Source organism: Eubalaena glacialis, chromosome 4 (assembly GCF_028564815.1).
Source record: "Eubalaena glacialis isolate mEubGla1 chromosome 4, mEubGla1.1.hap2.+ XY, whole genome shotgun sequence".
Taxonomy (NCBI): domain Eukaryota; kingdom Metazoa; phylum Chordata; class Mammalia; order Artiodactyla; family Balaenidae; genus Eubalaena; species Eubalaena glacialis.
The window spans coordinates 49221163-50072481 of NC_083719.1; the positions used below are offsets into that span (position 1 = coordinate 49221163).

General features: G+C 37.3%; 4 protein-coding genes, 3 non-coding genes and 3 pseudogenes across 11 annotated transcripts; 7 read left to right on the top strand and 3 right to left on the bottom strand.

Annotated features, from left to right (window-relative positions):
• Positions 1-13466: 13466 nt before the first annotated feature.
• On the top strand, positions 13467-78942 carry KIF2A (kinesin family member 2A). Of its 2 annotated transcripts, none has more exons than XM_061187830.1 (20): positions 13467-13776; positions 45428-45522; positions 45915-46034; positions 53405-53459; positions 54458-54580; positions 55146-55246; positions 57020-57115; positions 58781-58835; positions 59229-59391; positions 61483-61573; positions 61673-61736; positions 62319-62410; positions 62773-62915; positions 63232-63436; positions 64180-64290; positions 65329-65396; positions 69637-69787; positions 73077-73178; positions 75644-75779; positions 78076-78942. In XM_061187830.1, exons 1-20 carry the CDS (start codon positions 13713-13715, stop codon positions 78159-78161), a joined length of 2121 nt encoding a protein of 706 aa, XP_061043813.1. In that variant the 5' UTR covers positions 13467-13712; the 3' UTR covers positions 78162-78942. The 2 variants fall into 2 exon arrangements, with proteins under 2 accessions (XP_061043813.1, XP_061043814.1); XM_061187831.1 differs by having other exon boundaries at positions 54458-54523.
• LOC133089714 (poly(A) polymerase alpha-like) lies at positions 48658-51426 on the top strand (annotated as a pseudogene).
• Positions 78943-80893: 1951 nt separating the features above from the next.
• On the bottom strand, positions 80894-92021 carry DIMT1 (DIM1 rRNA methyltransferase and ribosome maturation factor). The gene is made up of 12 exons (XM_061187832.1): positions 91793-92021; positions 91361-91434; positions 90140-90226; positions 88330-88391; positions 88152-88245; positions 88011-88060; positions 86180-86303; positions 85951-86043; positions 85048-85112; positions 84350-84413; positions 83022-83128; positions 80894-81487 (listed from the first exon to the last, which is right to left on the bottom strand). Exons 1-12 carry the CDS (start codon positions 91869-91871, stop codon positions 81445-81447), a joined length of 942 nt encoding a protein of 313 aa, XP_061043815.1. The 5' UTR covers positions 91872-92021; the 3' UTR covers positions 80894-81444.
• Positions 92022-101706: 9685 nt separating this feature from the next.
• IPO11 (importin 11) lies at positions 101707-591686 on the top strand. Of its 4 annotated transcripts, XM_061189289.1 has the most exons (31): positions 101707-101858; positions 120380-120523; positions 123526-123626; positions 131304-131376; positions 132766-132969; positions 140993-141125; positions 145587-145645; positions 150711-150759; positions 152228-152298; positions 154905-155097; positions 155954-156106; positions 157423-157466; positions 158898-158988; positions 161103-161150; positions 161936-162041; positions 165289-165415; positions 173204-173237; positions 173449-173489; positions 174783-174899; positions 180304-180417; positions 188231-188346; positions 193686-193762; positions 199902-199981; positions 200419-200499; positions 211380-211475; positions 211798-211911; positions 239740-239861; positions 277941-278036; positions 284792-284876; positions 521257-521353; positions 591614-591686. In XM_061189289.1, the coding sequence occupies exons 2-30, from the start codon at positions 120386-120388 to the stop codon at positions 521326-521328; spliced, it is 2835 nt and encodes a 944-aa protein (XP_061045272.1). In that variant the 5' UTR covers positions 101707-101858; positions 120380-120385; the 3' UTR covers positions 521329-521353; positions 591614-591686. The 4 variants fall into 4 exon arrangements, with proteins under 4 accessions (XP_061045272.1, XP_061045271.1, XP_061045273.1 ...); XM_061189288.1 differs by lacking the exons at positions 521257-521353; positions 591614-591686 and adding an exon at positions 310974-312370; XM_061189290.1 differs by lacking the exons at positions 284792-284876; positions 521257-521353; positions 591614-591686 and adding an exon at positions 310974-311058.
• On the top strand, positions 123731-123834 carry LOC133091585 (U6 spliceosomal RNA). The gene has a single exon (XR_009700924.1). It is a non-coding gene; the product is annotated as a U6 spliceosomal RNA (small nuclear RNA).
• On the bottom strand, positions 245375-246774 carry LOC133089717 (mitochondrial nicotinamide adenine dinucleotide transporter SLC25A51-like; annotated as a pseudogene).
• Positions 259297-262041, top strand: LRRC70 (leucine rich repeat containing 70). The gene is made up of 2 exons (XM_061189292.1): positions 259297-259538; positions 260038-262041. The coding sequence occupies exon 2, from the start codon at positions 260049-260051 to the stop codon at positions 261942-261944; it is 1896 nt and encodes a 631-aa protein (XP_061045275.1). The 5' UTR covers positions 259297-259538; positions 260038-260048; the 3' UTR covers positions 261945-262041.
• LOC133091551 (U6 spliceosomal RNA) lies at positions 419211-419317 on the bottom strand. The gene has a single exon (XR_009700896.1). It is a non-coding gene; the product is annotated as a U6 spliceosomal RNA (small nuclear RNA).
• On the top strand, positions 587689-749831 carry LOC133090518 (small ribosomal subunit protein eS12-like; annotated as a pseudogene).
• Positions 702106-702212, top strand: LOC133091656 (U6 spliceosomal RNA). Its single transcript, XR_009700981.1, has one exon. It is a non-coding gene; the product is annotated as a U6 spliceosomal RNA (small nuclear RNA).
• Positions 749832-851319: the final 101488 nt, after the last annotated feature.

The following is an 851319-nucleotide window of genomic DNA, read 5'->3' on the forward strand; positions in this document are numbered from 1 at the left end:
TAAGGTCACAGACACCCCAAAACACACCACCTGACGTGGTCCCACCCACCAGAAAGACAAGATCCAGCCTCATCCACCAGAACACAGTCACCAGTCCCCTCCACCAGGAAGCCTACACAACCCACTGAACCAACCTTACCCACTGGGGGCAGACACCAAAAACAACGGAAACTATGAACCTGCAGCCTGCGAAAAGGAGACCCCAAACACAGTAAGTTAAGCAAAATGACAAGACAGAGAAACACAGAGCAGATGAAGGAGCAAGGTAAAAACCCACCAGACCAAAGAAATGAAGAGGAAATAGGCAGTCTACCTGAGAAAGAATTCAGGGTAATGATAGTAAAAATGATCCAAAATCTTGGAAGTAGAATGGAGAAAATACAAGAAACGTTTCACAAGGAGCTAGAAGAACTAAAGAGCAAATAAACAATGATGAACAACAAAATAAATGAAATTTAAAATTCTCTAGAAGGAATCAATAGCAGAATAACTGAGGCAGAAGAATGGATAAGTGACCTAGAAGATAAAATAGTGGAAATAACTACTGCAGAGCAGAATAAAGAGAAAAGAATGAAAAGAATAGAGGACAGTCTCAGAGACCTCTAGGACAACACTAAATGCACCAACATTCGAATTGTAGGGGTCCCAGAAGAACAAGAGAAAAAGAAAGGGACTGAGAAAATATTTGAAGAAAATATAGTTGCAAACTTCCCTAATATGGGATAGGAAATAGTCAAACAAGTCCAGGAAGCACAGAGTCCCATACAGCATAAATCCAAGGAGAAACATGCCAAGACACATATTAATCAAACTATCAAAAATTAAATACAAAGAAAAAATATTAAAAGCAGCAAGGGAAAAACAACAAATAATATACAAGGGAATCCCCATAAGGTTAACAGCTGATCTTTCAGCAGAAACTCTGCAAGCCAGAGGGAGTGGCAAGACATACTTAAAGTGATGAAAGGGAAAAACCTACAACCAAGATTACTCTACCCAGCAAGGATCTCATTCAGATTCAACGGGGAAATTAAAACCTTTACAGACAAGCAAAAGCTAAGAGAATTCAGCACCACCAAACCAGCTTTACAACAAATGCTAAAGGAACTTCTCTAGGCAGGAAACACAGAGAAGGAAAACACCTACAACAACAAACCCAAAACAATTAAGAAAATGGTAATAGGAACATACACATCGATAACTACCCTAAATGTAAATGGATTAAATGCTCCAACCAAAAGACATAGACTGGCTGAAGGGATACAAAAACAAGACCCATATATATGCTGTCTACATGAGACCCACTTCAGACCTAGGGACACATACAGACTGAAAGTGAGGGGATGGAAAAAGATATTCCATGCAAATGGAAATCAAAAGAAAGCTGGAGTAACAATTCTCATATCAGACAAAATAGACTTTAAAATAAAGACTATTACAAGAGACAAAGAAGGACACTACATAACGATCAGGGGATCAATCCAAGAAGAAGATATAACAATTGTAAATATTTATGCACCCAACATAGGAGCACCTCAATACATAAGGCAAATGCTAACAGCCATAAAAGGGGAAATTGACAGTAACACAATAAGAGTAGGGGACTTTAACACGCCACTTTCACCAATGGACAGATCATCCAAAATGAAAATAAATAAGGAAACACAAGTTTTAAATGATACATTAAACAAGATGGACTTAATTGATATTTATAGGACATTCCATCCAAAAACAACAGAATACACTTACTTCTCAAGTGCTCATGGAACATTCTCCAGGATAGATCATATTTTGGGTCACAAATCAAACCTTGGTAAATTTAAGAAAATTGAAATCATATCAAGTATCTTTTCCAACCACAATGCTATGAGACTAGATATCAATTACAGGAAAAAATCTGTAAAAATTACAAATACAAACATGGAGGCTAAATAATACACTACTAAATAACCAAGAAATCACTAAAGAAATCAAAGAGGAAATCAAAGAATACCTAGAAACAAATGACAATGAAAACAAGATGACCTAAAACCTAGGGGATTCAGCAAAAGCCGTTCTAAGAGGGAAGTTTATAGCAGTACAATCCTACCTCAAGAAACAAGAAATATCTCAAATAAACAACCTAGCCTTACACCAAAAACAATTAGAGAAAGAACAAAAAACCCCCAAAGTTAGCAGAAGGAAAGAAATCATAAATATCAGATCAGAAATAAATGAAAACGAAATGAAGGAAACAATAGCAAGGATCAATAAAACTAAAACCTGTTTCTTTGAGAAGATAAACAAAATTGCTAAACCATTAGCCAGACTCATCAAGAAAAAAAGGGAGAGGACTCAAATCAATAGAATTAGAAATGAAAAAGGAGAAGTAAGAATTGACACTGCAGAAATACAAAGGATCATGAGAGATTACTACAAGCAACTCTATGCCATAAAATGGACAACCTGGAAGAAAAGGACAAATTCTTAGAAATGCACAACCTTCCGAGACTGAACCAGGAAGAAAGAGAAAATATGAACAGACCAATCACAAGCACTGAAATTGAGACTGTTATTAAAAATCTTCCAACAAACAAAAGCCCAGGACCAGATGGCTTCACAGGCAAATTCTATCAAACATTTAGAGAAGAGCTAACATCTATCCTTCTCAAACTCTTCCAAAATATAGCAGAGGGAGGAACACCCCCAAAATCATTCTACAAGGCCACCATCACCCTGACACCAAAACCAGACAAAGATGTCACAAAGAAAGAAAACTACAGACCAATATCACTGATGAACATAGATGCAAAAATCCTCAACAAAATACTAGCAAAAAGAATCCAACAGCACATTAAAAGGATCATACACCATAATCAAGTAGGATTTATCCCAGGGATGCAAGGATTCTTCAGTATACACAAATCAATCAATGTGATAAACCATATTAACAAATAGAAGGAGAAAAACAATATGATCATCTCAATACATGCAGAAAAAGTTTTCAACAAAATTCAACACCCATTTATGATAAAAAACCCTCCAGAAAGTAGGCATAGAGGGAACTTACCTCAACATAATAGAGGCCATATATGACAAACCCACAGCCAACATCATTCTCAATGGTGAAAAACTGAAACCATTTCCTCCAAGATCAGAAACAAGACAAGGTTGTCCACTCTCACCACTATTATTCAACAGAGTTTTGGATGTTTTAGCCTCAGCAATCAGAGAAGAAAAAAAAATGAAAGGATTCCAAATTGGAAAAGAAGAAGTAAAGCTATCACTGTTTGCAGATGACATACTATACATAGAAAATGTTAAAGATGCTACCAGAAAACTACTAGAGCTAATCAATGAATTTGGTAAAGTAGCAGGATACAAAATTAATGCACAGAAATCTCTTGCATTCCTATACAGTAATGATGAAAAATCTGAAAGAGAAATTAAGGAAACACTCCCATTTACCATTGCAACAAAAAGAAAAAAATACCTAGGAATAAACCTACCTAAGGAGACAAAAGACCTGTATGCAGAAAACTATAAGACACTGATGAAAGAAATGAAAGATGATACAAACAGATGGAGAGATATACCATGTTCTTAGATTGGAAGCATCAACATTGTGAAAATGACTATACTACCCAAAGCAATCTGCAGATTCAATGCAATCCCTATCAAACTACCAATGGCATTTTTCACAGAGCTAGAACAAAAATTTTCACAATTTCTATGGACACACAAAAGACCCCGAATAGCCAAAGCAATCTTGAGAAAGAAAAACGGAGCTGGAGGAATCAGGCTCCTGGACATCAGACTATACTACAAAGCTACAGTAATCAAGACAGTATGGTACTGGCACATAAACAGAAATATAGATCAATGGAACAGGATAGAAAGCCCAGAGATAAACCACGCACCTATGGTCAAGTAATCTATGACAAAGGAGGCAAAGATATACAATGGAGAAAAGACAGTCTCTTCAACAAGTGGTGCTGGGAAAACTGGAGAGCTACATGTAAAAGAATGAAATTATAATACTCCCTAACACCATACACAAAAATAAACTCAAAATGGATTCAAGACCTAAATGTAAGACCGGACACTATAAAACTCTTAGAGGAAAACATAGGAAGAACACTCTTTGACATAAATCACAGCAAGATCTTTTTTGATCCACCTCCTAGAGTAATGGAAATAAAAACAAAAATAAACAAATGGGACCTAATGAAACTTCAAAACTTTTGCACAGCAAAGGAAACCATAAATAAGATGAAAAGACAACCCTCAGAATGGGAGAAAATATTTGCGAACGAATCAACGGACAAAGGATTAATCTCCAAAATATATAAACAGCTCATTCAGCTCAATATTAAAGAAACAAACAACCCAATCCAAAAATGGGCAGAAGACCTAAATAGACATTTCTCCAAAGAAGACATACAGATGGCCAAGAAGCACATGAAAAGATGCTCAACATCACTAATTATTAGAGAAATGCAAATCAAAACTACAATGAGATACCACATCACACCAGTTAGAATGGGAATCATCAGAAAATCTACAAACAACAAATGCTGGAGAGGGTGTGGAGAAAAGGGAACCCTCTTGCACTGTTGGTGGGAATGTAAATTGATACAGCCACTATGGAGAACAATATGGAGGTTCCTTAAAAAACTAAAAATAGAATTACCATATGATCCAGCAATCCCACTACTGGGCATATACCCAGAAAAAACCATAATTCAAAAAGACACATGCACCCCAATGTTCATTGCAGCACTATTTACAATAGCCAGGTCATGGAAGCAACCTAAATGCCCATCGACAGATGAATGGATAAAGAAGATGTGGTACATATATACAATGGAATATTACTCAGCCATAAAAAGGAATGAAATTGAGTCATTTGTTGAGACGTGGATGGATCTAGAGACTGTCATACAGAGTGAAGTAAGTCAGAAAGAGAAAAACAAATATCGTATATTAACGCATGTATGTGGAACCTAGAAAAATGGTAGAGATGAACCGGTTTGCAGGGCAGAAGTTGAGACACAGATGTAGAGAACAAACGTATGGACACCAAGGGGGGAAAACCGTGGTGGGGTGGGGATGGTGGTGTGCTGAAGTGGGCAATTGGGATTGACATGCATACACTGATGTGTATAAAATTGATGACTGATAAGAACCTGCAGTACAAACAAACAAACAAAAAACAACTAATACTAAAGAAAAAAAAAGGAATGAAATACTGACACACACTATAGCATGGCTGAACCTTGAAAGCATGGTCTCACTGAAAGAAGCCAGACATGACAGGCCACATATTGAATGATTCCATTTCTATGAAATGACCCAAAGAGGTAAATCCATGGAGACAGAAAGCAGAGCAGTGGTGACCAGGGACTGGGGTGACAGGAATGAGGAAAGACTGCTTATGGGGGGGTGGGATTATCTCTTGTGTTGATGAAAATGTTCTAAAATTGGTTCTGGTGCTGGTTGCACAAGTCTGTGAATATACTAAAAACCATTGAGTTGTGTACTTTAAATGGGAGAATTGTGTGATATATTATATCAATAAAGTGGTTTATAAAAATATATATATATATATATGGAGTTCTTACTATGTGTCAGGCACTGTACTAAGAACTTGAAATTAATTATCTCAATCCTCACAACAATTCTATGATATCAGTGGTATTTTTATTCCCATTTTACAGATGAGGAAACTGAGGCCAAACAATTAAGAAATGTACAAAGCGAGTAGTGGAGCCAGGAATTGAACCAAGACAGCCTGATTCTCAGTTTCCTATAAATCAAAGGGTTAAATCTGGTGATTTCTGGGGTCACTTTGGGCATTATAATTTTACAACCTTTTGTAACTGACTGACAAAATCATAAAGAAATCTTTCTCTTTGGAAGAGATTATGATGTAAAAGGAAAGAAACCCAACCTAAGCTTTTAAAACAAGGTATGCTCTCCAGTGTCATATGTCTTATTTTAAACCTATTTCCCATCTTCCTTAGGCAATGTTCTACTAAGTAGGAAAGTTTAGCAGAAATAAGGAGGGGAAAGAGAAGTGGTCTTTTACCTAGTAAACTATAAGTATGAGACACTAAACATCCATTATAATGTACTAACTAGGATAGCTAAATATTTGCATAAAAATAGCACTTCTTAATTTATTCAACCAATACTTAGTAAACCTATTATATGTATAACACCTGACTAATGGTGTTATATATGAAATAAAATTCCAGTTACCACATGGTTGATTGAATATATGTATCTATCTCTGTTCTATCAGGTAACTCCAGAAAACTTATGGTAAAGGTAGAGGAAAGCTACAGAGCCACAAAACAAAACAAATGGGAGAAGAGACAACAAGTCATGGTGATAAGAGAGGTCAACAAATTTTCGGAATGTGAGAAGTGAATCAAGTGGCAACTGAATTGGGAAAGATGAGAAAGCCGAAACCTAAAAACACCTAAAAGGGAGGCCACCAACAAGCAAGAAGCCTGTGCTGTAAATTTCATAACGGTCATTTGAGACACCAGATGGGTACAATCCACCCTCATTATCCATGGATTCGTACCTGCAAATTCGCCTACTCTCTAAGATTTACTTTGTGTCCCCAGAATCAACACCTGAGCTGTATCATGGTCATTCACAGACATGAGCAGTGGTGAAAACCTTGAGTCGCTGGAAGCACACATTCCCAGCTGAGGCTGAACAAGGCAACACTGCTCTTGTACTGTACACACGTCCTTTTCATGGTCGACTCAGTGCCACAGTTTTCACATTTTTGTGCTTTTTGATGGTGATTCTGTTTAAAATGGCCCCCAAGCATAGCGCTGAAGTGCTGTCTAGTGGTCCTAAGCAGAAGGCTGTGATGTGCCTGACAGAACATATATGTTAGATAAGCTTTGTCAGGCATGAGACACTGACAAAGCTTACACTGCTTACTGTGTGTAAAACTTACACGACACATACACTGCTGTTGGCTGTGACTTCAAGGTTGATGCACCAACAATATATATTACGTTAGGTGTCTTTAAATGGAAACACGTATGAAACAAGGTTATGTACTGAATTGCTGGCAAACATGTTGTGACCAGAGGCTCACAGGAACTCAACCCTGTGTTTCCCCTAGGGAGAAGTGTTCAGTATTCACTAATTCAGTGTTCACAGTGACTTCATAGAATACAATTACTGCAAATAACATGTACAATAGGGAAGATAAATGTGAACTGAAGGAGGAGGGCAACTTGGACCTGCAGGGGCCACTGAAGCTATGTCAGCAGGAATTTGTTGATAAGGGCTAAAGTAGATCTGAGCGTGTAACAGAGAGCATGGGACAGAGCACATATCAGACAGTGCTGGCTAGAATGGGTAATTAATATACTTGAAGAAAGTAACACTGAGGTTGGAGAGGGAGAAAAGAAATCCATGCCTTGCAGCCTTTCAACTCGATTCCACAAACATAATTCAATGTTAGGTCCTGTGCTTGACTCTGTGGAAACAAAGTTGAGAAAAGCAGAGGCCCCAACCAGGAAAAGTTCACAACTTAGGTAGGAAAACAGAACTTGTAAACAAGGTGCTATAAAGCAAAGTAGCAAGTGCTGTTAAAGGTGTGTATAAAGTGCTACAGGAAATGAGAAAGAGGAGCCATTAATTCTGCTCTAAGGGAAATGTATACCAGAAAGTAATTAAGAGAAAGGGACATTTTAGTGGTACATTGAAAGTAAATGTACAAAATTATAAAATAACAAATATTCCTGGTAGAGATGTATAAGAGCCTGACATTTACGGCACCTGGGATGGGGCCTAGAAGACATTCTGGTAGCCCTTGACTATACCTCCTTCAGTGAGTCAAATAGTGGACCCTCGGAAGTTAAGTCCACCCAGAACTCACAATATGACCTTATCTGGAATAAGGGTCTTTGCAGATGTAATTAAGGTAAGGATCTCTAAAAGTGACCATCCTGGATTAGGTGGGCCCTAAAGCCAGTGACCAGTATCTTTATAAGAGACAGAAAAGGAGAGTCAAACACAGAGAGACACAAGAGGAAAGCTATGTGACTACAGAAGCAGAGATTGGAGTGCTGCATCTACAAGTCAAAGGACACCAAGGATTGCGAAGCCACCAGAAGCTAAGGAAGAGGTATGGAACAGATTCTCCCTCAGAGCCTGCAGAGGGAACCAATCCTGCTGAAAGCTCGATTTTGGACTTTTGGCCTCCAGACTGTGAGAGAATAAATATCTATTGTTGTTACCCACCAAGTTTGTGCCAGTTTGTTACAATAGCTCAAAGAAATGAATATACCTTCCTATCTCAGGTTACATGTGATTCATAGGCCAGGCTGACCCATCAGATTCTCCCCCCTGGGAATGTGGAACTGAGTGAGCTAGATGGTGGTGGACAATGCGACTGTCAGGTCATGGGTGCTGGCAGCCATGTTTTAGATGTGTAAGAAAGAAAGGTTAAGAAGGGAGTGAAGAAAAGCAAAGAGAGAAGCAAAGGTGAGAGTCCATGTGATAACAGACAGATCGATAACTGACTTCCAGCTGCTTGTGTGGAACACATGAGACCTGGTGTATTCCCTGCCTGAGGATGTCCCTGACATTTCCTGTTATATAACTGAAATAATCTGCTGCTGACTGAAGTTAGATTGAACCAGTTTTTGTTCCTTGCAACCAAATGAGCCCCAATTTAAGCCACTGTTGTAAAATGTATTTACTATGGCCTAGCTAGGCTCCACTCACAGTATATAACATATACTTTCGATTTAAAGAAGGAATTCAAACAGCCATAAAAGTAAGTATGCATATTAACAAAGATTAGGGAAATAAGGTATGTTTGGGACCTTAATATTTACTGGAAAATTTGCTTTCTGTAAAGTTGATTACATCAAAACAGCAACCAAAAAATCAAGTGCTATCCTTTAACAACAAGAAATATTTCAAGGAAACCTGTTCTCTCTAGTTATACTTGACTTAGACTGAATACATTGAAAAAACTAACACCGGCCATAGTTTTTAAAAATAATGAGGACGTGTAGCACACCATCAATCATCTTGTTTTACATCACTGATGCTCCATGACAACTCTATAAAAGAGTTCACTAAGCTCCCGAATTAATAAGAACTATGTAAGGATATATAAATGATTTTCAATTTGGATATATTACTACAAATGGTGAAAAGACCACCTCCTGTTACTTATGAGTTCATACTCATCAAATTACTGAAAATCTGGTGTAAGGGGAAACCTCTACACTTCCTATACTTGAGAGGAATTAGTTATGTAAATGACAATTAAGGCAAACATGTCATTAATAAGTATAAAGATTAGGAATACCTCAATGTAGACAATGATGGAATATGACACCACACTATTTGATATTTCTAAGTTCTAAGATCTAAGTTCAATATGGACCCTAAAAGGCTTTGTAAATTAGCTTTGTACCAAAAGCTTACTGTTAATACAATCCAATACACTATCAAAAGGTATAAATGAAAGTATACTATCAAAATAAGTTTGATAAGTAGACTATCAAAAAGTATACATGGGGGCTTCCCCGGTGGCGCAGTGGTTGAGAATCTGCCTGCCAATGCAGGGAACACGGGTTCGAGCCCTGGTCTGGGAAGATCCCACATGCCGCGGAGCAACTAGGCCCGTGAGCCACAACTACTGAGCCTGCGCGTCTGGAGCCTGTGCTCCGCAACAAGAGAGGCCGCGATAGTGAGAGGCCCGCGCACCGCGATGAAGAGTGGCCCCTGCTTGCCGCAACTAGAGAAAGCCCTCGCAGAGAAACGAAGACCCAACACAGCCAAAAATAAAATAAAAAATAAAAAAATAAAAGTATACATGAAAGAATTATAATGAAGAAGGTGGACTAGGTAAATAACCAATCAGTGTCTATTCAGTACCCAGTCCCTACGTGGGCAATGTATAGAAAATATCAAATTATGGAAATTCAAGGGTAATCAACTGGTTCTCAACCAGTTATATATACACTTCAGAATCTCCTGATGAGTTTTTAAAAAACAGATCACATTAAGTTCCCCCCTGGAAATTTTAAACTGTTAGGCCTGGAGTAGAGTTTGTGCTTACGTATTTTTATTAAAATATTTCTTAAGTGCTTCTGATGATCATGGCTGGGGGGAGAATCACCCAAATAGGACAGTCATTATAGATTAGATTGGGTGGAGAAAGCACCATAAAGAAGGGAGACTACAGCTGTGCCTTGCCACATAGAAAGGCTTTAAATAGAGCAGAGTAAGGGACTTCCCTGGTGGTCTAGTGGTTAGGACTCTGTGCTTCCACTGCAGGGGGCATGGATTCAATCCCTGGTCAGGGAACTAATCCCCCAAGCCATGTGGCACAGCCAAAAATAAAAATAGAGGAGAGTAAATCACTTACTTACTATATGAGCAGAAACTGAGGCAGGAACAGTATTGTTTGGGAGAGAGCAGGTAGGCCATTCTTCAATGAATTCAAGGCAAATAAAGATGGTAGTGTAGCGGGAAAAGCGGGGCGGGGGGTGACGGTGGTAGTGGTGGGATGAATTGGGAGATTGGGATTGGCATATATACACTAATGTGTATAAAATAGATAACTAATAAGAACCTGCTGTATAAAAAATAAATAAATAAAATTCAAAAAAAAGATGGTAGTGTATACTGAATGAGGTAATTACAAGTAACTGTTGACTTTAAAAAACTATAATTCAGTAGAGGATTGAATCCAGATTTAGGGGTTAGGAAATGAATGAGTGATGGGGAATCAAGGTAGTGGGTATTTCAAGCAGGCATTTGAGAATCTGGCAGGGGAAGGAAAGTAAAAAATAGAATGGAATTTAAATAGGAAGAGAAGGATCAAAAGAAGATTATTTTTCCAAGACAAAGGAGCCTGAAAATGTTTGCAGGCAGGAAGAGAAATCCAACAGAGAAGAAAAGAGCAAATATTCAGAGTGGGTAAAATTGGGACTTATATCTCCCAGGTGTTTTTAATGTATTTGCTTAAGGACTAAAATATATTACAATAAAATTACACCAGTTTAATTAGAATTAAAATTTGAGTAAATTTAATGGGAATGGGAAACACTGAAAACCGAAAAGTCTCCAAAACAGCACAGGACAGAAAGGAGACAACAAAGTCAAAGAGTTTCTGTCAACTGTATCCATTTTCTTCATTTGATCCTAGATCCACAAACTTTGTGTAACTGAGAATAGATGCAAACACTGAATGGAAAACTTCAAGTAAGGAGATGTAGACACGTCCGTATAATTTGAGCTAGAACTGGAGCCAAGTCATGCCTCTGCTCTTCCCCAGGGGAGCAGGTAACTGGTTAAGGTGAGTGTTGGCTTCTGCTTCAAATCCTGCTCACTGGCTTAACAGCCTCTTCCTTGGAATAATCTCTTAACGTTTATGTACTAATGACCCCAAAGCAGAGAAAAAAATTTTTTAATCTAGGCCTTACAAAGAGATTGGCTTGGCTCGATGACAGTAACTATGATTTTTTTGAAATGGTTTATCAACTCAGGATAGGGTAGGACAACAGCAGCCACTATTAATAGGATATGACTTGATGGAAATTATCCTTGAGCAAGATTATTCTGTCAGTTAAGTTAGGATGGACTCGAGTGGGTAAAAGAATACAGACAGGTCTGTAAAGCTCTTGCTATCCTCTCAAATGTGAGGTGTTGAGGGCCAGAGGCAAATTGCAAAGTGTGTTTAATTTTACATCACTGGATATAAAATTTGAATTAATGATTTGAAGATTACAGTAGAGTACTAGGTTATTTTTTGTAGGGTGGTTTACTTTGTTTTTTAACTTGATTATAAATACAAAGTACTATCACATTTTATTTCACTTGACCCTCATGAAAACTTCCCACAGGTTGCAAAGTATGTGTCAGCAACCATGATAAAACATAATATTTTATGAAGCAATTTTAAATTTAATAGGTGTATAGCTTGATTTCTTTGTATTCTTTAAAGAATTTGCAAGCAAATAAATAGATGCTGTATACCTCAGTCATAGAGACATCAGGGAATGAGTTCTACTAGACAGAAGCTCAAAGAGTTCAGATAAAACTCTCAAATTATTAAAAAAAAAACTGAATCTTGATTTGGTCAAATCTTATTTTGAAACAGAGGTCCTGAATTGAGATTTACAGTAATGTCATTTCTGGAATGTAAAAGTCGGTTATTTTCTAACTTGTCTACCCAGTGTTTTTTTCATAGACATTATTTTTACTTTAGATTGGATCTAAGAAACTTTCTTCTTTTGACAACTATGCCTTTAATATATTCAAGTTACAAACGTAGTCTGAATCTTTCAACAATTCTTTTAGGATCTATTTGACTTGATTACTTATATTAGGTTGAAAACTCTAGCCATTTGCATATATCCACACACGCACTTAACACACATATATCATTTCCAATTTTTAAATTTTAAAACTGTTAAGTTTTTAGTTAATATTACAGGGAGATTAACAATGACTAGAGAAAGTAGGGCACGATAAGTGTGTTTCCTCCATATCAAGTCCTAATACTAGAAGCAAAAGTCACACGTTTGGAGGTTTGTTTTACACAGTCCTGTAAACATAGTTTCCATGGTCCCTGTCCACATGGCCTTCCTGCTCTGCCAGGATGAAGAATCCCGTTCTCCACATGCTGATGTGGTCAGACTAATCAAGTGACTGCAGGAAAGGCACCTTCCTTAGTCAACCTTGTGTCTGCCCTCTGTCCTTGAATCATAGTTACTGGTTTTATGGTCCAGTGCAAATAGTCTTGAACCCTACAGCAGAGACAAGACACCAGCATTGGATGCATCATAAACCGAGCAGTCAAGCCCCGCCCCCCCCGCCCCCATACCACAGGGTTTCTTTTTGAGTGGCGATGAGCTATAAGTCAAAGCCATGAAAAAAGGACCTTCATTCTGACCTAGGATGGGTGACACCTCAAAGGTGTTTCTTCTTTTCTTCCACAACTGGATGGGAAACCTTGGGACGGTTACTTGGACAGGCCACCTCTAAGTAGCAACAGAGGTGACACTCTCAGATGAAACACTGCACCCATGCTGTCAGTGGCCGACCCCTAAATTCATCCCTCAGCCACGCGCTCCAGCCGGAACGCCCAGAAACCACAGGGTCCTTAATCCATTCCAGCAACAGCGCCAATTTTTGGAAGCCAGAGAGGCCGGATGGCACCGGGGCGCGGGTTCCTGCCTCTTCCAGGCCGCACGCCGAAATCAAACCAGGCGCAGACTCGCTGCGGGCCGTAGAGCGCGCGTTCCGCTCCCTCTGCCGACCTCACTGCGGGCGGGGCCGCCTCGAGGCAGCGGGGAAAGGCTGGCGGAGGAGGAAGAGACGCGGGAGGAGCGCTCTGCGCAGGCGCCCGGCGCCCCGCCTCCCCAGCGTCGGCTCCAGGGCGGGCGGCGCGGGCCCGCCCACTTTCGCCCGCGCCGCCTCACGGCCCCGGCCCTCGCTTCACCCCGACGCCCCGGCGTGCGCGTCCTCCCGCCGGCCTGCAGGCCCGGGGCCTCCGCCTGCCAGCCCGCCGCTGCTCTTCGCGGCCCCGGCTCGCGTTCACGCTGTCGCCCGGGCCGGCGCGGCCGCGGGCAACCGCTCCCCCTCCCACACCTACCCCGTCCCCTCCCCGCCTTTTCCGCCCTCGCGTCCCCCTCCCTCGGCCAGCCGCCGCTGCTCCAGATGAGGTGATGGCAACGGCCAACTTCGGCAAGATCCAGATCGGGATTTACGTGGAGATCAAGCGGAGCGATGGTGAGCCTCGCCGCCGCCCCTGCCGCCCGGGCCCCGCATTCGGGCGTGCACGGAGAGGACGCGGGCGCCGGCTGCCTCATTGATTACTCCGCCGCGCAGTGGGGGCGGGAAGGCGGTGGCGGCGGCGGCCACGGCGGCGCTTTTGTGTGTGGCGTGTGTGCGAGTGAGGCCAGCTTGGGGTCCGCCCCGGGTGCCGCTGCAGTGCCGGGGCGGGGAGGGGCCCTTCGGGGGGCTGGGCCGGGGGAGGCCGGCGGGGAAGGGCCCGGGTGTAGCGGGCTGCGTCTCTGGGGGCTTCGGGCGGGCGCGCTGGCGGGTCCCGAGCCGGGAACCCTCGCTCCTCCCGCGATCTCCATCCTCCCCGGGGACGCCAGCCCGGGGGGTGGGGGCAGCGGGCTCCGTTAAGGTTGACCCAGCCTTGCGTCTCACCCCGGCCTTTTCATTTTCCGGCCTCATCTCTGCGGGGGTGGGGAGAGCGTGAAGACCAGAGATTTCAGTATTTAGGGAACCGAGTGCTGGTTCCAGGCTGAGGTGGGGGAGAAAGGCCAACCCCGCTGGTTTAAAGTGTCTGGCTGTCACGTTTCTTCGTCTGTCGTTTCTCGAGCATGCCTCTTTCTTTTTTGCTAGTCCCTTCCTTGGAAGAAGGATGCGGAGCTTGTCGTGCTCGGCCATGAATAAGGGTGCGGGTATAAATGGGGAGAAGTATTCGATAAGCTTCTCAAAGGTGATGAGGCTGAAAGGGAAGGAGCGGGATGAGCCTAGTCAGTGCGAGGCACTACTGACTGAGAGGGTGGGGCTGGGGGACCGTCTGTTGATATTTTCACACCCTCCGGAGAGGTAACCTAGAGGAAAGTGTAAGAAGAGGTGGAGTCACGGGCTTAAATAAAATTAGGAAGAGAGAGAAAGCCCTAGGCTTCTGTATCTTTCTGTAGGTTTCTCTTGGGGAAAATGTTTTATGTCACTAGCCAGCCAGGCTTGGAAATAATTTATATTGTAAAAGAGAAAACGCATGGAGGGGGATAAATTATTTTCTTTCAATCCAAACATTGAAGAAAGTAGAGGTGTGTAATATCGAGAGGTGTGCGGTGTTCCTTATACCGTACCTTTAATTTGTGGCTTATTATCATTTAGCCTAGTCGGTGGTAACTGTTGCTGGTACATCCACACCCTCTTGGTTTCTACCAGGTTTGACCAAGTTATGTGAAGCTGAGATTGACTTTCATGTTATCTATGTGATGTATTGGAAGACCTTGTATTGCTGATGATTTTTTCCCCTTCGTTATATTTGACATAATTTGTGTTAACAACTGGAAGCATTATTATCCTGTATGTGAGAAGATGAATTATACCACTTAGAGCTTTAGAAGTTACCAGCAACACTAGTGGGAAAGAGATGTCTCTTTTACTTGGGTTGGGGTTTCTTTATATTTTCTCTTCAAATAACTTTTCTTAAGCAGTGCTGTTAACTGCAGTTTCATTTTTAGGTAAATGCAGGTTCACCGTATATTAGCAAAAGTAGGGTTTATATATTATTTTAAATTTGGGGGAGGGGCATAAAAATGTGTAAGTTCTTTACATTCTAAGCCTTTAACTATGATTATAGGTGTTACTGTAGAATCTATCAGAAGTATCATGATATTTGAAAGGTTTGGATAATTTTATATTTTCGGGGGTAACATCTTTTTATTTAAACGTATCGGACTGGAAACAATTTTGGTTTGTGGGGGGGTGGTTCTAGGATAGAGGCTTTTAATACTCTTTCTGCCTTAACCTTCTGCCTGTACTAGAAACCCAGACATGTAAGAGCTTTGTGTTCTTACATAAGTGCAAATAACCTAAAATCACATTTCAAAGCAGTTTGCCCTTGAGAAATAATGGAAATCATTATAATGTATATCATCTTAACTTATAGTTATGTACATATTTATGCTCCTCAGATGCATGGTAGAGTTGAAGGTAGCAGATAAGGAGAGAGCTTGAAAAGAAGGGAATGATCATTTGCATTGGGTGGTGGTGTTTCACAGTAGAAATTGATGTCTGGGAGGCTCCCCTCAAGCTTATGTGTTTTAGATAAAACAGTAGTGGTCATTGTAACAGAAATAAACTTTGTAGTTGGTTGAGCACGAATGTAATGCCTGAGACGGTGGAAACCACACGATGAAGAAGGGCTGCTAGACTGCTGTTAACTGGTGACTTGATGTTTTTCTGCATGCTTGCTAATGGTGATCCTTGTCCTTGTTTCCGAGCATGCTCCTCCCATCCGTTATGTTATATTAAAAGTATATATATTCCCAGGTAACTAAAGTAGACTTGTTACTCTCTTTCAACACCCTGCTCAAAACTAATCCCTGCTAAGTCTTCATTGATTACTAAAGCTGAATGGCCAGTCAGCCACTGAATTCCTAAGTCATTAGGAGACTCATGAGACAGCATATTTCCTTAAGTACTAACATTTGGGTACATTTTTCTTAATATTATGTTTTCAAACTGACCAGACAAGGGGTAGTGTGGAGATCGCAATTAAGGGATGACAGCCTCCCCATGCCCACTTCAACCAGAGCCAGAGCATCAAGGAATTTAAAATTTCCTGAATTCATCTGCGTATCCCATTGTGTTCCTAGCTGAGTTCCTTGTATTTAGTTTTTGAGCAAATCATTCATTATTGGATTTTGGTTTTCGAACATTATTTTAATTAACCATTAAGATGAAGTCTTACCTGGAAGGGAGACCCTTGCCTCTGTGCTCATCCTGTGAGCCACTTCCCTCTCTACCCCCCCATGCCCACCACACCTCATACAGGCCTCTTATTCAAGATTCCCAGAGTTGATTGAAACTGAGTGATCTGTGAAGGCTTGCTGACTTTTTTGGTATTCTAAGATTAGAAGTGACAGAGGTTAGGCTTGGACTCCTCAGATTATCCCTAGCCACGGGAGGTAACCTGGTGTGAAATTGGACTGGTTTCTGGAAATGAACACTCATGTTTATTTTCTTGCATGTGTCTTCCTATTATCTTCCTGATTGAGTTTCTTTTTGGAATCTAATGACCCTGAGAACTGCAGTCTTAACTGTTGTGTAACTAGGTAGTTTTCATTGGGAGACGCCACCCCCCCCCCCAAAAAAAACACCGTGCACTGTTAAAACATTCCTTATTTGTTCTACAGTAGCTGTGACTATCGTTTGTGGGCTGGGGGAGTGATGAGATATGTTTTGAATATTTCGAAGCTGCAGCTATGATGGGATTGTTCTTTGGGGTCTCTTAGTCACAGGATTGATAAATGTGATCTGAAGAGAATCATACACTATTTCAACCAGACAGATCCTTGGAGATGATCCAGTTCTCATTCTTATAGATGTGGAAACTGAGTCCCAAGTCACTATAAGTGAGTTGTCTAGATTCATACACCTTCATACAGTGGCAGCCAGGAACCTGGCTTACATAGCATAGAAACCATACTATCAAGAACTGTGACAGTAGAGGAAGAATTCTCTATTATTTGGGAACCATATACAGCTTTCTACAGCCCAGTAAAGATGTAGGAAATTGCTTCTCACTCATGGGAAAGCCACTAGAGAGCAGTATTATAGAGCCCAATTGGAATGATCCAGTAAAAACTGTTATGGTATGTTTACTAGAAGGTCACAAAACTCAGAGTTGTGGGAGAAAGAATATTCCTGTGTCTTAATTAAATGGTGAAAAGAGTGCTTTAATTAAGCATCTGAAATCCAGAGGAAAGTGAAGATTTCAAAGGACCCATCAGGAATCTTTGAGTTTGGGGCAGACAATCTTTAGAAAAGATTTTAATGACTTAATTCTCTACCTACTTTGCCACATATATTCTTCTGCTAGTTCATCTTTACATGTCGTTATATAGCCTTTTGGAGAGCAGACTGAATTTAGGTAATAAAAATGAACCACATAGCAATATAGTTCCTTTTGGTACAGTTATGTGATTTTGATTATGAAGTGGGTAGAATGGAGAAAATTGTGGACTAATGATTTCTTTTTACATGGTGATTAGCATGATGATGGTTCCATATATATATATATATATATATATATTTTAGGTCTTCATAGTTTTCCAAATAGGTTATCTAATTGGATCCTCACAGAAACCCTATGAGGTAAGTAGGGTAGGGAGTGGCAGATTCATTGTTTTATAGGTGAAGAACCTGAGGCTGGATTACTTGCAAAATCACATGGTTAATTAGAGTCATAGCCTGGACCAAAACCTAAGTCCTTTTACTCCTAGCTGTCTTCAAATGCTGGCAAATGTTTGCTGATGATGGTATGAAGTTGATCACTTTGTGTACTTTGATTTTTTTTTTTTCTTTTTTGAGATATGAAAGCCCCTTTTGCTCAGATAACCTACAATTAGTAATGTTGCTTAAATTTGCCCTATTGGTGAGATCAAATTGATGTCTGATATTTTATTAACTATAAGCATTAAGATTCAGCAATCTAAGGCTTTAAAGCCCTTTTCAATAGTCAATCACTTGTTGCTTCCAGAACTACCACAGAAAGAAATCTATATTCATTGCCTAGTCACTTGATTCTTATGACAGAAATTTTGGAACTGTGAGGAAAGGCACGTTAACAAGGTTAACTTGTTTGTGTGTCAAAAATCTAGAGAAAATAGCAAAGAGCCAGTTAAGCTTGTGTCCCTTCAATAGGGAAGGAGGCACAAGTGTGGAAAATCCAGAAAAAGATTCCTTGAGAGATCATCCAGACCCATTCTTTCTAGTCACAAGTATACTTGTCATTAATATTACATTAATTTTTTGCAAAGCTTAATTTTTGGAATTAACCACCAACTTTGCTTTTAACACCTCTATCCTGTAACCTAAAATAATCTTTTAAGGTGTTTATTTGTTTTGATATTGTAGTTTTGAGCTTGAGAATAGATAAAATTTTAAGCCCTGAGTAAAACTAATTTTCACTCTTCTGGTCCAATTGTGGAGCAAGTGTGGGAAGGTTGCTCTTCTATCACACACTAGCTCTTTTAATTAAAGTAGTACTAATGGTATTGTAGTGCCTAAGTGAAAATAGACATTAGAACCTCACCATATTAAATATTTAAGTGCTTGATTACACATAGTGGATATTTTGCCATGTACGAGAACTAAATACAAGTTCATGGTGATTGGGATTTGTCTAGTGAAAACTTATGCAAAATGAAATGGAGTATCATTTCATTGTTGGTTAACCTTAAGTTTAACTTTTTGCTTCTATCTCCCAAGAGTAAAATGAGGGGAGAGGTGTCCCTTTTAAAAGTTGTGCTTCTAAATCTAGTCCTGGGCTTTCCCATTTTGGGTACTGCTTGTTTTTCTCACTACCTACCTACTGCAATCAAGCTTGCAGTTCAAATGGGCATTTATTAGGGTGTGAGAGTATTTTGGTGTATAGACCTTAAGTCATATCATGTCATATCACAAAATAATGTGACATTATGTCATATCACAAAATAATGTGATCTCATAATTCTCTGTTTTCTTATTATAGAGTTAATTAAGTATACTTTTGTTAACAGTCTGTTAAATATAGGTCATTCTGATGTGTGTTGGAGATACAAAAAAAGAATAAGATACACACACTTCCTGCCCTCAGAAACAAATGATTGATAACAAAGTATGATTAGTACTGATAGAACAATGCCATTCTATGTGTACATCATTACCGCTTACCTTTTTAGATTTAGACTCTTTAGACTCTTGAAGTTATGAGTCTTCTGGATGGAAAATACATGTCATACATGCTGTCCTTTTCACCTCCTCTTCCCATGACCAATATCCATTATCTCTCGTGGCATGCTTTCCTGATAAACCCATATATTCAGTCTCAGAATTCTTCTTAAAATACAGCACCACCAGTCCTGGTAGCCCTTGTCAGTCAATTGAAATTGGCATTATTTGTCATTACTGGCCTATTTTCTATTCTCTAATACTCATTTGAATTTTGACTTTATAACTTTTAACCTTTGTTTTGATACTTAAAGGAATAAGGTTTATTCCATTTTAACTTTCTGGCAGACCAGTCCCTGGCAGCAGATTCCTCTCTAGATATCCTGTGCTGGGGTGCTTGTAAACGCAGGGACCAAGGAAGCAGATAGAGCCAGCTGATGGCGCTTCTGTGTGATCTGGGAACAGCCTCTTCACACAGTGTGGCCAAGGGATTATGAGAGTCAGGCACCTCCCTGGGCTGTATTTTACTTACTTTCAAAGACTTTTTCTCCAGGTTTTTATTGGTTTTGGCATTAATTTTAACTAGATTTCACCTATATAGAATTTTTTAAAGGAAGGGTTAGATCAGGATGGGACATACTTCTGGTGAAATTTGTTGAGTGTCTGTATTATGCAAAGAATGACCCCTTTGATTAGAACCCTTGGCCAGGAGCTATCTACTCAGCCTCATCCAGATAGCTTGTATCTTCCATACTGCCACTTGAGTTTTGTTTCTTTCTTAAAAAGTGAATCCAGGTGTTAATCTTGATACCTGAAGGGATTTAACATTTGTGCCCTTTATAAGTCAGTTGCTTTGCTAAATCCAGTATCTTGTTTGACTTTCATGGCAACCCTATAATGTAGACAGTATCTTCCCATTTTACAAAAGAGAAACCCTGTGCTCAAGTGTATAAGCTACTGTAAAGTGTTTAAGCCTCATGAAGGAACATTTTGGATATTTACATTATATATATTGGTCAAGGCTATGTGGTAAGTGTATTTTTGGGATATGGGATATGGATATATTTAGAGAACATATTGGATAAATGTTATGGGAGTTCTGTTTCTAGCCTGGGTAGGATTAGTGTAGTGGTTCACAGCCCTGACTGCTTCTTAGAATCACCTGTGGGGCTTTGGAGACAAACAGGCAAACATAAACAACTCCCCACCTATCACTACCGGTATCTGGGTCCTTTGCCTAGAGATTCTATTTTAATTGGTCTGATATGGAGCCAGGGCCTCAGTATTTTATTTTAAGACATTTCATACGCTGGTGAAACTTAACTTCACACACTGGTGATTTCAGTGTGCACCCAGGGTTGTGATCCATTATTTTAGAAAAAGTAGCATCTCCTAACAGTAATCTGACAAAACCTCATGGCAAGTGAAGTTTTAATGATGGGAGGAAGATGACCAGTAGATTGCCTTGGGGGGAAGGAGGCATTCTAGGCCTGTGGCACAACATGTGAGCTGGAAATGGAGGGCTGTCAGGTTAAGGGCATTTAAAACAGGCATACCAGAGGGTGATAGATGAGGAAAGGAAGGAAGGAGGAGTAATCTGGGACACCTTATTAAAGACTTGGCAACGAAGGTAAGGTAAGGCATCTTGGAATTAATTTCTAGGACACTTGGAAACTACTGTAGGACTTAATCTCCTAAGAGCAGTAATAGGAGTTAGCTAGTGATTAGTGATAGATTAGAGGGAGAGTATTACTGAAAATGAGAGCTATCAAGGATAAGATTGCATTAGTCAAGGAGGGTAAGCAGTGGTTAAGGAACAGATGAAATACAGAACACTGTAAAAAGAATTGATGCTATAGGCAATATATCACTTGTGCTGAATAAAGGGCAGATGTGTTGAAAGGAATGGACTTAACATTTGGGAAGGCTGAGTGTCGGTTATAAAATTTCTTCAATCTGTTTAATCAAGCTAATCCTATTCACGAATACAGCCTAGAGGACTGCAGAGCCAGTGTACAATGTGCTATCAAAGAGCATCCAACTCAAGACTGTTCATAGTTTTTGCCACTAGTATCTTAAAAATAAGTGAGTCTAAGGTATGAGTCACTTCCAATAAATGTTTATATGTAGATCAGGAATTTACTTAAGCTGTAACGCTTTGCCTACTTAAGAAGACTCAGTTATAGTATATTAGCCAAGACCCTCTCAGAACTCCTAGAAGAGAATGGGAAGGAAAAACAGTACTTAAAGGATCTGGCTTCGGCTCTTTAAGGGATGGAGTGTTTTGATTCTTAAAATGCAGCTGCTCTCCTTTACTTCTCCTTTGCTCTTATTTTTGGCCTATTTTTTTCTGCCCTGGCTTTTGCCTTCCCTTTTCATCCTCAAGATTCTGAATGTCATTTCAGCATTTAGAATCTCTTAACTACTATTTGCAATTTAGGGCTTAAAAATGGGTAAGCAAAGGATGAGTAGACAGAGCCCAGTGGATTTTTAGGGCAGTGAAATTATTCCTTATGATACTGTAATGGTGAATACATGTTGTAAATTTGTCAAAACTCAAAGAAGATACACCACCAAGAATGCACTCTAATGTAAAATATGTACTTTGAGTATTAATGACGTGTCAGTATAGGTTCGTTGATTGTAATAAGTGTACCCCGTGTGGGATGTTGATAGTATGGGAGGCTGTGGGTATGTGGGGACAAGGGATATATGGGAAATTTCTGTACCTTCTGTCTAATTTTGCCACGAACCTAAAACTGCTCTTAAAAAAAATCTACTTTTAAAAGGGAGGGAGGTATGCAAACTTTGGACGTTAAAAGTCAGAGCTACTCTCGAAATAATGGACCAACTAGTGACAAGAATTTATAATATTTTAAGAATCAGGATCAACCCAGTAGGGTTGCAGTTAAGGTAAATTTTTGCTCTTCATTTTTGTTATGCTTAGTCTGTTGGCCAATATGAGATACTTAGGGTTTGCTGACGAAATTTTTAAATGAGCTGTAGTGCAACGAGAGGATTCAGGTAAGCTTAGCAACTTTACCTCCATCTCTTTACTTTGGCCCATGGACATTTTGAGTTTATAGCTCAAATAGCATGACAAATGTCCAAGCATTGTATTAGAAGCTTCATCCTTGAAATTGGCCAGGGTTTAATTTAAGCAAGAGTTTACCTGTTCTAGTTAAACTATAGGTAATTCTTGATGTAAGATATGCATATGAAATCTAATTATGTCATCCTATGAAAAGTGAGTTGGGAATGCAAACAGCATTAAATTTTGCGGGGTGGGGAAGGTAGTATTTTTAAGCCTGTAGTTTACTATGGACTGCTAAAGAGAAATGGATATGTGATTTACCTATATGGTTTTTAGGAAATTAGAACCAATTTGAGGCCCTAATTAATGAGGTAAGTCTTAGAATTTAGCCACAGACAGCTCTCTGATGAAATACTGCTATTGGTCAAAACTTGCTTATATTTCTACAGTGAGGAAATTGACTTGTCCAAGGTCATACATAAAGTAGCAAATATGAGATCAGAACGTAGATTATCTGCCTCTAAAGTCCTGTACATTCTAATTCCTTTAGAGTTCTTTGTGTACTATGAATGTTCCAGGCATTGGAAGTCAGGTCATTAAATAATACTTTCTTTTTTTTTTTCTATAGTATAGATTGCCTTCAGGTGTTTTTATTAATCCAGCTAGCGTTTGCAGCATGACCATTATTATGAGTCCCTTCATCTGATGCCTTTGAGGGAATAGATACAGGACTTTACCCTAGAAAAGGCTACTTTGTCAGTTACAACAGAATATTAAATAGCTATTGTACTCAATGCAGGTACTCTGGCTATATAATTTCTTTTGAAAAAAAAGTTCTAGGGACTTTCTTAGTGGTCCAGTGGTTAAGATGCTGAGCTTCCAGTGCAGGGGGCATGGGTTCGATCCCTGGTCGGGGGACTAAGATCCTACATGCCGCGCGGCCAAAAAAAAAAAAAAAAGTTCTAGACTATTCGAGTCTGTCTGCATTGCCTAAGTTTAGGCCCTCGCTCCCAGATTTTCCAAAGTTTGGACAAGTACATACGCTAGCATGTGAAAGAATGCTTCTTATTAGATGAGCAACTTTATTGTCAGGAAAATACAATATTAGATCTACTTGCTAGGAGTCCACTGGTATTATTGATGAATTGGGGGGCCTGTCTAGATTCAATGATCTTTATTTTTATGAAACTGTTCTTTGAAATTGTTTTCGGATAATATGTGTGTTGCATTTTTACAAATTGTTTTCCAGTTATAGGTGATATTGAGAGTTGATTACAATATGGCCCTAGACATTGGGATGTAGTTTTATTGAGTGATACACATCAGAAAGTCTACAAACAATAAATGCTGGAGAGGGTACGGAGAAAAGGGAACCCTCCTACACTATTGGTGGGAATGTAAATTCGTGCAGCCACTATGGAAAACAGTATGGAGTTTCCTTAAAAAACTAAAAATTAACACAACATTGTAAATCAACTATACTTCATTTAAAAAAAACAAAACGAAACTGAAAGTAGAGTTACCATATGACCCAGCAATCCCACTCCTGTGCGTATATCCAGAAAAGGCAAAAACTCTAATTTGATGCATCCCAGTGTTCATAGCAGCACTATTTACAATAGCCAAGACATGGAAGCAATCTAAGTGTCCATAAACAGATGAATGGTTAAAGAAGGGGGTGTGTGTGTGTATACACACAGAATGGAATATTAATCAGCCATAAAAGAGAATGAAATATTGCCATTTGCAGCAACTTGGATGGACCTAGAAATTAACATACTGGGGAATTCCCTGGCGGTCCAGTGGTTGGGACTCAGTGCTTTCACTGCGGTGTCCTGGGTCAATCCCTGGTTGGGGAACTAAGATCCCACAAGCCATGTGGCACAGCCAAAAAAAGAAATTATCATACTAAATGAAATAAGTCAGACAGAGAAAGACAAATATTATATTATATCACTTATATGTGGAATCTAAAAACCAATACAAATGAACTTATTTACAGACTCACAGACATAGAAACACTTATGGTTACCACAGGGGAAGGTAGGGGGAGGATAAATTAGGCGTATGGGATTAACAGAAACACACCACTATATATAAAATAGATAAACAACAAGGATTTACTGTATAGCACAGCAAACTATATTCAATGTCTTGTAATAAGCTATGATGGAAAAGAATCTGAAAAAGAATATATTTGTATGTATAGCGGAATCACTTTGCTGTATACCTGAAACTAGCACAATGTTGTAAATCACCTATAGTTCAGTTAACAAGAAAAGCAAAATTCTTGGTGTAAAACTAAAATGTCACTACGGTTTAAAAAAAAAAAAAAGAGTGATACATTTCTTTTAACCTTACATGCTCTTTAGGGTTTAATTAAGAGCCATTTCTTAACTAAATTAAAATTACATAAAACTTATTTTCCTCCTACCCCTCATACCTTTCCTTCTTAATCTATGCAGTTGCATCCTTATCTCTCCATTTTCTAGATGTTGGTGTTCTTCAGGGCTTGGTCCTAACTCTGCAGTACTTCTTGCACAGTATTCTCTCTGGGAGAACTAAATGCTTCTCTTCACCTCAGGCTAGTTGAAGACACATACTGTTTGTATGTCTAATGAATTACTAATTATCTCCACTTGGATAGCTCATAAATACCTCAAATTCAGCATGTCCAAAATTGAACCCATTCCCCATTCCCCAAATCTATTTCTTCAGTATCTCTCATTACTTTCATTCACCCTGTTGCCCCAGTCAGAAACCTAGATGTCTTCCTTGACTCCTTGTTCTGTCTTGACCTCGTTTCCTATCATCAGGTTCTCTTCACTGCTCAAGTACCTCTTCAGTCCTTACATTTTTTCCATCCCTCTACTATACTTTGGTCAGGCTAGCATTATGTCTCATCTGTACTGCTGCAACAAATTCCTAATAAATTCTTAAGGTCTCTCTACCTTTGGTTGGTTACTCTTTCAGAATAACCTTTCAAACATGATCACCTGCTTAAAACTTTCTGATAACTTCCTTTACCTCTCTTACCCTTTGAATAAAAAAACCCAGCTCTGTAACATAGGTTACTGCAGACCCTGAACAATCTGACTTTCCTCTCCAGTCTCATTTCTTGCCACTTACCTGAGGCACTCCAGACACTGAGCTCTTAGAACTTGTACCTAACCTATCTAACTGGTGTTGCTCTTTTTTGTGTCTGCTAAATACTTCATCCTTCTTTGATTCCTAGACCAGGATGGGTCCCCTGCTTTATGTTCTCCGAATCCCCTCTATTTACTCTGTCAGAACACTCATGGGACAGTATTATGTGTTTAATTGTCTCTGGTCAGACTCAAGTTTCAGCATATCCCCAATGCCTAGCAGAGAACCTCCACACCCTTAATAAATTATCTGTTTGCTGAACCAGTGATTAAATGAATATCTAGCTGTGCTGTTCTTTCACTACTCTGTCTATTCAAATTTTGACATTCTGGTAAAAATTGATTTGTGTTCATCCTCCAGGCATCAAGAGTATGACATAACAAAGTATGTGTCATTGTTTTTAACGTATACTTTCTTTTTTAAATTTAATTACCTGTTTTGAATAGCAACGTGTGTAAATGTGTACCTTTTCCCTACAGACGGCATATTGTACACACTGGTGCTTCTTAATTTTATTTTCACTTAATAATAACAACAATATCGTGGAGAACCTTTGAGTACATAAATAACAGTCTCATTCTTTTTCTTTTTTTTAATTTTTATTTTATATTGGGAGTATAGTTGATTAACAATGTTGTGTTAGTTTCAGGTGTACAGCAGAGTGTTTCAGTTATACATGTACATGTATTATTCTTTTTCAAGTTCTTTCCCCATTTAGGTTATTACAGAATATTAAACAGAGTTCCTTGTACTATACAGTAGGTCCTTGTTGGTTATCTATTTTAAATATAGCAATGTGTACATGTCAATCCCAAACTCCCAATCTGTCCCTCTCCCCCTTCCTCTCTGGTAACCGTAAATTCGCTCTCTAAGTCTGTGAGTCTGTTTCTGTTTTGTAAATAAGTTCATTTCTATCATTTTTTTAGATTCTGCATATAAGCGATATCATATATTTGTCTTTATCTGACTTACTTCACTTACTCATTCTTTTTCATAGCTGCATTTTATTAGTGATTATATATACCACAATTAAGATTATGCCCATTCTGTAGCTACTGTACAGCTAGTACTGTACTGAATAATCTTGAGCTTATGTCATTTTTTACATACATGACTACATCTGTAGGATAAAGTCCTAGAAGGAGAATTGCTGGGTCAGAGAATTGTACATTTTAAATTTTGATAGATCTTGCCAGTTTGCTTCCATAGAGAGTGTGTGAATTTACCTTCCTATCTGCAGAAGTGCCTGTTTCCTCATACCCTTGTCCATACAGTGTACAAACATGTTTTTGAGGTTTGTTAGCTTGGATTATGAAGTTCATACTGTGCCTATAGAATGTTTTTTTTTTCTTTCTGAAGTTAAATGGCCCTTAAAAGATAACAGGTTTGGGCTTCCCTGGTGGCGCAGTGGTTAAGAATCTGCCTGCCAATGCAGGGAACACGGGTTCGAGCCCTGGTCTGGGAAGATCCCATGTGCCGCGGGGCAACTAAGCCCGTGCGCCACAACTACTGAGCCTGCGCTCTAGAGCCCACGTGCTGCAACTACTGAAAGCCCTCGCGCCTAGAGCCCGTGCTCTGCAACAAAGAGAAGCCACCACAGTGAGAAGCCCGCGCACCGCAGCGACGAGGAGCCCCAGCTCGCCGCAACTAGAGAAAGCCTGCATGCAGCAACGAAGACCCAACGCAGCCAAAAATAAATAAGTAAATTTATTAAAAAAAAAAAAAGGTAACAGGTTTAATTTTTAAAGTGTTTATGAGGTCTGGACATATAATGAAAATCAAGTTCTAGTGTGTGATTATGAGAAGAAAGTAATTTTTTTAATTAAAAAATTTGAAAAATGGACATTATAGTTTTTAACCTAATAAACTTGAGCAGCCTTACTAAATAATAGTTTAGATTGGGAGCTTTGAGACTCTGAATACAGTTAAATAGTTTATGCTAATGAAGTACTTGCCTGTATTTCTATCAGTTTGTACTTAGTTAACTCCCTTAAGTAAATTGTCTCGCTATTGAGGGCAGAATCAATAAACTTAATCTCTATAGAGACAGAAAGTAGATTAGTGATTGCTTATGATTGTTAGTGATTATTGGAGGAAGGGGAGGGTAATAGCTCAAGGATAACAGGGTGTCTTTTTGAGGTGATTAAAATGTTACAAAATTGACTATGGTAATGGTTATAAATATCTGAATATGCTAAAAACATTAAATTGTATGCTTTAAGTGATGAATTGTATGTTATGTGAATTATACCTCAATATTTTTTTTAAACCTTTTCTTAGGCCAAAATGGTGAATTGTTAGTTAGTTACCTACTTTTTCAAAAAATTGAGGTGTAATTCACATATCGTAAAATTCACCCTTTTTAGGCAACAAAACGAAAGTAAACAAGTGGGACTACATCAAACTAGAAACCTTCTGCACAGCAAAAGAAACCATCAACAAAATGAAAAGACAATCTATGGAATGGGAGAAAATATTTACAAACCATATATCTGATAAGGATTTAATATCCAAAATATTTAAAGAATTTAATAGCAAAAAAGAAATCTGTTTAAAAAATGAGCCAAGGATTTGAACAGACGTTTTTCTGAAGAGGACATCTGTATAGATGGCCAGCAGGTACATGAAAAGATGTTCAGTATCACTAATTATTAGGGAAATGCAAATCAAAACTACAATGAGATATCACCTCACCTGTTAGCATGACTATTATCAAAAAGTCAAGAAATAAGTGTTGGTGAGGATGTAGAGAAAAGGAAACCCTCGTGTACTCTTGGTGGGAATGTAAATTGGTGTGGCCACTATGGAAAACAGTATGGGGGTTCCTTAAAAAATTAAAAATAAAACTACCATATGATCTAGCAATTCTACTTCTGTGTATTTGTACGAAGGAAACAAGATTCTATCTCGAAAAAAATATCTGTATCCCTATGTTCATTGCAACATTTTACAATAGCCAAGACATGGAATCAACTAAAGTGTCCATCATGGTTGGATGGATAAAGAAGATACAAGGTGTGTGCGTGTATATACATATACACAATGGAATATTACTCCACCGTAAAAAAAGAATGAAGTCTTGCCTTTTGCAACAACATGGATGGACCTTGAGGGCGCTATGCGAAGTGAAATAAGACAGTGAAAGACAAGTACCATATGATCTCACTTATATGTGAAATCTAAAAACAAAACAAAGCAAAAAACCAAACTCGGGTGCCTAAAACAGATTGGTAGTTGCTAGAAGTGGGAGGTGGTGGGGTATGAGGGGGTAGGTGAAATGGGAGAAGGGGATCAAAAGGTACAAACTTACAGTTATTCAATAAATGTCATAGGATATAATGTACAGCATGGTGACTATAGTTAATAATACTGTATTGTATATTTGAAAGTTGCTAAGACTGTAGATTTAAAAGTTCTCATCACAAGAAAAAAAATTTGTAGCTGTGTGTGGTGATGGATGTCAACTTATTGTGGTGATCATATCACAATATATACAGATCATTATGTTGTACACCTGAAACTAATATAATGTTATATATCAATTATATCTCCGTAAAGAAAAGGAAAAAAATAAAATTCCAGATGAGGGGAAAAAATTCGCCCTTTTAAAGGGTACAATTCAGTGATTTTAAGTATATTCCCAAAGTTGTGTGACTATTATCACTGATTTCAGAACATTTGCATCGCTCCAAAAAGAAACGCATACACATTAGCAGTCATTCTGCATTGCTCCTTCACTCCAGCCCCTAACATCTACTAATCAACTTTCTGTCTTTATGGATTTGCCTGTTCTGGACATTACATATAGGTGGAACCATACGATATGTGACCTTTAATGTCTAACTTCTTTCACTTAGCATAGTCTATGCTCAGAGTTTATCCATGTTGTAGCATGTTTCAGTATTTCTTTTCTGTGCCTGAATAACAATCCATTTTACTTATTCATTCATCAGTTGATATTTGAGTTGTTTACAGTTTTTTTGCTATTGTGAGTAGCATTCACCTACAAGTTTTTGTGTGGACATATGTTTTTTAGTTTCCTTGGGTGTATATATATATATATATATCTAGGAGTGGAATTGCTGGGTCATGTGGTAACTCTATGTTTAACATTTTGAGGAACTGTCATACTGTTTTCCATGGCTACGCCATTTTATGCTCTAACCAATAATATTTGAGGGTTCCAGTTTCTCCACATCCTTGCCAAAACTTGTTACTGTCTTTTATTATAGCTATCCTCATGGGTGTGAATGTGCTTACTAGCCATTTGTATATCTTCTTTAGAGAAACGTCTCGTCAAATTCTTTGCCCATTTAAAAAATTAGGTTATTTATCTTTTTATTGTTGAGCTGTAAAAATTCTTTAAATATTCTGGAAACTGTTTTATATGCATTGCAGATATTTTCACCCATTGTATGGGTTGTCTTTTCCCTTTCTTGATTAGTATCCTTTGAAGCAAAATAGTTTTTAATTTTGTTGAAGTCCAATTTATCTTTCTTTTCTTTTGTTACTCTGCTTTTGTTATATCTAAGAAACCATTGCCTAATTCAAAATGTGATCTACTTTTATGTTCTTTTACTTCTGTAGTCCTTTCCATGACCTATATCACCTAAAATATTTACATATGTTCTTCCTTGATCCTAACACCCATTCTTGACCTTTGAACATAGAGAGCAGATTATTTTAGCATTGTTAGCAAGTATACTGCAGTTTTTTGATACAGGATTAATAAGGCTTTGGGATGTATTGGAATCCTAGTTGTGAAGTCATCTGTCTTTGTTACAAGAGTTGAAGGGTTCCTATTATATGTGTAGGTGTGCATATGTAGTATAATATGTCTGGGATTTAGAGGAACCATAGTAAGACAGCACAAAATCAAGCATAGAGAGCTATGTGGGAAGTAGAGTTTAAACTTGAATTATGGTAAAGATGATTTATTTTGGTTTGGTTTCTTTCGTGATCCCATCCTCAATATTATTTTAAAACAGATCAATGGCATGTAGTTCAGTTTATTAAAAACCCTTCCAGCTGTACTAAATCATCTGGGAAAAGAGGAAAATAAATTCATAAGAAGGTATTTCTTTTTAAAAAGAGAGTGTAAAAACCCCATAAAATTACATCTGCATACATACTGAAGTTAAATATGGATGAATTGATATGATATCTGGGATTTGCTTCAAAGTAATACAGTCGTGGTGGGAGGAATGGCAATAGGATTGGCCATGTGTTAAAATTAATGAAACTAAATGAAGAGTATTTGGTATTTATAGTATGTTTGTAATTTTCATAATAGATTTAAAATTTTTAAATAAAAACTTTTAAAAATGCCCCCTCAAACCTAATCTTTCTCTTTAGTTTCAGATCCACCTTCTAGATATTACCACATGGATTTCCTGCTGGTATTTCTAATTAAACTCATCAAAAATGGAATCCATTGCCTTTATCTCCAGATTTCTGTATTTTCTGTGTTCCTTATTTTGGTTAATGGAAGCACCACATACCTGGTCTCCCAAGATAGAAACTTCAGACATTGCCAACTTCTGTAATTCCTTGAAGATTTTTGCTCCTGACTCACTGTTATTCTCTCCTACCCTATTCCTATCATATTTTTTGGTAATTGCATCATTCATATATAGATGATCTTTCTAGTACCCTCTCCTCTCAGTTCTTTGAACTGCTTTCCTCCCTCCCTCCTTCACTCCCTCTCTCCTTCCCTCCCTTCCCCATTCCTCCCTCCCTCCCCCATTCCTCCCTCCCTCCCCCATTCCTCCCTCCCTCCCCCATTCCCCCCTCCCTCCCTTCCTTCCTTCCAGTGATCTTACCCTTGACCTTAATTAGCTAACTATAGTCCTAACATCTTCATAATCTCAGTTTCAAGCATCCCAGTTTTCAGTCACCATTCTGTCTTTCCAGCATATTCCCTCTAGTATCCTGACTCCACTAATCTTTTGACTCCACCAGGATTTATAATCCTACTACTTTTTATTGCTCCTATCTTTCTCTCATGAACTCACTTTCTAATAAACCCTCCCTTATATGTGTAACTTAAACTCCCTTGCCCCCTCTCTTGATCAGCAAAACCTCAGATCACTCCCTTCTACATGGTTTAAACCTCCTTGCCCTTTCTAGGTTGTCTGAAAATGACTGGAGGGAAAAAATCATAATTATGCTTACTGGTCACAATTTAAATTCATGGCTACTTTCCTTGAATGAGCAATCATATCTCTAGCCCATTCATTCTTTCCTAGCTGACTTTTGTCATAAAATCCTTAGTGTTTATTTACTCACCCACACTCTGAGCAGATGACCTTGCTTCCCTTTTCCCCACTGAGAAATATAAGCAATCAGAAAAGAACATTTACAAATCTGCTGTATCTAACCAGGTACCAGTATCTGCACCTGTAAATCTGCCTTCCTTACTTTGCCATGGATAAACTCTTTCTGTTCCCATTTTAGGCCAATTTCCTTTACTTGTTCACTAGGTCCTATCCCCTTTCACCTGCCCAAAATTACTACTTCATGAGTTCTCTCTTTGTGCTGTATCAATATGTTCTTTTTTACTGAATTATTTCCATCAGCATATTGGAATGTTATTTCTCTCATCTGAAAAAGTGGTAACTCTTAATCGCACTTTCACTTTTAGACATTGCTTTTATTTTACTTGATCTGTTAACAGCATTTGACACAGTTGATTCATTCTCTCTTCCTTGAAATACCTTCTTCACTTGACTTTTAGGACTTTACTCTTTGGATTTTCTTCTTTTTCTCTGGCAACTTCTTGATCTTCTTTGCTGGTATCTCATTAACTTCCTGACTCTATACATTGAAGACCAGGATGTCTACCCTCATTCTCTTGGTGATCACGTCCACTTTCCTTGCCTTAAGTACTGTCTATATCAGTGTTTTTCAAACCTTTTTTCATTATTGCCCTTCTCCAAAGAGCCGTTTTAGATTTTTTCCCCTAATCACACTGTCCCATGAAACTTTGATACTACATATACTCTGTATTTGTGTATGTGTTATGTGCTTCTATGACTCTACTTTTCTTTGTATACCTTTTGCTCTAGCCACACTGACTTTGCTATTCCACATTTTACCTTAGTGGTAAAAGGGTTTAAAGGAGTGATTATCTGTTCTTTTAATCCACATTGGCCAGGCATTAAAAGTAGAAATTTCCCTGGGTTAGAGCCACTACCATCATAGGTTTCCATAGTAGAGTGGAGCAGAGATTGATTGTGATGACAGATTCCTGGGAGAAGTAGTGACATTGCAATCAGGGATTGAGATTTTGGCACAAGGCGGGGAATGTGCCCTATTTATCTTTGTATTCCTACTTCCTGATTATGTCCTCTACCATTTGAAAGAGGACATATTAGTCTGCATAGGCTGCTGTAACAAATAATGTTATAATGCTTTATAATGTTAAATAATGTTATAATGTTACAATGTTTTATAATGTTTTTGGCAGCTTTCTGAGTTATGTTTAAATTTTGTGAATAAATATATGCACAGATCTACATTGCCTGGGTTACTGCTGTTGGAAATGGTTGAAAAACATTCCAAAATATCCCTAGCTCTTGTTAGGATGCATTTAAGCATAACAGAAGATGATATGTACATGTAGATATAAAAAGTTCACAGAATAATGCAGCTCTATTGGTATGGAATTCCCTTTTGAGTAAATATGAATTTAAGCCAGAGAGCAGTTAGGTAGCATTGCTCAATATATGCAGCAGGTATCTGTGAAAAGTAGTTCTTCAAAACTTTGGATTAGTGCTTGCTTCGGGAGCATGTATTCTAAAAAACTTTGGACTGTCAGCAACATGTTATTTTAACACCACCACTATAAAACTTCGCAAATCTTTTATTGTTAAACAAATGAATAAAGGTGTATTTTGCATATTCTGTCACCTAGGAGAATGATCTTTTAATTAAAATGTATTGAGATTTATTTAGTTATTAAACTTTAGTTAATAAACTTAATGAAGTTTTTTTTAGTGCTGTTTTCTAAGGTTGGTTGGTTTGTTTACATTTTCACTAGTTCAGCTAGAACCCTAAACAGATAACTTATGATTTTAGAAATTCAGTTTTTATGTTTTCTTTACTAGTGGTTTTGGACACTTTCTAAATCCTCTCTTCCCCCAACCCCAAATATGCATAATAATATCAGGAAACTACAGTAATTTAATACTTTTTAATGGGATCGTGGCCCCTTTGTGACTTTTTTTTATTATCCGTGTGGGTAAATAAGGATGGAAATTTTCTTAAAAGCTGCATGATGGGCCCTTCTAAATGATAATTTTACCCAAATTGTTAGCGTGCAGTGTGGTTCAATCATTGCTGTAAAAACCCAACAAGATCTGAAATTCCCTGTCGGTCCAGAGAAACTGGGCAGTATTGAATTTTCACATCCTTTTTCAAAACAATGGACATATGAGTTAAGACTTTGAAAATTTGTAGTTTGTTTACAATATTAATGACATTTGTCCCATTTTTAAGTTGTATTTTCTTCATGAAAATTCTTAGCCATACCATTCCCATTTTTCAGAATTCCAGCTTTGTATTTAAAGTGTAAGAAAGGAAATGCCAAAACTTTTAAATTTAGTTATAAACAGTAACATCTTAAATGTGATAAACCAAAACAAAAAGGTCTCTATGTTTGGCAAAGTCACATTCCCCAGGGATTTACTAAACAGCAACAGCACTGTTAACCACTGTCAGCTGAGGCATTATTTGTGCCCTTCTCTAATGGCTCCTTGTTCCACCAGAGCTGTTGAAGAAGGTGTGACGCTTACATAGTCCTCGTTAAGGATTCTTTTCATCACTGCTTAGATTAGCTAACAAAACCTGGATATCAGAGTTTGGGAGCTTGACTTCTACTGGATCTGCTATAATGATCTCTGAAAAAATCACCAGATTATTGTCTGTCCTCATTTATTGGTCAGTGGCATCTAGGAACAGATTGACATTTACTGTTGTAGAGAATATAAATAATAAATTATAAACAGCTTTGAGGTAGCTGGCAAGACAAAAAATAATGTATTAATATTACTGTGTATTTAACATTTTTCATTTTCCAAAGAATGCTCTTAGTAACATCCTTTGATTGTCATATTCTACTTTAAAGCAGCATTGTGGAAATCTCCATTTTTCCCAATTTTTTCCCATTGGAATATCTTCATGTTCCTGAAGGAGCATCCTTTTAATAAGTTGAAGAAAGGAATTGTTATGTTTTAGAAGACAGCTTTAAAACAAACCTCCTTAGACAACAAAAGTTAATTAACGTAACACATTTTGCTATGACTCTACTTGGAAAGATGCACTCAAATTTGCATTCTACACTGGCACTGGTTCTTATAACTATACAGTTGATTTATTTTACTGGAATCAATATTTTATACAAAATTTAAGAAATAATAAGAAGCCTATTTAAGACGGATTTTAATCACATGATATGAAGTTTCAAGAGTTTTGAGGTTAGTGTGTTTTAAGAAAATTTATCAGGATTCTCTTCTGGTAGGAACTGACTTGGAAGAAAGTGCTTCTTTCAGATATTTATTTACCAACTACTTTGAATTGAGTAAGCATATGTATTTTACTCACCCTCTGGAAGCAACATCATGCCAAGCACTTGTTCTGAATGTGTGCTTTTATAATTCAGAGTAATATTTAATTTTTTGTTCTTCCTAGTATGGATGTTTATACTTTTCCTCTTAGTCCCTGTTTGCAGAGAGGAGAAAACTAGTTTTTATTACCATTTTTTTAAAAGTCAGAAAAAAAAAAAAAAGAGCCTTTCAAATTATGCGGTGGTATTCTGATTGAAAACTGAGGTTACTAAAGGTTTTATCAAGAATAGATATACTAGAGAACTATTTATTTTAATTTATTAGCATGTAATCTAGATTTGTTTTCCTTGCATGGCTATATGCACATGAATGACCAGTGACTACTGGTTTATCCAGAGTTTGTGTAAAAAATTTTTAATATTTTTAGCTAATGATATTTATAAAGCATTGATTTTTGTCAGTGTCTTTAAATTTATCAAACTTTAAACAAAAATAGATATTAACTTCTAAGGGTTTGTAAATTGCCATTATAAACAATCACAATTCAAGTTTTATTTTCACTAATCATTTTAGTTGTGTTATTCTTTCATGTTTCAGTTTTGAAAACTTTATTTGCATCTTACTATTTTAGAAATATGAAAAGAAAATTTTATGGAAACAGCTCAAGAGGGACTGATAAAAATAATGTTTACTTTTTAGGAAGACTTGTTGCATGTATGCTTATGTATACCTCAACTCTATGATTAGGGTAATTAGAAATAGAAAGAAAACATGGAGTTTGTAATCCTAGGTATGTCACAAACAGCTGCAACCTTTTTAAAAACAGCGTGGGTCTGAAAAGAATTGATTGTCACTTTTTCATATTTTTCCTTACCTTCTACCACTATATCCTTTTAATAATGTACATATATTTGTTAGCATTTTAAATATTCTGACTTTTAAATACTTGTAATGATATTTTATTAGTATTCTTGACTGCTTTATTTTAGCTCTTGCCTTCTGCATTTGCAGCCAAATTATACTTTATATGCTAGACAAGGTTTATGCCAGCCTAATTGGTTGCTGGCATTTCTTAGCCTCACAGCTGCTGTGAATTCAGCTGTGAACTAGGAAACATATAATAGGATCCTGTTTTCAAAGACCAAAGGCAATTGTCAACATGTAAAAGTTGTTTTTGACAGCTAAATAAATAGATGAGATTTTATGGCAAGTTAAATAGCACCAATAGCAATCTTAAGTAGCCATCTTAATTTTAAAGATTAGAAAGTCCTGAAATATAGAATGCATATATTTGTTATTTTGGTTCACTGGGGCAAAGGTGGCTTGAATTCAGGTGTTTGTTCTTCTGTTCAGTCATTTGTGGGGTTTTTTCTTTTTAAAAAATCACTTGTCTTAATATTTACTAACAGATTTTTAAAATTTGAGGTATGAACTTTCTCCCTTTGATTTCACCATAACGAAAAGTTGAGGCTTAAATGATGTAAAGATATTTCTTTAAGTGAACTAAACATAAATGGCTTTGAAATAAAGATTATGATTTCAAAATATTTTATATATTTACATTACTTGATTTAGTAGATATTATTTTTATAAATTATCCTGACATCTAAATTTGGGGTGAAATTTACATTTCTCTTAGGTTTAACCATATGAAATTATCATTTTTTTAGGTTAAAAATGGTCAAATATAGACCATTTTTTTCTTATAGTTACGGTGGTTCTCATATGATTTAATTATATGTAAAAGTCTGTTCTCAATAGTAGAAACCAAGAGGATCCTGTTTTTAAACAATACATTCATCTCCCACTGAGGTCAGGAATCTGTTCCTAAAAATCAGATGTTTTATGTGGAAAATGCTGCCTGGGAATCTGTTTGCCTTTATTTTAAATAGGAAAAAATTGAAACAGTAGTCATCAACCCAAACTTCCTAACCAATTTCAAAAATGTAACAGACACTATAAATTCACCTACATATAAGTAAAATACTGTAATGTTTAACAAACAAAAAATAAGGGTAACAAATCTATTTCATATACAGTAAAATCTTTTCTTCCATTATAATTGCTTTTTCCCCATCCTCAATATTTTCCTTCAACATTTTCTTAAATATTTTGGGACTCATTCAACACTGGGGAAAACAGGATGAAATAAATATAAAAGGCTGTGGAAATACATTTAGGACAAGTACACGGTCTCAGGAAGTGGCTAACACTGAGTATTATGCCTATGTTTTGTATCAGTTTGATACTTGGCATGCTTTTTTAATTGTGATTCTGACCATCTATCGGTTATATTTGGAATGTAACTCAGAACTTTTCTTTGCACACTCTTGTTTAAAATGCAAATTGAGTTTTGGCATGGACAAATATAAATCTTTTCCTATTTAAACATTGGCCAAAATATCTTACATTGAGAAATAGTTTTTATGAAGTTTGTGTATTAAAAACCAAGAGGTGTTCTACTGGGAAAATGATTGGGGAGATGTTCTGCAGGATTTCTCTGTATTTCTCAAAACTCTTTGCAACTGTTTTTTTATTTCACTCTCAACAGATGACATTTTCTACACTGTAATTTATCTTTACAAGTAGGTTGAAGTAAAGCTGAAAACTTTTAAATCTGTCTCTAGATTTTTAAGTTTTAAAAAATAGAGTTTTGAAACTGTAACAGTTATCATTAATTTATATAATAGTGTTGATTTTATATTATAGTGTGAACTTAACAGTTTTCAAATCTCACTTTCATTTTCTGTGAACATGAAATAGGACTTAAAGATGAATTGGCACTTCTGGTCAAAATAGTACAATAAAGTTCATGTATTGGCATCCATCTGCCCCAGACATATAAGAAAAAACCTTTAAAAAGGCATAGTGAGCTCAAGAACAAGATATCACCATGGAGCAGAAATGGATCAGAAATACTGAGGGATGAGTGAGGCTGAGCAGGCAAGGTTTGACTCCTGAAGGATGACTCCTGAAAAATTTGACTCCTGAAGGATGATGGGGGACTAAAAAAAAGAACCAGAGTCAGGTTCACTGTTTGAAGACAAAGACTTGTGGCTCCTCTTTAAGGATGCTGATCAAAAATTCCTGCTGATTTGCTTCCCAGAGCTAAGTTTATAGGAAATTTTCCTCCAAGGGAGGCAGTCCAGTGTCATTAAGGTAGAAATACAGGGGTGATACTCAGCCACTGTGCACTGGGTAAGTCATACCAATCATCTGTGGCTTTATCTGTTCTGATTGGTGATGTATCTCACCTTTAGAAACCAGTAACAGGATACCGAGAGTCAAAGAATCATAAAGAAAATTAGAAAATAATTTGAACTGCACAATAACAAAAATACTACCTATGAAAATGTTTAAGATGCTACTAAAGCTGTTCTTGGAGAGAAATGTGTAGCTTTAATTGCTTATAAGGAAAAAGATAAAGATGAATGAGCTAAAGCATTCACCTTAAGAATTTAAGAACCAACAAAATATGCCCAAAGTAAGTTGAAAGAAAGAAATAAGAAGGACTAAATGCAGTAATTAAGTATTTAATAACGTATAATAAAGGGGCTCAACAAACCTGTGTTGTTCTTGGAAAAGACAAAATTGACAAATCTCAGGTGAGATTTTATTAAGGAAAAAAAGTTGAAAAATTAGGAATAAGAAGTGATTATCATTACAGATGCCACAGGCATTCAACATAATTATGAACAACTTTATGCCCCAAATGTGAAAACAATATAAATCTCCTAGAAAAATATAATTATCAAAACAGTAAAGAATAGAAAACTCCAATAATCCTATATTAAGGAAATTGAATCATCTCACGAATAAAACCCTAAGCCAAGATGGTTTTAACCAGTGTCTACCAAACACTCAAGTTTCAAATAATTCTTATTTTATACCAACTATTCCAGAATAAGGTTGGTATGAGAAAGAAAAACCGCTGGCTAGTATTACTCTTGATAATGATGTAAAAATCTAAAACAAAATATTCAATGCAATTCTAATCAGAATCCTAACAGGTGGGTTTTTTTTATTGTTATTTTATTTTTGGAACTTGACAAGCTGATTCTAAAATTTATACAGATCTGCAAAAGACTAAGAAGATCAAAGAAACTCTTGAAGAACAATAAGGTGGGGCAGATAAGCAGAAGGAAGGGCTTTTCAGGAAGTGGTGCTGGAAAAAGTTGTTTTCCATGGGGGAAAAATGGAAATTGTGTTACCATACACAAAGATCAAAATGGCAGTAGGTTACAGTCCTGAATATAAAAAGCTTTGCAAAACTTTATTTTTAAAAAAAAATTTTATTAGACTATAGTTGATTTACAATGTTGTGTTAGTTTCTGCTGTATAGCAAAGTGTATCTGTTATACGTATACATATAACCACTCTTTTTTAGATTCTTTTCTCATATAGGTCATTACACAGAGTATTGAGAACAGTTCCCTGTGCTATACGTAAGTCCTGTAAAACTTCAGAAGAAAATATAAGAAACTGTCTTAATGACCTGAGTCTCAGGAAGAATGTTATGACATAAAAAGCCATAATTGAGAAATATATATATGTATTTGACTACATTAAAATTAAAAACTCATCAAATTCGTCAAAAGACACCATAAAGAAACTTAAAAGATAAGCCACAACTTTGGAGAAAGTATTTGGTACAACATATAACAGAAGATTATTAGCAAGAATATATAGAGAATTTCTGTAGAGAAGTAGTAAAAAAAAATAAAATAAAAAAACATATGAAAGGCCCAGATGGCCAAAGGAACTCAAAATAGGCATAACCTCATTTAGTCAGAGAAAGTAGAACCACAATATGATATATTAAATCTGACAGATACTAAGTATTATTGTGAATGTGAAGTAATTGCTAGTTGGATTGCAAATCTTTGCAGTTACAGTTACTATAGGAAACATCATAACGCTAACTAGAAAAGTTATAGATGTTCCTACTCTGTATTTCTTCTCATTGTATATTCCAGAAATACTTGTGTATTTGTATCAGTACACATATATAGGAATGCCTACAGCACCATTGTTCCTAACAGCAAAAACATAAAAACAGATGTCCATCAACAGTAGAATAGATAAATTTTGGCATATTCATATGTAGTGAAAATGAGTGAACATAAATGAGTAAACATAAATGAGTGAACAGCAACATAAGTGAATCTCGGAAAAATAGTGTTGTCTGAAAGAGGTCTTACAAGTAGTGTCTATTTATGTACAGTTTAAAAATAGGCAAACTTTAAATTTTTGTGTGTGTTACATTTATAAATGAAAAAACTATAGAGAAAAGCCACAGTATGATTATCTAAACTATCAGGGTATTATTACTTCTGGTGGAGGGGAAAAGGAGAGGGAGAGGGAGGTTCACTTAGGGAGGGGGACATATGGGGTTTCAAAGGTATTGTTTCTTAACCTGGCTCATGGTGGATACACAGGTGTTTGTTGTTTTTTAAAGTGTAGATGTGTGTATGATATAACTTACAATAAAGTCGATGGGGAATCAGAGTCAAAGGACAACAAATTAGGATGGAGTATAAGAATTTTCTCAAATCAGAGAAATAGGATGGTATTTGGAGGGCCACATGGGAAGATTGTCACAGGTTCTAGGGAAAGATATTTCTAACACTGATTAGAAATATTTCTAACACTGAGCTTGTAATTCTGTATCTGTAGTTGTCTTAATAACACCAGTGCATGATTGTAATTAACAACATAGACTCAGGAGAAAGTATATCATTGTTCCACCACTAGTAGCATCATTTTCCCAGTCATCCAGACTCAAATTTTTCCTATAATACCTATATGTTATTTATCACTAAATCATGATTTTTTTTCCTTTGAAAAATCTCGTATCTGTCCCTCTTTTTATTTTATTATTTAACACCTTTGTTAACAGGTGATTACCATTTGACTTTTGAAAAAATCAAATTGTAAATTTTTACTACAATTAAAAATGAGATATTTGAGTATCTCAACTGAGCCGTATATAAAACAAACAAAAACCTTTAAAGACATATTGGGAAAATTCAGTCTTAGAAATTTTTTTTCAGAGACATCATTTGGTAAAAATAATAAAGCCCCCCATGCTGCATAGGTACTCCAGATATTTCTAGTTACCTGACCCACCGGCAAAAAGCAAACACTTAACACTTCATTTGTTCATTCAGATCCAGTCTTTTTATTCATTTCTTATTGCTGGAATTTCACACTCATTTCTTGTTGGATGAGTAAACCGGACTATGGTAGAGATAAGCCAACATTTTCTCAGTCCTGCCCTACTACACGTCTAGAGCTTCATCTTAACTGGTGGATCAGCTACTTTTGACTCTCCTAACTTGTGGCTTAAGGCTTTCTGGGTGTTTGCATTAGTAATGGAAGTTGTGGAGGTACCAGTGTTGAGAAGACTCCTGATACTGGGTGTTATCTCCGTGATTTTCTTTATCCTTTTCCTTGCTGATCTCTCTAAGGCTGTCTTTCGAGATTAAAGTCCCTGTGAAATCGTAACCAGTGATCCTAATACAGACATTGTCCCACTGGTCTGCCTCTCCTCACACACTTAGTTATCAGTACACTAAGTCACTTCTCCCTCCTTAGGAATATTGGAATATTGTAATATTGTGTTAGATGCTTAACAGTAAGAATGGTGGTGTTGGTCTTGCCTTTTGAAACATGCATGTGCTTTTCTCTATTCTCATTATTGTGGTAGTTCTGTTGGGAATTGCATGGAGACCTCTATCTGTACTCTTCTTCAACAACCTCAACCACAGCCTCTCCATTTCCTACTGGAAGTTATTCTTTATGGTAGTCCAGTGTTCAAATGCATCTTCCTTGGGGTCATTTCCTATTGATGAAATCGTGTCAATGTGTTATATTAAACCACTTCACTTTTCCCAAAACCTTTGTAGCAATAATCTTCTTGTCCCCACTAGTGGGTGTTACTGTTGTGAGGCTGCCAAGGGTGGTGGGGTGGGGGAGGAGTGGCTGCTGGGTCTCAGCCTCACTACTCGTGTTATGGAGATGGTGATAAATTAGGGGGTTGATGCAAGCAGTGGTCGCTCCTCTTAGATTGTGATGCTGGGTAGCAGGGCAGCTCATGGCTCTCTGGGGTCTACTCTCCACTTCCATTACCAGTTAAACTCAATCTTTCTCTTGTTCACATCCTGTGGCAATCATATAGATACACTGCTTGGATCTTCCTTTGAAAAAAGAACTTCTTCAGCTTCAGGGAGTACATTTAACTGACAGCCTCAGCTGTTAATATCTTCAAGTCTCCATAGTTTTTGAGCTGAGGCCTTGTGTTTCCTGGGAAACCTCCAGCTAGTGACTGAGCATGGTGTGAGTACTAGGCCCAGTGTGGCACTCCTCTAATGGTCAGTCTTTGCTCTGGAGCTCCCTGATGGGTTGGCCAAGACCGTCAGATCCGCATCAGGGTCTGAGGCTTTCTTTGCTCAATCCTGCTTTATGTCCCCTTTCTTTCAGAGGTTTCAGATAGGCATCATGGTCTGAAAGTTTTCCATGACCAGTCCTGTTTCCTTCTCCTTTTATCTTTCACAATAAACCTCTTGTCCTCATAGCTGTCTCAACATCTGCTTCCCAGAGGACCCAACTGACATATACTATTTGTACTGGTTATTTACCTGATTTCTGTCCAAATCAAATTTCAGTGAGCATTATCTGATTTCCCTTTTTTTAATCCTCTCCCTTGAATCCTCTCAGTCTTTTCCAGCTCATCATTTCCCCACCCCCGACACTTGCTTCTCCTCTAATGTACACTTAATCTGAGTAAATGGCACCACTAGTTACTCAGTTGCTTTTACATTTGTCTTTCACATTTTAGTCCTTGACCCACTTAGAACTTTTTTGGAGGGAGGGAGAATACTGTGTGAGATAGGAATCAGTCAGTAAAACTGGAGAATTACCATAGTCAGGGATGAACGAGGTCACAGAGGTAATGGGGTCAGATCATGTAGGTCTTTGTTATATGACATTAAAAGGCCTTTGGAAGGACTTTGGCTTTTACTCTGTGTGAGATGGGGAGCCACTGGAAAGTTTTGAGCAAAGGAATAATCTGACTTAGTTTTTACCGGGAATGTTTAAGCTGTTCTATGGAGAATAGGCAGTAGGGCAGAGCTGGTAGAAGAGAGAGAGTAGGCGGGAGAGAATTGCAATAATCCAAGATCAAGGCCTTGGTGACTTACAGGTGATTTCCGTGGAACTGGTAAGAAATGACAGTATCTGGGGGTAAAACTCGGGCATCATCATTTTATTTTGTAAAAAATCTCCCTAGGAGTTTCTGGTGCACAGTGAGGGTTGAGAGTCTATGCTACAGTTTATGAATTTTAATAGGGGTATTTGGAATTTAAGCCACAGAGGCTTCTTCCTCATCAGCTTGATTTAGGAGAGAGGAGAAGCATAGTGATAGTAGCAAGTGCTTTTGCATCTGACTGAGGTTCAAATCCGTGCTAGTTATTAGCTTTGTAACCATGAGCTTCAGTTTCTTCATTTTAAAAAGGGAGATAGCTACTTCATAGGTATGTTTGTTATGTTGAATGAACCAATGTAGATTAAATGAGCCAGTCTCTGACATACATGTGCTCACAAAGTAGTAGCTTAAAGAAAGATCTAGCCTATCATATTGGTAAAAGTATTTTAAATTGATAATGCTCAGTGTTGATGAGGGTATAGAGGAATAGGTCCCATTGTTGGTGGGAATATAAATGGAGAGCAATTTTCAAATATCTATCAAAATTTCAATCTCCTTAACCCAGTCTGCTTCTAGAAATTTTATTTATGAAAACAGTCACACCTATGTACATATACTCAGTGCAGCATCTTGTAATGGCAAACAGTTGGAAACAATTTAAATTACTTCTAGTAAAGGAATAAATTATGATGCATTCCTTTTATGGAATGCTATGAAGTTGTTAAAATTAATGTTGATCTGTCATGGAAAGATTGCCAGTATATATTTTAGCTTTTAAAAAAGCACAAATATTATCGCTGAGAGTATGTACTTAAATCTTCAATGTTTGAATTTTTAACAAGATTATATTTATTTATTTCTTCTTCAAATTTTTATATGAGCCCATATAGAAAAAATATTGATTGACAGTAACTTCATACATAAACAATAATACTTATAAAATTATTAGTATTCATATTTTCTTTAAAGATATTGTATGCCTTGTTATTACAATAACATTGTTTTATATACTATATATCTGGATTTTAAAAAGATATTTAAAGAGCTGTAAATTATTCTAAGATAAATTATAGATGCCTCAAAGATTTCATTTAGGAAATATGTACGAAAATTCCATATGTTCAGCATTTTATTAGATAATATTGAAGATGCAGATATATAACAAATAGTTCCTATCCTTACTTGACTAATAATCAAATGGGTGGGTAAGATGAAAACAGATGAAATAAGTGAAAAAAATACACACACACACGCAGTACTCATACTCCTGTGTGTGTGTATGTGTGTGTATATATATATATATATATATATATCTGTTGATCTGTGCGATGACAAGTGCATGACAGCATGTGCAATAGTATTTTTTGCAATGTTTATAATAGTAAAAAAAGTTACACAAACCTAACTGACCATCAATAGGTATTAAATAAGTTGTGATAAACATAATGGAATATTATATAAAAATGTAAAATATTTAGATCTATAGTTATTAACAGGTAAGATCCACAGTCTATTAAGAGAGGGAAAACAAGTTTAATACATAATACATATATAACGTCTTCTCTGTATAGATGGTAAATACTGGAGTCGTCAAAGAAAGTAAGGAGTGGAATGGATTTAGAGAACATTTTTGATTAGTATTTCCCAAACTTTTTGGACTCAGATTCCTTTTCTTAATAATTTTAAAACAATTTGATCAATTGTACAGTACATGATAGTGAAATTTAAGTTAAAAGTATTTATATCTATATAGTATTTAAAAATTGCTTCATTAATTTTTGTTCTGTGTTCTTCAGAATCACTGTTGGCTCATAGTGAGTTCCTGGTCTTGACAGTTGGCAAATTGATTTATGGTCCCATAGATAAAGTTCATTCCCTAATCCTGAGAATCTGTGGAAATCCCTTGTAAGGAAAGTAGTATCATAGTTCTGTAAGTTTGTAAATTATAAAATTGTTTTTGACAGTGTTTAGGAATACCATAATTTGTGGCATTTTTAAAGTGTATATTTTATTCTCACTTAGGCCGAATACATCAAGCAATGGTAACATCTTTAAATGAAGATAATGAAAGTGTAACTGTTGAATGGATAGAAAATGGAGATACAAAAGGCAAAGAGGTATGATCACTGGGTTGAATTTTATTTCTAGTCTTATAATCAAGATTCTGAATATGAAACAAAACAGAAAACTGTATAGTTTAATATAGTGCATGTATCCTTTATCATTCTTGAAAAACTTTCAAGTGATTAAAAAATTTCACTGAAAAAAAGGTAGATTCCTCCTGCATATCTTATGTGATTGGACATATAATCAAGACCACAAAGTACTACCTTAAGAGAGATTCTTTTAAATATATGTGGGTTATAATTCTAGATAATTTAATTTTCAAGGTAATAATGTTCCTTAAGCTGAAATTGTTTAACATTTATTCTCTGTGTATAAATTTATTTGAAAATGAAAGGTTAATTGTCCAAATTCACTCTCAAAATATATGCATTTTATAAAACAGATTGACCTGGAGAGCATCTTTTCACTTAACCCTGACCTTGTACCAGATGAAGAAATTGAGCCCAGTCCAGAGACACCCCCACCTCCAGCATCCTCAGCCAAAGTAAACAAAATTGTAAAGGTTAGTGATGCAAATTCAGAGCAGGGTGTGTGTGTATTCTGGTTTGAAATGGGACTGTGAAGAGTATGTTTAAGTATTTGTTTGCTTTTTTAGAAAAACCTTAATTCTTTCTGCCATCTACATGCGTGTATATACACACATACTTTCAAGGATCGAACAGTTGTCTAATTCACAAGTATGACAATCATTAGGTAAGATCCTAGAAATTCCATGCCTGATTAGGATTTTTCCTAAGACTAATCATTTCTTAGGAGACATGGGCCAAAACCATTTGCTTGCTAGTATTTGTTGAGTGAATACATATGACTTTGATTAAAAAAAAATGAGTTTCTTATTCATAATAAATTTCCATTTTAGTAGTCTTTTGAAATTCTGCTATTTACATTTATTAAAAAAATGGGAAATGACAGATTGTAGTGTAACTATTTCTGTATTATCTGTGAAGAATAATTTATTTATAAATTTTAAAACCATGCTATGCCCCCCTAACAGTTTTATCTTCACAAAAATAAAAGGCACGTGATTTTTATTATTTTAAAAGATAATTCCTCTTCCTCTCTGTTGAAATGTCTCTGTGTTAAAACTTTGTATCAGAATACAACTCTTTAAATCAGATAGTCCCTCGCAGTTGTTAAATCTGCAATTCTTTGTGTTCAAAATTCTTACTACATGGACTTCCCTGGTGGCGCAGTGGTTAAGAATTCGCCTGCCAGTGCAGGGGACATGGGTTCGAGCCCTGGTCTGCAAAGATCCCACATGCTGCGGGACAACTAAGCCCTTGTGCCACAACTACTGAGCTTGCGCTCTAGAGCCCGAGAGCCACAACTACTGAGCCCACATGCCACTACTGAAGCCCGCACGCCTAGAGCCCGTGCTCTGAAACAAGAGAAGCCACCGCAGTGAGAAGCCCACGCACCACAACGAAGAGTAACCCCCGCTCACCGCAACTAGAGAAAGCCCAGGTGCAGCAACGAAGACCCAATGCAGCCAAAAATAAATAAAATAAATTAATCAAAAATTCTTACTACATTGTTGATTTTATCTTCTACAAAGAGTAATATGACATGACTTTAGCCCTATAGGAACTCACTATCTTGCAGGGAAGACATACATAAGCATCCACATATAATATGATAGAAACTCAACAATATCAACAAAACATTGTGCTTTTTAAACCATGCATATGACCATAAGACAGATTTTCAATTTATATGAATTCAACATATTGAGAGTCACTGCTTACAGGTCATTAGTTAGTTACCCCTTGTTAGTGGACTGTTTTTCACACTTGGCTTCACAACCTTGAAGGATCTTCATAGTTTATCCTTCTTGGAATGTCATTAGCAACCTTTGGTGTGCATTAGAATCACCTGGAAATTTTTTAGAATGTATTGATTCCTAGACCCACTCGCAGAGATTCAGTTTTATTTTATCTAAAAGGTGGCCCTGGGATTTCCCTGGTGGCGCAGTGGTTAAGAATCCACCTGCCAATGCAGGGGACACAGGTTCGAGCCCTGGTCTGGGAAGATCCCACGTGCCACGGAGCAACTAAGCCCGTGTGCCACAACTACTGAGCCTACGCTCTAGAGCCCATGAGCCACAACTACTGAGCCCATGTGCCACAACTACTGAAGCCCGCGTGCCTAGAGCCCGTGCTGTACAACAAGAGAAGCCACCACAATGAGAAGCCCATGCACTGCAGCGAAGAGTAGCCTCCGCTCTCCGCAACTAGAGAAAGCCCGCCCGTGCACAGCAATGAAGACCCAATGCAGCCATAAAATAAATAAATAGATAGGTAGATTAAAAAGAAAAAAAGGGTGGCCCTAGCATCAACATCCTTTTAACAGTACCCATCTGATTTGAACGTGCAGTTAGCATTGAGACCCACTGCATTATTTGATATCTTTTTTTTAGGTGAATAAAATAAAGTCTTGGTAAATAAATAATAGGACCAAAAACTTGCTGCCCTATCTATGCAGTGTTGAAGTCTTTGAAAGTCTAATGAAACCTTTTAGTAAAAACCGACAGTATGCATTTCATAGTATTTTGATGTTTCAGTTTAACAATGGGCTGTAAGTTGTCTAAAACTAGTATTTTGTTATTTATCCGTGACATCCAGAGATGAAATGTATTACATGATTTTGGCAGGATAGCATGATGATTAAAAAACACACACTTTAATGAAATTACTTAATCCTTCTTTGCTTCACTTTCCTCATCTGTGAAACCAGAATAGCAATAATAATGATGTCATAGGGTTGTTGTGAAGATTAAATGGATTAATACATATAAGGTCCTTAGAACAGTGCCTGGCTCGTTTTCATTCCTGAATATTTTAGGGCAGTGGCGGGATACTCATATAAAAAAAACTTGAATATTGATGGCATTAGTGGTAGTTTATCAGAAGATAATTTTAGTTTTTCGTCATTTATTTTTTCCCTTTTTTTCATTTAGTTTTATATTATTGTATGTCTACCTACTTATGTTTAATTAAAGGAAGCTGAGGCCATGTTAGGACGAAGGGGAAGGAGGAGAAGCGCTTAAACATCCCCCCACCCCCCCACCCCGCCTCAGTGGATCTTGCCCAGGATGGCAGCGGTTTCGGGGGTGTGTGGGGGGGAGTGACTGGGCGGTGCCAGTGCAGGAGACGATGCCATTTCCAGTTACAACGCAGGGATCACCACAGACACAGCCGCCACAGAAGCACTGTGGCATTACCTCTCCCATCAGCTTAGCAGCCCCCAAGGAGACTGACTCCCTACTTACACAGAAACTGTTTGAGACTCTGAAGCCCTCTGGCGTTTTTGAAGAGGAAGAGGAACTTTCTTTTTGAAGAGGAAGAGGACTTTAATTTTGGGAAAATTAAATAACCTGGTAAAAGAGTGGCTATGAGAAATCAGTGAAAGCAAGACTCTTCCACAATCTGTAATTGAAAAGGTTGGTGGAAAAATTTTTACATTTGGATCTTATAGATTAGGAGTATATACAGAAGGTGCCGATATTGATGTGTTGTGTGTTGCACCAAGACATGTTGATTGAAGTGACTTTTTCACCTCATTCTATGATAAGTTGAAATTACAGGAAGAAGTAAAAGATTTAAGAGCTGTTGAAGAGGCATTTGTACCAGTTATCAAACTGTGTTTTGATGGGATAGAGATTGATATTTTGTTTGCAAGATTAGCACTGCAGACTATTCCAGAAGACTTGGACTTAAGAGATGACAGTCTGCTTAAAAATTTAGATATAAGATGCATAGGAAGTCTTAACGGTTGCAGGGTAACTGATGAAATTTTACATCTAGTACCAAACATTGACAACTTCAGGTTAACCCTGAGAGCTATCAAACTGTGGGCCAAACGCCACAACATCTATTCCAATATATTAGGTTTCCTCGGTGGTGTTTCCTGGGCTATGCTAGTAGCAAGAACTTGCCAGCTTTATCCAAATGCAGTAGCATCAACTCTTGTACATAAATTTTTCTTGGTATTTTCTAAATGGGAATGGCCAAATCCAGTCCTATTGAAACAGCCTGAAGAATGCAATCTTAATTTGCCGGTATGGGATCCAAGGGTAAACCCCAGTGATAGGTACCATCTTATGCCTATAATTACACTACCATATCCACAACAGAACTCCACGTACAATGTGTCCGTTTCAACACGGATGGTCATGGTTGAGGAATTTAAACAAGGTCTTGCTATCACAGATGAAATTTTGCTGAGTAAGGCAGAGTGGTCCAAACTTTTTGAAGCTCCAACTTCTTTCAAAAGAACAAGCATTATATTGTACTTTAGGAAGTGCACCAACTGAAAAACAATGCCTAAAATGGGTGGGCTTGGTGGAATCAAAAATCCGAATCCAAAAAAAAAAAAAATCCGAATCCTGGTTGGAAGTTCGGAGAAGAATGAATTTATTACACTGGCTCATGTGAATCCCCAGACATTTCCAGCACCCAAAGAAAATCCTGACAAGAATTTTGCATGATGTGGGTGATTGGGTTAGTGTTTAAAAAAACAGAAAACTCTGAAAATCTCAGTGTTGGTCTCACCTATGATATTCAGTCTTTATAGGCAAACAATAAACAGCAAGATGTTTGAGGTGGACATGAAAATTGCTGCAATGCATGTAAGAAGAAAGCAACTCCATCAACTACTGCCTAATCATGTGCTTCAGAAAAAGAAAAAGTGTTCAACAAAAGGTGTCAGGTTGACACCTCTGAATGGCAGCAGCCTCGACTTGTCTATGGACAGTGATAACAGCACGTCTCTGCCTTCACCTACCAGTGCTGTGAAGGCCAGTCCATTGAACAGTTCTGGCAGTTCTCAGGGCAGCGACAGTCCTGCTCCAGCTGTAACAGCAGCATCTGTGACCAGCATACAGGCTACTGAAGTTTCTGTGCCACAGGTAAATTCCAGTGAAAGCTCAGGGGGTACATCGAGTGAAAGCATTCCTCAGACTGCCACACAACCAGCCATTTCATCACCACCAAAGTCTGCGGTCTCCAGAGTTGTTTCTTCAACAGGTCTGGTAAACCCACCACCAAGATCTTCAGGAAATGCAGCAACAAAGACACCTAATCCTATAGTAGGAGTCAAGAGGACATTCTCACCTCATAAAGAAGAGAGTCCCAAGAAAACCAAAACAGAAGAGGATGAGACAAGTGAAGATGCTGTCTTGCTTTGAGTGGACATGATAAAACAGAAACAAAGGAACAACTTGATACAGAGACAAGTACAACTCAATCAGAAACCATTCAGATTGGGCTTCCCTGGTGGCGCAGTGGTTAAGAATCTGCCTGCCAATGCAGGGGTCACCGGTTCGAGCCCTGGTCCGGGAAGATCCCACATGCGCAGAGCAACTAAGCCCGTGTGCCACAACTACTGAGCCTGTGCTCTAGAGCCCGCGAGCCACAACTACTGAAGCCTGTGCGCCTAGAGCCCATGTTCCGCAACAAGAGAAGCCACCGCAATGAGAAGCCCACGCACCGCAATGAAGAGTAGCCCCCGCTCACTGCAACTAGAGAAAGCCTGTGCGCAGCAACAAAGACCCAACGCAGCCAAAAATAAAAAATAAATAAATCTATTAAAAAAAAAAAAGAAACCATTCAGACAGCGGCTTCTCTGTTGGCCTCTCAGAAAACATCCAGTACAGACCTTTCTGATATCCCTGCTCTCCCTGCAAATCCTATTCCTGTTATCAGGAATTCAGTAAAACTGAGATTGAATTGGTAAAAACAACCTCAGGGGTCCATAAACAATATCTGCCAACTCAACCTGTTGTCTTCAAATGCTAAAAAAGGAGAATGGAGGGTACAAGACTAGACATGACTGAAAATGGATTTAGGTTTTTTTTGTGACCTCCCTTACTGGGCTAATCAGCACTTGATCGGAAGTCCAGTTTAGTATGTGAAGCCAGGAGTACTGTGATTATTGTGTTAGCAACAGTTGCATTAACTATTTCAAAAAATTACTGCCTTTAAAAAAAAAAAGCAAAAAACCTCAAGCTGTATTTGTATTCATAATTGACATCTGGACTGGGTTTATGTTTGCTGCATTGTTTGGAAAATTTGCAGTACAAGCTGGCATAAGAATTCCTTATTCTGATTATGCACTTTTATGTATTTTCTTTTTATTAGAAAGTAGAACTAATTTTAGATTTTCAGCTTGATAGATTTTCATTTTTTCCTGAAGAATTTCCTTTACCATTAGTTTTCAAATTGGATGCCATTGTGCAGTGGTGTACTGTTGTACTTCAGAGAGAGGATAAGAGTACATCTAGTTCAGTCCCTATGAGGTAGCTGTAACCTTTAAAAATGAAATGTCAACTCTAGGGTATATATTTGACATTGAAAGAATAATTAGGAGATACTTCATTTTGATGGGGTCATGATTAAGAAATGCTATATTGGTTTTATTTATAGAATTGTTTAGAGTGCATACAAATCAGTGATCAGCCAGCGAATATTTTTCTTTGAGCTTGTTAAAGCTCCACATTCTTTTGCCTTCAGTATCTTGTCTTTGAAACAAAGGTTTTGCTCCCTCCCCATTCTTTTTCTTTTCCCCTTTTTGCTTGTATGCATAAGGTAGGACTTCTTTCATAAAAAACAAAATGCCAGTATTTTCTTAAGCCATGATGTGAAACCAGTGACCACATGGCACAGAACACTAAATTTTGGTCCCATGGCTGAAATTTTAGGGTGACTAAAAATAATGCCTGTGAAACATGATATCTATCTTGGATGGCCATTTGATCTCTAAATATGAGGAATTTTGTACACTCCACAGAACTCCTATCTATAGTAAAGTTGATTTTCAATTTGAAACATGTGGGCAAAAAGGCATTTTCTCCAAGAATTTTAAACAAATTTTTATTTTTAAATGGTTGACTAAAATTTGTTAGTAAATTTTACATGTAGAAACATTTAAAAATCATTTCTAGCAAGCACTTGACATCTAGTCAGCTCACTACTCCTTTTTTCTTTTTGTTTTATCCTATCAATAAATAATTCCACATAAGTAAGCAGCAGAGCATTCATCTTTACCGAATATAAGGGATTCCAGATGTTAAGCTTAGTTATTCTTTCTTAATCTGGACAAAGCAAACCTAACAGATTTTTCTGGTGAGCGTGTTTATGAATCCTCCACTGTGCTCCGTTCTATCACACGTGCATTTTTCATGTTAAACTGCAATTACTTAAACTCTTCCCCATCCTTCTAAATTAATTTTCCAAAGTTGGAGTGTAGTCTTTTCCCCCTTAGACTATACATTAATTGCGGCTTTCTTTTCACCATACTTTGTAATGTCTAGTATACAGTACTTCTATGTCCCACATCTTTGCTCTGCACAGTCACCTTTCCCTTCCTCCTACCACCTAAGAAGAAAAGATGGTCAGACTAACAGGTGAAGTCTACAAGGTGTCTGTGTGTTCTGTGTAGCTTCAGAGTTAGATTGAAATTGCCAGGTACAGATTTAGTCTTGTCATTTTGTTTACACATTGGGGAAAAAGAATTCAGTTTATTAAACATTTCATGTAACTGCACCCAAGTTTTGCCAAGCTGGGAACTTGGACCTTTTCTGTGTAGTGACTTTTTAATTCTAGTTTTCATAACTTGGAGATCAGACTGTTGCTTTCGCATAATGTACGTAGTGTCTCGTGACTGGAGTTTGCTTTGTTTTATACTATCTGTACTCCTTGTATTTTTCAAGAGCTATTTTGTGAGCAGATGATGTACTTCTCCATTGAAACCACAATTTAAAAAAAACACAGCAAAAAAATAGATAAATAAATAAAAATAAAGGAAGCTGATTATGATAGACATATATATGAGGAGTAAAGAGAGAAAGTAAAATGAACATTTTCTCTTTTATAGAATCGACGGACTGTGGCTTCTATTAAGAATGATCCTCCTCCAAGAGATAATAGAGGTAAAAATTTACCTATTAATTTTGCCTATTGCCCTGACAAGGTAAATCAAAAGTAAATATTACCCTTGACATTATTATTCATTTAAACTTTACATGGCTAATTTTAAGATTGATATCATCTTGATTTCCCAACACAATAATGTCAGTGGTATAAAGAAAATGATTTATAAAGGTATGTGATGAATGTGAAACTCCATGATATATGCCATTTTGAGGTGTCTTATTTACCCAATAATTTTTCAGATTTGAGGAGAGTATTATGAGAAAGAAAGGAATGGGGAAGTAGTCGGTTAATTGATTTCACAAGGGTAAATTTAATCATTGTGACATTTTTACATTATTTTCTGGCTAACAAACTTTCAAAAAGTGTCATGGGTAACTTTGAAGACAAGTCGAACAGGTATCAATTGCAGTTAATTTCAGGTCTCTCATATGTTTTCAGCTAGGTGATATAAAGCACAGTTAATTTCTTTTCTACTGTTCAGAATGGTCAGCAGTTCAGAATGGTCCTTTCTCATAGGGATGTTTCCTCTGTATGTATGGATGGTGAGGCAGGACAGGTGTAGGTATTAGAGGAAAGATTGGAGGTAGAGGGAAAGCCCTGCACTTTCAGCACTATTCTTTGAGTCTTGTGAAAATTTATATTTCTTTGTAAAATGTGATATTTATATTTAACTTAATATTGCTTTTTCCACTTTTGTAACATCCACAGTGGGAAATTCTCTGTTGAGGATTTGCATATTTGACAAGCAAAGAGTGGGATTTAGAACAAAAGGAGGGTTGAAGGACTTTTACGTTTTTACTTGCTGTATTTCTGAATTGTGTAAGTTTTTCAAAATGAGAATGTGTATAAAATCTGTATTTTGCACACTTACTTTTTAAAAATTATTATTTAAAATCAAGCTTGGCTTTGGTTTTTATAAATTATTCAGATTGAGTTTTGTTTATTGAACAGAATTGATTATTACGTATATTTTAAAATTTTGTTTCACTTTCAGTGGTTGGTTCTGCACGTGCGCGGCCTAGTCAACTTCCTGAACAGTCTTCCTCTGCACAACAGAATGGTAGTGTTTCAGATATATCTCCAGTTCAAGCTGCAAAAAAGGAATTTGGACCCCCTTGTATGTAAATCATGTATCAAGGATTCAGTCATTTTAGGCATACATGTATTTTCTCTTGGTCAACTTTATAAGTCCCCAAATTGCAAACTTAATTGCAGATTTTATTTTTACCATTGTGGAAAATTTTTTTTGTTGTTAGTTTAGTCTGTGAATTGGGTTTTTAAATGTATGTTTTGGAGGAAACAATTTATAAATATAAAACTATAACAATGTTTCAGTTGCTTTGAATTTAAAATTATGGCCAGATAATTTTGACAGATGTTATAAAAGAAATTCTTATGCTTCTTGATCCTTTCCAATTCAAAGATCTTTGATTCTAAACCAAGAGATGACATGTATCAATATGTCAGAGTCATTTTTCATGACTCTTATTTGTATATTGTCCTGTTCCTAGCTTTGTTAAAGCAACTCATAAGTAAAGTTCACATATTTGTCATAGGCATGTTTTGTCACTGTGTACCTTTTTTTGGTGTGTGTGGTAAAATTTCATACATAAAATTTTTGTGTATAAGTATGGTACTCTAAAAAGAAAACTAGGCTTCTACAGCTCATCTGTTTCTTCCAGCACGTAGAAAATCTAATTGTGTGAAAGAAGTAGAGAAATTGCAAGAAAAACGGGAAAAAAGGAGACTACAACAGCAAGAACTTAGAGAAAAAAGAGCCCAGGTTTGTAACAGAAACATATTTTGTTTATGCACCAACCAAAGATTAGACTGTGTCAGTGAAAGTGATTGGCTTATGAAAAAATAATTGAGGCATTCATTTAAAGATTTCAATATAGTTCCTTAAATTGATATTGAGGAATAATATAAACTCTTGGGGAAATAAGTTATCATAACAGATTTTTTACTACATAAACCTTTCAAGTTTTAGTGGGTACGTGTTAGTCCTAAAGCTTGTTCCTTTTTGAATAGTAAGCCATTGTGTTACAGAATTCTAATGGATGTATAACATCGAGAATAATAGGATTTTGGCTTTTTAAAAAGGACTAAAAATACATTCAGAAAAACATCAAGTTAAGGTATATGGTTATACTATCCATTTTATTGTTTTTCCATGGTTAATCAGTTCAGCATATCACAATGAAAGGGTGGAAATTCGTTGTGTGTTGATTTATACTAGATGCTGAGAGTATCTCTGATGTGCCCCTCTTCTCACATTTCCTTTAGATAGTAGCAAAACTTTACTAGCAATGGAAAAGTTGCATAGAAGACTGGTCTTTTATCTCTCTACAGGTCTGCACATATTAGAAATTCTGCTATTGTACAAATAATTCCTGCATTGTGCTTGTATTGTATCTATTATATTCTCAGAACTTGTTTCCTGTAATAAAATATCAGGATTGTTTCCTTATTTAGGAGTATGTTCAAATGCCCTTAATCATAAAGATGTTGTGTTGTGGAATTGTGGAATCAGTATAATATTCAACCTGAATAAATCAACTTATATCTGAAAGTGACCTGAGAATGACCAGTTGGGTTTTGAAATGAATAATGCTTGTATCTACTGATACTTAGTACAGATGCCACCTGGTGTTTCCTGTGGGTACTTCATAATATTTTTACATCTCTTTGTGACCTCTTCTTTACATTCTGCTTCTCAGTTGACATAGTTGGTGTTATTTCCCAAAAGGTTAATTGAAAGTATGTTACATTAACAGTTTTGAAATTTCGTTGTACTCAAAGCAAGTCTGCATATAGTATATGGGGAAAAGAACCTGACCTAAAATGTTTAATAATTTATACTCATAGCTAGGAGAGGCTGTTAACTGTTGCTATTTGTATCTTAATCTGAATTTTCTCAGTTTTGAAGCAAAAAAGTAAATTGTAGTTAGCATGCAGTAATTTGAATTTTAAAGATTTAAAAAATTATCTTGGCTTTGGATTCCTTTAAATTCTATGTTTTATTGATTTGGGACTGTATTATACCATGCCTTAGTTTTTTTTAGAGAGTCAGTAATAATAGGAAGTGAACATAAATGAATCCATAGTTCTACTTTGCTGAAACACTGAATTAGGAATTGGGAAGAAGAATCTGATTAAATGCATTTTTCTAAGAATTTCAGTTTTTCTAGAGTTCTTTATTGATGTTTAGGATGAGCACTGTTTTTGTTTTGCTCAATTTTCTAGGATAATTAAGGTATACGTATAACATATTTGAAATAGGTCAAAGGTGGCTTTAATAAGGAGTATTTGGTTTGGAGTTAACAGAATGCATGTTGACTATCAGAATTGTGTTTTTAATATGAAAGTGATTCCTAGGCATACTATTAATCTTGAACTCTGAAACTATATCACATCTCAGGTTTGAGTTTGGGCTTGGCTGTTACAAATGACAAAACCTATTTAATTTTAATTTTCAAACCATATATAACATAAATGCAACAAATACTACAGTATTGTAATTATAATAAATGATGAATTCTCTGTCTTCTTACAGGATGTTGATGCTACAAACCCAAATTATGAAATTATGTGTATGATCAGAGACTTTAGAGGAAGTTTGGATTATAGACCATTAACAACAGCAGATCCTGTAAGATTCTTTGTAAACAGTTGCTCTGGAACTTTTTATGCTGTAAATAAAAACATGTTTGATACCCCCTAAGTTAATACTGGATTTAGCTCTGTAATTTTTTCTCTCTTTATGGGTACTCCTTCTCCATATTTTAAGAAGATCAAGAAACCATTGGGAATTCCCTGGCGGTCCAGTGGTTAGGACTCTGAGCTCTTACTGCCAAAGGCTCGGGTTCAGTCGCTGGTCTGGGAACTAAGATCCCACAAGCCACGTGATGCATCCAAAGAAAGAAAGAAAGAAAGAAACCACCCACACTTACCATTATTTTCTCATTATTTCCCATAATTTGATATGTTAGACATGCTTCTCACAAAGATAATCCACTTCAAAGCAAAGCCTCTGTGTCCTTGGTAGGACGGAGCAACGGTCAAGGATGATGTCAGAAGACCCAGTTTCCTTTCTGACCATCACTTATACTTTTATCTCAATTCCAAGTTTGTTTCCTCTTGGCTTGGGCTGTAGATCCCACCATCATTCCAACTTACTACTAATTAATTTGTTATTTTTAAATAATTGTTACTCTGGCTTTTAACAATAAGTGATGGTTGTTGAGGACTGCTGTAAACCAGAAATCTAGTGCTTGAAGAATGTTCTGCTGTCTTATGCAACTCCTTTCCGATTGAAGAATGGGAATTTATTGGACAGGGAATACTTTTGTGAGTAATTTGTATTTATGAAAAATAATCCATCTGATTATTAATAGTAATTAATAATCCTAGTGTATACAGAATACATTATAGAATGTAATGCCTGTGTTAAGGCAGGTGTACTACATACGATTTAATAGAGTAGTTCATAACATTTGCATCTCATATATTTTACTCCTTGCTACCCTTTCATTTGTTTACATCTGAGCTCATACTTTATGACAGTAACTGGAAAACTTTTTCTGAAAAGGGCCTGATATTTTTGGCTTTGAACCATATGGTCTTTGTTACAACTACTCATTTCTGCCTTTGTAGTATGAAAAGCAGCCATAGACAATACATAAATGAATAGGTATGGCTGTTTCAGTAAAACTTTACAAAAGTGGGTAATGGCTTGGATTAGGCTTTCAGGCTGTACTTTGCCAATTCCTGCTTTATATTAAATATCATTAGAAGGCAAGTATTGGGAACATTAATTTTATGAAAAAATATTAATGTCTAAGAATTGGCATATTATAAAATTATTCAAATTATTTTGGCCAGTAATCTTCTGAGAACTGTGTTTCTTGTCTACAGCTAGTTATCTTTGCCAACAATTTTCCCTATAATCTATCTGAAAATATGCCACTTGGTAGGAAATTTTACTTTTGTTGTATACAGCACATCTTGAAGTGAATAAGGTAGCTTATTAACGTGAACCTATTGCTACTAAGAGTGGTAGTGTCCTCTACAAAGCTATTTCCTAGTGGTTTACCAAATGACAAAATAAGCGAGTTTCCATTATACTTAGAATTTTTGAAATAATTGTGTCTGATGACTATTAAAATTTCTGCAAGCTAATTTGTTTTTTAAGCTTACTTATCCTATTTATGCTATGCATAAATTTCTAAAACCTTGGGAGGAAATATTGCATAATTAACTTTTCAGTGTTTTATATACCACTGATAATCACTGGAAAAAAATATTTTATTTCTAGATTGATGAACATAGGATATGTGTTTGTGTAAGAAAACGACCACTCAATAAAAAAGGTATGCTTATTGAGCTCTAATCAAGGGTTGATTTTTGACCTGTTTGCAATTTATTTTGTTACTAGCAGAAATCAAATTGGTTTGGAAGAGTTAAATGTAAATCATTTCATTTGAACATAACCATTATGCAGATTTCTATGGTTAGGTCTGTTGATGTGTTACTGCTCTAAGAATCTTTGCCATTCCTGGCTTTACAGAAATCTTGATTTTTCTTTTTTTTTTTTTTACTTTGTTGTTGAAATATTCTGTTTACTTGAATGGCGTATTTATGGGATATTTATATTTACAAGACTTACTGCTTTTATCGAAATTCTTACTACTTAAAATAATTTTTGTGCATTAATTCAAATACTGTGAAAACTACTGGGCACTGATTTTCATTTATTCTTTCAGAAACTCAAATGAAAGATCTTGATGTAATCACAATCCCTAGTAAAGATGTTGTGATGGTACATGAACCAAAACAAAAAGTAGATTTAACAAGGTACCTAGAAAACCAAACATTTCGTTTTGATTATGCCTTTGATGACTCTGCTCCTAATGAAATGGTTTACAGGTAGGTAAATTTGTTTTAAATCAGAATTTTGTTCTTATACTGTGTGTTCACCATCACCACTGAAACTTACGTTGATCTTGACATATCTCTCCAGAGGTGTAATATCCTTTTCTTTCCCCCTGAGTTTAAACAAATAAGAATATTTAATAAACACGATAATGAATTTTAACACTTGTTTTCTTTAATGCTCCCCAACTCAGTTTTCATTAATGATTAACTTATACACTATATAACACACCATATGTATGGATAAAAAATTTCTAGAAAACATTTTCTGTACCTCTAGAGATGGGATGTGGCTATTTTTTTGCTTTTTGATCTCTGCAGTAGTGAAGAAATTTGAAATAACTGTTACGCATCAGTCACTTATTTGTCTAAATCTTTATTTAGCACGTATGGCCACTTAAGGAAAAAAAAGTTCTGTAAATCTACTTGCATTTCCCTAGTTTTATCATCTCTAAGCTTTGGAATAGTTTTAGTACATGAAATTCTTGTATGTTCACATGTTCAACTTACAAACAACTCAAACTTACATGTATTGTGCATTGATATCCCACATTTTTATCCAAATTTAGATTTTTATACATAGTTTGTAAACATTTACTTCTCATTATTTAACAGGTCAGTTTTAGCAGCATTGTTGTTTCAGTCTATATTAAGTTGTCTTGGCAGTTACTTGAATGCTATGTTTCATTGCCCTTTTATTTTATAAATTTGACTGGAAAACAGAAAGTTAAAGGGTTAATAAGAATCCTAAGAATTGAAGATGTTATAAATGAGATAAGACCAACTCCACTGGTCTTAAGCCAGTAAACTGGGAGTTCAGCTGTAAAGAAAGAGGGCAAAACTAAAGAACATGTGAATGCTAGATAGAGGTATTGTGAAAAATTTGTTTTAAAAGGGAATTATAATTATAAATTGTGTATTTTTTACCTTTTTGAGAACTGAGTCCTGTCCTCCCCCCTCACTCCCTTCTCTGCTTCCACTCCTGACTCATAAAATATGTCTGTCTGACTTTTATAATCATTTTCAAGAAATCACTATAAATAAAAGTATGTTTCTGTGTATGTGCTAGATTTAGTAAACATTTTGTGTTTCACCCTGTATTTATGCTTCTTAATTTTACCAATATTGATTCTCTCCCCTTTCTCTTATCCTTAACTTTTATGGATTGAGAAGTTAGGCTTTTTTTTTTGTCTGATCACTCTTCAGACTCATTTCCAGTTCTTTCTGATTAGAACTTTTTTCTGCTCCTTTTGTTCTGTACTTTCTACAGTTGTGCCTTTAAAAAAAAAAAATCAATAGAGCTGTATAAAGTGTTCTACATATATTCTTTTGAAGCCTGTGTAAAAAGTAGATTTGTTTTCTATCATGCTTTTAAGGCTTTGCTCAATGAAGTATTTTTTTGTCCCTCCCTACCTTTTTATTTTAACTCCAGCAATGATTATACCAATACATAATATTTGGGCATCCTTTTCCTGAATCAAGACTATCAACTCAGAATTCATTGTCTTATAAGCATAATTTATATTTACTTACTCACATTCAAGGAAATTTTACCACTTTTATGCTTGTTTAGATAATGTTTTTGTACTTTTTTTTCCCCTCTAGCTTTTCTGTATTGAGATTACCACTCTTGATTCTGTTTCTGTTGAAACCTTTGATACTTTTTTTGGGTTGGGTTGGGGTTTTTAGTTTTGGTTTTAGTTTTCATATCTGTCCTACTTGTCTGGCTGCTATTACCATATTTTGTTGTTATTTTTTAAAACTTTCCTACTGTCTTCTATATATTATGTCTTTAGCTCAGTTACTATCAGGTTTTTTTTCCCTGTCCATTATTATTGTGGCCATTGTCTATTTCGGAATTATTGCTTGAAAATATGCTTTAAAGAGCTTTAAGCAATTCTAGGACATGGATATTTAAAATTTTAAATCAGTGGGGTCAATTGTGGCCTCGCAGTTGATCCCACTGATTTGTTAAAAATCTTGGTGTAAGATTTGCTTATAATAACACTTGATATTAGTTTTATTGCTTATTTGTTTAATTTAAATATTAACTGTATGTTCTGACTGGTGCATTTTATTTTTAAGGTTTACAGCTAGACCACTAGTGGAAACTATATTTGAAAGGGGAATGGCTACATGCTTTGCTTATGGGCAGACTGGAAGTGGAAAGACTCATGTAAGTAATTCATTACAGTTACATCCTGGTATGAAGCCAGTTTATTTTCCTTATAGCTTAATTCTAAGACCTAAATTCTATTTTCTTTTTAACATATAGACAATGGGAGGTGACTTTTCAGGAAAGAACCAAGACTGTTCTAAAGGAATTTATGCATTAGCAGGTAACTCCCCTTTTTGCATATCATATATAATATTCTTCTTGAATATTATTCAGGTGGCTTGGAAATAAGATTTGGGAGTATTGTCCAGAATTTTAAGGGTAACTAATGCTATACTTACTATATATTGTGTCAGTTTTAGATTAGTGGACTGTTTTGAAAAGAACTGTGCTTTGGGGGCAAAAATCTTGATTATGTTTGTGTTGTAATCTGGCACATTGTTGGAGCTTAGTGTTTGTTGTTGAATAACTGCTTTGTGAAAAGTTTCCATTTGGTATGATTATGAAAGTAACCAAATTATGACCGCCTATAATTTTATGCTATTTATAAAGATAAGTAGTAGCATTCTCTTCTTGAATATGAAGGAGAGTGACTTCTAAACTTTAAATGTAGAAAAACTATTACTACTATTTTTTTTGGAAAATGAATATCCACTTTAATCTTCATTTTTATTATTGATACTATCATTCTAGGTAAACATTAGTTGATTTGAATTGCTTTTTAAAAACAGAAAATTTGAATTGCTTTTTAAAAACAATATTTGTTGCATCTTAATAAATTTTCTCCATATGAAATTATTGACAGCTCGAGATGTTTTTTTAATGCTAAAGAAGCCAAACTATAAGAAGTTAGAACTTCAAGTGTATGCAACCTTTTTTGAAATTTATAGTGGTAAGGTAAGTGGAAACTTAAAAAAAAATTTTTTTTTTAGTTCTTTAAATTATGGTTAAAAAATGCATAACATAAAATTTACCATTCTAACCATTTTTAAGTGTAGAAGTTCAGCAACATTCACACTGTTGGGCAGTCATTGCCACCACATAATTGTTATATGTATTTGGAATATTTTGTTAAAGTTCTGTGTATGAGATTTTTAAAAATTCCCTTTGAAACTCTTTAACTTCAGTATCGATCATTATTATTCTAATAACATTATTACTAGAATTCTCTGAAATAATTTTCAGACTCTGAATGACTCATTTTTATAGAACTATTCTTTTTTTATTTTTAAAGCTAGCTTTATTTCTTTTTTTTTTAGGTTTTTGACTTGCTAAACAGGAAAACAAAATTAAGAGTGCTCGAAGATGGAAAACAGCAGGTTCAAGTGGTGGGATTACAGGAACGGGAGGTCAAATGTGTTGAAGATGTACTGAAACTCATTGACATAGGCAACAGTTGCAGGTAGCTCTCATTTTAATTAAGAAAGCGAAACAGTTTCATGATCAGTTTTATATACTTTGCATATAACAAAAGCAAAGCAAGGATGTTATTCAACGCATTTTGGACATAAAAATCATTATTCATAAAAACTTTTGAAGTATGCCAGATTAAATTGTAGTAATCTGGTTATGTTTGTGTTGTTAATTCAGAATGTCTCTTTTGTATTTAAATAATAAAAACTGAATAGTTTTTTCTTTCTTTTTTTAATGAAAATATTGTGGTTTGCACGTATAAATTGAACTTTTTACATATCAGAATGTTCTTAATTACATTGTAGAACATCCGGTCAAACATCTGCAAATGCACATTCATCTCGGAGCCATGCAGTGTTTCAGATTATTCTTAGAAGGAAAGGAAAACTACATGGCAAATTTTCTCTCATTGATTTGGCTGGAAATGAAAGAGGAGCTGATACTTCCAGTGCAGACAGGCAAACTAGGCTTGAAGGTGCTGAAATTAATAAAAGCCTTTTAGCACTCAAGGTAAATAAAGTGCATTTAATTGTGAAAAGTCTTTTACTTTTGACTTCATTTTTGTTTACTCAGTCACAAAATTATAGTATTTGTTTTTTCTAATAAGTAAGAGAGGTTATCAAAATTTAGTTGTTTATGTTTGCAGTTATAGATTTATATTGTACCCAGAAATTTTCTTTGCACACATTATTTATTCTTTTTAAGGTAAATAAAGATCTGTTAGTTAGCAGGCCAATTCCTACGCTGCTTAGGGAGATTCCAGAGGGCCTTAATCATTAATCAGTCTTTTTTCTTGAAGGAGGGCAAGAAACCACAAAACTGAGCTAAGAAAGTTTCTCAGAAAAATGTGAAATGGCTTTCAAAAAGTTAGGCCACTATTATATATCTTCCTTGACTAGCAAAGCAAAGAAAGTATTCTGTTTTTTTCTTTTGTAGTACCACTTTAAAAGTTTAACTTTTTACAGTTATCCTACTGCCTGTTACTTCTAAACACTAATCATAGTCTCCAGAAGAATCTTTTGGAATTAATAAAGTAGTCTTTTGGATTGGGTTTTTTTTGTTTTCCAAATTTCATTTTCTTGAATTAGGATTTATGGGAACATTTCTACTATGCTGTAAACCTCTTAATAGAATTTTCAGAGCTGATTAGATCTTAAATGTTAGGGTTATGGTAAGAGATATTTTAAATATGTTCATTAAGATTACTCTTTATAAGAAGTAAAATCTGTGAAATTTGCTTTCTTAATTTTCAGGAGTGCATCAGAGCCTTAGGTAGAAATAAACCTCATACTCCTTTCCGAGCAAGTAAACTCACTCAGGTGTTGAGAGATTCATTCATAGGTGAAAACTCTCGTACCTGCATGGTAAGTTTGTTTGTTTGTTTGTTTTGTTTTAATCTTAAATGAATAATTATGTAGTATATATGGAAAAATTATAAAATACATTAATGACAGTCATTTAAAGTCTATTGTGAGAGATACAGTGATACTTGAAAATGTGGTCCCTGCCAGTCTGATAGGATTATATTGTAGTTATAATGCATTCTACTAATTCCAACATCTGAGTCTTCTTGAGATTGGTTTTCATTGATTTCTGTTTTCCTTGCATATTGGTCACACTTTTCTATTTCTTCATATATCTAGAATTTTGGATTATATAATTTTCATTATGAATGAATATTTTATGGACACTCTGGATTCTGTTATGTTCTTCTAAAGATTATTGATTTTGTTATTGTTGTTGTTATTTTAGCTGGAAGTTAACTTAGCTGAACTCCAAACTCTTGTCTCCCCAGCTGTGGGCATCAACTAACCTTGAAATCTCTGTTTAGCTCTTTTAGACTTAGCTGTGTTTCTTGCAGTCAACCTTGTGTGTACTCTTAGTTCAGGGGTCAGCCAGAGATTTGGGTAGTATAAATATATATGTAGAATATGAGTTTCTTCCTCTGTGGTTATTTCTCTTCTGGGACAAACTTCACTTCCCAGCTGCTATGGTGCCTACCTCCAAACTCCATCCTTTAGTTTAACCAGTGAAACTCCAGATTTCTATTGAAGTTTTAGTTGTCCTGTGTGACAGCAGCAGAGTTTGCCCTTAGGCAAAAAAAGTTATCAAAAGTAGGGGCGGACTGTCACTCAATGTTACTCCCTTCTTCTAGGTGTTGACCTCCATTTTCTGCCTGATATTTGATCATTTTGTGGTGCCTTCAGAGTTGTTTATATTTTAACTGGAGTTTATAATTGTTCTTTGATTATGGGTATGAGATAGTGAATTATCTTGGAGCTAAGGTATCATTAATAACTCTTTTTTTAGATGACCATATTAAAATTAGACCTGACTGAGCCATATGTCAGTATTGTCATCATTTATAACATTTTCTTTACCTTTGCATTTTTCCCCCATAGATTGCCACAATCTCTCCAGGCATGGCATCCTGTGAAAATACTCTCAATACATTAAGATATGCAAATAGGTATGAAAAATGGTTACTTATTTTGAAATTTGAAGGGAATAGAACAATATATGGTTTGATTTAATATCTGATAGGGTAAATCTTACTGCACTGTTCTTTACATTTTCAAAAAAAATTTGCATGTTATTCATTGAAATGATGTCTAGAATCATTTTGTCATATTCTAAAAATAATTGGAAATGTGTTGTGTAATTTGGGAAGACATATTTTTAGTAGAATAGGTCTTATAATCATAGAACATGATAATATTTTTCCATTAACCAAGTTATATTTCATAATATTTTACTATATTTAAATCATGAAAATTCTTATTATTATATTAAGACTCAAAAGTAAGTGAGTATCAGGAGCCAGTCCGTATTTCTTAAATTGTTTTGCATATGCTGAAAATTATTTCTGATAATCTTAAATATTATACATGGGGAAGCTAGGGTTTAAGTATTGATAGCACAGTTCTTTCTGGTGTTCTGTATGGGTTACATTTTATTATTTACGGCAATAGTGTTACAAACTTTAATAGACCACTGCATTATTACAAATGAGAGGACAAAAAGCGTTACACACTATTAAAGCAGTTTATTCCTTATAGTCACAAAATGCCCTTGGAATTTTGGATTGTAATAGGCATGTTTATATTTGTTCCAGAGATTTGTTCCCATTGCTCTTGTTTTGAATGACTATATATATAGTTTTAAATTTGTATTATCACATACTGCATTTGTGATTTTAACCTAGAGATAAAATTCCTCTTTGTATTCCATTTCTAGTGTGGAGAATCTCTTAATTTTGCTAAACATGAGTATTTGTATTATTTTTTTGTTTTAATCACTATGGAAATTTTATTTTTAATCTTTCATTAAAGTATGAAATACATATGCATACAGAAAAGTACCCAAAACACAAGTGAATAATTTAATGAATATTTACGAAGTGAAAATTCCTGTCATCAGACCAGGAAATAAAACATTTCCAGTCCCCCAGAAAATTCCCCATGTGTCCCTTTCTGATCACGAATCCTGAATAGCATGCCTAAATCCATTAATTTCTACCCCAAGGTAGCCATTGTCCTGACTTCTGTGGAATAAATTTCTCAATTTTCTTTCTCTGTTTTTAAAAATAGTTTTACTACCTATGAATGTATCCCTGAACAATATAGGTAGCTATATTTGAACTTCACATAAATGAGATCATACGCTTTGTTCTTTTGTATTTTGCTTTTGCTTCAACTAAAGAGATTTTTAAAAATCATCAATAAAAACTGTTGGAAAGTATAAACTTATTGACCTTTTGTAAAGATATTAAAAATAATATCTTTTAAAAATAATTGAACTTTATTTTTAAATTTAATACCCTTTAAACTTTGAATTACAAGATTCTAGCTATGAACCTTTATAGTACTTTTAATCATTCTTTGTAGTGAACATTTTTGGTATTGTGGGGTTTTTTTCATTAATTTAAAATGCTTCTTGTTTCAGAATTGTTCATGGGAGAGATGAGGAACAGCTTAGTGTAGTAAAATGATTGCCGTGTTGTAGAATTAAAACCCTCCATGTCTTCAGGCTTCTGGCTGCAAAGGAATCCCCCTAATGTGAAAATGCTGTATCTGGTTATTCCTCTAGTTCATTTAGGTCCAAGTAAAATATTTTAATTTATTATCATGTAATGTGATTCATTTGCAACCATTACTAACCATCTAGGACAAATAATTCTGTCTTTTATTTCCATATCTCTAGGAATAAAGATTTTCAACCTCATTTGATAGCTCATTTGAGGAATATAATTCCTGCACATATAGAATAGTTTAGGTTGGGCAAGAGAGCTTTGAATAGAGGAAAAATGTGTGCTTAGGGGCTAATAGGTATCTAAATTAGGAGGTTCTGAAAGAATAAGTAATGGGGTTGGGAGTAAAAAGAGTTATTAAGTCAGTATTAGAAATTCAGGTTTGTCAGCACGTGTGTAAATAAGCTTTCCAAAAGGATAAAGGCAAAGGAATCTGGTATTGAACCTTTGAGAGTAGATGTTACCAATAGGTCAAAGAAAGATTCTAAGTAAAAGAAATTATTAGTTTGATCTATATGACTATTTTTGATGTATAACAATAGTAATTTCATTTAGTTTAACCTAAGAGAAGTAATGAGAAAAACAGAATATGGTTAGTATACCGAAGTGTTTAAACATAAGGTTTGTACTCACAGCTAGGTTTGAACCTCAGTTATGCCACATTCTCATTGAATGAACTTGGGTAAGATACTTTATTGCTCTGAACCTATTTCTCATCTGTAAAGTGGTGATAATAATATCACAGTATTGTCGTAATGATTAAATAATATAATGTCTAAAAAATATTAATCATAATATCTGATATATAGGAAGTAATTAATAAATATTGCCTACTGTTATGAAATGGGATTGGCCTAAAGAGGACATAGGGAGTCACAAAAATTGGGTCATAAAAGCCATGATTTAGTTAAATATAACTGTTAGAGACATTAGCAAAAGCAATTTAAATTCCATTGCTAAAGGATTTTTTTCACCATGGTTCGTCACCTGAATCACCAAACACAGAAAATTATCTGAGTGACTGTTTTCTCAGTTTGTTCAAGGATTGCTTTATAGCTAATACCATTCTAGGTGCATAGGAAAGAAGTTAATTCATTATAAACGGTGTATGCCATTAGGACTTAATTCTCTTGTGTCCTGTTTGAAAAGACTGCAAGCGTGTTGAGGACTCATTAATGCTAATAAAATATTCATGGTATTGACTACACAAGGAAATTAGACATGAGTGGTCATGTAGCTAAATACAGGGCATTTCAAATTTAGGTGATGGACTCGTTAAACTTCTAGAAAGATCATGAGAAAAGGAAGGACTATGGAGTAGGGAGTCAATAGAACAGAGGGGTTCAAAAGCCTCTTCACATTGATTATTTTTAAGATAGCGTAAATACATTGTCATAGCAACGTTGATCCTTTTCTAAACAAATTAAACTGAGTACTAAATGCAAACTTGAAATGTGCATTGCTGTCTTTACAAGAGCATTTTCTTTTAATTTGTGCTGTTTTGGTGCTGCAGAGTAAAGGAGTTTGGAATTAGTCCATCAGACATTCCCTTCTCACAGGGTAGTGGCAGTCGCCCTGATCTCTCTCCTTCTTATGAGTATGACGACTTTTCTCCTTCAATTACCAGGTCTACTTCATTCTATACATAAGATGTTTATTTTAATAGTTTCTTTTGGATTGTGCTATGTATAAATGTTTTATAGCATTTACTTTCATAGCATATACTTCTTTTGTCCTGAGCCATTTTATTTTTCATTTTCATTTTGTTTGGCAGGTGGTGGTTATACTGCATGATCTTCATTTTTATGTACTTTATTAATTTGCTTTAAAATGTTGATTTAGAATTCAGACTTCCTTTTCCCCTCTCATATTTTTAAGGATGATGTCATCTTTGCATATTTACCATTGATGGATAAACTGTCTTATTTAAAATGAAAAGTTTACATTCTTTCTGTCTGCAAGGAAATCACAAGGCTCCTCTTGACTTAAAAAGTGTACCCTCTCCCAAATATGTAAATTGAAGTTTAAGGGGTAAACTTTTTTTAATGATAGAACTTTACAGCTTATAATCTTTATAGATAAGAAATATTTCACATGTAGCTATTTTAATTGAGCCTTCTAACTACCAAATCTGCAAAGTGTATTAAATTCTTTGATTTTGGGGGACTTCCCTGGCGGTCCAGTGGTTAAGACTCCACGCTTCCACTGCAGCACTGCAGGGTGCACAGGTTCGATCCCTGGTCAGGGAACTGAGATCCCGTGTGACGCACGGTGCGGCCAAAAACAAAAACAAAAACAAAAAAAACTGATTTTTGACTGTGATTCATTTATTGATCTAAGTGCCATTGCTAGCATTTTTCTGTTCAGCAATTTAGTTGCAACAAGTGTCTCTTATTTATTTTGAAATACTGAATCTGCATACTTTGTTGATTCTCAATTTGTTATGCACAGTAGTTATGTTTGAAGTAATTGTAAAGTTATATACCTAAGTAAATTCCTAAAGCTTCACAGCTAAACATACCTTTAGTATTTCCACAGATTTCAGTTAGATTTGATCTGGAAAGCTGACATCATCAATATTAATATGTTTATTGAATTGCTTTTATATTAAATAGGTTGATATTTCTTGTTCCTCTGCATGAGTCTTTGTTAATTATAGATACCTCTTATGTGTTTATAGGGTGAAAGAATTGACTGTGGATCCAACTGCCGCTGGTGATGTCCGTCCAATAATGCACCATCCACCAAATCAGATTGATGATTTAGAGGCACAGTGGGGTGTGGGGAGTTCCCCTCAGAGGGATGATCTAAAACTTCTTTGTGAACAAAATGTAAGTGACATAATATAGTTGTAATTATCTAATCTTAATCATTTCATCCATAGCAGAATAAGTGAAAACTATCATCTAAATCAGGGATCAGCAAACTACAGCCTATGGGCCTGCCATCTGTTTTTACAAATAAAGTTTTGTTGAAACATGGCCCTGCTCATTAAGACCAGAGGTGACAAAGATTGTACGGCTCACAACCCCAAAATATGTACTAAAGTTCACTGACCCCTGATCCAACTATTCTTTTTTCCAGATTTTATACTGATGTTAAAATTTGGGGATTTTTAAAGTAATACAGGGAAAAAACAAGTTTAAGAATTGTACATACAATATATCACATATATAAAGCTTAGAAACAAGATTATGGACACATGCACATGTATTAAAAGGATTCATGAACTGTATCAAAAATGGAAAAAATCTGACATTTGTTAAATCTGGTTGCTTTCTGTATTTTTGAATGTTTGGTGAAATTTTATAGATTTAAAATTTTGATTCCCCTGTTGCTTAAAAATAATAATATGTGCCCACTGCATAAGGACAATGAGGTATAAAGAAAGAACAAAAAAGCACAAACACATTTTCACATAGTTATTTAACTTCATTTTTTAAATGTATAATCTATATAGTTTTGTATCATTCTTTTCCCACTAAGAATCCTGTAGTGGCATTTTCTTATAATGATAAAAGGTAGCATTTATTAGTTGCTTACTTCATGACATATATTTGCTAGGCATCTTATGATCTGGTATAGTCCTTACAATTCAGTGTGGTAGGTACTATAATTATCCCTGTTCTTAACTTGACTAAGATCATACAAGTAGTAAGTGCTGAAGCCCAGCAGGATTGAAATCTGGGTCTTTCTTATACCAGAGTGAAATCTTAGGTCAGCTAAATTGATTACTTGCTGCAATAAGATATTCTTTGGAAACAGTATAACTTAATGTTTTTATACTTTCCAGCAGGTATTTTAAAGTCCAAAATATTCTAGAGTAAACAAACGGATATCCTACTTTCTGTTATCATGTTTCAAAATACTCTACAAAGTAGGACTCAGTGCAGCAGTTCTCAACCAGGAGTGACTTGACCCCTCTCCAGGGAAGAATGTATGGAGACATTTTTGGTCATCACAGCTGGGATGGTGTTGCTAACATCCAGTGGGTTGAGGCCAGGGATGATGCTAAACATCATACAATGCACAGGGACAGCCTTCCTCCTCCCCCCAAAAATGTCTGTAGTGCCTAAGTTAAGAAACCTGGTTTAAAATAGGAGTTCTGAACTTTGAACCATAGAGGATAAAGAACTAAAGATGAAATCCTGGCGTTAGTCTATCCCCTGTCCCCAAAACGTTTGAAAGAGACTGCAGTTGCTTTTTAAATCCTTACAGCAAAAAAAAAAAAAAAATCCTTAAAGCAAACCCTGCATTGCTCCTAGATACGGTGCCTCCAAAGATATGGAAAACCAGAACAAGATAGGCACTCCCTATAGCAGCAGATCTCTCACATTTTATTCTTGCATCTATTGGGTCTTTGCAGGACCTTAATTTGGAGAGGTTGGCTAGGTGACCAGAACTAATCCAGAGGCTTTAAGCATGACATCATGGGTTCTTGCAACCTCCCTTATATATGAGAGAGTGTGGATTTCTTTCAACTTTGCCTTCCCCAAGGAACTGTCTTGAGATGGTTCAGCATTAGCCTTTAGTTAAGTATTGGTGCATGTGTACATATTCTTATTGCTATATTAAATTTTAACAAGGTAGATTAAAATGGGATAGTGTCCAGGACATGCCCTGGAGATAAAAGTAATACAGGTAGACAAACTAGAGGATAATCAAGTGCATTAGAATTCCATAAGTAGTTGTATAGACAAAAAGTATTCTGAGTGGGCTGCATGGAAGTGATAGGAGTTTGCATAATATCTTGAAGCAGAGAAAAGACAGGACATTCTCGGCTTGGCAGGGAAGTGGGCAGATAAAATGAGTAAAGGTGGTTGACTGTGTGTTTACCAGAAGGACAGAGAATATGAGAGAATCATGCCTGCATGTCCTGATTAAAAGCAGATAGCTCGGGCTTCCCTGGTGGTGCGGTGGTTGAGAATCTGCCTGACGATGCAGGGGACACGGGTTCGAGCCCATGTGGGAAGATCCCACATGCCACGGAGCAACTGGGCCCGTGAGCCACAACTACTGAGCCTGCGCATCTGGAGCCTATGCTCCGCAACAAGAGAGGCCGCGATAATGAGAGGCCCGCGCACCGCGATGAAGAGTGGCCCCCACTTGCCGCAACTAGAGAAAGCCCTTGCACAGAAACGAAGACCCAACACAGCCAAAAATAAATAAATAAATTAAAAAAAAAAAAAAGCAGATGGCTCTTTTCCCAAAGAGAAAATAAAAAATTCTTTAGCCGACTTGATTATATAAACTTTTAGGGATGGCAGCTTATTGATGAAAGAGTCAAATAAGTCAAAGGCTATTTATAATATTTAATTTAACGAAAACACACACATATATTTAGAATTGTGTATTTCATTTGAAAAATGTGGCTTTTCCTACTGACATTTTATAAAACAATTTTAAGGGTACTTCTCAATCACTACAGCCACATTTTGAGGAAATAAATCATTAGATGTTAGAGTTGGGAAGGAAGCTCAAAAAAGAAAGCAAGGCCAGAGAAGTTTGACTTGATGTAGGACCAAAATATATGTTGCATATACATATGTGAGTTTTTGTTGATAAAGTTGTGAATTGTCCATTAAAATTTCTGTAAAAACCAGTAATTGTAGAATGCAATTCAGAAATTAAAATTTAGTAAGAGTTGAATCCTTCAGAATACCAATTTGATAGTCACAGTCATGAAAGATACTATGTTTACGTCTCTCTTCTAGTGAAAAGAAATTTAAGACATATATATGAATTAAATTGTTAGGGAAAGTAAACAACACTGAGGAAATATTTCAGTATATTTCTAGCCTGTGATAAATGTATTTTTGAAAAGTTGCACTCCAAAAGAGATTTTTTTTTACAGTAATTCTGCAGTAAAGCTTGGGATAAGTGAAAACTGTCTCTTACTGATGTGTTTAAGTTTGTCTTACTGAGTGTTATGTTAAATATTTTTGACCCATAAAAAGAAATTGTGGCTTTGCCTTTCATGTTTTGTTTTCGTAGTCTTTAACATTCAAGCGTCCTCAGTTTCTAAGTTGCATTTTTATAGATGACATAGAAAAACTACTTTTTTATTATAACATTTAAAATATAAACTTATGTCATAATTTTTAAACTTTTTATTTTAAGGAAGAAGAGGTTTCTCCACAGTTGTTTACTTTCCACGAAGCTGTCTCGCAAATGGTAGAAATGGAAGAACAAGTTGTAGAAGATCACAGGGCAGTCTTCCAGGTAAAGTAAGACAGAATCTTTAATCAAATGTTTCTCTAGAAAAATTAACTACCAACTTCTGTAATTCTTTGAGTATCACACTAATCTAAAAATAATACTTGTTTATGTGTAAGTATATGTGTATTTGTAGGGCATATGACACAGTAAATTTTGAATGGAATGAATGATCGCTACAAACTTTCTTTGCAGCTGTGATGGAAAGATCTAGTTTATTTCTACTGTTCTCCCACTTCATTTGCTTTTGTCAGTTGTCCGTTTATAGAGGAGTTGAACTTCTGCCCTCCACTACCCCTTTCTTCATGGTAGGCCAGTTTGTTTGACAGCAGTAGGAAAAACTCTTCTAAAGGGTATCAGAACAATTGAGGAAGAGTCAGTCTTTGCAGAAAAGGAGGAGTATTTCAGGAGAGTTACTGTACTGACTGAGCTGTCAGTGGCAGATGACTGAGGGGTGTTATATCCCTTCCTATAGCAGTAACTCCTTAGGTATTTATCCCATTGTGTGTTAAACCTATTTAAAAAAACCTTTTACCATACGATCCTCCCCTCTCCCTTTTTATAAACAAGAAAATATTCTGGGGACTTGCCTGGTGGCACAGTGGTTAAGAAAACGCCTGCCAATGCAGGGGACACGGGTTTGAGCCCTGGTCTGGGAAGATCCCACATGCCGTGGAGCAACTAAGCCCATGCGCCACAACTACTGAGCCTGCGCTCTAGAGCCCGTGAGCCACAACTACCGAGCCCACATGCCACAACTACTGAGCCTGCGCAAATAGAGCCCGTGCTCCCCAACAAGAGAAGCCACTGCAATGAGAAGCCCACGCACTGCAACGAAGAGTGGCCCCTGCTCACCCACGCATGCAGCAACGAACACCCAACACAGCCAAAAATTAAAATAAAATAAATTTATTTTTTTTTAAAAAAAGGAAATATTCTGGAGGGTGATATCTATGAGGAAGTGAAGATAATTTTGAATATCTTTATGGAGACTGTACAGTCAGGTTGCCCCCCGCCCCCGTCCCCTCCCCACAGTGTATAAATCCTTCGTCCTGTTAACCTGTATTCCTTCTCTGATGTTGAAGAAATCTTCATTTATCTGTAAACAAACATTAACATTCCTCAGCTCTTGCCATTCAAGCACTTGGATGAAGGTCTCAAAAACATAAGAGAACTGTTTATAACTTCAGAATAGGGTATACATTGAAACTGTTACAGTTTTAGTCAAGTCCATATTATGGGAATCTCTTCAGAGGCCTAGATATTTAGATTAAATCAAAAAAGGACACTTGTAATTTAAGAAAAGTGTTAGAACAATGTGGACACCCATAAAACTCAGTCAGGTGAGGCTTTCAAATTCAAATTTATACTTGATGTGTCAGAACTAAATTGGTACATTTATAGAACGGTTGTGTGTGCAGCACAATTGAATTGTTTTGGAATCCAGCAGACTTGTGAATTCCTTGTTAGAATGAGATATGCGCCACAACTACTGAGCCTGCGCTCTAGAACCCGCGAGCCACAACTACTGAGCCTGTTTGCTGCAATTACTGAAGCCCGTGCACCTAGAGCCCATGCTCTGTAACAAGAGAAGCCACCACAATGAGAAGCCCGGGCACTGCAACGAAGAGTAGCCCCCGCTCGCCGCAACTAGAGAAAGCCCGCACACAGCAACGAAGACCCAACGTAGCCAAACATAACTAATTAATTAATTATTTTTTTTAAAAAGGAATGGTTTCCTTGAAGCATTTATGAATAGTAGTAAGTAGCTACTGTTTAGTGGTTCATTTGACTCTTCTAAAATGGGCTATCCTGGGAATTCCCTGGCAGTCCAGTGGTTAGGACTCTGCGCTTTCACTGTGGAGGGCGCGGGTTCAGTACCTGGTCAGTGAGCTGAGATTCTGCAAGCCACACGGTGCGGCCAAAAAAAAAGGGCTATCCAGTGTTCCCTTACAGTCAATAATTTTGAAGAGCTAGTGTGTAGAATTTAGGATTACCTCTTGGCCCAACCACTGTGAGGCCCCAAATGGATATGTTAATTCCAGATGATTTACAAGTTCTGGGCTCCCATAGGCCTCATCAGATTGATCAGTAACTTTATTATTACACCCGTTGTCTCTCTGTTTTAGGGACAGCTGGTGTGTGTGTGTGTGTGTGTGTGTGTGTGTGTGTGGTGTGTGTGTGTGTGTGTGAGTCTGATTCATTCCCTCCCCCAAACCCCACTCAAAGTAGAGTAAAAATGGGAAAATGAAGTCATCTTGCTTGGCCTGTCACAGTGGTGTTTGTGTTCAAATTTAAGGAAATATTCCTTAATTTTACTCTATAAATAAAGATGTTTTATGGTTATTAATATTTTAGAGAATACCATCTTGAGTATGTTTGATTATATTAACATGAAATTTATAAATTGGTTTCTGTCTTATAAATAGGCTCATTGGATTATTGATTTTTTTTTTTCTTGGTCATTTTAGGAATCTATTCGATGGTTAGAAGATGAAAAGGCTCTCCTAGAGATGACTGAAGAAGTAGACTATGATGTAGATTCATATGCTACGCAACTTGAAGCTATTCTTGAGCAAAAAATAGACATTTTAACTGAGCTGCGGGGTAATTCTTTTTTCATTTTAGTGTTTGAAATCTGCCTAATATTTGTATGTAATTAGTGGGAGGATTTCATATTGTAAGAAGGTATCTGAAGTGAAAATTATGGGTACATTTAACATCTTTCTAGAGGTATTGAAGACCAACGAACCATTCTGATTTTTCTAAAAATGAAACATGAAAAATCATTTCAAGTGCTCTCTAGTCATCTTTTTTTTAGTCTTTGGAGAAGGTAAAGACATCTTATGATTAAAGAGGGAAAATATATTTTAACAAGTTTGTAAATTTTGTATACCCATTCAGAGTTTTAGTTTGGTGGGCCGATGCTTTTCAGAATTATTTTCCTTGGTTTAGGTCTATTACGGGTCATCTTTCTATAGCCTTCTATGTGCATCTCCTTTCTGTGCATATTGTCATGTTTTTCCTTTGAACACTTGTTTTAAAAAATGAAGGGGAAGGTCTCAAAACAACTCTACTTTGCTTATGAAGGGAGGCATGTGGTTTACCTACATGCCATGGCTTCTTTCTTGGCTTTTTAATTAGCTTCTCTCTGCCGCTTCAGATAAGCATGTATTGTATGTGCTGATTTCTTAGGCTTTGGCAAATTAGCTATCTTCATTTATATGCAAGTAGGCTTCTTTGTGTGTGCTTGCAATGCAACATGAAACCAGACTGAAGTTGCTAGTTTTTAGCATCAAACAAGCTGCTTCAAATTTTTTAAACTAGGTTCTTTGTAAAGTTGGTTATTTGAAATCATATCCTAGAGTCAGCAGTGACCGTTTTGCCAATTTAGAATTGTTTGTGCAGATGTAGGGTTTCTAAAATTTGCTGTTTTTCATGTTCTTCATATTCAAGCCTTGATTTAAAGTGTTTTGATCATTTTTCTAATCTGTCATAATGCACAAGCAGCTTTTTTCGGTATGCATTTTATTCAGAAGACAGATCACAATGCATCCTAATTTTTTTTCTTTGTAAGATGTAGCTTTCAACTTAGTTCCTTTCCTTAATTTTCTCAGGATTCATGTATAAGCAAGTATATCCAAACTTTGAAGAAATTACTACCTAGATATTATATTATTCAGTCCTTCCTTAGAAAAAAAATTTTTTTTACCATCCAGAGATAATTTTGTTATTAACTTAAGAAGTTTGAGAGCTATTATCTTATATTACCAGGCATCAAATCCAGCAGTCCTTAAATTCCTTTCTTTTTTCTTTTTTATTATTTTGGCTGTGCTGGGTCTCCACTGCGGCACGCGGGCTTCTCTCTAGTTGCGGTGCAGGCTTAGTTGCCCTATGGCATGTGGGATCTTAGTTCCCCAACCAGAGATCTAACCCGTGTCCCCTGCATTGGAAGGCAGATTCTTAGCCACTGGACCACCAGGGAAGTCCCCTTAAGTTCCTTTCTAAATTTCAGAAAAGTCAACTTTTTCAACATCGTTTTACTTAGGAAGAGGGGAAAGAAATTGAGATTCCAACTTTATATCTCTCCTTTTTTCTGAAAGCCACAATCTTTGCACATTTTAAGTTGGGAAACTGTTGGAAGGTGCTATCTCTTGTGCATTGTGCAATGCTTACAAATATCCCTGGTCTCTATTGACTAGATGACAGTAGTACCACCCCAATGTGACAATCAAAAATGTCTGTAGATGTTACCAAATGTCCCCGGGAGGGGAGCAAAAATCACTCCCAAATTGAGAACCACTGTTATAGAAAGATTTTTCATCTTCACACAGCTATTATTTGCCTCCTCCAATTTTTACTTACGTATTTCTTACTCTTAAGTGACTGAATCAGTACACGATAGACAGTAGGACAGAATTGTAAGGCCAAGAAATGTATGTCCTGTAATTTCCCTTCCCCATCATGCCCTTTTGCAATCCCTGATAAGGAAAAAGTGACATGTCTTCTTAAAAACTCAAATAATCTTAAAATTTCATAGCTTAAAAAGGTAAAATAGGAATTGGGAGTAGACATTTTCTAATTTTGAGAGAAGAAATGTCTACTTTACACACATATATAGCCTCTTTACACTGCAAAAAGGAATTCAAATAAATTAAAATTGAATGCTGTAAAATGTGCCAAATAGAACAGAAATCTGTTGAAGATAACAAAAAAAAACCACAAGTATTTCCAGGAATCTAATGAGTCTGTTGCTATAGTTGAGCACTGTTCTGAGTTTCTGGACAACAAAGAAGGAAAAATCCTGAGTTAATAAGGGAGCTGATTTGATAGGACCCATAAAGTTGTGTGCTGCATTGCATGTAATGCAAAACTTATTCCCTTGTTCTTTTCTTTTTCCAAGATAAAGTGAAATCTTTTCGTGCAGCTCTACAAGAGGAAGAACAGGCCAGCAAGCAAATCAACCCGAAGAGACCCCGTGCCCTTTAAATCAGCATTTGCTGCTAAAGGATTCCCACCCTCGCTACTGTAACATACAATGGTTCAGCTGTAAGGGCCATTCGAAAGTTTGAAATTTTAAGTGTCTGTGGGAAATGTCTTGTCCCTTCAAGCTGAATGACATTTCAGTTTTGTGAAACACTTTGTCTACAGGATGCTTCTAGTCCAGGAGGCACAGCCGAGGCTTGGGAATAGTGAAGCATTTTGTTTCATTTACCCACATAGTGATTTACTTTTGAAGATCCTTGCCAATTTCATTTTCTGTATGATGAAGTAAGATTGTGGACTTGATCCAGAGGTGAATAGTAGGGGGAAGCCACAGCATTTCCTTTTAACTCAGTTCAATTTTCATAGCAAGACTGAGCAGTTTTAAATCCTTTGCGTGCATGCATACCTCATCAGTGATTGTACATACCTTGCCCACTTCTAGAAACAGCTGTGCTCACCTCTTCCTGCTTTGTGCCTTGACTAAGGCTACTGACCCTAAATTTCTGAAGCACAGCCAAGATAAATTACATTCCTTATTTGTCATTGTAAATTACCTTTATTGTGTGTACATTTTTACTGTAATTGAGACATTTTGTGTGTGTGACTAGATTTGCAGGATGTGCCATATCATTGAATGGAACTAAAGTCTGTGACAGTGGACATAGCTGCTGGACCATTCCATCTTATATGTAAAAAAATCTGGAATTATGAATTTAAAACCATATAACATGTGGTTATAATTTTCTTAGCATTTTCTTTGTAAAGAACTAAAATATAAACTAGTTGGTGTATAATAAAAAGTAATGAAATTCTGAAAAGAGTTTTATCTTAGGATAATACATATATATGCAGTGTGTGTTCCAGTGTGGTATTAACAAGACTAATAGTGCAATTTGATCTTTACCAATACCATTACTTAAGTTGAAGTGTCCATTAGCGCCCCAAAATGTACCTTTTAAATGGTACTGTTAAAGGAAATTGGCTTCTGATGCATGAATATGTACATGTACATTGAAAGTAGTCCATAATAGAACTGTTAGTTTAAGCCAAGTATAGACAGTACATAACTCTCTTGAAAAAGAATTTAAGCTAAGAAAGAGATGACTTTGCCTTAAAAGGCAGATCTGACCCAAGCTCCACCCATTACCTAATGTATGATGTTTCACCATTATTTGATGAGAATCACTAAATTCTCACCAATCAGTTCATCTAGGGCATGCTGCTTTTTAAATTGTGGCACTTATTTTTACAGATTGCTATTCCACGGAAGAAAACTGGCCACTTTTCATGTAAATATTTTGTTAGAAGATTTATATATCTCTCTAGGAGTTTTCCTTCAGTTCCCAGGATAGTGCCTAGGAGTACATTAACAACAACAAAAAGTCTCCCAAGGGTGTCTTGTTTTGATTTACTCTAGGGAACTACCAGCTCATTCATATGGGCTAATGGGAAGCTATGAATAGAGTCACATGAGCCAGATTCCCTACTTCACTGTCCACAGAACTCAGAAGGTCGCTGTGGGAAATCCTAACGCCACGGTGAAAAGCTCCTCTGTAAACTTGAAATCTAGAGCAAGTGTAGATTTTCACAGTGTGCTTATTATTAAATCTATGGAATGAGTTTTCGAGACAGTTTACTTCAATACAATCAATCAATCACCTTTGTTTTGGAAGGGACTCAGGTTTTCTTGCAGCTGTAAGATATGTTCTATTTGTGTTTATTTCAAGGAGAAGAGGAAGAATGGAGAGCTGTTACTATTGACCTTACAGAGGCTGTTTAAAAAGGTAGTTTCTGAGCCTAACCGATCTTCAAAGGACATAAAGAGATATGTGAATTTACTCATTTTAAAGCACAACAGATTAGTCTTAATTTATTATTTAAATTAGAAGGGTACTATCTCTGGAAGGTCTCTTCAATTTGAAATGTACTGCCTTATACTATAATGGCTTCATTCTGATTAGTATTCAAGGTATATTAAAAATCAGTACCAGAAAAGATCTTGGTAGTATAATCCATTCCTTCAGTTTTATAGATAGGGAAATCTGAAGGTTATAAAAGGGACTAAAACTCAGCAGTCCATAGGAGGACAGGGAAATAAGAGGGAAAGCTGAATTAAATCTTAAATTTAAATTTTCCTTTAAGAATAGAGATGGTACAAGTGAACTTTGCTAATTAAGTAGTTTTGTGAGATTAAAAAAACCTACTCTTAAGTTTATGTGGTATTTATGTAACAAAAGTGGCTTTGTGCAGTTATTATTTAAAGAATAACTTAAATTTTTGGATCTGGATTAAACATTCTTTACTTTCTCAGACTTGAAAGCTGATATCCCTATTAATAATTAACTAAAAATATACATTATTTTAGTTATATAGGAATGTTTTAATGTATCACTTTGAAGCCAGATTTCTAAAAAAATCTGTTTATGCAAACAACCTATCTTTCCTTCTAGGTTCACTCAGTGTACCTCTGTTAAAATAATTTGGATTTTAACTTTAAAGCCAGTGTTGATTTATAAAATCCTTTGAAATTTTAAATCTATGACTATCTCCCAAGAAAAAACATACAATCTTATAGTTCATTTCATTCTAGTTGAGCATCCTCATTTACAAGTAAGGAATGCCCAGAAGTAATATGCCTGGCACCATGTGGTGGCAGCAGCAGACTCAGGCTTACCTAGAACCTTAGCCTATTATGCTGCAGGATTGCTAAAGGGGTAGGCAGTGGTAGAAATTATATACGATAAACAGAGAAAGAATGAGAGAAGCAAAATAACATTTTAGGAAACAAGGAAACAATTGCTTTACTGTACACATGAATAACAAGAAGAAATGGTATGGGGAATATGTGACTAAATTAAGCATATTTTAACTTTCTTATGACTTGAAGAACAAAGGCCTAAAGAGCTAAAATCCTAAAAAAAGGTTCTCACAGTAATATATAACATAGGAAATATTAGTGTAATATCTTTATATAATACACTGTTAGAAATAACTTTTAAGTGTAAAGTTGTGCGTGTCTGCGGCTCTTAAACTTGAAGAGTATCATGTATAAATTGGACCCTGCCCTATGTTACATATTAAAATCAAACCAAAACCAAAAAAAAAAAAAAACCTGTATAGTTAGAATTGACTTCCTTCCTTAAAAATTCAGAGTAATAAACGGTGACAACAGTAGTAAATCAAAAATAGTCAAGCACATAGTGTCCAAGCATAGTTCATCTTCTCAAATTATTAAGAATATATAATTCCACTTTGTTGAGTTTGGAAACTTCTCTTCTGCAGATATCTAAGAAAAATGGATACCTTCTGCATTGAATCCATGTAGCAATCTGAAAAAAGAAACCAAAATGGGATGGTATTGAAATGCTAGTTTGTAGCAAGTAACAGTGCATACATAGTCCCTATACCATGAATTCTAAAACACAAATACATCAGCAAACCTGTGAAGCCCACCCACTCCTAACACTAGTCATTAAAGAAACTTTATTCTTCAACTAAATTTATGAGATGTATATTGGTTAAAACCACATCATTTTGGTGCCTCTTCTGTCATAGCCTGTATGTCTTAAGGCATGATGAATTTAACTAAAATGATCTTAGACCTACACTATCCCTGGCCTAAGAGGACACTGGCCCTTTGTTCCATTTCAACCTGGTAAGTGAATGTGAAGCTGTCTGGAATTAGAGGCAGGAGAGAGATGAATGGCTAATCTCATGTGTCCATTCTTCCTCTCTGAGCTCACTGTTACTGAGGTTCAAATTAAATACTCACTGCTTCTCTCTGGATACCTGTGTACTTATTAGATCCTAGTTAGCAAACTGCATGTTTAGTAACCTTGAAGAAGATTAATAAGAATGAAGGAAAATAAGATGAAATATTTCTACTTAGACCTGCCTGAGATTATTTTCAGAATGGCCCATAAGAACCATCGAGATGGGTTAAGATATCTGAAAAAGCAAGATGGGTACTTATGAATAATGTTCAACTCCTAGGATTAACATCTAATAAAGACTCAGTAGTACTGCTAGCCTGCCAATAAAATATAAGCGCCATTTGTCTCAGTTACATACAACTGTGTTTCTAGCATAGAAAAGTCAAACCAATGACTTTTATAACAATCTACCCTCTTTTTTATCAGCCTCTAGACCATGGAAGCTTTAAAAATGAATTGGATAAACAGGAAAAAAATTATGGTTTATTAGTTAGGAAATCAGAGTGTTAGTGATTAAAAACAATGAATACAGGTTAATAATTACCTGGGTAATTTGACGTCTTACTCTGCTTTCCTAAGACTTAACTTGCTTAATCCAAGGAGAACAAATTTCGGTCTATATTGCCCAGTTAATTATGACACCCTTCTTTTGCTTCAGGTGTGTGGAACTTGCCTCAGTCCACAAAATAAGTTACTGAACCAGTTAGAAATGATAACCAGATATGATTGTAACTAATATTATTTCATACGTAAAAGCTATTCTCAATAAAGAAAAAAGACCCAACTGTATATATTATGATTCTTTTACCTTACAGGCTACTTTGAAGAGACAAACTGTTAAGACTAACTATGAATGGGAGTTGGGGGAGGGGGCTGGAGGGGAGGAGCATGCACACCACCACACACATGGCCACAGAGGTTACTCCAGGCTCGGACTGTTCTTCACCACTGTTCTTACAGAAAGTGTTCATTCTGCTGCAGCTAACTAGCCTCCGTCTTCTACACCAAATACTATTCCATACCATGGAAGTGCTATGCAATAACTCCCAGGTAGCAGCACCTTATACCACTTAAAAGCCTTTAAATTTCTACATCTGAAGGTGTCACAGTAAAGATATGTAAAAATGTAGGAAAAGGAAAATGTAGTTACCTAATGAAATCATCTATGTCCATGGAACGGGCCCGCTTGTCACTAAAACCTGTGCTGGTTAGGATTTGCTGTATTTTATCTGCTATGCTGAAATCTTCTGGTATTACCTATCAATATAAGATTCAGAATAAATGAAAAACATATCTTTAATGAAGTCACCTTGACTCTTTTTTTTTTTTTTAGTTCAGTAAGTCATAAGTAGTCACCTTATCTGTTCATGATAGTTTTGGAAAGCCTGTTTGTGCAGATTAAGACTTGGATCTCTCATTAGTTAAGTGGTTGATTTTTTAGCATATACCAAATACACAGAAGACCTTGAATGAATTAAATCATGTATATTGCCCTTTTTCTTCTTAGAAATTCTGAAATAGTTGTTTCAGGCGTCACAAAGTACTTCATAACACATAAAATAACTAAAGCTACAAAATAAATTTTACAGCAACTGCTACTTCTTTAAAAGTAACATATTCTTGGCACAAATTTCATTTTACCAGCTAGTTAAGTTTTTCTCATAGATGGCCTCTCCAACCCTTGAGAATATGTCATACTTTACATCTTTCATCTAAAAACTTCTCTTAATCCAGCGTAACATTTCCTATGTAGGTAGATGTTCAATGACTTTATTCATAAAATGGAGGTAGCAATGTGGTACATTAAACCATGTAAGATCTGAATTAAAAAATACAAAGGAAATTTGCTTTTATCTGTCCGCTCTGTTTAATTAGCTTGAAAGAACTAAAAAGTTATCAAACATCACAGTCATTATATATGGATATGTCTATGTGTGCTCACACAACTAGTTAATGTTGCACAGATAATAAAGAGACATGAGGTTCACAACCAGAAATCTGCTATTTATCTCATACTTTGTTCTAATTATTTCAATTTCTGGGTATTAAAAAAAAGTGATTGAGAAAATAGTAACTTTAAATTTGTAATTGCTACGTAAGCAACAAGCAAGAAGGGACGGCCACAATTCAAAGGCTAGCAAATGGTACACAATTATTTTAAGCTGAGTAAGTTACACAAGCTTAAAACTTTGAGAAAATTATGATTCAACTGAATCTTTTTATGGCAAAAAAAAAAAAACTCAGTAAAAGAGGATGGAGTATTCAAGGGTGTTCAGATATGTTCTGCAAAATACATAGCAGCACTGACCTGTTAGAATTCAAGTTCTAGTGCTAGTTAGACATGACATACTGTCTTTTAAGGATCCTATGGAATGTTCAAAATTAAGAATCTTGTAATGATATATGAAACAATAGGAAATAGAGGGACATTTTAAAACACAACAAATTATTGAAACAACAGAAACATTTTCTGCTTACAATATTATGGACCGAACAGTGAATTCTGTAGTTTTTTTCCAGTAGCTGTTGCACTGCACTTGACCTGTATTACATAAAGACATGATATCACTATTATTCCCAAATCAGATTATAAATAATTTCCTTTAAGTTTATTATGATTAAATCTATGTTCCATATGGCAAAATTAAGGAACTAAAAAAGCTGTTGAATATTTAAACTTCTGAAATAATCGCAACTACTAATATTTAAAAAGTAAGTCCTGATAAACATCTCTCACATTCTTAAAGAAGTTCTAGACTCCACAAAACATCATCTACAAACATTTTTTTTCATTGTGGCTTTTACCTTTCTTTTGACCTTGGGCCCCAAATTGCTGTTATATTTTTCTAAGTTAAAATGCCATGAATCTCAAAAATGTAGAAGGGGTCCATCATCACCTCATCTTTCCAAGGAAAAACTAGGCAGATGTGTGGTCAGTTTTTGGTTTTTTCCCATTTTGCAAAAAAACCCTGATCTAATTCCCAAGTCCAGGAACTTTTCTTCATTAACTTCTCCTGCCTCCCAAAGTACAAAATTAAAAAGATAAAAATGTGTCTGGACATGGATCATGTTTATGCTTTAGGGTATCTGTTCAGGAAAAAGGACCAAATTCTAGCACTTAGCACAGTATCTGAAGCACTGATCCCTCATATATCATAAATTAGTAAAATACTTACTTAAATGCAGCAGACAGTGTCTTGTTTTTCCTAACAAAGGTGATCCTTACTAGGCCATCCCATTCCTGAAACAGTAGATGGATATTTTCTTACAGAATATTAAACCCTGCCTATACCTACTACGTATTATTTTGTGTTAATATATAAAAATGAAAGGAGTGATGGAGTGAAGAAAATGTTCTATATCTTGATCTGGCTGGCACACATATGCAAAAGTAAGATGCATACTTGATTTTCACACTTCTGTACACCCCACTGAATATTTTACCCTCAATTTTAAAAATAGAAAAAAAATACATATTCCACATCTGAACAAAGAACATGGCATTTATTTAAATCTAAGTATCATTTTCAAAAAACTCAAAACAGACATGATTTAGAATATAGCCTGTGCAATATACCTAAGTAAACCTTGCAGGAATAACTGACAACCACTCCACTGCCACCAGTTACTGACCACATAAGCAATCACGTTTTTATCCCATGTGATTGCAGTAAGGTTTTACATCAAATCATCTGGCTTTCTTCTCTTTTTAAATGGCAGAAATTAGAATTTTGATTAAAAAGTGTTACTCATACTATTTAACACAACTATTTTCATTTTATCTTGTTTCCCATGTCTTATTCAAATAGATACACGTTTTCCATAGCTATAATCTTCAGCAAATTGCAATGGCATTCTAATCTTTTTACCTTTTGCAAACATTTTCCTTGCTCTTGAGGGCCTCAACAACTATCTTCTGTCAAATAATTCCATCTACTCCATCACAGGGATGTATAATTAACATTCTCCTGTTTAGACATTTAGGCTGACTCATTACCTTTCTGCTGCGTACAGACACACATCTTCCAGGTTGGACTTTTTTTTCCCTTTACTGAATGACCTAGTTATTTTAACCTCACCTGAAAATTGATAGGTGGTGGTGGATTCTTAGGTTCTATCCTTACGACACTGGATTCCACCTTGGGTGGTGGTCTGAAGTTATTCTTTCCAACCTATTAATCAGAAAATGTTTAAGGAGTCCTCTCAAAAACAACTTTAAATAGTAATCAAATATGCTTTCCTCCCAGAAGGCACAGCTAGATGCTCAAGGATGAGATAAGCCACATTATTTCAACAGCAGTCACGTACTTTCATTAGATGGTCCACACGTGCTAATAGCTGTGTATTAATTGACAGTCTGCAGTATAACTTATCTCCAGGTTTTGCAACCAGTCGGAGAGCAAATTCTCTTTGAAACATAAGTACAGCACATCTGAAAAGACAGCAGAAAGGAATAAGGAACAAGGTCATTTTCAACTATAAATGTATTTTAACTGCAATGACTTTTCTTAAGTGGGAAATAGAGCAAAGCAATATCTGGGGTGAATAATTAGTCCAGCTGGCCAGAAGGGAGGAGAACACTTTCAGCCTGAGCTTTATTACCACAAAATGATCCAGCTGCCTTTGTTTTTCATTGTGTAATGGCCGTAGCTCCAACCCCTTACAAATGTAAGCCCTCAATGATCAGATGAGAAAGTATTTCAGATCAGCACTAGTCCATAAGCCCCTCTAGGAAAACAAAACCCAGGGACTTCCCTAGTGGTCCAGTGGTTAAGAATCTGCCTTCCAATACAGGGGACGCAGGTTCGATCCCTGGCTGGGGAACTAAGATCCCACTGTGGCACGGGGCAACTAAGCCTGCACGCTCTGGCACCCAGGTGCCACAACGAAAGATCCCATGTGCCTCAACTAGGACCCGACACAGCCAAATAAATAAATAAATATTTTAAAAAACAAAACAAAACCCAAACAAACAAAACTGGTTCAGTAGCCGAACTGTATTCATGGGGTGGTAAACATCCCTCTGGAAGAGCTGAGGCAGGTGGTGACAACAGTGTCCTCCTGATTTAACAGGTTAAGGAAAGTGGACTTTTTATTCAGCAAGCAAGGGGGAGGCTCCTGAACAGGAGAAGAGCATCTTCAAAGCTGGGATTTGACTTTCAAACTTTTTTGACAATAAGTCACACTAAGAAATACATTTGACGTTGCAACACCTGCCACAAATATCTCTATGTATATATGTTTAGGGAACTCAAACAAAAAGTTTCATGAAACTATAATCACCTCGATGACATGCGCTGAATGCCCTCTGATATATTCTATTCCATGTCATTTTTTTCTAAATGACAGTCATGGGGCTTCCCCGGTGGCGCAGTGGTTAAGAGTCCGCGTGCCAATGCAGGGGACATGGGTTTGAGCCCTGGTCCGGGAAGATCCCACATGCCATGGAGCAATTGGGTCCGTGTGCCACAGCTGCTGAGCCTGTGCTCTAGAGCCTGAGAGCCACAACTACTGAGCCCATGTGCCACAACTGCTGAAGACCATGCGCCTAGAGCCTGTGCTCCTCAACAAGAGAAACCACCACAATGAGAGGTGCGCGCACCACAACGAAGAGTGGACCCCGCTCGCCACAATCAGAGAAAGTCCACGTGCAGCAACGAAGACCCAATGCAGCCAAAAATAAAATAAATAAAATAAATAAATTTTTAAAAAATGACAGTCATGGCTCACTATATTTATTTTATAACTACTAAGGAGTTTTTGACCTGCGATTTGAAAACTACTGGTACAGATTGTACTAGAAACCAGTTAGAAGGCCACTGTAAGAATCTAGACATAAGGTAATAAAAAGTTTGACCTGGGCTAATGGCAAGAGCATGAGAAAATAGGGAAAGGCCACCTGGTCTCAGGAGCAGGACTTAGACCACACCTCCCCCAAATAACTCTGGCAATTGAAAAAGAAAGAGAGAGAGAGAGGAAGAGAGAGAGAAAGCGGCACACAAATTGGTATTTTCTACAAAACAAATGCTCCAGTAGTTTTTCAACTGAATTAACCTTAATCTTTGGCTGTCTGTGTTCATGGCCTAAACTGTCAGTTTTCCTAAGATTTGGCAGTAACTTTGTTCTTCTTGTCACAAACCTGAAAAAAGGTCGGTGCAGCAACAGCTTGAAGACAAAAGGAGAAGAGATCTGTAAGAGAATTAACTAGTTAGTTCTGGGAAAGACACACCAGAAAACAATTTAGTATATATATAATGTTCCCTACATTTTGAAAACATACCTGATAAGGCAAATTTGCCACACAAGCATCAAAAAATGGCAAATCTGTTTTCAACACATCACCCACCATTACTTGAAGTTTGCTGGCCAGAGGCCTGATAATAAGAAAAGAAAAGCAATTAAAAAGAATATTGTTTCATGAGACTGAAATGCACTTTAATTCTATTATGTATACTCACGTGCCCTGAACTCTTTTGTGAAGTTCAGCTACTAGCCTTAGGTCAAGTTCACAGGCGATTACCTAAATTCAAAAAAAAAAATTTTTTTTAGGTTAATTATGGAGTATAAATCTTTTCCTGTTATCTCAATGGAAACTCTTACATGATTTAAATGAATTAAACTCCTTTTCCCAATTCTACCATCAGTTTTCCTTCAATTGTACTCTACCAGCATATTTTAAAGAACTTATTTAAGAGAATTTAATGAAGAGAGTATTTACAAAATGTGGGAATGGGGTTAAGGGAACAACAACAAAAACACCACCCAGAAAAGTAGACAACCAGACTATGTGAGCGTTCTACCCAAATAATTGACAGAATTATTGTGCTCATATGGCTCCACGCGTTGTAACGCAACTGATGACGAAAAAAATACACAGTATGTCTTTGTAGTAAATGTTCTTAGAAGCACACAAAGCAACTGCTCCTGGAATGAATATATCACTTCTCTCACCTACTAAGATCCAGAACATACAGCACAGATAACTTCTCAAGTAAATGAAAAGGGATACCAGATAGGCTAAAATTTTAATTTTATTTCAATATAAGCTGAGGTTTTACTGACTTCCAGGAAGACCACATCTACAGAGTAGATATATGTGCCGTTTAGTCTGTTTAGCTCCCAGGTCCATTCTCCAGCTTTCTCTGTGCCTGTAGGGTGATACAGTTCAGCTCCATTGCCCTTTGACTTCTGGTTGGGATTGACTACTGAAAGGCAATGGCCTGATGAAAGGCATTACCGGTGCAAAGGGCAATGTTGAGTATTTCCCAATGTCTGCCCGTGCCTTGCACAAGTTTTGGCAGCGGCTGTGTTCTGCTTTGAGCGGCCCCTGTTCGATGGCTCCTGCTCTTACTGGGCTCCGGTAACACACTTCCCTCCTCTTGCCCCTCGAGGTCTTTGGATAGTAACTACTTCCTGCTGTTGCTAGTCCCTAGGTTTTTCACTAATGTTTACTGGTTCCCTTAACATTCCCACATTTTGTCAATGGTCTCTTCATTGAGCTCTCTTCAGATAGGTTCTTTAAAATGTGTTGCCTACTTCCACCAGAAGACACAACAGTGGTCCAATGTAACTGGAACTAGGTAAGCCAAGAGATAAAGAAGGTACCAGCAGTGGCCAGGTGACACCCTAATCTCAGAGGCCTGTGCTAGATCGCCTCCAAAGTCCTAAGTTCCAATAACTCCAATTGCTGTGCTTTGTTCCCCTGAGCCTAGAGGTGGTAGCTGCTCTTTGTAATTACTACTATTGGGTTACCTCAGTGTTCCCATTTTTTCTTAGTCCTCTAATAACCATGTAACCAATTCCCTATATTAAATTCCCTGTATTGAAATATCCAATGTGGTTTGTTTTCCTGATTGATATACCCCATATTTTCTTTTTCTTTTAATCCATTTTTAAAAACTGAGATATAATTGACATACAACATTACATTAGTTTCAGGTGTACAACATAATGATTAGATATATGTAACATTCATGACCACATAATTACAATCTTATTTTCTTGTGATGAGAATTTTTACTCTCTTTAGCAACTTTCAAATATACTACACAGTACTGTTAACTATAGTCACCATGATGTCCACTACATCCCACGACTTACATATTTTATAACTGGAAGTTGGTACCTTTTGACCCCCTTCACCCAGTTCGCTCATATTTTCTAAGATAAAGTTTCTAGCAAAGGAGCAATTAATTAAATAGATCTGTAAGCCACCTGAGCTTGCTCACATAGTAATTTCTGATACCAAACACTAAATCCTCTTTTTACCTTTTTTGCCTTTTCTAGCAACTTTACAGTCATATTGCCAGTTCCAGGTCCAACTTCCAGCACCACATCAGTTGGTCTTAAGGCAGCCTACAAGCAAGCACAACCACTTTAGCTTTACAGGCACATCTGTAATAATTTACATCTGAATATCTTTACTCAAAAGTGCTCAGTTAGATCTTATCCTGACTCCTTTAGGAGATTCCTTCATGATCTATATGCTTAACAAAATTATGTCATTAACATTAGGTGCAAGTGGAAATCTAACACCTCTCCTAACTTGGGGCAATAGTTAGGAGTCAGAAAAGCAGGAATAGCAGTTCTTTCTGAGAGTGGCATTCTGCTTTCTACCTTTGAAATGATTCCAACAGCACCTTGTTACCAACTCTGTTATCACCAAGTTCAAACTGGAAAGGTCAAAATGATGACCTTGCCTGAGAACCATAACACGTTGTACCAGTATTTCTCAATTCTACATCCATGTATGGTTTCAGGGATGCAGGAGTATCCAGAAATTGTACACAAAACTTGGTGTCTGTATGCACACAGCTGCAGTTCATAGCTTTCATCAGATGCTCAAAGGAATCCATGAGCCAAAAAGGTTAAAAAGCTAGGCCAACTCTCATTTTGTAAACGACACTAAGTCGAGATTCTCTATGTAATGTTCTTTCTACAGCTCCAGGATGCTTCCTTTGCAACCATGAAAGTAATCTGCACCACCTGTGTTTCTTGTCCTAGCACCCAATCATCCAAAACAATAAGAGAACATCAATAACCCATACAGGAAGAATACTCCAAAGAGTTTATATGTGGCATTGGCTTATACCATATAGGTTTCTCTGGGGAACAAACTTTCAAAGGTGTCTGTTTAGACATACTTTTAGGGTCTGGAGTAAATAAAAACTAACAGTGATAGATGGTGCCTAGAAAAAGTGATTGGGAATAAAAGAATAATAATCTGGAATCGAACAAGTAGAAATGTCAAGCTAAGAAGTAAATAATCTACAGAAAGATAAAAGAATTTGGAGCCAGGAGAAGCCGAGACCCACGGAAGGAAGCAAATCATATTGAAGACAGCTTGTGAATCCTACACAGTTCCTCAATTCATTCAACAAGTATTTATACAGCATCTATTTTGTGCCAGGCATCCTTTCTGTGCTCAGATATTCCTAAGAATAAAATCAGTAACCCAATAACTCTCTCCCTCTCCTCTTCTACACCCACCTTATCGATAATGCTGTTAACAATGAGAGGATTTTTCAAAACGTGCTGCCCAATCCCCGTGTTGAACGTGAGTCCTGGAAGAAAACATGAAATAGCCTTAATTTCCCAACTAAAATCAAATATTGGACCATCCCAGAGAAGAAAGTAGGATAGTTGGGGGAAAGTATGTGCGCCAACAAGAGCCACCAAACGTCACGCTTGGAGCTGGGATGACAGACTGTTTCAGTTCACCCCTTCTGCTGGAAAGGAAGCCAGAGGCTGCGCGCCGGGCCTGCGGCCGGCGCTCCGGGAAACCCGGGACTTGCGCGGCTCCCAGAGCGCGGGCCACGCCTGGTCTCACTGTCCCGGCCCAGAACTCCGTCCGCGCCCCGGGTTCGGTCCTGCCGGAAGACCCAACCCGACGGACCCCAGCTCCCTCCCGGCTGTCCCCACCTCCTCCGCTCTTCAGCTCCCGGCGTTGTTGTTGCCGTTCGCGGCACCGGCCGCTCGCCCCTGACTTGATCTTCGGCATCTCTGCAGGCAGCGGGCACACAGGCCGGAGAAGTTAGAGAGGACCGGAGCCTGCAACCGCGAGTCACCGCACCACGTGGGAATCGCCGGCCCGCACCAATAGCACAGGTTCTGGCCACTTCGGGGAGGACCCGCCCACTGGTTTGCTCCGTGGTGCGCCCCCAGAAAGAGGGCCGACCTTGGGTCCCTGTGGCCGCCGGGAATTGAAGTCATAAGCTGGGAGAAAGCCTGGCCTCGGAAGCCTACAGATCCCAGAAGACACCGCGCTACCGATTCTGGCAGTTTGGATTGGCTAATTTGGAATCGGGGGCGACGCCTCGCCCCTACCCACACCGAATGAGTTAAATAGGTTTTGGTGTGGTACCTCAAGGTTGTGGAGGAAGTTTAAGTTATATAACGCAGTTAGGCCTGTGGGTGCTTCATCAGGCCAGGTTCTGGAATCGCTGAAATCCAAAGGTTTCTTTTTGTCACGTGCCTCGCTCCTGTTTCCCAGCTGATCGTGGGGTGAGAATCCCAGGAACTTGGGAAGAGGAGCTTGCTCCTCTAGGGGAGTGAGTTCTCCGGTGCTTGAGTTGTGGAAAGTAACTCTGAGAATGTAATTGTCTAGTTCCACTAGAGCTACTAGTTGCTTCGCTTCCTTCTGTGCCACGTCATTAATTTCCTAAACTTTTCCATATTGAGCTCTAGCTGTGTATTAAACACTATTGGGTGCTAGAGATTCAGAGTTAAATGGGAAACTGCTCTTCTCAAAGTTTATTCTACTGAGAGAGTTAGACAAAAAGTCCGAAACTCTGTAAATGTGGTAGTTGTTATGCATTAGGTATTGTGATAGGACAATGTATCCGACTGTAAGTTCCATGAATACAATGTCCATGTCTATTTTGCCTGCCAGTGTAATGGTTCTCAGTTTTTAATGTTTCTGTGTGTAACTTATTTCCTTGAAGAAACAATCTTTTTCTGTTTTTATCAAAGCTGACTTTCTTTCCTGCACAATTGATTGTGAGCATTCCCAAGCCTTGCTCTTTCTTTGCTGTAATTCTAATTTAGAAAAAAAATTTGTATACCCTAGTAGCATCTTCAACTACCTCTGTAATTCCATTGATCATTAATTTATTCCACAATTCTGGAGAACCTACAGTGTGCCAGGCACTTTGTCAAATGTTAGGAATTTAAAAATGAACATGACCTGATTCCTGCTTTTAGAGAAATTTCTATCAAGAGAGGAAGACATAGCACCATTTGCTGATATCTTATTTCACCATTTCGAACAGTTCTCTAAAATAGGGGCTTATCATTGTGTTCATTTTACAGATGAGGAAACTGAAGGACAAAAAAAAATGTTAAATATCTTGCTCAAGATCACACAGTAAATGACAGCTGCATCTTGAACCTGTATTCAAGATGGTCTGTATTCCAAAGACAGTGTGCTTTAAAAGAGGCATGACCTTAGCACTATGGCTAATACTTGAGGAAACTGGGGAACATTTTCAAAATATAATATTTGAGCTGAATCATTAAAAGAGAACCAAAAATTAGCCAGGGAAAGTTTGAGAATTCAAAGGGAACGGTACTAACAAGGTCAAGATATAGGGTATTTATGGAAGAAAAAGAAACTTGGTGTAGCTGAGAAGTAAACAGGTAATGTAAATAGAAACTTATGGTGAAGGGCCTCAAATGTTATCCCAAGGAGCAATGGTGGTCACTGAGGAATCAAAATAACCATTTGCCCTCTCTGCTCCTCTCCAGCTGTGAGAACTGCCGGAGCTCACACAACAGTACCTATAGGAGACATTCACGGGCTCCACATTTAGCTGTATTCTGAACCGTGCCTAGCCAGCTCTTCTTGAACTCCCTCTAATCTTCCTCTCCCATTCTCCGTAAAGGATCTTCAAATCTTAATTCTTCTCAGGCCTCCTGCCCTACCACCTCCCCAGCTCCTTCTCAGCAGAAAACCTTGCTTTTTCTTTTTTTTTTTTTAATATTTGTTATTTATTACAGTGAAATTGCCTAGTTTCCTTAGTCCTGTCACCTTTCTCCCTTTCTTTCTTTCCTCCTTCCTTCCTTCCTTCCTTTCTTTCTGCTGTGTTGGGTCTTCGTTGCAGTGCACAGGCTTCTCATTGCGGTGGCTTCTCTTATTGCAGAGCATGGGCTCTAGGCGCGTGGGCTTCAGTAGTTGTGGCGCGTGGGCTCAGTAGTTGCGGCACATGGGCTTTGTTACTACACGGCATGTGGGATCTTTCCGGACTAAGGATCAAACCCTTGTCCCCTGCATTGGCAGGCGGAGTCTTAACCACTGCGCCACCAGGGAAGTCCCAACCTTGCTTTTTCTTGACAGAAGGAATGCAAGATCACCTCCAGGACACTCTCATCTGCCTGGGTCACTGTTCTACACACGGGGGTTGTACAGTGGGTGGTGAGCAAAACAAAGTGGAGCTTACATTCTAGTGAGGAAAAACAGACATGTCAGGTGATGATAAGTATGAAGAAAAAAGTAAAGTAGAGGAGAAAGAGATCAACAGGGTGGGTGGGAGAGACTATTTTATGTAGCATGATAGACAATAAGGATGGAAACCAAATGATAACTTTCTTTAGGAGTGAAATAGCAAGACCCTCCTGGAAGTTGTCACAAAATAAGCCACATAAAACTAAATGACTGAGGTGAGTGTGCACATTTAGCTTACCTACAGACTGAATTGGTGTTTGTTTAGGTATGAACCTTGAGTCACCTATATCCGAAACACTAGGGCACATGTTACATAGTGGACTGTGTTCCCCAAAAATTCATATGTTGAAGCCCTAACCTCTGGTACTCAGAATGTGACTGTATTTGGACATAGGGCCTTAAAAGAGGTGACTAAGTTAAAATGAGGCCTTTAGATTGTGACCTAATCAAATCTGACTGGTATCCTTATGAAAGGAGGAAATTTGGACACACATAGACACACCAGGGATGTGTATACACAGAGGAAAGACCATATGAGGACACAGCCAGAAGGCAGCCATCTGCAAGCTAAGAAGAGAGGCCTCAGGAAAAACAAACCCTGCTGACACCTTGATCTTGAGTTTCTAGCCTCCAGAACAGTGAGAAAATAAATTTCTGTTATTTAGGCCATCCAGTCTGGGGTATTTTATTATGGCAGCCCTCACAAACGAATACCACATGTAATGAAAATTCACATTCCCAAGGCCCACCCTAAACATTCTGGATCAGAATAGGATTTGGCCCTGGCAAATGCATTTTTAACAGACCCTCTAGGAGATTCTGATGCACACTGCAGGTAGGGATTCACTACTTTGTGCACTAAAATAACATATTTGGTTGAGGAATTTCTACAGAACTGAAAAAGGATGGGAAGGGCACCCTCATCAGTACAGGAAAATTGTTCTAATAATTGGATTGCTTATTATTCTGGCCAAATTCCATGCAATTGTTGGGATTTTTTTTTCTGTTAGTACCAAGGTAACATTCAGAAGTGAGACAGTATTGGGTGCAGCATGGATCCATGAGCCCTAGGGAATGTGTGATGCTGGGATATGAGCTGCATTAAAGAAATGTGTATGCAATTTATGCTCGAATGTATTTGAGTTATCTTTGCAGCTATGAATGGCTTTGTAATTATAAAAAATAATTTTATGCTTCTCTGCTTCATATTTATATCCTTTGTTAAGAAAAAATAATTATTTTTGGGCTTCCCTGGTGGCGCAGTGGTTAAGAATCTGCCTGCCAATGCAGGGGACACGGGTTCGAGCCCTGGTCCGGGAAGATCCCACATGCCGCGGAGCAACTAAGCCCGTGCGCCACAAGTACTGAGCCTGCGCTCTAGAGCCTGTGAGCCACAACTACTGAGCCTGTGTGCCACAACTACTGAAGCCCACGCGCCTAGAGCCCGTGCTCCGCAACAAGAGAAGCCACCACAATGAGAAGCCCTTGCACCGCAACGAAGAGTAGCCCCTGCTCACCACCACTAGAGAAAGCCTGCGTGCAGCAACGAAGACCCATCGCAGCCAAAAATAAATAAATAAATAAAATAAATAAAAATTTTAAAAAAATATATATTTTTTCAGTTTGGGTGTGCACAATTGATTACTGCCATTCTTATAGTGTTTTTTTTGTTAAAGTGTATCATAACTTGAAAAATAATTACAGTAACATTTGCTTTGGTAGAAGAGGATTATTTAAATTCACAGCATGCTTGAAATGATAACATTCTTAATGTGCCAGGGAATATAATAAAGAATAAAAATAAAACATTGTGAGCATTTTCTTGTATAAATTATAGTTCCTTGCAGCCTTTTAATGTATTTAGAAGTCATAAAAACATTAAGAATGTTTGAATTTCACACTTTTAACATGGATTTATTAACTGAAATACTATATTTCTATGAAAAAATAATTCACCTGGACAAGATAAAACAAAATCAAATTGAAATGTACTTAATATCAAGCTGTTTAATTTGATTAGAACAAAAAAAATATTGTGCCAATATCCAATACTAAAATGAAGTGCTGCCTTACAAAGTAGAACAATTTCAAAGAGTACCTAGAGACAATTTCTACTATGCTGTCTAAATCTTAACAGAAAAATGTGATGAAATTTGGCTGAAAGAAGTAATATACCTTGAATACTATGAGCAAGTCTTCTATAAAAAATGTTCTACTTTTTTTCAGATTATTAAAATGCTATTTTAAATTAATACAATTAATTAAGAAAGAAGACCTTGGTATCTGTTTAATACCAGCATGATGAGTCTAAGCATTGTTGGTGAATATCTAATAATTGTTAGTGAAAATCTAATATCGAATCATTGATACCTACCAAAAGCATCTGTCAGATAAATGTTTTCATATCATTACCATAAAATAATATATATTCAGTTGCAAAATGAAGCACTTTGAAGCTTTCCAAATACAACAGGAAAATTATTGTACTAAGAATTCTATTTGTGGATTATAATAGAGCCTATTTCATATTATATTTTTTATATTTGTATTTATATATTGCATTTTATGGGTTTCAAAGTACTTTCCACACAATTAGATTTTCAGTGAAACCCTGGGAAGTTGTTAGGGCAAGCATGCTTATGCTGTTTTACATATGAAGAAACTGAGTCTCACAGAAATTAAAGGTACTTGCTCAAGGTCTTTCAGGTAGTTGGCAGCAGAAGTAGGGGTGGAAGCCTGTGCTCTTGCCACAGCAGGACACCAGCCTGCCTTTTGTGGGCTCCTTTGGTCTCTACTTACATCTGAATGTTGCCATCATAGTCAATTCGCAGGTTACGCATCCGCGGATACAGAGGACCCAGTGTACTAGGCCATCTTATGCAAGGGACTTGGGGGTTCGTGGATTTTCGTATCCAGGAAGGGTCCTGAAATCATTCCCCGTGGATACCAAGGGATGACTGTACTCTCATCACTGGTGGAATGGCAGGAAAGCAAAAGATACTAGCTGAGTCATTCTAGATACAACTTAAATTAATTTCACTCTCTAATAACAAGCTAATGTAAGAGTCAAGTGAATTCTAAAGTATGGAGTTAAAAAATTAAATCTTTGGTTACCACGAATTTAAGAATAAATTGTGTACAAAGTAACAATTAATGACAGAGATGTAGTAAGTAAAACTGGTTTTATTTTCCCCTTTTATGCATTTCCTGGGCCCCAAAGATAGGACAACTACATTGTAAACGAAATAACAAAACCAAAAACTTAACTTGCAAAAATCCTGGAAAATACAGAAGGTAGAAAGAAGATGAAAAATTTACATCTAATCTCACTATTCTGGGATAACATCTGTGAAGGTTTTGACACACACTGTTTTCTCCTATTGTTTTAGCAATACATATTTTTACATAGTTGAGATCATATAATTTACTGTTTTTTTTCCATAAAATACAGTAACATAAAAAGCACTTTTCCCAGTTTTTATACAATCTTGATAGTCAGTATTGAAAGCTGCTGCAGAAGATTTCATCTTGTGACTGTGTAAGAGTTCACTAAATCATTCCTATACCACTGTTGTAAAAAATAGAGCCATACACATTTTACTGCATTTATGAAAAATATTTTCTATACTTTGGATTATTTCCCTAGTAGAGATTTACAAGAATGGAGTTATTTAGTCAAAATATATGAACATTTTAGTCTCTGAATATATACTAATAGATTATTTTCTAAAACAGTTGAATCAATTTTCATTCTTACCAGGAGAATATGAAAAAATGCTGTTTCACCTTAAGAGATACAAAGCTACATGGTATTCTTATATTTATTTTTCCAAAGTAGAAATATTTATTATATTTCTTTGATTATTAAAGTAATACTTAAACATTGCAAAAAATTTTAGATAGTACAAAAAGATTTTAGAAAGTGAAACCTATCACTCAGAGTTCACCTCCATTAAGGAACTGATATTTTCCAAGACTTTTTGGATATAAAAAATTCTTTTAACCTACTGTTCTTACCTAACTAAATATGATGGACATCTTTTAATGTTAATGAATATAAATCTATATCAGCATTTTTAACAGGTAGAGAGTATTTCATTGTATGAACATACCATAATTTATGTAATCAATCCTTAGTGAAAGACACTTATATTGTTTCAAATTTTAAAAAAGTTATACACAGGGACTTCCCTGGTGGCGGAGTGGTTAAGAATCTGCCTGCCAATGCAGGGGACACGGGTTCGAGCTCTGGTCCGGGAAGATCCCACATGCCACGGAGCAGCTAAGCCTGTGCGCCACAATGACTGAGCCTGCGCTCTAGAGCCCATGAGCCACAACTACTGAAGCCCGCGCTCCTAGAGCCCGTGCTCCACAACAAGAGAAGCCACCGCAGTGAGAAGCCCGCACACCACAACGAAGAGTATCCCCCGCTCGCCGCAACTAGAGAAAGCCCGCGCGCAGCAACGAAGACCCAATGCAGCCAAAAATCAATAAATTAAAAAATATATAAACAAAACTGAAGCTGCTACAAAATTACATTACCAAGGGCAGATCAGTTAGTTTCTCAAAGACTTATTTTCCTAAGCTGGTAAGCTTCTAATGAGTTAATTTATAAGCAGCTAATGAACTATATTATAGAGTTGCCCAAGACCCAATTTTACCCAAGTTACAATATTAAATGAAGTGTAGCAAATTCGAAACCTTATGATTTCGGAGCACATATTGGTTTTCTATTGCTGCTATAAAAAATTGCCACAAACAGTAGCTTAAAGCAACACAAATTTATTGTCTGAGAGTTCTGAAGGTCAGAAGTCTAAAGTCATCTGCAGGACTGAGTTTCTTACAGAGACTGTAGGGGAGAATCCATTTCCTTGACTTTCCCAGCTTCTCTATGCTGCCTGTATTCATTAACTCATGGCCCCATGTCGCTGTGACCTCTGCTTCCATGGTCACATCTCTCTCTCGGATACTCCTGTCTCCCTCTTATAAAGACCCTTGTGAATACATTGGGTCCACAAGATAATATTTCCAGCTCAAGATTTTTAATTTAATCATATTAGCAAAGTCCCTTTTGCCATGAAAAGTAATATATTCACAGGTTTCAGGGACTAGGATTTGGCTATCTTTTATTCTATCTACCACAAAGCATATATCTAAATTTGAGTCTGTGCTTCTCCAGTTAAGAATTTGAAACTACTTAATTCATATGAGCATCATCTTCTAATCTGTAAAATGAGGGAAAGAATAATCTCCATATAGGGTGGTGATGAGGATAATAAATTACATGAAATGTCTACAGTTCAATGTCAGGCACTTAAAAAACACTTAGAACAGTTACTGGCACATAGGGAATATTTAGAAGTTAGCAATCATAATATTACTGAGGCAAATAATTTGCATTGTTATTATGTTTATCTGTTTTTAGGAACCTACTTGAGACTGAGGGGTGAGGGAAGCTAACGTTTCTTTAACTTATCATTTGCTCCATCAATTTTCTGCTTTCTCTTTTCAGTTTTCAACCATTTTGGGGGGAAAGCACTGAATATATATTTATATTTTAAATATGTTCTGAACAGCCCAATGATCATTTAATTTAAATTAATTTAATATTTGTCTTTTTCTTCAAAGAACGTGAGAATATGAGAATATAGCAGCAAAATGCAGTCATATGAGATTTATCCAGCTGTACATATTTGTTTTGTACATACTATATTACTAGATTTTACATTCATAGTAGCTGAAGCTAGGACCTCCAAGTGCATCTTAATTTGGTGCCCTGAAATTGTAGGCAAAATCTATGTATGTGCATTTTTCTAAGTTACAGCTTTCCTTCAATATCTGAAGAACCCATTATTCCAAACAGAAAAGATCCTTCTAAACAAATTTTTTCATTTTAATTAAAATTAGGTAATTTTTTCCTGCTTTATTGCATATTCCTTACAGCCTTGTTACAAAACGTGTGATCTATGGAGAGCAGCATTAACTGGAAACTCATTAGAAATGAAGACTCTCAGGCCCCACCTCAGACCAACTGAATCAGGATCTGTATTTTAACAAGACCCCCATGTGATTCTATGCACATTTAAAATTTGAGAAGTATTACCTTTCAGTAAAATCAGAAGATACAATCAAGCAAAATAAATTAAAAAATAAAACATGCCCATAATACCATCCAACTAGTGACAAACCCTGTTAACATTTTCGCATATACTTATTTCCAAAAATGGAACCATACTGAGCATATTGTTTTGTAACCCACTCTTTCCCTAATGCATTGTGAACATGTTAACATATCAACATAATTTTAAAATTTTTTTAAGTTTAATTTTTATTTTATATTGGAGTATAGTTGATTTACAATGTTTTGTTAGTTTCAGGTGTACAGCAAAGTGATTCAATTATACATACACACATATCCATTCTTTTTCAGATTCTTTTTCAACATTATTTTTAATGGCCAATTTGTATTGTATTATATATGCATGTGTCATGATTTAATCATTCCTTTGGTGGTCATTTAGGTAATTTTTGTATTTTTACTTTCAAAAATAGCCCTTGTGTGATGAGCATCTTGTAATGCAAGGCTTATGATTGCCTGGTTCAAACCTAACACTGCTAGTTACTACTTACTAGCTGTGTGAACTTAGGCAGGTTACTTGATCTTTCTAATGCTTCAGCTTCTTCACCCTCATAGGGTTGTTTTAAGGATTTAAATACATGATTCATCTGAAGATCTTAGAACTGTATCTGGCACATTCTAAATGATTAATGAATGTTATCTATTATTTTTATTAATCTTTATGAACACTAAACTATTTCCGTACAACTATTTTTTTCTAAATGTAAAACTTAGGTCACTAAGCTAGTTAGCAGCAGAGGCAGAGAGAACTGGATTTACTCCCTTTTAATCTTTCCACTCTTGCTATCGTTCTGGACTAGAGCGCCGAGCAAGTTTAGGACCTTAAAAAAATAAATATTCGTGGGAGGGCTGACTGCTGAGAGTAGGATTATTTTAAATAATTCTTTACCGAGACAGATCCGTAAAACAATGCAGTTTGGCAGCTGATATCTGGAATAAGAAAGGGAAAATGATTGTGATTTAAGCTTCAATCAACCCAGGAGACAGTTGATTTTCCCAGGAGTGGGGCAGAGCCGACCTATGGTTTCCATGGTTACAGGTCGCTCAGCGTCCGGTTGGGGGGGGGGGTGGGTCCCAGCTCTCTATACTACGCAAGCACACAGAGCTGCCTTAGACGCCCGGCGCCTTCGGTTTCGAAGGGAAAGCTCCTCCCTCTCCTTTCGCCGTTCTCCTATCGTCTTCTGTCTTTGCCTAGTCCACGCGCTCCGGGTGTCCGTGACGCAGTATTCGAGCGCCTGCGTCGTTTGGAGCCGCGACGCTGAACATGGCGCGTTCCTAGAAGCGGCTTTCGGCATCAGTAGGCGGCGGCGTGTGGACTGGAAGCGTGGGGAGCAGGACGAGCTGACGCCGCTTCGTGTTGGAGCGTGGAAGCGGGAGAGCCGGGCCATTCCGGACCGAACCAAACGGTGAGGCCCCGGCCTGAGAGCCACAGAGCGCGCGCGAGCGGGAGGAGTGGGCTGGGCAGCGGAGACCCGAGGGGTGAGGGAAGAACGTGTGGCTAGTGGGAGGCCAGACATAGCAGTAGCGAGAGGAGGGCGGCCTGCAGGCTTGGCTCTCCGTTACCCCAAGGACCCCTGGGAGCTCGAGGCTGCCCCAGTCAGCCCGGGAGCGGGAAGCATGGTCGCGGAGGAATCAGGACGCAGGGAGGCAGGGGCTGGGTGCCAAAATGGGGACGTAGGGTGCTCATTGTGGCTGCGTTGCGGGTTAGGGTGGTTCATTTGCCCTTGGGGGATAGGTGGTGCCACTTTTCAGAGAACGTGGTCATCTTTAGTATAAAACCACTGTATGTTGTTATTGCACCCACAATACTGCTACTAATAGTAATACTGTGAAAGCTTTAATTGACCATTAGACCCTTGCTTGCCTTTAACGAACAAGTGAAGGAAGTTATACATGTTCATAGAGGACTTACTTGCTGAGGTATGGCCGACAGTGCTCGAGCCCAGCGACTTCTGCAGCTCTATAACTTGAGGGTATTTGTGATTCAGCAAAACTATTTTGAGGCCCATTGCATTTGTCATTTTTTTTTTTTTTAATCCTTTTGTGACATGGTGGTGAATGAGGGAAGTCTTATTTTTTCAGAGTGACTTGGCTAGATAGATAGGACTGCTAAATTGCCTCCTGGTACCAGGGTTGCAGTTGATCTCCCCTCCCCACCCCATTTGAATGGGCTCGGTTGTAGTGCGCTAGTGCCCTTGCGATTTGGTTATTCTTCAGAAGGGAATAAGGAAGAGTAGTTTACAGCCATAATATTTTTTATTTTTTCTTGGATAGGGAGTTCATTACTTCGTTTTCACGTTATTTCAAACTTCTCTATTCAGTACAGAGGTTTCAGGTTAAAGGCAGAGTGACTCTACCATATGAGACATCCATTTCATGACATTTTTTCTTAGGTCTTTTGTCACTGAAGAAGATTTCTGTGAAATTAGATTGAAAATCTCTCCCTGTTGGTTGTGATAGGATTGTGGAATTTACCTCCTGTAACCCCTAGCACAGGGAATAGTAAAAAAACAGTTTAATTATAGCAATGATTTGTGGCGATATATTATAGCCCTGGGGCAGCTGGGCTGTCTCTGCCCTAGTTACACTTCCTAAAGCAGAAAAGAATTCTCAACACAAACAAATTTAGTTGTGATAATACAATTGGAGGTTCTAAACAAATAGGTGAAGATTATTTGGGAATTAACATAAAAATCTTTAGGTTTAAAAAAAAAAAACAATTTTAGGTTTTGTGACACTGTGGAATGTGTTTGCATTCAGGATCAAACCAGAATGCAAAAGAATCTTTGTAGACATGTGGCAGCTAAAGTATACTGAAGATTTTTCTAGAGATAAATACATGTGTTTTTCCAGAAATGTTCATATTTTGAGAAAGAAAATGTATTTGATTAGATAGGTTTTAACCTTTGTGTTGTATATATGTGTACGTGTGTGTGTTTGTATTTAATCTTGGGCTTCTCCTAATTTAGTGTTATTGATGGCAATTCCTTTCTTTTCCTATGATTCCTTTCTTTTCCTGTCTGCACCAAATGGGGACTATCAGTTAATTTCAGAGTGTTTCACGGAATGGCAAGACATTTCGTGCAGGTGTGAGTCTAGAGTGTTTTTCCTTGGTTTTCTAAAATCAGGCTGATTACAGATAAGCCGATAATTATAAGCTTTGTAGAACTTGAGCTGGATCAGTGTTCTACACCCTTGCAGCTCAAAATATGGTGTAGGCATCACCTGAAAGTTTGTTAGAAATGCACAATCTCAGGCTTAACCCCAGATCTACTGAATCAGAATCTGCATTTTAACAAGCTCTCCAGATGATATGAATGTACATTACAGCTTGAGACACACTACTTTGGTTGGTAAAAGTTGAAGACCAAGGTCATGCACAAACCTGCATAAACATTGTAGCACTTCTTACTTTTAATCTGAGGTGATCTTATGCTGATTATCAAGTCTGGTTTGTCTGGTTGAAGAAACTTAAGGCCCAGAATGGTAAGTGACTTGCACAAGGTCACATGTTATCTAGATTTTTAAACCAGGTTCTGATTCATTGCAATGCATTTCTTTTGTTAGTTACTGCTAGAGTTCACCGTATTGAAACTGAACTAAAGCATTCATGAATGACACTAGGTGTTCATTCAGTAACAAACATTTACTGACTAATGGAAAGGCAGCCTAATAATCCTCTGTGTCTTTAGTAACTACTCTTATTTCCCATGGTGGTTATTAGCCCACCACCTCCTTCCTTCCTTACTCTTTCCTGGATAATGTTGCCTTCTGCTTCACAGAGGAAATGCAGTACATTGGTGGGAACTTCATTGCTTTTTTCCCTCTTTCACCTGCATACTTGTCTACCTCTATCTGTTCGTCTCTAATTGTGTTCCGAGTTTTTTCTCCTCAGGGACAATGTTTCCTGGGTGTATTAGTTTGCTGGGGCTGACATAACAAAAAGCAGAGACTGGGTGGCTTAAACAAGAGAAATTTATTTTCTCACAGTTTTGAAGGCTGGAAGTCCACAATTAAGGTTAGGGCAGAAATAGTTTCTTCTGAGGCCTCTCTCCTTGAGTTACAGATGCCCTCTTTCTGCCTCTTTACATGGTTGTACCTTTGTGCACTAGAACCTCTAGTGTCTCTTTCTCATTAAAACACCAGTCATATTGGATGAGAGTCCACTCTGATGGCCTCATTTTAACTTAATCACATCTTCAAAATTCTTATCTTCAGTACTGGGGATACTGAGGGTTAGGGCTTCCAACATATGAATTTTGGGGAATACAGTTTAGTCCATAACACTTGGTTATTCCTTTTACTCTCAACTGGTACTAATTTATCAGGATTTAAATGCACTTGTCTTAAATACACTCTTTTCACTCTAGATTCCTCTGCAATTTTATCTGTAATTATTTCCCTTAAGGTTCTTGAAAAAGTTGTCTATGTTCATTTTCTCCACCTTTTTCTTATTTATTTATTTATTTTTCAGTGTGTTGAAGTCTGCCAATCGACTGCAGTTACTGATTTTGATGGGGTGATGGTCACTATTGATCTCCTTATTCTGAAATCTAATGGAATCTTTTTAATCATTTGACATTTTGACTAGTCCTCCTTGAAATTCTCTTCTGTTTCTGTGACACTGTAGTCTCCTTATGTTCCTTCCATGTCTTGGTCAGTCTTCCCTTGGTATATTTTTCTCTCTTCTCTGGCCACTTTAAATATTCATTTCACTCTGGCATACTATCTTCTCCTCTCTTCTGCCTCTGCCTACTCTCCTTGAAGGGTTTCATCCTTTATGAGTTCAACTTCTATATCTATTTTGATGACTCCCAGATCTGTTTAGCACAGATAACTCTGACACATTGTGGTTGTATTAAGATACCTTAAACTCATGTCAAAAAAATTACGTATCTCACCCTTTCTGAAGTTGCTTCTCTTCTTCCTGTGATTCTTGCATGCAGCTCATCACTCACTCAGAGACACCAGAATCTTAACTCTTCCCTGTTATTACCCTTATGTGCTAACCTTCCCGCACTTAACTATATTACTATTTACCAAATCTTGTTTTACCTCTTTCATCTACTTTTTCTCTGTGGCTACTACCTTGGTTCAGATTATCATTATTATCTGGACTTCTATGTAAACCTTCTAAATAATTTCCATGCTTCTGAGAATGCATGCCATCCCTCTGTACCTTTCCTTTTTCTGTAGGCAGATGGTGCTGTTATTCTGCAGTCTTTCTCTGCAGACTTTCAGATAAAAATCCAAACTACCAAGCCTTGGAAATAGGGATGTTAATGATTTGAGCCTTGCTTGTTTTTGCTTTCACCTTCTCTTATTTCCTGCCTCACATTGTTTTGTCATGCTGAATTGTTTACAGTTCTTCAGAAGCGTTAGGATGTTTTTTAAAATTGAGACACTTTTATGTTGTGTGTCTTCTGCCTAGAATGTACCCATCACCTGTTTGACAAATACCCATAATGTGCTCATCAGGATAACTTCTGCTCAGCACAAATGCTGCCTTCCTCCCCTCTGGGAAGCCTTCCCCAGCCTTCCTAGGGTGAGTTAGGTCATCTTCTGACCTTCTTCCATAAGTGCTTATCATAGCGCTTGTACTATATTGTAATTGTCTTTTTTCCTCTCTAGACTTGAATGCAAAGACTCTCTTATTTATTTCTCAGAGTAGTGCCTGGCCATGAGAAGCTGCTTCATTGCTGAATACTGTGAATGCAAATTGAATTGCCAGGGAGTTGAAAAAAATGTGGAATGTTACATACTCTGGAGGTTATATAACCACTCAGGTTATATACTGTGAGTGGGCTTGAAAAGTCAGAGACTTGGGTTCATTTTTGTGACTTTACACAGCTATAAGTGGAGATTGGGATGTAGTCATTGAATTCATTTATTTAACAAATATTTATTCATGTACCAGGTACTAATTCTAGATTCTGGTGATATTCCTTTGAACAAATCTCCTGGTGTCTGGATTTTACATTCTAATTGGGATTCTGAACAATAAACACATGTGTATTAGAATGTCAGACAGTTAAAAGTGTTATGCAGAAAAATGGAAGATTAGGAAATAGAAGGAAGGATATCCGGACTAGAGAGATTCTGGATTGAAAGGTAAGCTATTTTAGATTGGGCAGTCAGGGAAGACTTATTTGATTAGTTGACAATTTGAGCAGAAACTGGATTGAAGCTAAAGAGCCAGACATGCAGATATCTAGAGGCAAGAGATTTGCAGCCAGAGGGAACACATTCTGCAAGGGGAGGATAAGATATATTTTATGTATCTGTTCCACTAACTATGGACAGCATATTGTCTCTAGCTCTCTCTTATTGTAGACAACTCCAAGACAAACACCCTTATCCTTGTCTCTTCCTTGTATGCCTGTGCAGGAGTTTCTATAGTACCAAGTGTGGAACTGCTGGGTCATAGGATATTATCTGATCATAGGATGTACGCACGCACACAAACACATTTCATTCATGATGACAAGATTGCTCTCCAAAGTGGTTTTACTAATGTATACTCCTAGCAGCAGTGCATAAAGGTTTCTATTTACATACATTCTTGCCAGCACTGAATATTTTCAGAATTTGTAATTTTTGCCAATCTGATGATTATAAAGTAATACCTCTTTAAAAAAAAAATTCCTGATAAAGCTTGTTAACTTTGTGTATGGTATTTTCATTGACTTTTAATTTTGGTTTTCAATTTTGCTATAGTAAAATTTATCAGGAATATAAGCTCTAGTCTTTTGATACTATATTGTGGTTGTCAGGTCTAAAGATTTTTTAAATTTTGGTTTTCAGTTTTGCTGTAACAAAATTTATCAGGAAGATAAGCTCTAGTCTTGATATTGTATTTTGGTTCTCAGGTGTAAAGATTTTTTAAAAACAGTTAATTTCATTGGTATTTGACAACACTGTGATCAAAAGGAAAAATGTGGTAGTCAATAGAGAGTGTTGGGTTGGGATAGGAGACTTGAATTCTAGGTTTCCAGAAATGTCACCAATTTGCCTGTGACTGTACAGGAGTCACAGTTTTTCTCTTTAACTTCTTTAGGACACAGTTTCTTGGTCAGTAAAACAAAATGCTTAAATTAGATATACTTACTGTTTAGAGAACTGATATGGATGGCTCTAAGGTGATAGAAAATTATTTTAATGACTCAGAACATAATTTTAATGATAAAATGTAGAACAGTTTCTAATTTTGAGGGTGTTACTGGGCATACAGCCTATAACATGTTTTAATGAGTGAATTTTTATAAATTCAAGTGAGTCCTTAGGCTGAACTCTCACAGCAAGAATGAGATTCTTCTAAGACGAGTTGTATGATATCCTGGATCAGTAATTGGAAACTACCAATCAAAGATATATATATTTGGAGAGGACTGATGATCCCTTAACAGCAAAAAGTTTTGACTAAAATTTGGTCAGTTATGGTCTACTAAATTTAGGCTGTGCTATTACTGCCATTCAAAGAACAGTATCTTCCCAAAATCAAGCTTACAGCTTTTCCTTCCTATTTCTTTGACATCAGAGAAGGAACTTTAAAACCAATAAGCATAATTGCTGTTCTTTAATAGTTTTCATACAGTTGTATATTTTTTTCTTTTACCTAAAGAGATGTCAAAGAAGGTGGTGGTGACACTAGTTGGGGCCTCACTGCTGGCGCTACCTTGGTGGGTGTCACTGTTGTTTAGGATTAGCTCCTTAACTATGAGAAGGTGTTCAGTCATGGGGGACTCTCATGTATACCAAACAGGCAAGAGACTTATGGAAGTTTATCAATGCCATTTTACTAAAAACTCCCAGTACGACATGAATACTTGGGTTTATTGGACAGGACTTCTTTCACAGCTGTCTTCTGGCACTGTATACTGTCTTCTTACATACTGTATAATTTACTTCTCTGTCTCCATCCACTAGCATATACTCTCCATGAGAGCAGGGATTTTTTGTCTTTTTAGTTCATTGATGTATCTTAAGTGCCTAGAATAATGTCTGGCATTGTAGGTGTTCAATAAATATTTGAATGAATGAATGAATGTGGAAAAGTCTAATGACAGGCCAATAAGTATCAGAAACCTGATTGAGAGAACAGGATTAGAACAGAGGATGTTAGATATTCCCAGTGAAAAGCATTGTTAAATTTTATTGGCTCAATGTGCCTCATTTCAGTAGGCGAAGATACTGAGCGAATTGTTCATTCATTTATTCCTTCCTTCATTTTTTTTTTAGCTCTTCAGCATACTGTTTACTTTCGTAGTGTCTTTTATAGATATTTCTCTCTTAACTGTGATATAATTTCTGTACTTCCAGAAATATTGTTGTTTCTTTGACCTCTTTTTCATCATTTCTAAAAGCCTGCCTTCTGCTCTTAGAAATTACAATCACATTATTGCTTTGTTCAGTTCATCAAACATTTACTGAGCATTTGCTATAGCCCTGACACTGTATTAGGTGCTCGCATATATAGATGAATAAGACACAATATTTGCCTTTAAGCAGCTCATGATTTTGTTGATGGGACTCAAAAGGAAATAGATGTAATAACAGAAGTATGTTCTATGTAGAAGAGTGGTGTGGAGGAAGGAGCGCTTTACTATCTAGTGCATTTAAAGATTTCCAGAGCAGCTGATGTCAGCAGCTTTAGTATTCTCTGTATCATGGTCCATTAGCTGTCACTTTAAAAAACATACTGAACCACTTCAGTATGTTAAAAAACATACACAAAAATAGACGGAATTGTATCATGAACCCTTATCTACTCACCACCCAGGTTTAACAGCTATCAGCTCATGGTCAATTTTATTTCATCTTACCTTCACCTACTTCCGCTCTAACTACATTGGTCGTGCTGTCTAGAAGCTTGGTCATTTTCAGGTTTAACTTCTTTTTTTGGCAAACTGCTTTAAGATTTCTGTTTCTCAAAGTTTGAACTCTTCCCCTGGTCTTCACAGAAATTCATTTCTTTCTTGTCTTTGACACATTGTCTTTCTCTAGTTTGCTTTTGACTCCAGGCAGTTGAACAGTTTTGTAATATTTCATATCCATAATTCCTCAAGAATGTTTTCTGCCTCTTATTATTCTTTTAGTAGATTTGGGCTATAGATCATGATTTGACTTGCAGGAATTTAACTGTCTTTGAAAAAATGACATCTTCCTCACATCTCTATGTAGGATATGTTCCAGTGATTCATGGTAAATACTATATTGCTTATACATTTCACCAAAAGGGCTACTCGCCATTCAGGTTTTTATTTGCCCAGTACCTGTTCTTCCAGGAGGAAATTTGGAGCTTTCAAGTTCTTATGCCACTGTCTCAATGGCTTGTATCTGGCTTTTCTTCTTCTTTCTGAATATTTGTCCTTCTGTCAAATGTGGACTACTGCATGTTTTTCTCCTTAGGTGATTTCATCCTTCTCCTCATATCACTCTGCCTGTTCCTGTTCTACAGTTTCTCAGTCTCCTTTATGCTACAATATTGCTTATGAATATTACATTTTCTTAAGTTCTGTCATATTTATTTTGTGTAAAGCTCAAACACATTTATGTCTTCATCTCACATTTTCTTTTGCTAGAGAAGAGAGAATTTTTTTTTTTTTTTAATGAATTTATTTATTTGTTTTTGGCTGCATTGGGTCTTCGTTGCTGCGCACGGCCTTTCTCTAGTTGTGGCGAGTGGTGGCTACTCTTCGTTGTGGTGCACGGGCTTCTCATTGCAGTGGCTTCTCTTGTTGCGGAGCACGGGCTCTAGGCGTGCGGGATTCAGTAGTTGTGGCACGCGGGCTCAGTAGTTGTGGCTTGCGGGCCCTAGAGCACAGACTCAGTAGTTGTGGTGCATGGGCTTAGTTGCTTTGCGGCATGTGGGATCTTCCTGGACCAGGGCTCGAACCTGTGTCCCCTGCATTGACAGGCAGATTCTTAACCACTGCACCACCAGGGAAGTCCTGAAGAGAGTATTTTTAATCTTCCTTTTGTTTTGTTTTGTTTTGTTTTGGCTGCACTGCACAGCTTGTGGGATCTTAGTTCCCCAACCAGGAATTGAACCTGGGCCCTTGGCAGTGAAAGCACAGAGTCCTAACCACTGGACTGCCAGGGAATTCCCGAGAAGAGAGTATTTTTAATGATGCAGTATTTAAGTACAGAAGTAGAGACAGTGCTGTAAGGTTGTTGTCATGTTTTGCCTCAGTGTGAAGTTTTCATTTTCATGTTTTCAGTACCATCTTGTATTTACATTATTCTTTAGGGTCCCATTCATTTCTTTCCCTCAGGAGTGCTTTTCTCAGCATTCTTTGCCCTAACTTCCTGAACCCTGAAAACACTTGCTGTAAGGTTGTCCTGCCACTTTGCAGATGGTTGTCCTGACCAAGTGGTCACTGAGAATTCCAGTGTCCTTCTCTTCCCCTGTCGTTGATGGGAAGAGGATGCTTAGAACATACTCTTTGGGATGTGCTACTTACTTCTTACCATCAGGTGGCACTGCAGATTAATCAGTTTATTTCTACGTCTTTAGAAATAGTAGATCTAGTAGGATGTTATCTTGTAAAGGAGCAAGTTGATGTGGAAACTTTCATGGAAAATACTTCGAAGTGAAATTAAAGATAAACACGATATTGCTAACAAATACAAATTTATTTTCCTTTTATATGATGGAAGTGTACAGTATATATGTATGTGAAGCTTAAAGAAAAGTAAATAATAAATCAGAATTTTTTTTCTTAGTTTCATTTTTCTCAGACTGTTAAATGTTTTAAACTTTTGTTTTTATGAACGTCACATAGTAAGAATTTTTAGAGATGAATATTTGTAGGTAAAACTGCTGTTAGAATATAAGACTCAGAGTCCCCTGCATGAGGAAGATGTCTTTTGGTAAACATTGCCATCACAAATCCAGGTAATATGGCAGAACTGTTGCTTATCAACTCTTGCTACTGAAAACCAAGTCCTGAATGTTTATGATGAGAGTGCAGTTATTGACTACATTATCTACTTAAATGTATATATATAATATATTGCCATGATTTCTTGGTATGTGCTTGACAAGAGAAATACATGATGATTTGAAACTCTTGAGGAGTTTGAATAAGTTTTAGGATTACAGAAGAGAAATCAAGCAAATATTCCCATGGAAATTTAGAGTAGGTGTAAAGTGAAAATTCTTGGCCTTTTAAAAAAAATGTTTTTTCATCGTAAAGGTAAAATGTGTAGACTATTAGAATCCCCATAACTCCTAGGACTACCTTAGCACAACACTTTATAATCTTATGTTTCCTGCTTGTCTTTTATTCTTAGGCATTTTTATATTTGTATAGCTTTATTACGTATATTTTATGTGGTATTTTTTATTTGACATTATAGATATTCCTCTAATTACAAAATAGACTAAGAGTATTTTTAAAATCCTGATTGGTTTAGGAGTTAAGCTTGAGTTTCTACCACCAAGCAGGAGTTTGTAGGTCCTTTGAAACTCTTGAGTAGGTAGAATATTTTAGGAGTAGAGAAGAGAAAGCAAGGGAATATCTCCTCTCCTCCTTGTTCTATATGTTTTAGTGTGTATCTTTTATTATCTTTTATTCCAGAATATATCAGTCTTTGACAGTCTGCATGATGTCTCATAGGGAATGCTTCCATAGCCCTGGTGGTTCTTTAACTTGAAGGTATTTGGAGATATATGGAAGCATCTTGAGTCAAAACAATCCCTAGGAAGTGTTATTTACATATACTATGCAGGGATGCTAAACAACCTATAATGCATGCACAGAGAAGAATTTTCCTGCCAAGCAGTCTCTGTTGAGAAACTGAAATGAATCCAAATGGTACAGTGTGAATTTGAATAGGACTAGCATCTTTGGAGCCTTCTGGCTTATGTCAGAAGTCTTATGTCCTTTCATCTTGCTTTAGTTTCTTAAACAAGTGCTCTTCCTTGCTCTGAATTAACATCACTTGTTGTTGTTACTCTAGCCACATTTTTCATTTCTTCAGCTTTTCCTGGTCTCTTGCTAACTTTGGCATTTACATAGAGCACTTAAAAGAAAATAACAGCTTTATTAAGATATAATTCACAGACCATACAATTCACCCACTGCAAACGTACAATTCAGTGAGTTTTAGTATATTCACAGAGTTGTGTGATCATCACTACAATCGATTTTAGAACATTTCATCACCTCAAACTGAAGTCATTCCACATTTTACCAAGATTTAGTAGTATTTCTTGCATAAATGTTTCTCCATTTGCTGTATGTCCTTAAATATGCTTTCCAGAGACTGTAAATGGTTGCTTTTTATAACTTTTATCAGTTACAGTTGTTTAACTGAGCAGAGGATCTGTGGAGCTCTTCATGCCACCATCCCAGAAGTATTCTCTCTCCTTTCTTTTAAACTCGAAATTGGATCTAGAGTCTTGATTAGATTGTGGCTGATCAGTTTTGGTAGTTCAGAGATGAGGTTGTATACTTCTTTTTGCATCATCACATCAGGAGGCACTTTAGCTCAAGTTGTGCAGCTGTTGGTGATACTGAAGTTGCTTTCTTGGTTGAGCCAGAGACTGACAGATCCCTTCATTTTAAAGGTTTGTTTATCTCTTCATTGCATTTAGCAAGTAATCTGTGGGGCGATACACTGGGATATTCTGTTCCCCAACAGCTCTTCTCTCACTTAATGGTTTTAGCATCCATATTGATCTATGCCTGAATAAATTATTTCACTGAGGGGACTTTTTTGATTTCGAAATTCTTTTTTCTTCAATTTTTCTTGTAATCTTACACCTTCTTTTCTTCAGATTACTTACTGCTTTAACTTTTAAAAGTGGGGTGTGGTTATTGTTTGTGTGGAATGTCCTAAAACTAAGGACAAACACAGATAATGTAGTAGTCTAAAGAAAATTGTCATGACTGAAGTTAAAGTCGATGCAGGCCTGAGAAGTCTGTTTGTTGGTGGCAGGCAGGGTTACTGAGTTTTCCCTATTTGTTTCTTTTAATGAAAATTGGTAAGTTTCCAACTACAGGTGCATCTGTATTATCTTTGGACTTCGGATTTTTCCACAGTTGGCAAAGTATCTTATAGAATCAAGCCTAGAAAGTCCAGTACAAGGTATGAGTATTTTTAGGCTCTTGGTCATATATTGCTAGATTATTTAGACTTTAATAGAATCAAAGACTACAATAAAGTTCAGTAATGAATAAATTGAACTGATTGACTTGTGAAATAGTGAGAAGGGTGAAATGCCTGCCCTTTTAATTTTCACCTTCTCATTTCGTATTATTGTTCTTAGAGGAAAAAAAGTATGCATTTAGATTTTGAATAATGCTCTTCTGTAGTGTAGTTGAGAGCTAATAAAATGCTCACAAGCAGTGTTTCCTCTTGCTTATGATTTTGAAACTATACAAATTAATGAAAATCAAAGCAATCTCAGTGTATACACTATTAATTAGAAGACCTAGGCAAATTTAATCTTGCTGTTTGCTTGGTTGTCTCTTGATAATTTATAGGAGCACAGAAAGGGAAAGGATACATTGTTTTAACATAGGTATGGGATTTCTCTCACTACACATAGACCTCAACAGAGGAGATGTAACAGCACTTCCACTGTGAGAGACAAGCTTCCATGGCCTTCAGGCCTACATGGTGATGATCGCCATGAAGATCCTGTCAAGTTCTTTGAGAAATACCTCTGGCCATTCCCACCAGTTAGTCTGTGTCTGTCTCTCCCTCTCCTCCTACCTTCTACCCTGTCCCTTCTTTTCTCATTCCTTACCCCCTTCTCCTTTTCTTCTTACCTCTCTTTCTCTGTCAGTCTCAGGTCTCTGGCTTTTTTTGGAGACTAGTTGTATGTCTGCTTCACTACTATGTGCAAATAACAGTAGCAGCCCTGTTATATTTCTGCATGCTAATTCCAAGAGAAAGATATTGAAGGTTAATTTCCAGGTGTACTACCCTCCAAACTGACTACTGCTAGTCAGTAATCATCTATCTTTTATCCCAAATGAAGTTTATTTCCACACTGTTAAATTTGAATGACTCAGTACATTTCTCCCCCTGTTCTTTGTTGCCATTGTTGTCCTCTCAAGAAAACTCCACAATTGAGTACTGTATGAATATTTAATACATAGAAAATGTAGTCCTTTCAGATTTCTGATGGATTCAGGAATCTTTTTCTCCAGGAACCTATTATGGGAGAGCATGGTGTGTTTCTAAGTATTAGGGAGTAGGGTGGTGTGGTGAGACCATTTCATGTTTTAGTAGGAAGAGCTGGGATTCTAAACACCTTGTTATTAGGGCTCACTCTGCCATGTACTAGTTTTCTACAATGATCCTGGACAATTCTCTTGATAGCTGTAAGTTCTTCCTCTATAAAACAGTGATATTAGTACACGTGCCAGATTTGCTTTTTATAGGTTTGTTATGGGATCTTTAAAAAATTTAATAGGCTTTAGTAATGTGGTATGTTTAATAATCCATTATGGGTTTGGATTGTTATTTTTGATGATGCACTTAATCTGCAATTTAGGAACTGATTGCTGCCTGAAGCTTCCCTTCAGGAAGTTGATTAGTACTTGGAAATATTTCCAATATAAGTTATGAATGATGATTTGTTTCTCAGACCAAAAAGCCTTTTTACCCATTAGATAAACCACTCATAATATTGTTTCTGTGGGGGAAATATACTCTGATTCCAACTGGTATTCTAGAAACTTATTTTTCATAGTTTTTTTTTTTTTAAAATACTTAGCAGCATCGGTATTTATTTATTTGGCCATGCCGTGTGGCATGCAGGATCTTAGTTCCCCGATCAGGCATCGAACCCGTGCCCCCTGCATTGGGAGCTCGGAGTCTTAACCACTGGACCGCCAGGGAGGTCCTGTAGTTTGTTTTAATAAGGATAATTCTCTGCCTCCCACCTCATTATTCCGCATATTTTGGGGAGAGGAAATGACCCTTTCTAATTCTTATCTCAACAACTACTGCAGTGCTTGGCATAGAATTGGTTCTCCAAAAATATATAAGCTGAGCTTTCCTTCCCAGACTGGATGAGCTTTTTGGGAGCAAGGATCAAAGCAAGAGGAGGAGAGGACAGGGCATATACTGCTGGGGAAGACCTGGATGGAGCAGGGTGCTGGAGGGAGGTAGGGATGAGGAACTCTAGCATTTCCATTGGAACGGGTGAATGGCGAGAGTAAGTGGGGCATAAAGTTAAGAGTACATAGACTTAACATTTTTTAAAATATTAATTTATTTAGGCTGCACTGGGTCTTAGTTGTGGCATGCAGGATCTTCCTTGTGGCATGTTTAGTTGCAGCATGTATGCTTCTTAGTTGCGGCATGCATGTGGGATCTAGTTCCCCAACCAGGGATCGAACTTGGGCCCCCTGCATTGGGAGCACGGAGTCTTACCCAGTGGACCACCAGGGAAGCCCCAGAGATAAGAGTACATAGACTTAAGGATTGCTTTGTTGCGAAGGTCCAGAGAATTGTGAAGGTATGTGTGTATGTGAGTGCTCTGCACAATCTTTGTTCTAGGTAAAAATTGCTCTGGGGGTTGGCAGTAGTCAGTGATTTTATTTTTCAAGTAGTAGCCCAAAACAGAGACATGGCTTTTTCTTTCTTTTTGCAGGTTGAGTTTGGGGTAGCGATGAGTTCTGGTATAGTCTTTCTCTATTATTATATTCGTATATTCTTCCTATCTTCCAGTGGCTTTTTTTGTGCATGTTTCAAAGTCCAGACACTTTATTTTCCCCTACATGGTCGTCCGTCACATGATCTGTTCCTGCCTACATCTCCAACCTCATCTTGTACTACTTTCCCCTTTTCTCATTAAGTGCCAATTATACTGGCTTTCTTAAGTTTGTTTATAATATTAAGGCCTTGTTTTCAGTTGTTTTCCCAATCCAGAACTCTGCTTTCAGATCTTTGCTTGTGGGTCTCTCTTGTCACTCTCATGTCTCTTGTAAGTGTCACTAGAGAAACCTCTGAACACCTAATCTGAAGTAACACATTCAGTTAGAGTCAATTTTTAACATTATTTTCTTCATACCACTACCTCTTTTCTTTCTTTTTTTTAAAAACAGATCTGTTTTCTTCCACTAGAATGTAAACTGCATGAAGTTAGGACACCATTTTATTCACTGCTATGTTCTCAGCACCTAGAACAGTGCCTGGTATGCAGCAGGCTTTCAGCAGTTTTATTGAATAAATCAGTTAATTAGCTCCTGTGTGGTTCAGTGTGAAGTCCTTTATTCGAAATTGATCACTTTTGTTAATTCAGCAAATATTTATTAAGCATATGTCATGTATCTTGTTGGGCCCTGGGACTACAGAGATGCCTTAAATGTCTGTTCTGTCACTCAAGGAAGGCAGTATTAGGTATTGATTAAGAATAGTGGCTTTGGGGATTTCCCTGGTGGTCCAGCAGTTAAGACTCTACGCTCCCAGTGCAGGGGGCCTGGGTTTGATCCCTGGTCAGGGAACTAGATCCTGCATGCCACAATTAAGAGCCTGCACGCTGCAACTAAAAGATCCCGCATGCCGCAATGAAGATCCCACATGCTGCAACTAAGACCTGGCGCAGCCAAATAAACAAACAAACAATTGAGTCCCCATCCTGGCCTTTCGTCTAAGGCCAGCATTTAAAAAAAAAAAAAAGAATAGTGTCTTTAGTGTTCAAGTCCAGGGACTGCTACTTAGTAGATTGTGACCTTGGCAAGGTAAGGTCTCTGATCCTTTAGTTTTTAACCTAAAAAATGGAGATAAGAGTATCTACCACATAGAATAATAATTAGGAGTAAATAAATGAATAAAGCGCTTAGTACAATGCTTGGCATGTAATATATGCTCAGATATTGACTTTAAAAAAATTTTTTTTTTTTTTAAAGCTGGTTGCTCTTACATTGCTTGGGAGAGAATCAGTGAATTCCTGCTCTTTATACCTTAGACAGTTCCCTTGTGAGAACTGCAAATCAGTGCTGGGTCAACCTTTTTTTTTAATGTATGTATATATACTTTTTAAAAATAAATTTATTTATTTAATTGATTTACTTTTGGCTGTGTTGGTTCTTTGTTGCTATGCACAGGCTTTCTCTAGTTGCGGTGAGTGGGGGCCACTCTTCGTTGCGGTGCGCGGGCTTATCATTGCGGTGGCTTCTCTTGTTGCGGAGCACAGGCTCTAGGTGCACGGGCTCCAGTAGTTGTGGCACACAGGCTCAGTAGTTGTGGCTCACGGGCTCTAGAGCGCAGTCTCAGTAGTTGGGGCGCACAGGCTTAGTTGCTCCGCAGCATGTGGAATCTTCCCGGACCAGGGCTTGAACCCATGTCCCCTGCGTTGGCAGGCAGATTCTTAACCACTGTGCCACCAGGGAAGCCCTAGCTTTTTCTTTTTTAAAAATTAATTAATTAATTAATATTTATTTTTGGCTGTGTTGGGTCTTCGTTGCTGTGCTCGGGCTTTCTCTAGTTGTGGCGACTGGGGGCTACTCTTCATTGCAGTGCGTGGGCTTCTCATTGCAGTGGCTTCTCTTGTTGCAGAGCACGGGTTCTAGGTGCACAGGCTTCAGTAGGTGTGGCTCGCGGGCTCAGTAGTTGTGGTGCACGGGCTTAGTTGCTCCGAGGCATGTGGGATCTTCCCGGACCAGGGATCGAACCCATGTCCCCTGCATTGGCAGGCGGATTCTTAACCAGTGTGCTACCAGGGAAGTCTTGGGTCTACCTTTTTTAGTAAGAATGTATAATTGAAACTGCTGTACATCTTGTCATCCACTGCATTAGCAATGGAGCTGGACTTTCAGATGTACCTTAGTTTTAGATGTTCTAAAGTTGTGCTTCTCAAACTCTGGCAATTATTAAGGTTTACCTAGAGAACTTACTAAAGCACAGCTTTTTGCCCCACTGCCTGCTGCCTTCAGCCCCTGTTTTCATTTGCTAGGTTTGGAGAGAGGATTGAGAATTTGCATTTCTGTGAGGTGATGCTGGTGTTGCCAGTCCTTGGGCCACACTTTCAGTGGGGTTGTGCGAATATGGTAGCCACTAGCCACATGTGGCTGTTGAGTACTTGAAATGTGGTTAGTTTGAAATAAGATGTGCCTTAAGTATAAAATATACACAGGAGTTTGAAGATTTAGTATAAAAAATGTAAAATATCTCATTGTTAATCAGTATTTTCAAAATATTGCATGTTGAAAGGATAACATTTTGGAAATATTGAGTTAAATATAATATAATAAATCTAATTTCACATGTTTCTATTTCTTAATGTGGCTACTTGAAAAGGTAAAAATTACATACATGGCTTGCTTTTGCGGCTTGCATTATATTTCAACTAGGCAGAAAGACATACTGCCTATCTCTGTAAAGCATCTTCTTAGGGCCTCCATGAAGTGAATCTCTCTTATATAGCCTGTTTTTGAAATCACACATTACCAACAAACCCTCTAAATTGAGTAAAAATCCATTCACTTATTACCAAGTGGTAATGAAACATGGAAACTTACATTGTTCAAGAAACTCCTATAATGGAAAAGAATCTGAAAAAGTATCTATGTATCTATCTAATAACTGAATCACTTTGCTGGGTACTTAAAACTAACACAACATTGTAAATTAACTATACTTCAATAAAAAAAAATTTACCAAGAAAGTAAACAAAACAAAACACCCCCAAAACTCCTAATTAGTGAGGGAGACAATATATATTTACAAGGTACCACCCTAGTCAGTTCTAAAATACAGACAACAGACTACTAATTTAAAATCTTAGTTCAGCTCCATTGCTAATTGGTAGTATTTTGTCTGATTCCAGTTATTATGGCCTAGCGCTGCTTTACTCACATAGACTTCAAAATGATTAATTTCCTTAAAAGTTGTAATATTTGGGTAAAATTTCTTGTTGAATCAACATTTGGAATCTTCCCTTTTCATGAGTCATTGCAATTTAATTACAACTCTTAACAAAGGAGGTAATTTGCTTTGGCTATATTCCTTATGGGTTAATGACTTTTAGACTTTCACTGTCTGAAACATTCTTCAGTTTTAGGTAACTACTGTCATAAAGCTAATTCCCAGTCACCTCTGTACTGGGAACTATTTTTTTATCAACTCTTAGTTTTCAGTTTTAATCTTGCATACTTTGTATATGTGTATTGTGAACTATACATACTTTTCTGAGTAAACAATTGTGCACAATTTTGGGGATGATTAGAAACAGAATCCTGGAGAATTCAATAAATTGCTTATGTATTTTTAGAATGGCTTCAGGTTCTTGGTATAGGATTAGATGATCTAACCCTTAAGATCCTTTCTAACTTAGGGTTTTATTTTGTTTGTTGGTTCAGTTCTTTTTTTCCCCTCCACAATATTTCTTGGGTATGCATTTGTCTTTTATATTAAAAAAAAGAATTTTCAGACACGTTTTATTGGTGGCACCTAAGATGATAATGTGAGGTACTTAGCACTCTGTCAAAGCATTCCTTTTTCAGTTCTCTTCCTCCTGGTCTTGTTAGGAATAAAGTGGTTAATACTTTTATAATGCTTATCTTTAAAAAAAGCAAACAAACAAAGAAGGCATTATGATTAGAGTCTTGGGCAGGCAGTGGTATTTAACCAGAATTTAGTAACTTTGGTTTTTGTTTGTCATTTTTTTCCCCCCAATTTACTGCCTTCTATATATGGGACAATAAAAGGCAGTTTCCTTTAGAAATAAATTGATTTAAGCAAAGGCGATTTGAATTATGGGAGTTTTAAGTTAGGGTATGGGTGGTACACTAAGTTAGAGTATGGGTGGTACATAAAAGAGATAGAAATCCAGCAGATACATGAAAGAGTAGATATGAAGTACAGGAGTAATTCAGAACATTGAAGCCCCTTTTCTCCCTTTTATTAGTGTTAATTTTTAAAGTATTATGTACATTCAAGTATGTTAACTTATCATTGCCAGGTTTCCATGGATCTCAATAGCGCCAGTACTGTCGTTCTTCAGGTCTTAACACAGGCCACCAGTCAGGATACTGCTGTGTTAAAACCAGCTGAGGAGCAGTTGAAACAGTGGGAGACGCAGCCAGGTTTCTATTCAGTGTTGCTGGTAAGTTGTTCTAAAAGAGTTTACTATAAATTTTAATAAAATGAAACACTATTATTTTTAATTGTTCTAAAAACTTGCTTGTATTGGTGGTTTACTTTAGTGAAACTGATCCAAATGTTTGCCTGCCATTGCTCCTGCCACATATTAATTCAGAGCATGGCTCTTTGAGAATGTTTAAAAAATGTTTATTGATGATTGAATAAATAACCCAGCAGGGTACTGGTAGAATCTGCTCAGTAGACAACACTGTGCTGATATCTATTTTAGTGTGTTAATGCTGACCTGAAGACTTTAGGTAGTACACTTTGATGTTTTGTCTTCATCCTTATCCTTGCCCCAGTTAATTTACGTTGTCAGAGTTCTTCAGGTCTCCCCAGCGCTGCATCCGTCAGGGCTACCTTGCTCAGTGTGTTTCACTTTAAAACGCCATTTTCTTTTCCCCCGTGTAAAAATTTTATTTTCTTAACATACCTTATCTTTTCCTGGGTGTTATGGGAAATAGTATGATAATTAACAATATGTGCTTTAACTAAATCTTTCTGGGAGTTAAAAGCTTTTGGTTAATTAATGAAAATCGTTTTCTCAATGCCAGAATGAAAAGACGTCTTTTTGTAATGAAGGCCTTTCTTATTCTTTTCTTATTCGGAAAATTTGAGAACTCTGATTAGTGTGTGAGATTTAGTTTCTGGCCATGGCAGGGAGGTTACAAATTGGATCAAAAACCAATTCAGTATGTGTGACTGGGTCAAAAATTCAGAGCAGAACTGTTTACTATATCTTGTAAAATAGAAAATTATGACATTACATACATATTTTGACTTCATGACTAAAAAGTTTTGAGTTGTTACATTTAAGAAGTTACTAGTCATGCCTGGAAGGGAAATTAAATATCTGGAGTCATACTTGACATTCTGAATATATAACATGAAAGTTGGCTCTTTGACACAATAACACAAAGATAAAAAACATTAATTTCTAAAGATACTAAAGAAAGTATCTTATTCTTGTAGATAATCCCAGCATTATGTTTGTAAATTTGGGGCATAGTATAAATCTTTAGAAAATCTCTGAGTATATGCTTATTTAAATGAATGTACTCTGTATTTAGCCTTGTGTTTTTTCAGGCCAAAATATAAAACACTTTTTCTTATTTTGGTTACTGCTTGACCTTGGAAAAACCAATAGGCTTGCTTGATGACCTTTTGTGTAATGTATGAATTATTAATATTAAGTGCCTAGACCTTTTTGTTTTTATTTTTACTAGGTATACTTTTCTTCTTAGTGGGATAGTAAAATTTCTTTTAGATAGATGATAATAGATTTAAAAACTGCTGAGTTTATTTCTTCTTTTTTCCCTGTACTCACTGTCTTGCCACATTTGCTCTATTTGAGCCTTAGCCGTCCAGTTTAGTCCGGAGATTCCTACATTTGTATAACTGATCTCAGGCGTGTGTTCCAATCCTGTTATTCAATATGTTTATTCAGCATATAATATATATTTACTTGGATTGACACCTGCAGCTTGACTTTTCTTGGTTCCTAAGTGTAGCTGAGTTCGGCTGAGATCCGCCAACTTCCGCAGTATTCCCACGTTACTTTCATTCATTCACTCATTTGCTCAATTGATATTTATGAAGTTTCTGCTTTGCTGGGCTGTGTGCTAGACTCCACTCATAAGACACAACTCAATCTAGTGTGGAAGGTAGGCATGTAAAGTGTTAAAGTCGAATGCAATTAATTAATTAGTTATGCAATTAATGTGGTGAGAGAATCTATTCTTTCTTTTGCAGAGGAGACCCAAAAGAGGGACTCTGACTCAGTTGTCAGGGGTCCTAAGGAATAAGTGGGCATTACACAACTATCTTCGTAACTTTTTTTTTCGTTACACATGATTTTTTAAAAATAGGTTTATAGTATACATACCTATTTTTAATACTTAACATCAATTTTTTTTATAGTAAAGGACATACTTCCACATCATTGTTTTTGGCTTTGAGGTTTTCCCACACAAGGTTGTGTTTAAGAGGTCAGCTCCAGGGATTTGAGTTGTTTTTGGTGTGAGGTGTAGTACAGTTTTAGTTAGTTAACATATTCCTACAATCCTGTTTGTCCTATGTACCCGCTATTCTAGAAACATTTTTTAGAAAGCAGTAAAACATTTTAATTCTCACTGTTTGTAATGTTTTAAATTACATTGTTAGTATTAGATTTACTATTCTTTTTATTTCATATACATTTATAACTGTCACTTATAAGCTTTTGATAACAATTTTAATAAATTTTACAATCAATATTAAAGGTTATAGAACAGTTGTAATTTTGATTTCAAGGTCATGTTGCGTGGTTTAGCTTGCACAGTCATTTTTACACTGTCCCACTATGGTGCAAGGCAAGGACTACCTGTATTTGGATTAACACAGTGAATAAATTTTTTGAGTAATGGTTAACTTTGAGTTGAAATTATTCATATCACTTCTGCCTTTATATTACTTGAAATTTTTTTGCTATTGAACTTATTCGTAAGCATAATTGCTTTGATAAGGAGGATGCTTTGAAATTGTTTATTTCATAGCATGAATTAATAACCCAGGGGCTTTGGCTCTTTGAATCTGTGCTGTGGTGGGTCTGCTTTTTCTTTTTTAATTTAGAAGTGTTTATTTTAGTTTTGTGTGTGTGCGTGTAGATTATCTGTATAATTAGATTTGTTTCCGAATTTAATTTTTTATTAGGAAAAATTTAAAACCTACCTAAAAGTGGAATAGTATAATGAATCTCCACATATCCATTACTCAGCTTACATAATTAACATGCTCCCGAGCAGATATGCTTTCTTACATGAATTGTAGAGCTATAGATATTTAGAAAATAACAATATGATATGTGTAGTGATAAAATTTAAGTGAAGCATTTAATTAAAAATCTATCCATACTTTATTGTGTTATATTAATTATACTTTTAACTTATTACATGTTCATTCTGATGCTTTGTTTTTTATTTATAGAATATTTTCACAAACCACACCTTGGATATAAATGTAAGGTGGCTTGCTGTGCTGTATTTTAAAAATGGAATTGATCGCTACTGGAGACGTGTAGCACCTCAGTAAGTTCCACCTCTTCCCCCCCTCAGTGTCATCCTTTTCAAATTCAAGGAGGTATAAGACTGTTATCTGTTAATCTTCATTCTTTATGTAAAAGAATTCATTTGTGCTTACTTCAGCAGCACATATACTATAATTGGAACAGTACAGAGATTAACATGCTCCCTGCTCTAGGATGATATGCAGATTTGTGATGTGTTTGATATTTAAAAGAAAAAAAGGTGTGTTAACTACTGAAGAAGAAAAGTGTTCTACGTAGTTAATTACAAATCAACATCTATATTACTGCCTTTTTCTGTGAGTTTTTTTTTTTCCCCATGGGCATAGGGTATGTGGATTTCTCGTTGGCCTTCTGTCTTAGAGGATCTCTAATTTTATGGGCACAAAACAAATGCTGAATTAATGAATCATGTTCAGAAATGTCCTTTTTTTTTTTAAAGGAAGTACAAGGCTTGAATTCTGGAAAATGTCATTGAGAAGGAACGCCCAGGTCATTTCTGAGCCAACTGATGTTAATTCCCTAGTCTTCTGCATAATTGCCTCTGTGGTGGAAATTGGGTAGTATATATTTGTAATCTCATCAGATTCAGTTGTAACTTCTCTGTAGGTGGTTAAGTGAACAAATTTTTCTTAATAGTTAATTACATGTTATATAATTGATGGAAAGACAGTGTAGACTGGACCCAGGAATTTGTTGGATAGAAAATAGTGAACTTTGCCAAAGGAGTAACATAGTCTTTATCCTCCAGTAGATGGCACTACAACTCTGTAGTTTTTATATTTATAAGCCCCTTTTTTAAAAAAAATTGAGTACCTCATAGTGCCTGTAAAATATGCTCTTGAATAATATTGGAAGTAACTAGAATATTTTAAGGCTACACTTAGGATACTATAGTATAAATCAAACCCTTCTCTTCTTATTTTAGAATTAATTCATAATTTTGAGAGAAATGGAGTGTTTAGTGATGAGAAATTGTATATTGTTGAGTTGTAGGAAACAACGCAACAAGATATGTTTCTACTGCTATGTCCAGTTAAATTTTATATGTCCCCTAAAATTCATTTTGTTTTACTAGTTATATGAAGAATATGGTTATAAGTGACTGTCTTGGATGAGAGAGTAAATTATGATTAAATATTTCAGATTGTACTTTCATGTAAAGAATTAGAAACTGGAATTTAGTTTAAATTTTAAAAGTTAAGGGAGATATCTTATAATAAGTAGTTAAACCCCAAGCTGTCTCTTTTAGTGATATATTGAGATACAAGCTAGAAAGGAGATGAACGTACTTAGGCAGCAAGGATGCTAAGAATGTAAAGCAGGGAGCAAAGATTCGTTATCGAACTCATATTTAAATTTAAGACACTTAAAAAAACTGTGTTCCTATCTAAGTTCCATCTTATAGTTTCTGTTCTTACCACTGTTGTCACAGAATGATTAATTTAAGCTTATATATCATTACTATGTAAAATGCAATTTTTACTGGGTCCTAATTAATTAGATACTATCCAATTTCTGCTTGGGATATAGTCTGAATTCATCTAATGATAACAAGTGCATAAAGTTGAAGGTGGAATGCTAACTCTTATTGTAGAATTGCTAAAAACATGAGATTTCTCAGGTTAATGGCTTGCTTTCTTTAATAGTTATATAGTTTAATATAGTTTCATATAGTTACATGAAAACTGTTGAACCTGGCTTCTTGGCATAGAAGAAAACTTAAATTTCAAGCTTGAATCAAAATATTGTAGAAAACATTGTTTCAGGGATTTGATTGATAGAAGGAAGCTACTAAAATTGAAAAGTGCAGCATAGTTATAAAAAGATTAGAGAGATCATTTTTATTTTTATTTTATTTTATTTTTTTGTAGTACACAGGACTTGTATTACTTGACATTATAAACATATCAGAAATAAACAATAAATCATAACAATGTAGCACTTTTCAAAAGTAAACAGATCAACAAAACTGAAGAAAAAGTCCAGAAGATGCATGTACATGTAAGTATTTTGTACATAATAAAGAACACGTTTCAAATTAGGATGGAAAGATGCGCTCTTCAATACTGCTATTTAGAGCCTTATCTCTACTTCACAACAGTGAAGTAAAAGTTTAATTGTAAAAAACTCAAAACATAAAGGTATCTGAAGAAAATATAGGTTAATATGTATATAATTTGGTGTCGCAGAAGTTAAGCTTGAAGTCAAAGAAAGAAACCATAAAGGAGACCTATATTCCCATAAATAGAATAAAGGGACAGTAGATTAGAAAAAGTAGATAAATCTCAAAGATGGAATTCATTTGGCTAATAAATATATTTTAAAGTGTTTAAATCATTAGTAGTCAAAGTTTTTCCAATTTAGGCAATGAGAAAGAAGATCACACCTATTGAAATGGTACATATTAAAAAGAATATAGAGACTTCCCTGGTGGCACAGTGGTCAAGAATCCGCCTGCCAATGCAGGGGACACAGGTTCGATCCCTGGTCCAGGAAGATCCCACATGTCGCGGAGCAATGAAGCCCGTGCTCCACAGCCACCGAGCCCCCGCGCCTAGAGCCCGTGCTCTGCAACAAGAGAAGCCACCGCAACAAGAGAAGCCCGCGCACCACAAGGAAGAGTAGCCCCCGCTCGCCCCAACCAGAGAAAGCCTGCGCGCAGCAACGAAGACCCAAAGCAGCCAAAAATAAATAAATAAATAAATTTTTTAAAAAAAGGAATGTAATGTACAGTACTGAAGAGCGCACACTGAACCTTTGCCAGAGGGATTATATATGGCCACCACCGTTAGGGAGAGCACATTGGGAATATACATTAAAAAGACTGGAAATGTACATATTCCTCACCAAAAAAATTCCCCATCAAAAATTTACCCTACGGAAATAAACAACTGTATAATGTGTATGCAATGTTTGTTGTTGATAACAGGAAAAACAAACCACAAATCTAGAAACAATTTAAAAAATCAAGTAACTAAGTGTTAAATTATGTCATTAAAACATGAGCTAATAATTATGTCATCTAAAATTTCACATATAAATATGAGAAATAAATTTATGACAGAGCTTAAGAGGTCATTTTTGTATTAAAATGTGTGTGTGACATACTTCTCAGAAGGAGAGAATTAAAGAGTAAAAGAAAGGCAGAGAAAAAAATTGAATGGATAAAAGGAGTTATCTCAGGATGATAGGATTCTAGGGTTTTTCTTTCTATCTGCACTATTTCTTTTCTAATGATTATAAAGTGAGCATGTGTTTCTTACTTAATAAAAATAATAAAAGCAATAGAAAGTTGTGAGGAAAACAATCTGAGAATAAGGAGGCAGAAAATATACAAAATTTTTAGTTAAGAAACAAAACATCTAAAGAATGTAGTTAATTTTTCATATTGTACATTCTCTTCATATTTTGTATGACATTATCTGCTATGCAATTTAGAATATCTGCTATTAAGTTACAGAAGAATTTTATAACTGATAGGGATCCAACATCGTATTTATAATAGTGCAAGTCATTGTTGCAAGAAATGCTATAAATTTGTACGTTTCTGTGTCATGTATGACATAAAACCAAGCAACCCAAAAGATTTAACAATGGTATTTGAATCATATTTTCCAAGAGATAATTTAAATCCACATGACGATAAAATATGAATTACTAATTTTATGAAGAGAGTGATTGTTTCCATGAAATTAGAAATGCGTATATTTGATTCAAATAATTAAGCAAAATATGAAAACATTCTTTTTAAATGTAAATAGATTATTTGAAGAATTGACTTGAAGCATCATATCAAGAACTATTTTTTTTTTAATGTATCAATATTGGTTTATTTTTTTCTCATAATTTTTTTTTTTATTCAAACAGAAAGTCACAAAAATTATAATCATCCTCATCAGTTCACTCAGTCCCATGTAATTAATGTTTTTTTCATCTTGATCTTTTGGTAGCACTTTTATGAATTCATCAGTTTTCCATTAGAGTTCTGAAAATGCTTATTCATTCAGTTCAGCAGTATAGTAAGTTACCAGAAACCTGTGCTTGTCAGAGTCTTTTCCATGAATTCCTTGAAGATGGAAACCCTTTTATAGGAACATTTTTGCAAAAGCATCAGAGTATACCCAGAACTGTCTGTAAATGACAGAAGACTTAAAAATGACCATGGTTAAAGATTTGATGAAAGTTCATAATAATGCAATTGATAAGGAAATTTAGTTATTTCTGAGATATACATTTTAAAATAATAACTAGAATTATGACTTATAACATTATACCAGAACATATAAGATTTTTAGGAATTTCATGTAATGTCTGAAACGTTTATATTAACATATTTCCATACAAATAACCCAAAGAAAGTTTAGTATTAGTTGTTTTTTTGTTTTTTTTTAATTTTTTAATTTTATTTTATTTATTTTTTTATATAGCAGGTGAGAGATCATTTTTAATGGGAAAGCATAGACTTGTATTGGGCTTTGACTCCTTTTGCGTAAATGTTTATTTTTTAAATTGAAGTTTAATTGACATATAACATTATGAGTTTCAGATATATAATACAATGATTCAAAATTTGTATGAAACGATCACCACCGTAAGTCTAGTTAACATCTGTCACCATACATAGTTAGAGAATTTTTTTTCTTGTGATGAGTTATAAGATTTACTCTTTTAGCAACTTTCAAATACACAGTACAATATTACTAAGTGTAGTTGCCATGCTGTACATTACATTCCCATGACTTCTTTACTTTATAACTGGAAGTCTGTACTTTTATACTCCCTTCACCTGTTCCATGTGCTCCCCCCCATGTTTATCTTAATCTTGTCTTCTCATTTGTTTACTAATCTTGAGCAAGTCACTGTTAAGATTAAAAAAAACTTTTATTGAAGTATAATATATAACATACTTAAAAAGTGCACAAATGAAGGGTACAGTTTGAATGTTTGTAATGTGACCACATCCATGTAACTACTACTCAGAACTAATCTAGAACTAGCACCCCAGAAGCTTCCTTTCTGCCGTCTCACAGTCACCTATATGTCCTCCTCAGAGATCTGACATTGCTCACCATAGATTAGTTTTACCTGTTTCTGAACTTCATACAAATGGAAACCTTATAGTATGTTCTCTTTTGTGTCTGACTTTTATTCAGTGTTATATTTGTGAGATTTATCCATGTATTTGCGTGGGACAGTAGTTTGCTCTTTTATGTTTGAGTGTAACATCCCATTTTAGGAACATACCACCATTATCTGTCCATTCTGCTGTTGATGGGTATGAAGGTTGTTTCTAGTTTTTGACTGTTAAAAATAAGGCTTCTTTGAAAAATCTTTTGCATGTCTTGTTGCATATAAGTTTGCATTTTATTGTCATTTATGGTCAGGTGTATGTTCAGCTTTAGTAGATACTGTCAATTAGTTTTCCAAACTATTTGTACCAATTTGCCCTTCCACTAGTAGCATGGGTGTTGGCATTTGCTACGCATTCTCACCATACTTGGTCTGATCTATTTCATTTTAGTCATGCTGGTGTGCTTGGTAATTTTTGCATTTTCCTGATAAACAATGAGTACCTTTTTTGTATACTTATTAGTCATTTGGAGATCCTCTTTTGTGAAGGGCTTGCCATTTGCACATCTAAAAAAATTGGATTATCTTATTGATTTATGGGACTTTATATATATATTTGGATATAAGTCCTTTGTTGAATATACATACTGAAAATATCTTCTATTTTGTGACTTGCCTTTTCACTTTCTTACTGGTATCTTTTTTAATGAAGTTCAATTTAGCTACCTTTCTTTTTATAATTCTTTTGCGATCTGTTTACAAAATTTTTGCTCAACACAAAGCCATGAAAATATTCTTTTTTCTGCTAGAAGCTTTGTTTTTTACTTTTCACATTTTGGTGTATGTCTGGAAGTGATTTCTGTGTAAGTTATAGATGTGAAGTAGGGGCAGCACCATATATTTTTCCCCTGTAGCATTTCAGTGGTTCCTTTATTATAAATCAGGCAGTTTATACATATGGATCTGTTTTTGGATTCTCTATTTTGTCCTATTGGCCTATTTTTCTATCTTTGCTTTAGGTATTGTACTTCATAAGGCTTGATGTACTTTTGATTACTGTTTTGAATTTAATTTGCTCTTCTTTTTTTAGTTTTTTGAAATGGAAGCTTAGATAATTGATATTCAGTTTTTCTTTATATGCATTTAAAACATTAAGGCTTTTTTGTAATCATGGCTTTAGTTCAGATTCACAAGCCTTGATATGTAGTATTTTCATTACCATTCATTTAAAAATATTTTAATAATTCCCCTGTGATTTCTTTTTAGACCCATAGGCTAATTAGAAGTATATCACCTTATTTCTAAACATGTGGGATGTTTTGTTGTTGTTGTTACTGATTTCATTCTTTGAAATGTGCTGTCTTGTTTTATGATCCCATCATATGGTGTTTTGGTAAATGTTTTATATGCACTTGAAAGGAACGTATGTTTTACTGTTGTGGATTATAATGTTTTATATATCAGGTCAAATTTGTTAATTATGCTATTGAAGTCTTCTGTGTTGTTACTGATTTTGAGCTACCTTTTCCATCAGTTACTGAGAGAGGTATGTTAATATCCAAATATCACTCCAATCTCTGCCTTCATTGTTACATAGTGTTATTTTCAAGTATCTTCTCTGTGTCTCTGTCCAAATTCTTCTATTCCTATAAATGGCATCAGTCATTGGATTAGGGCCCACCCTAATCCAGTATGACCTCGTTTTAACTTGATTGCACCTGCAAAGCCCTTAATTCCAAATAAGGTCACATTCACAGGTATATTGGGTTAGGACTTGAACATACCTTTTGGAGGGTTTGGGGAGGGGGACACAATTCAACTCAACAGATGCTTTAAAACATTTTTTTTTTAAATTGTATGCAACTTTTATAGCAGATTTTTTTGGGGATGATTCATCCAGTGCCAGCTACTCTATCATAGCCAGAATGGAAAACCTTAAAATGAGGTCTTTAAAATAAATAAAACCATTCATATAGTTCAAAATTCAAAATGTATACAATCTTATACAGATGGATAGTCTCTGGTTCTTTCCTTTTCCTATCTAGTTTCCTTCCTCATTTGCAGTCAGACTTACTAGTATCGTGTTTATCCTTTTCAGACATGTAAAATGAAAGATTTTAAACTAGTTGATTTCTAATAAGTCTTCCATCCCAAATATTCTCTGATTCCTGATCCCTTTCCACATAGAATTTTGTAAAAGAAGTCAGTGTAAGACTAATATTTACTCATACAGATTTTGTAAAAGAAGTCAGTGTAAGACTAATATTTACTCATAGATTTTTTAAAGACCGTCATTAATTTTTTGGTAGGCAACTGTTTTTATATCAATAGAAGGAAACATCAAAATATCACGTTCTTTACTCTGGATTTGTCTTATTTCCTATTGCTTACTATTTTGTGCTTCCTGTTTATTCAGTTGTGAAGGAATTTTGTGCTTTTGAATTACCTGATGTGTCAATATACAAGTAATGGAAATAATTCTGTTTAATTACCAAAACAATCAAGGACACATTGTTTGAAAGACTTTATTGCTAAAATTCTCAGTCATGCTTACCTGCATTCATTATTAGGCAGCATTCTCTTGCATAACAAATATATCTTTTTACAGTGCTCTCTCAGAGGAGGAGAAATCTACATTGCGTGCAGGGCTAATCACCAACTTCAATGAACCAATAAACCAGGTTAGTGAGAAAATGAGTGCCAACTATTCTTTCTTTTCCCTTAGTTTTTGCTTCTTTTCCAAACTAACTTTGTTTCTTGGCATTAAAAATAAAATCTTATAATGTTCATTTGTGATGTTTATACACATTTCTCTGATGGTTTTTTAAGTTTGAGATCCAAGCCTACCTGTTAAGAATTTTTATTAGATTTGGCTGTTAATGATTTAAAACTCAGAAGTCATTTGAAGATAGATATACTTGTATATTTTTTAACTTCTTCAGTGTTTGAGCCAATATTGAAAGCACATCTCTATATATTAATTATAGAAGTTAATTTAGCACTCCCATTCCCCCCCGCCCCCAAACTACAGGATGGCTTCTGGTTTTTGTCTGTTTCCTTCATCACATTTGCAGTTCTCACTACTCTGTGGGAACTGAATTTTTCTTTCCCTTGTAGTGAGATTTTTCTTTTAAGAATAAAATAAGTTTGCTTATGATACAAAAATTATTTTTCCAAGTTACTACTATTTCTTACATTTGATTCTTTAATTTGAATATTAAAGCACACTGTATTAGGTGGTGTATCCAATGCAGTTTTATCTAAACCTATTTAAATGATCTGAGTTTTTTGCTGTACATTTCTTCAACTGAGGGAGATGAGGGGAGATGGAGAGGAACAGAGTTACTTTCCGTGGGGCAGGAGGTGGTTGGGGGGTCAGGGTCTTGGGTGATTGAGGGGTAAACCATTGCTTAGGTGTTCTGTCAACCAGAATTTGTGAAACTGATCTGAACAAATATTATGTAAATACCTAATATTGATGTTCATTTCTACTCTGAGGTCAGTGGTTCTCAAAGTTTGCATTCTTAGAACTTCCTTATACTGCTAAAATAAAACACGAAATGGTTATATATGTTGATATTTATTGTATTAGAAATTAAAACTGAGAAATCTAAAAAAATATTATTTGTTAACATAAGTAGAATTTTAAAAAGTGAACAATAGCTTTTCCCAAACAATAAATATTTAATGAGAAGAGTAACATTGTTCGGCATTTTTGCCTATCTCTTTAGTGTCTGGCTATTTAAAAGAAGACATCTAGATTTTCAAATATATCTGCTATTTACAATGTTGTGATATTATTTTGGCAGAAGGTATGTAATGAAAATCTAGCTTCACACCGGTACTTTATTGGGAAAGGGAGGACCTCACAGAAAGGATCCTAGGCGCCCTAGGGATCCATAGACCACACTTTGAGAACTACTATCTTAAGCATTTGCTCAGTGAAATCTTACTCATTTTTGTTAAATGTATAATTAACCAAAAAGGTAATTTTCAACTATGAATGCATTCCTTATCTATTGCTTTAATTTCGTATGTTTATTTCTGAAGATTAATTTTTTTTCCTTTAGATTGCAACTCAGATTGCCGTGCTGATTGCAAAAGTTGCTCGATTGGACTGTCCTAGACAGTGGCCTGAACTGATTCCCACTCTTATAGAATCTGTGAAAGTACAAGATGATCTTCGCCAGCACAGAGCGTTGCTTACCTTTTATCATGTTACCAAGACCCTGGCGTCTAAACGACTGGCTGCTGATAGAAAACTGTTTTATGATGTAAGTGATTTAACATAGAATTTGATAATGAACACTGTGCTACTTGTATTAAAATGTGTGTAATTTTACCTCTAAATATCTTACTGAAGGATTATTAATTCTTTCTAATTGACCTCAAAAGGTTCATAGTAATAGATAACACCCGAAAGGTTTTAAGCTGGTTAGTGATATGACTGGTAAGGTCACTTAGTTGCCAATGAGCGGGAAAAATTGGTGGAGAACAGTCTGAAGGCAAAGGCAATTGAGGCTATTTGAAGTAGTTCAGATTCGATGACAAAGCTCTTAAATGAAGCAGTGGTAAAGAGAACATTTAGGAGCATGTAGAGGAAGTTACAATTGATGTGCCTGGGTAATTGGTGGATGTAGGAAGGAGTCTGACACGACTGAGGGTGTCTATAGGTGTTTTAGCACCATTTGTTGAAAAAACTTTACTTTCTCCATTCAGTTGCTTTGGTGCTTTTGTTTGTATTTCACTGTTTTGAACTATCAGAACAGTGATTTTCATATTGTTCAACCTAACATTTTGAACTGTACCAGGTAACAATGGGAGTCTCCAAGTGTTTTTAAGTGTTCTTGCTTACCTTTGGAATCCTCACTTTGAGGATATGGCTTGGGAATTTGCACTTTTGATAGGTTCCCCAGGTGATTCTTAATACACCAAAGTTTAAACCAGAACCACATTATGTTTTCTTTATTTTTAACCCAGTAGGTTTAAATAGCCAATTTTCTATTTATCTGAGGATACTGAGTGTAAGAAATTCTTTTTGTTAAAGGTTGCTTTTAAAATCCTTGTCCCTTTTGCTTGATATCTAACAAGGACTAAAGAAATGGACATTTTATCTACTCAAGTCTCTCTATGAATTTCTTGTTGATTTTTCTCACCTTTATCCCCATCTTAGGCCCCTTCAATTTCTTTTATATAGATGTTTTCCAAAATCAAATGTGTAGAAGATTCTGGGTTACGGTTACTCTATAGTGAAGAGTCCCCTTCTATAGAAGTCTTACTTCTTAGTTTGGCTTTCTGAAGTTGTACTCTCTTAATGTGTTGCCTTGGTTTTCAGATGTAATTTATATTTAGCCTAGTCAGGCTCTACCAATTGTATCTAAACTAGCCTTATTCTGTATAGCTTGTTTGGGTTAGCTTCCTGTCCACTTCAGCTTTCTTGCTTGGTTTTCCTGTAGTGTGAGGCTGTTTCCTCTCCATATAAAGTGAAATATAGGTCTCCTTAGCATCTTGTACTTACTTCCAACAGAGCATTTATTACACTGTACATTGCATTGTAATTACATTATAATTGTTGACTTACCTTTTTGAGGTCCACCACACTGAATTTTATGAGGGAGGACTGTAGCTCTTATTGTTATAGTCGTACTATCCAGCCCAGAAGAATGCACATCAGTGGATGGTGCTCAGTAACTGTTAAATGAATAAATGGTAAAAGAAGAGATTTGTTCTTAGATACCTTCTAGATTTCAAACTGGTATAGTGCAAAACTTCAAAAAGCAGGAGTTTGAGGAGCATATACAAAACTCAAGATACGGGGAAAAAATAATTCAGCTTAGCACCTTTCATTCTGGAATGGAGTATCTGAACCTCGACACATGGAGCACAGTAGGGACTAGGAGGGGAATCTTGTCTCATGGGGTTGGGGAACAAGATGTGTACTTTAACTGAAGGTAGCATGTGTGGGATGATACTATTATAAAGAGCAAGTTTGCTAGTTAATAAAGCAACTCCTATTATTTTGGTAATCTGAAGTGTGGGAAAATCTTCCTTTTAATAATGTGTTTATCGCTAAGATGGTCTTCATGTACTAAATTAGTTTCCCACCTAAAATTAAGTGTAAGGTCATAGTTGAGCTAGTTGGTGTGGCAAAGTAGTGCAGTGTGCACTTAAAACCCCTCCCTACTGCTCTGCGTGCCCCAACAATTTTTATATCTTGTTTTCCCTCCATGTTAAAATAAGTTTTTTTCAGGGGTGACAAACTACAAAATCAGCAGTGGAGAGAAAATTGCTTTGCAGTTACAAAATTGAGCTTGATTTGACACAAAGAGGATTCATTTTCTAGAAAATCATAAGCTTTTCATACAAACCTGAATATAAAAAAGTTGACATTAAGTACAGTTAAAATCTAAAGTCTACGAAAGCAAGGGATTTAAGGTACAGATAGTAATTCTAATGTACTTGTAAATGTATTAACCAAATAATACCTTGTAGACATGATGTGTAACCCACAAAGGTTTATGCTATGGTAAATGAAGTAATCTAAAACTCAAAAAAGAAGAAAAGATTTTTTGAAAGCAAGTATATTTCACTTGTGTTTAGAAATATGGGTTAACAAGTATGAGAAGACCTGGTTTCCAGTGAAGAATGTTTCTTTGTACTGAGCAGCTTTGGAATTTTGAGTAAGACATTTAAACTTTATGATTCTTTAAAATTTTCTTTCAATTCTAAAGTTGTGTGATTCTGTGAATTTATAATCTTTATTATTCCAAGTTAATCTATACAAACACGATTAAAGGTTTGAGATGGAAATCTTAGTTACGGTGTAATTTAAATATCAATTTTGCATTTTTAATCACTGTTTTTTCTAGAAGCCAAGACCTTTGTACATTTAGTTTTCTTTTTTCTTTTTTTTGTATTTTCTTGGCATACAGTTAAGTTTTTGACCTACTGACTTTATTGGATACTTTGCTGTGGAATTTTGGCATACAACCAGTTATATAGTTTTCTTAATTAAGAAAATTTCAAATATACTCTAGTTGAGAGAACAATACAACAACCCCCATATATTCTTCACTCATATTTAACAGTTCTTAAGGTGTAGCCACGTTTACTTTTCCTCTTTGCTGGAGCAAATCTTAATGTGTCATTTCATCCAATAATATTTAGAGTATGAATCTCTAAAAAGGACACTTTCCATAACCAGTTTTTATTATGAATTTTTTAAGGTTGGATGTTAGGAATTAATCTTTAATTCTTCTCCCTGAGAGTAGGTCAGCAGATATTGATTGCCTGTTGTGTACGAGAGATATCTATGGTACTGAAGGAGATGAAAGAGACAAATAGTCGTCTCTTGACATTCATGGGGAAAGGTGTAAGACACAAACAAACCCTCAAAGTTCATTTAGTAACTTATTAAAATCTGCCACATAAGAAAACTAAATACTGTATTACATTGTTATTATAGTCAAAGCTAACATTTAGCAAAATTTTAAAAACTGAAGGGTTTATGATGAATAATGTTCCCACTAACAGCATATGTATTATTTGCATGGTGAAGATAAGAGAAAACTGTGTGGCAAGGTGAAGTCAGGTTACAGTACTACCAAAGAGTCTTCCTGATGAGTTACTGTTTTCTGAATAAACTAACAAAACAGAGCCACATAGCTACTTTGAGATGGGTTGGTTAGTATAAGCTCACTCAGCCTCGTAAAAGAGATTTTCATACTTCTTATAAATTTATAATTTCATAATGTGGTCCTTAGGGAAAATTCCCAAATAGTTGAAGTTATGAATGTTAAATTTGAGACTGCCAAGGTGTCACTTATATGGTTTAGCTTGAACCTTTAGGAAATTTACAAAATAGTGAAATTTATTTAAAAGATAAATGTATTTATAAGCAAATCATCAAGTAGATTAAATTCATTTTGTTTTCAGTTTCGTTTGGGTGATTTTAAATGTCAAGTACTGATTAAATGCTGATTCTAGATCTTGCCTCTTGCTCTGCCAAATTCAAATTGGCTTTTAAACACGTTGTTTAAAGAGTGACTCCTATAATACACAAAGGGTCATTTCTGCTATGAGCCTGTGTGGGGACTTAAGAGTGTGTGTGTGTGCGTGCGTGCATGCATGTGTGTGTGTGAGTCTAGGCTTATATAAATATGAGGAAACTTTTGGTGGGAAGTTTTAATGGAGGAGAGAGTCAAGCTGACTAGCTTGATCAAAAAAAAAAAAAAAGCTATGCACTAAGCAGGAGGGGAGATTTTGAGTATAGCATGGTGCTTATCCTTTCTGGGTGGTTCACAAGGACTCTTGTCTGGGTCCTAGGAAAAGGGGCTCTTGAAGCATTGCCGATTTATGCTTTGTTTTTTGTCCATCTCTATCTGTCTGACAAATATTTGAGTTCCTACTCTGCCAGTCACTGTATTGGATGCCTGAAATGCAGCTGTGAACAAAGGTAGGATCCCAAATGGAGAGGAGGGTAGTTTCACTTCCTCCTTCCTCATATTGAGAGCATACTCTGTATACCTGAGAGCACTGTCTAGACATCAGTAGCTAAGGACAGCCTTATGGCTGTTGCTAGGATTAGAGGACTTGAGGGATCTGGAAGATGGGCCACGGTGACCTTCCTGGGCCTGAGGTGTACCAGTGGCAAGTTTGAGAACAAAATAAAAATTAGATTTTACTTAAAAAATATGTAGGTAACACGTGTTACAGGTCTTTAGGAATGTCCTTAATTGGAAGTTAATAAATATCAATTGAGAGACATACATTGGCACTTTGGAAATTGTTTTTGAGACCTTATAATCCACCAAAGCTTCTGGCCTGGCACATTTGGGTAGTTTGATATATATGTATGTCATGGTTAAGTGGAAACAAATTTATTTTTAAATATTAAGGAAAAAGCTGACTGCTACTAAAGAAACTACCTTTTTTTGTTACAAATGTGTGGATGTTTTAAGAGTTACTTGTGAATTTTTTAAACATATAGAAAAATAAAGAAAAAATATTAACTACCATATACCCATCACCTAGATTTAGCAGTTAACATTTTGCTGTTTTTGCTTTATTGCTTTTTCTAAGATATTTTAAAGTAATTTAAAGATTTCACGATATTTTATTACTAAATACTTTAGTATTCATTTGTAAAAAGATAGATTTATTTTTTTAAAGGTTAAAAGAAAATTTTCCACAGACAGTTTACTGATTTAGTAGACTTTTATTCAACTATTCATGGGTCAGGCAGCATCCAGTCTAGCAGATAGGAGCTCCAAAGAGCTGTACAAGCTGAAAGAGTTTTTTGTACGAAAGTGAGCAGGAACAAGGAAGCTAGACTGGGGATTAGCTGAATAGCTAAATCAGGGTTATTTTCCTTATATGGAGCAAAGAGAAGTCTTAGAGCTGGGTCAGATAACTTGTGTTGAGCAGGCAGGCACTGATTGGTTGACCTAGACCTGCCTTTTCTGGGAGAGCCCAGCACAGAACCTTAGTTCTAAGTTTTGGTTTGCTGCTGTGGGGCTTAGCATGAGCGCTTCCATCTTGAGCCTAATCTGGTTACTTAGCATATGTAATCATTTAACTTTTATCATATTTAACACACATAAAAGTAGTGATTTAATATGATGTAATACTTCTAGCCAATTTTCTACGTTGTTCTTAAATATGTTTACAAGTGGTGTGTTTGAGCCAGAAAAATGAATATGGCAGGTACATAGCATTTGATCATGTTTCTTAAGTGTCTTTTTTTTTGGCCACACCATGCGGCTTGTGGGATTTTAGTTCCCCGACCAGGGGTTGAACCTGCACCCTCGGCAGTGAAAGTGCGGAGTCCTAACCACTGGACCGCCAGGGAATTAATTCCCTCTTAAGAGTCTTTTTAAGTTAGAATAGTATTCTCTCTCTTTTTTTTATTGGTGCACCATTGACACGTTGAAACATTTTTTGGTTATCTTTTTTTTTTTTAATATTTATATATTTGGCTGTGTACGGTCCTAGTTGTGGCACCCAGGCTCTTTGTTGCGGCGCACGGGCTTCTCTCTAGTTGTGGCATGTGGGCTCCAGAGCGCCCAGGCTCAGTAGTTGTGGTGCACAGGCTTAGTTGCCCTGCGGCATGTGGGATCTTAGTACCCTGACCAGGGATTGAACTGGTGTCCCCTGCGTTGCAAGACGGATTCTTAACCACTAGACCACCAGGGAATTCCCTATCTTGTTGATTAGAGTTAGGTTAAGCAGGTTTTGAAAGCTCCAGTTTGTGGATAATATTCATTGCCCCACTATTAGTGATGAATTACAAGACTTTGATTTAAACATTTTTGGTGCTCACTTTTCTTAGGGGAAAACTGTGAGGACAGTGGTCCTGAGGCTAAAAAGGGTTAAGAATATTTAAAATGCTAAAAGAAATAAAACTTCCTGTAATGTTCTGCTTTTGATATTCAAGGAGTCAAGTCTGTGTGCTTCTACAAAGTTGCTAAGCAGTCAGTGGGTGGCACTGTTTCTTCTGGTTTAGAAAAAGAAAAATGCAAGTATTTGGGATTTTCATGAACTACTACCTAAAATGTTTCATTAAATAATTTATTTTTATATTGTCTAACTGAATATTCCCTACCCCCTCTACATTTTTGAGAATAAAATGTAGAATAAATATTTTTATCCCTCCTATTTGTGTTTTATTATTACTTTCTCTATTCCAGATGAGCCTTTTGTGAGCATGTATCAGTTGGTATTTTCTGGAGCAGATAGAAGCTTGTGGAGGGCTTGTGTTTACAGGATAGTTAGCAGTATTCCATCCCAAATTCTTGTGGTTTCTTCCTTCTTTGTCTGTCTCCTTCCTTTTACCCTTGGGCTGAAAGTGTAGTGCTATTGCTGCTTCATTCCAACCATCCCTGTTTGTGCAGAGCCCTTTTGTAGGCTAGCTAAAAAGAATTATGAATTGTGGCATAATAGATGCCTAATGCCTAAGCTAGGTGCTTAGCTCCAGAACTGGAGTGTGAAACAAAGAAGAATATTAATTAAAGTTTTTTCATACTACTGTTTCTTTCTTGATTTCTGTCACAAATGCTTTATGTCTACACACTAAAAACAGTGACCAAAGCAATAGGGGCTGGATGACTCAGTCCAAGTTGTGGAATGCCCCATTGCTGGGAAGCCAATTCTAGACTGTAACTAAGTGGTATTATATTCTGCAGCTCTCTTCTTGGGGAGAGAGTTAGGGGTGGGATAGGATACTTTATACCTTATCAGATCCTAGGAGGCCATGAGAAGCCATCTAACAGAGGAGATAGGGAGGTGAGCAGGAGATTGGTGTTCTAGCAGTTGCTTATAAGCCTTTCATCCTCTTGTGTTCCAGGAGGATCACAAGATGTTCTGCCAATACTCGGATTAGTGGAGGTTTAAGCCTTTGCCTGTGTACATGTGTGCAGAGTTTCCAAGGGGTATGGTGAAGCTGTTTCTCTATACCTGGAAGCACAGACCATTAAGATTACTGAATTAAAATAACAGAAGTGGAACTTGATTTTTTCATAGAAATATTATATTTACAGGATTGCATTTCTGACTGGTTTCTGATGCCTGACCATATTAGTAAATATAGTGTTTAATTAGTTGATATGACATATCTCAAATAAGAAAAAATCATTCTGAAGTATGCTAATGATAACTAGTCATATGCACTTTTGTATAATTTTATTTAAAGAAAATTGCCATGTAGGCTCAGGTGGATTGCTCTTAGACCTTCTGGAAAAAAACGAAGATACCACTGGAAGGTGGTTCTCAGTGTGAGTCAGGTTTTTAAATACTGGTACATATTAGGCAAGCAGCCTGACAAGTGATGTGGTTTGTATGTTCTTGCTTTAAATACCCAAAACCATATGGGTAGAATTGGCAGAGCCCAGAAATTTAACTCCTTTGTATTCTTAGTATATTGATTTATCTGATAAACTCAGTGACAGTCCTGTTTTTAAAGCTTAGTGTTACAACTATTAGTGGAAGAAAAAAAAGTAAAAATAGGAAATATCAGACTGCAATGCAGGCATTAGGCTAAGAAATGTTTTAAGAAACTAATATTTTGGGGGGGGGGCATGTGTGTATGTGTAAGTAGCAGTAGCCAATGTAAACTATACTTACTGCTGTGCATTGTGACTAAAAAAAGTTTAAAATGTTGCTGTAAGTGATTCTTGACTATTTTAAATCTCATTGAAAATGTGTGCTCAGTTTTAAAACCAAAATGTATTACTACGTAGGTCTAATTGATTACTGAAATCTGTAATAATATTGTGAACAAATTTGTTGATATCTTTGCAGTTAGCTTCTGGAATTTATAGTTTTGCCTGCTCTCTGTGGAATCACCACACAGACACATTCCTTCAACAAGTTTCTTCTGGCAATGAAGCTGCAGTTCTAAGTTCACTAGAACGAACTCTACTGTCATTGAAAGGTACTATTAAACTTGACATGCTTATTTTTGAAACAACATACCTCAGAACAGTGGCCAAATAGTTTCTCTGTATGGACTTTCTGTTTCCAGTTGTACTGGTGGAAGAATAAGGGGTTAATAGTTCCCTCAGAGACAAGGGCTCTTGTAGTTTGCTTTTCTTTTGTAAGAATAGCTCTTCCTCTACCCTAATTGATGAGAGCACACGTAGTTCAGATGGATAGCTTTAAGTTATATTCACATTACTGGAGTTTCATGGCTCTGAATGCATACCTTTCAAATACTTGCACTTCTTTTTTGCTTCATTTCTCATTCTGGGCTACTACCATCATTATTGTCATGCCGACTTTCCTAAACTTCTGTCCCCAAGGCTTATTAGTTGAGCTCTATCTCCCAGCTCTCTTTTCCCTGAGAACTCATCTTTCTTGTTTGTACCTTAGGCTCACTTGGATTTTAGAAGGTGCTTGTTGGGGTGCTATCTTGGCCTGTGTTTTCCTATGCTTGTTTATAGGCATTCCCTTAGCATAATTCTCTTTCACCTTCCCTGAGCTGAGCTTATCTTGATGCATGTATTCCGAGGTTCCTTTCCTTTCTAAAACATTCACCATCATTTTATTCTCTTTGTCTTCCTTCTGTTCTGGTTGCTGAGGCTCTTTTATCTTGTGTTTCTTAGTTTGAGCTCAAGCAACCTTTATTTCTTTCTTACTACAGCTCATTTCGCATTCTCTGTTCTATTTGTAAACCCTTTTATCATACTCACCTTAGTACCTTACAATGGCTCTACTCCAGTGCATCACTTACATTAATAAGACAGTGGATGCACAAACCCCAAACTGTCAACACATTTTGGTGAACCTTGTGGACAAATTATTTTAAAGGACTGTTGACATGTAAAATCCAATCCATTGTACAGGTGGTTTTACAAGTGAATGGAGATGGTTTTGCCAACATTCTTGAGGAAGACATTAAAAGGCCTTAGAAATGTTTACACAGAAAGAATTAGAGAAACTGATACAAGATTAGATACATAAAGCGGTGTGTAAGTACTGTATTTAATGATTAAGGAATTTTCATGAATCCTTTTGATTGTAGAGTTTTTTTGTCTCACTGACTTCAAAGCCTAACTCCTGACACAAATGATGCCGTTCTACTCTACATTAGCCTGCTTTAGGCTTTTCAACACCGCAGCATCTCAAGGTCTTAGATACACATTAGCATTTCTAAGGCATCCTGATCTGGAAAAATCTCATAGCATTTTTCTTTAAAATACTTGTTCTGTCAGGCTATAAATTTCTTTCCTTTTATGACTTAAATACTTAGGACTAGAGCTTTTGTCACATGTAATCTTTGCATTTATACCTGTGTGCATTTAGTATCTTTTAGACAGGCATATGTTCATTACTTCATTCAACATATTTATAGGTAGGTGCTTGGTTCTGGGGAGACAGATATAATACAATGATCATACAAGTACATGTAAAATGACATCTGTGACAGGGGGGCCTTACAATGTTATGATGATTGATAATAAGGTCAGAAAAGACTTCCCTGAGAAAATGATGTTTGAACCAAAATCATAAAGGATAAATGGAAGTTAACTAGGTGATAAAGGGAGAAAGAAAGCACTGTCCCAGATAGTGTAGACCAAGGTCCTGTGGTGGGAAAGATCTTGTCCAGGGTAAGGGATTCAGCTTGAGCCCTATTTTCTCCTATTAGGGTACAGTAACTTGAGTTGTATATAATTGATGGTATGAAACTGAAGTTCTTTAGACATTTGCATTCTAAGCCTAATTTTAATACACTGACTTGATTATTTTTTTATTGAAGTTTAATTGATTTACAATGTTGTATTAATTTCTGGTGATTCAGAAAAGTGATTCACTTACACACACACACACACACACACATACACACATTTTTTTTCATATTCTTTGCCATTATGGTTTATTACAGGATGTTGAATATAGTTCCCTGTGCTATACAGTAGGACTTTGTTATTCATCTATTTTGTATATAGTACTGATAGTACGTTTCTGCTAATCTCAATTCCTAATTCATCCCTCCCCGACCCCCTTCCCTTTTGGTAAGTATAAGTTTGTTTTCTATGTCTGTAGGTCTGTTTCTGTTTTGTATATAAGTTCATTTGTGTCATATTTTAGATTCCACATGTAAGTGATATCATATGGTATTTGTCTTTCTCTTTCTGACTTCACTTAGTATGATAATCTCTAGGTCCATCCGTGTTGCTGCAAATGACGTTATTTCATTCTTTTTTATGCTTGAGTAGTATTCTGTTGTGTGTATATACCACATCTTGTTTATCCATTCATCTGTCGATGGACATTTAGGTTGTTTCCATGTCTTGGCTATTGTAAATAGTGCTGCTATGAACGTTGGGGTGTATGTATCTTTTCGAATTATGGTTTTCTCCAGATAGATGCCCAGGAAGGGGATTGCTGGATCATATGGCAACTCTAGTTTTTTAAGGAACCTCCATACGATTCTCCTTAGTGGCTGTACTAATTTATGTTGTCACCAAAAGTGTAGGAGGGTTCCCTCTTCTCCACACCCACTCCAGCATTTATTATTTGTAGGCTTTAAAAAAAAAAAAAAAATTTATTTATTTATGGCTGTGTTGGGTCTTTGTTGCTACACACGGGCTTTCTCTAGTTGCAGCGAGTGAGGGCTACTCTTCGTTGCTGTGCGCGGGCTTCTCATTGCAGCGGCTTTTCGTTGTGGTGCATGGGCTTCAGTAGTTGTGGCACCCAGGCTCAGTAGTTGTGGCTCACAGGCTCTAGAGTGCAGTCTCAGTAGTTGTGGCACATGGGCTTAGTTACTACGTGGCATGTGGGATCTTTCCGGACCAGGGATCGAACCTGTGTCCCCTGCATTGACAGGCAGATTCTTAACCACCGTGCCACCAAGGAGTCCCTGTAGACTTTTTAATGATGGCCATTTTGACCGGTGTGAGGTGGTGTACCTCATTGTAGTTTTGATTTGCATTTCTCTAATAATTAGCGATGTCGAGCATCTTCTCGTGTGCCTATTGGCCATCTGTATGTCTTCTTTGGATAACTGTCTATTTAGGTCTTCTGCCCATGTTTTGATTGGGTTGTTTTTTTGTTATTGAGTTGTATGAGCTGTTATTTTGGAAATTAAGCCCTGGTTGGTTGCATCGTTTGCAAACATTTTCTCCCAGTCTGTAGGTTGTCTTTTCATTTTGTTTATGGTTTCCTTTGCTGTGCAAAAACTATAAGTTTGATTAGGTCCCATTTGTTTATTTTTGCTTTTATTTCTTTTGCCTTGGGAGACTGACCTAAGAAAACATTGGTACGATTTATGTCAGAGAATGTTTTGCCTATGTTCTCTTCTAGGAGTTTTATGGTGTCATGTCTTATATTTAACTCCTTAAGCCATTTTGAGTTTATTTCTCTGTATGGTGTGAGGAAGTATTCTAACTTCATTGATCTACATGCGGCTGTCCAGCTTTTCCCGACACCACTTGCTAAAGAGACTTATCTTTTCTCCATTGTATATTCTTGCCTCCTTTATTGAAGGTTAATTGACTGTAGGTGTGTGGGTTACACTGCCCTTAGACTTCACCTCATGAACACTAAGTCTTTAGTTATATAGAAAGCAATGCTGTCTATAAAGTTGTTTTCCTACAGTGAAGTGACTTTAAATTTGATAATATAAGGTGGTAGTCTTATGCTGCTATCATGCTTGTTGTTACTGAATTCTGCTAAGTGTTTTACATATATTGTACTATTGAATTCTTTAATAACCCTATGCAGTAGGACTTATAACCATATTTTATAGATGAGGAATGTGAGATCAGAAAAGTTGTCCAAAATAATACAGTTTTAGACATTGGAGCTACGATTTAAGTCTAGATCTGACTTCAAATCTGTTAATCCTGCTTGTCTCCCTGTGTACATCGGTTTACTCGTAAAATGTGATGCTTGTAATTGAGCACTGTAGTTTATTCCAGATTTGGAAATTGAGTTTAATCTTTTTATCCCTTTTTGGAGGTACTATATGTTCATGAATGTAGCCTAAAACTGAATAAAGCTTTTCAGTCACTGTTGAGTCATAGTTTAAAGTTTATGGAATAGAGGTAACCTTCTCAACTTAGCCTGTAGGTGTTATTGCAAGTGAGAAGTACTAACAGTTATGTACATTGAACTAAATTTTGCAGTATGGTTTTAAAAAACATGAGTAGTTAGGATAAGTGAGAAGAACATTGCTTCTTAGTCACACTAACTGGGGTTTAGTTCCATCTTTCCCACTTTGTAACCAACCAGTGACCAGGAGTTACCTTTCTTTATCTATTAAATGAAAGGATTAAGCTAGATTAACCTCCAGGCTTGATGAGGCTTTGTGATTCTGAGTCTATTATGATTATGATTTTAATAGGAAAAAATATGAAAAAAAATGTAAGTAAAGCTTGATTTTACTTTTCAGTGCTGCGTAAGTTAACTGTTAATGGATTCGTGGAACCTCATAAGAATATGGAGGTGATGGTAAGTGAAAGAAGTCGTTTAATTTTTGTAACTTCGGAAAAGTGCTTGGTATTTTCCTGAATGTTATAAAGTTTATTCTTTTTACTTGGCATTCATTTAAAAGTTTTTTATTAAATGACCACCTAGTTTTTTACTATTTTGTATATATTATACTACACTTTTAGACTTGTGGTCTGTTTTCAGACATACAGAAAATATGTTAAAGCAGCAATATTATGTGAAGGAGAGGAAGTAGAACTAGGATAGTTCTCAAGATGCCGTGGTGCATTGAGAGTGTTACTTTGAATTTGAATTCAAGTGAACTCTTGTGAATTTGAATGCTATGATAACATTACCAGGGTCAGTGTAGATTGATTTATATCCTTGGTATTTTCCTTTGTCTGTTTTTATGTACTTAAAATGTGTTTTTTTTCCCCTTGAATCATAACATTTATGCTCTTTTGCAATCAATTAAAAGTTATGTATATAAGAGGGGAAAACTCCATTGATAAGCCCAACAAGTTGTGAAATATATTCATTTTTGGTATCACATCATCTACTTTTTCTATATGCAAAAATATATAGCTGCATAAATTTTATTCCTAAACAAAATGGAATTGTATTATACTTGCTCAGATCTATATTAGTTTTCACAGTGAGTTTAGGTCAGCTAAGATGTTACTCTCTGTGGATTGTCTTGGGGGCTGCATAGGAATTGTGGAAAGAGTATATTTAATTGGGTCTTTGGGTCTGTCCTACTAGATTTGACCAGAGTCACACTTTTTTTTTTAATCTTTAGTATATTTTGTATTTCCGTAAGATTATGATTGAAATAATGGTTCTATTGTTAAAAGAATTCAAAAACTTTTAATATACATCATTATAATATAAAGACAATTTTTTTCTATAAAAGCATTATATGCTTATTTTTTTAAAGGTTAAAAAACTCAGATAAGGAAACAGGAAATAAGAAATCATTTAAAAACTTACTATCAGAGATATTGCTAACATTTGTTAATTATCCTTTAAGACATCTTATGCATATTCTTTCAGATATACTTTCTTTCTTCCTCAATTTTATGTGAATGATACCTACAAGCTGTTTCCTTACTTGGGTCCGTCTTCCTTCCTTCCTTCCTTCCTCCTTCCCTCCCTCCCTCCCTCCCTCCCTCCCTCCCTCCCTTGTTTCATCTATTTATTTATTTTTGGCTGTGTTGGGTCTTCGTTGCTGCGTGCGGTCTCTCTCTAGTTGTGGTGAGTGGGGGCTACTCTTAGTTGCGGTATGTGGGCTTCTCACTGTGGTGGCTTCTCTTGTTGCAGAGCGCGGGCTCTAGGCACGTGGGCTTCAGTAGTTGTGGCACACGGGCTCAGTAGTTGTGGCTCGCGGGCTCTAGAGCACAGGCTCAGTAGTTGTGGCACACAGGCTTAGTTACTCCGTGGCATGTGGGATCTTCCCGGACCAGGGCTCGAGCCCGTGTCCCCTGCATAGGCAGGTGGATTCTTAACCACTGTGCCACCAGGGAAGTCCACTTGGCTTTTTCTTAAACTCAGTGTATTGGGGATATTTTTCTCATGTCAGTAATATTGTTATATGTCATGTTTTTAATGATTGTATAGTAAATCCATATGATTACTGTCGGTGTACAGATTTTTAAAAAAATGATAAAATTAATCATAGGTTTTCTACAATTTACTTGCCCAATTATCTGTTGATGACATGTAGGTTGTTTCCAGTTTTTAATTGTTGATAAATGGTATTGGAATGAACATTTGGGTGCATATGTCATTGTGTACTTTTCTAAGTGATCTTCTAGGATAAATTCTTAGAAATGGAAATGTTGGGCTAAAGTGTATGCACACTGATGATATTGATATATATTACCAAATTGCCCGAAGATATATCAAAACCAATCCCGGTTTTAAATACTGACACATTTAAATATCTATATTTATTGCCATGCTGTCAAAAAACATTTTCCAGAAACCAGTTTGACAACTCCCCCTCATTGCCCTCACTAGAGTGTAAGTTTCATGACTGCAGAGACTTTGTTTCATTCACTGTTCACTCCAGAGCTTGGAACAATCTCTGCAATATAAAAATGTTCAGTAGTTATTTGTTAAATGAATGACTATATGATATGGTAGAAACATGTCAGAAGGCTCAGTGATTATCTTTATTTGTAATATTCTGAGTATCATAAAATTAACTAAAATACTGAATATGTCAGTTTTTTTTTAGTGAAAACGAATTGATTTGAATCATATTTCTGTAAACTAGAATAATAGTTTTCAGTGGATACTATCCATGTTTTGTGAGCCTTTGGCTTTTCCTTGAGAGTCTTTCTTCTGTCTCAGAAATCGTACGTCAACCTTTACTCAGTTATAAATGCTGTGTTGTGGCATTTAATGTATATTGACTAGTTGTAAAGAGAATAGAATTTTAACAAATTATGGACTTTTCAAATAACATAAAGATCTTTAAAATAACATGGAATTTAAAAGATGCTTAAGAAACACTATATGATAGTCGTGAGATTTGGGTTTCTGGAGGCAGATAAATTTGGATTTGAATCTTGGCTTGGCCTTTTCCTGATAACATGGCCTCAGACTATTTACTTATCTTCCTTGATACTGAATTTCCTTTTTTGTAATACGAGATGAAATAATAGTACATATCCCATTGGATGTTGTGAGGGTTAAGGGAGATAATGATTTTTTTTTAAATTAATTTATTTATTTTTGGCTGCGTTGGGTCTTCGTTTCTGTGCAAGGGCTTTCTCCAGTTGCGGCAAGCGGGGCCCACTCTTCTTCGCGGTGCGCGGGCCTCTCACTATCGCGGCCTCTCTTGTTGCGGAGCACAGGCTCCAGACGCACAGGCTCAGTAGTTGTGGCTCACGGGCCTAGTTGCTCCGCGGCATGTGGGATCTTCCCAGACCAGGGCTCGAACCTGTGTCCCCTGCATCGGCAGGCAGATTCTCAACCACTGTGCCACCAGGGAAGCCCGGAGATAATGATTTTTGTAATGAGTTCAGCAACTAATTAAAATGCTCTGTAAATTACCATTTAATGATAATTTTAAGGGGTTCTTACTTTATTATTACATAACAATAGTCAAGTTAATTAGTTGATTTGGATTGCAGATTAGTTGGTGGTCTAGTTGTATAAATTCCCGATCCTCTTGGTGCGCTTACTAAAATTGATGGCCTTTATAATTTTCTACTCTCATTAGAGAACCCTGACTGATACACAGATTTTATTTAAAAGAAAATAGAATAAAATTCCTTCTATCTTGTAGCTACTATATGGGACCATTGAACCCCTGTATAAATTTAACATACATATAGGATCTCGGTGATTTTATTTTTCCTATATTGAAACATTCTGCTGTTTCATCATCCTAGGAATTATTTTATTGTTAATTATTATTACTTATCATTCTCAACTATGCTTAAAAAGATTGAAATAGTATGAAAATGAAAGAATGATGAGATTGCCAGAGGATAAGGCAATAGTGAAATTAGTTGTTGTCCTGCAGTTTTCTTACTGTGTTGTCTACTGTATTGTATCATCTTTTAGGAAGGTATAAACGAAGACCACAAACACTATCTCTTTACTATTAGCTTTCATTTAACACAGTCGAGAATTCAGAATTTTTCATTTCCTGCTCGAAATGGCTGAGAAAAGAAAATTAACAGGAAAATGTTTTATAATTTTTACATGAATCTGAAGATGGATGCTCTCAAAGAGACTGGTAGCAGCATTCTAGACCCTAACGATGATAGTGAAATTGTCTAAGTGAAATCCCAGCCTTTGTGTCTTCAGGTGATGATATACTAGTTGAATTGTCTCAGACTCAGGAATTGATGAGTGAACAATATATTTCTATATTTCAAAGAAGAAATAGAGCATTCTGTTCTAGTTAGTCATTCGTCAGGAAGGCCTTCATTGTGTAGTATTTTGTGACAAAAACCTGGACCATCTCTTTTGCTAACAGGACATGTGACATCTTTTATGATGTTTATACACCAAAATTTATTGATACAAAGAAGTCTGTGGTAATTAAATTCTTAAAAATTTTTAATAAAGTTGTTTTTCACTATCCCTTTATATTTATTTCTGTGAAGTTTTTTTAAAATTAATTTACTTTATTTTATTTATTTTATTTTTGGCTGTGTTGGGTCTTTGTTGCTGTGCGCGGGCTTTTCTCTAGTCGTGGCAGCAAGGACTACTTCTTCCTTGCGGCGTTCAGCCTTCTCATTGTTGTGGCTTCTCTTGTAGCGGAGCACGGCTCTAGGTGCGTGGGCTTCAGTAGTTGTGGCTCGCGGGCTCTAGAGCGCAGGCTCAGTAGTTGTGGCACACGGCCTTAGTTGCTCCGCAGCATGTGGGATCCTCCCAGACCAGGGCTCGAACCCATGTCTCCCCTGCATTGGCAGGCGGATTCTCAACCACTGTGCCACCAGGAAAGCCCTATTTCTGTGAAGTTTTTATAACATTTTAAAATATATATTAAAAGGTAAAGGTGTATTGGTCCCATATGATATATGGTGAGTCTTGCCTTCCCTGGTATCTGAAGGCTAATATATTTAATACTTGAGATTGAGAACTCTGCTATAAATAATTGCTACCATTTATTCATATTACGAGTACTTATTATTGCTAAATACCATTCCTGGATTCTGGGATAGAGCAAAATAACAAGGAAAAGTTCTTGGCTCTTCAGGATCTTACATTTTAGTGAGAGGAGACAGATGATAAACAGTATGTCAGGGGGTTATAAGGCTATGAAAAAAAATAAAACAGTAAGGAGAATAGAGAATATTTAGTGAAATAGAATGCTTAATAAATAATTTTTTATTTATTGCAAAGTGATTTAGGTTATTGAAATGAGACACTGAGGAGATGAAATACTATAGTTATTTTGTTGTGGAAGACTGAAGACATTATTATAATAATGGAATGATTTTTACTTTATCTAATTTTAACTTTTTAATATGATGTGATAAGTATGTTTTAGTTTCCCTGAAAAAGTGTAAGGTAAAATTATAACAATAAATTGAGACTCTTCAAAAATTTTTTTCTTTTCTAGGGTTTTTTACATGGAATATTTGAACGTCTAAAACAATTTCTGGAGTGCAGTAAGTACTTCCATGATAGTAGTTTTTACTGTAGAATCCTTATTCATTAATAGCTTCCGCTTGGCACTTGCAAATCTGGAGTGGCTAAAATCTTGTATCTCGGTAATTAATTATCTGAAATTAAATTGGAAGCTCAGCTTTGTCTTCATATACCTGTCTTGTCCTAAGTATTGAGGAAACCTTTTTTAAAAAATAAAATTATTTTGTATCCATTCCTTCCTCTGTATTTCTACTGCTACTACTCTGTTCTGTGCAGACATCCACAACGGTAGTATGTTTAGCAGATAATAAGTGTAGACCCTATGTCAAATGCTGTTTAGACTTTTTATTGATTGTTTCTTTTAGTACATTTTATGTATCTGTTTGATATAAATGTTCTTAAATGGTTACATTCATTTTGTAAATCCCTTGTTTATTAACCTTTACTGACTTACCTATAGGACCCTTTCTGATCCACTCTCCCACACGAAAGAATTTAGCATTTGCATTTGTGTTGTATTATACTGGTGGTCTGTTTGTTATCCTCTTCTCTTCCCTATGATTATAAGCACCTTTGCTCAGGATGCACACACACATAACATACACAGGATACACACGAATGCGTGCACACACACGTATGTATAACCTGTATACGTGTATGTTTTTTATGTGTGAGTGTATTGGGAGACTTACTCTCCTGAGAAGATACCTTAGTGTACTCACTTTTAGGGAGTTGCTGATTGTTTTATGTCAGTCATTTTCAGTTTAGTAGAATCATTATTGAGTGTGTTGCCAGGTATTGTTCTGGGTACTGTGCATGTAAAGATGAATAAGACAGCTCATATAATACAGTTTCTTTTTCCTAAAAATGATCATTTTCCTCTGGTCATCCCCCTGGGGGAAACAGAAGGAAGAATAGAAGTCTTTCCAGGAGAAGAGAATGACATAACTGATGAGACAGAATATGATTAGTATGATTAGGGAGCAAGATAGTTAATGAGCTGATGGACATTATTCTGAATGTACAAAAATTAATTATACCAGGGAAATTATCAGAAGAAAATTGTTAGAAGATATAGGAAAAATAATGATTATGTTAATCTTTGAATTCTTTGTTTTTACTTATGTTGCTTGATAGGTATTTCAAATATGACTAGTTTAGATTTTGAAACTGTGATTCATGATTTTATGGATAAAATTGCTATACTTTTACTGTGAAATGGGCTCAGTTTGTATTTTAGGATTAATTTTATGAAATATGGCACTGAGGATTACTGTGTCAAGTACAAGTCTTGGTATTGCTTTTTAAAAACTTAATTTTTATTGTTTATTTGTTTAGAGTTGGGAATACACACTAATGAATTCGTAATGCAAAATGTGCAAAAATAAATCTGACAGTATTTTTGTAAAATGTTTTTTCATTGTCTTGGTTGTGGACTTATAGAATATTATAAATTTTTTACTAATATTTGAAATGTATTTCTAACAGGTAGAAGTATAGGTACAGATAATGTATGTAGAGATAGACTGGAAAAGACCATCATTCTTTTTACTAAAGTGGTAAGTTTTTTTTTTTTGATCTTAAGTATGTTTTCTCAAATGAAATGTACATACTCAAATTTAGTAAGGAAAATGATTTTTTAATAAGCATACACTTTCACTTTAGTGTTAAGGTAACTTATTTTCTTACTGTGTATAAGAAAGCTAAAAAAAAAAATCCCTTGTATCTTGAAGTCTTTAGAATGCATATAAAAATTAAATTTATATACCATATACCATAGTGTATAAGTCACCTGGATGTAAAAAAAAATCAATCCTAATAAATATTAGAGAAGTTGATTCCTGTAAGGCTCATTATTCTCAAACCCACTGGAAAAAGCAGAGATAAAGAAGACAGCAGTGCAGCTCAGCAGAAAGCAGCTAAGATGTCGTAGTAGATAATACTAGGAAGTCATTATATTCATAATGACAGATTATCATTAATATCAGATATCATTTGAATATAATTATATGGGTGCATTGTACTAGGCAGTGTGTATATATTTCTGATAAAATTAAGTTTTATAAAAAAGAGTAATTTTTACGAAGTTTTGGTCTTGGAGGTTGGGAAAAGTACAAAGAATTGGGTATAGCAGTGAGGAAGACCTGGTTGGAGGACTGCATAGCCCTAAAACAAGTGTTTGAAGATAGGTGGCAATATCTAAATCTGTAGCATATTTCCCTCTTTTCATTGAAGGATCATTAATAGGGTTGAGGTTGTCTGTTCCCTGGTGGGGCCGGTGGAGCAAAGGAGTAGAAATGAGCTGTTCTTATTTTTTGTGGTTGGGTAGCAGTTACTTTCAGTTTCAGTTGTCTTCATTTCCAACTCTCATGTTCCAAAGAGCCTCAACAGCAAAGCCCACCTCATCCAAGATCCAGATAAAATTGACTTAGATCCTTTAAGTTAAAAACAAAAAACACATAGCAAAGTAAAACAAAATGATGTGGTTAGGCAGTGGGGCTACACAGTGTGAGTATACAGTATAATTTATGAAATTCATATTTATGGTCTTATGACTTTATTAAAGCTTTTAAAATTGGAACATTTAAAATATGCCTCCAAATAGAACTGAGTAACTTTGAATCCACATGAGGTTATCACTCAGCTTCAGCAATTATCAAAGTAAGGTCATGGTCAATTCTCTTTTTACCTGTATGCTGCTTCTCTCTCCTTTCTGTTTGTTTTAAAGCAAAGCCCAGATACCATATAGGATTATCTATAAATATTTGAATATGTGTCTTTAAGTGAAGGATTTTAAAAAAAACATATAATCTAACAATATTATCACATTTAAAAAGTAGGAATGACTTCTTAATATCATCTAAATATTTAGTCAGTTTTCAGATTTCTCTCATAATTTTTTTTTTTTTAATTTATTAATTTATTAATTTATTTATTTTTTGGCTGTTTGGGTCTTCGTTTCTGTGCGAGGGCTTTCTCCAGTTGTGGCAAGCGGGGGCCGCTCCTCTTCGCGGTGGGCGGGCCTCTCACTATCGCGGCCTCTCTTGTTGCGGAGCACAGGCTCCAGACGCGCAGGCTCAGTAGTTGTGGCACACGGCCTTAGTTGCTCCGCAGCATGTGGGATCCTCCCAGACCAGGGCTCGAACCCGTGTTCCCTGCATTGGCAGGCAGATTCTCAACCACTGTGCCACCAGGGAAGCCCCTCTCATAAATTTTTTATAGTTTTTTTTTGAATAAGGATTCAATAGTGTTGGTTCTCTTTCTGTCTTTTTTTTTTTTTTTTTTTTCTTGTTACTTATTTGTTGAGGTAAAAGATCATTTCCTGTAGAGTTTCCTGTGTTGTGGATTTGGCTGCCTACATCCTGATGTGTTATTTAACATATTTCTTTGTCTCTATACCCCTCCTACTCCCATATTTGTTATAAATTTCTAGTTAGATACAGAGGCTTGATCACATTCAGACCTTTTTGTTTTTTTTTTTGGGAGGAGGGTGGCAATGACAAGAATACTTTACAGGTGATGCTGTGTATTTCCTATTGCATCACATCAGGAAATGCACAGTGTCTGGTTGTCTAAAATTGATGAGTGAGCTATCATAAAGTTCTTCAGTAACCTTTCCCTTATTTAGCAGCGATTGATGATCATAGCTTAGATCTGTTGTTTGATTAGGGGTTACAAAATGATGGCAATATAATTCTATTATTCCTTTTGCATTTATTAGCTGGAATTCTTCTATAAGGAAGAAATCTCTCTCATCAAATGTTTGATACATTGAAATACAGTTGATGCAGGATACTTTTTTGATTCTTTGCCTTTATCTATTACTTTTTAAAAGCCTATCTTTTGTATACTTGTACTTTTTGTATCACATTTGCCCATTGATATCAAATTAAGTATGAAGTAAGTTTATTTCGAACCTTGTACTAGAAATAATAGAGAGTTCAGGTAATGAGATATAATCTGATTTAATCCACTATTGTATGATGTATCCCAGGAAGTATATTACATGTCTATTACATGTGAAACTGCATATACATATATACATGGACTTCCCACCAAAGTTCAAAACTTGCTAAGTGTTTATAACCAAAGTTATGAGATGTACCTATGAATGATTATATTTCCTATGTGAATTTGATACATTTTAATTTTTTTTTCTTTATAGCTTTTGGACTTCTTGGATCAGCATCCCTTTTCATTTACTCCTCTAATTCAGAGATCACTGGAATTTTCTGTAAGCTATGTGTTTACAGAAGTTGGTGAAGGCGTTACATTTGAACGATTCATTGTCCAGTGCATGAATCTTATTAAGATGATTGTCAAAAATTATGCTTATAAGCCATCCAAAAACTTTGAAGGTAATGCTTTACTGGTAGTTTTATTTTGTTCACTTCCTTATTTTAATCTAAGCGTGAAGCAATTGCTATTTTTATGTAAGTGTTTTGAAATTCATTTATTTAAGTCTGAAAAATAAAATATTGCTGGGACATGAAATAGAGATAAGGATTTGAGCCTTTAATATGTGAATGCCAGCTTTTAAAAACCATACACTGCATTTAGTAAACTGTCTTTTGCAACACAGTAGAAGATCAGTTGAAGCCCTCCAGTAACCACTGCAGCTCATTTGTAGGCTGTATTTATTTCTACAATTAAAACTTTTCTCTGACCTTGTATAAAGTGATGTTGCTTCTAGACAGGTTAAATTGTTTGTTATATTACAGTTGACCCTCCAACAATGTGGAGGTTAATCTGAGTATAACTTATAGTTGGCCATCTGTATTTGCGGTTCCTATGCATCTGAGGATTCAACCAACCACGGACCGGACCGTGTAGTACTGTAGTATTTACTGTTGAAATATCTGAGTGTAAATGGCCCCGCAAAGTTCAAGGGTAAACTGTATTTGGAATTCATTCATGTACATGTATATCGAGATGAATGAGAAAGTCTTGTAGGACAGAGAGAGAGATACATAAGTAAGTCACTTCAATATGGTGTGATAATATAGCATGGAAATGTACAAGCTATAGTGGTAAGACAGAAGCAAGACTGATGTGTGTGTGGTATGAATAAAGGCAAGAGCATCTTTGAGATTTGTCCATAATAGAAATGAAAATTTATACACCACTATATAGGAGGTATTTTTAAATTTAAGTTACATAATCCAACTTGGGTAGAATGTCTGTACAATTAACTTGGAAATTTTATTTTTCTAGATAGCAGCCCTGAAACTCTTGAAGCTCATAAGATTAAGATGACATTCTTCACATATCCCACTTTGACAGAGATATGTAGAAGATTAGTCTCTCATTATTTTCTGTTAACTGAAGAAGAACTGACAATGTGGGAAGAAGACCCAGAAGGCTTTAGTAAGTATCCGTTTTTCAGTTTTCGCATGATTCTTTTCCCCCTTCCATCAATAGATATCATTTATTTGAAAGATAAGTATAATAACACTATTTGAATGTAGTACTTTTGTTCTGAGAATCTTGGTTTTTAAAAGTTAGCTTATCATTCTCTCTTTATTGGCCATTAGTACAAATTGAGAAGGAGAAAATGAATGCTTGTTCAAGTATATAGAATTTTTTCCAGAAAGATAAAATTTTTTAGATGTTATGAATATATCCTGTAGTTTAAAATAAAAATATAAAATTAACTGTCTTTCTCTATTATCTTTGTGGTTCATTCTGTATTATTTTTTATTTGTAGAAATTTTTACTTCAGAAAGAAGTTTGGAGATGAAAATTTCTGAATTGCCGAATGGATTACCTATTTAAGTTTTAATTTAAAATTAATTTTTTGATGATTAAAATGTTTTTATAGGAGTTCTTTTTATCTATATGAATTTTAGTACTAGATAGAATATCAGGTCCTTTGCTACAGAAAATCAAGGAATTGTGTGCCTGATAAAGTACCTGTGTGTGAATAAAGTGTTCGTGTGTGAATTGCTTCAGCCATGGTCAGACATATGCTAGATTTTAACCTCTACTTATCCCTTTGGCTGGGTGCCTTTGTGTAGTTATACACGTTTCCAATATTTTTAGAACACCTTAAACATTTTTGTAAGACTTATCTTTGTTCTCTTTTTCATTTAAAAATGTTTTAATCCATTTAGAAGATACAGCACTGCACTGTATAATGCATATTTTGTTTTTGCTTTTTCTCTTAAAGTCTTATGCTTCTTATTGCTTTTTTTATGCACTAATAGAATATTATAACATGAAACACTAAATCCCTAGAGTTTTAAAAGTCCCTGAAGTATTTTACTTTAAATATAGGAAATTATGGAAAATGTGACTAATCATTTGAACTTGTAAAACATCATTATTGTATAAAATGATTCTCAGGATTGTAATGATAGTGTATCAGGTGATGTCGCATACTCTGGGAGTGACAAGTACTTTGAGCTTTCCTCCATACAGAGTTTTTAATGAAAGTGAGAATGCTTATGGATATGAGCACTTGATATGTGACTGTGATGTACACAGATAAGATCTGTAGGTTATAGTAAAGAAATCTTTGTAAGGCCTTGTGTTCCCAAGCATGCGCTCTCAGTGTTATTTTAAAGCAGTTCACAGCTATATTATATTGATATTATTTAAAGTCTTTGTTTTCCAAACTGAGATTTTGGAAACATCATTATTGCATTTGTGGAGAGCATCATTTGTTATATTTTTAATTGCAGCAGTGGAAGAAACAGGAGGAGATTCTTGGAAATACAGTTTGAGGGTGAGTATTGATTGAAAGAAAAATTGATAGGGAAAAGTTTAATGCTTCTGTAACTCTTAGTAGAGAATGATACTCTATTGAAGATTTCAAGCATTAAGTCAGACAGATAGGGAACATATATCCATAATTGCAAGAGTCCATATTTGAGAGGAAAGTACTTAATTAAATTATGAACTTAGATCTGAAAATTTTTTTTAAGTTGGAGCTTTGCAAACTGAATTTTTCTTCATTTTACGGATTGATTGGGAAATAACTGTCGTTGCAGAAGTAGGAAATGTTTTTGCAGTGAAAGCTACCTTTTTTTGGCTAGAATGATTTTTTTCCTCCTAAGTATTTCAGTAATTATAAAGCTTCTTTTGATACATTATTTCTCTTACTACCTAGTATGATTCTCAGAGACCAGCCCATTGCTTTTAGTTATAGAATGCTTTTTAAATATACATTTATTGATAAGGCCAACATTTGAGGAAGATTTATCAAATGTGGTCTTTGAACTATTCTTTTTGTTGTTTTTACATAATTTACGTAATTTGCCATTATTTTCCTAAACATGTGTTACTGTTTTTAGTTTCATAAGCTTCCATAGAAAATATTAGTACTTAAAAGTTTTTAAAAAAAATTTTACTGCTTTAAGTTTTTAAAACTTTCTCTTATGGAAAATGTTAAACATATTAAAAAATAGAATAATATCATGAACTCTTCTGTATTCAAAACCTAGTTTATCAGTTATCAACTCATGGCTAGTCTTGTTTCATAGAAGCATTCTTTTACAAACCACTTAGATTATTTTGAAGTAAATATCTGAGATGACATGTCATTTCATCTGTACATATTTCAGTCTGTATATCTGTAAGATTCCTTTTTAAACATAAAGCACAATACCTTCAAAATTTAATTGTACTTTATATTATGAAACATCTAGTGATTCAGTACTTTTAAGAATGAAAATGAATCATTCTTTTTATTTGTGATTTCTTTTTGTGTCTGTTAAAGGAAGAACAACTCTGGTGAATTGAATTCATGAATTGCTGTTGTTACTTAGGTCATTGCCAAGAAAATATACAGTTTTTAACATATTAATTCGTGGACAGTCATTTATAATTCTGTAAATGAATGTGGCTCCAGATTGCGTTTTAGATTTAAAGAATTATTAATTAAAAATGTAAATTTCTCCTCTCCACAGTTTGGTGTTTTGGAATGCATAATGCCAAATGATTGAAATAGTGAAATAAACGTTCATGTTAAGAATTAAATTATTAAATTTGATTTTATTTCCGACTGTGTTTACAAAAAACAGCAATAAACTTTTCTTCAAAAAACATCAAGAATTGGAAACAGAGTTTTAAGAATGAGTATTCTTTGCTTTAATGTAGAATTAATCAATGCAATATACCATTGTTTTCATTAGAAATTTATTTTTTTCCCCAACAGCCATGCACTGAAGTATTATTTATAGATATATTCCATGAATATAATCAGACTCTTACTCCTGTACTTTTAGAAATGATGCAAACACTTCAAGGTGAGGTATATTTTGTGATACTTTGATTTATCTTTTAATTAGTGTTCAGTAAAATATTTTGAGTGCCTACTATGTGCAGTGCACTATTTCCTAGATCATATACTAGACATGAATTTGAGAAAGACAGAATGTGTGCTTTTCTGAAAGAGTGGCCTTCAAGATAGAAAACAAGGATGGGCAATTCACAAATGAGATAGGCCTTGAATGTGGTAATTAGATTTTGCTGTGGTACGCATACTAGCAGCATAAACAAAATAGCAGTCAAGTATATTGGTTGGAGAAATAGTCTATTTGGAGCATGCTGTAGGAAGTAGTGGGAGAAAAAGTTAAAATAATAAATGTTAGCCTTAGAATGGTGGCAGTGGGAATGGAAAGAAGGTAATGGATTTAAGAGAAAATGATGAAGTGAAATTTTTAGCACTTGATCATTGTACTTTGTACACAAGTAATTAAATTTTTTAACTATCACAAGTGATTTATCATTTTTTTAGTTATTTTTATTAGAGTGTAGATGATTTACAATGTTATGTTAGTTTCTGCTGTACAGCAAAGTGAATCAGTTATACATATACATATGTCCACTCTTTTTTAGATTCTATTCCCATATAGGTCATTAGAGTATTGAGTAGAGTTCCCTGTGCTACACAGTAGGTTCTTATTAGTTATGTATTTTATGTATAGTAGTGTGTGTATGTCAGTCCCAATCTCCCAATTTATCCCTACCCCACCCCCCTTTCCCCCTTGGTAACCATAAGTTTGTTTTCTACATCTGTGACTCTATTTCTGTTTTGTAAATAGGTTCATTTGTAAAAAGTGATTTATCACTGACTAGTCTGCTGTACTGTAAATTTCAGAGAGGAGGCCGTGAACACATCTGTGTTGTTCACACCTTGTTCCCAGTGCCTAGCACACCCAGTAACTGTTGATTGACTTTTGGCAATTAACTGACTGTGCTGGGCAAGGGAAAGCTATCAAAGACTATCCTGAACTTTATAGTGTCTTAAACAGATTATTTGATTGGTTTGGGCAGGAGTCACATTATAAGGGTTCAAGTATTGAGTAGGTGGTAATGTAAGGAAATAACAGCAAGAGAACCTCCTGTAGAGAAGGAGATTCCTGATCTTGTTTGTAGTATTATAAAGGGTAGCTCACTTTTTAGGCTTTTGTTTTCTCAAAAATTTAATAGAGTATTCCTGCTTAAGTTATAAACCAAGGGAAGAAATGAGCTATCCGTCAAGTTTTTTGTGTTCGTTTTTAAAGATAATTTGAATATTAATTGTATTTTCAATTTTTCTTGAACCACTGTAGGAAAGTGGGTAAGCTAATTAGGTTACACTGCAGTAAGTTGCTCTATGGTGGTAAGGTTTTCAGTGATTTCAGAGTTATTTTCTTTCTAGTTCTGGAGCGATTTGCTTATTTAGGGCTGTACTTAACTCTAGTAATTGGACTAGTGAGGTTAAGAAATCATATTTAACAGCAGAAAGGTGCTTTGATAAACTTGCTAGAAAACTTTCTATTCTAAAGAAATATACTTACTAAGTAAACTGTATTTTTTCCTGTCTTAACCATGGTAGTCTCCTTTCTGGAGAGTAGTGCAGAGACTGCCAGCTTTTTATTCTGAAGTTTTCACATTATGTAATGGCTCTCATTTTTCTGTTTGTACTTTACATTTTGTTGTTAACCCTTTAATGTATTGTCATAACCTGGTTTATTTTTTATGTTTAGAACTTCTTGTGTGAATTGCCTATACTTGTTCTTTTTTTTTTTTTCCTATTGTGGGATTCATCTTTTTATTCTTTCTAAGAATTTTCTCTTATAATCAGGGTATAATACAATAGTTAGCAATTTGGTATATATTTTTCTAGAATGCTGCTTGACATAACATTTTCTATATATGTTATAATGATTTTTTAAAATTGTTATATGGCTTTACATGTTGTATCAGTGTTCTCTAACGGTGATGGTAACAAAACTTAAACTTTCTCTTTACACCTACATGTATGTTTAATATCACAAAATATATTGTACTTAATGAATTGAGAAACTAACAAATTGAGTTTAAATATCTTTTAAAAACTAGTTTTATTTACCTTTACTGATACTTATTTTTTCAGGGCCCACTAATGTGGAAGATATGAATGCACTGTTAATCAAAGATGCTGGTATGTTAAACGAAAACGATTTAGAAACATTTCTTCAGAAGACGGTGTGTCTCTTTTGTAACAGGTGTTAATGCTGGGAGAGTTGGGATACAAAGATACCTAAAATTTAGGAGCTATCTGGTGGTGGAGATAGTCAAGTAAACAGACAGTTGATTATAACATAGTATCAGTTGATTAATGCTACAATAGGTGGTAATTATGTAGTACTGTGGAAAACTACAAGGTAGTTTTGGTGTACCCCGGGAAAGGCTCCTAAAGAAGTCTTCTGTGAGGGCACAGGATAAGTGAGAGTTAATAAGGGGGAGGAGGCGGTTCCAGACAGAAGGAGCAGTAGGGACAGAAGCTTGAAGGGAAGAGGAACAAGCCCAGTTAAGTTTTGAATTGGGTGTATTTTGGTTTAATTGGAACATGGAGTTTAATGGATTGTGGTGAGAGAAGAGGCTGGAAAGAGGGTAATTAGGGACCCCATAGCATAAAATATTGCATCTATTTGGAAGCAGATGTTGTTTTTATAATTTTTATAATTTGACTTGAATATTTTTAAGTGAATGTAATTTTCTGTTTGAAAGCACTAAAGAGTATTTAAGAAAAACATAAAATAACTTAAATAATGTTTCTAAAATGTCTGTTTAAATAATTTCCCAGATTAACATATTGTAGATTTTCCTCTATTAACATATTACATATTTCAAAGTAGTTCTTAAGGCTTATTTTCTTGCATAAGGACAATTAGCATTTTGCCCAGTATCTGAAATTAAATTTTTTTTTTTAAATCTTCTTCTTAGTGTATAATGCTGTTGGATTAGCGGCTTATGAGCTGTTTGACAGTGTTGATTTTGATCAGTGGTTTAAAAACCAGCTTCTTCCAGAATTACAAGTCATTCACAATAGGCAAGTATAAAACTCTGTGTTTGTTATATACTTATTTTATCTTATTGATTTTCTAATGAAGACAAGAAGGCATTAAGATTGCTTAAAATTTTAAAAAAGTCATAGTATGACTTAGCTGATAGTGTCTAGTGTAGAAAGGAATAAGACTTGTGAATCTTATAACTGAAAAATAAGCAAAATCGTTTCTTGTTATTTTACTTCAAATGTGAATTGTGACATGTAAGAAGTATTTGATGTTAGATAAGCTAGTTTTCAGGAGGAAATTTTTGTTTGTTTTCTTTTGTTTTTTTTGAATTTTATTTTTTATACAGCAGGTTCTTATTAGTTATCTATTTTATACATGTTAGTGTATACATGTCAGTCCCAATCTCCCAATTCATCCCACCACCACCCGCTCGCCCCCCACCCCGGCTTCCCCCCCTTGGTGTCCATATGTTTGTTCTCTACATCTGTGTCTCTATTTCTGCCTTGGAAACCAGTTCATCTGTACCATTTTTATAGATTCCACACATATGCGTTAATATCCGATATTTGTTTTTCTCTTTCTGACTGACTTCACTCTGTATGACAGTCTCTGGGTCCATCCACGTCTCTACAAATGACCCAATTTCGTTGCTTTTTATGGCTGAGTAATATTCCATTGTATATATGTACCACGTCTTCTTTATCCATTTGTCCGTTGATGGGCATTTAGGTTGCTTCCATGACCTGGCTATTGTAAATAGTGCTGCAGTGAACACTGGGGTGCATGTGTCTTTTTGAATTATGGTTTTCTCTGGCTATATGCCCAGTAGTGGGATTTGCAGGAGGAAATTTTATGCAAAGGTAACAGAAGATGGAGATCTCTGAATTCTAGAAAGAAATTGTGTACAAAAGGAAGCCAGTTGGAGACTTAGCAGAGGCTAGGCCTGATGCCAGAAGTAGCCTAACCAAAGTAACATCCATCAAAGGTGACTGCCTTGGGATCACACGGAGAGAGCATACTGCAAGTCTTTGGGGAGGAGGAGTTGCAGAGACACCATGGCAAAAAGTATTTGGACACACTTTAGGCTTGTATTGAGGTGCCTAATTCAATAGTACAGATCTATCTGACATTTAGTAGGATTTTTGCCCAATTCTTCTGTTGAATATACATTTAAATACTTGCCTAATTATTTTAATTTTAGGTACTGAATGAGTAAAATGGAAGGGAAAGGGTTTTTCATAATTTTTACAAATTTTTCTTCATTTAAAATTAGACACCTAAAAAAAATTCCAAGATACTTTTTTCTTGTTTTGAATCGTGCAGTTCTAGTGATTTATTTCTGTAGATGTGGTACTTGTCAGGATGCCTAGCATATAGTCATAGATCAGTTAACATATCTTGACTACTTTAATAAATGAATAGAAAACTATCCATATATGGATCATTTTATAAATATTTAGAGCCATAGAATTGTAGAGCTGGAGACGCTTTAAAAGTAATTTTGACCATTAAGTAGCTATCCATTCAGTTATTCAATCATTTATTCAATCAAATATTATCAGCCCTGGAATTTGCTGTGTCCTGTAGAGGCAGTGGTGAATAAGATGGGCTTCAATTCTGCCCTCAGAGAGCTAGTGAGCCTTTGATGGAGAGAAAGCCTTTAGTAGGGAGACACGTGTGCACTTTGATTGTCCTTAAACCCTTATAGGCTGTTTAGTCTAGACCAGTCAACCATGTATTAATTACATGTTGAAATGATAGTATTTTGGATATATTGCAATAAATAAAAATATTAAATTTTCACATGTATCTTTTTACTTATTTTAATGTGGGTACTAACAAATTTAAAATTGCATATTTGGCTTGCATTATATTTCTTTTGGACAGAACTGAACTAGACCAGTATTTCTCAAACTTTAATGTGCATATGAATCACCTGGTGATCTTGTTAAAATGCAGGTTCTGGTTTAGGTTATCAGTCTGGGTCAGATTGTGTGATTCTGTCACACTTCCAGATAATGGTACTGCAGTCCAGGAACCACACTTTGAGGAACAAACTGACTCCTATTCTTAACTTTGCCCAGAAGTGACTGTCATCTTGGAATTTGAACCTTTCTGAGCTTCATTCTCTTTGTCGAGAACAGAATGTTGAATGTGGTAATCCCAGAGATCTCAGTCCAAAATTAAAGGCTCTGTGGTTCCTTCATTTACTCTACACAAGTCTTGTTTACTTCCACCTCTGGGACTTTGTTCAAATTGTCCCTGTCCCCTGAAGTGGCATCTTTTCAGTTTTTTGCCCCAAATGCTATTTATCTTAAAGACTGTTCAAATCCCATCTCCCTCTGCCTGCTCTTCTCTCTTTCGTTTCTGCAATCCTAGTATATAGTTTTGTGGTCTTTAATTCTTTTAGGTATGTTAAACATTTTGAAAGCAGGGAATACACTTCTTTTGGAACTTTAATGAGTAATTCTTTTTACGTGTTTAATCATATAAGATTATAATTTTCTTAAAAATGTGGTATATTCATTAGTTTACTACATTTTCACCCAGAAATGAATATCATCTTGCCACTAAAATAAATATAATATCAAGATGAGACTTTGTGGGTGGAATTCTTGGACACAAGTGATTTTTCTCTTTGCCTAAAGAACCTTCCTTTTCTTTAGCAAAGATGGCCATAGAGAAACAAATATATGTACATGTTGCTGTAAATGTTCTATAACTTTAAAAATACAAATCATTATTTTGGTAATCTGAGTCACAATTTGTAATTGGGCACCTTTTACAAAATTAGTAACTTTAGCTGAAATCAATATAAATTTACATGAATATTTTATATAAGTCTAGAAATTTCTCACAGTGTTCTGAAAATAACCTTTATGAGATTAGCAGAATTGGAATTGGAAAATTCCTTTATTATTACTTTTTGGGGCCTCTCCAGCCTTAGGGTTTGGAACATTAGCTAGTTATACCTATTGAGATTAACTTTTTTGGTTACTTTAAGGAATAGAAGTGGACTTGGTTTTTATGTACATAACTATGTTGTAATTCTTTAATACAAAATAATCAGATTTACAATATATCTGCCTAAGAATTTTCAGTTTTTTAAATCAGAACTTTGTTAGTATTTATACTGTGGTACATTTAAAGTGCTTTTAAACTTTTATATAAAAATGCATATTGCTTTCTTACTACATTTTAGATTTAAACGATGAAATATACTAAGTGAAATAGGCTTCTTAAAATATTTAACATTTTAATTTCATGATTTTCCCTATCTAGGTATAAGCCATTGCGACGCAGGGTGATTTGGCTCATTGGTCAGTGGATTTCTGTGAAATTCAAGTCTGACTTAAGACCCATGTTATATGAGGCAATTTGTAACTTGCTTCAGGATCAAGACTTAGTGGTATGTTGCTTAAAGGTTTTAAAAGAGTTATTTTTATAAGTTTAACATATGTTAAAGTTCAAATTCAGAAATGGTTTATATCTTTCTTTAGAATGTTGGTGGCCTTTCAGTGCTGTAGTTATTCCTTGGTGAGTAGTTTGATTTGAGGGAAGAAAGTCCTTTGATTATTTTTTGCCCTTCTCATCACTAGTAAATGAAAAAAAATTTAACCAAACTCTACTAATCTAAAATTATTTATAATTTTTTAATAAGAATAAAAGAAGGCATTTAAAAAAAAATCCTTTTATAGCTTTACGTGTCCTTTTTCTTATTCAGGATAGAATTTGTCATTTTTACATTTAAGATAACACCATAATCTGTTTCACCCTTACTATTGATTTTTTCTTTGTCTCTCAGCTTTGAGGGTTTTTTTGTTTTGTTTTGTTTAACTTTGGAATTGTTTCTTTTAGGACTTTATGTATAGTGTTCACATAATATTCTTGATTTTGTGTTACTGAAAACTTGATAATGACGTCTTCGTTGCTTCTTTTGTTCCCCTTCAAGGCAAGTAGGTTTGCTGCTTTATTATATGTCAGTTACTCAGAGGGCTTTTTTTAAAAAAAAATTTATTTATTTATTTGGTTGCGCCAGGTCTTAGTTGTGGCAGCGAGGCTCCTTAGTTGTGGCATTCGAACTCCTAGTTACGGCATGCATGTGGAATCTAGTTCCCTGACCAGGGATCGAACCCAGGCCCCCTGCATTGGGAGCGCGGAGTCTTATCCACTGCGCCACCAGGGAAGTCCCCAAAGAGGTTTATTAAAAGAAGTTCAACATAGTGTGGAATAGTATCCTCCCCCCACCCCGCCCCCACTGTTGGTGCTTTATTTTATGCCTGAGTAAATATATTCATGACTTACTGTACATTTTCTTTGTCTTGTGCTTAGGTTTGACTCCAGCATAGTCTTTAAAAAGTGAATCTGGTTGATTTTTTTTCTGAGCTTCAAATTAATTTTAGATAAAATTAAGTGATTCCCCCCCCCAAATTATGCTAAGATCTTGTTTAATCATTTCTCAATATACCACCTTTTAAAAAAATTTCGAACCTACCCGATTATCCTGTTTTTCAGCAAAGGCTTGGGTCATACTTCTCTTGTTTTCACATGTGTGCCACGATAATATAAACTACTTTTAATGTTCAACGAAGGAAAACATAATTAGAGAAATTACGAAATTAAGAAAACATTATAATTGCAGAAGCAATGGTACATTCTAAAAGCAAATAGAACTAATTTTTGGATTTTCTACTTAAATGTTACCTACTTTGTGTAAGTAATTGAGAATTTACTCTAAATATCATTCTGTAATTATTAAATAGTTTAAGCATCCTGTGCTTAAACAAGGGAATCCAGTTTTATTTTACCGTGTTTAAATTCTTAGAAGTTTGTTAATATAATAAAACTTAGCTGTTTCTAAGGATACTATTTGCTGGAATTAATTTACTTTTGTAATAGCTTTAGAATAAAGCATTTGTAAGATTTAAGTTTTGTTTTCCTAGTTGGAAATATTATTTGCTGTTCTATCAGTGGTATCAGAGAGAAGACATTAAATGCTTTATGAAAGTGTTACAAAAGATTTAAATTTCAGGTCAGTTTTCTGTGGGAAAGAGAGAAATTTCTTGGATCTTATATTCTTTTTTTAATGAGTCTATTAGGAGAGAAGTGAAGAGAAAAATGAGTCATTTAGGTCAGCACTTTAAAAGCAGAACATTAAATCTATCACATCAATAAGCATTATTGGGGAAAAAGGGTTTCATGGCCAGTTAAGTTTGGAAAACACTGGACTAAATATTCAAATACTCCTCTTTACTGTAAGACTGATAAGAACCTTTAAAATGTACATCTGTGTAGTGACTATCCAAGATGACAAAAACATTAATATCCAAGGAATATACTTTGAGGAAATGCTGCTGTAGATACAGCTTTTGCCCTTTTCCTGTACGTCTTCCGGTGGCTGCATCTCATTTTTACACTTTTACAGTTTTGTCCTGCCACAATTATTTTCTTATAACTTCTTAAGAAGACAGTGTTTTGTAAGGCACTAAGTTCATGATGCATACATTGTCTCTCCCCCCCTTTTTTAAGTACATTTAAGATCAATAGTATATAAGATATACTCTTCTAATTTCAACCTGTGAGAAATGCTGGCTAATGAAATGTGGGAAGATACCTTATACATACAGACATACACAACAATGTACAAACATTCAGACATATATGTACAAACATACATGAGTGCATTTGTATGTATACAAACATACACACACAAAGTATATAGATTCTGATGAATCTAAATCTGCTTTGGCTTTCAGAGTCTGTGTTCTCTTGCTTGATTGCTGCTGTTATGGAGTTGGGATACATTTAACTAGTTGTCTATGTGGCTTCCTAGTCTTATAGCCATGTTATTACAAGGCTTGCTGTGGCAGAATAGAAATAGTGCAGCAACTGGAGAAAGCAACTTCTCCAGTTGGTATAGGACTCCATAATTTTTTTTTTTTTTTTTTTTTTTTTTTGAGCAGAGGAAGGTTTATTGCAGGGCCAAACAAGGAGAACGGGTAACTTGTGCTCAAAAACCCCTAACTCAGGACTCTATAAAATTTTTAATATCAGAAGCTACTGTGTAGAGTAAATATCTCTGATAGTTGCATGATAGTGTTTGATCTGGAGGAATATAATGCAAATTGAGTGAAATTTTTTTGGTTTATTTGAAATAGTGTTATAACTTTTCATCAGTATTTAGCAATTAAAACTTGATCTAGGCATAATGGGCAAGCATTTATAATATTGCAGTATTTGGAAACTTTTTTTGTAATAAATGTTGGGAATTTTGATTAGGTTTAAGATAATGCTACTTTGAAAATTTTAACTTCTAATCTAAGCTTCTTTCTTTTTTTTTTTTTTAATTAATTACTTAATTTATTTTTGGCTGCGTTGGGTCTTCGTTGCTTCCTGCGGGCTTTTTCTAGTTGTGGCGAACGGGGGCTACTCTTCACTGTGGTGCATAGGCTTCTCATTGCGGTGGCTTCTCTTGTTGCAGAGCATGGGCTCTAGGAGCTCGGTCTTCAGTAGTTGTGGCATGCGGGCTCACTAGTTGTGGTGCGCGGGCTCTAGAGTGTAGGCTCAGTAGCTGTGGCGCACAGGCTTAGTTGCTCCGCAGCATGTGGGATCTTCCTGGACCAGGGATTGAACCCATGTCCCCTGCATTGGCAGGCGGATTCTTAACCACTGTGCCACCAGAGAAGTCCCTCTAAGCTTATTTCTGACTCATCTTTAAAAAGGGGATGCTTTAAATTTTTTACTTTTTAAAAGTTAAGAATTATATCAAGGAAAGAGAAAAATTCAGTGGCTAACATAACAGGTACCTGGTTTTCCATATTTCCATTGTAATAATTTTCCATATTTCCATTGTAATAATTTTCCATATATTTCAAATATTTAAGAAATAAAACATTACAAATGCAGTGGAATCTCTATATCTTTCTTTTTTTTTTCCTATATCTTTCTTTGCTCATTCTGTTGTCTTTTTGTTGAGCAGAGGTTTTTAATTTTAGTATAATCGGATTTATTGATTTCCTTCTTTTGATTTTGTTCTCTTTGTTTCTTGTTTAATAAATCCATTTTCTTCACACGTGGTTCTTTATTCCATCTGGGATTTATTTTTCGACACGATATCAAGTAAGATTCCATTTTTATTATTTTTTTATAAGGACAACAGTGCTACAATGCTCTATTGAAAAATCCATTAAAAAATATCTTCTGCATGCTTTCTTCCATCCCTCTTAGAACGTGTTACTTAGTAGATGCAGTGCTTATGGCAAGTTTCAGATTTGAGAATGTTGTTACCACAGTGTAAACAGAATGACTAAATTTTAGGTGAAAGGAACTTTCTTTCCCTAGGACCCCCAGATGATTCTCTAACCAGAATATTTGATTTACATACTTGGTTTCTTTAGTGGTAAGGTTTCTGATCCAATAATAACCTTTTAATTTTGGAAATTATAAGTAATTAAAAAAATTTTTTTTTTTAACTTAGGTTATTTATGCAACCTTCAATAAAACAAGCAGGAAGCTACTTAAAAATTAACATCAGTGTACTCTTTCAGCCTTGTAAGAAGCAGTGTATAATGTAGACTGTGGTACAGCCAGCAGGTTTATAGTTTGGGGGTGGGGTGTGTGGAGGTTACTGTCTGTCAAGCAGAGGAAAGGCCATCTTCATGGGCAGGTTGACTACCAGCATAGAAATGGGGAGTTTTTCAGATGGAAAGCCGGTTGATGGAGTTTAAGAAGGGACTTCGAGTGACATGTACATGACTGTGGCAAACCCTGAATTCACTGTGGGAGGTGCAGCTGGGATCTGGGCAGAGGTATTTTTAACAAGGTGCATTGAAATTCTCCTGTCTTTCCACTCTTCTGCCTTTTATGGGTCTCCCAGTTCTGTCACACTTTCTTACAGTTTTGAGTTTTCCCGCTTGATCATCCTTTGTGTCTCAAAAACACTGTTACAGGTTTTAAACTCTGCGGTAGTCTGTGTTTTCACAAAATGAATTCTGAATTCACTTATATTCAGCAAATATATTGAGTAAGATGTGGGAAAAACCCGAACGAACTTTTGGGCCAACCCAATAATTTCCGAAGGAAATATCAAAAATATGTGTTTGAGACATCAAGATATTAGGCCACTCTAAAACCAGGAAGAAAGGAAACTTTAATCTAGTAAGTTTCTTATAGTCCATTTTGGTTTTGTAATGATGTGTCTGATATCCATATTATATGAAAATGAGCTTTAGAATGTTTTTCTTAAAAGGAGATGAAAAAATGGAAGGTGCTTTTTATGCTTTTAGGAAAGTTATTTACATGTGTATTTCAGAAGAAAATATGTAATTCAGTGATCTTATCTGCATAATAGAGTAAAAATAGTACCATAATAGTACCAAGTAGTAAAAGAGCCAATGAGTAGGATAATATTATTCATGTTAGTATCTCTTATTATGCTTAGCATGGAATCAGAAAATTAGAAAATGTTTATTGAAAGAGTTAAGAGATATGGATAAAATATTATAAAATTATTATTCTGTTTCTTTTCAGCAGAGACATAGAATCTATTTCATAATTATTCTCTCATGTTTGCCTTACTTACATTTTCCTGGTGGTCTTAAGTCCCTGAGACATTGCCATTTATTTCAGGTCCCAGCTCCATGCTCACTGCTCTAGTGTGTGGAATTCCCTTCACTGCTATGGGCAGGCTGTAGTAGTGGTCAAGCATTAGGCTGCTCCAAGTCTAGAACTCAAATCAACCACCCTGACAGTTATGCCAAGGCTGATTCTCATGCTGGACACCGAAGTGTCCGGTTACTCTTGCCTTTATGCAGCAGTCTTTGGAAGTAGTGTTGACCTGTGATTTCTGCTTGTTCATTTCTCTGTTGCTGTATGCTTCTCTGGGATTCTTCCGATGATTCTGATGGCTTGATGGCACTTGTTTGCCCCAGTATGGAATTAGTTTATTATCTTCTTAGAAGTTTTCTGATGTTTCAGCTGAAGGTGTAGGGTAGACTCAGGATGAGTTACAGTCTGGATCTGGTTCTGGATACTTGGGGTTTCTTTCTCCTTCAAAAATCTAGGTTTATTCTATGAAAAGTTATGTTTAGAGTCTGGTTAAGGGAAGATTTTTTTTGTTTTGTTTCGTATTCTTGCATTTATTTATCAAGTATTTATTGAATCATGTCTTAGAAGTTGTGTTAGATGCTCTTCTGCCAGTCTTCTGTCACAGTCCCCACCTCTTCATTCTGTAAATTCAGGTTCTGATTTTTTTTCCCCGTTACTTGTGAATTGCTGCAAAGTTCATTGTCTCTATGCAGTAAGTACTTCCTCTTTCTTTTATAGCTCAGGAATAGCTAATTTTGTTCTTATTTGTGTTTGTCATATTTTAAATGCTCCTCTCTTTTCTTAAACTGTGTGCTTTTTGTTTTCCCTTATGATCTGGCTTCCTAGTCTTGCAGTTAAACTAGAGTGCATCATGATTAATTTCATCTTTTTCTCTGCATGCAGTACTGCACTGACTTCTTCCCTTTGTTAGGAGGGAAAACACAGCTAGTTTTCATTCAGATGTGTCTTTCCTATACTTATTTGTGTACATGTCATCGTTATGGGTTAAATGCATCTCTGGTCCTTTTGTGGAGGAAGATCAAGAGAGATTTAAGGGTGAGTGTGCTGACAGTTTGATTTCCTTTTGGGGGGCGCTTTCAAGTCCTGGTGTTTGTGAATTAACTTATTGCCACAGTGCCAGTTATATGCCTTACACTGTACTAAATGCTGACAATTTGAAGATGACTAGAAATAGTTCATGTCCTCAGGGGGATTATCCTGTTCTTAAGCTCTTCACATTAGCCATTTTTATTGATAATTATTTAATATCTGGGTGTTTTTTTCCCCCTGCTAGATTGTAAGCTTTTTGAGGACAAAGACTAGGTGTGTCTTAATCAGCTTTTTTTCCCACAGCACCCAACACAATGCCTGGGAGTTACAGTTCCTTGTTGAATATTTTTAATTGCATGAGTATGTCATCTTTTCCTTAGGTCATTTCATAGTAGAACACTTGGCATAGTGCTTTGCATGTATTGGATAATCAGCACATTTGTTAAATCATTTAAAAATCTAGAAATGTTCATATTACCTTTAGAGACAGTGAATAAAAAGAAAAGGCAGGTGAGAAAACATCTGCACTCTAGGCTCTTAGAATCTGTGGATTTGGAACTAGAGTACTTAACATTTGATGAATATGCCTAATCAGCACCTCAAGACCTCAGAAGCTCCTATAAAATGATCAAAACTGTTTCTTTGTGAAAAATGGCTGCAAAGGAAAAACCAGTTGCTATTACAGGTGTGGGAAGCATAGCAGCATCTAAGAAAGTAATGGCTCTTAGCCAGGAAATAAAAGTTTTAGATACATTATTTTACAGAGTAGCGTATAGCATTTAATCATGGGTTGAGTTCACGTGACTTGGTGTGGAAACTGAGTGGTAGCCCATGCCCATTTAGCTGGTCAAGTCACAGGTAAAACTCAAAAAGAAATAGGAAGATTATGCTGTCATGATATGATTTTCCCAGGTAACATGCTGATACACAAAGAAAGTGTGATTTGGCAAGGTCAAGAGCTTGTACAAACCTTTCTGTATTTGTGAACTTTGGGATTTAGAAAATATCAGACTTTATCTTTTGGTTATTTCAGGGACTTGCTGTAACTGAGGTTACAAATGGGAATTTGTGTGCTTTTTCCTCCTCCCTCTTCTTCCTTCTCTTCTCCTCCCTCACTCTTCACTTACACATCCACCAGCTTCTCCAAGCCCACCCTGTTTTCCTGCTTCTCTTCTCTGCTTCTCAACCTTCCCTTTCCCTCTGACACCATCTTCACACTCTTTTCTCACAGTGCCACAGTGTTACAGCAAATTAGTTTTCTTCCTGGAAACACTCACTGGATTAAAGACTCCTTTAAGCAAATTATGGGAAACTGAGAAGGGTGGGAATCGACACTATTTTACTTTTTCTTTTTAGTCCTTGCTAAATAAGGAGAATGTCCTTTTATTTTTTTCTTTTTAGTCCTTGCTAAATAAGGAGAATGTCCTTTTATTTCTAGATGTTAATGTACTCTGTGACTTTAAGTAGAGAAAGTGATTTGCAATAAATTTTTTGTCATTCATTATTAATGATGTTTAGTAATTCTAGAATGATTCATAATTCACAGTATACTTTCTTTTAGGTCCGTATTGAAACAGCTACCACTCTGAAGTTAAATATCCTTTAAAAACTTTTAAAACACTTCATTGAAAAGAATTTTAACAACACTTTAAAATTGTTACTTATTTTTAAAATTAATTTATGAGATAGTTTAAAATGTAATTATTGATTGGTTTGTTGTATTTGGTTTTTACATAACTTTTATCCTGATAAATTTCATATATTCTGAATTTCATATATTCTCAGTATTCCTTAACTGCTCTTCACCTGTTGATGATTTTGAGTTTAGAACAGATCAGTTTCTACCGGTAAGAATATTTATTTCTAGGTTTTATAACAATTTCTGGTTATGTCTTTTAGAATGTTGTGTTATTTTATAGCTGAAATTATATATGTAATATCAGTTATTTATTAAAATTGCATTGAAAAGTATATTAGATTTTTTGGAAGTGATTGCTTTTATTGGTAACTTTAATTTGAAATAGTTTACTTTTATTCTGCTTGTTTTTTGTTTAGTTATCTTGTCATCTATTTTGGAGTAGACTGCTGAACTTTTTTTCTTACAGTTATAAAACATAGTAATTTCATTTCATGTTTGTCTGTTACTTTTCATCCTTAGGTTATCCCCCTCTGTTGTCTGTATGTCTATCCTACACTAGATTGCAAATTACTTGAAAAGCAGAATACCAAGTCTTACTCATTTTTTTTTTCCTTCACTCAACTCTCAGCACCTAGTGTGGTGTTTTCACACAATTGGTACTCAGTGAGCACTTGTTAAATATGTCAGTAAGGTTGGGGCATTAGTGTTTGTGTTTCTTGAGAGGACTAAACAAGAAGAAAACTTTATGATAAAATGTCTACCTATATTTCTTATGGGGTCATAGATGGGGAAACTTGTAGAGCAGAAAACTTTCTTTAATAAAAGAATCACTAGGTATTTTTGGATGAAAGAAATATGTTTTACCAATCTATATAAAAATGAACCAGATATGTGAAAGAACAAATGTTTATGTATCTGGCATCCTGTGATTGGTTAACTCCTACTATAATTTTCAAGATGTAGGAGTTAAAAGCCAGACATAGGATTTTTGTTTTCTATTTCCCAATCAGAAATATTCTGTTGTTCTTAGAATTACAAGTATTTATCTACAAAAATTTATATCTCTGCGCAGCATACGTTAAGGCCCACATTAGACAGCTGGTATGTGATTGCAATAATGGCATTCCTTTTGCTTTAATGAGTAGACTTTGCACAACAATAGGCATATGTGGAAAACCAATGACAAAGCACTGTTAAAAGTTGAGTTTAGCAGTATAAAATTTATACACAAAACGTTTAGATACAATTTTCCTCTGAAAACATTACTCAGTGTCTAGATGAATTAAATTCTAAAATGGACACATTTAACAGCAATAAAGAAAAAAATCACTGCCCTAAATATTGGCACCTTGATCATTTTGAAGTTGTATAGGTAATGCTAAGGTTTTGTCTATTTGTCTTGTATTGCTTTGATATTATGATTTAATTTTATTTCTTATTTCTGTATGTAAAAGGTTTTACATTTCTATTCCAAACTTTTATTTTTTCTTTTTACCTACAGTATTTGGAAACCATGTTCACACTACTCTTTCAGTTACTGCAGCAAGTTACAGAATGTGACACAAAGATGCATGTTTTACATGTCCTTTCTTGTGTGATTGAAAGAGTCAACATGCAGGTAATTTTGTTGTAAAGCATGAAAATAGATGTTAGAGGAGTAAGTAGAGTATATGTAGAATTCATTAATATCTTTGCTTTATGTATGTTGTTTAAGTGTTAAAACATCATTAAAATATTTCAGTTATGTATCAAAATTGACATTTATGCTCGAGTTTTTATAAAATGACCTAAGAAAATTAAAATTAAAAAATAAAAACTTGGATCAGCAATGTAGAGGTGTTTATTAGAAAGCAAAATTATATATCTCTTAGAAAATTCAGTTTATATTTAATAATATTTCTTAAAATTTAGTGTGTTTGAGTGCATAGTCACAAGTGTCTGTCAGCAAATGCAAATATTCTCAGAAGTCTATTATTTGTACCTTAAAAATTGAGTGTGTTTTGCAGTCTAGTCCACGTTATATCCATGATTGGTTTAATATAAAAATGATATGTAAAGTTCTTAACAGTAGATTATTATTTAACTGTATTCAGCTTCCCTTATCACTCCTAATCTTTGTGAAAGATTGATAATCCAGGAATCACAGTATAATTATCCTGTAATTTCTTATATCCAAGTTTACCAGTGCATATTTTTATTTGAAAAGCTCTGAGTAAATCTGTGAGGTATTAGGGAAAGATAATACCTCGAGTCCACAGTCCTGAAGTCTGCCCCTGAATCCATTAGTGAATTCTGACACCTTGAACCTGTTTACTAATTCTAAAGCAGTTGATGAAAATTGCTATCAGTTATTGAGTAATGACAAGTTTCCAACTTCTGTGCCAGATGATTTGCATTTATTTCTCACTTAATCCTCACAAAAACCTTTGGGTGGGAATTAGAATGTATTACCTCAAACAATTTGAGGCTTTAAGAAACTTACCAAAGTTCAGACATCTGAGTGGCATTGACAGTATTCAAACTCAACGTTATAGTATGTGTTAACAGCAGTTGCAGTTTTGAGTGACCGTTGATCATTTTGAGCAGATCTGAGTCCTGGTGTCTGAAAGTAGTAATATCTTACAGTTTTCTTAACACTTGGGATTCTTATTACATTAATTACATTATTTCATTTTGATATTGGTTTATAAACAACATTGAGAGAGTTTGATCATTGAGACTGTTTTAAACTTATTTCAAGTCCCTGTCTCTGCTCTTTAGCCTGAGCAAGGTCTTTAACCTTGTGTCCTCATGTATAAAATGGTAAAGTTAAAGATAACTCACAAACACAAAAAAAGATTTCATGAGTACGAAATTATTACAGATGTTCAGTATGCTTTAGATCACCATACAATTGCAATAAGTTGTTTAAAAAATTGATTATATAAGCAAGATTTGGCAAATTTTTATAATTTTATTTAGATATCATCTGGCTAATGGGAATTTCTTAAAGAAGATTTTTTTTTTCTTCTTTTAGAAATGTATTTTCTTACCCCCATCTCCCCAAACCTTTAAACCTTTTTCCCCCATTACTCTTGCTTAGTAAATTTAAAAATGCTTTTGTTTCTATCCATACTCATCTTTCATAACACATATAGCCTAAGCAGCTCAGGTGTCTATATCATTAGTAAATAACAATAAGATATAGTTATCCAGTAGTACTCTTTGTTTTCAGAATGCGGGTAGGAAAGGGTTACGAAAAACGTTTTTAGTAGATTCTTTAACATTTTCCCATGTTAACCTTTGAACAACACCATCATTTATATATCCTTCAGCTATCATTTATATATAAATTTGATTTTTGTTTACTAGGTTGCAAACATTTTGAGCCATCTTACAACAGTGCTTTCTGACACATAATAGTTTTTGAAGTTTTAGGGAACTCACCATTTTTATACCATAGCTTGCAATTATTTGAAGATTATATTTCCTCTACTTTTAAAAAACATAGTTGAAAACCTATAATTAAATTATTCCGGTGCAGGGATCCCATAAATACACAGTCAGGAAAAATGTGTTAATCATCAGGTATGATGTCAGGTAGATAGTCTTTGGACTTAAGCATTTCTAAAGGAAAAGAACAAAATTAAAGGGCCAGCGTGAAATATTAAATGTTCGGTGAAAATGTTACCTAAAATGAGGTGTCATTAGAGACTTACTTTTTTAATTCCCCTGTGAATGGAACCTTTGTTAAAACATTTTTTAGGCTGTCACATATTTGATTTTCACATGTATTTCTTTTTCTTTTTTTTTGAATTGTCTCAAAGTATTTTTCTCCCTTTTTTAAAATTAATTTTTATTGGAGTATGGTTGCTTTACAATGTTGTGTTAGTTTCTTGCTATACAGCAAAGTGAATCAGTCATACGTATACATGTATCCCCTCTTTTTTAGATTTCCTTCCCATTTAGGTCACCCCAGAGCACTGAGTAGAGTTCCCTGTGCTATACAGTAGGTTCTCATTAGTTATTGGTTTTATACACAGTAGTGTATATACCACGTTTTTCTTAACGTGTTATGAATCAAAGTGGGTATCTCCCTATATAGAATGAACTAACTCATAAGAGTATAATTATAATGCTCATAGTAGGCATCCCCCCCAACCCCCCATTCTGTTTTCTTTGGAGAAGTGCCAAAAGATGAGTGCTGTTTTGTCACAATTGTTTAATGCTTGTGGTTCAGTTTCTATTATAGGGTTATTTAGCCCAATGTCTATAAAACATTCTTAATTCCACGTGTTTTTTAAATATTATGTAAATAACTGATAATTGGTCTACCAAAAAACTCATGTTATAATCATTTTCAGAATGTATATGCATAGTATTTTTTATTTCGCATCATTTCATTGAAAAATTTTAAATGTACAGCTAAGTTGCAGTAAATCACTACCCGTATATTCTTTACCTAATTTCATCATGACACTTCACCCAGTATATTAGACCTCTCCTTCTTAATCATAACCATGATTAGATTCAGAGGACTTAACATTGATGTAATACTACTTTCTAATATCAAGTCCATATTCAGATTTCCTCAGTTGCCCTAATAATGTATTTTTTAACCTCCTTCCTCCTGCCCTAAGGGAATGTGTTTGACTTTCATGTCATCACTTTGTTTTCTAATCGCCAGCCTTTCTTTTTTTAACATCTTTATTGGAGTATAATTGCTTTACAATGGTGTGTTAGTTTCTGCTGTATAACAAAGTGAATCAGCTATACATATACATATATCCCCATGTCTCCTCCCTCTTGCATCTCCCTCCCACCCTCCCTATGCCACCCCTCCAGGTGGTTGCAAAGCACTGAGCTGATCTCCCTGTGCTATGTGACTGCTTCTCACTAGCTATCTGTTTTACACTTGGTAGTCTATATATGTCCATGCCACTCTCTCACTTCGTCCCAGCTTACCCTTCCCCCTCCCTGTGTCCTCAAGTCCATTCTCTACGTCTGCATCTTTATTCCTGTCCTGCCCCTAGGTTCTTCAGAACCTTTTTTTTTTTAAGATTCCATATATATGTTTTAGCATACAGTATTTGTTTTTCTCTTTCTGACTTACTTCACTCTGTATGACAGACTCTAGGTCCATCCACCTCACTACAAATAACTCAATGTCGTTTCTTTTTATGGCTGAGTAATATTCCATTGTATATATGTGCCACATCTTCTTTATCCATTCATCTGTCGATGGACACTTAGGTTGCTTCCATGTCCTGGCTATTGTAAATAGAGCTGCAGTGAACATTGTGGTACATGACTCTTTTTGAATTATGGTTTTCTCAGGGTATATGCCCAGTAGTGGGATTGCTGGGTTGTATGGTAGTTCTATTTTTAGTTTTTTAAGGAACCTCCATACTGTTCTCCATAGTGGCTGTATCAGTTTACATTCCCACCAACAGTGCAACAGAGTTCCCTCTTCTCCACACCCTCTCCAGCATTTATTGTTTGCAGATTTTTTGATGATTCGCCAACCCTTTTTTTGTCTTTTGCAACACTGACTCTATGAGTGATTTTTGAAATAGTGTCTTTGAAGCATTAATTTTAATTTAGAACATCATATACTCTAATGAATAACTAGGACTGGGATATAAATATTTCATGACTTTCAAATGTAATTGGGTGCTTTGGTTTTATTACTTACCATATCTATAATTCATAGCATATACTTCCTTTCTTCCATGCCTTAGAAGGTATTCTGTCTAATTTGTTCAAAATTTCCTTTCTTCCATGCCTTAGAAGGTATTCTGTCTAATTTGTTCAAAACAAAAGCTGGTTTGTTTTCTTATCAGTAGAACATGCTGTTTTTAGTTGAATATGAATGCATTAGGCACTCTGAAACCAGTGTTTTTATGTATTAATTGGTTTGCCTTTAGAAATTAATTGGAGGGATCTTTGAGATAGAGCACTTAGTAAAATTAAGTGCTCAGCAAAATTAAGTGCTCAATAAATATCTATTTTAATAGTATGATTGAGAATTTATATGTAAATAGTCTCTTAATATTTATTCAGTTTTGTCTCACTGAAATATTTGGGCAAATATTTAACTTCTTATCGTTCTGTACCTCCTCCCCCAAACCCGGGGGGAAGAAATGCTACAGTTTTTTCTGGCTACCCTTTTAGTGTATGATGTTTTATAAGCAGAATAAAGAAACTCTTACTCTTTTTGGGAGCAATTTTTAAATTTTAGTCCGTGGGATTGATAGATAGTACTCAAGCTGTGAAAGTCTAGTACTTCTGTTTTATCACCAAGGGTACTCTCGTCAGATCAATTCCAAATACTGTGTGACCGTAAGCCTGAATCTGGAGCACTGTGTCCATTTTCTGTGTGGATCCATTTTATTTTCCAAAAAGCCCAATGTCAAGCTGTGCTGTGCTTAAGGGCATATTTTTAAAACTGGTGAGCTTAATCCATAGTGGAGTTAACAGTTTTATCCTTTGAAAAGGAGTTTCTTCTCCTGTGTTTCTACCATACCTTGTGAACACCTTCACCTTGCATTTATTGTTTTTCATTATAAGGATTTGTATGTCTACCTTTGTATCCTCTTCTTTTTGGTGCCTAGTCTTCAGGGCCTGATACTTGGAAGATGCCATTAGGTAATTGTTGAATGAATGAGTAAGTGCTAACTCTTTTTAAGACAGTATAATTTCCAATTAGATAAGCTGTTTTATTAAGAAGAACCAGGATGTAACAGCATTTTCTATTAAATTCTAAAGAAATAACTGGCCTCAGTATATTGTTTTCTATTCCTAAATTTTATTTCATGCAATAAATTTGGTACTTGTTTAAAATTGTTAATATTTACCATGGAGCTTTGTGTCTCTATGTAATGTCTAATTTATCTTTAAAAGGATCTGTGCTTAATATATTACATCTAGTAAATATTAAATATTTGCTGCCTGGGACCTATTAGGTCTGTCAGCGTTTCTTGAAGTAAGTCGCCTTCTTTACTAATATAATTCTTTTGCTTCCTCTACTCCTGTTGTGATAGATACGACCGTACGTAGGGTGTTTGGTACAGTATTTGCCTCTTCTTTGGAAGCAGAGTGAAGAACACAATATGTTGAGATGTGCTATTCTGACAACACTTATTCATCTTGTTCAGGTAAGTTACTTCTCCACAACTTCTTAGTTTAGTATTTTTTCTTCTTTAAAATTTTTTACTGTTTTCATGTGGTTTTTGTCAGTGATAGTAAAAGGTCTTACATTTGTCTCATGTGTGATCTAAACAGTTTAAAAATACCTTTTATATGTTTATTATGGGCATTTTTTGACATTTAAAAATATTCTCTACTTTTAAAAGACGATTTCTTTCATTAGATGTAGTTTTCCCCAGTGATGGTAGACTCGTGATTTGTGCAGTCACTTGTTCTTTGCATGCAGCTTCCTTGGTATTCAGAACTCTTATGCATAAAGTTACTCTCCATTTTCACTCTCTTTCCTTGATTTAATATAAAAATTTTCCCTTTCACATATTGGGAAGGCAGAAAAACAGGTGAATTGCTTTTGAGGGAAGGAATGAATTTGATTTTCAATATCTTGCCTTTGAGGTACGGGGATGTGCAGCAGGAAGAGAGGACCCTAAAATTTCAGAGAGAGAGAGAGAGAGAGAGAGAGAGAGATGGGACTGTAGTCCTCATTTGAACTGTTATAGTGAATTATAGTCTGATGGTGAGAGTATGGCGAGGAAAGCACTTAATGCCAAGACTTAGAATATCTGGCTACAGGGATGCACAAGTGATTTTTACTGCCTTGCCCCAAAGTTTGATAGATTTTTTCCAATGGGGAGATCTCTTTCGAAATTAAGAATTACTACTCTGAAATGTTCTAATAAGTTAAGAAAAAAAACCTGTCTAATATTAGTTTTAAAAAAACCTTTCTCTGTCACCTTGGTACTTTTTTGAAACATAAATTCATTCTTTCACTAAATATTTATGGATGAGTTTTGCAGTTACAAATTCCTGAAGCAGTTTTAGATACTTGATTAGTGATACAAAATTTTTTTTAAAGCACTTTCTTTTTAATACATGTCTGGCCTAGCATCTCTTCTTGTCTACCCTTTAATTCTTGTGATTATCCTGAAAAATTATATCCCTTTTATAGATGGGGATAGAAAGGCTAAGAGAAGGTTAACGAGTAGCCTGAGATTGCTCATGTAAGTGTCAGAACAAAGAGTGATCCCCATATCTTTTGCCTTATATCCCTGCCAAATTTGTTTTTAGACTCAATTTGAGATTTTTATGAGGGAGGTGTGTCTCTTCAGGCAGTGTTACCTCAGGAAATCTTAGGAAGCCATAGTAACTTGCATGGAATGTTTGGAGTATATAGGACCTTTTCCTTTAATCCTGACATTTAAGTACCCTGTGTATTTGTGTAGGCCAGGGATACAAGCCTCCGTCTAAGTAATCATCTGCCCTTCCTGGAGAAAGCATATAACATTTAATATTAAAATTGAGACTAGCTTAAAATAAGTTTTTCAGTCCTTTGAGAAGATTATAGTAGGATTATAGGTAAGTTTCCTTTCATGGAAAACAATGCATCTTTTGACTTATTTATTTATTTATTTATTTATTGAAATATAGTTGGTGTACAAGCCACCCTTTGAATTTTAAAATTTAATAGGCAGATATTAATGTAGGTATTTGTATGTTTTTGTTTTTGTTTTCATTTTTTAAATTCTGGGAACCAGACTGATAGTTTCTGACTGAGGCGTGTAATAATGGATGAAAATAAACTTACTCGTCTGCAGTAGTTGGCCTCAGTGGAAGTAGGCATTCATTCATCTAATAAAGATTTTTTGAACAGTTGCAATATGCAGTACATGGTACTAGGCACTGGGATACAGAAATGAATAGGGCAAGCTCTTTGTGAATGTGGCTGTCTAGGGGAAGACTGAATAGCTAAGTGCTCTGTTAGCAATAAGAACATGGTACTGTGGGGCACTTGGTAGGTTACCCATCTTAGACTTGAGGGTGAGGTGGGACCTCAGGGAAGGCTTCCTTCATAGGTGATACCCAGATAGTGTTGGTGTTAAATAGTGTTGAACAAGAGGTATTAATGAGATACGGTGGTTCAGGGATGAGAGTGGTAAAGATATTTTAAACAAATTGACCAGCATATGTAAAGCCCCCTGGACATGTGAGAATGGGATACTTTTTTTTTTGAGTTTATATATTGATCGGTTTTGTATGTAGATAGGTTAAGGAGTCAGTTCTTGAAGACTTTTTATGAAAAGTAGCAGTATCTCCATTTCCTATTTGGTGGAGGAATCCACTTTCAACACTTATAGCCCTGTCTCTTTGGCTTTTTATCTCTCTAGCTCTAAGTAACATATTTATATTGTTCATTCTTGATTTAAGCATTTTAGGCATTATCTCTTGACCTCCCTGTTTAGAAGATGAAATTTTAATTCTTTCATTTCCCTCTGTATGACTCCTATTCCTTCCATCCTCCCAATATATCCCTCTGTATGACTCCTATTCCTCCCATCCTCCCAATATAGTTAGATTGTAATTTAAATTAGGTCACTATTTAGTGTTTTTATTTGTGTGACTATATAAAGGCTATTGAAGGCATATATCATTATGTTACGGTTAATTTTCTTTCTTGTACAACCAACCTCCTAATCTTCACTCCTATATAATACTTTTGTTTGCTTAGTTTATAAGTTTTCTATTACTGTGTAACAGATTACCACAAAAGTAGTGGCTTAAAACAACATCCAAAATAACTCATAGTTCTGTAGATCAGAGGTCCAGCACACCTTGTCTGTACTCTTTGATCAGGGTCTGACAGGCTGAAATTGAGGTGTCTGCCAGGCTAAGTTCTCCCCTGCAGGCTTTGAGGAAGATTTGTCTTTACACTCAGTCAGCTTGTTGGCAGAATTCAATTCCTTGATCTGTAGGACTGAGGTCCCGGTTTACTTGCTGTCTGTCAGCTGGGGCACCTCTCAGTTCCTAGAGTTCAGCCACATTCCTTGATACACGGCCCCTTCCATCTTCAGTGTCAGCAGTGGGGAAATTCTTGGCTGTCAAATCCCCTCAGGCTTTGAATCTCTAACTTTCTTTTATGCAAGTAGCCAAAGAAAACTCTCTTTTAAAGGGTTCATGTGGTTAGGTCAGGCTTACCTGTATAATTTTCCTATCATAAGGTCATTCAGTTTGGGACCTTAATCACATCTGTAAAGTAATATCTAAATCAACATTTGATTGAATAACTGGCAAATGGTGTGTGTACACTGGGGTTAAGAATCATAGGTGGTCATCTTAGAATTCTGCCTGCTACATTTAGTTTTCTATGTAACTGAATTCATTCTCTCCACCTGTTATCTAAATGTTCCCTCAGTGTGTTTACACATATCAGGTGTTTTATCACTTTCATCATCTTGGAATCTGGAAGATTCTTACATGCTTTAGTCTGGCCTGGCTTTACTCTATGCTTGTTCACAGCTGTTATAACTGGATCTCCTTTCAGTGTCATCTAAAGGATTCTTCTTGCCTATCCTTTCTATAGGATGCCTGTTTTCTGTACCTGTCTTCTTCCTTGTTTTACTTTCTCTTTCTGATGGAGCCCATGAATGTCAGTGGCATTCTGCAAAAGGTACATGGGAGGTAAATTTTCTCCAGATTTTGCATGTGTGAAAATGTCTTACAGCTTTCACATTGACTAATAGTTTGGCTGAGTGTAAAATTCTAGATTATCCCTCAAAATTTTAGAGGCATTTTTCCTTTGTCTTCTAGCTTCTAGAGTTGCTTTTAGGAATCCTGAGCCATTTTAATTCTCGTTTCTTGAATGTTTCATCTCTCCTTTCCCTTTGGCAACGTGTATGATCTTCTCTGTGTTCCTGTTTTCAATTTCATGATGATGTGGGTGTATTTTTATTCCACCGTTCTGGACATGTGGTGGATATCGTAAACTGGAAACTCGTGTTCTTGGGTTCTAGATAAGTCTGTTGTATTTTGTTGATTATTTCTGCACCTTCATGTTTTTCTTCTGTCTCTTTCTGAACTTCTTATTACTTAGATGATAGATGAATGAACCAGCCCTGTATTTTTCTTCATTTCTGCTTTTTCTTCTCTTTGTCCTTTTGCTCTACTTTCTGGGGTATTTCTTCAGCTTTATCATTCACCCTTTCTATTGAGTTTTTCTTTCCTGCTATAATATTTTTAATGTCTATGAGTTCTTTTTTTTTAAGTTAAAAATTTTTGTTTATTTTTATTGAAGTATAGTTGATTTACAATATTATATTAATTTCAGGTGTACAACATAGACAGTTCAATATTTTTATAGATTATACTCCATTTAAAGTTATTACAAAGTAATGGCTGTATTTCTCTGTGTTGTGTAATATATCCTTGTTGATTATTTTATACATGTTTGTGTCTCTTCATTCCATATCCTATGTTTCCCCTCCCCCTTCGATGAGTTCTTTTTTGTATTGTTGAATAATCATTTTACAGCATTTCATTTTTTTTTCATGAATACAATGTTTTCTTTTATTCTGACAAGGATATTAATGATGTATTCTTCTAAGCTTTCATCTCTTTGTGTGGTCTCTGTTTCCTTCAAGTTGCTGTTTTCTATTTATTGTTTTATTCTGTTTTTCATATTAGATATATTAATCATATATGTTGATCCTTGGTTGCCTGCTTTTTTTTTTTTCCCTTGTGAAAATTTGAAGCATGTACAAAAGAAGGAAGAACAGTATAATGAGTCCTTAGGTAACCATCACCCAACTAAAAGAGCTATATCAACATTTTGTCTGTATAAATTTAAGAGTGGGCACTAAAAAGCTAATTGGAAGGGTTAAGTATGTATGCGAAGCTTGCTGATTGTGGATTTTTTCTTTAGGATAATCTAGCTGGAGGTTTTTTTTGTACGGGACAGATGTTTTGGTTCCGTGTTTTTCAGATCTTTCCTTAGTGAAAGATCCGTCAGTCTCCCGTCTGTTACGTTATATCTCCCTGTTTTATATAGTATCCCTAGTCTTGATTACCTGATATCTCCCTGTCTTTAGACGATTTGTTTTACTTAACCAGAAAATAAATGGCCAGTTCTATACTGGGTTCAGGAGAGGGCCAGTTGTTGACTGTTGCACTTGGATGAGATCTTGTCATCAGATGTCTTTTAAAATACCTTCCAGAGGTCCTATTATTTTTAATACCTCCTCTTCAACTTCCCTTTCCCAAAATACCTTGAACTATCAGTTTCTGAGTCTTTTGGAGTGTCTGTGATATAAATCAGGTGGTTTCTTGCCCTATTTCACTGCTGGCTTTGAACTTTCGTTTTCTGAGTCTGCTAAATCAGTCTTTCTTTCCGGCTTCCAAAAATGAGTTGCTTTTATCTCTTCTTATGCTGTCTTTGTACTTATGGTTTTAGGTCTTTAAAACACATCCTCATATATCCTTTTGGTGGATCTTGGGAGAGCACAGTAGTAAATGCATGTGTTAAGTCTGTCAGCTTTCTGCAGAAGTTAACAGTGATTTCTAGTACGGAGTTGTTTGGTATAGCTGCGACATAGAGTACTGAGCTTGGGTGTGGGGGTCTGGTTAGGAAGGCATAAAAAACATCTCTTGAAGTTCAGAGGAAGGAATGTTATCATTTGTATTTTAGAAAGGTAATCAGTGTACCAGTGGGGACACTGGTTTGGAATGGAGTTAAACCAAGGTCAAGGAAACAGTTGGGAGGCTCTTCTGTTAACCATGGAAGAGATGATGACCTGAAGTAAAGCCATGGAAAGAAGGGGAAAAATTTGAAAAATATTAGAGAGATAGAATTAAGGATTGTTTAGATTTGAGGTGAGGAGGAGGAAGAACCAGGAGGTAGTTATGATATAATTTATCTCTAGATAGACAGTGGTTCATGTCACTTGAGTTAGGAAATGCAGGAAGAGGAACCATTTTTTAGGAAGACAATGAGTTGGTTCACTGGTATACTTGAGAGTTTGAGATGCCTTCTGGGTGATGATGTCCTGTGTCATTTGGAGTATCTGGAGTTCAGAGGTTTTGGTTGGAGATAATATATTTGGACGTTATCATCATGTACATGGGACATGAGAAGAGAACCAAAGACAATAACCTGAGAAATAGCAGTTTTTAGAGAGTGTTGTTCTTTTCTCCCCTCTTAAATTATAGATTCACAGGCAGTTGCAAAGATCGTACAGAGAGATTTCCTTATACCTTTCACCTAATTTTAATTTCCTTTTATGTTTTATGTAATTATAGTACAATATGATTTCCTCCCTTCAAGCATTTATGATAGTTTTATTAATAACTGATGACTTTATTTTTGAGCTTTCGTAGTATTGTAGACATCTTGTAGCTCTAACTGTAATTATTTCATAGTATTGTAGACAGTGTCTTTCAGTTACAGTTGTGGGTTGAAAGAATGTTCAAATAAATTTACTTAAAGCTGCATATTTGGGATTGGACACATTCTTCAAGCCACTAGATTACAAAGGTAAATTTCTTCAGGCTTTAACTGAGAGAGTCTTATGTATTTAGCAGTTGCTTACTTTAGTTTTGCTAATGCTAGCATACTGTGCTCATTGGAATGTGCACTAAGTAAGTAGATTCTGACATTCCTAGGAAATATTAAGTCTGCTTGTTATTAAAACTGAACTTGACTAGTTTTTCTTCATGTTTTTTCTTTTTTTTGTTCTGTTAAGAATTGAGCTATGGAGAGTGAAATTTAACTGAATTTTAAGGCCCAATTTACTACTTTATGAAATGTGACATTTTTATAAATCTCTTCCTTTGGAAAAATCTTTAATAAAGTCTTTCAACTGATGCTTAGTTATAGAAAGGGCCAAACTTAACATATTTAAGGATAAGCTTTATGTATTTCCACTGAAGTATCTATACCTCACTGATAAAAATTCATATATATATACACATACATATGTCATCAAAAGGGCAATACATATATATTTTGTTGCATTGTAATTATATGTCAACTATATTGACATCTGAATTATTTTCTAAGTGAGGAGGTGTTTGATAGTTTGGTTTCCTTTCTGTGTTTATCAGATTATAGAGATTGTTATGAATTAAAAATTGACTTTCTATCCTTTTTGTTTCTTTCAAAGTGCTTAGATTTAGTGTGATACACTGAGTCAGCCTCCATAAGACAGTAATTAGTCAAAGTAGAATTTTAAAGTAAAACCCCCTCTTCTTCCGTCTTTGTATTCTTAATTTATTAAAAATATTAGCAGAAATTCTTCATTAAAAAATATGCACACATTAAAAAAAGACTCCTTTTACCTTCTTCCAACATCCTTTTCCAATATCCATGTTTAACTAGTGTTAACAGTTTTTTCTGTTTGCTCCCAAGAAACATTTTTATGCATGTATCTTCATATCAGATACATAGCTATTTAAAAAAATTGTTTGGCATGTGGAATTGTTATACACATTTCTTTTTAATCCCAATTTGTCATTATTTTTGAGATTGTTTTCATTCCATGCCTAATCCTTTTTCATGGCTACTCAGTATTCTAGAATATGAAGGTATTATAATTTAATTATCTTACTGATGAACATTTAGATTGGGTTCATTTTAGCTTAGTTATTTAGGTGAGATAATTTGTAGAATTTAATACATCATTGTTAACACCTCTTCAGTCATCAGAGAAGGGAAAATAAATATTTATATGAGAAATCTCTTAAAATGAACAGATGTGTGTAGCCTTGGTGTATATGGTTTTACTACCATTAGGCAATTGAATAATATTTTTTTCCAATTGTAAACAGAACTAGTTTTGTTTTAGTAGTGCTTATAATTAGAACCATTCTTTTAAAATCTGACTGATTGATTTTTTATAAGTTGGTTTTAGGGCTTTTTAATATGATAGGTGATTTTTTGGTGGGAAGTGGGACCTTAGAGTATCTTATGTTAAGTTTTATTTATACTTCCCATAGGGATTAGGAGCAGACAGCAAGAACCTGTACCCTTTCCTGCTCCCAGTTATTCAACTGAGTACAGATGTTTCCCAGCCTCCACATGTTTATCTTCTGGAAGATGGTTTAGAATTATGGTAAGAGGAAAAACTTGATACCGTGGATCTTATTTATTTATTTTCCTGGCCTTCCCTACTCATGGCAATAAAGCAAAGGTCATGTAATAGGGCTTAAAAACTCAGCATTTAAAAACAAAAACATAAAGTCAGTTTCCCTGAACTGGGTAACATAATACATAGCTCCAACTTTTCTTAGCAGCTGTCACTCAGTGTAGGATTATAATAGTCAAAGTTAGAGAGGAAGTTTCAGTAAGAACTCAGCTGAATTTCGTCTTTTGGAATTTGGAATATAAAATGGGGAATCTTGATCAAAACTAAAAATTGACATAAAACTTCCAGCGTGTTAAATGAGATGTTTTGGGGGATATTGAGTTATTTTCAACCTCTTACTACTTTACCCAGTAAGTACTGAGATAGAATACCTCAGCCCTGAATGTTAATGCTACTTAGTCTTGGCTTATTATTTTACTGAGTAAGTAGTACATAGTGTTAAGAGGTAAAAAAACAAACAAACCAACCCTGTTTCTCTGGCATCTCAGAGCTACAAACTGTGAAATGAATGAATTGGAGTTAAGTAAGTACAGCCTGAATATTGACTGGAAATCTTTTTTCTTCATCTTACTGATGGCAGCAGTTTTCTTCAGGGCCAATCTTTACTTAAGATGTAATTAGTAATACAAGAAAGGTTTTAAAATTCTAATGTAAAAACCTAGTATTGGAATTAAAAAAGCAAATCATAGAAAGTAACCACAGAAAAAATAAACATTTGTGGTATCTCTCTCCCTCACTCCTTCCCTCCCTTCTTCCCTTCCTCCCTCCCTTCCTTCAGTTTTGCTTGGATGTCTAGGAATGAACAGTTTTTTGATTCTAAGAAATTGTCTTTGATGCAAATGGTAAAATTAACGATCTATATCAGAATACTGGATGAACAATTTAAAAACATAACTAGGTAGATACTTATTAATTTGCAACTTGTGTTTCTCATATTCTTTTCTAGGTTATGTTGTTTGAACTTAAGTGACTTAAATGATTGTAAATTAGCATGTGTTGGAGCCTCTTATATTCATATATTTTTATTCGTACAGGATGGATTACTCTAGATCAGAGGTTGGCAAACTTTTTCCCTAAAGGAGCAGATGGTAATTATTTGAGGCTTCACAGGCTATGTACTTTCTGTCCCAGCTCTTCAACTCTGCTGTTTCAGCACCAAAGCAGTCATAGACAATATATAAACAAATGGACATGGCTATGCTCCAATAAAACATCACTTACAGAAAAAGGGTATTGGTTTGGCCCATGAGCTATAGTTTGCCAACTTCTACTCTAGATTACAAATTAAAACATTAATCTCTGGCACATAGATACTTTTCTGTAACCATATGTATATGATATCTATCATAAAAATTAAAAATATTAGTTATAATAAAGAGGCAAACTCATATACTTATCAATATAATTACAGATTTAGTATATTAATGTGTTAATGAGAGGTATATAAATTTTTTAGGGATTATATGAACAGGTAATAATAGAAGTGCATTGCTCTACTAATGGTAATTTCTTTTTTCCTAGCTTTCGTTCTATGTAAACAAAATTAAATCATTAGGATACATTTTAAAAATTTATCAAATTTATTAAAGCTAAGATTATTTAGAGAATCAGGGTACACACTTCTTAATATAATTTTCTTAACGGGTTAGAACTCATATTTGGAAGCAGATATAAGTGGCCAATCCCACGTATACCACTGCATTAGGTTTGTAATCATTTTCTGTGAGCCTTTCCTTCTGTAAAATGAGGAAAAATAATTTCTACCTGATGTGGTTGTTGTGAGCATGAGATACTGTTTGTAAAGTGGTTAGCATGTTGTGTATGATTTACAAAGTCTGAGAATCGGTGAGATTGCCTAGGAAGGAAAGGGCAGATAGAGAGCCTTGTGCTCAGGGCAGAATCCTGAAGACAAAACATTTTGAGGTCACACGAGAAGCCATCAGAGATGATATAGGAGGAAAACCAAGCCAAGAGAGAATATTTCCTAAAATAGGGAATGGTTAACTATGTCAAATGTTGCTGATTGTCCTTGTAAGAGTGTACAGAAAAGTGAATGGAGACGATAGGAGGGGTTTCAGTGTAGTGAGAACAGAAGGAAGAATTGGAGTAGATTGAAGAATGAATTGGAGTTAAGTAAGTACAGACTGTGAGCATTGACAGCTTGTTTGAAAGCTTTTACTATGAAGAGGATGTTGAAATTGCGTAACAGTTGGCTATTGTGGGAATGAAGATCTAGAGGTATGATGAGGCTCAAGAGAGTGAGATAATTGAAGGAGGCAAGAAGGGATGGGATTCAGCATAAGTGGAAGGAGTTGATTTTTTTTTTTTTTCTTTAAATAGCAGCAGGGGTATTTCATCCATTTTAACTCAAGGCAGGAAGATAGGTTTCTGTATTGTAGTAGAATGAGATGGGAAGGTGTTCCATCTAATAGCTTCTGTTTTCTCAACAAAATATGAAGTATAGTCGTCAATTGAGTGTCATGGGCTGGAATGGGAGTATTTATAAGATGAGAGAGGTTTGTGGGGACAAAGGTATAAAATAGTTATCTTGGGGAATGGAAATTTGAACTGATAGGGCTTACCAGTACCAGCTGATGTTTGTGGTCTTGTTTACAATGAAAAATTTTTCAGACTGATTATGTGATTTTTTTTTTTCATGACTTCTTTGACCCAACATTGTTTATTTTTTTGTTGATATTAAAATATATGATTCAGGCCTGGATTTATTGCATTGTAAATATAACATACCACTTGTACAATTTTTTTAAACTTAATGTGAATTTTAGTGACTTCTTATAGTATCTATTTTTGTAATATATTCACATAAATAGTAATGATAGTATCAAAGATGCAGACTTTCATGTATATCTGTTCTTTTTAACTTGTAGATTGTTAGTTCACATTATTTTGCTTTTTCATCTTGACCCTGATGTATTAAAATATCCCATTTAGTTTTCTTCATGTGAGTGCCCCTTTTTATTTCTAGCATTTTTGATCTGTAAGTTAAAAAAAATATTAACTGCACAAAAGTTTGGTACTTTTGTATAGTGTTATAAGATTTAATAAATAAAATATATTTAAAATTTAAAATATTTTATGAAGCATCATGTGATATAATGTATGTATGCAGTGATTAATTTTCCACCTTTTAATTCTTTTGCATTTAAATTTTATATTAATATTGTATGGTTTATTTTGTTTAGATTTGATTTAACTATCTATGTTCATCTTTTACATTTTAGCTTTTTTATTTGAAATTTATTTATGTTCTATACAGAGCAAATTTTTATATTTTATATTTTAACCTAACCAAAGAGGCTTTACTTCAAAAGCATTTTAATGGTCTTATATTTATTTGTTGAACTGATATGTCTGTCTTTTTACTTTATGCTCTCTCTTTTCTACATTTTTTGTGGAAGGATAACATTAAATTTTACATTTCTCTAGTCAAAGATGTAGGTACATATAGCTTTGTTTAATTATTCATCAAAATAGTTAACTTTTCCCTTTCCCTGATGGTAAAGAATTTAGTGCTTTGACTTTGCCTCACTCCCTCTCCTTTCCAAGTCTTTATTTGTTTAATCTGGAATTACAGACCATGTCATTTTATTTTTAAGTAGTTTAAGTTCTTCAAGATTTTTTCCTCTTTTGAATAGCATAGTTTATACTGTGGGAACTAGCATAGGAAGTGAGAGTGACAATGACCTGAGTGGCCTTTTTACTAAGGTAATGACAGTAGAAGGGAAGGAACAAGCTTCAGATAGAATCTTAATCTGGACCTATTGAGTAAGAGAGTTTTTTTAAACATCTTTTGGCATTTAGAATACGACCTCCAATTTTTTTCTCGGTGAAACCCCAGGACTGGAGTGTAGTTTTTCTTTTGGCTTCATGGTTATTTTAAAGGTGAATAGGATAATGTTTTTCTTTACCTTTCCTGAAGTTTTAGTCTTTAAAAATGAAATAAAATCCTGTTGCTGTTTTTTAAATTTATTTTTTATTAAAGTATAGTTGATTTACAATGTTGTGTTAATTTCTTCTGTACACCAAAGTGACTCAGTTATACACACATATACATTCTTTTTTATATTCTTTTCCATTATGGTTTATCCCAGGATATTGAATATAGTTCCCTGTGCTGTATGGCAGCACCGTGTTGTTTATCCATGCAGTATGTAACAGTTTGCATCTACTAACCCCAGACTCCCAGTCCATCCCTCCCCCACGCCCCTCCACCTTGGCAACCACAAGCCTGTTCTCAGTGTCTCTGAGTCTGTTTCTGTTCGCATATAGGTTCATTTGTGCCATATTTTAGATTTCACATATAAGTGATATCATATGGTATTCGTCTTTATCTTTAAAATCCTGATACTGTTGATCAAGTTAAGGTGTCAAAGACATCATTGCTTGTGCATGTTGGAAGTACTTCATTTTGGGGGTAGCTGGTTTTCCCTGTGTAATATCCTGCCCAGATTACCTGATTTTGTCATTTAAAATTTGTGAAGTATTTCATAGACACAAAATAATATGAGGTCATATTGTTTATATTTATAACTTACATAAAATGAAAATCAATTTTCCATACTCTGGGTAAGAAATACAACAATAAGAATGTCTGTGAAGCCCATGGTGTGGCATGTTTGTTGAATCTTCCTGCATCCATGCCAGGGATAACCCACTGTACTGATTTTTTTGTTTTCATTCCTTGGTTTTCTTTCTTGTGTTTTAATGCTTTTAGAATCACATATGCGTGTGTATCTCTAAACAGTATATTTTAACTTTATATAAATTGTATCGTATGTGTTCTAACTTACTTCTTTTGCTTCCTGTTTGGAGATTCATCCATAGTGATGAGCTTAATTGTGTGACTGTAACAATTCATTTACTTGTTTGCCATTTTGTTTGTTGTTCAAATAATGCGACTCTGAACATTCTTGTGCATGACTCCTAGAGCAAATGTATAAGACCTTATGCCCTGTGCACATTTCTGCCTAGAAATAGTGCCAGGTCATAGGTATATACACATATACATATTCAGTATTACCAGATAATAATTATTTCCCAAAGTGATTATATCAACTTGCACTGCTGTTAGCAGTATGCAAGAGTTCCCACTTTTACAGCTTTGACAATACATGGTATGTCACACTTAAAATTCTGCTGAGCTGGTGGGGGTAAAATTGTACCTTGTTTTGGTTATAATTTATATTTTCTTGATTACTAGTCAAGTTGGATATCTTTGGTACATTTTATAATCATAGCTTTAATGGTTATGGAAAGTGATTTAATTGTCTGTTTTTTTCGCCTAGGTTAGTGACTTTGGAAAACAGCCCATGTATTACACCAGAGTTACTTCGTATATTTCAGAATATGTCACCACTTCTAGGTATGTATTAAAGCATAAAATTACCACTGTTTTTGAATGCAACCATAATTTGGGGCATTATAGGTGACTATAAATCATACCTTCCATTTTTACTAAAGCCCTTGATTTTGAGAAATAAGTTGTGTAGTGTTTTAATAATTTCTAGATTTTTTCCTACAGTATACAGTATAACTTTTTAGAGTTATTTCTGTGTATTAAAGAGCAAACACTAAATTTACTTAACTTATACTTAATTGAAAATTGATTTTGTGCTGTCAGTTGTTAATAAATGAGCTCTGTACATATTTCTGATTTAGCTAAGGAACCACCAAAATAAAGATTATTAAATATTAGAAAATCATTTATTGTTTGTTGAGGTATTACTTATGTAGAAGCTTGAAATCAGGAAGCTTAATGTTTTAAAACAACACTTTTGACATGTGACACCAGAGAACTGGCCACTGTGCTAGGAGTAGGCTGTTAGTCTCTGTTAGCCACCATGGATGATACCTGGTTAGATTCTTTTCTGAACATGTATTCTGATGATACTTAGTCATAGAAAGCCAATACTTGTCTGCTACATATCAGCTACCATTCACAAGTATGTCATATCTTAAATTTACAAAAAATATTTTGCTCATAGGGTTATTTTGTGAGCGATTTTACCAGTGCAGATTCACATTTAAACCTCATAGAGTATTTAAGAATTGTATACAGTGCTATTTACTGGCCCTTTGCTTCTTTTTCAGTCTGCAAATTACTGCCATTTAAAAAAATCATTTATTTACAAAATGTAAAAATTATTTACATTTACTCCATTCAGAGTTCCCACTCTCTAAGACTCACCCATGAAGCATCTTTAATTCCTTCATTAGAACTTTGGGTATACTGACTGAATAGTTTAATATTGTCAGGAGAGGGCATTCATGTAGGAAAAAACTAGGAAAAAAGGCATACTTATTACGGCAATATCTCAAAATTATTTTTTCTGAGAACTTACTTGTAGTGAGCAGTTTTATTAGAGGGAAAGTATTACTGAGGTATAATGATGCACCAGAAAGGTAGACACATTCTTTGATAAAATCAACAAGTGTGGACTAAAACATAATTTTAGCTGATTTAAAAACATCTGTTGGGCTTCCCTGGTGGCACAGTGGTTAAGAATCCGCCTGCCAATGTAGGGGACACGGGTTCGAGCCCTGGTCTGGGAAGATACCACATGCCGTAGAGCACCTAAGCCCGTGCGCCGCAAGTACTGAGCCTGCGCTCTAGAGCCCGCGAGCCACAACTACTGAGCCCATGTGTCACAACTCCCGAAGCCTGCACGCCTAGAGCCCGTGCTCTGCAACAAGATGAGCCACCGCAATGAGAAGCCTGAGCAGTGCAACGAAGAGTAGCCCCCGCTCGCCACAACTAGAGAAAGCCTGTGTGCAGCAACGAAGACCCAACACAGCTAAAAATTAAAAATAAATAAATAAATAAATAAATTTATTAAAAAAATAAAAATAAAAAACATCTGTCTTCATTTGCTGGATGATCATGGGGGCTATAGATAATGTGATTAGTCCTTTGTGTTTTCTGATTTTTTGTTGTTGTTGTTTTTCTACCCCATTCTTCAGAATAAATTAGACCTCAGATAATACCAAGATGACATCTGTTTTCTAATAAAAAGCCATTTGATGTTTTATCATCTAGCATCCCCATAAAATTATGGAAGAAATTTTCAAACATGAAGACAGTGGCAATAGACCAGTCACTTATTGCTAGTCTCCTAGGAAAAGTTTTGTAGCTAAGATATCATAGAGAAAGAGAAAAGGAAAAGTCCTTTTACTTTCTTTTACTCTCGGTGAAGGCCATTTAGTTCTAGTCTACCTAACTTGGAGACCATATACAGTACCATTCTGGGTAATCCACAGTGCTTCTTTATATACTTGCCCTGAGAATGGAAACCTCGACCAGGCCCATTATCAACTTAGTCATGAACAGGATTCAGCCATTTTCACATGTGGGTAACTTCACAAGGTGATTTCACTTCACCTTTGTATTCTACCCCGAATTCAGCCTGCCTGGCCTTTACAACGTGGTGGGAGAGAAGATTGGTAGCCAGGAAGAAGAGACTGAAAAAAAAGCACATAACTAGCCCTCCTATAACCATATGACACTATTTTGAGTGTGGTTTTAGGTAGGTACTAAAGTACAGTTTTACCATAGAAAGCTTTGTAGTTGATGCATAGTCCTTATAAATCAATAAGGACTTTTATGTGTTTAGAACAATGTCTGGCACATAGTAAGCACCATTTAAGTGTTTTGTAATTATATTTATTACTACTATTACTGTCAACATTATTGCTGTTTTAAAAGAAAAAGTACTGAACCACTGGCTCTGTAGGATTTGTTAGTTAATAATATGAAGAAATTCTGTATACAAATTATATCTGTGAATGTTTAGTATACCTTGACATCAGTATTACCTTTATTTTTGTTTGAGTATTGCACAACTAATTAATATTGTTTGATATGTAGCTTTTTGCATATACATTCTTTCAGGTGAGCTTTAAAATTTATTTTGAAATATAACCAGAATATTTATTTTAATCTTTTAAGAATATAGATTGAAATGAATATTCACTTTTCTTAAAGGTGAAAACATTTTTTCCTATTAGATCAGTGATTTTTAAACATTTATTAATGAGTATGGTAGCTATTATTTTTTTCCAAGTAGAAATAAAGCTGCTGGCTGGAAGTTTCTCATTTTCATTTAAAACACAAAAAACCAACAATATTGGTGTTTAAGTTAATGATTTTTAGGATATGTTAATTAAGTGTGAATAAATCCAAGGCTAAAATTCATTTCATATCGTTCTCCCCAAATGTAAGTAGAACTGGAGATACTTTAAATAGAACCATAGGCTATAACTAATTCTAATAATTTAGTTCTAAAGGCTTATGTTTAAAATCCTTTAAATCTTTTTTATGGTATTAATTTTCTCAGTATTCTCATTACTTAAAAGATAAACACCTGACTGACTCTTGTCCATGTTGTTGTAAGTGCCAAGCTAATGTTCCTTGACCAATAAAATTTTTCTAATTTGGAAGGAACTTTTTCCCACCTGACATCTTGATGATGTGTAGGCTATTTTACACATTTTAGCCTTCATATTTTATCAGAATTTGAAATAAAAGAAGAAACTACTATAGTTTCATTTCCAAACATTAAATAGTATGATTAAAAAGAATTAGTAAAATGTAACATGAAAGTAGAAATTAAAAATAAGAGCCAAAGAATAGAGAAAAACAGAGAGGAATGGAATATAAATTAGACTAATAAATATAAATCATATGTGCACACAGCATAACTAGATACTTTGATGGGTTACAGATTTGAATCAGAGCTCTCTGTCTGTAAAAGAAAAACTTGATCACTTAAGTTAGGGATTTTCAAAATTGTTGACATGTTGGGCTATGTAATTCTTTCTTGTGAGGGACTGTTTAGAGCACTGTAGGAAGCTTAATAGCATCTTTAGCCTCAACCCACTAGATGCTAGTTTTAGCAACCAGAGTTTCCAGACATTGCCAGATGTCTCCTAGAGGGCAAAATTGCCCATGGTTGAGAACATGTGAATTAAATTATTCACAGGGCTGAAAATAAATACAGATCTGTTGTATGGTCAGCTCTTCCTGATACTAGGACCAGACAGTTTTTTATTGGAGTCTTACTAGGAACTCATGGATATAATGAACAATGTTCAATATACTTTAAAATAGATAAATTTATTAATTTTAGGACTATTTTTTTTACTATCGGTATTTAATATTTGCTGATGATAGCATGCCTTAGGAAATTCAGTAAAAGTTGTCCTTGGCATGATGGAGGCATGGAAAACAGTATGAAGTGACCTAATTGCTTATTTGCTTATATAAATTAATCTAGAAATAGCTTTTAAAATATCTGTAAGAAGAGATGGGTACTATGGTTTTTATTTTTAGGTGTTTTTTTTTTTTTAATAAATTTATTTATTTATTATTGGCTGCATTGGGTCTTCGTTGCTGCACGCAGGCTTTCTCTAGTTGCGGCGAGTGGGAGCTACTCTTCGTTGTGGTGCGTGGGCTTCTCATTGCGGTGGTTTCTCTTGTTGCAGAGCACGGGCTCTAGGCACGTGGGCTTCAGTAGTTTTGGCACCACGGGCTTCAGTAGTTGTGGCTCATAGGCTCTAGAGCGTAGGCTCAGTAGTTGTGGCGCATAGGCTTCGTTGCTCCACGGCATGTGGGATCTTCCCAGACCAGGCCTCGAACCCGTGTCCCCTGCATTAGCAGGCGGATTCTTTTTTTTTTTTTAATAAAGCTCATTTTTTTTTTTTAAATTAATTTATTTATTTTTGGCTGTGTTGGGTCTTCGTTTCTGTGTGAGGGCTTTCTCTAGTTGGGGCAAGCGGGGGCCACTCTTCATCGCGGTGTGCAGGCCTCTCACTATCGTGGCCTCTCTTGTTGCGGAGCACAGGCTCCAGACGCGCAGGCTCAGTAGTTGTGGCTCACGGGCCCAGTTGCTCCGCGGCATGTGGGATCTTCCCGGACCAGGGCTCGAACCCGTGTCCCCTGCATTGGCAGGCAGATTCTCAACCACTGCGCCACCAGGGAAGCCCCGGCAGGCAGATTCTTAACCACTGCGCCACCAGGGAAGTCCTGGTACTATGGTTTTTAAAATCAATCTTTCTTAAATATTGTCTCCTTCATCATAGATCTTGATAAAATTTTAGATAGCAGTGATTTAAAAATTATATTCACTGACATACCTGGAATGTAGCCATTCTAAGTTCTCACTTAAATGTAGACCCTCTGCATTATTTATCACGGTGGTTGCCAAAATGGTGGTTGCCAAACAGTCTGCTATTCATTGTTGGTCTGTTAAACAGTGTAAACAAGTTTAGACTTGATTGGACTTGCTCCTTGAGGAGAAAAGGACATGTGAATTGTTCATAAGAATAACTTTATCCAATGTAATGGCCTACCCCTTTATCCTGAGATTTTGTCTTACTTCTGTTGTGAAAAATATTTAGGTGACAGCCTTTTTTATTTCTTTTTATGTCTTCCGTTAGCATGGTAACAAGTTGGTTAGTTTCTGTCCCCTCTACATTCTCATTTTAAACTAATAGGTTAAATCCCTAAAGTATAGAAAATAATGCCTTTAAAACACATTTTGAGCTTTGAGTGGGATTGTCATTTTCTTGTTAAAGTGTATGGGTAATTCTCACCTGAATAGAATTTCTTCTCACTTTGCTAGGATATGAGTTAGGTAAGAACCCAGGGCCTACGCTTTTGCCAGAAAACATTTTTTAATCTGTCCTATTGCAAGTGAATACGATTTCTAAAATAGGAGCAATACAGAATGAAAGATTTTAGATATAGATGATATTTTGGGGTCATGTTTTGATCTGTATAATTATATACATCTGTAATCTGTGTTCTGTTGTATCATTATTGTATGTGATAAGACATGTAAAATAACACTGCATAAATATTTGATCATTTTCAATTTTAACAAGTTTTCTGCTTTGCACTTGAAAAAGAATAATTGAAAACAATATCCTTTTCCTATACTATTCTGGTAATAATATTTTAAAGAAGATTTTTTATGGGTAGGTTTTTCATAGAGAAGTGGATTTGAAGAACAAAGCCCAAGAATTGAGAATATCTAAACACAATATAATTTTCGGAGTATAACAGGGACTCTTTTCGTAAGTAGGGTAGCATGTTCAGTGCCAGCACGATAGACACTCAGTAAATGCTTATTGAGTGAACCCATTTAAGCAGATGTCAAAATATGATGGTAAAATGATTCAGTTGCATGTCGTTTGCCATGCTGGTACTAGAAATTTAGTTTGAAATGCAAGGTTGGATCATGTAGTTATTTTCTGAAAGGAAAGAAAAGGGAGCTTAGTATTTTCTAAGTTGTTTTAACTAGTGGGAGGTATATGGGAAAGCATTAAGTTGCAGGTTAATGCCAGTTTTTAGATAGATATTTATATACTAGCCATCTGAATAGCATTCAGAAAAGATTTGTAAAGAAGAGCATGTAACTTAGCTTTAAATAAGTCACTTCATTTAAACTGATTTTGAACAATGAATTAATTTGTTCTTTCTAAAAAAATTATTATTTTGGCAGAACTAAGTTCAGAAAGTCTCAGAACCTGCTTTAAGATCATCAATGGTTACATCTTTTTATCATCAACAGAATTTTTACAGGTATGTTGTAGTTTTTGCATTGTAAAAATTTATATAGTTATTATTTTGATTGTTTCTTATTTGAAATCAGGAATCTTATTTTGAAACCTTTTCAAAATTTAATAGATTGATTTATTACTTTAAGGGGGGAAAAACATCATAAGCATTGCCTACTGTGGGGCAGATGTGATGTAGTTTCATGAATTATGCTATTTAACATAGAAAATATGCTCTACATGTAAATATATCCTTATATTTCTACAAAAATTAGAATAGCAATAAACTGTATTTTTATTTCTTAAACTTTTCCTAAAGAGTTCTAATTGAAATTTTATATGCTTAGAGCTTTAGTATCTAATTCTCAAATAGATTATAATGAGTCCCCAATTTAATTTTATACCTTTTTTGATATTGCAGATATATTCATATGTATATTTTGTCTTTTCATTGAATTTCAGACGTATGCAGTAGGTCTATGTCAGTCCTTTTGTGAACTGCTAAACGAAATTACTACAGAAGGTCAAGTTCAAGTGCTAAAGGTACTGTCATCTTTCTAATGAATATTGTTGTAAATTTTCCATCTGTATTTTGTGAAATTGGACCTTCATTTGGGTTTAGATGATGGGCAAGAAGGGGAAGAGTAATTCTAGACAGAATATTTTCTTTTAGCTGTATTAAATTGGTCTAATACCTCTGGACCAGGGGTGTCAAATTTGATTGTGCATATAGATCACCTGTGGATGTTGTTAAAATGCAGATTCCACATTTCTAACTAACTTTCTGCTGATGGGACCCCACTCAAAGTTCCCCCTCATCCTGAGACTTCCCTTTGTGTAGCAAGGCTTTAAAAACTTTTATAAATTATCCAAAGCCTGGTGACATCTGATACTTCTCACCTCTCCAGTTTGTTAGCCTGCTTTTGGGACACAATATTCCCACTATAATTTGGTACTTTTAATTTGGATCGGCTCTCAAAGTTAGAGTACCAAGTTTGTATGGACTGTGTATAACTAAGAACCAATGTTGAATCATTATATTGTATACCTGAAACTAATATAGTGTTATATGTCAATTATACCTCAATTAAAAAAAAACTTACAAACAAAAAAAGAACCCATGGGCTCTGAGTTAATCTTTATGTATTATATCTTCATAGAATCACTATATATTATCTTTATATATTGTATATAATTGTGTATAATTAAGAACCAACAGTCTCTGAGTTGTATGTTTATGTATCTATATATTAAAGATAAAGGAGTATCAAATGTATATATTTAAATATAAATGTATATATAGATATGTCTTCACATGTATGTGTCACACACACATATTTTGTATGGATTTTGTGAGAAGGTGTACTTGTTAAAAGCATCTCTTTTTTGTTTCTAATTTCTTAGCTATGTTTTAAGTCAGATATGAGAGCTGGTTAGGTGAAGTGTTACTATAGCTTAACCAAGTAGCATTTTTTTGTGTGAAAACTATGACATTGCTTTAGATCCTAAAAACAATTTGATTTCCTCCCAGTGAAATGAAAAAGTGTTTGCCCAAAGAGGTTCATTGTAAGAAATGTGTTAACCACAGTAATCATAGCAACAACCCATAGTACATTTTGGGGGGCTAAGTGGGTATAAGTTTGTGCAGGTAGTAAAGTCTTTCATAATAACCAATAAGAGTAATCATCAGTTGGCACTTATTCAAGCATTGCACTATTTTATGTGCTCTTCTTCGGACATTATACACATGTATGCACATATAAAGCTCCAGATATCTGTGTTAATATGCATGTTAATTTGATTTTCAAATTGGTTGCATTTACTATCATTGCTGATTATTCAGTCATTCACCATATAGGTCAGGGGTCAGCAAACTTTTTCTGTAAAGGACCAGCTAGTAAATGTTTTACGTTTTGTGGGCCATACAGTCTTTGTCTCAACTATTTATGTGTTTTGTTGTGGTTTGAAAGCAGGCATAGATGGTATGTAAATTAATGACTGTGGCTGTATCCAAAAATGCTTTATTTACAGAATCATATAGTTGTTCAGATTTGGCCCAAGGGCATTGTTTGCCAACCCCTGTTACTGGTATTCAGTGCGTTCTGGTAGGCATACGTGATAGAAAAACCACAGTTTCTGCTCTTGAGTAATTCATTCTTTTGGGGGAAGGAGGCAGGTAAACAATCAGCCCATATTTAGTGTGTTATGTGGTTTTGGATTAGAGGTATCTCAGATTACCTGGTGAACTTTTTGAAAATTTGGGTAGGACATAAGATGTTAGTATTTCTTTTTAAAAAGTTCCCTAGGTGATTTTCATGAGCACTTTCTAGTGTGAGCCATTGCTGTCCATTGGCTTTATGTTACTCTGGGAGTATAGATGTGGTCATCTAACCCAGCATTTTGCAGAGAACATTTTTCAGGGAGAAAGAGTTGAGATGGGACCTGGGTCTTAAATGTTTGGTAGGGTTAGGGTTACCAGATAAAACATAGTACTTTTATTTGCTAATTCTGGCAATCCTAGTAGGGTGAATTAGATTAATACAGTGTTAAATACTGCAGAGAAGTGAACAAAAATAAGAACAGAGAGAATACAGTGAGAATTGTCTGTTGAGGGTGGGGATAATGGTGTTATTTAAAACCTTTAGTGTCTATAAATTGGAAGGGTTCATATGCCAGATTACTGAAGTGTTAAATTATAAAGTGATGAGAAAATGATTATATTATTAAGAACTATATTTGTTTCCTAGGGCTACCATAACAAAGTATCACAACCTGGGTGGCTTAAAACAACAGGAACTAATTTATAATATTTATAGTGATTATCTCTCTCACAGAGTTCTGGAAACTACAAGTCTGAAATCAAGATGTTGGCAGGGCCATACTCTCTCTGAAGACTCTAGGGGAGAATCTGTTCCATGCCTTTCTCTTAGCTTCTGGTGGTGGCCAGCAATTTCTGGCTTCCTTGGCTTATACATGCGTCACTCCAGTCTCTGCCTCGATTGTCACATGACATTCTCCTTGTATCTTTGTCTTCTCTTCTTATAAGGGCACCAGTCATAATGGATTAAGGGCCTACCATAATAACTTCATCTTAACTTAATTATATCTACAAAGACTCTATTTCCACATAAGGTCACATTCACAGGTACTTGGGATTAGGACTTCAGCATATCTTTTGCAGGGGGCAGGGCACAAGTCAATCCATAACAAGAATTTACTGTTAAAAAATAAAAAGATAGCTTTTGTGTGTGGAGAGGCAGTGAGGAAAATCTGATCTGAGTAGATTTTGTAGGTGAAAGTGACCCAATAGAAAGGAAGATGGTGCCAGAATGTTACAGGAGATTGGGATTTTGAGTCTAGAGCGTATGTAGAAGGAGCAAGAGTTTGCTTTTTAAGAGGGCTGGCAAGACTGTAGTGATTGAAGCTGTAGATACAATGTTAGGTGAAGAGAGTAAGAAACTGGCATATGACCGTGGTGTTTCCAGATAAAAAGACAAGATTGTCAGAGCTGCCTGATGCCTGTCTCTATGAGGCAGAGGAACATTACAGGATGATTAGTACATCTGCACTTAATGAGGAGGGAGAGGGGACTGAGTAGTATTCATCTCAGTATTCATTTTTAAATGAACTCTATCTTACAGATGTTTAGGTTGATATTTAAGAATGATTCAGTTATATTAGAATGCCGTCTTAGACTTTGTAAGAGAAATCTTGTAAAGTAAAGGCTTTTAACAAGAGTTGAAATAAAAAGTTCTTTGGTAAATTCTGATTTTTCCCAGAAAGATTATTTCTCAAACATACTACATTTTTCACACTCTGATTTGCTGTTTTATATTTGAAATCACAATGGAAACTTAAATCCAAAATATTGTTATAAACTAAGAAGTGGGTAAATATAGAGTGAAAATACAGCAGAACTCTCTGGTTTTAATTTCATAGGTTCTTCAGTTTCTTTTTTAGAGTAGGGGGTAAAGGATGGGAATGTATGCCCTTGTTACTGAGAAGCTTGTGGGCTCTGAAGGAGTAATAACAGGAATCTGTGTGTGTGGCTTGTCAAGACCCCAGATACTGGAGGACTAGTCTACCGCCATGTGTCTGTCAATCCTCACCTGTACTGATTTCAAAGTATTCTAGCTCCAAAGCTTACAAGCAAGTAACGTTAGACATGTTGTTTGCTAAACTCTTTTTGTGAATTTTTATTGCATTTATGCCCTTACCAAACTGATATAGTGGCAATATATAATTATGTTGAGGAACTTCCATCTGTCTTACAGAATCTCAGCTTCATCTTTTGCTTTGGTGATAATTTCTTCTCTGAAAGTAGGGATATAAGCAATTGATACTTTGGACTTAATTCTGTTTGAGGAATAACTGATTGGCAATGTGGGAGTGATAGAAACTTGAGAGAAAATTGTCATGTCATTTTGATGTTGCCTTTGTAGATTTTTCAATATGTGTGTGTTTTATGTTTTTCTCCTTTACTAGACTGTAAGCTTTTCCATGATCCTAAGTTTAGTAAATAATAACTGCATTTGGAATGTTATTCTCTCCTTGACCTGTGCCTTGGTTTTGTGCACCCAGCTCTGTTACTTATACATTCTTGAGTACATTTTGGACTTAAATTCTCTTATTTATTATATAAGGTGTTGTACTATATGATTTTTAATAATCTATATATATTATCTGAAATCCCTGTGACAAATTATAATCTGTAAATTCTAAGTGATGAAAAAAGGTTGTTTCTTATGTTTATAAACACCTACCAGAAAAAATTTGAATTGAAAGTTTTTTTCCTCCTGCTTTTCTGCAATATTATTAGTAAAGTAATTATTGAAAGACAACTTTTTCTGAGTCATATGGAATGGGATTGTGAAATTTATTTGAAAAATGAGGCAAGTTTTTAGGATATGTCCTAAGGAGAATATTTATTTTCTTTTACTATTTGTTTTAAATTATATTCTTACAAAATAATTAGACGTAGTGTAACTTAGCAGGTGACTTAAGCAAAACTGCTAGGGTTAGAATATTAGCCCTGCTACTTCACAGCTGTGTGAGGTGAACCAGTTAATCTCTGTTCCTCACTTTCCATCTGTAAAATGGGGATAAAAATGTTACGTACTTCCTCAGGTTGTGGTGAGGATTACATGACCTTATATGTATAAAGCACTTGTAACATTGCCTAACATGTAATCAGCTAATACAAGTGTTGGCTATTTTAATCTAATTATATAGTTATCTAATTATTTAATCTCCCTTTGGGGGAAAACAGACCACCAGGGAACTATTCCGTTGACCATCTCTTGTAAATAAATGTTTATTTAAAATAATACATTAGTTAAATTTTTTATAACTTAAGTAGATGATTTGCACAGCAATAGAGTTTTACTCTTTTTCCAGAACCACGTTATCTCAGCTGGCTTTTTAAAAATAATTGTTTTAAATTCTTTCTTTCTTTTCAAAATAACATGCTCTTTTAAAAATTTTATTATGGAAAATTCCGAAGTTATATAATGTACAACACTACCGTTACAATTTTACTAGAAAGAAATCTATTTGCTTCTCCTTTTTCCTTGAACTGAGAGAAGGTAATGTCATTATTTGTCCCCCAGTTGTGCCTAATATTTTTTGATTGAATGATTCAGCACAAATCAGTTACCATCCAAATATACATTGAAATATTTGTAACGTTTAACATGCGTTACACATTAAACCAGTTTCTCTCTAAGTATGCTAGCCAGGGGGTCATAAATAGGATATAAATACTTGAATTATATAACATGTGTTTAAGACTGTATTTTTATATAACATTGCTGTAGCTAAACCTCTGTATTTGATTTGAAATCCCAGAAACTGAATTTTATTGTTTATTAAATGGATGTTAAATACTAGAAATATACTAATTATCATGAATAAATTATTTGTGTTTTTTTTATATAAAAGAATATTTTAGGATAATGGTACTTTTATGCTTGTACTTGAAAGCTGAGAGAACTCTCAACATTTTTGGCATTTTCCTATTCTCAGAGTTCCAATAAAGTTATAATAGTTTTTAATATTGGCTCATTTTTTTTCCATTTTTTAATACCTCTCAGATACTATTTCTTAATATAGTAGGCAATATAACATTTTTAATATATTTTTGACTAAGTGTCACTGTTATACTAATTTCTGACAGTATCTGGAAGCAACTTCTTTGTTCTTTGAAGCAGAAAATTAACAATGTTATGAAAATTGGATAGAGAGACAAGTATGCCTGCCTTCAGAGCAAAAATAGGCTTTATTGTATTCTGTGACTCGGAACAAGTTATCTAGATGAATACAATTATATTCTAAAAATACTCAAATTTAACATTTTTTTTTAATTTGAAATTTATCCATACGTATACATACCAATTTGAGTTTAGAAATTATCTTTTTTATCATGGTCTTATTAAGCAGTAGTGAGCCATGTTGGTTTTATTCACTGTGATAAGCCTTATTTAAGATGGCACGCATTTTTTTTTTTTTTAATATTATTCAGCTATATTAGCAAGGACTGAGATCTTAAAGGGGCTCCAGATACTAGTAAGAATCATTGTGTTATCCTCTTTCTCATCTGTTGGATGTTTTTTTTTTTTAAATAAACCTTTCTTTTCCCCTTCCGTGTACTCTGTTTTTTATTTATTTATTTATGGCTGTGTTGGGTCTTCGTTTCTGTGCGAGGGCTTTCTCTAGTTGCGGCAAGTGGGGGCCACTCTTCATCGCGGTGCGCGGGCCTCTCACTATCGCGGCCTCTCTTGTTGCGGAGCACAGGCTCCAGACGCGCAGGCTCAGTAATTGTGGCTCACGGGCCTAGTTGCTCCGCGGCATGTGGGATCTTCCCAGACCAGGGCTCGAACCCGTGTCCCCTGCATTGGCAGGCAGATTCTCAACCACTGCGCCACCAGGGAAGCCCCGCATATTTTTAAGGTATAATTTATTCTGTAATAATTATAGCTAATACTAGCATTTACTATATGATACACATTTCTAAGCACATAGCATAGAGTTCATTTAATCCTCACATAAACCTGTGACAGTGGTACTGTTCTTTTCCCCATTTTTACAGATGAGAAATTAAATCACAAAGAGATAAATACCTTGTCCAAGGTCACACAACTAGTAAGTATTGGAGCCATGTTATAAGCATAGGCATTCTGACTTAAGCATCCGTGGTCTTAACCACTTTGTATGCAATGTAAGCCTAAATCAAAAAAATTGTTTGAGTGTAAGGCACAAACTAAAAGCCTACATTTTTCGCAGGGATTATATTATAAAAATATAGTGTGTTTCTAAACTATTTCAAGTATATTCAGAAAGGGGGTGGATTGAAAGTAAAGTTAAGAAGTTCTATTTGTAATAGCAAAATGCTGATAGAAATAATTAGTAATAGGTGATTGGATGATAGGAGGTACTGCAACTTATTTAGCTACACAGAGGAGTACTGTGCAGCCTTAGAAAGGAATGAAGATGACCTCTGTATACAGTTTTAGAGTTAAGCAAGGAACAGTGTCTAGAGTTTTCTTGTATTTAAAGAGTGCAGCATAGATAGCAATGGAAAAATAAACCAAATTAAGAAAAGTAGTTATGTAGGGGAAAGAGGGACAGAGAATGCAAGCTAGATCTTTTCAGGATGTATGTTTTGTACTTTAGGGTTTGAAGCCATAGAGATGTTTCACATGATTTAAAATAATAAAGTAAAAGCAGTTCTAAATATAAAAAAAAGGAAACATTTAAATCTAACTATTATTATGTTGGTGGCATAAGTCATCTGAGAATATTTCAAGTAACATAGTATTTTACATGTACCTCCCTGGTGGGATATAACATTAGAACAAAAAGAAACATAAGGAAATTATAAATTGCTTTCAGTATTGTTATTGTTATCAGTAATATCGGTATTATTATTTTGAAACCCATATGTACATATGTGGACATTTTTGTACATAGCAGTTAGAAGCAAATAAGTTAAGGTTATTAGAATCTGGGATTTTTCAATATAAGGGAAGAAGGATGGAACTATTAAAGAAGTTATATAAAATGCTATAGTCTTAAGTTGAATTTGGTGAATTATTGGTATATACTTCTCAGGAAGAGAAAAATAAATTTCCTAAATCTGTGTAAGCAAAGACCTAGAAACAGTGTCAATCCAGTGGCAATGAGCACCTCAGAACCTAGATTATGGTCTGTAAATACTGTGTCCTGCTGGTTGACTCCAGAGCTCGGGCAAGAGAGACACAACATAAACTGGAGACCTCTCCTTGTGCCGGAAGGAAGAGAAAGTGGGATTTTGTCAAAAGGATGCAAGAGTCAACTTGAAGGAGCTCCCACTGCCTAATAATGGGACAGTTTGAGCATCTAAACAAAACTAAACTAAGTGGATTAAAACATATCAAACATGTTAAAATCCCTGAGAACATAATGATTCCCCCCAAGAAGAGTAAGTTATGATTTAAATTCTCTCAATATCTGTAAATTACCTTTTAATAAACTACCTGTTATTGCTTTAGTTGTCTTTAGTGTTATTTCCTTCTTGGACATGTTTGGCCATCTGGCTATACGTGCATTTCACTTAAAATATACAAAATTGTTTATTACCACTGAAATCATTAGATGCATTTTTCAAAATCTTGTTTAGAAGTGAAAGCAGTGCTGCTGATCAAAATGTTTGGTAGGATTCTGATCATTATGAAAGAACCTTCTTCATTATGGAAATAGTCATAATTTGAACTCTGACTTTTAGGTCCCAACTGCAATACCTTCCCTAGAAAGTGGACTGTATAGAGTGTTATGTGTGTGGAAATAAGACCATTCCATACGGATTTTCCCACAGGTTTCTCAAGTTCACCATGTCTAAAGTGAAGCCTCACTATTATTAATGGCATCACGATTGTACCCATTGACCAAACATGAAAACTAGGAGTAATCCCAGACTTCTTCACCTTTGGTCAGCTGTTCAATTGGTTTTTTATATCTGATCAGCTCTGCTTTCTGATATTCTCTTGATTCTCATCCACAGTCCTTGCCTCCAAGTCTGATAGTGGCATTTTCCTGCATAATTTTTCAGAAAGGATCTCATCGTTTCTATGGTTCCTAACCTTTTTGAATACAAAGACTCCATTTTAGTTCTGAAATAAGTGAATCCTTTACACACTGTACCTTTATATATAAAGAAAATGCATAATGACAGCTGGATTGTATTGAATGGTACGTTTCAGTGAATTTACATTTTAAAAGTCATAATCTTAAGTATGTGATTACTTTTCCTTTTCTGCACAAACTTCTGTAATCTTTGGAGTTAATAATTTTTTTAGTGTAATTTTTTAAGTGCACTGAGTTCTCTGCCACTTGTCTCTGTTCAATATGTTCAGACACATTGACCCATAAGGATTTTATTACTTTAATTTTCTTGAAGAAGTCTCTTTCAGAGCCATGCTGACTCCTCCACCTTGCTCCCCCTCCCCAAGCTTGTGGCTTCTTTTTCTTTTTCCTAGTGTTCTGAAATTTTACAGTGATGTGCCTTGATTTAGGGTTTTTTTAATTAATAGTACCAGGCACTCCTGGGCCCTTTTAGTCTGGAAAGTCTCTCTTTTAGACCCTTTAAAGAAAATACACTGTCTTCTCCTGGGGTGGGGGAAGGTCAGTTGCCCAAATATGCAGATTAGGGAATATCTGGCAATCTGTTTCTTAAGTAGACTTCCAACCTGTCTTATTTTTAGCTTTTCCTTTACCCTCCTTTCCAAAGATGTATGGCTCTGCTAATTCTTGTGGTTTTTGGTGGGGAAAGGTAGGGAGAAGATACATCTGATGTGCATCGAGTTGCTCTCAGCTTTCTCTATTGCAACTTTAGATTTCAGCTTTCTCTCATCTGATAAGTCAGTTACCTCTTGAATTTCTTCTTTGTACCTTCCAATATTCATCTCTCATTCCTTTTGTCCTTTTAAAATTATTCCCCCTCCCTTTAAAATCTTTTTATATAAGTTTAGTGGGGCTTTAGGAGGGAATGAAGTTATAGTGTGTCTAACAATCAGCAGATGGCCTTACTTTCCATTCGTAGATAAAATGTCTGGTGACATCTGCCTCTGGGTAGCTTATCTACACCTTCCCCCTCTTTATTCCAAATCTAATTTTTTGACAAAGTAAACCTTATTGAGGTCAGATTTAATCATGTTCTGAATCTCATCATCTCCTGTTGCTTTTAATCAGGAACTATGATATCTTTTATCCTGTATTTCTTATTAGATAGCATAGTGTTCGGCCCATAGTAAAAGTTTTTGTATTTTTAGACTTTTCTTTGCACATTCCTTTTACTTCTTGCACAAAATTAGAGGATGTTGTCATTCATTGTACTGTTTGCTTACCTTGAGAATGTTTTGAAATGCACGAGGTGTATTTGATTGTTGCTGTGTTGGGAGCATGCCATTGGCACATAATGAACAGAGATCAGAGTTGCTAAAAACCCCTCGATAGGTGGAATAGTCCTGCACAGTAAACACTTGTCCCACTCAGAATGCCAATAGTCAGTCTTGAAAAACATTGCTGGACGTTTTAAGGGAAACCTGGCTCTGCCTTGAGACTGGTACTTGCCCACAACCCTCTCAAATGGTGTCTGCTTTCATTCTTACCCCGCAAGCAGTGGGGCTAGAAGTATGGACATTTCTTCTTGGTCCTCACTGCTGCTTTCTGACCACTGCCTTCCTCACTCCGCCCACCCCCCCAAACCCTGGAACAAACAAACAAACAAATCCCACCCCAGTTTGAATTTCATGCTATCTGTCTTTGTTATAGAGGGAGCCCATCTCACTCAGATAAAAGTAATTTATGTTTCAAATTTTCCTCTGTAACAATGTGCATGGTTAATAATCTGTATGATTGTATTATAAATAAAATAAGATTATTTCTCGTTTAGTAAATATGTAGTATATATGCAACATGCCCTTTTCCATACAATTTATGGATAAATTTAAATGTAGACTTATTTTTGGATAGTGAGTGTAGTTGTTACTGATTTCCCTTTTCACTATTAAAATACTTTTGAAGTGCCTTTTATTGCATCAATAAGACAATAAACATTAAACATTATAAAACATTAAACAGACATTAACATTTTATAAGGGTTGTTTATTTAAAATGCAAAGATAAGAAGTACATTAACAACGTATCTGTTATCAAAATGGGATTAATTATAATTCTATGTAAGATGTATAACTGTGTCTAAATATTACATACTTAAAATCAAATTGTAATTTTTAATGGATTATCTTATAAAAGTGTGTCTAGAATATTGAATACTTCATGTACTTGTATATATGTGATGTTCAATACATTGTTTTCTTTACCTGTGTTTTGCATAAAGCAGTGACTTGCATTATTAAGCATTACCAATGTGTCATTTTGGTTTTTAGGTTGTGGAAAATGCCCTTAAAGTGAACCCAGTATTAAGCCCGCAAATGTTTCAACCAATTCTACCCTGTGTTTTCAGAGGTATTATAGAAGGGGAGGTAAGATTTTTCTTAAGCTTCTAAAGTTAGTATTGGATTCTGGGGTTCTATTTTAATTATTTTCCTTATTCATTGGAAAATTATTTCTTCTTCACATATATAATCCATATAAATATGTACATAATACATATATATTACTTTGTATGACGTATATATTTAGTTAGAACTCAGGCAATATTGGTGTTCATTCTAAAGAAGCAGTGTAAAGAAGAATATTGTTATTTCATATCCCTGTTGATTGTTACTTTGTCAATGATTGTTTATAATTGTTTATATTTGTACCATAACACAATTTTACATATGCTGTATTTTAATTGTACAGAGGTATCCTGTAGTGATGTCAACGTATCTCGGCGTTATCGGTCGAGTCCTGCTACAAAACACTAGTTTCTTTTCCTCACTACTTAATGAGATGGCACATAAATTTAATCAGGAGGTAAGAATCAATTTACTTAAATTGAAGGAGGTCTTTATCCAAATAAAGCTTGGAAATAATTTCGTGAAATAATGAGTCTATAAAAGTCTTGTAGTATTTAAACTTTATTTATTTATTTCCCTGAATTAAATTTTATTATGTTCAAGAATACGAAATGAAATAGTACATAGTTGAGTCATTCATGAAATTACTTTCAACAAACAGATGATTTTGAAATAAATATTTTTGTTATTTTAAATCTTTAATAAGTTGTATTGATACTATAATTTGGAAGGAGAAAGAAACCTGTGAATGGCAGTTGAAACTTAAATTTTGTTCTCTCTCAAAATAGGCAATTTTATTCTGCTTAGCCATAGGATAGAATTTTGATTTGTTATGGTTGCAGTTTTTGTTAACTCATACATAAAATGAAACAAGAATACTTTACATATAATCATGTACTACCTTTGTTTCATTTCCTTAATGAACTTATTCTTAATGCCATGCAATGAGTTTCTGTCATCATTATTGTGGGAAATGACTTTTTCAGCAGAAGCTTATTAAAAATATACTGTAACTGAAACCAACCACCTGAGTAAGTATGGAATAGGTTATTAAGTGAGTTGGTTACTTGAGACTACATACATTATATTAAAATATGGTTTTTATGTCTTAAGTCATTAATCTGTTAAGATTTATAAAATGTAGAAGGTGGAATGTACTTGACTGATCTCTAGAATGGAGGGGCAGTTTGTGAAATCTTTTGGTTTGTGGCTGAAATAGGTATTACCATTTCCACTTTTAACGAAAATCCAGAGTAAGGAAGTGCAAACTGTAGAATGTATATAGTTTTTCCAGAATTAGACTAACCTAATTAGAGAATCTAGACTTTATTTTGATGAATAGGCAGGACAGATTTTTCATTAGCTTCATTAAATTTAACTGTGATGGAATAATATTAAAAGTTTAAAGAGTTTATTCACTTGAGTTCAGCAAAATCTGTTGAGTGGTTTTAATAATAACAATATATTTAACAATATAAATTTTATGTATTATTTTAATTCCTCACAACAACCCAATGGATAATAATATTTTTATTTCCATCTCACATCTGAGAAATCTGAGGCTTGGAGAGATTTAGTGACTTGGTCAACTTTGCAAAGCTAGTAAGTGATGGAATTGATATGCAGACCCCAGCAACCTCACTTCAGAGCTGATATGTCAGCTACCACATTCTGCTGCCTCCTATACATCCTGCAATAGGCACTTCTCTGCTAGACACTGGAGACACCTGGTTTGACAAGCTGATAGTATTCTTTTAAGGGAGAGAGTACTTAAACAGGCAATTTTGTAATATTATTATAAATACTATGTTAGAGTTTTGTCCATCGTGCTGTGGGAAGAGAAAGAAAAGCTGTCTACTCTGTTAAATTTTTTTGTCCAATTTTTTTTCTTGTGATAAAATACACATAGCATAAAATTTACTATCTTATCTATTTTTAAGTGTGCAGGTCAGTGGTATTAAACATATTCACAGTGTACAATCATCACCACCATGCTTCTCCATAACTCTTTCAGACTTGTAAAATTGAACCTCTATGTCCATTAAAGAATAACTCCCCATTACCCTCTCCCTGTAGCCGCTGGAAACACCATTTTACTTTCTATGTCTGTGATTTTACTCTAAGTACCTCATATAAGTGGAATCATACTGTATTTGTCTTTTTGTGACTAACATATCACTTAGCATAATATCCTGAAAGTTCATCATGTTGTAGGATATGTCAGAATTTCCTTCCTTTTTAAGGCTGAATAATATTCCATGGTATATATTTATCACACTCTACTTATCCATTCATCAGTCAGTGTACACTTGAGTTGCTTCCACATTTTAGCTACAGTGAATAAAGCTGCTATGAACATGGGTACTCAGATATCTATTTGTGACCCGCTTTCAATTCTTTTGGGTATATATCCAGAAGTGGAATTGCTGGATCATGTTGTAATTCTATTTTTTTTTTTTTTTTTTTTTAAACATCTTTATTGAAGTATAATTGCTTTACAATGGTGTGCTAGCTTCTGCTTTACAACAAAGTGAATCAGTTACACATATACATATGTTGCCATATCTCTTCCCTCTTGCATCTCCCTCCCTCCCACCCTCCCTATCCCACCCCTCTAGGTGGTCACAAAGCACCGAGCTGATCTCCCTGTGCTATGCGGCTGCTTCCCACTAGTTATCTATTTTACATTTGGTAGTGTATATATGTCCATGACACTCTCTCACCCTGTCACATCTCACCCCTCCCCCTCCCCATATCCTCAAGTCCATTCTCTAGTAGGTCTGTGTCTTTATTCCCATCTTGCCACTAGGTTCTTCATGACCTCTTTTTTTTTTTTTTTTTCCCTTAGATTCCATATATATGTGTTAGCATACTGTATTTGTTTTTCTCTTTCTGACTTACTTCACTCTGTATGACAGACTCTAACTCCATCCACCTCATTACAAACACCTCCATTTCATTTCTTTTTATGGCTGAGTAATATTCCATTGTATATATGTGCCACATCTTCTTTATCCATTCATCCGATGATGGACACCTAGGTTGCTTCCATGTCCTGGCTATTGTAAACAGAGCTGCAATGAATATTTTGGTACATGACTCTTTCTGAATTATGGTTTTCTCAGGGTATATGCCCAGTAGTGGGATTGCTGGGTCATATGGTAGTTCTATTTTTAGTTTTTTAAGGAACCTCCATACTGTTCTCCATAGTGGCTGTATCAATTTACATTCCCACCAACAGTGCAAGAGTGTTCCCTTTTCTCCACACCCTCTCCAGCATTTATTGTTTCTAGATTTTTTGATGATGGCCATTCTGACCGGTGTGAGATGATACCTCATTGTAGTTTTGATTTGCATTTCTCTAATGATTAATGATGTTGAGCATTCTTTCATGTGTCTGTTGGCAATCTGTATCTCTTCTTTGGAGAAATGTCTATTTAGGTCTTCTGCCCATTTTTGGATTGGGTTGTTTGTTTTTTTGTTATTGAGCTGCATGAGCTGCTTGTAAATCTTGGAGATTAATCCTTTGTCCGTTGCTTCATTTGCAAATATTTTCTCCCATTCTGAGGGTTGTCTTTTGGTCTTGTTTATGGTTTCCTTTGCTGTGCAAAAGCTTTTAAGTTTCGTTAGGTCCCATTTGTTTATTTGTGTTTTTATTTCCATTTCTCTAGGACCTGGGTCAAAAAGGATCTTGCTGTGATTTATGTCATACAGTGTTCTGCCTATGTTTTCCTCTAAGAGTTTGATAGTGTCTGGCCTTACACTTAGGTCTTTAATCCATTTTTAGTTTATTTTTGTGTATGGTGTTAGGGAGTGTTCTAATTTCATACTTTTACATGTACCTGTCCAATTTTCCCAGCACCACTTATTGAAGAGGCTGTCTTTTCTCCACTGTATATGCTTGCCTCCTTTATCAAAGATAAGGTGACCATATGTGCGTGGGCTTATCTCTGGGCTTTCTATCCTGTTCCATTGATCTATATTTCTGTTTTTGTGCCAGTACCAAACTGTCTTGATTACTGTAGCTTTGTAATATAGTCTGAAGTCAGGGAGCCTGATTCCTCCAGCTCCATTTTTCGTTCTCAAGATTGCTTTGGCTATTCGGGGTCTTTTGTGTTTCCATACAAATTGTGAAATTTTTTGTTCTAGTTCTGTGAAAAATGCCAGTGGTAGTTTGATAGGGATTGCATTGAATCTGTAGATTGCTTTGGGTAGCAGAGTCATTTTCACAATGTTGATTCTTCCAATCCAAGAACATGGTATATCTCTCCATCTATTTGTATCATCTTTAATTTCTTTCATCAGTGTCCTATAATTTTCTGCATACAGGTCTTTTGTCTCCTTAGGTAGGTTTATTCCTAGGTATTTTATTCTTTTTGTTGCAATGGTAAACGGGAGTGTTTTCTTAATTTCACTTTCAGATTTTTCATCATTAGTATACAGGAATGCAAGAGATTTCTGTGCATTAATTTTGTATCCTGCTACTTTACCAAATTCATTGATTAGCTCTAGTAGTTTTCTGGTAGCATCTTTTGGATTCTCTATGTATAGTATCATGTCATCTGCAAACAGTGACAGCTTTACTTCTTCTTTTCCGATTTGGATTCCTTTTATTTCTTTTTCGTCTCTGATTGCTGTGGCTAACACTTCCAAAACTATGTTGAATAATAGTGGTGAGAGTGGGCAACCTTGTCTTGTTCCTGATCTTAGTGGAAATGGTTTCAGTTTTTCACCATTGAGGACAATGTTGGCTGTGGGTTTGTCATATACGGCCTTTATTATGTTGAGGAAAGTTCCCTCTATGCCTACTTTCTGCAGGACTTTTATCATAAATGGGTGTTGAATTTTGTCGAAAGCTTTCTCTGCATCTATTGAGATGATCATATGGTTTTTCTCCTTCAATTTGTTAATATGATGTATCACGTTGATTGATTTGCGTATATTGAAGAATCCTTGCATTCCTGGAATAAACCCCACTTGATCATGGTGTATGATCCTTTTAATGTGCTGTTGGATTCTGTTTGCTAGTATTTTGTTGAGGATTTTTGCGTCTATGTTCATCAGTGATATTGGCCTGTAGTTTTCTTTCTTTGTGACATCTTTGCCTGGTTTTGGTATCAGGGTGATGGTGGCCTCGTAGAATGAGTTGGGGAGTGTTCCTCCCTCTGCAATATTTTGGAAGAGTTTGAGAAGGATAGGTGTTAGCTCTTCTCTAAATGTTTGATAGAATTCGCCTGTGAAGCCATCTGGTCCTGGGCTTTTGTGTGTTGGAAGATTTTTAATCACAGTTTCAATTTCAGTGCTTGTGATTGGTCTGTTCATATTTTCTATTTCTTCCTGGTTCAGTCTCGGCAGGTTGTGCATTTCTAAGAATCTGTCCATTTCTTCCAGGTTGTCCATTTTATTAGCATAGAGTTGCTTGTAGTAATCTCTTATGATCGTTTGTATTTCTGCAGTGTCAGTGGTTACTTCTCCTTTTTCATTTCTAATTCTATTAATTTGAGTCTTCTCCTTTTTTCTCTTGATGAGTCTGGCTAATGGTTTATCAATTTTGTTTATCTTCTCAAAGAACCAGCTTTTAGTTTCATTGATTTTTGCTATTGTTTCCTTCATTTCTTTTTCATTTATTTCTGATCTGATCTTTATGATTTCTTTCCTTCTGCTAGCTTTGGGGTTTTTTTGTTCTTCTTTCTCTAATTGCTTTAGGTGCAAGGTTAGGTTGTTTATTCGAGATGTTTCCTGTTTCTTGATGTAGGCTTGTATTGCTATAAACTTCCCTCTTAGAACTGCTTTTGCTGCATCCCATAGGTTTTGGATCGTCGTGTCTCCATTGTCATTTGTTTCTAGGTATTTTTTGATTTCCCCTTTGATTTCTTCAGTGATCACTTCGTTATTAAGTAGTGTATTGTGTAGCCTCCATGTGTTTGTATTTTTTACAGATCTTTTCCTGTAATTGATATCTAGTCTCATAGCGTTGTGGTCCGAAAAGATACTTGATACGATTTCAATTTTTTTAAATTTACCAAGGCTTGATTTGTGACCCAAGATATGATCTATCCTGGAGAATGTTCCATGAGCACTTGAGAAAAATGTGTATTCTGTTGTTTTTGGGTGGAATGTCCTATAAATATCAATTAAGTCCATCTTGTTTAATGTATCATTTAAAGCTTGTGTTTCCTTATTTATTTTCATTTTGGATGATCTGTCCATTGGTGAAAGTGGGGTGTTAAAGTCCCCTACTATGATTGTGTTACTGTCGATTTCCCCTTTTATGGCTGTTAGTATTTGCCTTATGTATTGAGGTGCTCCTATGTTGGGTGCATAAATATTTACAATTGTTATACCTTCCTCTTGGATCGATCCCTTGATCATTATATAGTGTCCGTCTTTGTCTCTTGTAATTGTCTTTATTTTAAAGTCTATTTTGTCTGATATGAGAATTGCTACTCCAGCTTTCTTTTGATTTCCATTTGCATGGAATATCTTTTTCCATCCCCTCACTTTCAGTCTGTATGTGTCTCTAGGTCTGAAGTGGGTCTCTTGTAGACAGCATATATATGGGTCTTGTTTTTGTATCCATTCAGCCAGTCTGTGTCTTTTGGTGGGAGCATTTAATCCATTTACATTTAAGGTAATTATCGATATGTATGTTCCTATTCCCATTTTCTTAAATGTTTTGGGTTTGTTATTGTAGGTGTTTTCCTTCTCTTGTGTTTCTTGCCTAGAGAAGTTCCTTTAGCATTTGTTGTAAAGCTGGTTTGGTGGTGCTGAACTCTCTCAGCTTTTGCTTGTCTGTAAAGGTTTTAATTTCTCCATCAAATCTGAATGAGATCCTTGCTGGGTAGAGTAATCTTGGTTGTAGGTTTTTCTCCTTCATCACTTTAAGTATATCCTGCCACTCCCTTCTGGCTTGCAGCGTTTCTGCTGAAAGATCAGCTGTTAACCTTATGGGGATGCCCTTGTGTGTTATCTGTTGTTTTTCCCTTGCTGCTTTTAATATGTTTTCTTTATATTTAATTTTTGATAGTTTGATTAATATGTGTCTTGGTGTGTTTCTCCTTGGATTTATCCTGTATGGGACTCTCTGTGCTTCCAGGACTTGATTAACTATTTCCTTTCCCATATTAGGGAAGTTTTCAACTATAATCTCTTCAAATATTTTCTCAGTCCCTTTCTTTTTCTCTTCTTCTTCTGGGACCCCTATAATTCGAATGTTGGTGCGTTTAATGTTGTCCCAGAGGTCTCTGAGACTGTCCTCAGTTCTTTTCATTCTTTTTTCTTTTTTCTGGTCTGCAGTAGTTATTTCCACCATTTTATCTTCCAGGTCACTTATCCGTTCTTCTGCCTCAGTTATTCTGCTATTGATCCCATCTAGAGTATTTTTAATTTCATTTATTGTGCTTGTCATCGTTTCTTGGTTCCTCTTTAGTTCTTCTACGTCCTTGTTAAATGTTTCTTGCATTTTGTCTATTCTATTTCCAAGACTTTGGATCATCCTTACTATCATTATTCTGAATTCTTTTTCAGGTAGACTACCTATTTCCTCTTCATTTGTTAGGTCTGGTGTGTTTTGACCCTGCTCCTTCATCTGCTGTGTGTTTTTCTGTCTTCTCATTTTGCTTATCTTACTGTGTTTGGGGTCTCCTTTTCACAGGCTGCAGGTTCGTAGTTCCCATTGTTTTTGGTATCTGTCCCCAGTGGCTAAGGTTGGTTCAGTGGGTTGTGTAGGTTTCCTGGTGGAGGGAACTAGTGCCTGTGTTCTGGTGGATGAGGCTGGATGTTGTCTTTCTGGTGGGTTCGTCCACGTCTGGTGGTGTGTTTTGGGGTGTCTGTGGCCTTATTATGATTTTAGGCAGCCTCTCTGTTAATGGATGGGGCTGTGTTCCTCTCTTGCTAGTTGTTTGGCATAGGGTGTCCAGCACTGTAGCTTGCTGGTCGTTGAGTGAAGCTGGGTCTTGATGATGAGATGGAGATCTGTGAGAGATTTTCGCCGTTTGGTATTACGTGGAGCTGGGAGGTCTCTTGTGGACCAGTGTCCTGAAGTTGGCTCTCCCACCTCAGAGGCACAGCCCTGATGCCTGGCTGGAGCACCAAGAGCCTTTCATCCACACGGCTCAGAATAAAAGGGAGAAAAAATGGAAAGAAAGAAAAAAGAGGATAAAATAAAATAAAATAAAGCAATTATAATAAAAAATAAGAAAAAAATTATTAAGAGTAAATTTATTAAGAAAAAAAATTTTTTTTAATTTTTAAAAATAGATTTATTAATTTTTTATACTAAAAATAAGAAAATATTTAGAAAAAATTTATTAAGAAAAAAAATTTTTTAATTTTTTAAAATAAATATGAAAAAACTTATTAAAAATTTTTTTAAAAATAGAAAATAAGGAAAAAATTATTAAGAAAACATTTATTAGGGAAAAAAAATTTTTTTAAGTAAACAAAAAAAAAAACACGGACGGACCTAACCCTAGGACTAACGGTGAGAGCAAAGCTATACAGACAAAATCTCACCCAGAAGCATACACATCTACACTCACAAAAAAAAGGAAAAGGGGAAAAGTTAATATATCCTGCTCCCAAAGTCCATCTCCTAAATTTGGGATGATTCGTTGTCTATTCAGGTATTCAACAGATGCAGGCACATCAAGTTGTTTGTGGAGCTTTAATCCGCTGCTTCTGAGGCTGCTGGGAGAGATTTCCCTTTCTCTTCTTTGTTCGTACAGCTCCCGGGGTTCAGCTTTGGATTTGGACCCGCCTCTGCATGTAGGTCCCCTGAGGGCGTCTGTTCCCCGCCCAGACAGAACGGGGTTAAAGGAGCAGCTGATTCGGGGGCTCTGGCTCAGTCAGGCCGGCGGGGGGGGGGGGAAGCGGTACGGAGGAGGCGGGGCGAGCCTGCGGCGGCAGAAGCCGGCGTGACGTTGCAGCAGCCTGAGGCGCGCCGTGCGCTCTCCCGGGGAAGTTGTCCCCGGATTACGGGAGCCTGGCCGTGGCGGGCTGCACAGGCTCCCGGGAGGGGCGGTGTGGAGAATGACCTGTGCTCGCCCACAGGCTGTTTGGTGGCGGCAGCAGCAGCCTTAGCGTCTCATGCCCGTCTCTGGGGTCCGCGCTGATAGCCGCGGCTCACGCCCGTCTCTGGAGTTCGTTTAAGTGGCGCTCTGAATCCCCTCTCCTTGCACGCCGCGAAACAAAGAGGCAAGAAGAAGTCTCCTGCCTCTTCGGCAGCTGCAGACTTTTTCTCGTGCACCCTCCCGGCTAGTTGTGGTGCGCTAGACCCTTCAGGCTGTGTTCACGCAGCCAACCCCAGTCCTCTCCCTGGGATCCGACCGAAGCCCGCGCCTCAGCTCCCAGCCCCTGCCCGCCCCGGCGGGTGAGCAGACAAGCCTCTTGGGCTGGTGAGTGCTGCTCGGCGCCGAGCCTCTGTGCGGGAATCTCTCCGTTTTTCCCTCTGCGTCCCTGTTGCTGTGGGATCCGCGCTGATAGCCGCGGCTCGCGCCCGTCTCTGGAGCTCGTTTAGGCGGCGCTCTGGATCCCCTCTCCTTGCGCGCCGCGAAACAAAGAGGCAAGAAAAATTCTCTTGCCTCTTTGGCAGCTGCAGTCTTTTTCCCGGACTCCCTCCCGGCTAGCACCGAAGCCCGAGCCCCAGCTCCCAGGCCCCGCCCGCCCCGGCGGCTGAGCAGACAAGCCTCTCGGGCTGGTGAGTGCTGGTCGGCACCGCTCCTCTGTGCGGGAATCTCCGCTTTGCCCTCCGCACCACTGTGGCTGCGCTCTCCTCCGTGGCTCCGAAGCTTCCCCCCTCTGCTACCCGCAGTCTCTGCCCACGAAGGGGCTTCCTAGTGTGTGGAAACCTTTCCTCCTTCACAGCTCCCTCCCACTGGTGCAGGTCCCGTCCCTATTCTTTTGTCTCTGTTATTTCTTTTTTCTTTTGCCCTACCCAAGTACGTGGGGATTTTCTTGCCTTTTGGGAGGTCTGACGTCTTCTGCCAGCGTTCAGTGGGTGTTCTGTAGGAGCAGTTCCACGTGTAGATGTATTTCTCATGTATCTGTGGGGAGGAAGGTGATCTCCGCGTCTTACTCTTCCGCCATCTTGCCCCTCCCTCTGTAATTCTATTTTTAAGTTTTTGAGGAACCACCATACTATTTTCCACATAGCTCCACCATTTTAAATCCCCATCCACAGTGCACAGGGTTCCAGTTTCTCCATATCCTTTCCAACACTTGTTTTTGTTTTTGATAGTGTCCACTTTAATGGGTGTGAGGTCATATTGTAATTTTGATTTGCATTTCCCTAATGATTAGTGGTGTTGAGCGTGTTTTCATGTGTTCGTTAGCCATTTGTGTATCTTATTTGGAGAAATGTCTAAGTCTTTTGCCCATTTTTGAATCTGTTTTTCTGTTGTTGAGTTTTAGGGTTAATTATGTATTCTGTATGTTAATCTCTTATCAGATATATGATTTATAAATATTTTCACCAGTTTTGTGGGTTGCCATTTTACTATGTTGATAGTATCTTTTGATGCACAAAATTTTTTAATTTTCAAGAAGTTCAATATGTCTTAGTTTTTTCCTTTTATTGCTTATGCCTTTGGTGCCATATCCAAGAAATCACTGCCAAATTCAGTGTAGCGAAGCTTTTGTACTATTTTTTTGTTTAAGAGCTTTATAGTTTTAGGTCTTACCTTTAGTTCTTTGACCCCCCCCCCTTTTTTTTTTCCAATTGAAGTATAGTTGGTTTACAATATTATATTAGTTTCAGGTGTACAGCATATTGATTCATTATTTTTTACAGATTATACTCCATTAAGTGTTATTATAAGATAATGGCTATAATGCCCTGTGCTATACAGTATGTCCTTGTTATTTATCTGTTTGACCCATTTTAAGTTGAATTTTGTATGTGGTATGAGATGAGGGTCCAGCTTCATTCTTTTGCATGTGGTTATTCAATTTTTACAGTGCCATTTGTTGAAAAGAGTGTCCTTTCCCCATTGAATGATCTTGGCACTCTTGTCAAAAGTCATTTGACCATATATGCAAGGGTTTATTTCTGGGCTCCATATTCTGTTCCATTGGTCTATATGTCTATCTTTGTATGATTATCACATAATTTTGATTACTAAAGCTTTGTAAGGCATGTTGAAATCCAAAAGTGTGAATGCTCTGGCTTTTTTTCATATTTTTGGAGATGGTTTTGTCTATTCAGGGTCCCTTGAGATTCTGTATGAATTTTAGGATGGGTTTTTCTATTTCTGCAAAAAGTGTCATTGGGATTTTGACAGAGATTGCATTGAAACTGTAGATTGCTTTGAGTAGTATTGACATCTTAATATTAAGTCTTGCAATCCATGAACATGGGATGTATTTCCATTTATTTATGTCTTAATAAGGAGTGTTTTATATTTTTCATTATACAAGTCTTTCACCTCCTTGGTTAAATTAATTCCTAAGCATTTTATTCTTTTTGATGGTAGTAAAATGGAATTGTTTTTGTAATTTCTTTTTTAGATTGTTCATTGCTCATGTACAGAAATGCAACTGATTTTTGTTGACTTTGTATTCTGCTGCTTTGCTGAATTCATATATTCTAACAGTTTTTTTGGAGGAATCTTTGGGACTTTCTACATATAAGAACATATGATCTGCGAACAGATAATTTTGTTTCTTCCTTCCCAGTTTTGATGCATTTTATTTCTTTTGCTTGCCAAATTGTTCTGGCTAGAACTTCCAGTACTGTGTTAAATAGAAGTGGTGAAATTTGGCATCCTTGTTTTGTTCCTGATATTAAAGGATGAGATCTTCTCAGTCTTTTGTCATTCAGTCTGATGTTCATCATGGGTTTTCATATATGGCGTTTATTATGTTGAGATATTTTCTCCTTATTCCTAATTTATTCACTGTTTTTATCATGAAAGGGTATTGAATTTTGTTAAATGTTTTTTCTATATCGAGATGATCATGGGTTTTTTATCCTTTATTCTGTTAATGTGGTGTGTTATCTTGATTGATTTTCATATGTTGAATCATCCTTCCATTCCTGGAATAAATCTCATTTGGTTATGGTGTATAATCTTTTTAATATGTTGCTGAATTCTGTTTACTAGTACTTTGTTGAAGATTTTGGTGTTAGTGTTTGTAAGAGACACTGATCTGTAGCTTTTCTTTGTTGGGCTTTATTACCAGGATAATGCTGACCTCATAGAATGAGTTAGGATGTGTTCCCTCCTCTTTGATTTTTAAAATTGAAATTTTAAAAATATTGTAATAAGTCCCTGCTAACTACAAAATAGTATAATAATAACCTTGATAAATGCTGTAAATAATTAATAGTATAAATTTTACTATGAAGCAGTTTATCATTTTTTTTTTGTTTGATGTGGACCATTTTTAAAGTCTTAATTGAATTTGTTAAAATACTGCTTCTGTTTTATGTTTTGGTTTTTTGGCCACGAGGCATGTGGGATCTTAGCTTCCTGACCAGGGATGAACCCACACCCCCTGCATTGGAAGGCGAAGTCTTAACCACTGGACCACCAGGGAAGTCCCTATCATTTCTGTTTTGTAAATAAATCTTTTGAATGTGCAGGAGTACAATGAAGAAATTATGTTAATAATAAATTGCAGTGTAGAACATCTTCTGATATGTTGAAGAATTTAGAACGATCTGGAACCTCTTGAAACTGTAGGACTAGGTGCAAAGTAAAAGTAATCTTTATTTCTGGAATGAAAAATATTTTTATTATTTCAGCAAAATACAGTGATTTGTTATTGCTTAATGATATAAACTTTGGATGCAAAGGTGTTTAAGAATTGTATCATTAGAAGTTGAAGGTTCTAAATACATTTCATCAGAATGTCAGTCATGTTCTATTAATGTTTCTGGCAAAGTAAAGAATTTTTGCAGCAGTCAGTGAGGAAAAAAATTAAGGGAACATCATGAATTTATGTTAGATAATAAAGTGATCAAAATAATAAAGTTTTTCCACTGTCAAAGTGAACAAAAACATTTGGAAAAGTACCATCAGCATTTAAAAAATTCTATCAACTATGCAGTTTTAATACAGTATCTTAAGACATGAAATATTTAATAGAAATTTCAAAAAATTAATATTTATGGGACTATCATTATATTCTAAATTTGTTTTTCACCTGCTAGCTAACATGTATTTACTGAAATGAGAAAACGGCTTTTTGAAATATTTATATAGATTACTTAAAATGAGAAATTCATGACTTTGAAGATATTTAATGATGTTTATTGAACTCATATAACTAGATGAAAGAATATTTGAAATAATAAACTTGGTGTTTAAGAAAAATATTTCAGTAAGAAATATTTAACTGAAAACCTCATTGCCAGTGTCTCTCTAGGGAGAAGGTGTATATAGTTTCAGTCAAAACTAAAAGAAAATTTTCCACATATTTGGTTCTAAGTCACTAAATTTAATCATACGCAATGAGGGATGTAAATCAAACAAATCAGAAAGCTTTTCTTAATAAATTTCATGTTTACTATCGTATTGAATAAACATCAGAGAAACATAAATAATATACCTGAAAATCAGGAATTGAATGATGAAATTGAAAGAATATTAACCCTGCAGTTTTACTTTTTCTTTTCATTTCTCCCTCATATGTACTAATGCTATTAAGCAAATGTTGATAGTTTTCTTGCAATATATGAAAACTGAGATGTTCAAAACTACTCTTTGATGTAGTCAAATCCTAAAGATGTGTCAGCATTTCCACAAATAGTTTTGGGCATATCACCAGATCATTTCTTCAAAGTAGAACTTGACACAAAAAAATTAACTCGGAATGAATCATTGATCAAAAAAGCTAAAACTATAAAAGCTTCCAGAAGAAAACATAGGAAAAAGATATCAATTTATTTTATACACATGCACATGAAACTAATTTCTAAATCATTTGCTGATATTTAAAAATTGTAAATATGATTCTTTATTTGATGCTGCTGACACTAGCTGAATAATGCTCTAGTTTGAGTCAAGATTTTACATAAAAAGATGACATCAAATATTTTCAACAATTTCCTCCCTAAGTATTAGTCACTAGGCAACCTGTAGTCTCAAAAAGTAGTAATTTGTCTTAATGTTCCTAGTCATGAATCATCTCTCATCTTCTATTAAACTAACTGCAGTTCTATTCAGAGCTTTTCTAGCCCTTCTAAATGCTGTTTGGGATATTTAGAGATATTTAGACTTCATCCAAAAGTCATATTTGTTTATCCAAAAGTCATATTAATTGGTTTAATTTTATTTCATTTTCAATGAGCTGAGCTTTACAACCATCATTAGCCAAGTTTAGGATACAGTAAATGAAAGAACCTAAAGATTCAATATATTTTTCATTTGTCGTCAGAAACGGGGGTGGTCACATAATTGCACAATTTTTCTTTCTTTTTTTTTTTTTTCAGCATCTATTGTTTATTGACTTTTTTTTTTCACACACACTGTATTTTATTTTTACAAGAGATAAATAGACTGACACCAAGCATTGTACATGGATGACCACAACAAAAGCAACAATGATTGCAATTACCAAACATGAAACACACTCATACTATGTCATAATATTGACATTCAGTCCAGTAATCCTCCACTGTAACAGCTCCTTTACTTTGCAGTGAAAATTGATTTGTATATTCTTTGCCTCTGAGTCCTTGTGGGATTTTTTCTTTTTTTAAATTCAAACAGAAAGTCAAAAAATTATACTCATCCTCATCAGTTCACTCAGTCCCATGTAATTAATTTTTTTTTTTTCATCTTGATCCTTTGTTAGCACTTTTATGAGCTCATCAGTTTTTCATTAGAGTTCTGAAAATGCTTATTCATTCAGTTCAGCAGTACAGTCAGGTACCAGAAACCTGTACTTGTCAGTCTTTTCCATGAATTTCCTGAAGATGAAACCCTTTTATAGGAACATATTTACAAAAACATCAGAGTACACCCAGAACTGTCTGTAAATGACAAAAGACTTAAAAATGACCACGGTTAAAGATTTGATGAAAGTTCATAATAATGCAGTTGACAAGAAAATTAGTTATTTCTGAGATATACATTCTAAAGTAATAACTAGGATTATGACTTATAACATTATACCAGAACATATAAGATTTTTAGAAATTTCATGTAATGTCTGAAACATTTATATTAACACATTTCCATACAAATAACCCAATGAAAGTTTAGTATTAGTTGTTTTGTTTGTTTGTTTGTTTATACTGCAGGTTCTTATTAGTCATCAGTTTCATACACATCAGTGTATACATGTCAATCCCAATCGCCCAATTCAGCACACCACCATCCCCACCCCACCGCAGTTTTCCCCCCTTGGTGTCCATATGTCTGTTCTCTACATCTGTGTCTCAACTTCTGCCCTGCAAACCGGCTCATCTGTACCATTTTTCTAGGTTCCACATACATGCGTTAATATACGATATTTGTTTTTCTCTTTCTGACTTACTTCACTCTGTATGACAGTCTCTAGATCCATCCACGTCTCAACAAATGACTCAATTTCGTTCCTTTTTATGGCTGAGTAATATTCCATTGTATATATGTACCACAACTTTATCCATTCATCTGTTGATGGGCATTTAGGTTGCTTCCATGACCTGGCTATTGTAAATAGTGCTGCAATGAACATTCGGGTGCATGTGTCTTTTTGAATTATGGTTTTCTCTGGGTATATGCCCAGTAGTGGGATTGCTGGGTCATATGGTAATTCTATTTTTAGTTTTTTAAGGAACCTCCATACTGTTCTCCATAGTGGCTGTATCAATTTACATTCCCACCAACAGTGCAAGAGTGTTCCCTTTTCTCCACACCCTCTCCAGCATTTGTTGTTTGTAGATTTTCTGATGATGCCTATTCTAACTGGTGTGAGGTGATACCTCATTGTAGTTTTGATTTGCATTTCTCTAATAATTAGTGATGTTGAGCATCTTTTCATGTGCTTCGTGGCCGTCTGTATGTCTTCTTTGGAGAAATGTCTATTTAGGTCTTCTGCCCATTTTTGGATTGGGGTGTTTGTTTCTTTAATATTGAGCTGAATGAGCTGTTTATATATTTGGGAGATTAATCCTTTGTCCGTTGATTCATTTGCAAATATTTTCTCCCATTCTGAGGGTTGTCTTTTCGTCTTATTTATGGTTTCCTTTGCTGTGCAAAAGCTTTGAAGTTTCATTAGGTCCCATTTGTTTATTTTTGTTTTTATTTCCATTACTCTAGGAGGTGGATCAAAAAAGATCTTGCTGTGATTTATGTCAAAGAGTGTTCTTCCTATGTTTTCCTCTAAGAGTTTTATAGTGTCCAGTCTTACATTTAGGTCTCTAATCCATTTTGAGTTTATTTTTGTGTATGGTGTTAGGGAGTATTCTAATTTCATTCTTTTACATGTAGCTGTCCGGTTTTCCCAGCACCACTTGTTGAAGAGACTGTCTTTTCTCCATCGTATATCTTTGCCTCCTTTGTCATAGATTACTTGACCATAGGTGCGTGGTTTATCTCTGGGCTTTCTATCCTGTTCCATTGATCTATGTTTCTGTTTTTGTGCCAGTACCATATTGTCTTGATTACTGTAGCTTTGTAGTATAGTCTGAAGTCAGGGAGCCTGCTTCCTCCAGCTCCGTTTTTTTCCCTCAAGACTGCTTTGGCTATTCGGGGTCTTTTGTGTCTCCATACAAATTTTAAGATGATTTGTTCTAGCTCCGTAAAAAATGCCATTGGTAATTTGATAGAGATTGCATTGAATCTGTAGATTGCTTTGGGTAGTATAGTCATTTTCACAATGTTGATTCTTCCAATCCAAGAACATGGTGTATCTCTCCATCTGTTGGTATCATCTTTAATTTCTTTCATCAGTGTCTTATAGTTTTCTGCATACAGGTCTTTTGTCTCCCTAGGTAGGTTTATTCCTAGGTATTTTATTCTTTTTGTTGCAGTGGTAAATGGGAGTGTTTCCATAATTTCTCTTTCAGATTTTTCATCATTAGTGTATAGGAATGCAAGAGATTTCTGTGCATTAATTTTGTATCCTGCAACTTTACCATATTCATTAATTAGCTCTAGCAGTTTTCTGGTGGCAGTTTTAGGATTCTCTATGTATAGTATCATGTCATCTGCAAACAGTGACAGTTTGACTTCTTCTTTTCCAATTTGGATTCCTTTTATTTCTTTTTCTTCTCTGATTGCCGTGGCTAGGACTTCCAGAACTATGTTGAATAATAGTGGTGAGAGTGGACATCCTTGTCTCGTTCCTGATCTTAGAGGAAATGCTTTCAGTTTTTCACTGTTGAGAATGATGTTTGCTGTGGGTTTGTCATATATGGCCTTTATTATGTTGAGGTACGTTCCCTCTATGCCCACTTTCTGGAGAGTTTTTATCATAAATGGGTGTTGAATTTTGTCAAAAGCTTTTTCTGCATCTATTGAGATGATCATATGGTTTTTCTTCTTCAATTTGTTAATATGGTGTATCACATTGATTGATTTGTGTATATTGAAGAATCCTTGCATCCCTGGGATAAATCCCACTTGATCGTGGTGTATGATCCTTTTAATGTGTTGTTGGATTCTGTTTGCTAGTATTTTGTTGAGGATTTTTGCATCTATATTCATCAGTGATATTGGTCTGTAATTTTCTTTTTTGTAGTGTCTTTGTCTGGTTTTGGTATCAGGGTAATGGTGGCCTCATAGAATGAGTTTGGGAGTGTTCCTTCCTCTGCAATTTTTTGGAAGAGTTTGAGAAGGATAGGTGTTAGCTCTTCTCTAACTGTTTGATGGAATTCACCTGTGAAGCCATCTGGTCCTGGAATTTTGTTTGTTGGAAGATTTTTAATCACAGTTTCAATTTCATTACTTGTGATTGGTCTGTTCATATTTTCTGCTTCTTCCTGGTTCAGTCTTGGAAGGTTATACCTTTCTAAGAATTTGTCCATTTCTTCCAGGTTGTCCATTTTATTGGCATAAAGTTGCTTGTCTCTTAGGATGCTTTGTATTTCTGCGGTGTCTGTTGTAACTTCTCCTTTTTCATTTCTGATTTTATTGATTTGAGTCCTCTCCTTCTTTTTCTTGATGAGTCTGGCTAATGGCTTATCAATTTTGTTTATCTTCTCAAAGAACCAGCTTTTAGTTTTATTGATCTTTGCTATCGTTTTCTTTGTTTCTATTTCATTTATTTCCGCTCTGATCTTTATGATTTCTTTCCTTCTGCTAACTTTGGGTTTTGTTTGTTCTTCTTTCTCTAGTTTCTTTAGGTGTAAGGTTAGATTTTTTACTTGAGATTTTTCTTGTTTCTTGAGGTAGGCTTGTATAGCTATAAACTTCCCTCTTAGAACTGCTTTTGCTGCATCCCATAGGTTTTGGGTCGTCGTGTTTTCATTGTCATTTGTCTCTAGGTATTTTTTGGTTTCCTCTTTGATTTCTTCAGTGATCTCTTGGTTATTTAGTAACGTATTGTTTAGCCTCCATGTGTTTGTGTTTTTTACGTTTTTCCCCCTGTAATTCATTTCTAATCACATAGCGTTGTGGTCAGAAAAGATGCTTGATATGATTTCAATTTTCTTAAAGTTACTGAGGCTTGATTTGTGACCCAAGATGTGATCTATCCTGGAGAATGTTCCGTGTGCACTTGAGAAGAACGTGTAATCTGCTGTTTTTGGATGGAATGTCCTATAAATATCAATTAAATCTATCTGGTCTATTGGGTCATTTAAAGCTTCTGTTTCCTTATTTATTTTCATTTTGGATGATCTGTCCATTGGTGTAAGTGAGGTGTTAAAGTTCCCCACTATTATTGTGTTACTGTCAATTTCCTCTTTTATAGCTGTTAGCAGTTGCCTTATGTATTGAGGTGCTCCTATGTTGGGTGCATATATATTTACAGTTGTTATATCTTCTTCTTGGATTGATCCCTTGATCATTATGTAGTGTCCTTCCTTGTCTCTTGTAACATTCTTTATTTTAAAGTCTATTTTATCTGATATGAGTATAGCTACTCCAGCTTTCTTTTGATTTCCATTTGCATGGAATATCTTTTTCCATCCCCTCACTTTCAGTCTGTATGTGTCCCTAGGTCTAAAGTGGGTCTCTTGTAGACAGCATATATATGGGTCTTGTTTTTGTGTCCATTCAGCAAGCCTGTGTCTTTTGGCTGGAGCATTTAATCCATTCACGTTTAAGGTAATTATCGATATGTATGTTCCTATTACAATATTCTTAATTGTTTTGGGTTTGTTTTTGTAGGTCCTTTTCTTCTCTTGTGTTTCCCACTTAGAGAATTTCCTTTAGCATTTGTTGTAGAGCTGGTTTGGTGGTGCTGAATTCTCTTAGCTTTTGCTTGTCTGTAAAGCTTTTGATTTCTCCATTGAATCTGAAAGAGATCCTTGCTGGGTAACCTTGCTTGTAGGTTCTTCCCTGTCATCACTGTAAGTATATCATGCCACTCCCTTCTGGCTTGTAGAGTTTCTGCTGAGAAATCAGCTGTTAACCTTATGGGAGTTCCCTTGCATGTTATTTGTCGTTTTTGCCTTGCTGCTTTCAATAATTTTTCTTTGTCTTTAATTTTTGCCACTTTGATTACTATGTGTCTCGGCGTGCTTCTCCTTGGGTTTATCCTGTATGGGACTCTGCGCTTCCTGGACTTGGGTGGCTATTTCCTTTCCCATGTTAGGGAAGTTTTTGACTATAATCTCTTCAAATATTTTCTCTGGTCCTTTCTCTCTCTCTTCTCCTTCTGGGACCCCTATAATGCGAATGTTGTTGCGTTTAATGTTGTCCCAGAGGTCTCTTAGGCTGTCTTCATTTCTTTTCATTCTTTTTTCTTTAGTCTGTTCCGCAGCAGTGAATTCCACCATTCTGTCTTCCAGGTCACTTATCCGTTCTTCTGCCTCAGTTATTCTACTATTGATTCCTTCTAGTGTAGTTTTCATTTCAGTTATTGTATTGGTCATCTCTGTCTGTTTGTTCTTTAATTCTTCTAGGTCTTTGTTAAACATTTCTTGCATCTTCTCGATCTTTGCCTCCATTCTTTTTCCGAGGTCCTGGATCATCTTCACTATCATTATTCTGAATTCTTTTTCTGGAAGGCTGCCTATCTCCACTTCATTTAGTTGTTTTTCTTGGGTTTTTTCTTGTTCCTTCATCTGGTATATAGCCCTCTGCCTTTTCATCTTGTCTATCTTTCTGTAAATGTGGTTTCTGTTCCACAGGCTGCAGGACTGTAGTTTTTCTTGCTTCTGCTGTCTGCCCTCTGGTGGTTGAGGCTATCTAAGAGGCTTGATGGGAGGCTCTGGAGGTGGGTAGAGCTGACTGTTGCTGTGGTGGTCAGAGCTCCGTAAAACTTTAATCCACTTGACTGTTGATGGGTGGGGCTGGGTTCCCTCCCTGTTGGTTGTTTTGCCTGAGGCAACCCAACACTGGAGCCTACCCGGGCTCTTTGGTGGGGCTAATGGCAGACTCTGGGAGGGCTCATGCCAAGGAGTACTTCCCAGAACCTCCGCTGCCAGTGTCCTTCTCCCCACGGTGAAACAGAGCCAGACCCCCCCTCTGCAGGAGACCCCCCCAACACCAGCAGGTATGTTTGGTTCAGTCTCCCCCAGGGTCACTGCTCCTTCCCCTGGGTCCCGATGCACACACTATTTTGTGTGCAGAGTGGGGTCTCTGTTTCCCCCAGTCCTGGCGAAGTCCTGCAGTCAGTTCCCACTAGGCTTCAAAGTCTGATTCTCTATGAATTCCTCCTCCCATTGCCGGACCCCCAGGTTGGGAAGCCTGATGTGGGGCTCAGAACGTTCACTCCAGTGGGTGGACTTCTGTGGTATAAGTGCTCGCCAGTCTGTGAGTCACCCACCCAGCAGTTATGGGATTTGATTTTACTCTGATTGCGCCCCTACTACCGTCTCACTGTGGCTTCTCCTCTGTCCTTGGACGTGGGGTATCCTCCTTGGTGAAGTCCAGTGTCTTCCTGTCGATGATTGTCCAGCAGCCAGTTGTGATTCTGGTGCTCTCGCAAGAGGGAGTGAGAGCACGTCCTTCTACTCCGCCATCTTGGTTAATCCTCCCACAGTTTTTCTTATAATTAATACTTTGTTTTGGTTGAATGATAGTTCACATTTCTTAATTTTCATATCTTTCACTTTCATAATTTTTTCTTTTATATGGTCAATTACAAAAAAAGTGATTGAACGTATCTGTCACAAATCTCTCAGCTTTAATATCCAAAATATTTGCAGTAGAATGAGCAGAATTCTAACAGATTTGATATATCAATACTTCCATTCATTATGATACTGGGAGCCCTACCAGTGCAACAAGGCAAAAAAAAGACAAATAAAAGCATACAGATTGGAAAGGAATAAGTAAAACTGACTCACTTTGCAAACAACATGATTGTATATTACAATCTCCAGTAAAACTACTACTAAGTTTACTAAGGTCATGGGTTACTTGGTCAATATATAAAAAACAATTTTATTTCTCTTCACTACCAGTGAACAACTGGAAACTGAAATTCTCAAAACACGATTTATAATAACATTCAAACCTAGAAATATTTAGGATACACTTAACACAATCTGTGTAAGACAGGTACAGTAAAAACTACTAAACATTGCTGAGAACATTAAAAAAATCTCAATAAATGTATATGTATGCTCATGGATTAGATGATTCATTATTGCTAAGATAAAAATTTTCCCTAAAAATTACTATTTTTTTTGGTAGAAATTGGCAGGCTAATTCTAAAATTTATATAGAAATGTAATGGACCTAGAATAGCCAAACCTACTTTAAACAAGAACAAAGTTGAAGAATATATAATACTATCCTATTTCAAGACCTATTATAAACCTATACTAACCAAGAAAGGGGGATAGCATGAAAATAAACATTTAGGTCAATGAAACAGAATTGAGTTGGAAAATAGGTGCACACATTAATGGTTGGTTTATTTTTGACAAATGTACCAAGGAAATTTAATGCAAAAAAGACAAGTCTTTTATTTATTTATTTTATTTTATTTATTTATTTTTCTGGCTGCATCGGGTCTTAGTTGCGGCACGTGGGGTCTTCCTTGAGGCCGCTTGCGGGATCTTTCATTGTGGTGCAGGCTTCTCTCTAGTTGTGGCGTGTGGGTTTTCTTTCTCTAGTTGTGGCACGTGGGCTCTGTAGTTGAGGCACACGGGCTCTCGTTGAGGCGCGCGGGCTCTCGTTGAGGCGCGCAAGCTCAGTAGTTGTGGCGCGCGGGCTTAGTTGCCTCATGGTTTGTGGGATCTTAGTTCCCTGACCAGGGATCGAACCTGAGTCCCCTGCATTGAAAGGCAGATTCTTTACCACTGGACCACCGGGGAAGTCCAGAAAAAGACAAGTCTTTTAGATGAATCAAGCTAGATTAACCTATAACATGCAAACATATATGTGTATACATATGTATTTATTTATGTATATATGTGTGTAACTATATACGTGTTTTATATTTGTATAACATAAACCTCATTGGAGGGCACAGTAACTTCCTCTTGGTTTTAGGTGACACACTCATTCACACATTCCTTGAAATTCTTCCCTTCTTTAGGTTCCAGGACACTGTAAGTTAATTTCCCATTGATTTCCTTCTTGGTCTCATGGGTTCCACTTCCTAGTAAACGATAAGCATTTTCTAAGACTTAATCACTGACTCTGCTTATCTCCAGCCACAGTCACTCCTTTAAGGGAGGCCAACTCTGACCTTTTCCTTACAATCCAGTCCCAGTATCTTTACACCAAGGTCTTCTGTCTTCTTTGAGCACTCAGTGTCCTCTGACATTTCTTCTTTTGTGTGTCCATTATGCTTAATCTATATTTCTCTCTCATTTATTCAAAAGTTTTCTCATCTTTTATTGTAGAACAGCTCTCCCACCTCCATCCTTTTTTCCTGTGGCCTTAGTTTATTTAAGGGCCTGGGCCAGTTATCCCAAAGAACTTTGAGCCCTGTCCTGGTATCATTTAACTTATTCCTTCATCCCCTGTATTTTTGTAAGCCATGTTAAATCCATCTTCTTTTCACCTCCATTGCTGCTGCCACAGCCCAAGTGCTTTTCTCGTGACTGGAATATTACCATAACCTCTAATATTGGGCTTCCTCCAGTACCTCTTCTACAGGTCAGCTGAGTGGTCTTGCAGATTGAATTACAGAATTGCTTACTTGCTTGTCTTCTCCATTTGACTGTGAACTCCAAGGTCACAAAGCTAGGAGATGGTAGAGTTGGGGAGATGTACCATATTTCTCTTTTCATGGCTTCATCTGTATATAGGGGTACGTACCTCAGTTGGTGATGAAAGTTCTGGAGGCTTGGAAGTCCAAGATCAGGGTGCCAGCGTGGTTGAATTCTGCCATTTCCTGCATTGTAGCCTGCTGACCTTTCACTGAGTCCTCATGTGGTGGAAAGGCAGAAATTATTAAAATGGTTTGATAACGATTTGTGCTACATAGCTTGATAGACAGTGTTAAAATACCAATTTGTATAAAAAATAAAGATTATATTAAAATTTTTTAATTTATAGTTACTTTTTGATTTTTAAATATTTTAATTTTCATTTTACCTCAAGTGATTGTTAGTAGCAGCATGATTTGAATCTGGAAATGAGTCACCTAGCATAGTATGTATTTGCATGAACGGAGAAGATCTGAAAATATAGCTTTACTTGTTATTAGACCTTAAAGGAAATTTGCCTCTGTGCTGTCCTGTGCTTAACACCATCTTTCTACCGAAAATAATATGCTTTGCTAATCCAGGGCAGACTAACTAATGGATAGTTCTTTAGGTGCTGTGCATTTAAGAGTCATGATGTGATCGATCAGCTATACTCCAATATAGAATCAAAATTAAATTAAAAAATAAATAAATAAATAAAAGTCATGTGGAAAATTTTCTGAAATGTCCTGTTTCCCTGTTATCGCAAATGTCTTAGGTTTACTTTTAAAAAAATACACGAGAGTAGACCACCACCTCCATTGGGTTAAACATCAAAATATACAGAAATAATGACCTGTGGCTTGTGCTGGTACTATGTCAACCCTTTGACAATATGAAGGATTAAAGAGAGATGTTATAGGTTCAGACTTATTTCTCTCACTGTATTTAGAGCACTGGCTTTTCATGGAACACTTCTTTTTTCACTTTTTGATGTGAAGAAGAAATGTTTTTCACAAAGAATTTGACCAAAAATTGTCAAGCCATCATGTTTGAGTCTAGAGACTACGGGAATGAAGGAGAATGAAATATTATTGTAGTTCAAATGGCTACTTTTGACTGTGAGCACAGTTTTAAAGAACATCAGAATTAAATAGGACTAGGAAAATGAGTTCCAGTAAATCCAGATAGCTTTGAAGCAAGCAAGGATTTTGCAGAAAGGTTTGCCTCTTCTAAACACTTGAAAACAGTTGTCAGATAGTAGAGAAAACCAAGTTAATTAAGAGTGATTTAATATCTTTAGGAAAGAAGTTGGGTTCATTGCAGAAGTCACCATTAGAACAGTTCCACCTCTAAGCATTTGCTAGTCAGAGTCTTTCAGAGTCATTTTTTATATTGAATGAAGAAAACTTTTTAGACTGATAACGTAATTTAGAATTTAGAGCCTTAGGGTATTGAAGAATGGTACTTTTGCTGTAGGGAAATTTGCTAGAAAATGACAGCATTTGTAGGCCCTTTTTCTCTTTAGGCTTCCTCTTTCTTCTGAGGGACAGCATCTCTCTTGGTGTAAACCAGTGCTGTGGAATTCAGGATGGGAAAACAGGCTTTTGGGATGAGGGTGTTTCGCCATTCAGCGTCCTGATTCTCATTTAAGTCATCTGATTTTAATTTGTTTCTCACCTTGCCTGCCCCCTGTTCTTGATGCCTTGAGTTGGAGCTTCTTGGATTTTATTTTTGCAGATACTGTATCTTTGGACTCCTTTAGGAGTGGGGAAAGCAATCTAGAAGGTTCTAATTGTTCTTTATACAGATTCCCAGCTAGTTTTACTGTTTTGAGCTCTGTGCCTCACCTCTGTCTTCTTTGTGGCCTGAAGATTTCAAGGTTCTGAGAACCAAGTCTGTTTGCATTAGATTATTATTTCTCTGGCAGGCAGTTTGGTTCCAGGCTTTTCTGTTCAGCCAAGTCACTTACCACTCTTTCATTCATCTGCCATCTTCCAAAAACTCGTAGCCATCTTTACCCATGTAGTTTCTCCTCTTTTATAGACCCTGGGGGGTTATTTGTTTGCTTTTTATATTTCTTTACTCTCATTTTAGTGGGATTTCAGAGGGAGCCAGCAAATGCATATGTTCACAGCTAAAATTGTTTTCACAATGTCAGTATGCTTCTAGGGTAAATAACTTTTTTATAAAGATGCAATAAGGTATGTGCAGCTGCGTAATTGGAGTAATATTATCTGTTTATCTTTCTACAAAATTAAGACTGAACTATTCCTTAAGTATTTCCTTATTTTCTAGAAACATTGTCGTCTTACTCTTTCTGGCAATATCCCTTAATTTAGACTTTATAAATTTGGGGGGAGGAGTGAAACATTTTGGTAACTTCAGTTCTACAAGGTAAGAAGATGACTTTCCTCAAGACCTGCTACTTTGATTATAAGACTTTTTCCTTAATCAGTCCTAAGTGTTTGACTTGAAATAGCACACATCTTTCTAATACTAGAGAGATTGAAGGTACTTTTTTGTTTCCACACAATGAATGATGTTACATGAAATTTTATGTAAAAATGACATTTTATTGCTTGAATAGCAACTGGTATGAAGGTTAGACTAAGAAGATAACATTTGGAGAGAGAAATAAAAAAAGATTGCATAAACATATTCTGTTCCTACAGGGAATATACTTATATAAAATTACTTAATTCTTGGGCTTCCCTGGTGGCGCAGTGGTTGAGAGTCTGCCTGCCAGTGCAGGGGACACGGGTTCGAGCCCCGGTCTGGGAAGATCCCACATGCCGCGGAGTGACTGGGCCCGTGAGCCACAATTACTGAGCCTGCGCGTCTGGAGCCTGTGCTCCGCAACAAGAGAGGCCGTGATAGTGGGAGGCCCGTGCACCGCGATGAAGAGTGGCCCCCGCCTGCCACGGCTGGAGAGAGCCCTCGCGCAGAGGCGAGGACCCAACACAGCCATAAATAAATAAACAACTAAATAAATAAAATTAAAAAAAAAAATTACTTAATTCTTACAGACAACATTTATAACTCATATTCTTTGAAGTTGTAAAAATGATGGAACCAGTCAGAAATAAAATTCTGTCTTTCTATAGTAGCTATTTATTTAATCGTGGTATCTTCAGCATGATCCGCCAGGGTAGATTTTGGCATACATTATCAAGGTAGAGAAATCTCATCATCTTTTTATCATGCTGCTTAAGAAATACCTTGATTTTAGAAATTAGTTCTCTGAAATACTGCAGAATTCTTTTTTTGCTTTATGATTCGCTATAAATGGTCATCAACATGTGTTACAGTTGTTTCTGTTTTTTGTTATGTGCTGTTGTTAAATATTTTTATAATAGAGGAAATAAATGTAAGTTATAAGTAAATAAAATTAGACCATAGAGATACCTGTCTTTGCTGATTGCATCTTCATTTCAAACACATATATTACTATAGCTTTAGTTGTATATATTACATTTTAATAACGATATTTGCTTTGTATGGTTATGCTTTGTTTTTTAAATCTTGCTTACTAGATATTAATTGCAGTAAATCTATAAAGTATCTGAGCCATTTGTTTCCAAATTAAGTACAAATTGAAGACACATGGTATAAATCAGCAGTTACTGGACTGTATTGCTTCATTGTGCCCTTAATATGTTAGTAATATTTTCACAATGCCTCTAGGCTAAAAGAAATATAAATAGCTAACTGTTCCTTTTATTAAGTAGTTAGATCCAAACAAATTAATTTGTACTCATGTCCTAATAACTTAGTATCTATTGAAAATTATACAGAAAAACCTAAAGAATAATATCTTTATTTCATTCTTAAATAACCACAATTACTGATTAATGGAATGTGTATGCCTATTGGGCAACACCCAAGTTCTTAAACCTTAGAATCATATTGGATACCTCCACTTTCATCTTCTGTTCTACCTTGATGTTTTGGTAGTACTTTGGAAAGATACGAAGTCATCAAAAGGAGTGTAATGTTAAAACTGGGAACTATCTTGAACTAGTAGTTTTTGCAGTATCTGACGGATGTCATTAGGTTTCTCTGAATAATTTTAAATATTTTGTGAGTTTACTGTGGCATCTTGGGACACAGCACACAGTTTGGGGAACTCAAGTATAAATAATTGTCTTATACTAATAAGTGTTTCCTTGACTGTTTATTATTTTTCGAAATGTGTTGGAAAAAAAAATGTGTTGAAGCATTTTTTGGAAAAAATGTAGAAGCACAAAAGTAAGAAAGTATGGGAATTCAAGGTTGATCTTACATTACTAAAATCCATTAAGTACAGATTCTGATATTAAATGCATTCTTTAAAAGGTGCGAGGAGTGTACAGGTGTTTGTAAGCAAACCCTGGGACCCACTTTCAGTCTACAGGATGAGTACACTTGGCCCTGTTTTACTTTATAGATTCTAACTGTATCAGTTAGGGTTTTTCAGAAAAATAGAACCAGTTCTGTGTATGTGGAGAGAGAGAGAGAGATTGAGAGAATATACACATGTAGAGGCGCACATATGCGAGAAGGGGGGTGGATTTTAAGGAATTGGCTCATATGATTGCAGGGACTAGCAATTTCTAATTTTGTAGGGCAGGCTCCAAATGAAAACTCAGGCAGCATTTCTGTGTTACAGTCTTGAGGCAGGGTTTCTTCTTTCTAGGAAACCTTAGTTTTTGCTCTTAAGGCTTTCAACTGATTGAATGAAGCCTAACCCACATTATCTAGGGTAATCTCCTTTATTTAAAGTCAACTCATTGTAATCTTATCTGCAAAATACTTTCATGGCAACATCTAGACTAGTATTTGACCAAACAACTGGACCCTTAGCCTAGATGAGTTGAACAAGTCTATTTGGCTCTCAGAGTTAATTGGCTCTCAAGATTAATTAGAGTCGTTTTCTGGTTTTGCTCAAATTATTTTTTTCCAGCTCAAGGCTTGCCCCAAATTCTTATATTCCAATTCTCTGGTTTGCTGGAATTGAACTTTAGCCATTCCTTATGAGGTTTTAGCCTTTAACAGTACTTATCCACAAGTAAATAGCATTTCACATATTTGAGATGCCTCCTGGTCTTTTTTCAGATGGACCAGCTTTTGGGAAATATGATTGAAATGTGGGTTGATCGCATGGACAATATTACCCAGCCTGAAAGAAGAAAACTTTCAGCTTTGGCTTTGCTTTCTCTTCTGCCATCTGATAATAGGTGAGGAAATGTTTTCTTAAAATTTGTTTTGTTAAAGCATCAAAATGTTAGCACTGTTTTGGCCATTGGTATTTCTGTGTGTTGCTGGGCAGTGCTGTTTTATGCATATGTATGCTAATTTTGTTAGTAGATAATGATGTGGCAAGTGTTGGTCTAGATCTAAAAAGATGTGAGTGGAGTGGTGGGCACTGCCGTTTAACTTGGTTATGTTCATTTTACCAATTTCATTTTTGTCTGAATTCCCATTTTTTAAAATAACCAGATTTTGTTAGACTTATTTTAGGTCCTCTTTTTATATGAATATATTATATATATAATATTTCAGTGTCAGTAGCACTTCATAAAATATATTATTCTCCTGGTAATTCAAAAGTTTGTTACATAATTTTGTTGTTATTTATTTTGGATTATCTCTGAAGAAGCTTACACGTTATTGTTTTCTCCTTACTTAGATGAAGTCATTATAATATACTTTACAGTAAAACTTTGTTAAAATTCTCATTTCCAAAAGCAAATACAAAATGCTTTGATTTTGGACATTTTTCAAAGAGTATCTTGGTTTTTTTTTTTTTTTTTTGCCTTTATCCCTGTCTTTGTTTGGCATTATATGCTTTTTTTGGGCTACTTTTAATTTTAAAGGCATAAAAGCAGGCCTTTTAAGACTTGATACTGTGTGAGAAGAATGATATATTAGATCTTTTTGTCTTAGGGAATTTTTAGAGCACATTTATCCTAGTGATAAATTAGTGAAATAAGTGCAGTTAGCTTTAGAAGTTCTTCTAAAAAATTTATTATTTATTTCTGGTATGGTAATTTGGATTAAGAACACAGGTAATGGTTTAGTCCTAACACCATAACAATAGATAATAATTTTTGAGCACTTACTGTTACCCAAAAACCGGGTTTGCCTCTTGGTGGGTGTCGAGCCAAAAGGTAGAACCAAGTCAAAGACTGGGAGAAGGAAGGATTTATTACTTGCAACAAGTAAGAAGAGCACTGGGGATCTTTCCCAATGGAGTGTTTCCATGAACAGCAGAATTTGGGGAGTTTTAAGCTAAGGGTACATGCATATTCGTGAAGGTGCTTGGGTGTTTGACAGAGTCCAAGCTTTGGTTGATTGAAGTCATGGGGGTCAGTGAAGGTCAACATCATCATCCCTTACGTTCCAGTTGATCTGGAGGTTGAGTGCCTAGGAGGTTTAAATTCTGCAGAACTGCTCAAGAAAGTGCTTCATGCTAGTCTTTACTATTGAAACAGAACTGTGAGTTTTTACAACTAATTTGTTATCTTTGCTCTTGCTACTTCTCTTGCTTGATAACAGTTTGTTCTTTTGTTCCCTTAAGATCATTATTACCAAGTCCTGCTCAAGGTTAAGCATTGTGGCCAGGCTTAGATCACAGAATGACTTAGGCCAAAAATGGCTTCTCTTACCTGATTCTCTTTCTCTGGGGACCCCCTACCTTATATGCTTACATTACCATATGCATTATATTTTGCTAAGTACTTTACATTTATATCTCATTTAATTTTTAAACGGCCCGCAGTTAGAGGCATGATTGTCTTCTTTTTATAGAGCAAAGAAATAACTTAATGTTAAATGACTTGCCTAGGATCTGGCAAGTGGCATGTCACAGGGCAGAGTTTGACCTTGGGCAGCTTGATGCCAGAGCTTGCTCTTTGAACTACCAGGTGTGCTGCTTCCCAGGTGGATGTACAGAAGACCAACATTATTTCCTCACTGTGAAGCTGAGTGGCATCTTATTTATTTTTGGAAACCAAATTGAAGTTACCAACATTTTAACTTACTGCTCTTTCCCTTTCTCTTAGTGGAAATACACTGACTAGAGATTTATTCAGGCCTTTAAAATGGAAATGTTAAAGAACCTGTTCTTTGGCAGTAGTCAACACTGTAAACATTTTCTCAGTAAATTAATGGATGGAAAAAAAGTATTAAGGTTAATAGAGCATGTTAGAGTTTTCTGTAACATAAAGTACTGAGATTATTGAGGGAAAACTTGAAATGACACAGGTTAAAAAGTGAGAAAGATACCTAATTGTATCTAAAGCATATTTGTTTTACACTTTTTATGATAATACTGTTGCCTTCAATATTTAATTTTATGTGTGTGATTCAAAAACATTTTTGATACTTAAGTTGTGGAAATAGTTGGGTTCTGTAAAGAAAATAGAAAAGGCTTCTATAAGTCTAAAAGAATACTTAGACTGGGGCTCATGTCAGTCTGCATAAATTGAGGGACAGAATTTTATTAAGGCTTGAAATTTTCTTAAGCATTAAATTTTCAAATTTAAAAATATCATGATACCACTTATATGTGGAATCTAAAAAAATAATACCAATGAACTTATTTACAAAACAGAAATAGACTCACAGACACAGAAAGCAAACTTATGGTGGGGGTAAATTAGGAGTTGGGGATTAACATACACACTACTGTATATAAAATAAGCAACAGGGATTTACAGTATGGCACAGGGAATTATATTCAATATCATGTAATAATCTATAATGGAAAAGAATCTGAAAAAATATGTATATAATCACTTTGCTATACACTAAAAACTAACACAACATTGTAAATTATACTTCAATAGAAAAATAAATTTAAAAATTTTAAAAAAGAAAGTAAAAATTGTGAAGAGAAAGCTTTGTGAATGGGAAAATCAGATCTTATTTATGTTTTTAAAATGAAGTATTGAAAAATCTATTGGGCGGTAGTGAATTCATGTCATTTTAAGTACCAAGAAAGTCTTGAATAATGTAATACAATTTTAAAGAATAATGATTTAACTTTATAGTCCTTAATGGATTAATGACTAAAGAAGCATCGATAGATACAGAAAATGTGACCATCTGAAAAACAACCAAAAAAACTTAAAAGTTTGCCACATTATCAGTGACCCATGACATAACTTAGGAAAATTTATAGTCACATGCTCTAGTGGAAGGTAACGTTGACGTTTAGGTCAGCAGTTTTATCATTTCCCATTATAACCTTTCTTCTACTTATAGGTACATAGTTGATGGAGTTTGGGGAAATTTTTTCCCCCATCCACATCCCCAGTGATATTTCCTGGTTAACCTCCTACATAATAGTAATTTCCTCTTCCTGTGTTTCTTTTAGACTTTGCAGTGTAACATTTCCTTTGCCTGAAATAAGCAGGTCTAGAGAATAATGTATTGATAATGATATCTTGAATCAGGCCACCTTGGGAAATGTTATTTTCTTCTTCTTTATTATAATGGATTTTCACATGCAGAAATAACGCTTTTCTAAAACAGTTTCTCAACCACAGTACTATCGACAGTTTGGGGCCAGATGATTTTTTCATATTGGGGCTGCTGGTCATAGCAGCATATTTAGCAGCATCTGTGGCCTCTACCCACTAGATACCAGTAGAACCTCCCACCTCCAGTTTAGAATCACTGATCTAAAGAATGACCATTTGGGAAACTATTGTATTAAGCTATCTTTTACCATGATCCACTACTTCTGATTCAGAAATCTGTTAAAGACTGTAGGCTTTAGGACCACACTCAAATTCCAGTGCCACTAGTCACTAATGACCATGGCCAAATAACTTCCCTGTGCCTAAGTTTCCTTGTTTTTGAAATGAGGATTCTAATAGTATCTTCCTAATGAGAGTATTATAAAGATTAAATGAGTTTACATATTGAGGTCAAACTGTCTGGATAGATGAGGTTAGCTGTTTTTATTTTATCCCTTTCTTCCTCTCTCTCTGATCCATCCGTCCTTTTACTGCACTGTAAAGTTCTAAAAGCTTAAGTCTCGTGTACATGCATTAATTTAAATTCAGGACATTTTTAGTATATTGAGTATTTGTTTATCTGTTCATTAATTCATTAAAAATATGTTAACCACATATGTCAAAAGCATGTCACCTTCAGCTTGATGATCTTTTGTAGTATTCTGCATTGTCACTTAAACTTAAGGATACATGATTTTGTCCATGTCTTCTCCAGACGTTCTTAGTATATCTTCTTGGTCACCTTCTGAACATAGTGCAGTCCTTTTTTTTTTTTTGTAGTTGTGCAGTACAACTGTCTTGTGTCCTTTTTGTTTTGTGGCTGGAATAATTTCAAGTTTGAATTTTTTCCCTTTCTTAGGGTCCATATTATTTATACATAAAGGGAGTAATATTTTCTTCTGCTAATTTTTATGTGAAAATAACATTATTTACATATAACTCTTTTAATGTTTTCCTCCAAAGGCATAGATCAAACAAAAACTTTCATAGATGAGAATGAGAATAATCAAACTTTCCTTTGACTCTGTTTTCTGAAATAGCAATTCATCATCTAACTTAAAAGACATTTTTATAATGCAGTTCTAAGAATTTCAGATGTGAATAAGTGTTCTCTGAGATTAAGCATTTTAAGAATTTTGAATTTTTTGATTTTTTTTTTAGATTTAAGAAAGTCACTAATGGGGAATATTTTACTTAAGCTAGTTGAATAATTCAAAAGAGGTTGACAAAGCAGCAGGGTTTTTAGGTATGATGGCTTGCTTTCCAGGTGAAATTACCTTATAATAAAGTCCTCTTGGTATCAGATATACTACACAGGTTTGGGTTGGACACTTAGTACCTCTCCATTAGTTCTCTTCTCTCTCAAAAATAGTATATATTATGATTAGCATTTGGAAATTTATTATTCTGTATAAATTTTCTAAGATAATTTTCTAAGTCATTTTACAGCTTTTAAAACAGGCTAGTAGAATCAAGGTAACAGGTTCCAAAGAGTAGTATTTTGTTATAGTTTAAATATAGTTAAATAAAAGGCAGTTTAAAATTTTTAAATTGTGGATGTGTTGTTTTACCAGAATTATGTTTGGTTTAAACTGACCATTCCTAAGTGAGTATTTAATGTGACAATTTTATTTTCATCCTTTAAAACAGGATGCATCTTTTACTCCTAGGTCATGTATTCTTATTTAGCATTTTATATTATTTTCTTTTATCTGTAAATTCTTAACCTAATATTTTAGTAGCTTTACTACAGTAAAAATTAGTTCTTAATTTTTTACGTCTTTCACAAGAAAAACGTCTTAGAAACATCTTTTGTGTGTATGTGTGTGGTAACAGCTTGATAAGGATGTAATTCATAGACCGTACAATTCACCCATTTAAAGTGTACAATTCAGTACTCTTTAGCATATCCATAGCGTTGTGCATCCATCATCACAATCAGTTTTAGAACATTTCGTCACCTCCAGAAGGAACCATGTACTCTTCAGCAGTCCTTATTCACTCATCCCCGTCCCCAGCCTCTCTCTTGCTCCCCCCCCCCATTCTTTTTTCCTACTGAAAGTGTCTGTTCTGAATTTGTTGGTGCTTAAGGAAAGCAGCTTTGCCCATAATTCATTGTGCCCTGGATTTATGACACCAACTTGTATTTGGCCGATTAGGAACGAGGCCAAACTGCATTTCTCTTGGGTCTCTTCAGTTGATAAGTGGCACTTAACTGATTTCTTTCATATAATCTTTAACAGGAATTCATAAGTTGCATCAGTTATGCCGCAAGAGATGGGCACCTCTGAAAAGATTTGTCAGATTCCTGTCCTGTTTTAACCAGAGTTTTTGGAAAACCCTGGGGAAAGATGGAAATTCACCATCAATCTGAGACTGCATTTAAGTTTTTACAATATTAACTGGAAAAAACAAGATTCCAACTTGGCACCCTATAGACCTCCACAGATAATATCATTGACCAGATGAGCATTGTGAGTCATTGCCATAGGCAGATGTTCTTTGATGGGACCTCGAAGGCCAAAAAAAGGACGTTGCTGAATCTGTTACTGAAAAGAACAGGCACCAGGCCTTGATAACACTCTATAAGTCCATGGCATTTTGGTGCCTTGAAAGCCTGACAAGTGTATATTTGTCATGATACTTGTGGTCTTGAAGCAATGTTTGAACTCGTTCCAGTGGCATGAAAATTGCTTTCTGTTATCCCTGCAAGTACTGCTGCCATGCTACCTACTGGTTGCAAACTCTGGAGTACTGATATGCTTAAGGAGAAGGCAAGATAAATCCTCATACAGACCAAACATAAGTGCTAGTGTTGTTGTCTTCTCCATTAATGGGGGAAGGATTCCATGGTGCAAGTTTCAAAATCCATCCCTTCTCAACTGAAGTACTGCATCCTGGGTTTTGATTTCATACAGCTCTTGCCAAAAGAGGACCTTCCAATGGGAAATGCAATTGCTACACTGTTTTTTTAAAAATTAATTTATTTATTTTTGGCTGCATTGGGTCTTCATTGCTGTGCGCAGGTCCTCTCTAGTTGCGGCAAGTGGGGGCCACTCTTCATTGCGGTGCGCGGGCTTCTCGTTGCGGTGGCCTCCCTTGTTGCAGAGCACAGGCTCTAGGCGTGCGGGCTTCAGCAGTTGTAGCACGCAGGCTCAGCAGTTGTAGCACGCAGGCTCTAGAGCACAGGCTCAGCAGCTGTGGTGCACGGGCTTAGTTGCTCTGCGGCATGTGGGATCCTCCCGGACCAGGGCTCAAACCCGTGTCCCCTGCATTGGCAGGTGGATTCTTAACCACTGCACCACCAGGGAAGCCCAATGATTGCTACATTGTTGAAAGCTGCACAGAATCCACACAAGTAATGCTTCATTTCACTAACATTGGCAATATGAGGTGGTATATCTTGTTTTTAAAACATTAGGATTGGTGGCCTCTTTTCATGAGCTTCTGAGTTCATCATGTTGCTTAAGATCTTTCTTCATGAAGGATTTGTTTTTTTAACCTGTAACACCATCTGGGCCTGGTATTTTGGGGGATGGTAGCTTTTTGATAACTTTCTCAATTTCTTCCATTGTTACTGGTCTGTTAGGTTCTCTCATCTAGAGTCAGTTTTGGTAACTGGGTTTCCTATTGCCACTGGCGCCCGGCTCCACGCCTGGTAGCCCCCACCTGCAGGTTGGTGAGCCTGCTAGCCAGCACTGGCGCAGGCGCAGACCTTAAACGACCTCAGAGCATGGGGTGGAGCGTCGGAGAGATTATTTCATTACCAGGAATGTTCTCTAAATACTTTGACCAATGAGGCATAAAACTACTTTATTTTAATTACATTCCAGCTACCTGTTTGCTTTCTAATATCCTAATGTTAATGAGTAGTAGTGGAACAGTATGAGGATAAATGTGGTTTTTGTATTTGTGAGGTAACAGTCAAGTGAAGAGGACAGAGTTAAAGAATTATGGAACTACAGAATAAAAATGATAACAGTTGACACGGATACTGTGCAGCTGCCAGATTAGGGCATTAATGCAGTACAGAAGGACTTTCCTGAAGAAATGTTTGCTGAGATATGAAGAGGAGAAATTAACTCTAGTTCGTTGAGAGAAATTAACTCCAGTTAATTGAGTTGAGAGAGAATGAGTATTCCAAACAGGCAGAACAACGTGGGCAAAGGCTCTGTAGCTGGAGGGGTGAGGGCGCCTTCAGGAAACTGAAAGAAGGCCAGTGTGGCAGCCATTAGAGCGAAGGGAGTAAGAGCAATAAAGCTGGAGAGCTAGGCTGAGAATAGAGCATAAATCCTAGGAAAGTAAGGCCTTCAAGGGAGAGTCAGTTTTATTCTCTGAGATGAATCAGGCAGTTACTAGTTTTCACCTAGCAATACGGTTACGGATAATTTACTCATTGTAAATTTGCTGCTGCCCAACTTATCACATATTGAAAATGTTAGAATTCAGGTCTTTAATTTTTGATCTAGTGTTTGCTTGCATGTTTGCTGCCAGCATTCATTCTTGGCTTATTCATTCATTTATTTGTTCAATAAACATTACGAAATACAAATGCCTCCATAGTAGACCCTGGGTGCTTTAAAATGTAGGTTTTAGTATTTTTCAGATACGGCAAGGCCAACAGATCAGGGACAATTGCCATTGAAACTGTTTGTTACTCACAGTTCCCAAGAGGAAGGAGCATACCACAGCACACAGAACCACATGGGGAAACACCAGGGTTGGTCAAGAGACAGAGGGAGAGAGGGGGAAATGTGGGCAAGAGCCTTTATTGCACTTTCTGTGGGAAGGGATGGGAAAGCAAGGGTAAGCCGGTTTAGGATTGGCAAGTTCGAGTAATTTTAGGAGGCTACAGGGTGTAGGGACTGTCATGAGTTGTCTGGTACCTGGCCCTAGGTTAGTTAGGAGAAGGGAGATAGTGGCATGGAGTGTAAGAGCTTGATAGTTGGAGTAAGGGCTCTGGATCAGTTAGTTTGTGTATGAAATATGTGCTCAAAGGCAGCCATTTTCTATCTCTCGGAATTGGCTAACCCTAAGAGGGCCAGTCTTTCCAGGTTAAGCAAGGTCCCATCTGTCAAAGCATCAGCATACAGAAAATAAAAAGGCATAATCAGTACACTGAGTATTAATTGTCTCTTGTTCTTAGCACCATGACTAACACATAGTAGGTGCACAGTAAGTTAATTGAATGAATTTAATAAATATTTACACTGTAATCGTGTGTTATTTTTTCTCCCACTTAAATAACATATTTTTCTGAACATCTAAATGTTCAGAAATGTTTATGCCTGAAAAATTAAGCTAATTTGATCTCTCAATTTGTCAGTCCTAGTTGGAAGTAAAGCATACTTTTTGGTCAGTCTTTTATTTATTTATTTATTTATGGCTGCATTGGGTCTTCGTTTCTGTGCGAGGGCTTTCTCTTGTTGCGGCAAGTGGGGGCCACTCTTCATCGCGGTGCGCGGGCCTCTCACTATCGTGGCCTCTCTTGTTGTGGAGCACAGGCTCCAGATGCACAGGCTCAGTAATTGTGGCTCACGGGCCTAGTTGCTCCGTGGCATGTGGGATCCTCCCAGACCAGGGCTCGAACCCGTGTCCCCCGCATTGGCAGGCAGACTCCCAACCACTGCGCCACCAGGGAAGCCCTGGTCAGTCTTTTAAAAAGTGCACTTTTTGAGGTAAGTAGATCATTGTTTAATTTTGTCATATTAACACCCCATAAAAAGATGTTCACATTTAGCAGCCCTTTAAGAGGGGTGTTTTTATGTATACTCTGATTTGTAGTATTGTTGCAAATTAGGAGTTCTTCGAATGGGGCTACTTTAGGCATACTTTTAATCTGTTTATTAAAGTCAACATATAAATATATATATATATCAGGTTGGCCAAAAAGTTCATTTGGGTTTTCTGTAAGATCTACGGAAAACCCGAAGTTTTTGGCCAACCCTACACACGCGCACACACACACACACACACACACACACACACACACACACGTATATTTATACATATATATATATATATTTATTTATTTATTTTATACCTGACTGTTCAATACCCTTTGCAAAAAAAAAAAGGTGTGGAATGAATTTAGATGTATTACTTTGAAAAGTATGTGTCATTTAAATTTAAATTGGTCATTTGAGCATTAAATATAGTTTCATAAATTTAGAGAGGAGGGAGTGTGAGATTGTGGGATTTGGAATTGAAGTTTTGTTCATACACTTGGGAAGTCACTTGGTTTCTTGGATATCAGTTTACTGTAATGAATAATAAACAATTTATAGTGTTCTACAATGCTACAGTTAAAAAAATACATGCACAGGTTATACAAAGTATAGTTAAAGAAATTCCCAAGGCATTTAATAATAAACATTCAGTAAATACTGACAGTCCTTTTGCATCATTTGTTGTTTCCATGATAATGATGGTTAATTTTGGAATGAAAAGTCATTAGTGAACACATTTGTTTACACATATTATGTGCCATAATTTTTTTAAAAGATGAGAGATTTTGAGACATTATTTCTAAAGTGAATTAGTTATGAATTACCTTTTGTTTTCAATAAAGTAGATTAGAGCAATAGGTAATTTCAAACTACAGATTCCTATACATTGTATAGGTATGATTTTATAAATGGGTTTCTGTAAGTAGGTTGAGATGGTATTGGAAGTCAAGTTGCCACTGAAAAGCTATGCTGTGTATGTGTGTCAAACTCTTGTGTCCCCTCTGGAGAAGAGATAGGAGAAGCCAATCTGAGAGGACTGATGGAAAGCATTTTATTCTTTACTTTTTGTGTGTACTTGATAGGCAAGATGATCAAGCCTTGGCTGAGCTATTTCAGTGTGCCATACAGTATTCTAGGTACAGAATCAGAGTGACAGAAGGCACACTTAGTGATTATTCTGCCCTTTAGGTGAATGATCACTCCCTCCTCTTTTCCATCAAATACTTACTGAATGTCTGTGGAATGCTAAATAGTGAGATTACTGTGGGGAAAACGGACATAGTCCTTGCATAGTCTAGGGTTTTTGTTTTATGGTGTTTGCTCTTATTATTGTTGTTTTTTCCCCTGAAGATTTAGCTTGAACTGATTTCTAACCTAGTTAGATCCTAGTATATATCCTAGTATTATCTGATTATATACTGATTTGTGGAAAGGGGCAGTGAGGTGTCAAGGGGGGAAGTTGTTTAGAATATTTATTTTGCCAGAGTTGACCACACAATGAATAATCCTCCTTGGGTGTATTGAATGATGACTATTTCTCTTTCTGTCATTGTTATGTAGGGAAACTAGAAACACATAAAAGAGTACTTTGAGGATTCAGGACCTCAGCTGTTGAGGTTCTGCTCCTCATCTCCTTTTGAATATATGTTTTACTAATGGGATAGACACTTTTAGATTTCCAAAAGAATAATCTTTGGATTATTAACGTTTTCCTTTGCATCTAACCTAATGCAATTTGCAGTAATTATTGGTTCAAATCATTTCAGTCTAACTGGGGAAAAACCCCTCTATAATGCAGCCTTTAATGTTTTCATTTTTTTGATTAGGCTATGCACATGTATCTTTTGGTAACAGAAGCTGGAGGGTGTAGACAAGATGGTTTAGGAAGATGAACAGTTGGTGCCATAATTGCATGTTCACTGAGTAGTTTTGTGAAAGAAAGAGGTAAATTATTAATTCCTGGGCTTGGTGATTTTTTTATTGAAGGGTTATAATCATTTATAAGACTTTCTTTTTAAAGCCGAACGTCAACTTGTTCTTCTGGCAGGTCCTTTGAAAACCCAGTGTCACCCCCCACCCAAAAGTTCGGTAGTTTCAGAAGTATTTTGAAGTGTTTCTGTCCTCTCACCTTAGAATTTGAATGGAAAGAATCCATTTTGGTTTTCATTTCCAATACAAATTCACTTTACCCTTGAAACATACAGCAGAACTAAAGTGCCCCTACCTTCCTTTCTAATATCAAGCCTGGGATACTGATACAACAAACATTCAGCAATATTTTTGAAGTTTCTATCATGGGCCAGGGCACCATGCTGTGCATTCAGTTTACACATCATTATTCAGTGCAACCTGGCTTCTTAGAACAACAACAACTTATGTCTTCCGTCTCCTGTCCTAATTGCTTAGGAGAGTTCCTGAATGCTTGTGACTTTGGGACTACACTCTTAATGCTCTCCTCACATCTAGGACCAGCGCCGTGTCTACAAATTAGATAAGGGCTTCTGACAAACTTTTGATAATGTGGCAGTCATCTTATAGACCATGGGTAATGTTAACTAATCACCAACCATTGTATGGCATTAAGCTTCTTTTAAACAGATAACCCAAGAAAGCAATACTGTGAGTGAATGGGATTGCTTTGAAGTTTCAGGACCTTAAACTGTTTAATGAGAATAAGAGAAGATTCTGATTGAGAATGAGGTATTGATTGGGTCTAGGCCCTGAAGCAATATAGAAACATAATTTTTACAGAGTAGCTAGTTTCAACAAGGGGATAAAAACTAAGGAATAGAAAAAGTCCTTCGACTTTTTCTATCATGAATCCTGTGTACTTTCTGATTTTTCCTGTGTAGGTAAATACTTTCATAGCTTGAGGAGCGTCTTACTTTTTGGGATTCTTTTCCTTGGGCTTCTGCTTTTACTCTAAGAGTCTCAGAGAGAAAAAGACACAGTGTGATGGAGAGGAAAGCTAACTTTAGCTTGAGATGCATGCTCTACCTACTATTTGTGTGACATTGGACCACTTTTTCCTCTCTGGGCCTCAGTTTTCTCATGTTTCAACAGTGAGGCATTTGAAACTAGTACCTGTGGGTCATTATTAGGTTAAATTGGAGAATGTATATTTAATGCCTATTAAAGTGTAATGCATATGATTGCTCAATAAATTGTTACCAAACAGGTCTGGCTGCTCACCACTCAAAAATCAATACTCAAGAGGCAAGTGTTGGTAGAAATGGAAAACATTGCTTTTAACCAGAAAGCTGGCAATCGGGGGGGAAGGCGGCCTTGTGTCCCAAAACCAACTCTGAAGTTTCTGCTTGGCTATGAAAGTTTTTAAAGAGAAAAAGGGGAAGTAATCTCAGTTAATCATTGAGATTCGGGGTCAGAGTCATCACCATCTTTCCCTGCTTGCCAGCTTGTCGGCTTCTTGTGATCTTTCTTTAGATGCTATCTTGTTCACACAGTTTGCTCGTAAGATTACTGAAGGGGAAGCTGGGAAAGAGATCTGGTCATCTGTTAATTATTTATTCTTCATTTCTACTTCTTTGATCTATGGAAAGAACCAACAGGTTAGGCAGGGTATTGTGTGATCAAAAGATTTGAAAGGTGTGCTAGGGCTGGAGATGAGTAAAGCATGGGGGTGCCAGGTTTAAGGTTAGTGACCATATAGCTCTGCTAAAGTGACAAAAGGGGCCTCCTGCAGAGAGCTCTTTCCTGCCAAAAGCTGCTTACAAAATGATTGAGTGTTACTCTGTCAATCATTGCTACTATCTATCAAGTAACGCTGCTACCACTATTAATGTTACTACATCCGTCATTTTGACCAAGTGTGTGAGGGTACCATCTTAGGCTTTCCTGAGGCTTTCCCTCATTTACTCTGAGTCCTTCCCCCATTCAGTCTGTCCAAATGTGACCAATGCCACCATTTGAGGGAAGACTCTTATCTCCCTGCAGCTATTTCATGCACATCCCTTGGGCACACATGCAAGCACTTACTCATTATTCTTTTCATTATTGTTGTTGCCTCCATTTCACTTTTCAGGAATTGGCAGGTATTTCAATCCAGGAAGAAGCTTTTGTTGACTACTCTTTACAAAGTGATTGTATAGAGTTGACCCTCAGTTTGTATTTGCTACTCTTAACATTCCTCAGTGATGGCCCTTAAACCCCCTTATCTATTATAGACCAGAGAAAAATGTTTGGAATTCAGTCTGTATGTTGAAGGGAAACTGGAGAAAGAGGGTAGAGGGTAGAGTTTGAGGTAGTTAAAGGTACAGTTTTATTGGCTCACGATATCATTTGCTATCCTTTGATATTTCTTCATTTATCTCTCAGTTTTTCATTTGTCAAAACTCTTTCCAGTTTCTATGTCTAAAAGTGATTTCTGCCTCCTTGAAATTTTTTGACTGAATCATGCATCTTTTATCTTGGATTACTTGTCTATTTCTACTTTCTGTATTTTACCTCCTGGGCGTTTTAGAAGTTAGGCCCATGTGTTGAGATATAGTGAAGGGCTTAAAGGTCCAGGCTCTGGAGCCACACTGGGTAGATGTGAGTTCTCGCTCTTAAAATTCACTGTGTGACCTTGAGCAAAGTACTTAACCTGTCTCTGTCTCTTTCCTTATCTATAAAATGGAACTAAACTGTTGGATTATTTTGTATGTTGAGTGAGCTAATATGTTTAAAATACTTAGAGCAATGCCTGGGAAGTAGTATATGCTCAGTAAATAAATTCTGCCTGTGATGATGATAATGTTGTACACATTTTTTTCCCTCTGTTTAACACTAAACATAGGATACTTGCTTACAGAATACCTTACATGGTCAGGAAGGATATTGTTAAAATGAGTATCTCAATTGAACATTTATTCTCTCTCAGGGTATCTTGAGCTGCTTGAGATCAGGGACCAGGATTTTGTTTATCTTTAGTATCCTTATAGTCTAGCACAATGCCTGACACATAGTAGGCTCTCAGTAATGTTATTGAATTGGATATATTTGATGGAGGTGAGATAACCAATGCACTATGCTCCTCTCGGTCTTGGATACTTCTGAACACCCAATTACTCTTGTCAGAAACTTCCCACGTTTAATCCATCACCAAAGCTGTTGTCTAGACCTATAAATGTATCTCAGATCCATAGCCTCCATTTCCACTTCCACTATCTTTATATAAGCTATCTTATTCTTCTTCCTGGACTACTGCTTTAGTCTCGTAAACTGATCTCATATCTCCTCCAAGTCGTATTTCACAGAGAAGAAGACAGAACCATTTTTTTAAAAGGAAAAATGATCTTTTCCCTCTCCTACTTGAGAACTCTTCAGTGGCTTCCATGGAGTAACTTGTCCTACAGGGTCTGCCAAAATTTTGGCTTACTCCTTGAGTCTTATCTCAACCTACTCAGTCATTCTGCACCAGTCTTGCTGGCTAGTCTCTCTGTGTTTGGACTATGCTAAGCTTCTTTGACAAGAATTTTGACAAATTCTGTAAATTGGCATGCTTTTCAGTACCTTCAAAGCACTCTCTTTTTTTTATTGAACTATATAGTTAATTTACAATATTGTGTTAGTTTCAGGTGTACAGCTTCAAATTCTTTTCCTTATAGGTTATTACAAGATATTGAATATAGTTCCCTGTGCTATACAGTAAATCCTTGTTATTTATCTATTTTACATATAGTGGTGTATCTATTTAATCCCATACTCCTAATTTATCCCTCAGCCCCCCTCTTTCCCCTTTGGTATTCATAAGTTTGTTTTCTGTGTCTTTGAGACTGTTTGTTTTGTGAATAAGTTCATTTTTATCATTTTTAGATTCCACATATAAGTGATATCTTTATAATACTTGTCTTTCTCTGTCTGACTTACTTCATTTAGTATGATAATCTCTAGGTCCATCCATGTTGCTGCAAATGGTAATAGTTCATTCTTTTTTACGGCTGAGTAATATTCCATTGTATGTGTGTCTCTGTGTGTGTGTACACACACACATACCCCACATCTTCTTTATCCATTCATCTGTTGATGTACACTTAGATTGCTTCCATGTCTTGGCTACTGTGAATAGTGCTGTTATGAACATTGGAGTGCATGTATCTTTTCAAATTAGAGTTTTCATCTTTTCACAGGAGTGGGATTGCTGGATCATATGGTAGCTCTATTTTTAGTTTTTTAAGGAACATCCATACTGTTCTCAACAGTGGCTGCACCAATATACATTCCCACCAACAGTGTAGGCGGGTTTCTTGTTCTCCATTCAAAGTACTCTTTGTTTTTCCTTTGTAAAACTGGTCATGATTGTAAATCAAACAAGTGTTTGTCTAGCAGTTTTTTGTATGTATTTTGTTTTTTACCCACAAATATTTATATTTGTATTTGAAAATAAAAGGACTTAAAAACTGTTATTTTTTAATTGACATAGAGTAAGTTTGACTTTTTTTGGGGGGGTATACACTACTATAAATTTTCACACATGTAGATTTGTGAAAACATCACCACAATTAGAATACAAGGAACAATTTTATCACCTGAGGAAACTCCCTTTTGCTATATGCTTTAGGAAAGTCATCTTCCCTTTGACCCTTAACTCCTGGCAACCACTGATCTGTTCTCTTTCACTATAATTTTGTCTTTTTGAGAATATCATATAAATGGAATCAGGCAGTATATATCCTTTTGAAACATAATGTCTTTTAAATCCATCCAAGCTATTGTGTATGTTATTAGAATGTTCTTATTTTATTGCTGAGTAGTATTCCATTGTATGGATGTACCACTTCAGCCATTGAAGGACATTTGGGTATCTAGCACATTTTTTTTTTTTTTTTTTGGGGCCACACTGTGGGGCATGTAGGATCTTAGTTCCCCGACCAGGAATTGAACCTGCACCCCCTGCATTGGAAGGCGGAGTCTTAACCACTGGACCACCAGGGAAGTCCTTCTAGTACATTTTAATGACTTTCTCAGTAAGTTCCATGAGCATGACAGCCTGGACTTGTTAGCATGTGTCCTCTCTCTGTCTTCCCGTCTCTTATTCTCTCTATCTCTATGTGTGTGTATACAGACATTACACACATGCACCAACACACACACACCAACCATACATGGTGCTTTATTTTTGAACCATTTGCGTAAATTGCATCAGTCATGGCCTTTTGCTCCTAAATAGTTAAGCTTTTAGTCGTCATGTCTTTGTAGTCTCTTTTACACTGTAATGTCATTTCCTGAGTCTTTCTCACTTATGACTAACATTTTTGAAAAATACAATTCTACTCTGTCTCCTTCTCTCCCTTTCTTCCTCCCTTACTCTCTCCCAGAATGTTCCTCATTTGGGGTTTGTCTGATATTTCCTCATGATTAGATCCAGGTTAATCATCCCTGTTTGGAATATTACATAAGCGATGTGTTCTTCTTGAAATATCACATCTAGCAGTATGTGGTGTCTACCTGCTTCTCATTAATCATGTCAATTCTGGTCAAGGTGTTGTCCGATTTCTCTGCTGTGTGATACTTTTTTTTTGTTTTTCCTGGCAACTGTTAAGCAATCTGTATTGAGATACTGCTCCTCATTAAAATTTTCCCCTACATTGAGCAAAATGATAATATTTTTTATTGTTACTGGACTAATTTTTATTGTAAACCCCATTTCAAGTTTTGATTCTTTTGATTTTAGGATCTATAAGTAATTTTTAAGATCCATAATAAGATCAGTAACTGCTATTGTAAACCATTCTTTAGATGTAAACCCATCTTGATTGGTTTATACATAGATGCTATATGTCTAAATAATGCAGATGGCATATATGTAAAAGATGGTAATAGAACAGTTTTCCTCTTATTTTTGTATTTTTGTACTTGTGATGGAATTGCTGAATGGAAAGGAAATAGATATGTGTTGAAACTTAAGGCATGAGATTATTTAAAGATAGAGGTAGTACAAAAGAAGGTTTAGCAATAAGAATGAGAGAGAAATAATTTAGTGAGCCAGTTTCCTGGAAAGAAAAGGCAGGATGCCTACTTAGGAGGCTTAGTGTTCAGAAATAGTTCTAATGAATATTAGTAGGAATGAGAAAAGGGATATGAGGAACCATTTTGATGTATTATTCCAGAGCAAATTCAAAATGTCAAAATTCAGATTGGGGAGAATTATTGTGCATTGGAGATATATGAAGATTTTATTAAACATGTTATAGAACTTAAAGCTCATGAGAGGATTTAAAATTACCTAAATAATACAGATTACTGTGAAATGAAAGTATTTAAAGCACAGGGAAATGTACCCTCCGGTAAGTGCAGTGGGAAGCTGGGAAACTTGAGTTCTTATCTAAACCTTGAGCGGGCAATTTTGCCACTAATTCGTGATGTGCTCATAGCAAGAAAGATGAAGAGGTCTCTGGTTCTTTCCCTGCATCAACCTTCTTCAGGTTTTGATTTCTGCGGTCTTCTTTAGTAGTGATCACTTGTCTCTAAGAGCAACAACTCCTAGATGAACAGATCTTTACTTCAAGATCTAGTAAGAATAAATATTTTTGTCTGCTTTGGATATTTCTAGAACAGAGGACAAAATTAATGAATGTTCTGATCTTGTTACCTTGTAGTTTACCCTCTTTAAATTTTATTTTGATTTTGATGGACCAATTTCTCTGACTTTTTCTAGACTGTAGGAGAGTAAAAAGTTTTCCTTGACTCTCTTAGGGTCCCTGGCTGGGTCTGAAAATTAAACTGAGAAAGACAGGACAACAGGATTAAAGCATACAAATTTAATGTACATTTTACATGTCATGGGAGTCTTCATAAGGAAATGAAGACTCAAAGAAACTGTTAAACCTGTGTGTTTTTACACTGGGTTTGATGTAGAATGGCAAGTCATGGAAAGATATGATAGGGTAAAGGGTATGAGGTAAGTATAATAAACCAGGGGAAATTTTACAAGTCCCATTTGTTTGGATTCTTCTGAGACCTCTTGTCTTTGGAGATAAGGATTCCTCCCATTATAGGGAGGGCACTTCTCACTTGAGGGTTTAATGACTTGTTTCAGGGGACAAGGGCAGGGAGTATGGGGGTATGGCTGGGGGTGGGAGAGGTCAGAGAGAGAACTTCCTGCTCATGCTGTATGCTCAGACTCCTTCAGCTTAAAGTATTCAGTATGCCAAGGTGCTATATTTTGGGGTACCATGTCCTGAACCCCATCATAATTCTTTAAGTTGTATGACACAGTTGAAAAAAATCTGTGAAACATACCTCATTATGCTTTGTATGTTATTGAAAATATGAAACAAAATGAACTTGAAAAACCTAGCTCTTGTTTCATCTTTACCTCTAATTTATGTCATTTCTCTGTCATTTGGTTTTTTGGTTGTTTTCTAATTTCTGTGTTTATAAAATAGCAATAACAATAGCCAGCCACAAAGGATAGCTGTGAGATTTGTAAGTCATTTTGATAAAGATCTGTTATCTAGTATGCACCTCTGATTTTTTATTGTAATTGAAAGAAAGTGCTGGGTGTTATACAAAATATTAATATGGAAATAATTTATATTATTATCTGAAGTAGTTGTCTTGATGTGAAATAAAGCTGCTTTAATATCAAGGGAGTTATAGTCTACAATTATATATATTATTACTGGTATTTTAAGTGCATTGTCAGGGTATTAGTAATATTAATAAATGTCAGAATTAGAAAGTCTAAGCAGTCAGGTTTTTGAAAAATTAATGACTAAACAATGTATAATATATACAGTTTATAGTCAACTCTTTAAATCCTTTAAAATATTACATTATGCACAGATACATTTTTATTGTAAAAAATTCGGGTTAATTCAGATGTATATATGGTCAAAAGTCATTAAAGGGCTTCTTTCACTCTCCTCAACTTTTCTTATCAAAGATAACCTTTGTCAGTAACTTGGTATGCAACTTGATATCACTCTACAACTCAAGGCATATACCTTAATATATTAAGGTACTAATTGGTCGTATTCAATACTTTATATGCACCAATTTTTTTTAATTAAAAAAGAAGAGCACAGAAGAACAGCATCTGTCAAGTTCATTGTTCTAAATTACTTGTTTTTGCTACCTGTTTATTTTTAAGGAATAAAGCAAAATTGAAGTCTCTACTGTATATTCAAAACAATATAAATATAAATATTCTATGCATTTAAAAAATTCACAAAAGTTACATTACTCTATTTACATCTTATTTCAACTTGCTTTTTCCATTCGATAGCTATTTGTTGTTGATGTATATGGAGTTTGTTCGTTCTGAATATTTAAAATTTTCATGTTTAAAAAATACTTACTTTTAAAATGAAATATTTGGGTTTGTGCGTTAGGAAAACTCAAGTTAACTGCATTCTGAAAAAATAAGTTCCTGAGATTTCCTTTTAACAATACTTTTGAAACACAGATAACATTATTTCCTGTCTCTCAGTTTCCTGTATCCATGGCAACCTCTGTTTTACACACTGAGTGTGGAGGAACCAATGTGAAGAGTGGTGTTTCCTGAGCAAATTGTGACTTAAAAAAATAAAGAGGTGGAGGGGTGGAGGTCAACAGTGCCACAAAAGAAATGGAGTTTAGAAATGTCGCTCTTCAGATATAGAAAGAAAACCTTTACTTGAATCAGCTGAGTGTTAATAATATGAATTTCCTGTTCTTGGTAAGATTATTTATTTAAATATGAACTTTTAGCTGAAACAAAAAATAATTTGGTTTGTAAAAACCTGTAGTTTAAAGGGAGCTTAATTGTTCTGTATTGAATGTGTATAATTCCTAAATTATAATGTTGTTTAATTGATATTAGACTTTAAGTTGATAAAGGGGCATATTATATCCAAAGATCTTTATCCCTGCATCATCATTTGTCACTTTAGTTATAGTCAGTTGTAATATTTTAAGTTAGCAAACATTTTATTTTGCAGTTCATTAAATTTGAATTATCATTTTGTCAAACAGTGGGTTAATGGCCTGGAGGTGCTAATAATTCTAGAACGTATTTCAGCCTTACTGTTTTATGCTATCACCATAGTATGATTTATGATATTTAGTATTATGGCTGATCCTAATAAAATAAAATAGAGTATAGAATTTCTAGTATTATAAAACTTTTATTTAAAGAACTTTTTGATGATTTAAAGTTTTACCTTTTCTTTTTATAGCCAATTTTGATATGAACAGAAAAACCAAGAACAGGGCTATGTGTGGAGTACGTTTTTCTCTGCCTTGCCTACGACTGTTTCTACTTGTTACCTGTTATCTTGTGTTATTATTCCATAAAGAGATACTTGGATGTTCGTCTGTTTGCCAGCTCTGCACTGGGAGACAAATTAACTGCCGTAACTTAGGCCTTTCAAGCATTCCTAAGAATTTTCCTGAAAGTACAGTTTTTCTATATCTGACTGGAAATAATATATCTCGTATAAATGAAAGTGAATTAACTGGACTTCATTCTCTTGTAGCGTTGTATTTGGATAATTCTAGCATTGTGTATGTGTATCCAAAAGCTTTTGTTCATTTGAGGCAGCTATATTTTCTATATCTGAATAATAATTTTATAAAACGCTTGGATCCTGGAATATTTGAGGGACTTTCCAATCTTCGTAATTTATATTTACAGTCTAATCAAGTACCTTTTGTTCCAAGAGGAGTATTTCATGATCTAGTTTCAGTTCAGTACTTAAATCTACAAAGAAATCGCCTCACTGTCCTTGGGAGTGGTACATTTGTTGGTATGATTGCTCTTCGGATACTTGATTTATCAAACAATAAAATTTTGAGGATATCAGACTCAGGCTTTCAACACCTTGGAAACCTGGATTGTTTGTATCTAGAAGGTAATAATTTAACAAAAGTACCATCAAATGCTTTTGAAGTTCTTAAGAGTCTTAAAAGACTTTCTTTGTCTCAGAACCATATTGAAGCAATACAGCCCTTTGCATTTAAAGGACTTGTCAACTTGGAGTATCTCCTTCTGAAAAATTCAAGAATTAAAAATGTTACTAGGGATGGGTTTAGTGGAATTAGTAATCTTAAACATTTGATCTTAAGTCATAATGATTTAGAAAATTTAAATTCTGACACATTTAGCTTGTTAAAGAATTTAATTTACCTTAAGTTAGATAGAAACAGAATAATCAGCATTGATAATGATACCTTTGAAAACATGGGAGCATCTTTGAAGATTCTTAACCTGTCATTTAATAATCTTACAGACTTACATCCAAGGGTCCTTAAGCCATTGTCTTCATTGACTCATCTTCAGGCAAATTCTAATCCTTGGGAATGTAACTGCAAACTATTGGGTCTTCGCGACTGGTTAGCATCTTCAGCCATTACTCTAAACATCTATTGTCAGAATCCCCCATCCATGCGTGGCAGAGCATTGCATTATATTAAATGGACTGACTTTACAAATTGCGTTACATCTTCAACAAATGTATCCAGAGCTTGGGCTATAAAATCTCTTCATATTCATCACAAGACCACTGCATTAATGATGGCCTGGCATAAAATAACCACAAATGGGAAACATTTGGAAAACACTGAGAGTGTTACTTTCTGGGAACGAATTCGTACTTCACCTGCCAGTAGATTTTTTCAAGAGAATACCTTTGGTAATCCATTAGAGACTACTGCAGTGTTACCTGTGCAAATACAGCTTACTTCTCCTGTTAACTTGAACTTGGAAAAAAACAGTGTTCTACCGGTTGATGCTGCTTCGGTATCAGGGAAAACATCTCTAATTTGTACACAAGAAGTTGAAAAGTTGAATGAGGCTTTTGACATTTTGCTAGCTTTTTTTATTTTAGCTTGTGTTTTAATCGTTTTTTTGATCTACAAAGTTGTTCAGTTTAAACAAAAACTAAAGGCACCAGAAAACTCAGGGGAAAATAGACTTGAATACTACAGCTTTTATCAGTCAGCAAGGTATAATGTAACAGCTTCAATCTGTAACACTTCCCCAAATTCTCTAGAATGCCCTGGTTTGGAGCCGATTCGACTTCATAAACAAATTGTTCCTGAAAGTGAGGCACAGGTCATTCTCTTTGAACATTCTGCTTTATAATTCAACTGAATATTGACTATAAGAAAACCTCAGTGTCATGGACATGAATAAAACTGAAGCATCCTTATAGAATTATAGACTTTATTTGGATATATAATGAATTATATGAGCTTAGCATTAATAAATATATGTTTTTAATAATTTGTGAATACTGTATTCATTCAGCAAATATTTTCTTTGATAAGCACTGTATTAAGTAATTAATAATAACTAATGTTTCTGTGTACCAAGCACTATGCTAAATACTTCATATATAACATTTAATCCTTAAAAAGCCTTATAAGGTAGTACTATCTACATTTTACAGGTAAGGAAACTTAGGCAGAGTGAGTTTAAGAAACTGTCCCAAATTCTCACAGCTTGTGACACTTTTTAGGTCTGTCTGATTCCAGAGCCCATGCTTTTAATTTTATACTATACTGATGCCTGGGTGCTAGGGTTATAATTGTGAATAGCATGGACATGGTTCCTATTCTCAGTAGAGCTTGAAAATGTAGAGGAGGACACACATGGTTATTGTACAGTATGATAAATACTGCACTTGAAGGTACTATCTTGAGTAACATATGTGGAGGTGAGAGATAGCTTTATGAGAAAAGTGACATTGAAACTGGATTGCAAAGGATAAGTAGAAATTAGCCCAGCGAAAGAGAGCTGAATAGTAGGTAGAGGGTTGAAGAAATAGAATACTGCTTTTCAGGAACTAAAATTCAGTCCAACTGGAGTTGCGAGTGGTATTATGAGATTTGCAGCTAGAGAAAGAAATCAGACGATGAAGGATGTTGTAATTTCATGTTTTTCCCTAGGGCAGCAGGGAGCCATGGAAGGGTTTTAAGCATTGTTAAGGGAACCAAATGCTGCTGTTTGACTACACATTCAAGGATTCATTTTTAAATAAATTTATTTATTTATTTATTTATTTATTTATTTTTGGCTGCACTGGGTCTTCGTTGCTGCATGGGGGCTTTCTCTAGTTGTGGTGAGCAGGGGCTACTCTTCATTGTGGTGCGCAGGCTTCTCATTGCAGTGGCTTCTCTTGTTGCAGAGCACAGGCTCTAGGCACGTGGGCTTCAGCAGTTGTGGCTCGCGGGCTCTAGAGTGCAGGCTCAGTAGTTGTGGCGCACGGGCTTACTTGCTCTGTGGCGTGTGGGATCTTCCCAGACCAGGGCTTGAACCCGTGTCCCCTGCATTGGCAGGCGGATTCTTAACCACTGAGCCACCAGGGAAGTCCCAAGGATTCTTTTAAACATTTAGCATTTGGCAAATACCAACTGAAAGTGCACTCTTTCTGGAAGGAACAAGACTAGAAGCAGGATTAATCTGAATCTCCCATGGAGTGATCACTGATTCATGGGAGAGACGCTGGAGCCCTGGACTGGGGTGGTGGCAGAGAGGATGGATGGATTCTAGAGCTACTTTGGAAGGTGCCTTGGTGATTGGCAGAGGCATGGCAGGTGAGGGAGAAATCAGATGTTAGGTTTTTGGAAAATATTTGCCCTTAGACTACAGGCAACATTTTAGAAAACTCTTGTTTATTTATAAACCACATACAGAAGTAAATACACCTGTTTTAATCACTACTTAGGTCAAGAAATAGAACATTCAAACATAACATATATGTGGACATTTCTTGAACTTAAGAATTATAGAAATAACAAAGTGTTTAAGCTTTAAGGTGGAGGGGGACCCACATGTAATAAGGGCATTTTCACTCCATTATCTTACCCACAGCACAACAAAAACAGTAAAATTTGCCATATTTGTTTTTAAGCGTTGCCAAAATGGGAAAAGAAAGCCTGGAAACCTTTTTTAAGGTTCTGAAAATGAACTTTGATGTTAGGTCTTCCTACCAAGTTGGTCCCTCATTCACTTCCCCACATCCTATTGTACTTCTTGTTCTTCCTTGTTAGAAGGATCTCACTCCTTGCTTGTCTTCTGTTACTGGGCCAGACTGGAAAACATATGCATGGACTTGTAATATGTTGTGCTGCTCTGGACTAAGAGGAAAGAGAACAGAGTACGTGAAACCAAAGAGAAGGTTGTTCTGTTTGCCGGTTAGACTTTGTTTTTATGCATCGCCTACTGAATAGTAACTTAATTTTTTTTCTCCTGAGAAGGCCCATTTCATTTCTCATTAAAACTTTTATTTTTCTTTTCTGTTATTGGGCTTACTGATAAGGCCTTAGGTGAGTGGGGAGGGATATGCATCAGTTGTCTCAAATTATTATCTAGTTAGTTAATGATTTCACAGTTATGGAGCAATATTAACAAGGTGATGAGCCCATGGTTTTCAGTATTATACTGTCTGAAGTATAGTTTTTTAAAAGTGCCCTCTATCTCTAGTCATCACTCTACTGAAGTTGGTAGGCTCTTGTGGCTGCATACTTTAATGTGAGAAGCCCTGTGGGTTAAAAGATAAATATGGTGAAAGCAGCATGAATGAAAGGAGTGGATAGTATGCGTTCTGCTGGTCCAAATGTGCCTTGTTTCATTGTTCCTGACTCTTGAGGCATCATGTGACATAGTAGAGGGCACTATATTTTAATGGGAAGTAGTTTTTTGATTGTCAATAGTGTGTAACTGTAATATACAATACTTTCCTTTTATCTCCGTGTCTTCCCGTATGTCTTGAGTTTCCAGTACCTGAGCGTAAACCCTTGCCTGTTCTTAGTTTGGATATTGGCTTTGGAAAAGCTCACTTTTTGCCAGATATCTTCTCTGATACTCTTCCTAGCCTTAATTCTATTCTTAATACATAAGTTCACATTTTCTTTGTATTTTGTTTGAGGTCCCATGGAGCAAAAATTTTTATGTTCTAGTTCAGTTTCCTCATGTTTTGGCTTTCAGAACCCCTTTTCTTAAATCATCTGCTTCTCATCTATGAAAGCCTCCTAAGGCATTGTCTTCTAGAATGGGGACCTGTGAGATAAAAGAAGAAAATATGTATTGGTCTCTACCCCTGATTCTTGGCACAGAGCTCCTGAAACCCTTGTAATTTCCTAAGTGATAAGAACATTAGGAACGTCTTTTGTTCTGACGAGGCAACTCTGGGGTGGGCTCCTAGATTGAGGTCACCAGAGAGACTGAGCCGTGATTAGAGGCTTGGAATTTTCAGCTCCAAGCCCCATCTTCCACAGAGGGGAGATGAGCTGGAAATGGAGTTAATAATTGAGTATGTATGTAAGGAATTCTCCATAAAATCCCAATAGTAGGGTGTTCAAGGAGCTTCCAGATGGGGGAACACACCCACATCGGAAGGGTAATACGCCCCAACTCCACAGGGACCAAAGCACCTGTGCTCAGGACCCTCCCAGACCTTGCCCTCTGTAGCTCTTCATCTGGCTGTTCATCTGTATTCTTTATCATATATTTTAGTAAACTGGTAAACATGTTTCCCTGAATTCTGTGATTTCCCTGGCAAATCAGTTGAACCTAGGGAGGAGTCATTGGAACCTTTGGCATCTGAGGGACTTGGGGGGGTGGCTCAGTCTTGTGGGTCTGAGACCTTAACCTGTGGGATCTGACACTATCTCCAGGGAGATAGTGCTAGAATTGAGTTAAATTGTAGGTCATCCAGCAGGTGTCACAGAGAATGGCATGTTGGGAAAATCTTCCACACATTTGGTGACCAGAAGTAAAGTGTGCTGTGAGTAAAGAAGACTCACAGAAGAGAAACATAGTAGGGAAGAACAGGGTTTCTCCCTACTCGGGAAGGAAAAATCTGAGTTTTTTTCCATTAAGGACCATACCCTCCTGGAGTTTTATTCCTACTATAATTACAACTAACCAGGTAAATTCAGGCAGTAGCATTCTTAGCAGATGGAATCCCTCCATGAAAGTCCTAAGACTAAGAAAGTGTTTGTCAAAAAGAAGGCTGGTACAGCTGGAGAGTAGTATGAAAAGTTAGGTGAGGTCAGAGAGAGGTAGGCAGCAGCCAGGTCAGATGGGGTTGAGTGAACCATGATTAGGAGTTTGGATTTTTATGTGTAATGGGAAGTTACTGAAAGGTTAAACCCTTACTTACTTTATTTATTTATTAAAAATTTTTTAACATCTTCATTGGAGTATAATTGCTTTACAATGTTGTGTTAGTTTCTGCTGTATAACAAAGTGAATCAGCTATATGTATACATATATCCCTATATCCCCTCCCTCTTGCGTCTCCCTCCCACCCTCCCTATCCCACCCCTCTAAGTGGTCACAAAGCACCGAGCTGATCTCCCTGGGCTATGCAGCTGCTTCCCAGTAGCTATCGATTTTACATTTGGTAGTGTATATATGTCAATGCCACTGTCTCACTTCGTCCCAGCTTACCCTTCCCCGTCCCCGTGTCCTCAAGTCCATTCTCTACGTCTGCGTCTTTATTCCTGTCCTGCCCCTAGGTTCTTCAGAACCATCTTTTTTTTTTTTTTAGATTCCATATATATGTGTTAGCATGCGTAAACCCTTACTTTAAAGCGAGGGAGACATGATCAGATTTTGCAAAAGAGCACTGTGTAGAGAATGAATTAGAGGAAGCAAAGAGTGGAAGGGTCCCCATGTGGGAAGTTATGCAGTAGTTCAAACTAGAGACAGAATTGACTTGTAGCACACTGTTCACAGTAGGAATATAGAGAAGTCGAAAAATTTCATAGATAAATGTGACAGAATTTGATGATAAATCAGGTTTTGGAAGGGTAAATGAGAAGGTCAAAACTGAATCCCAGGTTTCTGGCCTGAGTCACTGGGTGCTTAGAATTGCTCTGTAGTCAGATAAGGACAACTGGAAGAGAGCCTGATTTTGATTTTCTATCTTGTTTTCCTTTGTTTTTGTTGGGAAGGCACTCAAAAGTTTGGTGTTGGCTACCTTAAGTTAGAGATGCTTGTGAGACTGCCAAGAGTGGATGACGAGGATGTAGATGTAATAGGGTTCCAAAGCTCAGAGAGGTCATTGTGAGTGCTAGCAGTATTTAGGAGGAATTTGGCAATGTGCCTGAATGAGGCAGGTCTAAATAGCAGGCAGTTAACTCATTTTCCCTATAAGAAAAATCTACATAAGGTTTTTGGTCAGCTTGAATATGTTGTATTTACAAAGCTGTAACAAAATAGTCAAATGCCTGTTATATTGTTAGTTTAGTTACACATACATATTTTAAAATAATGTAAATAGAGAGATTTTTTCCCCATTATTTCGTGATAGTTTTATTCAAATGCTTCATGTAAATCTTTGACATCAATGTTCTCATCATCACAGACTTCCCTTCTGATCACGTAACACTGTTTTCCAGAGCACATTATCTTCATTTTGGTCTGAGCAGTGTGACATACAGCACTTCTCCAGAAATTTAACTCTAAGCTACAAGTATCTTTTCATATAACTTTAATAACGTTAACTAAGTTGGCTTTTTCTCATTTATCCTGAAGATATATGTTCATGATTGCCTTGTGATAACTTGTATAGCTCTGTTTTCAACAATGTCCACCATTTATAATGTTGAGGTCGTGCCGCCAACCCCATAATTACTAAATCTCTATTAAATTCTTTTGTATCACTTAAAAAAAAAAAGTTTGTCAAGTGACTCCTATAAGCTTTGAAAATAAGCATTGATTGGGTTTTTTCAGCCTAATGTCTTTTCCAAACAGTTCTGTGCCAGTCATTGATCATCTTCTTTTTAATGGAACCTTAGTATATCTTCACTGAGCAGTGTTTCTTAAAGCATAGTCTTCCTCTTGAAAATCAAATAATACGGCAGTTTCTTCTCATCCCACTATACATAGATCACTGTAGTTATTGCTTATTGTCTTAAAGATAATGGTTTGCTTTTTTTCCCCCACCTCTATGCAGTCAAAAAAGAAAAAAAGTTAATTGGGGGAATGGTTTATAATATGTAAGGATAATTGTTGTATAAACTTTAATTTTAAAATAACTTAGTGAACTTCCATTATGAACTTTTTATCCTTTTATTTCCTTGCCCAGTATTTGTCAAGGGAAGTAGATTTATTTAATACATACACTTTTCCATGACCACGAAGAGAATTAACTGTGTAGAAAGGGTGTATGTTTCCATTTAAGTGACAGAAGTATTTCCAGCCTAGGTCCTGGAAAATAGAGAGGGGGAAAACCTGATTTTAGTGTAAATGTCACCACTTTTATAACTTCCAATGTGGAAGGAATTCTGGAATAAGACCGATAAATCAAGGCTTTTTTCGTTTTCCTTTTTCTTTTAGTAAACTGCTGTTCTTTGCTTAATATTGTTAATATAAGCAGAAAAGTATAATTTACAGAATATTTTATTTGATTGTGGCTTTTAGTGCTTAGAAACTTATTTTCTTAAATTACCTTAACTTCATTGACCCTCTGACTTAGGATTTAATGATGTGAGTGAGTTCAGATATTATTAGGTGCAGTGTACAAATAGTATAATTGTTGTCTGGTTAGAGCAGAGAAAATTTTAAAGTGACTGAAGTTCTGATTTCTTTCTTTCTTGGGCTTGCTATTATGAAAAACTTAAATCATCAATTTTCAATTATAAAACTGTTCAGAAAAAGTAACTGAAAATTTGGTGCTTCTGCATTCCTGTTTTCCTCCAAGGCCTAAGGGAATGAAGACGTGATGTAAATGTGTAAATCCATCACTTACAGAGACGTTATTTAAGGCACAGGCTCTATGATGATGGATCAGTTAATCTAAAAACTGGAAGTGTAAAATGCTTACTAGAAAAATACTAATAAGAATTGGATAAGTGGAAAGAAACTAGAGTCCTGTTCACATTTAACCTAATATTTATTGTTTAGGCTAACCAAATGAATATTAGAATATTTCTTTTATTTGTGCCTTTGGGATTAAAAATTTTGCACTGTCTTTCTAGGGGCATTTTGTTTTCTGAACACCTGTGGTTGGGTTCATAGTGATACAAAAAGACAGAAATAATTTTAAGCCAGCGTGATTTTTTAAGTTGGGTGAAAAACACAAGAAAGATGGATTTTTTTTTTTTCTTTAGTACATAGTTTTCAAAAGCAAGGAAAAATCACCCTGAGTGAAGTTTCTGCAATTCACATATTCTACAGATACTGTTACACACCCAGAAAATGTCATACCTTTAGGAAATACTAAGTCAATATTAAGAGCTGTAGTTTTACTCACGTGCATTTAACTGAAAAAGAAAAGTTTACTAAAAACGATATGGAATTGTTTTAAATGACCAGATGGTCTTTACCCACTGAGTAAAATTTTTAATGCTCTCACCTACTTATTTAATGTTTGTGTCTATATATATATAGTACATCACTTACCACATACTTGAAGAACAAAACAAGCAGATGTTTAAAAAGACCGGTCTTCTTTCTGTAGCGTAGTTGTAACTCTGATCTATGCAAATAAATTAATGTATCAACCAAGTATGTAAAATAAGAAAAGGAAAAGTGTGATAGGTAAAAAGGAAGATTACTAATACTTCTTGCCCTTCAGTTTTACTTTTATTCTCTCCTTTCATCCTTGATGTTAAACTTTCCTTGCATTTTCTAAGATGAATGTTTCAGATGTAGATTCCAACACAGCCACCTTCTGTTCTATTTTCTGCCTAATGTCAGGTGTAGACTAATCAATTGTAATATGTAATCTACAACTTAGTTACCTATACTTGTAATTTAAAAAAGAAATAAGTAAAAATAATATTGTTTTAAAAAAAACAAGGGAGGGCAGTTTTCGAGCTTTGGGGATCATAAATTCCTATGATTATTTATTGTGTGTTCACATGATCCATAATGTTACCCTAAGGGACATAAAGAAATAAACGTAACACATGGGCTCTGCTTCATGTTACTTACCGTCTTAGGGAGAGCAGGCATGCAGGCATGAAAAATTAAAGGACATAAGAAGAAAGTAATAAAAAAGGTGCCACGTGAGTGGCATGCCACATGAGTAGTGCAGAGGTTTTATGCTATTGGAAATTCAAAGGACAGAGTGCTTAATTACTCTGTGAGGTAAAGAGTGGTCAGGGAAGACTTCGTGAAGAAAATGTGAATTATACATTGAATAGAAAGAAGGAGGGAGAACATTGTGAGGAGCAGGAAGGGAGTAAGCAGTTATTGGAGTCAGGAACTTCTGTATTAAGGAGGTGATGACTTAATGCCTGATAGCGGTGAAAGGAAGAATAGTTCAATACCACTTTGGAAAGGTGGTTTTAGTAGAGCTTGCTGAGGTTCTCGATAGCCCTTGAAAGTTCTTAAATTAAGGAGAAAGAATAGAAGGCACCCATTTGCCTCCTTGAAGCCCTCAATAATAAGGAAATGAATAGAATCAGTTGGGTCCCATTTACCATTGTGAAATGAAAATAAGTTTATATCAAATTTGGGATTCCTTTAGGAGAAGCGTCTATCCTAATGCAATAAATAAAAGATAAGTTAACTTGAAAATTCTAAGGTCTCAAGTGGTAGGAGAATGATCCAGTCTCTAGAGGCCAGTGCTGAGGATTAGAGAATAGTAATTTGCCAGTGCTTCATGAGCACCATCCAGACGACAGGATGCTCTGACTTCAGCCAGTAAATACTGGGTCGGCCAAAAGGTTCGTTCATTTTTTTCCATAAGATAGCACTTAGTTGTCTTTAACTTCATTTGAAACAATTTTGTTAAATTGTATTCTGACAGTTGTCATATCAGCGTACATTAAAAAAAAAAATCAAAATTGGTGAATTTTTGTAGCCATTTTAATATTGAAGATGGAAGAAAAACAACATTTTCGGCATATTATGCTGTATTATTTCAAGGAAGGTAAAAACTCAGCTGAAACGAAAAAAAAGATTTGTGCAGTGTATAGAGAAGGTGCTGTGACTGACTGAATGTGTCGAAAGTGTTTTGCAAAGTTTCGTGCTGGAGATTTCTCGCTGGACGATGCTCCATGGTCGGGTAGACCAGTTGAAGTTTATAGCGATCAAATCAAGACATTAATTGAGAACAGTCAACATTATACCACACAGGAGATGGCCGACATACTCAAAATATCCAAATCAAGCACTGAAAATCATTTGTACCAGCTTGGTTATATGAATCGCTTTGACGTTTGGGTTCCAAGCAAAAAAAACCTTTTTGACCGTATTTCCACATGCGATTCTCTACTTAAACGTAATGAAAAAGTTCCGTCTTTAAAACAAATTGTGACAGGTGATGAAAAGTGGATACTGTACAATAACGTGGAACGGAAGAGATGGTGGGGCAAGTGAAATGAACCACCACCAACCACACCAAAAGCCAGTCTTCATCCAAAGAAGGTGATGTGTATATGGTGGGATTGGGAGTCCTCTAATTTGGGCTCCTTCCGGAAAATCAAAAACAATTCCAACAAGTACTGCTCCTAATTAGACCAACTGAAAGCAGCAGTCGACGAAAAGCGTCCGGAATTAGTCAATAGAAAACGCATTATCTTCCATCAGGATGACGCAAGACAGCGTGTTTCTTTGATGACCAGGCAAAAACTGTTACAGCTTGGCTGGGAAGTTCTGATTCATCCATCTTATTCACCAGACATTGCACTTTCAGATTTCCATTTATTTCGGTCTTTACAAAATCCTCTTAATGGAAAAAATTTCAATTCCCTGGAAGACTGTAAAAGGCACCTGGAACAGTTCTTTGCTCAAAAAGATAAAAAGTTTTGGGAAGATGGAATTATGAAGTTGCCTGAAAACTGGCAGAAGGTAGTGGAACAAAACAGTGAATATGTTGTTCCATAAAGTTCTTGGTGAAAATGAACAATGCGTCTTTTATTTTTACTTAAAACTTGAAGGAACTTTTTGGCCAACCCAGGAAGTCAGAAACCTGTAAAATTGAGACAGTCAGTTATTCAGGATATCATAACCTGATTTAAAAAAAAAAAGGAACATCTCTTTTGTTGCTTCATTTCTTTGTCCTTTAGTTTCTGAGTTCCCTGAGGTGGCCATCTTTTTTATCCCCAGGGCCTATCAGGATGTCTAACATGTTTTGTGAGCTCATAAAATGTCGACTAAAGTGAATGAACTTGACCATGGTGACCTATACACCGGGAAGAATTGACCTAGGTAATATGACCACTTAACTCTAATCAGTTCTTTCTTCGTGAGTTAATTGGTATCCTGGTATAAATCCACCTCTTATTAATACTCAGTAAGCCAGTCTTCTGAAGTCTGCTCATGGGAGTATACCAAGATAAACTTCTGGCTGGAATAATCAGTAATCAGTGTTTTGTTTTTTCTTTAAGCTCCTGAATGTTGTTTTTTCTACCGTGCTGTAGAAAACTGCGGGTTCCATATCCATGGATACAGAGGGCCTACCGTACTACACCATTTTATAGTATAAGGGACTTGAGCATCCATGGTTATCGAGGGACCATTGTATAGACTAGCATGGAGTTTGGCTGTCTCTTTCAGGGATACTAGATTGCCGTGCCCTAGTTAATGTGAACTGCCACTTCGTGGTAAGCACTGATTTTGGAGAATTAAGAGTTGAGTGAGATCTAAAATTACATGGTTTTCTCTGGCTACCTTTACTTCTCCCACATTATACCAGACACCAGATTTGAATGGATGTACACAAGAAGACTACTATTAGGAGATGATACACTGAGAATTCTAATAAAGTATTACTTGTAACTCCAGTATGTAATACATATAAAAGAAAAAACTGAGCTTTTTTCATAAAAAAACAAAAACAGTATAATACCTAGTTCCTGGCTTGTTGTATTTAAAGAAATAATGTATATAAGATTATCAAAGTACAATGACTTTTCTCCTTCCCTTTGTTCCTCCAAACCTATTGCTATTTCATTCCTGGTTTCCAGCTCTCTTTTGATTGTTTCCATTTTAGATGTCTAATTACATTTTAAAGCATGTAATTCAGAAAGATTGTATATTACAAAAAAGATTTATTCTTAATTTATAAAGTACAGAGTTGAGAGTATTGTATGGATAAAAAGGGAAACAAATGCTTAATATTCAAAAAGAATCATAAAGAATACTGTCTATAAAAATTTTATTTTAAAGGCTTCTTCTTAAATGTAACATTTACACATTTTTTTAATACTTAAAATAGGAGGAAAAGAATTTATGACTTCTTAATGCTTGTTTTCTTTAAACATCTGTTCTGTATGCCAGGAAGGTACAAGCCTCTTTTAGCTTTTTGTTACCTGTATTATTTTGGAGTACTTTTCCCAAACTGCTTAATGAGTGGTAATTGAGTTGCATCCTTCTGAGTGCTTTTTGAAATTGAATACTCTGAAGATAATTTTTGCTTAACTTCTCCTTTTATTGATCCCAAAATGTGGCGTAGAATCTCCTTTTCCACTCTTTTTCTTCAGTCCGTCTCCTTTTCTAGAGTCAACTCTTTTCATTCAAAGCCAGATTACATACCTTTCTACTCTGTGCCATAGTCATTTTCCCCTTTTCTGAACTTGAAGTCCAAGCCTCACCCCCTCTGGCACTTAATAAGTACTCCAGGGTAAGCATGGTTTCCCCCCGTCTACTGGAATTAATCCCCCCTTCCCCCACCCCCCCGCTTTCCCCCAGGCTAGATCTCTGCCTCTTGTGTCCTTTTCTGTGCAGCATGGGTGACATTTCAGTGAAAAATATGACTGACTGAGGTTGCCTCACCTCCCTTCTTCACCCCTACAAGACAGTCATCTGTCTAAGCCTCTCACTTGGTAGAGCTAGAAATTTAGCTGGAGGCAGGGGAGGGAAGAAGGAGTGTGAATCACAGTGATCACATGACTGACTTCTCCTCCAAGCCTGAATAAGCATGGGCCAGGACAATAGTCTTTCTTCCTGACTAGCATGTGCAGGTAGAGCAGAGGTTGGACCTGTATCTTCTGGCCTGTGTCCAGTCTGCTTCTGTGAGTATCCTTATCTCTTCTTTAGTTTGATTTTAACACTTCTTTTTGTCAGTCATTCACTAATACTATCTTTTGGCTTTCTGTAAACCTCAGGTTCCTGAACCTATTAGATTTCTCTCAGAACTTTTCAAGCTTCGTTCTGGTTCTGGCAGTGTCGTCTAAATAATCCGATCATTTATGAGAAAGGGGTGAAGTTACTGCCTTTGGGAAGAATTGTGCAGTCAAAAGTTTACCTTTTCCATGCTGCAGTTTATCACAATCTGTTCTGAGCCTTCAAGGCTCATTCTGTAAATGTTCATCTCTGAATTGAGGCCCAGTGCTGTAGAACTGTATCATTTTCTAATTATGGCAAAGATATAACTTCTTACCATCTTCTCAGAAACATGTGTGACCATGCTGGTAGCCCCAGCATTGATCAATATGATAATTTGAAGTAAAACCTGTAAACAAATGAGCTGGTTGTCAAATTATACCATTTTAAAATCTCTCTCTCCCCTACACTCCCTTATAATTAACATTCACACACATAGTAGAACATGGTCACACGTGGGTTGTCAGATACCTGTTAGGAAAATTCATAATCATTCTTTTGAGAAAATACACAGTACTCAGAAATTCCATTGATTTCTTGGGAAATTTCTAGCCCTAGAAGGTGTGGGGTTGATCTTGGAGGTGATCTGAGCAGAGAAGGCAGCTGCCTGAGTGGATTGTCCCTAAATAATATTGACATAAAGTCCTGGTAAAGAGCCTAGGAAGCTATAGAATACCGGGCTTTTGTCTTTTTCAACTAATTGAGATCAGTTGTTGATAGCTATCCAGAATGCTGCTCTGTTAAAAAGGAATGTCAGGCCCTGCCTGCCTTAGCTTGCTATGATGGATTAGGGGCGAATTACTCTGCAGTGGGAAGGGAAAATGGCTGTATTCCCCACCATGTATCTGCCATCCCCGAGTCCAATCTTCACTTTACAGACAAGAAGACCAACACTTAGAGAAATGAGAGTGGCTGAACTTTTAGTGCACAATCTTGGTTTCCAATGCTTTTTAAAAATCATTTTCTTTAATATGACTTTTAAAAATTTGACATATAGGTAATTTACAGTGTTTCAGGTATACAGCGAAGTGATTCAGTTTTTTATATATATATATATATATACACATACACATATATATATACACACATATATATATTCTTTTTCAGATTATTTTCCGGTATAGGTTATTACAGGATATTGAATATAGTTCCCTGTGCTGTACAGTAGGTCCTTGTTGTTTATCTATTTTATATATAGTCATGTGTATCTGTTAATCCCAAATCCCTAATTTATCCTTACCCCCCTTTCCCCTTTGGTACCCATAAGTTTGTTTTCTATGTCTGTGAGTCTATTTCTGGGTTTTTTTTTTTAATTTTTTTAAAATTTTATTTATTTTTTATTTTTTGCTGCGTTGGGTCTTTGTTGCTGCACGTGGGCTTTCGCTAGTTGTGGCGAGCGGGGGCTACTCCTCGTTGCGGTGCGTGGGCTTCTCATTGTGGTGGCTTCTCTTTGTTGCAGAGCACGGGCCCTAGGCACACAGGCTTCAGTAGTTGTGGCATGCAGGCTCAGTAGTTGTGGCTCACGGGCTCTAGAGCGCAGGCTCAGTAGTTGTGGAGCACAGGCTTGGTTGCTCCGTGGCATGTGGGATCTTCCCAGACCAGGGCTCGAACCCATGTCTCCTGCATTGGCAGGCGGATTCTTAACCACTGCACCATCGGGAATTCCCTCTATTTCTGCTTTGTAAATAAGTTCCTTTGTATCATTTTTTTAGATTCCACATATTAAGTGATACCATGTAATATTTGTCTTTCTCTGTTTACCCTACTTCACATAGTATGACAGTCTCCAGGTCCATCCATGTTGCTGCAAATAGCATTATTTCATTCTTTTTTATGGTTAAGTAATATTCCATTGTATATACATGTACCACATCTTCTTTATCCATTCAACTGCAGATGAAACATTTAGGTTGTTTCTGTGTCTTGGCTATTGTGAATAGTGTTGCTGTGAACATTAGGGTGCAAATATTTTTTTGGATTAGAGTTTTCATCTTTTCTGGATATATGCCCAGGAGTGGGATTGCTGGGTCATATGGTAGCTCTGTTTTTAGTTTTTTAAGGAACCTCCATACTGCTCTCCATAGTGGTTGCACCAACTTACATTCCCACCAACAGTGTAGGAGGGTTCCCTTTTCTCCACACCCTCTCCAGCATTTATTGTTTGTAGCTTTTTTGATGATGGCCATTCTGACTGATGTGAGGTGATACCTCATTGTAGTTTTGATTTGTATTTCTCTAATAATTATGATGTCAAGCAGCTTTTGATGTGCCTGTTGGCTCCAATACCTTTTTCTAAGGTGTTTCTCGCTAAACCAAATAAGGCAGACTGTATGTGTGTTTCTTTCTTGAGAGATTTTTAAAATTCTTATGTGAAGGATATATAGCGATATCAAAAATATATGCTCTTGCAATAGGTTGTTACATACACATTAAAATGTAACAGAATGATAACTATTGGTTATTTTGCCCATCTGGTGATTTAGTTCTCTAAAACCTGATCACACTTGAAAGTACAGACAAAAGGTTTTGACTTTACAAAGGTGGGAACATGACCCAAACTGTGTTGACTTTGGGAACTACTTTACTGAACATTTTAAAATTTAATTATGCATGTTAATGCAGTATGAGAAACACAGTATGTCCCTTGCAGGAATGATACTATTAGTTCCCTGGAGATGAGTTATAATTTATTCAGTTATTTTTAGCATAATTTTGTGTGCCAGTAAATGGTTATATACTTCTACTTTTTAAAAGTTAGGCTTATTAAGGTATAGTTCACATACAGTAAAACCTCTTTTAAGCATACAGTTCTGGCAAATGTACACAGTGTATAACACTTCCACACTCAAGATACAGAACATAACCATCACCCCCAAAAGTTCCCTTGTGTCCCTTTGCCTGGCAACCACTGATTAAATAATTTTGCCTTTCCAGAAAGTCACATAAATGGAGTCATACAATATATAGCCTTTCGAATCTTTTATTTTTCTCAGTGTAATGTTTTTGGGATTTATTCAAGTTGTTGCATGTATCTGTAGTTTGTTCCTTTTTATTGCTGATTATTCCATTGGATAAATGTCCCACAGTTTATCCTTTTGTTAGTTGGTAGACATTAGGATCTTTGCAGTTTTGGATTATGAGTAAAACTACCGTAAATATTTACATACAGATCTGAGAATACTTGTTTTGGTCTTGGGTAAATACCCAGGAGTGGGATTGCTTAGTTGTGTGGAGTGTTAACTTTATAAAAACTGCCAATGTGTTTTCCAAAATGAATGTGTCATTTTTTATTCTTACTGGCAATGTATGAGAGGTCCTGTTGTTTTTCACCCTTGCCAGCACTTGGTATTGTCAGTCTTCTTAATTTTACTTTTTATTAAAATCTCATTACAGGGAATTCCCTGGCAGTCCAGTGGTTAGGACTCGGCACTTTCACTGCAAGGGCCCGGGTTCAATCCCTGGTCGGGGAACCAAGATCCCGAGCAAGCCGAATGGTGCGGCCAAAAAAAAAAAATTTCGTTACAGTTTTAATTTGCATTTCTCTGATGACGAATGATATTGAGCATTTTTTCAAGTGCTCATATGCCATCTGTATTATCATCTTTGGTGAAGTATCTGTTCAAATTTTTGTCCATTTTTAAATTGTGTTGTCATCTGAGTTTTCAGCGCCAAGTTCTTCATCAGATTTATGTTGTACAGATATTTTTTCCCAGTCTATTGCTTGTCTTTTTCCTCAGGAGTAGAGACTTGATATTCAAAATTTTGTACCTTTATTCTTTTAGTTATGACGTTAACACAAGACTATTATAATAAATTAAAGAATATTAAAGCATCTCTTTCCCATCTGATCTACCCACCTAAGTATTTAAGCATACTGGTAATCTAGTGAAAGAAAATTTTAATGTAATATGCAAAGTACAATTTCTGCTTTAAGAAATACATTTTGAAAGTTTCTTTTGTACTTTCAGACTAAAATTTCTCTTCATGTTCAAGAGGATAATTAAGAGGAAAAAAAAGAATTACCTGTTGAAATACTCCATTTTAACCTGTTTTGCTCTCCTTTTATTCTAGTGTTATCCAAGATAAATTCTGTGGGATTATAAACATCTCAGTGGAGGGCCTACATGATGTTATGACAGAAGATCCTGAAACGGGAACTTATAAAGAGTAGGTGGATCATTTAATTAATTGCACTTTGACTTGGGGAGTAATTAATTATATCCTGCATTATTTTTGTTTACTATAACCATATAAGCATGGTATGGCAACTTTTAAATTTTGTCTTTATAAAAGAAAAATATTTTTGTTACTTTGCTTATAATATTGTTTGATCTTGAGATAAGCTTAGTTTTGTTATAGTGAAATTCTCAATTGGACTTCTTTGGTCTAATCATCATTTTATGATTTGACATTAGGTTTTTAAAAAAATTCCAAGTGAATTTTAACATATAAATTTCTCTTTTAAGATATCTTGAATAGTATGTTCTTTTTTTCCACTAACAATGTTCCCCTGCCCTTCAGGCGAGTTATGGAGAAAGGGGAATGGATTAGCATCCTATATTTGTATTTAACTGGTTGAAGCATCGCTGGCACCTTTAAGATATTAGAGGGTCATATGGTACTTGACTAGTTCCAAAAGAGAGTAGTTAAAATTACAGTTGATTATTGAACAACGTGGGGGTTAGGGACGCCAACCCTCTGCACAGTTGAAACTCCACGTATAACTTTACAGTTGACCCTCTCTGTATCTGCAATTCCACATTTATGGATTCAACCAACCACAGATTGTGTAGTACTGTAATATGTGTAGCACTGTAATACGAATTTATTGAAAAAATCTACACATGTTCAAATCCGTGTTGTTCAAGGGTCAACTGTGTATTCTTCGGGAGATTAGTTAAAATTATGTTATCAGGAATGCTGATAATCTCACATTTATATAACTATTAATGTGAAAAAAATTTTTATCATTATATCCTGTTATTTATAATAGTAGAATTATCATATCTTTCTTAATATTGCTATTAATTTAAGGCATGTTTCATATAATGATAAGCAAGGCTTCATGAGATTCCATACTGCTTGACTTCTCCTCAGTAATGTACTTAGCCCATTTTCCTTGCTTTTTATAAAACCATCTATAGCAAATGGGAAAGATTGCCATTCGAATCATACTTTGTTGAAAAATATGGAAAGTAGATATATGTAGTTGAATCTTACTAAACATGTATAAACAAAATGTTTCTGGTGTGTAACTTAGCTTTCAGGAACATAGGAGTTCAGATGACGTTGAAACCTCAAACTTTTGTGATTACAAACCCAAAATAACAAACCATTTTATGTGTGTAGGCAGTTTTTAAAAAGTTAATGGAGGGATTATGGCACATGACTATAAATATTGTGTTTACATACATAATATGCGACAAAGTTTACAACTATTTGTGAAATATTTAGGTTATAGTCAAATGTTCCCTGTCTTCTTTGGAGTATATAATTTGGTTAGGAGGAGGGTGTGTCTAACAATAGCACCATGAAAACACTAGTAATGTGTAAAGACAACGATATATGTTTTGAACAAAGCACACAAAACAGTAGAATTCCGGATTGTGCTTTAATAGAATGTCAGAGAAAGAAAAGGCATAGTGTGTTAACTAGAAGCGATGAGAGTCAGGAAGTTGTTAGAAATAAAGTTTAGAAATTATCTAGTGTAGTTTCATTATTTAAAAGATAAGTTACAGAAGCTCAGAAAAGTGCAGTGACACAGCAAATTAGTGGAAGAGTCAGGACTAGAACCAAGGTCTTTTGACTCAATATGCCACACTCAGCCATGAGGGAAGTTTTGGTTTGTAAAAGGAAAATGTTGGATGTAAGCACAACAGACTGACTGGGAGACCATTATCTGGTCTCCCAGATCTGGGAGGTGCATATATCTGTTTGAATTAGTGTTTTTCTTCAGATAAATACCCAAAAGTGGAATTGCTGATTTATGTAGTAGTCCTGTTTTTGATTTTTGGAGGAGCCTCCATACTATTTTCCACAGTGGCTGCAGCAATTTACATTTCTACCAATAATGCACAAGGGTTCCCTTTTCTCCACAATCCTTGCCAACATTTGTTATTTCTTGTCTTTTTGAGGCTAGCCATTCTAACAGGTGTGAGGTGATATCTCATTGTGTTTTTGATTTTCATCTCCCTAATGATTGGTGATGTTGAGATCTTTCATATGTCTGTTGGCTGTCTGTATGTCTTATTTGGAAAAATGTCTGTGCAGATTCTCTGCCTGTTTTTTAATCAGATTGTTTGATTTTTTGGGTATTGAATTGAATTAGTTTTTGATATATTTTGGATATTAACCCCTTATCAAATACATGATTTACAAATATTTTCTCTCATCCAATAAGTTGCCTTTTCATTTTTTTGATGATTTCCTTTTGGTTTGATGTAGTCCCACTTGTTTGTTTTTGTTGCCTTTGCTCTTGGAGCAGATCCAAAAAATCATCACCAAGATCAATGTCAAGGAGCTAACCACTTATGTTTTCTTCTAGGAGTTTTATTGTTTCAGGTGTTATGTTCAAGTCTTTGATTCATTTTGAGTTAATTTTTGTCTATGGTGTGTGGTCTAGTTTCATCTTTTTGCGTGAGTTTCTTTATATGTTTGTATTTTAGTTAGTAGAGTTCTTATTTTATTAAACCAGGAAAATATATTAATGACACCTGTAATTTGCCTTCTGCTTGTCTTTGGTTAGAGTGGCTTCCCTTTTCTTCCTTAAATTATACATTGTTTTCAGGCACAAAGGGAGATGAGATTGACAACCTATTGCCAAAATTTGGGAAGTAATAAGGAAGAAAGGATTTAGCCAGCATTTCAGGAAGCTTAGAGCCACTAAAATTTATTTGAAAAAGACACATAAATTGTGTTTTTTATAGTTAGAGAGTATAAAACTTACCAGCCATCAAGGATATAGCTTTTTTTTTTTTAAACAAAAATAAAATTTAGGCTTTTATAAGCATTTTTCTCCCTTCACTTGATACATTAACCCACCAGATAGCTCTTCAGAATGGAATAGAGGATATCAGAAGCAGCCTTGGTTCCTTGACTCTAAATTATCCCCTGTATATTATCCTAACTTATGTTGGTCTCAGTGACCTCCTTGGCGTCTCTCTCCCATTTTACCCTTCTGATCCATTCTGCTCCATTTCTTAAAATTAAAAGCCCAGTTTCTTATAAAGTTGATGGGGCGGTATTCTTTGCTGATCCTCAGTTTACATTATTAGCCTTGTCTCTTCCTCCCTAGATTCTTCCTTCTTCCCCAAATGTGCCATTTCCTTTTATACACATGGCTTGACTCAACATTTCTTCTTCTTGGCATGTCACACCCTTAGCTTTGCCCTTCTTTGCAAATACCTACCTCTAAGATTCCTTTCCATATTCTCAGGAAGAATTCATCGCATCCTTCTCTGTTCCTTTGTGGCACTTTGTCTATACTGCTAATATACAACCTTTAGTTAGTTGCTTGTTTTCAGTCTAGTGGTCATAGAAGGATTTGAGGCAGTGAATAAGAAAAGCTCATGCTCATTATGACTGAAAACTATTAACACAGGATTGAAGGAATTTAAACAAGGTTGAATGGCGAAACATGTGGCATCTAGATGTAAAACAGCCCTGATCTTGCTAACTACCAGGGCAAAGAGAAACATTAGGAATTACCTAGTTCCTATTTTCATGTAGAGGGAAGTAGGTGTATCAAGAGAGGGAGACTGTTTCTTGGCCTGAGCCCAGAAATGAATTTTTGATAAGATATTTATATAAAGGACTAAAAGGATTTTCAGCTGCAAGTAAGAGAAACCCTGAGTCAGCTGTCTTTAACAATAAAAAATTTGTTATCCCTTACAACAAAACAACTGCAGGTAAGAGGCTCTAGGATTAGCTACTTGTGACCTCACAATATCTTTAAAGACCAGGTTCTTTCTACTCCATCCCCTCAACACATTAACTTCGTATGCAGGCTACTTTCTCTAATCGTCAGAAAGTACTTCTAGGCATTACAGTTCATGACAATGCCAGTGCCAGCAAGTAATCTTCTTTTTCCTTATGTCTTTTTAACATCATAGGAAACTTTTCTAGAAGTCATTTCATCAGACTTCCCTTCATGTCTAATTGGCTAGAATTTCTTAAACATGCTCCTGTTGAAAGCAGTCATTAACTAAGGGAATAGGATTGCCATGATTGCTTACTGAGCCACTGGCACCTGGGGCTCAGATCAGCTTTTTCTGAAGCATATGGTGACATGGAAGAGGAGGATAACCGACAAGTTCAGGGCTCTGTTAGGAAGGAGGGCGATTATGTAGGCAACCTAAGTGTCCACTGCAGGGACCAATGGAATAATGTCAGTTCTAGTTTTATTAAAACCTTAAGAAGTGGGTTTGTATAGATTAAATGAAAGGTGTACCTTTAAACCAGAAATAATTTAAAAGATTTCATGTTGCATGCTAACACTGTTGGTTCTGTTTGGCTGGTTGGAGTTTCTTGTTGGGAAAGATTCCGAGTTAGCAGACTAGAGCGCCTGGATGTATTCAGTGGATGAGAGTAGGATGTGAGGGTGGCTGCCTATGCTCACATGTTAATTGTCCCTATTTTAAACTGTTGTTATTATTATTTTATTACTATTACTACATTCACAGCGCACACATTTTAGCTTACTAGAATTCTGTTAATTCTCACCATGCTTTTTATGTAAAACATGATTCCCTATCTTTAATCTTTGTCAACAAAATGAGATTTGACATCTATTTATGTATGTATGTATGTATTTATTTATTTATGGCTTTTGTCGGGTCTTAGTTGCGGCACGCGAGCGCTTCATTGCGGCACGTGGGCTCCTCTCTCGTTGTGGTGCCTGGGCTCCAGAGCACGCAGCTCAGTAGTTGTGGTGCACGGGCACTAGGGCTTAGTTGCCCCGTGGCAGGTTGGATCTTAGTTCCCCGACCAGGGATCGAACCCGCGTCCCCTGCCTTGGAAGGCAGGTTCTTAACCGTTGGACCACCAGGGAAGTCCCCAAGATTTGACTTTTAATTGGAGATTCTCTTGCAGGAGAGAATTTCAGCTTTGGGCTTTTCAATTCAATTTTTTTTTGTTTTGTTTTTTTCCACTTTCTACCTTTCAGAGACCCAAATGAATGCAATTTGCAGAATTGCAAAGTAAAAATATCCTGCTCTCTGGGGAAAAAGTGTGTGTATTTATATCCAGAATATACTTTATTATTAGTGTGATAAATCTTTTAACTTAGGGAAGGGAGAACAGAGAGTTTTTTACTATACAAGTAAGTTGACAGATTTTGGAATGTAGTGAAGGGATTTGATGCAGTACAAAGCATACTTCCATGGAGATCCAGATCTATTGCAGTTAAAATTCAAGTCTGCAGCAGACTTAAAATAGCTTAAGTGAAGGAACTCCATCTTATTATTCAGTTCTAAAATACAAACTGGGATCTAGACTTTTTCTAAACATTTTAGTTTATTAAATACCTTTTGGGTTGAGATAATAATGTCATAATTTTCCAACTTTGTGCCAGTGTTCCTTGGCCAACTAGTTGTGCTATATCATTTTATAGTTGACCTTGAACAACTCGGGGATTGGGGCACCCACCCTCTTTGAATTTGAAAACCCAAGTATACCTTATAGTTGGTCATCATACCCACAGTTCCTCTGGTTCCACGTCCTTGGATTCAACCAACGAGGGATCGTGTAGTACTGTAGTATTTACTATTGAAAAAAATCTGCGTATAACTGGACCCCTGCAGTTCAAACCCATGTTGTTGAAGAGTCAACTGTATATCATGGTGGACGAAAGCATTGCAGTTCCAAGAGGTTAAAGCCATGAAGTGAGTTAGAGATTGAGCTCTTGCTGTTTTTCAGGGCTTCTGATTTCCAGTTTAAGGTTCTTACTGTTTGATCCCACCAGGTGTACTGACTCATCAGAGACAGTTGTTCCAGAAATTATTTTTTTAATGGTGGGGGATTTAGGATAAAAAGACATTCATGTCCCCTGCAAGAGTGAGCCTGATCGGGTTTCTGGTGTCAGCGCTTGTCTTAAACCCTGAATCAAAAGTTATTTACACGGGTGAGTCAGGAAGTGTCCTTCTCCTGTACTTGCCACAAAGCATAAGAGAAGCGAAGCTTTCATTGCCACAGTTTATTGGTTAAGAACCTATGACTCTGATAAATTACTGAATTCTATTCTAAATTAGGAACAGTGACATTTGTTCTATCAACTTGATTCACTAGACAGTATTCATATCTTGTCTCCCTGGAACCAATGTTGACTGAATAGGAAGCTATATTTCTATTATCTCTGCTAATGGTGAAGAGCAGTAGTGCAGATAATCAAAATAAAATGATTTATAACTGTCCTGCTGGTACAAGTGCTATCAGGGACAGGTTCCTCATAGCATAGTAATGTAATTTGGAGCACGAAGTAAATTGTTACATAATTAATAGTGTTTTAATGATGTTACTATTTAAATTTCTGTTACTGTTATGAAACATAAATAATTAGACATATGAAGATTAGTGGTAAAAGAAGTATTAATTTTAAGTGTTTGTAAGTATCATTTTTTAGAAAGGTATAAAAGGTATACCTTGCTTTGTCAAGTGATTTATGGTTCAAAAGTTGCCTATAAATAAATTTCTTACAATTTATTACCTAAATACTGAAGCAAAATGCTCTAAATTTTTTTTGGTGTGACCCTTTTAAAAGTGAGATATCTTTTCATAATTAAACTTTTTAATTATACATCTAATTTATCTAGCTATTCCTCACATATTGGTACATAGACGCATTATTGTTCTCAGTATTTTGAGGTTTGTTTTTAGTATATTATAGACTTTTTAATTTATTTAAAACATTTTTTTAAAAACTGCAGCTGTATGTTAATGTCTCATCTTGAAGAACCAAAAGTAACAGAAGATGAAGAGCCACCCACAGAACAGGATAAGAGGAAAAAGATGGTAAGTTACAAAAGTAGCTTCTAAAATCTGGGAAAACCATATATCATCATTATATTCTGGAGGTTTCAAAATATGTGGTGGTCCATTCTTCCTTCCTTCCTTCCATCCATCCATCCATCCATCCATCCATCCATCCATCCATCCATCCATTCTCCTGACCCTGTTGCAGAATTAATGTAAGATAACTGAGTTTTGAAATTTGGGGTATAATACTAAAACAGATAAATTGCATTCATAGTACAGGAAGTTGAGTTTAACTTTTGATCTGAAATAATTGTTTCATGTCTTAGCAGAGGGTTTACGCCTTTACTTACAGGAACCATGTGACCCTCAAACCTTATTTAAATTGTAATGCTAATTCTTCTGTTTTGAGATTTATTGAAATTTCTTTATTCCCTATTTCATGGATCTTATAATGATTTTTTTCTGAAATACATTACAAGCCTTTATAAGAATGCCTTTAAATTAACTGCTAAATTGTTTTGAAAACCATAACTCTCACTACAGGAGTCTGATAGGAAAAAGGAACAAAAAATAGGAAACATCTAAAATATCTTACCTCTAAAATTATTTATAATCATGAATTTTTAAATACCTTGACACGTGAATATAAAATAGTTACATAAATAAACTTTTTCTCCTTTTTCTCTTGGAATCTGCTCTAGTCTCCTGACCTCACCAGTTATTAACTTCATTGTACTTTCTGTCCTCATTCTCAATTGAGAACAACAGCACTCTCTACCTCAAAAATAGAATAAATAAATTAATATATAAAATGGTCATGAGATAGATAATGCTGAACACCTAATAATTACTTTGTAGGTGTTGGCTATCATTAGTCTACTCATGATATTCACTCCTTGAATTATCCCACATTGATCCTCAAGGGCTTCATCCTAGGTGTATAGCTAAGCACGGCTCTGACAGCCTTCTTTTAAACTGTGTTTGAGTTTAATCCATTTTACTTTGTTTTTATGCCAGATGTCATTTCCCTAGCACTAGTGTAGAGGAAAGGACAGTATCCAAGAGTTCATAAAACCTGAATTCTAGTCCTGTTTGTGTTGTTAATGATGACCTTGAGGAAGTCACCTTGTCTCTTGAGAATCATTTCCTCATCTGAGAAATGAGGGGGAAATTGGATTAGCAAATTCCAAGGCCTATGAGCTAAAAAACTATTTGATTTTTTTTTTTAAAGCTCTTAATACCATTCCTTTCTTTCCCCACTATCTAGTGTCCTAGTGAAGTTTTCAATTGTGAATATACCTCTGGAAATATTTCTCCCATGAAATGAGCCTGCTAAGCAGTATCCTAAATACATGGAAAATGTATTTTCTTCACTTAGAATAATGATAACCTTTTGGTAGAACGTAACAATTTGTCTTTCCCCCTCTTTCACCTCTACTTTTTTAAGCCTTGAATATATCATTGGTGTTATAGAAAAATACGATAACATTTTTCTTAATAATGTTCTGAACTTATAAATGAATAATAGGTATTCTGCTTCCTTTCACATCAGCTTTTTGTACACTTTAGTAACACGGTTAGTCTGGTAGATCTGCCCTTTGCAAATTGATCTACCCAGGTCTGTTCTTCATTACGTATAGAATCCTTAGTAACATCATAGAGTAGTAATTTTAATTCTAACTTTATTTTGAAGGTAAGTGCAGTACTATCTCAGAGAGCAGTGTAAGAACATAGTTTTCGAAATAACCCTTAAAGTTCTTTGATTCAGTTTTGTGATCCTAAATTTTGAGAACTCATTATTTTATCATTATTCTATTTTAGGTAGTATTGATTTATAGAACAACTTTTATTTTTTAAAGTGGCTGATTTTATTTGAAATTAGTCGTCACAGTAGCTATTTGATGTAGATTTATATTGTCATCTCTATTAAGATTTCCAGTGCCTTAGCCATAAGGCTTTTAGTCTTATGCTGATAAATACCACAGTGTTTATGGTTAATGCTGAGATTATGTATCTTAGCCTTGAATAAATATAATTATGAATACGGTGCTAATTTTTCAGTAACTTTTCAAAAACAAACAAAATTAGTTTCACTGTATCTTTGGGGTTACAAGAATAAATTATGTACTTTCTTTCTGTAATTATATCATCATTCTTGTACTGTGATGTCTTTAACATTAGAAATTTTTTGAGAATTATCTAAATGTATCTTGGTTGTAGTTTCAAACGGAAGTGTTTGCTGGTAGATGATTATGAATTATTATTCAAAAGAAAAACCAATCTAGCATCAAAGAGTTTTTTCATTTTAAAATGAAATTATTTATTTACTTGGAAGCAAAAGTGTAGCTGCTTGATTCCAAGATTACATAGTTGAAAGTCTAATTTACTGACTGTCATTGTTGTCTTAAAGTAGTCCCAAAACGTGGCGTCTTCATTTCAGTAGCTGCTTGGGTAGAGTGAAACAGCAGTGATTATAATTCAGAAAGGTGGATGATTAGTATTATATCAAATGTGCCAAATGATTTTCCATACATTTATGAGAATTCTCTATATTTCATCTTAAATAAGGATGAAATTTCTGTTCAGGAAAGCTATTAAGCTGTCCAGACTTTTGATTGTGTGCTTTTTTATCCAGCTCTTCTCTGTTCTATCTGTTTGGGGGGAACTAATTCTGAGAAGATTGAATGTGGCTTAAGCGTTTCACTTCATTTCTAAGTTTCCTCTCTGTCCAGTATACTCCAGTAGTAGAATGGTAATTCCATGACCTCTTCTATAAAGAATTTAGCTAATACCTTAGCATTTTAAGTTCCTTATAATTTCTTTTTTTGTGAAATGTGACATACTAGGCATTTATACATTGAAACTTCTCAAATTTAAGTTTTTGAGCATATTAATGCTTGTGGCAATGCTTTGGTACCTGCTAAGAAAGCATTATTAATGAAACATTTGATATAATAAGTAAAGCTGTGTTGATCATGCTTTCCTGTTAAAGTTTAAGCCCTAGAAATATTTTGATAATCTGTTTCTATAAATAATAATCTAGTTTTATACATACTTAATAGATGCTTTAATTGATAATGGGGTATAAATAAGTTGACTATTATTAAAACTACACTAGCTTCTCACTCACTTGTGCTAGTAGAAGCAGTAGCACAAATAAAGGTCTGTCTAAACATCATTCATATGGTCTTCTGCTTTTGCTGTAGCACAGCTAAGCAAATTGATGATATGTTAGGTTGGGTTGCATTTTATTTGATAAATTCATGACCAGATCCTAAATCTTGTGGCAAATATAATAAATCCTGAGCATGCCTTGCATTTTGCCTTCAAGTGAGTATTGTCTCCTATGCTGCTATTGCCAAATACAGCGCTGGGTCAGGGAGGGCCAAGTGCTGCATTGTGGGAGTGGAACTTGTCTGAAAATCATAGCCTACAGGTACTTGATATTTCTCTTTCTGAGAGCAGATAGACGGCCTCTTCCTCCACTTCTGCCTCTGTTTCCCTCCCTCTTCTCCCTCTCCCTTCAGCTTCCTTCCTTCTCATCAACTCTCCCTGGAAACTTATTTGCCTAACTATGAAATACAGTAGTTTTCCTCAGACTTTTACTTACATTTGGAATATAGAATACATTGTTGGAGGGAAAGTTACCTTATTATCAGTTGCAAATATTCCACAATGTTGCTTTGTAAATTTTTAGTTCAAATATAATGTCAGCAGGGTGCACTATAGTGGTGGTTTGGGGTGGGACATTGTAAACTCTCCCTGAACAGGTTTTTTTTTTTTTTTAGGTTGTTACATAATATTTATTTATTTATTTTAAAAATATCTTTATTGGAGTATAATTGCTTTACAATGGTGTGTTAGTTTCTGCTGTATAACAAAGTGAATTAGCTATACGTATACATATATCCCCATATCTCCTCCCTCTTGTGTCTCCCTCCCACCCTCCCCATTCCACCCCTCTAGGTGGTCACAAAGCACCGAGCTGATCTCCCTGTGCTATGCGGCTGCTTCCCAGTAGCTATCTGTTTTACATTTGGTAGTATATATAAGTCCATGCCACTCTCTCACTTTGTCCCAGCTTACCCCTTCCCTCTCCCCGTGTCCTCAAGTCCACTCTCTATGTCTGCATCTTTATTCCTGTCCTGCCCCTAGGCCTGAACAGTTTTGATCACTGAGAACCAGTAAGATTATTCTTTTGCCTGTCCCCATTTACCTCTAAAAAACTCAGCAGAACTAGTAGAAAGACAAAATTGTATTTGATTGTCACTAATAAGGTACTGTCTTCTTCTTAATTCAATATCAGTATTTTGAAATGCATGTTAAAAAGACATTTTTATTTTACAAATAATATGAGATTAATCCATTATCTTATTATTAGTGGTTTCTGAACTGCCTTTTGAGAATCCTTACCCTATAACATTGAGTAATCAAGGTAAATTATACAATTGTTGAAAATACTCTTTAGTATTCAACTTGCATGAAATGTCACGCTGGTTATGAATTTAGAGCTTTCTGCTTTTCCTCAACTTGCCCAGTTCTGTTACATTTTTCAACTCTATTTCTCATGCTAAATCGTGAACTTATCCTAATTTGGAACTGATCTCATCCAAAATCCTGAACTCTGACATTTCTCTCTCATCACAACCTCTTCTTCTTCCTTACTAACTATTCCTTTTCTCCTGGTAAATCTGTTTTGTACCTTTATCTGGAGCCCCATAATTCTTCCTTGTTTTCATAATCACTTTCCCAGCTTTTAACCTAGATTTCCTTGTTTTTCTGCTGTTTTTAACTTTGGACAAACCATATCCTTTGCCTCCCTGCTTTAGACCTACTACATTTCTGGGCCTGGGAATCAAGCATACATATTTCTTTAAAGGGGCACATATTATTTTGATGTACAACCAGGGTTGAGAACCACTGCAGTAAGAATTTAACTCCTTGTTAATCTTAACAGACCTCTGTAGTATGATTCCAGCCAACCTTTTGAGCCTTGTCTTCCTTTTTCCCCACGCTGTCTCCTAAACCAAATAACTTATCTCCATTCATATCTATGTTTTCTTGTCTCTGCTATGGAGTTCATACTAGTCCTTCCATCTGGAGTATCCCCTTTATCCTCCTTCTCTCCACTCAGCTTACTCTTTTGCCATTTTTCTCATGAGGTACTCTCTTCTCACTGATCACCTTTCCTACCCATACCCAGTTACAGAAATAATCTTGCCCTCTGCTAGGCTTATGTAGCAACTTTTCTGTATGTTTTGACTGCCTTTACCACCTGCATTTTAAAAAAAGATATTGGAGATCAGAATACGAAAGATAATGATCCCTGAGAAACAAAAAACAAACACTGTGAGCCCGCTGATTGCCACATCTTACTGCCTTCAGTTTCCAGGGAGTGGCCTAGGGAGCCCAGTGGTCTCTCTGATTTGAGGAGAGGAAGCTGGAAATCTGAGGATACCAGAGTGGCTCAGGCTACCAGAGAAGAGGAAGCTACTGACATAGAATTTTGGGGATCTTCACTGGGTCCCCTCTCAGTCTTCACCTGAGTACTGATTAGCACATACAAGTGCAGAAGTTACCCAAGTCCAGAGAAAGAACCTCCAGAATGGATTGTTATGAGAACAATACTCAGAACTGACACAGAGCAGGGAGTAGTCCCTCATGTCAGAGTGGAAATCTCAGAATTCACAGAGTATTAGGTAGAGGACTCAGAATTGTATTACCTCAGTAGTGGAGCAAAATTAGCCCTAGATTAGGCATTGCTCTGATCCTGCCAAACAAAGCTTAAAAGCAAAATCCGACCTACCTAAGGAGACAAAGGACCTGTACTCCGAAAACTATAAGGCCCTGGTGAAAGAAATAAAAAATGACACAAACAAATGGAAAGATTTACTGTGTTCTTGGATTGGAAGAATCAATATTGTCAAAATGACTATACTACCCAAGACAATCTGCAGATTCAGTGCAATTTCTATGAAATTACCAATTGCATTTTTCACAGAGTAGAACAAAAAATTTTTAAATTTGTATGGAAACACAAAAGACCCTTAATAGCTAAAGCAATTTTGAGAAAGAAAAACACAGCTGAGGGAATCAGGCTCCCTGACTTCAGACTATACTACAAAGCTACAGTAATCAAAACAGTATGTCATTGCCACAAAAACAGAAATATAGATCAATGGAACAGGATAGAAAGCCCGGAGATAAACCCACGCACCTATGGTTAATTAATATATGACAAAGAAGGCAAGAATATACAATGGAGAAAGACAGTCTCTTCAATAAGTGGTGCTGGGAAAACTGGACAGCTACATGTAAAAGAATGAAATTGGGGCTTCCCTCGTGGCACAGTGGTTAAGGTTCGAGCCCTGGTCCGGGAAGATCCCACATGCTGTGGAGCAACTAAGTCCGTGCGCCACAACTACTGAGCCTGTGCTCTAGAGCCTACAAGCCACAACTACTGAGCCCAGTGCCACAACTACTAAAGCCCATGTGCCTAGAGGCCATGCTCCGCAACAAGAGAAGCCACCGCACTGCAACGAAGAGTAGCCCCCACTCACCACAGCTAGAGAAAGCCTATATGCAGCAACGAAGACCCAGTGCAGCCAAAAATTAATAAATAAAATTAATAAATTAAAAAAAAAGAAAGAATGAAATTAGAACATTCTCCAACACCACACACAAAAATAAACTCAAAATGGATCAAAAACCTAAATGTAAGACTGGATACTATAAAACTCCCAGAAGAAAACATAGGCAGAACACTCTTTGACATAAAACACAGCAATATCTTTTTGGATCCACCTCCTAGCGTAATGGAAAAAGACACATTATATAGAGAGGGAAAGAGATAAGGACAGTGGCAAACTTGTCTTTGGAAACAGTGCAGGCAAGCCAGTAGCAGAGCAGCATTTTTAAAGTACTGAAAGAAAAAAATCGTTTCTCTTAATTTCACATTACTAAAATAATCTTCTGATACAACTTTTTACTACTGAAAATAAAAATTGTTTTATTTAATCCCTGCTTAATTTGTAAACTTTTCAAATTTTATTTTGGTAACAATGGAAGATGTCCCGTTTTCTGGTTTTTCTTTATTCAACGAGAATATGAAATATTTACAGGCTGTTTACGTAACCTATAACAGTATCATAGATGGCCCCTGAAAATCTATTATACTAATTGTCAGATTTTTCTCATTTATCATACTACTGGATATTTTTTATGCTACTGCTTGAATGAAACTATAGAAGTATAGGTTTGAATGCTTTTTAATCATTAACATAGAAGTACTCACATTTGTTACTATGGCCTGCCATCTGATTCTTTTTTTTCCCTTCAGAATTGCTGAGATGTTTTCATTTTTTTCTTCAGTCTTTGATACATAGTGATCTATAAAGTCTGTAGATAGATAATAGGAAAAAGCCATTCAGAAGCTGGTTTGTTAACAAGAAAATCAGATCTAAATTGTTCATTATGAATGTTTTTATTGATATCTAATTTTAAAAAACATTATAAATAGGTAAAATTTGTCTTTGTTCCTCTGCCTCCTAGAAAGCTTTAAAACTCAATTCTTAAACTTTAATATTAAAGAACAGTTTGAAAAATAGTGACTATAAATGATTGCTTCTGATTTTGCAAGTAAAGCAGTTGTACTGGTTAAATATTTATATTGCTTGCTTGCTGTCACTTATTTTTGTTTGTCACTTAACATATTTTCACCAATCTGATTCTCTTAAGGCCCAATTTATAAAAATTGTGTGTAAATCCTCCCAGTCCACCATTCTCTTAAAAGTAGTTCTCTGTTGAGTCTTAGTCAGGTACCAAATAATTCTACCTGCTGCAGTTACACAACTGCTTCTCTTGACCTCCACACAGTGGCAATAGAGTAGCATCTTCAAAATGAACTATTTTTCTTTTGTATTCATTCCATATGCATTTTTGAATGCTCACCATGTACAAAGCATTGATCTTTATAATCAGTATTTTCTCTGCTAGCATGTTTATCTACCCACAGAACCTATTTTCTTGTGTATGTTGGTAAATAATACATACATATTCTTTTAAAATATTCAATGCCATTAGCTTATTACAAAGCCAGTTTCTTAAAATGGGAGGATCTACTTGTTTTTATCTATGCTTTGCTTAGATTCGACCTATAAGTTTGACTGACTGCTATACTGCTGTTAATATATCCTTATCTTCATTTCTAGGTGATGCTAAAACGTAAAAAAGGTTATCCTAGGTATATTTTTTATATACCTAAGACCAGCTATATAAAAAATACTAAATATTTCAAGGTTGGATTGAACAAAACTTTCTGTACCAAGTGAGACTTCAAAATCAATGTTAAACTTACCCCATATCTTGAAATATGCTATTGCAGTGGTTAATTCAGCTCTTACAAACTGTGGAATTGCAAGTAACATTAAACCATCCAAGAGGATAGGAAATAATGACTAGAATAATCCAACTGAGATGTAATAAAGACACAAATTGATAACCAGGCATCCTCCTGAGATAGCAGTTTTTCCCTGTGACGGAGCTAAAATGTTAATCAAAAAATAGTCTGAGATCAAGAGGTTAAGATCTTTCACAGTAGGCTACATCATAGTAATCAAAAGACACTAGAAAAGAAAATTCTATTGAAAATGCTCTTGGAAATAAATAAAGTGATGGCTTCTAAGTTTTTGCTTTTAGTTGAGATCTCAGATTAATTCCCTGCTGACATCAGTATTGTTCTTGAGTATTAAAAAAATAGGCAGCCTCATTATTCATTGTTTACTTGAATTGTTACTGAAAACCTTAATCAGGAAGAGTTCAGTAATTTGCCACTGTTTACTTGGAAACTTTGGCAAGGTGGTATTGACTCAACGTAAATAAAGTCTTCATATTTTTAGATGAAGAATATGACCTGGTTTGGGAGAACTTAGGTAACATTCCAGTGAACTTTAGACTGTCTTCTTGATAGGTTTTCCTACTCTATTCCTGCTTTCCTCTTCTGCTTCTTTCTTTTTCTCAATAAATTATCAGTATGCTAATTGTGTTTTTATAAGGAGCCTATCTTTTGAGGAAAGGGAAATTTAAGAAGCCTTTTCAAAGAATTGTTCTACGTAAGGAAGTTCCTATTTTGAAGACATTTTTTAATTATAAAAGTAACCTATACTAATTTAAGAAATCACAAAATCATTGTATGATGTGGAATACCCTTTCCCCAAGGCAACCTTTACTAACATTATATGTATCTTTCCAAACATTTAGTTTACATATATAAACATCTGTATGTAGTTCACAAATTAGAAACACTATACATTCTATTTTGCTGCTTGATTCCTCTTAAATGTAGTAAATGCATGAGCATATTTCCTGTACATAAATTTAGATTTGCATTATTTCTTCTAATAGCTGCACACGATGACATTCCATTGAATGGATCTCCATCCCATGCATCTCTTGTGCAGCAGTTCTCAAAGTGTAGCCCACAGATAACTAGGAGTTCCCCAAACCCTTTCAACAGTATTACTGTTTCATAATAATAATAATAATAATAATTATAATGATTTCATAATAATACTAAGATATTATTTCCCTTTTCATTGTGTGAACATTTGTACTGGTGGTGCTAAAACAATGTTGGGTACCCAGTGGTGGGTATAACTGCTGCACTTCAGCATTAATAAGGTCAGTGACAGCAAACTATACTAGCAGTCATCATATTCTCCACTACCATACACTTAGTTTTTTGTTTTTTAAAGCCAGTTTCATTTAAGAATGTCTTTGATGACATGGTACAAATTATTAATTTTCATATATCTCCACTCTTGAGTGCTCATCTTTTAAATATTTTCTGTGTCAAAATGGGAATATTCACTGACAGTGGTTGGTCTTGAGGAAAAGTACCTTTGTGATTGAGTTGTGAGCTGAATTAAACCTTTTTCATGAACACTACTTGAATGTGGAAGTGGAAGAGCAGCTGAAAGGTAAACATGATCATTCAGACTTGAGCATTAGGCATGCATTTTCTCGAAAGTAAGCACGTCACTTCAAGGTAAACAACTAACAATTTAAATTTATGTGCCCAGTGGTGGTACATGAGTTGTTCTGTACCCTGGACAATATGATAGTTAGAAAGCAGTAATTTGTTGTTTAATGTACTTTCTCTAATTATGAGTGAGGCTGAGCCTTTTTCAGATGCTTGTAGCTCATTTATATCCCTTTGTTTGATGAATGACTTGTTTATATTTTTCTATTAGAAATTTTATTTGTTTGTTTTTTTGCTTTTAAATAAGAGTTTTCTGACAGATTATGTTTCCCAAGAATGGTCATAATAATATCTCCTATTCCGTATGCTATTCTTAAAATGTGACTTTGACATTCTTCCCCATTAAGATGTTAGGCCTGTATTTCCTTTTGTTGAAACTGGTCAGGCTTGCTGGTGCTTTATGACTTCTGAGTCTAGATCATTAGATATAGCTTCCACCTTGTTCTCTAGGGCCACTTATTTTTGGAAGCCAGCTGCCATGCTGTAAGGAAACCCAAGCATCCACAAGAAGAACATAGGTCTTATTTTCCCCAGCAGAAGTCCCAGAGAACAACCAGCATTAACTGCTAGACACATGAGTGAGTGACTCTTCAGGTGGTTCCAACTCCAAGATGGCTTCACTGACTCCATTAACATTAAAAAATAGTTGTTATTTTATGCCACCTAGTTTGGACTAGTTTGTTAGGCGACAGTCAGTAACCTGAACAAGCTGTTTATAGATTAAAGAAATCAGCCCTTAATTCTCATCTTTGTTTCTATCTATCTGTCTATCTACCTATCTATTATCTATCTATATCTATCTAAAACTAGGAACAAAGTTAGGTTTATTAGCTTGCTACTACAGGGGAGAATGTACACATTGGAGAACCATAGGATGTGTCACAGTGAATGAATCAAGGAAGAGTTTTATAGGGTTTAGGGAGCTGGAGTTTAGTTACAGAATGGTCTTGTCAGGGATTGGTCAGAATTTGTAAGCTAGTCAATTTGCTGGGTCAGTCATTGGTCTTACCTTTAACACGAGTTCATGCAGTTACCATTGGATCAGTTGTCAGTTTTCTTGTCTTGGAATACGTGGATCTAAATGAGCTGTGGTAAAATAGTATGGGTTTAGATTGCTTGTCTTGCATGTCATGGTTTAGGATAGTTTTTCTGTTTTGTGAGTCCTGGTACAGTTTTGCAAATTGTCTCTGCTTCAGTTTTCAGATTTCCCGTCACAGCTATCAGTGAGGCTTTTTTTCTTTTCACTTCATTTGACCCTCTTTCTGAAAGATGAAGTGCTGTCTTCTGAGGACATGATCAATCCAGATCTGCACTGCTCTTTGAGAGATCATCACTGTATATTGAGTTTTCCGTGGTAGTTGTTTTCACCTCTTTAATTTGACAGCAGTTTTTTGGTTTTTGACTTTGTTTTCGAACTCTTACTTTGTTGTGTATGGTTTTATGGAGTGATTGGAATGGCTACCCCACTCTTAAGAAATCATTTCTTGTGTTTTTATGGGCTTATTTCATTTAAATCTTTAACTGGAAATTTTTTGATAAAGGAGTGAAGTAGAGCATCAGCTTTTTTTGTATATACATGTATATGTATATAAATGTATAAATACACACACGCACATACATACACATATGGCTTGTGTCACAAAATTAATCAGTAGCCTGTCTTGTCTTTACTGTTTTGAAATGCCACCTTTATCAATCAGATTCTCCGTTGCCAGATTTGCACGGATTTATTTCAGAACTCCAAATTGTAGTCTGTAACCCTGCCTATTTTAATTACTGTAGCCTAACAATGTGTTTTAATACTCATTAATGATGTTTCTGAGGATATTTTACTTGAAAATTCACCATAATATAACTTTTAAGGTAAACTGAACACTTACTAAATAATTGTTAATTACCTTGGTCTGAAGTGGGAAAGAGTTATGCTGGAAAACAGCAAAAATTGTATTGTTTGAAAGTCAGAGGCATAAGACTGGCTATTTTGATGCTAAGAATTGCAGATTTATTTTCCTTTTAGAATATTCCTTAAATCAGTCTAATACATACATACATATATACATACTCCAGCTAGTTCTTTTGAGCAGTGCATTGTAAGCAATTGCTTCTTTGTTGTCTCACCCTAACTGTGTGATGTGAATAAAGACATAGCTTATACCAAAAGCTAGGGTGTGCTACCATGATTCAGAGTCAAATGAAGAAAATATGAGAAAGAACATGTCCATTTATATTAATTTAAAACAATTAAAATGATTTAATTCTCCTGCATAAAGTGATATGTTCACAAATAAAATATCACTTCTGATGAAAGAGGATTTGTTAACTAAAGAATTTACAAATTAAATGATACAGGTTTCACTATATCCTAGCCACTCTAATTCATTTTTACCTAAACCCTAGCAAAGTGAAATAATTTAAAACAGCTTTGCACAATTTTGTACTTATTTATGTGGAGATCATATTAATAAGTCATTGGATTTTTCAGGAACTGTCACCTTGAAATAAATTACTTTAAAATAAAAACAGATATAAAAGAGGAAAGATTTTGTTATAGAAACTATCCAGGTGTTATTTGTAACTTTCTTTTAACTTAAACCAGAATTAATTTCTTCTCCACACTTTCTTACTGAGCTGGAAGAAATGAAGAACTGATGACTTTCTTAACCCTAGTCAAAATGGCTTTATGTCATTGTGTGAATTAAGTAGGTTTACATTTACTTTTACGTACAAACAGTAAATCCTTGTTTAATAGTGGTTCTCAACTGAGTGTAATTTTGCCCCCCCCAGGGGACTTACAGCATTGTCTGAAAGACATTTTTTATTGTCACAAGGCCAGAGAAGTGCTACTGGCATTTAGTGGGTAGGAGCCAAGGATGCTGCTAAACATCCTGCAATACTCAGGACAAGTAATTCTTTGTTTTATTTCACTGAACTGTGGGTAGTGGCAGGAATGTCAGTCAGACATTTATTTAGCTGCCTACTGTGTGTCAAAAAAAAAGGTGGGTTGTAGAGGGCCTGGTATACCATATGCATAAGTGTGGTAGGCAGAATAATCCCTTTCATCTTCAGGCATATCCATATCCTAGTTAGTCCCTGGAGCCTGTGAATATGTTGTATCATCTATGACTATGTTTTGTTACACAGCAAAGTGGAATTAAGGTTGCTAATCAGCTGATCATAAGGGAGATTATCCAGGTGGGCCAAATGTAATCACAAGAGTCCTTAAAAGTGAAGAGGGAGGCAGAAGGGAGAGGGTCAGAATGATGCAGTGTCAGAAAGACTCTACCTGCTATTGCTTTGAAGATGGAGGAAGAAGGCTTCTAGATCTGGAAGAGCCAAGAAAACAGATTCTCCCCTGGAGCCTTCAGAAAGGGAGGCAGCCCTGCTGACACACCTTGATTTTGGCCCAGTGAGACTGTTTTGGCCTTCTAATCTACAGAACCAGAAGGTAATAAATTTGTGGTTGTTACAGCAGCCGTAGAAAGCTAGGAATTTGGATTTTATTTGGTAGGAATAGGGAGCCGTTAAAAAGTTGTCATCAAAGGAGTGACCTGGTCAGATTTGTGTTGTAGAAGATTGTTGTACAACCATATTCTACCATGAATTTGCTTATTCATCTGCTATGACTGCATAAATGACAGTGGACCATGAAACTTCAGATACCATTTGAATTTTGTGAATTAGGGTATAAACCCTAAATTCCAGAAATACTATGTCCACATTTTCATTGTTACATTCACATTTCATGGGTAGAAGGCCTTGCTTATTAATAACTGTTTCTTCTCTTTCCTTTGAACTAAAGTTATCTGTATAGATCTTTTTCTCATAACTCCTTAGCATACTTTACATACGAATTTTATAGATGTTCGTTTTTTTCTTTAAGAAAATGGCCATTATGTAATGTGACTGATTGTCAAACTGTAGGCTCTCTTCTTTGTTTCCTTTGTTCATTTCCACAAACTCCAGAACTATTAACCATGCAGCCTCTCCATTAACCCTTACCTTTCATCATCCCTGACAGGCTTCCACCCGTGGGGCCCACTGCACCAAAAATCCACACAGATTTTCTTTTAACTGAACAGCTATAAGTGCATGTTATAAACGGTTTTGTCTTTTATAAACAAAATTGTGTTCTACTCAAAAAAACTATAATACATCCTGTCAAGAGTTTCTCTAAATAAAAGGGGATCTTTTCACTTTGTCATTTTTTTGTTGTTGTTGTAAAACTCAATTATTTGGGGAAAAAATCACTTATTGGCTATTTTACAGAATACCTATATGTTCTAACTAAGTTGGTTATCAAGCCAGTGTTTCTCATGTAAATCCTATTCTCATTTATTTTCATTGTAGACCAGATGTATTGGGTTGGCCAAGAAGTTTGGAAAAACCCGAACGAACTTTTTGGCCAACCCAATATATGTATTTAAAAAGAAATTTACCATCTGATGGCTTTTTTTTTTTTTTTTTTTTAATGCAGGCAGACTTGTTTTATTGCACTTCATAGATACTGTGGGGTTTTTTTTAATTAATTTATTTTATTTTTATTTATTTATGGCTGTGTTGGGTCTTTGTTTCTGTGCGAGGGCTTTCTCTAGTTGTGGCAAGCAGGGGCCACTCTTCATCGCGATGCGTGGGCCTCTCACTATCGCGGCCTCTCTTGTTGCGGAGCACAGGCTCCAGACGCGCAGGCTCAGTAATTGTGGCTCACGGGCCCAGCTGCTCCGCGGCATGTGGGATCTTCCCAGACCAGGGCTCGAACCCGTGTCCCCTGCATTGGCAGGCAGATTCTCAACCACTGCGCCACCAGGGAAGCCCTATCTGATGGCTTTTTGAAAAATTTCTCAATAAATGAAAAAATAGAGCAGAAAACTTTTGGCGAGAAAAGGTTTGAGATTGTGCTTAACCATACAGTTGGAGAGAGGCTTGCAATGTTATGCTTGCTAAGAGAACTTGACAGTGTTTTCCTACTCCATTCATTTCCTACGCCATTCATTTAACTACAGATTAACTGCTTCCACCCAGTCAATACCGATGCCACTGGATGTACCACATAACCAGCTAGCTTTCTTCTGACCTGGATACCTGAGAGCAATATCTTCTCTTTGTTGTCTGCCAGCACCCTCTTCATCTCCCCTATCTTCTCTCTTTACCTCCTCCCTTCATCACACATACACACAGTGCTGCCTCATTCCAAAGGACATTTGATGCAGCAGCTTTTTACTATTTAATATAAAAATTAATCACACCACTAATTTTCCTGTTACCTTAACTCCACCCCACCCCCCAAACACGTTTTACATACAGGGTGTGGATGTAGAATGGTACAAGATGGATTCTCAGTAACTTTTCATTGAATTAGATGCTAGTGGTAGCAAATTTCTTAAACGTGTAAGTCAGCAGTTAACATGAGCTGGAGATTTGGGTGAACTTTTTTCAGGAAAGATCTGGCCTTTGGTAACTAGGTGTTGATGAATTGCTTCTAAAACTCTACTTGTTCCATTTCACTATGAATTTATTCCTTGAATAAAGAACAAGCGTAATTCTCAGAGACTGGTACAAGATCATTTATGGTCTTAAATCCGATGGGTATTGTAGATATTCTGATTGTGATTACTCTGTTTTTATGTAAACAAATGTTGATAGGCTTGGTTCTCCGAGACTTAAATAAACTCCAACATTAAAAGGTAATAGTGCGACAGACATTTTGAAATGCTTGAATTGTGTTGTTTTCTAAAGACTTGTCATAGTGTTACATCTTTGTTAATCACAGTGTTGCTGTTTTTTGAGTTTTCCACTTGACTTCCACAGATAATTCAGTTCTGGAGGCACTGCTGTGTAGTTATTCCTTTGTTTAGTGCCAAGCATGCCTACTACAATAAACACACAATGTAATTTAAATCATGTATGAGATCATTTCAGGTACTCCAGCAAATGTAGGTTAAACAGCCATAGAACAGTTTTTCCCTTCACAGAAATAGTGAATTAATGCAGGTCTTAAAATACTGCAAATTCTCTAACAATTTTGCTATATCAGCAGATGGTCAGAATGGAAAGTTTTCATTCCCGTCATATTCTGTCATTTTTATAAATTATTGATGGTTTACAATTTGATAAATGATAATCCCAGTTTTTGAAATAGATTGAGGGAGCTGACTGGCTCCTTATTAAACGTTCTTGGCTTTAAAAGTTCTCTTTTGGAATTTCCTGTTTATAGCACTTACACTTCGATCCTTCACCTGATAGCTTGACCTTGTAGAGCATTTTATCAGGAGAGTAGAGATTCTCGTAATATTTGCTCAGTGATCTCACTCCCTGGAACCATAGAGGCAGTTGGAGCAATAAGCAGAGAGAAGGGAGCTGGTGTTGCCTATAGATGGCTCACTCTGATGTTCTCAGTCTCTTTAATAAGGTTATACACAGAAATAAATGATATTCAGAAAACTGAGCATATCCAAAGATAACATTTAGATGGCAAATATAAAATCTCATCTGAGTTTTCTTCACTGTTTCTGTTTATAAATCTTTTCCATTCTCTGTATCACCTGGAAACTACATATAATTGGATCAATGTATTATGGCACATATTTGGTTTTATAGTATATCATGTCACAGATTGGACAAACATGAATATTAATAATATCTTTGAGTAAGAAGTAGAATCAGAGGCATTGCTAAGTGGTAACATATTTAGATATCTAGCAGGCCGTTGTTATCTAAGTTAATAACATTGATGTTATTAAATTCAGTATTCTATTACACTTTGTTATATAGTCATTTTACTCTGATGTTAAGATGACTGGAAGGAGGGCATCTTCCTCTTATTTATTAATTTAGTTATATATTAGAATTGATTTTTTTTTAGTGTAAAGAGATAACTCTGTTGCTGGAAATTGAATGGAGATAGTCCTTAATTTGGTTAAATTGCTTTATAGTAGAAATGCTTTCATAAAACATGAAAACAGTCATTTGAAAAGGCAGCATATTTTTACAGAGTTCTAAAAATACACCTATGATCATAACATTTTTATTGGTGCAAAATTTATCTTTTTCTACACATTTCCATTTTGCGATATCATGTCATCCCCATGGCCTTCTGAGTAAACTGATGCTAAGGATAGCCTATAGTAGTCTTGTGATCCTGTATGTTAAGTTGAACCTAAGAGGATCTCCTAGTGGTTGTGTAGTGACAAATCTGAATAATATAATCAGTAAAGTTAATTTAGTAGCTGTAAATAAAAATTCTACCCTATAAATAGAACATACATTTTAAAAAATGTTCATAAAACATTTAAAAAAGAGCATATTCAAGGCTTACAAAAATACCTCCAATTTTTTAGAGTAGAAATAGTACAGGTCATATTCTCTGACTGCAATGAAGTGAAACCCGAAATTAAGCGATTGTTGAGAAAAATATTGGTCACATAAAGTTTTTAAAATGATATTTTAAAGAGGAAGCTTGCAATTTTTAATTAGGTGGCATACTCCAGTGAGATTATTACACATAAAAACATGTGAGTACAACTAAATTATACATAGCCTTAAGTAATTTTATTATCAAACAAGAAAGAATGAAAATAAATCAACCCAAAACTCATTTCAAGTTGTTAGTAAAAAGCAAAAGTCAACCTTAGGAAACCAAGAACCCAATATGGGGATTCTTCCAGATGCTAAGTATGTGTGTTCCAATTATACATTCTGGAACTGGGAAATAACCACAAGATGGGCAACCCACTGGTCCCACTGTGAGATGGACCTGAGCTTAAAAAAAAGCTCCATTGCCCACCTGACCTCCATGAGCTGCTACTCTGGTGAGCCACAATCAAGGGGTAGGGGAGTGAATATAAATATCAATATTAGAGATAAGGACACATATAACTTCAGGAGTTATACATGCAGCTCTTGGCTAATCAATGGAAAATCTTGTCAGAATGGACAATTTTTAAATAAAAGGTAAATTACAAAAAAAGCACAGAAAACAAAAAACTTAGAACCAGGTAGAAATAGATGTATAATAGCCATGGAAGAAATGTTTTAAATTGCCTCCCCACTCCTCAAAAAAAAGAACAATAAAACACCCTCCCCCAGTACTCAGTAACGTTTATATGCTTATTTTACAAGTGGTTTTATTGGAATGTACTATCAATTAAAATAAGCAGTTTAATGCGTTTAATTTTTCTAATGACATCCTTTTGGCAGCAGCTTTCCTTCTCTCTCTCCCTCTCCCATTTTTTTCTCCTTCTTTCTCCCTTTTTTCCTTCATTCTTTTCTTCCTTCCTTTTGTAGTATCAAAATTTAAGGAACAGGTAATGCTGTGCTAGTTGAACTATTCTAAAACCTAGAAAGCTGTGGGAATTGTCAGGAAAAGAATGAAACAGAAAAAAGAAAAACAGTAAATTTTTAGATTTATAAAAATAGATGCAAAAATATGAATTACCCTTAGCAAATTGAATCTAGCATTAAATTCACCATTTATCCCTGGCAAAGCTTCTATTGAAATAGGAATAGAATAATAGTATGCTTTTAACATGTTAAAAAAATAACTTTTTAAAACTAAACACAAACATACCACTGGATAGTGAATTCTAGAGTCAAAAACCAAACGTCAAAGGGCATTAAACTTTGGGATGGTGGAGGAATCAGACAATGAGAAAAAAAGAAAGACACTGACATTGCCTAGTATGCATATAGTAAAGCAAAAGGAATTTAAAAATGCCTCACTGAAACTAAAGGAGAAAGGAAGCCCTGAAGAGTTTCTAGAAATAGATGGTGGTAAATGGGAATTAAGTTTCATATGTTTTATTTAGTCTATTACCTGTATTCTTTTATTTTACTGAATGTAAAAATATAGAGGTTTTTTTAGGTTCACTTGAGATCTTAGTCCTCAAAGCTGGTTTTTCCAAATTTTTCTGTAACACTTAGATGTGCATCAGAATTACCTGGAGAGCTTTTAAAAATCCTGGTGCCTGAAGCCAGTTAAATCAGAATTTGTAGAAGTAAGACTTAGACGTCAGCATTTTTAAAAGTTTCACAAACAATTCCCAGTGTGCTGCCAAGGGTGAGAACCACTGTTCTTTAAGGATTTTTGGTTAAATTGCTGAAGGCTCCCTTGCCTCCTTAGGATTCCTTATTGTGAGTTTTAAATGAAATACTATAGGTGAAAGACCTAGCCTGTGCCTAGCACATGCCTTGCTTGTGTTTGGAGTTTAGTAAATATAAATATAATATTTGATTTCTATTTCATTGCTTTCATGAAGAACATTCCATACTGAGACAAATGTGAAGAAATAAGCAGATGTTCTGTTCCTCAGAGCTGGACTTGAAATAAATACTTTGGCTCATTGTTTAAATTTTGCATTTCTCTTAAGCTTACTTTACAAAGATTTGATGCACCCTACAATGAAAGGTATAACTAGAAAAAAATTGAAACTAGAGTAAAAATACCCAAGTAGTAATGGTCTAGGACTGGTGGAGAGAATAATAATTGTATCAGAAAACCTAGGTTACAAGCTAATTACTAAGTTGAAATTTAAGTTTTTGTCACTGAGATAGGCGTGTGCTGTCATTTTTATCTCATTAAGTCTGGGTCCCAGTCTTTCTAGACATAGCAGTGTAAATAGTTCCTTTACTTACAAGCTCATCAGATAGAAATTGTAGTTCAGGGAACAGCCACAACAGTGATTAAAATAAAAATATATTTAAAAACAGAATAAAGTAAAAATCTCAGGTGGCTCCCTTGGAATTTGTGTTTCACACTTGGTGTAATTAGTGACTAAATTTGCATTGCCAAGCCCTATTAATGAGGTGGGTTCTGGTTGGTATCTGCAGGCCTCAAACTCTTTGTTAAGCCACCAAATTAAAAGAGTTTATATCCTAAGAGATTCTAGAAATTTAGACGTTTTAGATATATTTTAGAAATTGAGTTACCTATGGTGAAACAATCAGAGGTCAAAAAAGAAGATAATTTTAAACAAAAGATATTTTCATCAAACTACGGAATTTTTGAAGACCACATGGTTACACATTGTTATAAGCAAATTTTTCTTTAAGATTTTTGGCTTGTTGCATAGCAAATGTGTTTATACATAATGTACCAGGTTTCATAGAAAGTATATTATTTTTAAAAAGATCTTCTGTATTTTTCTAAGGTAGGAAACTTTCTCTTCAGCAAAATATCATATGAAAAAATGTTACAGTAAATAATTTCTGAGAATTATCATAGGTTGTATGGAGACTTGAAAAGTGAGCAGTTACACAGTATGCCACATAACCTAAGACAAATAAAAGATTCAGCTTTACCGAATATCTGCTGGGTGAAATTGAAGATTAATGCAGTGAAATATATTTTAGTTTTAAGGAATAAAAATCTCAAAGAACAAGAAATGTACATCTTGGTAAGTAGCACCACAGGAGCTAAAAATCTTGTACCAGCTTTAAAGATTAAACACCTGTGGGTCAATTGTTGTAGGTCAGAAGGCTATATAGTTACCAACAGAAGGACCTCATATACAGTTCAACCATTCTGAACTGTACAGAACCATACGGAACCGTTCTTCGAGTCATAATTTCGAGTAATAATTTCAGAACCAGGGAATACCAGACTTGCTTATTAAAATCCAATGTATGTACTTTTGAAGTAAGTCAGGTTATTTAGCACTTCATTTATTAGGCATAACCCTGGAGTCAGGAATTCTAGCTAGTTATCTTCTGCTAATAACTGAAACCTGTTATAAGCTTCCTAATGTTATCATAACCATTTTAAAGGAAATATTTCTTAAATAATCATGTGCTTTCTTGAAGGGCAAGAATGGGAGTTAGGCATATGGAAGCAACAGAAAGAGAAAAAACCAAGAACTTGGCAGTCTGTATTCTAGTGGCATCTATTGATGCCGTTAACATGAGAAAAATCAGCTTTGGATGTCATTCAAAGCTTAGGGTTGTCAGTTTTTCTCATTTTGAAAGTGAGCTTGCAAGTCTTGCTGCTTAGACATTCTGTATATATAATGAACATTTGTGTCAGCTAATTGAGGTGTCTAGGGCAGCTTGTCCCCCAACCAAATGGCCACAGAGGTATGTACTTTTTTAGTCTGAATCCTTTTTTTAAAATAACTTTTTAAAGTTTTGTTTGACATAGTTTCCCTTGTTTGTTTTTGCTTTTGTTGCATGTGTGTTTCGGTTATGATATCATATCCATGAAATCATTGCCAAGGCCACTGTCATGAATCTTTTCCCCTGTGTTTTCTTCTAGAGTTTTACAGTTTGAGGTCTTATGTTTAAGTCTTTAATTAATTTTGAGTAGATTTTTATGTGTGGTGTAAGATGAGGGTTTCATTCTTTTGCATATGGATATCCAGTTTTCCAACACAGTTTGTTGACGAGAGTATCCTTTTCCCACTGTGCATTCTTGGCACCATTATTGAAGATCTATAGGTAACTCTATATGTGTGGATTTATTTCTGATCTCTCTATTCATTTCCATTGCTCTCTATGTTCAACATAGTACTGGAAATCCTAGCCACAACAGTTAGGCAAGGAAAAGAAATTAAAGGCATACAAATTGAAATGGTAGAAGTAAAATTGTCCGCTCTTGCAGATGACATGATCTTATATATAGAAAACCCTGATGACACCATTAAAAAAACTGCTGGAACTAATAAATGAATCCAGCAAAGTTGCAGGATAAAACATCAATGTACAAAAATCAGGTGTGTTTTCTATATGCAAATAATTAGCTGAAAAGGAAATTAAGAAAGCCCATTTACAATAGCGTCAAAAAGTAAAATATTTAGGCATAAACTTAACTAAGGAAATGAAAGACTTGTAGACTGAAAACTTACAAAACATTCATGAAAGAAATTAAAGACACAAACAAATAGATATCCATGTTCATGGATTGGAAGGCTTAATATTGTTAAGATGTCCATACTACCCAAAGCAATTTACCAATTCAGTGCAATTCCTATCAAAATCCCAATGGCATTTCTTACAGAAATGAAAAACACAATTCTAAAATTCATATGGAACCATAAAAGACCTTGAATAGCCAGCCAAAACAGTCTTGAAAAAGAACAAAGCTGGCGGCATCACACTTCCCGAGTTCAAAATATATTACAAAGCCACAGTAATTAAAACAGTATGGTACTGGCATAAAGATAGATAACCTTGTTATTTTGGAATAGTTTTAGGTTTACAGAAAAGTAGCAAAGGTAGTACAGAGGGTTCTCATGCACCCTTCACCCAGTTTTCCCTAATATCAACATCTTACATTAGTATTGTACATTTATCAAAGTTAAGAAACCAACTTTGGTATATTAGTATTAACTAAACTCCAGACTTTATTTAAATTTCACCAGTTTTCCACTAATGCTCTTAGCTGCAGGATTCAATCCAAAATACCACACATTGCATCTAGTCTGGATCTGTTTTTTAATAGTTTTCTGTTTCTTCCCATTATCCCCAATATTTTCATATTGTCAATTGAGCCTCAGTATTGCTGCCTTTGTTTTCCTTGTAGCAGGTATTTATCGCCTCAGATTTGTGCATCTAAGCAAATCTGCACCTAAACAAAGGTAATCACACCTGTTAGAAATGTGTGGGAAAGAAGAATAAATAATTTGATTTTGTAAGATTCTTCTATGAATACTTTGTTTAAATTTGGGCATATAGGTGTCAAACTATTTTGGTCATTCATCTTCAGAAGTTAATTCCTTGCCTCCCAGTGTATTCTTGGTGGTTGAGGCTGCCAGATTAATGATCTCTCTGGTTTATAAACTGTTGCTGTCCATGTCCTCCAGTGATAACATCTTGCGAAACTGTGGCTTCACAACCAGAATATTGACGTTAATGAGCCAAGATATAGAACATTTCTATCAGCACAAGACCTCTCAGTTGCCCTTTTATAATTAAATCCACTTCCCTCTTGCCTATGCCCTGTCCTTTTGGTTGGTATTGTGAGTGATTTCTGTTGAAACCTGGGCATTTTTGGTATTGTGTTATGAGACTCTGCATCTTATTTAAACCTGTTTTAGCTGGCTTCTTCTGATACTGCTCTGGCAGAAGAAGTGAATGTACCACTTTTGTTACTGCCAGGTAGGGGAAGAGGCCATGTTCCCCACTAAGCTTCCACTGATACCTCCCTGGGTGAGGAAGGGGAGAGTTCAAGATCCCCAAGGACCTCCACAGACATGGGAGGTGGGTTGAATCCTTCTAATAGCTCAGTGGGACTGGGGCCACAGTTTATTCTGTGGTGTTTGGCTGAAGTAGAGCAATTACTGTCTAAAAGTTTTTTGTCTTGCTTTGTGGTCCCTTTCCTGGTCCTTTGGCTAGAGAGTAGGCTATTTGTTTTAGCTTTTTTTTGTCTGTGCTCATTGGTGTTTCCAGGTTGCTGTCTTCTTCAGCCCCAAATCTGGAATTTATGAGGCAAGAAGAAAGGGCACTCAACACCATGTTGTTCCTTGGGTGCTGTGCTGCCTTCTTCTCTCCATCTTTTAGAGTCTTCTTATGTTTGTTTATATATAATGTCCAACATCTTCCTGGTTATAATTTACTTATTATGTTAGAAAACTAATTATTTTCTCAAGAACATACCACCTAGTAAACATGCTAGGCATTCTGTATTTTTTCACATTAAATCAGATAATTAAGTTCATTATGTTAGGTGGACATTATTTGCATAAAAGTAATAGTTTTGAAAATGTTGTTAGTGACTTCAGGGTCTCTTAATTCTAGTGACTATAGGCATTACTGCATTCAAAGAAATGATATCTGGATTTTTAGTGCATGTGCAATGATAATTCTTCTCTAGGGAATCATTTGGTCAGTCTGTTTTATATATTTCTTCAAAAGAAGGTATTAATAACCATGATTAAGGAATGTCTGCCAGAAGTCAAAACAGACGTTTATTTGTGAACGTGTTTTTTTCACTAAAAGTATGTGGTTTTGGTTTTTTTTTAAGATCTTGTAAGGTATGTAATTGGAGATTCTGTATGTTTTTTTAAATTCCTTCTTCGCTCCACAACTCTTCCTACAAAACAGAGAAATACTTTTAATCTTCTAATGACTGATCAATACACTTTAAAAAAAATATACCAATGTCGTGTTATGCCATAGCTGGTGGGATTTAGTATGGGGATACTTTTCCTTTTTATTAGTCTGTTGGAAATTAAAGAGTGGAGATGTGATAAGTTAACTGTTTACAGTTTCTTAGAGCAAATTGAAACAGCATTTAAACCACACTCTTAAGCTTTGTTTCAGTAGTGGGAGTGACTTGTTGAACATCAGCTTCAAGCTCAGCTTCTTTTCACTCATATTGTAGCAGGTGGTTTTAGTGACTGATATTTCAACAAAGTTCACATCCTCTTTAGTAAGAGGTCTGTTGCTTACTAATTAAAATGATATTGAACATTATTGCATGTTGCTTAAGGGAGCAGATATTTTTAAATGTTCATCTTCAATTTCTATGCATTTTGTAGAATGATATCTTCAGGCTTGTGAATTTAGGGCTTTGTGTCTGCAGTTTTTCTTGCTGTTCTTTCTCCTATCCATCTTCCAGGAGAATGAGTATTGAAATTACCCTTGCCTTGGATTTATCCTGTAACTCTGGAATGTTCACATAAGGGGTTTAATTTCACATTCATGCCTCCTATGTCTCTACCTCTCAGTTACATTTTCTATTTGTGGTCATTATTTTAAAATCTAGGGGATATATGTATATGTATAGCTGATTCACTTTGTTATAAAGCAGAAACTAACACACCATTGTAAAGGAATTATACTCCAATAAAGATGTTAAAAAATAAAATAAATAAAATAAAATCTACTTACATTGTTCAAACTGCAGATCTAACTCAGCTACTTCATCTGCGTAGAATAGAATTGAGTCTCAGTAAAGGAAAGAGAAGAATTTCTCACACAGAAACTCATGCACTTTACTTAAAGCCTTACACATTTTCAGCATTGTTGATAATGAGAACAATATATAGCTGAAAGCGAAGTTGTGTTATTTTTCAATTCTTAGATTTTAAGGAATTTAAATACTGATAATACCAGTGGTAACAGTGTCACAAGCTGAAAACTCTTATACCTTTTAAGTTGGTACAAACCGTAGGAAAAACAACCTGATAATGTATATCAGGAGTCATAAAATTGTCTATGCACTTTAATCTAGTAATCCTTCTGAAATAGTGGTAGATATCCTCAAGAAATAATTTGAAATGTAGAGGAAAGGCTGTATAGATTGTAACATGGAACAGTGTTTGTGAAAGATTATTCAGCAAAATTATAGCTAAAATTGTATTTAATCTAGACCATGATTACTTTAACATGCCTATAACAAAAAAATTATGACGTAAGTTGATTTAGAATTCTTAAACTGTGTTAGAGTAGAATTTTTTGTGTGATAGTATAAGTGCAAAGAACAGAACTAATTGTATATTTATGTATGTGTATGTATGCGCATGCCACAGGCACAGAAAAGGCCAGAATGTTCTCTGTTGTGATTGTTATCTTTAGGAAGTGGATGGACGGGTTATTTTTATTTAATTATATTTCTTTTGTTTTTCAAATATCCCAGTGGGAGAGGAGGAGCACGTGTTTGGGTTGTTAAAATCTATTTTTATTTATTATTTTTCTTTCTCTTTTTTAACCAGAAGAATATACATGTATATAAGTAGCATAGCAATCCAGGATAGGGCAGTGTTTCCTCTGTCAGTCCTGAGGGCCTCACTAAGCTGCCACAATAAAGTACCTGATCTGCCTATGAGGAACCCTGGACAATTGTGTTTAAGTGCTCTTTGGCATATTATGTTCCTTTTAGGATACTTTCCACCAGGTTTTGATTCTTTACATGGATGAACTGTTGAGAAATTCGGCTAATCAGATGACTATGCTTAGAGGCCCTAGGGAAGTGAGGTTAGACTAATTGAGTGAAATTTTCTTTGACAAACTTTTCCACAATGAGGTTCCCTTTAGAATCCCTTGCAAGAAGGGAGGCAGAAGCAATTTTGTTGCTGTGAAAGGGATTACAAAGAATTGAGTCACTCCCATGTAAGAGGGACTTGTTTTGCCTCTCTGACACAGTGTGGCTCCTCTCTGTCCTGCAGCTGGCCCTGAAGGACCCCGTGCATACCGTGTCACTGCAGCAGTTCATCTACGAGAAGCTCAAGGCCCAGCAGGAGCTGCTGGGAGAGCAAGGCTTCCAGTCCCTCATGGAAACGGTGGACACCGAGATCGTCACCCAGCTACAGGAGTTTTTGCAGGGCTTCTGAGAGCACGTGACATGTGGCTGAGATGACCAGCCTGCCATCTGTGTGTGAGAGCCTGCTGAGACGATGGAGAAATCCCTTGTGTATTGAAAGAAAGATGGGAAGACCACACGTTTTTTTACTACAAAATTCAGCAAATAAATGTAAATCCTGCATACCTAAAATCACAAAACTATTCCTCAAAAGAATTTAATTTTATATTTATGAGGGCCCTGTGTTTACTAAAGATAGATTTGACAACAATAGCTGCTTAGTTTCCTGTTAAGAGAAGAAACTGTTACCTTTTAATCATGTGCTCTTAACACTTGAGAAGAAGAAGGCTAATGTCTGAGATGTTTTTCTGCAACCAAAATTAGTTAAATTTGGCTGCCTTATCCTTTTTTTAAGTTAATGAGACTACAAGTTTGAAAAATGACAAAGCTGTTCAGATGATGAAATTACAGAAATTTGTGTACCAGGCAAAAGAATATGAATAGTGACAAATATACATTACTGAGATTATCTTGCAAGGGAGTTGCTTTCATCTGACATAGAAAACATGTTTTATCAGACAAATGCTTTTATTTTCATTCTAGTAATTTGATATGGGAATTAGTAATGGGATTTTTTTCTTGTGTTATTTTCAGTGATTACATTTAGTCTTTAAATGCACATTGTAAGGCCCACAGATGTGAACCTGTGGTACTGCAGTGCCAGGTGGGAGACCTCTGGTCGTGATTTGATCCTAGTTCCTTTGTTACCCCTGGAGGCCAGGAGCCCTGTGAACACTGACAGGAACCAGCAGCCACAGACCCCCTGTGCTGCGAAATGGCTGTGACAGGCTGTTCAGCACTTACCCATCTCAGGTTCCTCAGTGCAGGGGTACATCAGGGCCTCGAAGATATGGGTACACATGGAGGACTCAGCAGCGATCACCAGGGTACCGACACTGATGTGACAAGTCTTCCTTCCTTATTCCTCCAACATGCAGTACCAAAAACGGGGAAAAAGGAGAAAATAAAGCCTTACTTTGTTTTACTTGCCATTGACTGTAAGGAACCTTTAAAACATTTTTAAGAAAATACTCAAAAGCAAGGTTGGAAAATGTCTGATCTTTCTATAGAAAGTTGGGTACAGTATGTAACTGCAGGAAACGCACTGCCCTTTGTAAGTTGTGGAACCCAAAATGTATGGAAATATTTGATGTTTTAAGCAAAAGAAAGAAAATATGGTCCAAATTAAATTTTCCAAAGATACCTCACGTTTGCTTGCCTGATTATTTTTCCTGCCTCACAAAAAATGAGTTCATAAAAATTGCCCAGTGAATTTTAAAGGGAAGTTTTCTTTCATGCTCTGGTGTTAACTCTGTCCTAGCAGGTGGCAGTGCTTCAAGTAGCAAATCCTAGTTACCCTTTCAGTTTCTCTTTTCATTTAAAGACCAGAAGCTTCTTTAATATGATATTTCTTTTTTTTTTTAATTTTTATTTTATATTGGAGTAGAGTTGATTAACAATGTTGTGTTAGCTTCAGGTGCATAGCAAAGTGATTCAGTTATACATATACATGTATCTATTCTTTTTCGTATTCTTTTCCCATTTAGGTTATCACAGAGTATTGAGCAGAGTTCCCTGTGCTATATAGTAGGTCCTTGTTGGTTATCTGTTTGAAATATAGCAGTGTGTACATGTCAATCCCAAACTCCCAATCTGTCCCTTCCCCTCCACGCTTACCCCTGGTAACCATAAGTTGGTTCTATAAGTCTGTGAATCTGTTTCTGTTTTGTAAATGAGTTCATTTGTATCATTTTTTTTTAAGATTCCGCATGTAAGTAATACCATATTATATTTGTCTTTGTCTGACTTACTTCATTGGAGACTATCACCTGATAGTCTCCACGTCCATCCATGTTGCTGCAAATGGCATTACTTCATTCTTTTTAATGGCTGAGTAATATTCCATTGTATTTATGTACCACATCTTCTTTATCCATTCATCTGTTGATGGACATTTAGGTTGCTTCCATGTCAATAGTGCTGCAATGAACATTGGGATGCATGTATCCTTTCAAACCATGTTTTTCTCAGGATATTTGCCCAGTGGTGGGATTGCTGGATCATATGATAGCTCTATTTTTAGTTTCTTAAGGCACCTCCATACTGTTCTCCATAGTGGCTGTATCAATTTACATTCTCACCAACAGTGTAGGAGGGTTCCCTTTTCTCCACATCCTCTCCAGTATTTATTGTTTACTGTAGAGTTTTTGATCATGGTCATTCTGACTGGTGTGAGGTGATATACCTCATTGTAGTTTTGATTTGCATTTCTCTAATAATTAGCAAGGTTGAGCATCTTTTCATGTGCCTCTTGGCCATCTGTATGTCTTCTTTGGAGAAATGTCTGTTTAGGTCTTCTGCCCATTTTTTGATTGGGTATTTTTTATTGAATGATTTTTTATTGTGGTAAAAGACACATAATATAAAACGTACTATTTTAACTGTATTTAACTGTACAGTTCAGTGGCACTAAGTACATCCACATTGTTGTGCAACTTTCACCATCATCCATCTCCCGAATTTTTCACCTTCCTAAACTGAAACTCTCTCCCCATTAAAAATGAACTCCCCATTCTCCCTCCCCACCCTGCCCACCCCACCCCCCGGCCCCTGGCATCTACCAGTGTACTTTCTGACTCTGTGAATTTGACTATTCAAGGTACCTCATATAAGTGGAATCGAACAGTATTTGTCTGCACCTAATATATATTGGAATGCATTTTTAAGGTTAACTTAATATATGTCCTGCAAACAGATTACACCTTATTTTTTTCCCTTTGCTATACAGTAGGCTCTCTCCCAGCCATCTACTTCATACATAATAGTGTACATACATCAATCCCAATCTCCCAATCCATCCCACCGCCCTGCCCCACTTGGTGTCCATACATTTGTTCTCTACGTCTGCGTCTCTATTTCTGCTTTGCAAATAGGTTCATCTGTACCATTTTCCTAAATTCCATATATATGTTAATGTATGATATTTGTTTTTCTCTTTCTGACTTACTTCACTCTGTATGACAGTTTCTAGGTCCATCCACGTCTTTGCAAATGGCACAGTTTTGTTCCTTTTTATGGGTGAGTAATATTCCATTGTATATATGTACCACATCTCTATCCATTCCTCTATTGATGGACATTTAGGTTGCTTCCATGTCCTGGCTATTGTAAATAGTGCTGCTATGAACATTGGGGTACATGACTCTTTTTGAATTATGGTTTTCTCAGGGTATATGCCCAGGAGTGGGATTGCTGGTTCATATGGTAGTTCTATTTTTAGTTTTTTAAGGCACCTCCATACTGTTCTCCATAGTGACTGTATCAATTTACATTCCCACCAACAGTGTAAGAGGGTTCCCCTTTCTCCACATCCTCTCCAGCATTCATTGTGTGTGGATTTTTTGATGATGACCATTCTGACCAGTGTGAGGTAGTACCTCATAGTTTTGATTTGCATTTCTTTAATAATTAGTGAAGTTGAGCATCTTTTCATGTGCCTCTTGGCCACCTGTATGTCTTCTTTGGAGAAGAGTCTATTTAGGTCTTGTGCCCACTTTTTGATTGGGTTGTTTGTCTTTTTGATATTGACCTGCATGAGCTGTTTGTATATTTTGGAGATTAATCCCTTGTCAGTTTCTTCATTTGCAAATATTTTCTCCCATTCTGAGGATTGTCTTTTCGTCTTGTTTATGGTTTCCTTTGCTGTGCAAAAGCTTTTAAGTTTAATTAGGTCTCATTTGTTTATTTTTGTTTTTATTTTCATTATTCTAGGAGGTGGCTCAAAAAGGATCTTGCTGTGATTTATGTCAAAGCGTGTTCTGCCTGTGTTTTCCTCTAAGAGTTTTATAGTGTCCGGCCTTACATTTAGGTCTTTAGTCCATTTTGAGTTTATTTTTGTGTATGGTGTTAAAGACTGTTCTAATTTTATTTTTTGCATGTAGCTGTTCAGTTTTCCCAGCACCATTTATTGAAGAGACTGTCTTTTCTCCATTGTATAGTCTTGCCTCCTTTGTTGTAGATTAATTGACCATAGGTGCATGGGTTTATTTCTGGGCTTTCTATCCTGTTCCATTGATCTATATTTCTATTTTTGTACCAGTACCATATTGTTTTGATGACTGTAGCTTTGTAGTATCGTCTGAAGTCAGGGAGCCTGATTCTTCCAGCTCCGTTTTTCTTTCTCAAGATTGCTTTGGCCATTTGGGGTCTTTTGTGTCTCCATACAAATTTTAAGATTGTTTTGTTCTAGTTGTGTGAAAAATGCCATTGGTAATTTGATAGGAATTTCACTGAAGCTGTAGATTGCCTTGGGTAGTATAGTCATTTTGACAATATTGATTCTTCCAATCCAAGAACATGGTATATCTTTCCATCAGTTTTTGTCATTTTTTATTTCTTTCACCAAGGTCTTAAAGTTTTCAGAGTACAGATCTTTTGCTTCCTTAGGTAAGCTTATTCCTAGGTATTTTATTCTTTTTGATGTGATGGTAAATGGGATTGTTTCTTTAATTTCTCGTTCTGACCTTTTTTTGTTACTGTATAGAAATGCAACAGATTTCTGTGTGTTAATTTTGTGTCCTGCAACTTTACTGAATTCATTGATGAGCTCTAGTAGTTTTCTGGTAGCATCTTTAGGATTTTTCTATGTATAGTATCATGTCATCTGCAAACAGTGACAGTTTTACTACTTTTCCAATTTGGATTTCCTTTATTTCTTTTTCTTCTCTGATTGCCATGGCTAGGACTTCCAAAACTATGTTGAAAAATAGTGGTGAGAGTGGACATCCTTCTCTTGTTCTTGATCTTAGAGGAAATGCTTTCAGTTTTTTACCATAAATGGGTGCTGAATTTTGTCAAAAGCTTTTTCTGCATCTATTGAGATGATCATATGGTTTTTATTCTTCCAATTTGTTGATGTGGTGTATTGCACTGATTGATTTGCAGATATTGAAAAATCCTTGCATCCCTGGGATAAATCCCACTTGATCATAGTGTATGATCCTTTTAATGTATTGTTGGATTCATATTCCTAGTATTTTGTTGAGGATTTCTGCATCTATATTCATCAGTGATATTGGCTTGTAATTTTCTTTTTTTATGGTGTCTTTGTCTGGTTTTGTTATCAGCGTGATGGTGGCCTCGTAGAATGAGTTTGAGGGTGTTCCTTCTGCTGCAATTTTCTGGAACAGTTTCTGAAGGATAGGTGTTAACTCTTCTCTAAATATTTGATAGAGGGCGCCTGTGAAGCCATCTGGTCCTTGGCTTTTGTTTGTTTGGAGTTTTTTAATCACAGTTTCAATTTCAGTACTTGTGATTGGTCTGTTCATATTTTCTATTTCTTCCTGGTTCAGTCTTGGGATATTGCAGCTTTCTAAGAATTTGTCCATTTCTTCTAGGTTGTCCATTTTATTGGCATATAGTTGTTTGTAGTAGTCTCTTATTCTGTGGTGTCCAATGTGACTTCACCTTTTTCGTTTCTAATTTTATTGATTTGAGCCATCTCCCTCTTGAGTCTGGCTAAAGGTTTGTCAATTTTGTTTATCTTTTCAAAGAACCAGCTTTTAGTTTTGTTGATCTTTTCTATTGTTTTTTTCGTCTCCATTTCATTTATTTCTGCTCTGATATTTATGATTTCTTTCCTTCTACTAACTTTGGGTTTTGTTTATTCTTCTTTCTCTAGTTGCTTTAGGTGTAAGCTTAGGTTGTTTATTTGAGATTTTTCTTATTTCCTGCTGTAAGATTGTATTGCTATAAACTTCCCTCTTAGAACGGCTTTTGCTGGGTCCCATAGGTTTTGGATCATCATGCTTTCGTTTTCATTTGTCTCTAGGTGTTTTTTTGATTTCATCAGTGATCCATTGGTTATTTAGTAGCATATTGTTTAGCCTCCATGTATTGGCGTTTTTTACAGTTTTTTTTCTTGTAGTTGATTTTTAATCTCACAGTGTTGTGGTTGAAAAAGATGCTTAATATGATTTCAGTTTTCTTAAATTTACTGAGGTTTGCTTTGTGGCCCAGCATGTGATCAGTCCTGGAGAATGTTTCATGTACACTTGAGAAGAATGTGTATTCTGCTGATTTTGGATGGAATGCTCTGTAAGTATCAAGTCCATCTGGTCTAATATGTCATTTAAGGCCTGTGTGTCCTTATTGATTTTCTGTCTGGATGATCTGTGCACTGATGTAAGTAGGGTCTTAAAGTCCCCCACTATTATTGTGTTACTGTTGATTTCTCCTGTTATGGCTGTTAGCATTTGCCTTATATATTGAGGTGCTCCTGTGTTGGGTGCAATTGTTACAATTGTTATATCTTCCTCTTGGATTGATCCCTTGATCATTATGTAGTGTTCTTGTTGGTCTCTTGTAACAGTCTTTATTTTAAAGTCCATTTTATTTCATATGAGTATTGCTACTCCAGCTATCTTTGATTTCCATTTGCATGGAATACCTTTCTTCCATCCTCTCACTTTCAGTCTGTATGTGTCCCTTGGTCTGAAGTGGGTCTCTTGTAGACAGCATATATATGGGTCTTGTTTTTGTATCCATTTAGCCAGTCTGTGTCTTTTGGTTGGAGCATTTAATCTGTTTACATTTAAGGTAATTATCAATATGGATGTTCTTATTGCCATTTTGTTAATTGTTTTGGATTTGTTTTTGTAGGTGTTTTTTCTTCCCTTCCTCTTTTGTTCTCTTCTCTTGTGATTTGATGACTAACTTTAGTGTTGTGTTTGGATTCTTTTTTCTTTTTTGTGTGTGTATCTATTGCAGGTTTTTGGTTTGCGGATTATATGAGGTTTCAGTATAGCAGTCTGTATATAAACAAGATTGGTTTAAGTTGCTGGTCTTTTAATTTCAAATGAGTTTCCAATATCCTACATTTTTGCTCTCCTCTTCTCATAATTGCTGGTTTTGATTTTATATATGTGTGCAGATGATTTCTTACCTTTACTATATGTTTGCCTTTACTGGTGAGCTTTTCCATTCATAATTATCTTGTTTCTAGTTGTGGCCGTTTCCACCTAGAGGACTTCCTTTAGCATTTTTTGCAAAGCTGGTCTGGTGGTGCTGAATTCTCTTAGCTTTTGCTTGTCTGTAAAGCTTTTGATTTCTTGGTCGAATCTGAATGAGAGCCTTGCTGGGTAAAGTATTCTTTTTTTTTTTTTTTAAAGATTTATTTATTTTTTTATTGATTGATTGATTGCTATGTTGGGTCTTCGTTTCTGTGCGAGGGCTTTCTCTAGTTGCGGCGAGTAGGGGCCACTCTTCATCGCGGTGCGCAGGCCTCTCACTATCGCGGCCTCTCTTGTTGCAGAGCACAGGCTCCAGATGCGCAGGCTCAGTAGTTGTGGCTCACGGGCCTAGTTGCTCCGTGGCATGTGGGATCTTCCCAGACCAGGGCTCGAACCCGTGTCCCCTGCATTAGCAGGCAGATTCTCAACCACTGCGCCACCAGGGAAGCCCTGGGTAAAGTATTCGTGACTGTAGTTTCTTCCCTTTCATCACTTTAAATATATTGTGCCACTTGCTTCTGGCCTGCAGACTTTCTGCTGAAAAATCAGCTGATAACCTCATGCGGTTCTCTTGTATGTTATTTGTTGCTCTTCCCTTGTTGCTTTTAATATTTTTTCTTTGTCTTTAATTTTTGTCAATTTGATTACTATGTGTCTTGGCACATTCCTCCTTGCATTCATCCTGTCTGGGACTCCGCACTTCCTGGACTTGGATGACTGTTTCCTTTCCCATGTTAGGAAAGTTTTCAGCTATTATCTCTTAAAATATTTTCTCAGGCCCTTTCTCTCTCTCTCTCTTTCCCTTCTGGGACCCCTATAATGCGAATGTTTGTGCATTTCATGTTGTCCCAGAGGTCTCTTAAACTGTCCTCATTTTCTTATTCTGTTCCATAGCAGTGATATCCACCATTCTGTCTTCCAGGTCACGTATCCGTTTTTCTGCCTCAGTTATTTTGCTATTGATTTCTTCTAGTGTATTTTTCATTTCAGTTATTGTATTGTTCATCTCTGTTTGTTTGTTCTTTAGTTCTTCTAGGTCTTTGTTAAACATTTCTTGTATCTTCTCGATCTGTGCCTCCATTCTTTTCCCAAGATCTTGGACCATCTTTACTATCATTACTCTGAATTCTTTTTCAGGTAGATTGCCTATCTCCACTTCACTTAGTTCTTCTGGGTTTTTGTCTTATTCCTTCATATGGGCCATATTTCTCTGCCGTCTCATTTTTTCTAACTTTCTGTGATTGTGGTTTCCGTTTTGCAGGCTGCAGGGTTGTAGTTTTTCTATCTTCTGCTGTCTGCCCCCTGGTGGATGAGGCTGTCTTAAGAGGCTTGTGCAGGTTTGCTGGTGGGAGGGACTGGTACCCACCCACTGATGGGTGCAGCTGGGTTTTATCCCACTGGTGAGCAGGGCAGTGTCTGTGGGTGTGTTTATTATGGGGCAGCTGTTTTTTCAGGAAGACTTTGAACAGCCTCTCTGCTGATGGGTGGGGCTGTGTTCCTGCCCTGTTGGTTGTTTGGCCTGAGGCGTCCCAGCACTGGTGCCTACAGGCCGTTGGGTGGGGCCAGGTCTTGGCGAGAAGATGGCAGCATCCTAGAGGGCCCACACCAATGAGCAGTTGCCAGAGCCGCCACCGTGAGTGTCCCTGTCCCCACAGTGAGCCACAGCCGCCCCCCTCCCCGGCCTTCGCAGGGGACCCTCCAACACTAACAGGTAAGTCTGACCCAGTCACTTATGAGGTCACCGCTTTTTTCCCTGGTTTCTGGTGCACCCCAGACCCTGTGTGCACCCTCCAAGAGAGGAGTTTCTGTTTCCCCCAGTCCTGCGGAATTCCTGCAGTCAAACCACTGGCCTTCATAGCCAGACTCTCTGGGGTCTCCTCCCTCTATTGCCACACCCCCAGGCTTGGGAGCCCCACATGGGGCTCAGAACCTTCACTCCTGTGGGAGAACTTCTGTGGTATAATTAGTTTCCAATTTGTGGGTTCCCCTCCTGGCGTGTATGGGATTTGATTTGATTGCAGTTCTGCCCCTCCTACTGCCTTGTTGTGGCTTCTTCTTTGTCTTTAGATGTAGGGTATCTTTTTTGGTAGGTTCCAGCGTTTTTTTGTTGGTGGTTGTTCAGCAGTTAGTTGTACTTTTGGTGTTTCTGTAAGAAGGCATGAGCTTATGTCCTTCTATTCTGCCATCTTGCCTCCTTCCCCCAGTGTTATTTCTTTATCATTACTACTCAGTCCTCAAGACTGGCCTAAGAAGAATAATTTCTTTTTGTTAACTTCATTATTTTCATTTGAGGCACTATTTCCATTAGTGTTTTCAGAAATGTACATACATGCTCCCATTTTTCAGTTATGGTAAAATACTCAGCTTTCCAATTCCTGACAGATTTCATTATAGTGTTATAGCAAATGTTACTCAAATAGCCACCTTGCAAAAAAAGTAAAAAAGATCTCAGGGGAATAGTTTGGTTCATTTTTTAAAGCTCAGAATTTAAAATAGGCTTTGTAAATAGCTCAGAGAAAAAGAGAAATTATTGAATTTTTAAGTGCTCAGTTAAGACATAAAATGTAATTATTGATTTATAGAATTCTGTTCATTAATTCAGCCTTATAGCACATGTATTAAGTTTTGGACAAACAACTCAGCCAGGCCTCTGGTTGAACTGTGCTTCCTAATACAAGGTTATGATCATTTCCATTCCCTACACATGCTCCTTTTCTATTTATTTTATACTCCAGAGACTTCTCCTAACCCTCTGACAAAGGCCCATGTGATGAACAGTTAACATTTTAAAGTTGTTATTATATGTGGTCCCTCCTTCCTCTTTCTCCTACCAGTCATGTTAGAGAAGCCACATCATTAGATGTTCAAATATTCATGTTTTTAGTTTCCCTTGAAAAATCTTCACCTTAGATCTTTATTTTACCTATTCCTTTATTCAACTAATGTTTGTCGAGTTCCTGTTTTATGCCATAGTTATATGCTAAATTCTGGGATTAGAACAGGGTACTTACCTTGTGATGTTTTACAGTTCAGTGGGAAAACACTTGCCAGTATGATATACGAAAACAGTGGTTCTAATGGAATTGTGCGTTCAGGAGCAGCAGTCGTGCAGGGGAAGGAGATCTTTCACAAAAGAGAATGATGTTGGCACTGTATAATTTGATATCCCTTTAAAAATTGATCTCAAATGGCATAGTTCGGTAAGGTTATTTAAAAGTAACCAGACTCACAGCTATTTGAAATTACTCTGACATATAAAATCATCAGTGACATTTTGAAAATGTTAGAATTCTGTACCTTTCAACCAGTTCCTAATTCCATGAATTAAAACATAAGGCTCACCTACTGAGAGTAATAGTCTTCTGTTCTATTTCTACGTTCCTTATAAATCCCAAGTGAGTAGCAATTTAAAAGTTGTTGGAGAGCTGATGAAAGGAAGGCAAGAGATGCATGTCACAAAAAATTGTATCTCCTCCCTCCAACTTCAGGAAAAAAAGTTTAAACTATAGGGGCGTTGAAAGAATAGTATATAAGGACGTGCTGTCATTCCCTCTTGCGAGAACACCGGAATCACAACTAACTGCTGAACAGTCATCGACAGGAAGACACTGGAACTCACCAAAAAAGATACCCCACATCCAAAGACAAAGGAGAAGCCACACTGAGATGGTAGGAGGGGCGCAATCACAGTAAAATCAAATCCCATAACTGCTGCGTGGGTTACTCACAAACTGGAGAACATTATACCACAGAAGTCCACCCACTGGAGTGAAGTTTCTGAGCTCCATGTCAGACTTCCCAAACTGGGGGTCCGGCAACAGGAGGAGGAATTCCTAGAGAATCAGACTTTGAAAGCTAGTGGGATTTGATTATAGGACTTTGACAGGACTGAGGGAAACAGAGACTCCTCTCTTGGAGGGCACACACAAGGTAGTGTGTGCATTGGGACCCAGGGGAAGGAGCAGCGACCCAATAGGAGACTGAACCAGACCCACCTGCTAGTGTTGGAGGGTCTCCTGCAGAGGCAGAGGGTGGCTGTGGCTCACCGTGGGGACAAGGACACTGGCAGCAGAAGTTCTGGGAAGTACTCCTTGCCGTGAGCCCTCCCAGAGTCCGCCATTATCCCCACCAAAGAGCTGGGGTAGCCTTCAGTGTTGGGTCGCCTCAGGCCAAGCAACCAACAGGGAGGGAACCCAGCCCCACCCATCAGCAGACAAGCAGATTAAAGTTTTACTGACCTCTGCCCACCAGAGCAACAGCCAGCTCTACCCACCACCAGTCCCTCCCATCAGGAAACTTGCACAAGCCTCTTAGATAGCCTCATCCACCAGAGGGCAGACAGCAGAAGCAAGAAGAACTACAATCCTGCAGCCTGTGGAACAAAAACCACATTCACAGAAAGACAAAATGAAAAGGCAGAGGGCTATGTGCCAGATGAAGGAACAAAATAAAACCCAGAAAACCAACTAAATGAAGTGGAGATAGGCAACCTTCCAGAAAAAGAATTCAGAATAATGATAGTGAAGATGATCCAGGACCTTGGAATAAGAATGGAGGCAAAGATCAAGAGGATGCAAGAAATGTTTAACCAAGATCTAGAAGAATTAAAGAACAAACACAGATGAACAATACAATAACTGAAATGAAAACTACACTAGAAGGAATCAATAGCAGAATAACTGAGGCAGAAAAACAGATAAGTGACCTGGAAGACAGAATGGTGGAATTCACTGTTGCAGAACAGAATAAAGAAAAAAGAATGAAAGGAAATGAGACAGCCTAAGAGAACTCTGGGACAACATTAAACGCAACAACATTCGCATTATAGGGGTCCCAGAAGGAGAAGAGAGAGAGAGAGGACCAGAGAAAATATTTGAAGAGATTATAGTCGAAAACTTCCCTAACGTGGGAAAGGAAATAGCCACCCAAATCCCGGAAGTACATAGAGTCCCATACAGGATAAACCCAAGGAAAAACACGCCGAGACACATAGTAATCAAAGTGGCAAAAATTAAAGAAAAATTATTGAAAGCAGCAAGGGAAAAACAACAAATAACATGCAAGGGAACTCCCATAAGGTTAACAGCTGATTTCTCAGCAGAAACTCTACAAGCCAGAAGGGAGTGGCATGATATACTTACAGTGATGACAGGGAAGAACCTACAAGCAAGGTTACCCAGCAAGGATCTCTTTCAGATTCAATGGAGAAATCAAAAGCTTTACAGACAAGCAAAAGCTAAGAGAATTCAGCACCACCAAACCAGCTCTACAACAAATGCTAAAGGAACTTCTCTAAGTGGGAAACACAAGAGAAGAAAAGGACCTACAAAAACAAACCCAAAACAATTAAGAATATTGTAATAGGAACATACATATCGATAATTACCTTAAACGTGAATGGATTAAATGCTCCATCCAAAAGACACAGGCTTGCTGAATGGATACAAAAACAAGACCTATATATATGCTGTCTACAAGAGACCCACTTCAGACCTAGGGACACATACAGACTGAAAGTGAGGGGATGGAAAAAGATATTCCATGCAAATGGAAATCAAAAGAAAGCTGGAGTAGCAATACTCATATCAGATAAAATAGACTTTAAAATAAAGAATGTTACAGGAGACAAGGAAGGACACTACATAATGATCAAGGGATCAATCCAAGAAGAAGATATAATAATTATAAATATCTATGCACCCAACATAGGAGCACCTCAATAAATAAGGCAAATACTAACAGCTATACAAGAGGAACTCGACAGTAATACAATAATAGTGGGGGGACTTTAACACCTCACTTACATCAACAGACAGATCATACAGACAGAAAATTAATAAGAAAACACGAGATTTAAATGACACAATAGACCAGATAGATTTAATTGATATTTATAGGACATTCCATCCAAAAATGGCAGATTACACTTTCTTTTCAAGTGTGCATGGAACATTCTCCAGGATAGATCACATCTTGGGTCACAAATCAAGCCTCAGTAAATTTAAGAAAATTGAAATCATATCAAGCATCTTTTCTGACCACAATGCTATGAGATTAGAAATCAATTACAGGGAAAAAAAGTATAAAACTCAAACACATGGAGGCTAAACAATACGTTACTAAATAACCAAGAGATCACTGAAGAAATCAAAGAGGAAATCAAAAAATACCTAGAGACAAATGACAATGAAAACACGATGATCCAAAACCTATGGGAGGCAGCAAAAGCAGTTCTAAGCGGGAAGTTTATAGCTATACAAGCCTACCGCAAGAAACAAGAAAAATCTCAAATAAACAATCTAACCTTACACCTAAAGGAACTAGAGAAAGAAGAACAAACAAAACCGAAAGTTAGCAGAAGGAAAGAAATCATAAAGATCAGAGCAGAAATAAATGAAATAGAAACAAAGAAAACAATAGCAAAGATCAATAAAACTAAAAGGTGGTTCTTTGAGAAGATAAACAAAATTGATAAACCATTAGCCAGACTCATCAAGTAAAAGAGGGAGAGGACTAAAATCAATAAAATCAGAAATGAAAAAGGAGAAGTTACAACAGACACCGCAGAAATACAAAGCATCCTAAGAGACTACTACAAGCAACTCTATGCCAATAAAATGGACAAACTGGAAGAAATGTACAAATTCTTAGAAAGGTATAATCTTCCAAGACTGAACCAGGAAGAAATAGAAAATATGAACAGACCAATCACAAGTAATGAAATTGAAACTGTGAGTAAAAAACTCCCAACAAACAAAAGTCCAGGACCAGATGGCTTCACAGGTGATTTCTATCAAACATTTAGAGAAGAGCTAACACCTATCCTTCTCAAACTCTTCCAGAAAATTGCAGAGGAAGGAACACTCCCAAACTCATTCTATGAGGCCACCACCACCCTGATACCAAAACCAGACAAAGATACTACAAAAAAAGAAAATTACAGACCAATATCACTGATGAATATAGATGCAAAATTCCTCAACAAAATACTAGCAAACAGAATCCAACAACACATTAAAAGGATCATACACCACGATCAAGTTGGATTTACCCCAGGGATGCAAAGATTCTTCAATATACGCAAATCAATCATCGTGATACACCATATTAACAAATTGAAGAAGAAAAACCATATCATCTCAATAGATGCAGAAAAAGCTTTTAACAAAATTCAACACCCATTTATGATAAAAACTCTCCAGAAAGTGGGCATAGAGGGAACCTACCTCAACATAATAAAGGCAATATATGACAAACCCACAGCAAACATCATTCTCAATGGTGAAAAACTGAAAGCATTTCCTCTAAGATCAGGAATAAGACAAAGATGTCCACTCTCACCACTATTATTCAACATAGTTTTGGAAGTCCTAGCCACAGCAATCAGAGAAGAAAAAGAAATAAAAGGAATACAAATTGGAAAAGAAGAAGTCAAACTGTCACTGTTTGCAGATGACATGATACTATACATAGAGAATCCTAAAGATGCCACCAGAAAACTACTAGAGCTAATCAATGAATTTGGTAAGGTTGCAGGATACAAAATTAATGCACAGAAATCTCTTGCATTCCTATACGCTAATGATGAAATATCTGAAAGAGAAATTAAGGAAACACTCCCATTTACCACTGCAACAAAAAGAATAAAATACATAGGAATAAACCTACCTAGGGAGACAAAAGACCTGTATGCCGAAAACTATAAGAAACTGATGGAAGAAATTAAAGATGATACCAACAGATGGAGAGATATACCATGTTCTTGGATTGGAAGAATCAATATTGTGAAAATGACTATACTACCCAAAGCAATCTACAGATTCAATGCAATCCCTATCAAATTACCAGTGGCATGTTTTACAGAACTAGAATAAAAAATCTTAAAATTTCTATGGAGACACAGAAGACCCCGAATAGGCAAAGCAATCTTGAGGGAAAAAAATGGAGCTGGAGGAATCAGACTCCCTGACTTCAGACTATACTACAAAGCTACAGTAATCAAAACAATATGGTACTGGCACAGAAACAGAAATATAGATGAATGGAACAGGATTGAAAACCCAGAGATAAACCCACACACCTATGGTCAACTAATCTATGACAAAGGAGGCAAGGATATACAATGGAGAAAAGACAGTCTCTTTAATAAGTGGTGCTGGGAAAGCTGGACAGCTACATGTAAAAGAATGAAATTAGAACACTCCCTAACACCATACACAAAAATAAACTCAGAATGCATTAGAGACCTAAATGTAAGACTGGATACTATAAAACTCTTAGAGGAAAGCATAGGAAGAACACTCTTTGACATAAATCACAGCAAGAACTTTTTTGATCCACCTCCTAGAGTAACGGAAATAAAAACAAAGTAAACAAATGGGACCTAATGAAACTTAAAAGCTTTTGCACAACAAAGGAAACCATGAACAAGACGAAAAGACAACCCTCAGAATGGAGAAAATATGTACAAACAAATCAACGGACAAAGGATTAATCTCCAAAATATATAAAAAGCTCATGCAGCTCAATATTAAAAAAACAAACAACCCAATCCAAAAATGGGCAGAAGACCTACATAGACATTTCTCCAAAGAAGACATACAGATGGCCAAGAAGCACATGAAAAGCTGCTCAACATCACTAATTATTAGAGAAATGCAAAGCAAAACTACAATGAGGTATCACCTCACACCAGTTAGAATGGACATCATCAGAAAATCTACAAACAACAAATGCTGGAGAGGGTGTGGAGAAAAGGGAACCCTCTTGCACTGTTGGTGGGAATGTAAATTGATACAGCCACTATGGAGAACAGTATGGAGGTTCCTTAAAAAACTAAAAATAGAATTACCATATGACCCAGCAATCCCACTACTGGGCATATACTCAGAGAAAACCATAATTCAAAAAGACACATGCACCCCATTGTTCATTGCAGCACTATTTACAATAGCCAGGTCATGGAAACAACCTAAATGCCCATCAACAGACGAATGGATAAAGAAGTTGTGGTACATATATGCAAGGAATATTACTCAGCCATAGAAAGGAACGAAATTGGGTCATTTGTAGAGACGTGGATGCTTCTAAAGACTGTCACACAGAGTGAAGTTAGTCAGAACGAGAAAAACAAATATCGTATATTAACGCATATATGTGGAACCTAGAAAAATGGTACAGATGAACCGGTTTGCAGGGCAGAAATTGAGACACAGGTGTAGAGAACAAACGTATGGACAACAAGGGGGGAGAGCGGTGGGGGGTGGTGTGATGAATTGGGAGATTGGGATTGACGTGTATACACTGATGTGTACAAAATGGTTGACTAATAAGTAGCTGCTGTATAAAAAATATAATTCAAAAAGAAAAGAAAGAATAGTATAACGAACAGCAGTATACCCTTCATCTGGATTCACCAAATTGTTCCATTTTGCCACATTTACTCTTTCCATGCCTCTAAGACAGGCATTTCTCTACATATCCACTAATATACCCTTATATACTGAAGAAAATTAATGCAATGATATCTAATAGTTTGTATTCCAATTTTCCCGAATGCCCTCAAAGATGTATTTTATATCACGCCCGTTTTGTTTTATGGTCTGGAATCCACTGAACATTTATATATTGCATTTGGTGGTTTAGTTTTTAACTCTAGAATAGTCCTTTTCTCATGTCATTGGCGCTTATTTGAAGAATCCACGGTAGCTGTCTTGTAGAATCTCCATTACTCTGCAGTGTTCTAATTGTTTCCTTGTAACTGGATTCAGGTTAACATTTTTGGCAACAAGACTCCATCGGTAATATACTTGCATGGTGTCACATCAGGATGCACAGAATGTCAGGTTGTCTCTCTGTTGATGATGCTACAGTGGATAAGGTGGTGCTCACCAGGCCTCTCCATAATTTTTCAAAGACCTTACAGTACTAGAAATTTCCAGTGGTATTTTTGTTTGTTTTGTTTTGTTTTGGCCTTAGAACTCTTAACCTCTACTAGCTTGCCTTTTCATTTACAGCAAGTTCTGCAATTTTATTTTAACCTAGATAAGTCAATGACCAAGCTATGGAAAGGTAGATTGAACCTGGTGCGCATTTCATCAACCCTCCTGTCTCATAAACTCCATTATTGTTATGGCACACCTCAGCCAAGAGTCGTCTCTTTCTCTTTCCCTCTCTCTATCTCCCCTGCCCCCTTGTGTTTTTAAAAAGTATGTAGATCTTTGTGAACACCTATGTAACCTGAACTCACGTGCCACCTAAAAATGAAGAAATGAAGGCAAACAACTGCCTTTCTCTTTGTTGTTTTTGGATTTGTAAACGGTTGGCAAAGATGCAAATATGCAACAAATAGTTTTTTTTTTAACACTTCACAAATACGTTATCATTTTTGGTCTGAGCTTAAAAGGCAGAAACATGCCACACTTTAGAACATTTTCTTTTAGTGTGGTTTAGGATCAGCTGGCAAAATGGGGAGAGAAAAGAAAATAATCATTCCTTAAATGTGAATCTCTGATCTCGGTACCTCCATAGGACTGTGACATCTGAAATGGCAGTTCAAAGTTACCTTTTTCCTCTTAAGAAGAAACTGCATTCTGTCCCAAACACATCCAGGTTAGTATGCAGAACCTCATGTCCCATGATAGCCCCGTGCAGTTGTCTGAAGTTGAGCTTTTGAGCCCTTGAGGTGAATACCCTATTACCCTGGAAAAGAGCTGTAGCTATTGGTCTGAATTTCTCTGATTTTGCTTCTGGGCAGTTGAACTCCTGGCCTAGGAGACTCCTTATGGTCTGAAGCACTTGGAAAAAATTCAGAACTGAGAGTCATTGACTACATTTTCTCTTGAATCCTTTCTTACTGTAACAAGTAGAGCATCTCCAGTTACCCAAAGATCTTTAACAAGCAAGATTTGTTCCTTGTTCCAGCTAATGCCTGCATCCAACTCATTTGGGCCTGTTGCAAGTTATTTAGCCAAGTGTGCTTTGAAGAACTGTCTAATCCAAGAAGGAATGTATTGTCTGGAGGATACATCTGGAGAATGGTCATCCAGCCCTCTTTTCCTTCAAAGTGAAGCATTGATTTTCATGCCACTTTAATTTCCCGGTAGGGCAAAAATAGAATGCAAGTAACTGCTAGAACAGGTTATGAGTCCAGTGAGGCTTAAAGCATTTATATCTGTCTGCCACTAGGACGATGTTTTAAAGCTGCAAATTAGCCTTATGACTAGAATTCTGCTTGTTGGGGTTTTTTATTGAAAGGGGTTAAAGCAGGTAAGTCTGGAGGTGAGCTGTGAGTAGACCTGCAAGTGAGCTGTTTTTCTCAATAGCTTTAGCCTGAGGCAAGATCAGTATCTCATTTCCGAAGGGGCAGGTCATTTCCACAGTGCTCTCTGGGCTGGCCCTAAAGTGACTTTTTTTTCTTTCTTTTTTAATGAACATTGCAACTTAAGCAATAATCTAGAAGAGCAAAACTTTTTGATTGACAGCGAAGTTGTAGCTCATAAATGTATACTCTGAGCTCAGAAGCGTATTGACAGCCAGCCAGGAAAGGAAAGTCTATTGACAGTTCAGGAGGTAATCACAAACTAATTATGAGTTCTGTTTAGTCAAGGAACGCAGCTCGGTTTCTTTCTTTTTTGGATTGAAAGGCATATGCCTTGTGCTGTCTCTGGCAGTGAAATCAGTACTGTGAAATGGCCTTTCCTTCAACCTTGTGTGTTCTTTACTCACACACAATGCATTGAGAAGTGCTGAACCAGGTGAGCAAATCCAATATTTTATTATGCTTACTAGATAAGCCTGCTAAAGGCAACTCTCAGTATGGAAATATGGAAACCCAAACTTAAACTTACTGCAGTAATAGATTAGGATATTGATTATTTTTATACCTTTCAAAAGGCTCCTCCTTGTAGATATATGTAAAGGAAGAAGATAGGCTTTTTATTTTTTATTTTTTTTGTTTTATTTTAATGTTTTTAGTTAAAGAATTTCAGAGCAGGAAGGGAATCAGAGAGAGAGGATCCATTCTAACCTTACCATTTCACAGGTGAGGAAATGGGCCCTGAAAGGTGAGGTCTACAACCTTGGGTCCCTAGCACCTCTTCCAATGTACTTTCAATTATATCTCTTTTTAAAAAATGTTAATGGTTGCCTAGGTTTACAATTTACATTTTTACTAATCTAAGTCCACCTTCAAATAGCAGTATTCCTGTGTAGTGTAGGTACCTTATAGCAGTGTTCCCACTTCTCCCATCCCACTCCTTACATGTTGCTGTCGCTCATTTCACTCATCTATGTGCTGTAGTCACCCAATACATTGTTACTGTTACTTTAAACAGTTACCTTTCAGATCAATTAAGAATTAAAAAAAGCCACAAAGGTTTGATTTTACCTTCATTTATCTCTTCTCCAATAAGCATCCTTTCTTCATGTAGATCTAAATTTCTGATGTATCTAATTTTCCTAATCCTAACCCTTTTAACGTTTCTTTGCAGGGTAGGTCTTTTGATGATGAATTCTCTCAGTTTTTGCTTGCTTGAGAAGGTCTTTACTTATCCTTCACTTTTGAAGGATACCTTTGCTGAATGTAGGATTCTAGGTTAGTATTTCTTCTTGCTTGCATAGTTTTTGAAGAGAAGCCCACTGTTGTTCTTATGCTTGTTCCTCTGTAGGTAAAATGGTTTTCCCTCCCTCCTCTGACTTCTTTCAAGATTTTTCTCCTTGTCTTTGCTCTTCTGAAGGTTAAATATGATATGCCTAGATGTCAGTTTTTGGTTTATTTCTGTTACAGTGTTTTTGACTTCTAACATTTACTTTTGATTCTTTCTTAGAATTTCTGTCTCTCTGCTTACAATACCCATCTCTTCATGCATGTTGTCTTTTTCATTACAGCCCATGACTACTAATGGTAGCTATTTAAAATTCCCTGTCTGAGAATTCTAACATCTATGTTATATATGAGTCTCATTCTGATGCTTGCCCGAGATCTCTGCTTTCTTGCTTGATCACAGATCTTGATCTGCCTTTTAGCATGCCTTTTAATTTTTGGTTGAAAGCTGGACATACTGTGTTGGGTAATAGGAACTGAGATAAATGATCTTCTAGTGTGAGCATGTATGCTAATCTGGATAGGAGTTAGGCTGTGTTTAATGTTTAATGTTAGCTCTTGGTGCCAGAGGTTTCAAATTGTCCTAGGGTTCTTGTTTTTGTTTCCCGTCTTTGACTTTGGGCTTCCCTAAGTACTTCTCCTCAGAGAGGACCTGTGTCTGGTATCTCTTTAAGCAGCAATCCACCGTTATACTGGAGCCCTGTTGGTGTGGTGGAAAAGTGTGTGGGAGGGGAATGTCCTCTGATCTTATGATTAAATCTCAAGTCTTAGTGGGCTTGAGTGTCTGGTCTGTGACCACCATGTGTTTCTTTTTCTTTTTTTAAAATAATTAATAATTAATTAATTAAATTTTGGCTGTGTTGGGTCTTCGCTGCTGTGTGCAGGCTTTCTTTAGTTGCAGTGAGTGGGCTTCTCATTGTGGTGGCTTCTCTTGTTGTGGAGCACGGGCTCTAGGCATGTGGGCTTCAGTAGTTGTGACTCGTGGGCTCTAGAGCACAGGCTCAGTAGTTGAGGCGCATGGGCTTAGTTGCTCCGCGGCACGTGGGATCTTCCCAGACGAGGGCTCGAACCCGTGTCCCCTGCATTGGCAGGCGGATTCTTAACCACTGCGCCGCCAGGGAAGTCCCACGTGTTTCTTCTTGGATAGGCCTCTCGTCCCTCTGAGGTAAGACACGAAGGTGAGAAGGGGCTGGAGTGAGAGGAATGCCCTTTTCCCATGCTTTAGGACAAGGGTCTGGTAAAGTCTTTTCCCTAGGGATTAGGCCTTTGTTATGGAGAAAGCTCTGGGTATATTTCACAGGCATGATCCTTCCCCTCCACCTGCCAGAGCCATGAGTGAATCTTCCTCTGATTTCACCGGGAGAAATTGGCGGGGCTCCTGGAAGTAATACTCACCAAAGTAAGGGCTTCTCCTAAGACTGTGGTCCCCAGAATTGATACTACCAGTTTATGGCTCTGGCACTTCTGCTCCAAGTAAGTAGCTTTTGGCTGTGACTCTGGATTTGCCTGTCTCTCCACATTTTGGGGAGACAGTTTGCCCTGCAAACTCAGTTCTCTGATGAGTCCAAGAAAAGTCATTGGTTTTCAGTTTGTCCAGGTTTTTCCTGTAAGGACTGGAGTGACAACTTCCAAGCCATATGTTGGAGCTGAAACAGTCCAATGTACTCTCCATATGGCCTTCCATAGGTTATATATATATATATATACATAAATAACCTATAGATGAGCATTGAGAGAAGGAAAACTCAAAAGACTAGCAATTTTGTTTCTAAAATAATTTAGAGATAGCAGTTGAAAAGCTGATAAAATGCAAAAACCTTTCAAGTCAATTACATGGTCAATTGCTTTTTAATAACATTTTTTTCCTCATTATAAAAGCAACATATGTTTGTGGTAAACAGCTATGTGTGACTTTCTCCAGCAGTATTGTTCGGTTCAGCTGTAGCCACAGAGTTGGGTTTTAGCGGATGATGCTGTTAGAAGAGGATGCAGGATTTGGAGCCAGATGATGGACAATGAATTCTAAGATGAATGAAAAGGAAGTAAAGACAGGGGAAGGCAAAAGATAGGGTAAATGGGAGGTTCAAAGGACTGCAGATCCTGATGGGATTAGAACAGTGGTTGCAGGAATGGTTAATAAGTAACTTGGAAGGACTGGCAGGCAGAGGTAATGAGAGACAGAGATACTGAGGTTACTGCTTCAGAAGGAGGAGCAGTTTCAGTGATGACAAGGGTCAGTGTGGGACCGTGGCAGAGATTTCTACTCGATTATATTAGTCATTCCACTGCTTCTACCCTTGCAGGAGGTCAACACCCAAAGGAAAAGGTTTGTTTGTTTTTTGTTTTACAAAAGGGAAGAGTAATAGTCTGGAAAAATATGTCTGAAAAACACCTAGCACAGTGCCTGGCGCATAGTAGATGCTGTACAAGTGAGTGGGTTCTCATTTGACTGTTACTGCCACTGCTGAGCTGTGTCCATGCTCTATATAATGTCATTTTAGAACTTCCTGAAACCAGACTAGGAAATGCCTGTTTTGCTAAGTTCAACTTCATAATGAATGGTGGTTTTGTTTGTTTTTAAGTAATTAATTAATTTATTTATTTTTGGCTGCATTGGGTCTTCATTGTTGTGTGCGGCTTTCTCTAGTTGCAGTGAGCAGGGGCTACTCTTCATTGTGGTGTGCAGGCTTCTCATCGTGGTGGCTTCTCTTGTTGCGGAGCATGGGCTCTAGGTGCGCGGGCTCAGTAGTTGTGGCTCATGGGCTCTAGAGCACAGGCTCAGTCATTGTGGTGCACGGGCTTAGTTGCTCTGCAGCATGTGGGATCTTCCTGGACCAGGGCTTGAACCCGTGTCCCCTGCATTGGCAGGCAGATTCTTAACCACTGCGCCACCAGGGAAGCCCCATGAATGGTGTTTTGGCAAGATTTCTGTGGTATGGTTTAAGTAACATCTTGTAGTCAAAATCATTCTCTGGGACTATATCTCCAGTGTTTAAGTCATGTTCCAATCATTGTTTGATGTATTTTCATTTACCTTTTCAGAAATACATCCATTCTGTAAAGTGAGAAATACAAATTGTAACAACATCCTAAAAGATAAGTGTGTCAGTTTCCTAGGGCTGCTGTAACAAAGTACCACAAACTGGGTGGCTTAAAACAACAAATTTATTCTTTCATGATTCTGGAGGCTAGAAGTCCAAAACTGAGGTGTGGGCAGGGCTGGTTCCTTCTGAAGCCTGTAAGGGAGAATCCCTCCTTGCCTCTTCTGGTGTCTACTGACTCCTTGGCGCTCCTTGGCTTATAGATGCATCACTCCAGTCTCTGCGTCTTGTCACATGGGCACCTTCTCCCCCTGCCTCTTTCCTCTTATGAGGACAGCAGTCATCTCAACTAACTACATCTGCAATGACCCCATTTCCAAATAAGGCCATATTCTGAGGTGCTGGGGGTTAGAACTTCAACAATTCATTTTTGGGGGGGACACAATTCAACCCCTAATAGATGGATTTAAAAGAACCCATACTAAATATTTCTCTGTTCACATTGTCCTGATGATAATGTTTCTGATAACTAGAAACCCCAGTTCCATGGATGAACTTGCTGCTCTTAAAAAGAAAATCTAGCTCTGAATGCGCTCACGAAGAGTGGGAGGAGTTTTGCCTCGGTTTAAGGGCTGAATCTCTGCAGACAGGAGCACCTTGCTGCTATGGTGGCGGGGAGTTTGATGTGGTGAACATAGCCCCTCAGTAGTCACAAGCTCTCTGCAAGGCAGTCGAATACTCAAGGTTCATTTACTAATCTTGCTTCCACATTGTTGCTTGAAAGTATAAATAATTCATTGCCAAATCTGAGAGATGTTCCTTGGTTTCCATCTTAATGTTTTAGTTAGGTTAAATAACAACCAGGAACCACACTTAGATGTTTGTGCGAATCTGCACTTGCACAGCAGGCCTGTTTCGATGAGTCTAAGGAGAATGCAAAATGAATTGCAACAAATAAAATCTACTTCGGCACCATTGAGTTCAATTAAAAATGATAATAGAATTCAGGCTGCCTACAGCTGCACTAAACTTAAGCTCCATTCTTCATTTGGCCTCCAGAAAACACAACAACAACGACATTCAATTTAGCTGCTGTTTTGAGTTGTGTACTGGAAGGAGCATGGACTTTGGAATCAGATCTGAATTTGATTCCAGGCTCCAAATCTTGCTTTACCCCCCATGGTAGGCAGAATAATGGGCCCCAAAGATGTCTGTACCCTAATCCCTGGAAACTGGGATGGCATAAGGGACTCTACAGGTTTGATTAAGGTACAAACCTTGAGGTGGGAGAGTGTCCAGTATCATTCAGAGGGGCTCAGTCTAACTACCTGAGTCCTTAAAAGCAGAGATGCTTTCCCAGCAGTGCTTAGAGATGAAGGAAAAAGGGTCAGAGATGTTGTTGACTTTGAAGATGGGGGAAGGGACCATGAGCCAAGGAATGCAGGTGGCCTCCGGAAGCTGCAAAGGAAAGAAAATAGATTCTGTCCTTGAGCCCCAAGAAGGAATATAGCCCTGCCAATGCCTTGATTTTGGGGCTTCTGAACTCTAGAACCAAAGGTAATAAAGTTGTGTTGTAAGCCACTAAGTGTGTGGTAATTTGTAAAATAGCAATAGAGAACCAATATATGCACTTACTACCTGTATGACTTTCTGAGTCTTGGGTTTCTCATCCAAAACTATATATATAATAATATTGATCTTGTGTAGTTTATGTGCAGATTTACTGAGATGATGTAGGTAAAGTCCATTGTTAATCATTCCACGACTTAGTGTCAGGAGTCCATCCTGAGGAGTCTGATTATTTTCTCTCAGGTACCTAGCCTCCAATTTGGGCCCAGCTGCCATCAGGTGAGTGGCTGCACCTGGTTCCATGGTCCATGCCTTCTAGTCAAAATGTGATGTACGAACCAAGCAGCATCAGACTCAGACTGGGACCTTGTTAGAATCACTGAATCTCAGACCACACCCCAGACCGACTGAGTCAGAATGGATATTTTTTAACAAGGTCCCAGATGATTCATATGCACTTTAAAATTTGAGAGGCACTACACTGGTGGTTCTCAAACATCACATATGCTGACAGAGCAAATGCCTGGGTCCAGAATTTATGAGCATGAGGCTTCAACATCTGTATTTTTAATATGCTTCCTAGTTATTTCTGCTGCATAAAGGGTTATAACCACTAGAATAAATACTTAGAGATGTACTTTAATATATGAGATTCAAATCAGAATTGTAAAATTTTCAATTAATACCTTTTTTTCTCTAAGGAAAGCAGCTATGCTATGTAAGCGTTACTAAGTGCTGCATTTTAAAAAGATACATAAAGGAATAAACATCAAAGAACAGCAGAGACACTTTCTCACTAGTTCTTAACTGTTCTGATTCCTGTCCTGGCTTTATCAAATATACTTGATTAGACTTCATAAGATTCATCCACCTTCGCTTCACTTAGAAGCAGTACTTCCTACACAACTCCGCAAATGTGGAAGCTTGGCATTAAAAACCCTTGGCTGTTTTCTCTTTAGCAAGAAAGATCTAACCGCTTAGTAAATTATCAGAAGACAGACAAGAGTTTTTGGAAAGATTTCTCTGTTCTGGGAGTACCTGCATCTCTTCCTCCATAGACAGAAGCATAGGAGAAATCTCGGCAGTTGTAATTAGGGCAGCCCGGCCACGCTTCCATGACCCAGGGCACAGAGTTGCATTCCAAGAACCGAAACTAGCATGGCTTCTCTTCAGCACGCCCAGGGCAGAAGATCCAGAGTCTGAAGAGAGTGCTCAGATTCAGGCTCTTACCCTACCCAGGAGCTCCAAGTCCAGACAGCTAGATAAGGGCTATAGGCAAGAACCAAAATCAAGAATGAGGGGCTGAGAGCAGACCTGGGCAGGAAGGTAGCAGGTTAGGAGGCAGTGATGAAGCTGCTGGACAGTTGCCACAAATTGCTTTGAGGAGCCTTCTTTACTAGGCAACAGGGACATGAGGCAGATGCTCTGGGCTGCCTTTTAGGGCAGGGGGGACGAGCACTGTACCCTCCAGGCTTCCATAAGAGCAGAGTGAGCTGGGATGCAGGCCCAACCAAGGGGGGTCTAGAGGAAACTCTCCATTGTAGCCAGTGAGGGCTTGGCAGCCTGCACGCTCACTGCAAGGGCTGTTGATGCCCACAGTCTTCCCAGGCTTTCCCAGCTCTAGAAAGTCTCCTGAGGTCCCACCAGACCCAGCGTACTGGCCCAGAGCCTCTCAGTTGTGGGTCTGGTAATGCAGGCCTGGGCAGGCCATTCTGGGGTCTCTACCTCACTGAACAGAAAACACTGCGGCAGCATTTTTTTTTTTTTTTAATTTCTATTGGAGTATAGTTGACTTACAATGTTGTGTTAGTTTCAGGTGTACAGCAAAGTGAATCAGTTATACATGTACATATATCCACTCTTTTTTAGATTCCTTTCCCATATAGGCCATTACAGAGTATTGAATAGAGTTCCCTGTGCTATACGGTAGGTCCTTATTAGTTATCTATTTTATATATAGCAGTGTGTATATGTTAATCACAATCCCCTAATTTATTGCTTCCCCCCATGTTTCCCCTTTGGTAACCATAAGTTTGATTTCTAGATCTATGAGTCAGTTTGTGTTTTGTAAATAAGTTCATTTGTATCATTTGTTTAGATTCCACATATAAGTGATATCATATTGATATTTGTCTTTCTCTGTCTGACTTACTTCACTTAGTATGATAATCTCTAGGTCCATCCATGTTGCTGCAAATGGCATTACTTCATTCATTTTTATGGCTGAGTAATATTCCATTGAATATATGTACCACATCTTCTTTATCCATTCCTCTGTTGATGGACACTTAGGTTGCTTCTGTGTCTTGGCTATTGTAAATAGTGCTGCAGTGAACATTGGAGTGCATGTATCTTTTCAAATTATGGTTTTCTCCAGATATAGGCCCAGGAGTGGGATTGCTGGATCATATGGTAGTTCTATTTTTCATTTTTTAAGGAACCTCCACACTGTTCTCCATAACCGTTCTACCAATTTACATTACCACCAACAGTGTAGGAGGGTTCCCTTTTCTCCACACCTTCTCCAGCATTTATTGTTTGCAGAGTTTTTGATGATGGTCATTCTGACCGGTGTGAGGTGACACCTCATTGTAGTTTTGATTTGCATTTCTCTAATAATTAGTGATGTTGAGCATCTTTTCATGTGGTGGCAGCCTTTTTAGTAACAGAAATTACAAATTTCCATTTTTGTTAGAAAAAGTAGCAAGTCATACTTCCTTCTACACTTCTTTCAGAGTCCTGAAGTATGTATATGATACCTATTCTTTCATTAAGGTTGCCCTCTCCCACAATAAACCATCTAAAAGACATTTAAGCAAACCCCATGTGGTGTAAAATAAAGATATAATATTTTGCCACAGAGGCTCCACGGGCCGACTGGACACTTGAGTGAATTGTATTCTCTGCTGCTGGCTGGCTGTGGCTTAAAGCTTGTGCAGTTACATGCTCCTGGCTACTCAGACTTTGGGTATTTCTCCTACGCCTCTCTTTCCCTTCCCTGGTCCTTCCTTTCTGCTTACCCTTCCCTTGTCTTACTCTCACATGCAGAGTTCCTAACCACTATTGTCTAACACCATTAAATCATATCAAATTACATATCACCCCCCTGTGTAATTTCCAGTGTGATTCTAACATGTCAAACCAAAAGATCAGACTCCTTAGAGGTGGGAGTTGTCAGTGCCATAAAATCCAGGGGAGAGAGAGCCTTGGGGTAACTCAACTGGGCCATTATCCCCCTGGAGCCCGTCTTCAGAAACAGTGTGTGCTGGTGGAACACAAGGGTCTGGTCTCCTCTCAAGTTGTACTTCTCACTGTAGATGAATATATGGGATTCTACTTTCATTGAAAAATCACATAAAAGTCAGAGTGGTTCAAAGTCACACACTAGGTGCTCCTAGTCCTCAAAGAATACCTCCCTTCACTCTGCACCCATGATTATAATCCAGCAAACAACAATGACAAAGATAATTTTGATGGTGGTACTATGTAATATGATTCTCACAATATGAGTATTATTTCCTCCATTTTCCAGTTATGAAAATAGGCTGAGAAAGGCCCTGGGTCCTACGGCTGGTCGCTGATATCAACTGGGCCCCCTGACCTCGGTCCATGTTCTTCACCATGTCATTGCATGGCCCCCGAGCCATCCATCAGCCATCTCCCTCCCCGGCCTCCTCACCCGTACTCACCAGGCGCTATCCCTCCTCCCCTCCCTGTGCCATGCAGCCTCTCACACTCGGCCTGCTCTGGCCTTCACACAGCCTTCCCACGCATACACCGCCTCTCCCGGTGCCCCATCCCCACACACAGGCACAGTCTCTCTCTGTCTCTAGGATTTGTCTTGGCTTGTCTGAAAGAAAAAGACCCGCCAGAACCCACATTGGTGCTTCATGGGTCTGTAAGCCAAAACCTCCAGGCGAAGGGAGAGGTGCTCCCTCCTCCAGCTTCTAAGGCCATCCTTGCCAGTGCACATGCCCACAGGGTGCAGTGTACATGTGGCCGGCCGGGACCCGGACCCTGGAAGGCTGCCTACCTCTGGCTGCCTAGCTTGTCTCTGCTCACCAAGATTCTCTGCATCTCACTGCTGTCCAGGCAAAAGGCAAAAAGAGCACAATATCAGAACTGTGATTACTTCAAAAGGATAAAGAATCCTGTCTAGTAACCCCATCACCCCTTCGTAGTTGCCAGGTCTGCGTGATTTATGCAAATGACCTGCCTGTGTTTGCTGGAAGCAGATGTTGGCATGTGTGAAGTAGCCTTCCTTGTCAAGGCTAAGGACTTCTCTCAGGAGAGGTCTGAGGGTAGGAAGCTCTGTTCTTTGGGCCAGAAAAACCAAGATCGAACAATTAAAAATTGCAAAGCCAAATTTTTGAAAAGCAATTCTGCCAACATCCCAGGACCCAAGTCAGACAATCTCTTCTGAGATCACCGGGCCCCTCTTCCTGCTAAGGGCCACTAATGCCATCCCAGTTGAGCATGCAGGGACAGCCTGCAGAGGAGGTGCCATGAAGATAATGCAAGTTGGCTGAATCATTTGAACACTCTGCAGATACAGCAGCAGCCCCGACCTCCAGAGCCTAGCCTTGTTCATTGAGTAACTATGGCCCAGTACTTACTACATGCCCGGAATGGTCCTAAAGCTTTACACCTACTAACTTGTTTACTTTTCATGATACTGTCCCCTCCACAGAGAAGACATTGTGTCCAAGCGGTTGAGTGATTTGCTCAAGGTCACACAGCAAGCAGGTGGCAGAGCAAAACTTTGAAGCTGGGCTTTCAGCTCCAATGTCTGTGCAGTGGAGGATAAATCAGGATCCGTATGCTTCCTGCCTTGTCATCTCTGCAGAGAACAAACACCCCGGGATAAAATGTTACCAAAACAAGGCAGGAGGAAATCAGGAACGATTGGAACCAGGCACAACACTCCCTCATGGGCGGGTAGAGCTTTGCGTGTTACAGAGCACTTGGGTGTGGGGAGTGGAGCTGTACATAGAAAGTCTTTTTCTTGTGGCCTTACTTGTGATGGAGTGTGAAGCTGTGAAGCTTGCTGTTCTTCATTCATCACCAGCCCCCTCAGATTGCAGAGAACAAAGGTCCCCAGATCATGAGGTGAGGCACAAGGCGAGGCATGGTGCACCCTGGGCAGGAGTGGAGGAAACCGTACAGCAGACTAGCGAAGCTGCCTGGTCCCCTCCCCGCTGCAGCCCCTCCTGGCCCCCAAGCAGGAAAGAGAAGTGGGGGCTTCCTGGAAAGCAGAGGTCGAGTGTCTGGGAGGGGCACTTGGCCTATTTCCGGCCCCCCCCCCCACAAGGTCAGAGCTTGGAGAAGACCCATGAGGCTCCGGTGACTCTGGCAGCAAGGCTGGTATCCGCCTCTCACTGGAGGTGGGGTGAGGCCAGAGCAGCTAGCCCGCTGGTCATGTAAATGACCCTCACCTTCCCCCAGCAGCCACTGCTGCCCCGTGACGGGCCAGGGCGAGGCCTTCTGGTGATTTAGAGTTAAACCAGAGGAGGTGGCAGGTGGAGTTTAACCAGAGGAAGCCCTTTAAACTGGACAGTCAGTCGTAACAAAGTACCTGAATTTGAATATTTACACAAGAAGGACTACATTTTCAATTAGTAGTAACTAAAAAAGTGCCACTGTGGTTTGAATTTACTGGTTTGGGGCAAATTTCATTTTCCCAATGCTGAGTAGGAATGGGCCTCCCTGGTTAAGGAAAGAATATACTGTTACACAAATAAAACAAGTTTCCTGTGAGTCCATGGATGATTTGAGAATGTCAGTTTATACACACCACACATGCTTGAAAACGTTTATCCTCACCGCCCACTGAGGAAGGGCTGTGTGGTGGGGAAAAGGAGTAGCTGGCATAGCTTCCGCCACAAAATTCCAGACAGCTTTCTCCTTGGGACTGCTCTTATGGAACATTTTCACTAGGCAAGACAAAGATATTTTATACACACACACACGCAGTGTTGCTAAGAAGAAAGATTAAGCTGTGTGTGAGGACTGGGAAGACTGAAGCTGGCAGTGCTTAGTGTTTTTTAGAAAGGCTGGTCATGGAAAGCTGCCTCGAGAGGTGACATTCAAACAGAGACCTGAGTGAAGTGAGACATAGCCAAATACTATTTGAGACAGGTAATGGAATTGGGGTGAGGTTTTTTGGTTTGTTTGTTAGGGACTGAATGCTTGTGTTCCCTCCAAATCCATGGGTTGAAGCCATAAACCCCCTCTCTTCCTCCCCCATGATGGTATTTGGAGGTGGGTCCTTTAGGAGATGATTAGGTTTAGATGAGGTTGAAGGTGGGGCCCCCATGATGCGATTAGTGCCATTATAAAAAGAAGAGACACCAGAGCCCTTTCTTTCTCTCTCTGTCTTGTGAGGACCCAGTGAGAAGCCAGCTATCCACAAGCCAGAGGAGGTATCTCACCAGGAACCCAATCTGCCAGCACCTTGATCTGGGACTTCCTAGCCTCCAAGGATATAAGAAATAAATGTCTATTATTTAAGCCACCCAGTCTATGGCATTTTGCTATAGCAGCCCAACCTCACTAACATAGTTTGATTTTATCTTGCTGAGCTAATGTCTGCTCTTAGCCATTTCAGAGCTTCTGAAGGTAAGCTCCAGAAGTTACCACCACAGCGTGGAAATGCCATCTCCCTGGTTTCAGGAAGGTATATAGTAGCGGGAACGTGAATCTGAGAGGTAGTCATAGGAGGAAAGGAAAGGATGTTTATGATGATCTCCCTCTCTTAGTTGGCACATAGGTGGGCCTAGGGTCACCAACTAACTGATGGTTCACACCAAACTTGGGAACTTATTAGTATCTACACCAGGGCAACAGACACGGACCAGGACTGGTCAGGGCAAATCTGGATGTTCGTTAACCTAGTTTAGTCCCTGGTTTGAGTGACGAATGATCCTAATCCAGCCCTAGTTCACGTTTTCTCACGAGTGCCCCTGGGGCACAGTTATCATTGCTTCGGGCTTGGACGATAGGACCTATAGAGGTTTAAGGGAAGAGAGAGTCTTTCTTAGGCCTCATACCTAGGTGTCAAGTAATAAAATATTAATTTGGAAAAAAAGCATCTTGCCATTGTCACTTGTAATTAAACTTCTCTGAGGGGATTTTCAGTTTGGGATGGAAGTGGTCTGGGCAGGACTCTGATGTTTCTGCATCCCACGCTTTTACATTATCTTAATACCATTTAGAGCAGTGAATGTAGCGGTTAAGAATGAAGGCTTTGGCAGCAAACTGCTCTGGTTTGAAATATGGCTCTGTCACCTTCTAGTTGTAAGACGCTGTGCAAATTACTTAACTTCCCTGTGCCTTTGTTGCCTAAACGTGTGTAAAAACAATGCTTTTTCCCACAAAGGTACATAAAGGTTAAATGAGGTAAATAAAGCACTTAGGGCAGTGCCTGACATATATTAAAACGCTCCATAAACGTTGGCTATTACAGTATTACAATTATCATTATTATATTTTAATAGCTAAATATCTAAAAGATTATTGTCCTATTTTATGGATAAGGAAACTGAGTTCAAATGTGTGTTGTTGTGGCCAGAGAAAATTGCAAAGATTTGAGCCAGGTCATGGATTACGGGCAAGGTAGGTGGGTGAAGAGGAGGAGGTGGAGGAGCCGGCATGTAGAGTCAGGAGAACACACGGTGTGGTCAGGGGACAGCAATGAGACAAGTGCCACTGGCGAAGACAGATTGAGTTGAGGACAGTGAGCAAGAGAGGCTGGCTGTGGTGAAGATTATGGGGCAGAAACTGCCTGGAGAGTCTCCCACAGCTGGCTTTCCCTCTTGGCTGCCTGCATGAGGTCTCTCTGCATCCAGGGGAGGATGGTTATTTTCCTTGCAGGTCTGGGCTAAGAGCTGTTGGGTCTTTGGGAGTCCACACCTGCTGTCCCCCCGGTGAGGTGCAGCCTTTGGTTAAGGTTCTTGCATACTGGGCAGGTGCAGGAGGCAGAGTGTGTCTCCGTGTCCAGGGACCATCCCACCTCTCTGGCAGAGATAAGTTTATTTCAGCCTCAGCTTCTGTTTCTTCGTTAGTTGTGACTCCATTAGTTGTGAGGCTGGAACCCAATTCAACCTGGCTTAAGAAACGTGGGAATTTATTGGCTCCCTTAGTTGACATTGTTGGAATATATTGGTTTCAGGTGCAGTTTGATCCAGCATTGTGTGGACCCAGTTTCTGGCTATTTTTTGGCTCTGTTTTCCATAGTGTTGGCTTCCTGGGCAGTTCCAGGTACATGTCATCTTCCTTATGGAAATTCCAGCAGAAAAAGTGCTTTTTCCCCTACTGCCCCAACAAAGGTCTTATTGCATCTGAGTAGTTCTTGTTGGGCCACAGACCCAACTCTGAACCAATCGCTGGGGCCAAAAGAACAAGATGTCCTGATGGCCAGGCAAGCCTACGTCCTGTGCCTGTGTTTGGAACTGGGAATAGAATCTTCAGGATGGGGACGGAGCACAGGGGAGGAAACTCCCAGGAGAAGGGCAAAAACAGCAAAAAACAAATAAAAGAAAAGTAGCTTCTTTGCACTGAGCCAAAGAATGATTGGTAAAAATGAGATTTGTGTGTCTGGAATATAGACCCCCATGGCTTTTAGTCTTCATTATCCTGGAGAACAATGCCTGCAGCTGTTTTCTTCTTATTTGCTCTAGGTTTCCTTGGGCTTCGCCAAGTGGGCCCTGTCCCCACTGCTGTTCGCTTATTTTTAAGCCTGACCACTTGTGGCCATCTACCCTGTAACACAATATTCCAGCTTTGTTTTTCTAATTGGAAGTATACAACATATGCTCTCCTCTCTTCTCCCTGTGATCTTGAACTCACCAATCTCTCTCCTGTTCTGCCGCTGTCAGAACAGAAAGCTGCTCTCCAGTGGGGACCCAGCACTGCATCACACCTCATGCAAACTTGACTAGTATTTCAGGATGCAGCTCATGATGTTCCCTCACTTCGCCCACCTGGACCTGAGTTCGCCAATAAGCTCCGGTGATCCATGACTAAGCTCTGTGATGAAGGGGACCCGTGTCATTTAATTCTTAAATCCTCTTACATTGGCTGTTTGACATTGCTGAGTAAGACTAAGGCTGCCAAGATGTAAATGTAGTGAATCAATTCTGTGGTTAAGGTTATAAAAATGTAAGCAGGGGCCTCGCCAACGACAGGCTTTCAGTGCCAGGTTGGGCACCTGGACTTGTGTCCTGTTGACAGAGGGGAGCCATTGAATGTTTCTGAGTAGAGAGAGACGCCCCCTGCTCATGACCACTATTCACTGAGGACATACTAAGTGTCAAGCCCTGTGCATGTGTCCTTTACATGTGTGATCTTATTTCACAGCCACAATAATTAGGCAGGAGGAGAATTCTCTTCTCAAATGGCACCTACTCACCTGAAATCACACCTCATTCTTGGCAAGAATCCCTAAAAGCACAGAGTATGTACAGAAAACCAACCATCCACCCTCACTCAAGGCTCCAGTGGCGTGCTCCCTTCTCATCCTATAACATGGAAGCCCTGGGGGAAGAGTTCATTGTTCTCACTGTTTGGCAGGGCAGCTGAGGAAGACATCATGTAAGGGTTAAAACAACAGTGAAAAGGAAACGACGCACTTCCCTCTCAATCAGTGCTTCCCTCTTCTTGGCCTCTTGCTTTTTCAGAGTGGACATATCTGTACCCCTGCGTTTCCATTCCTTCCTCTTGGCTGACAGTCCCATCTCTCCGCCATTGATTTCCCTGTTAATTTCACACCCCTTAGATCTGATATTCACATGCTCACCCCCTTCCTCTCCATGACCCTTTCCACCACAGAATGGCCTCTTGGACTTGTTCACTGTGTCCCCTGGCTCTGTCACTTCATGCATGTCTGCATCACTTTACCTGTGTGTCTCTCAGTGCATATATAGTGGCCCTTGCTTGACTTCCTCCCTTGTTTTTTTAAGTCCGTATCCTCTGGTCTGTTTTGCCAGATTTGCTCCCCAGGGGAATCGCACTTCCCCTGCTGCTTATCTAGCATTGTCCAACTCTCATTTCTGTCAAGGACAGCCGCTGTGCCCCTGAGTTGCATTTTGTTCTCCATCTTATTTCTCCTGTGTTACGTCCTGTGTTCAAACTCCAGCTCCACCTCACCCTAGCTCTGTGGTCCTGGCAGAGTTGCTTTACCTCTCTACACCTCTGCGTCCTCCTCTGTTAAACAGGAGTGGTGTTAGTATTTTTCCAGTAGGATTCTTGTGAAGATTAAATGAGCTATTTAATGTGTGGAAAGTGTTCAGAACATTACCTGGCACAAAGTAGGCATCTGATGAGTGTTAGCTCTTACTCTTGTGGTGGTGTGTTACATTGTTCTGACATGTTGATTCACAAGGGTTCCTCAAGAACAGCAAACCCGGAGCTGGCTCTGTGCTGGAGAGACAAACAGCAAGTTTGAGGGTGACCAAGTGGAAGGACAGTGCGTGTGCCCTGTGCCAACTGGGTGTTCCCTGACCTCACTTTTGCAAGCTTGGGAGGAAAGTCGCCTGTCCTTCAAGGAGGAGAAGACACCACTCTTGCTTACCAGTTAAGTAATAAAATGGAAAATAAAGTAGCTTGGGTAAATACTGACTTGGTAGGATTGGCTCTCCATCTGTTTTATTTCCTTCTGATGCTCCATCAAGATTCCTAAATGCAGTTTGGATTTTGAAAACATCTGGAATCAGCCAAGCACATTTTTGAAGCTGTTGAGTGCTGACATTATAATCTGTATTTCTTGCTGCTCAGCTGTGCCTGCCTACTGTGCATCGACCTACGAAGATGAAGCCAGCAGTGTGCTCCTTCAGACAGCATCCTACCTCAGGGAGATTGAGGGTCCTTATGAGTAGTGTGTGTGTGTGTGTGTGTGTGTGTGTGTGTGTGCACTTTATCTTTGCTTCTGATTATAAATGTAATAATGTTCACTATTGAAACATTGGAAAATAAAGAAAAAGGTAAAGAAGCAGCAACTCATAATCCATTCACCCAGAAATAAACACTCTTAATGTTGTGATGTGTATGTGTGAAGGATTTTGTGTACACACACACACCCCTTTTACTCTATGTGGTTTTAAAAAAACAAAACCAGGATCATTTGTATATACATTTAGAATACTGGCATTTTTTGATAGCATTATATCCTATTTTTTCTATCTTTATACATTTTGTATAAATATAATATTTGAAAACTGCCTTAATATTTGGTGGATGGGTATTCTGTCAGTTCAGGTCCTCCAAGAAGCAGATGCCAGGAGAGGATTAACTGTACAAGGAACATGTCAGGAGAAATCTCTGTGAAGGACAAAGGAGAGGGAGCAGGAATAGGCAGGGGGATGGTGCAAGTGTGACACCTGTGAAAGGAGACCAAGAGGAAGGGTTGGCCAGGGAGAGCATCACAGTCCTGAGAAGGGCTTGCCTAGGCTGATGGGGAGTCAGCCCTTGGGCAGAGGTTGCCCACTGCACAGTTCTCACGTTGGACAAGAGCGGCCTGGCTCCTGTGCCCCTCCCATGTTTAGTCAATGGTGTGGGAGGGCAGCAGGGAGGAAGCGTGACCTCAGCATGAACACTGATGTGGATCCAAAGGGATGGCAGCCGGAGGCTTCTAGTCAACTCTCCCCCGTGGAGTAGTCTGTTGAAGGAGATATGAACGGCACCGCTTCCTGGTCACCACAGAGCCCCCTAAGTTCTTTAATTAATCCTTTATTGTTAGCTATTTTGACCGTCCTCATTTTTTGCCATTATACATTAAGAAGCAATAAATATTCTTTGACATAAATCTTTGTGTTCTTCATTGATAATTTCCTTAGGGTGAATTAACATGTGGACTTCTGGTTGAACATGGTACATTGAAAATAATAAGTTTTCTTGGGCTACCCCTTAAAACTCAATTTTGATTTGAAGAAATCAACAAAGTCAACATCTACAAACTTAATCCTAGAGACAGCAGTGGATGAGACTTTCACAAAAAATTTAAAAGATGGAAAAATATTAAGATAAATGTTAACAGATTGATCAAAGGGAAGAGCATTGAAACCCAAGCTGCCTGCATAGGAGGAGGCCAGTAAGTTGTAGAAACCCTGAAAGGCTTAGGAATTGGAGGTACCACGTGTCCTAGAAGAGTGTGGGGACTGAGAGCAGGATTGCTTGGAAGTCTGCATAAAAAGTCAGGCCTCCCGATGGCCTCCACCGCCCCAGGTGGCCACCCTTGCTGAGGAGATGGGAGCTTCAACCTCAAAGAGGCTGCTGACTTTGGGATGTTAGACTGGGTAGAGGACATGAGCACAATGTATAAAACAGAGATTACATGCAAGTCTACAGACTAACCCTGTCCCTTCCTCCATTCCACTTTCTTGGCCTCAGTTTTTCCATCCGTAAAAATGGGGATAAGTTAATAATAGTACTTTACCTTTCAGCGTTGTTTTAAGGATAAAAACATAAAACATGTAGAACAGTAGCTGGCACATAGTAAGTACATGTAAGTATTTGCCATCACTGTCACTGCCATCATCATATATATACACTGAGCTTTCTCTTTTTTCCATTTATCCATTTACTGAATCTTATGCTGTTATCATACTGTTTTAGCTCATAAGGCTTTGTATTCTGTTTCCCCTCCTTTACTTGAAAGTAAATTAATGGATTTATTTTTTAGAGCACTGATCTCTTTACAAGATACAGTCTTTCACTTTCAGAATGTGTACGTCTCCTCATTTATTCAGATATTCTGTGTCCATCAAACATGTTTTTAGTTTTCTTTTGTTAATATCTGCACATTTCATCTCAATTTTGTTCCTAGACCCTTTGCTGTTGCTGATGTGAGTGGAAATTTTGATTCCAGTATATTTTCAAACTAGTCAATACTGATATTTGAGGGCTATACATAATTACTTTGTAGCTTGCTACTTTGCTAATATTATTAAATATTTTTAGTATTTCTAATAGCTTTTCAGTAGATTTTCTTGATGTTTTATTTAACAAAGCATTAATTCAACACATATATTTCACGCTGGTACTGTGAGGTGGAAACCCCGTGATCAATGAAACCAACACAGTTGCTTCCCCGTGGAGCTTACATTCTGACAGGGAAACATGCAGAAACAGGTAGTGATGATCACAGAACTTGTTACCCAAGGCTTCCTGGAGTGCCCTGGCAAAAACCACGTCCTTACAGAAATTGGATCAGAAGTAAAAAATCACCAATCCTCCCAAATCACCTATTTTATAGGTAAATTCTACCAAATATTCATGGAACATAATTCTAATCTTGAAGTGACTCTTCAAGAGAATAGCAAAGAGTAAATGTTCCTCAACTCACCTTGTAAAGTTAGTATAATCTTGGGATCCAGAAGAGTCAGACAGAAATGAAAACCCAACAATGTATAATGTATATACACTTATATATGTAGGTGGAGCTTTAATGATCTAGTTTGGTTTATCTTAAAAACGCAAAGATGGTTGAACCCTAGAACATCCATTAATGTCATTCACCACATTGACAAAATTGGAGAGTAGGTGAGAGAGGAAATCGAGTACGTTAGAGCCATATCTTAACTTCTGCAAATTCAAGTATATGCTTTTCATGCAAACAAAGTCAAATGGTCAGCAGCACATGGTAAATCTCTTGGAGCAGTGTTCTCCTGGGAAATCCACAGAGATGGGGCAGTAGAAGGCGTGTCTGTCCACTCTTGACCATCTAGGTAGAAGATGGGGCAGAACCAGGCACCAGACTCCAGAGAGGAGCCCTTGGGCTGTGGAGCTTTTAAGCTCCGTGACTAGGGAATCACTGGCTCTTTCTCTATGTGGTAGCTAGAGTGGCTGATGTCCAAGCCTTTTGGAATGTTTGGCCCGCTCGTGGCAGGATTAGCCACGTCAGCTCCATCCTGGTGAGATGGGGAACTGAAGTCTAAATCTTGTGCTTGACCAGAATATATTGCTTCAAGTAGTGAGCTTTAGCCAGTTTCCTCGGGACCTTGCAGAAGAGCAACTCCAGTTCTGGGAGGTCAGCCTTCAGAGGATCGGTCTTGAAAAATAAACCCTTAATTGTCAATACTTTAAGCATAAAAAAGAGAAAAATAACAAATATTGAGGAAAGTTAGATGTTACTTTTATAGTCCTTACTATATGTCATACATTATAATATACATTTTTTACATGTACAGGGTTGGATATGCCACATCTTATATTGTTCTTTGTAGGTGATTCAATGAGATTTCTAAGTATTGAAACATACAGATTTTGCTTTCAAGACTCCACTAAAAGGCCCTTTTCTGGAAAGCAGTTCATATAGAGACAACACTTAAAAGTACTTGGAAACTCACTTTGAACAAACAAGCAAGCAAAAATTGTGACTGTATAACAAGGGCTCTGAAGCCAGCAGTGGGCAATCTGGGTCAGACAAGATGGTGCTGGATTAGAACAGTGTGAGATGGAGACAAGAGGTGGAGATGTGCCATGTAGATTAAGGGTGCTGAGAGGTTTCTAATGAAGAGCTGGGCTCAGTTAATAGTGAAAGTCGCTCTTTGTGGTTCAATGTGTGTAGTAAACTAAGTGTATAGTATGCTTGGTACAGAGGGAGGGTGCAGTCATTCTCAACCAATATTTTTTACTTCTCTATAAAGGGATGAGTTGAAAACCATTTTATACACTGTTATGTACAGTTACAGGAATTGGAATGAACTCAAATGATTATCAGAGGCAAAATTCTGGGTTCCGTTTGGCCATAGTTTATCAAATGCCTTAAAATGTTCCAAACTTGAACACGAATTAGTGACAGTCCTAACTAGTATAGATAGGTGTGCAAGCACTGATGTTTCAAGATGTCTGTAGAGTTAGGACAAACTAATAATGCAGTTCCAGATAAGCCAAAAAAAGGTAGAATGGCTTTTTCTCACTCATGAAGCAGTTCAAAGTGGGATTCCTGGCTGGCAAAAGGCTCTCCTCCATGAAGTAATTCAGGGATTCAGCCTCCTTCCATCTGTGGCCTCATCATTCCCTAGAGCCTTGTCATTTTTAGCATCTAGTGGGCAGAAGGAGAAAGGGAAAACATCAAGTCCACCACTATTTAAAAGCCTTGGCCAAGAGATAGCACATCACCTCCATTTACTTTCTGTTGGCTCTAACTCTGTCTTATGGCCACATCTAATTACACAGGAAGCTAGGAGGTATAGTCTAGTTTTGTGCTCAGGAAGAGGAGAAGGACATGGATTTGGTGACTAGCTAGCAGTCTCTGCTATAGTGTTTATCATTTCATTGGTAAGAATGAAAAAACATAAACAATATAAATGAACAATGGTTGGAGACTGAATAAATAAATTATGGGACATCACTATAGCTACATGGCATCTGAGCTTCCCTATCTGTTGAGATTGAAATGAAATTGGCTCAAGCTCTCTATCTGACAGCCTGTGGAAAATTCAATATCCTCTCTAGGACTTTGATGGATTTCCAGGAGCCAAGTTCTTACAGGCATTTGCAGTGCTGACTTCTGGCTCTGTCAACCTCAGTTTTCGTCTCACAGACTGCGAGGCAGCCCAGACACATCGCCTCTCCTCTTTCCTTGGTTTATCCTCAGCCCACTCTGGTGAGGCATCTGGGTGTGCAGCAGCCTGTACTAAAGGTTGGAGTGGGTGCTACTGTTATTTAGCATCATCGTAGCCTCCTGAAAAGTTCCATTACTCCGGGTCCCCATCATATTGCTCTACCTCTTTCACCCTCCATGACTTTAGCTCTCTGCTTGTAGATCCAAACACTCACAAAGGATTTGTCTACTTTGGGTTTAAGCTCTTTAGAAACACAGAAGGATTGGGATGATTAGATTTGACTTTCTAGGTCTCCAACCAGTCTCCAAATGGAATGACACAGTATATAATTTTCTCCACTGATAGAAATTATATAACCTCTCATATTAGAAGGAAAAAGCACCCACTGTCAGTTTTGTTTTTGCATATTTTTAATCCTACTACTCATATATAATTCCATATAGCCATTACAGCTGATGCTATATTGTTAAGTGAAAAAAAGCAGGCTATCGAATTATATCCCAATATTATATCAAAAATACACAAAGATGCATAGAAAAAAGATCAAGAGATATGCACCATAAGGTTAACAGTGGGTGGTTCTATTGTGGGTATTTATTTTCTTCTTTATATATTTTTCTGTATCATTTGAAATATCTGTAATGAACATGTTTTGCTATTATAAACAGAAAAGGAAAGATTATTTTTCAAGACAGTTCTATTGCCTAAATTGAGCAAAACAGATACTTTGCCAAATTCTATCTTCATTGAATCTATTATTCTACGGTTCACATTCTTATTACAAGTATTTGCTGAATTCCTCCCTCTGGGTTCAGAAGAGGGAATGATCACCAAGGAATGGGAATGGTAGGGGAAACTTAGGGACCTGGGTGGAACCAGGGCTAGCTTTTGAATACTCAGTTTCATTATTTTAAGCATGTGTCCTGAGATGGCCCACCCTGGAGTGCACTTGATCTTGTTTATCTGCCCTTTCCTCTTATTCCAAATTCCACGTGGTCTATTCTTAATGCCAGACTTACAGAAGGCGTTGGTAAACCTAGTTAGTCCACAAGGATCCATTAGGTCTTATCTAACACCAAGGTGAAGGATAAAGGTTGGAGTATTCTGAGACATTCTTAGGCAAGATGCTCTTGGCAATTTTATATTTGAGCCTTCCTTTCCTCTTATGAAATTGCGAACTCCTGGCTGGAGAGTTGGGGGTGGTGGGTGTCACATTAACAGAAGACAGCCTCCCAAATCCATCCCTTCATGGTTAAGAGTATGAACTTTGGAACTAGACTGTTTGGACTTGAGACCCAACTCTGCTACTTGCCAGCTGAGTGACCTTGAGAAATTATTAACCTCTCATGCCTCAGTTTCTTCACCTGTAAAACGAGTGTGGAGTATTTTCTACATCCTAGAGTGCTTGGAAAGATTAAATGAGTTAGTACTCATCAATAGCGCCTAAGAAGGCATAAGCACCATGTAAGTGTAATTTGATAAATAAAGAACTATGAGTGGTGATAAGCTCTAACCCAGTGTGGTCAGAACCCCTAAAGGCAGGTTCCCTGCCTAATTCGGGAGTCTCTGGACATTGCTAAATTGAATGAAAAGCTGTATCTGTGTACTACATCAAGTTCCCAGAGATGGGAGATTTCCCAGTTTCACGAGATGTTACAGCCCAGGGGCCCTCAGAGTTGCAGTTTGGCCCCTTTATTTTGTACGTGGAGAAATGGCGACCCAGGGGTTGTTAGCTCCACACAGCTGGTTTATGGTGGGGTCACAGCCAGGACACCCGCTCCAAACACATTTTTGTTATATTAAGTTCAAATTACTTTTGTCCCCTCCATACATATCTAATATAGTCAAGCATGCATGTAATTTGGAAAGGGGAAAGAATTCATGAATAAGTCTCTTTTTGAATAAGTAGATTTCATTCATTAGCATGCTTTCTTACTACAAATTATCTAATCATTATCCTTATTGGAAACACTCAATGCCAAACAGAAATTGCAGCTCTGCGAACGTCAGTATGTTGGTGAATTTTGTGGAGGGCTAAAGTCTTTCTTCCCCCTTTAGTCTTTCACTGACCTTCTCACTTCTCCCCTCTTTCCATTCCTGTGGAACTCTGCCAAGTAGCACCCCTACTTTTAATAGAATTAAGTTAAAAATAATCCACTGCCTTAACACATCTGGTTATCTTTTTCTTTTTCTTTTTTTTTTTTGGCCTCGCCCTGTGGCTTGTGGGATCTTAGTTTCCTGACCAGGATTGAACCCAGGCCCACAGCAGTGAAAGTGCGGAGTCCTAACCACTGGACTGCCAAGGAATTCCCGTGGTTATCTTTTTCATTATTTTTGAGTGTTATCTTTTTGTTCTTTTCCGTATGCACATAGAGTTTTGCACAGTTATGTCTGTAGTACTCAAAAAACTTTGAAGTATGCTCTTCTCATTTAATATTATTTATAAATATTTTATACATCCACAAATTTCCCATAAATACCCACCTTTAATGGACACATAATACATTGTGATTAAACTAACCATAAAGTTATAAAATCATTTCCCTATTATTGACATTTGAATTGTTTCCGTTTTAAGGTATTGAATATGGTGCTATAATATGTACTTTTTTCTTCTGTTGATTTATTGCCAAAAGACATAGTCTCAGGATTGGAATTATGTGGTCAAAAGCATGAATATTTTTATAGCCAAAAAGTTATATTGCGGGATATTTTTTTCTGGTGATAATGCCCCCAGCAGTGTATGAGTATACCATTTTCACCACGCTCCTATCAACACTGAGTATGTAACAGCTTTTACTCCCAAACAGGTGTGCTTGTGCCAGGAAAGAGTTCATTGAAGTGATGACAAATCATTGCTGAGTGTTATGTGGAATGAACTTGATAGTTTCCCTGACTGGGAAATTTCCGTTTCATTTCACACTCAATTAGTAAGATCTATAAGCATCATGACTTTTAGTTCCATAACAGTGCCTTGCATAGTAGGTGTCCAATAACTTATTGGTTTAATTTTGTGTCCTGTAAGATGCTGACCTATGGTAGTCATGCTATATACATCACGGTACCCTACAGTAGAAAAGAGCAAAGTGAAAGGGGACGGGAGGTGCGAAAAAGTGGAAGACATGCTATCAGATTTCCCAGGAGGGAAAATGGGGAGCATCTCCCCCAAATGCAGGGTCACAACCCTGTCCACTAGTGCCTTGGACATCACCGAGTCTGTCCATGTCTACTCCCTGACCCCTAAACATGAATCTCCTCCCTGCCCTTCCCACCCCTACCCCCAACATCTCTTCTACCTCAGCTTCCCCTCCATTCCCTCTCCCCCAGGTTGGGCTTGTGCTCCCTTCCTTCACTTGTTTGGTCAGGTATTCGCCATCCTCAGCCTGTGAGGGATCCAACGATTAAACATGTGTGAGTTTGCAGGGCAGAAATAGAGACACAGATGTAGAGAACAAACGTATGGACACCAAGGGGGGAAAGCGGCGGGGGGGTGGTGATGGTGTGATGAATTGGGAGATTGGGATTGACATGTGTACACTGATGTGTATAAAACTGATGACTAATAAGAACCCGCTGTATAAAAAAATAAGTAAAATAAAATTCAAAAATTAAAAAAAAAACATGTGTGAGCCCTGCCTTCCCAGAGTTTGAAGTCTGAGAGGAGAGAGAAAGGCATTTTTAAAAGGCAGAATGGGATAAGTGTCATAAGAATACTTCAGAGAAGGTCCTCTGGGAGGTTTCTTCTGGGCAAGGTATCTGAGAAGATTTTACTGAAGTGGTATCCAGACTGGGCTGTGAGGACTGGGAAGGATTTGGACAGTGGATCTGACAGCGTCCCCTAGCTTCTCAGGATCCTCAATGCCATCCAGATCCTTATTGCTTCAGTCACCAAAATAGGTACCCCAGAGAGCTGAATATGCCAGGGGCCATGCAGAAGGTTAAAAAATATACCTGGCGTATTTCCTTCTCAATTTAGAAGATGGTTTTGATTTTTTCTCTTTTAGTGGAGTGAAACAAATTTTTTGGAAAGTGAATGTGCTTCAGCTGGGTGAGGCAGTACAAGGGCCATCAGTGTGGTGCCCAGGTATGTGGAGGGTGGCAGCTGATTGACGACTGCCCTGGGGGGTTGAGGCTGTCCTGCCTTCAGACTGGTCCATGCCTGTGCTTTATTGATTTTTGCTTGTGTTTTATTCACTACTGACTGTGCTGGACCAGTTGTTAGATATTTCACTTATTGTCCCTGGGAGAAGGGACACTGGGATATCTTCTAATCTACAGAGAATGCAGGTGCAGTCTGTGAGGTTAGGTGACCAGGGCTCTAGCGCCAATCCTAGTGCCTCGCGTCAGAAAAGAACCCAGGTTGTTGATTTTAAATGTATGAGAATTGGATCATTTACATCATCTCTTCAGTTGTTATTATCTTCTCTGCCTCGTCCTCCTCCATGCCACCCCAAGCCTCCTCAACTCTTTCCTTTTCTTTAAGTGCAGCTCTCTGTTAACCTGCATACATTATAGTTGATCCTTCCCCCATTCTCACCAGATTTACCAGGCTACGGAGATATGACAGATTTAGAGGAGTGTCATCTGAAGTGATATGTCTGAGGAAGATGCTCAAACCCCTGAAAACTTACAAATGCTTCTAAATGCATGTTTTGTTTCAGTGTCTCAGAATACTTGTAATTGCTGTATCATGATGACACAATATGGACAGACACATTTATCTGCTGCTTTTTCCAATTCTAATTATCATGGTAATGAAGTTGACACTCATCCTCCCCACTCACAAAGAGACAAAAAGGCATCCTAGGGGGTAAAGTCCACTTACACTCAAGTGAACTGTCTGCCTTACTGAAGCTCTCCTTAGAACGCTGTGTTTGGAGCTTTTGTGTTTAGGGTTTGACCATGGTCTTTCCCATTTACGATCAGGGAGCTCTGGTTTTGAGAGTAGCATGCCTTCCAGGGGATGGGGTTGGAATGAGGTTAGGCTCCTACTTGGAGGGTCTGTGGTTATCTAGAATTTTTCCTACTCCCAGTCTATTGATTTGAAACCAGGCCCCTTCCGTATTCCTCCCTTTGGGGAAATGGTGGGGTGATCTATAAATTGAGTCAGTATCCAGTGGTCCTGAGCAATGGGATTTATTCAGAGTAAAGTAAAAATGGACACACTGCGCCCCTTCCACCTACCATAGGACCTGAGCCCTCCGACCCCCCACCGAAGCTCTAGAGTTGGAGGTGAATTTGGCACACAGAGAATGGTCTTTCATGTTATCTTTTCCTGGTACTTGGGGCTTATCAAAGAGCTCTCTTTAAAAAAAAAAAAAAAAAACTACTTCTTTTTTGGGAATATAAGTAACCTGACACTATAGTAATTCTGTGTTCCTGGGAATCTATTTTAAGAACTGTACATGCTAATCATTGACTTCTGATTCTTGAGCATGGGATGCACTTCGCAGATCATTTTGGTCTCCCCAGAGTCCTTGTGCATTTTCAGCCTAACATTACCATTTGAATAAATCAGGACAGACTTGCATATGTTAGGGTATAAGATAAATCCTGAAATCTCAGTGGTGTAACACAGCACAGGAATACTCAGTCATGTAAAGTTCATTCTGGGTTGTGTGGCCCTCCCTAATCTTGTAGCTACACCTTTTGGTACATGTGGATTTCAAGGTGGCTGCTAAAAGGGAAAAGAGGGATTGAGGAGGCACATTGGCTTTTACTGTTTCAGCCCGGAAGTGACATAGTTCATTAGCCAGAACTAGGCACATGGCCCCAGTAGAACTGCAGCAGGTGAGGGAATGTGAGGAAAGAGGATGCACAGGGGGCGTTTGGTGAGCACCATCCAACTTTCTCTGCCACGTCAGTCTTACCCCCAGATGTTTGGAACTTGGAAGGTAAAAGCAGGTTGTCTTGCTCTAAAAGCTTCTCAGGTTTTGGGAATAGCAGGAGCTCTCTTTAAGGGTGTCCACTTCACAGTTTTCCTAGAATAGCAGGGGGTCTCCATTCCCCCACGAATCATACTGACAGACACGCTTGACACCCGTTGGCACCCTCTTGGCTGGAGGGTCACTTCCGAGGTATGTTCATTTGCTTCCACTCCCACCCCTCCAGGGTATGTTTACCAGGTGTGGAAACCGTTTATGAAATATGTTCACAGCTCACTCCCTCCTTGTATCCATGCCCCTTTACAATGTGACTTTGCAATTCCTCTAAGAGGGTGGAGTCTCTTCCCCTACCCTTGAACAGTGGCTGGCCTTGGGACTTGCTTTGAACCACAGAATGTGGCAGAAGTGACAAGTACGCTGTGGCCCACTGAACAAGCCCAGGTGGTCTGCTGGCTGATGGCCCGGCTGTCCCCTTCACCTCAGCCAACATTCTGTCAGCCCCCAGAAGCAGAGTGGCCCAGCTGATGGCAGCTGACACACAAGGAGCTCCCAGAGCCCAGTCTCCACTGCTGACTGTGGAAGTGTGAGCCTCAGGATGGTTTGCAACCAAGCAACGGCTAACTGACACACCAGGGGTTGGTGTGCTCGGCAATGTGTGTATACTAGCTGTGTTGTTTTCTAACTAAGAATGTAATTACATATTACTATAAAAGGATGAAATGTGAGGGTGAAAATGAAGAAAATTATTTCTACGAAAACTAAATTGAATGCTTTGTAAAGACTTGATAAAACAAGTACCTTTAAGAATTTCAAGTAAGATGTGGTGAGACATGTATAAAAAAACAGAGGGAAAGTCATAAAAAATGTGATGGATTTACCCTCCAATTGTTTCGCATATATATATATATATATATAATTTAAAAAAATTTTTAGTCTGTATTAATAAGTTCAATCTGGATATCATAGATCATTAGATTGTGAGGGGAGGACCAAGGCTGCTGTACAGATATGCCTCACAACAATTTGTTGGCTTAAAGAAGATGGAATTTTATTTGCTTGGTTTTTTTTTGTGTCCTATGTAGTAATCCAAGTTGATCATTCTAGTTCGGAGGAGAGTTGGTCTGTGCAGTCATTCAGGGATCCAGGATTTTCATCATTTTGTTCTGCCAACCCCCTAGGCCTTGTTGGTACCTAAATGGTAGAAACTGTGTTATGGGTTCTGGAATCAGAAGAGGACAGAGAGCATTGAAGAGGCATAACCCTTATCCCAAGGCAACAGTCACAAGAGGCACCCTCACTTCTGCCAACACTCCACTGACAAAAACTCAGTCACATGACCATGTGACTGTAGTTAGACCATGCCTAACTACAGGAGAGACTGGGAAATGTATGGTTTTGGGGCAAAAACATGCTGAGCTAAAATCCTTTTATCAGAGAGAGGGTGAGAATGGATTTGGGTGAAGAGGCAGCAGTCTCCACCAGAGTGATGCATCTTAGAAATGTTTCTTGCAAGAAGGACAATGGGAAGTTTGAATGAATGGACCCACACCCAGTGGGAAGGCCTTGGTGAACTGATCTGCACTTCTATATTTTAAACTAAAATAACACATTTATGATAAGAATGTATCTGTTTTCATGACTTATAGCCTTGATTTCTTCAAATTAATTGACGACTTATGATGGTCCTGCTTATGATAGAGATGAGGACTTTTTATTCTTTCTGTCTCTTTGCTCTTCAGCGTCTCCCTTTTGTTTGCACTTCTGGGGGCTCAAGAATACGGCAGACTCCTTGAGTGTCTGCATGCCATTTTGAAGTGATGTATATTTCTGAGTAGCCTCCTGTTTTTAAAAGAAAATGTAGAGTTAGCTCAGTGCTTGAGATGTGGCCAATGGACTAAGAGAAGGCAGGAAAAAGAGTAATGTCTAACTGTACCCATTCCTTAGTCAGTACTGAAGAAAAGGTTAGGATGAAAGATGGCAAGAAGTTGCTTCCCGAATCCAGTTTTGCTTGCACACGACGCCTCTCCACAGGTACAAGTGGCTCCATTTATCTTGGGAACTGAGGCCACGAGAGTTTGATTTCTGGCCACACAGTGAACTGTTGGAAGTCCCTGTGGGAGCTGCTGTACATGAATGTTTGGAGCTGGTCCTTCTGCACCAAGAGGAGCCATGCTGAAGATTTGAAGAAATGGATGCTGGGCCTCGATTGAGCACGTGCCACTTAAAACTCCCGCAGTTGGGCGCTGGCTCCCCTCAGCTTGTTCCTGAGCCCAGAGAACCTGGGTCCCAGATGCGCCCCATTTGGGTGCCTGCCTCTGCCCCTTCTCCTTGTGTGTGATGCTCTTCAAGAATCCTTAGCCTCATCATCACCTCACTTCCTGCTCTTCTCCTTCAGTTGACACTGGTGGGCCGACTCTGGAAAAGCGTTTTTAAATAAAAGAACATTGAAATAAAGGAACAAACACATGAAAAGATGTTCAACATCACTAATTATCAGAGAAATGCAAATCAAAACCAGAATGATTTATCACCTCACACCTGTCAGAATGGCGATCATCAAAAAATCTATAAACAATAAATGCTGGCGAGGGTGTGGAGAAAAGGGAACCCTCATACACTGTAGGTGGGAATGTAAATTGATACAGCCACTATGGAGAACAGTATGGAGGTTCCTTAAAAAACTAAAAATAGAACTACCATATGACCCAGCAATCCCACTCCTGGGCATATACCCAGAGAAAACCATAATTCAAAAAGAGTCATGCACCCCAATGTTCATTGCAGCACTATTTACAATATCCAGGACATGGAAGCAACCTAAATGTCCATCAACAGAGGAATGGATAAAGAAGATGTGGTACATATATACAATGGAATATTACTCACCCATAAAAGGAACAAAATTGTGCCATTTGCAGAGACATGGATGGATCTAGAGACTGTCATACAGAGTAAAGTAAGTCAGAAAGAGAACAACAAATATCGTATAATATCGCTTATATGTGGAATCTAGAAAAATGGTACAGATGAACTTATTTGCAAAGCAGAAATAGAGACACAGACATAGGGAACAAATGTATGGACACCAAGGGGGAAAGGGGGGGGATGAATTGGGAGATTGGGATTGACATATATACACTACTCTGTATAAAATAGATAACTAATGAGAACCTGCTGTCTAGCACAGGGAACTCTACTCAGTGCTCTGTGGTGACCTAAATGGGAAGGAACTCCAAAAAGGAGGGGATATATGTATATGTATGGCTGATGTACTTTGCTGTACAGCAGAAACTAACGCAACATTGTACTCCAATAAAAATTTTTTAAAAACCTAAAATATATAAATAAATAAATAAAATAAAGGAACATTTTTTAACTTGAGAGGAAGTCATATTTTTCTCCATTTGTCTACCAGAGTGTTCTGAAAAGTTGACTTAAAAGTGATAATGTGGAAGAGTCTACATAGATATGCAGCAACAGGATATTACAGACATTTTACTCTCTCACAGTGTGTGAGAGCAGGATTCTGATGTGTCATCTTCCAGATATTGTCCCATGTCTGCTCAGTACCCATCACATGGGCCTGATGTGGGAGATACTGTTTATTAAATGCAGGATTTTTCTTTTTTATTTATTAGGCAAGGAGAAACATGTAGGACACTGCTACAGGAAACCAGAAATTCAAAGTTGCTGTATTTTGTCTCCTTCCAAGTGTGGGTTTGGATTGTGGAGACACTGAGAGCTACTCTTTCTGAATACCTACTGTGTGCCAGACACTGAAGTAAGGGCTTTACATGTATCATTTCATTCAGTCTCGGCAATAATCCTCTGATCATTTTCCCCAACTAACAGACCAGGGATGTAAGTATTTGGAGAAATTACTTTCCTAAGATATCCAACTATTAAGTCCTGGAGCAGATGTTCAAGTCCAATTTTCCTCTTCATCACAGCACAGCGTGAAGGGCACACATAGCAGTACTTATTCCAGAAAATTTTAAAAAGTACACTACAAGATTCAGCATTCCCAAAAAAGAAGTCTGGCTGTCTGGCTCATTTTGTGGAGGATGCTTGGTAGTCTATGTCAAAAAAAGAAAAAAAAAGGCAGATTATACTCTCTGATAATGTGGCTGTAAGACAGTTACTCCCTGTGTGCTGAGAACAAGTAACACCCCCTCCCACCCGTATTTTGTAGGTCTGAGAGCGCCTTCGTCTTCTCCAGCTCTGGTTTGTATGTGCTCCTTGGCAGCTCTGCTCTGGTCAGATATTTTTCCATAAAAGGTTCTGCCACGGGCACTGGCTTCCTCCATGCAGAGGATGCCAGGGGCCCATTTCGTCAGCCTTTTCTCTAGCTTGAAACCCACTGAGAATGTGTCACTTCCGAATTTCCATGTAACCTTGGGGTTTAGGAATGTCAGTTGTTTTTTCCTGTTCTTTCTGGAAATGTCTGTTTTGAATCAGAGAGGAAAAGGCTATTCAGGTGCTCACAAGATTTATTAAAAGCACTGTCTGGCTTGGGTAGATGATTGTGAGTGATGAAAATCCCCTTGCGATCGTGAGTCGGGACCTCACGATCGCAAGTGCATCAGGATTGGGGTTCAGGGGTGAGGGCAAGGAGGCCAAGGACTGAGATGGGCAGGAGAAGAAAGACACATGATCTGTGGGTGCCCCGCCGCTGTGCTCTGTAGCATCTGCCTTCCCCTCCGAGGCACTGAAGTTGCTGGCGCTCTTGTCTGTCTTCCCCTGTGATTCCGACTCCTTGAGGGTGTATATGACATTTACCAGGTGATCAACAAATGTTTACTGAATGAATGAACAAGTGAATGAGAGTTCTGATCTCCAATTCAGGCTAAAGAAATAAATGTCTCAAAACTTGACTAATTCCCCCTCTAGAATGGGATGGATTGGGAAGAAAGGCATTTGGTTTGATATTTATATGCCCAGAGCTATACTTTACTGTCATGCTCTAACAAGGTTTTCATTCCTGGCTCCCCCTGAGATTCTAACTTAATTGGCCTAGGGTGGGCCTACAGAAATCAGTATTTTTTAAAAAGCTCCCTAGGAGTTTCTATTGAGCAATCAGGGTTGAAAACCACCATTCTGCATACACTTCGAGGAATTAGTACCTTATGGCTGATGGAGCTTGTGGGTGGATTATGTCCTGGCTGAGCCTTGTGGGAAAAAGCTGTTGGCTCGCAAACACATTTACCCAAAGATAGGAGACGAGGACATTTTCTGGAAGCTCAGCTCAGGTGCTCAACTCTGGTCTGATTCAGTAACTGCTCCTCTGTAGGACGTCTCAGCAGGCATTTAACTGATGCCCTAAGTGGATTCTCCTGAGAGCCTCAGCATCTTTCCTCCATCAGCCTTCCCCTACCAGCGTTCTAGTCTAAGAGCAATGACTTATCTGACAAACCTGAGAATGCGTTAAATGGATAGACACAGCTTCCTGGTGGAAATGCTGAACTGAGGAGAATGGGGTTAGGAATAAATATATGTCTCTCTTGCTCTGAAAATGGAGATTTGAATTGTGTTAAGATGCTAGGATGCATGAAAATTCTGTGTAAGTAGCCAATGGAGTGAGAACTATGATTGTTTTTCTTAGGTTGTTATAATAAAGACTTAAAACGTTTTCTGGCTTCACTGGTTTCTGATTCCATGTGCCCCTGTGATGGAGTTCGTGCATGATACAGCTCAGGTCAGCTTCCTTTTCGCTGTGTGCTGGGGACGTGGGTGGAAAGAGAAAGCAGGAAGTGGAGAGACAAGCTATATTTTTCTTTTGCCTTTAAAGCTCTGTGTTTCTAGTATATCTGTATCTAGCCCACCATTTCCTTTTTCTTTAACGATTTAATGTGTTTTCAGGGTAATTTTCAGAGAAATGTACCTTTACAGACACTCAGAAGCATCCCCTACGTGAGTTTGGCTGATAGTTTTACGGGAGTTTTGATTAATTGGTGTCAGGAAATGTGAACGGTCTAAGATTTTGCCCTCTTGCAATTTAACGAGTTGTCCTGCCACAGTTTCATGGATGCCGGCAGAGACTGGAAACTCCTGAGTGAGAAACAAAGGACTTTATTACTCACAGCATTAGCAGTGACCAGAATATTGGCGATTTCTTGTACCCCCTTCCCCAAGCCCCACTTCTTACCAGGTGATGCGAACAGGACAAGGTGATGTGCACATATAGGAAGGGACCTCGGAGCTTAAGGAACTCGCATCTTTTACAGAGTAAGCATGCTTACCCTGTGCTCCGAAGCATCACACTATCTCTGTCTCCCAAGGCTGTTCACTAAACAAAAATCCTTGAAAAGATACACTGGAACAAAGTCAGTCAATGTCTCTGCTTGCAAGACACACAGAAACATCAGCCACCCATTGAGAGCTACCTCCAAGAGTGAGTCAGGACTAAGAGGAGGCACTCATGGAGGTGTGGATAAAGCTGAATGCTGAGCGAGAAGGTGGACTTTATAAAATTCCCTCGACCCCCATCTCAAATGTAACAAGTGAGGACCTCCATGTATCAGTGAGCATTTGCTATGTAACAAACACCCTACAACTTAATGGTTTAAAACAACCACCACTTTATTTAGCTGGCCCGGGCGTCTTCACATGCTGGCAGTCACAGGGTTTCTGGAGCAGCAAGAGAGTGAGCCTGCTGTGCACGTACTTTCCAAGCCACTGCATCTTGTTTGCTAGCACCGCATTAGCTTTTGTGGCTGCTTTCACAATCTTCCACACTCCAGAGCTCTGCTTGGTTCCTTCCACCTCATCCTTCAGGTCTTAGCTCCTTAGGGAGCCTGCCTGGTGCTCTCTCGCCCCGTCACCACTTCCACCCCATGACCCAACTTCATTTTCATCATAACCCTTACTAGATCCCCAAGTTAATTACTTACTAACCTATTCATATATTAAAGTAAAATAAGGGAATAAAGTAAAAAATATATAAAAGTAAACAAAAAAATTATTTCTCCAACCACAAAGCAAGCTCTCAAGGACAATAACTTATCTTCAGCACCCAGAGAAGAGCCTGGAGAGAGTAGGTGTCAATAAAAACTTGTTGGTGAATGACCTTCCAGGACCATGGATTTCGTCATCTTTGTGGGAGTGGAGAGGAAGAACCAGGAAAACATACACCAGAGTCTTGGCTGACACCTCATGGCAGGAGGGCTTTAGAGATGGAGTTAAAGTGGGAAAGGCATGTGCATGAAGCCAGGGGACTTCGTCATCAGATATTCATCCGCCAGATGGCAGAGACTTCCAGATGGAGACCATGTCTCTTCCTTCAGTTGAGGAATGATTCCACTGGTTAGGATTCAGCTTATTATGGAATTTACTGGCATTTTAATGAAGGCAGGCCTTTTTTTCTGGGGGAAGGGCAATTTACATTTTTAGGTTTTAGAGGCTTAGAAAAAGTAGCTGAAGGATTTGTTTTGCTTTCTCTTTACAATGTCACTTAGCTTTTATATAAATCTCCCCCAACCTTGCTTTAAAGCCCAGGGAACGTTGACAATGAGGCTATTTTCTTCTCCTTAATTATCACTTTTGTTTTTGCTTTGCTTTGCTTCAAGTTTCACAGTCATGGACGTTAGAGAGACCTGGGTATGTTAGTCAGGGTTTAACCATATCTTCATGTGTTCATACTTGATTCCTGGTACCAAATCTCTACTAGAGAAGCAGAACCAGTAGGAGATCTATATCTATATATTTATATATCTGTGTGTTTTTCCATGTATCTATATCTGTATCTACCTATGTCTGTCTGTCTATCTATCTATCACCTACCTATCCATCTATCTACTTATTTAATACAAGGAATTGGCCTCTGCAATTGGAGCTGGCAAAGCAAGTCTGCAACCCATAGGGCAGGATCCAGGATTCCAAGATCACAAGCTGGAATTCACAGAAGGAAGCTCTCTTCTCTTTTAGGGAAAGTCTCAGCTCTGCTTTGAAGGCCTTTCAACTGATTGCTCAGGCCCACCCAGATTCTTCAGGATCATCTCCCTAACCAAAGTCAATTTATTAGAGACTTCAACTGCATTTGCAAAATACCTTCACAGCAACACCTAGATTAATGTTTGATTGAATAACTGGGACTATAGCCCGGCCAAGTCGGCAAATTAAAAAACTCATCACACAGGGCCTAGAATGAGGTGTAGGGTAGAAAAGGAGCCTGAACAAGTGTTCACAAGGTCTGAACACATTCCTTGGTCCTTCCTTATGGACTGTGGAAGAGTAAGCTAACTCAGTAAACCTATAATTTTCTAATCTAATAATCTGCAAATAGAATAACACTCTACCCCAGTTGTGACCCATATGAAAAAGACTAAAGTATGTTGGTGAGACTCTGAGAAACACTGAGCTTAAAGGGCAGGGGGCCAGGAGTCAGTGGGCTGCAAACAGCTTTGGGGGGTGTGGATGGGTGACCCATCTCTCATTTCACAGGGACTTGTTCTCAAGGCTCAAAAATGCCACATTCCCTTCCTTGCCGCTCAGGTTCTTCACCTGTAAGTAATTATTATTCCCAACAACAATTTAGCTTAAGCTTTTTACATTGCAAAATTTTCCATCTCCATGCCCATGTGTACTCACACACATATGCACACACACACATGCAACACTCCACACACATACATGTACATTTACACATCAAGAATTCCTGCAGTTCAGGCAAAGGCAAAATTTGAAAAATGGGACAGTAAAGTCAGTCATCTTAATAACTGGGGTGACTTCATGTTGTTTTTGCTGGGTATCATCCAAAACTGGGCACCATTCAACTCTGGGTCAGAGTCAGAATGTGTGTACTGAGATGCCTTTCTCAGACAAGAAACGCCTCCTGGGGCCTGGGAAGCTTCTTTGTCCCTTCTCCTAACCCCTCCAAATACTCCAACTACTTCCAATGCTTAAAATGTTATTAACAACAGAAAAAAATCTTCCTTTTATTCAATATTAGAAAAAGGTTTATAAAAAACACTCAGGAGAGGTATGAACGTAAGCAACATGTTCACATCAAGAGGCCAACAGCAGATTAATTCAGCTCTTTTTCAGATTTTGATGAAATATGGGAAAGCCTCTGTGGAGGCTCAGTGGGCAGGAAGAGCCTCCACTTCTTGGAGAGTTGAGAGTTGAAAGAGAGCAGAAGACTGAATAGGGGAACCGATGCCTGGAGGTTGGTTTGAGCTGGTCCAACCAAGATACAGCGCAGAAGTTTCAAGAACTTATGCTGACTCATGCTTTTTAAAAATCCTCCTTCAGAAAACAATTACAGTCATGTGTTTGGCCAGTCAAGCCCATGTTATTATCATGAGTTTGTATCAGGTTTATTCAAGTTTCAAAAGGGAAATTGATCATGAACACAGCTCTTCCTTCTCAGCCTGTAGCTCCCAGAAATAAGTATAAATTCATGCTGCTTATGGGACTTTTTGGCAAAGCCATCCCAGGATTTCCTCAGGGGACAGGAAGAGGGTTAAAGTGCTACAAAGGTAACCTTAGAGCAAAATAAGCACCAAGCTGGGCTGCGCTGGGTCACCAACCCTCAGAGAGGCGGGTTCTGCATTGTAACATGGGACAGTGGAGGAGGGTCTACTCTTCTGAGTGTCGTATGAGACAGCCTGTTGGGAAGCACACTTCGAACCATAAAGCACCGTATCAATGTGTGGTCATGTTATTAGGTGAAAGCCCTTTGGAAGATCATGGGGAATATTGTTTCAAAATCAGATGTGGAAACACTTAAAACAAAATTTTTTAAAAATCTATATGCTGAAGCAATTAGAAGGGGCTTCAGTTCTTGACTGAAAACAAAGTTCAGGAGAGCTCTTCAGAATGGGAAAGAATGGTGACGAGCCACGACAGCTCTCTAGAGTTCGAAGTAGGGCAGCTGGCTTGGGCTTTTAGTAGGGTTTATGCACAACAGTTGCTTCCCTTTTTGGAGTCACTCAGGCTGAAGTGCTACATAGAAACGTAATTAAGTCATATTTCAATTTATTTAAACCATTGTTTATCAGGAGCGGAATCTGTGCAATGCCAGATCTACTGCTGACTTCCAGGGCCAGTGTCTGACCCCAAGAGGGGACAAAGGGGATCGTTGCCTCAGAAAGAAATCTTCCCTGGTCTCTCTGGTTCGTGACATCTGTTTCCCTGCCCATACCATCCCCCGCAGAGGGCAAGAGTGTCTCTGCTCACTTACAGAGGAGAGGCTGCACTCCCGCTTCTGAAGCTCAGGCCTTGAGAGTAGAAGTCCACTGGGGGAGTGGTCAGGGGAACTCCCACTTTTTAATTCCTTTTGACTAACAGAAAGTGTATGCAGAGGGGCCGTCTCACCTCCAAGTGGCTCTGGTGACTCACTCCCCCAGTTTTTTATTTTACGTTCAAAAAACTCTTCGTATCTTGGGTCTCTTTGGGTTGTGGTCCCATCGGAAGGTGTAAAGGTTGACCCACTTGTTCACCCTCATCCTTGACAGCATCTAGATGGCTTTGCCCTCCTGCTTTACTGGTTCCAGTGTTGGGAGAGAGGACAACACAGTCCCCAGCCTCCTGAAGGAAGCTGCGTTGATATTTTCTTCCCCTGGTGGCCCTCATACCTAGAAATGCCCAACTACTATGGCTGAATCCCTTGGAGGTGGAAAGGTTTCATGTGGATTCCAGAAGGACATGCTCATGGGGCTTCTCACCTTGCCTAGTAACTAAAACTAGAATCATGGATTCACAGAAAGTTCAAATTGGAAGAACCTTAAAGATCATCTAGTCCAAGTTCTTCCTATACCAATGAGGGAACAAAGAGGTAAAGTGACGCATCCCAGGCTGCCCAGCCAGTGGAGAGCAGAGCAAGGACCAGAGCCTGGGTTTCATTTCCTTAATTCCAGGTTCTCATCATTATCCAGCCAACTCTGCAGTATGTCTGTTCTCTTTCCACTGTTGTCACTGTGTGTATAACACAGCATTTTAAAGACAGATTTGTCCTTATTTCTTATTCTCCCCAATGCCCGTGACACATACATGTTTTAGGCCATTGCAAATACTTGCTTCCCATCCAGGGTGCCAGCTACAGAAGTCCCCATATCTGCTGCTTTGAACCTATGGATTACTGCTGAGCCATGGGATTACTTTTTGGTGAGTCTGTTGACCCTGCTCCTTGGATGCAGGGCTAAATCAGGTGACTGCAACAATAATGATGAGCACCGGAACGATGGTCCAGTGGGGCATGCAGGGGAGTTCCAGGCTCCACTAGCCTCACAGCATGAAAGTAAGAGGCCCTCTCCAGCTTGTTCTTGAGAGGATCACGTTCACCATTACTGTGTTCTCTTAGTCAAAATGCCAGAGGTTTGACCAGATGATGTTAACAGAGCATGTCAAACTCTCCAATTATGGATCTAACCTATATAGTATTATTTTTTTAATTGAAGTATAGTTGATTCACTATACTGTGTTTGTTTAGATTGCTTCCATGTCTTGGCTACTGTGAATAGTGCTGTTATGAACATTGGGGTGCATGTATCTTTTCAAATTAGAGTTTTCATCTAATGAAACTCAGGAGTGGAATCACTGGATCAGATGGTAGTTCTATTTTTAGTTTTTTAAGGAACCTACATACTGTTTTCTGTAGTGGCTGCGCCAAATTACAGTTCCAACAACAGTGTACAGGGGTTCCCTTTTCTCCACATTCTATCCAACATTTGTTATTTGTGTTCTTTCTGATGATAGCCATTCTGACAGGTGTGAGGTGATAAATCACTGTGGCTTTGATTTGCATTTCTTTGACGATTAACGATATTGAGCATCTTTTCATGTGCCTGTTGGCAATCTGCACGTCCCTTCTGGAAAAATGTCTATTCAGGTCTTTTGTCCATTTTTTGATTGGGTTGTTTGTTTTTTTGACTTTGAGTTGTATGAGTATATATATTTTGGAAATTGACCTTTTGTCATTTGTGTCATTTGCATCATTTGCAAATATTTTCTCCCATTCCTTAGGTTGTTTTTTCGTTTTGTTGATGGTTTCCTTTGCTGTACAAAAGCTTTTATGTTTGATTAGGTCCCATTTGTCTATTTTTGCTTTTATTTCTTTTGCCATGGGAGCCTGATCTAAGAAAATATTTCTACAATTTATGTCAGAGAATGTTTTGCCTATGTTTTCTTCTAGGAGTTGTATGGTGTCATGTCTTATATTTAAGTCTTTAAATCATTTTGAGTTTATTTTTGTATATGGTGTAAGGGAGTGTTCTAATTTCACTGATTTACATGTAACTGTCCAGCTTTCCCAATACCACTTGTTGAAGAGATTGTCTTTTATCCATTGTATATTCTTGCCTCCTTTGTCAAAGATTAATTGACCGTAGGTGTGTGGGTTTATTTCTGGGCTCTCTATTCTGTTCCATTAATCTATATGTCTGTTTTTGTGCCAGTACCACACTATTTTGATTCCTATAGCTTTGTCTGAAATTATAGTCTGAAGTCTGGAAAGGTTATGCCTCCAGCTCTGTTCTTTTTCCTCAGGATTGCTTTTGGTATTCTGGGTCATTTGTGGTTCCATATACATTTTAGAATTATTTGTTCTAGTTCTGTGAAAGATGTCATGGGTATTTTGATAGGGATTACATTAAATCTGTAGATTGCTTTGGGTAGTATGATCATTTTAACATTATTAAGTCTTCCAATTCAAGAGCATGGGATATTTTCCCATTTCTTTGTATTATCTTCAATTTCCTTTAACAATGTTCTTTCTTTCTTTTTTAAAAAAATTATTTATTTGTTTGTTTATTATTTATTTATTTTGGCTGCACTAGGTCTTAGTTGCAGCACGTGGGCTTCTTAGTTGCGGCACGCGGGCTTCTTAGTTGTGGCATGTGGACTTCTTAGTTGCGGCATGTGGACTTCTTAGTTGCAGCATGCATGTGGGATCCAGTTCCCTGACCAGGGATTAAACCCAGGCTCCCTGCACTGGGAGCATGGAGTCTTACCCACCGGACCACCAGGGAAGTCCGAACATCGTTCTTTAGTTCTTAGTGATTAGGTCTTTCACCTCCTATTCATAGGTATTTAATTTATTTATTTATTTTGACATGATTTTAAACAGGAATTTTTTTTTTTTTTACTTTATCTTTCTGATATTTCATTGTTAGTGTAAAGAAATGCAACAGCTTTCCAACCCATATAGTATTCTTGTTGGTCAATTTGTCTTAGCCACATATGATAGCAATTTTTTTTTGAGTGCCTCACAGACTGAAATCCAGTCAAAGAAGTCCAATGACCTAAGAGACTTGTTTCTTTATATAGGTAACCCAGACAATAACAGTACAATTGCTTGGGATTTATATAGTGCTTTTCCTTCAAAGAGCCCTAAGTACTTTTAAATTAACCCATTCATCTTCAAGCACCTCTGAGAGGGATTACTGTCAACAGAATGTGTTCCTGCAGGAGGAAGTGAAGCAAAGATATTGTCTGAAATCACAGAAGTCAACCACAGGTCTGGTTCGAGCATCCAGAAGCCTGCATACGAGACCAGTATACACTTCATCAGGTGATGTTGATTTTAAGATGGCTCCATCTTGAACAGGATTGGCAAATTAATAGCCCTGGGTGCTGCCAGGCCCTTGCTAAGTGATCACAGCATTCTTTCCCACTGAGCCAGTTTATAGCCTCAGAATCCTTCCCAGCATGGTTCTAAAGTCATTTCAATCAGTGTTGACAAGCAGATAGGATCCTCTTTGCCATTTATGATCCAGAGGTGGGCTAAAATGCTAAGCAAGGTTTGTTTTCTGCCTGAAGTGTCCGCAGCAAAATCCCAATGTACCTGTTGAAAGGTAACATCATTCTGACCTGCAAAGGCTATAAGGTTGGCTATCATTGACTTTACGCTGGAAACTGACGTGGAAAATAGGGTAACACAGGACAGGTCAGCAACAGGACCAGCGGGCCCAATGAGCAGAATTTTGTAGCTACTATAAAGAGAGTGAGCTTAGGAATGAGGTGAGAGCTGTCACTGGTCCAAGTCAACTCAGACGTTTTCTACTGCTATTGTCAAACACTTTTGGCTGTGTGTGATGGTCAGGTCCCCTGTGTCTGCTTCCAGTGTTGTGTTAAGCTGTACAAAATCAATAAAAGCAAAGATTTCCCTTTTTTGTTAGAGAGTCAGTCTGGAGACCTCAGAGATCAGGGTTGAGTGGAAAATCCAGGAAGAGTAACTACCCCCATCTGCCCCCCAGGAAGGGAAGGAGTGATTTTTCTGATTTCAAGAAGAGAAAAGCAACAAAGATTTGCTCAACTCAAGGATATAATTAGATGACAAGACAAGTTTTTTTGAGAGTAACAAGTTCCCTTTCAACAGATTTTGTATTCCTGAATTTGGAAGAGGATAGAAGAAAGTCAAGATCATTTGAAAAGGACTAATTATAACAGTTTCACCTTTGAATTGACACTAAGTGGGTGGCAGAGGTGGAAACACCCTTATCACTTCAATATTTTCATGTCTATAACATGAAGAAGGGGGAATGGATATATTTTTAGCATTTAGCATGTTGACAGCCATTGATTTTAAAATGAACACAGTTTGCAAAGATCTCATGATGTCTAAGACAAGAGCTTTTCAAGTTATTTAAACAGTCCTTGGCTTTCATTTACCGTCACCCTATGTAAAACTGTCAAGGAAATTAAGCTTCCCACTCTTGTTTTAGAGCACTAATCCCTGCAACATTCTGTGAATTTGTTCCACCTCAGTCCATCCATTTTCTCACCCTGTCTCCTGGTCTCCAGAGAGGTGGCCTCCAGGAGCCAACCCTCACCTCACAGCTCCCTGGTGCCCCCCCTCTTTTCCACTCCAGCCCCTCTCTCGACACGAACTTGCTGACGCCTATGTTCCATTTTCTCGGGCTCTTGGATTCCTGTGTTGCCTCTGATGGGTTGCTGTGTTACACCTCCCTGGAGCGTGGTTCTGTGTTAACACAGGGCTTGTTAACACACAGGTGGAAAGGTTCTGTCCTGTAAAGGTTCAGCGAGTGGGTGCTTTGGTGACTTCTCCAAATGTTGATGACTGTCCTCACCCTTCACCAGCACTGGGCTAGTCCTCTCTGCTGCTTTCAGTCTGGGCTACAAGTCACACATCCAAGGCACAAGGACCCCTAATGAGCACTCCCTTGTCTACATTTATATAACAGGGAAGGCTGGAAACAGCCGCCTGCTGGCCCGTCCCCTCTGCAGTTTTGCAGTAGATGATCGGACGAGGTTCTGCTGGAAACAGGCACCCACTGAATACTTTCTGCACAGTTGGACTCCATGAACTCTGTTTGGTGGTGTTTTATTATGTCTCCAGCTCTTCTCCTCCCAGAAAAGAAATCCCACATTTTACCTTTTTGGCCTGGAGGTCTCTCAACAATACTGGAGTAGAAATGGATGAGAACTCCAGTGAACTGAATCTGAATGAATCTCCTTTCTTTCATGTTTCCCTAGAAGCCTCCAAATGGAGATTTTTTTTTTTTTGAGGAAACTATTATAGGATGCTTGAGGAATACTTGAAAATAGCTATAGCATGCGAAGGATTCCAATGCCATTGGTCAGAGCGTATGATAGGAGGCAAAGCTTTTGACTAGAAGTCAGGTGGCTTAACTTCTTCAAGACCTGACTTACCTGGTATTTAGCTTATGTGACCTTAGGAAAGTTCCTTAACCTCTCTATGCCTCAGGTTATTCATTAGGTGTTAACCCCACCTTAAACACCTTCTTTAATTTCCTTAACACTTCCCTTGACATTCTAATCCCTGGACTCTGCGAATGCTACCCTATATGGTAAAAGGGTGAATTATAACTTAAAGGTGTGATTAAATTAAGGATATTGAGGTAGAGAGATTATCTTGGATAATCAGGGTGAGCCCTAAATCCATCACGTGTATCCTTATAAGAGGGAAACCAAGGGAAGTTTTATTACACGGACAGAAGAGGAGAGGGTGATGTGACCACAGAGACAGAGATTGGAGTGATGCAGCCCCGAGACAAGGAATGCTGGCGGCCACCAGAAGCTGCGAGAAGTGGGACTGACCCTCTCGTAGACTCTCCAGAGGGAGCGTGGCCTTGCCAGCAGACACCTCAATTTCGACCCAGTGAAACTGATTTTGGACTTCGGGCCTCCAGGACTGTGAGAATACATTCCAGTTATTTTCCCCCACCAAGGCGCACTGAAGCCTCGCTCTTGCTTTGGGCTGCTTGTTCACTTTCTCTGACATTGTATTTTGCCCTTGTCCATCTTGCTAACCTCAATTTCTGACCCTCCAGGGTAGCAGCACGAGTGGGAGAAGAGAAGAGGCCAGGAAAGTTGGAGCTTGACTAACACCATCAGGAGCTGGCATTTTGTCCTCGAGTCTGGCAGGTGTTTAAAGTGGACTCGTTTCCTTATTTGCACTTTTGTAGGTTCTTCAGAGACCTGCCATCCCCACCTGCTTCTGCTCATCCCAACGGCCGGTATCTCTCACCTGCACTTTCTCTTAGAGAGGGCAGTGCTCCCAGTGTGGTTTGCTGCTTCCTCTTGCTCAGCCCTAGGCATCTGGTGGTACTTCTGGCATCTTGCTGCCCCTTTCGGCAGCCATCTGAGAGAGCATCTAAGAGGGCCTCCTGTTGGTGCCCTCACAAGGGTGACCTGCGTCTAGTCCTCAACAATGTGCTCAGGCGGCCTTGTAGTGCCTGACACACCCTCATCCTCTGCTCTGCCACCGAAGCAGCCATACCAGATGTCAGACTCTCCAAGTGTTCTTGCTGTGGCCCCTTTCCTTAGGCGTGAAGCCAGAGACCCCTGAAGAAGTATCTGGGCTCAGCATACCAATAGGTCTCTCATAAATGTTTCTCCTAATTCTAACCCTTATCATTTTATGTGAGAGAAGCCTGGGTGTGAGATATGAGAGTGGTTCAAAGGTCAGAGTCCCATGAATGAACTCTGATCACCTTGAATGTAAATCCTACACACGACTGTCTCCCATCCACTTTAGAATGTGGCAATTTTAGTTCTGGTGCCTCAACTACAACTTCTGGTTCACATCTTCGTATATCTCTGTTTACCAGAGGGACCACGTACTGGAGCCATTACTCAACTGCAAAGGTGTTTCTGTTCTATTCCTTCTGAATTTTTGGAAGATAACATTACTTGAAAGCTCGCCTTGGTAATATGACCAGCATTCTGGTCAGGATTTGCCCCCAGTCCTTGCTCCCTGAATGTGCTCAGCACATTGTTAAAATTCAATAAATGGCAAATAATATTAACTCATAAAACAAGAGTCTCTACCAAAGAAGATCAAAGAGCTGTTGTGTGCTCTGGGGAGTCTACAAAGTGTTCCAGGGAAGAACCCCTGGGATTCTGCTCAGAGCTGGAATGGAGCTGTCTGGTTCTTCCCTGAGGGAAGAACTGTGGGCTTATGGCCTCTGCTTAGTAGGGTGAAATCCTTCTCATTACTTGCATATGAGCTGGGCAGAGCTGACTTCTTTGAAAAGCACTGTGAAGGTGTTGATGCAGTCTTTGTGCTTGGCCTGTTGTATTGACTGAAAACTGAGCAGAGCACCAAAGTTAATTCAACTCAGTAGTTAATATGACATGTGGTTATTAACAGGACAGACTTGATGTTCATTGCTTTGTGCTCAACTGGCAGGGTAATAAGGAAAAAAGTATATATATTAACTGGTAAACAGAGCATTTATGCATTCATAATACTAATGTTTCTTGGGAGAAGAAATAAGAAACTGCTAGTTTTTATAGAGATAGATTTTATTCTGATGTGGAACCAGGAAGATGACACTTAGCCTCTGTATGGACAGGCCACTCAAGATGGCCGTTCTCTTGCTCTCTGTACATCCCCTGCCTGACCAGTGCCTGCTTCACCTACACCCCACACACAAGACTGACCTTCCTATGTACTTGCCTCAGGCCCCAGCTAGTGATTATTCTTATCAAAGGGGCGGTGAGGGGTGTGCCCCCTGCTGGTTTCTCTGATAACTAATGAGCCCACCTGACGTCAGTTCCTCTGTAACTGGTAGTTTCCCCTTCCCTCCCTGGAGCGAAGCCTGCCGCCACGTCCTGCACGCCATCTGCTGCACATGGTGACGTGTTGCTCCGGGACCTCGCTTCAGACATGTAAGCTCCCCCATCCATTCAACCATTAATGTCTCTATTGCTGACTCTGGTCTCTTCGGTCTTGAAGCTGGGCAAGAGCAGGCCTTGTAGGTCTGTGGGGTGCAGCCCAACAGCCTCCATTACCAAGTTAAACCATTCTGATCTTAAAGAAACAGCCCCATCACTCACTTGCCTTGCCTCAGTTGGCTATTGCTGCATAACAAACTACCCCCAAATTAGCTTAAAACAATAAGCATCACTAACATTATAGAAATACAGATCAAAACTACAATGAGGTATCACCTCACACAGGTCAGAATAGCCATCATCAAAAAATCTACAAACCATAAATGCTGGAGAGGGTGTGGAGAAAAGGGAACCCTCCTGCACTGCTGGTGGGAATGTAAATTGATACAGCCACTATGGAGAACAGCATGGAGGTTCCTTAAAAAACTAAAAATAGAACTACCATACGACCCAGCAATCCCACCACTGGGCATATACCCTGAGAAAACCATAATTCAAAAAGAGACATGCACCATAATGTTCATTGCAGCACTACTTACAATAGCCAGGGCATGGAAGCAACCTAAGTGTCCATCGACAGATGAATGGATAAAGAAGATGTGGCACATATATACAATGGAATATTCCTCAGCCATAAACAGAAACGAAATTGAGCTATTTGTGGTGAGGTAGATGGACCTAGAGTCTGTTATACAGAGTGAAGTAAGTCAGAAAAAAAAAAAACAAATACCATATGCTAACACATATATATGGAATCTAAAAAAAAAAAAAAAAAGGTTCCGATGAACCTAGGGGCAGGACAGGAACAAAGACACAGACTTAGAGAATGGACTTGAGGACATGGGGAGGGGGAAGGGTAAGCTGGGACGAAGTGAGAGAGTAGCACTGACATATATACACTGCTGAATACAAAATAGATAGCTAGTGGGAAGCAGCTACATAGCACAGGGAGATCAGCTCAGTGCTTTGTGACCACCTAGAAGGGTGGGATAGAGAGGGTGGGAGGGAGATGCTAGAGGGAGGGGATATGGGGATATATGTATACATATAGCTGATTCACTTTGTTATACAGCAGAAACTAACACAACATTTCAAATTAATTATACTCCAGTAAAGATGTTAAAAAAAAAAAAAAAGCATTTCTTATTGCCGATGGTCTGCCCATCAGCTGGATGATCCTTCTGGTCTTAGCCTGGCTGACAAATGTGACTTCAGCCAGCTGTGGGATGGGCATGCAGCTCTGCTAATCTTGGCTGGGCTTTTGTAGGCTTTGTTGGAATAACTGGCTCTCCTCCATGTGGTCTCATCCTCCAGCAGGCTAGCCCAATTTGTTCACATGGTCATAGAAGGTTTCAAAAGAAAAGAGTGGGAATGTGCAAGGCCTCCTGCAGACCAGGCTTGGAACAAGGGCGCCATCACATCTGTTGTGTTCTATTAGTCAAAGCTCAGATGCAGGAAGTGGGGAAGAAACTCCAGATTGTGATGGGAGGAGCCATAAATCACATTGCAGGGAGCATGGAGACCCAGAAAGCCTTAATTGGACCATCAATGCAATCAGCCTACAATACTCCACAGGCAGAAAATGCATGAAGCTGCCACACTATTTTACAGGGTGCTCAGAGGCTTTCAAACCCCAAATGCAGCTCTAACTAGAATCCTACCTGAGCACTCCCATCCCGGCTTGTGTCTGTCCTCACTTCCTACTGCTATTGTGGAGTAGTCACCGTCATGAATTGTAAGCATAATGCCTGGAAATCCAGAGTTGCTAATTTAGATGCACAATATTCTAGTAAGAAACAAGAGGATTAGTTTTGTGATTAAGTCAGGGAAAGCAAAATTGCAGTTGGATAAGTGACTTGAATAAAAACTCTGGATTCTCAGTGAGTTTGAATATCACTATGGGTAAATCATGGGATTTCAACTTTAATGGATTCATTCATTCAACAGGCACTTATTGAGTGTTTACTAGGCACAGGACACTATATTTGACAAGCCAGCCCAAGCTCTCAACTCTATTGCACGTTAGAATCTGATTTAATTGGGCTTAGGTGGAACCTGGGTGTCAGTGTTTTCTGAAAGTTCCCCATGTAGTTCTAATGTGAGTCCAGGGTTCAGAACCACTGGATTAAATTACTGATTCAATTTGTGGAAACCAGTTTATTGAAGTACATCGTGGCTAGATTGTGGTTCTGAGTTTGTTTGTAAGTATTCATTTGTCAATCATCCTTAGGGAGACCTACCATAGGCGTGATGCCATGTAATCTACTCATATCAATGGGTGAGGGTGAAGTCACGGAAATCCTATATATGGAAAGACTGTCTGGAGTCTGGGAGAGGAGCGGGGATGGTGAGATAAATAACATAGGGGGTAATTGGGGAACATGCTATGAAGGTTTAAGAAGGCTAGGTCAGTGCCTCTAAAATGGTAATGCACGTACCAATCACCTAATTTTATTAAAATGTAGACTCTGATCCAATATTGTGGACCCTGAGATTCTGCACTTTTAAAAAGCTCCCAGGTGCTGCTGCTGGTCTGAGGCTCATCCTTTGAGTAACATGTGCTAGGAGTCTGTTATAGTTGCTGTGCTAAAAAGTTTCCACCTTGGTCTTACAGGGGACTTTTTTCCAATAAAAAAATATATTTTTTAAAATTTTATAGTGCAAGTCAAATGGAAGTTTGAATTTGCTTGTGGTCATTTGCTTTAAAACATAATTATGTCAAGCGAATCAGTCCGCACACAGTACTCGGACTTTGGAGAATTAGCTCAAAATGGAAGCCCTCAAATAGCAACCAGTTCACCCCTTTGGAGGTAGCATGGTGAGTGGAAAGGGCATGGGTTCGGAGTTATAAGGAGTGAGCTCAAATCTTTGCTGACACTTCCTGGGTATGTAATTTTGAGTAAGTTGAATAAACCTTGTGAGCTTCAGTTTTCCATATGTGAAATGGGGATCATATCCTTTCCATATGTAAAATGGGAATGTTGAGTAAATTCAGCACCACGGTATCTTCCTGAAGCAGCCGGCCCAGTGCCCAGGATGGAGCAGGCTCTTGTTGAATTGAAGTTATCCTTATGATGGTGCACCACCCACTGTGACAGGCAGTGCCAATGCAGAGGTGAGTTAGACTGAGACCCTGCTTGACATGTGGAGGGGAAGACAGACAAGAAAACCAGAAATGACAGCAGGCCTGATGGGTCTGCTGAGCCCACCTCCAGCACAGGGGCGCCTGATGCTGAGACAAGGGGACACCCTGCTTTCTTGTGTGTATTCTCATTGTTGGACCGGAGATCTTCTCTTGTTTTCCAGCCCAAATGAGTAGAAAACTCAGCAGTCCTTTTTCCAAAAAGACTTGATTCTGACTCACTTTTTTCCTCCCAAAGGCTTAAACTGAAAGACAGGTGGGTCTATTTTGGCTTCACAGGGAGACAGCATTTAAAATAGGAAAGAGTTCAAAACACCTTTGGAGCAATTGGTCTTTCTTGAGGGAGTAAGGAGAAACTGCAGATCAACTTAATCATTCTTCCTGGGGGAAAAAAGAAAGGTAAAAGATAAGGAAGCAATTTCAGAGCTCCAGAAGGGAATAAGGAGCAGAGTTCTAGCTCTTCTGAAATTCATTTCAAGAGAACAGTTTGGTCACTGTATTTCATTGACTCCAATACAGGCTTGAGGCCTGCCCAGAGCTACAAAAATTGAACCCCAACTCTGTTGCCACAGTTTATAGGATCAGAGACAAATGCCCTTGGATATCTTTTCTGGCATTGAAAGGAGTTAACAAATTCTTGTCAGACAATATGAGAGTAGCTGCTAAAGAAATTGTCATTTTAAAACAATCAAGGGAGATATTGGAACTTTGGGGTGCTGAGAAACTGGAGAACTCAACACAGGATATTTGTCAATGGAGCCATCATATTTTGTTTTAGAATGTTTGGTGCACAAGTAACGGCTGGGATGGAAATGGGACAATTACCTCTGCAGTGTCAATTGTCCTAAATCAAGTTCCATGGGGTGGGTGTTGAAATGCAGACTTTACAAGTAGGGTCTGACTCTCCCAGAATGAACCAGAGCTGCTTCCCGGTAACAGTGTGACACCCGTGGGAATGATTTGCACGTCTTCTGGAGGAAGGAGGGGAGAGAGCTGTGTCTGCCCCTTTCCTTCATCATTTTCTTTCCTCCTCAATTCATTCTCTCCAGACCCCAAATCTGGTTACACGACATCTTGTCTTAAACACCCACAGGCTCCCCTTCCTATTGGCTATAGGATGCATTCCAAACCTTAGAAGCCCTCCCCTCTCACCATGCTCCCTGCTCCAGTGGCTCAGAACATCTTCCATTCCCGGAAGAGCGCCCACACTCTTGTGCCTGACATCTGTCGCCTTCTCCCCGCATCTTGCCTCTAAATGCTGACGTATATTCCAGCACCCAGCTCAGGCGTCAACTCCTCCAAGAAGCCTACCTCATCTCGTTCAGGATCCAGGAGTCTCTCTCTTTTGACCTCTCATAGCTCTTGTGCATACCTCTTTAATAGCCCTTTTTTTTTAAAATTAATTTTTTATTGAAGTATAGTTGATTTACAATGTTGTGTTAGTTTCAGGTATACAGCAAAGCGATTCAGTTATACATATATATATATATTCAGATTCTTTTCTCATATAGGTTATCACAGAATATTGAGTAGAGTTCCCTGTGCTATACAGTAGGTCCTTGTTGGTTATCCATTTTATATATAGTAGTGTGTATATGTTACTCCCAAATTCCTAATTTATCCCTCACCCCCTTTCCCCTTTGGTAACCATAAGTTTGTTTTCTATGTCTGTGACTCTCTGTTTTGAAAATAAGTTCATTTGTATCTTTTTTTTTTTTTGATTCCATATATAAGCAATATCATATGATATTTGTCTTTCCCTGTCTGACTTACTTCACTTAGTATGATAATCTCTAGGTCCATCCATGTTGCTGCAAATGGCATTATTTTGTTCTTTTTTGTGGCTGAGTAATATTCCATGGTATATATGTACCACATCTTCTTTATTCATGCCTCGGTTGATGGACATTCAGGTTGCTTCCATGTCTTGACTATTGTAAATAGTGCTGCTATGAACATTGGTGTGTTTAATAGCCCTTGCTATGTTGTTTTAAGATTATTATTATTTTTTGTGTCTCCCACTCTAGACCTTGAGCTGTGTCCCTGGCATTTGGATAGGAGGCTGGCCTTGTTCTGCTTTTCCTGACTTAATTTATAAAGGTTTTGTATAATTTGACTGCTTGTGGTAAACCTGGCATCACATGCCACATATACTTGCATGTGTTATTAAAACATCACAGAGATGTTTTAATAACACATGCAAGTATATGTGATTAATATCCTCTGATTTTGTAATTTTGTGGGTAAATTGTCAATCGGGAAATTGGTGCTCTCTTATTCTAAGGCTCAGGAAAGACTCAGAAGTCATCAGCTTGTATTGTATGACTATTCAGGGCTAGACTTGAGCTTTGGAGAGTCAGAAAGAACTATGAGAAAAATTCAGGTCTTCTCAAAGAATTTAATTTTGTCTGGGAGATAATATGAGCTAAGTGCTGAATTGTGGGTACAGAGAAATATCACATGCACATAACAGGTGTTCAGTAAAGACTAGTTCACTGATGTGTGTGTGAAACAAAAAGAAGACAGCTGATAGGAGAGGGTTATTTATTTCCACTTCTGAAATGACTGCAACCTTTTTGATGGTTAGAGTCTGCTGTTTCATGCAAAGAGAAGGTGAGATTCTGCTGATTTTGAGGCTCATAGAAAAACTTCAGAAAAATTTCAGAGAATTACTTTAGCATCTCTCAGAGTCATCCATCATGTAACGGTCTCTCTCACTTCTTTGAAGGAGACTACTTGTGAAATTTTTATAGAATCCCATCTCTGAAGAGCTCAAAGTACTGAACTACACATACCAAGGCCATGATTTTATTTATATATTTAAAATTTGTATTTCTCTTGAAAACAAGTAAAGGACCAATATTTTGTACAATTTAATGTTTAGGACCAGGAGCAAATTTCCATATAGGGCTTCACTAATATCCGGGGGTCATGCCATGAGGTCAGGATCTGACTGGTGCCCAGTGAGAGGCTGAGACGGTAGGTCCTAGGCTGCCACGTGGCAGGGGCTGGAAGGAGCGAGGTATTCAGAGACCCAAGAAGTGAGCCACATGGTTAACTTGGGAACCTGGGGCACTATAGACAAATACATTCACTTATGTCTGTGTTCCACATTTATTAAGCTTTTTTTTAATGTTCGGGCCTATACACTAGGCAGTAGGGATACAGAAAAAAAGAAAAAAGAAAACTGCTCTACTTCTCAAGGTACTTGCAGCCCCGTGGGGGGGACAGACGTAGAAATAAAAGTTTGGGAGACTTTGGACAACCATAGGCTACCTTGAAAACCCAGTGTTGGAAACTATTGCCTCAAGGTTATTTGCTGTATAAGGTGCTGGGAAAATGACCCCAAACAGGGGCTTCAGAACTGCTCCTCTGAACAACTTAAGGGGGAGGCCTGGGGAAGCCAATCAGCAGCCTTGTTCCCAAGAGCAGATCCTGGGCTCCTCAGGCTTGTGGCCTCTGTGTAGAGACCTCAGGCTCCTGTCTGCTCTGCTCTGCCACTCATGAGGAGTATTGGGAAGCTGGGGGCCAGGGGGTAGGCCCCAGGACATTTATCAGGTCCTGGCTTCATAGGCGGAGCTTTCCTCTAGCTACAAAGAGGCTGAACTGTTCTTGCTTCCCAGGACAGAACCTCTTTTGTTCCTTCTCCCTCAGGATATTCAAGCATAGTTTCTCTCTCCTTTCTGCATGGCTGGGCATGGTGCTAAGATGGGTCTGGCGATGTTCTTGGGCTGGGAAGACTCCAGTGGGTGACTTGATCAGCTCTACCCTAGGCCTTTAGGAGAAATCCTCTCTCTCCTCTTCTTTTCCTAGGAGAGTATTTCCTTGAGTTTATCCTCAGTGTGATAAAATCTAGAAGGCCAAAGTGAGGATGAGGGAAAGAGGCCTAGCGGCTGTCAGGCCTGCTTGTATCTTCTGGCTGTAATGCTCCAACTCTACACCACTCAGCCTAATTTACCAGGAGACTACGTTGAATTTCGGGCCAAAAGCCACAGGAGAAGGCACTTGAGGATTCAGGAATACTGAGTTCCAAGCAAAAACCGAGCCATTATACCTGACAAGTTTGGACCAAAGTGTGAGAAACAGGATGGAAAAACATGTCCTCCACTGACTGTGATTTGAACAATTTGGGGATGGCTGCCATAGCTGCTACTCTAGAAAAACCTTAGCTCAGTAAAACATGGTCAAAAAGGACTCATTTTGGGATAAATAGCTCACAATTGCCTCTTGAGTCAGCCTGTAACAACTCTAAATAAGAGGTTGCAGGGCTACCACGAGCCTCATGCTCTCAGACCCAGGTATGTGTCTTTTCTGCTCGCAGCACACAACTCCCTCCCATGGCTGAGACTCCCACGGGTCATTTCCTCCTTCTGGACACCTCAGAGCTCCTTTTCTCTGTTTTGCAGGCTTGGCTCTCAATAGCTGCCCTGTAATTTAAATCCCACACCTCTACAGCCTCCCTAACCGGTTTAGCGCCCTCTTGAAGCAGTAATGCCGTGGCACCTTCTTATGCGTGAATATCCTGTTCTTGTATTGGTTGCATTTATCTGGATCTGTGGATCTGAAGCCTGGCTTCACATTAGAACCACCTGGTGTCTGTAGTCACGTGCTGACGGCTGAGTCCCATCCCAGACGAATTGAATCAGCATCTCAAGGTGGGGTCCAGTGATTGATTGTGAGACACGGTGAGGGCCAAGAACTGCTGGTCTCAACCCTCCGTCCTACCGCATTTGATTATTAACTTGTGGAGGCGCAGGCGTTGGTGGTGGTATGATGGCGTCTTCTACTTCTTTGACTCTTCCCCATCAATGCCGGTGAGTGCTCGGTACTCATGACTGACTCTGACTTCATTGAAGGCTCCTTGGGCCTGGCTGGCCCTGCTGAGGCCTTCTCAACTGTCAGTCTAACATCTGAGGGACAGTGTGGAGAGAGCTGGGTGCATTTCCCATCTCTGCCGGAATGAGACAGCACTCCCAGGACCTTGCCCAGTTATCTTCGGCAGCAAAGGGCTGTTGCAGGCCAGATGAGAGAGAAAAAAAGGATAAACTTGTGAAAGAGGGACCCAGATGCTGCCGGACCCAGCTGTCAAGAGGTTTGAGTCTGATGGTAAGAGATTTAGGCTGGGCCTGGAGGAGAAAGAAGCCCATGCAGCAAGTCTCTATTGACTGAGAAACAACGAATATTTTCCACTGAGGTAGGAAGCAAGTTCATTAAAGCTCAGTCGGACTAGCTAGGCTGTCCACTGCTCAGAGAACTCAGCCAGACCCTGGAAATCTAGCCAAGGATGCTGGGCCAGCCTTCTACTGTGATTTCAGAGCAGCCATTTAAATGTACTTTTACTGTGATCCTACTGTGAATGAGGTTTGTGCTTTCAGGAAAGAAGCATCATCTTGATCATGTGTGGGGTCCTGGAAAAGACACTGAACTTGGAAGACGTGGATCTGAGCTTGACCTTGTTTGAGGCCGAGTGACTTGCCTCTCAGAGGCTCAGTTTCCCCATCTGTAAGTTGGGTTGTGATACATGCTCTACTAAGGAGTGATGTGGGATAAATAAATGCCTTCTCCAGAAGGTGGCAGCACACACTAGAAGTCACAGCCACCAACTGTTTTCATATAACTAGGGTCCCTCGTGGAAAGTCTGCAAGAAGCCAGGACATTCCCCCAACTGGAGTTCCTCACTTCTTGCCTAGACGGTGGTGGTTCAGCCAGGGCTCTAGTGGTATAAGCTATAGAATACAGCGGTCTGAAAACTCTTCCCCTAATAGGCTCTTGTTCTTTTAGCTGTCCCTGTCCTCACTCCAATCTCCCTTTGCCCCCCTTCTCCCCCGCCTCCTGGCTTGGATCTCTGTGTACGAGTCTAGAGGATAAAACTGGAGATTCTTTACACTTTTTTAATGCAACCTAATTCTCACTTGAGGAGAGAGGCGTGTAAAAGATGCTTTCTTCTTTGCTTGAATGTTTTAGGGTTTAACCAGTTGGTGGTGGTGGACTGAATAACAGAAAAAACCAGAGCAAGGTGCATCCCCTCCTCAGCCTGCCACCCACAGCAGGGAGGCTGTATTTGCTTGACACAAGATCAGAGGTAGTTGAGGCTTTGGGGCTGAATTTAAAATTCTAAATGTGAACAAGTGACTGGAGCAAGGTTCCCTGGAATAATTGCTGGCTGGGGTTATTGCTGGCTCCAAGGAAACAAACATCTTAATGTCATGAATCAAGTCAAAGTTCCCTCTGGGATAACCCGTATGCTTTTCAATCAGAACCCAGTGGCTGTCAGTTCTCTGCATACTTGAATCATGTGTGGAGCCTTTAAAAATACAGAGACCCAGGCCTCACCCTAGGCCAATTCAATCACAATCTCTGAGGGTGGGAAACACTTTGCTGTTTTGCCATAGCTTTCCAGGTGATTCCAATCTGTAGGCACTTTACCAGCCCGTGGTTCAACCTGTGGTTGGGAGAGCTAATCTTTCTAGACTTTTGTCAATATCCTCCCCTTACCAAGAAAGGGGGTGTAGCTGGGGCTCTAAGTCTTGAGGCTGTAAGCCCATGTGTAATAGCTTCTGCTGGATCCGTGAATATAAAGTGGATAGTTCACAGCAGAAGGATTAGAGACAGGATTAGGAAGAGCTATTGCTCTTCTGTATTAACTCACTTGATTTTCTCTCCTTACGTTTTGTAAGAGTATAGCAGGCAAAAGAACCACGTTTATGTGCTAGACCTTCTTCTGGGAACTTACCTCCTTTAATTTTCACAAATGGCTATTTCTGTCTCCCATTTACAGAGGAGAAAAAGCTGAGGTTCAGAGGAGTTAAGTACCTTGCTCAAGGGCTAGATACAGGGTATAGGAAAGTTGGGATTTGAACCTAGGTCTGTCTGACTTGAAAAGCCTCGTCTCGGAACACACGAATCATATTTTGGCAAAGTTCAGCATCAAAAACATCTAAAAGCCTCTGGGAAAACTTTAAGAGGATTTGACAAGCAGGCCTCTGTATCGGCAGCTGGAAAGTGTTATAATCAGCTTCGTGATTAGGGTGTGGCCCTCCCAGGCCCACCCCATCATCCCAGAATTGGGAGTCAGCAACAGGAAAGCAAGCTCAGGGGCTGCATGTGCCTTGGCTTCGATGAAGGCCCTTGTCTGATGAACCTGAGGCGTTGTCAGAAGAGGAAACTAAGAGCAGGGGACAGAATTAAGGGGTGAAGAGTAGAAGGGACCTCTCCATTGATCTCTGCAAACTTTGATCACCTTGGGATTTAAAGAAACAGCCCTGCCTCAAGTCTAGCATTCCTTGTTTTTTATTAATATTCATGAAATGAAAGCGCCACAACTCTCGGAGGACCTCAGTGGATGTGAGTCTTTGGAAAGCCTGAGTTCTGGAATGGGAGCTGGTCTCAGGTGAGTGCACTCTGCGTGCTTTGGTGTCCGTGGCTTGGATACGGGTGGAGGTGAGATCACTAGGAAAATAGTCATAACTTGATTACACGAGAGGGGCTTGTCAGATCTGAGTACAAAACTGACCCTGCTTGGGATCCATGATGTCTTTGAAAATGTGCATCCAGACTTTCTGTGGTCTCCTAAGAAGATACTCCGTGTAGTTATAGCCTGGAAGCAAAAACATGTGAGCCTGAATATAAATACCCCTGTCTTATTCCATAGAACCTCACATGGCTTTCCACGTGTGTTCTGAACTACTAGTGTTCTAGACCCAAATTATTATTCCAGACACCTGAAACGATGAGTGAGATGAAGCAGGAAACCCTGAAGCTCTGGGGTGTTTTGGTCTTAGCTCCTATATCTTTTCTTTTTTTTAAAAAAATTTATTTATTTATTTATTTATGGCTGTGTTGGGTCTTTGTTTCTGTGCGAGGGCTTTCTCTAGTTGTGGCAAGTGGGGGCCACTCTTCATCGCGGTGCGCGGGCCTCTCACTATCGCGGCCTCTCTTGTTGTGAAGCACAGGCTCCAGACGTGCAGGCGCAGTAATTGTGGCTCACGGGCCCAGTTGCTCCGCGGCATGTGGGATCTTCCCAGACCAGGGCTCGAACCCGTGTCCCCTGCATTGGCAGGCAGATTCTCAACCACTGTGCCACCAGGGAAGCCCCATCCTATATCTTTTCTAATGGCAAATTATTTTTGGAAAGTGCTCTCTATACTTGATCTGTATGTAATCATCTGGAAAATATGGGAACGTGTACTGCCAGAATATATATGTGTCTATATGTTACAACTGCAGCACTTTGATGTGTATTACTAGGAAAGACATAAGAGAGAGGGCTGGTAGTTACATCACTACACCACAGAGCCAGGTTGGCTTTTTTCTGACCAGCTGGTTTTGAGTTGTGATTTATTGGGGTGCCAATAAGGAATCTCAGTGACATATTAGACATTTTTAAAGATGAAAATATGCCAGGGAGAGATGAAATTTACTTAAAAAAGAAGTATTCTTGCTTCTGAATCAAAGAATTAGAGCAGAGCACACAAGAAACAAGAATGTGAGAGCAAAGATGGCTGCTGGCCTTCTTGCCGCTTTCAAAACCAAAAGGACAGCGAGGATCAGAGCTCCCTCAGGGGGCTGGAAAGAGCACCTGCTGGGGTTTGGGAGCCTCAGCTTCCAGCACTGATGTGCCCCATGCAAGCTGTTGTGTGGGTGTGGGTGGGTGATTCCATCTCTCCTTGCCTGTTTGCTCTTTGGTTAATAGAGTAATAGTGGTCACCCTACCTCATAGCAGTGTTGTAAGAAGTCAGTGAGAGCTGTAGATGGTTTGAGAAGGTTGAAATCCTCTACAAACCTCAGGTTGTTAAACTCAACTGCCTCCTCCCTATTTGCTATGCATTTGTTAATTTGTTTCAGAGTGTTATGACTGACAAATATCGCCCACAGGATGTGGGTGATCTGGTTGCAACACTAGGTTGAGAAAGTCAAATTGGGTTCGTTTGGTCTGGATAACTAGACAGGAGTCCTGTCCTTTCCTCATGGCCCCTTTTGTTGAAGAGAATGAGCCTTCCAGAAAGAGGCAGAGCACTTCCTCCCAGGCTATGTATTTTTATTTTTAATTAAAATTTTTTTTTATTAAAAAAAAACTATTGGAGTATAGTTGATTTACAATGTTGTGTTAGTTTCAGGTGTACAGCAAAGTGATTCAGTTATACATATACATACATTCATTCTTTTTCAGATTCTTTTCTCATATAGGTTATCACAGAATATTGAGTAGAGTTCCCTGTGCTATACAGTAGGTCCTTGTTGGTTATCTATCTTATATATAGTAGTGTGTGTGTTAATCCCAAGTTCCTGATTTATCCATCCCCTCCCCCATCCCAGGCTATGTAAATGCTACTACAACAACAAATTGATTGAGTCCATCTTCAGGAGAACAAACCCCTTAGGAGATAGGTTTTCTTGATAAAAATCAGTCTATAATATATTTACTGTTGGTAAGGTACTTACTGGACATGAACGAGTAGAAGTTAGGATTCTTATTCAAAAAGATGCTCACACTTTGCTGTAGAGAAGGATATGGTATAGATATATAAAGACATTGTGTTAGGGTGGCTTCTGATATGGGGCATATTCCTACTCCTTAGTTAAGGACTAGGGCCAGCACATAGGCAGGCTCCAGGATATGCCAGTGTTAGTCTTCTAATCTGTATAGGTCCTTCTTTACATACTAAAGAGAGCCATCTGCTGGTAACCTTAGGGAGCAGTTTTCATACTTTTTGGTCTCAGTCCCATATACACTATGAAATATTATTGAGCTTTTATTTTATCTATCAATCTTCACCATATTAGAAAGTCAAACAGACATTTAAAATATTTATTTCTTTGCTTAACAATAACAATGATAAACAATGATAAATATGTATTAATACATATTAATACAAATAACAGATGTTTTCATGAAAAATAACTACATTATCCAAACCAAAAAATTTAGTGAGAAGCGTGGCATTGTTTTGCATTTTTACAACTCTCTCTAGTGTCTGGCTTAAAAGAGGACAGCTGGATTTTCATGTTTGCTTCTGCATTCAGTCTGTTGTAATCTGTTGTGCTGGTTGAAGCGTGTGAAGAAAATCTGAACTCAACTAGATATTTAGTTGGAAAAGGGACAAATATTTCATTAGTCTTTTCAGATAATTGTGAATATTCTTCTTTGATACTAAACCACAATTCAACAAGAGGTAATTTCTTTTTTATAAAATTAAAAAATTTTTTACTTCATGAAGTGTTTTACTTCACCAGATACAGATGCAGACATGAATATACTGACCTTTTATTTATCTGTTATTTAGCACACTTTTGCTATTTTTATGAAGCAAAGCATTGCAAGTTGACTTAAAAATTAAAAAAAAATTTTTAAACTATATTTAAAGGTTACTTTCCATTTACAGTTATTACAAAATATTGGCTATATTCCTTGTGTAGTACAATACATCCTTGAGCCTATCTTACACCCAATAGTTTGTACTTCCCACTCCCACTGCTATATTGCCCCCGCCCTCACTGGTAACCACTAGCTTGTTCTCTATATCTATGAGTCTGCTTCTTTTTTGTTATATTCACTAGTTTGTTGTATTTTTTATGTTCCACATATAAGTGATATCATACAGTATTTGTCTTTCTCTGTCTGACTATTTCACTTAACATAATGCCCTTCAAATCCATCCATGTTGCTGCAAATGGCTAAATTTCATTCTTTTTTATGGCTGAGTAGTATTCCAGTATATATATATATATATATATATATATATATATATATATATATATATATATATATATATATCACATCTTCTTTATCCATTCATCTGTAGATGGACACTTAGGTTATTTCCATATCTTGGCAATTGTAAATAATGCTGCTATGAACGTTAGGGGGCATGTATCTTTTTTTTTTTTTAACATCTTTATTGGAGTATAATTGCTTTACAATGGTGTGTTAGTTTCTGCTGTATAACAAAGTGAATCAGCTATACATATACATATATACCCATTTCCATGTATCTTTTTGAATTAGTGTTTTTGATTTTTTTTGATGTATACACAGGAGTGGAATTGCTGGGTCATATGGTAGTTCTATTTTTAGTTTATTGAGAAACCTCCATACTGTTTTCCACAGTGGTTGCACCAATTTACGTTCCCACCAACAGTATATGAGAGTTCCCTTTTCTCCACGTCGTTGCCGACATTTGTTATTTGTGTTCTTTTTGATGATAGTCATTCTGACCATTGTGAGGTGATATCTCATTGTGGGTTTGATTTGCATTTCCCTGATGATTAGCAACGTTGAGCATCTTTTCACGTGCCTGTTGGCCATCTGCATTTCCTCTTTGGAAAAATGTCTGTTCAATTCTTCTGCCCATTTTTAAATCAGGTTGCTTGTTTTTTTGATGTTGAGTTGTATGAGCTATTTATATATGTTGACTATTAATCCCTTATCAGTCATATCATTTGCAAAATATTTTCTCCTGTTCAGTAGGTTGTCTTTTCATTTTGTTGATGGTTTTCTTTGCTGTGCAAAAGCTTTTAAGTTTAATTAGGTCTCATTTGTTTATTTTTGCTTGTGGTTCCTTTACTTTAGGAGACAGATCCAAAAAAATATTGCTATGACTTATGTAAAAGAGTGTTCTGCCTATGTTTTCCTCCAGGAGTTTTATACTATCCAGTCTTACATTTAGGTCTTTAATCCATTTTGAGTTTATTTTTGTATGTGGTGTTAGGGAATGTTCTAATTTCATTCTTTTACATGTAGCTGTCCAGTTTTTCCAGCACCACTTCTTGAAGAGACTGTCTTTTCTCCATTGTATTTTTTTGACCATAAGTTCATAGGTTTATTTCTGGGCTTTCTATCCTGTTCCATTGATCTATATTTCTGTTTCTGTGCCAGTACCATACTGTTTTGATGACTGTAGCTTTGTAGTATAGTCTGAAGTCAGGGAGCCTGATTCCTCCAGCTATGTTCTTCTTTCTCAAGATTGTTTTGACTATTCAGGGTCTTTGTGTTTCCGTACAATTTTTAAAATTATTTGTTCTAGTTCTGTGAAAAATGCCATTGGTATTTTGATGGGGATTGCATTGTATCAGTAGATTGCCTTGGGCAGTATATTCATTTTAACAACATTGATTCTTCCAATCCAAGAACATGATACAAACATCTGTTTGTGTTGTCTTCAGTTTCTTTCATCAGTATCTTATAGTTTTCAGAGTATAGTCAACAGGACAGTTTCTTAAAGGTCACTTGCAGTGTAGAATATGAAAACATGTCAATGAATTTTTGTCCTCTGTAACTTAAAATCCATTGGTCCATCTTGCACTTTGAATGGCTCTTTTATCCATATAGGATTTTGTAGCATCGTGCATTGATCATTTGGAAAACATTGGGTCACTAAATAATGCAGCTCTTCCAAATGTTGACATGTTTTGTTACACAATATTTAAAAAAATCACAATTATTTATATCACTACCCATCTCCTCAGAAAAAGCTTTACATATCTGAAATTTGTCAGGGTCATACTGGTGGGTGCAAATTTTCCAAAATTCCAATTTTTGCTTGAGAGCTCAAATTTTTATTGTTAGTAACAAATACTGTCAATTTTCCTTGAAGTGACAGGCTCACTTGATTTGTTGTTGAGAAATGTCCACCAACCAGTTTCTCTGTCATTCTTTAAAGTAAAGATGGTGTTCCATGAAGAAAGAAGCTAGTTCAGCTTGAAACTCAATCACACAAGTACTTTTCCTTGAGACAACCTCATGATAGCAGAAGTGCTTTATATGCACTTCTTATTTTGACACAAAGCTTATTAAAAAGGTGTACTCAGGGTTGGGAGTTAATAAAATTGCTATTTTTAACTGATTCATCAAGGAGATTTTTAAGTGGAACTGACATTTTAAAAAAACTGTGAGTGCGTGCTGGTGAAGAATAATATGACCACTGGTACAGTTTCGTGCCCCTGCCTTGGTTTGTGTTAAAATGCCAGCAATTTTACCCCCACCATTGCTTTTGCAAATGTCAAAAACAGTGAAGAAGGCAAATGATGTCTTAGTATTATTATGAAAACAGTTTCAACCTCATGGACCATCTGACAGGTTCTCAGGGACCCAGACCCAGAGAACTCCCAATTTAGAGTGTTTGCCCTCCCTCAGGTGGTATGCAGAAGTCTTGTAATCATGGTTCTCACTTGGGCCTCTTAATGACAAACAAAAGGGAAGGACCCAGGTATCAAAACATCTAGAAAAGTCAGGATCCTTCAGTGCTTAAGGACAACAGACCTCAAGATGCCAAGTGGTCCCAAAGAGATGATAGGAAAGATCTCCCAGAACCTATGTCTCAGATAAAAATGAAGGTTATTAGAGTCAATCAATTTCTCTATCTCTTTGGGTAACTTTCTGTTTCTTCTTTCCTATGGTGTGGATGGTTAAGATGATGTTCTGTGTGTGGGAAAAAGGATTTTTGCCTTTTGTTTCTGTCTTCCTTTCCTTCATATGAGCTTGGTTCAGAATAACCTGTTTTTGAGCTGTGAGTGAGACTGCTTATCTGAGAACCATGACATCAAGAAAATCTCCAAACTTCTCCTTGTCTTCTTTTAAGTTACCTGCAGTCCCCAAAGGACCAGGATATTTCAAGGGGGATCCTGACACTGGCTAAAATAATTAGCAGTGTGCATCAATCTATTCAACTTCTTAGAGACTAGTGTCAGAGTTCAGAGGAAGGAGCATCTCTGGAGAATGGGGTAATACCTGGAGGAGGTGACCCAGTGCTGACCATGGAGGGGATAGTCTGGATGTGAGAATGGCTGGAGGGGAGGTGGCCCTACTCAGATATCTACCGACTCTTCAGCAAGCGTTCAGCTGGCAAGGAATTGTTAACTACCACATTCTCTTCACAGGCCTGGTGTTTAGGACAGCTGGGTCCTGGTGCTGCTGAGGTTATAGAAAAGGAAGAGAATGGGTTCTACCAAGTACTAGGCACTTTGGTCCCATAACTTCCTTCAAAGGTTTCTACACCAGCTCTGACACTTATTAGCTCTGTGACCTGGGTACCTTTCTTAACCATTTTATGCCACAGTTTTGTCTATAAAATGGGGATTATGCTGACTTCCCAGGGTGGTGAGAATTAAATAGGTGAGCACATGGAAGTACATGTTTAGCACAGAGTAAGCGATCAATAAAATATAAACCTATTATTATTATTAATTTCACTTCATTGAATCCTCTCATAACACAAAGAGATGGAAGTGATTACCTCTTTTAAGGCATAATTTCACAAAGATATAACCATGAGTCTTGTGCAAATATGAAATGAACATATATCAAAGATTTTATTTAGCTCATTAATTAATGAAAGAATCATTAAGATGTTAAAACTAGTTCAGAGGGCATTTGAGAAGCTAGGTATTCTGTAGGCAATGTTAGGATAAGATTGCTAGATAAGATACAAAATTGAGTACTGTCCACCAGGGCCAAAACCCATAATCTTTGTGGTTACACCTTACCCTGGATAGAAATTATCTGCGTCCTGTAGGGTAGGAAAAAGTTTTCATTGACCCTCTTCTAAGAGACTCTAGTCCCTGGCTGGGTCTGAAAATTAAACTGACAAAGACAGTAACAGGAGAAAAGCATGCAAATTTAATTTTTATGTGTACATGGGATCCTTCACAAGAGAATGAAGACCCAAAGAAGTGACCAGGCAGTTTTTATACCTTTTAGACAAAGAAACAATAAATTTGTGAAGAATGGCAAGACAGTCGAGTTTGGGCAAGAGGTAGTAAATTGGGAAGAAGTAACAAGGAAGGTAAGAGTGAGTTTAACAAGGTTTGTTTGTACAGATTTCTCAGCCCCTAACTCTCTGTCTCTGGTGATAAGAATGTCTTCCTTCCTCTTGGTTCAGGGAGGTAACTTCAACATGGGAGTTTTATGACCTGCTTAAGGCAGGAAGGGAAAGGTCAGAGTGAACTTCCTGCTTCTGCTGTTTTCTCAAACTCATTCAGCTTGAGATATTCGATATGGTAAGGTGCCATATTTTGGGGTAGTGTATCCTGAACCCCATCAGTTCCTACTGGACAAAAATTTGCCAGTTAAACTCTGCTCCTACAGAGTAGAAAAATACCCTAGACAATGGAAAGGCCAATACAGAACTGCACTGAAAGTATACCCGTTAATCCCTTTTGCCTGTTTTGAAATTTTGGATAAATTTTCTGATAACTCCAAGCTATGAATAGGGAAATCGTGTCTCAAAGAGGCTAAATAACTTATGCAAAGTTATACAGCTAGAAATGGCAGAGCAAGAATTCAAATATACGTAGTCCATGTTCTGTTCACTAAACCTGTTAGCCTCCACTCAGATACAATTCATTCTTGGAGGAGATGGCTAGAGTGCTCTATCCAAGGAATTCCTGGTCTCCTCTGAGGTGGGAGGGAGCAGGGAAGAGTTAAAAAAGGAACAAAACTTCAGAATTCCCAGGACACACAGCGTTGCCAATCTGTCCACCATTAGCAAAAATATAAAATATATACTTCTTCTCTTCTCCTCTGCTTTTTAAAATTTACCACGAGATGAAATACATTTAAGGTCACTGTGTGGTTCCAGGTATGTGCAAAATCGTTTATAGGCTCTGATGTTACTACGGATTGGAAGTAAATAAATTTGTTACTAATTTAATAACTCAATATAAATTCTTCTTACACTCTGTTAATACAATTACTTTCGAATGGGAGTGACAATTTTTTATTTTATGTAGAAATGAAAGATTTTCTAATTTTCATAAGTACCCCTTTCATGGGTTGCTATTAGCAAGAATAAAATGTCACTCCATAAGATAAGTTTGAAGTGGAGGCAGCTGGTTGCTTCGTATTCCCTTTTAACTTTGTCAGAATTTGTCAAAACATGATGTAAGGCAGAAATGCATGGTGTAGGTGAACCAGAGTAGGATTATTTATAAACAGAAACTTGAGCCAAATGCAGCAGTAAACTAAAAATTAGAACCAATTACATTAATCGGCTTTTAAAAATAGGGAAAAATAGGGTTATTTTGTTAAAAAAAACCTAAGCCAGTTTAAACCAGATTTGAATAGTATTGGGGTACAAAACTTGTCATTAGTAATTGGCATCTGAAAATATCTTAGGGAGGGTATTGTCTTAATTTAGGAAAACCTGTGTAAGCCACTTAAGGAAGGAAGGCATGCCTGGAGGTATGGGCTGGGAGAAGTAGGATCTTCACAGCACTCGGAGCCTGTGGAAGAGGTAGACCAAGAGTTCTTCCCGGTGGAGGAGTGGGCAAGTCTTTTTAAGAACAGGGATTTTTAGTATTCACTTTATTTTATTTTTAACATCTTTATTGGAGTATAATTGCTTTACAGTGGTGTGTTAGTTTCTGCTTTATAACAAAGTGAATCAGCTATACATATACATATATCCCCATATCCCCTCCCTCTTGCGTCTCCCTCCCACCCTCCCTATCCCAGCCCTCTAGGTGGTCACAAAGCACGGAGCTGATCTCCCTGTGCTATGCGGCTGCTTCCCACTAGCTATCTATTTTACATTTGGTAGTGTATATAAGTCCATGCCACTCTCTCACTTCGTCCCAGCTTACCCTTCCCCCTCCCCCTCCCCGTGCCCTCAAGTCCATTCTCTACTTCTGTGTCTTTATTCCTGTCCTGCCCCTTTACTATTCACTTTAAAATGATGTGTTTGCTTTGCCACATTGCAAACTCTTCTGAACTCCTGCAACCTTAGGGTGCATGTGCTAAAGATGGGTGAGTGGCGTTTTGGTTTTATTTTGGTATGGTGGTGGCAGTGTCAAAGTCGCTGGGGGATTCAAGAGAAAATGATTAATTTCCAAGAAAACAGCCATGAGGGGGAGCCCCATAAGAGGTGGCAAGTGTCTAGGGAACAGAACTTGAGGGCTGGTAGTGACCTTGGGAATGCAGCTCCTGGAGGGTGGGGTGTGTGGGAGAGGGAACCTGAATTAATGTGTTTTAAATACCAAAGGACAGGATGAGGTCTCTGGCATGTGAATTATACTGTGCATAAAACAAAGCCAGAATATTAAAATATCCTCTGGACCAAACTCCTATGTCCCTGATTTCCCTCACCTGCAGCCCATAAAGGATTGGGTTAAAGAAGCTTTGGTTAAGAAGCCTCAGCCCTGACCTGAGTGGACTGTAATCAAGGGTTGTTCCTTGTATTTGATGCTCTAAAGGATGGTCCTCTGGGCTAATGATTACCATCTGGTGTGGCTCCGTGCTTCTCTTTCAGTTTAGTACCATGAAACATGTGAGGACCGTTCTAGGCGCAAAAGAAGATACCTCCACCCCGTAAGCTTGCAAGCTGAGGGAGGGTGTGGCCATAACCAGTGGCCGGGGGCTGGTATCCACTCGACAACCCACCAGGTTCCACCCACAACTGTTGAAGGAACCCGGGAGAAAACCCAGTGTCACAGTGGAGGTTCCACTGGATCAAGGTCTAGCCCTCCTTCAACGAGCCTCTAATCTGGTTGCGAAGTCAGCTTTCCTTCACTCAGATAAAATTCTTTTCTAATTTTCAACATAAACTGCTCTTTTCCCCCTCTGAGAACTGCGGTTGTAAACCTGTGATTAACCTGCAGAAGCAAGTTCCCTGCAATTTGTAAGATCACTTTCTCAGCGGAGCTGGTGTTTCTTACGTGGATGTGCTGTGACCAGAAGTGAGGTGTTTTGCAAGGAACTTCTCAGTAAAGTCAGACGTGAATGATTTCCTGCAGTCGCCACCGTCCCAGCTTTTCGGTACGTCTTCACCTTTGAGAGATTCCAAGGCCTTCTTAGTTGTGGCCCCAGTGCCCAGAGAGAAGGAAGGAGAGATGCACACCCCACCAGGGCTCTGGCTGCTGATCCGTAATTCCCTGGACACAGGAGCTGCTCGGTGCCCACAGCTGCTTGAGCTAGAGAATCACCCTCATATTCCTGAATAGAAGCAGAGGTTAGTACTTCTGAAACTTGCACCCCAGAGGCTCGTGAACACGCCACTGACCCCCGAACGTCCCTTTTCTTAGCTTCTGATTCATTTCAGCCTTGGGGCCTGGCCCCCTCAGGCAGCAGAAACACCCCCTTCAGCCTGTCCTTCTGCAGCAGGAAAGGTACATTTTCCTTCTGCCATGTCCCCTCTCCTCGCCTCCCTTGGAAACAGGCCCAGCTGAACTTTAACAGTTTAACCAGCTCTGTCCTGTTCTTTCTTTACCCTGCATCAGGCCAGCGCTGTCTGTTAAATCAGGGAGCTCTCCTTCCTTTTCTTTTTTCTTTCCTTCGGGAGTTTGTATTAGTGTGCCAGGGCTACTGTAACACAGCACTACAAACTGAGTGGCTCAAACAACAGGGATTTATTTTCTCACAGTTCTGGTGGCCAGTGTCTGAGGTCCAGGTGTCAGCAGGGCCAAGCTCCCTCTGAACGCGCCAGGGAAAGACTCCTCCAGGCCTCCGTCTTCACTTCTGGTAGTTCCTCAGCCTGTGGCAGCGTAACTCCAATCTACAGTATCTTCACGTGGTGTTCTCTCATGTGTGTCTGTGTCCAAACCTCCCCGTTTTATGAGGACACTTGTCATATTGCATTAGGGGTTCACTCTATTCCAGGAAGATCTTGTCTTCAGTTACATCTGCAATGACCCTTTTTCCAAATAAGGTTATGTTCTGAAGTCCTGGGCATTAGGACTTCAGCATATGAATTTTGGGGGAACACAAGTCAGCCCATAACAGATCTATATAGGGTTTTTTTTCCCTAACACACCTCATCCAATTTGGTCCTGTGGGATCCCCAGTAGTTAGAGATATGCGAGAAGTCAGTTCATTCTGGGAGCACGTAAAGCATCTGTTTGTTGAGCAAATCCAGCTCACTCCCCCTCTGAGCAGGCTGCTTCCTTCCAGAGGCACCATGTGATAGAGCAACACTGAACCCAGGCCTGTGCTGATGCAGGGCTGCCTGATGACTCTTCTTCATTAGGCTGTCCCCTCACCGGGGCTGAAGCCCTAAGGACCAGATCTGAGTGTGTTCCCTCATGGCACAGGCCGAACTTGTCACCTTGAAATGTTCCTGTAACGCTGGAGGTTTTGCATACTGCCCCTGGGTATTAGGTTCTTCTTGCTGCTCTAACAAATTACTTTGTAACGAATGGCTTGAAACAACAGAAATTCATTCTCTTACAGCTCTGCAGTTCAGAAACCCAATCACTCTCACTGGGCTATAAGTCAGGGGATTGGAGGGCTGGGTCCTTCTTCAGGCCCCAGAGAAGAATCCATTTCCTTACCTTTCTGGGCTTCTGGAGGCTACCTGGGCTCACAACCCCTTCCTTTTTTTTTTTTTTAGTTGGAGTATAGTTGCTTTACAATGTTGTGTTAGTTTCTACTGTACAGCCAAGAGAATCAGCCATATGTATACGTATATCCCCTCTTTTTTGGATTTCCTTCCCATTTAGGTCACCACAGAGCACTATGTAGAGTTCCCTGTGCTGTACAGCAGGTCCTCATTAATTATCTATTTTATACATATTGGCGTATATATTGTCAATCCCAATCTCCCCATTCATCCCTCCCCCAGCCACAACCCCTTCCTTACATCATTCTGATCTCTTGTTTCTTTTCGTGACAACTCCTACTTCAGCGTCAAATCTCCCTCTGCCTCCCTCTCATTCAAACACGTGATTATGTTTGGGACACACCAGATAATGCCAGACACTTTCCCTATCTCAATATCCTTAATTTAATCACATCCGCACATTCTCTTTTGTCCTCTGGGGTAATATGCACAGGTTCTGGGGCTCTGGATGTGGACGGCTTTGGGGCTGTTATTCAACCCATTGCGCCATGTTTAAAAAACAGGCACAGTGTTACCTATTTTTTGAGTTTGCCCGGCCTGACTTCTAAGAGCTTCACTTTCTTCTTAAGGAAATTCCTTTCTTAAGGAAATTCCTCCAGCTTCATTTCTTTGTCCTCCTTAATTTGCTTTCGCTCCCCCACTGCTCTTTTCGAACTATAAAATCCCAGTTCCTTGAGTCTGTGGGCAAACGGACGCCCTAGAGATGGGTTAGGCTGGGCAGAGGTTATTTACAATTTTTTATAACATAACTGTGACTACAGTTTGAAGTCAAGCAAAAGGGAAAAAAAAACTCATTAGTTTTCTGACTAGTGTTCAGTTTCCTTCAAATTTCTCCTTAGAGATTTGCTAGTACTTACCTGGCCTTCATAGCCTTCAGTTCTTTTTTTTTTTTTAATTAATTTATTTATTTTTGGCTGTGTTGGGTCTTCGTTTCTGTGCGAGGGCTTCCTCTAGCTGCGGCAAGCGGGGGCCACTCTTCATCGCGGTGCGCGGGCCTCTCACTATCGTGGCCTCTCTTGTTGCGGAGCACAGGCTCCAGACGCGCAGGCTCAGTAGTTGTGGCTCACGGGCCGAGTTGCTCCGCGGCATGTGGGATCTTCCCAGACCAGGGCTCGAACCCGTGTCTCCTGCATTGGCAGGCAGATTCTCAACCACTGCGCCACCAGGGAAGCCCAGCCTTCAGTTCTGATTGGGGAAGAGCCTGTTAGGTGTGGGGATGGTGGAAGGAGCCGAATGAAGACTAGTGAATTGCTCATGTAGTGATGCTGACGTGGAGACTTAGCATTGTGGTGGCACCAATTTTCACTACTCTGGCCTTTTGTCCAGTAGGACTTAGTTTTCTGGGTGTAGATGACCAGAGGCAGACAGCAGCATTGATCTGGGTACAGTTTTGCCTAGTAGGTGGGGCAGAAGGACGAAGGAAAAGGACAGTGGCGTGTGCTGGGGACAGTTCTACCCTGGCTGGGGAGAAAAATTTATTTAATGAATGTATTTGACTACATGATACTAAGTGCTTTATGTTTGATTCTCACAGAACTTACTTGACAGGGTTGTTATCCTCATTTTAGACAGGGGGAAAGTGGGGTGCAGAGAGGTTAAACGATTTGCCCAAGGCCCGAGGCAACCCAACACTGGAGCCTACCTGGGCTCTTTGGTGGGGCTAATGGTGGGCTCTGGGAGGGCTCACGCCAAGCAGTACTTCCCAGAACTTCTGCTGCCAGTGTCCTTGTCCCCACGGTGAGCCACAGCCACCCCCCGCCTCTGCAGGAGACCCGCCATCACTAGCAGGTAGGTGTGGTTCAGTCTCCCCTGGGGTCACTGCTCCTTCCCCTGGGTTCCGATGCACACACTACTTTGTGTGTGCCCTCCAAGAGTGAGGTCTCTGTTTCCCCCAATCCTTTCGAAGTCCTGCAATCAAATTCCACTAGCCTTCAAAGTCTGATTCTCTAGGAATTCCTCCTCCCATTGCTGGACCCCCAGGGTAGGAAGCCTTATGTGGGGCTCAGAACCTTCACTCCTGTGGGTGGACTTCTGTGGTATAAGTGTTCTCCAGTCTGTGAGTCACCCACCCAGCAGTTATGGGATTTGATTTTGCTGTGATTGCGCCCCTCCTACCGTCTCGTTGTGGCTTCTCCTTTGTCTTTGGATGTGGGGTATCCTCTTTGGTGAGTTCCAGTGTCTTCCTGTCGATGATTGTCCAGCAGCTAGTTGTGATTCTGGTGTTCTCGCAAGAGAGAGTGAGAGCATGTCCTTCTACTCCGCCATCTTGGTTCAGGGCCGAAAATCTGAGTAATTTTTGATTAACGAGGATTTAAGTTGGGTAGTTGGCTTCCACTCTGTATATTGATAATACTCTTATTAACTGATTTTCTGGGGAGGATGGATACATTTATTAGGTAATGGAAAATTCCTACAAATGAATTCCTTTTTTTCTTACTTCCCTTGGGCCCCACCCCCAGCACAGCATTGCTCTAGGCTTGTCTGAACTTGAACATGGGTGTTCTCTGTTCATTTGTTTGATCTTTAGTTCATTCATCCATCCATCCATCTATCCAATATATAGATTTATTTAACTCATACTATACTAATGGAATAGAATCCGTCTTAAGAAATACACAGTTTATTTTGGGCCTTCTAAGAGATGATGTCCATCCTTTTGGGGTTTTATCTATTAGTAATTGTGAAAGCAATTCTAAATTTGTTGATTGAAAAGAATACAAATGGCCGGCTGATGGGATACCTCTCAGTCAACACCCAGTGGTCTTTGGACTTGATTGTGGAAAGAGATTTTTCTTTTCCTTTTTTTATTGTTTGATGTATTATGCAAAGAAATGTGAGTTTGTGCCATCAATTAAGCCATCACTTACGTACTTGCCAAAATGGCCTTCCTGGGGACAGCTCAGTCAACTAATTAGAGTCAGCACCTTTATCCTTTACCCATGAGTAAATTACAACCAGAAAGTGAATAAGAAAGAATGACTTATAATGACAGTAAAGCAAGGTTGGATAACAAGAAGCCCCAGCCATTCACAGCCATGGAGTCGTCCATTCTGAATGGACTTTCAGCTCTCTGTTACCTTCAGGTCTAGCTTCCATTCTAGTGATCATGCTGCCAGTCACTCTAGAAGTTTCAGTAGGTGACTCCCAGGTACTGCTTCTGATCAGTACATTTCAAAAGAAGAGTAAGATGATCCCAAGGGTACCACCTTAGTCTCTGGGCCCCATCCTGTGTACCTGCAAATAGAATAACTCCTCTTTTTGGTTAGGTCTAGAAAGTGAAGGAGTATTATCTTCCTTTTTGGAATGTCCTCCTTTTTTTGAAAGTAGCCTTTTTTTTGTTTTTTAATCCTTTGGTAACTTACTTATGGTAGAATCACTGAGAAAAGGAATATGGGAGGTTATATAATTCATTGCTTTCTCATGTCCTCAAGTTGTGATGCAATTAATCCATGTAGGAATTAAAGCCATCGATTGCAAGTGGTTTATTGAACATCTCAACTCAGAGGGGTTCAAATATGAAGTGGTTTATTTTTCTCCTATCACTTTTTTAAAACACCCTCTCTTGAATCACGTTTTCTTTTGTATCCTTAGTAACATCTTGGGCAGATTCGATGTCCTCAGTCATTTTCAGATATTGAAAAGTCCAGTCTTATCTGGTCTATGTTGGGACTTTAGTCTCACATCCAATTTTGTGCTACACAAAATTGCCACACAGCCAGCCAGGCCTCAGCTTGAGGTATTTGTACTGGCAGTGAAGGGGGCACCATCTCTCTCTTCTTCCTTCCTTTTGTGCTTTTAGCTCCTCCTGGGCTGGCCAAGATGAGAGAGATCTTAGAAGAGAACCAAAGTCTTTTGATTTCACTGCTGCTGTCGTGGTCCTTCCCTGGGTGTCCACAACTGCTGCGTGGCTCTTATCCACGTGCTGGTTCTCTTTGGGGTAGGTGAGTGAGTCCTTTGGGGAGCATAGCCAGAGGCGTCTTCAATGCAGAGTTCCCTGACCTGGGCCCAGAAAGGGAGGGAAAAGCCCGAGCATTCACCCCAAGGCAGTATGGTACAACTTCAAAGATTCTAGTCTTCTGTTCTTGTGGATCAATGGTTCTCCAAGCTGGCTGCCTATTAGAATCACCTGGGAAGCCATTAAAAGAATATTAGTGTCTGGGCCCAACCACAGAGATTCTGACTTCACTGGTTGGGCTCAGGCATGGGTATTTTTGAAAAGTTCTCCAGCTTATTTTAATGTGCAGCCATGTTTGAGAACCACCGTGTAGTAGGCATGGAGAGGTGATGTTAGCTGCACTCACTAGTAAGTGCCGTAGGATGTGGCTGGTGCCTCCTTTGGTGGCTCTCTTTAGAATGTGGGATGTATAAAGTACCTATTGCTTTGTGGCTTTGTGACCTTAGCTAAAATTCATGATCAATAGTGAAATTCCATTCATCATTCTGACATTTTCGTAAGTCTCCCTGGCTCTCTTGCTGTCTTGGCAGCTCCTCCTGTAAAGAGAAGTTACATAGAAAGAGCTGCAGGTTGCCTTTTACTAACAAAGGTAGAGAGGCTCTGACAGGTAAATTCTGTGAGATTGTACCTCACTCCAGCAACTTCTGGACCACTCTGGAGGGATCATCAGCTCATAACACAATTCTACTTTTCCAACTAGATTAACAAATGTTTTCCTCATGAAACCACAGGCATATTCAAGTGACATTTTATTTCCTCTCATTACATTTCCCCTTTCTCTAACACATTTTACTAGTAACTTCACTGTGAAAATAGTATCTTTGTTACTGAGATTTTCATCAGTTCCTGCTACTGAGGCTATGCATGAAGCCATTATCCTTTTGTCTTTCGACACAACAATAATTGTTTCCATAGCAACAAATTATAGCATCACAAACTGAGACAGTGGCTTCAGGTGAGGAATAAATAACAGGAGCCAATGAACTTAGGGGGACCAGTATACTGTTCCAAATGCAATGAAAGCCACTCTGAAAAACATGATTCAATGCTGAAGCAGAATCATCCCTAAATAGAAATTTCAATTTTTTCCATGAATCATCAGTGACTTTAAATGTAGTTCCTGTTGGCAATAAATTCACAGTTTTTGGTATGAATGCTGCCAAAAAGGAAACAAACGACTTGCCAAAATTAAATATATGTGGTTCAAGATGGGAACAAAGTGTGAAAAGCAGAGGCCTTGCTGGTGACTGGTGACACTGGGGCTGTGAAGTTATACCCTGATCACAGGTATATAAGGAAGTCAGCAAGGGCTCACTGGCATTATTTGGGTAGAGTGTGAAGTTCTCTTCCTCTCCATCTTTCCTCCCAAGGGACAATTCTGGAGTCTCACAGTTCTAACTAGAAAGAATTGGGTCTATGCTTTTTTGGTCAAAAAACAAAGTCAAAAACTGGAAAAATTGAACCTTAGTGGAAAAAGCACCGACAAAGGCTCAAGGGATCTGAGTTCCTTTTTTTTTTCCTGCCATTAATGAGTTTTGTGGTTTAGGGAAACTAACTTAACCTTACTGGGCTCTAATTTCTTACTTGTAAAATAAGATGATGAGCCAGGCAATCTCTACTTATACTTCTTCACAGCTTGATTGCTCTATGAATTTCTGTCTTGTGCCTTGTCCGTCACTCTCCATTATGCAAGAGAATCATGATCTATTTGAGTTTTTGCTCTTCTTCTTCACCCTCTTCCCAATTATTGGCCCTTTGGAGATTCTCATTACCAGATAAGAAGAGCAACTGAGCAGATAAATTTTAATTCTGGATTATCTATGATTTGATAGTGGAAACGGCTAATTATTAATGAAAATATATGCTTTCCTTTTCATCATATAGAATTTATCAGTGCCCTTGCTCTTAAGTGAGGCTCTGTGACTCAATTCTTCTGCTAGAATGTAAGAAGATTAATGGGTGCCACAGTTGAGCCGAGGTGGATAGGAAGCAGGGTGCCTCCTCTATGTCGTCTTCCCACTTCTGTTTGCTGGATGTCAATGCCCAGAGAAGCCTTGGAGGCAAGTTGAAAACAGCTGAACTTCTGTCAGCCTGGGTTCCTGAATGACTTTGTGGAATAGGATATGATGCACACCAGGAAAATCCATATTTTTTTTTCCTACTGTGTTAAGTCATGAATATTGGGGGTTTTATTTCTCACAGTAACTAGTGTTACCCTGACCAATATAATTTGAAACATTATGATTTTTCTTCTCTTCTCAACAACTCTTGAGAGAAGCCTTTTTATTTCGAAGGTGAATATCACCCTGATGATCTGTCTGGTGATCTGGTGAAACTGTCTAAGAGGGTTTATTGATAAGAAGTTTTATGTTTGAAGGTTGGGGAGCAGTGATTCATTTTCTGGAGATACACAGTTAGATTCCCTGAGATTGGTATAGGAATGGGGTGGTAGTTTAGGAAGTGGAGGAGATCTAATTCCACCAGAAACTACCTCCCATGTCCCCCATCGCCAGAGAAGGCAGAACCTGGATTGTAATGGTACATGGGCAACCATGGACACTAGAAATTGACAGCCTTTGAATGGACCACCGGAACATGGAGTCTCTGTTTTATAGACTCTGTAAGCTCTAGTGTTTTTCTGTTTTAAAATTTTTGATCTCTTCTTATAAGGCATTGCTGACATCTGATTGATCTTGTTCTTCTTGTCAACCGTGGCCAGTTGGAGCTTGAATTGGGTTTAATTTGACTTAGAAAAAGAAAGAAATGTGACATTTCTTGTACTCTGGTGTCATCGGTACCAGTTATAAATGGACTGATAATCCCTGTGGATGCTATATATAGGTGTATGCATAACGCATGGCATTCAATGGTAGAAAGCTGTAGTCTTCAAGGTAGCTTAAGTGTCTCACAGGCTAAGCAAACACTATCACTTTTGTTTTGTGGATTAGCTCAGGACACATTAAAATCCATATATATGATGCTTCTTTCACTTTATCTCCAAATCCCTAGCCCCATTTAGTATATGCTATAGATTGCAAACTCATTTTAACATCAGTTTAAGCAAAATAGAGTTAGTAAAATAAATTGACTGATACTGTATGAGAACAAAGATTGCACAATACTCACAAAATCAGACAGAAATACCTTTCAAGGTTATTCTTATTCCTACTACCATTTCAGCTTGCCTAATTAGGCATCAACCGTACCTAGAAAATATTATGTGCAAAAATTTAGAAAAATGTGCATCTTATGTGTTAAATAGGGGAATAAACCTCCTGAGACTCAACTGTCTTTCTGTTTTAAGTAGATAGTGTTGATGAAAAGAAAAGCTATTATGTTGGAAGAAGGGAGGTATCAGGGATAATCAGTAGAAATAGAAAGTGTAAAGTTAGTGGATTTAGGGATACTGGTATGGATACCATGATCTTATATATGAAAAAATACTCCAGAGAAAACAGGTATAATGATTTGCATTCTTTTAACTGCAATAATGAAGTCATTAAGAGTATACTGTGCTCCCAAAGAGCAGAGGATATAGCTGAATGTGCCTCACATCTGTTGGCCTAGAAATCGTCCTCTTATTTTATACCAATGGATTTATATTGAGGGGTAAAACAACATTAAAAGGCAGTCAAAAGTAATTAGAAGTGGTGCTGCATGTAGTCTATCTAGGTCCATTTTGGAAAAAGATCTGGGCAGAAGGGTTGGATGGGTTTGTAGATAGATGAAGAAGGAGGTCATTCAGGGAAGAGATTTTGAGTTGTGTATCAAAGGGTTAATTTTGCTCAACATGCTTAGGAGAGCTGTTGAGTGCTGCTGTCCTGTCGCTCCTTTCACTGATTCTTGTGTCACTGCGGGTAATAAATCATGTAGCTGCATATCCACGTTAACTCCCTGCTTCGGCATGGAAAGATCAATGACTACAAAGGGGACAGAAGCTTCCTCTTGGTGCTCTGTGGGAGTTGGCTTATGTTTCTAACAATCTAGGCAGCCTGTTGATTCTATTGTTTCACTTATTTTTACCATGGAGGTAGGGCATGTTAAAACAGGCAAAGGACAACTTGTATTGGTTTTCAAAGTGTAAAGATGCCAGCTCCTCACTAAGCAAGTATTTAGCTTAACTTTTGTATTCCAGTGGCATCTAGTACAGTACGAGGCATATAATATGCATTCGATAACTTTGAGTGAATGAATATGTGGCTGAATGGACAAATGAAGTACAGACATACCTTGAAGATATGGCAGGTTTGGGTCCAGACCACTGCAATAAAGTGAATATGGCAATAAAACAAGTCACATGAATTTTTTGGTTTCCCAGTGCCTATAAAAGTTATGTTTACACTATTATATAGTCTATTAAGTGTGCAATAACATTATGCCTAAAAGTGTTAAAAGTACTTTATTGCTAAAAGATGCTAATCATTCTCTGAGCCTTCAGTGAATCATAATATCTCTCCTGGTGGAGGGTCTTGCCTCAGTGTTAACGGCAGTCCTCCTCTTCAATTCTTTATCCGGTCCCTAACTTTTGAAAAAAATTGGGTCAGTTGTCCCTTAGATTTCTGGATTTTTCTTTTTGCTTCCTGTGGTGTCAGTTAACTTGGACCTATATTACTTGACTTCCTTCATTGATTCTATTCAGTTTCAACTTTCGGGGCAAGAATATATCTTAGGTTGTGCTCTGTGATCCATGGTATAAAATGTCAGAAAGTGTATAATATCTGGATGCACCTATCTTTAGTAATTCCAAGATTGTTCACTAGGTTCAGGTGATGATAACTCAATTCCTCCTTTGTAAATGCCCCATCAACCTTTTATCTAATAGTTTCATCCACTGATTACTGTTGACTAATTCATTTGATGAGGGAATGAAAAGTGGTGACTTTCTAATTCTACCATCCTTTCCATGTTTATTGGATGGAATTTTGGGGAAAAAGAACACTTTTCCTTATCAAATTAGGCTATTTGGTAACTATGAAATATAGCTCATAGAGGCAAAAAGGATAAGTGCTTATTTCTTTCCTTCTGACAGTTTTTAGACCAAGGAGTTGATGTCCTCTACACTCCCAACGATGTTCAATAAGTTAGGTTTGGAGACTGTTCTGCTCTACTCTCTCTTGCGTCTGCTCTCTCTTTCTCTCTAACATTATGACCTCAAGGATTTTAAGATAATTACAGACATACATACCTCAGAGATATAGTGGGTTTGGTTCCAGACCACTGCAATAAAGTGAATATCACAATAAAGTGAGTCACACAAAATTTTTGTTTCCCAGTGCATATAAAAGTTATGTTTATACTATGCTGTAGTCTATTAAGTGTGTAATAGCATTATGTCTAGAAAAGAAATGTGTATATGTTAATTTAAAAGTACTTTCTTGCTAAAAAATGCTAAATATCATCTGAACTCTGAGTGAGTCGTAATCTTTCTTGCTGGTGGAGGGTCTTGCCTCAGTGTTGATGGCTGCTGACTGATCAGTGTGGTAGTTGCTGAAGTTTCAGGTGACTGTGTCACTTTCTTAAAATAGACAACAATGAAGTGTGCCGCATCAACGAACTGGTCCTTTCATGAACAATTTCTCTGTAGCATGCAATGTTGGTTGATAGCGTTTTACCCACAGTAGAACTTCTTTCAAAGTTGGAGTCAGTCCTCTCAAACCCTTCCACTGCTTTATCAGCTCAGTTTATGTAATATTCTAAATCTTTTGTTGTTATTTCAACAATCTTCACAGCATCTTCACCAGGAGTAATTTTCATCTCAAGAAACCACTTTTTTTACTCATCCATAAGAAGCAACTCCTCATCTGTTCAAGTTTTAATTGCAGCAATGCAGTTACATCTTCAGGCTCCACTTCTAATTCTAGTTTTCTTACTATTTCCACCACATTGGCAGTGACTTCCTCCACTGAAGTCTTGAGCCCCTCAGTCATCCATGAGAGCTGGAATTAACTTCTTCCAAACTCCTGTTAATGTTGATATTTTGACCTCTTCCCATGAATCACAAATATTCTTGATGGCATCTAGTATGGTGACTCCTTTCCAGAAGGTTTTTCAGTTTACTTTGCCCAGATCTGTCAAAGGAATCACTATCTATGGCAGCTATAGCCTTATGAAATGTATTTCTTAAATAATAAGACTTGAAAGTCGAAATTGCTCCATGATCCATGGGCTGCAGAATGGATGTTGTTGTTAGCAGGCATGAAAACAATATGAAACTTGTACATCTCCATCAAAGCTTTTGGGTGACCAGGTACATTGTCAATGAGCAGTGATATTTTGAAAGGAATCTTTTTTTCCTGAATAGTAGATCTCAACAGTGGGCTTAAAATATTCAGTAAACCATGTTGTCAACAGATGTGCTGTCATCTAGGCTTTGTTGTTCCATTTAGAGACCACAGGCAGAGTAGACTGAGCATAATTCTTAAGGGCCCTAGGATTTTCAGAATGGTAAATGAGCACTGGCTTCAACTTAAGGTCATCAGCTGCATTAGCCCCTAACAAGAGAGTCAGTTTCTCCTTTGAAGCTTTGAAGCCAAGCTTTAGCTTCTCCTCTTTAGCTATGAAAGTCCTACATGGAATCTTCTTCCAGTATAAGGCTATTAGGTTTACACTGAAAATCTGTTTAGTGTAGCCACCTTCTTTAATTATCTTAGCTAGATTTCCTGAATAACTTGCTGCAGCTTCTACATCAGCATTTGCTATTTCACCTGGCACTTTTATGTTATGGATACAGCTTCTTTCCTTAAATCTCACAAGGCAGCCTCTGCTAGCTTTAAACTTTTCTTCTGCACCTTCCTCACCTCTCTCAGCCATCATAGACTTGGAGATATTTAGAGTTTTAATCTGGATTAGGCTTTGGCTTAAGGGAATGTTGTGCCTGATTTGATTTTCTATCCAGACCACAAAAACTTTCTCCATATCAGCAATAGGGCTGTTTTGCTTTCTTATCATTTGTGTATTCACTGAAGTAGCAGTTTTAACTTCCTTCAAGAACTTTTCCTTTGCGTTCACAACTTGGCTAACTGATTGGCACAGGGGTTCTAGCTTTCAGCCTATCTCAGCTTTAGACATGCCTTCTTTGCTGAACTTAATTATTTCTAGCTTTTGATTTAAAGTGAGAGACATGTGATTCTTCCTTCCACCTGAACACTTAGAGGCCATTGTAGGGTTATTAATTGGCCTAATTTCTCTATTGTCGTGTCTCAGGGAATAGGGAGGCCTGAGGACAGGGAGAGAGACAGGGGAACAGCTGGTTGGCGGAGCAGTCAGAACACACACATTTATCGATTAAGTTTGCTGTCTTAAATGGGCATGGTTTGTGCACCCCAAAACAATTACAATAGTAATATCAAAGATCACTGATCACAGATCACTATAACAAATATAATAATAATGAAAAACTTTGAATATTGTGAGAATTACCAAAGTGTGACACAGAGACCTGAAGTGAGGAAATGTTATTGAAAAAATGGCACCAATAGACTTGCTTGATGCAAGTTGCCACACACCTTCAGTTTGAAAAAACAGGCAATATCTGTGAATAAAGCAAAGTGCAACAAATGGAGGTATGCCTGTATCTGGGGGAAAAGTGGAATCTATTTTTTATGTGCTTTAAGAGATACAAAACCTTTCTGTGTCTAGATGTAAACTTGACATTGAAAAAGAATTTCTTAAGGTAAAATCATAAAATCAACTTTGTTGTCTCACAGTAGCCTGTGCATAAGCATCCTGTGGGGCTATTTTACTTTGACCTTTTGAATGAAAGTTTTAGATATATTCCATAGCCTATCTGTTTATTCTTATGAATAGAAAGTCTCTGGCCTCTTGAGCATGACTTGTACGTAAATGTTTGTAACATCTTTGTTTGTAATAGCCCCAAACTGGAAACTACATCCATATCCATTAATAAGTGAAAGGAAAAACAAATTGTAGTATATCTGTACAGTGGAATACTATTCAGCAACCAGAAGCAATAGGCTATTGGTGTATACAACATGGATGGATCGCAATATAAATATGCTGAGTAAAGGAAGCCAGTCAAAAATTAGTATATACCATATGATTCCGTTTATACAAAACTCTATAAAATGCAAACTAATTTTTAGTGACAGAAAGCAGAGCAGCAGTTGGCAGGGAGGAATGAGAAGGAGAGTTTCTATAAAGGGATAGAAAGGAATTTTATGGGGTGATGGACATGTCCACCATCTTGATTGAGGTGACAGTTTCATGGGTATGTACCTAGGTCAACTTTATCCAATTATACACTTTAAATATGTGCAATTTATTGTACAATAATTATATCTTAGTAAATTCATTAACAACAACAAGAGCCCTCGGTTCAGTGTCGTGGCCCACTCCTGGAGTCTGAAGTCCTCAGCAGGCCTGTTATGTGTGTGTGTGGCCCTTGGCCCTTATCTGCACACGTCTGCACTGGGAGAATGCGGAGACAGAAAGCAGGGTGTTGTGGTTTCCAAACAGGCTGCCCCTCAAGTTTTCAAAGTGGAGGGAGTGGCAGCCCTGCTGGGGAAACCTGGACTCCTGGTTTTCCTTAGACAGAGACCGATGAGCAGAATGTGCCAGAAATGCAAGGGGATTTGACACATGGGCAATGGTGGAAGCGACTGGTGTGTTGATCTGGAGAAGAGGGGTGAAGGGAACCACAGTGCACAGTTTTTACTGACTCCATGCTTCCCAGAGGTGAGAACCAGGACCAAAAAAAAAAAAAAAAAAAAATCCTGCAAAGAAGCAAAGATCAAAATTTAATCAAAAATTAATTCTCCAGTCTCTTTGGGTTGGGGTGGAAGTGCTCTTTTGGTTTATGTGAGATTCAGTCAGTTTTCTTCCTTCCTGTATTATTGAGATATAATTGACATTCAGAACTATATAAGTTTAAAGTGTACAGCATGATAATTTGATTTACATACATCATGGAATGATTATCACAATAAGTTTAGTGAACGTTCATCATCTCCTATAGATATAAAATTAAATGAAAAAATACTTTTTTCCTTTTGATGAGAATTCTTAGGATTTACTCTTAGCAACTTTCATATATAACACACAGCAGTGTTAATTATATTTCTCATGTTGTACATTACATCACTAGTACTTATTTATCTTATAACTGGAAGTTTGTACATTTTGACTACCTTCCTCCAATTCCCTCTTCCCCCACTCTCTCTGGTAACCACAAATATGATCTCTTTTTCTATGAGTTTGTTTGTTTTTGAAATATAATTGACCTACAACACTACACTAGTTCCTGGTACACAGCATAGTGATTTGGTATTTAGTCAGTTTCTTTTACTTCCCCTTTGTTCTGCCTTTTTTCTCTTCTGAGTGCATTTTGGTGATACTTGAACTGTTTATTTTTAAAAGGTTATTTCTGGTATCTAAACAAATTTGGGGACCAAATTTCTGACTTGTTCATTTATATGTTAAATACCAAAATTTTTGTGCCAATTACAGTGACCATAGTTTCTTTTCAGAGTCTTTGAGAGATGTTGACATGAAATAATATCTCAGCACTTCTTAGAGCTGAGGACCCACGCTCTGTAGTGTTAACAGAGACTTATGAACGTAAATAAGTAGCTATTCTGTTGTGACATACTAATTTTAGATGGGGGAAAAAGCTTTCAACATTCTTCGGGGAAGGAAACCTTAAAACTTCCCATCTGAAATAAACAAGTGTGTGATTTATGGATTTGGGACAGTTTGATAATATATTCGTATATGAGAGGAATAGCCTTTTTTGTGGATATTTCATTGGATTGATTAGTTTTAAAAGTATTTACTGAGTATCTATTATCTCGCAGGCATCGTGGTGGAGCTGTGGGCACAGCTACGATCAGGCCACTGCCCTTAGGTTATTCCGGTATATTTGTGTGTCCTTGGATATTTAGCTGGAGACAGGAGACTTTTCATTTCATGTTTTAAATTCTTGGGGGTATGTGTTTGAAAGGAATATGGAAGCAAGATACATGTTTTCCCTAAGTGAGAAAGTTGAAACAGAAAGATAGACACTGCTTTAAGAGTTTCATTCTTTCTCCACCCGTGGCTTGCTGGGTCACCTTGCACAGGCTTTATTTTCTCAAAACCCCTTTCCCCCAACAGCCTTGTAATAGGGAGCTCATAATTGTTTGCACAGTGTTCTGAAATCTTCAGAAGCAAGCTGCTGTAATTGTAAAATGATATTCAAGAGACAAGGATTTGAAGCTAGTGTTGGTTTTTCTTTTCCTAATGCAAGTATCTGTTATTTTTCTCAGTGAGGGTAAACAAACAATGGAAGCTGCCAAATGTTTATGATAGAAATCTCTTGCTTTGAGATTTGGATCCTGTGTGGGAGGATTTTTGATTATTTATAATTGTTTACTTTTAGCAGGTGACCTGATTTTTTTTCTTTCTACCTTATAATTACTTACTTTATAGTTACAGTGTTGAAAGCATGAAGCTAATATTCTTAAGAGTTTTCATCTGTCTCATGTCTAGTTTCCTTTCCCCAGCAAAACAATCAGAGCAGTAGCACCATTTTCAGGAGCGCAGCCACTTCAGGTGGGTTCAACCTGCGTCAGTGAGGTGAATAACAACCACCACAAAACATAATGCACACATAGGCTGGCGAGATAATTGTGTGTGTGTGTGCACGTGTGTGTGTGTGTGTGTGAGAGAGAGAGAGAGAGAGAGAGAGAGAGAGAGAGAAACATTTCACCAGTTATCTTACTGAAATCTTATGGGTTGACTTCAGAATGCGTTTTGGAAGTTTATGTATAATATTCCTAGATTAATTATAACTCTGTACCAGTGATCTTGGCAGCCACTTTGTTTGCCATTTTTTTGTTTTTTTTTTAACATCTTTATTGGAGTATAATTGCTTTACAATGGTGTGTTAGTTTCTGCTGTATAACAAAGTGAATGAGCTACACATATACATACATCTCCATATCTCTTCCCTCTTGCGTCTCCCTCCCACTCTCCCTATCCCATCCCTCTAGGTGGTCACAAAGCACCAAGCTGATCTCCCTGTGCTATGCTGCTGCTTCCCACTAGCTATCTGTTTTACATTTGGTAGTGTATATATGTCCATGCCACTCTCTCACTTCGTTCCAGCTTACCCTTCCCTCTCCCCGTGTCCTCAAGTCCATTTTCTATATCTGCATCTTTATTCCTGTCCTGCCCCTAGTTTCTTCAGAACGATTTTTTTTGTTTTTTTTTTAGATTCCATATATATGTGTTAGCACACGGTATTTGTTTTTCTCTTTCTGACTTACTTCACTCTGTATGACAGACTCTAGGTCCATCCACCTCACTACAAATAACTCAATGTCGTTTCTTTTTATGGCTGAGTAATATTCCATTGTATATATGTGCCACATCTTCTTTATCCATTCATCTGTCGATGGACACTTAGGTTGCTTCCATGTCCTGGCTATTGTAAATAGAGCTGCAATGAACATTGTGGTACATGACTCTTTGTGAATTATGGTTTTCTCAGGGTATATGCCCAGTAGTGGGATGGCTGGGTCGTATGGTAGTTCTATTTTTAGTTTTTTAAGGAACTCCATACTGTTCTCCATAGTGGCTGTATCAATTTACATTCCCACCAACAGTGCAAGAGGGTTCCCTTTTCTCCACACCCTCTCCAGCATTTATTGTTTGTAGATTTTTTGATGATGGCCATTCTGACCGGTGTGAGGTGATACCTCATTGTAGTTTTGATTTACATTTCTCTAATGATTAGTGATGTTGAACATCCTTTCATGTGTTTGTTGGCAATCTGTATATCTTCTATGGAGACATGTCTATTTAGGTCTTCTACCCATTTTTGGAATGGGTTGTTTATTTTTGTTTTTTTGATATTGAACTGCATGAGCTGCTTGTAAATTTTGGAGATTAATCCTTTGTCAGTTGCTTCATTTGCAAATATTTTCTCCCATTCTAAGGGTTGTCTTTTTGTCTTGTTTATGGTTTCCTTTGCTGTGCAAAAGCTTTTAAGTTTCATTAGGTCCCATTTGTTTATTTTTGTTTTTATTTCCATTTCTCTAGGAGGTGGGTCAAAAAGGATCTTGCTGTGATTTATGTCATAGAGTGTTCTGCCTATGTTTTCCTCTAAGAGTTTGATAGTGTCTGGCCTTACACTTAGGTCTTTAATCCATTTTGACTTTATTTTTGTGTATGGTGTTAGGGAGTGTTCTAATTTCATTCTCTTACATGTAGTTGTCCAGTTTTCCCAGCACCACTTATTGAAGAGGCTGTCTTTTCTCCATTGTATATTCTTGCCTCCTTTATCAAAGATAAAGTGACCATATGTGCGTGGGTTTATCTCTGGGCTTTCTATCCTGTTCCATCGATCTATATTTCTGTTTTTGTGCCAGTACCATACTGTCTTGATTACTGTAGCTTTGTAGTATAGTCTGAAGTCAGGGAGCCTGATTCCTCCAGCTCCATTTTTCTTTCTCACGATTGCTTTGGCTATTCGGGGTCTTTTGTGTTTCCATACAAATTGTGAAATATTTTGTTCTAGTTCTGTGAAAAATGCCATTGGTAGTTTGATAGGGATTGCACTGACTATGTAGATTGCTTTGGGTAGTACAGTCATTTTTAAAACGTTGATTATTCCAATCCAAGAACATGGTATATCTCTCCATCCGTTTGTATCATCCTTCATTTCTTTCATCAGTGTCTTATAGTTTTCTGCATACAGGTCTTTTGTCTCCGTAGGTAGGTTTATTCCTAGATATTTTATTCTTTTTGTTGCAATGGTAAATGGGAGTGTTTCCTTAATTTCTCCTTCAGATTTTTCATTGTTAGTGCATAGGAATGCAAGAGATTTCTGTGCATTAGTTTTGTATCCTGCTACTTTACCAAATTCATTGATTAGCTCTAGTAGTTTTCTGGTGGCAGTTTTAGGATTCTCTATGTATAGTGTCATGTCATCTGCAAACAGTGACAGTTTTACTTCTTCTTTTCCGATTTGGATTCCTTTTATATCTTTTTCTTCTCTGATTGCTGTGGCTAATCAACCTTGTCTTATTCCTGATCTTAGAGGAAATGGGTTCAGTTTTTCACCATTGAGAATGATATTGGCTGTGGGTTTGTCATATATGACCTTTATTATGTTGAGGTAAGTTCCCTCTATGCCTACTTTCTGGAGGGTTTTTATCATAAATGGGTGTTGAATTTTGTTGAAAGCTTCTTCTGCATCTATTGAGATGATCATATGGTTTTTCTCCTTCAGTTTGTTAATATGGTTTATCACGTTGATTGATTTGCATATATTGAAGAATCTTTGCATTCCTGGAATAAACCCCACTTGATCATGGTATATGATCCTTTTAATGTGCTGTTGGATTCTGTTTGCTAGTATTTTGTTGAGGATTTTTGCGTCTATGTTCATCAGTGATATTGGCCTGTAGTCTTCTTTCTTTGTGACATCTTTGTCTGGTTTTGGTATCAGGGTGATGGCGGCCTCGTAGAATGAGTTTGGGAGTGTTTCTCCCTCTGCTATATTTTGGAAGAGTTTGAGAAGGATGGGTTTTAGCTCTTCTCTAAAGGTTTGATAGAATTCGCCTGTGAAGCCATCTGGTTCTGGGCTTTTGTTTGTTGGAAGTTTTTTAATCACAGTCTCAATTTCAGTGCTTGTGATTGGTCTGTTCATATTTTCTATTTCTTCCTGGTTCAGTCTGGGAAGGTTGTGCTTTTCTAAGAATTTGTCCATTTCTTCCAGGTTGTCCATTTTATTGGCATAGAGTTGCTTGTAGTAATCTCTCATGATCGTTTGTATTTCTGCAGTGTCAGTTGTTACTTCTCCTTTTTCATTTCTAATTCTGTTGATTTGAGTCTTCTCCCTCTTTTTCTTGATATGTCTGGCTAATGGTATCAATTTTGTTTATCTTCTCAATGAACCAGCTTTTAGTTTTATTGATATTTGCTATTGTTTCCTTCACTTCTTTTTCATTTATTTCTGATGTGATCTTTATGATTTCTTTCCTTCTGCTAACTTTGGGGTTTTTTGTTCTTCTTTCTCTAATTGCTTTAGGTGTAAGTTTAGGTTGTTTATTTGAGATGTTTCTTGTTTCTTGTGGTAGGATTGTATTGCTATAAACTTCCCTCTTAGAACTCTTTTGCTGCATCCCATAGGTTTTGGGTCATCGTGTTTTCATTGTCATTTGTTTCTAGGTATTTTTTTTTGTAACATCTTTATTGGAGTATAATTGCTTTACAGTGGTGTTTCTAGGTATTTTTTGATTTACTCTTTGATTTCTTCAGTGATCTCTTGGTTATCTAGTAGTGTATTGTTTAACCTCCATGTGTTTGTATTTTTTACAGATTTTTTCCTCTGATTGATATCTAGTCTCAGAGCGTTGTGGTCGGAAAAGATACCTGATACGATTTGAATTTTCTTAAATTTACCAAGGCTTGATTTGTGACCCAAGATATGATCTATCCTGGAGAATGTTCCATGAGCACTTGAGAAGAAAGTGTAATCTGCCGTTTTTGGATGGAATGCCCTATAAATATCAATTAAGTCCATCTTGTTTAATGTATCATTTAAAGCTTGTGTTTCTTTATTTATTTTCATTTTGGATGATCTGTCCATTGGTGAAAGTGGGGTGTTAAAGTCCCCTACTATGATTGTGTTACTGTCGATTTCCCCATTTATGGCTGTTAGCATTTGCCTTATGTATTGAGGTGCTCCTATGTTGGGTGCATAAATATTTACAATTGTTATATCTTTTTCTGGATTGATCCCTTAATCATTATGTAGTGTCCTTCTTTGTCTCTTGTAATAGTCTTTATTTTAAAGTCTATTTGGTCTGATATAAGAATTGCTACTCCAGCTTTCTTTTGATTTCCACTTGCATGGAATGTCTTTTTCCATCCCCTCACTTTCAGTCTGTATGTGTCCCTAGGTCTGAAGTGGGTCTCTTGTAGACAGCATATATACAGGTCTTGTTTTTGTATCCCTTCAGCCAGTCTATGTCCTTTGGTTGGAGCATTTAATCCATTTACATTTAAGGTAATTATCGATATGTATGTTCCTATTACCATTTTCTTAATTGTTTTGGGTTTGTTATTGTAGGTCTTTTCCTTCTCTTGTGTTTCCTGCCTAGAGAAGTTCCTTTAGCATTTGTTGTAAAGCTGGGTTGGTGGTGCTGAATTCTCTTAGCTTTTGCTTGTTTGTAAAGGTTTTAATTTCTCCATCGAATCTGAATGAGATCCTTGCTGGGTAGAGTAGTCTTGGTTGTAGGTTTTTCCCTTTCATCACTTTAAATATGTCTTGCCACTCCCTCTGGCTTGCAGAGTTTCTGCTGAAAGATCAGCTGTTAACCTTATGGGGATTCTCTTGTATGTTATTTGTTGTTTTTCCCTTGCTGCTTTTAATATTTTTTCTTTGTATTTCATTTTTGATAGTTTGATTAATATGTGTCTTGGCGTGTTTCTCCTTGGATTTATCCTGTATGGGACTCTGCGCTCCCTGGACTTGATTGACTATCCCTTTCCCATATTAGGGAAATTTTCAACTGTAATCTCTTCAAATATATTCTCAGTCCCTTTCTTTTCCTTTTCTTCTTCTGGGACCTCTGTAATTCGAATGTTGGTGCATTTAATGTTGTCCCAGTGGTCTCTAAGACTGTCCTCAATTCTTTTCATTCTTTTTTCTTTATTCTGCCTTGCGGTAGTTATTTCCAGTATTTTATCTTGCAGGTCACTTATCCGTTCTTCTGCCTCAGTTATTCTGCTACTGATTCCTTCTAGAGAATTTTTAATTTCATTTATTGTGTTGTTCATCATTGTTTGTTTGCTCTTTAGTTCTTCTAGGTCCTTTTTCAACGTTTCTTGTTTTTTTTCCATCCTATTTCCAAGATTTTGGATCATCTTTACTATCATTACTCTGAATTCGTTTTCAGGTAGACTGCCTGTTTCCTCTTCATTTGTTTGGTCTGATGGGTTTTTACCTTGCTCCTTCATCTGCTGTGTGTTTCTCTGTCTTCTCATTTTGCTTAACTTACTGTGTTTGGGGTCTCCATTTTGCAGGCTGCAGGTCCATAGTTCCCGTTGTTTTTGGTGTATGCTCCCAGTGGCTAAGGTTGGTTCAGTGGGTTGTGTAGACTTCCTGGTGGAGGGGACTGTTGCCTGTGTTCTGGTGGATGAGGCTGGGTCTTGTCTTTCTGGTGGGCAGGAATGCGTCCGGTGGTGTGTGTTAGGGTGTCTGTGAACTTATTATGATTTTAGGCAGCCTCTCTGCTAATGGGTGGAGTTGTGTTCCTGTCTTGCAAGTTGTTTGGCATAGGGTGTCCAGCACTGTAGCTTGCTGGTTGTTGAGTGGAGCTGGGTCTTAGCGTTGAGATGGTGTTATCTGGGAGAGCTTTCACCATTTGTTATTATGTGGAGCCAGGAGGTCTCTGGTGGACCAGTGTCATGAACTCGGCTTTCCCCCTTCAGCGGCACAGGCTGGACACCATGTGGCTGGAGCTCCAAGACCCTGTCAGCCACATGGCTTAGAAGAAAATGTTGAAAAAAGAAAGAGAGACAGAGAGAGAGAGAGAGGGAGAGGGAGGGAGAGAGAGAGAGAGAGAGAAAAAGAAAGAAAGAAAGAAAGAAGTTATTAAAATAAAAAATTTTTTAAAGTTTTTAAAAAGTAAAAAAATTAAAAAGTAATAAAAAAAAAAAGAAAGAAGGAAAGAAAGAAGAGGGCAACCAAATCAAAAAACAAATCCACCAATGATAACAAGTGCTAAAAGCTATACTAAAAAAAAAAGTACCGGACAGAACCCTAGGAGAAGTGGTAAAAGCAAAGCTATATAGACAAAATCTCAGAAAGAAGTATACACATATACACTCAGAAAAAGAGAAGACGGAAAAATATATATATATTTACCTATAAAAAAAAAGGAAGAGAGCAACCAAATCAATAAACAAATCTACCAATGATAATCAACTCTAAATACTAAAGTAAGAGAAACATAAAACCAGAAACAAGTTAGATGCAGAAAGCAAACCCCAAGTCTACAGTTGCTCCCAAAGTCCACTGCCTCAATTTTGGGACGATTCGTTGTCTATTCAGGTATTCCACAGATGCAGGCACATCAAGTTGATTGTGGAGATTTAATCCGCTGCTGCTGAGGCTGCTGGGAGAGATTTCCCTTTCTCTTCTTTGTTTGCACAGCTCCCGGGGTTCAGCTTTGGATTTGGACCTGCCTCTGCGTGTAGGTCGCCTGAGGGCGTCTGTTCTTTGCTCAGACAGGACGGGGTTAAAGGAGCAGCTGATTTGGGGACTCGGGCTCACTCAGGCCGGGGGAAGGGAGGGGTATGGATGTGGGGCGAGCCTGCGGCGGCAGAGGCCGGCATGACGTTGCAGCAGCCTGAGGCGCCGTGCGTTCTCCCGGGGAAGTTGTCCCTGGATCACGGGCCCCTGGCAGTGGTGGGCTGCATAGGCTCCCTGGAGGGAGGTGTGGAGAGTGACCTGTGCTTGCACACAGGCTTCTTGGTAGCTGCAGCAGCAGCCTTAGTGTTTCCTGCCCGTCTCTGCTGTCCGCGCTGATAGCCGTGGCTCGCACCCGTCTCTGGAGCTCGTTTAGGTGGTGCTCTGAATCCCCTGTCCTCGCGCACCAGGAAACAATGGTCTCTTGCCTCTTAGGCAGGTCCAGACTTTTTCGCGGACTCCCTCCCGGCTAGCTGTGGTGCACTAGCACCCTTCAGGCTGTGTTCACGCAGCCAACCCCAGCCCTCTCCCTGGGATCCGACCTCCGAAGCCGGAGCCTCAGCTCCCAGCCCCCGCCCGCCCCAGCGGGTGAGCAGAGAAGCCTCTCGGGCTGGTGAGTGCCGGTCAGCACCAATCCTCTGTGCAGGCAAAATATGGAACGCTTCACGAATTTGCGCGTCATCTTTGCGCAGGGACCATGCTAATCTTCTCCGTATCGTTCCAATTTTAGTATATGTGCTGCTGAAGCGAACACATATTTATAATTTTAAAACTCATAAAATCTTTGTGAAATCTTTGTTGCCTGAGTCAAACTTGACCTTGTAGTTATGTCTGATTCATATGGTGTGGTAACAAAGTTAATAACATCATCTAACATTCTACCTGCCTAATGACTTCTATATTCTTTTAAGATAGTGTAAGTTTTCAAAAGAGTCATGAATATGGGCAGGGGACCCTGGCTTTTGCAATCCCAAGGTACCATTGTTCCATTTTTCTTCTGCCCTAAGATTGAGACCTTAGCCAAAATGACCCAGAAAAAGCCTCCCAAATATTGAATTTGTTAATGAACTCCCCTTCCCATGATGTTTTTATCATAATGAGAGAATATGAGGTAGTTCCATGATAACTGATAGGGCCATCCAGTTAAATATGGCAGACTAAGTACCTTTGCTACTTGTATTTATTTTTGTGAACACATGTATTCATCTTTGCTACTTTCCACAGTCTCATGTATTTATCTTTGCTACTTTCTATAATCTCATGAGAAGGACAATAAAGAAATGAATGTAAACTCATAAGGACAGTAGGTAAGCCTTGTCAAAATTTTAGAATTTTCAAGGTATGGAAACAACCTAAGCCCATGAATAAATTAATGGATAAATAAAATGTGGTACATATGTATACAATGGAATAAAAATCAGCTATGAAAAGAAGGAAATCCTGCCATTTGTGACAAAACGTATGAACTTTGAGGGCATAGAACCAGAGCGTAGAATGGTGGTTTCCAGGGGTGGGGTGTTGTTAGGGAGATATTGGTCAAAGGGCACAAATTTTTAGTTTTAAGATAAATAAGCTCTGGAGATCTGATGTAGAGCATGGTGACTATAGTTAGTAGTACTGTATTGTATACCTGAAATTTGCTAAGAGAGTAGATCTTCAGTCTTCTTACCACACACATACAGACAAAGGTAGTTGTGTGAGGTGATGGATATATTCATTAACTTGATTGTGGTAAGCATTTAAAAATATATACATATATCAAGTCATTACATTGTAGACCTTAAATATATACAATTTTTATCAATCAATCCTACCTCAATAAAGTTGGAAAAAAATATATAAAAAGCAAATCCTACAAAAAAATTTTAGAACTGTGGCTGTCCATTATAGCAGCCATTAACCACATGGGGCTACTTACATTTCAGTCGCTTAAAATTAAATAAAAATTTAAAAATTTAGTCATTCAATTCTATTAGCTAACGTTTTAAGTGCTCAGTAGCTACATGTGGCTACCATGTTGTACAGCATGGATATGGAACATTTCCATCATGGCAGAAAGTTCTATTGGACAGTGCTGTTTAAAAGATGGAAAGTAAACAGACAAACAGGAACTGAGTTATGTTTCTCTACTAAGTGCCTACATGCGTGTAGTGGGTTGAATGGGGGCTCCCCAAAAGATATGTCCATGTCCTAATTCCAGAACTGGTGAATGTGATCTCACTGGAAAAAGACCCTTTACAGATGTAATTAAGTTAAGGATCATGAGATGAGATCATCCTAGATTACTGGGTGGATCCTCATTCCAATGATAAGTGTCATTATAAGAAAGGAGAGAAGGTGATGTGAAAATGGAGGTAGCAATTGGTCTTTGGCTGCCATGGGCCAAGTATTTCCTGGAGCCACCAGAAGCTGGAAGAGGCAAGGAAGGATCCTCCCTTGGATTTTTCAGAGGGAGCCCTGCTGATTCCTCAGTTTTGGCCTTCTGGCCTCCAGAACTGTGACGAAATAAATTTCTGTTGTTTTAAGCCACCAATTTTATGATGATTTTTTACAGCAGCCCTAGGAGAATAATAGATGGGGGAGGTCAAGAACACTAAGTGTTTATTAAATGAAGAGTGTGAACCAAAAGGCTCCAGAATGAGAGAAACTAGGCATGCATGAGGGCAGGACTAAGGTGCCTTTCTGTGAGAATCTGAGAGTAAGACTTTAATCCAAAATGGGGAATTTATTAACAGAGTATCCCACAGATCATACGGGTATCTCTTAGAGAAGAAGGGTTTTACATGGACCAGACATCCCAAACTGTGGCTAGGCATCCCCCTGCCCCCACTCAGTACCAAGAGCATCAGATCTGTCTTGTCGCAGAGGGCAGAGGGATAGTTGGTGTTATCTTAGCTGTGGACTGAAGTACCAACTGACTTCATCCCCTGAACACTTGGCTCCCTGAATGTTTATTTCTTCCTCTAGAGTTTTAGAGAAATTTTGCACTGTGCCTGATCCCTTCTTTGCTTCCTGCTTTGTTCTCACCTGTTTACCCAGCCTCTTCACTCCTGAGAGGTTTCTTCCCTCATTCTGCATGTGAGGTCCACCTCTGAAATGCATAGAACAGAAAGATTATCAGAGTGATCCCAAGGAGCATTCCTTAGCATATAGGGCTAATTTTGTAAAATCATGATTATAGAGAGGTAGATTTTTAGCTGTACCTGGCATAGGGTGCACAAATAGGAGAATATCTCTTCTCTTTCCAAAAGGCAGAAGATACTGTCTGCTGTGCTGGGCCTCTGTGACCACCTTAGGGAGCAATAAGAAAGCCAAACAGACCCTCACTGTGCTGCAGAAGGTAGTTAAACTCAGGTGCCAAGACAGCCACAAAGAAAAAGCAAGTCTTGAAAGTTTCTGAGAATGAAAGAAACTCGACTGACTGTTTCCTAGGTGTGAGATATAAAATAAGTCACTTAACCACCTGAGGCTCAATATATAATGGGGGTTGTTGTGAGAAATAAGTAAATAAAAGGGAGGGGGGTGAGGTGATACTAGTCCAGTTCATGTATATTCTTTTACGTTCCAATATGGGCCTGAGCAAGATAGGGAAACTGAGTTTGTGGGGTGTTGGATTAAAGTTACACGTATATATGTCCCTGTGTGGGCCCCAAATAGTTAACACAATGTCAAGAAGAAAAACAACACAATTACTGGCCACTTGGAGTCTTTTCTCTATGACCCGAAGAATAGAGAACATTGACAACATCTGGCTGCAAAAGTACCTTTCACTTTCTGGTACCACCAGAAATGCTGCCTTCTTCTTTTTTTTGTTTTTAACAAATATATTTATTTATTTATTTTTGGCTGCGTTGGGTCTTCGTTGCTGCACGCAGGTTTTCTCTAGTTGCGGTAAGCGGGGGCTACTCTTCGTTGCAGTGAGCGGGCTTCTCACTGCAGTGGCTTCTGTTGTTGCAGAGCACGGGCTCTAGGTGCGTGGGCTTCAGTAGTTGTGGCTTGCAGGCTCAGTAGTTGTGGCGCACGGGCTTAGTTGCTCTGTGGCATGTGGGATCTTTCCGGACCACGGATCAAACCCGTGTCCCCTGCACTGGCAGGCAGATTCTTAACCACTGCGCCAGCAGGGAAGTCCACTGGCTTCTTTGGACATAGTGTAGTTTTGGTCCCTGGATGTCTCTAACTGGGTTCTGAAGGTTCTCTTTGCACCTCATGAGTTTGGAGAATCCAGAGGCACTGGCTTCCCAACTCTTAAGGAATATTAGTTCAACTTTGATTCCTTCAAACCAATACAAGCACTGGAGGAATCTGGATCTCTTATGTTATTTTAGTTTTTATCCTGACCTTGAAATTATTTATTCATTTTGTTTTAGTTTTTAAAATTATATTTAAATATCTGCTACCTAAACACATCAGCTACCTGGAATCAGTGAAAAGGTTTCCTTGAGAATTTTGAGATTTGGCATTCACAACTGAGTTCTCATTTAACACATTGCCTTTCATGTCACAGAAAGTCCTTGTCAAATTTTGCTCTTGTAAGTTGAATATAGCAGCCTAACAGCTTTTTTTTCTTTCTTTCTGTGGGGAAAAGGTGCGTTATTATAGAGTTGAAGGACTTCATTTTAATGTTGCAATCACTTCTTTAAAGTACTTTAAATTTGAATATATTTTCCCTATTATAGTCCTCTAATTTCCGGCTTTGATTTGCAAAAAATGATTTGTTTTTTTTGATGGAACACAATTTTCAAAGGTAATTAAAATAGTCTCCAGATAGGGAGACAACTAGCAAGATTAACAAATTATGTCACTTCTTTAAGTTTTATATTTATAGTAAAACCACATGTGTTTTATATGCAGATTTAACAACCTTTTGTATGTACTTGGCCTGGGAAATAGGGATGTTAGTGGATAATGACTTTGACTGTAACACTAGGAGAGATGAGACACTTCTATTATAACAGGCTAAGATCAAACTCTTCTATTAGAGCCTTTTTAGTCTTGTTTCTTAGCGTTCCACATTGCTTTTATAATTAGTTTCAAACTTAATCCTATAAAATTTGGCAGGGAAAAGAAAGAAGGACTTATGTGAAAATTCACATTTGCAACTGGATGAGTTTTAAGCTATTTAGCACAGACCTTTGATGACATATTAAGACAGAGATGCCCAAAGGAAGAAATAAAGGGGTTTATAGTTATGTTACAGCTGTAGAATTACCCTAGATTTCTCCCCAGAGATAGAGTAATAATCTGGGGGCTTGAAGGCTGCCCTTAAGAATAAGGTAAATATTTACAGGTGTGCATTGAACTAGATTTATTCTGTTGTATAAAAATTCTGTTACATAAAAAATAAGATACATAAAGAATTTTTACCGGGAATTCTCTGGTGGTCCAGTGGTTGGGACTCCACACTTCCACTGCAGGGGGCGTGGGTTTGATCCCTGGTTGGGGAACTAAGATCCTGCAAGCTGTGTGGTGCAGCCAATAAAAAATTTAAAAATTAAAAAAAAAAGAATTTTTACCAATCAATAAGACAGAGATGAATGCTTTTATAAAAAAAATAATAGCTTGATGGATATCAATATTTAAAATATAAAAGAAGATACATGGTTAATAAATATAGTGAAAAATATTCAGTTTTATTAATAATCAACAAATGAAAATGAAAACACAGATATCACTTTGCCTATTAGATTTGAAGAGATCAAACAGATTGATAATATCCCACATTAGTGAAAGTAAGGGGAACCAAATATTTATTACATGAGCAGGGTATGAGCAACAAGCTTCTTAGAGGGCAAGGTACACAGAAGAAAATCTTACAAAAAGTTTATAGAAGTCTGACTTGGTGATCCCATTTCTAGAGTAATCTCAAAGAAGTAATAGGACAAATCCAAGAATGTTAATGATGGCTTTAGAAACAACTAAGCTCTAAGATATTAGTTAAATATATCATAGAACACTCATACCATTAAATATGCAGCCACTAAAAAGAGTGATATATATTTTACTAGGAACTGATTCTCTATGTCTCTCAAATTTCTGCAAGTTTTGAGAGCAGAGGCACTGACTCCCTTTGTTCCAGATTACCTTTTCAAGCATGTTTGCATAGTGAATAGCCTTGGAAAACAGAGGTGGCTTCCTCCAGAGCAAAGAACAGGCATGCTTGCTGAAAAGATTCAGATGCTTAAAGCTCAGTTATTTTCCCGAAGTACAACCCAGGGTGTATGCAGGTATCATCTGGCCCTCTTTGCAATGCCTTTGGGAATTGGAGATTGGGAAACTGGTCTAACAAAATACTGACGCTTTGCTTTTGCCATTTTTGTCAGTAATAGTCCTTTATCTCTGACCCAGGAGTCTTGTGTCTTCTGTTAGTATTCATGAAACTGTACCATGTTAACTTGTTAGCTTGTAGTGTAAAATCTCAGGCTGTCACAGTTCTTGACCTATCTTTTTTCCTAATTAAAATTTTCCTGGTTTATTTTTACCAGTGCTTTTTAAAAATTTGAAGTAATATGTATACAATGAGGGATATAAAGATGAAAAAGTAAAAATTCTTACTAAGACCTCTTTGTAGAAATACATACTATTCTGTAACTTGTTTTGTCAAGGGTCCATGAAGAAAAAAAATTCTTTAAAGGTGAAAATCACTCACAGTAACTCTAGCTCTTTCTAAGCTAAACTTATCAAAAGATCAAACTTTTATCAAGTACTGAGAAGATATTAGGATAGCTAGTCTTTTTAATGGCTATCTATGATACCATAGATCCCGTCCCTCCATTGCATGGAGGTTTATAGTTTATTTAACCAGACTCCCATTGATAGTTCGAGTTTTGGACTAACACAAACAGTAATATGGTAAATCCTTGGTGGATTAATAGGCTATAACTATAAACTAAAATAAAAGCATTCTCAGACATGTGCTGAAGTGTTTTTAACCACAGGGATCAGTTGGGAACCATAGGTTCATTTCATAGAACTAGGTCAAAGTGTTTTTGAAAAATAAACCAAAACAAAAAGCTATTAAATAGTATGTGTAGTGTGTCTTGTTTTGAATATATGAACAAGGAAAAGTCTGAAGAGAAGTCACTAAAATGTTATCAGTGGTTAATTCTGGGTTGTGGGATTAATGTTGACCTTTATTTCTCTTTGTAATCTTTCATATTTTCTGATTTTTTTGTACTGAGCATGCATTACTTTTATAATCAGAAGGTTAATAAAATGACTAAAATGAAGAGACAAGAGACAAAAAGGGCTAGGGTGAAAAAATGGGATATAGACACCAGACATCAAAAGATATGAATGAAAACTTTTGTGTCAAAGACATTCAAATAAGACGACGGTTTTTAATTAGAGTTGTTTGATGCACGCTTAGCATTTCTTGAGTTCAGAGGAAAGAAATACTTTTCAATAAAAATAAAGGCCTTTGTAAAAACCAGGCATTCATTTATTCTTTTATTCATTCTCCATGGTTATATTTTTCTATCCTATGTTTATTATTAATCAATTATGTTTCCGGAGTAACTATTCTATGCCTAGTCTTGCTTAGATGCTTTAACAGGTACAATATCGGGAACAGGGATAATATGCTTTACAGTGATTTTACCTAGGAATTTCTCTCAGTTCGTCGTTAATTGAGGGCTTTATTCCTGTTCTGTTTTGTCGTGCTTTTGATCATTTTATGGCTCATTAGTCTGTTTTCTACAAGTGTGTGGATAAGTGCAAGGATGCAGACACAAAATTGAGTCATCAATTTAGTCACATACTGATCAAATGAGGGTCTTGCAGAGAAATTACAGTGAGTCCCCTGACACATTAGCTGCTCATTTTTGGCCAGAATGTGTATGTGTTCATCAGATGATTTATGGATTAACAGCTAGTGGTTTAAATAGCTCTTTCCCCTTAGTTAGCAGTTCACATGGAAACACTAAAGCATATGATGACAGGACTGAATGTGCACTTTTCTGGTTAGCGGTTATCAGATTTAGACCCTCACACTTAGCCTCTGGTAGTAGAGAGCTAGTTCCTATTAACAATCCTTTTTTAATCCCTCTTCCCACCCATAAAAATGACTGTCCTGATTTTCAGGGATGCCATCTTACATCTGCTCTTAATTTGGTCCAGAGTCCTATGTATGAATAGTGTTAATGAGTCTGACTTCTTTCATAACATTTCTGACCTAGTACCTGGAAAGAATATACCTTTCCAGCTCAGAGAAATTCCTGGTAGGTCAAGAAGCACTTTAATTTATTTAAGGGGAGACTTTCAGTTCATGCTGGGAGACAGTAGTTAATTTGTAAGTTTGTGGTGGGGTTTTAAATGCTACCATTAAGCTTGACAAAGTAGTTGATGGCATTTGGTCACGTTTTGTTCTCCCAGAAGCCTCTGGCTGACTTAAAAATAAATCATTACAGACAGACCATTAAATTTTATGAACTGTGAATGTGCTCAGTAGTCCAGTATAATAAAATGCGCTAAGCTTCTCCACAGGCCATTGCTTTTACCTGAGGTCATGTGCACATTTCAAATACTGCTGACCATCTAAAAGGTGATTATTCCAATACGATGACTGCATGGCCAAGGCCTTTTTAAAGCATTTGACTGGGTTTGACCTATTGGTAAGGTGAGATTAAAACTTTGGTAGTATTACTGAGTGTTAAATCTAGTGAAAACTTTTGGTTTTGGTCAGTGTCTAATTAAAACAACTTCTGACTGCATAAATGCTACCTATAGTCTATGAAAATGATGGTAAAAGGTTGTTTTCTTTAATCTACAACACTTTAAAAAAAGCAACTCCAATGCAACTCTAGTTTTCCCTAAAAGAAAACAATGACTGACCTGAATTTTTTTATACTATTATGCACATGGTTATATAAGTTCTCATTTCATAAAGTCTCTGGAAAAAAATGGAAAGGAATTCACCATGACGGTTAATAACTGAGTTTGCTTTCTGGTTCTAGTTCTTAAGCTGCTTGACAGTAATTTAGAGACCTTGCCTCTAAAATAAGAATAATATCAGTGTCATTGATTATCTCAAATAAGGCAATGCCGCAAAAGCAAACTTAGAAGTGACTGTGCATATACGAAAATTTACAGTATTGTTGTTTTCATTGATATTTGCATAGCACCTGCTAATTGCTTATAATATTCTAAGATCTATGGGGTGGGTATAGGCTATCTAGGCAACAAATTGTTTCACAAAACTCAGTATGGTTTCTCTATTCATTGGAAGCAGCATAGAAGAAGAATCACTGGGGCCTAAGAATTTGATATTGTCAAAGAAGCAGCCCCATTTTCTTTCTTTTTTCCTCCATTTCTGTTTTTTTTTTGTCCTTTCTTTCTCATTTGCTTAAAAAAATACACCTTACCCACAAACCCTCTTTATCAAGACAGCATGTGGATGCGTGACGTGTTATGACTTTTACAGACCCACTGACCAAAGACCATCAGAAACATACCTGTAGTCAAAAAATGTTAAGTCTAATAGTAGGGAAGCATGTACACATGGGCAACCCTGGGTAAGACACTTAATAAGGTTTGGGGATTAGAGTCAGCCAGAGGGTGGACTTGGTGGGGATTAGTCAGAATTTGGAAACTAGGTGAGTCTGTGGTCTTATCTTGGACTATATGGTCTGAATGAGCTGCTGATAAAACATTTGGGCTAAGATAGTTCGTCTTACATGTCACAATTTAGTACAATTTATCTATTTCATGACTCATGGTATAATTTTGCAAGCTGTGAGTTCTATTTCAATTCTTGGTTACTCTTTCTTGAGCCTGAGCTGAAGGAGAGGCCATGATCTCCGGGACATGCTCAACCTGGATCTGTGCTATTGTCCTGCGCCTGCGGATCAGAAGGTTATTCAGAGAATGTTGTCTGCAGTTGAATTAGAGTTAGTTCCTCATGTCTGGAACATTGTATGTTCCATAATCTATTTGGATATGGATTGATTAGATTTGCCAGTGTCTGAATAATTAGTCGTCCACCGAATGGTTTGTTAGAGATTACCATGATTAAAAATGGAGTTGTCTGCTAACAATTTATAATCTTGAACCAGCAGAGAGGCAAGAAAATAGCCAAGAGGATACGGCACAAAACCATGCAAAGCACTGCAAGGTAATCAGTGGTTTCTGCCTCTGGAGAGGTTTGGTTTGGAAGGTATTAGATGGAAGCCGTCTACCTCATATAGTCTTCAATTTGGGGACTAAAAAGCCTTGGACATCATCACTCAGTCACAGTTGACTTTTCCTGCTGGTATCAGTGGTACCTGTCAATTATTTCCTGTAGTATCGTGGTCCAGGGTATATGGCACACTCCTTTGCTTAGGTTCTTTTGGTGTTTATCCTAGAAGATTCAGTTCCTAATCTTAAGCTGATGGCAGAGGCTTTTAGGTGAATATAAGGAGAAAACAGATACCCTTTTGGATGATATGATTAAAGGGCTCTGGTTAACTTATTATAATAACTAACAGTATTAGAGTAGAGGAGAGTAGAATTCTATATTAAGCAAAAATACATAATTGTTTTCATAAGGTTTTAGTCATGGATTTTCCTAGATTTAGAACATGATATGGATTGTGAAGATCTTGACAAATCTCCAGGCCTTCAATTTATCCACAGAAGTATACATGAATGTTATTAGTTGACAAGCGTGCTTTAACATAGAGGCAAAAATATTTTGTACACAGTCATTGTATCATCTTTTATATGAACATAAATATGCTTCTTTCGATGTTAAAATGCATGATTATTGAAATATATTTATATTAACTCATTTTACTTGTATATAATTCATCTTGGAAGGCTGAACTACTCTTTTGAGTGACACTCTTAAAATAGGATTTATCTTATGGAAAAACATAAGATAACCTGTCTCCTGTTTGAGTAAACTTTGAAAACTCTGTAAAGAGACTGATCATTTAGTCTTAGAAGAAGAACCTAACTTTTTACCCAAACTACTTCTTTGCATTTTATAAATTGGTAAGGAATTCAGTTAGATCCTCACAAGCTTCATAAACTTCATTCCCACTCAAAATTAAAAATATATTCTCATCAATTTTTAAATGTAAAGAGTGAATATGTTTAGACTACTCTTGATTAATATTTATTTTGATTGAAAAATGCCAAAAATTCATGTGTGGCTGATATTTTGAGCAGAGAACCTGTATCTTGATCTTAATAGTTTTAAAAGCTAACTTTTAGTTTTGTTTCTTCTTTCCTTGGTTGCTACCCAAGTCCCAATGTTTGTTATTTCCTAAAGTGACAGTTTTAGCAGAATTCGAAGTTTTGTTCCTATAATAGTATGAAACCATTAAAGAAATAAGTTCAGCTTCATCTTGGCATTTATTTGCGAAGGGGATACTATTTTTGGACGGCAGGCTGACATCTAAGTTATCTTCTAATTAATCTGACATAAATTTTCTGAGGCGGTATTTTTCTACACCATTGGTCTCTCAACTTTTAAATTATGCCTCCATCAGCAAAATATTTTGAAAATGTCTCTCTGTAAAATGTGTGTGTATAGTTTTTTCAAATTGTGTACACATACTATTGTCATTCTGTGTGTTGAATATTAAGAAAGTCTTCTAATTTTGAGATAAAAATAGAAATTCTATTAATTTAAAACATAATTTCTGGGGTACATAAACCCCATTTTCGAAACTACAATCTTATAGTTCTCATTCTTTTTTCTTTTTTTTAAACGTTCTAACTTACCAGGTACTTGTAATTTATTTTATTTTATTATTTTATTTATTTTTGGCTGCGTTGGGTCTTCGTTGCTGCACGCTGGCTTTCTCCAGTTGTGGCGAGCGGGGGCTACTGTTCGTTGTGGTGCGTGGGCTTCTCATTGTGGTGGCTTCTCTTGTTGCGGAGCACGGGCTCTAAGCACGCGGGCTTCAGTAGTTGTGGCTCGCGGGCTGTAGAGCACAGGCTCAGTAGTTGTGGTGCACGGGCTTAGTTGCTCCGTGGCATGTGGGATCTTCCTGAACCAGGGCTCGAATCGTGTCCCCGGCATTGGCAGGCGGATTCTTAACCACTGCGCCACCAGGGAAGCCTCTCATTCTTAGTGATTTTTCTGCTCTCATGTTTCTTCAGGATGCGTCTCACGTCTATAACAGGGTAGTGATTCTCAGCTGGGGAGAGAATCTGAGAGGAGACGCCTGAGAAAGGTGATTAGAAAAGGCCTGCCCATGACCCCCATGCAAACCCCCTGCCCTGCTATTCTTGCCACCCCAGCCATTCCATCTCATGGAAGTGTGGTGACTGCTAGAAACAGTTTGTTTTGTAAGTAGAATCATTTTAAAAATGTGCTGGGAGAATCTATGACTTAAGGGTTTTACGGGGACTCTCAATTTGTGATGTAAATAGTCATTTGCTTTTGGGGGGTATAAATCCGTATTTCCGTATGCTGTTGGCCTAAGGAGTTCTCTAGCATGAAAATATTAGGTGATGGCAGGGGGACCTGATCATGAGAGGCTCAGAAGCTTTCATTTTAAGTGTCAATTAGAATGGATGATTGAAGACAATAACCCGATAATTCAGACCAAATTCCTTCCTTTTTTCTGTTTTTCATTTTTAAAAAATTTAGGAATAGTTGATGTACAACATTATATGTTACAGGTGTACAATATAGTGATTCACAGTTTTTGAAGGTGATACTCCATTTATAGTTATTACAAAATATCGGCTATATTCCCTGTGTTGTACAATATATCCTTGCAGCTTATTTTATACACAATAGTTTGTTCCTCTTAATCCCCTACCCCTATATTGCCCCTCCCCCTTCCCTCTCCCCACTGGTGACCACTAGTTTGTTCTCTGTATCTGTGAGTCTGTTTCTTTTTTGTTATATTCACTAGTTTGTTGTATTTTTTATATTCCACTTATAAGTGATATTATATAGTATTTGTCTTTCTCTGTCTGACTTATTTCACTTAGCATAATGCCCTACAAGTCCATCCGTGTTGCTGCAAATGGCAAAATTTCATTCTTTTTTATGGCTGAGTAGTATTCCATTGTGTATACATACCACATCTTCTTTATCCATTCATCTGTTTGGGTTTTTTTTTGAATTTTATTTTATTTCTTTATACAGCAGGTTCTTTTTAGTTATCCATTTTATACATATTAGTGTATATATGTCAATCCCAATCTCCCAATTCATCACAGCCCCACCACTTAGGTTGCTTCCATATCTTGGCAATTGTAAATAGTGTTGCTATGAACATTGGGGTGCATGTATATTTTTGAATTAGTGTTTTTGTTTGAAATATACAGGGATGAATTATTTTAAAAAATCCCTAATATGTGCTTTTCTTGACCAGTCTCAGCAACCTGAGCAATATTTCTGAGAGAAAGTTCTAACAATAGTCCCCAGAGGAAGCCCTGAAAAAAGGTTCTGTGATCAAATAAGTTTGGGAAACACTTCCTTCTTGTCCCTTCTTTTGGAGAGTCACCAGGCATTAAAGATTATGAGATGTCCTGCAGTAAAGAACACTTTGAACTCTGTTTAACCCAGTGTTTCCTAAACTTCTTTGACAGGGAACCCTTCATTTATATAAAATTTGTTAGTTTAGTGTAAAACTGGTGATCTTTGAAATATACTTTGGGAAATGCTAGAGTAAAATATAATATATATATGTGTGTGTATATATATATATATGTATATATATATGTTTCTATAACCACAAATACTGGAATCAAAAGTCCCCATCAATAGCCATGTGTCTGGGGAGAAGCCAGCATGGCTGGGATATGAATGGTCCACAATCACATCATAGTTACCTGCTGCTGCTGCTGCTGGTGTGAGGAGTTTGTTAAGGAGACCCTCCAGGCCATCACTGGGCTTGTTAATAATTCAGCTTTATCCCAAAGAGAATAGCCACCTGGTGCCTTGGAGAGAGCTGCTAGACTAGAGGTTGGCCCCGTGCTAAACTAGAGGTTTGCCCAGAGCTTCTTTCTCCTGAGGCCCACCCAGTTTTGCTGTCTTTTATGGGGATGGGGAGGAACAGGGTGGAGTGTCTTCTGCAGAGTGGAGAGAGGCCCAAGGACTGTGTCAGTGAAGACGCTAAAGAAAGTGGGGAAAGATGAGACTGAATAGTGGGAAAGCCTTGAGCTCCCCCTAGAGGTACGTATACAGTCATCACTATTGTGGCAGGAAACTTGAAAATAAAAATTTTTTAGACTGGCATATCATAGATATTATTTGAAGTTCCATTTAATCTTTTATTTAAAAAGTAAACAGAGTGGTTATCCTTTAATATTAGCACTTATTTGAATTTAGATGTTATTTTTCAACGGCAGTATTTATGCAATAGCTACTCCTATATAAGGACTACAAACCAGTCAGCATCTACATCCTTTTTGGGTAAGAAACAGCGACATATGGTCAGTGCAGAAGACCAATCTGTAAATACTACGTTTTACTTGAACACAAGTTTAGCTAATGTGACCTTTATGAAGTCTTCAGATGCAAACTCCTTATCTTCCTTCCCCAAACTGAGCTACAGAGGAGTTTTCCTATTTATTTACCTCTGTTTGGGAGATGGCAGGCCCTTCTCTTAAATGTTATGACATTAAGAGATGCTTTCCCTTAGTACTCCTGCAATACTTATAATTCCTTTAAGACCATTTTAGAACGGTGACTGTTCTAAATTTGTGCCCAAATGCGTTGTTCTCTATTTTATGATGTTTATGAGGAAGGTGGGCTGAACCCGAAGAGCTTGTCCCTGGTTGCATTCAACCCTTCCCACACTGTGATTTGGAGAAGGTCCGGTAGCTTTGCTGAGCCTCAGAGTTTTATATGTTTATAATGAGATGCTGCAATAGCCCAAGTTGGACCCACACTATCATTTGTGCTAATGGAAAGACAACTCCACATGGGGAGCAAATTGAAGCATATTTGTCCTCAGCTGTGTGGGGAAGGTGCCAAGGGGTAGGCAAAGTCACAATATAATCATGGTACATCTCCTGAGAGGTTCAATTTTCTCAGAGATTTAGGAGGAGGCAATATTATTTTTACATTAAAGCAAAAACAGTTTTGCTTGAGAGCAACATAAAAAGACATGAATCTTCAACACAAAACATAAGAATGAATTTTAAAGCTTCCAACAGGCCGCCAGGGCATGCATTCACTTCTCTTTACAGTTAGGGGTTATTTCAAGAAAATGCCTTGAGAAGCATTGATCTGGACCCACAGAGCCTGAGGATAACACCAATGGAAACTGAGAGCTGACTTGTCCCATTATCCCACCCTCGTCTTCCTCAGGCTTCCTCTGGGTCAGGTGCCCATCCTACTCTTCTCCCTGTACTCTAGAGATGGTCACATCTGTTACACAGTTATTGTGTGCCAGGCATTGTGCTAAGCCTTTACATACGTTACTTTAGTTAATCTTCTCAAGAGTTAAATAAATAAATGAAATAAGTAAGTTAATTATAGAGTAATTAACCCATTTTACAGATGAGGAAACCAAGACACAGAGATTTTAAGTTATTTGCTCAGTCAGGGAGGGCCAGAGTCAGAAAAGGAATGCTTGGTCTCTTAGCTATCTAGTGCGCCGTTTCCCCTCTGACGGCGTGGGAACGCTGATGACACTGGCCTCTAGAGGTGAAGAGGTGGGAGTGCAAGAAAAGGAGTGGAGCTGGAGAAACTCACACCTCCCATTCAGAGACTGAATTTTAAGTGCCATAGCAATATAAGCAGTGGTATATCGTGACTGCATTATCAAGATGCCTTTTCAGAATCTAGGAGGTTCCAATGTGTACAGTTTGACCCAAGTCTTATATTTCAAACAGATTTATCATTTCGCCCAATTTTGGGGGTGGGGCATATTACCATAATAAACACCAAGGTCAAAATAGAGAATGTCCCAGATAGATAAAGAGCCTAGAGGTTTTTAGATCTTTTGTGCTGCTAAAATAGAAAACGGGGAATGAAGACAGTTTAGTGCAATTTAAGGAGCACATATTAGGCATATATGGGGGGGCAGCGTCATATGATGTCACAGCTTCCTGCAGGGCTGACCCCGCAGTTCGTGGAGGAGGCACCAAGACTGGTATGTTACTGCATCATTTATTGAAACAATTCCCTTTGTTTAGCACTGTGATTGTTGGCCTGATGAGGGAAAATTGTGAGAAATTTTGCTTGCTTTAGAAGTTTTGGTGCCTAGTCTGGCTGTCCCTTTGCCTCTGTTAATGTTGTCTGTGAATCAGGGTTTGGAATTATTAATTATGAAGGGAACCCCAGATGAGGGGCTTAGGGTCATCTCTTCTCCCAAATCCTGCCTATGGTTCCAGGAGGAAGAGATTTAATGAGCTCTGGTATCTTTAGGAAGCTTTATTTGAAATTCATTTGGGTGCAGCAGTTTTATGGGTGCAGTCAGATCAAAACACTGCTTAATCCAAATACTGCTTAATTCTAGGCAGGAAAAAACTGAATGATCTGTGCCTTATCCGAACCCTCAGTTAAGCTTGTCAGGTTCCCATTAGCCTTTAGAAACCAGAATGACCCAAACTGTAATTAATCCTAAGTATAATGAGATACAAAGGCATATTTTTTCCTTTAATTTTTCTCTCTCTTACCAGCAAAGAATTTTAAACTATAGCTACAGTACTTAAAAGTTTGCATTTTGAACTGGCAAAGAGTAGAGAATAATGTGAAATCATCAGCAGGTTGATACATTAGAATATTTTTGTGAGAACATTAAAAACATCTATAGTACAACTTTTTCATTTATCCTTATGTCAAATATTGCTTAGAGTCATTCAGTATCATAATCTATATTAACGCTATTCTACTTTATAAAGGACTTTAAAATAACACAAATTATGTTCTGTGACATCTACTATGACACTGGTGTTATCATCCCCACTTTGTATTTGAGGATACTGAAATTTAGAAAAGATAAGTAACTTGCCTAACTGCATACAATAGTGGACACAGGGAGGAAAACCATATATTTTAACAATGAGTTCAGGATTTTTCCACTAAGCAATTTGGTTTTCTGCTGTTTTATTTTCAGTTTGGGTTAATAGGCATGTTGGTTGCTACTTACATTTGATTGTCACATCTGGCTTGATGTTCTCGATGGCCTTCCAGTTGGCCCTGGGCAGTCAAATAATTACCAGTGCCAGGCAGCTAATGTAAATAACTGTGGTGGGCTGGATGTCAGAATAGGGAGTGGTGGGAACTGTGGCAGACTGGAGAGAATACACTCCTTAAAAGAGAATGCCTTGTTTATCTCCACTGGGTGTTGGTGGCCTGGCATTGCCAAATCTCTGAAATTTTTAAAAATTATTATTTGACTCACTTAACTTTTACTTTAATTAATTAATTAATTAAAATATATTTGACACAAAACATTGTATAAATTTAAGGTGTACATGTTAATTTGATACATTTCTATCATATTATGTATTTATATGATATGATTGCCATTGTAGCGATAATTAGCACATTTATCATGTTACATGATTATCATTTCTTTTTAGTGGTTGGAATACTTAAATTCTAGTCTCTTAGCAAGTTTGATTATAATACAATATTGTTGTTTATATTCACTATGCTGTGCATTAGATCTCTAGCACTTATTTACTACTCATTGCAAATTTGCACCCTTGAACAACATCTGTCCTATCCTCCCACCCTCCATCCCTTGATAACCACCACTTTACTCTCTGTTTTTATGAATTTGGCTTTTTTAGAGTCCACGTGTAAGTGATATCATATAGTGTTTGTCTGTCTCTGTCTGACTTACCTCACTTAGCATAAAGTCCTCATAGTCCATCCATGTTGTCGCAAATGGCAGGATATCCTTCTTTTTCATGGCTGAATAATATTGTGTGTGTATCTATCTATCTATCTATATATATAGATACACACACACACATATATATATATCTCAACCATTCATCTGTTGATGGGCATTTAGATTGTTTCCATATCTTGCCTGCTGTGAATAATGCTGCAATAAACATTGGAGTGCATAGATCTCTTAGATCCTGTTTTCATTCTTTGGGTATACACCCAGCAATAGAGTTACTGGATCCAAATCTCTGAAAAAAAAATTTTTTTTTTAAGTATTTGTTTATTTATTTATTTATGGCTGTGTTGGGTCTTCGTTTCTGTGCGAGGGCTTTCTCTAGTTGTGGCAAGCGGGGGCCACTCTTCATCGCGGTGCGCGGGCCTCTCACTATCGCGGCCTCTCTTGCTGTGGAGCACAGGCTCTAGACGCGCAGGCTCAGTAATTGTGGCTCACGGGGCCCAGCTGCTCCGCGGCACGTGGGATCTTCCCAGACCAGGGCTCGAACCCGTGTCCCCTACATTGGCAGGCAGACTCTCAACCACTGCGCCACCAGGGAAGCCCTCTCTGAAATTTTTAAGATGAGCCCGAGATCTCAAATTTATGTGAAATCTCTCAATTTTAAGTGTTGGCAAATAAAAAAATTCTTTTTCTTTTAAACTCTGTAAGCCAAACAAAGCACATCTATCCAGTGAATTCAGCCCATGGTTGCCAGTTTGTGACATGCACTTTTTTTTTTTTCTTTTGATGTACATATGCAGGAGGAGGGAGGGAGGGAGGGAGGGAGGGAGGGAAGTTCAGTATCGTTTACTCAGACTGTAGATGCTTACTCTTCTTGAAGCCAGGAAGTCTGAGCAAAGCTGAGGAGATCCACTGCGGGGTTTCCAGGCTGCTTTAGTGTGAGCTATTTGGGGACTGCCCTCTTCTTGCACAACTGTCTGAAATGAGGGAGACTTTCTTATAATTAGGGGTTTGACCAACAAGCACCCACTCTCTCTCTGAGCATTGCCCACACTCCAATACTTGGCTGTGTGCATTGTTTAATATCCTTTCTGCTTTTCCTATACTTCCTTTATTCCTTGCCTCTCCTTGGGGGAATTTTACTTTGAGCTAATGATGAAACTGAAATCAGAACAATTTGCAAACTTCTCAGACAAAAAGCCTTTAGAAGAGGGCAAAGTTATTGTTTTAAAGTAAATTTCTTTTTGTTGTATGATCTATGGGTTTTATTTGTCCAGTTTCCTGTCCCTGAAAAGACAGAAAATTAAAAACTAAATTGATTGAATTTTCCCAGATGCGATCAGATTTGTATTTCATGTTAAAGTTTTTGAATTTTAATCAAATCTGGCACAAAGTGACCATATCACTGTTATATGCCCCCTTGCAAAAGGAACCATGATTCTGAGATTTTTCTTTATTGTAAAATTTAGATCTTCTGTTTATGTCTAATAAAAGTCCATCTAGTTAGTTTAATGTGCTATGACCAAGAGGTTCCTTTACTGTATCAGTGGAATGGTTTGAACATTTTTGATCCATGGAGGTGTGATGAAAAGGCAGAAAAAGGATGCATGAAGAAACGCTACAGTTAAAAAGTATTATTTACTGAGTACTTACTATTTACCAGGCACTGTGCTAAGTAAGCATTTTACAGTCATCTTCATCTCATTTAAGCCATTAAACCATATGTAAAGTCAGTATCACTTTTTCTTTTGGTATCAAAATGTGGATTTATTGATTTTTTTAAAAAAATTGACAATATTATGTCAGTTTCAGGTGTACAGTATAGTGATCTGAAACTCAAATACATTATGAAATGATCACCATGACAAGTTTGGTAACTGTAACCAAACCGAATTATTACAGTATTATTGACTATATTCCTTATGTCGTATATTACATCCCTGAGACTTATTTTATAACTAGAAGCTCATATCTATTAATCCTCTTCATCTATTTTACCCAACATCTCACCCCACTCCCTTCTGGGAACCACCAGTTTGCTTTCCATATCTATGTCTGTTTGTTTTGTTTTGTTTGTTTGTTTTGTTTTTTAGATTCCACATACAAGAGAGATCATATGGTATTTGTCTTTCTCTGTCTGACTTATTTCACCTAGCATAATACCCTCTACATACATTCATCCATGTTTTCGCAAATGGCATAATTTAATTCTTTTTTACGGTTGAGTAGTATTCTGCTGTGTATGTGTGTGTGTGTGTGTGTGTGTGCGTGCGTGTATACACCATATATACCACATATTTTATATTCATTCCTCTATCAATGGGCGTTTAGGCTGCTTCCATATCTTGACTATTGTAAATAATGCTGCAATGAACATTGGGGTGCATGTACCTTTTCTAATTAGTGTTTTTGTTTTCTTTGGGTAAAACCCAGAAGTGGAACTGCTGGATAATATGGTAGTTCTATTTTCAATTTTTTGAGGAACATTCATACTGTTTTTTTAGTGGCTGCACCAATTTACATTCCCACCAACAATGCACGAGGGTTCCCCTTTCTCCACATCCTTGCCATCACTTGTTATTTCTTTTTTTTTTAAAGTATAAATTTTATATAACATAAAGTACCATATATAAGATAAAAAAATAATAATCAACAAAAGAAAAATACAATACATACCTGATAAGAAATTCCTTTACCTAATATAAAATATTTGTTACAAGTCCAAAAATATATAAGCATACAAAAATATAATGGACAAAAGACACAGAGAACCCTCATTGCTCTCGCACACACATATCCACACATATTGTATTAGTCAGGGTTCTTCAGAGAAACAGAACCAACAGGATATGTACATGTATATAATGAGATGTACTTTAAGGAATTGGTTCCCACAGTTGTGGGAGCTGGTAAGTTCGAAATCTACAGTGCAGGCTGTCAGGTTGAAGATTCACAGAAGATTGGATGTTACAGCAGTCAATCTGAAAGCTGTCTGTAGGCAGAATTCCTTCTTTTTTAGAGACCTCATTCTTTTCTTTTAGAGCTGATTGGATGATTGATTGGATGAGGTCACCCACACTATGGAGTGTAATCTGTTTACTCAAAGTCTACTGTTTTAAATGTTAATTGCATGCAACATATACCTTCCCAGCAACATCTTGACTGGTGTTTGACTTACAGTCTGGGTACCATGGCCGAGTCAAGATAACACATAAAGTCAACCATCCCAGTTCACCTCCTTGTCAGCTTGGCACCTGTACACATCTCCTTACACCACATTTATTCTCCAAATCAAGACAATGACAAGGTCGCCATCACTTGTTATTTCTTGTCTTTTTGATGATAACCATTCTGACTGGTGTGAGATCATATCTCATTTGATCTGGTTTTGATATGTATTTCCCTGATGATTAGTGATGTTGAGCATCTTCTCATGTGCCTGTTGGCCATCTGTGTGTGTTCTTTGGAGAAATGTCTACTCAGGGCCTTTGCCCATTTTTAATTGGATTTTTTTTTTTATATTGAGATGTGTGATTTCTTTATATAACTTGGATATTAACCCCATATCAGATATATCATTTGCAAATATCTTCTCCCATTCAATAGGTGGCCTTTTCTTTTCATTGATGGTTTCCTTTGCTGTGCAAAGTCTTTTTTGTTTGATGTAGTCCCATTTGTTTATTTTTGCTTTTGTTGCCCTTGCCTGAGGTGACAGATCCAAAAAATTATTGCTAAGACCAATGTCAAAGAGCTTACTGCCTGTGTTTTCTTCTAGGACTTTTGTGGTGTCAAGCCTTACATTTAAGTCTAATCTATTTTGAATTTATTTTTTGTAGATAGTGTGAGAAAATGGTCTAGTTTCATTCTTTTTGTAACTGTCCAGTTTTCCCAACAACATTTATTAAAGAGTCTGTCTTCCCCGTTGTGTATTCTTGCCTCCTTTGTTGAAGATTAATTGACCATATAAGCATGGGTTTATTTCTGGGCTTTCTATTTTGTTCCATTGATCTTTATATCTGTTTTTATGCCAGTACAGTACCATATTCTTTTGATTACTATAGCTTTGTAGTATAGTTTGAAATCAGGGAGTGTGATACCTCCAGTTTTGTTTTTCTTTCTCAAGATTGTTTTGGCTATTCAGGGTCTTTTGTGTTTCCATACAAATTTTAGGATTATTCTAGTTCTGTGAAAAATGCCATTGGTATTTTGATAGGGATTGCATTGAACCTGTAGATTACTTTGGGCAGTAGTCCCAGTTTAAAGATGAAAAAACTTTGTCTCAGAAATGTTCAATATCTTGCCCAAGGTGTTACGGCCAGTCAGCAGTGGAACTTTGATTCAAACTCAGGTTTTTTTGATCCTCAAGTGCCACCATGTTGTATAGCATCCTCATCAAAGAAAGGATTATATCCACTGCTTCAGAAGCCATGCAAAAAATAAGTCAAGCAAACAGAATTAGTTGAAGTGATACATGAAGGTTACTTTGTGCAATTAAGATGATGGGAGACATTTAGCAGACAAAGCAGCGGCACATTGGCCATAATTAGCAGGGTGTTGAATGCCACATATTTCCTAGGATAAGTGGAGAAATAGGTTCTGGGAATGCTGGCAAGGGCAACAAACTAATCTTGTTTGACTAGTGATATATGGCCGTATAATATGTGAGACTATCATGCCTTCAGCAGTCTATGACGCTGATGTTGAATGACCATTGGTGGAAGCAATGTAAAGTTTCATGTTAAGGTGGAATATTGATTTATGTCACGTTTTGCATGAATTCAATGCCTGCTTTGTGTTTCAGTATATGAATGCTCCTTAATGTCTTTAACCAGTTCACTATTCACAGATACTGAGAATTCAATATCTATATATTTTGGTCTCCAGTATTTTGTTGCCATAAGTAATAATTTTGCATTGAACTTTACCATCTATTGACCTCCATTTAAATTGTAGAGTTTGGTATCCCATCAGTCACAGTACATTGCATTTGTGAAAAACTGAGTCTAAAGACCTCATCTTTGGCAATCAAGGTCTGCCATGACGTTCCATCTCAGTATATGATTGGTTAACAAGATAGAAGCCAAGATCTGTAGTTGAACCTCTTCCAAGTACTGATTGTGCTTCCGCACAAACTTAAGCCTGGACTGATGCTAAAATTGTTTGACTCTAAGCATGTAGACAGCCTGCTGTAATTAACATAACTGGAAAATAGGGAAGAATCAAACTATTATCTTAATATTTTCCTCTTTTGAGTTAGCCATTAAGTTACAGCTTTATCCGTCTTCACTGGTCGAGTGTTTGCTATCTGTTGGCTGTTAAAATGCTCACAGATTTTAAAGCCTATGATGGGACAATTTGTATATATTTTCTTTTTTATTTTTTTTATTTTTTTTATTATTATTTTTTTTAAATTTTATTTATTTAGTTAGTTATTTATGGCTGTGTTGGGTCTTCGTTTCTGTGCGAGGGCTTTCTCTAATTGCGGCAAGTGGAGGCCACTCTTCATCGCGGTGCGCGGGCCTCTCACTATTGCGGCCTCTCTTGTTGCGGAGCACAGGCTCCAAACGCGCAGGCTCAGTAGTTGTGGCTCACGGGCCTAGTTGCTCCACGGCATGTGGGATCTTCCCTGCCCAGGGATCGAACCCGTGTCCCCTGCATTGGCAGGCAGATTCTCAACCACTGCGCCACCAGGGAAGCCCTGTATATATTTTCTTAATTGGATGTATTTAATTTGCAAAATACATTAATAAAGCAAATTTGAAATAAATATTTTATGGATGCTGATTTTAAATTTTTGCTAACAGTTATTAACATGAAGTAGCTAGCAAGATAAAGGAAACAAAGAGTTTAAAACTAATAACCTTGGAAGAAATTTCAGACTGGGTATATTGGGGATTGCCAGTAATGCTCTTTTGTGATAAAGTAATTGGATTATCATCTCAGCCTTTGCCTCCTTATGAGTTATTAGTGTAATTAATGTGATGATTTGTTTAAGTTTGTGTTAAGTATTTCAAATGGTGCAGAAGGGTGTAGTAGATAGTAAACACTCCTTCATTCCCTTTGAGCACTCTTGTTTTCCTAGTTTGTCTTCTGGAGCCACAAAGAACAAACTCGTGCCTTTTTAAAAAACACAGGGGGGAGGGGCAAGATGGCGGAAGAGTAAGACGCGGAGATCACCTTCCTCCCCACAGATACATGAGAAATACATCTACACGTGGAACTGCTCCTACAGAACACCCACTGAACGCTGGCAGAAGACGTCAGACCTCCCAAAAGGCAAGAAAATCCCCACGTACTTGGGTAGGGCAAAAGAAAAAAGAAATAACAGAGACAAAAGAATAGGGACGGGACCTGCACCAGTGGGAGGGAGCTGTGAAGGAGGAAAGGTTTCCACACACTAGGAAGCCCCTTCGTGGGCAGAGACTGCGGGTAGCAGAGGGGGGAAGCTTCGGAGCCACGGAGGAGAGCGCAGCCACATTGGTGCGGAGGGCAAAGCGGAGATTCCCGCACAGAGGAGCGGTGCCGACCAGCACTCACCAGCCCGAGAGGCTTGTCTGCTCAGCCGCCGGGGCGGGCGGGGCCTGGGAGCTGGGGCTCGGGCTTCGGTGCTAGCCGGGAGGGAGTCCGGGAAAAAGACTGCAGCTGCCAAAGAGGCAAGAGAATTTTTCTTGCCTCTTTGTTTCGCGGCGCGCAAGGAGAGGGGATTCAGAGCGCCGCCTAAACGAGCTCCAGAGACGGGCGCGAGCCGCGGCTATCAGCGCAAACCCCAGAGACGGGCATGAGACGCTAAGGCTGCTGCTGCCGCCACCAAAAAGCCTGTGGGCGAGCACAGGTCACTCTCCACACCGCCCCTCCCGGGAGCCTGTGCAGCCTGCCGCGGCCAGGCTCCCGTAATCTGGGGACAACTTCCCCGGGACAGCGCACGGCGCGCCTCAGGCTGCTGCAACGTCACGCCGGCTTCTGCCGCCGCAGGCTCGCCCCGCCTCCTCCGTACCGCTCCCTCCCCCCGGCCTGACTGAGCCAGAGCCCCCGAATCAGCTGCTCCTTTAACCCCGTTCTGTCTGGGCGGGGAACAGACGCCCTCAGGGGACCTACATGCAGAGGCGGGTCCAAATCCAAAGCTGAACCCCGGGAGCTGTACGAACAAAGAAGAGAAAGGGAAATCTCTCCCAGCAGCCTCAGAAGCAGCGGATTAAAGCTCCACAAACAACTTGATGTGCCTGCATCTGTTGAATACCTGAATAGACAACGAATCATCCCAAATTTAGGAGATGGACTTTGGGAGCAGGATATATTAACTTTTCCCCTTTTCCTTTTTTTTGTGAGTGTAGATGTGTATGCTTCTGGGTGAGATTTTGTCTGTATAGCTTTGCTCTCACCGTTAGTCCTAGGGTTAGGTCCGTCCGTTTTTTTTTTGTTGTTGTTTTTTTGTTTTTTTTTTTTGGCTTAAAAATTTTTTTTTTTCCCTAATAAATGTTTTCTTAATAATTTTTTCCTTATTTTCTATTTTTAAAAAAATTTTTAATAAGTTTTTTCATATTTTTTATTTTAAAAAATTAAAAAATTTTTCTTCTTAATAAATTTTTTCTAAATAATTTTTTTCTTATTTTTAGTATAAAAAATTAATAAATCTATTTTTAAAAATTAAAAAAAATTTTTTTTCTTAATAAATTTACTCTTAATAATTTTTTTTCTTATTTTTTATTATAATTGCTTTATTTTATTTTATTTTATCCTCTTTTTTTCTTTCTTTTCATTTTTTCTCCCTTTTATTCTGAGCCGAGTGGATGAAAGGCTCTTGGTGCTCCAGCCAGGCATCAGGGCTGTGCCTCTGAGGTGGGAGAGCCAACTTCAGGACACTGGTCCACAAGAGACCTCCCAGCTCCACGTAATACCAAACGGCGAAAATCTCTCACAGATCTCCATCTCAACATCAAGACCCAGCTTCACTCAACGACCAGCAAGCTACAGTGCTGGACACCCTATGCTAAACAACTAGCAAGAGAGGAACACAGCCCCATCCATTAACAGAGAGGCTGCCTAAAATCATAATAAGGCCACAGACACCCCAAAACACACCACCAGACGTGGACGAACCCACCAGAAAGACAACATCCAGCCTCATCCACCAGAACACAGGCACTAGTTCCCTCCACCAGGAAACCTACACAACCCACTGAACCAACCTTAGCCACTGGGGACAGATACCAAAAACAACGGGAACTACGAACCTGCAGCCTGTGAAAAGGAGACCCCAAACACAGTAAGATAAGCAAAATGAGAAGACAGAAAAACACACAGCAGATGAAGGAGCAGGGTCAAAACACACCAGACCTAACAAATGAAGAGGAAATAGGTAGTCTACCTGAAAAAGAATTCAGAATAATGATAGTAAGGATGATCCAAAGTCTTGGAAATAGAATAGACAAAATGCAAGAAACATTTAACAAGGACGTAGAAGAACTAAAGAGGAACCAAGAAACGATGACAAGCACAATAAATGAAATTAAAAATACTCTAGATGGGATAAATAGCAGAATAACTGAGGCAGAAGAACGGATAAGTGACCTGGAAGATAAGGTGGTGGAAATAACTACTGCAGACCAGAATAAAGAAAAAAGAATGAAAAGAACTGAGGACAGTCTCAGAGACCTCTGGGACAACATTAAACGCACCAACATTCGAATCATAGGGGTCCCAGAAGAAGAAGAGAAAAAGAAAGGGACTGAGAAAATATTTGAAGAGATTATAGTTGAAAACTTCCCTAATATGGGAAAGGAAATAGTTAATCAAGTCCTGGAAGCACAGAGAGTCCCATACAGGATAAATCCAAGGAGAAACACACCAAGACACATATTAATCAAACTATCCAAAATTAAATATAAAGAAAACATATTAAAAGCAGCAAGGGAAAAACAACAGATAACACACAAGGGCATCCCCATAAGGTTAACAGCTGATCTTTCAGCAGAAACGCTGCAAGCCAGAAGGGAGTGGCAGGATATACTTAAAGTGATGAAGGAGAAAAACCTACAACCAAGATTACTCTACCCAGCAAGGATCTCATTCAGATTTGATGGAGAAATTAAAACCTTTACAGACAAGCAAAAGCTGAGAGAGTTCAGCACCACCAAACCAGCTTTACAACAAATGCTAAAGGAACTTCTCTAGGCAAGAAACACAAGAGAAGGAAAACACCTACAATAACAAACCCAAAACATTTAAGAAAATGGGAATAGGAACATACATATCGATAATTACCTTAAATGTAAATGGATTAAATGCTCCCACCAAAAGACACAGACTGGCTGAATGGATACAAAAACAAGACCCATATATATGCTGTCTACAAGAGACCCACTTCAGACCTAGAGACACATACAGACTGAAAGTGAGGGGATGGAAAAAGATATTCCATGCAAATGGAAATCAAAAGAAAGCTGGAGTAGCAATTCTCATATCAGACAAAATAGACTTTAAAATAAAGACAATTACAAGAGACAAAGACGGACACTATATAATGATCAAGGGATCGATCCAAGAGGAAGGTATAACAATTGTAAATATTTATGCACCCAACATAGGAGCACCTCAATACATAAGGCAAATACTAACAGCCATAAAAGGGGAAATCGACAGTAACACAATCATAGTAGGGGACTTTAACACCTCACTTTCACCAATGGACAGATCATCCAAAATGAAAATAAATAAGGAAACACAAGCTTTAAATGATACATTAAACAAGATGGACTTAATTGATATTTATAGGACATTCCACCCCAAAACAACAGAATACACATTTTTCTCAAGTGCTCATGGAACATTCTCCAGGATAGATCATATCTTGGGTCACAAATCAAGCCTTGGTAAATTTAAAAAAATTGAAATCGTATCAAGTATCTTTTCCGACCACAACGCTATGAGACTAGATATCGATTACAGGAAAAGATCTGTAAAAAATACAAACACATGGAGGCTACACAATACACTACTTAATAACGAAGTGATCACTGAAGAAATCAAAGGGGAAATCAAAAAATACCTAGAAACAAATGACAATGGAGACACGACGATCCAAAACCTATGGGATGCAGCAAAAGCAGTTCTAAGAGGGAAGTTTATAGCAATACAAGCCTACATCAAGAAACAGGAAACATCTCGAATAAACAACCTAACCTTGCACCTAAAGCAATTAGAGAAAGAAGAACAAAAAAACCCCAAAGCTAGCAGAAGGAAAGAAATCATAAAGATCAGATCAGAAATAAATGAAAAAGAAATGAAGGAAACAATAGCAAAAATCAATGAAACTAAAAGCTGGTTCTTTGAGAAGATAAACAAAATTGATAAACCAGTAGCCAGACTCATCAAGAGAAAAAAGGAGAAGACTCAAATTAATAGAATTAGAAATGAAAAAGGAGAAGTAACCACTGACACTGCAGAAATACAAACGATCATAAGAGATTACTACAAGCAACTCTACGCTAATAAAATGGACAACCTGGAAGAAATGGACAGATTCTTAGAAATGCACAACCTGCCGAGACTGAACCAGGAAGAAATAGAAAATATGAACAGACCAATCACAAGCACTGAAATTGAAACTGTGATTAAAAATCTTCCAACACACAAAAGCCCAGGACCAGATGGCTTCACAGGCGAATTCTATCAAACATTTAGAGAAGAGCTAACACCTATCCTTCTCAAACTCTTCCAAAATATTGCAGAGGGAGGAACACTCCCCAACTCATTCTACGAGGCCACCATCACCCTGATACCAAAACCAGGCAAAGATGTCACAAAGAAAGAAAACTACAGGCCAATATCACTGATGAACATAGATGCAAAAATCCTCAACAAAATACTAGCAAACAGAATCCAACAGCACATTAAAAGGATCATACACCATGATCAAGTGGGGTTTATTCCAGGAATGCAAGGATTCTTCAATATACGCAAATCAATCAACGTGATACATCATATTAACAAATTGAAGGAGAAAAACCATATGATCATCTCAATAGATGCAGAGAAAGCTTTCGACAAAATTCAACACCCATTTATGATAAAAACCCTCCAGAAAGTAGGCATAGAGGGAACTTACCTCAACATAATAAAGGCCATATATGACAAACCCACAGCCAACATCGTCCTCAATGGTGAAAAACTGAAACCATTTCCACTAAGATCAGGAACAAGACAAGGTTGCCCACTCTCACCACTATTATTCAACATAGTTTTGGAAGTGTTAGCCACAGCAATCAGAGACGAAAAAGAAATAAAAGGAATCCAAATCGGAAAAGAAGAAGTAAAGCTGTCACTGTTTGCAGATGACATGATACTATACATAGAGAATCCAAAAGATGCTACCAGAAAACTACTAGAGCTAATCAATGAATTTGGTAAAGTAGCAGGATACAAAATTAATGCACAGAAATCTCTTGCATTCCTGTATACTAATGATGAAAAATCTGAAAGTGAAATTAAGAAAACACTCCCGTTTACCATTGCAACAAAAAGAATAAAATACCTAGGAATAAACCTACCTAAGGAGACAAAAGACCTGTATGCAGAAAATTATAGGACACTGATGAAAGAAATTAAAGATGATACAAATAGATGGAGAGATATACCATGTTCTTGGATTGGAAGAATCAACATTGTGAAAATGACTCTGCTACCCAAAGCAATCTACAGATTCAATGCAATCCCTATCAAACTACCACTGGCATTTTTCACAGAACTAGAACAAAAAATTTCACAATTTGTATGGAAACACAAAAGACCCCGAATAGCCAAAGCAATCTTGAGAACGAAAAATGGAGCTGGAGGAATCAGGCTCCCTGACTTCAGACTATATTACAAAGCTACAGTAATCAAGACAGTTTGGTACTGGCACAAAAACAGAAATATAGATCAATGGAACAGGATAGAAAGCCCAGAGATAAGCCCACGCACATATGGTCACCTTATCTTTGATAAAGGAGGCAAGCATATACAGTGGAGAAAAGACAGCCTCTTCAATAAGTGGTGCTGGGAAAATTGGACAGGTACATGTAAAAGTATGAAATTAGAACACTCCCTAACACCATACACAAAAATAAACTCAAAATGGATTAAAGACCTAAGTGTAAGGCCAGACACTATCAAACTCTTAGAGGAAAACATAGGCAGAACACTGTATGACATAAGTCACAGCAAGATCCTTTTTGACCCAGGTCCTAGAGAAATGGAAATAAAAACACAAATAAACAAATGGGACCTAATGAAACTTAAAAGCTTTTGCACAGCAAAGGAAACCATAAACAAGACCAAAAGACAACCCTCAGAATGGGAGAAAATATTTGCAAATGAAGCAACAGACAAAGGATTAATCTCCAAGACTTACAAGCAGCTCATGCAGCTCAATAACAAAAAAACAAACAACCCAATCCAAAAATGGGCAGAAGACCTAAATAGACATTTCTCCAAAGAAGAGATACAGATTGCCAACAGACACATGAAAGAATGCTCAACATCATTAATCATTAGAGAAATGCAAATCAAAACTACAATGAGGTATCATCTCACACCGGTCAGAATGGCCATCATCAAAAAATCTAGAAACAATAAATGCTGGAGAGGGTGTGGAGAAAAGGGAACACTCTTGCACTGTTGGTGGGAATGTAAATTGATACAGCCACTATGGAGAACAGTATGGAGGTTCCTTAAAAAACTAAAAATAGAACTACCATATGACCCAGCAATCCCACTACTGGGCATATTCCCTGAGAAAACCATAATTCAGAAAGAGTCATGTACCAAAATATTCATTGCAGCTCTGTTTACAATAGCCAGGACATGGAAGCAACCTAGGTGTCCATCATCGGATGAATGGATAAAGAAGATGTGGCACATATATACAATGGAATATTACTCAGCCATAAAAAGAAATGAAATGGAGGTGTTTGTAATGAGGTGGATGGAGTTAGAGTCTGTCATACAGAGTGAAGTAAGTCAGAAAGAGAAAAACAAATACAGTATGCTAACACATATATATGGAATCTAAGGGAAAAAAAAAAAAAGAGGTCATGAAGAACCTAGTGGCAAGATGGGAATAAAGACACAGACCTACTAGAGAATGGACTTGAGGATATGGGGAGGGGGAGGGGTGAGATGTGACAGGGTGAGAGAGTGTCATGGACATATATACACTACCAAATGTAAAATAGATAACTAGTGGGAAGCAGCCGCATAGCACAGGGAGATCAGCTCGGTGCTTTGTGACCACCTAGAGGGGTGGGATAGGGAGGGTGGGAGGGAGGGAGATGCAAGAGGGAAGAGATATGGCAACATATGTATATGTGTAACTGATTCACTTTGTTGTAAAGCAGAAGCTAGCACACCATTGTAAAGCAATTATACTTCAATAAAGATGTTTAAAAAAAAACAAAAAAACAAAAAAAACACAGCAGTTCAAGTATTTGAAGACAGCTATTGTATAATCCCTCTTAGCATTTTGTCTTCCAGGCTGAATTCCTCAGTTCTCTCAATAGTTTATTTATGAGATGGTTGCCACCTTCCTTATCTCTTTGTTGCCCATTTTATGCACATTTTTGAGTGTCAAAATCTTTTAAAAGTTTCATGCTTAGAACTGAATGTACATTCTGGGTATGCTCTGCTAGTCTCAGGATAAAAGGACTAAAATCCCCCATGATCCGAGTACTATACTTCCTTGATCTGAACACTATACTTTTAAATTTATTTATTTATTTATTTTTAGCTGTGTTGGGTCTTCATTTCTGTGCGAGGGCTTTCTCTAGTTGTGGCAGGTGGGGGCCATTCTTCATCGCGGTGCGCGGGCCTCTCACTATCGCGGCCTCTCTTGTTGCGGAGCACAGGCTCCAGACGCGCAGGCTCAGTAGTTGTGGCTCACGGGCCCAGTTGCTCCACGGCATGTGGGATCTTCCCAGACCAGGGCCCGAACCCGTGTCCCCTGCATTGGCAGGCAGATTCTCAACCACTGCGCCACCAGGGAAGCCCTGAACACTATACTTTTAATCACTGAAGCCAAACATTGCATCATTTTGTTTAGCATCTGTATCCTATTATTAATTCATACATAGCTTGTAAGCTAATAAGGCTCAACAGTGAGACAGATGTAAGTTAACTATACAGAGCTGTGTGTCTTTAGGCAAGTTATATTCAACCTCTCAGAGTCCAAGTTTTCCTAATTATAAAATTATACACACAAACTATTTCTCACTTGGTTGCTGTAATAAGATTATACATGAAATGTGTGAGACTTTTAGGTGGCATTTAGCAATGTTAGCTCCTTTCTACTTATACCATTCTTAATTTTACATGCACTACTTAATCCATTCTTTAGGGCCAAGCTCTCCTGTCAATTAATGTAGGAAAAGAAGAAAGATAAAAGCCATCCCACCCTTTCAGGTTATGTGTGTATTGCCCAGTGACCCCTAGAGAAGGTAGACCTGGTACATAGTAGGCCCTCAATAAATACATAAATAAATACAAATTTGTTGAATGATTTTATGGGATTTGATTTCAAGTAGGAAGGGTGAATCGCTATGGGTTGGCTGGTGAGACTGATGGGTGGATGATCTTTTAGTTTGCCTATTTGTAGAGTTGGCTTTGTCTGCTTTTCTTTCTCATAATTATGAAGGTTTGGCAAGACGATAAAATGAATATCATTAGTAAATTATAAATAAAAAGGTTACTGCTTGCAGGGTTGTTAATTCAGCCTGGCTGCTAGAGAGCCATTTATTGCCTTGGAATGGATAATTTGTTAAATGACACATAAGAAAGTTGAAAGAATTAATGTTCCTCTCCAAAGATCAATTTACTCCTTTTTTTTTTTTTTTTTTAACATTTTTATTGGAGTATAATTGCCTTACAATGGTGTGTTAGTTTCTGCTTTATAACAAAGGGAATCATTTATACATATACATATATCCCCATATCTCTTCCTTCTTGTGTCTCCCTCCCTCCCACCCTCCCCATCCCACCCTTCTAGCTGGTCACAAAGCACCGAGCTGATCTCCCTGTGCTATGCGACTGCTTCCCACTACCTATCTATTTTACATTTGGTAGTGTATATATGTCCATATATACACTACCACTCTCTCACTTTGTCCCAGCTTACCCTTTCCCCTCCCCATGTCCTCAAGTCCATTTTCTAGTAGGTCTGCGTCTTTATTCCCGTCTTTCCCCTAGGTTCTTCGTGACCATTTTTTTTTATGTTCCATATATATGTGTTAGCATACGGTATTTGTTTTTCTCTTTCTGACTTACTTCACTCTGTATGACAGACTCTAGGTCCATCCACCTAACTGCAAATAACTCAGTTTCATTCCTTTTTATGGCTGAGTAATATTCCATTGTGTATATGTGCCACATCTTCTTTATCCATTCATCTGTCGAGGTACACTTAAGTTGCTTCCATGTCCTGGCTATTGTAAATAAGGCTGCAATGAACATTGTGGTACATGACTCTTTGAATTATGGTTTTCTCAGAGTATATGTCCAGTAGTGGGATTGCTGGGTCATATGGTAGTTCTTTTTTTTTTTTTTTTAACATCTTTATTGGACTATAATTGCTTTACAATGGTGTGCTAGTTTCTGCTCTATAACAAAGTGAATCAGTTATACATATACATATATCCCCAAATCTCTTCCCTCTTGCGTCTACCTCCCTCCCACCCTCCCTATCCCACACCCCCAGGTGGTCACAAAGAACCGAGCTGATCTCCCCGCACCACACGGCTGCTTCCCAACAGCCATCCACTCTACACTTGGTAGTGTATATATGTCCATGCCACTCTCTCACTCTGTCCCAGCCCACCCATCCCTGTCCCCGTATCTCCAAGTCCACTCTCCAGTAGGTCCGCCTCTCCATTCCTGACTTGCCCCTAGGTTCTTCACGACCATTTTTTTTGTTTGTTTTTTAGATTCCATATATATGTGTTAGCACATGGTATTTGTTTTTCTCTTTCTGACTTACTTCACTCTGTATGACAGACTCTAGGTCCATCCACCTCACTACAAATAACTCAATTTCATTTCTTTTTATGGCTGAGTAATATTCCATTGTATATATGTGCCACATCTTCTTTATCCATTCATCTGCCGATGGACACTTAGGTTGCTTCCATGTCCTGGCTATTGTAAATAGAGCTGCGATGAACATTGTGGTACATGACTCTTTTTGAAATATGGTTGTCTCAGGGTATATGCCAAGTAGTGGGATTTCTGGGTCGTATGGTAGTTCTATTTGTAGTTTTTTAAAGAACCACCATACTGTTCTCCATAGTGGCTGTATCAATTTACATTCCCACCAACGGTATATGAGGGTTCCCTTTTTTCCACACCTTCTCCAGCATTTATTGTTTGTGGATTTTTTGATGATGGCCATTCTGACCGGTGTGAGATGATATCTCATTGTAGTTTTGATTTGCATTTCTGTAATGATTAATGATGTTGAACATTCTTTCATGTGTTTGTTGGCAATATGTATATCTTCTTTGGAGAAATGTCTATTTAGGTCTTCTGCCCATTTTTGGATTGGGTTGTTTGTTTTTTTGATATTGAGCTGCATGAGCTGCTTGTAAATTGTGGAGATTAATCCTTTGTCAGTTGCTTCATTTGCAAATATTTTCTCCCATTCTGAGGGTTGTCTTTTGGTCTTGTTTATGGTTTCCTTTGCTGTGCAAAAGCTTTTAAGTTTCATTAGGTTCCATTTGTTTATTTTTGTTTTTATTTCCATTTCTCTAGGAGGTGGGTCAAAAAGGATCTTGCTGTGATTTGTGTCATAGACTGTTCTGCCTATGTTTTCCTCTAAGAGTTTTATAGTGTCTGGCCTTACATTTAGGTCTTTAATCCATTTTGAGTTTATTTTTGTGTATGGTGTTAGGGAGTGTTCTAATTTCATTCTTCTACATGTAGCTGTCCAGTTTTCCCAGCACCACTTATTGAAGAGGCTGTCTTTTCTCCACTGTATATTCTTGCCTCCTTTATCAAAGATAAGGTGACCATATGTGCGTGGGTTTATTTCTGGGCCTTCTATCCTGTTCCATTGATCTATATTTCTGTTTTTGTGCCAGTACCATACTGTCTTGATTACTGTAGCTTTGTAGTATAGTCTGAAGTCAGGGAGCCTGATTCCTCCAGCTCCATTTTTCTTTCTCAAGATTGCTTTGGCTCTTTGGGGTCGTTTGTGTTTCCATACAAATTATGAAATTTTTTGTTCTAGTTCTGTGAAAAATGCCAGTGGTAGTTTAATAGGGATTGCATTGAATCTGTAGATTGCTTTAGGTAGTATAGTCATTTTCACAATGTTGATTCTTCCAATCCAAGAACATGGTATATCTCTCCATCTATTTGTATCATCTTTAATTTCTTTCATCAGTGTCTTATAATTTTCTGCATACAGGTCTTTTGTCTCCTTAGGTAGGTTTATTCCTAGGTATTTTATTCTTTTTGTTGCAGTGGTAAATGGAAGTGTTTTCTTAATTTCACTTTCAGATTTTTCATCATTAGTATATAGGAATGCAAGAGATTTCTGTGCATTAAGTTTGTATCCTGCTACTTTACCAAATTCATTGATTAGCTCTAGTAGTTTTCTGGTGGCAGTTTTAGGATTCTCTATGTATAGTATCATGTCATCTGCAAACAGTGACAGCTTTACTTCTTCTTTTCTGATTTGGATTACTTTAATTTCTTTTTCTTCTCTTGTTGCTGTGGCTAACACTTCCAAAACTATGTTGAATAATAGTGGTGAGAGTGGGCAACCTTGTCTTGTTCCTGATCTTAGTGGAAATGGTTTCAGTTTTTCACCATTGAGGACGATGTTGGCTGTGGGTTTGTCATATATGGCCTTTATTATGTTGAGGTAAGTTCCCTCTATGCCTACTTTCTGGAGGGTTTTTATCATAAATGGGTGTTGAATTTTGTCGAAAGCTTTCTCTGCATCTATTGAGATGATCATATGGTTTTTCTCCTTCAATTTGTTAATATGGTGTATCACATTGATTGATTTGCATATATTGAAGAATCCTTGCATTCCTGGGATAAACCCCGCTTGATCTTCATGTATGATCCTTTTAATGTGCCGTTGCATTCTGTTTGCTAGTATTTTGTTGAGGATTTTTGCATCTATGTTCATCAGTGATATTGGCCTGTAGTTTTCATTCTTTGTGACATCTTTGTTTGGTTTTGGTATCAGGGTGATGGTGGCCTCATAGAATGAGTTTGGGAGTGTTCCTCCCTCTGCTATATTTTGGAAGAGTTGGAGAAGGATAGGTGTTAGCTCTTCTCTAAATGTTTGATAGAATTCGCCTGTGAAGCCATCTGGTCCTGGGCTTTTGTTTGTTGGGAGTTTTTAAATCACAGTTTCAATTTCAGTGCTTGTGATTGGTCTGTTCATATTTTCTATTTCTTCCTGGTTCAGTCTCGGAAGGTTGTGCATTTCTAAGAATTTGTCCATTTCTTCCAGGTTATCCATTTTATTGGCATATAGTTGCTTGTAGCAATCTCTCATGATCCTTTGTATTTCTGCAGTGTCAGTTGTTACTTCTCCTTTTTCATTTCTAATTCTATTGATTTGAGTCTTCTCTCTTTTTTTCTTGATGAGTCTGGCTAATGGTTTACCAATTTTGTTTATCTTCTCAAAGAACTGGCTTTTAGTTTTATTGACCTTTACTATCGTTTCCTTCATTTCTTTTTCATTTATTTCTGATGTGATCTTTATGATTTCTTTCCTTCTGCTAACTGTGGGGTTTTTTTGTTCTTCTTTCTCTAATTGCTTTAGGTGTAAGGTTAGGTTATTTGAGATGTTTCTTGTTTCTTAAGGTAGGATTGTATTGCTATAAACTTCCGTCTTAGAACTGGTTTTGCTGCATCCCATAGGTTTTGGGTCATTGTGTTTTCATTGTCATTTGTTTCTAGGTTTTTTTGATTTCCTCTTTGATTTCTTCAGTGATCTCTTGGTTATTAAGCAGTGTATTGTTTAGCCTCCATGTGTTTGTATTTTTTACAGATGTTTCCCTGTAATTGATATCTAGTCTCATAGTGTTGTGGTCAGAAAAGATAATTGATATTCTTTCAATTTTCTTAAATTTACCAAGGCTTGACTTGTGACCCAGCATATGATCTATCCTGGAGAATTTTCCATGAGCACCTGAGAAGAAAGTTTATTCTGTTGTTTTTGGGTGGAATGTCCTATAAATATCAATTAAGTCCATCTTGTTTAATGTATCATTTAAAGCTTGTGTTTCCTTGTTTATTTTCATTTTGGATGATCTGTCCATTGGTGAAAGTGGGGTGTTAAAGACCCCTACTCTGATTGTGTTACTGTCGATTTCCCCTTTTATGGCTGTTAGTATTTGCCTTATGTATTGAGGTGCTCCTATGTTGGGTGCATAAATATTTACAATTGTTATATCTTCTTCTTGGATTGATCCCTTGATCATTATGTAGTGTCCTTCTTTGTCTCTTGTAATAGTCTTTGTTTTAAAGTCTATTTTGTCTGATATGAGAATTGCTACTCCAGCTTTCTTTTGATTTCCATTTGCATGGGATATCTTTTTCCATCCCCTCACTTTCAGTCTGTATGTGTCCCTAGGTCTGAAGTGGGTCTCTTGTAGACAGCATATATACAGGTCTTGTTTTTGTATCCATTCAGCCAGTCTATGTCTTTCGGTTGGAACATTTAATCCACTTGCATTTAAGGTAATTATCAATATGTATGTTCTTATTACCATTTTCTTAATTGTTTTGGGTTTGTTATTGTCGTTCTTTTCCCTCTCTTGTGTTTCCTGCCTAGAGAAGTTCCTTTAGCATTTGTTGTAAAGCTGGTTTGGTGGTGCTGAATTCTCTTAGCTTTTGCTTGTCTGTAAAGGTTTTAATTTCCATCAAATCTGAATGAGATCCTTGCTGGATAGAGTAATCTTGGTTGTAGGTTTTTCCCTTTCATCACTTTAAATATGTCCTGCCACTCCCTTCTGGCTTGCAGAGTTTCTGCAGAAAGATCAGCTGTTAAACTTATGGGGATTCCCTTGTATGTTATTTTTCCCTTGCTGCTTTTAATGTTTTTTCTTTGCATTTAATTTTTGATAGTTTGATTAATATGTGTCTTGGCTTGTTTCTCCTTGGATTTATCCTGTATGGGAGTCTCTGTGCTTCCTGGACTTGATTAACTGTTTCCTTTCCCATATTAGGGAAGTTTTCAACTATAATCTCTTCAAATATTTTATCAGTCCCTTTCTTTTTCTCTTCTTCTTCTGGGACCCCTATAATTCGAATGTTGGTGCGTTTAATATTGTCCCAGAGGTCTCTGAAACTATCCTCAATTCTTTTCATTCTGTTTTCTTTATTCTGCTTTGCAGTAGTTATTTCCACTATTTTATGTCCAGGTCACTTATCAGTTCTTCTACCTCAGTTATTCTGCTATTGATTCCTTCTAGAGAATTTTAAATTTCATTTATTGTGTTGTTCATGATTGTTTGTTTGCTCTTTAGTTCTTCTAGGTCCTTGTTAAACGTTTCTTCTGTTTTCTCCATTCTATTTCCAAGTTTTTGGATCATCTTTACTATCATTATTCTGAATTCTTTTTCAGGTAGACTGCCTATTTCCTCTTTATTTGTTAGGTCTGGTGTGTTTTTACCTTGCTCCTTCATCTGCTGTGTGTTTCTTTGTCTTCTCATTTTGCTTAACTTACTGTGTTTGGGGTCTCCATTTAGCAGGCTGCAGGTTGGTAGTTCCCGTTGTTTTTGGTGTCTGCCCCAGTGGCTAAGGTTGGTTCAGTGGGTTGTGTAGGCTTCCCGGTGGAGGGGAGTAGTACCTCTGTTCTGGTGGATGAGGCTGGATCTTGTCTTTCTGGTGGGCAGGTCCACGTCTGTTGGTGTGTTTTGCGGTGTCTGTGAACTTATTATGATTTTAGGCAGCCTCTCTGCTAATGGGTTGGGTTGTGTTCCTGTCTTGCTAGTTTTTTGGCATAGGGTGTCCAGCACTGTAGCTTGCTGGTCGTTGAGTGGAGCTGGGTGTTGGCATTGAGATGGAGATCTCAGGGAGATTTTCGCCGTTTGTTACAACATGGAGATGGGAGGTCTCTGGTGGACCAGTGTCCTGAAGTTGGCTCTCCCACCTCAGAGGCACAGCCCTGATGCCTGGCTGGAGCACCAAGAGCCTGTCATCCACATAGCTCTGAATAAAAGGGAGAAAAAAAGAAAGAAAGAAAGAAAAAAAAATAAAATTAAAAAGTTATTCAAATAAAAAACAAAAAGTAATTATTAAAACTTTTTTTTAAAGTAATTAGAAAGAAAGAAAGAAGAGAACAACCAAACCAAAAAACAAATCCACCAATGATAACAAGTGCTGAAAACTATACTAAGAAAAAAAAAAATGGACAGACAGAACCCTGGGACAAATGGTAAAAGGAAAGCTATACAGACAAAATCACACACAGAAGCATATACATACACACTCACAAAAAGAGAAAAAGGGGAAAAAAAATATATATCATTGCTCTCAAAGTCCACCTCCTCAATTTGGGATGATTTGTCGTCTATTCAGGTTTTCCACAGATGCAGGTACATCAAGTTGATTGTGGAGATTTAATCCGCTGCTCCTGAGGCTGCAGGGGGAGATTTCCCTTTCTCTTCTTTGTTTGCACAGCTCCCGGGGTTCAGCTTTGGATTTGGACCCGCCTCTGCGTGTAGGTTGCCTGAGGGCGTCTGTTCTTCGCTCAGACAGGACGGGGTTAAAGGAGCAGCTGATTCGGGGGCTCTGGCTCACTCAGGCCGGGAGGAGGGAGGGGTACGGATGCGGGGCGAGCCTGCGGCGGCAGAGGCCAGTGTGACGTTGCAGCAGCCTGAGGCGAGCCGTGCGTTCTCCTGGGGAAGTTGTCCCCGGATCACGGGACCCTGGCAGTGGCGGGCTGCACAGGCTCCTGGGAGGGGCGGTGTGGAGAGTGACCTGTGCTCGCACACAGGCTTCTTGGTGGCAGCAGCAGCAGCCTTAGCGTCTCATGCCCGTCTCTGGGGTCCGCGCTGATAGCCGCGGCTCGCGCCCGTCTCTGGAGCTCGTTTAGGCGGCGCTCTGAATCCCCTCTCCTCGCGCACCAGGAAACAGAGAGGCAAGAAAAAGTCTTTTGCCTCTTCGGCAGCTCAGACCTTTCCCCGGACTTGCTCCCGGCTAGCTGTGGCGCACTAGCCCCTTCAGGCTGTGTTCACGCCGCCAACCCCAGTCCTCTCCCCGTGATCCGAAGCCCGAGCCTCAGCCCCCAGCCCCCGCCCGCCCCAGCGGGTGAGCAGACAAGCCTCTCGGGCTGGTGAGTGCAGGTCGGCACCGCTCCTCTGTGCGGGAATCTCTCCGCTTTGCCCTCCGCACCCCTGTGGCTGCGCTCTCCTCCGTGGCTCCGAAGCTCCCCCGCCACCCGCCACCCCTGTCTCCACCCGCGAAGGGGCTTCCTAGTGTGTGGAAACCTTTCCTCCTTCACAGCTCCCTCCCACTGGTGCAGGTCCCATCCCTATTCTTTTGTCTCTGTTTTTTCTTTTTTCTTTTGCCCTACCCAGGAATGTGGGGAGTTTCTTGCCTTTTGGGAGGTCTGAGGTCTTCTGCCAGCATTCAGTAGGTGTTCTGTAGGAGTTGTTCCACATGTAGATGTATTTCTGATGTATTTGTGGGGAGGAAGGTGATCTCCATGTCTTACTCTTCTGCCATCTTGAAGCTCCTCTCCTTTTTTTAAAAATTCAGGCTAAATATTTGTTCAGAGCCTTGGGTTCCTTATAAGAGAGGAGCTATAAAATAACAATTTAATCATCTCCTCTTTATTTTCTTATTTAGCAGTGTAAGACCTGAGGAAGTAATGTAATATTCAGAATGGATACTGGTACACTTAGAGGAATTCCTGCAGAGAATAGAAGGTTGCCAAACTGAATATAAGAAATCACAGATGACATGTACAGCATTGGGAGAATATCCGAATTTGCATAGAACCTTGACAGATACATGACAGTTAAACCTGATGCAATTTTATAATCAAGAGTGATAAATGTGGCTGCCAGTGTGAATTTTAATCCTGGTTCCTTGGAATACTGAAATTTTTCCAGTTTGGTGGGATGTAGTTTGTAACATAAGGTGGAGAGTTCTTCCTCTCAGAATAAGGGATTCTTATGTCTTTGTGTCTGTTCTCACCTATGCGGGTATAGAATGCCTGTGTTGGACCATCTGAGACTGTTCAGTTCACCAAAAGACCAAAGAGGAAGAGTCTATGGGTATTTGCGGTCTTCTTAGACCTGTCCAGACCATTTAACTACAAGGAGAATTTTTAGTTCAATTTAAAACACTAACTTTACAAAAGTACTCAATCAAAATACTCAGCATCGAGAAGCCCACTGTCGTTAAGAAATCTGGGCACACTAAAAAGGCAGATTTTTACATTAATACAATATAAAGCCTACATAATTCACTGGGAATGTCAGTCTTGTGAGACTCACAGTGAATATACATGAAAGGCAATACCCTGAGATCCAAAGGGAGGCTTGATGCAAATTACAACTGATATGGTATATTTACCAATGTGAATATTTAGTGAATCAAGCATACAGTGCTCACCCATTCAGCTGTTTCAGTGTTTTGCCTGCCTGCACTGAACATCTCATCCATGAGATGATGAAGGAATAATCTGTGAAGCTTCACCATCAAATGGATTTTTCTCCAGGGAAGTTCAGTTTTCACTTTTATTGTCTTTTATTTTCATCAATTCTCAGTCTAGTGATGGCCTTGGGAAATAAGTGGGGCTTACAAGGACAATGCTCCTGGACCCAGAGATCCTTAGGCAACATTCTGGTGACCATTTATTCTAATCCACAAGTAGGACACATGGTCTAATGACTGAGGGTTATATTGTTATTTGGTTTTTGTGGAATAAAACTACCCTGGAAACACTGGCTGAAAATCATCGGCTTGGAGAAGCCCGGAGTGCTGGCTCTCTTCAGTGTCTCAGTGAGTGTGTGTTGCTGATCCCATCGAGATAAACCAGTGGGCACCTAACCAATCTCTCCCACTGGAATGTTCATCATCCTTGTGTTCCCTTTCTTCTTCAGTTTGTGGGCCGGGCCGCATGGATGAGGAAGGAGCAGGACAGAGCTAGTCCCCCTCGCTTTGGTTCACCCACATGCCAAATGCTGGCTCCCCCAGCCATCCCTTTGACTGTTCCAACTCCTTTACTGCCTCAAATTTGGCATCCCCTTAATTAGTAGCTATTTGGACACCAATCAGAAAGTACATACCAGCCTCAAATCAAGGTTTGTCAGCTTAGGTGTAGTAAGGAGAAAGAAACATAATCAAAAGGGGAGTGTTGAAGAATGGGATTGCTAAAGGTAGGTTATAAAAGGCTATGCAGATGGGGAGAGGGAGGTATTAGTGTGCACAGACACAGCTGCCTTTGGGATAGGACTTGTATTGCAGTCAGACGTCATCTCTTTCAGAAGTGGTGGCAGCACTGACTCATTCTAAATTACAGGCATCCCTGATTTTTATGCCAAAAGATGCTTTCTCCAATGTGCTGTGGGAAGGCCAGATGGCCTTGTCATTGCTAATCAGTGGATCACAGGGCTCTGGAGAGCATGCTGAGGCCTCTGGCTTTAGCTAATTAACACAAGCTTCAAGTCAGAGGCAAGAATTAAGCAATCAACTCCTTTCTCTAATTCTTATACATTTTGGAAGTGTGCCCATGATTAGCTTGGTCTGAAAAGCCTCAATATAGGAAAAAAAAAATCACTTGAGCTAAGCAGGAAATGATAGGAAAACTCCCACATGAACTTGGAAAGAGAACTTAAATGGAGTGCCTAATTAGGGTATGATAAATAAAACCAGATGGAGTCAAATTCACAGTACTTTTTTGTAAGGGGAATGTTTATTTCTGTTGATGGAGGTTGTGTAAGGTTTTAAGTGGTAGGTGAAATCTAGTGGCCTCTGATTAAGTTGGAATTTAATATTTGATATAATTTTGAGGAAAATAAAACCACTATTAGTCAAGTGGGTCTTTTAATTGATGTAAAGATGATTTTTTTTTTATTATTGTGAAATAGAGTGCTTCATAAAGACATTTCTCCTTTTTATTCAGTCCTTATTGTGTTTATTATTTCTATACACACAGCATCTAATAGAGTGATTGACACATGGTGAATACATTAAATGTTTGTTGAAAAAAATGAATGAATGGCAGATTTAGAACACCACTATGTGGTATTGTTGCTTTGGGGTTATTGCGTGAGGAGCTATTGAACTGTTTATTAATTTGTTTGCTAAACAAATAATTGCTCATCTCCTATTATGGACCTAGTTTTTAGGTTCTGGAGATAGAGCAGTGGATAAAACAGACAAAAAATTCTTGTCCTTTGGTAGCTGACAGGCTACTATTTTCAGTTACTATGAATCTTTGAATTTGTGAAGATTATTGATACTGATATGTCATTTTTTCTAATAGGATATATTTCTTCCAATTGGGCAGCAATATGATGGTTAAATGCAAAAAAAATTACCCAATAACTTCTTGGACTTACAAACCAAGCATGTGCATATTCCTCATTTTCTCGTCTCCTTGTTTAACCTCCGTTACCTTACTTTATATGGTGGAGTAGTTTGCGAGAGGGGAGCTGCTTCTATTTCCCGGGTCAGTGTTCCTTTCAGTGAGGTCAGAGTGTAGAGAGCTGTGAGACAATGTGACTCTCTAACCACATGATTTATCACCTCTGCTGGCCTGGAAAGAGTCAGTTGGTGAGAAAAAACAGGTTTGCAATATCCAAAGGTCTCTCTGCTGTGCATGCTCAAACTAACTCTTGTTTTATACGTAACTCCAAATCTTTCCTTTATCATGCAGCCTTTGTCTACAGCAAAACTTTCTGACAAAATCCTCCAGGGCTTTTTCTTAAAGTGGTGTAAGCTCTAAGCTTGTGTTGTCTAATGGAGTAGCCACTAATTACGTGTGGCTATTGGACACTTGAAATGTGTTGAGTGTGACTGAGGAACAAAAGTTTGCATTTTATTTGATTTTAATTAATTTAAAACTGATAATTCAGATGTGGAAACATGAATGTTTAGAACCACACGGTATCTATGTGAATGTACTTTTCCAACTGTTAATTTTATGGAATCTAAATACATATCAAGTATTTATTTCCCATGAAAATTTAGTGTCCAAATTCACCTGCACTCTAAGTGTTAAATACAGACCAGATTTCAAACACTTATACAAAAACAGGTAAATTATCTCATGTATAACTTTAAAAATATTGACTTCATATTGAAATGATATTTTAGACATATTGGATTAAATAAAAAAATTAAAAAATGAATTACTCTCTTTTTTTACTTTTTATATGAGTCTACCAGAAAATTTAAAACTGCACAAGTAGCTTGCATTATATTTTTATTAGATAGTGTTGCCCTAGACCAACTGTAGTTCCTCCTCTAATTACCAAGTATCTGTGTTTTCTTCATTATAAAGTAGTTATCGAAAGGTGCAAGTCACTACCCCAGAGCAGCCAGGAGTGGCCTGCATAGTTTCAACCTTCACTGAGATCTTAACTCTATTTTGTTAAACCTCCAGTAAGGCCTTCCTTGTCTTACCAGCCAGAAGAATTCTGTTCGCTGTCTCTCTTTCCTGTCCTTCTCCTCTGCTTCTTTCTTTACTCCTTCTATATCTACCGTCTACAGTTTCTCTTGAGTTAAATAATTTAGCTCATATTATTTCTACTGCCTAACTTTGACATTTTTTCCTCTCCCCCTGTATATCACAGATTTCTCGTTTGAAATTCCCCCTCTGATCAATACACACTATGTAATTCACCTTACATGGGTGCAATATTGAATACCAGCTAATGTTTCCAGGAGGGAAAAGCATAATTAAAATACCAATTAAAATGCATGAATATGTTGCTGTACACATTTATCCTAAAAAATTAATTATTTTCTTAAATGAATTTTTATTCCTTGATCAGGGGTGTGACGGTGTAGTAAGCAAGCTGGCTGTGGGGAAAAGTGGGTGTCAAAAATAGCTTTACCCTCATAGTCTGAGCGAACAAGAGAATGGTGGCACAATTAATAGGAATAAGCAAATGAAGGGGAGGAGCTATTTGGGGGCAGAAGCTGAAGATCTTGAATTGGGTACATTAGTTTTGAAGTGCTGGCAGGCATGGGGTCAAGTACAAATGGAAGCCTAGAGCTGTGCTGTCCGATATGGTAGCCACTAGCCAACATATTTAAATTTAACTTATGTGCTCATTAGTGACATGAGACTAGTAATGACCATGTTGGACAGCATAGATTAGAACACTTGCATCATCACAGAAAGCTCTGTTGGACCGTGCTAGTTTGAGAGTTGGGGCTGGTGGTGGTTGGAGAGGTTTGGGGTCACTGGCATAGAGATGACAATCGGGAACTTGATAAAGCCACTGCGGTTGAGAGGATGTAAGGAGAGAAGAGAGGTAGGACCTAACCTAGGAAAACTCCTATTTTAACAGGATGAGCAGAAGAAGAGGCAGGAAACACAGCCTTACTTTCCTTGTTCTGCACAATATGAAAAGGGGAATTTATTATGTAGATTGCGAAACTCCTTATACATAATGGCTATTGAGTACCATAAGGGACAGCATATTCAAAATATAATTTTGTGAAAGACACGTTGTATTATAAACTGTGATTTCTTGCGTCAAAGTAAAATATTTAGACTATAAGTATTGGATCATTTCTGGAAAGGAATGAGTGAGATGGTTGGGGATTTTTTTTCTAATAACATTAAGTGACTTCAGGTTTAGAGTTTAGATAATTAACATGTTCAATAGAATCTCTGTCAAATACAATTTGCTTTAATACGCTTTTGGCAAGAACAGGGGATGGTCAATTTATGGATTGGATTCTGGAACAAGTTCTTATACTGCAGGTATTCTATTCTTTTGGTTAAAGCAAATGCCTTATTCTTCAGGTGCCAGACGTGAGGCAGATCACTGACTTCTGTGGGAGCCCCAGAGCTGGACTTGAATGCTTGAACAGACCAGGGCTACTCCATTTCTCTAGAGACGGGGTCTTTGGAAAATATGAGGATGGCTGAAAATAGCGGTGATGTTTTCCTTAGATGTTTACACTCTCTTGAATTCATGGATTGGCTCATAATGTTGGACAAATATATGATTAAAAGTGTAATTATACTTCATCTTAATGTGAAGCACATAGTTCAGGAGTAAAAATAATAAAAGTTCAAATATTATAAAATGGCTAGTTTGACCATTAGGATGTCTTTTGAAAGATCCTTGGCTGTGTGGTCCTTGGAAAATATCTAGTTTGAGAGAGGATTATATCATGAAGAGCTAACAGGATAGATTGGATATAAAAGGAGACTTAGGTGGAACTATTCAGTGTGGATACTTAGTATTTTTAATTTAATTGTTAGCAAATGTCTATCCCATTTTTATTTATTTAGTTGATGTTGAACTACTCTTTCTGAGAAGTAAATTAGGGTTTTATCTGCAGTTTAAGACTGCTTGTACTCACACATAATTTTAAAACATCATAAATAAGAAGATTGCTTTTTTCCCCCTGAACCGTGACTTATTGTTGCCTCATGTCTCTTCTTCACTACTGTTCTTCCAGCCCAGTGGAAACACACACTCATCTCCTCAAATGAATTACCTTACATGTACCTCTGTTTGGCACAGAAGCCATTAGTTTTACTCCCTTGCTAGACTTTGAGTGCCTGACGGCTACGATGACTCCACATTCATCTCTGTGTTCTAGTCATCTGCCGAGAGCTGGGCTTGCAGTAGGCTCTCAGTAATTTATTTCCTGATTCTTTGCCTCATTCCACAAAGTATTTGAGGCAGCTAATAGGTAAATATTTATTGAATTGTGTTGATGTGTTTCTATTTTTTGATAAACAAAACGTGCATCCAATTATGTTAGTTTGCTAGGACTGCGTAGCAAAATACCACAGACCAGGTGGCTTAAACAACAGAAGTTTAATTTTTCGTTGTCCTGGAGATTAGAAGTCCAAGATCAAGGCGTCAGCAGAATTTATATGTTCTGAGGCCTCTCTCCTTGGCTTGCAGGAAGCTGTCTTCTTTCCATGTCCTCACATGATTTTTCCTTTGTGCGCATGGGCCCTGATGCTCAAATTTCCTCTTCACTTAAGGACACTAGTCAGATTGGATGAGGACCCACCCTAAGAGCCTCATTTTAACTTAATTACTTCTCTAAAGGCCCTCTCTCCAAATACACTTATATTCTAAGGTATTCAACATGTAAATTTAGGGGGGGGCACAATTTAGCATATAATACAATTTTATCCAAATGTTGTACTAAGTTGTTAAAAACAAAGTGAGAAGTAACAAGCTAGGATGTGGCCCTGAATGATGTCATTTAGCATCAAGGTTTTATCTGATGAGAAATTGTTTCTGCCCACGCTCATTTTATAACTCAGAATCAAATGGTTTGTTTCAGAGACCAAAGAAATAGACAGCATTTTATTAAAATAGTGAAGAGATTGTGCCTAAGAAACAACTAGAATTAGTAGTTTGGCAAATACTGGGACCCACCTCTCAGAACAGGTTCTCAAAAGTTCTGAAACCAAGAAGTTATTTTCTAGGATTCTTTTCAGTTGAGTAATGAGATGGTTTAGAGACACATTTACTGTAAGGGTCCTGTCACCTATAAAGTGCAGAGGGTTTATTTTGGGTCTACATGAAATATATGTTGAAATTGGCTTCCTCCTATGAAATGCAAGGCTTGAATAATTCAATTAATCTATTTTGAGAGTAAAATGTAAACATCAAATCAATTTACTTGTTGGTAATTTTCTTCCCTGCGTTGGTCATTAGCCAGCATTATTCATAATTTATTTGTGTGTGTGTGTGTGTATGTGTGTGTGTGTAGATATCTGTTGCCCTACATCTGTTCAAATGAGAATATAAATGAGGCTGCTAGTTGTATGTACATTCAATGAACAGATTTATTTTTATTTCTTTGAAAAAGGTACCAATTTTGATTAAAGCTCTTCAGCTCTGAGTTGGACATGTGGTTCATTTTGCTGACTTGAACCAAATTGGTAATGGTTTTCTTTGCCAAGAGTCTGTACCAGAGTGTCTAGTAGTTTCTTTCATCAATCATTTAATCTTAATTCCTACATCTACTTCTGAAAAGAGAGTCTGCTCCCTCACATCCTGATGAGTGGGCAGTAAATCCTGTACTTGTCCTCCATTCTCTCCCATCAGAGACCATTGTGTCAGGGATGGACAAAATGGCCCAATCAGATTCTTCTTCCTGGAAATTTGGAATTGGACTCAGAGATACTAGTCTCTGCTGGATGCCTGAATGAAGAAACTGAGAAAGCATAGTGGGGGCAGGGACAGATAGGGAGAGAGGAGAAAGAGGCAGAGTTGAAAGACCATATGGTTCCTGAGAGACAGGAAATTTCTGACTTCCTAGTTCCTCATACTAGTTTTCTGGAAGCTTGCTTTTACTTTCTGTCCTTGGGATTTATTAGATATTCCTTCAGCCTGCCAATAACGTCACTTTTCTGCTTAAGGTCACTTACCCTTTTTGATAGATTCCATTACGGTGATTATAGCAATGAATGGTTTCACCAAGGGGGTGTGTGTGTGTGTGTGTGTGTGTGTGTCTGTCTGTCTGTCTGTCTGTCTATCTGTCTATCTGTCTGTGTGTGTTTCAGAACCGTTGCTACTTACCGTTGAGTTCAGAGGTTTGATTTTTTCATGTGCGCTCCTTTCCAAGATGTTTGAATGGTGAATAAAACCATTAATAGCAATTAAATAAATAAACAAATACATAGCTAGCTATTATTCACTACCAGCTGTATGCTAGATGCTATAATCACATTTCAAATGAATTATGTTCCTCAATCTCAACAAAATCCTATGAGGTAGGTACTGGGATTATCTCCACTTTGGAGATGGGGAAATGGAGGCTTACAGAAGTGAAAGAAAAGCCTCTTTTCTTTCTTTCTTTTTTTTTTTTTTTCCAACATCTTTATTAGATTCTGCTGTATAACAGTGTGAATCAGCCATACATATAAGCATATCCCCATATCCCCTCCCTCTTGCGTCTCCCTCCCACCCTCCCAATCCCACCCATCTAGGTGGTCACAAAGCACCGAGCTGATTTCCCTGTGCTATGCGGCTGCTTCCCACCAGCCATACCTTCTACATTTGGTAGTGTATGTAAGTCCATGCCACTCTTTCACCTCGTCCCAGCCCACACCTCCCCCTTGCTGTGTCCTCAAGTCCACTCTCCACATCTGCGTCTTTATTCCTGTCCTGCACCTAGGTTCTTCAGAACCTTTTCTTTCTTTTTTTTAGATTCCATATATATGTGTTAGCATACAGTATTTGTTTTTCTATTTCTGATTTACTTCACTGTGTATGACAGACTCTAGGTCTATCCACCTCACTACAAATAACTCAATTTCGTTTCATTTTATGGCTAATATTCCATTGTATATATGTGCCACATCTTCTTTACCCATTCATCTGTCGATGGACACTTAGGTTGCTTCCATGTCCTGGCTATTGTAAATAGTGCTGCAGTGAACATTGTGGTACATGACACTTTTTGAATTATGGTTTTCTCAGGGTATATGCCCAGGAGTGGGATTGCTGGGCCATATGGTAGTTCTACATTTAGTTTTTTAAGGAACCTCCATACTGTTCTCCATATTGGCTGTACCAGTTTTCATTCCCACCAACAGTGCAAGAGGGTTCCCTTTCCTTCACACCCTCCTCAGCATTTATTGTTTGTAGAATTTTTATGATGGCCATTCTGACTGGTGTGAGGTGATACCTCACTGAAGTTTTGGTTTGCATTTCTCTAATGCTCAGTGACGTTGAGCATCCTTTCATGTGTTTGTTGGCAACCTGTATGTCTTCTTTGGAGAAATGTCTATTTAGGTCTTCTGCCCATTTTTGGATTGGGTTATTTGTTTTTTTGATATTGAGCTGCATGAGCTGCTTGTATATTTTGAAGATTAATCCTTTGTCAGTTGCTTCGTTTGCAAATATTTTCTCCCAATCTGAGGGTGTCTTATCATATTGTTTATGGTTTCCTTTGCTGTGCAAAAGCTTTTGAGTTTCATTAGGTCCCATTTGTTTATTTTTGTTTTTATTTCCCTTTCTCTAGGAGGTGGGTCAAAAAGGATCTTACTGTGATTTATGTCATAGAGTGTTCTGCCTATGTTTTCCTCTAAGAGTTTGATAGTGTCTGGCCTTACATTTAGGTCTTTAATCCATTTTGAGTTTATTTTTGTGTATGGTGTTAGGGAGTGTTCTAATTTCATTCTCTTACATATAGCTGTCCACTTTTCCCAACACCACTTATTGAAGAGGCTGTCTTTTCTCCATTGTATATTCTTGCCTCCTTTATCAAAAATAAGGTGACCATATGTGCGTGGGTTTATCTCTGGGCTTTCTATCCTGTTCCATTGATCTATATTTCTGTTTTTGTACCAGTACCATACTGCCTTGATTACTGTAGCTTTGTGGTATAGTATGAAATCCAGGAACCTGATTCCTCCAGCTGCGTTTTTCTTTCTCAAGATTGCTCTGGCTATTCGGCATCTTTTGTGTTCCATGCAAACTGTGAAATTTTTTGTTCTAGTTCTGTGAAAAATGCCATTGGTAATTTGATAGGATTGCATTGAATGTGTAGATTGCTTTAGGTACTAGAGTCATTTTCACAATGTTGATTCTTCCAATCCAAGAACATGGTATATCTCTCCATCTGTTTGTATCATCTTTAATTTCTTTCGTCAGTGTCTTATAGTTTTCTGTACAGGTCTTTTGTCTCTTTAGGTAGGTTTATTCCTAGGTATTTTATTCTTTTTGTTGCAGTGGTAAATGGGAGTATTTCCTTAATTTCTCTTTCAGATTTTTCATCATTAGTATATGAGAATGCAAGAGATTTCTGGGTATTAATTTTGTATCCTGCAACTTTACCAAATTCATTGATTAGCTCTACTAGTTTTCTGGTAGTGTCTTTAGGATTCTCTATGTATAGTACTATGTCATCTGCAAACAGTGACAGTTTTACTTCTTTTCTGATTTGGATTCCTTTTATTTCTTTTTCTTCTCTGACTTTTGTGGCTAAAACTTCCAAAACTATGTTGAATGATACTGGTGAGAGTGGACAACCCTGTCTTGTTCCTGATCTTAGTGGAAATGGTTTCAGTTTTTCACCATTGAGAACGATGTTGACTGTGGGTTTGTCATATATGGCCTTTATTATGTTGAGGTAGGTTCCCTCTATGCCTACTTTCTGGAGGGTTTTTATCATAAATGGGTGTTGAATTTTGTTGAAAGCTTTTTCTGCATCTATTGAGATGATCATATGGTTTTTCTCCAGTTTGTTAATATGGTTTATCACATTGATTGATTTGTGTATGTTAAAGAATCCTTGCATTCCTGGGATTAACCCCACTTGATCTTGGTGTATGATCCTTTTAATGTGCTGTTGGTTCTGTTTGCTAGTATTTTGTTGAGGATTTTTGCATCTATGTTCATCAGTGATATTGGCCTGTAATTTTCTTTCTTTGTGACATCTTTGTCTGGTTTTGGTTTCAGGGTGATGGTGAACTCATAGAATGAGTTGGGGAGTGTTCCTCCCTCTGCTATATTTTGGAAGAGTTAGAGAAGGATAGGTGTTAGCTCTTCTCTAAATGTTTGATAGAATTCGCCTGTGAAGCCATCTGGTCCGGGGCTTTTGTGTGTTGGAAGATTTTAAATCACAGTCTCGATTTCAGTGCTTGTGATTGGTCTGTTCATATTTTCTGTTTCTTCCTGGCTCAGTCTCAGAAGATTGTGCTTTTCTAAGAATGTGTCCATTTCTTCCAGGTTGTCCACTTTATTGCATATAGTTGCTTGTAGTAATCTCTCATGGTCCTTTGTATTTCTGCAGTGTCAGTTGTTACTTCTCCTTTTTCATTTCTAATTCTATTGTTTTGAGTCTTCTCCCTTTTTTTCTTGATGAATCTGGCTAATGGTTTATCAATTTTGTTTATCTTCTCAGAGAAGCAGCTTTTAGTTTTATTGATTTTTGCTATCATTTCTTTCATCTCTTTTCCATTTATTTCTGATCTGACCTTTATGATTTCTTTCCTTCTGCTAACTTTGGGGTTTTTGGTTCTTCTTTCTCTAATTGCTTTAGGTGTAAGGTTAGGTTGTTTATTTGAGATGTTTCTTGTTTCTTGAGGTAGGATTGTATTGCTATAAACTTCCCTCTTAGAAGTGCTTTTGCTGCATCCCATAGGTTTTGGGTCATCGTGTTTTCATTGTCATTTGTTTCTAGGTATTTTTTGATTTCCTCTTTGGTTTCTTCAGTGATCTCTTGGTTATTAAGTAGTGTATTGTTTAGCCTCCATGTGTTTGTATTTTTTACAGATTTTTTCCTGTAATTGATATCTAGTCTCATAGCATTGTGGTTGGAAAAGATACTTGAGACGATTTCAATTTTCTTAAATTTACCAAGGCTTGATATGTGACTCAAGATGTGATCTATCCTGGGAATGTTCCATGAGCACTTGAGAAGAAAGTGTACTCTGTTGTGTTTGGAAGGAATGTCCTATAAATATCAGTTAAGTCCATCTTGTTTAATGTATCATTTAAAGCTTGTATTTCCTTATTTATTTTCATTTTGGATGATCTGTCCATTGGTGAAATTGGGTGTTAAAGTTCCCTACTATGATTGTGTTACTGTCAATTTCCCTGTTTATGGCTGTTAACATTTGCCTTATGTATTGAGGTGCTCCTATGTTGGGTGGATAAATATTAACAACTGTTATATCTTCTTCTGGATTGATCCCTTGATCATTATGTAGTGTCCTTCTTTGTCTCTTGTAATAGTCTTTATTTTAAACTGTATTTTGTCTGATATGAGAATTGCTACTCCAGCTTTCTTTTGATTTCCATTTGCATGGAATATCTTTTTCCATCTCCTCACTTTCAGTCTGTATGTGTCTCTAGGTCTGAAGTGGGTCTCTTGTAGACAGCATATATACGGGTCTTGTTTTTGTACCCATTCAGCCAGTCCATGTCTTTTGGTGGGAGCATGTAATCCATTTACATTTAAGGTAATTATCGATATGTATGGTCCTATTACCATTTTCTTAATTGTTTTGGGTTTGTTATTGTAGGTCTTTTCCTTCTCTTGTGTTTCCTGCCTAGAGAAGTTCCTTTAGCATTTGTTGTAATGCTGGTTTGGTGGTGCTGACTTCTCTTAGCTTTTGCTTGTCTCTAAAGGTTTTAATTTCTCTGTCGAATCAGAATGAGATCCTTCCTAGGTAGAGTTGTCTTGGTTGTAAGTGTTTCCCTTTCATCACTTTAAATATGTCCTGCCACTCCCTTCTGACTTGCAGAGTTTCTACTGAGAGATCAGCTGTTAACCTTATGGGGATTCCCTTGTTTGTTAATTGTTGCTTTTCCCTTGCTGCTTTTATTATTTTTTCTTTGTATTTAACTTTTGATAGTTTGATTAATATGTATCTTGGCGTGTTTCTCCTTGGATTTATCCTGTATGGGACTCTCTGCACTTCCTGGACTTGATTGACTATTTCCTTTCCCATATTAAGGAAGTTTTCAACTATAATCTCTTCAAATATATTCTCAGTCCCTTTCGTTTTCTCTTCTTCTTCTGGGACCACTATAATTCTAATGTTGGTACATTTAATGTTGTCCCAGAGGTCTCTAAGACTGTCCTCAATTCTTTTCATTCTTTTTTCTTTGTTCTGCTCTGCAGTAGTTATTTCCACTATTTTATCTTCCACGTCAGTTATCCGTTCTTCTCCCTCAGTTATTTTACTATCGAGTCCTTCTAGAGAATTTTTAATTTCATTTATTGTGTTGTTCATCATTGTTTGTTTGCTCTTTAGTTCTTCTAGGTCCTTGTTAAACGTTTCTTGTATTTTCTCTGTTCTATTTCCAAGATTTTGGGTCATCTTTAATATTATTACCCTGAATTCCCTTTCACGTAGACTGCCTATTTCCTCTTCATTTGTTTGGTCTGGTAGGTTTTTACCTTGGTCACTCATCTGCTGTGTGTTTCTCTGTCTTCTCATTTTGCTTAACTTACTGTGTTTGGGGTCTCCTTTTTGCAGGCTGCAGGTTCATAGTTCCTGTTGTTTTTGGTGTCTGCCCCAGTGACTGAGGTTGGTTCAGTGCATTGTGTAGGCTTCCTGGTTGAGGGGACTAGTGCCTGTTTTCTCATGGATGAGGCGGGAGCTTGTCTTTCTGGTGGGCAGCACTGTGTCCGGTGGTGTGTTTTGGGGTATCTGTGACCTTAGTATGATTTTAGGCAGCCTTTCTGCTAATGCGTGGGGTTGTGTTCCTGACTTGCTAGTTGTTTGGCATAGGGTGTCCAGCACTGTAGCTTGCTGGTTGTTGAGTGGAGTTGGGTCTTAGCGTTGAGATGGAGATCTCTGGGAGAGCTTTTGACGTTTGATATTACATGGAGCAGGGATGTCTCTGGTGGACCAATGTCCTGAACCTGGCTCTCCCACATCAGAGGCACAGGCCTGACACCCAGCTGGAGCACCAAGACCCTGTCAGCCACATGGCTCGGAAGAAAAGGGAGAAAAAAAGAAAGAAAGAAAAAATAAAATAAAAAGAAATAAAGTTATTAAAATAAAAATTAAAAAAATATTAAAAATAAAAAAATTAATAAGTAATAAAAAAAAGAATAAAGAAAGAAGAGAGCAACCAGACCAAAAAACAAATCCACCAATGATAATAAGTGCTAAAAACTGTACTAAAAACAAACAAACAAACAAACCAAAAAAGGACAGACAGAACCCTAGAACAAATGGTAAAAGCAAAGCTATACAGACAAAATCGCACAAAGAAGCATACACATACACACTGATGAAAAGAGAAAAAGGGGAAAAAAAAATATGTATGTATTAAAAAAAAAAAGGAAGAGAGCAACCAAATCAGTAAACAAAGCTACCAATGTTAATAAACTCTAAATACTAAACTTAGATAAACATAAAACCAGAAACCAGTCAGTCACATACAGCAAACCCCAAGTCTACAGTTGCTCCCCAAGTCCACTGCCTCAATTTTGGGATGATTCGTTGTCTATTCAGGTATTCCACAGATGCAGGGTACATCAAGTTGATTGTGGAGATTTAATCCTCTGCTCCTGAGGCTGCTGGGATAAATTTCCCTTTCTCTTCTTTGTTTGTACGGTTCCTGGGGTTCAGCTTTGGATTTGGCCCCGCCTCTGCATGTAGGTCACCTGAGGGCGTCTGTTCCCACCCAGACAGGACAGAGTTAAAGAAGCAGCTGATTAGGGGGCTCTGGCTCACTCAGGCCGGGGGGAGGGAGGGATACGGATGCGGGGCGAGCCTGCGGGGCAGAGGCCGGCGTGATGTTGCACCAGCATGAGGGGCGCCGTGTGTTCTCCCGGGGAAGTTGTCCCTGGATCACAGGACCCTGGCAGTGGCGGGCTGCACAGGCTCCTGGGAGGGGAGGTGTGGATAGTGACCTGTGCTTGCACACAGGCTCCTTGGTGGCTGCAGCAGCAGCCTTAGTGTCTCATGCCGGTCTCTGGGGTCCGCGCTGATAGCCGCGGCTCACGCCCGTCTCTGGAGCTCCTTTAAGTGGCGCTCTGAATCCCCTCTCCTCGCGCACCAGGAAACAGAGAGGCAAGAAAAAGTCTTTTGCCTCTTCGGCAGCTCCAGACCTTTTCCCGGACTCCCTCCCGGCTAGCTGTGGTGCACTAACCCCTTCAGGCTGTGTTCACACCGCCAACCCCAGTCCTCTCCCTGGGATCCGACTGAAGCCCGAGCCTCAGCTCCCAGCCCCCACCCGCCCTGGCGGGTGAGCAGACAAGCCTCTCGGGCTGGTGAGTGCTCGTTGGCACTGATCCTCTGTGTGGGAATCTCTCCGCTTTGCCCTCTGCACCACTGTTGCTGCGCTTTCCTCCATGGTTCCGAAGCTTCCCCCCCACCATCCCCCATCTCCGCCAGTGAAGGGGCTTCCTAGTGTGTGGAAACTTTTCCTCCTTCACAGCTCCCTCCCCAAGGTGCAGATCCCATCCCTATTCTCTTGTCTCTGTTTTTTCTTTTTTCTTTTGCCCTACCCAGGTATGTGGGGAGTTTCTTGCCTTTTGGGAGGTCTAAGGTCTTCTGCCAGTGTTCAGTAGGTGTTCTGTAGGAGTTGTTCCACATGTAGATGTATTTCTGATGTATTTGTGGGGAAGAAGGTGATCTCCACGTCTTACTCCTCTGCCGTCTTGAAGGTCTCCCTTTAATCCATTTTTAGTTTATTTTGTGTATGGTTTTAGGGAGTGTTCTAATTTCATTCTTTTACATGTAGCTGTCCAGTTTTCCCAGCAACACTTAGTGAAGAGGCTGTCTTTTCCCTATTGTATATTCTTGCCTCCTTTATCAAAGATAAGGTGACCATATGTGCATGGGTTTATCTCTGGGCTTTCTATCCTGTTTCATTGATCTATATTTCTGTTTTTGTACCAGTACCCTACTGGCTTGATTACTGTAGCTTTGTAGTATAGTCTGAAGTCAGGGAGCCTGATTCCTCCAGCTCCATTTTTCTTTTTTTTTTTTTTTAAATCTTTATTGGAGTATAATTGCTTTACAATGGTGTGTTAATTTCTGCTTTACAACAAAGTAAATCAGTTATACATATGTTCCCATATCTCTTCCCTCTTGCCTCTCCCTCCCTCCCACCCTCCCCATCCCACCCCTCTAGGTGGTCACAAACCACCGAACTGATCTCCCTGTGCTATGCGGCTGCTTCCCACTAGCTATCTGTTTTACGTTTGGTAGTGTATATATGTCCATACCACTCTTTCACTTTGTCACAGCTTACCCTTCCCCCCCCCATATCCTCAAGTCCATTCTCTGGCAGGTCTGCGTCTTTATTCCCATCTTACCCTTAGGTTCTTCATGACCTTTTTTTTTTCTTAGATTCCATATATATGTGTTAGCATACGGTATTTGTTTTTCTCTTTCTGACTTACTTCACTCTGTATGACAGACTCTAGGTCCATCCACCTCACTACAAATAACTCAATTTCATTTCTTTTTATGGCTGAGTAATATTCCATTGTATATATGTGCCACATCTTCTTTATCCATTCATCTGTCGATGGACACTTAGGTTGCTTCCATGTCCTGGCTATTGTAAATAGAGCTGCAATGAACATTGTGGTACGTGACTCTTTTTGAATTATGGTTTTCTCAGGGTATATGCCCAGGAGTGGGATTGCTGGGTCGTATGGTAGTTCTATTTGTAGTTTTTTAAAGAACCTCCATACTGTTCTCCATAGTGGCTGTATCAATTTACATTCCCACCAACAGTGCAAGAGTGTTCCCTTTTCTCCACACCCTCTCCAGCATTTATTGTTTCTAGATTTTTTGATGATATGGCCATTCTGACCGGTGTGAGATGATATCTCATTGTAGTTTTGATTTGCATTTCTCTAATGATTAATGATGTTTTCTCCAGCTCCATTTTTCTTTCTCAAGATTGCGAAAAGCCTCTTTTCTAACTGTCCAGTTCAGCATGGCTCCTGATGATTTTGTCTCCTGATATTTACTCTTTTATATAGTGTCCTCCCATGTAGAATCAGGACTGGTCTGTGTGACCAATATAACAGAAGTGACAGTGTGACTTCAAGATTCGGTGATTAACGGAATTGCAGGGTTTATCTTGTTCTCTTGGATTGCTCACTATGGGGGAGCATATTGTGAGGATACTCAAGCAGCTCTGTGGAGAGGCCCATGTTTAGAGGAACTGAAGCTTCCCACCAAAAGCCAACACCAATTTGTTACCTATTTCAGTTAGCTTCTTTGGAAGTAGATCCTCCTTTTCCAGAAAAGCTTTCAGATGAAAATAGCCTCAGCCAATACCTGACTGCATTGTCATGAGGGACCCTGAACCAGAAACTCCAGTCACGCTGCTCTTGAATTCTTAACCCATAGGAACTGTGAGATACAATTAATATTTAATGTTGTTTTAAGCCTCTAAGTTTTGGGGTAATTTGCTATACTGCAATAGACAAATCATATAGTTTATCTGTTTGTCTGTACATTTGATTGAAACCTCTTTGTGGGTAAAAAAAAATAGCTATCTTTGTGCTTTCTCTTTTACCTCATTCTTGGTTCATACCTTGTACCTGCTTATAAGTGAATTAATAAGCGTAGCTTCGGAAAATATAGCAGGGAACCCCAAAAGCTGAATGGAGAGTGAGAGATAGTCGAGGTTAGTCACCAGTTAACATGTTCCTACTATGTAGCTGGTGATTTATTATGTGAAAATAGGTGAAGACAAAACACCCTTTCATTTCTGTGGATCCTAGGAAGGTGTTGAATGACAATTATTAAAAAGATCTGTGAAGGTGAAACACTGAGAAGGAATTTCTATGAAATTAGTGTATTACTAAGTGAAAAAAAGGCTATGTTTTGCCTCATTTAGATAAATGATTCTTTATTTGATTATGGCAAGCCTAAGTGCAAGTAAACTTCTGACAAAACAGAGAAAGAGGGTGGGGGGGAGTCAGCTGACACTACACAGACCAGCAGGTTCAGAGGTCATTCTCCTTTTGGTACAGAAGTAAACTGTTCAGAAAACAGTGGAGCTAGATCCTTACTTCTCATCATTTATTAAAATAAATTCTACACATTTATCAAACTATTAGATGAAAATTTGACCTCCGGATATATGGAAGAACTTTTTTTTTTTTTAACATCTTTATTGGAGTATATTTGCTTTACAATGTTGTGTTAATTTTTTTTTTTTTAAACATCTTTATTGAAGTATAATTGCTTTACAATGGTGTGCTAGCTTCTGCTTTACAACAAAGTGAATCAGTTACACATATACATATGTTGCCATATCTCTTCCCTCTTGCATCTCCCTCCCTCCCACCCTCCCTATCCCACCCCTCTAGGTGGTCACAAAGCACCGAGCTGATCTCCCTGTGCTATGCGGCTGCTTCCCACTAGTTATCTATTTTACATTTGGTAGTGTATATATGTCCATGACACTCTCTCACCCTGTCACATCTCACCCCTCCCCCTCCCCATATCCTCAAGTCCATTCTCTAGTAGGTCTGTGTCTTTATTCCCATCTTGCCACTAGGTTCTTCATGACCTCTTTTTTTTTTTTTTTTTCCCTTAGATTCCATATATATGTGTTAGCATACTGTATTTGTTTTTCTCTTTCTGACTTACTTCACTCTGTATGACAGACTCTAACTCCATCCACCTCATTACAAACACCTCCATTTCATTTCTTTTTATGGCTGAGTAATATTCCATTGTATATATGTGCCACATCTTCTTTATCCATTCATCCGATGATGGACACCTAGGTTGCTTCCATGTCCTGGCTATTGTAAACAGAGCTGCAATGAATATTTTGGTACATGACTCTTTCTGAATTATGGTTTTCTCAGGGTATATGCCCAGTAGTGGGATTGCTGGGTCATATGGTAGTTCTATTTTTAGTTTTTTAAGGAACCTCCATACTGTTCTCCATAGTGGCTGTATCAATTTACATTCCCACCAACAGTGCAAGAGTGTTCCCTTTTCTCCACACCCTCTCCAGCATTTATTGTTTCTAGATTTTTTGATGATATGGCCATTCTGACCGGTGTGAGATGATACCTCATTGTAGTTTTGATTTGCATTTCTCTAATGATTAATGATGTTGAGCATTCTTTCATGTGTCTGTTGGCAATCTGTATCTCTTCTTTGGAGAAATGTCTATTTAGGTCTTCTGCCCATTTTTGGATTGGGTTGTTTGTTTTTTTGTTATTGAGCTGCATGAGCTGCTTGTAAATCTTGGAGATTAATCCTTTGTCCGTTGCTTCATTTGCAAATATTTTCTCCCATTCTGAGGGTTGTCTTTTGGTCTTGTTTATGGTTTCCTTTGCTGTGCAAAAGCTTTTAAGTTTCATTAGGTCCCATTTGTTTATTTGTGTTTTTATTTCCATTTCTCTAGGAGGTGGGTCAAAAAGGATCTTGCTGTGACTTATGTCATACAGTGTTCTGCCTATGTTTTCCTCTAAGAGTTTGATAGTGTCTGGCCTTACACTTAGGTCTTTAATCCATTTTGAGTTTATTTTTGTGTATGGTGTTAGGGAGTGTTCTAATTTCATACTTTTACATGTACCTGTCCAATTTTCCCAGCACCACTTATTGAAGAGGCTGTCTTTTCTCCACTGTATATGCTTGCCTCCTTTATCAAAGATAAGGTGACCATATGTGCGTGGGCTTATCTCTGGGCTTTCTATCCTGTTCCATTGATCTATATTTCTGTTTTTGTGCCAGTACCAAACTGTCTTGATTACTGTAGCTTTGTAATATAGTCTGAAGTCAGGGAGCCTGATTCCTCCAGCTCCATTTTTCGTTCTCAAGATTGCTTTGGCTATTCGGGGTCTTTTGTGTTTCCATACAAATTGTGAAATTTTTTGTTCTAGTTCTGTGAAAAATGCCAGTGGTAGTTTGATAGGGATTGCATTGAATCTGTAGATTGCTTTGGGTAGCAGAGTCATTTTCACAATGTTGATTCTTCCAATCCAAGAACATGGTATATCTCTCCATCTATTTGTATCATCTTTAATTTCTTTCATCAGTGTCCTATAATTTTCTGCATACAGGTCTTTTGTCTCCTTAGGTAGGTTTATTCCTAGGTATTTTATTCTTTTTGTTGCAATGGTAAACGGGAGTGTTTTCTTAATTTCACTTTCAGATTTTTCATCATTAGTATACAGGAATGCAAGAGATTTCTGTGCATTAATTTTGTATCCTGCTACTTTACCAAATTCATTGATTAGCTCTAGTAGTTTTCTGGTAGCATCTTTTGGATTCTCTATGTATAGTATCATGTCATCTGCAAACAGTGACAGCTTTACTTCTTCTTTTCTGATTTGGATTCCTTTTATTTCTTTTTCGTCTCTGATTACTGTGGCTAACACTTCCAAAACTATGTTGAATAATAGTGGTGAGAGTGGGCAACCTTGTCTTGTTCCTGATCTTAGTGGAAATGGTTTCAGTTTTTCACCACTGAGGACAATGTTGGCTGTGGGTTTGTCATATACGGCCTTTATTATGTTGAGGAAAGTTCCCTCTATGCCTACTTTCTGCAGGACTTTTATCATAAATGGGTGTTGAATTTTGTCGAAAGCTTTCTCTGCATCTATTGAGATGATCATATGGTTTTTCTCCTTCAATTTGTTAATATGATGTATCACGTTGATTGATTTGCGTATATTGAAGAATCCTTGCATTCCTGGAATAAACCCCACTTGATCATGGTGTATGATCCTTTTAATGTGCTGTTGGATTCTGTTTGCTAGTATTTTGTTGAGGATTTTTGCATCTATGTTCATCAGTGATATTGGCCTGTAGTTTTCTTTCTTTGTGACATCTTTGCCTGGTTTTGGTATCAGGGTGATGGTGGCCTCGTAGAATGAGTTGGGGAGTGTTCCTCCCTCTGCAATATTTTGGAAGAGTTTGAGAAGGATAGGTGTTAGCTCTTCTCTAAATGTTTGATAGAATTCGCCTGTGAAGCCATCTGGTCCTGGGCTTTTGTGTGTTGGAAGATTTTTAATCACAGTTTCAATTTCAGTGCTTGTGATTGGTCTGTTCATATTTTCTATTTCTTCCTGGTTCAGTCTCGGCAGGTTGTGCATTTCTAAGAATCTGTCCATTTCTTCCAGGTTGTCCATTTTATTAGCATAGAGTTGCTTGTAGTAATCTCTTATGATCGTTTGTATTTAAGCAGTGTCAGTGGTTACTTCTCCTTTTTCATTTCTAATTCTATTAATTTGAGTCTTCTCCTTTTTTCTCTTGATGAGTCTGGCTAATGGTTTATCAATTTTGTTTATCTTCTCAAAGAACCAGCTTTTAGTTTCATTGATTTTTGCTATTGTTTCCTTCATTTCTTTTTCATTTATTTCTGATCTGATCTTTATGATTTCTTTCCTTCTGCTAGCTTTGGGGTTTTTTTGTTCTTCTTTCTCTAATTGCTTTAGGTGCAAGGTTAGGTTGTTTATTCGAGATGTTTCCTGTTTCTTGATGTAGGCTTGTATTGCTATAAACTTCCCTCTTAGAACTGCTTTTGCTGCATCCCATAGGTTTTGGATCGTCGTGTCTCCATTGTCATTTGTTTCTAGGTATTTTTTGATTTCCCCTTTGATTTCTTCAGTGATCACTTCGTTATTAAGTAGTGTATTGTGTAGCCTCCATGTGTTTGTATTTTTTACAGGTCTTTTCCTGTAATCGATATCTAGTCTCATAGCGTTGTGGTCGGAAAAGATACTTGATACGATTTCAATTTTTTTAAATTTACCAAGGCTTGATTTGTGACCCAAGATATGATCTATCCTGGAGAATGTTCCATGAGCACTTGAGAAAAATGTGTATTCTGTTGTTTTTGGGTGGAATGTCCTATAAATATCAATTAAGTCCATCTTGTTTAATGTATCATTTAAAGCTTGTGTTTCCTTATTTATTTTCATTTTGGATGATCTGTCCATTGGTGAAAGTGGGGTGTCTAAGTCCCCTACTATGATTGTGTTACTGTCGATTTCCCCTTTTATGGCTGTTAGTATTTGCCTTATGTATTGAGGTGCTCCTATGTTGGGTGCATAAATATTTACAATTGTTATACCTTCCTCTTGGATCGATCCCTTGATCATTATATAGTGTCCGTCTTTGTCTCTTGTAATTGTCTTTATTTTAAAGTCTATTTTGTCTGATATGAGAATTGCTACTCCAGCTTTCTTTTGATTTCCATTTGCATGGAATATCTTTTTCCATCCCCTCACTTTCAGTCTGTATGTGTCTCTAGGTCTGAAGTGGGTCTCTTGTAGACAGCATATATATGGGTCTTGTTTTTGTATCCATTCAGCCAGTCTGTGTCTTTTGGTGGGAGCATTTAATCCATTTACATTTAAGGTAATTATCGATATGTATGTTCCTATTCCCATTTTCTTAAATGTTTTGGGTTTGTTATTGTAGGTGTTTTCCTTCTCTTGTGTTTCTTGCCTAGAGAAGTTCCTTTAGCATTTGTTGTAAAGCTGGTTTGGTGGTGCTGAACTCTCTCAGCTTTTGCTTGTCTGTAAAGGTTTTAATTTCTCCATCAAATCTGAATGAGATCCTTGCTGGGTAGAGTAATCTTGGTTGTAGGTTTTTCTCCTTCATCACTTTAAGTATATCCTGCCACTCCCTTCTGGCTTGCAGCGTTTCTGCTGAAAGATCAGCTGTTAACCTTATGGGGATGCCCTTGTGTGTTATCTGTTGTTTTTCCCTTGCTGCTTTTAATATGTTTTCTTTATATTTAATTTTGGATAGTTTGATTAATATGTGTCTTGGTGTGTTTCTCCTTGGATTTATCCTGTATGGGACTCTCTGTGCTTCCAGGACTTGATTAACTATTTCCTTTCCCATATTAGGGAAGTTTTCAACTATAATCTCTTCAAATATTTTCTCAGTCCCTTTCTTTTTCTCTTCTTCTTCTGGGACCCCTATGATTCGAATGTTGGTGCGTTTAATGTTGTCCCAGAGGTCTCTGAGACTGTCCTCAGTTCTTTTCATTCTTTTTTCTTTATTCTGGTCTGCAGTAGTTATTTCCACCACCTTATCTTCCAGGTCACTTATCCGTTCTTCTGCCTCAGTTATTCTGCTATTTATCCCATCTAGAGTATTTTTAATTTCATTTATTGTGCTTGTCATCGTTTCTTGGTTCCTCTTTAGTTCTTCTACGTCCTTGTTAAATGTTTCTTGCATTTTGTCTATTCTATTTCCAAGACTTTGGATCATCCTTACTATCATTATTCTGAATTCTTTTTCAGGTAGACTACCTATTTCCTCTTCATTTGTTAGGTCTGGTGTGTTTTGACCCTGCTCCTTCATCTGCTGTGTGTTTTTCTGTCTTCTCATTTTGCTTATCTTACTGTGTTTGGGGTCTCCTTTTCACAGGCTGCAGGTTCGTAGTTCCCGTTGTTTTTGGTATCTGTCCCCAGTGGCTAAGGTTGGTTCAGTGGGTTGTGTAGGTTTCCTGGTGGAGGGAACTAGTGCCTGTGTTCTGGTGGATGAGGCTGGATGTTGTCTTTCTGGTGGGTTCGTCCACGTCTGGTGGTGTGTTTTGGGGTGTCTGTGGCCTTATTATGATTTTAGGCAGCCTCTCTGTTAATGGATGGGGCTGTGTTCCTCTCTTGCTAGTTGTTTGGCATAGGGTGTCCAGCACTGTAGCTTGCTGGTCGTTGAGTGAAGCTGGGTCTTGATGTTGAGATGGAGATCTGTGAGAGATTTTCGCCGTTTGGTATTACGTGGAGCTGGGAGGTCTCTTGTGGACCAGTGTCCTGAAGTTGGCTCTCCCACCTCAGAGGCACAGCCCTGATGCCTGGCTGGAGCACCAAGAGCCTTTCATCCACACGGCTCAGAATAAAAGGGAGAAAAAATGGAAAGAAAGAAAAAAAGAGGATAAAATAAAATAAAATAAAGCAATTATAATAAAAAATAAGAAAAAAAATTATTAAGAGTAAATTTATTAAGAAAAAAAATTTTTTTTTAATTTTTAAAAATAGATTTATTAATTTTTTATACTAAAAATAAGAAAAAAAAATTATTTAGAAAAAATTTATTAAGAAAAAAAATTTTTAATTTTTTAAAATAAAAAATATGAAAAAACTTATTAAAAAATTTTTTTAAAAATAGAAAATAAGGAAAAAATTATTAAGAAAACATTTATTAGGGAAAAAAAAATTTTTTTAAGCCAAAAAAAACACAAACAAACAAAAAAAAAACGGACGGACCTAACCCTAGGACTAACGGTGAGAGCAAAGCTATACAGACAAAATCTCACCCAGAAGCATACACATCTACACTCACAAAAAAAAGGAAAAGGGGAAAAGTTAATATATCCTGCTCCCAAAGTCCATCTCCTAAATTTGGGATGATTCGTTGTCTATTCAGGTATTCAACAGATGCAGGCACATCAAGTTGTTTGTGGAGCTTTAATCCGCTGCTTCTGAGGCTGCTGGGAGAGATTTCCCTTTCTCTTCTTTGTTCGTACAGCTCCCGGGGTTCAGCTTTGGATTTGGACCCGCCTCTGCATGTAGGTCCCCTGAGGGCGTCTGTTCCCCGCCCAGACAGAACGGGGTTAAAGGAGCAGCTGATTCGGGGGCTCTGGCTCAGTCAGGCCGGGGGGAGGGAGCGGTACGGAGGAGGCGGGGCGAGCCTGCGGCGGCAGAGGCCGGCGTGACGTTGCAGCAGCCTGAGGCGCGCCGTGCGCTCTCCCGGGGAAGTTGTCCCCGGATTACGGGAGCCTGGCCGTGGCGGGCTGCACAGGCTCCCGGGAGGGGCGGTGTGGAGAATGACCTGTGCTCGCCCACAGGCTTTTTGGTGGCGGCAGCAGCAGCCTTAGCGTCTCATGCCCGTCTCTGGGGTCCGCGCTGATAGCCGCGGCTCGCGCCCGTCTCTGGAGTTCGTTTAAGTGGCGCTCTGAATCCCCTCTCCTTGCACGCCGCGAAACAAAGAGGCAAGAAAAAGTCTCCTGCCTCTTCGGCAGCTGCAGACTTTTTCTCGTGCACCCTCCCGGCTAGTTGTGGTGCGCTAGACCCTTCAGGCTGTGTTCACGCAGCCAACCCCAGTCCTCTCCCTGGGATCCGACCGAAGCCCGCGCCTCAGCTCCCAGCCCCCGCCCGCCCCGGCGGGTGAGCAGACAAGCCTCTCGGGCTGGTGAGTGCTGCTCGGCGCCGAGCCTCTGTGCGGGAATCTCTCCGTTTTTCCCTCTGTGTCCCTGTTGCTGTGGGATCCGCGCTGATAGCCGCGGCTCGCGCCCGTCTCTGGAGCTCGTTTAGGCGGCGCTCTGAATCCCCTCTCCTTGCGCGCCGCGAAACAAAGAGGCAAGATAAATTCTCCTGCCTCTTTGGCAGCTGCAGTCTTTTTCCGGGACTCCCTCCCGGCTAGCACCAAAGCCCGAGCCCCAGCTCCCAGGCCCCGCCCGACCCGGCGGCTGAGCAGACAAGCCTCTCGGGCTGGTGAGTGCTGGTCGGCACCGCTCCTCTGTGCGGGAATCTCCGCTTTGCCCTCCGCACCAATGTGGCTGCGCTCTCCTCCGTGGCTCCGAAGCTTCCCCCCTCTGCTACCCGCAGTCTCTGCCCACGAAGGGGCTTCCTAGTGTGTGGAAACCTTTCCTCCTTCACAGCTCCCTCCCACTGGTGCAGGTCCCGTCCCTATTCTTTTGTCTCTGTTATTTCTTTTTTCTTTTGCCCTACCCAAGTACGTGGGGATTTTCTTGCCTTTTGGGAGGTCTGACGTCTTCTGCCAGCGTTCAGTGGGTGTTCTGTAGGAGCAGTTCCACGTGTAGATGTATTTCTCATGTATCTGTGGGGAGGAAGGTGATCTCCGCGTCTTACTCTTCCGCCATCTTGCCCCTCCCTTGTGTTAATTTTTGCTGTATAATAAAGTGAATCAGTTATATGTATACATATATCCCCATATCCCCTCCCTCTTGCATCTCCCTCCCTCCCACCCTCCCTATCTCACCCCTCTAGGTGGTCACAAAGCACTGAGTTGATCTCCCTGTGCTATGTAGCTGCTTCCCACTAGCTATCTATTTTACATTTGGTAGTGTATATATGTCCATGACACTCTCTCACTTCATCCCAGCTTACCCTTCCCCCTCCCCGTGTCCTCAAGTCCATTCTCTACTTCTGCATCTTTATTCCTGTCCTGCCCCTAGGTTTTTCAGAACCTTTTTTTTTTTTTTTTTTTTTTAGATTCCATATACATGTGTTAGCATACGGTATTTGTTTTTCTCTTTCTGACTTACTTCACTCTGTGTGACAGACTCTGGGTCCATCCGCCTCACTACAGATAACTCAATTTCGTTTCTTTTTATGGCTGAGTAATATTCCATTGTATATATGTGCCACATCTTCTTTATCCATTCATGTGTCGATGGACACTTAGGTTGCTTCCATGTCCTGGCTATTGTAAATAGAGCTGCAGTGAACATTGTGGTACATGACTCTTTTTGAATTATGGTTTTCTCAGGGTATATGCCCAGGAGTGGGATTGCTGGGTCGTATGGTAGTTCTATTTTTAGTTTTTTAAGAAACCTCTGTACTGTTCTCCATAGTGGCTGTATCAATTTACATTCCTACCAACAGTGCAAGAGGGTTCCCTTTTCTCCACACCCTCTCCAGCATTTATTTTCTAAACTGAACCAAATGAAGAACACAAAAGGAAAAGAATACCCATTTGAATCATAAAACCATGATTAGGCAAATTAAAAGACAAACTGGGAGGAATATTTTCAGCTCATATAATAGAGGGTCAATATTCTTATATTAAGAGAACTTGCAAATCAGTAAGAGAGATTCTGAAGAACACTTTAATATCTTAAAAGCCAGGGAAGACCAATAGTACTTTTAAAAAATAAAAATGGGTTATTTCTGTTAAATAGTTATAAAATGTTATTTGAAAATTATTTTAGCAAGTACGATTATGGTTGTAGTAAGATAGTGTAGTAAATTTGACTATGTTATAATGAAATTTTTATATTTAAGTCACTCGTAGGTTTATTTTATTTATATTCACTTTACAAACAATTAAATGTTTATCACTAGTTTGATTTTTATCAAGAAGTTGTCATCTCATTCCATTGATTCTAATTCTCTCAGGAAACCATTTCACTTTTGCTGTGTTTTGTGCCAGCTACAGCTACCCATACTCTAGAAGCTGTAATCACTTGCTGTCATCATAATTAAATAAAAAGTTCAAATCAGGGTTCAAATCAGGGCACAGTGAATATCAGACAAACCTGTTCGGATTTTGTTTAAATCTCTGTGACCCCTCAGGTTGCCCAGAAAAACATAAGTCTATCTATGATGGACCTTGAGAACTTAGAGGGTCATAATTGGTATTTGGAGGCTTTCCATGACTGAGACTGGTACCCCATTTGGAAGTCTAAAGTGATTCCTGTCAGGGTAATTAACTGACAAGTTCTCACTGAGGCTGATTCATCAATAAGCAATGTCACACAATAAGCAAAACATGGGCAAGTGTTGTGTAACCTACTCTAATGCATCTCTATGGTTCCGTTGCCCTGTTTTGTACTGACAATGCACCCACATCAAAATGCCAGTTAAAAAATGCTCTCAAGATTTCCATATGTTTAAAGCAGAAGTTAATTTTCTTCACTGCAGCAGGTTCCTCATTGTAATAGCAGCTTTGTCTTGGAAGGCATCCACGTGAAGGTGGAAGTCAGACAGAGTGGCGAGAGAGAGTGGAAACTTTCAGAAAGACGAGCCTCAGAAGTCTGGATGAATTGGCTGAACTTGGACTTGAGTCGGCTGTGCTGCTGAGCCTGGATTCCTGCACCACCAAGGACCTGCTTGGTCAGATTTCCCTCAGGGCTGACTTGTGTCATCTGGAGCATCTTATGGAAACAGCCAGCTGGAAACAAGTCCTTTTGAAATGTCTGTTTAATTGTTAATCAATAGGAGAAGCAGCTCTGAGAAAGCAGAATAGGAAGTATTAACTCCTGTGCCTTTCCTGTGGGCTTGAAACAGCGCTAGTGTCTCCTGGGGCCTCAGGTCCCAAGAGGTGGTGCTGTTGCAAGAGAAGGAAATGAGAAAGGCCATGGTACTGGGGGCAGAATCCATCTGATACTGAGGGCTTCTGTGCTAACAAAGAATTTATTAACATGGTTTCTGAATCTCAGGATGGAGAGATGGGTGGAGTTGCATATGTATTTGTACGGTGTTCCTTAGCACTCCCCGTCTCCCCTATTTGAACCGTCATTTTCTAGTGAATAGGAAATGGTCAAGGATTGTAGGAAGGGGCAGAGCCAGCTCTGTGATGCTCTTCTAGGGACTTTGAGATTGTAGAAAATTGTCTGGTTGACTCTCTGTCTAGCTTTCTTTCCTCCTGTCCCTGTCTGTTTCCCTCATCTTGTCTTCATTTTCTTTAATATAAAATCTTTGTTTTCTACACTATCTATGAAAACCTTAAAAATTTTAAACCTGTGAATATCATCATAGGTCCTTAATACTTGAGGATATTTACAGAGGATTAAGTGAAGTGTTTCCTCACTTTCATTATCAGTGATATAAGTATTTTTTTGAAATGGGTGTGCTGAGGAATGAAAGGATGGTAAAGGTTAAATGATTCTGGTTTTATGGCCTCAAGAGCCTCCAGGGCAACATGAACAAAAAGAGCTCTAGAAAATGCGTGAGTGCCAGAAGAAGGAACAAATGCAGTTCTGCAGGAGAACAAAGAAAAGATGTGGCTGGGGACCTGGGTAGGCTTCATGGAAGAGGTGGGCAAGAACTTGGGCTTGTAAACTGGAAACTTGGGGGGATGACCTTCTGTGATAGGTCATCCTTTGTTATAAGGTGACTTCTTCTTATGACAATGAGGTAGAATAGAGAATATAAAGCCATAATAAATGCCCTTTCATCCAGGATCCATACCATACAAAAATCAAACAAATAATAATCCCCCTCCCCCCAAGGAACTCCTCAAAACATTTTTTTCTTCCTATACTGTTTAACCATATAACTAATGTTCATAATATGTTACCTTAAGGCCTAATAAGATCCTACAGGGACCTCAGAATCAAAGGAAGTTTAAAACATGTTAAAACAGTTTGCCAATATAATGTAATCCTACTCTGATTCACTGACTGTTAATCATGGTGGAATATGAGGTGGGTATATGGATGGAAACCTTCCCAAACGTTCTTGATAAATGGACTTTTCTAAAATACAGCATGGATGGACTCTAATATGAAAAGTTTTATACTTCAAAATGTTGTGCCTCTTGAAGCCTGATTCTAGGAAAAGCTGTAAAAAAGGTTATCTTCATTGTCTTTCTACTTCATTAAGTCATTCACTTAATATGCATTAGTTCTATGCAAAGTGAGAGGAAGTACAAAAGGCAAATAAGACAAAATCCTTTTTAGAAGGAAGCTGAGGGAAGGCAGATGGGAAAGTAAATATTGATGTACATGTTATATTCAATCTATAAAATTCAGTGAGAATAAAGAGAAATGAGAAAACACAAATAATATTAAAGGGTAGGCTAACTGTGGGTTTTTATAGTTGAAATATAGTTGACTTATTAGTATCAGGTATGTAACATGGTGATTCGATATTTTTGTACATTATTCACCATACAAAATTCTTACAATATTATTGACTATATTCCCTGTGCTGTACATTACATCCCTGTGACTTGTTTATTTTATAACTAGTAGTTTGTACTTCTTAATTCCCTTCATGTATTTTGCCCATTCCCCCACCCTCCCTACCCTCTGGCAGCTACTAGTTTGCTCTCTGCTGTGAGTCTCTTTCTGTTTTATTGTATTTATTTTGTGTTACAGATTTCAAATATAAGTGAAAACATACAGTATTTGTCTTTCTTTGTCTGACTCATTTCACTTATTATAATAATTTCTAGGTCCATCCATGTTGTAGCAAATGGCAACATTTCATTCTTTATTATGGCTGAATAATACTTCACTGTGTGTATATCCCACATCTTCTTTAGCCATTCTTCTGTTGATGGACTCTTAGGTTGCTTCTATATCTTGGCAATTTTAAATAATACTGCAATGAACATTGGGGTGCATATATCTTTTCAAATTAGTGTTTTTATTTTCTTTGGAAGAATAACCAGAAGTGAAATTGCTGGATCATATGGTTGTTCTATTTTTAGTTTTTGAGAAAGCTCCATACTATTTTCCATAGTGGTTGCACCAATTTACATTTCCACTAAAAGTGCGTTTGGGTCCCTTTCTCCACATCCTCACTAGCATTTGTTATTTGCTGTCTTTTTGACGGTAGCCATACTGACAGTTGTGAGGTGATATCTCACTGTGGTTTTGATTTGCATTTCCCTGATGACTGATGATACTGAGTATATTTTCATGCACCTGTTGGCCATCTGTATGTCTTCTTTGGAAAAAATGTCTATTCAGTTTCTCTGTCCATTTTTAATCAAATTATTTTTTCTTTTGTTATTGGGTTGTATGAGTTCTTGATATACTTTGATATTAACTCATTATCAGACATACCATTTGCAGATATCTCCTTTCATTCATTTTCATTTTGTTGATGGTTTCCTTTGCTGTGCAAAAGCTTTTTAGTTTGATATAGTGCCATTTGTTTATTTTTGTTTTTATTGCCCTTGTCTGAGGAGATAGGTCTAAAAAAAATGTTGCTAAGACTGATGTCAAAGAATGTATGCCTACCTTTTCTTCTAGGAGTTTTTATAATTTCAGGTCTTACATTTAAGTCTAATCCATTTTGAGTTTATTTTTGTATATGATGTGAGAGAATGCTCTAGGTTCAGTTTTTTACATGTAGCTGTTCAGTTTTCCCAACACAACTTATTGAAGAGACTATCTTTTCCCCATTGTATATTCTTGTCTCCTTTGTCATAGGTTAATTGATCATATGTGCATAGGTTTATTTCTGGGCTCTCTATTGTATTCCATTGATCTATGTGTCTGTTTTTAAGCCAGTACCAGATTGTTTTGGTTATTATAGCTTTGTAGTATAGTTTGAATTCAGGGAGCATGATACCTTCAGCTTTGTTCTTCATTCTCAAAATTGCTTTGGCTATTTGGGATCTTTTTTGGTTCCATGCAAATTGTAGGAAATATGTTCTAATTCTGTGAAAAATGCCATTGCTATTTTGATAGGGGTTGGGTTGAATCTGTAGATTATTTTGGACAGTGTGAACATTTTAACAATATTAATTCTTCCAAACCATGAGCAGGATATATCTTTTCTTTTATTTGTGTCATCTTTAATTTCTTTCATTGATGTCTTATAGTTTTCAGAGTTCAGGTCTTTTATTACCTCCTTAGTTAAATTTATTTCTAGGTATTTTGTTCTTTTTGATGCAATTGTAGATGGAATTTTTTCTAAATTTCTCTTTTTGATAGTTTGTTATTAGTGTAGAGAAGTGCAATAGATTTATATATATTAATTTTGTATCCTGCACTTTTACTGAATTTATTTTAATAATTTTTTTTTTTTTTTTTTAGTGGAGACGTTAGGGTTTTCTCTAAATAGTACCATGTCAGGTGCAAATAATGACGGTTTTACTTCTTCCCTTCCAATTTGGATTCCTTTTATTTCTTTTTCTTGTCTGGTTGCTGTGGCTAGGACTTCTATGTTAACTAAAAATGGCGAGAGGGGGCATCTTTTTCTTATTCCTGACCTTAGAGGAAAAGCTTTCAGCTTTTCACTGTTGAGTATGTTGTTAGCTGTAGGTTTGTCACATGTAGCCTTTATTATGTTGAGGTATGTTCCCTCTATACTCACTTTGTTGAGAGTTTTTTTTTTAATCATGAATGGATGTTGAATTTTGTTAAATGCTTTTTCTGCATCTATTGAGATGATCATGTGATTTTTATCCTTCATTTTGTTAGTGTTGTGTGTCTTGTGGATTGATTTGTTGATATCGAACCATCCTTGTATCCCTGGGATAAATCCCTCTCGATTATGATGTATGATCTTTTTGATGTATTATTGAAATTGATTTGCTAATATCTTGTTGAAAAATTTTACATTCATATTAATCAGAGGTATTGGCATATAATTTTCTCTTTTTTTGGAGTATCTGTCTCTGGTTTTGGTATCAGGGTGATGCTGGCCTTACAGAAAAATTTTGGAAGCATTCCTTCCTCTTCAAGTTTTTGGAATAGTTTGAAAAGGATAGTTATTAATTCTTCTTTAAATATTTGATAGAATTCTCCTGTGAAGCTGTCTGGTCCTCAACTTTTTTTGTTGTTGCTAGGATTTTTTGATTACTGACTCAATTTCATTACTAGTAATTGTTCTGTTCATATTTTCTATTTCTTCCTGATTTAGTCTTGGACTATTGTACATTTCTAGGAATTTACTCCTTTCTTCTGGGTTGTCCAATTTTTTGGCATATAATTGTTCATTTATGATTTTTTGTATTTCTGGATATTTGTTGTAACTTCTCCCCTTTCATTTCTAATTTTATTTATTTGGATGCTCTCTCTTTTTCTTGATGAGTTTGGTCAAAGGTTTCTCAATTTTGTTCATCTTTTTAAAAAACCAGCTCTTAGTTTCATTGACGTTTTCTATTTTTTAAATCTTGATGTATTTTTTGCTCTTGTATTTATGATTTCCTTCTACTAACTCTGAGCTTTGTTTGTTTTTCCTTTTTAAATTCCTTGAGGTGTAAAATAAATTTGTTTATTTGAGATTTTTCTTGTTTCTTAAGGTGGGCCTGTATCACTATAAACTTCCCTCTTAGAACTGCTTTTACTGTGTCCCATAGATTTTGGAAAGTTGTGTTTCTATTTTCACTTCTCTTTAGTTATTTTTGCATTTCCTCTTTGATTTCTTTGTTGACATTTTTTTTTAGTAACTTGTTTAGTTGCCATGTGTTTGTGTTTTTTAGTAACATGTTGTTTAGTTGCAGTGTGTTTGTGTTTTTTCCAGTTTCCTTTCTGCAATTGACTTTTAGTTTCATACCATTGTGGTCAGAAAAGATGCTTGATGTGATTTCAATATTCTTAAATTTATTGAGACTTGTTTTATGGTCTAGCATGTGATCTATCCTGGAGAATGTTCCATGTCCACTTGAAAAAGAAATGTGTATTGCTACCCCTGCTTTCTTTTTGTTTCCATTTCCACGGAGCAACTCTTTCTATCCCTTCACTTTCAGTTTCCATTTGGCTTTAGTTCTTAAGTGAGTCTCTTGTAGGCAGCATATAGATGGGTTTTGTTTTGTTTTGTTTTTAAATTCTATTCAATGACCCTATGTATTTTGAATGGGTTATTTAGTCTACTTACATTTAAAGTGATTATTGATAGGTATGTACTTATTGCCATTTTGTCACTTTTTGTTTGTTTGTTTTTGTAGTTGTTCTTTGTTCTTCTCCTTTTAGTCTCTTCCCTTGTGGTTTGATGATTTTCTTTTAGTCTTATGTTTGGATTCCTTTATTTTTATTTTTTGTGTATCTACTGTAGGGTTTTGGCTTGTGGTTACCATAAGTTCATATATATTGACCTATATCTATTTGTATGTATCTATTTGTTTTAAGCTGATAGTCATTTAAGTTCAAACACATTCTAAAAGCTCTATCTTTTTTACTTCCTCCACCCCCATGTTTTATGTTTTTTATGTTATATTTAAAGCTTTTACCTTTCGGTATCCCTTAATTACTTATTGTGGTTATAGTTGATTTTATGACTTCTGGGTTTTAACTGTCATACCAGCTTTTAAAATAGTTGATCTACTGCCTTTACTATATATTTGCCTTTACCAGTGAGGTTTTTTCTTTCATATATTTTCTTATTTCTAGTTATGACCTTTTGTTTTTTGCTTAAAGACCCTTTAACATTTTTGGAAAGGCTGGTTTAGTGGTCTGAACTCTTTTAGTTTTTGCTTGTCTGGGAAACTCTTTATCTCTCCTTATTCTGAATGATAATCTTGTCAGGTAGAGTATCCTTAGTTGTAGGTTTTTCCTTTCATCACTTTAAATATATCATGCCACTTTTTTTCTGGCCTGCAAAGTTTCTGCTGAGAAATCAGCTGATCACCTTATGGGGGTTCCCTTGTATGTAATTCACTGTTTTTCTCTTGCTGCCTTTAAAGTCCTTTTTTTATCTTTAACTTTTGCCATTTTAATTATTATACTTTTTGATGTAGATTTCTTTGTGTTCATCTTGTCTGAGACTCTCTGTGCTTCCTGAAACTGATTATCTGTTTCCTTCCCCAGATTAGGGAAGTTTTCAATCATTATTTCATCAGACATGCTTTCTTCCTCTTTCTCTCTCTCTCCTTCTGGGTTGTGAATGTTAGTATGCTTGACATTGTCCCAGAGGTCCCTTAAACTATCCTCATTAAAAAAAATTCTTCCTTCTTTTGCTCTTCTGGTCAGAGGATTTTCACTATTCTGTCTTCCAGGTTGCTTATGTGTTCTGTATCATCTAATCTGCTGTTGAGTCCTTCTAGTGTATTTTTCACTTTAGTTATTGTAGTCTTCAGCTCTGGTTGGTTCTTTTTTATATTTTCTAATTCTTTGTTGAGGTTCTCACTGTGTTCCTCCATTCTTCTCCTGAGTTCAGTGAACATTTTTATGACTGTTGCTTTTAATTCTATCACATAAATTACTTCTCTCTGTTTAATTAAGGTTTTATTCTTGTGTTTTATCTTGTTCTTTTGTTTGGAACAAACTCCTCTGTCTCCTCATGTCTTTCTTTGTTTGTTTTTATGAATTAGGTGAAACAGTTACCTCTCCCAGTCTTGAAGTTGTGTCCTTGTGCAGGAGCATCTCTTTGTAGACTGCATGTCCCTGGTGGCTTGGACAGAAGGGCTGGAGCCAAAACAGGCTTGTCCTGGGATGTGTTGGGAGCTGCCACCTTGGTGGGAGGGCTGGAGCCTGGTGTGGGCCTGGGATTTACCTGGGGTGATTCACAGGCCATTGCCTTGGTTGGGAGGGTTGGAGTGGAAGTGGGCACAGGCTGGGGCTTCTCCTGGGACACACTGGGGGCTGCCTCTTTGGGCTGGAGCCAAAGCCCGGTGTGGGCTGGGCTTTTCCTGGGATGTACTGAGGGCCACCACCTTGGCAGGGGGATGGGGCAGAGCCAGAGCCTGGCATGGGCTGGGGAGCATGCTGGGGCAGTCTTGGCAGGCTGGTTAGAGCAACAGATGCTTTCAGTCTGCTGCCTCTGAGCTGAGACTCTGAGCAAGTGAGTTTGTGCACAAGCCCTTTAAGAGCAGAGTCTTGATTTCTTACAGCCCTCTGGCTCTCCTGGGCATAAACCCTCCTGGTCTTCAAAACCAGTTAAGGGGCTTGTCTTCCTGGTTGCCAGTCCCCAGGGTTGGGGTTCCCGAAGTGCAGCTCAGGCTCCCTGATCCTTAGAGAGTACCTCTGAGTTTGTGATATCCTCTTCCTCCTGTGGGTTGCTTTCTGGAGGTGTGGGTCCTGACTAGATTGTGTCTCTGCCTTTCCTACCCATCTCAATGTGGGTTTTCCTCTGTATACTTAATTGTAGAAGAGTTGTTCTGCTAGTCTTGAGGTTCTTGGAGAGAGTTGTTATATATGTAGTTGTAGTTTTGGTGTGTTCATGGGAAGAGGTGAGCTCAGGCTCTTCTTACTCTACCATCTTGATTCTGCCTCCAGATTAAGCTAACTTTGTTATTGTTTTTGAAGCTTTAAATGCAAAGGAGTCTTGATAATATTTACGATGGTGGTGGGTAAAATTCAGACACATATTTAATGGTGATGTGTCCCCAGCTCACAATGAGGGAGTGTGGATTCAGCCCACCCATGGTGGAGGACAGTTTTGGAGTGTTGATTCTCTGAGGGTGACCCTTGTCCAACCACAGAGCAGCACATGTGAAGTACTTTTATATTGGTTCCTTGCACTTCAAATTGTTTTTCTGCAGTCCCCCATTTGCTGATGCACCAACTTTTTATTGGCTATTGATTTATGCAGAAGTCCTAGTCCTTGGCCTGGAGACTTTTTCCATCAATGTAAACATTAACTTCCACTTCTTTTAGCCCTGAGTTCCCTTATTGTTTCTGGCATTCCTGGAGATGATTGTTTTTTTGCTTCAAAGCCCACTATATACATTTTTTTGAATTTTATTTTATTTATTTTTTATACAGCAGGTTCTTATTAGTCATCAATTTTATACACATCAGTGTATACATGTCAATCCCAATCGCCCAATTCATCACACAACCTGCCCCCCCACCCCCCGCAGCTTGCCCCCGTTGGTGTCCATATGTTTATTCTCTATGTCTGTGTCTCAATTTCTGCCCTGCAAACTGGTTCATCTGTACCATTTTTCTACGTTCCACATATATGCGTTAATATACGATATTTGTTTCTCTCTTTCTGACTTACTTCACTCTGTATGACAGTCTCTAGATCCATCCATGTCTCAACAAATGACCCAGTTTCGTTCCCTTTTATGGCTAATATTACACTGTATATATGTACCACATCTTCTTTATCCATTCATCTGTCGATGGGCATTTAGGTTGCTTCCATGACCTGGCTATTGTAAATAGTGCTGCAATGAACATTGGGGTGCATGTGTCTTTTTGAATTGTGGTTTTCTCTGGGTATATGCCCAGTAGTGGGATTGCTGGATCATATGGTAATTCTATTTTTAGTTTTTTAAGAAACCTCCATACTGTTCTCCGTAGTAGCTGTATCAGTTTACATTCCCACCAACAGTGCAAGAGGGTTCCCTTTTCTCCACACCCTCTCCAGAATTTGTTGTTTGTAGATTTTCTGATGATGCCCATTCTAACTGGTGTGAGGTGATACCGCATTGTAGTTTTGATTTGCATTTCTCTAATAATTAGTGATATTGAGCAGCTTTTCATTTGCTTCTTGGCCATCTATATGTCTTCTTTGGAGAAATGTCTATTTAGGTCCTCTGCCCATTTTTGGATTGGGTTGTTTGTTATTTTAATATTGAGCTGCATGAGCTGTTTATATATTTTGGAGATTAATCCTTTGTCCATTGATTCATTTGCAAGTATTATCTCCCATTCTGAGGGTTGTCTTTTCATCTTGTTTATGGTTTCCTTTGCTGTGCAAATGCTTTTAAGTTTCATTAGGTCCCATTTGTTTATTTTTGTTTTTATTTCCATTACTCTAGGAGATGGATCAAAAAGGATCTTGCTGTGATTTATGTCAAAGAGTGTTCTTCCTATGTTTTCCTCTAAGAGTTTGATAGTGTCCGGTCTTACATTTAGGTCTCTAATCCATTTTGAGTTTTTTTTTGTGTATGGTGTTATGGAGTGTTCTAATTTCGTTCTTTTACATGTAGCTGTCCAGTTTTCCCAGCACCACTTGTTGAAGAGACTGTCTTTTCTCCACTGTATATCCTTGCCTCCTTTGTCATAGATTAATTGATCATAGGTGCGTGACTTTACCTCTGGGCTTTCTGTCTTGTTCCATTGATCTATGTTTCCGTTTTTGTGCCAGTACCATATTGTCTAGATGACTGTAGCTTTGTAGTATAGTCTGAAGTCAGGGAGTCTGATTCCTCCAGCTCTGTTTTTGTCCCTCAAGACTGCTTTGGCTATTCAGGGTCTTATGTGTCTCCATACAAATTTTAAGATTTTTTGTTCTAGTTCCGTAAAAAATGCCATTGGTAATTTGATAGGGATTGCATTGAATCTGTAGATTGCTTTGGGTAGTATAGTCATTTTCACAATGTTGATTCTTCCAATCGAAGAACATGGTATATCTCTCCATCTGTTGGTATCATCTTTAATTTCTTTCATCAGTGTCTTATAGTTTTCTGCATACAGGTCTTTTGTCTCACTAGGAAGGTTTCTTCCTAGGTATTTTATTCTTTTGTTGCAGTGGTAAATGGGAGTGTTTCCTTAATTTCTCTTTCAAAATTTTCATCATTAGTGTATAGGAATGCAAGAGATTTCTGTGCATTAAGTTTGTATCCTGCAACTTTACCAAATTCATTGATTAGCACTAGTAGTTTTCTGGTGGCATCTTTAGAATTCTGTATGTATAGCATCATGTCATCTGCAAACAGTGACAGTTTTACTTCTTCTTTTCCAATTTGTATTCCTTTTATTTCTTTTTCTTCTCTGATTGCCATGGCTAGGACTTCCAAAACTATGTTGAATAATAGTGGTGAGAGTGGACATCCTTGTCTTCTTCCTGATCTTAGAGGAAATGCTTTCAGTTTTTTCACCATTGAGAATGATGTTTGCTGTGGGTTTGTTGTATATGGCCTTTATTATGTTGAGGTAGGTTCCCTCTATGCCTACTTTCTGGAGAGTTTTTTCATAAAGGGTGTTGAATTTTGTCCAAAGCTTTCTCTGCATCTATTGAGATGATCATATGGTTTTTATTCTTCAATTTGTTAATACAGTGTATCACATTGATTGATTTGCGTATATTGAAGAATCATTGCATCCCTGGGATAAATCCCACTTGATTATGGTGTATGATCCTTTTAATATGTTGTTGGATTCTGTTTGCTAGTATTTTGTTGAGGATTTTTGCATCTGTATTCATCAGTGATATTGGTCTGTAATTTTCTTTTTTTGTAGTATCTTTGTCTGGTTTTGGTATCAGGGTGATGGTGGCCTCATAGAATGAGTTTGGGAGTGTTCATTCCTCTTCAATTTTTGGAATAGTTTGAGAAAGACGGGTGTTAGCTCTTCTCTAAATGTTTGATAGAATTCACCTGTGAAGCCATCTGGTCCTGGACTTTTGTTTGTTGGAAGATTTTTAATCACAGTTTCAATTTCATTACTTGTGATTGGTCTGTTCATATTTTCTATTTCTTCCTGGTTCAGTCTTGAAAGGTTATATCTTTCTAAGAATTTGTCCATTTCTTCCAGGTTGTCCATTTTATTGGCATAGAGTTGCTTGTAGTAATCTCTTAGGATGCTTTGTATTTCTGTGGTGTCTGTTGTAACTTCTCCTTTTTCATTTCTAATTTTATTAATTTGAGTCCTCTCCCTCTTTTTCTTGATGAGTCTGGCTAATGGTTTATCAATTTTGTTTATCTTCTCAAAGAACCAGCTTTTAGTTTTTGATCTTTGCTATTGTTTTCTTTGTTTCTATTTCATTTATTTCTGCTCTGATCTTTATGATTTCTTTCCTTCTGCTCATTTGGTTTTGTTTGTTCCTCTTTCTCTAGTGCCTTTAGGTGTAAGGTTAGATTGTTTGAAATTTTTCTTGTTTCTTTTTTTTTTTTTTTTAAGTTTTTATTTATTTATTTACGGCGGTGTTGGGTCTTTGTTTCTGCGTGAGGGCTTTCTCTAGTTGCGGCAAGTGGGGGCCACTCTTCATTGCGGTTCATGGGCCTCTCATTATCGCAGCCTCTCTTGTTGTGGAGCACAGGCTCCAGACATGCAGGCTCAGTAATTGTGGCTCACGGGCCTAGTTGCTCCGCGGCATGTGGGATCTTCCCAGACGAGGGCTCGAACCCGTGTCCCCTGCATTGGCAGGCAGATTCTCAACCACTGTGCCACCAGGGAAGCCCTTTTCTTGTTTCTTGAGGTAGGCTTGTATAGCCATAAATTTCCCTCTTAGAACTGCTTTTGCTGCATCCCATAGGTTTTGGATTGTCGTGTTTTCATTGTCATTTGTCTCTAGGTATTTTTTGATTTCCTCTTTGATTTCTTCAGTGATCTCTTGGTTATTTAGTAATGTAGTGTTTAGCCTCCATGTGTTTGTGTTTTTTACATTTTTTCCCCTGTAATTCATTTCTAATCTCATAGTGTTGTGGTCAGAAAAGATGCTTGATATGATTTCAATTTTCTTAAGTTTACTGAGGCTTGTTTTGCGACCCAAGATGTGATCTATCCTGGAGAATGTTCCGTGCGCACTTGAGAAGAAAGTGTAATCTGCTGTTTTTGGATGGAACGTTCTGTAAGTATCAGTTAACTCTATCTGGTCTATTGTGTCATTTAAAGCTTCTGTTTTCTTATTTATTTTCATTTTAGATGATCTGTCCATTGGTGTAAGTGAGGTGTTAAATTCCCCCACTATTACTGTGTTACTGTTGATTTCCTCTTTTACAACTGTTAGCAGTTGCCTTATGTATTGAGGTGCTCCTATGTTGGGTGCATATATATTTATAATTGTTATATCTTCTTCTTGGATTGATCCCTTGATCATTATGTAGTGTCCTTCCTTGTCTCTTGTAACATTCTTTATTTTAAAGTCTATTTTATCTGATATGAGTATTGCTACTCCAGCTTTCTTTTGATTTCCATTTGCATGGAATATCTTTTTCCATCCCCTCACTTTCAGTCTGTATGTGTCCCTAGGTCTGAAGTAGGTCTCTTGTAGACAGCATATATATGGGTCTTGTTTTTGTGTCCATTCAGCAAGCCTGTGTCTTTTGGTTGGAGCATTTAATCCATTCACGTTTAAGGTAATTATCGATATGTATGTTCCTATGACCATTTTCTGAATTGTTTTGGGTTTGTTTTTGTAGGTCCTTTTCTTCTCTTGTGTTTCCCACTTAGAGAAGTTCCTTTAGCATTTGTTGTAGAGCTGGTTTGGTGGTGCTGAATTCTCTTAGCTTTTGCTTGTCTGTAAAGCTTTTGATTTCTCTGTCGAATCTGAATGAGATTCTTGTCAGGTAGAGTAATCTTGGTTGTAGGTCCTTCCCTTTCATCACTTTAAGTATATCATGCCACTCCCTTCTGGCTTGTAGAGTTTCTGCTGAGAAATCAGCTGTTGACCTTATGGGAGTTCCCTTGTATGTTATTTGTCATTTTTCCCTTGCTGCTTTCAATAATTTTTCTTTGTCTTTAATTTTTGCCAATTTGATTACTATGTGTCTAGGCATGTTTCTTCTTGGGTTTATCCTGTATGGGACTCGCTGCGCTTTCTGGACTTGGGTGGTTATTTCCTTTCCCATATTAGGGAAGTTTTTGACTGTAATCTCTGCAAATATTTTCTTGGGTCCTTTCTCTCTCTCTTCTCCTTCTGGGACCCCTATAATGTGAATGTTGTTGCGTTTAATGTTGTCCCAGAGGTCTCTTAGTCTGTCTTCATTTCTTTTCATTCTTTTTTCTTTATTCTGTTCTGCAGCGGTGAATTCCACCATTGTGTCTTCCCGGTCACTTATCCGTTCTTCTGCCTCAGTTATTCTGCTATTGATTCCTTCTAGTGTAGTTTTCATTTCAGTTATTGTATTGTTCATCTCTGTTTATTTGTTCTTTAATTCTTCTAGGTCTTTGTTAAACATTTCTTGCATCTTCTCGATCTTTCCCTCCATTCTTTTTCCGAGGTCCTGGATCATCTTCACTATCATTATTCTGAATTCTTTTTCTGGAAGGTTGCCTATCTCCACTTCATTTAGTTGTTTTTCTGGGGTTTTATCTTGTTCTTTCATCTGGTACATAGCCCTCTGCCTTTTCATCTTGTCTATCTTTCTGTGAATGTGGTTTTTGTTCCACAGGCTGCAGGATTGTAGTTCTTCTTGCTTCTGCTGTCTGCCCTCTGGTTGCTGAGGCTATCTAAGAGGCTTGTGCAGGTTTCCTGATGGGAGGGAATGGTGATGGGTAACGCTCCCCACTATATATATATATATATTTTGTTGTTGTTGTTGTTGTTGTTAGAGAAGTTTATTTATTTATTTATTATTTATATTTGGCTTTGTTGGGTCTTCGTTTCTGTGCGAGGGCTTTCTCCAGTTGCGGCCAGCAGGGGCCACTCTTCATCGCAGTGCACGGGCCTCTCACTGTCGCGGCCTCTCTTGTTGTGGAGCACAAGCTCCAGACGCACAGGCTCAGTAGTTGTGGCTCACGGGCCCAGCCGCTCCGCAGCATGTGGGATCTTCCCAGACCAGGCCTCGAACCCATGTCCCCTGCATTGGCAGGCAGACTCTCAACCACTGAGCCACCAGGGAAGCCCCCCCCACTCTATATTTTTAAGTGATGTTCTTATAATCAAGCATGTCAATGTGTTTGCTGTTGAAGCACTATGTCTTCCATCTTAAGTGGAAACCCCAGTCTGCTGCTTTCAATAATGAGGCACTCGGTAAAGGAAAGTGGGCTGTCATCATTTGACCTTTTGTTCTGACCATCTGTACAGCATTTCCGATAGACAGTCAAAATCACAAGTTGGGGTTTTATTTTCTGTACTTTTCTTAAAGTGCCAAGGTATCCATATTAGTGTGAGGGCCTAAATAGTGTTCATGCTGGGGTTCAGACATTTTTGGGCATGCCAGATTTAACTCTTAGAGGAAGAATTTGTCAGTGATCTATCTGCAGCAATGTCCATCTCAAGGCAGGAGAGCAGAGGAGTTCAGGTTTGGGTCAAGGACAGCAGGCCAGCATGCGAGGAGCTGGGCAATTCTGAGCATCATTCATATCATCTTCCTGGGTCTAAGTAAAACCAGTCTAGGAGTGAATATGAAAATGCTGCTTGGGATAATTGGCTGTAAGATGTTAGCCTTACAGGGAAACTCAGTTTGGGGAGAGTTGTGACAGAATGTAGTGTATGAGTGGGGAAGGAAGGTCTCTTTCTGCTTTGGTGAAGAGCACAGCAGGGCCTGGTCACACTGCAGGCTTCAGTGCAGCAGCCCCTGCATCTTCCTGGCAGCCTCCACGGGGGACGGCACAGGCATTGGCTTCCCACTGAGGCACTGGAGGAGAGAGGAGATGAGGAAACTGTATAGATGGAGAGACCTGTACTACACACTCCCCTATCATTGAGATGACAGTATAAGGTGTGGAGGGAAGGTGGTTTTGGGTGTATAAAAATGTCCATCAGAAGTGCAACTGGTATTGCAATCTAGACTCCTTTGTCCTGGGCAATGGGGAAAGGATAGGCAGCAGAAGAGTGAAGACCATGAATGCCCTAGAAGTTGTCAGAACGTGATTGTCCTCACAAAGGAGTAAAACTGACCTCTACTTGTTCAATCATCTTTAATTGAGCTTCACAAGTTATTTCCTATTTTCCCCTCTTAAATTTACTTTCTAAATAGTTTGAACTATCTATTATTATCATTCCTTCCCACCCCCAGAATAAAGCATACCCATTATCTTAATATGGCATACCTTCCAATAACACTGTTCCCAAGTTAGCACATCATCATAGAGATACATCTCTCATGATATACTGGTAGGCAGAAACATTTATGAAATGAATAGAAATTTTATTACGGCAAATTCAGTGCTGATGAAAAATGGAAAAGTACTTTTCAGTGGAAGTGATTGATGTTTAATGCAGGGTGTGTTTCTGACAAAATCACACCTTATATAGGAGTTTTTCCAATGCATATTTTATAAATGCTTATAAAACATGGCAAGATGTATTGGAAAATGCACATAATGAGTATTCTTTCTATGTGTAAAGATTCTAGAGAAAAAACTTACTTGGAAGAAAGGGTGAGAACATGTGATGGAGGTAGAATTATGATGATGATAGTGGTCCAGCTGGGGTAGCCATTCATCTCTGCCACAGGCTTTGAGAGTCAGACTAGAGGAGATCGTGACTGTCTGTATTGATGTCTGCTTCAGCAGTCTGAGGGCTTGGTCTCCCAGTGTCCTCACTCCTTTATGACTCACAGTGGATACTTTAATCCATGAATCTAAACATGAGGATGTAAGCAGACCTCATATGGTATCCCAGTTCCATCATGATCTTGAACCAATTATTTCATCTTTCAGAGTGCAACTTTCTATACAGAGTAAATTGGCATGGAGGTACTCAATAATTATTAGTTCTGTTTAGCAAATACCTACAAAATCACAGTGGCATATAAAAATAATTATTCATTTTTCAGTAACGGGCCTGTGCATGCCTCTGCTTCAGGGTATGGGTCAAATTCATAATTGTTCCGTGTAAACTTATTCTGGGATCAGGATGAAGGGCAGAAGCTAATAGGGACATATTCTTCATTTGGTAGTGGTCAGAAACTTGGAGGGATGAGCAGATACATTCAATGGCTCTTCAAGTCTCTGCCCCCATTCCATTGGCCAAAGCAAACCACATGAACAATCTAAAATCAGCAGGACGGAGAAGCATTCTCCCTCCGTGGAAGTGAATATTTACTAAATAATAATTTAATCTACCACAGTTCCCTTCTTCCCTTTTAAAGCTTTAAAAAATATGTTTCCAGCCCGTTCTAAATCTAGTTCGAAGTCTAACACAAATGTAGCAGGCTCTACATAAAGTAGTGCTTCCTCTCTATTGTTGTAAAATGAAACCTTTATTAGGGAGATTATATTTTACTCACTTCATTTATGATGCCATTCTAATAATTTACGTTGACAGTTGCAATTTTTGTTCTATTTAATCTAGGCTAACTGGCCTGGTTACTGACTGAGGATTATACCTGTGCCGCCCCATATGGTAGCCACAAGTTCCATGTAGCTACTTAAATTTGGGTGAAATTAAAAAATTTAGTTCCTCATTCACACTAGCTACATTTCAAGTGCTCAATAACTACATGTGGCTAGTAACTACCATGTAGGGTAGCACAGAAATAGGACATTTTCATCATCACAGAAAGTTCTATTGGACAGCATTGGGTTAGGTAAAACAATAACAACCATAATGACTTTCATTTATCTAGCACTAAACATGTGCCAGGCACCTTGCTACGTGTGTTGCATGCCTCAAGTTCATCCTTGTGAGCATCCTGTGAGATCACTACTCTTATTCTCATTTTTCTAATGAAGAAACTGATGCTTGGTGATGCTAAAAATAGGAGCAAGCTTGCCAATGGGTAGTAACTGGCAGTGTCATGTCTATTTGACTCCAAAGCTCTGTCTCTGAGCCATTAAAATGCTCAGTTTTCTAGTTTCAGGCCATCTCAAGAACAGATGCTATGATGTCTAGCAGAGCGATGGCAGGGGCAGGGTGCTTAGTCCCAGGTGCCATCTGGGATGATTAGAGGGCAGATCAGAAACTGGCTGATTGAGTAGCACAGTAGTGGTTTCCAGAACCCATAGCTGGAATGAGGAGATGACTGTGGTTAAAGCTGGTCCAACGGTTCCCTGAAAGATCTGCTGCCTCTTCAGACAAAGCACTTCATGATTCTGCCTGATTCTGCCTCAGTAACTCCTGTTCAGTTAAGTCATCTGTGCTTTTTTCTGCAGAGGGACCTTAGCAGGGGTACCCTTTTGGAGGAGTTAAGTGCATTTGAGGAAAATCTGAACATTATGTTTTCCCCAGCCATCTCCTCATTATCCTGGTTATGGTGAGATCTCTGAGGCAGCATGGTAATAATGAGTGGCCTGAAGTTGTTGTCTGAAGGACCATTTCTGTGATTTTATCATTTTGAGAAGATTATATAGGGACAATATATTTTGGTATGACAAACATGCAAGTTATGGTACTAAAGAAAAATAGATATTAGCTGTTCTCTTTTACTACTCTTCTAAGAAGAAAATACCTTTGTTACTCAAACATACAGTAGCGGACTGGTAGTTGTTTAATGGAAGTAATGGGCTAAGAGGAAAAAATACTGGAGAAGCCTGGAAATTTAGCTAGATTTACATTGGAAAGAAACAAGTTACTGGCAGAAGACAGTAGAATAGATAATGGAAAATGAAAGGAGAGATTCTCCTGAGGCTAGGGCTTGGGGGATATTTGGGAGTTTGTAAAAATGGAAGAAAGAAATGGGAGAATACCTACTGTGAATGAACAAAATTGAGAGAAGAGATGGGGAAAGGGAATTTTAAGAAAAGTATGTTATAAATGGAATACTACTTTAGTGATTTCAGTAGAGCTATAATTAGTTGTTGGTTTTTTTCCCCCCAGCTCTCAGGACTATTCTTTCCTTGCGTGCGAGACCATTAACAATGGGCCATTGGAGCAGTTGAGCTTTATATAAGAAAACTGGCATTTGACATAAATTATAGTTTCAGTAGGAAGAGGTGGGTTAGGAGCTAGAGACTTATATTAACAGAGTTATATTTCTCATTGGAATTTAAGAAAATGAATGTATAGCTATAAAACCTGAGCATCGCTGAGGTTATCTAGAGTTTAAATCTAGCAACTGCTCAATAGCAGTTAACTTTGTTTTTCTACCCCAGCTGACGCTGTTATTGTATATTCTTTTAAGCATCACCTTTTTTATCCATTGCTTAGTAAGTATGAATTTCAAGCTGAGTTGCAAGCGCTATAGCTCTTCCTTCTATTCTCTGTTATTATTACATTATAACAAATAGTGATTTGTAAAATGCAGGTTAATTGACTATTATACTTGAATTGCATCTGGGAAATCTTTGATGTAGGAGAAAAATCTGTATTGTGAGGGAAAAAAGTGTTCCATGGTCAAACATTTGACATTTCTGTATGCTCTTTTCACTCCGTTTATGGTGTACTTTGATGACTAAAGTTTTTTATCTTGATGAAGTCCAGTTTATCCAGTTTTTCTTTTGTTGCCTGTGCTTTTGGTGCTTTTTCTTCAAGCTATAATTGTGATGGTTTTTAAAATGATTTGGAGATCTTTTCTTTAGATTTATTTATTTATTTTTTAATATTTATTTTTGGCTGCCTTGGGTCTTCGTTACTGCCCGCGGGCTTTCTCTAGTCGCAGCGAGTGGGGGCTACTCTTCATTTCGGTGCGTGGGCTTCTCATTGTGGTGGCTTCTCTTGTTGTGGAGCACAGGCTCTAGGCACGTGGTCTTCAGTAGTTGTGGCTCACGGGCCCTAGAGCACAGGCTGAGTAGTTGTGATGCACGGGCTTAGTTGCGCCACGGCATGTGGGATCTTCCCGGACCAGCGATCGAACCCGTGTCCCCTGCATTGGCAGGCGGATTCTTAACCACTGTGCCACCAGGGAAGTCCTTGGAGATCTTATTTTAATAATTTTTTTTTTTTTTTTGCTGTATTTTGAATTGTCAATTAGGTATTTATATTTTTCTTTAGATGTGGAGCCTGGATACCTTTCCTTCTCAAAGCATTGTTATTTGGTTTGGTGTGTGGAAGAACTCTGATTTTGGAGATTTTTTTACAGTATCTAAGAAAAAATTAGTTCTAAACATTGCTTAAAGGAATAATTGTTTTTGCCAGCATTGAGACTAATTGAATTAAATATGCGTAAGAGTAGAAAGTATGGTTTCCCACCCAGGAGGTATAAAGCTACCTTATGATAAAAATTTAATGTGTGGTTATTATGAATATTTATTGTGTTGTCTATGAAATACATAGGCTAAGTATATTTGACTGGATTCAGGCTTATATCTGATCTTTTAATTGATCCATGTAACTTAGGTAAAAGATTTACTATAGAAGTAATGTTAAATTCCAAGAACATAAACTCTGTGAGCCATTTTCATTGACAGGCAGGTATTTCTTTTGGATGATTTGTCACAATTACTTTGAAAATATTTTCAGAAAACTTACCACAAGGCTTGTGTGAAATTAGGGTCTCCTTTATCACTATTTGTGAAATCCCAAGGAGGAAGACCCTAATTGGTATAAAAATTATTCTGGCAGCATTTTCTGCTCACCTGCTGAGAGGACAAGTGGGATGTCCTGATTAGCACTCTGTGGTCAAGTGTTAATGACTCTGGAAAAGAGCCACTGTGATCCTGGAAAGTGTCCAGTCTCTGAAGCTTATTGATGCCTTCCAGCATGTGAATACCACCTAAGAGAAGGCTCCTGACCAAAATAGCACAGAAAGTTGGGTCAATCAGATAACCACCATCTTTCGGTAAAGGTCAAATTTACATGTGGAGATTTATGGATCCTGCGTCTAAATGAGTACAAGATGTGTAAACCTCCAAAATATTTTTTTCTAGTCTCATCTTTCACACCTATTTCCCTCTCATTTTTCCTTTTGGCTTATTTATCACCTCCTTAATTCCTTTGTGATTCATTGTCTGGTTAGGGGAATTAAGGAGATTCCTAATTCCCACTACACACCTACTAGCAGCTTTGTTTATAATTGCCCAAACGTGGAAGGAACTGAGATGTATTTCGGTAGGTGAATGGATAAATAAACTATATTTATGGATATAGTGGATATCCGGATGATAGAATATTATCCAGCACTAAAAAGAAATGAGCTATCAAGTCATAAAAAGACATGGAGGAACCTGAAATGCATATTACTAAGTGAAAGAAGCCAATCTGAAAAGGGTATATACTGTATGATTCCAATTACATGACATTCTGGAAAAGGCAAAATATGGCGACTGTAAAAAGATCAGTGGTTGCCAGGGGTTGGGGGATAGGGAAGAGTGAATAAGTGGAGCACAGAGGAATTTTAGGACAGTCAAACTATTCTGTATAATACTATAATGGTGGATACATATCATTATACATTTGTCAAAACCCACAGAATAAACAACACCAATAGTGAACCCTGATGTAAACTGTGGACTTTGGGCGATTATCTGTCAATGCAGGTTCATTGATTATAAGAAATGTAACACTCTGGTGTGGGGTGTTAATAGTGGGGGAGGCTGTGAGTGTGTGTGTGGTCAGGGTTTATGGAACCTCTCTGTACTTTCTGATTAATATTGCTGTGAACCTAAAATTGCTATAAAAATTAAAGCCTTTAAAAGATTGATAACAGAAAGGTAGTTAAAGAAATTCCACCCTCTATATTTGGAAGCTACTTATGGACTTAAATTTGATTATGAAAATAAATAAAATATAAAATTACTTTTAAAAGATTAATATTACATTATTTTTGAATTATATAAATAATTAGAGAAAACATCAGAAATATTAAGATTGAGAAACAGGTGTAATACAATGCAAATAAGGGAAAGGGTAAAAGTGTTCTAAAATCCTTATTTTAAGTAGAAAGACTCAAAATGTGCTGTATCATGCTTGATTGAAATGATTTGAAAAATACAGATTAAATGAAGGTTTTGAAAAACTAGAAGAAATTGGCTTTAGATAGGATCAATTAATATTATAAAAATGTAAGTTCTCCCTAAATCAATCTATGAACAGTGCAATTCCAAATTATCAACAGCTTTTTCTGAAATGTGATGAAGTGACTCTAAAGATTTTCTGTAAGAAAGTACATGTCAGAATGAAAAGGAAGTTTTAAAACTGAGTAAATCTCAGGACCTTGCCAAATATTAAAATGTGTTATGATAATGTGATTCTGAGATACTCTGAAGGTAAATTAAAAAAATATGAAAATATATGTGATGAAGATGGCATTTCAAATCAATGAGATAAAGATGGATTATTTAGAAAAAAATAGTGTTGGGAAAATTGTGCAGTTATTTGGAAAATAATGAACCTGGATTCCCTGATATAAATTCTAGATAAACCACAGAATTAGACATATACTTACAAATAAAAAACTAACCAACCAAATAAACTATAAAAGCAATAGTAAGAAACGTGAGTTTCTGTTTATTTTAAAAATATATTTGGGTAGATGTCTTCCTAATTGTGAATTGACATGAAATTCAAAACCCATAAAGGAAATTTGGATAATGATGGCCAGTAATGAGTGATCAATATTTATTGAGCATTTTCAAGTGCTAGGCAATGTTTTTGGCTCTTTACATTTTCTTTTACTTATTTAATACCCTTAGCCCAATGAGGTATATAGATTTTTTTTACTATAACTCTTTTATAGGTTTGAAAACTAAGGCAGAGGGAGGTTAAGTAACAGTAAGAAATGGCGAAGCTGGAATTCTGAACCCAGTCAGGTTGATTTCATACCCTGAGTTCACTCTATGGCACTATACCACACAACACTGCCTTATATAACACAAAAAATGTGCACAGCAAAATTCAGTATAAAATCAAAAAGAAAATGACAAACAGGAAATTGTGAACAACACCTAAAGACAGTCAGAAACCAGTATGCCTTACACACAATGAACACTTAAAAATAAGAAAAAGACACAGCGCTTAATAGAAAAATGAATACATTTCATGATGACATAATTTACACATTGGACTTCCCTGGTGGTGCAGTGGATAAGATTCCATGCTCCCAGTGTGGGGGTCCTGGATTTGATCCCTGGTCAGGGAACTAGATCCCACATGCATGCTGCAACTAAGAGTTCACATGCCACAACTAAGGAGCCCTGGAGCTGAAAATAAGGAGCCCGCCTGCCGCAACTAAGACCCTGTGCAACCAAATAAATGAATAAATAAATATTTTTTAAAAAAGGAGATAATTTACACAATAAGGAATACAAATAAATAATAAACATATAAAAGATCTTCATTCCCACTAATAACTAAATTAATACAAATTAAATAATCAGATAGCTTTTTCAACTATCATATTGTTAATAATTAAAATACCAATAATACCAGTGCATCAAAAGTATGGAGAAACAATTTCTCTTTGACCCATTATTAGTTGGTGGCAACTTATATTGGTACATGATTTAAAGTGGCAGTTTAGCTATATTTATTAAAATAAAACACTTACAGAAGCAATTTTACATCTGGGAATTTTATTTTATTTTATAGAACTATCCCACGTATATGCAAAAGTATATATATACAAGATTATTCACTACAGTATTGTTTATAATAGCAAAAAACTTGAAACCATCTAAACATTTATCAATAAAGAATTAACTAAATTCAAGATAAGCCAAATAATTAATAGTAATAATTTTCAGAGGGAGAATTGAAGGAATTCTCCTTTTTTTCTTTTTAAGTATTTTTATTTTAATGTTTTGCAATATTAAAGTAGTACTTTTGCAATAAGAAAAAATACGATATTTTTAAAAAGTTATTTTTAAGGACGTCCCTGGTGGCGCAGTGGTTAAGAATCTGCCTGCCAATGCAGGGGACACAGGTTTGATCCCTGGTCTGGGAATATCCCACATGCTGCGGAGCAGCTAAGCCCGTGAGCCACAACCACTGAGCCCTCGTGCCACAACTACTGAAGCCCACGTGCCTAGAGCCCATGCTCTGCAACAAGAGAAGACACCACAATGAGAAGCCCATGCACCGCAAGGAAGAGTAGTCCCTGCTCTGCGCAACTAGAGAAACCCGTGCAGAAATGAAGACCCAACACAGCCATAAATGAATGAATGAATGAATGAATGTTATTTTCAGAAAAACCCTACAATTATTAAAACAAATTAGTGATACTAAATAAACACTCACAAGTGGATATAAGCCCTACATTAAAAAGATTAAATTATGGTGATGAAGAATACTTTTAGGAATCCAAGGATGGTTTAATATTAGAAAATTTATTTGTAATTTGTCAGAGTCAAAGGAAAAGTAGATTTGACCATTTTAGTAGACATCCAAAGACTCTAGATAAATATCAATTCTGATTTTAAAATATCTTAGTAGATGGGGTATCTCACTGAAGTGATTAAGATTATCTATCTGAAACCAATCGCTAACGTCATATTTGACAGAACCTCTAGAATCATTTCTTTTGAAAAAACAAGGATATCCCAAGGATAACCAACGTAACCACTACTCTGATTTGACAAGTTTCAAAAATTTGAAAAAAACAAGGATATCCCAAGGATACCCAAGGTAACCACTACTCTGATTTGACAAGGTTCTGGACATTTCAATAAGAAAATACATAAATATTACTAGAGGAAAAGAAAAATATTCTTTTTCTCAAATGATATAACTGCCTACTTGGACAACTCAAGAGAAGTAATAGAAATGAAATTACAATTAGTAAGTGTTCAATGGGTATTCATTTATAAAATAAGTATATAAAGCATCTATAGTTTTCCTACATCCAGTGAAGACCAGTTAGAAGAAGAGGGAGATCCCATTTATCCTCATAAATAGTTTAATAGATAGATAGAAAGTGGTCTACAAATATTTTGGAAGAAAATACTAAACTGTCTTACAAAAAAGATTCCAATAATTGTTATTAAAGTATTAACTGTGGTTATTATTGAGTGAAGAGTGGCTATTATGGTTGGATAGTGTTGAATTAAAAAAATACTATTTTAATTTTCTTCTATTTTTAAAAAATATCTTATTTTACATTCTTTCTATGTTACTTCTATAATACAAAAAATTATAAATTATTTTAAATATTTGTTGTAATCTGTGATTGCCACATTCCCTAAGAATATCACCTATAAATCGATTATTGCAACAGTGAGCCACATTTCAATTTGTACTGTTGAGAAAGATATCAAAATTTGCATAACATTTTTTCCGAGCATATGCCAAATCATTCTGTTGTTTTTTTTAAAAAAAATAATCATGGGAGGTAAATGTGGCTGCTAGTTCAGAATGAGATTCAGCATTTGTTCAGTGTATTGCAAACATTTTAGCACATTGGAAATGTGCTACTCATTTATCCCAGCATCGCACCTACTTCTATGAGCAATTCTTAGTGGAGCAATCTTTTGAATATTTAACCAACAGCAATAAAACAAACTGTTCCAAATTTTATTTACTTAATCTTTTAAAAAAACAAAATGAAGTTCACAAGCCTTGACTCTGTACTTATGAAAGAAAAGTACATCTCCACAGTGGAGATGAATTCTTACTGTCTGAAGCTATGTTATAACTTTTAATAATGTTTTTAAGGCCGATACTAGCCCTGATGATCATATGGAAGGTAATTGTGTTATTTGCTACAGTGCTTCAAAATAAGTTTATTTCCATAAATAATACAACAGGGTGGTTGAAGAAGAAATTTATAGTACTTGACCCATTTCTTTCAAAGTAACCGATTCCCAGCACTTTAACGTAAAGGGTAGCCATGGTAAGGACTATCTCTGCTATTAAGCTAAAACCCAGTTAGTTATTAAGAGTAAGTTCTGAGGTAACTTCAGTTAGACTGTTTTCTCTAAAGCTATTAACAGGTGAGAGAGACCCAGGAAAGAGTGGGGCCAGAAGGGAAGGAGAGAAAAGAATTCAGTGTGAGGGTTAAGAAAACATATGAAATATCTTCCTGAGTCAGGCAGAATGGGAATCAGCTTGGGCCAAGCCACGTAGAGTCAAGGTAGAGCCAGGCTTTAAAACTGGGGACTTGGTGTGCTCTGTTAATTGGGGTTTGTGTGCTGCAGCAAAAGGAAGTTGCATTTGCTTGCCTTCTCTACCAAGTCATAGGGACCCCTTGTGCTGTGCCCTTGGCTATACCTTTGTGTGGAAAGAGAATAAAGGATTTGCTAGATAGTGTCATTGTGCCTGGGGAGCCCAATTATTTGGGCTATGGATTGTCAGCAATGAGACATGGACCACTACTTTCATGTTTTCACTGCTCCCCTTAAGGCAGTACATGGGCTAGAGGTTCTAAAAGGACATTGCACTAAGAGTGAAGGAAGAGTCTAGTTAAAATGTTCATTCCTGGCCATCTTTTCCCTGTTTCTGATTCAGTAGGCCTGCGACAGGACACAAGCATCTGCATTTTTAATCAGATCTCTAGGTGATTCTGAGGTGGCTTAGGTGTCTCTGATAGGCAAGAAGGATGGCTGAGTGGGAACAAGTGGCGAGATGGCATAGGAAATTGTGGGCAATTTTCTCTCCTCTCCTGGTTTTCTGCTGCATCTGATTTGCTATGAATGACCTTGCATGTCAGGGAAGAGTGAGAAGGGCATGGGGAGGGGAGGGGGTGGGGGAGGGGATGAAGGGGTTGGGAGGGTGGGGAGAGTGAGTCCACCAAGGAACTTGCTTGAAATGTGACACAGAATCCTCTCCATATGGGAAGCCCACCCCCTTTATACTAACTGCAGGTAATGGAGGGGAGTCAGTAGAAAGGTAGGGGACAATTTGAGAGGGATAGTCTCTTCCAGAATCATGCCTTTTCCTTCTTATCAGTATCTCAGAATTTGCCAGGCCTTAGGAAGAGAAAGTTGATGCAACTTTTGGGCAGATGGCTCAGTATACAGTATATAATGCTATTACCAAGTCTTGTTATGACTGTGGGTTGATTCAAGTAATCATCTCGCAGAGGGAAACATAAGCTTCTACGGAGCTAATCCTGACCCATTTGGGAATTCACAAGTGAACCAGAAAATTATAACTGTGCAAGCGGGATTCCATAGAGACCATGTTTACATATAAATTTGGCAAAGCCTGAAAAGCACAGAGAGTCTCTAGCTCTAATCAGCCCAGTTAAAAATTGTGCCTACTTAAGCTCTAGTATAATAGACCATTTGATCTTTATTTTTTTATTTATTTATTTTTTAAAAATTATTTTATTTTATTTATTTATTTATGGCTGTGTTGGGTCTTCGTTTCTGTGCGAGGGCTTTCTCTAATTGCGGCAAGTGAGGGCCACTCTTCATCGCGGTGCGCGGGCCTCTTACTATCGCGGCCTCTCTTGTTGTGGTGCACAGGCTCCAGACGCGCAGGCTCAGTAATTGTGGCTCACAGGCCTAGTTCCTCCGTGGCATGTGGGATCTTCCCAGACCAGGGCTCGAACCCGTGTCCCCTGCATTGGCAGGCAGATTCTCAACCACTGTGCCACCAGGGAAGCACCTGATCTTTATTTTAAGATAACTAAAGACTTTTCAGATTCTACATAGGGCTCAGCTCTATGAATAGGTCCCTAGTGTGCAATTAGTTACTTTTTTAGTCATTAATTTGAAACCACTTATTGCAGAATTATTTGCTCTCAATTCTTCCTGCCAAGGGTACATATGCACGAAGGTACCTATTGTACTAATTCATAAATTGGCTGGAATGATGGAGGGATCCGATAGAATGGCTCCATTTTCAAATTGTGGGCTCGCAATTGGGGGATTCATTCAAAGGTGAGTTTTTCAAAATCATACACATTGCAAGACTTTAAAAAGTCTGGAAGTGCAGTGCTTTTACCTGAGAGCAGGACTGAAAAAGGACCTTAGAAGGGCTTCTCTGGCAGAGAAGGCTGAGGAGGAAGACAGAGAGAGAAAGCTGCTACTTAGCAGGGTCAGCCTGCAAGGCATCTCTCTGCCTGGACCTGAGAAGACCTCGTCCTTACGTTCAGTGGAGTTTACATATAGCCAAGATATTGGAATAACATCTAGGAAGAAGAACCATACATGTTAAATTATAGCTTGAGCATCATTGATTTCATGCTCAGAAGGGGAGAAAATTTGGTGATGGAAAATTTGGTAAAGCATTAGATTGGGCCAGATAGTCGGTAGGATATGGCAAGACCACAGCTGTAGAGGTATTGTGTAATTGTATTAAGATCTGTTTTATTCTCTTTCAAATAGTTCTGGTTCATAGGTTTATTTTTGTTTGTATGTTTTAGAGGTAAAAGTTTGAATTATAACTTGAAGGAATTGCCATAGATTCTTTCCTGAGCTAGAACATCTGGAAGAAAATAGACACATCATTTAAAGATGAAAGAGATGTTTTTCTGGAGTTTGTAGCACCACAGATTGTATTTCCGAAATAACCCTAAATCCAGTGACAACAAAATACTATGTACTATGTTTCCACCTCAATTCTGAGGCAGGAACAACAGGGGATATAGAAAATAATTCCCATAATTGTAATGAATATCATTGAAGCAGCCAATTTTGCAGCCAGCTTTTGAATAACACAGCTATTTTATGAAACTAGAGCTACCTGTAGGATTTAACAAGATTTGTATGTTTATCCGACCCACAGACATATTATCCTCAGTCGTAACATCATCACTCACTGGGGCCTTTGGAGTGACTTAAAATTAGGCGGTGACTAGTGTTCTTCATATATATTTGAAGTAATAGCGTCTGGTTTTGCTGGCTTGTTAGCTAATTGTTTTGAGTTGTAGGATCACAAGATTTGTGAAGCATTACAGATTTCTTTTTAACGAAAAAAGTTTAACGAAGGAATGAAAGGCAAATTTGATTTTGTGAACTATATCCAAGGGACAAACCGTAGAAGTCAGACTGAATCCTCCTCAGAGCAACATTTCATTTCTTGTCTTTTCACCTCCAATTAGCATTTCACATGTTCATTTTCCAGTCCTAATTTCAAAGGAACTTTATCAACATTAAGAATTCATTTAATAATTAATTCTTATCGGTGTTAGCAGCAACCCTACAATACATTTATTAGAGTAGAAGTGTGTAAATGTTCCAGGTATTTTTGGCCACAGGCATTTTCATAGCATTAGATATTCCTTCTGCCTCCCTTTCCTTTCTCCCCAAAGTACTGAAAGACCAAACCTAAAGGACAAAAGCTGTCCATAAGACTTGAGAGAAGTCAGCATCATATCACAAAGATGCGAAAACCAGGAAAAAAAAGAACCCCCGTCAGTATTCCACAAGCAGAATCTCTTCAGCATGTTTACTGTCATGATCACTTTTTCTCTGGCATTTGTGAATTTTGGAAAATTTTGGACGGCTTTAAGAAGAGGGACATTTGGTGCAGTGGAGAGAGCAATGAAGTGGGAGTCATCTTATGTGCCCCCTCCTGGGGAGGATTTGCTCTACTTTCCCAGGTGGTATGACCGGAAGGGGGCTTTTCAGGTGCTGGTAATATTCTGTTTCTTGATTTTTAGTGCTGATTACACGGTGAGTTCATTTTATGGAAACGATTTACATGCTTTTCTGTATGTGTGTGACACTTTAATAAAAAGTTTTAAAAAGTTTGGTGTCTAATATTAAGGGGAAAAATATAGCTGTAGTTTCGAAAACAGCAGCAACAACAAAATCACTCCCATCCTTTTCTCTTGCACCCTGTGCATACCTCCACAGTTGCATTTTCCACATTGTGTTCTAATTATCTGTTACATGACTGTCACCACTATCAGACTGTAAGTATCACTAGTGTAGGGAAGAAATTAACTTTGCAGAAAATGTCTAGAGCAGTGCCTGGCACTCATTTGGGCTCCCTAGCTGACTGCTTAGTACATCGGTGATTTAATGAAAGGAGAAATGGCTTCTGGTTTTTACTCTGCTCCTGGGTCACTGTGTTATATTGCACAGAAAACCTCTCTAGGTCTACTTGTCATGTAGAGAAACAAGAGATTTCATTACAGAATGGCTAAGACTTTTTCCAGTTTGAAAATATTAAAAATAAAATATAAATGTACCAGAACTATTTTAGAATGTTAAATATATTCTATGGTGATTGAAATTAGTTAAGATAAGGACAACTAAAAAAAACCAAAATGGCAAATAAAAGATGACTTCAAAATATAACTAGGCTTCCAGTTTATGAAAATAAACATTGAGTTACTCTTCTGAGTGTCATATTTCCCAGTTTAATTCAATCTTTCATTTTCTGTAAGAGAAAAGCATTTTATCTAACTTGAATTTGTGATGATGAAGCAAAGATAAATAGTAAGGATGCAATTTCTCTCTAAAATATGTCCTTCTAAACAGGAAGGAAAAATGGAGACTGAATGTATCCTCCCACTTCAAAACTGGACAAAATATATGAAGCAGAGGTTTTCAGACATTGTCTATCAGGCAACGCAGGACATTGATCTCTGAGGGTGGGAAACCCGACAGGGAGACCCTGGAGAAATCATATGGAGAAACCATGTCATTTCTCCAGCTTAGTGCCTGGAGCGAGTTCCAGGCTGCAGTGTAGGGAGGAGGAACCCAGCGGTCTCAGTGACCTTCATGATTTGAAGAGTTGGAGTTTGGAGTCTGGGGAAGCCAAAGTGGCTCCAGTTCACAGGACAGAGTGCTGGTGAAGAGGGAGCTGGATGGATCTAGAGATCGGTCCTCCTTAGATCTTCGTCTGACTACTGCTACATGCGTGTGGGAAACTACCCAAGTCTGGGGAAAGAACCAACAAAAAGGAGCAGAGGAAACATTTCATGGAGCTCATACAGAGCTGGGAATAGTTATGTTCCTACCACCTAAGAGTGGAAAATGTCATAATTCACAGGACATCAGATAAATAAAAGAGTATTCAGATGGGTATTGCCTCAGTGGTGGGACAAATGTAGACCTAAACAAGAGCTACTGAATTCTACCTAACAAATCTTAACAGCAAGCCTCAAAGAAAATCAAACTCTTTCCAAATGATATGACTGCATCCCAGAATAAGGCTTGAAAATATGGGAATACAAAAATATCCAGCACTCAACATAGAAAAATTCACCATGTCTGGCATCCAATAAATATTACCAGGCATACAGAAAAACAGGAAAATATGATCCATATAAGGAGAAAAATCAGATAATAGAAACAGGCCCATACGTGACACAGATGATAGAATTAATAACAAAGATGTTGAAATGATTGCTATAAATGTATTTCATATTTTCAAGAAGAACGGGGAAATATTGCATATGTTAAGTAGACATATAGAAAATAAAAGAACCATATAAAATCTCTGGAGATGAAAAGTGGAATGTGTAAGATGAAAAATATGATGGATAGGATAAACAACAGATTGGATATTGAAGAAGGAAAAGATTAGTGAACTTGAAGATTTATCAATGGAAGCTATCCAATATGAAACACAGAAAAAACTAAAAGACCTGAAATAAGTGAATAGAGCATCAGTGAGTCATGGGACTACTTAAAGCAGCCTAATATATGTGCAGGTGGAACCCCTGAGAGAGGAGGGGTTTGATAAGGAGATTACTATGAATATGAATCATTGACCTAAACAGCCACCTCTACAGAATCCCAGTGCTATTTCTTCCAGACAAGGGAAGAATGACCTTCTGACCACCCTCATCTCCCTGCAGGATGGTTCAAAAATCATTGGGGCTACTACTTACACCAAAGACTCAGGGTGCGAGAGCCCAGGAGGCAGAATGGTTTCAAAGGGTGGAGCTGCCACTCCAGTCCAGACTGACCAAGATCCCTCCTAGTGCCTCAGAAGTGGGGCTGCTGCAGAGAGCTGTGGCATTGGTGGCCCTGGAAGAGAGCTGTGATGTGGGTAGAACCCACTGCAGACAGCTGTCATGGGCAGCATCCTGCCAAGCTGTGGGGATGACAGTGCCATTCCAGTGGGTCTGGAAGGGAGAGTATCAAGTCAAAGAGGATTATTCTCCAGCCTAATGGAATGGTCTAATGGAATTTGCCCTGTTAGGTTTTAGACTTTATGATCTGACATTCCTTTCTTCTTTCCTGTATCTCCCTGTTGGAATGGGAACGTCTATCCTATGTCTGTCCCACCACTGTATTTTGGAAACACATACCTAGTTAGGTTTCAAAGTTTCACAACTTGAGAGGAATTTTACCTTAGGATAAATCAAACCTCGAGTCTCACCCGTATCTGATTTAGATGATATTTATTTATTTTAAAATTTTTATTTATTTATTTATTTTTGGCTGTGATGGGTCTTCGTTGCTGTGTGTGGGCTTTCTCTAGTTGTGGCGAGCGAGGGCTACTCTTCATTGTGGTGCGCGGGCTTCTCATTGCAGTGGCTTCTCTTGTTGCAGAGCACGGGCTCTAGGCTTGTGGGCTTCAGTAGTTGTGGCTTGCGGGCTCTAGAGCTGAGGCTCAGTAGTTGTGGTGCACGGGCTTAGTTGCTCTGTGGCATGTGGTATCTTCCCGGACCTGGGCTTGAACTCGTGTCCCCTGCACTGGCAGGCGGATTCTTAACCACTGTGCCACCAGGGAAGTCCCCTGATTTAGATGATATTTAGATGAGACTTTGGACTTTAGACTTAGAGTTGATGCTGGGACAAGTTAAGACTTTTGAGTTTGTTGGGGTGAAATAAATGTATTTTGCATGTGAGGAGGACATAAATTCTGGGGGACCAAGGCTGGAATGCTATGGACTGAATATATGTGTCCCCCAGATTCCTATGTTAAAGCTTACTCCCCAGTATGATGGTATTAGGAGGTGGGGGCTTTGGGAGGTTATTAGGTCATGAGGGTAGAGCTTTCATGAAGGAAATTAGTGGTCTTATAAAGAGACCCCAGAGAGCTTTCTCATCCCTCCTGCCATGTGAGGACACAGCAAGAAGACAGCTGTCTATACCAGGAAGTGTGTTCTTACCAGACACTGAATCTGCCGTCATCTTGATCTTAGACTTTCCAGCCTTCAGAACTGTGGGACAAAAATATTTGTTGTTTAAGCCACCCAGTCTATGGTATTTATTTTTATTTTTATATAATCCTCCATGGCTGAAGACATCATCCCTTGAACACGGGAAATGAGTCTCCTTCCCATCCTCTGACTTTCTTCCCTCTTCTCCTCCCCTACTGTCTCTACTCCATAAGGTGATAGTCATTTCCCCGTAGTTGTATTGGCTGGGAGTGGAAAGCATAATTATATTGCTTTTAGCTACCAACCAAGAGGAAAAGACAAAAAATACCCCATCAGTTGGAACTAAGATAATGTTTTTCCTGTGTTTTATAAATGTGTTCTTAAGATACAATTTTTTTTTATATATATATAAATTTATTTATTATTTATTTATTTTTGGCCGCATTGGGTCTTTGCTGCTGCACACAGGCTTTCTCTAGTTGCTGCAAACGGCGGCTACTCTTCCTTGCGGTGCGCGGGCTTCTCATTGCGGTGGCTTCTCTTGTTGCGGAACACGGGCTCTAGGCGCAAAGGTTCAGTAGTTGTGGCACGTGGGCTCAGTAGTTGTGGCTTGTGGGCTCTAGAGTGCAGGCTCAGTAGTTGTGGCGCACGGGCTTAGTTGTTCCATGGCATGTGGGATCTTCCTGGACCAGGGCTTGAACCCATGTCCCCTGCATTGGCAGGTGGATTCTTAACCACTGTGCCACCAGGGAAGTCCCATAAATATGTTCTTAATCCTGTTTCAGTATTAGAAAAACTATGCTTCAGCATCTGACTGTCAGATGTTATCTTATGTGGGGTGGTGTGGTTTCCCCCAGTATTCTGGATTTATTACCTTCCAGGCCCATAATGGGCTGTACTTCTTGGGCACATTGTGGGTAGGTGTGGGATCATGTGATCAATCCTGGCAAACGAGTTGTGAGAATGAACTGTGCCGCTTCTGGGCTGGAACACTGAGCCGATGATGTGAGTTCATTGGATTTTAGGGATGGTGGCTGCTTTATCTGCCGGAGTTCCTGATTGATGATGAGTAACGCCTCCGTGCCTAACTGTGGTTGGACATATAGTATGAGTCAGAAATTGACCTTTGTTTATTTTAAGCCACTAAATCTTCCTTCCACAAAAAAGGGTATTTGTAGGACCGTTATGTTTCCATAAAATATTTTTTTAATGTGAATATTTTAATAACTAAAAATGGTAGAGAAAATTTATAGCTTTAATTAATATTTTTTTAAAAGATGCAGTAGAGTTGTAATACAGAAAACACATTGGCTTTAGGGTCAGACTAGGGTCAAGTCAGTTTTGCCACCTTAAGTTCAAGGCAGATAGTCTCTGAGCTCCTCAGATGAGGAGGATATACCTATGTCTGAATTGCTGTGATTTTTAAGCAAGACCATATATAAATTACCTGGCACAAGAAACAGAGTAACTATCATTTATTTAGTACTTAATGCATACCAGGCACTGGTCTAAACTTTATACCTAGTGCTATGGACTGACTTGCATTCCCTCAAAATTCATATGTTGAAGCCCTAACCTGCAATGTGACTGTATTTGGAGATGGGGTCTTTAGGACCCCATCAGGGTTAGAAGAGGTCATGAGGGTGGGGCCCTCATGATGGGATTAGGAGCTTTATAAGAAGAGGAAGAGAGGTAGATTGTTATCTCCACCATGGGAGGACTTAGTGAAAAGGAGGGTATCTGAAGCCAGGAAGAGGGCTGTCACCAGGAACTAAACCCTACTGGAACCTTGAGCTTGGACTTTCTTGACTCCCGAACTATGAGAAAATAGTTTAAATTGTTTAAATCACCCAGTCTATGGTGTTTTGTTATAGTGGCTCAAACAGACTAATACACGTATTAATTCATTTAATCATCACAACAGCTCTCTGAAGTAAGTCCCATTATTATTCCCTTTCTACAGATAAAAAGAAAAACTGAGACACAAAGAAGAAAGTGACTTGCCCAGGGTTGCACAGTGATTCCAGCCCATGCAGTCAGACTCCAAACCCAGGCTCTTAACCACTGTGCAATGTATGAGAACACAAGTGTAAACTCTCAAAGATAAGCTGTCTGTTAGTGCCGCCAAGCTCACTCTCCAGGAGGAGCACTGGCAGCTCAATGAGGGGCCCTCATGTTTCATGTTGTGGCCCCTCAGGGGTACAGGGTGTAGTGTAGCCGGTGTAGTCATTTGTTGCTCGCTTATAATTACAAGGTGGGAAACACTAATAGCTGTGTTGTTTCTGAGCCCAGAGGAGAGGCCTCCATTTGGGGGTGTGGGTTTGGGGGACAGATAGACAAAACACTCAATTTGGCTCCTTAACAATGAGAGAGACCTGAAGAGTCCAAACATGCGTTCCTTGTACCCCAATGTGTGTAGCTGCCAAGCACCCTGAAGCAATGGTGCTCGTGACCTTGAAGTCAAAGTTCCCAGGGAAGCACATTTTTGTACCAAGGGGACCCAAGCCTCGGTAATTGTGCATTCAGTGGTTCCTCCATCGTGTCTCTAAATGCAAAGTTGGTCTTTGTGTAGACACAATGCTAATGTCATTCTCTTTCCCCTGCATACAGAGGACCAGATGGGTTTGTGGTGACTTCAGGACAAGGCTTCAGTGGGAGATTATACCAATCGCCGACTCATAGGCCTGTGAGCTTGAGTTCTATGTAGGTAAGTCTACAATGTCTTTCATAAACACTAAATTAAATGCAAACATATTTTTATATTGTCATCACTTTGAAGAGATTTATCTTTCAAAGCAAAGAATTATCTCTGACTCCTAAACTCAATTCAGGCTTCACTTAAAGAGTCACTCAATCTAATCCTCAGAAATCAGCCACAAGGCTCCCAAATACTTCAATCTTTTTAATGATGCTTGCTTTAAATTCAAATCCTGTTTCTCAATATCTCTTTGAAATAGTTGAGAAGCCCTGTCATTTTTCAATTATTCCTGGGATGTTAAGAGGATTTTGAAGTTATCTATTAATGAACCCTGCTCCCTCTTGTCCCACCCCGCAACAGCTCTCCATCGCAGGGAGGAGAGTGAAAACTTACATGACCCTGGATCGGGGGAAGGAGGGTGGACTGAGCAAGGTTGCGATGCTATTGGAGATTGAAATAGAGGGTGTTTTGGTCACAAGCATGCTACCCAGAGTTTAGTTCCCTAAGGATAGACGTTTGATGTTTGAATTTGGAACAAATATAAGAAAATGGGCAAGAGACACCCATTTACTGAGCACTCACAACATACAAGGTGTCAGGCTAGGGGCATGCAGTGTATCATTAAATCTTTATAAAAATCCCATGAGTAAGTGCTATGTTGAAAGGTGAGTAAATGGAGGCTTAGGTAACTTGCTAACTTAGAAGGGGTGAGGTTGCCAAGCTAGTCGCATAGCCAGGATTTGAAACCAAGTATGTCTGAGCCCAGCAACTTAGTTTTTAGCCTCATGCAATGCTCCATTTATTCAACATCGATTATTGAGGGTAATCAAAGAGAGGCGTCAGAGGAAAGCATTTTCTCACTTCTGTACACAAAAGATAACAAGATCCTCAACTTTCAAAATTGATTCAGCAAACATTTCCTAAGGCCCTGTGGTATGTGTGGTACTCTGCTAGGGGTGGTGTACCAGGGGAACCATGACGTGGACACTGCTGGGGCACTGGCATTTTCAGACATGGACTCTAGTAGAACAGAACCTTCTCTCTTCCCACTTATGACAGGACTCAGAATATAAACAAAGAGCTCCCTCATCTTATGGGGACTGAAGTGCTGAGACAGTAATTTAAAGTTCTAAGTAGTTTTGCAGAATCTCCTAAAGATTCCCTGGGGATATTCCAAAATTCAACTCAGTTCAGTAAGTGTTTAGTAAGTGCTGACGATATGCCAAGCCCAGGATTTGTACTAAGGAGACAGAGATGAGTAAGACATCTTCCCTGTCTGTGAGGAGCTCTCAGTCTAATGGGGGCTGTTTGTCTGTTCCAGATGCAAATACAGAGATTCTGTTACACACAGAAATTGATAAATGGGTGAATGCCTTTACCTCTAGTAGGGTTTGAAAGGCATTACATAAACGTCCGCAGTAAAATACCATAGGAGGAAAAAATTTAATGTAATGAATAAAAAGGGGAAAGAAAAAGGTTAGGGTTAAGCCTAAATTAAGCCTGGGAAATTATTAGTATATAAGGCATAGCCCAGTGTTCTGCCCAGTATTTTGTAGTCAGCTGGTTTTAAGCTTCCTAGCTGTGAAAGCAAAAAGGGAAACATGATCAGTCATAAAGGTCACAACAGCCAGAGAAACATACCTGTTGCTCAAGAGAGGCATGTTTTTCCTGGCATCAGACCTGAGAAAAAGTTTTCCTCTGAGTCTTCCTAAAGGAGACCCATATGAAATAGTGACCCATATTCTCAAATACCATAGCACATTCCAATAATAATCGCAGGAGGCATTTCCAAGTGATAGCTTATCAGCACACCAGCTAAGTTAATAGTGCCAAAGAGAAAGTCTGAAAATAAACATCTCTAAGGGCCACCATGGTTAAGTCCAAGGGCCAAGGTGACTATTGTTCTGGCTCAACCTGGGGGCTAGAAATTCACCTTTGGTCTGGGAGACATATTCTGAGATGATCTCTTCTAAATTTGTAAGCTCCTTGGGAGGAGAGGAGTTAGCTGATTTACCTTTTTTATACCAGGTATACTCAACCTCGAGCAGCTTGGTCATCTGCTCGTTGGTTTTTTTGTGGTTATCACATGCTTTGGAGTGAAACAGACTGGAATTGTCTTTGCTCCCTTACTTTCATTGTGTCATGGTGGACAATTTGCTTACCCTCCCTAAGCTTCAGTTTTTCTCTTCTGTGAGTTGGGAGAGGAATACCTGCTTCTCAGGTTTATTGAAAGAAACAGGTGACGTGGTGTATAATCACAAAGCTCTGTGCTCGGGAGAGCAAACACTCAACAGTAGCTATCAAGGAGACAAAACTACTGAAAATGTGGGTAATAATGTCACTTGTCTTCTTCAGATTGCAGGGACGTGGCCTTTTTTCCTTTATGACTTTAGTGTCATCAAACAACTTTTATTACATTAGTATATTTTGTTAGGTTTTGTTCCAACTAAAGATTCAGTATAGCATTTCTAATGCTTTGTTTAACTTTGTATAATTTTTAATATAATCCTAAAGCTTTTTTGCTAAGAGCCAAGAAAAGTACTTGTTTTATCTCAGGTTTATGAAAGAAAATGCGAAATAAAATGAAACAGCACAAAGGCATTTCAGACCAAAAGTAGCTTCACCAGGCTTTCCCAAGACCCTACATTAGCATCCGATAGAAAACAACGTCCATAGCTTAAAGAAATGCACTGGAGACCTGTGAGGCTGTAGATCTAATTTTAATTAAAATTAAGATTTTCAGAAGGAGTGATTTCATTAATGCCCTTACTTAATAGACAAGTACCAATCTGCATATCTGGACAATGCATATTCAAAGCAGGTGATGAAGGCTTGCAATATAAAGGCTCAGAAAGCAAATTGTTGGCTGACCTTGCTGACCTTGGACTGTATGGGCAGGCATGTGTCAAGTCCACATATCTGTGTCTCTTACCAAAAACCCTGTACCTCTTTAAATGCTCATAGGTATAAACGCATGCTTGCTCTGTTTTTCTTACCTTGGCTCTTTCTTTCCTCTCCCAGAGTGGCTCTCTTGCACAGCCTTCCTCAGGCTAGGTGGCCTGGGGGCCAGCTAAGCCTCTGACCCCCCTCTCAGTCAGTTCTCAGGGGATAAATCCCAGTAGACACTCAGGGAGATGTGGACCATTGTTATGTGACTTCTGTTGAGCTTCCCTGGAAATAGGAACAATTTGAATTTCAACAACTATTTGTTGGCAATCAGAGCCCTGTGAACTTGAGCCTGTAGCTCTGATTTGAATGTCTCCAGGAGGGCCTGTGGCATGGCATAAGGTCACACTGTCCCAGTCCTATTTCATATTTTGATTTGGCTGGTGGACCAGAGAACATCTCATTAAGTGTGCAAACTAGATCATGTTAAGTAAGTGGCTTGAGTACCTGGCAGAGAAAGATTGGATTTCCAAGTAACCTTAGAGAATGAGTCAGACATAAACAGAGGAAGGTTAGGGGTGATTTTATATATGTGTACATCCCCCCGCCCACACATGGGAGAGAGAGTGAGAGGGAGAGAATCTGGGATCACCATATCCATGGTGTCTATGGCTACTTGGCCCAGGCTGACACTAAATAAATACTAGTTTAATTGAAGTGGCCTAACTAAAGGATTCACTCAAAGAGATTAGGAATGCTTTTCTAGCAACCTGGTTCACAAAGGATCTGGAGTTCAGGATTGTTTTCTTATCAACTAAAAAGTAAACTTTGTAATTTTCAGCTATCTTTAGTGCTAGTTGCTCTCATTGCCAAAATGAAACCTCAAAACAAAACAAAACCAAACCATAGAACAATGAAGAAACAAAAGCTGGTGTTCTTTTTACTGCTTTTGTTTCCTCTTTCCTTTATCCAGAAGATGCAGTTGGGGCTATGTATAGGAGATGCTGATGTAACTTTTAATTTCCATTTGGGGACTGATTGTGGTGGCCCTCATTCCCATTTATTGATTGTTTCCACAAAATCCCTCCACTCACAAGGAAACGCTGGGTCCTCTCAATAATTCTGGGCCAAGTTCTTTCTCCCCTGTGCTGTAGACACAGTTGGGATAGACGCAACCATTGGAATCATGGATATCTAAGATCCTCTGCAGGGCAGAGTTCGGTGAAGAACCATAACTAACTGTTAGAAGACCAGCTTCAGGGGGAATGGTGTCTTGTTCAAGGTGCTCCCTGCCGGATGCCCAGAGAGGGTGCCTCTGTTTACAGGAGTGACCTTCTTTGGGAGCTGACCTTCCCTGGAACATGCCAATTCATATTCATTTCAATTCCTGGAAGTTTCTTCTTCTGTGTGACCTCTGGATACTGTCTTAAGCAGTTATTTATCTCACTAATTATTCCACCCCCCCTCAATGTTTTCTTTCAGTGTTTCACACCTTTTTTTTTAAGCTTTAAATAAAATTTACCTAGGCTAGAGAATTAACTCACAACTTGAAACAAGATAATTCTCACTTTCTTTGTGGATTTTCTGTGTCTTTAGATGTTTTTATTATTTTCAGTAGTTAGGCTAAATTTAGAGGAAAAGGAGATTTGAAACAATTAATTGTTAACTCTCAGTGGTCTAGATAAAATTATTGTTTAGCTTTTCTTTCTTATCTACCTTTTCTATTTGTTTGATGGAAAAGTTTACTTTGAACTCTGGAGCTCTAGAAGCCAAGCTTTGGTGAAAAACAAACCCAGGATTAAATATAATAGACACTTGTCCCTTTTGCTTCTGTGACTTCAGGCTTTTTCCCCCTCTGTAAAATTATTATAATGATACCTACTTCCCAGAACCGAAATGCTGATTAAATGCTCTGATCTATGTATTGCTCTTAGGATGGTGCATGTAACATAGCAAGGGCTTAATTAATGACAATCATATCATCAACAAAATGGAAAGACATCCTACTGAATGGAAGAAAATATTTGCAAATCATATATCTGATAAGGGGTTAATATCCAAAATATATAACTCAATAGCAACAAACCAAACAATCTAATTAAAAAATGGGCAAAACATCTGAACAGACATTTTTACAATGAAGATGTACAGATGGCCAACAGGTACGTGAAAAGATACACAACATCATTAATCATCAGGGAAATGTAAATCAAAACCACAATGAGATATCACCTCATACCTACTAGAATGGGCATCATCAAAAAGACAACAAATAACAAATGCTGGTGAGGATGTGGAGAAAAGGGAACCTTTGTACGATTTTGTTGGGAATGTAAATTTGTGCAGTCACTGTGGAAAACAGTATGGAGGTTCCTCAAAAAATTAAAAATAGAACTATCATATGATCCAGCTCTACTACTTCTGGGTATTCATCTGAAAAAAATGAAAACACTAATTCGAAAAGATATTTGTACCCCCTTGTTCACTGCAGCATTATTTACAATAGCCAAAATATGGAGACAACCTAAGTTTCTATTGATAGATAAATGAATAAAGAAAATGTGATAGATAGATAATGGAATATTATTCAGCCATAAAAAAGAATGAAATCTTACCATTTATGGCAACATGGATGGACTTTAAAAAAATAATTAATTAATTAATTTTTTATGTCTTTTTTTTAACATCTTTATTGGAGTATAATTTCTTTACAATGGTGTGTTAGTTTCTGCTGTATAACAAAGTGAATCAGCTATATGTATACATATATCCCCATATCCCCTCCCTCTAGTGTCTCCCTCCCACCCTCCCTATCCCACCCCTCTAGGTGGTCACAAAGCGCCGAGCTGATCTCCCTGTGCTATGCAGCTGCTTCCCACTAGCTATCTATTTTACATTTGGTAGTGTATACATCGATTTTACATTTGATAGTGTATATATCTATTTTACATTTGGTAGTGTATATTTTACATTTGGTAGTGTATATAGAGTAGTCAATGCTACTCTCTCACTTTGTCCTAGATTACCCTTCCCTCTCCCCATGTCCTCAAGTCCATTCTCTATGTCTGTGTCTTTATTCCTGTCCTACCCCTAGGTTCATCAAAACTTTTTTTTTTTTTTTTTTTTAGATTCCATATATATGTGTTAGCATATGGTATTTGTTTTTCTCTTTCTGACTTACTTCACTCTGTATGACAGACTCTAGGTCCATCCACCTCACTACAAATAACTCAGTTTCGTTTCTTTTTATGGCTGAGTAATATTCCATTGTATATATGTGCCACATCTTCTTTACCCATTCATGTGTCGATGGACACTTAGGTTGCTTCCATGTCCTGGCTATTGTAAATAGAGCTGCAATGAACATTGTGGTACATGACTCTTTTTGAATTATGGCTTTCTCAGGGTATATGCCCAGGAGTGGGATTGCTGGGTCGTATGGTAGTTCTATTTGTAGTTTTTTAAAGAACCTCCATACTGTTCTCCATAGTGGCTGTATCAATTTACATTCCCACCAACAGTGCAAGAGTGTTCCCTTTTCTCCACACCCTCTCCAGCATTTATTGTTTCTAGATTTTTTGATGATATGGCCATTCTGACCGGTGTGAGATGATATCTCATTGTAGTTTTGATTTGCATTTCTCTAATGATTAGTGATGTTGAGCATCCTTTCATGTGTTTGTTGGCAATCTGTATACCTTCTTTGGAGAAATGTCTATTTAGGTCTTCTGCCCATTTTTGGATTGGGTTGTTTGTTTTTTTGATATTGAGCTGCATGAGCTGAGCGTATATTTTGGAGATTAATCCTTTGTCAGTTGCTTCGTTAGTAAATATTTTCTCCCATTCTGAGGGTTGTCTTTTTGTCTTGTTTATGGTTTCCTTTGCTGTGCAAAAGCTTTTAAGTTTCATTAGGTCCCATTTGTTTATTTTTGTTTTTATTTCCATTTCTCTAAGATGTGGATCAAAAAGGACCTTGCTGTGATTTATGTCATAGAGTATTCTGCGTATGTTTTCCTCTAAGAGGTTTATAGTGTCTGGCCTTACATTTAGGCCCCTAATCCATTTTGTGTTTATTTTTGTATATGATGTTAGGGAGTGTTCTAATTTCATTCTTTTACATGTAGCTGTCCAGTTTTCCCAGCACCACTTATTGAAAAGGCTGTCTTTTCTCCATTGTATATTCTTGCCTCCTTTATCAAAGATAAGGTGACCATATGTGCTTGGGTTTATCTCTGGGCTTTCTATAACATGGATGAACTTTGAGGGCATTATGCTAAGTGAAGTAAGTCAGGCAGAGAAAGATAAATACCATATGATCTCACTTATATGTGGAATCTAAAAAAAAGCCCCAAACCAAGCTCATAGATACAGCGAACAGATTGGTGATTGCCAAAGTCAGGGGGTGGGAACTGGGTGAAATGGGTGAAGGGGGTCAAAAGGTACAAACTTCCATTTATAAAATAAGTAAGTCATGGGATGTAATGTACTGCATGGTGACTATGGTTAACAATACTGTTCTGCATATTTGAAAGCTGCTAAGAATAAATCTTAAAAGTCTTCATCACAAGAAAAACATTTTTTTGGTAACTATGTGTGGTGACGGATGTTATTTAGCCTTATTGTGGTGATCATTTTACACTATATACAAATATCGAATCATTATGTTGTACACTGAAACTAATATAATGTTATACATCAATTATACCTCAACCAAAAAAATTTCTGATATAACCACAGTGAGAGAATAATTCTTTCAAATAACATTAGATATTGTTTTAACTATATATCTTAATACAATATGTTCTAACTATAAACAAAAAAAGTGACAGTCATTATTATTATTTGGTAATGGGTTAATTGGCTAGTAAGCCTTGGAATTGTGGTCATAGTGAAAATAGTCACATTAAAAAACCATCAGACTTGAGACTTGTTTCTGTTTGAGCAACTGCCCATTTACATTTCCTGTGCCTATTGGTACAGTCGGTCAGAAGAAAAGTTAAAATCCACATAGGCAACACTGCATTTTGTGTTGTAGTTTCCCTCAGGGAATAGGAATAAGTTAGACTCTGAGGAGAGGATGACGTGATGCCCATCTAGACGCTAAAGCAACGTTCTCATTCTGTGCTTCACAGACACTGGTGTTTTATGACTCGTTAGGAAGCATAGCAGAAGAGACTCCTGCAGTCAAACACAAAGTTCCCACTGCAGGAAATGGACTGATTTTGCCTTGGGCTGCTCACGTCAGAAACCTAGGAATGACCTTTGGTCCTCTCCTTCCTTTACCCCACGGTATCCAATCCACCAGCACGTCTTCTTACTCCATTTCCAAATTGTACCACATCCTCCTCTCTCTGTCTTCTTAGCTATCCCCTCCAAACAGCTCGGCCTAAGCAGTGATGCAACCTACCTGCCCCGCCTCCATGCCCCCTACTCTCTAGAGCAAGTCCACAGTAATCTTTGAACAACTAAATCCCAGTACTTCATTCCACTGCCTAAAGCCCTCCCTGGCTTCCTGTTGCCCTGAGAATAAATCCAAACCTCATCTTGTATTATTGCTCCATTCACTCCATTCTGGCCCCATGGGCCTTATCTCTGTCCTTGAGTATGACGTTCTCACTTCTGGCTGAAGGCCTTCACCTGGAGAGTTCTTCTGAAGCTACTCTTTATAGCCATCTCCACACACCACCTACCCCTATGTGCTGTATCACATCTTGTTTTATGTTATTTTTAGAGATCATACCACTATCAGAAATTACATTGTTCATTTGTTGGTTACTTGTTCCTGGCCTTGCCTGGAATGTAAACCTTCTGAAAGTTGGGATGTTGTTTTATCACCAAGTGCCTGGCATTTCGTAGACACTCAGATATTTATTGTATAGATGAATAAAGCAGTAGTTACATAACAGCAGATGCTAGACCTTACACAGCCTTAAAAGTATGGCCAAAAATATGGCCACTAGTTCTTTTACGATATACCCTGTAGCCATAAAATGAAGCATCATTTTGCTTTTCTGTAATGACGGTTTTAGATGAAACTTGCAAAATTGAAACATGTTTTCATCCACTTGGGGGCAAATTTAAAACTTAAAATGAGAAGGAATACCTTGGTCACCGTGACAATAAAACTCAAGTTGAAGTGTTATAATAAAAATACTTTTAGACATTCAATTAAATGCTTTCCTTGGACCCTGCAGCAGCTGGTAAACATCACACTCTAAACAAAAAGTCTTTTCTTAATTTTATGTTTTACTTTCAAATGATATATATATTTGATAAGTATAATGCATTTTTTTAAAATTTTATTTTTTAACATCTTTATTGGAGTATAATTGTTTTACAATGGTGTGTTAATTTCTGCTTTATAACAAAGTGAATCAGTTATACATATACATATGTTCCCATGTCTCTTCCCTCTTGCGTCTCCCTCCCTCCCACCCTCCCTATCCCACCCCTCTAGGTGGTCACAAACCACCGAGCTGATCTCCCTGTGCTTTAATTAAAGTTAACAAGAAATCTTTTTGTTGACCAGAAACCAATTTAATAATATTTTAGTGTTCTTTCTTTTTTTACTAGACTATTTCCTATATAGACTCTGGTTTTCAAAGCAGCAGAAACATTTTTCAAATGAAGTATTCCAAAGCTCCAATATATAAAACAGAAATATCCTGACTCCAATAGTCCTTAGCTGTGTGAGCTTTGGAAAGATTACTTAACCTTTCTGAGACTGTTTTCTCTTCTATAAAATGGGGATCACAATAACTTGCTGCAAGGATTAAATAAACTAATCCATGTGACGCTCCCAGCTCAGCATTTGACATAACAGGCCCCTGATAAGTGCTACTTACTTTCTATGTTGCTCTCTCCACCCCCTCCCTTTACTCCAGTCCTACTCAATGAGTTCCTGCTATGTACCTAGCACTTGCTAGGTACTGGGTAAAACAACAGTGAGTAAGGCCTGGTGCTTGACCTCAGGCTTAGAGAAGCCCCTTTGCGTTAAAGACTTTTAGTGTGGCTTGGAGTTTGATGATACAGGACTTATAACTATATATATCAATATCAGTAAAATATAAGTTTACCACATATTGTAGGCAGGGTTCCAAAGTCAAGTTAAAAAGCATTGCAGAAGACAAGTGTTTTTGTGTGATATTCATGACTGTTTGATACCCAGGGTTGCAAAATCAAGTTTAAAAACACTGGGGTACACCAAACTGTATAGGTTTCACTCTAGAACTTCTAGAACCTTTACCTTGGGAAAAGGCACTATGACTTTCTAAGGAAATCTCTGGCAGTTCTGTGCACATATTAGGGGGTCAAGGAATATTTGATTTGTAAATATCAAATCAGTGATACACATAGTTTCTGAGACATTATAGGAGGAAAGGAAATTTCTAGCTGAGGCTCCATTTTTCTGTTGTGTATACTTTTCTGTGTGGGATTCATGTTGGACCCAAAGATGAATCCAATGTTGACAGGTAGCAAAGCGGGTGAGCAAGGCACTCTGAGAAGGAGAGAGTAGATAAATTCTACTTTGTTGTGGCGTAAGCCTTAAGCAACCATTTTTCTATGGAGGATTATGAATTACAGTAATTTAGTAAAACTTAAAATAAGAAGAAAACCTAGCATTCAGACTGTGCTTGAAAAGCTAGATAAAGCCTCCACAGAGTTGAATTCTAAGATTTTTGATTTCTCTGTTGAGGATTTTTGTAATAATTCTGGATTTCATGCTTCTTATTCCAACCCAGTGAACTTAATAGGGCATTTTGGTTAAATGTATGATTCCAAAGCTTTTCCCAGGCAAGAGGTAGGTATAGAATGGTAAGACTCATTTGACTGAAATCGCTAACATTTTAGAACAAAACAGAAGCATGGTTAAGCTTGTGAATATTTAAATGTGTTTAGAGTTGAGTTAATGTGTGTGTGGGGAAGCTGTTTTTCACTGTACCAAATTCATGCAAACAATTTTGTACTTAGTTTCTTCCTAACATCTCCCTACCTTATTTGCCTTATTTCAACTCTCCTGTACTAGGTATTTGTTCCAGGAGCCACAATGCCCTGAGTCTATCCTGGTGCTGCCCTCACCCTGGCCTTCTGATGTCTCATTCCTCCCTGTTTCCTTTCCATCTGCATGCATGGATCGCCATATTGGTTTTCCAGATGTTTGGGCTTGAACTGGACAAGTGTCTCTTTTGGATCCAATCCTTCCTCTGCCCTTGCTAAAGTAGTAACCCATCAGTCTATTAAATCAGTGCTCATAGGAGAAGCTTAGAGGAGACCTGAGGGGCTCTGCTTCAGTTCCCCAATTCTATGCATTTTTAGGGGCTTTCTCAAGGCCAAAATCCATCTTTAAAGACTATAGCTCAGTGTTTCCCAATCTTTCTTTCACCAACAATCTCTCTTACAATTTTCTTCCCTTCACCCCAATTTTTTTAAAAGAATTTTGTCTACCAAACAAATATAATCAAGGATATATTTTCCTATTAATTAAAGCTTTCATTTAGCTTGATGTAAGTACCAGCTCCCTGAGTTGATATGATTACAATCACGAGCGAAGAAACTTGATGTTTTAGCTGTGCATACATATTTCAGATAAACATGTGACATACAAAGAGAGTTTTGATATTAAAAAAGCTCTACGACCCCAGGAGGATCAGGAATCCCAGGTTGGAAAAATCATTTAAACTAAAGAAATGATTCTAATGGTGAAGATTTCATTAGGTGGTATTATCTCAGGCTTGTTGGGAGATTTTGAAGGGTAATGGAGATTTGATCTGCTGCTCAATTCATACTGTATGAACAGTTGCCAATATTTATTAACATGTACCTTTCCTTGTTCTCATGCATGCTTATATACCATATGTGTGAAAATTTTCTCCTTGTAGAGGTATAGTTTAGGGAGAAGTTTTATGAAATAGAACTTTGTATGGATAATTTGTAATATGAACTTAATTGTCACTCTTCTCCAAAGTTAGCAAATAATAGAGGATAATCTTAAACTAGTCCTAGAGGGGTTTCAAAAAATATGCTAAATGTCAAAGATTGAACGATTAAGAAAAGACAAATGCCACGTCTTCACTTCCCTCCATTCTCACCAAAAGATGGTTTTATCAACACCATTTTCCAGCAAGGGAAATCCTTAATCACACAAGCCATGTTTATTATTGAGAACTGACTTTTCTACTCATGGCAATTTGAAGAAGTAAAAGACCTCAGCACTTCATAATGTTTAAGGAGAGCCAAGAAAAAATCTGGGGACTTCCCTGGCAGTCCAGTGGTTAAGACTCTGTGACTCCAAAGCAGGAGGCACATGTTCGATCCCTGGTTGGGGAACTAAGATCCCATATGCCATGAGGCAAAAAAAAAAAAAAAAAAAAAAGAGAGAGAGAGAGAATTTGAACTACTGGTGGAGGGAACAAACTGAAAAATCAATCAGGAGCTGAAGTGGAGGAATCTTTGTAAATGGCTATGAGAAGAACCTGAGAATTAATGTTGACAGACACTTAAATTGCTGTCAGATTTTACTAATGGAATCACATTACTACTAGAGCAAATTGTGTGGTTTTCAAATTTCAGCAATAAAGGAGAGGAGAGAAACGTTCAGGCTTAAGAAAAAAAACCACGTTCTCGAAATGCAGTATGCTAGAGAGTGAGAGAGAAAGAATTGTTGGAAGTGGCAAGAAAGTAACTTTCAGGTATTTGGTAACCAGGATAGCAGATGTGAGAGAAGTCATTGTCAAAGAAGAAGTAGTTCTATACATTTATTCTTTTGAACTTAATTGGAACTGGCAGGGTTTTTTTCCCTAAAAATAAGCACTTAATTTAGAATAATTTTCGATAAACAGAAAAGTTGCAGAGATAGTAAATAGTTCTTGTATACCCCATATCCAATTTTCTCTATTATTAACATCTTACATTAGTATAGTGTATTTATCACAGTTAATGAACCAATATTGATACTTTTTCACAAACTGATGTCCATACTTTATTTGGATTTCCTCTTTCCCCCTGGTGTCCTTTTTCTGCTCTAGGATCCCATCCAGGATACCACTGGACATTTAGTTGTCATGTGTCCTTAAGCTCCTCTTGGTTGTGATAGCTTCTCAGACTTTCCTTGTTTTTGATGAGCTTGACAGTTTTAAGGAGTAATGGTCAGATATTTTGAAGAATGTATATCAGTTGGGCTTGGTCTGGTTTGCTTCTCATGATTACACTGGGGTTTTATATTTTGGGGAGGAAGACCACAGAGATAAAGTGCCATTCTCATCACATGCTATCGCCGTGACTTATCCCTGTTGGTGTGAACCTTGACCACCTGGCTGCGATAGTGTGTATTTGCCAGGTTTCTTCATTGCAGAATTACTCTTTTTTTCCTTTCCCATACTTTTTGGAAGGAGGATACTATAAGCAGCCATCAACTAAAAAGTGGGGAGCTTTGGAATCCTGCATGGGAGATTTGTCTGCTCTCCCCCATTTACTTATTTATTCAATCATTTATTCATATCAATATGGACTCATGGATATTATTTCATATTTGGGGTCATAAATCAATACTCCTTTATTTTATTGTTCAAATTGTTCCAGCTTTGGCCATTGGAAACTCTTTCATGTGGCTCCTGTGTCCTGTTGACATACTCCCATCATTTTAGTTTTTAATTTTTTTTTTTTTTTTTTTTAGCACTTCCTTACTTCTGGTGCTACAAGAAGCTCCAGACTCATCTTGTATATTTCCTGCCTCAGTCCGAGAATCAGTCATTTCTCCAAAAAGCCCTAGTTCTCTTCCTTGGAGAGTGGTATTATAAATCAAGATGTGGGCGCTCGCCAGAGACTGTGCTCAAGTCTCAGTGCGGGGAGGGAGTGACCTACTATGAACTATCTTACTCCCTACCGACCGCCTTTCCCCATTTCATGGGAAGCCTGGAAAAATACAGAAAGAGGTCAAAGAAAATGAAAACTAGCTTAACTATCTGCCCAAGAAGGCTTGATATCCAGAGATTCACTTGCTGAGGTCTTCAGTTTAACCTGCAGTCATCATAAGATCAGTTCAAACATGTATTTGTTGCTGAAGATACACACAGCCTGGCATTTGCAATCCTCCTTTCACCTCACCTTTGAAACCCTCTGGTGAGAAGTTGGCTTGCAGCCTAAGTGTGTGTGGGTTTATAGCTTGCAGTTTGAATTTCACTGCACACAGTTTAGTTGGGTGGAGCCCCATTTCACTTCATAACTGAGCCCTTGAATAAATGTGTTTCTTCATCAAACCAAACAAGCAAACAAAACCACCCTTGCGCTAAAAGGAAAAGAATGTCCGCTATCCATGAACCCAATAAAACTCCCACTTGCCATTGCATGTATGCAACCAGCAAGGTGCAAATCAACGATCACACGTTTCTCTGCTGGGGGAGCGCGTGTCTGTGTGATCAGAGGTGCACTGCAAATGAAACTTAGCCCGATGCTTTTACAGAGCCGTAATTCTCTTAGGAAAGTGAGAGGGAAAAGAAGCTTTAAAAATAGAACCAACAAAAAAGAAGCAGGTACATAACTGGATAATAATCACAGAGAGTGTTGTGGTCAACTGGTCCAACCTCCTTATTTTATTGAGAAGAAAAGAGCTAAGTCCCTTGCCAATCTTACTGAACTAAGTAGGGGCAGCCCAGAACTGGAGTTCAGGTTTCTGACTCCGAGGCTGGTGCTATTTTAATGCTGCCTTATAGGTAATGCTTAGATAGAGTCTTAAACATGGTTTATGTTCAGTGTTCTTGGCAAGTTAGGAAATAACTTATACATACATAAGTTTTCATTTTTCCTCCTGGGGAGAAGTGTATAGTGGTAGAAAGCAGGGTATAATCTATGGAGATATCATTCTTAGCTCCTCAGATAGGCTTTGGAAGTCATATTTTAAGCATGCATCAGAAAAATAAGGGTCAGCATAGACAGAGGAGCTGCTGGCATTGAACATTGTTTTGTAGCCCACGTTCTCAGCCTTACTATTAGAGATGTTTAATTGATGTCCAAATCCAGGATATAGCATCATTTCAACAATTTTATTAAGTCTCTGGCTACAAAGGGGAGAAACTCAGACTAGCACAAATTAAAGAAGGTTATTTAATTAAGAATGTAATAATTAGTGTCATATACTGAAGGGTAGGAAATAACGTACCACAAAGCTTAAGGAGGATTGGAATTAAAGGATTCTCAGAGGGTTCTAGAGTTGGTAAGTCAGTAAATATTTACTAAGTAGCTGCTATACGCCAGGTACTTGGGGCCACATAAGCGAAAAATTCAAAGTCATTTCCTCAAGGAACTGATGTTACAGTGGGACAATTTGAACAGTAAACATGCAAATGGATTAATAGAATTAATTCATTTACTGATAAATGCCGTGAAGAAGATTAAACAGGGAAATGTGATAGACAGTAATGGGACAGGAGGTTCTTTAGCTGAGGTGGTCAGGAAAGGCCTTTCTGAGGAGGTGACATTTGAGTTATGAGAGGGAGTCAGGCATGTGAAGATCTGGGGAAGACACTTCCAACTAGAAGGAACAGGAAGTACAAAGTCCCTGAAACAAAACTGAACTTTAAATGCATGGGGATGGAATAAGGCTGGTGTGGTTCAAATGAAAGAATTGAGGAGAGAAATAAGGGACATAATGTCAAAGGAGTAAGCAGAGGACAGATCGTAGAGGGCCTTTTAGACTTTGGTGAGAAATTTTTATTTTTACGTGGATGCAGTGGAAATTCATCAAACAGTGATAAGCAGTATAGCAATAACTGATCCTGCTGCTATTTGTAGAACTGACCATAGTTAAAAGATTATTGCAGAAATTTACTGGGAAATGATGATGAGGTGGTGGTAAAGAATTGGTGAGGGGTGGTCAGAGTCAGGATAAATTTTGGAGATAGAGCTCATGGGACTTGCTGATGGATTAGATATGGAATATGGAGAAGGAGAGGAATTGAGGCTGACTTGTAGGATTTTTGACCTGAGCAACTCAGTGGATGTTGGTGCCTTTGTTGAAAAGAGGCAGGCGAATAAGTCTCTATCCGTCTAAGATGATGTGCTGAGGGATCAGACATTCTTTTGGCCATGTTAAGGGTGAGATAATTTTTAGACAGCCATAGGGAGATGTCACATAGGTGGTTGGATACTTGAGTGTCAAGTTCAGGCACAAATAAAGACTGCTGTTGCAGAATTGAGTTGTCACAACATGTTTACTTTGTTTAAAGCCAAGGGATTGAAGGAGACTAACTATAAAGAGAATATTGAGATCAGAAGAGAATCAAAGACAGAATCCTGGAGGCGTGACAGTGATGAAAGGTCTGGTGGAAGAAAAGCCAGCAAAGGAGATAAGGAAAGAGACTGGAGAAAGTCGGAGGAAACCTCATGGCATAAAACTGTAAAAAATTGTTTCAAGAAGTGTCAACTGTGTCAAATGCTGCTGAAAGGTCAAGTAAGCTGAGGGCTTTGCAGTCATTTGCAACTTTAATAAGAGTTATATCAATGAAGCAATGGGGGCAAAATCCTCATTGCATTGGGTGGAACAGAAAATTGGAGGCAAGGCAATGGAGACAATGAGGATAGATAACTTCTCTGTAATGGGGGAAAAAACAAACCCAGAATGTGTGGGCACAGATTCAGGATTAGTTTGATGGTGGGAAAATATCATTCTTATCTGATTGCATTTAGTTTCTCTGTGAAGTATGAAGTGAGTATTTGATTCTTTTTTCTCAGCTCTTATTTTCCATTTTCCCAGATTACTGAGAACAGCACCTTAGCTCTCCTGTAACTTTAGCTTGCAAGTGTCTTTGGCTTGCCATGGTAGCGACTCTGGCCTCAAATCGACGTTACATTACAGCAGTGATGACCAACATGGTCTTACAGTGGTGTTTATGTCTCAGTTCAGATTCTTGAGAGGGGCAGCCATAGCTCATGCTAGTCTGTTGGCTCTGGGTCAATGTCTACTTCTGATCCCACTAGTTATAGTAGGAGGTCTTGGTTACTTAGTAGAAACATGCAACTTAGGCCTAGTCCTTTATCATGGGCTTTTCCAAAGAGGACAATGTGAATTGGAAAGTGTCTTAATTTCCTGTGGCTGCTGTGACAAATTACCACTGATGTAATGGTTTAAGGCAATAGAAATTTATTTCCTCACAGTTCTGGAGGCCAGAAGTCCCAAATAAAGTCATCAGGAGGGCCAGGCTCCCTCCTGAGGCTCTAGAGGAGAATTCGTTCCTTGCCTCTTCTACTTCTGGTGGCTGCTGGCATGCCTTGACATTCTTTGGCTTGTAGCTGCATCACCCCAATCTTTGTCTCTGCTTTCACATTGCCTTCTCCTCCCTGTGGGTCTCTCCTCTGTGTATCTGTTCCTATACTCCTTCTACGTCTATCTTATAAGGGTACATATGACTACATTTAGGACCCATCTGGATCACCCAGAGAGGTCCTCCTTTTAAGTTCTTTTACTTAAGCACATCGTTTGCCACATAAGGTAATAATCACTCTTTTTGTCATATAAGGTAATTTTCAAAGTTCTAGAGATTAGGGTATGAACATATACTTTTTTGTGTCTATGTGGGGTGGGGACACCATTCAGCACACTGTAAATGGGCACTTGAAAACCTGAAAACATCTTCCAGGGCTTTCCTCTTTGTCAAACATTTTCTAAAGGATAAGAATGGAGATAAAGGATGCAAGGGTTGGATTCAAGATTTTGCCTAAATCAGTCTCTGAGTAACCATCGTATCAAAAGGATTTGTGGTAACTTAGATATATTGACACATGGTCCCAATGAAAAATAGTACCGTTTGGCACCATGTTGGTTATGAAATGAGAAAATGCATTTGAACCAGACCTATTTTCTTCTTATTGAACATCTATACATACATAATGGAAGCGACAGATGACTGTGGAGAGAAATTGACTCTACATGTCTTCCTTGATTTATGATGGGGTTACGTCCTGATAAACCCATCATAAATGGAAAATATCTTAAGTTGAAAATGCATTTAATATGCCTAACCTACTGGACATCATAACTTAGCCTAGCCTTCCTTAAACATGCTCAGAACACTTACATTAGAATACAGTTGGGCAAGATCATCTAACACAAAGCCTATTTTATAATGAAGTTTGAATATCTCATGTGATTTATTGACTATTGTACTGAAAGTGAAACCCAGAAATGTTGTGTATGTGCAGGATGGTTGTAAGTGTATTGGCTGTGATCACATGGCTGACTGGGAGCCGCCCCTGCCCAGCATCAGGAGAGAGTATCATACTGTGTGTTGCTAGCCCAGGAGAAGATCAAAATTCAAAATTTGAAGTACAGTGGGTACTGAATGTGTACTTCTTTCACACTATCATAAAGTAGAAAAATTGTAAGTCAAACCATCTTAAGTCAGGGACCATCTATACAGGTATTTTTCCATCTAATCTGGGCTTTGTGTAGTCAAAAATTTATTAGTGAAACAGTCAGCTTTTACCTTGCTGTCCTTTCTTGTCAGTTGTCAGTCAAAAGGGGGAAAATATAGAAATAGAAAGTAGCTTCTGGGCTTAGAAGAACATGAGAAAAAATATTTATAGCTTTATTCAGGCTGTTGGAGTTATTTCCTTGGCTACATTTCCTTGGTGTGTTCTTTGTGAAATTCCCTCATCCTTCTCTCTTAGCTCATGAAAGCACAGTTATACTGCTGACCTTGAGTCAACCTTTCTTGAGGAAATCCTCCTTTTGAATAGTTATTCTTGTCAGCGCTTTTTCCTCCAGTCATCCACCTGCCAAGTCCCACCTACTAAATTAGAGGAGAGGAATTATTCTAAGTGTCCTGCTCATAACTTTCTCTTCTGGGATGACTAAAAATCCCAGGGTTATTTCCTGTGAGAAGCACTGTCCTCATGTTGATATCTAGTCTGCCTAATTTGACTTTAGATTAAACAGGGACCTGTTTATTCTGGTCTGTGGAGTGTTCACAGTATCCACAATTACCAAGCCCACTAGTTTTGCTCCTGTTCTCACCCCTGGGAATAATAACGGCCTCTACAAATTGTATGAAGGAGCACCAAAGCTTTGTAGGGGAAGAACATGGGGGAGACTCCTCTTGGGCTCTTTAGCCCCTGGAGGAGCTCATTGCTCATTTCTACCCTCAGAGTGGTCTCTGGAGCCGCTGACCTGCCTCCCATGCAGAGAACAATGGCCACACCTGCGGTCTCCCTCCTCTCTGTTTAGAGGCAGCCATAAACGTCCTTGCGGTGGAGCCTTTTGGGATGGATTAGAGAGGCTTAGCTACTTTCCATAGTGTCAGGTGGAGAGGATCTATTTGAATTAAGCAATAGAGAATTACATTCCCAAAAGTACCTTTAGATGGCCAATGGTCTGAGCATTTAAGTAAATTTCTGAATCATCTAGAGCTAGTTTCTAGACCTGAAAACGTCACTTCTAGACCTGAAAACGTCACTTCTAGACCTAAGACTGAGTGATTTTGACATTCTCTAGGTGTAGCCAAATATCCCTTGCTTTAACCTGTTTTCTGTAGCAGGGTATTTCATAACATGGTGCTGACTGCCCAACACCACCCTTTGGAAAAAATCTTTCTTATTTAAGGACGGAAATAAAATCTTTCTTTAGTTTTCTCTTTTTTAGGCAAGTTCCTTAGTATTCCTTCTTTGGACAGATTTTCTATTTCTTTACTCATTTTTCATGGCTTTCCCCACAAACTCTGCCTTGCCTCTACATTCTTATAAAAGTATGGTAACTAAAACTGCCAATGGTGTTCATATACAGGTCTGACTGTCCCTCGGTACAGTACAAAGCTTATGTCTAGACGAGATATCACCACTCTCATTTTTTGCTTAAAGTGAATATTATGGAAAACTGGCTGAATTGTTCTGCTGGTTGATTTTATGTGTCAACTTGACTGGGCCATGGGGTGCCCAGATATTTGCTTAAACATTATTCTTGTGTGTGACTGTGAAGATGTCTCTGGGTGGAATTAACACGTGAATCAGTAGACTGAGAAAGTAGATTATCTTCCTCCATGTGGGAGGGCTCATCTAATTGGTTGAAGGCATGAGTAGAATAAAAAGCCTGAGTAAGGGAATGCTTTCTCTCTTTCTGCCTGACTATCTTCAAGCTGGGACATCAGTCTTCCTCTGCTTTTAGACTTGGGCTCAGGCTGAAACTTACACCATTGGCTTTCCAAGCTTTCAAGCTTATGGTCTTGGACTAGAACTATACCATCGGTTCTCCTGGGTCTCCAGCTTGTTGACTGCAGATCTTGGACTTCTCACCCTCTGTACTGCATAATCAATTCCTTAGAGTAAATTTCTCTATCTATCTATCTATCTGTCTGTCTATCTATCTATCTATCTATCTATCTATCTATCTATCTATCTATCTATCTATCTATCTATCTATCTATCTATCTCCTATTGACTCTGTTCTCTGGAGAACCCAAACCAATACACTTGTCTTAGGCAGGAAGTAAATCTAGGATATTTACCTGTGCCTGAAAGTATAAGCCATCAAAGATTTCTTGAGTCATGCCTATAATAGGACACAAGAGTCAATCTTAAAGGGCTCCTACTGGTCAAAGATGGGAATATTTGAGCATAAAAATATGACTGCCATATGTCATGGCATCACATCCAGCTTGGACAGAAGTCCTCCCCCTAGTGACCAGGGAGTAGCTGAGGACTTGGTGATGGCTCTGGAGGCCTTGCTCTGGGCAGACCCAAGGCTATGGTGCCCCCGTGGTGGACCAGACCAGGATGGTGGACTCCAGGTTCTGAGGGATGGACGGTCTAAGACATACAGCAGCACCGTGGAGGTGAGCTTCGTGTGCCAGCACTGCAGTGGACCCCTGAAAACAGGACATGAGCTTCAAGATCCTGGACCGTGTCCCCACCCAGGAACTCATAGCACCATTAAAGAAAAAGACTGCTATAGATAGAAATAAGAAAAAATCAGTGAATTCATAATGATACTTTGAAAAGGAAAATGTATACCATGTTGGTTACCTTTGTAGGTTACCAGACCACAACTCATTCTTCCGAAGAATGATAATTAAAGGGAAAGAATTGAATGTATCCTATCTTTCCTGTATAGACTGTATTTCATGATAACCATATAGATGTAAATGTCCTTCTGCTGCACCCCCCTCCCCCTCTCATCCCAAATGATAGACCACCAAGAACATACCTGGAGCTCAGCAAGTCAGGTTTATTACTTGTTGCAGAGAAGGAAACAGGGAACTGTGGGGCATCTCAGAGGGTGTCAGAAAGGACATATTTCAGGATTTGGGCTGTTGTTAGATTATGTTGGGGGTGGTTCAATGAAGAGGGGCTTTGCTCTGGATTGGAAGGGAGGATAATTTTATGATTAGGTATTTTAATGAATCCTAAAGAATGGCATGAGGGAATTTAGTAAATTCTATAGGGCAGGCTAGAGCAAGGCTAAAGCTGTAAAGCGATTCATATTATCTACAAAAGGAGTGTGTTTAATATTTTTATCATGTGCACAGTGACCTTGTTTTTACCTGTGACAAAACAACATTATGAAGTGGTCTTGTTTTTCATCTCATTTCTTCAAAGTCAGAAAGTGACTTGCCATTCTGTGAGATTGTTTATGTCCAGTAGGAGACCCTTGAGGTCTAGCTGTGAGTGTCAGGCTAACTCCTAAGGTTTGGGGCTATTTTTCAGTTCTGAAAGGGCTTTTCTTTTCTTTTTTCTTTTCTTTAAAAAATAGATAGTAGAAAATAAAAGCAGAGAAATGAAAGATTTGAATAATCCCATATTCAACCCCTAATGAAATAATGGATCTAGGCAAGTGAAATGCTAAAGTCATTAGGTAAAATGTTAATGGGTTACCTTATGAATGGTTCAGGCTGGCATCACCTGAACCGCTCTGATCAAGCTTAATATTGCCGAAAGTTGGAAAGACAGATGTTATGTGCCTCTTGATGTGACTCACAGCATAACCTTTAAAATATTCTTGCCCCCAAATTTGAATCTGAATCTAGGTAAATCTCTAACCACCAGTTTATAGGAAATATGAGGGGTAGAGCACCATCTTAACTAACACCATGATGGAACAATCAGCTAAATCTAGAATCTTCGGCAAATAAATGTCATGGGAAAAAAAAAAAAAAAAAAAAGAGAGGGGGAGATATTATAGATTTAAAGAGACTTGTAAAACATATCAACCAAATGCAGTGTGTGAATTTTGCTGGGATTCTGAATCAAGCAAATCATACCAAAAGACATTTTTGAGATAATCAGAGAAAACTGAGTTCTATTTCCCGAAGATCTGTTCCATAATTCCCAGATACTGCTTTTGCTCAGTCTCTATTTAATTTGGCCTTTATGGGATAGGGGTTCTCTGAAATGACAAAGGTCTCCAATTGTTATCAGTGGAAAACTTTATTTTCTGCCTCATTCATTTCTTCAAGGTGGTGTGTGCATCAAAATAAGAGACCTGTTATAGAAAGAATTGAATAGATTATAATATTGACTATAATTTTTATATGGTGGCTGTCATATGCAGTATTTAAAGACTGAGCTGAAAGTTGAATATCATACTATTACTTTGAAAAACTCTATGGGATTCACCATTTTATGGCATTTTCCACCCAGGAGTAAATCTTTTATAAATGTTCAAATTTTTAGAATCCCCATGGAGCTGGGATAATAGTCACTGCCTAAAATGGATAAAGACTAAAAGCCAGTCATAAGCAAGTATTACCTCACCCTCTGGGGCTCTCTATTTTTAGCCTCAGTTTTGTTTCCAGAGATAGGGGTGAATAACTTTGTCATCCATTTCTCTTTACTAACTGTGCATCCTCACCTGTCTTTACTTACTCATCAGACTGGCATTTTTGGTTACTAATTCCTTTCAGATGTTCTGATCACCTTAAAGATTCTTAATAATTCAAGGACACTTTCTCAATAAAATACTATGTATGTGCCTGTAACCACAGAGTATCGGGGAGCAGAATTCTGTGTTGTTATAGAATGCATGATGGACAGAATCATGCACAGTGGTTAGTTACTCTTCTGTAGATTGTCTCTTTTGCAGTTTTGTGGGAGTTTTTGTAAAATAGACTGGGTATTTCTGTGGCCCCAAATTTCTGTGACATGGTTTTATTGACGTGTCAATAAAAATTATGTCTAATAAATGTCATGTTATGATGTGAGGATAACTCGTGGCAGCACTTTAGATTGCCTTCATTTAAAAAGTGATGTTCCGTATTTAAATGATTACCTCATTAATCTCTTTGATGTTAGTTAAAATTCAGCCCAAGAAGCAAATACTTGAGAAATCACAATTTCTAATATGGTAGAGACATAAATTCATTTTAAGGAGACCAGTTCAGATTGCCCTATCACTCTCAGCTGGGCTAGAACATTACTAAGTATCAAGTTTAGTTCACATCTAAATATTGAAAGTCCATTTTTTTTCTTTTTTTGAATTTTTATGTATTAAAAAATTTTTTAATTGAAGTATAGTTGAATTACAATGATTCAGGTGTACAGCAAAGTAATTCAGATATATATATGTGTATATATATTCTTTTTTAGATTCTTTTCCATTATAGGTTATTACAAGATATTGAATATAGTTCCCTGTGCTATACAGTAGGTCCTTGTTGTTTATGAAAGTCCATTATTAAAACAGATTTCTTGTGCTTTCTAAAAAAAAAAAGAAAAGTGATGTTGATGACAGGAAAATGAAAACAATTTATTATGTACAAGGACAAGGTCAAATAGCACTGTCACTGAAAGCTAAAATTCACAAATCTTTTCCTTTTATTTGGAGGGTATATTGCTCTTCCTTCCATTCTTTCTATATATGAGACCAGGCCTATGTTTTAGGGGGTTCTGACTTGGAAATAATCAAATAAGGTTATTTGCTCTCCCAAATGGCTCAGTTAAGTAGGAGTAGAGATACAAAAAGAAAGAATGATATATGGGGCCTTCTGAGAGCTCAAAGCAGAGAATGGCCAGAGTCTGCCTGGGGAGGAGAAGAGGAAGGGTTTCAGAGAAGAGTGATGTTTAAACTGAGTCTTATAAAAGGGGAAAGGACATGCTAGACAGGGAGAGGGCTGTGAACAAAGTTGGGGAGATCTGAAGCAGGACAGTCCATTCAGGGAGCTGCAACTAGTTCAGTACTCCTGCAAGATAGTGTGTGTGTGTGTGTGTGTGTGTGTGTGTGTGTGTGTGTGTGTGTGTGCGCGCGCGCGCGCGCGCGTGCTGTAGAAGGCAGGGTAAGGATGGTGATGATTAGAGAAGTTATAACAAGAAATTGTGTTGGAGATGTAAGCAAGGCTGAACTCATGGAGGGCTTCGTGTGTCTTACTAAAAAAATAGAACTTTATTCTGTAGGTGATGGGGAGCCTTTGGGATGCTGACCTCTTAATATTGCCCTATCTCTGTCACGGGCTTTCACCAATAGCCCAAGCACCCTTATACCGTCAAAGGCCTAGGATGATCTTTGAGATTCCATAGTAATCAAAGCGAGATATGGACTATACATGTGTTTGTGTCGATGTTCCTTGAGGGAGTTGAGGTAGCTCAAGTTTAGGCTTTTGAGAAATTTGGCACATTTCTTATTTCATAGGGCTAAGAGCATGGGCAGGATGACAATCTGGCATAAGTTTGTTGCAGGTAGGATTTATTGTAGATACATGGGCTTTCCAAGATGCCATATTAATTAGAGGAGCTATGCTTCTAGAGGAGCTATGTTTTGATTTTATTCAAGAACTTGATATAAGAACTTGTAGAGCTCTTTTGCTTTCTTTCTGTCTTCACACTTTGATGAAATTTTACTAGTATTTTTGTCATTTACTTTAAGCTGTATATTGTATATACCATGTTCATGATTTTAAAAGGGGACTTAATTTGCTAATATTTCCATTTACAATTCAAGGTCTCTGATATTATAATCTAGTCTTTGATTTGTATAGAAAAGCATAAAGAGTTCAGGCATCAAATGTCCCTGAAATAACAGTTCCAGTTAGTTCTTTGATGAACTTCAGAGCAAAGAATTAACTTGTCCTTGAGAGGAGAGCATATTGATTCCAGTTTATGTTCTAAGTTTCTCTGGAGAGTTGGAAGAGGAAGGTGTCATGGTAATCCAGTTCCCTCAGTTAATCAAGCAAATTGTCAGCTTCTTGAAGGGCATAGGTGCAATAAAAATCTGGAGAAAAATCAGGCAGGTGAATTTTTGACGGTTTAGATTAAGAGCTGCCTGGAAACAGCTGCATTTTTCTGTTATTAAAACGATCCATTTTACTCATCCTACCTAAGCTCTTAAACACAGAAGGCACCTTGAGGTATTCTGTCCTTCAAGCTAGTAAACCCTGAACCTATATGCCTGGCTGGTGAAATCTCATTGTACAGGGAGTCCTCTTTACTGAGTGTTCTGGTTATCTCCTGCTGCTTAGCACACTACCCCAAGTGTAGTGGCTTAAACTTCTGTTTTGATTTTTAGGGTCAGAAATTTAGACGTGGCACAGTGGGAAAGCACATCTCTGTTCCTAGGGTTTAGGGGTCTTAGCCAGGACCACTCAAATGGCTGGGACCTGGAACAGCTTGGGGCTGGTAGGGTATCTTTCTCTTTATGTAGTCTCAGGGTTTCTCCATGTGGTCTCCCCCTGTGGTCTCTAGCACGGTGGTCTTGATGTAGCAAGACTTCTTACGCAGCGGCTCAGAGTTCTGAGAGTGAGTATTACAAAACACCATGGTGGAAGTTGCAAGGCCTTTTATAACCTGGTCTTGGAAGACAGGCAGCATGACTCTGTCATAGTTGGTCTCTCAGAGCCAGTCTCTCTTCAGCGTGGGAGGTGACAACACAAAGATGTGAATACTGGGTGGTGTGGATCATTGGGTGAAGGGGTGGGGGGCATCTTGGAGACCAGCTACCACACTGAGTCATTACCAAGGCTGGTAAGCCTCACTTCTTCAATTCACTGTAGTAACTCTTCTTAGAATGAAGATGAGCTAGATTTCTCCCAGGCATCCACTTTTGCCCACCCCACCCCCATCTCCTTCTCCCCCAATATTTTTTTTTAGGGCAGCTGGAGATACTTAAAAAAATTTCTATCTGATCATGACTCTTCATGTTTAAAAGCTTTTCCGTGGCTTGTTATTGCTCTTAGGATGAAGACCTTCATTTAGCAAATATTTATTGAGTGCTTACTCCGTCCCCAGCAAATATTCCAGGCCCCTGGGATACCACAGTGAATACAACTGACAGAAATTCCTGTCCTTATGGAGCTTGCATTCTGGAATGTGTGTGTGTGGAACAAAGTAAATAAGTACAAGTATTTGCTGTGATGTATTAGGGATAAATAAGAACCAGGTAAAAGATAGGGAAAGGATGGGTTGCAATTTTAAATAGGATAGTTAGGGAAAGCCTCACTGAGGGGACAGCATTTGAACAAAGACACAAAGTAGGTGAGGGTGTGAGCCATGTGGATATTTGAAGAGAGAGAATATGGGCAGAAGGAATAGCAAATGAAAAGACCATGAGAGGGAAACATGTCTGCCCTTCAAGGAAAGATGGGATATTGGGTCTGGGGCATATAGAATGAGAATGAGAGTAATGGGGGATAAGTCAGAGACTGAACAGAAAATCAGACCATGTAGGGCCTTATAGACCACAGTATACACTTTGATATTCACTCTGAATGAGATAGGGAGCCTTTAAAACTCATGTTTTAAAAGGATTGCTCCTGGGGGGCAAAGGGAGAAATAGGAAGACTGTTTCATGGCTATTGCAATAATCAAGGAGAGAGGTGGCTAGATGCTGGCTTGGGCTAGAATGGTATAGTAAAAATGATGAGAAGTGGTTCAGTAAAGATATATTTTGAAAATAGAATGAATAAGTTTTGCTGATAAATTCAGTGTAAGGTATGAAAGAAAGAGAGGAGTCACAGATGATGTTAAGCAACTAAAAGGGTAGAGTTGCCATTCATTGAGATGGAGGAATCTCCAGGTAGAACAGATTTAGGAGAGTTTAGTTTGGGGATGTTAAAAAAAAAACTTTAACATGACCTTCAAAGCCATATTTACCTCACCATATCCTGAACCCCTGCCCCCATGCCTCCTACGCTCCATGCTTTCGTCTCATTTCCTTGAATGACCAGTTCCTCCTTCCCCTTAGGGGCCTTTACACTGCTTTTCCTTCTGTCAGGAATGCCCTCCCTGCTCCCCCTCAACTAGTTAATCCCTAGTCCTTCAAGCTTTGCTCAACTATTACTTTTTCAGCGAGGCCTTCCCGATCCCTTTACCTAGGTTTACATTCCTGTAACTCCCTGTGCATGTTGTTTAATGTCTGAAGGTTACCGCTGCAAGAATGTATGCTGTGTGGGGAGGCGGACCTTTCTTGGTGCCTCACTTCAGTATCCCCATTGCCTGCGTGGTGCCTGCAGCCTGTGGTGCTCAATAATTATTTTAATCAAATCCTATATTCATTCAAAGATTATAACATAATCAACCTATAATTCCCTTTTTTTTTTTTTTTTTTTTTTTAAACAGACTGGCTCAAACTACTTCCTTAAGTGTAGAATCTTCAGGAGGATAGACATTGGGCTTATGGCTTTGGAAATCCTCTCAAATGCCCGAGGGTACTTTTTTACTATTAGCAAGGCCATATTATATTAGCAAGGCCATATTATATTCAGACTTGTGCAAGGACTTTCTCCATTTGAAAACCCACTAAAGCGTTCAGTGGCAGATCAGTAAGTAAAGGGAGGATGTCACTGGTATTTCCCACACTCTGGACCACCACTTTCTAAAGTCTTATATTTTTCCATATATGGTAGCACTTATGTCATATTTCTGAAGAGCTTAGGCTCTTCCAATGAGAAGAGATGCTGATTCACAGTTAGTGAAATGTCATTTCAATTCTTTGCTACCCTTTATGGAGAATATTTGTAGAAGTGACTTTTCAGCACAGAAGGTGAGAAGGGAAACGGAAGTATCTGAGAGATAGAAGGCAGTTTATTCCCAGCATATATTTAGTAGTTTACTTTCTAGCTGTACTGATGGAAGACACACACAGCAAATATGCAGAACCATAGGGGAAGAATAAAGGTATAATGAGGCAGATAGGACTAGGTGAGACATTGCATTTGGGTGAAACATATTTTTAGTTGCCTATAGTTTATATTTAATTATTATCAGTGGATAGTATTATGTTTATTAAATAGTATAGTGCAATTTTCTGGGACTAACAAGTGAAATATTTGAGGGTATGACTTTTCTCCTGAAAACTTTTCCAGAAATCTACATGGGCATTTAAAATCAACACTGTGACATTAGCCAGAAATAAATTCTCTTGCAGAGATAAGCTGCAGGTGGGGGTCCTCTTTGCCTGCTCCAGAGAGTTGGGTTGTGATGGCAGGGCTGTTCTCAGGAAAAACAAGACGTGGATAGGGACCCTCACTTGCGTCTCCTCCGATGCCCAGGCATTTTGATGGTAATCCTTTTCCTAATATTTTTGCGATTCCCATCCTCCTCCCACTTGAGCTTGCCAGAGTTATTAACGTCTCATCTCCACTTCTGTAATGAAAGCCCCTGTAAAGGAAAGTCCCTGGAAAGGGACTTTGGAATGTCACGGATCATTGACACAGGATCTTTTTTTTATTGCATAATGGCTCCTCTTAGCACTCTAGAAATCCTAACATGCAGGGAAGTTTCTGCATAAATTAAGTAGGTCCAGGGTACAGTTTTTCAGTTTTCACCTTTCTAATTTTCTACTGAGCCAGTCACTCAACTTCTAATTTCTCTATGCTCTAGCCTTTCTCGTCCGGTTAGAGTCAATGCTCGGAAAACTTGTGGACAAAGTGAAATTTGTACCTTTCGGATGTATTTGCCAAAATTCTTTTGGTTGCAGGTGATTGAAACTACTAACATAAAAAGGGAATTTTTGTTTCATTTCACCAGAAAGTCCAAAGGATGCCGGCATCCAGAATTTCAAATAATCGAGTCAGGTTCCTGTCGTGCCGCATTCAGATTTGGGCTGCACAGCGTCATCCTCAAACAAGCTTCCAGTCTCAGAATGGGAGAGGCTCCCTCCCTCCCTCCCCAGTAGCTTTACGCCAAAAGATCTTGCGATCCAGGGTGACAGAATATTTTGATCAACCAGCTTGGGTTATGTGCTAGTTCCTGTGGGAGGGGAGGTAAGATTCTGCTGACATTTCCACCCAAGTCACATGGGATGTGGCAGTTCCCCTGAGAAAGAAATTCAGAGTCAACCATGTAACGATGATGATGTCTCCATGCTGTTCTCCCCAAGGGCTGTGTAAGGTCCACCCTGCTGGGGAGGCATTTTTACACATCAGGCTATATTTCATCTCATCACTACACAGCAGTTCTTTTCCACGCAGAAGCTTAACTCTGCTGCTCCCAGGGGCAGAGCAAGGATGGATAGGTGGATGTTTCAGCTATGGATAGGGAAGTAAATTTCAGCTAAAAGTAGGGAAGAACTATTAACAGTCCTTAAGAAGAGTCTAAAGATAAACTGTCTTGAAAACAGTGGCTTCCATATCACTGGTTTTTAAACAAGGGTCTGCTGTCCACATGTAGGATGTTTTCAGAAACGATTTGCACAGTAGCTAGGAGTAGAGACAAATGGCTAGCCCTTCTGACTCTGTAGACAGAAGTATTCTCTCTGACCATGCACATGGGTACAAATACAGGGAGGATTATAACATACTTACTGAACAGGTTTGAAGCTTGGGTTAGGGAAACATGTAAGTGCTGTCATGAGTTTTAGAGAGCCCAGAGATAAGCCCACGCACATATGGTCACCTTATCTTTGATAAAGGAGGCAAGCATATACAGTGGAGAAAAGACAGCCTCTTCAATAAGTGGTGCTGGGAAAATTGGACAGGTACATGTAAAAGTATGAAATTAGAACACTCCCTAACACCATACACAAAAATAAACTCAAAATGGATTAAAGACCTAAGTGTAAGGCCAGACACTATCAAACTCTTAGAGGAAAACATAGGCAGAACACTGTATGACATAAGTCACAGCAAGATCCTTTTTGACCCAGGTCCTAGAGAAATGGAAATAAAAACACAAATAAACAAATGGGACCTAATGAAACTTAAAAGCTTTTGCACAGCAAAGGAAACCATAAACAAGACCAAAAGACAACCCTCAGAATGGGAGAAAATATTTGCAAATGAAGCAACGGACAAAGGATTAATCTCCAAGATTTACAAGCAGCTCATGCAGCTCAATAACAAAAAAACAAACAACCCAATCCAAAAATGGGCAGAAGACCTAAATAGACATTTCTCCAAAGAAGAGATACAGATTGCCAACAGACACATGAAAGAATGCTCAACATCATTAATCATTAGAGAAATGCAAATCAAAACTACAATGAGGTATCATCTCACACCGGTCAGAATGGCCATCATCAAAAAATCTAGAAACAATAAATGCTGGAGAGGGTGTGGAGAAAAGGGAACACTCTTGCACTGTTGGTGGGAATGTAAATTGATACAGCCACTATGGAGAACAGTATGGAGGTTCCTTAAAAAACTAAAAATAGAACTACCATATGACCCAGCAATCCCACTACTGGGCATATACCCTGAGAAAACCATAATTCAGAAAGAGTCATGTACCAAAATATTCATTGCAGCTCTGTTTACAATAGCCAGGACATGGAAGCAACCTAGGTGTCCATCATCGGATGAATGGATAAAGAAGATGTGGCACATATATACAATGGAATATTACTCAGCCATAAAAAGAAATGAAATGGAGGTGTTTGTAATGAGGTGGATGGAGTTAGAGTCTGTCATACAGAGTGAAGTAAGTCAGAAAGAGAAAAACAAATACAGTATGCTAACACATATATATGGAATCTAAGGGAAAAAAAAAAAAAAGAGGTCATGAAGAACCTAGTGGCAAGATGGGAATAAAGACACAGACCTACTAGAGAATGGACTTGAGGATATGGGGAGGGGGAGGGGTGAGATGTGACAGGGTGAGAGAGTGTCATGGACATATATACACTACCAAATGTAAAATAGATAACTAGTGGGAAGCAGCCGCATAGCACAGGGAGATCAGCTCGGTGCTTTGTGACCACCTAGAGGGGTGGGATAGGGAGGGTGGGAGGGAGGGAGATGCAAGAGGGAAGAGATATGGCAACATATGTATATGTGTAACTGATTCACTTTGTTGTAAAGCAGAAGCTAGCACACCATTGTAAAGCAATTATACTTCAATAAAGATGTTTAAAAAAAAAAAATAAATAAATAAATAAATAAATTCTTAATTATTGCCTCTTAAAGGATTCTTAAGATGGCCTGTATTCCCCCAGTTTTATTGAGATATAATTGACATATGATATTGTAAAGATAGTCTTTCTCATAAAAATTTTTGCATACACATAAAAGACTAAATATTTTTTAGTTTTATACATATATTTAAAAGTTTTCCTTTGAAATAAATTTCTATTTATTTAGCCTTCATATTTTCATTTTGTTGACTCATTTCTTTAGTAAAATATAGTACACAAATATCCAATCCATGCATTTTCTGACCTACTGTAATTTTTTTTGTGATTGCATTCTCATCTTAATGTGAACGTCATAAAAAGTTGTAAAGTTTTTTCCAAGTTATAGCCTCTAATTATTTTCCATGAGTTAAAACTGAAAATTTTGCTATATGGATTTTTGCATTATATATTTCATTATCAAATGAGATGATTTATGTTAATGGCTGTATTAAATGCATAGTATTTTTGTAATATTGAAACTATGTATTTTGAGAATTTGGAGTTTTATTTGGTAATGAGGGCGAAACAATGATTTTTTTTTCATAAAAATAAAACGCTTGCATGATTTGAGTTGTATTAGTCTATAGAGGTTTAGAGCCTGCAGACCAGATTCGGACACTTGGGTTCAAATCAAATGTTTGCCCTAGATGTGTGGCTTAGGAATGTTAACAACTATTTTATGTCTCAGTTTCCAGCTTTGTAAAATACTGACAGTACCTGCCTTTTAGGATGATGGTGAATTTCAAAAGAGGTAATGCAGGCAAAGTCCATGGCACAGCACCTAGCACACAGTAATAACTCTGCACACTCTTAGCTGTTATAATGTAATTATTTTCTACTCAGTGACTTCCATGGATGTGAACAAAGCTATGTGCTAGGGAAAAAGCTCTGCCAGTCGTCAACAAATCGCAGTTTTAGTTATTTATGGTCATTGCATTTTTTCACCCTGATGACTTGCTTTGTTTGAACAATGTTTTGAGGTGAGTTCAAGCATGAACTCCCTCCTGCCCAATAAGTGCAACCGTTGTTAGAGTGTGAAAAGCCCTGGTATTAAGGTTAGGATTATGACAGAAACTAAAGTAGAGATAATTTTTAAAATTGTGTGTGATAAGAAATGATGTGTGTTGTGAGGCCTATAGGATGAATTCTTTAACCGTGAAAGCAATTCAGAAGGGCAAAGACTGATTCCGGCAACGTGGAAAAAGAGCCATGTCCTTCAAAAAGACAAGGGCAAGTGATCTTGTAGGCCTAAAAATGTGTGTGTGGCTAGATTATAGAAAATGAAAATTGGAAGCTGGGATGAACCCTGAGGCAGTATGTAAAACACAATTGGAGTCTGAGTGCACGTGAAGGGACTGCAGACTTCACGGTAGCTGCCTGGTCCTGACGGCACATGAGGTGCTGGCAGAGTTCCTCCTGACTGTCAGCTGAATGTCAGGGCTCTGAGACTGTCTGGGAACTGAAAACGTAGCACAGGAAAGAGCTGCTGATGGAAAGCTGGTTTCTGTACAAAACAGGCTTGTTGGGTTAAAACCCCATTCTGTTCTGTACCACCTTAAACTAATGGGAGTTAATTAGTATACCCGTCAAAGGTTGTAAGGAGTTCTCTTCATACTGGCTTCAACAGATTTTCAGTGTAGATGAAACTGGTCAATTTGGGGGTGAAAAAGACAACAGATTATATATCACCAAGGAGGAGAAGGATATGACCGGCTTTAATATTCCAAAGGACTAGTTTGTGCTCTTACTTTCAGAAAATGCAGCTGGGAACTGAACACTTAAACTCCTAACTTGAAGATACAAATCTATAGATTTAATTAGACCAACATTTCAGAAACTAACCTCTCTTGAAGAAGAGAAGCTTCTGTGTGATCTAAGCTATCTTATTTAGGCAGTATCCTTTGGAATTATTTCTATATAATTGCAAATGACATAGGAAATATAATTTTTGAAATATAACTTGAAACCCCATAGAAGTTGAACTTTCTTGCTTGGTCAGAGGTTGTGAAAAGAAAAACGTCATGCTAGAATTAGTTTCCATGGCCCTTTGCCACAAAATAATAATTCTAATACAACATATCTTGTACTATTTCATTTTGCTTTTTCCAGTCGTTAAAATTGATTTTTTTGTGTTATGAAATAAATGAAACAGTTTTTTTTAAAGGTCCTAGAATTTCCTTGACAAGTCTCTTATGTGTCAAGTGTATTACCAATTAACATCTTTTCTTTGTTTTAAATGGTTCATAGTTTTTTTCAGGAGTAGAGTAAGGTGTTGAAGCATATGGAGCATGCTCAGTGAATAATTCAACATGATGGGGAACGGAAAATGGGTCATGGTCAAACATCTCAATGTCCTTTTTACTTTTTAGGAAGTGTAACAAAATATTTCAGAATAGAGATACTTTTATAACACAGATATAAAATCAGATCAAGTAGACAAGTTTAAGGATAATGCTATACTTTACATGTTATAACAAAAATTCAACAACCACTAATCTGAAAGTTAAAGGTGACAATTATTTTGAGATAACTATTGAATGATTAAAAACCAAATTCTTCCAAAAAGGGTGTGACATGACTTACAGAAGCAATGTAATAGTTCAATATAAACATATAACTTGAAATTTCCTGGGTCATAGCTTTTCTTGCTAGTGCAGGTCTTTTTGAACCTGTTAAGTACCCCCTTCCCCTCATCATTTTTTTTCCTAGGAGTTGCCAGGGTGGGTCCCTTTTCCTCAGGAACTGATGCAGTCAGCCAGCTCAGAATGGTAACCGCCTTTTCTTCCTTTGGCACTCTCTTCGACGCCTGCTGCTCAGATGTCTGCCGTTGATTGCGCTGCCAGAATGAGCCCCAGAGGAACCACTTGCCCTGGGCGTCACTGTCTCCTACAGGGCGTGGTTGCATCTGCCAGGCAACCTGTTCCTTCTGCCCAGGGCTGTGGTACCCCATCGGGTCTCCACTGTTGTGTTCCTTGCGCCCTACACTTAATTCCATGCAGAAATGAGGGGCAGCTTTCTGTTGGTACCAGTGTCATCAGAGTTTGCTTCCAATGTCATACAGAGTTTTAACTGAAATAGCACTGTCAGCTTTGTGCCCTGACCACCCACCTCCAAGAGGACCCGGACACAAGTTCACCGGAAGTGGGGTCTTCAGGTGGTTTCTCCTGATCTCTTCCTTATAGATAGTCACTTCTAATATTACTTCTTTTGACTGAGAGTGTTCGATGTAGGGTGAATAGCAGACATTTCAAGGTTTGTTTTGTCTTTTAGGACCAAAGACACGAAGAAGGGAACGTCCATCTTTTGGGTCCTTGGTTTGCAAAATGTGATTGAATTTAAATCAGGTGTTCTTATCTGTGAGCAGAAGTCTGAAAATTCATAAGGAAAAATATTACTTTACATTCATTACGTTTTAGAGATAATATAACCAAATTATTATTAATTACAAATCAACAAAGTTCAGATTAGTGTTAATGAGATTTCTCTTATTTTTATTCATTTCAGAAATTGGGCCATTAATACCTACCTCAAATTTTTATCTCAAGGGTTCAATTTGTCTGTGTGAAAGTTCCTTACTGTTCTAGTGCCCTGTGCCCTTTATGGAAATCTTTGCTGTAACTCTGAGATGTACGGGTGGTCAGAGGCCGCTCAGCAAAGTAGATGAGAGCCCAGTCTTCAAAGAAGATACCGGAGCTTGAATCCTGTCTCTCTATTTAGTGTCTGTGGTTCCTCGGACAACGGAACCTCTTTGCTTCAGTTTTCAAAGTGTAAATGGGAGTAATTGTAACAGTACCTATCTCACCAGGTTCTTGTGAGGACTACATGAGTTTAAAACTTATAGAGCTTAGAGCAGTACCTGGCTTAGAGCAATCTCTCAATAAGTGTTAGCTACTATTGCTAGTATATACTAGCCTATTTATTATATTTAACAGAGGGACTATCCCATTTGATAGCAAAACTCTGGGAAATATCAAAATGATTTACACCAGTGGTTTTCAAATTTGGGGACTACATCAGAATCACCTGGAAGGCTTGTTATAACCTCACCTTCAGAGTTTCTGATTCAGTAGGTCTGGGGTGGTGTTGAGGGGGTGCAGTGAGAATTTGCATTTCTAGCAAGTTCCTGGCTAATACTGATGTTGCTGGTCAAGACCATGCTTGTAAGCTTCTCAGGCAGCAGCTGAGATCACACAAGAGAGGAGGAAGGCAGGGTTGTCAGTGGGCCTTAGTCAACTGTGCTGGAAGTCAGAACTGGCTTCTATGTCACACGGAGAAACTGGGGGGGCACATTTAAAGAGAACAGTGCAAGAACTTGGAGGAAGAAATCACACAGCCCCCTGGGTACCTCAGACTTTGAGGTAAGGATGTGAGATTCTAAGAGCTACCAAACGCAGCAAGCAGCTGAGTGAGCAGGTTGGATGCATCAGTGTCTGAAACTGACCACAGCCAGGGAAGACAAAGTCTGACAAGTAACATATTTCTTCTTGGTTATGTTTTTTCCTCGCATTTTCCCCCTGAAAACAGAATGCATCTTACGATTAAAAGTACCGATTTCTACCTTCTCAAAAAGTGTTACTGTATTGATAATGGCTTCTTAAAATTGCTCTTATCTTAGACTCAAAGAAATAATAAAGAAAAATTCTGGGGACAAATTTAATACTTTAGATTTGATTTCATTAAAAAAGCCGCTTCTTGAATCCTTTTTATTTTCTTCCCTCTCTTTAATTTGATAACCATTCATTTTTGCCTTAGAGAATGGCACTACTTTTCTTAACAGTGGATTTTCTATAGTTTGGGGCAGACACATCTCTCTAAAAGCTACAAGGTTGAATTGACCCTGGCATTCCTTACCTGATGCCATTTAAAGTCACAAAAGTAACAAGATAAGGAAAGTCTGTACAACTCTAGAACAATTTCTTAGGACTGAAGCACGAAGCAGAAATATCATCATGTCTTTTCATATCAATATTAATGTTGCAAGGTTGAAAAGAATAAAGACTTGTTGGGATTTCTGAATTGAATAAATATGGGAGGCAGAGAGGAAATATGTTTAGGCCACTCCAAGTGTCATTTATAAAAATGATCTCGTATACATGAGAAATACTTTTAGACCAAGGATAGCATATTTACATAGGTATCTTTCTAAACCTACTGGCAATATATTTGATAAATATCTTTTAATATTAAGGAGCTTCAGATATCTGCTCTGGGTGGCACAAGGTCCCTCTGTTCATTTTTCCTTCTTGCTTTTAATATCAGGTCCCTCTAAAGTAACAGAACCACAAGAATTAATACACCAAGGAAAATAACAACCTATGACTTGGAGTCATTTATTGAATTTGATGATGCTAATGCTGCAAAAAGATTACTTGAGCAAGTGTTAGTGAATCGTAGCATTGGGGGGGGGCATTAATGATATACCGTAGAACAAACATTCTTTATCTATCTATCTATCTGAACTTGTGCCAAACTTTGTCTTATTGCAACTCTCCTTTTGTGTGATGGTGGTAGTAGTAAGATGCTACTCTTACCTCCTTTTCCTCCCATGCATTAGAAACCAATGAACTATATTTATACTTTTCAGACCAATTAGTAAAAACAATATTGCTTTCTTTTATGTTGGGAGATTTCTTTTCAGTGTAATTAGAAATTTTAGAACTTGGTAAGAAAGTTTTTTCAGTGATGTTGAAATGACATTTGTGTTGTTGGCATTATCAAACAATGCAGAGGCCACCAAACGCTGTCCCTAGTGCCTTATTAACACTCCTGGAAATGACTTTAAAAACACAAAAGGTTCTGTATAAGTAAATGTGAAATGGCAATATAAAGTCAGTATGGAAGTTTCTTATAATTAACATTTGGAAGGCTTTGCTGATGTTTCTGCAATGTGTCCTGAGATTTCTTGCTAGGTTTGCTGCTGTTTCTAAACTATGTCCTGAGATTTCATGGTGGTATTTCTCTGGTTGCAGGGCAAGTTGGGATAACTCTGTTCTTGCTGTGTCAGAGCAATAGGCAAACAATCAAGATACAAGGTTTTTTTCTAGATATGTCGTCACTTTATCAGTTACTAACTGTGCTCAGCTGGTATTAGAGGCCTACCTTCTGTAGCTTGAAAGGTTTTTAAAATTTTTAATGTAATTATAGGTCTGAAGTAGGTAGTTACTGGTGTTGGATTAGTAGCTCAAGAATTTCCTGGCCAAAGCCTCAGCAGTTCTTTTGGTCTTTCCCTCATGGTCCCAAGATGACTGCTGGAGCTTCAGCTATCATGTCTGCTTTCCAATTAAGCAGGAAGAAGGAAGGGCAGAAGAATGAAAAGGGATTTCTCAGAAGCTCCACTAAAAGCTTTTGCTTTTATTTCATAGGCCATTCCTATCTTCAAAGGAGATAGGGAAATGGAATTTTTCAGCTAGACATATAACCCAGTGTTCTGCTACCAAGGAAAAGTTGGCAGACACTCTCTGACACATTCACTGACTCCCAAAGTGGTCTCCAAGTCCTTAGGAGAGCATGCAAGATTCTCTGTATTCTGTCCCAATCTCTTCCCAGCACACTATGCCTAGTCCCATCCCACCAGGCTTCTCTGCCTTTGTTCACATTATCCACTGTTTCAGTTTAGCAGCTCCGGAAGCAGACCCTAAGACAAGATTTTCAGTGCAAGTGGTTTATTTGGGAGGCATAGTAGGAAGCAGGGAAGTGAAACGGAAGGGAAAGCAGTTAATAAAGTGCTACCACTATGGGCAACTGGAGCTTGATTGCACAGGGAACACATCCTTGAATTATCAAAGGTAAAGGAACGGGGCTTCCCTGCTGGCGCAGTGGTTAAGAATCCGCCTGCCAATGCAGGGGACACAGATTCAAGCCCTGGTCTGGGAAGATCCCACATGCTGCAGAGCAGCTAGGCCTGTGCTCCACAGCTACTGAGCCTGCGCTCTAGAGCCCGCAAGCCACAACTACTGAGCCCGCGTGCCACAACTTCTGAGGCCCGTGTGCCTAGAGCCCGTGCTCCACAACAAGAGAAGCCACCGCAGTGAGAAGCCTGCGCACCGCAATGAAGGGTAGCCCTCGCTCACCGCAACTAAAAAGAAAGCCTGCATGCAGCAACGAAGACCCAATGCAGCCAAAAATTAAAAAAAAAAAAAAAAAAAAGGTAAAGGAGCTCCCACATTTATATACAACTATTGTTAGCCATTTGTTGAGGGCTATTGCCTGGCTGTGTTAATCTCTTAGCCCTTTGGATCTGCCATGACCAGGCAGAGCAACCTTCCCCAACTCCTGAGAAAGCCTTCAAGAAAAAAGACTCAAATTCTGGCAGTGGGAAGTCATCCAGTTGTAAGCCCCAAGAGGTGTGGGTGGGCACCTACAGCGTCTGCTCTACCCACTCTACTTTGAACATCATTTCCTTATTTCTGTTGGTCTGAGGAACACTTACTGACTTTCATAACCCTATGAGGAGTTACATCCTTGATAGGTTAGCTTTCTACCACTGCATGACAAATTACTATGAACTTAATGGCTTAAAACTGTACTCATTTATTAGCTCATAGTTCTGTAGTTTTGTAGAAGTCTAGGTGGGCTCAGCAATGACATGTTGTATCCTTCTCTAGCTTAAAATATCTCTGACTTCCTCTTCTGCAACCAGCTGGAGAAAGCTCTCTGCATTTAAGAACTCATATTGTTACCTAATGCCAAGTTTGTGTGCCCAACGCACAGTGAGGCCAAACACTACCAAAATGTTGGGGTTTGGAGCAGAGAAACATTTATTGCAGGGCCAAGCAAGGAGACGGGTGGCTCATGATCAGAAAACCCTGAACTCCCTGAAGGGTTTCAGCAAAGCATTTTTAAAGGCCAGGTGAGGGAGGGGCATCGCAGAGTATCTGATCAGCTCTTTCACAGTTCTCTCATTGGTTGATGGTAAGGTAACAGGGCAGTGTCACAAGGGTTAACATTATCAGTCCTTAGGCTCCAGGAGGCCTGAGGGCTGTCACCAAGTAGTTAACATCTTCCATTTGATGGGGGGTTTTCACATCCGCAAAACAACTCAGGGAATGTGCATCACATACGGTACTTCAGAGAGGAGCTATAGCAGAGAATGTGGGGCAAGGGTGTGCCCCGGGAAGGCCCTGTAGGGTCCTGCTGGGTTATAATATGATTCGTTCTGGTCCATTCGGATAATCTCCTCATCTCATGATCAACTGTGCCACATGACGTAACCTAATCATGGGAGCCATATCTCATTATATTTACAGGTTCTAGGTATGAGGGCATAGAATTTTGGACGTCATTTTCAGAATTCTGCCTACCACGCGGATAAAAGCTCTTTCCTATAAAACCTCCTTTTCCACCTTCCTCTGTTCCCTTTGCCCCTACACCCCAAGTTCCCATTGTACTCTGTTCTTTTATCAGAACCTATAAAGCTCATTACTGCACTAATTACTGTGGAAGACAAATTTCGGAATCATGCAGTGAAGGTTCAAATATGATTTCGCACTGTAAGATTTAGAGCAAAGTGCTAACCTCTCTAAATTTTAATTTTTCTTAAACTGTAAATTTCTTTGCTGGGTTGTTTTAAAATTTAAAGGAGATATTATATTTAAGCTACCTAACACAGCATTTGACACTTCATATAGAGGCCCTCCCTAAAGGGTGGTTTTTCTTTTTCTATGTTTATCTGTTTACTCTTTCTTCACCATAAGCCTACAGACAGTGTGGATTATGTTTTATGCATATTTGTATTTCTAGAGCTTTAGCATAGTCCTGTGTTCCTTCGTGGATTTCAATATTTGTTGAAGGAATGAATACATTATCTTCTTGTCTATTTCGTTATAGAACAGATGAGAATATAAGTATATTTCTTCTACTTTCAGAGTTGGTTGTTAAGAACATATAGGGCAGTTGATATGAACGTATTGATACTTGGCTAAATATAAAAGAATGCGCCAATGGCGTGGGGTGGTGTTAATGTACTCAATTGTTAAAAAGGCAGAGGAATGAGTAGGCAACTTTGGTTTGTTACTGATTCTTATGCAGCCATTAGTTTTAAGTACATATCCAGTTGTGGGAATTGGTTCTAAGCCACTGACTTGCTATAACTGATTTTGCCAATAAGGGTACATTTTTTGCAGGCAAGGATTATGAATATCAAACCACACAATACATAAATTCATGTGTTTTCAACTGATCAAAAATTCCTGAGAGTATAAAATGCGACAGAAGACACAACAAAGAGGATGGGGCTTACACAATGAAGAAATAAAGGTATTTTTTCAAAAGCAGTGAAGGATTCAAATCAAAATAAGTTAGGAGATACAGAAGATTTTAAATGGGAATTTGACCTAGAGTAACTTATTGACACATTAGAGAAACTTTTGTTCGAGAGAGTTTTAATCAAAGATGGTAGTTGGTTGAAGTGGTTACTGCATAAATTGGTATCCATAAGCCTAACCGGTTCAATGGTTTTGACAATACTGTTGGATTAATTTGGTCAAACAGCCTGTCAGTTAGATTCAAGTTAATGATTTACTCCCACCATTAAAATAATTCTCTATTAATTGATTTTATTATCAATAGTAGAAGATCATTAAATCAACTCTTCAATTAAGACTAAATTGTGGAAAGTTTTGTGCACTAATTTAGCCCAGGACTTTATTGTTGAAAAACATCATCATTAGATCATTCTCTGTCAAAATATTTTTCCAGTTGTCAGTGGATGGGTTTCACAGTCCATCTGGAAAATTCAGGCACAATTTCTGCTTCTCCTGGGCAGCAGCACAGACACATACTCACCAAGGTGCTTCAGTGATTCGTGAGATTATTTCTAAACAGAATTCTGGAAGTCAGCATGATGCGCTTGTCAGATTTTAATGCTGTCCTGAGTTTATTTCTCTCATGAGGGGTTTAGATATTCACATTGTAGAGTATTGGAGGGACATGCAATAGATTCTGTTCTGCAAAGCATAACATTTTAAGTACCATAATCTTGAAAGATATTTTGGAATGAAAAGCACTCAGCTATTACTGTTATTTTTAACATCTTTTATTGGAGTATAATTGCTTTACAATGGTGTGTTAGTTTCTGCTATATAACAAAGTGAATCAGCTCTACATATACATATATCCCCATATCTCTTCCCTCTTGCATCTCCCTCCCACCCTCCCTATCCCACCCCTCCAGGTGGACACAAAGCACCCAGCTGATCTCCCTGTGCTATGTGGCTGCTTCCACTAGCTATCTATTTTACATTTGGTAGTGTATATATGTCCATGCCCCTCTCTCACTTCGTCCCAGCTTACCCTTCCCCCTCCCCGTGTCCTCAAGTCCATTCTCTACGTCTGCATCTTTATTCCTGTCCTGCCCCTAGGTTCTTCAGAACTTTTTTTTTTTAAGTTTCCATATATAGTGAAGTAAGTCAGAAGGAATACTGTTTTAAAAAAAATTTTTTTTTAGTGAACAAGTAGTTTTTGAAACGCACAGGATGAATATAAATTTTTCTAGAGGGAAGCTTGTGGAGAGTAACTATGGCTAGTTCCCTCGCATATACAGAGCAAGAAAAGAGCTTTTAAAAAAGTGACAGATAATACCTTTCATGAAGACAATTTTCCCATTTTTGTTCCTTTGAAACTTCAGATTTTCAGTTCTAATTGGGATTTCCAGCCATTTGGAGTTAATGTCTTAAATCCTTATTGAGTGATGTGTCCCCATTCACTAAAAGTGATGTGAAAGTAACTCATCCCACACATTGAAGAAAACTATTTTTTCCTTCATTGTATTTCGTGTTCAGTAGCTGAATCAGAATTTTTTTTCAAAGTAAAGTGTTAACAAAAGTGTGTGTTTAATTTATTCTCAGTTAAAATTTTACAGAAGGGGAGAGAATTTGTAATGGTAAAGTATGATCGACTAATTTATATTCTCTCTTTTTTTTTAAAGTGCTTCAGGTGGGTGAGACCAGCTGATGATTGTATTTCTTAGGTCATGGTACACCATTATCATCCATCCAAGTAACCTTGTCTTTAGTTTTGTTGTTGTTGTTGTTGTTTTTTAAATGATTGATTTAATTCTTGCTCTATCCTCAAATGCATTCATCCTTGCCCCCAAGCCTCTAGCATATTGTATTGTTTGTGTGTGCTTTTGAAAATTTAGTGTTGGTTTTTGTGCACGTGTTTTAATGTGCACAATTATATATTGTCTACAATTATATTGCTGTATAAAGTTTCATTATGCTTCACTCAACATTAATATTGAACTCCATCCATGTTGCCTTATGTTACTTCTGAAACTGCATACTTTTGCATCGCGCACATATATTGTATTTTACTTTTTTATTCCAAATTAATGGACTTTCTTTCAATGCTTTCCTACTGCAAATAATGCTGCAATAAATGTTCTCGTATGTGGACCTGTGTATATATTCCACAGAATAACCAAAATATAAACCTCTCCATTCCTTAGTGTAGTATTAAGTTCAGATTGCTCCATTTTTTCATTGTAATTTTTCTCAAAGTGAATTCATTTTTCCAATTATGGATTTATTTGACTGTCTTTTTTTAGGAAGAGAAAAGACAGATTTTTATTCATGTACATACACAAGAGTTTACAGAAAAACATGACCCAAGGTGTCTTATCTTTATAATTTGGGACCTACAGATTATCTTAATAGGGGAAGTGGAGGGGAAGAAAGCACACTTATGGAAAAACAAATGCCTTTTAGGAAAGATAAATGGGCCCTGAGGAGAACAGATGACAGGTATAGTTTTGTGACCATGTCTGTTTAGATGTAGTTCCAGTTTCTCATATCTGTGATAAGAGTCAATCTTCCCTGGTTGAACATTCCTGGGGAATTTCATCACAATTGAGTTCTTCTGGGAGGCTCTGCTCTTAGGCAGATAAAAGATTTCAGAAAAAAAAAAAAAAGCCTATTCTCAAATGACTTCAGTTCAAAATAATTTTTATGCCTCAATGGCATATGCTGGACCCCTTTACTGTGTTCCAATAAAACTTTATTTGTAAAACAGACTTTAGGCCATAATTTGCTACCTTTATTTTATTTTATTTTTTATTAATTTTTATTGGTATGTGGTTGCTTTACAATGTTGTGTTAGCCTCCACTGCACAACAAAATGAATCAGCCATAAAACATACAGATATCCCCTCCCTTTTGGACTTCCTTCCCGTTTAGGTCACCACAGTGCATTAGGTAGAGTTCCCTGTGCTATACAGTATGTTCCCATCAGTTGTCTATTTTATACATAGTATCAATAGTGTATATGTGTCAATCCCAGTCTCCCAATTCCTCCCTCCCCACCCCTTTCCCCCTTGGTATCCATATATTTGTTCTCTACATCTATGTCTCTATTTCTGCTTTGCAAATAAGATCATCTATACCATTTTTCTAGGTTCCACATATATGTGTTATTATATGATATTTGCTTTTCTCTTTCTGACTTACTTCACTCTGTATGACACTCTCTAAGTCCACCCATGTCTCTACAAATGACCCAATTTCGTTCCTTTTTATGGCTGAGTAATAGTCCATTGTGTATATGTACCACATCTTCTTTATTCATTCCTCTGTTGATGGATATTTAGGTTGCTTCCATGTCCTGGCTATTGTAAATAGTGCTGCTATGAACATTGGGGTGCATGTGTTTTTCTGAATTATGGTTTTCTCTGGGTATATGCCCAGTAGTGGGATTGTTTGGTCATATGGTAGTTCTAGTTTTAGTTTTTTAAGGAACCTCCATACTGTTCTCCACAGTGGCTGTATCAATTTACCTTCCCAGCAACAGTGTATGAGGGTTCCCTTTTCTCCACACCCTCTCCAGCATTTATTGTTTGTAGATTTTTTGATGATGGCCCTTCTGACCAGTGTGAAGTGACACCTTGTAGTTTTGATTTGCATTTCTCTAATAATTAGTGCTGTTGAGCATCTTTTCATGTGTTTGTTGGCCATCTGTATGTCTTCTTTGGAGAAATGTCTATTTAGGTCTTCTGCCCATTTTTGGATTGGGTTGTTTGTTTTTTGATATTGAACTGTATGAGCTGCTTGTATATTTTGGAGATTAATCCTTTGTCAGTTGCTTCGCTGCAAATATTTTCTCCCATTCTGAGGGTTGTCTTTTCATCTTGTTTATGATTTCCTTTGCTGTGCAAAAGCTTTTAAGTTTCATTAGGTCCCATTTGTTTATTTTTGTTTTTATTTCCATTTCTCTAGGAGGTGGGTCAAAAAGGATCTTGCTGTGATTTGTGTCATAGAGTGTTCTGCCTATGTTTTCCTCTAAGAGTTTTATAGTGTCTGGCCTTACATTTAGGTCTTTAATCCATTTTGAGTTTATTTTTGTGTATGGTGTTAGGGAGTGTTCTATTTTCATTCTTTTACATGTAGCTGTCCAGTTTTCCCAGCACCACTTATTGAAGAGGCTGTCTATTCTCCATTGTATATTCTTGCCTCCTTTGTCATAGGTTAGTTGACCACAGGTGTGTGGGTTTATCTCTATGCTTTCTATCCTGTTCCACTGATCTATATTTCTGTTTTTGTGCCAGTACCATACTGTCTTGATTACAGTAGCTTTGTAGTATAGTCTGAAGTCAGGGAGCCTGATTCCTCCAGCTCCATTTTTCTTTCTCAGGATTGCTTTGGCTATTCGGGGTCTTTTGTGTTTCCATACAAATTGTAAAATTTTTTGTTCTAGTTCTGTCAAAAATGCCATTGGTAATTTGATAGGGATTGTATTGAATCTGTAGATAGCTTTGGGTAATATAGTCATTTTCACAATATTGATTCTTCCAATCCAAGAACATGGTATATCTCTCCATCTGTTTATGTCATCTTTGATTTCTTTCATCAGTGTTTTATAGTTTTCTGACAGGTCTTATGCCTCCTTAGATAGGTTTATTCCTAGGTATTTTATTCTTTTTGTTGCAGTGGTAAATGGGACTGTTTCCTTAATTTCTCTTTCTGCCCTTTTGTTGTTCGTGTATAGGAATGCAAGAGATTTCTGTGCATTAATTTTGTATCCTGCCACTTTACCAAATTCATTGATTAGCTCTAGTGGTTTTCTGGTGGCATCTTTAGGATTTTCTATGTATAGTATCATGTCATCTGCAAACAGTGACAGTTTTACTTCTTCTTTTCCAATTTGGATTCCTTTTATTTCTTTTTCTTCTCTGATTGTCATGGCTAGGACTTCCAAAAGTATGTTTAATAATGGTGGTGAGAGTGGACACCCTTGTCTTGTTCCTGATCTTAGAGGAAATGCTTTCAATTTTTCACCACTGAGAATAATGTTTGCTGTGGGTTTATCATATATGGCCTTTATTATGTTAAGGTAGGTTCCTTCTGTGCCCACTTTCTGGAGAGTTTTTATCATAAATGGGTGTTGAATTTTATCGAAAATTTTTTCTGCATCTATTGAGATGATCGTGTGGTTTTTATTCTTTAATTTATTAATATGGTGTATCACATTGTTTGATTTGCATATATTGAAGAATCCTTGCATCCCTGGAATAAATGCCACTTGATCATGGTGTATGATCCTTTTAATGTGTTGTTGGATTCTGTTTGCTAGTATTTTGTTGAGGAGTTTTGCATCTGTGTTCATCACTGATACTGGCCTGTAATTTTCGTTTTTTGTGATATCTTTGTCTGTTTTTGGTATCAGGATGATGGTGGCCTCATAGAATGAGTTTGGGAGTGTTCCATCCTCTGCAGTTTTTTGGACCAGTTTGAGAAGGATGGGTGTTAGCTCTTCTCTAAATGTTTGATAGAATTCACCTGTGAAGCCATCTGGTCCTGGACTTTTGTTTGTTGGAAGATTTTTAATCACAGTTTCAATTTCATTACTTGTGATTGGTCTGTTCATATTTTCTATTTCTTCTTGGTTCATTCTTGGAAGGTTGTACTTTTCTAAGAATTTGTCCATTTCGTCCAGGTTGTCCATTTTATTGGCATACAGTTGCTTGTAGTACTCCCTTATGATCCTTTGTATTTCTATGGTGTCAGTTGTAACTTCTCCTTTTTCATTTCTAATTTTACTGATTTGAGTCTTCTCCCTTTTTCTCTTGATGAGTCTGGCTAATGGTTTATCAATTTTGTTTATCTTCTCAAAGAACCAGCTTTTAGTTTCATTGATTTTTGCTATTGTTTCCTTCATTTCTTTTTCATTTATTTCTGATCTGATCTTTATGATTTCTTTCCTTCTGCTAGCTTTGGGGTTTTTTTGTTCTTCTTTCTCTAATTGCTTTAGGTGCAAGGTTAGGTTGTTTATTCGAGATGTTTCCTGTTTCTTGAGGTAGGATTGTATTGCTATAAACTTCCCACTTAGAACTGCTTTTGTTGCATCCCATAGGTTTTGTGTCATTGTTGGAATTTTAGTTTGCAGCCTCAAGTTGAGTTGTACTGTTTCCTCTTTCTCTGCACTCATACTTTCCTACCTAGCAATTTTTCAGGTAGCTCCAGGTGTATATTGAACTTTCTTCATACTCTGATAATCAGTATCACTGAGCTGTTGACATAGGCCTAAGTTCCTAGTTGGAAAGCTGATTTTGCTTCCTTGTGTCTCTTGAGTGTGCAGGCATCTTCAGGTAGCAGTCTCAGTTTATATTATCTCACCTTCCTTTCAGAGGAAAGACAGATCCACTCCAGTTCTAGTTGCAAGCAATCAGCCTGGCCTAGATTCTTTTCTTATCTTAGGTACTTTGGCTCCCCATTATTTAATCATACTGGTTCTTGCCAGCTGCATATCATCCTTGTTACACAGCATCTCTATCCAAAGTGCACAGGTATGAATTTTTCAACCTTTTCTTTTATCTAACTCATTTTTACTTGAGTACTTGACATGGCATTAAAAATATATACATATTGCTCGTCCTTGAAGTTCTGGTTCTTTCTTCAAGTTTTTTTTTTTTTTTTTTCTTTTACAAGTTGAAGTTTTTCTTTTTAGATACCCTTAGTTCAAATGACGTGGAGTTTAGAACTGGGTTGAAAGGTCTGAAAATATGTCTAATTCATATTCTTTGCTACTGCAAAAACACAATCTTTGTTCTTTGCACAAGTCTTCAGAGAATAATAGGCCATCTATAAGGCAGATATCAGATCTGTTCACTGCTTTAGCCTGACAAGATGTAGCTTGACTTTCTAATTAAATGACTTTTTGAATTCGAGACATGGAAATGTACATGTGTCTCTTTAGTTTTAAATCAAGTAGTCAAGTATACTTCTCTTAGTAATGTTATTCACCACAGTATTTTGAATATGACTACAGTAATCATACTGTAGTTCCCTGATCAGCAGCCACCCACAGGACACCCCTCTCTGATTCTTCAATAGGTGAGCAGGTTCCTCCTCTAGTAAAGAGAAGCCAGCATACTGGAGGCAGTTTTCACATCTTTCCAGGGAGAACTTCCTTTAGTTGATTACAAATATCTACCATTTTTTCATCTTTCTCAGAGGATTTAAAATGTCATTATCTCAATCTTTGGAAGCATTTTTGAAGGGAGTGGAGTGGTTTCCAACAATGAGATTTGATAATAGTTCTTTAGATCTAGACATCTTTGACTGCTTTTAGAAAATTTAACAGTTCAAAGTTGGTATTCATTCCAGCAACTTTTAGGGTATTTTTTAAAAAGCCTCCTGATGATAACTTTCAATTTTAATTTTAAAATTTGATGAGTTTTGGCAAATGTTTAGAATCATGTAACCACCACCACAATCATAATATAGATTATTTCCATTATCCCAAAATGTTCTCTTGTGGTCTTTTGTATTCAATACCCTACTCCAACCCTTTGGTCTCTGGCAACCTGATCTGCTTTCTATCACTACAGTTTTGCCTTTTCTAGAATTTAATATAAGTGGAATTTTAAAGTAATAGTCTTTTGCTAATGAATTGTCCCCTTTATCATTATGTAATATCCTTCTTTATCCATGGAAACATTTTCTGACATCCACTTTGTCTGATACTAGCATAGCCACTCCAGCTTTTCTTTTTATTACCAGAGCTTTTAAATTTGAGCCTATCTGTCTTTTTATTTAAAATGTGTTTCTTATAGACAGCATATTGCTGGATTTTGCTTTTTTATCCAATCTTACAATCTCTGCCTTTTTTGGAGTTTAATATCTTTGCTGTCGCACATGGTATTTACTACAGGTGGCTGGTTGAGCACTTGAAATGTATCTAGTCCAAATTTAGATGTGGTGTAAGTGTAAAGTAGACACTTGCTTCATTTCACTTTTTTGAATGTGACTACTAGAAAATGTAAAATCATAGCTATGGCTCATATTTTTTTTCTAGAGAACAGCTCTGGTTTAGACCATTTATTATTTACTGTGATTATTGGTGTAGTTGGGTTTGCCCTACCATCTTGCTATTTGTTTTCTGTTTGTCCTGCTGTTCTTTGGTACTTTTCTTTTTTTTAATCTCATTTTTAAGGTTAACTGAGTATTGCTTTAGAATTAAATTTTATTTATTTATTTTTTGGCTTATTAGCTTTCTCTCTTTCCCTTTTCCTCATGGTTGTTCTGAAGTAACAATAAATATCTTTAACTTGTTAGATTCTACAATCAGTAATGTTATACCAATTCACATATATTGTAGGAACCCCAAGCAGTACAGTTTCATCCCCCCACCACCTTTTGTGCTATTGTTGTCATACATTTCACTTCTGTATTCAAAATGTTAGTGTTTTTCTTTAATCAATCATCTTTTAAAGAAATTAAGTGAGGAAAAAATTTATATTTATCCATATGTTTACCATTTATGGTATCCTTCATCCCTTTGTGTATATGGAAATTTCTATCTTGTCTCATTTTCTTCTGGAGAATTTCATTTAACATTTCTTCTACCGTAGTTCTGCTGGAAATCAACATCCAGCTTTTGTTTCTTGTCAAAAATCTCTATCTTCCCCTTGATTAATAAAAGATATTTTTGCTGGGCACAGAGTTAGGTTTACAGGTTTTTCTTCTGTACATTAAATATGTCTCTCCATTGTCTTCTATCTTGAATATTCCCTGATGAGAAGTCTGCTGTTATATTTGTTTCTCAGTATATAATGTGTCATTTTTTACTCTGGCTGCTCTTAAGATTTTCTTTTTATTAATCTGATCACGATGTACCTTCATGTAGTTTTCTTTATGTTTCTTGTGCTCAAAGTTCATTGAGAATCTTGGCTCTGTGAGTTTATAGTTTTTATCAAATTTGGAAAAAAATTTGGCCATTATTTTTCAAGTTCCTTTTTACTATAATTGTGTGTGTCAGATTGATTGATTTGTTACACAGGTCACTTATAATATGTTACTTTTTTAGGCTTTTTATTTCTTTCTTTGTGCTTTATTTTGGATGGTGTCTTTTTTCTCCAGTCCATTAAAAAAAATAATTCATCTCATTGCTGTCTGGAAGGAAGCTTCATATATAGACAGATGAATTATTAACCAGATGATTTACGTTATAAATGGGAAATAACTATTTGCTGAAAATTGGAAATAATAAGGCTAGGAAAACTGTAACGTAGGTATTTCATTTTTACCCCCTTACACCTCATCACCTATGTATTGTAGCCTCATCCAGAGTAACATACTTCAGGAGTAAGCTGGACATTTATGCTGTGACTGCTGTGAGTACTCTAATTTGTGACAGTTTATTAATTAGAGAATGGAGGAAGTAGTGAGCTGAGACTATGCAAAATACCTTTTGTGGCATTAAGGAAAATTTCCCGGTCTGCTTTGGAGAGCTGTTGGAAACTTGCCATTTGCACATTGTAGGTAAATTATGATAAAAAGAAATACTTTCAACTGACTTTAAAGGAAGATAACAGCTTTATTTTGGTCTTAATAGATCAGTGCTCCTTCATTCCTTCTAGCTCTTAATGCTGTAGCCACTCGATAAGGAATCTAACCATACACATCAACTCCAGAGGCAGCATCTGGTATCTAATTTCATTGTTTCTTCATATGTGGAACTTCAAGATGATAAAATACAGACACTTCCAAATGATGAAAAAGGCATATACAAACAGGCAAGGAAACCCCTAGTATGTGTGGCAAATTCAGAAGTTTGATAAGTGATGTGATTTCATATAATTCACTTTGGAGTAAGGGAGGCTGTTGTAATATCACAGGCCTAAGGGGATAAAAGGAAGACTACAGTTCTTGTAAATGTGAAAAATGAGAAAATAAAGTATTTTGAACACAATGTGAAAGTGTACAAAATAAATTTAGATTATAAAAATATGTTTAAAAATTTCCTCCTTAATTCTCATTTGTCATTTATAATGGACCTATGATCTTATTTACATACCAAATAATCTGGTTCTCAAATTTCAGCATTGAGAGAGCAGCATCTAGTTAACAACCTTAAGTCTGGCTCTGTTCTCTGTGCAGAGGGCTACTATATCAACATGAACAAATCCGTCAGTTTTAGAAAAATGAGCATTCTGCCTTCTTCCCTATATACCTCTCAGGAATCAAAAGCAAAAATGAGTCCAAAGTTCAATAAAGTAAAAACTACTGGAGAGGTGAGAGAGAGAGAGGCAGACAGACAGAGAGACAAGAGATAGAGAGACAGAGACAAAGAGACACACAGAGAGACAGGGACAGAGAGATACACATAGAGACAGAGAAAAGGATATACTGGATCAGCAGCATCAGCTTTACAGACAGAAGCAGTTTTTGATGTCACTTTTAAGAAAAAAATTCTAATTTCAAAGTTTCCAAGTTCTACCTTCTGAAGACAGAGGCATAGTTAATGCGTCCCACAGAAAGGCTGGAAACGTAGGAGAATATGCCTTGGAAGTAATTTTTTCAACTTTGAAATTGGGCAAATAAGGCAAGAGATGCTACTCCAAGGCAGTCAGCTGCTCAGTGGCATATTGTATTTTCTTTGCAGTTTCTTCAAATTCTTTAGCTTATTGTTGGTTTTCTTTGTGGGTCATCATCTGTCTCCTAGATTTCCAGATCCTTGAAGCAGAAGAAACACTAGCCAAGTTGAGCTCATTCTCAGTGAGACAATGAATGAAGCCATTCTTGACTGTCCATCCTGGGGTGTAGGCACAGAACTCCACCAAGGGCAGTCATGAATATCAAGATATAGTGATACTTGAAATAGAGCTGCCAGGCCAGAGGCAAGGATGGACATTCACTTGGGTAATTTCTTTTTTTTTTAATGTCTTCAAGTTCAGTAATCTTTTATTCTACTGTGTCTAATATGCAGGTAATTTCATCTGGGTTGTCACTTCTGATATTGTATATTTTATCTCTAGAAGTTGACTTGCGGTCTTTTTATATCTTCAATATTTTTCTTCTCCTTATGTGCTTAGTTCCTCCTAACTTCTTAAACATGTAAAGTATAATATAATACCTGTTTTTATATATTATTTATAGATATATGTTCTTAAACGTATGGAGTATAGATATGATACCTGTGTTTGCTAGTTCTATCATTGTCATTTCTGGGTCTGTTTCTATTGATTGATTTTTCTCTTGGTTATGGGTCATATTTTCCTGATATTTTTGCATGCCAGGTAAATTGTGAATTTTACATTGTTAGATTTTTTTTTTCATTCCTTTAAATACTGTTGGGCTTTGTTCTGGGACAGTTAAAATACTTGAAATTAGTTTGATCCTTCCAAAGCTTCTTTTTAAGCTTTGTTATGGTGAGTCAGATCAGCCCTTAACCAAAGGCTAATCTGGCCCTACTACTAAAGTACTGTCCTTTGGAGGATTCTACCCTTGGTTATTAGGAGGTATTTCAACTCTGGCTGGTAGAAATACAAACCTTACTCCTATGTAAGCTCTGGAGATTGTTTTGCCTACTTCTTCCTGGTAGTTTTTGTCCAAGGCCATTGGTACTTTTTTTTTTTTTTAAACCTGTGAGAGGATCGGTACTCAGCCGAAGACTTCAGGGAAGCTTCTGCAGACTTCTGCAGATGTCTCTCTGTGCTGTTCCTTCCTTTCTTTTATTTTGTCCCACAAATTCTGGTCATCTTGGCCTCTTTATATCATATTCTTGTCTCCTCAACTCAGGGAGTTTGCTGGGTTCTGTTTGGATTTCCCTTCTCTGTGCTGTAGCCTGGATATTCTCTCTAGGTGGTAAACTGTTGCATTTGTAATACTAATCTCATTTGTGTCCCTTATATTAAGGATCACTGTCCTTTACTGCCTGTTTCTCAATATCCAAGAACTGTGGATTCCTATTTTATTTGGTTTTCTAGTTAAGGCATCATTTCAAGGATCAGTCCAGTTCCTATTACTCCATTGTAGATTGGTGGTTAAAACATTGGGGTTAAAACTGGGCCCTTGGGACAGTTCAAGACAATTGGTCATCCTTCTGATGATTACTTCTGATGAGTGATCAGGCCCCACAAAATGTGTCCCATTCAGAATTTTTATTGAAAAATATAAAAACTCAGGGAAACAAATTAGAAAATTAAATTATATCTTAAAATAAAGTTCACAGGTAGCATTTCAAGCTAGTATTTCCAAGCACAAAGAAAATAAAACACTTAGAAGTACAGCATAGGGCATAAATTCAATTTGATAAAAGATTAGAAAGATTTAACTAATTTTGTAGCACCTTTACACACAGTCTTTCAATGATGCATACTTGCATGAAAGAATTATAAAAACACAGGTGCCAAAGAATGAAATTCATATGATATTAGATATTTATTTTATTGACTTTAATCTGCATTTTTATACAGTGATACATTTATTTTTATTAATGTATGTCAGCAGCCCCATCATCTTTTGGTCAATTTCAAAAGCAATAAAATTAAAATAGTGTATGGTAGAGTGTTAAACATACTTTCATTGCTTAATTGTAGAGTATCATGGCAAAGATTTTATTACTTTATTTTCTAGTGACCTCCATTTCTCTCACTATTCTATTTCCAAGAAAGATTTCTTAGAAACTAACGTAATTAGAGAAATAAGTTGAAATGCGGTTTAATTCAGTTTTGACATAGTAGCTGTGTTAATAGTACTATAATATTATTACTACAAAAGAAGTAAAACCTACAGTTTCTGCATTCCAGAAGTTTATACTCTATTTGGAGAAACAAGATTTACCTACATGAAACAGCTTAAAGACAAACCTTAGTGCACATGATATAGCCCTTAAAGTAAGAAAAATGATGACAAAATGTAGTGTGTGAGAGTTGGATTAATCAGAAAAGTGTTCACAAAAAATGTGAAATGTCAGCTGACTCTTAAAGGAAGGTATCATCCTGGATAATAAGAAGTAAAGACCTCCTATGTGATGGGAAAGCCATGTACAGAATAATTACCAGAGAGGTGTGCTAGTGTCAGTGAAGGAGAGGGTAGACTTTAGTGCTTGGCAATGACTTTAGATATTTGACCTTGAAAATAGTAGGAGCCACAATAGTATCTTAAGGAAGCTGAGATGAATGTGTTGCTATAGAAACATTATTCTTAGAGGTATATACAGGATTCCTACTTCCAACCCAGATGTCTGGTCCGATTTCCAGACCTACAAATCCAAGATAGTTTAAACTCATGATCTCTTTTTCCCAAACACAGTCTTCTTTTAGCATTTCCATCACAGTGAATAGAAACCTTTATAATCTTATTACATACACCAGATCTAGTAATCATTCTTGAGAGTTTTGTCTCCCTATCCTTTACTTCCCATATTGAATACATCAATAAAGTTCCATTAGCTTCACTGCCTAAAAAAGCTCTTGAATCCTCCATTTATCTCCGTATTCACTGCTAATGAATTTCATCACTATAGCCATCATTTCTTATCTGGTTTTCTTGACTGGCCTCCATGCATTCACTCTAGCCTCCCTCCAATTAGAATTTCACACCTTTATGATTTCTTTGAGCTGCAAAACTGACCATTTCATTCCCTGCTTAAAAAATCCTTTAATGATTCCTCATTGGTTTTAGGACAAAGACTGCATTCTTATGGTGTCCCCTCAGAGGCTAGTTTCTGTATAAATCTTCAGGCTTCAACTTATATCAATGCACTGAAACTACACAGATCTCCCTGTTCCCCAGTTTTACCAAGGTTTCTCCTGTCACAAGACCTTTTTATGTGTGATTTTCTATACCCTGAATGTTCTTTCTACCACCATGGTGGATTAAAGATTTGCACAAATTCCTTGACACTCCTCCCGTTGAGAGATGGTGTTCGTTTTCCTTCCGTTGAATCTGGGCTGGACTACAATTACTTTGATCAAGAATGTACAGTGGAAGTGATATTGTGCCAGTTGTGGCACTAAACCATTAAGAGGACTTATTGCTTCCATCTTAGTCTCTTAGAGCCTGAGCTTCCACTTTAGAAGTTTGACTTTCTGTCTGGAGAGAAAATATGGAAGGGAAGATGGAAAAGGGGCACAGGTAAACCCAGTTTTCCAGCCGTCTCTGCCTAGAAGCCAGCCATGTGAATGAAGCCACCTTGGATTCTCCAGACCAACCCAGCTGCCAGCTGAATATGGGATACCCGACATGATGCCACATGGAGCAGGAAATTAAAATCCTGACCCACGAAATTATAAGACATAACGATAAAATGTTGCTATAAGCTATTAAGCTTTTCTGGTTGTTGTTGATAGATAACTAGAACAGCCATCTTTCCCTGCCAACTTTGATAACCCATATGTCTGCATTATTTTTCCTAATCTCAGCTCAAATATCTCATCCTTGGGGAAACTAATTCCCCCAATTATATACTCTTATGAAAAGATGCTCCTCTCCTTTGTAGTATTTGTTACAGTTGAATTTTATATTAGTTTGGTGAAAATTTGATTAATAGGTGTCTTTATGATAAGGGCAGGGATGGTGTCATTTTACTGTTTACCACTGTACTTCTAGCATCTAACTCTATCTCTGGCACACAGTATTGTTCAATAATGAATTGTTGAATGAATGAATGAATGAATGAATCCAAGATCTATAGTAGTGGCAAGGAGTTGTTCAAAGCAAGTAAATTTACAGTATTTTGTTGTAAGACAGGAAGAATAGGGTGACTACAGTTTCCACTTTCCTTTAAGGGAATAGATACTGAAAATTAGCCCATTCCTAAGTGTTTTATTGAATCAAGTGGAAAAAACATCTCTCTACCAAATGTAGTCTTTAGTCTTAAAGGTATTTTGGAGCCATGCAGAGAAACATGCATCCTTTTAAAATCATTGGCCAGGTTTATAATTGAATTGATTTATTGGGCAATTTAGTCAAATTGTTAGTTAGTGCCAAAATCGCCAGTTGGTTTGTTCTGTTTCCTAAAAGTGTGAGTCACATTCATTGTCTGGTTGAGTAAAATAAAAATATGTTAAATAGAATATATATTTATCACATTTATATTTTATATTGGAGAAAATGCATTCTGGATCATGAAGGAAGGTTGCAACTTTCATATGAAGCTTGACATCTGAAATGATTTCTTTCCTGGAAACCTTGACATTTATGAGGAAATCAAAGTCATATGAGTGAATTTTCTGGCAGTTCATATAATATTTATGGGTGGAATGACTCTAGAGGACTATGTCTGGCAGTTTTTAAGTTTCCTTCAATCACAAAACACCGAGTCCATTAATGAATATTTTAAAAGATACCTATACTGTGTTCTAGAACATGTTAGGCATAGTATGACAATCCCTTCCTGCCCTGGGTTGGCTCAGCTATATAGATACAGAAGGCTTTCCCCTGCAGGCTTGGTGCCTGTCCGCACTCCTCACACTTGATATGCAAGGGCAGAGACCCTGTCTATTTATTCAGTGATCTGACCTCAACACCTAGCACAATGTCAGGTTCATTAGCAATGATTAAAAATTTAGTTCGTTTTTCCAAATTATTCCCAACAGGAAAAGCAAAGCCAGTCAAGGTGTCTGTCTGCATAGAGATGTGTCATGATGAAAGCCGTGCTTAGTCTTGCGGGAGGAGGTGGCAAGATTGTCAGGGACAACTCTGAGAAGTCATCTCAGAGCCTACTGAGGTGCTTGTCTACTAACCTTGTCAACAAAAGGGAAGCTGAGAAATTTAGCCTAGAAAGGTCTTGATTTGTGATCAGCACACTCCCAGATAATTTCTTTTTAATCCTGTCAGGATAAATGAGAAGAAAATATTACACGCTAAAACTCTGTTTCCTTTAAAAAAAAAAAAAGTGCTATATATGTGTGCTTGATGTAGTATGAACAGGTGTTGGTTATCTTGCTAAGAATTAGTGTTAGTGTTACCTTTACATCTTGTTTATGATTATGGACAGGTTTTTTTTGCCTCTCGCATAAATCACCTCACAGAAAACAAAATAAAGAGACTACAGAGAACTTAAATATGACCTTAGAAATAAAGGCAAATTTCTGTTTTGAAATATTTCAAGGCAACATTGAACAGACCACTTACTAGCAGTGGTTCATATTCATGGACAAATTGCTATTAGTTTTGTTTTATCATTCATTTATGAACTTGTAAAGTGATATATAATTTTAAAAGAATTCTATGTACTCTTCATAATAGAAAACTCTCAACATGAAAATCCAGTATGCCCACATGCCTCAGGCTGGACCTTCACACAGTAACAGAGCTATTCTGGAAACGATTAGAACCTTATGCTAAATCTTATGCTGTGATATATAGGCTGTCTACTGAGCTGTAAGCCTAGGCAATGAAACAGCCATGTCACTTGTAAGCAATGAGTGAATTTGAGGTTAATAATATTTTTTAAAATGAGGAATGTATTTCACTCAACATTTTCTCTTGTGACATTTACTCAGCTTGTTATATAGAATTAACGATTTTTATAGCAAGGGTTTTCAAATTCTGGTTACCAACCAGCAACATCAGCATCACCTGGGAACATGCTAGGAATTCAAATTCTCAGGCCTTACCCCAGAACTACTGAGTAGGAAACTCTGGGGCTGGTCCCAGCATTCTGTATTTTAACAAACCCTCTAATGTGATTCTGATGCCTGTTTAAGTTTGAGAACCACTGGCCTATAGAATTTGGTGGCACAGTACATTTAACAGAAAAAAAATTTAGAAAGATCAGTCCTATAGAAAAACTATCTAGATGAATATGTTTGAACTTTTCATTTATAGATATTTTATTGCCACTATTCTTATCGTAAAACTTACCTTAACAGCGTGTCCTTAAGAATATTGTCCTAATAGTCCATCAATTCATTGTATTGATATTAAATTAATACATTAAAATATCAAAATACTAAACACATAAAGTACATAAAATACTACATTTGTATTAAAAATAGATGAAAAATATCTTGTTCACTGATGCCAAGCAATAAAAACAGTCCATTTTAAAATTAAACTTGCCAGCATTTAAATGTAATAAAACTCAGCGCTTCAAATTCTCCAGTTGTTGGACATAGAACCAGAGAGGCTCAGTGAATTTCTAAATGTGTAGCTGGACAATTCATTAGTCTATCTGAGTCTTCTTCCCTATTCATTAGTGCTTTTTATCGCCCTGATGTCTCTAGCATCTGACTTGTAGCATTCCACGTGAGCTGGATTCTATTAAAGTATCCCGTGACCCAAACCTACATCCTTTTTTCCTCAGTAATACCTCATTGTGGCAAATCTCTGTTAGTTGAAGGAAAAATGTCATAGGATCAAGTTAATTTCTGCTAATTGCCTATTGGAAATAGATGCTTATTAGCACATGCTAGTTTTTAACTGAGAGCAATTGAGGCAGTGTGCAGAAGCAGAGGAGAGATTTTCAAACACTGTGGGGCAGACATTTTGAGTCATACAGAACTTTTCTGACTTTCTTTAAATCATATTGCATAGGTAACCAGTAATTTTTTTTTTTTTTGTACTTTTCTGCCATCATATGCTGGTTTAGTTCTGGGCTGAGTGTTGAAGTATCAGCAATGGCCTCTCTTTCTGAGGACTTTCTTGGACATGTGTCTAGACCTCACTCTCATGAAGGATCACACCTAGTCTTTGGACAATGTGGCCAATTAAACCACTTATGTAGCTTTACAAAAAAATTGTGGTAAAAAATAGGTAGCATAAAAGTTACCATCTTTATCATTTTTAAGTATACAGTTCAGCAGTGTGAATTATATGCTTATTGCTGTGAAACAGCTCTCCAAAATTTTTCATCTTGCAAATTTGAAACTTTCTGCCCATTAAACAACTCCCCTTGTGCCCCTTCCCCCATCCTGTTAACTACCATGCTACTTTCTCTCTGTATGAATTTGCCTACTTTATATACCTCTTATAAGAGAGTCATACAGTGTTTGTCTTTTTGTGATTGGCTTATTTCACTTAGCATAATATCCTCAAAGTTATCCATGTTGTAGTATGTGGCAAGATTCCTTTCCTTTTTAAGGATGAATAATATTCCACTGTATGTGTATATCACGTTTTGTTTATCAGTTCATCTGTTGGTGGACTTCTGAGTTGCTTCCACCTCTTGGCTATTGTGAATAGTGCTGCTATGGACGTGATGTGCAAATATCTTTTAAAGATCCTGCAATTCTTTTGGGTATATACCCAAAAGTGGGATTGCTGGATCATATGGAATTAAAAAAAAATTTTTTTTTGAGGAAACTCATACTGTTTACCTTATCTGTTGCATGATTTTATAAAAAAATCAGCAGTGCACAGGAGTTTCAAATTTTCTGTCTCCTACCAACACTTGTTATTTTCTCTTATTTTTGATAGTAGCCATCCTGCTGGGTGAAGGATGATATCTCATTGTGGTTTTGATTTGCATTTCTCTGATGATTAGTGATGTTGAATATGTTTTTCTTATGTGCATTGGCCATTTGTATATTATCTTTGGAGAAATGTCTATTGAAGTCCTTTGCCCCTTGTAAAAATCAGGTTATTAGATGTTTTGTTGTTGAGTTGTAGGAGTCATTTGTATATCCTATATATTAACCTTTTATCAGTTATATGATTTATAAATATTTTCCCCAATTCCATAGGTTGCCTTCTTACTCTGTTGATTGTGTCCTTTGATGCACAAAAGTTTTTAAGTTTGATGTAGTCCCATTTATCTGTTTTAGCTCTTATTGCCTGTGCTTTTTGTGTCATATCCAAGAAATCATTGCCAAGTGCAATGTCATGAAGATTTTCCCTTACATTTTCTTCTGATTGCTCATGTCGTTTTAACTTAGGAGCTAAATTGTCACCCTCAGTAACTTTTTTTTTCCTGGAAGGTGTAATTTTAACCACAAATTGTGACACTGTGGATGAAATAAAAGAAAACATTTATCTAAGGTAGTAATCTGAAGAACGACACAGTTCTAAAATGTTCCCATTGTTGAGAAACATTATAACATGAATGAACTATTTCAGGTTATTCTTTATAATAAAAAGCATAATATTTTTAAAAATTTACCATTTGTTGAAAATATCTTTTAAAACTAGGAATAAACTTTAAGATAGTATGTTTTTCAAGCAAGGAAGACAGACTTTATTTTTATTAATATAAGACATCTCCTATTTATAAAATACCTGGCTTTAAGACTTTTTCTGTTTTATTCTGGTCATGTTACAATTGCTAAAATTTCATATTTGGAATATGGTGCAATTGAAAAGATACAATCAGTGATCTCAGAACTAGCAGTTTCCCAGGGAAAAGATTGGCTATCTGGCAATGAAGAGATGACATTTCAAAGTTTAACATTTACCCATAATTCTGGAAAGAACAACAAATCACCAGTTGAAGAGCTTCATATTTAACAAATGTGACTTTATACTCCACCCCTCTCCAGGCAAAATGTAGGTTCCAGTGTCCAAAGAATTGGCTTATAACAAGCTATTTTCAGAATAAAATGAAATGTAAGTAATTTAGTTCTGAAGATATAATGGGATGAGGCTGCAGTAATTTTCTAAAATGGGCTGTCTTGAATTCTGTGAAATATGCCTAAAATAAATGGCTGAGCATACCCTCCCCTGCCCCCAAACACAGAAATCAAAGAAGTGACTCTTATTTTTTTGCTCTAAAATGGTGTCTCTTCATACGTTGTGAGAATGATTTAAACCTCATTGACAATGAACAATGGGCAACTAGAACAACATTTAGTAATATTTTAATAACAAAATAAATAACTCCCAGTGAATTTTAATATATATTTAAACCTCCTGTCTGTGTTTACTAGGGAGGAAGGAAGTTGAGACTTTTCAGAATTGACTGATGGCAGGAGCAGGGCTGAGTAGCTGTTGTCACCTGATGCACAAGGGTGAAGGGCCAGGCAAGGGGCTGATGAGGACAAAGATGACAATGAAAGTTACCTGTGATTTTCTCAATCACATGATAAAAGTCATTTTACTCTGTACATTGATTTGACAATAATTTGAATGCCTGCTATGTACCAGGTACTATTCTAGGTTCTGGGGATTCATTCATTTAAAAAAAGCCAAGAAGTGCCATCCTCATTGAGGAGGAGAGAGAGGGAGCGGGTGGGAGGGGAATAAGAAGATTTAATCAATCAGTTGAGATCAGCACAGCAATTAAAAAAAAAAGCAGTGTGAGGGGGTTTGCTCTCTGAGATAGGGTGGTCCCAGAAGGCCTCCCTAGAGGAATGACATGCGAATGGAGACCTGACTGAAGTGAGGCAGCAAACCCTGTGATATCTGAGGGAAGGGAGTTCTAGGCAAAGGAAACAGCAAATGCGAGGACCCTGAGGCAGGAGTATATTTTGAGGAACAGCAAGGAGGTCAGTGTGGCTGGAGCATGGGGAGCCAGGGAGAGAGTAGAAGGACTGAGGGCAGAGAGTGGGGCATGGGTAGGATCACAAAGGCCTTAAAGATTTTGGATTTTATTCTAAGATTGTTGGGAAGGCCCTGGATGTCTTGAGCAGATGCATGACATGAACAAATTTGCATTTAAAAGGGCAACTCTGATTGCTCTGTGGAGAATAGACTGTAAAGGGATAAAAGTGGATGTTTCTCAAGGTTCGTTTCTGCTTCTATATAGGTAAATTAAAAACAGTAAAAAATTGTATACAGTAATATATTGAAATTTGGGAAGTGGTATAGAATTCTATGCATTGTAACACATGAGTTGATTCATGTGGCCACTACCACAATCAGGATAAACTCCCTCCTGCTGTCCCCATAGTAGCATCTTCCTCCCCCTCTAATCCCTGGCGACCACTGACCTGTTCTCCATCACTATAGTTTTGTCTTTCAAACAATGTCATACAAGCGAAATCATACAAGAGGTAATCTTTTGAAGCTGGCTTCTTTCTCTGAGGTCCATTCAGGTTGTTACATATATCAACAGTTCCTTCCTTTTTCTCTGCTGACCAATATTCCATTAAATGGAAATACTGTAGTTTGTTTATGCATTTATTCGTGGATAGGCATTTGGGTTGTTTCCAGCTTTTGGTGATTATGAACAAAGCTCCTGTAAACATTTATATTTAGGTATTTATATGAGCCTAACTTTTCATTTCTCCATTGTCAATACCCATGGATGTGGTTGCTGGGTCCTATGATATGTGTATGTTCAACTTTTTAGAAACTGTCAAACTATCTTCCAGAGTGTCTATACAATGTGTGTTCCCACTAGCAGTGAATGAGAATTCTAGGTGTGCCATATCTTTGCCAGCACCTGATATTGTCAATATTTTTTATTCTAGCCATCCTAAAGAACGTATTGTGGTATATATCATAGTTTTAATTTGCATTTCTTGAATGGATAATAGTGTTAAACAACTTTTCATGTGCTTATTTGACATCTATATATCCTCTTTGGTGAATTGTCTCTTACCCACTTATTGTCTTCGTTCATTTATTAATTGGGTTGTTTTCTTCTGAGTTTTGAGAATTCTTTATATGTTCTGGGTACAAGTTCTTTGTTTGACATGTGATTCTCTGTTTTTAGCTGTAACAGTTGCATTTACAGAGCAAAAGTTCTTAGTTTTGATAAAATAAATAATTATTTTCTACAAACTTATGGTTACCAAAGGGGATAGTGGGAGTAGGGGGAGAGATAGATCAGCAGTTTGGGATTAACATATACACACTATCATATTAAAATAGATAAACAACAAGGATCTACTGTTTACGAGAGGGAATTATATTCAATATCTTATAATAACCTATAATGGAAAAGAATGTGAAAAAGATTTATATATATATATAAAATATATATATAAATGTGTATATATATAACTGAATCATTTTGCTGTACACCTGAAACTAACACAACATTGTAAATCATACTTCAATAAAAAAGTTTAAAAATACTATAATAATTGTTAAGTAAAATTCATAAAAATTTGAAAAACAAACCAAAAACCACAAACACAATAATTATTTTCTTGTGTGGACAGTGCTTTTAGAATCATGTCTAAGAATGCTGCCTACCCTAGGTAACAACTCATTTCTCCTAAAAGTTTTATAATTTTATGTTTTACATTTAGTTCTAGAATCCATTTTTGTTGTTGTTGTATTTTTTGTTTATATATTTTTAAATTCTTTTTAAAAAAACACCCTTATTGAGATATAATTGATTAACAATAACTGGACATATTAATGTATACAATTTGATGAGGTTAGAGATATGTAGACACTTATGAAACCATTACCACAATTAAGATAATCCATCACCTCCAAAATATTCCTCATCCTCCCCACCTTTTCTTAGTGGTAAGAACAGTTAATGTGACATCTACTCTCTTGACAATTTTTTAAGTGTACACTACTGAATAATTAACTATAGGCACTCTGATGTACAGCAGATCTCTAAAAAGTATTCATCTTGCATAACTGAAGCTTTATACCTGTTGAACAACAACTCCCTATTTCCCCTTCCCTCCAGGCCCTGGCAACCACCATTCTCTGTTTCTATCAGTTTGACTATTTTTAGATATCTCATATAAGTGGAATCATGCAGTATTTGTCCTTCTGTGGCTGGCTTATTTCACTTAGCATAATGTCCTCCAGGTTCATCCATGTTGTCACATATGGCAGGATTTCCTTCTTTTTAAGGCTGAATATTATTCCATTTGTATATGTGTATACCACATTTTCTTTACCCATTCATCCATTGATGAACATTTAGGTTGTTCCCATATGTTGGCTAGTGTGAATAATGCTGCAATGAATATGTGAGTCTTGATATCTCTTTGAGATCCTGACTTCAGTTCTGAGAACTACCACACATTGATGAAAGAAATTAGAGACAAATACATGGAAAGACATTCCATATTCATGGATTAACAGATTTAATATTGTTAAAATATCCATACTACCCAAAGTGATCTACCAATTCAATGGTATTCCCATCAAAATCCCAATAGCATTTCTCACAGAAATAGAAAAAAAAATTCTAAAATTCACCTGGAACCACAGATGACCACAAATAGTCAAAGCAATATTGAGAAAGAAGAACAAAGCTGGAGGCATCTCAATTCCTGATTTCAAAATATATCACAAGGCCACAGTAATTAAAACAGTATGGTCCTGGCGTAAAGACAGACATATAGACCGATGGAACAAAATAGAGAGCCCAGAAGTAAACCCACTCATATGCAGTGAACTGGTCTTTGATGAGGGTGTCAAGAATACACAATGGGAAAAGGATAACCTCTTCAACAAATGGTTATCAGAAAATTGGATATCCACATGCGAAAGAATAAAATTGTACTCCAGTCTTACACTGTACATAAAAATCAACTTAAAATGGATTAAAGACTTAAATCCAAGACCCGAAACTGTAAAATTCCTCAAAGTAAATACAGAAGAATAACTTGTTGCCATTAACCTCAGCAATGATATTTTTGGTTATGACACCAAAAGGACATGCGACACAAGCTAAAATAGATAAGCAGGACACTATCAAATCAAAAACTTCTGCACAGGCAAGGAAACAATCAAAAGAATGAAACAGCAACCTACTGAATGGGAGAAAATACTTTTGATTCATATATCTAATAAGGGGTTAATATCCAAAATATCAATATATACAGAACTCCTAGAACTCAATAGCAAAGTAACAAGTAACCCAATTACAAAATGGGCAAAAGGCTTAATAAACATTTCTCCAAAGAAGACATGCAAATGGCCAACAGATATATGAAAAAATGTTCAAAGTCACTAATCTTTAGGGAAATTAAAATCAAAACCACAATGAGATATCATTTTGCACTCGGTAGGATGGCTATAATCAAAAAACAAAAGATAAGAAGCGTTGGCAAGGATGTGGAGAAATAGGAACACTTGTACACTGTTGGTGGGAATGTAAAATGCTACAGCTTTTATGGGAAAGAGTATGGAGGTTCCTCAAAAGATTAAAAATAGAACTACTGTATGATCCAGCAATCCCACTTTTGTGTATATACCCCAAAAAATTGAAATCAGGATCTCCAAAAGATATACTCCATTTTGAGTTAATTTTTGTATAAGGTGTGAAGTTCATGTCGAGGTTCATTATTTTCATGTATAGATGTTCAATTGTTCCAGTACCTGTTGCTGAAAACACACATTGCTTTTGTGCTTTTGTCAAAAATACGTGGTCATAGTTGTGAGTTACTTAGATAAATTTATTTTACTTTTTTTTCTCATTCAAATTAACCATTCTCTAAATGTTTGGATATAATTTTTATTTTCTATTAACCTTTCTAGCAAATCTTTGACAAATAGTTTCATTTTTTCCCTTTAGAGAAGGAGCTATATCTAACATTGGATGCTTTCAATCATGGAGGGTTTGCTAATCACATTTATTCGGGGACTGATAGACTGAAAATCTAGAAGGATATTATCAGTGGAGGATTAAGATTAGTACTAGCTGTTAATGCAGCTAAATCTCACATGTTAATGTCAAATCACTATGCTTTGGATGTGAATTCACTTTCATCCTTTTTTCATATTAGATGATGCCTAGAACAGGTCTGGGTTTTCCAGCTTTTGACAGGTTGTTAGGAGGTTTGGAGAAAGTCTCTAGGTAAAGGACATAGCGTACCAGCTAGGCAAGTCAGTTAGCTGAACTGAAGTCTTAGTTTCATCAAGGATTCTTGTCTCTGCCTATTTTCATCAGTTGATGTGAGTCTCAAAGGAAACAAAGTTTTTTGATAGATATGAAAGTGTTTTAGGAACTGAAATTCTCTCTCTAAATGTTAATGGTGCCACATATTGCAAATATAATCTGGTGATTATGGAGTGCCTTTTCCCTATGAACACAGACTATAAATTAACCAGTTTTCTAAGGCCATGAAACATCATATAAAGCATAAGGGCATGCTCATTTCAGATCTGGCACATTAGGATGTTCTTTATGATGGTACTAATCTTTCCCCAAGGTTATTCTGGCCTAATATAAAAGTTATTGAGGCACTATTAGAATTACCTGGGAAGTTTTTAAAAAATGAACTTTATTGATGTATGATTTACATGTTATAAACTGCACTGGGGGACCTTTCAAAAAATTCCTGCTCTGGGCCTCCACCTGCAGAGATGCTGATTCAGTTGGCCTGGGGTAGGCCCAGGGCCTCAGGACTTTGTAAATGCTCCCCAGGGATTTCTCATTTGTAGCCTGGGTTGCAAAGCACTGATATAGACAACATCATTATTCACTAAAACCACCTACTCAAGGAAATGGGCATGTTGCTAACAGGTGATAGCGTCTTACTGAAAATGTGTCATTAACCTGGGGAGTTGCCATAATGGAGATCTTCTCTCAAGTATCAGGAACAGATCTTTAGTGTGTCTTTTGACATTTATGTACAAAGAGCATGAAGCAGAGTGGAAATATTTATTTTTCAGAGACTGTGTCCCACAGAGAATGAGGTGCTGATGCCATGATTTCTTTAGACCAATGGAAAAAGAGGTACTTAGTACTTCAGTGTGGCAGACAACTGTCAAGGCAGTACAGAGATGTGGAGGAGAACCAGTCCTGTTACCATAAATCTGCTTCTCACTTATCCCACTCCATGCCTAAGTGAGCAGAGGCTCGGGAAGTGTTTGGGAAGAGAACTGTTGCTGGCCCAGTAGGGAATAGTGTGTTGAGGCTCATCCCTCTTCCCCCGTGGCGAGGATGCTTGTGGAATAAGAGCAGCCGCAGGAGAATCTTTCATAAAGATTTGTGATGCCATGGAAGGGTAGATTGGCACCTCGTTTTCCTGTTGGATATCCTCTAAGCAATATCCAATTGAGGAGTGGGGAGAGAGGGCATGGCTGAGAGAGGGCAACAACAGAGAAGCCTGGACTCCTACTGATGGTGTAGCAATGAGATGGGGTTGCCCAAGTCAAGTGGAAGCCAGAGAAGAAAGCAGGCCTTGAGACATCTGTCTTCTCCCAAGTTGAGGGGACATCAGGTAGGGTATGAACAGAAAAAGGAGTGGGGTGTGTCCCCAGGCCAGGAAGGTGTTGAGCTGGAGCCAGAATACCCATCCAGGGGAATTACATGCTGGAGAGGCCCCCCAGGGCTCCCCTGGCATCCTCACACATGTGCCCTATACGAGGGCCAGCTTATATTGTACCAGGGTCATTGTAACAAGTCAGTCTCAGCCAGAGAAATGATGACAACAAAGGAAGATGGCAATGGTGACTAAGAGTCATGTATTCTTCCTCTTGTTTTCTCACCTCCCCACCTCTCAACATCATAGTAAAGGCTCTGAAAAGGGATGGAGGAGGAGTGGTCCCAGAGGCAGAACATAATTCCCTCTGCTCCAAGGAAAGGGAGGGGCAGCAGGGGTCCCGTCCTCTTTGCTTAAGATTCTCCAGGTAGGGGGAGCAACTGTCCTGGCTTGCCCAGGATGGAAGGGTTTCCCAGAATGAGGGGCTCTCAGTGCTAAAACTGGACAGTTCCAGGTAAATTGGGATGGTTGGTCATCCTACCACCAGGCCTCAAGAATGGCTTATAACAGGGGTGGGGAAAGTTTTGAGTGAGATTAGTTTTAGAGTTTTAAAATAGACAATTTTTTAAATTGTGAAGTACAACATACATTAAAAAGTATATAATCTGTAATGTACAATTAAAAAAATAAGGAAATGAACACCCAGGTACCCAGTATCCAATTTAAGAAGTAGAGCATTATATGTATCTTAGAAGTTCCCTGTATGACCCTCATTGTAGCATTCTTCCCCTTTCCATGTCAGAGGTAACCACTATCCTGATTTTTAATCAGTCCTTGATTTACTTATGGTCCAGCCACCTATGTATTTATTCTTAAAATGTTTAAATTTGCCTTATTTTGAACTTAATATAAGTGAATCATACCATATGTATTCATCTATGACTTGTCTCTTTGGCTCAAGTTATGTTTTTGAGATTTCTCTAGGCTTATGGTTTATTCATTTTCAATGCTGTGTCAAATTCCCTTTTGTGAATATTTATTATTTTTCTGATGTGCACTTTGTTGTTCCTAGTTTTTTCTAATACAAACAGGGCTGCTACGTACATGTTTTCTGGTGCACATGTACTTTATTGTATATATTTAGAATTAGAATTGCTGCATCATAGGGTATGTACATGTTAGACTTTACTAGACCATCCTAAACCCTTCTTCAATATGGTTGACTAATTTGCACTCCCACCTAGAGGGTGTGACAGTTCCCATTGTATTACATTCACTACAAAATTTGGTATTTCTGGCTTTCTAATTTTTGTTAATCTGGTGTGAAATGGTATCTCATTATGATTTTAATTTGCATAATTTAAATTAAACAATTTTATTTAAATTTAAATATGTTTCATATTAAAATTTAATATATTGTGTTTTCTGCTTGCTGAAATACTTGTTCATAGTCTTTGCTATTATTATATTTGGTTTTGTCATTTTCTTATTGATTTATGGGAGTTCTTTACATATTTATGTAGTTCTAATCCTTGTTAGTTATATGGGTTGCAGAGATCTGTGGTGTGGTTTGAGTGTGACTTGTGTTTTCACTCTTTTTGTTGGTGTCTTTCAGTGATGGAAACTACAAATCTTGTTACCAAAAATACTTCCATACCCCAAGGTCATAATGATATTTTCTGTCTTTGAAAATTTTTGAACATTCTGCATTGCACATTGAATTATCTTTTAATTCACCTGGAAATGATTTATTTTGTATGTGTGTGGTATGAAGTAGAGATATGATTTAATTTTTCTAGATATGTAATTAATACATATTTTTTTCTATATGTAATATATAACATATAATACACATTAATCTATAATAGTAATATATGGGTAATATAAGTATCTCAACATCAATTATTCAGTAGTTGATTGTTTCTGTATACCTGCTCTGCTGTAAAATGGACACAGGAGTAGTCCCTTCTTATTAATTAAAGGTTTTTCAAGATTGAATGTTTAAAGCTTTATTAATGAATAATTGACAAATGTAATTGTATATATTTAAAGTGTACAACCATGATGATTTGATATACATATACACTGTGGAATGATTACCAAGATCAAGGTAATTAACACATCCATCACCTCACAGAGTTAACTCTCTGTGTGTTTTTGTGGTGAAAACGCTTAAGATCTACTCTCCACAGTATACTGTCAAGTATACAATACCATATTATTAACTATAGTCACCATGCTGTATGTCAGATCCTCAGAATTTAGTCTTTTGAAAGCGAATTTTAAGGTTTTAAAAAACATTTCTAGGACTGCAAGGTAAAGCCACCCAAGGAAGGTGATTTCTTGGTGGTATGAGAGATATTTTTAAAGCAGTGATTCACTTTCCTAAGTGGTTATAGGCCTATTCAGTTATAAGTGGAATTATCTAATATGTAGCCTTTTGTGTCTGGATTCTTTCGACTAGGATGACTATTTTTTGGTGCATACAAGTTGTAGCATGTATCAGTAGTTTGCTTCTTTTTTATTACTAATAGCAATTAATATTCCATTTTATGGATATGAAATGTTTTGTTTAGTCATTCCCCATCAGATGGACATTTGGGTTGTTTCTAGTTTTTGGTTGCTATAAATAATGCTGCTGGGCTTCCCTGGTGGCGCAGTGGTTGAGAATCTGCCTGCCAATGCAGGGGACACGGGTTCGAGCCCTGGTCTGGGAAGATCCCACATGCCGCGGAGCAACTAGGCCCGTGAGCCACAACTACTGAGCCTGCGCGTCTGGAGCCTGTGCTCCGCAACAAGAGAGGCTGCAACAGTGAGAGGCCCGCGCACCGCGATGAAGCGTGGCCCCCGCTTGCCACAACTAGAGAAAGCCCTCGAACAGAAACGAAGACCCAGTACAGCCAAAAATAAAAATAAATTAATTAATTAATTTTAAAAAAATTAAAATAAATAAATAAATAAATAATGCTGCTATAAACACTTGCATTCATGTCTCTGAGTGGACATATGTTTTCATTTCTTGGGCTACCCATGAGTGAATTGCTGGCCCAAGTATATTTATATGTTTAACTTTTAAAGATGCTATTAAACTGTTTTCCAAAGTAGTCACACAATTTCCCATTCCCATCAACAATGTATGAGGGTTTCAGGGTCTCCACATACTCAGCCAGCACTTGGTATTGTTAGTCATTTGGATTATAGCCATTCTTGTGGATGTGTATAATGTTTTATTGTGGCTTTAAATAATACTTCCCTGATGACCGATGATGTAAAACATCTTTTCATGTGCTTCTTACTATTTGTGTATCTTATTTGATGACATTTTTATTAAAATATTTGCCCATTTATTGTTATTCTTTTATTGAATTTTAAAGTGTTCTTTTTATATTCTAGATACAAATCCTTATCAGATATAAGGTTAACAAATATTTTCTCCTAATCTGTGGCTTGACTTCATTTTCTTAATGGTATATTTTGAAAAGCCAAAATTTTACTTAGTAAGTTTACTTAGTAAGTTTGTATGTTTGTGTTTTAAACCAGACAATACAAGTATTATACAAATTGCTTATACAAAGTTATGATTCTTAAAATAATTAAGAGAAAAATATGTTCATACTGTTTTATATGTAACTAAACACCATTTTCAGTATTCTTTATTTTGTCCAATATATTCAAGTTAATGCTATTTCTTTCAGCCTGAAGGGACATCCTGTAGGTTTTCTTATAAGTTAGGTAAACTAGCAGCAAATTCTTTCTGTTTTTAACCTGTGAATATATTCATTTTGCTTTCATTTTTGAAATGATAGTTTTCCTGAATATAGAGTTATTGGTTGACAGTTTTGTTTTTTTTTTCTTTCAGCACTTTGAATATTTCTTCTACGGCCATCTGGTCTCCATTGTTTGCGAAGAGAAGTCAGCTGTTAACTACGTGGTTTTTTTCCGGTATGTGATGAGTCATTTTCATCTTGCTGCTTTCTTTCTTTGAATTTTATCAGTTTAATATGTTTTAGCTAGGTATGGATCTCTTTATATTTGTCCTTTTTGGAGGTCACTGAACTTTATGAATCTGTAGAAAATGTTTTTTTAAAAAACAAATTAATGCTTTCAGCAAATATTTTTGTCCACTATTTCTTCAAATATTTTTTTGGCTCTTCTCTCTCTTTTTCTTTCTCCTTCTGGGATTTCCATTACATGTATGTTGGTATGCTTGATGTTAACCTATTTTTTGTTCATTCTTTTTAATCTTACTTTCTTTTTCTCAAACTATGTTATTTCCATTGATCTAGCATCAAGTTCCTTGATTCTTTTGCCATCTTAAATCTGCTGTTTTGTCCATCTAGCAAAATTTTTATTTTAGTTATTGTGCTTCCTTATAGATAAGATTCTTTAATTCTTTGAGTGTGTTTGTAATGACCACGTTGACATCTTTGTCTGCTAAGTCCAACATCATTGTTGATTCTTATGGGCTGCTTTTTTTTTTTCTTTGTATGTGGTCACAATGTCCTGTTTCTCTGCATGATTCCTTTTTTGTTGTTGTTATTATTAAAAACCGGATATCGTGGCAACTCTGGATTTTAATTTTTTTCCTTATGGTTTTTGTTATTGTTGTTAGTAATGTGTTTGGACTTAAATTGTGTCAATCTGTTTCCCATGTGGTGTATGGCTATTGATGTTTCTGCTTAGTTTGTGTTATTACTATTTTTTGCAGTGTTAACTTTGCTGCTTTACTTTGACTTTTTGAAATAACAACTTAATTGGAATATAAGTCACATACCATACAACTCACCTACTTAAAGTGTACAAGTAAATCATTTTTAGTATAGTCACAGAGTTGTGCAACCATAACCACAATTAATTTTAGAACACTTCGTCACCTCTAAAAGAAGCTCTGTATATACGATCAGTCACTCCCCATTTTCTCTTAACCTTCCCTGCCCACTAGTCCTAGGCAACCACTAATCTACTTTCTGTCTCTATAGATTTAGATATTCTAGAAAATTCAAATAAATGAAATTATATATGTTTTTTTTGTGACTGGCTTCTTCCACTTAGAATAATGTTTTCAAGGTTCATGTATATTATAGCAAGTATTGGTAATTAACTCCTTTTGATTGCCAGATAATCAAAATTATCTGTTATAGATATACTACGTTTTATTTAACTATCAGTGTCATCAGTGGACAGACATTTAGGTTGTTTCCCCTTTTTAGCTCTTACAAATAATGCTGCTATGAACATTTGTGTACAAGTTTTTGTGCATACTTATGTTTATATTTCTCTTGGATATGTACCTAGGAGTGGAATTTCTGGGTTATATGATAACTATGTTTAATGTCTTGAGAAATTGCCAGACTGTTTTTCAAAGCAGTTACCCCATTTTATAATTATACTAGTAGTGTATGAAGATCCCAATTTCTCCACATTCTCACTAACACTTGTTATTATCTGTCTCTTTTATTATAATAATGCTAGTGGATAGCTTGTGTTATTCTTATTTTTATAGCCTGACTTCCTAGAGGTCATGTCAGTGTTTACATAGCTTAATGATAAGTCAATGATTTGGACACAGATTTTGCTCAGACACCTCAAATCTGCTAAGTCTTTTACCCTCTGGTGATGGGTCTGGTTGGATATGGGTTGGGGAGTTCATTTAGTGTTCAGCCACTTATCAAGTCTGTCTTGGTTTTTATTTTATGCTTGGCTCTTTTGGAGTTCCCCTGTGTATGCACATATTTTCACAGTGATCCAGGAATTCACAGAGAGCATGTCTAGTCCTCCTATAGCTCTCTCATTTCCAGGACCTTCCCACTAAATTTCTGGTGGTCCATCATTCACCCCAACTAAAACCAATTACTCAGGCTACAGATCTGTAGATTTTCTGTTTCCTAGCAAGTGTGATACTTTTAGTGTCAATATTTTTAGCAGGGCTTTTCATCACCGATCCCAAATCAGATCCTTTCTTTATGGCAGCAAACTGGCTGGTTTTCATGCTCAGCCCCACCCTGGTAAAACTTTCATTCTCACTTAGTGAGCTAGCGGGTGGGGAGTGGGAGCAGTCCCAGCCATGGAGGCCTCAGATTGACACTGTTCTTACCCACATTTCTAGCAGTTTTTTATGAATAAACATTTCTTCTTTTGTTGTTTGCTTTTAGTCAATTTCCAGAGTCCTGCTATAGCCGATTTAGACAAATTTGCCCTGTTATACTTATTTCTTTGGGCGTGAAATTCACTGAACTCTATAACTCCTGTTTCTATAACTTTTTAAATGTTTGTTATACTGCTCCTTTCTACCTTATTAGGTAGCTCTCATTAATTATGAGACTTTATTTTTTCTAATGTAAGTATTTACTGGGATGCATATTCCCCTCATGTTTTAATACATGACATTTATATTATCATTCAGTATAAACATATTCTAATATCCATTATGATTTTTTTCTCATTTCCTCACTGCTTAGAAAGTATTCGTATGTTTTCTTTCTAACATCTCCTTGTTATTGATTTGTAACTTAATTCCATTGGTGAAGTACATAGTCAAATTTTGGAATGTTCCATATATACTTGAAAAATAAAGGTTTACTCTCCAAATGTAGTGTCTAATATTCTATATATGTTCACCATCATCAAACTTGTCAATTATACTGTTTAAATCACCTGTATCCTTCCTGATTATATTTTTCTTGTTTGATAAAAAAGAGAGAAGCCTGTGAAAAAATCCCCCACTGTGATTTCCCCTAGTATTTTTATCAGTTTTTGTTATTATTTACTCTAAGACCATGTTATTAGGTTTACAAGAGTAAACTGAGCATTTTGTTATTATGTAGCAACCATCTTTAATTCTGGTTTTATATTTTGTCTTAAAGTCTGTTTTTTGTGTTATTAGTATAGCTACATCATTTTTTGGTTAATATTTGCCTGGTATATTGTTATGAGTTTTCTATTTGTCTGATTATTATGCTTTTTCTTCTTTACACATTCTTTTGGAATTTTTTTTCTTTCTGTCTAATCTCTCTTTACTGTTTGAAATGTATGTAGTCCATGTATATTCTTTTAGTAGTTATCCTAGCTATTTTAAATCACATATGTATCAGAGTTAACTTAATCTGAAATTAATAAACATTGTTACTATCCTTCTGAATAATACCAGGACTTTAGGTCATTCTGATGCTCTTAACTTTAATGCTGTTACATGACCCACAGTCCCACACATCCCTTAAATCCAGTAAATCCAGGATTTAAATTCTGTGTTCTGCCTCATTCTAAAGAATTTTGAAGAGTAGGTTGGATTTGCAGTGTTCTCCCTTCTTGTCAGCAGTTTCAACAATTGGAATAGGAATGGTGAACTTTAAAAGGGAATGAGGAGAAACCCATTCTGATCTCCCCGCTGCTGATATTCAGCTACAAGGGGAAAAATATTACTCTGTTCAGTTCTGATGTGTTTATTAACTTGTCTTTCCCATTTGCTTACTCCCATTTCCCCTTATCTGTCTTTCTTTCCTCTCTCTGTGGAAGCTCTCTGTATTTCTTTGACTTTTTAATGATACAGATTTATAGGGGTTCTTTCGTGGGCTGTCAAATATATTTGCTTTCTCAAGATCTGAACTGTTTCAAAGTACTTGCTACACAGCACAAATACTGCTTCTATCCTTATAAGGATGATGATAATAAAAATGATACTTTCAATCTTTGTTTTGCTTTTCCTCTGAAGTGTTTCACATGCTAATTATTTCAGGTTAGTTGAACTATCTAGGTCTCCTTAACAGAGTGACACATAAACATGATGTTGAAATGCACACTGAAAGTAAACAAAGACTTGATTTACAACTTATTGCTGTCCCCCTACACCCTCCACCACACCAGCATTTACTGATTACAGTTCTCATCTACATCTGAACATATCATGCCTTTCCATCGCATGGGCACTCCCAGCTCTTGAATTCTCTCTCCAAATGCTTCCATAAAAATTACATTTTGAGGCATTCATGCTAAACATCAAAGACCTTCACCCACTCCAGCTGCCACCAAAAAGCATTCACCAACAATGCTTTCACCAACAATGCTTTTAAATGCCAGTCAAGGCATGAAAGAACAAAGTATAAGGCATTTTTCTGGGACTCATAATGATAAAAGTTAAAGCATCCTATTGATATTCATCAAGGATGTAACACGAGGCAGAGTTTTACATGCAAATGAGAAAGGTGCTTAGAAAAACAAACTGTGCTTTGGAGCCAGCTTTTGAAATTAAGGAAGTTGGAGGCAAAGAAAGTTTTTAGAAAATTACTTTAGAATTTGTGAATTTTTACCAATTCATAAAGAGATGAAAGCTGTGCACATCCTGTGATTAAATCAAGGCTCAAGGGCTCATAGTTTGAGCTGGTTTAGAAAGTATGATCTGAATTTAGAGATGTGATCACCATCACCTGTTTTCCCTCTTCTCTTCCTTCCTCCTTATACTCTTTTAAACTCCCTTCATCACAATAACTGTTTGTGTTGATTGAATCTGGTTACTCAAAAAGGAGAGTGACATGTCTTGTGCATTCAAGACAAGATCCACATCTTTGTGGGCAAGGGTGTTGCTAGAAGGTTATATGTGACTTTAGAGGCCCTTGGCATCATCAGCAATTAATGACAAAAACACAACAACAACAACAAACATGCATATAGCACTTGCTCTGTGTGAGGCACAGTATTAAGTATTTTATATATATATTATTTTATCCTTAGCACAACTCTGTATTACTGATGGGGAAACCGAGTAACAGAGAGGTTATGTTACTTGCCTGTAGTTGTTGAGTAGCAGACTCAGGAAGTAAAGTGGATGATCTGACTCTCAGGGTTCAGGCTCTCACTCTCTATTTTACACTGCCTACAGATTTTTTTTTTTTTAAAGATTGATTGATTGATTGATTGATTGATTGCTATGTTGGGTCTTCGTTTCTCTGCGAGGGCTTTCTCTAGTTGCGGCAAGCGGGGGCCACTCTTCATCGCGGTGCGCGGGCCTCTCACTATCGTGGCCTCTCTTGTTGCGGAGCACAGGCTCCAGACGCGCAGGCTCAGTAGTTGTGGCTTACGGGCCCAGTTGCTCCGCGGCATGTGTGATCTTCCCAGACCAGGGCTCAAACCCATGTCCCCTGCATTGATAGGCAACCACTGCACCACCAGGGAAGCCCTACAGATTTTTTTTAAAAAGGTTTTTATGGAATGTCAACTGAAAAAAATGCCTAATGTGAGAGTTGTGAGTTAAGTTGTATTGGGACAAAATGAAGACTATAGCCTGGGAGACAGCGTCTCTGATAGCTCTGAGGAACTGCTCCAAAGAGGTAGGGGGGAAGGTCAGTATTATATATGATTTTAGTGAAGGGGGGACATGCAGTCAGGCACACATTTTGGCAGAGGCTTGCTGCTAGTCATGAGGAGCAGATGTTACCATTGATGATTTTAGTGCTTTTCTAGATATGAGGAGATACAAGAACTTGGGCTCATAAAATCTTCTCCTGAAAATATCTAACTACTTGAAGGCCTGTTCTGCCAGTTTTTCCCAGAACACAGATTGCCTTATTCCTGATTTCCACCCTGAACTCCTTTCAGGGTGTGTTGAAGGTCAGTAGCTGCAGTGACTAGTGACTTAATCATTGTAGAGGCAGATGGCAAGTGCCAATTTTTAGATGGCAGGAAGGTGCCATAGTCTATCTGAGACTGAGAATTTGGCAGTGTCAAAAGGTCTGCCACCCCAAATTGGGGTGTCATTGCTTCATCCCACACTGCTACAAGTTCCCCTCACCCACACTCATCTTCTCAGTCTCTGAATTCTAGAAGTACTTTCTGCATTCCTTAAATATTGGTGGAATAGAATCTATTTGAATAATTTGTTTTTTGTTTAACTGTATTTTGGACCTGCTTTATCTTCCGACTTAGAGTATAGCATTTGGAGGCCAGAGTCTATGTCTTATATTTTTATATTGTCACCGATCTCTAGCACAGTCCTTTTGCCTAGGAACTATTTATGTGCTGTATTGGTAGATAAATGAGAGTAGTAATTAAAGAACTAAGATGGAAAGATTGTCTGAATACCTAGAAGAGAAGAATTCAACCTAAAAAGGGGGTGGGGATGGGAAAGGAAAAAAAATGCAAAGAAAAACAGAAGCTACCAAGTTCCAAGCAGGAGTATTTCAGACTAGGGAAATGGTAGGATGAATTAACCTGACAGTCAGAATTCTTTCTAACGGAAGGAGACACAAAGCTGAACTTGGGTTTTCTCTGTGATTATATTTCCTCTTGTGTCTATATTGTGCCCACATATCTCCTCATCCCTACAATAAAGTCATTTTTTCTGTATTCAGAAAGACCAGCCTGACAGTATATTGCTGTCATAAAGGGTCACCATGAAGATGAGAAGGATCTATAAGAAGATGGCTACATTCTAAGGTCAAAGTCACAAGGAAAATCCAAAGCTCTTAGAAATAGCAGCCAAATTAGGCAATTTTCTAAGCTTGTATGTTTTGTTCCAAGAGAATTCCTCCACAGAACCTGAAATCATCTGACGGGGGGTATCCTGGCAACATTAGCAGACAGCAAAACTCATTACCTTATATTGATACTTTTATCATTGTATCAGATTAAAATGGAAGCTTGTTTTAATAAGAAAGATGAAAAATTTGAAAACATCTGAAAGTTCCAAGTCAAGTTGGAGGAATGATGAAAACTTGGTCAAACATAGAGTTATGAGATTTTGCAGAGACTATGTAAGACTATGTAAATTTGATGTACATTTCTGTGCTATTAATTTTAATAATACACTTTAAATAAATTTAATTGAATGAAACATTTGTTTTTTAGTTTTAGTCTAATATTCTTCCATAAGTTACATTTATAGGCAGTATTAAGGAGTTTGCTTTTTCTCTAATAATATTGTGTTTCTCTCTCCATACTTCCCATTCAATTTTGCTATTTTTCTCTCTATTTCTGAAGTAAGCCATTTTAAGCACGACTCCTTTCTTCTGGGAGACTGTTGTTCCAAGATAACCACAATTAATTCACTAATTTCCTTCATAGTCTAATTAGCAATGGTTATCAGATTAATCTGAAATTACCTGGAAAGAGTTCATAGAATAGTTTTAACAAACATGAACTTTCAGCAAAGTAAAATGTTCCTTTGAATATTTTAAACTCACTTATATGAAGATTCTAATTGCAGCTCTTAACGTTGCTGCTTATAATGGCAAAAATCTAACTCAAAGTTTTTCTTCTTTATGAAACACTTCATGAAAATGTTTCTTTGAAACCAGTTCACTAAAGCCGTAACCAGTGAACTTGTGTGTTCTGGCCTGTTTGGCAGAACTACCTCGATGCACATGTAGACGCTGAGGCTGTCCTTGCTTCACGGGCTTTAAGGCCATTTGCATCATTCCCCTTCCTCTGCTTTCATACACGCTGCACAATATTCTGTTTATGTTTGGCTTCCCAAATAGATTTTCAAAGAGAATGTACTCATTGATGAGTGACCCTGGGTATTGAGTCCACTTTTTCTCATTGGCATTTTGCTGAATGCAACAGTCTTTTCTGAGTTTGGTTAACATAAGAGAATGGTGTTAGTCCTTTAGAAAATGATAAACTCTGGGTACACTGACAAAATAATTTTAGACTATAAAAACTGGGCTTCACCAAGGAAATGCCACTCTGCTGAGGTCTCCCTAAGGGACCAGCTCATTACACCAGGTAGCATCTTGCCCTCAGGCTGTGTAAATGCTCCGTGGGTGTGGTTTGCTGCCATGTGTTGAAAGATTGGCTTCCTCGCACAACTGGGGTGTCTTACTTGACTCTCTCTCTTCCCGGTCAGCCAGATCGTGGAGGGGGGAGGGTCTTCTTATTCGGCTACTTCCTTCCGGGGAAATGCAGAGCAGAAGATGGTCTTGGTCCAGCTTCATGGAATAATTCCACCATACTGTACAGCTTTCCCTTTTGCCTTTTTCCAATCTTATTTTTCAGAGATGAGCCACATACTGTCTATATGTTAACCCTGCAATGCTGCAAATATTACCTTAATAGTTTATGTAATATCACAAAAGAGAGACATGAATTACCTGTGGTAATTTGTTAGGTACAGAATGACATATATAAAGTTTCTGCTTAAGGAAATACTGCTCACTCATTAGTCATTTACCATGCCTACATATGGATCCTTTATTCGTGAGGTCTCATGAATATATTCCCTCCCTTCTGTTTCTAATGATACCTCATAGGCCAGGTCCTCACTGGCTTTTGGACTATTGACTATTGCAGCAGTCATCATATTATTTTTTAAATTCCTTTTGTGCTACATGGGTATTGTCATATGGGCTTTGGCCTGGGAACCAGGAGATACAGGCCATGAATAAATGTGCTTATGAATAAGTCAGTCACCTACCCGGACCTCAGTTTTTTTTAACATAAAAGAATGGGGATAGACTACAATGTTTTCAGAAGCCCTTGCTGCACCAAAAGGGAATTGCTCTGTCAATACTCTAGCCCTCACCTTTGCCCTAAAGTCTCCAGTGGCTCTTAATTCTTTATAGAAGGAACTTCCGGATCTTAGGCCTTTATATTCTGGGCAAACCTAATTTAAAATATGTTTCCCCTATTTGATCTCATTTTACTGATGGTTTTGCACGCACGGTTTGCACTGATGGCTTCTCCCTCTGCTCCTCCCACCTCTTGCCTCCTCTGTGCTTAACTGAGTCCTACTCTTCCTTCAATATCTGAATCAGGCTCTGTAGCTATAACACGGTCCCTAAGCATCTTCCAGCACCCACAGTGATGTGCCTTCCTTGAGTTCCCATTTGGCCTATATGTGTGTTCCTGAAAAATCATGCACTAAAAGTATCAGAACTCATGGGGAAAATTGGTTGGGAGCAGATTATTCAAAACCTATGCAACTTGTGACCAAAGCACTGATGAAAACAAGAATAATCCTTTTTAATACATTTTAGGATAGTTTCAAAAGACTTTAAAATTCCTAAAAAATGAAAAATACCACAGTGAATTTAGGACTTTACTTAAAAAAAGGCACTTTGATGATGGGAGGGAAGATAGAATGCGAGATCAAGACTGCTGAGTTAGGGAGATGAGCGAAATGTATGAAGATCTGGGAGGACCTGCAATAACTCTTCCAAGACAGAGTACATGACTGAACTGAGCCAGGAGGAAGGACATGGGCCATGTGTACAGTGGCTTGCTGTACTCGGCTGTGCTAGTGTTGCGTGAGTTCAGCTGCTGATACTGGCTGGCACAAATTGGTAATGGGAGAAAACAATCATATATAAACCAGTATAACCTCTGTGTTATCCTGATATCTCTCCTTCATTTACTCATCCCTTATAAGCCAGTTGGCATTATGGTAACAGATATTGTAGCAACAAAAATTATTCTTTTTCTTGGTTTTAGGTATTTTATGTGTCACCAGCAGATAATTTATTTTAATAATGATGAACCAGGGCTCAGGCACAGGAATTCAGGATTTCACTGGGTGCTCAGCTTGCTAATTTGTCTTCTTTACAAACCTTTTCTGAAAACAATTACTTTTAGGGTGGAAATCTCCTTTAGTCTCTTGCAAGTTCCTTGAAGAGTACTGTGACTGAGAACTGTTTGGATTCCCTGACTCACTGTGTTTTGACCTAGAAGGTGCTCAACATGTTCTTGATTATTGACTGATTCACCAACACACACACGCGCACGTGCACACACGTATGATTAGAAAGAAATAGTTAAGCCTTACTTCTCTAACACAGTTGTCTTTAAACCTTCGTTATAAATATTTCTCTTATCAGTCATGAATAAAATTATGGAAGTAAATAAACAAGGTTTGCATTCAGTAAATGTGGAAGGAAAAACTATACAATTATCCGTATATTGAATTTGTTATTGTTCTGGTTAGATATTAAATGTGCTCCTGAAGGAAACTGTCCATGGTATACTGGCACCTCTTCTGCCATTGTGGATCTGTAAGAAAAAAAAATTCTAAGCGTTTGCACAATTCTGTCCTAAGAAAATTAGAAGTGTCGATCGCAAAGGAATGAAGTAGCAGCTATTTAGAACAGAGTGTCTCTCCTCCACATATGTGTGCAGGATCCGGCATGCTTCCTGTGCTTAATAGGCATATGGCCTTTGTGTGGGTAACTCTTCAATGAATGTGTGATGGTGCCATCATGTACTTCGCACATGGGGTAAAATCCTTTGCTGAAAGATTTTGTGCGTTGCTAATGAGCGTGTTGCTAAAACTGTACTATGCCGAAAATAATCAGAGTAAGAAAATATGTTTCCTCTGTCCATTTTCCAACTGAATGCTGAAAAAGTGGTCCCTCAGGGTCTCTCACACCCTGTGTATAATGCAACATCTTCTAAATTGAGAGAAAGGAGAAAACAGAACACATTCTCTTAGAATCTGGGCGTTTTGTTGGTGTTCCTCAGAAGCTACTTTGGTGAAAGAGAATTTGATGTCAGGGCGGGTGAAATTATTAGCTTGTCCCTCAGGGAAAGGGATACTGCTGTAGGAAACAGATGAAAGTTACTGTATGAGGCACAGGCTGCCAAGGAGGCACCTCTGATGAGCCGAGGTACTAATAAAAATTGACACATTCTTCTAAAATGGGACTCATGGTAAAGGGGAGCAACTGACGAGAGGTATATTTCCAGGAATACTTTGGGTTATGGAGCATGGAACCTCAGGGTTCCAAATAGTCACTTGGTTTCACTGTGGCAATTAGCTACCAGCAGCCAGCAGCTTTTATCTGCTAGATGTGACTAAAAATTTGACACTAATTATAATGAATGACAAATATACTGAAAGTTGGAGTCCAAGGCTGAGCGCTTGAGGACCTGGTAGTTATTAATGTTATTAGCTGTTCTCAGAAGAATTAATTTCAAACCTATTAATTCTGCGGTCATTTCTCCTCTTTTAAAAATACTAGGAGAGTGATTTCTTTTATTGGGCTCTTTTTCTCTTGTGCTTTCTAAATCTTAAGACGTATTATCTCTTTAGATTGAAAAGCAATGACATGAGTCAGTGTAGCTTCTGTTCCAAGTACCTGTTGGTGTTTGGGGGCAGCACAGAAAAACAGCGACTCTCAGCATTCACTGTGCATCAGAATCACTTGGAAAGACTTAAAAAATACAGATATTCAGGGCTTACCCTCAAAGATTCTGAAACAACTGGTCTGTAATGGGCCTGGGCAGCTGTATTGTTAAAAGCTCTTGACATTCTAAGATGCAGCTAGCACTGAGGACAAATTGATTTAAATGACACATGTGAAGGTCATTTGTTAAAAGGACAGTGCCTGCTACAAGTAGTTGTTCAATTATTGATGCTGGAGGAAGTGGGGGAAGATGATGAGAAAGAAGTACCGGTCTGCCTGACGATGCCGTGAGGCACAACATCCTCTTAGGCAAGGATGACATTACCCCTGTTTTCTGTCAGCTTGTTCTTCTTAAAAATTGACTTCCCTTGTCCACCCAGTTTCAGATAGGTTCATCTATGTTTCTTGGGCTTTAAGTCCCTATTCATTCTAAGGTGCATCATCAAGTTAGTAGTAGCTCTTTTTGAGGGAGAAGGGGGATCATGAGTGAAAGGTCCAATTAAATTTGCCTCTCACTACATATCACATTCTGATTTCAGAAAGAGTAACATGTGGGAAAAGAGTCTTGTGAAAATGAGAAAGTAGCCGTTTGACTTTCCTTTCCTATTGAAGTCTGAAGGATCATCACCTAGTAAAATTAGTCTAATTAATGTTGGGAGTCTCCAGGAAAGTATTTCTGTTTACAAGCAGCTTAATTAAATCACCTTATTCAGGGGAAAAAATTGATTTCCTCTCTCTGCATTTCAGTAAAGTCCACATCAGTCATCTCTAAGAAGTACCTTTTTCCAACTTCAAATATAGTGTATTAAGTTATCAAAATGTTTTTGTCAGTAACCTTCAACCACCCTTAATGTGGAAAGTAATGTGGAAAGCTAGTACATATGTGAGCACAAGCTACTAAAGACACATAAAAATAAAACAAGCAGACTAAACTGTTGAATTAGTTAGAAGTGTTCTTAAAGTACTAATCTACTGAGAAAAAGATGTTACATGTCACGTACAGATTTAATTATATACTAGCGCACCAGAATAACAAAGTTCATTTATCTGATATGAAAACATAAGTTACATTTCAAATCTTGAAAGGTCTCATAATTTAGTGGTACTTTTTGATATAAAATTTCTCTTTCTCTCTCTTTCCCTCTCCTTCTCCCTCTCCCTCTCCTGTGGTGGAAATAATTGTGACCTCCATAGGATGTAAAATAACTCAGAAGCTAATACTGTATCTGTGAAAGGTATCATCTTATAAAATGAATTTTCATTAACCATTTGATCTTTTTCCTTCCCTGGAATAATCCCCTTTTACAGTTGTTCTTGTGTTTCACATATTATAATATTAGAAAAGTGACAGCTACTGGGCTATCTTTTTTTGAACTGTGTAGACAGACAAAATAAAGCCACCTGTCTCTTCAGCACCAGATAACTAGGTAAGGTATTTATTCTATCTCTGATAGTACAAAGAAAGCAGAGAGAATTTTAATACTTTTTTTTTGAAACACTAATTTTCTAGACACGCTCTTGTGTATTTGCTCTTAAGCAATCTCACTCCTACCGTAAATATAAAATCAGAATATCTAATAAACAACATCAAGTTACATACTTATTAAGTTTATGCTGTACCCTATCATCTTCATGTTATTATTCTTGAAGGGCACTGAAATTTAAGAGACTTGAACATTTGATGTAAGCTTTTATCATGAGTAGTACAATTGAGGAAAGCAAAAAGAAAAGATGGTATCTATAAATTTTCTGCAAGTTACCTATTCTGAGAGCATCGCCCCTGCTCTAGTTTTATTGACATATAATTGAGGTATAATATTGTATAAGTTTAAGATGTACATGTTGATTTCATACATTTGTATATTGCAAAATGACTGCTACCATAGTGTTAGCTAACACCTCTAACACATCACATAATTACCATTTCTTTTGTGTGGTGAGAACATTTAAGATCTACTCTCTTAGCAACTTTCAAGTATATAACACAGTATTATTAACTATAATCACCATACTCTACATTAGATCTCCACAGCTTATTCGTTTTATAACTGGAAGTTTGTACCCTTTGACCAACATCTCCCCATTTCTCCTACCCCCACCCCAGCCCCTGGTAACCGTTTTTGTACTCTGTTTTTGTGAATTCAGCTTTTTTAGATTCTACATGTAAATGATAGCATACAGTGTTGTTTTTGTCTGACTTATTTCACTTAGCATAGTGCCCTCAGGTCCATCCATGTTGTTGCAAATGGCAGAATTTCCTTCTTTCTCATGGCTGAATAGTATTCCGTTGTACATATATACCACATCCTCTTTATCCATTCATTCATTGACAGACGCTTAGGTTGTTTCCATGTTTTGGCTATTGTGAATAATGCTGCAGTGAACATTGGAGTGCAGATATCTTTTCAAGATCCTGTTTTCACTTCCTTTGGATGTGTACTCAGAAGTGGAATTGCTGGATCATATGATAGCTCTATTTTTTACTTTTTGAGGAACCTACATACTGTTTTCCATAGTGGCTGCACCAGTTTATATTCCCAAAAAGAATGGACAGGGATTCTTTTTCTCCACATCCTCACCAACACTTGTTATCTCCTGTCTTTTTGTTAATAGCCATTCTAATAGGTGTGAGGTGATGTCACACTGTGGTTTTAATTTGCATTTTTCTTATGATTAATGACGTTGAACACCTTTTCATGTGCCTGTTGGCCTCTGTATGTCTTCTTTGAAAAATGTCTATTCAGACACTCTGCCCATTTATTAATTAGATTGATTGTTTGTTTTTGCTATTGAGTTGTATGAGTTTTTTATCCAGGCATATCTTGGAGATATTGTGAGTTTGGTTCCAGACCACCACAATAAAACAAATATCACAATAAAGTGAGTCACATGAATTTTTTTGTTTCTCAGTGCATATGAAAGTTATGTTTACACTATACTATAGTCTATTAAGTGTGCAGTAGCATTATATCTAAAAAAAAGTACATATTTTAATTAAAAATACTTTCTTGCTGAAAATGTGAACCATTATCTGAGCCTTTAGTGAGTCATAATCTATTTTGCAATATAACATCAAGGATCACTAATCACAGATCACCATAACAAATATAATAATAATGAAAAAGTTTGAAATGTTGCAAGAATTACCGAAATGTGACACAGAGACATGAAGTGAGCAAATACTGTTGGAAAAATGGCAATGATAATCTTGCTCAGTGCAGTGTTGTCAGAAACCTTTAATTTGTAAAAAAAAAAAAAAAGCAATACCTGCAAAGCACAATAAAGAGAAGCACTATAAACAAGGTATGCTTGAATATGTAGGGTATTAGATCCTGCATGCCGCAACTAAGACCTGAGGCAACCAAAATAAATACTAAATAAATAAATAAGTAAATAAATATTTTAAAAATTGCAAATATTATAGGCAACCTCCCATTCAGTAGGTTGTCTTTTCATTTTGTTGATGGTTTCCTTTGCTGTGCAGAGATATTTTAGTTTTATGTAGTCCTCCTTGTTTACTTTTGCTTTTTTGCCTTTGCTTTTGGTGTCAGATCCCAAAAAAATCGTCAAGACTGATGTCAAGGAGTTGACCGCCTATGTTTTCTTTTAGGAGTTTTATGGTTTCAGGTCTTATGGTCAAGTCTTTCGTTCACTTTGAGTTGATTTTTGTGTGTAGTGTAAGATAGTGTTTGAGATGCATTCATTTGCAAATGGCTGTTCAGTTTTCCCAACACTATTTGTTGAAGAGGCTGTCTTTTCCTCACTGTATATTCTTGGATCCTTTAACATAAATTAATTGATCATATATGCACAGGTTTATTTCTCGGCTCTCTGTTCCATTGATCTGTGTGTCTGTTTTTATGCCAATTTCATACTGTTTTGATTGCTATAGCTTTGTAATATAGTTTGAAATCAGGAAGCATGATGCCTTCAGCACTGTTATGCTTTCTCAAGATTCCTTTAGCTATTCTGGGTCTTTTGTGATTCCATTCAAATTTTAGGATTGTTTGATTTCTGTTGAAAATGCTATTGGAATTTTGATAGGGTTTGCATTGAATCAATAGATGACTTTAGGTAGTATGGATATTTTAACAATATTAATTCTTCCACTTCATGAGCATGGAATATATTTTCATTTATCAGTGTCTTCTTCATTTTGTTTATCATTTTCCTAGAGTTTTAAGTGTACAAGTCTTTCACCTCCTTGGTTAAATTTATTCATAGGTATTTTATCCTTCTTGATGCAATTGTCAATAGGATTGCTTTCTTAATTTCTCTTCCTGATAGTTTATTTTTAGTGTATAGAAATGCAAGTGATTTTTGTATATTGATTTTGTATCCTGAAATTTTATTGAATTCATTGATTAGTTCTAAGAGTTTTTTGGTGGAGTCTTCAGTTTTCTATATATAGTATCAAGTCATGTGCAAATAGTGAAGTTTTACCTTTTCTTTTCTGATTTGAATGCCCTTTTTTTCCCTTTGCCTAATTGCTCTGGCTAGGACTTCTAATACTATGGTGAATAAAAATACTGTGGTGAGTAAAAGTGGCAAGAGTGGACATCCTTGTCTTGTTCCTGATCTTAGAGAAAAAACTTTTGGCTTTTCACCATTGAGTAGATGTTAGCTGTGCATTTGTCACATACGGGTTTTATTATGTTGAAGGTTGACCTACTCCTTTTTTTATTATTTTTGTATACCACTCTTTTTCTACATTTTGTGGTTTGAAATGAGCATTTTATATAATTTTATTTTTCTCCTTTCTTAGCATACCTTCTTTTGATGGTATTTCCTCCCATTAAGTAGGTTGTCTTTTAGTTTTGCCAATGGTTTCCTTTGCTGTGCAAAAACTTTTAAGTTTAGTTAAATCCCATTTATTTATTTTTGCTTTTGTTTCCTTTTCCTGAGGAGACAGATTCAAAAAATATTCCCACAACTTATGTCAGAGTGTTCTGCCTATGTTTTCTTCTAGGAGTTTTATGGTTTTCACTCTTATCTCTAGGTCTTTAATCATTTCAATTTTATTTCTGTACATGGTGTGAGGAAATGTTCTAATCTCATTCTTTTACATGTATTTGTCCAGTGTTTCCAGCACCATTTATTAAATAGACTGTCTTTTTTCCATTGTATATGCTTGCCTCATTTGTCATAATTTAATTGACCATAAGTGTGTGGGTTTTTTCCTGGGCTCCCTATTCTGTTCCATTGATCTATGTGTCTGTTTTTGTGTTAGTACCATGCTATTCTGATTACTGTAGCTTTGTAGTATAGTCTGAAGCCAGGGAGTGTGATATCTCCAGCTTTGTTCCTTTTTCTCAAGATTGCTTTGACAACTTGGGGTCTTTTGTGGTTTGATGTGAATTTTAGGATTATTTGTTCTAGTTCTGTGAAAAGTGTCATGGGTATTTTGATAGAGATTGCATTAAATCTGTAGATTACTTTTGATAGTATGGACATCCTAACAATTTTCTCCCAGTCCATGAGCACAGAATATCTTTCCATTTATCTCTATCATCTTCATTTTCCTTCATCAGTGTTTTGTAGTTTTCAGAGTATAGTTCTTTCACCTCCTTGGTTAAGTTTATTCTAGATATTTTATTCTTTTTGATGCAATTTTAAACAGGATCATTTTCTTGCTTTCTCTTTCTGATAGTTTATTAGTGCATAGGAAACAACAGATTTCTGTATATTAATCTTGTATCCTGCTACTGTATTGAATTACTTTACTGGTTCTAATAGGTGGTTTTTTTTGTGTGTGTGTGGAGTCCTTAGGGTTTTCTATATATAGTGTCATGTCATCAGCAAATAGTGACAGTTTTACTTCTTTCCTTCCAATTTGGATGTCTTTTATTTCTTGTCTGATTGCTGTAGCTAGGACTTCCAATACTATGTTAAATAGAAATTATCAGAGTCCGCATCCTTGTCTTGTTCCTGATTTTAGAGGAAAAACTTACAGCTTTTCACCTCTGTGTATGATGTTAGCTGTGAGTTTGTCATAAATGACTTTTATAATATTGAGATATCTTCCCTCTATACCAACTTTCTTGAGAGGTTTTTATCATAAATAGATGTTGAATTTTGTCAAATGATTTTTCTGCATCTATTGAGATGATCATGTGATTTTTATTCTCCATTTTGTTAATGTGGTGTATCACTTGATTGATTTGCAGATACTGAACCGTCCTTGTGTCCCTGGAATAAATTCCACTTGATCATGGTGCATAATCCATTTTATGTATTGTTGAATTTGGTTCGCTAATATTTTGTTGAGGATTTTTGCATCCTATCTGTCTTTCTTCTCCATCTGGTATTCCCATTACATCTATATTATACTTCTTGTAGTTGTCACACAGTTCTTGAATATTCTCTGCTGTTTTTTTCCATCTTTTTCCTCTTTGCTTTTCAGTTTTGCAAGTTTCTATTGACATATTCTCAATGTCAGAGATATTTTTCCTCTGCCATGTCTCATCTGCTAATATGCCCCTCAGAAGTATACCTCATTTCTATTACAGTTTTTTTTTTATCTCTAGTATTTCTATTTGATTCTTTCTTAGAATTTCCATCTCTCTTGCTACATTACCCATCTGTTCTTCTATATTGTCTAAGTATTTCATTAGGTCCCTTAGCACATTAATCGTAGTTGTTTTGAATTCTGAATCTGATAATTACAACATTCATGCCATACCTTAGTCTATGCTTTCTCTGTGTTTTCAAACTGTGTTTTTTATCTTTTAGTTTGCTTTGTAATTTTTTGTTGAAAGTCAGAAATAATTTACAGGGTAAAAGGAATTGCTTTAAATATGCCCTTAGTGGTGTGGTGGTAAGGTGTGGGGGGTGGGGAAGCATTCTGTAGTCTTATGATTAGGTCTGAGTCTTTTAGTGAACTTGTGTCCCTGGACTGTGAACTTCACTGGTGCTTCTCAGATTGATTCCTCTCCCCTCCTTCTCCTCCACCTTAGGTGAACAGGATGGCTAGAATAGGCTAGAGTTGGGTATTTCTCTTCTCCCAGATCAGTTAGGCTTTCATAAAACTAGTAAAAAAGTTTCTCTTGAAGCCAGATTTTTCTATGAAGAACAGAATGCTTTGGTATATTTCAAAATGGTTACTTTCCCCCTCCCCTGGCTGGAAGTTCTGAGGCCATATTTTCTCTGATTTTCACTGTGAGAACCTGTTAAGGCTTTTGGAGGTAAAACCCAGGACAGTATGAGGTCTTCCAAATGACTGGGTCCCCTTAAGTTTTTAACTCTCAGACTTTTACCACACTGAGCCTCCAGCAATTTTTCATTTATAGTTTAGGTTTTCCTATGCTGGTGCTGTTTCCTAGGGAGGTTTCTGCTCTGGTAAGTTGTGATTCTCTGTAACCTCCTGTTTGTCTCTCCAATCTTTGGAAGAATGGTTTGCTCTGTGACATCACTTCTATGACAGATCTGAGAAGAGTTGTTAACTTTTTAGTTTGTTCACTTTTTATTTGTTACGGCAGAGTGACAACTTCCAAGCGCCTTACATGCTGGAATGGAAACCAGAAGTCTCATATTTCCCTTTTAATACTGGGTTTATTCTTAGGTATTTAATATTTTTAAATTGCTATTGTAAATTGGGTCTTTCCTAGTATTACATATCCTAACTAATATTGTTTTATACATGAAAGCTGTTGCTTTCTAGATGTTATTTTTTTCCCAATCACCTTAGTAAATTCTCTTATTGTTTATAATAATTTTTCAGTAAAATCTATTGGTTTTCCAGGTGTACAGTCATGCCAGTTCACCACCCAGCACAACTAGAATACAATGGGAAGGGTGGTCCCTGGGGTTGTGAAACATGGTGACCCTGCTAATTCATGTCACCTAAAAGAGAGATAATTTTACCTCCTCCTTTACAATTTTTATACTTGTCATTTCTTCATCTTGCCTAGTTGTATGGGCTAGTTCCTCCAGAACAATGTAAACATAACTGTAGAATTATTTACTGTCTTTACCTTATTTTTGACTTTAATGGGGAAACACCACTGTTGTTTCCTATTAAGTGTGATGCTAGTATCATGTTAAAGATATCTTGAGTAATTTCTATTTATTTAAAGTTTAAAAAAAATCAGGTGTAGGAGAGAATTTTGAGTACAATTGATGTTTGAGGCAATGGATGTCATCATGGTTACAAGAAAAGCATTTGTGTATATACAAAAAGGAAGGGATCATGGATTAAACCTGAGGAAACGTCTGTATTTAGAAGGTGGAAGGAGAAAGAAAAGATAGAAACAGTACGAGGAGAGTCCAGGTCAACATAAAACCAGCTGATAGTGTTTTGAAAACTTTCCGGTATTATTTATAGAAACATAAGCTATTTATGCTTGGACAGAAGTCCCAGCAACCAGTAGAATAACAAAATTAGGATATTGCTTATTTGGTTTGGAAGAATAATGTATATTAGTTTTGTAGAATTTCTGTAGAAGTTATAAATGATGTACGAAATAAAAAAGTATCTCTATGTGCTGCAACATTGCATTCAGAGGCAATCAGAGAGGTCTATTGAGCTCAAAGCCCAAGATGAAGTAAAATGAACCCCTTTGCTTCATATTCTGAAACATAGAACTATTTCTTGTTTTCCTAATGTTTCACAGAATTGAATCTCTTGCTCTGGAGACACCTCATATCAGTTCTGTTAACAACAACAAAAAAAGTGATTCTCAGTTGTGCAAAGTTTCCCTAGAAATGTTTCTGCATGAGGCATATTTCAGTGATGTTCTTGAAGAAATGGTCAGTTCACTAAGTTGGAAAGTGTAGATGGAAATACCAGAATAATTGCGTCACAGGCAAGATCTTGCATATACTGGATATACATAAACATGTAAAATATAATATTAAGGAAAGAATCCAGAGATTAGCTTAGTTTACCTTGAGAATATTCCTATTACTTGTCTTCCATTTTCCTTTTCTAGCTGATATTTATCTATCTAGGGGGTTTATTGATTATCTTAGAGATATTTTTTGACAGATAATGTAAAGTTAGGGCACTATTATTTGAACTCATTCTTCTAATTGTGGAACTGTTGCTGGGCCCACTAGATGTTGATTTACAAGTCTGTTTTCATGAGGATTTTCTTTTGGTGAAAGGAGAGAAGACAGAAGCAGAAGGGCACAGAGGTAGTGGAAGAGAAGAAGCATGGAGAGTATTGAAGGGATTTGTCCCTATCTATCAACCCAGCCCCCAGAATTTCTACCAGAACTATATAAAGGAAAGGGCTGCCAGAATAGGCTATTTTAATGAAACATTCTTTAAGATTCTGGGACACAGACATCGCGGACATGGTGCCCAGAAGGTATGTTGGCAGAGTGCCTTAACCTAGTAGCTAAGAAAGAGCCCTGGAGATATTTCCTTAACTTTAAACCCTTGCTCTCCAAATGTCTAGCTTCGTAACCTTAGACAAATTACTTCCCTAAGCCTCAGTTTCCCATCTCTATTAGTTTTCTGTAGCTGCCATGGCAAATTACCACAAACTCAGTAAGCAACAGAAATTTATTATCTTAGTTCTAGAGGCCAGAATTCCGAAATCAAGATGTCAGTAGGGGCATGCTCCCTTTAGGAGGCTCTGGGGGAGAATTTGTCCTTTGCCTGTTTTAGATTCTGGTGGTTGGTGGCATTTTTCAGAGTTCCTTGGCTTATGGCTGCATCATTCCAAGCTCTGCCTCTTTTTACATCCCTTTCTCTCCCCACCCCCTCCCAACCCCTTCTCTTTCTCTCTCTGGTGTATGAAATCTCCCTCTACCTCCCACTTATAAAAGTGATTTTGATTATGATTGGATAATTATGATTGGATTATGATTGGATTTAGGACCCACCTAGAAAATCTAGGATAATCTCCCCACAGCAAGATCCTTGACTTAATCACATCTGCAAAGTCTGTTTTCCTTTATTAAATAACAATTACAAGTTCCAGGAATTAGGACCTGAAAATTTGGGTAGCCATTATTCAGCCTACTGCAATATCCTACAAAATGGTGATAATACAAATGCCTACCTCCTAGTTGTGTGATAATAAAAGAGAAAACACAAATAAAATATTTAGCATAGTTCCTGTCACACTATAAACATCAATAAGTGTTAGAGATTCTTCTCACTAAACTGTAAGCTCTTTGTAAAGTTACCATGTCCATTTTTGCACACCGTCATAGCCCTAGTGATCAGCACAGTGCTACCACAATAAATATTTGTCAAAAGAAGTATATTAAAAGGAATATTTTTCTCACATTTGTTACCTCAAAATGTATCTTGGGCACATTGAGGAATCTGGAGGGTACAGCAACATTTTGGGGAGTTGGTGTTTGCAGCCTTATTGGGAGATAGTGCTTTTGTGAGGAACATGAATGTTGTCAAGTGGCTGATAGTGGCAGGGAAGCTATCTCCAAGTAGCCCAGAGCAGGCTTTTGTCCTGGAGCAGATCAAGGCAAATAGGACTGATTGTGAGCTCAGATGAGACACCATTTGGGATTCTCCAAATTACCTGCGTGAGTGATATTTTGCTGGGATCTGGGAGTCATGTGTTAATAGAAAAGAACGAGATTTAAGGCTAACAGATTTAGGACTAACAGATAAAATAAGCCTATTTGAGGCTTGTTAAAGTCATATCTGGCTTATAACTTGTTTCCTAGTTCTCTTGTTTCTTTTTCATTTATTCATTTTTTCCTAGTAATTCTTTGTTCTGACTGCAGTAATTTCTATTGCTTTTGTCCTCTTTCAGTGGCCTATATCTTCTTATATAATTTTTAAACTAGAGCAATAAATCCTTAGTCTGTAGTCACACTACACATCTGGATTGATTAACCTGCTATTCAAACACAGTTGAAAATTGATATCCCATTTTTAACTATAGCTATAAAAATGAAATATGGATTTAGAAGTCCTTCTTGGCAAAAACCTAAGGATGACCATATAATTGGCTGTCCAAATCAGGACACTTCCAAGAGTGAAAGGGAGCACTATTAATTATTACCCTGGGACAGTCTCAGACAAATCAGGATGAACGGCCACCTTATGTAAGTGTCCCAAGTTGCTGCTTTATGAAGGTCTGGGTGTGTTCGCCTTTACTTTAGGACGCATTCCTAAGGTAAAAGGGAACAGATAGATACTCACAAGAATAAAAATATAAAATAAGATTAAACTAAATAAAAAATGGACAGGATTCCTGGAGGAAGGCAAAATAAAAGATGTACCATATTAATGGATTGGAAAAGTCATATAGGGAAGGAGCTTATGCTTCCCAAATTAATCTATGTATTGAATTCAATAATTCAATAATACCAGCTGGATTAATTAGAATTTGAGGGAATTATTCTGTAGTTTATATGGAAGGGTAATCAATTTCAGGTAGACTAGCAAAAAGACAGGAACAAACTACTATAGTTTTATGTAATTTCATAAATTGGAATATTTTATGGTGAACAAGCACAAACAATTCATTTTTAAATGACTAGGTTCATCTGCAAATTGGATGGCAAGAGATGACCAACTGGAAAAAATCTTTTGGAAGTTAAAAATACTGGATTATCATTTCATATGATATTGCTTATATATGGAATCTAAAAAAAATGATACAAATGGAGTTATTTATAAAGCAGAAATAAACCCACAGACATAGAAAACTTATGGTTACTAAAGGGGAAAGCGGGGGAAAGGATAAATTAGGAGTTTGGGATTAACATATACACACTACTATATATAAAATAGATAAATAATGAGGACCTACTGTTCAGCACAGGGAAATACTCAATATTTTGAATAACCTATAAGGGAAAAGAATCTGAAAAAGAATATATATATACACACATATATTCACATTGCTGTATACCTGAAACTAACACAGCATTGTGAATCAACTATACTTTAATAAAAAAAATACTGAATCAAGTTAGAAATAAACAAAATTGTGTTAAATATTCTGTTCAGAATCAAATAACTGAACTATACAATCAAGAGCTCACGTTTAACACCACTTCTGTCAAATTCCCATGGACCCTGATTCCTCCAGCTCCGTTTTTCTTTCTCAAGATTGCTTTGGCTATTCGGGGTCTTTTGTGTTTCCATACAAATTGTGAAATTTTTTGTAACACATATATATGGAATCTAAAAAAAAAAAAAAAGGTCATGAAGAACCTAGGGGCAAGATGGGAATAAAGACGCAGACCTACTAGAGAATGGACTTGAGGACACGGGGAGGGGGAAGGGTAAGCTGGGATAAAGTGAGAGAGTGGCATGGACATATATACACTACCAAATGTAAAATAGATAGCTAGTGGGAAGCAGCTGCATAGCACAGGGAGATCAGCTCAGTGCTTTGTGACCACCTAGAGGGGTGGGATAGGGAGGGTGGGAAAGAGGGAGATGCAAGAGGGAAGAGATATGGAGATATATGTATATGTATAACTGATTCACTTTGTTATAAAGCAGAAGCTAACACACCATTGTAAAGCAATTATACTCCAATAAAGATGTTAAAAAAAAAATTCCCATGGAAATGATCAAACATAAAAAAAACGGGAAAAATTTTTATCAGCATGGAAAATTAGTTATGTGGGGGCTTATGCTCATACCATAAATTTGAAGAACATTGCAAAAGAGGAGTAATGAAGAGATACTTATCAGATATTAATATATTGTAAAGCAATACCTCCTAAAATATTGGATATATTCCCTGTGCTGTATATTACATCTTTGTATCTTAGTTATTTTATGCCTAGTAGTTTGTATCTCTTAATTCCCCTTCTTGCCCCTCACCACCCTTCTCCTCACTCATAACAACTAGTTTGTTCTCCATCTCTGTGAGTCTGTTTCTGTTTTATTATATTTGTTCAATAAAAAAATTTTATTTTAGATTCCACATGCAAGTGAAAACATGTGGTATTTGTCTTTCTCTGACTTATTTCATTAAGCATAATACCCTCCAGGTCCATCCATGTTATTGCTAATGGCAAAATTTCTTTCTTTTTATGGCTGAGTAATATTCCATATATATATATCTCACATCTTCTTTATCCATTCATCTATTGATGCGCACTTAGGTTACTTCCATAGCTTGGCCTTGTAAATAATGCTGCTCTGAATATTGGAGTTCATATAGCTTTCAAATTAGTGTTTTTATTTTCTTTGCATATATACCCAGGCGGAATTGCTGGATCATATGGTAGTTCTATTTTTAATTTTTTGAGGAACCTCCATACTGTTTTCCACAGTGGCTGTACCAATTTACATTCCCACCAACAGTGTACGAGGGTTCCCTTTTCTCCACATCCTTGCCAACACTTGCTATTTGTGGTCTTTTTATCGATAGCCATTTTGACAGGTATGAGGTGATTCTCATCATGGTTTTGATTTACATTTACTTGATGATTAGAAATGCTGAGCATCTTTTCATGTGCCTGTTATCCATCTTTATGTCTTCTTTGGCAAAATGCCTATTCAGGTTCTCTGGCCATTTTTAAGCCAAGTTTTGTTTTGTTTTGTTTTTTTGATGTTGTGTTTATGAGTTCTTTATATATTTTGAATATTAACCCCTTACCAGGCATATCATTTGCAAATATCTTTTCCCATTCAGTAGTTTACCTTTTTTTGTTGTTGATGGTTTCCTTCATTTTGCAAAAACTTTTAAGTCTGATTAGGTCTCATTTGTTTATTTTGGCTTTTGTTTCCCTTACCTGAGGAAACAGATCCAAAAAAGGTATTGCTAAGACCTGTGTCAAAGAGTGTACTGCCTATATTTTCTTCTAGGAATTTTATGTTTTCAGGTCTTACATTTTGGTCTTTAATCCATTTTGAGTTTATTTTTGTATATGGTATAAGAAAATGTTCTAATCTCATTCTTTTACCTGTAGCTGTCCAGTATTCCCAGCACCATTTATTGAAGAGACTGTCTTTTCCTCATTTTATATTCTTGCCTCCTTTGTTGTAGATTGACCATATGTGTGTGAGTTTATTTCTGGGCTCTCTATTCTGTTCCATTGATCTATGTGTCTGTTTTTGTGCCAGTACTATTGTGATTTGATTACTGTAGCTTTATAGTATAGTCTGAAGTCAGAAAGCTGATACCTCCAGCTTTATTCTTCTTTCTCAAGATTGCTTTGGCTATTTGGAGTATTTTGTGATTCCATATAAATTTTAGGATTATTTGTTCTAGTTCTGTGGAAAATGTCATGATATTTTGATAGGATTTGCATTAAATCTGTAGATTACTTTGCATAGTATGGAAATTCTAACAATTTTCTTCCAATCCATGAACACAGAGTATCTTTCCATTTATCTCTATCATCTTCATTTTCCTTCATCAGTGTTTTATAATTTTTAGAGTATACGTCTTTCACCTGCTTTGTTAAATTTATTCCCAGGTATTTTATTTTATTTTATTTTTTGATGTGATTGTAAATGGGATTGTTTTCTTATTTTCTCTTTCTTATACTCTGTTGTTAGTATATGGAAAAGCAAAGGATTTCTTTATATTAATCTTGTATCCTGCTATTTTATTGAATTCGTTTATTAGTTCTAATAGTTTTTTGGTGGATTCTTTAGTGTTTTCTATATATACTGTCATGTCATCTGCAAATAGTGACAATTTTACTTCTTCCCTTCCAATTTGGATGCCTTTTATTTCTTTTTCTTGTCTGATTGCTGTGGCAAGGACTTCCAATACTATGTTAAATAGAAATGATAAGAGTGGGTATCCTTGTCTTGTTCCTGATTTTAGAGGAAAATTTTTCTGTTTTTTTACTGCTGGGTATGATGTTAGCCATGAACTTTTCATATACGGCCTTTATTATATTGAGATATCTTTCCCCACACCAACTTTGATGAGAGTTTTTATGATAAATGGATGTTGAATTTTGTCAAATGCTTTTTTGCATCTATTGAGATGATCATGTGATACTTATCCTGTGTTTTGTTAATGTGGTGTATCACATTGATTGTGCATATTGGACTGTCCTTGCAACCCTGGGATAAGTCCCACATGATCATGGTGTATGATCCTTTTTATTGTTGAATTCAGTATGCTAATATTTTGTTGAGAATTTTTGCATCTGTGTTTATTAAAGATGTTGGCCTGTAATTTTGGGGTTTTTTTGGTAGTGTCTTTCTCTGGTTTTGTTATCAGGATATTGCTGACCTGGTAGAATGAGTTTGGGATTGTTCCCTCCTCTTAAATTTTTTGGGATAGTTTGAGTAGAATAGGTATTAAGTCTTCTTTAAATGTTTGCTAGGATTCCCCTGTGAAGTTGTCTGGTCCTGGACTTTTGTTTGTTGGGAGTTTTTTGATTATTGATTCAATTTCAATATTAGTAATTGATCTGTTTCTTCCTGATTCAGTCTTGGAATATTGTATGTGTCTATGAATTTATCCATTTCTTCTAGATTGTCCTAATTGTTGGCGTATAACTGTTTGTAATATTCTCTTATGATCTTTTGTATTTCTTTGCTATCAATTGAACTTTTCCTATTTCATTTCAAATTTTGTTTATTTGGGTGCGCTCTCCTTTTTTTTCTTACTGAACCTGGCTAAAGATTTATCAATTTTGTTTATCTTTTCAAAAAACTGGCTCTTGGTTTCATTGATCTTTTCTTCTTTGGTGCTTATTTTATTTATTTCCACTTTAATCTTTATTATCTCCTTCCTTCTTTTGACTTCGGGCTTTTTTTGTTCTTTTTCTAAGTCCTTTAAATGGTAAGTTAGGTTGTTTGTTTGAGATTTTTCTTGTTTCTTGATGTAGGCCTGGATCTCTATAAACTTTCCTCTTAGAACTGCTTTTGCTGTGTCCCATAGATTTTAGAAAGCTGTGTGTTTCTGATTTTCTTTTTGATTTCATCATTGATCCATTTGTATTTTAGTAGCATGTTGTTTAGTCTCACATGTTTGTGTTTTTTCCATTTTTCTTCCTGTAATTGATTTATAGTTTCATACTGTTATGGTTAGAAAAGATGCTTGTAATAGTTTCAGTCTTCTAAAATTTATTGAGACTTGTCTTATAGCCTAGCATGTGATCTATCCTGGAGAATATTTCGTGTGTACTTGAAGAGAATGTATATTCTGCTGTTTTGGGATGGAATGTTGTGTAGATATCTATTAAGTCCATCTGCTCTAATGTGTCATTTAAGGCCACTGTTTCCTTATTGATTTTGTCTGGGTGATCTCTCTGTTGATATAAGGGGGGTGTTAAAATTTCCTACTATTATTGTATTACTGTCAGTTTCTCCATTTATGTCTGTTAATATTTGTTTTTGATATTTAGGTGTTCCTATGTTGGGTACATATAAGTTTATGAAAGTTATATCCTTTTCTTGGGTTGACCCATTTATCATTATGCAATGCCCTTTGTCTTTTATTATAGACTTTGTTTTAAAGTCTACTTTGTCTGATATGAGTATTGCTTTCTTTTTGTTTCCATTTGCATGGAATATCTTTTTCCATACCTTCACTTTCAGTCTCTGTGTGTCTCTAGATCAAGTAGTCTCTTGTAGGCAGTATACATATGGGTTTTTTTTTTCTTTATCCAGACACTCTATGCCTTTTGATTAGATTGATTACTCCATTTACATTTAAAGAGATTATTTATAGTTATGTACTTATTGCCATTTTGTTACTTGTTTTCTGATTGTTTTTGTAGTTCTTCTCTTCTTTTCTTCTTTTATTCTCTTCTCTTGTGATTTGATGGTTTTCTTTAGTGTTATGTTTGAGTTCCTTTCTCTCTACTTTTTGTGTGTCCATTGTAGGTTTTTGATTTGTGGTTACCATGGAGTTCATGTACGTTGACCTATAACTATAGGTACTTATTTTAAACTTAGAGTCATTTAAGTTCAATAGATCTACATCTTTTACTTTTACTCCCCCCACCACATTTTATGTTTCTGATGTCATATTTTATATCTTCATGCCTATTGCTTAACTATTTATTGTAGTTAGAGTTGACTTTATAATTTTTGTATTTTAATCTTTGTACTAGCTTTTAAAATTTGTTGATCTACATGTTTTTACCAGTGGGATTTTCCCCTTCCTCTATTTTCTTATTTCTTGTTATAGCTTTTTTTTTTTCTTTCATTTAAAGAAGACCCTTTAACATTTCTTGTAAGGACAGTTTAGTAGTGATGAACTCTTTTGGTTTTTTCTTTTCTGAGAAACTCTTTATCTCTTCTTTAATTCTGAATGATAACCTTGCTGGGGAGAGTATCAGATTCTGCTGAAAAATCAGCTGATAGCCTTATGAGTGTTCCCTTGTATGTAGCTCTTTGTTTTTCTCTTGCTGCCTCTAAAGTTTTCTCTTTAACTTTTGCCATTTTAATTATGATATGTCTTGGTATGGCTCTCTGGGTTCATCTTGTTTGGGACTCTCTGTGCTTTCTGTATCTGGACATCTGTTTTCTTCTTCAGGTTAGGGAAGTTTTCAGCCATAATTTCATCAAATACATTTTTTACTCCTTTCTCTCTCTCTTCTCCTTCTGGAACTCTTATAATACAATACTTAGTATGCTTGATGTTGTCTTAGGGATCCCTCAAACTATCCTCATTAAAAAAAATTCTTTTTTCTTTTTGCTGTTCTGATTGTGTGATTTCCACTATTTTGTCTTCCAGGTCACTTATGTACTCTTCCATATCACTTAATCTGCTTTTAATTCCTTCTGGTGTTTTTTCATTTCAGTTATTGTATTCTTCAGCTATAACTGGTTCATTTTTATATTTTCTAGTTCTTTGTTGAAGTTTTCACGTGTTAGTCTATTCTTTTTTCAAGTTCAGTTAGCATTCTTATTACTATTGCTTTGAGCTTTTTATCAAGTAGATTATTTACCTCTGTTTCTTTAGGGTTTTCTTTTTTTCCCTTGGTGCTTTATCTTGTTCTTTTATTTGAAGTATAGTCTTCTTTTTTCTCATTTTGTTAACTTTCTCTGTTTGTCTCTATGAAATTAGGTGAAACAATTATCTATCCCAGTCTTGAAGGTGTTTCCTTGTGTGGGAGTATCCCTGTGCAGTCTGCATGTGCCCAGTGGCTTTTATGGAAGAGCTTGATCTGAAGTGAGCACATTCTGTGTCTTCCTCTAGGTGCACTTACAGTCTCTGCCTTTGTGGGAGGTAAGGCTGGAGTCAGAGGGGCTAGAGCCATAGTCAGGTATGAGCTGAATCTTCTTCTAGGCTCAATGGCAATTGCTGCCCAACTGGAGGCAGGTCTTTGGCCCAAAGGGCTGAAGCAGGATCCTTGAGGGCATTGGGCTTCTACCCAGTGTGATGGTTGTCTCCACCTTGATTGGGGGCATGGCCAGGGCCTGAGGGCTTGGAGCCAAACTTCTCAGCTCACTCTGTTCCTTTCCTGGTTCATGAGTGTGCTCACTGGCAATGGTGAAGTCATGCTGGGGTGGTCCTGGCAGGCTGGCCACAGCACCAGGCAGTTTTCATTCTGCTGCTTGTGTGCTGGGACTGGCAGCAAGGTAGTCTGTGTGTGCACTATTCAAGGGTGGAGTCTCGGTTTCTTACAGCCCTCTGCCAAGTCCCACTGGTTTTAAAACCTGCTAAGGTTGCTCATCTTCCTGGTGTCAGACCCCAAGCCTGCACTGCCTAAAATGTGGCTTGAATCCCTCACTCCCCAGGAAGGATATCCCCCTACTCTTCTGGGTCACCTGCTAGTATGTGGGTCCCAACTAAATCACTTCTTCTTCCCTCATACCAGACTCTATGTGGTTCTTTCTTTATAGCCTTGTTGTAGAAAAGCTGTTCTGCTAGTCTTCAGGTTGTTCTCAGTAAGAGTTGCTGTATATATAGTTGCAGTTTTGGTGTGTGGGGGGAGGTGAGCTCAGGATCTTCCTACTCTGCCATCTTTATCCTGCCTCCTCTTATTTTTCTGTTGTTGACAGATGTATGGGTTATTTCCAATTTTTAACTAGTACAAATAAAGCTGCTATAATGGAACTGGAACATTTGGATAGCCAAAAGTTAAACCTTTTATTCCTCTCTCTCTCTGGCTCCATCAACTCTTTTGATACATATTTTAGTTTTTACATTCCTAAGAGAAACACTACAGTTCCAAAGATGTGGTGTGTTCATTGTTGTGTTTTCTAAGACTTGTTTACAAAATAGTTTTTTTTCTGTTCAATCGTTCGCTTCCCTTCCTTTTTCCAACTTTTTAATTCTTGCTCTCTTTTGTACTATTTTCAACAGGAGTAGAACACCAATGTAAAAGAAAATCCTATAGATTAAAAAATACTATTGGTCAAGGTATGACTCTGGAATTGCAATTAAATATAAAAGAAAAACTCTCTTATATTGTGGATTGACTCTGCCTATCTCTCATATCAGTGTTATAATGGGGTTCTTTGTATTTTCCCAGAAATGGGACTGAATTAAATTCTGCTAAATCTGTTTTATATGATATTGTTGCTTAATGACACCTATTTCTAATACTTTGCCTTTGTTCACTTTTATCTTAGGAATTTCCCTTTCTTACAGATGAGACAAGAAATTTTATTAAAATATTCATGTCTTTTTTTTTCTCATTTCTGTAGTAAATTTAAAGCAAAGGGAATTATTTTTTTTAACCCCTCTCAAGAAGAACAATAACCTTCAGTGGGTCTGAGTTTATGCCCCTTGTCTTAGGGATTTATTAAAAACTTTTCTGTTTTGCTGTCAAAATCAGAGGTTGTCAAGCATCTGAGGACAATCCCACACCCACGATTGTAGGGGATGTGAAGAACCTTTGAGAAGGAAGGTGATGGGTGTTGTGGAGAAGGAGGACAACTCTGCACAACAGAGAGGCAGTTAGCTTTACTGAGACTGAGGTTTGGGGGATTACCATGAATGGTAGACATCTACATCCTGTGTGATACAGGGCTTCACTGGGTCTGTGGCTGGAGGATGGCTCTAGACACACATGTGGGCCACTGAAGACAGTGGCAGGACCTGTGGCTGAGAGTGTTTTCAGTAGAGAGAACCATGGTGAAGGGCTTCTTTGGGCATCCAGGACAGCAGTGTCTGGTAGGCAGGAGACGTAAGTGTTGACAGTGGCATCATAATAGAGGTGAGAATGGTGGCTTTCATCAGCAGAAAAATAATTTCTCAAAGATGCCTACATCCCAGTTCCAGAAATCTGTGACTGTTACCTTATATAGCAAAAGGGACTTCACAGATGTGATTGGTTAAGGATCTTGAGATGGGAAGATTGTTCTGGATTTATGTGGGTGGGCCCAATGTGATCGCAAGAGTCCTAACAGGGAAAAAGGAAGGGAGAAAAGGCAGAGGAGGAGATGTGAGGACAGAAGCAAAAGTCCAAGTGATGTAATTGCTGACTTTGAAGGTAGAAGCAGGCCATGAGCCAAGGAATGTGGGCAGCCTCTAGGAGTTGCAAAAGGCAAGGAAATAGGTACTTTGCTAGAGCCTCCTAAAGCTATGCAGCCCTGACAACACCTTGATTTTGTCCCTGTGAGACCCATTCCGGACTTCTGATCTCTAGAACTGTAACATAATAAATTTGTGTTAAGCCACTACGTTTTTGGTACTTTGTTATAATGGCAGTAGGAAATTAGTATAGCGGCCACAATGGCCTATAAGAGTCAGACTCTTCCCTCAATTTTTAGGTTTCCCACAGGTTCTTCTAAGTTTGTGTTTGTGTGGGGAAAGACCACACCCCCCCCCCCAAAAAAACCCAAAAAAACAGTAACAACTGATCTCAAGGATCTTATCATTCTAATGACTGGAGCTTAGAGTCAGATGTAATTTTATTAAAGAAAGAAAAGTGATGTTTTGTGCAACAGGGTTGTGACTTATATGTACATCTCAGTGTGCATGATTACTCTGATTCATTGTGACTCAAACCAAGTATCACATGAAGGTCCCAAAGGTTGAATCCTTATTTCCTTAAAATTTGTCCATATTACATGTTTAACCTGTATGTATTGGTAAGAAGTATTTGACTCTACAATGTCAAGGTCTCTAACAAGTGTAACGATAACCTTAGGAGTAGACAATTCTCTTGGTTTGCTGTGCAATTACTGTAAGGTATTTGAAAGAGGAAACAGAAAGGGTGATTTAGAGCACCGGTTTGAATTTCTGCAAAGGGAGGGGAGTCTTTTCGAAGACACGAATGGAAGCCAATGAGAAAACACATGGCTTTCACACTAAAAGAATAAAAATAGCTCTTCCTTCTACCAGGGAGAAAAAGTTATTTTCCTCTTCCAGGAGTAGTCAGTCATGGATTGTGCAGAGTGGAAAGTTATAGAGGCAGGAGAAGGCAGAAAAAAAAGACACAAGGGCCCTCTAAAAAGAGTGGCAACAGCACGTTTTGCAGTTTTTTGTGAGCCCTTTGAATTCAATAACTTTGGTTCAGAGGACACCTAAGCCATGAAACAAGTGTGTAGCAAAGGTGCATACCATGTCTGAAGAAAATGGCCAAGAGAAAGTTTTAGAAGACAGTGAGTCCGGAAAAATTAAGATCATGCATAGAAAGACAAAGAAATGACAGTAAGACCTGGCATAATATATGTCCCCAATGATAGTGACTAAGTGGAAAAGCAGATCTGTAGGGCGAAATCCTAAAAATTGTAATTCAGCAAGAAGATTTTGTTAAGCTTTGCAATTATGGATGACTCTTTTTTTCTCTTTGTCAAATGTTTTGAGTGGTCATATCATTTTTAAAATTAAAAAGTTGATAAGGAAGATTATCTTTCGGAAGACACTCTGCCATTCTTCTGTTCCTCTGCCTCCTCCTTTCCTCCATCAATGATGTCTTTACAGCCAATTATCAATCTCCTTTGCTGAATCTCCTTTTTCCTTATTATCATTTGGAATCTTTTATAGAGAGAGGCTTGTTTCAGCAGACTCAGACTGCACAGCACCAGACCCACAGAATCCTCTCTGCAGACATTACCAGATGCATATTGGAGTGCTTTGCCAAATCTGCCAACGCATTTGCAAATATCCAAGCTGTTCTTCCCGCTTTAAAATGTTTGGTGAAGAAACTAACAAAACAATGTAAAGCAATTATACTCCAATAAAGATGTTAAAAAAAAATATTTGGTGAAATGATGAGATGTAGGGGAGAGATGTAGAAGTTGAACGGCAATAAATACAAATCTCTGTGGGTTGTTATTACCTCCTAGGATGCAGAGCAAGAGCTGTTGGGAAATGTTAATTCACTTAAAAGCTGGAGTCCCTTAGAGGAAAACATAGGCAGAACACTCTATGACATAAATCACAGCAAGATCCTTTTTGACCCACCTCCTAGAGAAATGGAAATAAAAGCAAAAATAAACAAATGGGACCTTATGAAACTTAAAAGCTTTTGCACAGCAAAGGAAAACATAAACAAGATGAAAAGACAACCCTCAGAATGGAAGAAAATATTTGCAAATGAAGCAACTGACAAAGGATTAATCTCCAAAATTTACAAGCAGCTCATGTAGCTCAATATCAAAAAAACAAACAACCCAATCCAAAAATGGGCAGAAGACCTAAATAGACATTTCTCCAAAGAAGACATACAGATTACCAGCAAACACATGAAAGGATGCTCACCATCACTAATCATTAGAGAAATGCAAATCAAAACTACAATGATTTATTACCTCATACCAGTCAGAATGACCATCATCAAAAAATCTGCAAATAATAAATGCTGGAGAGGGTGTGGAGAAAAGGGAACCCTCTTGCAATGTTGGTGGGAATGTAAATTGATACAGCTCCTCTGGAGAACAGTATGGAGGTTCCTTAAAAAAACTGAAAATAGAACTACCATATGACCCAGCAATCCCACTACTGGGCATATACCCTGAGAAAACCATAATTCAAAAAGAGTCATGAACCACAATGTTCATTGCAGCTCTATTTACAATAGCCAGGACATGGAAACAACCTAATTGTCCATCGACAGATGAATGGATAAAGAAGATGTGGCACATATATACATTGGGATATTACTCAGCCATAAAAAGAAACTAAACTGAGTTATTTGTAGTGAGGTGGATGGATCTAGAGTCTGTCATACAGAGTGAAGTAAGTCAGAAAGAGAAAAACAAATACCATATGCTAACACATATATATGGAATCTAAAAAAGAAAAAAAATGGTTCTGAAGAACCTAGGGGCAGGACATGAATAAAGATGCAGACGTAGAGAATGGACTTGAGGACATGGGGAGGGGGAAGGGTAAGCTGGGATGAAGTGAGAGAGTGACATGGACATATATACACTACCAAATGTAAAACAGATAGCTAGTGGGAAGCAGCCGCATAGCACAGGGAGATCAGCTCCGTGCTTTGTGACCACCTAGAGGGGTGGGATAGGGAGGGCGGGAGGGAAACGCAAGAAGGAAGAGATATGGGGATATATGTTTATGTATAGCTGATTCACTTTGTTATAAAGCAGAAATTAACACGCCATTGTAAAGCAATTATACTCCAATAAAGATGTTAAAAAAAAAAAAAAAAAAGCTGGAGTACTTCCCAAATGGATGGTGTTGGTTCACAGCTGACCTTAAGAGGGGATGGTGTAGCAGGTAAGGTAAATTCAAGCAATTATGAACAGAGGAAGCTCCTGATGACTTTATGTCCCTTTCCTTCCTGAACTCTTACCTACTGGCTTATACTCCATAACTTCTGGAGTGGAGAGAACCCAATGCCTTAAAGACTTTATATAGATACTCTTAGGCTTCCAGTTTCCAGAATCTTAGACCTTCCAAGTGAGTAAATAAGTAAGACTTGGCAGTGTCTTTACATCTGTGACTTTATCTTTTATTTGGATTCCATGTCCAAATAAAATGTCACTTAGGATTTTGTCTCTGGATCTGGCTTGTTGGTTGGCCTGAGACATCTCTTGCTTTAAGGAGCATTGTGCTGTATCCAGCTATAACACAAAATTTGGTATCCAGTACAGAGGTGATGAGTATGCTGTGGGATAACAAGGGTCTTTGTTCCTTTTACCCCACCTGACCCTTCACATCCTTACCCATGAAGGGGGAGGGTGACCCTTCAGTGCAAGGCAATCTGTATGAAGTAGGAGAGAAGTTTGTATTTTCTGTAAATGCCATTTCAAAAAATCCAAGTGTAGATCCAAGGGTAAAGCCGGAAGTGATCTTCTTGACCTTATTACAGGGATAGTGTCAGGACAAAGCCCCTGGGACCAACCACTTGATGAGAGGGATTTCAGGCTGGCTTGATGTTGGTTTTGTATGAACTAAGGGGCAACTTGATGGGAAAAGTAGAGACGTGTTTTTAATCTTTATCTTATTGCATCTTGGATCTGCTCAGCTGCTAGCAAGATTCTAACCTTTTTGGTGTGGGGCTGAACCTGGGTCCCCTTCTGGGTGGATGTTTGGTGCTCTGGTTAAAATGCTGCAACGCTGAGAAGGAGCAGAGCCCTGCACGTGGACCCCGAAGACGGAATTATAGGAGGGTGCTGGAAATACGTCCTGCAGCTCTGTCGAAGAGCCCGTGAAGTGAGCTCACAAGCCCCTGCCCAATTTTGTCACCTTTCCCAAGGCAGCCCTTAGAGTGGCCATAGGGGACTGGGCTGAGGATGTTATGGGAACAAAATGTATGAGAATGACAGTGGCAGTTTGCTCAATTCCTGAGGTGTCCGGGAGAAACTTACACTCATTTTTCTTGTTCTTGTTGTTGTCATTGTCTCAGAGAGTGAGCATTCAGCTTTGATTAAAATGTGCCCTTTTCCAACCACCAGTTTATTTGTGCTTCAGTCAAACAGATGAATCCCTTAGAAGATATTATCAGGCTGGTGCAGTGAGAACTATTATGAATCTGTGACAGTTTCAAGACAGAGAGGTCTGAAGTAGCTGGCATGTTGTTGTTCATAATTCAGGAGCATTGGCAGAAGTCTTGGAAAATGAATGGATTTTCTTAACCTTATTACTTGCATCAGCATTAATAAGCCCTCTTTTTTAGGAAGGAACATTCATTTCCACATTTATATGCAAAATATTTTCCCAGGGCTCTTACTATAATTTTTATAGTCACTTATGTGATAAACTTAAGATATTTCTGAGCATAGTTTTTACTCACAAACTAACCAGTTCCAGTTTGCCTGCTATTGGAAGCCTGAATAGGAGGAACAAAGGACTCGAAAGAAATGACCAGACTCCATGCCCTTAGTCTCCATGTATGGGTTCCTCCTCAAGTTGCTCACAATGACCTGTGCGTTCTGCTATTTCAGTTATCCATATTTGTAAATAGGGCAAGTAAACAGCTCATGGGCTGGTTACTGACAGAGTGAGATAAAAATGAGAAGGTTTGTTGAAAGCAAGGCATCTAGTAACTGTTTTTCAAAGACAAGGTGGCAAAACCAACTCATTGGATTCCCAAGGTTCAGCAAGTTCATCCTTGAAAGATCAGAGACTGGAGTTCTAGAACCTTCGCTTGAATCGGCAGTGTTCAAGATCACTGATACACATACACTTTTCAGTGCAGTAGTTAGGGGTCAATCCACAGTTTTTACAGAACTACAATTAAAAAGGGCTGACTTTGACTTTCAGTTATAGGATGGACTAATTATCTGGAGAATATATCCTATCAGAGAATACAAAAAATGCTTATTAAAATGTATTTTAAAATGACAAAGCCAGCAGGAAAGTAAGGGAAATTATAGTAGGTTAGAAACAATGGGAAAGTGTGAATCTAGACAGATAAAAGAATTCTGGAACTGGCCTTTACCTGGGGGCATTTGTATAGTGAGTCACACTTTAATGGGCCACACTTATGCATGAGCAGATAAAGGCTGAGTCTGAGGAGGGTAGAGGTCAGATCAGAGGCTCTTGAATAAGGCTGGGTCTCCTTTAAGAGTACTAAAAAAAAAGCCCACTGCACAGAGAGATACTGTCTGCTTTTGCCTTAGCTCTGGGTGGAGTGAGGAAACACATTTGTCCAGAAAATTCCTAATTTCAACTCCACAGTCACATGAGTTTGGAGACAGAAATCATACCCTCTGTGGTATCCATAGAAAGTTTAATCTAAAGTGCCACTGGATTGGTTGTACCTCCAGGTACCTGGCATAAAGAAACAAATCTCTAGAGGAAAACATTTTAAACCAAGACTTCAAAGAATTCCTACAGGTAAATTTTTGAAAAACGTGATTGCAAAATTTAAAAAAAAAATCACAGAACAAATGAAAAATAAGCCACCATAAAGAAGAGCCAGCTGAAAGAACAAATAACAGAATCAAACTTCTGAGAATAGAGATGTTGGAATATTCAGATACCAAATTTAAAATTATCATGTTATAATATTGTCTAAGGAAGTAAAAGAAGGTATGACAAAGGAACACATATCTATTGAAAATAATCAGTTATTTGAAAAAAAACTGAAAGAGAACTTTTATGAATAAAAAATATAATAACTCCAACTAGGAATGCTATACAAGTTCAACAGCAGGTTAGACAAAAATGAAGAAAAGTACACCTGTGTGTAAACTGGAGGGTATCTCTAAAGAAATCGCTCAAAATGAAGCATAGAGAAACAGATGGAAAATATTACAGGGAAATTTAATACATGTTGGAATCACAGTAATAATGTCTAATTTGTTGGACTAAGAATGAAGGTGGAACCAAGTCATTGGATAACAATTTATAAATCAGGAAGGAGAATGATGAGAGTAAAAACATTCTAAGATCATTATGTCTTTGCAAAGATTGTAAAGATATTTAGACCTTAGTAAATATAAATATTGATATTAAATTTTCCAAGGTAATTACCAAAGAATGGAAGTAGAGTTTGTATCTTCCAATCTAGGAATGGGAAAAAATAGAATAAAGGGGAAAAATAAGAAATAAACCTCAATCAGTCCTAAAGAAAGGTAGAAGGAGGAGAAAAAAACAAGAATATGGAAGATATTGAGGCAAAGAGGAAGCACAAAACAAGGCAGTAGAATGTAATCCAGTTATATTAGTAATCATATAAGTGTAAATGTACTAAACTCCCTAGTTAAAATACAAATATTTTCAGACTGAATTTTTAAAAATCCTACAATTTGCTGTTTACAGGAGATTGAACGTCTCATGCAGTTTATAAGAATATAGGAAGAGTAAAAGTAAGGGAATGGAAAAAGATATGCCAGGAAATATAAAGCAAAAAAGAAAGCTGGTGTAGTTATATTAACTAGAAAAAGTGGACTTTTTTTTTTTTAAGAGGAAATCCCACCTCAATACATTCTCTATTTGTATTTTTTTTTTTTTTTAAGAAACGTGTTGGCTCTTTTTAAATTTCATTTATTTATTTATTTATTTGGCTGTGTTGGGCCTTTGTTTCTGTGCGAGGGCTTTTCTCCAGTTGCAGCGAGCCGGGGCCACTCTTCATCGCGGTGCGCGGGCCTCTCACTGTCGCGGCCTCTCTTGTTGCGGAGCACAGGCTCCAGATACGCTGGCTCAGTGGTTGTGGCTCACAGGCCTAGTTGCTCCGTGGCATGTGGGATCTTCCCAGACCAGGGCTCGAACCCGTGTCCCCTGCATTAGCAGGCAGATTCTCAACCACTGCGCCACCAGGGAAGTCCCGAAAAAGTGGGCTTTAACGTGGAAGACCCTACTAGAAATAAAGACGCTTACTATATGTTGATAAAAGTTTCAAGTTTTCAGAAAGATACTGATAATAATTTATAATGTAGAAGTGCTTAATACCATAGGTTCAAAATACATAAATCAAACTAAATATAAAATCAACTAAAATATGAGCAGAAATCAACAAATCAGCTATCATAATGGGAGAATTTAATTTTCCTCTCTTGTAACTGATAAATAAAGCAGAACAAAATCAATAAGGATATAGAAGATTTGAAAAATATAATCAACCATCTTGAGCTAGTTATATTTTTTTAAAACAGACTTTATTTTTTAGAGCAGTTTTAAGTTCACAGCCAAATTGAGTGGAAAGTACAGAGATTTCCCAAATACATCACACATGCATAGCTTCCCCCATTATCAATATCCCCCACTAGAATGGCACAGTTGTTTGTTACAATTGATGAACCTACACTGACATTTCATTTTTACCCAGTGCCTATAGTTTACAATAGGGTTCATTCTTTTTTTTTTTATTAATATCTCACATTATTATATTTGTAGTTTGCTGTTGCCCTCACTGCCAAGTATAACTCAGGGAAATACAGATTTAGACTAGGGCATGAAAATTTTCTCATTTATATGTTCAATATGATTTTTTCATTGAGATATAACTGACATATAACATGTTAATTTCAGCTGTATAATATAATGATTCTATATCTGTATATATTGTGAAATGATCGCCACAATAAGTCTAGTCAACATCTGTCAACATACAGAGTTACAATATTTTTTTTTCTTGTGATGAGAACCTTCAAGATTTACTCACTTAGCAAATCTCAAACATGCCATACAGTATTACTAGCTTTAGTCATGATGCTATATACATTAATGATTATTTTATATACATAATTATAATGACAGAAGATGAGATGAATGTGAAAAAAAAGAGTGAAAAGTAAGACTGCAGAAATAGTTCATATACAACTCCTTTAGTTCATTCTTAGTGTTGTACATTCTATAGGTTTGGATAACTGTACAATGACATGTATCCATGTCTTTATACAATTATCTTTTGAACACAGACTGCTTCCAAAAATGGGAGGAAAGAAATATATTTGTAATATATTTATAACTATTTAAAAATATGTATTTTTCCTAGCTCAAGGAACATTTACAAAAAATGAACATGTTCTAAGCTATAAAGCATGTTTCAACAAATTTTAAAGGCAGTTTCTTGTATGCTGCATTCTCTGACCTCAACTTAGAAGAGAAACTCATGTAATGATACTGCAAAGGAGTCAAGCTTTTTATAAAGTTATCCGCATTTCTTAATGCGGTTCTATTAAACAGACAAGGCATAGGCCAATTTCTCTTTGAAGACAGTGTGAAATATGAGATCAAAGGGAAGATCTGATTTGTGGGAAGGTGAGGAAAAAAATGATGCTAGAAACTTCCCTGTGATCCAGGCATGTTATCAATTTCTAGTTTCTTGTGCTACAGAGGTATTTCAAAATTTTGTAGTCTTACTGCTGTGCACAAGTGAAAATGCTAATATTTTCAGGTTGTTTTAAAAATTTGACGTCCTCCGTCATAAGGAACTAAAAGGGGTGAAGGCACTCAGATAAAAAAACAAATAGTATCTGAAACCCGAAAAAATATAGCACCAAAGAACGGTTTTTGATTTTTCTCTTATAAGACGTCAATTATTATTTCAATCAGGCTGATCTACTTTTCTTATTTTAGCCTTTTCCCATGGCCAGCTTGAAAAGAATTACATTGTTTAAACAGATTTTAGTGCAATTCTTCAAAAGAGGGGTTGTTCAGGGTTTGTTTTGTTTTGTTTTGTTAACATCCAGCAGATAACATTTTGCCTTTGTATTGTTCTGCTGATTTGATGCAAAGTCTCTCTAATCTCAAAGCCTTTGGGATTGCATTTGCTTTAAGCTTTACATAATATGAATTCAATAGATATACCTGTTAAATTTTAACGTTACATAGGGATTTATAATTGTTGAAAAAATATTTCAAAAACCTTAAATATAAATACCGAAGCCAAAATTAGATTATCTTTAAGTTAATTACTCTAAGCCTCAGTTCTTCAGCTTCAAACAAAAATTGTGTTGCTCTTGTCATAAACTGTCCTATTAATATAGCATAGTTTAAATTTTTTGATATAAAAATTTGAAACATTAATGAATTATTATTGTAGCAGAAATCAGGTAACAAAAAGTAATAAAATTACTTCAGTAGAGTCTTAGATCTAAAGTAATTTGAAAAGAACCATAAATAGAGAATAAGAGAAAATATTTCAAATATGGGTTCAGGAAAATATTAAATAAAGTTCAATGAAATTCTCTGCAGTTCTGCATCTAGCATTATTCTAGTTCCTATGAGGCTTATTAAGAAAGTAAGTAGCACGATCTTTAAGTTATATTAGAAATAACCAAGTGTTAAATTGGGGTTCATGAGAACAGCAAGATTCAGGGTAGGAAAGGATGACATGAGTTGGAGATGTTAGGAAGTTACATAAAATAAATAGGTGTCCTTGAAGGATAATAAGTCATATGTGAAAAAAGAGGCCAAGGGAGGAACAATGAGGAGAGGGGAACAGAATGAATATGATGTGTTCTATATGGGTTGGTAATTTTCTTCAAATTCACTCATCCTTAGAGAGCATCTGATAAAAATAATCTCCTTTAAAAAGCAAGTTACCTCCAAATATATTTGAATTTATGTGCATGGTCTTTTAATTTCATAAGAGAGGTGAACCATCACAGTTGCAAAGGTATCATAAGGATTTTTATGTTGATCATTCTTTTTATCATTTTTAATGTGGGATACCCCTGTTAAAAATTTCTCATAAATCTGGTAGTGCTTGGAAAGTCGTTGCTTTTTTTAGAGACTCCTTTTGTGTGTGTGTGTGTGATTTTGAAACCATTTTTCTCTTTTTTGAATTATTAGAAGGGTGAGACATTGGAAACATCAAGGATCATATGTAAGCCAATTCAAAAAACATTACTTCAGAGACTTTGGGGGGAACATGAAATATCTGCCAGTGAACCAGCAGGAACTGTAATGAACATTACTATTCCAAATACACTTGTTATTATTCAAATCAGAAAATGGTAACCTCATTTTCTGTCTCAATAGAATCCCTCTATTATGATGGTTGTACATTTTATAGATGTAGAAAGTCTTTGTTTTTCTTTTTTAAATTTTATTGGAGTATAGTTGATTTACAATGTTTTGTTAGTTTCAGGTGTACAGCAAAGTGAATCTGTTATACATATACATATATCAAATCTTTTTTAGATTCTTTTCTTATATAGGCCATTACAGAGTACTGAGTAGAGTTTCCTGTGCTATATAGCAGGTTCTTGTTAGTTACCTATTATATATATAATAGTGTGTCTATGTCCATCCCAAACTTCCAGTTTATCCCTCACTCCCTTACCCCTGGTAACCATAAGTTTGTTTTCTACATCTGTGACTCTATTTCTGTTTTGTAGATAAGTTCATTTGTACCCATTTTTTAGATTCCACATATAAGCGATATCATATGATATTTGTCTTTCTCTGTCTGACTTACTTCACTCAGTATGACAATCTCTAGGTCCATCCATGTTGCTGCAAATGGCATTATTTCATTCTTTTTTATGGCTGAGTAATATTCCATTTTGTTTATGTACCACATCTTCTTTATCCATTCGTCTGTCGGTGGACATTTAGGTTGCTTCTGTGTCCTGGCTATCGTAAGAAGTGTTGCAATGAACATTGGGGTGGATGTATCTTTTCGAATTATGGGTTTCTCTGGGTATATGCCCAGGAATGGGATTACTGGGTCATATGGTAGTTCTATTTTTAGTTTTTTAAGGAACCTACATACTGTTCTCCATAGTGGCTGTATCAATTTACATTCCCACCAACAGTGTAGGAGGGTTCCCTTTTCTCCACACCCTCTCCAGCATTTATTGTTTGTAGAGTTTTTATGATGGCCATTCCGACTGGTATGAGGTGATAAATCATTGTAGTTTTGATTTGCATTTCTCTAATGATTAGTGATGGTGAGTATGTTTTCATGTGCTTTTTAGCCATCTGTATGTCTTCTTTGGAGAAATGTCTATTTAGGTCTTCTGCCCATTTTTGGATTGGATTGTTTGTTTTTTTGATATTGAGCTGCATGAGCTGTTTGTATATTTTGGAGATTTTTAGAGACTCCTTGGTGGACAAATTAAATGGTGGTGGTTGCCGATTTTTTTCCCAACACGCTTTAAGAGATGCAGTAACTGGGGGAAGGGGGCAATTCAAAGATGAAAGAGAAGGCTTGAAGTATGAAAGGTCATCCTATTGATTAGCAATAGCGTCAAATTTTCATCTGAGCAAGAGCTGATTCGTCATAGGAGATAGGCTTCTGAGAACCAACACAGAACAAAAAGCTCCTGGTTTTTGTTGTTGTTGTTTTTTTGTTTTTGTTTGTTTATCTAAAGAATTTATAAATGTAACCTATGTGCTTCCATGTTGTGCTGAGTCCAGAGGCATAGGGCTTCTCAATTTAACTCCCTACCCAGGTTGCCCTTTTGCCCCTGTGAGATCTAAACATTTTGGGGGCAATTATTGAGAACTTATTAGTAGTCTAGAATTTGGTCAATTTTTGTAAATATTCTCTGAATATTCAAAAGTAATGTATATGCTATTCAAATACAAATTTTGTTATATACCTCTTATTAATTCTATTATATTAATTTATTTGTCAAGAACTGAGTTATATAAAATCTTCTGTGGTAATTGGACTATATATATTTATGATTTATCATTGTTTTTCTGATAATTTGGTTTTATTATATCATATTTTATTCAACCTTCTGATTTTTTAAACATTTCCTTGTTTCCCTTTTATTTTCCTGTTGTTTAGGTTTTCTTGGCAATTTTCTAGTTTTGCTTGACATTTCTATTCTTCTGGTGGTTATTTGAACTCATGTTTTTCTCTCTATGTTAAAAATAGCATTTTATAACAGCTTGAGTGCCCACACCATTCCAGTTAGCAAGCTGAGTCTCTTACATATATTATTTAATTTTTGAAACAGCCCTGTAAATATTAATACCCCAATTTATCAATGAGAAAATAGTTCCATGAAGTTAAGTCATTTGCTTGAGAACACAAAGCTAATAATTGGCAGGGCCAGAGTTTGAACCCAGTCCTCTGTGGCTTCTTTTATCCACTAAATTCTGTCATCTCCCTAGTTTAAAATATTTTTCACTCTGTCTTTTTTCCCATCACAATTTGTTTTAACTAACATCAGCTATTAGATCTAGACCTTTATTATTAGTTCCTTTCTTTAGGTATAAAATTTTCTTTTAAGGGTTATTTATATTTACATTAAATTTCACAATAATCTTGATAAAACTACTTAAACAGAATATGACATTTTACTGATTATATTGCTTTCCTTTCTTTGCAGTTAATCAATTTTTGCTGTCTTTGAGAGATACTCTTCTATCTAAAACTTTATTCAGAATCTCTAAAGTTGTGGCTCTTTAATTTTTCTATACAATTAAATATATTAGGGTACTAAATGGACCTTTTCTACATGAAAATTCATATCTTCTTTTCTTTTTTCTTTCAAATCAGGGATATTTTCTTCTATTATTTATTTAATTGTTGCTTCTCCTCTGGCCCTTCTCTCCTCTTAAAGTACTTTATGCTAGATGTTCTGGATACCTCCCATGTTGACAGTATTTTGTTCAGTGTATTTATCCTTCTTTGTAAATTTCCACTGAATTCTGGGAGCATTTGTCAAACATGTGTTGTAATTTATTTGCTTGTTTTTTGTGTTATCTAATTAATTTCACTTTACTACCTCCAGTAAAATTCATCTCTCTTGATTTTCACCTGAAAACTATCTTTCCTAACTCATGTCATTCTTTTTTTATACATGCAAATACTATTGAGAACACAAATAAATTACTTTCTGCAAACTTTGAAGTATTTTTAATAGTACATTGCAGTTGTTATGATCCCCCAAATTGTTCACTTTCTTTTAAACTACTAAAATGTTTCTATTGTCTAGTAATTTTTTTTCATTTTTCATCCTCACAGGTGGATGTTTTTTTTTTTGAATTTTTTTTATTTATTTTTTTATACAGCAGGTTCTTATTAGTTATCCATTTTATACACATCAGTGTACACATGTCAATCCCAATCGCCCAATTCATCACACCACCAGCAACCCCCTCCGCCACTTTCCCCACTTGGTGTCCATACATTTGTTCTCTACATCTGTGTCTCAATTTCTGCCCTGCAAACCGGTTCATCTGTACCATTTTTCTAGGTTCCACATATATGCGTTAATATACGATATTTGTTTTTCTCTTTCCGACTTACTTCACTCTGTATGACAGTCTCTACGTGGATGTCTTTTATGTCTAGTAGCCAGAGTTGAGCTGTGTTCTGTCAGAGATCATTTCTTTAGCTCCTATAGTTCCAGAAAAAGAGGAAAGTAGAAGTTTGTATTTTTTGATGTTTCAATTTTGTCCATGAAAGAGAGGCGTAGAAGCACTTTGGTGTCTGGAACCTTCATTATTATAGCAAAGAATTCATCTATTCAACAAGTATTTACTGAGGGCCAGCTCTGTGTCAGACACTACTGAGCACTGAAGATATGATGATGAATATGACATACCCAGTCCTTGCTCTTATTTGGTTTATAAACTCTTAGAGAAGTCATATATCAGATAATTACACAGAAATCTACTTAATTACCAAGAGTGGTAAGGGTTATAAAAACTTAATGGGTTCCTGGTGAATTGGAAGGACTGACAGGAGACTATTGTTCATAGTGTGGTGACCATAGAGAAGAGTCCAGGGAGGTAGGAGAGGTCAGATCATGCAGGGCTTCTTGGGACACATTAAGGACACTGAGAATAATCCAAAACCAGTGGAAAGATATGAAGTGGGTGGATGGTGTATTTAAACTTATATTTTTAAAGGCCCACTCTAGCTTCCATTGTGGGGGACAGATTGTAGGGACCAAGTGGATATGGGAGAACACTTTAGAATGTTCTTGCAGCCTTCCAGACAAGACATGATTGTGGTTTGGACCAGGCTTGTTGTAAGGGTGATGGAACTAAGTGAACAAATTTAAGGAATATTTAGGTGGGACAGTATTATGAAGAGACATGGATAACTGATTCATTGTTTGGGTAAGAAAAAAGGATTTCATTTCCTTTTCTGTCGCAGTAGCCTACCATTGACGACATCCTTCTCTATCTGGCACTGCCTGCCTTAGTAACAATGACTTTACCTAGCACACTGTCTACTCCAGGTGGGAATGAGACTAAGAATGGGCCTCTCTTCATTCCACTATTTAGTGAAGTTAATGGCAGATTCTAAATGTCCCTATTTCCATCCTACTTGACAATTCCTGCTTCTAGGAGTCACAAGGTCATATGGCATTGAGAGTGCAGGTTCTAAAGCCAGACTGGGCTTGATATTTGTTTCTGCTACTTACTGTCAGAGTGATTTAGGGCAAATGGCTTAATTATTCTTGCCTCAGATTTCATACCTGTAAAATGGGCATAATTCTAGCATCCACTTCCTTGCAGCGTTATGAGGCTTGAGTTACTGTTTATAAAGCACATGGAACAGTTTCTGGCACATTTTAAGTATTCTAGTGTTAGTTACAACCTTTATTACTCTGATTTTGGGGTGGCTTGGAATCTTGTCCACTCACTTTCCTGGCAATTGCTTCTATTCTTGCGGGAATTTTTTTCTCTTGTGTGGTTCCACATATGCCATAGATGACATAATTAAAACAAATTTTTTTTTCTGCCTTATGAGTAGAACACAATGCTTTTCCTCTATTAAAAATATTCTTTGCTCACTTAATTGGTAAATTAGACTATGATCACTGCCTTAATAATAAACTCTAAACTAAATCTTAATGGTTACCAAATTGTGCCTTTCTGCCATATTTATTTATTAGATGGTAGAGAACTGAGGTAGTATGTCTAAGAAACTGGCCTGTGGACATCAGCAGAGGCAGATATGTGACATAATGAACAGTTACAAAAGGAAAATATATCAGTCAGCATCCAATCAGAGAAACAGCCAGCAGGAGATACATATTAAGAGATTTATTGCATGACTTTGGCTTATGTAATGGTGAGGGCTGGCTAGATAAGTCTGAAATCCACAGGGCAGGCTGTCAAAAAGGGTAGGCTGGAGCTCTCTGGCTCAAGCTGAAGCTGCAGTCCACAGGCAGAATTTCTTCATCAAGGAATGATCACTTCCAGTCTTAAGGTCTATCAGCCGATTGAGTTGGGAGTACCCTGATTATCTAAAAATAATCTCCATTAGTTTAAGTCAACTGATTATAGACTTTAATCACATCTACGAAGTATCTTCGGCAATATCTAGAATAGTAGTGTTTGATTGAATAACTGGGGACTATAACCTACCCAAGTTGACACATAAAACTGACCATCACAGAAAACAATACTTAAAATCTTTTAGAAACTGTTTGTTTGTTTTGAGGGAAGGTTATATGGTCTAGAAATACAATCTTTGGAAATCAATTTCAAGTGACTGGAAAGCTTTTTCTAATACTTGAACTTTACTGTATGAATTTTAAAAATTACTGATGAGTTTTGCTATTTCAGATATTTGTGCTGTGTTAATTGACTACCCTTCTTCCTCCCACTATACCTTTTTCCAACACAATTTACTGCATTCTGATTCAGGTGACAGAGGCATCCATTAATTTTTGGTTGTGCAAGCTTCTAAATTGCTTTGTTTTCCCACAAATTTTTGAAAAAGAATACCACCACCCACTTTCACTTTTTTGTTAACTCTTTTCTTCTTAAATATAGGAGCAGCTACAGTGTCTTCTCTCTCTCTCGCTCTCTTTTTTTTTTTCCATCTTCAATTTTAGGTCCCTGAATAGGCTTCTATGTAGTACTACTCAACCTCATCCATTGCCACCTCATGCAGAGGGCTGGTTCCAGATTTGTTGTCTTTCAGGTGTCTCTGGCCAGCAGCAGAGCCAGTCAAGAAAATAATCCTTTTACACTGTGTGGGTGGACTTTGTTGATCTTACAAAAATAAGACGGGGCACATTCTGAGCTGAGACTGTCTCATCTATGTTGCTTTAGTTGTCTGATTTTAATTTAGAATGTTCACTTTTAGTTAGCTTGGTTTTAGTAAGTTAAAATTAACTGGAGGTGAAACCAAAACAACGGAAAGAGTCTAGGGGAATCAGTGACTTACTGATGCCAGTCAGGACAGTGTGCTGTGTGGAGAGGAGTTCCAAGAATCAAGGCAAAAGAGGGCTAAAACAAATATCAGGAAACCAAAGGAAGGTCAATTGTGTAAGAGAAAGAGAAATCTCAGGGAAATGGCAAAAGCCATAAAAGGAAACAAATAGGGAGCAAATTTTAAAACAAATGATGTGATATCTGGAAAAATATGTCGAAAGGACTTCAAGAAAGGACAGTTTATTTTCTTCATCTGTGATATACTGAGTTCATTAGCATTACATTTGATCAAAAACTCCAAAGAATTATTTTTTCAGGATTAGTTTTTTTTTTTTTTAATTTGCCATTAATCTATTCCCCCTCCATTCACTCAAATCAGTATTTTCCCATTGGTTTATTTTATTTTAGAAATACAGTTAAGACCAGTGATTCTCAAAGCGTGGTCCCTGGACCACTGCACCAGATTACCTGGGAACTTGTAGAAATGCTGATTGTCAGGCTGAGTCCCATACCTATTGGATTTAGAAACTCTGGGAGTGGGATCCAGCAATCTGTTTTATCAAGCCCTCCAGAAGCTCAAGTTTAAGAACTACTAGTTAAAATAAGTATAAAAACTGTCTTTAAGAATGCCAACTTTAAGCGTTCCATACCAAACTTTTCATTTCTTGAGGTTCTATTAGAGGATACTGAACCTAGTGCCTAGTCCATTACTTCTTAGAGGTCTGTTTCGTTCACAGTGTCATCTAGACACACTTCCAGTACATGAATCTCTTCCTCACTCCTAGAGGGATGAACAGAATTTTTATTCTTGCCTGCTAAGTGGAAGTACAAAAAGTTTTTCTAGCATTTCTGGTCCTTTTTATCTTGTTGCTATCCTGAAAATAAATTCAATTTCTCTGCTGGTCTGAAGCACACATAAAATTCTTATTTTTAGGGATTTGATATATTGCAAATGTCCTTTGGGTTCATTTCAATTGAATTTATAATTAGGCTCCCTAATACACTCATGCTAGGAAATGACTCTATCAACCTTTTGAAGTGACCCACAGCACATTTTCCTCGAAGGGATCCTCTTACAGAAGCTGTGTATATTTGATCATTCTTGTTCTATAGTTTTCTGCAGTTTCTGCAGTATGAAACATAAACTAGACTAACCAGTAGTATCTACCTCCTTTCAGTGTCCTCTTCCATTCCTTTGGATTACTATATTATTTTAGCCCAATCTTGTCTTTTTTTTCTCTTCTGTTATCCTGTCAGATGTCAGATACACTCTCTGTGTGTCTTACAGATTCCTTTTTACACCCCGGAATGAAAAGAGGATGGGGTAAATGCAGAAGAAGGATAATTTTGCTAGTTGAAAGCTAAGGAATTTCTAATGGCTTTAGTTTTCCCTTTGGAATAGGAGGTGAGGTAATTTGTTTAAATAGGGGGAAGTGAGTGAATTGGAAATATAGGTATATTGGTAGTTAAAATATAGGAATACTCCTAAGCTATGCTAAGAGTCCCCATTTGCCTCTGTTTCTGTGTCCCACCCTTACCCAGGATCCCTAGACCTTTCCATGATCCAGCATCTAGAAGGTAACACTCTCTGACCCCAAAGCTACATGCAGCCCTGGTTCTGATCAGCGGATTCCCATTCCTTACTGGTAGCTAAATATTTTGAAGATTACTGTGATCAGAGATTTTCTGAGAGAGGAAAATATTTGAATAGGTGTTGTATATAGTGGGACAGCGAAATGGCCTCAGAAATTCAGTAGAATTCCTGAAGGTCATATCAAGGGCTCAGTTGCTGGTGATCGTTATGACTTTATGGTTTTCATCATTATAGGAATTTCTCAGGTGAAGGCAAGGAGAAAGGAAATAGTTGAATTGATGAGGTTTGGGGTTTTGCTAGAAGGGTTCAATAAAAATACAAACAGGCAGAAAATAATTCATATTTCTACCATATCAAGCAAATCTGTGAAAAAAAATGGGCAAAATTATGACCAGTATGGTATCCTTTCAATGAAAGCTAAAGATGTTTAAAATACTCTGCTGGGAGTCTTCTCAATCCGTGTGTCTGTATCTCACATTGTCTTTGAGCTGCTTTATAACTCTGCAAGTTGTAGAAAATTGATGGTCATGCAAATTACTTTTGTCCGTAAAGATGCAAACAGACTTTGTCCAGTGGAGATGTAAATGATGCTTGTCATGTGGGTATTCATCGTTTTTACATCTATGAGCAAATTCGTCTCAGCATTTTTGATTGCCTATATTTGTGTTTGTTCTTCAGACTCTTCTTTGGTTTTATATATCTTACTGGATTCCTCATTAATTAATGAGTTAAATAAAATCTTTGACAGATGTTTATTTTATGTTTGCATGAGAATCATGATGATATCTATATACCTATATCTATATATCTTATAACGAACAGTTCAAGCTTCTCTTTTTCCACTGGTCAGGCTGGCATTGTCTGCCAACAGATGCATTCATTTGTTCACTTGATCATTCAACAAGTATTTATAGAACACTTACCATGTGCTAGCTCCTGGGTTTGGTTTAATGTCTCTATGGACAGCTCATGCCCTGACCTCTTAACCCCACTCACCATGCTGACATCTTAACATCCATCACTTGCTAGAGCAACTTATTTGCTATGACCATGTATCATTTTTCTTAATTTTTAAGAAAGAAACACTTTTTTTTGAGAAGTAGACGTGGGACCAGAACCAAGACCTCCTCACTCATGGCTTGGTGCCCTCTTCATGCCTCCTTATAGGTCCCCATCCTGGAATGGGTAATGCTAAGCCAAATATTTATCAGTTTAGTTTGCCTTCTAGAAAGGCAGAATGGAACTCTAGTGATCAGGGGAAGTTTACATGAATAAAATAAACAACAGACGTCTGTAAGTTTGCCAAGGAAGTGCAGTGAAGTAAGAAGAGCTGAGCAGAGAGATTTTTGTGTACTTTCTAAACGTTTGCTCCCTTGCCATTTTCCTCAGAGACCCATTTGCTTCTCTTTTCAGTCTGGCTCGATCCATTTATATTCATTTGAATGTTTGTTTCTCTTTTTCCTTGTTCATTTTCTCTGTAGCCTTCAGTCATTTCTGACAAGGTGATTTTAGCCTCGTTTTTTGTTGGTTCTTATTTCATTTTCTTTCAACCTCATTTTGTTGGTTCTTATTTCATTCTACTTTTACTGGGAAAAAAAAGTTTAGTACTTCATAAAACTTTCAGTCTTGCAGATTGGAGAAAAGATTTGTTGCTATATTAGGAAAGGTGGAAAGACTCTTGATAGAATAAAGAGAGATTAGTTATATTAGGAAAAAGAAAAAAAAGACAGAAAGATGTTCCAATTAGAACCGTTGTCACCAAAAACATATTTTAATATATTATCTTCAAATTAAAATAGTTCACAAATTTTAAAATAGCTGTCCCCATGCCAACTCGTAGTAATAACATTCCACTGATTTGTTCAAGGTAAAGAAATGAAATTCCCCTGGGTGTTTTTGATGAAAGCATTGAAAATAAATTACACTTGAAAATTGTGTTCTCTTACAAATAGATAAACAGACTCTTTAAAAACATACGACATGCTTTGAATATTTCACTCAAGTGCAAATTGTTTTTTGAAAAAAATAGTTGCACAGAAATGAATTTACAAACTGAGTTTAGTTGTGAATTTAAAGACTTATGCAGTCAGATCAGTTATAAATTTCCTTTGGTAACAATTTCAGATATATTAAAGACAGATCCAAATTTAACTTCAGGATAGTAAGGATAAGAAGACTAGTTTAAGGATTTCATGGAAAACATGTTTTGGGGCAAAACATGTCTTATATTGTCAGACTCAGAGGAGATTATTCAATTAAAATAAGTTTAAAAAGAAAAGGCAACAGACACTATCAAGTTTATCCAAGGCTCCAGGGATTGATTTTTCAACATGTGCTCAAGGAGATGGGTAGGGCATTATATATGGCACCGATAAGGCTTTTGCAGGGTAAACCAGTTAATCTCCTTTGTAGTTCTCCTTTTCCTGAAGCAGTTCACCTCTTTCCCTATGCTCTCCCTGCAATCTTTGATGGTCAGGCATATGCCCAGAGAAAACTTCATAGCCCTGGATCCTGAATCAGGTAGATTAACTTTGCCTATGTTGAAATGAATGCAGCATTTCCTTCAGTAGAACTAGTTTCTGAGACTCTAACCCAGGTGGTATGAACAATCACTGTCGCCAATGAGTTAATTCCCCTCTTCTATCTGCTAATTTAATTGGAAATTAAAAAAAAAAATTTACTCATATATGCTCTTCCTTTGATGACAAATTTTAGATATGGGTAAAGGCTGATTTAAATACTTAAGTAATCAGCTCAGTGCTTTCTGTCCACCTAGAGAGGTGGGATAGGGAGGGTGGGAGGGAGACGCAAGAGGGAGGAGATATGGGGATATATGTTTATGTATAGCTGATTCACTTTGTTATACAGCAGAAACTAACACACCGTTGTAAAGCAGTTATACTCCAATAAATATGTTAAAAAAAAAATAAAGTACCTGCTTAAGTTATTTATCCAAATAAGTAAATAAATAAATATTTAAGTAGAAAAAGAGTGGCAGGAATATGGGGAATAAGACATGAAAGACATTGAGAAGGAAGAGCAACTTGAACGTGTGGTTGACCCGATGATGTAGGCATGGAGGAGGTATCGATGAGGGTTTCAAGTCTTGAAAACTTGGAGGGGTTTTATGACAGAGTAAGTGGTTGCCAGTTTCAAATAATTCAAATAAATCAAAAGGGATGACACTTTTAAAGGAATCACTAAATTTGTTCACTTAGAGGTCATTGGTGATGTTTGAGATGATAAACAGATATTTATTTCTCATAGTTCTGGAGGCTGGGAAATCCAAAATCACGGGGTCAACAGATTTTATGTCTGGTGAGGGCCTGCTTCCGGGTTTGTAGGTAGCTGTCTTTTTACTGTATCTTTACATGGCAAAAGGGGCAAGGGCGCTCTCTGAGACCTCTTATATAAAAACACTAATCCTACTCGGGAGGGCTCTGCCCTCATGACCTAATCACTTCCCCAAGCTCCATTTCCAAATACCATCACATTGGGGATTAGGGTTCAACATAATGAAATTTGGGGGGACACAAATATTTAGGCCACAGCAGAATTCCAGTACATTTTGTCCTGGTATCGAAGACCTAAGCATGGTTGCAGGGTAGAGAGAAATTGATAGAAGGTGTGGGAGGGAGGGAATATCGGAAGCAATGATGATAGAAAAAGGAGACAAAAGACAAGGGTAACCTCGAAGGTAAGGAAGGACATTATTTCTTCTGCAGTCAGAGAAGAAGTATAAGTTGTGCCTGGTATGGTGCTTCACATTTATCTTTTCACTTAATCCTCATGCCACCTATAAAACATTCAGACCATTGTTACTATATTATAGCTAAGAAAACTGAGACTTAGCATAAATCACACAGCTGATAAATTCTGAGCCAGGGTTTAAACCCAGGTTTCTTTGATTCCAGAGTATGTGCTTATCACCATAGCACTAACATCAAATTGCCAGTATTTAACCATTTTTGACCTATAATGATGTCAATTTCATAAGGTTCATCCTAATAGAATTAGTTGAGATCTATAAGAAATAAAGTTTGATGGCCTTTTGTATTGCCTAGAAGTCATGTTGACAAACAACAGAATGCACTCTGGCTACTTTATGAGGAGAAATAATGTTATTAATGATATTATTTGGCTTACAGAATTGCTAAGAGGGCCACGGAGCAAGGCCATGAAGCCACACAGCCAGGAACAACGCTCTACTACACTCTGGGGGCTGCTCTGGAATCTTAAGATGACAGAACCAATATGACAGAAACCAAACTAATCATTTCTTACCCCAAAGGTGCCCCTTTCTGATTTTTGTTAATGGCTTTATCACTATTGTCATAGTTGTACCATGATGAAGTCTTGGAGCTATCATTTATCATATTTCAGTAGATTCATTGAGATTCAGTTTGGTTAATTCATTTCATCCTTACCTACTTTGTCACCAAACCCTGTTAGTCTAATATATCTGCCATTTATTTTCTCATAATTCTCATAATTAGGGACTTTTTTTCCCTCCCTAATCCTGCCTGTTTAACAGATGCCTGTTTTTCAAGTTTCTTTTCAAACCCCAGTTCTTCTAGGAAGCCTTTCATGGTGTACACAGGCTGAATCATCTGGCCTCTTTATGACCCCCACCCCACCCCATAACACCGGTCTTTATTATGGTATAGATCTCAGTGTCCTTACATTAAAGTGTTGGTGTGAACACTTTATCTCTCTTACTTTTCTCCCACAGGTCAAGGCCAGGCTTCCTCCCATTCTTTGTGTTTCCAGTAGAACCTAGAGTTGTCACTTACAGCAGGTGTTCAGTACCTGTTTATTGAAAGTTCAGTAAACTTTTTAGCCCCAAAGGCCAACAAAGTGGTTAGTAACAGGTATTAAGCCATGACTGGCTTAATACTTAATCAAAGAAATAAAAATGGATAAAACAAAAATCAAAACATGATGGGTTTAAGAGTTTTAGGAAAAGTTAGTGAAAGGAAAATGGAGATAGCAAGAAAATAGAAAACCATTTAAAATATCTAACAAGCTTGTATTGAGTGCCTATGATGTGCTAGGTAGTATTCCAGGCACTGGGGATACAACATGAAGCAATTAAATAAGGTCTCTGCTCTCATGGAGCCTGTATCCTAGTGGGGAGAAGGAAGAGAGACAGGAAGCGGATATATATGTAAAATCGCAGGCTGTGGTAAGTGCATAAGCAAAGTACATCAGGATAAGAGCCCAGTGAATTGTAGCGGTGGGAGGCGCAGCAATGGGTGGTCAGTGAGTGTATCATTTGAGCAGAGATGGAATGAAGTAAGGGATTTCTGGGCAAACAACATTGTACATAGTAGGTAAACAACTTACTGTGTAAGTGCTGCAGCTTGTGCTGGGGTGTTTGACACATGCTTGGCGTGTTGGAGGAACAGCAAGTAGACCAGTGCGGTTAGAGCAGAATGAGTAGCAAAGAGAATGGTAGGAGAAAGAGACAGTTATATTGTGAATTAAGAAACCACGAACAATTGCCTTGCGCCGTTGGACAAGCCCACTACTGTGGTATTCTCATGCGAACAAGGCTCTTTGACACTTATGGGTTTGGGTGATTAGGGGTATCACTTAGTCACCCACACACCATGTTTCCATAGAGTAGAGGGCTCTTCAGTTCTACCTGCCAGGAGGTAGCAGTATTGAAGTGATACTTCAGCATGGTGGGTGACTGTGCCAGCTGCTGGGCAACTCCTAGGTAGGTAAGATAGGTCAGGCTTGTTCCGGGTGACTAGCTGCCTCCAGTTAAGGGGAAAGGATGAGGAAGCTTGGATTTGGCCTTAGTTCCTCATGGCATTCTCTAAACCAGCTTTAGAGAAACTGTATCCTGTATTCTGTGCAATGAAACTGTAATTTATCTGCTTTGGTCAATTCTTTGGGTACCTAGGACTTCCAGGGGAACCAGGAAGTGGTGAGAGAGGTTCATCAGCCCCCCTGAAAAGGCACTGTCCCAGCAGTCAGGCTTTTGTTTCAGCCTTCCTTTCTCAAACCTCTTTCTCATCTCTAATTGCAAGGTTTCACAATTTTGGCATTATTGACATTTTGAGGTGGATAATTTTTTGTTGTAGGGAATTGCTTTGTGCACTGGGGGATGTTTAGCAGTATCCCTGGTGTCTACCCAGTAGATGCCAGTAGCAACCCCAGCCTCCAGACATTTGCCAAATGTCCTCCAGGGATCAAAATTGCCCATGTTGAGAACCACTGTCTTAATGCAGTGATCTTGGAGAATGGAAGATTCCAAAAAAGAACAATGAATATGTGCTCCAAGTTACACAAGCAATTACTGTCTTTCCTGGGATGGCAAAAATATTCCATAGCATACTATTATTTCCTCAGAAACTATAGACAGGCCCTTCATTTTATGTTCTTAAGATTCCTTTTTTCAAACTCATGGCTCAGAATAATCAATACATTTGAAAATCATTTTTTTCCCCAAGTGAGAATAACAAGTCAAAAAAAAAAAAAAAATAGCAAGGCTTTGCTTTTTTTTTTCCCCCCTGTGAACAGGCAGTTTTTCTCTAGTCAAGATGGTAAATGTCTTGTGCACTAAGATGAATTCAGCTATAGGGAGCCGATACATCTAGGTCAAACAGCTGTCTTTGGCGTATATTTGTACTCCCTCTGTAAGCACTTCAAAGTGCAGAAAACCTTCCCTTTATATCTTTCCCCCTATAGCTTCAACAGCACATTCGGAATTACCACATGAATAGCCTCCTTCGGGCTTTCCCAAGGTGGAAAGGACAAAACTGTTTTGGAAATCGATCCTTGACTTTTCAAAGATGAAGCATTTGTCTTCACATCTTCACTCACTGGGGTAAAGACATAGGGGTTCAGGGACTCTGTCACAGCCCAAAATAATTGAACACGTGGCATAGGGCATTCAGGGTTGAGCTGTCTTTATTCTCATCAGGTGGGATAGTTTGCCAAACTCGTTTCCCATCAACCCCATTGTTATGCCATCCCCAATTCATATTATCAACTTATATTTGTTATTATATCTAACAAATTTTAGAAATGCCAAAATTGTAATGAAAAACCCCAAATAGAAAACCAAAGCTACATCATATATTTTCATCATTACTGGACTTTTGTTTTTCTTTGTTTTGCGTATTGGGATTCATGTAAGTTAACACAGCAAGCAGTTTTTCAGTTACAAATTGGCACTATTGTCAGCACTTATCCTTCTCCTCAATTTTGGAAAATTGTAAAGCCATTGATGATTTTAGAAGGCAGAACTCTGGTACGAAAGGACTTGGAAATCATTGTAGAATGTTCTCTGAGGCTATTCATTCAATATACTACTGTGATCAAATGGTCAAACAAAATATTGGGCATCTTCAAGGGAGATACTGAAAACAAGATGTTATCTTTCTTTCTTCTACAAATTATGATACATCTGTGCTAGAAATATGGAGAGTAATTTTTGTCAGTTAACAACAGAAAGGATATTAAAGTTAGAGAAATCCAGAAAAAAAGGCATCTGAAGAGTGTGTGTGTGTGTGTGTGTGTGTGTGTAGGCACACCCACAGGTGTATGAAGGGTAGGTATGGGGAGAAAGAGGTTGGGGAGCTGGGGTGAGAGTAAGGGCTCCTATATGAAAATGTACTACAAATATTAGACCTCCACTTGGAAAATTAAAGACTGGGCAGAAACCTGATTAATATCAGTAAAATCACAAACAACATAGATAAGAGAAAGAAGGGCTTGTTCAAAAAAATCTTGAAGGTCTAGGATGAGAGAAGCTCCTTTAGAAACTTGAGAGGGACATTTAATATAAATACAGAGAAGCATTAATTGGCTTAGTTGAGGACAACATGTTGAGACATATTAAGAAGAGCTATAGGTAAGAAATGAAAACACACTTAAAATGAATTGGGACATATTTATTTAGGATTGACAGAGTTATGAATGACTTACATGAAAAGTAGGACTAGACCCAACCTTCCTTTCTATAACTTTGATTGGAAATACAACCCACGCTGGATGTGTCAAACATGGATCTGAATAAGGAGATTGTTATTTCCATGTCTTGATGTTGATGTTGAATGAAATTCTTTGTCATGAGTTTTAACCACCAGCTCCCACACTTTTTATATCCTTCCTTTACATCACCACTGAAGAGAAAAATCTAGAAAAGTTCCCTTACAAAACACAAGGTCTTTTGTCTGTAAATAAATGAATGGTCGGCCAATTTCTGGTTGGGTTGAGAGATACCTGGAAGCCAGATTGAATCCCTAGCTCCATTGCTGACATCTGTAAATAGTAACAACAGTGATTAATATTTATATATCAGTTACTGGGCCAGACACCCTAATTTAGTCCTCACAACAACCCTATAGGCAGGTGCTTCTCTTACTCCCATTTTACAAATGGGGACTCTTAGATACAGAGAGGTTAACTTGCCCAAGGTCATACAGTTAGTGAGTGAAAGAGCTGGTATTTGAATCTAAGGACTGCAATTCCCTCCTCTACGATCTTAACCACTTGTATACTGTCTACCTCTCGCCAGAGGAATTGCAGTGATTCCTGTGAAGCAGCAATTTAACCAGAAGGCAATGTGAAAACTGTTCAGTGATGATTACGAGTGAAGGAAAAAACCCAACAATTAGTTTAAATGTAATGGGGATCAGTGTAAGTATTTTTCGGCTCCAAATATGCATGATATAGTTACAAAAGTGGAGATGATAACTGGTCTAAGCCAAGTATTAATGTGTGGTATTATCTGGAAAACTTTATGGGATTTTTACTTTTGCCCCCTATTTTCAGTAGTTAGGTTTATAAAACCCTTCAAACTCTTAGTGTAAAAGTACAAATACTCTGCCAAATAACATTCCCCTTTAAAGTGACACTTCCAGAGGACTTCAAAGTGAATGTTTGAGCTAAAGTCTGTCTTAAAAATACCGTGACTGACCAGAGGTAGAAATGCTATGAAGTCAAAACAAGGCTATGGGAATTTTTTAGAAAAAATAGCAGGCACTGAATTATTTAGAGATGAGGGGTATTGTGTTTGGAAGAGGACTTTTCTAGATTTCCCGTACTGTCTTCCCCAGGTGATTTCAAAGAAAGCTGTGAAAATGTAGGAGCTGGTAGTTGAAAATAATGACAAAGAATTGAGTCCTAATGATCAAAAAACCCCTTACTAACTTAGAATGGCCGTTTTCCCCTCCAAAGTATATGTAACTAGGTAAAAGACATGGTGTGTTAGCTTAGCTCAATTATTTTTAAGCCCTTTCAAAAAAAAACCCTTGGCATCCTTTCTTCAAAGAAACTTTCTGAAGAAACCTAGTATGTAGAACACAAGCTCAAGCTGATGCTGGGGTGGGAGTGGGGAATCTGCTGGGGCTGCATAGATACCCTCCCTTTTGGAGACATCCTATCCCTCCTGAAGGCAACCTAGACATTTAATGTGAAACTGAACAAACTTCTGTTTTAGCTTGTTGTTGTAAATTTTGGCTAAAAGGTTGAAATAATAAGGCATAAAAGACATTACATACACCCAGACCCCAAGTTTAACAATATGTATTTTTAGGTTTTTGTCAAGCTAGTACCTTTTGAATACCGTTCTTATTCAAAGTAGGCTAAATCCATGTTCTTTAAAATGTATTGGTAAAGAAACTCAAATTGATTTTTCTTGATTCAGTTTCATTTAGTAGTTCGTGTCTTTCTGTTGCATTCTTTATGGCACCAATGGCTATAGAATTTATAAAGACTAGCTAGATGACAAGAAGCAAATATGCTACAGTTACTTTGAAACTGAGTTTGAACTTGAATGTATGTAATATATTTTTTCCACTTGAAGAGGTTGAACATATTGTGTTATCTGTAATAAAACCTAGCGTTATTGGAGAGAACGCTGGTCCTAAGAACCAAGTAGGTTAAGTGATGTATTGCTTTTATTCTTTTTTCTATCATTTTTCCCTTCCAGTGCTTTCTCATCTACTGGTCTCTAGGGAAAGCTCTGATTTCCCTTCCACTCTACTCTTTAGAATCCCAAAGAGACGGTGTTCGGCTATGGATGAGTTAATCATCCAACAAATGTTTATAGCACCTACTTCTTGCTAGGCACTAAGCTCTGCTCTGATACTGCAGTGGTGAGCAAACCAGAGGAGGTTCAATGTTCCCACCCTCATGGAGCTTAGACTTCAGAGGGAGAGACAGACATATTTACATAATCATAAGATATTGAGTTATGATTGTGACACGTTATAAAGGAAAGTATAGAAAAGAATAAAATCATGTACCAGAGAGACCTAAGTTGGTCCCCAGGAAAGGAAAAGCCTCTCTGTGGAACTGATGTTGGAACACTTAATATAAAATTAGAGTGTTAAGATCTCAGGGAATTGAAAGTTAAATCAAGAAGATTTGGGGTTAGAAAAATCACAGGACCGGAGGAGCTGAAGGAACATGTTTTTGGCAGATGATGTCCTTGCTTTTATCTGCTGAAGGTAGAACCCAGATTCTAGCTAGGTACCAAGGTTAAATGTTTCTGATGGAACTGAGCAAAATAAGAAGTACAAAGAACTGGGGCAAGAGGTATGCTTTCATACACATTTTAGGATTTTCATTTTCTATGGGTCAATAGAGAAGGAATTTACTTTAGAAAAAATTAATAATATGAAGAGTTTTTTATTATTAAAATTTCAGGCATTTGGGCAAATATCATGAGATTTGGACATTTATACATATATATTTTTTAATTAATTAATTAATTAATTTATGGCTGTGTTGGGTCTTCGTTTCTGCGCGAGGGCTTTCTCCAGTTGCGGCAAGCAGGGGCCACTCTTCATCGCGGTGCGTGGGCCTCTCACTATCGCGGCCTCTCTTGTTGGGGGGCACAGGCTCCAGACGCGCAGGCTCAGTAGCTGTGGCTCACGGGCTTAGTTGCTCCGCGGCATGTGGGATCTTCCCAGACCAGGGCTCAAACCCGCGTCCCCTGCATTGGCAGGCAGATTCTCAACCACTGCGCCACCAGGGAAGCCCTGAACATTTATATTTTTGAGGTTAGATTTTCTGAGCTATCTTCATACTTGGTTCATATCATTTAACCCTTTCAGGTCTGCTTGGAGAAAGAGATGAAGTCATGTCTCAGAGTGTATACAATATGGCTTTCTGGTAAATATAATTCATCTTCAGTCTTGACTCATCTTACAGGGTTCTACAACAATACAAAAACATGTTTTAAACCAAGAGGGGTTCTACCTAACTGTTTCATTAGTTCCAGCAGATATGTAGAATCAGTGTCAAGATTTGGAAAATCAGGCATATTTTTTTTGTTTGTTTTGACTGAGCCCTACTGAGGTTTACAGGAAAAAACAACACAGTATGGTATACAATTAGCTTTAAGTCTCCCTTTCACATTTTTTGAAAAGATGGGTCAGAATTTTAGGCATGGGCATTTATTAAGCCAAAACACTGTGAGTTTTGGCTTAATAAATTTTGGGGCTGAGCAAAGTGGTAAAGACTTGGGCTTCTCCCTGGCAAGTCATAGTAGATATCTGACATCTTTTATTCAGCAAGCATTTCCTCTTATTTTTTGCAACAAGATTCTGCTTTCCCATAGGAGATTACTCTTCCTCCATTCTATATGATCTGGATAAGATAACTCAAGATGTACCAGCTCTCTGTCCGAAGGTGAGCAGTGACTCAAGCAAGACCAATGGGATTCCTTCTGGGAATTTGAATTTAGGCCAATTCTCCTTTTACGGCGTCACTAAGACACATATAATTTCAACTGACTGTGGACCCACTTATCAGCAAATGTTATTAAATAGATTTAAAAACAATCACGAGAAGAGTAATTCCAGGGTAGAAAATTGTTGGAGCTGAGTCATTTTTAATGCTAGTGACCGAAAGAGACCCTCTCTGAGATGCCGTTCCCCAGATCCTCAAGCTATCCTAATTCTTGTCCTTCTGAAGGATTCTGTGAAGTACTTCATTTCCCTCCTGTTGTGGTTAAGTTAGAGTATGTTCTGACACTGACTAGTATGTTTTTGTTATATTCTTTTGGATTGATTTCCTTTGGATGAACCTCCTCGGCTTGCTCTTCTCATGCCCCAGAGTGGCACACCCTCCTGGAAGAGGGCTATGGAAAGGGGCAGAGGAGGCTGCTGGACTTGATTTTAGTATAGGCTTTGGGCCAGAGCCACCAAGGGAGTCTCTTGGCCTCCACATAATCCAGTCCTGTGATTCAAGGCAAGAGGTTGTTTATCAGGACTTGCGGTAAGTCCATATAGCAACAAAAAAAATGAGCTTTTGCCTCCCCTGTCCTCCTTTCTTGTTATGTTTAAGTAGAGAATAGCTTGCGGGAATATGGTCAAGAAGGTTTTCTTCACTTAACTTATGTGGAACCCAAACGTCTAAGCGATTAACATAACCAAGCTGGTGCAAATGATTTTCAGTGCTTTATTTGGATATTTTGAGTGTGTCGGCTATCTCCCATGTGGTATAATGTTGACTGTTCTCAATTAATGTCTCCGTTTGATCGTTATCAACTTCAACTGGTCTACCCAACCGTGGAGAATTGTCCAGCGAGAAATGTCCAGCATGAAACTTCGCAAACTACTTTTGACACGTTTGATCAGTCACAGCGCCTTCTCCGTACACTGCACAAATCTTTGTTTGCATTTCAGTTGCATTTTTACCCTTCTTGAAATCTTAAAGGATAATATGCCAAAAATGTTGCTTTTTTCTTCCATCTTCAATATTAAAATGGCTACACCAAAATTTACCAATTTTGATAAGATTTTCTTTTTTAAAGGCAGGCTAATATGACAGCTGTCACAATCAATCTAACAGAATTGTTTCAAATGAAGTTAAAGACAACTAAGCGCTACTAGAGCCATCTTATGGAAAAAAAACCGAACAAAGTTTTTGGCCAACCCAATATATATCTTGCTCATGGACCTGTAGTGCTAGGTGGATGGTTGAGGTGGAAAAATTCTAACCAAGTGTCACTAGAGGTGTGACTAATGACTAAATAAACCCATTTCCTTGAGTGATTTTACAAAACTTGATGAGATCAGGAGGGCACATATTTCCACTTTACAGACGCATAAACTACAGCTCTGAGTCCATGTGGTATGATGGTGTCAGGACAGAACTCAGGGCTCTGTCTCCTGCATTACTGAGGCCACATCATATATTTTAGTTGACTGTGGATCGAGGTTCTATTTTAGAGATTTAAAAATTATGCTGGCTATTGGAAAAGAATTGCTTAAGTATCCTTAGTCCCTGCCCTTGCATGTGGTGAATCATCCATTTATATTATTCTAAGTACTTGCTTGCCAGTTTAGCTTGAGCTATATAAAATTGCTGTTTGGTAGGTGAAAAACTGTCAAATACTGGCTGTTCCATGTGATTCAACCCACACCATTGAGAGATCAATTCACCTCTTACCACTCACCCTCCTCACTCGGCCACACTTGTGGCCTCCTCGCTGTCTTCACACAGAATGTTCTTGCCTCAGGGCATTTGAAATTTCTGTTTTCTCTGTCTTGATTGCTCTTCTTTCAGATAATGATTCCCATCCTCACTTTCTTCAGAAATTTTATGCAAATGTTACCTTCTCAAAGAAGCCTTCCTTCATCATCTAGTCTAAAATTTCAATCCCCTGTCCTGACCAAACACACATTTTCTATCCCCTTTTCTGGTTTATTTTTTTTCCTTTAGGATCCATCATTATTTTACATATTATACATAATTATTTATTTTCATTTATTTTGTATCTTTACCTTATAATGAAAGCTCCAAGTGGGTAGCAATTGTAGTTTGTTTTATTCACTGCTGTTATCTCCAACATTTAAAATAGTGCCTGATACATAGTAGATGCTCAATAAAATATGTTGAATAAATGAGTGTGGACTGACCTGTAGTAGCCATAAATCCATGGGTCTAGATCTTTGAAAACACCACATGGGTAATTGGTTACTCTGTTTTGTGACAAAAACAGGATTGTAGAGGTCTCTGTAGCTATGGTACAGAGTGAGGGGGAGGCCAAGGAAACACAACTGTGGCCCATTCCTTTCCCATTCAAACAGGACTGCTCAGTTTTTATCTCTCTTATATGTTGGGGTTCAGGTAAGATTTCATTAGGGAAAAAGTTTATGCAGATAGATAATAACAGTTTGAAACCACTGATTTGGGATAACAACAACAAAAAGTGTTTATAAGTGATTGTGTAGTTTTGAGACTAAAATATTGTGATTACAGTGTTTTTTCAGTGCCCCATAAGGAGTGTAAGGGGTGAGTGTGATGGGGAGTCATCTGTAAAACCCACACCTTCAGTGAGCTTCATGTTTGAGAGATTTTTAGAACTGTTCTTGAAATGTCAAAGTTATTGTATTTTAATGAGTTGTTGAAAACTCCCTCTCCCTCATTCCTAGGTATGTTACTCTATATTAACCCTCCATGGGATTGAAAATTCCTAGTGGGGAAGGGGACACAATGTTATTTATGTATTTACTTTTTGCTGGGAAATTGGCCTGAGAGCTATACTGGCCAGAAGCAAAGGTAAGTGGGCATTAGGAATAACAGGTCTTAGTCCACAGTCTCCAAAATTTGTGTATTTCAACACATTTTTAAACACATGATGACACAAAAATTGTTAAGGCCGTGGTATAAAGATATTAAAAGAATCGATGTGAAAGCAAGATGGTGAACCATAAAGTAATCAAAAGGTATGTCTGCCTCTATTTGTTCTCCCAGTAACCTGGCCCAGAACCCTGCCGCACGGATGCCTGGTAGTCATTTAACAAACTGATTTCACATCCGAGGGAATAACAGCCAGAGATGTGCAGGGTTGCACAGCTAAATACTTGGCAGGGTTATGATTAGAACACAGATCACTGAGGGCTGCCTTAATCTCCTGTTTTTCCATGATACACTGCTTCCCTCTCACAAATCCTTCAAAATGGATATAAATGCACTTTATATGTTAACACAGAACTTTGCTCTATTGAAAATATAAACATATAAAGCAAGCTTTTACCTATCAAGATTTACAAATTGAAAAGGAACATGCTAATCACAATAAGCGTTAGTTGAATACTTAATAATTCTTAGACTAGAAGAGTAACTGATATTTAGCTAATAATTAATAATGATTCAGACGGAAGAAATACTATTTTCATGCAACTATACACAGGTAAGACTACCAGGGGAAAATAGATGGGAACAGGAAAAAGGAAAGAAGTCTGCGTGATAGTTACAGCAGAGTGAATGAAATTCTGAGTGAAGATGAGAAAGTCCAGGTAGGGTCCAGTGATACCATAAAATGGAAAATGCAGCTGTTGTAATGAAATGAGCTCCTCCGTCTATTTTTTTTTTCTTGCCCTTGCATTGTTTCTGTTAAATAAACATAATGGTTCTTAACCTGTTTTGATCCAGGGACCTTTTGAAAATCTTGTTAAAAATGATAGATTTTCTCCCCAGAAAAAAATGCTCCTATGCACAATGTTCTCCAAGGCCACTAAGTGGTGTGCAAAAATGTAACCTTCTTTGTTTACCTGCTGCACTTTGTCTCTGTCTCAAGCCTGCATTCTGCCTGATAGCAGGAACCTAATCCAGCTCCTGGCAGTAAGCCATCCCTTCAGTGACTTCTCCATGACTTGAGGTTTAAGATACCAACAACAACAAAATCCTGATATTTCCTCCCCTCTTCCTCCTTCTGGGGTTACCTCTAACCCCTGGGGCTCTGCTTCTTGTTCTGGCTCTGCTTTGAGCAGGTATCCCTGAGACGTATGAACAACGTGTTGGGGATTCCGGTTGTCGCTTCCATCACTGCTTGCTTTTCTTGCTGAGCAGCCGTGTCCCCATTGTGCTGCACCTACATGGTCCCTGCTGCTGGTCACTGCTGGGTCCTTTTGTCCTGAGTCCCCGATTCTCCCTCTGTTAGGGCTCTGCCCTTCTTCCAATCCTTTTCTCCTTGACAGCTTGGAGGCTCTGGATGGCACAGGAGAAGTGACTTGGTCACAAAGGATTCTCCTTCTGGGAATATAAGAATATATCTATGTATTTTCTTATTTAAAAATATACAAAGAATAAATGAAAAAGTAACAAAAAAAAGTAATGAAAATGATTTATAATGGGTGGGTAGGAATGGAGTAAAAGGGATGGGGAGGGGAGTGAGACTTTCGAGTGTGCCTTTTAAATAGTTTGGACTTTTAAACCATTTTAACAATTTATGTATTCAAAAAATGAAATTAAATGAAAAAGGATGAAACAAGTCAAACCTTAAAATTGTTTACTAAAAGAAACAAATACTAATCCTAACTATATATTGAACTGATAACATAACTATAGAGAAGATATTTAATTGGATTATATTTGGACACCTATTTGTACTTGGATATAATTAAGATAATAAAATAACTGCAGGGAAATCTTAAACTATATTTAGTAGTTAACTCCTGGCAGTTATTGTAATTCTAAAACTATTTTGTGTGTATTTTAGGATAAAATAAATGAATCAATATGTTGATATTGTTGGCAGCCAGGATTTTCACCAGGAGAAGGGAGTTTCAACATACAGGATGTAAGGACAGTAAGGAAGAACTCCTTGGTATTAAATTTAGATTGGAGTTATTAATATAAATTAAAAATTTCAAATATCTGTATATAGCTATAAGTACATATAAATATTATATAAGTAATAGAGAACTAACATATATATGTATATATGTATGTATATATACACAGAGAGATAACTGGCTAACTGTATACATTTGTTCTCCCCTGGAAAGACCTAAAATCAAAGACACCCTAGTGGCAGCAAGTACCACTAGTACCCAGATCTTGGTTGTGAATACCATAATCTACTAAATGAAACCAGAACTTCTTAGAGAAACAGCTAAAATGGGGAAAGTACAAAGTGAGCCTGGAACTTCTTGCGACAGGAAACAATGAATTGTTCAAAGACTAACTGGGTCTTGTCAAGAACACAACATGAATAGTAATGGTAATACATATTAAAAAGTCCATGAATCCACAGTGATATCCAGAAATAGGGAGAGGGAAAAGGAAAGGGAGAGGGAGAAGGACAGGAATAGAGGGAGGGATTGAGAGAGAAGATTGTCCTCCTTTAAGTAGAATATTGCCAACTAGTAAATGCAGAATGAATGATAGAACAGTCCCCACTTTGTAAACTCCAACATATTAAATTGATTTAGGTAAGCATCATCAATGGATGCTGTGGTGCTGTGGTAGCAGAAAAACAGCCCCCCAAAATGTTCATGCCCTAATCCCAGAAATGTGTTACTTTACATGATAAAAGGCATTTTGCAGATGGGAGTAAGGTTAAGGACTTTGAGATGGAGAGATTATCCTGGATTATTTGGGTGGGCTCAATGTAATCAGCAGGTTCCTTATAAGTGGAAGAGGGAGGCAGAAGAGAGAATCAGAGAGATGGCAATATGAGAAGGACTCAGTTACTGATTTTGAAGATGGAGGAAGCAGGCCATGAGCCAAGGGAAGCAGGCAGATAGTGAGATGGTTGGAAAGAATGGGGCAGGATGGTAACAGTTGGTGGTTCTTGGGGAGGGATATGCAAGTGTTCATGCAATTTTCTTTTAATTTTCTATAGGTTTGAAAATTTTCAAGATAAAAAATTAGTTAAAAAGAAAAAGCCTACACCTGAGTTAATCTAGGTGTGGATTATTATTGTCATTTTGCACATAGGAAAGATTAATAATATGAACATAAACACAAGCACCAGTGAACATCAGGGATGGAGTAGAACTCAGGTATTCCAGCTACGCATCTGTTGTACATTTTATTAAATCAGTGTTTAACCACCTGTGGGCCCTGGTGGCTTCAGGATCTATTGCAGAAAGTCTGTCCTGCAAATGAATTTGGGTACCCAGCTTTGTTTATAGATTGAACTATGCCTCACACATATTCTACTATTTACAATGTCAATTCAGCTGTTTAAACATATTTAAAAATAAAAGTATTCTCCTTCTATTAAACATGTACATTGAGGGTTTTAAAAAACTGAAAAGCCAAGAATTTGGATTTTTTTTTTCTGGTTACTTCTATGGCACCACTGCTCATTCTCACCATAGGTCATCAACATAGGACAATACTGATCCCAAGTCTTGCCTCACTAGAAGAATTTCTTTGAGGGTGGAGAATTGATATGAGTTTTTCGTTGTTATATTTCTAGAGCCTAGAACAGTGCCTTGTACTTAGCATGTGTCCAGTAAATACTGGTTGAACTAATGATGGGACGGAACTTCAAGGATGGAACCGCATTAGCTAAAATGTCATATATTAACCATCCACACACAGATAGAATTTTGTCTACATTTTAGAGCCATTAAAGAGCTCTCTGAAGCCATCCTTAGACTCTAAATGAAATCCCCACTCTACAGTTCTTCCTTCCCTCTCAGTAATTTTCTATTGATCTTCTAGTCTTTATTTCTCTGTTACTCAATTGTTACTTCTAAATAGGCCCCACTAGCTGAGCTGAGTGCCTTTTTTATATGTGCATTTTATTTCTTGAAACACATTTTAAGCTTCTTAAGGACAGAAACTACTTCTTATCTATTTTTTTCTACTCTTTTTTTCAAACCCGGAACCTGACATGGTGCCTTTTTTTTTTGTAAGCATCTATTATTTTTGTTTCTCCTGGCTTCTATTCATTCCTCTTCTCTTGATAATAACATTCTGCTTTCTTTCTGGGAACTCATCTCACCTCCATTTGGTGGACAACTGTGGGTAAAAGCAAGCTGTCCTGTCCTGTCTTAGCCAAGCAGGAGAGGAGTCTTTGGAAGAAATAGGTTAACAGCTGGACTGTAATCTTCTTCAGCATTATAATTAATTGAGGAAAGATAGAACACTGTCAACCTTCTTACAATATCAACTCAAGGAATTTTTTCATTGCAAGGGTCTCTCTGGGTTTGCTGTGAATAGATTACTGATCCATGAATATTCTTGCATACTTGGTTGTCAAGATAATTTATCATATAACCTATAATTTTTTTTTAATTTATTTTTTATTTTTTTAATGCTATTCTTGTCTGCTTACATTCTTTTTATGTATGTATGTATGTATGGCTGTGTTGGGTCTTCATTTCTGTGCGAGGGCTTTCTCTAGTTGCGGCAAGCGGGGGCCACTCTTCATCACGGTGCGCGGGCCTCTCACTATCGCGGCTTCTCTCATTGCCGAGCACAGGCTCCAGACGCGCAGGCTTAGTAATTGTGGCTCACGGGCCGAGTTGCTCCGCGGCATGTGGGATCTTCCCAGACCAGGGCTCGAACCTGCGTCCCCTGCATTGGCAGGCAGATTCTCAACCACTGAGCCACCAGGGAAGCCCAACCTATAATTTTTGATTTGCAGCCGCATAAAAGAAAGGAAGCCAGGCAGCCTCTCCTTTAGTTCCCCAGTGACAGGTAACTAGAAAGATATTTAAGCTGAGGGACCCTAGGCCCTGCAGTTTTCTTGTGCTTATGTGATTCGCACTCATGTCATGTCAGTGCTGGTCCCTCATGACTAAAGGGTATCCCACGTAGTGACTGAGACATTGGAAGATGTGTCTGGGGTGTCCAAGGCCTCCACGACATTGTTGCAGTATGTTGTTGTCCCTCTTCTTAAGGCTTCTGTGTGCTTTATTAAGGCTAAGTAAACTCAGTGATGGATAAGCCTATTTTATTCTGTGCACTTGATTGACAGTCTTGCAACATGTGACCCAGACTCAGCCAATGATACTTTCTCCTGGGACTTTGAATCTTGGGTTGGTGGCATATGCCCTAAATGGATTTTTTTTCTTTTTTAATTTGACTGGCAGCACAGCACTCTGACAAAGGTATAGAATAGTTCTTGCTCCCTGGACGTCAGAGCTATGTGTGTTTCTGTCTATTTCCAAGCTTTTCCACGGATTCTGTTAGCATGCTCTCTTTCCAATGAATTCCTGTTTACCTAATTAATCAGAGATGGTTTCTCTTAGCTGCCACCAGAGAACTCTATATAGCTATGAGTAAGGTAAGTTCTCAATACATTTTAATTGTATAGTTAGTGTCTTGATTAGCTACTGCTCTGTAATAAATCACCTCTAAATGTGGTGGCTTGAAATTACAACCACTTATTTAGCTGCAGTTATGCAGGCCCATGGGTTAGACTGGGTTCAGCTGTCTGGTTCTCTTGGTCTCAACCAAATTTCCCCACATTCAGTATTTTTGCCATAAACATCTTTGCCACAAGCGTTTTTGCCTCAAACATTTTCACTGCATAGCTAAATGGCTGTGAGGCAAGTTTGCTATCATGGATAAAATAATGAAAAATAAAAGTGGGATACTAAAAAGGACATACTAAAACATGAGAAATGAGTAACAAAGTTAAGAGGACCTTATTGCAAAATACAAAATACTTGCATACATTTAGGATGTGTGTAGATTCATGCAATACTGCACATATAACTGATTTCATTTTGTGGGTTGTACCTAAGCATTTGTCTTCCAAGGCTTTCGTTCATGATATTTTATACATTGATTGATTGATTGATTGTTAATTTGTCTCCCTGTTTGGTGGCACACTTTTTCTTTTTTGCTAACATTTCTTCCTTTATTAATAAAGGTATCAGTTTTCAAACACTAGGATGCATATTTGTAACTGAGCTTTGTATTGTGTTGGGAAAGCCTCTGCACTGTTGTTTGTTAGCATTATTTCACATGCTGGTTGAAAGATGTTTCAAAGTTCTATGGGAAATGTGGATTCAACTCTGTGCCTTTGAGGCTCTTGAGGCCTCTTTCTCTTCCAATGTCATGTGTTTCAAAATAAGAAACCCACTCTTGGGACAAATCATCATCATCATCTGTCAACTCAAAAAAAAAACCAATAACGTTGCTAACTTGAAGAAATGCTAATGTATTCAACCAGATGAAAACAAACTTTCAAATCGAAAACTGCCAACCAGTTATTTTACTTTTCATGGAATAATTGCCTTAAGGCCAATTAGCTTTGGGCAAAAATGCTTGTGGCAAAGATGTCGCTAAAGATGTTTATGGTGAAAGTGCCTAGAAAAATTTTCTCATGCTTTTGTGGTGAAATGCAGGTCAGGTGGGCAGCTTTGCTTCTGGAGGTTATCTGGCCATCTGGGAAGTTTCTCTGGGCTTGTTCAAATGGTGGTGGTGGGGTCCCGAGAGAATGAGGGAAGCATTATGTGCTGAATTGTGTTCACTCAAAATCCGTATGTTGAAGCTTCAACCCCCCAGTAACTCAGACTGTGACTGTATGTGGAGATAGGACCTTTAATGAAGCGATTAAGTTAAATGAGGCCATTAGGGTGGGCTCTAATCCAATCTGACTGATGCTTTTTTAAGAAGAAATTTGGACACACAGAGAGACAGTAGGGGTACACATGCATAGAGGAAAGGCTATGTGAGGACACAGCAAGAGGGTGGCCAGCATGCCAGGAAAGAGGTCTCAGAAAAAACCAAACCTGCCAATACCTTAATCCTGGACTTCCAGCCTCCAGAACTGTAAGAAAATAAATTTCTGTCATTTAAGCCACCTAGTCTGTGGTATTTTGTTATTGCAGCCCTAGCAAACTAATACATGAAGCACACAGGTTCTCTTGTGGCTTGGTCTTAGAACTGGCACAACATCACTTCAGCTGTATTATATTGATAAAACTAAGTCACAAGTCCAGCCCAGCTGGGAGGTCACATTACAAATGGGTATGGATATAGGGAAGGGAATAATTGTGGCCATTTTTGTATATAACCTGTCACAGTAATTTGAATGGTAAGGAAGTATACAGAATAGAAATAGATATTAATGCAGAAAATGTTGTTGGGTACTTTAATCTGCAATTGAAATGTTTTGTCCAAAGCACATTTCTCTTTGGTGTGAATGGAATAGGCTAGCTGATGTTCATCCCATGGTCTGCCCAATGAAAATATGCCCACCTGCACCAAGGAGGCCCTATTATGAACCATAATGTCTTGACAAATAACCAGAATGTGGGAGGAATGGTATATTTCTTTTTTAACAGATCAAATCATATCATTAGGTCTTAAAAACTTAGCATTATCATGTCTTATTAATTTTTCAGAGGGATAGTTGCCCAATTCTTTTTTTTTTTTTCTAGTCCCCTTATTTTCTTTTTTTTTTTAACATTTTTATTGGAGTATAATTGCTTTACAATGGTGTGTTAGTTTCTGCTTTATAACAAAGTGAATCAGTTATACACATACATATATCCCCATATCTCTTCCCTCTTGTGTCTCCCTCCCTCCCACCCTCCCTATCCCACCCTTCTAGCTGGTCACAAAGCACGGAGCTGATCTCCTTGTGCTATGCGACTGCTTCCCACTAGCTATCTATTTTACATTTGGTAGTGTATATATGTTCATATATACACTACCACTCTCTCACTTTGTCCCAGCTTACCCTTCCCCCTCCTCGTGTCCTCAAGTCCATTCTCTAGTAGGTCTGCGTCTTTATTCCCATCTTGCCCCTAGGTTCTTCATGACCATTTTTTTTTTTTTAGATTCCATATGTATGTGTTAGCATATGGTACTTGTTGTTCTCTTTCTGACTTACCTCACTCTGTATGACAGACTCTAGGTCCATCCACCTCACTACAAATAACTCAATTTCATTTCTTTTTATGGCTGAGTAATATTCCATTGTATATATGTGCCACATCTTCTTTATCCATTCATCTGTCGATGGACACTTAGGTTGCTTCCATGTCCTGGCTATTGTAAATAGAGCTGCAGTGAACATTGTGGTAAATGACTCTTTTTGAATTATGGTTTTCTCAGGGTATATGCCCAGTAGTGGGATTGCTGGGTCGTATGATAGTTCTATTTTTAGTTTTTTAAGGAACCTTCATACTATTCTCCATAGTTTGCCCACTTCTTGTCATTGACAGACTGGAGTGCTAGAAAGGTCAGGGAAAGCCCTTAACTTAAAAAAAAAAAAAAAAAAACTCTAAGAAAAAATATTCTCCAAGCCTTTAAAGTAGGGTCTATGTCTTATTCCACCTTTGCATCTCTCCATGATAATGACAGGCTTTACAGAGAAGGTGTTTAAATATTGAAGAATTAATACTGGCTTCTATAGTTGAGACTGCATCATTAGTTATGTCCTGCCTCATGTGGCTGGTAAACTTATTCACTTTGGATTGTAGAAATAGGCTTTAGTCAGGTCTAGAAAAATTCATGTGGTGGCCTATAGAATTAAAGAAAAATGCACCACTTCAACCAATATTTATTAAGTATGTGTTCACGTTCAATATTTATTTAGAGGGGAAACTGGTTTATTAATAGTAAAAATTCTTCCTCCCTCTCTCCGTCTCCCTCCCTTCCTCCCTCCCTCCCTTCCTTCCTTCCTTTCATCTTCTTTTCCTATTTTATTTTCTCCCAAACAAAATTTTGCATCAATGAGAACATGAGGGAACGATATAGTATTTACTGAGGTGAAGTGGGGTGACAAGGAGAGGGTTGGTATCGCACTGTGCCCACTCTTTCACAGTTTGCACACCAAGCTCAGTGAGCCCTGCCTGGTTTTCCAAATTCCTCTTCTCATCCTCACAGCTACCAGGTTTCCTCCCTCTCTTTTCCTATCCACACTCTGCCTTCTTGCTCCTGCCTTAGATTTTCTCGATCTGTATCTGGGATTCTCAATTTTTCCTTTCTTAGGCAGAGCAATTTAGTGCTGTAACAGTTTTAAATTCAAACTTTGACACTCCCACTCACTAGTTAAAACTGCCTACAGTAACATCAAAGGCCATTATATGAGGGACAAAAGTTTTACTTCTGTTTAACAAATAGAAGTTCCTCCAGATACCAAAATTTGCGTTCCTTAGAAGGCAATGGGAAATAAAAACTGACAAATCTACTATGAGCAGATGACCATAGTAAAATGCAAAATAAGCAATTTCTTACATGGCCTGCATAGGAGAGGGGCCCATTTACATCTTTCTATTGTGTTAAGAGTTGTTTTGATGTGTAAACGTGATTAAATGATTCTCATGATATTTTAGCAACCCTTATGGAATGGAGTCCTGGAGGTATTCAACTTGTCCAACCTCTAACACACCCATAGTTATTGTGATAATGAAATTAACTGTATCTGTTGAGAGATCTTTGACAGCAGTAATTGACATATGAATGCTTTAATGTACATCTGCCCCCATCTGAATACGTTCTTTCCCAGGATTTCTCTCCTGAAGCTACAGTGGTGGGGTGGTGGTGGGAGGGGCTAGCCATCTTCATCATGCCTCTTTCTGTTGGTTCTCCCAGCTCTTCCACTTCATTCGCTGCCCCTAACTCCTGCTACCTGGATCGCAGTCCCTGAAAAGAAATTTGTCTTTGTTTCCCGCTCTGTTTTCTAGGGAACCCAAGCTAAGATACTCATTAAAAAAAAAAAAGAGGATAAGATTGAGAAAATAACAATACTGTAAACTCAAGCTTTGCTTACTTTAAAGTGTTTTATGTGCATGAGGTAAAGGGCTATAATTCCTTCTACTCAACGTTCTTTGAAATATCAGAAAGACTTGTTATTTTCCATTTTTTCCCCCCAAAGATTGAAAATAATCCATAAGTGCATTAGAAAATCAAAAAATGTAAAGAATTCTTAGACGATAAAAAGCAATTGAGATTATATTATAAGAGAATCAAGAGCAGGGAAACCATGTCTCCAGAGCCATCTCAAACCTACCTGTATTTTTCCATCTCCACTGTCACCTTCCTAGACCAAGGTACCTTCCCCTCTTACTGGGGTTCCACCTGGTCTCTTTGCTTTGCTCTTGTCCTCCTACAATTCCTTCTCTATGCTTTTCCCACCTTCAAGCCTTTGCAATTTATTGTTGCCTCTGCCTTGGATGCTCCTTACCTGCTTCTTCCCGTTGGCTCCTTTTAGTTCACCTTAAACATCATTTTCTCAGGTCAGAGCATCTTCTGACCTCCTGGTCTGAAGTCACCCTCCTCTTCTGCTTACCTCCCATCATTTCCTATTCCATTTATCTGTTACTTTCTTCATGGAATTTACCAAATCTGTTACAGTTTTTTATTTGTTTGCTTCCATATTAGTGGCTGTTTCTCTCATTAGAATATTAGTGCCATGAGGGCGGGAACCTGCTCTGTTGTCTTTATTGCCCTATCTTGGGTTTTCAGCACAGTTAGTGACACACAGCATAGAAAGAATGACACTTTTCTTAGGGCTCTTCACTCAGTCAATGAGCACTGTACCAACTATGGAGCTAGATATTGGCAATCAAGAGGAAGGAAATAAGACCCTGCCTTCAAGGAGCTCTGAGTGGAGAAGAGCATTGCCTTTTATTTTCTGATGCATAGTTTGATCATTTGTGGTACATATTTTATTTTTTTACCATTAGACTTTACCACACTGAATGCAGGATCTCAATCATCTTTGTATCGCTACAGAGGTTAGCATATACCATGAAAATAAAATCATATTTTTGTTAGCATTTAAAAAGTTCTAAGGGAGCTTTTATAAATATGATAAATTATTATTATTTTAATATTACTATTATTAATTGTCCAGTAAAGTATAATCAGTGCTTCTTAACTATTTGTTGTTAATTACCAAATGAGATGTTTACATAAAAAGGTGAGAAAAAGATAGTGGTGTTGGTGAAAAAGAAGAGTCTGAGTGGATGGTAGGTAAAGTGATCAAAAGAAAAATTGGATTTGAAAGCCAAATCCCATACTGCTGTAAGGATACTCTTCTGCTCATTTTCTTTCCTGGAACTTTAGAATAATTTAGTAATAATCATTTCTTTAGATGTCTGTAGGAAGTTAAATAATGGGTCTGCTGCAATTTCAACACCTAAGAACAAAAAGTTTACAAACCATAGCATATTTGTCTACTTGAAAATTACCTCATTATTTTCCAGCTTCAGTGTGAGAAGGTCACACAAATTAATTAACAACATACGGTCAGCAACAGTCATTTAATTGTGATCTTTTGGGAGAAGGAAATCATGTACCACTGTCACTGATGTGAGTTGGGAAGCCGGGGAGCATCACGCACCTGTAATTTTATTAATTATTAATGAAGACCAATATAAATAATGCATTTCCTATTTTGTTTACTAAGCCAGTGGGGCTCAGTATAGCCTGATATAATATCGGTGCCTAAGACAAAGAAAATTCCAGCTGCTCATTACCGATAGTTTGCCAAAAAGGGATCTGACTACTACAAGTGGATTTACAAAAATGCTGTCTGTGATCTAATGCTTAATAAATACAGCTTAATGATAATAATGTGAGCTACTGAGATGAAAATCCTTGTAACGTAGGACCTGGTGCCTTTTCAAATCAGGCATGTTCCCCAGACATCATGGAGCCATGTATACTTTAGAAAGAAAATTAAAGGAAACTTATGCATGTGTGTGGTCCCATATGAATGCTCACCAAAGGGTGACTTCAACAGAGGAAAATTTTAATAATCAAGTGGATAGGGCAACCTGTTCTGTGTATGCCAGCCAGCATCTTTCCCCAGGTACCCTTGTTATTGCCCAGTGGGCTTATGAACAAAGTGGCCATGATGGCAGGGATGGAAGTTATGCATGGGCTCAGCAACATGGACTTCCACTCACCAATGCCAACTTGGCTATGGTCATTGCTGAATGCCCAATCTACCAGTAGGAGACACCAACATTGAGTTCCTGATATGGCACCATTCCCTGGGGTAATCAGTCAGCTACCTGGTTGCAGGTTGATTACATGGGACCACTTTTGTCAGGAAAGGTCAGTGCTTTGTTCTTACTGGGATAGACACTCTGCATACAGATTTGCATACAGCATTGCTTCTGATCAAGGAACTCATCTCAAAGAAAAAGGAGTATGGCAATGGGGCCATGCTCATGGAATTTCCTGGTCTTCCCATGTTCACTATCCTGAAGCAGCTGGCTTGATAGAGTGGTAGGATGGCCATTTGAAAACTAAGTTACCATGCCAGTTAGGTGGCAGTTCCTTGCAGAGCTGAGGCAAGGTTCTCTTGAGGGCTGTGTATGCTCTGAAATCAGCATACAATATATGATGCTGTTTTTTCCATAGCCAGGATCCATGGATTCAGGAATCAAGGGTTGGAATGGGAGTGGCACTACTCACCATTACCTGTAGTAACCCACTAGCAAAATTTTTGCTATCTGTTCCTGTAACTTTATGTTTTGCTGGCCTAGAGGTCTTAATTCCAGAGGGAGGAATGCTTCTACCAGGAGACACAGTGTTTCCATTAAACTGGAAGTTAAGACCTGTCCACTGTGGACTCCTCATGCCTCTGACTCAACAGGCAAAAAAGGGAGTTCTTGTGCTGGCTGGAGTGATTGATCCTGATTATCAAGGAGAACTTGGACTGCTTTTCTACAATGGAGGTAAGGAAGAGTATGTCTGGAATAAAGGAGATCCCTTAGGTTGTGTCTTAGTATTACCATGCCCTGTAAACATGGTCAACTACAGCAACCCCATCCAAGTAGGACTAATGGCCTAGACCCTTCAGGAATGAAGGTAGGATCACCCTGCCAGGTAATGAACCATGACCAGCTGAGATGCTTGGCGAAGGTGAAGAGAATACAGAATGTCTGGTAGAAGAAAGTAGCTATAAATATCAGCTACAACCACATGACCAGTTACAAAAATGAGGACTGTAATTGTTATGAGTATTTCCTCCGTGTTTATTATGAATACGTTTGTGTATGTGTATAATATCTTTTTTCTTTCCTATATTATTCCCTTATCATGTAAGGTAAGATATATTGACTTGATATCAGTATTTAAATATTGTTGATTTTACATCATAGTATTTAAGTTATTGGATGTCGGGAGAAGAGTAAACATCACTCAAGGACTTTACCTCTTTTTCTGGTAAAGGTATTAGCACGTTTTCGGTTGTATGTAGGATAGTTGTAACATGTTAGATGGAATTATGACCTTGTTATTGTTTTTATCTAGAGATTAAGTATGGTATAAGGAGATGCATATGGTTGCCAAATTGACAGCCGGTGGGCTTGTGATAGTTAATTTTATGTGTCAACTTGACGGGGCTAAGGGATGCCAGATAGCAGGTAAAACAGTGTTTCTGGTGTGTCAGTGAGGGTGTCTCCAGAAGAGATTAACATTTGAATTAGTAGACTGAGTAAAGAAGATTGCCCTCCTCCATGTAGGTGGGCATGATCCAATCTGTTGAGAGCCTGAATAGAACAAAAAGGCAGAGGAAGGGTGGTTTCACTCTCTCTGCTTGAGCTGAGACACCCATCTTCTGCCCTCTGACATCAGCGCTCCTGGTTCTTGGGCTTTCAGACTCAGACCAGGACTTACACCATCAGCCCCCTGACTCTCAGGTCTTTAGACTCAGAGTGAATTATACCATTGACTTTCTTGGGTCTCCAACTTGCCGATGGCAGATCTTCTCAGTCTTTATAATCATGTGAGCCAATTCCTCATAATAAATCTTTTTTTACATATCTGTTATATCCTATTGGTTCTGTTTTTCTGGATAACCCTGACTAATACAGTGTCTGTGTCTATGTGTCTATAGAACTAGTATTTGATATAGAAAAAAATACACTGAGAAGCATAGAAATAAAATGTAAAGAAAGAATAAAAAGTAATTAGAGAATAAAAACTTATTACCCAGTCAGATTTCATAGAATCTGAAATCTAATAAAAAGACATTTGAATCAAAAGAACCTGAGTACAACCTAAACATTGAAAATAAGGGAAAACAGTCCCCCCCTTTTTTTTCATTCTCTCTATACCCTTTCCTGATGATTTCACTCACTTCCAGAGCTTCAGCCCAGATGTCAGTGTATAAACGTGGACTAGAAGAGAAACTTTTAGCAAAAGTTTACCAAATAACATTCTATGAAACACCCCTCACCTGAGCTCTGCACAGGCAGCTGCCTCTAGACATCTTACGTGGATACTCTGGTCCCTCAGACTCAGCGCACCCCAACCTGGACCCATCACTTCCCCTTGCAAACCTGTGCCTCAGTGCCATCACCATCCAGCCAGTCTCCCACAATAAGCCCCAGATTCACTCTTTTCCCCTCCTTTCCATTTACTCCTCATATGTGATTGTCCATTGACTCCTGTTACTTCTACCTCAGAACTGTCTTTTGAATGTAAGCCTCTGTCCTCTGCCTCCCTTCCTCCTGCCTTAGTTCAGACTCTTATCAACAGAGTCCAACAGGTCTGTGCTTCTCCAGTCCTTCTGAATTTCTCTCCATCTGCCATTACTGCTGCCAGAACAGTTCCCCACTCTGCAGACCACTGGTGCTCAAACTCCTCATCATGTCACAACGGCCCCTCACAGCCAGGTCCCAACACACCTCTCCTGTGACAACCACTCACTCTTCCTAAAGCCCAGCTCTTGGGAATTCTTAACCATTCCCCCAATATGCCAGGCTCCTCTACACTTTCACTCCTTTGTATCTACAACTCCCTCTGCTTGGAATTCCTCTATTCCTTCTTCCTGCATTCTCCTTGAAGTCACCTCCGAATGGGTGACAGTCTTGGGTACTGGTTAAGACTATGGGCTATGGAGACAGATAGTCTGGGTTGGAATCCTCCACCAACTTGCAGTGTGATCTCAGGCAAGTCACTTAACTTCCCTTGTCTTGGGTTCCATGTCCATAACATGGGAAGATCAATAATGATACCTATATCTTAAGACTGTTATGAGAGTTAAATGATAAAATATATGTAGCAGGACTCCACATCCCTTCTTAGAACAGTAAATGTATAATAAATGTTAGATACTATGACCAAAATTTCTCAAGGCAGAGTTAGTTCTTCCCACTTGGATCTCTAAAGATGAGGGCTCTGGTATCTGGAAAATTTGCTCAGAAGGACAAGTGATGTCCTGCGTTCCGAGGAAATTACTAGGGGAGTTTTCATAGTTAGGGCAAGGAAAATCATTCTTTATTTCTTCAGAGTCCTAGGCACTGGGGATACAAAGTGACCAGTTTGTTGAATAAGCCTGTTGGAACTAAAGTGCAAAATTATATTTTTCTTCCCTCCATTTTTAAAACTTTCTCAGCCACTGGATAAGAACCCATCAAGTCCTATAGATATTCTGTTCACTCCTGAGTAATTGACATTCTCTAACCTAAGTCACAAACTCTGTCTCAATTCAGTCGAATTTCCAGTCTAAGACATGACTAAAGCTTTAAACTTGATTTAGTGCTATTTCGTTTCTTTGCTCCAGCTCTGCCTGCTTTAGGCTAAAAGCCTACAGTGGGAAAGTGAGTGTGGTGTTGGATAATGATAAACAAAACACAGACCTATTTTTCAAGCTCACTGTCTTTTGTGGGGACAGACGAATGGTAGATTGGATTACAGTGTGACATATGCTGTAATAGAGGTATGCTTATGGGCGTAGCAAAGCAGAAGAAGAGTGCTGAAATCAAGCTGTGACATGAGGAAGGCTTCCTATAAGAGATGAAACATGACCAAAGCTCAGTCTCACAGGACTGGCGACAGTTTCCAATAGAGGAAGTAGCAGGTGTAAGGCAGGAAAAGGATCATGAACCTAAGGATCACTTGCCAAAGGGATTGGGTTTGCCATAGATCCCAAGGGAGTTATTTTTGCCAGCTGTGCTACTAAAATGTATATGACCACACAATGTAGGCGTGGAATGTGGTTTAGATATGGATTAGATTAGATATGGAAAATATTGTGGGTTGATATTTTGGGTTCTCTGATTTACTAGCTGCCTGATCTTGGGCAAGTTGTTGAACCTCTTTGAGCCCTAGTTTCTTCACCTAAAATGGAGAGATTGTTACTCACCTCAAAGTGTATAAATTTAAATGAGGAACTACATATGCAGAGTTCTTTGTACTATCTTATTGGTTCTGTTTCTCTGGAGAACCTTGACTAATCCAGTGTGTGTTTGTGTGTGTATATGTCTGTGTGTCTATGGAGTTAGTACTTACTTAGTTTGGGCTTAATAATTGTTACTTCGTTTACTGAAACTATCTCCACTCCCTGCTTTTAATTTATATTGAGGACAGATTGGAGGAGCAGAAATTACATGGCAAACTCAAGAATAGCATTTCTAGATATTGAGACAGCATGGACCTGAATTAGCAAATTGGTAGTGGGATGGGAGAAAAACCACATATAGGTGGAAACAGTGCCCTAAAAGAAATAAACTAGCTATGTCTGTTCTCATTGTTAATTTTCAATTACATTTTTATTTGCCCACTCACTGATTGTGTTTGTTTGTCTGGCTTCAGGATCCATCATCTTCATGGTATTTGAATGTAGCTTTGTACACAATTTGAGATCCTCAAAGAGAAGTTATTTCTATCAAAAAATGATTTGTACATTAAAATAAGCTGCCACCTAGGAGATTATAACCTAGAGGCATCATTACTTTATTAGCTGAGCCCAAAATTGTTGGAGTAAGATTACCTCAGATGAAGAGGTGTCATATGATTCTTAATTGCTTTTGATTTCTAACACAGCTTATTTTGGTTTAACTAAAATACATGTCCATTTATTTGAAGTACTCTGCCTAGAAAGGTGGGGCTGTGAAGTCAATGCAAATAGAGGAGAATCATCAAAAGAAATATAGTGGAAATGGCACCAGAGGAATCAGAAAACCTGGGTTTCTTTCTGGCTCTGTCACTGACTAGTTGGGTAACTGGAAAGGTTGCTTGTAGGACAAATAAATATGGTAAGATGAATGTGGGGCCTGAATGGTGAAGTAACTGATAATGTATTTCCTTTTGTAACCTCCCTCTTATCTCTTTCTTTACTTCATTGTCTTTTACCTGTTCAAACCACTAAGCCTCAACTGTTACCAGAGGTTCACTTGGATATGAAAGAATTTTGTAAGAGTGAGGGTGATATGCCAACATGAGTGTGTGGATATGATTATATTACTGGTTCTTTCTTTTTGTGACCTTCTTTTTGTTGTTAATGCCAAACCAGAATTTCTTTTAGTGACTTTGATCTAGAAACTATTATTACTCTTAGTGAAAAGTCTTTCACATAAATCATATAATTTAAAAAATCATGAATATTTACCCATATTATTCATATTTACTAATAATACTTCCAATGCTTTTGATGACAGAGTAGCTTAAAGCAGGTCAATATTTCAGGATAATTATTTGTGTGTTACCTGTTGCTGAATTTCTTCAGCAAATAGTACCATTCTTGGTTTGTGACTTAGATGACAGTAGAGAGTCAATCACTAATGTGAATTGAATGTGAAAATAAGGACGTGTTTGTTTCCTGGTTGATTGCTTTAATTCTGATTTGATTTCTTTACACCAAAGGAAGTGAACATGTAGTAATCCAGATGGAAATTTAATATCCTGTCTATGCAGTACAAAATTGGAGTGGGAAACTGAAGCTTTTTGCAAAACATTCTATATTAATATCATGCCAAAAATGTTTTTTACTGAATGTCTAGAAATATGGTCCTGTTGTAAGATTTAGTACACAAAGAGTTGTCCCAACCCAAATCTGTGCTTTCAAAAAACGTATTTTCATGCTATGAGCTTAAGAGAAAGAAGAAGGAGGCTTTCTAGCTAACAGTAGTGGCTGAGGTATTGTGACATTTTAAACAATCTTGAATGGCCCAGTTGCTCAATAAATCCTCTTTGTTTATTTTCACCAAATACACAGGAGGTTGGGACATGACACTGAGTTAATTATGGGTGCAGGACTTTCCAAGATAACACTGGGTTGAAGACAGGTTGACATTTTCAGTAATGCCATGGGTCAGAAAGGTAAGCTAATTTGGGCTCATGTAAATCTGGAAAGCAGCTTTACGTTTTACCCAGTAGAGGGAAAGAAACAATCCTCAGAGTCCATTGAAACACTGCCTTGGAAGGGTCCTAAAGACCATCTGGTTTAAACTGCGACACCTGTGATCAGGTTGGTTGGATCTAGAACGTCACAGAGTGCTTGACCTTCAGGGCCTGGGCTGGTCACAGAGCTGAAGAACCATTTTGACTCAACCAGTCCCAGAGTGCCAGATGAATCTGCTCAGTGGCCAACTCCCTATCTTCAAGGTGCACATGTGAATACTCACCTGTGTGCATGCCCCCAAGTGAACACATACACACACACACACACACACCGTGGTGTGCAAAGGAAAGGCTTGAGAATAAGACTAAGAAAGCTTGTGTTTTTTATCCCTTTTCTGTTACTTAATAGCTATGTGGTCTAGAGCAAATCACCTCAATTGCTGGATAACTGCCTTTTGCCTCTCTGGATGTCCTATCTACCCTTCTCTAACCTGCTCTCTGTCCCAGGGGGCTGACTTTTAGGGACTACATCAGAAGGCTTCCTAGTCTTCTGGTTTCCTGTTGGGTTTGGTAGATGCTGAGCCCCAGCAGGAGCCTGGAGGGAGGGATAACAGTGAACTTGGATGTTTTTCTGTGAGCTCACCTTGGGCTGACTTTGTCCTTCAACCAAAGGTCATAACTACCCTTGGGCATATTATCCTTATGTGACCCTCCCTGCTGTCCCCCTTTACCCCTCACCCACATAGTCCCTACCTACCTTACAAGCTGAGGATTTTCCCTTGATAAATAGTCTCTTTACTAAACTCTCTTTGAGAGTTAATTTGGTTGTACCAACTGTTTCCTGCTGGCACCCTGACATGTATATTTAATGGACTATTATGAGAAGATCTCTTAGTTTATGTCACTGTTCATCAAAGAAGGGGCCATGGTGGGTCAATGATGACTGCCATGAGCTCAGCTAGAAGGAGGTGAGCATAGATGTCCAGAATTAGCTCTTTCGCAAGTCTCCTCTGGTTCTAAATGTTCTATGACTCAATGTGTAAGAAACTGAAGGAAGCCTATTACATTTTGGACTTTTATATTACTATGGGGAATCTGGACTGGGATGATTAGACAAATGTAGTTTAAAGGAAGTTACAAGCAAGGTGTGCCTATGAAAACCAGAGATGAATCCATACACACAGAGTCTTCCTGTAAATAGTGCCTTTCAACTATTGTTCATTATTTTCAGTATTGGATTATTTTTCACCAAGTATTGCTTTTTTGTTAAGTGTTAATTCTAGGTCAGGTCAATGTTTTCTTATATGTAGCAATATATAGATTATAAAAAATATACAATAGTTAGACAAGCCTCATTTGGCAATATGGCAAAAGTATTTACTACCAATTAGTAGTATTAAAAACCATCCCTAGGGCTCTGGGTGTATTCTCTGGATTGCAATTCTTTTTACTTTCCCATCTACCTCTCCAGTTAAGACAGAAACTGCTTATACTCATGAACTTTCTCTGGTAGTAATACCCTTGGGCTTTCTCGTAAATTTTCCAAGAGTGTATATATGGTCAGAAAAGCCAAATGTGCCTATTTCAGCCCTCACTGTGGTAAGACTCATGAGATGATTTGGGGTCACCTTTCTCCTGGTAAGGTTTTTATCCAGTTTCATTTTCAAAAAGGATCAACGACCAAAACTGCTTACGATCCACAGTGTGAGTAAAAACTTTAAAGGAATTTTTCTGTTAGAAAAAGTTACTAGAGCATTCCTGTCAAGCTGTCTATCTTTGTGGGATTTGATCATTTGAACATTCAGTAGTTGATAGAATTTGACAGCTGCTGCAGCTGTCTTTTTTTTTTTAAATGTTAATATTTCTCTATGAATTAGTGACTTTATGTGTTTCTATTTTCCACTGTTTGTTTGTTTGTTTATTTATTTATGGCTGTGTTGGGTCTTCGTTTCTGTGCGAGGGCTTTCCCCAGTTGCAGCGAGCGGGGGCCACTCCTCATCGCGGTGCGCGGGCCTCACTATCACGGCCTCTCCTGTTGCGGAGCACAGGCTCCAGACGCGCAGGCTCAGCAATTGTGGCTCACGGGCCTAGCTGCTCCACGGCATGCGGGATCCTCCCAGACCAGGGCTCGAACCCGTGTCCCCTGCATTGGCAGGCAGATCCCCAACCACTGTGCCACCAGGGATGCCCCCCTTTTTTTTTTTTTAAAGATACTCCTTTAAGGGCCTTATATCATGGTTCTCCTCTCAAAACAGTGACCCAGAGCACTTGCCACTTTTGCCCACAGAAGCTAAACCTACTAGTTACTGGGAAAGAACGTATTACTTGGTTATAGGATGCTAATAGTAAAGATAATTCTTCTTATCTTTGTTTTCCAAATTCCTTTCACACATGCTTGGTTATGTTATCTTTGGGATAATGTAATGAGGTTCTTAGGGAAAGTGCTTTATTTTTGGTTTACAGTTGAGAAACCTGAGGCAGAGAACAGTTATTATCAGGCAGCACTAGAACCCTAGATTATTAGTTCATAATAGGCTTTAATTTTCATTTTCATGAGTTATTCATATTTAACATATGCCACATAATTTAACCGTAGGAGAGCATTCCCCATTCATACTTAGGCTCCTAAAAAAGGTCTAGTAGTTGAAGATAATACTCTCCACTTTCAAGATGCCCAATATTTTTAATGCTATTTTATCATCTATATATTCCAACTTGAAGCACCAGTGTGATTTGGTGCTTTGAGACAAGGCACAGACCATTAAATAGGCTTGGGATTTTCTATCCCTCACTAATCCCCTCCCAGCCCCTTTCTGCTTATTTCTTTACCCTGCAGCAAAGGCTGAGGTTCTTCTCCACATGAGCCCTGTATTTGGATTTTAGAGCATATGGGTCATAGCACCACAGTAAAAGGAAAATAAAGATTTATACAGATGACTTTGGCAATTCCAACCCTCTTTGTTCCAAAGAACAAAAATTCCTTTGGCATGTTGTGTCAAAGGACTTGCTTGCACTACCTTCATATCCTTTGCAGGAAATGTATATAATTGAGAAGATCTCATCTGGAAAATCTAGAGTAATTATACTAATGAGCAATAAAAAGGAGCTGGACCTGCTGATCCCAGAGATCCTTTCAGCTTTAACAGCCTGGAATTTCAAGTATTAACAAAGAATTTGATCTCCAAATGATTGAGCTATTGTGTGTTAGGCAGAGAGCAAAGGGGCATGAGGAAGGGAGGGTTTCAATGTCCATGTGACCTAAGAAATGAGGATTGAGAGAGAGCAATCCCAGGATGAAGGAGCCATGATGAAAAATATTATAGAAGCAAACTTAGAGAAATCACAGATAGTCATAAAGTTGAAGTTTGACTGAGAATGGAGATAATTACATGGACTTGGAACAGAGGAATTGGGAACCAAAATGTCAGCATAGTGTTGCATTCTGGAATCCAAGCATGTGGGTTCAAATCTCAACTCTGTCCTCAACTGTACATCTGTCCGTATGTGATTCAGTACTGAACAGCACACACACCTTAGAGCAGTGATTTCCAACCTTATTTGGATATTAGAACCCTAGACTCATCTGGGTAGTTTTGAAAAAATACAGGTGGCTGGGCCCACTTCTGGAACAGTTCAATCAGAATCAGGGACTCGTTGCGGACTGGGGTGGCGTGGGAGATAGGCTTGAGAGCCTGGTTTGAAAGCCACAGGTTTATAGCCATGATTCTCACATTTTTGTGTGTCAAAATCAACTGGGGTGTTTGTTAAAACAGATTGCTGGGCTCTACCCTCATTGAAAGTGTTCCTGGTGAATTTGAGGTTCTTTCTTTGTCGTGAAAGGATTCGGAGATACAGTGATAGGTAAGAATCGGATTTATTTAGAGAGAAACACACTCCATAGACAGTGTGGGCCATCTTGGAAGGCAAGAGGCAAGAGGCTTCGAAATATGGCATGGTTAATTTTTATGGGCTGGGTAATTTCATAGGCTAATGAGTGAGAGGATTATTCCAGTTATTTTGGGGAAGGGGTGGGGATTTCCAGGAATTGGGCCACCTCCCACTTTCTGGCCTTTTATGGTTAGCCTCAGAACTGTCATGGCATTGGTGGGTGTGTCACTTTACATGCTAATGTGTCACAATGAGTTTATAATGAGGCTCAAGGTCTAGTGGAAGTCGAATCTTCTGCCATCTTGGACCCAGTTGGTTCTCACTAATTTTTGTCATGTATTATGGCTATGTCATTCTTTTAAAGGTTGTGCCCTGCCCCCTTCCCTCCTGTTTCAAAAGTAAACGTCATCAGGTCAAATAGTTTGTCCACAGATCAGAATGTTGCGGGAAGGGACATCTCTTCCAGGGCTCGAGAGTGGGCTCTTAGAGTGTTAGAGTGGGTCTAACACTCAGAAATGAATTGTCCATGGACACATGTGCTGACAAAGAGACTTTATTGGGAAGGGCTGCCTGGGCAGAGAGCAGTAGAGTAAGGGAACCCAGGAGAATTGCTCTGCCATGTGACTCACAGTCTCAGCTTTATGGTAATGGGGTTAGTTTCCTGGTTGTCTCTGGCCAATCATTCTGACTCAGGGTCCTTCCTGGTGGCATGTGCATCGCTCAGCCAAGATGGATTCCAGCGAGAAGGATTCTGGGAGGTTGGTAGGCATATGGACTGGCGTCTCTTCTCTCCTTTTGACCTTTCCCGAATTATTCTGGTTGGTGGTAGCTTGTTAGTTCCAAGTTCCTTACCAGGACCTCCTGTTTTAAGATAACTCATGCCTGGCCAGGGTGGTTTCAGTCAGTGGTTCCCCTAACAAGAGTATTCAAATCTATGACTATCCTAAAGATACCTGATACTTGATTTTATTAAATATAAACAATGACACAAGAGGAGCATGAAAAAGAAGATGAAGCAGAATAATTCTATGTAAGATGAAAGACAAGTTGAACTCTAGCACATACATGGAATTGAACAGAATTCAATTGTTAGGAATTTTGTGGTTAAGGTCCCACACATTTTCTTTCCCCTCATGAGTTGAATTTGGAGATTGACTCCTCCTGACACCACAGGTCACCTTTTAAATGTTGACTTCAGTTGATTTTCTCAGGTGAGGAATGAATATTATTTAATATTCTAAGAATATCTCACATACTAGAAAGAAAAATATGATTGCTATCAGGTGATAAACATTACCATGAAAAGAGACCAGTGTAGATATGAAAAATCTAGTCCTAAAGCATACAGAATACAGTCTGAACAATGTTGCAATGGCAGAATAAATAGAATTCCTGCTTGTTTGCTCTTAATGATGTCTTTTCAGAGGATCTGGAAAGCTTTGTGTGTGGTGTGGTTTTTTTTTTTTTTTTTTGGTTTTCTCATTTAATGAGGTGGAGTGTTCTCTACTCTAGAGACTTGTCACACAAGGTGTGGTCCACAGACCTGGAAATGTGTTAGAAAAACAGGATATCAGGTTTTTCCATAGACATGTAAAATCAGAATTTACATTTTCACAAAATTCCTGGGTGACTTATATGCCTTTTTAAGTTTCAGAAGCTGTGCTACAACATTCCAACATTGTAAATCAGGGGTTGTGGGGAAGCAGATCATAGTCTAACAGAGAGCATGAAGATACTTTCCCCTAGATACTGCTCTAGTTAAGATATGTGTTGGGTGCAAACAAATAGACAGAGAAAAAAAATGTTAAAGAAAAAAAACCATAGTTGGTTGTCCTCCATCTGCCTTGGCCACATAGTGTAGAAATTTGGGCCTATATTGGGTGGGAAAAGTTTCAGAGGATGGTGAGACACTTTCATGGCATTAGCTGAGGCCACTGGCTATCTTGGTTCTAGTTGCTTTATCTTTCTAAGGTGAACCAAGTCCTGATAGAAAAACAGGGGAGTGAATACAAATAATAAAAGCAATCCCATTGTAACTGGTTTTTGAAAGTTTATCCTAATGGATACAAACATGCAAGGGTCTAATTTCTTCTCAGCCAGTGCCTTTGACATTATTCTGTTGAATCTGGCTTTCCTAGATCTTAATAACATCTTTGTCAGATCTCATAGCTTCCAAATGAATTTCAGTTATTAAGTCTAGTCCAGTCCAATATAAAACTTCAATCACACCTACCCCCTCTTCCTAGCTCAGGGTTCATCAGTGGCCTGAGGGGGCATGCAGCACGGGGCGGGAAGGAGGGCCTCGCTATTAAAGTCCACTTCCCTCCCCTTTTTCTCCTCTGGTGTGTTGGGCTAGGGAGGAAGGAGATGGAATGAGAGGGAGAAGATAGAAATAGATGTATGGACACATGCGTAAGCTTTTTAGGTGGACTGTGGGAGGGACTCCCACTTCATAGTTACTCTCGTGGAAGATCCATCTCCAGCTCAAACTTTTCCCTTGGCCGCCAGATTCCTTCACCATTAGTATATCACATGGCCATAAGCTCCTGCTGCTTCCTGAAGCAACAGAGAGCCCTCCTATTTAGGGTGTGAGCTCATAACTCAAGCCTTGCTACTACGTTCCAGTGTTCTCTTGACATATGAGAGACTCATACATCACTCACACATCACACATCACTCACATACTCAAACATCACCAGACACCACATGGCTTCCATTCCCTTCCTTCACTTTTGCCATCTGTGTTCAATTTTCTTGTCTGTTCAGATTAGCAGTAACACTGGGAATGAGATGCTAGTCTCTTTTTCCTGTAGACACCCCCAAATCCTACAAGTGGTCCTTTTGGTGGAGCCCTCACTGGACTTTGGTGGATGAGCACTCACCTTCCTACCTGCTTCCATGAGGAAAAGCTTCAGTACCCTGATTAGACCTTAGAATCAGTCATGTGTGAGTCTGTGGATCCTCATCCCCCTCTTCCCTTTCTCCTTCTCTAGTTTTCTGTTTCTCTCTCGGGGGAGAGTCCTGAGGGATGTTTTGGAGCAACAGAGAGAATATACTCACCTTTTACAAGAACTTGGAGGGGCTGTCTTGCTCCCCAGTTGCTTGTACCTTTATTTAGGAAGTGTGTTATTAGACAATCCTGTGTCCTCAGTCGTGAGGCCTCACTGCCAATTCCAGAATAGTAGGAAAGGTTCTACTCAGCAGCCCTTTACATTATAATATACAATATCAATTGATGATTTCCTTTGTACTAATTGTATTAAGCCTTTTATGTATTCTATTTCACTTAATACATATGACAATACCATATGATAGTTCTATTGTTATTCTCATTTAAACAGTTAAACTCTGTAATGGACTTTTATTATATCTGGTTGCACAAAAATATTTTTAAAAGCCTTCCTATTTTGTAATAATTCCATTGAATTATGTCTTACTATCCCAGTGAGGAAACTAACAAATGAAAACTTTGTTTTTGGAGAAGAATAAGTGATTTAGATTCTACCCATCAGATATACCTGCGAGAGACTTCATATGGAATTGAGTCACGTGGAGGGAAGAGGCATGGTGCTGAGTTTCCATTTTGCAGCAGGTACTGAGACAGAGAAAGTGTCTTAATCCGTTAGGGCTGCTGTAACAAAATACCACAGGCTGCGTAGCTTATAAATAACAGAAATTTATTTCTTCCAGTTTTGGAGCCTGGAAGTCCAAGATCAGGGTGCCAGCATGGTCAGGTGAAGGCCCTCTTCTGGGTTGCAGACTTCTCAGTGTATCCTCACATGGCAGAGAAAGGGCAAGGGATCTCTCTGTAACCTCTCTTATAAGGGCGCTAATCTGATTCATGAGGGCCCTGCCGTCATGACTTAAACGCCTCCCAAAGGCCCCAAATCCTAATACCATCACTTTAGAGATTAGGATTTCAACGTACAAATTTTGTGGGGGGACACACACATTTAGACAGTTGCACTGAGGAAGGCTCTATTACTGACAGTGATGGTAGCATCCCCCTGACTTAGGCACTTTCTGATGATGGCAGAGGCAGCAGTTTCCTTCTTGGTAGGTTGGTTCTGAGATGTAGCTCTGGGTGTCCTCCCCAGAAGCTCAGCTTGGATTCTGCCTCTTCAGCCTTACAAAGATTCTGTGGGCTCTCTCTTTCTCTCTGCTTAAACCAGTAACACAGGGTTTGTTGGCTACAGCAAAGCACCCTGGCCAGGACAACAACAGAACCAATATTGCTTCTATTCTTCATATTTGAAGAGGGAAAAACTGTAGACATTAATGTGTTTTATAAAGACAATCCTTAGAAAAATCTGAAAGTCAGGACTATCAATGGTTACAATATTTCTCCACGACCAATAGATATAGCTTGTTCTATTGAAACTAAGATGCTTATGAGGAAAATATTTTAGATTACATGAAGACTCACTCTGGGTTCAAAATATCATATTTAAGATTTTGCTTTTGCATTGATTTGCTGCATATGATTCAGCAAATTTTTTTCGCTGAAGCATGGGATCATGGGGTGAAAAATCAGAAGACCTGTTTGAGTTCCGGCACTGCCCTTTATTAGTTATGTGATCTTAGGCAAGTTTACTAACTGCTTTGAGACTCAGTTTCCTCATTATAAAATTGAAATAATCATCACAGTAGTATTTTCCATCCATACAAGTTTTCTGGAAGATCAGATAAAAATGTTCTGTGGGCAATGAAAAGCTAAAATAAATAAAATAATAATTATTATAGCTATGGTCTTTAGAATAATCTCTGTGAGTAGAAAATGGTGGAAAATAAATGCCAGATTTATTTATAATTTATTATATATAATGCCAGATATATTTATAATTTATTATAATTTAATTTATTATAATCTGACTTTTCTCTAAAAAGCCAGATTACTAGGAGAAAAAAGGAAAGACATTTTTAGGAAGGCATAGAGAACATATATATTTCTTTGCATGCAAATGTCTTTTTTCTCAAATTACATAAGGCCTCTGATCAGAATATAGCAATTCAGGATCCCAGGAGAGTCAAATACATTTCATCTACAGTTCTGGAAAGGATGGCCAATTTTTTGAATGTTTTATTACCCATGAAAACTTCTTATTCCCCAAATATTATTTGTTCAATTAAATAGAATAGAAGAATAAATAGAAGAGTAAATAGAAGAATAGTAGAAGTTGCCTAGAGGTTCTTAGGTCTCTGGAAAGTTGCTGGGTAGTTGCTAAGTCAAGTCTATCTTTTGAAGATGGAACACTGAGACCCTGGCACTTGTGTTGTCTAGTGAAAAAGGCCAAGGTCATTTCCATAGGGACTGCCCTTCTCCTGCTCTCTTCCCCACCCCCACCTCACTTCCTCAAAGGGTAGAGTAGGTCTAATGTGTAAAAGAGCCATGAATTCCTCTTGGGTGTACTTCATTCCCCCCTTCCCATCTGTGCTTCAGGATTACATCATTTTCCTGAGTGTAGAAATCAAAAGGAGCATTTTTCATAATTTGCAAGGGTGGCTATGGTAGGTCAAGTTTGCTATAATAACTTTCAATTGTGTTCTATCTTCATTTTTACAATCATTATATGCATAGGATAACAGGTGATAACTATATTCACTGGCACATGAGACCACTCCCTATGAGAAAAGCATTTGTAATGGAAGAGTAAGCTGCACTTGCCATGCAACTGCTCTCAGCAGAGAGGATCAGATATCAGGAGCACAGGTGGAGAGATGGCAGAAGCCTGAACTCTTCAGTATAATAACTTATTTCACAATACAGTGGTCCCTCATTTACTGTGGTTTCACTTTCCATGGTTTCAGTTACCCACAGTAAACCATGGTCTAAAATATTAAATGGAAGATTCCAGAAATAAAACATATATAAGTTATAAAAATTGGGTAGTGTTCTGAGTAGCGTGATGAAATCTGGCACCATCCTGCTCCATCCTGCCTTAGTCATTTGGTAGCCTTCTGGGTTATCAGATCGACTGTAGTGGTATCACAGTGCTTGTGTTCAAGTAACCCTTATTTTACTTAAAACTGGCCCCGAAGTATAAGAGTAGTGAGGCTGGCAATGCAGATATTCTCTTACTGTGCCTAATTTATGAATTAAACTTTATCATAGCTATTTATTATAGGAAAAAAACATAGTATATATAGGGTTTGGTACTATCTGTTGTTTCAGACATCCACTGGGGGTCTTGGAACATATCCTCCTGAGGATAAGGGAGGACAACTGTAAACTGACTGTGATTGGGTTCCCTGAGACTACTGGAGAAAGGGCGGAAAATTCTGTACAACTGATAGGATGCCTAAGCAAGATGACCCACACAAATATTGGAGTACAGTCAGAGCTTTGAGGAAGGAAAGCTGGAAATTTGGAGAAAGCTTTGGACTTGGAAATGGGATGCAGAAAAAGTTTATTAAGATTTCTGGGGGCAAAGGAGCTTGGTGGAAATGTGCATTCTATTTATTAGAAACCCTTCCCATAACTAGTACTTGAATTGTGCTTTACAGCACACAAAGAGCTCTTATATACATCAGTTCTCTTTTCATCCTCCCCAACAATCTGTGAAGAAACTATTTTGTTCCCATATTTCTTACAAGGAAACTAAGACTAAACTTTCTTGTTTAATTTGCTTAAGCTCACACAGCAAGTGAGTTGTGGAGATAGATCATGTGACCTCAGCTGGAGCCCATTCTTTATTACCCCAGCTATCTTGCTGATTACATTGAGGATAATGGTGATGACTTTATTTTTTATTAAATTTTTTTTTTAAACATTACAGGGATTCTTTCTTCAGGCTAAGAAACTGAGGCTTGTAATGTCAGTTTTGAATTCTGCTTTACAGGTCCAAGGTGAAAAGCTTAGATCCTTTACTCTTTTTCAGATTTCTTGAGTAAACAATGATGTTATTTGAAGTTTTCTGATATTTGTCAAATTATTTAAGTCAACACATGGAAACAGCTTCAAGTTTAAAATGACTGTTGTAATCCCTTTCCTGTTTCTCTCCCAAGAATGATTTCCTCTTTCACCATTGGTTGGCCTGTATGTTACTGTAAAAATCAGTTTATGGAAAGCTAGTTATTTAAAAAGAGTTGATTTTGGTTTTTACTATAGTGGAAAAATGTTATTTTCAGAAGCATGAATTTAATTGTCTTAGATTACTAGAGTCCCAAAGAACCAACTGTGATAGATATAGCTACTACTGTCAAGTAAGTGAAATTAAAATTTCACTATAATTTTGTGAAATTATAAAGGAAAATAAAATTTTGGTAAATAATAAGAAAGATTAAACAATTACAGAAAGAGAGGAATGGGATTTTGTTGCCTAAAGACAATGATATAAACTGAGAAAGAATCCTAGTTGGCCGCCCCCTTGTCAGGAAAGGACATCTGTCTTTGAACATAGACATAAATCATGAAAGTACAACTCCCCCAGGGAGGGGTAAAATTTTAAGCCTTAGCAGGATTTTAAGTCATAATGTACATAAACTCAACAGTCATTTGTAAGAAAAGGTTTTAACAGGGTTAGAATTAAGGGGGAAAAGCAGGACACACGACTCTGGACACTTAAAGAGACAGGGTAATAGCATTCCTAGGGTGATAACAAGGACTTTGGGAGGGGCCTAGTTCCTGATCTTTCTGAAGACAGTCCAGTAATAATCCTGCTCACTTTCTTATCTAACAAAGACAGGCTTAATATCCTGCAAACAAATTAAGAGATAAAAATATATAACCTTTTATATTACTTGGGTTTCTGATACAGACAGTGTGGCCAGACAGGATGTTTAGCCTAGTTGATTAAAAGCACTGAGCTAATAAGGCCCCTAAAAATTATCTGTTCACAGTAAGCTTTGCGTCCTGGAAGAACAGTGCCTGCCTATGCTGAACTGTGCAGTAGACAGAGTTCATCTCGAGTGTCTCTTACTCCCACCTGCCACCTCTGTCCCTGTTCCCAGAACTTTCCCACACTTCTCATTTCCCTAGTGCTCACTCGCATCCTCTGGCTCACAGAGACTTCACACCAGTGCCCCTCCTGGGTCTGCTCCTGGCTGTGTCTCTGCTGCAGCCCTTTCCTTTCTGCCTAACTTCTATTTAAACTTACATGTCCTTGCTCTCCTGACCCCAAGGCCACGTTTTCTGTTAGATGAGAGTATCTGATAACCCATGCTTTCCCAAACCCAACTGCTAGTGTTCCTCCAGATATCAGTAGATACAGCTCAGGGGGATAGAAAAAGAGTTACTTGGCAAAATAAGTTTGTAAAGTTCTGCATTCTATACCACCGTCTGAAAGATTCACAATTCTCATTAGCATATTAAGGCTCGGTGAAGTCTTTCTGAAATAAATTTTTGTGATGAATTCAGTATGGAAGAGACTATTATAACAATAAAAACTAAGGTGTAAATTTTTATCCTTCCCAGATACTATTATTTATTCTAACACAAGTCTATAGAAAACAAATGCCTTGACTTTGAGGAATGACCCTGATTTTTAGAGTTTCAGGCACAACAGTGGGTATTGATGGGTGGTATTTGGCACAATTCAAATTATTTCTGATTACTTTCTGCTCTGCTAAACTAAGCCACAGTCTTAGGGTAATTTGATTACTTCTTCCCTAATCAGAAAAAACTGGGGTAAAGTTTGGGTAAGCTTAGGGCTCTTGTTTTAGCAATTTCTATGTCCATTATTTCCAGATATTCTTTTTTTTTTTAATTTCAGAAGATAGTCTTTTGAGAAGTGAAATGTTCTTCTTTTCCCATCAGTCCACTAATATCAGGTCACTCAACATTTAAAATACGGGTGAGAGGGAGGCGATATGGGGATGTATGTATACATACAGCTGATTCACTTTGTTATACAGCAGAAACTAACACAACATGGTAAAGCAATTATACTCCAATAAAGATGTTAAAAAAATAAAATAAAATATGGGTGATATTGGATTCTTTTTCTTCTTTTCTTTATTCATTTGTTTGTTTGTTATAGGCATCTCCGGTCAGGAGCAGAACTCTCTGATAATGTGATCAGATGACTAAATTGCAATCCTCTTCCATTCCATCCTCTGCTAATGAAAATGTTTTTATTTCCCTGGGAACTGAGGTATTTTGGAAATTATATTTTAAAGTGATTATATTAAGAAGATGCCTTCTGGAAAGCCTCAAAATGAGGTCACAGACCTGAAAGAAATGTTTACTGCCTTAGGAATTTAGGCTGTCAAATGGAATCTGGAGAAAAATACTGTCAATTTAGTTTCCTTCCTCCCTTCCTTCCCTCTGTGTGACCAGAGCACAAGATCTCTCTTTCTGTCTCATTCTCTCTCTGGATGCCAGCTCTTGTTTCCCATAATATAGACATTTATTAGTTCTCTGGTCTAATAAAATTTTTTAAAAATTCTAATAACATTTTAAATCAAAGCTTTTCATCTTTGACTATGGTAGTTAAGTTTCTAACTTTGATGGAAAATCTCCTATTTCCATCAGTTCAATCTATCAAATAGTTGCAATGGGTATGATTGGAAGCTTTTCTCTGCTAACATCTTCCCCTTCCCTTACTTTTTGTTAAGTGTGAGTAGAGATGAGCCATTCTGTAAATCCAATATAATGATGTCTGAAATACAGGATTTGGGAAGTTCCACAGAAATCATTTGGACAGTTTTATCAGACATACTTATTCAATCATGCACTGCAAGATTCTACTGATGACTATGGTAAATTCTAGAGCAGAAACCTGTTTCTGAAATACCGAGCTCCTTAACATGCCACGTATGTGTACCTTTTAAAAATTCCTTACTAATGAAAATTTATCTTAACTTTGTACATATATATATATACTTATTATTAAATAGCTAACATACCTATCAAATTGAACTTTAAAGTGCCAATTTACTGATTAACTTAATGAACATCAATCAAAAGAGGTAGTGACTAGCCAATCAGCCAAGAAACACATCAGTCAAATTAACTGGGAATAGTTGTATATAAAATTTTGACATTAGTCAATAGGAATATGTCAGTAACTTATCTAGAGGCTTAAATCACATTTAAAGATTTATTTCTGCTTGTCACAGAGCCTGTCCCTGAAGAGAACATCACAGGCAGTTGAGCTTATGCTTCTTTGAAAAAGCTTCTCATTCAGCATTGAGGTTGAATTATGTCTGCATGATTCATGTAATTTATGCTCCATATTTCTTTAGGAGAGAGAACTTAGTAATAAGCATGCAAGCTAAGGAGCATCTAGTAGGATGTTATCAATTACCAACTCACCCCAAAGTTCTGTGGTCAAAGGGCCACTGATAAGGGCAACTGTAGGGAAAATGGTAAAGCTGTACCCACTGTAAACTTAACTAATTGGGAATCCTTTTCCTACCTAAGGAACTATGAAGTTTTCATGAGGCAGTGGAAAGGTTTAGTGTCTGCCCTTGAAGTCCAGCCTTGATTTGTCCTCTTTTTTGGGGGTATATCTCATATTCTAAACCTTTGTCCTTTATCTGCAAATCTCTCCACCAAATACCAATTCAAACTTACCTTCTAGGATGTATTCCCTCAAGGCTTAGCCTTTATTTCCTGTAATAATGGTTAATTATTTTAGAATTTGTGTATTCTCAGGCAAAAGGCATGCTGGAATTCCCCTAGTAATATACAGTGGTGGTATACATAAGAATCAGGGTGGATTTGGGGAAAAGTGACTGACCTGATGACCTGCGGACACCTACAAGGTTCGTGGATGTGCTGTGTTCATGAGAGGAGTGAATGCAGATGTGATTAAGTGAGTCACCTCCTGGATAAAATAATAATTTTTTTCCTCAAAAGAAAACTCAAGGATTATCAATTATTTAGTTTAAATTGTCTGTTAAGTAGACAAAGTAATATAGCTGACTTGTAATGTATTAAGCTAGAGGATTTATAGTTACAGTATACAGATTAAGTTCACAAAATATAAGGCCACGAAGGCTTGCTAAATCCTTCTATTTATAGTCAAGATAAAGAATTAAAGTGTGGTTTTATAACATTGCCTTTACAGTAATTATGGTGGGCAGAAAGACATACAAAGCACAAGACAGATGTATATTGATTATAGTAACATGTTACTATAATAAATTGTAGTAGAAACACTGTGTTTAGTGGAAATGGTTGGTGAGTTTAGCTTCTAATTATAGAATCAAGAGGGAGAAATTCAAACTTTTACTAATATTTCAAGGTTATGTTATATGACTTCGCAAATAAAATATTTATGAATTCATATGAAGGTGATATACATATGTTTATTTGAGTCCTCTTTTATTTATGTGCTATGATCTACTTGTCTTTTAATAGTTCTTAAGAATAAGGGCTTATTTTATGTTTCTTCTAAATATTTTTATTTAAATTAATTTTTATTGGAATATAGTTGATTTACAATGTTGTGTTAGTTTCTGCTGTACAGCAAAGTGAATCAGTTATACATATACATATATCCACTCTATTTTAGATTCTATTCCCATATAGGTCATTACAGAGTACTGAATAGAGTTCCCTGTGTTATACAGTAGGTTCTTATTAGTTATCTATTTTGTATATAGTAGTGTGTATATGTCAATCCCAGTCTCCCAGTTTATCCCCCCCCACCCCCCCTTCTCCCTTGGTAACCATAAGTTTGTTTTCTACATCTGTGACTCTACTTTTGTTTTGTAAATAGGTTCACTTGTACCATTTTTTTAGATTCCACGTATAAACGATATCATATGATATTTGTCTTTCTCTGTCTGACTTACTTTACTCAGTATGGCAATCTCTAGGTCTATCTATGTAAATATTTTTAAATGCATCATAAGACTATGATTACAACAAAAAAACAAACATGCTCATTTACATGTAATTTTACAAGAGGATGAATGCAGATGGGATTCTAATTAGAACTGTATTTATCAATTAAGTAAATAATGTGTTTGCTTCTTGGTGAAGCAATGTGAGAGACAACCCAGGACATATGGTCTTACGAAGACAAAAATGTTATGCTGGAGGACACCACTATCTCATTACTCGGGGGGAGGAGGGGCTGGGTAAAGATGTGTGAGGACCTCCAAATCCCACCTCATCCTAAGCCAGTGTAGGGCTATTTGAAATGGGTGGCAATGGTAGCCATGCCCAAGGTAGAATTGGAAGGATTTATTTTGCCTCTTACAATCTGGCCTGCGAAAATGGTGTCCCTCTAGATTTCTTCAGAAGGGTGATTGCCTTCTTATTCTACTGGAAGCCTCTTTTCCAAACTGTTTTTAGAAGAGCTCACTGTTTACATCTCTAGAGGCCCAATGGAGTCCCAGGTTTGAATTTCAAGAAGTGACTAGAGATCACAGAGTTATTTTCTCTATTATTAAGTCCTAAAATGTAAAATGAACATTCTGTCTGCTCTGAAGGATAATTGAAAGCCAATAGCTGTCCTCTTGTGTTTGTGGTTTTGTTTTAACATGTTTAACATGTTTTTTTCACCCCCCAGGGAAATCCAAGGGAACATCTTCTGGTATTTATAGATTTATCTTCTATATCAGGAGGCTGAGGAAATCCAGTTAATGAATTTGGTTTGGACAGGTTGCAGGAACAGATGGATGGTGGTTACCAAAAGCCTTCCATAGGCTGCTAATATGTAAATAGGCCAGTAAATTATTCCTGCTCTTGTGTTTTGAGAATACATGTTGGTTTCCTAAGCTCTGTATAATTCAAATGAGGAATATTTTGAGTATCAATGTTCAAATGTATTTATTTTAGAGTTAAATAACATAATTTTTTAGATTTCACTGCATACATAAATCCTGTTGATTTGTGTATCTGAGGTTTTCACTAATTTTCCGGGCAGTGATGAGCTATGCTGATTTTAGTTCTACTTGTTCATTGCACTGCATCACAAGCTAGAATATAGTTGGCCAATTTTGATTTCATGCTTCAGATTGGAAATTGCATTGTGGAAATGAACTCATCACAACAGGTAAATGAATTTGACCAAGACATTAAGTGGGCATCTCCACCATGCCTAATGCAATATCAGTATCTTCTCTGGGGTGCATAGGCATCTGTGACAGCTAAAAATGAGTTCCCTTGTTCCTTGAGTCCTTAGCATCTAATTTTAACTAACCCTGAAGGAAAGCCCAGAAAGCTGTGTCATGCTGCCCTGAAAATCATCAGGGACCAGTCCACCTGGGCTTGGCATGCAGTGAGTCCGCTGATAAAATTTTCATAAAAATGAGGATGGATGCCTTCTGCAGTATGCTCATCTTGTAGACTACTAATATGAAGTCACTGAACAACAATATATATGGGAATATCTGGTTAATAATTTTAGAGATAGCAGTTTTTTGGAAGTTTGAAAGATGACGTTTTGTTTTTTAAACCCATCTGCAACAGTCCTGTTCTCTTTCTCTTTCTACTTTTTTCAGTCTTTGTATTTTTTTCTCTCTTCTTTCAACTCTTGATTTTGTCTTTTATTCTTTTTTTCCTTCCAGAGTAAAGAGATGATGGAAGGGAGATATATTCTGACAAAAGAGAGGGTCATAATAAGAGACTATACAATGTATTTTGATTTGTGTTTGGATCACATTGTATATTTTCATGTATTTATTTTGAAAAGTTGGAAAGTTGAATTTTTAATTATTTTTCTCAATTTTTCCCTAATGAAAATCAGTAACATACTTAAAATCAATGTTAAAAATGTTTGTTTCTGGATTGATCTAGTTTTATACATTAATGATCTCTGCATCTTAATTTTAAGGTTTTTGGTCTTTTCTTTTTTTTTTTTTTTTTGGTCTTAAGGTAAGGATAAAGAAGTTGGCTTATCAAGTAGGCAGAGGACTGGATGCAAGGTATGAAGCCAAAATGGGATGTGAGCTGGGGAACCGGGAAAGAAAAGATTTAGGTTTAGTGATTGGAAAAATAGGAGGTAGCCTGGAGGAACTCAAGAGCATTTGACAACATCTCTTCCCATATTTGAGAGAGTTGCATTCATTCAGAGGTCCTAGAACAGGCTGGAAACCATGGTTTTCAAATCCTTTTTACTCACAAAACTCTTTTATTAACTGACCTCTTGAACAGATTCTGTTATGTTAAATAGATGAAAATGATCATAGTGAGGTAGAGCTCTACTTTCTTGGCCTCATATAAAAGTAGTCTCAGAGTGAACATCTGTCTTTGCAGAGCACAGCATGAAAATCACTGTGTTAGTGATTTTCAGCCTTGCATTCTGATTTTGTTTCAGAAAGCAAAGGCAGTATGACTGATTTTGGTTGTCACTCAGTGAGTTCTTTACTCATGTGAGATTGAACAATGGAGGCATGCCTTGATGGACACCACATGTGGGGCATCCTTGGGCAGTTTGGAAACGTACCTGAGTCAAGGGGGCAGTGTGTGTTCTCCTGGAGGTACATAAGGGCTGACAGAAGAGGATCTCAGGCAAAGAGAAATGTCTAACCACGTAGCCTTCCTTCCTCAAGACAATCGCTAAGGCTCACAGTGTTTTCTGAGCCAGAGCTCCCTAGCTCTTCCCATAGCCTGAGATGTGCTTCCTCCAGCCCTTGGGAGGATTGCTTCTTCTTGTTCTTCAAGTGTTAGATCACTGGTCACCTGCTCAAAATGGCCTTTCCTGACGCTCTGTCTCCTTTAGGCCCTCTTCTTACAGTCATGTTAATCATCTCCATCGCAACACCCTGTGCAATTTTTTTTTAAGGGACTCTAGGAAGAGTTGTAGCTTGCTTAGTTTTAGTCTTCCTCACTAGAATATAATTTCTGTGAGAACAGGGACCATATCTCTCTTATTCCCTCTTGTAACTTCAGTATGTGGTGGTTACAATACCTGGTACATAGTAGACATTCAATAAATATTTGTTGAATGAATATTTTATATGAGAGGAATAAAACATAACAGAGACCACTAGAGGACTCATTGGGGTCATTTCTTTTAGGCAATTTCCCAGAACAGTGAAGTATTAATTTTCTGGATATTTTTATTAAAGAAAATTGTGAAGTTTTGTGTATCAGAGAATTAGTCAATGCTTGTAAAGTGAGTGTATTTATAGATTTCTAATCAGTCATCCATGGTAAAGGAGATACAAAGTATTAGGAAAAATAAGAAACAGGATAATACATATTTTCTCTCTTCCCTTTGTTGTTATAACCAAGTCACATTAAAATTAATGACATTCATTTATCCTAGAGGTAGTGCCATTTTGCACTACTCACTTTCTGGCATGGTACTTGATAGTACTTGAGAGTAAATGTTTCCCTTCTGAATGCTGCTACTTGGGTCCCTACCAGTCTCCTGTGGATCCCTGCAAGGCGAATGTGGAGATCCTGATGAGGGGGACACAATGCTACACAGAGAAGATACAGAGGGCCACGATGGTCACCCATCAGTAGACAGTTGTTGGAGCTAAGGAAAGTGGTTTTTAGAGTCATAGGACACTTAAAAGAGATAAGAAGAGTTGACCCTTCTTGTTTATGCATATTTTGAAGCAGTGGAATTTGTTCGTATTTCATTTTGAGCTTGGAAGACTGATGGGAACTAGACATAATTATGGCCAGGTGAGTTAGTAATGTTGGAAGGAGGATGGGAAAAGAAACTAACAGTTATGGACTGCCTGCTGGGTTCTGTGATAAGTACCTTTATGCCCATTACCTTCTAGAAATTCCAGATGGAGGAGGCTTGTCTCTAACAGCTGACACCTGAACCTCAGATTCCTGGCAATGAAGTATAGATTGGGGAAAATGTTCATCTGTTATCATCACACCATAGTAATAAAGGTTGTCAATGTTTGACTTTTCCTACTAACCGAAAAACAGGAGTTAGAATTTTTGCTTAGCAGGATTTTGGTATGAACTCTTAATTAACATTTCATTTATGTGCTTTTCCCCATTATTGTCAAGAGGGTTGGGGAAATGATGAGTCATGACAGCAAACCATATCTGAATATGAGTCTCCTTTTTTCTCACCTGATAGGTGCTACAAGTCTTTATTGCTTCAATTTCAATTTATTAGACAGCTGTTGTTAAAGTAGGCATGGATTTTTACTTTTGTAAATATGAGTGCTTTGAGAAGTTTACTCTGTTGGGTACTGAAAGCAATTAAAGTTAAATAGTGTGTATGTGTTTTAAATTATACCCATGTGATGATTAAGTGATATTTGAATGTGTGAGTTTTTGATTTACAATGACAGAATTCAGATTACAGAATTCAGAAAATGTGATCCAGAATGCAGGTTTGTAAAAATCAATCTGTAATAGCAAAATAAACAAGGATAATATAAATGTAACATTGTATCTGATTGAATGGCTATTGAACCTTGGCATTTGAATTCGCTTATTTAATATGGAAGTACTCAATATTTGACTGTCCCATGGATATAGCTTTCTCCATGTTTCCACTCCCCCCTCATCCCTTTCAAAAATTTCTGCAAACTCCCAGGTTGTTATATGGCCTATGTGAGTGTTTAAAAATGAACGAAATTTGCTTTTTTTATTTTTGAAAATGCTGTGACACCTCTTGAGCCCTTGAGTCTCATCCCTGTTATGTGGCTGGAGATACACTGAGGAGTCCCAGAACCCTCATGTTGTCAGTTTTGCAGGCCCTCGTGTGGCTGGAAGCTTAATGAGCCCTGCTATCACCTTGGTCGGTTGGCTTAGTCCTCTGATCCAGAAACCTGCTCCTGTCTTTCATCCGTGCATCATGTCATTGGAAGGGAAGGCATCCCTTTCACCATAAAACCCTCCTTTCCATACTCATTTCACCCCAGAAAGATACTAAGGTACAGAAGTCTAGAACAGTACTGTTCTTAGAATCATTTATTGAGTCAAAATAACCCACTAGTTTTCTTGCCTTTCCAACCAGGACACATTCCATTCAGAAGGAGCCCTCAGCCCATGCTTGGTGCTCTCCAATCTCTTCTCAGCCACTCATATCTCCTGCTGCTGCCCACCCAAGACACCTAGGCTTATTTTCCTAAATCCCAGGCTGTTATAACACAGTTAGAATAGAAAAATGAACCACATCACTTTCTGCTTTAATATAGAACTTGATTCATCCTAAAACTGTCTTGGACTCTAATTTCTTGCCCACTGGAACTTCTTTGCAGCCTTCTTTTCCCCTGACACCTAGTCTTTCCTCAGAGTGGGCGGTGGGTAGGATAGATTCTTTCACTCTGACCCAGCTCTGCTCAGAACTGTGTTGGGACTGTAAATCTGTGGTTCAGCAGAACAGGTTCAAATGAATAATCCATTAGGTTTAGGCTTTTCTATTGATTTTAAAAAGCCTATTCTGCTTCTTTTAGATCCTGAGAATGTGAACAAGTAATTATATTCAGTGCTGCATAAGATTGCTTGTACATGTTTTTAAATGAACCATTATGACACAAATTACCTTGAAAATGTAATATTACCAGGTCAGATGTTAGTATCCTTTTGGAGTCTGTCATCAATTACATGTTCAGATTACAAACTGAGTAAAGATCATTCCTACTCACTAATTCTGCCAGATATACTGTCAGGTGGGAGAGCTGCTTAAGAATGCAGTTTAGTTTAAGGACAGGACATCCTCTTACAAACGTATCTCTGAAGTGGGAGCTATTTGCATTAACATATTTATTCATGAATTTTCCAGAGCATAGGGAGAATGATTGAAGTTTCCCTTCTTAAGAATGCATGAATTTAACTTTATTAGTTGTTATATGCTTCTCGATTTTTAGTTGGAATAGCTCAGAGGGCCTTGATTTTTTGCTCTCAAGAAATGGGCCCTTGGCTAATCTGCCAAAGACAATCTTAGCCACCTATGGGGTGTCTGAAGAAGCCTTGTAAGGTCAGGACACCAATTCTCACCAGGATGCCCACATTCAGGTACCATCTCCACTCGCGTTGATGGAATTTTATTTATAGCTTTTGTAAATTAAGGTATTTGTGAAAGTTAATTTGGATGAGGAAGTCATTATTCAAGGGAGAAACACAGAGCGGGGGGGGGGGGAATAATAACAGAAGCAAAGAGCTGGTTTAAGTTTGAGATGGTTTAGAATGAAAGCAGATGCACAGATATATCAATAGATTAGGATTGTAGGTGATATTTGATGGTAGAGAATAAAGCTGAGGTATTGCCTCAGGGAGTCTCATCTCAAAGAGTTAGGCTTGAGTGGGGAGTCCTCCCTGGTAGCCCTGAGAGAAGGGAACTAATATTTAGGCACCTATATGCACCAGGTGCCTCTGTGTACATCATCTCCTTTGAATAGATGATGGGCCTCACACTGCCAGGGAACAATTCCACAGAGAGGAGCACACTAGCGGAGACTTGGACAGAAGATAAGCAGGGTTAAAGGAGCAAATTTCTCCAAGAGCTGTGAATAGATTGAAAGTTTCAGACACAGCTATGACATCAATGGTGTAATGACCACAGAGAAGACTTCAGGCCCAGAAAGAGGTGACACAAAGTTAGAGACAAAAGCTACAGAATCAAAGGAATAGTTGAAATAGGCAAATGCTGGACTCTAGAGCTACACCATGCACCTTATTATGATTATTTTTAATCATTTGTACCCCGAAGATGAGCAGTTACTAGACTTACTGAGATTTCTCTAGCCTTCATGGTGACTTATACTCCACAGTTCCTGAGTTCTTATTTAGGACAACACTATGTTGTATGTATTTGTCCATTTAGGAGTAACTAGGGGTAGAGGCTAAAGAAAAGCCAGCGAGAACTCTCTAATTCTTCCTTCTTCCTTTCTGAAGGTCCTTGAAAGCCAAGGAAGTGAGGGACTTAAGCTTTCACCATAGCCAGGGGGACTCCAAGGTGGCTGGAAAATCACAGTTCTTGCCTGGCTAGTGTTCGCTTCCTTAAGCTGTAGTCATGAGGACGAATTTCCCCACATTCAGGTATCTAGGAGTTTTCTGTGATCTTCTAAGACAAGTAACATGTACGTCTATGCCTCTTGGGCTCTGTAGATATATATCCCTAAAAGAAAGCTCGGTGACTCGAATTTCTCTGACACCATGTACTTAAGCTTCTGGATTCCTTCTCACTTCTTGGAGAGCAGTACCAGAGGGCTGGAAGGTTTATCCCTATTCTACTGTGACACTACAGGACTGTGCAAATGCTTCACCTGAACCTAAAGTTCCACACGTTCATATTCATTTGTCCAGAGGTGATTTGTTCAGGACACCTCTGTGTCAGAAGATGCCTTGCTCATTACGGAAGTATTCCATAACGAAATATGAAATATGAAGTCATAAAATGTCAATATAAAGATGTGCTATATCTATTTCATTATTAAAAAGATAGGAAAATTGTGGTTCACACTGCAGTTTCTGAGGAGACCTGAAGGAATATGAAGTTGATTTTAGTCCTAATCACACTGTATGCCACTGAACCGAACTGGTCTCATGTTTCAGTGCTGGAAACAAAGGCAAAAATGTCAACTGTAGACTCTGAAGCACAAATTCCAAAAGAGCCCCATTGCCCTTTTTTTTCTTGTCCTTTGCAAATAAATAGGGCTCCAAAGGAGAGACAGCCCAACTAGGAAGATTTCAAAGTATGGCTCTTCCAGATCCTCCTTGGGTTCTCCAGTTTGGAATAGAAACCCTGACATTACTGCAGGCTGTATAGGCTACAGGAGTTCAGCCTGAACCTGTATTCTACAGCAGGAATCTCCGAAGAGGCGGCAAGAGGAGATAGTTCCTATTTTCCAGAAGCCTTGTGATCTCTGGGGTGTGGGGTGTGGGGTGTGGGAGCTGGAGATACTGAGGGTGAAGGCCTCAAATGGGAAAGAAGTATTGCTGAAAGGGCATGAGTATGGAAGAATCTGGAAGCAAGGAAAGCAGTTAGAGGCTCCTGAGCTACTTCAGGAGAGAGTTGATGAGGGTCTCACCTAAGGAGATAGGGTTGGGATGAAGAAGAGAAAGAATATTTGAGAGATGTTTCATGGGTAAAATCTTCAGTACAAACACACCTCTTAAACTTTGAAGTTTCAGTCTCCCTCTTTGGTGTTGCATGGGAGCTTCAAGTGTGAGAGTGAGAAAGCTCAGGATGGATGCCCAGAATATAGACTCAGCTTCATTCTAATCGCACACATTGCAGTTGACAACCTCTACCACCACTACCACCAATGCAAAGTTATTTACACCTCTAAATTTCCTACATTCAGCTCTCTCCTGTGTTCTCCTCAGTCTCCCCATCCCCCGGGATATCCTAGGTCCCAGTTTGAACTATCAAATTTTATAAATAATTGTGATTCACTTGGCCATAGTTTTATAAATTTTTCATTTTGGTTTATTGTTGTTTTACAGTCAACTCTTCCCCTAGGAGATACAGCAATGATAGAAAATAAATGAAACCTGTGCTTATTACAACTCACCCTACATAAATCATCTTACCCTTGGTGAATGGGAAAATGGCTATTCGTGTGAGGCTGCAACTTGAATGTACTCGGGCAAATTAAGGAGCAGAAAACGAGTATGAAATGAGAACATTCAAAAAAGGTTTTTTTAAGACGTTTCAGGTTTGTTTTTCCTCTTCTGCTCTAAAATATTCTGTGTACTAAGAACTTGCCCAGGAGTCAAGGGGAGCAGCTTCTACATTATCAGAGTCAGTGTGAACCTGTATTATCAGCAGGTCCATGGGACCCTAAGCATTTTCCTCAGGATTAGAGAAGATGTGGTAATCATCACACAGAGCTGGGTCTGAGTGAAATGAGAAGCAGACCAAAGGTAAGAGGTCTCTGGGCAGAATTTTTTTCAAAAGTGGTTTCAAACTTCCCTACACAGCCGAAGTCCCCAAGAATTTAAGAACAGATCCATGAGCAAAACTTGGGATTTGAATCTGAATTTTTAAGCTTGGGCCCTGGAAATGTGCATTTTTATAAAAGCTCTTGAAGTGACTAAGAGACATGATCAGGTTCATAAACTTCATTTCTGGTAGTTGGGACTAGAATATAAGAAACTAAGAAATGGGGTTGAGTTTTCCCATTAATTACAACCTTAGAGAAGTACCTCTAGGTTTTACTGCTTTCTGATAAAATATGAGGTTCCCAGATCCCTCCAGAATCTAAAATGTTATGATTCAGTAAATAAGAGTTTTAGCAGTTGCATTTCTGTTTTTGTGCCTTTGGGTTTAGAAACTAATTTTCAGAGCTTGCCTTTAATGTAGATGGAGTTTGTGGCTGACTATAGCACCCATTCAAAGGATTCCAAGTAGGTTTTTCTTCCTCAGAACATCTTCTACACCAACCTGCTTTCAGTTTCGGAAATTTCTGCATTAGAGGAATGGGTTAAAGTGAGGTCTCTTCAGTTACATATTTAAGTCCCCTTTTGTAGGAGTTAGTAACTGCATTAGCAAGTTGATAATAGTTTTGTACCAAATATTGTAGCACTTCTCAGCCACTTTTTCTATCATGACACCTATGACTAGTTGTGTGCACATGTGCTTCTCTCGCTCATTGATGCAGTCAGTGTTGTGTATGATGCCCAACTGTATCTCTGCTGTTTTCCTTCCTATTATGAAAGCATCTCAGAATGCAAAGAATGAGAGTGACATAAGTATTAGAATAACCTAGAATCTAGTCAAGTTTTATAAGAATAAAAGTATCATCAATTCTCCAAGTTGGATGTGAGTAAAAAAAATTAGTTGAGACATGCCTCTTCTGATTGTGACTGTGTTAATTTGCTAGGTCTGCCATCAACTGATGGGTTTAAGCAACAGAAACCCATTGTCTCAGTTCTGGAGGCTAGGAAGTCTGAAATCAAGGTGTTCTTCTTTCCAGGCATGTCTGGCTCTGTGTCCAAATTTCTCCTTTTTATGAGGATACCAGTCATATTATATCAGGATCCATCCTAATGACTTCATCTTAACTTGATCATCTGTGAAGACCTTATTACCAAATAAGGTTACATTCATAGGTACTGATGGTTAAGACTTTAACATTTTGGGGAGGATACAATTAAACCCATAACAGTGTCATTCCATTGTATGGTGGCATTGATGGTGAAAATCTAACGAATTAATTTATGAGGTGGATCATGGTCCTTCAGAAATTAATAAAAATATAGACAAGTTTTTCTGGTGTGAGATGGAGAGATTAAAGATGGAGCTCAGAAACTGCCAGAGGCATGACTGCCCCAGATTGAAAGGCCTTAAATTGCCAGCAAAAAGTAATTGGTAACGAAGACTGTGGGAAGGGTTGCCGTAACTAGGAGAACTACCTTAGGGTAGTTGCAAGGACACTAAATACAAACTTAGCCTTCTTTATGTAGAAGACAGCTCCTACAGGTAAGTGTGGGAAGGGTAAGGTTACTAGAGTAAATTTTGGAGTAGCTGTTTGCATCTCTGCTCCTGAGAGTTTCATAACATTAAGTTTTTATATCACCATCTTACTGTTACAATAAAAGCATTAATCACATCATTAATAAAACTAGTATTTTATCCCAAACCTGGTAGTTTTCTATTGGTATATATTAAGATTGTACAATTGCACAGCACATATACTGTGCACTGACATGTATTTTGAAGGTAGTCTGGGAAATGGGAAGGTATTTGATGGTATTTTGGAAATACATAGTGATGCCTGCTTGTACTGTCATGAAGCAACTGTGCGCATATTTCCCCAACTTCATGATCATGTTGGTATTGTGAAATTGTTCAAGATGGGAGAATTTATACTATGGCAATTGGCAAGTGCTGTAAATTATAGCTTCAACTTTGTTTTGAAAGCTGGTTATTAAACATTCACCAGAACACCACCAGATATAAACTGCGTTTTAAACAAATTAATATACTCTGGTTTTAGGGGCACTTACAAGAAAAACTGTTTTTCCTGCTGAACAAAAGTAGCTGTATCTTGGTACCATGCATTAGAATAGTGTGAAGATGAACAATAGGGCCAGTTTAGGAAACAGATGAAATGAATTTGAACTGCAATCTAGTAATGGCTTCTAAAGCTGTTGAGCAAATTGCCGAGGCAATTCTGGTATGTGAAATGCATTCATTAAGAAGAGTTAAAATTCAAACTTCCTGCTTCCCTGACACAGGATGATTAATAGGAGGGCTAGAAGGATCATCATTTCCATGGAAAACCCTGGAAATCAGAGAGTTCCAAGCTGTCATTAGTTGAGTTTTCAGGATTAAAAAGTAAAAAAAAAAAAAAGACTAAACATTTGTTAATTCAACCTGTACATTTTATGGGTATTTGGATAATACGCACTAATGTGAAGAAAAATGAGCTTAGGAATAAGTCTGCAGTGCGTCTCAAGCTTTAATGTGTTTATAGATCATCTAGGAACCTTGTTAAAAAATTTAGATTTTCATTCAACAACTCTGGGGTGGGGCCTCAGCTGCTGGTTGCCAGAGCACACTCTGAGTAACAATGAGCTAGAAATCTTTCAGAGGACGTGAGTGTGGAGGTGCCCCTGACTGGGTGTGATCCTCCCTCTTGCCCACCTTGCCCTCAGCAGCAATAAGGAACACATGATTTGAAGGTTCTCCTTCTATTCTATTCTGCTACACTTTCTTTTAATTTAGATTTATTTACTGGTTGATGGTAACAGTGTTCTCCCTTAGAAATTCCTCTGAGGTCACCACTTCTTAACATTTAAACCTGTTCTATTTTTTTTTCTCCCTAAGTCTTGAGACTAACTGGGATCTCTGTAATTCCACACAGCTTCCAGTAGAGGTCATTACCTCGTTACAGAAATATTTTCTTTCTTTCTTTTTTTTTCCTAAGAGATAGTTCAGTGGCTGGGATGAATTTGCCTTCGCTGGGAGGGAGTCAGCCTAAGGGACCAGTTATCTCCAAGGCCACTGGTTTGCACATAATATCGCCTCCATCCAAAAGTGGGAGTGTCAAAGATGGGCAGACTTTTCCAATCCCCTGGAAAAAATGAAGGAAACAACAACTGAAGCATGGCTAAAGGGCTACAAAATTTAAATGCAGTGTATTAGTTTGCTAGGGCTGCCGTAACAAAGTTCCACAGCTGGTGACTTAAACAACTGAAATTTATTTTCTCACAGTTCTAGAGCCTGGAAGTCCTCAATTAAGGCATTGGCAGGGTTGACTTCTTCTGAGGGAAGGATGTGTTCCAGGCCTCTCTCTGACTTATTAGATGGCCATTTTCTCCCTGTTGTCTTCATATCATCTTCCCTCTGTATGTGTCCATGTCCACACTTCCTTTTCTTATAAGGACATCAGTCATGTTGGATTAGGGCTCACCCCAATGAACTCATATCAATTCAGTTACCTCTTTAAGGACTCTTAATAAATACAATTAGTGCTCACTTCATCAGCACATATACTAAAATTGGAACGATACAGAGAAGATTAGCATGGTCCCTGTGCAAGGATGACACGCAAATTCGTGAAGCGTTCCACATTTTTTTTTTTTTTTTACTATTGTGGTGGTGATGTACCTCCTTGTTGTTGATTCATCTATATTTTTATTTTTGTATTCTTTCTAACATATCTGTTAGTTTCCTAGCCTAATTTTATTTTTTACTTTGTTATTGTTCTTGTTTTTTTTGCCACCCACGCAGCTTGGGGGATCTTGGTTCACAAGCTGGGGGTCAGGCGAAGGAAGCTCCTGTGGTGGGAGCTCCGAGTCTGAACCACTGAACTAACAGAGAAACTCAGACCTCTGGAAATATTCACTGGAGTGAGGTCTCATGGAGGTCCTTATCTCAGCACCAAGACCCAGCTCTACCCAACAGCCTACAAACTCTAGTGTTGGAAGCCTCAGGCCAAACAACCAGTAAGACAGGAACACAATCCCCCTCATAAAAGTAATAAAAAAATGATACGGCAAAAAACTATGTCACAGATGAAGGAGCAAGGTAAAAACCTACAAGACCAAATAAATGAAGAGGAAACAGGCAATCAACCTGAAAAAGAATTCAGAGTAATGATAGTAAAGATGATCCAGAATCTCAGAAATAGAATGGAGGCACGATTGAGAAAATACAAAAAATGTTTAACAAAGATCTAGAAGAACTAAAGAAAAAACAAACACAGATGAACAACACAATAACTGAAATGAAAAATACACTAGAAGGAATCAATAACAGAGGCAGAAGGCAGAAGAACAAATAAGTGAGCTGGAAGACAAAATGGTGGAAATAACTGCCAAGCAGCAGAATAAAGAAAAAACAATGAAAAGAATTGAAGACAATCTCAGAGACCTCTGGGACAACACTAAATGCACCAATATTCGAATTATAGGGGTCCCAGGAGAAGAAGAGATAAAGAAAGGGTCTGAGAAAATATTTGAAGAGATTATAGTCGAAAACTTCCCTAACATGGGAAAGGAAATAGTCACCCAAATCCAGGAAGTGCAGAGAGTCCCATACAGGATAAACCCAAGGAGAAACACACTGAGACATATTAATCAAACTATATAAAGTTAAATACAAAGAAAAATATTAAAAGCATCAAGGGAAAAGCAACAAATAACATACCAGGGAATCCCCATAAGGTTATCAGCTGATTTTTCAGCGGAAACTCTGCAGGCCAGAAAGGAGTGGCAGGATATACTTACAGTGATGAAAGAGAAAAACCCACAGCCAAGATTACACTACCCAGCAAGGATCTCATTCAGATTCAATGAAGAAACCAAAAGCTTTTCAGACAAGCAAAAGCTAAGAGAATTCAGTGCCACCAAACCAGCTTTACAACAAATGCTAAAGAAACTTCTCTAGGTGGGAAACACAAGAGAAAAAAAAGAACCACAAAAACAAATCCAAAACAAAATTAAGAAAATGGTAATAGGAACATACATATCGATAATAACCTTGATTGTAAATGGATTAAATGCCCCAACCAAAAGAAAAGACTGGCTGACTGGATACAAAAACAAGACCCATATATATGCTGTCTACAAGAGACCCACTTCAGAGCTAGGGACACATACAGACTGAAAGTGAGGGGATGGAAAAAGATATTCCATGCAAATGGAAATCAAAAGAAAGCTGCAGTAACAATACTAATATCAGATAACACAGACTTTAAAATAAAGACTGTTACAAGAGATAAGGAGGAACACTACATAATGATCAAAGAGTCAACCCAAGAAGAAGATATAACAATTATAAATGTTAATGCACCCAACATAGGAACACTTCAGTACATAAGGCAAATGCTAACAACCATGAAAGGAGAAATAGATAGTAACACAATAATAGTAGGGGACTTTAACACCCCACTTACACCAATGGACAGATCATCCAAACAGAAAATAAATAAGGAAACACAAGCTTTAAATGACACAATAGACCAGATAGATTTAATTGATATTTATAGAACATTCCACCCGAAAGTGGCAGAATACACTTTCTTCTCAAGTGCACATGGAACATTCTCCAGGATAGATCACATCTTGGGTCACAAATCAAGCCTCAGTAAATTTAAGAAAATTGAAATCATATCAAGTATCTTTTCCAACCACAACGCTATGAGATTAGAAATAAATTACAGGGGAAAAAAAATGTAAAAAACACAAACACATGGAGGCTAAACAATATGCTACTAAATAACCAAGAGATCACTGAAGAAATCAAAGAGGAAATCAAAAAATACATAGAAACAAATGACAACAAAAACACGACAACCCAAACTCTATGGGATGCAGCAAAAGCAGTTCTAAGAGGGACATTTATAGCAATTCAATCTCACCTCAAGAAAAAAGAAAAATCTCAAATAAACAGTCTACCCCTACACCTAAAACAACTAGAGAAAGAAGATCAAAGAAAACCCAAAGTCAGTAGAAAGAAAGAAATCATAAAGATCAGAGCAGAAATAAAATAGTAATGAAGAAAACAATAGCAAAGATCAATAAAACTAAAAGCTGTTTTTTTGAGAAGATAAACAAAATTGATAAACCCTTAGCCAGACTCATCAAGAAAAAAAGGGAGAGGACTCAAATCAATAAAATTAGAAATGAAAAAGGAAAAATCACAACTGACACTGCAGAAATACAAAGGATTGTAAGAGACTACTACAAACAACTATGTGCCAATAAAATGGGCAACCATGAAGAAATGGACAAATTCTTGGAAAGGTACAATTTTCCAAGACTGAACCAGGGAGAATTAGAAAATATGAATAGACCTATCACAAGCAATGAAATTGAAACCGTAATTTAAAATCTTCCAACAAACAAAAGTCCAGGACCAGATGGCTTCACAGGCGAATTCTATGAAACATTTAGAGAAGAGCTAACACTGATCCTTATCAAACTTTTCCAAAAAACTGCAGAGGGAGAAACACTCCCAAATTCATTCTATGAAGCCACCATCACCCTGATGCCAAAACCAGAAAAAGATATCACAAAAAAAGAAAATTACAGACCAATATGACTGATGAACATAGTTGCAGAAATCCTGAACAAAATACTAGCAAACAGAATCCAACAGCACATTAAAAGGATCATCTGCCATGATCAAGTGAGATTTATCACAGGGATGCATGGATTCTTCAGTGTATGCTAATCAATCAATGTGATACACCACATTAATAAATTAAGGAATAAAAACCATATGATCATCTCAATAGATGCAGAAAAAGCTTTAACAAAATTCAAAACCCATTTATGATAAAAACTCTCCAGAAAATGGGCATAGAGGGAACCTACCTCAACATAATAAAGGCGATATATGACAAACCCACAGGAAGCATTATACTCAATGGTAAAAAACTGAAAGCATTTCCTCTAAGATCAGGAACAAGACAAGGATGTCCACTCTCGCCACTCTTACTTAACATAGTTTTGGAAGTCCTATCCATGGCAATCAGAAGAAAAACAAATACAAGTAATACAAATTGGAAAAGAAGAAGTAAAACTGTCACCCTTTGCAGATGACATGATACTATACATAGAAAATCCTAAAGATGCCCCCAGAAAACTACTAGAACTAATCAATGAATTTGGCAAGGTTGCAGGATACAAAATTAATGCAGAGAAATCTCTGGCATTCCTATACACCAACAATGAAAAATCAGAAAGAGAAATTAAGGAAACACTCTCGTTTACCATTGCAACAAAAAGAATAAAATACCTAGGAATAAACCTGCCTAAGTCTTTCTCCCTCTGCCTAAGGAGGCTAAAGACTTGTACTCAGAAAACTATAAAACACTAATGAAAGAAATCAAAGATGACATAAACAGATGGAGAAATATACCATGTTCTTGGATTGGAAGAATCAATATTGTGAAAATGACTCTACCACCCAAAGCAATCTACAGATTCAGTGCAATCCCTATCAAACTACCAATGGCATTCTTCACAGAATTAGAACAAAAAATTTTACAATTCGTATGGAAACACAAAAGACCCTGAATAGCCAAAGCAATCTTGAGAAAGAAAAATGGAGTTGGAGGAATCAGGCTCCCTGACTTCAAATTATACCACAGAGCTACAGGAATCAAGACAGTATGGTACTGGCATGAAAACAGAAATATAGATCTGTAGTACAGGATAGAATGCCCAGAGATAAACCCACACACATATGGACACCTAATTTATGACAAAGGAGGCAAGAACATACAAAGGAGAAAGACAGCCTCTTCAATAAGTGGAGCTGGGAAAACTGGACAGCTACATGTAAAAGAATGAAATTAGAACACTGCCTAACACCATACACAAAAATAAACTCCAAATGGATTGAAGACTTAAATGTAAGACCAGACACTATAAAACTCTTAGAGGAAAACATAGGAAAAACAGTCTTTGACATCAACCACAGCAAGATCTTTTTTGACCTACCTCCTAGAGTAACGGAAATAAAAACAAAAATAAACAAATGGGACCTAATTAAACTTAAAAGCTTTTGCACAGCAAAGGAAACCATAAACGACAAAAAGACAACCCTCAGAATGGGAGAAAATATTTGCAAATGAAACAACAGACAAAGGATTAATATCCAAAATGTACAAACAGCTCATGGAGCTCAATATCAAAAAAAAAACAAACAATACAGTTAAAAAATGGATGGAAGACCTAAATAGACATTTCACCAAAGAAGACGTACAGATGGCCAGGAGGCACATGAAAAAATGCTCAACATCACTAATTATTAGAGAAATGGAAATCAAAACTACAATGAGGTTTCACCTCACACCAGTCAGAATGGCCATTATCAAAAAATCTAGAAAAAATAAATGCTGGAAAGGGTGTGGTGAAAAAGGAAACCCTCCTACACTGTTGGTGGGAATGTAAATTGATACAACCACCATGGAAAACAGAATGGAGCTTCTTTAAAAAACTAAAAATAGGACTACCATATCACCCAGCAATCCCACTACTGGGCATATACCCTGAGAAAACCATAATTCAAAAAGAGACGTACCACAATGTTCATTGCAGCACTATTTCCAATAGCCAGGACATGGAACCAACCTAAATGTCCATCGACAGATGAATGGATAAAGAAGATGTGGCACATATATACAATGGAATATTACTCAGCCATAAAAAGAAACGAAATTGAGTTATTTGTAGTGAGGTGGATGGATCTAGAGTCTGTCATACAGAGTGAAGTAAGTCAGAAGGAGAAAAACAGATACCATATGCTAACACATATGTATGGAACCTAAAAAAATAAAATTGGTACTGATGAACCTAGTTGCAGAGCAGAAATAAAGATGTAGACATAGAGAATGGACTTGAGGACACAGGGTGGGAGGGGGAAGCTGGGGGGAAGTGAGAGTAGCATCGACATATATACACTACCGAATGTAAAATAGTTAGCTAGTGGGAAGCAGCTGCATAGCACAGTGAGATCAGCTTGGTGCTTTGTGATGACCTAGAAGGGTGGGATAGGGAGGGTGGAGGGAGGCTTAAGAGGGAGGGGATATGGGGACAATATGTATGCTTATGTCTGATTCACTTTGTTGTACAACAGAAACTAACCAGTATTGTGAAGCAATTATACTCCAATAAAGATCTATTAAAATAATAAAACAGTATGGTACTGGTGTAATGATAGACATATAGATCAGTGGAATGCAATTGAGTTTCCAGAAATAAACTGATGCATTTATGGCCAATAAATTAAATAAATAAATAAATATATAAATACATACATACATACATACAATTAAATTCTGAGGTATGGGGGTATTAGGACTTCAACATATTAATTTTTGATGGGACCCAATTTAGCCCATAACATGCAATAAATAGCCAAACTGTCTTAAGAGAACGACTTCATTGATAAATAGAGCTATGTCTACAGCTATAATTTGTGTGGAAAATTCAAATCAAAAGTTTCTTTTCCCTCCATTACCTGAATATGTCTGGAAGATTGAATTAAAATAAAAATCAGCTCCAATTGTCTTAAGTAATTGTTCATTTTTTGTAGGTGTTACATTTTGACGGCTGATCTAGGAGTAGATTATAGGGGAGGAGAACTCTGAAGCAGGAGACAGGGTGCAAATCTTCCAGTTACATTATCCAGACCAGAGGCATTTTCTCCTAAATTATGTCCCACCACTATTTCTATCATAATTTCTTTGTTTCAGGTCTGTTGAGTTGCCTTCTTCTTGACATCTTTCCAGAGATCACATGAACTAAAAGTAAAGTCTCTGTTCTTTGAATTCATTAATTCATTCCAAAGACATACTCCAAAGCACCCACTATATTTGTAATACCCTGGGCACATAAACTTGAATGTTAGTACCTTCTCCCTAGTAACTTACTATAATAGAGTAGAAATGTTTGTAAGAGATGTGTGGCCAAGTGCCATTGCAGAATAGTTGGTGGGGGGAGAATAATTTTAAGGAGGAATCAGGAGATTTTGATATGTCCTTAATTTGACATTTATTCATATGCCTTAGCAACCCTCTCCTTACCCATCCAAGAATTGTTATTTTTGTGTTTCTCAGAAGGCAGTACACATTGTAGGTGCTCAATGAATGCTTGTAGAAGAATGAATAAAATCAGGTGTTATAATTCTCTTACTCAGGAATAAATGTTAAGGTACTGTTCTGCAAGGTGGGCTTACTTGGGTGATCTGCCCATTCTGGGCACCAGCCCTTGTCCATCAGGGTCCACACGGGCCACATAACTATGAATCCTACTCCCAGAGGGGCTTCATCAGAACAACAAAAAGATATGTTGTAAATGACTGAACACGAGTTACAGACTTAGAACTTTATAGAATTTAGCTATTTTGAAGATGCAACAACTAAAATGTTATAGACTGGGGTTTTGAGATTAGCATTTTACTTTCTCCTTTCTAAGGAAATAGTGAAAACCTTGGTCAGCTCTGGCTGAGAGAATTGTATCCGTATTGATCTCCTTCAGATTTTCAGGTTTATTACATTAGTTCTCTTGTAAGTATTCTGCCTTGTTCTGTCCTATGCCTTTTGGTGTCAAGATGGTCACTTCTTCACTGTGGAGCCCTTTTTAATTATAATAAAGATTCTAAATTTGCTTTGGGTCCATTTTAAGTGCAGAGACTTCATTAATTACACCAGAAGGAGGTTTCCTAATGCTATAACATCTAGGAGCCTTTGAAAAATTAATTTGAAAAGGTTTTTCTTCCTTATTGTGCGGTTTTGTGTGAATTTGTTTCCTCTTGAGTATTCTGATGGCTGTATCTTTTTTTTTTTTAATCCAGATTGCTTTAGAGGATGAGGAGCCTGCTGATTTGATTGCAAATGAAATATAAGCCTCACAGCCAAGAACCATTAATACCATAACATTCTATCTGGTTTTAGCCACTAGGGAAAATTACTATTTAACAAAATGTTGAAATAAATAAATAGTAATTTATGACACCATTGTTCTCTGTTGTTGGAAACCTCACCTTTAAAAGTAGTTATCACATCTTGGAGGGAGACTCATGCAAAGAAAAACAGTTTGAGGGGATTTCTCCAGTGGTGCTCTCCTGCTTGACTCTTTTTCCCCCTTATTAACCCACTCCTACTGAAGCAAATACACTTGGTCTTCCACTTTGTTTTTTCCCAATTTCTTTTTGATAAATACTCTTGGCTTTGAGGTAACATGAAGGAGTGAATGCTAGGTCTGAGAGTCCAGAACATAAGCAGACATGAAAGCCTCATCACCACAACATCAAAGGCTAACACAGAAAGTGCTAAAACAGAAATCATCAAGTTGTTCCCAGCTCCCCTTTCTTGTGAGATATTTAGCATCCTGTTCAATATTTGGACACTTGGACTATTCCACAGGCTCCTCAAATCTAAAGTAGAAGTGAGTTAGAGGTAGAAACCTAGATGTGGTCCTTTAGTTGTCTGAACAAGGACATTGTCCCAGTAGATTCTCTCTCGACATGGTTCGTGCTTGAGCTCATTATGTCCTATCAGTATTTTTATTTTTTAGTTATTTATTTTTTGAGCTGGTTAAAGATTTAGATCAAAATGGGGACACTGTGTAGAAGCTATTCATGAGGTTTACTTGCCAGTTTATTACAAATTGCATCCCTCTCCCCAGGGAGAACACACTCTCTGTTTCCTTTAATCTCTTTTATAAGGGATGACAGTATATATTAACAGAGGGCAAGAATAGATCATTGGGTTTAAGTGTTAATGATCACCTAATAATAAGATGTGATAGGATTATATTAGAATTGCAAAACTGGTCTATTTATTAAGAGTGGCAGGCTATCAAATTATAAGCCTCAGAGGACACAGGAATAATTATAATCTTCTAGAAATGTAAAAAGTTAAACTCTTTTGAAAGTCAATTTTATTATTTTGCTATAAACTATGGCCAAATAAAGTTAACTCTGAAAATGTCTGTTATGTGAAAAAATAAATTTTATTAGCATTTAAATGAGACCTCATCTTCTAACACTTTCTGGTAGTTTTTAGAAGAATTCCACCTTTTTGATATGTTCGTTATGCATAAGGATGTTAAGGTCTTATTGATAACATAGAAATTAATATGCTTTTAAAATGTTTAATTCAGTGTTATAAAATGATTATTAGCTGCAAGTATAGTACATTCTCTAATAGGTCATTACAAAACATGTTATGGAATATATCAGTTAAAAAAGCTTTATATACAGTCTGTGACGACTTGAAAGAAAAGGCAGTGTGAGCAATAACCCTAACATAGGATCTCAAAGAGGGAATTCAAATTTCACCTGGAACCTTGACTGACTACTTATAGAACTTCCTCTACAAAACTAAACAAATCACTTCCCTGATAATAGCAGCTAACTTATTTGGATGTTCTTTGAGCCCCAGTTGAGTGACCTTCATCTGGTGTATTGTCTTCCATTATCTCCAGCCTCACTCAGCCTCCCATTTGGAGTATCTTCATTTTTCTTTCTTGGCTTCTTTATCAGAGCATCTAATTTTAGCTCCTACCCCGTTTCTTGTCTTTATTTCTAAAAAATTTTGAGGCGTGTTCTATACTAATTAGTTTAATTTATCTGTAATTTTTCAACTCATTGCATCTTGGCATCAATTCCTACCATTTTACCAAAACCATTCCTAATTGCTGGATTTGGCAGTAATTATTTTCCTGTCATTGTCTTTTTCTTTTTTATTTCTTTTTTTAACAAATTTTATTTTATATTGGAGTATATTTGATTAACAATATTGTGTTAGTTTCAGGTGTATAGCAAAGTGATTCAGTTATACATATATGTATCTATTCTTTTTCAAATTCTTTTCCCATTTATGTTGATACATGTATTTTGGATGTTGGCTTTGAAAATAAAGTACTACACCTGTAGACCAGCTTGGTGGAGCAGGATGTCATCCCCAAATAGTGACATCTGCATCTGTGAATATTGGGGGGATTCAAAGACTCCAACACATTCACCCTAACAACTCTAACGAAGCCCTGCATTGGTTCCTCAAGGTGGTCAAAAAATATAACTTATTTACTAATTGTGTCCTCTCTTTTATGAAAGTGGGATTCTATAATTACTAAACACTGTTAAAGTGCAGTAATTATATTTCATCATACCAACAGGGGGATAGTAAGCATTGACTATCACTCCCAGAGTCTAGCTTCAAATTTTTTGAACCCTAGAGCATCAGTGTGGGGCTACATAATGCTAACTCAGCTTCTCTCTGATCCCTACAAGGACCATACAGAGTAAAAAGAGACTGCAGTTAATGGTGCCCTAGGAGTAGGAACTGGAGAGGTTAAGAAAAGTCCTATACAGGGTATGCAAATAAGTACATTGATGCAGTTTGACATGAATAAACAGCTTGAAAGCCCAGGAAAATTTTTAAAAGATCTAGAGAAACAACTAGTCATGGTAAACATGGCCTCAGCCTACATTTCCATGATTGATACAGCAGAGTAAGTTAAAGAATGCCTTTGGAAGGTCACCTCGGTTTCTTGTTAGTTAAAATCAAGACATACAATTTGTCCATTGTAATAGGGCATAGTATCCTTACTACAAAGTTCTATCTAGGGATAAGCAGGAAGCTTCTTCGTGACTAAAAAGTTGTATCTAAATAAGTGGAGAGGTACAAATCTTTTTTTGTTTTTTTAATCAATTAATTAATTTATTTATTTTTGGCTGTGTTGGGTCTTCGTTTCTGTGCGAGGGCTTTCTCTAGTTGCGGCAAGCGGGGGCCACTCTTCATCGCGGTGCGCGGGCCTCTCACTATCGCGGTCTCTCTTGTTGCGGAGCACAGGCTCCAGACGCGCAGGCTCAGTGATTGTGGCTCACGGGCGTAGTTGCTCTGTGGCATGTGGGATCTTCCCAGACCAGGGCTCGAACCCGCGTCCCCTGCATTGGCAGGCAGATTCTCAACCACTGCGCCACCAGAGAAGCCCCAAGAGAGGTACAAATCTTAATACCTGAATTATACAGATGAAGTTGGTCTACCTTTCCTGCCCACCAATAGGACTTTGTGTCTCCCTAGAGGTATAAACCATAAGACCTGGAAGCTCTTTAATTCTGTTACCTGATCTATCTATGATGATGGTTCAGGAGGCACTACAATAAACACTGAATTAATCAGGTTCAGAGAAAGTTATTTTTACCTTAAATATATAAAAAACACAGATGACTGAAAAGATAGACTCATTTTCAGGACCCCAGGAGTATTCTCGTGCCTTGAAACCTGATGAAATTTACCTTGCTGGGTTTGAGATGTTCTTGGGAACTGCAACACCTTTTTTCCTTCCCAACTGGAACGGGAATATCTATTCTATACCTGTCCCACCATTGTATTTTGGGAGCAAATAACTAGTTTGTTAGTTTCACAGGCCCACAGATGGGGAAGAATTTTACCCCAAGATGGAGCATAACCCAATTCTCATTATACTTGATTTAGATAATTTAGAAGATGAGTTTTGGGACTTTTTGTGTTAATGACATTTAGATGAGATTTTTGGATTTAGAGTTGATGATAGAATGGTTGTAAGTCTTTTGAGGAGGTTGGAAAGGGGTGAATGTATTTTGTACTTGGGAAGGATATGAATTTTGGGAGACCAGGGGCAGACTATAATGGGTTGAATTCTGGTCCCAAAAAGGTATGTTGAAATCCTAATGCATGGTACTTGTGAATGTGACCTTATTTGAAAATAGAATCTTTGCTGGATTATCCAATGACTGATTTCCTTATAAGGAGAGAGAGCTTTGGGGGCACACAGAGACATAGAGGAGACACAGGGAAGAAGACCATGTGAAGGCGGAGGCAGATACTGGAGTTACGCTGCCACAAGACAGGAAATGCCAAGGATTGCCAGCAACTATCAGAAGCTAGAAGAGTCAAGGAGGGCATCTTCTTTAGGGCCTTCAGAGAGAACGTGGTCTTATCAACACATTCATTTCAGACTTCTAGTCCTAGAACCATTAGAGAATACATTTCTGTTGTTTTAAGTCACTTGGCCTGTGGTGATTTGTTATGGCAGTCCTAAGAAAGTAATACAATGTAGGGTTCTATTTATATGAAGTTCTAGAAAATATAAACTAATCTATAGTGACAGAAATTAGATCAGTGGAAATATGGGGGGGGGGGTATGTTGGGGACAGGAGGAAGGAGGAAAGGTTTACAAAGGGACATGAGGAAATTTTGGGAGTGATGGATATGTTAATTATCTTGATTGCGGTGATGGTTTCATGGGTATATAAATATATCGAAACAGCATAATGTGCACTTCAAATATGTGCAGTTTATTTTATGTCAATTATACCTCAATAAAGCTGTTAAAAAAGTCGTTTCTGGGGAGTAGAATTGGGTTTGGAATGGAATTAAGTGAGGGCTGTTGAAAGAGTAGCAACATAGAATATATTTTCCTTCTTTTATTAATGTTGCAGTTTCTTTTTTTTGTGAGAAAAAGAAAGAGAAAACATTGTACTTGATTAAATTCTTGGAAATTAGCTCTTAAGTGGATTTAAATGAATTAGCATTAATCTCCCATGGACACTTTTGCCATTGTCCACTTGCGGCACCTTTATCCTAACATTTTGCCTTGGTTGGGGTCTATTCTCCCTTTATCAAGCTCAGTAATTGGAAGTCCATTGAGAATTGCAGTCATATTATTTGTCTCATTTTCTGTGAGAAACATTTTCCAATGTGCTGTTATAGTCTTAGGTATAATTCAGTTAGTAGAGACTTTGTCCTAACCAATGCCTCCTTAATGACAGCTATTTTACTCTGCTGGGGCAGATGAAGCTAACTAGCTTTCTATTAAGGCAAGGTAAGAGATGGGAATAAATATCTATTTTTTCTTGATCCAGATCTGATAGTGCTGGCTCACAGATATACATTAATGATCTTTGCAAAAGATCTTGTGTGATTTGAAGATTTATGATTGGTGAAAAAAGAGGGAACAAAAGGGAATTAAAGCTTTGTAGTATTGTACATGGTTGGACAGTTTCTTCTTCTTAAAACCTTTAATGACAAAAGTCTCCTTTAGTTCTCCTCTGATTTCCTTGGCTTTTCATTTTTAATTCCTTTTTGTGCTCCTCTTTTTATTTTTGTTTTTCTTTTAAACATACCTCTGTACTTACTCTTTGGATGACCTCCTCTAAATGAAAGACTTCAAGCACTACACTTACTGTTACCACTCACAGTTCTGCTGAGCTTTACACTTGTACACACAGCTGCCTAAAGGGTAGTTCTATGTCCCACCTCCAGGTAGTGAGACTTACCTGTTTCCTCCAGTGTCTACTCGATAAAGCTAAACATCTTCACTATTTCTGCTTCTCCTCCCTTCACAGGCAATTCTTTACAAGTCTTTTACTTTTTTTCTTAATGTAATTTTTATTTTATATTGGGGTACAGTTGATTTACAATGTTGTGTTAGTTTCAAGTGTATAACAAAGTGGTTCACTTATACATGTACATATATCCATCCTTTTTCAGATTTTTTTCCCATATACGTTATTATGGAATACTGAGTAGAGTTCCCTCTGCTATAAAGTAGGTCCTTGTTGATTATCTATGTTATATATAGAAATGTGTATATGATAAATTAGGAGTTTGGGATTAACATATCTTTTACTTTGTTTTACTTCAATATCTCTTATATCACTCCCTTCCTTTCCAAACCTTCCAATTCCTCTCTATTTGAGTTACACACTAGATTGTAGACCATGACCTATATTTTAATTTTTCTCTTACATATTCCATAGAAATATCTTTTCAAAATGGACAGAGAATCTGCTTGAAATCCTTTAACATTCTCCAAAATATTCCCCCCAAAGTTCAAAGTTCTTGGTTTAACCAGTAAGATAAAGCCCCTAATCACAAATCTAGCCATATTTCTATGTTTGCTATACATTTCATAAATACCACATTTATCATTTTATCAGGTAAGATAATTCTCTTATTTTACTAGCTTGTTATGTTTGTTTGTTCGGGTTTTTTTCTTTTTTTGGCTGATGTGCTGAATTGTTTATCATAAAGGGGTAATGAATTTTAAGTAATTTTCCTTCATTTGATAAGATTCTATTGTTTTCTCCTTTACTCCATTAATGTAATAAATTAAATTAATAGGATTTTTAAAAAGTTAACCAACTTTGCATTCCTGTGTAAAAAAAAACTTGCCTATGGTTTATTATATTTTTTACATAATTCAGGATTTGGCTTGTCTATATTTTGTTTATGATTTTGAATGTGTGTTCCTGAGTGAGGTTAGTCTATTGTTTTCTTTTCTCATATTGTACTTGCTTGGTTTTGGTATCTAGTTACACTAACTTCATAAACATTTTCAGGAGTTGGTCCTCTTTTTTTTTATAAAACTCTGGACAAGTTTTGTAAATTGGAATTACCTGTTCCTTGATAGTTTCATGGAACTCACCTATTGGACTGTTTGGGTCTGGAGTTTTCTTTGTGGAGACATGCTTTTAACTTCTTATTCAAATTATGTAATATTTATGTAAATAGTAGGGGTCTTCTTGAGCCAGTTTTTAAAAGTTATATATATTTTTGGAATTTGACATGTCATCTCTGTTTTCATGTTTACTGGTCTATTATATCAATAGACTTCTTACATTAAAATTTTTACTTTATAATTTACCCTCTTTTATTCCAAATATTGTTAATTTGTGCCTTCTATTTTTTTTTTTTCTTGGTAACTCTTACCAGAGTTTTGTCTCTTTTATCAGTTATTTTAGAATACTAATATCTAACTTTTAAAAAGTCTCTGTTTTATATTGTTTTATATTATTTTATATTTCATTAATATTAATTTTGTTTTTATCTTTATGTCCTTCCATACACTTTGGATTTATTCTTGTTCTTAGCTTTGTGAGCTGGATCTATTCATATTTATTTTTATAACTACATGCTTGGTTTTATTTTTGTATCCTATTTTTTTATTTCTACTTGTCTCACTTTATCTTGGATCCTGTTTTCCTCCTTTCTAGCTTTCTTTTGGATTGATTATTTTTCATTATATTTATTCTCCTTCTACAGGTTTGAAATTTATACATTATATTTCTATGCTATAATTTTCTACACAGAAACAACTATTTATCAACTTAAAAAGTTCAAAGCTATAAAATAATGTTAGGAATGAAACAGGGGATAGGACTCATAGATTCATATATAATAAGAAAACAATGAAAATCACTTAATGGCAGTAGATTAATAACATAATAAAATAGGAAATATTCTAAAAATATAATTTATCAAACCTGAGTTAAAAATGATCTGTGTATATTTATAACCATTAAAAATTGAACAATGGTTAATATTTGCATATCAAAATATTAGCAGACTCAAGCAATTTTCTGAAAGCTTCAACGTCTCTGTCATGCACACATTATTCTTAAGAATAGAATATAGGAAAAGTTTTCCAATGCTATAGGTGAATTTAAAGTAAATATTCTTAAAAATTGAGTACATACTCAAAGCAGCAATATAAAAATAGCTTAAAATACTGTGACTAAGTAGGATTTAACTCAGGAATATAAGAAAGAGATTAAAGAAGAAAGGACATATAAAAATAATAATAGATACAGAAAAAACACATAAAATCAACAGCAATTCATGATGAAAAATACATAGTGAATTAGGTATAGAAAATAATTTTTTCACCTAATAAAAGGCACTGTCAGTAATCCATAGGATACAGAGGTAATGAAGGCAAATATGAACATTCTTTTCAAAATCAGGAACCAGATAATTATCTCTGAGATCACTCCTTCTATTTTATATTTTACTGAAGTTTTTATTCACTAGTCCTTCTGTTGATCTTTCTCCATTCATTTTTTGGGTGAAGTAGGCTAAATTTGTCTCTTAGTAGTTCTTCAAGAAAGACTCATGTGACTAATATTCCCTGTTCTCTTGAGAGTTCAAAACATTTTGTTTGGACACTGTATAACTGGCTGTATCCTGGGATCCCAGAACCTTCTAAATATTATTAAAAATTTGCATACAGTAAAGTTCACTCTTTGCTTTAAAATCCATGGCTTGTGACAAAGGCATAGTGTTACATATCCACAATTATAATATCATACAGAATAGATTGACCATGCTAAAACCAAATCAGTTTCCTGTGCTTTACTCATGCTACCTTCCTCTGCCCCTGATCCTCTGGCAAACACTGATCTTTTTACTACAGCTATACTTTTGACTTTTTCAGAATGTCATATAATTGGAATCATACAGTATGTAGGCTTTTCAGACTGGCTTCTTTCACTCAGCAATGCATATTTAAGATTCATCCATGCTGAGTGTAGATTAATAGCTCATTTATTTTTATTTCTAAATAGTATTCCATAGTATCAATGTACCAAAGTTTGTTTATACATCAATGTACCAAGTTTATGCATTTGCCTATTTAGTACATCTAGATTGTTGAAGGCTTTTTGTGATTATTAATAAAGCTGCTATAAAAAATTTGCTTGCTGGTTTTTGTGTAGAAATGTTATCAAATCAATTAGGTAAATATTTAAGAGCATGAATACTGGGTCATATTTAAGTTTATGATAAGTTTTATAAGAACCATCAAGCTGTCTTCTAAAGTGGCTGTACCATTTTGCATTCCCTCCAGCAATGAGGGAGAGTTCCTACTGCTCCATCTCCTTGCCAGCCTTTGGGGTTGTCAGTGTTTTGGATTTTAACCATTCTTATAGGTGTGTAGTGATGTTTCATTGTTGTTTTGATTTCCATTTCCCTAATGACAAATGATGTTGAGTGTCTTTTCATATGCTTATTTGTCATTTGCATATCTTCTTTGGTGAGGTGTCTGTTCAGAACTTTAGTCCATTTTGGGAGATCATTTCTTATTGTTGAGTTTTAAGAGTTCTTTGCATATCTGGATACAAATCCTTTATCATATGTGTGATTTTCAAGTATTTTCTCCAGTCTGAAACTTATCTTCTAATTTCTTAATAGTGTCTTTCATAGAGCAAAAGCTTTTAATTTTAATACAATCAAACTGATTAATTTTTTTTCTTTCATGGATCATGCCTGTGGTATGTTGTATCTGAAAACTCATCAACAAACCCAAGGTTATTCAGATTTTCTCCTTTTTTTGTCTAGATGTTTTATAGTTTGTATTTTCCATTTAAGTCTATGATCCATTTGGAGTTAATTTTTGTGTAAGGTGTGAGTTCTGTGTTGATTCTCATTGTTTTTTCTTTGTATGTGAATATCCAGTTAGAAACACCATTTGCTGAAAAAAACCATCCTTTCTCAATTAAATTGCCTTTGCAATTTGTCAAAAATCAGTGACTATATTTGTGTGGGTCTATTCATGGGCTTTCTATTCTGTTACATTGATATGCTTGTTTATACTTTCACTGATATATGCTGTGTTGATTAATTAACTTTATGTTTAATCTTGAAATTGGGTTATAATGAGTCCACCAACTTTGTTCTTTTTAAAACTGTTTTGGTTCTTCTAGTACTTTTGCCTTTCCATATAGATTTTAGAATCTATTTATTAATATCTACAAAAAGAGCTTGCTGAGATTTTGATTTTGACTGTATTGAATCTGTGGATCAAATTGGGAATAATTGATATTTTAACAATATGAAGTCTTCCAATCCATAAAAATAGACTGTCTCTCCATTTATTTAGATATTTAATTTCTCTTTTTTTTTTTTTTTTTACCATCTTTGAGTATAATTGCTTTAAAATGTTATATTAGTTTCTACTGTATAACAAAGTGAATCCGCTATACACATACATATATCCCCATATCCCCTTCCTCTTGTGTCTCCCTTCCCCCCTCCCTATCCCACCCCTCTAGGTGGTCACAAAGCACTGAGCTGATCTCCCTGTGCTATGTGACTGCTTCCCACTACCTATCTATTTTACATTTGGTAGTGTGTATATGTCCATGCTATTCTCTCACTTCATCCCATCTTACCCTTCCCCCTCCCCGTGTACTCAAGTCCATTCTCTACATCTGTATCTTTATTCCTGTCCTGCCCATAGGTTCATCAGAACCTTTTTTTTTTTTTTTTAGATTCCATATATATGTGTTAGCATGAGGTATTTGTTTTTTTCTTTCTGACTTACTTCACTCTGTATGACAGACTCTAGGTCCATCCACCTCACTACAAATAACTCAGTTTCGTTTCTTTCTATGGCTGAGTAATAGTCCATTGTATATATGTGCCACATCTTCTTTATCCATTCATCTGTCAATGGACACTTAGGTTGCTTCCATGTCCTGGCTATTGTAAATAGAGCTGTGATGAACATTATGGTGCATGTCTCTTTTTGAATTATGGTTTTCTCAGGGTATATGCCCAGTAGTGGGATTGCTGGGTCATATGGTAGTTCTATTTTTAGTTTTTTAAGGAACCTCCATACTGTTCTCCATAGTGGCTGTATCAATTTACATTCCCACCAACAGTGCAAGAGGGTTCTGTTTTCTCCACACCCTCTCAGATATTTAATTTCTTTCATTGTTATTTTATAGTTTTTCATGTACAGATTCTGTATACAATTTTTGTTAGATTTGTATCAAAGTATTTCAGTTTTTTAAAAACAAAATTCTCTTAAAATTTTTATAACATTTAATAACAAAAAGTCATTCAACATTTTAACAGTTTTTAGTAAGGTTTTGTTTTAAAAATTAAACTTATTTAAAAACTAGTCATATAAACCAATCAGATATAAATAAAGCCTTTATTTTTCAGGTCTTTTTAATGTCTATCTTCTTTATTAGGTTGACGGTAGTATTGCTATAATAGTATTGTTTCCCTATTCTTATTAAAATTAGCTGTTTTCAGGATTAATGGTTATAATAAACTTTGCTTTTTATAACTCTGTTTAGGTAAGGTAGAAACATTTTAAAATTAATTTTCAACTTCATATGGACTATTTTAAGTAAAAAACTATTTGTTACCAAATGTTCTTAGGCTAAAAGTAATCTTTAGACCTCAAATGAACTTTGTACTGTAAGATTTTTTATTTTAATGATATTTATATAATAAATATTAATTAATTCATTAGTGTGAGGGGGTTCCCCAATGACTGTGGGCCCCAGACATTTCTCACTCTCAAACTCTCCGCACCTAGTCTCCAGCAATTTGACAGAATTCTTTTTATTTAATATTTATACCAGCTTATGACATCCAGCAGCTTCTGCTCCAGCTAAGCATATCTCAGGAGCTATATCTCTCTGGATGCAACCTGACTGTCCAGATTTCAGCCTGGTGATATGCCCTGCAACCTCAATTCTCTGAGAGCTTAAAGAAAAGTACTTGATTTTCAGTTTGTTAAAGTTTTTCTTGTAGGGATAAAAGTAGTGTTTCCAAACTCTTTACATGTCAGAGCTGAAACCAGAAGTTTTTTTTATATTTTTTATCTGCTTTGCAGGTACATTTTCTTGGTGAATTTTCATCATCTGTAAAATGGTTAGGCTGTTCATTTCCCCCTTTTTCTGATAATATCTTATTAAACATATATTTCTGTTGTTATTCCAAGGTGATGGCATTGAATTTTCTTAGAGTACTAGCAGGAAGTTTTTGTGGGAGGTGGTGGAGGGAGGGGCCTGGGTAGTTTTCCAAGCCTCTCAGCTCAGAGGCTTTTTTATTGCTATAGCTATAGCCTATTTCCATAGAGTTTGGTGCTTCTGTATAGAGAGGCTGCCTCTGAATCTCAGAATATAATCTGGCTCAGGACGACTTCTAGTGTGACTCCTGGGGCTGCCAAGTCTCACAGGCTGGCTCAGAGGCAGCCATCGTCAAGGGACTGTTGCCTGCCTGAGTGATGACTCACTTTTAAAGGAGTATTTTCTGAAAGCCACTCATTGTGGCTCCCCTGGGCACTTTCTGCAACTCCTTTCTCCACTTATTGAAAAGTTAGAGTTCTGTTACCTCTCAGCCCTTCTCATACAAGTTTTGTCGCAAAGACCTCCTTTTTTGGAAAGTGAATATTTGCTGAATAGTGTATGAGATTGTAGATATTATAAAGTCATAGTATTTGGCAGTGTGATATTGGTGCAAAGATAGACAAATACACAAATGGAAAAAGTAGTCTAGAAGTGGTCACACCTAAATAATTTACTGATTTACAGTGAAGGAATTACTTCAATTCAATGGGGCATATGAAGGTATTTTCAATAAATTGTACTGAATATATATATATGGAAAAAAATGAATCTTGACTCTTATATCATGCCACACACAAAATTTTATTCAAAATGTCAGTAGATCAAAGATCCAATTGTGACTGGTAAAGCTAAGAAGTTTTCAGAATAATATATATAAATATATATAAAAGAAAATATATATAAAAGTTTTCAGAATAAAAGATTCATATATTTGATGATATTGAAATTAAAAATTTTGTACATAAAATGAAACCATTAGAAGAGTGAAAAGTCAACCTATGCAGTGGGAGAAGATGTGGAAACATATGTAAAGATCATCAACTTCATCAGCCATTAGGGAAATGAAAAGGAAAACCAGAGTGAGATATCACTATACAACTGAATTTGCTTCAGTTAAACAGATGGAAAACACTAAGTGTTGATTTTTATATAGGGCAACTGGAATTCTCCTATACTGTTGATGGGAGCATAAATCACTACAGTCACTTTGTAAGACTGACAGTGTTTACTATAACTGATATACTCATTCCTATGATGCTGAAATTACACTCCTAGGTTTATACCCAACAGGAAAAAAGTATATATTTTATGTAGTTATTTCATGTACTTACTCACATACATGAATTTTCATAGCAGCACTTTTTGTAAAAGCCAAAATAATGGGAACCACCCAAATGTCCTTCAACCGTAGAATGGATAACTAAATTGTTGTAAGGAATGGGTAAATTGTAGAATTCTAATCAGCAATGAGACTGAACCATCTACAACAATGAAAAGGAACTAGATAGCAAAGTTGTACTATATGGTTTATTTATATAGATACAAAACCAGGCAAAACTAATCTGTGCTGTTTTAAATGGGGTAGTGGTTATCCTGAGATGAAGTGGGTTAGGTCAGTGATAGGAAGGGAGTATAAGGGTAGCTTCTGGGATGTGTGTAGTATTCTGTTTCTTGATCCATTTGTTGTTTACATGACTTTGTTTAGTTTGTAAAAATTCACTGAGTTTATGCTGACGATTTGTATACTTTACTGTATTTATTATTCTTCCACAAAAACTTCAAAAACCAAAACCCAAACTAAAACTCTTTGTGGTAATCTACCCAAAATCTATATGATTTGAGGCAGGAGGGCTTTTCAACCTACTACTTCTGCTGTATTACCAAAAGCTGTAACACCCCTTGGGCCCATCTCTCTATGTTTGCTTATTCCAGCTCTTTGGGACAAAAAACAGAATGAACTAGTGGTTTCTAAACTTGGCTGTATATCAGAAAAAAACTTGGGAAGTTTTAATAAAGTATAGATTTACACTCTTCCAGGTTAATTTTATCCAGACAGGTTTGGGACCTACGGTTAAACTACTCAGAAGACTCCCAGAGGGATTCATCAGGCATAATGTTAATTTATAATTACATGGGTACAAGTCAGTTTGACCAAATTCTGACCCTGGTTATTTCATGCCTTTTGTACTGATTGGACTCAATGGGATCCATATTAAAAAGATAAAACTTGTTAGATAGCACCATCCTAATAACTCAGAACCTCCTTTTAGAAAAGTTTCAAATTGTAATCAAATTACAGATGTTCTTACATCTGTAATTGGTGGATGAAACCCATCTCATATGGTTGTTATAAGGAATAAATGGAGAATACAGTAAAGCACTTAGCATAGTGGTATCTGGTACATAAATTTGTTGAACGAGTTTCCAGGATCTCTGTGAGAGTCAAATTGGCATTTCTCAGTCAATTTGGAATTCTGCTTTTTCAGAATAATGCTGTATTTTTTGGAATACCAAGCTAATACAACTGCCCACTAGCATCAGGTGCATTTTTGAGGTATTTATTCCAGCCATGGTAATGAATTTGTACTCATCAGCAATGGTCTCTTCAAGTTCCTAATCTGTATTATCACCATCCTTTTGTAAAATGCCTGGCCAGTGTTAGGGAGGAATCCAGAGCCTGTGGTCATGAGCAAAACAGGCCTATTCAAGTGTAAAATTAAATCTCCTATCCACTCTTTCCTAGTGTCATGATTTAACCAGTGAGCCAACCAGCCACAGGGAACCGAACAACAACCATGTAATTGGTATGAAATGCTCCACTGATTCAGAAGACCAATTTGGTCACATCTCCTTAATTTTTTCAATTAATCACTTCAGTACCCAACTTCCTTCTTTATCAGGAAATCTAGAATCTCCCTCTTGGGGTTTCCCCTTACCCTTAATTTGCCCAAGAACTTCAGAATCTCACACAGCCCCAAAGCGGTTCACATTTTTACACCAACAAGAAAGAACCCTGGGGTTTTCCAGTCTACTGCCATAAAATCTATTACCATGTGGTGTGACTTTTGCATTTAGTGTTGCTCTGTCATGCAATTAGTGTGGAATCGCTGATGTTATGAAGCCTAGATGATCCAGATTCCTGTGGAGACTACAGTGGTTCTTTGAGGGTAGATAATCCCTTGGTGCTAAGCTTGGCTAAGAGTGCCCCGAAGCTCCCCACGTTATGGGATCTTTAGTGTCCACACATTTCAGCTCTCTTATAAGTTACTTCCATGTTTCCTCATCGTCCCAGAAGTGGTGAGACAGGATCAGCTATGTATTACTGTTACTTCACAGATCCCAAACCACTGTCCTCTTTTTCTACATGGGAATCAACTATCTAACTGCATAATGTCTGCTGTTGTTTCTTTTCCCCAGGTTGTGGTACTACTCCCTCAGCTTTCTAAAGAAGACTAATTTCCATGACTTTAGGGCTTCATCTCTATACTTCTTGTATTCAGACTCCAACAGCCATGGTACCCAAGCGGGGAAATATCCCGCTGCCTCACTGTATTTTATATTCTAAAGCTTGCCTTCTATATGCCCATTTCCTGCTCCCAAACCTAACTTTTCTCAAAATGATAGACAGTGGAAATATTCTCTACCTTCCAGACAAACAGTATTATCCACTTAGAAGATTATGTCTTCAGTGCATGATACACACAGAATATTATTCTCCATTAGCAGTACATTTGTAGCTGGGATTTTGGCTTAAATGCGAGAGTATTAACATTACAGTTAAGTTGGATACTGCACGGTTCAGATTGGTATCACCGGTATTGCCTTTGGTGTTATGCTGGTGTTAACTTTTCAGAAGTGTAAATTCTTGGACCCCACTCCAGACCTACTGAGTTAGAAACTTTGGGGCTGAATTCCAGCAATTTATTTAAACCAGTCCTCTAGGAGATTGTGATTAAAGCCAGAGTTTGGGAACCACTGCTCTACACAGAAACATACTTTATAATTGATTCTCCTGTAGGAGGTAAAGATCTGACTTCTGTGTTCTTGGTGATGTTTTCTGAGTGTCAGCTGTTCTTCAAACATGAATATACATATGTCTTTTCTAGGATAAGCAACTGGATGTAGAAAACAGTGTAGTATATACAGGTTTTTCTTGGAGCTTTTTAAAAAATCTGTGTCTGTTAATAGTTCTGAGCTGGGGGCTCAGTGTCCTATCTGGGATATATGAAGAGGCACTAAGGAAACCCAGGGGACTCACTGCCATGTTGTTGCTTAGGTCCTGATGTCCCTAGAGTCTGCTGCCCTCTTTCCAGCTTTCAGCATCTTCCTCTTTTTGTTTGTTGTGTTATGTCCATGGTGTTTTCTTTGTAAGTCAGTAGAACTAGGCAGGGTCCATGGTTTTTTCCTTGCAAGAGGATAAAAGTATGTGGGATAGAGCTACCACAAGTTGGCAGAACGAGAAGTTCTGTAAAGCTCTTTATAGCCAAATCACCATAAACTTGTGGTAGTGTTTTATGTCTTTTCCAATCTTTGATGTATTTTTATTAAGGAAATATGTGGGATTAGAAATGAATATTTTGATCTATGTTGGGATTAGTTGAATTCAGATGCAGTATATGGTATTACTGAGCAATGGGAACAATAATTTCTCAGACACTTTGATACTTCTAGCCCATGGTCTATTGTGAAAGAATGCATTGCCCCTGAGAAAATGTATTATGAGAACAGAACAAGAGAGCACCAGGAAGAAATAGTGACAGTAGCAGCATTATATTTCTTCTAGGTGACAAAGTAGTGGCAAGGCTACACAACTTATGCACCTACCTATCTAATTTAGAAATAAGATTTTAAGATTTAGAAAATGCTGGGAAGTACATTCTGCAATGCAGTGTGCTTTTGTCACTTTCATCATTCTCAGGAATGAGAAAGAATTCGATAAGCACTTTTACACTTTCAGGTCTTGGTCTTTACCTTAGCTGCATTGTTGTCATGAATCAAATCAGGCATAGATTTAGATCAGGGATAAAAAGGAACATGTATCAGAGCTCAGAGTGTTATAGTTTAATGATCAGTTACTTAGATTCATAGGGGAAACATTTTCATTACATTTTTCCAGAACATTATTTGATAATGTAAATACATATTCTTTTTTATAGTACCAGTGTACAAGTCTTCTGCTCACATCACTCACCAACCACTTTTCTTATTTGTTTATTAAATACTCATCCTTTCATTTAATTATATGATTTAAATTAACCAAGTTGGTTGTGGGTTTATATTGTAGATTCTGTTATAAATAATGTACTTAATACTAATTTTTATTATAACAAGTTGCATAAATTCTGCACTTCGTAGTGGTTTACTACCTTCTTGTCCTTTTGTATAATGTAGTGCATGCTTTAAAAAACAGATCTCCTTACTTAAGAATTTAGTTCCCTGCATTTATACATTTCTTTAAAAATGTTTATTAAATTCCTGCTCAATGCTAACCATTTACCAGATACCAGAAAGCAAAGATGAATAAAAAACAATCCTTCCCTTCAAGGAATCCTAGTGGAAAAATGCACGAATATAATGAAATATTATGATTTTTTAAAATGAAGGAATATGCAAAATATCAGGTGACTACAAATATTAGACTGTCTCATTTTGACTGAGGGACTAGGAAAGCCTCCCCAAAGGAGGTGATGCTTTTAGCTGACTCTTGAATTAGAAGTAGGAGTTTATCGGGATGTGTGTGCCAGCAAGAAGGAGCAAAGGGGTGAGATATTTCAGGATATTAGTAGAGATGGGGCATAGTTTTGTGTAATTTAATTTTAAATGAAGAACTAAATAATCTTCAGTATATTAACAACATAACACCAATAATAATAGCTAAAATATGATAAATGTTTGACTTAAAATCTGAAACTTTAAAAAATATACATTGTCCTTGATTTTTTTTTGATAATCTATTTTTTTGGTAAACCATTGAAGAGGTCAACCTCCAACCTTTGGGTTTGACAACTAATATTTCACAAACTGAGTGTGTTGATGGCATTCTAAATGTCACTTTTTGCCTCTCAAAAAGTCCTACAGGGGAGTCAGGCTCCACTAGAAAGACTTCAGAGTTAAAAGCAGCCAGCCAAATGAAATACTTTCAAAGTCAAGTACTTTGGTAGAGTCCAAATAGATGGGTGGTTGTAAGCTAAAGATTGTAATACCTGCAGTTCCACCTGGTTCCTTATATTTGACTCTTTGAGCTGTTATTGATCTAAAGTATTGTGCTAAGTCAGACTTCATAACCCAAAAGGGAATTCTTTGAGAATGGAAGACCCTAGAGAAAGAAATTTTACCTTAGACCTCTGGTGGGGTTGGATTTTGTTAGAATGCCATTTTTCATAACGTTTTTCAAGGGTTTTTAATGTCATTCTATCTAATATTTAATTGTAATTTTCTGCAAAGACTTTAAGGTTGCTGATTTTTAAAAATATGAGTTTAACACAATAGTTACGTTGCATTCTGGCATCCTGACCTTTTAAAAACATGTCATTTCATTATGTTTCAGATATGTAAGTGTTGTGCTCTTTTATAGCTTTTGCCCAGAGGAGAACTCATAATGAAGACAAGAACCAGCTAGAGCTCATACCCTCTGAATCTCTGGCATTCTCATTTTTAGGTAAACTATATCTGTCAGCAGAGGCGAGGCTTTCTAGTTCCTGGAACCTGATCAAATTATGCATGCTGTTGAATAGAGTAGAGGCAAAAATAAACCACTTAGGGTACAGGAAAAGAGAAATCAGATCTGGTTCAAGTTTTGTCCCTTTCCTATAACTTCCTGAAATGTCTCTTGACAGATGCACTTCACACCAATCTCCTCCATCTTTGACCCACCTCAGGCCTGTATTATCTGCGTGATGTATTTTGGCACTTAATCATACACTCACTGTCTTGTAACATAAATGTGTATATTTTGTGTCTCTAATTAGACCATACGCCTTTAGTGGGAAAGGACTCTGCCTCTACTTCTTGGTATTCTCTTTGACTCTTAATATAATTATCAGCATATAATATATATTCTATACATTTTTATTTGATAAAGCTTAGCTGAGTTAGCTTATCATCTTTAAGAATGTATGGGAGCAGAAGAGCCATGAAAGTATCACTAACCAGGGAATGCTGATAAGTGGTCATGCTAGTGAACCAACTGGATTCCCTGTCTAACCCCTACCACTCCTTACTCCCTCCTCTCAGTAGAGCTGCACACTGCACTTTATTTCTTTACTTACCTTACTGTGTAACTCAGGGACACACTCTGAGGTAGAAGGAGTGTCTTATTTTCCTTCAGACAAGCTCAAAATGGTGAAAGGTATTTTATATAACATTACCAGTTGTTCAGGTTGTATGAGGCAAATAAAACATTGCTGGTAATAATGAAAATTATGGCCAAAGTGTCAAAAGTATAAAGTGTACCTATAAGTCCTAGGGCAGAAAAAAAGACGGGCTTAAATTGGAAATGGGAATAAAGAGGATTGGTCTGTGGTTAGACACAGAAAATGGGGAAGATGTAGGGGAGGAGGTCTGGATGGAGTATTTAGACTTGACAATGGGAAAATCCAGGTTAAATCTGGCATAAGTTCATCCACTTGCAGAGCTCAGGGGAAAAGCAACTCAAGTAGCTAGAGCTGTTTTAGCTCTTTGAATATTCCCTCTAAGGAAGCAGACCCAGAGAACACTAAACACAAGTGGGCATGACTAGATTTATTTATTTATTTATTTTTAATGTATTATTATTATTTTTAATAGATCTTTATTGGAATATAATTGCTTCACAATACTGTGTTAGTTTCTGTTGTACACCAAAGTGAATCAGCCATATGCATACATATGTCCCCATATCCCCTCCCTCTTGAGCCCCCCTCCCACCCACCCTATCCCACCCTCCCTATCCCACCCCTCTAGGTCATCGCAAAGCACCGAGCTGATCTCCCTGTGCTATGCTGCTGCTTCCCACTAGCTAACTGTTTTACATTCGGTAGTGTATATATGTCGATGCTACTCTCACTTTGCCCCAGCTTCCCCCTCCCACCCTGTGTCCTCAAGTCCATTCTCTACATTTGCATCTTTATTCCTGTCCTGCCACTAGGTTCATCAGAACCATCCCTCCCTTTAGATTCCATATATATGTGTTAGCATACGGTATTTGTTCTTCTCTTTCTGACTTACTTCACTCTGTATGACAGACTCTTAGGTCCATCCATCTCATTACAAATACCTCAATTTCATTTCTTTTTATGGGCGAGTAATATTCCATTGTATATATGTGCCACATCTTCTTTATCCATTCATGTGTCGATGGACATTTAGGTTGGTTCCATGTCCTGGCTATTGTAAATAGAGCTGCAATGAACATTATGGTGCATGTCTCTTTTTGAATTATGGTTTTCTCAGGGTATATGCCCAGTAGTGGGATTGCTGGGTCATTTGGTAGTTCTATTTTTAGTTTTATAAGGAACCTCCATACTGTTGTCCATAGTGGTTGTATCAATTTGCATTCCCACCAACAGTGCAGGAGGGTTCCCTTTTCACCACACCTTTAAATTCCAAATGGATTAAAGACCTAAATGTAAGACCAGACACTATAAAACTCTTAGAGGAAAACAGAGGAAAAACACTCTTACATAAACCACAGCAAGATCTTTTTTGACCCACCTCCTAGAGTAATGGAAATAAAAACAAAAATAAATAAATGGGACTTACTTAACTTAAAAGCTTTTGCACAGCAAAGGAAACCATAAACAAGACAAAAAGACAACCCTCAGAATGGGAGAAAATATTTGCAAATGAAATAACAGACAAAGGATTATCTCTAAAATATACAAACAGCTCTTGGAGCTCAATATCAAAAAACCAAACAATCCAATTAAAAAATGGGCAGAAGACCTAAATAGACATTTCACCAAGGAAGACATACAGATGGCCAAGAGGCACATGAAAAGATGTTCAACATCACTAATTATTAGAGAAATGCAAATCAAAACTACCATGAGGTATCACCTCATGCCGGTCAGAATGGCCATTATGAAAAAATCTAGAGGCATGACTAGATTTAGATCTCTACATGTTGGTAGCTGAGGCTAACTGTTATAACAGATAGATCCCAATGTGTACAGTGTCAAACCAAAAGAGATTTTTTTCTTGCTAAGAGCACTGAATGTTTGCCTACGTTGGCATGGTGGCCTTCTTGCATGTAGCTATCCAAGGACCTTGTTGATGGAGGCTTTGCCATCTTTAATATGTAGCTTCCACAGTCTCTGCAGGGGTGGGAGGGCCATCTCTATTTCAACTAGCCATAAAGGGGAAAAAGGCAGTGAGGAACATATGTGGTGTTTTTAGGGGCCAAGTCTTGAAGTGGCAAATATTTCCATTGGTATTTATTCCAGTGTCTAGAACTCAGTAATATGGTTATACCTAACTAGTAGACATTTAAGGAGCTAGAGAATTCATGCAAGGTGATGAGGAGGGGTACCTCCTTTGGGAAAGAAAAGATGAGAACCCTGGAAACTTCCAGTTTTTCTCTGCTTGGCATACCTGTAACACTGTGTGTGTGTGTGTAATTATGTCAGGTACAACTATACGTAGATGCACCTTATGAATGTCTCTGGGCCTGAGACACATGAACTATGCCAAAGTGCTTTTTCATGATTTAAAAGGACTGTTGTTTATTTGACTTAAAGTCAATTTTCTTTACCATTAAAAATAACCTTTGTGTCCAGAGTTTCATTAACTGAGGTATCCTTGTATGTGGTGGCATCTTATTAGCACAGCATACACTTGGTGCCTTTGATAATATTTTTATTTTTTTAAATTAGAAAATGCTCATTAAAATTTATCCAAGGTGAGATTTTTTGGTATTTCAGTGAAGAGTTATATAGAACATGAATAATTTAGTGCTGAACTAATCAAATTTTGCATTACATGGTCTATAAAATATAAAAGGCTTCTAGTGCCTTTCTGAAACTTTAATGGATTTCTACATTTCAATAATTTTTTACTTTGTTGTATGCAAGCACAATTACCAAAAATTACTCCACTGGAACAGCTGTAGGCAATAGCATTAACATAATCTGCTAACGAATTAGTCTATAATGTTCTGAAGTGCCCTTTCTTTGTTTAAATGCTTTCCTAACCTTATAAGGGAATCACTAAAATGATTTTGACTTAAGTCAATTACAAATGTTTGTATAACTTCATTTGGCAACAATTTATAAAATATCAAAAATTTGATAGGAACTGTGTTAACAATGGAGAAATGAAATTATAAGCCACATTGTAGGTGCTAAAAAATATTTGTTGACAAATGAATGGAAAGATACAAAGATTCTATCACCTCTCTTTTGATCTAATTTATCACTTATTACCTGAATAATTGATCACTTATTCAATCACCTGAATATCAAGGCTTTGTCCCTGATTAGTACAGGCACAACTGTCAAACTTGTGGAGCAGTAATCCCATTAAAGGCTGTGCAGAGACTGGTTTAATTGTTAACAGTCAGTTCTGAAGATGAAGATGTCCTTAAATCAATACAAAAAAATTTTTTTTTAATTAATTAATTAATTGAGCATTTACTTTGTATGAGCCAATTCAATTAAATAATTCGTTTTGGTTCAATCAAGTAAACACATATTGATTGCTCTCCATGGAAAGGCACTAACACTGGTTTGGGGAATATTTATATAGAATTGAATGAAGAAATACATCTATAATTTAGTGAGCTTTTGGTCCTGTAAAATATCATGATTGTGAAAACTCATCAATCTGATTGATATGTGTCATCTCTGGAGAGAAGCTCCTTGATTGGCACCTGAAACCGCTAGTTTTGATGCTTCTCGTGGCCTGGAAACGACCTGTAAAGACATAATGGCTATGTTTTATGTTTCCTATTCTATTCATTCATGATTTAAAAACATGATCATACTCAGTTAGAGATGCATGTTTTGTCAGACACACACATGCACACACTACTTTTAGCCCCTGTTTAGCATGTACCTTGAACTCTCCCTTCTGAACTGGCTTTGATAGTTGAGAAGGGAGGTTGGAATAACTGAGATTCAGAAGAACAATGGATATCAAGATCCCAGGATCCCAACATCTTGGGGTCCCAGGTTCCATTAGGAAAAGAGTCAGGATGTCTGCAAACAATTGAAAGTGTATGTTGGGAGGGATGACATTAAAGAGAAGTCTCTTGGTGTATAACTTCCTTTTTTCCAGCCTTCCAGTCTTTGCAGAGCCATCTTTCCCAGTGCTCTTGGGCTGACCTTTTGCCCATGCAGAAGTCCCGCACAGTTATGTACTCTCTAGCAAACGCTTCAACACTTCAGAACTTACTCTTCCTATCAGGTATTTCAGAAAATGACTACCTCTGCTCAACCTAGCAGGATATACTAGAGGTCTGTTACTTGCAGGCTCAGTTCCACTTAATTTCAAAACCATTGAGAACAAAATATTATGGAGTATCATGGACTTTTTTCCCCACCAGAATGTGGTCTGGAATATCCAAAAAATGCCTAGTGAAACTGGAGGGAGGGAGGGAAGCCTAGCAACTGATGAGCTTGGATCTACAATCTCCATTTCCACTCATGTGATGGACACACTGCCAAAGCCATGGCAACTAGTTTCTAGTCTGGGTCCTAATGGGTCTTGAGCCTGTCCTTAGAACTCCAGTATGTAGGAATAGAGCCCCAACTCCTTTCCTTTCACAGTAAGCCTCTCCCTGAATTGAGCTGGGTTTCTGGTCCCCACCTGACTTGACCACTTCTGTTATTGAGAAGTCTATGTCCCCATATGATGCCCAAAACATTATTCTACCATTTGTGTATCAATATCCAGCTTAGTCTTTTCTTGTACTCTCTGGGACTTTATAATTTGTACTAGGGTACTCTCTGCCCAGTGATTTTATCCTTAGCCTCAATCTTACACCAATCTCTGCTTTTTCCTGTCTCCCTGACAGGATATTCCAGCATGCCATGTGCCCAGGGTTGCTTCATCTCTGATGGTTTACAAGGTCTACCTTTCCTTCAACACACACCCTTACACAGTTCTTGAGGGTAGATGTAAGGCAAAGGCTTTAGGATAAAGTAGTTTGTTGACATGCTGAACACGTAGGAGAACCAAGGGTAAGTCATCTATTCTCAGAGTCCTATTGGCTTTTTAAAATATAATTTAGAGGTTTAGATTATGTAGTTTTGACCATATTAGCAAATCTAAATCTGCTTCCTGAGAAGAGCTTTGTCTTACTTGTTGACCTTTTGACTCATGTAGCTTGTTTCCTTGCAGGGATAGAATGCCTTTTCTTTAGGTGAGAAGTCAAGTCAGATTCTTCACTTCTTTTTTAATTAATAGACTTTATATTTTAGAGCAATTTTAGACTTACAGAAAAATTGATCTGAAATTACAGAGAGTTACCACATACTCTCTCTTTCCCCAGTTTCTCCTATTATTAACATCCTGCATTAGTTTGGTACCTTTGTTACAATTGATGACTATTATTGATATATACATTGTTATTAACATAGTTTAATAACATAGTATTAAACTATGTTAATAGTTTGTAAACTAAAGTCCATAGTTTACAATAGGGTTCACGCTTTGTGTTATACAGCTAGATAGATTTTGACAAGTGCATAATGTAGTGTATCCAACATTATAGTATCATACAGAATAGTTTCACTGCCCTGAAAATCTCCTGTGCTCCACCTATTCATCCCTCCTGCCCTTCCCCCAAGCCCCTGGGCACCACTGATCTTTAAACTGTCTCCATAGGTCTGCATTTTCCAATATGTCATAAAGTTGGGATACTACAGTATGTAGCCTCTAAAGATTGTCATCTTTCACTTAGTGATATGCATTTAATGATCTAATTAATGTCTTTTTGTGATTTGATAGCTCATTTCTTTTTATTGCTGAATAATATTCCATTGTATTAATGTATCCAGTTTATTTATCTGTTTACTTACTGAAGGACATCTTGCTTTCTTCCAAGTTTTGGCTGTTATAAATAGAGTTACTGTAAACATCTGGGTGTAGGTTTTTGTGTAGATATGTTTTCAACTCATTTGAGTAAATACCAAGGAGAGTGATTGCAATATCATATGGTAAGGGTATGTTTAGTTTTGTAAGAAACTGTCCAACTGTCTTCCAAAGTGGCTGTATCATTTTATATTCACAAGCAATAAATGAGAGTTCCTGGTGCTCCACAGCCTCACCAGAATTTGATGTTGTCAGTATTTTGGATTTTAACCAAATCCAAATGTGGATTAGCATTCATGTTGTGGTTTTAATTTGCATTTCCCTAATGATTTATGATATTGAACATCTTTTCATATGCTTGTTTGCCATTCGTACATATTCTTTGGTGAGATGTCTGTTCATATCTTTTGTCCATTTCTTAGATTAGGTTGTTTGTTTCTATATGGTTGAATTTTAAGAGTTCTTTTCATATTTTAGGATCCTTTATCAAATATGTGTCTTGCAATATTTTCCCCCAGTCTGTTACTTGTCTTTTAATTCTTTTAACAGTGCCTTTCACAGAGTAGAAGTTTTTTTTAGTTCCTGTTTTGTTGAGATATTGAGATATAATTGATATACAGCACTGTATAAGTTTAGGGTGTACAGCAAAATGATTTGACTTACACCATCCTGAAGCTATTACTACAATAACTTTAGTGACCATCATTCATATAGATATCATATTAAAAAAAATAGAAAAGTTTTTTTCCTTGTGATGAGAACTTTTAGGATTTACTCTCAGCAAGTTTCATATGTAATTGAAATATAATCAATTATCTTTATCATGTTGTACATTAGATCCCTAGTACTTATTTATCTTACAACTGGAAGTTTTTTTCTTTTGATCACCTTCATCCAATTTCCCCTACCACCACCCTCTGCCTCTGGTAACCACAGATATGATCTTTTCTATGAGTTCTTTGTTTATTTGTTTGTTTTTGAAGTATAACTGACCTACAACACTATGTTGGCTCCTGGCACACAACATAGTGATTCAATATTTCTATACATTTCAAAATAATCACCATGATAAGTCTAGTTACCATCTGTCACCATACAAATATATTACATTATTATTGACTCTATTCCCTACATTGTACCTTGACACATTTATTTTGTAACCAAAAGTTGTACCTCTTAATCTCCCTTAGATATATCTCTCCTCCCCTCACCCTCTCCCCTCTGACAACCACCGTTTGTTCTCTGTATCTATGATTCTATTTTGTTATATTTGTCCATTTGATTTTCTTTTAGATTCCACATATAAGTGAAATCATATAATATTTGTCTTTGTCTTACTTATTTCACTCAGCACAATACCCTCTAGGTCCATCCATGTTTCTGCAAATGGTAATAATTCTCTTTTTTATGGCCAAGTAATATTAATATTCTCTCTCTATATATAGAATACATATAGTAATATTATATATATATATATATATATATATATATATAATATTGAATTGCTGGGTTATATGGTAGATCTATTTTTAATTTTTTGAGGAACCTCTGTACTGTTTTCCATAGTGGCTGCACCAATTTACATTCCCACCAACAGTGCATGGGTGTTCCCTTTTCTCCACATCCTTGCCAACACTTGTAATTTGTTGTCTTTTTGATAATGGCCATTCTGAATGGTATGAGGTGATATCTCACTGTGGTTTTGATTTGCATTTTCCTGATGATTAGTGATGCTGAGCATCTTTTCATGTGCCTGTTGGCCATCTGTATGTCTTCTTTGGAAAGATGTCTATTATGGACCTCTGACCATTTTTTACTCATGTTGTTTCTTTGTTTGGTGTTGAATTGTATACATTCTTTGTACATTTTGAATATTAACCCCTTATTGGGTATATTATTTGCAAATATCTTTTCTATTCAGTAGGTTTCATTTTCATTTTGTTGATAGTATCCTTCACTGTGCAAAAGCTTTTTAACTTGATGTAGTTCCATTTGTTTATTTTTGCTTTTGTGCATGGTATGAGAGAGTAGTCCAGTTTGATTCTTTGCATGTAGCTGTCCAATTTTCTCCATATCACTTATTGAAGAGGCTGTCTTTTCCCCATTGTATATTCTTGCCTCTTTGTTGTAGATTAATTGCCCATATAAGTACGACTTTATTTCAGGGTTTTCTATTTTGTTCCATTGATCTATGTGCATGTTTTTGTACTGGTTCTGATTAATGTAGCTTTGTAGTATAGTCTGAAGTCAGGGAGCCTGATTCTTCCAATTTTGTTTTTCTTTCTCAAGATTGCTTTGGCTATTCAGGGTCTTTTGTGCTTCCACGCAAACTTCAGAATTATTTGTTCTAGTTCTGTGAAAAATGCCATTGTTATTTTGAGAGGAGTTGAACTGTATCTGTAGATTGCCTTGGGTAATATGGTAATTTTAACAATATTAATTCTTCCTACCTAAAAGCATGGTATATCTTTTCATTTGTTTGTGCCATCTTCAATTTATTTTTGTTATAAAGTTTTCTGAGTATAGGTCTTTGCCCTCCTTAATTAGATTTGTTTCTAAGTATTTTATTCTTTTTGCTGCAATTATAAATGTGATTGTTTTCTTAATTTCTCTTTCTGATTGTTTGTTCTTAGTGTGTAGAAACACAACGCATTTCTATTAACTTTGTATCCTGCAACTTTACAAAATTCATTGATGAGTTCTAGTAGTTTTTTGGTGGTGTCTTTATGATTTTCTATGTACAGTATCATGTCATCTGCAAAAAATGACAGTTTTACTTCTTCCTTTCTAATTTGGATGCTTTTTATTTCTTTTTCTTGTGTGATTTCTGCATCTAGGATTTCCAATACTATGTTGGATAAAAGTGGTGGGAGTGGGCATCCTTGTCTTGTTCCTGATCTTAGAAGAAATAATTTCAGCTTTTTACCATTGAGTATGATGTTAGGTGTGGGCTTGTCATACATAGCCTTTATTATGTTAGGTACGTTCCCTCTGTACCCAATTTGTTGAGAGTTTTTATCATGAATGGATGCCGAATTTTGTCAAATCTTTTTCTGCATCTATTGCAATCATTGTATTGTTTTTATTCTTCAGTTTGTTAATATGGTGTATCACATTGATTGATTTGCGAATATTGAAAAATCCTTGCATCCCTGGGATAAATTCCACTTGATCATGGTGTATGATCCTTTTAATGTATTGTTGGATTTGATTTGCTAATATGTTGTTTAGGATTTTTGCATCTATGTTCATTAGCGATATTGGCCTGAAATTTTCTTTTTTTGTGATGTCTTTGTCTGATTTTAGTATCAGGGTGATGCTGGCCTCATAGAATGAGTTCAGAAGTATTCCTTCCTCTGCAATTTTTTGGGATAGTTTGAGAAGGATAAGTTTTAACTTTTCTTTAAATGTTTGGTAGAATTCACCTGTGAAGTCATCTGGTCCTGGACTTTCGCTTTTTGGGAGTTTTTAAATTATTGATTTAATTTCATTACTGGTAATTGGTCTGTCCATATTTTCTATTCATTCCTGATTCAGTCTGGGGAGATTGTTCATTTCTAGGAATGTGTCCACTTCTTCTAGGTTGTTCATTTTATTAGTGTATAATTATTCATAGTGATGTTTTCTGACCCTTTGTATGTCTGTGCTGTTGGTTGTTACTTTTCCTTTTTCATTTCTGATTTTATTCATAAGAACCCTCTCTCTTGATGAGTCTGGCTAAAGGTTTATTGACTTTATCTTTTCAAAGAACCAGCTTTTAGTTTCATGGATCATTTCTATTTTTTTCAGTCTCTATTTCATTTATTTCTGATCTGATTTTATTATTTCTTTCCTTCTAAGGTTGGGTTTTGCTTGTTCTTCTTTTTCTAATTCCTTTAGGTGTAAGGTTAGTTTGTTTATTTAAGATTTTTCTTTTTTCCTCAGGTATGCTTGTATCGTTATAAACTTCCCTCTTAAAACTGATTTTGCTGTGTCCCGTAGACTTTGTTTTTGTTTTGTTTTTTTAACATCTTTATTGGAGTATAATTGCTTTACAATGGTGTGTTAGTTTATGGTTTATAACAAAGTGAATCAGCTATACATATACATATATCCCCATATCTCCTCCCTCTTGCATCTCCCTCCCACACTCCCTATCCCATCCTTCTAGGTGGACACAAAGCATCGAGCTGATCTCCATGTGCTATGTGGCTGCTTCCCACTAGCTATCGATTTTACATTTGGTAGTGTATATATGTACATGCCACTCTCTCACTTCATCCCAGCTTACCCTTGCCCCTACCCATGTCCTCAAGTCCATTCTCTACATTTGCATCTTTATTCCTGTCCTGACCCAATGTTCATCAGAACCTTTTTCTTTTTTTTTTAGATTCCATATATATGTGTTAGCATGTGATATTTATTTTTCTCTTTCTGATTTACTTCACTCTGTATGATGGACTATAGGTCCATCCACCTCACTACAAATAACTCAATTTCATTTCTTTTTATGGCTCAGTAATATTCCATTGTATATATGTGCCACATCTTCTTCATCCATTCATCTGTTGATGAACACTTACGTTGCTTCCATGTCCTGGCTATTGTAAATAGAGCTGCAGTGAACATTGTGGTAAATGACTCTTTTTGAATTATGGTTTTCTCAGGGTATATGCCCAGTAGTGGGATTGCTGGGTCATATGGTAGTTCTATTTTTAGTTTTTTAAGGAACCTCCATACTGTTCTCCATAGTGGCTGTATCAATTTACATTGCCACCAACAGTGCAATAGTGTTCCCTTTTCTCCACACCCTCTCCAGCATTTATTGTTTGTAGACTTTTTCATGATGGCCATTCTGACTGGTGTGAAGTGATACCTCATTGTAGTTTGATTTGCATTTCTCTAATAATTAGTGATGTTGAGCATCCTTTCATGTGTTTGCTGGCAATCTGTATATCTTCTTTGGAGAAATGTCTATTTAGGTCTTCTGCCCATTTTTGGATTGGGTTGTTTGCTTTTTTGTTGTTGTTGTTGTTTTGTATTACTTTTATTTCTTTTTCTTCTCTGATTGCCATGGCAAGGACTTCCAAAACTATATTGAGTAATAGTGGCAAGAGTGGACATCCTTGTCTTGTTCCTGATCTTAGAGGAAATGCTTTCAGTTTTTAAGCATTGAGAATGATGTTTGCTGTGTGTTTGTCATATATGGCCTTTATTATGTTGAGGTAGGTTCCCTCTATGACCAATTTCTGGAGAGTTTTTATCATAAATGGTTGTTGAATTTTGTCAAAAGCTTTTTCTGCATCTATTGAGATGATCATATGGTTTTTCTTCTTCAATTTGTTATTATGGTGTATCACATTGATTGATTTGCGTATACTGAAGAATCCTTGCATCCCTGGGATAAATCCCACTTGATCATGGTGTATGATCCTTTTAATGTGTTGTTGGATTCTCTTTGCTAGTATTTTGTTGAGGATTTTTGCATCTATATTCATCAGCGATATTGGTCTGTAATTTTCTTTTTTTGTAGTATCTTTGTCTGTTTTGGTATCAGGGTGATGGTGGCCTCATAGAATGAGTTTGGGAGTGTTCCTTCCACTGCAATTTTCTGGAAGAGTTTGAGAAGGATGGGTGTTAGCTCTTCTCTAAATGTTTGATAGAATTCACCTGTGAAGCCATCTGGTCCTGGGCTTTTGTTTGTTGGAAGATTTTTAATCACAGTTTCAATTTCATTACTTGTGATTGGTCTGTTCATATATTCTATTTCTTCCTGGTTCAGTCTTAGAAGGTTATACCTTTCTAAGAATTTGTCCATTTCTTCCAGGTTGTCCATTTTATTGGCATAGAGTTGCTTGTAGTAATCTCTCATAATCCTTTGTATTTCTGCAGTGTCAGGTGTTACTTCTTGTTTATTTCTAATTCTATTGATTTGAGTCTTCTCCCTTTTTTTCTTGATGAGTCTGGCTAATTGTTTATAAATTTTGTTTATCTTCTCAAAGAACAAGCCTTTATTTTTATTGATCTTTGCTATTGTTTCCTTCATTTCTTTTTCATTTTTTACTGATCTGATCTTTATGATTTCTTTCCTTCTGCTAACTTTGGGGTTTTTTTGTTCTTCTTTCTCTAATAGCTTTAGGTGTAAGGTTAGGTTGTTTATTCGAGACGTTTCTTGTTTCTTGAGGTAGGATTGTATTCCTATACACTTCCATCTTAGACGTGCTTTTGCTGCATCCCATAGGTTTTGGGTGCTCGTGTTTGCATTGTCATTTGTTTCTAGATATTTTTTGATTTCCTCTTTGATTTCTTCAGTGATCACTTCGTTATTAAGTAGTGTATTGTTTAGCCTCCATGTGTTTGTATTTTTTACAGATTTTTTCCTGTAATTGATGTCTAGTCTCATAGCATTGTGGTCGGAAAAGATACTTGATATGATTTCAATTTTCTTAAATTTACCAAAGCTTGATTTGTGACCCAAGATATGATCTAACCTGGAGAATGTTCCATGAGCACTTGAGAATAAAGTGTATTTTGTTTTTGGATGGAATGTCCTATAAATATCAATTAAGTTCATCTTGTTTAATGTATCCTTTAAAGTTTGTGTTTCCTTATTTATTTTCATGTTGGATGATCTGTCCATTTGTGAAAGTGGGTGTTAAAGTCCCCTACTCTGATTTTGTTACTGTCAATTTCCCCTTTTATGGCTGTTAGCATTTGCCTTACGTATTGAGGAGTTCCTATGTTGGGTGTATAAATATTTACAATTGTTATATCTTTTTCTTGGATTGATCCCTTGATCATTATGTAGTGTCCTTCTTTGTCTCTTGTAATAGTCTTTATTTTAAGGTCTATTTTGCCTGATATGAGAATTGCTACTCCAGCTTTCTTTTGATTTCAGTTTGCATGGAATATCTTTTTCCATCCCCTCACTTTCAGTCTGTATGTGTCCCTAGGTCTGAAATGGGTCTCTTGTAGACAGCATGTATACGGGTCTTGGTTTTGTTTCCATTCAGCCAGTCTGTGTCTTTTGGTGGGAGCATTTAATCCATTTACATTTAAGGTAGTTATTGATATGTATGTTCTTATTACCATTTTCTTAATTGTTTTCAGTTTGTTATTGTAGGTCTTTTCCTTCTCTTGTGTTTCCTGCCTAGAGAAGTTCCTTTACCATTTGTTGTAAAGCTGGTTTGGTTGTGCTGAATTCTCTTAGCTTTTGCTTGTCTGTAAAGGTTTTAATTTCTCCATCGAATCTGAATGAGATCCTTGCTGGGTAGAGTAATCTTGCTTGTAGTTTCTTCCCTTTCATCACTTTAAATATGTCCTGCGACTCCCTTCTGGCTTGCAGAGTTTCTGCTGAAAGACCAGCTGTTAACCTTATGGGGATTCCCTTGTATGTTATTTGTTGTTTTTCCCTTGCTGCTTTTAATATTTTTTCTTTGTATTTAATTTTTGATAGTTTGATTACTATGTGTCTTGGGGTGTTTCTCCGTGGATTTATCTCTGCGCTTCCTGGACTTGATTGAGTATTTCCTTTCACATATTAGGGTAGTTTTCAACTATAATCTCTTCAAATATTTTCTCAGTTCCTTTCTTTTTCTCTTCTTCTTCTGGGACCCCTATAATTCGAATATTGGTGCATTTAGTGTTGTCCCAGAAGTCTCTGAGACTGTCCTCAATTTGTTTCATTCTTTATTCTGCTCTGTGGTAGTTATTTCCACTGTTTTATCTTCCAGGTCACTTCTCCATTCTTCTGCCTCAGTTATTCTGCTATTGATTCCTTCTAGATTATTTTTAATTCCATTTATTGTGTTGTTCATCATTGTTTGTTTGCTCTTTAGTTCTTCTAGGTCCTTGTTAAAGGTTTCTTGTGTTTTCTCCATTCTATTTCCAGGATTTTGGATCATCTTTACTCTCATTACTCTGAATTCTTTTTCATATAGACTGCCTATTTCCTCTTCATTTGTTTGGTCTGATGGGTTTTTACCTTGCTCCTTCATCTCCTGTGTGTTTCTCTGTCTTCTCATTTTGCTTAACTTACTGTGTTTGAGGTCTCCTTTTTGCAGGCTGCGGGCTCGTAGTTCCCATTGTTTTTGGTGTCTGCCCCCAATGCGTAAGGTTGGTTCAGTTGGTTGTGTAGGCTTCCTTCGGCGGGGACTGGTCCCTGTTTTCTGGTGGATGAGTTTGGATCTTGTCTTTCTGGTGGGCAGAATCACGTCCAGTGGTGTGTTTTGGTGTGCCTGTGACCTTATTATGATTTTAGCCCACCTCTCTGCTAATGGGTGTGGTCGTGTTCCTGTCTTGCTAGCTGTTTTGTATAGGGTGTCCAGCGCTGTAGCTTGCTGGTCGTTGAGTGGATCTGAGTCTTAGTGTTGAGATGGAGATCTCTGGGAGAGCTTTCACCGTTTGATATTACATGGAGCCGGGAGGTCTCTGGTGGACCAGTGTCCTGAACTCAGCTCTCCCACCTCAGAGGTACAGGCCTGACACCCGGCTGGAGCACCAAGACCCTGTTAGCCACACCACTGAGAGGAAATGGGAGAAAGAAAGAAAGAAAGAAAAAATAAAATACAAGTTACTAAAATAGAAAATAAATAAGTTATTAAAAATTTAAAAATATTAAGAAGTAATTTTAAAAAGAAGAAAAAAAGAGCAAGAAAGAAGATAGCAACCAAACCAAAAAAGAAATCCACCAATCATAACAAGTGCTAAAAACTATACCAAAAAAAAAAAAAAAAAAAGGATAGACAGAATGCTAGGACAAATGGTAAAAGCAAAGCTGTACAGACAAAATCACAAAGAAGCATACACATACACACTCACAAAAAGAGAAAAAGGAAAAAAAAAAAATCTATATATAAAAAAATAAAAAGGAAGAGAGCAACCAAGTCAATGAACAAATCTACCAATGATAATAAACTCTAAATACTAAACTCAGATAAACATAAAACCAGAAACAAATTAGATTCAGAAAGCAAACCCCAAGTCTACAGTTGCTCCCAAAGTAAACCACCTCAATTTTGGGATGATTCATTCTCTATTCAGGTATTCCAGAGATGCAGGGTACATCAAGTTGATGGTGGAGATTTAATCCACTGCTTCTGAGGCTGCTGGGAGAAATTTCCCTTTCTCTTCTTTGTTCACAGAGCTCCTGGGGTTCAGCTTTGGATTTGGCCCTGCCTCTGCCGGTAGATTGCCTGAGGACATCTGTTCTTCACTCATACAGGACAGGGTTAAAGTGGCAGCTGATTAGGGGGCTCTGGCTTACTCAGGCTGGTGGGAGGGAGGGTATGGAATGTGGGGTGAGCCTCTGGCGGCAGAGGCTGGTGTGACGTTGTAACAGCCTGAGGCACGCCGTGTGTTCTCCCGGGGAATTTGTCCCTGTTTCACAGGACCCTGGCAGTGATGGGCTGCACAGGCTGCTAGGAGGGGAGGTGTGGATTGTGACCTGTGCTTGCACACAGGCTTCTTGGTGGCTGCAGCAGCAACCTTAGTGTTTCATTCCCATCTCTGTTGTCTGCGCTGATAGCCGCAGCTCGTGCCTGTCTCTGGAGCTTGTTCAGGTGATGCTCTGAATCCCCTCTCCTCGCGTACTCTGAAACAATGGTCTCTTGCCTCTTAGGCAGTTCCAGATTTTTTCCTGGACTCCCTCCTGGCTATCTGTGGCGTACTAGCCCCCTTCAGGCTGTGTTCACGCTGCCAACCCCAGTCCTCTCCCTGGGATCTGACCTCCGAAGCCGCAGCCTCAGCTCCCTGTCCCCACCTGCCACGGCAGGTGAGCAGACAAGCCTCTCAGGCTGGTGAGTGCTGGTCAGCACCGATCCTCTGCGGGAATCTCTCCACTTTGGCTTCTACACCCCTGTTGCTGTGCTCTCCTCTGTGGCTCCGAAGCTTCCCCCCTACCCATCCCCCCGTCTCGCCAGTGAAAGGGCTTCATAAGGTGTGGAAGATTTTCTTCCTTCGCAGCTCCCTCCCAGAGGTGCAAGTCCCATCCCTATTCTTTTGTCTTTGTTTTTTCTTTTTTCCTTTGCCCTACCCAGGTACATGGGGAATTTCTTGCCTTTTGGGAAGTCTGAGGTCTTCTGCCAGCATTCAGTATGTGTTCTATAGGAGTTGTTCCACATGTAGATGTATTTGTGATGTATTTGTTGGGAGGAAGGTGACCTCCATGTCTTACTCCTCCGCCATCTTGAAGGTCTCCTCCTGTCCCATAGACTTTGGATCGTTGTGTTTTCCTTTTCTTTTGTCTCGATGTATTTTTTGATTTCTTCAGTAACCCATTGCCTGTTTAGTAGCATATAGTATAGCCTCCACGTGTTTGTGTTTTTTGTGATGTTTTTCTTGTAGTTGATATCTATTCTCATAATGTTGTGGTCAGAAAAGATTCTTGATATGATTTCAATCCTCTTAAATTTATTGATACCTGTTTTGTGGCCTGGCATGTGATCAGTGCCTGAGAATGTTCCATGTGCACTTGAAACGAATGTGTGTTTTGCTGCTTTTGCATGGAATGTTCTCTCTATATATCTATTAAGTACATCTGGTCTAATGTCATTTAAGGCCAGAATTTTCTCACTGGATCATCTGTCCATTGATGTAAGTGGGGTGTTAAAGTCCTCTACCATTATTGTTTTACTGTCACTTTCTGCCTTTATGTCTGTTAATATTTGTTTTATGTGTTTAGGTGCTCCTTTGTTGGGTGCATATATATTTACAATTGATATATCTTCTTGGATTGCTCCCCTGATCATTTTATAATGTCTTGCTTTGTCTCTTGTTACAGTCTTCATTTTAAAGTCTATTTCATCTGATATTAAATTGCTATCATGGTTTTCTTTCTATTTCCCATTTATACTTTTTCCATCCCCTCACTTTCAGTGTGTGTGTGTCTTTAGATCTGAAGTGAATCCCCTGTAGGTGGCATACATGTGGATCTTGTTTTTGTATTCATTCAGCCACTCTGTGTCTTTTGATTGGAACATTTGGTTCATTTACATTTAAAGTAATTATTGATAAGTATGTACTTAGTTCCATTTTTTTCGTTGTTTTTGCAGTTGTTCTTTTCTTCTTCTTTTACTCTCTACCCCCTTATGATTTGATGACTATTTTTAGTGTTATATTTGGATTCCTTTCTCTTTTTGCATGTGTATCTATTACAGATTTTTGGTTTGTGTTACCATTATATACATGATTAAAGTTGCTGATTTCTTTAGTTTGAAGGTATTTTAACAACCCTGCATTTTTACTCCCCTTCCTGTATATTTAATGTTCTGTCATTGTATTTTACATTTTTTTGTTTGCCTTTAACTACTTATTGTGGATATAGATGATTTTACTACTTTTGTCTTTTAATTTTCCTAGTAGCTATATAAGGGGTTGATTTTGATTGGGATTCTGTTGACTATAAATCAAGTTGGGAAGATCTGAAATTCTAAAAATATTGACTTTTTCTATCCATGAACATGGAATATCTCTCCACTTGTGTAGATTTTTTTCTTTAATTTCTTTCATCAGTTTTTTGGTTTCCTAATATAGACATTGTACTTCTTTTTTTACCCTTATGCCCAAGTATTATTATTTTTTGGCACTAAGGCAAATGGTTGTATCTTTAATTTCAAATTCCTATTGTTCACTGCTGGCATATAGAAAAGTAACAATGTAGATTAATCACTTTTTATAACAATATGTTAACTTTATTATCTACACATCTGGTTTCCAAAGTTATGTTGATTTCCTCTCAAACATATAACATCTGTTATTCAGGGACTCAGTGAGAACTAAAATCCAAATTGACTACTAATGAACTTCTTAAAAATCCTATCCAAGTTAAGTTGGGGAGAAATAGTGATCCATTTCTAGATTCTCTGCTCTGAGAAGAAAAACTTCTTATACTTCAAACTCAAAAAAGTTGGTCATAATCCATCTCAATCAATCCCTGTAAATTTGCTTCTGTAACTACACTTCTGAAAACTACCCACTGGGAACATCATCACTTGGCTGAAGGCCAGGCAATCAGCAATAACCTCACTATGGCTGACTTTTAGAGACACTTCTACCGCTTGAAACGCTTCCACTTTTAGAGACACTTCCATAACTACTAAAGATCAACTAATTCTGAGTCACTCCCAGTTCTGAAAGTCCAACAGTCCCCAAAATCTGTGCTTCCCCAAACCCTGTATAAGATCAGCAACTTGCTTTGATCAGTAATACTGAGCTCTGTTCATACAGACCTCTCTTGCTTACCAAATAATCCATTAAACTTTTTGTTTCAAACATAAAGTGGTGACCTCTTTTTTTGAGAGCTTTTTTTTCCTGTTATCAACTAAGCTACCTAAAACAGCACCTGTGGATTACATTGTTTTAGAGCCAGGTAGAAACTCATAATGGAAATATGATTTTACTATTTTCTTGGCAGTTTTTTGGTTGCAAATTTGTATAAAACTCAGTTACATGAATATAGTTTCCATATCTTTTGTAAAACAGCTACTTAATTCATTGCTGAATAACTAGTTAAATGTTCTTTATATAAAGAAAATTGTTTAAGTTCCTCTTAGAGTTTAATGCTAGGTAAAATTGTGTCTCCTGAGCAAATGATTTCCTCTTTTCTTTGGCTGCCATGAATCTCGACACTGCACTTTCTAATCAGTTATAAGACTTAATTTCTCACTTGAAGATTATATTCTTAACCATAAATGATACATGACTTTCATTTATTTTCATTTTTTTATTGTTATAATCCTTATCATAATGGTTTTATTGCATATGGCTTTTGCTTAACCTACATTAAAAATCCATGTTTGGGACCAGGTATGGAAAAAAATTTATAATACATTTCTTTTTGAGGAACATTATGATAATACACTAGTATTTGAATACTTCTTGTTCTTTCTGGGCACTTTCACCTTTAATAATAATCCTTCTTTATTTTGTTTCTATGATATCTAGAATTTGGCAGCAATATTTTAATGAAGTCAGTCAACTGAATTTATAGTTTTACAAATCATTTCTAACATTGATATTCTTTAGAACAAAATTCTATGTGAAAATATTAATTCTCAGTGTAACTGGTAAAAGTTGTACCTCCACAGCCATTAGTTGGCCAACTGCACAATCGCCTTTGAAAGTGCAACAACTTTAATAGCAATATTGTACAAAAATAAAAGGCAGCATCTTAACCTTGAAACTTTGGTGCTAACAATGGAAATCAAAATAAACACTTCTAAATGTTTACTTCATTCCTCTATTCAACAAGGCAACAGGTTAGTTAATGGAAGAAATTGACATCCTGCATGGAAGAATAGCTTTCACGACATATATAACAAAAAGCACATCCTAAATATGAGACTGATTTTGAGTCTGATATAAATTTTCCTGTTTCCATTGCAGGTTCCTTACCATTCACACATCCAACAACTTGCATTAGGGTGCTTGAAACTAATTTGTTTGGCTGGAATTATAGTCATTGCTGTTATTATGTATAGTTTTTATTTTCTTTTTTTGAAAAAATCAATCCTGGGGTTTTCCTGGTGGTGCAGTGGTTAAGAATCCACCTACCAGTGCAGGGGACACGGGTTCGAGTCCTGGGCCCGGAAGATCCCACATGCCACAGAGCAACTAAGCCCATGCATCACAACTACTGAGCCTGCGCTCTAGAGCCTGTGAGCCACAACTACTGAAGCCCTCATGCCACAACTACTGAAGCCTGCGCACCTAGACCCCATGCTCCGCAACAAGAGAAGCTACCACAATGAGAAGCCTGCACACCACAATGAAGAGTAGCCGTCGCTCGCTGCAACTAGAGAAAGCCTGCATGCAGCAACGAAGACCCAACGCAGCCAAAAATAAATAAATAAATAAATTTATTTTTAAAAAGTATTAAAAAAATCAATTCTATCTATCTATCTATCTGGCTGCGTCAGGTCTTAGTTGCGGCATATAGGATCTTTCATTGTGGTGAGTGGGCTTCTCTATAGTTGTGGCACATGGTCTCTAGAGTGTGTGGGCTCAGTAGTTGAGGCACACAGGCTTAGTTGCCCTGCGGCATGTGGGATCTTAGGTCCCTGACCAGAGTTTGAACCCATGTCCCCTGCATTGGAAGGCGGATTCTTAACCACTGGACCACCAGGGAAGTCCTTAATTTTTGTTTTCCTATAACCAACACTGGTCCTATAAAGAGATGGAATAAATCATAGTGCCCATGGTAGGGCTTAAAGAGGTGGTGAGAAAGGCTTATTCTGCCGTATATTTCTTCCCTTCTTCCTTAGATGCCATCCTGCTTAAAATTCTGTCTTTAGAAGGGTTGTAGGGAGGGGTGCAGTGGAAGAGAGGTGTGAACTACCTCTTCCAAATTCTAATGAAATGTAATAAAAGATTAAGCAGAATTGACATCATTAAGACCAATTATTCTTTTTTCCAGGAAATATAGTAGGTACTTCTGGGGGATGAAACACAATAAATTCCTATTTCCTGAGGACATATAGATTACTGGATCTTCTCTGAGGCCCAGGATGATAGGGTGGGGAAGGCAATGACAGGCGATGTTTGAGAATCCTCTAAAATTAAGCACGTGCAGAAACAGCAGTCTTTAGAAGAAACAGCTAGTAAACCTGCTCCTGACTAGTAGTGGACTTAGGTTTGGAGGAAAAGGGAGGGTTAGTTCTAGTTCCAACAACCTGAACCTCAAGAAAGGAAGGAAAGAGGCAATCTTTGCCTACTTCCTAAATCTTTCTCAAATGACCTTGTCTTTAAGGAATATAAGGTATAGCTATTCTAAAGTGCCAACATGGCAACAAATACAATACTAGACAAGAAACCACCTATTTTTCTAGTAAAGAGAGGAAAATTATTGCAAAAGAAAGTGTTTCTGACTTTCATAGACGTCTCCACCTGTTCCTGAAACCACTGGAATCGAAGTTGGGAGGTATCTGTTTTTGTCTTGTCGTCTCTGCTGATTTTTCTCAGCTACTCAGGATATCCCCAACATCATTTACATCTCATATACAGAGGTTTTCTTAGGATGAGGCCAAGAGAGGCTCCTTGGGCCTGCTTTGAAGACCCTCACTATGAGCAGCTGGGAAACCACCACTGAAGAGGAAGAAATTGGCTCTACCATAACTACTTTTTTAATTCCAAAGTTTTATTTTATTTTAGTATTTAAAAAAAATCCAACTTATTAGGTTTCCTCATTGAAAGCCAAGGCAAAGCAGGTAATATACTTTTATCCACCCAAGGCTGTCCTTTGGTGATTTCTATTCCTATTTAAAATGACCACTAACGCCGCGGAGTCGCGCGGAGACGGAGGCTCGGGTGCACTTAAGATTCGGCCCCACCCATAACCCACCGCCAGGGCCGAGGAAGGCACTGCTGCTGGAGGTGTAATGGACGTTAATCCTGCTCTGCAAGAGGTGCTGAAGACCAGCCTCATCCACGATGGCCTAGCACGTGGAATATGCGAAGCTGCCAAAGCCTTAGACAAGTGTCAAGCCCATCTCTGTGTGCTTGCATCCAACTGTGATGAGCCTATGTATGTCAAGTTGGTGGAGGTCCTTTGTGCTGAGCACCAAATCAACCTGATTAAGGTTGATGACAACAAGAAACTAGGGGAATGGGTAGGCCTCTGTAAAATTGACAGAGAGGGAAAACCCGTAAAGCGGTTGGTTGCAGTTGTGTGGTGGTTAAGGGCTGTGGCAAAGAGGCTCAGGCCAAGGATGTCATCAAGGAGTACTTCAAATGCAAGAAATGATCAAATAAAAACACTGGGCTCTTGTTCCTCAAAAAAAAAAAAATTAAAATTAAATAAAATGACCACTGATGTATATTGTAACCTGAATCACATGGGAGCTAATTATAGTGATATCCCTACTCACACTCCATAGTTAAATTTACATTTATTGAGGACCTTTAATGAGCCATCTGCTTCATATTATCACATCAGCAGCAGAAGTACCACTGCCACCAGTATAACAACTGCCATTTATTTAGGAATAACTGTGTGTCAGAACCAAAGCTAAAGACTAATTTTATTTCATCCAACTCTTACATAAACTATGGCAGGTAACATTATCCTCATTTGATAGAAGAGAAAACTGAAGCAGAAAGAGTCTCAGTAATCTGCACTAGCTCGCACAGATAACAAGTGGCAAGAATTCAATCCTCATGCCACTGCAGTTTACAACTAAGGACACCGAGGCCCAGAAAGACTAGAACCAAGGGGACACAGTAAGTGGCAAATTAGAAATCAGATCTGTCAGAACCCTCAAAGAACATGTTCTTTCTATTGTATCATATATCTTTCATTCTGTGTTTTGTTTCTCTGCCCTCTCTGAAGTGTAGGAAGAGGAAATAAAATTTGTAAATTAAAAGGTTTTGAAATATTCTGGAAGGTTCCATTTTATGAATAGGCATAATTCTCTGCCTGAGTCCACATTTTAGAAGGAACATGTCAGATATGAGTTGCTGGCTTGGCAGTGGTCTCAAGCATATGTTACCTGGTGACCTCAGTGTTGCCAGTTAATCAATGGCATATGAGCCAACACAAAATTACTTTTTCAATTTTTTTATTGAAGTATAGTTGATTTACAATGTTGTGTTAGTTTCAGGTGTACAGAATATATATTCTTTTTCAGATTCTTTTCCATTAAATTTAGGTTATTGCAAGATATTGAATATAGTTCCCTGTGCTATACAGTAAGTCCTTGTTTTTTATCTATTTTATGTATAGTAGTGTGTATCTGTTAATCCAAAACCCCTTTTGCCCCTTTGGTAACCATAAAATTTTTTTCTAACATTACTCAGCCATAAAAGAGAATAAAATAATGCCATTCACAACAACATTGATGGACCTAGAGATTATCATACTAAGTGAAATAAATCAGACAGAGAAAGACAAATATCATATGATATCACTTATTTGTGGAACTTATTTATAAAACAAAGTTACTTTTATATAGGACAGAGACAGCTAACAGTAGCTTGCTTCAGAAATCAGTGTTATTGATGATGGGAGAAATTGTGAAATGAGTTTCACTAGAAAGTGTTGTAAGGGTTCTATTTAACTAATTCCTGAGCTCACATTTGGGCTGAGTCCTGGAGACTTTGGGAAGGGATTCAAAAAGAAAATGCAGACAATAGGAAGGCTGCTTCACTTTCTTTGCCTTCAGCTGGAAACAGGTTAGTGCTCACCCACACCAAGGCAGTACTTGGACTGGCTGCCTGAAGTACAATTATATTCTACAAAGTGGCCTTGTAGGTTTGCATTCTCCTCCTTCAATGGCTTTCATATCAAAGCTGCTTTGTTTCCAAGTTAACATAATGGGACTCAACCTAATACTTTGCCAAGCTCTCACTGATCCTCGGTGTGGAATAAATGTGAACACTGCCTCATTAATCCTCTCCACGGTCCTTGGAGAGAAGTGGCAAGCAATCTCCCATCCATTTTGCAGTGGAGGGAAGAATGGCAAAGTAAATTGTTCACTTTGCATCTGTGCCCAGCCTTCTGGGCATTTCCATCTGGATATCCTGCTGACTTGTCAAACTCAACTTACCCCAAATTGAACTAATTCTCTTCCATTTTCCAAAACACATCTCTCTTTCTGGGCATTGTCTTGGTTAATGGCACTACTATCCACACAGTTCCCCTGGTGGAAGCCTCGAGTCATCTTTGACTTCTTTCACTTTCTATATACAATCAGTTATGAAGTTTATCTCTTTTTCCTCTGAGATAGCTCTCCAATTCGTCAGTTCTCTTCAAACAACCCTGCCCCAATCTCTCCCTCTGTCCAGTGTCACATCATCCCTCATCCAGATTAGAGCCAAAAAATAATCCTTACTAATATACCCAATGTGGTTTTTTCAATTTGTCATTTATACTGTCTTCAACAAATTAATTTTCCTAAAACCAAGGTGGTATTATTTTCTCTCTTGCTCAAAAAGCTCTGATGGCCCCACATGGCCAACAAACACAGTCCTGACTCTTTTCACATCAATATCTTTTAAAATCGGGCACAACCTCATTCTGAGAACTTGTCTCCCACTTTTTGTTACCATGTACCCCCTACTCTAGATGCAAGGCCATCTCACTATTCTCCAAGTGCTTTGGCCCATCTCCTAACTTTAGTTCCTGATGAGCTTGCCTTAATTTCAGCTGATTCAACAAATTTCTAGTCATTCTTTACGGTTCATATGCAACATCTTATTTGTTATCTTTCTGACTCATTCATCTGCCTACTTTCTTAATTAATCTCTCCCCCTTTTGGATCTTCGTAACAAGTTGTTACCATTTATCATACCTTGTTTTACAGTTACTTATCAGTATTTCTCAAAACAGCCTATAAGTTTCTTGAGGACAAAGTCCATATTTTATTTATCTCTGAATTATTAGTACTTAGTATGGTGCTGGGTACTTACTTGGTGCTAAAATTTTTTTGTATAGCAATTTATATACAATCAAGAACTTCTTTCAGAAAAAAATTACTATATTTAATAACCACAGTAACTGTAATATAGGTATTACTACTGATCCCTAACTTACAGATGAACAGACTGAGGCCTAAAGAAGTAAAAAGACTTTTCTATGGCCTGTCTAGCATGAGGGCCAAGACTTAAACCCAGGATACTCATCTGAAAACCCTGATTTTATTTCACTGTACTGGACTGCACATAGGCAGAAGTATAGTTGGAAATGTGGCCTGAAACAGTGCCCAATTTTGATAAAACAGGCATTTATGGTTACTACAACATGCTAGATGTTGTTCATATTGAGGGGTCATCAATTTCCAAAGGATTGTACATCATTCCTGGTTGTTTTCTGTGTCTGAGTAAGAACACAAACGCCTCAGGGGCAAGGATTCTGTCATGTTCATGTTGGAGCAACCATAGCACCACTATGGACTTGAATATAGATGATGTTTAAGAATTATTGATTGTCTAATGGAATCTAGTCAAAGGACTTTGTTATCTTTGGCCATTTTCTCTTGTCCCCAACCCACACAATATGTTGCCAAATGTTTATGAAAAAAAACATATATACCTTGTTTGATTTTTTAAAGATAATATTATAGGCACAGTTCCACTTCATTCTTTCCCAGAGAAAAATCACTATTGTTATGTGGGAGAGTAGATTTCCCATATACAATTATATATTTTTCACCACGTATATCTGAGCATATAGCAATTTTCTGTGTGTTTCAAAGTTAATATATATGTCTTTTTGCAACTTTTTTTATAATCATAAAATAATATATCATTTAAGTTCTTATCTATTGTATTACAACTTTTTATCTCTTGATAATACCCTTAGAAATGCAATGCTTTATTTATAATAATTGCTACAATTTATTTAGGGTTTATTAAGGGGTCTAGCACTGTGTGAAATGCTATTGAACCCTCAATAGAATCTGATACAAATAAAAAAAATAATCTGATCAGAATTTTCCCTGATATCAAGTTTTGAAGAAAACGAGATCCAGTGAGAATTTTGGACTGAAGACCCAAGAATACTCAGTGGAGGAAAGGTTGAAAAATAGGTTGGTCCCCTGATTACAAATGCCATCTAGTTTTCTCTTTTGCCCTGAGATGACCCAGTCCGTAGCAAGACTCAGACTCCTCAATCTGAGTGCTGTACCTCTTAATTTAAATTTTCTCCGTATTCTTGCCTAAGGAATACATCATATTATTTCACAGATGCTTATGTTGTCCTTAGTGTGGTTCTCCAGGTATTATATACACACATAAATTTCTCCTCAACAGACTCTATGCAGTTTATTAGAGAGAAAGCAAGTTAGCAATAAATACGCATTAACTGTTTTGAATTGAAACGGATTCTAGTTGTCTGCCTCTTCTGGGGAAGAGCAGTCCTGTGACATGAGAACCCTATGAGTCCAAATAGAATACTCATTCTCCCAGTGGGCAAGAAAACAATTGCGATCATAGCTTTAGTTGCCCAAGTGTGAGTTAATAACTTTGAGCATGTGGAATAAGGCTTAGTTATGAACTCTGTATCCGTGGGTTTACAAGATGAAATGTGCAATCACATAGGGATTAAATGAACTTCTTTCATTGTTTATTTGTTCAGTATTATGAGCTCATTCACTACATTGTCTAGCTTCCACCTAAAAACCTCTAATAAAAGGGAACTCATTATACTCTAAGACAGCCTGTTCCGTTTTTGGACAGCTCATTTTGTTGTAGAGGATAAAAGGATCACTGGGCCTATTTCCAAGGGCTGTAAGAACAAGATTACTTTCGCAGATGTTTGGAGACTGGAGTTTAGATCAGGGATTAATAATCAAGTTTAGGAAGAGTGATGCAGAGCAAATTGTGTTATCCCTGAGGCTATATGAAGTTGACTATATTCAGGTATCATCGCAGTCCTAGGAAGCCAAAAGTAATCTTCCCTTTAAACCCTATTGCATAATAACATACAGTGTTCTCAGTTCTATTGTTTGCCAGATTATGCTGAAACAGGACAGCTATGGGGATAATTAAGATGATGACAAACAGACTTTCAAAGAAATATTTAAGAAACTAGAATTATTTAGTCTTGGACAAGGGGAGATTAAAGGAAGGCAGTGATGGTATTTAGTTATAGGTTCACAATTCTTTAACCACATGCTCCCCCCAAGTCACTGAAAAAGAAGTATTTCATAACTCATTTTATAGCAAAAACCTGACTGAATAGAGGTGACACTATTTACAGTCTCTATCCCACTTGGTGTGAATATTCATATTTTGTTGCAGAAATACTTATGTGTTTGGTCATGGAATACTGTTCCAGGCCTTGTTGGTGGCATTGGGTAACATAGAATATATGCACCATCTTCTCTAAAGTTTGAAAAAGTGTGAATTTTGAAACACATCTGTTCCCAGGGCTTGTAGACTGTCAAATTTCATTTCCATATTTAGCTTTGGTGAGGACGATCTTCCTATTTTGCCTTCCTATTTTCCTAAATTTGGGATACACTGATATTGCAAAATTAAGATCCTTGAAAGCAAACACCAGTCAGAGAATACTCTGAAAGAGGAAAGGATCCTTTACTTCTGCAATTAAGAGCTAGGTGCATGGGGTGGGGTGAGGGTGTGGGAATAGGAAACAGGAGCTCAGCAGGATATTTCAAGAGCAGTAGTTCTTAACCAGAGTTAGGTTATGGACCTCTTGGAAAATCTAATGAGAGCAGTCTACTGACACTCTCCTAGAAAAAATACAAATGAAGACAAGATTATGCATATATTTTCATGGTGCTCAAAGATCCCCTAAGCTTATATGATTAAAAACCTCTGCTCTAGAATGCAATTGAGTGGATATAGATTCAATCAAGTGAGTAGGTTCCTGTAACTAGGATACAGGTAAACACCTTAGAAGTTTTGAATTTTGGGGGAATGGGGTGTAGATATCCTCCTTGTCTCCACCATAGTTTAGAACAAAATGAGAGATGAGAGATACAGCAGCAGGTCTCCCCTCTCACAGCATAGCCTTCCCAGCTAAGCTTACCACACAGCAGTCTTTCCAGGCAGAATGACATGGAGGAGAGAATCTGGAGCAACTAAGTTGAATTCTTTTCTTGAACTTAGCATCCCATCAAGTACCTCCTCCTCCATGGGAAGGGATGAAGAGGGACAGAGAAGAGTCAGCCTGTCTCCTCCTGGTCAGTAGTGTTCAAATCATTTCTGTCTCTATGGAAACATGAGGAATGAGGATTAAGAATTAACACTGACAGGTTATGTGGCTGTTTTTGATCAAACCAATAGTAGCCAAAAAAAGGCAAAGAAGCCAAACCTCTCTGAAACGTAGGCTATCCCATCCGCACACAAAACAAACTAGGTTGTAGGTTTCTCAGGCAGGGTCAAGAGAATGGTGGGCAAGACACAGTTTCCAGTTACTCAGGAAACTGTAACTGGGAAAAAGATATATCAGACTGAAAAGTTGGGGAGGTAGATACTCTAGAATTTAGTATCGCTTTCCCCTTCCTTCCACTCTTCGCTGACACTGCCTCAGTGCCCTTCTCCTTCCATCAATAGTGTCCTCAAAGCTCTTCCAGCTTCCTCTACCTGCTGCTGGTTCCTAAAGTCATTGCCACATGTTTTAGTTTTTTGTTATAGTAACACTTCTGGGGACCAATTTCTGTTTACCTATTTCTGTATAACAAATCACCCTAAATCTGAGTGGCTTAAGATTCAACAATCATTTAATTTGTGCTTGAATATGTGGGTCAGGAATTTGGGAAAGGCTTGGCTGGATTATTCTTCTTTTCCATATGGTGTTGTCTGGGGTCACTTGCTGTTCAGTTTGTGGCTGGTATTTTCTAGAGGTTCAAAATGACAACTGGAAGACTGGGTTCAGCTGAGCTTCTCTTCCTTTCCACATAGCCTAAGGGCCTCTCCGTGTGGTGTCTCCAGCAGGGTAGTTGAACTTCTTACATGACATCTTATGCCTCCAAGATTTGAAACTGGCACACATTTATTTCCACATTATTCTAATGATCAAAGAAGTTATAAGAACCAGTGTAGGTTGAAAGGACTGGAACACAACCACTAGCCCTGTGGGAGGAATGTAAAAGAATTTGTGGCTATCTTCAGTCTACTACATGTAGATTATTATATTGTTCTGTTTATAACTCCTTAATCTGGATGCTTGTTATTTATTTTCAGCCTTTTTTTCCCTAGTATAAGAATCAAAGCTAAGTACCCCTTTTGCTGCATCGTAAAAGTTGTGTTTTATATGGTTTTGTTATCATTTAGATCTAAATATCTTATAATTTCTTATTTGACTCAGTAGTTATTTGAAATATCTTTAAAATTTTCCAGATATGTGGAGTGTTGTGCATTTTTATTTCCTTCTAAATTAATTGTGATGTAGTCGGGATTGTACATATGACACTGACTATCTGAAATTTTCTTGATAGTTGCTTTTGTCAGGATTTACGCTGTGAATTTTAAAACTTTCAATGTATGCTCAGAATTATACATATTTTCCTTTGTTATAGGGAGTAGAATCTCTCCCTCTCTCTCTCTCTCTCTCATTCTGTCTTTGTAATCCAATTATTATCTATCTATGAAGAGAAGTTGTCTGTCTCACCCTCTCAGGTATTGTACAAGACTGTATTGACTATAAAAGGAAACCAAAATAAAGTACAAAATAAAGTACATACTAAATTTAACTTATTAATATAATTAAAAACAAGATCTTTTAAGTCTTAAGTTAGATTTTAAAAAGCAAAGTGTCAGTTACTTAACTTTGCTAAGTCTTTATCGCCTTATTAAAAATAGGAACAATACCTTCTGTGTAGGGTTTGTGGTGAGAATTAAATGAGACAATGAGAATTAAATGAGACAAGTAGAATGTCTGTTGCCTAGAATGTGCTCAGTAAATTATGTCTTTGACCTCAACAGAAAGTGTATTTCACTGTGAAAATAAGTCTTACGATTACTGGATATTTCTTCAGATATCAGATTGAAAAAATGAATGAAATAATGCCATTTGCAGCAACATGAATGGACCTGGAGATTATCATACTAGGTAAAGTAAGTAAGACAGAGAAAGACAAATATCATATGATATCGCTTATATGCAGAATCTGAAAAAAAAAGTTACAAATGAACTTATTTACAAAACAGAAACAGACTTACAGACTTAGAGAACGAACTTATGGTTACCAGGGGGGGAAGGTGGAGGGGAGGGATAGACTGGGAGTTTGGGATTGACATGTACACACTGCTATATTTGGAACAGATAACCAACAAGGACCTGCTGTATAGCACAGGGAACTCTGCTCAATATTCTGTAATAACCTAAATGGGAAAAGAATTTGAAAAAGAATAGATACATGTATATGTATAACTGAATCACTTTGCTGTGCACCTGAAACTAACACAACATTGTTAATCAACTCTACTCCAATATAAAATAAAAATTAAAAAAAAAAGATACATTACCTTCACTTAAATATATTCATAATTTTCACCGTGTTCTTCAACCAAGAATCAAGGTCAGGGGGCATGTGGATGACCCCCTAACCATTCTCTGTGCATGAAGCACGATGTGAATTGGGTTCAAGGTCAACCTTCCGTTACTGTGATTTCTCTCTAGGCTGTGCATACAGCTCCATTGCTCACTGCTGATGCTTTTCCAGCCTCTGTCACAGCTCAGAAAATACTTCCTTAGAATCAAATCTTTTATATACTAAATGTTTTAAGAGGATAACAGAAAAAGTTTCTTGTATATATACTGCACATATACCAGGAACAAATTCATACACTTTGTCAGTAGTCATTTACAATTGTAAAATTGTGTCTATCACCATGAACAGAGTGGCAGTCACTACTCACCTATATTGAATACCATTGACATTGTGTTATATCTGGCAGTATCCTTTGAAAAACAAGCCTATAGCGCTTTCTACTTTTTTTTTGCACACAGTAGTCATCATTAATTTTGTGCTCAGTTTGGCTATCTTTTTGGCAATACGGCCCTTAAAATTTGTATTTTCTAAAAAGGGTGCAACTTTGAATGATGCTTCTATATTTTTAGTCTTCTTTGTCACAAAATGAATGAATTTGATACTAGAAAACATTATTTTGCACTCATTCTGAGAAAAGATCGATTTGCTTGCTAGCAAGGGCATTGTGTTTTCTCTTAGAATGATATGTGAACTTCAGTGGCTTCAGAATGCTACTTGATAATGTTTCATACAGACAATGCCACATTGAAAAAGGGTAAAATGGATTGCTCATCCAAGTAAAATTAGACTTCCTGATTGTCATCATTTCACTTTTTATTTGTACTTTCCTTTCGTACAATTGTGGCTACCTGTGGGGCATTGCCATAATCACAGTTTTACTAACTTCAGTAACATTTCACATTTTTTCTCCCTTGAACTATGGTAATAATGCTGCTATTTCAATGAACCCCTTTTGAGACCTTGACCCAGGTTTGAAAATTTGGGATATAGTATGACATGATGGTGATAATCAAGCATTCGAACTAAAGCACAAAATAATTAATATACAACTGACAGGAAAATAGGTTTTAATCAAGATGACCTGTACCTCCACAGATGTTATAGTAGCTAAAAAACTTTTAGAAATATAAATATTATAAATAACTTAGTGGGATTTCTATAAAAAATAAAATTTAACTTTATGTTTTACACTTATGAACTAAAAGCAAAAATTTTGCATTTCTCAATAATTCTGTTACCAATCTTTTTAATCTTTGTCACTTTGATGGGTGAAAGATAGCATTTCATTGCAAAGCTAATTTATACTTGCTAAATAATGAATGAGATTGAGCATCTTCTCAAGTATTCAGATCCATTTATATTTCCCTTTCTATGATCTGCTTGAAAAAATTTTTTTCTATTGGGTTTTAGTCTTCTTATAAGAATGTTAAGGACATCTTACCCTTCGTCTATCATATGTGGTGGAAATAACTTTTCCCAGTTTTCAACTGGACTTTTGGTTCATTTTCCTTGTATATTTTCCTAAGCATAAGTTTTAACTTAGATCTTTTCTCCTTTTAGTAATCTTTCTAAACTGGTTCTGTCTGTATACAGATAATGCTGTGATTTTGGTTAATTATAATCAAAATGACCAAACTTCTAATTCTTTTACTTTCAAAGCTTTCAGAGTCACCCTACTTTAGATGTCTCTATAATAACATATAATTATATAAATATTTGGAGATATGCTTTCCAATTCAACTTGTCTTTTTAATTAAATATATTTGCTTATCCCATTACAGTTCTTTTTGAGTCTCAGAAACCTGTGTTATTTTATGTATTTATTTATTCATTCATTCTAGCTTTATTGAGATATAATTGACACGTATAAATTTAAGGTGTACATCATGATAATTTGATACACTTATATATTCAAAGTGATTACCACATTAAGGTTAGTTATTATCTCCATTACCTCACATAATTACCATTTCTTATTTATGGTAAGAACATTTAAGACCTTCTTTCTTAGCCATCTGCAATTATATAATACAGTACTGTTAACTATTGTCACCATGTGGTACCTTGGAATCTCCAGAACTATTCATCTTATAAATGGCAATTTATACCCTTTGATCAACATCTCCTCATTTTTCCCACCCTTGGCCTCTGGCAACCACCATAAACTATCTATTTCTGTGAGTTTGGTTTTCTTAGTTTCCACATGTAAGAGCCATAAGGGTTTGTCTTTTTCCGTCTGACTTATTTTACTTAGCACAATGCCCTCAAGTTTCACCCATACTGTCACAAATGGCAAGATTTCCTTTGTTTCTCATGGCTGAATAATATTCCAGTGTGTGTGTGTGTGTGTGTGTGTGTGTGTGTGTGTGTGTTTAACATCATTAACTATTAGGGAAATGCAAATTAAGACCACAATGAGATACCAGTACACACCTATTAGAATAGTTAAAATGAAAAATAGTAACAATACCAAATACTGGTGAGGATGTGGAAAAAGTGTACTTCTCAGACATTACTGATAGGAATATGAAATGGTATAGTCACTCTGGAAAATAGGCAATTTCTTGAAAAAGTAAGCAAACACTTACTATGTCACTCAGCAAACATAATCCTGGGCATTCATTCCATCTAAATGAAAACTTATGCCCACACAAACCTGTACATGATAGTTCATAGCAGCTTCATTTATTATAGCCCAAAATGGAAGCAATCCAAATGTCCTATAATAGGTGAGTAGGTAAACAAACCATGGTAGATCCATATCCTGAAATACTACTCAGCAATAAAAAGGAATAAGCTATTGATATACACAAGAACTTAGGTGCATCTCAAAGGAATTAAACTGAGTGACATTAGCAAAAATGGTGCAGTAGGTAGCTCCAAGAGCTCATGCCTCCACGGAAACATTGAATAATAAAGCAAATGCTATTAGAATCAACTTCGTCAGCATTCTGGAAAATAGTCAAAGGTTTATACCAACCAAACAAATGCTGAATCAGGAAAAAGGCAACTTAAAAATGGTAGGAAAGCTTTGCAGCCTTTTATTTGCCCTTGTTCCATACCTCTCCCCGGCTTGATGATGGTCTTAAAGATGGCAGCCTCCATTTCCAGTGTGGGACCTTAGTCTCTGGTTTTGGAGGGAAAAGAGCTGACTTTATTCGTAAACTATTATTCTAACCTATCTGGGGGTTACCTGAGGGCAAGGTTTGTTTCACCTACCTTGGAACTCACTGAGGGCAGAAAAGTGCTGGTCACTGTTCAAAAATATTATGAGGTAAATGAACAATCAGCAGCCACCTGAGGCAAAAGGTTAAATTGAGGCCAACTGTAGACACTGAGAGCCAGGGAGGTAAAGCTGGGGAGAGAGGTTCTTTGGGGAATTTGAGCATTCAAAAGTGTCTGTGTATAGTGGGGACTTTAGAAAGCCACAGACATGAACAGGGCAGAATGCATGCTTAGAACAGACCTCAGAAGACCTTAAGCTTTTACCTCTGACTTATCTCTAGGCACAATGCAAGCAGAAGTGAAAGCTAAGGCAGGGTTGTAAATAGCTTGGTTAAGCATTGAAGGAGTGCCAGTCTTCAAAAACTGGGAAAGGGTTTCTTTTCTTTTTATTTCTTACTCTTATTCTACTTCTCCTTTTTCTTCCTCTCCTTCTCCTCCTCTCTCTCCTCCTCCTCCTTCTTGTTCTACTTCTTTTTCAGCTCTCTCTCTCTCTCTCTCCCCCCTATCTCAGCTGGTTCCTGGCATTTAAGGAAACCTTTCAAAATAGTAGCTGAACCTACGCTAAATGAACAGTTCCTTTCAGAGACCACATATAACAAAAAAGTACAGTTTAACAAAAATCGTTTAGAAAAGTCACAAAACAAAGTCACTAAATAAAGAAAGAGCTAGTGTCTACATCAAGCTACATAAACAGACTCCAAAGGGGGGGAAGGAGTCTGATTTTCAGGGTTATTACATTATAATATTCAAAATGTCCAGTTTTCATCAAGCGCATTATGCTGAACAGGAAAAAAAAGAAACTTAAGTCACATGCTGTAGCTATATGATTCCATTTATTTAACATTATTGATGTGAAGAAATTACAGAGATGGAGAACAAATTAATTATTGTCAAGCATTAGGGATGGTGAGGAGGAAGGAGATAGGTAAGATCTATACCTACACCTTCTCAAGGTAACATGAAGTACATCTTTTAATTCTGTTTCTTGATTGTAGGGTGGTTACATGAATCTACACATGTGATAACATGACATAGGAGTACATACACACTGTATACAAATATCAATTCCTTGCTTTGGTATAATATTCTCATTCTAGAAGGTAACCATTGGGGCAAACCAAGTGAAGAGTATGTGGGACCTGTCAGTAGTATTTTTATAACTTTTGTGAATCTATAATTAGTTCAAATAAAAAGTTAAAAAATGGAAACTTAAAACATTACATTTTGTAATTGGATATTGATAAGGAGTAGGAAAGCTATTGATTTTAGTGTTAACATCTATATCAAGTCTCCTTAACAAATGCTAACTAGAGCTAATTGCCTTTTCTGTTGGCTTTTTTGTAAGTTATAACTCATTACCTCAAAATAATGACAGTTTTAAGCTTTTCCTCTCTTAATCTCTTTCTCTTTTCTTACTGAATTATTAAGACATTGAGCACAATGTTGGAAAGTAAAAGTAGTAGCAGGCATTTTTTTCCTGTAAAGAATGCGAATTCTTTACATTTTCTATCACTAAGTATGATGCTTACTGTAGGTTCTAGTAGATTCCCTTTATGATGTTAAAAAACTTCCTTCTATTCTTGGTTGTATTTTATTTGACACATTATGTATCCCATCGTTTAAAATTTAGTATGTCAGTATTTCATTGTATTCCCCAGGATGTACTATGACTTTTAAATTCTAAACTTCCTAAATAAGTTTGTTAATTATAGTAGTTTAGATATAGTTGTCCATTTTTATTAATTTTCATATTTTCCACAGGTAAAAGCACACAGAAGGGTAGACTCAGACTGAAAAATAGACAAATGAACATCACTGCTTCACAGAATGTGATTTGTTTCCAAATCTGTCGAGGAAATCCTATTTCTCTGCCTTGTGACTGTAATTAAATTCGTTTTGTGTGAATCACATTAACTCTTCTAGTGTCTCTTGTGAAATAAGAAATCTGTTGTCCCGAGTCCTCAATTTTATTGCTAATTTAAGCAAATCAATAACTTGGGATCTTGATTTTCCCATCTATAAAATGGAGGATAGTTTTCTCTTTCTTTGTCCATCACATAGGGCTATTGGGAAAATTGTTATATTTATTAGTAAGGAAAAGATAATTACTCATAAATAAAATATAATGTTATTACTTCATCATTATTTGATTGATTTTCAGAGAATGAGTATAATTCTGGTTTCCAGGCTTGACCATTTTTTTTAATAGCTGAGTACAGTCTTTGATGGTTCATGTCCCTTCATAGAAAAACAGACATAAATGGACAATATTTACTCAATTTAAATATATGTGACATGTGACTCCATTGCTCCCCATCTTTCTGATAGTCTTTCTTAGGCTGCCTTGTCTTCCCAGCTTCAAGTACTCAGAACCTTTTTGCCTCTAGGCAGTTTTCCAGGGATGAGTCACAAGTTACCTCACCTATGAGAATCAGCTGATCTGACTGAAGACCTCACTGAGTCTTACATAGGTATTATCTTCTATGATTAGCTTTCTTCTTTAGTGCTGACAGTCTGTTCTGCTTGAATAGTGGCATAAGTTGGCTTCTCAACCTCAGATGATTAGCTAAAATTAGTCTAAAAACTGAGGTTTTAGACGTTTATATTGATAACTATAAAACTGGGCTTGCGTTGATACTACCTAAGATTTATACAGTGTGAGGAGGCCTCTGGCCAGGGGAAATATTTTACTCTGTTGACATCCCTTAAATACTAGTGGTTCAGCACAGATTTTAATTTTCCTTCCAGATCCATGGCAAACTCAAGTTGCAATATGCTGCTTAGTTCTGTCCATCTATCTCTTGAAAAGCATGAAAGAAAAGTCACAATAGTGTAAGCTTTCTGTGAGATTTTATACTTCTACTGAGTGAAATGCAGGCTTCCCTGTATCCATGGCGGTATTGGTCTGATATTTTTTCCTCTGCCTATTATCCTGTCTAGTGACATGAGTCACCCAAGCCCCCTGGGCAACATTTTCATCTGACTTATCTAATTAAAGGAGAGAGAGGCCAAGGATTCGTGTCAGGCTAGTGTCCCAGCTAAACCATTTGAGTAAGAGTCTTTGAAACATATTAGAGAAAGAGCTGAAGTCAATTTCTGATGAATAATAGACAACAGATATAATTGGAAAAATAAATTCAGAAAAAAGAGAGAAAAAAACTTGCTTATCTTCATTGTAACTTATCAAGTTTTTTTTTTTTTTTCTGTCAAACCTGGGGATAAAAACAGTGACATGTAATTCTCCTTAAATATGGAATACTCAGGAAGAGATTGAGTCTGAATGGCTAAAAGTCACTCCTGTGGAGATATGTTCTTATAAGATCAAGGTCTGATTATTACAATAATACTGCTAGTAATGTCCTGTAAGTGTGCTAATCTGTATAATAGGGAACTTCTTGGTTTTGAAAAAAATGTATTTACTTTCCATGAATGGCTCATGTTTGATGCTTTCTCTGGAGTTTACACGAGTTACGAAAGTGGGACATGGTGGTATGGAGCTTCATGCTCCTAATTATTTCTATTCTTCTATTTTTGCCCCTATCCATCATAATTTGCCTTGGAAAGTGAAGAGGAGATAAGGCAGGGTGCAGAAGAACAGCATGGGCACTTAACATCAGAAATGTTTAAATCTTCCTCACACAGATCCCCAGTTGAAATATTTTTTTCTTTCTTTCTTTCTTTATTTTCTTATTAGTCATCCATTTGACACACATCGTGTATACATGTCAATTCCAATCTCCCAATTCATCACAGCACCACCCCCACCCCCCACCGCTTTCCCCCCTTGGTGTCCATACGTTTGTTCTCTACTTCTGTGTCTCAATTTCTGCTCTGCAAACTGGTTCATCTGTACCATTTTCTAGGTTCCACATATATGCATTAATATATGATATTTGTTTTTCTCTTTCTGACTTACTTCACTCTGTATGACAGTCTCTAGATGCATCCGGGTCTCAACAAATGACCCAATTTCGTTCCTTTTTATGGCTGAGTAATATTCCATTGTATATATGTACCACATCTTCTTTATCCATTCTTCTGTCAATGGGAATTTAGGTTGCTTCCATGACCTGGCTATTGTAAATAGTGCTGCAATGAACATTGGGGTGCATGTGTCTTTTTGAATTATGGTTTTCTCTGGGTATATGCCCAGTAGTGGGATTGCTGGGTCATATGGTAATTCTATTTTTAGTTTTTTAAGGAACTTCCGTACTGTTCTCCCTAGTGGCTGTATCAATTTACATTCCCACCAACAGTGCAAGAGGGTTCCCTTTTCTCCACACACTCTCCAGCACTTGTTCTTTGTAGATTTTCTGATGATGCCCATTCTAACTGGTGTGAGGTGATACCTCATTGTACTTTTGATTTACATTTCTCTAATAATTAGTGATGTTGAGCAGCTTTTCATGTGCTTCTTGGCCATCTGTATGTCTTCTTTGGAGAAATGTCTATTTAGGTCTTCTGCCCATTTTTGGATTGGGTTATTTGTTTTTTTAATATTGAGCTGCATGAGCTGTTTATATATTTTGGAGATTAACCCTTTGTCTGATGGTTCATTTGCAAATATTTTCTCCCATTCTGAGGGTTGTCTTTTTGTCTTGTTTATGGTTTCCTTTGCTGTGCAAAAGCTTTTAAGTTTCATTAGGCCCCATTTGTTTATTTTTGTTTTTATTTCCATTACTCTAGGAGGTGGATCAAAAAAGATCTTGCTGTGATTTATGTCAAACAGTGTTCTTCCTATGTTTTCCTCTAAGAGTTTTATAGTGTCCGGTCTTATATTTAGGTCTCTAAACCATTTTGAGTTTATTTTTGTGTATGGTGTTAGGGAGTGTTCTAATTTCATTCTCTTACATGTAGCTGTCCAGTTTTCCCAGCACCACTTATTGAAGAGACTGTCTTTTCTCCATTGTATATCCTTGCCTCCTTTGTCATAGATTAGTTGACCATAGGTGTGTGGGTTTATCTCTGGGCTTTCTATTCTGTTCCATTGATCTATATTTCTGTTTTTTTGCCAGTACCATATTGTCTTGATTACTGTAGCTTTGTAGTATAGTTTGAAGTCCAGGAGCCTGATTCCTCCAGCTCCGTTTTTCTTTCTCAAGATTGCTTTGGCTATTTGAGGTCTTTTGTGTTTCCATACAAACTGTGAAAATTTTGTTCTAGCTCTGTGAAAAATGCCATTGGTAGTTTGATAGGGATTGCATTGAATCTGTACATTGCTTTGGGTAGTATAGTCATTTTCACAATATTGATTCTTCCAATCCAAGAACATGGTATATCTCTCCATCTGTTGGTATCATCTTTAATTTCTTTCATCAGTGTCTTATAGTTTTCTGCATACAGGCCTTTTGTCTCTTTAGGTAGGTTTATTCCTAGGTATTTTATTTTTTTTGTTGCAATGGTAAATGGGAGTGTTTCCTTAATTTCTCTTTCAGATTTTTCATCATTAGTGTATAGGAATGCAAGAGATTTCTGTGCATTAATTTTGTATCCTGCAAGTCTACCAAATTCATTGATTAGCTCTAGTAGTTTTCTGGTGGCATCTTTAGGATTCTCTATGTATAGTATCATGTCATCTGCAAACAGTGACAGTTTTACTTCTTCTTTTCCAATTTGTATTCCTTTCATTTCTTTTTCTTCTCTGACTGCCGTGGCTAGGACTTCTAAAACTATGTTGAATAACAGTGGTGAGAGTGGACATCCTTGTCTTGTTCCTGATCTTAGAGGAAATGCTTTCAGTTTTTCACCATTGAGAATGATGTTTGCTGTGGGTTTGTCGTATATGGCCTTTATTATGTTGAAGTAGGTTCCCTCTATGCCCACTTTCTGGAGAGTTTTTATCTTGAAAGGGTGTTGAATTTTGTCAAAAGCTTTTTCTGCATCTATTGAGATGACCATATAGTTTTTATCCTTCAGTTTGTTAATATGGTGTATCACATTGATTGATTTTTGTATATTGAAGAATCCTTGCATCCCTGGAATAAATGCCACTTGATCATGGTGTATGATCCTTTTAATGTGTTGTTGGATTCTGTTTGCTAGTATTTGGTTGAGGATTTTTGCATCTATATTCATCAGTGATATTGGTCTGTAATTTTCTTTTTTTGTAGTATCTTTGTCTGGTTTGGTATCAGGGTGATGGTGGCCTCATAGAATGAGTTTGGGAGTGTTCCTTCCTCTGCAATTTGTTGGAAGAGTTTGAGAAGGATGGGTGTTATCGCTTCGCTATATGTTGATAGAATTCACCTGTGAAACCATCTGGTCCTGGAGTTTTGTTTGTTGGAAGATTTTTAATCATAGTTTCAATTTCATTAGTTGTGATTGGTCTGTTCATATTTTCTATTTCTTCCTGGTTCAGTCTTGGAAGGTTATACCTTTCTTAGAATTTGTCCATTTCTTCCAGGTTGTCCATTTTATTGGCATACAGTTGCTTGTAGTAGTCTCTTAGGATGCTTTGTATTTCTGTGGTGTCTGTTGTAACTTCTCCTTTTTCATTTCTAATTTTATTGATTTGAGTCCTCTCCCTCTTTTTCTTGATGAGTCTGGCTAATGGTTTATCATTTTGTTTATCTTCTCAAAGACCCAGCTTTTAGTTTTATTGATCTTTGCTATTGTTTTCTTTGTTTCAATTTCATTTATTTCTGCTCTGATTTTTATGATTTCTTTCCTTCTGCTAACTTTGGGTTTTGTTTGTTCTTCTTTATCTAGTTCCCTTACGTGTAAGGTTAGATTGTTTATTTGAGACTTTTCTTGTTTCTTGAGGTAGGCTTGTATAGCTATAAACTTCTCCCTTAGAACTGCTTTTGCTGTATCCCATAGGTTTTGGATCGTCGTGTTTTCATTATCATTTGTCTCTAGGTATTTTTTGATTTCCTCTTTGATTTCTTCAGTGATTTCTTGATTATTTAGTGACGTATTGTTTAGCCTCCATGTGTTTGTGTTTTTTACATTTTTTTCCCTGTAATTGATTTATAATCTCATAGCATTGTGGTCAGAAAAGATGCTTGGTATGATTTCAATTTTCTTAAATTTACTGAGGCTTGATTTGTGATGCAAGATGTGATCTATCCTGGAGAATGTTCCGTGCGCACTTGAGAAGAAAGTGTAATCTGCTGTTTTTGGATGGAATGTCCTATAAATATCTATTAAATCTATCTGGTCTATTGTGTCAATTAAAGCTTGTGTTTCCTTATCAATTTTCTGTTTGGATGATCTGTCCATTGGTGTAAGTGGGGTGTTAAAGTCCCCCACTATTATTGTGTTACTGTCGATTTCCTCTTTTAGAGCTGTTAGCAGTTACCTTATGTATTGAGGTGCTCCTATGTTGGGTGCATAAATATTTATAATTGTTATATCTCCTTCTTGGATTGATCCCTTAATAATTATCTAGTGTCCTTCCTTGTCTCTCGCTGAAAATTTATTTGGATTCTTTAACCTCTATGTAGCAATGGTTTCAAAGGCCAATGGCCAATGCTATTCAACTCTGCCTATATATTCGGAGGAGGAGGTGTGTGTGGGGCAGTTGTGGCATGGTGGTGGGGTGCATGCATGTGTGTGCTGTGCAGGGCTGAAAAATACTGATACCAAGGCCTTGTTCCAGATCTATTATATAAGAATTGCTGGCATTGGGGCCTGGGCAGTTGTGTTTTAAAGTCTGGAGAAGGAGAGCAGGGACACCCAAGGTATTAGCATTTGGAGGAATTTCTGAGCATGGTAGGAACCTCAACAACCTGCCTGCACTCAGTCTTACAGTTTTCTGGAGGCATGAAAAATGTAACTCAAATGAGGTTGCATACTTCAAATTCCTTGAAATGACAGGTAAATTCAGGCACATTGTAGAAAACAATATTGTTTGACAATCTGTACTTTACAGACAGCTTTAGTAACTGCTTCTTGGAGTCAATCTTTAGGCCAGTGGTTCTCAAACTTGAGTATACATCAGAATCACCTGGACGGCTTGTTAAAACCCAAACTGCTGGGCCCCACCCCCAGAATTTCTGATTTAGTAAATCTACAGTAGATCCCTGGAATTTCCATTTCTCACAAGTTCCCAGGTGATGCTGATGCTGATGTTACTGGTCTGGGAACTATGCTTGCTTTAAAGAATAGCTTAGGAGAGGTGTACTTTTCAATCGTAGTTGATTGTCTCTTGGTTTAGTCAGATCCATCTCTTAATAAAATAATTATTTTATTCTTAACAGTTATGGGTTATTAAAATGGCATAGATATATAAACATAGGGAACTGGGGGCTGTGGACCTGGGAGGCTTCAATGATCAGAAGGGGACAGTGCATCTTTTCCAAGGTCCATTTGTAAGTCAGCTGTTCAGAGTGAAAGGTGTTTCATCCCCAAAGGAGCAGTGCCTTGAGTGGGTGCTGGGATGCTTAGTCAATCCATACAGCCTAATCAACTGGTGTGCTGGTTTTCAAATTCTATGTATCAATTAATTGTAACTGAGTTTTATTACTTTTGCTTCTTCACCTTTGCAGTGTAAATTTTAATTTTTATATAGATTGTTGGAGATTTAACTCTGAACTCAAGGAGATTTTTCCCAGTCTGTCCATAGCTTGTTATGGAAATATTTCTGGTCATAGATAAACTCAACTCCAAATGGAAAGTTGTCATTAATGTTTTAAGTTAGAAGCAATTACCTTTGAAATATGTTTGTAACAAAATATGTTTGGATGCTCCCTGCCACTGACTCTACTTTTCTTCTGAGGCCATTCAAGATGGCTGTTCTCTTGCTGCCTGTATATCCCCTGCTCTACCAGTCCCTGCCTCACTCCCATGACTATCCAGTCCTCCTAATTATAGGGCGTAATCAGTAATTGCCTACATGCCTGCCCCCGCCCTAGTTGCTCGTTTCCCTGGTAACAGATGAGTCAACACGACGTCAATTCCCTCTATAAATGGTAGCCTCTTTCTCTCCCAAATAGTGAAGAGTGCTGCTGTGTCCTGCCTGCCGTCTGCTGAACACAGTGGGGTGTCACTCCAGGACCCTTTGTTTCAGATGTGTAAGATCCTCTGTACAATATACCGTTGCTGTGTCTGTAGCTGTCTCCGGGTTCTTTCTTAGGTCTTGAGGCTGGGCAACTACAAGGCCTGCAGGTCTGTGGAGGGTAGCCCAATAGAGGCTACGGGAAACGGCAATATTTGTTTAGCTTAAATTAGAAAACCTGACATTGATATTGAATACTTGAGAGTAGTTACCTGTAAACTTTTTTTTTGTAAGAAAGTGTTTGAATTATTATTTCAATATCTTTAAAACAAATTTTCTATTTCTTTTGCAACAGTGTTGGCTTTTTAAAATTTTTGAGTAATTTATCCATTTAACTTTGGTCAGCATCTTGATCAGAGTATAGTAGACTATTGTTGGAGGAGGTCTTGTGAGCTGGACCCTGGCAATTGGAGGCTCTTCACCCCCTCCCCTGTCTAGGAATATACATTCTGTCCACTGTTCCTACAGTGGGACTCGGTTTCAAGGACAAAACCTTGAGAGAGTAAGGAGTGATTGAGACCACCTGAACTGAATATGGGGTTGAAGCCAATTAAGACCTCTATATAAACTCTTAAGATTCTGGTGGGCTGGTGTGGAGATCTGCTCGTCTTATGACCACCCAAGACAAGCCCTGTATGTAAGTTCTGTTGCTTATTGTTGCAAAACTGCCACCTACCAATTTGGAGTGGTCTGCCTCTTTTTTTGTTCTCTCTTTGCCCTCTAGTTTCAGATTTTACCTGACAACTCCCAAAGGTGTTCCCCAGCCACACCGTTTCCCTTAGCCTCTGTTGGGCTGAATTGTAATACTGAGAGCCTTTATAGTTCTTTCTTTATTTTTTCCACTGCTACTTAATAGGACAGAAAGAACAAGAAATATTTGGAGACTTTATGTACCAGTTTTAATTTTGGTTAAAAATGAAAAACATGCTTACTTGATATGTAATGTAGTTAAGATTCTCCCAGAAATGGCTTTCTGAAGGACCTGGGAGCCATTCCTTTAAAATGTAATCAAGAAAGATAGCATCCCTATCTCCTCGTCTCTGTCAGAGGGTCAGAGCCTAACTTCATTGGGTCCATTGCTCCAAGATGTAAAACTACCTCCCATCATAAAGATATGAGAAGCTTATTTTTTGGCTAAAGCAAATTAGCAAACACAGGTGGCCACCATAATTACCAGGTGAAGTTAGGATGAACTATGCACGACACATGGTGCTGTCAAGTCATCTCACTTGAGGACTAGTTATTGTTCACCTTGAACATGTGGTTAATGGGCTGTATGTTCTTGGCTACATAAAAGGGGAAGCTTTCTTTCTGTCTTCACAATCCCTTAGCAGACTGACTGTGATGCACTTATATTCTGGCTTAATGTTCATTCAATAATAAACTCTATTTCTACTTCTGTGAAAAGTTTTCTGGGTTGGCAGAAGGTTTTGTCTTGGATTTATATTTCTCCAATATATTTGCTATATTTGCATGTGCTATATAATATAACCCTCTGAACTATGCATTTTTATGTCAATGTTTTGAAATAGCTTAAATTCAGAGAAATTGACTTACCGAAGTTCGTATAACTTATAAATGAAGAATATAATTTGAACTTTTATTTTTTTTAGCTCCACAGTCTTTTATTTCATTGTGCCACATTTCTCATAAACAGACATATCACTTATTTATATGTTGTCATACTGCATTCAATAACATTGACTTGTTGACATGAGAATTACCAAGGTTTACTTGCTAAATGTGCTCAATTGACTTAAGGGCCAAGTCAGATGGAAGACAATTCTCTTCATTTATGCCTGGAGCAATAACTTTGTGGCAACCAAAATTACTGCATCTGGTAGTGAGCATATTTATCTCCAAAAGCATGAATTCAAGTCCTTTATTTAAAGTACCTAGAGTGCAAAGCAACCATAAACAGTTGGAATACTACCTGTTAAACTAATACCTTATTTAAAATTTTTTTCTAACCTTCTTTATCAATGTAAACAAACCAAAACTTACTACCTGGTGTTTGTGGTTTCTTGGTTGTTTTTTTTTTTTTTTTTGCCTCAGGTTCTGCATTCAAATAATGATATCTTTGGAAGTACTCATGAATTTAAATAGCATTTCCTGACTAAAGAAATCCTTGTAAGAACTAAACACTAATGTTTATTAAGATAAAACATTGTTATATGTAATTGATTTTAAATTATTCTAGTACCCACATTTTTAGTATTTCTTTTCTATTTCTCCCGGACTTTTCTCTTTACACCTTTGAAAAAGAGTTTTAATTGTTTTGTATATTCTTAAGTTCATATGAATTCAAAATGTTGAAGTATGTTAGCTGCTTTTTTATTGAAGTATAGTTGATTTACAATATTAGTTTCAGGTATACAACATAGTGATTCAATATTTTTACAGATTATACTCCATTTACAGTTATTAGAAAACAATGGCTATATTTCCCTGTGCTGCAACAAGGGTATATTATCTGCTTCTTGCAGTTTTCAAAAAGTCCTACAAGAGAGGTGAACTCTTGCTAGAGCTAGCCTTTCTGCAGATGGAAATGGCAAAGTCTTCATCTTATAAGGCACCTGCCTCACCTTTGCAAGGTGTCCAGGCAAGTGAAGTCTGGCTCTCCATCAAGAAGGTGGGATCTGCTACAATTGGCCGAGGGGGTTCAAGTTTCTCAGGTTCTTTCATGCACATGAGTCTTTCCCAGGTATCAGGGTCCCACTCTCTATTAGGGTCCTGGTTTTGATGCAGAAGTCCTGCTGAGGCTATCATTCATCTTGTAGGAGTCCTACCAGTACCTTTAAAGCCTGAACCTGATATTTTCCTCACACTTGGACCTGAAAAGGGTCTTAAATGTTGCTATGAGACTTTCTGATTTTCACAGTATGCCTTGAATTGAGTTGAATAACCCAAACCTGTCTTTGCTTTTAAAAAAAACCTCTAAAAACAGTTAACCAAAGGCAGCCAATCCTATAGACCTTATTACCATTGACCCCAAACCTTTCAAGTGCTATCCCTACCTCATAAGCCAGTGCTTCACTTTCACCTGTAACTTGTCCTAATCTGCAGAGGATTAGAGTGTTATAATTATGATGCTTCTGCAGCCAGTTCTAATCACCACTCCACCTATCGACAGCACTGGGGTCCTGATTGCCAGCAGACCTGTTGGTCACTGGGAACAACCAACGATCCTAACCTGAGGACTCTCCCAAACTAAGGATCTCCTGTCTAGGGCCACTCTCTAGACCAGCTATCTTAGCCTGGGTCCCCCCAAAAGCAGAACCTGAGACAAAGCCTGCCTTTCAGGTAGGTTAATTTAGAATGTGCTTCCAGAGACCCAGAGATTGGGGGGATGGGAAGAATAAATCAAGAAAGGAAGGAAAGTATATCCCAAGTAACATCTTTGGGCTGGTTACTGCTGTAGAAAACTGGGACTCAGTTCTGTTGGGGACCCTTGGAAAAATGGTGTGGATTTTTCCACGTTCCATTCAAAACATGTGAGGTTAACATTTATCAAAAAGTCCCTCTGTTAGTTTTCTCTTGCTGCTGTAACAAATTACCACACTAGCAGCAACACTCATTTACTATCTCACTCTTTCATATGTCAGAAATCAAGGTGTTGGCAGGGCTGTAGTCTTCTCTGGAGATGCTAGGAGAATCTATCTCCCTGTTCATTCAGGTTTCTGGCAGAATTCAGTTCTTGCTTTTTATTATTTTCAGAGGATCCAAGTTTCCACCAATATCATTTTCCCACAACCTGAATAATTTCCTTAAGCATTTATCATAGTGCAATTATATTGGTAATAAGTCTTCTTAGTTTTCTTTTACCTGGAAATCTTTAGTTTGCCTTCATTCTTGAAGGAAAATATCCTGTATATCTAGGATAAAGAGATCATAGAATCCTTGTTAGACCAAAAAAAAAAAAAACCAGTTTTCAGCACTACAGAGAGATTTTCTCACTCTTCATGGTTTCTGATGAGAAATCAGCCATTAATTGGATCATTTGTTCCCTGTATATAACGTTTTTTCGTACTGCTTTCAAGAGTTGTTCCTTATCTTTGATTTTCACCATTTTGACTATGATGAGCCTCATAACAGGTTCTTTGTGTTTATTCTGCTTGATGTTTAATATCTTCTTTTTGAAAAATACTATATTTCAATAAATTGGGAAATTTTCAACTGTTATTTTATATTTTTTCTGCCTCACTTTCTCCTCCTGGTATATCAATTACTTGTATATTAGATCATTTGATACCATCTAATCAGTTCTTGAGACTAGTTTTTTCTCAATGTTTTATCTCCGTGTTCTTTGCCTTGAACAATTTTCTATTTCTTTACTTCCATTCACCAAAAGTTTTACTTCATTGGTGATAATTATAAGGGCCATTTAAACTTTCTTGTAGTTAGCTCCAGCATTTGTTCATCTCTGGGTCAGACTTGACTTTTTTTCCTTTTCTCCTTTGTATTTTCTTGGTTTTTCTCGTGTTGGATAATTTTGGATTGCATTCAAGATATTATGAATGTTGGAAAGATTCTAGCTTCTGTTATCTGTGATAAGGATCATTTCCTTTGCAGCAGGTACTTGGCTTGTCTGGATTTGAACTATAAGCTCTGCTGCATGGGTATCAGATCTGGTCTCATTTGAGAGCTTTTGTCTTTAATTCACATGCTTTGAGTCTGTTCTGCTTTGAGCATGTTCAGGTTCAGTTGGAGATACTGACAGAAGAGTTTGGGGATCCCCTTTATGGTTTTTGCCACTTCAGAACTGCCACACTTCCTTCAGAGTTTGACATTGTCTAGCTTCACTTTTCTGGTTCCCCAGACCAGAGAGAGTGAGACTTTCTCCATGTGAGACCCTCTCACCACTGTGTGTTCCATGTGCATGTATCTAGTCCTAGGTTAGGCCACAAAAGATGTAAACATACTCATGGAGCATGCCATCTTCCCCATTCCAAGTGAGTGTGCACTTTCCACCAGACTCTGTTATCTTTATTCTCCAGTACCTTCAAATATTTGCTTTTTGTATTATGTCTAAGTTTTATAGTTGTTTTCTGCAGAGGGGTCCATCTGGTAGCCTTAGTGTCCTACTTGAAAGTGAAATTTCCAGTGAAATCTGGTCCTGGGCTGTTAGAGACACAGTGGTCATTGTTTGTTCCCTTTTTACTTCCCTCTCAGAAAGAGACAATATTCTCAGGAGTATGGGCTCTCTGCACACCGGTGATCCCCCTATGCAAAGAAGACATGGACACCACATGCTAGTGGGTTCACTCTTGAGATTTAGGCTCAAATTCTACAAGTAAAAAAATATTCTAGTTGGTATTCAGCTGCCTTAGTAGTAAAACCATAGTCCTCATTCATTCATTTATTCATTTCCCTTATTTAACAAATACTGAGTGTCTACTATGTGCCTGGCACAACGCTGTTATTTTGAGTTATGATAGTGAACAGTATATACATGGTCTCTGCTATTACAGTTAATGTTCTATCAGGAAAGACATTATAATTAATGTGATATAAGGTATAATAGGGAGAATACATGTTGTTATAGAAGCCCGCCTAAAGGACTTATAATTTAGCCAAGTTGTCTAGTGATGGTTCTATGCTGAAGTGATAAAGTTGATAGCTGAAAGGCAACTTGGAATTATCCAAGTGAAGAAGAAGAAGAAAGGAAAAAATAGCACATACAGAGAGATTATTTGCAAAGGCCCTCAGGAAAGTAAAAATATAGAAGACTCAAGTACATAAAAAGAAAATGAGAGTGGTATAGCATAGAGTATGGGGAAAAGGGTGGTGAGATACGTGGGGTTGAAAGAACTGGGGAGTATGGGGCAGGTCATGATGTGTCATGTAATATATGTGTGCTGAGTGTCTTCCAATATGTCCCTCACTCTCTGCACTGGAGGTCAACATGTAGGGATTATATCAATGGTTCCTGCGCCTGTAGTTTCTGCCAATGAGGACCCCAGACAGTAGACTGGAAGGCAGGGGGAGAGTGAAATCAGGGTATTTATTTCCCTACTGTCCTTCGTATGAAATAGCCTTGAAGTAGTTGTGTTCCATAGCTTGAAGTCTCTCCTAATCTCAAGGAGGTTTCCTCCACCTGATTGTTTTCTCTCTTTTCTGCCTAGGGATAACAATAATCCCAGACTCCTAAATGCTCTGCAAAGTCAGGGAAGCAGAACTGCTATGGATATTATGAAATAAGGGATTTACTATAGGAATAAGACCTTCCACAATGGTGGGAGAAGCTGGGGAAAAAATGGTCCATGGGGAGAGTTAGAGGATTAGAGAGAAGTCATAAATCAGCCCTTCTGAAGCACTGGTACAGGTGTGCAAATCAAAACTTGTCAGGCAATCTGGGATGCTAGTCATTTTCAGCTCGTGGACTGGGGTGATGATGGAGCCCTGGGGGAAAAGTCTGCATTTAACAGGGATCCTGGGGTTGCAGTTGAGAAGGACAGCTGGAACTGGGGCAAGGACCAGCTGGGACCCATCTGTACCTCTGTATCTGTCCTTTACCACTGTAAAACACTTGCCATCGGATTGTAATGGCCTCTGCCTCACTTCAGTCTTCCAGATCTCAAAACAAACTTCTTTTCTGGTCAACTCACATCCATAACCATACAGTGAAGGAGATTCTGAAAAATGTGGTTCTAGCTTAGCCCTATTGACACGGTGCAATCCCACCACGCTATTCCTTATGGTTTCCTTATGTTACACCCTATAGTACCTAAATAAGTCATTACTTATAAGATCCACCTGAAATGATACTAATTTGAATGTGTCATGTCTTTCCCATTGGGACCCTGGATGATACACCATTAAAGTGTGCTTGGATTTATCCTCAGGAAAATTGAAAACTATTGGATTTCGAGCAGGGCAATAATGGAACAGAGTTGTATGTTGAGAGATTATTTTAGATGCAGCATATAAAGAATGAAACAGAGGACTGAGGTTGTGTTGGCTATGAATGGAATTGAAAAAATTCAGAGGCACAGAGATCAAGACCACTTAGGAATCTCTTGCGATTATCCATATGAATGGCCATGGTGATGAAGGAAACTGGGCAGATTTAAAAGACAGTGATATCAGGTAGAATGAGTGGATTTGATGAGTTTTGATGCTGTAACACCCAGTATTACATACTTCATTTAAATTTAAACATCTTTCTTTACTGGATAACAGCAAGTAGATGGCTTTTAGCTTTGTTCCCTAGCTCATGTGGAGTGGAGACAGAAGGAGTTTTTATGTTATATTTAGATACTGCCTGACACTGAGCTCTTTTCCTGGACTAGAAGGAAGTATTATAAAACAATTCTACTGAAGAAAAGGCAAGAAACCTCTCTAGGTATTGAATTAGAACATTTACTGAGGAAAATGTTGCTGCATTTAGAAAAAGAAAATCATTTATTTCAAAACTTAGATATGAAGGCTAGTATGTTCACTAAGAAGTGTTTGTTTCTCCTTTGTGAGTTGCCATTCACATGGCACACAAAGCAATCTCCCAGAGAAGAGGGGACGGGCAATAAGCACCAGATTCTGAAAACCTTAGCTATGAGATATTATCCCCCTACTTTGAAGGTTTTTTTCTTCTTGACATTTAATGATTCTGAAGGTTTACTGGTTACTTTGTCATTCTAGAATTCAATCAAGTTGAGTTAAAATATTTAAATATGTCAGAAACATATATCAATGAACACTGCTAAGGAGTAGAGAGAGGGTGGAAGGTCTTTCCATTTTGGAAGAATTCAGATGCCCTGGAGTATTAAAAGTCATTATTATAAAAACTCTGGAATTCTGTCCAGCTGATCTTTGTGAAGGATTACTGAAAAATAGAGATGTCTCTAAAGCAATAGGTCTTTGTAACTTAGAATGGGACCTCTGATGCCTCAGAAATGAACTAAGAAAGAAATAAAAAAAGACATTGGAATCTTCATTTGAGTTATTTGTTGAGCATGGTGCTACCCATGGGGTGGGTTAGCATTCATAAAAGATGTTTCCCCCTGACATGCTTGCGTAAGGAAGACATTGCTTACTATGATTATATTTTGCACTGGTTTCTCTCAGACATTGTTTTCATCTCCAGAACATTTTGTTTGTCCCCAAATGACTTCTAAAATATGCGGATTTTCAAACTTTGGGAAAACTCAAGAAATTTTAAAGCCAATACTTTATAGGAAGGGCATAGGACAATAAGGAATATAGGTTTTATGAAGTGTAAGAGAAGATTGAGAAGCTATGGTGAGCCACTTGGTACAGAAATATACTGAAACATTGAAATCCCATCTCTAAAATGACCTTGGGATTATAAATTTAGAGTATACATTTCTAAATAGGGGACAGCTCATTATGCTGAGCTAGAATAAGAGACTGATGCCATCTGTGAGGTAATTGGTTGAGATCACTGTCAACATTGTTTTGCCCAGGCAGTACTTTTCAGGTCCATGTGATTTAATAAAAATATCAACAAAATATCAGGACTACATTGGATACAGTGGGAATGAGAATGGATTGGTGAGAGGGTTGAATGTCTCTTTCTCCCCCTTTGCCATGCACGTATCAGCCCTGGAAGCCTGTGTTTGATGACCCATTTTGATAGGCAGTGATGGCAGTAGTTTGAATGATGACTAACACCATGACACTCAGCAACACTAAGTCCCCTCTATTTCACAGATGGGAATGTATTCACTTGTTCCTGGCTCTCACTTGAATGGCTATTTCATATTCATAGACAGGTAGGACACCCCTATTATGTTTAGATGCCAGTAGCAACTCACTATTTTAAACTAGTTGACAGAGAAAATATTTGCAAATTCTAAAATGTGTCTTGTCTTTCAGTCGCATTAAGCAGATGAACATTGTTGCCTTAAACATGGGAATTTTCTAACACATGCATGAATTTTCAAAATTATACTAGTATCCTGGAGTTCTACCACATGCTTGACACCATGTTACATCTATTCTTAGAAAGTGAAATTATCCCTTTAAAAACAAACAAAAAAATTGTCCCAGTGTGAAGACAGTAAATTAATAGGTATTCAGGGGCCAGAAGTGCACCAGAAGGCAGATGCATGGGGTTGAGAACATGTTTTTTGGACAGCTTTGATAAATCAGCAACTGAAAAGCCTACAAATTAGAAGTCCTGTGGGGACTGAAAACACTATCTGACATACTATTAAAGCTAATTTGTTTATGTTAAGGAAATAAAGAATAATTATAGACAAAGCTAACAGGAACTACCATCACAGGCTTAATTAAATGCTTCCAGTGACATTTTGCAAATTATTTGTCAATTGGTGCTGTGCTGATGGAAGTGGCTGGTGTGGTCAGTTGACCATTTCATTGTTGTTCTTTACTGTTCTTGCAGTTGTTATGTTAACACACAATCCTAGAGAAAAACTTGCTTGTTCTAAGGGAGAAGACCATGTATTCCCTTCGTTATTAACTCTTATTTCCCTAAATAATCATACAGACATCATATTCCTCCTTGTAATCTTTTCGGGTTGGGAAATGTGCTTCAATGTAGTGGTTAGGTTGTTGATCAACTGTGTTCACTTGGTCCCCTTGCTCATGATTCTAATATCAAATAAACTCTTGGTTAAATTGCTTCTGATTTTAATGATCAGAAGCACTTACTTCAAGTTGTATCAACTAATTAAGTGCTCTCATTGCCTCTGGTTTACTCATGGCTTCTATTGCTAACTGCTTCTGTGTACTACCCTATCTTAGTATATAAGCATTTTGGGATATGCCAGCAGCCACCAACTTAATTATCTCTAAAGATTGTATGTTCAAAATCTCCAACACAGAGATGTTATTGGGTTAGTTAGACATTTTTGACCCTGTTGGGAAAATCTGTCATGCCAGATCACTTCAGATGCTACTGGCCATAAAGATATTGGCTGCCTATGGGAGAGGTGTAGATCTCTGTTTTACTCTGCTGTGGCTAGGATGGTTGAGTCACATAGTCAGTCTACCTTTTAAGGAGCTCCGAAAATGCACATAGAGCATAATAGACTCCTTCTTAATACCCACAGAAATGTAAAATCCTGCATCATAAAGAACAGCTTCCATGATTGTTTGCCATGTTTTAGATCCTGAACTGAGTACATCATACATCTTGAGACATACCAGTCTCATAACAGGACAAAGTATTATTATAAACAAGGAAGTTTAGCCTGAGGAAAGTTAAATAATATGCCCAATGGTATAATATCAGTAAGTGATACAGCCAGTACTTGAACTACATTCTAGGTAATTTATAATCCTAATTTCCTTGCCTACCACGCTATGCTGTATCTGAGGTTATGGGAAAGTAGAGAGCTAAGAGGAGTTGGCTATGCTTTTGCTACCAATTTGCTAGACATATCACTCAAAGTCCTTTAATATGTAAGTTCTCACATTTGGAAGAGTTTGCTGTGGTCAGGCAATGATACTATTCTTCTTTAAAAGAGAATCTATATAAAGATTGAATGAGAGTTTTATATAAAGCCTCTAATACAGTTCTTGGCACAAAATAGGCCCTCAGTGCATTATTATCGTTGGGGTCGTCAGTCTACTACTTCCAGGTAAAATTCCATGATGCACAGATAAACTCCTTTACAAAGGCATAGCACAGATGCAGCCATACCCATTGAAATCCTCCTGTTTCCAGTGGCTTAGTTTTATTTTATCATTGATCGTTTCTCTTTCTCCCCTCTTTTCTAGGCTGGACCTTTAGGTATATGTAGCTGAGTTGTGTTCCTTTCCCAATAATAATATATCACTGGGGTAATGGAGAAGGAACTCTGTAGAGTGTTTGTTGGCATGGAAGGACTTTTATCCTTAAATATGTCCTCAAATAGGAAAGGTAAAACAGGCTGATTGTGTGATGGGGAAATTAAATTAAATCATTAACTCTTCATTCGTCCAACCAGTATTAATACTTGCCATGTGCTAGATGCTGCGAGCACGTTATTACAGTAACATGTAATCTGTTACCTGAATGTGAAATCTTTTTGATTCTGATGCAGTCTTCAGCTTAGCGTAAAACTAAGCCGACTTATTGGTTAATTATTATTTCTAGCCCATCATTTTTATACAGGGTCCCAACACAGGGACTCATCACCCGTGATTCACAAATTGAAAATTCTACAACATATAGTATATTGTGGGTGATTTATAGTATCTCTTCCCATCAGCCACAAGAAAAATTGTAAGCAATAAAGATGCTCATATAAGAAACAAAAAGTATATAATAAAAAAATTAAGAGCCATATACAGCAAGTGCTATCTTGGTTATTTTCACATTTTGAGGACTATAGATAATTCATATAAATGGGCATGTTTTTATTCTAATTATTTATGCTTCCAGTTCCAATGAGTTAGTCTTTTTAAAAAGGGATATAATTAAGGCCTGAGGAACTAGGCAACATATTTATCCAAGCATTACAGGGCTTTAGAATATGTTAAGAATCAACACAATTGAACTTCGAGATATTACTGCCTTGCTACTTTAAAAATGAGCTATTTTTAAAAATATACCCAGGGAAGCACTTTTTTAAAAGCAATTCTGCTGCTTATCTGTAAAATGTACATTTTAGGTTTGATATCAAGGTTTGAGCTAGTTGTTTCTACTTATTAAAATGGAAAACTGACTCAAATCTTGGTTTGCATCAAATAATTCAATATGTTGCATGTAGCTAGGACTGAGATTTACATCAGTGAGAACATGTTCGAAAGGGTGAATTTTGATTAGGTCCCAAGAGGAAAAGCACTTCAGGATCTGTTTGTGTGTATGTGTGTGTTTACACTTACACTTACATTTGCATTTATATTAAAATTCATAGGCTCCTGTGTTCTTGTTTGTTAAAATGCAACGGATTCCATAATCATGGGAGCTCTATTTTTATATAGGAATTAGAAACCAATAGTATAGATACAGCAACATGTTATATTGAAGCAGTCACTTTACTTTTGGAGTTCTGGACAAGGTGAATGCACCAAAGGAGAAATACAGTATCATTACCCCAACCACACACAACACTCTGTGTTCCTTGGCTCCCATAGAAGATAATCAGAAAGGGCAGAGGAACTCTCTGAATAATGGAAGCCATTTCTTCCACATCAATTGGAAAGCCTTATTGTATTTGTGCCCGGCAAGCGTGCTCATCAATGAAAAGAGACAGTTTTGTGATTAAAGCAATCACCTCTGAATTGATACTTTAATGAAATAACTGTTATCCAGAAGATACTGCATTGAGAAGTGTGCTCTGAACTTATGAAATTTATAGTTTAGCTGAGAAGATGAGATAGGTAGGGTTGACATTAATTATACATAGTATATGCTAATTAGTGAACACATAGCTTTGACCAGTAGGTCCTAAATATCATCAGAAGCATCAGGAAATGTTTTCACTCTCCTCCTTCCTTCCTGCCCTTCCTCCCTTCTCTATGGAGACTTCAGTTTTCTCCAAAGAAGAACATTCTATTCTCCTGGCTGGCCACCAGTGTCCCTGGAACTGGCTGGTGGTGGATGGGGAGAAGGGAGTTGGGGAGGCCTCATCCTTCATTATGAAGACTTTCATATATTCCTTTTCTTGTCAGTTAGGGGCCTTTTCCCTGAACTTGCCTATGCCTGTTGTCACTAAATCTGGAGCCTCTGTAGTTCAATCCTCCAGATCTACATCTGATCATTTCCTTCAGGAGTTGGGGAAGAATAGTTGCTTCTTGCTTGGGAGTGGGTGAGAGGCTCTCAAGTCTAACTAGACTTTCAAATAATATCTGATACCAGCTCTTTGTGTCATCTTTGCCTATATGCCTGTTGATTCCAAATCCTGGAATCAATCTAAATGCCTGTTGATTCCAAATCCTGAGCTTCTCTGGGATTCTATAGGATGAATCAGATTGCTTCTTGTTTACAACTGCAGATAGCACAATTACACCTAAGTCAATTGTATTCTTTTATTGTCCATCTTGCAAAATTTTGGTGACCTCTCGTGTCTGTTATCTACTCTCTAGTTCATTTTCCTTTTGGATTTATACTTTTAGTTCCTTTTAATGTAATTTTAGTGAAATTTCTGAAGTAAGCCTAGATAATAGTTTACATATAATTTACTGTGTTTAACAGAATATCTCATAGTTTTCATTGGACTTCTATGGAAGTATCTACTTGGCTTCTAGAGAATTAGACTTGGATTACAGTATCTAAATTCTGTATAGTTGTGTTTCCTGTCTTGTGATACATATTTTCACTTGTCTTGAGTTAAGTATTTAGAGGATGGCTTCTTAAATATCCCCAAGTCACTCCCAGGTAGGTTCCTTCCAGTTGGCTGTTGATGAGACTTACATTCCCATCCTCCACTGTCTTGAATGTCATTCTTACACCTGAATAGGCCAGTTCCAACCATCCTTGATGTCAAATGGCAGGGAGGAGGCTTTGTGTGTTGCTCATACCCTTAGTTCAATTAAAGTCATGAAATGGCTTAGAAACTTATTCCTTAGCCAGTTAGGGTCAACAGATGCCCCAGCTTGACAAGGCGTCAGTAGAACTGGAAAGGAGAAAGTAGTTCCTATGGTAGCAACCCACTTTGTGGAGATGTAGGTAATGCAGAGAGAAGAATGGAAACAAAGTTAGGTTCTTTCCATTTCTGGAATTGTGGCCCCACAATTGACTTCTGTAAGTTGTTTTCTGCTTTGTTGCATATTCATACATCCCTTTCTCTTTCTGCAAGCATTCTCTAAAATTATTTAGGGTCTGTTTTATATATATATGTATATATGTATGTTATGAATGTGTGTGTGTATAAATATTGGCATGTGAATTAACCCAAAGCACACACTAAGGTCTTTAATATACCCTTTCCTACTTTCCTATTGGTCTTACTGGGCTTCTTGGTTGTAAAGAGATCCTGTCTATATTTTACATCTTTTCTTCCAAAGACAGACATTAACCCAAGCTTGTATTTGTTAGTACAAGCTCGAGCTGACATTGAGGTTCACAATTCAAGATAATTATCGGGCTATTGGAAGGTGGGGATCAGTGGTTTTAGTGTTAGTGACATGAACAAACTCCAACTAAAGTGAAAAATATTCTGGGAGGTTAGTTATTATGAGGGAGAGGAGTATGTAGGGGGTGAGTAGGAATATTCTTACCACAAAGAGACATAGTCCAAGTGCTGCTTGAGTTCAAGGACTGTGTCTAATTTATCCTTGTATCCCTCAAACCCTTGAACATAATAGATGCTCAATAAATAATTGTTAAATAAGTGAAAGAATAAAAATATTAGTGAGGTAGTTCCTGCCTGTCGGAGCCTCTTCCTGAGCCTAGCCTTACAGGAACTCAGACAAGGCTCAGACAATGACAGCTTTGGGTTTTGTCCCAGCATATGGCACAAAATGATAAAGTAGAGTTTTCTGGTGGTATTCTCTGAATTCTAGGCCTTGGTGGTGATCCATAAGGATGGTTTTTGCTGTGCTGTCAGTAGTTTTTTTCCCCCTACCTGCATAGCTACACTCCTATAATTTCCTCAGATGAGACACTTTCTCATTGTCTGCATTAAATGCTCTGTTTGGCCAACATTCATGCATACTTTAAAACTGCTAGGCATCCCAAATGATAGATGAATTAAGATAGAATTAAAATATGCTTTAGTAAGTTCATATATTTTAATCATTTCAGCTTGTTGTTTTTCTGGTCGTTTACTAATGTGGTTTGATTGTTCTTGTATCCTGGGGCTGTTTTAATGAAGAGCAATTTTTAGAAACTCAAGAAAATAAACGGATAAATTGTCTTTGCATAGCTCTGCATCAGATTAAATGTTTGTCACTGGAAGTTCAGTTCTTGCAAGAAGTAAATGAAATGCTCTGACCTCTGCTCATAAAAATCAAGAATGAATATCGTCTCTTCACTGAGTCCCGTGGCTCTCTGGGAGGTGAGAGCGTGGGCGGCAGCAGCAGTTTTTATTGCGAGCATCCTCAATTCTCTCCCCACCCGCAATTAGCAGGTTGCCCGTTCAGAGTGTGCTGTCAACCCATTAGTCGACGTCAGCTCTGAGCTGGGATGTATCTGTGAAACAAGAAGTTATGACATTTTGCTTTCGTCTTAGATCTTTGTTTTTAAAATTGTTGTTTAGAGGAAAACGTTCATGATTATTTTTATACTAATAGAGTCATAATTCCATTTGGTATATGATTCAGAATCTCTAGATCTCATTTCCCCCTCCATTCTCTTATACATAAAATAAGGTTGGTAGTATTATCCATTCAGAGTCAAATAGGAATATCAAAAATCCAGCAGTTACCCATTTCCTGTCACTTTTCTATCTAGAACAATTAAGGTAGGGGATGTGTCTCTTTACAACTACCTGAGCAAATTTTAATTAGCAGAGCTAAATTAGATGAGTGAGGATGAACTGGAAAGAAAAGGTTGCCTGGGAAAATTCCTTAAGGTTCCAAAACTTGAGAGGTAATCTCCTAGAAGCAGTTTGTGGGTCTATCTAGCACGCAAACTTATTTACTTGGTATTATCGCTCCCCCTGTGGCCCTCAAGTTGAATGTCACATTCTCAGCCTTTCACAATGTTCTTTCTCTATTATAAGTTTGACTTAGTCACTCTGTGACATTCTAACACTGCAGAACAAAACTTTCTAATGTCTCTATAGTAGTTAACCAAGAAATGAAATGAAGGTTTAGCCAAAACAGAAGAATGTGTACTCATACAGACAGATGGACTATATATATATATTTGTGTAGAAACCAGTTAGGGCTAGTGAGAATTTCAGAGTCTGTTTCAAATTCTTGAAAGCTTTTTTTCAAAGGGCTATAATGACTTTCATTGCAGCTTTTGTTGCCTTCCCTCATTTTGAATTGTGCATTTCCGGCAGGTCTAATTCCTACATGCATTCCTGTAGTTATATTTAATAATCAAAGGGTAACTTTCATTGTAGATGTGTGGCTCCCATCTCCTTTGAAATTACCTAAACTTCTAGATACAGATGAATTCCTAAAATAATTCATGGACTTCTAAAAGCATGTGTTTGGTATGTTAACCGCTAATGGAAAGTACTGAAACACTGGCTAGAGCAGAGGACTTGCCCTGCTGTCACTGACATCAGGATAGAAGACAAAGGATATTGTAGCTTAGTCTTCATTTCAGCAACTTGATTGTAGCCCCAAGGAAACATCCTCATTATTACTGTGTCTTCTACAAGGTGTAAAGAGACAAGGGAATGCTAAGATTCTCCTTTTAACTGTTGAATAATAGCTATCATTTTTTCACCATGACTTTGTGAAAAATTCGGATTTTTTAATCTCTGAAGCATGGAGTGCCCTCTGTTTGTTTTCTTACTAGGTTTCCCTTGTCCCATTACTTGGAGTGGAAGTGTATATTTTACCAGCCATTAGCAGTGCTTCTGAGAAAGAGCTTTAGAAATAAAGGTTGGCAAAAGTTAGTGATTAGAACTAGAATCTCTGACCTTACAGCATGCGTCCGTTTCAATATAGGGTTAAAAAAAAGGGAGTTGTCAGGTGACTATGCACCTCTTTCTTTGTTCCTCTGGTTTCTGGAATAGAGGGACTTTTTAGAGAAGATAAAATAGCTTAGATTTCTTTCACCATTTTCTTCCATGTCCACGTAAGGAGAATGAGAGGAAAATATGATAGTACAAGTATTTTCAGAGAGGATTCTTTCTCTTATAATTTTACCATTTTTAAATGTTTATGCCTAGTCTATAGGGCATATATGTTGCACATTTTATCCCTACGGTGTAGCATTGTGTGCCACACATTCTTGGTAAGTATTTGCTGAATGATGAAGAAAATTATAATGATGATCACAGAGATTCTATCTGTAAAGACCAACCCACGTTAAGAATCTTATTCTCATCTTTAGATTTTCTTCCTCTGAAACATTTTAACTAAAACAAAATATACTTAGTCTTCTGCAAATATATCTTGTTCTTTCCTGCTTCTGCTTTTTCTTTTACTTATAATTGTCTTCCTTTCAGGCTCTATAATTCCTGCTTTTCCTTTAAGACTCAGCGCAGAAATTCCCTTTTTCCATCAAGGTCTGTAGCCATATCACCTTGATCTTCCTCCTTTTAGCCGATCAGAGAAGCCACAGTCTGAGGGGGTCAGTTTTGGCTGGGGAAGTTCTTGATGGTTTGGTGAGGGTACTTTCTGGGTTCCATATGGGGCTGTATTGCAGGGACCAGACAGTGAAAATAATCCTTTCTAAGGTAGGATCTCCATCAGGATTAAAAGAAACACTTTATTAAAGTACAATTGACATACTGTAAGTTTCAGCCACTGTAAGTGTACAATTCAATGATTTTTAATAATTAATAAAGTTGGGTAACCATCAGCACAATCCAGTTTTGGAGCATTCCAATCACCCCAAAGATCCCTCCTTTCCATCTTTAGTTAAGCTCCATTCTCACCTCCAGCCCCAGTCAACCACAGAGCTTTCTGTTTTATAAGATTTGCTTTTATGAATATTTCATATAAAGAGAATCATATGTATCTGTCTTCTTTCACTTAGCTTAATATTTGGCATGTGTCTTTCACTTAGCGTAATGTTTCTGAGGTTCATTCATGTTGCACTGCAGTTCATTTTAATTGGTGAATAGTATTCTATAGAATTGATAATCACATTTTGTTTATCCATTCACCAGTTGATGAATAGTTGAATTATTTCAAGCTGTTGGGCTATGACAAATAATGCTAAGAATATATGTATGTAAATAGTTGTGTGGACATATGTTTTCATTTCTCCTTGGTATATACCTAGGATTGGAATTGCTAGATTGCATGGTAAGTTAAGGTTTAGCTTTCAGAAATGGCCTGTATTAGTTATCTTTTGCTGTGTAAAAATAAACTGCAAACTTAATAGCTATGTGTTGTTTTTAGCTACTATCTCATAGTTTTTGTGGGGCAGAGTCTGGGCTTGGTTTAGATGGGTCCTCTGGCTCAGAGTCTCTCACAAGGCTATAGTCAGCACGCTGACAGTGGTATTATCTCAGATCTCAGCTGGGGAAGAATCTGCATCCAAGCTCCTGTGGTCCTTGGCAGAATTTATTTCCTTATGGGTTGTAGGACTGCTGGCCTCAGTTTCTTGCTGTCTGCCAGAGGCTACTGTCACTTCTTTGCCATGTGGGCCTCTCTATAGGACAGCTCACAGCACAGCAGCTTACTTCATCAAAGTCAACAAGGGAGAGAGTCCACTAGCAAGATAGTAGTTACATTCTTACAAAATGTAATCATGGAAGGTAACATTCCTTTGCCATATTTTATTGGTTAGAAACAAGCCACCTGTCATACCCAGACTCAAGGGGAGGTGATTACAAAAGGAATGACTACTAGGAGGTGGGAATTATTTGGGGTCATTTTAGGGTCTGTCTGCCATACTACCAAATTGTTTTCTAAAGTGCTTCTAACATTTGACACTACCACCAACAAAGCATGAGGGTCCTAGTTTCTCTGCGTCCTTACTAGCACTTGTTATAGTCTGTCTTTTTGATTATGGTCATCCTAGTGGGTGTGAAGTGGTATCTTAGTGTACCCTTGATTGCCCTTCCTTAATAACTAATAATGTTGGCCATGTGTTCATGTGCTTATTTGCCATTATTATATCTTCTTTGATGAAATGTCTATTCAACTCTTCTCCCATTTTTCAATTGGGTTATTATTTAGTTGTAAGAGTTCTTTATATATTCTGGTTACAAGTTCTTTATCAGATATGTGATTTGCAGATACTTTCTTCCAGGTCTTGGTTTGTTTTTTTGTTTTCTTACTAATGTATTTTAAAGTACAAGTTTTTTCAAGTTTGATGAAATTCATTCATTGATAGTCTTCTTTTATGGATCATATTTTGGTGTTATATCCAAGAGCTCTTTGCCTGATATAAGTTCTCAAGGATTTTTCTGTGATGTTTTCTTCTAATTATTTTATAGTTTTAGATCTTATATTTACGTGTATAACACATTTTGGGTTAGTGTTCATGTATGGTGCAATGTAAGGGTCCAAATTAATTCCCAATATTGCTAATTTGTGTCTTTTTTCTTTTTTTTTTGGTTCATTCTATCTAAAAATGTTAATTTTGATCAACTTTTCAAAAGAAAATTGGTTTCCTTGATTCTTTTTTTTAATCCACTGTTTTCCTGTTTTTTATTTAACCTATTTGGTCTCTAATCTTTATTGCTTCCTTTTTCTATTTGCTTTGGGTTCAGTTTTTTGTTATTTTTTTAAAGTGGGATCTTAGGTTATTGATTTGTGATCATTCTACTTTGCTAAGATAGGGGTTTCTACATACTTCTCTCTCAGCATTGCTTTGGTTCCACCCTGCAGATTTTTAATCTGTTTTGTTTTCATTTCAATTTAATTCAAAAATATTTTCTAATTCTACTTATGATTTCATCTTTGACACTTGTATTATTTAGAATTGTTTAATCTCCAAATATTTAAAGGTTTCCCAAAATTCTTTATATTGCTTATTTCTAATTCTGTTATGGTTGGAGAATGTATTTTGGATTATTTCAGTCATTTTAAATTTATTGAGACTTGTATTATGGACTGTCATATGGTCTATCACAGAAAAGTTTATATTCACTGAAAAGAATGTGTGTTTTGCTCTTATTGTGTGTAGTATTCTATAGATGTCAGTTAGGTCAAGTTAGCTTTATTCTTGCTGATTTTATACCTTTTTGTTCTATCAATTGTTGAGACTCAGGTATTAAAGTCTCCAACTATTATTGTTGGATTGCCTATTTTTTATTTCAATTATATCAATTTTTGTTTCATGTATTTTTGGGTTCTCTTGTCAGGCACAATGTGCTTGTGTTATTATGTTTCCCTAATGAAATAATATTTTATCTCTATGAAACGGCCATCTTTGTTTTTAGTAATATTTTTTGTATTAAAGGTTATTTTGTCTGATATTAGAATAGCATTCTAGCTTTGTTACAGTTACAATTTGTATTGTATATTTTTTTGCCATCCTTTACTTTCAACCTATTTGACAAAATCCAACATCATTTCATGATAAAAACACTCAATAAACCAGGAGTAGAAGGTAACTTCATCAGCCTGATAAAGGACAACTCTGAAAAAAACAAAGCTATTATCATCTCTAATACTTAAAGACTAAATGCTTTCCTCTAAGACCAGGAACAAGACAAGGATGCCTGCACTCACCACGTGTATTCAACCTTGAACTAGAGGGTTTAGCCAGGGCAATTAGATCAAAAACAAAAAACAAAAAAAAATCTGGATTGGAACGGAAGAAGTAAAATTATTTCTATCTGTTTCTATTCGCAGATGATAGAATTGTGTATATAAAAATCCTAAAGAATAACTAAAAAGAATTAGAACTAATAAACAAGTTCAGCTGGTTTGCTGATACAAGATCAATATACACAATTTATAGTATTTCTCATGGTTGTAATAACATTTCAAAATGATATTAAGAAAACAATTCTAATTCCATTTACAATAACATAAAAAATAGGAATACATTTAACAAAAGAATTGTGAAATCTATACTCTTAAATAACTACAAAACATTGTTGGAAGAAATTTCAGAAGATCAAAATAATTGGGATTAAATATTAATGGATTGGAAAACTTAATATTGTTTGTTAGGATGGAAATACTACCCAAATTGAACTACAGATTCAATACAATTCGTACCAGAATCCCGGATGACTTCTTTGTAGGTATTAACCAGATAATTCCAAAAACTCATATGGATTACCAGGGGCTCAAAATAGCTAAAAAATTATTAACGAAGGAGACCATAGTTGTAGTACTCACACTTCCCAATTTCAAAACTTACTACAAAGTAAAATTGTGACATTGGCATAACGATATACATTGATGAAACAGAACTGTGAGTCCAAAAATAAAGCATACATCTATAATCAAGTGTTTTTTTAACAAGGGTCCCAAGACCCTTTAATAGATTAAGAAAAGTATTTTTTTCCCATTATTTTGACCTATTTATAACCTTCTTAACCAATGTATTCAATACAGTTGTATCCAGACATCAGCAGAAACATTCAATTTAGTTTGCTGAGAGGCAGATAAAAGGAAAGAAAACTAAGGAAGCCAACTTTCAGAACTTTTAAACCATGTGCTTAAAATGAAAGTCCTATTCTCCTCTTCTTCTCTTTTCATCTTCTCAAGGACTTCACTACATCTCTCTGTTGGATCACAATTTCTCTCCCTTTCCTAGAATATTCCCTAGTACTCTCCACGTGTAAGAAGATATGAATTCCCCTTGACCTCATATTTCTGAACTAGAGACATGTCTTGGAATTTCTTCTATTTAGACACTGTCTCCGTTCCCTGACTATACATGCCTTTTCCATCCACTCCATAAAGGGAGGATACTGTGGATCTGCAAATTCAATTTTCACTCCTCTATTCTTATTTGACTTAGGCATGTTCACAGATACTTTGGCCACACTTCCTGCAAAAAAGTCATTGTTAGCTGCTATGTTTTCTTATTTATCTGATTTTTATATTTGTCTGATGGTTACATATTTGATTTTTTTTAACTTTTTATTTTATACTGGAGTTTAGCCAATTAACAATGCTGTAATCGTTTCAGGTGCACAGCGAAGGGACTAAGCCATACATGTGCAGGTGTCCATTCTCCCCCACTATCCCCTCCCATCCAGGCTGCCACATAACATTGAGCAGAGTTCTCTGTGCTATACAGTAGGTCCTTGTTGGTTATCCATTTTAAATATAGCTATGTGTACATGTCGATCCCAAACTCTCAAAAAATGGTGCTGAGACAATGGGCTATCCACATACCAAAAAAAGTCAGTCCCTTACCTTATACTATATACGAAAAACACAAAATGAATCTAAGACCTAAGTATAATAGTTAAAACTACACAACACTTAGAAGAAAACTTAAGGATAAATTTTCATGACCTTGGCCATGGATTCTTAGATATGACACCAAAAGCAGAAGAAACAAAAAAATAGATAAATTGGACTTCATTGAAATTAAACTTTTCTGCTTCAAAAGACACTATCAAGGACCTGAAATGACAACCCACAGAGGGGAGAAATTACAGATCACATATCTGATAAGCACTATTCTAGACTATACAAAGATCTCATACAACTCAATAATGATTAAAAAAATTTTTTTAATTTGGTAAAATGCCTATACAGAAACTTTGCCTAAGAAGATATTAAAATGAGCAACTTGAACATGAAAAGATGTTTGACATCATTAGCCATCAGGGGAATGCAAATGAAAACTGCAATGAGATACCACTTCATACACATTAGGGTGGCTAGGATCAAAAAGATAAGAAATAGTGTTGGTGAAGATGTGGAGAAATCAGAACTCTCATATACTGCTGGTGGGAGAGTAAAGTGGGGCAACCACTTTGGAAAGCAGTCTGGGAATTCCTCAAACAGTTAAACAGAGTTATAGCAACTACGCTCATAGGTATATACCCCAAAGAAATGTTGACATATATATATATATATATGTGTGTGTATGTATATATATATATACACACACAAAAAAAACTTGTAAATGAATGTTTATAGTAGTACTATTCATAATAACCAAAGATGAAATTGATCCAAATGTACATCAACTGATGAATGGATAAACATAATGTGTTAGCCATAAAGAGGAATATTATTCGATCATAAAGCGATCATAAAGGAATGAAGAGATACATGGAAGAGCATGGGTGCTTTCCCCTAAAGTAAACATGGATGAGCCTTGAAAAAATTATGCTAAGTGAAAGAAGCCAGTTGTACAAAAAAATTCATGTGATTTCACTTCTATGAAATATCCAGAATAGGCAAGTCTATAAATTTAGAAAGTAGATTAGTCATTGCTTGGGACTGGAGGGTGGAGTAGGGAATAATGGGTGATATCTAAATAGTATGGCATTTCTTTTTGAAGTAATGAAAATGTTCTAAAATTGACTGTGGTGATGGCTGCACATATTTGTGAATCTACTAAAACCCACTGAATGGTACACATTAAGTGGGTGAATTATATAGTATGTGTACTATATCTCAATAAAGCTGTTATAAAGTTCTTTACACATGGTTTACTTAATTTCTTTGAATATAGTTATAATTACCTTTAAAGTCTTTGTTGGCCAAATCCAACATTTGTATCCACACTTTTCTGTTTATTTGCATATCTCTCATAATCCATAATTGAAAAATGAATATTCTAGATAATAGCAACTCTGGATTGTATTAAATTTTCTTTAGTTACTTGCTTGAATTAAATCTGTATAGTTTGTTTCTCCCTCAATATGCATTTGTTAATGTCTCTGCTCAAAGAGTGTTATTTTTTAAATTATAAGACCTAGCTTCCCAGTGGTTACTCCTGTGTCATTATATCACAGCCAATGATTAAATAGAGGTTGTATATAAATACCTTGAGACAGTAACCCTTTCATTCTCCATATGGAATCTGTATGTGAATCTGCACGTGGGTTGGGAAATGTATTCAAATCTCAGGCTTTTGTCTTCCATTGGGTCTTCTTGTACTTCCTCTGCATGTGCACATGGCATCATGTTCAACCAGGGATAAGTGGATTGCTAGAGCTCTCTCCGGCCTCTTCTGTGCATGCACAGCCTTGCACATGAGCACAGCTTTCCAGACCTGCAGGGATGTGTGGATACTTATCAAGTTTCCCTATATCTAATCCCATCCTTTAGATCTCCCTGTTGAATATCTGGCTAGTCTGTTTTTCCATTGCTTGCCCCAACTGGAGCTGCAACCTCAGGTTAGCTGTGGAATTAGCTTTCCCTGTCTGTTACTAAAATTGCTATTGCTTTATGACCATGTGCCTGAATGAGCAGCTTTTCTACTTTCTGCTTCAAACCTAGTGAGCCCCTCCTGGCAGAGAAGCTGCTGGTTCTCATGCAGCGACCATTACAGAACTATTGCAGCGACCAACCTGGGGCAGTATTATTGGCAAAGCTTTGGGCAACAGGGTTGTATACAGACTGTTACTGTTTTTGCCAAAGTTTTAGTGGTTTTTCTTTGAATAACTTTTTCTTTTTTCTAAGTCTTTAGTTGATTTCCAGAGTCTTGAAATTGTTGTGACAATTTTGTCAAACTTTATTGTTGCTTTTTGGAGAAAGGATTTGCCAAACTCCTTTCTTTGTGTTAATCACACTTGGTTTCCATTATCTTGCAGAGAATGGCTATACAAAAAGTTATTTACTGTGGATCTCAACTTTTAGCAGCACAGAAAATAGACAGAAGTTTGGAATTTTGTCCTTTTTCCCCTGTTCCACTGGTCTCTAGAAAAGGAAGGAGGCTAATACAGAGATAAAATATCTCTTATGCATTATTTATCTCTTCCACTACTTTGTAAGTTCCGAACTCTTCACCAGGGTTTTGTAGTTTGAATTCCTGGAATATGATTCCCATTGGAGACGTCTTCTTTTCAGATAAAAGTAAAAAATTTCAGAGTTTTATCAATGTGTTTTTGGGATCAACTTACAAAAACATTCATGAGGTAACCGAAGCACATTGTATCTGAAGGTAGCACAAAAAAAGGAATTAAGTCATGCAGCAATAAAAAGTTATACTGGCTGGATAATTCCTTTAGAGATCTTTCCTTGTCCCTCTCCAATGGCACTTTGAACATTCTGTCTCATCGGGCTGTTACCTGTATATTTGTCTAAGGTTTGGAGCTTCTTGAGCTATGTCTTATTGCCCCTGTATCCCTAGCATAGCTCCTTGAATAAAGATGTTCAGTAAACATTTTTTACAAACTCCTTGGAAATATGAGAAAACCCATGTTGGAACTTCAGTATTGTCTTTATCAGTATTTTATTTCTGTCACTTTCCCTGGGCTCCATCAACTAGAATATTATTAGTAAACAATTTGGTACTACTTACCGACACTTAACAAATGATATAATTTCAATTCTCAAGGAAATGCACTTGTTTTCTAAATGTAGCTACTATGGCAGTATGGCACAGATATTTATTAAGATGTACATTTTCCAGAAAAAGTGAGCCTATCCTATTTATGTCAATCTCCTATCAGGAAAATGACAATCTTTTTTATTTTTTGGAATGATGGTAATGATGAAATAAATAAGCTAAGCGCATACAAAAACTTACAAAGACTGATGTTAATCCAATCACAAAGACTCATAGCTACTGCTCTTCTTTCATTTTTATTTCAGGGTATAATTTACTTTACAATTTAAGGACTTATTAATTGAATATGGAAGGCAACTAACGTTTTGTAGAGGATTATGCAAAATATAAGCCACAGGTTTGAGAGACAACATGACTCCTGCTGATGGAGCCTGCAAATTAAAAAATCTTTTTTGAGGGCTATACCTGCATTGGTACAAATGCTAAAATATTAATAACAAATTCTAGTAGTAGTGCCTTCTGTTTTCTTCTCAGAGAAATTAAGGGTGACTGCAAGTTTTTGGAGGATCTATGTAACAAGGATGCCAGTTGTCTATACTATTTTTCAATGCAGAATAGATTAAGAATAAAATCACAGCTACATTTTTCCATTTTTTAAGAAGGGGTTTTAGATCAGACCCAAGGAATTAGGTTGGCAAAAAAGATATTCTAAACTAGTTTTGAAGGCCTATTTTCTTCAAGACCTTGTTTGGAAGTATAAGAGATTGTTCTTAGACTGTAGTGTTTGAAATTTATGATGTTGGAACTTTTAGTAAGTGGCTTTACTGCTGTGAGCCTTAGTTTCCATGTAAACTGAGAATAATAACACAATATTTGAACAATGCCTCCTCTCTTAGAAGGTACGTACTCCTGGGGTTGCCCAAGTAACTTGAATTTGGAACCTTCTCCAAAATGTTCTCCTCTGATCACTGGGTTTATATGATTCCTCCACCTATTATGAACCATCTCCCTTCAATATCCATTGCTCTCTTTGGCTAATACTGGCAGTGAAATATTTTTTAAATAAAGAATTGTAGGAGAGAAAAAAAGTTTTCCTTAATTATCTTACAGTCCTTGGCTGGGTCTGAAAATTAAACTGACAAAGACAGATTAACAGAAGAAAAGCATAAACATTTGTTTTAATATTAGTTTTATATAACATGGGAGCTGCCTTAAAGAAAGAAAGACTCGAAGAAACGGTTAAATCTAGTTAAATAGTAAATAGTATTTTTACTATTTACTAATAGTAAAAATAGTATTTTTACTATTAATAGTAAAATAGTATTTTACTAGTAAAAATAGTATTTTTACTATATAACCATTTAAATGGTTAAATCGTATTTTTATGCTAGGTTGATGCAGAGTGTAGAGCCCGGGAGGAAGAAATATGATAGGGCAGAGTATGAGATAAGTTTAATAAACTGGGGGAAATTAGGAAAGGCCTGTTTGAGTTTTTTTCAGGGTCCCTCTGTCTTCAAAGATAAGGCTGCTCCTTACCTCTATGGGGAGGGCACCCTTCACAGAAGGGTTCTATGACCTGCTTAGGGGAGAAGGAAGAGGTGAAGATCAGAGTGACATTCATTCATCGGCTGTTTTCTCAAACTCTTTCAGCTCAAAATATTCAGTATGCCAAGGTGCCATATTTCAAGGTACCATGTCCCGAAGCCCATGGGAGGATTTGACAAACCCCCAAACTCTATTGTCATTTCCTTGTGCTAATCCTACCTGATTTCCATTGTTATGCAAAGCATGGCTATAAAAGAGCCTTTTACTTTGGATCTCAACTTTTAACAGCACAGAGAACAAACAGAAGCTTTGGAATTTCATCTTTTCCTTTTTCTCTGCCCCACTAGTCTCTAGAAATGGAAGGAGGGTACTGCGGAGACAATGTATCCTATCCTTGTATATTACTTCTGAAACTAAATCCAGCCTCTGTACCGCGATACTGAATTAATTCTCAGACAGAGTTTTGGGTGAAGTAGAAAAGAATAGCTTTATTGTTTTGCCAGGCAAAGTGGGCCACAGTTGGCTAATGCCCTCAGAACTGTGTGTCCCGACCTGGAGGGGTAGGGAGGAGTTTTATAGAAATGGTTCAAAGAGGGCGTGATCAGCTGGTGGACATTCTTCTGATTGGTTGGTGGTGAGGTAAGTGGGAGTCAGCATCATCAACCTCCTGGTTCTAACCGGTCTGGGGTCTCCGTGCTTGTGGGCAGCACACAGTTAACCTCTGCCAACTAGTGGGGGTTTCAGCAAAACAGCTCAAAGATATTGTTATGTGTATCACTTGAGGGGGAACCAGGACCCTGCCCCAAGGCTGCACTATTGTTTCTTCTGATTTTTCCTTCCTTGTCTCAGCATCCCCTCCCTTCCCTGATTAGCAACTGTTTAAAGCTGCTCCTTGGAACTCAGGGAAGGTCATGGAGGCTGAATGAAGCCTTATTCCTGTAATCAAGAAATGGGGGACACAGAAAGGCTTTTGTGCCCAGGAGCCTCACAAGGTCCTGCTGGGTACCACTTCTTCCCCTACCCCATTCATACACAAATTCAGAACTAGAAGGAGCTCTAGATTTGTCTTGTTATAACAATTGTTACTTTGCTATATAGCAAGATACCTTGAAACTATGTTTAGAATGAATGAGCAGTTAGAGCATAAATGTCTTCATTGGAATCTTTCTCTTAATTTCATTCAATTAGATCCTAAATGAGAGCTAATTAGATTAGAAAAATTAGATAATAAGATGAATAAAGTTTTCAAATGGCACATGAGTTTTCTTTTACAGTGTAACAAAGGAACCCCCAATTTAGTGGCTTTAAGAATATAACCATTTAGTTTTGTTCACAAGTGAGGGCTGGCTGGATGGATCTGTTAACAAGTTAAGTTGTATGGACCCTGCTCAGGCCCTAGCCCAGCTCAGGTTCTCTGCCTCTGCGGGGGAGAGTTATTTGTCCATTGGGGTTTTTTGGGATCGAGGAGGCTAATCACGAAGCTGAAGCTGAGATCTACACAGCTCAAGCTTTATTCAGTGGCCAAAGAATGGAGAAGCGGCAACTAAGTTCACAGATCAATTTCTTGCCCACCTGGCGAGAGTGATTTAATTTTAAAGAGAAAGCAAAGGAGGAGGAGTGAGGCTAATGCTGGGGAGGCATATGCATTAGTCTACTGGGGAAGGAGCAGGGCTTTTTGGAGGGAGCAGGGTGCCACCCCCTTTTTATCTTTTTTTGGTCCTTAATGTCCAGGCCCTGGCTGCCAGTAAGTGTGTCATTTAATATGCTAATGTAGTAAAATCAACATATAAGACTCTGGGTCTGTTGGAGGTCAGATTCCTCACCATCTTGGTCACAGCTGGTTCCATATGGATTTTTTCTTTTTTTGTGTATAGCTTCCTTTCTTATCTCAGAATGCTTTAACTTAAAGACTTATGTTCACTCCTGCTAAAGGTGGTAGGGGAGTTGGCAGGTTTTGAGCAAGGACACTCCTGCTAAAGGTGAGGGTTGGTGGGTTTTGAGCAAAGACCTGGAGCAGCTCTGACAACAGATCTACTGATCTGACCTAGATCAGCCAGTCTCTGCTAGGCTTGCTTGCGTACCTGCATTTTGCTGCATTTTGGTTGGTTTAGCATGGCCTCACTTGCATTTCTGGTGGCTGGCTATCTGCCAACCCAGGGCAGGTGATAAATGCTCATGTCTTCATCATCTGGGAGACTAGCTCAGGTTTTTCAAATAGCAGCTGATCAGAGTTCCAAGAGTGCACACAGAGGTGCATAGGCCTTTTAAGGCCTAGGCTCAGGACTGACACATATCAATTTTGCCACACTCAACTAGCTAGGAAAAGTCATAAGGCAGCCCAAGTACTAGGAAAATTAATCTCTTGAAGAGAGAATCTGCAAAGTCATATTGAAAGAGATATGGATACAAGCTGGGGAGTAATTGCATTCATATTTCACAAATAAAATATCACAAATAGTGATGATATAATAGCAAGAGAATAAGACACTTTTCCCATTTCCTAATTAAGGATGAGAAAATTCTGTGATTACCATTGATTTTTCTCTTTTAAACTTGTTGTTTTGTTTTGTTTTTGCTGGCCAGATTTTGCCAAGTAAGCAACCATCAAATGCTTTGCCTTCTAATTTTTCACAATACTACTAAAAATTTCCCTCCTTAACAAATTGAAATGTTGCAGATTTGAGGGAAATACACTTTATATACTTCAGAAGAAACTTCTTCCCAGGGATAATATCAGATAATGATTCTAAAATGTATCATTTCAGGTTATTATTTCCAAAGATCACAAACATATCCATTAATATGTCTATGTAAGTGCTTCTGGAAAAAGAGTTAAGTTTTGTTTTGCTTTGTTTTGTTATTGCATGAAGTTTCTTCATTTTGTTTGAGGTCTGAAACTAACATATTAATTTGATTTCAGAAATCGCTAAGGCTGTTGAATTTTTAGTGAGAAAGAAGATAAAATACCAGAAATTGAACTAGCAGAGTATATCTTTCCTGAACAAAGAGACGCCCAGAAGCCTGTGGCCTTCGAGTTATTGACACTTTGCTCTAACTCCTGTATGCCACTTGGGAAATGGATCAAGCTCAATAACACAGTGTTTTTTTGTTTTTTATTATTATTTCTCCTATGGGTAGTTCCTTAAAACTCGTGTAGACCCAGAGGGTACCCTTTGATATATCAAGTTAACCTTGCCTGAAAGAACTAAAACAATATCCAGTGATTTCTGAATTGCAACTAAGGTGTCCTGTGGTTTGGGACACTTTGAATTTTTAAGAGAAATTACAAAAACATGGAAATCTTTGTTGTTGCATTTTTTTTCTATTGTTGTCACTGTTTGTTACTCTGTGTAAGATTAATGTTTGCTACTGCTCCTCTCCAGTGGAAAATTTTAAATTTACAAGTGAAAGAAGTGTATTTCTACAAATGACCTAAGTAAAAGTATCTTGAAACTTAATCACTATTTTCATGAAATAGTAGAGTTTTTGGTACATGTTATTCACTTACATAGCAATAAATTAAGCACCCCTAAAACATATTACCAAAAAATCCCTTAGAAATTTCTTTGTCTGCAGCATTACGTTTGTGAACACCCCCTCACTCATTAGCAAATTAATATTTCCTATTTGTGCTTCATAAATAAGTTCCATCAGCTTTTTTTTCACCCTTCAAACAGTGGTTTCTGAACCAAAAATATCCTCAAAAGTATAAAAAGCCTATTTTACTTTTTTAAAGCAGAGAGAAAATAATTATCATTGTGAGTGAAGACAATTTTTCTTCAAAAAACAGCACAGCATAAATTTAAGCTTAAAAATTCTCATTTCCAAAAATAAAGTTTCCCACTCATTAAGTATGTATGAGGGCCATGTCTTTAAGTTTAAAAAAAAAAAATTGAAGATTTGAAAAAATATTAAAAAGGAGGAAAGCAAAGTACATCTACTGACTCAAATGCCTCCTACTGTCAAAATTAAATAGCCATTTCTATTTTCTTATCATTCCCGTATCAAAGGACAGGATTTTTTTTTCGTTTAGCTTTTCTAAAACTTATGCTTTAGTCCTCTCTGTTTCTTATATCTCAGTGACCTACTGGAGTTCATTGCACAGCAAATAGGATAACCAAAATACTGTTAGGGACCCTAGGCTCAATAATATAATAGTAATAATAAAATACTTCAAAAATTTTAAGTAAGAACTTAACTATGTTTGATTCTAGCCTAGTGCTTGTTCTTTCTCCCAATTTAGATGACCCCAGTGTGAGGGAAGAAATGTACCAAGTAGTCTCTATTTCCAGGACTATCTACCCCAATGGAGGAAGGAAAAATACTATCCATTGCACCAAGGCATCAAAACATCCAGAAAATACTTAAAAGTTATTTTTAAAAATCACCTTAGAAGTGTAGACCTGTATTCTTAGTAGGGACACTAGACTTACATGAAATTGTTAATCATCTCTGGAGTAAGTAAGAGCATGTTAAGTCCACAGTGGCTAATTTTCTCAGTTACAGAGGGTTGGTTTCTTTTTGCTATTCATTCACTTGTGTATTCATTTATCCATTACTTTATTCAGAAAACATGTATAAGGTACTATGGTGGTATAAAGATATTTGAGGCAAAGATTAAATCTCAAGGAGTTTCCTTACTTAGCAAGAGATGGCATACTGTACTGTAAATATATGGTGTAAATAATATATACCATAATATGGAAAGTATATCAGAGAAGGATGGTAGGGTTATTGATGAGAAAGGGAATTAGGATTGGGGTTAATAGGCATCCAGGCGGGCGTGTGCAGTGGACTGTGTGTTTGTGTTCCTCCCAAATATAAATGTTGAATCTTAATCCCAACATAGTATTTGGAGGTGGGGCCTTTGGGAGGTAATTAGATCATGAGGGTGGAGTCCTCAGGAATGAGATTAGTGACTTTATAAGAAGAGGCCAGAGAACTATCTAGCTCTCTTTCCACCATGTAAGGACAAAGTGAGAAGGCAGCCATCTATAAACCAGGAAGCAGCGCTCATTAAGAACCCAACCATGCTGACACCCTGATCTCAGACTTCCAGCTGCCAGAACGATGAGAAACAAATGCTTATTTAAGCCACTCAGTTTAGGGTAACAAATACCTAAAAATGTGAAACTGAACTGGTAATAGAAGCTGGAAGAGTTTTGGGTGCATTCTAGAAGAAGCTGAGATTGTTGTGAAGGGAATTTGAAAGGTCATTCTGGTGAGAGCTCAGAAAGGATAGAGTAAAGCTATAGAACAAGTTTCCATCTTCTTGGACCTTACATAAATAATAATGTACAAAATGTTAGTACAAATATGGATGGTAAAGGCTATTCTGATGAGGTCTCAGATGGAAATGAGAAACATGTAGTTGCACAATGGAGAAAAGGCAATCCTTGTTATAAAGTGGCAAAGAAATTGGTTGAATTGTGTTCATATTCTAGTATTTTATGGAAGGTAGAACTTGGGAAAGATGAAATTGTATACTTAGCTAGATTTCTATGCAAAGTGTTGGAGTGACTTGATTCCTCCTTTTTATAGTAAAATGTGAGAAGAGAGAGAGAACTTGAAAATGGAATTATTAAGCAAAAAGGATTTGCTTTTTTTTTTTTGAAGAAAATTCTCAGCCTCTTCATACTGCAAAAAATGAGAAAGCCTGCTGTAAGAAGAGACATGAGAAAGATGATCTTTCTCTCTATCATGTGACGACACAGTGAGATGTCCTTCTGCAAACCAGGAGGAGAGCTCTCACCAGGAACCAACTGGCCTGCACCTTGGTCTTGGACTTCCCAGACTCCAAAACTGTGAGAAAAAACATGTTTGTTGTTTAAGACACCCAGTTTATGTCATTCTGTTATTGTATGCTGCACAAACTGACTAAGACACTTCTCACCTGTGAGATGAAAGATTGAACTGAGTATTCTCCAAGGGCCCTTAGAGCTCTATGATCTGCCTCTATACCCTGAAGCTTTCTGTTTGAGAAAATGCAATCAAAGTAAAGGACTTGTTATTAACTCAAATGTGAGTGATTTACACTGAGCAGGGAAAGGATGGAAGTAAAAAGATATTCACAGTAATGTAGCTGCTGTTCTGCTACAGGTCTGCATAGAATCTTATGCAGCCCAGAAGACAAAGTCCAACAAGCCTGGTACATGTGAAGAAGTCTCAAGGGGTGTGGACTTTTTACCAGGAGGAAAAGTAGGGCAAAGGCACTGTTCAGATAGAGACAACAGTATTAAAAATGAACAAAGACAAAAAAAACATGGCAGAGATGGGGAGGAACAGGGCATATTTGCAGATTTGTGAGTGTTACAGTTACTCTTGGGGTCCTGGCTAGGTCCCTTCAGCACTCTATCCACATTCATGCTAGTGGTTCCTCATTGCCAGAGTTTAAGTTCTGCTTGAAGGTCTTCTCTGGCCAGAGGTGTGTGCTCAGCCTACAGGCTGGAAGTGTCAGGTAGTTAATGCACGCTGGACTTGCCCTTAAAATATGACAGATGGAAGTTAAAGTACAAACACCCCAGGGCCCTTGCCCTTTGGGTGGAATGACTTTGAGGTGTGTTCTACATGGTCACTAAGAGTCTCTGAGGGAATTGTGCACATCTGAGCCCACATGGTAATCACTTATTAGCATACTCTGACTTTCTTCTCTTGACTTTTTCAGTTTCACAGCTCCCAACTGGTGCTTTCTGGCACCACCTTCCAAATTACTTCTCTATCCCATCCAAAGGCCTTCTTTTGGGGGAACCTAACCTATATGAGTGAGTAATATGGTATAACTAGAATTTAGTCATTGTGAGAGTATAGCTGAGAGATTTGCCAGATGTTAAAGGGCTTTGTTTGACATGCTGATGACTTTGGACTTTGTAGGTGATGAGAAGTTATTGGGAGCTTGTAAGGAGGAGAATGGTATAAGGAGTTTGGTGTTTTAAAAGATAATTCTGGAAATAGTGGAATGCTGGAGTGATTACTTATATCTGTTGTGATTAATTTTAGAAATAACAAGGGTCTAAAGAAGATATAAGTGATGACATTGAATAGTCACAGACTTAAGAGACTTTGCAGCAGGAGAAATGGTGAAATGTGGTAAGTAGCTAGATTTGGGCAGAGGTGCTTGGAGGGTAATACTTGAAAAATTGATGCTTCAATAGGTAATACCATTAGCCAAGATAAGGAACAGAGATGGGCTGGATTTACCTTTGCTTCTGTTTGAAAGTGGCACCCTATGTTCATTTGGAAAGGTAGACTCTAAGTGGGAACTGACCAGCCTCAGAAGAGCTGATCTTCTGACCAGTAAGGCAGGAACTAAAACTGCCCAACCTTAAAATCAGTACAACTCCCTATTTTTGTTATTAGATAGTAGAGATGTTGGGTTAGGGAAGGGGTGCATAAATGTGACAATAAAGGAAGCTGTAGAAGGAGTATAGGAGTCCTTTTTGTTCTTAAGAGGACCACTGGAATGACTGCCTGCTAGGACATAGAATCCATTTTCTCAGTGGTCCTCACTGTTTCCCTGTGAGGTAGAGAAATATGAGAATGATGGTAAGTTTGAGAAGAGCAGCTGCTGCCATATGCATTGTACAGATGAAGAAATTGGAGCATGGAAGTGACATGTAGATTTCCTGAGGCCCCAAAGTGACTTAATGGTTATAATTAGGACCCCTCTTTTTGAGTGTTAGCTCAGTTTGTTACACATAGTAAGTGACGTAAGAAGGTGCAGATACATGATTGTTCAAAAGAGTAAGACTAGATGGCTTGAAACTGGTTGGAGCATTAGAATAGCAGGAGGGAATAAGGGGCTTGTTCCCTTATTGAAACCTCTCAACATTCATCTAACTCTGATAGATATAGTAGACTGTGCCAGGCTACTAGCAAATTAATTTCATCCAATGGCTCCAGGGCTCCCTTGATAAATAGTTATCCTTTGGCAGTCCATATACTCTCAACCCATTTAAAACTAAGTCTGTGAACCTTGCTGATTGGGTAAACTGAAATCAATAGTGGCCAGAGAGACAGATTCACTGCACCACGGATCAATGTACAACTCTCCACTGCAAATAGATATGGACCACAGAGGGATGGAAATCTTTTTCTATCCTGGGGCTAGAGATTTTTTTTTACAAATTCTATTACTTTGTAAAATGTGCTACACTCTTTGGCAAACATTTACTCAGGGCCTTCTGGACTATGGTATGTGCACTATTTGCTAAGTGAGCTACAGAGCTAAAGTCCTGTATTTGTTATCACTGCTAATTGGAGCTTGGCACAAGGATACTTGCAATGAGGTATGCTGGTAAGTATGGTGATAGATACTTAGGGTGAAAGGCCTATTTTATGCATTCATCTAGAAATTCCATTTGAGGAATTGAATGTCAAATTCAAAAATCTCTATGTGAAAAAAAGTTCAAGAATATTGGCTTAAACCTATGAACATAAACTGCCTACAACTGCAACCTAAAGGAAAAACTGTTTATTCGATAAGCATTTATTGAGTGCCTACTGATTTTTAAATCATCATAAATGCTACTTCAATAGATACTAAAAGTTCTTCACTAGATACTCGGTTCCTGACTTTGAGGAGTTTCTAGCCTAATTGATTCTTACAACTGTATAGCCAGTGACTTAGGATACAATGAAATGAATTAAAATGCTTTAGACTTAGTCATCTGAATGATCAATGAGAGAGTATTTATTCTGCTTCACATTTTTTTACTTACAAAGCAGTAAGTGACCAATTTTTCTTTTACCATATAGAGTTAACATGGCATTTTAAATTTGTGCTTTGTATCTTTTACATAAAAGTGATGCCCTTCTTACTGGACTGAATGTCAATATTATGACGTAGCATGAGTGTGTTTCGTGTTTGGTAATTGCAATCATTGTTGCTTTCGTTGTGGTCATCCATTTACAATGCTTGGTGTCAGTCTATTTATCTCTTGTAAAAATAAAATACAGTGTGTGTGTGTGAAAAAAAAAAGTGATGCCCTTCTTGGCATTCCAATTATTATCATAATTCCCCTAATTACCCAGTTATAAATCCCATTGCTTTGCACACAACTTTCTCTTTCTGATACTGTGATATTGCCAATTTTATTCTGTTGCATTAATTGTCACAGTTTATTTGTCACGGATACTGTACATCATTAATTAGATGAAGGGTTTTTTTGGCTTACTTTTCTAGTAATTTGTAGAGGATAAAATCTTGCTCAATAGTCTCTTCCAGTTCTAAACCCAGGGGTTTGGACTTCCATAATTGTCTAATCCAAAGGATTTTTTTTCCTCAACATAAAGGGTCCTCTAAAGCAGTGGTTATCCTAACTCCTTCTTTCTGACCAATGAGTTTGAAGGACCAGAGTCCATTTCTTGAACTGTGAAGTCAAATATTACTCATAGAGCAGAAACAGTCTTGTGTAATTATAATCAGTATCTACATCATTTCGTTAGGAAAATCTCTTCCTAACTTTATAGGAAAATGAGGGATTATGCAAAAGTCAGTGTGTGCTGACATATGGACCCACCTGCAGGTATTTTACTAGATGATGGCTTAAGAATTTTGCTCCAGCTTTCAATGGAATAATTCCTTCAACTCAGCAGTAAAATCTATGAAGGATTTATTTCTTATTATTGGTCACTTTTAATAACACATAAAACTGTGGGCATTTTATGAAAAAAGCCCTTCTAGATTCACTAATACAGGTTTGTATTTTAAAGTTTTGATTCTTAAAACTAAGTCATCATACTTTATTCAATTAGTAAATGAGAGACTCTTATGTAGAGGCCAGGAGTGCTCACAAAAGAGTAACATATAAAGTACTGAATATATGAAAATTTATAGATAAATTCATATACGAAGAAAAATTTGTGTTCTTATTTCCCAAGAACTGATATCTGTGGTGTTGTGGAAAAGTAATCTTTAGTAAGTTACTTAACCCACCCCCATCTTCTGTTTCTTCGACTGAAAACAAAGAGAATAATTTAAATACCTACTTCATGGGGTCTTATAAGGAGTAAATAAAGTAAGTCAAATGAAGTATTAACCACAGTGCCAAACTTATGATAATCATTCAATGATGGTCAGTTATTAGCATCACTATTTTTATTATTTTATTATAATATTAACATGCAAGTATATTAGTAGTCCCAGAGTCAATTTTTACTTCTATTACTGCTAACATATTTTTCTGGAGGGAAGCTTACCGTCATTCATACCTACCTCTGTAGCCCCTTGCACAGCCCAGATTTCTAATACTTGAACACTGTGAAGTGTAGTTCCAATCAACTGTGTATTCTCTGCTTTTTCCTAGAAGGTTCAGTCACAAGTTCATTCCATTTGATTGTATATTTGTGGTGCATATTGTGCATGCTATAAAAATGCGTGAGCAATTGTGGCTAAACTTAAAAGAGATTTCAATCTACTGGAAGACTATTGTATTATTAGAAGCAAACATAATGCAAAGCAGATCATGATCCATGAGGTAAGGGTAGTGCAAAGTGCTTCTGGAAGTTCAGAAGAGGGAGCCATCACATCATTCCATTTACTTTTATTCATAATTTTGTCACTCTCCTTGAGATTACAATGAAGACATTTAAAAATTTTGACATTTAAAGGGGGTGGAGACATTTAAAAATTTTGAATGTTCTGAGAATAATTTCTTAGATAAAATACTTAAGTAAGACTATATTACTCTGCTATAAAGCAGCTGTAACTGGAATTAGTTCAAACTGGCAATATTATTTTATATGAATTTATTATAAATTAAATGGTAGCATTGGCAGAATTATCCAGGAAAACCTCTCTTCCCATTAGTGTCATTTTCCCTGATTTTTCCCATAGATTTATGTCATTCCCATAGGTCATGCTAGCAGCTCTTGATCTGTACCACCATGTGTAAAATAGATAGCTAGTGGGAAGCTGCTGTATAGCACAGGGAGCTCAGCTTGGTGCTCTGTGATGACCTAGAGGGGTGAGATAGGGAGGGTGGGAGGGGATATGGGGATATATGTATACATATAGCTGATTCACTTTGTTTTATCGCAGAAACTAACACAAAATTGTAAAGCAATTATACTCCAATAAAAAAAAAAGAAAACATGTTAGAAGTGAGGTGGTGTGTGGGTGGTTCCTTTAAGAATTTAGATTTCAAAAGGTGGAGCTAGAGCTGGGATGGACATTTCAGGGAGAGAGAAGAGTGTAAGAAAAGTGAAAAGTGGACAGGTGCCAGAAATGGTACAGAAAGTTTGTGGTTCAGTTTTGGCCTGGAGGGAGAGAGTTGGGAGCATGAGGATAAAAAGGTAGATGAGGGCTTCCCTGGTGGCGCAGTGGTTGAGAATCTGCCTGCCAATGCAGGGGACATGGGTTCGAGCCCTGGTCTGGGAAGATCCCACATGCCGCGGAGCAACTAGGCCCGTGAGCCACAACTACTGAGCCTGCGCGTCTGGAGCCTGTGGTCCGCAACAAGAGAGGCCGCGATAGCGAGAGGCCTGCGCACCGCGATGAAGAGTGACCCCCGCTTGCCACAACTAGAGAAAGCCCTCGCACAGAAACGAAGACCCAACACAGCCAAAAATAAATAAATAAAATAAGTAAATTAAAAAAATATAAAAGGTAGATGAGAGAGCAAATACGAGAAATTCTTAAGTGCTGAGAAACCTGTACTTTATCCAGCAAGTAATAGGGAGTTACTGAAAGAGTAAGAAAGATCCGTGATCAACCAGAACAGTGAGATGGAGAGACCAACGAGATAGCTTTGCTTTTTTTGTTTTTTGATGTGGACCATTTTTAAAGTCTTTATTGAATTTGTTACAATATTGCTACTGTTTTACGTTTTGGTTTTTTGGCCGCGAGGCTTGTGGGATCTTAGCTCCCCAACCAGGGATTGAACCCACGCCCCCTGCACTGGAAAGCCAAGTCTTAACCACTGGACCCCCAGGGCAGTCCCCTCAGAATTATCCAGGAAACCCCTCTTCCCAGTAATGTCATTTTCCCTGAGATAGCTTTGGAGGCATTTGAGGCCATCTATGCAGGATGCATAAAAGTACTGAGAAAAGGTACTACCAAGAAGGATGTGATGGCCAAGGGTTCAGGAGGACCAAGTAAACTCATTATATGAAGAAGACAAAGAAGAGGTAGAGCCCAAGGATTTGATCCTTCCTTCAGGACTGGAAGAAAATCAAAGATATTATCATAACTAGGGAGATCTCAAAACATACCACCTTACGATATTTGCACTTCCCTTTGCCTGGAATGTTCTTCTTCCAGATACTCATGCAGTTCACTCCCTTACCTACCTTGAACGTTTTTCTTTAAACATCACCTTCTCAAGGAGGCCTATTCTAAGCACCCTATTTAAAATTGTGGCTGATATTATATCCCCTCCACCCCCCACTATTGCCCAGCATTCCTTTTTCTTAGTTTCTTAATTAGTTCTACTTTTTCCTTTTCCCACAAAATTTATCACCTTTAACATACTAAATAACTTACTTATTCATTATATTTACCATTTGTTTCTCTTTCGCTTCCCCCAGTGTTTTATTCCTGGATGTATCCCAGGCACCTATGTTACAGACCTGGGCCCCTGGAATCTTTAATCAATAGATATTGATAAGAGGCCAAATGAGAGTTTCAGGCAAGGCTCTATGGGTGCTCGTGCTGCAGCACAAGGAGCGAAAGCAAGAAACTGATGCCCCTGCTAGCTCTCAGAAAGGAGCTGCTTGGATCCTTAAATGGGGTAACAACAGGGGCCGGATCTATGGGTTGGGCAGGAGGTGTAGCTTAGGTGGTCTGTCCACCCCTTTGGTGGTGCCCCGTGCAAGAATCATGTGCAGCGCCCTACTTTTGCTCCCGGCACCTCAGAAATGGCAGTGTGTTGTGGCCTTTTTGTATTCTATTGCTCATAATTGCCCCAACTTGTGCATGCATGCAGTTATTTTTAGTCGATTATAGTTTCTCTGTATCCCATTGCTCAAGGAGCCTTTTGTCCAGGTGCAAGCACTCCCAGGTCCCAGCCTACCTCGCCTAGAAGAAGACATAGTAGGAGCTCAATAAATATTTATCAAATGCACAGAGTACTCTATAAGAGTTTTTTAGAAGATATACTTTAACAAAATAGCTATTTTTAGTTCAAGGTTGTTTGTGTTTGAATATATGTTTGTAGATGTTTTGGAGATTCTTGAATACCACTTGTTCATTAGGGCATCTAAATGGTTTTCCTTACAATCTTAATTATACTATTCCAAAAATAAAGGTAAAATTTGCTTAGGAAATGTAAAATATAACTTATTTATGTTTAAATGTCTATGTTCCTAATTAGCAAATTAGGAACATACAAATTACTGGTATATTATCATAAGGAGAATAATATTTGTGAATGAAGAAGAGAATACCGGTTTGTGATATTCCAAATGATATTCTTTCATTCCAGAAAATGAAGTTTTCACTCTCTGGTGAGTGAGCATATGAAAAATGGACTTTGCTGTGACAGCTTCTGGAGATACTAAATTCAGGCCTAAAAGATGCTATCTTTAAGAGTCCTCACTAGACTCTAGGGGCCAATTCCTGCAAAGTATCCTTAGTATAACCCCTCAGAAAAATGCAGATCAAGAGCTGCTGGCATGACCTATAGGAATGACATAAATTTATGGGAAAATGACATTACTGGGAGGAGAGGCTTTTCCTGAATAATCCTGCCAATGTTACCATTTAATTTATAATAAATTCATATAAAATAATATTGCCAGCTTGAACTAATTCCAGTTACAGCTGCTTTATAGGGGAATAATGTGGTATTTTATCTAAGAAATTATTCTCAGAGCATGCAAAAAATTTTAAATGTCTCTCCTTGAGCTTCATTGTAATCTCAAGGAGAGTGAAAAAATTATGAATAAAAGTAAATGAAATGATGTTTACAGTTTGAAAATGATATATCATTTTTGGAATTAAGACTTGATGGGATACCATGAAGCAGAAAGGTCCAGGCCTTTTCTAGAGGACTTGGATTTTAAAGTGAGTAAAAATCCAGCAGACTGATGTCTAAACTGAGTATCTTTATTTCTCTCTCCTGTTCCTAACTCTTCTTTGACTTCTTATTTCCTTTGGCTCTCTGACACCCCAATGGAAGTAAATTACTGATGAATAAATTAAATATATTGAGGAAAGCTGTAATGGATTAATAGATAAACAAAATAGAGTGTACCTATATTTACCCATAAAAAGAAACGGAATACTGATTCATGCTGCATAAGGATGAACCTTAAAATCATTAATCTAAGAGAAAGAAGTCACATTAAAAAAGTCACATAGCCTCACATATTGGATGATTCCATTTGTATATTATGTCCAAAATAGGCAAACCCATAGAGGCAGGAAACAGATCAGTGGTGGCCAGTGGTGAAGGGGAGGGAGGAATGAGGAATGACTGCTAATGGGTACAGACACTCTCTGAGTGTTGGAAATGTTCTTAGTTGGATACATAGTGGTGATAGTTGCACAACTTTGAGAATATACTAAAAACCACAGAATTGTACATTTAAAAAATGTATTCTTCCGATGTTGGGTGAATTGTTATGTTAATTCAGTAAATTTGATAGCATTATTCCAAGTCTTCTACATCTCTATTAGTTTCTTGTTTTCTATATACCTATTAGATTCTTTTCATGTGTACATGTTACATTGTTTTAAAAACCTCATGGGTATAGCTATATCTCCTTGGCTCTGTTGGTTTTTGCTTTACATATTTGGATACTCTTCTTTTAGGTGAGCGTATACGTATTTAGGATTGTTGTGTCTTCTTGATGAATTGACCATCTTTATCTCAGAAAGAAAACTACACAATGGCACATCTTAATCAAGTTGTCAAAAACTTGTGACAAAGAAAAAATGAAATATCAAAAGCAGCCAATACTGATAAAGAACTTTAAGAATGTTCAGACGTTTTGTCAGAAATTATGCAGTCCCTCTTTATCTCTGGCAATACTTCTTATCTTTGTCTATTTTGTCAGATATTAATGTAGCCACTCTGGCTTTCCTATTCATGTTTACATGTATTATAATTTTCTATCTCTGTTTTTATATTTAAAATGCACCTCTTGTATATAGCTGGGCTTTGCTTTTTAAACCAATTTGACAATCTCTGCCTTTTTTACATTTTATATAATAACATTTTTTATAATTTTATAAAATTTACATTTCATATAATTAAAATTTTATGTGATTTTCAATAGAGTTGGGTTTGCCTCTATTCTCTTGCTATTTGTTCCCTCTTTTTTGTTGTTTGTTTCCTTTTCCTTATTTGTGGCTTTCTTTTGGATTAACTGAGTATTTTTTATGGATTTCATTTTACTTCCACAATTGAGCTTATTAGTTTTATGTCTTTTATTTTATTATAAGTTGCCGTAGGGAAGTAGTGCTTCAAGTTTTTGATTAAAAAAACCTTGAAATAGGAAAAAAAATGTTTTATATTTACCAGTATATTTACCATTTCCGATGGTCCTCATTCCTTTGCACAGATTAGGGTTGGTGCACTATGGCCTTCCACATGATTTCATAAATAGTTTTCTTGCAATTCTGCCACATTCATTCATTTACATATTGTATATGGCTGCTTTCGTGCTGAAAAGGCAGAGTTGAGTACTTACAAGAGAATCCTGTAAAGCCTAAAGTATTACTATTTACTGACACTATATGGGAAATGTTTGCTGACCCCTGATGTAGGTTCAAGCTTTCACCAGATACCATTTTCCTTTTGCCTGAAAAACTTCCTCTAACAATGATTTCTGGAGTAAAAGCCTGCTGAGAATGATTTCTATCAGCCTAAACCTGTAATGGTCAAATGCCTTTCTCCCAGGGGTAGAGAATATTTTCTCCTTTCTCTTACCCCAGCTTCAATGGATCTTTACCTGTACCCTGGAGATGACGGTCTTTGCTGTCCTTTACTTGGAGTCCTAATACTTTTGTTCCACAGGGGAGAAGGATCTAGCAGGGCTGCTTTCATTGATGGACTGTCCCAATTTTTGTTATAATCACCTTGTGAAAGTCTGCAAAGAAGAAACTACAAGGGGGTGTGAACTTCCTGTATCGGTGGATTCTAGGAGTTCTATGCTTTCATTCTCACCTGCACTTGGCCTTTGGTACTTTGCTAAAAATTGTAGCTTGCCCACTAGTATGGTGGTTCATATTACTCCTGTGTTCAGCTCCAAGTGAGTAAGGGCTGATGGCCCATTTCTTGGAGGTGCCTGTCTTTCCTTAGATTGTAGTTAGTTTGTTGTCATGCAACTTCAGTTCTCTGATAGGTTCAGGAAACAGTATAGTTTTATATATTATTTGGCTTTTTTCTTGCTAGGGCTGAAGCAGTGCTCTTTCTTAATGTCTACAGACTAAGCAGCACATGCTAGAAGCCCCATTATTTCTTCAAATATATTTTTTATTCTCTTTCCTTTCTCCTTTCCTTCTAGGACTCTAATGACATGCATGGTAGAGAATTTGGTATTGTTTCCCAGGTCACTTTTTTCAGTCCTTTTCCTCTGTGCTTCATTTTGGGTAGTTTCTATTGCTACCTCTTTTATTTCCCTGATCTTCTGTTCTACAGCATCTAATCTATCAATCCTGTTCATTGAACTTTTTGTTTTTGATGTTTTCTTTTCTTGATTTCTCATTCATTTATTTGTAAGTTCCATTTGTTTTCACACAGTTATAATATCTTCTTTTTCAAAAATATCAGATTTATTTAGACATAATTTATATATAATTTTATCCTTTTAACATGTTCAGTTCAATGAGTTCTAAAGTGTATATATATATAGTCATGTAACCACCACCAAAATCAAGAAACACTTTCATAAATTAGAATAGTCCTGTTACCACCACAACCAAAAATATTTTAATCGCCTCAAAAGTTTTCTTCTGTCCCTTTGCAGCAAATCCCCTATTTCCATCCCAAGCTCTTTGCAACCTCTGATCTGTTTTCTATTATTATAGTTTTACATTTTCTGGCATCTTATATATAGGGGATAATTCAGGGTATAGTCTTACATGTCTGGCTTCTTTCACTTACAATGATGCCATAGTGTTTTATCAATATTATTACATGTATTAGTGGTTCATTTTTTATAAAGCTATTTAATGTCCTTGTCTGCTAATTTCAACATTTCTGTGACTACTAGGTCTCTTTTTTTCCTTCTGGGAAATGAATCACAGATTTCTTCTTTTTTTGCATGTCTTACAACTTTTCATTAGATCCCAGACGTTATGAAGTTTATGTGATTGATTGCTTGAGTGGGTTGTACTCAGAGACTGTTGGCCTTTTTCCCGGAAGGAAATTACAATTCTGGAATAGCGACTTCATTCTTTCAAAGTCTGTTTTGAAGGTTGTTAAGGTCATGTATATTGTAGCCGCTATACTAAGGCTAATTTAGTCCTGAAATTAAGGTATTGATATTTGGGATACTTACTTAAAGCTCCATGGATTCAACAAGGTCCCTTCATTATGGTCTGTATGATCTTGGATGATTCTCAGCCTTTTTTTAGGTCTTGAAATTGTTTGGCTTAAAGTTCCCAAGAAAACTTTCTTTCCCTGGAAGTTATTCTTCACTTGGCCTATTTTAGTGTATAAATACATAGCTTAGTATATGACCAAAGACTCAAGAGTCAACAATTTATGGACACTTTACCCTATGTAGCTCCTTCCCCTTGATACTCTCCTCCTTAAGTTCTCATCACGTTGGTGTATCTGTCTCATCTTCTCATTGAGAGACCACCAGGCTCTGCTTATATCCCACTCCATGAGCCATGGTCTAGAAATTGCTTAGAGACAGAAATCTGGGGTGATCATAGGGCTGACTTCATTTTTTTCCTTTCTCTCAGGGATTTCATTTATGCACTACCCATTGTCCAATGTCTGAAAAGAATTAATATATATTTCTTCAGTTTTCTAATTGTTTATAGTGGGAGACATTCCTCATGCCCTAAAACAGAAGTCCTTTATGATGCCTTTTGAAAAATGAATTATTTTTAATGTAATTTCTTATTTTTTAAAATGGTCTGTACTTCTTATTTCATTATACATGTTCTTTTATGTTTTCTTCTAAAAGTTTTAAAGTTTTGTCTTTCACATTTGAGTACTTATTAATTTGATTTCTGTGTGATGTGTCAATCTTTTATTTTTTCCCTTATGTGTTAACAGCTATCCTAGCACCATTTTTTGAATAGCCAATTCTTTACTAGTATTCTGCAATGTCAGCTAGACCATTTATCAGATTTCCACCTTTAGTTGGGTCTGTTTCTTATTTTTTAATGTTATATATGTAATCATTTCAACTTCTGTAGTCTTTGCATATCTGAGGCTATTGTTTGTTGTGTCTCTATGTTCTTGCTCATAATGGCTTGTTTTCTCAATTCTTTTTGTGTATTTTTTATTGTGATCTCATGATTTTAGCAATGCTGCCCATGACAATACTTTGAGATTTATGTTTAAAATAGTTGGTTCTGAAATTATTTAAATGTATTTCTGCCCTACTCCCAGGGGCACTGACAACCCAGGACATTTATAATTTTTAACTTAGGTTTGAATTATAACTCCGAACTCATTATGAGTATGTGTTCAAGGTGAGTAATTCTTAGGTGAGATCTTATTTTTTTACATTCTCTCCAGGTAGAGAGGAAGCTAAGATAGGAAAGTATCCTTCTTTAACACTTTTTTTTTTTCCTAGTATGACAACGTTTTGTCACCCTAACTTTAAGTAGGGATCTCTAATCTGGCATCTCATCATTTTCAGACTGCAGGATTTGTTGCCTGTTCATCCACCTGGTGAATACTTTAAAACCCAGGCATCTACATCTCCAGAGATGCCCTCAGGGAAATTGCAGGCTTAGATCTTCCATCACTCTTATCAAATTATGGATTTGGGTCATTTATACCCTTTACTTTTCTTACCTTAGTTAAAGCTAGTTTTTATGTTTTATATATCTTTTCTATGCATTATGATAGGTTTCTTTCTACATTAAGTCTAACATATTACCCAAAAATGCATTTTAATGCTATCAAATTGATTCTTACAAATTTCAAATATAAATCAAATTTCAAATGCAAATGAAGCATATTCCTGAGCAGGCGATGTCATATAATGTGTGCTATCATGGAAAGGTATTTAAAAATAGCAGTCTTTTAATCAGTATTGGCAAGCAAATTGAACATGTCAAAGAAAATATAAGCAGTAGGTATTTAGGTATAGCATATCATCAATAAATCTGAGGGGATGATGAAAGTAATCCAGATTCAAAATGCTTATTTAGATTAATGACATAGACCTTGATGAAAAATAACCTAAAATATACTCAGTTATCTATGTAGCAGAAGATAAGTATGTATTTGTAATACAGGAAGAGAGCAAATTATTCCAAATTCTATAAGTACGTATTGGTGATAAATACTTACTACATCCTGCTTTTGAATTTTATGTGAAGACATCAGATCAAATCCTCACCCTGCTTATGATCTAGTTACTTTGTGGCTCTATCAGTTCTTAGAATGGAGTGTGAATGCATAGCCAATAAGTTGTGTAGAATACAAAGTGGGGCAAACAGCTTTTTATAATGAAAAATGTTGTTTGAAATTTCATCACAGTAATTATCTTCACCTATACAAAATGATAAAGATAATATCTAGCCAAAAAGAACAAAAAAGAACGACCCTACAGCAACTAAATCAGGCTGTCCTCAGCTTTCTCCAAACTATTTTCAAAGCCAGATGATAATAAATCAATACCAATAAAATTTTGAGAGAAATTGTGACTCAGGATTATTATGCCCATTTTAGATTCAATTTTTTTTTACTAGGACAACAGATATATATTTCTAACCAGGAAAGAACTCAAGGAATAAAACATCCGTATATACTTCTTGGGGATAAAACAAAAAAATATTTGCTGATAAAATTCAGCCAAATTAAGAAACGAATCTAAATAGAGTTCAGGAATTGAGGCATCAGGATTAAAATCTTAGTTGTAAGTACAGAATTCATTGAAATATGGAAAAATGCCAAAAAACTATGCATATTATGGTTACAGAATAGAATGTGAAAGTTATAAACAAGAATATTGTATAAAACATATATAAGCTAAGATAACTCACCAATACAGGCAGCTGCAGGTGGGAAGGTGCTAAAAATTGTGAGAATATTGCCTTCATTTTTCAATGTAGGAAATCAATCTATTGTTTTAAATAGAAACATGCTTAAAAAAGCACATTAGTAAGATTATTTTCTTAATCTTAGAGATTTGGGGGAAATACCTTTTTGTTGAAAGAAGTTTTCAGTTTCTTTTTCTGTTAAATTTGAATAAACTAAATGGAATGCTTGTTATTAAAGATAGAAGATATGAGGGGATTCAAGGGGTCCAGAAAGAAAAGATTAGAAATTTTATTTGTATTTTTTTAAAATCTACAAATAAGGAAATTAAGCTTTACTTAATTTTTGATACAGTTTGACATCTCATTTCTTTGGTTAGTCAGTGTGGTAGATTAATTACACCAATGGCCCCCCCAAATGACCCCAATTCTCCACTCCTTCCTGTAAACATGCCCATTACAATATTTCTTGCAATTCTTCCTAGTAAAATATAGAGTCTACTTCCCCACTCTGAACTGGCTGGCCGTATGCCTTGCTTTGGCCAATAGCATACTAGTGGAAGCAACAGCATCAGATCTGAACTACAAGAGGGCTTGCCTACTTCACTCTCTTTCTTGGGACATCTGTGACAGCTATGTGAATAAGCATGGGCTTTTTTTTTTTTTTTTTTTTTTTAAACATCTTTATTGAAGTATAATTGCTTTACAATGGTGTGTTAGCTTCTGCTTTATAACAAAGTGAATCAGTTATACATATACATATGTTCCCATATCTCTTCCCTCTTGCATCTCCCTCCCTCCCACCCTCCCTATCCCACCCCTCTAGGTGGTCACAAAGCACCGAGCTGATCTCCCTGTGCTATGCGGCTGCTTCCCACTAGCTAGCTATTTTACATTTGGTAGTGTATATATGTCCATGACACTCTCTCACCCTGTCACAACTCACCCCTCCCCCTCCCCATATCCTCAAGTCCATTCTCTAGTAGGTCTGTGTCTTTATTCCTGTCTTGCCACTAAAGCATGGGCTTTTGAATCTCTTAATTACCTTTTTCCATTTCCACTTGCCCTTCTTTTTTTTTTTTAATTTTTTGGGAGTATAGCTGATTTACAATGCTGTGTTAGTTTCAGATGTACAGCAAAGTGAATCTGTTATACATATACAAATATCCATTCTATTTTAGATTCTTTTCCCATATAGGCCATTACAGAGTATTGAGTAGAATTCCCTGTGCTATTCAGTAGGTCCTTATTAGTTATCTATTTTATATATAGTAGTGTGTATATATCAATCCCAATCTTCCAATTTATCCCTCCCACCCCTTTACCCCCTGGTAACCATAAGTTTATTTTCTACATTTGTAACTCTACTTCTGTTCTGTAGATAAGTCCATTTGTAGCCTTTTTTTAGATTCCACATATAAATGGTATCATATGATATTTGTCTTTCTCTGTTGTCTTACTTCACTCAGTATGACAATCTCTAGGTCCATCCATGTTGCTGCAAATGGCATTATTTCATTCTTTTTTATGGTTGAGTAATATTCCATTGTATATATGTACCACATCTTCTTTATTCATTCATCTGTCGATGGACATTTAGGTGGCTTCCATGTCCTGACTATTGTAATAGTGCTGCAATGAACATTGGGGTGCACGTATCTTTTTGAATTACGGTTTTCTGTGGATATATGCCCAGGAGTGGGATTGCTGGATCATATGGTAGCTCTATTTTTAGTTTGTTAAGGAAGCTGCATACTGTTCTCCATAGTGGTTGTATCAGTTTACATTCCCACCAACAGTGTAGGAGGGTTCCAGTTGCCCTTCTCATGCCTACTTCCTCTACCTGTCTTTCTTCCACACCAAATATTTAAATTGTCTTTTCCATTTACTCTAGTTTTCCTTTGTCTTTCTCTTCTCCAAATCAAAGGCTTTCAACTGTGGGTTTTTCCTAAACTGAAAAAGAAATGATAAAAGGAAAGAAGCATGTCTGTACAACATCAAAACATTCAAATACAAAGTAAGATTTTTGTCTGCATATTTAGATACACTTGAAAATGAGAAGAGTGTTTTCACATGCATTCTTGGAAATATGTGCTTGTTTTGTTTTGTCTGGAAATGAGTATTCAGAATGTTGACAAGAATCTATGTTTTTAATTCAAGTATGTTTGCATTGTATGGACACAGTGAGGACTAACCCTGTTTGAGGAATATTTTACCCTTGGCATTACTTGATATTTGAGCCATTCTGCAAATGCTAATGACAAACGCTCCCTTTACATATTTCATAATACTAGGTTCTCAGCAAAATCTTCAAGTTTGTCCATGCTCTTTCTCTATATTACTATCACATGAACCATGTTATTTCGTTACTTATTAAATATTCACAGATCATTAAGTCCTAGCTTAGGGGGCAAAGAAGCCAAAGAAATTAAATTCATTTCATTCTTACTGTATTTAGAAAAAAAAATTCCCTTATAACAACTCTTTATTAATCACACAAAATAAAATTGTAAAACTCTAACTTTGTTAGTTACAGTATTTTTTCTTCTATGTCTAATCCCTAAAAATTGACATATACTTCCAAGTTATTTCATACAAAATCATGCATTGTGCACAAAAAAATGACATATTATTCAGACTGTCGATAGGTAAATTTGATTCACCATGACACGTAGCTTTTCCATGATAATTCTTTTTTTGGTTTCCTTTTTCCATCTGAAAAAGCAGCAATATTTATGTCTTAAAGAGTTGATTTTACAGTCATTTTCTTTGTTTTCAATTGAAACTTTTGAAAAATTCTTGTGATTTCTGCAAAAGACATTGGAGAATAAAAAACAATCTTTATATAAAGTCCAGATTTCTTTAGCTTTCTCATAACCTTGAACAGGCTTTCACTTCAGATCTTCACAATATACTTATTTCCATCAAGTTATAAACGTGGGGAGCAGGTGCTGTGGGAAGTTTGAATAAGGTCATATATTGGGTAATTCCAAATGACCTCCACTTGTTTCTAAGTCACTTACAGAGAAACAGGTAATCATTACTTTCAAGAAAGTCATATACTCTTGTAGAAAGAGGAGGTAATGGCAAATCTTTTTTTTTTTTAAAGTGTAGTTTAGTAGTATTTTAAGTCATGTCTCATGACTTTGAGTAAAACTCAACCCTTATAGAAACTGTTTTATATGTGACTATAATTAATCCATGAATATAAGTTAGTTGGTAAAGCTTTGGAAATATTTTATAGAATGTCAGGTAGTAGCATTTGCCAAATTATTATCATCAGGGTGTGTGTGGGTGTGTGTGTGTTTGTGTTGATATTAATTGATATTGCTTTATGATTGTGATTTTTACTTATCATTATTAGATTTCTTAGCACTTTTTGTTTTCTGGATCCAACACCTTTCAGGAACCTGCTTAACTGTACCTTTTCATATTGAAATGATAAGACCTTTTCTGCGTAAAAATATACACTTTGAAATTTTTTTAAAGTGCATGTTTTTAAACATGTTGTTAAGCAATTTGAGAATATATAAATAAAACATAATTTGGACTAGAAAAGGTAATTTTCTGTAAAGTATAAAAAAAGATGTTTTAATTAAAATTATCATGGTGAGATTTTATTCTTGCTAACAAATGAAGTCCACATTGTCCCCCTCCCTGCAACTCCTAAATGGTTAGTTGACTGGCTCATCTATTGCTGTGTACCTCTGACTCTCATTATTTTATAACAACTTAAATATTTCAAATGGAAGCTGAAGGTAATTGGCTCCAAGGCTATTGTGAGATAGAGAGAAGGGATGTATGAATATATTCTATTTTTAGTGATTGGTTTGAAAAATGCAGATTCCCAAATGTTGATTTCAAGTGCTGTGGTTCACTTTCTTATCCTCTAAGAAGCTTGCTGTTGCAATGATGCTCAGCTCACCCAATGACTCTTGGGCTACATCACTGTGGGTTAAAAGTATGGGGTGGACCCTTAATACTTGGTATAATTTTTTTTTTTTAAAGAATCAATTTTATTTATTTTTGGTTGCATTGGGTCTTCATTGCTGCATGAGGGCTTTCTCTAGTTGCGGCAAGCGGGGGCCACTCTTTGTTGCGGTGCACAGGCTTCTCATTGCGGTGGCTTCTCTTGTTGTGGAGCACGGCTTCAGTAGTTGTGGCACGTGGGCTCAGTAGTTGTGGCCCACAGGCTCTAGAGCGCAGGCTCAGTAGTTGTGGCACACGGGCTTAGTTGCTCCGCGGCATGTGAGAGCTTCCTGGACTGGGGATTGAACCCGTGTCCCCTGCATTGGCAGGCGGATTCTTAACCACTGTGCCACCAGGGAAGTCCAGTATAATTTTTTTATAGCATGGATTTTATGTAGGAGGGCATGTGTGTATTTATGTGTGTGTGCATGTATGTTCCTCTCCCATTTTTTTGGAATTTTTTTTTTAGTACTTAATCATAATATGTCCAAACTTGAATTAAGTAGATTATAGGCTTTATAACAATTGCTTTTTAAATCCAAATTTATAAAAGTCATTTACAAATTGACAGACAGAAAGATAATGGACAGGTGAATGAGCATTCCCTTTCATTTTTTTAAATGAAAGATTTATGGCTGGTAACATTTTGCTCTCATGCAATCAGCAACGTTCTTGAATATGTGGGTATAAAATTCTAAGTACAAAATAATTTTACTATAATACTTTGAACTTAATTTACCTATTTTCCATGATCTAGAGTTGGCAATGGAAAGTGTGATGTCAGTGGAATTCTTGTACCTCTTTGTAACCTATTTTCCTCTCTGGAAAAGATTAAATTTTTTTTTTATGTACCCAGTATCTTAAATTTCACATCAGTGTGTGTAGGGCAGGTATTCTTTCTCCTTCATCCTGCTTCGTATGAGATAAGCCTTTTCAATCTGAATACTAGAGTTTTTAATTATCTCTAAAATATTCTTCTAATATTTATTCATTTACTTTAATATATTCTGTCTTTTCTCTTACAAATCTCAGAAATAGACTGTATCTTTTTTTGTTTGTTCCTTTAACTGTTATCACATATATTTTCATCTGTCTTTTCATTTTAGGAAAAACCATTGGCTTAAACTTCTAGCTAACAAATTTGTCTTCCATTTTTATCATTCTTATATTCAAGCCAACTATTACATTTTATATAAAAATAATATTAACATGTCTAAGATGTTTCTTATTACAGCTTGTTATGAATATTTTCACAGAGGATATTAATTATTTCAAAGCCTTCTCTTTCTTCTTTTAACTCTGCTTTGTCAAGTATTTTTCTGATGCATAATTTAGTTCTTAACTTTTGAAGTGCTGCTTTTCCTCAAATGTTTGGTGACTCTTGGTTATCTAAACATTTTTTGCTTTTGAATTTTTCTTTGCATTTGGGTTTTTCTTGGCTGACATGAAGTGGTAATTATCATGGACTATACATAGCGATTTCGAGGAAGGAAGTATGTGTGCTGAAATGATGAGGTTACTAGTAGGTTGTCTTCTGATTGCAGAGGCTTCTTGTCTTCCTGGGGCTCTCACAGATGTTTAGGGACCTGCATTCCCTCTTCAGTCCCAGTGATGACCTTTGTTGGTATATATCAATACTAGTAACATTCAACAGTGGGTCTTTGTGTTTAGGCATTATGTAGTATTTTTTTCTAGGTTTTTTTTGTTTGTTTGTTTTGAGGAGGAGGATATTATACACACAAAGCAGCCTGTGTAAAAAAATATATATTTATGTATATAACTTATATGTATAATATATGTTAATATATAATTAATTTTTACCAACAACCACCCATGTATCCCTCTTAAGCTTAAATAATCAAACATTACCAGTAACTTTGAAGTATCCTATGTGCCCTTTCCCAGTCACACTCTATATCCTTCATCCCTAGAGAAAACCAGTATTCTGAATTTTGTATTAAGTACAGTGCTTGCTTTTGGCACACAAACGCACATACACACGTGTGTGTGCCCACGTGCACGAGTGTGTATTTGCATGTACTGGTTTAATTTTGCCTGTTTGTTGTATATTTATATAAACAGAGACATTCCTTATCTATTCTTTACCAATATCACTTTTCTTTTCCACATTATATTTTTGACAGTTGCTGTGGTTCACTTCACTGTTGGGTATATTCAAATATATAAGTAATTCCACAACTCACTTATCTCTTCACTATTGATGAGCAGTTGTGTTGTTTCCAGGGGTTTTTTGTAATTACAATGATTCTATTTATATTTTTATGTCTACTAATGCATATATATAAAATATACCTAAGAGAAGAATTGTCAGAGTGTAAGGTGTGTATCTCCATTTTTAGAAAGTAATGCCATATTTTCAAAATTATTTAAACTAATATACAATTCTGCTGGTAGTTTAGAGTATTCTCATTGCTCTACATTTTTGCTCATACTTGATTTTTATATTTTCAAACTTTATTTTTGCCATAAATGTGGGTGTAATGAATTGCCTTTAATTTTTATTTTCCTGATCATTAAGAAGATGGAGCATGTTTTCACATGTTTATTCGCCATTTGTATTTCCTCTTCAATGAAAATCCATCCATGTTTTTGCTCCATTCTCTATCAGATTGTCTTATTTATTCATAGGAATTATTTTTATATGATATGGATTATTACTGTTAGTTGGCTGTATATATTGCACAGATGTCTACTGAAGTTCTCTTGTGCATACCAGTTTAGAACTATCATATATTCTTGGTAAACTGAGTATTTTATTATTATGTAGTAATGCTTCTGCCTAAATGCCCTACTGAGCTATTAAAATATTTTAATATTTTAAAGCTTTAATTATTTGGGGAGTAGTTCTTTTGTTTAACATCCTAAGAAATTTTTCTTTGTCTATAGCTACTCTTATTACTGATAAGTTATCCTTTTAATTTTCACTGAAATTACAAATTTGGAGTTTAAAAAATTTATCCCTGGGTTTCCATCAACACTTTCTGAATACCCAGTATGGTATTTTTATTCAGGCTGATGATTATTCTTTATTGTGGAGTTATTTTCTATTTTTTCTTGCTTTAAAAATGACAGCCTAGATTGATCAGTATATTAGACCAGATAGGATAATTGTTATCATAAATATCAGTAAACACACAGTAAAATACATTTTTTGCTCACATGAAGTACTTTGCAGATGGTCCTGGCCAAGCATTTCTCTGATCTATGATTTTACCATGTAAGAAAACATATATACACACATACACACACACACACACACACACACACTCATATATACACACACACATATACATACAAGTATAGAAAGATAGATCTCTTCACTGAGGCCTGTGGACTTTAAAGAAACAGTCAGAGGCCAGCCAAGATTCAAGAAGAGGGAAATAGACTCTACTTCTTCATGGTGGGAAAACAGCAACTTGTCTGTATACAAAAACTGCCATCAGTAGTAGGCAACAGGTAAAGTCACAGTAACACAAGATATAAATGAGTGGCTCAGGCTCACAGCCTCAGGAAATATTCTTGGCCACACACATCTCAGGAAAGATGAAAGTCTTTCTGGGCTTCAGGAAATGCATGGGGCCCTGGAGCCTCAACAAAGCAAAGGTGTGTGGGAGCCTTAGTTGGATATGAGCACAAGGGGCCTCGGGTATCATCCTGTGGTGCATGGTACTCAGCAGAAGCACAAGCAGTAGGTCAGACTAGTTTGACCTATTCCCCAGCAGGCTCGGCTGAAGCAAAACTCTGAACTATGGAGAAACTATTTTGTGCCTACAGGTCCTTTACACTTTGGAGAGAGTTATTTGCTGCTTTTATTTGCTAAGTTTTCTTAGCTCCAAGTGTCCCACAGAGAGTTAGGTGCTTTAATTTTCTGACCCTCGACTGGCAGTTCCAGGTGGCTACCCTAAACTCAGTTATGCCCTTGACCTAGGAATGAACTGTGGAAGCACTAGCCTGGGATACATGCAGCTTGCTCTACGTGCACAAGAGATGCTGCCTCTCCCTGAGACATGTGGTCTCAAGCTGGCTCAAAGCTAGCTAATTATATTTGAGTGAGAGAACATTTCTGGAAAGTAGGTTTGTCAGGACTAAACAGTTCCATAGCAAGAGACAATGGAAACAGACACTGCAGCATAGAACTACTCAAGAGCGTGATGGCCATGTCACTAGATGAAGCTAATACTCAATGTACAGGACCCAAGGCAGGATGGAAACTAACAAGTTGTAAGTAAGTCTGTTGTCTGTGAAAGAACAGCACCTCGAATAAGATCCTTGTGGGGCCACTACTTTTGCAAATATCTACACTTTGAAAGATGTCTGAAATATCTCAGATTCCATGCTCCAAAGAAAGCAGTATGCATGAGTTTCTTCTCCAAAGGTGTTAAATGCATTGTGTCAAAATTAACTTCTTGCTAGGAGATTTCTCCTTGTTGGGTTTAAGATCACATATCATGGGTTCTGGAAAAGGGACACAGATATTTTGGTATCCTGGTGAAGCCAAAACCAGAATTTTCTCCATTGATCTGCTTCACTGATAAACCTTTCGGGTCTCTGTTCTGTAGTGTGGCAACACATCTTCTATTAATTAAGTTTTTGGCATTTTTTGAAATGGTACCTTGATGTATAGAAACTCAGATTTACTTTTTGGTTGCAGCACTAAGAATGTGACATATAAAGCCAATTTAAATAAAGATTTGTTGAAAGTTTAATTATATACTTGCAAAAATAGCAATAATAATATGAAAATAACTTGCAAACAGGAAGAAATTCTATGGGGCTTCTACGTGAGAAAAATACAGAGGACCAGCATTTTTACCACAGCACTTGAGGCGACAAGAAAGGCCTGTACTTTACTACTCTGGGACATTTGCATAAATCGCTCAGCTCAGAACGTTTGACTTTGTAGTGATAAAAAAGTTACATATCGTAAGAACTCATTTTCCATAAGAAAGGTTTTTTCAATTTTTGCCCATTGTTTTAAATTTAAATATGGTGCCCACTGAAGCAATAACTTTCTCTTTATGAGTCAGGAGTTTTTGTTATGCTCTGGTATGCCTGCAATATTTCTTAGAGACATGGAGAACAATGATGATGATGATGAAATATTATTAATGAAATACTGATTGAAGTCTTCCATGTGCTGAATACTTTTTTAATGGCTTTACATGCATTAACTTATTGAATATTTACAAAGTTCTTATGAGGAAAGAGCTATTAATATCTGAGCTTTACTTAGAAGAAAATTGAGATATGTAGAGAATAACTTGCCCAAGGTCACATAACTAGGAAAAGGCAGAGCCCAAGCCTAAATTCTTAACCTGAATCTCACGTAATGAAGAATACAGTGGTGCCTGACCTACCTGCCTGAATACATGAAACTATAGAACTGCCTTTAATACAAAAAGGATTTTTTTTCATCTAGAATTTTAAAATAAGAAAAGAAGGAATGAATGAAGTACAAGTAATTTTAGCAGGTTATTTATACTCTGGCTTTGGTCTTTGTCCAGGGTATGCTTCAGCTTATATACTATTTGAAATGTTTCTGAAAATACACACAATACACACACACACACACACACACACACAGTATACATACTGTATGTAAGTACATATTGACCCATAGTAATTACAGTCACCAGTAAAATAAGAATCTATCATTAATTAAAACATAAAATTATATGTTACGGATATGTAGTTAATGAAAGATTCTTACTTTGCTGGTGACTGTAATTACTAGAACTCATTTTTGCTGTATAATATTTATGTTATTGAGTAATAAATATGTTAGGGTCCTAAGGCTTAAAAAGTAGATAGCTCTTCAATTTGTTAGGTCTGTCTGGATTTACATATAACAAGAAAAATAGCAATGCAAAGTAGTACTTTGTAAGCCCCAAATAGATTTGCTGTCTGATAGAGGAGACCTGGAAACATTTAGAGAAGGTTTTGTAGAACTTAGAGAATTTAACTTTGCCTTGAAGCCCTAGAAGAGGGAACATGAAGGAAGAAGAGAACAAGTTCATAAAGAATGGCGTGACAAGGTGGTGGTGGTCTAGGGATCTGCAAGGAATTGCAAAAATTTAGACAAATATGGCTGATTTGGAGAATGGTTGGGGCCAGCTTGTGCAGTAACTTAGTCAAGGAGTTAGTATGTTTTTTGCTCAGAGGGTTGATGTGTGTACTACGTACAAAGCAAAATTCAGTTGCTATCTTTGTATCTACCACAATATAATCAATTAGATGATGATACCATCTCCTAACTGATGATCTTGCTACTCCCTTAGATTTGGAATCTCTGTTCTCCACCATCCTGTCAAGTTCATCATGTTTTGAAGTTCTGTGGATACTTTCTCTATGATATCTCTGAGAATTTCTTTTCCATTTACACTGTTACTTCACTAGCATGGTTCTTCAGCACCTTACAACTCTCAAGATCATACAAACCTCCTGTTTAGTCAACTTGTATTCTCTAGGACTCTAAGTGAGTTAGCTTAAGTCAAAAAGGAGAGTTTATTGGCACATGTAACTAACCTGGTAATAAGGGAGGGGTAAAACTTGCCTCAGTGCCAACTGAATTGAAGGACTTGCAGGCTATCAAATCTCTTTCCCATCTCTAATTTCTTCTCTCTGTTGGTTTCATTCTCATCTTTTACATAAAACTTTCTCTGTGTGCAAAGGGCATGGTCTCGGGCTACTCCACATTCACATTACTCCAGTGCAGTGATTTAAGAAGAAAGAGACACTTGACTGCCAGTTTTAGCTGGCAGAAAATAATCTGGTTAAGTTCTGTGACTGACTCCTTTGATGAAGATACCATCTGCAGAGAAATTTCTATAGACAGGGGCATGGAGTACTGGAATTGGACTTTCATCAGTACCTGTCAGGGGGTGAGGCATGGTAAAGAATTATTCAAAATACAGAAGTACATTTCTGAGAAGGCAAAAAATTAATGAATGCCCACTACTCTCTCTGAGTAGTGGTCTTTAAATATATTTTCATCATGGTACTCTTATATTCAAATTAAACTATTCTTCTTAGCATTGCCATTTGTTTTCAATGGTTGTTAGGCAATGTCTTTTCTAGTAATAGTCAACTTGTTAGTTAAACCCATTTGTTTTAGGTTCAAAGCTAGGTTCTCTGATGTATTAGCTAGGTGATCTTGGGCAATTTATCCTCTGAAACCTTCAGTTTTCTCATCTCTAAGCTAGGGATACTAACTGAGTCAACCTCCTGAGTTGATTGGGAGGATTAAATAAACTCAGAAAATACATGAAAAACACTTAGCATAGTGACAGTTCTATAGTAGATAATCAATAACTATTTGTGGAAAGAATGAATGGATAGATAAAAAAATAAAATATCTGAGACAGAATTTCTAATTCTCATTTATTCTGTGTTTTCTAAGTCTCTTCACTAAGAAGTCCATATTCTCTTGTTTTTTCTTCCCTGTTTACCAGTTTCAAGATTTGACTAATAATTATTTCTCCAACTCTGACTTTATTTTTTTATTGCTTCATTTGTATCCTATTCTCTAAACCACATGGCAGAAGGCTTTGCATTCATATAAATAAATAATACATCAAAACTAATTATATTTTTATGGCCATTTAACAAAAATGAAAAATTATATATATACTTTTTAAATTCAAGATAAGATTTGACACTTGAATCTTTTTTTTTTTTTTTAAACATCTTTATTGAAGTATAATTGCTTTACAATGGTGTGCTAGCTTCTGCTTTACAACAAAGTGAATCAGTTACACATATACATATGTTGCCATATCTCTTCCCTCTTGCATCTCCCTCCCTCCCACCCTCCCTATCCCACCCCTCTAGGTGGTCACAAAGCACCGAGCTGATCTCCCTGTGCTATGCGGCTGCTTCCCACTAGCTAGCTATTTTACATTTGGTAATGTATATATGTCCATGACACTCTCTCACCCTGTCACAACTCACCCCTCCCCCTCCCCATATCCTCAAGTCCATTCTCTAGTAGGTCTGTGTCTTTATTCCCATCTTGCCACTAGGTTCTTCATGACTTCTTTTTTTTTTTTTTCCCTTAGATTCCATATATATGTGTTAGCATACTGTATTTGTTTTTCTCTTTCTGACTTACTTCACTCTGTATGACAGACTCTAACTCCATCCACCTCATTACAAACACCTCCATTTCATTTCTTTTTATGGTTGAATCTTGTATTTACCTGTATATTCAAATTTCCATCCCTTGTGCTTTGGTTTGATTATTTGTAGCCCAAAAGTTGCATGCTGCATTCAATAAAACAAAGATTAGATAGAATAACCTGCTATGGTCCTTTTCAAAGGGCATAAGTACAATAAGGCTAGCAAAAAATGTGACAAGCTCCTTAATACAATTTTTGAAAGCATTCATTTTACTCTATCTCCACAATTATGGGGATATAATTTTTCTCAGAAAGCCTTTTTTTCCCCTCGACATCCATAATGTAATGGCTATGTGCACTAAAAATAACATCATGGTCTTTGCCCAACAATAGACAATTCCCTACGTCAACTGTTTTCTTTAGGATTTGTTAGCAACTTTCTGGTTTGTTCACTGAATAGTGTTGAAAGATTTCATGAAGAACACTTATTGGAAGATTTGTTCTCTTGAAGTGAAACTAAGGCCACTAAGCCTGATGCCCCTAGGTTGTTCTTGTGTAGCCAGTGACCATTCCAGGATCCTCCTGTTGTTTCTGTGTTCCAGTCAAAGACTGGCAGTGGCTTCTGGGCACAGTGAGCTCAGTAGCATTGTGCTCAGTACCAGAGGTCAAGAATGGTGGTGGTCATGGAAGGAGGAGGGAATGTGGAGATGAGGACATGGGAAGTTCTTGATTCTTGAAGTGGGATTAAAAAATGTTAAGTGACATGTATATGAGAGAATGCTCTGAAGATACTAACATACCATACAAATCCCCATTACTCTGTTTCTGAGAAATCAAAAAAGAGAGACTTTTTAGTAGAAGCTGAGCTTGAAAACTCCCAGGATAGAAGAACTACTAAAGGAAGCAGGGGGTTTGGGTGAAACTGCTGCCAACATGTATCTGACTTGGTCAGATCCTTGGCCCTCTTTTTCTCTCCCTTCAGAAATTCTTCCCCAAACCATTCTTCTGCCTTGTCAGCCTTGGCCTCCAGGGGTTTTTGTAGGTTTTACTTTCATATATTTCAGATTTTTGAAAATTTATATGTGAGATAGACAGTATTTTCTAAGATGGTCCCCAAGATTCCCACCCCCTGGCACGTCCACCCTGTATCATCTTTTACCCTTTAATGTGGGTAGAAACCATTAATATGATGTTACACTATATAGGAAAGGTAATAGTATAGTCACTAAAGTAATTATATTAAGTTCTATAAGACTTCTTCTTAGCAGACTGGAGAGAGAGTCTTCTGCTGGCTTTGAAGAAAAACCTTCCATGTTGTAAGAGGGCCATGTAGCTAAGACCTAAGGGCAGCTTCTAGGAGCTGAGAGTAAACCCCCTCCCCTGCCCACATCCAGCAATAAATGGGACCTCAGTATTTATTAACCACAGGAAGTGTATTCTGTCAACAACCTGAATGATCTTGGAAGAGGATCCTGAGCTCTAGATGAGGATACACCCCATCCAATGCCTTGATTTCAGCGTTGTGAATCCCTGAGCAGAGAATCCAGCTACATTGTTCTCAAACACCTCACCCATAAAGACTATAAGACCATACATTTCTCTTGTTTTAAGCTAATTTTGGGATAATTTTTTATGCAGCATTAGAAAACTAATATATGTGTCAGATTTTAAGTTAGAATTAAGCCTTATCTTTAATTTCTTTGGACCTTTCAGGGTGCCTAGTTTAGTACCTTGTACAAAGCATGCTGCAATTAAGATTTGCTGGTGCATTAATTTTTTGATTAATGTAACTATCCTGAAAATTTCTTCCAGGTTTGGTCTCTTTTTCCCCAACTAGAAAAGTCTTTAAGATTTCTTTCTGAGCATTTAGAAAATAGCATCTTTTTCTTTCTGGAAAATTCCTCCTCTCATTAGCCAGTCAAGTACATCCATGTTGACCCACACCAAAAAAGTAATTGATGTAGGTCAAAAGATACTTTGGCAGGGAAGACCACAGTTTTGGGGAGAATTGAGTTGAGTAGCCACAATCAAAGTCTTATCTACTTAAATTATTAAACTATGGAATAATGACATGGAAGTTTGGTATGAATGGGTCAGAATTTTACATTTTTTTCCTGATGTTTCCCAATTGTATCATGTATGTTGAGAGTGACTGTAACAACAATAGCAATAGCTAACCCTTATTAATCACCTGGTATATACCTGGAAATTTTAAAAAGATTTATACTTAACATATTTCAGCTTTAAGGATATCTACAGACCTAGGTTACCATTATTATCCCCATCTTACAGATAAGGAAAACAAGGCACAGAGATTAAATGACTCATCCAGGTTCAAATGGATAATAATAACAATAAACTCTTGTATAGCACTTGTTTAGTGTTTTACATATATTAAATCATTTAATTCTTACAACAATCTTGTGGATTGAATACTATTATTGCCTTCATTTTAAAGATAAGGAAACAGAGGCACACTAAATGTATCATTTTAGAGCACTTTTCTTCCTTAAATACTTCTAAGTTAATGAACCAATTTTAAGGGTTTTAACTTAGATAGGAGGTATTCTTATCTCAATTTTTCAAAATTTCAGTATCAGTTTGATACTGCCAGATTAATCTTTCTTGAGGGACTCCCTGACCATGATAGTCTTCTTCCAAGAAAAGTTCAGTGACTCTCAGTTGCTAACTGGCCAAATTCCAACAACTTACTGTGGCCATTCAGGTCTTCTATGACTTTTCTCCAATGTGTATTTCTAGTTACTTTTTCTACTGTGTCTCAACATGTACTCTGAGTTCAGTCAAATTACCATAGGTAATGTTCACTACAACTAAGTGTTCATGGCTTTCTAAGCTCTCTGGCTTTCCTATTTAATTCTGGCCACCTGAAAGGCTGTCCTCCATCTCCACTTGTCAAAATAGTCTTTTCCTATCAATTTCATATATCAACTTCTCTAGCAAGACTTCCTTTAATTCCATACCCATACATGTTGCCTCCTTTATTTTGAAGATGTCTTGTGGAGCATATCACAATTATGTTTATATTAGTCTTTCCTTTCTTCCATATATTTTTCTTAAGGAGAAAAAAAAAATGCTTACATGGAAATACAGTGAAGGATCTGATATTATTTGTTACATGATTTTAGTATAAATCCTATGTTTCTCTGAATTTCTTTCCCTAATTGTTTGATGAAAGGCAAACAAGTGGAGATGTTATTTTTCAGGTTAGAGTATTCTTTCCCTCATATTCCTGAAGGTCCGTTTCTCAGTTTTCCCTTAGTTGTCCATTTGTAATGCTGGGAAGGGCTGTGATGTATATAATGACACAACTAAAAAGATGAAAATAAGGGAAATGGAGCTTGTTTAGTGAGATAAGATACATTCTATTATCGAGCCATACCATGTGCCAAACAAAAATCCTTGCTCTCATGGAGCTAAAATTCCAGTAGGAAGCAACAAGCAATAAACATAATAAATTAAACCTTAGACAGTGCTATGAAAACATAAATCAACATAAAGAATTGGTCATGGCAGAAGGTAAGGAAAGGTAGCTATGGTCTGGGTAGTCCTCATTGAAAAAATGATAGCTGAGCTAGAAGAGCTGTCCAAGAAAGTTTCCTTTTCGATTATTTCTTTTAAAGGGAAGGATACTGCTTTTCTATTGATAAAAGAAAGAAAAAAAAATAAACTTCTTAGCTTTGGTTCAATGGAATGTAATGATAGATGATTTGAAACTGTTTGACCTTCTTTGTCACTCAAATAAATGCAAAGTATGAGTCACTGGATTTTAGCTATACAGTTGACCCTGGAACAACATGGGTTTGAACTGCATGGGTTTACTTGTATGCAGATTTTTTCAATAGTAAATACTATAGTACTACACATCTGGTTGAATCAGTGGATATGGAACCAGAGGAACGATGGATATGGAGGGCCAACTGTAAGGTATGTGCAAATTTTTGACTGTGAGGAGAGTTGGCACCCCTAACCCCCACGTTGTTCAAAGGTCAACTGTATAGTCTTTTAAAGGCTAGGTCAGATGCATGGTGTTGTGGGCTAAATTGTGCTCCCCACCTACCAATTCATACACTGAAGTTCTAACCCTCTGTACCTCAGAATGTGACTAGATTTGGAGATAGGGTCTTTAAAAAGGCAATTAAGTAAAATGAGGTCACATGGGTGGGCCTTAATCCAATATGACAGGAATCTTTATACAAAGAGTAAATCAGGACACAGATAACACACAGACTGAGGGGCATTCATGTGAGGACACAGCAAGAAGGTGGCCATCTGCAGGCTAAACCTTCCAGCACCTTTGTCTTGGACTTCTAGCCTCAAGAACTGTGAGAAAATAAGTTTGTTATTTTGTTATGGCAGCCCTAGTGAACAAATACACACGATTATATGCTAGTTGGAAAAAAAGAGACCATAAAATCCTTAAAAGGTTTTGAAATAAGCAGAAGTTCAGACTGATTATGAAATTTAATCTGTGTTTTGCTCTAACAGCTGCTCTGTGGAAACATCTAGCCTTGGAAGTTGAAGATATCAATACCAAGCATGATAGCCAGCCTCCAAGATGGCCCCCAGTGATGCTTGCTGCTTGATATTCATGTTTTATGTAGTTTTTAGTCATAACTTTCCTGTGTGACCAATAGAACACTGAAGTGACAGTGTATTTTTCACAGGCTAGAGCCGATCACTGGCTTTGGGGGAAGATAACTACAATGTTTTATAGTCAAGCAGTCCTATGTAGAGGTCTACATGGTGAAGAAATGAGGGCTTCTGCCAACAGTCAACATGAACCATCTTGGGAACAGGTTCTCCAACCCCAGTCAAGCCTTCAGATGACTGCAGCTGGCTGACATGTTGACTTCAATCTCATAAAAAAAACCCAAGCAGAGTATTCCATTATTCCATTCCTACATATATCAGCAACTGCTCGTGAAGTAAAACATCAATAAATATTCACTAAAAATTATCTAAGTTTTCAGGTAACATGTTGCAGCAATAGATAACTAATATACCAGGGATGAAGTCTAACATGCTTTCTCTGGAATATACAGATGTACTCAGTTTGTCTGAGTTTATCTCAAAATCTAAGAACTAGAAAAGCTTACTTATAGTTCTTACATCCTCAAAATAACTTCACTAATATCCCTACTTAGTTTGGCTCATCGCAGTTGCTCTGTTGTTCAGGTGGTCAAACTTTCATACAGATCTCAATTTTGATGTCCTTTTTATCTCTAGCTTTTAGGTTTCACAGAGTACTGTCTTGTGAAAGCTAAAGGATGGAAGTAAGGTGGCAGCCATTTTGTAGCATACACACACCTTCCCCAAGTTATGTTTTCCCACTTTTATTGAGATGTAATTGACATACATCACTGTAAAATATTAATGTGTACAGTATAATGACTTACATATATTGTGAAATGATTTATCACTATAAGTTTAGTTAGCATCTATCATCTCAAATAGACCTAATAAAAAGAGAAAGCAAATTAAAAAAGAAAAGAAATTTTCCTTGTGATGAGGATTCATAGGAATTACTCTCATAGCACTGCTATATGATATATATGAATGCTGTTGACAAAGTCATTGTGGTATATAGTACATCCCTAGTACTTATAACTGGAAGTTTGTATCTTTTGACCACATTTCTCCCAACCCTCTCCTCCCCCTGTGTCTAGTAACCACAAATTTGAACTCTTTTTCTATGATTTTTTTTAAAAATTTCACTTATAAGTCAGACCATAGCATTTGTCTTTCTCTGACTTATTTCACTTAGCATAATGATCTCAAGGTCCAACCATATAGTTGCAAATGGCAGGATTCCCTCATTTTTTATGGCTGAATAATATTTCATTATATATATATATATATATATATATATATATATATATATATAATCTTTATCCATTCATCTATGAGCACTTAGGTTGCTTCTATATCTTGGCTATTCTAATGCCGCTTTGAACATGGGGGTCATGATATCTTTGAGTTAGTGTTTTCCTTTCATTTGGATATACAGTTGACCCTTGAATAACATGAGGGTTAATCTATGTATAACTTACTCAGCCCCCTATATCTGCAGTTCCTCTGCATTCACAGATTCAACCAACCATGGACCATGTAGTACTGTAGTACTTACTGCTGAAAAATATCCTTGTGTGAGTGGACTTCTGCAGTTCAAACCCATGTTGTTCAAGGATCAACTGTATTCCCAGAGATGGAACTGCTGGATCCTATGTGTATTTATATTTTTAATTTTTTGAGGATCCTCTATCCTGTTTTCCATAGTGGTTGTACTAATTTACAGTCCCAACAGTAGTGCACAAGAGTTATCTTTTCTCCATATCTTCACCAGCATTTGTTATCTCTTGTCCTTCTGATGACCATTCTAACAGACGTAAGGTGATAGCTCATTGTGATTTTGATTTGCATTTCCCTAATGACTAGTGATGTTGAACATCTTTTCATGTGTCTGTTGGCCTTTCCTATATCTTCTTCAGAGAAATATCTATTCAGGTCTTTTGCCCATTTTTGAAATGGATTATTTGAGGTTTTGTGCTATTGAGTTCTATGAGTTCTTTATATATTTTGGGTACTAATCCATTATTGGATATATGGTTTGCAAATATTTTTTCCCATTCCATCAGTTGTCTTTTCACTTTGTTGATTGTTTCTTTTGCTGTGCAGATAATTTTTAGTTTGATGCTGTCCCATATGTTTATTTTAAATTTTGTTGCTTGTGCTTTAGGTGTCATATCCAAAAAATAACATTGCCAAGACCCCTAACAAGGAAATGTTTTTCCATGTTTTCTTCTAGCAGTTTCACAGTTTCAGGTCTCAAGTTTAAGTCTTTAATCCATAATGAGCTTATTTTTGTGAGTGGTGTAAGATAGGGGTCTAGTTTCACTCTTTCACATGTGAATATCCAATTTTCCCAGCACCATTTACTGAAGAGGCTGTCTTTTCTCCATTGAGTATTCTTGGCTCCCTTGTTAAATATTAGTTGACTTATATCATTGGGTTTATTTCTGGGCTTGCAGTTCTGTTCCATTGGTCTATCTGTTTTTATGCCAATATCACACTGTTTTGATTACTGTAGTTTTATAGTATATCTTGAAATCAGGAAGTGTGATGCCACTCACTTTGTTGTTCTTCTCAGGATTGCTTTGACCATTTGGGGTCTTTTATGTTTTCATTTCAATTTTAGGAGTATTTTTCCTACTTCTGTTAAAAAAAAAAAAAAAGCCATTGGAATCTTAATAGGGATTGCACTGTATCCCTAGATGGCTTTTGGTAGTATGGACATTTTAACAGTATTAATTATTTCAATCCATGAACACAGGACACCTTTACATTTATTTGTGTCTTCTTCATTTTATGTCATTAATGTCTTAGTTTTCAGAGTAGAGATATTTCCCCTGAAGTTTATTACTAAGTATTCTATTGTTTTTGATGATCTCATAAATGAGGTTGTTTTCTTTATTTCCTTTTCAGATAATTCATTGTTAGGGTATATAAATGCTACTGAGTTTTGTATGTTAATTTTGTATCCTATACCTTTACTGAGTTTGTTGATTAGATCTAACAGGTTTTTGGTGGATTCTTCAGGATTTTCTATACATAAAATCAGGTCATTTACAAATAGAGACAATTTAATTTCTTTTCCCATTCTGATGCCTTTTATTTCATTTTCTTGCCTGATTTCTCTGGCAGGAATTCCACTACCATGTTGAATAGGAGTGGTGAGAGTGGACACCCCTGTCTTGCTCCTGATCTTACAGGCAAAGCTTTCAAACTTGCACCATTTAGTGTGATATTAGCTGTGAGCTTACCATATATGGCCTTTATTATGTGGAAGTGCATTCCTTCTATACCTAACTTGCTAAGAGTTGTTGGCATAAATAAATGTTGAATTTTGTCAAATGTTTTTTCTGGATCTATTGAGATTATCATATGGTTTTTTTCTTCTATTAATATGTGATTTAACACTGATTGATTTGCATATGTTGAACTAATCTTGTATCCCAGGTAAAAAAAATCCCATTTGATCATGGTAAATGATTCTTTTCTGTGCTGCTGAATTCAGTTTGCTAGTATTTTATTGAGAATTTTTGCATTTATATTCATCAGGGATATTGGTCTGTAGTTTTCTTTTCTGGTGGTCTCCTTTTCTGCCTTTGATATCAGGCTGATGTTGGCCCTATAAAATGAATTAGAGAGTATTCCCTTCTTTTCAATTTTTTTTTTTTTTTTGTAAGGACAGAGGATTGGCATTAATTCTTCTTTAAATATTTGGTAAAATTTACCAGTGAAGTCCTCTGGTCCTGGGCTTTTCTTTGTTGTGAGGTTTTTGATTACTGATTCAATCTTCTTACCAGTAATTGATCTACTCAGACTTTCCATTTTCCTGATTCAATGTTGGTAGTTTGTATGTTTCTAAGAATTTTTTCACTTAATTTTAGGTTGATCAGTTTTTTGGCATACAGTTGTTTATGATAGCCTCTTATGGTTTGTTGTATTTCTGTGATATAACTTTTAAGAATTTTGGGGTTTGGTCATTTTTTTCCCTGGATTAGTCTAGATATAGGTTTGTCCTTTTTGTTTATCTTAGTTTGGTTAATCTTTTCTATTGTTTTCCTAGTCTCTCTTTCATTGATTTCTCCTCTAATCTTTATTTTTCCTTCCTTCTGCTAACTTTGGGCTCAGTTTGTTCTTCTTGTTCTTGTTCCTTAATATGTAGAGTTAGGTTGTTTATTTGGGTTCTTTCTTCTTAATATAGGCACTTATTGTCATGAACTTCCCTCTTAGAACTGCTTTGCTGCATACCATAAGTTTTGGTATGTTCTGTTTCCATTTTAAATTTCCTCTTTAATTTCTTCTTTGGTTCATATGTTCACTAGAGATTTTTAAATTTCTATGTATTCATGAATTTTCATTTTTCCTTTTGTTACTATTTTCTAGTTACATACCATTGTGGTCAGAGAAGACACTTGCTATGATTTCAGTTTTCTTGAAATTGCTAAGACTTGTTTTGTGGCATAACATATGGTCTATCCTAGAAAATGTCCCCTGTGCACTTGAGAAGAAAGTGAATTCTGCTGTTGTTGGATATAATGTTCTGTATATGTCTGTTAGGTTTATTTGGACTATAGTATTGTTCAAATCTACTATTTCCTTATTGATCATCTGTCTGAATGATCTATCTTTTGTTGAGATAGGGTATTAGAGTCCCCAACCATTATTGCATTGTTGTTCATTTCTCCTTTTAGCTCTGTTAGTCTTTACTTTATGCATTAAGGTGTTCCATTGTGAGTGCATAAATATTTACAATTGCTGTATCTTCTTCATGTATTAACCCCTTTGTCATTATATAAAGCCCTCTTTGTGTCTTTTTACCATTTTTAAAGTTTATTTTGTCTGCTATAAGTATAGATACACCTGTTTTTTCTTTTGTTTCGGTACCATTTGCTTAAAATATTTTCTTATCCCTTCAATCTCAGTCTATGTCTGTCTTTAAGGTTAAAGTGAGTCATTTGAGAAAGCATATCATTGGATCTAGTTTTTACATCCATTCAGCCATTCTGTGTCTTTTGTCTGGGGAATTTAATCTGTTTATGTTTAAAGTAATTTCTACTAAGTAAGGACATACTATTGCCATTTTATTAATTGTTTTCTTGTTACTTTTTTTTTTTAAACATCTTTATTGGAGTATAATTGCTTTAAAATGGTGTGTTAGCTTCTGCTTTATAACAAAGTGAATCAGTTATACATATACATATGTTCCCATATCTCTTCCCTCTTGCATCTCCCTCCCTCCCACCCTCCCTATCCAACCTCTCTAGGTGGTCACAAAGCACAGAGCTGATCTCCCTGTGCTATGCGGTTGCTTCCCACTAGCTATCTATTTTACGTTTGGTAGTGTATATATGTCCATGCCACTCTCTCCCTTTGTCACATCTTACCCTTCCCCCTCCCCATATCCTCAAGTCCATTCTCTAGTAGGTCTGTGTTTTTATTCCCGTCTTGCCACTAGGTTATTCATGACCTTTTTTTTTTTTTCCTTAGATTCCATATATATGTGTTAGCATACTGTATTTGTTTTTCTCTTTCTGACTTACTTCACTCTGTATGACAGGCTCTAACTCCATCCACCTCACTACAAATAACTCCATTTCATTTTTTTTATGGCTGAGTAATATTCCATTGTATATATGTGCTACATCTTCTTTATCCATTCATCAGATGATGGACATTTAGATTGCTTCCATGTCCTGGCTATTGTAAATAGAGCTGCAATGAATATTTTGGTACATGACTCTTTTTTTTTTTTTTTTTTTTTTAAAGTTTGCTGTTTTTTCTTTCTTTCTTTCTTTCTTTCTTTCTATTTATGGCTGTGTTGGGTCTTCGTTTCTGTGTGAGGGCTTTCTCTAATTGTGGCAAGTGGGGGCCACTCTTCATCACGGGGCGCGGGCCTCTCACTATCGCGGCCTCTCTTGTTGCGGAGCACAGGCTCCACATGCGCAGGCTCAGTAATTGTGGCTCATGGGCCTAGTTGCTCCGCAGCATGTGGGATCTTCCCAGACCAGGGCTCGAACCCGTGTGCCCTGCATTGGCAGGCAGATTCTCAACCACTGCGCCACCAGGGAAGCCCCTATGACTCTTTTTGAATTATGGTTTTCTCAGGGTATATGCCCAGTAGTGGGATTTCTGGGTTGTATGGTAGTTCTATTTTTAGTTTTTTAAGGAACCTCCATACTGTTCTCCATAGTGGCTGTATCAATTTACATTCCCACCAACAGTGCAAGAGCGTTCCCTTTTCTCCACACCCTCTCCAACATTCATTGTTTCTAGATTTTTTGATGATGGCCATTCTGACCGGTGTGAGATGATATCTCATTGTAGTTTTGATTTGCATTTCTCTAATGATTAATGATGTTGAGCATTCTTTCATGTGTTTGTTGGCAATCTGTATATCTTCTTTGGAAAAATGTCTATTTAGGTCTTCTGCTCATTTTGGGATTGGGTTGTTTGTTTTTTTGTTATTGAGCTGCATGAGCTGCTTGTAAATTTTGGAGATTAATCCTTTGTCAGTTGCTTCATTTGCAAATATTTTCTCCCATTCTGAGGGTTGTGTTTTGGTCTTGTTTATGGTTTCCTTTGCTGTGCAAAAGCTTTTAAGTTTCATTAGGTCCCATTTGTTTATTTGTGTTTTTATTTCCATTTCTCTAGGAGCTGGGTCAAAAAAGATCTTGCTGTGATTTATGTCATAGAGTGTTCTGCCTATGTTTTCCTCTAAGAGTTTGATAGTGTCTGGCCTTACATTTAGGTCTTTAATCCATTTTGAGTTTATTTTTGTGTATGGTGTTAGGAGTGTTCTAATTTCATACTTTTACATGTACCTGTCCAGTTTTTCCAGCACCACTTATTGAAGAGGCTGTCTTTTCTCCACTGTATATGCTTGCCTCCTTTATCAAAGATAAGGTGACCATATGTGCGTGGGTTTATCTCTGGGCTTTCTATCCTGTTCCATTGATCTATGTTTCTGTTTTTGTGCCAGTACCATACTGTCTTGATTACTGTAGCTTTGTAGTATAGTGTGAAGTCAGGGAGCCTGATTCCTCCAGCTCCATTTTTCGTTCTCAAGATTGCTTTGGCTATTCGGGGTCTTTTGTGTTTCCATACAAATTGTGAAATTTTTTGTTCTAGTTCTGTGAAAAAATGCCAGTGGTAGTTTGATAGGGATTGCATTGAATCTGTAGATTGCTTTGTGTAGTAGAGTCATTTTCACAATGTTGATTCTACCAATCCAAGAACATGGTATATCTCTCCATCTATTTGTATCATCTTTAATTTCTTTCATCAGTGTCTTATAATTTTCTGCATACAGGTCTTTTGTCTCCTTAGGTAGGTTTATTCCTAGATATTTTATTCTTTTTGTTGCAATGGTAAATGGGAGTATTTCTTAATTTCACTTTCAGATTTTTCATCATTAGTGTATAGAAATGCAAGAGATTTCTGGGCATTAATTTTGTATCCTGCTACTTTACCAAATTCATTGATTAGCTCTAGTAGTTTTCTGGTAGCATCTTTAGGATTCTCTATGTATAGTATCATGTCATCTGCAAACAGTGACAGCTTTACTTCTTTTCCGATTTGGATTCCTTTTATTTCTTTTTCTTCTCTGATTGCTGTGGCTAACACTTCCAAAACTATGTTGAATAATAGTGGTGAGAGTGGGCAACCTTGTCTTGTTCCTGATCTTAGTGGAAATGGTTTCAGTTTTTCACCATTGAGGACAATGTTGGCTGTGGGTTTGTCATATATGACCTTTATCATGTTGAGGAAAGTTCCCTCTATGACTACTTTCTGCAGGGCTTTTATCATAAATGGGTGTTGAATTTTGTCAAAAGCTTTCTCTGCATCTATTGAGATGATCATATGGTTTTTCTCCTTCAATTTGTTAATATGGTGTATCATGTTGATTGATTTGTGTATATTGAAGAATCCTTGCATTCCTGGAATAAACCCCACTTGATCATGGTGTATGATCCTTTTAATGTGCTGTTGGATTCTGTTTGTTAATATTTTGTTGAGGATTTTTGCATCTATGTTCATCAGTGATATTGGCCTGTAGTTTTCTTTCTTTGTGACATCTTTGCCTGGTTTTGGTATCAGGGTGATGGTGGCCTCGTAGAATGAGTTGGGGAGTGTTCCTCCCTCTGCAATATTTTGGAAGAGTTTGAGAAGGATAGGTGTTAGCTCTTCTCTAAATGTTTGATAGAATTCGCCTGTGAAGCCATCTGGTCCTGGGCTTTTGTGTGTTGGAAGATTTTTAATCACAGTTTCAATTTCAGTGCTTGTGATTGGTCTGTTCATATTTTCTATTTCTTCCTGGTTCAGTCTCGGCAGGTTGTGCATTTCTAAGAATTTGTTCATTTCTTCCAGGTTGTCCATTTTATTGGCATAGAGTTGCTTGTAGTAATCTCTCATGATCCTTTGTATATCTGCAGTGTCAGTTGTTACTTGTCCTTTTTCATTTCTAATTCTATTGATTTGAGTCTTCTCCCTTTTTCTCTTGCTGAGTCTGGCTAATGGTTTATCAATTTTGTTTATCTTCTCAAAGAACCAGCTTTTAGTTTTATTGATCTTTGCTATTGTTCCCTTCATTTCTTTTTCATTTATTTCTGATCTGACCTTTATGATTTCTTTCCTCCTGCTAACTTTGGGGTTTTTTTGTTTTCTTTCTCTAATTGCTTTAGGTGCAAGGTTAGGTTGTTTATTCGAGATGTTTCCTGTTTCTTGATGTAGGCTTGTATTGCTATAAACTTCCCTCTTAGAACTGCTTTTGCTGCATCCCATAGGTTTTGGGTAATCGTGTCTCCATTGCCATTTGTTTCTAGGTATTTTTAGATTTCCCCTTTGATTTCTTCAGTGATCACTTCGTTATTAAGTAGTGTATTGTGTAGCCTCCATGTGTTTGTATTTTTTACAGATCTTTTCCTGTAATTGATATCTAGTCTCATAACATTGTGGTCGGAAAAGATACTTGATACAATTTCAATTTTCTTAAATTTACCAAAGCTTGATTTGTGACCCAAGATATGATCTATCCTGGAGAATGTTCCATGAACACTTGAGAAAAATGTGTATTCTGTTGTTTTTGGGTGGAATGTCCTATAAATATCTATTAAATCTATCTGGTCTATTGTATCATTTAAAGCTTGTGTTTCCTTATTTATTTTCATTTTGGATGATCTGTCCATTGGTGAAAGTGGGGTGTTAAAGTCCCCTACTATGATTGTGTTACTGTCGATTTCCCCTTTTATGGCTGTTAGTATTTGCCTTATGTATTGAGGTGCTCCTATGTTGGGTGCATAAATATTTGCAATTGTTATATCTTCTTCTTGAATCGATCCCTTGATCATTATATAGTGTCCTTCTTTGTCTCTTATAATAGTCTTTGTTTTAAAGTCTATTTTGTCTGATATGAGAATTGCTACTCCAGCTTTCTTTTGATTTCCATTTGCATGGAATATCTTTTTCCATCCCCTCACTTTCAGTCTGTATGTGTCCCTAGGTCTGAAATGGGTCTCTTGTAGACAGCATATATACAGGTCTTGTTTTTGTATCCATTCAGCCAGTCTGTGTCTTTTGGTGGGAGCATTTAATCCATTTACATTTAAGGTAATTATGGATATGTATGTTCCTATTCCCATTTTCTTAAATGTTTTTGGTTTGTTATTGTAGGTGTTTTCCTTCTCTTTTGTTTCTTGCCTAGAGAAGTTCCTTTAGCATTTGTTGTAAAGCTGGTTTGGTGGTGCTGAACTCTCTCAGCTTTTGCTTGTCTGTAAAGGTTTTAATTTCTCCATCAAATCTGAATGAGATCCTTGCTGGGTAGAGTAATCTTGGTTGTAGGTTTTTCTCCTTCATCACTTTAAGTATATCCTGCCACTCCCTTCTGGCTTACAGAGTTTCTGCTGAAAGATCAGCTGTTAACCTTATGGGGATTCCCTTGTGTGTTATTTGTTGTTTTTCCCTTGCTGCTTTTTATATGTTTTCTTTATATTTAATTTTTGATAGTTTGATTAATATGTGTCTTGGCGTGTTTCTCCTTGGATTTATCCTGTATGGGACTCTCTGTGCTTCCAGGACTTGATTAACTATTTCCTTTCCCATATTAGGGAAGTTGTCAACTATAATCTCTTCAAATATTTTCTCAGTCCCTTTCTGTTTCTCTTCTTCTTCTGGGACCCCTATAATTCGAATGTTGGTGTGTTTAATATTGTCCCAGAGGTCTGTGAGACTGTCCTCAGTTCTTTTCATTCTTTTTTCTTTATTCTGGTCTGCAGTAGTTATTTCCACCATTTTATCTTCCAGGTCACTTATCCGTTCTTCTGCCTCAGTTATTCTGCTATTGATCCCGTCTAGAGTATTTTTAATTTCATTTATTGTGTTTTTCATCATTGCTTGGTTCCTCTTTAGTTCTTCTACATCCTTGTTAAATGTTTCTTGCATTTTGTCTATTCTATTTCCAAGATTTTGGATCATCTTTACTATCATTATTCTGAATTCTTTTTCAGGTAGACTGCCTATTTCCTCTTCATTTGTTAGGTCTGGTGTGTTTTTACCTTGCTCCTTCATCTGCTTTGTGATTTTCTGTCTTCTCATTTTGCTTATCTTACTGTGTTTGGGGTCTCCTTTTCGCAGGCTGCAGGTTCGTAATTCCTGTTGTTTTTGGTATCGGTCCCCAGTTGCTAAGGTTGGTTCAGTGAGTTGTGTAGGCTTCCTGGTGGAGGTGACTAGTGCCTGTGTTCTGGTGGATGAGGCTGGATCTTGTCTTTCTGGTGGGCAGGTCCACTGGTGGTGTGTTTTGGGGTGTCTGTGGCCTTATTATGATTTTAGGTGGCCTCTCTGCTAATGGATGGGGCTGTGTTCCTGTCTTGCTAGTTGTTTGGCATAGGGTGTCCAGCACTATAGCTTGCTGGTCGTTGAGTGAAGCTGGGTCTTGGTTTTGAGATGGAGATCTCTGGGAGATTTTTGTCATTTGGTATTACATGGAGCTGGGAGGTCTCTTGTGGACTAGTGTCCTGAAGTTGGCTCTCCCACCTCAGAGGCACAGCCCTGATGCCTGGCTGGAGCACCAAGAGTCTTTCATCCACACGGCACCAGTAATGGGGTCCTAATTGGCATTCAGTCAGCAGATGATCCCACTTCAGAATCCCATTCTTTACATCCAGCTTTCTAGAATCACTCCTGGTCTTCTGGCAGATTCCCTATAGAGCTATCCCGAATTCTGATATCTCCTGGTCAGGTCCAGGGTGTCCTTCTGTTACCGAGTCCAAGCTTGCTCTGCTCGCTGCATGACAGGACAACAAATCCCTTGTTACTTTTTGATTCATTGGTTTTTGTTTTTTATCCTGCTTCCTTTTTTGTGTGTGCTCTGAGGTCTTGTTAGCACAAGACAGTGTGCTTTGACTTCTGTATCATGTTCTTTTATGTAATTAGTACAGGTTTTACCCTTGTGGTTACCATGAAGCTTACATAAAATATCTTCAATTATAACACCCTGTGTAAAACTGACAACAACATAACTTCAATAGAATTCCTAAGTCCTAGACTTTTAGTTCTCCTCTCCCTCACATTTTAGGTTATTGATGTTACAATTTACATAGTTTTTATATCATGTAACTAATAAATTTATGTAGTTATGATTGTTTTTACTACACTCCTTTTAACTTTTAAGCTAGAGATGTAAGTGAATTACACACCCCATTTCCTTATTACAGAATCCAACCTTGACTATATATTTACTATTGCTAGTGAGTTTTACAGAGCTTCTTATATTTCTGTAATGTTAACTAGTGTCCTTTTATTTCCACTCAAAGAACTCCCTTTAGAATTTCTTGTAAGGCAGGTCTATTGATGATGAATTCCCTCAAACAAATTTTGTTTGTTTGGAAAATTCTTTATCCCTCCTTCATTTCTGAAGGGCATCTTTGATGGGTATTAGTATTCTTGGTGACATATTTTTTCAACAATATTTTGAATATGTCATACCATTTTCTTGCCTGTAAAGTTTCTGATGAGAAATCTGCTGATAATCTTATGGGGGTTCCCTTGTATATAACTTTACTCTTGCTGCTTTAAAAATTTTTGTCTTTGAGTTTTGAGAATTTAATTATAATGTATCTAAGTGTAGTGTTATGTGGTTTTCAACCTATTTTGGATTCTTTGGGCCTCTTGGATCTGGATGTCTAATCTCTTCCCATGTTTGGGACATTTTCAGCCATTTATTGCTTTAAATATACTTTGTGTCCCTTTCTCTTTCTCTTCTCCTTCTGGAATTCCCGTAATGAGACTGTATTTTTTTCATTATGTCCCATGAATACCATAGGCTTTCTTCACTCTTTTTCAATCTTTTTTCTTTTTGACTCTCTGGATAATTTCAATTATCCTATCTTTTAGGTCACTGATGTTTTAGTCTGCTTTTGAAACTCTCAATTGAATTCTTTAGTTATTTTATTTTTCAGCTCTAGGATACTTTTTTTAAAATTTCTATTTCTTTGTTGAATTTCTCATTTTTTTCATGCATTGTTTTCCTAATTTTGTTTAATTGTCTTTCTGTGTGTTCCTGGGGTTCACTAAACTCTTTTAAGAGAACCATTATGAATTCTTTGTCTGAGTATTCATAGATATCTATTTCTTTAGGATCAGTTATTAGAGTTTTATTACTTTCCTTTGGTGGTATCATATTTACCTAGTTTTTCATGATCCTGATTCTTTACATTGGTAACTGCACATTTGAGTAAGTGGTCTCCTCTTCCAGACTTTGCAGATTTGCTTTGGCAGAGACAGTTCTTCACCAGTCAGCTCAATTTGGGTTTCTTGATATGTTTGCTGGTAACATCCTTGGGTGGGTGGAGCCTGCTATTAGAGTCAATTTGGGGGCAAGGCAACTGTGTGAGCTCGGAGGTTGGGGGTGGAAGGAGTGCCACTGGCTAAGAACAACTGGATAGGACTGCTGATTTGGTTTCCTGCTCAAATGAGAGTGTAGGATAGGCTTTATGGTTGTCTGGATTCTCTGGTCAGGCTTACTAGATAGTCAGCACTACGTACTATACTCAGCAGTTGGTGGAGCCGTGAATTAGCTTCCCTGTGCTGCTGGGGCAGCAGGATGGGAACCAGGACCTACACAACTCATAGTTTTGGGACCCGAAAAAAGCAAGAGTGTGCACTGAATATCCTGGTCAGGTGAGGCCACGAGACTTGCTCTGCAGACAGGGGAAGTCAGAGGCTGTTCTTTCTATTTAAGTGCCACTATAAGCAGGGCTGTTGGACTGGCTACCCAGCTTCCTTGGTTGGGGGGTATGAAGGCTGTATTCAGCAATAAGTGGGGCTACAAATAAGTTTCTTTGCCTGGGCGCAGCAAGAGAAGCCACTCCAAGGCCATTAATGCTCTTTGTTTGTGGTCTTGACTCAAGCTGACCCATGCCCCAAGTTCCCTGGCTAAACAGGGCCACTGGCTTTGCTCAGGGGCCCTTCTGCCTCTTGGTCTAACATTGCTGGGTTACACAGCTTCTGGGTGTTCTTGTCAGACCTTCCTGTCAGATGGGGATGGAGACCATGCTCTGTAGCTGGTAGGGCTGTAACTCTGGTTCAGGCCTGGGTGGGACTAAGAGGGCCCACTTCAGGTAACTAATCCCAAATTTTCCTAAATAGGCTTTCTGTTTGAAAGGGGCTGGGAGCTGCTGTTCACCCAAGCTGGGGATATGACTCACTTTTTCCTCCTGGATATGGACAGACCAGGCTCCAGGGCTGGCAAGATTCCTCATTTCGGGGACCTATATATACCCCACTGGGTTACTTGGTCAGACTCTGCCCCTGACTTGGTTCTGCAGATGATCAAAGCCATTGGTTGGGACTACTATTTGAGCTCTGAAGGAAGGAACTCAGCCTGCCATAATCCAAGTGCTGGTTGTTGGAAGCGCTTAACCCCTTCTCAGTCTCTCAGATTTAAAGGGGTTGAACCCTGCGGATTCCCCTGCTATCTCTGTGTGGTGAAACTATAATAGGGGCTCCCGTGAAGTGAACCAATATGCTGAGTGAGGGGAGCTAGATGTCACCCCTGGCTCTCTTTTCCCACTGGGGGAACCATAGCCTCCTTTTGGAGTGGTGCTCTGCTGGTCTGGGGGAGGGGCAATGCAGTCAGGGTATAACCATTCCTCTTACCTTTCTAATACAGTCTGTCTTGGTCTCTGTAGTACAGTGGGGGTGCTTCAGCCTCACTGCCACGTTCTAGGATACTCTAAGTGGTGCATAGTCCATGAACAGTTGTTAGTTTTTCTTGTGTGGGGAGCTAAGTCAGGAAGGAACCATGTCACCATTTTGGTGACATCACTGTCCCTCTCCAAGTTCTTTAAATCAAACTTAATATAGGTGCTACTGTGAAGGGAATTTGCATGTGTAATTAAAGTCCATAGTTATTTTACTAAGTAAATCAAATGGGAAATTATCGTAGATGGGCCTGACTTCGTTGGACAATCTTTAAAATAGATCTTGAGTCTTCCCTGAGTAAAGAGAGATTCTCATCTGTGGACAAAAAAGTTTTAGCTTCTGCTCTTGGGGTTACAGCCTGCTTGTGACCTTATCTTTCTGCCATCTGCTCAATGGATTTCAGACTCGTTTAGTCAGGTCCCCACGTATGAGTAAGCACATTGCTTTTAATGAATTCCTTAATATAGATATATCCTATCTATCTATCTATCTATCCATCTATCCATCCATCCATCATCTATCTATCTATTATGTATATAGATATACATACATTTATATATATATAAAATCTCTTCTACTGGTTTTGTTTCTTTGGTTGAACCTTGAATGATATACATCCTAAAAATAAATAGGTTTCTTTATTTCTGTTAAGATTGTACAAATTGTCATTCGATTTAGTAACCCAATCATATCTTAGCAATCAACTTAAATCAATTTCCAAATAGTTAAATTGTTATGTATACACTTATCTAGAAGTTTTATAAAATTCAAATTAATTAACTCTAGTGAATTATACATTTCTCTCATGATGAATGTTCTATGAGGGAAAGATTCTGTGAATACATTATCCATTTTCTCAAAAAGAATGAGTATTAAGCCAAAAGAGTAGCATGTGTATTCTGGGAAAATAGTTTCTAAAGTCAATAATTTATTCTTCTTTCATTATCAAGCTCAGATCCCTCCAAACTTGAAAAAACAAAAAATGTAAATCAAATTTACTTTCACCTTATGTATGGCCCTCATTCCTCTTCTTCTCGGGTATCTCAGAAGGACTGGCCTACATTTATAGTCTCCTTTTTTTTTTTTTTTTACTTTTCATTCATTCCTCAGCCATTAAGATTTGGCTTTCATTCTTAAAACTCTGCAAAATTGGTCCTAACTTCTTGCCATTAAATTTAATGGTCATATTTAATGACCACCTTACTCAACCTCTTAACATTATTCAATAATATTTGATATCTCCTTTCTTCTGGAAAACCTCTCTTTCCATTGGCATCCATGACATCAGAACCTTCTGGTTTTCCTACTGTTTCCAGATTACTCTTTCTCTGACCATTTTACTGGCTCATCAACCTCTGGCTATACTTAGGTCCTCAAAGTCCAGTCCTAATTTTCCTTATTTGTTTCTAAATTCTTTCCTTGGGAGTATTATCCCACATGCATGGGTTCTATAACCAACCAGATGCCAATAAATTTTAAATGTATATCACCATTCCAGATCTGACCCTTGTATCCAACTGCTTCTTCATTATCTCTACTCAGGTATCTCAAAAGCACCTTTAAGGTAAAGAGTCCAAAATTTAACAAGTGATCTTCCCCTAAGTTTTCCCTCCTCCAGAATTCCCACTTTAGTCAAGAACATCGTTATCCATTTGCACAAGTTAAAAATCTGAGAATACTTCTATCTCCTTTTGCTTCACTTCCTCCTTCCCAGCCCCACTATCATACTTAACACTATGTTCTGTTAATATTGCAATCTAGAATCTGACTTCTCCTCTGTATATCCTCCACTCCCAATCCAACTTCAAGCCACCTTCATCTCAATACTATACTGTAAAAGCCCCCTAATGAGTCTCCATGCAACCACTGTTGCTCAACACACTCCAATTCATTTTTTATACTGTATGCGAAAAACATGTTTTTCAAACCCTGCATCTCACCCTATTACTTCTATACTTAAAAACCTTCAGTGGTGGCTTAGTCACCTATATCTTTATCACTTTTGGCCATTCTCTCTAAATTTGTCTGTCCCAACAAACTTACCTTTTTTCATTTCCCACTTCGAGGACTGCACATGCCTGCCACACCATCTCTAATCAGCACCTTCACCTTATTACCTTTTCTGCTTTATCTGGATTGTAACTCAAATGACATTCCTCAGGGAAGAATTTCCTTATGTCCATGATTAGATTCTCCTGTCATAACCTCTCAAGCATCCTACATTTTTTTAAAAAAATAATACTGATAACTGTGTGTTCCATGAGAAACTGAGGTGTTTTTCATCTTTGCATTTTCAAATGGTATAATAGGCCAAATACATGGTAGTCACTCCAAAAGCACTTGATGTATAACTAAATGAATGAATGAAGCACCATTACAGCATCCCAGATGGTTTCTGCTAAAGTATTAGTGTTGAGATATGATAAGAACCTTGTGGTATATGTGAGGAGTATAACCTTATAGATTTCCATATTTATCTTTCTTAATCGTATTTACTTGCATTTGCACAGTTTCTAAATCACACACTGATTTTTTTAACTAGAGTTGAAAATTCAGCCCATGATGTGAAAAATCAAGCTGTGCTCTCTCTACTTAGCATCATCACCAAACCACAAATTCTGCAATTAGAAGTGAAACTTTGTATGTGATGCGTGAGAATATCCAGCTTGTTTATCCATAGTTTTATTGCCTCTATAGATCTTTTGGGAGTAAAAACAGTCTTTGCATTTATAATATAAGTAACTGACACAAAAATACACTGCAAGCAGAAAGAGGAAAAAAGTTCCATCTTTGCATGACTCATAGTTAAACCTACAGTTTACATAACCATCAGGCAAGATTTTTAATTACCTATCCAAATTTGTTTATTTTTTCCTCTTGACTATCTGATGAATGCCAGTCAACAATTGCTAATTAACTTACCTTCTAAAATATGTATATATGTATATGAACTCTCCAGAGTCCTGGAGTTTTAGGATGGTTGTACCAATAAGCAAAAGATAGAGACTGAATGTAACTTGGATTATATATGAGAAGAACGACATTTTGGATCAATAAGACCCTAAATACAATTTAAAAATCTTGAATTCCAGGTTCTTGGAATTTCAGTCATCAACCAGTTAGATCATAAGATATCCATATTTTTTTTTTACTGGATAAAGTCAATAGAATTATTCAAAGAGCTGGATGTGTCTTCAGAAGTTCCAGATGTTGCAGTGATATAAAAGTCCAGCACTGTCAAAACTGTGGAGTATCCTAGGTCCGAGCTTTGAAGCCATTTTGCTATCACTTTGATGCCAACACAAAGAGCTTAAGAATTTTCACTTTATCTTCTTTCCCTTGTACCCTTCATTCTGCCTTCAGTAAGATGCAGGGGATTGGAAAAAATGGCCTCAAGTAAACTGATGGTATGTCTTTGTTTCACATTTGGGCCTGAGTTCTCAGACTCTTAGAACTATTTCATATGTTTCTGTATAGTAGAATTCTGACAGGGAGTATGATTATTTTGTGGGAACAAGTCATATGCTATTGGTGGGAGTGTGTGTGTATGTTTGACCGAGCAGTCATAGACCTGAGAGCTAAGTATCTGCCCTGGAAAGAAGCCAGCTGTAGGTCATGCTTTGTAGGGGGCTTATATAGTGGGAATCAGAAAGAAAAATGGGCGCCT

Coding starts and splice junctions, on each gene's coding strand:
- LRRC70 (XM_061189292.1), top strand. CDS start 260,049: ATGAACAGAAAAACCAAGAACAGGGCTATGTGTGGAGTACGTTTTTCT.
- KIF2A (XM_061187830.1), top strand. CDS start 13,713: ATGGCAACGGCCAACTTCGGCAAGATCCAGATCGGGATTTACGTGGAG. Junction 13,777..45,427: donor GGAGATCAAGCGGAGCGATG/GTGAGCCTCGCC, acceptor ATTCTCACTTAG/GCCGAATACATCAAGCAATG. Junction 58,836..59,228: donor ACGACCACTCAATAAAAAAG/GTATGCTTATTG, acceptor TTATTCTTTCAG/AAACTCAAATGAAAGATCTT.
- IPO11 (XM_061189288.1), top strand. CDS start 120,386: ATGGATCTCAATAGCGCCAGTACTGTCGTTCTTCAGGTCTTAACACAG. Junction 120,524..123,525: donor GTTTCTATTCAGTGTTGCTG/GTAAGTTGTTCT, acceptor TTTTATTTATAG/AATATTTTCACAAACCACAC. Junction 173,238..173,448: donor AGCTACCACTCTGAAGTTAA/ATATCCTTTAAA, acceptor ACTGCTCTTCAC/CTGTTGATGATTTTGAGTTT.
- DIMT1 (XM_061187832.1), bottom strand. CDS start 91,871: ATGCCGAAGATCAAGTCAGGGGCGAGCGGCCGGTGCCGCGAACGGCAA. Junction 85,113..85,950: donor CACCACCTATCAATTTTCAG/GTGAGGTTAAAA, acceptor CTACTGTTTCAG/GAATGGGATGGCCTAGTAAG. Junction 81,488..83,021: donor GACATAGATGATTTCATTAG/GTAACTACATTT, acceptor TTCTTTTTTCAG/ATTGCTACATGGATTCAATG.